Here is a 1,153,433-nt window from a genome sequence, read left to right on the forward strand (position 1 = left end):
TTCAATGCAATCCCTATCAAACTACCCCTGGCATTTTTCACAGAACTAGAACAAAAAATTTCACAATTTGTATGGAAACACAAAAGACCCCGAATAGCCAAAGCAATCTTGAGAACGAAAAATGGAGCTGGAGGAATCAGGCTCCCTGACTTCAGACTATACTACAAAGCTACAGTAATCAAGACAGTATGGTACTGGCACAAAAACAGAAAGATAGATCAATGGAACAGGATAGAAAGCCCAGAGATAAACCCACGGATATATGGTCACCTTATCTTTGATAAAGGAGCCAGGAATGTACAGTGGAGAAAGGACAGTCTCTTCAATAAGTGGTGCTGGGAAAACTGGATAGGGACATGTTAAAGTATGAGAATAGATCACTCCCTAACACCATACACAAAAATAAGCTCAAAATGGATTAAAGACCTAAATGTAAGGCCAGACACTATCAAACTCTTAGAGGAAAACATAGGCAGAACACTCTATGACATAAATCACAGCAAGATCCTTTTTGACCCACCTCCTAGAGAAATGGAAATAAAGACAAAAATAAACACATGGGACCTAATGAAACTTCAAAGCTTTTGCACAGCAAAGGAAACCATGAACAAGACCAAAAGACAACCCTCAGAATGGGAGAAAATATTTGCAAATGAAGCAACTGACAAAGGATTAATCTCCAAAATTTATAAGCAGCTCATGCAGCTCAATAACAAAAAAACAAACAACCCAATCCAAAAATGGGCAGAAGACCTAAATAGACATTTCTCCACAGAAGATATACAGACTGCCAACAAACACATGAAAGGATGCTCAACATCTTTACTCATTAGAGAAATGCAAATCAAAACTACAATGAGATATCATCTCACACCAGTCAGAATGGCCATCATCAAAAAATCTAGAAACAATAAATGCTGGAGAGGGTGTGGAAAAAAGGGAACACTCTTGCACTGCTGGTGGGAATGTGAATTGGTACAGCCACTATGGAGAACGGTATGGAGGTTCCTTAAAAAACTACAAATAGAGCTACCATATGACCCAGCAATCCCACTACTGGGCATATACCCTGAGAAAACCATAATTCAAAAAGAGACATGTACCAAAATGTTCATAGCAGCCCTATTTACAATAGCCTGGAGATGGAAACAACCTAAGTGTCCATCATCAGATGAATGGGTAAAGAAGATGTGGCACATATATACAATGGAATATTACTCAGCCATAAAAAGAAATGAAATTGAGCTATTTGTAATGAGGTGGATGGACCTAGAGTCTGTCATACAGAGTGAAGTAAGTCAGAAAGAGAAAGACAAATACTGTATGCTGACACATATATATGGAATTTAAGAAAAAAAATGTCATGAAGAACATAGGGGTAAGACAGGAATAAAGACACAGACCTACTAGAGAATGGACTTGAGGATATGGGGAGGGGGAAGGGTAAGCTGTGACAAAGTGAAAGAGCGGCATGGACATATATACACTACCAAACGTAAGGTAGATAGCTAGTGGGAAGCAGCCGCATAGCACAGGGAGATCAGCTTGGTGCTTTGTGACCGCCTGGAGGGGTGGGATAGAGAGGATGGGAGGGAGATGCAAAAGGGAGGGGATATGGGAACATATGTATATGTATAACTGATTAAATTTTTTATAAAGCAAAAAATAAAAATATTAAAAAAAAATGATGGAGTTGTTACATAGAAATTTAAAACTTCCATAAAAAAATATATGACAGCAGAAAAAAAGTTAAAAGATAAACTTTGAAATTGGCAAAAATATGTCCAAACTATAACAATAAAATACATTTAATATTTAAAGAACTTTTAAAATCAGTTTTTTAAAAAAGACTACCAATGCTATAGAAAAAGTTTTAAAGGACATACAGAAGAAATATGTTGAAGAAGAAACGTAAATTGCCAATTAACACATGAAAAAATAAATGATAAATAAAACAATAATGAGACTCATTTCATTGCCAAAATTGCAATATTTCCAAGGGTTGTAGCATAGTCAGTCTCATGCACTATTGGTGGAAGTATAAAATGAAACAGACTTTTCATCTATAGACCATATAGATGCAGGATTATTTAGTAATATAGTTATATTTCATAATATAGTTACTCATTATGGAATCTTGTAATTAATTAACCTTATTACCCTTTGGCTTGTTTGCTTAACCATTACATTATCCCTATATGCTACTTTGCAGATGGCGAAGTAAAAGTAAATTAAGTTTCTTCCAAAATGGTGATTGTAAGTTGTGCCTGTGAGTTATGTGCTTGCTCTTAGAGACTTTTATTGCCTTGTAAAAGGTATTTGAACTTTTTAGCCTATTTTAATCTGTAAAATAAAAAAAAGTCTTGCCATCTTTCTCCTCCAAAAGTTAAAGGTTGGTTAATTTGTCCAAATTAATAAAATCTGATTATCTTCTAGGCTTGGTGGTTGTTTACTAGTGGTGGATGGCCATGTATTGACCCAAAAGTGATGGGTAAAAATTAATACATCCTTCTAATAATGGCTATTATTTTTTTTTTTGAGAGTTATGTTTCAGACACAGCATCTGGTAATTAGCAGTTACTCAATAACTTTTGATTGATGGATTGTTTTATGGATTGATTACCTCATTTAATTCTCACTAGTTAAGCTTTATAAACCCAGCCTTTTATAGGAGAGAACTGAAACTCAGAAGCTAAACAACTTGCCTGAAGTTACTTACCTAGAAAATGGCAGGGTTCACAGGAAGCCTCCCCTTCTCCGTGGCTTGTGCTTGTAGCTGTGTTCAAACTGAATTCAAATGCTGACTTCATGCCTTGCTTCTGTGTACACCTTGTAACATAGATAGGCACTCAGAATGCTTTTCAAACAAAAATATAACTTTTTTAAAAAATTAATTAATTAATTAATTTTTGGCTGTGTTGGGTCTTCGTTTCTGTGCGAGGGCTTTCTCTAGTTGTGGCAAGCGGGGGCCACTCTTCATCGCGGTGCGCGGGCCTCTCACTGTCGCGGCCTCTCTTGTTGAGGAGCACAGGCCCCAGACGCGCAGGCTCAGTAGTTGTGGCTCACGGGCCTCGTTCCTCCGCGGCATGTGGGATCTTCCCAGACCAGGGCTCGAACCCGTGTCCCCTGCATTAGCAGGCAGATTCTCAACCACTGCACCACCAGGGAAGCCCAAAAATATAACTATTTTTAATAAAATTAAATGTAATACAACTTCTGTGCTATCCTTTAAATCTTCAGTGATTAAGTTGCACTAACTAAAAATTGTCACTTCCCATCTGCCTCTACAAGGATTAGGTCAGTGGCCACTGCAGTTGCTGACCTTCAACACATCCTGAAAGGAGTTCAGGGGTGGAGATCAAGAATGAGACACTCTGTGCTCTGGGAAAAACTGGCAGAACAGGCCTACAGATAGTTAGATATTTTCAGGCGAAGATTTTATGAGCCCCATTCTTGCATCTCCTCATATCTAGAGAAGCACTAAAATCCTTCATGGTGACATCTGCTCCTCGTGATTTGCAGAAACCTTCACGAGACTAGCAGAAACCTTCGGCAAAAAAATATGTGCTTGATTGCGTATATTCCACCTTCATCAGAATCTCATTTATACTGACCTTCCCCCCTACCTCTTTGGAGCAGTTTCTCAGAGCCATCTGAAATGCTGTCTCCCAGGCTATAGTCCTCATTTTGCCCCAAATAAAACTCAACTCACAACTATCACGTTGTGCATTTTTTTAGTCGACAGTTGAAATTTTGTACAAAGCTATTATGAATTTAGATAACTACAGAAGTCTTGGGGGTATTTTTCAAATTGTTAAATGAACGAAATTTGAGTATGAGAGTCAAGTAAACCTTTCCCTGGGCTTACCTGGAGCAACCTATTAAAATGAAAAAGCAGGAGTAAAATTATTTTCCCGCCGTTCATATATATTTAAATCATTACTTGAAATGGTATAAAACAACTTGATCCTTAAATGATATTACATCTGCTTCTGACACTTTATCAAATTAGAAAACATATTTCTTGCATCGCTGAGAGTAAGCCGGAAGTCATTATAATTTTTGTTGCTTCTTTGCTGGTTTTCCAGTACATCTGGGGTTGGTTCTCCCCTGGTCTGCTTCCTCTTTGTTGAAAGGGGTTCCAGCATGTTTTCCACCAAACTGGCGTCAGGAACTTTCAACAGTGAGAGAGATCTCCAGGTGCTAAACCTTTTCTGTGAGCAGAAATCATTCCAGGGCTCTCTCCTGTTAATATTTCAAGTAAATGAATAACACAGCTGCATGAGCCTTTTCTGTTCTTTTTTTCTTCCCTTCTTCCTTCCTTCCTTCCTCTCTTCCTCTCTTCCCTTCTTTTTCTTTCTTTTTTTACATGTGAGACGTCTCTGCTTACACTGGAGACAAATTTGGAAGAGACACTGAGGATTTTTAATTTTCAAATCCACTGAGTAGTATTAGGTTCATATAATGATTTTTGAAATACCGGATGACACTTTGCTTCTTTGTTCGAGTGGAAATGTGAATACTCTGAAGGTTCGGTTCTGCTAGAGTCACAAATCATATAGTTATTTATTTTCCAAAGCTCAGTGTAGTAGGATATCAAAGTAGTTTATAATCATCCAAACAAATATCCTTTTGGAGACTTTCTGGGTTAAGAGGGCTGAAATGTTTTCATTCGGAGGAAGGGGTTCATTCAACCGTAGGTCTGTTTCTAGGTAGTGAAAAATCTGAGCATTTGCGTAAATCACCGGCGAAGAAAAGTAAATGACAAAGGAGGATTTCATTAGCACAGACCTCTCAGACTACCTGAAGGGCTTGGAATGCCGGCGGATCTGGTTTCAAGTACCTTCTTACCTTTACAAGACAATTATCTTAGGCATTTCGGGAGAGAGAAAGAATCCTACAGTGTTTCTTGGCAACACTCCTCACATATTAAACTAGCTGGATCCTCAAAATAAAATGCAGTTGAACAGCTTCTCTTGACTATTTGTATATTAAATATCTATCTGCAAAATCCTCCTGTGTTTCATCGTGCATGTGGGAATTAGGTTGCGTTGAGAACATTTTCTGAACGACCCCTGGAAAACCAATGATTATAACAGGACAAGGCTAATCAGAAAGCTCTCTCTGTAGCAGGGTACATTTTGCAAATCACTAGCACACAGATTTCAATTTGCTCCCATCATGAAGAAGGAAACTCCTGTGGATTGAAAAGGGAGGATGTCGGATCCATGATGGCAGCTCTGACTGATGAAGAACATTAGCCCCGGAAGGTTGAAAACGAGAGGCATTCGCTTTCCGTGCTGTGTATACAGGCACTAGGTGTTTAGCAAACACAGAATTTGCGAAGGGTAAGATCATGTAGCTGATTAGCAGGCTAGGATTTCACCCCTGGGCTCTGCCACTAGGCTGGCTCAGGTTTCAAGGGTTAGGGGTCTGCTTCAGCTGACCTGCTTGAGGAGATTAGTTCATTTTAGAAAGGACCCTGGAAATTCTCAGCCCGACTGCATGAGTGTGTGTGAGTGCGTGCACACAGGAGGATTCGAGTGCTGCACGTATGTTACTGTATTTACCTTCTGAGTCAGCCTCTCTCTTCGATCAAATTTCCAAGAATCAGTCCCTCCCCATCACTTCCATGGCTCTGCCCAACGCCTGCAGTAGTTTCTAAGCTCAATCACGGATCCGATTGCCTTCTCACTCCATCCACATGCCTTTTCCCCCCTTCACTTCAATCTCAGCATCAGCACCCGGACATCTAGGAAAAAATAATAAGGCATTTCCATTCTGGTTGAAACAGAGAAAGCATACATGCATACTGTGCCCCCATTAGAAGAGAAGTTAAAAAATAAACTGAAATGCTCAAAAAGTCAGGTGTCATTAAGCCATAAAATTATTCTGGAATTCTCATTTAATCACACTGCTTCTGGAATCTCATAAACATTGGTCTTGTTTTTGTCACTGCGTGTGGTGACAAGGATTGGAAAGTTTTATCGTTTTAGATGGGACATGGTCCATTTATATGAGAAAATGTGTTAAGGTACACAAACCTGCATTTCACTTTCTCTTCTCTAAATCTCTCAAAGTGAAGTGGCATTTGACACAAATATTGAGAATTATGACATTATAGCAAGATTCAGTATTTATTTGACTCAGAATAATAACAACATGAATAGATGATATTTTAGGGGTCTAAATGCCAGATATTGTTCTAAGCTTTTTACATATATTATCTCATTAAATTATTCAATCCACTCTGTGATACCGATTTGATTATTGTCCATACTTTGCAGAAAAATATGAGTCCTACCTAAAAAGTTTGAACAATTTCCCCAAAGTCTCACAGTAAGTGGTGGAGTGGGTGAGCATCTATTTGATGCACATCCATCGTTTGAAGTTACCATATTACCTAACAGCTGTAAAAGTAAAACAGTAGCAGAAGCAAGGACTGTGTACTTAGCAAGTTGTCCAGGCACCTGTGCTTCTTAAAAATTGGTGTGGGATGATTTGGGAAGAGGTGGTTTGATATTGGGGGGCAGGGGTATAGGAATGGTTAGAGTAGATCGTATTATTAACAAACACTATTGACGAGCTACTTACCAGGTGACAAGATAAAGCCAGTGTGTTTCTTCTCTGATTCTCCCCCAAGTAACCCAAGGTCTAACTGGGGAGAGAACACTTACTGATGCACATACTGTGATGTTAATGCTATGACATTTGAACACACTGTGCCTGGCATTAGCTAAGTGACATCCTTGGACAAGGAGAAGGATGGGACAGACACTTCTCATCTCTTTCTTCAGCAGCCAGGCCACCATGTTTTTTTCTCCTGAGACACAGTGGCCTAAGTCAACCTGGGTAGGTCAGATTGTCAGATTTCTTGGGTGTATCTTTCATTAGTCATACTTTTTATCTGCACCCTATGTTGACCTGCATCTACCATCCTAACTTCTCTTTTAAGACACATAGTGCCAACTTAAAAGAAATGCACAACATGAGAGTTGCGAGTTAAGTTTTATTTGGGGCAAAATGAGGGCTATAGCCTGGGAGACAACATGTCAAATGGCTCTGAGAAATTGCTCCAAAGAGGCAGAGTGGGGGAGGTCAGTATATAAGTGATTTTGGTGAAGGGGGAGTACATGCAATCAAGCATATATTTTTCTGCTAGTCTCATGAAAGTTATTGCTAGTCACGAGGGGTAGACATCACCATGAAGGATTTTAGTGCTTTTCTAGATACGAGGAGATACAAGAATTGGGCCCATAAAAGCAGCTCCTGAAAATATCTAACTATCTGAAGGCCTTTTCTGCCAGTTTTTCCCAGAGCACAGAGGGCCTCATTTCTGATCTCCACCCTGAGCTCCTTTCAGGGGGTGTTGAAGGTTAGCAGCTGCAGCAGCACGTGATTTAATCCTTATGGAGGTGGATGGCAAGTGCCCATGGCAAGCGCCAACTGTAGTTGACTGTAGTCTGAGCAATCTGGTCTAGTGAAACAAGCAAGACTTAAGAGTTACACAGATGTGAGATGGAATCCTGGCCCAACCCCTTAATAGCTGTAGAGTTTCAAGCAAATTATCCTGATTTCTTTGAGTGTCCGATTCATCCACTAACAAGTGCGGTTGAGTTATTCTGAGGCCTCGTTAGATAATGTATGTAAATTATGAAGACTCAAATGATTTAATCCTTTTTGAATCTCTGTTTTCTCAACTAATACATGGGGTTAAGCTACTTTAAGGACTGGTTTAGATAATACATGTAAATTGTAAAAACTCAATTAGATAATATATGTAAATGGTCTTATCCAATGCCTGGCATATGTTTGATACTTGATAAATACTAGCCATTACCCCGCCCCCCCACCACCCCACCACCCCCACCCCCTGCTTCATATCATTATTGCTGTTGCTTATTTTGCTTTGTTAGGAAAAATTGTCAAAGAGTTGGAAATGGACAGAGGGGTTACTGGGTATCCTTTCAGTTGAGTTCCGGTCATTGTGCAGCACTGCTGGGTAGAACTTTCTATGCTCATGCAGATGTTCTGCATCTGCCCTGGGCAGTATGGTAGCCACTAGCCACCTGTGGCTATTGAGCACTTGAAATGTGGCTACTGCTTACATTTTTTGTCATTTTAATTAGTTTAATTTTACATAGCCACGGGTGTCTAGTGGCAATGGTACTGAACAGTGTAGGTCTAGCCAACTCTCTGGGGACTGATTTTATAGAAGTTTAACCTTTAATTGCCTTTCTGTTGACTAGGCTGTTTTATAACTCTTTAGGGGTAGAAGTTAAGTTATAGAAAACTGGTATGAATGCAAGTGATCCTTGTCTACAGCAAAGCAAATAAATTTGGTTCAGTCTATACAACTGACTTCTTCCTTACAGAAAAGATGATCCAAAACATTGCATTTAATTTCCCTGTTGGATATTTATCAGTGCTGCGTCAATTTGTAAATTCGTTTCAGCAGTCCTGATTGCCTACACCTATGTCTAATCTTTAAAATCTTTTTTGAACTGATTTTAATGTCTTACTCATTCCCTCTTTTATTAATGAGTTAAATAAAAATTTTACATGTGTTCATTTTATTTTTACATGAAAGTGATGACTTTACCTTGAAAAATCAAGTGTGCTCACCTATTTATTTCACAATAATCCTTTCATTTCAGAGCAGTTAAGTGGGGAAATGTGAAAGTTTTTCAGTGTAACCTGTATCTGTGGTAGCTTATATTATTGTATCTGTTTTTCACTTGGGGGTAGAGAGCATAGGAAATAATTTAATGTAGTTATTGCAGAGATAGTATTGGGAAATGAAAAAAAAAAGAAATCAATTCTAAACTTAGTGCATGAGTTAGCCACTTGTACACCCTCTAGAAACCTGCCTTCATGGATTGGAGATTGCAGGGCTTAACTACAGTGTCACTGCTCATTTTGTTGGCTTATATTTCATGGCCATAAGAATGGAACAGCTTGTGTCTTGAGTTTGTTCATAGTATCAGCTGAAACTTGAGAGTATTATTAGATAGTGTGGTGTGCCACTTGGAAACACAGGAAATATTGGTCCACTTTGAAAAGAGGAGATAGAAGGCTTATCACAAGGCTCAGTTTATTCTTCTTCAGCCTTCTGTTTCTAGGTAAGTTGTACAAATAAATATACAGTTGCACTTCACTAAGAAAATGACTTGAGAATTAGAAACAGAAGGATTCTGCAAATCAAGAAAAATCTTGAGTCAAATTATGTCAGGAGAGTTCTGCAAGTGGAGTGAAAGTTTGAGAAATGACAAAGGCTTTTAAAATAACTGACATAACACATACACAACCCAAGTTTTATATATCAGACGAGGTATAATGAACCATAACCCTTATCTGCCTCTGCCTGGAAATGTTTTGTGGATGAGAAATAGTAACCTGCAGGCTCTCAAATAGTGTTTAAGGTGGAGATAGTACTTGCTTTATGTTTGCTGGTACTGATGCTCCTTAAAAGTGCCCCCAAAAGCTTGTGAATAGAAATAGGTGAATTCAAGGTTGGTTAAAATCAGCTATAAAACACAGCCATGTGAACGTTACACTAGACTTTTCCACCACCTGCTGCTGTGACAAATGTAACGCCCAGCTGTAGTCAAGATGGTTAAAGCAGAGATTCTTGTGTATGCAGAAAAGAAGGAGGCAAGAAAAAAATAAGAGGCATGCTGACAGAATAGAATATCACCTAATTATGACATCGCTATAATAACCTTATGGGAAAGGGAAAGGCATTCACAAAAGAATGTTGAGTGAAAAAAGTAGAAGAAAATTATATTGAGATTTTACAGATCCAGTGACCACTAAAGATGCAAAATGGATATATTTCTATGGTTTAAGAATTGGAACCATAAAAGTCTTATTTCTTTTAAGTTAAATTTTTTTCTTTTATCATCCTTTAAACTTGATTTCACAATACATTATTTATGTTTGAAAACAAAGTGAAAAACGTGAAGAAAAGAAGAAGGGAGGAGGGAAAAGATGAAAAGGAGACACAAAGAATAAGGGAGACAAAAGTGAAAAGAAGAAAGCTTAAATTAGAAACAAAAGGCAGGGCATCCAGCAGGAAGGAGGCCCCGGAGTCACAGAGCTGCCACTGCTTTCTTTGAAGGCTGGGGCAGCCAAGTCCTGGTGTGTGTGACCAGGGAGGGTCCTGTCCTGTTTCCCTCCCCGTTCACTTAAAACGCCCGCCTCCCATACCTCGAGGGTCTGGCAGAGCTTCTGGGTTTTGTTTTGCCCCCTCCCAGCAGCAGTAACACAAAACCTTTTAGCCTCGTGCAGGCAAAGGGAATTAGCGTTCCTTAGGTAACCTTTGTCTTAGTAAATTAAATTGTCTGAGCAGACGCCTGGAGCACTACGCCCCTGCGGGCACACTGCCCTCAGGCCATGTCATCAAAGGCGATGCAGAAACAGGGAGGCCCTGCTGCAAGAGCTTAGATTCTTTTATACAGAAGACTTTTCTGTAAAACTGTGACTCTCTATCTGCAGTTGGGTAGCAAAGATCTCCCGTGTGAAGTTTCCAAACACACACACACACACACACACACACACACACACACAAAGTGTTAGACAAACTTAAGTCCAAAGAGAGATACTCATTGCATTTTTCATCTGAGAGGAGGCAGCCAGTAATGAACAGGTAGCTGCGGAGAGCTGGTGATGGACCTACGCAGGCAGATCCAAACATGCACAGGCGGTGATCTCCTGGCTCCCTCCAGAAGCACTTCAAATGATTTCTCTGATAGTTTATAATGTAATATTTTCTGTTCTTAAATACAACTCTCGTTTAACCAATTTGGATTACATCTTGGCAGAGCTAAATCTTCAGTTTTTTTATGCATCTTTAGGGCAGTGGTCAAAACGTGGATCTACATAACCCTTGTGATTTGCATGAAAGTGTTTATGCAGGTTGTAGATGCTCAGATGGGAAACCACGACATGGAATGGTGCCTTTGGGGTTAGAAAAGTGCAGCTCTAAGCTCTGCCCCTCACCAGTTTATGACCTTGGGTGAGCGACTTCCTCTCCCTAACAATCAGTTTCTTCACTTGTAAATGGGAGGGGATGGAGGGGGTGAGGGACACTCCGATGTCACTCTCTTCCCTTCCTCCAAGCTGCCTGTGCTCCCCATTGGCAGAACCCAACTGGAAACAAGGAATCCACTGAAATAATGCACACAAATCAGCTTCCAGATGGGACAAAGGGAAGGTCTCCAGGGACAGGCCATGGAAAGTCTCAAACAGGATGTCAAGGAGTTGGGATCTTAGCCTACAGGTGATTGGAAGGCATTTAAAGTTTTAGAGAGATTGCTCATCAGTACTGTGTGGGGATACAGTGGGCACTTCCAACTACTCTGCCCCCCCTTTATTTAAGCCAAAACAACAAAAACCAAAAAGAGTTCACCCATTTCTCCCACCCTCCAGCCCCCGCCTATGGCAACTGCCCCATTTCATGACCACACAACCAGCTCCCCTCACTGGATTCAGTGGACTGTGGTTTTGAGGAAGATGGAATTAAGTAGGGCAACGTTGGAGGCAGAGGTGCAGTGAGAAGGCTAATGCGGTGATTAACAGGATGAGAGCCTGAACAAGGGTAGTGTTGATGGGGATGTAAAGGAGAGGATGAATTTGACAAATATTTTGGAGGTAAGTATGGAGATTGAAGGGGAGAAGTCAAGGATGAGTCTAGGTTTATTGCTGGAGTAGACAGAGGTATCACAAATGAGATAGAGAAGGCAGGCTTAGAAGGTGAGGAAGACAGTCAATTTTATCAATTTAAATTTGTAAAATGTGATTATAAGAGTCATACAAATTTAAAGTCATCTTGATCTTAATCAACATCGACTCATAATTGTTCTACTTCAAGACCATTCATGATTTCGTCTTTATCTTCCCCACTAGGATGGCATCTAAAATTATAGCCTTTGAAAAATATTGCAGGTATCATAATTTTTTTTTTTTGTCTCATGCCTTTTTTCCCTAATCAACCCATATTCCATATTTTTATGGTTGGAGAGTAGTTCACATTTGATTGCAAAGGTTTGACTATAGATAATTTTAACTGAAGCACAAAATAATATATATTTAATTTATTATAAATATTATCCAGATAAAGTTAGAAAATTAATAGTCTAGCACGCCTGGATTTTTCTTTCTGGAGCTGTTATTATGAGTGGCCTTAGGCAAGCTACTTCTTACTCAGTTTCAATAATACATAGCTACTTGCAGTGTTTCACAAAACACTCCCCTACTGGCAAAATACTTTGCAAAATTGAGGTCATAGGTATCAATTATTTCATATCCTAAACAAGGATGCAACAGACATTTTGTTTCTAGGACAGGATGGTAGTTTGCTGCAATGCTTTGTTCTCCCGTGTAATTATAGATCACCTAAAAAGTATATTTAAAATATGACTTTATGTTTAAATCTTCTAAATAATATGTTCAAAAGATAATTTCATTATAGAAATGTGCTTTCTTTATTATCTTTATTATTCTCTTGTATAAATACCGGATTGTGAGTACCTTAAATTCTTATATAAATGTAACTATTCAACATTTATGCTTGCTTTGCTCTACTTGTTACTGGTGATTTTGTCATTTAATATACTAAGATTTTATTCACAAGGCATACCATCTAGAAGGTGTTTTTTTTTGATATTTATTTATTTATTTTGAGCACTATGTTGGTAATTGCAATAGCTTCCACATTAGTTGTATCTATTAAAATAACCCTTTACTTTCAGTTAAGCTAACTCACCAGTCATGGAGAGTTTACAATATTTATTGGCTGATTCATCTAATGTTACCTAAAATTTTAAAAAAAATCTTTACTAATTTGTACTATTTGTGCAGAATAAATTTCTTAACAGAGTGATGTTTTTACTGTATAAAGGTAAATGCTTAAAACAAAAAGTACCTCGATAGATGTAAGGACCTTCTTGCTCTACTTTCAACCTTTACGGTCAGGACTTCGGGACTGGTGCTTGTTTAGCTTTTGCAAGCACTGTCTGCCTTCTCCTGGGACCTCTTCTTCATACTGGCGCTGTGTTGGTTGTACATTGGGACTTGGAAAAATGCTCTGGAAGGCCCTCTTACTTCTGGAGAGAAATCCTTTAATTGGATGTTTACCCCATTACCCCAAATAGAACTTAACATTGTCTTGCTAGTTTTAGGGGTCTTAAGTCCCTCCTAGGGCCTGGCGAAATCCTTCTAAAAGCTCTTGCTTCCTGCCCTGTCTTATCTTGTCACTCAGTAACTCAGTGGGGAGCAACATGGAGTCACAACAGGATCCTCCAAAGCAGACTTTTCCCCTAATCAGCAAGCTTTGACATAGGTGCTCTGCTAATATGCCACCCTTCAATTTTTCTGCAGGTAGTTCGAGTTTTATTCAGGTAGTTGAAGAGTTAGACTTTTGCCAAAGAGCTTTAGAGAATGGCCGTCAGAAAGGAAACAGAAAGGAAAAGGCTATAGCATTTTTTTACCTGATTGCATTTTTTCCGTTGAAAATGCTTTTACAATGTTGTGTTAGTTTCGGGTGATTCAGTTATGTATATATTCTGTTATATATATACATGTTTATATATATATATATATATATATATATATATATATATATATATATATTCTTTTTCAGATTCTTATAAGTTATTACAAAATATTGAGCATAGTTCCCAGTGCTGGCTATAGCATTTTGAATTGTTCCTGTACTATCCAGATATTTTTCTGGCAAACAGTGTAGTACATAAAAGTAGTACAATGTTCTACATAAGAAAGTATAGAAGATAAAACTTTCTTTATCGCCATGATTTAGAGAGTACAGCCTAGTCATTGGAGGCATACATATGCCTGGCCAGTTTATTTGCCTGACAAAATACAGCTATTTTCTTCTTACAGGGCTGCAGTTTGTGATTATTGATGAGGTGGAACATAAGGAATTCTAGCTTCCAGACAATGTTATCTGTTGTGCGGGGGAATGATCTACAAAGATATAATTAAGTCTACTTTTAAGGAAATCTCAAAAAAAAAAAAAAAACCCAACAAACTCCTATTGAACGAGCCACAAGCTTGTCTTTAGGGTTTGGCAGGAAACAGAGTTAGGAGTCTCATTTACCAAAATAGCCCTCTTGAAGTCTTCTCTTCATGGACATGGATCCACTTAACCGTATTTTCACTAATAGTAATTTAAAAGGGGTCTCAGTAAATTGATTATGATTTTGGTTATGGACTGAATGTGTCCCCCCCCATTCATATGCTGAAGCCTTGATTCCCAGTGTGCTGGTATTTGGAGGGGGGGATTTGGGGAAATTAGGTTTAGATAAAGTCATGAGGGTGAAGCCTCAATTAGGGTGAAGCCTCAATTGAGGATGAAGCCTCAATTGTAAGGACACTCAATTAGTGTCCTTATAAGAAGAGGAAGAGACACCGGAGCTCTCTCTCTCCATCTCATGGGCACACAGAAAGAAGACAGCAATCTGCAGACAGGAAGTGGGCCCTCCCCAAGGACCATATCTGCCAGCACCTTGATTTTGGACTTCCAGGCTCCAGAACTATGAGAAATAAATGTCTGTTGTGTAAGTCCCCCCAGACTTACAGCAGCCTGAGTTGACTAAGACAAGTTCTCTGTCTTATCTACTTGAACAGAGATGTAAGAAATCCAGAACTGTGATTATGTTGAGTTGGATCTGTCCTCCATTTCCTTCTTCTGTTGTGATACAGTTTATTCCTACACTGAATCAGCGTCAAGCAACTGCAGTAACTGAAATCAAACACGCATCTTTTTATGAAAAGTTTGGACAGTCCGAGGAGCAATGAGACAATATTACCATCGCAGCTCAGTTGATGTCTTTGGCAATGACTTCATCATCATTTGCCTTTGAAGGAAGTGAGAAAGTGGAAAAGAAGGTGAAATCTGATATGCACATCTTCTGAATTACTCAGGTCAATTGATCTTTGCAGAAATTCCCTGCATCACCTTGTGTTTTGATTTTATTGTTACATAGCTAATCTCAGAAGGGAATGGAAGGTCAAAAGGAGCAAAGGGTCTTTGAATAAGGAGAACCATGATGGGCCATCCAGATACTGTGGGTATCTCTACTTTCCTTGCCCAAAGGAAAGTGACCTTGGGCTGATGCCTCTGGAATCCTTTCCTCCCCAGCCCTCAAACCAGGAGTCCCAGAAGGACAAAGCTAATTGGTCCAAGCTTCCACATCCTCCCGGCCCTCCCTTCCACCTCCCTCTGTGCTCTCTGTCCTCACCCCACCAGCTCCAAATAAGAACAAGCCAGTCTGTAGACCTTCCATTCAAGAGATGCCAAAATTCCTTATCAAAGCTTAGTCTGCACTTTTTTTCAAGCACTGCAATTTTAAGCCTGACTTTTTTGGCAACACTCTTAGAAGAATCAGAGAACTGTGGGAGAACAATTTGGATCTGAGAGAGCAGTCCTTGAACCTACCTCTAGTTTAAGGCATTCTGGGGACCAAGTTGCTCCTTTCGGTGGAGGAATGGGGGAAAAGGGGTGATTGCTCTCTTCTGTTTACAGGGTCGCCACTTTACTGACTTAAAGGCCAATCAAAAACCAGAGGAGGCTTCCAGTCATGCTGCTTTAATTTCAGGCTGTTTTTAATTTTAGGAGAATGAAAATTCCCTATTTGGTAATTTCCTTTCTTGCTCAAGGTTTGTACTTTTACAAGGTTTCCCTTTCTTATCAGCTTGGCCACTGTTGCAGCTATTGTAACTCAAATGTTGACAAAGGGTAAAAAAAAAAAAAAAAAAGAAAACAAACCTCCCTCCCCCAAACTCCTCCAAAATAAAACCACAAAAAACAAATTAAAAAAGATATTTTTTGGCCTGTTGCCTTCAAAGGGTGCAGTTCCGGGTAACAAAGAATACAACAAGTCTCAGGAGTATAAGTGGACGGAGCGACTTTAATCTTTTGGAAAATAAATAATTTGAAGTTATCTCAAAATATTTTCAAAGGGACGACTATGCCCTTAGGTCCTTAAATCCTGGAAGAGTGAGGTATTTACTCACCACTGTTTAAAACCTTTACTTCAAACATTTTTAGATGTATTTCTTAGCCATCTACTGATCTGTCACAAAGTGACTTTAGCGAGCATGGGCTTACAGCACATACAGCATAGATGACCATATCATGTGGTCTCTGTTACAGATCAAGGTGTATCATATAGAATCTGAAACAGATTTGAGAAAACAACTTAGATATACAGATAGTTTTTCCTGTGAAACACGATTCATTTTGCAGACGTATCACCTTTGCCTAATGTTAATATATTTTGCTATGTGTCAGGAACAAGGCTGGGCTGTGACAATACAGAAATGAATGGGACACAGCCTGTGCCCTTAGACTATAGAGGAGAGGCCGGTAAACGGGATGACCAGGTAGACACCTTCACTGAAAGACAGGGACACAAAGTGAGTGTTTTACGTGTACACAGAGGAATCACTCACTCAGCTGGTCCATGGGGAGGGTGTGGACTTGGTCTGTCTGTCTGTCTGTCTGTCAAATTGCTCAAAGACCAGGATATGAGACATCCTTAGGGAATGGGGGTTTTTCCCTGAAACAACCTCGGAGGCAGTGAGGAGTGGATGGCGTCCCCAAGCATCCCAGGCCTCGCCCACAGCAACACTTGGCAAGCTCCGAAGAATCTGAATTCTCATGTGTCAACCTGAAAATTCGTGGAAAATTTTATTCTCTTCTCTAACCTTAGATCGTATCAAACAAAAGTGTTGATAGGTCAAAAACAAGTTTTTAAACTTTTTATTTTATATTGGAGTACAGTTGATTAACAATGTTGTGTTAGTTTCAGGTGTACAACAAAGTGATTTGATTATGCATATACATGTATCTATTCTTTTTCAAATTCTTTTCCCAATTAGGTTGTTATAGAACACTGAGCAGAGTTCCCTGTGCTCTACAGTAGGTCCTTGTTGGTTATCCTTTTAAATACAGCCGTGTGTACGTGTCAGTCCCAAACTCCCTAACTATTCCTCCCCCTCCCCCTTCCCCCCGGTAACCATAAGTTCATTCTCTAAGTCTGTGAGTCTGTTTCTGTTTTGTAAATAGTGGTCATTCCCTAGAGTGCGAACATCTGAAAAGAATGCTGTGCGTGATTTGCCCTTTGTATCTTATCTTGCTGTTTCATGCCCCTGTGCCACTGCTGTCCTGGGGAACGGGTGTGTGTGTCAGCACCCAGGGGTCCACAAGATTGTTTGGAAAGGCTGGGGTGAGTGTCCACATAGGGGAGCTGGACCACCAGGTGGACAGGTAAGCATGCGGCAGAGTGCCGAGTGTGGAGTCTCCCCTGAGCTGTGCTCACGGTATATAGGTGAGAGGCAGCCCTGGAGGATGGGGCAGGGGTATGACCTAGTTATGCCTGAATTAGGGGAGAACTGAAGATGGATTTGAAAGCCAGAGCCAGGGATAAAAGGAGCAGTTAGGAGATGAAATTTGACACAAGGTGAGAGAGAGCGGAAAAAGGAGGACAGGTATTTAGAGTTTTGTAAGGGTTAAGAGCAACAGGGCTTGATAAGTAATTAGAAATGGGAGCTAAGGAAGAGAAAGAGTCCAAGACAAACCATAACAATTGCCTATCTTTATTGAGTGTTCACGACCTGCCAGGCCCTGCATGATGCATTCTACATGGGTTTTCACTGAATCCATATTAGAAGTCTCTGTAATGCCTGTTTCCCAGATGAGAAAATTGAGGCTCTCTAAGAGGTTATGTCACTTGCCCAGGGTCACCGAGCTGCTAAGTGGTTGGTCCAAGAGTTGAATTCAGGTTTATGCTTAAATCACTGGGCAAATCCTGGTGCTATTCATTGAAAGAGAAGAAGGAGGAGAAGAATCACAAGAGAATAGGACATCTGTTGAGTTTTTACTATGTGTCAGATAGTATTCTAGGTCCTTTCCAGAGATTAACTGACTTAATTTTTAAAAAACTCTCCGACAGCTATTATTTCCCCCATTTTACAGGTGAAGAAACTAAGGCACACAAAGAGGATGGGTACTTTGACCAAGGTCACACAGCTTGTAAAGCAGAAGAGCCAGGATTAGAACACAGGCAGTCTGGCTCTGGAGTCCATGCTTTTAATAACTTCATCATACAGTCGGCCCTCCATATCAGCGGGTTCCATATCCGTGAATTCAACCACCATGATTCAAAAATATTTATTAAAAAATCCCAGAAAATTCCCAAAAGCAAAACTTGAATTTGTCATGCTCCAGCAACTGTTTACATAGCATTTACACTGTATTAGGTATTATAAGTAATCTAGAGATGATTTAGAGTACACAGGAGGATGTGTGTAGGTTACATGCAAATACCACACCACTTTATATAAAGAACATGAGCATCCACAAATTTTGGTATCCGTGGAAGGAGAGGGTCCTGGAACCGCTCCCCTGCTGATACTGATGCACTACTATACTAGAAGTTTGGAAATGTGGTACAAGGTACCTGCCGATATCCAAAGAACAAGGTCCTTCAGTGAGTTAGGTTTATTGGTCAGAGCTCAGAATAGTGATCTGGTCTAGGGACATTGCCTTATAGGAGAAATTCAAAATCTTGGAAGTACATGAGACCACCCACAGGCCACTGTAAGCTGCACGTGTTACACTGATGGAATTATCCTATCCATGATTATGGGGCCTCTTAAACCTCCTCAGGCAGACAAAGCACCATTTAAATATCTAAATAAAGGTATTTATTAGGTGGTTGGCAGCATAAAGCACTGCCACCCACTCCACTGTCTCAGAGAAGTTGTCACTGTCACCACTGATGTATTAATCGCCTACACGTGGATATTTGTTTACATGCAAAAGTATAATATAACTGAGAGTCTTGGCAATGCATTTATTTCATCACAGTTTTTATTTTATCTACCTCCCCAGTTTTTGGTGGATGGAAAATGCCAGTATCTTACTTTCTGAGGCTGTGGTGTTTCACAGTGTTTCAGAGTGAAATGAAGAACAAAGCAAGTAATTACATAATTAAGAGAAAAATATCATTTGAGACACTGCAATAGTGGAGGGAAGACTAATTACTTTTAATATTGAATTATCTCTCGAGTTGTCTCAATTCTCTAGTCTGTGTCATGGTGCCTGTAGCAACAATACAATCATTTGGAACAAAACTTAACCACTTGCTAAAATATGTACTCTACGGTGGGAATGGAATCCATGTAAATTCTTTCCAAAAGTCAGTCTTTTTCTCAGAAGGGAGCATTCAAGAATACGTTGAAAATAACAAAAATACTGTCAGAGGATGTTTCTGAAGTTTAAAGGTAAAACATTTGCTGTACTTTGGGTTCTTTGTGATTGTGTCTAAACAATGTCAAAATAACTAGTTAGGAAGTTATGCATCCAGTGAAATAGTTATTTAGTTTGTGGGAAATTGAATGTGGTAAGTCGACTGAATCCCATTCTGTTTTGTTTCTCTTGTGGAATCATTTAAACCGTTTTTAGTGTGTAGAAACAGTGTAAATGAAAGTGAGACTCTCAAAATTTGATGTAAAGTTTCCATGATATTTTAAAAGAGCCCTCCCTGCCAAGTCTTTAATTTATTTGTTTAAACTCACAGAATGTTTAGAGCGACTGGGTGGGAGAGATGTTATTATTCTCACTATGAAGAAGAGACACCAGGCTTCTGAATGCTGACGTGACTTTTTCAAGGTCAAGTAGCCCTCAGGGGCACAAAACAGATATTAAGCAAAGTCTTCCATAAGAAATCCAACTTTGGGGCTTCCCTGGTGGCGCAGTGGTTGAGAGTCCGCCTGCCGATGCAGGGGACACGGGTTCGTGCCCCAGTCTGGGAGGATCCCACATGCCGCGGAGCGGCTGGGCCCGTGAGCCATGGCCGCTGAGCCTGTGAGTCCGGAGCCTGTGCTCCGCAACGGGAGAGGCTACAACAGTGAGAGGCCCGCGTACCGCAAAAAAAAAAAAAAAAAAAGAAGGAAAAGAAATCCAACTTTCTTTTCTATATCAGATGCTTCTAGGTAAACACTTTCTAAATCACAGCCCACATCTGATAATATGTTTTCTATTTTTAGTTGTTGGTGATTTAGTGGCATGAGCGGGAAATTGTTAACTTGATGGCATTTGTTAACTGCGAAGATAAATGCCTCGTGTTCATACCCAGGGAGCATACAGTACTTCTAAAAATAAGCACCACCCTAACTGATAAGGATTTGCCCTGTGCTCAGGCTGTGGTGGGAAGAAATAAAGGAAGCAAAACCTTTTTTGTTTTGGGGGGATTTTTTGGTCTATCATTTAAATCGGAGAGCTTCCCAACCCCCTTCTGAAGGAGGCTATTTAGAAAATAGTGATTCCTGAGATGGTGATTCCTGAGGACCAGCCTTCAGGACTTCTGAGAAGCTCCTTGGTGTTTCAGCCCCTATCCTAAGAGGACCTAGTCGTTTAAGTCTGTTTAGCTATCATCTGTGACAGGTGTCCACAAGGTTGAAACCTATGTTGATATTTCCTCTTGATTTTTCTTTTATTCCTCCCACTGAATGAGTATTAAAAAAAAAAAAAAAAACAGAAAAAGATGTATCCCAGGTAAGCAAACTCAGCCTTAAACCAACCTCAGTTTACGTTTAGAATTGGGCTCATGAAATGGTACTAGTGAGAACTGCACTATTGATAACATAGACAGAAACTTTTCTATCAATGAATTTGTTGTCACATGTGTAGAAATCAACTCAAGGCACATTATGAGGATGATATACCATTTCCTCCATGCTCTGACATGTTCTGAAAAATCACGGAAGGAAAAATATAAACATGTCCAAGTTATGGTTGAAGACTTTGTTCTGCTTGAGAAAAACAGATTGTCTACCAAATTCAATTAGTTAATTGAAAATTATTCTATTTTCCACTTAATGAAGTCTTCATTGCCTGAACTGTGGTCCCTTTTCCTTCTTATTTTTGAATTCCTTTTCTCCATCATGGGCTCATCTTTTTTTTTTTTTTTTTTTTAAAGTTTCATTTATTTATTTATTTATTTTTGGCTGCGTTGGGTCTTCATTGCTGCACGTGGGCTTTCTCTAGTTGCGGCGAGCCGGGGCTACTCTTCATTGTGGTGCGCAGGCTTCTCATTACAGTGGCTTCTCTTGTTTCGGAGCATGGGCTCTAGGTATGGGCTCAGTAGTTGTGGCATGCAAGCCCAGTAGTTGTGGCTCATAGGCTCTAGAGCACAGGCTCAGTAGTTGCGGTGCATGGGCTTAGTTGCTCCGCGGCATGTGGGATCTTCCCAGACGAGGGCTTGAACCCGAGTCCCCTGCATTGGTAGGTGGATTCTTAACCACTGCGCCACCAGGGAAGCCCCCATCATGGGCTTTTCTATCACAGATTTGTACACACGCTGTCACAACTGGACAGGACTGATGCTTGTTAATGTCTCTTCTTCGCTGTGAAAATGTATAAATGAATCAGCATTCAGGAAATTTTTTTTAAAGGCTGATTTTCCTGATTCTGTGACAGTGACATTTTTGCATTGCATTTGGAATAGACAGTGTCAATTTTATTGCAGTCAGGGTTGGGGGAATGAAGGAGAACGGAAGCCAAGCCTCCTTCAAGATTCTCATGCCCTGACTTGTCTGAAATGCCAGAAGCTCTAGATTCTCATAATATGAAACGTAATGTGAATGGTAAGAGACCCAAATGTTTATTTTCATTTTTAAAAAATTGGGGGATTGTTATCATATATAACATATATGTCTCACTAAACCTGGGTTACAGAATCCACATCTGCTTGAATGTGTGCAGGCAGGTCATTTCGTATTTTCGTTCTTCTGCTTCCTGCATAAGATGTATTATAAAATATGCCAGGAAAAAGAAATCTAATTATGTTGTTTTCCAAATCAAAACTATTTAGGCTTTGCTATATCTTGAGACTGTTGAGAATATTTTAAGATCATAGAAATAATCCCAAAGTTTCCAAGAATAAATACCGGGAACTACTCGGCAAACCCAGCTATTTTAGTTCTCCTCCATCCACACTTCTCTTTGTCTATTTCTGTTTCCAAACCATGATGTTTTTATTTCCTCCCTTATTAAAGATAGCTAGGATTATTCTTGAGTAGGTTCATGTCGAAAAAAGGCTATGCCTTTCATTTTAAGAAGTTTATGACTTTGTAAATGAAGAAACTAATGGGATGTGAGAACAGTGGTGTTGTTAGCATATCCTAATGTTGGCTACATTGAAATTTAAGCTAAAACCTTGGCTCAAATCCTGAAGACCACAGCAAGCACAGGCAAGGGTGGCTTATGAGTCCATGTATTCAATCCAATGCCAGTTGTCTGTTTACAAAACATACTTATTCCTTAAGATGACTTCCTGGAGCCTTTGCATTGGTGTTGGGTTTCTTAGCCAGCACACACAACACCCTGGAATTTAAAGAGTCCGGGATTATCCAGTCAGCCAAGCACAAGGGGACGAGTGAAAACAAAGCAGAAAGAAAAAGGATTTCTATGAGGATCCATTGGTTATCTGTGCCTCTACCATCCCTGAAGGACTGTAAGATGGACTCCATTATTTGGAGAGGCCAAAGGTCACATTTTTAGTTTTTAAGGCAATACAAGTAACAGTTGGTTACTGAAGACATACCCTTCCCTCTGGTTTCAAAATTGGCTTTTATTTTCAACCGGTTTGCAGTCGACGGGCTGCAGGGCCGGGCTTGGCTTGGATCTGACTTATGACAGCCTTCCCTCACCAGGTGGAAGTCGATTGATAATGTGTAAAAGTGATGATTCAAGGCAGCAATGTGGTCATATTATTTAGAGATATGAAGATAACTAGCAAAAACATTAAAGACACAAAGTGTATAAAAGTGGTCCATGGCTCTGGGGAGCAGGGCTGCTAGGGGCAGGACGGATCAAGGAACTATTGCTTTTCTTTGTAAGCTCTGAAGTATCTGCTTTTTGTTTGTTTGTTTTATTATTAAAGACATTGTAGGTGTTACTTCCATTAAAAACAAATCGAGTTTGGGGATTAGCAGATACACACTACTATATATAAAATACACAACAAGGTCTGGGGCTTCCCTGGTGGCGCAGTGGTTGAGAGTCCGCCTGCCGATGCAGGGGACACGGGTTCGTGTCCCGGTCCGGGAAGATCCCACATGCCACGGAGTGGCTGGGCCCGTGAGCCATGGCTGCTAAGCCTGCGCGTCCGGAGCCTGTGCTCCACAACGGGAGAGGCCACAACAGTGAGAGGCCCACATACAGCAAAAAAAAAAAACAAACAAAACAAAAAAAAAACACAACAAGGTCTTAGTGTATAGCACAAGGAACTGTATTCAATATCTTGTAATAACCTATAATGGAAGAGAATCTGAAAAAGGATATATATAACTGAATCACTTTGCTGTACATCAGAAACTAGCACAACATTGTAAATTAACTCTACTTCAATTTAAAAAATCCATTTTAAATAAAAAGTTTGTTTTCGTTTCTAAAATAATTTCCATGACATTCATTCCATTTTTTAAGTGTAATATAATTTTTACCATCATTTAAATGTCCAGATTAAGGTATTTTTTTCCCATTAATAAATATTTAGTATCTGGGCCCCAGGGGAGGAAGAAACGGTCAAAGCACTTTGTTATAATACACTTTGTAGCAAAACAATAGTCGAATGAAGGCGAAAAGGGAGTTTGTGTTAAGAAACAAAAAACTGAGCTTTTTGTTTATTTATTTATTTTTCTAATACTATAGAAAGATTTCAGAATACAGCTTAATAGTTATTGGGACATATTCCCCTCTCCCCCTTATTGTCTCTTTAAAGCCTTGCAACATTCTTCAACATTCTTAATATAATCCTAGGTTATATCATAAACCTGGTTAAGAGTATGCACTTTGCAGACAAACTTGGATTTAGGCTGCTTAACTTTTTTTTTAATATACATTTATTTATTTATTTTTGGCTGCGTTGGGTCTTTGTTGCTGCGTGTGGGCTTTCTCTAGTTGCAGCGAGCAGGGGCTGCTCTTTGTTGCGGTGCACAGGCTTCTGATTGCTGTGGCTTCTCTTGCTGTGGAGCACGGACTCTAGGCACACGGGCTTCAGTAGTTGTGGCTCATGGGCTCAGTAGTTGTGGCTCGCGGGTTCTAGGGCGCAGGCTCAGTAGTTGTGGGGCTCAGTAGTTGTGGTTCGTGGGCTGTAGAGTGCAGGCTCAGTAGTTGTGGTGCACGGGCTTAGTTGTTCCGTGGCACATGGGATCTTCCAGGACCAGGGCTCGAATCCGTGTCCCCTGCATTGGAAGGTGGATTCCTAACCACTGCGCCACCAGGGAAGCCCCCAAACTTGGGTTTAAACCCTGACTCTTCCACTCTGCTGTCTCAGTTCACTCCCCCCACCCCCGCTCCTCCCTCCCCACCAACCTTGCATGAAACGCATCTCATACTAGCACTTACCACACAGGGTTGGCATAAGAATTAAATTGATGATCTATTTAAGGGGGTTGGCACATAATAAGCCTGCAGTACACTTTTTATTATTGATGAGGAAATCAAATGATTCAGCAATGATGTTGCACAGCACAGAGCAAGTATACAAAAGTCATGTGGCAGCCTTGTTGTAATATGAGTCAGCTCCATTTTCGAGTATTGCCCCGTGTCCTGGAATCAAGCTTACATTTGATCCCTGCTGAATGGATGCTGTCTTCACAAATCTCACAAATCCCAGGCTCCTATCAATAGCTGAAACCAGTAAAGCAAAATGGTTTAGTAAAAGATGTCAGTTTCTATCCAAGAAACATCGTAAAAGAGTTCTCTCCTACCTTCTAGTTTTATAGGGCTGATTTTACTTTCTCACAAAATTGGGCATACTTGGTAGTTGTCCAAATAAATGCCCAATAAATTGTTGAGCAATTATGTCCCTAAGGACAAAAAAATTCCAAAAATTAGGACCCAAGGGAAGATCATTTTCTCTCTGACTTACTTTTCTTATTCTAGTTTCTTGGGAAAGAGCCCCAGGTTCCTTGTGGCCAGAGAGACAGCAGGCGAAGGAAAACGGTTTCCCTTGGATCGTCTACACCGTCTATTTGAACTGCTTCATGACTTGGCTGTCCTCTTTTCCACCTCAGGCAATGCCACATGATGTTTTCAAATGTGTTCTCTGCCCAGCTTCAGGGAATTGGGCCCAGTATGAGGCAGTGACTGTCTCTGTGCCTCTCTCTTTCACACACACACACACAGACACACGCACACATGCTTGTAACAATAAAATATACGCGTGTTGGTTCTCAACCCTGAAATGAGAAGTCTCATTTTGGCATTTTCTGATTTTGCCTTTAGCTTTTCCAGTAATAGACGTTTTATATGTTTATTTATTAGAGAAAAAAAAAACAAATAGAAAAATCAGGGGAAAGGACAGTGGGTTTGTGTCTGAGGAAGTGGAAACCATACATCCACACATTTCTTAGGTCTTCTTTAAGTATGTAAACAGTTATTCCCAATAAGTCGTTGGTGAAAAGTGGATAGCATCTTTACCTGTTTACCTACCGATGGTGCTTTAAGAATTTGAGCCCCTAATCAATAATAGAGATGACAACTTACACATCTGAAAACAGAACATACTACTATTATTTCCCAAAAGCTGATTTCAAATCCGGATGCGTTTGGGAAGCTTTCTTGTCTTCTGACCTCTTGTCTCCCAGCCTCCCTCTCTGCTGTGGTGCACTTCCCCCCATCACCTTGGGTTTGGGTCCCCCAGATCCCCAGGCTCTCCTTCGCCCATTCCACACCAGTCCTCAAGCCTAGATCACTCTTATGATCCACCTCCTCTTTTTTTGGAAGTAGAGAGTGAATATAAGAAGATTTAATTCCACTCTGAACGAGACCAGCTACGTTATTTGTGGGGTCTCAATGCAAAATGAAAATCTGGGGCCCCGGGGGAGGTGAAGAAGTCAATCTCCCCTTCCCTTAGGACTCTGAGGGTCCCAGAGAATGACTTAGGGCTCCTTGGTTGTCTTTATCCAAACTGCTCTTTACACGGTTCTCTGCAAGGTCCCTGTCCTCTACCCAAATGCTACTGAGAAATCTATGTAAGGGACTGTTTCCACTGCATTGGATTGGGTTCAAGGCCACCTCATAGCCTCCAGGTTTTCCACTGCAAAATGTTACCACATTTACACAGATACCAGTTAAACAGTCAACCTATACTCACCTAAATGGGAGATTGGCTGGTTGGGGCATATCCTGCACTCCTGAGGTTGTGCATCTCTGCTTCTCTGCCTTTACACATGCATTAGTTGAAAGGCTGAGAAGCACAGTTACAGTGTCCCCTCAGGGGTCCTAATCTTGGAACCAACGCTGATGAGTAAGGCATCCAGAGCCCTGGCACAGCCAAGATGGATGTTATCGCGAGATTTCTTCTGAATATGCAGATTTCAGGGGGCGGAAGTAGAACAGAGCCAAGAGGGAAAGGGAAGGGTGGGGGCCAGAGAAGATTGATCCACATGGAGCTGAAGGAGAAAGGCTGAGGAGAGGTGGTAAGCAGGCAGCAAGCATGGTAGGGAAGCTGAGAGAAGGGTCAACAAGCTAGGTCTTCAAATATATTTTCATGTGGCTAGACGCTCCTGTTGTATAAACCCTCTGCTTGGGGAGGGTTGGTTCCCTAGAGGAACTGGATGGGACAATACTCTATAACAATGCACATTCTTTGCAGGAGAACCAAGAAATTAAACCGTCCCAAGGGAGTTAGGATAGAAGCTCTTAATAACTGCGATTGGCCATCAATGGGAAAAGTCAGCTCAGTTGACTGAATCACAATTCATTAATATTCTTTCAATTTATCATATTTGTTTCATTAAAACTTTTTTCAAATGTATCATAAATGTTGAGACTGACTTATACGCTGAATTTAAAAGTTTCAAATCTGACATTTCAACTCCTTTTTCCTTTCAGTTTGTGAATACATATTCCATACCCATCACCCATTATCTATTAAGAAACGGATAAAGAACCATTTCCTGGTAATCATAGATCACCCCAACATTCATAGGCATAATCTCGGAAATTTTATCCTTGAAGAAAAAAATGTGAAAACCTACAAATATCTTAAAATTGAGAATTGAAACAGAAAGTGTTTTTGTATCCTTAAATACAGCATTTTTCTGCCATGCCTGCCTGGGTAGGGTTAGTCTCTACACACACTGTTATGGAAATATTTTTCTTCCTTCACATCTTATTCTTAGTTATGTTCTTTTTGTTCAAACATCTAAATCTGAGCTAGATTGGGGAAGGATAGAATTCTTATTTCTGACAAATGTTATTTGGGAAGAATGATTTCTTTTCCCCAAGTGTATGTAGGAAGTAAATTTATTTTTTAAAAAAGGAACAAAGGCACCCCTAGGCTTAGCAAATAGGAATATTTAAATATTTTTAACATCTATTTATAGTTTATTATTTAAATTTACTTCTCCTTTTAGTAGCCTAGAGGGATAAGGAATATTTATTTGCCCAGGAGGAAATATCCACAGGTGATATATATGGATTTTAAAATGTTTCTCACAGAGTGATCCTAGGTCCTTTTGCTACACTATCACCAGGATGCTTATTTAAAATGCAGATTCTTGGTCTTTGACACAGATTTACACAATCTGAACCCTCAGAATGGGGTCCCTGCTCAGCAGCAATTTATCAGTTGAGTATAATTTAAATTTTGTTTACCTACTTTTTTTGTAACAATTATTTTGACATAAATTATATCCATATCATTAATTGCACATCAGAAATCACAGAAATTTTATCAATTGCTAATTAATGGTGGGTAGAGTGATTGACTTCAATTATTGAAGGGAAAAAATAACATTTATGCAACAAGGCTTAGTAATATGAAAAAGCAAGAATAAGAAATGGATTCTAGTCTGATTCTTTTTTTTTTTTTTTTTTTTTTTTTTTTTTGCGGTACACGGGCCTCTCACTGCCGTGGCCTCTTGTTGCAGAGCACAGGCTCCAGACGCGCAGGCTCAGCGGCTATGGCTCACGGGCCCAGCCGCTCCGTGGCATGTGGGATCTTCCCGGACGGTGGCACGAACCCATGTCCCCTGCATCGGCAGGTAGACTCTCAACCACTGCGCCACCAGGGAAGCTCCCTAGTCTGATTCTTATACTTCGATGACACTGAGTACTACTATGGGGCACAACTGCAAAAAGGAAGAATAAGTAGTTAATGTTTAGTCGAGACGATAATCTCTCTGCAATGCAGATAGTATATGAGATTTTCCTGTCCATGTAAAACACAGGTGAAGTTGAATGAATGATAAATTATTTAAAAAGTAATTGGATCGCAGGAATCTTCTTCCACTTTGTTTTATCAAAATGGCAATAGCTGTGCCACATTTGCTCATGTTTGACTTTGGGGAAATGAAATTTGACACAGAAGGATCGGTAAGGGCAGGGTTGAGTTTGTTGGTGTAATATACAAATTGTACTGATTGAATTATTCCTGAGTCTTCTCCTCAAGCATACCTTGAAACCTCCTTTACCACTTTCTGACTTACAAGGCCATGAAGAACTCCACAGTGCCTTTTCATGAATTCATAGTTTGTTAATTGCGACGATACGAGAATAGGTTTGTACGTATGCGGGCAAGGCAGGTTAAATCAGTTGACGATGCGTGAGGGCTGGTGAGAAGGTACCCTGCCCTCTACAGCTCAGCCGTGTTCCCCAAACTCTAGACCTCGCTCCCCTCTTACTATCTGTGTGATCATTAACACAACAAAGCATTTAATTTCTTGTTTTTTACACTATAATTTTAAGCTACATCAGTGGTTTCCAAATCTGGCTTTTAGAAAGGAAGCTTTTAGAAAACATGGATTCTCTGTCTGACTCCCCTAAATTTGTGTTCAGTGTGTAGTGAAGAATGAACTGAAGAGTTCTAAATGAACTAAAGAGTACCTGAAGAGAACTCTGGCCTTTGCCCTTGGCTACCAGGAGGTGCTCTCCTAAGAGTATCTTTATTTGCCTGGGATTTTAGCCACTGGACAGTCTAACAATATGACTTATGATGGGGGATTTGGGGGAATACTCAAGTTAATTTCAATCTTTGGAGTAGCCAGAGAAAAAGGGAGGGGCTGGGGAATACAGGTCAGACATTCAGGCAGGTTTGGATGGAGCCCTTGCAGAATCCCTGGACACCAAAACTCTGGGTGAGCTTCCCTGGGTGGTGTTGCTCTGTGCCCATCGTCCACCTGGATGCGGGGATGGTGATGCTTCCTGATTCCACCTTAGGTGTCTCTTTCTTCTACTGGATCTCATTTGTATCTTTTGCTTGTAATAAGCATGACCGTGAGTGTAAGAGCCTTCAGTGACTTCTGTGAGTGGGTGTGGAGACCCTCCAATGTGTTGTCAGCTGGTCTGCAGTGCAGGTGGCCCCCGAACCTGCAGCTGATATCTGAAGTGAGGGTGACCTTGTGGGGTTGTTTCTAAAGACTTTTCAGTTCCTCTAACTCAAGCATTCAATATACAGGCATACCGTGTTTTATTGCGATGCATTTTATTGTGCTTGTGGATACTGAATTTTCGACAAGCTGAAGGTTTGAGGCAACCCTGCCCTGAGCAAGTCGACCGGAGCCATTTTTCCAATGGCGTTTGCTCACTTTGTGGCTCTGTATCACATTTTGGTAATTCTTGCAATATTTCCAACACTACACCAGCAAAAAAGATTACAACTTGCTGAAGTCCCAGATGATGGTTAGTATTTTTTAGCGATAAAGTATATTTTAATTAAGGTATTCACATTGTTATTTTAGACATCATGCCCACTTAATAGACTACAGGATAATGTAAACATCACTTTTATATGCACTGGGAAACCAAAAGCTTCATGTGACTAGCTTTATTGCAATATTTGCTTTATTGCAATATTTGCTTTATTGCAATGGTCTGGAACCGAACCTGCAATATCTCTGAGGTCTGCCTCTATTTGAAAGGAGCTGGAAACAGTTAAAAACAAGAACTGGAAGGGTACTGCCGGGCTATGTTACATCTAAAGGTCGTCTCCAGGTCTAACGCTATTTCTTTACATATTTTGTCAATTTGGCGTATGCATTTGTTTTTTTATTTAGACTTCAAGGGCAGAAAGTTGAGTGATTCATGTTCCTTAACTCATGGAACAGTATCAGTCTTGGTTTTGTTGTAATTCTCTATTTCATTGATTTATCCTCATACCTACACTATTTCTTTTCATCTTGTTTCTTTGAGTTTATTCTCTTGCTCTTTTTTTCAGCTTCTTAAATTGAATGCTTAGCTATTTATTCCCCAGCTTTCTTGTTTGCCAAATAATTCATCATAAGCTACATGCTGTTTGAGCTGTGTTGCACACACTTTGGCCTGTGGCATTTTATTGCCCAGTTTAAATATCCCAAAATTTCCCATGCAATTTACTCTTTAACTCAAAATTCATTTAGTAACCACCTATTTAGTTTCTGAATATCTGGAATTTTGGTTAATTCTTCTTTTGTTATTGATTTCTTATTTTAATAAATAAAGTCAGAGGTCTTGGGTCATTGTTGTCTACATTTATTATTTCATTAGAAATGGCAAAATAGTGATTTTATAATTCTTTTATTCCTTCACATGTATTAGCCAGAGTTCTTCCGTAAAGAAGAAATATCCCTCAGCAACGATTTTCTTACCCTGAAATAGAGTTGGTAAAAGACATTCAGGATGAATGTTTAATTTTCTTGCCTTTATCAATTTTCACAGTCATGGGCTGGTATCTTAGGAACCTCCAGTGGAGACCAATGTGTATATTTTAATATTAAGAACCCGTGAGCTTTCATGTGCTTGAAGTGTTTCCATTTATTGTGTGTCATTATTCTTTTTCATGCTAGCCCTGCAGCCGTTAGGCCAATGGGTGCGCCTTTAGTGTCCCTGTGTCCTTTTAATAGGATTCTGTTAGTCTTTGATAACTTCCTTACTTGCTGGCATAACAAGAAGTTTATGCCAGAAAGAGTTATTTATGAACTTTCTACCTCAGATCTGGCATCAGCTATATCTCTATGTGCTCAGGCTTTAATGGGAATTATTTTTAGAGACCCCAGGTTAGGTGCCATAAGTGTCTCTAAGCTCATTGCTTCTAGCCTGCAAAATACATATCGTTTTTAAAGCAAAACACATCATAAAATTGTCCTGATATTTCCAATTCAAATTTAATATTACAAGGTTTCTAACTTACCTACTTTATTTTATTTGCTCAGAAAATGTGCTTTTCTCCTTCTCCTATGGAGAAGAATTTATTATTTATCCTTATATTGTTTCTTTTGAAAAAAAAAATTCCCTTTCCCTTATTTACCCAAGATTTTAAGTAACCACTGTGTCTACTTTGCTTCTTTTTAAAAAACAATGTAGCCTAGAGATCATGATACAGAGTTTCTCTTTAGTCTCTTTAGTTAGCTGTGTGTACCCCAGCTTGTGGATGGTATCAAAGATTGTCAGCCAGTCTCCTGTTGATGGTCATTTGGGTTGTTCTTAATCTTTTGCTATTGGAAACAAATGGTGAAAATCTACCCTGAGTAAATTTCATTTTGTATTTTTGTCCGTGTATCTTTGAGATAGATTTAAAGAAGTAAGACTGCTGGGTCAGAGTTAATTCATATGGAACTTTTCGATATAGAGCCAGACTCCTCTCCCTGAGTGTTGAATAACTTTGCATTCCCACTACCAGTGGTGAAAGTATGTATTTCCCCATGGTCTCACCAATACGTTATGTTGTCAAATATTTGGATTTTTACTGGGCTTATAAATAATGCAAGTCTCCCAATGAAGTTTAATATACTGTCATTTCCCCATTACTAGCTAATTTTTAAAATTCTCTCACTCTTCTTGTGGTTTTGTCAGTTGGTCCCTTATATACTGTGAGGCAATATTGTTAGGTCAGTAAATGTTTATAAAAATAAAATTCTAATATCTACTGTTATTTTATTATATAATGTCAGTTACAGAATTTTCAGCTTGAATTTTTATTTTGTGTGATATTAAAATCACTAACTTGGCTTTCTTTGGCTTACATTTGTCTGGAGTATCGTTCTCAATCCCTTAATTTTCAAACTTCCTGGATCTTCTGGTTTAAATGGTGTCTCTTGTAGACAGCAATTCGCTCAACTGTTTCATCTGAAGATCACAAGTCTGACAAGGTCTTGATCATTCAGCATAATCCATTTCCATATTTCCATAGTCAGATGTATTGTGCCATTATTTTATGTGTTTTATGAACCACATATTTTAATTTTTCTCCTTTTCTGTTTTTTTAAAAAAATAGATTAATATTTCCTTCTTTTGATTTAAAAATCATACATTTTATTTTTATGTCTATGGTGAGTGTTCCAATTTTTAAAAATTTAAAAATTAAAAAAAAATAGGCCCCTAATTTTTTATATTTTCTTCATTAATTTTTAAGCTTCTTAGTATCTACATCTTCATCCCTAAACAAAACAAAAGAGAACCAAACACAATTAGAAACCAGACAGAGCAACCCAAGCCAGATTTTTTCTTCAGTTTCTCCCCAAGCAAGCTCACCCGTTCCCATGATGTCAGTTTCTGCTTTTTTCCAAAACAGCAAAAACAACAGTTATTTACTCATCTGTGAATATATATATAGATTTCAGAGAACCTACATTTATTTTTCTTATTTCTGAGCCGTTTCTATTATGAGAAGTCTACTGAAACTTCTGCAGATGTATTTGATTGAGAATATAACTAAGTGGGAAAATTCATGTTTCAAAGTGATTATCAACACTGGAAATAATGATCCCATTGTCTCCCAGCATCTTGTGTTGCTGATGAGAAGTCTGATGTCTACCTGATGCTTATTCTGTGGTAGGTGATCTGCTCTTTCCTTCCAGATGCTTTTAACTTGATGGGCAGCCATAATCTGCCCTGGATTATGACTAAAAAAGAAAATATTGCAAAGAAAACGCCCTCCCTCAAACTATCCTCATATGTACTCCTGGCAACTACTGGTCTGGGCCATCACTTTCCCACATTCCACAGGAAACACCACCTTTTCTCTCCCCAGGCTGTCAAATGGCTTTAACATCAGTTTCTTACATCCATTAACTTCTCATCTCTCTGGCTCTCCAGAGTGAAGTACTGGGGGGCCAGCTCCTCCCACTGGTTTGTCAGCCTGACAGGAACTGGAACAGTCCCCAATTTCATTTAAAACTTAAGCAAATAGTCCAGTTTGTGCATGTGGCTTTCAACCCAACTTATGTAACTTCCGAGTTATTTGTTGTTATTGACACTATTATTCGATTCTTTCAACATTCCCCCAAACCTGCTTCTGTTTCCTTGATACATGATAATTATATGATTGTAACATAGATGATCAGGTCTTTGTCATTATCAGAAATATTTTCCATCAGTTTGGCTGTTTTCTTTATCATTATGCTACATAATAAGCTCCATTCAGTAGGATGAATCTGATTTTGAAGAAATTATACCTCTGGTTATCTGATCTGTATATAGAGCCCTGATTTGTTATCACTAAGCAGAGGAAAGCCTTTCAGAGGTTTTGGTGAAAGGAGAATTTATTTCCTCTTTATCCACATCAGAATGGTTCTCCATGGAGCTATGCATACACTCCCAAATATTTTCTCCAGGCGACTCAAAGGCTGGAACATTACCCTCTATGATTTCTTTTTAAAGTGCTGACAGAGCTAGATGTTTCATAAGCTGGAATCCTAAAGGGAAAATCTGGTCTGAAATCCAGCCTGGGGTAGAAAGTGTTTGAAGTCACGGATCATCTATTCACTCCCTCTATATGTAGGGATCATAAATGTGGGAAGAAGGAAGGGAGACTGTTCTGATACAAAATTACTGGGGTCAGTTACTAGTTTTTGAAGTTGATTTAAATATCTCTTATTTTGAATCATCTTTCTTATACTTTCTGTCCATCTGTTCATCTCTAATTAGAAAGATAATTTTGGCAAAAGAGAACTTAAGGTGAGAGAGTGAAGCCCCCTGACAGAGGGAACCATGGTCCCCAAGGGAGAAAAGTGTAAATGTAGTGAGGAAAATACTGAAATCAAAACGTCTGTTTGAGACGAGGTGGATAATGCAGTTGTGAGAATAGGGGTGTATGTGAAGCAGGCGGGCTAAAATGATGAATTTAATCTAGGTCTCTGCAAAAGTAAAGCAAAATTCTTCAGTCTATGAAATCTTCACACCTTTTATTGTGCGTGTGTGTGTGAGCACATATTACCAAGACTTTAATAGTCTTGGCTTTTCTTACTAAATCAGATTGTTTTGATAACTATAATCACAAAAAGACTGGGGGCACCAGAAGCCAATCCAGAAGCATCCCTCATGGTCTACACAGAGTCTAGAGTCAGGCACCAGCCAGTTCTGATCCACAGCAGGAGCCATGGGCACATAGGTCACCAGGAGCTCATCACAGAATGTGTGCAGCTCCCATGATCAATGCAGTGTGTGCTCTTGGGTGGGGAATGGGGGGTGGAGTTCACTACTTTTTTTTTTTTTTTTTTTGCGGTACGCGGGCCTCTCACTGTTGTGGCCTCTCCTGTTGTGGAGCACAGGCTCCGGACGCACAGGCCCAGCGGCCATGGCTCACGGGCCCAGCCGCTCCACGGCATGTGGGATCCTCCCGGACTGGGGCACGAACCCGCGTCCCCTGCATTGGCAGGCAGACTCTCAACCACTGCGCCACCAGGGAAGCCCTCTATCCTGCTTTTATTGATTATATATCATTTTTTCCCACTCATTATTACTTTATAACATAATTTTCAGTGGCTGTATAATATTCCATTTTACAAATGTGTTATAATTTGCTTTTCCTAATGCCTTTTAATTTTGAGACATTATTGTTTGGGGAGTTTTAATAGGAATGAAGTTAGAAGGTCTAATTAATTTAACTGCTTTTTGATATATCATTTAAAATATTTTGGTTTTTCACTCCTTAAAAGGGAGTTAATAACATGTGTATGTCATCTATTAAGACACCAGAAGCTACTCAGGATAAATGGAGAAGATAATTATTACAACCAGTTGAAATGATTTTAATTATTTTATTCAACTTTGAACTAAATTATAGTTTAATCTGTTTTCTAAATTTTCAGTATTCTTAAGGCTTGTTGAGAGATGGCCCCAATCTTACATTTTGCTTTGCTCTGCTAGGCAGTGTGTTTGCATGTGTGTGCTCATGTGTGATTTTCATTTAAGGATGGAGGAAATAAGGCATTAGGAATACATGGTGCTGGGAGCCCTTTTTTGGGGGGTCCATACTAAATGTCCTAGGCTATTTCCAAAGCTTTGCTTTAACCCAAAGTATTGAAGCCTTAATTTTTAGGACCCAATGATTCATCATGTTTGGAATTTCATTTGAAATCCAGTTGAAAAACATTTGAAGAGCTCATCCATCTTGAGTGGTGATATCCTAAAATCAATGGTAGATTATGTCATCTACAGTGGTAGTAAAATTAAACATTGTTTTCCTTTATGCGTTATGGTTACAAAGTAAAATGATACTATTTAGAGTACATTCTTCTACCCATGAAAATCCAACAATCCTCACACATGTTTATTGAAAAATATAGTGTATTAGTATAGTGTATTAGTCAGGGTTCGATCAGAGAAGCAGAACCAACAGGAGAGGGAGAAAGAGAGAGAGGACAGACAGATGTTTCCATTATTGCAGAGAATTGGCCTATGTGTTGTGAGAGCTGTCCCCAAAGTCCATAAGAGTCAGAAAGGGAGGATGGTGAGCATACTGCTACCCATGAGCATGAGCTAAGAGTCACAGAGCCTTCAGGCTCAGTGAAGCCCTAAGCCCACTTTTAAGGGGTTCACTTGATAAGGTCAGGCCTATCTAGGATAATCTCCCTTTGATTAATGTAAAGTCAACTGATTAGATGGGAATTCCCTGACAGTCCAGTGGTTAGGACTCTACAATTTCACTGCCGAGGGTGTGACTTCAAGCCCTGGTCGAGGAACTAAGATCCTGCAGGCTGCGAGGCATGGCCAAAAAAAGTCAGCTGATTAGGGATTCTAAGCACACCCACAAACATCCCTAGATTCATGTTTGTTTGAATAACTGAGAACTGTGTTTTAGCCTAACCAAGTTGCCACAGCAAAAAGCCATCACCTATGGAAATCAAGTAAATTGGGTTTAAGTCCAGTTTTCAATGCTCATTGAAAAACATTTGACAACCTTCATTTATTACTTAAATTTTTTTGAGTTGAAGGAGTTAAAGATGAAAGCATGACTTCTGACAATTCATTATTAGTCCTCAGTTTGTTGGCTTTGCGTGGTATGACAGTTAGAAATACCCAAGCTTTTCATACTTTTACTTCACATATTATCAACTTCTACAGTTCTTCTTTAAAGCTCTTAGCCATCATTTGCATTCATATTAATATTTAATACAATTTTGGCTAATATTATCCTCTGAATGTTCTTATGTAATAATAGCTTTGCATTTGCACAATACCACTCTTCCAAGGGCTGTGAGTGCTTTGTCGACAGTGGGCCAGATTTCTTCCCCTGCGTAAGCTGTTTTCCATCCACCCCTTGACAAATGTTAGCACTTTAGAACAGGACCTCAATTTGTGCTTGGAGCAGAAATTAAGTAGTCAGTGGTCTTACAGCATAAGATCCTTTTCCAGTAGGTCCTAGGAGGATTATTCAGGGTTCTAAGTACTTCACAAAGTCTCATATGGAATAAGTTATTCACGACAAAGTTGTGAAAGTGAACATAGGATATTGGACATTAAGAAAGGCAGTGTTTTTGAATAATGGATAAGTTGTGGCTAGAATAAAACATTGTTCAGGTCAGTGGGATTTTCCAATGGTTTTAGGAAAGAAGCCTGTGAAGTTTGGTTAGGGTCGTAGGAAGAGGGATGTTCTCAGCTGTAAACATTGGGGTAACTGAAACGTCTTCTCTGTCTGGAAAAATAAGAACCATCTACTGTGTTCAGACTAAGATATTATCAGTGGTATGTACCAGGGAATGACATCATCTCATTAAAAAATAAACCAACCTGATGCCACTGGAGACAAAACGCTCAGCTGGGGGTCGTGAAATTTCTTGCTGGTTTTGGACACAAATAGCTTTGCAGTTTGAGCAAATCACTTAACTTCTCTATTTCTGATCTTCATTGATAGGGCTGGAGAATTGGTTTAAATGACATTTCTCAATACTTTTGTGTCTAAAAGTCTTTAAAAAATGGATTAAACATGTTGAGTGCAGAAAACTTTGCCTAGAGAAAGGGTATGGATATTCCTATTTGATATTAAAAGTGTTTCATATTTTTATCCTTAAATGCCAAATATTTTCAATACTTCAGGGTTGCCAAGACAGAGTGTAATATAGTACACATTGACAAGTTTCATATTTATTATAGAAAACATGGTGACTTTAGTTAGTTTTACATACTCTAATATTCTTTTAAAACTTGGTAAAATTATCTTTTCACTTTCAAGGTCCAATGACAAGCCTAAATTAACTACCTTAAAAATTTTAATACCATGGCTAATCTTTTGGATTCTCTAGGATGCTAAATTCTCTTAAACATTATAAACACTCTACATATCAAATATACAAATTGTTATTCCCAAACTCAACACAAAAGTCTTCATACAATGAATTTGATTTATGTCATCAATATACTTGATTCTAAACCTTTCTGGGTTATTTATAGTCCCCTATTTATCTTTTATGGAAACAACTTCCAATCCCAAGTTTAAGTTGAGTTACATCATTTACAGGCTGAGCTTATGTATCCAGAGATTTTGGCTGCAGTGGTAGACATTCAGGGCAATTTTTCTCAAAGTGACTAGAGACAGATAGAACTTTCTTTTACAGTCTCTTGGTCAAACTGGACTTCAAGTCCAAACCCTACAAGTGGGATGGATCACACTTTGATTTCAATATGCGACTCCTCTGATTCTCAGCTCTGACTTGAGCCTGCAAACTCTGCCTGGGCTCTGTGACTCCCAATTTGAAACCAACTAATGACTAATGCTAAACAGCATTTACTCTTTGGTATTATTCCAAATTTTCTTCATACTCATCTTAGAGCTATTTAAAAGTTACTGACTAGGACGCTACCCAACTCTTATGCATGTATCTGACTATGGCATAGCCTCAGCTTCTTAATGCATATTGATTACAGAGTTTCACTTTCAAATTTACTATCTCATATGAGCCTTTTGGTGGGGAGGACAAAGGTACTAAAGTTATTCCCATTTCTATCATGATTATCCCTAATCTATTTTGTTGAGTTTAAAGGATATCCCTGTAAACTAATATAGTAGCTCTGAGGTACATGGTGGGTCTTGTTAAACTTTTGTTAAATGAAGAACTATTAGCTCTGAATTTTTATTATACAATATCAACATTGTATAATATATAGCTTAATTTCTTTATTTCTATAACTCAAAAAAATCTGCTCCAGGATCCCTCTGAGCTGGTAGAAATGTGAATTCTAATCACAGTGAAGTGGAGTGTGGACCTCGAGGTGGTGAGTTCTGCTGCTCCGGTAACAGGCTGGACAGGCACCCCAAGCCCTGACTCTCATGGGTCACATCACCAGCCTCCATCCTGCAGGCTGGGCCTCTTCCTTTCAGGGTGAGACATAAAGTTATGAACGCTGCTTCCAGACAATCTTACACAAACTTGGGAGGAATTGTGTCATTCTACTGCCCTCCCAACCAACTTAAATCTCTCTTTCCTAAGTCTGGGCACCTGGTTCCAAGCCTTCTTCCTCCTACATCTGAGGAAGTCACATCTGAGTGTCCTTGCTCCTGACTCCAGATACCCCAGAGTCTTGGCTTTTCCAAATAGCCTGGGTTGGAAAAGCTTCTAATTCATGGAAACTTCTGTTTTGTCCCTAAAAATCACACACACGTGCACATGCACACGCACACATGCACACAAAGCAGAGAGACACAAAGTCCTTACTCACTTGCTTAGATGGGCAGAAAAATAGCAGTAGAATAAAGAATGAGCAGGAGTTAATAAGTCAATAAATAATCTTGAATTATTAATGATTATTATAAACTACTTTAAATTTAGTAATGTATATTTTACAAAATGTCTTCATATGTATACCCTGTTTAATCTTCGGAATACCTTGTCAAGAAAGAAATCACAACCCCTATTTTGCAAGTGGAAACCCTGAGACTCAAAGACTTAAATTAAGCGCTTGTCTTGAAGGCTCACAGATGTGTGCGTGCATGCGTGTGTGTGTGTGTTCTCAATGGTGGTGACACATTAGAATAATCAGGGAAGCCATTAAATAATGCCTGTGCCCAGGACTCACGTTAGATAAATGAAATCGAAATCTCTGGAGATGGCCTGGCACTGATATTTCTTTTTAGGTTTCCAGATGATTCTAATATGCCAGCAGGGAAGAGTACCAGAACCGAATTAAAAATACAAGTTTTCTGATTTCAAATGCCATGTTTTCAATGTTATATCAGAGTAATCGTTTGAATGTGGCGACTGAGGATGTAAATTCTTGCTTGCTCTGCGAGGTGGGGGCGACACGGTTTCCTTGGACATTTCTTGGAGCGCTCAGCCATCCAGGGAGAGGGTCTGCAGTAGGCAATAGCGCGGGTGATAGGTGTGGCGGGGGAGGGAGGGATAGTGTACCGCGCGCTCCAGGAAGGCTCACAGGTCCGCTTTCTTTCGATTGGTTGCACGGAGTTAGCCTTCCTAAATGGTGTGGTGGCATTAAGCCCAGGGCATTTAGAGTCCAAGGGGCATAAACATTGCTCACTAAATTCCAGTGTTTGGAATGGGACCTGGATAAGGAGTAGAAGACCTAAGAAGCTGCAGCTCTTTCTGTGTGTGTGTGTGTGTGTGTGTGTGTGTGTGTGTGTGTGTGTTACGCGGGCCTCTCACTGCTGTGGCCTCTCCCGCTGCGGAGCACAGGCTCCGGACGTGCAGGCTCAGCGGCCATGGCTCACGGACCCAGCCGCTCCGTGGCATGTGGGATCTTCCCGGACCGGGGCACGAACCCGTGTCCCCTGCATCGGCAGGCGGACTCTCAACCACTGCGCCACCAGGGAAGCCCGCTGCAGCTCTTTTGTGGAGGGAATTGGCAAGCGTGCTTCATGAGGGTGATGAATAGTGTCCTTCTGACGACAGTGCTCTCTGCTATTAGGCTACTTTGTCATCATCAGTCATTAGTTCCATCACCTTTGTCCCACTAGTATCTATTTTGTACGTGGGGAGGGACAAGAAGGAAGAAAAGACAAGCATTGATTTCTTGCTATGCTCTTGCTGCCTTATTTACGATGCAGATTCTTAGGGAAGACTGAGATCCATGATCCCGTGATGAGCAAGCAGCATTCTGGTAAAAACAGCCTTCCCATGTTAGGGCTCTGGGCTTTTCACTTGAGTCATACTAATTTCCCTCTATCACTTGGGAAAATATATTTAGAAATGCAGTTGAACTCATTTGAAATATATCTACTTTGTTGGGTGAAGGATGGGAATCTTATTTACCTAAAAGGTAGATCACGAGAAAACCATAATTCAAAAAGAGTCATGTATGAAAATGTTCATTGCAGCTCTATTTACAATAGCCAGGACGGACATGGAAGCAAGCTAAGTGTCCATCAACAGATGAATGGATAAAGAAGATGTGGCACATATATACAATGGAATATTACTCAGCCATAAAAATGAATGAAACTGAGTTATTTGTGGTGAGGTGGATGGACCTAGAGACTGTCATACAGAGTGAAGTAAGTCAGAAAGAGAAAAACAAATACTGTATGCTAACGGATATGTATGGAATTTAAAAAATGAAAAAAAAATGGTCAGAAGAACCTAGGGGTAAGACGGGTATAAAGACACAGACCTACTAGAGAATGGACTTGAGGATATGGGGAGGGGAAGGGTAAGCTGGGACAAAGTGAGACAGTGGCATGGACATATATACACTACCAAACGTAAAATAGATAGCTAGTGGGAAGCAGCCGCATAGCACAGGGAGATCAGCTTGGTGCTTTGTGACCACCTAGAGCGGTGGGATAGGAAGGGTGGGAGGGAGACGCAAGAGGGAAGAGATATGGGGACATATGTATATGTATAACTGATTCACTTTGTTGTAAAGCAGAAACTAACACACCATTGTAAAGCAATTATACTCCAATAAAGATATTAAAAAAAAAAAAGATAGGTCAGATGATTAGGAGAAAACCCCATGTAAAATATGTGCTTTCAGACCTTTTTTAGGTTTGGTTTTAAAAACTTAGGGTCTGTGTAAAATGATACAGTCTTTTTCATGGAGGATGTAAAAATTTAAAGATTCTAAGGAAGCTAATAAGAAAAGGCATTGTTTGTAGAATAAAGGTTTAATCAGAAAAGAATAAAACTTGGAGAGAGTGGTTTCAAAAAGAAAAAGATAGAAAAAAGCAGCCGTTAAAGAAAATCCCTGGAGGCAGTCAGGTGTGGAGGGTCTTCTAGACTCAGAGATAAAAAGCAGACTGGTTTCTTATTACCTTAATGCTTCCTGCCTGCCTGGGTCCTGAGTAAAGACTGGAGTCAAGAGATCAGAGGGAAGAGAAAACACTTTCTAGAATGATAAGGACAGGCACCCTGAGAGAACTATGTTTAATTAGCTCAAGTGGCCACGGTAGCCGAGTGGATCGAGGTGGGCCATGTAGGGGAAAAACCGTGGCAGATGGAAGAAGCAGGAGTGGCCTGAGGTGACAGTTTGGCCTCCCGTCCCACGGCTGAGGTTCCTGAAACGCACATGAGCCCTGTAAGGGGTACGACCCTAACATTCAACTTCACAACTGGTGAGGAAGACACATTCCAAGAAGGGAATGGGGAAAACGGCAGTGATTACATTAAGCTATGATTAAGTAAAGGCTGAACAAGTAACATTTTTCTTAAGCATTAAAAAGTATCGTAGTCTTTCAAGGTATTTTATGTAGTATTTTTTGACTTACAGCCTGTTTAACGATTATACTATGTATAAAAGATTAATGAGTAGAGCTCTGTGCTAGTTTATTTCTCTCACTCACTAGTTAAAAGCTTGGTAGTCAGGCCATTCCAATGAAGGACGCATGTGTGTGATCCTCTAGGGAAAGCCTGTCCTTTGATGAGGGGACATTAACTACTGACAGATAAAGTCACCATCTCAGCTATAACATGGCCATTACAAGTGTTTACAGCCCTTGTAAAAGGGCTGAAAAGCCACTCAGGAGATTCCTTCATTCGCTCAACCCATAACTGCATGTACTGTGTGCAGGGCACTTGCAGAGACTTGGAGGTCAAGAGATCCAGAACAGCCCGCCTTCGGAAGCTGCAGTCTAGAGGACAAATGCAGGCAAGCTCAGTTACATGTGCTGCAGAGAGGGTCAACTCCACACACTGTTTCAGAAAGAAGTGGTTTGTGGTCTGATCTGAGACACAGGATGGAAGTTATGGGAAGAGAAATGGCTGCTTTCCTCACCAAAGTCAATTTATTTACAGATTTTCAGATTTATAGTTTTACGGATTTTTAGGGGAAAAAATTCTCTTAAGCACACGTGGTATTAAGAAGGCGCGTTTTAGAGCCGCTCTGGGGTAAAGAGCCATAGGGGTTTGGCAGGTTGCTTACCTTTTCAGAGCTGCAGGGAGAATTCCAGCTGTCACAGGGAGACATTTGATGGTTACAGGGAGTCAATGAGAGAATTTTTCAGGTAAAGCAATTGGCATATGGGCAGCGATGGACAGTTTGTAGCTGTTCTTATGACCACGTCGGGAGAGGAACTCTGAAAGTCCTTCCCCTCCAGGTCTTCACCATCCCCACCTGGTGACAGAAACCTCTCCACCTTCAGTCTTGCCTCCGCCCAGTCTGCCCACCACACCACCACCAGGGCCATAGCTCTGAAACGCAGAGCTCCCTCCCTGCTTCCCACTGAAACCCTGGCTGACTCCACTGCCTGGAGACAGAGTCCCCTTTCCCTGCTTGACACACAAGGCCGCCCAGGACCGCCCAGGACCTCCTGTTCCCATCTTATCTCCTGCTCCACTCCTGCCACTCTGAAGCTTCTCCTCCGCCCGGACCAGACACCGACCAGGACGCTGATCCCCGTACGTCCTTCCCCGACCCTCCTCCTCTGCACCTGCCCTTTCTTCCCGTGCGATGCCCCTTCCCCTCATCTCTCTGTAAATGTCTTTTAAAATCCCAAGCATTCATGGGAAAGCTCTCCGGCCATAACCCTTCCACGGTGACATGTCCATGCTCTGGACTAAAGGCACACAAGTGCTCGTATATTATGCGATAACTCGACCTGTTCATGGTTCCCTCTCCCTGTCTGTATCACAGACTCCACAGGGTCTCATATTTGCCTTTGAATTCCCAGCCCAGTGCCTGGCATGTAGTTGGCCTTCAGTTATGTTTATTGAATTATATATGTAATTTGTTTTTTGCTGATTTGGTTTAATGTATATTTACAGATTCTTGTTTTCCTTAAGATAAAGTCCTGACAATTGCTACAGTTTGTTGTTAGCTTAGCCGATAATTATACAGCCTGTTTCGGGCAGTTTATCTTCATCATTGCATAACTTGGAATCGATTTGCTCGGCATCATAATTTGAGTCCCCTCTTCTCTGTGTCCTTGCATTGTCTGCAGTGACCTATGGGTGTCTCAGAAGCGGTGTTGTCATCCCTCTCTTTCCTGGACCTTCCCTGGTCCCACCACCCCACCCCGCCCCGTGCCTTCTGACACATTTGACCATTCGCTTTAATTGCACTCCATCTTTCTTATGATTTGCCCTATGTCGCTTTGAGGTCCCCTGTTTCCAGTGTCATCTGGTGTCCCCTGATGATATATCCTGGAACTAATTCAGTGTGTCTGGAATATGCATCTATTTGTCAGAATAACCTGTGCTCATCACCTCTGCTGTCAGGCTAATAGCACTGGGGGATATTTATGGGGCTTTGCAGCTACCGCAATGGCTCCTGCTGCCTCTGCTGATTGTTTCTCTGATGCTAATGTTTGGATGTTGGCTAATTTTCCTAAGCATACTGCCAGTAAAATAGTGCTATTATAGAAAAGTCCTCTCTACAGAGATACCTATTGGCAACTTCATCCTGCATGGTTTCACGAGTCTGTTTCTCCCCCCACCCCAGACTTTCTAATCTTTGAATCACCTTTGACTTTGAGTTTCTTTGTAGGACATATTTGAAACAAATCATTGTTTCCATGCTTATCTTTATGTCACTGTCTTAAGTTTAAATCACTGATTCCATTGGACGAAAATTCAAATGGAATAAACACCACAGGCAAACGTCATCACCTCTCACACCCCCAAACCAAAAGGTGGTTTGATACACTGATCATTACCTTTGACTTTCCCATTAGTTTTCTGCCATCATTTAAAGTAATAACGTACGTCCTGCTCTCAGTTTAACAGGCAGCCTCTATTCTTGGATACTCGTATTTTGATGTCACCCCTTTCCTTTTGCTTGGACAATCTGAGTCACTGATTTCTTTGATTGACTTTTTTTTCTCCATCTGAGCCTTTTCTATGTCTTTTTCCTCCATGATTGTTTTACCTAATCTTGTATTATTATAAAACCTCATGGGAGGGATAAATTAGGAGATTGGGATTAACATACACACACTACTATATATAAAATAGATAAGTAATAAGAACCTACTGTATAGCACAGGGAACTCTACTCAATACTCTGTAATAACCTACATGGGAAAAGAACCTGAAAAAAAATGGATATATGTATAACTGAATCACTTTGCTGTACACCTGAAACTAACACAACACTGTAATTCAACTATACTCTAATATAAAATAAAAGTTAAATGAAAAAACAAACCCAGCTCATTACTTAGCACTTCACAAATTTGGAAGCTGTGCTAATTCAAAGCATTGTATGTGGAAATATGTCTCTTTTTTTTTTTTTTTTTTTTTTTTTTGCGGTATGTGGGCCTCTCACTGTTGTGGCCTCTCCCATTGTGGAGCACAGGCTCCTTACGCGCAGGCTCAGCGGCCATGGCTCACGGGCCCAGCCGCTCCACGGCATGTGGGATCTTCCCGGACCGGGGCACAAACCTGTGTCCCCTGCATTGGCAGGCAGACTCTCAACCACTGCGCCACCACGGAAGCCCAACCATACAGTTTTGATGGATACTGAATCAATATACAAAAAATGATTAAAAAGGTGTTTGACATATTGTAAGCTTTATGCAAGTGTTTGTTATTATTATTAGTTTGTTTCCTAATTGGATCACAGATTTACTTACAGTTTTTTGCTTGTCCTGAAGTTTATAATTACATGCCTTTTCCTTAATGGCCTGAGCTGGACCATTTTCTTTCTAGATCTGCTCTACACCTGTTCTGCTCTCATCCGGGGACTTGACTTTACCTTTTCTTGGTTTGCATCCATTGTTTCCTGAAACTCACGATTTATCCTTTTGTGTTTTTTCCTATTTGCTTTTGCTGGCTTATATTTGTAAGAAGTTTCAGAAAAGGGTAGGTGGAAGGTACAATTTATGGATCACTGATTGTCTGGAAAGGTGGTTAGCATCTCACATTTGATTTATAATTTGAGTCCCAAATCATTTTCCACCAGGTTTTAAAGGCATTTTTCATTGTCTTCTTTCACCAGGGTTGCTGATAAGGTATCTGATAGCACTTTCATTCTTGTTCTTTGATAGGTTTTGACCCCCACCCCCCCACGGCCCATGGAAGCATTTAAGACTTTTAACTTTTTATTTTTAATATACATTTATTTATTTATTTTTGGCTGTGTTCGGTCTTTGTTGCTGCACACAAGCTTTCTCCAGTTGCACTGTGTGGGGGCTACTCTTCATTGCGGTGTACGGGCTTCTCATTGTGGTGGCTTCTCTTGTTGCGGAGCATGGGCTCTAGGCATGCAAGCTTCAGTAGTTGTGGCGCACAGGCTCAGTAGTTGTGGCGCACGGGCTTAGTTGCTCTGTGGCATGTGGGACCTTCCCGGAGCAGGGCTGGAACCCGTGTCCTCTGCATTAGCAGGTGGATTCTTAACCCCTGTGCCACCAGGGAAGTCCCAAGACTTTTAACTTTGCCCTTGTGAAAAGACACGAGGCTATTTCTGCATCCATTTTGCTTTATACTCGTCAGATTCTTTTGATTTGAAGATGGGTGACTTTTTCTAGGATTGGAATTCTTTTCCTATTATGTCTTCATAATTTCTTCCTTACTGTTTTTCTTTTCTCAGTTTGTGAGATGTATTATTTGAATATTACACCTCCTGGATTTGTTCCCGATGCTGCCTATGTTATTTTATATTTCCTATTTCTGTCATGTTGTTCCACATTCCGGGAGATTTCCTAGATTTTATTTTCTGTCCCTTTTATTTATGTATTTTTTAATTTCATCAGTCATATACAACTGCTCACCTGTTCTTGTAACTTTTTCGTAGAATTCTGTTACTACCTTAAAATAGAATATTTTTTCTCAAATCTTTCTCATCTTATTGAGAAGTTTTTTTTTTGTTGTTTTTTTTTCTTCCTTCTATAAGGTCTCTTGATTGTCTGAATTGTGTGTGTCTTTCTGGGTTCAGTTCTACTGTTAACTGTTTCTCCGTCTTACTTTTTCATACGATGTGTTTCCTCCTTGATAGTCGGCTCCTTTTTAAGACGGAAACATTGGGAACTGGGTGGGGTTCTCTGCTGCATTGCAAGTAAGTCCACCTCCACATACATATTCAGCCTTCTCCTTGTCATGGGGCGGACTAGCTGGGGCCCCTGGAATGTGGATCCAGCCTGTTTCCTGGCTTCTCTTTGGCGGGAACGGGCAGAGAGAGAGCCTGCTGTCAGCTGCAAGCTCCTCCTTCCACCTCAAAGGGAATGTCAGGACCAGCAGAGCTGTGCTCTGGAGGGCCAGTGCCCACATTTTTTTCCCTTTGGTTGTTGTCTTCCTGATGATAACACCCTGGTTACGTATGCATGTCGGATCTTCAGTGAAAGTAAATATTCATGCGGTTCTCTGTTGTCAGCCACACTGTTTTTGTTTTTGTTTTTTCTTATTCTCCCCTGTACCTGATGGTTTTCTCCTGTATCACATCCTCTTGGTGTGGATGCACAGAATCGGCCCACTTCCTGGGCCCCTTCACTGAGGAGTGTATTCTGGCTGCTCTCTCTTGTTTCGATTTCATGTGCCCAGAGGCTTGGCTTTCTGTTTTCCAATAACTCATTGATAATGTATATCTGATGATGACTTCCCCCGTTTTTTTTCGTTCTTTTTTAAAAATTGAAGTGTAGTTAATTTACAATCTTGTGTTAATTTCTGCTGTACAGCAAAGTGATTCAGTTATATATATACATGGTTTTTCATATTCTGTTCCATTATAGTTTATCACAGGACATTGAATATAGTTCCCTGTGCTATACGGTAGGACCTTGTTGTTTATCCATTCTGTGTGTAATAGTTTGCAGCTGCTAACCTCAATCCCCCCCTTTTTTTCTTTATAGCTACAGATTTATTGCTTTTTATACTTCTCATGGACTTTAAGACAAACGGGAAGTGATTCACACACTTATTTCTGCCAATTTGAACTTGCAGCTCTCATAACTAGTTTAAACATTCATGAATGAAGAATTCTTTTTGAGGAATTATTAATTATTAGGCACAAGGCTTGAGACTTTCCTATCATCTCATTAACTTCTCATAATCACCCTAAGTAGCCCCATTTACAAATGAGGAAACTGAGGTTCAGAGAAGTCTATTAATTGCCTGAAGTCGCACATCTCTTAAATGGTACAACCAGTATTCGAACTCAGGCCTTCTGATTCTGAGTCAGGTGTGCTTTTATTTACGGTATAGCTGAAAACAAACTAGTCATCTTGGACTTGGGGGAAGGTTGGAGATGATGAAGCAAAATGGATATTTGTACTTAATCACTTGTGTGAGATGGATCTTTCTTTTACAATAGGGAGCAAACATCAACTCTGAGCCTGTCCCTGGGAATTCACGTAAACAGGGAGAGTAACTTGATGGTCAGAAACAGGAGAATATTTTTGAGAACTAAAAACTTTTGAGGACAGAATTAGGTCCAAAATGGTCACAAAGGGGAGACAAGAAAAAACAAATATAACCAGAGTAAGTTTCACGGAGTAGGGTTATCAGATTTAGTAAACAAAAATATAGGACACCCAGTTAAATTTGAATTTCAGATAGACAATGCATAATTTTTAGTATATGTCCCAATAAGAAACGATTTGTTGTTTATCTGAAATTCAAATCTAACTAGGCTTCCTGTGTTTTATCTGGCAGCACTACATAGGGATAAATGCATTTTCATGAATTTTAGCCTTAAAACTTATACAGTTGTAGGGCAGAGAACTCTGATAGGGGTTTCTGTGAGAAGACTTAACTGTTTAGATTGACTGCAATATCAATATGACTCTGTAGTGTCCTTAAAAAAAAGAGTAAGATCTGAGGCCAGATTTTTAAAAAGTATACCCCCTAAGGAAATATTTCTCAATATATGGGCTGAGGAATACCTGCTCATCATATGCAGCTGTCTGGGCCCCTAGAAACCAGAATGTATAAGAAAAGGGCTTAGAAATGTCCATTTTTAACAAGTCCCCTAGGTAATGCTTGGACACATACAAGTTTCAGAATTACTGATAAAGAAAAAAGAGAGGTCTCATCAGGTGCTGGTCAGGCCACACCTAGCCAACTGTGTTCAGTTTCCAGAGCTGTGTGTTACAAACACAGATCCTGAGAAATGAAACTGGGGCGCTGAAAGGCTTTGCTAGTGTGCTCTATGCGAAACATCAGAATGGGCCAGCACTGTTTAACCCAGAGAATTTTCAAGAAACATGAGAGCTTTACTCAAATATCACTGCAGAAGAATATTTGCCTTTTTTTCCCCAATGTGTGCCCAGAAGTTAGAATTAAGATCAATAAATAGAAATTACAAGCAAGGGTGGGCTTAACATAAGGATGAATTGTTGCACCATTATTCTACCTAGAAATGGAATGGACCTCCTTTAAACAGACTGCTTCTCCATCACTGGGGTGTTTTGAAAATGAAGGATGAAGGCTTGCCAGAGATTCTGTTGAAGGGATTCCCTCAGAGGCTGGCCTTAGGGTGAATTCTCTGACTGAGCACCAGACACTGCCTGAGGCCCCTGAAATCTCAGACTCAATATTGAGAACCAGCCTGTCTTCACTGAGATGGATAAAAATCATTAAAGGGTCAAAATTTCTTAAAAAATTAAAATAACCAGCCCTCTGAATTTTGACCAGAGGAGAAATTGTTGATAGTGATATATTGATTTTCAAAATCACGCTGGACTCGGGTGAATGTGAACTTAAGGCTCTTATTGTGGAGATGAGAGAAGCAATGCCATTGTCCACAGAGGTTTTCTTTCAAAGGCTGAGTTTGTTCATGGGGTAGACTGTAGGAATCTCCTTTTCCAGAGTGATATCTTTCTTCCAAGACTGAGTCAAGTTCAGCTGAGGTGTGAAGTGGACAGTGGGATAGAGAGAAATGTCGAGATTCCATATTACTCTTGGAAATCATATCATCCTTATTTAGCTTTTAAAAATAGTTTTCCTTTCAAATTAAACGTGAATAACCGGGAAGGCAACACATATTTCTTTGAAAACTATGAAATTCTGTATTTATTCTTTTTTAATTTGAAATATTTGAAAGTACGGGGTGTATTTTACACCTTCCAGCAAACTCACGTTCCATATTTGAAGTGAAATGTGATAAATTATCTTGAGAGGAAAGGAAACACCTTTGAGTTAAACCCTCAAGTTCATGTCGATTTCAGCGGGAGATGCAGCTGCTTAGGAACTAAGGTTTTTTTTTTTTTTTTTTTTTTTTTTTTCCTTTTCGTCATACAATGGATTTTAAAAAGGGAGCCCACTCATCACTCAGATGAGGTCACGAGGTCTTAACTCATCCAGGTGAGTTGATTGACTGCAGTCCTGGGGTTTCCGTAACCCCTGTGCTGACTTTGGTTCAGACCCTGAGTAGCCTGTTCATCCTTCTTATTCTTGTACAGCAGTACAGCCTTTGTCTTTGTCCTGTACTTTCCTTTCCTAAGGAAAAGACAAAAAAAAAAAAAAAAAAGGTAAGCAAGAAGAACTGCCAGATGTTTGAATAGGGAGTAAACAGCTGGAGAGGGGTGCTGGGTCGGGTCACGGGAAAACTGAGGAAATATCGGTGCCCAGGAGGCTACTCTGATTATTAATTCAATTCCGTCGTGGTCTGAGGCTGGGAAGGGGAAAGAGAGTCGGGGTGGAGGTGACGGCGGGGGTGAGGAGAGGGCGAAGGAAGGGTGGGGCTTGTGTGGGAGAGGAACCCAGAAAACCTGGCCTTGGCCCCAGGGAAGGAGGCCAGCGCCCAGGCTGTCAAGGAAAGCATGCTATTGTTAATTTCAATGACGGGTAAAAGTTGTAGAAGACCCAGAAGACCAGACTGGAGTTGCAGCTTTGTCCGAGAATGGGGCTTCCCATGGAAGCTTTGCCCGCCACTTAGAAGGGGTTAGATGCCAGGTCTGCAGATGGAGCTGTGAAACCTACGACGTGGAGAAGGATGAAGGCGGAGGGAGGAGAGGAGGATGCCCGTGGGGCAGAGCGCGGGGACGCCCTCCTGCAGGGACCACGTGGAAACCCGGCCAGGAGCTCCCCGTGGGTGAAGCTGCCCGGCTGCCCGCAAGGCGTCTGCCCAGGTTTGTTAATGTTCATTGAAGGCGCTCTGGGTTCTCTTCTGAACATAGACCTGGACGTTGTGCTCAGCGGGATGGAATCTAAATTAAACAAAACGCTGAGACGAAGAAGTCAGTGACTCTTTTTGGCCTTAGAGACAACACGAAGTGAGGCGTGTGAAGGGCCTCCTTCGGGGGATGTCACGGAACCGCAGCGGATTTTTCCAGGAGCCTTCACGTCTTCCGACTGCATTCTAATATCTAATTTGATGCCAGAATGTTTGTTTCTTTGGTCAGAAACTACTCCATGTAGAATTGTATTTTTATTTTATGTCTCTTGGCGTGTAGAACTGGTAGGATTTACCTTTCGAATAAAGACTGTGTCTGCTGTTATATACTGCCCTCTGCTGGCCGCCTTGGTTGTGTTTGACCAGCTGCTGAAGTCAATGTTTAAGAATGAGGTTGGATTAATTTAAACAAATAAATAAATTTGACTTTTTTTCTCCTCCTTCTGGGCAAACCTAACAAAAACCAACCATCCCCCCCCAAAAAAAACTAGGTTGTTACCACATTTAAAATAATAAAGAGATTGAAGGATGTTATTTCTTAATCTTTCTACATCCTCCTAAAATCATAGTAAAAATTTTAAGGTGAAACCAGAGTTCGGCACTCTGATATTATCTTTCTGCTTTAATGTGTTTAAGAATGTTCTTAGGAGACTAGGAGGCTAGAAATTCCTGAGTTAATTTTTCTTTATTAAAGACCAAATCGTACAACTTTGCAAAACATTGGACCCTGTCAGCAATCCTTGGTATGTAAAGAAAACGTCTCAGTCCAAAATCAAAGAGTAAAATGAAGAATGCAGCAAAACATCTTTGAAACCCAAACCAGACTTTGTAAGACATACTTGAGGTATGGCTTCTAAATATTAGGGTATGCGAGACAGCTCTCCAGCGGCAGCCATCAGACATGTCATGGTTTGTAATAACTTAAAACAAAAGTTCAGAAACTGTGGATTCATGCTTAATTGTCAAAGGAACTGAGATGGAGTGAGAGTTAGTCGCCAAGCCTGGGTTAGAATTAATTGTCTCAAAATCCTCAGCCTATTGCTTTGTCTGCCGAACAAAGCTCTGTCTTTCACAGTAATTAGGAGAAAGAAGTTGGTGTGTCAAACACTTTCTTGCAAAACCAAGGTTGAGTGGTGAATTCTAACTAAAGTCATTTTATTATTCAAAGAAAGCCAAACACACTTTACAAACATCTTTAAAAAGGGAAGCCACAGCACGGAAATGGACTGATCATTGTTTATGGAAATGAAGTCTGTTTTAGAGTTAGCTGTGTTCTGTTGTGGATAATTATTTGGGGGTTTGGAGGAGTCTCGTGTGGCTTTTTCCTGGGTTCTTTAAATTAAATAGCACATCTCCATTCCGTTCTGGTTGAGTAAACTTCTTCAGGGTATTGCGGTGTCACATCACTTCCTGGATGAACAGTTGGTTGCTGAGCGCAGGTTTATTGAAAGCAAGGAACTCGTTTAAATAAGTCTTTGGTCACGCTGTCGAGGGGGTTAACTCCCTGTCAGCAGCGCTGCACATGCAGGGGAACGTTCCTAAAAGGACCTCTGCTTCTCTGACGATGTAGGTCTTAGCGAAGCCTTCTCTGTGCATCTAAGACTTTGTGTTTATTTTATTATACACAGTCTTAATTTGAGTCTGAAAAGGGCAGCTCCAGGACAGACATAAAATTAACTTCTCTTTCAGTGTCCTAACCTTTGGGTTTTAATTTATTCACTTGTCAATCTTATGAATGCCTCATGAAGTCCAGCCATTGATTTCCGTGGCCAATGCTATTTTTCCTGTTTATTATAATATATTGTCCCATTGTTGCCGGCCGTTTGCCCTCAGTTAAATTTCCCACACAGTGGACAGGAAACTGCTCCACAGCCTCAGACTTCCTTGGATTGATTTTCACAGAGGCCGGGAGGGACCTGCCCACTTCTGGGTCCTTTGTGCCGAGGCTGCCTTGGCTCCGTAAACCACTTTGGGGACACTTCCTTCCAGGCACCCAGCTCAGACGGCCTCCTGGGCTCAGTCCCACGCAGCCCCTGGGAAAAGCTCCCTTATCAGCACCGAATATTATGTCATTTCTTTTTAACGTACGATGTTTATTGTCTTTAGAGCCCGCTCTGTGGGAATGTTCTTTTCAAGGGCGACAATGGGGAACCACAGAACAAACCTGATGAAATCACTCAGCCCTGGCGCGTCAGGCCTTCCAGTCCTTCGTAATCAGAAAACAAAACCCTCAGCAACAATACCAACACTGTCTTCACACTCTCTGGCTGCTGAAATGTGTATTAATAAAATGCTTTATCGCCAGTGCATTATCCACCCCCCTAAATGCAGGTTATTAAAAACACTGAGAACCATTTGGGATGAACCGGGAGACCTAAAGGGCTCTTCTTTCTTTTTTTTTTTTTTTTAAATAAGTCAACGTTTATGTTACTATTTTGAGTTTCACTAAAAACTTTCTTAAGCTTTTCCAGGCAAAGTCAGCATCTAGTTGGGGTTTAAGAGACACCTGCCCTACATGTACTCAGATCTTAGTGTGAAATACTTTTAAACTCAACAAGTTGTCTTAGACAACACAGATGGTGTTTTGTATTTTTTAAAAAGTAGAGTCACCACAATTGTTGATTTGTTAACTTATGTGCATACCATCAAACTCAACACATTTTTTTTTTCTTTTTGTAAATTTGCCTTTTTAGGACAACTTGATTACAAAAGATAACACACAACGTAGTAGAGAACTTATTAAAAGTCAGGTGCCATCCTTTGAAAATGATTATTAATTTACACTCTGAAATTATGTTCCCCTAAGGAGCTCATTATCAATTAGAAAACCTCCTGCATTAGGTGGCTGACAGATGAAGCCATTTCCACAACCACAGCTACAATCCCATGGAGGCATCTATATGCAAAGGACACTTTGGGATTTGGGGGTTCTTTTTTTCTAGTGTAGAAGATTTCAGAGGTCATAGAGAAAGATGTAAATTTTGTGGAGGCTTTACCAAGGGAGCTCAGTCAGAGCTGTCAAACAGATGTATCTGTGGGGAGGAAACTCACTTTCTATTTCTGAGTTGTGATGGTACAGAGAGAGTCATTCCCCCTGTGAAAATCAATAGCCAATTTATAGATCTAAGGACGGAATTAATGATTTTGATCAGTTGAAAACTGAATCTTGTTCATTTGCATCAGCAATGGGCAGTATTCCTAGATTTTGACTGGGTTTCATTAAATCATTTCCAAAGCTTTGACTTGGTTGAATCGGCCAAATCACAAACTGGTTCTCAGACAGGATGTTAGAGGACAATTTTTTTTTTTTTTTTCCCATCTCACTTTGAGGTCCTCCTCTTCATACCCTTAAAATTGGTGTTTCCTGGGGTTTTTTCCTTGGCCCCCTAGTATCCTTTCTTCTATCTCCCTGGGTGATCTGTTTTACGCATTTCTGTTTTACTCTTTTGGAAACCGGAAGTCACAGGTATCAGGTCTGCATTTGAATCCTATTTATATCCCTGGAACCAGTCACCTGGATGGGAGACAAACTCTTCATTTTACCCTCCAAAATTTCGTTCAACTGTACTCATCTCCTTTTTGGGGGAGTAAGGGGGTCTTTTATAGTGAATACATATGAGGCATCAAAATGAGATGACCAGATAATTTAATTTGACATGTACGGATATTGGGAAATGTCCCAGATAGGTTCTTCTTCAGGTGACATATTGGTAAATGGAATACAGACTGGGAGAATTTTCTCCCCCTAGTAAAGTGATTGATATTGTAATTTACAGATTTGAACAGATTAATAACAGAGCCATGTAGGAAGCAAGCTACTATTTTAATTATGGATTTCAGCATTCATTCTCTAATGGATATTCCTGCTGTCATATTTCTCACTTGCTGTCTTCTTAGACCATAGTTTTAACATTTTATAAGTTTTGGCCAACATCAGCAGATTAGGTATATTGGATCCAAGGATTTTTGTTCATAAATTTCCTTACATAGTGATTGAAAATGATCCCAGATATAAGGGTACAGAAATGTTCTGTCAACTACCCTTGAGAAAATGCTCATTGTTCTCCTGGGGGTGTGAATAGGACTGTGGTCTCAGGGGTTCTCCTGGCCCTCTGACTTGAGGCTGATCTAAAGAAGACTGCGGAATTTAAATTTGTGAGGAAGGAAGGCCACTGGGGGGCTGGACAAAGGATTCTAGTGTAGTCAACTGAGTGTCTATTTGGGGAGATGATCTAGGAATATTCTAGAATGTCTGGCTTCAGTGATCGGCTCCTTGATAGTACCGATATCTACGACTGGGAAAATGTTAAGAAGCACCAGTCTTAGTTGGGAAGATGAGTAGCTCCAAATCTCAGTTGAGGACATGTTGCATGTGGGATGACAAGCCTGTGGTACATCCACAGGGATGGGGGCCGGGAAGGGTAGTGAATCTCCCATCCCTGATGTCATCAAAACCTTGAGGGCACAAGATCACCCAGGGAGATGATGGAAAGGAGACTAGTGGGCCAAGGAAAAAACCCCAGGAAACACCAATTTTAAGGGCATGAAGAGGAGGATCTCAAAGTGAGGTGGGGAAAAAATGATGTAGAAGAAGAATCATAAGAGGATAGCATCATAGAAATTGTGTCAGTGAATCCTTGTTACAACCTTTACTTGGAGCCATTTGTCATGGAACGATGTCTCTTTATCTGGAAACTTCATGAGGAGTTGATAAACTCTGGTGAGGGGAGCATGGGGTTATGTGACTTGATCCATTATATTCTCCATAGATAACTTATATAAATTGTACAGTAAGAAGGAGCTATAAACATAGGAATGGTCTTCACTCTGTACCTCTTGGTCTGGTCTTGAGAATTTTTTGCATGCTTGTTTCTTCATACTATTTTTGATAAAATATAGAAGAACTACCCCCTCCCCCTTTTAGGGTCTCATAGGACACAAAATAGATTGCAACACCATCACATCATTGTGAATCATCTCAAAAATGAAAGAGCAGGCAGGTTACCCCACGAGGGGAGAGCATTTTTTAGGCTATGTTCCTGGAGATTGACTTTGAATGAATTTCTTTTCTGAGGTAGTGTTTTCTCTGCCTATATTATGAAATAGTTCAAGGAAATGGACATCACCAGCAAAGGGCAGGGAAGATGGTAGGTGTTTAAATTTCCAGGAAGTAAATGAAATTTGTTAACAATCAAACAAACAAACAAAAACTGTAGCTTTGGAATCCATCCATCACTGCATTAATTAAAAAATAATAAGTACTAATGAATACATTTGCACTTTGGAAAGGAGAAGGGACTCCCCTTTGATATTTGGCCAAGGAAAGCTCTACAATACTGAGTGATCACAGCAATTCAGGAGATAAAGGCTGAACAGAGTCTAGGAGCTCTGATGATAAAGACATCTTTGCTACCCTTTGCCAGAGTCATTTCTGTGGAGTCCTAGAGGCAGAGAGCAGATGGTAGTCAGAAGAAAAATGCATGGGAGGTGAGGAAGGGAAGGAAAGGAAGGAAGATGTCACTCTCATCACTTTCAAGCAGCTTGGCTGAGAAGAGAAAGAAAGCTCAAAGGGTGGGAGCTAGAAAGCAATATAGAGTCAGAGAGATTTCTGTTTATTTATTTCAGTTTGGGAAGTAAATGGGGATGGTTAGAAGTTGAGAAGAGAGAGAGAGAGAGAATAGTAGAGTGTACAAATTGGAGAAAAGTTGAGCCTTCTCTCTTCCTAGTCGTAAGCGATCTTAATAATCACAGTCACCAGCCCTCCATGACTGTCCTGTTTCCTGCCCAGACCTCTCATCTGAGTTCCAAGTGACACAGCCACCAGGATGTCCCCACCTGAAGCTATGGCTCCTAGGACCTCATTGACTCTGAAAGGAGGATAATTGAGCTTGATGAATTTCAGGGGATTGCCCTGGACTCATGAGCCCTGGACTTCTCCATTGCAACCACCCTCCAATTTCTCACCCTCCTTTGATCCAAACTACGTGTGTTGCCAGAAGTTTTTCTAAAGCACATTTAATTCTTTTGGTTTAAAATTCTTTAACCATTCTCCATCAGCTACATTTGGATAAACTCCAAATTCCTTAGCTTGGAGGATAAGACCCATCCTACAAGCCTCTTTTCCAATCTGGTTGTACCCTTTCTCCAAATATATCTAATTTCCGGTCATGCCAACTTGTAGCTCATTAAACATATTGTATGGGCCCTGGAGAGTGTCAGCTTGTCTTTTCGAGATTCAGTCTAAACGTTAACTCTTCTATCAAACTTTCCAAAATGTTTTCAAGCAGTTAGCCTGGTCCATTCTTGTTTTCTGTGTTCTACTTTTCTTCCTTGTTTTCTCTTGTTTATCTTTCAGCACATACAGGGCTCCCCCCATGGCAGCCTTTGCATCAATAGCACTGCCCGATATCATGTCTGCCTCTTTCGGAGTATTTTAAACCTTCACAAGAACAAAGGTCAGGTAGTATTCACCATTGTACTTCCAGCACTTTATAGAAATGTTATCTTCTTATTAAATTTAATAAGATACAAATAATATCCTTCCATGGCTAATGTATCTGTGTTCCAGATATGCAGTATTATATAGACAAGTCAGATGTCAGACTAACCTAGGGAATCATCTTAATTTTGTGGGTCATCTGTAACAATGCCTAGAGCAGAATTTTAGACCCTTTGATGGAACCAACACAAAACAAATAGTGAATTCTAAAGACCAATAGCATACCTGATTAGAGAAAAAAAAAAAAAAAAGCAATCAGTGAGGCCCAAGACTGAGTCTTAACTTAACTTCCATAAAGTAAACGTGTCTCATCTTGAAAAGGGCACTGTGACTGGACTGTGTAGAACACTGAATAATTAAGATTATAACCAGACATTTCTAATTCTCAGTGTCTAACTGGGAGAGGTTGAGGTAACCAGATCCTCCTACGAAGTTTTGCTAACTTGTACTATAGTCATGTCACTAACCTGTTGCCTTTTAACAAGCTGGTCTGACTCTGTCATTTCCATCCAAACATTCAGACATTGCTGCCTCATTTTCCTCGCCTCAAAATATTAAGATTTTACCTTCACTCTTTGGTGTACAAGAGTGTACAAACGACACATTTTGAGCATGCGGGTAAAACACAGCTAGCTGGGTGAGCCCTTTGGGGTGGAGTGTGTCACACATGGTCAAGGTATTTGCAGCTCTGGGGCTGTTTTTCATACTAGACTTTGTGAGGTGACAAACAACCAGCATTGTGCTTTAAATTAGTGCATAGAAACCTGCTCTCACCCAGAGAATATTCTGGATTTTTTTCCTTTCTCAGGGATTTTGCTCTCTTATATTTTCTCACAGGTGATTTTACTGTAGAGCTAATACTTCACTCTGCCACCTGGGGTCTCAATGTAACCTGCTTTACCCTCAGATGTTTCACTCTCAGAAAGGGATTTCACCGCTGTATTTCCCCTCCATCCTTCCTTCTCTCTCCTCTTCCTACTTGTCCTTCTGCATCACTGGCAAGAGAAGAAAGGTTTTCTCCAAACATTTTTTTTTTTGCATTAAGGTATATATTATCAGATTTCTACATGGCTAACATGGTCCTTCCAAATGTCTGCTGCAATCTCCTTTTTTTCTTACAATCCTCAGATTTCCCGAAGGACTTAGGTAAAGTTCCCGTAGGATTGAATGAGAAGCTTTGGAGTATAACCAACATATGTTCTTGGAACACACAGAATCAGTCTCCAAGGAGGGGTTCTATCCATTTCCAGTATCTTTGAGCTCATAGTCTATGTGCGGGCAGTCCGTACATCCATTTGCCCACTCTTCTCTTGTCTCCTGTGGAGTTTTATGACAGCTTCATCCTACCCTCTTTTTTTAAAAATTTTTATTGGAGTAGAGTTGCTTTACAATGTTGTGTTAGTTTCTACTGTACAGCAAAGTCAATCAGCTATACATATACGTATGTCCCCTCTTTTTTGGATTTCCTTCCCATTTAGGTCAACACAGAACACTGAGTAGAGTTCCCTGTGCTCTACAGTAGGTTCTCATTAGTTATCTATTTTATACATAGCATCAATAGTGTATATATGTCAATCCCCATCTCCCAATTCATCTCACACCTCCCCCATGAGTCTAGAATTCTCAACTTCCATAATTCTGGGATATGTCACTTTCAAAGTGTGTCCGCTGTTTATCTCAGGAAGTCAGTGGAATCAGTTTGCAAATACGACTCTGGCAACTTTTTCATGGACAGCTTATCCCAGGAGGCTTTGCTATCCCAACACCTTTGCCTGCAACTGACCGTATGTCTACGTCATGGAGGATTGTAAGGTATACTCATGTCATTATGTTTGCCCGTATACTGTCCAGGGTTAAATTGTAGAAATATAGATTGATTTAGTTTCCCCTTATAGTTCTTTTTAATCTTTTGAGTTATTTGCGAATCTGATGAAAAAATTTTGTAGCAAATGTACCTGAATTGCAGATTTTACCTTCCATTTTCAGGGCTCCAGAGACCCTGAAGTCCTCTGGTCCACGTACCTTCTGCTTTAGAGATGTTATTTATGTGAACAGTTTACCTCCTGTTGTTGGAAAATGGAAATTTTTTTTCTTCTGTCTCTCTCTGGATTCATTCAGAATTGCTCACAATGAACTTTACCTTTGTGCCCAGAGGTAACAGGTTTGAGAAAACAAAGGACTTCAGAGGTGATGGCTACTCCAAATTTGTAACATATATTCATATGGTTACCAGTTCAAAATTGGCCGTTGTATTAAGAAAGGAGTCATGGAGGGACATCACATTAGAAAATGGGAAGGAACAAACCATAAGAAGGCAAACCCTGTATGGCTATGACTATAATTACAACTATGAAAATATCAAGGAAGAAGAATGGAATAGAAAAGGTCAATGGAGATAGTAGTGACTAATTTCCAGCAAAATAAGTAAGTTCAGTAAATGTTATATTTATGATGGGACTAATTTGTCTCATGAGACAGTACTTTGCTCAGTTTTAATTCAAAAGAGTACTTACTACCCAGCTTCAGTCTAGAAGCTTCTTTTCTCTCCCAAAGGTTTAGGCTTCTCCTTAGAAAAATAAGTTCCTTATGCTCTGTCCATAAAAGCATCTCTTATTTCGGTGAAGAGTGAGAGTTACAATATCATGCTGATCTGTTTCATGCTACACACCCAGGGTAGGTTGGAACAAGAAGTTCTATCAAGATGCTATTCTTCAATCCATCACAAGATCATTTCTCTTCCATCACACACAGTAAGACACAGCCGTGCACTTAACTATTTAACCAGCCAAGGCTGAAGCAATTAGGCTCATCTTTTTTTGATGTCCTGGAAGAGATGCCTGGATGGATCTCAGCTGCCCTGTGGTGATGGAAATACTGTTCCAGCTGACTGCAGATGTTTTTACAGTTGGTCTGCCCTTAGTTTAAAATTCTCCAAACAAATAAAGCTTGGCCTTACAGCTTTTTTCTTTTTAATTTATCCTCAGATTAGAAATCATGTTAGTTGGTTCTGTTTAATGCACTCTACTGATTAATCCATTTCCTTAACTCAATTTGAGCACTTTAAAACCACATTACAGGTGCAATACCTATTTCTAAAGATTTCTTTTTTTTAATTACTTTCCAAGTCTTTAAATTTGCTTTTAAATCTCTTCACTATCTAACTGATTAGTTTTCTTGAAGGAGACTCTCCTTTTTACCATAATTTCCTTTTCTTCCTGGAAGTGATTGAGGGAGTGAAGAGTCCTTGAGATGTTGTGAGGATATTAGCTACATAAGATGAGAAAATGGGAGCTGAGCTATGAATTTAGAAAAGAATTTGTGATACGTGGAGACATGCCAGAAAGAGACCATCAGAGGAAGTCAGGTAATTGCAATGCTAAGTTATGTCTTCCCCTTTGCTATTGGTTTAAGAGAACTTTCCCTCTCATGAAGGGAAATTGCTACCAGTAGCTATTTATTAGCTGAGTAGTGATTTCTTTCTTGGTTAAGGTCAAAGACTAAACCAAACGTTCACTCAGAAACATGAGTAAGGTGGGATGGGGAGAGAGAGAAAGAGACAGAGACAAAGAGAGAAGGAGAGAGAAAGGGAGAGAGAGGAAGAAGAGAGAATACATTGTGTTGATCTGATCATTAGCATTAAGGATCTGTTGAAATTGGCAAAAATTATTTCTTCATCACTTTATGGCATTTTTTTGCCAGGAGGACTGAGTGCTACTCTTGATGCAATAGAGAGAACTTTTTTCTTCAGTTGAACAATTCAGAGGTAAATGAAGATAAAGGTAATGTAACTATCAGTCCCAGACCATCCTTGAAAGAAGCCACAGAAAATATGCAAAGGGAACTAGGCTAGCTTTGGCTGGACAAATCAAGTGTTGCAGAAGTACCCACATATTCTTCGGAATGTGGCCCTGTGCCTATACACTGTTCCCCTGTACAGCAGTGGAGGCAAATCTATTGGCAGGCGTATTATCATTCTTGGCCACTCATTTTTTAAATGTTTTTACCCGTGGACCATTTGCTATTGGTTCCAAAATTATTATGGGGTCAGATGTCATGAGTTTTGATGATTTTATCTGATATTTGTGAATTTATCAAAAATGTTCTGAATCTCGGTAATTTACATATAGTTCCACTTTAAAGGAGTCAAGCTAAAATACGAGAAGACATCAAAGCTAGGAAAGCCAAGGCAGTTTATAGTCTCTTAATTTTTTAAATTAAAATTCCAGGATTTTGATGGCAATTTCTTGACATTTTCCCCAGTAGATAGATGTACTCATTCACCTTCATATCCTTAGCACTGCTTTCCAGAAAAACAAAGGGGGGACTAAGAACAATTTGTCTATCAACTCACCTTTTATGTGTTTTTAAAAGGTCTCCATGTTCAAAGTCTTTCAGAAACTCTTCTTCATAGTCAAGAAATCTTCAAAATGATTATATTGAATAAGAAAGTTCATTTTTCTCTAAAATCTCAAGTAAAAATTGGCAGAATGCCCTTTCTCATCAGTTACTAAAGATGCTATTTAAGTAATTGAGTTTGTCTCATTCTTCATCTAAGAGTTCTCTACATTCTCACAGGCAAAAACCTCTTTACAGAGTTTTAATTTCACCTTCACCTTTCCTGCTAATTGGCCATTACACACTCTTGAATCAAGGAAAGGTGAAATCTGCTCCTGAGTTAAAAACATAAAGCAGGTTAAGAACACTGGACTATTGATCTTTCCAAAGGTTGAACATCATCCTAATCCCATTGGTCAGCAGTTTCTTAAATAACTTCCTGTTTCCAAGAGACTCTTTAACCTCCCTCATGTGCTACTTTAAGACATCCCACCTTAATCAAGTGTCAATCTGGGTACAGGAAACTTTTCCAATTTTCTTTTGAAATATTTCCAGATTGTCCCCTTGGCTCTGTGAACACGTGAGCATTAGGGTCATCTTTAAGTCATCACCTTGATTCCAGGAAGTCCCTACCGTATAGAAATCACAAAACTAAAGCCTGAATGTTCCTCCTCTTTGTCAGAACTTGAGTTCTTCTGGGTCAGCCAACCCGATGTGGAGAAAGGAGGATCATTTAAGGTGAATAATTTGGAGGATCCCTCACTGCCTTGAAGGGTGAGGGAGGAAAGCTTTAGATATGACAGATTTCTGATAGGAGGTATTTATTGAAGTGGAAAGTAAGCTAGAGGGATGAAGTGAAAAATTGAGCATAAAAATAAAGGAATGTATGATCCAATTTTTATATTCTGAGAAGCTCTAAATATAGCTTAAAAAGCATTTTAAAGCCACATGGGCCATGCCAGTACATGACAGGGGATTGGAGCAAGGCCTGGCTAGATAGCATGGCTGAAACCTTCCCATGGCAATTTTCATGACCTGATAAGATAGCAAAAATATTTTATTTTTCACAGACATAACATAGAAAGTATGTGTGTTCTGAAAAGCCACCTCAAAAGTATTTCTCTACATGCTATGGAAAGTTAGCCTAGCAATAGTATATTTCTACAGCATCTACAGAGAATCAGGTAGGAAGAAAGTTTGCTTTTATCTTAACCTTCAAGCTAACTCAAAAACTAAAATAATGTTATGCCTTATTGATGCATAACCTACTTTAGCATATCGACCCTGCTTCATGTGTGTCCCAGCACTGTCAGGCTGGACACAACAGGATACAAATTTACAGACACTTTCCACCCTCTTCTCTACCTTTCATATTCATCTTTGGGATGCTTAATTTTATGTGTCTACTTGGCTGGCCACTGTGCCCAGCTGTATACTCAAATGTTATTCTGAATGTCTCTGTGAGGGTGTTTTTGGATGAGATTAGCATTTAAGTCAGTGGACTTTGAGTAAAGGAGATTACCCTCCATAAAGTGAGTGGGCCTCATCCAATCAGTTGAAGGCCTGAATAGAATAAAATACTGGCCTCTCCTGAGCCAGAGGGAAATTCTCCAGCCTGACAGCCTTTGGACTTGGATTACAACATTCAATATTCCTGGGTCTCCAGCCTGTGGGCAACCCTGCAGAATCTGGACATGCCAGCCCTCATTGTCCTGTGAGCCAGTTCCTTAAAATAAATCTCTCTCTGTGCAGACACATATCCTATTAATTCAGTTTCCCTGGAGAAATCTGACAAATACATTCCTTTTCCCCATTCCTTCTTTTCCCCAACTCACGTTGCACCCATAAAATGCTTTCCATTGACCTCAGGTTGTATTGATGCGAGAATCTGTCAGGTCAAATATTATTGCTCTCCATGAGGAAGGGTGAAAACCTAGAACTGAACACAAAAATGGCATGTGTCCCCAGTTGACACTAAAAGCAATTAAATTTTGTCAAGATATTTATGACACTTATATGCCAATTATTATCAATTCATTTCCGAAGGACATTTAAGTAGAATAAAAGCTGTGCTTTGTTTTATTTTGTCTTGTTTTAATAAAAGGTAGTTCTCTGAAAAGTATATCACTGAGGGGATAATAGAAGAAGAAAAAAATCAGGGTCAAGTTTCAGAGCTGTATGTCCTGAGGAAAGGGTGGGAAACCTTGCCAGTCATCTGGTATACCAGACATGGTGTCACCACCCGACGGCCCCCTTCTCTTACAGCACCAGTTCAGAGTGACCTTGTAATACTTCCTAATTAAAAATCCTTCATGGGCCCACTTTGGCCAGGTGGATAAACTCCAGGGCACGTAGTTCAGCCTGCAAAGTTTTTCGCCATCTGGATAGGAGGCCAGGTTCCATCGACCTCCTCCTTCCCAATCCCACTTTGTTTCAGTCCCCACCAGGTCACTGAACGTTTCCTAAATGTCATGTTGGTCCACACTTCTGCCTGTGTGTGGACCCTTCCATCTGCCTGGATGCCCTTTCCCCCTGGAGATGCCTACTTAGTGTCTCAGCACAGACATTTCATCTGACTATAGACTTTCTCTGAAAGCTGCATTCAGTTTTTCTCTAATCCCGTATTACATATTTTTTATAAAAATATTTTTGACAAGGTGCATTTGTTTACATGTATATTTATCTCTCCACCACTAGATTCTGCACCTTTTCAAGAAGGTGACCATTCCTTATATACCTTTGCACATAGCAATGCCTGACAATAAGTAAGTGCTCTATTAAAAGTAAAAAAGAACATGTACACAGCTTTGACAGCATTAGCTTGAGAATATTATTAACAAGTAGTCCTTTAGCACTTTCAAATATCTCCCACTCGCATGAGGATAATGGAAGTCTTTTCAACAGAAATACAAGAAAGGAAGGAAGGAAGGGATGGAGGAAGAAAAGTACATACAAATAACAGAGTTCCTTATTGTGTAGAAAGTGTGAAACCCTTTATACTCATTACCTTTTTAGAAGGAATTAGAAAGAGCGTTAGAAGAGAGATTAAGAAATGAGAACTGAAATTGTCACTAAGAATGGAGAAACATGGAGGGCTGATCTTATCCCATCTCCGATAGAAGGAAAGCAGGAAGAAATGAGAGAATGGGAGGCCCCCATGCAGGAACCACCCGGTCACGACCAACAGCAAGAAGGTGAAGAGAATTTCAGGGAGGCAGGTCCTCGACTCCAAAACTCTTTTTAAATCTCTCTTATGGGCAAGGTTTGGAATAAATACACTTCAAGTCCACTTCAGTGTTTGAATTCCAGGGTAGTTCTCTTTCAGTATCCAAACGTGTTCTCAGTACCTTATTTTGAGACTCAGTTAGTATCAGCTTTAAATTATTATACTGAATAAAATAATCAGGTTGTGTTTTAAGAGGTTTTTTTTTTTCAGTTGTTAACATAGAGTGCTTGATGTAGAATAAAGCTCGCAATTGGTTAAAGTGGAAAGCTGACTTCTTAGTATAACAGTAAACACTTTCACATTCTGAGGTGTGAACAAGAATTTGTGTTGGGTCCTCCCCCTTTACTCTGGGAGGGGTTGCTTTGTGGGCTTTGGAATCTAGCAGATATGAAACATGGGCCTACTGAGAGTCGCTGGGGAAACTTGCTTCACACCAATACTCTAAGTGTTCTCTTTCGTAAAATATAAATTGACTGGGATGATATGCCTCACCTTCTGTACTTAGAGGAATGGTAGTTTTTCTTACAAATGGAACTGAACTATACTGCTTTTGGAAAATGACTGTTTGTCCCAGGAAAGTGTGTGTGTGTGTGTGTGTGCGTGTGTGTGTGTACATGCCCTCATGCAGGTGCATGTGGACTTTCTGTCCAGGAGATAATCATGAGAGAACAGGAGAATCTCTGAGCAACAGCAGGAAAGGATAAGGAGGTCATCCTTTACCGCTGACCACAAAGAAGGTCAAGTACTGGAGGGTGCCCTTCCAACCTGCTGAAGACCTACATGGCCTTACCCTGCACCGTGTAACTCACACTCAGCCAATCTTCCTTGGACACCAGAATTGGATGAGCAGTCTGTCACATGTTCACTTGGGGGTCTGATCTTGAATGTAAAGACCTGATTGACTTCAAGCCCACTTCCTCTTTCTTCTCCCATATTACAGCCAAAGGCAAATTCATCCTCTAAGCTGCTTGGGTCAGGAAACCTTGGATTCATCTTTAATTTTTCTCTTTCACTCACAGTCTGCATTCAGTCCATCAGTAAAATTTGAATCTACCTTCAAAATACTACTCTTCCATTGCCAATGTCAAGGGCTAATTTACTATCATCTCTTCTGTGCATTATTTCAAAGACTTTCTAGTAGGTCTTCTGCTTCTGTTGTTAACCCTACAGTGTGTTTATAACACAGCAGCCTAAATCATATTCCTTTAGTCAGATCCTTCAGTGTCTTTCCATTTCACTCTGAGTAAAAGGCAAAGCCTTTACTGTGGTCTCAGTGACCCTGTAGGTCTACACCCACCCTCTAACAGCATTTTGATCAAGATTCTCCCTCTCCTTCACTCTATTTCCAGATACTTCTGCCTCACTGCTGTACCTCCCACCTCCAAGGAAGCCCTACCTCAGGGCCTTTGCACGTGCTGTGCTTTCTGTCTGGAACACTCAACTGCTAATTAGCCACATGTAAACTCTCCTACATCTCAGAGGTCTTTGCTCCATTCTGTGTTCTGATCCCTTCCCAGACAAACTCCAATGAAAACAGTAAACTCTCCTGAATACGTAGTCTCTGTACTTGCTTTAGTTTAGTGATTTACTTGATATTTTACTTGTGTATTTTTAATATACTATACTCCAAAAAATATATAAACCCTATAAGGGTACATATTTTTAATCATTTAAAATGTATTACTATAGCTCAGTGTCTAGATATTTTCCCGGCACTAATACTTATTGAGTAAATAATTCTGAGCCAAAATAATGTTTCATATTCCTGCCTTTCAGAGTTGTACTCAAGGTAGGGAAACTTTAAGCTGGAATGATAGAAGAAATGAAAAAATTTCCCTCCATTTTAGCATGCATAATACGAGAGATTTATAGGCATGTTCTGGATATTCTTGACAAAGAGCAGAATGTCATGAAGCTACTGAAATTCTGCAGATTGCAATACTGTATTCTAGACCAGGCCAGAGAATTTCTCTTGGGAAATGTGGGTGTTTAGGTGGCGTGGGGGATGAGGGAGTGGGGGTGGTTAAAGCTGGCTGGGCTGTGTAGACCAGTGGTTAGATGCCCTACATCCTCAGACTCAGGGGTAAGCAAACCTTGCTGATGGTGATAGTATAGAAACAGGGAAGTTGGGGTTCACTCTATAGACCCCAGAATAGAGAGCAAGCAAAACAAACCGCAGAAAAGTCATTTCGTAGTGTATAATGTATTTTAAAGTAAGCACTACAGCCTGATTCACCTTTATTAAAACATGATAATAACACCTGCACTCTTAAGAAATAGCTTGGAGATCAAGCAAAAGAGCCTCAAGGGGACCTCCTCCTATGCTGTTTCCGACCTCCTCATGTTTGTGAACTGGCATCTCCCGCTTCCTATGGGATGCAGCAGATTTACGACCCACTAGGAACCTAAATTCCAGGTTATTCTGGTGACACGTAGTCACATTAGAAAACCATGTTGTGCTTTCAAATGAGGCACAAGAAATCCAGCATGTCCCAAACAGAACTCACCGTCTTCTCCATTTACAAGTGCTAAATTTCCCATATTTTGGGAATGTCACCTCCTTGCAGACGTAAAATCTCAGGGTGATGTTTTTTTTTGTTTTTATTTTGTTTTTTTTACATCTTTATTGCAGTATAAAATTGCTTTACAATGGTGTGTTAGTTTCTGCTTTATAGCAAAGTGAATCAGTTATACATATACATATGTTCCCATATCTCTTCCCTCTTGCATCTCCCTCCCTCCCACCCTTCCTATCCCACCCCTCTAGGTGGTCACAAAGCCCCGAGCTGATCTCACTGTGCTATGCGGCTGCTTCCCACTAGCTATCTATGTTACATTTAGTAGTGTATATATGTCCATGCCACTCTCTCACTTTGTCACAGCTTACCCTTCCCCCTCCCCATATCCTCAAGTCCATTCTCTAGTAGGTCTGTGTCTTTATTCCCATCTTACCCCTAGGTTCTTCATGACATTTTTTTTGTTTTTCTCTCTTAGATTCCATATATATGTGTTAGCATACGGTATTTGTCTTTCTCTTTCTGACTTACTTCACTCTGTATGACAGACTCTAGGTCCATCCACCTCACTACAAATAACTCAATTTCGTTTCTTTTTATGGCTGAGTAATATTCCATTGTATATATGTGACACATCTTCTTTATCCATTCATCCAATGATGCACACTTAGGTTGCTTCCATCTCCTGGCTATTGTAAATAGAGCTGCAATGAACATTTTGGTACACGACTCTTTTTGAATTACGGTTTTCTCAGGGTATATGCCCAGTAGTGGGATTGCTGGGTCATATGGTAGTTCTATTTGTAGTTTTTTAAGGAACCTCCATACTTTTCTCCATAGTGGCTGTACCAATTCACATTCCCATCAGCAGTGCAAGAGTGTTCCCTTTTCTCCACACCCTCTCCAGCATTTATTGTTTCTAGATTTTTTGATGATGGCCATTGTGACTGGTGTGAGGTGATATCTCATTGCAGTTTTGATTTTCATTTCTCTAATGATTAGTGATGTTGAGCATCCTTTCTTGTGTTTGTTGGCAATCTGTATATCTTCTTTGGAGAAATGTCTATTTAGGTCTTCTGTCCGTTTTTGGATTGGGTTTTTTGTGTTTTTGATATTGAGCTGCATGAGCTGCTTGTAAATCTTGGAGATTAATCCTTTGTCAGTTGCTTCATTTGCAAATATTTTCTCCCATTCTGAGGGTTGTCTTTTGGTCTTGTTTATTTTACACCTCCCTGTACATTGATTTGTCGAATCATGCTGAACTTGCTGTTAAAATTGGTCTTCTTTTTTTTTTTTAGCTTTTTTATTTTATTTATTTATTTATTTATTTATTTATTTTTATTTATTTATTTATTTTTTGCTTTATAACAAATTAAATCAGTTATACATATACATATGTTCCCACATCCCCTCCCTTTTGCATCTCCCTCCCACCCTCCCTATCCCACCCCTCCAGGTGGTCACAGAGCACCGAGCTGCTCTCCCTGTGCTATGCGGCTGCTTCCCACTAGCTATCTACCTTACGTTTGGTAGTGTATATATGTCCATGCCGCTCTTTCACTTTGTCACAGCTTACCCTTCCCCCTCCCCATATCCTCAACTCCATTCTCTAGTCGGTCTGTGTCTTTATTCCTGTCTTACCCCTATGTTCTTCATGACATTTTTTTTCTTAAATTCCATATATATGTGTCAGCATACAGTATTTGTCTTTCTCTTTCTGACTTACTTCACTCTGTATGACAGACTCTAGGTCCATCCACCTCATTACAAATAGCTCAATTTCATTTCTTTTTATAGCTGAGTAATATTCCATTGTATATATGTGCCACATCTTCTTTACCCATTCATCCGATGATGGACACTTAGGTTGTTTCCATCTCCAGGCTATTGTAAATAGGGCTGCTATGAACATTTTGGTACATGTCTCTTTTTGAATTATGGTTTTCTCAGGGTATATGCCCAGTACTGGGATTGCTGGGATATATGGTAGTTCTATTTGTAGTTTTTTAAGGAACCTCCATACTGTTCTCCATAGTGGCTGTACCAATTCACATTCCCACCAGCAGTGCAAGAGTGTTCCCTTTTTTCCACACCCTCTCCAGCATTTATTGTTTCTAGATTTTTTGATGATGGCCATTCTGACTGGTGTGAGATGATATCTCATTGTAGTTTTGATTTGCATTTCTCTAATGAGTAAAGATGTTGAGCATCCTTTCATGTGTTTGTTGGCAGTCTGTATATCTCCTGTGGAGAAATGTCTATTTAGCTCTTCTGCCCATTTTTGGATTGGGTTGTTTGTTTTTTTGTTATTGAGCTGCATGAGCTGCTTATAAATTTTGGAGATTAATCCTTTGTCAGTTGCTTCATTTACAAATATTTTCTCCCATTCTGAGGGTTGTCTTTTGGTCTTCTTTATGGTTTCCTTTGCTGTGCAAAAGCTTTTAAGTTTCATTAGGTCCCATGTGTTTATTTTTGTCTTTATTTCCATTTCTCTAGGAGGTGGGTCAAAAAGGATCTTGCTGTGATTTATGTCATAGAGTGTTCTGCCTATGTTTTCCTCTAAGAGTTTGATAGTGTCTGGCCTTACATTTAGGTCTTTAATCCATTTTGAGCTTATTTTTGTGTATGGTGTTAGGGAGTGATCTAATCTCATACATTTACATGTCCCTATCCAGTTTTCCCAGCACCACTTATTGAAGAGACTGTCCTTTCTCCACTGTACATTCCTGGCTCCTTTATCAAAGATAAGGTGACCATATGTCCGTGGGTTTATCTCTGGGCTTTCTATCCTGTTCCATTGATCTATCTTTCTGTTTTTGTGCCAGTACCATACTGTCTTGATTACTGTAGCTTTGTAGTATAGTCTGAACTCAGGGAGCCTGATTCCTCCAGCTCCATTTTTCGTTCTCAAGATTGCTTTGGCTATTCGGGGTCTTTTGTGTTTCCATACAAATTGTGAAATTTTTTGCTCTAGTTCTGTGAAAAATGCCAGGGGTAGTTTGATAGGGATTGCATTGAATCTGTAGATTGCTTTGGGTAGTAGAGTCATTTTCACAATGTTGATTCTTCCAATCCAAGAGCATGGTACATCTCTCCATCTATTTGTATCATCTTTAATTTCTTTCATCAGTGTCTTATAATTTTCTGCATACAGGTCTTTTGTCTCCTTAGGTAGGTTTATTCCTAGATATTTTATTCTTTTTGTTGCAATGGTAAATGGGAGTGTTTCCTTGATTTCACTTTCAGATTTTTCATCATTAGAATATAGGAATGCCAGAGATTTCTGTGCATTAATTTTGTATCTGGCAACTTTACCAAATTCATTGATTAGCTCTAGTAGTTTTCTGGTAGCATCTTTAGGATTCTCTATGTATAGTATCATGTCATCTGCAAACAGTGACAGCTTTACTTCTTCTTTTCCGATTTGGATTCCTTTTATTTCCTTTTCTTCTCTGATTGCTGTGGCTAAAACTTCCAAAACTAGGTTGAATAAGAGTGGTGAGAGTGGGCAACCTTGTCTTGTTCCTGATCTTAGTGGAAATGGTTTCAGTTTTTCACCATTGAGGACGATGCTGGCTGTGGGTTTGTCATATATGGCCTTTATTATGTTGAGGAAAGTTCCCTCTATGCCTACTTTCTGCAGGGTTTTTATCATAAATGGGTGTTGAATTTTGTCGAAAGCTTTCTCTGCATCTATTGAGATGAACATATGGTTTTTCTCCTTCAATTTGTTAATATGGTGTATCACGTTGATTGATTTGCGTATATTGAAGAATCCTTGCATTCCTGGAATAAAGCCCCCTTGATCATGGTGTATGATCCTTTTAATGTGCTGTTGGATTCTGTTTGCTAGTATTTTGTTGAGGATTTTTGCATCTATGTTCATCAGTGATATTGGCCTGTAGTTTTCTTTCTTTGTGGCATCCTTGTCTGGTTTTGGTATCAAGGTGATGGTGGTCTCGTAGAATGAGTTTGGGAGTGTTCCCCCCTCTGCTATATTTTGGAAGAGTTTGAGAAGGATAGGTGTTAGCTCTTCTCTAAATGCTTGATAGAATTCGCCTGTGAAGCCATCTGGTCCTGGGCTTTTGTTTGTTGGAAGATTTTTTATCACAGTTTCAATTTCAGTGCTTGTGATTGGTCTGTTCATATTTTCTATTTCTTCCTGATTCAGTCTTGGCAGGTTGTGCATTTCTAAGAATTTGTCCATTTCTTCCAGGTTGTCCATTTTATTGGCATAGAGTTGCTTGTAGTAATCTCTCATGATCTTTTGTATTTCCGCGGTGTCAGTTGTTACTTCTCCTTTTTCATTTCTAATTCTATTGATTTGAGTCTTCTCCCTTCTTTTCTTGATGAGTCTGGCTAATGGTTTATCAATTTTGTTTATCCTCTCAAAGAACCAGCTTTTAGTTTTATTGATCTTTGCTATCGTTTCCTTCATTTCTTTTTCATTTATTTCTGATCTGATTTTTATGATTTCTTTCCTTCTGCTAACTTTGGGATGTTTTTGTTCTTCTTTCTCTAATTGCTTTAGGTGCAAGGTTAGGTTGTTTTTTCGAGATGTTTCCTGTTTCTTACGGTGGGATTGTATTGCTATAAACTTCCCTCTTAGAACTGCTTTTGCTGCATCCCATAGGTTTTGGGTCGTCATGTCTCCATTGTCATTTGTTTCTAGGTATTTTTTAATTTCCCCTTTGATTTCTTCAGTGATCACTTTGTTATTAAGTAGTGTATTGTTTAGCCTCCATGTGTTTGTATTTTTTACAGCTCTTTTCCTGTAATTGGTATCTAGTCTCATAGCATTGTGGTCGGAAAAGATACTTGATACAATTTCAATTTTCTTAAATTTACCAAGGCTTGATTTGTGACCCAAGATATGATCTATCCTGGAGAATGTTCCATGAGCACTTGAGAAAAATGTGTATTCTGTTGTTTTTGGATGGAATGTCCTATAAATATCAATTAAGTCCATCTTGTTTAATGTATCATTTAAAGCTTGTGTTTCCTTATTTATTTTCACTTTGGAAGATCTGTCCATTGGTGAAAGTGGGGTGTTAAAGTCCCCTACTATGATTGTGTTACTGTCAATTTCTCCTTTTATGGCTGTTAGTATTTGCCTTATGTATTGAGGTGCTTCTATGTTGGGTGCATAAATATTTACAATTGTTATATCTTCTTCTTGGATCGATCCCTTGATCATTAGGTAGTGTCCTTCTTTGTCTCTTTTAGTAGTCTTTATTTTAAAGTCTATTTTGTCTGATATGAGAATTGCTACTCCAGCTTTCTTTTGGTTTCCATTTGCATGGAATATCTTTTTCCATCCCCTTACTTTCAGTCTGTATGTGTCTCTAGGTCTGAAGTGGGCCTCTTGTAGACAGCATATATATGGGTCTTGTTTTTGTATCCATTCAGCCAATCTGTGTCTTTTGGTGGGAGCATTTAGTCCATTTACATTTAAGGTAATTATCGATATGTATGTTCCTATTCCCATTTTCTTAATTGTTTTGGGTTCGTTATTGTAGGTCTTTTACTTCTGTTGTGTTTCTTGCCTAGAGAAGTTCCTTTAGCATTTGTTGTAAAGCTGGTTTGGTGGTGCTGAACTCTCTCAGCTTTTGCTTGTCTGTAAACGTTTTAATTTCTCCATCAAATCTGAATGAAATCCTTGCTGGGTAGAGTAACCTTGGTTGCAGGTTTTTCTCCTTCATCACTTTAATTATGTCCTGCCACTCCCTTCTGGCTTGTAGAGTTTCTGTTGAGAGATCAGCTGTTATCCTGATGGGTATACCCTTGTGTGTTATTTGTTGGTTTTGCCTTGCTGCTTTTAATATGATTTCTTTGTGTTTAATTTTTGACAGTTTGATTAATATGTGTCTTGGCGTATTTCTCCTTGGATTTATTCTGTATGGGACTCTCTGTGCCTCCTGGACTTGATTAACTATTTCCTTTCCCATATTAGGGAAGTTTTCAACTATAATCTCTTCAAATATTTTCTCAGTCCCTTTCTTTTTCTCTTCTTCTTCTGGGACCCCTATAATTCGAATGTTGGTGCGTTTAATGTTGTCCCAGAGGTCTCTGAGACTGTCCTCTGTTCTTTTCATTCTTTTTTCTTTATTTTGCTCTGCAGCAGTTATTTCCACTATTTTATCTTCTACCTCACTTATCCGTTCTTCTGCCTCAGTTATTCTGCTATTGATCCCATCTAGAGTATTTTTTATTTCATGTATTGTGTTTTTAATCAATGCTTGATTCATCTTTAGTTCTTCTAGGTCCTTGTTAACTGTTTCTTGCATTTTGTCTATTCTATTTCCAAGATTTTGGATCTGGGAAATAGAATCTTGGATCATCTTTACCATCATTATTCTGAATTCTTTTTCACGTAGACTGCCTATTACCTCTTCATTTGTTAGGTCTGGTGGGTTTTTATCTTGCTCCTTCTCCTGCTGTGTGTTTTTCTGTCTTCTCATTTTGCTTATGTTACTGTGTTTGGGGTCTCCTTTTTGCAGGCTGCAGGTTCGTAGTTCCCGTTGTTTTTGGTGTCTGTCCCCAGTGGCTAAGGTTGGTTTAGTGGGTTGTGTAGGCTTCCTGGTGGAGGGGACTAGTGCCTGTGTTCTGGTGGATGAGGCTGGATCTTGTCTTTCTGGTGGGCAGGTCCATGTCTGGTGGCGTGTTTTGGGGTGTCTGCGGACTTTTTATGATTTTAGGCCACCTCTCTGCTAATGGGTGGCGTTGTGTTCCTGTCTTGCTAGTTGTTTGGCATAGGGTGTCCAGCACTGTAGCTTGCTGGTCGTTGAGTGAAGCTGGGTGCTGGTGTTGAGATGGAGATCTCTGGAAGATTTTCGCCGTTTGATATTATGTGGAGCTGGGAGGTCTCTTGTGGACCAGTGTCCTGAAGTTGGCTCTCCCACCTCAGAGGCACAGCACTGACTCCTGGCTCCTCAATTTGGGATGATTTGTTGTCTATTCATGTATTCCACAGATGCAGGGTACATCAAGTTGATTGTGGAGCTTTAATCCGCTGCTTCTGAGGCTGCTGGGAGAGGTTTCCCTTTCTCTTCTTTGTTCTCACAGCTCCTGGGTCTCAGCTTTGGATTTGGCCCCGCCTCTGCGTGTAGGTCGCCGGAGGGCGTCTGTTCTTCGCTCAGACAGGACAGGGTTAAAGGAGCAGCCTCTTCGGGGACTCTGGCTCACTCAGGCCGGGCGGGAGGGAGGGGCACGGAGTACGGGGCGAGCCTGCAGCGGCAGAGGTCAGCGTGACGTTGCACCAGCCCGAGGCGCGCCGCGCGCTCCCCCAGGGAAGCCGCCCCTGGATCCCGGGACCCCGGCAGTGGCGGGCTGCACAGGCTCCCGGAAGGGCGGTGTGGACAGTGACCCGCGCTCGCACACAGACCCCTTGGCGGCGGCGGCGGCGGCAGCAGCCCCAGCGTCCCACGCCCGTCACTGGGCTCCGCGCTTTCAGTCGTGACTCGCGCCCGTCTGAGGAGCCCCTTTAAGCAGCGCTCTTAATCCCCTCTCCTCGCGCACCAGGAAACCAAGAGGGAAGAAAAAGTCTCTTGCCTCTTTGGCAGCTCCAGAGTTTTCCCGGACTCCCTGCCGGCTAGCTGTGGCTCATTAGCCCCCTTCCGGCTGAGTTCTCGCCGCCAGCCCCAGTCCTCTCCCTGCGCTCTGACCGAAGCCCGAGCCTCAGCTTCCAGCGCCACCGGGGCGAGCAGACAAGCCTCTCGGGCTGGTGAGTGCCGCTCGGCACCGATCCTCTGTGCGGGAATCTCTCCGCTTTGCCCTACCCAGGTATGTGGGGAGTTTCTTGCCTTTTGGGAGGTCTGGGGTCTTCTGCCAGCGTTCAGTAGGTGTTCTGTAGGAGTTGTTCCACGTGTAGCTGTATTTCTGGTGTATCCGTGGGGAGGAAGGTGATCTCCGCGTCTTACTCTTCCGCCATCTTACCCGGAAGTCCCTGGTCTTCTTTTTAATCTTCAGTTTTGCGCTCCCCCCGGCCCCCGCTAGAACTTCGTAAATTCACTCAGTCTATTACAACTAATGTCTGTGCTTCTTGACTCTGTTTCTTTCCATCCTGGATTCTGCTATCAGAGTTATCTTTCTACGCCAAAAGTTCTCAGTCTTACATGTGCTGTGACTGTCATGTAAGCAACGCACTGACATGGACAAAGACAAATAGTCACCTTCCTTCCCCGCAATTGTATGCAGAAATAAAGCAAATATTGCTGCTTTTTTTGGTGTGATAGTCGTTAAAATATTTTAAAATATGAAAGTAATGAAATCAGCCATTTGAACATATAAAAAATGTCATTTAACTGGAAAAATAAATTGGCAATTTTGATTTTAAACATTTTTATTTTTATAGGAAATAAGTCAAACATACTGAAAAGCAATGAAAATAATATAACCGTTATCCATGTATCGACCACCCAGATCTACCAGATGTTGACATTTTGTTACACTGGCTTCAGAGTTCTCCTCTTTGTTTTAAAGAGGAAAAAAAGAGACAGCTAAAACTGGGCTTCCTTCCATTCCCTTCTCTTCCTCTCCAGAGGCTAAAGTTTTGTATATCATTACTGTGCATATGTTTGTACCCCTATTATGTTTATATTATAAGCAATTTATATGATTACCCTGCTTACATTTTTACTGAAATTGTATCACACTATTTTTACCCTTTTGCACCCTACTTTTTTTGTCATCAACATATATTGGTACATGTTGATGCAGTTCATTTAATCAACTGGCCTTATGGGATTCCAGTATCTGAATAAACCCATCTATTTGTGTATTCCCCTAGTAGGGGATAGTAACTTTGTTCCAATTCTCTCATTATTTCACTGCTACAAACCCGGCAGCAGCAAAAATCCTTGTGAATATCCTCATGCACATATGGTAGACCTTCTAATCTAGAGCAAGAAAGTTTACAATCCAGAGGAATGCCTCCATTTAGTGAATACACCTCTTCAGCTCTCCAGATAATATTGCTCTCCAGATGGTTGTATCAGATCGCCCAATACTGCTGTATCAGAGTTTCTTCTCTCTTCATTGTCACGTACAGAATAATTAATAGTTTTTCCAGTCTGATGAATTGAAATCGAATTTCATCATTGGTTTAATTGCATTTCCCTGATTCCTAATGATGTTGCAGGAGTATATTCATATGTTTACTAGCTATTCTGATTTTCTTTTCTCTGCAGGGCATAATGTTCACAACTTTTGCCCATTCTTTCATTGGGTTGTTTGTTTGTTTCATTAACTTGTAACGTATTCTATATTCTAATCTCTCATAGGTATATGTGTTATATAGATTACAAATATTCTCTTCCAGTATATACTTTGTTTTCACTTTATTTGTGTTGTTTGTTGATAGCAGTTTGTTTGAACTTCTAATTTTTTTTTTTTTTTTTTTTTTTTTTTTTATGTTACGTGGGCCTCTCACTGTTGTGGCCTCTCCCGTTGTGGAGCACAGGCTCCGGATGCGCAGGCTCAGCGGCCATGGCTCACAGGCCCAGCCGCTCCGCAGCATGTGGGATCTTCCTGTACCAGGGCACAAACCCGTGTCCCCTGCATCGGCAGGCGGACTCCCAACCACTGCGCCACCAGAGAGGCCCTGAACTTCTAATTTTAATTAGGCCAACTTCATCAGACCTTAGTGTTTCATTTTGTATGTGTATGAGCTTTACTTAAAAGCTGCTCAACAACAAGGGCATATAGCCTATATTTTCTTCTATTTTTAAAGTTTATTTAGTATTAAAAACTTAATCCAAATGAAAATGTGTGTATGTGTGTGTGCACATGTGGTTGAGAGAAAGATCTAGTTTCATCATTAGTATTTGCACAATGATCTTTGTAGGTATTTTGAGGGGATTATCATATTTCTATTGATTTGCAATGCCATACCTATCACATACCATGTTACCTTGTGAATGTGGGCCTGTCTTTTGATCAAACATATATTTTTAACAAAATAATTTTATGTAAAACGAATTCTAAAATATCCATTTATGCTTTAGTGCTTTTTTTGTATTTATATTATATTTTGCAATAAAAAAAGATTTAAAACATAGTTTTGAGCTTTTTTCAGATCTCAATAACATGTATTATACAAATTTTTAAAACTCAGGTATATACTATTAAACAATAACTATACAAATCCTTATTTAATTTAAAAGGTATATAATTTACACACTTTTACATGTGATCTCTAATATAAATACAATATTACCAATTTCACGTAAATAATGACTTTGTTTACCTTTGATTTTGTTAAAGTGAATGATATATTTATAGAGTTAATCTAACCCAGGTACAGTGCAGATGTGAATGCCCTTTGAATGGACCCCTTTGTCTTCCTAAATTATCTATAGTTTAAAATTAGAAGGTAAGATAATATAACAAATTAATCTTAGCATTAGTTCTGTAAGATAATAGTATTAGCCCTATTCCCATAATAGTGAATGTTTTAACTGTAGCTGTGTCATGGATAAGCTGACTGTAACCAAGCCCAGTTGTGTGAGAGCTCCCTGTAATTTCTGCTCTTTCTCTCTCATATAAAATTATTTGAATGCAAGTAATTGAGAGCGTAATTATTATAAGTTAGTAGTTTGGCAGAGATATTTACTGCTCCCTAAATATCCATGAGCTCCGCCAAATTTCCCAACCTTCTTGCAGTTATGTGGGACCATGTGACTAGTTCTAGAAAGTAAATAGGTTATGAGAATTGCAGATGGCACCATATTGAGAGGTAAAACCTGGACCCCTGAGCTTGGGGAGCTGCTGTTGGAGAGAGACCATTGAATGCCCTTTAATTCATTGGCAGTGGTCTCGGCGTGTAAAAGAAGTGCATTTTTATGTGTTAAGCACTGATATTCCAGGGTTGTTTGCTAACACGGCATCATGTATCCATCCCAACGAAGGCAAGTGTTATGCACATGATGTATTTCTAAGGGTGGATGTGAGAGTTCCATAAACCTACTAAAAGATTTTAAAATATTTTTTTCATGATATAAAATAATTTAAAATAAGCACATTCCAGATGGGTCATTTAGATCTTTTTTTTTCTTCTTCAAACTATGGTACAGCAACATTGACATCACCTGGGTGGGAACTTGCTAGGCTCTCAGACGCCACCCAGGCCTGTGAATCTGCATTTCAATAAGATACCTAGGGATTTGTTGCTACATTTTGAAGTTTAAGCAGCTCTGATTTAGGTGATTACCTACAAATATTACTGACTCCCAACTTCAGTGCCCAAATTGGCTTCTAGGTTTACCCTTTCATTGTTGCCAATTAGTGCTATTTGAATTTCAAATGCTAATCAGAAAAGGACAAAGACTGTATATATGAAAATTAAATAATTAGCCCAGTGAGTTTCTGTGAGGATTTTCAGCAGTTAGTTCAACCAGAGAAAAGTGGTGGGAGATTTAAGTCAGCACATAGTACCTGGTAGTTTAGACAGGTAAAACTTAGAACTTGGACCATGACTGTGAGAGCTGTATTCATACTGCACACGGTGGCTTAATTTTTGTAATCATCATTCGTGTTACATTCCTGCTGTTATTGAGTTCTATTGGTTATATTATTTTTATTTAATTTATAAATTAGTTGGGATTTTGCTGATGTATTATCGGCATAAAAATAAAGAATTTATAAATTGTTTGATGTTTGTACATCAATTGTATAATAAAAACAATTGGTAACTATATTAGTTTCCTAAGGCTGCTATAACAAATTTCCACAAACTTGGTGATTTAAAGCAAAAGAAATTTACTCTTCCATAGTTGTGGAGATCTGAAGTCCCAAATCACTATCCCTGGGCCCAAATCAAGGTATCACCCGGGCCACCCTCCGCTCAGAGACTCCAGGGGAAAATCTGGTCCTTACCTCTTCTAGCCGCTGGTGGTGGCCAGTATTCTTTGGCTTGTGGTCACATCTTCAAGTCCTTCTTTTTTCTGTCTTCACATCACCTTCTTCTGCTGGGTGTCAAATCAGTCTCTGCCTCTTTCTTGTAAGGATACTTGTGGTTGCATGTAAGGCCCACTAAGATAATCTAGGATGGTTACCCCCATGTAAAATCCTCAATTCAATCACATCTCCAAACCACCATCCCCCTTTTTTTGTCATATAAAGTAACATTTACAGGTTCCAGGAAATAGAAAGTGGCTATCTTTGGTGGTGGTGCTGGTAGGGGAGAGGTAGGTGTAACATTTTTCAACCTGCCATAGAAACTTTATAATGAAAATGATTGGTCAACACTGGAGAGTCATTAGAAGTTTGTTTGCTTTTTAAAAAACATTTCATATGCTACTCAAATTTGAGAAAGTCTATTTTTATGGGAATAATATTGATTATAGTTTAATTTGTATAGCAAATAAATAATTTGCAAAAATTTGATACATATGATGTTCTGCCACAGAAATGGAAGCTGGTGTCAGAATGTTAGCAATATATTGGATTTGAGCAATTGCTTTAAAAGGAAGATTCTAATCAAATTATTCTCATTTGGCATATAATGCCTTTTACAACTTGTCTCTTACCTAATTTTCTAGTTTCATTTTTTACTGCATTTCCTTATTTTCTCCTCCTTCCCCACCCAGGCAGACATGAAGGGGCCACATGCAGATAGAAATAGTGGAGGATAATAATCTGAAATTTAGTTCAAACCAGGGCTCAACAAACCTATCCAGTCACCAGGGGAGGAGTGGGGCAGAGAAGCTGACCCAAATAAGTGGAGGTGTTGGATGAGGGCAGGGGAGGAGACTCTTTTCATTAACATGGGTGTGATTGTCACCTTTGTCCACATAAGGCAATGTTGAAAGCACACCTGCATTAGGAGTGATTGATGTACAGTGATTGATACCTAACTATTAGTGGTTCCAGAGGAAGAGTTCATCCTGGTCTGAATATCTCAAAGTGATCTCAGGGGTGGGTCTATTGCTGGGGCAGAAGCTGACTTTTATTTAGTTTGGATTTACTGATATGTATTTATCAATATACATATCTGTAAAATTGGCAAACTTTGATAAAATAAGGGATGGTATTCATTTTGCTTTTGTATCTAGGACCATGAAGACTAAAATATTTTGTATACAGTAGGAGCTCATTAAATGCATTGATTGTGAATACCTTAGTTTGGGTCAGAGGCCATTTCACACATCAAATGCTTTTCACCAGAAGATTAAAATTTTGCTAGAAAGAAAAGCTACCAACAAAAAAGAAAATGTTAAATCTGAAAACTGACTAATTATAGGATCCAGAGGCCAAGATGTGATTTTTTTTTTTTTTTGGATAGGAAATCATGAGTTTTTTTGGCTAAGTTCAAAAACAGCTATTGTAATAGCTTTGGAGATGATTCTAGGTCAGTTGTGTGGGTGTCTCTATTGCACTGAAGTTATCCTTGGAATCTTCCTCTCATAAATGAAGTGTTATTTTATTCTTAATGACAAATTGGAATAGAATATGGTCCAATACCAGAAACTTATTATGGTGGGAAAATAATGCTGCCTAAGGATTATGTGGACACCATTTTGCAGTTAAAACAAATCCAATGCACTTTGTCTTGGGGGATCAACTCCAGATTTTTGTTAGGTGTTTAGTTTTGGAGGCTCTTTGTGAATTGACATTTTCTTGATGTAAAATATTCGTGGCTCAATTCCATTTCTTTACTGACGGTTGAGGGGAAATCTAATCAATAACTCACTATATATTCAGTTGGCTCTCAAAGAAAGCAATGTGATGAATATCATTCCTTTTGTAGTTGTTATATATTCATATATCACATGGTTCAATCCCAGACATAGGATGATTTGATCCTTGAGTTTAACTCTACTTTCTGAATTTGGGTCTGTGGGCTGATTACAAAAGACCACTTACTATGTCTTCTTTATCGGGTCAATGACAACTGCTCAGCATGTGGGTAGGGTGGGCAGCAAAGTGGGAAATGATAAAGGTATGGAGATAGGCCTTCCTGAGAGGGTAGGCTTAGGCATCAGTTTCCTAGGGTCACTGTAACACACACTGGGTATATTAAAACAATGGGAATTTATATTTTTACAGTTCTGGAAGCTAGCAGTTCAAATCAAGGTGTTGGCAGAGTTGGTTTCTTCTGAAGGCTCTGAGTAGAATCCTTCCTTGCCTCTTCCTAGCTTCTGGTGATGGCTGTCAATCTTTGTCCTTCCTTGACTTGCAGCCAGATCACTCCATTCTCTGCTCCGGCCTCACAGGGCATCCTCCCTGCCTATCTTTGTCTTCACATGGATGCTTCTCTCAGTGTCTTATAAGGACACCAGTCATATTGGATTAGGACCCCCCCCCACCCTACTGCAGTAGGACCTCATCTTAACCTGAGTAATTCCATCCGCAATGACCCAACTTCCAAATCAGGTCACATTCTGAGCTACTGGGGGACAGGACTTCAACATGCCTTTTTAGGGGGACACACTTCCACTCATAAGGACTTCTGATGGAACATTCCTTTCTAGAAACCACTCTTGATTTTTAAAGCAGCAATTTTTTGATATGTGCAAATTGCTTTTGTCACAAGCAATTTTTTGATATGTGAAAATACTGGAAAAGAAGGGAGATTAACTCACAGGTTACAGGAAACAAAACCACAGAACCTTAGAGCTGAAGGATACATCAGAGAACCTTAAGTCTCTTAACTGCATCTTTTATTTAAAATTATAAATATAGCACAAGTTTATGGTAAAAAAATATTCAACCATATTGGAGAATGAAATTCCTCATACACTATTCCTGGTCTTTGGAGGAAATAACTGTTAATTTTTATATTTGTTCTTTCTGAAATATTCTATGTGTATTTAAGAATATATATGTATATATACACATAATGTATATATACATGAGTGCATGTATATATATGTATAAATGGAGTTATACTAAATATACTCCTTTGCAATTTGCCTTTTTAAATTTTATTATAAAGCTTGTAGCCCACAGGTATAACACACTAGTTTTCAAAATGAGTTCTATACAGCCCTGGGCTACACACAGGTGTTTCTGGGGCTATAAAAATTAAATATTTATTTTTGCCAAACAATTAAAATGTATGCTGCCTGAGAGTCCTTTTTATTACTTTCATCTTTTTTTTATATATTTGGGGGTTTTGTAATAAGATTTCCTTTGAAAATTGGAGTTTATGGCAAAAAAGGAAGGTAGAGAAAGGTAGATAGAATAGATTAGCAAGGATTAATCTGTTTCAGTTATCTTATTTCAATGCTGAGGAAACAAAGGTCCAGAAAAGGGCGTTAAAGGGCAAATGGGAAGCAGTGTGTGCCCTGCTTTGCCCAGAGTTCTACACAGTAGCTAGTACACCTGTAATCAGTGAACATCTGATGCCATGTTGGTGGGGTCTTCCTTGTTCTTCTTTCTGTTACTCAACGCATGGATCACTTACCTGGCTCTCTGGTGAAAGGTAGTTCAGGTGGTCACACGTAGAGACTAACCAGGTGGAGAGGAGATGAAGCTGTAAAGATCAAAGTAACGAGAAGATGCGGGAACGGAGAACGTGGAGTCTTAGGAGAAGACAAAGTTGAGAAGACAGAGTGGGTACCAAGGGGTGGAAACTGACATCTGTCGGTCAGAGATTGAAACACAGAGTTGAGAATATGATGGAGAGAAGAAGTTCTGGGTGATGAGATGCAGCAAAGTCTGGTTGTGAGTGAAGGTGAATGAAACGGGAAAGGAGATGAAGGTCATGGTAAGTGAGCACGTGGAAACTCCACTTGGATACCAAAGAAGTTCATGATGCTGGTGGGAGTTGGGGTGTAGACATTGTCACCCTTATGACAAAGCCTTCAATGATGGGAGAGCCAACCAGGAGCTTTGGCAATGACAATGACATAGCAGGATTTCAGGACACTGTAGCAGGAAACATTACATAAGGAGTGAAGGAGGAGTATGGAGGCTAGGAGGGAAAACACCTCATTGCTCGATTCCTTGGTGCTGAGACTTTGGAACACAGCTGCTAAAGAGGGCTACGAGGGACATAGCTTCTGGATAGGACTATAGGAAGAGGAAGACGACATGGGAAGTACATTTCAGAGAAGGCGAGGAAAACTAGTAGAAGGGAGGTCATCTGTGAGAGGGTAACAGCAAAGGGAAAGCACAGGGAATCACAGAGGGACAGTTTAAGTGACTGTCCTCTGGAGAGAACTAATGAGCAGTGACACCACATTTTGGTTAGTGGGAAAGGATGAGAAGGACGTGGGACATGGAGTAGTTCTTTGGCCTTCAGTTTCCTGACGGAATCTGGGATGGAAGTTGACCCCTCCCAGCCAACTCCATCTGAAGTGTGCAGGACCAGAGAGTAAGGCGTCTCTGCTCAGAAAGTCCCCTCATCAGCATCCCTGGGTGCTGGCTGCATGCCTGTCTCTGTGACAACCTAGGGGCACCGTTCCAGGCTGTGAAGGAGCTGAGTCTATTGTAGGGTCATGGAGGTGAACACAAAGTGAAAACTGCCTCAGAACTGTGTAAGCACAACAACATAGGAGTATGTGTAGAAGGAATGTTGCCTCATCCCGGTCCTGTCCAGGAAGGCTGGTGATGGTATAAGAGCCAAGGCATCCAGGAGGTTGGAGGGCAGAGCAGATTTCAGGCTTCTGGGTGGACTGGGGTGGGGGTGGCTTGAATGTTACAGCTATACAACCTCAGGATCCTTGAATGCTGAGCTGCAGAGTTGGTTAAGTCTTCTGCTCATGAGCCTTTGAGGAGGAACTGAGTACCCCCCTGAAATAGCTGGGCAGGAGTCAAGCCCTAATGAAAGGAGGTCCTCGCTTCTCGCTTAGGAGAGGGTTCTGTTCTTTGCATGGTGAGACCTGCATGACTGCTCCATGGACAGTCACTGAGAAAGTCTTCAAGACTGGTCCTAACAGAGGAGAAGGGACCCACCTCGACAGAGCCTATAAAACGATGCTATAAACAAGGTCCAACTTACAAATGCCCAGCCATCCATATGGCTCATTTAGGTTGGTAGGTGCGTGTATATTTCAATTAGCATCACCAACATTATGTTCATGTTAACTTACTATTGTTAATGCATCCCCTTGTCATTCCCTGAGAATGTCAAAGGACAGAGTGTAATGAAAATAGACAGAAAAGATGAGATGAACTTCTACCCATCAGGCTATCAACCTTTGGATTTCTTTTTGGATTTCTTTTTTTTTTTTCTTCATAGTTCTTTTCATTGTCTTTAGCAATGTGGGAAACCTTCCATTAGGTATTATTGTAAAGTGCTGTGTAGAAGATGTGGGTTTTGATGAAAAGTACCCCCTTGGTAGATAAAAGAGGATGCCCATCATCCCTAAACCTAGAGAAACAGGTGTGAAGGATCACTCCAGGTCCTCTGTCAGACTCTTTTAACTGTGCTCTGTAACAGAGTGATGGGGCTGCAGATAAGGGGAAATAAAGAGAATCTGTGTGGACTTAGGGCTTTTGATCACGGATCACCCCCACCAACTGATTCTTCACTGACCTTAGAAGTAAACAATGCTGGGACCAGAATTGCTTGATAGTTTAATAAACAACCTCTTCAAATGAAGAATTGGAAAGGAATTATTAGCATGACCATTGACACTAAAATAAATATGCTTGCTTTAAGTGTTCTGGAAGAGAGGTCACTTTAAAATGACCCCAAGGATTATAAAGATTTTATCACAAAACAGAAAGATATTTAAAGAGAACATTTTATGACCATAGATTTATAATTCACCAATTGGTCTTATTACTTACATGTGAAGCATATTCATAACTCAGAATCTTTTTAATATTTTTCTGAATATTGCAATCTTCTTTCTGGAAATGGTCTTAAATAAACCAAACCAGTGTTAAGATAATGAAAGAACTTAATTTTTTCCATTTTTCTATGTGCTCTATATCATTTTTTTCTCAAACTACCTGTGGTGAGAAGCCACATTTTAAAATTTCCAACTCATAGCAAAACCATATATTTGTAAAATACAAAAGAAGTGAAGTGCTAGGAAAATGAAAAGAAAAGAAAATATGTACAAAATACAAGCCTTAATTTTTAAAAAATTTATTTTATTGAAGTATAGTTGATTTACAATGTTGTGTTAGTTTCTGCTGTACAGAAAAGTGATTCAATTATACACACACACACACACACACACACATACATATTCTTTTCCATTTTGGTGTATCACAGCATATTAAATATAGTTCCCTGTGCTGTAAACAAGCAGGACCTTGTTGTTTATCCATCCTATGTATAATAGTCTGCTTCTGCTAACCCCAAACTCCCAACCCAGCCCTCCCCCACCCCTCTATTCCCCTTGACAACCACAAGTTTGTTCTCTATGTCTGTGAGTCTGATTCTGTTTTGTAAATCAGTTCATTTGTGTCATATTTTAGATTCCACATGTAAGGTATCATATGATACTTGTTTTTCTCTCTCTGACTTACTTCACTTAGTATGATAATCTCTAGGTCCATCCATGTTGCTGCAAAAGACATTATTTCATTCTTTTTTATGCCTGAGTAATATTCCATTGTATACATGTACCACATCTTCTTTATCCATTCATCTGTTGATGGGCATTTAGGTTGCTTCCATGTCTTGGCTATTGTAAATAGTGCTGCTATGAACATTGGGGTGCATTTATCTTTTTTTTTTTTTTAAATAGTCTCCTCCTTAGAAGCAGTTGCATTTTATTTTATTTATTTATTTATTTATTTTTTGCGGTACGCGGCCCTCTCACTGTTGTGGCCTCTCCCGTTGCGGAGCACAGGCTCTGGACGTGCAGGCTCAGCTGCCATGGCTCACGGGCCCAGCCGCTCCACGGCATGTGGGATCTTCCTGGACCGGGGCACGAACCTGCGTCCCCTGCATCGGCAGGCGGACTCTCAACCACTGCGCCACCAGGGAAGCCCGCATTTATCTTTTTGAATTAGAGTTTTGTCTGGGTATGTGCCCAGGAGTGGGATTGCTGGATCATACAGCAACTCTATTTTTAGTGTTTTGCAGTACCTCCATACTGGTTTCTATAGTGGCTGTACCAATTTACATTCCTACCAACAGTATAAGAAAGCCTCAATTTTTTTTTTTTAATTGCTGGATTTAACAGGCATGAAATCAATCTGTCAAAATAGTTCCTCTCAATTTCAGTACCTGGGTAGCTCATGACAGGTAGCGGTTTGGGACCAGCATCTTCATACTGAGAAGCACAACTTATCTGTATAAACTCTCTGAGCAAGCAGGCCTTCAGCCCAACCAAGTCATGTCCAGCCAGTTCCTGCTAGAAAAACAACCTGATATCCTCAGCATGGCCTTCAAGATGAGTAAGTCCCACTTTCCATTCCTAAAGGACTCAGAGTTCGATGCTGAATTTCTGATGAATCAGATACTCTCTAATTCAATCCTACATAATTTTGTTGGAAGTCTCTTTTGTTGAATAATTATTTTTAAATGTAAAATAATGAATTCAATCATTTAAAAATGGCCTTTTCTCCCAAATCTATTTTTATAATGAATTTTTTGTTATTGAATAATTATCCACATGTATTTCAGTTCACATCCTAGATTTTTTTTTCTTTTTAATATATACTTGGAAATTCCCTCATGGTCCTTTCTTTACAGATTTCCTTTCTTGTCCAACAAGAAAAATATCCTTGTATCCTTCCCTATGCTGCTAAACTTCACTTTGTTTATTATCTCAATGTTATTTTGATTTCTAATACTATTACTAAAGGTGATAATTGTACCTCTTAGATTATCTTGGTTCATTTACCAAGAGTATAGTCTATTTTTTATGTGGTAAAGTTGAAAATATCAAATAGTCCTAGATCTCCAGGGACCACTTACAAAATCTCACCTTATTAAGCTATAAAATTGAAATGTAATTATTCATTGATTAATATTTCGGTGAAACACCACCATTATGTCTGTGCCCATGTTACTTTGTTTTGACCTCCAGTCCTAGTTCACATTTACTCAGATGATATGGGGATGTTACAAGGGACAATAAACTTTGTTAGTGAAGAAATATGATGCCATTTCTGCCCTCTAATTTACCAGGCTATCACTGGCATAGGAAGAAATTATAAAACTTTGACAGCATTTTGCTCCATGATGGTCTGTGAATTATTATCTAGCACTACGCGCTCTCCTCCGTCCTTGCAAATTGATTTTTGGATGATTTGTTCTGGTTTTTCCAGGTAAGGAAAATAAGCTGATGCCTGTAAGTTCCAGGGTCATTGTTCATCCCATTTTTAACTCTAGACACTGCATTTGCCCTTTTCAAGTCCTCTAGTGCTTCACCAGTGTCCTCCATGAGTCCTTAAAAATAATGGCCGGTCACCTGATGGCTGAATATTTTAGCCAGGTCCTCTGACATAATAAGCTGTTAGTCCTATGCATTTGAAAAAAAAGAAGGAGAGGGCCCAAGTCAACAAAATTAGACATGAAAAGTGAGAAGTTACAACTGACACCACAGAACTACAAAGACCATAAGAGACTACTACAAGCAACTCGATGCCAATAAAATGGAGAAACTAGAAGAAATGGACAAATTCTTCGAAAGGTACCGTCTCCCAAGACTGAACCAGGAAGAAATAGAAAATATGAACAGACCAATTGCAAGTACTGAAATCAAATCTGTGATTAAAAATCTCACAACAAACAAAAGTTCAGGACCAGATGGCGCCACAGGCAAGTTCTACCAAACATTAAGAGAAGAGATAATACTGACCCTTCTGAACAAATCTATTCTTTTAAAATGTTTTTAAAGTAGAAGGTAGCAGGAAGATGACATCACTAACAGGATAAAGATAGAAAACCATTTACTTACAGGAGCGTATTTGGTTCTGATAAGAGAACACCAACCAAGCTTTGATAAGAAAACTCCATTAAATGCAATTTCTATTTTTTCTTATATGAACACTATATTGTATTCAAATAGTGGCATGCTAATTGTGTGCCCCCTCCTACATGGGATACAAAAAATGTATAGCGCTTGTCTCTCTTACCAGGATTTTAACCAAAACTGCAAATCCATGTGGCCCGTAGAGAGGACCAGGCTCTTGGAAAAAATTGGCTCAGCCCATCAGGAGAGAACTGATATTCGGATGCTGGGAAAGCAAACGTGTGCTCTGTGAGGGCAGAGACCCGGTTTCTGTAAGAGCTCCATGGCGTTCTGTGTATGCTGAATGAATGACCTCTACACTGCCCTGGAGGTCGGCTCTGCTTGGGCTCAGCCTAGGTGGCCCTGTGGCCTGATCTGACCCCTGGGAGGTGTAGGTCCTTTTCCAACTCCTGTGAGGATGCTCTCAGATGCTCTCCACCCAAATCAATGCTGTGTTCTCACCCGCTGCGGGGAGGGGGTTTAGTGCAGAGCTCTTCTTCGATCTCCACTCACCTCTCTGGATCACCTAATGAAAGGCCTGGACCTCCAGGGAGGCCTGTGTCTTCTGGTGTCATTTCCAGGGCCTTTGCACCACCACCCCCAGTGACAAGAACCTGAAGTATGGGGACCTCACACCCATTTTTTGTATCTGTGTCTTCTGGTACCCAGTCCTGAAAACTAGATGTTGAACTAGTCATCTGGCAAGCTCGGTTAATGGGTTAATTTGCTTATAAAATATTTAAGAAAAGCATATCTGTGTTCTGAAGCAGATAGACATTTACATACGTAAGTCTGGCTAGTTGGAGCAGTACTGCTGCAAGATCCCTTCTAACTTTCCATTTCTGGGAGAAATAGAATGCTTGTTTCCTAGGCTTTCCAGACCATCTGGACTTGTGCAGGTGGGGAAGTGCATTTACTGAATGAAACTCTCAGTCTCTCTGCTGAAGCCAGCCTCTCCTCCACCCCTGTCCCAACATCCAAAGTAGTACATAGAGCAGAGGTGTCATGCCCATCTGCATCCTTAAATCCCAAACCCCACTTCTACAATGCCTGGGTGAGTACATCATTGATCATCTATTTCTCTTCAGATCTCAAAGAGGGGCATTTAGCCCATGGGGATGCATCAATCATACCCAAGTCCCTAATGATCAATGAAGAGACAGTCAGATATTTAGCATACTTGGACCACAGCTCTACCTGAGTGTGTGAGAAGGTTAGGATAACTGGTTAATATGCTTTTGCCTTCATGTGTTCACCGGCATCCAACTTCTTCCATCAGCAGGAACAAGGAAGTATATTTGGCCCACATGAAAAAAAAAAGTATTTGTTTTGTCTATATTGATGGCCATTCAGTGTTTAACTTTAGGTATTATTGTTAAAATACTATATAGGCATTTTTGGTAGAACCTATACGTTATGGAAAGCATGTCATTACAATTGGCAGAACTTGTAGTAAGAGTTTAGTTGTAGCTACTGGGACATCTACAGATAGCTAGTTTTGTGACATCAAGGGAATTTAAATCTTGAACTAGAGAAAAAGAGAAACAAAAGGGGAAAGGGAAAAGCAGAGAGAGAGAGAGAGAGAGAGAGAGAGAGAGAGAGAACTGTTTCATTTTCTACCTAATTGCAAGAAAAGAAATGGGCCCTTGGCATGCCTTGAACTGGAGGTGACCTGGCAGGGCCTGTCGCAAGCAGCATTTTGTTATATAATTTAATGACCCTCACATACTTCTATCAAGGTGTCTGAGGCATTTTCCCCCTTTCATACAAATCTCATAGTAACCTTTGCTCCCCAGTGGTTTAAATCACATTCTTAAGGGATTAAACTGTTATGACAAAAGAGGAATGTTTAGATACTGTGCTCTGCAGCTCAAAATTTGTCAGATTAGAAACTGTGTATTGTATAATCTTTAGATCAAAGAAGCTCTCTATCAAAGCTTTATGTCTACTACAATATTTTCCCAACCTTTGTTGAACCTGAATTGTTTTGGATTATCTCACATCGGGTTCACTGAGTATGCCTAGACTAATGTGAAGGGGAAAGCTTTCTTCCAAGTATTTTAAACATTTTCACGTACTAAGCTCCAGGTATTCACTGACGGAGCCGGACAGCCTTGACAGTCTTTGTAACTTCAGTCCCATAGGGGATGCTTTTCGAGATTATGACAGATAAAACCCTATAGGGCAACCGTTTACCTTGCATTAAGAACACTGCTCACTTTCTTTAACTGGCTGACCAGAGTGCTCCGTAAAGAGGCCTTTTTATAGAGTTTTTACATCTCAAAGGATTAGGTATCATTACCCTGTTGGAAAAAGAACAGTTCAATTTTCTCAGAAGAATGGTTTGTCAGAGCAGGGCAGTTTGTCCTTATCCATCTCTAAATCCAGCAATCATGTTTCCCAAACAGGCACAAAGCAATGATCATTCAAAGTTCAAACTGCCAATTAATTTAGAATCTGCTCCCTGAATTCCTTTATGATTGTACTTCCATGAATCCAGAAAGGCAAGCGTGAGGTCAACTTGATGGTATCTATTATAAATATCTTTGTACATTAAAGGAACGAAAAAAAACGATGCCATCTTTCTTTCAATGGAAAGTATTTTCAAAATCATACCTATTGATGGATAAAATGTTTTGAAGGGGAACCAAAATTAAGATTAAGTGCTTTAAAAATCACTTTTTTGATATAATGAAAAGGACAATGCAAGGCTGTAGCACGTGGTAAATATAAGTCAATTGCATTTATTTCTGCACATAAGGCGTCTTTTATTCATTTATCATAGAGTGTAACGTGCATTGTTGAAGAGAGGAATGACTATTATATTGCAGAAAAGCAGAAGTCTATAAATATGAATGCTGTTTTCTCTTTTAGACCATCATCTTTATTGTAACACGCTGGTATATTTCTCAAATGAGTTATGAGGACTGGTTTTGAAATTTATTGTTACTCAGAGAATTATGTTCATCCTATAAAATCCACAGGAGAAATGTCTTCTGATTTCTGGTATTAGGAAGAGATGTGGGTTTTTTCTAGCAACTGCTTTGCTTATAACTTAAGAGCACGGCATCTCCTGCATCTGGTCATTCCTTCCCAGTTTTCTGACTGCTGGAAATTTTCAATCTAGTTTTGTGATCTGGCTTCAGCAGGGTGTAGAGGAATTTGGGGACTGCCTTTGTAACCTAACTTCACTCTCGATTCCATTTTACTTTTCAACCTTTCACGTTACCTTTAGATTATTTTTATTACCGGTCTTAATCAACTTAATTTTGTTATATGGTACCCATCTTTGTAAGTTAACATGCTCTTGGGAGCAAGGAAAGGGTAAGGCAGAAAAAAAAATAGGGCTTATTTTTTTGTAAATAATCATGTGAAATAAAAGGCAAAAGTTGAGACTCTCCTGTTTTAGCAGGAGCTGCACATCAATATAAGCCTTCCCAGAGTCCCCCAGCAGTGTCAGGGACCTTGCCTTGTCCTCCAAACCAGCCAGCTGGGCAATGATAAAACTTCCCCTACGAAGGTCTGTACTACAAGAAGTTTCATGGTGTCAGAAAATATCCTCCTTGTTCTCCAGGATGCAGTGCTTTACTGAGGGAGACACTGAATATACAAAAGTAGAATTCTTTCAGTAGAACTAACGTTGATGTTGATCTAGACAAAACTAACTAGTTTTGCAGAGATATCTTTGTGTCTGCAGGTAAAGGAGCTTCTGGGATGGTTGAGGAGAAAGGAACCGGGGAACTCTGGGGAAACTGCTGGAGTCTTAACTCAGGGGTCAAGGAGAATGTAGGAAGCAGTCAATAGGGTACCAGCCATGCCTGGAGCCTGGATGACACATCGAGATTTAGGATATCTGAGTTTTCCCCAGGTTAGGGTCACTAGAAGGCTTAGCTGATTCAGTTTGGGAAAATGTTGTTATTCTTGTTGTTTTCTGAATAAAAAATGGAAGAGAGGTTCACAGTTACAGAATATAGGAAATAACCACTGACTAGTTTGAAAATTAATGTCCTTAACAAATATGAGTTATTAAATAGTATTTTGTTCTTGCTTTTCTTCTTGTAGCCCCTATTACACATAATCCTTATGGCCATCTTGAGATGTAGTCATCAGTATTCCCGATTTACAGATGAAACAAACACACAGAAACACTTCTGTACTGTCCCTCAGCAAATCACGACAAAAGCAAAGCTTGAACCCAGGTCTATCTGATTACAAAAACCATCATCTTAACCACTCTGTGATGTATTTCATGGGGTGTGTTATGTTGAGTCCCATGAATAAATGCTACTTTCATGCTGTTTTTTTAAGCTGTACTGAAATTGATAGACATTGCTTTCACTTTTTGGCTATTATAAATAACGCTGCTCTGAACCCGAGTACAAATTTTTATGTGGACATACATTTTCATTTCTCTTGGATAAATACCTAGAGTTAGAAATGCTTGATAACATGGAACTCTATGTTTAACATTTGGATGAGCTACCGAACTGTTTCTGGAATGGCTTCACCATTTTCTCCACATCCTTGCCGTCCTTGCCTTGGTTATAGTCATTCTAGTGTGTGTGAAGTGGTGTCTCATTGTTGCTTTGATTTGCATTTCCATAATGGCTAAGGATGTTGAGCATCTTTTCATCTGTTTATTGGCCATGCGTTCATCTTTGCAGCCTGCCCCTCCAAGGAAGTTACCATAGCCCTAGACTGGAAAGTCTGGGACAGGAGTCTGCATGTTTGCACCCATGTGGAGTGGCACTTCCACCACTGTCAGCAGAGGACTGGGGAGGGAGTGGGTGGAGACTCAAATGCCACAGGCTCCTGGTGCTCTTACTGAGATTTAGTAGATATTCTTGAATAAACATTTCTTTCTTTCTTTCTTTCTTTTTTTTCTGCTGTAAGTCCTTACTGGATCCTTGGATTTTGGATAGGAATTGGATTTCCTTCATGTCTAACTGATTTTACATTTACATTTCAATGACATGTACTTCTGATTTCCCTTTGCCATTCAGCCTCGAATTTACTTACATTGTTTAATAAAATCATATTTCCAATTGATATGGTGATTTTTCACTTTACATTTGTATTTTACAAAGTGTTAGGAATTCTGCCCAGTGTAGCACATAAGGAATCATAAGAAGTAATCCTTTCAGCAACCAACAGAATCTTGCAGTAGCTTCTAAATATATCTCAACATTTGATGATTGGGTTCTCTGTTCTTCCACATAGATCATTAATATGTAAGTCTAGTGGCATGTGTTCTACAGTCATTTTTATGGTACAATCCAAATTCACATTGTGCTCCTAGCTGACTATCTTTAGTATAGGACACTTCAGGAAAAAGCTTAACTACACTATCTCAGTACATAGAAACCATACCACACACTCTCATCAACCAGCAAACTCGATCATGATAGCGCTACAGAGGTCAGACTCCAAAGCCTTATCAATGTTGACTGTCCATGTCTATTGTTTTCCTTTTGCTGATGTGGCTGCCAAGCTATCAGTGAAAGAAAATGTACCATCTTGCCTCATTTGCTTTTTACAAAGCAATTTTGAGTGTTTGGTGGTAGCATGCCCCTGCAGTGCTTACAGACTAAGGATTTCTGTGCATATGTCCCTATATATGTGTGCTGAGGATGTGCTGGGGTGACCAGAGGGGAGAGAACTTCAGGGGGATTGTAGCCCCACTACCAACCTGTGTCTGTGGCTACGTTTTGTATCTGTGGCTCTTTTCATTGCTAGATGTGTCTAGAATGTGTAGGTATTCAATATGTTTGTGGAATCAGTTAATAGACTCATATCCAATTTTCAAAAATAGCTTCTTCATACTTGTATCTTTCCTGCTTATATTATTAAGTTTAGTTTTATCAATTTTATCATGTATCAGCATCATATTTTAAGCACTCGCTAAATTATATATATTGATCTTATAAGTTTTCATTTCAATTTTTCCTCTTTTGCCTTCTCTAACTTATAAGATTTTATTGCTGCCTGAGATATCATTTTATTGGGTTGGCCAAAAAGTTCGTTTGGGTTTTTCCATAAGATGTTACCGAAAATACAAGTTCCTTCCCTTTTCACACATGCACACATACACACACACTGTTCCCTACTCTCCCCTTTTACATCATGATAGGGTGGGTATGTGTATTGTCTACAAAGACCCTCAGCAAGGTAACATCAAGGGTCTTCCCTCTTCCCACTGCCAAAGGTGCTTCTTCAGCTTTGATCTTGAATGTCAGCCCAGAGTTACAAAACAATACCAATGAAAGTCACCTCACAAGTAAGTAAAGGATGAATAAGAACTCTGTAGACAGTCAAAAAACCTCTTAAAGGCATTGAAATTTGTGTTTGTGGCAAAATTATAAATGGTGGGCTGTCTTGTGTAGTTAGATCATTGGCTGGAAAGACGCCTTGGACCTCATTTGTAAAAAGACTTTGAATGCCATTGTTGGGGTTTTGTATTTAATTTGTAAGAGGGCAATTGGGAAAGCCATTTTTGTAGAAGTGGGTGATGTTATCTCAGCCTGTTTTACATGGATACCTAATACCAAGGAGAGACGGATAACAGACCAGAGGGAGAAAAAGCTGAGGACAGGAAGATAAATGAGGAGTTTGCTGCTGTAGTCTAGGACAGATAGTACGGGTCCCTGAACTTAAGCAGTGCCAGTGAAGATGGGGGTAAATCATTGGCCTGAAAGTTCCCCAGAGTCAGGGAGACTTAGAGGTACCTTACTGGGTTTCTGTGCAGCAGAGGAACTGAGGCTGGCTCTGCACTTTCTAGTTTGCGTGACCAGGTTTGTGGTGACACCACTAACTGACACATGGAAGGTATGAGCTCCTTTGATGTGGGGTTTGAGATAGCACAGCTATGAGGAAAAGTCTAATGGGAACTTTAAAGTACGATACTCAAAGACCAAGAGAGAATAAGTGGCTGAAGAAATAAATAGAGAATTAGCATAAAGTTGGAAATTGAAGACACAGGATGGAATCGGATTTACTTAGTCACCTGATCTTCAGCTTTCTCATGTGAAAAACGGGCTCTAGTTAAGATTTCATGTGTAACCTGTAAAGACGTCTAGCTCTTTCCAGATCAGTGGTAGTTGGCTAGTAACCAGGTGCCCAAATTGCCATTTTGTAAGCTCCTTATAGCAGGGAGTGAAGACTGGAGAAAGTTGGAGTTGGTTATTTATGGATGAATCAGGCATCAGTGATCTTTTCCCTGATACACCCCACCAGCCCCCAAATCCTGCTTCTTCCTCCCTCTCCCCCCTTGGTTGACAAGCTCACTCTCGCCATGTCACCACCCCACTGAGGCTCTTTCTAGATCTTCTCAGTGACTGTCGAATTAAGCAAACACCAAATCCTCTGAATGGCGTTTATTATCACCCACACCAAGACCCCAAACAACTTTCCCTAGTGTCTTTCTCCCCTTTTCCTCTACGTGTCCTATGTGACAGGTCAGTGCTCAAACCCTTCCTATCTTTGCTCAATCTCAGTTCTCCTCCCCCAAATTCCCACTCACTGCCTTCTTCATGCCCAGGCTTCACTCACTCTTCACTGCCAAATACTCTGTCCTCCTTACTTGAATTCCCTGGGCCCCGAGTACATCTCTTCTGGTGCTTATGGCCTGTATTCTGGGTATTGGTTTGTGATCCTTAATAGGCTGCATGGTCCGAGAGCGTTTTCCTCCTTCTTTCCAATCCTTGCCAAGCCTGGGACATTTGTCTGCCCAGAATGACTGCTTGAAAGCAGGTTTAGTGAATTACACAGGAGCAGAGTTCTCTGTCTTGTAAATTTGGTTCAGTAGGGGAATTGGAGTACTGGGGGTGCTCAGGCCCACTGTCTCCCATGCCTAGATTTCCTTTTCATCCCAGACATTGCTATTCCTCCTGTAAACTCATCTCTTCCTTGATACTCTGGCATATGAACTTTAAAAAGAGGGGAGCTTGGTCCCTTTGAACATTTTTCCTTCCCATTTCTTTGAAAGCTTACAGTGGGATGATTTACATCTTAATTACATAGGATTTCATGCCACATTTTATAACTGGAGATTCAATTTTTTGCTTGGTCTTTCATGTTCAAACTATTATCTCTTAAACAAAAATAAAATGGCTCACCATCCAAACATACTTAGCCATGTAAATAGAAGCACTTAATCATGTGGGCATTCTTAATCAAACTGTCTCGGTAGTCTATCAACACTGGTTACACAAACAGGGCTACAGGAAAACCTATAGAAGCCCTATATTATCAGAGAAATGGATTGTGTGCTTTTCAGTTTAATTTAGCAAGAAATAACAATTACACCGTCTGAACATTTCAACGGAGGGGCTTCTTAAACATGAATCAAATATTAGGATTACTACTGCAGTGATTCCATTTTTTATGACTCTTTCTCTAGTTTTATGGTAGTTTTATTTCTTCAGTGGTAGCATTTTTAGGTCTAATAAATTTTTGCAAATATTAGAGCATTTATTTAATAAAATAAAACAAGTTCCTTTGCTTTGATGTTACCTACAAAAGCATGTCTTGACTTGTTGGGCTATAAAAAATATGAATGAGTTTGTGATTTGTCGTGAAATCTTTGGGACCCAAAGAAATGCGTTTTAAGAAATAAATATGACTTGAACCTTCTAGAATACCTTCTCCTCCTTTGATTTAGAAAAGAGAGTAACATACTCCTAATCAAGGGACTTTAGAGGCCTCTCCTTGAGGTGAGCTGAAGTGATATTTCAAAACGGTGTTGGGCTCTTTATGCTTGTGTAGCACAAAGATAATTATTTGTCATAACTGTTGTTGCCTAAGGGAATGTTAGAATTAGGGAATTGTACTTTCAAATAGATATAGTTTATTACTTTCTGCATTATTTTAAGCTTACATCAGTAAGCTTCCCTTTAAATAAAGGGAAGTGTTTTGCTTTCTTTTTTTTTCTTTTCTTTTTTTTGTATTTTAGTGAAGATAACAGGTTTATACACAGTAGCCACTATTCTATTATTTATTTATTTATTTAAAAAATTATTTATTTATTTATTTATTTATTTGCAGTACATGGGCCTCTCACTGTTGTGGCCTCTCCCTTTGCAGAGCACAGGCTCCATACACGCAGACTCAGCGGCCATGGCTCATGGGCACAGCCGCTCCGCAGCATGTGGGATCTTCCCAGCCCGGGGCATGAACCCGTGTCCCCTGCATTGGCAGGCGGACTCTCAACCACTGAGCCACCAGGGAAGCGGTATTCTATTTTTCAAACTTTTCAAATTTTACAATAAGATTCACCAAAGCACCTCTTAATGCAAATACATCAGCACCTAGTAGCCCATTTTAGGCCTCTGTGATTGACTGTCATCTTTGGTCATTTATTCCACTAACCAAGATGTCATTGTTTATGCACATTCTTCAAGACACTGGGTCAGATAAGACTTGCAGAATTTTGGTTAGGACTCAGTCTTTTCTGGAGAAATTTACAGATTCTGGGAGAACTGACCATTTTTTTAATTCATGTATTTCCCCACTTGTCAAGGATGAATGTCATGCCCATCAGGCTTTAGTTCAAGAGTTTGTATTGAAAACTGGTTATTGACTCAAATTGAGATGGGTAATGTTTTGTCATCTCATGTTTTGGTAAAAGTTTTCATTGTGTGTGAATTACTCGTCCTTCAGTTATAATCCCTCTGAATGTTTGTCATCAGGATCATGTAAGGCCCCTTCTCCTCCATTTTTTGAGAGTTGCTGGGTTGACAGCCAGTGTGTTTACTGAGCAGCTCTATGTGACCATCGTATAGACGTAGGGTAAAAACTACCACATCATCTGGATGGTTATAATCTTGTTTAAATGTTGACAGATGTGATATCTATGTAATATATATATTTACACATGTGTATTATAAATAGTTATACACATCTGTATTTATTTGTCTTCATATGTATTATGCCTCTTTCTAAATATTTAATGAAACATTTAATCAGACCTCTTCAAATGAAGATATTATATTGGAAAGGGTGACAATTACATTGTACATAAACAGTACTTATTCTTACATTTAGAACCCAAGAGAGAAAACTCAAAAAGAAATAAATAACCAAGGTTAATTGCACAAAGTTAATTTATATTTGTTTCTTTATTCAAAAAGACAAATAAAACATATGATTATTTGATCAAAAACCTTAGACCATGCCAACATTTAGAGTAAATAAGAAGATATAAAAAATCGTGGATCTCAGCTAGGTGATAACTTTTTATCAGATGATATCATTCTAATTTAATATCATTAGGATACATGAAATATATATGTTAAGCCCATGGATATGTAATTCCCTATTAATGTAATTAAGATAATATGGTGTCTAACCAAACTCTCCCAAAATGAAAATGCTCCTAAGACTTTAGTTCACAGATCATTTGGAGCTTTAGAAGTTCTTTGTTACATTGTCTCTTTGTTTACATCTTGGATCCAAACTTCTCTGTGAAAAGCAAAAGCATTATATCCTGCATTTCACCCACCAGCTTCAAAATGTTAATTACCTGTTATTACTTAGAAACCATTATAAATAATTGATTAGATAAGTTGGCCCCGTTATCTGCAAAATTGACCTTACAATGGAGCTGATTTGATTAAATGGCTTTAGGTTGCAGTCAATAAATAATCTTGGTGCTGAAGAAATTATCTTAGGCCAGCCCTTGGCCGGAAGGCTGTACCAAATAACATGTCAAAACCTTACTCTCGGGCTTCCCTGGTGGCACAGTGGTTGAGAGTCCGCCTGCCGATGCAGGGGACACGGGTCTGTGCCCCTGTCCAGGAAGATCACACATGCTGCAGAGTGGCTGGGCCCGTGAGCCATGGTCGCTGAGCCTGCGCGTCCAGAGCCTGTGCTCCGCAACAGGAGAGGACACAGCAGCGAGAGGCCCACGTACCACAAAAAAAACCCCAAAAACCAAAAACCAAAAAACCTTGCTCTCTCTTTGCTCCTCCCTCACCCCATAGCCGCATCCTCATTGTCTAATTAAGAGAGGACACAAAGGCTCCATATCTGTAATAAAAAGTAAAAACAAAGCCAACAACATTCAAAAGGAGGTTCTTGAGTTTATAAGCATTTTCTGGTTGGTTTTAGATGTGAATGCAAGTAGAACGGTCCCCTAGTCAGTGGATCTCAAACTTGCAAGCGTTTCAGAATCTGTGTTGAAACACAGATTGCTGGGCCCCAGCCCCCTGAGTTTCTGACTCAATAGTCTGGGTGGGACCTGAGGTTTGCAATTCTAGCCACATGCAGGTGACACAGATGCTGCAGATCCCAGGCCCGTGTTTGAGAACCACTGCCCTGATTACTTGCTGCTTCTGGGTTCCGCTTGGAAACAGTCAGTTTTGCCTACTGTTTTAAAAACAGTAGTCGGAACTATACTCAATATTATGTTATAACCTATAAAGGAGAAAACTCTGAAAAAGAAGAATCTGAATTGCTGTCCTATACACCTGAAACTTGCACGATATTGTAAATCAACTATACTTCAATAAAAAAATTAAAAAGAAAAAAAATTAAAAAATAAAAACAGTTGTGCTATCTTAAAGGAAGATTTTTCCTTTCTTCATTACAAAAAGGAATCGCATAAATGCTGTTCATGCATTTTGTTTACTTTTGTGGTGCTAGTCTAGGTTGCTAGATAAAATACAGGACGCCCAGTTAAATCTGACTTGAAGATAAACAGTGAATAGCTTTTCAGTATAAGTATATCCCATGGATAAATTTGCTAAATTTGGAAATCCTACATTGAGTTATAAAAAGTTAGATCCTAGCCTATTGTTTTGTCCAGAAGTATAATCTTTCCAATTAAGCAAATTACCATCTGAATGAATGGAAAAAATATGTATAGTCTATGATGATATTAAAGTTTCCTTGATATTTGAAAGTAAAAATAAAATCTGAGGTCATTGTGTACTTTAAATAATAAAGCTGCAAATTTGAGATGATCACTTTTAGTTCATTTTATTCCTTTAATGCCTTTTAAAAATGGTTCTCCCCAAATGAAGGCAAGTGCTACAGTGGTAAATTAGCAACTGATTTCACTTAGAGAGGTTTAGAACACACTACAGCTTTGTAGAATGAGAAAAGCAATGGCAACTGTGGAAAGTCGGAGATGTGGCCCCGTTATAATCACAAGTCACTGTGGGACTTTGAGGAAGCCAGTGGTCTCCGTTTTCTAACTCGTAAAGAGGATTGCAAGGGATCAAGGCTGCACATTTGGTAAATATTAGACTTCAGAAACTCAATGTTGAATTGGGGCTCCTTGATCACCATCAAGCTGATGGATGACAATCCAAGTACAAAGGTGTTGCCCATGTGGTTTTCAAGTGATGATTGTGTAGACGACCCTGATTCAGATTGATGCATAACTTCTAATAACACTGGTTGGCATTTTAGGGGTTAACAAGCATCAGACCTATGAATTCTTAAATGTATCAAAACTCTCTGGCGAAACTCATGTTTTCATCTTCCCTTCCATGCAAAAGAACATTTCTAGTAGTCAGAAACTGATTGCAGTATGCTCTGGCAGGCACCCATGTGCTTCTTGTTCATTGAAAAGAGAATGAGTTATTATTAGAAAGCCAAGTGGTGGCCATGGATTTGAGAGATTTCATTAATATTTTTTGCCTCAGTATGATTCCTTTAATTGTCTGACATGACAAAGACATGTACTTCTATCTTTCCAGTATAGAGTCCACGGTATATTCTTTTTGGCACAAAAGCTAATAACTGAGCCCAGTATCCATGACTTTAAAATATATCTTCTGACTTTTTCCTCTATAGTGCTTAAGGTTGATATAGCTTTTATTTTTACAGAGTGAAAATTTGAGTTGCTCCCAGGTTGAGAAATATTTTCCAGGAAGGGCTATGGAAACTAAAAGAAAAATGATGTTGACTTTGGTATTTAGGTACTTATACAGAAGAAAAAGGTTTTAGGAGATTATTCCTTAAAAAAATGCCAGCTTTCCAGGATTTCTTAGTAATCATACTCTAGCCTACAATTAAAATAAAAAAAAAATTCATCTAGCTTTTTGGACTGAAAGCCAACTCAAGCGTTGTTTTGGAACATCCCTATTGAAGGAGCTTTGCCACCAGGATTGCTGTAAATGAGGCAGCATTTGCCAAGCTGCTCAAGTAACACCCCAGCTGCACAAGTGTTCCTGTGTCTTTCAAACATTTTCACAAGAAAACAACCCATTTATTTCTTTGGTTAAAAAAAAAGTTCTTATTGCCAATCCACTCAAAGAAAGCTTTGGAGAAAAACTCCTGGTACATAAGAAGCCAATTTCTTTCTTCTTTGTCTCTCTGAGTTCACTGCAATTTGGACTCTACAACCACCGTCCACCCCAAAGTCATCATTGGCCTCCATGTTGCAAATCCAGTGGCCTTTTGAGTCCTTGTGTTAGTTTTCTCTTAGTAGCATTTGATAGAGATGATACTCTGCTTTTTTTTTTTAATTTATTTGGCTGCTCTGGATCTTAGTTGCAGCACATGGCATCTTCATTGCGGCATGTGGGCTCTTAGTTGAGGCATGAGGGATCTAGTTCCCTGACAGGGGATTGAACCCAGGTCCTCTGCATTGGGAACACAGAGTCTTAGCCACTGGACCACCAGGGAAGTCCCGAGATGATACTCTGCTTGAAGACGTTTTCTTTTCTTGGTTTCTGGGTTGACTTCTCATCTGGGTTTCCTCCCATCTTCCCAGCTGCCCCTCCCCAAGCTCCTCTGTAGATCTCTCCATCTCCCTGACCTCTACAAGGCTCAGAACTTGTACTTTCCTCTTTCCTCTCCAAGCCCTGGGTGATCTTATGGCTTTAACTATCATCTAGATTTATTTTCCAGGTTTGTATCTCTAATCCAGACTTCTCTCTCTAGACCCAAGTGTCCAACTAACTTCTTGACATTCCCTCTTGGCTCCCATTCTGAAAATAGGTAATAAGCCCCTGATATTTCCTGATATTCGACCTGACTCTTAACGCAATCCCTTTCAGGTAAGGGACCCTATTCCTCCCGTTGCTCAGGCCATACGCCATGGCATCATCCTTGACTCCCCTCTTTTTATTTTTTCTCAATCCTTGAGCCATCCTATCGAAAGGGTCATCTCAACGCCTGTCCTGGTATTTTATATTCATTTTTATTCCTTAGCATTTAAGAGCATCTAATACATTACATATTTACTTTTCATCTTATTGCCGGTCTCCCTACAGTCAAATCATTCTATCGAAGCAGAGATTTTTGTTTTGTTCACTACTCTATCCCTAGACCAGGGACAGTACCTGAAGAAGAGTAGTTGCCAAATAAATGCTTTTCTGAAAAAAAAAGAGTGACTGAACAATAAATTACATTGAAGATAGGCTTTACTAAATTTAAGTATGATTAACACAGTTAATAAATATGATAAATAAATCTCAGTGAAGTAGCAAAATTATCTCTTTTAACCCCAGATACTGCAGTGGGAGAAAGAGATTGTTAAAGTTGGGAGGGATGCAGAAAACCATCATCACAAACATATCCCTAAACAAATACTTCATTTATGAAATTCTAGATAATATTCCACCCAGGAATAATTCTATCTTTGCACAAACCAGAGAATTCTATAAAATTTCTCTTACATATTTTATTTTGTTACCATCTTTTTACAACAGGTATTTTTTTCAGGGGGCATTAATATTAGAGAAGATTAGTTTTTCTGGCACTTCAAGGATATGTGGAACAGCAGTTAGGAGGAGAAAGTGCTGAAATGACAGAAATTCAGTAGAAGAAATCAATAAAATTTAAAGACAGCTTTAAAATGAAAGATGGATTGAGTACCATCTGCAATTAACATATCCACCCTTATTAAGAAATTTGGCCAAGTCACAAGACCACTGGGAAAACTAACAGGGGAACCAAAACAAGAAGAAAGACTTTCTTAAGACTGTGGATTTATTTAGTGGCTGGTCATTCCTTATGGCTTAATTCCCATGTATTTTTTTCTTTAGTATTCTCCGTAATATGCTTCATCATAGTGTTCCAGGAGTCTCAACTTTCTTGTCATATATGAGGCTCAGCTCAAAAGAGCATGTAAGGTATTGTTAAAGGGGGGATCCTGAACTGGGTATGCAGTTACTACCCTACACACATTGGGGAAAGAAAGGAAAAAGCACTTTATTACAGAATGGCAACCAAATAAGACCCATGGCAAAATGCTAATCTTGATTTATAGCTAGATAAGTATCAGAACTAGTGGCTGGGGTCACATATGTTCAATTTCATCTAATGCTTACCCTAGAACGTCATAGGCAATTGGCATGGTGAGAATATGAAGGTAAAGATGTTGGCAGTGAGTCTGAAGACTAATGATTAGCTGGGGCCATATATGTTCAATTTCATCTAATGCTTACCCTAGAACATCATAGGCAATTGGCATGGTGAGAATATGAAGGTAAAGATGTTGGGAGTGAGTCTGAAGACTAATGATTAGCTTTAGTTAGCACTAAGAATTTGTTTTTCAAAGCAAGCGAGATTCGGTTTGGAAAGGAAGGTGGGTTTACCATGGCAACAGGCACTGTCTACAACTCATGTTTTCCCGATGCCCTGGAGATTATTTGAGTCTTCCTTCTACTTATATTTCCACGGTTTCCTACATTGTAAAATTTCTTTCCAGGACCACCATTCTTGAATAAGAGCATGGCAAATTGTTCCTGGGTTCTGGCAGTAGAGAAAGAGAAGCTACCAAAACAAATCTTAAGGGAGAGGGCGTTGTACCTGTGAAGGCAGGAGATTAATTGCTGATCTGTGATTCTTTGTTATCATCCTCAACTCCACCAATGTAATCTAGATGAAACGATCTGGTCCAATGACGTGTATGCATTTGACCATTGTTTGCATGAGAAAGAATATCTTAGGATAACTCAGTTTTTGGAATAGTTCTTTAGAAGATCCATGACTTTTTTCTTATCAGCAAAATAATAAGAAACGCCTACTTCTTCCAATGTTTTCATAAATTTACCAACCATGAGGCATAACGGGCATAACTTCTTCCCATGTTTCTACCCTCTCTTTATCTTTATCTCAGCCTATCTGTTCGGATAGGCTTACTGGGGGATACTCCTCCCCCCTTCCCCCAGAAAAGCTTCACTTCATTCAACAGGTTCTTTGAAAGAATTTGGTTCATGGAGGTTATCAGCAGTAGAAAGTCTACTCCTTAAACCAGACTTCTTTTCCTTCCCTTTCTTTTTTCTCCTACCAGCATCCCAACCCTGCCATATTGCCTTGTGTAGTACTCTGCACACACAGAAGGCACTTAACATATGCATTTCATTGAGTACTTGGTAGCATCCATGAGGTATGTCGTTGCTATTATTGCTGCCAATAGAGGGGGAAAAATGAGAGGGTGTTTTACAGTAACGTGGTGGCATCACAAAGTTCACAGATAGATTTTCCTGTTGAAATGTTTTTAAATTAATGTGTGACACTTCACTGGGTATCATTCTGAACACAGCTATAACTTCTGAAGAAAATAAATCACCGAATCAGACAATGTTTATTAGCCAATGTGCTGTTATTTCCTAAAGCACTGCTTCCATTCGTGATAAAATTGGCAGCCAGGGGAGATAAAGAGAGTAGTTGGAAGCGTTTCATCCCTGGGTCCCAGATGAATTGCAAGAATACAGTGTGTATTACATGAGAAATGCTGTTCTTTAATTTCACTGTGATGTTTTAGAAAAGTACTGGTTTTAAAATATTAGTTCTTTTCTCCAACTGTTTAATTAAAACGTTTCATGATTAGGATAGTAAGAGGGAAAGGAGCATTCGTCCACTTATTCTCCTTCCTTTCAACAACTAGCTCCTGATGTCTGCAAAATATTAATTTGTTTCTCATCCTTTTTCTTTTCCATGTTCTATAATAATTATGCACCTGGTCACGCCGCCTTCTCCCCCATGATGGGCAGCATATCTAAGTTTTATGATAACTTTTCTGTGGCACTTGGGGAAAGATAAAAGAGCCTGTCCCATGGCAGGCGATCGAGGGCTAGTGCATCACAACGTAGCTATGAAGCAGGTTGGAAGGATGCTCTCCTGTCAGGATCTGCAGCTTCTCTATAAGGCAGGCTTCCTCACATTGCTTCCACTTTCCACCTGAACTTGCTCGAGACCCTGTGGGGTTTTGGCTTTGCTGTGCATGTTGGATTTGGGAGCTCAAACAGTATGTGTCTCAGAAGCAACAGAAGGGAGCAAGTAAGAGGTTTGTCTGGTGACCTGTGCCTTTTCAGTTCACTCCTTTCCTCCTACTAGAAGCCAACAGGTCACTTCATCACAGCCCTCGGCAGCCCCCCAGACCCATCCCTGAGAATCTTGCAAACATCCAATTTTCTGGTCCATTATTCCCCTTCTCCCTTTTTCCTCCCCACCTCATAAAACTGCCACGATCAGCAAAGACGAAGAACAAATGCTTAGTGATACAGGAGATGATCTGTGATTTGGGGCCGGAGCGCGAGAAGGGTATCTGGTGAGTCTGGGGTTATCACAGGGAAGGGTCCTACAGCAGACCGCTTTCTCTTCCAGTGACCATTCAGAGTGAGATCATTCAGTCCCCTTGAGAAGAGAAATGTAAATGCAGAACATAAGTATTTACAAATAAAATGCATTCATCTTCATCGAGAAAACAGACATTGCTGCAACATGTATCTCACATTTCTAAAAGGTGATGTGAACTTGGCGCTTTCTAAGAGAAAGGGTGATGACTTCCCTGGAAAACTTGACCTGTCACCTCCTTTCCCCTGCACCCTTAGCCCCCAGATAAGGTTTGCTCTTGAGACACTTTCAGTACTTTGTGGATTTCATTTCAAATTCAGAGCTCTCTTTTTCTTAAAACAATTTATCGTAAGTATTGTTTGATGCATCTTTTGTCAGAAACTCGCTACAGAGTAAGGTAATCTCCTCGTGTTGGGTCTTCCAGGTATACAGGGGGGTGAATTACCTGGCAGCCAGTCTGCATGGGCTGTGTGGGATGCTGGTGGCAGCCAGGTAGCACAGTGAAGGCCCTATAATCCCCCAGACTGAGGTTTCTTCCTTTATTCATTATTCAGAGCTTCCTGCAATAAGCACTTCCGCCGTCTTTTAACTTCATCCGAATGTAACCTCGCAGTCACGATTCCACATAACGTGGACAAAGTGTGCTGTGTCACAAGAAGTTGGCCTCTGGGGAAGTTGTTATTGTCGGGATTGAGCTGAAGCTAAGATGGCTTAGAAGGGAAATTGGTGAATAACAACATTTCCCTACTTTCATTTGCCTCACAGCTGGGAGGAATCAGCTTCTTTTGCAAGCCCAGGCTGCTGCTGGCCAGCTGGCAGGGAGCATCACAGAGCAAGAGAGCCAGACCCTTAACAGCTGTATTACTGCTTATCCATCTGTAGCACAAACCATATGCCAAACCCCAAAGTAAGTGGGGAGGGGATCCCTTTAGAAAGAGATTTTCAAAGCCGCAGACAAAAAGAATTTTCTCCAAAGCGTGCAGGCTTTGATCTCATATTCTCATGCTCCTTTATTCCTTCTTTACCCAAGCTGGACACCCTACATCCTTTACAGTTGATGCAGAATAGTAACGGGGCATTTTGCTTGGTCAACTTCGGGAAGTCATTTTTCAGGTAACTTGTAAAGAAACCTAACACCTGTTTGCATTTTTTTTCAAAGAATCATATAATCATTTAATTTGGAAAAACCTCTCATGATCTTTAAAACTCTTTATCATAATGTTTCATCATAACACCCCATTTAGAACTGTCTTTGAAAAGCACAGAATAAGTACCTTTAGGAAATATTCCAAGATTTTCTTCATCATAGTAACTTTAGAAGTTTATAATCGACAGTTAAGGAACACCAGATCCCAATAAGACCCTCTAGTCCCTTTCTTCCCTTCCAAGGTCATGGGGGATCGTGAGAATTGAACTTGTGAGACAGTCTGATCAGATATTTCATTTTATAAAAGATGCCCGTTTAAGTAAATGTGCATTCTAGAATGAAGACTGTTTAGAGTAAGTCAGCCACTTACAGAAATTATTTCCTATTGGAAATGAGAAGAAAATGTTTTGTGAACATCTCAAAATACAGATGGCAAGGGGCCAGTGACCAAGATAATACGGAAGTGCTCCCGGGGTCACTGAGAGATGACAGAGCCACCCTCTGACTCAGAACCCAGCTGCCTTTGGAGCTGGTGGAGGGTCTCCTGTGGACACCCTTGCCATCCTGAGCACTCATGGCAGTCCTTGTGGAGGCAATGGGAAGAGCTAAACCTTCATCGCATTTTTCCCCCTTTATCTGCTTTCCATTTTGAGTTCTGAGTTTTCCCCATTACTATTAAGAGCAATATTTCACATCTGCTTTCTGCTTTACTGTTTAAAAATTGTCTATTCATAAAATAGTTCATTTAAAGAGATGTCCAGTACAGAAAACTGTGATGTTCTTTGGAAAGCGATGCATGCTGGATGAAAATGACCAGGTCAGCACTATTCAGTGACACATTTTTATATTATCCTAAATATAAACCAAGGAGCCTCATGGAAGAGTCTTTGCATGGAGCAGCATTTGAAAAAGAGTCTGGCTATAAAGCCACAAATAAAAAAGAATTCTAATGTTCACATTCATTTTCCAAATAACATTGAAGGAAATCCATTTCTAATTTTCAGCAACACTTCTTAAGAACTCTCTTTCTCCAGTGTCCAATTGTTTACTCTTTCTCAATTCTCCAGATTCTGAATCACAAAGAATCTAGGTTGGCAGAATCTTTGGCCTACATCATAGGTGTTATGTGTGTGTATAGTGTATATAGCAGGTGTTTATACATATACATATATACAATACACATACAGATACAGTATTACTCATAGACATGTGTGTATACACATACAAATGTACATATCCACTACATACACACATATAATACTCATGAATATAGAATAATACATGCATACCCACACTTGCAAACATATGCACGTGTGCTTCACTTTAACCACATATATGCATATTAAAAAGACTAGAAGTAATCTTAGCAACACATACTTGCTATTTATCTTAGGACTGGTGGAATTGTAGATAATTTATTTAATTTCCATTTTCATTTGTTCTCCAAAAAGTCTGTAATGCATATGCTAAAACATGCCCCCAATAGCATGATTGCATATGGCAATAATCTTTGTCCTCGTCAGGAGTGGCCAAGGTTTAGAGTCTAGAGGAACAGCTCAACATGCTAAGTCTAGTCAACAGGGCCCCAGTGAAGGAGGGGCCCCACCAACATATCTGGAAGAGGTTTATGGGGTGTACAGAGGGGTGTGAAAAATGAAAAATGTGCAACAAGGCTGTCTTGCTAATCTGCTGGGGATGCCACCAAAAAGTACCATGGATGGGGAGCTTAAACCATCGAAATTGACTTCTTGCAGTCTGGGGACTGCAAGTACAAGATCAAGGCAGGATTCTGGTGAGGGCTCTTTTCCTGGCTTATGGATGGCTGCCTTCGTGCCATGTCCTCATGACAGTGGAAACAGAGAGAGAGCAAGGGAGACAGAGAGGGAGGGAGCTCTCTGGTGCCTCTTCTTATGAGGATGCAAATTCCATCCTGTGGGCTCTACCCTCTGACCTCACCTAAGCTTAATTACTTCCCTGAGACCACATCACATTGGGGGTTAGGGCTTCAACATATGAATTTGGTGGGACAGGGCAGGGGGTGGACAAATATTCAGTCCATAGCAGTGGCCATCCATCGCTCTATTTCAGTAAGTAGTCCAGGCTTCTGAAATAGCTCAGAGGGAGGTTTTCAGGGACACACGGCTTTGTTTCAGTCCCCTGACACTGAGGTGGCTGCATGGCAATGGCCACATGATCCATGAAGAGGTAACACAAATGCACTTTTGGAGCCCCCTGGGGTGAAAGGTAACATTATCCTAGAAAATGGCCAAGAAAACCCTTTCAACACAACAAGCTATTTTCAATTCAGTGCAGATGATAGGAAAAAGGCATGCACAGAAATTAAAAGAAAAACAAATTCAAAACAGATGTTAGGAAATACCTTGCTCCCCAGAGGAGGAAAAAAAATAGATGAGAAGAATGTTTACACCAGGTAGTATAGTGAGCTAAGAAACTGGGATCATCATTTAAAAATAGAGACTGGGTGCTGGGCTGCAGGAGAGGTAGGTAGATGCTAAACTTAGGGTGAGAAATGTGACCTTCCATAGATGAAGACAAACCTGGTACGAGCTGGTGGGTGGACTGTACCCTGCTGCCCCACGGCCTTTGTCTCTCCTTGGGTGTTTGAAAGGTGTGTTCAAGTTGTGTTTATGAGACAGGAAATACATGTCTTAGCAGGAAATAAATCTGTCCCTACACACACAGATGGTTGTGTATTTCATTAAGTTGGGAGCCAATGGTGCCCCTTTCACCTGTGTTTCTACTTTTGATTCCATCACATTGACAGAACTTTCCAGACCAAGGCCTCATAGCTGGTTTTCTGAATGACTCCAGGTCACATTTACGGACCAAAATTTCCTGAGTGATTATCGGTAGGTAAAGTCCTCACTCAGCTGCATGTTTAACACTCTCTCTCATTTCAAGGGTGAGCATCATAGGGGCTGAGAAGCTGAGGGGAAGTTTGGGGCCAAGAAAATTTCAGTTTATTTTAGAAATGTGAGTCCAAGGAAAAGCCAAACAATTTTAAGCTCCTTGGACACGTCATTGTGGGTTGCTATGCACCACTGAGTCACTCCTCAAACTGGCGCATGCAAGAGATTAGACCGCCATAAAAAAGAATGAAATAAGGCCATGTGCGGCAACATGGATGGACCTAGAGATGATCAGACTAAGTGAAGTAAGTCGGACAGAGAAAGACATATATGATAGCACTTATATGTGGAATCTAAAATATGACACCAATGAACTTATCTATGAAAGAGAAACAGACTCCCAGACATAGAGAACAGAATTGTGGTTGCCAAGGGGGAGGGGCATGAGGGAGGGATGGATTGGGAGTTTGGGATTAGAAGATGCAAACTGTTATATATTAAAAGGCGGATAAAAAACAAGGTCCTACTATATCGTATAGGGAGTTATATTCAGTATCCTATAATAAACCATAATGACAAAGAATATACACATGTATAACTGGATCACTTTGCTGTATACCAGAAACTAACACAACACTGTAAATCAACTGTACTTCAATAAAAAATAAATTTTAAAAAAAGGAAGAAATTAGGTTGCCGGGTAAAGATGTTTGAATAGAGGAAAATTTAGAAAGGCGAGATTTGGATAAATTTCGGTATGAAGCTAAAAGAGAAGACAAACCAGAAAATGTAGTCCCTGATGTCCAGACGTTCACAGTGTAGTGGAAAGTCGGTGAAGGCCTCAAAGGATAGAATGGTGAGTCCTCACAAAATGTCATGCAAAATGCTGTCTCCTTCACTGACCCCTTCCCAGTGCCTAGCAGGAAGCTCGCCATGTCATATGAGCTTGGTAACTCATGTTAAAGGAATAAGTAGTCCATGCTTTGTTCAGATCACTCCCACTTTTCCTCTGTTTTGCATGCAGCACACTATTGGATACATCTAGCATCAGTTTACACACCTTTTCTGGAAGCGTCCTGAGACAGATGCCTTTCTCCCATGTCCCCCACCCCACAAAATGTGTTTTTCCCTCCTCTGAGCTCTCATAAACCACTGGACATGCTGTTATTATAGCAATTATAATATTCTATTGTGATGAAGTGTCTACTTGTCTATTTCCCTCAGAAAAGGCTACCCCTCCTTGAGTCAGGAGAATGTGTGACTGCACTGCTTATCTTTAAACCCTGGCACATTTTCTAGCATAGAGTTCTTGCCCAATAAAAGTTTATTAAACTGAAGTGACCTGAGAAATTGTCTTACTTTGGGTTCACCCTCCCAAAAGAGCTTGACATGAGGTCTTGGGTGCACGTGGTCTATTTGGAAGATGATTCCAGGCGTACAGGCTTGGGGAGTGAGACAGGGAAGGAAAAAAGCCAAAGGAAAAAATAATGGACCAATAAAGAGTGTGTCCCCTGTGAGCAACTGGGGCTCAGGCCCTCTTGGGACCCCCTGGGAAATCGCATTGCATGCAGTGCAGAGCTCTGCTCCAAAGGGAGAGAGGCCGGCACACTTATCTACCCATACCCTCCAACCGCTAGTAATGGTTGCCCTGGAGACAGCAGCCCACCACTCCTTGGCTGCCCTGGCTGTCCAGATTGTGTGGCTCTCGCTGACAGTAGCCTCTCTTCAGAGGGCTATAGCTTAAGAAAATGCAGAACTATAAGGAGATTTACAACTGTGATGCATGCACGATAGAGATGGAAGGGAACCGGACGTCTTTCCTGCTGCCACAAAGAATACATGCTGGAATGTTTTTACATTTTCTCAGGCTTGTTTTAAAATTGAAGTATAGTTGTCGTACAGTATTATATAAGGTACACTTTAGTGATTCACAATTTTTAAAAGTCATACTCCATTTATAGTTATTATACAATATTGACTATATTCCCCATGTTGTACAATATGTCCTTGTAGCTTGTTTTATACCTAATAGTTTGTGCCTCTTAATCCCCACCCCACTATTGTCCCCCTCTTCCCTCTCCTCTCTGACAACCATTAGTTTGTTTTCTATATCTGTGTATCTGCTTCTTGTTATATTCACTAGTATGTTGTGTTTTTAGATTCCACATGTAAGTGATATCATACAGCATTTATCTTTCTTTGTCTATTTCACTTAATTGTAATACCCTCCAAGTCCATCCATGTTGCTACCAATGGCACAATTTTGTTCTTTTTTATGGCTCAGTAGTATTCCATTGTATATATGTACCACATCTTCTTTATCCATTCATCCGTTGATGGACACTTACGTTACTTCCATATCTTGGCAACTGTAAATAGTGCTATGATGAGCATTGGGGTGCAGGTATCTTTCCGAATTAGTGTTTTTTTTTTTCTTTCAGATATATGCCCAGGAGCAGAATTGCTGGTCATGTGGTAGTTCTAGTTTTAGTTTTTTGAGGAACCTCCACACTGTTCTCCAGAGTAGCTGCGTTACTTACATTTCTACCTGCAGTGCAGGGGGCCTCCTTTTCTCCACAGGCTTTTACTAGCCCTCACATTCAGAACCATGAACTTTTAGGGCATCATGTTCAGTTGTAGAAGCTATATAAAAATCTGTGTCTGAGATCTTTGAAAACCCTTAGATATTTATTTACTAATCCTAATCATGTCCTCTCTTGGGCCAGAGAGTTCATTTTACAGGTAGGAAACATCTGATACAGAAATGAAAGGATTCACAATTAGTGATGGTGAGAGAAATGAAATTTCCTGACTTTTAACTTCGATACACCTCCTCAATGCAGCAACATATTGAGTCAAGCAAGCATATCCTTTCATATAAGATACAGTGAGGGAACTTGATGGAAAGGACCAATGAAAAGTATCACAATAATGGAACCATCTAAAAAACTGATGGCACCCCTTTGCAGCAGACTTTCATCAGTTTAGTTTATTTGTAGAAAATTTTTTTCCCTCATTATTATGTTTGACTTTGGAGTGAGAGGAAACTTGATATTTTACTTGGTAGAGAATTAACCTGATTTAAAATTTAAAGGTTGAAATGACATAAAAGAGCGTGGGTGATAGTTACAAAAGAGAGGGTTTCAAAGATTTGGGAAGCTGTCTAATTGGAGATATAATGCTATATTTTAACAATAAAAGAGCTTTGTGTTTTCTGTAAGAAATATTACGACTAATGCATGTTGGCCATCTTCAGGTTGAAACTGAAACAAGTAAAAGGTTACATTTTGAGTAAGGACACCTCATATTCTGGGGAAGAAAACCCTATAATAGGGACTCAATGATGCTATGACATTAAGTCACTTTGGGATTACAAGTGAATCAAATCTAATATTTGAGAAATAAGTGAATAAGAAGACCCTATTTATGAATAGGTTGCCTCAAGAAATAAGGAATGCAAGTGCAAGGAGGTGATTCTGGAAATTTGTCTTTGAAGGTGTCTTCACAAGTCAGCTGAGTCAGCACAGCTTTATTGGTGGGAAACTTCAGTCCTGTCTAATCACACTCTCAGCGGTGACCTTCTCATGGATAAACCAAAGCTGTACAAATAATGATATAGTAGGTAACAAAGATTAAAGCTATTTAGGAAAGATAAATTCCATGGTATCAGGGCAGAATAGTCAATAATTTATTTGGTCTAAAACACATTCTGCATATCTGCAGAAGCCAAGTAAGGTAAACCAAGGCGGGGCGGGTGGGTTGACAGTTATCTTATTCTTAAGGGCATTAAGATCTTGGGAAGAAGTTTGTAAAGGAGTATTGTGTTATTCAGACACATATGGAATCTAAATACAAGACACAGGTCTGGTTTACCCTCCACTGTAGGCTGGGAACACCCATCCCCCCACCCTTCCAGTCCTGGTCTTAAATAGGCCAGATAGAAAAAATAAATTATCATTTTTAAGGAATCACAGCCTCTCAGGATTAGAAGTGGCATCAATATTCAAGTTTAATTGCTCATATGAAACTTAAGGCTTTTCTATACTATCCTTATCAATGGTCTTTAGGTATGTGCTTGAGTTTTAGCATCATTGAATCATCTCAAACCTCCTTGGTTTATTCTGTAGTGAGACATGTGATTTCCCTGTTAGCTTACAATTCCTTGAGTATTTCCCAGTACATACCTAGATGTTCTTACAATATAGTCTCAGGACATTCCAAAAATGATCTTAAAGTACAGAACATTAAATTCATCATTTAATAAAATATGCAACTCTCAATGCAGCTGAAGATCCAATTGGCTTTTGTTTGGCAGTTAGTCACACTACACTGTTGATTTATGAAAAGCTTAATCCACCTAGGACCTCACAAGGCTCTTTTATGCCTGCTACCACCAGGGCATAAATTCTCAGTTGTCATCTTGCAGAAGAAGATTTGAAAATTGAAGGCGGCCTAATAATTTTGAAGCCAGTGGGTAACTTCATCAGATTCTAAGTAGATTGCCTGTGCCTCTTTCTGACCTCACTGCCCTGGAATACCAAGATCGTATGGCAGGAACGTGATGTGGGCTGCATCCCTTCCCTGCTATGGCTGCCTTTAAAGTTCCCACACCTGCATGTATGTAGAGCAGTGGTTTTCAGGTGGGGGCAGTTTTGCACACCACTCCCCAGGACACATTGGGTAATGTCTGAAGACATTTTCAGTTTCCACAACTAGGAGAGTGAGCTGACATCAGGAAGATAGAGGCCAGGGATGCTGCTGTCATACAGCCCCAAATGTCAGGAGTGCCAAGTGGAGAACCCCTGATGCTGACCTTTATTATTACTAACAATATCAATTAAGTGCCCTCCTGTGTGCGTTGCTGTACGTGAGAGTTGGGTTGAGTTCTTGTCCTCGAGGTGTTAGACTCTAAACCAATCCCGATCAGTGGAGTGTAGAATGTATTGAGAAAAAACACAATAATAAATACAAACATGTTTATCACTGTATTTCCAGACACATTTAAAAAGAAGAGCTATGACAATTTCTTCTGGGAGGTTAGATGTCAGAAGTTCATTAGATTAGATTCACAGTTAAACCCACACAAGTAAGAAAATGTGAGCCCAAATGTGAATCTTGAGTGCTGGTTTCTATAATGTGGACTATATGTATTAGGACCTATGTCATTCAAGTTGATACAAGCTGTAATCCTTTTAGTTAGGTGACATTAATTGCAATTCCAAGGAGGTAAAGATTTGTGTAAGGCTCTACTGCATCTTTTTTAATATATAGTTTGCAATCTCAAATTTTAGATTGTGTGACTTCCTCCTTAGGTAGCCCCTATAGAAACGTATGCTTTCTGTGAAAATATTAGTTAATTATTCAATGCAGTAATAGATTGTCCTTGTCGATTAGTAAATAACTTGATGTACTCTACCTTTTCCAAGTGATACCTATTTGTATTGCAATGTTTCTTCCCTCAAATTTAAAATTTTGAGATAAATGCTCAGATTCATTCATTAGTCTCTGACCTGACCTCTTTTAAAAGCCCTACCACCCTGCAGGTCTCCATAACAATACATGTCACGATTTTCATCCTTAGCATTTCCTACATTATATTAAAGTGAGTGGGTCCAGGAGATTGTGCTGTTCATTCTGCATCCTCCACCTCTCATAGTCTACTTGAGTAAAAATTAGTTAAGTTAAAAATACTAACACTCCATATTTATAGGTTCTTGTGCAAATGGGGAATATTGAGCCAAGTTGAGTCCGAGGCCAGGAAGTTCCTTTAGTCAGAACAATTACTTGCCCATTCATTACATCACAATTGCTAACATTTATTAAGCATGTACTATGTGCTAGGTGCTATTCCAAGTTCATTCCAGGTGAGAGTTCACTCAATTCTCACAACAGCCAAGTAGGTGGGTATCATGATGATCCCCATTTTAGAGTCCAGGCACATAATATATAAGTTGCTCATCTGCTAGGTGGTAGGCACTGAACCCAGCACTAAGAATGTGCAGATTAGGGCTTCCCTGGTGGCGCAGTGGTTGAGAGCCCGCCTGCCGATGCAGGGGACACGGGTTCGTGCCCTGGTCCGGGAAGATCCCACATGCCGCGGAGTGGCTGGGCCCATGAGCCATGGCTGCTGAGCCTGTGCATCCGCAACTGGAGAGGCCACAACAGTGAGAGGCCCGCGTATCGAAAAAAAAAAAAAAAGAATGTGCAGATTAAACAGTACAATCTTCGTCCTGCCCTTAAGGCATTTATAGTCTACAAATAAGCAAATAGGGAACACAGTACACTGTAATAAACATCAGTAGAGGCTGTAAAGGACGCTATAGGGAGTCTTAACCAAATCAGACTTTGGAGTTCATTGACAGCTTGCTGCTAAACTGAGGCCCGAGGATAAGGAAGATCTCCTGAGAAGGGGCAATGCAGCACAGGGAGTAACTTGGAGAGTCTCAGGTACATAAAGAGGTCAGCTGGCTACACAGTGTCGGGGAAGGTGATGGGGAGGGAGGTTGGAGAGGTGGCAGGAGCCATGCATTATTGCCTTATTAGACATGTTTAGTTTGCACTTGACTCTAAGAGCAATGGAGGGCCATTGTAAGGTTTTGTTGTTGTCATTTCCCATTGTAAGGTTGTAATCAGAAGAATGACATGGTCATTCTTCAGTGCATTAAAGAAGGATTACATTGCAATATGGAGACTGTATTAGAAGCAAGCAATGCTAGGACCAGAGAGAGCAATTGGAATCCTGCAGGGTACTGGGTAAGAGGTAACAGTGAACAGTAGGGCAGTGACCATGGCCATGAGGAGAAGAGGCAAGCTCAAAAAAATATTTAGGTGGTATCACTGATGGGAATTTTGATGTGGGAAGCAAGGGAGGTGAGGGAAGCAAAAGGATTCTTGCTTGAGCATCTTGGTAGATGGTGATGCCTGCCACCAAAATTTGGGATCAAGAGAAAGTGGGTTTGATGGGAGTAGGATGAATTTATTTAGGGACATTGCATTTAGACCTTACTGGGAGATATTCAAGTGGTGATTTTCACTAGTTAGAGGGATATATTCATCTAAATCTCAGGATAAAGATCTGGGCAAAGAATATGAATTTATGAATCAGAATCCATCACTGGTAACTAAAGCTGGGGACGATGGAGCAGAAAGGTTATAAGGTTAAAAGAGCAGAGGAGCTGGTACAGGTAAAACAGAAAAGGGTCACGAAATAGACTGAGAAAGAGCAATCAGAGAGTCAGGAAGAAAATCAGGTTTCAGGTGTCCCTTAGAAAGCCCAAGTAACTGAGATGTCCGTTGATTGGGAATTTGGTAAAATGCTGATGTCAGGTGGCAGAGAACAAAGAGACAGTTAACGTAGGCACTGCTTCAGGGAATTTGGAATTGAAGTAGTTAGGAGAACCAGTGAGGGGAGAATGGTTTCAATGGTGGAAAAGACAATCGTGGTCCAATATTGACATGAAAGTGTCTGTAGTGAAGGAGATGCAGAACCTTTAATAAAATAAAAGAGAAGAAAGGAAGGGATGGCATCCGGATCACAGGTGGACACATAAAGGGTGAGCTTTGATTAAGAGGAAGGCTTCACTTCTATGGTAACAGGCATGAAAGATTAAACATGGGTTCCGATGCCAGCAAGTTTATAGGCTTGGTCCTTTCGCCATGCGTGGGATCTTAGTTCCCCACCCAGGGGTCAAACCCATGCCCCCTGCATTGGGAGTGCAGCCTTAACCACTGGGTGGCTGGAGAAGTCCCTAGGCTTGGTCTTTGGATGTTAAAGATGTTTTCCACCTCTTCCTTAATATTTTTTCATTTTCCTTCTCGGAGACGGTCAAGTTGTCTGCTGAGAGTCCAAACTAATTACAGTGAAAAATAGATTCGAGTAATGGGGGGAAATGGAAGACACAGCATTTGGCCTTGAAAAGCTTTCTGTTTCTATCCAAATGTAGGAAACAGCTAAAAGGGTATTTGATGAAGTCGAATAAGACTATGTTTTAAAGAATCAATCAACTTGATAATCATAACCTAGACTGGTTTGAGATGATGAGGATGCAGAGACGTGAGTGAATTCAAGAGACATTTTGGAGGTAGAATTCATTGTACTTGGTAACTGACTAGAAAAGGGTGTAGTGAAAATAGGGGAAGTTGGAGTTGATTCCTCTGGGTCTGAGTTGAGCAATTGCATAGCCGGAAGAGCCAGTCACTAGGTACTGAGGAGAGGATCAGGACTCAGATTTGGACATTTCCAGCATGAGAAACCTGGGTGACTTTAAAAAGTTCCAATTATATGGTTGGGTCTAGAACCCAGAGGAGAGGTCTGGGTGGAAAGTAGGTCAGGGAGTTTGTATGAGGAGTCATGGGATTAAACCAGAACATCCCTTTAAGATACACAAATCGAAGGAGTGAAGCCAGCATAGGAGACAGACAGATAGATGGAAATCCATGCAGGAGTGGGTGGGAACATGGAGACAAAAAGGACAGGGGCCATGTTGTACGTGACAGAGCAGCCATCAAGACTGAACTGCGGGTGTCCATGGAATAGCTTGCATGACTCTCTGCATCATGGTTACAGCAGGCTCTGAGCTAAGAATAGACTGAACTTGAGTCCCCCATAGAGAGACGGGGCTTCTGTGCAGGGTCGCATTGAAGCTGGGACCCAACCAGCCTGTCCTCGGCCACTGTGAGCTGTGTGGGTGGACGGCGGGATCTGAATGCCGACACTGAAGGGAAATGGACCCCGACCACGCCAGCTACATTTCCTTGACTAAGATCTGTCCCAGAGGTGTGCTAATCACTGTATACCTCATGAGATCAACCTTCTGGTTCTCTCTCTCACATGGGACCTGTTCAAGGCCCTGGATGGGCCTTAGCAATGTGATATTCGTCATTTTGTTTTCTTTTTGTTATGGAGTATAAAAGGTAGTTAATCTTCAATCTCTACAAAGCCTGGGTCAGCCCCTGATCTTTACCATTACTCATGTGAAAAGAGATTGATGGAGGGCAGGGAGGGATAAATTGGGAGTTTGGGATTAACATATACACACTACTATATACGTATAAAATAGATAAACAAGGACCTACTGTATAGCACAGGGAACTTTACTCAGTATTCTGTAATAACCTGTAAAGGGAAAGAATCTGAAAAAAATATATATATGTGTGTATAACTGAATCACTTTGCCGTACACCTGGAACTAACACAACATTGTAAATTAACCACACTTCAATAAAAAAAAGAGATTGATGGATATTTTTGTTTATATTTAAGGAAATTGCTAAGCATACCTTTGTTATGTATAATATAGTATAAATTTAATTCTATCCAATGAATTGTTTTCTAATCTTTTAAAAAATATCAAATGGAAAAACAGCATAGGTTTTACATTTTAAGAAGAAGTACCAGATAAATCCAACTGTGCTATACTGCCACTCTCATGGAGTCAAGATTGTGAATGTAAGGGAATAACATTCATTCAATTTATCACAAACAGAGGGATGTATCTGTTTCCCTCGGCCACTCTCCTTTAGCTTAACACAAGCAATATGTTTGGATTGTGACTAGTTTAAAATGTAAACTTCTAAAAGTAAAGCTGACCAGGTTGGCAGCAAAATATTGGTGGATAAAGACATGAGCTACTTTTTTTTTTTTAAGAATGCACTTGGAAGTTAATCCTTAGAGTTACACATTCACAGGTCAGAACACATGGTGAAAATGGAGATTGAATGGCAAGATTTGTTTGATAGAAACAAATTAATATGTATTCCAAGTAACAAAACACAGGATAAGAAGAATGTTCATTGTATGGTTTGTTTCAGGACACCACTGTAAAGATTGGTAAACTAACAACCTCTTGTTTGACATTTGCAGGAAGGATGTCGGATGGAATAGCTCTCCTTGGCCTTCTTGCCTTGGATCCAAGGCCTTATTTGGGCATATTGCTCTGTGCTATATGAGCAGATGCACCACAAGAGTAAATAAAACTCTCTCCTCCTGGTGTCTGGGTCCAGATACTCTGAGGTCAGGGTGCAGCCCTTTTAACCTTCACATACACAGCACAGCAAGCACTGAGCACAGTGGAGGGGACCTTCAGGTGAGATTATAAAAGCAATTTGGGGTGCAAAGGGCCAAAGAAAAGTATCTTAACTTGGGCTGCCATAACAAAATACCATAGACTGGGGGGCTTAAACAGAGATGTTTATTTCTCACAGTCTGGAAGCTGGAAGTCTGAGATCAGGGTGTCAGCAAGATCAGGTTCTGGGGAGGGTCCTCTTCCAGGCTTGCAGATGGCCAGCTTCTCACCTTGGCTTGCAGGATGAAGAGAGAGCACTGGTCTCTGGTCCTCTTCTTATAAAGGCACAACTTCCATCATAGGGGCCCCACCCTCATGACCTCACCTAAACCTCCTCACTTCCCAAAGATCCCATCTCCAGATATCATCACAATGGGTGGGTAAAGCTTCAACATATGGATCTTGGGGGGGGGGGTGACACAGATATCAGACCATAACAAGAAGCAAGTTCAAAGCAAGAAACAAACACTACTGAACTTGGGACTATCTGTCCACCTACAGGATCACTCCATTTTTATATGAAAACAATTCTATTGTTTTGATTTCTTTTTTTCCCTCTAGTATTTTTTCTTTCTAATTTTATTCCTTCTCTCCTCCCTCCCTTCCTCCCTCCCTCCTTCCTTCCTTCCTTCCTTCCTTCCTTCCTTCCTTCCTTCCTTCCTTCCTTCTCTTCTGTTGCTGGCATCAACAATTTGCAATTAATGGACTAAAAGTTATTCTGTTTTTGTTTTTCCTGAGGTCAAACCCATTAAAGGCAAATGGGCTTTAAGCAGCCCTTCATCCAACTGTAACTTAATTTGTAATTTTCTATTTCTAATGTAGAAAAAAGCCCTATATGCAGAAAATTGAATATGAATTAGACAATTATTTCCTATTAAAAGATGAAAGTTTAAAGAATAAAAGAATCCAGTGTGTCAAATTTAAAAAAAGGGTATATAATATTTTAAATAAGTGTTGTTTGAGCTGTTTAATAGAACCTACCTGAGGGTACATGAGACATAGGTGACAATAATAGTTACTAGAGTACTAATAATTAAACTCTCCAAAATGAAAGTTTTAATTGCATCCTTTAAAAATTTGACCATCAAATGTTGTAAAGATCTTTTCTAGAAAACACGCATGCACATTTTTCTTTATGTAAGTTTGACTCTGGCCAAATAATAGGTCAGTAATTAAATGCTTGGCTGTTTATAAAATTGAAAAAAAGGCATTTAAAATCATTTAGTGTGCATTAGCCCAGGAAGTATGATATAACATTTTGCTCCTTACATTCCTATGTATTTGGCTGATTATTTCACTTATTCTCAGTTATTCATATTGATGGGACACTCTTTATTGTAATATGACAGGTTATTAAATCTTAAGGCCACCCACCATAATTTATGTTGCCATAGTTTGTAATACTGGAATCAGAATCAGTACTTAAGATATTCTTGTGTGGGACAGAGAGGAATGAATAGCTTCTTTTTTCTCACCGAAAGGCCTCCTTCTTTCTTCTTCTGTTTAGGAGAGCTTTGGCTATACAGGAGCTTGACTGGACATTTTGTCTCTTTCAACATCTGACTAGACCCTTTGGAAACTCCTCTGATTGCTTTGCCTTTATTGCTTTTCCCTTAGCCTGGCTTGTCGAAATACTTTATCTTTACATAGACACCCACCTCTGCTTCCTGTTTCAATCACTTCTATGTCATACTAAAGAGAAAACAACCAAAATAAAATACAATAATTAATGCTGGCAGTGTTGGGTTCTTTCAAGAAGTAAAGCTCCTTAACTGTCAGCTCATGAAACAGTCTTATTTTGTAGGTTGGTGTGACTTTATACCAGTATAAAAAGCATAATTGTTAAGTATAATAAATATGGATAAATAAGGAATTACTGACTTGAACCACCTAGGCACTAAAATGGCCAAATTCCTGACCACTCACCCCCTGAGGCTTGCTCTTTCCAGTGTTCCAATTCCGATTATTGACAATGTCTTCTTTTCAGTTGCTTAGGGATCAAATCGAGTTATCTTTGGTGCCTTTCCTCTCACAGCAAATCCTGTTGACTTTACCTTCAAACTATCTACAACCCAAGTCTTTTCACCACCTCTGTTCATCCCACACTGGTCCTAGCCACCATGGCACTGGCTGGACATCCTGTAGCCTCCAGGCTCTTTCCTTCCGTTCCCCCTTTGCCCCCTTAGAATCCACACTCAATAGATGATCCTTTCCTTATCTGGGCTGACTGATCCCCTCTGCTCAATCCTGAGACTTCTCACACAAATTCAAGCAAATGCCAGAGCCTCAAAATGGTGGCCTGATGTTTCTGACCTCACCCCCTTCTGCTCCAGCTACCCTGGACCCCTCGCTGATCTTCCCAACTCAGGGCCTTGGCACTTGCTGTTCTTTCCACCTGGGAATGTTCTTCCCTCCTTTACCATTAGGGCTGCTACTTCACCTCTTGCTGGTTGGCTGGTACTCAAATATCCTGACTGCTTTGTTAAAAAACTTCAACCCTCCTATGACCTGCTATGTACACATATGACATATTGATACATTGTGTATTTATTGTACGTCTATTTCCCCATCTGCCAGTGACCACCATAGATTATGAATTCTATGACATCAGAGATATGACTTTGTTTTGTTGGATTTTTTTGTGGTACACGGGCCTCTCACTGCTGTGGCCTCTCCCGTTGTGGAGCACAGGCTCCGGACACGCAGGATCAGCGGCCATGGCCCACGGGCCCAGCTGCTCCGTGGCATGTGGGATCCTCCCAGACCAGGGCACGAACCCGTGTCCCCTGCATCGACAGGCAGACCCTCAACCACGGCGCCACCAGGGAAGCCCTATGACTCTGTTTTATCCAGTGATGTACTGTCAGTGGGAGAACAGGGACTGGCACATACATGGACACACACACCCCTCCCAAATACCAGCAAAATGAAGAGTTGATAACAAATATTTCTAAAATCTGTTCTTAAAAATGTCTGTAATCCTCTTTTCTCTTCTCTGTAGTAGGGCTCCCTTTATGTGACTTAAGCCCTCCTGTACCTAGAATGCCCGTCTTTGCCTGTCCCACGGGCCAGCCGCTCTCTGCATCTAACTCCCTGGATGACACCTGCTTGAAATTCTTTCCCCTCTTCCAGAGACTTACTGGTGCTGTGTCATGCCTTGTTTCTTGTGTATTTATGTGTCTTAACTTACATGTATGTTAAATTCCTTTAAAGAAAAGGACATATCTTACCCAGGCCTTGGTGCATCTTGTTATTACTATTTGCTCAAGAAATGCTTGTTGAATGACTAAACGAAGATGTGAATAAAGGGGAAAAAAATGAATGAACGAAAAATGCTGTGCTCTTTAGCAAATAGGAAGAGTGTACAAAACTTGAAAAGGATTTATTTAGAATTATTAGAAAAATCTCAAATACATATTGATGCATTATGCTGCCCATACTTTTTAATCATACTCATCTTGGGTGCTTTTTCATCTGATTGAACTTCTTTTGGATTATTTATTCAAAACTTATGTTATCAAAGCTGAGTCACATTTTAAAGATGAAACTTCTTTCTTCCCCCTACCCCAATAATGATTCTTTTTTTCCTATTGGAAGTTAACTTTTGTTTATTACTTTTTATTTTATTATCTTTAATTATCTCTGGTTTAAGTAAATTAAACTTGAAGAAGTTTTCTAAACAAAGCCAAACCATTGTCACATAGTTCTTAGAGGAAATATTTTTTTTACACACTAATTCAGGTGTTTGTTACACAGTTTATTTTTTATATAATTTAATGAAAGAAATTTATATAACTCATGATTGGACGACTCAGAAAAATGGAATAATATTTAAGCTTTAATAACAGGAGAGATTTTGTTCTTCAGTAAAGATTACAACAAAAATTCCAACTGGGAAAACTCTTTCTTATAGATTGTTTTTGAAGTTATGTGTATGTGAGTTTATTGTGTGTGTGTGTTTGTGTATCTGTTTGTGTTTACACATAAAATATCTGTTTAAATAATATATTTATATGGAATCAGCCCATGTAAAAAAAAAAAAAAAAGAAGCCTGATGTACTGGTAAGATTTTTCACCTAGAAATCAATAGACATTAGTTCTTAAGTAGTAACATTTCTGTAACTGCTACTATGTATTGAACATCTGTTTTGTACTCAGTGCTCTGTATCCATACCTCATTAATCCTTACAATAAATGTGTGAAACAAGTACTATTATCCTGTTTTGAAGATTAGGAAATGGAGGCACAAAGAAAATAAGTGATGACAATGATAATGACCAGGACCAAAGCCATTCAGCTGATAAAGGTCCATGTGACTGTAATGCTCATGTACTGAAGTTAGCCAACAAAATCTAGCTCTGTCATTAACCAGCTTTGGTATCTCAAGAAGGTCAATTGATGGGTACAGTGTAAATAGTGCCCTTTAGAATTACCCAGTAGAGCTGCCATGCTTCTATGAGCCTCAGTATCTCACTGTTGACTTACCGTAGAATTTTCACACCATTCAATAAATAACACCAGTGTAAATCGTAGTATTATGGCTCTATTTTGAAGTTTGTCAATAGGAGTTTCAGGGTTCTGAAGAGGTTCTGGGAGAGTGGAGCCCCTGCAGAGGACATGGCATCTCTGCACCTTCACCCCATGCCTTGCCCTGTGCATCTCTTCCATCTGGCTGTTCCTGAGTCATATCCTTCTATAATAAACCAGCAATCTAGTAAGAACAAAAAAAAAAGATATAAATATAGTAAGGTCAGTATCCTAATTTGAATTATTTCACATAATTTAGTCTTAGTAGCACAGATACAATTATCCTCAGATCAAACAACCCTGTTCTGGCTACTAATACCTCTCTTTCCATTATATTACTTATCCACATTAATTTTTCCCATCCTAGATTGTTTGCTTCTTTGAGGGAAGGAACTACATATTTCTCCCAATGCCAAGTCTTCCTGGGATGCTCGGTTCTAAGATTCATCTAAGTAATTTATTTCCAGACCTGGGATAGTTTGCTCTCAAACGTTTCCTTGGTTTATGTTTTAAGAATTCACTTAATTCCTTTGATTTTTCAGGTTGACCCCACTGCAACCTTGTTACTTCACACTCTTTCGGATTTCTTGGCTAAGTGCATACAGAGTCATAAACAAATCTTTTAATTATATACTTTTCCTGTTCATGTTTTTATAAAACATGATTAAGATTTATTTAAAAATACGGGATTTAACTATTTTTATTTCAACTGACAAGGATTGCCGATAAGATTTCATTTTTATAAAGTCAATATTTTTGAACTATTTTAAATACATTCACAATATATGGGCTTAAAAAATCTGGGAGGTGTGAGGGAAGTGGCATTACATACCACTGCTTGGAAGAATTCCTGGTGAAAAATGGATACTTTAGACCTACATGGGATGGTATTCGTTATGTAGCCACCTGGTGTAGAGGGAAGAGTTCAAATTCTGAAATTTGTTGCCAGCCTTCCCCTTACCTCACCCATGAGGAAGGGTAGGACTCAGCTCTGGGTGAATGGGAAGCCAGGTGCTTTCCCAACTGTGACCCAGCTGCATGTGTTCTCAGCCTGAACCAGTGGAGAAGTGTAAGCCATCTTGAATTAATCATGCTTTTACCTTGTTGGAGGAACCTCCACAGCTGCTCTGACACTTGACCTTGGACCGAGCCTTTCTTAATGACTCTCACGCATGGACAGAGTTGGGGTATGCTAACACAGAATTACAGTGATGTTGCTAATCCTCAGCTGCTACACAGGATGGGAGAGGATGGGCCTTGCTAAGGTCTGTGCAAAACCAGGGGTGGAAAGCAGAAACTAGACTCACATTTGTTTTTTCTCTGTTTCTCCATATTTAGTTTAGAACTGACAGTGGACTCTTAGACATGTCAATTCATGAGATTTAATAGTGTAGAGCCAATTACTGATTTTATTTTTTAAGAAACCACAACATCTTCGCTTTGGGTACCATCCTCCCCTGAGGACCATGCAGTACCTTCCTACCATGTGCCTCATGTGACAATCCTGGATCTTGTGCAGGCTAAAAGCAACCTAACACCTATTTTTAACCTCAGAGCCTCTGAGGGCTATGTTAGCTTAACTGGGGTGTAGTTAATAAGTTATCAGGAAGAATTTACCCATGTATATTTTAATGGTCTTTTATCATATCACCACAAACTATAAAGCAATAAAACACAATAAAGAGTCATTCTAATATTAGTTTAAATGTTTTTAGAAACGATAGAATTCACTGGCCAACTGTGTCTGAAAACTTTTGGTAAAAGCCAAAGTGTGATGCCCTTATCTTGACTTTTTTCAATTCATTCTTCTGAAGCCTAGTTGTTTTATGAATGTGTAATGAAATGTAGCTAAAGAATTCCATTGCAGTTAGAACACTTACTTCATTGGATGCCCATATAAGTAACCTGCAGTGAAGACATACTTTGCACTCTACATGGTATGCTAGGTACAGAAGTAATTCTATAGAAACACTAACTCCTGTGGCCAATATGAACTTATATCCTTTCCACAAAGGACGGAAAAGTAGATACTAGCAAGTCAAACAAACATAGACATCCCAGTTAGTCAGTTTAAGGGCAAAATGTAAAGTCTGTTCTATGAGTCTGATGCATTTGCTTTGACAAAATGTGTACTGTATCAGACTAAAAACCTAGGGAAATAGACTTCTCAACACAAGTTCTATCACCAGGTAGAATTCCATAATAAGCAACACATGAATCAGTTGTAGAAAAAGTTAAACCAAACGTAATAATTCAAAAGTATTTTTGCTTTAGATTTGGGGAAAAAGGAAATCAACCTGAATTATTTGTGTTTTAGAAAGTATATGCTTTCAGCAAACATGTAATGCACACATACACGTGCACATACACACAAGCATACACACATAAAGACACATATACACTGAGCATACATGTACATACCAACATAAATTACTGCTAAGTTCAGTCTTGGTCAGTAATAAAATACAAACGAATTTTTCTTTCTCTTGAATTGCTTGTATTTTTGTTCTATGGGCCCAAGCATATGCTCAGCTCACGTGAGGAACACTTAGTAGATAATTGTTAACTTTGACTTAACTGAATTGAACGAGTTCAGGACTGTGTAACAGAATCCCTGATTTAGGGAAAGCCATTTACATTGGTAGTAGTGGACTAAACGAAGTAAACATTTTTAGTGTCAAATGCTCTCTGTTTTCCATGGTACATTCAACACTTACATAGATGCAGGCACAGAGGACAGAATATTCTAAGGTTGTAGAAGCGTGTGGATGACTGGCTTCTAAAATAACACCTTTAAAAAACAAAAACAAGTGACTATTTTGATTCCCTTTGTCTTGTTCTATTTTCAGCTTCTCTGACACAGTATCAGTTTTTCTAATAAATCTCTAACACAGAAAGGAAACAATGCCTAGCCTTCTGGAAGTGGGACAAACTGTTAACTAAACAACTAAAGCAAATGCATCATTTTGCCAAAGCTGGGGAAAAGTTAACATGAAAAGAGGACCAGCTAAAACAATTCTTAGGATTTTGTTCTGTGAATTTCCAAATTTGGCCTTCATTTCCAGGTAAAGACCTTTGTAGAGTCTAAATTTCTCTTTCAAAGCATTCTTTTTTATTTTTTCTCATTGAGGAATAAACAAACTACAGAGAGGTCTTCTATTTTTTGCTGTTTAGGTTAAACCAGCAGAAGCAAAGAGTCTCTATTTTCCTGAAGTGTGACACCTCCTACATGGAAATGAGGACAGGACAAACTGGGGCATCTGAAGTGACCTCTTCCGGGCAGGATGTGGAAGTGTGATGGGCTTCCTTAAGCGAGACCTTCCAAAATGCTTAATCTAAAGTAAATAATATTTCAATATCCTCAGGTGGAGAACCAAAATTCCTGAAAGCTTTCTTGGACAAGGAAAAGGTCAGCAAAAATAGCCAAAATAAAATGGCAAACCAGATAAGATTATCACACAACAGACCTAAGAACTGCCTGGTGGTGACTGTCAGACGCTGCAGAAATGTTGGGTCAACAAGAGAGCCATAAAGGAACCAGGGGTGTATGTAGTTTATTAGTCTCATGGAAACAAAATATTGATCAGACAGGTAGTGCCACTTGATAACCTTCAAACGCTTGTCAGATAATTGGTTACTGATTTGAAGAATACAGCAGATAATTTTTAAATAATTTCTTTGGTGTGAAAAAACCCATCATTTCAGTATACTGAGCCCTGAACAATGCGAAGAATTGCAAATTGCTCATTCAAGTGATTTTATGGTGGAGTCATAATTCCCTTTTAAGATAGAAACATTTATCAGGAAGACGTTCAGTGTTGGGTCTTTGCCTTTTGAAACTACAAAAACAGATGAATAGCAGGGCAAATAAAAAGAGAGTTACATGTACACAAATGCCCCCCAAAACAGATATATTCACGTAGATTCATAGGATTTTTCCTGCAATTTTGCATTTATCATAAAAGAATGGGGAGTCTTGGGTTTTAACCATGGAGTAGATTCGACTATACTTAGATTCCAGGCACAAATATAAATTTTTCTGCAGATGTAACACTTTCTCAAGGGAAATCCTTTTGAAGTCTAGGAAGAAAAGCAGAGACCTGGGTGAATGGTTTTTCTCTGAGGACTGAGCTTACAGTCTGGCTCATTGAATAATATGGACCAGGTAAGGCATTTTCATAAAACCTGGGATCATGATGATTTTCAGCTTGCTTTTTAGAATAAAGAAAATCAAGAATGGTATTTTCTGACATACAAAGACCATCCCTTTTCCCACCATTAATTGTTTGTCTGATTCTAGTATCAATTCGGTATTTACCAGACATCAAAGTAACCTAAGAAGGTCTCCTCTACTCCGTGTGTCTCTAACCCACTGGCAGTTTACTTTGTGTTCAGAATTTGCATAGAGCTGCCAAATGCATGATAAAAAGAAAAAGTGAAAGGAGTTTGTTTTTGCTTCTTTGGTTTCAATTAACATCTGCCATCTTCCTGACCTGAATTCTGACAACACAATTGCTATGAAATATTGGTCTCAACTTAAAACCAGAAATCCTGAGTGTAGGTTTCTGCCAAATAGGAGCTAGTTAGAACCAGCTGCCTGAAGCGGAACTACTAAATGCTTGAAGGTTGCCTCTGATCTGAGCCAGCCTCTGACAGAGCCCTTTAGAAGGAGAAACTGCCAGTGCAAACACGACTCCAGGATGAAGATTTATCTATAGCCTGATCAATGGGTCATTTCTCTTCTTGTTTAATTTATCATTGGGTAGATCCCAAGCTTAAGCAGCAATAATGAACGTTAGCTATATTTAGAAACTTAAAGCAATTGTCTTGGGATTTAGATGGTGGTGGGAAAGTGTGTGCGTTTGAGGGTGTGAAAGGAAAGAAATGGGATATCAATAAATCCCAAGACTACAATCATGGAACACAAGTTTGGGAAAGAGGCCTTAATTGTGGGTGTATGATGGAAATTGCAAGTCAAAACAGTCTCAAATCACTCCAGATGTAATTGTGCCACAGGTGACCCTGCATCCTCAAAAACCATCAAAAGTTTAACTAATAGAAAAAATTCTCTGTGGGTAGAATTGGCCATGGTCATCTCATTAAGCACATAGTTCTGTTTTCGACGTAATTAGTCATCTAATTACTCATCCAAAATTAGTTAGTGCATTCATATGCCTAATTAATTATAATTTCATTCAAACTGCCCTGTTGGTAATGTTTTTGTTCTCTGTTCCAACAAATCAAATTGCAGAGGGACAGATTTGATTTGGAAATTGGTTTGGTTTGAGTAACTTGGTTTGGGTTGAGTTCATCATAAACATATTAAAATATTAATGAATAAAACTGTGAGAGTATTAATTTCCAAAATAAAGATAACTCACCCAAATGTTTAATATTTCCAAGGAACATCGGTTTCAAACATGAGAGCCATGAATCTCCTAGAGTCTCAGAGGGCTGAGGATGAAAGAGCAAAATCTGAGTTCACATATGCCTGTTACTAGGGGTGGAACCCTGTGCACGTGGGAATGAAAATCAGTGTGCAGCACAGAAAACCTGGGGGTGGAAGGTCGTTGGGTTTCTTATGAACAATACAGACTGTTCCCTGTTGTTGGTGCATTGTTCATGGCTAACCAGGAAAGATTATTCTAACAAGATAGTTTCTAAAAGTTGTTTGATAGTTAATCTACAACTTTAGAATTTTTCCTGGGAAAAATATTAAGCAGCTCTTTTTGGGGGGATGGACCGTGCACTAGTCACTACGCTAAGTGTTTTGAATCTTGACTCATTTAAACCTCAACTGGCCTTTGTAGAGGGTACTGTTGTTGGCCTCATTTCACAGAAGAGGAGACTGAGGCACAGAAAGATTAGATCATGTGCTTGAAGCCACCAAAGAGAAGCAATAAAAACTGTTCTCTTAGAAAATCAACCTTCGTGCAATCTTTTATGAGTTTTGTCCAGGAAACATTGTGGAAATAAAACACCTCTGACTATGAAGATTGATTATGAAGAATATTAATAAGGATTGGCTCTTTTTTCTCTTTCTTTTTTGGCCATACTTGTGATTTGCATCCACCTTCATGCTGGACCATGGAAAAGGTATCAGACAGATGCCCACTGCCAGCCTCAAAGTCTGTGTGTCCTAATGGGACAGTGTATGAGATCGGGATCTTATCTTTCAGAAAAATAAAGGATAATTATGGAGGCTCCCTGCTTTGAAGTAAATCTGAATTCTAATAGGGAATGAGAAGATGAAATGAAGAAGAGAATGCTGGTTGCATTCAGCCAATTGCTGTCAGAAAGACAGGAGTGATGGGACCACCTTTGAGAATGCTTACCCAGTATCTGTTACTAACTGCTGTCCTGACAAATTGTCCCAATTCCTGAAATACTGGGGTGCTTTAGTATGGTTTAAGGCTGGCCTTGACTTACCACCTCTACCTAAACCTTCTAACTTACAGCGTCTCTGGGATTTGTCAACACCCTCCAAAGTAGTTTGTATGCAAGAGTTCGCTGCTTCATGACTTAGTTAAAAAGAATGCAAACATGTATGAAATATCTGTATTTCCATGCTGGTTGGATCATTGTGAGGCTAAATAAAAGGCAGCATGATGTAGTGGCCCGAGCACTCTAGGAGGCCCGACTTCTAGTCTCAGATTTGTTCCTAATTAGCAATGTGACATTGCAAGGCACTTAATTTCCCTGCACCTCTATTTCTCTTTTGTAAGATGAAGGGATTGATCTTTTCAGGTCTAAAAAAATATGACATGAATGACCTGGCAAAAATGATTTCACTTCAATTGCTTTATGCACATAATAGTAATACAAATAGAAATAATAATGAACACATCATAATAATAATGAATAATAATAATGAGCAACAGGGATTGCTGGAGGGCAATAAGTGAAATGATGGTTTTGATAATATAAAATGACTTGATGAATGAAATGACTTTGATGTGTAAGCATATAGTCACCTTTTTCCTTCCTCTTTCAAAATTAGCAGTTAAATGCATTCCCTGGATGCTTTATGCACAAGAGAAGACTGTTGATTTCTAACTATACTGTAAACTGTGTTAAAAAAATCTACTTTTTAAAAAATGGGCCACTGACTCATCTTTGTATTATAGTTATAAAAGGAAAAATTTAAACTCCTCAAGGGAAAGAGACAAAGCAAGAGAACCCAATTACGTGGCTGAAACTGTACAAATATCAATTCGCACACCCAGCCTCAGAACAATAGGTATTGTAATGAATTACCTTTTTCCATGAAAGGCCTCAGTTTCTATCCCCTGGTTTGCTATTTTCTCCTAAGGTTGCCATCCTGTCTGAGCTATAAAGACATGATGCATTGGTTTCCTTTCCTTGTCTCCACCTTTTGAATTTGGTACAAAAATTAAACCATTCATCTTCTTTTTTCTCAAGAGCTTTCTTGCCTTAATGAATGTTTTTTTGAGAAGGAAGGAAAGAAAAGAGTGAAGATGAAATATACAAAGAGACTAGAGAAAAATCTTAAAGGGGACAAAAATGTGAGAGGATAAAGGTGAGAAGGAGAGAGAGTCAAAGCAGAGAATCAGAAAATTAGAAGAGAAGGGAAGGGGGTACGATGCAGGACTTCGTGCACATCCTTCTTCATTTGTTAGTTTTCCACATCCCTCTCTTCCCCACTTTAACCTTCTCTTCCTTCTCTGCTTTGGCTTGTGGGCTTCAGAACTCAACCGAACTAGAAAGGCTCCTTGTCATTCTTCCCAGATCCTCTTTGAATGAGGAAATAAAATCAAGTCTATGCATAATTGCTCTGTGCTGTGCGAAAAGCATTTTCCTGAAAGGAGCTTCACACTGTATTCATTTCAGCTACTAATGTGTGTATAATATGCCTTCATACCTAATTATTTTGTCATCATTTTGTTAAGTGTCCAGGATCTACATTTGAACTAAGACACTTTACTTATCAAATTAACACAGTTTCATAGTTGATATGTTCAATTTCTCACCACTGGACTTTTTAATTTTCTTTCTTTTTTTGTTAATTAACTGGCTCCTTTCTGGTCCTTTCCCCTAATCATACAAAGAGGTGAATAATACCCTTGTTTTACATTCATGAATACTTTCCACAAATCCCCAGGCATTAAGGGTTGCTAAAGAGTGCCCTTTTCTGCAGCAATGTTTTTGTTGTTCTCTTTCTTCCTTGATTTCTAACCCATCAATGACATTTATTTATTCACAGGTTAGGATCTTCAGTTCAGTTGGAAACAGAACAATTTTCATAGCTTTTTCAACAACTAATTGCTTGAACTCAGCAGTCTCAGGTACAAAAGGAAAGGAACCTTGCATTAATGAAAAGAAAAGGGACATCTAAAATTCTAGCTGACATTAAACTATGAAAAGAAGAAAGATAGGTTATTTTTTTTAAGTTGTCAAACAGAAATGATAGAAATGAAGGAGTAATGGTGGACTGAAAGAGAAAGTAATTACAAGACCCAGAATAATTAATTTCTTAAATTCGCTATAGAGTTTATTCATTGTGAAGTACTTTGCACAGTTTCTATCATGGATTAAGGGCCCTGAACACATTTGTTTCTACACAAGAGGATGGCAGTTTGCCTCCTGTGAGATTCAGTGCTGCCTCGGAGCAGATTCAGAGGCAAAGTAACCATATTAATTCTCAAGTTTAGAAATTCATCTTGATGACACCAAACTGGCTGAGTTGATCTTGATAAGCATCATTTCAAAAACAGCTTTATTGAGGTATAATTTACATACACTTTTAAGTGTATGACTCAATGAATTTTAGTAAATTGACAGAATTATGTGAACTTTACCATAATCCAGATTTAGAACATTTCCATCATCCCAAAAATACCCTCTGTATTCATTTCCAGTCAATATCCATTTCTGCCCCCTGGCCCAGGCATCACTAATCTTTCCTTATATATTTGCCTTTATACACTTCATGTAGACAGAAACATGCAATGTGTGGTCTTTTGTGTCTGATTTCCAGCACTTACCCTCAACTTTACTGTTACAGCAGTTTTTCCAACAGGTTTGTTCTAAATTATGGTCCCTCCTACAATCAGTTTTGCCAGTTCTGCTCTATGGGATGGTACCCTTCACTGGTTATAAAGATGAACAAGCACCACATCATGCTAAGGTGAAAAGGTAACTTTTTCTTTTATTCTATAAATTAGTTATTGATTGATTGATTTTTGGTAGCATTGGGTCTTCGTTGCTGCACGCGGGCTTTCTCTAGTTGTGGTGAGCGGGGGCTGCTCTTCGTTGCAGTGTGCAGGCTTCTCATTGCTGTGGCTTCTCTTGTTGCAGAGCATGGGCTCTAGGCATGTGGGCTTCAGTAGTTGTGGTATGTGGGCTCAGTAGTTGTGGTTCGCAGGCTCTAGAGCACAGGTTCAGTAGTTGTGGCACACGGCCTTAGCTGCTCCGCGTCATGCGGGATCTTCCTGGACCAGGGCTTGAACCGGGGTCCCCTGAATTGGCAGGCGGATTCTTAACCACTGTGCCACCAGGGAAGTCCAAGGTAACTTTTTTTTTTTTTGCGGTACGCGGGCCTCTCACTGCTGTGGCCTCTCCCGTTGTGGAGCACAGGTTCCGGACGCGCAGGCTCAGCGGCCATGGCCCACGGGCCCAGCCGCTCCGCGGCATGTGGGATCCTCCCGGACCGGGGCACGAAACCATGTCCCCTGCATCAGCAGGCGGACTCGCAACCACTGCGCCACCAGGGAAGCCCTAAATGTGTTAGTTTTATGACATTTTTTCAGACTATATTTTAGGGTCATTCTCTCTATATTTTTTTAATTTTAGGTTTTTAAAAAAACTTTGGTATCTTTTTTTTTTTTTTTTTTTTTTTTACCAGTTGGAAAGATTAATTGCAATTGATTTCTTTGAACACTCTTTAGTGGTTAGGTCATCACTGAGACTTTTCTCAGTATAAATCCCTTAGGCCTTTTAATCACAACATTTGTTATATTCTGCACACCCTAAGGGGAAATAATCTCCTTAACAGTGCCACCTCAATCCACCCAGCAGGCATTGTAAGTGAAGCGAAATGATGAAGGCATTCTAGGTTTCCCTTAATTAATTCCCTAATCTACTGCTGTTTGTGTTGAGAAAAATCAATCACAACATAGCTCTGGAAAACAAAATAAAAGCTCAGTGTGGAATTTTGGTGAATTTAAAAACTGAGGTAACTACTGCAAGGACCTAAGACCATCTTTATTTGAGAGTCGTAGATTTCTTTAGAGTCCTATCTGTTATCTGCACTGCTCAGCTATTTTGGTAGAGTGTTGAGGGCTATAGAAGCAAATCACTTTTACTTAGATTTTACAAGTAATTATTTACGTGCTACATGATACTGATGCTGAATCCGGTCTCTGGACACCGACACCAAATTAAATCTCAGGGACAGAGTTTTGGATGAAGTACGAAAGAATAGCTTTATTGCTTTCCCAGGCAAAGGGGGCCACAGTGGGCTAATGCCCTCAAAACTGTGTGTCCCAGCATGGAGGGGCTAGTGAGGAGTTTTATAGCAATGGTTCAAAGCGGGCGTGATCTGCTCGTGGACATTTTTCTGATTGGTTGGTGGGGAGGTAATTAGGAGTCGGCATCATCAACCTTCTGGTTCCAACCGGTCTGGGGTCTGTGTGCTTGTGGGCAGCATGCCCTTGACTTCCCACACCTGGTAGGGGTTTCAGTATCTGCAAAAACTCAAAGATATTGTCCTGTGTATCCCTTGACGGGAACCAGGACCCTGCCCCAAGGCTGCACTATTGTTTCCTGACTGCTCCTCTCTTGTCTCTGCATCCCCTCCCTTCCCTGATTAGCAACTGTTTGAATCTGCCTGTTGGAACTCCGAGATGGTCAAGGAGGCTGAATGAAGCCTGTTTCCTGCAAGCAGGGAACACAGAAAAACTGTTGTGCCCAGGAACCCCACAGGGTCCTGATGGTCTCAATACATGATAAGAAATTTCCAAATTATATTGTGCTTTTTATATAAGCAGGATGATGCTCTGAATTTTATTTATCAATATATATGTAAAAATAGACATAAATATATACAAATTTATATATCCATGGAGAGAGTCAGAGATGAACAGTGGAAACATTGAACTGTCTATTCAGAATTTTGCAGAGAAGCTAAGGAAAATAAATGCACTTTCAACTTTAAAACCTGCTAATTGATAAGTGAGAACATTCCTAGATTTTCTTCCCATGAAATAAAGCTTAGGTGAGAATGAGTGAGTGTTTCAGCCCCTGGCTAAGAATGCTTTATTAAGGCTTTAGAGAAGAGAAGATAATAGAGCTTGTTTTAAAGATGCGCAAAGTTTTTAGGAGTGGAGAAAAGGACATTTCTTTATGGTTTGGGGGGTCGAGGGAAGAAATTTGAGCCAAAGCAAATGAATAAAAAAGCCCGCTGTGAACCAGGATAGGAGAGTTACAAAGATCTGGGTTGGAGATGACACTAGAAAGGTGGTGTTGGTCCATAATAGAGGGCTAAGGAGTCTGTGCCCACTGCTAGAGCAGACAGGACACATCTGGAAATTCTGTGCAAGGATGTGGCTGAGAGGTACCAGTCTAGCAGGAGCGTGGAGGATGCACTGAAATGTGGAAATGTTTGTGCCAACTACTGCTGCACTTGAAGGCTTGACCTATGGTGATGGTAGTGGAGGGTAAAAGGGAAGTTGAGGTGACAGAGGCAGAGTGGAGGAAAACAGTAAAGAAGATGGAGTTTGAATGTCTGGCTTGTTGATCACTGTGTGTCTCCGTGCTAACACAAGGCCTGATACAGCGTAGAAAATCAGCAGGTGTGGACTGAGAAGCTAGGAAGGTGACACCAGGGTTTTGACCTTAGGCACCTGGAAAGAATAATTCTGTCATTAAGAGGAAAGGAAGCTAATGGACACAAAGCTGGTTTGGGGTAAATATAATCATTTAAAGAGATGGAATGGGATGTGAGGGTATTGTCCCCAAGGAAAAATAGGTAGCAAGCAAGGCAGCTCGGGAGAGAAGTTTGATGCTGTAGATAACAGGATTTGGTGTCTTTCATACGAAGATAGTAAGTGCAGTCCCGAGACTGGATGATGCAGTCAAGAAAGAGAAAACAGGAAGAACAAGTTCGGATTGAAATTTAATGCAACTACCATTTAAGTTCATCTGCACATCGGGATTTACACGATCTCATGTAATCAGCACTATAATCTAGTGAGATGGGCACTAAAACCTCACGCGAAGCGGAGGAGGAACCCGAGGGTGAGAAAGGTAATGTGGCAGTTGAGGGTCACAGCGTTTGTGACGACCACGTGGAGCTCTATGTCCCCCAGGGTACAGCAGCCTCAGAGCCCAGGCCCAACGGGGAGATATTGGAAACTGACATGGAATCTACAATCACCACTGAGAATTTCAACTGTAGTTCGGTTTGGCTGGATGTGATCTGAAAAGCTAGTAAAAACTAGACCACGCTTTGTCCCTATTCTCACTGCTTGCTCATTTCCTGCTAAATTTTCCAGTTCTGCTAGTAACTTTCTGTGTATTTTCAGTCACCAGTTTAGAGATCTCATATCACAGTTCAAGCAGGAGCCATTGAAACAACTAGGAAGGGAAACTGTAAATCTTTTCCCAGAAAGAGACCTATTTATAAGTTTCTTTCTTGAAAATATTTAAGGGCTTATTTATGCTCTTGGATTCCTTTCTTCTGATGTGCATTTTTATATCACTCTTAGCAAATGGTATCAGGTGCAAGACAATCTCTTTCTCCAGCTATCCCCAGGAGGAAAGCAAATAGGTACTGAATCACACTTAAAGTTATCCACACCCTGGCTTTCTTAAGTCTTTTACTCGTTACTATGATTTAACAATGAGGAAATGAGATAAATCCTAGTCCAAGCATATAGGAGTGTGTGCACTAAGATTAACAGAGTGGACTTATCAAGGTATCAAGTCCTCAAACGCACAGAGCATCACAGAGAAGAACCTCTAATTGTTCTTCCAAGGAGGTGAGGGTCTGAAACCAAGAAGGAATCAGTGTTTTGGAGGAATCCTTGACTAGTTCAGGGGTGGGAAGAATAAAGGTAAGCTCAAATCACAAATGTAGTGCAACTACTGGGACTAGAGATTTATTTTTCTATCAATTAGAATTTCGATCTGTTACATTTCTTATAATAGTTTATTGCACTGAGATATCAGTTTAACTCAGATCCAGAAATGTAGAGAGTAGCTTGATTTTTTTCAAAAGAATTACTTCATAATTTTTCTCACATCTTCTTTGTTCCCAGGTGATAAATGTATTTCTGACAGAAACCTTTATTTCGTCTTTGAATCTCCAATCACCTGGCACAGAACTAGACAGACAGTAAGTGTTACAAAAGGTTTGTTGAATGGATGCACGAATAAGGCAAATATCAAGGTAAAATTCCAAGAATGTGAAGCCAGATGACCTTAAAGCCTCATTTACTGTCTATATTTCCTAAAGGTTATCTTCCATCCTAAGATAAAGCTCACGTGGTCTGTGGTCCTGCTTTTCTCTCCATCACTAACCCCACCCCTACCACAACACACATAGAACAAAATGAAAAGAAGTTGAAAGATAAAGTTTATTAAGACACAGATAAAAAGAGTCTGAAATTTGACTGACTTGATCAGCTGGATTAAATAAAATAGGCAAAATGGTAAAAACCAATACAACAGTGAAACAGTAGCTTACTCTCTAGACTATAATTTTACTGCCTCCACCGTGTTGTAAAATGATGTTTCTTAAACTGTGACTGAGACCATCAGTGGCTAAAGACATCAGGGTAAGGGTTGCAGTGGGCTTTTTAAAAAATTCACGGAAGAGCAGTGAAGTGTGGTCAAGAGGTAAAAGGAGTTTGGGAGTTTGGGATTGACATGTACCCACTGCTGTATTTACAATAGATAACCGACAAGACCTACTGTACAGCACAAGGAACTCTGCTCAGTACTCTGGAATAACCTAAATGGGAAAAGAATTTGGAAAAGAATAGATACATGTATATGTAGAACTGAATCACTTTGCTGTACACCTGAAACTAACACAACACTGTTAATCAACTATGCGCCAATATAAATTAAACTTTTTAAAAAAGAGGTAAAAGGAGAAAATTCATGAAACTTGATCCATTTCTATATTTGTAAGTGACTAGGTCATGATCACATGATCCCTAGGTTTGAAAAACCCGGATATGGAGGAATGCTAAAATAAATGATGCTTTTAGTGTTAGGAAACTTACATTTTTCTAGATAAAAGACACAGGAGTTTACTGCCTGATCATCTTCGGCAGACAACAGCTAAGCTCTCTGACAACTTGCTAGCAGACCGATTCTGTGAAATCACTGACTTGGTGTGACTGTCGGCATAGCCTCACCATATAAAAGTCACTGCCGGGCTTCCCTGTTGGCGCAGTGGTTGAGAATCCGCCTGCCGATGCAGGGGACACGGGTTCGTGCCCCGGTCCGGGAAGATCCCACATGCCGCGGAGCGGGCTGGGCCCGTGAGCCATGGCCGCTGAGCCTGCGCGTCCGGAGCCCGTGCTCCGTGACGGGAGAGGCCACAACAGTGAGAGGCCCGCGTACCGCAAAAAAAGAAAAAGTCACTGCCTTGCGGGTGGCATTTTTTAAAAATACTGTAAAACATCGCTAGTTGCAGGAAGGTCAGGCTGATTCAATCCTTTCACAGAAAAGCCTGTTCTGTTAAAAGATCACATGAAAAGAAAAGCACCTTCATTCCATTCTCACCCCTTGGCTCTCGGGTGGCAGGGAGAGGCTTAGTGCATCTGTTAAGTGCTTCACAGATGAGTGTGGAAGTGACTGTCAGAGGCACACTGCTGGTTTGAATGCAGATTGTGGCTGGAATGGCTTAACAAGAATTCATTGACCTTTGCTGCCAAAAGTGTTCATTCATTACCCTTCATTTTCTTAGAAGACCCATTTTCACATAGCTTGCTATTAAATATGCTCTGTCTGCATTTCCTTTATGATTTTGTTATTTATGTTAATAGTATTTAGTTGGTATACATGTACTTGTTCGTTCATTCATTCATTCACCTTCATTGAATTTTGACAATGTTCCAAGTTCTGTGTTTAGATGCCAGGGAATAAGGAGGCATGGTTTCTGCCTGTTAGGAATTTCACAGTTCAGTGGGAAAGAAAGATGAGCGGATGAATCGTTACAGTAGAGTGTGATGAGTTTCTTGATAGGGTGCTACGACAATGCTGAGAAGGGATATTAAGATTAGACCAGGTGTCAGGGAAAGTTACACTGAACAGATGATACCTGAGTTGAGAACTGAAGGATGAAGAGTTGCTAGCCATGTGAAGAAGCAGATAATCGATGGGGTTCAAGGTGGTGGAGTGGCCAAAGGAAGACCAGAAGGGTCAGACCATTTAGAATATATCCCGCACAAGAAGTCACCCTCAGGCCACCTTCTCACAATGGCCTGCTAACTGGTTTCCTTGACTCCAGTTTCCCTACAGCTTATCCTGCACTCCAGGAGCAATTTAAGATCTCAAGGCTCTGTTTTCATCTAATTCTTTCCCTCAGGGATGGAAGATAAATGTTATTCTAACAGCTAAGATCTCCCCCAACCATCGGCCCATGTCTCTTTCTAACCTGTCTCCTCCTATTCTCACGTATGAATTATATTCATCACTGATGCTGGTTCCTTGACTGCCCTTATTTCTATTTTTTCCTCACATTCAATTAACCTAAACCTTGCATCAGAGAATGTAGAGATAATTAAATATGTCAATTCTTTACCCTCTTCCTAGCTAAAATTTTGGCTGTGTCTGTACCCAACCCCTAGTTCCATCCCTTTTGTTTCAGGGAAAAGACATATTTTCTCCTTCATCTTCCTGACCTTTTCTATCTGTGCTCCCTATGGATTTGTTGTTCTCTCTCTCTCTCTCCCTCTCTCTGTGTTTTACTAGGTGAGTTCATCCATATCTGTGGCTTCAATTACTACTCAATGACTGATGAATCCAGAAGCAACGTCTGGCTAAGACTTACCACCCAGGATCCGAATCTGCAGCTGCAACTGCCCACTAGACCCACAACCTTATTCTAGGAAACACTGAGACTGGAATTAGTCCTACTCTTCAGCTTGAAGGAAATCATTTTAATTACGTGGAAATCGATTCATCAACTTTTATTCATACAATAATAAATGGTTGGGCTTCCCTGGTGGCTCAGTGGTTAAGAATCTGCCTGCCAGCACAGGGGACAGGGGTTTGAGCCCTTGTCTGGGAAGATCCCACATGCCGCAGAGCAACTAAGCCCATGCGCCACAACTACTGAGCCTGCACTCTACAGCCCACGAGCCACAACTACTGAGCCCATGTGCCACAACTAATGAAGCCCACGTGCCTAGAGCCTGTGCTCCACACCGAGAGAAGCCAATGCAATGGGAAGCCCATGCACCGCAACGAAGAGTAGAGCCCACTCGCCGCAACTAGAGAAAGCCCGTGAGCAAAGACCCAGCACAGCCAAAAACAAATAAATGAAATTTATAAATTTATAAATAAATAAATAACTGGTTATCAATGCCAGTGGAGTCCTGAGATCCAAGAGTATGTGCTGTACATGCTTTTCAATCTCATGGAATCCTCATGACAGCTCTGTGGTGGTGTGATTGTTATCTTCACTTGACAGGTAAGTCATTAGTATTTGAGAGGTAAAGTTATAATTTCCTCCAGGCCAAATGGCTCCTACTTAACAAATCCAGTTACAAACAGAGGTCTAAGTATACTTCAAAATACTTGCTTTTAAATACCTCATATACAGCTTTCAAATAGAAATGCTTTTTTTTTTTTTAAAGCATTGTGCAGTAACCTGTGTTCATCTCATTCATCTCATCTCATTACAACGGGTAAATATGTTGTTTATTTGCCTGTGTTGCCAACTAGAACCTAGAAGGCAAGGAACATGAGAAGAAGCTCTCAAATTAAGTGTGTTCACACAGTGAATGGCAGATCCAGGAATTAAATTCAAACATAGTAGTGCACGTTATATCACATAGTGAAACGGACAGCACAGGCTACCAAAGTGAAATCGTAAAAATCAGACTCTTGCTTCTGAATATGTATTTCAAATTTTAGTAAAGTTTGAAGACTGTCTACAATATTGATATTAAACTATTATTTACTGTAGTTTTACTAAACTCATATAGAAGCAGGAACTAGTAATTCTCAAAGTCACTAATTAAGCTTGCCTTTCTCTTTTTAGTATTATTCTAAAATGAGCATCCTTAGGAATTATTCTCTTTTCATACATTATGAAGCTACCACTCATTCGTGATCTGTTATCTGTGATGACAAAATGAACTATTACTGCACAGTTTCTTTTTTCCCCTAGAATGAGAGCTTATTGCTGAGACAGTTCCCACGAACAGGCAGATAACACAGGCTTCAAATGACAGAAAGAGCAAAACCCAACATATAAAATGCCTTACAAACTTAAGCAAAGAAAGATAGTTTTTTTCCTGAATAATCAGAAGGTCATGAAAAGAAACAGTATTTTGTTGATTGCTTAAGGTCAGTCTAGAGACATGGGATTTTATCCTTGTGGACAGAGATCTCTACCCTGATCCTATGAACTCTCTCACCGGGTCGTAGTAAAAAAAAGTCTTATGCCATGTTGTTGACAAATCAAAAAAAACACACAAAAAATCTCTAAAGAAGTAATGCTAAGTGACAGAGTAAACAGGAAGAAGATAAAATGATTAAAGTTGAATAAACTCTTGAGGTGATGGATGTTTAAGTCATTTATGGAAAAGTTCCTAGTTCTTTTCAAAGACCAATACAAAGTGGTACGACTTCTCAATTTTTCCCCAGAAGTGATAGACTTAAGAAACATAGGTAGTAGCAAATATAAGCTTTCATCAGTATTTGTATCACTTTTGTTCCCAAAGAAAGCATTGTTAAAATTCCCTAATTGAGAGTCCCTGGGTGACCTTACTCTTGGTTGGTAATTCAGACTGCCACAGGCCAATAGCTCCTGACAGACAGCTTCTGCTGTTGAAGGAGTGACGCCTGCTACAGAGCTGGACATCTGACAGGTTCTCACAAACACATTTCAGTACAGCTTCATAGTTAACTCCCTGGCTTTGTCTAAATACATTGTGTAACCAAATCATCCTTAGATATGAGGTTCTGTGCTCCTGACTCTCCTTCTCATTTTAAAGTCATGTCTCCCTGTCTTGACTGTGGATCACGTGGTCTCACTCTGCTGTATGCAATACGGTGTTAGCAATTTGAAATGTGATTTAAGGAGAGGTGATAAAATCTTCCTTGAAAGCTGTTCTTGAGTCTCTTCTCAGAAATATTGACTTTAGATACTGACTGATAAATAAGAAAGTCCCAGTGTCCTGTCTGAAGTAGTTTGGGACCTAGAACTGAAAGAAAGTTTGTGACAAGTGTTGTAGTATGCACTTAGGTAACAATTGATTGAAATATATCTTTCTAAAACCCTTATCACACCAAATTAAATATGAAATGTAAGCATTCAATTTCACAAAAGCTCAAGTTTTTCCTTTTAAAAATTATCTCTAATAATTTATTATGACTGAATATCCAAAATGTCAGTCATGATGATATGCCCTTGGAATCTCTAATACTTACATTTAGAAAACAATTATCTGCTCAACAGTTATGGTCTTTAGAAAAAATGTGAGCCCTCGCATATAAAATAATTATCCCACAAAGCCTGTACACCTTAGGTTAGTGATTATTATGTTTTAAAGACGTTTGATTCATTTGGGAATCTGATTAATGGGATAAACCTATCCTTAGAAAGGTTCTCCTTTGAATTCCTACATTTTTTTAAAGTCAAGTTCCATGGGCTAATCAGCATTTAAACCATTATCTCCCCATCCTTTGGTCATTCAGTTGTGGTTCTGCTAAGCAGCTATTGCTCTTCCCAGCCATGGAGAGCCATCCTTTAAGAGGTCTCTCTTTACTGCCTCAGAATAAAGAAAGCTGACTCAAGTCTGGAGGTATCTCTCTGTAGCCTGCATGACAACATTACAACAAAAGGCCATCCTAAAATATAGAGTACACAGTCAATTTCTAGCCTAGAAAGATGAATTCTTTTGAGAAGTTCAAACTAGCCTTGCCATTAGCTACTAGTACAGTTAATAACAGGATTTATTCACATTTAGCTCATCAAAGCAAATGGTGACTACTATTTACTGAGAACCATTTATGTTATGAGTGCTTCATATATATCATCTGGGATTTCCAAGACATTCCATCAGAGTAGTTGGTATCATACCTATTTCATAGATGGGGAGCTAGGCTCTGAAAGGTCTAAGTAACTCACTCAAAATCACAGTTAGGGCTTCCCTGGTGGCACAGTGGTTGAGAGTCCGCCTGCCGATGCAGGGGACATGGGTTCGTGCCCCGGTCTGGGAAGATCCCACATGCCGCGGAGCGGCTGGGTCCGTGAGCCATGGCCGCTGAGCCTGTGCGTCCAGAGCCTGTGCTCCGCAATGGGAGAGGCCACAGCAGTGAGAGGCCCGCGTACCACACACACACAGAAAAAATCACAGTTAGTAACTGGTTGAGATAGGATTTACTCCCAGGACCATGATGTTACAAAGGCCAATCTCAAAAGCATCCTGATAACTTGACAGTATTTGAGAGGTGGCTAAATGGTTGTCTTAGGCAGGCTGGAATGGCTGGAAAATAAATGATCCTCTTATTCCTAACCAGATTTATTGTGCCACTTGGTTTACAGTCCCTTCTAGTGCAGTTATGGAGGCTGGCAAGTCCGAAATCTACAGAGCAGGCCAGCAGGATAGAAACTCAAGGAAAAGTTAATGTTTCAGTCTTAAATCCAAAGGCAGTCTGGAGACAGAATTCTTTCTTCCCTAGGGGACCTCAGCCTTTTCTCATAAGACCTTTAACTGGATGAAGCCTACCCAGATTTTGAAGAATAATCTGCTTTATTCAAAATCAACTGATTTAATGTTAATTTCATTCAAAAACTACCTTCACAGTAACATCTAGACTGCTGTTTAACAAAGAACTTGGTACCATGGTCTAGCCATGTTGACATGTAAAATTAACCACCAAAATGACCATTAGACAGGAATGTAATAAAGTGTCAAGTATCTGATCTGTGATTGACAGTTTCAGGGCCTTTCTGAGGTTCCATGAGTTTGTTATTCTATCCATGAGGCAACATGCAGGTGATGTGAATGATTACAACCAAGCTAGGAGACGTGTCCTCAAGGAGTTCACCATCAAATAAAAGAATCACCAGGAACATCGAAAAATCCCATTAAAGATGAAGTTCATGAAGTGGCTTTCTTGATTCTTATAAATAGATGGTGGAAACTTGCCAATGTGTTTTGGTCTTGACCTCTTTCCTGAGCCCACAGTGGCTGACCAGTTCTCAGGATAAGGAAGCAGAGATCAGAAAGTTCAATATCATTAGTCAACAGGACTGGGCCTGAACTGAGATTTATTATCTGACTCCCAGTCCTTTTCCTGCTGTCTTGGCTTCTGCTTCTGCTTTATCAGTCCAGTGCAGTTGGGTTAACTGAATGATTCTGGGCGTGAAATCAAAATTTGTGTATGTCTGCCCTAGACTTCTAGCTGAATCCAGAGCTATTTGAACATTCTTGACCAAATAGTGACCCTCTTGTTTTAGGCTGTGTGCTTTTATTGCATGTTCAGTTTCAGGAGAAGAGCATGGGGAGTGGATAGTGAGGAAGGAAGAACTTGCGAAGAGAAGGTCGACTGTACAGACTCTGGTGTGATGGATGCTGCCATCAGAGGACCTTCCTGTCCATGATCTAACCTTGACCTGTGGTGCTCCCATGGAAGAGGGTTTTGCTTGTTGCTTGGGACCCCTTGATGAAACCCAAACCTGGGAGTAACCCTGCATGCATTTCAAGTATCAAGTCAGTTTTCAGCAAATATGATTAATATGCTCCCCCATCCTGGCCTGATCCAAAATTATTCTTCCAAGAAATCTCAGCCCAATGGCTGGAAAATAAATGATCCTCTTTTATTCCCAACCAGAGTTATTGTGCCACTTGGTTTACAGTCCCTTCTTCTTGCTAAAGATCCCAAATCATGACCTGAAGAACAGCAACAAAATTGTATTAGTAAGACTTTTAATAAACATTTTAAATTGACTTTTAAAATAAGACATTAAAAATCAATCCAGTCTTCTGAAAAATAAATCAGCCCCCAGCACCTTAGTGTTTCCAATGTAAAGATAAGATTTCAAAAACCAACTTACTTAAAAATCCGAACAGAAACTTCACACCTGCAGATCATCTTAGAAATGTGCAAAATGCAGACACATTTTTAACAAATATAGAAATAACATCCACACACTAGAAATAGAAACTGAGAAACATGAAATCTTACAAACTTGCAATAAACTTTAGAGATGAAAAAATTATATGGCCCCTAGAAGAACAGATCGGTGACTTTTTATCATTCTAATGCTAAGATGAGAAGACATTTACTATCTTTTCTAGCACATTAATTTTTACATGAAGACATTTCAAAAATCCCTTGACTGAAAATATAAATTTAAAACATTAAAGATTTTTCTTAGGAAGGAGGTTTTGCTTTTGCAAAACTCGAATGGTGAGATTAATTGCATTAATTTCATGATATTATCCTATTTTATACTAACCTGCTCCTAGCCTCTAACCTCATAACCATCATGGCGATTATAAGAGAATTTTTGAGCACCAAAGTGTAGTTAGCAAGAAATAATTAGAAAGCAATATATGATCAAGTATTAAGTAGTGTGTTAAAGTCTCTGAATGCAGCATCCATTTAGTTGAAGAGAGGACAGTGGGAACAACCAGGGGGAAATCATGGTAACTTCAGAATCTTCACAAAGGAAATGAAGTGTGCATTGGATTCAACTGGCATATATAGATACAGCAACAAACTTCGTGTTTATTAGGCTTTCAGTAAATAACAAGTGGAAAAAATGTTTTTTTCAGTTTTTCAAAGTCATATATGTATTCTATGGTTTGGTAATGCTAACCTAAGGATTAATACTAAGATCACTCAAATAAAATTTAAGGGAAAGCAGTAAATAATTTTCAGTACTTCTTCATTAGCCGGAAACTTTAAAACACCAGCTAGTCAGCAAGTCCAATCTGTTTTTATTACCCAGATGTCCTTTATCTTGCTCCCATTTTTCATCCCCCTTGTCTTTGCCATAGTTCACCCTGAGGCTGGCCCACCATACAGCTCCAGTGGGCAGTATTCTCCCATGTTCCAGTGGGTGGTGCCCTTGGACTCCCTTGAGTGGAGCCCCCGGGGCAATCCTGGGGCACTGGTTCTCATCCTTATCATTCCTTTCTGGGGCTCTTGCTCCTTTTTTATCTGGTCACCTCCTTTCTGATGTTTTCCATTCAAATCCACCTCCTAAACTGACACAATAATTATTTTCTAAAATTCAAATCTGACTGTTCTAATTCCTTATGTCACTCGTTCCTTCCTTCATTTATTGATTCATCAAAAAAATACCAAATTCCCCAATACTCACAGTTTTTTATAAGAACTAATGTACCTCTCAAAATTTTAAACTGCACGTGATAGCTTTTTTACTTTATTTCAACAAATATTTGATTATTATGTATAGGAACCATAGCCGATCCAGGAACACTCAGAACCTTCTTGATGGGACCACCCCACCTCTCCAGACGCCCAGCTGTTCTTCACCTGGTAGGTGAAGAATTTTCACTTTTTAAGAATTTGCAGCTATTTCCTTTAAGCTGCTAGGCTGTTTTCTGACTCACGGCTTTAACATCTGCTATTACTTCTGCCTGAAGTTTCTTTTCTGTCTTTTCATCCTTCATGACCCACTAAAACGTCTATGAAGCCAAAGTGCAGGAGGGCAGGGGTTCTTTTCCTGAAAAAAAATTTTATTAAAAAATTTTTAATTTATTTTGTTTTTAGTTAGATTTTTAAATTTTTATTTATTATTTTTAATTTTTTAGTTGAAAAAAATTTTTAAGAAGTTCTTGTTCTTTGTTCCCTGAGATATTAAAAGCACCTAGAACAGTGCTTGGCATATAGTAGACACTCAATGAATCTTTGTTGAGAGAGAAACCTTCAAGATGGCAGAGGAGTAAGACATGGAGATCACCTTCCTCCCCACAAATACATCAGAAATACATCTATATGTGGAACAACTCCTACAGAACACCTACTGAACTCTGGCAGAAGACCTCAGACCTCCCAAAAGGAAAGAAACTCCCCACATACCTGGGTAGGGCAAAAGGAAAAAGGAAAACAGAGAAAAGAATAGGGCTGGGACCTGCACCAGTGGGAGGGAGCTGTGAAGGAGGAAAGGTTTCCACACACTAGGAAGGCTCTTCATGGATGGAGACTTGTGGGTGGCAGGGGGGGAGCTTCGGAGCCACGGAGGAGAGCACAGAAACGGGGTGTGGAGGGCAAAGCAGAGAGATTCCCACACAGAAGGTCAGTGCCGACCAGCACTCACCAGCCCAGGAGGCTTGTCTGCTCACCTGCTGGGGGTGTAGGGGCTGGGAGCTGAGGCTTGGGCTTTGGAGCTCAGACACCAGGGAAGAGGACTGGGGTTGGCTGCGTGAACACAGCCTGAAGGGGGTTAGTGCGCCACAGCTAGCTGGGAGGGAGTCCAGGAAAAAGTCTGGACCTGCCTAAGAGGCAAGAGAACATTGTTTTGGGGTGCACGAGGAGAGGGGATTCCGAGCACTGACTAAACGAGCTCCAGATATGGGTGCGAGCCACAGCTAACAGTACGGACACCAGAGACAGGCATGAAACGCTAAGGCTGCTGCTGCAGCCACCAAGAAGCCTGTGTGCAAGCACAGGTCACTATCCACACCTGCCCTCCTGGGAGCCTGTGCAGCCCGCCACTGCCAGGTCCCGCAATCCAGGGACAACTTCCCCAGAAGAACACACGGCGTGCCTCAGACTGATGCAACATCACACCAGCATCTACCACTGCAGGGTCACGTCGCATTCCATACCGCTCCCTCTCCCCGGCCTGAGTGAACCAGAGCCCCTTAATCAACTGCTCCTTTAACCCTGTCCTGTCTGAGTGAAGAAAAGATGCCCTCAGGCAACCTACATGCAGAGGAGGGGCCAAATCCAAAGCTGAACCCCAGGAGCTGTGCAAACAAAGAAGAGAAAGGAAAATTTCTCCCAGCAGCCTCAGGAGCAGTGGATTAAGTCTCCACAATCAACTTGATGTACCCTGCATCTGTGGAATACCTAAATAGACAACGAATCATCCCAAAATTGACATGGTGGACTCTGAGAGCAACTGTAGACTTGGGGTTTGCTTTCCGCATCTAATTTGTTTCTGGTTTTATGTTTATCTTAGTTTAGTATTTACAGTTTATTATCATTGGTAGATTTGTTTATTCATTTGATTGCTCTCTTCCTTTTTTTAAATATATAAATATATATATTTTTTCCTTTTTCTCTTTTTGTGAATGTGTATGTGTATGCTTCTTTGTGTGATTTTGTCATTATAGCTTTGCTTTTACCATTGGTCCTAGGGTTCTGTCTGATCATTTTGTTTTGTTTTGTTTTGTTTTGGTATAGTTTTTAGCACTTGTTATCATTGGTGGATTTGTATTATGCTTTGGTTGCTCTCTTCTTTCTTTTTATTACTTTTTAATTTTTTTATTTTTAATAATTTTTTTATTTTAATAGCTATTTTCTTTCTTTCTTTCTCTTTCTTTCTTTCTTTCTTTCTTTTTTTTCTTTCTTTCTTTCTCTCTTTCTACCTTCTCTACTGAGCCGTGTGGCTGACAGGGTCTTGGTGCTCTGGCCAGGACACTGCCTCTGAGGTGGGAGACTGAGTTCAGGACATTGGTCCACCAGAGACCTGTCAGCTCCACATAGTATCAAATGGCGAAAGCTCTCCCAGACATCTCCGTCACAAAGCTAAGACCCAGCTCCTCTCAATGACCAGCAAGCTACAGTGCTGGACACCCCATGCCAAACAACTAGCAAGACAGGAACACAACCCCACCCATTAGCAGATAGGCTGCCTAAAAGCATAATAAGGTCACAGACACCACAAAACACACCATCAGATGTGGTCCTGGCCATCAGAAAGACAAGATCCAGCCTCGCCCACAGAACACAGGCACCAGTCCTCTCCACCAGGAAGCGTAAAAACCCACTGAACCAACCTTAGCCACTGGGGGCAGACACCAAAAACAATGGGAAATACGAACCTGCAGCCTGCGAAAAGGAGGCCCCAACACAGTAAGTTAAGCAAAATGAAAAGACAGAGAAAAACACAGCAGATGAAGGAGCAAGGTAAAAAACCACCAGACTAAACAAATGAAGAGGAAATAGGCACTATACCTGAAAAAGAATTCAGAGTAATGAGAATAAAGATGATCCAAAATCCTGGAAATAGAATGGAGATAATACAAGAAACGTTTAAGAAGGAACTAGAAGAACTAAACAGCAAACAAACAATGATGAGCAACACAAAAATTAAAATTAAAAATTCCCTGGAAGGAATCAATAGCAGAATAACTGAGGCAGAAGAACAGATAAGTGACCTGGAAGTTAAAATAGTGCAAATAACTACTGCAGAGCAGAATAAAGAAAAAAGAATGAAAAGAATTGAGGACAGTCTCACAGGCTACTGGAACAATATTAAAGGCACCAACATTCAAATTATAGAGGTCCCAGAAGAAGAAGAGAAAAAGAAAGGGACTGAGAAAATATTTGAAGAGATTATAGTTGAAAACTTCCCTAATATGGGGAAGGAAATAGTCAGTCAAGCCTAGGAAGCACACAGAGTCCCATACAGGATAAATCCAAGGAGAAACATGCCAAGACACATATTAATCTAACTATCAAAAATTAAACACAAAGAAAAAATATTAAAAGCAGCAAGGGAAAAACAACAAATAACATACAAGGGAATCCCCATAAGGTTAACAACTCATATTTCAGCAGAAACTCTAAAAGCCGGAGGGAGTAGAAGGACATAATTAAAGTGATGAAAGGGAAAAACCTACAACCAAGATTACTCTACCCATCTAGTATCTCATTCAGATTCAACAGAGAAATTTAAACCTTTACAGACAAGCAAAAGCTAAGAGAATTCAGCACCACTAAACCAGCTTTACAACAAATGCTAAAGGAATTTCTCTAGGCAGGAAACACAAGAGAAGGAAAAGACCCTCAAACAATTAAGAAAATGGTAATAGGAACATACATATTGATAACTATCTTAAATGTAAATGGATGAAATGCTCCCACCAAAAGACACAGACTGGCTGAATGGATACAAAAACAAAACCTGTATATATGCTGTCTACAAGAGACCCACTTCAGACCTAGGGACACCTACAGACTGAAAATGAGGGGATGGAAAATGATATTCCAAGCAAATGGAAATCAAAAGAAAGCTGGAGTAGCAATTCTCACATCAGAAAAAATAGACTTTAAAATAAAGTCTATTACAAGTGACAAAGAAGTACACTATATAATGATCAAGGGATCAATCCAAGAAAAAGATATAACAATTATAAATATTTATGCACCCAACATAGGAGCACATCAATACATAAGGTAAATGCTAACAGCCATAAAAGGGGAAAATGACAGTAACACAATCATAGTAAGGGACTTTAACACCCCACATTCACCAATGGACTGATCATCCAAACTGAAAATAGGTAAGGAAACACAAGCTTTAAATGATGCATTAATCAAGATGGACTTAATTCATATTTATAGGACATTCCATCCAAAAACAACAGAATACACTTTCTTCTCAAGTGCTCATGGAACATTCTCCAGGACAGATCATATCTTGGGTCACAAATCAAGCCTTGGTAAATTTAAGAAAATTGAAATCATATCAAGTATATTTTCTGACCACAACACTATGAGACTAGATATCAATTACAGGGAAAAAATCTGTAAAAAATACAAACACATGGAGGCTAAACAATACACTACTAAATAACCAAGAGATCACTGAAGATATCAAAGAGGAAATCAAAAAATACCTAGAAACACGACAGTGAAAACACAATGACAAAAAAACTGATGTGATGCAGCAAAAGCAGTTCTAAGAGGGACATTTATAGCAATACAATCCTACCTCAAGAAACAAACATCTCAAATAAACAACCAAAACTTACACCAAAAGCAATTAGAGAAAGAAGAACAAAAACCCCCCAAAGTTAGCAGAAGGAAAGAAATCATAAAGATCTGATCAGAAATAAATGAAGGGCTTCCCTGGTGGCGCAGTGGTTGAGGGTCCACCTGCCGATGCAGGGGACACGGGTTCGTGCCCCAGTCCGGGAAGATCCCACATGCCGCAGAGCAGCTGGGCCCGTGAGCCATGGCCGCTGAGCCTGAGCGTCTGGAGCCTATGCTCCGCAACGGGAGAGGCCACAACAGTGAGAGGCCCGCGTACCGCAAAAAAAAAATAAATAAATAAAAAAAAAAGAAATAAATGAAAAAGAAATGAAGGAAACAATAGCAAAGATCAATAAAACTAAAAGCTGGTTCTTTGAGAAGATCAACAAAATTGATAAACCATTAGCCAGACTCATCACGAAAAAAAGGGGAAAGCCTCAAATCAATAGAATTAAAAATGAAAAAGAAGTAACAACTGACACTTCAGAAATACAAATGAGAGATTACTACAAGCAACTATATGCCAATAAAATGGACAACCTGGAAGAAATGTACAAATGTACAAATTCCGAGACTGAACCATGAAGAAATGGAAAATATAAAGAGACCAATCACAAGCACTGAAATTGAGACTGTGATTAAAAATCTTCCAACAAACAACAGCCCAGGACCAGATGGCTTCACAGGCGAATTCTATCAAACATTTAGAGAAGAGCTAACACCAATCCTTCTCAAACTCCTCCAAAATATAGCAGAGGGAGGAGCACTCCCAAGTCATTCTACGAGGCTACCATCACCCTGATACCAAAACCAGACAAAAATGTCACAAAGAAAGAAAACTACAGACCAATATCACTGACGAACATAGATGCAAAAATTCTCAACAAAATACTAGCAAACAGACTCCAACGGCACATTAAAAGGATCATCCACCATGATCAACTGGGGTTTCTCCCAGGAATGCAAGGATTCCTCAATATGCACAAATCAATCAATGTGATAAACCATATTAACAAATTGAAGGAGAAAAACCATATGATAATCTCAATAGATGCAGTAAAAGCTTTCTACAAAATTCAACACCCATTTATGATAAAAAAAAAAACACCTCCAGAAATTAGGCATTGAGAGAACTTACCTCAACATAATAAAGGCCATATATGACAAACCCACAGCCAACATTGTTCTCAATGGTAAAAAACTGAAACGATTTCCTCTAAGATCAGGAACAAGACAAGGTTTTCCATGCTCACCACTATTATTCAACATAGTTTTGGAATTTTCAGCCACAGCAATCAGAGAAGAAAAAGAAATAAAAGGAATCCAAATCAGAAAAGAAGTAAAGCTGTCACTCTTTTCAGATGACATGATACTATACATAGAGAATCTTAAAGATGCTACCAGAAAACTACTAGAGCTAATCAATGAATTTGCTAAAGTAGCAGGATACAAAATTAATGCACAGGAAGCTCTTGCACTCCTATACACTACTGATGAAAAATCTGAAAGAGAAATTAAGGAAACACTCCCATTTACCATAGCAACCAAAAGAATAACATACCTAGGAATAAGCCTACCTAAGGAGACAAAAGACCTGTATGCAGAAAATTATAAGACTCTGATGAAAGAAATTAAAGATGATACAAACAGATGGAGAAATATACCATGTGCTTGGATTGGAAGAATCAACATTGTGAAAATGACTATACTACCCAAAGCAATCTACAGATTCAATTCAATCCCTATCAAACTACCAATGGAATTTTTCACAGAACTAGAACAAAAATTTCACAATTTGTATGGAAGCACAAAAGACCTCGAATAGCCAAAGCAATCTTGAGAAAGAAAAATGGAGCTGGAGGAATCAGGCTCCTGGACTTCTGAATATACTACAAAGCTACAGTCATCAAGACAGTATGGTACTGGCACAAAAACAGAAATATAGATCAATGGAACAAGATAGAAAGCCCAGAGATAAACACATGCACATACGGTCACCTTATCTTTGATGAAGGAGGCAAGAATATACAATGGAGAAAAGACAACCTCTTCAATAAGTGGTGCTGGGAAAACTGTACAGCTACATGTAAAAGAATGAAATTAGAACACTTCCTAACACCATACACAAAAATAAACTCCAAATGGTTTAAATACCTAAATGTAAGGTCAGACACTATCAAACTCTTAGAGGAAAACAGTTGCAGAACACTCTATGATGTAAATCACAGCAAGATCCAATTGACCCACCTGCTAGAGAAATGGAAATAAAATCAAAAAGAAACAAATGGGACCGAGTGAAGCTTAAAAGCTTTTGCACAGCAAAGGAAACCATAAACAAGAGGAAAGACTATCCTCATAAGGGGAGAAAATATTTGCAAACGAAGTAACTGACAAAGAATCTCCAAAATTTATAAGCAGCTCATGCAGCTCAATATCAAAAAAACAAACAACCCAATCCAAAAATGGGCAGAAGACCTAGATAGACATTTCTCCATAGAAGATATACAGATTGCCAACAAACATATGAAAGGATGCTCAACATCACTAATCATTAGAGAAATGCAACTGAAAACTACAATGAGGTATCACCTCACACCAGTCAGTATGGCCATCATAAAAAGTCTATAAACAATAAATGCTGGAGAAGGTGTGGAGAAATGGGAACCCTCTGGCGCAGTTGGTGGGAATGTATATTGATACAGCCACTATGGAGAACAGTATGGAGGTTCCTTAAAAAACTAAAAATAGAAGCACCATACGACCCAGCAATCCCACTACTGGGCATATACCCTAAGAAAACCATAATTCTAAAAGAATCATGTACCACAAAGTTCATTGCAGCACTATGTGCAATAGCCAGGACATGGAGGCAAGCTAAGTGTCCATTCATCGACAGATGAATGGATAAAGAAGATTTGGCACATATATAGAGTGGAATATTACTGATGGAATATTACACCATGAAAAGAAATACTACAGCAATAAAAAGAAATGAAACTGAGTTATTTGCAATGAGGTGGATGGTCCTGGAGACTGCATTACAGAGTGAAGTAAGTCAGAAAGAGAAAAACAAATACTGTATGCTAATACATATGTATGGAATCTAAAAAAAAAAGAACAGTGGTTCTGAAGAACCTAGCAGCAGGACAGGAATAAAGATGCAGACATAGAGAATGGACTTGAGGAGATGGGGAGGGGGAAGGGTAAGCTGGGACGAAGTGAGAGAGTGGCATGGACATATATTCACTACCAAATGTAAAATAGATCACTAGGGAAGCAGCTGCGTAGCACAGAGAGATCAGTTCAGTGCTTTGTGTCCACCTAGAGGGGTGGGATAGGGAGGGTGGGAGGGAGATGCAAGAGGGAGGAGATGTGGGGGTTTATGTATAGGTATAGCTGATTCACTTTGTTATAAAGCAGAAACTAACACACCATTGTAAAGCAATTATATTCCAATAAAGATGTAAAAAAATAAATCTTTGTTAAATGTGTGAATGAATGAATATATGAAGGAAGGCCCAGCTCATATAGCTTCTCCTGGGCAGCACTGGGAGTTTTTTAAAGCAAACACTCCAACAGCTACTGACGTTGAGGAGGTGTTTCAGGGGACACTGGGGACTTCCTGTGACAGACTTTTCCAGTGATTCCTCCAGCATCACCTGAGGAATCACTCTGGAAAGAAGAAGGAAATGGCAAACATTTGGAAATGGAGTCTGGAAAGTTGTGCCTCTCCCATACGAATTTTCCCTTCTTATGTTCACTTGATTTTACTCATCTGTGACTCAACTTCTGATGAATCACTCAAAGCATGTTTATCCTCTGTAAGTGGGATGGACACGGGTGAAATTAAATAGACACACGAGGAAAGCATGAAATGAACCTGTAAGAACAATGTCAGGAAAGGCCTAAACCCATGACACATGAAGTTCATGAGAAATGCTAGAAAAAAATACAGTTTTTTTTTCTTTGTTTGTTTGTTTGAAGCAACAAGATCAAAGAAGGCATGGGCCTTTGGGAAATATGATGTCATGTTGACCAAAAGCTGAACTGTGTGATTCCCATATGGCTTTGGTGCCTTCAACTCTGAGGACGGTCCCAAAGTGCAAAGGGTAGGGCAGCTCTGATGAGGAAAAAACAAAACGCAAGTCAGCTGCAAAGAATATGTAAACAAATCCAGTCAGTTTCAACATATCCAAATCTGTCTGTACATGAGCATTACATCTGAATGGGCTCAATAAACATGTGTAATCTCAGAAAAACTTTATAATTAAAAAAATATGGATTCTATGAGGTTTTTTTTTTTGGCTGGAGAATGGCAAATAGTACAAATCTTCTGGAATTTCCAGAAACTATAGACTTTTGTGAATTGTGGCCAAAATGTACAATTAACTCTTTTCAGTGGATTGTCTGTGAGTATTTAGAAAAGAATCTGGTGATTGTGCGTTCACTAAAAACATGTCAAGCTAGACCCAAGTAATTCAACGTTTTTTGTGAGGGTTACTAGGCACGTGTTTCAAATGTGCCAGATGCAGTCGACAGTTACTCTCGGATCATCGCAACTTTGATACAGAAACGTTGAAGGAATGGGAGATTTGGGGACTAACCCAGATTTATAACATCAGGATGCCATCTGCTGTTTAATTGTCTGAGGCTACCATGGAGTTCAAAAGTTCAACATGCCCCTGTCTTGAGATCCATCTTTCTCAAGATGTTTATTAGTAACTAAAATGAAGGCATAAAAGACAGGCAAATCTATTGTAGGAAGACAAATATATTTGAAGAATATTTGATATACTGTACTGCATGCACTGTGATGCTTGTTATTCTTTCGGAGTATCCGGGGTGCAGAATAAAGGTGTGTTTTGGGGATTCCATCCAATTAACCATGCTAGGTGACATGTGACATCTAAGATTTCTGAAACTTTGAAATACTTCCATTATGATATAGCTCTTTAGGTATTAATAAGATTTTTCCTTATATTGTGACATTTCACGGACTAGATTATGATCTATAGATGAGAGACCATCTTTATGGCCATTACAACCATGACGAGCATTGCTAAACCTTTGCACACCTGTCTCTCGGTGGGCTCCACTAGATGCTGGGTAAACTTGGTTTGCCCAGTCCTGCTCTCTGGGTCTTTGTCATGTGTCACAGCCAAGCTTTGATAGGATTTTCATGAAGAGGAAGCTGACATGTACAGAAACAATATTCAAATATAGGACTCGGTAGAAATTTATTTTTAGGGTTTACGTCTATTAGTGAAAGACATGCTATAGAACTCAGTAAGGATGCACCATGGGGTTGTAGGTTTAGGAGAAATGAAACATCAAAACAGAAGGAAAAGGAATTGACCCGACTTCTCAGAAGGACAAGAATGTGATTTTGAAGTAAAATTTCAGCAGAATGAAAAGCATATATGCTGGAATTGAGACCCAATTCTGGAATCACCTCCTGTGAATTTGTAACCTCAGGCCTCAGCTTTCTCATCAGGTACACAGAGAACACTGTGTAACATCATGGGAAGAATAATAATGTAACTGGTATAGCATTTGTAGAGGTTTAGAAAGTGCCGCCACATGCATTACCAACTGGATACAATAACCACATGAAGGATTATTACAAATCCCTGTTTTGCAGATGAGGAAACAAATGCTTGGGGAATTTGAGGGCCTTGCGGGGAACTGTGACCAAGCTGCTCTCGTGTGTCGGCATCAGGACTGAGGCCCAGGAACACTGGGCAGCCTGGGCTTCACTCTCCAATCCCTGCTCAACCACCAGCAAATCAGGTTCTTGACAAGACAGGGTGATTCCCAAACCACCAAGCTCCTTCCTTCTGAAAAAAGGAGGTTGAGGAGGATAACATTCCTACAACCAAGTCATTCAGTCATTTCTTTTTTTAACATCTTTATTGGAGTAGAATTGCTTTGCAATGCTGTTTTAGTTTCTGCTGTATAACAAAGTGAATCAGCTATACATATACATATATCCCCATATCTCTTCCCTCTTGTGTCTCCCTCCCACCCTCCCTATCCCACCCCTCTAGATGGTCACAAAGCACTGAGCTGATCTCCCTGTGCTATGTGGCTGCTTCCCACTAGCTATCTATTTTACATTTGGTAGTGTATATATGTCCGTGCCATTCTCTCACTTCGTCCCAGCTTACCCTTCCCCCTCCCCGTATCCTCAAGTCCATTCTCTATGTTGGCGTCTTTATTCCTGTCCTGCCCCTAGGTTCATCAGAAGCTTTTTTTTTTTTTTTTTTAGATTCCATATATATGTGTTAGCATACGGTATTTGTTTTTCTCTTTCTGACTTACTTCACTCTGGGTGACAGACTCTAGGTCCATCCTCCTCACTACAAATAACTCAATTTTGTTTCCTTTTATAGCTGAATAATATTCCATTGTATATACGTGCCACATCTTCTTTATCCATTCATCTGTCGATGGACACTTAAGGTTGCTTCCATGTCCTGGCTATTGTAAATAGTGCTACAATGAACACTGTGGTACATGACTCTTTTTGAATTATGGTTTTCTCAGGGTATATGCCCAGTACTGGGATTGCTGGGTCGTATGGTAGTTCTATTTTTAGTTTTTTAAGGAACCTCCATACTGTTCTCCATAGTGGCTGTATCAATTTACATTCCCACCAACTGTGCAAGAGGGTTCCCATTTCTCTACACCCTCTCCAGCACTTATTGTTTGTAGATTTTTTTTTGATTTTTTAAAAAAATTGATTTGTTTTTGGCTACATTGGGTCTTTGTTGCTGTATGAGGGCTTCTCATTGCAGTGGCTTCCCCCATTGCAGAGCACAGGCTCCAGGCATGCGGGCCTCAGCTACCACGGCATGTGGGATCCTCCCAGACCAGGGCTCGAACCTGCATACCCTGCACCGGCAGATGGATTCTCAACAACTGCGCCACCAGGGAAGTCCCTGTTTGTAGATTTTTTGATGATGGCAATACTGACTGGTGTGAAGTGATACCTCATTGTAGTTTTTTTTTTTTTATTAGTTTCTGCTTTATAACAAAGTGAATCAGTCATACATATACATCTGTTCCCACATCCCTTCCCTCATGCATCTCCCTCCCTCCCACCCTCCCCATCCCACCCCTCCAGGCGGTCACAAAGCACCGAGCTGATCTCCCTGTGCTATGCGGCTGCTTCCCACTATCTATCTACCTTACGTTTGGTAGTGTATATACGTCCATGCCTCTCTTTCGCTTTGTCACAGCTTACCCTTCCGCCTCCCCATATCCTCAAGTCCATTCTCAAGTAGGTCTGTGTCTTTATTCCCGTTTTACCCCTAGGTTCTTCATGACATTTTTTTTTAATTCCATATATATGTGTTAGCATACAGTATTTGTCTTTCTCTTTCTGACTTACTTCACTCTGTATGACAGACTCTAGGTCTATCCACCTCATTACAAATAGCTCAGTTTCATTTCTTTTTATGGCTGAGTAATATTCCATTGTATATATGTGCCACATCTTCTTTATCCATTCATCCGATGATGGACACTTAGGTTGTTTCCAGCTCCGGGCTATTGTGAATAGAGCTGCAATGAACATTTTGGTACATGTCTCTTTTTGAATTACGGTTTTCTCAGGGTATATGCCTAGTAGTGGGATTGTTGGGTCATATGGTAGTTCTATTTTTAGTTTTTTAAGGAACCTCCATACTGTTCTCCATAGTGGCTGTACCAATTCACATTCCCACCAGCAGTGCAAGAGTGTTCCCTTTTCTCCACACCCTCTCCAGCATTTATTGTTTCTAGATTTCTTGATGATGGCCATTCTGACTGGTGTGAGATGATATCTCATTGTAGTTTTGATTTGCATTTCTCTAATGATTAGTGATGTTGAGCATCCTTTCATGTGCTTCTTGGCATCTGTTTGTCTTCTTTGGAGAAATGTCTATTTAGGTCTTCAGCCCATTTTTGTATTGGGTTGTTTGTTTTTTTTAATATTGAGCTGCATGAGCTGTTTATATATTTTGGAGATTAATCCTTTGTCCGTTGATTCATTTGCAAATATTTTCTCCCATCCTGAGGGTTGTCTTTTCATTTTGTTTATGGTATCCTTGCTGTGCAAAAGCTTTGAAGTTTCATTAGGTCCCATGTGTTTATTTTTGGTTTTATTTCCATGACTCTAGGAGGTGAATCAAAAAATATCTTGCTTTGATTTATGTCAAAGAGTGTTCTTCCTATGTTTTCCTCTAAGGGTTTTATAGTGTCAGGTCTTACATTTAGGTCTCAAATCCATTTTGAGTTTATTTTTGTCTATGGTGTTAGGGAGTGTTCTAATTTCATTCTTTTACATGTAGCTGTCCAGTTTTCCCAGCACCACTTATTGAAGAGACTGTCTTTTCTCCATTGTATATCCTTGCCTCCTTTGTCATAGATTAGTTGACCATAGGTGTGTGGGTTTATCTCTGGGCTTTCTATCTTGTTTCATTGATCTATATTTCTGTTTTTGTGCCAGTACCATATTGTCTTGATTACTGTAGCTTTGTACTATAGTCTGAATTCAGGGAGTCTGATTCCTCCAGCTCCATTTTTTTCCCCTCAAGACTGCTTTTGCTATTCGGGGTCTTTTGTGTCTCCATACAAATTTTAAGATTTTTTGTTCTAGTTCTGTAAAAAAAATGCCATTGGTAATTTGATAGGGATTGCATTGAATCTGTAGATTGCTTTGGGTAGTATAGTAATTTTCACAGTATTGCTTCTTCCAATCCAAGAACATGGTATATCTCTCCATCTTTGGGTATCATCTTTAATATCTTTCATCAGTGTCTTGTAGTTTTTGACATACAGGTCTTTCATCTCCCTAGGTAGGTTTATTCCTAGGTGTTTTATTCTTTTTGTTGCAATGGTAAATGGCAGTGTTTCCTTAATTTCTCTTTCAGATTTTTCATCATTAGTGTATAAGAATGCAAGAGATTTCTGTGCATTAATTTTGGATCCTGCAAATTTACCAAATTCATTGATTAGCTCTAGTAGTTTTCTGGTGACATCTTTAGGATTCTCTGTGTATAGTATCATGTCATCTGAAAGCAGTGACAGTTTTACTTCTTATTTTCCAGTTTGTATTCATTTTATTTCTTTTTCTTCTCTGATTACCATAGCTCAGACTTCTAAAACTATGTTGAATACTAGTGGTGAGAGTGAACATCCTTGTCTTGTTCCTGATCTTAGAGGAAATGCTTTCAGTTTTTTTTTTTTTTTTTTTTAAGATGTTGGGGGTAGGAGTTTATTAATTAATTTATTTATTTTTGCTGTGTTGGGTCTTCGTTTCTGTGCGAGGGCTTTCTCTAGTTGGGGCAAGCGGGGGCCACTCTTCATCGCGGTGCGCGGGCCTCTCACTATCGCGGCCTCTCCTATTGCGGAGCACAGGCTCCAGACGCGCAGGCTCAGCAGTTGTGGCTCACGGGCCTAGTCGCTCCGCGGCATGCGGGATCCTCCCAGAGCAGGGCTCGAACCTGTGTCCCCTGCATTAGCAGGCAGACTCCCAACCACTGCACCACCAGGGATGCCCGCTTTCAGTTTTTCACCACTGAGAATGAGGTTTGCTGTTGGTTTGTCATATATGGTCTTTATTATGTTGAAGTAGGTTTTTTTCTATGCCCACTTTCTGGAGAGTTTTTATCATAAATGGGTGTTGAATTTTGTCAAAAGCTTTTTCTGCATCTATTGAGATGATCATATGGTTTTTATTCTTCAAGTTATTAGTATGGTGTATCACACTTATTGATTTGCACATATTGAAGAATCCTTGCATCTCTGGGATAAATCTCACCCGATCATGGTGTATGATCCTTTTAATGTGTTGTTGGATTCTGTTTGCTAGTATTTTGTTGAGGATTTTTGCATCTATATCCATCAGTGATATTGGTCTGTAATTTACTTTTTTTGTGTTATCTTTGTCTGGTTTTGGTATCAGGGTGATGGTGACCTCATGGAATGAGTTGGCGAGTTTTCCTTCCTCTGCAATTTTTTTGCAACAGTTTGAGAAGGATGGGTGTTAGCTTTTCTCTAAATGTTTGATAGAATTCACCTGTGAAGCCATCTGGTCCTGGACCTTTGTTTGTTGGAAGATTTTTAATCACAGTTTCAATTTCATTACTTGTGATTGGTCTGTTCATATTTTCTATTTCTTCGTGGTTCAGCCTTGGAAGGTTATACCTTTCTAAGAATTTGTCTATTTCTTCCAGGTTGTCCATTTTATTGGCATTGAGTTGCTTGTAATTGTCTCTTAGGATGCTTTCTGTTTCTGCGGTGTCTGTTGTAACTTCCCCTTTTTCATTTCTAATTTTATTGATTTGAGTCCTCTTGCTCTTTTTCTTGATGAGTCTGCCTAAAGGGTTATCAATTTTCTTTATCTCCTCAATGAACCAGTTTTTAGTTTTATTGATCTTTGCTATTGTTTTCTTTGTTTCTATTTCATTTATTTCTGCTCTGATCTTTATGATTTCTTTCCTTCTGCTAACTTTGGGTTTTGTTTATTCTTCTTTCTCTAGTTGCTTCAGGTGTAAAGTTAGATTGCTTATTTGAGATTTTCCTTGTTTCTTGAGGTAGGCTTGTATAGCTATAAACTTCCCTCTTAGAACTGCTTTTGCTGCATCCCATATGTTTTGGATCATTGTATTTTCATTGTCATTTGTCTCTAGGTATTTTTTGATTTCCTCTTTGATTTCTTCAGTGATCGCTTGGTTATTTAGTAACGTATTGTTTAGCCTTCATGTGTTTGTGTTTTTTATGTTTTTTCCCATGTAATTGATTTCTAATCTCATACCGTTGTGGTCAGAAAACATGCTTGATATGATTTCAATTTTCTTAAATTTACTGAGGCTTGATTTGTGACCCAAGATGTGATCTATCCTGGAGAATATTCCAGGCACACCTGAGAAGACAATGTAATCTGCTGTTTTTGGATGGAATGTCCTATAAATATCAATTAAATCGATCTGGTGTATTGTGTCATTTAAAGCTTGTGTTTCCTCAGTAATTTTCTGTTTAGATGATCTGTCCATTGGTGTAAGTGAGGTGTTCAAGTCCCCTACAGTTACTGTGTTACTGTTGATTTCCTGTTTTATAGCTGTTAGCAGTTGCCTTATGTATTGAGGTGCTCCTATTTTGGGGCCATATATATTTATAATTGTTATATCTTCTTCTTGGATTGATCCCTTGATCATTATATAGTGTCCTTCCTTGTCTCTTGTAACATTCTTTATTTTATAGTCTATTTTATCTGATATGAGTATTCCTACTCCAGCTTTCTTTTGATTTTCATTTGCATGGAATATCTTTTTCCATCCCCTCACTTTCAGTCTCTATGTGTCCCTAGGTCTGAAATGGGTCTTTTGTAGACAGCTTTTATATGGGTCTTGTTTTTGTATCCATTCAGTGAGCCTGTGTCTTTTGGTTTGGAGCAATTAATCCATTCACATTTAAGGTAATTATCGATATGTATGTTCCTATGACAATTTTCTTAATTGTTTTGGGTTTGTTTTTGTAGGTCCTTTTCTTCTCTTGTGTTTCCCACTTAGAGAAGTTCCTTTAGCATTTGTTGTAGAGCTGGTTTGGTGGTGCAGCATTACCTTAGCTTTTGCTTGTCTGTAAAGCTTTTGTTTTCTCTGTCAAATCTGAATGAGATCCTTGCTGGGTAGAGTAATCTTGGTTGTAGGTTCTTCCCTTTCATCACTTTAAGTATGTTATGCCACTCCCTTCTGACCTGTAGAGTTTCTGCTGAGAAATCAGCTGTTAACCTTATGGGCATTCCCTTGTATGTTATTTGTCATTTTTCCCTTGCTGCTTTCAATAATTTTTCTTTGTCTTTAATTTTTGCCAATTTGATTACTATGTGTCTCAGCATGTTTCTCCTTGCGTTTATCTTGTATGGGACTTGCTGCACTTCCTGGACTTGGGTGGCCATTTCCTTTCCCATGTTAGGGAAGTTTTCGACTATAATCTCTTGAAATATTTTCTCTGGTCCTTTCTCTCTCTCTTCTCCTTCTGGGACCCCTATAATGTGAATTTTGTTGTGTATAATGTTGTCCCATAGGTCTCTTAGGCTGTCTTCATTTCTTTTCATTCTTTTTTCTTTATTCTGTTCCGCAGCAGTGAATTCCACCATTCTGTCTTCCAGGTCACTTATCCGTTCTTTGGCTTCATTTATTCTGCTATTGATTCCTTCTAGTGTATTTTTCATTTCAGTTATTGTATTGTTCATCTCTGTTTGTTCTTTAATTCTTCTAGATCTTTGTTAAACATTTCTTGCATTTTCTCAATCTTTGCCTCCATTCTTTTCCTGAGGTCCTGGATCATCTTCACTATAATTATTCTGAATTCTTTTTCTGGAAGCTTGCCTATCTCCACTTCATTTAGTTGTTTTTCTGGGGTTTTATCTTGTTCCTTCATCTGGTACATAGCCCTCTGCCTTTTAATCTTGTCTATTTTTCTGTTTTTGTTTTTGTTCCACAGGCTGCAGGATTGTAGTTCTTGCTTCTGCTGTCTGCCCTCTGGTGGATGAGGCTATCTAAGAGGCTTGTGGAAGTTTCCTGATGGGAGGGACTGGTGGTGGGTAGAGTTGGCTGTTGCTCTGATGGGCAGAGCTCAGTAAAACTTTAATCCACTTATCTGCTGATGGGTGGGGCTGGGTTCCCTCCCTGTTGGTTGTTTGGCCTGAGGCAACCCAACACTGGAGTCTACCCAGGGCTCTTTGGTGGGGCTAAAGGCAGAATCTGGTAAGGCTCATGCCAAGGAGTACTTCCCAGACCTTCTGCTGGCAGCGCTGTGTCCTCACAGTAAGGCACAGCCACACCCCGCCTCTGCATGAGATCCTCCAACACTAGCAGATAGGTCTGGTTCAGATCCTATGGGGTCACTGCTCCTTCCCCTGGCTCCCAATGCACACATTACTTTGTGTGTGCCCTCCAAGAGTGGAGTCTCTGTTTCCCCCAGTCCTGTTGAAATTCTGCAATCAATTCCCGCTAGCCTTCAAAGTCTGATTCTCTAGGAATTCCTCCTCCCATTGCTGGACCTCCAGGTTCAGAAGCCTGGCATGGGGCTCATAGCCTTCACTCCAGTGGGTGGACTTCTGTGGTATAAGTGTTCTCCAGTTTGTGAGTCACCCACTTAGCAGTTATGGAATTTGATTTTATTGTGATTGCGTTCCTCCTACCATCTCAGTGTGGCTTCTCCCTTGTCTTTGGGTGTGGGGTATCTTTTTTGGTGAGTTCCAGTGTCTTCCTGTCGATGATTGCTCAGCAGTTAGTTATGATTCTGGTGCTCTCGAAAGAGGGAGTGAGGGCATGCCCTTCTACTCTGCCATCTTAAACCAATCTCTCTTCCTTTTTCATTTCTAATTCTGTTGATTTATTTTCCCTTTTTTTCTGATGAGTCTGGATAATGGTTTATCAATTTTGTTTATGTTCTCGAAGAACCAGCTTTTAGTTTTATTGATCTTTGCTATTGTTTCCTTCATTTTTTTTCCATTTATTTCTGATGTGATCTTTATTATTTATTTCCTTCTGCTAACTTTGGGGGTTTTTTGTTCTTCTTTCTCTAATTGCCTTAGGTGTAAGTTTAGGTTGTTTATGTGAGATTTTTCTTGTGTCTTGAGGTAGGCTTCTATAGCTATAATCTTCCCTCTTAGAACTGCTTTTGCTGCATCCCATAGGTTTTGGGTCATCATGTTTTCATTGTTATTTGTTTCTAGGTATTTTTTGGTTTCTTCCTTGATTTCTTCAGTGATCTCTTGGTTTTTTTAGTAGTGTATAGTTTAGCCTCCATGTGTTTGTATTTTTTACAGATTTTTTCCCCTGTAATTGATATCTAGTCTCATAGTGTTGTGGTCAGAAAATATACTTGATACGATTTCAATTTTCTTAAATTTACCAAGGCTTGATTTGTGACCCAAGATATGATCCTGGAGAATGTTCCATGAGCACTTGAGCAGAAAGTGTATTCTGTTGTTTTTGCATGGAATGTCCTATAAATATGAATTAAGTCCATCTTGATTAATGTATCATTTAAAACTTGTGTTTCCTTATCTATTTTCATTTTTGATGATCTGTCCATTGGTGAAAGTGGAGTGTTAAAGTCCCCTACTATGATTGTGTTGCTGTCAATTTCTCCTTTTATGGTTGTTAGTATTTGCCTTATGTATTGATGTGCTCCTATGTTGGGTGCATAAATATTTATAATTGCTATATCTTCTTCTTGGATCGATCCCTTGATCATTATGTAGTGTGCTTCTTTGTCTCTTGTAATAGTCTTTATTTTAAAGTGTATTTTGTCTGATATGAGAATTGGTACACCAGCTTTCTTTTGATTTCAATTTGCTTGGAATATCTTTTTCCATCCCCTCACTTTCAGTCTGTATGTGTCCCTAGGTCTGAAGTGGGTCTCTTGTAGACAGCATATATACAGGTTTTGTTTTTGTATCCATTCAACCAGTCAATGTCTTTTGGTTGGAGCATTTAATCCATTCACATTTAAGGTAATTATCGATATGTATGTTCCTATTACCGTATTCTTAACTGTTTTGGTTTTGTTTTTGTAGGTCTTTTCCTTCTCTTGTGTTTCCTGCCTAGAGAAGTTCCTTTAGCATTTGTTGTAAAGCTGGTTTGGTGGTGCTAAATTTTCTTAACTTTTGCTTGTCTGTACAGGTTTTAATTTCTTCATTGAATGTGAATGAGATCCTTGCTGGGTAGGGTAATCTTGGTTGTAGTTTTTTCCCTTTCATCACTTTAAATATGTCCTGACACTCCTTTCTGGCTTTCAGAGTTTCTGCTGAAAGATCAGCTGTTAACCTTATGGGGATTCCCTTGTATGGTATTTGTTGTTTTTCCCTTGCTGCTTTTAATATTCTTTCTTTGCATTTAATTTTTGACAGTTTGATTAATATATGTCTTGGCATGTTTCTCCTTGGATTTATCCTGTATGGGACTCTCTGCACTTCCTGGGCTTGATTGACTATTTCCTTTCCCATATTAGGGAAGTTTTCAACTATAATCTCTTCAAATATTTTCTCAGTCTCTTTCTTTTTCTCTTCTTTTTCTGGGACCCCTATAATTCAAATGTTTGTGCTATTAATGTTGTCCCAGAGGTCTCTGAGACTGTCCTCAATTCTTTTCATTCTTTTTTCTTTATTCTGCTCTGTAGTAGTTATTTGCACTATTTTAGCTTCCAGGTCACTTATCCCTTCTTCTGCCTCAGTTATTCTGCTATTGATTCCTTCTAGAGAATTTTAAATTTCATTTATTGTGTTGTTCATCATTGTTTGTTTGTTCTTTACTTCTTCTAGGTCCTTGTTAAACGTTTCTTTTATTTTCTCCATTCTATTTCCACGATTTTGGATCATCTTTTCTATCGTTACTCTGAATTCTTTTTCAGGTAGACTGCCTATTTCTTTTTCATTTGTTTGGTCTGGTAGGTTTTTACATTTCTCCTTCATCTGCTGCGTAGTTCTCTATCTTCTCATTTTGCTTAACTTAACTGTGTTTGGGGTCTCCTTTCTTCAGGCTGCTGGTTTGTAGTTCCCATTGTTTTTGGTGTGTGCCCCCAGTGGATAAATTTGGTTCAGCAGGTTGTGTAGGCTTCCTGGTGGAGGAGCCTGGTGCCTGTGTTCTGGTGGATGAGGCTGGATCTTGTTTTTCTGGTGGATAGGGCTGCATCCAGTGGTGTGTTTTGGGGTGTCTGTGAACTTGCTATGATTTTAGGCAGTCTCTCTGTTAATGGGTGGTGTTGTGTTCCTGTCTTGTTAGTTTGGCATAGGGTGTCCAGCACTATAGCTTGCTGGTCATTGAGTGGAGCTGGGTCTTAACACTGAGATGGAGATCTCTGGGAGAACTCTAGCTGATTGATATTACATGGGGCTGAGAGGTCTTTGGTGGTCCAATTTCCTGAACTCGGCTCTCCCACCTCAGAGGCTCAGGCCTGACACTCAGACAGTCAAAGCACCAGGACCCTGTCAGCCACATGGCTATTTATTTTGTGAAAGTCAGCAAAACAAGACAACCCCAGGCCTCCCTCACTGGGACTCAGGCAAAGTTGTAGAAAGTACAGTTCCTGAGGACAGGCAGCTTAGCTACATTCCATTCAGTCATTTTTTATCAAAGATTATGTTTATCTTGGGACTTCCCTGGTGGCATAATGGTTAAGAATCTGCCTGCCAATGCAGGGGACACGGGTTCAAACCCTGGTTTGGAAAGATCCCACATGCCATGGAGCAACTAATCCCGTGCTCCTGAGCCCACTAGCCACAACTACTGAGCCCACATTCTGCAGCTACTGAAGCCTGCACACCTAGAGCCCATGCTCTGCAACAAGAGAAGCCACTGCAGTGAGAAGCCCGAGCACCACAACAAAGAGTAGCCCCTGCTCGCTGCATCTAGAGAAAGCCCATGTGCAGCAATGAAGACCCAACACAGCCAAAATTAATAAATTTAAAAAATTAATTAATTAATTTAAAATGTATTTTAAAAAGTACAATATTAAGTGTTAATCTCATCCTAAAAACACCACAGAAGCATCCAAAATAATGTTCCACCAAATATATTGGAACTGTGGTGCAGCCACATAAAATAAAATAAAATAAAATAAAATAAAATAAATTGTTTATCTAAATGGTTTCACTTATTCATGTTGGTATGAAATGTTAAAAATTCTGAAATATCATGGTCTCACATAGATGAAATATCAGTACTGGCTCACGTGTCTTCATTTTTTCTACCTGAACCCAATTTAAGAGCAATTTTCTAAGAACATTTTAAGAAGAATACCTGGCATCTGGTTGCTGTTCCTGTCCATTTCTATATGACCTTTCTCTTCAAAGTTTTGACCTGCATCTTAATTTCCATCTCAAAAAAAGCAGTTGCTTCGGTACCTGATGGATCCCTCATATTCTTTTTTCCACTTTAAAAATCTACTTCAGTTTCAGAAAAAAAGTGAGTGCAGGCTGTTCAGTTTTATCTAGAGCAGCAAAGGAAGCCTAGGAAGTTCAGATAGAGGCTAGCCTCTATAGAAACAACTTTTAAATAAACTTAGAAACTGAACTATTTAGACTTTCCATTCTTGGCATATAATACTTTTATTTTAGCAAAGAAAGGACAATGAAAACTTTTCATGGAGGTCAGAAGTTGTGTTCCCTACTCTAATTTGATTTGCCCCAACTGGAGGGCATTTTCAACACAGTGTGAACAGTTTTCAGCAAACACATTCTTAAAGATCTTTTCAACTCTCTGGTTTCAATGGATGGTGAGTGGACACATATGTTAATGAAGTATGTTTATTACCAAAGCTGATGCTGAAATAAAACTACTGGCTAGCCTGCCATGTCAATTTCTACCTATGGTATTGGTACAACCAACTGACTCCTCTTATAGATTTTTCTATGTTCTTTTTCATTCACCCTTTCTTCTTCTCTCCCAAGGAGATAATTGACACTGCCTTTGCATTTCTTTTTTTTTTAAATTTTATTTATTTATTTATGACTATGTTGGGTCTTCGTTTCTGTGTGAGGGCTTTCTCTAGTTATGGCAAGTGGGGGCCACTCCTCATCTCGGTGCGCGGGCCTCTCACTATCGTGGCCTCTCTTGTTGCGGAACACAGGCTCCAGACGTGCAGGCTCGGTAATTGTGGCTCACGGGGCCAGCTGCTCCGTGGCATGTGGGATCTTCCCAGACCAGGGCTCGAACCCATGTGTCCTGCATTGGCAGGCGGACTCTCAACCACTGCACCACGAGGGAAGCCCCTGCCTTTGCATTTCTTGCTTAGCCTGGCTCTGCCTCCTGGGATGTACCTCCTGCTCCAAATCATGGCTGATGTTGTAGAAATTTCCCCTTCCAGGACCCACCCCCTCAGTTCCTAATTTCCAAATTTCACATTTTGCCACAGTATTCTTTGCCTCTGGTCTCTGTCAAAGGCTACTTAAATAATGTTGCTAGGAAAATTGAAACAGTAGTATCATTTATTTTGTTTCTCCACTTATTCTAAAATGTTCTGCTTCTAAAAATAAAACTTTTAGTTTTATGTATTTTAGAGGAAGAAGAGGCACCCTCATCCCCTGCAATAGTTTGGTCTCCACCAGAAACATCGAGGTCAGTTCAGTAGGAGTTTTGAGTAGATCACATTGAGCTACATTTTGTGGGTATACTCCGGGAAAAGGCCTGTTGATGTAAAACAGAAAATTAAACTAGTTTCATTGCAAGTGTGCATATAGTGTCCTTAAAACACGGAAAAGCTCTTATTGTCCTTTCTTATATTTTATGGCCAATATGTCTGACCAAAAATCCATCTCCAGCCAGTATTTTTCTATAAGCTGGAAATGGAGTGAATGCCCCAGCAGGACGCTGGTGAGAGGAGTGTTCTGCAGTGTGATAGATGCACACCTGAACTTCAGCTTCATTGTTCAAGCAGGAAATCACCCAATTTCCCTGCATTCTATATTTTCTCTCTTTAAATTATATATTTAAAGTGTGCTTTTATAAACAGGTATTACATGATCTCACTGTCACAGATGACAAAGGCTTGGGGGAAGTTAATGCTTTGCTATTATTAACTTATCAAGCAACCACAGTCCCCAGGCATTCTTTCAGGCAATAAACCATATTCATTTTGTTGTTGGCTAACCCTTTATTTTTATGGCCCATTAACCAGTACTGAATTAAAATCAAATTTGTATAAATGATCTAATAGTTTTGCAATGAATACCCAACACATGGCAATGCCAGAATAAGGTTATGAATCAAATACAAGCATAGATTTTAAATCATTAATGATTAAAATATTGTTTTTTAAAAACTGATAGTCAAAAAGGGGAGAGAAAATGTTAAAAAAAAAGATAAATTTGGCACAAACTTTAGCAAACATTCCATTTGCATACAGAATGGGATTTGTGGCTGAATGAAACCCATGATGAAACCCATGATTTCGTGTTGGTGAAAGTGCAGGTTACAATTTCCTGTTCTTTCCTGTCACTTCATATCAGCTTTTGGAGAAGTGGAAGGTTTCTGGTCTAATTTTTCCACTTCTCAATATTAATACCATCAAAGTGTACTAAAGCTTTACTTTGTGAATCCTTTTACCATCCTGGAAAAAATAAAGATGAAACAGAATTTTTAAATGGGACATTTTTTGTGATCCTAATGAGAGGTTTGGAGTTCTCTGAACCACTAATTATAATGATATGATTCTAATTTTTCTTCCTCAAATAATAAGCACCTCTTATTTTGAGGAGAAGAATTTAACTAATTAACTTCCTCCTAAATAAAGGAGGTGAGTCTTTTGCCTCCTATGAGACTTTCCACAGAGATCCCCTCTGGTCTGGCCCAACTGTGGCCTTGTGACCATTCGATGAGGTGGGAAATGTCACTTGAGATGCATGTAGTCATGTGACTACGCCTTGAAAAGGGAGGAGTTTGTGTGGTAGAAAGATAGGGCATTTGAGTCAGAAGAACTTGGCTTTAGTCCTGACCACTAATCACCATTTAATGTACAGGCTCAATGAACTCTTCACTAAAATGAAGATGAAGCTACCTACCACTGGGTTTACTGTAGAGTGGGGATTAAATGAGATAATACATGGAATGTAGTTTGATGCCTGGACATCATAGAAACTCAAGGATAGAGATTACCATTAAAAAAATAAAAACAATCTTTTGCCCAGAGCAGAGCAAAAGATTAAACTAATCCAACTGAAGATTCAAATACCTAAGGCTCAACTCAGGCACACTACTGTAAAAAAACATTAGTCAGATCCTCTCCCCTATGTGTAGATGCTCCATGACTGTGGTAGATAGAAATGCAGACTGATTTAGATGTTTCCTTGTGGTGACGTAAATGCCATGGACAGCATCATGGGATTTTCTAAAATGATGAATAATTCCTGGGAAAGTTCAGGGGAAAGAAACCCTCCCTCAGTTGACATATAGTAGCATTCCTGGAAAAGACTGTTTATATTAAAATTGTACAAAAAGTGGTTTGCATTCATATTTAAACAGTTTGTTTTTAGGAACAAACATCATCGACAATTTTCTCTTCTTCACATGAAAGTCCTCTGGGACACAGGAAGGCATGAGGGAGCAGGGACCATTCTTCATTCTTCCTGGTGGAGAACCAGCCACCCTTTGCAGGAGGGAGCCTTCCAGGTTCCTATTTGCTAACTTGTAATAGGGGAGCTAGTCTCTTGGCAACCAAGAAACCAGGTCCACCAGTTTTCAAAATCTCCCCTTGGGTCGACTCTTCTCTCTAGAAGAGGACATTCCTTTACAACAACAAGCTCTGTGGGGAAAGCAGACCTGGTGAAACTATCAAGGAGTGGCCAGAAGGTGGTCCCAGACATGGGGGAGGGAAAAGCCTTGAGGGAAAGTGCCAACAAGAAAGAAGACATTGTCAAAGGAAGCCATCTGAGCGCTTGAGAACTAGCCCAGGAGCGAGGCTGTCCCAGAAGGAGGAACTGTAACTGGGAATAGTTGACTCAGTATGCAAAAGCCAATGACCAAGGGACCAAGAGGGGCTGAGTCTCAGAAACCAAAACTGAGTTGAATCTGACCAAAGAGATAGCCCCAACAAGGGAAGCACAGACCATTAGACTATAGCATCACTCTAGTCACCTCCTAAGAAGACTACAGCCCATGCTTCCCCTCTTCTGAAAGGTAAGGACGAAGCTCCCCAGGAATCCTCTACGTGAGCCCTCTGTCCTGGCCCAGCCCTGTTCTCCACAGGCAACAAGAAATATCTCAAAACCAACCACGAGAATCATTCTCTATCCACACAACATGGACACGGAAGTGGATAACCTTCCAAGTTAACCTACCTCCCAATGAGGCTACGTTGAAGACCCAGAAAAACAGCAAGATCGTTTTTGCCTTTCTTACCTGAATGTCTTTGATTTTGCCTCTTTTAGTATTATTCTATTAAGCCAAACTATTAATGGCTAAATTGGGAACCTGATAGGTTACATTTGTTAGTATAATATTTTATAAGTAGTATAGTTGTAGTAATGTTTATTGTTAAAAAAATAAACCAGAAAACCAGACTATAGAATACTGGTTTCTGCTGTTGAACATGCCTCCATAACATCAGCTATACTGAGTTTTATGTGAGACATTTCATAAGTGAAACATTTAAAACTCAGGTTTATTTCTATATAACTAGGGCTCAATATCTTCTTATTATAAGATATTATTTACCATTATAGTTAATAGAAAAGCCAAAAAGTTTATCCAGGTTATGTGTTCTATTTTGTTCAAAGCCCAGAACGTTGGTCATATTCATCAATAATGTGATTCTTAATCCATCTTCACTCACCAGAAGTACAGTCAGTGGAAATTCGGCCTTGACTGACCTCTGCTTTCTCACTCACACTTTATCTATCATATGTGGCCTATCTATTTTGCATTTCTGTGTGTCTGTATATCTTAACAGGAACTCTGGGAGGACATATGTCAGGCACATGTAATCTGCTACCATCCAGACCACATGTTTTCTCCTGTTTGTGGCCTCAGGATTGTAGGGAACTTACCTGCCTTGTTCATCCCTGTATCCACAGCATCTAGAATAGTTCCAGACATGGATTAAGCACCCATAAAACAGTTGTAAATAAATGAAGGACAGGAACAAGTGGGTGATAAGTTGCACATCCTTATGTTTTATATAAATGAACTAATATTTTTCAAAAGTCTTGGTGCACTAGATTCAGGCTGGCTAAGTGCAACCATAATAAGTCTCATTTAAACGATCTTCCTGTAGAACATGCACATATAGAACACATACCATACTAGCCTATGATTTATAAATCCTCATTAGTCATTTTTAATCAATAACTCTACAATATGTATCTCCTTCATCCCAAGCAAGGAGGATGATCACTGTGGAAAACACAGTGAAAAATGGAACCAATCTGCAATCAGTCTCTCTGAAGACACACACAAAAAAAGTTATATGAGGCAGGTCTGGAATTATGAGGTAACTAGAAACTTTATAATATTAGAAATAACTGAAGTCTTGGGGTATTAAGCCTAGAGACAGGTGAACACGTAAGACTTGTCTTAAACATTTAAGGCACTATCATTTTGTGGTGCTGCTATTGGATATTTAGGTATGTTTCACCATGGGTAAAGTTAGGGCTCTGAAAGTAAGTATAAGGTAACTGAGAAGTAGATTATTTGATGGTTAAATATTTACAAAGATGTAAGAGGTAGCAAGTTCCTTGTCGCTGGCATGCTCAAGTATGTGTATACACTTGGTGGAGACTGTGGAGAAGCTCATATATCACACCAGGGTGGTATTTGAACTACTTGGCCTTTGGTATGCCCCCAAAACCTGGGAAATTATGATTTTGTGAGACAAAATCCCAGGCATTATTAAGCCATGAAACTAATTGTGGTACTGGATCTAAGAAGCAAATTTCAAGGAAGCTGAGAAGCTTTAGGGTAGCTCTGAGCTGAATATTTGTGGAGGAATTGGGAGAATATTTAGGATTGGGAGAATGTTCTGAGGAAATCCACAGAGGAGGGAAAAATTATCACACACACTCAGAGGTCAATTTGACTGAAATGAAGGTTCGTGTAGAATTGTATTAAAATTGGGCTCAGTGAGGTACAGTGTGATATAATCTGTGGGAAGAGAGAGAATTTTGCCGATTGAGAAATACCACACAAGTGTTAAGTATTATTCAATTTTCACAGAGAGACTTGAACTGCCAGGTGGAGTGTCAGGTAGTTTGGCAGGAGGTGATGCCCACGTCCAAGGTTGGCCAAAAGTATGAGTCCCGGAAGAAGCCGAGAGTGGGAAAAATAAGATTCCAGGAAATAGGCAGCTGTGTAAGCAGTTGGCACAAAGGGAAAGGACTCTGGCATCTGAAGAGACTATTAAGAGAAAGGGAACACCCAAATCCCAAAGAAAAGATGTATCCTCAGCAAGTGACCAAGATAAACTCAGATATGGTGCCATGTACTAAGGATCCCAAAGAATAAGTCAAAAGCCCAGTGAATAGAACTAAGACGTAAGATCAGAGTGGTGCCAGTAAAGAGGACGACTTGTTTCTGGGCCTCTAAAATACTAGCCTGAGGTTCCCTAAACATTTATTCCTACTGGGAAAGTTGACCTCAGAACCTGGGATAAGCCTGAACTAGACATGGAAGTTAAGGGGTCTTAGCCACAAGGATTGGAAAGTAAGGGGAGAGAGAAACCACCAAGAACAGCAGATGTATTGAAACCTGATGCCCACTCTGATCAGTTGTCCAAGTAACTTCCTGGAACATGGTACTGAGAAGATTTCAGAAGATATGTTACTACCTAGTGTGAAAAAAAAAATGCCACAACCGAGTGATGGTGCCTTCTGTGGGCATGGGACAGAGGTCAACACAGGCATCATGTGTTCATCATTCTTGTACAGGAATATTCCAAACTAGCGATAAGGCTTTGGACTGAATTAGAGTCAGAGGGTGACAGACCTTGATTACCAGATTGAAGTACCATGATTTTATCTGAGAGCCAAGGGACTTCACTGAAAGATCACGGCCAACATCTCTGTGCACTTCTGGTGTTAGATCAGAACAGGTTTGCAGAGAAGCTATATTGATCAGGGAAGCAGAGACTCTTCACCATGTGTGTTTGTGGCTCTCAGTTTCCCCTCTAGTGTGAGAAATGAGATTGTGTGCCCTCATGTTAAATTTTCTGTGCAGTGAATTGTAAAAGCCATTGCCAATAAGAATTATTTCATGTACACGTAATCCCATGTGCAGTCTGCTGCAAATTTATTCATGATCTTCTCCAGCTAATATGAGGAAACTCAGCTGCAGAGCCAAAATGACAGGATGATTTATATATAGAACTGAAATCCACATTAAAATTCTTTGACTTGATCTCCTGCTCTGGAATTTGAAGGGGAATACAAGGCATATATATATATATATATATATATATATATATATATATATATATATATATATATATTTTTTTTTTTTTTTTTTTTTCTTTTTGCAGTACATGAGCCTCTCACTGTTGTGGCCTCTCTCGTTGTGGAGCACAGGCTCCAGACGTGCAGGCTCAGCAGCCATGGCTCACGAGCCCAGCCGCTCCGCGGCATGTGGGATCTTCCCAGACTGGGGCATGAACCCGTGTCCGCTGCATCGGCAGGTGCACTCTCAACCACTGCACCACCAGGGAAGCCCCATATATATATATATATATATATATATTTTAAATAACCTTTCTTTTGTTCTCAAATAATTTATAGTATTATTCCACTATTCTCTGATTCTTACCATGTTCTAAAAAAATAAAAATAAAAAATAACCCTTCCTAAGGCAAGATGTGCAGGTAGCAGATTAACATCATTGCCCATAAAGTAACATTTATGTGTTGCTTATGAATATATGGGATAGAGTTCCTGAAGAAAGGACACCAACACTAATGTGTAAACTAAGTAAAATTATAGAATTTTAATCTGAAAATTTAAAATATATATGTATATATATACCCTACTGCAAACACACTTTATAGATGGGGAAAATGAGACCCAGAGATGGTAGAGCCTTAGTGAAGTTTCCATAACAGAGGCAGAAACAGGACTTGAGTAGACCTGTCACATGCAGAACCTTTGTGATTTCCTCCCCATTGTGATGTATTTTGAGTTTTCTATTTAGAAATAGAACCGTCATTATTCTCCAGTTCTAGGATTAAAAATCTCAGTTTTCATACACTGCACTCCCTCCCATGCCCTCCTCCCCTACCCCTGCTGCCTTACTCTCAGGTGCCAGTCCTGCCCATCTTGCTGACCTACCTTTGCAGTTGCCGCTTCCTTTCTTCTTCATTCACTTTCAATTCTTCAAAGGGACCCCCCTAAGAGAGCTCTCATTTGCTTGGTGGCTTTTTAAATTATTTTTTAATTGTTATTTTTTCCTCTTTGTTATAGTCCATAAACCACCGTCAGATGTAGATTCATTAAATATGTTTTCTGTCATCCTTTCCAGGCACAAAAACCTTCAATGGCATCTGTTTCCTGCTGATTCAGGTCCAATGCCTTTAGAGTCTCACGTTCAATGCCACCTGCAATCCCTAACCCACTCTTTCTCCAAGAAAATCTCTCCTTTCACACCCCACCCACATCTGTAATTTTAATATTATATATAGTTATATAAATGTGTGTCACTTTAGAAACTTGTCCACGTTTATTAAATTTCATTTACTCTGCTGAATTCCCCAGAGGCTTTGCATGGAGACCAAGTTCAGCCTGATTCCCCTGTGCATGGCTTGCTGACCCTTTCATCACAGCTGCTCAGGCCTCTGGTGAGTAAGTGAAGCTCTCCTCGCAGTTTACACATCCGGTCAATTCCTGACACAAGAGTTTCCTTTCCAGCTGAGTCAGTCTAATCTCTACCCCAAGAATACCTACTGCACTGTTCCTTATCTACTCCCCCTTACCCTCCAGTCTCTTTCTCTTCCTCCCCTCCTGGCTGTCCAGACTAGATTCTTTCTTTTCTACTGTTTCAACTCCTGCTTATTCTATGCAAATGCTCTATTTTCCTCATGGAGTCTTTCTTGATTATTACAACTGGAAGGGATTTTTCTCACTCCAGATGTCCTATCACTTAAGAATTGCAGTACAAGACATTTAATGAAATGTGCCCTAAAAGACTTATATTGCAAATATTTGTTTGCATGTTTTATTTCCTTATGGATGAAGGTGGTCTTACCAATATTTATGTTTGCTAAAGTAGTTAGCACCAAATGAAAGAACAAATATGAAATGCTAGTTCAAATTGGGGCACTGACCACATTACTTACTATTAATAATAAAAGAAGCAAAACTGACAGTGAAAAGGAAGTGATTATTAGCAAATGAAAACTTGGAAGAATTTCTGAAAGGTAGATAAACAACTCACATATAAGTATTGACTGGTGAGCATTTCAGAACTCCTCAGAGAAAGAACTAGACTTTCTTTTAAAAAAATAGGAGCAAGGATTAAACAAACACTAGACTTCTCATGAGCAAAATCTAATGTTTAACAACAATGGAGTAACAGTGGTATGAGGGAAACCACATTAGCATTCAAGCATGTGGGCAAAATTAGGTGCTTTCCAACCAAAAAAGGCTCAGCTAGTTTATTTGGTCAGGAACCTTTAAAAAAAAAAAAAAACTATAAACAAATGAAAAGCATAAATTCAGGTTACAAATCCAAAAAGAAATCTGAGAAAGAAGAGGATATGAGGTTTAAGGTAGAACTAACATATCCCTGGAAAAAAAAAGATAAATCTCAGAAAGACTCCTTTACTGCTGGCATAGAAATAATCGTTCCAAATTAGAGCATGAAGTCTGAAGGCTACCTGAAAATGTCTTTAAGAAAGTAGATAGTGTCATACAAAATGAGTGATTATCTTTCCTGTCAAGAAAAAGGAAAGTCAATTACAAAGTGAGGTTAAAAGAAAAAACAAGATGAAAATAAATCATGCTCCCCAAATGAAATTTTGACATAATTTTTTAGGAGTTGTTGGAGTTTAAAGAACAGTGCCTTTTGAAATAAAGTCAAACAAACACTGTTCAGGTAGTTCATAGGAAAAGAGAAGGCTGGCAGATGTTCTCAATTCAGGTATAATCACTGTGGATTTATGATAGGCACAACCATAATTACTTTACCGGAATTTTCTTTTCTGAGAGTGATTTATCACTTTTTATATAATGACCCACTTTCCAAAGGTTTTGAAAAATGTTAAACTTTATCGGGATCTTTAAGAATTTATATATACTGTTGAGAAGAAACTTTTATTCCAAGTTTAGCAAGTTCTTCGGGTTTGTTTCTTTTTTTCCAATAAATTTTTTTAATGAAATATAATATTTAAAAATATTAACAGTGCTTTTCTCACGATTATTCTTTTCTCTACTTTTCCAAATTTTATAGCACAAGTATGTAACACTTTTAAAACAAAAATGTAACATATTGGGCTTCCCTGGTGGCACAGTGGTTGAGAGTTTGCCTGCCGATGCAGGGGACACGGGTTCATGCCGTGGTCCGGGAAAATCCCACATGCTGCGGAGCGGCTGAGCCCGTGAGCCATGGCCGCTGAGCCTGTGCGTCCGGAGCCTGTGCTCCACAACGGGAGAGGCCACAAGAGTGAGAGGCCCGCGTACCGCAAAAAAAAAAAAAAAGTAACATATCATTTTAAGCAAATTAGTGTATTAAAAGTACCAAAAATATTTTAATGCTTTTATTAATGATATTGTAACCCAATTCCAGAAAGACCTCAGAGCTAATGAGAGAGATGAAGTGGTTTTTCAGCCTATTGTGCTATTTATTTTTTTCACTTTTTTAAAATCAAAAATCAAATTGCCCTATTTACTTTGAATTTAGAATTGTATTTCTGCTGAGTAAATATAATTACTATTATTATTAATGTTTAATCCAAAATTATTTTTCCTCCTATTTTAAGGAAAATAAATCTCAAAACTTTTTAATGAAATTCATCAAGATTCACTAAGAAAATCTTGCTGCAAAGGTAAGGGAGAAGACAATCATTTATTAGGCTCTTTTTATTTTATTGATCAAACCTAAAGCATTTGAAGATCAACCTACAGTGAAATGTTCTTACAATCATGAAAAGGAAAATCCAAGCTGTAAAAACGTCAGAGGAGCCTGGATTGGTCAGTGGTGATAAGAAGGGAAGATGGCATGTAGATTTGGCCCCTGTTATAACTCAGCTGGTGATGAGATGGGATCCAGGAGCATCATCCAGTAGGAAGGAGGGGGCCAAGGGCAGTGGCTGGAGCTGAGTGCGGCCAGGGCTGCAGAACTGGCCCCTCTCAAGAGAAGTTGGATCCAAATTTGAGGAGAGAGAGCTGCCCGTTAGTGGCTAAAAGGGGAAAGGTAGACTTTGGAGTCAGACAAGCCTGGGATGAAATCTAGCACTGCAATTACACAAGCAAATGATTGGACCTCTTCAAGCTTTCTTTCTGTCTTCAATATGGTGATAATAATTCTTACCTTAATTCTCACATCATATTTGCCATGAGGATGGTCAAGTCTGGACAGGAGACATCATTATGATTCCAGGGGTTCCATTCTATACAGCAGAGGAATTGGAAGTCAGGAGGGGGTTTGGGGATGAGCTTTGGTCCTGATAGATAAGGCTGGAGTGCTGACAAGATGTTTGTGCAGAAAGCAATTTGTATGAAACAGATGTACACAGAAAGTGCTGGAGAAAGCCTGGACCTTATTGAGCCCCAGGGTCCCTGGTTCACTCCAGGCACATTGGCTCCTGGTTGCATGACCAAGCCAATCTGCTTCAGCCCTCAGCCGGCTTGCGGTGGCTCTGGGTCCCGTAATGCCCTCCAAGCTTCATCAGGCTCGGCTCAAATTTCAGCTGAACTGAATTTACAAACAATGCTTCTCAACTGTACATTTGAATGATAGATAACATTTAAAAATATATTTATAGCTGGGTCCTATTTCCTACCATTTTTATTTAGTTGGTCCAATGAGTATCTGGAATTGAGAACCACTGTTCAAAATTCTTTAGTGTCCACAAGTAAATGGAGTTGAAAAACTTGGGGTTACAAATTGATTCCTCAGTTATAGAAAGATGCTACCACCCACCTGCTCTTGTCTCTAGTTCCAGAAATGACTATTGTCAAGTTCTGACTTGATTTAGGTAATATGAATTCATTTCACACTTTAAAGCCTGTGAGATAGTGCTTTAAGGTAGGTAACTCCCTGTAATAAGCCTTCTTGAATAAATCGTAGGGTAACAGGGAACACATATAAAAGGCTGCTGAGGATGTGTCATGCCATGGGAACATGACATTAAGACCTCAGCTTTGCTGACCAAGCATTCAAGTGAACTTTATATATATTTAGACCAAAACATTCTCCCTCGGTGATTTGCTTGTCTGTATGAAGCTTCCCGAAACAGAGAGAGATGGTATTCAAGCCTTGTTCATGGATGTTTTCTTAGTTTTCAAACTGACCATTAAAGGCAGACTTTTTCTTACTGACCCTGTACTCCTGGGGCCATTGTTTGTCATGTTAGCAGATGTCTGTGTGTAGATTGATTATAGTTCCACCCTAACCTATACACATTTATGAGCTAATTGATAGACTTATTTTCAGGCTTATTTACTTATTTATTCCATTCACCTTTCCAGTAAAGATTTTTTAAGTTTAAATTTTATTTTGTTTTAATTTTATTGGAGTATAGTTGATTCACAATGTTGTGTTAGTTTCTGCTGATTCAGCAAAATGAATCAGTTATACATATACATGTATCCACTCTTTTTCAGATTCTATTTCCCTATAGGCCATTACAGAGTATTGAGTAGGTTTCCAGTGTGCTATCCAGTAGGTCCTTATTAGTTATCTATTTTATATGCAGTGGTGTGTATATGTCAATCCCTATCTCCCAATTTTCCATTAAAGATTTAAGATGAGATGGCTTCTAATGTGTAACCACGACCCCACTTCCCTCATGTTCTCTTGCAGAATGAAATCCTACAGCTCCATTCTGAACCAGAGGGGCTGGTGAGTGGTTGGTTTGCCTGTGAAACACCCTGAGTCTGGGATGCGGTCTGTTCATTTACTCATCATTCCATATGGCCAATTGACAGCCGATAGCAACTTTGTCCATCATTACAGTTGGGGGGGGTGACAGATGACAGATGTCAGTTGGAGATGGCTCTCTCACACATGGCCAGCCAATCACCAGGCACCCCCCAAAGGTGGGGACAAGATCCCATCCAACAGATGGCTTGGCCTGTCTTGAAGAGGCAGTAATTAAACATTTTGGCTAGAAATCTCCTTTTTTAGGTTTCCCTTAAGGAGTTGTCATTCAGCCCCATATGCACTGATTTTTCTCCTTCTCCAAACATTTTTTCACACTGTCATTCAGGCACTTGACAGAAGTTCCCACAAGTACATTTTCAGAGATTCTGGTCAAATCAGCTCCAGAAAACCAAAAGATGAAACCTGTCATGTTTAATACATTGAAAAGAAACAATTGAATTACAGATAGCAGCTTTATGAAAGTCAGAGGTGGCTTTGGTAGAAGACTCACTGTTTCCTTTAAAAAACCAAAAACAAACCAAAAAACAGGATGTTCTCAAAGGCAACTACTTTTCTTACAGCTTTCTTCATATTTTTGGTGATGCTTATGTTTCAAGAAGATTGTTCTTTTTCCCAACTGTTATTCACCATCTGATTGTTTGTGTGAAAAGTCCTATGTATTATGGCCAAAGGCATGCTATTTCAGATCGTGTCCTACAAGCTCACGGCAGAGCATGGGCCTGTGATAGGAAAGAAAAACTTCCTTCCTGAGAAAAGGATGCAGCTTTATCTGGGGTCTCTTCATCCAAACACTTCATTCAGATCCACTTCTGGGGATTCTCCGCTTTGTGATTCTTTCCATTTCACAGAATTCTTCTTGTGAGAGACTCCTCTGTTTCACAAACAGAAAAGTCCTTGAAAAATACCATATATGTATCTAATGGAGGAATACAATCCATAATTTAAAAGCCTATAAAATATTTTGATATAAACCTGTGAAAAGTGCTACTTGGGGCAAGAGTCCTGTTTATTTTTTTCCTGTTCGCTTAAGGGAACTAACTTTTCTCGAGACAAATGGTAATGTTTTTTAAAAAGTCATGTCGAGTAGAGGTTTTCCTAAGGGAAAGAAAAATATCTCTTCCAAAATCTGAATATCTTTGTCTCAGTGAGCGCTCTAGTGAAAAAAATATGTATACTCATATCCATGATTTATTGAAGGAAAAACCGGCTACATATTAAATTATGATGATCAAGATGCTTGATTTCATCAAATGCTGTGTCTTACAGAACTTTAATCCAAGTTAAGTATTTTTTTTTTCTTAAAGAAAAACACGCAGAACCATGATCCATAGACATACACCCCTGGAAATGAATTGTATATTTTCTGCTTTTTCATGTTATTGCCACCAGTGGCTACACTTCTTATATCTGCGGTGACCACAGTTCATTGATCACTGACACGATGGAACTTCGTGGCTTCCACATGTCATTACCAAATGTGACAAAGATGAGGACCTTTCCATCCATGAATCAGGGATGGGACAAGAAGAGACACACCTTCAAAAATCCACATCATACCAAGGCAGAGACGACTACTGGGGAGCTTTGATTGTGCATTATTGGTACAATTTCTTATCATATTCCCTTTAGAGTTGCTGTCATTCATCATTGAAGTTGACTCAAATTCTTACATTTAGGCTAGTATTAGAAGCTTTTGCAAGTTCATGCAACTTGTCTCAGTAATGGTCTATTAATCTCCATATCTGTAAACCACACACCTGAAAATCAAGTCATTAGAAATCATATTAAAAATAATACACAATAATTCTTGCTGTTAGTTTTCCCTTCCAATATTTTTATTTAATGCATTTCCCACTTGTAAGAGTCCATAGAATTAGTTTGCCAAAATGAAGCTGTATATAAATAATTCATTTCTAGATGCTTTTCTTTACAATTCTGTAGCTGTTGGCTATTGGGATATAAGGAAGAGAGCAAAGGCAGATCAAACCCAGCCTTGGTGTCCTTTTAGTCTTAATGCTGGTATGACCAGCTAAGTCTGGGTTCTCCCAAGAGCAGAGCCTGAGCCAAGGATGAGAGTGAGAGTAATTTATTAGGAAGTGCTCCATGGAGCCAGGAAAGCAGGACAGAGAAGGGGCGAAGCTGGGAAAAGGTGGGATTTGAGATGAGGACCCAGACTCTGCAGGGTTCTGTGGGAGCTCTGGAGGGTGTGTGCAGACTGGAGACTAAGTCCTGGGCGTTGGTCAGACCAGAGTTCTTCACCTTCCCCAATCAATAGAAATTGACTAGAGCCCAAACAAGAAATTCAGGCAAGACTTTATTGGGGCCCCTGCTGCAGCTGGGGGGAGTGAAAACAAGTAATCTTTTCCCTTTCTTGCTCACTCTCTGAAGGAGGGCGAGCTTGTTCCTTACATGGGGTGAGGGTAGGGGTGTGTCCAGGGGTCAGGCCGGAGGGGTGGCTTAGGTGATTTGCCCACCCCTTAGGTGGTGTTGAGTTCAGGGGACATGCGCAGTACCCTGCTTTTGCTCCTGCTTTTGCTCCGGGCTCTTCAAAAGTGGCAGTTGGGTTTTTTGGTCTCTTTGTATCTTTTGTCCAAAATTTGCCCCAACTGGGAATGCAAGCAGTTATTTTTAGTCCCATACAGTTTCTTGTATTTTGTAGCTCAAGGAGATGTTTGTCCAGGTGCAAGCATTGCAGCACTGCAGCAAAGGGTCCCGGGCCCCAACTTGCCTCACTTCCACACCAGTCATTGACCTTGAGCTGGTGGTTGTTTTTGAGGGAATTTCTGGCTGTTAGTTGGGCAGTGAACACGTTGGCCAAGACCAGTCTCTGAAGGTGGCCGATGTGAGCCATTAGCAGACAGTTCACAGAAACTGGGAGAAGGATGCTCAGGGCTGGTGAGAGGCACAGGTTCTACGTTAGCTGGGGAGGGGGTGGAAAGGAGCAAACTCTGCGACAGCGCTGACCTTGGGAAAATTACACTCTCAGGTGACCAGGTTCCTTGCCTGTAAGAAAAAAGATGGGAAGGAGGGTTACATAAGAAAACAATGTTATTGGGAGGATTAAATAACATAGTATCTGAAAGTGCCTGACACAGCTCCTCAGGTGCACTAATCAATTCACACGTGTTACTGTCTTTCTGTGCTTTTTAAAGTAAACTGCTTTTCCATATCATTTCCAGGTTAGGAATGTTCAGTGTTTCCGGTTTCCTACAGAGAGCTCCTAATGGTGGCATTTGAGGTTATTTATCAATGTGAATCCAACATTGCCACCAACCACCCCACAGATCAAAGCTGTTCAACCCAGGGACCAAGATCGTGGGGATCCATGAAGTCCATGAACCCTCTGAAATTGTATAGAAATGCAGAATGTTCCTTCTTCTAGAAAAAGAGCCTATTGCTTGGATAGGCAGGGTGGTGTTGAGCCCAGATTCCAGGTCACACATTTCTGGCTGCATGACCTTTGAACTGTTCACACTTCAGTTTTGTCATCTAGTAAAGGGGAGAGCTTGATCGTGAGACCTCATGGGGTTGTGAAGTTTAAATTAGTAAAAAGCACTTATGTGAAAAACATTGAAGGCACATTGAAATTATGTGTGTGTTATCATTAATATTACTGCTAACATTAATATAGCATTGTTATTGTTATTATTACCATCACCATATCATGGTAGGCTTAAAGGGGTCTGTGGCTAAAAAATGTTTGGGGACCACAGCCCTGATGCACTTGCTACTGTAACCTTGCTGTTTTCTAAAAGCCCCCATACACATTCCTGCGTCTGTGCCTTTGCTCGAGTGCTAACTTCCCCTAAAGGGTCCTCTCCTCCTAATACACTGGCACCCATTCAAGGGCCGACTCGTCTGTCCAGCAGCTGTGTCTCTGGCCCCAGCAGTCTGGCTCTCCCTCCTCTGAATCCCCATCTTACTGACAGTTTACTCAGCCGGTCAGCTGTAATCCAACACTTCTGAGGCTACCTTGAAAGTTCCCCCTTGTCTTATGTCTCATCCCAGTAAATCCTAAGCATGCAGAGTAGATGGTCAAATACTATGTGTTCAATGCATAATTTTATTTTATTTTAATTTTTATTGAAATATAGTTGATTTACAAAGTTGTGTAAGTTTCAGATGTAGAGCAAAGTGACTCAGTTATATATGTATATATATTGTTTTTCATTTTCTCTTCCTTATAGGTTGTTATAAAGTATTGAGTATAGTTCCCTGTGCTATACAGTAAGTCCTTGTTGGTTATATATTTTATATACAGTAGTATGTATATTTTAATCCCAAACTCCTAATTTATCCCTTCCCCCCTTTCCCCTTTGGTAACCATAAGTTTGTTTTCTATGTCTGTGAGTCTCTTTCTGTTTTGTAAATAAGTTCATTTGTAACTTTTTTTTCAGATTCTACATATAAGTGATATCATATGATATTTGTCTATCTCTGTCTGACTTACTTCACTTAGTATGATCATCTCTAGGCCCATCCACGTTGCTGCAAATGACATTATTTCATTCTTTTTATGGATGAGTAATATTCTGTTGTATGTATATACCACATCTTCTTTAGCCATTCATCTGTTGATGGACACTTAGGTTGCTTCCATGTCTTGGCTATTGTAAATAATGCTGCAATGAACATTGGGGTGCAAGTATCTTTTTGAATTATGGTTTTCTCCAGATGTATGCCCAGGAGTGGGATTGCTGGATCATGTGGATGTAAATTGATACAGACACTGTGGAGAACCGTATGGAGGTTCCTCAAAAAACTAAAAATTGAGTTATCCATGCATCATTTTAATGGAGTTCATGCCTGTTGCCAAAGTAAATATCAAAGAGTGAATTAGCCCTTTAGGAAGGGATATTAATGTTATGAGTGCCTCATGGAATGCCTGACACATAGTAGGTGCTCAATAAGTATTACTGAGAGGATAATACAATAATCAGTAGTCAGGTTTTACTTAAAAGACTATGCTTGGAGTAGATACCAACATTGATGAATTTTATGGCATCGTTAATTATTAACATTTATTAAATAAGGGAGGGAAAATATTATTTCCATCACAATCATGGAGAAGGCAAAGGATTACAACAGAACTGGAAGCAAGAGAGTAGACTTTTCCACACACTACCCTTTCTAAAGTGGAAAGTGTCACTAGCTATAGCAAGCTATTGCCTGACACTAAAATAATTGTTTCTGTGGGGCTGGTTGATGATACCTCGTTAGTGGTGGAAGATAATGAGATGATAAGGGCAAGATTCATTGACCTTTCAAAGGCTTTTGATTTACTAAATGACACCATTGGATAAGCTAATTAAATTTGGCTTTTCTCCTGCAGTGATGGCTGAGTTCTGATCTCATTTGATTAGTAAGAAAAATCAGGGGCTGTTTGAAGGCCATCAGCCTGATTTATTATGATTCCTATCTGATGGTGCCTTAGGGCTCAATAACTGATTGGCTTTATTTTATATATTTTAAAATTATCTTTCTGATGCTAGGGATAAGCCAGGAATTCACTTACAGAGCAATGATAATACCACTTCAAATACTGTTTCCCTTTGTGTCCCAGAACTTAATATGCTTTGCCTTCTGAGTCACTACATTTGCCAACAAGGAAGATTCTGAAAGATAAGCTTATGGATCGTGAAAACCTTGCTTGGTGACAAACTCCCCTGATACTGAGGAAGGCAAACAAATCCGAATGAATCTAAGAAAAGCAGAAAGGCAAACAGTTTGGTATAATTTAGTTATTCAACAAGTCTACCTAATTGTCAACTTCCAAGTAATTTGCTGCATGTTCATGCAACTCTGTTTTAATGGTAAAGCCTAGCATTTTTCTCAGTAAATACTGGTTTGGTTGGTTCAACCAAGTCCTACATTGAACTACAGACTACTCAGTAATAGGAAGAAATAACTAGACCTGTTTTTTAGACTGAGGCATATATTTAAAATGTTTGACACCTCCAAAACCTTGTAATTCTATTCTTTATTGAATTTGAATTCTATTCCTCACTGACTATATTTAAATGTAAGGAATGTAAAACAATCCTCTTTTTAACTATAATGAGGTTGTTTTTTAGAACTTGAGAGTTGAGATTTATTTCCATTAGGCTTTCAAAGACACACCTGTAAATAGTCATTCAAAAAGTTGAGCTAAACTCCAAGAATGAAATAAATCATAGTTCATAACTAGGATTTATAGGAGAATGATAAATTGGACTCCTGGTCTCTCTATTATATAATAGAGAACAGCACAGAGTTAAAAGCCTATTAGCAGCATACACCTACCATACGACCCCACAGCCATTCTACCCCCAGGCCTTTACCCAAGAGTAATGAAAGTGCATTTCCATACAAAGACTTATACACAAATATTCGCAGGAGTCTTTTTGTAAAAGCCAAAAACTGGAAACTGCTCCAACTTCCAGCAACATGTGAATGGATAAAAATATTGTGGCATATACAGCATATACTATGTTACATGACTCAGCAATAAAAAGGTGAATTATTGCTATGCCACAACACTGATGAATCTCAAAATAAGTGTGATGAATGAAAGAAGCTAGATGATAAAAGAGTACATACTGTAATTTTTCATTTGTATACATTTCTTTAAAATCCAAACTAATCTATAGTGACAAAAAGCAGATCAGTGTTTGCCTGGGACTAGGGTAAGGAGTGGGATGGGGCTGGTGAGGGATTGGGGACTGTATTATATTAGTCAGGGTTCTTCAGAGAAATGGACCAACAGGATGTGTACAGATAGAGCTAGAGATAGATTTATTTTAAGGAATTGGTTCCCAAAATCTGGAGGGGTTGGTTGATGTTGCAGCTCAAGTCCAAAAGCCATCTGCCAGCAGAATTCCTGTTCTCTTGGAGGATCTCATTCTTTTCTCTCAAGGCAGTCAACTGATTGGATGAGGTCCACCCCCACTAGATTGGACAATCTGCTTTACTCACATCTACCAATTGAAATATTCCTCATCCAAAAAGCACCTTCACAGAAATAACCAGAATAATGTTTGATCAAGTATCTGAGCACTGTGGCCCAGAGAAATTGATACATAAAATTAACCATCATAGGGAGGGCCAGTAGTGAGGATTATAAAAGGCCATGAGGACATTTGGGGGGTTCCGTATATATGCTGATTATCTTGATTTCAGTGATAGTCTTATGGGTGCATACATAAGTTAAAGTTTATCGATCTATATGCTTTACATACACACAGTTTATGGTATGTCCATTACAGTTCAAATAAAGTTTTTAAAAAGACAGGGTCAGACTTAAAAGATAACAGCTGGGTGGGCTGGTCGGAAATGTGGAGGGAGAGCCCTCACCTATGTGCTTTCTATGACTTCTGAAAAAATGCCCATTGTCAGAGAAATGAAATCTTAACATATGAAAATAATCTGTAGACAATAGTTGCCCATAGGTTCTACTTTTTAGAAATTACATGATGAAAAAAATAGATATGGGATAAACAGTACTTTTGACACTCCTCTGGGCATAATGGAAGACTCTATATTTCTGGTATTAACTATTTTCTTTAAATAAGGTGTTTTTTAAAAAGAGTCCATTCTTTGGTATGTGGTTTTCCGGCACTGTGCGATGGATGCAGCACCAGATGGAGACAGGCGTGTCATATCCTGGTGTACAAATTCATGTTGACAGGGCACTTTGTGACAGTGCAGGGTGACTTCTGGCAAGATAATTAACCCTAAACAGAAAGCACGTTCTTCTTTTCCTTCCTCCCCCACCGCATGCCCACCCCCAGCTAGTAATTGGTAGATAATTATTTTAGTAGCAAAACAAACCTTCAAATTATACACTCTCTCTTGTGAAAAAAATGAATTACATTCATTTCATGGTTGTAAATGCTAATGAAACTCTGAGAGGTGTGCTAATGAAAATCCAAATAGTAAATTCATATTATTTAGGCCTGATAGACTCAAGGCCTTCAGAAAGAATGATGAGTCATTCTCAGTAGTAAATGGAGGACTTCCCTGGTGGCACAGTGGTTAAGAGTCTGCCTGCTAATGCAGGGGACATGGGTTCAAGCCCTGGTCTGGGAGGATCCCACATGTTGCGGAGCGACTAGGCCCGTGAGCCACAACTACAGAGCCTGCGCGTCTGGAGCCTGTGCTCCGCAACAAGAGAGGCTGCGATAGTGAGAGGCCTGCACACTGCAATGAAGAGTGGCCCCCGCTTGCCACAACTAGAGAAAACCCTCGCACAGAAACGAAGACGCAACACAGCAAAAATAAATGAATTAATTAATAAACTCCTACCCCCAACATCTTAAAAAAAAAAAAAAGAATCCACCTGCCAATGCAAGGGTTCAAGCCCTGGTCTGGGAAGGTCCCACGTGCCATGGAGTAACAAAACCCACGTGCCACAACTACTGAGCCTGCGCTCTAGAGCCTGTGAGCCACAGCTACTGAGCCCACGTGCCACAACTACTGAAGCCCGCACGCTCTGTGGCCCATGTGTTGCAACTACTGAGCCCGGGTGCTGCAGCTACTGAAGCCCACGTTCCTGGAGCCCGTGCAGAAGCCACCACAATGAGAAGCCCGTGCACTGCAATGAAGAGTAGCCCCCGCTCGCCGCAACTAGAGAAAGCCCATGTGCAGCAATGAAGGCCCAACACAGCCAAAAATATATATGTATAGTAAATGGAGGCCTTAAAATAATAACCAAGATGAATTTTTTAAAACTTTGTCATCTTTCTAATCCTACACTTCCTCATTTAAAGTTGCCATGAGTCCCTACATGCGGGTTCAGTAAAATGCTTCTTCTTATGGCTGCTTCTCTCTTTGATCTTTCCCTCTTAAAATGGAGTCCCTGAGATGACCCAGGTGAAAATACCCCTCAGAATTTGCCTAGCCCAGCAGAATAAAGATGAGGATCCTTTGAGAGCTCACGCACACTCAGAGTCCTCAACACAGTGTTCCAGGAAGCACTGGCAATTAATTGTATTGTACAAGGGAACTGAAACAAATTGATTATCATCAGAGCAGATGACACAGTAAAAGCGGAAAGATCAACTCTGAAGACATATAGTAGAGTCATAGATATAAAGTGTAATCACACAAAATGCTGCTTTTTCCTACATCTTCCAATTACACCCCTGTCTTAGCCTACATGTACAGAAAGACTCTATTCCACCCAGGTCTAGAAAGCTGAGATTGGAGGAGGGAGGTCTGATTATGGGAGAACATTCTCCTTTTTCTGAGTGGAAAACAAGATGATTTAGCCTAGAATTCCGTTCAAGGTGTATATGCTTCCGGGAGCTGCCGCACTGGGCCTGATGCATCATTAGTACTCTCTGTGGGATGGTGGCCTCACTCTCATTGATAACCCCAAGGGGATATTCCATGGTGAATCTTGAACTCCTTTGCAGTTGTTGAATTTTTTCATAACACTCCGTAAAAGAATAAGGAATGATGAACATTATTACGCCCATTTTGCCTGCAAACGAGCAGAGCCAGAAGCAAGGACATGGCTCGGTGAGGTGCGTGTTAGTCTAAGCAGAGGGAGAGCTACACATTCCCTTCTATTGTTGCAAATTAGTTTATTTCTCCTGGGAAGTCTAATTCCCTTCTTCTCTCCCATCCACCTCCTAGCTTCTTATGACATAAGAAAAGCAATGCTTCTCCCATAAATAGTATTGGTCTTCTCACATCTAACGTTGTAACTAGGACTTAAAGAAATGGCGCACAGGCTCTCTCTCTCTCTCTCTCTCTTTTTTTTTTCCTGAGGCAACCCATTTATGGACTGCTATTTCTCCAGGAGCACTAATAACCACAGTCGGGCTGGACTATCTTTTAAATACAGGCATAGGTCTTCCGTGTTTTCCAACAACTGGGAGGGGAAAACATTTGCATAATATTCATTTATTTTGCATCACGGCAGGGCACAGGGGTACTTTCTAAAATGCTCATCTGATGTCCCCCAAATGACAACCTGTGTTTCTGAGCAAGCTTTCCCACTTTCACCCTGTATGTGTCTCCTGTGATCACTTCATATCCAAACGGGAGAAAACAACTTCAGTAATTGCCGACGTAATTGGCAAGCATGGATCTCCAGGCTGCACTTACTTGTCATGTCAGGCCGCTCCAGAATCACATTATTCCCAAGATGGTACTATGCATGCCTTTCATTTTCCAACCACTGTGTTAAAAATCCCACACTCCACTCCCGGCTGATTTCAACGACCCAGATGGTGAGATGGAGGAGAGGGACACACACCTGCAGCCACTTTGCCGTCACAGGGAGGTGTCTGTGTGGGTGTGTGCATGTTTGTTTGCAAACTCTTGGTGAAGTTCACCCTCTGCTAGTCCTCAGCTGCCGTAGACTGAGGCATCCTTGGGGGTCCTCACAGTACACAGACCCCACAGTGTTGTGTAGGGGGACACGGGCGTAGAATTTCTCAGCAGGCTGAGGCTGAAATCACTTATTGTAACTGGGAATAAAATAATGAAGTCACGAGATCACAGAAATCCAAGGATTTAAGAGTTGAAAGGGACCCTAAAGAATATCTAACTTAATTCCCTCTTCATGGATAAAACGCAGTCTGAGTCTCAGTGAGGTTAAAAGACTTTAAAGAGGATAATTTCGTGTTCCTCTCTGTTTTCTTCCTCGAGGGCTTTCAATATTTTTTTGTTTATTTTGTCTGTATGATGTCTTCTTTGAGAATCAACTCTTAATTACACTTGATATTGGGATGGGAAAAGCAGATAAAAAGAAGGTCATTATATCTTTACTTTTGGACTTTACATGTGAGTGCGTGATGTCCAGGCAATTCACAGTATTAAAGAATGAAGATATATCCCTAAGACCATCCTGATGTCAGAATGTAAACTTATTGGAAGGGGTCCAGATTTCTTATTTAAATATTTCCATATTTAAGTCAAATCTTCTATCTTCCTGTCCCCCTGTACCCTTTCCTTAAACTTTCTGAAATAATTATATATGGCTGCTCATTTAAAAATTAGATATTAATATATTATCACCAATGCAGGACACATCTACAAACTCAGGAGATGAAAATATGAATAGAAATTTCAAAAATCTTGAACCTTTCCTTGTTTCCGCTCCTGGTTCAGCACCTATTTCTAGAATATTCACTATTCTTTTGGAGTCATAGACCTTTTGATAATCTGGTGAAGATATGGTCCTTTAGCTAGAAAAATAATATATCCACACACACAGAATTCTGTTTACAACTTCTAGAGAACATAAGGTCTCAGGTCAAGAACCCCTATTATGGATTATCTATAAGAAACTTAGTCCATTTTTTAGAGTGATTTAATAGTGGAACTTGTGTGTGGAGTCAAGCTGAACTAATGGTAGGTCAACTGATTTTGAGAATAAGATTTTCATCCAGAACTGATGACTGAGTCTAGGGAAAAAGCCAGCCCAAGATACTTGTAATAACTGAGACCTCTTGCAGATTGGCATATGGAGAGTCATCAATGAAGGATTTTGAGAAATTTAAGGTAGATACACATAAAATTATGAATGGGATGAAAAGTTGTTAATGAAATGTTTTAATAAACTTTATTATTTCTGTAGGACCAAAAGTACGGGATGCAGATGTGGTTAAAATAAAAAGAGTTTTCTCAAACAGCACTCCCATCAAAGGTGAACTGAAGGTCAAAATAAGATTATCCATGTAGAATGTGGATATTTCAAGAAAGACAGAATTATGTGATGAAGTTGCAATGCACACAGAGTTAAAGAAAATAAATGTAGGGCACTGGACCTTGACATTTCCTAAGTTTATTCTTTGATGTAATTCCAGAAAGAGTTTAGAGTTAGGAAGTTGAAGAGGAGAATCTATCAGTCAGATGGATTTTAGGAATTCTAGAAATTCCATCTAGGAATTGTCAAAAACACAGAGAATGCACATTTCATTGAAAGACACACATACTCTGGTAATTTTACAGCACTAGGACAGGCTGTAAGTTATCCATTTAGAGTTATCATTTAATGCAATTATTTACTGAATAGTTACCTTTTTTTGGCATGAGGCTAGACAAGATAAGGAGGACAGTGACCCCAGTTAAATATAAATCATGATTAGTACCATCAAGAGGATTATTGAATAGAAATAATATGCATAAAACTGTTAAATAATTACACGAGGCAATGTCTGAGTATTGGCCTAAAGAGTGATTTTAAAAGTAGAGCAAGAATATATACACACTACTGTACATAAAATAGATAACTAATAAGGACCTACTGTATAGCACAGGGAACTCTACTCAGTACTCTGTAATGGCCTATATGGGAAAAGAATCTAAAAGAGTATATATATAAGTACATGTATAACTGATTCATTTTGTTGTAGAGCAGAAACTAACACAACATTGTAAATCAACTCTACTCCAAAAAATTAAAGAATAAAGAACAAGAAAAGTGAAGGAAGAAAGAGACGGGTGAAAACGTATTTGGAGGACATTGTTCTGGAGGAGCTGGGACTTAAGTTGGTTCCAGGGTGTGGAGAGGATTTGGATAAAGGGACGGAGTCGGATGAAGGGCGTGTTGTTTTCAGTTTTACTTCGTGCTGTATTAAAATAGTTTCCTGCGCATTCAGTTGAGGCTGAAGGGGATATTCTGGGCCATCACCAGTTCCTGAGCAGCCCTAGGGGAGAGATGACTTCACAGCCCAGCTTCCAACGTGATAACCCGAAAGGGGAAGCAGCCTGCCCACGCCCACCTCCCTCAAGGCTGCACGCGGCGCTGTGTTGCAAACTCAGGGTGCGCCTGACATTTTGTAACAGGTGTGACCAATCAACTCAGTGACTCTATGAGCCAACAGGGCTGTTTGGTGTCATGTAGACAAAACAACAGCACGAGTAGCCAAATCTGTCATTTTTATGGAGCTATTATGTTGAGAACATGTAATTACGGGTCTCATTTCTTGAGGAAGGCTTTGAGGATGTCTCTTAATGAGAGTAGGGGAGTCAGGTGTTCCAGGGGTTGGTGCGGGGGGAGATAACATTTTCCTCCAGGGGAAAGGATTGTCTTTTTCAGTGGAAGTTCTTACATAGTAATTTCCAAGGAAGGAGAAGTGAATCAGGAAAGGCTGATTATTTATTTCTGAGAGGGAGGGTATTTACAAAGTGAGCGGTTTATAGGACATACCTCAGAGTAAGTAAGCTCTGGATTTACCCAAACAACGTCAAACAGATAAATGCCACTGATTAGTGAGAAAAGTGGAGGACAGTCACTGTGGGATAGGATCCAGGATGTCAGTGACTTCAAGGGACGGGAAGGGGTCCTCCTGACCTGTGTGACCTCTGTAGGTCTGCATGAAAGATCGTGGTATAATCTCGGCTTTGCTCTGATGAGAATGCATCTGCACAGCTTGCATATCCTAGGGAAGCCTGTGCCATGATCACCCAGTCTGTCCTGAGATGGAAAATCCTTGAACAAAGTGTGTTTCCTGGAAAGTGTCTAAGAGGCACACATCGGAGTCAAACTATTGTCCCCTGTCACTCATTTCCACTTCTCCATACTCAAGTCATCCACTTCCCCTTCTGCCCAGTCACACCCTTCCTTGGTGTTCACTTTTGTGTGTGCTCAGTTACTTGGAACTTGGAGCCTCTTGGTGTGTACACCCTCAAGTTTCAAAATATGCTTACATCAATTATGACAATAGGTTTGTTTGTGAATGTGACTTTATTAGTTTCCCATGGTTGTTGAAATAAAGTGCCACAAACTGGGTGCCTCAAAATTTATTGCCTCACAATTCTGGAGGCTAAAAGTATGAAGTCAAGGTGTCAGCAGAGCTGTGGTCCCTTGAGACTCTGTGTAGACTCTTTCCTCTTCCTCGCTTCTGGAGATATGCTAGCAATCGTACTTCTTGGCTTGTAGAAGCATCACCCCAATCTCTGCTTTCATCTTCCATGGCATTCTCCTCATGTGCACGTCTGTTTCAATTTCCAAACTTTCCCCTTTTATAAGGATACCGGTCATGTTGGGATAGGGTCCACCCTAATGACCTCATTTTAACTTGACTGCCTCTGTTAAAACCCCTCTCCAAATAAGGTCACATTCTGAGCTACTGTGGGTTAGGACTCCAACCTATCTTTCTGGGGGGGACACAGTTCAATCCATAACACTGGTATTCAAGAACCATGGGTTGGCTCAAGTATTTTTGAGTTATACCTGATCTTGCACGAATGGGTTCTAAGAGTCTAGCAGAACCTCCACCCTGTAACCTTATGGGTGACATTCCAGACGGTAAACCCAGAACCATACTCTGTTCTGTCCCTAGTCAGAAGGTTCACTGTGCCTTGACTGCAGCAGTTGGTCTAGCACTTGGTCCTGTGAAGCCTGCTCCAACCTGATTCCACCTGACCACTTGAAGCCACCGAAACACTGTGCTGTTTGCACAATCAGTCTCTACTGCCAGATTTTTCATGTCACCAGAAGGAAAGAGCTGGGACTTCACCACTCAACTAACAGGTTGTTGTCCATTTTATTTGCCATCAAATGTCTGCAAGAGTGGCTGAGTTTTGCTCTCATCAATTACCCACATAAGGAGGGTGAGCGTGGAACCTGATTTACCTGCACAGTCTTGCTTGTCCAGGTGTAATGACTAATAGTCTACACCTCCAGTCCCCAAAGGGACTTGACTTGGTAGCAAGGTCAGGAGACATCTCTAACCCCATCTACCTCTAGACCACTGGCAGAACGTGATGTTTGTGCTTCCTCCAGTTGTCTTAGGTGAGGTCACATCAGGGTACCATGAGGATTCTGGTGGAGAGAATCCCCAAAGCTGACATATTTGAGCTGCAGTAGAACAATTCTTCATCCTTGTTAACTTTGGAGAGAGAGGAGTTGCCAGACTTGATGGAAAACTCATGCTTGAACAAAGAATAGCTCGATTTACAATGCTGCCTTGAAGGCTAGAGGTCCTTTCTCCAAGTTTCTGAGCTTAGCAACCCCCATCTCTACCTGTGGGCCCCGCATGCTGACAGATATTGGGCATATATGTCTCATGGCCTCAATCCAGATTCACTGTAATATAGAAAATTTTGATGGTTCTTGTTCCCATACTTGGTGGTGTTATTGTGTCCATTACAGTAGCCTTAAAAGGAAATACTTGTTTGAATCAGCCTAAGTAGATGATGCACAATAATATTGAATCAAAATGGACTCAGTTATATTTGGACTACTTTCAGGTTGCCTGACACAAATATCTGTTTAACCCAGTGTAGGCTCACTGACTTGGGAAAAAAAGAAGATGAAGATATTCTCAATCACTCTGCCCTTCAAGATATATTTTAACTAAGTTTTTACTAACTTAATTATAATAAATAGTTACATAACTTTTAATACGCCATGGGGCACACAATTATTCCATTTTTATTTCTGTTGTTGTTATGAAAACTTCAACATCATTTAGTTTACTTATTGGCATGTAGTAGATATCAAATATTTGCTAGGTTAAATTTAAGCCTCAGTATCTGTTGATTAACATTTAGGTTAAATGTTGGTATCCATTAGCCTATTAACTACCCAACACCTAGTATGACTTGAACACTGGGATAGTATAGGTTAGGCAGGTTAAAGATTACTTAATATATTTCTTACAAATTGTCTCTCAGTATTTATGTATAACCTTCATGTGGATAACCTCTGGGGCCTAAGACAATAGCTACCTACTGCTGCACAACAAATTACCACGCACTTAGCACTTAAACATCACACATTTATTTTCTCACAGTTTCCATGGGTCTGATGTGTGGACTAGGTTACTTCAGTTCCCAACTCAAGTTCTCACCAGGGTGAGAGTCAGGATATTGGCTAAGCCTGTGATCTCATCTGAGGCTCATGGTCCTCACTGGCTTCCACTGGTTGGGACTACGATCCCTGGCTCCTAGAGGCTGCCTGATGTTCTCTGCCATGTACCCTCTCCACACCAGGCACTTTCCTTCTTCAAGGCCGATAGACAGCGTCTGTTGCAGCCTTGAATCTCTCTTTATACTCTGATCTCTTTTGCAGTGCTTACCTGATTCCGTCAGATGTGTTCAGAATAATCTCCTTTTTGATTAGCTTAAAGCCAATAGATTAGGGACCTAAGGGCATCTGCAAATCTCTTCCCTTTTACCATATGCTGTAACCTAATAATAGGAGTGAGAGTGCATCATATTCACAGGTCCTGGTCATGCTCAGGGGAATCAGATTATCTAGTGTGTGTACATGAGGGGGCAGGAATCCTGGAGCCTTCTTAGAAGAGGGGTGACATCCCATGTTCCTTATAAGAGAGGCAAAACTATTGTACTCATCTGTAAAATGGGCACTATACTACTTAACTCATGTGAGGATTAAGTGACGTAAAGCATACATTTATCAAAGTACCCGGGAACATGGTCATGCTCATGTGACTTATTAAACAGAAAAACAGAAAAACACTGAACCTACCGGGGACTTAGTACTGCTTCACATCCCTGCTGCACCAACATTTAATACATTTCAAGGTTACAATGGTGCCCTCCCTTCCACCTTCCCTCCCAGGTAGATGGATGCCTGCATGGGGGGTAAAAAGATGCCCTGGCATTCCTGCAGCCCACAGAGAGCATCTGCTCTGTATTGTTGTGGGTAAAATTCAAGAATTTAAGTTTTGGGGATGGAATGAGGCACCCAGAAGTCATATTCCAAATATTTAACATCCAGTAAGGCACAAGAAATTTCTGATAAAAACAGAGGCCAGGCTGATATCTGGACCTCAAGACTCTTGGTGGACATTAACTCTTTAGTTACTGCAGAGTGATGAGCTTCCACAGCATAAGGGTAGGACTTAGGGCTTGTGATCGGTTGCTATTTACCAAAAGGAATGGAGATGTTTGGATGTTTAATCAGTTGGTATGCAGTATGTACAGACTAGCCCTAGACTGGTCCTGTTACTAGTTTAAGAATATTCACCTCCCAAGAAAATCCCCAGGAGAGGTAATCTGTTAAACCATTGTCAGTAAATGCTAGAGATTAAACTATCAGCTCTTGGGGGAAAGGCTGTTTTATGCAAATGTATTGATAAGATCCAGGTCTTTAAGATGGGAGAAGGGAGAGGAGATAGAGATATAAAGGGGTTGAGGCCAGTCAGCGTTCCTCCGGTGCCAGTTCTTTTTTCAGGACTACCACTAACATCTGTTCTGTGCATCAGTTACGTGGCCACAGAACCCTGGTACTGTGCTCGCACACAGGAAACCATGGGTAACTGGCTTTATTAATTAGAGTGCTTGCCCAGTGGAACTATTTGCGTCCATTCATAATTCCTTGACATCCTTGCCAAATAAATATTGGGGTATTCGCTCATCTCAAGCAATTATCTAAACAAAGCTACATCTATCACAGGGGTTCATAAACTAGGAGACTCAAGTATAAAACATTCTAATTAAAGGAAGCCTACTTTTAATAGCAAATGCCCCCATTCTCATTCATATGTGTTAGGTACTTACCAGCCTGGAAATGAGACGCCAGCTAACATGATACATTAGGGTACAGCAGCAGACCCTCTCCCTTGGAGTGTGGGTATGACAGTGGAACATTCAGAAAGCTTTCTTCACCCATTTGAAGTTCTGAGTGGCCACTCTGAGCATCTTCATCCTACTGTTTGCACCAGGATTGGGGTAGACCAAGCCCGGGGCTCTGGAACTAAGCCTTCTTGTCTGCATTAAAGGTGAGTTCAAGGAGGCTGTGACCTGTTCACACCACCTGGACACCCAGCAGATGCCAGGCTGCTTTCAACATGCAGTAAAAATCAGGCAAGTTTGAAATTCAGAACCCACACATGTTCCCTGACATCGGGGATCAGAAGGTCTTCATGGGACATTTCTGCCTCATTCCAGCTTTCAGTCTTGAAGGATCAGCATGCCACACCCTTCCATTTTTCTGTCTTAAAATGCAAAATATACACACTCCTATATATAAAATAGATAACCAACAAGGACCTACTGTAGAGCACAGGGAACTCTACTCAATATCTTATAATAACCTATAATGGAAAAGAATCTAAAAAAGTTCTGTATCTATATCTATATCTATAACTGAATCACTTTGCTGTACACCTGAAACGAACACTACATTGTAAATCGACTATATTTCAATAAAAATTTAAAAATAAATAAATGTCAAATCATCGCCCAGGCCTGTGTCAGTTCCTAAGGTAAGTAAATTATGCATGGAAGCCAGCGTTTCTTGCTGCACTTACCTTCTCCCGTGATTACAGGAGCCTTCTCCTGTGAGGTAGGTGCCTTTTCTGGTATTGTAACAAAGTCCTCCTGTTGACTTTTGACTTTGTCGTAGAGACTTTGACGCCGTTCAAATGAGTTCTTTATTCGGCCCATTCTCTTCCCCAGCTTTTATTCCTATGGAAAATGGTCTCCTTATCATTATCTTCAAAAATATTATGATACTACTACTGGGTTATGTACAAATATGGATGCCACTGTCAGTCCTGGAAACTTTTAAAAAATTATCTTCCCACAGAAATGCTGTCACCTCTAGTTCCACTATTCATTCATTCATTCATGGAGTGATACAACATATGTAATTAAGTCCTGATGTTCCAGAAGGCACATTGTGCCACCTACAGCCTTACCTTCTACCAAAAGTTAATGGTGGTGGGGAAAATAATGAAAGAACATTCCATTTTCTTAAACACAGAATAAAATATCAGTGCAGAATTTTATTTTTAAGGTTCCACAGAATGATATACAGCTGAAAGCAAGTTAACTTCTGTTTCCTAGTCTGAATCCAATGTCTTTTTGCGCTTTGGGGGGCCAAATATTTGAGAGGTATGAGATGATGACTGCTTTAGACGTTTCTGAAGATAAATATTGATAATGCTGATTTAGGGAGGTAGAACCATTCTAAGGAAATTGTGTAAAGGATTTTCAAAATAGAAGTTGACATGTAAGTACCAGGTGACTATCATTACTAGTATCATTAGCTCCATATCTGAAGGTCTCTTGCTTTTTGTTTCCCCATCTTGATCAGTAAAATAATATTGTCTGCCTGCCACCTGGTTATAATGATGAATGAAAGAAGGTTTGCTTGGTGTTTGGAATTTTTTGCATCAGATCCATTCTAAGTATTTATGTATTTTATTTGCTTAAAAGAATGTGGAATTGAAAACATCAGTTCTTGGGACTTTTTTCAACTGTTGCACCCTATAGTCTATTGTCAGTCAAATTAACACTAGTTAAGAAATGATTATTGAATCTTTTCTGATGCATTGCATTGTGTAGAACAGCACTGTTGCATGTCTAAATGACAAAACAGCAATCCTCTGCTATAAACATGAAGTATTATGCAATTACTCTTCATTCTGAGAGCAGCTATCAAATCTTCAGAAGGCTTTTTCTATAGAAAATAGCAAATCAAGCCCGGGTAAAGGTCTCAGTCAGTCTTCAGAATTTCAAACGGCATCTTCCAAAGAAAGAAATATAACATACGATGATTTTTTTCTTCAGAAATGTATATTTTCAGAAAATATGTCTTTTAGATTTCCAAAGATGGCTTATTGTTTTGTGAAGAGCCATTGCAAGGTGTCAGTTGTTTGAATAACACAATTCAAGGCAATATAAGCAACATAAAATAATTATCATGGTAACATCTTGAACTTATAAACTATTTACTCTGAAGAATATGTATAGAGTCACGTAATCTCACTTAGCTGTAAAACCTCTGAAAGTTAGCAGGATGTTGTGTTCTGAAAGGCAGTGTTACAAAGAAATCCTATGTAATTCAAAAGTTGGCAGTAAGTTGAAGGTAGACCCATGCTTCCTATCTCCTATAAAGTAATTTTTTATTCATATTGTTTATAAAATATTTGGGAAAAAGTGACAAACAAGTTCCTGTGAGGCTGTCTTGGCTTTTTCTCTCCCTTCTTCCTTTCATTCTTTCTCTGCTTTTCATTTCATTTCTGCAGTTGTTTATTCATTCAACAAGTATTTATTGAGAACCTACTACCTTGTTCTAGGTGCTGGATATACAGCAGTAAATCAAAGAAAAAAAAAATCCTACCATTATTCAGCTGGTATTATAGTGGGTGTAGAGAATGAACACGCTCTCTCTTTTTCTCTCTCTCTATAGATAGATAGATAGATAGATCAATAAACAACATATATGCATGAAAAAATAAGGTTATTTTCCAACACATAAGAAAGTGAGAAGCATGACGTGGTTTTACAAGTTGCAAATCTCTTTAACATCAGGCTTACAGAAGGCAGCTGGATTCTCATATCTGCTTTTGCATTCCATCTACGGGTGATCCATTGTTTTGGTTTAAGTATAAGGGGAAAAATCTGGCCTCACACACATATGAGGTTTATGAAGAGAGGAGTACTGCAATAGCCTTTTGAGATAAGTCTGGATGTTCTTCTTTGACACTTCAATAAAACTCAACAAATGATCATTAGGAAAGGTCAGGTGTAACATGGAACTTGAAATCATACCATTAAACTCTCCACATGCTGTTACTTTGAAAGCCTTTGGACTAGCTTGTGTTTTGGTTGGATTTTTACTGGTGCATAATTTGATAAATTATTCAGAACACACATTTCTACTGATGTTTAAAAAGTCATATTTGTTAGTATCATCACTGATCTAATCAGAAAACACTTTGAGTATTGGAAAACTATTAAGCTCACAAGGGCAAACACCAAATGTTCAAAGTTGTAATTTTTGTTCTCAACATTTGGCCACAAATACTGTCCATTGTTCTTCTTGTGATGACCTCATTTTATCCATTTTGTAGAAAATGTCTGCCGGATACCCACATCTGAATAACCATAGTTCGTTTGTCAGTTGTTTTTTCAAGTAGAAATATTATTCCATGAAAAGAAGCTACTAGTTCAGCTCACAACTCGATATTACTAGTACTTTTCCTTCAGACAACCATCTGACTTGGATTTGCAACAAAAGTGCTTCATGCTTTCTTCCCATTTCATTATACAAAATAATAAAAAAATACCTACTCAAGGGTAAAGTTTTAATAATTTTTTTAACTGCATAATCAACATATTTAAGTGAAATGAACATTTTGAACTGCATGCTTGTGCTGCTGAAAAATTTATTGACTACAAATACAGTTTGGTGTCACTGTATTGCCTTGATTGGCGCTAAAGAATCAGCTGAAGTCATTGATCCTTGCTTTTATACCAAGAGGGCAAATGTTGACACAGCATAAAATGTATATAACATCTTGGTATTATTATAAAAATAATTGGCCTTGCAGCCCTGAAAGATCTCAGGGTTCCCCAGGATCCTGCAACAATATTTTAAGAACTGCTGCTGTAGAACTGAGGTTCTCAAACTTTAGTGCACACCAAAATCACCTGGAGGGTTTACTAAAATGCAGATTGCTTAGTTCCACCTCAAGACTTTCTGACTCAGTAGGTCTGGGGTGAACTCAAGAATTTGTGTTTCTAGCAAGTTCCCAGGTGAGGTGGATGCAGCTGATCTGGGGACCACAATTTGAGAAGCACGGCTGTAGAAGAAGGTAAATTCAGTTCTTTACTACACCAGCCGTCTCGTGTGAAAGCTAAGATCCATATCTGTGCAGTTATAAGCATGCCTTACATCCTTAGACCATTTAGCATTGCATTTTGCACACAATTATTATGCCATCAATAATTTTGGTAATCAAAGTAACTTGAGTAGTGTTATTGCTATTGAAATATCTTTTCAGACTGGCCACTTAAAAGAAGATGGGATATTATAAACATAACATGGACGTGTCATGAAGATATTTTACGAGGTACCTGATGCACCACTTCTAAGCAAGTTTATCATGTTTAAGATCATGTGGATTATTTCAAGAATGATATAGCTTTTGCTTCCTGTTTCCTAAAATGTTTCTGGAACCAGCCATGAGGAGACTTCTTGGTTATAACTCTATGATCTATCCAAGTAGTGCCTTTGAGGACGGGCTCTTTTTTGCCTATCCCAGATCTTTCTCAATGTCCTCAGTTTCCCGTGAAAATGAATGAGCCCGTGACCTTATTTTACTTGCAACGAAATCTCACTGAAACAAACAAGGACTGCTTATGCGAGTTTTAGAACCAGTCTTCAAGGTGACTGGGTCTTAGTAACTTTAAAGTCACTTCAGGTTAAAAAAAGAAGTTTGACAGATGAGGAACGGTAAAGTAGACAAGCTCTCATTTCAAATATCAAAATAACTCAAAATGTCCACACTTTAATTACTTTTGTCAAACCACATGTTTTAGATTCATTGAGTTCAGAAAAAGGATGGTTAAACGTTATGAAAAATTGAAACTGTATTCTTATTTCTTCCGTGATGAAGTGACATTGCATTTCTCGGTATTCCGCTGTTAGCTGATTCTTCAGAATTTATTGGCATGATGTCCCAGTCGGCTCCAACATCAATCAAATTTATTAAATATTTATTTTCTGCTAAGGAAAAACAACATGAAAGTGAGATATACTAATAACCAAGTGCATGACTGAATATTGAAAGAAGTATTTCTTAAGTGTGTAGTCTCCAAAGTGTACCTTTTCATTTCACTTAGAAACAATATCTCTAGATCTTTGACACATTTTCGTTTCTCATAGATACAATTTCTATTAGAATAGTCCAAATACATTTTTATTTATTGTGGTTAGGTTTTAAGACATTCATTACACACTTTTGAATTACAGAAGGATTTAAGTATGAAATTTAATAGCATGCTGTCAAAGAAGGGGGGTGAAATCCTGGTGGGAGAATATGCTAAAACACACATCTTGGCTGTACTGGGTGAATAATTCTATGGATAGAAGAATGTCTAAGTTCTTAGGACCAATGAAGTCTTTATTTATCTAAGATTATCACCACCAGCATTGACTTTCAGAAAGTCACAGAGCCGGAATAGGTCATTCTAGCTATTTTCCCTGTTTTCAAACCAAACTATTACACTTTGAGTAACACTAACCCATTACACTGCCACGTCCAATGCAAAATTCACCAGTTGGTGACAATAACACAATTCATTTACCTTCAATAGATTTTTGATTTGTGTTGCCTTTCAAATACAGTTTTGTGCTAAATCATCAGCACTCGCTCACTTTTCCTCAGTAACATAACTGAGGCTTTGCAAGCAGAGAAAATTCTGGTTTTGCCTGAAATAGTCCTTTTATTTGGAGGGGATAATCCGAGTGTGTTGGGCCTCTCAGCATCATTTTGATGCAGCATCCCCATACAGACCTAACCTGCTGCATCTGGGATGCCTACACGGTACTTGTTCATCTGAAAGGCAGCTCATTTAGGGGCACGTGGGAGAGTTCTAAAGAAGGGGAAACAACATATTAAAATAGCCCCGAATAATTGCTCGATGGCAGCAACCATGAGCCAGGATGGATGGACCTAGGTGTGCCTCTTTACCAACCTCCCCTCCTTCTTCATCTTGCTGTTCTTCCTTTTGAGACTTGAAGACTTTGGGCAGGAGGCTGAATGCAAGGGCACCAAGTGATTACTTGGTGGTGCTGTTTTCTCTGCATTAGCTTTGTACTTTTCTATCTTTGAAAGATTGCTTTTAAGGCATAAGGCTGTGAAGAGGAAAACAACAAAGAATGTTTTCAGGAGGAAAATGCTTGAGAACTATTGGATTAAAGAGTGCTATGCGAAGAGAGGCTCTATGACGGTCGACGGCTGATACCCAACTTCTCAGAAATTTACACTCCACCCTTATCACTAGTTATTTCAGAATCACTCATATATACTAGGGTTTCTCAACCTTGGCTCTATCAACATTTGGGACCAGGTAATTCTTTGAAGTGGGGTTGGGGGGTTGGGGGGCTGTCCTGGACATTGTAGATGTTTTGTAGCATCCCTGGCCTCCACTCACTAGATGCAAGTGAGTAGACGTTCAAATTGTTCAAACCAAACATGTTTCTAGACATTTCCACATGTCCTTGGGGGGCAAAATCATCTCAGTAGGGAGCCACTGATGGAGCTACATCAGTAGCTAGAAGCCTCTGGGAATCATTAAGAAGTACATGTTGAGGGTTTTAAAGAAGGTTAATCTATCATCTGCTGCAGGATGGATCCTTTATTTAAGCTTTATAATGTACCTATTTGTATGATAGTTTTAGGGTGTTTTAAGTGGATGGTTTAAAACAGCGGCCCCCAACCTTTTTGGCACCAGGGACCAGTTTCGTGGAAGATAATTTTTCCACGGATGCTGGGCGGGGGGGCGGGGATGGTGGCAGGGGGAGGGAATGGTTCAGGCGGTGATGCGAGTGATGGGGAGGGACGGGGAGCGATGGGGAGGGACGGGGAGCGACGGGGAGCCATGGGCAGCCATGGGGAGCGACGACGGGGAGAGACAGGGAGCGACGGGGAGGGACGGGGAGCGACGGGGAGAGATGGGGGGCGATGGGGAGGGATGGGGAGCGACGGGAAGCCATGGGGAGTGACGGGGAGCGACGGGGAGAGACGGGGAGCGACGGGGAGGGACGGGGAGTGATGGGGAGCGATGGGGTGCGATGGGGAAGGATGGGGAGAGATGGGGAGCGACGGGGAGCGACGGGGAGCGACGGAGAGCGACGGGGAGGGAGGGGAGCGACGGGGAGGGAGGGAAGCGATGGGGAGCGATGGGGAGCAATGGGGAGCAATGGGGAGTGGCAGATGAAGCTTCACTCGCTGGCCTGCCGCTCACCTCCTGCTGTGCAGCCTGATTCCTAACAGGCCTCTGACTGGTCCTGGTAGGTGTCCCGGGAGTTGGGGACTCCTGGTTTAAAAGGAATTTAGACGAAGAAGCAATGTCCTTTAGGAAGCTATTTCATTCATTTTGTTGTTCATTCAGAAAACATTTATTGACCACCCAGAATGTGCCAGACATTGGGAATAGTAGTGTGATTGGAGGTGCGGATTCTGCACGTAGGGTGATTATAGTCTACAGGGCAGGCACTTGGGCCAGCAATGGCAGTGAAATAGTGATTCTTATGAGTTAGCAGGATCCCATTTATCTGGAGAGCTTGGTAAACCCCCATTGCTGGTACCTCTGGGGTGGAGCCAGAGAACGTGAATTCTAATGAGTCCCAGGTGACTTTGTTACCCAGGGAGCCAACTCTGAGGATGACGGCGAAGAAGTGAGCTGTGATAAGGCCAGTTGCTATGGGAATGTAACCATAAACCACCCTGAAGGATGTGTGAGTTTAGCGAGTTGAACTGGGGGGGTAGATCTTGGGGCCAAGGAAGGATGGCTCTAGACACAGTCCTAGAAGTGAGAACCAATAAGGCAGAGCAAACATTTTTGAACAGAAAGCTGTTTCTTGTGACAGTGCTTTTGTCACAGTATGGATTTTCAGCTCAGCAAATAGAAAGCTGGGTTTTGTGGGCATGGAAACACATACAGGAATATTAGGAGTTTATTTGTTTCACAGTGAGTTTATCTGCCTGCCTTTCCAACTGGACTGAGCATGGAAGTTGGGTGGGGTTTAGTATTTCATGCCAGCCCTCAGGCCAATGCCTGCCACAGGGAGGGGTTCTCTCCCCTGGACAGCACCAGAGGCATATTGACCACATTTTTCTTTACATTTTTGTTTTCTAGTCTCCATACCCAATGCTTTTTTTTCTTTTTTTCTTTTTTGCGGTACACGGGCCTCTCACTGCTGTGGCCTCTCCTGTTGTGGAGCACAGGCTCCGGACTCGCAGGCTCAGTGGCCATGGCTCACGGGCCCAGCTGCTCTGCGGCACGTGGGATCCCTCAGGACCAGGGCACGAACCCGTGTCCCCTGCATCGGCAGGCAGACTCTCAACCACTGCGCCACCAGGGAAGCCCCGTACCTAATGCTTTTTATATTCATGTTGCAACTTTGAAAATACTAACACAGTCACAATTTCCTGAAAATATATTAATCCCCCCCTCTTCCCATCATTTTCACTTTATGGGAGTCTTGTCCACAGGGTTTCATAAGTTGAAAAGGATGCCAAAATCATAGACACAGTGAGCTAAATCTTAGATATGTTGACTTTTAAACATGGACTCTTCAGAAGTGACTCCGTGATCTCTGATCATCTCATCCAATATCCTCCAAACAACGTCTGCTAAACTGTCTGAAGTTTCACTCATTTGACTCAGAGCACACAGCTAGGTATGAGAAGACCTAATCTGGTATGGGATATTAATCCAGGTCTTCTCAAGCCCAGTGAAGGAATCTCATCTCTCTTTGTCAACTTGCTCATATCGGGTGATAAAATTAACTGGGTATAATTTGTTAAAATATATTAATTACTACTGGCTACTAACTCTTAAAAAAAACTCTGCAGTTTCTAAAAAGGGCTGGATCTGTTGTAAAAGGACTTATCCTCTTTCTCCCTTTCTGTTAAGGCCCCTGGCATGTGCACTGAGATGTGTACATGTAGGTAAAGCAGAAGTCCCATCACTCCTGGAGAAGACAAATCACAGACAAATCCATTCTCTGGAACGTCTGCTCCCTGGAGAGTGTTATACAGATGGTGAGGTTTAATACTCTGTTTCTTCCTTGGACACATAATCTTCATCGACCTCCTCCTTGTTGGAATGTAGAGCTTCTGAAAACTCCCATTTATTGTTCCCCATTCCAACCACTTTAGAACTGCCTTGCAATTCTCCAAAAGGTTAATTTTGTGATATTTTGATTATGAAAGCATTCTTTTAAATAACTGCAGTTAAGAAGAACTTAAAGTGTCAAAATAATAACACTTTGTAATTATTAAGAGTTTTTCCTCCCCAGTGATCATGGTGTTTTCCAATGTGCTCTCAAGGACCCACCGAACCACCTAGCTGAACTTGAATTTCAGTTTACCTGTCTGAAAGGGAATCCCTTACCCATAATCAGACCATATATTGCTTCTTCACTCTTTTAACTTGAAAGTGAAACATTTCTGTTAAATCTATCCTGGCATTTTTTTTCATAGGAATATTCAAATCTGGTACTTTTGGAAATTGGGTATGTTGCTTTGTAACTTCCAATCACGTGCTCTGCTTTTGAAATTCAGTAATCGAAACATTTCCCTTTTCATCTGTGATTATCTTGTTCTCCCAAGCATTATGTGAATTTCTTAAAATACACTTCCTTCAGATGAATCTCATAAAAATGCTCTATCCCTGTGTTGTAAAACAATGTGGTTTCAGACAGTGGAAAAGGCACTGAGAGAACAAAGCTCTTCGCTTCATTAAACAGTCTGAAGGGCCAATCTAAAGGGCAAAGCCTTGAACGGTTAGGTTATCACAACGAAAACCTCAGTCCTGAGGAACCTACTTCAGCCAAGGGACCCCCTTGGTGCCTGTGTGTGGATGATAAAGGGCAAAAAAAGCTCCGGCCCATTCAAAGAGGAAGGCAGGCCTCTGTGTGAAAGCAGAGTTTAGCATGTGCTCAAAGCACAGCGGAATTGAGGAAATAATTTACTCCAGTGTTACTTCAAACTTAGGGAAAAAAAATCACTTCCAGACTGGTTTTGAGAGTAGACGCATCAGGTAATTAATCAATACGTATACCACAATCCTGAAGGGGATCTGCCCGACTTTGATTATAGATACAAATACAGATACGGATAACGGCATGGGTCTTTGAGAAAGCTCCATGTGTTTTACTCTTGCCTGTAAACGCCTTTGAATAAGCAGCATGTATTTTATTCTTGGTTATTTCCTTGTTGTTAATAAAATAAATTGTAAGGTGACCAAAGACAGAATAATACTCATTAATAATAAATCCTGCTCAGAAAATACATTTTGATAAGTATTATGAGCTTTTAGAATTCTACTGCTCCAAGCTTGCAGTAAAAGAGGTAAGAGGAAATCTTTATTGTTCACCCTCGCAGGTAGGCATTTGACTAGTTCTTTGTCAAGTTAGCATACATCATAAAACCTTTTGCTCTTCCCTCAGCACGATAGAAAGAAAATGAATTACAAATATTTATGCAGAGTCTAATATCCCAGGCAGAATGGTGGTAAAATGTGGAGACCTACCTAATAAATAGCAAAATAATAGGAACGTTTTGAATAAGAAGGCTTGCTACCCATCTCAGCATTGTCAGATTTCTATAGCAAAAAATATCCATGCTGGAAAAATGGTTTGATTATATAAATAATGATTCTCTTACTCATGGAGAAGTTATTCTGTTCTTGATAACTATCATCAGTTTAATTAATAAATAATTACAACATTTAAAATTATTTTGTAGAATGTTTCCCTTTGTTTGTACAATGATGAGAGGAAGACTGTGTGAGTTTCATTCTTAACAGATCCTTCTGATTATTCCGTGTTCGGGGCACGTGGCACAAGTCACAGACTAAGTCTTCTCCCAGTGGTGCTTTGCTGTCTGGATATAGAATACTGCATTTGAGGGGAAAATCAAGTTTTTCCTGAGTCTTGCTTCTACATATACATTTTCGAAAGAATAAAACATCTTTATTTTATTTTTTCTGGTGGGGAAAATTGTGGCACAAGTAGGTGATACACAGATTGAAATACAAGAAAATAAGCAAGTGTTATTTGTTTGTTTGATGTTAAAGGAAAAAACACGGACACTGCCAAACATTCTACTTAGTGCTAAAAACTTCAGGGTACCCACCTGAACACATCCAATTCTCTTTCATTCTTAAAGCTCTCCTTATCCCTTTATATTATCCCCACTTGAGATGCTCTGTACAGCTGAGAGCAAATTGAACTGAAACGGAATTCTTAGTAGGCATAATTTTCTCCACCTTTATAAAGAAGAATTCTAGGCCAGAATCTGATGAGCTGATCTTATTGCTTCTGGAACAGTTAGATAAGCTTAGAACTGATTCACCCACTGCTAGAATAGACACGGCTTGAAAAAAAGTCAAGCCTTAGCCTGTATCAAATGCACTTACCCCCTGTTTACATATATTTCTGTTTTCTTTAAGTCAAAATCCAATTTACAGAAAACATCATTTTCAGTCTTATCTGTGGTATTAGAGTCATTAGGAAGATTGAAGCTTGTTTAAAATCCTGTCATTGACCCACATATCTGTCATGGGTTTTTGGCTCCCTCCCCGGACCTTTATGTGATGTTTATTCACTCCGAAGATCTGTGTGATGCACGTGGGAGCAGGGACACAGCTTCTGGTGTCATCTCACTTTGGTAGTTTAGCCATTTGAGAACTGCTTCCCCAACACCCTGGCATCTAATGTCCTGTGAGCTCGGAAGCCTGGCGGGGCTAGGGCTCCTCCAGGCCACATATCTGTTTCTCCCAGGGTCTACCATATTGGTTACCTTGCTAATGTTGGTCATTCTGTATAGAATGAGCTGGGAAAAGGTAGAAACGACATTGAAATTCCTGAGCACAAGTGTAATGAGGTCACGATGAGGCAGTTTATCAGCAGGGTGTCAGGCACAGAGTTGGAGACAAATAGATGCTTGCTGAATGGAATTGGCTGACTACGTTGCCATTTTGAAGTTTCATTTAGCTTGTAACTTCATGCTTTTCATTGGGCAGGACTCCGTGATTTGACCCCTTTTTTTCTTTTTCTCTGAGTTGTCATGAAATCAATCGAAGTATCAGCTTTGGTTTACTTTACCCAATAACTTAAAAAAAATCAATCAAACAATCAATCAGTCAATCAACCAATCCTGGCTCAGAGAGAATTAATGATCTATGACTTATCTCGACATATATTCCTAAGAAAACTAAATTTGAAGTGAAAAAGGGTAGAGAAGATCCCTTAGATTACTTCAATAGACTTTTGCTTTTTTTCCCCTTGGGTTCCGCAGCTGATTACCATTCATTCCGCCTGTTTTCTTTGAGGCCAAAAGGGTGTGGAATTCTACTTATTTCACCGTTTCATTGCAATACATTTAATTTTTCTATTTCATTAACAAAATGGCAATACAATCGACACCAAATGTATGCAGCCAGGCCGAGACCGAGTCTGAGATGTTTGATAGTTTTGTGTCAGCTGAATGAAACACAATGTTTGACAAAATCCTCCTTATGATATATTACACTTAGATTTGCTGCTGTGTATTTCCTCATCAGTAAAACATGATTTATGTTGTATTCATCATCGAAATAAAACCCTGAGCAAATCCCCCTCACTGTAGATCTAGATCTTTCCCCTTATTAATGAACTTTTATGGCTGCGAACAGTGATTGCTAATAACCACTATATGCAGATTATAATACAGTAATAAATAATTATCTCCTAAGGTTATGTACATGGTGATTTCCTCCCCACTTGAAATTACATGAGGATAAATGTAAGGGTGCACAGAGACAGGATTTCCAGCACTTACATCTAGACAGTTGGGTGATTCTATCAAATGAAACATGCTATTTAAATACCAGAAGGATGCAAAGCCTTTTACTACCCACTCCAGACTGTCCTGGAGTCTCCTACAGCCCATCTTTCTTCCCCTCCTCCATGGGACCATCTCCAAGCTGCTATTTCTCACATTCCTTTACTCAACTGTATTACTTGCTATTTCCAGCATAGTTTTGCCTGTAATCCTAGCTGCCCCTGTGCCTTGCTTGAGCTTAATGAGCTTCTGGTCAACTCCAGTGAAACACTTCTTCTCAGAAGCCTTCCCTAGGTCCTGTAAACAAAATTGAGCATTCCTTCTTGTGAACTCCTGTAGTGTGATATATATATATTTACAAAAAATATATATATTTATATAAGATCTTAGCACATTCAATAATGTTTACTTACTTGCCTCATTCCTCAAAGGCAGACATTTGTCAAGTTAATCTTTGCACCTAGCAGTGTCAAGCATGGGGGCACTCAAGAGGTAGTTTGATGTATGAATGAATGAAATGTAATAATTGTGAAAATACTTGAAGTGAAGAAGGTAGGAATATTAGCATTCATTTCTAAGATTGTTGCTGGGTTTTAACACCCTTAAATGTGCCAGCTGTTTGATCGCTCCTGGCCACCTAATACGGCTAGAGCTGTGAATCAGGGAGAGTTCTCTTTTGTATTTCTTGTCTTCCACACAAGACTGGGGGTTCCTCAAGGGTGGAGCCTTTGACTTAGGCCTCCCTGTTTCCCCAGCCTACCCTGGCCATGGCACTGGGCAAGTGCCCAGTAAAAACGTGTTGAATGAATGAACAGACAGTCCTGATTTACTGCTGATTCGACGTGTACTTCCCAAACTCCTTCTATCCATTTAAGTTTTTCAAAGATTTCAGTAATAATGGCAGAATAGATACTTTCCTCATCAGACCTTCCAGATCAGAGTTTCAGGAAGCCTGTGGCCATCTAGGTGGTCTTTTTCTCACAGGGCACAACACAAGACCCAATATATACCCAATAGGTAAAAATATTGAGTCATCTCATATTTACATAAAATACAAACAAAATAATTTGTTAACAACTGCTAACATTCCCAACAGACTTTCAGGTACTTGAGGTACAAGAAAACTAAAGCCATAATTTTTGCTAGCCCCCTCACAGGAAATAGCCTTTATGGAATCTCTCAAAAATATGGATTGCTTTAGCCATTTATGGTATAAAAATCATAGAATTAGAAAGATCTGAGAAGTGCTTGGAAAATGGTATTATTCTGATGCTCAAACTAAAAATTTTAATTTATCAACCCTTTTGCCACCTATCAGGAAACAGCTTGAAGGATTTCACATGAAATCTCCACTTGACTATTTATTTGAGTATCATGTGGATGTGACTAAATTCTAATTTTAGGTTTACCAACTTCAGACAGATTTTAATCTTTCTTTTACATGAGGAAATAATACCGTGGATGTTTATTGAGTGGCATGAATACACTAAAAACAACAAAGTCATTGTTCTTGATTTGATAGATGATATAATGCACTTGGACTTCTTTTGAAACATTCATGGTAATTTAAGTTTGGACAGAGGGAAAATGTGAAACTTTCAGAAATAGAGCTGATTTTTGAAAATACACACCAAAATTAACTATTTTGGAGACAACATTTAAAGGCTACATCTCAGTCCGTCTTGGCTAACTTCCGCCCAGTGGCAGATGCTCCACAGCCTGGAGGTCCGGTCCTCGATGGGTGGGGTGCAGAGTTAGTCTATGCCCATGAGCACCCGGCCCAGAGCTTGGGCAGAGCCCCTGTGTGCTCCCTGTTCATCAGGCTATAACCTGGCTCCTCCACTGCACTGTGTTTGTTTAGTCTGGGGCCGAGTGTCTGTCATGGTTTCCCTGGCTTGTACCATTATTCTCTTCTGAAGATGGAATCCTGCCCTGGATTCCTGCTGACATGGGTTGAGCTGGCCAAGAACTTCTCAGGGACTCTGTGTTGTTGCCCATTTTCCCAGCTACTCACTGCTTCAAACCATGTGGTTGTGGCTGGAAGAAAGATCCTGAAGAAGAGTGATTGTGTCGAGTTCATCGTCGTCTTCCCCATGCCAAGCATTTCACCTACTACAGAGTAGATGACAATTATCTGGTCAGTGGATGAAACAGTACAGTAAGTCTCTCTCTCCCCTCCTCAAATAAAGACCCCCCCTCCCTTGTATACTTCTTCCCTTTACCGTCAACTTTCTCTGAGGTGTCATCCTCACCAACTCTCTCCACTTCCACGTTGCAAAAGTCCTAAGTCTCCTAGAAGTCTTATGCTTAAGATTCCTCCTAGGGTGCCTGTCTGCCAGATAGTCTTCTCATATAGGGAGAAATACAGATGGAAATCTCTCTTGTGTCATAACTTAGGAAATTGCCCTTTGGACTGTTAGTCACCCACATTCAGTCTCAGTCATGACCCCTAACGCGCTTAGTTTATTCATAAATCTCAAGAACCCCAGCCTTGCACTCCTGGGATGACAGACAGTTATTCTTGGATCTGGATCTGCCTTGAATGAGGATGGAGATGCAAACCAGAGTTTCCACAGTGGTTTTCAGGCTTTTTAGGGCTTTCTGGAGAAGGGAATATTTCTCCCAAGTAAGGAGAAACATTAATTATCACAGAAGGGCTCAACAATATTCTACCCACTCTGTGATAATTAATGAACCTTTGTAGGCTCGATCTTCTAATCAGAAATGTAGGTATTATAAAGTTCATCTGAAAAGTTTGGAATTGATATCTAATAAAGTATTAAGAAAAATCTCTGTAAATATTATTCAAATTAGGCAAATAATATCAAAAATCCACCAAGGTCTACATGGGAAGGAGTTTACAAAATTCATTAATTTCAGTACAGATTATATTAAATATAGGACCCAAAATATTCTGATAAAAATCTCTAAAGATTTAGCTTGTAGGATGAAATGATCTTAGTTCAATTGAAATAGTTTTAACCAATAATTTTCTGAGACTTTGAAAATTTCATTTAAGTCCTTGACACTTAGGAAAAAGAGTTCACAATATGTCTTATGCTCATATTGACTTAATAATGGGGTAGAATCCTTTTTCCTTATCTGTTAGAAATTTTGAAATAAAAATCCTTTTTCTTCATACAATAGTAAAGAAAATTATTGAACATTATAAAAAAATTTCCTGCTGTCTTCCCCTTTAGCATAAAGCCTCCTAGAATGAAACAATAAAATAAAATCAACATTGTATTGATTCATTACTAGTTAAGCTGACATATAAGTAAGCTCTGGTTCTTGCTGGTATATTCCCTCACGTGAGGAAATGGACCATCTCATGGCTACAACTTGACCCTTTAATTTGTCTGGTGGACAAAAAGTTTTGATTGATTTAGACAAGTACATAATAGAGTGTTTGACCACATATTTTTGAAAACTGAAGTCTACATTCCAAGAGGATTGGGAGGTGAGGGGAGAGGGTATCATGTGCCAGGCACCAAGCTGCTCTGTGTATAAATGTCTCATTTTTTTAAATGATTTTAATTCCTAATTTTATTAATTAATTTATTTATTTTTGCTATGTTGGGTCTTCGTTTCTGTGCGAGGGCTTTCTCTAGTTGTGGCAAGTAGGGGCCACTCTTCATCACAGTGTGCGGGCCTCTCACTATTGCAGCCTCTCTTGTTGCAGAACACAGGCTCCAGATGCGCAGGCTCAGTAGTTGTGGCTCACGGGCCTAGTTGCCCCGTGGCATGTGGGATCCTCCCAGACCAGGGCTTGAACCCGTGTCCCCTGCATTAGCAGGGAGATTCTCAACCACTGTGCCACCAGGGAAGCCCCTCATTTTGGTTTTTAAACCATCCTGAAGATGGATATTAATTTCCTCATTTTACAAACGACAAACGGAATCTCAAAGAGCTTAAACAACTATAAGAAGAAGACCTAAGTAGTTAGGACGTATCCAAGTGTGGAGCAGAACCCAGGCCTGTCTGTCGCTGCACTTCCCACCTATCCATTTCTTAACCCCACAATATAATCCTAAAATCCTAAAATTTCTGCTCATACTTTTTCACTGAAATAGCATCACCAAAGACATCAATGCCCCTTGAGCTCCCCAGCAATTGGTCCCGTCAGCTTTTGTTCCCGTGGTTGCCAAGCAGCAGGCATCCCAGTGACCAGATGCTACTTCTTCAACTCCTCTTTCTTTAGCTCCTCGGAAAATGTTTCCACCCTATTATCTTCTTGTTGGGTCACACCTACGGTGACCTCCACATTCTCCTATTTCCTAAAATGGGCCTATTTGAGGACTTAACACTGAAATCCATTCTCTTTCCTTCTAATTTCTCCTTTGAGAGTTCAGTCTCATAGAATCAGTCATCAAATTTGTATTGATAATTCCATAATATCAACTTGTAATTTATTCACTTCTAGACAGCTCCACCTGGATGCCCTCCTCTCATGTCTGCCCTATGTCTTGATTAGTTGATACAACATTTTTTTGTAATGTTTTGAACTTAAATCTCATTATGTGTAACATACACTCCTCTAAATAAATAAAGACCCCACCACTCTTTATTACCTGTGTTGAACTGATTCACATATTTGCTTTGTTACCTGGTAGAGAATATAAGCTTTTAATTTTGTGATTTCTCAAAAATCAACTTTTTGAATGTCAACTCATTTAGTTTAGAGGTCCACAGATTACTGTCCATGGGCCAAATCTGGCCAACTGCCTGTTTTTATAAATAAAGTTTTATTGGAACTTAGCCATGACCATTTGTTTACCTATTGTCTAGGGCTACTTTTGTGCTGTAACTGCAGGATTAATTAGTGCTGACAGAGACAATATGGCCACACACACACACACACACACACACACACACACACAAATAGTTACTATCTGGCTTTTTACAAGAAGAATTTGTCAACCCCAGATATTGCTCCTATTTCAAATTTCTTCATTCTGAGTGATGGCACTTTCTTGCTATAACTCAGTTAAAAATATATGTCATTATGATCCTTTCTTATTTCACCTCTTCCATTTCTAATCATAAGGATATTCTGGAAATTTGTTTCTTTTCAATGTCTGTCACATTCTATTCTTCTGTTTTCTCCTACTCATCACCCTGGTCCACATCATAAAGTTCCTTGGACTACTTTCCCTAGTTTCCTACTTTGCTCTTTTGCTCATCATGAGATACCCTCCTTATTAATATTCCTAACTTCACAGAATCACCTTTCCTTCAGAACTCTTGAGTCACTCATTAGAATATGCCATGGATTCACCTAATTACATAAAAAGCTTTCATCACAAAAAGGTTTACTGATCATCAGTCTACACATGCCTTAACACATAACAAATGCATTAAATGAGGTCAGTGGAGGATAAGTAACTTGTCTAAAATCATATAACCTGGCCGTAGCAGAGCTGGGGCTATAACCCTAGTCTCTTGGCTGTCAATACAAACCTCTTTTTACTATCTAGCCTCTCATGCGCACTATGTGACCTCAGTAACATCTTTAAAGGTTTGCTGTTATCATCTTAAATGAACCCTATATTTCCATAAAATATTTCCAACCCCCTCTCTCTACTTTGTATTCTTTCATGGGTCACCTCAAAACCTTATCCTCTGAATGTGCTGTGAGTCTCCTACTTTCTCTGTTCTCTACTTCCCCTCTTGTGAGATTTATCATTTGTAACAACACTATAAACCTGACTTTTATTATTACTTATATTTTGCCAACTATATTATAGTCTCCCTGACTGTATTAGAATCCTCCCCCTTCTGTGGGATAGAAGCTCCATTGATATGACTGTGGTGGGATGAGTTTGGGGAGATGCTGGAACATAGGAGCCCCATGCTGGAGGATGAGGAGGAAGACATCAGGCCTAAGAGACCCAGGATGGTGCAGGGCACTGCTCACAAACAGAGCAGCCCTTGCGAGGTTGACCAGAAGTCCACTCCTTTTCCTTCCAGCCAGTGTTCCTATGCACAGAGTTTCCATCTTGCTGAGAGACGCCCATCAGTCCCTGTGTTTGCAGGATGCCAGGGGCAGATGGGACCCAGGAGGGCATCCAGCACCTCACTTCAGGATGCAGTGTGGGATCAACACATAGAAGACGGAGTGGATAAGACACAGTTGTGACAGCAGGGCACTAACTCTGGGAGGTTGGAATCATGTGAAGACCTTAATCCCAACAAAGAAAAAGAGAGCAGAATGGAAAACAGAGCCAGAAGTCTAGTTACAAAGACTGGTCCAGTGTGCTGGGGTGAGGAGAGTCCTGTGATTTTGTGAGCACGTGGGTTTCATTCTGTGTGTGTGTGTGTGTGTGTGTGTGTGTGTGTGTGTGTGATTCAGTTATACATATACATGTATCTATTCTTTTTCAAATTCTTTTCCCATTTAGGTAGCTACATAATATTGAGCAGAGTTCCCTGTGCTATACAGTAGGTCCCTGTTGGTTATCCATTTTAAATATAGCAGTGTGTGAAGTTTCTAAATCTCACAAAACAGCAAGACCCGTGGACTGGTGGGTCTGAGGAGACTGACACATGGGTTGCCTTGGTCAGTTTTGGCTGATGAATTAGTGTGGCTAAACCTTTTTGTTGAAGCCAGAATGTCCATTGATAAGAGGGTCTGGGGAAAACAGGGACCAATGAGATGTCCTTCTGCAGTGCCTCTTTTGATGCCGAGAACTTATCACCGTGCTGGTCTCACATCCGCCTCTCAACACATGTGTTGTTGCTACTAAAGAGAACTGCACGTTGTCTTGTGTTTACTTAACGCACTTACAGTAGAAGAAGAGTGGCATGGAGGGCAGGGGGATGGAGACGGAGTGACAGAGACAGATGAGGGGTGAAGTGTCGGTGCTTTAAACTGCTTACAGGAGGGTAAGTGGTGTGTGGCAGAGATGCAGCTCTTCATTATTCTACATTAAAAGGCAGACATTATGCACTGTGAAAATGAAATCAAGGAAGAGAAGAGAGGGCAAGGGGAGAAGAGAGTGAAAGATTTCCAAGGCCTGGAAGTCAATCCTCTCCCATCCACAGTGGGAATATGGGAATATGGTAATTGATGACGCAAAGACAAAACAGCATTTTTGGGAGGGAAAGGGAGATTTGGGAGGAAGCGGTGGTATAGAAATTGACCACCTTTTGAGACAATGTGCTGGAGAAATGTTTGCTGGATGTTTAGCCTCATCAAATTCACATCCAGTTAAAGACCACGCAAGGTGCTCTGTGTGGGGTGTGACGACCTCTTCAATCGATGGCATCTAGTTCAGTAGGCAAATGGCATCACCAAGAGGCTCCATGTCCTGACTACGGCCACACACCAAGCCCTAGGCAGATCCAAGAACATGTTTCATCTTATTCTGACTCCTAGTCACCTGTGGCTTCACACCTTTCCCTATGAGAGAAACAAATGGAATTTGTGGTCAGATGAGAAAGTAGCATCCTTCAGAAAGAAACAGGCAGCTTCCATGGTGGCTTCTACTTATCTAAATAATGGATTATCATTTAAGGGGAGGGAGGAAAAGTCCTGCTTGGCTTAGAATCCTATTTTAAGGTAATTTTAAGGTCTGTTAATATTGAAATTCCTCTGACATCTGGAGAGCAAAATGGATCCCAATTCTGCCCGCATGGAATGTCCTGCTAACCCTCCCACTCTGAAACCCTATTCCAAATAAAACCCACACGAGTGTTTATTTCAATGATATTCTTTTATAACAAACTGGGATTGGTTCTCAGAGCTGCTGATTGAATGCTTTAATTTGCAAATGGGTTTCCCAAAGCTGAGTAAAGCCACCAGATGCAAAGAGAGTGGTCATACCACCGTGCTTGGCCTGCTTAATGCAGGCAATATTGTAAACAGCACTCTGGGGGAAGGTTTCAGAAGTGAATTTAATTGCATTTTCCACTTCCCGTAACAACAAGGGATTAAGCCGAGATGGAACGTAATGGAACCTGCCCCATCCTGTCACCTTAAAGCGGGGGGGCGGAGAAGAATCCAGGATGGTGAGCTGGCAGGAAGAAACCCCATCGTCTTTATTTGAATAAGTCCATGAATGATCAAGAGCGAATGCATTAGTTTATATTTTACGTTTTCTGGTGGTCAGTTTACAGTGACAACCATCCACTGGTAACTCCCACGTACATGAAAAATAACTTCCATCTCTCGTCATGGGCTTTTGATTTTAGAAATAAATTCTAATGTGTATTTTCCATGCAGCATCATTTAAATTATTTATGTCATATTGATCCATACAATATATAAAAAGGAATGCATGGCCTGGAGAAGCAGATGGGTCTTATGTGCTGAACTTTGGTTGTTTGGGCTACTGTAACGCCATGAGGCATAAGAAAAAACTCCTGCTAAATTAACAAAGGTGGGTTAGGGATTAATTTGCCACGTTCCCGCTGAGGTCAAATTTCCTCGATGCTACACTTCCTACGTCATTTCCATAGATCCTGTCTACAGAGCCCTTTCCAGTGCAGGTTGAATGGTGTTACTCTGTATTCTCATATTTAGTCTTACAACGGCTGAGCTACACTTTATATTCTCATATTTAGTCTTATAACGGCTGGACTACATCAATAGATTAGAGTTTAGGCAGTTTTTCTCAAATTGGGTTTTGCCTTTAACCTTGCCTGTGTCAGAATCACTTGGATGATTGATTGTTAGAAGTAAAAAATATTAGTCCTCAAATTTTGAGAATTAAAATTTCCCCCAGCTGATTATTCTACACACACAATTTGAGAGCTGGTGTTCTACAAAAATACTAAAGGTCCTATTCGGTCTATTCACACAGGCTTTTATTAGGCCAGTAAGAAATTTTTCCAACAGGACATGGCAAGTAGTCCCCAAATGGCATAAACTAACACTTACTGCTTAAACTGGAAGAACACCAGGACTTTCCTGTTTTTCTCCCATAATTTGTCACAAGTGTCAGTTCAATGCCAAGCAGAGGATTCCCCACAGCCATCTTCCAAACACAGTCTCTCTGTCTAAAACCAACTGACCTCCAGTGTGTTTAGGGTAAGCTGGCTGCTGTAACCATCTCCCACCCTCAGGGGCTCAGGGCAGAGCAGGATCTGTCCCTCCTGCTCTTGTTCAGAAACCCAGGCTTTTTGCATATGGCGGCTCTGCTGTGTTCTACTGCTCAGAGTCTGCAAGGGATGCTGTGCTTCCAGCTGGCAGATGGGGGGTGGGGGAGAACATGATGTAAGGGCACATCCCATTGACCAGAAATCAGTCCCAGAGCTCACTTCACTCAAGGCAGGCTGGGAAATACAGCCTGGCTGGGTGCCCACCAGAGAAAGTCCTGGGCTTGGTGAACCCAGAGACAACTTTGTCACACTGAGGACATGCTTAGCATCCTTCCACAAAGCCCGAGGCCTCTCCAGTCTGTTCCTGGCCATCCCCACCACTCCTCAGGCTCATCTGCATCTCCAGATGGGACTATGATAGATCCCTTAGAAATTCAATTTGATCATTAGGTGAGATGTGTATGCAAAGTGGCCAGGATGATGGGGGGCATACAGGGGTATTTAGTGTAAGGGAATTCCTCCTTGCCTCTCGTAACACTTAGTAAATCATAGTGTTTGAAGCTAATCATAGTGTAATTCTTTTCTTTGTTGATAGGTCCTCCTCTAACTTTTTCTACATGGCAGGAAATTTCTTTGATTTTTGCATCTCTAGTGCCCAAGCGAAGTTCTTAGTAAAAGCACAGATGTGAGGTCTCTGGGCTAAAAGTCTAACACCTGCCACTACTGGCTGTTTAATGTATCTGTCTCAGTCTTCAAACCTTTATACTGGGGATGATAATCCTCCTTACTTTATGGGGCTGTATGAGAAGTAACAAGCACGAATGCTTAGCAGAGTGTCTGGCAAATAATAGACAGTGAATGTTACTTATCACGAGTCTTAGCTCTAGGACACAGTGGGTGAAAGTTTGATGAAGGAATGTGTGAGACAGAAAAGGTCAGGAAAATCTAGCGTGATTCAACGCAGCCATTCAGTTCAGAAAAAGCCTCCATGAAACAACTTTGTAGAAATAACTTTGTAGATTTAGTAGTTCATGAAGCAACTAACTAGAAAGTTTAGAAGTGGTGTAAGAGAATACAAATCAATGGCATTTAAAATTTTATTGACAAGACTGTAAATGCTCCCAGGAAGACCATAAGTGCTCCCAATTTAACTTTTTTACATAAAAATATTTCACATTCATTTTTTAATATTGCAAAATGTAAGTCCCATTTAGAAATTAACATAGCTGAACTCTGATATGTTGAGATGGGGTTGGGAATAGTGGAGAGAAAAACATCTAATACGTTCTTTAGGAAACCATAGTTTTGATTCATCATTTGGAGCTAAAGTCTAAATGCTGCTTAATATTGCATTTAAAAGATCAGAAAAAATATGTAGCATAATTGTCAACAAATTCATGCCCTTTAGTATCAGTAATTATTAATACTTCAAAGTATATTTGAGTTTGCTTAAGACTGGTTAATAAGAAAACCCTCTTTCTTTCTGCTTTTTACAAAATTGAGTGTCAACCAGGCATTTCTCGTAAGAATACCTCGTTATGAGCCATAATATGGACTTTCATCCCAACATAGGAAATGTTTGTATGCCTGCACATGCACAGCCCCAGACATGCAAGAAGAATAAATTATTATGTGATTCAGTGATATGTTTTGGGGGTTAGGCTCAGTAACGTTGACCTGTTTGCTTCGCCACCTGTCCCAACTCCACCCCACATGTGACTTGCAATACTGAGGGGAAAAAAAAAAAAACTAAACCCATGTTAATAGTTAAGATAGGTGGTCTTTCAAAACGTCAGGTTGACCATCCTTCCCCCAGCAGAATGGATACTCCTAGGCTACTCCTGTGTCCTTGCTCTGAAAGAGATAAGAAGTCCCCAAGGATAAACAGTGCAATGGAAATGAGAAAAGACACTCCAAGGACCTCTTGTGATGCTTCCTAAGGATATGAAAATCAGTCAACTCTTAAATTGCCAGTCAGATCAAACGACCGGGCTCCGGTCTACTGGATACCCAAATTGTGCGGGGGTGGATTTAGCCGAGAAAGCTAGAGGTTTCCTCTAGTCTCAGGAGACTATAGCTGGGTAAGTGCTGTAATAAAGAGAAGGTCTGATCTAAAACAGGACCAGATAAGCAGTCATAGACTGAAAGGACAGAATTACCGCATCCCCTGAGCCTGGCCAGAACCACACGGCAGGAAGCTAACAGATTTCCACAGGGCTTCAGAGGAGCCCTAGATTTTTCTCTCAGAGCTCGCAATCTCTCTCTCTCTGATTCTGAATTTCAAGCCTGCCCCTTCTCCTGAAACTATTCTTTCCTCATGCCAAACGCTTCCACAATGGGGTTCTAGCTTGGTCTTATCTGCTTGCTCAGTGGCCTCCTATATGCAATTCCAACTAGACCTTGATGGAGGCGCAAATGCATGGCTGCCCTACAAGCCCCTCAGACCAGCAAGCTGGTTGCTTGTTCTGAAAGTCGATGAAGTGCTAGATGGCTGCCTTCCTGTTAAAATAAAAGACTGGGGCTTCTCTGGTGGTGCAGTGGTTGAAAGTCTGCCTGCCGATGCAGGGGACATGGGTTCGTGCCCCGGTCCGGGAAGATCCCACATGCCGTGGGGCAGCTGGGCCCATGAGCCATGGCCGCTGAGCCTGCGCGTCTGGAGCCTGTGCTCCGCAGTGGGAGAGGCCACAATAGTGAGAGGCCTGCGTACCACAAAAAAAAATAATAATAATAAATAAATAATAAATAAATAAATAAATAAAAAGAGGCCAAAAAAAAAGATTGGTGTGAGTATATTCACATTACATATTTTCAGATTAATTCCTACCTACTACCACTTAAATCATGAACCGATTGTGTGAGTGAATTGTATTTATCATAAACCAGTCTACATGAGATCAAGTATAATGTGGCCCAAAGCTGTCTGGTCAGTAGAATCAGACACGCCTTATTTTGAAACCCGGTGTTGTTACCTACAGAGCTTTATATGTTGACCTTGGGAAACTCTTTGACACTTGATTTTTTCATTTGTGACAGCTCATCCAGTCAGTGATGAGAAGGTACACCTAAGTGTGGGGGAAGAAATATATTTATCCCAAACTTTGTTTTTTTCACACTATAGAGATGATATAATAATTGTAGTTAGTAATTGTTTGCCACATTATATATTTCAAAGGGTTTCTAAGTACTTTACCAGCATTTCCCCACTTCTCCTCACAATAACTCTAGGAGCTCAGTATTATCATTATTGGTTGGGGTTCCTGATGTGAGGAGCTCATGTGTCAGGAGAAGGCAGCTGTGCACACTTCGGGGAAGACAGACAGTGCAGGAGCCCATCAGGACACTGGAAAGTGGGGGAGACATTGAATGGGGAGCAGCTCGGGGAGACTTCATTTGCTATTTTGCACCTTGACTCAGCTTCTGCTGATATGGATTCACCAGCAGTCGCCTGAGAAAGTGAAACAAAGACTGATGTATTCTTTGGAGAAAGAAGATGTGGTATATCTGCACAGTGGAATACTACTCAGCCATAAAAAAGAATGAAATCTTGCCTTTTGCAGCCACATGGATGGGCTTGGAGGGCATTAAGCTAAGTGAAATAAGTCAGACAGAGAAAGACAAATGCTGTATGAGATCACTCATAGGTGGAATCAAAAGAATACAACAAACTAGTGAATATATCAACAAAGAAGCAGACTCACAGAGAAAGCAGACTAGTGGTTGCCAGTGGGGAGAGGGGAGGGTGAGGGAAACACTGGGGTGGGGATTAAGAGGTACAAACTATTAGGTATAAAATAAGCTACAAGAATATACTGTCCAACACAGGGAATACAGCCAGTATTTTATAATAACTATAAATGGAGTACAACCTTTAAAAGTTGTGAATCACTATATTGTGCACCTGTAACTTATTAATATTACTGTACATCAATTATACTTCAATAATTTTTTTTTAAAAAAAGATTAATCTATTTTACACTTTCCTTTGTTATAACTTGTACCTATCTATGCAGTTCAGAAACCAGCAGGGTGTTCAGAATGATAGGCCAGTTAAGTTTGAAAGAGAAAGGAAAGGACATAGATTATCTCTTCAAACATTGACTCTAGGATGGCACCAGAGCAGGATGGGGGCAGGATGTAGGCAGTAGCATCCCCCCAGGGAGAGCCACTGATACACAGGAGATGCTCCACAAGCCAGTGTTGACGTTATAGCATCTGGATTTGCAAACTGACTTCAGGACTACCTGTGGACCTTCACTGACTATTTCAGTCTTTAATCACTAAGCGTCCGTTTGAAGCTTGTGGGAAATTCATTTCTCATAGAAACTGTTATCCCGTTTGCTGGGTCTAATGGTTATAAAGCTCTTGTTGCAGGCGACCTGCAATCTGCCTCATTGCAGTTTTCATCTACTATTCCCGGTTCTGCTCAATTTGACTGGAATTAGGGGGTGTTGGTGCCAAAGGGATCAGACTGCCCCCCACCCCATGCACTGTGCACTTGAGAATTTTGTAAGAATTTTCCTTCTACCTCAATATCTCCTCCTCCTGATACATTTTATGTTCAAATTACCTGCACTCCCTTTCCAAGACTGAGAAAGGCAGGGTTCAAATGCGCACAGGCTCACATTCACCCACTCAGCCACTCTGCCAGATCCACTGTTTCTGGTTTTTGTGTATAAATGAAACTGTAAAAAAAAGCATCTGGTTTACAAAAAAACCAAATGTGTTGCTTTGTTTAAGTTGATTCATTTAAGTGTCCTTGGTGAGAAATTCAGAAGGTACAAAAACACAGTAATTTAATTTGAAGTGATTTAAATTATAGGGATAATAAATCAAATATTTGAATTAAACCACAACACATAGAATTTAATCCATGAAGGATATTGGTAGCCACTCTTTGTCTCTCCTATGATATCTCATCCAATTGAAAGGTGAAGAGTAAAAACCAAGAAGAAAGCAGCTCCAGAGCATACAATAGTAATTTTACATGCAATTAGAACTAACAATTTCTTTTCATTTATAGAACACACTCCGATGACCTTTGAGGCTGGTGGCAAGATAGGACATTAGCTTATAATTATGCTTTGATTTGCAATGAAAAATTGAAATGACTTATTCCCCTCCAATCTAAGAAACAGCAGAAAGTTAGAATTAAACTATGAGGCGTTGCTGCCCTCCTCTGGTAAATTTTGGTATAACATCTCTAGAAAGGATTTTAACAAGAAACCACATTTTGAAAATCATTTTACACAATAGAAATGAATGTTTTCCTTTATGAATTTACACCTAATCTATTTTAAAAATCATTATTTCATGTGGTTTCTTTAAATTAACAATGGCAGATAAATCTTTTGAAATCCAGATATAAATTAATGAGCTAGAAAATGTCGGAAAAACAATGTTGGCTGTTAATATCATGCATTTATACGACATTTTCAGAGAGCACTTAATACATGTTTTCTCATTTAGTCTCACATTATGCCCAGGAGGAAGCGATTCATTATATATTTTATTTGTTCAACTTCTTAGGTCTGTGGGTAATTGATTTTTTTCAAATGCAAGTAGTAGACATTTAGTTTGCATGCTTTTGTGATTCAGTTATGTGTTTCAGCCCACAATACCAGCAAGTGACAGTGCCTAAATATCTGTAAACAAATGATGAAGTCTCTTGGAATAATACTGATCTGCATTCAGAGCCAAAGGGACAACTAGACTGTTTAGGGATTTCCACCATTTCATCTTGTCTTTAAAATGAAAATTTTAGATCAAAAGCTGAGATAAGGCACCGCTTACATTTAATTATGATTTATGATACACTTAGCATTAACACGTGCTCCAAATCAGAGTTTCCTTTTTATTTTCGTGTCCAGAAGAGAAAATTGCATTTATTCTTTGCTTAAGGACTTGAGGGATTCCAGAGTGATTGCTGAGCTCTGGTTTATATCCATGGCTGCACAAAGGGAAATCCATATGGAGGATGCTTGCTTTGGGTGTGCGCGAGAAATTTCCAGGGTTTTGTTTTTGCTTGTTTATTTCTCTCGTCTTTTAGAACCACATTTTTAGGGTCTGTGGAAGGATATTCCTGACTATATATTTGGGTTATTTCATTAATAAGATTCACCTGGGTAGTGCAGCAAGGAAATCGTTAAGCCTCATTGTACTCCTGCGGTTGGGGGGGAACCCAGTTGCCTTTTATATGTCTTATTTTATAAAGCCCAAGAGTGTTCTCATGTTAAAGTGTTTTACAGCATTTTGTTTTAGTGCTTAATAACTGAAGTCTAGGGAAAAAATCAAAGTGACTGTCTTTTACCTCATTGTAGCCTATAGCAACTCACATGCTGCTCCTAAAAGGGTGAGCTCCCTGAAGGAGGTTTTCATCCACTGATTCAGTGAACCCAGAAATATGTAGTGAAAGCCTTTTGTGAAGCAGTCTCTCTCTCTCGGCAGAGAGCATCCTGGGCTGAGTCAACTAGATGTGGCTTTGTCTTCAAAGATCCTGGTCATGGAAATAGTTATACAGCAGATAAAGAGACAAACACATTTACAATTGGGCTAAGCACCTGGAGAATGAAAGAAGAGAATGCTTATGGAGAGAGTTGCCGGGCAATCAGTGAAGGCCTCCATACGTGCGTGGTATCTATGTCATCACACCTCAGATGCACTGATTATAAGATATATTGACAGTCTACGTTCCAGCAAGAAAAAGATGTGGCTAACCTATAACCTAATGCTTTCTTTCAACTAGTCTCTATTTAAACGTATCAGAAGAGATTATTCTTGACATGTTTAGATATAGATTTTTTAAATCATATATCACCTCTGGGTGAACATAGAAAGGAAAATGTGAGCAAAATAAATTGGGGTAATTCGAAAACTTTCACACGTTCAGACTTCAGTTGGGAGTAAGTCGAACAAGAAGAAGCATAAAGACCTGGGCTAGAACTTAAGAGGAGCCGGCTGCTGGGAGAGCAGAGCGATGGGGCCACAGGTGTAGCTGGACACGCAGACAGGATGCGCTTTGGGAGGAAGAGCAGGGTTGTTGATGACAATGACTCAGCAGAGCATAGAAGGAGGCAAGAGGGGAAGGAGTAAAGAGCCTCATCCCAGACAAGGTCCTGGGGACGTGGCCCTGGACTGGCGTGTATATCGTTCTCTGAGAAGAGAAGGGACCTGCCCTTTGGAAGCACAGGAAGAAGAATGGGAGCTGACCCAGGTAGGGTTTTAGATTTTTTTTTAATAAATTTATGATTTTATTTATTTAGTTTTGGCTGTGTTGGGTCTTCGTTGCTGCACGTGGGCTTTCTCTAGTTGCGGCGAGCGGGGGCTACCCTTCGTTGCAGTGCATGGGCTCTAGGAGTGTGGGCTTCAGTAGTTGTGTCTCGTGGGCTCAGTAGTTGTGGCTCGTGGATTCTAGAGCTCAGGCTCAGTAGTTGCAGTGTACGGGCTTAGTTGTTCGGTGGCATGTGGGATCTTCCCGGACCAGGGCTCGAACACGTGTCCCCTGAGTTGGCAGGAAGACTCCTAACCACTGCGCCACCAGGGAAGCCCAGTGTTTTAGATTTGAGATGAGGAGATCACAGGGTTTCTGTCTGACGTTTTCCAATCAACTGAACATGAGGCAAAGTCATCTGCTGAAAAGGAGGATTTGTGGGGAAGAGTTACTGGAGGTTTGAGAATTGAGGAAAGCTATCAAATAATCTTTGCCAAAGAGCAAATGTCATTGGAGTAGAAAAGCTATAGTTTTGCTGGACAGATTGCAGGCCCACTGGAGCCCAGGGCTTATGTAATCTTGTGGGCTGGAAGGATTCAGCAACTGTTTCCCACACGAGGACAAGCCAGAGATGGATGATTTTTTTTCCCAAGTTAGAGTTTTTTCAGCAAAGATCTTTGGAGAAACATCAAGAGAGAGTGATTGCAAGGAAATAACCATAATAAACACTGGGCCACACTTTCTGAGCACTTGCTGCATGCCAAGCTTTGTCTTAACCACTTGGCATAAATTTACCTGCTCAGCCCTTTCAACAGTACTCTGAGGTGGGAAGTATAATATTATGTACTAATGTGCCCATTTTACAGGTGAGGAAACTTAAGACACAGGCAGGTTAAAGAACTTGTCTAAGGTCACAACAGGTAAGTGTGAGAGCCTGGGATCAAAACATCATGATCAGGATCCTGAGGCTCTGTTGGAAACCCCTGTGTGACTGTTCTAATTATCATGCTTAATCCCGTGATTTCTGCAAGACACAGTCAGAAATAAGAAGAGAGGATACTTGTGGGTAGAAAGAAAATTGTAGGGTGGACAAAGGAGAGGATTTGGAAAGGTCCTTATTATTATTATATGTCAAGGGTTTAGATGTTCACCTGTGAGGGACCCAGAAAGAGGTAGAATCAGTAGGACTTCAGGTTTGATCGAGAGAAGGAGGCGTCATCGAACAGCTTCACCTTTCCAGAGAGTTTCACCGGATGTAGGAATCATCCATCAAGATAGACGTTTGAAGACCGTAAGTGAGAATATGTTTTCAATTTTGGTGATTTTGAGTTTGAGAGCCAGAAGTATATCTAGATGGAGAGCTTTAGCTGAGATTCGGTCACATGACTGTGAAACACAACGGAAAAGTTGGGCTGGATTTCACGACCACTGATAGTTAACGGCTCGTTGCTTGTAGCTGAAGTCACGGAGGGGAAGAGCTCCCCGAGGGGCACAGCGATGGGAGGGGATTGGGGGGGGACCCGAGAGGGGCTGAGGAGATGAGGGAAGAGGAGAGGAGGTGGGGAGGACTGGGTGAGAGAAGAAGGAGAGCAATCGGAAGAGTTGGATGCCATGGAAACCATGAGAGGAAACAGTTCAAGGAGAGGGAGGGACCCAGGGCTGCAGAAAGGCCAAAGAAGATGAAGCTCAGCCTGTCCACTGAGCTTATGGACCAGAAAGTTATTGGTGACCTAGGTGAGAGATGTGACACTGAAGTCAAGGGGCAGGTGGTGGATTTCAGGGGTTGGGGAAGAGATGGGAGGGTGAGGAGGTAGAGATAGCAAGTACAAACAAGGCTTTGAAAACGCTTAAAGTGGAGGAAAGAGGCAGAACTGGGGTTATTGGGGTCAAATGTTGGCTTTAAGGTAGAGGATGAAGAATGTTTGAGTCAGTCGGGCTTAGAAGAATGCCCTAGAGAGGGAAAAGCTAAAGATACAAGAGAAACTAGAGAGAAAAGTCCCTGGAGATGCCAGGAGGGGGCGGTGTCCTGAGCACACATGGGGAGATGGGACAGGTACATCTTCCATGGCGACTGGGGAAGAATCGGCCTGTTTGACACACCTGGTCAGGTACAAGTGGGCTGGACGGTCATAGCAAGGGATGGAAAATGAAACACTTCCCCTGCAGTGGCTTGTCTTCTCTCTGAGGAGTGAAAGGAAGCTCATTTGCTGAAATTAGGTGTCCAATAAGAAAGTCAAGGGCGAGGCATTCTGTATTTGCAGTGGTACCAAGAAGCAGCATCATATCCTGCTTTTTTTTTTTTTTTTTTTTCCTTCTGGTGCTCTCAGCATCTTGGGTAAAATGTGGAGAAACCTCCATCAGGGATGGACTTTTGACCGGCAGGTATAATGGAGAGAATCTGAGTTACGGATGTGGACAGCATGAAGAGCACAGTGGTGGAAGTGATGTTCGTAGAATTTAAACTGGGGAAGGAAGGAAGGAAACACATTCAGATGGGCCTGGTGTGGAGGTGCCGGGCGTGGACGTCCTCTCTCTGAATGCAGGTCTTACTGGAGTCAAGGAACATGTGCGTAACTGGTACGATGAGAAAAAAGGTGCTTAACTTGAAAATTGTGATCGCAGTGGAACTTCCTGCTTCCCCACCCCTTTAAATTTTATGCAGTGCAATCTTCTCTTGCTCCTGGGTGAAAATTCTTGCCTGTCCCGTGCCTTTTTTTGTTTGTTCGTAGGAAAGGGAGAATCCTACAGTCACTTCATGTTCTAAACACAGTTGTTTTTTTTTTTTTGCGGTACGCGGGCCTCTCACTGTTGTGGCCTCTCCCGTTGCGGAGCACAGGCTCCAGACGTGCAGGCTCAGCGGCCATGGCTCACGGGCCCAGCCGCTCCGCGGCACGTGGCATCTTCCCAGACCGGGGCACGAACCCGTATCCCCTGCATCGGCAGGCGGACTCTCAACCACTGCGCCACCAGGGAAGCCCTAAACACGCTTTTGATTCAGTGTTTAGAGCACTCATTCTCATGCGCTAATCAAAATTCCAGATTTGAAGGGGATTACATCAGTTTCCCTCCTCCAGCTCCAGCCTGCTTCAGGACGCAAGACCAACGGAGGGGTGGGGGTATTCTTCTCCCTGCTCTGTCTGTCCTTCAACTTATCATTTACCCATCCCTGGTACTTCCTCCAGAATCCTCTTGTTTTATCTATTGATCTCAATTGTATATTATTTTGATATTTTTCTACTCTTCTACGTGTCTGCCTTTTTTCTATGTTAATGGCTCTGTAGTTTGGAATGTGCAGCAGAATAATTTATTTAAGTGGTAAAAAAAAAACTATTCTCTTATCATTTCCCTTCTCCTTTCTTTTCATGCTGATGGCCCAGGCTTTGCCATGCACTCCCTCAAGAAAAACAAAAGTAACTTGAATCCAATAGGTTTTCTGTCTTCTGTGGGAGAACTTAGCCCTTTGTAGGGATCAACCTATATTCTTGGAGGAGGAGGGCAAAGGAAGAGGGCTTCTGAACATGAAGATAGAGGGAAGGCGGAGCCTGGGAGGCTGGAAGGCGCCCAGAGTAAGGGGATCCAGAATCCAGATGTTTCCAGCCTGTCCTGTGTTGTGGTGACAAAGTACCACAAACTGGGTGGATCAGAACCAGTGTTTGGGATTGACATGTATACACTAATATGTATAAAATAGATAACTAATAAGAACCTGATGTATGAAAAAATAAATAAAATAAAATTCAAGAAAAAAAAAAAGAACCAGGGTTAAACAATCTGACCAAATGTGGATATTTTCCTTTTTTCTGCTGTATATCCATTATAAAAACGACAACAAAGGGAGGAAGATTTATAATATTGATATATAAGTTATCATGCCTATGTCAGAGGACAATCTTGCCTTACTTTCACCCAAGAAGATCTGGGTGTTTGAACAGACTTCATTCTGTGATTTGGTGTGATGGCAAAAATTCTCACTGCAGGGATTCATATTGGGTTTCAAGAGATTTTCAGTTAGATAAATCAGTTCACACTTTGGTACACTGCCCGCCTATTTAATGCCCATGTACAATACAGCCAATGAGGCACCTCCTCCTATGCGTTTAGAACAAAATACAGTGACAAACACCACACTCCTGCTTCCCATTTCCATAATCTCACATCCTTGTCTGTAGCGTCTCAGCACTTCCATGTGGCTTCGTCACTCAGGTTATCACTTCTACAATCAAGATACCCATTTCAATGGATGCATCTCCCACAGTTCTCCTTGGCTACAGATCCATTGCATGTCAGTTACCAACGAGCTTTCCAAGGATGTTGTCTCTCTCACCCACGCCTTTCTAATAGCTTAGTAAACTGAGTGTCTTCGAGACCCTGCCAGATGATGTAATAAAGAAGAAAGTAAAATATTTGTGTATAATAATCTACCCCAACATTGTTACCTCCAGGCTTTTAGATTTCCTTCTCTGCCTTATGGCAGTTCTAGAATTTCAGCCCCATTAACTTCAGTACATCGTTCAGTCCAGTCATCCAAGTGAACTGTTTCATCCACTTCCAGCTGCTTGAACTAACACATTAAATTTAAATTCCCAGGAAAGTGTACCCCAAACAATAAGCTTGGTCTGATCCAGCATTATATTGGTCTTATGGGTCTAGCAATCTCAGAATCCATTCCCACACATATTTGCTACTTTTCTGCCAGTATAAATTGGCCTGATTTAGCAATGATTTGTGTGTACAAGTTGTCTCTTCCAAGATCAAACTTTGCATTACCCCACACAGAGTATGCTGGAAGATGCTTGTATTTAGGAGTCTGGAGGAAGGAGCATTCATGGTAACCCCATCAACAGACTGCCTCTGCTGAGATCTCACAGGGGCTCTAAGCTCGGTGGCCAGTCTCCTCGGACAGGGGGAGGGGGGACCCGTCTGATGGCCAAGGGGACTCTGCAGGAACTGGCGTTCAAGCCTCATGTTTATCCGCATCCAAAATCTCACGGTCCCCCTCCTTATTCACCCTTCTCCTTGACTCACTTAAGAAATTCGGCAACTGTGCATTCAACTTGCTTTGTAAATGTACAGCCTGAATAATACCCTGTCTGGTTGGAGACTTTAGCGATGATCTACTGTGGCTGTAAGAAAGAAGACTTTTTCTTTTTTTCTTTTTTTGCCTGTAAACGTATATTCCTTTTTTTATTTTTAAAATTTTTATTTGAGTATAGTTGATTTACAATGTTGTGTTAGTTTCTGCTGTACAGCAAAGTGAACCAGTTATACATATACATAAATCCACTCTTTTTTTAGCTTCTTTTCCCATATAGGTCATTACAGAGTACTGAGTAGAGTTCCCTGTGCTATACAGCAGGTCCTTATTAGTTGCTTATTTTATGTATAGTACTGTGTATATGTCAATCCCAACCTCCCAATTTATCTTTCCCCCTCCCTTTCCCCGCTGGTAACCATAAGTTTGTTTTCTACATATGTGAGTCTACTTCTGTTTTGTAAATAAGTTCATTTGTACCATTCTTTTTTAGATTCCACATATAAGCGATATCATATGATATTTGTCTTTCTGTGTCTGACTTACTTCACTCAGTATTTTTAAGGCCACTAACTCTCTGACTTATATTTTTCTGACTATAAATTGAGTTGGGAGTTTGAAGCCCTGCCCTATCTTTTTCTTCCTTTAAGATCTCCACTGCAGTCAGACATAGAAATTCCAGCCCACAGTCCTCGTGGTCACCATACGTGAATAAATACTGTGGTATTCAGATGCACCACATTCTTTGTATCCTGATACCTTTCTTTTAACCAGCAGGTCATCCCGAGCAACCATAGGTGAAAATTTCTCTTGGTATATTCATACACCCAAAATTGTTTTGAATAAATACATTTGGAACCTTCCAACTTTAACTGTTAAACAGATGTCTTTACGGCAAGAGTTCTCTAAAGTTTCATATAACAAAGTGCAATGTGTATAAAAGATCATTCTCCCAGGCAATCTTATTGAAGGCAGGTTCCTGGCACCTACTTAGGAAATGGAACTCTGAGTCTTAGTGTTTTATTTAGCCCCCTTTGATGTACCTGGATTAAATCCTTGGAATGTCTTCCTGTATTATTTTTCCATTGTTGTGTAAGAACTTACCACCAACCTAACTGCTTAAAAATATCCACATCTATTTTCTCACAGTTTCTGTGGGTCAGGAGTCCAGGCTTGGTAAACTAGGTCCACTCTTAGACTCTCAAAAGTCATCAGTGAAGTGTTGATTGGGGATGCAGTATCGAGGCCCAGCTGGAGAGAGATCAACTTTTGTTTACAGAATTCTGTTCCTTGGGTTGTAGGACTGAGGGTTTTGGTTTCCTGCGATTGCTGGTCAAAGACCACCATCAGCATCCAGAGCCTGTCTCCAGCTGCTCACCGTTTGGGCTCCCCGACACAGGGTCCCCTCAACAGGCAGCCTGGTCCTTCAGAGCTGGCACGGGGTGGGGACCTCAGACGGCCAGGACATCTTATAGAGCATCATCCTGTCATCACATACACACAGCACATACATCTGTCACCTTTTCCCAATTCTGGGGTTAGAAGAAAGTTACAGAACCCTCCCCGTAGCCTCCACATACATACACTCAGAGGAGGGGATTACCCAAAACACTGAAACAGGAGACGGGGATCATATGTAGGTCTCTCAAGTATTTCCACCCCTCTTCCCTCTGTGGAACGGTCTTTTGTTTCAGCTGTTCACAGTCCACTAATTCCCTCACTTGGGGGCGATGGTTAGGTTTGTCCATATTAAACCTAGGCCAGGCTGTCAAGTTCCATTTTATGTTACTGGTCCCTTCGGAAAAGACTGCAGCTAGCTGCGAGTCCATCGTAGCTAACCCAACAGAGTTTTCTTATCTTTCTCTTTCTGCTGTTCCCATGACGGACTCTTTACCCCCAAGAACGTTCCTGCTTCAGGTCTAGATGCAAAAAGGTCCCAGGGAGGCATGAGAAGCAGGACATGAGTCAAGTCCTGGAACACGGAGGAGTCACGGGGAAAGTTAGAGCCAGGAAATTCTGCAGCACTCAGCAAAAGGAACTCTCCAAGCAAATCCAGAAGACTTCCCCTTGTCGCCAAGCTGACACCCTCTTCATGTGGCACATATTGCCAGCTGTCAATATTCCACTGTGTGAAAAACATTTCCAGGAATCATCCACTCTGGGCCAATAGGACAGCACATTTTAAAAGCCAATGTCTGGGGCTTCCCTGGTGGCGCAGTGGTTGAGAGTCCGCCTGCCGATGCAGGGGACACGGGTTCGTGCCCCGGTCCGGGAAGATCCCACATGTCATGGAGCAGCTGGGTCTGTGAGCCATGGCTGCTGACCCTGCACGTCCGGAGCCTGTGCTCTGCAATGGGAGAGGCCACAACAGTGAGAGGCCCGTGTACCACCAAAAAAAAAAAAAAAAAGAAATAAAGGATTTCTGTAGCTGCTAGCATACCACATAAAGTTGTAGTGAAACCTGCATTTTTCACATCATTCGTAGTCTCTCAGAATTGGGTGGTATTATTACTTTGGCTCTATGTTTTTATTTACTCAAAAATTGTACTTGAGTGAATTTAGAATAAGAATTTTAAAATAACATATGAGTTTATATAGTTGTCCCTATTTTTAATATATCACACATCATCAACAAAAATGGAAATATTGTTTCAGTGCAAACATTAAGGTACTTATTATGATATGGAAATTAAAGTCACATGGGGGAAAGGAAGAAAAGGTAAAGAGAAAAAGTAAAAGAACAGTCAAGTCGTCCCCACTGCCCCCACCCCTGCCTGCCACATGCTTGCTGGATTGGACCCGGGCCACGGCAGTGAAAGCTCCAAATCCTAACAACTAGACTGCCAGGGAACTCCCCAGTTCAGAGTTTTTCTAATGTCCATATAGAATTTTAACTTTCGCTTTGATTTTACCATCTTATCATGCCATCTATTTTGCAGTGAAATGGCCAATGGGAAATGGACATAAGTTGAAATTTGCTTTTCAAAGCCAGTGGCTTCCTCGTTAGCCAGCACTCAGACAACTGGAATCTTGCAGCAGCCAGTGTTGCAGTGAGCTGGGGGTTTAAGGAGAGACAGTCTCCGTTTCTATATCTGTAGGTCAACAGCCTATATCCACAGATCAAGGTCCAGAGTCTGACTTCCAACTAAAGTTTTAAGGGTGAAAGTGTTTGAAGCTGTTATAGTTGGAAATATGGAGTGGGTAAGACACATGCCAAGACACCCACATATCTATTAGGTGGGTGAGAGGTGGATGGGAGGGGAAGAGAGAGAAGAATTAGTGAAATAAGAAGGTTAATGAATAGACCTGCTTAATCCATTAATTTACTGAGAGTTAATTTACTTAGACTTAATCAATAACTTCTCAGGCTTCCTAGTTTTTTCACTGTGATTTCATTGTGTGGAAATTGTAGTACTAATTTAAGACAAAAGAGATATCAACTCAGCATAGACATATATTCATACAGAATAAATGTAAATTTACTGCAGTGTTTTTGCTTAAGGAACCAGAGGCACCCTCTTGTTCTCTCTCTATTTACCTATCTCACTATAAAAATATGCCAGAGATATATAACCCTTTCTCCCTATATACACACATGGATGCATATATAGTCAAATACCCATCTGCAGTTATAGTGAAAATAAGATGCAGTTTTCATTTCTTTGCAGATTGTATGCTTCCAGTTGCAATAACGCTGTAAATTTGGCTGTTACCAAGAAAGAATTAAAACAATGCCTGAGACTGATCAATATTTTAATGTTGTCCAGATACCAAATGTCATCTGCCAATTCAGGTATTTGGCATACGGGTCTGACACCCAACTACATCTTTCATTTATTATTTTTTTCCTGGTAAAAATGAGGCTCTTATTCATTCATTCAAAAATCCATTTTTGTTTTCCTTCCCTCCTCCCTCCCTCCTTTCCTTCCTTCCTTCCTGTCTGCTTTTTTCCTTGCTGTGCTCCTGCCTTCTTTTATTTTAATGACTATAGGTCCTAGTAATTAACAGTATCAATTCATTGGTGAAGAACTAAATTTTTTTTTTTTTTTATCATGGTGTCATTTAAAAGAACAACTTCTGCTTACTATTTGTGGGTGAGGGGAACAATACTATCTTTTTAATGAAGGAGAAGTCAATATAATGTACCACCAAACATCAATGCAATAAGGAGTAATATATAATTCCACTTATGTTAGCTGACATTTGGTTTTGCAGTATCAACATATTCTTCAAACTGGGATTTCTCTATTGCAGAAAAAAAAGACAATCATAAATATGGAGAATTCTGTTTCATACATTTGTGAAGAATATAGTTTTCTTGATTTTCAACTTGTTTCCAGAAATAATTGTTTTAATATCATAATTCATTAGCTAGTATGCAGTGGATATCCACCACGAGGAAAACAGAACAAGATGATGATTACAAAGGCGCAATGTCTGAATATTTTCTGTGCAGAACATCAAGCATGTTATCAAGTAGGAAAACTACTGCAAATGATCCATGGATGTAGTGAGATTTGGATCACCAACTGGTTGCATCACAAATCATCGATGGTTGTTTCTTGACTTTGTAAAGGAGTCATTGCCTATTTGGATTCTTTAGCCAATCGCAGGAATAGCTGCTTTAGTTCACTGTGTCAGTGGAAATGTCATAAGCAAATGGTTACCCATTTACAATCATAAATACTAGGCACGGAGGCCCTTCTCACATCAGAGTAAATGTGGCAAGAAAAAAATCTGACCAGAATTACAGTGGATTCCACCTCTGGCTGACCTGCCATTCCCCTTCCCACCCCACCACCTCTTCCTCACCTAAGCGAGAATTTCGTATTCACAATACTGCATGGGTTTTCCCAGCTCTTGAACTTGCCTTTTGGAGGGCTTACCCCCCATGTAAAGTAGTGGTGGTTTGGGTTTCCCTCTTTTGGCCGCCATTCTCCCCAAACTAAAGCTAAAACATGGGCAGGTGGAACCATCCAGTCCCCTTATTCTGGAAAAGAATCTTAATCAGTTGCAAAAAATATTAATAGAAAATGAAATCCCATTGTTTATTTTGGTTTTTTTTGAAACTCCATTGTTAAGGGATGCTATTTGTCGTCACTTTGCCCTGTGTCTAGAAATAGTAACTTCTTGTCATCCCAGTAAGAGCGGGTGGAACTTGCATCTTCTGTTGTGTTATTTTCCTGAAAGAATGGACTTGCTTCTGGCATGAACAGAAGCACAAGGAACACTGAAGAAACAGAGAGTGGGATGGGGTTTGTCGGGCAGAGGTAGACGAAGGTCACGACAAACTTTGTTGTGGTCGTATACCTTAAGGTCATTAAGAGGTCAGTGGAAAAAGAGCTCATCTGATACGTTCTTCCCCATGAGTCATCACTCACCCCTCCCCCTCCAGTCATTACTCCCTAACCCTTCTCATCCCACCCCCAACTCCACTGAAATCTAGAATCCTCCACTAATTAGGCTTTACCAAAACTCACTGCTATAAGTCTCGCAAAATTCAATGCAGTTAATATGTGCCAGAGCCACTGTCCACCCACTGTCCCCAGAAATAGTACCATTATTTTCATAAATTACAAATGCTGTGCCTGTGTGGGTGCACGTGTGAATGTGTGTTTGCATTTGAATAAAAAACAAATTTCAAAAAAGGAACAAAAACTGGAGAATTTTGCATTTTTGGTGGTTTTTTTTTTTTGTATTTGTGCAGACCATTTTAGGATTTTCAGTCTCAACAAAACACTATTAAAACAAAGAATCTAGTAAAATATTTGTGCATGTACTGCTAAACAATTCTAGCAATTTTATTAAGCAATACCTTTATTATTTTGAATATTCTTAACAGACTGGAACAAAACAGTTTTTTTTTTTTATTCAAAACAAAATATGCATACTGTAACGCGTGTCGCAGAGTTAGGTATGATGCAGAGATTAAAGTTTTGTTTCAACAAAAACAAATGCCTGGGGGAATTTCATAGCTAGAAAGTTAGGAACTAAATTTTGTTCGCTAAGAGGACCTTTTCCATGGTTTTCCTTCATCTGCCAGCTATACAGCAATCATCCCTGAAATGCAGTTCCCGAGTGTAGGTAGAGAATAGTAAAGAATGTGAAGTGGTTCTTTTAAAATTATTTGTTTTGTTTGTTTGTTTTAAAAACAGCCCTTATTAACTCTCCCTTCCACTGATTCTACTGTAAACTCATAAAAGCCTTTTTTTTTTTTTTTTTTTTTTTTTTTTAGAAAGCAAATTCATAGACACTCAGCAGGTAAAATGTTCCCACAAAAAGAAAAAATACAAACAGAGCAATCCGATTTCTCCTCTTGCCTTCAACTATCTAGAGCATGTGAGAGTGGTAACGTTTCTGTACTTGAATGAAAATGGCTAACCTAGTTTTTGAAAAGTTCTTTTTGATAATGCAGAATTGCATACACTTTATACCTGGAGTAATTAAAAACTGTATGTGGGGGAAATACTGGGGTGAAATGGTCTAGATTCTGTATGCTGCAGGTGTCTGAGCACATCTGCTAGCCCTCCACAATGGTAAAGGAGGAAAAATAAGTCCAGATTTGAGTCCTCAGAATCCTGTTCCTGTAACAATGGCCAAAAGGTGCTCGTGTAGTCCTGCAACAGAACTGAAATCCCAGGGAAAGCCCAGCCACCTGCGGCTTCAGGGGAGGACTCCCTACCTCCTTACACCCCCATTCTGGGCGGCTGCTTCCAGCCACCTGACCAGCGAGGAAGGCCTGGGCCCTTGGAAGGGGGAGCTGGACCAACCGAGTTCATGGGAGTTTTCTATGCTTTTGTTTTATTTTCAACGTAAAGATGTGCTAACTGTGGGACCCCACCTGTTATGGAGAGCACTTGTTTGTTCAGCTAGAAAGGGCCCCCCTGGTTCTGCTCCGTTGCGGGTTTGCGCAGCAGCGGCTCAGAGGCCCAGCGGAGCGTGCACTGCGCCCACTCACGGCAGCTGTGACAAAAACAGAAGCAAGCGGATGTCATCTGCTGTGGGTGGGGAAGGCCCGGGGCGGGCAGGCCGGGAGGGGCGTGGGTTCCAGAGGCAGGAGGGAGAGTCAGGGAGTTTTTTTATTTTTATTTTTTTGTTGTTTTCTTTTTTTTGTCTTTTTTATTTTTTTATGATTTTTTTTTTTGTGTGTTGTTGTTGTTTGCTATACCGTGAGGTCATAGCCATCATTCCGCTAATAGAAACTGACAGGACATGAGACAGAACTATCTGAGGAACACACACAATGACTAGAAATATATATAGAGAGAGAGACAGTGAAAAGACTTAGTTTACCTCTGAGAAACCATCCCCCCCAAATAAATCCTGTATTAACAAGTGCAAAAACAAAACAAACAGATAAACCCAAATCAAAAGGAAAGCAAAGAAAACCTCCAAACATTAAAACACAGTGTATAAAATGGTGTGAGAAATTGAAGTCACTTTCCAGCCTTTTAGTCCATAAAAAGCTGCGTGTGTGTGTCCTTGTTTGGATTCAGGTCCCTCTGTTCCAGTTTGGCCCTCCAGGCCCTGCACGAAGTGATGCGCGGGTCAGAGCACCCAGGCCATGATGCCAGTGGCCAGGGCGGCAGGCATGCTCCAGGGTCCAGCGTCCCTACTCCTTGCTGGCCGAGCGCTCGTCAAGTGCGTGGATGCCCCCGAAACCCAGGGCTGTGGCGTTCTGTGCCGCCGAGGCCGTGAGAACTGTGTGAAGGAGCATCAGCACAAGGACACACAGTCTGAGTCTGCTGGGGCCCAGCCTGGGTGCTGCTGAAGCAGGGAGCGATGTCCTGGGACAGGAGCCGCCTCTGTCCACCGTCCCCTTGTAGGGGGTGTTGGATTTTGCCTCTCTCCTGACGTCACAGCATTCTGGTTCATCATTGGTTAGAAAGGTTTCGTAGAGCCCTGGGGGGTGAAGAAAGGGCAAGGTTAACAGGCAAGAGGAAGATGGGTAGGAAGGCGCTCAGGGCAGACGGCAGCGTGTACTTTAACATCTGATCCACAACATCTTACAGCAATGGAACATTTTGTAAAGGAGAGTCAAGTCCATACAATCTGGGTCAATGGTCAACCGTGCTCTCAAACCAGTACTTTGAGGTTCCTCATGCTCTTATTGTACTCTTGGTGGTCATCCATGAAAGTTCTGTGTTGTGATGAATACAGGATAAAAGATTTCATTAGGTCAAAACCAGAACCTGAGGTTCTGGATCAACTTGGTGACCAGGAACATTCAACCACCATTTTCTCTTTAACAGGAATGTGATTAATTAATGCAATGCGTAAAGTGACACTCACTAGTTATGAGTTAGCATATTTAGCATATTTTATTTATGAAACCACCAACAAATCATAATACCAGAGCTACAGGAACCATGTTACTAATCACGTCCCCTCAGGAACCTCACCAAGGCTCACATCTCCCTTTCTTGATGAATGGGCTTAACATCTACACACCCAAAGCGTGACCATTTCCTTTTGTAAATACTTCTCTTATTCTTCCATTTGCTATTCTATTGATGACTGCCTATATTGAAGCCTGTATTGTCTTTTGCCTGGACCACTGGGGGAGGAGTCTCTGTCTCATCCTTCTCCCTTTCCCATCCTCCAACATTGCTTATTAGTGATTGTGGGTCTAGCTCACTCTCTCTTTCTCTCTTATTCTCTCTTCCTTTTTTCTCTTCCCTCACCACAGAATCTCTCCTCTTTCTGCCTTCTCTTTTCCCTTCTTCCTCTAAAAACACACATTGTTCTTATTTTTATTTTTATTTTTATTTTTTTTTTCTTTTTGCGGTATGTGGGCCTCTCACTGTTGTGGCCTCTCCCGTTGCGGAGCACAGGCTCCGGATGCGCAGGCTCAGCGGCCATGGCTCACGGGCCCAGCCGCTCCGCGGCATATGGGATCCTCCCAGACCGGGGCACAAACCCGTATCCCCTGCATCGGCAGGCGGACTCTCAACCACTGCGCCACCAGGGAGGCCCTGTTCTTATTTTTAAATTGATAAGTGGAGACTTTCAAAGTGATGAAAAAGAATAAAACAACTGGCTATCTAAATCTTCCAATCTCATTTCTTGATAGATTATAAAATTTTTACGTGGTCGCTTAAGCCATTTTGTATCCTTTTTTTTTTTTTTAACTTGACTGAAACATTTTTTCATGAGATTTAGCATGAAGTTTCTACACAAATTTTATTCTGTTACTCTCAAGCTTGAAAAGCTTAAAAATGACGATAGAGTAATTGTTAGGATTCAATACGATGTCACATGTAAAGTGCTTGGCTCAGTGCCTGGCACAGAGAAATAACTTGAAAAATTTGACTACTGTGAATTATAATCACTATTAATAGTGCCTCATTGACTCGACCTTACTCATGAAATCTGGTCTCCTTTCCTCTCTCTCCAGACTCACTGCTCAGTGCTCCAGACATCCTCAACTCTTGGCTGATCTCAGAACACGTGACACTTCCACCCACATATGTACCACGGCTCAAGCTTCCTTTCTGGAATTTTCTCCATCAATTCATAGAAGTAACTCTCATTTCTCCTTCAGGTTCAGCTCACATGGAATTCCCTTTGCGACGCCTATATTCATAGTCCTGGGCACCTAGTGCATTTTGTGTAACTCTTCAATAGAGCAATTATTATTTTTTCCTTTAATCACAATTGCTCATTTTCATGTCAATTTCCTTACTTATGTGTCACCATAAGAGCAAGAACTATATAGTATCAGCCTCATGTTCCCAATATGTTGCAGAATGCCTGAATAAAATAGGTACTTAATGAGATTTGTTACATGAATAAGCTCAATATATATTTATTCAATAAAGAATCTATTAAATAATATACACTGCAATCTTCAGTTTCTTTAAAAAAATGACCAAGATATCCTTATAATGATGCTTACAATATTCATTTCTTCTTAGGCATTCAAAGGTAAACTTCACCTTCGCCTAGGTAGAATATGGAAAAAAAACTGAATTAATGAGGTCTGCAGCTCTGACATTTTTATTGTATGTATTTTATTCTTTTTTCAAATAAGATACCTCACTGGTAGACTAATCATTTATTGAAGTATACGTCTTCCAAAATTATATTCTACAAAGAAGACAGTTTATAGTTAAGATTATAACAATAGAAATCTAAAGGTCATTTAGGTCAACATTTTAGAATGGTAACAGTCAGAATATCTTTAACAATGTCATCCAGATAAGAAGCTCTTCCAAAGTTGCTCAGAAGCCAGGTCAATGATTTAGACCTAAAGTCATTTCAGAAAAAATAAGGCAATTTGTTCAGGTCAATCAATGTACTCTTCTTTTGGACTAAAAAAAATTAATACTCTTTCTTTTTACATTGTCTATCTTTTTAATAAGAATTTTTATTCAGAGTTATCCATGCATATTAGTAATCAAATAATTCTACAATATATTTTATAAGAAAAAGTTCCTCCACCTCCTCCATCCCAAATTCTTCCTTCTCAGAGGCAAATATTGCACTTTTTTATTTGTTTCTGTATTGGCTCCATTTCTGGAAATAACCTGTTTTATACTTTTCGTGATTTTTCATTTTTTATCACTCTCACTTGTAGATTCCTCCCGCCCCAACCCCGCCACAGGACATGTGAGGATAAAACATTCATTCTGCACCTTCTCCAGCTCATAGGTGACCCCCTTCCTCTATGGTAGCATGTTTAATACTCGGTGTTCCTTTATTGGGATGCTGTAAAAACAATTGTCAACTCAGACGTGCAGTAAACTTTCATTTTCCATTCCATTTGATTCCACTTTGTTTTTCCTAGAACTAATACTTACTAATTCCTAGAGTTTTCTACAGTTACTAATTCAGCACCCATTACGTTGACAGCTCTTTCCTACCAGTTGTATTTTCCTGAAGAACTATCTCCTGTAGTCTTTTACCATCTGGACTGGTGGCTTTTATGCCTAATGCATAGATTTCAGCCTGAAAACTCCAGTGAACCTTCCTCTTGGGGATGCTGGCTGCCTCTTTCCCATGGATTTCCTATCTCCTGTTCCTTACACCTCTTTACTCATTTTGGTGGACTGGGTATCTAGTATTTTCATAAGGACAAACTCTTGGGAGTAAATTTCTGAGAAGCTGTATGCCTAAAAACGTTTACCTCATGTTTAATGGATTGTTTGGCTGAGTATGGAATTCTGGCTTAGAAATTCTTATAATTCAGCTTTATTTGAGTGATACTCCCATATTTAGTTGTTGAACCTCTGGGACCTGTCCTATAATATTCTTATCATCTCCCTCGTTCATCACTTCATCCCTTGCTCTGCTCTCTGGAGGATTTGGTGAGCTTTACCATAAAATAGTTTTACTGAGTTTTTCTTTTTTAAAAAAAAATCACATTTTAATTTCAAGAGCTCTTTTATATACTCTGAATTTCTTTTTTCAAGTGACTGTTCTCATTTCACAGTTGCAATACATTCTTTTATTACTCTGAGATTTTTACAGCACTTTTATTTGTCATGTTTTATTTCCTCCCTGCAGGCATTCTTTTTTCTCCAGATCGTTTTTTTCTTCTTTGTTTGTCTCGTACTTTTTACGTGGGAAGCCCTCCTCACGTCTGTCACCCAGTCCAACAACGCTCTCCAACCATCTCCAAACAATAGTTCCCCTCCCACCAAGAAATATGCCAGCACTTTCCTCTGGAGAGGGAGGCATGGGTTATGGAGATCTGACAGGCTCATATACAGACTTCCACCTGGTCTCCCGTATGTTGTCCCCTCCTCCGAAGCATTTCATGCTGTTAATTCCTGTGTCTGGAGAGAGTCTTGGATGAAAATCTGGTTGACTCTTTGCTTCCTCTCTGCTGCTTCAGCATTCACTTTTCTAGGTGTCAGCAAATCCTTTCACATGCACCAATTTTCTTTCTAGTTTCTAACAGGATTTGGTTGTTGTCTCCTTATCCATTCTTCTCTCCTTTTGGATTTATGCCTCATAACGATGTCTTTTCTCTTGGGTCTGCCTAGGAAACTTTACTGCACTTTTCTCTACATTGGTCTGCTTTGTCCTGATCTCTGACTCACTCCTTCAGCCAGGAATGCTGCCTGTGGCTGGATTCTGCCTCAGTGTCTCCCCAGAAACTGAAGACACAGGGCATCTGCGAAGGGCCAAGCCAGCCTTGGATTTTTTTCCCTCTGTGGAATCCTTGTTCCCTAACTCCCTCGCAGGTACAGTTCTGAGTTCTCTCTAGTAAACCGTCTGGATACAGATGCTTCCTGGGAAAGCCTACCTATAGCAGCCAACCCTTCCTCATCCTTCAAAGAAACTATAAGAACATATTACTTAATTAAAAATGTTCTCAAATAATCTCATTGCACAAACATATAAGAGATCAGGATTAGGAAAGGAAAAGAGCAATTTTTTCAGTTAATGAAATGTTCTTCTACAGTTTGCTACAAAATGTTCTATCTGCAATCTCTAATGAATCATTACCTATTTGACATTGAAAATAATAGTAGTAGCAATTATTCTATCTTATAGTACCAACCTCATGAATTATTTCTGAGTATTAAATAATGCACATAAACTGTCTAGAACAGTGCCTGGCAGGTAGTAAAATGTCACGTAATATTAATTATTCCTCTTATACGTTGGGATAAATAGTAGAGTCAGAAGTTATTATTAGGAAGGGCTTTAAAGAACATCTAATTCAAATTCTTTTTCTGTTTTCAATTAGTCTAAGCCACTCACAGAAAAGCCTTATTTTTTACAGCTCAAAACAATTATTCTAGTATAGTCAGTATAAATAACATCTAAGTGCAGGAAAGACATTCTAAGGAAATCCTTAAAATAAACACATATTATTTCAATATAACCCTTCATTATCTCAGTAATTTACATTTTGCCATCTTTAAATCCAGGAATATGAGACTAATTTTTCAAATATTTGAATTAGTAATATGCTTTATAATATCTTTCCAAATGCAAAAGTTTAGAAAACAGTGAAGCAAAAAGAAGGGGGAAAATTACCCCAAACCTAATTTCATTAAGATGAAAAAAGAAACAAGAAGAAACTGTTGGAATTTGTTTCCTCAACTTTTTACTAACATGGACACACATATACCGTCAGACCTCATTTTATTGCACTTCAGTTTATTGAGCTTCACAGATATTGTGTTTTTTACAAATTGAAAGTTTGTGGTGACTATCCAGCAAGTCTAAGGTGCCACTTTCTTCTATTTTTCATTTGCTCACTTTGTGTCTCTGTGCCACATACTGGTAATTCTTGCAGTATTTCAAACGTTTTCACTTTATTATATTTGTTATGATGATCTGTGATTGGTGATCTTTGATGTTACTACCAAAATTGTTTTGGGGGTGCCACAAACTGCATCCACATAAGATGGCAAACTTGATCAATAAATGTGGTGTGTTTGCTCCACCGACTGGCCATTCCCCATCTCCCCCCTCTCCCTCAGGCCTCCCTATTCCCTGAGACAAAACAATATTGAAATAAGGCCAATGAATAACCCTACAATGGCCTCTAAGTGTTCAAGTGAAAGGAAGGGTCACATGTCTCTCACTTTATATCAAAAGCTAGAAATGATTATGCTTAGTGAGGAGGGCATGTTGAAAACTGAGATAGGCTGAAACCTAGACCTTTTGTGCAAAACAGTCAGATTGTGAATGCAAAGGAAAACTTCTCGAAGGAAGTTAAATGTCTACTCCAGTGAACACAGGAATAATGAGAAAGTGAAACACCCTTAGTGCTGATATGGAGAAAGTTTGAGTGGTCTGGATAGAAGATCAAACCAGCCACAACATTAGGCAAAGCTTAATCCAGAGAAAGGCCCCATCTCTCTTCAATTCTGTGAAGGCTGAGAGAGGGGAGGAAGCTGTAGAAGAAAGCTTGGAAGCTACCAGAGGTTGGTTGATGCGGTTTAAGGAAAGAAGCCATCACCATAACATAGAAGTGCAAGGTGAAGCAGCAAGTACTGCTGTAGAAGCTGCAACAAGTTATCCAGAAGATCTAGCTAAGAGAATTAATGAAGGTAGTTACACTAAACAAGAGATTTTCAATGTAGATAAAACAGCCTTATACTGGAGGAAGATGCCATTTAGACTTTCATGGCTAGGCAGAAGTCAATGCCTTTAAGCGTCAAAGGACAGGCTGACTCTCTTATTAGGCACTAAAGTAGCTGGTGACTTTGAATTGAAGTCAGTGCTCATTTACCATTTCTAAAATCCTTAAGAATTATGCTAAGTCTACTTTGCTCATGCTATTAGTGGAACAACAAAGCCTGGGTGACGGTGCATCTGTTTACTGAATATTTTAAGCCCACTATTGCAACCTACTGCTCAGAAAAAGATTCCTTTCAAAATGTTACTGCTCATTGACAATGCACCTAGTCACCCAAGAGCTCTGATGGAAATGGACAATGAGATTAATGCTCTTTCCATGTCTGCTAACATGACATCCATTCTGTAGCCCATGGATCAAGGAGTAATTTTTACTTTCAAGTTATTACTTTTAAGTAATAACTTAAAAAATTCATTTTGTAAGGCTGTAGATGCCATAGGTAGTGATTCCTCTGAGGGATCTGGGCAAAGTCAATTGAAAACCTTCTGGAAAGGATTCATCACTAGAGACACTATTAAGAACATTCCTGATTCATGGGAAGAAGTCAAAGTATCAACATTAACAGGAGTTTGGAAGAAGTTGGTTCCAACTCTCATGGATGACTTTCAGGGGTTCAAGACTTCAGTGCAGGATGTAACTACAAAGGTGGTAGAAATAGCAAGAGAACTGGAATTAGAAGTGGAGCCTGAAGATATGACTGAATTGCAGCCATCTCATGATCAAACTTGAAAGATAAGGAGTTGCTTCCTATAGATGAGCAAAGAAAGTGATTTAACGTTATCTCCATTCATTTGAGCATCTTTGATATATCATGGTCCATTATTTTAATTTTTCTTGACCTTTTTATATTTTTCTTTGCACTGTGTCCTACATCTAAGAGTTTCACAATGATTGGAAAGGGGAGTTCCATCCAGTTACCCTTACCGTCAGATCTGTAGTGCTTGGTCTTGCCTTCATCCTCATATAATAACATTTTCAAACATTTAAAAATGTTTCTTTACCACTCCCTTTGTTGTCTACCATTTGCTGTGTGAACTTAAGTGCGTATCTTTTCATAATTTGTTAAATATGTGCAGTTATTCATTCTCCTAGAATTACGTTTTAAAAACATCACACACACTTGGGCAAGTTTGTCTAATGATCAGGATCATTGATGAGGAAGTTATCTAAATTTTACTTCCTCCAACTCCTAATCCCTCTTCATTTGGGGGGGCTCTATAGTCAGATGTTTGAAACTTATTTATTGTCAAATTACTAACATTTTAATATCTTCCCTTCCAGTAATGATTAATAACATTTGCATATTGTTTTATATGTACCTTATTCACAGATTATTTGGTTGCAATTAATAGAAACTCACGGGAGCTAATTTAGGCAACAAAACGAAACAAAACCTAGAGCAGCTAATGGGAGGAATACGTGAAAAATTCAAGCCTATTCTATGAGATACAAGACTGAGAGCTCACAAGGGAACATGAAGAACTAAATTAAGAAATAGCATGGTCATCAGAAGTAGGGGTGCCCCCTATAGCACCAGAATGATCTCTGTTTCCTGCGGCACATCTCCCTCATTTATCTATGGGCTTTTTCATGGAGATAGGACTTCATTGTTTTGTTCTCTTAATTCAATGTCATATGGGACTGACTGGAATTGCTGGGTTCCAGTGACATGCTCCTGGGGATGCAGATCGACTTATTTGACTGGTTTATGCTGGTCTCATCAGCCACACCAGAGAGAGATTCCCACAGAACAAACATAGCTGTGCATGTAGGTTCACTCTCTGAAAGAAAAACGTGAAGTCAGTGTTTTTCTTTCTGCTCAAATCTGATATTTTCCACCTTGGAGCTTGTAGGCTATTTCCTCCATTCTCAAAAATCAAGAATGTTTGGAATTTGATCTAATTTCCTTAATTTTGCCAGAATGGGAAGAACCACTTTAATCTGCCAGTAAGAGTGTCTCTAAGCTCAGGAAAGATATTTCCCAGTCTTCATTTGGTTGTTATTTCTTTTGTTTACTGTGTATTATGTGTTTTCAATTTATCACATTCCCTCTCATCATTTTTATAGTTTTGGTCTCCACCTTGGACTTTGCCTCTGTCTTCTTCAAGCTTATCCTCCACTTTGCTTACTTCAATCTCTATATGGTTGATACTATAAGTGTATAACATATTTGCAATTGTTTTCTGTTGCCCTGCAATATATATATATGTATATATATGTATTATATATATTAATCTAAATTAATTGTTATGTTTGCCTGATTCCCAGCCAAATTTCCTTTCCATGTTTCTCCCCTTGTTTTAAAGGGTCTATATGTCCTTGAATTTTATTGAGAGCAGATGCTGTCTAAAATTACCCTTGTAGTAACTTTTCTTAAATATATGCTATCATTCTGTCTCTCAAACTCTGTCTTCGTTCTTTTATGTGAAGTATATTTTATTAGGTTCCACATTTCATTTTCTCTGTGTTAAAAGTTGAATAGATTTGCCCTCCAAATGTATCTTAAATACCTAAATCCTAGTACCTCAAAAGGTGACCTTATTTGGAAATAAGGTTTTAAGAGACTTAATCAAGTTAAGATGAGGTCATCAGCAGGGTGTGGAGGGTAGGCGTGCATAATCCACTATGGCTTTTGCTGGTTTTTGTTTTGCTTTTTCTTTGTTTTTATGTTGGAAGTGAGTACCTTCATAATTCTATACAGTGTGTTCATATGTCTATTTCTTAATCCAGTGATTTTAGATAATATCTATTCTCAACTGACAAAGTTGAGTAGATTCATGTCTGTATAGTTCTCTCCTATCCCATTAATCTCATATTTGGCCAGCCATTGCTTTTGTTCTAAACTATGGTTACATCTTCTTACATGTTTTCATTCTGTATGTTAATTTTGAAAATTGAAAGTGAAATAAAAAAATTCTTAGAGTTCATGTCATGCCATTTCATTACAGTAACATCATTCAAATAATTTAAGATATCAGGCAAAATAGATGATTACTTTATATATTTTATCAATTCATAAAAATCATAAAAATTTTAGATAGCTTTATATTTGACTCACGGTTCCCTTGCACATTTTTTTTCTGAGATTCTAGTTGTCTTTCATTCTTCATATAATCAGGAAAAATATTATATCTTCATCCTTATATCACTAAATCCATTTCATAATCATAACAATTTCAGTGTTCTAATATGAACAGGTTATTTTCGATGCACAGATATTATCTTATGATTTATTTTACTCCACCACGAATATTGAGAGCCTACATTACCCTCTTTCTTGTAACACTCTTTTGTTTTACTAGAGTAAAACTACAAGTAATGTTTCAGATGGGATATGTAGAAGGTAAACTTTCAAGAATATACACATTTAATTGAAACAGACTTAATTCTCCTATTTGAAAGACATTTTGCCTGGGTATAGGATCCAAGACTCACAATCTCTTCTTCTGATAACTTTGGAGGCATTACTCATTGCATCCTAGGGTCCAGTGCTGTGGGAGAAAACTATGACTGTATTTGTTTCCTGTTGATTTTGTAGCAAATTACTACACGTTAGTAGCTTGAAACACCACTCGATTATTTACTCACACTTCTGTAGGTCACAATCTAGGAGGGTTGGCTGGTTTCTCTGCTCAGTGTTAGCAAGGCCAAGATCGAGATGCTGGCAGGGCTGAAGTCCTTTTCAGGGTCTCTAGGGGGGAATTCACTTCTAAGCTCATTCAGGTTGCTGGCAGAGTTTGGTTCTCCATGCTTCTAGGACTGAGGTCCTTGCTTGCTGTTGGATGGGGCTGTTCTCAGACTCGAGAGGCCATCCTCATCCCTGGGCTCATCCTCCTCCATCTTCAAAGCCAACAGTGACAGTGTGGAGTCTTTCTCATTCTTCTAACCTCTCTGACCTCTCCTTAAGCCCCATCTTACCTGAATCTTACGTTGTGTCTTTATGACTGACTCTGCCTTCGCTGCTTTTCAGAGCCAGTGTGATTAGATGGGACCCACCTAGATGATCCAGGATAATCTCCATATCTCACAACCACAACCGTAATCATAGCTGCAAAGTCCGTTTTGCCATGTAACACACTCACAGGCTCTGGGCATTAGTTCATGGGCATCTTTTTTGGGGGAAGCCATTATCCAGACTCACATCCATGCCACATGCAAAAACTCTTTACCCTACCCCAAGGTCCCAAGTCTCAACCCAATACAACTCCAAGTGCAGAAATCTCCCCTAAGTCTCATCAGTCCAAAACCCTCAAATTTCATTATCTGTATCACCTAAATTAGGTATTGATGTGACTCTAAGCATAATCCATCCCAGGATAAAATTCCTCTCCATCTGTGAAACCAGAAAGTAAGTTATCTGCTCCCAACACATGATGGTGAGACAGGCATAGACTAATAGTTGCAGACATTCTGCTTCAAAAAGGGAGAAGATGGAAAGAAAAGTGGTCATCAACCTAAATCAACTTTGAAATCTACTTGCACAAACTCCATCAAGTTTCCAGGCCTGTGCATGATCCTTTGCAATTCTCAGCTCCACCTTCTGGGCTCACATCTCCGTCCTCTAACTCATCTTTCCTTTCTTATAAAAAGTTGCATCTGTGTGCAGCTGAGTAGTTTCACTAGCAAGTTTCCGCCAGTAGAATTCTGAGGGTCCAACAGCCTTCCTTCACTTCATCCTGTCTCTGTCCCTTTCTGCCCAAGCTGGCAGTGTTTTTGCTAATATAAACTTCTCCATAACTTTGTGAGACTCCTGTCTATGTCACAAGGGTTTATCCCATTAGACAAGAAGCTCCCCCACAAATCCTCCCTAGATAATCCCTCCTCTACTTTAGGCTACTGCTCAAAGGGCTGAGGGGAATCCATGAGTCCCACCCTTAATCTCTTCAAAAGCCTTTTGTATAAATTAATACTCTGACCTTCCAAACTTTGTGAGGTCTTAGAATGGTTGTACAGCCATACCCTCAGAAGTTTTGTTTGGTTTTCTCTAGAGTATGCTTTCCTGACAACAATTTGTTTTACCTTTTGCCATCTTGGTAGACTGAGATTTTCCCAAATCATCAAATCCTGGATTCTATTGTTTAATAATTCTTTTCTCAGTGTACCTCTCTCCTTACGCATTTTATTATGAGTAGCAAGAAAAAGCCAGGTCACACCTTAAACATTTGCTTGGAAATTTCAGCCATAGAGCCAACTTCATGACTTAGCGTCTCTGATTTCCAGATAACTGCAGGATGCAATTCTGCTAAGCTTTCTGATACTATTGAAGATGTTTCCAATTTCCATGAACATGCTCTTCATTCCTTTCTGAGCCCTCACTGGCAGACTTTAACGACCATATTCCTACACCCTGTTCAAGGCAATCTGGGCTTTTTCTATCATGCTCTTCAAAAGTCTTCCAACTTAAGCCAGTGCCTGGTTCCAAAGCCACTTGCACATTTCTAGGTATTTGTTACAGCAACACTCCATTTCTATGTACCGAAATCTGCATTCACTTTCTATTTATAAAAAACTGTCAGACATCACAGTGGCTTAAAATGGCACCCATATATTATCTCACAGTTGTATAGGTTAGAGCCTGGGTTGGTTTTGACTAGTGTCAAAATGAAGTAGAGACATAAGTCAAAACCAACCCAGGCTCCAACCTATAAAACTGTGAGGTAATACATGGATGCCATTTTAAGCCATGATGATGTCTGTGACAATTTTTTATCAGGCTGAAATCAAGGTGTTGGCCTTGATTATCCAAACTGGGTCAGGAGGCTTGTAGAATTCAGTTTCATGTGGCTGTGACACTGAGCTCCCTGCCTTCTTGCTGGCTGCCAACTGGAGACTCTCAGCCTCCAGAGACCACCTGCATCCCTGGCTCACGGCCTTTTTCTCCATCTTGAAATCTAACAACAGTGGGTTGAGTCCCTCCTACACCTTCCATTTCTGTGATTTCTCCTTCTGCTTTATCTTTCTGGCTGATACTTCTGTATTCCGTGATTATATTGGGTGGACCTAGATAATCCAGGATAACCTCCCTATTTTAAGATCAGCTGATTAGCCATCTTAATTCCATGTGCAAAGTCCTTTGAGCCATGTAATGTACCATATTCACAGGCATATCAAGAAAGAAGATCATAGGGGCTAAAATCTTGGCTATGACACAGATGTTAATATCCTTCTCATTTCACTGAAGTCTTGGGTTTGTTATCCTCAGTGAAACCTCTTCAGATATTTCATATATTTGTTGTTTTCTAACATTTCAAGAAGATATGTCTACACGTGGTTTCTTCATAGCTTCTTCTGCTGGTCCCTTTCAATCTGACCATGGTTTTCTTCCACTCTGGAGAAATTCCTTCTAGCGTTGCTTTGATAATCAATTCCTTTCCCCACTTCCACCTTCATACCCTTTTTGTTTTGTTTTATCCAAAAAGTTCTTATGGGGTTGTCCTGGCCCTTCCACATAATGTTTTACTCTCTTGTCACCTTCAGTTGTCTCCAAGAGGCAGAAGTCTCCTCGGGGTGAGTGAATGGAGATGAAATGGATGAATCACAGCTCCCCTCCTAACACCCCCAAAAGTCATTACTAAGAAGGCTTCCTCACATCCACCCAGGGAGCTCATTCAGTGTCTAGAAAGTCGATCCCTGGATTTTGTGGGCAGACAGCACACTGCATAGATAGGAATGGGGATGATCTGTTGGCTCAGATGTCTGCTCAGAGCCTTTAATCCATCAGAGAATTTCTGGTCTTTTTGTTCTGCTTTCTCTGTGTCCCCAAAACAACCCATGATCATCAAAGGGTCCTATTGGAAGAACAGTTTCCACATCTGCTGTGGTCTTTTTTCAGAACCTGCTCTGAAGGCTCTCACAGTTCTGGTTGCATTCTAGAGTCCTGCATTTGCCTTTTCTCTTCTGTATGTTGTTTATTTAAAATTTTTTTTAAATTATTTTTGGCTGTGTTGGGTCTTTGTTACTGTGCGGGCTTTCTCTAGTTGTGGCGAGCAGGGGCTACTCTTCCTCGCGGGGCTTCTCACTGTGGTGGCTCCTCTTTTGTGAAGCATGGGCTCTAGGCGTGCGGGCTTCAGTAGTTGTGGCACGCAGACTTCAGTAGTTGTGGCACGAGGGCTCAGTAGTTGTGGCTCGCGGGCTCTAGAGCGCAGGCTCAGTAGTTGTGGCGCACGGGCTTAGCTGCTCCATGGCTTGTGGGGTCTTCCTGGACCAGGGCTCAAACCCATGTCCCCTGCATTGGCAGGCAGATTCTTAACTAGGGCACCACCAGGGAAGTCCTCTGTATATTTTTAAAAACAGTTTCCGTTTTCACTGTGTCCCATTTTCTAGGTTCTATAGCTTCTATGAATGTATCCTATTTTGTAGTTTGTACTTCAATTTCAATAAGAGTTAAGAGACAGGTGGGAAATAAAAGCCTGTTTCAGCTTGCCACCTTGAACCAGAAGTCACACTCGCACTTAAATGCAATGGTTTACTCATCACCAGGACCATTTTTTGCCATCATGTAAATCCTGAGAGTTGCAAAATATAGTTTTTGAAATTAGCATTTCACCTTTAATAGACCTTCATTTTATATTTGTGGCAATAGTGGTTTCACATGCATATAACCTAGGATTTATTTAGAAATAACTTATAAAAAATATAAAATTAGCACTAGTATCCAAATTGTATCCACTTTTTTAAAGGTAAAAATAACATAAGTGACCTGTAGAGATTTTGCTAATTTTCTAGGATTATTTTACCATTGGGCTGGTAAAACAATATAAAATGAGAAGTCAGTCTCAGATATCTAGAAACTAATTTCAAAATCATATGACCATCTGCAGAAAGAATGACTTAGGAGCATCTATATATTTATAATTTTTATAGTATCTTTTTTAAGCAAGGGGAAATTTTAAGTAATTAAGGTATACATTTGAAATAGATAATTTTTTTTTTTTTTGAAAGGAGTGGTGGCAAATGTATCAGGTCCATATGATGAATTTTCAGTCTAACATCACACTGAAATCTAACTACTCCATCCTTTCTCTAAACACCTAGCATTCTGCTTATCTCCCAGAGAACAAAAAGTATTTGTTTAATGAGGGGAAGGAACCAAGGGATCATGAAGTAATACTCTGAGTTGTAAAAGACTGTCTTAATGCGTTGAATATATTAGCACATGGATATAACCCAATAGTAAAATATAAGTACACATATCAGGAAGAAAAGTGATACGGACTCTCAAGAACGGGTCACACAAATACCTGCCTATGTAAGGGTCATTCAAAATAGAAAGCTAAGTGCACATTCGATAGAATAGAGATTGTTTTAAAAATGGAAAATCATATGTAATGAAATTAAAATCAAAGGCCCACATTAAAATGGCAAAGAAGTTCTACAAAGAATTCACTCATTTCTTAAGACCATAAGCTAAATTGAGGGATAAATTAGGCATTCAAAATGTCTAGAAGCTAAGCAGATAATTTCCTCAACGATGGGTCCTAAATTTTTCTAGGATTGTACTAAAAGAACAGAGACTGTCTTCTGCAGTCAGAGAGAATACAGTCTCAACAGAACTAATAAATGATGTTAAATATCACATTTTCATTGTTATCTCTTCTAAAATGGTTACAGTGATATTTTTAGTTATGAAAAATTTATTCTAAGAAAATAGGAAAGAAAAAAAGTTCATGGGTGAAGTAAATATTTTCTCACCAAATATACCATTTAATTTTCCACCTCATTCCTGATGATGCCTTTTAGGGTGTCCTTGATGTAGACTTTATAGGATGACGTGGAGGAAAACCATATCAGTTCCCAGAGGAGTGTAGCTGTTAGCATCCGTACAAACCATCAGAACATTGTAGGACTCAAGGCAGGGGGTGCTGGTGGGACAGAAAGACTCATGTTCCTCTTCCTATTCTGGTAAGTTCCCAAGTATCAGGGACTTGTACCAAGTGCAACTAGTAAAAGTCACCTGAGGAAGGAATAAGAATCTTGACTCCTCTTCCATTCCTGTGATCCAGCCATGGTTGCTAAGTGCTTTCATTTTTCCACTTGGGTTCCTCTCATAGATGGGAAAAGTGTTTATGGGATTTCATGAGATGAATTTCAAGGATTCACAGAAATGCGTTTAAGTGTGTCATATGAATCTACATTACAGGAGGATGTGAAAAACTGGATCTCTCATGGATGTTTCCGTGACTTCATGCTGAGTGCTAGCTAGTTCAGCATTGTTACCCAAGAGGAAAATTTCATGGTTCTTGTTAAGAACATTACCTATTATGTTCTATTTCTATTTATTTGTGTTATTTTTCTCTGTGAAGTGACACGGTGAGGATCACATACTGTAAATCAGTGTCATGTTTTAGTAGATAACTCAGTCTTTTTTTAATTTGGCAATCTTTAGTAACTATGACTCTGCAAAGGAAATATCCTTAAAAACAGGAAACTACGAAAATAAGTCTGTGGCTGCAGAATCTCAAACCATGACTTGTAATTGAAGAGACAGTTTTGCTAACGCTTTGATCCATCCATGAATGTATTTAGAGTACAAACAACATTTCCTGCTTTTCTTTCTAAAAAGAAAAACAGACTTTCTGTGTAATCACAGAATACATACAAAGCTATCTCAGTGTCTGTGCCCTGCCTACACAGACACATGTTAATGGCTTCAAGGCATGAAAACACCTCATAAATAGACCCAGACTCCAAAAATATGCTTTTTTAAAATGAGTTAGGGGAAAATTATTTTCCTAATTTGATCACCAGTTTTGAAACATTAAATGTGAACAAAAGTAGCTGTGATTTTCATCAAAATATTTTTACTCAAAGATAATGCCAAAACTTAAGTTGGTAGTACATGGACTCTAAGGAAAAGCCAATATTCTAGAATAATTTATAGACAAGAAAACTGTCTCAGTATGTTAGAGTTGACATTAAACTTAACAAAAAGAATATTAACTAGAATGATTAACTGTCTTTATTTGTCAGATGTGAATTGGCAAATAAGTTTAAAGTAAAAGAGATATAATTATTCTCTTTTGGAGTGGGGGAAATAATAGGTTTTAACACTCACTTATGACTCTTATTTGAGAGACATAGAACATCTGTTTTTTTATAATAACAAAAGCATATATTCGTTCAATAGTTTTGATATCTACTGGTTTTCTGCTGATTACATTCTTTAAATATCTAGAGAAGGACACATACATATATAGTAAAATGAGAAAATATTAAGATGAGAAAAGATTAGACAGAGAAACTGAGAAAATATGAAGAATAACAAAAATGAGGTTTTGAAGTATGTATCTCTCAGAGGCAAGACAGCACAAATGAACATTCTAAGAAGCCAGGCTCCTTGGGCCCCTTGTTTCCTATAAGAAAACAAAGATGCAAGAAAAGGAAAATGTGCACAGGTGATGACAAAAAGAAAGAAAGAAAGAAAGAAAGAAAGAAAGAAAGAAAGAAAGAAAGAAAGAAAGAAAGAAAGAAAAAGAAAGAAAGAAAAAGAAAGAAAGGAAAGAAGGAAGGAAGGAAGAAAGGGAGAGAGAAATAAAGAAAGAAAAAAAAGATTATATATTAAATTAAGAATTAGACATTAGGAGGTGATATAAAAGAGAAAAAAGACCAATGTAAAAAAGTTCAAATACTAGTATTTAGTGACTTGAAACAATAAGGATGTGTAATATTTTGCTTATAACATTGAGAAATACTCATTATAATATGTATGTCCACAAAGGAATGAGAAATGAGAAGTATAATACACCTCTGGCAAGAATCTATGTCGTTAAAACTTTCTGAGTTTTTGGCAATAAATATCAAAAGGCTAAAGTTTTGCATGCGCTTTTACCTGCCAAGTCCAATTCAATGAGTTTAGGGAAATGAATCAGAAGTGTATGGAAATACTGCAGCACAATGGATGGACCCAGAGGTTACCATACTAAGTGAAATAAGTCAGAAAGAGAAAGACAAATACCATATGATAGCATTTATATGTGAAATCTAAAATATGACACAAATGAACCTATCTATGAAACAAAACCAGACTCACAGAGATCAGACTTGTGGTTGCCAAGTGGGAGAGGGGGAGGGAGGGATGGAGTGGGAGTTTAGGATTAGCAGATGCAAACAATTATATATAGGATGGATAAACAACAAGGTCCTACATATCATACAGGGAACTGTATCCAATATCCTGTGATAAACCATAATGGAAAAGAAAATGAAAAAAAAAAATGTATAACTGAGTCACTTTGCTGTACAGCAGAAATTAAACATAACATTATAAATAACTCTACTTCAATAAAATTGTTTTCAAATGTATGGAAATAAGTATGCATATATGTTCTTAGTAGTATTTTTTTTTTTTTACATAGCAAAAAACTGAACGTGAAAAAATTCCGGTAGTTAGTTAAACACTCAAGTAATTTACATCATAATCATATACTGTATTATCATGCAAACATGAAATTATGCTATAGAAGCGTATTTAATCATTCAAACCACTATTCACGGTATAAAATGTTGTTTTCCTATTGGCGGTAGATGATGGATTTTCTTATTATCTTCTTTTTGCTGATGGACACTTACTAAATTTTTTTTTTTTTCTTTTTGGGTCTTAGTTGAGGCATGCGGGATCTTTCATTGTGGCACAGGCTCTTTACTGTGGCGTGTGGGCTTCTCTCTAGTTGTGGCGCGCAGGTTCCAGGGCGCGTGGGCTCAGTAGTTGTGGTGCGTGGCCTTAGTTTCCCCAAGGCATGTGGGATCTTAGTTCCCTGACCAGGGATCCAACCCACATCCCCTGTACTGGCAGGCGGATTCTTTACCACTGGACCACCAGGGAAGTCCTGACACTTACTGAATGTTTTTAAATAATTAAGCATGAACTTTCTAGTATAAATATAATAACAGATATTACTTTGCAGAAATGTTGTTGTGAGTTTTTAAGATATTTGATGAAAATGCTTAGACTTTCAAAGAGACGCCATCTTTTCTCTAATCTATTGGTGCTACAGGAAGAGTAAACCCAGCGTTTCTGATGAGGCTCTACCGGCTCTCCTTGGGCTCTTACCAGTGGAGGCTGGCTGGGAAAGGCACACAGGCTTCCTTGGTCTCTTTGGTGAGGGGGCACCTATGCGGTGGGCAGCTGTTGTTTAGTTCAGGGAACATCCGTGACCCCTCTGGGAACAGCACCCAGATTTTATTTTGGGGAAAAGGCTTCCTGCACTCCAGGGATGTGGTGCAGGCGAGGCTGGGCCAGCCCCTCCCACATGCAGGAGGCCTGGGACTTGCCTTATTGACCTGGATGTTCCATCTCCCTGGCTGCAGGGATTACTCAAGTGTGGACACGTGACTTAAGCCACACTAGTGGACTCCAAGGTGGGACTTCTGCAAAACTTATGGCAATGAGGTGATCTCTTCCTGCTGCGGTTCCCGAACTGAGAGGTTATAAATCTGTAGCTGCTGGTGAAATCAACTAACAAAGAGAAAAACAGAGCTCAGAGGTGGGGTCGGGGAGCCAAAGCTTGACTTGGAGCTTTGATAGAGCTCGAGAGAGTTATTCTCTGCATGGAATCTCTCCTGCATCTCTATGCTTCAGTATATCTCTTTATGTCAGCATATTTCTACCACTTATCTATCTATCTATCTATCTATCTATCTATCTATCTAATGAACAATATATTCCCTGTTGTTTATTTCTGGACCATGAATTCCGTCTTTGCTTCAGTCAGTTCCAGTAGGATTTCTGCACTTACAGGACACCTTACCAACACACATACTCTCCTTATGGAGACACTGTGAAGCTTTAATGAGATGGTGGATCTTAGGTGCTTGGCTGAATGTCTTGTGCCGACTAAGTGCTCAAAATTAGTAGACAGTAATAATGCTGGGAGTGGTTATAACAGTGGCAGTGACATACATACACGGTAAGGTAGCCTGGAAGCTAGGGATGAAATCTTCATCATGGATCTTACCCTTGTTTGGGAAATCATCTGCTGAAACCTAGGAAAACATAGTTTCTCTGTATTCCCTTGCACATCTGTAAATCTGTGATAATTACACTCTCTATACTTACACCTCAGAGAAGTTATGGAGATAAGTGAATGGTTCCTTTCCTCTTCAATATTTTGTTAATACATTACAAGCAACATGTCCAGCCTAGTATTTATTCAATTTGTTTACTTCCACAGATAAACTTGTGTTTCTCGGGTTATGAACCACATCTATTAATCCTCTTTCTATCACCGGCATCTAGCCCAATAGCTGGTACATGATAGATGCAGGAGGGCAAAATGATGCCCCCCCAGAAGATGTTACATCCTAATCCCCAGAACCTATGAATATCTTGTAACGTGGCTAAAAGGAATTGAGGATGCAGATGGAATTAAGGCTGCTAATCAGCTGACAAAATAGGAAGTTTACCAAGTGAGACTAATCTAATCACACGAGATCTTAAAAGGGGAGAGAGGTTGAGTCCAGCGGGTAAGAGAGATGTGACATGTGAATAACTTGCTTCTCCACTGCTGACTTTGAACTTGGAGCAGTAGAACCACAAGCCAAGGAATGTGGGTGGCTTCAAGAAGCTGGGCACTCTCCTTGGTGGGCAGCCAGCAAGGGAACAGGGACTTTGGTCCTACAATAGCAAGGAGCTGAATTCTGCCAACAGTCTGAATGATCAGGGACCAGGTCTTCTCCTAGAGGTTCCAGGAGAAACTTTGATTTCAGCCCGGTGAGATCCAACTTCTGACATACAGAACTGTGAGATAACATATTTGTGCTGTTTTGAGCCACTAAGTTTGTGGCAATTTGTTAAGGCAGCAATAGAAAACTGAGGCAATGAGTCTTGCGCAAATTTATGTTGAATGAGTGAAAATGCAAGAGAAAATACTCAGGGCGGAACAGAACACACTTCTTAGGAAGTAAAATGTGGAGGAGAAGGCTTCCCTGGTGGATCAGTGGTTGAGAGTCTGCCTGCTGATGCAGGGGACATGGGCTCGTGCCCCGGTCCAGGAAGATCCTGCATGCCGCGGAGCGGCTGGGCCCGTGAGCCGTGGCCACTGAGCTTGCGTGTCCGGAGCCTGTGCTCCACAACGGGAGAGGCCACAACAGTGAGAGGCCCGCGTACTGCAACCAAAAAAAAAAAAAAATGTGGAGGAGAGAATATAATTTCATATACATCTACCACATTTCTCCTCAGACATTTCTCTCTAGCACAGCAAGCATTTTACAGTAAAAGTAGGAAGAGCTAATGACCCTCTGGAGTCAAGCTTGTGATGAGAAGGTCACGACTGAGAGAAGCTTGGCTACTCCAGTTACAAAATAAATTCTGGTGTAAAGGGAGAAAACAGAAGAGCAGTGAACTGTGCCAAGTCAGGGAGCCAGATGCCTTGGCTTCTACTGATGGCTTCAGTGTGAACTCGGGGAAGAGACTTGGTTTCTCTATTCTTCAGTTTTCTTTTCTGCTGGATTTAACCACTGAGCTATCACGTGGGATGAATATGACTGAGGAAAGCCCGTGCCTGCTTCCTCACTTGTGCAGACTTTTCTAGGTGATCACTGAATCCACTAACGGTCCCGACCTCAATCCTCTTTACAGTCCAGACCCAACCGTGCACGGAGCCAATGGGAAACCCACCCTCAAGAGCTGGACAACAGCTCACGTCCTATCAGCTCTAAACCTCGTGACTTTACACATGGAGTTTCCCTAATTATATGTTCATGTTTGCTTCTTTTGTGCTAATTGATGGAGCTCATGATTTCTAATACACTCCATGCTTTTCCTGATGCTCCATGCATTTAAATTTTATCTCTTTGTGGAAAGAATAATAGAAGCGAACAGGTATATAAACCTTTCTTCTTGTAAGGATTGAGATTTGGAATTTGAAAGCTGTCCACAAATCTCATAAAACTGTTATATAAAATTATGAGTCTGCATTTCCTTCTGACACTACAAGAGTAGGCTGGAAATGATGAGAACAAACACATCTCCAAATGGAAGACCATTATATCTAGAGATAGAAAGTTCATTTAGCTAGGTTCTCCCCCCCGCTTTTCATTAGGATTTATTTTTTAGAGCAGTTTTAGGTTTACAGCAATGTTGAGCACAAAGCACAGAGAGATTAGATTTTCCAAAAGAAAACTTCACTAACTGCAATTCCGTGACATGAAAAGTTTGCAGATTCAGGTTTAAAATCTTCTAATCATGAAGCCATGAAAGGGTGGATACAGTACACACAAGAGCTTTGCAAAGTGAATGTGGTTCTAAATTCCTTCAAAAGGAGATTCGTGAAATTCATGAAAATCATTTTATTTTACAGTTAAAACCGATCCGTACTGGTTAATACTCTTTTTCATCATTACTCTCTCTCTGCATAATTATTATCCTCTAACTCCTCTTGGCTGAGTTCTCTCTTTGCCTTTATAATTCCTTTTTATTGCTTCCTCTCCTCTAATCCTCTAGAACTTTTGAAGTACGCAAAATCTGTCTTCATAGAAGGGTTAGACATTATTCTCTTCTTGAACAAACAATACTGAATGTATCTGTTCTATTCCAAAATTGCCAGGCAGAGCTCAGAGCCGCCCTAACAAAGTTCCACAGTCTGGGCAGCTTAAAAACAGTACTTTATGGTCTCACAGTTTTGGAGGACGACAGTCTGAAGTCAGAGTGTTGGCAGGGTTGTAGGTGATGGTATTCCCCCTGTGTTTCAACCCATTGTGTTCCCTGTGGGTGTGTCTGTGGGTACGAATGTCCCCTTGTTATAAGTACACTTCTGTGAGATGAATTGAGATGTTAGAGCCCTAACCTCCTGCACCTCAATGTGACTGTATTTGGAGACGGGACCTTTAAAGAGATGACTGAGTTAAAATGAGGTCTTTAGAGTGAGCCCTAATTCAATGAGATTCCTTATGAAAAGAGTAAATTTGGACACCCAGGATGACCCCTGGGTGCACAGACAAAGGGAAGACCTTGTGAAGACACAGTAAGAAGGTGGCCCAAGGAGAGAGGCCTTTGGAGAAACGAAACCTGCCAACACCTTGACCTTGGACTTCTGGCTTCCAGGACTGCGGGATAATACATTTCTGTTGTTTAAACCACCCTGTCTGTGGCACCTTGTTACATGGCAGCCCTAGCAGATGAACATACCCACTGGGCAGGCAGCACTGGATTAGGGCCCATCCTGATGTCCTCGCTTTAGCCTGATTACCTCCATAAAAGACCCTATTTTCATATAAGGTCACATTCTGAGATATTGCAGGTTAGGACTTGAATTGGGGGGCAGGGGGCAAGTTAACCTTGACGCTCACTTAAAATGTAAATTCCATAAGTGAGGTGTCACTTCGTTCATCAGGCTTAAAGTCCTAGCATCCCAGGTGAGTAAGCAATGTGCATGATGAGGTCCGGACAGCATTCAACCTGAGTCTTTATCTTGCCTGTGACAGAAGGATGGAACGTGAGGGACAAAATGGCTTTCAAAGGAAACACTGATATTCTCTCTGACTCCAACAGGGGGACGTGTTGTTAAAGTGCATCTACCTGTCAGCCCCCTCTCTGGAATCGTCAGACTATCGCCGGCAGACAGAGGCAGGCAGGAGGCAGCTGGTGGCCCTGCAGGGTACAACCTTCACCTTCTGGCTTCCTTGGGCTTCTCCCCACCTTGGATGGTCCCTTCATCTTCATAACAGGGCCCATCACAGATTGCTCCCCATTAGTTAATTCATTCGAAATTTGTTTATTGAGCACAGACTGTGTCAAACACCTTTCTGGGCACCGGGCATACAGCCATAAACAACATACATGTTCAGATAAATCTCCCAAAGCAGGAAGAGAATGCTTCAGGATATGAAAATTATTTCCAGAGAAAATTTAAGAAATTATTTTGAACAATGACTGCATCACGGATATAAAAACGGACCTCCTACATCTTACTCATTTGAAGAAAACTTTACATTGAACCCAAAGAGTAAACATTATAATGATCTGATACATTAGAAATTATGACTAACGATAACCATCTCATCTGGTAAAGTCAAGCCGAACCACCAAAAAGACAAGATTTCAAAATGGAGACAAATTGGTTCACTTTCCATTTTTAAAATGTATCGAATGCATTATTTCCTTATGGGACTCAAACCTACTGAACACAAAGCAGAAGGTAGATTCACAATTATTTAGGCAAACATTTTAGAGACCTTGGTTCCTTGTCTTTACCCTTCATAGTAATATATCTGTAGGTTTGCATGTGTGCAGTCTAAAAAACTTGCTCACTAATCTGACTGAAAAAGCCAGCCATCTAAACACAAAATCTTCCAAAGAACAGCGCCAGACAGTTCTCCTTTCTTTAAGCAGAAAGAATGGCCCAGGTAGAAAATATATGTGATGTTTATTTTTAATATAATATGTGATGTTGTAAAATCAGGATGTGTGTGTTGAACTACTGGAAACGGCATTGCACACACCACAAGCTGTGTCCCCACCTTCTCTTTTCTTACAGAGGGACCTTCTCCAGCTGGACAGCAGAAACGAGACATTTGCTTACAGGTTAATTTCAGGACTGACCGAATGGCCACTTTCCGTTCCACCAGCGATACAGACACTGGACTAATAGCCAGGAAAGGTGGGTCTATCCTGGTTTCTGCAATAATAGGTTTCAGGGGGTCAGCTGTCTTTAATCCTGTATAAAAGCAACATCAGACTAGATGACGTCTATAATTCAGGCTTGTTCTCAAATTGACTGAATCTATAATCACGTGAGATCACTGCAATGTCCAAAGCAGTTCAGTACCCAGAACAGCTACAGGGTGGGGATACACACTTCACAGAGAGGCTTGATTGCAGAGATGTTTAACTGCAGATGAAGTTAGTAAACGCCTTCACTGAATAAGGTTTCGCCTGTTCTAGGAGATTCCTCTTTGTGCAGAGTTACCACTCCTAAACCGAATTCCAGAGCTGAAATTCTTCCTCTATCTTACTACTTTGCTGCCATGTCAGTCATAAACAGCTCTGAGTCTTGTCAGTCACGAAGCTTTCTGGGGATGCTGTGAATCTCTGTAGAACGATGTGTATTTCACCCTCCTCCTTGCTCTAGGGAAGCTCTCTAAACGTTTTCTTTCAACCTCCATCTGAGTACAGACCAACCAACTCATTGCCCAGGATGCCCTGCCCTGGTCCTGTCGGAGCAGCATTCGATAGTTCTGGCTTCAGTAAAGGATAGTCGTCCATCCTAGGGAGTTCAGAGGTCAAGACATACCAGCCAGGCCAGCAAGTTATGCTGCTGCTACGGATTACCAGGCAATTGTGAGATGATGTCACTAGGATCCTCTCCAGGTGGCACCAAGGAGGACCGCTTTCTGCTCAATGCACCTGCGGTGCTCACGTGCCTGGGGACAGGCCAGGAAGTGGCTGCAGGCTCCGCCCTTCCTGGCTCCAGAAGCAGCAAGCTTGGGGCTCCCTGCCATAGAGACTGGACACACCTTGGGGCTGATTCAACTCCAAGCCATGCAAAAGCTCCAGGCACGGTTTCCTCAACTCTCCCTGGTCTAATCCCTTTCATTTCTCCTCTTAGATCAGGTAAGGTAGAGAGAGAAAATGCAGAAGTACAACGTGGACTATGTTAGAACTTCTCCAAGGTTTGTCTAGGTGTGCGGGCTTGGGAGGGTATGGTCAGTTTTATCAGCACACCTGGAGGTAGATGAGTTTATCACCAGTCCTTCCTGGCTCGCCAGCGAGGGTCATCCAGGGGGACCTGGAGCGAGATGCCAGCCTCCACTAACACAGACAAGGATGGACTCTGCATTATCTGGAGCTGGGGTGCTTTGCCCTCATTTTGGACCAAGGGGTGCCCATCTGACTCAGATTCTGCCTGGACCAAGGGGCGTCCACCTGACTCAGACTCTGCCCTCAACATCCAGGAGGGCTGCGTGTGCTGGAGACCCAGACCCATCAGCCACTTGTAGAGATGAGGAAATGGAAACCCAGTGGGTACGACGTTCCAAAATTCATAGCTATGGGCAGAATCCACCAACCTAATTTCTACTCTGGGGCTCTTTCCCTGCATTAGTCCCCTCGCTCAAGGCAAACTTGAACTGTTGGGGAAGCACATGGAGGTGGACGTCAGGGAAGATGACTTTAAGTATGAGGACCTGAACTCAGGTCTAACTCTATGAATTTAATAAGCCTCCAAAAGTGCAGTGTTTTAATGGAAAACGATGTCCCAAACACATGAAGTTACTACATGCTACTTAATTTTTTAAAAATAACTTCTTCTCATATTTATTATTTATTCTGATCATACTGTCTTCCTTCACATTTCTCTTTTGGTCTAAATTTATATATATACATATATATTTATATAAATATTTTGGATCTACATATTTTGTAGATTTATATATATATTATATATATATATATATATATATATATATATATATATATATATATATATATATATATAAAGACTTTGTATGACATCACATGGTGCTATAACTAGCTGGTATTTCATTGTTCCTTTTTCAGAAAAAAAAGACCCTTGAGTTTTAGAAAATAATCAAACATATTCACACACTGGAGAAGGTACGGGGATTAAAGATATCATAGACGTCCAAATTAAAATTTATAGAGAGCAGGTTTTCCTACTGAAATACTAATTTGGTGAGAAAATCTTTTACATAATCTTTCTAAAAATCTTCATCAACTCCCCAGATGTGTGAGATACAATTTAGGGAATGTTTTTTCACAGTTGTCAACTCTCTCCTGTGAATGACATGCAACATTAAAAAATGCCTTTCGGACTCGATCAATATGCATATCCAAGTATTTTCCCCCATCTTTTTCTCTCAAAGGATTATTATAATGACTTCCTTGCCTGCGGGAAATAAACCGCTTTAGGTCCCCTGCAGAGGCAGAGCCTAGCCACCAGGGGGCGCCCGTCCTCCATCACTTCATAATCAGACCTGTCACTCTAACGAGCAACAACAGCCCGCCGTGTTTTCCCAGGAGGCGGAAATATAACCTCATGCTTGTCACAGCTAAAAAATGAAATGCAGAATTTACACAGAATTCTCAAAATGTTTTATCTCCATTGTCAGTAACCCCCAGCAGATCTACTTTTACTTTATTTTTTCTTTCAATAATTCACCTATGAAAAATACAGCAGCAAATCAGGTAGGGTCTGTCTTATCCATCAATCAAGTGGCAATTTTCCTAATGCATGTTACCATAGCACCCGCAGCCTGAGATGCTCTGCTACTTCTGTGTTGTTAGTGTTGGCTCACCATTCCAGGTAAGCAATCCAGGATTTCTCTAGTGGATTCTAGAAGAATGCGAGGGAGTGTGCAGGGGGGGAAACCCGCGTAATTATCACCATGATGGGTTGACAGAACAGAACCCACAAAGGACTCCACCCCCTCACTCTGAAGACGAAGAAACAGTTCCTAAAATAGCAGAGTATTGTGTGAACCCAGCTTGAGAACAGAAGCCACCTTGAAAAGTTTTAACTCAATAAAGCCTGACATCCAATGATGGGCTTCACCCTGACAGCACCTTGGAATTTCTCCCTAATTAATTTCTCAAATGCCCCTTCAGCAACGCCTCAGTTTTATCCTCTAACAGAAAAAACCAAGAGAGATCTCAGGCAAAGTGTCTTTCCTTCATCACCTAAAACAGAAGCAGAACTTAACAATAGGAGGAGGCTCTTCTCTCTAGTTTTGTGGTTAGAACATCTGTCCTTCACCTTCAACAACAGCCTCAGTCAAAGACATTGTACAGCCACGGACATGCATTCTCAGATATTTCATTTTTTAAAAATAAGCTACCGGCTTGCTAAGGATCATAGCAGCAGATGACCAAAATATAGACATGTAAAACACTCCCATGTAGGACATGGGTAAGTAATATAAGCCTCATAAAGAAATGATGCAATAAGGTTGCATCTAATAACTTACCAAAATTTTAAGTAACTCCTGATTATTTAAAGGAATTTTGTCTGTTCTGAACCCTCTAACTGGTTCCCTGATCCCAAGGACTGAGATGTACTTTTTTGGATGGATAACAGGAATTCTAAGCATCAATATACATCTAATAAAAGCCTAGATGACAGGAAGAACTGGAGTCCTGTAATCCCAGTCTCTAAAAGATTGGATGATGCAGAGGACGCTAGGAAAAAAAGCCATAATCACACCACTGGTTTGTCACCATGGAGAAGCACCTTGAACAAAATTGACCCTCACTTGGACAGCATCTGTCAGCGAGCCTTTTGCAGTCATGTGCTCACTGAGTACTTTTCTGAGATTGATTTTTAGAGGAAATCTCTTTCCTTCTGGAAGCTTCTGAATTGGATATATTTCCATTGGTAGGGAGACCATTATTAAAGGAATTTGAAGGAAACTCCATCTATTCCTTCAACTCTTGATGATAAGTGATTATATTTTTCAGCATATAGAATGGCAATAAGAACATTTATTAATTTTTTTAAAAAGAGGAATTACTGGAGGCAAGATAAAGACCAACCTACTTAGTGAATTCCTTTTAGTGAAATTGGGTTTAGTGATTGTCATTTACTCATTTCACTGAGGGGGGCGTCCAGCAGATGTGCTGTTCTGTGTGAGCTGAAACGTGACAGTGAGCCCGCTTCCCAGTGGGCCTCAGGTCATGTGCAGCCAACTGAGGAACTAGGAAAAATACTCCCATTTCTCGACTAGACTTAGTCTCATTCTGAGTACAGAAGACGCTTCATTCAAAATGCGTAAAAGGTGCGTGAGATGACTCAATATTTACTCCAAGTATACCTGAAAGGTGAGTTCTTTGGATCTTCATGTCTATCTGTAAGAGGTGAACCTTCAAAGATTGTGTGACAATGTTTGTGAACAAATGTTTTATATGTAAAAGTCTTACTAGTTTCCCTACAAATGTGAGGCCACTGGGCTCCTGGGCAGGGTTTCACCAGTGGCCCCGGGAGCTCACTTCTTCCTAGAAGGAGATGTTCTGGGGGCCCTGGTGACTGGGGCCCTCATCAGTCGTGACATGGCAGCAAGCGATTCCCACCTGCAGCAATCTCTCCTGTTCAAGTCCAGCAGCCAAACTCAAGGGACCTCTGTGACCTGCGGTGGATAAAGGATGGCTGCTAATGATCAAGACATAGAATTCTTCCAGGAAGCCTGGGTCACAGCTTAGAAAAGAGGATCCATCTGAAAATTAGTACCATTTTTTTGTCAAAAATTTTCACAGCACTCAGGGACCAAATGCCTTCATAATTTATTCTGCACATTTTTGAGAAGTAAGAAAAAGAACATAGGCCCAGCTGACAGTGGGGAAAGAAGAGTCAGATTCCCAAATATTCAGTGATGAGATTCTCCCAGAAAGCTTCTAATTTTGGTGGCATTTTCCCCTAGATACGACAAATGACAAATCTCTCTTTTCCTGTTTGTTTTCCTTAATGATGTAGATGAAAAAATCTGACTTTGAAAGACTCAAAGACAATTAAAAATATAAGATAGACTTTCTGCACATGTGCAAAAAGAGATTAATTTCCATGTTTAGCTTTCTGATGGCCTTGAAAGTGTATAGGGAAGGCGATGAACATTCAAACCTGTATTTCAGATTCAAACATACAGATAAGGGACCAGGAAGCAGGAGGAGATAAAGACAGATGCCTCTCCCTTCATCTGAGGTTCTTTTCTGCTCTGAGAATCTAGTGAAGCTGTTGACCTTCTCTAGGAAAAAAGCTACATGCATGAGAATGAACAAGAATACAACCTTTACATAAAATTCCAGAAGTTTCTCAGAAGTCCTAAAATCACGGACGCCTCATTGGCCCTTAAGTCAAGAGATGAAGACCTTATCTTGATGACCATTTATTGAAGTTTTGTGTGGAAGACAAATAAATGAATAGCCTGTGACTGGTGAATTTTGGCTCAGATTCAAAGGAAGAAGGTGTTAATATCTTCCTTCCTTCCTTCCTTCCTTTTTTCTCTCTCTTCTCTCTCTCTCTCTCTCTCTCTCTGCCTTCCCAGTAGAGAGGAACCATATGAAAAATGATCTCAGCATCAAATCAGTGGAATCACAAAAATAATTGGTAAATCACTTTACATTCCACAAATCGCTTCCTTATGTACAATGGCTATCGCCTATGGGTGACGTATCTCGTGCAGCTTGTCTATCTGTATTCCTCACTGCAGACATGCCTGAGGGGGAATGCTATCACTAATGTACTAATGAGAAGGTGGTGGCTCGGAGAGAATGCATTAATAGAAATAGGAGGAAAGCCCCTGTCTCTTAACCTTCATCCTGATATTCTTCGCAGAAGTTTGGGCAGCATACAAGTCATCCAGTGTGTAGGCAGGCTTTCAGGGGAGAGCTTTGCTTCACAGGCTCTTGATAACACATCACTTAGAACAGTATAGGTTATGGATAGGCATGGAAATACGTGTTCTAGAAAGAATTTGATAAATTCTCATGTTGAGCATCTCAACACGTCACTCTGCTTAGAAGGGTCTCACAAAGTTTATTATAAGGAGAGGGGTTTTCATGTTTCCTCGTACATATGATGGTGTCTTATCCTGAAAACTTGAAAACAAAACATGCTACAACTCAAGCCATCCAGTTACAAGGACACGTAGCACATTTTTACTGAGAGAGTGTGGAGCAACAACTCTGATGATCACATTTCTGCAGCAAAGTGGATTGTTCTCACTTGTCTACTCAGCATGTATTTTTAAAAAGCAATCTACTCTTATCCTTTGCATCTTATTCTATGTCTAAATTGTGTAACACTTATAAATACCCAGAAATTGAATGCTGCTATTGGTGTTTTGCCCAGTCTGAGTCATTTGGTGAAAGAGGTAAACAATTTAACCGGACTCTAATACACATACACACACACGGGTAACTTAAATGGGCATTTCTTTATACTCTCGATACTTATTTAAGATAAAGTAACATAACACTTCTCAGAAAATAGATTTGGGACCTAAACTTGTTACCAATCTGAAGAAGAAACATAATTTTACCGCCTTATCACGTCATCTGTTCTTAGGTTAATACAAAGATAAGGCAGGTAGAACCCAACCGACTCTAAGGCAAATTTAAGCAAATCCAAAGATTGCTGACATTCTTCCATTTTATCCTTTTACAAACTTAATGATGGTGGTCATAGGTAGACGACACATCACGTGGCATCTCCAAATCAGTTTCGGGGTCCTTTCAGGGTTTCTGTGAAGGAAATCATGCAATAATCCCAGCCAAATCTTGAGGGTTACACAGGTGGAAGGAAACCCCCAGCCAAACAAACACCACATAAGAAGCAGATCCACCACGAGAGGCTGGGTGCCAACGCCTGCCCTGCACTGTACCTGTACAGATGAAACTGGAGAGTCCCCCGTAGACGACTTCATCATTGTCGGGCAATATGAACGGACACCTCGTCTGAACCTCCAAACAGTATTGCTTGCAAGGAATTGTCTTTCTGCAGTTCAGCTGTGCGACTTCAAAATACTGGGAACACAGCCAGGCTTTGTAGACAATCTGAAAAAAGAGAAGAATCAAAAATAGGGCGGGATGACAACAGTTCTGACTAATAAAGGACATGCTGTACTGTGAGAAGCATGCTAGGGTTTCAAGCGGATCATAAGAAAACTCACACTTGGAGAAAGTGTATTCACGCAAGGCCAGCAGCAAGTGATGTCTTGGCAACAGAGCAAAACATTTTTGGATTGAGCCCTTAAGAGAATGCAAAAGGTAATGTGGCATTTGAGGGGATGTAACTCATGTGCAAAACAGTGGAGTTAAGCAGGGCCTGAAGTTTTTAAAACCCAATGATATACAAGAAAGGAGATAACTGGATCCACCGTGGTTATTTATTACAGGGTGCGAGGTGAGCCCTGCAGACACCGGCTATTCCCCTCAAGGGCACTAGATGGCGCTGAGTCCCCTACAAAGATGCCCCTGCGGGCTGTGCAGAGGCGGCTGGTTAGAGCTTGAACTCCAGGGCACAGAACAAGCAGGGGCGGGCATTTAAATTGATGACTCACATCAAATGCATTAAATATCTCATCGTCCGAAAGCCGGGAAACACCCAACCTAAATCAGACACTTTATGTCGTGGTGTGGTGAGGAGAACGAGGAAGGAAACCACATCAGAACCGCAACTTGGACCTTTAGATACTGTGATCCGCATCAATATTCGATAAGTATTTGCTTAATTTAATAAAATGTGAAAGGACTATGACTTCACCTAGCTCTTTGTTTTTGGTAGGTATTTAGGAAAGTAGATATTGAAAAAATGCCTTTTTCTAATATAAGGGAACAAGTTGAAACTAGGCCCAAATAAAACAATGGCAAAGTATCCTCCATACAGATGGCTGTGACTCAGGTATTTCCCAGACCCTTGGCTCTGATGTCTTCTGTTTACCTGTTTCTAAGGTTAATACTAGCCTGGTAAGATTCTGTCGCCTATGTTCTCCCTGGAAAAGTGGACGGTGTACCGTTAAAGGTACACTAAGAGATCATAAATACCTGACAATAATAGCAAGAGTAATAGCGAGTATTTATCAATTTCACACTCTGTTCTAAGCAAGTTACATACATTTTTCCCCATGTAATTCTTAGCACACGCATAGAAGGTAACTATTGGTCACACTTTGCACACGGATAATAATTAGCAATGGAAGTAAGTGGACAATCTAGAATCCAAGCAGAATCTAGATAACTCTTGACAATATACTGTGAGGAGGATGCTTGTTTCAGGAAAGGGAGAGAAATAAACAGCTCTGAGATACTTTCCAATGGTGCCCTTTTATTTTTGAGGGAGGGGGTTTGAGAAAGTTAGATGTTCTGTGGTGGCACAAAACCAAAGAAACAAGATGATTAACTTTTAAAAGCCCTAAAGGATTTTCAGAGAAAAGCACATGATGACAAATGAATACACTTGTCTTCTTTCATAAGAGCTCCGTAGTATAAGGAAGACCAGAAATCTTTTTTATAATGGCTTAGCCTTGTCCTATGGAGAGACATACTAAGTCATCACTTTTCTAGGTGTCACTGAATAATATAAACGATTATCTGATGCTAAACAATAATTTTGGGAAGGAACAAAAATAGGTTTAAGGTCTCTGATGCCAAATGATGGGTTCAACTACGTTTACCCCCATCTCTCCTGGGGGGCTTGTACTTTCCTCTCTCTGTGGAAGTTACGTCTGCCGGGTACCTACGCTCGTGACGGACGTCTCACCCCAGCCCTTCTCTGCTCCTGCCCCTTGGAAATCACTGCTGACGGTACAACACATTGCTTGACAGCTGCCCATCCTACAGTCAATAGAAAATACTCTCAAGCTACCGTCTAGAAAAGGAACAGACTAGACTATTAAAATGGCCTAAAAAAGAATGACATTTTTACTTAATAGCTGGGTAACAATTTTCTCTTTTTCTCCCAGAGCTTTTTCTCATTTCTTATGTTTCCCCCTGAAACCCTTGAGATGGGTTTGGGAAATATTTTACAAATAAAGAACCTGAGTTAGAGAGAGATTATAATAGCAAATGGACAGAATTCAGGCCGGCACTTCCTTCACTGGGCCCTGGGGTAGCTGGACCTCTTCTGAGAGGAAGTGGAAAGTGATGACAACCTGACAAAAGGTGGGTCTCTGGAGTCCTCGAGGGGAGGGGTGGCAGTTCAGAGTGGAAAGGTCCTAGGGATCCTCTAGCTAAGCCTCACATTTTAAAGTGAGAACTGGGGCCTAGGAAGATCACAGCTGATGGCAACCTCAAACCCCTGCCTTCTTGGATGTTGTTTTAATAACACAGCACACTCTTGGGAAGGCATCAACAGATTCATTCTAACGTACCTTTTTTTCTTTTTTACAAGTCACTTCACCCCAGATCTGCACTTTCCAAACCTCCCCTTGAAATTCTGCGCAGTGGCTGTAATAATCACACCCCATCCCCGGGCTGATTTCTGGGTCTTCTCTGCACCAACATCACTTTACAAATCCCCTCTGTTTTGCGGGCCTAACTGAAGGTGTGAGGACAGGAGGGGAGATCCCAGGGAGCTGTGGTCTACTGAACTCATTTCCAGATTCCCGATGAAGACTAGTTTTTTTTATTTTTAAAGATAATTCTCAGTTTTCAGGAAAGTTCTGGTTGTAATGGCACAAGCATGGTTGAGAGAAAAATCCCAGGAGACAGACTGAGCGAGGGGTCTCTATTCCCTGATGACGGGAAGTGATGTTAAGCTACGGGACTCTAGGATGGGGATGCTTTATGTGGCTAGAAATATTGTTCATTACGGGTTATACCCAGTGCCCTGAATAATCATGTTTTTCAGGCTCCTCCTTACAAGTGACGTCATCATGCACCAGTGTGACGTCAGCACGCACCGGGTCTCATGACCATGGCTCACCTCCCATAGAGCCTTTCACAAAATGCCCCAGGTTCGTATTTTTCCCATAGGGGCTTGGATTCTCATTTCTTTTAAGTATACTTGCCGCCCTCCCCCAAAATCTATATTCACGTTTTAGAGCAAGGGAACCAATTTATATTGCAAATATATGTTAGCTGGCTGAAAAAATATGTCGGTTATAATTTTTTATTATTAAGAAAAATGTCAGGTATGGACCATGGTCGTCATCTTCAAATTAGAAGCTCGTTTTCCCTTTTCCCCCAAGAATTACTAAGGGCTTACTCTTCTTACATGTATACCACGTGTTGATGCGTTTTCTGAGGCCCTTCCCTGGCAGCTCTAACGCGTGAGTGGCGTGTGTCTGGAGCGTGCGGGGCTGAAATCACTGGTTACGTAAGCAGCAGTCTGCGGTGGCGACCGCCTCGGGCTAGTGCACTTTGATGCACAAGGCATGTTGTTACAGTTGTGAGTGGGGCAGGAGGTTGAAAGAAATGTTCATATGCGTATATCTGAGCGTCTTTCCTTAGCTCTGTGTCAGTGTCTGGTTAAAGCACACGTGGCACCCAGAAAATGGAAATACTGCCATATTTTAAGAGGGAAGCAAGAAAACAATCCCTGCTTGAGGATGCGCCAGGTCATCTGAGGAAGAATATTCAGAGATGGACAGTGTAAGGAGACAGGCTCCTTGATCCGCCAAAGACTTACAATGTCAGCACACCTTGTCCTGTGGGGCTGCATCTTGGCTCCATTTCCTGTGTCGAATGCAAATGCCTTCCTGTTTTCTCTTGGTGACCCACTTCGTGGGTCCTGTTAGAACACTTGGTCTAATCCCCCGAACTTCAGAACGGCCCTTGCTTCCTGGCACCGCCCTATGTTTTTAGGTCCACCCAATCCATTCTCACCACCACCCTAGGCTCAGTCCCTTCAGGAGAGGTAATCCGTCTGAAAAAGGCAGGGCCAGCCCGGCTCCACCTGCTTGTCACGTGCGATACCTGGAGGCCCACAGACATGTGATGGCAATGATGACAAAAAGCAAATCAACTCTTGAAGGTTTCCTGAATAGAGGATGCTACCTTCCAATGATGATCTCAGAAACGAAGGAAACCAGGGAAGAATTTGTCAGTGTGTCTCCTGCACTGTCCGGGGCACACAGGAAGCCAGCTTCTTCTTTCCCCTCTTCCTCATTAACACAGTAAGTCCCCACATACAAATGAGTTGCATCCCGAGAGCGCGTTCGTTAAGTCCAATTTGTTCATAAGTCCAATGAAGTTAGCTTAGGTACCCAACTAACACAATCGGCCATATAGTACTGTGTTGTAATAGGTTTATAATAATTTTCACACAAGTAATACATAAAAAACAAACAAAAAATAAAGAAAACGTTTTAAATCTTACAGTACAGTACCTCAAAAAGTACAGTAGTACCAGCTACATCACCACTGCTTTTAGGCTTGCTTCCGGACATCCTGGGCTTGAAATAAAGATACTGTACTACTGTATTCTATACTGTACTGTGCTAAAGTACACAAAAGCACAACCACTTGTAGAGGATGCAGACACGTGAACTAACTTATGTGATTGGACATGTGAATACACGTTCCCATCAAGTCTGCAACTTGAAGGCTTGTGTGTAGGGGACTTACTGTATACCTCCTGCATTGTCTGAGTTAATGACATCCTTGTTTCATCTTCTTTCTCCTCCTCATCTCACTATGGTTTTGTGTCAGCCTGAACTACTGCACAGAAACTTGTTCTCTCTAAGCAACCTGGTCTCTGTGGTGATAAACCCAGCTGCTAAAATCAGCTATTTTCTTATTTGACTTCTTGGCAGCAATGAGCGCTGCTGATGAAACTCTTTCTTGAAACGCTGGCCCCCGTGATTACGAGAATCCATTTATCCTGGGCTTCCTCCTATTCTGCCAGCCACTACTTCATTGGTTGTTTTGTTGTGATTGTTGTTTGTTTCCTCTGCCACTCCCCAAAATGTTGGTGTCACTCAGGCTTCTGTTCTAAACTTTCTTCTGCACAGTCTTTCGTGGCAATCATCCACTCTGATGATTCAACTTGATCTTTAAAACAGTGATGCCTAAATCGTTATTTCCAGGGCACCCCTCTTTCTCTCTCTCTCTCACCTGATCTGTCTATAAACTGTGTCCTACATGCTTCTGTTTCCACACTCTTTAGCATCTCAGCCTCTGCAAGTCCAGAGTGGCATTCAGCATCTTCTCTTCGGGAGAAGCAAGATGAGAGAAATCTGGGAGTCACCCCCAATGTCCCCTTCTGCTCTCTCCCCAGCCACTTTATCCCCAGGTCCTACGAGCCTACGTCCTAAATATCAAGGCTCCAAATATCTTGATTTCTGTTGACACTATTATCCCAGCCATTCCCATCCCTCACCTAGACGACGCGTCCACAGATGGGTCTCTGTGCCTTCAGTCCTGATCTCCTCCTCCATGCTGGTCTGTACCGGGCAGTTAGGGTAACCTTTGTGGGACTGATTTGATTCTGTCACCACTTCACTTTACATCATCCAGGGCCTCTCCACAGCACTCAGGGAAAAGTTCAAACTCCTTAAAGGACACTGAGCTTTGTGACCTCACCCTGCTGAGCGCTCCAGCCTCTGACCCTCCACCCCCATCCTCAGTCTGTGTGCTGTGGCTGTGGAAGGTGACATGCAGCATTCCTAAACGGGCCTCGTCCTCAGCAGCCCTGCACCCCTGCTTCCGCTTCGTCTCGCTCACACAGCCCTCAGCCTCAGGGGTTCCTACCCGTCCTGTGTGACCTCATCTGTAAACCACCTGCCCCTGATCTGTAAACCCACCCCCGAAAGCCTCTGGAATGTTCACTTCCTATGGACTCACACTGAAGGCGACACTCTTTGCTTGTCTGCTTCCCTTTCTAGGCTCCTGTAAAGGGGCCTTGTGCACTTTTGTATTCCTGGTGCTCTGGGTGTACCTGGGAGAAATGGACTGTCCATAGAACTGTCCTTGGAAATTCACACCATGGGCTTCAGGTGCACAGCTATGTCGGGTGATTTGGTTCATGTGAACGAGTCCACCTGGCTCTGAGATCCTGCACAGAGCAGACTCCAACCATGAACCCTGACGTGCTTCCAAGACATTAAATCCTATGGACTCCTTTTGAGGTATCCCCCTTATCGGAGGACAAATAAATCCTATAGAAAGAAACTTTTAAAAGCGCACTTCATGATTGAACCTCTCTTTCCAAGCAGACATTGTGCTTTAGGTGCTGAGACACAACATGGACTAGGGTTCCAAGCAGAGAAGGATTCCCACACAAAGAGAAGGTTCAATGGGTGGGACTCAGAGGAGGCCCACAGAGCTGCCAAGGGTGGAATTTGCTCTGGCCTTGTCGTCAGAAATGGACAAGCTGCTTTGGCTGGGATCATGGCAAAAAGTTTCTGGAGGACAGATTACACTACCGCATCCCTTTCCAAAACAGTTCTATTGTACTTCCAAAAATGAATATTCCTAGTGATAGAAATAGGTGAATTAAAAGCTCATGTTAGGAAACAAGCTGTCAGGAAGTGTGTGCGTGGGGCTCGGGGAAGAAGGAGGGTCGGCAAGGGCCCGATGGGGAGTGGTGGAGGCCAGCAGCAGAGGCAGCGCGAGGCCAGGAATTATTTTGCAAAACATCTGATCATGGAGTTGCTGAATATCTCACCAGTGCCCTCCTCTTTTTCCAACTGGAAAAACCAAGAGAGTATTTAATATCTATATTGGAACGGCTGAGAATTGCCAAAATATGAGGCATGACTTTCCCTTCCGTTATGGATAACTGTAACGCTCAGCTGTGTTTGAGGTGATGGGCTTCTTGAATGAGAGCACCATATCATTTACACAGTACAAAGAAGCCCTCAAAACCCTGGGTCTGTGCACCGCAGATAAAGCTTTAAAGATGATGGGCATGGAATAACTTTGGAAAAATTCAGGTGTGAAGTGAACAAGAGGTCTCAGGAAATATGGTCAGCATTTTAATAACACTGTAAGTCCAAGATAATAAATGATTCTATTAAAAAAAAAGAAAGGAAGGAAGTTCTTTCATGGAAACCACTTCTGTGTGTCGACGATGGGTGGACATAATGTTGTTTTCTCAACAGCCTTTTCTAGAATTGGGAAAGACAGGGATAAATGACAGTTTCCTTGTAGACTATCAGCCAAACAATACCTTGGAAACACAGCAGTATTATATATCACACGGTCCTCTAGATACACTATGTATTTAACGTGGTCTGTGTTAACTATCATCAAAGTGCCCATGATCCTATTAGAGTTGATAGTTTTAAAAAGGCAGTGAGGAAGCACTTCGATATAAGTTCAGTTTGGGGCTCCATACGTTCAGCAAGTTGAGAAGGTTGAAAGGGGTTTAAAAAGTAGGAAATCAACCTTCTGAAGGAAGAAATGGAAGTGAGTCTGTAGATAAACCTGAGACTAGTCTTAAGCATGTATTCATCAAGGAAACGGGAGAGTCAATATGGTAGAGTCCCCTGATTTGGGAGGACTCACATGGGAATTCATGGAGCAGTTGATTAATAAATGAATGAGTGTTATAATCCACACTCTAGAGTATGTTTAGAAAATACCAATGTATTCAGCAGAACAACAATAAGTAATCAGTACATTCACTAAAAAGTGCAGCTGTATTCACTTTTTTCATACAAGTCAATAGAATGGGACTTGCCTATAACTGCCTCTCACTTAATAGAAATATCCAATAAAAGTCTAAAGAAAGTTAAGGAATAACTTTCTCATAGAACCCAAAGTAAAATATGGAAAACTTGCAGTAATAAAGGAAAATTAGTTATCTAACAATCTGATAATTTTACACAGTCTTATAATTTATAGAACTAGAGTATAACATGCTCTGGGTATATATCTAAATTTTCTACCTCTTTGCAATACAGTCAAGACATTTCTGTATGAACCATACATGATGACACCCCACTTTACAATATCAGAGGCATAAGAGTTGTCAATTAAAACAATAATAATATCTTCGCTCAAAGCAGGTGTTGCCGCCCCCTGGTTGAGTGGACTCTTTGCGTTCTTTAATTTTCTCCCAGATGTGAAGGAGCGCTTCTGATTCTGTCATCACCAAGTCCAAGCTCAACAGCTATCCTTATGGTTTCTGCTTTATCCTGACGCATCCTGTTCTTGGGGAGCAGGGACAGGAGAGATGACAGCTCCTTATGGAGACTATGTGCAAACCAGCGCCTTGGGGATGCAGCAGTGTGGTGTGTCATGTGGCCATTGAAACGTGCTATTTATTTACACCTGGTCCTTAGATAAACGGGATCACAGCCAGAAAAGTGCCAGTGAGCCTCTTAGAGTTTATAGCTTTAAAATGTGACAGAGTGAACACTTCAAAATTCTCATTAGAACAGAGCTGCAGCCAGTTATCATATTGCAGGAAGAGCTAACTGATTTCTACCAACCTTGGCTTCAAAGGTATCGTTCAATCCATCCAAAGCTATTTACTGAGAGCCGACTATTGGCCTGACAGTGGAGGGCAGGTTAAAAATGTCATTATGAGACATTTTCCCTGGCCCCCAAAATAGTCCTGTCAAATTAAAGGAGACAAGGCAAGACGTGGTAGGCAGTGTGTTACCATCAGGGTGCTTTGGTTTGGAGAAAGCAGAGGTCAGTGATGACTGAGGGTGGCTGGCGGTTCTGGAGAAGAGAAGGGGACGGTCAAGACAGGGAGTGACGTGGCATGTCAGAGAGGGGACTGGAGTGGGGGTCAGTGTGCCTGTGATACAGGACAGGGAAGAAGGAAGGGAAAAGGACAGCAGGAAGACAGCAAGGAGGGGGGCAGATAAGAACTATTTACTACATAGGCAGACCTAGGAGATACTGTGGGTTCGGTTCCAGACCACCCCCATATGCGAGTATTGTAATAAAATGAGCCACGTGAAATGTTTGGTTTCCCAGTGCATATGAAGTTATGTTTATATTATACTGTAGTCTACTAAGTGTGCAGTACCATTATGTCTAAAAAAATAATGTACATACCCTAATTTAAAAATATTTTATTACTAAAAAGTGTTAACCCTTATCTGATCCTTCAGCCTTTTCTGCTGCAGGGTCTTGCCTCCGTGCTGGTGGCTGCTGGCTGATCAGGGCAGCGTTGCTGAAGGCTGGGATGGCTGTGGTAGTTTCTTAAAAGAAGACAACGTTGAGGTCTACCTATCCTTTGATTCTTCCTTTCACGAGCGGTTTCTCTGTAGGATGCAATGCTGTTTGATAGCCTTTCACCCACAGTAGAATTGCTTTCGAAACCGGAGTCAATCCTCTCAAACCCTGCCACCACTCTCAACTAAGTTGATGCACTATTTTAAATCTTCCGTTGTCATTTCAACAGTCTTCAGAGCGTCTTTACCAGGAGTTGTTTCTAGATCATGAAACTACTTTCTTTGCTCATCCATAGGAAGCAACTCCTCATTCTCTCAAGTTTGATCATGAGATGGCTGCAGTGCAGTCCCATCTTCAGGCTCCACTTCTAATCCTAGTTCTCTTGCTATCTCCACCACATGTGCACTTACTTCCTCCACGGAAGTCTTGAACCCCTCAAAGTCATCCATGATGGTTGGAATCAACTTCTTCCAAATTCCTTTTGATGTTGATATTTTGACCTCTTCCTGTGAATCACGACATGTTCTTAATGGCATCTCTGGTGGTGAATATTTTCCAGAAGGTTTTCAATTGACTTTGCCCAGATCGATCAGAGGAATCACTATCTATGGAAGCTACAGCCTTACAAAATGAATTTCTTAAAAAATAAGACTTGAAAGTTGAAGTTGCTCCTTGATCCATGGGCAGCAGAACAGATGTTGTGTTAGCAGGCGTGAAAGCAACGTGAATCCCATTGTCCATCTCCATCAGAGCTCTTGGGTGACCAGGTGCCTTATAAATGAGTAGTACTATTTTGAAAGGAATATTTATTTTCTGAGCATTAGGTCTCAAGAGTGGGTTTAAAGTAGTCAGTAAACCATGTTGTCAACAGATGCACTGTCATCCAGGCTTTTTGTTCCATTAATAGAGCCCAGGCAGAGTAGTTTAGCATAATTCTTAAGGACCCTGGGATTTTTAAAATGATAAATGAGCATTGGCTTCAGTTCAAAGTCATCAGCTGCATAAACCCCTAACAAGAGAGTCAGCTTGTCCTTTGAACCTTTGAAGCCAGGCATTGACTTCTCCTCTCTAGTTATGAAAGTCTTGGTCACATCTTCTTCCAGTATAAGGCTGTTTTGTTTACACTGAAAATCTGTCATTTAGTGTAACCACCTTTATTAATTCTCTTAGCAAGATCTTCTGCAAATACTTACTGCAGCTTCTACATCAGCATTTGCTGCTTCACCTTGAACTTTTATGTTATGGTGATGGCTTCTTTCCTTAAACATCATGAACCAACAACCTCTGCTAGCTTCCAAGTTTTCTTCCACAGCTTCCTCCCCTCTCTCAGCCTTCACATAACTGAAAAGAGATGAGGCCTTGCTCTGGATCAGGCTTTGGCTTGAGGGAATGTTGTGGCTGGTTGGATCTTCTATCCAGGCCACTCAGACTTTCTCCATATCAGCACTAAGGCTGTTTCACATTCTTATCATTTGTGTGTTTGCTGGAGTAGACTGTTAATTTCCTACAAGAGCTTCTCCTTTACATTCACAAGTTGGCTGTTTTGCACAAAAGGACTAGGTTTCAGCCCATCTCAGCTTTCAACATGCCTTCCTCACTAAGCTTAATCATTTCCAGCTTTTGATTTAAAGTGAGAGATGCGTGACTCTTCCTTTCACTTGAACACTTAGAGGCCATTCTAGGGTTATTAATTAGCTTAATTTCCATAGTGTTTTGTCTCGGGGAATAGGGAGGCCTGAGGAGAGGGAGAGAGATGGGAAATGGCCAGTGGAGAAGTCGGAACACACACATTTTTCAGTTAATTTGGCCATCTTATATGGACACGGTTTGTGGGTCCCCGAAAAAATTATGATAAAAACAGCAAAGATCACTGATCCCAGATCACCATAACAAATATAATAGTAATGACAAATTATTAGAATTACCAAAATGTGACATAGAGACATGAAGTGAGCAAGTGCTTTTGGAAAAGTGGTGCCAATAGCCTTGATGGACGCAGGGCTGCCACAAAGGTTCAATTTGTAAAAAAACACATTAAAATGAAGTGCAGTAAAACTGGGGTATGCCTGTACTCAGCTCTTCACCTAGGTATCAGTGCACTGTCTACATGAGGTGAGTGTGAGTATTCCAGTTTTACTAAGGTGAAAATTAAGATTCAGAGAATTCCAGCAATTTGGCCAAAGTCCCACAGCAGAATACAGTAAAGCCAGGCTGAGATTTCAGGTCATTTTACCCAGCACTTCTACCCTGAGCAAAATGTGTTTCATTGTACCCCACAGACTTCAGGTGTAAACAAATACTAACTTCTGATAGTTTATGTGGATGGTTCCTGGGTCTTCTGGGGATAAGCTTTGGAGATCTGAACATTTTCAACACTGTGTACTTCGCTTCATCTCAAGAAGAGAGTTCAGCAACTGCTGTTTTAGTCTAGAGTGAAAGATTTTAAATACAGCAAAGGATCACAGTGTTTGTGATCTTATTAACACATGCTCAAAACTCCAAGCACTGGTGACATGAGTAATACTACCGTTAATGAGAAAAGAGCCAGAATTATGTATGAAAACTATTGCCTGTCACTTGAACTAACAGCTACCACCAATCAGAAAGCTACTTCTCCTAGTCCTGGTCCTAAAGCCTCGCTGCTCTCTCTTTCTCTTTTATCATGTGAACATTTATTCAACTATTAAATTATACAGAACTGACACCAAATTGTTTATCTTTGAAACTGTACTTGCTATGCATTTTTCACTCTGTCCTTTTACAATTTTAGCATATTTCCCTTCCATAAATATTTATTTATAAAGGGTTCTGACACACACACGGTCATACACATGCACATAGACACACACATTCACACACGCACATAGACACATTCACACACACAGACACACAAAGACATACCTATAGAGACACACAGACACACAGAGAGACATACATACAGAGACAGAGACATACACACAGACACCCACAGACACACACAGACACACACAGAGACATACACACAGAGACACACACAGACACACATACACAGACATACACACAAACACACAGAGAGACATACACAAAGACACACGCATACATACAGGGACACACAGACACACACACAGACATACTGAGATATACACAGACACACACACATTTTCTCTACAGTTGGCCAGATCCCATTATCATATCAAGGAAAAATTACCTTCTGCCCTTCCTCTTACAGTGGACTTGGAACAGAGCTATTTCTTTTAAGTTCAAAATAAAAACACCTGACTACTTCCCACAGCCATGAACACTCCTTACGTTTCTCTCTGCGTAGAATTACAACTCCAAGGGCCTTTACAGCATTCAGTTCCCTTCATAAAAGTTGTTTTCTTGAGGGTCAGTGAGTGGGGAGGGATGATTTATCACAGGGAGAGCCCAAGTTTAAACACAAAGCAAGGCCAGAATAACAGACTAGAGAGGACACACTGGGTAAGAGAGATCAGAAAGCAGTGCTATTTGTATGACATCAAGTCAAGAAATCAGAAAATGCTGACAAAATTATAGCTTGATTTTATTCCTTAGAATTTAAGATGTTTTTCCATTGTTTAAAATCAGTTTCAGCCAGAAAATATCTGTCTTCTGTTACAAGATCAAAACAAGGTTAATTGCATATTTATTGGAATTTGTAAACATTTAGATGGAAATTGCTTCCTTCCAGTGAAAATTTCGCCAATAACCTGTTTCTTTCACATAGTACACATGTGAGAAGTCATTCATTCACTGTGGAATAAAGTCAGAGGTAACAAAACATAAGAGCCTGATACTTGAATTTCAAAGACCTACAGTCTGAAAAATGTTAACATCAGTTTCCTGACTTCTCATCATTGCTATCAATCTGAAGGAATAGAATGATGATTATAACAAATAGGTGATTTCAGGTCTTACAAATGCAACATCTTAAGAAAAGCAAAGATGATAATGACTGATACTTACACAGCACTTACTATGTGCCAGAAACTGTTGATAAAAGTATTACATGTAGTAGCTCCTTTCATTTTCGCAAGAAACCTCTGAAGTAAATAGTAATATTTCTCCTTTTTTTTACAGATGTGAAAAAAATGAGGCTGAGAAACTTTAAATCCTTGACTGAAGTGAACAAGCTAAGCCAAGGGGCCAGAATTTAAATACACGCTGGATATTTTCTGGCTAGTTTCAGATCCCACGCACCCAGCCATTCAGCTATGGGATCTGCATGATGACTGCTAGATATTTTACATTCACCAAAGCACATGGCTCATGTGTCACTGTACATGTTGTATGTAGACATTCTTGTATTACATCATTTCAGGAGATTTCTTTTTGGCAAAATAAATTAAAAGTATAGACTGAGCAACTCAACATGCCAACAGAGCAGCACATAAAATTCTCTGAGGTTATGTATCATTCATTGCCAACAATTCTCTTCCTGTTTGAGTCAAAGCTCCAATCCCTCTCTCTATATCTTCCATTTCACTAAACACAGGTGTTGTGTACTTCTATATAGACTTGTACTTGTGTACAAACTTTTCTCCAATATTTTTTGTAGAAAAAGTATGACCATCTCACCCTCCAGCAAGCAATGCAATTGCCTTCAAATCCTGCAGTTCTGACTGGCTGTGAATCAGGCCACACCTGCTTTTTGGTTGCCTCAGTTTCTCCTTTGAAATTGGTAGTGTTGAGGCAGTTTGTCACAGACGAGACTCTTCATTAGGACTGCGCTTTATTTGAAGCTTGTAGAGAGCCCTCTGTGTCTAGCACTGTGCCTTGATCTATGAAGAGCTATTGAATGGGTTAGATTATTGTAAGCTAAAGATGTTCAAGACACAGGTGTGTAAAACTCCTTCCAAGAAAGATGTTTGGTAAATACCATGCCAGCCAAAAGCTTTTAAACATCATTATGAATGAATTCGGACCTTCTGATCAAATATTCTTGATGATCACTTTAAGTTAAAATTCGAGCACATTGCTTTTCTGAAACATCTTCTCCATTACATCATTCAAGTTTGCACAGTACTGGTAATTTTCACGTCTTGATAGACAAAAACATAGGTATGATTGAAACTGTCACCATCCCCCTCCCCACTGCCAATACATGCAAGTTTTACATGATGAGATTGACAATGAAATGGAAAAGAATATATAATGGAGAGATAAGAGCCCTTCAAGTGACAAGGATCCAAGGGAAGCCATGAGCAATGTCACTTATTACATGTGATGGGTTGAAGATGTGCATTTATTTGCACTTAGCTTATTTATTTGAGCTTCAGTTAGTAATACCAACCTCCTAAGGTCTTAGGAAGGACAAAATAACAAAATATATGTAAGGAAAAATAAAATACAATCAAATCTAATAAGACTTTGCTAATGGTATGTGTTGGCAAAGCCCCTGTTTCACAATGCAAGCTCTTTACATATAACATAACATACTGGTACAAGTAATGAATTGCCTTTTTTATTAACTTGGTCGTTCCACCAACATCTACTAAGTATTGTGTGAAGGGCCTAGGCCAGATACACTGGTAAAAAGAGTGGTACCATTATTGATTAGCCTGTATTTTTTGGTTAATTTAGCTAAACAGTGATATCAATGAAGCTTAATCTCAAAGAAGGTTAATGGCAGCTACAATCTATTATAGGCTGTTTGGAAAATATATAATACAAGGTGAGGAGGCAGCATGGGATTGTGAACATAGTTCCTCTCCTTCTGCTGAAATAGTCTCCTTATTGCCAAGATGACAGTAATTCAGTGCAATCAGCCCATCCAACGTCTCTCTTATGATCTTAGAAGATCCTGCATCTCCTAGAGGTAGAACGGTGAGGAGAACTCAGTGTGAGGAGAGGGAGCAAATGAGGGAAAGCAGACAAGGAAAAGCAACCCCATCATCACAGGGAAAAAAAGACCTGTAAGTTAAATGTATACCTCTGCCTGGGGGGCGAAGCTATGACATAAACCTTTCATTGTGCTCTATTGCCATGTTTAGCTCAAACATACACCAAAAAGAATTCAGTCCTTTTGAGTTGTTTATTTTGTTCTTTGAAACAACATCAAACACAGAGGGTAAGATACAAGTGGAGGGGTTCTGGAGACTCGGTAGATGATGCTTCTGTTTGTCTGCCTGAAAATCCTCCATTTCAATTAGTAAGGTTCTCTTCTGCCAGTTGGTTATCTTGTATGGTTCAAGCCTACCAGCTTCATAGAAGCTCTGTCATGTGACTGTTTTATAGTATTTTCTAATATTGTTTTGCCTTTAGCTCCCAGCATAATACTATTTGAACCAGAGATACCTCAGATAAAACAGAAACCATACTTTAGACACATATACTCAAATATTGAGAAATAATAGTAAACCTAGGTGAGCATATTCATTTTGGATTTCATTTAAAAATTTGCAACGAGGAACTATATCATGAGAAATACATGCTCATCTAAAATCAATATGAATCATGATGGTGGGGCCCACGTGCTGCTGGAGAAGCCCTTCTCTCCCTGGGGACAGGGAATTTTCATCACATTGGCCCTGTGATAAAGAGAGTGTCAGATCATTTCTCACGCTGGGGGACGCACAACACCTGTAGCATAATCAGGCACTCAAAATCTGTTTGTATTTTAAAAGTGCTTTATATAACTGTTATTATGCACCCAGGGATGCCTTTAGCTCAACTGCTAACCTTTCCATTGCACAGTACAAGAGGGTGGGGCAAGGGGCCCACAGGCGCTTCACAGTGCGTGAGAAATCTGGAGGAAAGCTTGTTTACCAAGAGAGAGCAAAGCTTCCACAGAAAAAGCAGCAGACTGAACCCATGCACACTATATTTTTATTCCTGGTGTTAAATCAATTCCCCTCTCTGCACCCGGACTCAGGGAGCAGAGATCATTAAGAATAAATTTAAGTGCTTAATTAGGTTTTGAAGGAGGTTTCTCCATTAACATTAATTAAAGTCTCCCTGGGCTCCAGAAAGCTCATTTGCCAGGTAGGGGTTTCCCAGGTTCACTCATCTTCTTGTTGCTGCCTCAGCAAAACTATCTTTCTTGCCTTGGATTCCAAACTAAGCTTCAAGTATGTGCAAGAAAAACGGAAAAGCAAAGAAGCACCGTTCCATTCCGTGATGGAAGATTTGGCGTGTTATAGAGAAGTCTTTCCTCATATGATTTTACCCTTGACAGGGAAGATAATGATGGTTACCCTGAAATAATGTGCTAGTTGCTGCTAACTGCCTGTGGTTTACTTGTTCTGGAGATGCAGCCTTCTATCTTTGTGGATAGAAACAGTTTTTCATGAGTATGTTAATTTTATTAGGTTGATCCATAAATAATTCCTGATATTCAACTATTCTGATCTATAAAAATGGCAATTTCATACGGCTCAATCTAATGAACTAGAAAGTCTAGATTTTATACAAGAAAAACTACACTCTACCACCAAATCTTTCTTTTTTTCCTCCTTCATCTCTATATGCCCTTGAATTTCAAAAGCATTTCTATATCTATGCATGTGGACTAGAAGCACAGAATGCCAGCAATTTTATCTTTGGTTGCCTGTTAGGGTGAAAAAGGCTTTCAATCTTTTTTGTGTGAATATATTGACATTATTGTATTGACTTCCGTATGTCCGTGTGTCTTCTCTTTTGGGTGTTATTTATTGTTTTTGCCCTTCAATGTATTTATTGCTTGTCTAGTAGATATTGTGAAGAATACAAAGAAGGCATGCGGAAGAAAAATGAAAGGGAACCAGAGAAAGAGATAAGATGGGATAAAAGAGAAAGATGCCCTGGCCAAGCTAGGGAGTTGTGAAAAAGAACCAATGAGGGCGCCTTAGACGCTGAAACCCCGTGATAGCTGTGGGTGGTTCTAGATTCAAGGGTTTGCAATTTACCAAGTGAAAGTTAAGTAGTGTGTATTTTGAAACGGAACATTGGCAAATATAGTTTTTTAAAAAATATTTGACCAGGGCAGGGTAAAGAGGGGATTAGAAGAATGAATTTGTGGTCTAAGACAGTCCATCTGACACAAAAATCTTTAAATAAAAGAATCCCACAGTCCATCAGTTATTTGCATATTTTGGCTGTGTTAGGTCAACCGTCTTCTACCACATGAATGATTTTAAACATTCCATAGGTATAATTTGTCGGAAAAAAGTCGTCTAGATTACAGCTCTCTTAATGGTTCATACAATCAGTGTTTTTGCGCCACTGTGCTTGAATAATCGTGCATATTTGAAGATGCATTAATTTTAGACTAGACAAAATTGCCTTTACATGGGAGAGTTCCACATAAAAAATCTATGCCCTATGTTTTTCACTTCCTTCTTCTCAGCATTGCTACAACCGACTACATTTTGGTCTTACCGGTAGCTCCTTGAGGGCTTCTGAGTATAATATACAAAAAAGCAGTTTTTGATCTGTGCCAAAATGTTTCCCTCAAGAGAGAGTTGTTATTTTTTTCTGTGATTTTGAGTACCAAAACTGATCTGTGCATTTAAAAGAGCAACCCAGAACCATATGCTATGACATCAAGGTGAAGGGGAAGGAGAATGGAAAATACTAGGTGCTCTTCAAAAGTCTTTTACATTTTCTGCTTAACTGATGACCAGACAGCCTCTCCGGCAGCAGGGGACTTTCAGTGTTTCATCACATGTGTAAGTAGTCTAACATTTTAAAACAATTTTTATTTATGTATTTGTTTGTTTGTTTGTTTGCAGTACACAGGCCTCTCACTGTTGTGGCCTCTCCCGTTGCGGAGCACAGGCTCCGGACACACAGGCTCAGCGGCCATGGCTCATGGGCCCAGCCGCTCTGCGGCATGTGGGATCTTCCTGGACCAGGGCATGAACCCGTGTCCCCTGCATCGGCAGGTGGACCCTCAACCACTGCGCCACCAGGGAAGCCCAATTTATTTATTTTTATTTTCTAATAATAGAGTTCAAAATGGATGGGTGTTCATAGTGTGTCAGGACAACTATGAAGGTTAGGGCACTTACCATAAGCAAGTTTGATGAAACAATCTGATCTAAATTTAAGCATCTGCAAATAAGGTGTGGGAAGAATGGAGAGGTCTGAATGTCAGTCCTGCAGATCATGGCCGTTTCTTCCTTTGTCGTCACTGTTCACATAAGCACTTGGAAATAAAGCCAAGGTAATTGGATGGCTGAGGGCAGACCCTGTCGTCCCTACTGTGGAGTCTGGAGTTGACATTAGAGGGTGGGCAGATGGGGAATTCAAAAGAAGGGGGACCATGGAGCTCATCAGGAAGGCTAGCTGATAATGGGAAGGCTGCTCTGAGTGTGGTCCTCTCCACGTCCAGACAGCTCCTCTATGTTACAGAGAGTTCTAGAGATCACAGACACGGGAGAACAGGGAAACAGTGATGCAGTTTTCCAGGTTCCTTCTGCCTCTAAGATTCTACACTATTTCACCTAGCACAGCCCACAGACCCAAAAGTCAACTGAATGCATCATCTTAATCACAAATGGTCTTACCCAATCTTTCAAAATGGCTACAAAAGGGGCTCTTCTTCAGAATACCTACTGATTTGATAAGCTCAGATTGCTAGATGTGGACTTAAAATTTAGGAAATTTCATTATCTTAATAATGTTTCTCACTCATCAGTGATCTAGGCTGAAAGGCTGAAAGCACTTGCTTCGGCTGGATGCAGAGTACTCAGAGAGCTAAAGACCCAGGCCAAAAGACTTTGTGCATAGTTCCTGGAAAACTAGTGAAATAGATGATACAAAGGACCTGTATTTTTTGAGCACTTACTATTTTTTTTCAATTATTGTCCTAGAAACTTTATATACTGTGACTGAGAGCATCCTCAATATAATTGCATTAAGTAGGCACTCCGTATCCCTATCTTCAGAGATGAAGGCACTGAGACTCAGAGAAGTTAAGTAACTTGCCTGAGATCAACAGGTAGTTGGTGTTGGTTCAAGACTTTGAACCCAAACAGACCAGCTTCAGAACCCATGTTCTTCTCTGCCTTGATATGCTGCTTCTCTTTCAGAGAACATGGTAAGTTCAAAGGGAAGCCTTTTAGTTCTATGCCATTAAGAACAAACACATAACAACTAAAATAGTTAAGTTGAGAAAAGATCTGCTTTGATTCTGAATTTTGAACAAGTATAAACAGAAAGAGAGGGATTCATCTCTAGGTCATATTTTGAAATCTCATATCAGGAAGATCTGTGCTGACAAGGAAGAAACATGGAAATATGGGCACAGGGGAAGGTGAGACACAGTGACAAAGGCAAGACACAGCTGAGAAACCAAGGCAAGAGGGTTTCACAGTCATCTATAGCTAGTGTTATTGTCTTTTTCTAGTGAGAAAATATGACAAGTTAAAACAAGAAGTATTTGTAGTTTGCTATATCTGAAAACAACAAAACATTTAGGAGAAGGTAGAAAGGTTACAGTATCCACATTCCATTGTGTGGGTCCACGAATTCTTAATCCAGTTCAATCTTCATCAAATCTTGAGTTAAAGGACCTTTTTGGATATTCAAAGAGATAACTGAGTGGAAGACATCCCCAACAGACAATGGAAGCCAAAATTTGGGGGCAGAAAGAAAGGACAAAAATACCCATAAGTGGTTTGCTTAGAGTTCTGAAGGCATATTTCTGTCTGGCTCTGCTACATGTTACATAAGCAGATCTACACACGAAGATCAGAGCAACAACCAAGACAAGCTAAATTGAATTCAGTGCCTGCACAACTGCATCTACCACACAATGGCAGAGACGGACTGAGGGAGAGAGAGGGAAGGCCTCCAATAACACACATACAAAGTGGTGTTTTACTCCCAATACAAACGATCAAACAATAATCTTATCTTCTTATATTTAAACAACATTTTGTTATGGAAATGGAATTGTAGAATAATAGTCTTCACTTTAGAAACTACTTTTGCATCCAACCTTCTATTCAATGAAAGAATAATTTCTTCTGCATCTTTTTTTCTTAAAACTCTTTGTCTAAAAATTATTTTTCATCCAAAAATGCATACTTTTTTTACAGTCAAAGGAAGATTGGCCGCATAGGTATTTCCAAATGTGACAATGAGTCGAATAATCTTAATTGGAAAGAGTATAATTCATCAAATATGCATTAGACAACAAATACATCACTTTATTTTTTTGAGTAAGGTATTTTTATTGTAATAAGATTCTTTATAACACATATGATATATATCACATAAATATATACATATAGACACACATTAAGAGCATAAAATATATATTTCTGAATACAAATATGGACACAGATTTTTTTAAACAATTTTGCTGTTCAAACTTTTTCAAATAGTTCATCCAAAGCAAAAGTGGAAATATACCAGAAAACAATAGGCTAGAAAGGTACCTGTCTCATACCATTCCCATTGTAAGTTACATTGTGATTATTTTTATTAAGTATGTGAATAGAATAGATTGATCAGTGTATACTAAACATAAATCATGGAAATAGGTACTTCTTTAAAATATTTATATGAATCCTTTGAGTAATATTTTTAAACTTTATTTTACTGAGACGTCTGCATTTAGATCAACTCAGTGTAATGAACTGTAAATTTAATTTTTTATTTTTTAATTCTTTTCACGTTTGAAAGAGATTTTATTTTTAATTTTTTTAAACATCTTTATTGCTTTACAATGGTGGGTTAGTTTCTGCTTTTTAACAAAGTGAATCAGTTATACATATACGTATGTTCCCATATCCCTTCCCTCTTGCATCTCCCTCCCTCCCACCCTCCCTATCCCACCCCTCTAGGTGGTCGCAAAGCAGCGAGCTGATCTCCCTGTGCTATGCGGCTGCTTCCCACTGGCTATCTATTTTACGTTTGGTAGTGTATATATGTCCATGCCACTCTCTCACTTTGTCCCAGCTTACCCTTCCCCCTCCCCATGTCCTCAAGTCCATTCTCTAGTAGGTCTGTGTCTTTATTCCCGTCTTGCCCCTAGGTTCTTCATGACCATATTTTTTTAGATTCCATATATATGTGTTAGCATACAGTGTTTGATTTTCTCTTTCTGACTGACTTCACTTTGTATGACAGACTTTATGTCCATCCACCTCACTATAAATAACTCAATTTCATTTTTTTTATGGCTGAGTAATATTCCATTGTATATATGTGCCACATCTTCTTTATCCATTCATCTGTTGATGGACACTTAGGTTGCTTCCATGTCCTGGCTATTGTAAATAGAGCTACAATGAACATTTTGGTACATGACTCTTTTTGAATTATGGTTTTCTCAGGGTATATGCCCAGTAGTGGGATTGCTGGGTTGTATGGTAGTTCTATTTTTAGTTTTTCGAGGAACCTCCATACTGTTCTCCATAGTGACTGTATCAATTTACATTCCCACCAACAGTGCAAGAGTGTTCCCTTTTCTCCATACCCTCTCCAGCATTTATTGCTTGTAGATTTTTTTAATGATGGCCATTCTGACTGGTGTGAGATGATATCTCATGTAGTTTTGATATGCATTTCTCTAATGATTAAAGATGTTGAGCATTCCTTCATGTGTTTGTTGGTAATCTGTATATCTTCTGTGGAGAAATGTCTATTTAGGTCTTCTGCCCATTTTTGGTTTGGGTTGTTTGTTTTTCTGATATTGAGCTGCATGAGCTGCTTGTAAATTTTGGAGATTAATCCTTTGTCAGCTGCTTCATTTGCAAACATATTCTCCCATTCTGAGGGTTGTCTTTTCATCTTGTTTATGGTTTCCTTTGCTGTGCAAAAGCATTTAAGTTTCATTAGGTCTCATTTGTTTATTTTTGTTTTTATTTCTATTTCTCTAGGAGGTGTGGGTCAAAAAGGATCTTGCTGTGATTTATGTCATAGAAAATACATCACTTTTAAAAGTTGTTATTCATTCTCAAATTAAATGAAGAAAGATACCATGATTAAGAATATCTATAGTCTATTTTTAAAATGTCAAAGAATAAGAGTTATAGATAATATAATACTATTATCTTATTGTACCACATGAGCTTTCTCTATTATCGCATTCCCTTTATTACACTGTTACTTGAATTATTATACTAATTTTATGAGAAATAGAACAGCGATAGATATAAAGAAGCATGTTGCTGAATTTTCTAGTGCTGTGGACTAAAGTACGGTGTCCAGTATTCTGAGTCTCAAATGAGAAATTAGACATTAAGGCCATTATTATATTTTAAATGGAGCAAGCACAATTAAATGGAACTTTTTGTTTGTTCCATTTTTAAATAGGCATAAATCGACATGCTCTTCCAAACACACACTATCTTTCCTTCTTATCTTTTTAAATAAAGTGAATTTGCATCTGGTTGAAATCAAATGGAAAAGGAGACTTTCCCCAGAGCTTGGGCTAGCTCCTTCTTTCGTTAGGGAAACCTGGTGACTTTCCTGCATCTTTAGACGCAAGACAACACCACCTGTGCAACGTAGTCTGAGCCAACCATGACCTGATTGTCCTTTTGCAAGGGATAATGTGTGCTTGAGGTGGCAGGATTTTGTGTTCTCTGCTTTAATGAGGATGCCATTTTTATAAACATCAAAGACAGGCTGGACAGCCAGCCCTGCAGGCCTGAGAGGTTCAGGCCGCTGGCCCTGTGCTCAGCAACCGTCGGGTCATGTGGAAAAGCAGCAGAACCGGCTCCTCCAAGATCATCTGTTTTTCTTCACCAAGGGCTATGTGGCCTTGCTAAGAGCAATCCCAAGTGACTTTCTCCAAGTTCCTACCACTGTGTCCAGACAGCAGCTCAGACAAAAAAAAAAAAAAGAAGATATTAAGTTCTCCATTCGTCTGCTTTAAAATTGTAAATGCTTTCCAACATGGTTATTCTTTTTTTTTAAACATCTTTATTGGAGTATAATTGCTTTACAGTGGTGTGTTAGTTTCTGCTGTATAACAAAGTGAATCAGCTACACATATACATATGTTCCCATATCTCTTCCCTCTTGCATCTCCCTCCCTCCCATCCTCCCTCTCCCACCCCTCTAGGTGGTCACAAAGCACCGAGCTTATCTTCCTGTGCTATGCAGCTGGTTCGAACTGGTCTATGTCATCTGTGTTTTGGGTAATTACAGTTTGACTGATTGACACCCCGAAACCCTTCCTTAGACTTCAGACAGAGCTGATGACTTGATAATCTTAATGCCTGGATGCCACCCGCTCCACATACTTCCTTCATCCCGGTGATGCTCTTATCAACGGAATCCCCACTCAGCCTTCCTCCAGATGTGGAAGCCTGAAAATCTCCATGATTAATAGTACCATAGTGCATTAATCACTTAAAGACAGAATTATACAGAAAAAGAATGTGAAAAAAAAAAGCAAGTGTTAAAAATGGAACACACAAAAATCTCCACTGAATTGTGCTTGCTCCATTTAAAATATACTGGACACCATACTTTAGTCCATACCACAGGGAAATAAGATTTTTCAGCAACATACTTCTTTATTTCTATCACTGTTATATTCTCATATAATTTGTACAGTAAGCTTAGCAGAAATCAGTAAGCAATATTCATTGTCAAAGTGCACTGCCTTCCTATTATTGAAATAATTCCTGAAAGTAGTTAATCAGTATATATTTACTAATAATTCCACCTTATTAAAAAGTGTAACATAAAAAATCCAAGTTTGTGAACACATACTTTTAAAAAAATCCACTGCATCCAGTGCAAAGTAATTTGTTGTGATGATTCAAAGAAACACCATTTTCAAGGACACTTTTAATCAAATGTTTTTCAAAGAATTATGACAGAATTATATGAAATCATAAATGGTAGAGGTTGATAGTATTCTCTTCAGTTCAATGAATACTTAATGTGGGTTTTTACTACATGAAAGGCCTTGGTTAACACTATTACCTTCCATGTTTTGAAGACATGGGAAAGAGTTTTCCTCACTTGTAAATACCATCGTGGAGAATGATGCCATTTTCCAAGGAGAGAACATTCCCAAAGAAAAGCACACGCCTCAGATGACTTCAGCTTCTTGCTGTCTCCTGGCAGTGCTGGCCAGCAGGTCCCCTTGTCTGCGGCCTCCTCCTCCTCTGACCTCTGCCCGGGTCCTATCTGCCCAAGATGGCCAGAAAAGTGGCAAAGACGGAAGACTCCACAGCCTGCTACTGTTGAGTGCCCTCTGCTTCGGGCTGGAGGTTGTACCAGGTCCCAGCATTCCATCTGCGCACAGACAGGCCATCTGCTGAAGGACACAGAGAAGGGTACAGGAGGGCCATAAAGGTCCAGTGAAAGATCGGAACGTCTCAGGCTTCCAGAGCAAGGAGCTCCCATATTCCCGACAGAGGAGTCAGTTTCAAATGTTCCAGGGCGGCTGCATTTGGCCACAAGTCAGTGTCTTCTGAGAACATGCAGGCTCTGGTCAGGATAAAGGATAAAGGAAGCCTGGTCCCTTTCCTTGGCACAGCCCAGAGGAAAGCAAACCTGCAAACTCCCAGATTAGGAGAGCTCAGAACTCATAATATCTTCATTTTGAAAACAGAAACACAGACACAAAGTGGTGTCTTTCTCAAAGCTACACAACAAATTAGAGAAACGTAAACTGTAAATCTCATCGCTACGTTCAGTAGTTTAATGATATTTGACCAATATAATTATAGTCCTGGGACATATCGTGTATTATATATTACAAATTCCTGGGACACATTATGTATTATATAAAATATTATATATTCCTGGGACATATCATGTATTATATATTATAAATTCCTGGGACATATTATGTATTATATAATATATTATGAATTCCTGGTACATATTATGTATTATATATTATATATTTCTGGGACATATTATGTATTATAGAACGTATTTTATATTTCTGGGACATGTTATATATTATATACATAATATATTTTTCCTCTCTGTTATTTTTCTGTCCTTGATTATTTTATGAGACATTAAGATAAGCACACCCAGAATGTAGAACTTATCCATCACAAATAATTTAGACCAGCAACTTAATTAATCTGAAATTACAGAAATAGAAAATTTTATTTAATAAGAAAAGCTGGAGATAGGTATGGAGAAAGTAAAATTCTATGGATAGTGAATTCTAGAACACATATTTAGATTATAAGTATGTGAAACATCAAATTAAATTCTAAGTATGAAGAAAAATATAAAAATATTTAGAGATACTGTGTCCTAACTTTGTTGTAATAATCTCAATTATATCCTCAAAAGCATATATATAATCTATACTGACCTATCTCTTTATATATGTTATACTGGGTGAAAATAGTGAGTTGGACCTACTGATCTAGTGCTCAGAAGAGAGACTGGAGCTCAAGACATAAATCTAGGAGACACCAGCACACACACACACAGGAACACTCACGTGTATACATACACACACAGGTGTCTCTCCCATAGGACACAGAAACATGATGAACAAATCCATTATCTCTAAAAGACAAATATCATATGCTATCACTTATATGTGGAATCAAAAAAAAATGATACAAATGGACTTATTTACAAAGCAGAAACAGACTCACAGACTTCATAAACAAACTTATGGTTACCAAAGGGAAAAGATAGGGGGAGGGATAAATTAGGAAGTTGGGATTAACATGTATACACTACTATGCACAAAATAGATAATCAGCAAGGACCTACTGTATAGCACAGGGAACTCTACTCAATATTGTATAATAACCTATATGGGAAAAGAATCTGAAAAAGAATCTGATATATGTATATATATAACTGATTCACTTTGCTGTACACCTGAAAGTAACACAACATTGTAAATAAACTATACTCTAATATAAAATAAAAATTAAATTTAAAAAGTTATTATCTCTAATTTGAAGGATAATAAAAAGTATAGGTAATAACAGTGTAAGTCAGTCTTCTTTTTTAGGATGGAGCTGAACTCTGTATGAGAGGGGCCCTACCCATTTAGTAGATGTAATTTTTTGCAGGAATCAAAATCACACACAGTAGAACCAGAGCAACACATCTAGGGTTTAAAATCTAAAACTGTGTGGCTTTAGACAAGTCCTTTAACTCTTAAAACCTCCTCTTCTTCTCAGAGTTGGATGACGGGAGCTCTGAATTGTGTCCATTCCGTGAACTCTGTTTGAAAGACAAGAAGGACATGGTGCCCTTGTGTTCTCTAAAATGGGCAGTGTATCTGCAGGTAAGGAGCCGGTTCAGGTACACACGGCTGCAGGGAGCACCACCAGCCCCGCAGGCGCTCTGCGAGCTGAGGATGGCTACTGCCATCAAGGAGTGCTCCATTCACTGGGGAGTGCCACCAGGGCAACTATTTCAACAGAAGGAGCTGTGAGAACACACGTGGCCAGGTGTGGCCAAATGCAAGGTGCCTTGGTAGAGGAGATGGCTGACAAGTAGGTGTGACCGCAGAGAATCAAGAAGGAAAAGACTTTCCAGACAGATGGTACAAGAGCGACAATAAAGAACTGTGGAACAACGTGCTTCTGTGTTGGCAGGATACCAAGCAATTTGTTGTTCTCATAAATTGCAGGACAGGCAGTGGGTTCGATGAAACCAAACCATCAGACCTGGAAACAGGGCCTTGTAAATCATTCCGAGAAATGTAGACTTTATTGTGTGTTTGAAGATAAGCCACAGAATAATATAGGACTTTAAGAAATGGGGAACCTTATGCAGAAATGCTTTATTAGGTTACCTTAACAGCTGTGTGGAAGGTGGATTTACATGGGGCAAAATTAGAAAGAGAGAAAGAAAGAAAGAAAGAAAGAAAGAAAGAAAGAAAGAAAGAAAGAAAGAAAGAGAAAGAGAGAGAGAAAGAGAGAGAAGGAAGGAAGGAAGAAAGGAAGGAAGAAAGAAGGAAAGAAAGAAGTAACATGCAATATTCAAAAAGAAAAATAATGAAGGCCTGAGCTAGGGTAGTGGCATTGGAATGGAAAGCAGGAGATGGGCTTGAGAATTTGCAGGAGGCTAAATAAACACAGCACACAGTGCTTGACTGAATGTGGAAGACAAAAGAAGACCAAAAAAAAAAAAGAGATTTTAGGTTGAGTATTGTACCAGTTTCCTAGGGCTTCTGTCATAAAGCACCACGGACTGGGTGGCTTGAAACAAAAGGAATCCATTCTCTCACGCTTCTGGAGACTTTGAAGTCCAACCTCGAGGTGTCAGCAGAGTCATACTCTCTCAAAGTTTCTAGGGGAGACTGTTGCATGTCTCTCCCCAGGCTTCTGGTATCTCTGGCAGCTGCATCACTCCAGTCTCTGCCTCTGCCATCACCTGGCCTTCTCTCTGTATGCCTGTGTCCTCATGTGGCAGTTTCCTGTTCTTATAAGGACACTGGTCATATTGGATTAGAGCCCACCCTAATGACTTCCTGCCTTTAGAGCACATATTTGGTGCTTATCTATTACCATCTGTGTTACAAAGGAGGAGGCTGACACATAGAAAGATATGGGCACTTTATTCAGACCACACAGACTGCATCACATGTGCTTTAGAAAACATACAAAGAGAACCAACCTCATCTGAGGTAGGAATCTGTAGTACGTTTCTGTGTCACGGAACATTTTTAAGAATTCTCTGAGAATATAAATTGGATTTTTTTGGTTAGTATGTTAGAATGTGGTTTCAAAATTTAAAAATGCTTACATTAAAAGAGGAAATTCCATCTAACTAAAGATATCCTTTGCTTCACTTATTTTTTTACTCTGAATTCCAGTGGAAAAGGAGTGTGTTGGAAGTAAAGGAATCATAACATAGGAAGAATGTCTCAGAATGGCTAAGAAAAGCTCTATCTTTCTCAAATCTTCCTCTGCTGATGAAGCCACCACGAGACTATTCCCACATGAATCACTCTTCCCGGCTCTGTGGTCACTGCATGTTGAGTTCTCACCCACCCCATCTTGCTTTAGTTCATCATCTTCATACCTACCTGAGTTTTATTCAACACAGAAATTCTTTATAGATGGTCCTTTATTTTATCAGCTATAAAACTATCAACCTAAATTTATACAAGTAGTGTGAACACACAATCTATTGCTATTTAAGGGTGGAGCTACAGGCTTTAATCCTCTCAGTAAGGGATAAAATCTGCTATATAAATAACCTGGATATTTATTTATGAATTAACAGCTTATGAATTTTGTAGAGAAGACACAAACCACAAATATGTTTATTTGTCATGGCAGAAAAAAGAAGAGCTGATATGCCTTTTATCTTGAAGCTTAAAAATAAATATAGGGCTTCCCTGGTGGTGCAGTGGTTGAAAGTACACCTGCTGATTCAGGGGACACGGGTTCGTGTCCCGGTCTGGGAAGATCCCTCATGGCCGCTGAGCCTGCGCGTCCGGAGCCTGTGCTCCACAACGGGAGAGGCCACAACAGTGAGAGGCTCACGTACCGCAAAAAAATAAATAAATATATATATATATATATATATATATATATATATATATATATATATATATATATATATATATATATATATATAGTGGCTAAATAAAATTTCAGGGCATCTTTATGGGGCCAACCTGATTTCCTCAGAATTTAATTAGACTATAATGGTACTTCAATACCATTCCTCCTCTATACCAACATGGTATTTTGCTGAATGATCCTGATTTCATTTTTGGTTTTGTCCTGTGATTAGCACAGGTTACAGAAGTCTGGAGCTGGAAGAGGCTCTAGGGAAAGCAGAGTAATAAGTCAGAACCCTTGGGTTTCCACCTCAATGCCCTCGTCAGTTGGTGCTTACTCTCCATTTTAGACTAAACACATTTTAATTCTTTGGGACTTAAATTGCCGGCACCAAAGAAGTTAACATTTCTCCTGCTGCCTTGAGATTCTTCCAACTCTGATATTCTACGGTTGATTGAAGTACGTGGTCAGCAGAGCCCAAAGCATAGTTTTCATAAACTATGGTAATTATCAATGTTTTTGACATCAGGTGTGAAGACTGGCTGAGCTTCAAAGTGCCCCTGGAGTCCTGGCTGATCACCATCCAGCTATAGCACCTCCATCAGGTTTGTATGAGATAACAGAGGCAACTGGAATACTTGATATTGGCTTGGAATAATTACCTGCAGTTTTAATAAAACACAGTGGAGCCTTCTCAGTGAGAACAGGAATCCCCCTCAGCTCCTGCCTCGGCCACTCGGTATCTCTGTGACGTGGGCACGTGTGTTACTTAGTGTCTCCGTGCCTCGGTTTCTTCCCACGTACAAAATGGGTTATTAATGGCGTGCTGCTCGTTGGTTGTGAGGATTTTATGATGAATACAAGAAAAGTCCTTAAAACTGTGTCTGACATCCAATAGACATCTGCTGTATTGTTCTTTGGAAAGCTGACACAAATCTGGGCTCTGTTACTGAATGTAGGATCCTCTAAAAGTCATTTAATTATTCTGACACTTGATTTCTTTTTTTTTTTTTTTTTTTTTTTTTTTTTTGCGGTACGCGGGCGTCTCACTGTTGTGGCCTCTCCTGTTGCGGAGCACAGGCTCCGGACGTGCAGGCTCAGCGGCCATGGCTCACGGGCCCAGCCGCTCTGCGGCATGTGGGATCTTCCCGGGCCGGGGGATGAACCCGTGTCCCCTGCCTTGGCAGGCGGACTCCCAACCACTGCACCACCAGGGAAGACCCTGACACTCGATTTCTTTGCCTTCAAGATGGGAATGTCTATCTCACAGGTTTCACTGCAATCGGTAATGTGAAAACCTTGAAGCTGAAGAGCTGCCGCACAGCAATGAGCAGAGAATTGGAGAAGGACCCTCCCTTTTCCCAGAAAACTCACTACTTGTGACTCTCCCCAAGGGAGGCCCTGCCAGAAGCAGTCAAGCGTATCCAAAAAAGTACCCTGGCTGGGACGTGTGGGAGGGCCTGCCGGATCTTGAAGCTCTTGAGAAATCTTATTTTCCAATTAGCACTGTTCTTGCTATTGAAAAACCTCCAAATTCTTAAACCCTTGGATGAACAGAACATTTAGTCGCTCACCCCTACTTTTTAAATTGCTTCAAATTGGCCTTTCAAGTCCATTTCCTGGCTTACATTCCCAGCTCAGAAAAGTATAGAAACATAGCTTCAAACAGGGTCCGGCTCGACCAGTGAATGATCCTTGATGAAAGATTTTCTGGCTCTAAGCAGAAAATGGAACTGACCACACTCCCCTCGCCACCCCTGGTGCATACATTCTTGCAGAAACCTGGTGTCCTCACCGTGGAGGCCATGCAGGACCCTTGCTGGGAAGGTCTGTCGGTCTCCCTCTTCCAGGCCCTGTTCCAGGTGAGCGCCCGGCAGGAGCTGTCAGGCTCTGACAGCAAGGAGGAAAGAAAGGGAAATACGGAGGAACAGCCAGACACCTTCAATAAGTTTTCTTTGACTTATCTTACAGAAAAAGTTGCATTTTGTTTTCCGTCAGCAGTAGATTTCTTTCATAATATTTGAACATGTTACGAGTGACATGTTTTGAACAAATTTACATTTATTTTAATTAACTGATCAACATTAATTAACAAAGAATTCATAAATAATTCAAAGTTAGAGCCGTGTGCACTTTATTGGTGTCTCTGTTTTTCTAAAGATCCTTCTTGCAGTGTGGTCTCACAGGAAAAAGGTTTGGTTTATGGATTCTGTTAGTCTTTAGATGTGAGACTTGAGTGGGTTCTAGAATTCCCTGGGTCAACTCCTAAAAAAAACTGAATGCGTCAGACAGATAATCTATCAATTATCTTCCAACTTTTGCTCTATTAGCAAAAAGACTAGTGTTTCTCCCTGTCATCAATCATACCTCCAAAGAATAAGAATACCTAAAATATCTCCAAGTTGTTCCTTCCCTCCATCACCACTACCAGCTTTAGGCCACGCCACTCCCTCTCAGCCACTCACACACACTCTGGTCTTAATGCAAGACACCTTCACAGTATGGGCAGGGAGTGGGATCCACATTTCACCGCTCTCTGCTTTCGAGCCTTTGCTGTCCTCTCATTGCACTGGAACTTATAGACCAAGTCCCGCCTCTGAGACCGTGGCATCATCTGACCACTGCCTTGCTCTCCGCCATTTTTTTCCTTCGGTCTCTCTCCCCTGACTGCCACTTTGTGCTTTATTTCTCCCAACAGGCTGAGCTCTTCCTGAATATTATTCACTTTGTTGCTGGATGCAACCTGCTCTATCCCCCACCTCTTCCTTCTCCTTCTTCAGATTTCAGTGTAAATGGCATCTCCTGGGAGAGGGCTCCCAGACCTCTGGGGTGATTTCAGCTTGGCCCCGACCCTCACTGCCCTTGCTTCCTGTCACAGCCCAGCTGGTTTCCTTGACTGCACTTATCATAATGTGTGCAGGTTATGCCTTCATGTACTTGATTACCGTCTATCCTCATCCAGATCCCAAGCCTCTACAACCCAGATGTCAGCCTGGGACTGAACCTGTCTTCACTGGTTGCCCAGCATCCAAGTTGGAGGATGGTAGGCACTCACTAAGCATTTTTTAAAGAAATGAATAGACAAATAAACATGCTGGACATCTGTAGGTACAGAAAGAGCTAGATTTTAAATTTAAAGCTGAAACATATTAGCTTGAACCATATGAAATGATTATTTTTGCAGGAATAAATGGTCATATATTGAAAATTCCACATGGCTGAACCTCATAGCTCTGCGATGGATACAGGTAGATAAAAATAATATCTTCCTGTGGACCAGACCTTTGAGGAAACACAAAGAGATAAATGGTCGAAGGGTGGGAGTATCAAGGATTCACTTTTCAGCCTCTGTTATTTTTCTTGTTCTTGTCATATGATTTGGGAAATCCATTTTAATATTAAAACACTGAAGACATGATTGCTATACAGATAAAGACATCTCATGAAATCAGTTAAAGGATACAAATTTGTTAAAAAAAAAGAAAGAGCTAGAGAAGGGCCTTCTGATATTTAATGCCACCTTCCCTTCCAGTCTCCTTATTTGTTTTAAAGCTTTAGTCTTGTTTCTTTTACCTACGGTATTAGATGAACAGCCAGCACTGTATATGTAAGCGGGGCTGACAGTCAGGGATTGGGAAACTGAAGGATACCCTGTCATGCCTCCAGGAAGCAGCTGAAAGGGAGGTGAAGAGATGTGACATCCCTGCTTGATTTCCATGCTGTGGGTCCTGTGAGGCACTCGGTTCTGTCGAAGACACACACTGTGTGGCTGCAGCAATGTCCCATTTGTCCCCCGCCCCGTCCCCTCTTCCCTAATCCAATCACGGAGGAAAACTACTGCATAAAGCAGTGCCAACAGCTTCAGAAGTCACAGAAATCAGGTGATCCTGGTGGACTACAGGAAAGTTGCCTTTTGTAGTGAGCTCATCAATTAAAAGGCATATCAAGGACTTTGCAACAATCTGTGCCATTCTTTTGTGTCAAAATTTGCTCTATAATTTTCCCTCAACAGGAAGTCATTTCAAATCCTGCAGTAAATGATTCCACTGTTCATGCTGAGTCTTGCAATGACACTGCAAAAACCTGAGTCAGAACAAGGCTGTGATGTTGATAAAATAAATATTAATTGCTATGGTGATTTTGCTGGAGAAAAGAGGCTTCTTGTAATTTCTGATGGTCAAAGAAGGACACCATCAATACAGTATAGCACATATTGTCACTCTTAAGAGTTGTGTATTCATGCCACTATTTATTTATTATGTAAATACTATGTGAGCTTTATCATGGTGACCTAGCATCTTATGAGAATAGATCCATTTTTTTCCCTCTGAAAGACAAGAGAAGATGAGTAGGAATTGTAGTCTTACGAATACCTATTTGTTTGTCTTCATGGGTAGATGTGTTTGTTCCGCTGACACAGACTCTTCATGTCAAAGGGCAAACACAGCCAGTGTTTTGGGAACATCCGTGATCTGGTTTTACACGTCTCTTGAAGTTTAACTCTCATTTCTCCATTCCTTTGGTCTCAGCAGTCTTATTTCCATAGTTGACTCGAACAAAGTCCTCATGGAAGGAAAGAATATCTCCCTGCCTACCTCACATTGCTGTGATGAGAATACTGAAACACAGAATATGGGCAGTATATGGGAGGCCAATTAATAAATTATAAATCCATTTTCAATTGCATGCTATAAAGACAAAGGAAAGACATACTTGTCTTTGCCTACCAATTTTGTTTAGCTTCAGTAGCTGCTAAGAATTACCATCTGATCCTAACTGCTAACAGACAATAAGTATGCTTTTCCTATTTTTCATTTAACAAAGACCCAGGGCCTCACCGAGGTGAAAAGATGCTTCTTGTAATTTTTGATGGTCAAAGAAGTACACCATCAGCACTTTTTAATGTGTCAGCTGAGCAAGACCATGATCACTTTGCAATTTAACACTAACTTTAATTTATAAAGCAGCTATTAAAATAGCTGGAGATCGTTATTTAATTTTGAGTTACCAGAATCAAAGAGACCCGTGGAAGATGTCAGCATGGGATAATTTTGCTATTCATTATGACTTTGTGACACTAAAAGTCTGTTTCTAAAATTGGAAATGAATTAAGCAGTGTCCGTTAAATGAGGGATATCTCTTGTTTTCACCTGACCTGCTTTATGCTAAAGAAAAAGGCAGTTTTCATGTTGATCAGTAAAGTCATGAAGGTGTTGATATTTTAAAATTTACTTTTCATTATATTTCTAGTATAGAGTGAAATCCAGTCTAAAGTTTTATGTTATTTGCTTTTTAAAAAGTTAGGCACAGGGGCTTCCCTGGTGGCGCAGTGGTTGAGAGTCCGCCTGCCAATGCAGGGAACACGGGTTCGTGCCCAGGTCCGGGAAGATCCCACGTGCCGCGGAGCAGCTGGGCCTGTGAGCCATGGCCGCTGAGCCTGTGCGTCCGGAGCCTGTGCTCCGCAACGGGAGAGGCCACAACAGTGAGAGGCTCGCGTACCGCAAAATAAATAAATAAATAAATAAAAAGTTAGACACAAAAAATGCTTGTGCCCTAGATCATAATTGTCGCCTGCATTTAGGCCTCCTGTAATTGACATGACATGCTCAGACTTACATCTCACCAGGTATAACTCTGGTTTCCAAGTCAACACCTATGAATAATACTTTTGTCTAATAATATAAATTTACAGTGAAATAAATCCTAAGAAAACCATTTAAATCATTTTATGCATTGATATACTCATTTTGCTGATTTTCTCCTTTGTATGTTTGCCTAGAAATGTTTGCAGTATGAAGCTGAAATCACATCAAAGAGAAAAAACAATATACTGTTTGCCTATCAACCCATGCAGGAAGAAGTCATATTTTCAATATATTTTCCCTCTCTAAAAACTTAAAATAAGGGCATTCTTCCTTGCATATTTAGCCCCAATTAAGCCCCTCCTCCAATTCAGAGATTTTCGCTTCAGTGTGGATGGTTCCCTAATCCCTGCATCTACGCCCGACACCACCTTCCTCTGGAGGTCCAGCCCGCATGCTGAATGGCATTGCCTCCTGGAAGAGAAATTATCCCGTCAAACTCCAGCTCAGCACGTGGAAGACAGGATTCACCACTTTCCCCCCAAGTCAGCATCTCTCCCCTCAGCTCTACTGACTTCGCTGGTACCTGGAGGGTTCTCTCATTCCATCTGCATGTCTTTATCTCATTCTGCACAAACAGCAATATTCCACTTCACCAAAAGCCAGAGCACTTTGTACTCTCTTCTTCAGTGCATTGAAAAAAATTCATTTGAAGACATGCTTCAAGCAGTATGAAACAGCCTTTCTTGTAGATTTTCAGGTTGTAAGTATTCTTGCAACAAGAAAGACAAAAATCATTTTCTTCCCCCTTCAAGTCTCAGCTGTTTCCCAGATTATGTTCAACCCATACCACAGAACTAGTTTTTTTTTTTTTTACCATACGTTAAGTTGTGCTTTTATTATATTTAGCAATTTTTTTTGTTGTTAACGAGGACAAAGCAGGCAGAGTTAGAATCTACTTGAATATCAAAAATTAAAGCTTGAAATCCTGTTAGAGAATGTAGGATATTTTTTATTCTTTCATCTTCTTTGTTGTCTCTTTCAAAGATCAAGCTGTTTTTTTTTAAATCCTTGTTTTGTTTTTCAGAGCACAGTGAAATATCACATAGAATTCTCATGGGGTGAAAGGTATGGCTTTCAAAAAGGTCGTGCAACCGTATTTATTTATTCTGATTCCTCATGAGTATCTCTGAAGATTATAATGTCGGATCAAAGAACATTTCTCCATTCAGAATGGTTTTGCCAGAATCTTTTGTCACTGAAAACCTACCAAGAGAATTTAAATATAAGAAAATTACGGTTTATGTTTTCTCTGGAAGAAAATGCTACTTTGGAGATTATCCTTTATGATAAATTATGAAACACCATGCTTATGTTTGATTGGAGGAAAGAGGAGAGGAGAAAGTTTCATCTTTCAATGATATTTTCCAAAATTATAATAAACGACTAAATGGTAACTTTCTGGATTAAGAAGTACATTTCTGTGACAGTCCTTGCACACATTTATGACATTTTCCACTGAGGTATTTTAAGAATTCTAGTGTTTCCATTATGAGACCTATTTGTATGGATTTATTTCTCATCTCTAAAAATTTACTCAGAGTGGCAACTAAACATTTCCTAGCCAGGGGATAAGTTCTTCTCACCCAATTTAATTTTTAATTAGTTTGGTCTTTTAATCTCCTTGGATTAACATGAAGGAGAAAAAGAAAACAGCTGGAAATGCTACAGTGAATCTAGATTAAGGGTACCAATAATCTATTGGTTGAGACACATAAGGGCAAAATATTATGTAAGTCACTTCAAAATGTGTGATTCCTTTTTCGTCTTCAGTATTGACAGAGGCAAACATTAAGACTCAAGAATGAACAGTCCACTTATCTTCAAAGTTTTTCTAGTGTCAGCCATTTAAATATAATTTCTGGAAAGATGGTGACAGATAAATCTGTTTACTTGCATGATCCTGACAGACATGGATAATCAATGTTCTTCATGAGATACCCCAAAATGAATTTGATTTGCATAAGTGATCAATGCGAGTGAGAAAAAGATAGTTCAATTTGCCTATTTTCACAAATACAGATACAAAAACAACTTTACAAGAGCCCTTGGTGAAAAGACGTTTAATGGGAAAATGAAATGAAAGAGCTGACTCATAGAGTAGGAAAGAAAAGAATATTATACAATAAGATCACAAGTTAAATGTACAGTTGAATCACATGTGCTTGAAAGAGCTCTTTACTTCTCCAGGGAAACATGAGGTTATCTGTTATTTTGACTGAAGGGGAACTGAATTTAATAAGTTCAATGTAGGAAACAAAATGTAATGATGATGGAATGAGATTAGAATAGAAGGGAAAGTGCGGATCTTAAGAAATGACTGTGGGATTTTGAATTCACAGAGACGGAAACAAACAAACAAAAAAAAACCCTCCATTGGCTCAATCTGTCTGACTTTTGGAACAGAGCCACGCTGAATATAAATCAGTGTGTCATTATGTAGTGTCTGAAGAGGCCACACCTGGGCATTTTGCTCAAGTCCAGCAACAAGACAGTAGCTTAGTGAAGAGGTGAAAAGGAGTAGAAAAGATCACTAACAATTATCAGGCATCTTGGAGGATAGTCACATCGACAGGAGAGCTTTAAGCACCTCAGGTAACAAGGTACCTGATCACGTATCTTAACATTATTATTAATATTACCACCACTTTGCTGTAGCAAAAATGAATGGGTGGGGGAATTATTTAGAAAGGTAAAGACAGAAAGAACATGAAGACAGAAGAATGTGGACTCTTCACAAGAGAATGGGGGACAGGACTGTCCAACACCAAAGGGCATGGATTACAGGGGAAAAGACCCAAGTATCCAGCGAAATCTGGAAGGAAATTTTACACAAAAGCTTTTACTGTACAATACACAGGTGCTATCTGGAGCAAGAATACCATGCTTAGAATTCAGGCTACAACCTATCATTTCCTGCTGAGGTCTTTCTAGTTTAGTTACCCAACTGACTGTGTCTTACTCTTAGGTACTGTAGACACCATTGAAAGTAATTTATTCACCAGCTTAAATTCTTGCAAAAATTTTGCAAGTCAAAACCTTCAAAATTCCCAGTAGCCTAAGGAAAAGCTAGTGGTAAAACTTAAGTTAGTAAAATCTAACTTTTCTATTTTTTTTTTCCCCTGGAGCTGCACTGTCCAATATGGTAGCCACTGGCCACATGTGGCTTTAAAATTGAAATTAATAAACCATTTAAAAAAATTAAAAATCCAGCCTTTTAGTTGCACTAGCCACAGTTCAAGTCCTTGATAGCCATGTGTGTTCATATAGGACAGCAGAGATAGAGCACATGTCCATACTTGAAGAAGGTTCTACCGGACAAGTAATGTTCTAGAGTTGAATGGAACAGTTTGATAATATGAGAACTTTGAGTGTACAGATTAATGTACAGTCTTTTATCCTCACAATACAGAGTGCAGAAAGAGGCAGTTTCTAAGTGAATGCCATTTACTTTGATGAATATGGGGGACTTATTTGGAAAGGTAAAGACAGAAAGAACATGAAGACAGAAGAGTGTGGGCTTTTCACAAGAGAATGGGGAGCAGGACTGTCCAACACCAAAGGGCATGGATTACAGGGAAAAAGACCCAAGTATTCAGTGAAATCTGGAAAGAAATTTTACGCAAAAGCTTTTACTGTACAATACTCAGGTGCTCTCTGGAGCAAGATATTTATTCGTGTATATATATTTGTCATCTTTCATCAGACTTCTGAAATGATTTTAATATTCTTTCTATTTGTTGCATTTTTAAAACAATAATGGCATGGTGCGAGTTGAAACATGTCAGAAGACATCTCAGAACATTTCCTGATTTGAGAATTTGCATCTTCCCCATAGTCTTCAACTCATTCAGAGTAAGATTTCTACCATATTTAATATCACATGTAAAAAAAATGTCAGAGAGCCACTTGGATTACTATCAAAGCAAAATTTATCTTCTGGGATTTTAATGACAAAGACATGATAAGGAGATAATTTTATTTTCAGTCATAGGTTTACAGTCAGATATCGCCATGATGACTCATGGCAAGGAAGTCTCAATTAAATGGAGTTCATTGAGAATTTTATGTTCTCATTGAGGCATAGATCTAGAGGAATATGAAAAAATTACATCCCAAGTGGTCTCTAAAATTCAGAAAAATTAAATTGCCCAGGAGAATGCTAGGGAATTGAGCTGATTTCAATTCATGCTCTTATTCCAATAAAAATGCCAATCTGGGGGAGCCAAAAGGTATTTGGTGAGGGGCTGTAGGTTGGACAGCTCTGTATAAAATGAGCTCAGGTACTCAAGACACATCCTGAAGGGTAGCCAGCCTCCCTTTCAAGTAGCTCTTCATGTACAATTGCTTTGCTTTTCCATTTAGATTCAGAAGAGGCAAACTATATCAGTTTTGAATATAGACGTAGGGACATGGTTAAAACTTTACTTTTTATTATGCCATAGATAAAGGATACTTTTATTTTGTACTCTGATCATCTTCCTTCTTTCTCTCCTTCCTTCCTCTCTTCCTTCCTTCTTTCCTTCTCTCTTGCCTTCCTCCCTCTCCCTCCTCACCACTACTGGAACCCTAAATTACAATTACATGCAATGCTGATTACACATCAGAAAGAAAATCATCTACTTATGTAAGAGACATTATCACCAAGAGGAAAATACCATAGGAAAATATTTACATAATTGAAATCAGCTAAAGACTACTTTGTTATTAATCAAACAAAAAAGGTATTTATTGTATCTATTGTATTCATATCAGAAAAAAAGAATTCAGAATATGACCCTCAGCAATAGTTACAAGAATTTTAAAATACCTTTTTTTTAAAAAAAAACAAGGGAGAATGTTCCCTTGTTTAAAAAATGCATTTTGGCATTCTAGAAGAGAATGCCAAAAGAATGAGAATGACCGTATCTTACCTCATATGGGATCTTATATAGCAGTTATGATAATAGTGACATTAGACATTAACATTCATCGGACAGAAATATTATCCATTTTTATTTTCACTAACACCTTGTGCTATAGTTTTCAGAGAAGATAGGAAGGTGGGAAGTACCATTGTTCATTAATTTAGGCACATTGTGCAGCTGAATTAGTTCTCCAGTGAATGCCTCCACTTCAACTTCATTAGGATGGAGTAAGTTCAGGAAGCAGCAAACCCCAAAAATCCAAGAAAGTCCTATTTCTGACTGATCAGAAAAGAATTCACAGAATTAGAAGAATGATACAAGACACTGTTCTCCATTTTGTCTCAGTTTCAAAAGACATATGTTTGGTAAAAGTGGAACAGAAGATTTTGCTTCTGCTGACAGCCGAGGCAGACCAATAGCCGTCCCCAATTATGACTAAGTGCCCTCATTACAGACACACCTGCCGGCAGCTACAGCCAATGGAAGCGGCCTCACCTAGAGAGGTGGGATAGGGAGGGTGGGGGGGAGGGAGATGCAAGAGGGAGGAGATATGGGGATATATGTATATGTATAGCTGATTCACTTTGTTATAAAGCAGAAACTAACACACCACTGTAAAGCAATTATACTCCAAAAAAGATGTTAAAAAAAAAAGACCCAATCTGGAATAAGAGGTTGCAAACTGTGATGTGGCTTCAAAGAACACTGCAAACTGCAGATAGGAGATCACTGGCATTTAATTATGGAAAAGCCGAAGAACGTGGGGTAATGGATGCAATGTAAGTTAAAATATGTTGGGAAGACATATTGGTTTATTTGTATTCTGATGCCAAGAAGGACTTTGTCTAGTCACAACTATTTGGGAGTTACACAGCTGGATTTTGAGAGGAAAGCAAGATTGTTTAGAATGTGTAGGTTGTGATTTCCTGGAAATAACTTAATTCTATTGTATTATTGTATGACTTTTCAAAATCAGTACATAGAAATTTTAAAAGAATATTTGAATCAATTCATATTTGTTAAGACATTTGAAATAATGAGTCTTTTGTTCTCCTTTTGTACCAATCCCTTCTCCTCTTGTTTGGTATTTCTTTCTCAGATACTTTCAGAATCATTTACTTCCATTTATCAAGTGATTACTTTGTTTTTGGAGCACCGAAGCCCATCTCTTTAGCGACAAGTTATACACCCAGCAGGTTGTTTCTAAACCCATTTACCCATAAATCAAAAGAGACACTAAGTGACTGATGCCTAGTGCGTCTCCAGATGACAGGCACGGTTGGGACTGTTTTGCAGACGCCCACATTTTCTCCCCGGGATATCGCCCATACCAGCAGAAACCCACTTTGCTGCCTTCAGTAAGTTCCTAAGTTTCCCCATGAAGTAGGGGAAGTCGCCTCATCCTACCCCTTTTTAACTCGGAGTCTGTGTTCTCAGCATCTCTAATGCTGGTTTACATGATATAATCAGAGCAGATCACTCTAAAATACTAATTCTATAGCTTATATGCTGACTTATGAAACACTAAGTAGTCCTTAGCATGACTGCTGCCCATTTCTGTGACCTAACCTCCTGTCACTATCTTGACTCTTTCTCTCCAGCCACATAGTTCTCTTTGCATCCCTCTGGATATACCCAGTGCATTCCTGACTCACCACCTTGGGCCATGTGACTCCCTTCACACCATCATTTCCCCTCCAAGGTCTTTGTTTGTCACCTAATTTTCTGCTCAAATGACATCTCTTCAAGGAGCCTTCCCTCTCAACACCCCTCATGGTATCTTTATTCCTGCTGCTTGTATCACCTGCCATCATATTATGTATTCATGTGTTTACCTGATTATTGTGTATCTCCACTAGGATATAAGCTTGATGATAGTGAGGGCTCTGTCTTGTTCACCACTGTGTTCCCAGTGTGCCCCCAATAGTATCTGCGTATGACAGGTGTTTCATCAATAAGGATGAAATGTGTTTATCTAAACAGTAAGCACACAGGAGCCTGGTAAGAATATGAGGCCATGTGTCTGCAGGCAAGACCTGGGACACTTCCTGTGTTCTGGCCACTTAATCCTCTGGCAGTCTTCCGCAGGAGATTCTGTTATCCTCATTTTACAGAACAGAGACAGGGAACACAGCTAGAGGTGAACAGAGTCAGAATCTGAACTCAGGTTGTGGAAAGCTCACACTCTCAGCTTACACCATACTGAAAGACATCACATGAGAAGTAAGACATGTTGGGTGTTGAAGACTAAGCAGAAGTTGACAGACCAAGGGGCTGAAGCCATGTTACAAGGTGGGGATGGTGGAAGAAGGAGGACAGGTGAGCAGTAGGAAAGGCTTCGTGAAATTGTCTTCTAACACCAAGGACTACAAATTATCATCATCAGAGTCAGGGGAATTGTGGTTTCTGCTGCCACTACTTCCATTGATAAAAGACTTCTAAAGTGAGGAAACCACCTAAGAAAGTGATATGACATAACCTGCAGAATGAGACTTTTCCTTTCAGATTCTAGTCATCACTGACAAAGCTTCTGCATCAAGAATGTGGGGGGAATTATATTTCAGTCTTGTATCAGTCAATCAAGCAAATACTATAATTCTAGTTATCATCATTAGCGTATTGGCTTATAACCATAAAATGTTCAGTTTAATGATATTAACCTAAGGAAAACACAATAGTAGTTAATAAATATCATTGGACCTATGAAAGTCCATATTTACTTAACCTTCCCTTTTTCAAAGTTGGTTTAGTTCTCAAAAAATAGATGACTAAACTCAGGACATACTCAGTTTATATGAGTTTTCTCATTCACAGATTTTGCAAACACTGTTTCCAATCCTCTACCCCACAGGGAAGAGGATTATAAGCAGTACTTGGGAAATAGCTGGCTATTTCATTCACAGACCTGCAATTACTATTTTAAACCAGGAGAAATAGACAAATCTTTCAAAGATTGCAAATTTGCTCCCTGAATGGGGGCATACTGGCAGAAAACAATTTATTCTCTCCTCTCTTCCTCTGTCTTTGCTCTTTGATTGGCAAGAAGTTTTTGTCTTTCTTCATTCTCACCAAGAAAGATTTTTCATGTGTACTTCTCCGTTCAGCCCTTTATGTTTTATATTTCCAAGTACTGAAGTAAATTTTAAGTAAGAGTGCTCGTTAGTCTCCAGCTTCTCTGAAGCCACATGGGGGTGCTACACAAAAAAGACTCAGATCCATGGGGGCGCCTCACTCTCTGAGTAACAATAATTTTCACAGTCTTATCAAGTCATTGGCTGACATCCTTACAAGGTTTGGGAAAGACCGGAAGGATCAACTCTACTTTGAATTTCTGTATAGATACAGAAATTCAATTGGTGCATACACATAATTGGGAGGACTAATACAAAATTTACAATAATTAACATTTTTCAAGTTCTTAATATCTGCCGAGCACATGTATTATATACAGTGTCTAATTTAATGTTCACAACACATAATATGTTCTTATGTTATTACTATTATCATCATTTTATTATGATATTACTATTATTACTTTTATCATCATTTATTACTATTATTATTACTTAATTACTATTATTAGTAATTTATTACTACTTAATTTATTACTACTTAATTTATTACTATTTATTACTATTTATTATTAGTAATTACTATTACTAATATTAGTACTACTATTAGTAATTACTAGTAATTACTATTACTAGTAATAATAACAGTAATAGTAATTACTTATTATTATTACCATTATTATATTCTCATCATTACTGTTATTGATGTTATTGCTATTATCACTATTATTATCATTTTATAATGGAAGCAACTTGGGTCATTTCTTTGGTTCTGCATACCTAGTAAAGACACGGACCCAAGATTTAAACATAGTTTGTCTGTCTCTGAAACTATCCTTTTAATCACTTTTCTCTATTGCTTTTCTTCAAATAAAGTAGAGCCTTATCGCTTGATCCATGCACTTCGTGGCCACCTAATATAGGAAGGTATTATCAATATGTTAAGAAATTTGAGAAATCAGATATTGGCACAGGCAATGATAACCAACATTACCGGACCATGTACTCTCAGTGCTGAAATAGGCATATCAGACAAGGGATATTCAGTGGTGGGTGGCTCCAATTTGCCTTGGCTGGGAAAGTCCATTGTTAAATTTAAATTTTTGTTTGCAAACCTGTTGTCTAAGCAGACATAATTAAAAATTAAATTATATAAATTTACAATTAAACAAATTATATTAGAAACAAAGGTAACATATGTCCAAGATGCATTACTTCTTAATTATTTTACTAAATTTTACTATTATCTGTTTTCTTGAAGTTGTTTATATTGAGTACATTTGGATGGTGGAAATACCACGTCCTGGGGCACTGCATACAGTGATGCGTTTGGTGGTGTCACACTGGTAGCTCCACTTCTGCCATGATGGATGTGTTTACACGATAGAAAAAGGTAAACAATGTAAGCCACAGCTTGATTTATGCTTTGTTGATTATCTAGTCCTAAGAGAGTGATGGAGAAAATGTTAGCAAACCAAATTAAATGTAAAAGTGCTTCATGTACATAACTGTCACACTGTGAATAGCACAAAAATTGAGGGAATATTCTTCCAACGTTCAACAACTATCATCCAATCCAGAAGAGAAGCTGCTCTCACGTTACTGCATTGACAAATGAGTGAGGTTTTAATATATGTCTTCACTGTATCACTGTCTTCTTACTAGTTAATGTAACTAAAAATATCAACCAACATTCATGTTCGGTTACACTTGTTTGTCAGCTTGTCAGTCGCAACCATAGTTTGGCTACCCATACAAGAGTTTGCAAAAATTAACAAAAGTATTCTGCGAGAATTGGTTAGCTAAATGGAATTTACAACAAAGAGTATTTTATGTTTCTATTTTTGTAAACTGTGTGCTACCCATCCTCTATGTCAGTAAAATATATAATATCTTAGGGACTTTCACCCATGAATACCCCTTGGATCTGTTGTTGACCGTCTACCCAAACACCCCAGGGTACGGCAGTAAATAAGGCTGTCATGATCTCTCCTCTCATGGAGAACAGAATCGTTCAACTAATGATAGGAAATGTAAAATACTTGATCTAACTTACGTTTAATGTTCAGAGAAAACATCAGTGTGTAAAAACAGCTATGAACACTCATGAGACTCAAATCTTTCTTTCTACTTTATTTTTTCTTGATTTAGATTTAATCTCCTATACGCTCCAGTAGAAACCACTAGGATAAAGAGCCTCAGAGCATCACTCTGATGGGTTTTTCTCTTTGATCTTAAGAAATTGCAGCAGGGAACTCTCCCATCTGTGAAGAGGCCAGTGACCTATTTCCCACAGCCTGATGCCCTGAGGTGGCCAGAGGCCTGGGCAGTCATCTCTGCAGATGGAAACTCTGCAGCTGAGTCACGTGACTGTGCAGAAACGTCAGCTTTGGGGGTCGCAGGGATGGCGAGGGTGGGGGAGGGATAATGAATGCAATACCACAAAGAGCTTCAGCGCCCTACCCACGGCTTCTGGATCTCTTTCTCCTTCCAGAGCTGGAATAGGAGGAAGAAATCGAAGTTTCCATGCTTTGCTGGAAACATTTAGCAAGTTACAGAGCTCTTTTTAAAGGGAAAGTATACCTCTGTAGCAGTCAATAAACAGGGAAGGAGCACAGCTTATATATACAGTAAATATATAAATGAGTCCAACCTACTTCATATTGAACTGGAGTAGTTTCTGAGTGAGATGACTTGCTTCCCGTAAGAATATACTTCTGTGAAACAACCTGGCACATCATTTGGTAATAGCAACAGCATGCAAAGAAAATTGGGTTCTTATCTTAGGTAAAATCTACAGAAATTAAATAATTTAATAGCTTCTAATGATTTAAATGTGAGCATTATTTTTTAATTTTAGTTTTTTTTAAAAAAATTTAGGTTACTAAATCAGTACTTCAAGCAAGAGGGTCATTGTCTCTGTTTGTTTCTTTTGTTTTTTGGTTCTACAATACAGAATCTCACTCCCACTGCCTTGCCAAACATTTGAAATCCAAGGTAAAGCAAAACGTTTCACCCTGCCCTGTCTTACTTCTCTGGCTAAGTAGAAGGTTTATAGCTTCTGACTCAAAAGGTCATAATTAGCTTGAAAGATTGGTCAGATCTACAGTGGTAAAACTTAATTAGGATAAATACAAAGTCCTCTCGTGACTCTAAAACCTAACTGTGTAGTTACTTGAGGTGTGCTTTATCCATAGCTAATTAACCTAAGCTTGATATTATCCATCGGGATGATATGAACACCAATATGCCAGCCTGATCTCGGAGTTCTTGGAAGGAGGGCATTACCAGGATGGGAGAATAGTATAGGTTTATTTTGCACTAGTTGATGACACACAAAGAGTACTGTGTTCAATTCTTATCCTACATATTGACAAAACTTGAAAAGCCTCCAAAAGTAAGTGGACCAGAATGGTGAATCATCCATAAAAGGAAATATGTTTATGGATAGCTTATGCAATCAAGAATATTTAGATGGCACGGACACAGAAAGAACTTTAAGCTACTTTTCAATATTTGAAGGATATTCTCTGTGAAACAGGATGCGTGGCTCCATGATACAAAGTTAAAATAAAAGGCTGCTCTATGTGGCTCTGATGTCTCCATCTTTAAAGGATTTAGGCAGAAACTAGATGATCACTTCATGTAGAAACTTAGAGCCTTGAGATTTGGAGTAGAAAGCATTTAGTTCCTCTCCAAAGATTGTCTGTAATCCTGTAAAATCTTAGCCACATGTGGAGACCCAGAGATAATCATAGCAAAAGAATTGGGTTCTAATCCATGTTATGGGCAAAGTTGGAATCAGGAAGCCAGGAAAGGAAGTTTTTGAGACAAACAAAAAAACACACAACAGAAACAAGAGAGTGGGTAAAAAGGACAAAGTAATGATGAAACAAATGTGGTCAGATGTCATAAGTCAGTGTTAAGAACCTGACTTAGAGGATACAAGGGAATTAGAAGAGGGAATCTAGAATTAAGAGAAAATGAGATGTCCCTGGGCCAACAGGTATGGAGGTCACAGTCCAGAAAGTGACAGAGAAAACAGAGAATGTGAGCAGGAACCCCAGGTTACCTTGACCCCAGAGACTGAACTACCGTCAGTTACTTGAGTAAATAAATTCCTTATTATTTAACAAGATGTTAATACATATACCAGAGGAAAACCTGTCTCAACTATTGCAGTTTCAAAATGTAGATTTCAAGGCCGAGTTTAACCAGCATAAGACTTTTCCTTTTTTTCTCTCCATTTCAACAAAGTATCCAGGCCTGAAAATCTATCTAGGCCACATGTATCTTTCAAAAGCATTTCTAGGATCATTTGTTGGGCTGCTAGGTCATTAACTTCTGAAACCTAGATTAATGCTCCCCAGAGTTCAACATTATATCCCACTTAACTCATTTTATACTCACTGTGTCAGATCTGGCTTTGCATTTTATAAACGAATTTTAAAGTAAAGCAAAAAGTAATATTTGTTTATTTCAGTGCACTAATAATGTGACCTAACAGCAGATCACATTTGTTATTTATTTCTTTATTTGCTTACATGCTTAGGACTCACATTAAGGAATAAATAAATATAATTGATCAAGGCTTCTACATGTTATTATCTTAAATAAAGCAAGCTGTCACAAGGGACATATGAAAGTTGCAGGATTTCTTTCAGACAATGCTAACACTGTACATCAAACCAAAACAGCAGTCCTTTCCATGGGATCTATTTCCCCCAAAGAATGCATTCACTTCCAACAGGTACCGCATGTAGGCACAGAAAGCAACTGTTTCCCCCATCAAACCAGAATTTTTCACATGCTGAAATTTTACATTATGATAGGAATAAGTACTGTTTATAAAACTGTCTCACTTAGGCTAACTGGGTGGACACTCCTGACTCACAAGTATTTCCAATATCATCAGGGCAAACAATATGCCATGGATAATACCTCCAATCCCATCACTCTTACTGCTGGGCAAGATCACTTCATTGTACATAGGTGACCTCAATATACCACAGTAAGCAAAGTGACAAGTCACTTTACCATATCTGCCATAACTGGGCTGTCTGCATGCAGTGCCCAATGTATGAGTATTTGGGCAAAATAAAGAGAATTATAGACTTGATGCTCATACGGGGAGAATGCAAGCCTCTTCCGTCAGATGTTTAGTAGTAGGAACAATCTTATACGAGTAGCAAAGGTGAGGAAAAACCAAAATCCTGCTTTGCCAGGGACTTTAGGAAAGTCCCACATCCCAGAAAATCATTCCTAACAGAGCAGCATGGCCAGTCACCCTCAGAGGACACTCCTTAATCCAGCAGCTAAGTTCCATATTCTGTGTGTAGATATATATCCTCCCAACACCCCACAAAATAATAATAATAGCAGAAACACACACATATATACTTATATACTTGTATACCTAAATATATGTGTGTACATATACATACTTATATGCACACACTCAACAATGGACTCACGGCAAATGTGTATGTTACTCTTATTACAAAATCATCTTGATTCCTATTTTTATGGCTGCTATACTCCATTTATTTGTCAATCATCCATAGAATCCATCCTATTATATCTCTCTACTGTGAAAATTATTCTAGGCCTTTCCTTAGATTAGAACCATGTGAGCAGGGCTTAAGACTTCCTTTTATGTCTAACAGGTATTCACAGTCACCTCACGGCAGTAGCTGATGCAAATCCTTTGGTTGAGTTAGGAACATAGTTGATCATTCCTTATGAAATTGTGGTCAGATTTTATTTGAGTAAGGCACAAAGTACATTTGGTGGATTCAAATACAAAGTAGGTTTAAGAGGAAACATGTGTCTAAATTTTTTCTCCTTTCATTATATTAAAACCCCTGAATGTGAGAAACATGCCATTGTTTTTAATGTTGTAATCTTTATTTTCTGTAATCACTTAGTAGAATTTTCTTGACTGTGGTGAATTAATTCTTTTTCATCAACTATGTTGCCAATTTTTAAGTAATTCTTGAGGTCATTTTAAATTAAAAATCAATTCAAAATACTGGTTTATAATCATTAGTTTATGCACACAAATGATTTGGTTCTCATCACATTTTAAAGATTGAATTCATTTAACCATTTAACCCATTTAATGGGTTTCTATTGGAAACCCATTGGGAAAAGCATCGTGTTTTTGACTAAATTGAAATAATTATTTTTGACTAAATTGAAATAATTATCTCAATTTTGTTTATAAACTAGTTAGCCAAGTTAGGTAAAACTAAGGGCCAATCTTGCCCAAGGGAGGCAACTTACCAGGTGGAGAGATGGGGAAATACTTTGTTGTTTCATTTTGCTCTTGACCATTGCTAGTGCTACTGCAAACTTTATACATTCTATCAATCATCAAGTGGACCAGTGTAGCTTTCTTTTATTTGTTAATTGCATAATTGGTACATGAGACCACCCTCATTTAAAATATTTTTTATAAATATGGAAATATATTGATTTAAAAAAATAACAAAAATGCCCTTTGTGACAGCCTCTTCCTGGATCCAATGTCCATTCCCACTTCCTGCTCTAAAGGGAACAGCTGTGAGGAGTTTGACGTTTATCTTTCTTGTTTTTTTTTTTTAATGCATTTATATTTATATGCATCTGTGTGACTACTGAAATATTTTGCATTTATAGTTTTTTAATATATAAATAGAATCACATTGTATTACTATTCTAATATTTGATTTAATTTTTGATTAACGCCTTCTTAGAGATTGATATGATCATATAATGCTCATTGTAATGGTTGTATAGATGCCTTGTAATTTAACTAACCATTTCCTGATTGCTTGGAATTTAGGTAGTTTCTAATTTTTCTCTCTTTCAAACATTGTTGTACTAAATAGTTGTGCATATAAATTTTTGTGCACTTCAGGAAGTATTTCTACAGGAGAGAGTCCTTAAAGATTATCTACCAGATGAGAAGGCGTTATTTTACCTTCTGAGAAATGTTGTCAAGCACACCTTTATGAAAGCTAGATATCACCCACCTTTTTTATTTGTTAATTGCTTGTTTTGAAAAATGTGATTTGATTCTGGCTATAATATATATTTCTCTGATTATAGAGATTAAATACCTTATTTTTTTACCAATTATTTTTCTTCCATGAACTGTTTGTACTTTTTCTAATTTTCTTTTGGGTTGCTTGTCTTTTCCTCATTGGTTTGGTTAATTTCTTTTTTATTGTTCTCCATCTAGCCACATTACTGAATTTCATTATTACTAACATTCATATATTACTTGATTCTCTTTAGTTCACTGTATTCTTTAAAACATTAATTCAACTACTAAATGTCAAAATTCACTTTAAACATTAACTTTAAGGCATGCCATAGACCTTACACTTTCTAAAATGAACCATATTTAGGGAAATTATCACAATTACTCTGGTCTATGAATATGAGATTATTTTTCCCATGTAATTAATATCTTAGAAATCTTGTCATTTTTTTACAGAGAAATTATATAAGCACAGACTAAGTAATTAAGTATTTCCAAAGTATATATTAAGAAAGAAATCAGCGGTGCAGCTTCAGTATAGGGAATTATAAAAATATAGAATGGATAATATTTGGGTTTTCTGTAAGGTGCTGAGAGATCATTATTTCAGATTCTCTCTCATTTATGCTCTCAAGCTTCCTGGAAGCAGTATCAAGGGTTATAATCTCTGTTCCTAAAATCAGCAAGTGAGACAAAGAAACACTCTTGAAAAGCAATCCAGCAAAATTGAAGATCCAGTGACCTAGGCAAGGTAACGTACCCACTCTGTAAGCAAGCTGGAAATATGGTCTACACTTTCCTTCTTCCCATTCAACGTCTCTTTTCTATCAAACTGAAAGACTTTTAGCCCCCTGGTTAGTGCCTGGGTGACTCTGCCATGTGTGTAAAATACTCATATGTGTTTTGTGTTTTTTGCTTAAGTGAAAAATTAACACTTTTGCTGTACAATGTTGCACGTTATAAATGAACCCAGCACTTTGCCTGCACCAATCCTGGCAAATAGATGGCTACTTCTATTAACAATGAACAAGATTCACACTGCTGTATGAACATCTGTTTTCTTTGTTGGCATTGATTTCTTCTTCTCATGTTGCTCCAAGTTTCCCAGCCTCTTGTTTTTGCTCTTCATCTGTGGAAGAGGAAGAATCCAATACCTATGACTTATATATCTATTTTTAAACTATAAATACAGGAATATAGTGTCATGGGGAAAGCACATCACAGAAGTTAACCAAAGTCACAACATATCACAATGCAATTTCTAACTGTCCCTCTCCCCTGCAAAAAAAGCTAGAACATGAAAGATGATTATGCACAAGGTCAGCTATGTGAACGATCGACAAAACTCCTTTCTATTGCTCAATGATAGGACTTTTATTTTCAGGTTAGATTCTAGACTCTGAACATTGTTTCCCAGAGAGGTGATGACAAGAGCATCAGGCTCCTGTTTCTGATGTGGTGTGTGCAGTATATCCAGCTGATGGTGACCTGAGAGCCCAACTGATTCCACTTCCTGCACAATGTTGACTGAACAGAGTGCTGCTTCAAGCCCCGTTCCTCCTCCTTTTACACAAGGGTTAACTAAGGTCCACAAATATTTCACTATGGGGCCAGTCCTAGAATCTAGGTTTCCCCAAAATCACTCATCTCCTGGCCAAGGCTCCCTCCACTATGCTTTATTTCATTTTTCTTTAGAATACATCAGTTGATCAATAAATTCTATTGATCACCTACTTTGTGCCAAGCCATGTGATAGAATCTGGAAATACAGAGGTCAACACAGAGCTTACAGTCTAGCTGGGAATGTAGATATTAAATAAAAGTTGACAATTAAGATGCAGTCATGGAAAGTGATGCCAGAAATACAAACTGATAAATGAGGGACTAAAAAGGGGAACTGCATGAGTGGTCGCCAGGGCTTACAGAGAGAGGAGGAGAAGCAGGTGCCATGAGGATGGTTTTCCAGGAAAAAGAAGCAGTGTGTTCAAAGGTCCTGAGGCAGGAAAGTTCGATTGCTTGAAGACATTACAAAAGGACTGGTCTGGTTAAAGCAGCGAGAGTGAGAAGGGGTCTCATCATGAATCTCAAGAGTAAACAAGGAGCTAGATTTTGCGGGACATTTTTGTCATAATATGTTTTGTTTTGTTTTTGTTTTTCACTTTCCAAGGGTAAACTGTTTTAAGGAGAAGAGTGATATGTTCAGATGAGTGTTTTTCTATTATCTCTCTGGCTGTGGAGTAGAATTGGATTAGAAATCAGGGAAATGGTGAGTGGGGTGGAGAGTACTTTAAAATCTATCACAATAGCTATGAAAGACCACAAGTACCAAACAAATTGATAATAACATAGCTGGAGAAAATGGATGGACTCAGGAGGTATTTAGTAACTAAAAGGAATGGACTTGGTAACTGATTGGATAAATTTGTCTTGCTGAATGGACAGTAATGTTATTTACTAAAGTCAGAAACTATGTAAAACTGATTCACTTTGCTGTTCACCTGAAACTTGTACAACATTGTAAATCGACTATACTCCAAAAGAAATTATATAAAAAAGAACCCCGCCCCCCCCGGAAAAAAAAAAGAAACACCTGAAGAAAGGCTGGGGTCAAGCGTTCAGATAGCAAGATCAATTTTGGAAAGGCTTCGAAGGTAATGATGTTTATAGTATTTTACAACAGGCCTCTGTGTAAAAGTTTGAATTCATTTTTATTTCTGAAGGTGAATTTCTGTGTAGCTAATCATTCCACAGTTCTTAGAGTTGTGTTCAGACACATAATAACTAAGAGTATCCCTTTCTCTTTTTCACTATATGGTGCACTGCAGAGAGGCAATATCACATCTCAAAGGTGTAAGAGCAGGTGCAATATTGGTTTATATCAGGCAACAGGTACAAGAGAGAAGAGACACCTGCAGAATGAGAGAAGGTGGACTGCACTTGTGATGTAAAAGGCAATTTTACTTTTTTATATGAGGAAGAAATATGTTTTTTTAAAATATCACTTCTAATTGTGAACGATGCATTTGAAATACAACGTCACAAAAATTTGAAAGAGCCTACTATGTGAATAATCAAGCTTCTTTCAGAATATTAAAAATTCAATTTCTTTCTATCTCAAATTTTTGGTCATTCCTTCAACTGCATTATTAATGTTTTCCAAGAATGACTTTCCAAAGGTCAATCTAATTGCAATTTTATTTCTTGAGGCATTACATGCAATACATACCAGGCTAATTTCTTAAGTGAGGCTCAAAACATTTTTAATACTTATAGGAAAATGCTGCATAGATTTTTATAAATGTTCACCCAAAGCTATCACTTCCATTATTATGAACTTCTAAATAATGAGACAAGATATTACTAATCACTCTGCATGCAACTACATATCCTTTATGATTTACAAACTAGCCACAAAAAAATGAGTCATGATTTCTTATCATGATCAGAAGAGAAGCCCACTGATGCAGTCCCCGTCTATCACTTCTATTTCTTGCCACTTTCACCTTCGCTGAACACTTTTCAGGGACTCTGACCTTCTTTCAGTTCCTTAACTTGTAAAGTCCTTCCTATACCTGATCCCTGCTCCTTCCCGAGGCAGAGCCAATTCCTCTTGATCTTTTAGGCCTAAATTATGACATTCCTGATCTAAATCAGATCTGAATCAGGTCTAATAAGTCAGCATACCAGTTGATTTTCTTTATTGCAATTACCAGAAGTTCTATCTACCTATCTAGTTAACATTTATCTATCTATCTATCTATCTATCTATCATCTATCTATCCATCTATCATCTGTCTATCTATCATCTATCTATTATCTATTAATCTATCACCTATCTATTATCTATCTACCTATCCAACTATCTATCTATCATCTATCTATCTATCTGTCTATCTATTGTCTATCATCTATCTATTACCTATCTATCATCTATCTATTATCTATTTATCATCTATCAAAAATCTATCTATCATCTATTTAACTATCTGTTGGTTTGTTTATTTTCTTCTACCTATAACAGCAGAGGGACCATCTTGTTTATCATCATTGTATCCTCTGGATTTAGTACCGATATGCAGAAATTGATCAATAAATAATTAATTGAACAGATCAATGAGAGAAGGAATAGTTTAGAGTCTTGATTTTTCAAGAACTGTTAGTATGATTTTAAGTTTAAATATGGAAGTTTATATTTAAGTCTAAGTTTGAAGGTAACATTAAATTATTTTGATGCAATGGATTTCTTTGATGTTTTAGTCAAGGAGAGAGACAAGGAAAACTGGAGATTTTGTTGACAGCTATGTTTTTATAAACGTGGCCACATGGCGAGAAATGTGAGAGGCCTCAAGGAACTGAGGGTAGCTCTTGGCTGACAGCCTAGGAGGAAAGAGTCACAAGGCACTGAATTTGTTCAACAACCTGCGTGAGTTTAGAAGAGGACTCACACTGTGGACGAGAATACAGCCTGGCCGACACCTAAGACCTTGGGAGACTGAACAGAGCACCCATCCTGCTGTGCCAGGGGCCCAACCTACTCGAGTTGTAGGTCAGTGAGTGGTGCTGTTTTCAATGGCTACGTTTGTGTTATTTGTTTGTCAGCGATTGAAAATGAAGATACTGTTTTAAAGATGATCTGACAAGGAACTACATTCAATGTCCTGTAGTAAAACATAATGGTAAAGAGTATGAAACAGTATATATATATATATGTGTGTATAATGGAATCAACTTGCTTGGTACCAGAAACTAACACAACACTGTAAGCCAACTATACCTCAATAAAAAAGACAAGACAAGAAAAGAAAGATGATCCAGATGAGGAAGGTACCAGCCCAGTGCTTGCCTGAGCGACTGCTTAATAAATGCAGCTCCTGGGCTTCCTTGGTGGTGCAGTGGTTGAGAGTCCGCCTGCCGATGCAGGGGACATGGGTTCATGCCCCGGTCCGGGAAGATCCCACATGTCGCAGAGTGGCTGGGCCCGTGAGCCATGGCCGCTGAGCCTGCGCGTCCGGAGCCTGTGCTCCGCAACGGGAGAGGCCACAACAGTGAGAGGCCCACGTACAACAAAAAATAATAATAATAATAATAAAGTAAAATAACTAAATGCAGTTCCTGCCCCTCTCCTGCCGCTGGACCATTATTTTGCAATTTCATAAACCTCACAGACCTCACACTCTAATGTCAAACCTATGCTTCATGGCAAGTTATGCTTTGTCAATGAACTTTAGGAAATGAGGACTTATACGAGCACATAGGAGGACAGATGTAATTGTCTATACTTTATAAAAAGAATAGTAATGAGACTTCCAGACTCACATTTGGGCACATCTCCTATCTTCTAATCCAGTGATTGGGTTTCAGAGAGCAACTTCCCTACATTTGCTCACGCTTTGTAATGAAATAACTACGAAAGTACATGCAGCAAGCACAAATCTCTCAATATAATAATGTAATATTTATACATACATAGAGCATACATATGCACACAAATGTATACACATATATAGGTATACATACATATATGACAAGTATTCTGACAAAAATAAGCAGACCCACTAATTTCCATGAAAAGAATTGTCAGTATCTTTTAGGGTATCTGTTCAGTAACATTTGATGATTCTCTATTCAATTCTGTACTTTTTTTTTTTTTTTAACAACTGTAGTGATGTTAGTTTGCTTAATGATTCCTGCCTTGGATAATATACTTTGTCCAATGATGTTGAAAACTCAGGAAACTATAAATCAGTGTTAAAGTATATTTTCAGTCCTCCAAGAGTTCTATCCATTTCATAGACTATCAAAACCAACAAAAGCCCTTGAGAAAAGTTTCAGGCAAAGAAACAAATGCTATAAATCACTGGTGGCTTTGAAATGTGCACACATCTGTCAAACTGTTAGAACTGAGGAAGCTGAGGGCCACTGGCTGCCTTAACTAAGAAAATCCTCTCATAGCTGACAGAGAAAGACTGTCACCCATTCAGAGACAAACATTTACTTTGCTACATAAGGTGTCTAAGTAACACGCTTTAAACTGTGTTAGCTACAATACAGAAATAAGAATAGGGAAGGCATATATAGGATTCTATCAATGAGGAAGTATATGACACTAACATGCCTTCACAATCTTGCAAAGTTATGAGTTCATGGCTTCATGTAACATTTTCTCAAGCAGCTTTGGGTTGTTTACCTATACCATGATCCATGTTGTAGCTTTTTTATTAATATTATTCTTAAATTTAACTTCCTCTTTTAAAACTTCTTATTTTACATTGGCATATAGTTGATTAACAATGTTGTGAAAGTTTCAGGTGTAGAGCAAAGTGATTCAGTTATACATATACATGTATCTATTCTTTTTCAAACTCTATTCCCAAATGATGGCCAAGGATTATCAGCAATGGTGTCAAGAATCAGCAGATCCATTACAAGAGCTACCCCAGAGGAGAGTCTCAGAACATGTACTTATTGTTGTTCTTGATAATTGAATAAGCATTTGTTAACAGATAGAATGATCTGTAGCATATATAACAAAGAGGTAGATGGGGGAGAGAAACAGAACAGAAAAGGAGCTGTCTTTAGATCATGAGAAGGAATACTGTGCAGAAAATGTGAGTTGAAGACATGAGGACAATGAGAGACAGAAAAATACTGCATTTCTGCAGATTCTTCAGCTACATATCATTTTAAAGAACAAATTGGCAGGCAGTAATCAGAAATGGTATACTGATGTTGAGAAGGGCACTGAGCACCCCCTGAGGCAAACATGGAGAAATGAAAGTAGCAGCAATGTCTACCAACAGTACTGATATCCAGTAGCCAGAAAACAGAAGTAGGCTCTTACAACACAACACAACACAAAGTTATTCTGAGCCATAACAATTCCTTTAGATGGCAGTGTGTCTTGGAGAACTAACTTTGCAAACATCCTACGGTCACTCACAATAACCACCCACGTGTGGTCTTGTGTGCTACCCAAGAATAACTGAGCCACAAAGTCTTGATTCAGTAAGGTTGTGACTTTTTTAGAGAGGTCCTTCATTCCTTCTTTTTATATATTGAGTTTCTGGATAACAAAATGGAACTTTCTGCCTATTGGGCTTTTAAATTACAGTCAGCTTTTAGTTCTTCTAAACAAATTATATCCAAAGTTTCGACCAAATTTCCAATATATTGTACAAAGGAGCAGAAAGTGCTTGCTTGTTTGGCTGGTGCTAATTTAGCTTTGTGATAGATGATTAGGTATCAGGAAGTTTTCTTAATTGACTGCTGTGTTAATAAAATGTTTTTCAGCATTATGATTAAAAGCTTAGCTTAGGATTTCATAGCATTAGTGTGTAAATTTTCTAAGAGCTTGTTTTTCTCATGAATGGGAAATATACCCTGATTTTACATTAATTTTGTATTAAATTTAATTATGAACAACTCAGCAATGAGTTCAAATATTGTTTGCTTGGTCACTTGACAGCCAGAGCTACTTTGTTCTTGGGTGAGTTCCTGGTGTGTTATGTCCCTTTGATTTTGCTCAACCATTTATTGGCTATGTTGTGTTTGTAACCTTTTTCTTCTACAAAATATTTATGAATTTGTCAGACACACACATACACACACACACACACACCAGGAGCATCTCTTTCAGTAGTTCATTGCTTCAGCTGCATTCCTTTTCTTAGTCGTAGAATATTTTTTAAAAAATCTATAATGAATTGATCTTAAGATAAAGATGTTAAATAAACAATCATTATGCTCATACATATAATATGTCCATGACATCATAAAATTTTAACTGGGACATTCTTTTCCAGCTAAAAGGTCACATTCTCTGTCATTCCTTGCAGCCAGACATATCATGGGTCTAAGTTTTACCCAATGAGAAATAGGCAGAAAAATCACAATGTCCTTATAGGAATAGGATATGACTTCTTTGCCTTTTCCTTTTTCTGTCTGCTTTGCAGGTGGATATGACAGCTGGAACTGCTGGCACCATCTTGGAACATGAGCATCTTGGAAACCACATATGTGGCAACTGTTATACAGGGCAAGCTGGGTCTCTGATACCATAAAGTTGCCCTCCCAGTTCTAATTGCCTATGACTACTTTATTTAACTGAGAGAGTAAGAAATTTCTATTTTGCTTACGGTCCTGTGGTTTAGGTCTCTGTCACTTGTTGCCAAATATAATTCTAATTAATCGAACATCAGGACCTGATGACTTGAAATAAAAAACTAATTAATAAGTGGAAATAACTTTGTGAATAAATATAATATTCTTATTTCAATAGGTTTAAAGTGTCTTTATTTATGTAGATTTTTATTAATGCAGGTTATTATATTTACTGAAAACTTCTACCATTGGACAAATAAATCAGTCTTACAGCACCATGCAAAAATAAAATTTAGATGGGACAGTATTATCCTTTGTATATTTTTCGTCACTAAACAAGAAAAAATAAGTCACTGACACATTTATCTGCCCATCTAAAAAGGATTTACAATGGAACAGGATAGAGGGGCTTCCCTGGTGGTGCAGTGGTTGAGAGTCCGCCTGCCGATGCAGGGGACACGGGTTCGTGCCCCGGTCTGGGAAGATCCCACATGCCGCGGAGCAGCTGGGCCCGTGAGCCATGGCTGCTGAGCCTGCGCGTCTGGAGCCTGTGCTCCGCAACGGGAGAGGCCACAACAGTGAGAGGCCCGCATACTGCAAACAAACAAACAAACAAACAAACAAACAATGGAACAGGATAGAAAGCCCAGAGATAAACCCACGAACATATGGTCACCTTACCTTTGATAAAGGAGGCAAGAATATACAATGGAGAAAAGACAGCCTCTTCAATAAGTGGTGCTGGGAAAACTGGATAGGGACATGTAAAAGAATGAAATTGAACACTCCCTAACACCATACACAAAAACAAACTCAAAATGGATTAAAGACCTAAATGTAAGGCCAGACACTATCAAACTCTTAGAGGAAAACATAGGCAGAACACTCTATGACATAAATCACAGCAAGATCTTTTTTGACCCACCTCGTAGAGAAATGGAAATAAAAACAAAAATAAACAAATGGGACCTAATGAAACTTCAAAGCTTTTGCACAGCAAAGGAAACCATAAACAAGACCAAAAGACAACCCTCAGAATGGGAGAATATATTTGCAAATGAAGCAACTGACAAAGGATTAATCTCCAAAAACACAAGCAGCTCATGCAGCTCAATATCAGAAAAACAAACAACCCAATCCAAAAATGGACAGAAGTCCTAAATAGACATTTCTCCAAAGAAGATATACAGATTGCCAACAGACACATGAAAGGATGCTCAACATCACAAATCATTAGAGAAATGAAAATCAAAACTACAATGAGGTATCACCTCATTGATACCAGTCAGAATGGCCATCATCAAAAATCTACAAACAGTAAATGCTGGAGAGGGTGTGGAGAAAAGGGAACCCTCTTGCACTGTTAGTGGGAATATAAGTTGATACAGCCACTATGGAGAACAGTATGGAGGTTCCTCAAAAAACTAAAAATAGACCTACCATATGATCCAGCAATCCCACTACTGGGCATATACCCTGAGAAAACCATAATTCAAAAAGAGTTATGTACCACAATGTTCATTGCAGCACTATTTACAATAGCCAGGATATGGAAACAACCTAAGTGTCCATCAACAGATGAATGGATAAAGAAGATGTGGCACATATATACAATGGAATATTTCTCAGCCATAAAATGAAACGAAATTGAGTTATTTGTAGTGAGGGGGATGAATGTAGAGTCTGTCATACAGAGTGAAGTAAGTCAGAAAGAGAAAAATAAATACTGTATGCTGACACATATATATGGAGTCTAAAAAAAAAGGTTCTGAAGAAACTAGGGGCAGGACAGGAATAAAGACACAGACGTAGAGAATGGACTTGAGGACACGGGGAGGGGGAAGGGTAAGCTGGGACGAAGTGAGAGAGTGGCATGGACATATACACACTACCAAATGTAAAATAGCTAGTGGGAAGCAGCCACATAGTACATGGAGATCAGCTCAGTGCTTTGTGTCCACCTAGGGGGGTGGGATAGGGAAGACGGGAGGGACATGCAAGAGGGAGGAGATATGGGGATGTATGTATATGTATATCTGATTCACTCTGTTATACAGCAGAAACTAACACACCATTTTAAAGCAATTATACTCCAGTAAAGATGTTAAAAAAATTTGAAAAATAAAAAGGATTTATTTCCATATCTTACTAAGGTTTTGTTTTCCATTTGAAAAGTTAACATAATTAAGATATGTCATTAAGATAATATATTATGATAGACAGTCATTTGGTTACAAAGTAAAATTGCAAATATTGAAATGGGACACTTAACATGTTTACTGTTTTCTGGGATGCAAAGTGACAGAGCCTAAGAGAAAGAAAAATGATATCATAAAAGAAACAAGAATTCTGAAAGAAAAGAATTATAAGCAGATTTCCTAGGGAAATAACCTCCTTTTAGCTGGAATCCATGGTATAGAACAGAGCTGGCCTCTCTGTGAGAGAACAGGACATTTCCCAAAGCAAAGATGCTGAGCAGACATCCTGTAACCTCCCAGGATCACAGAGGTGGAGTGAAATGTTCTAAGAATACCATCAACTGTTTGTAAGTTTCTGTGGGTGTGGGAGTTCCTCTGCGTTTTGCTGGGGAGAGGAATCTTTATGTTCATTAGCTTCTCAACGGAGTCTGTGATCGCACAAAAGTTCAACACTACAACCCTAGAGAGGTCTCAGAAGAAAAGGACCTGAATCTCCAGAGGTCTGGCGACATTTCTTTTTCTAAATTTTAACCAATATTGCACTTTCATACAAAATTTTGTACTGGTGAAGCTGTGTTTTTTAAATAGATGCCCACAAAGCCCGGATCCGCCCTTGCTACTGCACATCGTGAATATCCCCGTGGGAGGTGAAGCACTACGTTTCTCACACTAAGTAACAGCAGAGCCGTTTCCTCTGGAACACCTACACCTAGCGTATCGTGAATGACTTGGTCATGCTAATGCAACGGAACCAGACAGTATAGAAGAACAAAATGAAACAAAGGTTAGAGTCATATTTTTAGGAGACGTTACTTCCGATCCAAATCTTTTCTGCCCATTCTCTGGGTTATAGAACATGAGTAGAACTTGTAGGATGTGGACCAGGTATGATGATTGTAAGATTTTGGAAAGGTGGACTCTGGCATTGTAGGGGAACACTGGACATGTAAGAGGACACTGGCAATGTGATCAGTTAGAAGACCATGGTGGTGGAACAGGTAGAACTGACAGAGGCCTTGTGGGGTTGGAAGGGAAAAAATGAGAAGAGAAGGAAGGAAAGCGTTTGAGAAATGTTGCAAAAAATGGCATGATAGTATTGAGTGATTGGTTAGATGTGGCTGAGGGAAAAGAGAAAATTCAAATCAGAGGCTCCCCTGATGCACCTGTGTAACTGATGGATAAAGTGCCTTATACATAGTATGGTTATGGGTATACAACATGCATATAGTTTCAAAAGTTGTATAAAATACAGTTTTTTGGGGTTTTATTTAGTATTTTTGTATATAGTTTTTATTTTACCAACAAACCCTCTCTAGGCATCATTCTATTAACTTTTGTTGACCATGATATTTTAAAGAGGTAAATTATTTAAAAAATTAAAATTTCAAAATTATTTATACATTTTTTCCAACATCTCTCTAAGGGGGCTAGAAAGGTTGTCTCTCAAAAGTTGTGTTCCAGTCAATAGTGTTTAAGTGCAAATAATATATCTTTCCTGTCTCCAAAGCAATAAACCATGTTCTATTCTAGTGAGATAGGCAAAGTGAAAGCATTATTATTGGTTCTGCACCTCTGAGACCAATCAAAACATGTGTCAATCAATTTGCAGGCTTGTCTGGACCCTCATCCATATTAGGTAATGTATTAGTCGTCTATCATTGCAGACAAATTATCCCCAAACTTCACACCTTAAAATGAAAAACGTTTTTAACCTCACAGTTTCTATCAGTCAGAATCTGATCATGGCTTAGCTATGCCTCCAGCTCAAGGCATCTCATTTCTAGTGCTGCCAGATAAAATGCAGATTAAATTTGAATGTTGGATGAACAACAAATAAGTTCTTAGCATAAATGTGTCAAACATTGCATGGGACACAATTATACTAAAAAAATTATCACTGTTTATCTGAAATTCTGATTTACCAGAGCATCTTGTATTTTTATCTGCCAGATCTGAACACATTACCCATGAGATTACAGTGAAGTGTTGGCTGGGTCTACTGTGTCTCAAGACTCGACTGAGGCTGGAAGAGCCCCTTCTGAGCTCACCTACATGGTTGTTGGTGGGCTTCAGTGTCTTGTGAGCTGAGGTCCTCACTTCTTTGGGAGCTGTTGGACAGAGGGTCTTAGTTTCTGGCCACACCACATGGGCCCCTTCATAGGGCTGCTCACAACGTATGGTCTTGCTTTCCCCAGTGTGAGACCCAAGAGATGGTTCAAATGGGAGCCACTGTCTGTTCTATCCAAATCTCATAAGTGACAGCCCATTCTTTCTGTCATATTCTACTCATTAGAAAGAAGTCAGTAAATCTAGCTCACATCCAGGGGAGGGGGTTAAAGAAGGGTATGAATACTAAGAAGCAGGGATCAATGGAGACATCATGGGAGCAGCCTACCATGGGCGTGTTCCCAATAAATTAAAATTTCTAAGCTCAGAACAACATTGAAACACATAGCTCATATTTTTCCTTGGGTTATTCCTCTCTCCCCTCAAAAAATGTCCAAAATAAGAAATAATAGGCTACATGACCATAATGGATTTAGCACATAATCAGCTAAGTGCATTTTGTAGAATTAATCATAAAGAACAGCAAAAATAAATGACATTGAAACTCATACACATGAATTCTGGATCTAATAAAAGTTATTTTAAGGCTACCTTTCTATAGGCCTAGTTCAACATAGAGAGATTTTTACATGCCTCCCCTTTTGATGAGTGTTAAGAAAACCAACATACTCCATTCCATCTTCGTATAGGTTATGACAGAAAATTAAACTTTTTTTCCAAACTGCATCAAGAGATAAATACATCATTTATAAATTTAAAAGTCTAAAATTATGCATTTATATTTAAAATTAAAAGCAGTCTAGGGCTTCCCTGGTGGCGCAGTGGTTAAGAATCTGCCTGCCAATGCAGGGGACACGGGTTCCAGCCCTGGTCTGGGAAGATCCCACATGCCGCGGAGCAACTAAGCCCGTAAGCCACAACTACTGAGCCTGCGCGTCTGGAGCCTGTGCTCCACAACGGGAGAGGCCGTGACAGTGAGAGGCCCGCACACCGAGATGAAGAGTGGCCCCCACTTGCCGCAACTGGAGAAAGCCCTCGCACAGAAACAAAGACCCAACACAGCCAAAAATAAATAAATTAATTTAAAAAAATTAAAAGCATTCTATAATCTGAAAGCCATCTTTTAACTTAGCTAATCATATATAATAAGAATTTTAATTCCTAACAATTTTTTCTAAAAATGTTGATTCTGTATTGATGACCCTAACAAGTATATTTTAATCAAAAAACAATAAAGGAAGAGAAACTGTAAAAGAAAATTCTTCAAGAATCATTTCAAAATTAAATTATTTTTCTCCTAAATAAGTTATGCAAGATACAGAACATTGTATTCACATTGTAGTTTTTCACTGGGTTCTAGGAAATTCTGTGAACTTTCTGGTAATTAGATAATTGTTTTCTTCGGCTGTGATTTGGAAATAAGGGAGAGTGGGTATCAGCCAGAAAATTTCCAATTTATTTCTTTAAAATTACAGAGGTATTTTTTCCTTCATGTCTTAGAGGCATTTTGAGTGCTGTCGTTAAAAGATGCCTTAATTATTTGTGCCAGTCTCTTTCTTTACACAAATAATTATCCTCGTTATTAATACAGCTATAATTTCAGTTAGTAAATACCATACCGCTTTAAGAGTTAGATAATAGGTATTATTCTTAGCTTTGCCTCAGTTTCCTTCTCTCAGGAAAGGAAGAATGACAAGTTCATCTCTACTTTAGGCAGTTTCCTCTAAAAACTCAATTACCCAGAAGGGCAACATTCTGTTCCTTCCCTTGGTCAAGATTGAGCTGTTTCAAGTTCTCTACAGGCCAAGAAGAGCCATTATCAGTATCTAAATTTGGATCTTGACTGTCAGGTCATCATTAGCATGGCACTGGCAAATGGCTACTTGAAGTCACTCATCCCAGTAATGAAATTGGCTTTTAAAGCCAGTGCCTGAAAGATGTAACCATGTTTCCTGTTTCCAGCTCTCTCTTTCTCTGTGTCCCCAGCCTCTCTTTTGGTCCCCACCCACATACTATCCACTAATTCCTGGCATTTCTTCTACTCACCTGTTGCTTAACAAAGCATCAGTGAGAGAACTGATGGGAATAATTCAAAACTATAAGCATCAAATCAAAATGGCTTTAAAGGAACAGGCAAGCTGGGCCCTGAGTAAGGGTTGGACATAACTCTGCCCCACGCCATCCTCATGCAGCCCTCCCATCAGTCCCTTAAGGAAACGTTGTTGGTCCCATTCTCAGTGTGTAAAATTTTTACCGTATATTTGACTGTCTCTGTGCCTTTTGACTTTGCCGATTTAATAACTGAAGGGAAAAACTGGCCCAAAGCAGCCAAAGTGTTTCCATTGTATACCATGATTTACAGGTAAGAACAACAGTTTTTACAAAGTGTTTAAAAATGTGTCACAACATATTGGTCGCCCAGTTAATCACTGGTCACATTAATGATCAACTCGCCATTCAAGCACACTCACGATTTTGAGAGAATTCAGTAGAGGGAGAGTCGGTCACTAGCTGGATTGTTTTATATGTTTTTTAGCCCCATGCATACTCAGAATAAATCTGGACTCACCATTGATCTCTGCCTTTCCTAAACTCCTGGTCTAATGTTTTTCTGTTTATCATCTGCCAAAGCAGGACTTTTTAAAAATGAAAGTCACTCCTAATAAGTCCATGTTATTTGATATTTGTTTGTGCAGCCAATTAATAAAGAAGATAATATAAGACAGCACACAGTAAACTCCCTGGAATTGGGGATTATGTGGGTTTTCTCCTCCTTTTTCTCTATCACGCTCCTGTCATACGCTCTGACAATAACACCATCAATGTGATGAATAAATGAACAAATGAATAAGTGAGTTCACAATCTAAGAGCTTAGAGCAAAAAAACATATGCTATATATTCTGACCAGATTGGTTAATTTTGGATGCCCAATAAAGTAGTCTGTTTATGGAAAGTGAAACCAATTACCGGCTAATTGTAAGCCACCAGTTTGTTTGTTGGTTTGTTTGTTTTCAATCTGATAATGCTAGTACTTTTACCTGATCCTATTAAGCTACAAATGACTGGCTATGAAGCAGGAGACAATTAGCTTTTGAACATTTTGAATAATGTTTTCCACAGTACATTGGAATTTGATATCTGCTTTAAAGATTGTGCTAAACTCCTCATGTTATGCAAAGTTCTCCTTTCCACATTGCAGCAAGGCTGCTAGAGCAAGTCAGGAAATTATGCTGATTGGATTCAAGGTAACTGAATGTCATCTATCCTCAGCGGTTTACCTGTTTATTTGTTTTTGCAGGACATTTTTCTACAAGTCATCTTCACTCTCTCGCCTCCCGATTTCTATGTCAGCCTCTAACTCAGTTGAGATCAAGGCCATCTGATTTGAGCTGTCTCAATTTTCTTCCTTTTTTTTCTCAAAACGGTCATCTACTCTCTACTTCCCCAGACATGAGGAATAAATGGCTGCCCCATTCCTCCACCCTTTGTAACGTAAAATCCTCCAGAGATGCTCTTGAAATCTCCTCTTCCCAGACCTTACACCATTAATTATCCTGTTATCTCTCTGTCTTTAATCTGTCCATCTCTACCCACTCAACTCTACCTACAAAATGCTTCCTTGTTCTAAAAAGCCCAACCCTCAATCTTGAGTCGTTGCTGCATGCAGTCTTATCTCTTTCCCCTTTTTTATCATCAGTCTCCACAATCTCCACTTGCTACCTTCATTTCCTCTCCACCCGCTCAATAATGACTTGCAGTCGACTCCTACAATTTAATAGTAATAACTGCTTCCCAAGTCCAACAGTTACCTTTTAAATATCAATTAAGATTGCAGTTTCTCTATAAAAATAGAACTACCATACCACCCAAGAATCCCACTACTGGGCATATACCCAGAGAAAACCATAATTCAAAAAGAGTCATGTACCACAATGTTCATTGCAGCTCTATTTACAATAGCCAGGACATGGAAGCAACCTAAGTGTCCATCAACAGATGAATGGATAAAGAAGATGTGGCACATATGTACAATGGAATATTAGCCATAAAAAGAAACGAAATTGAGTTATTTGTAGTGAGGGGGATGGACCTAGAGTCTGTCATACAGAGTGAAGTAGGTCAGAAAGAGAAAAACAAATACCATATGCTAACACATATATATGGAATCTGAAAAAGAAAAAAGAAATTGGTTCTAAAGAACCTAGGGGCAGGACAGGAATAAAGACACAGATGTAGAGAATGGACTTGAGGACACGGGGAGGGGGAAGGGTAAGCTGGGACGAAGTGAGAGAGTGGCATGGACATATATACACTCCCAAATGTAAAATAGATAGCTAGTGGGAAGCAGCCGCATAGCACAGGGAGATCAGCTCGGTGCTTTGTGACCACCTAGAGGGGTGGGATAGGGAGGGTGGGCGGGAGGGAGACGCAAGAGGGAAGAGATATGAGAACATATGTATATGTATAACTGATTCACTTTGTTATAAAGCAGAAACTAACACACCACTGTAAAGCAATAATACTCCAATAAAGATGTTAAGAAAAGAAAAAGACTGCAGTTTCTCAGTTCTTATTTTGCTGTCTTCTATAGCACCTCAACTAGTTTAGCCCTCTATACATTTTCCATTCTTCATCAGACTGAATATTACATGATCAATATTACACTTTATGCCTCTGAACCTTGGAATTCTCCCACTGACAACTTCCAACTATTAAAATTCCCTCTTTACTACGTAAGGTCCAGCTCAAGTGCTTTTATTTCTATGAAAATGATTTCTTACTACTCTGAAATTTCAAGGCTCTTCTTTGTATGTGTCTTTAAAAACCTCAATTATGTTACTAGTTATTTGTGTAAATGCTGCACCTCACTTATATAGTAAACTGAATGAGGGCTGGTAAGCTTTATATCTTTTTTATCTTTGCACCAATAGTATGATAATTGGGGTTCCATCAATCACCCAGGTGTGCCCCATGTTGAACCATGAAGATGTTACTGACTTACTGACTGAATGAATGAGACATGCAAACATTCATTGACTGATTAACTTCCAGAATATAAACACAGAAGGTACAATCAGAATGTAACCTACAGTTTAAATGCCTTTATGTTTGATGGCAAACTATTTTTAACTTAAAATTTGTTCAAACTAGCTCCAGGGTGCCTTTGTTTTGATACAAACTGAAGAAACATAAGAGACTTTACACTCTGAATTGCCACCTTTACATAAATTGTGACTATCTAGATCAAACTAAAGGTCAAATACTAAAAAATAAATAAGTAAATAAAAGCAATCTGTATGCTTGTCTTTTGTACCATTAGTCTATGGAGACTACGAAAATACAAATTCGTACACCAAACCAAACTAGAAAGTCTCACAACTAAAACTATGTCCCCAGTTTTTCTAATTGGCTAAGGGAAGGCATTCGTCAGAAACAGTATTGTAGTTCTTTGTGTTTGACAGTTTGGCAGAGCTTTAAATTTGCTTAATTAATTTAATATTTTCTATGAAATGTTCTATGATGCATGTCCCTCTTTTTATATCCTTTTACATATGCAAATATAAAGATACATATCTATGTAGGGGCTGTACCCCTACAAATATTCATTGGTGACTAATTTATTCCTAAAATACCTATTGATTGCCTGCTGCATGCAAGGTACAGTTGGGTGCTTTGGGGATATAAAGATAAATTAGACAAAAATCCTGCTCCTCAGGGACTCTTAATATAATAGGGAACATAGAAATATACACAAATAACTCTGGTACAAGGTCAACAGTGATATGTCCCGTAAGAACATTACAGATGAAATGCCATGGGAGTCCTTGAAATAAGGGATGTTCTTTCCCCAGCAGGAAAGACACCACAGAAAATGTAGAACATAAGCTGATCCTTTAGCAAGTGGTATAAGTTGGACATAGGAGGAATACATTTCAATTAGAGGAGATAAAATGGGAAAAGAAGGATATTTCACTATCTATGGTCCTGCTATAAGCCTGATGACACAGAAAGAGACAGAACTCAGATGGACAGCAAGGATTGATGAAAGTGAAAGGAATTGAACACTCGAGTGGTGGTGAGACATCCCTCCCAGCCTGCCTGTATGAAGCAGTGGGTCCTCAGTCCCAACCTCTCCTAACCCACAGGCTCTCCCTCTGCACTGATGCATTGTCAGCTGGGGTGCAGCCCCTCAATGGACGGCCGGGGAGGAATCGGTAAAGTGCAGTCTCGGTTGTGATCTTATCTGGTGTATTACAGACCTGACACTGCCAGTTTGAGCAGCCCTGTCTGAACTCCAAGTTGTCATCATTAACACCAATATTCCATCCCAGACAAACCTTTTGAGGTCAGGCTGAAATCATATGGGAAAGAAAGGAGTGTCTAATTCTAGCTGTTACTGAGTGCTTGCTACCAAAGCCACCAGTGCTCAGTGCTTTAAATAAAATATATAATGCTGTCACCTATGTAAGGCTTGGCTTAGGCCTATAACAGAGAACGAATGGACTGGAAAAGGCAGAGCTGGTGAACTTGTGACTAGTCAGATACTTGATTTGGTAGCCAGCCTCCAAGGCCCCTAGTGATTCTGGCCTTTTGGTGTGGTCAGTGCTCTTGTATGAAAAGAAACCAAAGTGTTCTCTCTCTCTTTTTCTCTCCATTTGGGCACAAAGGAGAGGTCATGTGAACCCTTAGAAAGAGGACTACCTACAAGCCAAGAGAAGAGACTGGGGAATAAAACCTACTTTTTTCTCACCTTGATCTTTGACTTGTCAGGCTCCAGAATGGTGAGAAATAAAATTGTGTCCAGTCACACAGTCTATAGTATTTTTTATGGTAACCCAAGATAACTAAGATAGTAACCAACTAGAAATTCTGGAGCTCAAAAGTACAATAACTGAAATGAAAAATAAAAAATCGGTAAGAGCTGTTAGTGATTAAAAACAAATGGTAACTACAGTCTTCACTCCATCTCCACTACCATCCATCAACATACACTGTTCAGAAAACTTTTCTGGTACAAAAAGATTCTGACTTTATCAGTGGAACATTACAGAAAACACAACACCATCTAGAAATCAATCTGGGCCCCATTATTATGAGTGTGCTTGGTAAACACTTCTTAGTTCGGACTTTTCCCATTCTGCAGCGACCTACACAAATCATACACAGTGCAAGCCAGTATGTTACTATATTTCTCGATAGTCGTCTTCAAAGTCTGAGCTGTTTTTATTTTGTTAGGGTCACTCTGATACTCTGAATAGGTCAAATAAGTAGTAAGTAATTCAGGTTTCATCCAGAATTCACAGGGCTCTTTTTGAAGAAAGGTTTGTTACATTGCATGGAATTTTGATGACCTAATATGAGATTTGTACACTAACCTAAATGATCTCCTGACGTTTGCTTGAACTGTACAAGGTCATTATTAACGTAATTTAAGCTCCTGTGCGTTTTTGGTTCTGTATTTTCACTGTGATACACAGATATTTAAAAATACTTGATCCTTGCCTTCCAGGTCTTTCTCTATTAAAATCATATAACAAAATATCAAATATAAAACTTTAATAACTAACTCTGTGCTTTTATCATAAAATAATCCTGCCTAATCAAAATCCATGGCTGTCATTTCAACTGACCATACCTCACCTGACCAGTACATAGCATATTTAATAGCAGACTAGTCTTATGTCTTGGTAGGAAATATATATGCTCTGAAAACATTTTTTTAAACGTGTGAATAAAATAAAACAGTGGTGCAGCTGATAGTCTCCCTTATTTCTGGTACAAGTTCTCTGTTAGCTATATTTTAAAGTTAAAACAATGACAGGCCCATCAGATAAGGCAAGAGGTTAGGTCAAAAAAACTCAAAGGTATTAAAAGACTATGTGAAATACAGATATGCCCTCATTCTCCTTAATGGTGCCTCCTTAACTGTTAATAAATAAATTCTGTTGGTTTTATCTTCACCCCATTGCCATTGTCTCAAGACATTGCACTTTTTTCCCCTCTGTAATATAAATAATTTTCTTCATTCCCTCTGATTACTGAGGCCTTTGTCCAGTGTTCCTGCACACCTTAGCTGAAATAATACTTCAGTTCCCATCACTCTCTGAATAACATACCATGATTTTTCCTCAAAATACTTATCACTGGCACTATATTACATATTTATGTATTTACTGTTTATCTACCCACTAAAATACATGCTCCATGAAATACAAAAGTTTGTCCTGTTCACTGTTGAATCCTTATCACTTAGGATAGTACCTGGCACAAAATAGGTGCTCAACAATTACTTGCTAAAAGAGGTGATAAGTTATTTCTTTTAAATATTCTATTTTTTTGTTCTCTTTGTTTTGTAATGTAATACATTATCAAGGTGTACCATGGTATGCATTTATAACATATGCATGTTATGCTATACTATACTATATACGTATGTTCACACACACATACATACACACACACCTATTGGGGAGGTGTGTTCAAAACTGTTTACTGATGGTTTCGAGTTCCGTGAATTAGAGGATAATCGGATCCAAATCTGCTGATCCTTTCAGGGCGTGTGGACATCTGAGTGCACACATGCAAACCCATCAGGCTCCATCTGCACTCATCCAGCTGAGAGCCATTTGGAAAGAAAACGAGCTATTTCCTGGATGAATTCGTCACCAACTCTCTACCAGAATAGCCTGGAATATAGATGTTTCAATGACTAAAAGAACATTAAAAAATATGGTCATTCCTATGAGTCACAAAGTGTCAGTGAATAGATGAATTCAAAGAATAAATGAATTCAAAAGACAAGCCATGCCCTAGGACCAGCAGTAACAGGAATGAGCCTTTTCAAGTGTGGGAAACTGTTGACTATGATCCTGTTCAGGAACATCCAGGAGAACAAGGGTGGCAGCTAACAGGATACTGGCATCTCCGTGTTCTGATAGGATATTGGTAGAATTATCCTATATTCAGAGGATGCTTGGACTTCAGTAGACTTCACTGGTAAAAAAAATTTTTTTTTAATCTTTCTCCTTTTCCAATTTTTTTTTTTTTAGGTGTGGGGATAGGAGTTTATTAATTTATTTATTTTTTCTGTGTTGGGTCTTCATTTCTCTGCGAGGGCTTTCTCTAGTTGTGGCAAGCGGGGGCCACTCTTCATTGCGGTGTGTGGGCCTCTCACTATCGCGGCCTCTCTTGTTGCAGAGCACAGGCTCCAGACGCGCAGGCTCAGTAGTTGTGGCTCACGGGCCCAGTTGCTCCGCGGCATGTGGGATCCTCCAGACCAGGGCTCGAACCCGTGTCCCCTGCATTAGCAGGCAGATTCTCAACCACTGTGCCACCAGGGAAGCCCCCCCGGTAAAATTTATTAAGTTTTTGAATTTGCTAAGTATCTTCTGCCTCAGAAACCTCATCTTCTCACTCTCCCGAAGAGAAAGGAAACTGAAATACATTTTGCTACAATTTACGGTGAATGATTTCATATCAGGAAACTTATTTTAGTGATTTAAGGAACCAGTGTAATTCCCTCCTCCCTTAAAAAATAGGGATAAAAGGGGAAAAAGGGTACTTCTTGAATTAACATTACTTTTCAGAAAACTTTCTGCAATTTAGAAAAACAAATTGATATTGAGACATACCTTTATGTGCTACTTAAATATATCATCTATAGCTTTGTATAGGCTGGCATAGATTTCTGAGTTTAACTTCAAATTTGTATCTCATTGAATTAAAGAAACAATAGTGCCACTGAACTGACACATTCAGAAAACAAGTTATTAATTGAAGAAGTAGACGGTCCTGGAGTCCTCACTGGAGATCGTGAGGCAATTTCAGGAAAAATGGCTGCTGCTCACTCTTAGCTGATTAAGGCTGACTCTTAACTAACTATGCTGTATTCTACCATTTGTCTCTGCTTAGATGCACTACCCAGGAGGCCATGTTTTGTAGTTCCGTTATGCTTAATAAGTAGTTCAAATTACAATCAAATATGTGAAATCCTCTTCCCAAATGTGCATCTTTATTCTGGAAGCCAATTCCTTACCCATTTATAGGGATGTGAACAAAAAGGACAAATTATGCTCTGATTTAGTGTTTTCTAGGTGATAATTTTAGTCACTAAGTGATAATAAGAAGTAAAACTTCTTCCTTATGTGGTTTATATTGGTGACCGGAAGTGACCTCTAAAACGAAAGACTTAAAAAATTACTCAAACCTTGAGGGAGATATACAATATTTTTCATGAAAAGTAATGAAAATATTTTTCAAAGCAATGTTTTCTCTCAAAGTATTTCAGATATTTTCCTTTAACAATGAGTACCTATTCTAAATTGATTTAATTTCCAAGTAGAAAACAGTCGTGAAACATTTTAACTTCATACGTAATTCAGGAAGTAAAGATACTGAAATTTATAAATGAGACGTAGTATCTCACCATAGCTACCCTGCTCCTACCGGCATATGACTCTTTGAACAGTGTGCATCGGCTTTGTATTTTATGCTATTCCACCACAAACCAAAGGCTACAAAAATCTTTCCAGGCCTCATTCCCAGCTTCTCACTCACTAGGATTTGACTGGTCGCCATCGTAGCCATCAGCAAAGGCTGCGGGAAGAAAAAACTCAACTTTACACGTCCAGTAGTAATTAATATGGTAATTAATACTGAGTCATCCTTATTTAGGCCACATTTAGTGTTCCCTTGGATTCTTCTGAAAAATGTAAATTCCTGGGCCAGGCCCTCAGAATTTCTGGAGTGGAGCCAGGAATACGCATTTGTAAGATGCACCCAAGGTTGTTTAGAGAAATAGACTTCAGGGGAGACAAACTGAACAGAACCAGAAAATATAAAGCATCTTGTTGGAAATAAAGTCTTCATTTAAAGACTTGGAAAAATATATTATTATATAAATATATACAATATATAAGTATATTATTTTTTATAAAAATAAGCACTGATATTTTATGGCGTAAGAAGCAAGTTTAGCAAACATTTTAAAGAGGAAACAAGAAGATTTAAACTCCTCTTAGACCATTTTAGCTACACACCTCGACGCCAAGAGAACCTCTTTAGATTTGTTTTACTGAGAGGTAAACTCAGCAGATGTTTGGAACGCATTCTCATGGTGTCTGCAGATGGCTACTCAGTTGTACATGTTGCACGGCTAAATTGAGAAAATTCTACTGCGAATCTCACCACACCAGGGACCGTCTAGTCACAGAACATAAGGGAGGAGGGGGCAAGAAAAGTCTCCCTGGGGATGCTACAAATAGGAGAGCTAGTTGGATCCCTGTCACTGTTTCTTTCTTTTGGACATTCATTATTTTATTTAATCTGTATACTCTTTGAAGGGTAGTGCTGTTTTTTCCATTCTCTATGGACAAACTGAACTTTGTTGTAGGTAATTTGCCCATGGTCACACAGTTACCAAACAGCAGATCCAACATTCAAACTTAGACATTTATCACATAGTGTCTGTGAAACTTTGGAGAAGCTACTTAATGATAATAAGAATAACAAGAAAAATAATTGCAAAATTTATTGGAAAATCCATTCATTTCACAAATATTTATTTAGTGCCTAACATGTGCCAGGTAATCTTCTGAACACTTTCCATGTCCTAACTCGTAGGATCCTCAGTGATGCTATCAGGATGGTACTATTATCATCCCATTCTAAAGATGTAGAAACTGAGGCAATGCGAGATCAAGACCCGTGTGTGCTTGGCTTCAAAACAGAAGCATCAGATTACTTTGATTTTGAACTAAACTACTGGTTTTTGAAATTAAATTTTATTATTTTTAGAACCAAACCCTACGGACACAAAATTCACCTCATCTGTCAAGATCTGATTACTTAACAGTTTCTCTAAACTGTTCACAAAAAGTACTGGTTATCTCAGTTCCCTTGAAAGTTGGTGTTTTCAACTGTCAATGCAAACTCTGAAATGAACTTTGATTGAATTCCTCTGAAATGAAAGAGCTTAAAGAACTAAAGAAGAAAGTTTGCCAAAGTACATTCTGAAAGTTTTTAAGCAAGATACAGGGAACATTCAAAACATTTAAAAAAAAAAAACAACCATTGACAATTTGGCTGTATTTCCAATTATATGTATGTCTCCTTATCTAATTTAATAAGATGTGAATTAACAAAAAAACAAAAAAATGTGCACAATATCATCAAATTAATAGCAGTCCTGCAAACTGTATATTCTCTGCCAAAAAAAGCCCCCCAACTCTGCCAAACAAGTACTTGTCCTGCATCCAATTCATTTTCAGTTGTAATACTTTATAGTGTTTATTTTTATTTTCTTGAATGTATCAGAAGAGTAAGTGGAAGATACACTACCTGGTACTATTAAAAAATAGCTACAGTTAAATTTGTTCATTGCTGATTTTTGTGAGGCTACCTTTTAATAGAATATCTAGTGAATATCAGTGAAACCAAAAATCTATGACTGTTTAATCTGCTGCCTCAAGGTTGATCAGGAGGAAAGAAGAACAAAGATGAAGGGTAACTTGGGAACTGCTGTTGCCCCTGAAAAATCATTTCATTAAAGCTCTTACTTCAAGTTATTGGTTTCAGCTCCATGGAGGCAGTCTTTAAGAGAAAGTATTTCACTCTCAATTGACAGACAATGGATATTAGCTGATACCCAGGTTTCATTATTTTAACAAATATTTACTAAGGGATGACACTAGTCAGGCCATCTTCAGGTCATAACAGTTTACAAACATCAGGGGACAGGGAACATTGGCAGGTAAAAACTGAGTAAAACTATAATCTTAGGGAGTATCAAGAGCTGATCAAAAAGAGGCAACATGACGATGGGGGTCCTTAGAGCCAGGGCCCTGCTCCCACGCCCGGGAGGACCCACCTACACAAACGATGGGGAGGGCAGATGTCACTTTAAGTTAGCATTCAGGCAAAAGTTGTCTGGAAAAAGGTCAGAAAATTAATGTCGCATTATTAGTCACCACATGGACCCGCGTTGCCCAGAGTACTATTTTTTTTCATTGATTAATAGAGCTGTAATTAATAGAGAAAATACAAATGAAATTCATGTTAGATTTCCCTGACCTGCTCATTCTGCATAAAGGGCCTCTGCTGAAGGCTTTTATTGTGAATCTCCTTCTGGGCTCTATTATAACTGTTGCTTTTTTTCCCTTCTCACTACATGGGGGGGCTCTCTAGGGAAAAGAATCATGTCTTTTCATTGATTTTTCCTCCAATGTTGAGGGCCAAGTAAGAATGTTTGCTGAATCTATTAATGACCACCTCGATAATAAAAATGGTGCTTTTCTCATTTTACCAGTAAAATAATTGCAATCTTATGCAATTCATTTACCTGAGTCTCATTGCTTTCTCTCTAAAATGAAGTGTATCACTGAAATTACCTCTATATCTAAAACTTATAGAGATGGATAGCTGACCTCAGGAATGTTAAAAGGAGGGGGACAACTTTACCTTTACATTTTACTCAAAAAGGCAGCCAGTAATTTTCAAAAGGCTGGATTTCAGAAAATGTAACTTACAGGAAGAAAGGAAGAAAATCAAAGAATCTCAGACTTCTGGAAAAATGGATGACTGTCAGAATAACTGATGAAAAATTGAGAGCAGTTCAAGCCTGGCAGATATAATACTAACTTGAGTTAAACTCATTTACTGCATCATTTCTTACCTTAATAATGAGGATTACTTTTAATATTTTAATGAAAAATTTTAAAGTATTTAACAGATGGCAACATGGAGCTGATTTAATGAATTATGGTTGAATAGAATACAGAAACATGGATGTGAACTGTGCATACATTAGGAGCAAAATAAGAAACAGGGCACATTTACAAATATTTCCATGGATCCACACAGGTCAAATAATGTTATCCAATTCTATGAGGAATTTTTGAAGAAACAAAGGGAGCACTTATTACAGTAAAAGCCATCTACTATCCACCCAAATATGTCCCAAACAGTAGTCAAAATCTTTCTATATTTATGCACTGAAGCTTGGGCAAGTGTGATAGATCAGGTCTGAATTATAATGAGTCAAGAAACATAAATTATATACAGGTATACACACACACATATCCACACACAACACATAGACATATATATTTTCCTTTGAAAGACCTTTAGACTTATACAAATAATTACAAAAATAGTACAAGAGCTTCCCCATATGCTATTCACCCAGCTTTCCTTAATGATAGAGTCTTACATAACTATAGCACGATTCTCAGAACCAAGTAATTAACTTTGTATGATACTCTTAAATAAATATTAGAGTTCATTTGAATTTTATCAGTGTTTTTCCTGTCTTAGGATTCAATCCACGGTCCCACATTACTTGCTGTCTCTTCTTATTCTCCTTCAACATGTGATAGTTCCTGTTCTTTCTCATCTTTCATGATCCTGACACTTTTGATGAATACTGGTCAGTTATTTTGTAGAATGTCTCTCATTTTGGGTTTGCCTGATATCTTCTCATGCTTAGATTGATGTTGGAAAAGATGACCACAAAAGTGTTGCTATGCTCAATGTTTCAGGCTCTTTTGTATTTTCTCTGCCCCAAACTGAGACTCAGCCATTTCTCCAAAGAGCCCTGGTTCCTGTTCTTAGAGAAGGGTATTTAGAAAAAGACTACAATTAAGAATTGTAAAGATGAGAATTTACATTTAAAAGCAACATATTTACCAAACCCCTTTAAAACAAAATTTCTCTCAAATTAGATACCAACTGTGCTTTGAGTTAATATTAAATTAATTAAATTTATTTAATATAAGTAGATTATTAGTATTTGAGAATCAAGAGAGTTTTACATCTAGATAAATATATAATGGAAGTCTCAGACTGAGCCTAAAAGATTTATGCATATCAGGCAGATCAGACAAACTATTGAGCCTCACACTGAAATCAAGTTTCATTGGGACTGGAGAGATTTCAGGGGAAATGATTTATACACTACAGCAGTTTAGACAGAACAAAGTGTGTGTATGTGTGGGCGGGGTGGAGAAGCACAGGGAAGACTAAAGGCTCTTACTTGCTGAGAGTCTACAGGGAGCACAGTAGCCGCAGTGCCTTGAATTTGCTCTCTACTTTAAAAAACTTCGTGTTCAGAATGTTGGACACATGTTATCTCAGTTGGTGGGGACAACAACCCTGAGAATTAACAAAGAAAAAGGGAAAATGCCCATTTTATAGGTGAAGAAACTGCAGCTTAAGAGGTTTCATGGTATCTACAATAAATGTTTAAAATGTGGATCCAAGACTAGAGCTTATTTTCTCATTTCTAGTCCGCTGCTCCTTAAAAACCTTGAACAATAATTACGCTTAAGAGCAGGAGAAAATCCAATTAAAGAAGACAGAGTGCAGTGAGAAAGGAGACCCACAACATGCTGGCAAACCAAGGGAACCGGGTGTCAAGAGACAGCGGTGATAAGAATGTCAATTGCCAGAGAGGGGTCTGGGTTTCGTCAGCTTTGTAGCCCTATGCAAATGTTCTCTAGCACTTATCACTGTGGCTATTATTCCATGAATGCATTAAAGACCATTAGTTAATTATGAGCGCAGGCTAACTCCTGGAAAATAAATACAGAAGTCTTCCAAGGTCTCACTGGAACCCTTTTCTGAATACACAATAACAAGAACTCAGAAGAGGTCCTTCAGCATACACGATGTTAATAAGCTATTAAAAGAAATGCAATCAAAAGAAATGCAGTTGGTAGTTTTCAAACTAATAGTTGGTTGAACAAAACAACACTCTCATTCAATCCTATGCCCACTACTCCAAGTCAGAGCCTAATACTCAGCAATTAGCTGGTCATAAGTCAGCAAATCATACCACCTCTTATTGTCAAGTTACAAACACTTACTGTGCCTGTAATGTGTCCAGCACTTTGCTTTAGGGATCAAAAAGAAGCATAAATAATTTTTTTTTCTTTACTATCTTTAGGTTGATTATTTTAAGAAAAACAACATAACAAATCATAAAATCTCATATTTATCTGCTCTTTATTTAGAAAGAACTTCAGAGTGTCAATTGTTTGGGTATAAAAATGAAATTAAAATTCTGATTGCCAATAGATTTCTGAAACGAATGACATTATTATATCCACATCCTTCATTTATTTATTATCCAAATGCTAATTTTATTTTGGGGGGTTAAGTTTAAAACTTTCCAAGTCTTTTAAGCTTTGCCCTTCTTATGCTTTCGATGTTGTGGTGAGAGGACAAAGCATGTGTCCATGAAAAATGACAACTCTAAAAAAAAAAAAAAAAAGACAACTCTGACCTAGTGAGGTTGGCAGAGAGGAGCCTGGATCCTTGATGACGTCACTGAGCTACCAAACCAACCCACATGGTCTCCTCGAATACTACACAGGAATGAAAAGGAATGAAGTTCCGATCCATGGAGCAGCATGGATGAAACTTACAGACTTTACAATGAGCAAAAGAAGCGAGACACAAAAGAATACATACTGCATATTTCCTTAGATCTGCAATTCTAGAAAAAGCCAAAAATAATCAAAGGTGAATAACATAAGAAAAGCAGTTCCTTCTGAAGGATGGGGACTGGCTGGGAAGTAATAAGAGGGAACATTTTGTAAGAGAACATTTTCTACGCTGTGAAGAGGTATAGGCTACCCAGGCATATCCATTTGTCAAAATTGTACTGCTACGATGTACACATTTTGTCTGTAATTTTTACCTTAAAAATGGTAAAAGCAGCAATAACTCAAGCAGGTGCATGGGGAGTGGGTGGAGGTATAGATGAGATGAGAATAACAGAATGTTGATTACTGCAGAAGTTGGGTGATGTGTGCATGGGGATTCATTAGTTCTATTCCTATTCTATTCTATTCTATTCTTATTCTATTCTATTCTTATTGTATATGTTTAAAGTCTTCCAAAATTATAAATTAAAAACATTTAAAAGTATAAAATATTGTACAATTAAAAATCAAATATATTTTTTAAATTATAAATTATAAGTGATCTTAAAGTAATTACTTGTGTCCCAAAGTCCTTTTTTTATTTTTTTATTTTATTTTTATTTTTTTATTTTTTTTTGCGGTACGCGGGCCTCTCACTGCTGTGGCCTCTCCCTCCCGTTGCTGAGCGCATGCTCCGGATGCGCAGGCTCAGCGGCCATGGCCCACAGGCCCAGCTGTTCCGCGGCACGTGGGATCTTCCTGGACTGGGGCACGAACCCATGTCCCCTGCATCGGCAGGCGGCCTCTCAACCACTGCGCCACCAGGGAAGCAGGGAAGCCCCTCAAAGTCCTTTTATAAATTAACGTCTTTGAAAATCAAGAAAAGCTACCAGACAGACCAAAAATAAACAAAAAAAACCCATGGTGTGACCTCTCACACTGACATAAGATGGATATTGGACCTTGATTACAGAACTGAATCACAAAGCTGTTCTCCAACTCTTGTCTGTAGCAAACATACACACTTGGGCACTATATAGAAACAGTGGACTCAAAGTCAAGGCCCACTGCCATGGCCACGGTTATGTTTATGGTGACTTCTGGCAACGACTTTGTTATTTAGTATCAATGATGATTGGGTATCAGTGATGAAATCTGGTATTCCAATGATCTGCAAACACTCAATGGATGGATTATCATTTACAATTTGGGGGCTACAGGAAGAGGCTCTGATCATGATGTGTCAACAAAGCGACCACCACCACCACTGCCACAACAGCAATGAATGACATTTCATTTTCAGTCAAGGACTGATTAGAAAAACCTTCTCACCTGATAATATTACCATGAGAATTAAGAGCAACTCCTATTTAAAAAATACCAAGTCTTTGCAATGTTGACACCTGAAAGCCCTGATGACATTTTTCCTAAATAAAATAAGGTGTTTTTCGTATGTATGTCTATTTCCTTCCAAAGCATACATGCCCACTCCTCTGATCAAAGTCGTATTACATCTGGGGTCTTAGTGGCTTCAATGGACAGAGTGCACACCTGTGATGAGATGAGCTGCCTCAGACCAGTTGTTTTCAACATTTACTGCCGTTAGAATTACCAGGGAACTTAGAGATCCCAGTGCCCAGGCTGCACCCTGGGCACTGGGGTCTCTAAGTAGTTAAAGCTCCAGGATCATCTCGATACAAAATAAAGTCAGAGAACCAGTGGGGTGAGCTTCTGCTGTACCTTGTGCCTCTTTTCCCCTTGATAGTAAGGAACAATGTTTTGTTTTTTACTCTCTTTGCCATGACAACAAAACTATTACCTCCGTTAAGAAGATGCATATTTCTTGGGACAGAGATAAGAGGACAGGGAGGGGAAGTGGTTTAATCCATTCAGCCGGGCACTGACGTGAACTGGGTGGAACATAGTCACTTGAAGGGAGAATCATTTTTCCTGATTAGTGTGACTGATTCAGTCGAAACATATTTACATGGTACTTATTTTGTTTGTTTTAATACAAGAAGAAGTTGTTGGAGCTATAAAGGCAGACACTTAATTCGATGTCAGAAAATTAAGCCAGGGAGTGGAATCAGTCTTGGAGCTCCCACTCTTCTTTACTGTTCTCTGTATCGTTCTCTGTCTGTCAATGGTCTATATTCAGCCTTGAACAACTGAGGGAATTAGGTATCCTTAAACATAAATAGAATGGTTTTCTGTCTAACTGCCAAATAATGCTTATGAGATATTTAGAAAATAAAAATCTTCATCCACTTTATACTAATGCTTTGAATGGACCTAATAAACTTGCCGTGATTAATGATCATGGGCAGTTAATTCCTTAGAAGTGATATTTTAGACTAATCTATGATGCAATTTATAACTATCATTAATGATATTATGATTATCTTCTAAGGAGCAATTAATATTATGAAATATGTTACACCCTTAGTATAATACTAATGGATGTGTGGGGTGGATCAGTGGGTGGAGGACTTAGTATTTGTATTGCTTATAGCACTGTATTTCTACATTATTTCCTACCCAGGAAATCACAGGCAATCTCATTAGATTTCTGCATCACTTTTCCTCTGTTTTTTCCTCTTCGTTGTATCCATGCTTTTATTCTTTTAATGTCCATAGCAATCACAACCAAAATTTTTTTAAAAACTGACAAATATTTGTAACAGTATGAAATACTACCAATAATTTCCCATGAATTACAAACAAAGAGACTCTAAGTTTCCAAATGTTAGTGGGTACAGAACATGAAATGATAATTTGAAGCAAAGGAAATACAAACACCCAGTCATCTACTGACAGAAAATATTCACCCTCAATTGCTTTTAAAATAAATCCTCATGCTATCTTTACTCCTACAAAAATGCTACAAAAATAAACAAATATATCCTAACAAGGTATTGGTGAAACCAGCACTCTCAGACATTGTGGGTATGAGTGTGAACTGGCATACTCTTTCAAAAAGTAATTTGAAATATATATTAGGGAATTTTTAATGCTCATACCTTCCACTAATTCTACTTTTGGAAGTCTCTCCTAAAAAATCAATCTTAAATATGGAAAACATTTATTAACCAACATATTTATTGCAAAATGACTTATATATTAGCAAAGAAGTGATGTACTAGAACAGGGATGACCCATACGCTGTTTTACTCAAGCTAATATCCATTCATGGATGTTCATATCTCCCTTCTTTTCCCCTCCTTAGCCACCAGCCTCTTCAGACTTGAATTCCATCTTATCTGCCTATTTTTTAATCCTTATAAATTCTCTGAAGTACTGAACTTATTTGACTTTTAATTCAATTTAAGGCATTTAGGCTATAGACCAAGTGTGACTTGTCTGCCTATGTGTCTACCTTTTACAAGAGAATTTTTCCAATAAAAATCTATTTTCTTAATTCTCCTCTTTAACCAGGGAGTTATTAATGGTGAGGACATCAACCCATGTATTTTCCTATCTGCCTGAAATCTTGTAGTTTCATCAAAATGTTGATGAGTGAATAAGCAATACAATGATGAGCAAAAGAAACTCTTGTGTTTGGCAAATGCTTTCTCTGTACACAGAAAAGGTAAAAAGTAACAGACTTGAAAAAAGTGGTTTCCAGAATGATGTCACTCAACCTTTCTCTTTTCACCTCACTTTCATTGGCATCAGAGTTCCTGACTGTTTGAATTCTGCCCAGAAACATTCCTGTTTTTAAATGCCAAAGAACGTGATCACTACCAGTTTACGTTTCTCAAAATTCTGAGAGAAATCCTGAGGCAAATAAGAGACACTGACGAGAGAAGGGAGAGCTTATTTGCCTCAGGAAAGCTTGAGCTGACATTTAGCCAACTGGCATCACCATGATAGGAGGTCAACACACAAGTCCACAGCAAGAACAGGTGCGAAAAGGTGAATTTGGAGAACATAGTCAATTATGAGGCAACATTGCTTACAGTTAATGTAGAGACTGGTGCTTGGTAGAAAGGATTGGCTGAATTTGTGTAGTCATTCCCAGTTGTGAGTCTCATTTCAGGGCACTCACTTACCAGGGCACTGACTATAATATAATTGGAACAGCTAACATACTCCTCTTAAAAGCACATTGCTTGTTTAATGGATTGGGTCATCTTGTGGCTCAAATTTCAGCTTCATATTCATTGTGGTGCAGTGGTTCTGTTTTACAATTATATTCATTCTCTGAGTTTTACAGTAGAGAGGATTCATCTGAAGTAAACACTTATATCCATTTTATTTCTTCATTTTAAGAGCAGAGTACCTGACAGATTATCTCAAACATTCCAGATGTCAATTCCATATGGGTTTTGGAATTGACATGAGCTACCAGCAAGGGATGCAAATGCAAGGCTAGGGTTTTTGTGTGTGTGTGTGCACATGCACTATTTTTTGTTTTGTTTTGTTTTTTGCTTTTAATGTCTAGGTACTTCAGTATCGATCAAGATGTGATTTCTCCTAAAACACTGAAAAAGGAGACATTTTCTTTTCTTCTTACCAGTGATGTTTCTTTATATCAAAGGATCATGATGAATTTCATTTAATCAAATTTAAAGGACAATGGTAGCTCTCCTGACATGAAAATAATGCTGAAATAACAGCAACAGCAAAACCCCTGATTTTCTTTTTATATTGAATTCTGTAACTATATCAAGCACCTTATCCTAAAACACAGTGAAATCGTCTGTGATTATTAAAGACCATATATGAGTGAAAAGCCTGGTGAGAAATTAGAAAATGTGACCTGAGGTGAACAAAGGTATCAATCTGATAAGAAAACAACTCTCAGTGAGCCAGATATCCTGAATGACGTTCTAACTTTTTTTTTTTTCCTACGAAATGAGCTCGATCTTCAGCTGTTCCCATCTCTGCTATCAGTACTGTGTGTGTGTTATTTTTGCTTGAAAATACTTCCTCTACAGTGTAAGTGAAAAAAAAAAAGTGGTAGAAGAGGTATAGTACAGAAAAATAATTCCTGTTACCTCCCGGCATGCTTCTCTTAAAGATAAATATGTTTACCATCCAAGTTTAACTGTAATTGAAGTCGTATGTCAATTTTAAAAGAGCATACGTATAGCTGATTCACTTTGTTGTACTGCAGAAGCTAGCACAACATTGTAAAGCAATTATACTCCAATAAAGATGTTATCAAAAAATAAAATTGTGGGTTAAAAAGCAAAAAAAATAAAAAAAAAAAATAAAAGAGCCACCTGAAAAGTAAAATTGTTCATGCTGTTTCTCTAATCTAAAAACTGTCAGATCTTAAAGCATATATTTCAGAACTTATAGACTTTCTAATTATTAAAACATCTGTTTTTGTGGTATTCATTAGGTTTACTGGCTTAGAAGTGAACACTGTGGCATATTAGTCAAAAAAGAGTTTTCCTAAGACTGAACTGTATTTAATTGTTCATTAAATTATATAATAATTATGTGATAATCTCTGAGCAAATTCATCATAATTCAGTTCCCAAAAAGTGCTCAATAAAAACCTAAGAATAATTAACTGGCAGACTTCTGGTTTGAAGATGGCAAAATTCAGACATATCTAAAACTGCTTTCTGCACTTAGAAATCTTAAAATAACATCAAGGAGAATCAGAACAGAAATATAATCTTTTATGAAACCCCGAGACACCTAAATCCTGGAATCACAATCCATAAAAAAAGTGAAAGCCAATGGAGAAGTGGTCGCTGACCTAGTAAGAAATGGATTGCCCACGTTGGAGAATTAGCACAGAGAACTCTGGACCGACTCCAAAATTCCTGTCCAATAAGAAATTATCCAGTTAGCTTTGTAAGTGTCTTGCTCCTAATCTCTCTCTCTCTCTCACACACACACACACACACGTACACATGTACACATGCACACACACAAAGGAATCACAAGATATTTGAGAATGTTTCTTACTTAAGAAAAATGAAACCAAAACAAACCAAAAGAGAAATCTTGGAAATGCTGTCATGATACAAAGAGCAGAAGAAAATATCAGTACTACAAAAAATTGTATTCTCATAGAAATAAGAGGAAAAAAACCTGCATTCATGACATACAAACTAAGTACTCTGAATAGAAACTACAGAAAAAGAAAGACTTCTTTGAAATTTAAAATACAGTAGCTTGAATAAAACTATTAATAAAACAATAAAATTTAAAAATGTCCAGAAAATAACAGAGAAAAAAATAGAAGAAGAGAAATAAAGAAATGGCCAAGAGCAGCCTTAAGAACAGGTGTAAACAAGCATCCAATGAAAAGCCCCAAAATGCAGACCATAGATAATAAGGGACAGGAATTTTTTTCAACTATTCATGAGTAATACAAAAGTATTTTCAAGGTCTCATGAGTTTCCAGACTGAAAAGACTAATCATAAGCACAACCTAAATGAACTCTAAAACAAAAACAGAGCAATGAAAGAAGAAAGTGCAACTGCAAGTCACCAAGTCCTCATCACTTACCAAGTCTGACAGTTTTGTAAATAATTCTTAAACCTACTCACTTCCTCTTGAGCCCCACTGACTCTACCCCAATAAGGGCACCATCCTCCCTGTCCAAGAACACCAAGACTGCCTTCTAATTAGGCTTCGGCCTCCAGCTGGCCTCCTGGAATCCACTTTCCACCTGATGGTCTGAATAATCTTCTACAACTGCAAAGCCTTTCATCTCCTCTTTGCCACAGGATAATGTACAAATTCCTTAATGAGACTCTGCATGATGCGACCCCACTTAGCACTTTTTAGTTTTGATTTTTGGTTATTTTTTTGCACAACTCTCTACACTCCCTTTCTCTCCCCCTAGTTCTAGCCTCATCTTAATTCTCCAGAAGCACTGGTTTTTCCTTAGTCCCACATATTGAGCAGTTTCCCCCTTTGCCACTCCCATCCCTTCACCCGTGACCCTCCCTTTGCCCTGTCTTACCCAAGTTACCTCAGCATGAATACCTTTTTCTCTTGAAGACCTCCTCCCTGCCCAGTCTTGGTTGGTATACACTTTATTTGACATTGAACTCACCCCACTGGATTTTTATTGTCTTTTACTTGTTTATATTTCCTAATAGACTGTCCATCCTGGAAGGAGCCCTGTTTATTTCTCCATTAACATCTCCAGTGAATAGAACAATGCAAAACACTTAGTAAACACTCAAAAATATCAGTTGAATTAAGAAACAAACAAATGAAACAAAGCTCACGTAATTCAAATAATGGAATCAAAGCAATACAACTGCCAACTGATGGAGTAAGGTATCTAGTCTGAAAATACCTTCTCTGTACTCCTTCATTTTGTCACCAATGTCAACCCAAACGCTCTTGATGTGATGATTCATGGATTGCCACCCACTCTCTGACGGTTAAATGGACACTTCCAATGTTCACTTCCTCATCTTAAAATCAACTTGAGCAAAACTAAATGTATGACATTTTCTTTCAGATTGGCCCTTTTCTCAATACCCTTTTGTGTATCAAAAGAGGAGATGTGAAAGAATTCACATTGGTTTTTGTTTGTTTCCTTGAAAATGCCTCAGATTTATGCAGCTTCAGGACTACCCTTCTAAGCCAGGCTCTGTGCAGCCTTTCTGCCATCACAGCTTCACGTGCCCATGGTGAATGACGCTGACGAATTCACTTTGCCAAAACACTGATTTTCACTGAGCCTTTTTCATACTTAGGGGTTTACAAGGTTTTCACATTGCATGTGTATCTTCCTCTGTCTGACTTGAAAAGGCTTCCATACTCTTACCTTAACTGCTTTCTCTTGGTTACTTAGTTTGTCACATAATGTAAAATAAAACATTACAGGCCATTTCATACTGTTATAGAGCAAATGCAATTTCCAATGTACTTTTCAGATTTACTTTTGAATAAGTGTTTTCTTCTTTTTTTTAGTTATTTCTGAGACATACATTTTAAAGTAATAACTAGAATTATGATATAACATTATACCAGAACATATAAGATTTTTAGAAATTTGAATAAGTGTTTTCTAGTCTAGAAATTGAAATGTGATTCTCGTAGTTCTTTGAAACTTATCAAAAGTTGTCTGAAAAATTTGCAGCTCCTTCCTATGTTCAGGTTGAGTATCTCTGCTTAGTGTTTTTTTTTTTTTTTTTTTTTTTTTTTTTTTTTTTGTGGTACGCGGGCCTCTCACTGTTGTGGCCTCTCCCTTTGCAGAGCACAGGCTCCAGACACGCAGGACCAGTGGCCATGGCTCACGGGCCCAGCCGCTCCGCAGCACGTGGGATCCTCCCGGACTGGGGCACAAACCCGTGTCCCCTGCATCAGCAGGCAGAGTCTCAACCACTGCACCACCAGGGAAGACTGCTTAGTGGTTTTTTTTTTTTTTTTAATTTTTAAAGTCTACAGCATCTCTCCTTGCTTAAAATTATTTTTTTTTTCTTTTGGTTTCTCCTTTCCAAAGTAGTAGAAATAAGCATATTCACTTCCTAATAAAAATGATAAATAAAATTGAAGTAAAAAAATCTTAAAATCTTACAACTTAAGCTATAGTTCTCTGCTTTTCAAAAATGCACTTTATTGCATTTTGCTGATTTATCTGCAACTGACAGCCTCATTTTACATTCTCTGTTGCCAAAGAATAGCACCTAAATCTTTATTTAAGTCATCATTGCAACTATGACAACAAGCAATAAGTGGGAAATACTGTAACAATTACAAAAGTAAACATCTTCCTGTTAATTTTATTCTTAGAAATGTAAATGAAAGGTATTTTCTAGGAAGAAAGAAAATAGATTGTTTTGTAGATATGGAACTTACCTAACATTATAGTAGAAACATTAGTAACCAAGACTCTAAATCTGATTTTGCTATTAGAATAATACTCAGCTTTACATTTAATTTTTATTATTTATGACAAAACTTATCCAGCAAAATAAAAGATTATTTGGGAACAGAGTTTGATTATTTGGAGATAAGCTAATAATCAAGACAATAATATAACTATTTTCTAGATTTAGCCAGCCCATGCATACAATTCTTCAGCAAGACAAGAACACTTGCCTATTTAAGTATATCTTTTAATACATTTCTAATAAACATCATTACACTGTATATGTACTTGGATGACAATCATTGTTTTTTAACAAAATCATTCTAAGATCTCAGTAAAAGAGAGACTAAAATTTTATCTATTTTATCCATTTTCTTTATGATGTTGATAACAATTTTGCATATGTGAGGTTTAAACAAATTAGAGGTTTGAAAAGATTGTAGAATTTCTGGGAATCATCTTTAGGTTCAAAAATCAATCCAGCTCCTAAACTTTCTAATCACACACACAAAGTTTAAAGTTTAATCTTAGTTTAGACAAGGTAAGAAACATTATGTCCAGAACAGATTGGATGTCTAGTTTCATTAAAGTCTTATCAATATTGAGTATATATTAGATGATTATATGAAGTAATAGCATATAACATGCATATTGATAATATGTTCAAAATAACCTATTTAAAAAAAAGAAATAATGAATGTGTTTTTGGACTCTTAACCAATAATTATATTAGACTACAACCTCCATACCTTAATCTAGGAAAACTAATCAAGAGATAAAATTTAGATAAAGTAAAGCATTAAAATATTAACTTTACAATTTTTTAAAAATAAAAAGGTCATAGAAATTCTTTAAGGTAATAACAGAAAAGAAGCAGAGACTAACAAAAGAGTTGAATAGAGCATGAAAAAATTGAATTTCTGGAATGAAAAGTGTTTAGAAAGCATGCAAAACCCAATAGCATAAGTTAATAGAACTACTTCCCCACATGGACTAGTTAGTTATAGAGAATGAAGCCAAGGGACCAGAACAGAGTTAAATGGTTAATCATGCAGGATTTGGGATGGATAAAAAAAAAAAATCAGTACTACAAAACAAATCTTGAGACAATCAGGAATTATTTCTACAAGCCTTCCATTATTAATAAATAATCATTTAATGTTGCAAGAATCACACTTTCTTTGAGTAAAGAATGGTGGCTTAATGAGCAGTTACTAAGTTCTGTATCCTGGGCACCTGATCGGTGATGTGACTGGCTTACTTGGGCCCCCTTTATTGATTACATGTTTTCATCTTACAACACGAGGTTAGGTTGTACGATCTCTGACGTTCCTTCTGGGTGTGAATCTCTATGAATTTTTATTAATCAGATTGTTTTAGGAACTATTACATCTTTAAGAATATTCTTTCCTATCAATATTTATAAAAAATTTTATGTGAGTTTACAAGTTAAGGATGTTTAAAACTTGGAGAAATTTACAATATTATTGCACACTGAATTTTTTTTTTTTTTTTTTTTTTTTTTTTTTTGCGGTATGCGGGCCTCTCACTGTTGTGGCCTCTCCCGTTGTGGAGCACAGGCTCCGGACGTGCAGGCCCAGCGGCCATGGCACACGGGCCCAGCCGCTCCGCGGCATGTGGGATCTTCCCGGACCGGGGCACGAACCCGTGTCCCCTGCATTGGCAGGCAGACTCTCAACCACTGCGCCACCAGGGAAGCCCTGCACACTGAATTTTAAGGTAAACAAATCTAGAGGATATTTATTTGAAAGGATGGCAAATGTTTTTATTTTTGTTGGTAATGTATTCATTTTACTTTTTCTGTCAATATTAAACATTCTAATTATGGGCCTTTAAATTTGAAAAGTGGAGTTTCCAAGATAAATTAATGAGTTGAAGGGAACAGCCCAGCTAAAAGAACAGAACAAGAAATTTTATTTTTCTGAATATTGAGACAAAAATATGAGAACATTGCAAGTGACTGATAATGAGCATTAATCATTTTTCCTGTAGTTTGTGCAATTTTCACTGCAGAAGGACATCTCAAACTCCACTGGAAACATAAATTTGTTTTGTAAGTTGAAGAAAAAGCTGCATGTAGCAAGTGTGTTCCAAGTGTCTAAATGCTGATTTCAGGAATAATTAGTGAGATGACTTTCTGAGGATCAGGACATTTGCCAACTTTTTCTCTCTGGAACAGCAACCCATGACCTTTTCAGACAACTCTATGTGGTAGAAAGCTTGTTCTCATCTGGAACTGAACTCTGTTTCCAGTAATTTCTGTGGGTTGTTCCTGGTCCTGCATCTGGAAATACACAGAATTCATCCACGATTTCATTAAAATGCCATTTCAGGTGTTTCCACAGACTTTCTTCCTGTTAACACTTTTCTGATTCTATTCCTATCAATATTCCTGTTTAAAATGTGACTTCTAAAACTTAAAAATATATATATATTTCTGATATATTCAATCAGTTCAGGCAGGGTAAGATTTTTACGTCTTTTCCTTTATGAATGGAGCCTGTGTCTTATTACTGTTATTTTTCAGTAGCCATATCACCCACTGTATTGAGTGGGTGTACACTGAATTGTATACTGAATACAGAGCTTTTGTTAAAACAAGTCTCTTTTTCTTGTGTTTGTGAAGATTTTTTTTGAATGTTGATAGGAGCTCTATATTTACCTCCAGATAACCATTATTTCGTGGTCATGCTGATGTAATCTTCCTGTTTACGCCCAGTATGTAGTACCTTACTGCCTTCAGATTGGTATTTCCCCCTTAAACAATATTCTCTAGAATAAAACTTCAAACAGGTATAAACCTATCTATATGTAGTAAGAAAAAACCTGCATGTCTATATAGTATCTAAAAGGCTGTCATAAGACATTTTGTTAAATGCCTCATGGAAAACAATTAAGACTCCCTAGAAAATAAATAATCTATGCATCAGACTGGATAAATTAATTTTGGATTCTTGTGATGACTTCTTGTTTCTTACATAACCACAAACCAATCATTCAATGAAAGAAATCAACTATGGATCACTATTATGCTACCTGTTTTCCTTTTTTCCTCCTTTTCGAATTTTGGAAAAATATTTTATCTGTAATTTTCCAGTAGCTCCACCCTAACTTCTCGTTTCTAGAAAAACACCAAGGCTGAGTTTACCACCACTGACTTTACTTGCTCTTTTCAACTAACGTTAAAATAAGCTGTTTCTCTGTTTTCAGGGTTTTATCAATACATCAGATGAGTACTGACAAGCAAAGACCTGATAAGAGGTGACAGCTGAACTGTGGTTCCCTACTTTCCAAACTTCCAGCAGCACGATTAAGATCTATCTCCCAACAGAACTGCAAATGCCTCTGTGCTACACAACATCTGATTAGCTTTAAAACAGCTCTATTAAAGGATATTCTATCTATAAATCCCCAGGGTCCCTTGGACAGCTTTAAAAGCTCCAATTTGATTTTAGAACACTTAAACAATCTTACTTCATTTAGGGCTTTAATCTTCAGAACACCATTTAAAAGGTTTTGCGACTACTCATCTGCATTGCTTCTACCTTTTCAGATTTTCATTTCCCGATAAAGGAAATCCATATATCGGGGCCCACAAAATGGAGGCCCAGCGCAGCTCACAAATTTACACCAAGGTCAGCCTGCACTTACTGGAAGGGCCTCACTGTCAAAGCAACCAATCACGATCCTCCAAATAAGCTTTAGCTAACTTACCTGACCCTAGGAAACAGGACCTGATACCTTATAAGGAAATCCACGACTCCATAGTGCCATTTCCAAGTTGCCTCTTCTAACCCTCTGTAAAATCCCTCTTGCCCAAACTCGCTCTTGCACAGGAAGTTTCCACTGTACTCCCCAATCCAAGGGTTGCTTTCCGTTGAATAAAGGACATCAAACTCGTTACTAAATTGCATTATTTTTGTCATTTGACAAGTCTTACACCTCTGTTCCTCTTTTTCAGGTGGATCAGAGAAGGGTTACTTTATCAGCCTTTGAGTTATTTTCTGATTTTTGCCCCTTCCAATTTTTTCCCTACTTTATCGCTGGAGGGATCATTTTAAAATGTAAATGTAATCATTGCTTCCTCTACTTAAAATCTACCAGTGGCTCCTAATTACTCATTTTTCTTCCACATCAGATTTTAAGAGATGAAGATCTGCTCTTAATCAACAGCCCGAGCGCCTGCTACAGTGCTTGTACTGTGGCAAGCCTGCGATAAATACTTGTTGAATAAAATAAATGCCCAATCACTGAATTATGAAACACACCATTATGTTCTTCCTTGGTCTTTGGTTTATCCTTACTTTTTCCCCTAATTTTTTCTTTTAAATTTGAACTTAGCAGAGACACTGTTAATATGTATCTGCCTTTTTTTTTTTTTTTTTTTTGCGGTACGCGGGCCTCTCACTGTTGTGGCCTCTCCCGTTGCGGAGCACAGGTTCCGGACGCGCAGGCTCCGCGGCATGTGGGATTTTCCTGGACCGGGGCACAAACCCACATCCCCTGCATCGGCAGGCGGACTCTCAACCACTACGCCACCAGGGAAGCCCATCTGAGGTCTCTTTTAAAGTGCTTGACCTTGTAGTTAACTTTCTGATTAGCAGATTAAAATACTACATTTTAAAAAAATCCCCCTGTTTTAAACAGTCTTCAGGGCTCTCTGTGCATATTCAGAGACAAATTTCTTTAAGGAGATCCCTGAATTCCAAGAAAGTATCCTTATACTAGATGATAACATTGCATAGAACTATAATTGTTGGTTAATCAAAGCATTCCATTTCTTCACCATACATATACATTAACTCATGGTATATTGTGTATCAGTTTGAAGTGTGTGTGTTTGTGTGTGTGTTTAGTAGATGTACATGTAATCTCATGGAACAGTGGCTAGATTTTCCAGAAATATTTCCCATTTTTCAGTAGTTCATATCACTTCTAAAGAAATCATTTTTTATTGCAGAAGGTATGGATACAGGAAATTTATGTGAAAAAATCTACTGTCAAATAACTCAAGGTATATTATTCAACACCAAGTAGACTGTTTCTACTGTATGATATAAACAAAACCTGAACGAGTCGATTTGCTCACTTCAACCATCTTACATGATTTTGTCTGTTGCCACAAAGTGGATTTGCTGAAGCAATTAAATCAGTTGTAAAGATGACCACCATCCTGCCAGATAGTCTGTTCAATCAAACACTATCCTGAAATTTTCAGTGGCTTCTTTAAATATATGGAAGTGCTCTGTTAACACATGATTTATTTTTCATGCTCTAAATGTTTCACGGCACTTAACAAGTACTATATAATTTGAAACGCAAAGTGTGCATATTATAATACACAATAGCATAATATAATACCATATAGGTAAAAGTAAAATAATCCAAATACTGTAATGTAATATAATTCTAATAATAGAGTGCATAATAACAAGTTACGTTTTCCAAGTATATATGTTCCCCGTTCTTTCACGTCTATTTCCTAATTAATCTTCCAGAAAATTCTGTGAGACATATTTTATAGTCCTGATTTGACCAAGAAAAAGAAATTAATGGAAAATAATGACTTGTACAAAATCTGTCAGTTTCAGAGCTGAGAGCAAAAGACAGGTGGGAAATCAATTTCTTTCCTTTGACTTCTAACATTGTATTCTATAGTAACTGCTAGTTTTTAAGAAAATAATTCTATTTCTCATCAAATCATTTCACTAGCATCAAATCAGCAGAAAAAAGGAATACACAAAATTTCAGACAATTTTTTAAAAATCTGTAGTAGTAGAGATAATTTTGAAGGCTGAAAAGCTAGGAAGATGGAATCAGGAAGTTGGTATTTGAGGCTTATCTAAGTCATCTAACATCTAGGAAAATTAGCACAAGTCATTACGTAATAGTGCATCTGAAGCAAAGTTTAAGGTGGGTTAGCCCTGCTTATCCAACAAAAACACTTTCTTGCATTCTCCTTCAGACAAACCAGACCAAGCACGGCTGACCTGAACAGACATTCCTGGTCTATGAGAATATTGCCAACCACAGGCATCAGGACTCGAAGCTCTCTTGAACTATACTTATTTCAAGAGAAATCATTTTATGAAATAAATGCAATATGAATGAGATCGCCATGGCCCAACTATTCTGTAATGAGAAATATTTTAATAGGCTGCCATTCACATATTTAATACATTCTTTCCTGTTATCAAGCTTGTGGTATAATTACCACTTAATCAAATGTCACTGAGTGCCCTAGATATGGTAATATATCATTCCAGTTGATGAAACATGACGATAGCATTACTTTTAGAGCTTTCACTGACTTGAGCCACCAGATCGCAAATGCATCTCAATGTGGGTGACTTTTTCACTTCTTGTCCTCTTTACATATTTGGGGTTGCAATACCAGATTCAAATGGCTAATTGATTCTTCTTAAATACTTGATAATTAGCTTCAACAGCCATCAGATATTCAGGATGTGATGGTTAATTTTACGTGACTAGTGACTGTACAGGGCACTGTGTATACACCATTGTCCCTGTCAGTCCTTCTTCCTAGTGTGGTACCCATCCACCCAACTCCAGGTCATCCTTCAGATCTTAGCCTAAAGTGACTTTTCTCCCCATCCCTCCCGACACACACACACACACACACACATACACATTTTGGTTCAGCTCTCACTGGTATATTCTATATTATCTCCCAGCAACTTGGAATTTTCCTCCCTAGACTTGTCATTCTTCACTCCCACTACCTAGCATGCTTTAGGTGCTTAAAACAAACTTTTCTTGACATTCGTTCAAATTTTTTTTTATAATTATCTAATTCATCTCAACTTAAACTCAAGAGTCCAACCGGATATCAGAAGCCCTCACATAGCGCATTTTCCCTTTGTCAATCAGTTCTTACAGGGCTCTTTAAAGGAGTGGTTTGACACAACCTTTGGTTTCTCTGCTGCCTGTCTTGCTTCTACAGATGCACAGGTGTTTGGAGGAACAAAATGTATTTCTAACAGAACAGTATAATGCCTCATAAATCTTTTTACCCATGTTCTAGGGAAACAATTTTCTAATCTCATTTTTAGAAGGAAGAAATAGAGGGATAAACTTGTAATCCAAAGCCTAAGCCTCTACATCCACAGTAAGGAAATAAATGAAAAGTACTCATGTTTATGGTGCTCATACACACTGGTTGTCTAAATCATCAAAAATTTACCTCTTTTTCAGATCTCAAGCAAACAGAATGCCCATGCCCACCACGAAGCCTTTCAGTGACAAACAGGCCAATACAGTATGTCTACGGAAAATATTGTTAGCTAGGTTTTTAATTAGAAATGTAAATTAGAGATGCTTCATCAGTATAATATTGTAACAGGCTAGCTTTATAAATGAAGAGGGGGGTCTCAATAGAGCCAAATTATCAAGATCTTGAGCTATGAAATATTCAAGACCATAAATACAAACTGACTGTATTTCCTTAAAATATTGTTTGAAACATACAGCTTCTTAGGAACTGATAATATGTCTTGAGGAATTTAGAGAAGCACAATTTAAGCATGAAATCTTAGTAGACATTAAGGTTTGCTTTGATAAAAGAGTTTAAATTTTCAACTCAAGAGAGTCTGAAGCATTTTTCTGGAAATCCAAATGGAGTAGAAAAAAGCATTTCATCTTATTGAATGCAATCTGATGTCAAGTATCATGGAAACATCAGGTCCTGACCTAGGTAAGTGTTTTCCAACAAACCTAATTTTCAACTACCTGATAGCTACTCTCCTAAGAAAATCTGGCTTGAGTCTTTAAATTACTTTTGAGAGAAGTTGTCCCCACAAGTTTTATTGCCTAACTTCACCTTTTAAAATTGTGGACCATTTTTCACTGCCCCCCCCATTTATTTCAGGTTTATTATGAACTGAATGTTTGTGTCTCCCCAAAATTCATATGTTGAAACCCTAACCCTCCAGTGTGATGGTATTTGGATGTGGGGCCTTTGGGAGGTGATGAGGTTTAGATGAGGTCATGGAGGGTGGTCCTAATAAATGGGATTAGTGCCCTTTTCACAAGAGACACCAGAGAGCTTGCTTTCTCTCTTTTTCTTTCTCTCTCTCCCTCCCTTCCATGTAAGCATAAAGCAAGAAAGTGGCTGTCTGTAAACCAGCAAAAGGAGCCTCACCAGAACCTGACTGTGTCATCACCCTGATCTCCAACGTCCAGCCTCCAGAAGTGCGAGAAACAAATATCTATTGCTTAAGCCATCCAGTCTGTGGTATTTTGTTATAGCAGCCCAAGTCGACTAAGACAAGGTCCTAGGACTTGGAGAAGTGAATTTTGGGGAGCTTGATATATGCTTTTCACTTGAGAGGCATCCTTGGTTCTGGAGAACTCAAGGAGAAGCTCAGTGAGAAAGCGCCAGGCACTCCTGCCAACACAGGCTCTAGGCTCAGGCTTGTCAAGGAAGGAGTTGAGGAAGGGAGCTTGAAGTCGGCTGTGTTCATTAGCTACATTGACCAAGATCATAGGCAGGCATTTCAAGGCAGTGGCCCTTGTCAAAACTATAGTCTATCTAACTGAAATGCACTGGAATACACATCACAGTAAGTGAGTTTCAGCCCCAGAAGTAAGAGGAGCTGATCTGGTTATTTTGACACTAATGATGAAGAATCTGAGACTTCATCTACTTGATGTCAAAAGGGAAATGATGTTGACCAATATATGGATACATTATCTCTGGGATGCTTGATACTGAGTACCTATAAATATCAACATGATATTTCAGTTTTTATCTCTATTTTCCATATTATGATGAAACATATGAAATTGTAGGGAATCAAATTCATTACCAAAAAAGTTATCATTTGATTCTCAATTGGGGTGAAAAAGACATGAAGGTAACTATGAGAGGAGTAGTTTATATTTATAATCCCAAATGAGAAAGCCTAAAATCAAAGGTGCTGCATATGCTGGGGTTTCAGTTCATCCTGCTTCTACCCTCGTCTCTCAACTGGTCTCTCACGTCCAGAATTACAGTGTGAGGCTTTTCCTTAGACGCACATCCTGTGCCATCTTTCAAGCCACAGGGCTGTGTCACCATGGTTACACAGTGATACTGGAATAAATGTGCTTCAAGCAGTAATTGTTTCATACTTGTATACAAACAGCTGAACTGCACCTTTCAACTGCAAATGCAATCTGTCTAAATTCAAGCCTTGTCATGAAGAATGTCATAGACTGCTCCAGACAAGAATAAAAAGGAAGATTTACGCTAATAAAATTATTTAAAATATATGAAAACCTTTCTATCAACCTACCCCCTCATGTGTCATATCCTTTTCTACTTCTACGTCTATCCTCTCTGCTTATATAGTGAATCTTTTCAATGGCTGACTATAACCTGTATCATGAAACACAGAAGATGGCAAAGAACTTACATAAAATATGTAATAATTGCAATGATATAGAATAAGAGGAAAAGAGAACTATAGAAGAAAAGAAGATACTAACAGTTTTAAATATTCACTTTTTCTAAAGTGTCTGAAATCTGGTTTACAAAACAATAGTAATACAATAGTAATCTGGAGACTTTAGCTTTATGATACTGAACAAAAATGTCTTGTATATTGATTTTATTTTTGTTAGTATTTAGAGGAATTTCAAATCTAACCTTCTTCAGTAACATAATATTTTGAAGACTGTAGAACAATTGTTCAATTCTGAATTCTGAGAAATGATTTGTTGGTAGATAAAAATGATAAAAGATATAAGGGCAAAGTTCTTGTGGCATGATTAATGTTTACTGTGTGCATATGACCACATTTCCCCTCCCCTCAATGACATAAGTCATAGAGGAAACCCAGTCTCAACGCCTTATTTCACACTTGGGGAAACTGAGGTCCAGAAAAATCAAGCAATTTGTAGAAGTTTATACAGTTAACTAGTAGCAGAGTCAGTACTAAATCTTATTTTCCTGATGTTTGTTCCAGGCCCTTCCTCTAAGCTTTAGCATAATATTACAATAACTTTTAGATAATTATTCATGAGAACATGAAGCAATTTTTACATGATAGATACAATTTTCTTTCAACTAAAAATTAGGGGAAATTACTGTGCATATTTTAAAGATTCAGAAGGGGTCAGACACTTAAAAAGAATATCAAAATGTTTATAAACATTTTCATAAGACATTTCAATTTTATATATCCTAGAATATTAACTCTTAGGGATAAAGAACAATGCATGTTTCCAAGGACATCAAAATAGTCAATGAAAAAACAAGAGTGAAACTCATAAAATATCCCATTCCTATTGTCTGTTTCAGAAGAGAATTACTTGTAAAATATTTCTTTTCCAAAGAAAACTGCCAGTAAATTTAAATTTCAATAAAAGAACAATTCCTAAATATGGCTACTAATGGTTAGTTCCTAGAATTGGTCTTTTGCAAATAATCACATTCTGCACATAAAACAATCTGCTTTTGAATACATAGATTTTGTTAAAGTGGCAGTAAACAGCCTACTTTCAAAAATATTCACTTATTGGTTCCATAACAACTCTGGAATGATCCTTTCCACACTGTACAAATTGCCCGGTTTGCAGAAGGGACAAAAACACTTACATTTAACCATAATGCCACCTGGCATTCAGATAGAGAATTTAAACATGTAAGGGAATTAAATCAAAACTGTTTAAACAGTGAAAAAATTTTTTTACAGAGGTGCAGCAGTAGCAAAACACAACCAGAGGGTATATTTTAACCTGCTGTGACAGATGGACTTCCTCAGAGCTACACCGAGGAGTAAACCACTTTCATCGCCAGAGGCCAGATTCCCAGAATACAAATACTGAGTCTTCCGTTCAAGGTCAAACTGAAGAACAGCTAAGATGTGAGCATATTTCTATGGAAACCCACTGCTGAAACTGAATTCAGTTTCAAAAGTGATTTTAAAACAACAAAAGATTAACACAATTCTATACCCGATAAAAATTTAAATAAAGAGTGAAAAAATTAGATTCTCTACTCATGGCAGTTATGTTCTATTCAGACGTCACAAACACTGAAGTAGTGAATACTGACCATGGCTCTTGGGGGAGCACAGGATTGGGTTCCTGCGAGCTTCTGGCCACAATACTTTCATCAACCGATCAATATATAACCTTGTTTTATGTGTGTTTCTGTTTAAGGATGCCTTATTTAATCTATAACGTTGAAGCATTAACATTGAACTCAAGGCCAGCAGCACTGTAACTTGTGCCTGAACGAAGCTCCTCTAACAGACGTCCTTTCTCCATAAGGCACATCACAGCCTTCATGCACTGAGGAACACAAGACACCTCTTCAGCACTATGCTTAGGGGCCATTTTAAGTAGTGAAATCACCAACAAAAAGCATAAAAGATGTGAAAGACATGGCACTAAACAGACTAAGAAGAGAGAACTTGTTTACAGTATAAGAGATGAAACAAGAAGGCAGAGTATCACCTTCTGAGCTGGGAACATGCCCCATGGGTGACAAAATTTTCACTGCTCTGCATGTCCCTGAATGACCGTGGAAGCACCCAAGTATTGATTTGGGGGTTACAGATAAATTTTAGTAAGTAGGTGAATTTGCAAATACAGGATTAATGGACAATTGAGATGGCAGAATCTGTACATTACATCTCATGATTTATTTATTTTATAACTGGAAGTTTGTGTGCAGCATAGGGAATATAGTCAATATTATTGTAATAACTTCATATGGCGACAGATGGTAACCAGACTTATTGTGGTGACCATTTCAAAATGTATGTCAATACTGAATCACTATGATGTACACCTGAAACTAATATGATATTTTATGTCAATTATACTTCAATTAAAAAAAGATTGGCAGAAGCTGAAAAAATAAATGAAACATTCAAATACGTGAGATATTCCAAAAGATACCTATAAAATGCTTACTAATACGCGGTGTGCTAAAATGCTGAGCAAGTGAAAATAAAAATGGAAGCGATCACTGCTCCTGCCTTATTTTCCCAAGAGGGTAGTGAATGCTTCCAATCTGGAGAAGGGGTTGCTTCTGTTGGTTGATTTGGGTTGTATTTTTCCCTGCTATTCAAGAACTTATTGTGATTTGCAAGTCTCAGAATTTCCCACTGATGAATAATTCAGAGAAAAGAATGTATCTCTATTTCTGTATATTTATTTTCTTCCGAGTTTCCCTTAAATAAAGGGAATGTATTCTGTTCATTCATATCACTGTTTCATTCATGAAGTTATGTTTAGAAGAAACAGCAAATTTTAAAACCCACATTGAAAAGGAAACTGAATATTAATTAAATATTCTTGTTATATTTTAATTAATGCGATGGTGGATCAAATTCAAGGAAATCCATCTTCAACAATACTTTATTTCACATAGCAGTAATATCCTAAGATTTGCATAGAGGGATATCAGTATTATCTGGGGAGACCTTTCCAAAGTAGAAACCTCAGAATATGTGATTTTGGTGAATCTGGTCATCTGATTTGATCTTTCAGTTGAGAATACGTGGCCCACAGGACCAAGGACGAAGGTCAACACGTTAGCTCCACCCTTACCTCTCTGTTTGGAGCCTTGTCCAATGCCTGCTACACAAGCACGGTGTCCAATGAGTTCTGTTTCTCTAGAATGTTCCTTTAAAGTGTGCCCTTGATTTACACATTCTTCCAGAAGGCGCTGTCACCCCTTTAGTGAAAGACCTCAGGAGTTGACCAGAGGTAAGATTATGTTTTTAACCTTGACAAGTAAAAGCAGTGAAAACAAATTGTAGTTAAAATTTGCAATTCTTACTAGAGATGGAGCTTTTATTTACCTTTAAGGCTATGTGTATTTTACTTTTTGAGTGGCTCTTTACACAAACTGAAAGCGATTTGAGGGGAAAAAATAATGAAGCGACCTAAACGCATGACTTAGGAACAGAACACTAGGTTTGTTTACTAAGCTCTTGAGCCTATCAATTTTGTGTTGTTTTGTTTTGCTGGGTGAAATGAAAAGCAATATTCTAGGCTCAGGCAGAATTTGTGATGGAGGCTTATATTACTGCTCATTATTGGTGGTGATGTTTTTGTGGTTTTGGTTTGGAGATTTTGAGAGTTGCTGTTAAAGATGAGGAGATGGGAAAATCTAAAGGGCTCACTTTCCCGAGTCTATAAATCTCTGCAGTGGCAGAGTCAGGGTGAGGTCTGGAAGCAGGGATTTGGAGAGAATGCTTCTTTCCCCAAGTCTGCCCTAAAGCCAGCATCAATGCTCACCCAAAAGGTTAGAGAGACTGTTCTGCGAATGAGAGGGAGAGTAAGATGGGACCAAGATGATCTCATCTTAAATCTCCTGGAAATTAAAAACTGTGGCCTTGGCTACCTGAGAACATTCAATTCCTCAAGGTTTTGCATTAAATGATACCTGACTTCTATTGGGCACTGTCACTAAAACAGCAGCTCCTGAATCTCCTGTATTATACTAACTACAATAAATAAATAATACTGATCAATACAATAAATACAATACAATAAATAAAACTGATCAAGTGTTTTGAAGCCATCACCCATCTTCACAAGTCTTCAGAAAGTGCTGGAGGAAGTACATTTAAGATGCTCCTATTAAATCTCACAGAACAATGACCTTTTCCTATCTTTCATCTACAACTGAACATCTCCTTTTAATTTTCTAACACTTTAAAAGTGATTTTAAAATCCCAACCGTGAGGCATGTTTGTGACTTTTTCATAGCTATTTCAAAATCTGTAGCTACTTAGAAATATTCAGTATCATTGATTGCATTTCTTTTAACCTCAAGCAAGTTATACTCATCTTTTAATTTATTTTATTGAAGTATAGTTGATTTACAATGTTGTGTTAATTTCTACTGTACAGCAAAGTGATATATATATATCAGTGATATATATATATATATATATATATATACACACACACACATTCTTTTTCATATTCTTTTCCATTATGGTTTATCACAGGATGTTGAATATAGTTCCCTGTGCTCTACAGGAGGACCTTGTTGTTTATCCATTCTATATATAATAGTTTACATCTTCTAACCCCGAACTCCCAATCCATCCCTCTCCCACTCCCCTCCCCCTTGGCAACCACAAGTCTGTTCTCTATGTCTGTGAGTCTGTTTCTGTTTCATAGATAAGTCTGTGTCATATTTTAGATTCCACATGTTATGCTCATTTTTTTCCTTCCCACCAACTCTGATATACTTTTTACTTAATTAATAAAGATATACTTCCAAAGTTTAACTAGTTCCCTTTTTCAATTTTGTAAACTACATCTTTCCAAATTTTAACTTTTTTTTTTTTTTTTTTCAGTTTTAGGAACTGCATCTTGCATCTTTCAGTTAAACCAGTCAGCTACTGTGGCAGAGAAAGGTGATGGAAAGTTTGGGCAGTGGTGATGGATTTTTCTTGTAATCTTCCTCTTTCTTGTAAACTTAGTATCTTATTAGTATTTAAAATTTAATAAATTCATGAATGGGGACATTGTACTCCAGAACCTTCAGATCACAAATATTAAAATAATTGAATTCATATATATATATATATATATATATATATATATATATATATATATATATATATATATATATATATAATTTGCTGGTTTCTACTAGTACAACAGCCACTGAGGTTGTAAAGTCATTTGTTAACATCACATAGAGAAGAGCACAACTCTGCTTCCTAACGTACTGCCAGGAAGTCAAGTTGGGACAACTCATTACACGCTATCACCCTACCAGTCCCCATTTGCCTTTTCTGTATTAATGCCCTTGAATATGCATTTCACGTAGCACAAAACTGTGAGCAGAGCTCGTTATCAGTAGTAGCTTCTTTTTTCTTCTTATTATGAAACTACCCTAAAAATAATCTATTACTGAACAGGTTTACATTTTTTTCCCCACAGTCTAATTCAAGCAAGACTCTTCTGAATGGAAAACATAACTTTAGGTGTATAATTGAGCATGATTTGGAGTGTCTCCGAGTCATTTTCTTTCCCCTTACTCTGTTTGACAGTGACAACAGAATCAAGTTAGGAAAGTAAGACCACCTTTGGAGCAGCTGTTTCTAATCAATATTAAAACATTCATGCATAATGATCAATTAAAAGAAACCAGTGTTGTTCTTTTTCTATACCAAATATTAGGTCGTCCTGGAAATAAAGTATCTCCTTTTGTTAACTATGAAAAACGTGTTAGAAGAAAAAGCCAATGATGGGCATGACACCTCTCATAGTGTGGCCCACAACTTGGAAAATGTAAGTATCTGAATGGTCAGAAGTTTGTTCTGCTAGATCAGAAAGCCTAGGTCTGGTCCTTTAAAAAGCTGAGTATTGGTTGTCCCTGTCTCAGACTGCAGTGCAATATGGAAATTCACAATTCTATTATTTCTCTAAACTTAATGGTAGTGTGATTACTTTGCAGCAGAACAAAATGTGCTGTGTAAATGTTTGAAGACTAAAACCGTGTTATTTTCAAATGCAACTTCTTCATTTTTAATTTTTTGCATATCTGAATTCTTGAGAGAGTTGAGATGTATTGGGGACTCTTCAGTGAACTGCTGAAGTCTGTAGATCTGTAATGCATTTGCTGAGCAAGGTCAGTACTGATAAAGGAGCAGAAGGGGCACCTTGCCCTCGCATCATGATCAGGACTCCATCCCTCAATGTTCCTGTCCTTGCTCTCCCTTGATCTTGTGAAAGCTCTTTGAGGCTATTGTTACAGCTATTTCCTCTGTGAAAAAGTCAAGATCCCAGAACTGAAAGACTAGTGCAGAGAAAAGAGTTAAGAAAAGTATTCTGGGATTAGAGACGTTCGATGCATCACAGCACAGTACAAAGACTTTGGGATCAGAGGCACCAAATATTTATCCTGACTCCACCACTTAATGGTTTGATTTTGAATGATATCCAGACTCCACCGCTTAATGGTTTGATTTTGAATGAGTTGCTTAATTTCTCTAAGTCTCAGTTGTCTTGTCTGTGCAATGAATAATAATAAGGAATGATAATAATCCCTTAGCAGATGGCTGAGAAATTTAAAAATAAATGTACATACCTACCACCCTGTCACACACATCTTGATAACTTAAAAAAAAATGTTGCAGATGTGGTTATTCTGGGACAATCCAACATTCAACACTGATTCAAAATCTAATACGTATAGAGTGCCATATTTCATCCATTATAAAGGCACATATATTTTCATATTTTAGCATCTCTGAGGTGGGGATGTTTCTTAGCTATAACAGCTTAATTCTATGAAATACAGTATAATCTTTGTCTACTTAATATAATAATGAATAATCTTTGCTAAAGTTGAGCTCTTACTATGTGCTAAGCACTGAACTCTTTGCATGCATTATTTGGCCTAATTCTTCTAACAACCCCTATGGGGTAGAATCCCTTTATATAAATGTCTAAATCTATTTGATGTGGCTGGTACTTATGGAGGTGCTGGAATAGGGGACTGGGTACCAGTCTGGGGAGTGAGGTAGAACTGGGTTGCCTATTAGTGACTCTATGACCCTAAGAAAGCATTGAACCTATCTGCTTTCTCACCAGTAAAATAACATAAATATGTTTTAACCATACTTAGTGGTTAAGACATGATGTCTGGAGCTGGGCTGCCTACGTTTGGTTTCTGGCTTTGCTACTTATGACATGTGTGACCTTGGCCATTGACCTATCCTCTCTGAGTCTTGATTTTCCCATTGGTAAAATGGAGCTAAAAAATCAAACAACACATCATGGGTAGGTTGTCAGAATTAGGTAAGTTAACATTTGCAAAGCTCCTCAAAAAATGCCTGTCACCTACTAAGCACTAGTTAGGATCAGCTACTATTTTTATTATCTAATACGGTTGTGATGTTTAAGGGAGACTTTGTGTAGAAATATCTGCTGCTATGCAATTTGGGGCCTATTTACCCCTTGTCTTTCCTAAAGATGTATATGTAGAAGAGCCTAACAGATAGAAACTAACAATAAATCTACAAGGTATCAACTAACCACAATGAAATAACATTACGCTGATTTTTGATCTGATTATTTTTGCTTGTCTTTGGTGGCTTAGAGATGTACACATTGGGTTTATTTAAAATGTGGTAAACTCCCACTAGGTGCTCAGGGGGAAGGCAAAGATGCTGGGTTATTAAATTATCATATTTACCTCCTTTGACAGTGTTCTCAAATTTAATGAGCATGCAAGTCACCTGTAGGGTTTGTGAAAATACAGATTCCTGCCCCACCCCATTCTGATTTGGTAGGTCTGAATTGGGGTCTGGGAATCTGCTTCACCTCTAACTAGATTTGCACTCTGGTCAGAATATATTGTGCTTTTATCCTTTTACAAGTAATATAACCCACAGACATGCTGGTCTATGGATCCGGTTCGTTGTATTTATGTGTGTGTTTATGTGTGTGTGTGTGTCCACATGTGCATATATATCAATACAAGTATATGAATATACACACATTTTCTGTGTTCCACTATAATTTTTCTCATAATTAAGAAAAACGCTTTCCTTTTCCATTCTTTCATTAGATTTCCTATGCTTGAGGCTAAGCCAACATTAAAACACAACCCTCAACTGACCACGTGAACACTGCTGAGAAAGGCAGCACTGCCTCATCTCCTTCAGAGATGTCGGGACGTCCTCAGAGATCTTGTCTTCAGGGATGGGCTTTACCACTGCCCCCCACCCGGTCTGTTACTCCCTTCCACATCAGTCTTGTCACGTGCATTCCTTTAAATGCTTCCCATTTTCGTTTCTTTCCCTTTTCTTTATTAAGTTAGAAACCAAAGCATGGAAGGGAGAGAGCATTTGCTGGAGAGAGGAATCGTTTCACTGACAGCAGACTGCAAGACACTGAGCGGTAGATGACCTGCCCAAGGTCTCACGGCTGGTGAGTGGCACAGCTGGAATTCAAACGCTACAGAGATCGTGCTTCTGACTCCTCGGTTTGCTGCCTACACAAATGATAGATGGGAAAGTATTTTTCACCTATGGTTCAGAATTTAGTATCTTTTCACATCAAATTTTGTGTTCTTGTTAAGATCTGGTTGAAGGCCATCTTAAGATATTGTTACAGACAGATACTTGTAAGACCCGGTCTTCACAGCCCAAAATTTTTTGCAGAGAATGAACTATCCAGCAAAACAGTCCCCCTTAGAGCAGGCTGGGCTGACAAGGCATGATTCTGCACAGCAAGAGGATGTGCACGGGAATGAATTGCTCACTTTGCAAGAAGGCCTCTCTCAGCAAGAGCTATTGCTGTTTCAATTTCATGGGAGATATTACAGCCCAATTTCTATGAAGTGTTTCATTGAGATATGACATTTTATACTTTTAAAATTCTCTGTATGTTGTTTTCTATGAAGTCATATAATAACTGAGATTTTTCTCATGTGACTGTGGATAAATAGATACATCTCTTTATTAGTTACCACCTATATGAGGATTATATTTTACTGTGGTAAAAAAATATAACATATCCTCTTTTTATAAGGATACCAGCCATATTGTACTTAGGGCGCATACTCCTCCAGTATGACTTTATCTTAATTTGGGATGATATCTGCAAAGACCTTATTTCCAAATTTGGTTACATTCATGGGTGGAGGGGGTTAGGACTTCAACAGATCTTTTGGGGAGGCTCAGTTCAACCCATAATGAATGGTTGTGAAGACTCAATGGGGATTGATATTTGTAAAAGGCTTAGGCAGAGATGTCACCACAGAACATGTTTGCCAAATCAACTGAACTATAAATGGTGTACAGTAGGTATATATGTTGGGGCTTTACAATTGAAATGGAAATTGACAATGACATTCTTATTTTGCAATGATCTTTGAGTGCTTGGGAAAAAATAAACCAAACAGAAAGGAGATTGTTGAACATTTGCTATATTAGGGCATAGTTAAAATGTCTCATGTTGATGGTTTTTCTTTGAAATTGCTACTACTGAGGAACAATCTCTGATTTCACACAGATTTAGGGCTCTGACAAAATGTGAGAAACAACACAGCCAACTCTATCTAAGGTAATGTAATTAGGGACAACTGCCCATTTTCCTCCCTTTTGGGAATTTGGGGAGGGGATCATGATTTACCAGTGGGGTCTTACAAGCTATACTTACATTCAGGAGTTCAGGATTAGGTTAATTGTTTTCTTAAATCCTTTTCAACTAGGGGCACACACTTTTTTAAAAAAATCAGAAAAAAGTGAATTTAATTCATCCTGGATTACATTCATCATTATAGTAATGCAGTCATAAAGTATAATTTTTCATAATTTTTATGGAGTAAAAGGTCACAAGAGCCATAATGTGGACTTGGGGCTGAGCACATTTCTTTTGTTTTCCCAGACTCTTCTCCAAGGAGCCTCTACTGGTGGCTGGGCCATGGCTCTGCTCTCAGGCTTCAGGGCTGTAACTGCCCTGACTTGTGGGGACAGCCTGCTCCCCCTGGCTGTAGAGTCACCCCATCACTCTGTGCTGGACCTCAGGGGCTGGCTGCCTGTTCACCTAGGGGACCACCAACCATCTGATGACCTTTCCTTCGTGTACCACAATCAACCTGTTAAATCAAGCATCCTTTGGCAGATCACATTTCAAGTGGACACAAAGTTTAAACTCTATGCCCCCCCAGCAGAACAAATACACATTTTGAGTTATGAAACAAGGCACACAAAATAGTCTGTGTAATTATTACAAGCCTATGACAGGCTCTGCTTATCCAGCTACAACACAATCTACTTTAAAATTCCATCATCTCTCTTTCAGGGACAGACTATCTAGCCAAGTCAAATAACAATGAGCATGAAATGCCCAGCCCTGAATCGACAGGCCCGTCCTTATTTCTGGATCCTTGTAATAATACAGAGTGCAAATGGAAAAGCCTGTGTTTGAGTCAAATGAAATGAAACAGGCTTTCTAATTACTAACCATACCTCTATCTGTGGCTGCAAATATTGTCCTCCGCTAATAACAACGTCTAAACTTAAACTTCAGCAGTGTCCTCTGAGTGTGTTACCACGATGATAGTTAATTGCTGCTTGTCCATGAAACGTTCCAAGCTTTTCAGATGCACGGTTGTTATGACGCAAATGTGCTCTGCTGCCAGGCTGGATTTGGTCTTGTCTGTTACACCTCACAGCAGAAGGGAAACAAGCGTCACCACCCCTTCTGATTCTAGGAAGTGTTATACCACTGCCATTCATCCTACGACACCTATTTCAGAATATTCTGGTGATTCTATTGGTTACATTTAATTATCTGGAAACATTTCCCAATCGTTTGTACACTGGAACTAGCTTTGAATGTTGTTTATTTCGTTTCCATAGAAAACATAAAAGAGCTTCTCAATATTTGCTTGGTTGACCGCAGTGCCAGGGGCATTTTTAGAAGAAAGAGTAATATTACTTGTGTACTTTATGGATCAAATAATTTAATTTAATTCATACATGTCATGAAGGATCAGGTTTTTTAAAGAAACATTTCATTGGCATTAAAAGGGTAAGTTTACTCAGAAGCAAATTTAATACTTGAGCAGATTTCAATAAATGTTTCAAATCATTTGGGGAAATTTAAAATGCATATAATAAACATACTTTTCTTAATCATTAATGAAAAGTGTGCACTTATTTCATTTGGTGACAAGTCATATATTTTCAGAGGAAGCAGGCATTGAATATTTTAATGATTTGGGGGAGGGCTGTGTGTGGAATGCTATTTTTAGATCATTTGAAAATAGAAGGACAAAAATCAATGAAATTAGCTATAATACACTCTTCATATCTTGCTCATTTCCATTTCCTTCTTATTAAGCCTCTCTTTTGTTTCAGATGCTAACTCTTCCTTTGTAGAGAGCAGAGATGCCCGGATCAAGACCCCATCCATTCTTTAAGCATGTTTCCACTGTTCTTTGCTAAATGAGATGGCAGGTGGTGTAGTATAAATGGCCACTGGAGCACTGCCTGTGGAGCATGGTGGCGGACACTGGTCAAATACAGAGCTCCTGGCATTCAGGGATATCTATGAATCATAATCCTGAAGTAGGAGTTCCTGGGGACGTTCCCATTAGCCTGATTCTATCTTATATTTTCTAGTCTATGCATTTTCAGGTATTTCAAAAGAGAACAATTGCTTTCTTCTTCATCTCTCCCTTCCCCCGCTGGTTTCCTCGGCTGAGCTAATGGGAAATTTACAAAATGGGCTCTGATTGCTCCACTCACAGCTTCTGGCCCTGTGGCCTATCTCTGTGGCTCATAAATAGAAGTCATGAATGTCTCTTGTTGAATAAAACTGTCTTCGGTGCCCTGGCATGTCCCACAGGAGGGTAACCATTCTGTGCAAGATAAGCTAGTGAGAGGAGATAAGAAAATCGAGCTAGCTCATCTATTTCCTTCTTCTTGACAAATACCTGCAAGTAGACCCTCTGACCTCTGCGAGGTTCGAGGTTAGCGTGTGTCGCCTTGCTTACGTTCTCCATTCTGTGATAGCATCAAGAGCTGTAACATCAAGACAAATCCATTTACTAAAACCCAAGTGCATTTCCACACACCTAAGCATGCAAAGATATGCTATCTGTAAGCTACTGTAAAGAAAAAAAAAATAGAGCTTTGTATATGAAAACCACTGATCCTCTTGGGAAAGCCCATGACAGGCATATTTTAAGTGATTCACAGGAAAGGGATGCCATTTTTAAGTTAGGAGAATAGCCCTTCACACAACTAACCTGTGTGGTAAATCACCTTTTCATTCACAAAAGAGAGACAACAATGTCTTGTCTCTGAGGGGAGGTTAAATTCTAGTTTGAAATCCCACAGCTGGTAAACCGTGAAAGAACGGAAACTTGAGCACTTAGCTTTGACTTCTGATGCAACTCTACTACCTGAGAGAGAAAAGTGGATCTGGGTTTACCTGATGACGTTAATGAATATTTCAGATGGTTTAGATGACTTACCTTCTTTATTTTTGAAAAAAAAAAGTTATTTCGTGTGCAGCAAGCAGAATAATGCTCCCACAATATGTTCACGCCCTAGTAGAGGAACCTGTGAATTAAGTAAAGGAACTTAGCAGGTGCAAGTAAGGTGACACCTAACATAGGGAGATTTGTTTAGGTTATCTAATTAGTCCCAGTCTGATCGCATGTATCCTTAAAAGCAGAAAACTTTTCCCCACTGGGGGCAGAAAAGTGCAGCAGAAGGGAAAGTCAGAGGAACTCCAGGTGTGAGCAGAATTCCAGGTACCATTTCTGGCTCTGAGATGTAGGGACCGTGTGCAAGGACTGGAGAGAATCTTCTAGGAGCCAAGAGTATCCCCAGCTGACAGCCAGTGAGGAAATGGGGACCTCAGTCCTACAACCCCGAGAGCCTGTATTCTGCCACATCCTGAGTGCCCTTGACTGGGGATTTGTCCCAGAGCCTCCGAGAGAAACCAGTCCAAACCCAAACCTGTGCTTCAGCCTGTGGTGCTCCTGGCAGAGAGCACACCTGAGCCGACTGGGACTTCTGACCTCTAGCCTGGTGCGATGCTTTGTTACGCTTTGCTAGTGATGCACTGTTTGTGATGATTTGTTACGGCTGCAGTAGAGAACTAATCCAGGTGCTGGCACGCTCACACACACCAGTGACTTGTGTGGGTTAATGTGTAATTTGGGTTTGTCTGTTCATTCATCAGTGAACTTGACAGGTATGTGCAGCTACGCTTTACCTTGTATTTACAGGTGTTTGTAAGAGTGGGTTCCTGCCATCAAAGAGTCTGGGCTTCACATCTGCAGCAACGTCAAGCACAGCAACAACTCTGCTGGAAGATTCCAGAAAGCAGAGATAGGAGAACACCATCATCCACCCCAGCTAGGAGCTCCAACCCCACGATCTCACAGATAGCTAGTGAGACTAAGGGCTTCAGCAGGACACAGAATTGAGGACTCCAAGGCAATTTTCATGGCAGGGAGGCCCCAGCAGGCTTGTGGGTAATGTCAAACTTCGTTCCTAGTTTTCTGAGGCTGTGGATCACTAAGTTTGTGGATAACTAAGGTGCCATTGTCCATCTGGGGATGGTAGTTTACATTGAGGAGGCAGGTCTCACAGAAAATAGTCCCTGTATAACCAGGTTTGTAACGTCAAACCCATCGATATGTCATCTCAGGGGACAGAATAATCAGGCACAAAAAGAGAGTTTTTGAGGCAGAAGCAAAACAAAACAAAAAATTCCCAAAAAACAAGGTCAGGGGGATAAATTAAGTTACAAGATGTTCCAAGCAAGGCTATGTATGGGAATAAGCCTCTAACTTCAGTTTGAGAAACACTGGTCTTGGCAATCGGTTATTTTGGCAAAATGACGATAAGTTCTGGAATATATTTATTCTAGGTTTTTCCAAAGAAATTGCCTGTGCAGAAAGTGCTAACTGGAAATAGAGAAAAGTAAAAGATGAAAGATTTTAGTATCTTAGGACATCTGTTTCTTAAGCAAGGCACGTTAGTGCATTTCATCATTAAGATTCCTGGTCCTGAAAAATTCTGATGAAGATCTAGGATTGGTGGTTACATCCCCTCTCTCTAACTAAAGCCCTCTTTACTGTGGCAAGTATTGCCCTCCTGAAAGCCTGTGATATGGTGTCCCATGTGCCCTTCCTGTAACAAACACACAGTCTGATGTGATGCTCCTCAGGCAGGTACAGCTGCAGAGTCTAAAACCTCATGGAAACTTCATGGATCTTCAGTGAAGCTCTGTAGATGTGACTACTGATCTGAAAAAGCAGCTACATTTTAGTACTGGTTCATGTCCGCAGTTCAGTCCTCAAAGATAATCTACATTAGATATTTTAGGCATGGGTAGATTTAATGAAAGTATGGCACTCTATGACACCATAGTGATGCTCAGTTAATTAAGATTTCAAAATGTCAAGGGTCTACAACAAAACAGGAATTTAGGTCTCTAGTGAGCTTGGTGCCAAAGTGGTTTCCCAAAACTTAGAGTCTTTCAGATTGCTATATATCGACCAAGGAAACTTAAATTGCTTGGAAAGCAAAATTACAAGTGGGCAGTCTTTGTCACTTCAAAGTTAATGGTCTATTTGCCCTATTCTACCCATAGCATGAATTTGTTCTGAAGGCTGCCGACCTCTCTATTCATCTCTTATCCTTGCTCATTGCTTAGCCCTTGTGATCAGGAAAGGTGATGTAAACACGCAGATCGTGAAACTGACTCTACCAGGGCAAAGCCTTCGAACAATAACAACTGGCATCTGTGTTTTTAAAAGTTCATGATTAAACACTGAACAACAGTAAATAAAACTCATTAAAATAAAATTCTATTGTTAGAGAGAATTTAACTCTTGCTAAAATAAATTAAACTCATTAAATTCTCTTGTTAGTAATGCCGCAGAGGGACACGTTCTGTGGTCAAATAAACAAGGGCCAAACAAATTTCAAACAAATTGTCGAACTCACCAAGAGAATTTTTAGTTTGCCTTTGAACAACAGTTTGAAAAACAAATGCCAGCCATGCCAGATTCACTGATTCTACTTAACTCGAGCCTTTTCTTTGTTAGAATCCCACTGTTTCAATAACTATTTGGTGACTCCCACAGTGCCCTGGGTCACACAGATACACTGAGGGACAGAAAGATGAATCAAACATAAACTGGCCTGAAATCTAATAAACAAAGTAAGAGATATAAACAATACATTGTAGAAAGTAGATAGATCTAAAAAGATGTTATGGGGGGCTTCCCTGGTGGCGCAGTGGTTAAGAGTCCACCTGCCGATGCAGGGGACACCGGTTCGTGCCCCGGTCCGGGAAGATCCCACATGCCACGGAGCGGCTGGGCCCCTGAGGCATGGCCACTGAGCCTGAGTGTCCGGAGCCTGTGCTCCACAATGGGAGAGGCCATAACAGTGAGAGGTCCGCGTACCGCAAAAAAAAAAAAAAAAAAAAAAAAAAAAAAGATGTTATGGCAGGTCTTGAGAGAGAGAGAGAGAGAGAGAGAGAGAGAGAGAGAGAGAGAGAGAGAAATTATTTCCAGTTGAGGGACCAGGGAAAATGTCCCAGAGGAAGTAGCTTTGAAGTATCTGAACGGATGACTGGAGAGGAAAAGCATTACAAGTGGAGGACCCTTTTGTCTTCTCCACTGTACTCCACTCACTCCTATAAAAAAGAAATGCTACCACCAAAGTGCTGAGACATAATCTGGAGATAATAACAGCAAATGATGCCATAGTTTCTTGCAGAGAGCAGTGCAGTAACATATGGGCATAAACTATAGAACTTAGTTTAATGGATCGTTTCTGGAGGAGTTTTCAGATAACCCCTCAGCACAGCTCACTATAGTTTAGGGGTCACTGTGAGGTTCTCCCGTGGCCCATTAATTGCATGGACAATGCCAAGTTTAGTTCATGATTTCAGCAGGCCACTTAGGGTGTGCACTTACTGCATTTGCAATGAGGAAATAAATGAAGAAACAAACAAATGAATTATATACACAATGAATACATGTACACACATGAATATACGTATGTATTATCTATGCACAGGTGCATACATGTGTGTACACATAGGTACATATACATGTTTCTGTATATATATGTATATACATATACATAAGCATCTTTCTACCCATCTATTTTCTATACACATATACACGTCTTTCTACCCATCTATCCACTTTATATACTTAATATTATATATCATATAATGCAAACAATTTTTTTAATGATTTAATAAATGTATTAATAATTTAATAAAAGTATTATTAATTTACTACTAATAATATTGGTATAATTTGATTCCTGGCATCATCACTTATTTGCTGTGGTGCCATCAGAAAATTACCTAACTTCTCTGAGCCTTAGTTTCCCCAGCTGCCAAACGAAGTGAATAGTGGAAACTGCCACACAAAGCATTTGAGCTTCAGTGAGATAAAGGTGAGAAATGCTCAGCAGCGCATGGCACTTGGTAAATGCTGGGAAACAGACCTCCGCAGTATTTTTAACCCACGTGAATGCCCATGTAGGTCTGTCAACCACACTCCAAGAGATAAGGAAAGCTAATTCAACTGTTTGAAACACCAGGTCTCCTTATTTGAGGCCTGAAGAAGATACTCCCCAAAGCATGTCTCTTCAAACTATCCAAAGGAATACAGTGTTGCAAATTAAAAATACAACGTCTTCTGCCATCACCAGGAAAATAAACCATATGTGCATTCCCTGCACCATTGAACACAGTCTATTATGCAAGTGAATTTAGTCAACATCCCCAAAGAGGGATCCATGCTAATATACAAGCTTGAAAAGCATGACAATGTGTATAATTGAAATGTTGATTTTGATGGGTAACACATATTTTCTCAATTTACATACAGGCTTCTTTGGGACTGGATGCAAAGACAAGCAGCTGGAGAGGAAGCCCACCACTGCAACGACTTTTTATCAGCATGTCAACCACAAGAGCACGTTGTTCTTAAAGTGTCACTTAGTGTTAATTCCTGATTTTAAAAACTACTTAAAGTCCTGGACATTATTGGAGACGCTGAACAATTTTGGTGAATCCCCCTTTAATTGTACTTTCTTGGCTCTAGCCAGCTTGGTCCAGTAACTCCCCCAGACATGCTCTGAACACTCCTTTCCCTGGAATTGTGTTCACTGCCCTGTTATTCTCATAATTCCTTCTTCTCTCTTCTTCCAGATCAACTGGATCCCACTTTCTCTCAGTCCCTTTCTCTTGCCAGGGTTTCTCCCTGAACACCCAAACCCACGGTGAGCCTCTTCCAGTTGAACAGAATTATATTGTTCTGTTGCTCAGCTGTGCATTGCTAACTGATGTATTTTGTGATCGTCCTACCTCTTCCACTGGACTTCAAAGGTCTGAGGCAGTCTGGTCTTTGCCCTCCCATCCCATGTTTAGAAGGAATGTGTGATCCAGTTAGAATAAGTGCTGTGGTGTTACTTTATAAAAGACACAACCAATATGCCTTTACAAGTGGCCAATTCTATAAATATTATAGAAGCATTGAGTAGCATGTTGATACAAGTTTTTAAGTTCTATTCCCTAAAAATTTATCTTCTCCCTTCCTTCCTTTTTCCTTAATGTCAATATCTCTCCACTTTAGGAACCATATAAAAAATGTGGCCGCCTCTGGAGTGTGGCATTTTAATCACTTTTTAAGCGGGATCAAAATCAAAGTGCCCTGAAGGGCTCCAAAGATCCTGTCTTTGTCAGTCTCCCATCTGAATGGAATGTGTGTTCTAGGACAACAGAGGCAGAAGGAAACTAGGCAACCACCTTCTATTATAATTTGTTCATTTGCACTTTAATGAATAAATTAGTATGCCACATCAGTACTCCTCCACTGTCATGATAAAACTTGCATTTATATAACCTGTAATTATTTTCACTATGGGCACAAGGGAGAAATTGATTTTTAAAACTGACCACAAATGTGGTTATGCTATTGCATAGATGTGAGAATTTGCAGATGACTTGTAGCAACATGTGAAAGACAAGGTAAAATTAAATGTATGGCAATAGAAATAATTACTCTGATGATGGCTGCTAGGGCACTAATAAAAAGACAATAAAAGTAGGCACTTGTATGCGTTCACAAGTCAACAAATAGTTTTGGAAGTAAAATGAATCAGAGCCAAAGGAAGTTTGTGTAGAGTTCTAGTTATTTCTGACTCAATAGTGTATCAGAGACTAAACTTGATTCGAACTGTAAAACAACTTCCACTAAACTATGGTGTTCAGATCCCAGAAGAATTCAGGCCTCAGTGGTCTTTCATCTTCACTTCCAGATTAAAACCCCATTGGAATCATCAAATGAATTTGGAGCTGAGCTGCTAATGAAATATCTCACTCTTTTCACATCACAAAAATTGGAATTGGTGGAGGCTTAGTTGTTATTTGGCCAGTTCAGTCAATTTTTTTTTAATTATGAAAAATGTCAAATACAAAGAAAGAAAAGAGAATAATAAATGAAGCCTCACATCCCATCACCCAATTTTAACTCATACCAAATTATCATTGATCTATATCCAGCACCCACTTTTTCACACTCTGAATTATTTTGAAGTAAATATTGGACATTATATTGATATATTTTATTTTAAAAAACATTTAAAACATTTCTAAAAACATCAGCATCATCAATTATCATGACTAGAAAATATAATAATAGCTCACTGTAATCAAATTTCTCTTATTACTTCATAATTTTTAGTAGTATGTTCAAATCAGAATGCAACAATTTTAACAGGTTGATTTTTGAAAGTTTTTTTTCTAATCTACAACTACCTTTCTTTCTCTCTCTTTCTCTCTCTCTCTCTGTCTTCTCCTGCTCTCTTTTTTCTCTTACAATATTTTTGGTTAATAAGCCATGTCTTTTCCTGTAGGGTTTCCTATAGTCTCAGTTCACTGACTGCCTATCAGGGGTGTTATTGAATATGTTCTTTCTTCCACATTTCCTGGAAATTAGGAATTAAATCTATAGGCTTGATCAGTTTCAGATTCCTTTTTTTTCAGCCAAGTCTTACTTATATACATAGAAATATTTTACTTTGTATATCAACAACCAAGAACTTCCTTCCCTTACTCACCAATTCATGGTCCAGCCCTCTACTATCATGAGTATGTTCTTAGCTAGGTAAAGAAAAAGTACTAATTACTTAAATATCACAAATGAGTAAGCTGGAGGAATTCAGGGAATGCTTACAAAAGGATGTGACTTTTGATGGAAGCTTTGAAACCTTCTGGCTGAGGCTGCTGCAAAAAGTCCATGGAAGAGCCAAGAATGTTACTGGTTCAGGAAATAAGTATTAGATAGTTGGAAATCGGCTGTTCAGGGAGAGTTAAAGACCAGAGACATGGACCTAAAGATAGTAGATGCAGCAACGGATGAGGAGACCACCCCAGGAGAAAGCACCATCCCAGGAGAAAGCAAAGAAACCTTTCCAAGGTCTTCTTTGGGAACAAAGAAGACCTTGGAAAGACCCAGGATTTAAGAATTTGGTAGAGGAATATGAGTCAAGAAAAAAAGATAAGGGCTGAGAATGGGAATAGGTGAATCAGAAGAAGAAGAAGAAATAGGATTAGAGGAAAATGTTCAAATCAGAAGATGCTGAAGCAGAAGGTTTGTTTTATAAAGATGCAGGAATAAGGTAAAAAGGGAAGGAATTAATATTTGCAGGTAAGGTCACTTTCATAGGTTCTGGTGTGAGGATTTCAAAGTACCTTGTTTGGGGAACACAATTCAAACCAAAAGGGAGGTGGAGCTCCTACACCCCTGCAAAGCACCATGTGTTCTGATATGAATTCCCATGAGTGTTCACGTGAACGTCCACGTGGGCACACACACACGAAGCAACCATGTGGGGTGTGAGTGTGGTATATCTGCAGTAGGTGGAATGAAAGATATGGAGTACATATCTTTGTGCTCATGACACAGGCCGAAATTCTATCTTATATCCTCTTTCATAGAATCGTGACGTTCCAAAAATTCTAAGTCTTATATGTCAATTGGAATCATAAAGTGAAAAAATAAATCTTATTCGGAAAACAATAGATCACATGTATAACACTTGAACTTCTACTAGAATAAGTTAAATCCTTTAATACTGTGTATGTTTCAAAATCCTCAAATCAAGCATTTTTATTTAGTTTGTCCATTCCTATCTAAACTATCAGATAGTCAGATATTCCTCTAAAAATCTTAGTATTCCTACCAAGTACTAATCTTAGTACTTTACAAATGGTGAAAGAGGATTGCATACAGTCTTACTCAGAATGCTGTTTATCCTGGATGAGGTTGATAAGTATAGTTTATGTGATTTTTTTTCGGAATAATATCTGATTTTATTTTGGGCTTGCTTATGTTTAAGATTAACAATAAATGAGAGACATTTTGACTTGTTCTAAAATTGGCTTCAGGATTATAAATAAATTGGGTCTAAATACTTCTTGCATCCGAATTTCCTCAATAGCATTTATAAATAAAATTGTAAAACATTTCATTTTATTTCAAAGAGAAGGTGCAGTGAAATCTATTTTATGTTGCATTTCTCAGTCTTGGGGTGACAGTAGGTAACCTGGAAATCCAATGACAAGTGGCTTCTTGTAGTGACCAAGTGTCCTTGAATAATAATAGAAATAAGCATAAATGAAATAAAATAGGTATAAACAGGCATAAATTAAAACCTTCATCATTGTACTTTCTGAACATTCTAATGAGTAAGTAATAAGTTATGTTTTGAGTACCATTCATAACATCATATTTGGAATGTTTCTTTTTTTGCTGAGAAACCAAAGCTACTTAGTAATATGCTATGATCTCTTGGTTTATTAAACAATTGTTATAGCTCATAATGCTTAAAAAATTGTACCATGGGTCCCTTCAGCTACTTAAAGTAATTTGGACACAGAGAGGTCAAATTTTTCTTTGATACAAGCATTTGTTACTAATCTTGGATGGGAAGCGCCAACTACTCCATTTTACAGAATCTTCAAAAAGCAGAGGATGGTGAGCCACAGCGTGTGGATGTGAAATGCAGGGTATGCTGCTGTACATCACATCTAAACCTGTCTACAGGTGTAACACATATAAAGTGTGAAAACATTAGTAGTAACATATTTAGCAGTGCTGACACACCCAGTGGCAATCACGTGGACTCTCATCCACCCATCCTCACTTCGGTGTCCATGCATCCAGACCAGAGGATCGGGCTCGCCCTTTTACTCTCCTTAAGGATGGAAATGCCAGGTTGCTGTATTCTCAGTACCGAGCACAGTGCCCCGTTCAGATCCAAGATGCTGTTATGTTGTTGATCAAAGGAACAAGTGATCAGACAGTAAAATAAGGTTTAAGCAAAGGAGTCAATGTTCTCCTTCTACTTCATGTTAAAGGTAGTCAGGACCTTAAGATAAATGTGGAAACAGGGTCAGACACAAGCCTTGGTTACAAGTTCACAAACATCTGTTCCTAAAAGCCTGACAGCCTGACCCAGGATGATGTGCTTTTGACACTGAGATAAAAAGATGGTACTTTTCATTATTCAGGTCTATATCTGAACACGTGAAGGGTTTTAAATTTTTTCTTCATATCTTTCCCTCAAAAAAAAAAACAATAGTAGCATATTCACTTGAGAACGCTCAGTAACATATATTATGATGGATATAATTTTATTGGGAAGTGATCAGACCAAGTTTGAAAAGGTGCAGAAAAATCATAACTGCAAAAAACACTTCATTGCAAGCTGCAAGTAGTTTACCAGTGTGAGGGCAGATGCGAGGGAACATTTTGCTGCTTTCCTCTTGCCAAAGAACCGTAATTATTCTCCAGATTTTGAAATTATTCTCCAAAGTTCTCTTTGCTCTAAACTTTTCCTCTGGCGGTGGTACAAAGGAGCGTCACACACAAACACACATCTCTCAGTTCAGTCTTCCACTTTAGGACTGTCTCTCTAGAGTTTTTGACCTGAGGAAATGTGGCCAAAGTGGAGAAGCAGCAAAGAACAACAGATGCATGGATGCCATATGTGTGGTCTTTTGTTGTCTGCCGGCGCTTATTGACATCTGGGACTGCAGCCAGTTTGCTGGAGACACTAACCTCCTCCTGCAGAGGCATCCTGATGAAAAAAGAGGATGAAATACTCTCGTGGCCTCACTTGTGGACAGAATCAGACAGTAAATCGAGTGTTTAAATCCAAGCAGAGAGAAATAAGCTCCTCCTCTAAAATATCGCTAATTTTATAGCTCCCCAGAGCGACAATCTCATTGGCTTAAACAATAACCCCCCAAGCTATACATTTGTATATATTTTTTCCTACTCTTGTTCATTATTCAGCATTACTAGCCCCCCCAGATGTACGAGCACCGTACATGTCAGGGGCTTGCTGTTTCGTTCTAACGCAATAAATTTGGAAGTTCAATTACCAAGCAACAATGAGATTATGAAGCCTATTGTGGGTCTGTTCTACATTTCCCTGCCTGTTGAATGCAACAAAATAAGTCACACAACAAACAGAGAAATCATCCTAAAGCACGTGGAGACACATAGAGTGATAATCTATCAAGGTTTATTTTGATGGAAACGATAGTCACCCTTAGCATGTGCAGAGGATCAGTCCAGAAAGGGAGTTGGTGTAACAGCCTCATTCATGAAGAACTTCTTTGGGACAAATGATTTCTATGGAATCTAGATTCCTATCTACAGGAGAGTGAAGCAGAAAGTACTCACTGTGCTATGATTTTAATGACAAAAAAAATTAGGTTAGGGCTTCCCTGGTGGCGCAGTGGTTGAGAGTCCGCCTGCCGATGCAGGGGACGAGGGTTCATGCCCCGGTCCGGGAAGATCCCACATGCCACGGAGCGGCTGGGCCCGTGAGCCATGGCCGCTGAGCCTGTGCGTCCGGAGCCTGTGCTCCACAATGGGAGAGGCCACAGCAGTGAGAGGCCCACGTAACACACACACACACACACAAAATAGGTTATACACAGAGATTCATTGCTCCTTCTGAGAAACGGTTTCAATATCTAAACTTGAAGTGGGAATTATAATCATCTTGACTTTCTGCCTTTTAGTCTCTTTCTGCTATTAAGTTCTGTAATGCAATGTCTGCTCTAAACCTGCCATCAAGAAAGTCTATATATGTGGAATGAGTATGTTCATAATAAATATACCATACCAACAAAAGGTCTCAGGCCAACCTATTTTTGAGGCAAGAGCTTCTTACGTAGCCATTATTACCCCTTTATTGTATTCACTCAATGACACCTTGCTGGTGCACTAATCTGGACCACTGCTTCAACTCTGTCAACAGACTTTCGTTTTGGAAGAGACATTGAACTGTGGCATAAAAATTCCAGAATGACAGTGGCTTGAGCAATGTAAAAGTTTACATCTCTGTCACTTAATTGTAAGCAATCCAAGGGTGGTCAGAGACCCCACATTCTTGGGGACCCCAGCTCCATCTCCCTTGTTGATCTGTTACCCTCATTATACAGTTTCCATGTTGAAGCATCACGTCTATATTGGAGCCCACGACACGACAGAAACATGGACCTCCCTTTAAGACACTTCCTGGATATTCCATAAATCTCTCCTATTGACATCTCGCTGGCCAGAACTTTGTTACATGGGAAATGAAGTCTTTATTCTGATTGTCTCTGGGAACAAATAACCTCCAGGGGAAGAGAAGAAGGAATATTGGGGATAACTAGTCTCTTATTCAAGGATGAAAGCGAAAAGGCAAGAGGGAAAGTGAAAGTTAAGGCGAGAAATGAAACACTACAATTAAGCTGTATGTGCTTAAATTTGGAAATTAATTTTTTAAAAACAGAGGGATAATTCCTCTTACCACACATTCCATCACCAACGTAAAAATGTAGTTCAGGAATGAATTATAATGAGAAGAGACTGGGTGGGAAAGCCAAACTCTTAGAAAGAGCCACCAGTCACTCTGCTGTCACCCAGGTCTGCGCCTCATCAGTTGGCACTTGTTAAGTCTGCACAGGTAGCTCAGTCCTGAATTAGACTGACCTGAATAGCGGTGTGGAATTCACATTGTCCTGACGTGTTATTTCAGACCGAGAAGAAGGAAGATAGTCTCGACCTCATTTCCTGTTTGGATATATTGATTAAGAGTTTCCTACCTGAGCTTCCCTGGTGGTGCAGTGGTTGAGAGTCCGCCTGCCGATGCAGGGGACATGGGTTCGTGCCCCGGTCCGGGAAGATCCCACATGCCGTGGAGCAGCTGGGCCCGTGAGCCATGGCTGCTGAGCCTGCGTGTCCGGAGCCTGTGCTCCGCAACGGGAGAGGCCACAGCAGTGAGAGGCCCGCATACCGAAAAAAAAAAAAAAAAAAAGAGTTTCCTACCTGATTAGCATCTCTCCTGGCTGATGGAAGTAAACTCAACGTGGGAAGAAATTAACCACAAAGATAGCCTGAATTTAGCTCCACCTGGAGAAGAACACACACAAAGCCGCGGCTTCATTGGGAGCCTTGTGGCCTGCAGGATGAGCTACCTAGTATATGTCCATATACCATTTCAGCATCGTTGGCAGGAAAGTACCCACAGCTACACAGTCTCACATCCAGTTACACATCCCCTTGTGCCAAATCATGTAGTAGTTCATCTTTACATTTATAACTGTCCTAAGAGGCAAAGAGGGAAATAGCATTGTCCATTGACAAACTCCTAGGCAAACATTTGCACAGGCTAAGAAAATTGCCCAAATCAGGATTGGGCTTAAATAGTCAGAGAGACTACTTCACTGCACAAAAGAAGATGCATTTACATAAATAATCTTTATTTTAAAAAGGGTATCTTTCTGAAGATGCTATCTTAGATTTCAGTACAGCCATTATACTGAGCACTCCGATTCCCTATGAAAAGTGCTAAATCGTTGAGCACTTAATCCTATGTACATAAAATACAGGGTTCTGTGTACTTGAGGTACATTCATAAACAGACATAAAATGCCTTTTTACATCTCATCATAATTCTTAGAAAAACTCACAAGTCCTTGCAACTAGAGCACAAAGGATTATTTTCCTTTACTCAGAGTTGTAACACAAATATGGTGGCTTTACCCCCAGCTAAAATCCGTATAAAACTCTTCATTATATGGCACGCAATGCCCTTTATGTTAGTTTCCTGTGGCTTCTGTAACAAATTACCACAAACTTGGTGGCTTTAAACAACAGGAATGTGTTCTCTTGCAATTCTGGAGGTAAGAAGTCTAAAACTGAGGTGTTGGCTGGGCCATGCTCCCTCCAGCGGCTCTAAGAGAGATTCCGTTCTTTGACTCTTCTGGTCTGGTGGTTGAAGGAAATCCTCGGCCTTCATTGGCTTGTAGCCACTTTACCCTAATCTCTGTCTCCATCTTCATTTGACCTCTTCTGTGTCTTCTCTTCTATGTGTCTCCTAAGGATTGGATTTCGGGCTCATCCAGACAATCCAGAATGATTTCTTCATCTTAAGATCCTTAATTATATTGATAAAAATACTTCTCCAAATAAGGTAACACCAGTCCGGGGATTGGGTGTGGATATGTCTTTGGGAGGCCCACTACACCCATGCTGGTAAAGCTCACCATGTACATTTTAACATCATCTCCTGAAATGCCTTATATTCTGACCTGTTCGCCCTTATCACATACGTCAATTGTTCACACAGCTTTGTGCATTTGCACATTCTCTTTCCTCTGCAACAAATGTGGTTCTCTTTCTTGTCCAGCTTGTGATCTCCTACTCATTGTCTGCCCCAAATTCCCAGTTATGGCCTCCATGTCCCTTTCTTCCAAGGGAAGTTTAGAGCTCTTCCTCTGAACCACTTTAGCACCGAATGCAAAACTATAGTAGAGCCCTTATTACAACGCATTCTAATATTTTTTTCCAAATGCCCTCATCTGATTGTGGTTCCTCCACCACAGAATGCAAAAATTCCTCTTTGCGTTTGTTTTAATTCTTGGAATATGATAGTTTTTCCCAGGTGTTCCATAATTTTTTCTTAAACATCTTTATTGGAGTATAATTGCTTTACAATGGTGTGTTAGTTTCTCATAATGTTTTTAATAACTTTTTTGTACTACAGGTAAATTTAGATTATTTAAATAAGCATAAAAGGCAAAAAATAGAATTGCCTATAACCCTACCATTAAAAGTTAAAAACAGGAAACATTTAATTGATGAATATCTTCCAATATTTATGTATATTTCATTGTATGTACATAGTTGTGGGTATATAAAAAGTTACTAACCTCATTCTGTACAAATTTTGTCCTCCCAAAACTTAATGAATATTTGTTGAATAAATTAATGAATTGATGAATCAAAGAATTAAAAACTACCACCGAAAGAAAGCTAATATGGTCACAGAATAAAAGGTTTGAAGAAGTCATTACTTTGACCCAAACATAAGCTTGTTTGGGTTCTTAAAGATTTATTTTTAAGATCTTATCAAAAGATGTTTGATTACTATCTAAACTGTATACAGTTTCTAAGAATAGAAATAGAAGAAATTCTTCTAGATAGTGAAGATACTTTATTCTTCTAGATAGTTTATTCTTGAAGTTGTCTCTTCTTTATGATGTTCTAAAATATAGAAAAAGATATGTTTTCTCCACACTCTTGACCTTAGTGCCTTTCCAAAGATGGTCTTGGACAAACGTGAGAAGACGGTAATTGGTATCTTATGATAAACATCTGGTTCACTCATTTAATAAACCAAAGGAGGAACAGAAAGTAAACAAGCTGTCATGAGTTTTTATTCTTTATGAATTCAAATTACCATGAACTGCCCTGCAGGAGCAAAAGTGACCACGGAAAGCTTGTAAATAGAATGCCATCCTTCTGAAGCATACAAATTTACTTTCCAAAAGTTAAATGTCTATTAGCCTGAGGCACAGAAAGTACAAATCTGTGAACCTGACAAAGAATAAAAACCCCAGATTCTTCCTTGCAAATTGTGGTTTGGTGGAAGGTTACCTCTCCTGCAGGTCCTCATCCGGAGGGGATCACTGAGTAATCCCTGCTTGGTGCCCACCACGTTCAGTGAGATGAGTCAGTTCTGGCTGGGAGGCACACAGCCGCCTCCCAAAATAGTCTTCTTCTGACTCTGGAAGACACTCGAGTTTCCTGAGTTCCTACGGAGAATTCCAATGCACTCTTGCAAAGGCCTGCTTATTACCCTGTGTTCTCAAAATGAAGAATCTAGAGGACTTACAAAAGCCAAATCAGTAGGTGGCGGGCCACTGGAGAGATAAAATCTACCCCCGGCGATGACAATGAACTCAGCTTGGCATAGACTTCAGTCAGATGTAGTCTGTTCTGCATGTTGATCTAAAAGTAACTTCAAGGGAAGGAAAAAAGTGAAGGCTTTATCATTTAAAAATCCTCATCCATGAAATGGCTTACCTCCTTCTCACCCCTCCAGCTAGGGTTGGCTTTCAACGGAAACATGGCAGAGTATACTGAAAGCAAAACAGCAAATGAGGAATCAAGAGACCCAGATTTTAGCTATTCCTCTGGCCCTGAGTTTCCTCTGCTGCAAACATATCGGAAAGCACTGACACAAGAGTTTTGAGACACATTCACAGGAAAAACCCAAAATATAAAACAGCAAATGTGGTGCTTCATTAGAATAAGCATATTTCATGAGCTTGTCCTTGAATTTTTATTATGATGAAGTCCATCAGCCAGAACAAAGATGACATTTTGAAATTAGTAGCTATGACTGAGAGTTGTGGTTTTATATAGGTCTTCACAACCAATCTACTTTCTTGTGATTGTACTGACCCTGAGAAATCATGATTTAAAAAGAAAAATTAGTAATTAACCCCAATCTAGGATATTCTTTTTTTTTTTTTTGAGGTACGCGGACCTCTCACTGTCGTGGCCTCTCCCGTTGCGGAGCCTGTTGCGCAGGCTCAGCGGCCATGGCTCACGGGCCCAGCCGCTCTGTGGCATGTGGGATCTTCCCGGACCGGGGCACGAACCTGTGTCCCCTGCATTGGCAGGTGGACCCTCAACCACTGCGCCACCAGGGAAGCCCCTAGGATATTCTTTAATCAGGTAGAAAGAGCAGAAGTTAAAAACTGGCAGCAATAGTCAAAAAGAAGGAGGCATCTGATGTGTTAAAATTTTATTAAGTTTTAGGAATAGTTAAACTTACCTTGTGAAATAAAAATGTAATCAAATTTTCCCAGGCCTCCCTCATCCCAGGATTCTACAAAGTTTGAAAATAACCTGGCAAGATGGCCTCTGAGAGTCCTTCCAGCCCAAAAAGTCAGTGACTGTGTATTTGTTCTTCGAGCTGAATAAGATACTATTGACTGAACTCCTGCTGTGAGGCTCTGCAAAGCTCAGGGAAGTTTCAGCTGTATATGCAGCCTCAAAGACAGCAAGATGTTGGAAGGATAAACCACTACAGATGAACTAAGGTCCCAATTTCTTTCATCTTTCAGACTTATATAATCCTTTCTAATGCTAAGGTTTTAACAATGTGCATGTGATTTAAAGGGCCTTGAAATCTCCTTTCGATCAAATCCTTCTCTGACAGTGTCACAATGCATGCAATTTCTATTTTAGACAACCTTCTGGGTAGGATATACCAGGCCTCTGTTGAAACAATAATAACTCCTTAGAGACATATGACATGCCAGCCATGAACTTCCCAGGCAAATGTAAATATAAACAGTAATTTGCATAACCACATCATTTTATTCTCGTATTACACAATTATTTACTGAGTGCCTGTTCGTTGAAAGACACTATAGTTACCTCTAAACTAATTTCTGCCCTCTAGGAATTTGAAATTTAGCAGAGAAGAAATGTTTAATGAAATTACAACACTAAAATAAATCATATGATAGATATCATTAGAAACAACCATAGAAAGACACGTAAATGAGGATGAAATAATCAGGGAAGATCTTTGCTTAGATGAGATAAGGGGAAACAAGTTGTGGGCAGATGAGTACTATTAAAATGTGTACTACAGAGCAATGGTGTCTGGAAAGGTGCAACTATGCATGACTGTGGACATTTAGATCTCAAAGGCCATGAGAAACTCAGAAGAAAACCTGATTAATTTTGTTCAGTGCAGCATTTCTCAAAAATACGTGGCCTCTAATCTAACTCGTTCACTCTCAGCGACAGCTGTTACTATACTATCAGATACATCTGGATTGGATCCTATCTCCTCCACTGCTAGCCTCTGTGAGAAGTCATTTAACTTCTCTGAGCCTCAAATCCTTTATCTGTAAACTGGGGATAATAATGCACACTCTGATTCATTTTGGGATGAGTTCCTGTAGTTGTCTGAGTTACATAATCAATATACGGATAATAATGCCTTCCCATAAGGCATGAAGAGCACCTACCAGAGAACAAGTTTCCAGCTGGGAATTCAATAAATGTGGGTTCTCCTTCTCTCTTCCTTTTAGTCCTTATTAAAGAGGAATGAGACCTAAGGGGAAAGTAACTTTGTGAGAAACATAAGTGAAATGTGGACCTGAGACCAGCACCTGGCACTCCTGGTAGCTGGGTCAGGGTCCTCGATTTCACTTTGAGTAACCGGTGATGGTGACCTCGAACAGGGAAGACCTGAGGACAGACTGAAGATCCCAAATGGAATGGATATGAGTAAATGAATTAAAATCCCAATTTTTAACAGTCTTTTAACTTGAGAGACTGTTCAGTGATGTGATCAAGATGACAGTGACCCCTGGAATCCTGATCTTAACCCCTCAGCTAACTTTGTATTACACTGTAGTTCCTACAGCTGCTGGAAGATGGGACCTCAGCTGGATCCTAATGTACTGGTCCAGTGGCATTCCTAAACTGGACCAAATAAAAGGGGCCCTCCAGCTTTCCAGGGCTACCTCCTCTGTCTGTAAAAGATCCTCCTCATATCTGACCTCTCTAAGCATCAATCTGGTCTTTCAAACAGCCACAAGAGGGCAACACGATCATCTATTTTTTTTTTCTTTTTCTTCTTTTTCTTTTTGAACCTGAGATTTAGTCTGATCCGCCACACAAATCTGTTTCAAATGATAAAAGTCGAGGAAATCTGGCTTTGCATGGTAAAAGGTTAAGATTATCCATCAAAACAACCTACCTTATTTACAGTGATTTTCATTCTTCTAAAAAATATTTATGAAAAATACATTGTACATGATGATCAATATTTTTAACACCAGAAAACATTCCTTAAAAATGAAACACTGTTTTTCATCTTACCACCTAAAATTGCATTTGGAATGTTTCTGACCTTTCCAGTGTTTCTTTACTTAACATGTTTTCCATGTTATTTTATAATTATAAAGAATGTATATTACAAAATTTGTCAGTGTGCTCTGTTTCCTCCTGCTTTCCCATGCAAATCCTTCTCTGCTTTAGTCAATCTGGACCAGTTATCATCCCATAAATGCAACACAATTCCCCAACACACCTTTGCTTGAATCGACCCTCCAAGCCACCCATACATTCTGTGTGGAACAATACACTATCAAGAACGTGAAATTATTTTCAGAGGAAATTTTTTCTACTCTGATTCAGCACATGACTACATCAGAGCATCTGTATTGGGCTAGTTTTCAATTCAGTAAGAGATTAACAAGTAGATTGCCTTTACAGTTCTGGAATATACCTTATTAATGTTTCAGGTTTCATATTACTGGCTAAGCTGTATTTAAAAATGACAACTTAAATATCATTAAGCAGCTTTCACTTGAGAAAAGTATTTTGTAATCATCATGAAATTGCTCAAAGAAATACTGAGTGAGATGCTAAGAATTACCTCAGTCACAGAGGTAGGATAGACTCTGTCCCCAGTCTCAGAAGGTCAATAGCAAACCAAGAAAGAGAATACATTGTCTAAAGTTTTTGCTAATTTATTCTCTCCTTGATTGATGACACATTTTTATGAGATGAGAAACATCATATGATTATTTTTTATCTAGGCTTGGCACAGAGGTATACTTTTGTAACTTAAAATGGTACCATCCACCGGTTTTTTAAAATTCACCTTCACATACCTTCTAACTGTATAAATGGCTCAATTAGGTTTTCTCTAGTTGTACAGGAAAAAAAGTATGTGCATATACCCAACTGCATTCATTTTGGTAGGATAAATATAGCACATTTAGAATCTTAACAATTATGATTCAAGGAATATGAGTGAACCATATGAATGGAATGGGCTGTGATACCACATGTCTATGTATGTGTGTGTGTATTTAGCTGTCAGGTATGTGGTTTCAAAATACATTCTTCCTACTTAATCATATTCCATTTAACATGTGAAAGCTGCACTTGACATTTTCTATTCAACCAAGCCAACGAAGACAAATTGGAAATTCTTTTAATATTCTTCATGTTCTCAAAGAGTGACTCTCTGGGAAATGCTTGCTCATATTCCACAGAATACACCATTTATGAAAATGTATATTAAAGAAGAAAAAACATTCCAGAAAATATCTATCATGTAGATAAATGGGAAATATCTCATCTCTGTGCTTTGTCCAAGTTCAGTGATTAACTGCTTCATATTGCATATTTTCATTATCAGTTGAGAAAAAAAATATAGAACAGAAATACAGGCAAATTGATTTAAGCTTCAATTTTGAATTTTTAAAAGTTTAATACTTTAATGATTAAAAAAAATAATATAAGAACTCTATAAAGAAAAGAAAGAATAGAATGACAAAGTAGCTCCAAGTTTGAGGAAAGGATTAATACAGAACATTACTCCCTTATCCTGATAAACATTCACAGCAAAAAAAGAAAAGAATGTTCTAGAACATTCTTCTTCTAAAAGATTCAGAAAGCATATACCAAACTGGGGTAGAGAGTGGAATTGGGAAAGTGGGAAATGGGGGTGGTGGCCAGGCTCCAAGATGACCCCAATGATCCTCTCTCCTGAGTCCCCTTCCATGCACACATAGAGGACTTCCACTTTCTCTTCTTCACATTTTCTATTTTTTTAGACAGTTAGCATGCATTCATATAAGCATCACAGAAGCAGCAACTTTCCCTATCTTGTTTATCCCTCTGCCCCCATGCCTGGTAAAGTGCCTGGCACAGGTAAATAAATAATAAATGTTGGTTGAATAAATTCAGTGTCTTCAATTAAAAGCATACTGCTGGTCCGATATGAAAATGACCAGAAGATCCTGCAAATATAATCAATCAGCCACCTTCTCTCTTCAGGGAGTTTCTCAAGACTGTAATGTAACAGAGTCCACAAATTATGCCCAATATTTCAAAAACACCTTAGCTTCTAAGTGCAATAAGGTGGGCTATAAATACATCACATGTTTCAAAAACCTGAAAAAGAGAGTCCATTTCCAATGATAGCGCTGCTCCTTTCCATATCTGCCACAGTGGAAAGGATGATGAAAATGTTCCTACTTTATCACATATGGTCTAGACAAAAGTGGAGAGAATTGCACCACGAAGATTGATTGCTCTGGGAATTTGTGGTCACTGACCACAGCCAGGGCCTCCAAATGTGCAGGAATTGCTCTGTGTTTCTCTTGTCACCTTCCTCCTGCTCAGCACAGTGAAGCTGTAAAACCTTCTCTACTCTCACAGCCACTTAATACAAGCCAAGCTCTCTATTCCCGCCTCGCCCCCCATCTCTCCACCCCCAGTCAGTTAGTTAGGTTACTTTGGCTCCTGTTCAGCAGAAGAGACAAAAACCATAGAAGGTAACTCACCCTTCGTGCACTAAGACCATGCTCAGTCCCTCCCTGCCCTGATGGGGAAGTAGCCCTGCCCGGCACCACTGTCCACCTGCTCTCACCTCCTCAGGACCCAGGGCTGAGCAGAAACCAGGACTGGTTACTATCCCCTGACCTCCTAGGAAGTACCCTTCCTCCTAGGAAAGCTTAGATGAGCCCTGGAACCAGGGAGGGAGGGGAGGTCATGGATTCAAGGACCACAGGAGACAGCTCTGTGTCCTCAACCCTGTGCCTGCATCCCAAAAGGGGTGGTGGAGAATCTGAAGGGACGCATTTTGCTTCTTCCCTTGACAGAGTCTCATCAGTGGGTCACAGAAATCAAAGGAATTTCGGAGGTTCACAAAGACAGGATAGGAGGAGACAGAAATGGGCTGGGAGAATGCCAAGGTCGTTTCCCTGACTCAAGGCCCTGGACCCTGCCCTTATTCTCTTGTGTCTCACATTTACAAAATGACGAAGTGTTAACGTTCCTTTCCTAAAACAGTCTTTTCTTCTTTCCCCTTGTTCTCTGTCCTGTTCCAGCTTTTATCAAATATCATTTCTTTACTTAAAATCCGTCTCTTCACTCTTCTTGCCTTTCTTTTTTCTTTTTTTTGGTGGCCCCCTCAGAGTTTAAACAGAGTTGGAACTTAAAACAAAATACACAGTAAATCCTGAGCTGCTGTGCATAGGAGTCGCCTGAAAGGTCAAAGTTAAAACCGCTTTTGTTTTACATTCTCTGCAACGCTACAGAGAAAATAGAAACAACTTTCTCCCAGGAGTAAACCAAGCAGTTCTTACAATTTGAATAATGCAGAAGAATTCTGCGTGTATACTTGAGATATATATGAGCAGTGTATGGCAGTTATTACCATGTAACTGCTCCCCAGCAGGTTAGTAATTTAAACATATACTTATAATATGGCCAATTTTGATGGTTAGCTACATGTTCAGATTCAACACACGTGCACATACCTCACCAAGTGCTTTTCCATATTCTGAAAGAAAAATTCATTTATAAACTAACCCGGAGAATAAATTTTCTCTGAGGACTGTTTCACTTTTTCTATCCATAAATACTATGAGAAATTACTACAAATTCTGGTTCCAAGTGAAAAAACATGTAGCTGAGTATCTGAAAACCCGAAAATTTATTTGAATTATTGTCAGCATTCTTGTTGAAAATATAGGTAAGAAAGAACTTGAAAATACATAGCTAACCCTGCAAGAAATTTTAGGTAATACAACAGATTTTTTCCAAAATTTTTAATATTATTGTTGAAAAATAAAATATACAGGCATTTACTCTTTTATTTTTAATGCAGGTTTTTGGACAGGAAAACAAATGGTGTATTGATTATCTTGAAACACAGGAAAATCAGGACTAGATATTTTAAATGAAAATAAAACCAAGATCACATTAATTTAGGATGCTTTTATTCTTAGTAGCATTTTGACCAATGACCACCATTGTAGGTTGATAAGTCATTGCTAACACAACTCCTTATTGTATCATGAAAAAATAATTGCTTTCCTAGGTGACTTACAGGACCTCTTCCAAGAAGGAATTATTTCATCTTTATAGACCACCTTGCAAGTTAGAAATTATTTTAAATAGAATTGGAATGCTCCATCTCTTATGCAGCTCAAAAAATATCACTTCATGTTCTGTTCAGTGATAACCCAGAAATAACCAGAGTAGTGGGCTGTTAATTAATTATAGCTTCTCTTATCACCAAGGAAACGACAGAAAACAAATCGCAACGACTTTAGGTGTCCTAGTCCCAACCCAGGCCTGATTTTGTTATTGCTATAGTAACTCTCCATTAGTTTCTTAAAACGGTCTAACATTTTTGTTTCCACAAAGTTCAACTGATATGATGTTTCCCACTCCCAGTGCATTTCAGAGTTCGAGGATGCTCTAAGGATTTCAGGTCTGAGAATCCCGCTGGGGGAAAAGCAAAAGGACTACGAACGAGGGAAGGGGAGGTGCACGCCCACACCGGGATCATCACGGAAGCTTGCCCTTCTTAGGAAGAGGGCCCACCGCCAGCGCAGCCTTGCCATCTGTTAGTCAATTTCACTCCGGACTCGCTGTAACCCACCCGCAGAATTTCCTCCTTCCTCTTCACCACCTCTCATGCAAGAAACCTCATCTGATTAACTGCACCCCAGCCTGAGCACTTCATTCAACACCTGCTCAGAACTAATTAAGTTTCAGACAAATGACACGCCTTCAGACCACCTATAAGAGAATACGCTTCTATTTAGAGAGAAATGAGCAACTGAGTAGATCATCTGGGGTTTAGACTCAAGGCTGAGATGCAAAGTCTCTCTGTTAAATCAGTAGCACATGGAGACGCCCAAACTGCCAAGACGGATATGAATACGTGCTCTATTATAAAGACCCACACTCACTTGGGAATTTATTATAAACTCCTTTTAAGTTTCAAGAAAATAAAGTCATACACGTGCCAAGAATTTTTTAATGAGAGATATGGTCTGTTTTTCATCTAAGATACTGAGAAAGTAACAGATTCTTTCATAATTATATCCGTACATTCAGTAATAATTTGTTGTCATTATTTGTGGTCTTTCTGAGTCATTACTGAATATGCCTACTAAAATAACAATTTCTGAAAAGCATTAGTATTTTTAATGTTTCCAGTTCTGAAATTTAAATCAGCATAGCCTGAAAAATTCCAATTTCCCAGCCTTTACCAGATTTTTGCATACTTGAATGCTGTTTCCTTTATAGTACTATTTTTTTAAACACTCTCATCATTTTTGTATGTGATTGTAATTACAAAAACAAGAAAATGTAAAGTTATATAAACAAACTGCTTTATGGAAAGATCTTATATGAGGATGGAATAAGGAGGAGTTTGAATTGACAGCCTTAACCAATGAAATAAAATTTGGGTACAGATCTGTGTAGCAAGGAGATGTACAAGAACTCATTTAAGGCAGTTCTAAGACATCAAACAAAATGACTGGTCTGATCTCCTCCCCTGAAATTCCCCCCACGCCCCTTTCAGTACAAGAAAGGGTTATTATTTTCTTGAGGGATTATTTTCCAGAAACAGGAAAAGAAAACAGAAACTATTGCATCTCTGAGGAAAAGAGAAAGTATTTTGTCAAAAGATGGAGATTAAAAAGTGGACACGTGTTGGTAGTACTGCTTTGTTTCCATATCCTTTACATTATTTCTTAAAATGTTTTGTTATAGAGGGAAGTGGTGGTTGAAGAAGAGAATAATAAAGAAAGAAGAAAGGGAATCTGAGCTCTTTCTGCCTTTCCAGGACCACGTTCTGAGTGGAAGGGCTGGGAATGATAGACATGGGGACCTCTGAGTGGTTTATGGGGTATCAGAGTAGGGGCCTTTCATAGGCTGTTTCCCAGCCATGTTCCTCTGATGATACCTGATCCAGCAGAGGCACCAGGAGAATGGTCCTTCTTCTCTTCCCAGGGCTTAGTTCCTTTCGGTACCTCTGCTCAATACCGCATCCATCTCCCTAAGTTACCTCTGGAAGATGAGTACCCCACAGATCCCCATTCTTGAACTCTTCCTCAACCTCCAGTGCTACTTGCTATCTGAGTAAGTAAGCAGCTGGTTGTGGCTCCTCCTCTTGCATTTTCCTTCTCAGAAAACAGCACTGCCGTTCACTATATTGCACAGGCAAAAAAAAGTAGGAGCCATCCTTGACATCTGTCTTTTCAATTCTTCTCGCCTCATCCATTAGCAAATTATTTTGGCTTCTCACAGTGCTGCTTCTACAAACCATATCATCTCTTGCTGAGCTTCTGTCATAGCCTGTCCCCTCCACTACTCACTCAATTCCCTCCACTCTATTCCATCCAGAGTATTTGCTTCCTGAAGCAGCCTGGGTGACCTGTCCCAAACCTACACACTCAGATCATGTTACACCTCCTCCCAATACCTGCCAATGGCTTCCGTTCCATTCAGAATTAAGGCAACCTCTTTAACAAAAGTTATGAGGTCCTAATAATCTAGATCTCTCATGATTCTTCCTCATCATCTCCAGCTTATCTCTGCCTTGCCCATTCCTCTGGAGCCACATTGGTCTTCTTGCTGGCTCTCAAATAGTCCAGCCTATGCCTTCCTTTTTCAAAGTCATTGCCCTCTCCTTTCTCACCACCTGAGACTGTTTGTACATTTAGATCTTTATGCAAATGTCATTTCCTCAAAGAGGCCGTCTTTGACCACTACTTAATATGACCTGCCCTTCCTCACAACTAGCTTCTTAGCCTATTTCATTTCATAGTTCTTACCACTCTTTGAAATTTCACTGGGTATATATTCATTTACTTATTAATTGTCTGTCTCTCCTATAGGAATATAAGATCAAAAAGGGCAGGAACCGTATCTTTTTTCCACGTATATACTCAGCATCTAGAACAGTGCCTGGAACAAAGTAGGAGTGTCGCAAATAGCTTTTGGGCAGATGAATAAAAATAAAATAATCTTTGTGGCACCTCTAGGCATGAGCAGTGCTTCTGATCCTCCCCTGACTCTGAAAAAGAAACGTTTTCTATCTGGTCAGTCACTGTTCATAATGCAAAAATAAACTGGATGACTATACAAATAATTAATCTTAATTCAGAGTCGATCTGAATAATTAGAAATTTAAAAAAATGGAACCCTGTCAAATGAATTACACACAATTGGAATTTTATAATAATTAAAGATAATTTAATGAATAGAACCGCAACTTAACAATTGTATTCATAAAATAATTTAGCAACCTTGGGGGGCTAAAATATTAGTAACTTTGTGAGTTATGAAACAATAATGCCAATACTATTTCTTGCCACTAAAATAAATTCATGTAACAACATTAATAGCCACTTTTTATAATTTGTAATTAATGGTTTATAATCTTGTGTTCTTGAGAAGATTAGCTAGTTACATAAGAAATGAGGTAGTCATTAGGTATGTTAGCTGAACTCAGAATTGTTGGTCTATTTGGTTGACTAGTGTTCTAAAAGTTTTTTAACCTATATGTTCCCAGAAAAAGGAAGAGGATCTTGAATTGGCTTAAAAGGAAAAATCATGTTTGAATAATTGTAATAACAACCCAGTACCAAAGAGGGGTTTGGCCAAATATTCTTACTGTCTTAATCCGTTCAGGTTACTATAACAAAATATCATAGACTGGCTGGCTTATAAACAACAGACATTTGTTTCTTAAAGTTCTGGAGGCTGGAAGTCCAAGACCAAGGCACTGGTAGACTCTGTGTCTGGTGAGAGCCCACTTCCTGGTCCATAGACCACCATCTCTCACTGTGTCCTCACATGGCAGAAAGGGTAAGGGCTCTCTCTGGTGGGTCTCTTCTATAAGGGCACTAATCTCATCATGAGGGTTCCAACCTCATGACCTCATCACCTCACCAAGGCCCCACTTCCTAATATCATCACACTGGGGGTTAGGATTTTAACATGTGAATTTTGAGGAGACACAAACATTCAACCTATAGCACTTATTAATATTCTGTAATCATACGACCTTATCTCCTTTAATGTGTTTTACTTCTTATTTATTTTATAGTTTTTATTTTGAAATAATTTTAGACATACAGAAGAGTTGCAAAAATAGTACAAAGGATTCCTGTATAGCATTCACCCAGCTTCTCCTAATATCAACGTCTTACATAATAATGGTGTAAATTTCAGAACTAAAAAGTTAACATGGGTACAATGCTATACTATGATCCTTCCTCCCCATACCTTTGTTATGTCAGGAAGAAATTCAAGATCCCACATTGTTTTCACTGTCCCACTCCCTTAGTGTCCTCCAATCTGTGACCATTCCTCTGTCTTTCCTTGTCTCGATGACCTTGACACTTGTGGAGAGTACTGGCCAATTGTTTTGTAGAATGTCCCCCAGTTTGCCAGTGGACACTAAGAGGAGTGTCATCTGTTGTTGAGTTCTATCATTTTTTCCCTGAACTGTTCTGCCCTTACATGATCAGCTTTTGGATAAATGGCGAGTTGTAGCTCTGCTTTAGGGAATAAACACAGGTGTAAAACTGACAGCAGAGAGCTGGGCAGCTTGAAGAAGTGATTATAAGATACCCAGAGATGGCAGACCAGAAACTCCAGGCTGCAGCCGCCACTGAGCAGCAAGAGGCAACACCAGGACTTTATATGGCATATCTGAGCTCTTTGTGCATTTCCTGTGTTTAAATACCACAACTTAGTAGTTGGGTACATTTTGAACATTCTGTGACCTCATTAAATTGTAAGGATTCTTTTCAGTATGTGTCTGTAAGATGTCTGAAGCTTCAAAAAACATGGATCTACTTCAATAAGCAACTATTGTTGAGGGTATTACGTACTTCCTGCTATTTATTTAACAGACAACTTTAGGAATCAAATGGCAAAATAATTTTGTGACCCTTTTCTTCTGAAAATATAGTCATTGTTTTTATTAACATGTAATTGAGCTAGTAAAATTTAGCCTATTAATAATACCTATTATATGATTTCACCTCATTGGCAAACGAAAACTCCATCTGGTGGTGTTCTACTAACCTGGTTAGAATTTGACATGCTTATTCAAACTACATAAACATCAGTCTCTGTGTACATATTCACTTTGTGTTTAACGTGTAAGATTAATTGACTTTTGATTTTTTTTCTTTTAATTCTCCTAAAACTATCAAACTTTGAAGTTTCATACACTCAAAAGCTCTACATGTTAAAGAAAAGGTCTCTGTTTCTTTGTGGGTAATAATTGATGTTTATCCCATTGTTATGCTTAAAAAATATTTTGAGGGAATAAAAATCATATTTTTGGGATAATTCCCATTGCTTGAGGAAAACAATTCACCTGACAACATTTGCTCTTTTATCCTGAGACAATAGCAACAAATGTATGATATAAAAGTGAAGTCAGGGCTTCCCTGGTGGGGCAGTGGTTGAGAGTCCACCTGCAGATGCAGTGGACGTGGGTTCGTGCCCCAGTCTGGGAAGATCCCACATGCCGCGGAGTGGCTAGGCCCGTGAGCCATGGCTCCGGAGCTTGTGCTCCGCAACAGGAGAGGCCACAACAGTGAGAGGCCCGCGTACCGCAAAAAAAAAGTGAAGTCAAGTTTATAAAGAAGAAAAAAATAGACTGAAGAATAAGTAACTTGGAAAATTAAGAAGCAATTTTAAAAACTGCAAATAGATTATTTAGCTACCTGAAAGATAAATTGGTTGGTTCATTTTTAATGCACTTTCTTAGTGCAAGGAGGTGTTATTTCCCTTATAAATTTCAGATAGACACAATTAAAAATTAAATGCATTAAGTCAAGTGCATCTATAACTCTAACGTCTGTGTGCCTCCACAGAAGACAAGTTTGGCCTCTCATCTTGCTTTCCAAGAAGTCTAGGAATTTAGTACCAGAACTATTATATAATTACTTACTTTTGGAGAGGCAAGTTACTCTTCTGAAATTTTATTTTGAGTGGGAGCAATTGTTTTTCTATAATTTATATCCCTTTACAGTGACTAAAATGAAATAATATTTTTCTCCCAATGAAGAGTGAATCCATTAGAATTTAAATAAGTGAAACCAGGCAAGGCATATTTAAAAAAAAAATCAGACAGATAATAAAAGAACCTTTGTTTGTCAACATCCTATACTGACTTTTCAATTAACTTCTTCCTTTAAGCGTCAGCATATTAAAAACAAACCAGCTTACAGTGGTGAGAGAAAAGGTTAAGACCTGTCTTCATCTGCATGATACAAAAGGGGAAATCAAATAAGTTAGTAAATAGGTTCATATGGAAAATGTGTTAATTTTGCTTTCTAAGGTCTGACGGAACAGGTAGTTTCTCTCCTGATTATTAAGCCTTTAAGTCAGGCTGCCTAGGTTTGAATCTCAGATCTATACCCTGCTGTGGGTCTTCAGAAAAGCAAATTATTCCTGTAAACCTGTCTCTCCATCTGTAGAAAGCAAATGATAACATCCATACCTACCTTATATGGCCATAAAAGTTAAATTATATAATCAAAGTAAAGCGGTGAGCATAGTTCTGGCACATATTAAGGGGTAATTAAATGTTAGCCGTTTTTTCCATCATTATTATTTCAAAAATCTCTAAAGTTAACAAGAATACCATATTTCTTCATGTTCAGTTGAAATAAAAAGTATCTCCCCCCTCTTGTTTTCTTTTCTAAATAAGGAATCCCTTTATTTAACTCTATGAGGAGGAGAGGCAAGGTAAAGCCAACATTCTTAAGTTCTTAGAAATTAATTGCACTGAGTATCTTAAAATAACAGGTTTTCATGCTACTTGGAGGACAAGATATTGTTTTCTTCAATAGTTTGCAATCTGTATATGCCAATCCTTAGAAAATAGTGTCAAAGGAGCAAATTCCACATTTCCACACTCTTGTCCCATTTATAGAAAGTGATATTTCATAGTGTATTTTAAAATTTTGTTCTCACTCATTACTGATATTTAAGTTAAACAGAAAAGACTTTTCTTAGTTCAATCCAGATACAGAATCAGAAAGAAATAATACCTCTTGGAATGTGAGCAGTCCACTAGCCCACAACTGCAGAATTAAAACAGTGTGTTCCAACATGGGGCCCTGAGACGGGTGAGGATGCCTTAAATTCTATTAAAACCAGACACTTTCCAATTGTTAGCTTTGAAATAGAGAAGAGCTTTCATCTTAAATGACATAAAATCACACCTTTTTATTAAGCACTATTTAACATAAGATAGTTATGTCTTTATTCTGTCTTCTCAATGAGAACTTGGTTAGGAAGCTTGGCATTGAGGCTGACGAATAACTAATTCAAAGATAGATATCTTCACTCAAGGTATGTTTTCTTCAAAATTATGTTAATGCAATTTCTAGACACTTTATAAATTGAAGTATCTGAAGGCAGTATTTACACACAAAACCTCCTTGGTTGGCTCTCTGTAAGTCAAATCGATATCTTGATTAATGTTTAGCCACTTGTGGTCTAAGAGTGAAATGATTGTGGCCGTGATATTTCTTAAGTTTGTGAGCAATTTGCTCTCTCCTAACTGGGCTTTCATACTACTGTTCCACTGCTTGGAAAGTCTTTGCCTATTTCTTCTCTGTCTTAGTCCACTGTGGCTCCTAAAACAAAGTACTACAGACTGGGTAGTTTATAAACAACAGACATTTATTTCTCACAGTTCTGGAGGATGCAGGTGTGAGATCAGTGTACCAGGACGGTCACGTTCTCGTGAGAGCCCCCTTCCTGGTTGCAGAAGGTGACCTCACAAGGTTGTCCTCACATGGCGGAAGGGGTGAAGGATCCCTTTGAGGTCCCTTTTATAAGGGCACAAATCCCACTCATGAGGGCTCCACCCAAATAACCTCCCAAAGGCCCCACCTCCTAATAGTGATACATGGGGATTAGGGTTTCAATGTACACGGGGAACATAGACATTCAGTCCAGAACATCATCCTGATCATTGGCTATATGCCACTGAACTGTCACCTTCTCTGGGCGAATCTTCTTGAATCCCCAAGTCTAACCGGCTGTTGATTTTGAGATAAGTGCTCCAGTCCTCGCCCTACTTATTTCATAGTAGCTAACTGTGTGACCCATCTGAATTCTATGAAAAGGCAAATGGCTTGCTGACTTCAAAGCTTTAATATTGTGATGAAATTCCAATGACTCTGTCGGCAAATATGGCCACAAATTTTTACCTGGCCACTGAGATGTTATCAGAGACATTCCATCCAAGGGCTGGCACCTGTACCTCAGAAATCACTATGGTTTCTGTGCAGAGAGCTTAGAGATTAAAAGGAAGTAACTTAAGATGATGAATATTCCAGAGAAGGGATAAGAGCAAAGTTATCATCTTTCAAGTAAAAGTGACACATTAAAAAGAGCTGCAAACAGGCTCTTCATGTCATAGCTGGCATCACAGACCAAAGAATGACACATTTTCTGAATCTAGAAGGACTGTAGTTCATATATTAGACCTCTCCCCCCCAAAAAAAAACACCTTTGACCACAGCATCAGTGGCTGCTTAAAATAAAGAGGACATTGATAAATAGACACATCCTTGGGTAGAAAGAATAAAAAGCTTGATCAAGGGCATTTTGGCCATCTAAAGTGTCTTAGAAATTTGGACAAGTCTGACAGAAATTAAACTATCTTTTGGAAGTGATCCAAATGTGAACTTTCAAAACTCAGAGACATTTCAGAAATCTGTATTCCTCCTGTAGGAATTAATTTGTCTAGTTATGTGACCACAGGCAGGATGATATTTGACACAGAGTTTCTGTTCCAGGTTCACCCCCCATCAGGCAACGCTGAGCAGCAGATCCCTGCCTTACTTCATGGAGCTGAAGTCTCTGAACAAGACATGACTTATCTTCACACCTTTAATGGGCTACTGGCAACCCCGACTGATTGGGGTTCGCTGCTTGCCTGTCTACTGCTGTCTTGTTCAGTTGAAAGCACAGTATTATATTAAAAAGAAGTTTTCTGGGGTTGTACACTGGATCTGCTCAGTGTCAGGAAAACGAACCTGTCCCCTACCTGCATATGATCCAATTCCAAAGATTAGTTCCGATCTGAGATGAGATTTTCATGACTGTGGTGTCATAAGAGATCAATCCTTCCCCAAAACTGACAGCAGAATTATAGACTCAGAATGTGTGCAGGAGAAAAGGTGTCATGTTTGCAAGTCTGGGAAGTTAACAGTTGCAAGTCTGGTTAGGCAACTGCCCAAATTTTGAATAAAGTTGGTTGAAATTCATAGGTATTTGCACTTTTTCTTTTAAAGCTAAGTCATTCTTCAGCATGATTTTAACAGAGGTCTTGGTGCCCCTAATTCGTGGTGGAGGAAGCTTCATTGATCTTCTCACCAGAGCTTGTCTCTTTTGGTCCTTCTTTTTCTCTCCTCTTGTGCATTTAAAAGGCATCTGTGAGGCTTCCCTGGTGGCACAGTGGTTAAGAATCTGCCTGCCAACTCAAGGGACATGGGTTTGAGCCCTGATCCGGGAAGATCCCACATGCTGCGGAGCAACTAAGCCCGTGCGCCACAACTACTGAGCCTGTGCTCTAGAGCCTGCGAGCCACAACTACTGAGCCCGTGAGCCACAATTACTGAAGCTCACGCGCCTAGAGCCTGTGCACCGCAATGAGGAGCAGCCCCCGCTTGCCGCAACTACAGAAAGCCTGCGCTCAGCAACGAAGACTCATTGCAGCCAAAAAATAAAAAAAATAAAAATAAATAAATAAATAAATAAATAAATAAAAGGCATCTGTGGCACATCTGTAGAACAAGCTCTCACCATACTCTTTCTCTTGCCGGCCCTGCCCTTCTGTTAATGCCTGTACCGTGTCAGCAGCACCAGCCTCTGTTCCCAACTACCTACTCTTAGAAATAAACAGGTGACTAATCTTTGGTCTAGTAATTAAAGAATCAGAGCCATAATGTAATGTTCCTGGAATTTCTCTTACTGTGCTTAATCATTCATAACGTAGGCCATTTTAAGTCTAATCAGAATAGGTTTTCGTCTCAAGCAAGAGAAAAGCCCTCATGCATATTTAATTGCCCAGAATACTTTGTCTAGGGTACTGTACCAAGATACAAAAGTGTAGATGTCTCTATTTTTCAAAAACTCTATGCCAAAGCCTTTATTCTCAAATATTTTGAAAACTGTAAAACTAAGGGGACTAAGGCACAGTGCTCATGTGTAAATCTGTTATACTCTTGTCTGCATGTTTGTCTGAACACTACCTCTTTTCAAATACTTAAGACTTTGGAAAGAATGATCCTATAATCTGAGAAAGTCAGCATCTCACAAGAAACAAGACCCCAGTGCCATGCAAAACAAATTAGGTGTAGTCTGACACAAGATTTTACAACCTGGGGGAGAAACTCGTGCCCTGGAGAGAGAGACGGTAGGTTTTACAATGAACTCCTTTTAAATAAAATGCACTTCACTGAGTAAAATGTATTAAGAGGGAATGGAGCCTGCTTTTCCAGCCCTTCATCCTAGTGCACACAGCACACTGTGTGAAGGAAAGAAAGAAGCCCAGGCATCAGAGCCTATGAAACGCTACCACCCAGGAAAACACTGTGCAAGGGCAGCAAGATCATCCCAGTCCACAGGAGAAGGCGTCTCGGGAACTGCCATGTAGCAAAAAATGCAAGAATATACTATACATGTATGAAACAGTCATGTTAGCTCTTCTTAACTCTTTACAGCTGTAAATATCCTTCAAAGATCACAGCTCCCTTGATACAGGGACGTGTCAGCACAATGCACTGCTGCAGCTTCAGCGGATGAGAGCCAAGTCTTGGCCACACGTGCATACTCCCGCCCTCTTGTGCTTTCCCCATACTGGACATTCAGAGACAGGCTGCGGCAGTGAGGAGGTATGACAGTGCTTCTAATTTGCCATGTTACCAGGCTGCTTCCTCTGCAGACAGTCAAGTGGCTTACTTCCCCACAGCAGGCACTTATCCAAAGTACTTATCACCTTCTAACACACCTCCTAACACCCTCACCACATGGTAGGGGTTGACTTGTGTCACCCTGAAAAGACAAGGTGGAGTCCTAACTCCCAGTAAGTACCTCAGAATGGACCTTATTTGGAGATTGTCTTTACAGGGGCAATCAACTTAAAATGAGGCCATTAGGGTGGGCCCTAATCCAATATGGTAGGTGTCCTGATGAAAAAGGGGATATTTGAACACATGCAAAGAAGTGAAAAGCATATGAAGAGATACAGGGAGAAGACAGCCATCTGCAAACCAAGGAGAGAGGCCTGGAGCAGACTCTCCCTCACGGTCTCAGAGGGACCAAACGTTGCTGACACCTTGGTTTTGGACTTACAGCTTCCAGAATGTGAGATAATAAATTTTCGTTATTTAAGCCACCCAGACGGTGGTACTTCATTGTGGCTGCCCCACCAAACTTATACGTATACTATCTACCTTATTTAGCCATCCATTGCCTTGTGATTATTGAATGCCCACCCCCACACACAGGCTAGTGTGTTAAGTTGACGAAGGCCAAGTTTGGTCTGTTTTGTTCATTAATCTAAGTACCGTAACTGCTTAGAACAGCACCTGGCATTCAGAACCCTTCAATTAACACTTACTGAATAACTAAATCATTTCAAGGCACCAAATCTATCATATTCATATGTAATTTGATGTGACAACTGGGGCTAAAAGCTAAGGAAAAGAACTTGGATTTAATAGCCCAATAATTACTTAATATAGCCTCTAACAATGTGCCTTGCCAGTTGTTTAAGCATGAAAGTAGAACTTCCTAGGTTTGATTTTTTTCTAATCATACCTCTACTTATCTCACAATTTCTGGATAAAGTTAGTGGCTGGACCACTTTGGTAGTCAAAATATATCCCTTAGTAGAAGATTCAAAACAACTCTTTCCTTTTGACCAAAACAGAATTTGATCCTGGAGAGCTTACAAGCTTTAAATTCCTGAATAAATTAAGCACCTTGAAGCATAAGTAAGGTGCAAAAAACCCAATTAGAACAGTAATGAAAAGCAGTAATATTTAAAACCCAGTGCTTTAGAATTTACATGAGAAAAGGTTGATTCATGGATGTCACTGACTATCCAAGACCAACCTTGGGCAATGCTATCGCTTTACAGATGAGAGAGCAAAGGCACAGAGAGATGAAATAAATGGTCAGATTCCACAAGAAAATGGCGGCCAGATATTGAGTGAACTGCATGAAGCTAAAATAGCAATAGGGCACTTGCAATACCATCCCTTTTGTAAATCCCCAAATCCAGAAGCCAAGGTATATTTGGCCAGGTAGAGTGGGGCAGGAGAACCAAAAATAATAAAAGTAGTAGTAGTATTAATAACAGAGGCTCTTGTTTAGAGAATGGAGGGGAAGACAGAGATTGTTCACTGCATTCAACATTTATATTTTAAGAAATTATTCAGCATTTAATATGTGTAAGCACAACACAACACAACACAACACGACCGCTCTGGGTGCAGGATGTGGAAGAAGGAAGGTTGAAGCTGATATAACCACCACCCTGAACAGGAAGGATATTTGGGGGTATCATCGGAAAGCAACTCTTTTCCTTCTCTTCATGGTCCATTTCAATCTCCTCCAGGTGGGTAGTTTCCTCCCACCTCTGTGGATGAAATCAGGACGGAGTCCAGGAAGTGTCTCCTGGTCCTCAGATGATAACAGAGTACTTGAGACATATTGTCACTTCAAGTCATGGTCTCAGATCAGGAACTAAAGTACCCAGTTCAGGGTAATAATAAAAATTACCAAAACTTTGTCTGACATCCACTGCTCCCCTACCTCTCATCATTGGCTTCTTCTCCCTTTCCTGTCCTCCCTCCTTGTTAACTCTTGCCTCTGTGGAATCTTTGGAGACTCTCCCCCTTCCTTCCGACTCCTTGGGGTGACAACTCCCTGGAGATTCATTCCCAGACTCCCCCACATCCAGGCCAGTGTATTATTTGTCCAGCTGGTTGGCTGTCGGTCTCTCCTCCATCCCAGGCATCCAGCAGGACCTCTGCACCTCTCCCTTTGTCCCTTAGGCTGCTCTGTTTGATAGGCTCTAAAGCAATCCCTTGCTTGCTGTCTTCTGTACAAGCCCCATGCTAAACAATCATTCTTTTTCCCATCAAACTCTCATGATTGACAGGATGAATATCAGGTAGCGTCTGCCCCTCATGCAGAGAATTTTTTCTTTGGCTCTGTTTCTGGCAGTGGCTGGAGAGGCTCTCACTGTCCAGATTTTCCAGGGGGAGGAGACAGCAGTGTTTCTCTACGTGTCTCTATGTACCTGTGTTCTAGGTGTCAGTTTGGATGATGGCATCTATGGTCTTGGGTCTGGGCAGACTCTAGAGTGAAATGGTTCCATTTTAACATTCTCTCATAGCAAGGCTGTGAGAAGGACCTGGCCAGAGTGAGCAGATGAACGATCCACTGGGGAGTCACGGCCTCAGGGAGGGGGCCAGCAAAGTGCAGAGATGGTACAAGTTGGACATTCCACGGGGGACATCCAATGATGTCCTTCTTCATTAAGTTATACAACATATTTTCAAGCTGTGCTGGATGCTATGAAAGATACAAAAATATAAGGCATAGAATCCACTCCCCCTCCACCACTAAATAAATTCATAGGCTATTGAGGAGCTCTCTGAGAAATGAGAATGTTAATGCCTTCAAAGAAGACCAGCTTTGATACGACAAGAAAAACTAATCTAATTAGTCAAATTGGTTGCCTTGATGTTCATGGCAGCAGGCAGCTGAAAAGCCACTTTTTAAAGCTGAGAGCATCTACTGACCACACTAAATGAGCTCATTCCATTGGTTACACTTTTAGCTTCTGTGGTGGTGGATGAACTGCCTGATGACCATGGTCACTGGGTCAGCCCTGGGGTGATGCTGGGGAAGGTCAAGACCTTCCTAGCACTTAGGTCGATAACTGCCTCACTGAAGGTGGTAGACTGAAGGCCACAGTAAGCTTCCCAGGAACTACTACTTAATGAAAGAACTGGGATAGAATTCTCTGGTGTCATCCTGGTTCAATTAAGTTATGTACTATAACACAAGAAGGCAGGGCAGTTTTACACCACAATGGAGACGGGTTTCCAGCCGAGTCTATCCTGGTTCAACCATCACTCCAGGAGTGCTGTGGAGTCTGTGTGCGTGTGAAAAATGACTTCTGGGTGAAGAGCGTACAGTAGGAAATTATGAATACTAATGGGTGGATTGATATTAATCAGACTGCAGTTGTATGTGTGAGTCTGTGTTCATTTAAGTATAGGTAGAATAACTGAAGATAATGGCAGAGGCAAAAGGAAGCAAGGGGGCCATGGGGGCATATTTGGAGGATAGAACACTACCCTCTGTGGGAGGTTGACCACCTGGGACGACAGGTTAAGTTTCAGTTTGCATCTCCCTCTAGACCACAAACATCAGTTGACTGGCTCTAAGCACCAGGTCAGTCATCTCAGTAGGGAAACTACTTCAAGGATCGCCATGAATACCGTCCCTGAAGTTGGCTGCTCTGGAGTCCGTTCACAGGTGTCCACTTCTCTTGCTACTCCATGCAGGGCCTGTAGCTGATTGCCTTCTTCCTGTCCCTTATGTTTCCCTTCTCTCTCCACTCCTGAGAGATGATGAGAGGAGGAAACATTACTGAGAGATGCTCCAGCACTCTACATGTGATCTGTGTGTTCCTAACATCAAGGTGTCACTGTCAGGTGTGGGATGCCAAGGACCTCTGAGGAGGACTTTGCAAACACACTGTGCTCACCTGGTACTTCTAACTTAGACTGGCATGTGCATTAATTGCATGCACACATCAACTATCCCAAAGGATTCTCGGGCCCTCCTATCACTGGAGGTAACCCCCCAGGACTGCATTCTCTTTGTGTGTAAGCTGCTCTCCGGTCTGCCCAAGTTTCTGTCTGTAGTTAAGCATTACTTGGTATAAACATTTGGCTTCCTAAATTTGATTTTTAAAGCTTCCCAAAGACACGGCCTTAGGCTCACCCCTTTGCTCCATATTTGTCAAGTAGAATAACCTATGACAGTGTCCAATTTTAGACCCTAGGAAGCTAATCCCTGGCTCTAGTCCATTTAAAGTAGTGGTCGTGGAAAAGAGAGCAATCAAAAAGTTACTTTGATGTTTAATATTAATATGTCTTCCTATGTATAGAAAATTCCAACATCCTAAATATAGCATAGAAGGCTTATGATATAAATGATGGCCATCCTGAAAAGCAGTTACAATTGGAGTGGCTAATACTCTGTTACATAATTGATCCCTTTACAGATGAACTTGACTGATATTTATTCATTCTCCCTTCCATCAGCATGACAGTGTTCCAGAAGCAGGGAAATAATGGGTAATTCATATTTCACTCAGGTTGTCCTTTTCAAAAAAAGAATTTGATAGTTTTTCTCTAAACTCCATGGTTAAGGTTATAATTCCCACCTTTAAAAATCCATTTTCAAGTGTGGAATGCATCTCCTTGCAAAATGATTATCTTTGTACATATTTTCTTATTATTTTGGCTCTCCAAACAATACACACAAATGCTTAACGTTGGTAAAATTAAGATTTCTCCTGGTTATCCAATGGATTCAGAGGAGAGAGATTTTACCCTCAACCCAGAAACAGGGACATGGAATCTTAAATGTCTGCAGCATAAACAAACATTCAAAATAAATCCCAAACAATACAGAGAAATGGACAATGTGAACAGTAATGTTTAATAACTTATACGCTCTCTCATGGATACTTCTTGAAACTGAGTGCAAGTGTTTTAAAATGGTAGTTCTTACTGTTATTCTTCTTGTTTGGAATAAGTAAATATTGCAGCAGGTTGTACTAAGTTGGAAATTCATTTCTTTTTCTTTACTTATTGCTGTCCCCAATACAAATTATGTCCACCTGTTATTGATAAGCAAACTTGACCTGTTAACACAGAGTCAATGATTTGATGCCCATAAGGGTCTTGATCACTGACATATTCTTCAACACATAGTACAATATCCAGTATACAGTTGGTACTTAAATATGTGTTATATGAATAAAGGAATGAATGGATAGTTAGGAAAACATAAGCAATATATTCTTCCAACTTCAAGAGATGAGAGAAACAAAATCATTCTCTTCAAACTTTTTACCAATTACAGAATCAATGTCCTCACTGTTGGCCCTGAGCATTTCTCTGTGGGAAGAAGGCTGAAGGGTGGTAGAAAACTTCCACATTAGAACAGAATGTCACAGTGGTGCTGACCATCTTTGTGAGTGGCATGGTCACAGGTTATAGGAAGTATAGTTTCTTCACCCAAAATTCCCATAAAACCAGTACAGCTATAGATTGTATGCATCATACTTACTATAGAAGCTGCAGACTCAGTGATGTGGCTAGACACATAGGGCTTGCAATAAAAATTTCAGAAGCAGCTCTATGATTATTTGGTTAATGGGAAGAAATGGAAGTGGAGGGTTAAATACAACATTTATAGACCTAAGAGGGATATGAATTATGTTATACTCAAGGAAGAAGAAAAATTATGTTGAACCTTTTACATAAACATATATGTATATATAATTGTATATATTATCTATTTTAATATATAATATAACCATATTTGCTTATATATGATATAAGTGCTCATTTGTATGGAGATATACATATAAAATACATACATGAGTGTATGTGTGTTTGCAAGTGTGCATGCAAACATGCATAAGTGTGTGCACGTGTGTATTTGTGTGTGCAAAAAGAGGTGTGTGTGTGTGTGTGTCTTCATATAAATGAACACTTCCTTTGGCTTACACAACAGAATACCCACAATATAGTGAGATGTTCAACATTCATAATCACCTAACCTGCACTGTACTTCCCTAAAATAAATAACTCAAAATTAAAGCAAAGCAAAACACACACACACTGCCTAGAAGAGAAGAAATCAGTCCAGCTGATGAAAGAGAAAGGTCCCCTCTCCTGCCTGCTCAGTCCTAGTGTTCCTCACAACTCTGTGGCCCCAGCCATGTCACCATCATAACACATCCGCCCTGAGTCTTTGCCTGCAGAACCCGCTTAAGCAAATTCCCTGGCTTCCCACTTCCTGGAAGAGTTCAGATCCTCTTCACACCCACCAACACCCTCAGAGTATAAAGTAATAGGGAAATCCTGAGATGCATTACCAAGAGGAAAAGAAGTAGCAGAATGTCCTAACCCCAGCTTCAATTTCTATTAAAATGTCTACGTAATTGCTTTGATTTTCCTTTATAAACCTGTCACAAAAAGACCAAACAAAAACAAACATCAAAAGCAGAAAAGAACAAAAAGGTATGCAATAATAGTATCATTCTCTGTATCTTATTGTTGCAAAGGTGAATTATTTACATAAAATGATCTGTTGACTAAAGTCATTGCATAATGATGCTCCTTTTAAGACTATGTTTCATTTTAAACAATTTTACAAGACCATAACGTATACTAAAAATGACACTAGAATTAAAAATTTGCTAATTGTCTGCAATGACATTCACTTCATACCACATTTACTTTATACCTCTACCTCAGAATTACATACTATGTTTCATGCATGTAATTGCTTAATAAATGATTCACAAATCATCTAATTTTCTAGCTTTGAAAACATAATTAGGCATATTAACATATGTGAATTTGGCCTATTATCAATTAGTTATTCAAATTGAGGCATGGATTATTCAATTTATTCAATTTAGAGTAGCTAAGTTTTTTTATTAATAATAAATAATTGACTCAGTTTTTAATATATATGATTATGCTTACCTTAGGTAAACTTAAGATATCAACAGAGAGAAGATGGCCTTCAACTATGCTTTTTGGCGGTGGTTCTCAAACATAAGAAGCATCTGGAAGGCTTATAATAACATGATTGCTAGACTCGACTCAGAAGGAGGAGCCTGAGAAACTATTTTCCTAACGTTTCTGGTTGATACTGACACTGGTGGTCTGGGATCCACACTTTGAGAACTGCTTTAGGACCAGGTTAAGCTCAAGGTAATTGCTAATGCTGAAATTTCATGGTACAGAGCATCAGCAGTTAACATTGATAAATGTAGATAACCAGTGTCATCAGATGTTCCAAATTAAAAATCAGTTAATTCCAGTTACTTCAAATTTTTTCAGCCAAGTCATGCATCAAAGTAAAGCCTTCGGAAATTAATTTTGTTAATAGTGAAACATCTGCTATTCTTTTTCTTTTAAATTAGTACACCCATTTTCAATTCCAATTTTAAGGTACTTTATGGAAAGTTACCTAAAGACAAGATCTTAGAAATGTTTTAGCTTTTGAAGAACTACTTTGTAAATTATTCCAGGTATAGTACTAACTGTTATATAACTGTTTTGAAAATAAAGCCTGTAAATTTTTGCTATATTTGTTCAAAATAAAGTGGAAATTTTTAATCAAAATATTTGATAAATAAAGCACCCAAACACTTCAGCTTTTGTTTTTTAAGTGCTATTTAGTTATTTTAGCAATTGAAAACAGTGTGTAAAAAAATAGAACTATATCTTTATAAAAGCAAGGAAGGAACAGAATGAATTAACCTGAATACAATAATGTGATAAGAGTTCAACCCATGTTCAAGATTTAATTTAATTTTGATATTCTAGTGGTCACCCTTGAAGCATCCACTAATGGGAGTATCTCTCCACTCATGGGAGTATCTTTGGAAGGAACTCCTGTTTTAATTGGGTAAATTTATAAGCTGTGCCAGAATTGCATGACATTTGGAAAGGCTGTAGTTTTGAAGTATCTAAAAGTGGCAAAATATTTACAATAATAATAAATAAAAACAAATTGTTAAGTTATGTCACAAAAATACTTTTCAAACAAAGGGAGTATTATGACTTTAACCCAAAAAATGTGGTAATGTTTGCATTCAAATATTTATCCATTTAAATATAAACAAAGTTATATTGAGAATAAGCTCCAATTACTAAATTGCTCTGAATTTTCCAGATACCTTAGCAACTGTAAAGAAAATTTTTCCTCAATTAAAAATAGTATAGCATGGTCAGAGTTAACTGAACATGCTGATATATTGTGAACATAAAACAACGAAGTATAAAATGCATCTTTGATGAAGAATGCAGGCAACTATATTTTAAAAAATTAAAACAATATTTTAAAAAGCATTCTTCAGGAAAATACTAGAGGTACAGTATTTGGGGGAGAGGTGGCCAATATACCAATTAGAAGTATGTGAAATGTATCAAGAATAGTCATCCTGTTTGTGTTAGTACTTAATGTTCAAATAATTCATTTTTTTTGGCAGGGGGAGTTTAACATGCATAGATTTTGTTGTTTTTTATTTTTGAAAAGAATTTCATTAAAAACAATTTTTGTATACAACTTTTTATAAGTTCACCAATATAATGAAACATTTTGTTGATTAATGTGTACTTTTTAAAATTACATATTTCTAACACCCTCTTTCCATCTCAAAATTGTCTCCAATTGGGAGCAAATTATACGGTTGATCAAATTTCACTTTATATCTCTTTGATTTTTCTAATATGTGTTTTATCTCCTCCCTGTGTTTTATTGTCCTCTCTTAGAACTCTGGTAAAAAAAATAACACAAATTTAAATTTGCTTTCATTAACATGCATTAACATGATCAATTTCACTCTTTTGTCTTTAAGAATCTCTTACAGTCTTTTGTAATGACATAGTTTATAAAGCAGACCTTGATCTTTCACTGTGCTCAAAAGTAATTGAGTGGACCAGTTTAGATAAGACCCCATATAGACACTCCTTCCCTGATGAAGTTCTCTAGATACCTGATTCACTCAATCCTATTGAGGTAGGTGCAAAGAATAAATGAAGTCTTAATCATGTGTGTATTCTGACTTGGCCAACATGTAAATCCTTGTTGAACATAGGGAATCTGAAGTCAAACCTGTGATGGTAATAGGATTTTGTTTTCTAGTCAAGCAATCAGTCTACTAGTGACTATGCCATCTCTTTTAAAATCAAAGCTGAGATATCTTCATCCCCACAAACACTGGAGAAAAATTAAAGCAAATTATTATTTTGCCGACTGTTTTTCTGTATGACAGGCTTTCTTCTGGAGTTGCTCATTTCCATGTCAAAGGGAAAAAATATTGTGCATCTCTAAAATAAACAGACAATTTTTAAATTATCCTCACCCAAGTGAAAGAATTGTCACTTTAAAAAACAATGTTGAGCTTCTTTTCCTGCTGTAATAATTGCCAGTCTGCTCTAATGGCACGTGACTGGAGATAAATGACTGCATAAAGCATTTAGGATAGGGTAGAGTCAGAAGCAAACCCACACTGGACAGCCTGAAATTAACAAGGACTTTTTACACAAGCAATTTGACTTTTTAATTGTTTCTGAATTATTTAATTTGTTTATTTTAGTGTTCAGCTGAATACTGAGATTACAGCCTTATCACTTCCTATAAAAGGCATTTAGACCTCCATACCTGTGGAGAGCAGACTCTCAGATGGCCCCCAGTCATCCCCGCCTCCTGGTATTCATGCCCATGCATAATCCCCTCTTCCTGCATGTGGGCTGACCTAGCAAAGCTGATGGGATGTCCTTTCCACGCCAAGGGTTCACAAGGCAGTAATTTCACCCTTACAAACAGACTCTTCTTTTTTGACCTTGATGAAGCAAGAAGCCATGCACTAGAGAGGCCCATGTAGTCAGAAACTGATAAGGCCCTGCAGCCAACAGACAGCAGGAAGCTGCAGTCTTTAGTCTGACTCTAACTCTCAGAAGTTGTGAACAACATGCCAACAACCACACGAGCTTGGAGATGGATCCTTCCATAGTCAAGTCTTCAGATGAGACCTCACCCCCACCCAACACTTTGAACTCAGTCCTGGAGAGACCCACCCAGAGCAGAGGAGTTAGCAAAGCTGTGCCTGGACTCCTGATCCACAGACACTGTGAGACCATAAATGAGTGTTGGCTTAAGCCTTTAAATATGTAGTAGTTCATTATATAACAATAGATAACTAATACAATACTTGATACTATACCCTGGTTTTATTTGGGTTACATAAATCATTAATGTTTTTTACTAATACATATGTCAACCCGAGGTATCATGCTACAATCACATATTTCATTGAGAGACACAGAGAATACAGGCTTTGAAGTCACATGGAGTTGCATGTGTAATCCATGTGTTTATGCAAAGTATTTAAACTCTCTCGGCCTCAGTTTTCTCACCTCTAAGAGGCATTATATTATTCTCACTTCAGAGGGTTGTGGGAAGTATAAGAAGTGTGTTTACTTAACAGGTCATCTGGAAATACTACTATTAAAATTCTAAAGAAAACTTTATAGTCCATGACTTTTAGGATTTTTTCCCTTATTTCTGGCCACTCTGCCATTCTGCTTTGATGACTCATCCCCTTTTCAGCACAATCTATTGCCCCAACTGTCAGGCCTCAGCAAAAATTTTGTAAGAGGTGTCCTACTGGAGGTCAGAGTTTTCTCACCATCAAGACGTCCAGGCTTGGGTGCCTGCAGGCCTGATGATTTAGTCTTGGGAGTTGATTGATTGCAGCCTCTTGGCACACACGGGGCTGGTGCTCCATGTCTGACCTCAAAGTTAGCTTCCCACCTTTGCTTTTTCATCCTGCTTTGGCTTTGCACCCTGTTCCCATACTCTCTTATAGTTTGGAAGTAGAGAAAGGTGATCATGGAAACGAGTAAAGTTTCTAATTCTTGTGCTTAAAATTTTCTTACACCATATTTTTATTACCTGTGTAATGAATGTGCTTGCTGTAACAGAGCACAGACGCAACTGGTGGGAAGCCTGCCAATTAAGAAGCTACTCTGCAGACAAGTCTGAGCTCGGAAAATGTAGCATGTCTGAAGCGATTAGATGTTCAGGGTACTCCATTACTCTGTTTATTTGGTCTTTAAAATGCGTAATTCAACCTTTTAAATGTACTCTGAAGATGAAAAAGAATGCATTTTTCATAGCTTATATGACCTGCCCAATGTAATACTTAAGCAAGTTGCTAAATCAATCTGCAAAGCAGGGGGAAAAAAATGGTCAATAGTTTTTTAAAATGCTAAGCACTGAAGGTGAGTTCTGCCATAAGGAAATCCAATATCTTCTTTCCCCAAAAAGATCAAAGAAAAACAATGACTCACCTCTTTTAGGAATATTATATTTATGATTGAAATTATATACCTTTTGAGTCTTATTTCCTTTTTTAATCTGAACTAACAGAACCTTCTTTTTACTTCATATGACCATAGTCTTATGCTATTGAAAAGTGGTTATAAGATTGTTTTGGTCCTTGGAAAGGATTAAAGGGGAAGAGTTACTATTATGCCTAACCTTTTGAGTTGGATAACATCAAATACAGCTAAAGATTTGTCAGTGTTCTTATTTGGATTTTCATACATCAGTGTGAAATCAATAAAAACTTTAAAAAGATAAAAGGTTATTCACAGATCTTTCTGTAAGACACAGATCTGAAAGTATCTCATTGCCATAATAAAGATAACCTTAAATCCACCCTAAATTCCACCTTTTTGAAAGAGATATGAAATCAGAATAGTCCACCCTCCCCTTACCTCACCCCACAATGGAACATTTTTCTCCTAAGATTTAATTCTTAAAAGTTATTTGACTGAGATTCTGTCATTGCACAAGTTGTAAGTTGGAGGTAAAAGTAACTTCTGGAACCTGCATTAACTGTTCCAGAGTAAGGGTAATTTTCAAGTAAATAGGCATTCCAGTGCTCTGAGAAGCACCTTGATAACTTCTCTGAATTAATGATGGTTTCAGAGAATTTAGTTTATTTTTTAAAAAGAAAAATAAATATTTTACCAATTCTTGTAATGGTCAAGTAAAGCACTGACACATTTTACAATTAAATTGACCCATAGAAAGCAAATTCTGAAAACTAAACAGTTCCGTTCCTAAGAGGGTAATTATTAAAAGAGCATGCAATAAACTTTCATCGTGAGCAGTTTAAGAAAGAATTTCAGGAATGTCAGAGATTATGTTATAAAGTCAACAGATATTCTATTACTGTCTACCGGGTATACCTCAGTAGGAATTATAAGTTTACTACAGAATGTGTCTTGTGGGTGCTATAAAGAATAGCAAAATAGTATCGAAGAGGGTCATCAGGAGTTAAAAAAGATGAATCAATAAACAAAACCCAACACGAATAGGCTGTCTGCTTTATATGCAAAAGAGTTTTTACAAACAGGAGGGGTGGCTATGGCTGGACCCCAAGTGGTAGATGTCAGTCAGATCTCAGCTCAATTTAATAGATTTTTAAAAAGGAACTACCACCCAACTGCTGCTACAGTAAAATAACGATCATATTCATTCAACAAATATCCATGGAATGTCAGGCTCTGGACTAGATGTTGGAGACACAGTGATACACAGAACAGGAATGAACTCTCTTTGAGCTTGTGGCCTTGGGAATAAACTAACCAAATCACCACATAAATAATGTAAAATTGCCAACTATGAGAAGGAAAGGAAAAGTAGAGGGAAATACGGGAACGAGTGAGTGAAGGATCTGAGGGCAGTCAGGGAAGATTTTCCTTAAGAACCACTACTTGGGCTCTGCTGTGAGAGATGAAGGGATGTAGGTCCATGGTGAGCACTGCGGACTAAAGGGAGAACATGTGCCAAGGTCTCAGAGTGAGAGATGACTCGGGGACATTCAAGGGACTAAAAGGACATCAATGGTGGTAAACTGAATTACGGAAGAGAGACCCACTCTATGAACTTTGCATGTTGTCTCATTTAACAGTCACAACAACCAGTGAAATTAGCTTTAATATGGTTCTCATTATATACATGTGGAAACCAAGGCTTATAGGAACCTTAAGCAATTTACCCACAGTTACCCGGAAAGTAAATGTCAGATCTTGATCTGAGAACATCAATTAGTGTGCATTCCATAAAGACACATACAGCTAGACTGGGGGTTTCCCTCCCACAGGCTCCTCCCCGTCAAAGTGCCCTAGCCCCACACATGCTTTCTTCAGAGCAGGCCCAACCACTGCCAATCAGCCACCTTTTCCTATCTATTGATTATTCTGGAGTGTAATAGCTTCTTATTGCATCCTCAGATGTTGGGAATGAGACACACCATAATAACAAATGAGGAGAAAGGATTTAATAGAAGTATATGTGATAATGAAGGTATACACATTAATTTCTATACATTCCAAAATACTGGAATGGGAAAGTTCCAGTATTTTCCAGTATATACTGGAAAGCTCATGGTATCATGAGCTTTATCATGATAGTTCCAGTATTTTCCAATATATACTGGAAACCTCATGGTACCATGAGCTTTCAAGAATGCAGTTTTATGACAAATATGTGAAACTACTCTGTGGCTACATATGTTAAGTAATAATGTTTGTTGCTTCCCAAGAAGTGGTAAATATTTAAACTATAAATGGATTCTTTTAAGTCGGGGTAATGGACCCATGAAGATCCATTCAACGCGTTAAATTCCCTGTGGCAGGCGATTCCTATCCATTAAGCACCTTTTTCACTTGGCTTCCAGGATGTCATCTTCTGCTGGTTTTGTCATTTCCTCAGTCACCCTGTGGGTCTCGCCAGCTTTCTGTTGGCGGGTCCAACATTTCTGAACATCTTGGACCTTTCCCCATTCCTGTCCTCACTGGCTCACATGTGCTCTCATGCAGGGCAATGGCTTTGGCTGATGAGCCCTCAAAATATTAGCTCTAGTCTCATCCTCTCTCCTGGACTCTACTGTGGTGTATTACACAACTGGGTGGGAAAATGTACTGAGCTGTGTTTCAGTCACTTCACAAAATAAGACAAAAAGAAGAACTGGAGGGGAATTGGCAATATATAAAGTATGTTGTGCTTTTTAAGGGGTTATGTCACGAAATTATGATTCCAGATATAAACCCACAACATGCACACACATCTTTATTCTGGGTCACAATGTAAAACGGATTTACTGCAGTGGTTAATGGTCAAAACATTTGAAAGATGCTGCCATACAATCTAATATCCATAGAGTGACCAAAGGAATCCCTTTATAATGCAAGTGTGAGCATGCCCCTGTCCTGTTCAACTCTCCATGGCTTCCCCCAATGCAATTTGGAATCCCGGTCCTGATGCACAGGCAGCAGACCAGGGCCTGGCCCTCTCCCCAGGTCACTGCTACCCTCATTGTGTATGTATATCAGCTCTCGGCACAGTGACTGCTCTGTTGTCCTTGGAATATACTAGGCTCTATCCTGTCTTCAGGGTTTCACACTCGCTCTTTCCTCTTCTCTCCGTAGCCCCCATGATTACTCCTCTGTTATCAGAGAGGCCTTTCCCGTCCACATTATTTAAAGCAGCAGTGCCTCCCAACCTTTTCTTTCTCTCTTTATCCGTTTGGCCTTGTCTTTTCCTCATATCCACATCAAGACCTAATATCATAGTATTGAGTTGTTTGATTGTTTATATGATGTCTCTACCTGTTAGAATGTCAACCCTTTGCAAACAGGAATTTTGTATATTTTAGTTACTGTTGTGCCCCGGTGTCTAGAGCAGAACATGTGCTCAATAAATATTTATGGATTGAACAGATACATTTCAATTCAACCCTGATTGCAAAACCTGAACTCTTAAATTATATGGTTTTTCCAAGAATCAAGACGATTAGACTCAAATTGAAATGGTAAAAAAAAAAAATGTTGAGAAGCAATTTATAATTAAATGTAAAAAGTTTAATTAAAAGTTGAGAGAAGAAAGAGATATAGGAAGCTGAAATATTTGGTGTAGTTATCATAGAGAGAAAGGAACTGAGGTAAACCCGAAATGATGGGCAGACCAGGAAAGGCAGAGATTATAGAACCCAGGGAGAGGGGAAGGATACAAATTTAATGACCACCATGTCTAATGAGCAACCTATACAATATTCAAAGCGTCTCCTTTTTTTTTTTTTTTTTTTTTTTTTTGCGGTAGGCGGGCCTCTCACTGCTGTGGCCTCTCCCCTTGCAGAGCACAGGCTCCGGACGCGCAGGCTCAGCAGCCATGGCTCACGGGCCCAGCCGCTCCGCGGCATGTGGGATCCTCCCAGACCGGGGCACGAACCCGTGTCCCCTGCATCGGCAGGCGGACTCTCAACCACTGCGCCACCAGGGAAGCCCTGGCGTCTCCTTTTTAATGACATACTTTCAGTATTAGCATTGCTAAACATGCAGATTTTCCTGTTGTTATTTTCTGATTTCCAGTACTATCGGTCCCTCTCCAAAGTTTAATAGTGAAGAAATGGAAAAGCAATCTGAATAAAATCTACTAAAAGAATCCCCTGACAAATATGACCCAAATTGAGACTGAAATGTGGACAGAGATCTGTCAAGATAACTGCATCCGCTCCATTTGGGAGAAATAGGCAACGTCGCACTGCCCTGGAGGGCCATTTATGAGGACCTGGCCCTTATTAATTGAAATAGTTACTTTGGAAATGATCAAGGAATCAAACACACACACACACACACACACACACACACACACCAATTAAAGCTGCTAAAACACTTGAAATTTTTTCTGGGTACAGAGTAGGGAGAAAGACTGTAAATGTCTTAGAAGAGACAGTAAACCAGACTTTGTATGACACTTAGGTGCAGACAACCGGGATTTTGTGTCATTCAGTTTCAGAATATATACTTCAGCTGTGTCCAATATTTCTTACTCAAAATTATAAAGGGGTGAGTGTAAAAGACACAGGACAAATCACAGCAATTCTGCAATTATTCTGAAAAATATTTATGTAGAGCTACAACTTCCGCCCGATTTAAGGCATTTGTCTTGGAAGAGACTTTAAAATACCCAGTCCAAAGGAGTTCCAAAGTGATCAGATTTTCAACTATAAGATGTGGAGGTGGGAGGTGGTACAGAAAATTGAGAGTCAGAAAAGTCCCAACAGAAATGCTTGGAACTGAGCATCCAATTTGTTTAGGCTGCACTTTTAGAAGGTGGGAGAAATAGATTTCTTCTAACAGTAAAGTTACATCTCAGCTTTTAAGGCCCTAGGGACGATTTGAGCTAAGTCTCATGAACAAGGGATTGCTGGAAAGGTTGTGAAATTCAAGGAAACATAAAGACAGTTAAGGAAGGTTGTGGATTTTCCTTTGCTGCAGGGCTCATGACACACTTCTTCTGGGAATGCTTGGTTGCTATCCTGCTCACAGGCTGAAGTAAAATAAAAAATGTGAAGTTGACTTAAACTCATGGATTTATCCCTCATTCAGACACTCAGGTATTCAGCTCTGACTGTAGGCCACTGCTGTGCAAGGCCCTGCACACGGACCAATGGAAGTGACCATGAGGATAATGAGAGTCACCAAGAAGGGCAGGACATTAGGGGACCAGAAGAAAGGACGACTAGCTACATCCACTGATCCCTTAAGATGAGCTATGGGCTCCCAACCCTGCCACCAATGTTGAAGCACCTGCATTAGGTGGCTTTGAATAGCCCTCTCTTTAAAGTCTGCTGTCTTTCCTGTCCTCCCTGCAAATAGCTCAGGATTCCTGCTTCAGACCATCTGACCCTGGGTCTTTGTCTCTCAGGAATGTCGATGTCCACCTTCCTGGAGTCAGGGGACTTGCTGCAGGTAAGACCGCCCTGGCACTGGGCTCCCTACATGACTGCCTTAAGCTCAACAATATCCTGCATTGAAATGGGGTGGACATCAGGGGTAGCTTTCCAGAAGCCACTTTGAAAGGATAAAACAGCCAGCCAGGTAAATGGGACTGGAAGGGACAGCCTGGGAGAAGGTCTGGGCAGAAAACAGCAGAATGTGGGCAAGAAGCTCCTCGGGACACCTTCGTAGACTCAGCGGTGTGAGGGGAATAGTGGTGTGGAGAAGGGAACGGCTGGAGTTGAAGCCAGAGAGGTTGGCAAAGGTCCACCTCTTTTCTATTTTATCCTAAGAATACTGGGAAGCCACTGACACGATCTGACTTGGACTTTCAAAAACCTGACAATCCACACATTATTAGAATCTGTCCAACTCACAATTTCACAGCTAAATGAGCTGTGACACCAAGTGATGGAGACAGAAACACCATATGGTCCAGATTTCCAGACACTTAAATGATAGTTTCCTAGATGAACCTCAGTTTTCTCGGAAGCAGCAGCAACAAAAGTAATAGCTAATGCTGAATGACGATTTATGTATACTAAGCCCCATGCTAAACACGTCACAAAACTCGTCTCATTTAATCTGGCGTAGTGCTGTGGATGAGGTTCTATTATTATTTTCATTTGATGGATAAAAACTTGAATATTAATGATATTAAAAAAAACTTGTCCAAATTGAAAAAAATTAGTAACTTATCAAGCTGTTTTTGTAAGTACTACATCAGCTGCCTCTAGGACGGCCATTCATATTATAATATCAACTTGTCGTAGCTGCCATTGCAGTATTAGTATTGAACTCACAGATTGCTTAAATATACCATCTTCACTAGGGCCATATATTTTCACAAAGGATAGCAGGAGGCTATTGCTTGCTCTGTTAGTGTCCCCTGCAGCAAGTCACGATTGCTGAGTTCATATTGTGTTTCATGTGCTTTGCACGTCACTGTCACATAATATCATGGCTGCAACAAAGCATAAGATGATTGTTCAGTCAGATGTCGTCTGGAGAATATTTACAAGACTGTGATATCAAAAAAAATGCAGATTCACCCATTAACTCATTAACTAATGAAGCACAGTTAGGACTGAAGTTCCAGCTTTACCACAAGACAGCATCGGGCATAATAATGTCTTCACAAAAGGGAAGTAACGGATTTTATGCTATTTGAACTCGCAGAATCTTCATGTTTAATAGTGAAAGAGATCTGCTTTTGTCGGGGTAGAGTATCACTTTGTTTCCTAGTGAAAACACCAATTTTTCTTATTGGGAAAATATTACAAGAATTTTCCATCATGTGTGACCTATGAAAGCCACGTGAGATTTTTAAAAATTTAACCTGGATTTGTTGAATATATTAATAGTTGTCTTCTTGCCAAAAGGAGGAACATCTTTTCTAAAACCAGTCAGAAGGGAACACAGATTATGAAAAGAACAATACCCGTTTCTATCTGTCAAATTGGAAATAAGCCTTTTGCTTGTATGGGAAATACTTAACATTTATTAAAGTACATTTTATGTTTATGTATTAATATCATATTTTAGCAAATGGGTCTGAATAAATAAACTTGAGGAGAATAATTAATTACCACATAATTCTAAGTGCATGTTATTTGCAATGATAAAAAGGTTAATTGCAAATAGTCTTCAGTTATACTTTCAGTACAAGAAACAAAATTTCTACATTTAAGTCTCATCCATTAGCAAGGCCTATTTGCATATTACAGCCAAAAGATAAGTAAAGAGGAAAATGGCAAAAGCAAACTCATCAATCTTCTTAAATCATCTCTGTACAATTTTTAGATTATATATGTTTAAAAAATAGGAATGATGTAATTGAATTGTAGATACTAATTAAATTAAAATTACCTGATAATTACAAATGTTACTATCTCATTTATTTATTGACCATTTATTTTTCTCCCTTTGTGAATCAATTCTGTGTATTTTACTAATTTTTCTACTCTGAGTTTTTTTTCACATTGATCATATATTAAGAATATATATTAAAAATATAAAAACTGTGTCATATATATTGCAAAAACCTTTTCCTCATGCCTCCATTCACCTTTCATTCATTCAAATGGGAATATTGTTTTTAATATTTGAATATTTTAAATATATTTTTAAATTTTTATATAGTCAAAATTATATATTAAAATAATTTCATGTAATAATCATATGCTTTAAAAAGTCTTCCCTTACTCAAAATTGTTTTTTAAAACTCAATATGTATATTTATTGTATTTTTATGATATTGCTTTTAATATTTAAATATGATTATTAATTTGGTACAAAGTATGAGGTATAATCCAATTTTCTTCCTTCCGTTCTTCCTTTTCTTTTTTCTTCCCTTTTTCTTTCTTCCTTTAAACTTTTATTTAAATGGCTACCCCATCATCCTAAGTGCATTTATTAAACAATCAGTATTTCTTTATTTACTTGAAACTCCACTTTATGGTTGTTTTTACGAGCTCTCCATTGCATTGAGGGACCTTCCTGCTGGTCCCTGTGCCAGTACCACTGTCACTCTACACGACTTGCTACAGACACCACCACCAGAAGCCGACTCACTGAACAGTGCATTTGCCAAAGGACAGAGTCACTTAATTGACAATTTACTAAAACTGGATTTGTTTCTTGGAGAGGGGTCCTCGGTAGGCTCTGTTGACCCAGGGCCCAAGGTACCAGGGCTACAGGAGGGCCTCACCTTTCTTCCTCAGGTTCCTCCCCTCTCTGCTCAAGCTCCCCACTGTCTGGTTAATACCTATTTGGTAATAAAAGTGTTTTATTTTTCTACTACCTTGGTGGAGAGGTTTCCTGGGTTGGGAGAAGTTTTTGTTTTTAATTATGTTTCCCCAAAATAACTGCCAGTGAATCAAGTTTCTCCTCAGACCTTTCACTCTGTTTTTCAGAGATTTTTCTAATCATTTTCTCATGCTTATTTCCCACAATACAATTCAGAATCATTTTCTGAGTTGAAAACAAAAAGGCTTTGTAGAATTTAGACTGAACTTAAATTTAGTGTATATATATATTAGATTTAAGATTAATTAATGTTTTTGTAGATTGAGCTTCACATCAAGAAGGTAGTGTTTCTGCACTTATTCTTTTTCTTTTGCTCACCCCAATAGTTAAATAGCTTTCCTTTTATAGATTCTGGATATTCGTTGTTAAATTTATACCTATGTGTTTTATGAGTAATTACTATTGTTTTTAAATTAAATTTGTAAGCCATTTTTCTTCCATTACATATATTCATATATAGAATTTATTGTATATATTAATTATGCAGTCAGTCCCCTCACGGACCATTTAATTTTTTTCAAAAAGATTTTTATTAAATTACCTTGAGTTTTCCAAGGATAAAAATAATATCATTCCTAAATAATGACATTTTTTCTTCTTTCCGATTAAAAAGAATGGCGACAAATATTATCAAATGCATTACTTGCTCCCAGTGAACTGTTTTTATTTCTTTTTTTAATATACAGATTATTAATTTAAATCTTACTTCTCATCTTGACCATAAATTCTCTGTAAAATCGTGGTTGTATATATGTTCTTTTTCGAGCAATTCTTAAGAAGTGAAAATCACAAATAATCAGGCTACTAAATGTTCATTTTGATTAAGAGTTGTAGATGTTTTTACCCTTGCCCAGTATTCTAGAAGCAAGTGTTTCATAACTTCAGCATACATAAGATAAAATCAAAATTGTCACTGCCAGATAAAAATCCAAGTGATGAATTATAATATCTAACCAAAGATAAAACCAAAATAAGAAAAATAATAGCCTAGTAAAAGTATCATTTTCAAAATGAACTTTTATAGGACATTTCACTAAGTCTAACTTGACATACTTCTTTAAACTTAAATTTGCAAGTTTATTTTGAAAACATATAGATTAGTGAACAAGACACAAAGTTAACTGATTTTACTACATATCTGTATACAGGAAATGTATCTATGAAATTCTCTCTGCCTAGTACATATCCTACCTTCATAAAACACAACCATCTTGCCTTTTTTATTATGAGGGTGAGGGACCAGTAAATTAAAAGAATAAAAAGATTAAACAAAGCATATATTAACTCTGAGAGAGTAAAATTTTATTGGACTTTATATCCACTGCCAAATGCCCATCAGCCTAAGGAAAAAAAAAAAAAAAAAAAAACAAGGACCAAATGAGAAATTTTTTCAGTGCAAAACAAGAGCTCCCCTGGTTGGAAATAACAGTACACAATGCGCTACCTAGATTGAAACAGACCTAGGATTAGTGGTGGGTGAAAACTGGCGAGTTTTCCTTCACATGGATCTTGCTGACGACATTTCAGGTTTCATTGTCCTGAAAAAAAAAAGCCCCAAACTTTCCAAAGCAATAGAAAAGTAATATATTTATGACTCTTCACCCGAATTAATTATTGTTACCATGACAAGCACTTCACTCTGAATCTGTAGAAATTTAAATTGTACAATAGCATCATGTGGTGTCATAGTTTACTTTTCCTCTAACTGTGGAGGAAATTAGGTCATCCAACTTTTCATTTTACTTTCTACTCAGAATCATCTGTAACATTTTCCCAAGAAAAGACATATCCAAATTATGTGTTCCAATATGATCTGGCACCTTAGGTTTTCTAGTTCCTCTCTATAACATTGAAAACTCCTACTGGACACATAAACTCCAGAGTGTAAGAGAGATTTATTATCTGACATCTAAGACCCACCTCAAGTTAAAGCCTGACTTTCCAGTGTTTTCTGCAGCCACTTTGCATTTGAACTCATCTATTCACCAGCCCAAATACATGTTCTTCATGCCACTGTTTGCATATTTACTATTTGTCATGCTTGCACTGTCTTGTCTCGACTTTATTCAACACACCCTTGAAGGAAGCAATCACTCCTCCCTGCCTCTGAGGACCTGTTAGTGAACTGACCCCACCTCCCCAGGACCCTTGGGTCCCCATCACACTGGTGTTCATGGATGCAGCTTCCTCCAACTTTCACCAGCCAGTGTGGGGAAACTTTCCTCCCATCCCTGACACCTTCCATTATAATTACTTTATCACTCAATTTCTTCCACTGGATGTGCGATGCGATGCTTTGCTTTACTCAATTCCTTTGAAAGCACTTGTCTCTCAGTCATCCTCCCTAGCCAGGTAGAATGTATTTACTGGGACTGTGGCTGGAAGACATTCTGAGGAAGCTGTCCATATTATACTCAAAATATCCTGGTGTTGGATCTCTAATCATTGTCTGTGCTTTGGAACACTGATTCTAATTTCCCAGAGTGAGTTATTTTCCTGTTTATCAGGTTATTGATCTTGTTCAAGCCCCAGATATAAATCACATCTTCCCAAGAGGTATATCAGAGCTTCATCAAAGTAAATATCTATCATCTTCATCCAACAACCCCAAACTTACCTGGACAAGATCAGGTGCACCTTACCATTTCATTATATCAGGATTCCTATACTATGTAACATCTGTGCCATTCAATTTTAATATTTAACTTAATGCTTTTGTATACTTATTTAACCCTTTGTGTTCGTGTTGTCCTGACTTGACTGTGAGATCCAGTCAAGGAGGGAGCGTGTTGTGCTTACTTCTCTCAACGGCGGTGGTGGGTACATGGACTTAACAACCCCACCCCCACCCCCGTCTTACTGTGTCTTCTCCCTCCTACTTCCTCCCTAGTAATGTCACCAAGATGTCAAAAAGGCAGAAGAATTTTAAAGAATCCAAATATGGCTCTCTTGATCCACCACTTCCCTATTATTTTTAAGAATACACGGACTTAAATAAAGGGAAAATAAATTTCCATTCATAGCGGTACTAAATGTTCTCTACTTGCTTGGCCCAGTAAAGCTAAGTTATAGTCTTCAGTCACCTGGCCTTTCTGTGTTCTTCAGAGAAGATCCCCGTGGTAGGAAGCCTTGAAGACGGTCCTGGATGATTCCTTCCTCCTGGTATCTATGCCCTGTGCACCCTCCTGCTCTGGGATGTGGGCAGAGCTGACTGATTACTTTCTAATGAGGACAATATGGCAGAAGTGATGAGATGCCATTTCCAAGATTAGGTTAGAAAAAGATAGAGGCTTGTGGCTTGGATCTCTCTCTGTCTCTCTGTTTCTCTGTCTTTCTCTTAGATCACTTAATTCTTGGGAAAGTCAGGAGGGGGCCATATGGAAAGAGCCCTGTGAGATTAGAAGCACGCATCTTCCTGGTGGAGCCTTGATAGGACTGCAAACCCAGCAGCACCAGAAATCCACAAGTGCCACCGCCAGGGAAACCCCGAGGCACAACCACCCAGCTAAGCTACTGTTGAATTGCAGAGCCACATAAACTGTTGAGATAATATACATTTGTTTTCTCAGTTGTTAAGTTTGGGGATAATTTGTGTGCAGAGATAACTAGTAGGTAGGTATGTAATACCATTGACATACAGATTGTTTATATCTACTATAGAAATGAAAAATCAGTGACCTAGTACCAGAATTCTTAATTTTGTTCCAAAGAACTGTTTGACAGACGCTAAATTTTATCTTCCATTGCCCACGATGGAGAAGCAAAGTAGATAGCAAGAGAGGCACCGAGAATCAAAACCAGCACTGCTTAAACCCAATAACTAAATAGCATGACAGCATCAGTAGAATTTATTGTCTTTTAAGGTTAATTGGCCCCGTATGCAAAGTGGATATTCATTAAACTGCATATGTTCTGAGTAGAATTGTTTTCTTCACAGGCTTTTATGGTTGTTTCTAATTTTGGTTAGTAGATTCCTATATGATTTGTTAAAAGTTGATTATCCAATTAAACATTAATCAAATAAAAACAAAGTTACATTATTTCTAAAAAAGTCTAGAAATTTGAAGCTTCATTTGACAGTGAAAATACTCTGAGATAATATCAATTATTGGGTACATCACACATCCTTATATCTAAAATCAGGCAGTTTTCTGCATATGAGTAATTAGCTGTAAAGCTGGTCCTCAGGGATACAGAAAAAGAGATCAAAGTCTTGTACAGGAAAGAAAGGAGTTGAACACAAATAGAATTGGCTCTTGTAGGAAGTAAGTTTCACATCCTTGAAGAGCTTCAAGCATAGACTGGAAAACTACTACGTGAGGATACTGAGGCAGAGGGAGAGCCCAAATTGGGGGGTTGAATTTTGAGATCCCTTCCAACTTTAAAGCTACATTCTAATGAAATAATTACGTAGCACAATACTTTTAATTTCTTTATTTCTCCTTCTAAATCCATTCTTTTCAAACTTAAGAAACACTATGTATGACATATTTCCTTAAGAAGAAAAGAGTCAGAAGTATGAAATACTGTGGAGGAATCAATCACATTGGCAAATAAAATAAGGTAATAATTGAAGTATTTCTATTTTTAGTGTCAGTGACAATTTATAGCTTTTGTTGTTATCTGCAAGTAAAATTGCTCTTTAGTTAACTCTAAAAATATTTGAAAAAAATCAGAAGTCAGTTTGCTATGGAGTGTTGGGATACTAATTTACTGACGTGTTGCATGTCTGGTGCAAAAATTGAAAACACAAGTAAAGCAGTGGAAGTGTGTTTGAGTTTATACTCTAGAAAGGCATTTTCTGTATCCATTTTCAATTGCTCTTAGGACACTATAGTTATAGAATTCAATTTCAGTGTTCCCCAAAGAGAATTAAAAGATGAATAACATTTCAAAATTACACTGCTTTGAATTACTTGCACCTTTTTATCATCAGAAAAAGTAAAAAAATATTTTTTTTCAATTCAGAAAAAATCCAAAAATGCAACCACTGAACTGTTTTAAAGTCACACTTATTTTATTTAGAGGGTTTCCCTATTAAAAATTTTCATATGCTGATCACTTGACATTATAATAAATGTATTCCTTCTTTTCCTGAGAACAATTAATTAATAAAATAATAACTATGCATAAGGGGAAAATTATATGTTTTAATGTTTTAAATTAAGTCAGATATCATCCATCTTTAGCTGATAGAATGCTTTTGAGGCTCATGTGTCTGAGGCAATTCCTAGAGAAGTTAGTGCTGAGAAACGAGAGCTTAGTGGCAATCGCCTGAAAGAGATGACAGCTACATATATGGCTTTCATTTCAGAAATCATACTGTCGCCTGAGGGTTTCTAACGGAATCCACTCAATATATTAATCTAGAGAGAGTCAGCCACACATACAGGCATACCAGGTACATTTGCATTTTTATGGGCCTTATTTATCATTGGCTAGGAAACACTGTATAACCTCCCCTTTTTTGTGTGTTTTTGTGCACTTCTCCAGGCATGCCATCCAATATCTCCCTGTTGTTTCCTTATTTTTATCATGGGGGCTGCCTTACTGACTTTTACTAAGCAACACAAATAAGAGGTCATAAAGGGGAGATATGATAGGTTTTTATCTCATCAACATACAACATTAAAGTGGCTTTAAATGTGGGAGGAAACGCCATTCTTATCTCAAAACACCCACCTTTCAGCTATGCATACTCTCTACTCTAAGCATGGAAAAGAGACATTTAATGTCACATAACTTCATAATTGGAGTTGAGGTCTTAAACAGTAGTCTTTCTGAGCTCTGATGATTTATAAGTGCAGGTTTGTTCGGCATTTTCTTTGGTGCCTCCTCTTCATTTATATCCCAGTTCTCACACAAAAGGAGAATTTTAACTGCTCCAGTACGTGTTACTTGCCAGATAGTCCAAGCTTTCTATTTGGTTACTGGTGGTATACTGTGCTATTTAGGGATGTAAAGTAGCTCTTTAGTAAAATAGGGTATTGTAACTCTGATATGGAAAAGAGTAAATTCTAAATGAGAGATAAAACAAATTGTGCCAGGTGTATCTTATTTCATTTCCTAAACTTAAAAAGCCAGAAAGATAGACACGAGGCGAGTTTCATATAGTGATGCGCCCTTGAGCTGTGTCACCCTGATGGATGTCACAGGTGCAGCAGGGGGAACACAACGCCCCCTCCTCAGTAGACTAGGAAGGCGGCTGAAGCGGTGTCAGGAGGCCCTTCTGGTGGCAAGCTGGCCCTGTTCATTCTGCAGCATCCTCCCTTCTCTGTAAACATTGAAAGAATGGTGCTGGGTGGTAGAAAAGGTCAGTGTGTTGCTGGTTTTCAGTCCAGGCTTAACCAAAGCCCTGACTTACACACAACTGTGGAGAAGGCAAACTGCCAATTCTGGAGAGTTAGGAGCAGAGCGACAGGCATCGTGTTTTCTGAAGGTGATGGTCCATGAGGCATGGGTTTACCCTCCTTTGGTATCCTATTCCCTGGGAGGTGGTGGTTCTCTCCTTGTCACTATGAGATTCCTACCCATGAAATGTACTGTGTGTATTTTATAGATCAGTTCTTATGGGAAGGACCACTATTCCACTCATCATCACGGTGACAATCACTCTTAGGAAACACATTTATCCAGTTTCTCTCTATACATGACTGTACCACACATCATACCAAAAATTAAACTCATATTTTCCTCCCCATTAGGAGTTTACTATTCAATACCCATACTATTGATGTGAAAATGTATTCTGTGGTTTCTAAGCCTTAGGATCTCAAATGTTGCCACGCTTTTTACCTTAGCACGTGAATATGATGAAGAAAGGCTTAAATCAACAAGCCATCCATTGACCATACTTTTATTGTATTGTATTGTATTGTATTGTATTGGCATATAGTTGAATTACAATGTTGTGTTAGTTTCTGCTGTGCAGCAAAGTGAATCAGTTATCCATATACATATATCCACTCTTTTTTAGATTCTTTTCCCATATAGGTCATTACAGAGTAGACCATACTTTATTTTAAACTAGCTGGAGAGCTATTCTATGACACCTTAGCACCTCATGAAATAAAGCTTAAAAACTACTGCACGAATAATCATCACACTCAGCACATCAATGGGCCCTAGTCGGGTAGATGGCTCTCCATAGTTTCAAAATCTGCTTTCAGGTTTTCCTCACTGCATAATGATGGCAAGTTGAGGGTAATAAGCAGAGTACTGGCCTCCAAATGCCCACTTCCTAATCCTCTGAACCTGTGAATACATTATTCTACATGGCAGAAGGGACTTTGCAGATATGGCTAAGTTAGAGCCCTGGAGATGGAGATCATTCTGGACTCTCTGCATGGACCCAAGGGAATAACAAGGGTCCTTATAAGGGAAAGAGAGAGGTCAGAGTGTGAGAGGAGCTGTGACTAGGAAAGCTGAGATCAGAGTGATGGAACTGCTTCCTGGGACAGGAACCAGGGGACCGGCCGGCCGCTAGGAACTGGAAAGGGAATGAGGTGAATGTTTCCCTAGAGCCTCCAGGAGGAATGTAATCCTGTTGGCATCTTGATTGTAGCTTAGTGAAGCCTATTTTGGTCTTCTGACCTCCAGAACTGTAAGATAAAATGGTGTGGTTTTAAGCCGCTAAATTAGCCGTGATTTGCTACAGCAGTGAGAAGAAACTCATAAACAGTATGTTGTGTTGACTCTGAAACACATCAGGTTTGCTCACATCCAGGATATGTGTATGTCAGCTCCTGCCTTGGGAAGCGGCAATATCTGATGCACTTCTTTTCGTTATTGGTTTCAGAAGGGAAACCCAGTTTGGAACTAGTAACATAGTTATTCAAGAGTGGACTCTGACCAGCAGAGTTCAGTAAGGATAGGAAAGACGAGAAAGAGCAGATCGTTCAGAGCAAACGTCCCTACTTCTCAGAAGTCCAAGACGCGGCTAGTGGAACAAAGACCCAGAAGCAGGGAGGGAGCTCTGAATGGAGGTGCTCATTGCTCATTTTCTTGCAATCCTGGCTGCTGCCACTGGTCATTTTTGTAGAATGTTCCATCTCCACTGGTTGGAAAACCAATGCTCCAAAAGAGAAGACTCTTTCACAAACAGCAAATATTATTTCCAAAAGAGGAAAAAAAACAACTTGAAGAAAATACATTTTTCTTTATTTTCTTCTCACAGGGTGGAAGGGGAAAAAACACAAGAGAGAGAAAATGTGCCAATAAATCCTGCATTAAGTGTTCCTGGTATACCTCGCTGCAGTTGCTTTTGACTGAAAATTCGGTAATATTCTCGTATTAAGTATTTCCAGCTCGTGTGAAAGATAAGATAAATCTTGGAGCCCTAATAGCATTTCTAGCTTTGGGACTGCTCTGGAAAGGCAATGCATTATTATTATGAATCTAATTAAGACATACGGATAATCCTGTAGATCCACCAAAAGCTTTAGAATAATTCCATGTGCTGAACATAAATCTTCAAGTTATTTACTTCCAAGATGTTTTTAGTGCAAAGCAAGACTGCATTACACGATCGAGATGATGTGTTTACATAGTCCCTAGAACAATTACTTTTACTTTTAGAATGTCCCTCAATTTGGGTTCGTCTAATGTTTCATCAAGATTAAAATCAGGAGATGCCTTCTTTGGACAACAGTGCCACAGAAATGGTGCCCTGCTTTCTGCATCACATCAGGGGATGCATGATGGTGAGACGTCTCATTACTGGTGTTCATTTTGATTACTTGGTTAATGTGATATCTGCCAGGTTTCTCCACTGTAAAGTTATTATTTTATCCTTTGCAGTTAATAAATATCTTATGGAAAGACACTCTGCGGCTATGCAACTATCTCCTTTCTCATTATGCTGTAGATTTAACATTCATTGATGCTAATTGTCTGAAATGATTATTACTGGGGTGTTGCTAAATGGTGATTTTCTATTTCAATCATCTCTTCTGTATGCATTAACTGTAATTCTACTGTAATGCAGAAGACACAGCTATTAATACTCCTTTAAAAGCCTGATGTCATGGGGCAGGGCTAGGGATACTGTCATTTCTACTTCCAAACATAGCAGCCGGATGTACCTCCCTCTGCTGTTACAAATCATGACAACAGTGTACATAAGAACAAAAGATGATAGAAGATGATACAGGAGGAGGACAAGAAAGGGAAGGTGAAGAAAAAGAGAAAGAAGGAGAGCAGTAGCACCACATGGAAAATAGACACATCTCGATTTCCTAGTTGAGAAACTGGCTAACTTCAAACCCGCTCTGGAGAGATACTGGGATTTATCATTTTGACTCAGATCCATGCAACATCATTTGTCCTATTTATCTACCTTCTCCCACACAATCTACCCACACCCTTTCTTTCTTCCTCCTCTGATCCTCTCTTAATACTTCAGACACAAAATATTGGCACAGATTAAACTTTCTTCATCTCTCGCTACAGATAAACAAAAGAAAAATCCTCTGGAAAGGGAAAAACAAATTTGGAAGCACTGTTCTTTCCATGGACCCACACACCCCCTACAGGCTTACGTTGCTGGGTGAATAGTTTTCACCCTGCTCACCCACACTCAATAAGCAGTAAGCCTGGCTGCCTTTTCTCTCTTGTCTGACAGATGCTTTTTCTTGCGGATAATAATCGCTAGCATGTATGGGTGCCCACTACATACCATGGGTCCTCTTGTGGCTGTACTACCCAGTATTTCACTTAAACCTCCGACACAGTATGAGGTAGGCATATCCCACTATTCAGATGAGTATGATGAGAGAACACAATTTTTAGGAACCTACATAAGGTCTTACAGGTCGTTAACAGTCAAAGCAAACTGACTTCAGAACCCACCTCCTTACCACTGTCCATACGGCTCCCCGATAAGAAAGCCAACCAGTGGGGAAGGCAATCTCTGCAACCTTTCAAGTATCGTCATCAAATTTTTAGGAACTATTTTTCACTCAGCAGAATGTTAAAAAATATCACAAAAGGGCTAAAAAGAGCATTCTCATATCTTCCTTTATGATCATAAAAACAGTACCTGTTTATTGCACGGTTTTCAATAATAAACTCGGTTCGAGCATTGTATACTCACATCCAGCCAGTGAAGAGTGTATTGTCTCTACTTTGCAAATAGGCTGTGGCTTAAAGTTCTAAGATAATTTCCACAAAATAATAGGTATATTTAAGGGGTCAAGCCAGGACTTGATTGATCCCAGAATTACTTATTCCAAAATTCTGTTTATAATCATTTAACTATACTGACTAATAAGCATTTTCTTTGGAAGTTTATCAGAATTAATAAAAACAGAGCATTAATAAACTAGAGAAAGAAACACTTGATCTTCATTGACTCCAAAACCAGAACTGGGCTATCTCAATAACCAGGAAGCAAACACAAACACACAAATACACTGATGCCTCCAGAAGCTCACTGCAAACTTCTTTTGTTTGCCAATTTCCTGAGGCTACCAATCTAAGATGAGTGAGTGTATATGCCATGTGATTTAGCAAGTTATTTTTAAAGGACGGCAAATTATTAATTGAACGGAATCAGTTCTACCTGCCAGCATTCATCTAGAGCTTAAGAAATAGTGTTTCTAATTCTAATATAATTCTTTCACTGCTTCAAATTTCAAGTTTTTCAAATGTATTACCAGATCTCAACAAGTACTAGCCACACGTCAAGTGAACGGGTATAGCTATCTCTTGGATAACTTTTCAAAGTGATCTGAGATTCTTTGCTCCATCTGGAAATAAGCTGCCTTCTCATGTGCATATAGGAAGTTCTGATGTACCATGCGCTTGTAGATTGCTTTTACATGTGATAACAGAATAGTATTTTAATTCAAGTGACTGCTGATGACCCTATAAAAGCTAATTTATCTATCTCACTTAAAAACTTTTTTTTGTATAATTTATGTCACTGATGGGGAGAGACCTTCTAACACCTCAGATTTTCCTTAGAGATGTACCACTGATAATGTCATCTTTCTGTTCAACTCCTGTAGATCTCAACTTTTGTGACTTCTTTAAAAGGTCACTTGATTTTCAGAACTTCAGGGAATTTGAAGATTTCCCACATAAAAAGTTACCAGCAGGTCACTAAAAAGTTCTTTTACAAGTGCTTTAGTGTTCTACATGAAGAAATGAGACTTTGCCAGATATACATCTCTCTGTTCTTTATGATTTCCCTATAAGTGGGACACATGAAATATATACCAGTGACAAAGTTCTTCATTTCACCTGTCGGGTAAGAGAGAAGTATCTGGTCTCCGAACCTTGCTCTGTTAGAGCAAAACTTTGTTAGAACCAAACCTTTTCTAGCAAATGAAAGTTGCAGTTTGCTACTAGTTTCCTCTACTGGCAGCTTTAAGAAAGAAAGTCGATGGGAACAAAGCCCAAACTGACAGTTAGGATTTAACTTTGAGAAACGAATGCTTTTTACCAAAGGCAGAGAACTTCGGAGCTGTACTGGTTGAAGCAATATGTACAACCACAAATCAAATGTGGGTGAAAATGTGGATACATGCTTGATCCATAATTCACCATAAACTAGGTGAAATTCTAAAGAGAAAAACCTCATCAGAAAATCTGACCTAAAATATTTATATAAGTTCCAAAATAGCACAGAGAGAGCATATATTCGATATAAAAATGTAGAAGGAGAAGAAAGAGAATGGCCAAGTTCAGAATAAGTTGTTAGGAAAAGTTTGACTTCCTACTAACACAGATTTTATTGATTTATTATTCTTTAAAAGAACATATTATGTAGCTTGGTACCAGAAACTCTGTTAGACATTTTCTCATTCAATCTCTTGCTCAGTCTTGTCAACCATACAACCTCCTCCTCTTCCTGGAAAAGGCACATTCTCCCTGACTCCAAGAAATGGGTGGCCTTTGTTTCTTCTGTATGAAATGCTCCCAGTGGGTTTTTTCCACCCCACACCCCAACTTTGCTCTTACTATTGCCCCCATTTTAAGATCACGCCCTCAGGGACGACGTCCTTGGCTTTTCAAGCCAGGCAAGGGTCTTTATCACCTGTGGTTGTAGAACAGAATTTCTCTCCTTTTTTTTTTTTTTCTCTTCTTTCTTCTCCACTTCTATCTTTTTAAATTTAATTTTAGTTTTATTTTTTATTTTATATTGGAGTAGAGTTGATTAACAATGTTGTGTTGGTTTCAGGTGTAAAACAAAGTGATTCAGTTATACACTTATGTGTATCAATTCTTGTACCTCCCATGGTGTCAGTGATTGATTGGTATTTGTCCCCTGTGTTCCACGGTAAGCTCCAAGAGATCAGGAATCCTTGAATAAGTGAATAAATGTGGTGCAACATTTTAGAAAATTGAAGAATCGTACAGACAGAACAGATATTTGAACCTTCACCTGAGTGACACTAGGGTCCATGGGATTTTCATTGCATATGAATGTTCAGCCTCCTTCACCATCTTTGAGATCCAGAAGCGTGTTTGGGAATTTTTCCCCTCATATTTTCACAACGAATCATTGAATATACAAAAAAAAGGGGGGGGACTTGTAAATGGTCCAATCCAATATAATTTGAGAGATACGGGCGTGCTGCCTCCATAACTGCCTCTGTATAATCGGGTTCTGTCCTGGAAGTGGTAATGCAGCTTCAGAATTTCTAATTTCTTCCAACCAAATAAGTGCTATCTTCAAACACACACACCAGAGGGTTTCAGCAGATTGCTTCCAGAAACACTGTTTTTCATTCTTTACCCCACAGCTGCTTGCTTCTTGAAAAAACTTTCTCAATGATATCCTGCTACCTTGAGTCATAAAATAATTCAGATTTTAGGCTCTTGATAAAACAAAATGAAATATAATAGTTTCTAAAACTGATCATAATAAAGACTATAAAACTAAGATAATACCTCTCATATTATATAACACAAGTACCTAGCACATTATATATTATATATAATGTCAGCCAATTATCCTAATTATTATTATATATTCTAATTTACATATAGAGAAAATTAATATGCAAAACTAAAATTGTGCAAGGAGTCAGGATGGTGTGTTAATGGATAATTTTATTATAATTCAAAAAATGAGGATATTGCTATTTCAAATAGATAAATACACACAAATGAGGGAGCTGAAATTTCTTTATTCACTAAATAAATATTTTATTCCATTTCATCTACATAATTATACTATTTTCCATTGTTTTTAGAACACAACCTACATACTTGTGTTTTTCTGTTCACTTTTTATACTCTTACTGCATTTTCGCCAAAATATTTTTTAGCCCTGGAGCGTAAGCGCAGAACATTTTGTTTTAAATTTTAAAAAGCAATCAACAGTATTTGGGAAAAATTTATCATAGTCATTTTGACTGGGGTATTTTATTTTATTTTTCCAAGAAACATACTACTGGAAGTATAAAAATATACATTTCTTTGAATTTCACTTCCTGAAAGATAAACTTCTTAAGAAACAGAAGGAATATTCAGAGAACTGGAGCAGAGTTGTCAGCTTTAGATAAGTTCTTAAATAATGTTTCAAAACAGTTAACTTCAGATGATAAGAAAGAAAAAAAAGAGATTAAATAGAGAAATTTGAAAAATGTTTTATGACATCTTTGTTCTTTTTAATTAAAAACAAAAACAAAAAACCCTGCCTTGTGCTTTCTCTGGGGCCAACTAAAGACTGGGGCTGTTAGACAAAGGAACGGATTTCCTTCTCAAATCCAATTAGGAACTTCCTCTGTGGAGTGGCCTAACAGGAGCTGTTCATAAGCTGGCTGAGAGCTCTGTTCCAGGAATACAAATTCTCCATCTAAATACTATTAAGGATGGAAAAAAAAAGATACAGCGATCTTGAAAATTCAGTATTCTAAAGGAAAATGTACTTCAATTCAACAAGCGTGTATTTAATCTGAAATACTCTATAGCGCTTATAGGGCAAACAGCCTTACCTGGGGAGAAAGGCGTGCAGTTCTCTAAAGCAGTAACTGCCAAAATAGAATTACTGGGGAGGAAGTAGCGAAACTGGTTGGAAAGATTCTTAGAAGAGGGGTTGTGTGAGCTGACCCTTGAAGGAGTGTGGCAGAATAATATTAATAAATAGAGTTGACTCCAGCTAATACATAGTGCTTCCCATGAGCTGGGCCATCTTCTAAGCCTTTCACATCTACTAACTCAGGCTACTTGTAGCAGCCTGATGGGGTCCGGGATATTATTATCCCATTCTAGAGATGAGGAAACTGAAGTTCAGAAGTGATAAGTAACTTCGTAGTGCTCACACTTTCTGTAAATGACTTACCTAGGACGGGAACTCTGGTACAATTTGCACTTAAGATTCCGGGATCTTTACCACTATCTGCTGCCTACCGATTTGGAAATCAGGAAATGGGGACTGCTGAGAGCTTCATGTCAAAAGTCATTTTCTGGATCTCATTTTTTTCCTAAAATTTGAGAGTTATTTGAGGTTGGATTAGTTTTTGAGGGTCCTTTCCTGCTCTGAAATTCTGAGGACCAAACCTCCCAGAATCAGGAAATAACCCAACAAAAGGTGCTGAGCAGCAAAATAACAAGAACTGTTAGAATGGAGAGTGCCAAGTGGTATATTGCTAAATTCTGGATTCTGAAATATCTAAGCAAATATATTTTTCAAAAACATCTTTAGCTACTCAAACTCCAGTGCTTTGGAGGATGTTTTAAGTTAAATATTTCATTGTTAACTAATTGTTTATGGTGGCTTCTTGGTATCTTATGTTAACAAACTATGTACATTTTGCTGCAACTTAACATGAGTTCTACTAATAACAATCCTCCAACATTTACACCATGAAAGAACCCTTCTAACAAGGGTTTAAGTAAATCATTACACATTTAAAGGTAAATTCTCCAGCATGGTTATTGAGTGCTTAATACGGACCAGGCGTTCTACTGGGTCCTAATCAGGTATCTATGTCTTTAAATGCTTGCCATCTGAATTGTTCAGATCTTTTAAAGAAAAGGATTATAAAGTAATCAAAATGTTTTCCATGTGTTAATTATGCTTACCTGCCAAATATAAATTAATATCATGTCTAGGTAGAGCACCGATTGCTAAAATAACTGAGGGAGAAAGCAGAGGGCACCTAATGCCGCCCTAACATTCTGTTTGGATAAAGCAATAAAATCAGTGTGGTGTTATAACACCATTGGGTTGATTTGTTACCAGCCAGAGAACCATACTCATTAGTGTTCATCAACTAAATAACATCAAAGAGAAAAGAGTCAGTAGTGGAGGCACCGTGTTCTTCTTCCCTTCTTATGCAATATTGTTATCAATCATGCAAGATTATTTTTCAGTGCTTCCAAGCTGGTAAGAAACAGTAAGATGATAAAAATAGAATCAAAATGTAAAGCAAACAAATGGAGGGGAAACACAGAACTGGAATGCTTGAGATAAATTTATCAGGGATAAATGTAAAAATCCTAAAATCAACCTATCAAATACACTATTCAGTTTTGCAGGCATTATTAAAGCAGTTTGATGTACAAATACTTTTTTTTTTATATGCCCCAGTTTTTTTTTTAGTAAATTTATTTTATTTATTATTTTTTTTTGGCTGCATTGGGTCTTCATTGCTGCGCGTGGGCTTTCTCTAGTTGTGGTAAGTGGGGGCTACTCTTCACTGCAGTGCGTGGGCTTCTCACTGAAAGGCTTCTCTTTGTTGCAGAGCATGGGTCCTAGGCGCATGGACTTTAGCAGTTGTGGCACACAGCCTCAGTAGTTGTGGCTCATGGGCTCTAGAGCACAGGCTCAGTAGTTGTGGCGCACGGGCTTAGTTGCTCTGCGGCATGTGGGATCTTCCCGGACCAGGGCTCGAACCCGTGTCCCCTGCATTGGCAGGCGGTTCTTACCCACTGTGCCACCAGGCAAGCCCTTATATACCCCAGCTTAATAAGAACAACATCTGATAAAGCTGTTAAATATGTAAAATATTAGACTGTTTAACCTTGCTATAATCAGAAAGGAGAGATCATATTTGGCTTTAGGTGTTTGGTTCTGAGCTTTAAAGTATTAAGAGAGATGTCAGTTTCTACAGAATACATTCACAGCAGGGAATCTCAAGTGAAGAGAGATGTTTGAATATGTATTATTTACTCACTTGTCCACATTCAAGTATACTTATTGAAAAGCTATTCCATAAAAAGAAGTTGGAATATAACAGTAATCAAGACAGATAATTCAAGAAGCCAACACTGGACATAGCAAAGCTATAGAGCTAACAGATACCGGAGTTCCTAATCAAACAAACTTCACTCTGACGCCAGAGCACATGTTTTAGCCACTCTACTACTTTGCTCTTAATCAAACAACCCTCTTCCAGTTGGGCAAGTGAACCCCCCTCCCAATAACCGTCTGCCTTTTGGTGTGTTGAAGAGGCCCTGGTCAACGGCCCATGTTGCAGCTTAACCATCAACAGTGCTTCCTAAACACACATCTGCACAGGCTGTCCCGGTTTGTACAATGTGAACAGTTTGGTCACTTTGATGAGCTCTATGATGCCATTAGGCTAACTGCATAACATAGCTTAAACCAACTGGGTGTTTGCTGCTCACAGGGGCAAATGTGAATTAGGTTTCTGGGGTTAGAGGCTTGACTCACCTTGCAGGAGTGCCGTGAATACTTGGCTACGTCCTTAGTGAGCACAGGAGAGACTATCACAAGGCCATGTAATGTACCCCCAAATATTTATGCCTCTGTAACATCCCCACCTTCTGTCTACCAGATATCCAAGTAAGGTTCTGAGAGGATTATGCCTTCCTGCCCTAAGACTGTCGTATGCCTTTAGGAATAACAGTAGTTATAGGAATCCCAGGAGGCCCTAAAAACTGTAGTTAGTAAAATAATTTCGGATGTTCTGTGGTACAAATGAGGCACCTCATTTAAGAAAGCGGACCATTCCAGATCCCTTGCTTGCATGAGATTTTCAGCATCATATACTCCGTTGTCACAAAGCTCAATGCTTCCCTATCTTGGCTTCATGCTGGAAGTATCTGAGGAGCTTTAAAATTATAATGATGTGCCGGCTCCACCCAAAAAATTCAGACTCTCTGGGGTGCGGTCCAGGCATTAGTAAATGTGAAAAGCTCCCCGAGGATATTCCAACATGCAGTCAAGGTTGAGATTTACTTCTGTGAATAAACAAACGTGTGAGGAAGCAAGTTGTCCGCTGCACCCTGACCTTACACCCCTAGATAGGGTGGGAATGCACCCAAGATTCCCTGCCCATGTAAATTCAAAACCCTCAACAAGGGACTTCAACTCCTGTGGGGCCTGATGTTCTTGTAGGGACCTCTGTCCCCAGGCTCGGTCATCTGCTTTTGCTGTTTTCCGTTTTTCTTTGGGATTCAATAATTTTCCCATTCAAATAATTTCAGATTATGATTGCTTTTACATATTACTTTGAGCAATAGAGGAGGGATTTACATTTATGGAAGCAAATATATGTGATTCGAATTAGACATCCATCCCCTAAAATATCCTTAAAGCATTCCACCACAAAGACAGTGCACTTACCCCATGGAGCCCTCAACCTTACACCCTCTTACCCACTTTTCCCCCTCGTTCACCTCTTGATCTTTTCTTTCATTCCCATCTCAAGATACACTTTTATGTTTGGTCTTACAGAAACCTATTATCTTATTGTTTGGGCCACAAGTAGACATCCATTCTCCAGTGTTCTACCTTCACTTTTAAGCAAGTTATGGAGGTATTCTCTCAAAAACAGCCTGACCCTAAGTAGAACTCTGGGATGATAAAAATGCTCATTTTGTTATACCTACTAAATAAATGAAAAAATGGAATAAATTTACTTAATTATTGTCCATTATAATAACTTTAGGCTGGAAAAGAGACCACTTGCTACATAATGATGACTGAAACTATTCTAAAGTTAGATTAACTATTTCTTCTAAAAATGTAAATATCTTAAATTGTCTGAGTCACCTCTTCATTGGTCAGAGACTTGGCTTTGAGGGTAATTTGCCCATCCTATCCCAAATTACCCTGCCACTAGAGTTACAGATTATGGAGAGGAGATTAAAGAGATAAGTAGTTCTCTTTTATTCCTAGAAGAACACTTCCCATTTCTTCAGTTAAAAATGGTTCATTTTGTGTCATGATGGAAGCACTGTGATCACTGATTATATACGATCAAAAATTCTGGGAGAAGTGAAAGGAGAAGATTTCCCTGGAGATCATTTTTCATTTAGTGTATAAGGTTAACTAGACTCCCAGATGCTCTGCTGAAATAGAGAGATGCACCTCAAGAAACATGCAAGCAGCCAATTTGCCAGCTGATGTGAAAGCAAGCACCCGGAAGCTGGCAGCTCTCTGCATGAGGAAGGCATATGATCTAGCGGTTAACAAGCCTTGTCCACTTAAGACTATATGCCACTAGGAAATGTGAGCAAGTTCATTGTCCACTGAATGAGGAGGGTGTGCTAGAACATCAAGAACCTGTTGAGTGAGAATCAGGAGCCTGATATGCCTGCCCTACTAAAATACTAAAAACAAAGTAAGCTGACCAACTGACCACATCCAATTTTAGAATTTTAGAACCATGTCACTTTCTGAATAAGAGGTCTGGTTTCAGTGTCATATAATCCCATCTTAAACTGAGTTGAAGATTATTTTGTTCACGTGCGAAGACATCTAGAGCAGTCAATGAGCTCCTCTATTCTGATTTCTATATTTATGAAATTAGAAACTTTATACCAATTTACTGTGTGCTGATTTTCACTGACACAAAATGAATGCTCACTTTTACTCCTTTCTCAGTAGGTAAAGAGAAATTGGATCTTCTCTTCATCTAGTCATAAAGATCCATCATCATAAAGATGATGAACTTCACACTAACCAGAGTTGTAATAGAAGACCATGCAATTCACATGAGGCTCTTTAATTAGATTTTTCTCTCCATTCATTTTGCCAGCTCAGCTCTCCAGAACTGTTCTGCCAGTTGACTCTGGAAACCCAAAATGATTTATGCCTTTCCAAAACTAAACAATAATAAAAGCTCACAGATACAGTACAGCTTGAGTCATTGGACCCAACTTATGAGAGTAGAACTACTCAGGAGGGCAGCATTCAGTGTCTGAGAGCACGGGGTTGGGAGTGAGATGAATCTTACTCTATATTCTAGCTCCGCTGCTTACTAGCATGACCTCCAGGACGGGGATATCCTCTCCAAGATACAGTTTCCCTATTTTGCAAATGCAGAGAGTAGTATGTCTTAAAGCATTCTTGCAGGATTTCAATATGGTGGTGAATATAAAGAGCTTAGCAGAGGACCTAAACTGTGGACAGTGCCCAGCAAAGGTAGTCACCATCATCAGTCTTCGTAGGGGAGTGGGGTGCACAGACACACGAAGAGAGGTGGAGACCCTGCCTGCTGTACCCTTTCTTCTGTGACAGCAAACATCTCCAAGTTGGCTTCAAAATGGTGATAGGTGCCAAATAACTGGAGGTTTCTGGAGACATCGGGTGTGTTTAAAAGAGGTTTTCCTCCCTAGGGTCCTTGCTTCCCTGATGGGGTTAGTAAGATTTGCGGAGGTAACTTTGGCAACTTATTACCATGTACAATTTGGCCTCTGTGAGAAATGTGTGGACAAAAAGCCCAAGATGACAAGGAGAATTCCAGTCATGAGAGAACAACAAAACAGACATGTTCCTCTAGTTTTGGCCCTGAAACACATCATCAAGATGCTCCAAGGGTTTCTGGAAATCTCTCCTAGCTGTGGAGTTGAGATGATATTAAAAGTAATAGCACCTTAGAGGCTGATTAAAAAAAATCAAAAATCAAGTTAGCTCAAAATGTTGTTAGCAGACCCGTTTTAGGTGTTTTTCTTCATTAAATTAATAAATGCGTGCAGCAGTTTTACCTGCTTTTCTGACTGATGAATCTGTTAGTGTCTTAAATGTCTTCTGCCTGATTATATAGGGATAGGAAGGCTTATTTTCCACTCATGATGTGACTACATTTTGTGTTCACTTGCTGACAGATCTAGCGGTTTTAACATAGTTATTAACCTAGTCATTTGCTACCTGAAGAAAACTGCAGAAGTACTTGGGCTTTTACCGTAGCCAAACAGGCTGATGGGACAGTGTTCTTACCTATGAAAAGAAGTGATGGGAAATGCGTAACAGTCTGATGTCTGAGATTTAGGAGCCTTTGATAAATATTCACATCTTCCTTTTCTTAAAAATTTTTGTTTGGCTTAAACAACAGAAATGTATTGTCTCACAGTTCTGGAGGCTAGAAGTCTGAAACCAAAGTGTAGGCAGGGTAGGTTCCTTCTGAGGGTGTGAGGGAATGATCTGTTCCAGGCCTCTTTCCTTGGCTTGTAGGTAGCCATCTTCATGTTCACATGTTTTCTTCCAGGTAACCCTGTCTGTCTCCAAATTTTCCCTTTTTATAAGGACACCAATCATATTGGATTAGGGCCCACTCTTATGACCTAGTTTAACTAATAGTCACATCTTCACAATATGACTGAAGAAAGAGTGAAAAAGAATGAGACTGAGAGTGAAGGAGGGGTGCAGAGAGGGGGAGAAAGGGGAGAAAGAGAGAGAGAGAGAGAGAGACTGTGTAAACAGAGCAAGCATCCGATGAGAAAATGGCCACTTCTTTTCCAAGAGCTCTGAGTAAGAAGCACTGGACCCCATTTCTAAAATCAAAACTAGAGCAAAACTTTATCTTAGAGAACAAGAAACACCAATGATAATAGTAAATAAACTAATCTGGTCAGTGAACTTTGTTCATTTTTTAATAAATCTGTTCTGTGATTTATAGTGTCCTCCTAATATATTTTTGAATAACTGCTTAAACCTATTCTCAGAAATAACTCTTGCAGTAAAATTATCTTAGGTAATTAGAATTAGCTCAGAACATTATCTAAATAGAAAATTTACTTTGTTGGAAAAAAAGTAAGCAAACAATTAAAAAACATCTCCTTGAATCTAGAAATTTAAATAAAAGGCAGAATCTAGCAGTAAATAAGACAGATAATACATTCCGACCAAGTGGGGATTATCCCACACAACATGACTGCCTCAGTATTTGAAAATAAATCCACATCATTCACTGTATTAGCATAATAACAGGGGAAAAATAAAAGCCTGTGATCATTTTAATGAATGCAGAAAAAGCATTTGATAAAATTCAATGCCCCTTCATGATAAAAACGGTCAACAAAAACTAAAAGGGAAAAGGTTTTCCCCCTAAGATGGAGAACAAGGCATGGGTATATACTCTTATCACTTTTATTTAACACTGTAGTAGAGGTCCTAACTGGTACAATAAAGCAAGAAAATACAAGAGCATGAAATTCAGAAAGGAAGAAGAAAAACCGTCTTCCCTAGCAGGTAACCAGACTGTTTATGTAGAAAATCCTAAGGAATTTATAAAACAACTACTGGAATTAATACAGGATACAAGGTCAGTAAGCAAAAATCAATTTTGCTTTTATGCACTAACAACAAACTTTTGCTCATCGAAGACTCCATTAAGAATAGAAATAGCCAAGACATGTCTTGGAAAAAAATATTTACAAAACATATATCTGACAAAGAGCTGATCTCAAAAGTATATAAAAAACTTCCACAATTCAAGTCAAAGAAGACAAGCAATCCAAGAATGTTTTAAAAAGGCAAAAGATTCAGATATTTCATAAAAGAGGAGATACAAATGTCAAGGGAACACGTAAAAAATTTTCCAGCATCATTAGTTATCCAAGAATTGCCAGTTAGCTGGGACAAAGTGAGAGAGTGGCATGGACATACATACACTACCAAACGTAAAACAGATAGCTAGTGGGAAGCAGCCGCATAGCACAGGGAGATCAGCTGGGTGCTCTGTGACCACCTAGAGGGGTGGGATAGCGAGGGTGGGAGGGAGATGCAAGAGGGAATAGATACGGGGATACATGTATATGTATAGCTGATTCACTTTGTTATAAAGCAGAAACTAACACACCATTGTAAAGCAATTATACTCCAATAAAGATGTTAAAAAAATAAATAAATCACACATATAAAAATAAAAAAATAAAAGAACAATGAAATACCATCACACACTCAGCAGAAAGACTATTATTTTAAAAGCCAAAAAGCTGATAATGCCCAACTTCGCTCCACGTGCAGGGGCTGGCTGACTCTCTTGTACTGCTGCTGGGTGTATCACCCTGGGCACTTAGCTATCACGCCCATGTGGCTGATAGGGGAATTATAGTTACTGAAGGGAAGTATGTATATATCAGTTTCTTGGAAGGAAGACATTGAGAACACTCAAGGCTGTTAGGACTAACACTAACAAACCTTCCTTTGTCTCCTCTTCACAGCTGGTTTTCACCAGGACCCAGTTCACGGCCTTGTGCTCATTCTCTTGTGGCTGTGTCTTCACAGTAGAGAATGACAGTGTTTCCTGGCTATCTAAAGGAACTCCCACATGCCCTTGTGTTGTGATTTTAGAAGAAAAGACAACTACATGCCTGGATAAGCTCTCTCCTCCCACTGCAACGTGGCCCCGGTCCTTTTCCACGTCCCCCACCCCCGCCCCGTATTATCTGTATCATCTTCCTCTAATTACCTCGTTCTCCACGTGCATTAATCCCCATAACTCTCAAACGTGTTGGGGGACTTTGTTTTCAGCTGGATGGAGTTAAACCAGAGTTCCTTCACTTCCAGAATATACTTCATGGTTTCAGTATTTCTTTGTCCCCTGGATCTAAGCTCAGTAAGCTACGTTCATGGCGAGGCCCAGATCTTTGTTGCCAAAGTAAATGAGTTTCCCTGGAAATGGTCTCGGATGATCCTGGGCAGGGGAGAGGAGAAGGAGAAGGGGAGAGAGAAAGAAAGACCTCTTACCCTTGACTGTGTTATCCTTCAACTGTGACTGAAATTGCAAAGCAAATTACAGATCACTGACAATTTAAGAGGACAAATTATATGTGCTTTAATTATATGTATGTCTTAATATTTGAACTTTCAAAAAGAAATGCTTCCATTTAACATTTCTGAATATCTGACTTTATCCATTATCCCTGTAGTTAAGCAGAATCAGAGAGTCATGGAAAAAAGAGATACAAGAGGTTTTCTAATTTAATAACCTTGATTACAGATGAGGATTTAGAAATATATTTTGAAACTCTAAGAAGCATTGAGCTAATTTCTATCTCTCTATGTTTTTGCATTAAAACCCTACCTTTGGCTGACTATGGTGGATTACCGTAGCTACCTGAGTGGAGGAGAGGGTCTTGTGGAATATGTCAATATGGGTGGGTGGGTGGGTGGGGGGAATGGGAGCAACGTGAGGAGTTGATACATCAACATAAATGTCAGGTCAGTGTGGTTGTTTAGTTGGGGTGTGTTACAGTCAGGGGAGTTGAGCCTGAAGACGTCAAAGGCTGTATCACCTGTCTTCATTTACTCAACAAATGTTTATTTAACCTGTACCATGCATACTGTTCCAAGTGCTGGAGAAATAGCAGAAAACATCTTTTTTAAAGTCAGTGCTAGTATTTGGACTGAGTGCTGAGAGGCAGAGAGCAGGGTGGTGTGTTCCAGGAAGTACCAGTAGGTCTGCTGCTGAAGCACAACATGTAAGGAGGAGCAAACACCCAAAATGGAGCATTTGTGAGTCTGTACATTTATAGCAATTGACTCTTATTTGTGAGGAAGGTATCAGGGAGTCTTGCTTGGAATTGGATTTTAGTGCACTAACCAAATTCTATTAAATTTAAAATCTAGGTGTTTAAGCCAATTTCTGTCATCAGATTGCACTTGTTTCCTAATTCTTGTGCTGTTCAAGGAGCTCCTTCATGCGACATTATGTAAATCCCAGACAACCTTTCAGTTATAGTTTCCTTTTGGCTGCTTTTGCTTAAAATAAACAAAAGACTGCCCCTCTCTTCAACCAATGCAACGAGGTCACCAGACGGTAACGGGTCATCTGACCTCAGGTAGATGGTACCTGAAAGGTCCCTCCCCAACCCCTAAAGTGAAGTTCTTAAAAATTGTGTTGTGGAGTCTGTTAGGATTCACTTCAAGTATCTGGGTCTGTATAACTTGACATTTTGACCAGATCCCAGGAAATTCAGTCTATTAAAAAATATGAGAGTCCTTGCACCTCTTGCTCTGGCAATCATTTCTGTCAGAGACAGAAAAATGTGACAATATTTGGTATCTGACAATATTGATGCATTTCATCATTGGTTCAACAACAACGAAAAATGATTTGCCTGAAGTAAATAAGTCAGTTATCATGACATTGTTCTTCTTTACAATTAGGTTAGATCTGGGGAGAAATTTAACTGGAGGTAAATTAAGGAGGAGATAGAAAAGGTTTTCTGGATTAACATCCTCCAGTTACACAGAGGCTTTAGAAATAGATTTTGAAGCACTAAGAAATGTTGACTAATTTCTATCTTTATATAATTTTTGCATTAAAACTCTACTATCCGTAGCTGACACCAGTGGATACCCTAGCTATTTCAGATTTAGCTTGAAGGAAATTGAGTGAATCTACATTGTAAGTTTCATTCTAACAATTGTTTAGATTAAGCAAGAAGGTCACGTCTTTTCCAGGCTATGCCTTTGATCCTTTCTACAAGTTATTCACTTTTCTTCAAAATGTGCCTATCTTTTCTTCTTAAGAGGATTCTTTGGGGGTGGTTTGAAAATATGGATTTATTTTGTTTAATCAAAATATAGCTAACATTTAAAAATGATAAAGGACTTGAAATTTTCAAATATAAATGTTTATTTCCCTTAGAACACATGACTAAAAAAATCACTTTTTTTGAAAATATGTAACATAATTGACATTAATCAGTTTTCTCTCTTGATGCATGAGTTTAAATTGTCTTTAAATGTCATAGAAAGGAAACCCAACACTGGAATGAGCAGAAACACTACCAATTTATTAGAGTCTGTAATTTAATTCTGAAAGCTAAACAAAAATAACTATGGCAGAGCTCCACTCTTTGCCAATGCTTAGGTTCCAAATGCTGAAAAATCTTTCTCCTCACAGCACCATACTGTGTTTCTCACTTAAAAAGACAGTCCTGTTTTATTCAGGCAGGGTTTGCAAATTCCAGCAGTGATAGGGCCCAGGTGTCTTCATAAGGGAGCAAAGCAGCCAGGTGTACAATGGTGGAGAAATGGGCCATCTGAAGGCACACATCCATCTAAAGATGATCTTGCCATGTGGGTATTCAGACCAGGTATTGCCACAGTTTCTACTTTTTCAAAAGAAGCTGAGAATCTGAAATTTTACATAATTTTTTTTCATTGAAAAAGATATTGTCCACTAATTCAACTGTTTAAACACCACAATGATCAAACATTACAATCCCATGGATCAGATTCAGCATTTAGAATGCTATTTTGTAATCTCTACAATAAAGTCTTACCTTATAGTATCAATAAATGCACAGAATGGGTTAGGCATACCGGGTCTAGAAGCAGACTTTCTTGGTTTAAATCCCTCTTCTACCAAGCTGTGTGACTTTGGGCAACTCATTCAATCTCCCTGTGTCTCTGTTTTCTCACCTATAAAGTAAGGTTTTCCATGGGGCCTACTTTATAGAGGTGTTGAAGACATTAAATAGATTCAAATTGCTTGGAATATTGCCTACACCTAACAAAAGAGTCACTAAGTGTTAACTATCAAATCAGTACTATTGCTTTTATTATTATTATCATTATATACAGGACAAACACTATGGTTGGAACTGGGCTGCAACTGGAGTTTGCAGTTTGGGGTCAGGAGGGTAAGCAGCCTCATGGGAAGGAATAAACATTTTAAAAACCTCTATTGGGCTTCCCTGGTGGTGCAGTGGTTGAGAGTCCGCCTGCCGATGCAGGGGACACGGGTTCGTGCCCCAGTCCGGGAGGATCTCACGTGCCGCGGAGCGGCTGGGCCCGTGAGCCATGGCCACTGAGCCTGCGTGTCCGGAGCCTGTGCTCTGCAACAGGAGAGTCCACGACAGTGAGAGGTCTGCGTACCGCAAAAATTAAAAAATAAAAATAAAAACCTCTATTATTTTTAAGACAGTTTATACAATTTATTCAATTCTCACATCACTTGATGAGGTAAACATTATTCTCATTTGATCAATGAGGAAAATGAGATTCCAAGACTTTAAGTAACTTGTCCACACTCACATTGTACATTTTATAATCAGGCTGTGTGAACACTGAACCCTTTCTCTACACAGTGTGCATTATTGCCTTTCTCAAAAAAATGGGAATCTAAGTAGATAGAAGAGATTGGTGAGCTGGCAGATGAGCCAGAGATCACATCCTGAAGATCAAAATCACAGGCTGGTTTAAATTAGGGCAGCGAGTTGAGGCCCTGAGAATTTAACCTAGGCTAGGAGACTTAGAACCCAGGTGTTGCATCTGGACAAGGTGTGAGGACACAGGGAATATTGATGCCCAAAGGCCACCAGGTACGAGCCAGCAGTCTGATGAAATTGGGATTACTGACTTGATGCAAAGACAGAGGGCCCTCAGGAAGAACCGTGGGACAGCACTCCATGTGAGCCTGGCAGGAAGTCTCTTCTGTAAGGTTCAGGTGAAGGTGAAGGTGAAGGACTCAGAGGAGGGTCTCAAGGAAGCAGGATCAGTTCTGGATTGGCTTCCATTTCTGAGCCAGAAGGGGGAAAAGTAGGATTGACTAGGGACTGAGCCCCATAAAGGAGCCAGGGGAGGTCAACAGCTGTGTATGCCAGTAGCAGATGAGAAGAGCAGAGTGGACGTGGGATTTCATTGGCAAGAAGAAGATACGTGGCAACCTTCAGCCACTTGCAGGGCCTTGGGAGATGGGGCATTTCCTGTTCAGAGGTTTCGAGGGATTACATTAAGAAAGATTGATAATTTAAGCCAAAATGCTGACTTAACATTTTACCATTACAAATAAAACTATCAATAACCAATGTGACCTCTTCAGGCACAACTACATGGTCAGGTTTATCACAGTTACAAGGTTGCACTCAGAACACAGAACAAGTAAAGTTGTTTACAAGGGTGAGAATATTTAGGGCATCAGGTGGGAGTGTCTGGTGTGCCCCTCTTGCTCAGGTAGAGCACAGACTGTGGATCAGATTTCCTGTCTTGAAATTCTGGCTCCAATTCTATTCCTGTGTGACCTGGAATAACTCATTTAACTTCTCTGTGCCTCAGTTTCCTCACCTGTGAAGTGGGGATAATAATCTACCTCATGGGGTGATCAGGAAGATTAAATGAGTTAATGTATGAAAGTACTTAGAACAAAATCTGGCACATAGTAATAATAATATATCAGCTGTTCTTGTTATTCTTTTTACAGTGTTATGATTATAGATTCATAATCCTGGTCAGCTTCTGTCCTGACCATGTTCTGATGGATACTGCCAATGTTTATGTTTGTTTATTTGTTTGTTTTTTCTGTGATTCTCGTTGTACTGTTTTCTGGCTAACCAATCCTTCTAATTAACACTTTCATTTTGTAAATATGCACTATTTCAATCTAGTAAAAGTAAAATCTTATTGGTCTAGAGACTTTTTTTTTTTTTTTTTTTTTTTTGCGGTACGCGGGCCTCTCACTGCTGTGGCCTCTCCTGTTGCGGAACACAGGCTCCGGACGTGCAGGCTCAGCGGCCATGGCTCACGACCCCAGCCACTCCGCGGCATGTGTGATCTTCCCGGACCGGGGCACAAACCCATGTCCCCTGCATCGGCAGGAGGACTCTCAACCACTGAGCCACCAGGGAAGCCCTAGAGACATTTTTTTAAAGGCAATTTTGAAACTCTTGGCTCTGACTAATTATGTACTGATGATATCTGTATTTTAACGATTAATGAGAGCTGTGTCTTCAGGTACCCAGAGAGGAGTGCTGGCTGGAGCATCTGGGGCAGTTCTAGGTCCAGGCCTGGTTTTAGGAAACCCCACTTCCTACCTCTCTGACTTTTTTTTTCTGTTAGCAATTACTGTTCCTTACACAGTTTCATTTACACCTAAAAATCATCAGCTCTACTTTTTATCTGTTTTAATTATTGGGCGTCAGTTTAATATTTATTTGAAGGAAGAAACCCACCACTAAAGGACATATGCAAACCACTGATCAAAATAGGTTTCCACGATATGTGCCCACGTACGGAGATGTTATAGTATGTGTGGTCCTGCCTCAAATGGGTCAGCGCTCTGTTTTCTGGGTTTGTTCTACGTTTCTCTGGTTAGAGAGGGCTACCTATGCACCGGGCAATCCTGGAAGATAGAGGACACAAAACACTGGTCAGCAAACACACTGGTAACATAGCCTCATCTCCTGTGCAAATTGCTTGCCGCCAACAATGTCAGGCAAGAAGAAGAACGGGGCACCTTGACTAAGAAAACCATCCTCGGGTTGGGATTCAGCCCTTAGGACTGACACCAACCTTCCTGAGTCACTGGGTCACACCTGCACAGTGTGCTGCTTGTACAAAAACCATGAGACAGCCGCCAGAACATGCGGCACACTTGGGTTGAAAAGCAGGAAGCAGAAATGAAGACAGCAGAAGCACAGTGTGTTAAGTAGTTTTTCCATTCCTATCGGCACTAAAGAGTCCTCATGCACAATTTCCAATTCTATTTCCCGTCTGCTGGCGAACTAGGACTCTGTCATCAGATCCTGTTGCTGTTGCCGCCCTAGGGACCTGCACACACACACACACCCCCGGCGCCTCCTGTCTTCCTCTCCTGCCTCAGCCACTTCTTACTGACCCTGTCTCTTCACCGAAAGAGCCTTAAGGCCGTCCAGTAAGTTTCCCTCAACGTTTTATTTCAAAATTAAGGCATCAAGATACGTTCGCCTAAGCAGTACCCTCTCCCAAATCCACCTTAGCTCGTTGATACTGAACTGTGGACCAGCGTGGAATCATCTGTATCAGTGCAGTTCACTCACTCTGTGATGGCTTAAAACTCAGTTTTCTCACCTGTAAGGGAGGGATTACACCCAATGCTCAGGTTGTCATGAAGACTGGATGATATATGTGTCTACCATACACACATGTTAATAAATATCCAAAAAACTTTACTTATTATTGTTATCTACATTCTAGGAAAACGGCAAAACAAACCCCCCAAACAAAAAACAATCGTTTTGGTGAATAAGATGCCAAACAACATATTTTATTTCATATTATGTGAAAAATTTTAATGGCTATCAACTGAGAGGTTGTTTTATAGAAAAAAAGGTAAATTCATAGTCTGTCATCCTTCTGACTGGGGATTACATGAAGTACCAAGAACATCACCTCACAAGAAGCTAAAATGTAATGTAAGTAAGTAAGTTTTCTAAATATGTATCATTGAAAATAGTATAGCCTTGGCCCCAATATACCATATCAAGCAAAAACATTCAGAAAGTACAACTGGGCATGAAGGATTATGATCCAGGGAGAGGCCTTGGTCTCTGGTATAAAGATAGAGGGGAAGAGGATAGTCCATGAGCACATAACCAACCCAAACTATTTTAACTAAGGAAAGAACCCTCAGTCATGGCAATAATCCTGAATTGAAGCATCCATTCAGGATGCTTTTTATTTTTTAATTTTTATTTGTTTGTACTTTATTATGTACACGCAAAGATAGAACTGATAAAATTAGTTTTCTGAAATAGATCTTATATGCAAATCAGCAACATTCTTAAGCTTTTATTTCTTTCAGCTGGAAAGATACTGCATAAATTTTTTTTGAGATCTTTAAAATTTTAAGAGTGCTATTCCTAATTAGTAACAAGTTTTTGCAATCTTAAATTGCTTCACGAATTGGACTGATGTTCTTTAAATGTTTTTTTTTTTTTCTTTTTCTTACATTTCTAATAGTTCTGTACAGCTCTTATCAATAATGAATGCTTACTATTCCTTTTGGTACTTTCAGTGCTGGATAAACATAGGTAATATAATGATTTGAGAATGTAAACAAATGTATTACAGGAAGGCTTATTGTCTCATTATGGAAAAGTATAATTATGAAAGAATATAACGATGTTTGCTGTAAGTTTATTTTCTAGTTGAAATGATTTTTTAAAGTTGTCCCTCAATACTTAAAATGCTATTGAAAAAGACTGAGAAATTCCACGTAGTTTGTGTGCTACACTACTAGGAACAAAACAAATTTAGAGGGATATTCATAATAACTTTAAAGACTTCATTTGGAATAAAAGAAAACACATATTCTCTACTGCTCTCTTGTTGGTGAATGGACATTAACCAGTTCTCTCAGTTAATATTTACTGAATGCATAACATTTACTGAGCACAAGGGTGAAAACAAGAAGAGGACATGGCTCCTACTCACACAAATACCTTACATCCCAGTGCAGAGTCCAAGATGGGTACGGGGGACCCTGGAGCTTACAGTGGAAATCCATTACCGCAATAAGAGAGGGTCTAAGCTTTCCAGCTGATTGCCCTCCCAGTGTTGGGTAGGATGGTTAAAAGGAAGCAGAAATCCACAGGCAGACCATTTTCATCATACAGGCAATAAGGGTCTATCCCAGGCTTTTGGACAATACCAGGGAGAGAGAGTCCCACATGAGAAATATTGAAGAAGCAGGAAAAATGAGCCATGAAAGAAAACCAGAGCAAGGGGAAGAGGTCAAAGACTCAGCCCTCATGTGAGTGATTGGGGACATAGTATTGCCACATACAAAAGTGGAAAGACTAGGCATTCCAGCAAGGGGACGAGAAGGAACAGTTATGACTTCACTTTTACTGAATGTGAGATACCAACAGTGCATTCAGGAAGGAAGGGTCGACAGGCAGTGAGACCTTGGAACTGGAGAAGTGTAGAGGGTGACAGGAGAGAGGTTATTCCAGCCAGTGCCCCCAGGAGGTAGGCGTACATGCACAGAGAACAGAGGCGACTTAGTAAGCTACCCACTGCACTAGTGGTGGCTGTCTGAGATGGCTCCAGCTGCTTGACATACAATCAGTAGGTTTGATAATATAGATTAACGTATGAGGGAAAATATGGTAATAAAGGAAAACATGTAGAAGAAAGCTGAGGAGAGGAGCAAAGTATAAACATAATGGGAAAAATAGCAGTTAAAGTAAGAGCTCAAAGTTAAATTATTAAAAACCAAGAGATCATTTAGGAAAGCTGAAATAGGACACATTCTCCCAAAAGTGCTATTTTTGGGAATATTTCTGGAAGGTGGGATTTGAAATGGAGCCTTTAAGTGAGTGCTGAGTATTGCAGAGAGAAAGGAAGGCAGGAATAGAGTGGTGCCTGAACAAATGTCTGAGAGAGAGAGAGAGAGAGGGAGGGAGAGAGAGAGAGAGAGAGAGAGGGAGAGAGGTGGAGAGAGAGAAAATATGAGTCTTGTTCTCTTGGGGCCAAGAGCACCCAGCAGGATTTGAGTTTGAGCAGAAACCAGAATGTAGACAGGAATCAGGAATTCTATCCATTTGGTTCACTACTATAGAGCTAGCACCTAAATACATAGTTGTTCTGTAAATTTTTCTGAATAAATGTGCTAAAAAAAGCAGAGCAAGAGAAAGACCAGCCTCACCAATGTGCTGGGTTCTCTAACTGTATGTGTACCCCCAGTGTGACTAGTCTGACTACTTGTGACTATCTATAAATTTTTCAGTGATCAAATGGGCTGTTGCTACTGCACAGGTAACAAGCCAACCCCCCCCCCCCAGGCTTGAGCGTGCTCTCTTGCTTCCTCGCACAGGGTCAGGAGCCCAGCCCGACCCTCACTCAGCCTCCCACTCTTCCCTGAGGCCCTCAGTGGCCATGCATCTTGGTCCCACGTTGCACATAACCAGCTCCATCTTGGCACAAGGCCATTGGTCCACCAGTGCCCATTCACTGTGTGACACCGATTAGAGCTAATTTGACCAAAAAAGCAAAAAATCATGCAGATATAGTAAAGAAATAATTTGAATTTTTAACTGAAGTCTTCTGTTTCTAGTACTTTAAGAAGAAATCCCAGTAATACGAATTTCCCTCACATGGCATGCAAGTGGAGGAGATCATTTTTGACTGCTGGCACATTGGATCCTTTCACCCTATGTTACCATGGAGTCAGCCTTGTCCCTGGGAATGGAGAAATAGAATATTTGTATAATATTTATATGGAAGAATGGGAGGGATAGTGTCCAAGATGGATCAGGTCCCAGATGGGTGGTCACACGCATGCATAGCATCTGCATTTTCTTTATGTGTTGTTGTAAGCATTACGGATTCATTCGGTCGTTGGAGAAACATGCAGTGAGCACCTACTATGTGCCAGGGGCTGTTTTAGGTGACACGGTTTTAGGACTCAATAATGGACCCATACTTGTGTAAGTAAGCAGCCCTGGAATTGCCTTTGAAAGTTAAGTGTCTGAAAGAGTCCCAAGGAAATAATGATATCATCATGCCCTAGTTATGGTCCACGTTGGGTGCTGCCTTTCTCAAGCTGATATGATGGGGCCACAGGCTCTTCCTGACTGTCCTCTGAATGCTGCTGTCAGAACACCACTCGGGCTGCCGAGGGCAGGACCCGGAGGATGGGTTGGGTGGTGTGTAAAACTGGAACAAGAGCTTCCTCATTGATCAAACCGGGGAAGAAAGACTGACCTAGATTATTGACAATGCAACATAAAGAACGAAATGGATGAAAACGGAAGAGGTAACACTGCAGAGAGTGTAGAGGAGGGCAAAAGAGACGAGGGAATTACAGTGACTGCGGACTCTGAAGCAAGCGGACTGGTAAAATAGAGTGATGATTTTTTTTTAAGTCTAGGAAGCTATTGTCAAACGGGTTTGTAGAAGAAGTAGGTGAAGAGAAACTTGATTTTGAACCTGTTGCCAGGAGCTTGGGGAACACGGAGGTCAAGACATCAATCTGGTCCCGCAGCTTGGAAGAGAGCTGGGTGCTAGAAATGTAGGTTACCAAACAGAGCTGTGTTTAACGACAATAGCCAACGTCTACACAGCCCTTCGATGCTATTTTCAGTTCTTTAAGTACAGTAACTAATCTTACCATCACAACAACCTAGGGGTCCCATTAATATTCCAAAATTTAGAGATAAAGAAAGAGAAGCACATAGAAGTTGTATACCTTGCCTAGAATTCCTAGGCAGCTAGAAATGTCAGCAAAGCAGATCATCTCCCATGACCACATCCTCATTCACTAAGGTGCAGCGGCCACTTTTGGCACCAGCAGTTTTCTTCAAAGTGTTTGTCCAGGAGGCGGTGGGGCTGAGAGAAGGTGATGGAAGGGTGACATAAACAAGGCAAAAAGAGCTTACAGGATGACATAAGTAATGACCTGCCTTCTACCATTTGGTTTTGTATGTGTTTGTATGTTGTTTTTTTTTTTTGCGGCATGTGGGTCTCTCACTGTTGTGGCCTCTCCCGTTGTGGAGCACAGGCTCCGGACGCGCAGGCTCAGCAGCCATGGATCACGGGCCCAGCCGCTCCGTGGCATGTGGGATCTTCCCGGACCGGGGCACGAACCCGTGTCCCCTGCATCGGCAGGCGGACTCTCAACCACTGTGCCACCAGGGAAGCCCCATGTATCTATTCTTTTTCAAATTCTTTTCCTAATTAGGTCGTTACAGAATATTGAGCAGAGCTCCCTGTGCTCTACAGTAGGTCTTTGTTGTTTATCTGTTTTAAATACAACAGTGTGTACATGTCAATCCGTCACTACTTAATAAGTCTTCTACCATTTGTTCCCCTGGGAACCCATTCTGCGTTCTAGTTAGTGCCCCCAATAGGAGCTATAGAGTGCAGCCAAAAGATAAACCTTGAAGAACACCTACAACTGAAGGACTGGGGGAAGCAAAAGTACCCAATGAGAAAGACAGAGGAGGGATAATCAGAAAGGATGTGGGGAAACAAGAAAGAGCCGTCACAGAGCCTGGAGATGGAGAGGGCCCAGGAGGAGAAGGTGGCTTCTGGCCAGTGTGGGAGAGAGAAGCAAGAGCATGTGGGGAGGACCAAGGTGAGAAGAGAACACATGCACTTCAAAGAGTTGTTGAGCTTGAAGACGGAGATTATAATACAGCCCTTTTACTGCAGTGATTCAGGAAACCCAACTGCAAGGGGATGGAACATGACAGTGAGATGAGAAAACGGAAGCACTGAGTTTAGACTGCTTCCCAGAGTAATTTGGGCTGTGGGAATGGTTAGGAGACAGAAGCATTTTTAACGCAGGGAGAGGGGGACACAATGTGGAAAGACTGCCAGGTCTAAGGTGTCTCGGGGACGCGCTGGGTGAATTCCTCAGGCTCTGTGGCCCGAACTGGTTTAAACCCGAGAAGTGAGATGGAGCTGGTAGTGGAGAGGAGGCCTATGTATCGCCAACCTCATTAGGCATCAATAATAGTTATAAACAGATAATTTGCAAGAAGATGAAAGAATCCAAATTCATGTTGCCAATACTAAATATTTAACTAATGGAAAATATAGGCTTTGAATTGTCTGTGAAAGCCTCCAACGACGAGCTACGTTTTAAATACTTTGTGCCCTGGAGATGATGTTTCAGTCCCTGGCTGTGCCAGATGGGGTGTGAGTCACACACGGCACAGGAAGTAACACTGGATTTCATATTATGTTGCTTCCACAAAGGATGTGGACCTTCCGAAAGCTGTCTCCCAGTAGATAGAGGAAAACGCAAAGAGAGGCAACTAGCATGACTGTGCTCCGCCGAGCAGACCATGAGCACCGGACGTGTGCTGGGTCAGAGCTCCGTGGCAGGATACCGAGGATGGCAGGGTCCTGCCAGCACGCTGGCGAGTGGAGATGTCTGCTTCTCTGACACCAGGGTGCAGATGCCAGATACGAAGACCCATCCCAGAGAGAGAGGCACAGGTAACTGCATAGACTCGTCAGGGAGGGGACCTGGTGCGGCTGAGTTAATCAGCTCTCCTGATCTCCCCTCCTATTTATTGCACTGTGGGTGTCTGAAGAGAGCATCTTTTGAAGCACACATTCTAGACTGGATGAATTTAAAGCTTTACAATAACCTACTGTGTCCTGATTACTTAGGGGTTACAATCCTCAGAACAAACAGCGCCTACTAAGCCACGAGTGTGTGAAATAACACGAGCTTACGAAATGACAGGGCGTAATGTCATTTTAAAAATAGATACATCAAGGAGCGTATGTGAACAAATCCTTGAGGTTTTTTAGCTCCTTTTCTCTTTTCCTCCAGCATTTTTATTCACTGTCCTCCTCACTGTTTTTCACACTTCTGCTTTACACTTGAACTGATCTCCTTTACCCAGAAAGATGATTTCTCTCCTGACTTCACTTCGTCTCCCTGGTTTCTGATCCATTTCTTTCCTCTAACTCTCAGACTTCTTAAATAAATAAATTGTGCACAACTCCTTCCAATTTTCCACCAGCTTTGTTTTTTCTCCCCTTAGATGGCATCTGCGACCCCGATGCTCAGCTAATTTCATAGTGTCAAAGGCCAGACGCAACCTCACAGGCTAATAAGCCCAGTGGACTGTCTTCAGCCTTCTGTGTTGGGATGTGAATTCCAGAGACAGAGTATGGATTCCACCCCATCCTGCTTGCTTTCTTGTCTTCCACTTTGTCGTTTTCCCTGATTTCACACTTCCTCCTTTACTGTCTCTCCTGCCTGTCCGTGTCTATCTTTCTGTCTGTCATGCACTGATGTATTTGCTTTCCTTGACCTCCTTGCTGCCTCCCCCCTTTTTTTTTTATTTTTTGCGGTACACGGGCCTCTCACTCTTGTGGCCTCTCCCGCTGCGGAGCACAGGCTCCAGACGCGCAGGCTCAGTGGCCATGGCTTACGGGCCCAGCCGCTCCGCGGCATGTGGGATCCTCCCGGACCGGGGCACGAACCCGTGTCCCCTGCATCAGCAGGCAGACTCTCAACCACTGTGCCGCCAGGAAAGCCCTCTCCGCCCTCTTTCTTTTCCCACTCCTCCTGGGTCAGTTCTTTTGCTCTTAGCCCAGGACACCTCAGGCCTGTCTCTTTCTCAAACCCATTTATCTTGCTCTAGAAGGTAAAACACTGCTGATCCACAGGCCACACTGCTCTTGCACCTATGCTTGTCTTCATCTGTTATGTTTTACTTAACACTGGGGCATGATTTCTACACTGGGAGATTTGAGCACTCTGGTTTCTATTGAAAACCTGAGAAATCTGGAAATACGTCTACCTGACACCCAGCTGAACAATATTCTTCTAGATGGACCACAGGTCAATGGCACACCCCAGAGGCTACGCCTGGAGGCTTCCCACCATTCAGACTGTTTTCCTCGGCCTCATAAAAGCTTTTTCACGACTACCATTGTTGTTTGCTAGAAGTTCAATCTTTTTTGCCTTTAGCCAGATGAAAGAGGCTTATTATGTACTAACTACCAACATTAGGTCTGTCCAGTAAAATTTTCGTATTCAATTAGTGTAAAGAGAGTGTCTTTAACGACCCATTTTTTTTGGTTTACTCAGCAACAGAACATATTGCATTCTAGTTAAATTACTTACATGTTAATGCATATGAAGAATCACAAGTAACATAAAATAACCTCAAAATTCTATAATTGAATGTAACTATTGACTTGTAAGAAGGAGACTTATTTTTAGAGGAATTTGGGGTTCACGACAAAATTCAGTGAGAAGTATGGGGATTTCACACTCACACACACGCACGGTCTCCCCTACTGTGACACGCCCCCATCAGAGTGGGACAGCAGGTACAACCTGTGATCAGACGCTGACACGTCACCGTCACCCAAAGCCTGTGCTCTACGTCAGGGTTCACTCTTGATGTTGTACATTCCACTGGGTTTTGTCAAATGTATAATGGCATGTGTCCACCATCACAGTGTCATACAGAATAATTTCACTGCCCTAAAAATCTCCTGTGCTGTGTCTATTCATCCCTTTATCCCTCCTAGCCCCCGGCAACCACTGATCATCTCCATAGTTTTGCCTTTTCCAGAATGGCACAAAGCTGTAATCACACAGAAAGTGCCCTATGCAAGACTGACTTCTTTCATCTAGTAATAGGCATGTAAGATCCCTCCACGTCTTTTCATGGCTTCACAGCTGATTTCTTTTTAACACTAAATAATATTCCATTGTCTTGATGTTTATTTATCCACTCACACCCTGAAGGACACCTTGGTTGCTTCCAAGTTTTGACAATTATGAATAAAGTTTCTATACATATCTGTGTGCAGGTTTCTGTGTGGACGTAAGCTTTCAGTTCATTTGGGAAAATACCCAGGAGCACAACTGAAGATTGTTTCACCTTATTTTTTTCAATGCTCTCTTGTTGACTGCAGGAATGTCAAAGGCACCATAGTGGAGTAGGGGAGGCATGGGGATCTTCTTCATCGACACAGATAGTAAAAAAAAAAAAAACATGTCAGAGTCTCTCTCCCCTGACACCCAGTCCCTGTTTAATTCGGAACTGGAACACAAGATATTTTTCCAGTAAAGTACAACCACATAAAAGTGAAAGCAAAGGTGAACATTCAGAACACCCTGCTACCCAGATTTATATTGTCCATGACATTTATCATTAATTTTTCAGAATTTTTTTCTTATTTGAATAATCTCCTGTCTAAAGACTCAAGGAACCCTTAACTTGGGACCAGTAAGAATCACCCAAATAAATCATACTCTCTACTTGGCCCATTGTGTTTAATAGAATATGTAGGAATTCTTCCAGGAATATTTCCTGGCTCTGCATCAAAATTATACTACTTAGTGTACAAATGGAGATACTCTATCTACCATTTGTGGTTTTCACAGCACGAGTTTTACTCTTAGTGATGATATATAATGTCTTTTGAGCTTTGATCTCCTTCTGCAGTTTTCAGATTTCATGCTGGTTTTATTTGAGAAAGATGAAGCAGAACTTTTCCGTGTTCAGTACTCGTTTAACTCTAGGAAAAGTCTAAATGGGTGGCATGGAAAAAGTCTACTCTCATGTGGATTTTTTGAAAAAATAATATTTAAAATCACAATAAACTTCAGAAAAGGATATCATCTCATTAAAGAGATGAGGTGATAGAGGTGAACCTTCCTCCACAGATGCCATTAAAAGGGGGATTAGGGCTTCCCTGGTGGCGCCGTGGTTGAGAGTCGGCCTGCCGATGCAGGGGACACGGGTTTGTGCCCCAGTCCGGGAAGATCCCACATGCCGCGGAGTGGCTGGGCCCGTGAGCCATGGCCGCTGAGCCTGCGCATCCGGAGCCTGTGCTCCGCCACGGGAGAGGCCACAGCAGTGAGAGGCCCGCGTACCGCAAAAAAAAAAAAAAAAAAAAAAAGGTGGGGGGGGTGGATTAGATTTGTTCCCTGCCCCTACTGGGAGCTGTATAAAGTACTATTTTTATTTAGTTCCGATGTTTCAAATGACAGCATTTATATGGTATCCGTTGATGTGAGAGCCTAAGGCCACTATCGGAAGGAAGGTGACACATAGAGAAACTCAATCATCAAGTCAATGGAAGGAGTGTTTCCTTATTTAATTTTTCCATTAAAGTTGCCTAAGTCCTGCTTTAATGCTAAAGAAGCTTACATCCCAACAGTTTATGATGCGATTTAAAGTAAAACCCCTCTAAGAGGTACTGACACATTAAAGATATCCCTGGAAGATTAGTATTGGGAGCGACATTCAAGGCGTTTGATTTAAATCCCTTGTTTTACTGGTGAGGAAGCTAAACCATGCAATGGTCACCTCATTAACCACTGATGGGCCACTGGACCAGTGAGAAGCCCTGCCTAGGAGATCAGGAGACTGAAAGAGCCTTGAGACTCTCAGACACTCAGAACTCATATTGGCATTGATGTAACTCATAAGATACTGTTTTAATCCTTTTTTTTTTTTGGAATTTGCATCTACAAACTCTGTGCTGAGACCCAAGAACCCGTGGCAGGTAGGAAACAGGAAGCGACCCTCTTCCTTAACTTGGAACAAAACCTTACTGTTTAGACTCTTAGAGGATGCTTAATATTTCATCTGCTAAACTGGTAACAGCATCTTTATAGGCTAAGATAAAATAAAAGCATATACACGTCTCTGAGCATCTATGATTTATTTATTGCTCAAAGCTAAATGGCCAACTGAAGAGGCTTAGAAGAGCTGCCAACAGGAACCTAAGATAGTCTTTTAAACAAATGTTCTAACATTGTTTGGGTTAAGAAAGTCCAACAAATAAACACTTTCCAAGCATGCTTCTATGGCTTTAGTTAGTTTTGGCAGAACGTTTGTGCATAAATGTAAAAATAGAAAACAGTTTTTAACCAGAGGCCACAATAATATTGTATATTTCTATGGTACGTTGCACTTATTTTCACCGACAGAGGTCAAGAAATACCCATGTTCTAAGACTACACTCTATGAATGCCGTCTGGGCCCTGCAAGCTGAGTTTTTTTTTCTGCTGAAGCCAAAGTAAGTGAAAGTCTCTTGTGTGTAAGAATATCCTTTCTAAGCTTAACTTTTTTTTTTTTTTTTTTTTTTTTTTTACCATTTTTCTGGCATCTTTTCTGTGCATGTGAACTGAAAACTGAAGCCTTGTATTTTGGAACCCAACCAAATGTTTAAGTAAAAAGTGAAATGAATATCCCTTTATATCTCACTTCTTTCATCTCAAACCCAAAGAGGCGAGAGTGGGAGGTGACAAGATGATAAATTAAAAAGCCAGAAGCCTGGACGTCTCTAGGGATTCACAACCTCCACATTTATCCTCAAGCCTCACCGCTGTGCATCCCTCAAATGAGACTGTGCCCCCAGAGTGGCTGGAGATGAGGGATTGGCAGCCAGGGTTATGACTCTTTACATAACATCCAATTAGTTTTCTAATTTAACACACATCTCCACAATTTTGAGACTTGACAACGACCTCTACTATTATGAACACCTGACATTCAGGGTATTATTCTAGGCTAGGAGTAGGTGTGCTCTGTTCCAATAGGCTGACTTTCTTTCTAGACCTTTCGTTCTATAGAAGATGTTCCTGGGCATCAAATTCAACTTCTGCAAAAGGTACACAGAATTCTGTGGGTAAGCAAAGCATTGATATGTTTTGCACCTAGCAAATCTCACGACAGATTTTCATGTGCTGCTACCTTTTGCAAGGTGGTATATACCGTAGGTTGAAAATTTTACAGATATTATAGTTGTATATGGTATTATGTATACCAAACTATGTATATTGATGAAAAAAAAGTTACCAGTTTTTAGATTTGATTTTGCTTTTCTCCCAACTCATAGTTCTCAAGGTAAAATCTTTCTAAAAATTATTTTTCTTCTAAAGATGCTTTACGGAGTGTATCAACGTTAGCCTTTAAATGCAAGAAATGTAAGAACACTTTGATGAGAACTCCACGTCACTGTACAGTAGAAATTAACATAACATTGTAAAACAACTATATCCCATTTAAAAAAAAAATGTAAGAACCCTTTGACTAATGGCAGCATAATCTAATCATGGGTATTAGAAGGAAATACAGTATATTGAGGTTGTCTTCAGTATAATCCTATTTTTCTTAAAAAGAATCAGTTGGCACATGAGGACACATCTTTTAATATTTAATGTGGGACTTTAAGACAATATAGTGTAAAATCTGAATATACTGCCTTGATTTTAACTGACCACCTGAAAGACGAAAATTCAGAGAAATAGTTTGTTAAAAGGACCGTAACACAAAAACTTGAATGCTCAATAAAGACCAAACCTATAGAGTAGGCCCCTAGGTCTCTGATTTATCATTAAATTTTTTTCTTGGCTGCACCGCATGGCATGTGGGATCTTAGTTTCCTGACCATGGATCAAACCTGGGCCCCCTGCATTGGAAGCATGGAGTCTTAACCACTGGACCACCAGGGAAGTCCCCACTAACATTTTTTAAGTAGAAGTAATTCATGTTTCTTTTACAAAAATTAGATCTAATCATTATTTTTCAGAAACTTAGAGTCTTCTGTTAGGATAGAAAAAAATTAAATATAAATTGTAAATGCCCTTTTATTAAAACTATTATGAACATGAAGTAATTGAAACTGGGTGAAATCATGCTATAATTTGCATAAACATTCATGTAGAGAATGTTAGACTCATTGTCCAGTTGGATAAAATGAGATTTTAAAAATGCTTTTAGAAACATTCTTTTATTTCTATATTGAACTTCCAAAACCCTGTATTCTACATAAAAACACTCTAAACAACCTCCTCTATGAGGTAGAAAGAATAAGAAATGTATCCTTTTCTTGCATGTGTATTTTGTCCCCAACTAGGTCAGAGACATTTGTGAGAAACTGTGTCTGCATTTTTTCTTTTTATTTACCCATAGCAGTCACTAAGGTCACTAAGTATGGTCTACAAGGTTTCAAAACTTTCAAGCTCTTTGAAAGCTGCCTTTATGGTCCAGTGAAATACTCAGTTGAGCCAAGTCAAGAAGCGTGGACCAGCTCTGCTTCCTCTCAGCCCTGTCCCAGCTCCCAGCCCTCTCCCACCAACCCAGGACTGAGTTCCCAAAGGCGGTAGGTTAGTCTTTTCCTGCCTTTAGGCCGTCACATATTTAACATCTAGATGTTTTCCTTGGCTTTGCCAACGCTGGTTCTCCCTTATCTTTCTAGTATTTCTGTTGAAGGTGGACCCTTCCAAGGAAAGTTTTCTCTGTTTACCCGTAAATGTGTGCCTTTTGCCATTTTGTGTACTCCAAGTTAGTAAAGATCAACGTTGACTTTGTTTTTTACCATCACTGCAAATCAACCAACCATCTTTGAAAGGCTCTCGGATAATCCAAAGAAAAACAAATACAAAACTTGAAGCTTGAACAAATATAATGTTCATACTTTGGCTGGTTCCCTAAAACAACAGGAAAAACAAACGAAACTTAACTATGAATTATTATTATCAATTATGAACCTATAAATATATTTTGGATATTGCATATAGGTCATGTTAGGAGATTCAGAAATGCATTTATGTATTTATACAACCACTCGACAAAGATTGCTTGAGTACAAAAGTACTAAGTAGTGGGAATATAGAAAAACAGGCACGTGGAATTATTGTAGTAAAACACGGTGTGCAGTGAAGGTTTTAATTCAGGAGGTCCGAGTCCTGCGCTTTCTAGAAAAAGGTCTGTTTCAGGAGGAGGGCCTTGACAGGCTCCTGGGGCATAACTTCTAAGCCTTTGGAAGGTCCTGCTGGGTAACAGTTGTCTGGGTATCCCTGAGGACCCAGGGCCACCCTGTATCAGTGGTTTGACCTCTAGGAGGCTGGAGGCTGTGTAGCTAAGGTCAGTCACTTCTGTCGTACGTGCCTATGTGACTAGCCCAAAATAAAACGCTGACCCCAAGGCTGCGTAGCTTCCCTCGGTGGCACCATTTCATAGGTGCTGTGTCATCGGTGCTGAGGGAATAAAGTCTGATGCATCTGCAGGACTTCACTGGAGAGGAGGCCAGGAAGCTAGCGCCTGGTCTCTCCTGGGCCTTCCCCATGCACCTTTTCCCTTAGCTGATTTTAATCTGTATCCTTTCACTGTAAGAAACCATGACCATGACGACATCAGCTTCTCTGAGTCCTGCTATGAATCATCAGACCTGAAGTGATCCTGGGGACGCCTGGCATGAATATGCATTGGGTGGACAAATGCACAAAGGGAGAGAGAATTTTCCTTAGAGATTCAGGGATGACATCAGATAGAAGGAGACGCGTGATCTGAATCCTGAAGAGGAAAGGAAGGGAACTCTCAATTCTGATTACTCACTCATCCCAGAAACGATGCTTCATGATTGTACATAAATTACTTCATTCAATCTTCCTAGTGTCCCTTGATGTAGGAATTATCAGGCTCACTTTACTAATGAGGAGAATACACAGGAGGGGTGGATGTGAGATTCCAAGATAGGTCTGTGAGACTCCAAAGTTCATGTTTTTTTACGATCCTAAGGGCCATGGAAGCACATCCTACAATACCTGTTGAGGAAGTTGTAAACATCTGGAGGAGGGTACAGAACAGAGTGAGAGGTAAGGATGGTGCTGAACAAAAAAAATGTATGCTAAATTCTGGACTTTACTCTGTAGGGGATACAGATACACTGAACAAGGTAAAAGAGAAAGATTTTATTTTTGCATTCAAAAAGTTTATCAACTGAGAGGCATAAACCAGATGTGCAGATATCTCTGTGCTATGTAGCTGGAAGTGAGGTTCTATCACACATGACAAAGCAGTGGTACAGAGGATGCAAATGGAGACAAGGTGGTCATGGAGAGCAGAGAGCTTTCACAGGGTAAGGGGCATTCAGAAGAGAAAGGAAGAAGCATGTATCGTTCACACAGTCGAGAGGGGAAAGAAAAGGAAAACGAATTCCAAAAAGGAGGAAAAGTAGTTAATGAGCCCTTACACTAAACCAGAAATGGTGCTTGTTCTTGGGATAATGATCAAGAGGGCTCAGTTTCTTGCCCTTAGGATGCTCATCATCTAGTTGTGGGAAACTGATGTGTAAACAAATCCATTTCAATCATATGTCATTGTAAGAAAAGAGCTATGAACAAAGAGCTATAAACTTTGGAAACAGGAAGTACTAGTTAGGCTTAGACAAGTAAGCTAGTTTTCCGATGTTCCGTTCCACCTGTTGGACACCAAAACCCATGTTCCTATCCAGACAGGTGGCTTAGACTCCCAACTGTACAACTTACTAAGCTATGGAAACCTCGGACAGGTTACCAATGTCCTGCACAGGTCTATCTTGCCCATCTGCAAAATATGATTTTATTTACCAACTCACATAAAAAAGCTGACATACTAAAGTGGCTGATACACAACAATCACTAAGTGACAGCTGGCTATTACTATCATTACACATGAAAATGAATGAAATTTAAATGAGAACTATTTGGCAATAGAATAGATGATAGATATATACATTGTTAGTAGGAGGAAGTGACACATAGTAGTAGGAGGAAGTGACACATTGAAGTGACAAAACTAGGGGGCCGGAAGAATGGACACACTGTGAGCTTTGAATTCTTAAGGACTTGGTTTGAATTTTTACATCTGGAGAAACTATGCCACGGTTTGAATAAGCAATATGAAATTTTAAATGAGTAAAATAATTCAAGAATTATCTGATCTTCTCTCTTTTCTAGCCATTATAAGGTGGACTTTTGTCTTATTTTTCACAAAGGATTGAGCCTACAGTCACACTTTGTCCCTTTTATTAAAAAAATGTACATTTTGGTACATTACCTTTACTTTTAACTTTTTATTTATAGCATAATATCAGCAAGTCTGATTTATATAAATTTTTTAATTTATAGCTTCTATCATTAAAACTGTCTGGAACTTTGGTTAAGGTCATAGAAGTTTTTAATTTAGATACCTTTTTAATATAAAAGGAAATTACATGTAATATTTTGGTTTATTAAATTTTTCTTGGCTTTCTTGGTTTGTTAAATATTTCTATGTTGTTAGAAAATACTGTTAACCAAATAGTATAGTTATTTAGATATCTTTCTGTTTACCTTTTTGCTTAGCATCCTTTGTAAACCTTACGGTTTTCTCATTTTTTCCTTTGACTCTTTCTGTTTCTACCCTCCAGCCCCGAAGTTCAGGCTCTTGTTACACATATCTTAGCACCTGCCTGGTCCTCTGTGCTCTGTGGGAACCTCCAGCACAGAAGATGGTGATGAACAAAGCAATTTGGAGGAGATCTGCCTGTTCTCTGCTTGCACTGGCACATCTACTGAGCACATGTGTTCCTGAGGAAATGAGCTTCAGTGGATTTTCACCAGTCAGAACCTGGAATGGGATCCTACTCCACCATAAAATAGTGCCATGGCTTTTGGCTCAATGGAGGATTAGGGAGCAAGTTCAGGAATGTAACAGACAAGATAATAAGGGCAAAAATGGTCATGGTAGAAGGAGATGGAGACTCAAGACAGACAGACGTGGGAGGATGGTTGCCAAGAATCTCAGAACCAGGGTCTAGCGCAAATGGACCAAGGAACTTCTTGCTTCCAGGAACCTAACAGTTGCCTCCCCCTTGTGGCCCAGAGCATATGGACAGCTTATAAATATCCAGAATTTGAGTTTTCTGGTCCAATCAACTCCAGGCAGAACTGGGGACTGAGAGAGTTTATTTGATGGTTCAAAGGTGTATTCCTTGAGATGAGATAGGGAAAATAAAACCGATTGGGTTCACCTGGAAAAGAGGCTCTGAGTTGGAGAAAACCTCTTTTTATCATGGTTTTTTAGAACTTCTTGTAAAGTTTCTTTTTCCACTTCATGGTGTTTTTCTCATGGTGTTTTTCTCCTATTTTGGGGCCATTGAGCAATGTGCAGATAGGGTGAGGGTGTGGAATATGCTTCTTTCTTCTCTCAAATTGCTCTATCAACTTTGTTTATTCCAAGATTCCCATTTCCTTATGTTCATGTTGTATTGCACTTAACTGATGATTCTTCTTAGTAATGACTGACAGACTTGATTCTCTCTCCCACCAAAATTTCACATGAAATTGTGTGACCACTTTATTAGGAATTCTGATTATTCTTTTTGTCTATTATTTCGGTGTGCCCTTTGAACATATGTGTAAATCCTGTATGTATACTGTATGTTGTTGACCATTTGAATTTACAGGGCAGGTCACAGTGTTGCATGCTGACATGGAAGGAGGTGAACCTTGGAGATATTTCTATTACAAATAGAAATGATAGATATTGAGTTAAAATCTGTATAATTTTGGCACCTGACATAGATGTATACTTTCACTTCTGAAAGACTAAGGTTTGAAATATACCTCCAGTTCCTTCTAATGTTCTGTGCTCTCTTGCTTCTGTATAAGATATAATAAAATTTTCCACAAACCACCTGTGAAGGAACAGCAGTGCCTTCAGTCCTATTTAAATATTTCATTCTTTAGTGTTGCTGTAAAATCAAGCTACTGAAATCCACAATAAAAATTCCACTATCTTCTTCTCATTCTTATGGCATAATTTTTTATGATTAATGAAAATAAAGTACCAATTAAGAAGCTTACATTATTAATATTGCATTTAGCAGGAGAAACAGCTATACGAGAAGCAAATATGATCATTGAAAAGTCAAATACTTTAAACCATCAGTACAATTTTTATATGATTTAGCAATCAAATTCTGGAACTATTAAAATCAGTAACTGTCAGGCTTAGAAAAGTCATATGACTGTTCCTTACCTCTGTCTTGTACCAAGGAAAGGTACTTGATTAATGCAAATAAGAAACAAACTGCTGATATTTTACAATTCAAAGAAGAAAAGTGCTAAACACTCTGGTGAGCCATAGTGATTTTTGTTTCAATTTAATCCAACCCTAACATTAAAATTTACTGATAATTACCTGAGGGGAGATGGAGGCCACTATGCCAAAAAGTTTGACTCCATTCAACAAATATTTACAGATTCCAAGAAGAAGGGCTGTCCATGTCTCTGCCCTCCCAAACTTTAACATTTGGAGAAGAAAGAGCAATGTTTAACTCTAGAACATGGCAGAATGAAACAAGGGCCGAGAATGTGCTGCTGTAAATATTTAGAACCATGATCCATGGTCTGCCACACTGGTCAGAGTGGTTAATCTGCTTAGATTTTGTGCCTAAGTTTCCTCATTTTAACACTAGCCACTATAAGAAAAATATGAGAATAAAATGAAATAACGTGTGAACAGGTGTTTATTTTCAGCAATAGAGCTGACCAGATGTATTTTTATAAATCCAGATACAGAACACCTAGTACTTCTGGACAAAATAAACATATAAAAAACACCTTTTAACAAAGGATCATAAGAAATAACTATGAACAATCATACGCCAATAAAATGGACAACCTAGAAGAAATGGACAAATTCCTAGAAATGGACAATCTCCCAAGACTGAACCAGGACGAAATAGAAAATATGAACAGACCAACTACTGTAATGAACTTGAATCAGTAAAAAAAACAGCTCCCCCAAACAAACATCTAAGACCAGATGGCTTCACAGGAGAATGCTACCAAACATTTAGAGAAGATTTAACACCTGTCCTTTTGAAATGTATAGAAATACCAAATCACTGTGTCGCATAGCAGAAACTAACACAGTGTTGTAGGTCAATTATACTTCAAAAACTAACAAAGAAACATATAAACAAACTCAAAGAAAAAGAGATCAGATTTGGGCTTACCAGAGGTGGTGGTAGAGGAGGGGGAATTGGGGGAAGGCAGTCAAGAGGTACCACACCATTCCAATTATAAGATAAATAAGTACTAGGGTTGTTATGTACAACATGATAAATATAATGAAAGCTGTTCTGTGTTGCATATAAAATTTGTTAAGAGAGTAAATCCTAAGAGTTCTCATCACAAAAAATTTTCTCTAATTTTGTTTCTATATGAGATGATGGATGTTCATTAAACTTATTATCATAATCATTTCACGATGTATGTATGTCAAATCATTATGCTGTACACCCGAAACTTATACAGTGCCTAATGTCAACTATATCTGAATAAAACTGGAAGGAAAAAACACCTCTTAATAAGTAACTGAGCTTATGAAATAGTAAGGGAGGAATCAAATATGTAAACACATAATTATGATAGGTAAGTTTAAGAATGAAGATACGAACAAAGCATCTTAGAAACAGAGAAGAGGGAAAATACTAATAGTAAGAAGAAATATTGCTCTTACAAGTATATTTGTATGGTATTGAATCAAAACACACACACTAACATGTACAATTATTGAGATGAATTTATTTGATGATTCATTAATAAATACACAAAAGTGTGGTTAGAATTAAAAGTATATAAAATATAGCATGTCTGCTGAATTTTGAGCTTGGTTCCTCAACAGAATTTTACCATAAGATGTGAACCTTGGTTTCTCCCAAAGTCTTTGAGGTCTTACTTTCACAGATATACCCATTTTTTAACATATGATTTTAATATCTACTCTCTATTTAAAAATCACAGTGATTAAAAAGTCTTATAAGTTCCTCCTTTTCAACAAAATTGTCTACTTCAGAATACATTTATTATTTTCCAACCTGAGCTACATAAAGTCTTTGAACATATGCTTTCAGTGGGAGATAAAAGATGATGTTGTTTATAGATGATGCTTCTTATAGATGATGCTTCTTATAGATGATGTTTCTTATAGGTGATGCTTCTTATAGATGATATTTCTTATAGGTGTTGCTTCTTATAGATGATGCTTCTTATAGGTGATGCTTCTTATGGACAGTGTTTCTTATAGATGATGCTTCAAGTCTTACTTTTTTAGCTTATAAACTAAGTCACATGATTTCTATAAGTCTAATCACAGTAGCAGAAAAAGTTGGAAGTTTCTACTATGTAGACGTAAAGGATATCTTTTTAATCAAGACCCATTCACGGCATATTTCTTAGAGGGTATAAATCAATACTTGTGGCTGGTTTGATTCTCACAATAATTATTAATAATAAAACACATTATTTTAAAACAGCTAGAATCATTGAGTCTTAGCTGGAAGAATCTAATAGTCCCTAACTCGATTTGTTTTACATGTAGTTATTCCCAAGCTATTTATTTCTTATTTCTTTATTGATTTGACAGATATTGATAGCAAAGGAAAGCTTCAAGCTTTCAATGCTTTAAATCAACTATTTTCACCTATTCATGTATGAAAGGAAAAAGAAGCTCTATCATCTCTTAGGCAGAATGTAAGTCTCATTTTGTGCACTGCAGACAGCAGAGCAAAAGGCTTTTCTGGGCTGGAGATGGTCATAAATATTTGTTAAGAGTAATATGCTGTAAACCTCAGGAATGCCAGGATATTTTCTTGCATTGCTCAGTTATGATCCCTTACCTATAAAAACAGAACTTGATCTGACTAAAAATTTTATTTCCAGGACGCTATCCTTCAGAAATATTCATATACATGCACATGGATATATGTATGTTATTGTGCTCTCACCCAATTCACATATTGAAGCCCGTTAACTCTCTAATATGAAGGTATTTGGAGGTAATTAGGTTTAGATGAGGTCATGAGGGTGGGACCCTCATATGAGACTAGTGATTTTATAAGAAGAGACCAGAGTGTGCTCATTCTCTCTTTTTCTCTCTCTGTCATTCTCTGTTTCTTTCTTTCTCTCTCTCTCCCACCACGTGAAGACAGAGCAAGAAGGTGGCTGTCTGCAAGCAAGGAAGAGGGCCCTCACCAGGAACTGAATCTGCTGTCACCTTGATCTCCCAGTCTCCAGAACTGGAGAAATAAATACCTATTGGTTAAGCCACCCAGTCTATGGTATTTTGTTATAGCAGCCCGAGCTGACAAAAACAATACACACATATATTTACTGAAGCATTAATTATAAAACTGAGGAAGGTGGAAAAACCGAAACGCCCCTTAATGGTCAATAGCTAAATGGATTGTTTTACATACACACACGGAATCTGACGCAAACATGAACAATAGTAAGATGATTCTATATGAATCACAGAGGGATGCCCATGAAATATCTTTGATGCAAAAACATTTAATATAATTATGTTATTTATAAGGCTTATAAATACACAACCATGTTTATACACACAAAAGGGTAATATCAAATTATTAATAATAGCCTGGATAATTTGAAGGGCAACTTTCATTTTATACATTTCTGTATCAATCAAGGTATTGCAGAGTATAAATTGCTTTTGCAATATATGACCAAGGAGGAAAATTAATTCACAGAGCTGAAAAACTGTTCTATGATGCAAGGTGGACTATGACGTTTTGACAATAAGCCACTCTTATCTAAATCCCACTGTTAAAGCTATCCGTCCTACTTGGAGATGCTGAGAGATAAACCCATGGATCCCTAGGCACAGTATTTTTAGTTGCTACCATCCAGAAAAATGGAACTAAAGGTTCTCATTAGAGAGGAAGGAGAGGCACCGGATTTTGAGAGAGGAAACTAGAAGGGCTGAAACATGAGAGGCCCACAAAACAATGGGTTGTGATCCTTTGAACCTTACATTCAAATCCAGCTCTCATTCACTGCATACACGTGGAAGACACTATGCTCCTTGGTTCCTTACATAGCATTTTGTTTGCATACGTAAGATGCTAATTACCATAAAGTGATAGAATGCCTCATGTTCTTGACAAAGGGTTTACTGTAGATTCTTAGGACGATAAACATTCAGTCCTCAAAATCAATATTTTAAAGATGCCCTTGAGGAGATAATAAACTTATGAAAATAAGTATAATTATAACCTAATTTTATTTTAGAAATTGTTAAAGAAATTCTCAGGGAAATTATTGTTTCTTTCAGCTCAATGAAATGGACAGTTAAATCAAAAAGTAATAGAGCTTGAGGGAGAAATTATTGCCTCACAGAAGCTCTTTACTGAGAGTTGTTCAACCAGCACTATGTAGGAACTCACAGAGAGAGCAACACATACCCACAGCCTTCACCCAGTGCAAAAATACACGTTTCTCTGTATTCTCCTTAATAGACAAAGGAGTAGAAATACTAGGAGAAATGAGAAAGAAAGCAGTCCAATACTCTATAAATCTCTGGCACAGGATGCTTTTGAGGATAGACTCATTGAGAAGAGGAGATTCCAGGTCTGTAGACAAGCACATTCTTTTGGGAGATGAATTAGTACTCAGTCTACACACTAAATCTCGGAAATAAACAAATATTTCAAGAATAAAAGCTTTCAGATTAATACAATTATGTTTCGGAGTGGCATCCTTGAGTTACAAAGAAAGCTCTGTCCTTGCAGGAGGCAGACATCTTCATGTTGGATTTGGACATTTTTTTAAAAAAATAATTAATTAATTTTTTGGCTGCGTTGGGTCTTCGTTGCTGTGCGCAGTGGTTACTATTCGTTGTGGTACCCAGGCTTCTCATTGCTGTGGCTTCTCTTTGTTGCAGAACATGGGCTCCAGGTGCACAGGCTTCAGCAGCCATGGCTGGCGGGCTCTAGAGTGCAGGCTCCGTAGTTGCAGCGCACGGGCTTAGTTGCTCCACAGCATGTGGGATCTTCCCGGACCAGGGCTCGAACTCGTGTTCCCTGCATTGGCAGGCAGATTCCTAACCACTGCACCACCAGGGAAGTCCTGGATTTGACATTTTAAGGACACAAATTACTTGTATTGAGCCCTGAACGTTGAACTGTGAACCACTCATCGAAGAAAGTGATTGTAAAATAAGATATTTTGAACTGGCAGGCAATGTGGTATAAAGAGTTGTAATACACAGGTTTAGAATTTTTCATCAACTATCTGACCATATCCTTAACCATTTGAGTGTATGTTTTCTCATGCATGAAATGTATGAGAAAACTCAGTTCGATTAAATTAAAATTTGGCTACAAAAATATATAATCCTGCTTTTAAAAAAGCAGTGAAGATATTGAATTAATCCAATTATTTTGAATAGATTATAAGCAAATTGATGATCATTCTAAGAGTAAGAACTCTAAAGTATTTCTCTGATATTTGGACAGTATCAAACCATCCAAAATATTTAACCTTTCATATAGCAGTGAATGAAGTATAGATAACTTTTGGTCATTTTATTAATTTTGTTTATAAGTACACATCAATTTAAGCACTTAGAGTTGGGATGTTTGCATTCTATCTCATTGGGCTATGATCATAGATTTATGTTGGAATCCCTAAATGAACTCACCTGGTAGAAATTCTCTGGCAGCAGAGACAACCACAGAGACCCTCTGCTGGGTCAATTAATACAAGTGTTCCCCTAATGAGCCAAGAGGTATTTAGGAACTTGGGGATCAATTAATTTATAAGTCAACAAACAATTCAGGAGAGTAGCTAGAGCGTTTAAGTGGACAGCTATTCTTTTAAAACTATAAATCATATTAACGTAAACTTAAAAGCATTTTCATGTGATGTTTAAAGCTCTTACTAACGGCATTTGCAGTCAGGGAAACTGAGTCAAGAAACGAATCCAATGAAATAAATGAAAATCATTTTTGGGTCCTATTTCAATTTCTGAAAAAAGAATGCACAGTTGAATGTTCAAGTAACTGCTGAGAACTGAGACCAGAGTTATTCCATAGTTTAATTACCAGGACCACGGTTCAGACCTTCTACATCAACACGACTTTATCATTCATTCCAGCAAATTCTTGCTCAAGGGAGATAAGGCTGTAAGCCAGTAAATAACTTCATTGTTTGCTTCAGGAACTTCCTCCAAACCAACAGACTGCTCAAACAGCCCCCTTCTCTAATGAAACAACTGTTTATTTATAAATACTTGCTTCAAGACACAGGCCTTTCAAGTCCAGACCTCAAAGCCCAGAAATATCCACCGGTGAGTCCCCTTTCTTAGGCCACAGAAGGACTTTGCCATGTACTCTCCCATGGGGAGGTAACGAACTGAGCTCTGTTTGGTCAACAGGCTGGTCTGGTGGTTGGCCAAGATGGCCTTAATGTTCCCTTCATGTAACAAAACTTCCGGATTCTAGGCCCCTGACCTCCCTTTTCTTGGAGCATTCACTTTAGAAGACTTGTAATTGAAACCCTTTCTCTGCTCCTTTGAGATGTAAACCTTTGCCAAAGCTTCTTGCGACCTCTACAACCCAGGACTGTCTTCCTCACGGACATGGAAGCCGTCCCTCCCAAGTGTAATCGTCAGGGGAGACAGCACCCCCATATCCCAGTCTCCACGGGAGGGGAGGGTGCTGACTCCAGCAGAGGCCTACCCACAAGTTGTAACAATCCCTGCTTTCATGGAAAGTTTGCTTTTCCTCTGAGGAAGGACCATCAGCACAGTTAGCCTAAAATCCCATCCCTGTCCCCTAGCTCATAAAAACTCTTGATCCTTTTGTTTCAGCAGAGAGGAGTTCATGCTGCATTCTGGCCTCTCTACCCTATTGCAGTAGCCATTCTGAATAAAGTCACCCTGGTCTGTTTAACACCATCAGGTGCAATTTCTGCTTTGGCATAGTCTTTCAGGTATTTGGTGTTCAACATTCATTTTCTCACATGAAAAATGTACATTTTTTAATGCACAACTCAAACATGATCATTGAAATGAATGTGAAGATTCCCAAATGTGATTTTCATTTCTATTTGGAGCTTATTTTTATTTCCTCAGAGAATTCAACAAAATCTAATTAATTATTCAATTTAGCTAATGAATATCTGGAAACACTCAAAACACAAACGCTTCAAAGTGTTTACAAACGCAATATAATGTATCAAGCAAGGTGAAGGAGACCTATATGAGACTATAGGTAATCATACTTTCCAATAGTTATTAAATATTTAATGAGTGGCAGGCATTGTTCTTTGTGTTAATTTATTTAATATTCACAAAACACTATGAGGTTGCTTAAATTATTATTTCCATAATGCAGATTTTAAAAAGAGAGAGAGATAACAGAGTGGTCATGGAACTTGCCCAAGTAATAGAGAAAAGCCCAAAAAAGAAAGTCTGGTTTTGAGTCTGTGTTTAAACCACCATGCTATACTTACTTTCTTCCATATGGTTAAATGTTTACATTGATTTTTATTATTTTTTATTACATTTTCTTTTTGCGTAACTGGAGAAATTAAAGAAACTCACCCGTTTTTTTAGTTTTCACTAAAACCTTAGATTTGTGCCAATTCATCACAAAATACTCACTGTTATATAAATATATTTTACAGTTGTATTAAGTATTAAGAATACATATTTGAGAAACATACAAAATTTTTAGAAACAAATATACTCATTCTGGATTCTAAAATAAAATAATTTCTGACTTCTCATGAAAGCTATAGTTCCACAGTTTCTCTAGAGTTGCATCATATGGAGTAAACCAGGAGGATTAAAAATTCTTCGCTTCAAAGCCACTTTTTTATTCAAATGAGTTCTGAGTGTCAAAGGAATCACTGATGCTGGCAGTTCCAGCCTTCTGTAGAAGATGGCCTTCAAATTGGTCCACTGAACCAGGTGTGGACCAGCCACCCCACTTCCTAGACTATTTCATCCCTCCTTGCCAAGGCTCTCTAGTAAGCATCTCAGATATCTGATTATATGAACTGACAATGCCAAAATCCTCCAACTACCTTTTATATAATCATGATCTGCCTTTTGAGAATTTCAAAATTCCTGGTAGTGTAACTATTAGCCTCTTATGAAACTGTTGCTTCATATTATCTCTGTCTTGTATTAGTTTTATGCTCAAGTTAAAGAAATACCAATATTATAAGCCTTTCTTATATTGTGAAATATTTTTGTTATTTTAGCATATCTGTCAAAGGAGACCCATTCTGTCTAGTTATGCCCTCCTTCACCCTGGCTTTTTTTATAGATAATTTGTCACTGGCATATTTTATAGGTGTATCCACTTTCATAACTAAGACATTGCTCTTTGGTAATTAGAATTGTTAAACAGTTGATTTCTAAACTGAAGTAAAGTGCTAGATGGGTTTTTAAATGAGATCTGCTCCAGAAAAAAAGAAAAAAAAAAAAAAAACTTGGAAAGAGTAGTAGCTAATGCTTTTCTAATTATGTACATCACTAATTAATATCCTGGCTTTCAAGGAGGATATTATTATATTATATTATATTACATTATATTATATTCCTGCAGTTTAAGCCTATTGTAAAGTAATATTTTAGACGAGAAATGTAAGTCATGTACTGATATTTGAAACTTACTGGTAACTCCTTTTTAAGTCAAAGTGGATTATTTTTAAGAACTCAGGAGGAAATTAATATTGTGGAAATAATGAATCATTTTTCGAAAGTCGTGCACAATTATCTCCATTCAATTTTTCTCTCTCTCTCCCCATTTCTTTCTCTAAGTTTTACCTTCATGAAAAGTGTTTGCAACACCAAGTAGAAGTTGAAACTTGGGAAGATGAACAATTTAAAGAATTTCTGGCATTATATAGTGTAGGGGAAAAATATGTATATATATATATATATATATATATATATATATATATATATATATATATATTTCGGAGTCCAATGTTCATAAAAAATTAAGCCTACTAATCAGTGGAGGCGAATTACTTTACTCAAAACATGGAGACAAAATGTCAAAGCCGAATCGAATTATTGAAAGCTAAGTTCTTTTAGCAGTAAGCATTCCTGCTGGCATTGTCCCTAAGCTTGGAGGACAGTGGAGCTCAGTGAGGAGAAGTAGATGGCCCTGTGGCTGGTGGTTGGCAGAGCCGGACTGAAACCAAGCCCGCTGACTGCAGAGACCCTCTTTTAATAACACCACTAATCTTTCCTCTCTGGAGGTTAAGTTTACTCATTAGCTAAATCACTCATTAGCTAAATCACTCATTTGCTAAGTCATTCATTTGCTAAATCATCCTCACACATCTGTCTTCCAGTATTTTGACTCAAATTTGTTCTTCAGTAAAATTCCAAATTGCTACACGTCATGAATCTTTGGGGTCTCTATAGAACAGTCAAATCCGTTTATACAAAAGGCCTATTGTACTTTTTATTCTGGTCTAAATGAAGTATTTTAGAACCTGAATAGAGATTATATGAGATAAGGTAAACTTTAGATGAGATAAGGTAAACTTTATAGAGCTCTAAGTATTCACTAACAATAGGATTGCCATTAAATCTCTAATTTTAAACAGAATATACTGAGGAAGGCATTCTCATATCCTTTGATTTATTATACCTACTATTTCTACTATCTTCTTTTAAAAAAATGAGGGGAAAAAGCTTTGATCATTTGATATTGGAATAACTTCTTGATGTTACTGAAGGTCAAAATCTGAATCCCAGTCCTTTCGACCATCCAAAGAGGTTCTGAGGTAGCATCTGGTTCTTTAAAAATGAAGATCTTCTCTTTTATTAATTACATTTAAACCGATTTGAAACATATAGCAACTGGATTGACTGCTAAAAGTTTGATTCGTGCAATTAGAAAGCAATTGCATTATGTCATTGATATCAAGAGAAAGCCATTGGAGAAGTGTTCATTTCATACATAGTTGAATGGATTTCCTACCATGAAACTTCTATGACTGAAAATTTCCCATACCTAAAAATCCTAATAAATGAAATACTATCTTGAAACGGTTTGCTGCAAATAAATCTTTGTCACAATGGTCTATCTGAAATGATTTAATAGCCTAAAAGTATTTTCTGCTGTCCTTTCAAACTCTAAAGTGAAAAAGAAAACCTAGTGATATCTTCTTTTCTATTAAAAATAGGTTATTTTCATATAAAAGCAATCATACAGAAATAACCATTATTTATGTTACTTCTCTCCAAAGCATGTAAACAGATACACTGAATTTGACTTTTTAGGTGATTTTGTAATTCAAATGATCTATTAAACACCTATTAGGTGCAAGATTCTACTGGAGAATAAAGGATGAAAAAGACACACTGCCCTCAGTCTAAGCATCTCCAGTGAAGCAATAAGAGTGAAAATCCGAGGGAAAGAATGTGTGAAGTGCTCTGAGGGCTGACAGGAAGGACTGAGTGGGTCTAAGTAACAGTACAAGCAGCATTTCTTGGCAGAGGAGATAGCTGACGTGGGTCTCAGAGGATCAGGAGTTTTGAGAGGAGTCCTCCACTCCATGACAGTGTGATTTTCACAAGGTTCTACCTGATCAAGACATAGAAATACCATGAGACTTGCTGAAAGTAGAGGCTGTGGACTTAGGCCATGTGGAAAGTGTTCAGTTATCCTTATTTCTGCCATCTGCATGAAATTGATGATCTCAGCATGGCAGCTAATTTTATGTGCCTGCTTGGTCATGCTATAGTGCCCAGATATTTGGCCAAATGCCAGTCTATATGTCACTGTGAAGGTGTTGTTACATGACATTAGCCTCTGACACAGTGGACTTTGGACACAGCAGATGATGCTCCATAATGTGGGTGGGTCTCCTCCAATTAGTTGAAGATCTTAGGAGAAAAAGACTGAGGTTCCCTAAAGAAGAGGGACTGCCTTTGGATTCAAGATTGCAACATCAACTCTTTCCTGGCTTCTTGCCTGCCAGCCTGTCCAGCAGATTTGGGACTTGCCAGCCTTCACAACTGTGTGAGCCAATTCCTTAAAATATATCGCCTTCTCCCTCTCTCTCTCTCTGTCTCTCTCTCCTCTCTCTCTCTCTCTCTCTCTCTCTCACACACACACACACACACATCCTAATGGTTCTCTTTCTCCAGAGAATCCTAAATTTCACAGGGACCCTGAGGAGGATGCTGCTTTTCAACAAAAGAAGCTTTGTAATATCCTTCTATTTTTAGAGTGTAGCAGACAATTCAAATACAGGACAGAGAACATCCAAGTAAGAAAAAAGAGAATGGAGAAAGAAAGAGAAACTGCGTCATTTCATTTTAAGTGGGCAGCCACATTTTACAGAACAGATGAGAAATAAATAAGCCTTTCAAGCAGAATAATTAATTTTAAAAAGTATATATTAAATGAATTTTCAGCAAGATCTTAGGAAGTGCCCTGGGAAGAGATACATTTTGGTCCAGATCAACATAGGAAATGGAGAGTGGTCCTACTTGAAAGAAAGATCTGGGGATTTAGGGAGGCAAGAAGAAAAAGAATATGAGCAAAACCAGTCCCAGGGCAGTTTCCTATTCATGGTGGCCAAGTTCATCATGAACAGTAATTTAAAATGTGAACCACAATCTTCTTCTCCTTCCCAATTAACATTTTGTCATCCTCCTGGCCTCAGCTCCTTGTAATTTCCCAGGGAGGTCTTCCCCTATTCCATGCTGAGGCACCCCTACTAAATGGTTCTGGAGTGTCGGGCTTTACATTTATTGGTTGGATTATGGAATTGTGTCAACCAGCCAAACGGTGCATGGGCTCCCGTATACAAATGTACGGCACTGATTGTGTCTGTCCTCATTCATCAGGCATCATGCCTGCACACTGCAAGTTAACGCAGTATCTCTCAGTTAATGAAAGGGTGAATGAACATTGTATAATCAACTTGATGAGTGCTTTAAGCTAACTTCGGTAAAATGCATATAAGTCTCTAATTTCTTTGATTCTAAGACAACGTTACCCATTGCCTCTTAACATTTCTGAAGTCTAATTGTTTAATAAAGTCCATAGCTTGTCATATTCTGTCTGGGATTTTTTCTTAGTCCTATAATTGATGGTATACTTGATTTGATGAAATGCAATGTATCCTTGGCTTTAATCTAATCAGATTTCCACCTGAAACAGAGAAATCTGATTTATTAAAACAAGTAAAACAACAGTTATAAAGGGTATTTCTTCCCCTTAAACTACAGGTACAAATATAGGCCTTTAAAGGAGGGAGCCACAAGATAAAATAAACTTTGGATTATTTTAGGACTAGAATAATTTTTTAAACTATGTTATTTTTTGTTTGAAGAGCTTAGAACCAATGATTATTATTATATTAGATGAGAATAAGATTTACATAGGAAGGAACTGTAGCTTCACCATGGAACCTAATTTTTAAACTCTTGTGCTTGTGACATTACAACACTGCAGCATCGAAAAGGACAGCACTTTTATAAATATAAATATGTTACATAAACATAATAGGTAAAAAAATCTTTAGAGTTAAAAAAGTTTTAAAAAATATATTTAAGTCTCAGAAAATTCTAAGAAATGGGCACTACTGGTATTACTATTATTATTATTAATATTCCCTCTTTTCACAATTTTGGAGGTTAAATGCATTACCCATAGTCCCAGAAAAAGTAAAGGGGAAAAACCGACATTAAATGCAAACTTCCTAGCTCTAAAATTTCATTCTTTTTCCCTCAAGCCACTATAACACAATGTAGAAGGCCAAAAAGGAATGAGAAATTTATCATTCATTATAGCTCTCTGACAGTGGAAAGGTAATTGAAGTAAAGAAATATGTCTCTAATATCCCTATATATTACAGTACTTCTAGAAAAAAATGAACTATCTATTTCTTCATGCATATTCTATATTCAATATCAAATTGAACTAGTTTAGTGTCCATTTGTGACTCTCTTGCTTTATAAACACTTTCCAGAAAATTACTTTAGGGAATGGTCAGATTTTCAATCACAAGAACACATTAGATATCTGAAACTTAAATTATTCTTCAGTGTTTTGAAATCCCCATAAGACCCTGGCCAGGAGAACAGTTTTGGCAGGCGAGGAGCCTGTGCTCTGGATGAGAGGGACTTTCTTCTTTCTCCTTGTTTCTTCTACCTCATTGGGGTTAAAAGAAGAACAAGAAAGGCTCTAACAGGGTTTCTTAGTCCCACCTTGGATTCCCGTATGCCAGCCAATAAATATTTGTCGAATGAATGCCCCTGGGAATAAATGTTTCCAGACCATTGGCAGCTCTCATTAACATCCTGTATGACATACAGCACACTTAGCAGGAGGCAGGAAAAGATGAGGACAGAAGAAATGCCTAAGACATTCTGATGTTTGTCCTACCGTTTGTAAACGGTAGATGAAGGATGCCATGAAGCCCTGAGAACAGCTGTCTTCTCTTCTGAGCATTAGAAGGCAATAGTTATTTTTCAAATCAGAACTCCCCAGGCATGTAAGAAGAGAAAGTCTGTAGAAAAACTGGAGTTCACAGCCATAATCATCCATTTTTAGTGTGAAAGCCTTTCAGAGGCATCATGGTTGTGGAGTATTTGTCTTTAGGGCATTTCCACTGAACAAAGTACCTGGCCAGTGGTACATGATGGGATATCAAATTCTGCTTCTGCTGATACCCTCACAGGACCTGCTAGCCTCATAAACGCTAGTTAGCTCACATAGGGCTTGGAAAAGACTGTATTTTTCAGCAAATCTCCTAAATGTGCATCTATGATAGAAGTGGTAATAAAGGAGGGTTTCATGAGTAATTGCTACCCTCCCGATCATGAAGCCTCTGCCAGTTATATTGTGTGTGTCTGTGCTCCTTCTGGAGATGAAGGCACTGCCTTTCATTGCTGCCTCTCTCACTGATTGCCAATTAGTAAAAATTAATGAGACACTTGACCGGCACTTCTGCTAGAGCTGCAGGAAACTCTGTATTGGGATCTCATCAGTTCCTTTCACGTTTCCCAGCATCTAAGGCCCTAGATGTCTGCAGTGACATCGGTCCCTCTCTCTGCCACCAGGCAAAGCAGTTCATCACAAGACCAACATGTGAATGGGTCTCATCACATTTTAAACAAAAACTCTACCTTCCTCCACCTTAACTGTAGGGCACTTCCCACACCTCATTTACTGTCAGATATTCAATGATGAAGTTGTAAATACTTTAGCGATGAAACTGCTTGTGAGCAGGCAGTGGTTGGGCCTCAGTCACTTCTACATCCCTAGTACCCAGTAGAGAGAGGAGTCTGCAGAGAATTTTCAGTTACTATACACTGAATTCATGAATGGACAGTTGCTCTAATAGAAATATAAATGTACCTGGATACTACTGCTGAAAACCATTTTGTGATGTTTACCTAAAATTGAACTGAAGTCCAAAACCTTTTACATATATTCAGGGTCTTTGGTTGTGAAGCCTCTTCTCGATCCCAGAGCTCTGCACGGTCGAATGATCTGCCCCCTTGTCACTTCCTCAAGGTTAACTCCAAGATAATGACATCCTTGAAGAAACACACACTAATCCCTAGACCATGACAGCTTTCCCTATTATACACCTTCATAGAACTTAAAACAGTAATGATTTTCCATAAACCTGTGAAATTGCTTGTCTGTCCTACGTATAACTCCTCCTCTACCCCCATCCCCCCTGCCAAATCCTATGACAGATCCCATGCTTTTACTTCCTAGTTTATCTCTAGAACCTAGCTCAGTGTCAGGCATAAAGTCGAGTGTCCAAAATATTAATTAATTGTTAAGAAGGCTCGGTTCCCTTTGGGCTAAAATTGCACACATATGCAGGATGACCTCTGCCACCATGGACTGTAAGGGAGCTAGTCTGATTGGACAAATGGGCCTTTTCTTTAGGCCTTGGTGTGACATGTAGCAGTTAGCTAGACCCATCTAATAATTAGAAACTGATAAAGGGAAAAAATGTTTAGTTTTTTAGTTGTTAAACTACAGAGTAAAGGTAATCAAAGTAGATAGAGAGGAATTATTAGGGGAAAGGTTACAGGAAGAGCTATCAGTAAGAGAACAGGGATGCAAGGATCTAGGAAGATAGAGCTTTTAGATTAAGCCATGATCAGAATCTCCCAGTTCCCGGGATCCCTGTGTCTCTGAGTCAAGAGTAGGCTGGGCTCCTGAGAGAGATAAGCTGGCTCCTTCCTGTGCTTGGGATGTTTCCAGCCTGGTGTGGCTACACATCGCCCCTCTCACTAGTGACCTGGGAAGAACGACCCCACGGTTGGCAGGGGAAGCCCAGGCACAGAAGGTGCACACGAGGGAGTTTCTTTTCAACGTTCTCGTGTCCTGTTCCCAATGTGAATTTTCCTGATGGGGAAACAAGACAACGAATGCAGTATTTTCCTCCTCCCCTTTATTTACTGCCCTTCATGAAATATTTCAACTCAGTGTCTTTGGATACCCAAAGCGGTCATTTTTTTTTCATCCTGTGTTCATAGAAGTAATTAAACTTTTAGAGAAATATTACCTCTAAAAGTAAAAGAAAAAAATATATTTTCTCAATATATTCTGTGTGAAGAATCAACTTGACCCTAAAGGCCTAAAAGAGTATCTATCCATAAGGGTACTAAATCCTAATTTCAAAAAAGTCTGTACCAACTTATAAGAGAGACCTGGTTCTATTAAAGTAGAAAATAGTGTAGAGGCATAACATAAATTCCTCAAGTGCAGTAGCCTCGTCTGTACGCTTCCAAGAGTATTCTCAGCATCACTCCCCTGTGGGTGAAGAGTATCATCCACTATCTGCTCTCACACACGCAGCCCAACGGATTTTTGACAACTCAAAAAGTGACTATTTTTAAACGCATAGACTTTCCTTTCCAGATGGACAATACTAATAATGGAAAATTATCTGGGGTAACTAGGAGTGGACCACCCATTGGTAATTTTCACGCACACTCACATACATTTAGGACTTGGGAAGCAAGTTTCCAGGTATCTGTGTTTGTCTTGTTCTTGAACAGTTAATATGTTGTTGGTAAAGTACTTACAAATAAACAGGAGGCCTTTGTGGAAAAAAATGGGGGAATTATGACCAACATGATGAAAACTTTGCATCCATAAGGAACAACTTCATTTGTTCAGCACCCATGGATGGATGTGCAGTGGATCCACGGTGTTGATAATCTATATCCATTTGATGATAAGCTCTGTGTAACATTTTATCATTCCCCCACAAGCTGTCACATTTAACAAGGGGGCCATTATCTACAGAAGCATCACCCTCTTGGGGTTTTCTATTCAAGTTTATTATGTAGAAACACATTACAGCATAACAACATGGTAAATGACAATATAATGTACTTGAGAGACTAATAAAAATGTTCAACCAGTTAAGCTCTGTGAAGAAACCTTACTGTGATGACTAGACACTGAAGTTTCCAGGACCAAGGACACCTGGGTCCTTATCCCAAGTTACTGTTTTACCTCAGCAAAATGAAGCCATGCATCTTCCATACTCATCTCAAGAAGGCAATACACCCTTCTACCTCAAAGTCCTATATAATGAAGACCTTGAGTCTAAAAAGCCAGTGGATTCGAGTCAGAGATATTTGTCTTAAGAAAAAGTGAAAATGAAATTGTGGCACAGAAAATGTCCTGAGTCGATTCACAGCATGGTGAACCCCTCGTCAGGACGGAAGTAACCTAAAGGACATTTTATAGTGTGGAGGCAGCAAACCAGGCGTTGTGACTCAGAACATTTAGAAAGGCTTGAAGAGTTTCTCTGTTTTCCCCTCGAGGGTCACATACAAATGATTTTGTCAGTGATAAAGAGTGACAGACAGTGTGAGAAATCCCTCTCGGTGACTGACTCTAGGTGTGAGAATGAGAACTAAAAAATGAACATCCGAAGCGAAGGCACAGTTTGCAGAGGAGTAGAGGGCGCCGCGTGGATGGCAGAATGTAGTCTGGAGGGTCCAGGGTGCCCTGCTGAGAGAGCAGGATGCAGTCCACCACCCAGGCCTCAGCCCACTAGGAGGGGTTCTGGATGAAGCTCCCAGAGGTGCCATGTGAGTTAGGGTGGTCCTATGCTCCACTCCCGCAAAGATTAAGTTAAAGAGGTACCAAGAGAAGGCAGAAATAATAACTGGATTTGAAATTCATCAAAATAGCCATACCAGAAACTACTGCAAATACCTATTGTCTGTCCCTAGCGTACCTCATATTCAACAGTCCCACTCAGCACCACTGCCAGGACACACAGACTCTCTTTCTTCAGAAGAGTCCATAAGTGTTTAGTAATTTAACTCATTCTTACAAAGATGACTGTAGGAAAGAAAAAAAACAAAAACCTGAAGACAGCAGGTAAGAATGAGCCAAAGTGAAGGAATGATGGGATCAATTATTTTAAATGATAATAATAATTATAGTAATATTCATTGCCATCATTATCATCCTGATAAATGACATCTGGGCACATATGCCCTTTACAGCACTCAGGTAGGCTGCAAATGTATTTTTACCTCATTTTTACTGGCCCGTCTTAAACTTCTCCTGATGTAGAGGATTGACAGCACCAGAAAGAATACCTAAAAATGCAATTATCTCCTCTCAGCCCCACAGGTTTTCTTGTGCTTTCCTCTGCACCACTGCCTCTTTGAATTTCTCATTTTATAAAACCTCACTTCATGGGTCACCTCCTCAAAGAAGCCTTCACTACCTTCCTCAATGTCTTGTTGTAACATCCCACCCATAACTCTAGGACTGCAATTCCACAGTATTTCTATAATTGGTTGTTCATTTCTCTTTCTCCTCTTTTCTAGCAGTTCTTTGCTGTCTGCAGTAGGATGTTTTCTTAGATACCAAAAAAATAAAGTATGTTGAAAAAGATTAACTTATAAGATTCTGCTAATGGATGTATTTCACTAATGGGCAACAATAGACATTTCTGTAGTTATTTAGATTCAAAACCGGTTCCATCAAAACTCCAGAAGAGAGAAGTACACAATTTCATTTTCTCTGAGGGTATAACATCTGCAACCAAAAAGAGACAGCTGTTGAAATGACTTCACAGTGATATTAATATGTAGAATAATTACGAAAAATGAAGCAATTTGTTATTAAGAACAAGTATGGCTGAATCAGAATTTATCACTGGAATTTTATGTAACAGGATCATCCACCATTTTATAACCTTCAGAATTGTTCAAAGTGCTTTCATAACCGTTATTTTATTTATGGTTTTATCCTGTCATGATAGCCCTGGTATGCAGAAAAAGACATTATCATTTCTACTTTATGTATGAGGAAAATAAAGTAAAAATGAAAAATGCTGGATGGGTTGGACAAGTCATTATCTGGGAAAATGTGCACCCCGGAAATAACACTGGAAAGAAATGGTACAAAGTAAAATTTATTTTGAGCCTTTTACTTACCATGTAGAGCCTTAGAAACAGGTAAGTCAGGATCTCTTAGGTATCTGATTAGGAGTATGAATGGGTGAAAGGCCACCACCTTGTCTTGACATAAGGAACCAGTACATTTATTTCATCAGCACAAATACTGACTGCAGCAAAATGCACAGTTAGGGACATTTAGAAATAAAGAAGTGTAAGTGCTCTGAAGGGTTGGGGTTCAACGGGCAGGTGGACGGAAGTCTTATAATGCCATCATTCACCTTGGCACCTCCAAACAGAAATGGCTCGATGCAAAGAGGAGTCCGTTGACTTTCTTGATAAAGAGGAAAAGACCCAGAATGGAAGGAAACACCCCAAATTCCATCTGTCACAGAGGCCTTACTCTGCCTCACCGCCAGCCTCTGTTTGCACCATGCCCACTTTCTCAATCACCATTGCCACCCACTGAAACAGTGCACTGCTTCTCACCTCAGGGCCTTTGAACACACTGTTCTTCTTGCATAAACGGAATCCTTAGGCCTAAGCAACTCCTCAGCTTTCTTCAGATAACTGCTCAGTGGCCTTCTTCCCCAATAAGCCTTCTTTGATCCCTCTGACCAGGTCAACTGCCCTTTATCATACCCTCAAAACCATACCCTTCTCCCTGGAAACACTTATTACAGTTGGATTTTTAAATGTTCTGTGTGTAGTTCTTTGAATAATATTTGCTTTCCTATAGTTGACTGTAACCTTTATGAGGACAAGAACCAAATCTTAATTTTGGATGTTGTGCTAGTTATCCTGACTAGTACAAGAGCTGGAATTGGCTCTAATCTTTTGGCTAAGTAGATTTTGAACAACTTCATCCCAATTCCTAAGGCCAGGTGCTCCTCTGCTGGAGATCCCATAGTCCTTTCTTTTATGCTAAATTTTCCTTCGAAAAAAGTAAACAAAAAAAAACAAAACCAGGAGGCATTAAGGTCTCTTAGAAGGGAAGGTACCATAGGCAGTATTTTGCAATGGGGAGGTTTGTCTATAATACTGCCAGCTTCCCTTTCTAGAGTTAGAGATGATTTGCTCAGTCCATCCCATAAACCAGTCCACTCCTGCAATCTCATGCTTCACTCTCTGGTAAACTCATTCATAATAAGGGTAAACAATTGGTAATCTTCATATTTCATATCTTTTGTAATATTTGCACTTTAACAGAGAGCAAAGATTTAAAAGAAAAAGAAGTTTATTTGTGAGATTTCGAACTGTTAGTGTACCTTCTTACCCCGAAGCAATCAAGATGCACAAATTGTTAGGCTGACCAAGGCAAGCATTATGGTCTGCCCAGGGAGTTCCATGTCCCAGGAAATGTCTCCCGGGATGCAAAGCTCCAGAAGTTGCCTTTGGCAATGAGTGCTGAAACCTGGGGGAAAGTACAAAACTCCAAAGTCATCCCACAAAATAGGGGTTGAAAGCAGCACTGTTTTCAGTTCCAGGTGGGTATGGCAGAGATGATTAACCTAACACGTCCCTGTTGCTGTCTTTCCCCCACCACTGATGTTGACGGTCATGACTTTCCGTTCACGGTGTTGGATCATCTGTAGCTGCATCATTCCGAGTGATGCAGCTTCAGTGCATTGTAATAATGAGTCTTAACCAGTGTCCGTTTGCCTATGGCTTAACTATTGTGCTTTGTATCAAGGTAGCACTAGTTTAGTTTTTAACATGATGAATATTGTGACCATGTTTCCTAAGAGTTCATATAGTGAAAACAATCATGATTACACCAAGACAACATGACCTAGACATCACCAAAAAAGAAGGATGAACAACAGTGGTATTTTAAATGACAGATAGGAGGACATATTCAACCTGGTTAGGAAGGTAAATAACCAAAAGAGAGCATACTTCTCAATAGACTTTGAGTCTGGTCATGGTGGAGAAGGGGATGTAATAGCCCATGTGGACACAGAATCTCCCAAGTCAGCATAAGACAGACAGGTGTTCCTAAATCAATCAAAAGATTTTGTCTCCTCCAAAGACACCATACTCAGAATGTAACAGCTACTGAATTTTGAGCACACTGCACAAATGAACACACATTATCACACTGCACATACAATATCTTATCATTCACACAAACTCAGTTAGCGTTCCATTCTCTTGATGGCTCAATGAAACCAAGTAAAGTTACATTTCCTGAATCAGAGGTTGCAGCTAAAATGTGCCATGGGTGAACAAAAGGGAGAATGTTGATCTTCTCAGATGGTACTAACAATCATGCTTTCTGTAACATATTAAAAATGATGTGTCCAATCACAGACACAAAATCAAAAATGGTATTCCTAGCTCTTAGGTATTCTGAAAATTGGAGTTTTAAATCATCATCTTGATTTCTATGAAGATTTTAATGAAAGCACAGGAAACATAAAACAAAAAAATTGTTGATTGTTGATACCTTGTCCAACTGCAAATTAGACTTTGCTCATCCACCATCATATGTAGTAGAAGGAACAAATACAAATTTTGGCAAATTCCATCTAGACTATAGACTCACCCCACTCCCTAAAAATTACCTTCCAAATGCCTGTATATCCTGCATGTGACACTGAAAAACGGCATGTGATGTGCTTCCCTGTGACACTGAAGTTTTCATAATGAAAGTCTGGTCACTCCTTCACCTGCCTCAAAGCATGCAGAAGCACTGACTGGGATGTGAATTCACAGCTACGGAAGGAGACAGCACCCAAAGACAAGACGCTTAACATTGCTGTCAGCCACAGAAAAGATGTTAAAATACTGACCTGCAGTAAGATTATACTTTGCAAGTGTGGGAAAAGAAGGATGTCCACCAACGTGGAGTGCACTGGACGAGAACGGAGAGCAAGATTACAGGGAAACAGTATCTACGCGCTGATCCTCCAGAACTGTGATGACCTTTGAGAAGGCCAGAGGAGCCTAGAAAAGGATGAACTGACTACACCTCAGTTGTCCAGTGTCATGTGCGGGCTGTGACGAAAACTCAGCAGCAAAAATGAATTGGTTTTTTGAAGCAAGACTGCTTAAGAACTAAAAAAAACCCAAAATGTTACCAGAAAAGGGCAAATGAATCACACGGTTCTTTCTCAATTTCTTTATTAAATTGTAACGTATTTGGAAACCAACTTGGACTTTGCAAGTTCCAATTACCTTTGTGCTTTGAAAGCATGTTCCCTGGGAAAGCGCTGTTTAATTGGTGATGACATCCAGTGAGCTGCAGTGTGTGTAAAAATGTCAGACCTTTTGGGTACAGAGAGCCAGTATGATGAACTTAAAGGACCTAATGGACTAACAGCCGGTCTACCAAAGCCAGCCTGTGGGTACAAAGTGGATGGGCAGTTTTGGAGTGCTGGAAATTGATTCCTACACGTCTAAAACCTGCTGTTGCCTGCAAGTCAAGTCCTAAGAATCCCACGCTCTGACCCCACTGTGGAGAGAATATTTTGCTTGGTGCACTCACCGGCCTGACACCAGGAATCAGTGCCCTGAGGATCTGACAAGAGCACAGCTGCAAGTCAGAGGGAGGTTTATGTTTGTATCTGATGTTAACACCATGCCAAGAACGGAGGCTGTGTCCCGAGGGTGCAGGCAGCCCAGCAAAGTGGGACGGAAGGCAACGTGCCAGTAGTATATTTTATTAAATATAGGTAATACTGATTAGATTTGTTATGTAGTTTCCTTTCTAAAATTCTTACATCTATGAATACTGAGGGTATACAATAATATAGCCTAAGGATTTTAAATATCCAGTACAGAGTTTAACAAAAAGTTCAAATAAATTGCTGTATCCAAGAACAGAAAGAAATGTTATAAGAATATTGTTATATATTTTTATTTTTTATGCAATTTTTAAAAGTTACTTTCCTTTTATAGTTATTACAAAATATTGGCTATATTCCCCATGTTGTACAATACATCCTTGAGCCTATCTCAGTACTGTTATATTTTTATCATACATATTTGATTAATCATTCTTACTGTTTAATTACTATTCATTGGCACTGTTAATTAGTCCTACTGTTTTATTTAAATAATAGCATTTCTGTAATGGAAAAGTAAATAATACAGAATAATATATCATTCAGATAAACACCAATGTTTCATAATTTTGTTAATGTATAATTATTTGTTATATATAATGCTGTCATGGTTTTGTTTTATCTGGTATAGTTATTTGCCGGGTTGTCTTCCCACAAAGTTGGTCATTCTGATCACCAGGGCCATGTCAGGACAAGTCACTTCCTGCCCTGATGTATACTTCTCTTCAATCACAGTTTTCTAGATTATTTCAGATCCATATCCAATGCTACTTCATCAGTAAAGCCTTTGGCAATCAAAGCGATCAGAATTAGTAGTTCTCAATGTCCTCACAGCACTTTGGATATAGCTTTTCTGTAATCTGATTGGTACCATAGATATTTGGGTGCATGCGGATCTTCTTCATCAAATATAAGCAGCTGAGGGTCAGGAGCCCAGCCTCCTGTATCTTCATAGGCTTTTAGCACCTCTCATAGTTGGAGGCCTTTAATTAATGATGATTAAATGTGTCTTTGCTGCATCTGACAATTAAATAGAACAAAACAACTGAATCAGGAATCAACAGATCCACCATATGCATGCAGATAAAGTAATTTTACACTTTATCTGTTTCCCGATCATCAGAATCTTTGCCCTTGTAAAAATAGAAAACTATTTTATGAAATGTAAACATCTTGACTGCCTTCCAAGTTCTGATTGCTATCCAAAAGAAATAAGATGAAGCCAATCAGATCTGATATTTTATTTTATTAATTTGATGTTAGAATAGATGGGCTACTGATTACCTAATTAAAGAGATATCACATAAAACAAACCCTGTACACAGGATCTATGAGTAAACAACAAAGAAGAATAAAAAAAAGTTGTATCTGGTGATGGACTTATTCTTATATTAAAAAATAAGAAGCGGGAACATATTAATCACGTGTCAGAAGGAGTCAGGCGGATAAAATATGTCAGAGAGTATTAAGCTCAAAGAAAGTTTCCTATTGTTGGATCCACTGCAGAATAACTACAGGAAAAGAATTTGAGGGGCTTGGGAGAGCACTGTGGGGAAACAGGAACAATTTATGTTGGGGAAAAAAAGAAAGCCCTGGAGACATCTGCTTCCTGATCATTGTTAAAAATGGCTATGTGTTTAAAGTCAATTGAATTTGGGCAGTGATTTTGGAGGGTAAGTAAGTTTTGTGCAGAAGGAGATATGGGAGGATGATGACTAAAGATCAAAGAGTAAGATTCATTGCTGCAATTTTAAGAAGAGAAAATGGTGGGAAGAAGACATCTGAAGAACGATGCAGAACTGAAAAGTGATTTCAGACCTAGGAGATGCTTTGCAAATGATAGTGTCTCCATTATGAAGGGAAGAAAAATGAATGGATACACACAGATTATGAAAAAATTAACAAGGGGCTTGATTTTTGTTCTTGTTGCTATTATTATCTTAACAATGTGTTCAAGATTCTTCAACAAGAGAAATAAAAACAGCAATCCTGACAATTGTCGTTACAGTAAGAGGACAGAAGGAATTCTTTCAGGTTAATCCAAAAAACATCTTTGCAAAAACAGAAGCAGTTTCTATTCAGAACAAATGAATGAAAATGGATATATGTAGAAAGCACAGTAGTAATGGGTTTTTTTTTAATGTTATTAAGTATTCATCAAATATGTGTGTATATATGTACAGATCTATCACACAAGGACACACACATACACATGCACAACTGTGATGCAGCCCTAACCTAATGACAACTATACTTCAGCAAAGGCAAAAGGTCAATGTACTTGCAGTTAAAACTGAAATGATGCCTGGTCTTCTATTATCTTAATTATTTAGTCAATAAACGAATGCCAGAAGGAAATAAAACTGGTATATGGTCACTTAATAAACTTTATTAATACAGACAACTTAAAAACAAATTCTTCAAACACTAAAAGTATTTTTTCTCAAACACTGAGAGTTATAGAGCCACAGAATTCACAGACTATTAGAATTAAATCCTGTCTTACATTTAAAGGTTATATACAATAATATATTTTTTAAGTCACTTGGTCTCAGAACCAGCGAAAATTCTACTCTTCTGTTGGAAATTCTAGGTTAGGTGCCACATGCAAGCTCTTGATCAAGTCATTATTTCACACCATTTTAATAACATTTAATTTTTTACAGGACCATCCTGAAAATCGAGGACACTGTAATGAACACTGAGATTTAGAGACCAAAGGAAAAACTAATCGAACAATGATTTCTTTATGCCTTGGTTTGCCTTTCCTGCTATTCTTAATCTGACATATTCTTCTCTAATTATCCCAACTTTATTTTATGTGTGTATATTTTCTCTTTTCCTTGAGATGTAAGTGACTGTGGGACTTTACCTGATATGTATATCATCTAGGGCAATGTTTGTGTGCTGTTTTCAAATAACACGCTGAGGAAACTCATTATCTTTAAAACTTATCCTAACGTTCCATTTAAATGGTCAGGTAGCATCAAAATTATCTATACCATCAAAACAGGTCACATATAGTTTATAGATCAACTATATCCATTATCATGTATAAGGTTAGAAGTTTACAATCAAGCTTGTCAGCAAGAATACAGGAAGGCTTGACAGTCTCATATATTAATTCTAAAGTGGACAGGGATACAAAACAAAACAAAACAAAAAAAACTACATCATTTTGTTTGTGTGATGGTAAAGAATTATGTCTTAGGGCTTCCCTGGTGGTGCAGTGGTTGAGAGTCCGCCTGCTGATGCAGGGGACACAGGTTCGTGACCAGGTCCGGGAGGATCCCACATGCCGCGGAGCGGCTGGGCCTGTGAGCCACGGCTGCTGAGCCTGCGCGACCGGAGCCTGTGCTCCGCAGCGTGAGAGGCCACAACAGTGAGAGACCCGCGTACCGCAAAAGAAAAAAAAAAAAAAAGAATTATGTCTTAAAATATCATTTTATGCCTAACATCACTTTGTTTCGACTCTCATTTTTTTCCATTTTGTTAAATATTTTTTGTAATTTCCATTGTGTCATTTCCTATCTCTTCATGAAGAGGTCCGCTAAGAACTAAGATGCTGAAACAGCAAATATTTTGTATAGCGACTCAATAAACTGAAGTATTTAAAGAGAAGCCCTGTTTTCAGAATGTCAAACTTATCAGGTAGACGTGACTTTACACATTTACCAAGTCAGTTTCCTCATACAATTTTAAGCCTCGGCGTGTGGATTATTTAAGCTAGCCACTGATGGGAACAGAGTTCTACTTTCTGTTGAATGTGGTGATTTAAAAAGGATAAATGAAATAACGATTTACTAGAAAATAAGAGAGAAGGATTTTCTTTTGCATTTTTCCACCTTGTGAAATACATGATTTCAGGCATTCCTTTTAATATGGATAAATGTTTTTGATGTATAAGAGCATCAATGAACAATTTTCCTATCCAACTGAAAGGATGGAACTTCTGCAGGGCATTTTATTACTTTTCACATGAACAGATGCAAAAGAATTACGGTTTGGGGCTCTCTTTTGGAGGCGGCAGTAAGAATCCCCCCAAATTTAAAAGGACTGACTACAGCTTTCATCATTTGCAGACTATATTTGACTTAGGACAGGACAGATTATTTCTATGCTCAAACTGCTACCAGATAAATCTATTTCTACGACTGAGGACCTGCTTCACACGGTCAAGAGTGCAAGGAATGTTTAATCTCAAGTGATAAATAAGGCTTCCCTCTTTTAAAAAAATATTTTGGAGATTCTTATGAAAAATATAAATATGACAGAAATACTTTGAGAATGCTTCCTATCGATAGCATGAAAATTAGAAAAATACAGTTAACATCAAGTTCTGTTTTTCAAAGAAGGCTTTAAAGATATGTTTGAGCTTTGCAGGCTCCCCTTCATCTCTCCAGCACCCCAACCTTTAGGAAACACAGGATAAATCTCCCTTACATTTCCCTGAGTTAAATACCTTGGGAGATATTTATTTAAAGAGATGCCTTATTGCACAGATAAGTTGTTATTAATTTAGAAGAGTAAGTTGTCTAAATGGTATTCATCTAAAATTATAAAATGAGAACTGCAATGGCCTTAATGAGAATCCAACTTCATGGGAATCCACCTATTCCCTTCTGGTTCCATTACTGCAGGTCACCTCCCAAAGAACCCAGAGCCCTTTAGGACTCTGGCTACACCTTCCTTTTTAAAATCTCTGTAAAATATTATACTTCTTATAACCACTTAAACAATAAATTCTAGAATTTCAAAAACTTGTTCGGACAATGAGAAAAAAGTGAAAGCAGATACATAGTTAAATCTAAATCCCCCCCCCCATATATAACCTTTTTGTGTAATCTGATTGCCTAAAAGCTTTCGGAAAATACAGATGAATTGGTACCAATACTGTTATTTAATGCACTTTTTTTTCTTTTCAAAAGAATCTATAAAAATGGAGATGCAGCTTGTTTATGCCTGTATTTGTGAAAATAACCATTTAGCAGTTGACAGATAAAGTTCCACTGAACACAGCCCATGTCCTGAGATTCATGCAGCCTGTGGGTGGCCCTTGTGTTAGCTGATTGGAGCCTGGAGAACAGGCTGCAGGCACAGAGGCCTCAGGCTGAATCCTGCCAGCATGCTGGTGTTGTCTGACCCCAAATTCAAGCAAATAAAATAGAATGTAATGTCTGTAGGTGAGGCAAGCTCTCGCTCAGCCTCTTTCCCAGGAAAACCTCCAGCCAGCCCAGTTCATCCAGTTAGCTTTTCTGTGTGCTCCAACCTTAGAGGCACTTGAAATTGTGGCCTTTAACAATGGCCTTTAACAGAAGACAGATGTGATAAGACAAAACAGACAGTATTTATAATAGACTCTCCAGTGGCTCTGACTGCATATTGTACGTTTTTTAAAAGACAACTAATTTATTATTAAAAAGGCCTAATTACATCACTCTTCAGTTTCACATTCCTTAATAGGTTTACTTATTGTTTGTAACCTAAAGTCCAAAGTTCTAGATACTAGTATTGAAGTCCTCTCCAAAATCTGGCCCTAACTTAGTTTTTCAATTTTATACAATACACTAACCTCATCCCCAAACTCATGTTTCTGCTGAGTACAACATATCTTTTACTCAGGCTTTTCTCCATAGTTTGCCTTAACTACCATCACAGCGTGTGTCACCACTGTAACTGTCCCCCTCCCGCCATTCTTGGTGCCTAGGGGAAAAGGGCATCCCAGGTAAAGCTGCTGTGAGCAGCAAGGTCTAGTTACCCTCTCTCTATACCTCTGTTTATTCAACAACTACTTAGCAAATGTCTACATATGCCAGAGAGCCAGGGTTGAACGAAACAGACAAAGGTCCCTGCGTGCAGAGAGTCTATGCTTTAGCAGGGGAAACAGAACATACATAAATAACCCAAATTTGATGTAACTGCAAGAAGCTGTAAGGCCTATGGAGAAGATTACATGGGCAAGAAGAGAGAGAATGACTAGAATTCAGAAAGAGCTCTGAGCCCGTGACAGCAAGGAAGCAGAGCCATGCCCGGGGTGAGGGCAGCACCATGCAAACGGTAGAAGAATGTCCCAGGCAGACAGTACAGCAAGTTTTAAAGCGGTGCGGAGAGAACAGAGGATTTGTGATAAATGTCCAAGGCACGGGGGAGGCTAAAGTGCAGCAAGGAGTGGGAAGCAGGCTCAGGGCATGACAAAGAAGAGTGGCTTTCATTCTAAACATGCAGGGAAGCTGATGATGGTCGATACGGAAATGACATGATCTGATTTGTTGTTGAAAAGGTTCCTATCAGTTATCACTGCAGGAGGCTCACAGGAGAAGTGGGGAGCTCAGAGATGACTCGTGCAAGTGGTCCAGGTGAGACATGACAGCTGGGAAGAAGGTAAGAGCTGGTCAGAGTCCGATTTCTGTGAAGGTAGGATGGCAGATTTGCTGATGGACTGGATTGGATGTGGGAGTGAAAGAGAAAGTCACAAATGACTCCATGAGTGACATCTGAGGACTAGGAACTCGGAATCACTGAGTTCTTCCAAGAACACTGAGAGAAGAGTGAGTTTGGTGGGCAGGAGATTAAGAGTTCCATTGGGTACACAAGAAATTTAAGTGTCTCCTGTATATCCAACTGTAGTTTTTTAGTACATCACTGGATGTGTGAGTCTGAGTTTCCAGAGCTGGGCATATAAATTTGAAAGTTATCAACTTTGACATATCCATATTGTTGTGAGATTGCTTTCAGCCTTAAGATCTCAGTTAGGTATGGACAAATTTGTTTTCCCACCACATCAAAAACTCATTGGACTACTCAATATTCTGTAATAACCTCTATGGGAAAAGAATTTGAAAAAGAATAGATACATGTACATGTATAAGTGAATCACTTTGCTGTACACCTGAAACTCACACAGTGTTGTAAATCAACTATATTCCAATATTAAATGAAAATTAAATTAAAAAATAAAAGCCAAAAAAAAGAAAGAAAACTCATTGGAGAGAGAACACCATCTTCTGAGTGTTTCCCATAGTGACATATAAATGCAATTGGATATAAAGTTAAGGTTCAATAGATATTGGTTGAACTTATGGAAATAACATTTTCTTTATAGGTGGTTTGATGGATAAAAATTTTGTTCTTAAAACCAATTCTGAAGTCTTTTAAGCCTGTTCAGTGTTGTTGTACTGACACTATTTATTAACAATTATGATGTAAAACATTTTACTATGCTACTTCTCAAACTTGGAGAAACTTTTTTTTGTTATTATTAATTTATGACATCAGAACATGTGAGAAATTAAAGATTCACCTTAGGCCAGAAATGCCTTTAAGTATCACTCATTTAGTTAAAATGTAGTCATTTTAACTATGTTTCCCTGAAGTCAACCCAATCCATATCTATTCCTACTTTTCCCCTTCAATAACATGTTTTTTAAAAATACACTATATTTTATCTCATTATAATAAAGTCCACATATGACAACTTAGCTATGACAATAGCTAACATACTCAACAGTGAAAAACGGAAAACTTTTTCTCTAAGATAAGGGATGAGGCAAAGATGTTCACTCTCATCACTTCTATTCAACATAGAACTGGAAATCTTAGTGAGAGCAATCAGGCAAGAAAAAATAAATAAAAGCCATCCAAAAATGAAGAAGTAAAATTGTCTCTGCAGATAACATGATCTTTTATACAGAAAACACTAATGACTCCACCAAAAATCTGCTCGAACTAATAAACAAATTCTGTAAAGTTGTAGGGTACAGAATCAATATACAAAAGCCAGCTACATTTCTACACACTAACAGCAAACTATCTGAAAAAGAAATCAAGAATACAATCCAATTTACATAGCATCAAGATAAATTAAATGCTAGAAATAAATTTAACCACAGAGATGAAAGATGTGTACACAGAAAAATACAAAACATCGATGAAAGAAATTTGAAGACACAAATAAATGGAAAGATATCTTATGTTCAAGGACTGGAAGAATTAATATTGTTAAAATGTCCACACGACCTTAAGTGATGTATAGATTCAGTTCAATCCCTAAAAAAATATCAATGGCATTTTTCACAGAAATAGAGAAACCTATGCTAAAATTCATATGGAATCACAATAGACTCTGAATAGTCAAAGCAAACTTGAGCAAGAAGAACAAAGCTGGGAGTATAACACTTCCTGATTTCAAACTATGTTACAAATTTATAGTAATCAAAACAATATAGTACCACCATAAAAACAGATACATACACCAATGAAACAGAATACAGAGCCCTGAAAAAAATGTGCACATATACAATCATCTAATCTTCAAAAAGGTGCCAAGAATACAAAATAGAAAAAGAATATAGTCTCCTTAATAAATGGTGTTGGGAAAACTGTATGGTCACATGCAAAAGAATGAAATTGGACCCAATTTGGAAAAGCTTCTTGACACTGATTTTGGCAATGATTTTTTGGAGATGACACCAAACAGCACAGACAACAAAAGCAAACACAAGTAAGATTACATGAAACTAAAATACTTCTGTACAACAAAGAAAAAATTCAATAAAATGATAAGGCAACCTATGGAAGGGGAGAAAATATTTGCAAACCATATATCTGATAAAGGGTTAATATCCAAAACATATGAGGAACTCCTACAAATTGATAGGAAAAAACAAAAACAAATAACCTGATTAAATATTGAACAAAGGACCTGAAGAGACATTTTTCAAAAGGAGACACACAAATGGTTAACAGGTATATGAAAAGGTACTCAACATCACTAATCATCAGAGAAATGCAAGTCAAAACCACAATGAGATATCACCTCACACTTGCTGGAATGGCTCTTATTAAAAAACAAAACAAGCGCTGGAAAGTGTGTAGAGGAAAGGGAACCCTTGTGCACTGTTGGTGGGAATGTAAGCTAGTACAGTCACTATGGAAAACAGTATGGAAGAAATGAAAAATAGAATTACAGTGTGATCCAGCAGTCCCACTGCTGAGTATCTATCTAAAGGAATTGAAATCAAAATCTCGATGAGACACCTACACTCTTATGTTCACTGCAGCATTATTCACAATAGCCAAGATACAGAAATAAGCTAAATGTCCATCAATAAGTGAATGGATAAATAAAATGTGGTATATACATATAATGGGATATAATTCAGCCTTAAAAAAGAAGGAACCCTGAAATTTGTGACAACATAAATGCACCTGGAGGCCATGATGATAAGTCAAATAAGCCAGACACAGAGAGACAAATATTAAATGATCTCATTTATACGTGTAATCTAAAAAAAATCAAATTTAGAGAAGTAGAGAGTAGACACAGTTGCCACAGCCTGGGGGAAGGAGGAAATGAAGAAATGATGATCAAAGGGTACAAAGTTTCTGTTATGTAAGATAAGTAAGTTCTGGAGATCTACTAATCAGCACTGTGTCTATAATTAAAGATATTGCACTGTATAATTAAAATTTGCTAAGTAGCTAAATCTTATATTAGGTGTTCTTAACACACACATACACACACACACAATGATAATAAAAAAGGGGGCGAGAGGGAACTTTGAGAGGTGATGGATATCTCTATGACTTTGATGGTTGTGATGCTCTCATAGGTGTATCCTTATCCCCAAACTAATTGAGTTCTATATATTAAATACAATAGAGTGTCTTACAAATATACTAAATTTAAAAACAAAAGAGTATGTTTAAAAAAAAATTAAACAGGGCTTCCCTGGTGGCGCAGTAGTTGAGAGTCCGCCTGCCGATGCAGGGGACACGGGTTCGTGCCCCAGTCTGGGAAGATCCTACATGCCGTGGAGCAGCTGGGCCCGTGAGCCATGGCCACTGAGCCTGCACGTCCAGAGCCTGTGCTCCACAACGGGAGAGGCCACAACAGTGAGAGGCCCGCGTACCGCAAAAAAAAAAATTAAACAGCTTTATTGAGATATAATTCATATTCAACACAGCTCACTAATTTAGAGTGCATAATTCAGTGATTTTTAGTACATTCACAGAGTTGTGCAACTATCACTCCAACTAATTTTAGAACATTCTTGTCACCCCTCCGCACAAAAATACCTGTACCAACTAGCAGTCATCTATCAATACATCAACGCAAGCCAACCACTATTCTATAATATTTCTTTCTCTATATATTTCCTATCTTGGAAATCTCATGTAAGTGGAATAACAAAATACGTTATCTCTTGTTGGTCTCTTCCAATAAGTATAGTATTTCCAAGAATCATCCATGTTGTAACAGGTAACAAAACTTCAATATCTTATTTTGCTGAATAAAATTTCATTCTAGGTATGCCCGCCCTTTATCCATTCATCACTTGATGGACAGTTGGGTTGTTTCCACCTTTTGGCTCTTGTGAATAAAGCTGCTATGAACATTCATGTACAATTTTTTGAGTGGAAATATTTTTCATTTCTCTTAAATATATAATAAGGAATATAATTGTTGGCTAATAGTATTTCTAAATCTATTTTTAAACTTAAGCATAATTAAGAAATTATCTTTAATTTATCAGGAAAATCACCTTTTATTGGTTAAATACAGAAGAGAAGGAATACTGAATTTCTGGGATATTGGTAATTTCTAACTGAGTGGACAGTTCTTTCATGGAGCACAAACAAAATACATGTACTCTTCATTCAACATTGAACAGATGCATATGAAAATTCTAAGTTATTTTCCAGGGAGGAAATCATTATTCAGATTGTAATAGAGTTTCACAAATAGAATTTTATGTTAAGCTGACCTACTTCAAGCATTTTATTAGGGAGTTCCTAGTCAGAACGTGATAGCAAAATGTAGGAGAAAGACGGGTTTTCTTCAAATCTCCTTTCCTTCATTAACTTAGAATACAGGGCATTTGTTTATAACTGGCCCCAGAGGAGATTCATGTATTTTATGTGCTAGAATTTTTTTTTTAATGGATAAGGGAAGTTACATAAGAAGCACCTGAGGCAACCAAGGGCTAATGAACCTGCTCAGGTATGTTTAAAAATCTAAGTTGCCTCTTTAAAAAATGTTTAAAGGTGTTTCAATATGTTCTAGTTTTCCATCCTCCTTACAGAAAGCAAGGACAGAAATACTTGATACAGTGAAGTTCATAGTAGCTGTCAAGTAGCCACTTTTTCTAGTGTGGTGAAGATGGTTTGAAATCAGGACTTTGGGTTCTAGGTATCTTACACTGTCCTGCCCTCTTGATATTGGGATTCCTTCAACTCATCCCTGTTATACTTATGAAATAGTAGAGAATAATTAGCACTCATTGCCTAATGGATAATTGAAGAGCCAAATGAAAAGTCTAAGTTACAAGCATAAAAATGGCTAGTTGTGCTAACTAGGAGACCAAAAATTGCTCAACTAGCTGGATGTTCCCAGAATGGAATGGCTGGCCTGCCATGTCTGAGCCTCCTCCCATACCACATTCTTGCTGGCCTTTTCTCCTCTGAATCACCACCTTCGTCATAAAAACAGATTAGGCTCATTGATTGGAAAAAAATAGTAATAAATTATACTGCTCCATCCTATTTTAAAAAAGTATCTATCATGACTTCTGACAATTTGAAATAGTCATAGAAATGTCTGGGTCTCATAAGCATGGGGACTTCCCTGGTGGCACAGTGGTTAAGAATCTGCCTGTCAATGCAGGGGACACGGGTTCAAGCCCTGGTCCGGGAAGATCCCACATGCCGCGGAGCAACTAAGCCCGTGCGCCACAACTACTGAGCCTGCGAATCACAACTACTGAAGCCCGCGTGCCTAGAGCCCGTGCTCTGTAACAAAAAGCCACTGCAATGAGAAGCCCGCGCACCGCAACGAGGAGTAGCCCCCGCTCACCACAACTAGAGAAAGCCCACGCACAGCAATGAAGACCCAACGCAGCCCAAAATAAAATAAATTAAATAATTTAAAAAATATATAAACATGAACATAATTATTCATTATTGTTGCTTTATAATGATCAAGGTGGTAAGTAAGCATTAGTGGAGATTCTGCTTCATATATGAAATTTTGAAACGATTGATTCAGCTCTTTATTTCACCTTGTATAATACAAATATTTGGATTTCTGAGATCAGTTGTAAATGCTTTCATCATATAAGTAACTAAGGACAATACTAATGTATATTATACTAATATATATAATTACATGGATATATTAGTTATATTAATAGAATTTATTAATATATTTATATAGGTCTATTGATTTTATTAGTATATTGCTATATTATATAACTAATAACATATAACTGTATGTTTTATATTTTAGACTGGTATAGTCATTGCAACTATTGATGAATAATACTAATGAAGATAAGGAATTTTGATATAAAATGAAATCTGAACTGCTTGCCTGGTAGAGGATGTATAACTAACCAGGTGTGAATCTTGAGCAAGTCATTCAATCTTTCTTAAACTTTTCATTTCCATATGTAACATAGAGGGGAATAAATTAACTTTCAAACCTTGAAAATAAAATGCAGTTCTAGGTATTCCAACTCCATCATCATCTTTCGAACTCACTCTGGTTTTTCCTTGAGCAGGCTGCTGATAAGCAACACCAGAAATAAACATCTGGAAGGAAAGTCCAGCTGTGCATTATCACGGGTTTCAACCACACAGAGACAACCCCCATCTCACAACTAATGCAAAATCAGGAAGGAGGAGCCAATCAGACCAGCCTCATAAATGGAGAGCAGAACTAAACACACCTTTTACTTGTTAAAAAGCAAACAAACAAGCAAGCAAGAAAACAAGACACTTTCCATGCTAAATAAGTTTAATATTTGGGTTTGGGAAACTTTTATTTCTCTCTTTTTAGAGTATATTATAATTACTTGTCATGAAAATAAGTCTAACATAAAAATAAATTATTTGCAAATTATATTTTCAAGTTCCAGTATTTAATGAATGGAATTAAAAATTTGATATACATAATATTTATTTTTAATCAGATTCTGTTTCAAACAGAAATTGGTTGCAAATACACAAGGTGTACAAATTCAGCCTACTGTTTATGCAGAACTGACTTATCCGTCTTTACCACTGGTGTACATATTTATATGTAGTAGTATTGTATCTACATATTACATACTACTTTATAATACTGTACACAAACACAAACATATGCTCACACAAACATACCAGACACTCTTGGAGATCTTATTCCATATTTATCGATTGAATTGACTACTCTACTTTCTACTATTTTAAGGCTTTAACTCCAGGAAATCTAAATAACATTAAAAAGCAAACTAATAATTACGGGATTGTTGACAAAGTTTACTGTAATCAAACCCTTACAACAAAGATTTCAGTAGAAAAGGATTTACGAGAAACAGATTTAAAATTGATATATGGGGATTAGAATAATGTGATATTCCCTAATTTTTGAAACTTTCATGCTTCAAAGACAGTGCTTGTTGGGCTGTCATGGAGGCCTGTGCACTTTCTGGTATGTCACTTTTACAGCATTACTTCCATTTTGTCTTCAAACATCAATATTTCTACTAGATGTAGATTCATCTCATCATTTTAGCCACTATAAGAATTTGTAAGAAAGTAATACATTGAGAAGTAAATTGCCAAAAAGTAACCACTAACAACTTCGAAAGGTGTTCTTATAGCCATCAGACAAAAATGGCTTTAAACTGACTCTCTTTTGAAATTCTCAAAAGAACAATTGGTTTAACTAAATTTTAAGCTTGCTTATTAATAAAATCTGTATCCTTAATCAAAGCTCAAATATGTTTTTGATGATGATAATATTATTTAAGTGACACATTCAGTTTCACTGATGTTTTCACACCTCATTCCCAGGTCTTGCTCTCATCATCTCTTGGGGAGAATCAGCAATTAAACCTGGTTCATGCCATGATTCTCTAGGGCAGCTGCCCAGTAGAAGCTGTGAGCAGAAAAGAAGAGGAATGCTCTTCCATTTGAGCCTACAGCAGAGGGTTTTATTTCAAATTAATTTAGTTCTTACTATATTCTGCAACCTTAATATTATTATACACAATTTATAGATGATGAAATAGTCAAGAAAGAGAAAAGCCGCCTCCAACATGCTGGGGTTTGCCCATTACCCAGCCAACCCTTGGTATTCTGCTGTTGAACCCAATTCCACAGACCATCAACATTGGACAAGGCCACTCTGTGACTGTGACAGACAAGAGTGCCCTGTAACCGTGTCTGAATGCAGACAAAGCAAGGACATTGGGCAAACCACAGATGGCCACACTTTCCCTCTCTATGCTGGCTAATAAGACTGGCTAATACTGTCTTACAAGTTATAGCTTAGTTCACTCCTGTCTTCCCTGTTTCTTGATAAGATTTATTAAGATTTCCAATCATAGAATCTCTCACCCTTGTCTTATGTCCTGCTTCTTGTCAGCAAAGCCCTACTTCTTAAGCCCTTTCCAAGTCACCTAAGACACACACCTAAGGCACATCACCTTCACATCCCAAATGTCTGAGAGGCGATGGTTTTGAGTCTCCTTAATGATTTTGCTGAAAAGTCAAGTGCTAAACCACAAACATACCTGTATAAAGTTAGTACTCATTTCTGTTTCCCTCCAGAGTTAATACATCTGAACCATATATGCATTACTTTCTAAAGTGATCTTTAGAAAAAGCTTGTTTACTGCAATATCTACAGCTCACTAATAAAGAATCAATCCCCAGAGGGATAAATATTAGACCTGTATTAAATGTCTTTGGTTTTTAAATATATTTAGGTGATCTATTATAACAGGCATCAAAATAGCATTGCTTGACTTTATTTCAGAACAATATGTCTTCCCATAACAATACTTTCAAAGTAAGCATTTAAAAAACTCATTGTAGTATGAAGGATTTCATAAGGACTTAATATAAGACAACATCACTTTTTTGAGGGATAACTTTTGGAAAAAATAAAGCCCTCTTTGATATTTGGGCATAACAGGTAGTTACTGATAACTGCGCACTTACCATAACTCTCTCCTAGGTGCTTTGTGCGAAAATAATTTATCAAAGTATTAATTTGCTTAAGAAAAAAACTATTAAGTTATTTGTTCAACTTTTCTTATTTTTTTAACTTTAAAAATATTTTTTTCTTTTATTTTTTGCTTTATAACAAATTTAATCAGTTATACATATACATATGTTTCCATATCCCCTCCCTTTTGCGTCTCCCTCCCACCCTCCCTATCCCACCCCTCCAGGCGGTCACAAAGCACCGAGCTGATCTCCCTGTGCTATGCGGCTGCTTCCCACTAGCTATCTACCTTATGTTTGGTAGTGTATATATGTCCATGCCACTCTTTCACTTTGTCACAGCTTACCCTTCCCCCTCCCCACATCCTCAAGTCCATTCTCTAGTAGGTCTGTGTCTTTATTCCTGTCTTACCCCTATGTTCTTCATGAAATTTTTTTTCTTAAATTCCATATATATGTGTTAGCATACAGTATTTGTCTTTCTCTTTCTGACTTACTTCACTCTGTATGACAGACTCTAGGTCTATCCACCTCATTACAAATAGCTCAATTTCATTTCTTTTTATGGCTGAGTAATATTCCATTGTATATATGTGCCACATCTTCTTTATCCATTCATCCAATGATGGACACTTAGGTTGTTTCCATCTCCGGGCTATTGTAAATAGGGCTGCTATGAACATTTTGGTACATGTCTCTTTTTGAAATATGGTTTTCTCAGGGTATATGCCTAGTAGTGGGATTGCTGGGTCATATGGTAGTTCTATTTGTAGTTTTTTAAGGAACCTCCATACCGTTCTCCATAGCGGCTGTACCAATTCACATTCCCACCAGCAGTGCAAGAGTGTTCCCTTTTTTCCACACCCTCTCCAGCATTTATTGTTTGTAGAATTTTTGATGATGGCCATTCTGACTGGTGTGAGATGATATCTCATTGTAGTTTTGATTTGCATTTCTCTAATGAGTAAAGATGTTGAGCATCCTTTCATGTGTTTGTTGGCAGTCTGTATATCTTCTGTGGAGAAATGTCTATTTATGTCTTTTGCCCATTTTTGGATTGGGTTGTTTGTTTTTTTGTTATTGAGCTGCATGAGCTGCTTATAAAGTTTGGAGATTAATCCTTTGTCAGTTGCTTCATTTGCAAATATTTTCTCCCATTCTGAGGGTTGTCTTTTGGTCTTGTTTATGGTTTCCTTTGCTGTGCAAAAGCTTTTAAGTCTCATTAGGTCCCATGTGTTTATTTTTGTCTTTATTTCCATTTCTCTAGGAGGTGGGTCCAAAAGGATCTTGCTGTGATTTATGTCATAGAGTGTTCTGCCTATGTTTTCCTCTAAGAGTTTGATAGTGTCTGGCCTTACATTTAGGTCTTTAATCCATTTTGAGCTTATTTTTGTGTATGGTGTTAGGGAGTGATCTAGTCTCATACTTTTACATGTCCCTATCCAGTTTTCCCAGCACCACTTATTGAAGAGACTGTCCTTTCTCCACTGTACATTCCTGCCTCCTTTATCAAAGATAAGGTGACCATATGTCCGTGTGTTTAACTCTGGGCTTTCTATCCTGTTCCATTGATCTATCTTTCTGTTTTTGTGCCAGTACCATACTGTCTTGATTACTGTAGCTTTGTAGTATAGTCTGAAGTCTGGCAGCCTGATTCCTCCAGCTCCATTTTTCGTTCTCAAGATTGCTTTGGCTATTCGGGGTCTTTTGTGTTTCCATACAAATTGTGAAATTTTTTGTTCTAGTTCTGTGAAAAATGCCAGTGGTAGTTTGATAGGGATTGCATTGAATGTGTAGATTGCTTTGGGTAGTAGAGTCATTTTCACAATGTTGATTCTTCCAATCCAAGAACATGGTACATCTCTCCATCTATTTGTATCATCTTTAATTTCTTTCATCAGTGTCTTATAATTTTCTGCATACAGGTCTTTTGTCTCCTTAGGTAGGTTTATTCCTAGATATTTTATTCTTTTTGTTGCAATGGTAAATGGGAGTGTTTCCTTGATTTCACTTTCAGATTTTTCATCATTAGTATATAGGAATGCCAGAGATTTCTGTGCATTAATTTTGTATCCTGCAACTTTACCAAATTCATTGATTAACTCTAGTAGTTTTCTGGTAGCATCTTTAGGATTCTCTATGTATAGTATCATGTCATCTGCAAACAGTGACAGCTTTACTTCTTCTTTTCCAATTTGGATTCCTTTTATTTCCTTTTCTTCTCTGATTGCTGTGGCTAAAACTTCCAAAACTAGGTTGAATAAGAGTGGTGAGAGTGGGCAACCTTGTCTTGTTCCTGATCTTAGTGTAAATGGTTTCAGTTTTTCAGCATTGAGGACGATGCTGGCTGTGGGTTTGTCATATATGGCCTTTATTATGTTGAGGAAAGTTCCCTCTATGTCTACTTTCTGCAGGGTTTTTATCATAAATGGGTGTTGAATTTTGTCGAAAGCTTTCTCTGCATCTATTGAGATGATCATATGGTTTTTCTCCTTCAAGTTGTTAATATGGTGTATCACGTTGATTGATTTGTGTATATTGAAGAATCCTTGCATTCCTGGAATAAACCCCACTTGATCATGGTGTATGATCCTTTTAATGTCCTGTTGGATTGTGTTTGCTAGTATTTTGTTGAGGATTTTTGCATCTATGTTCATCAGTGATATTGGCCTGTAGTTTTCTTTCTTTGTGACATCCTTGTCTGGTTTTGGTATCAAGGTGATGGTGGCCTCGTAGAATGAGTTTGGGAGTGTTCCTCCCTCTGCTATATTTTGGAAGAGTTTCAGAAGGATAGGTGTTAGCTCTTCTCTAAATGCTTGATAGAATTCGCCTGTGAAGCCATCTGGTCCTGGGCTTTTGTTTGTTGGAAGATTTTTTATCACAGTTTCAATTTCAGTGCTTGTGATTGGTCTGTTCATATTTTCTATTTCTTCCTGGTTCAGTCTCGGCAGGTTGTGCATTTCTAAGAATTTGCCCATTTCTTCCAGGTTGTCCATTTTATTGGCATAGAGTTGCTTATAGTAATCTCTCATGATCTTTTGTATTTCTGCAGTGTCAGTTGTTACTTCTCCTTTTTCATTTCTAATTCTATTGATTTGAGTCTTCTCCCTTTTTTTCTTGATGAGTCTGGCTAATGGTTTATCAATTTTGTTTATCTTCTCAAAGAACCAGCTTTTAGTTTTAGTGATCTTTGCTATCGTTTCCTTCATTTCTTTTTCATTTATTTCTGATCTGATTTTTATGATTTCTTTCCTTCTGCTAACTTTGGGATGTTTTTGTTCTTCTTTCTCTAATTGCTTTAGGTGCAAGGTTAGGTTGTTTATTCGAGATGTTTCCTGTTTCTTAAGGTGGGATTGTATTGCTATAAACTTCCCTCTTAGAACTGCTTTTGCTGCATCCCATAGGTTTTGGGTCGTCGTGTCTCCATTGTCATTTGTTTCTAGGTATTTTTTAATTTCCTCTTTGATTTCTTCAGTGATCACTTCGTTATTAAGTAGTGTATTGTTTAGCCTCCATGTGTTTGTATTTTTTACAGCTCTTTTCCTGTAATTGATATCTAGTCTCATAGCATTGTGGTCGGAAAAGATACTTGATACAATTTCAATTTTCTTAAATTTACCAAGGCTTGATTTGGGACCCAACATATGATCTATCCTGGAGAATGTTCCATGAGCACTTGAGAAAAATGTGTATTCTGTTGTTTTTGGATGGAATGTCCTATAAATATCAATTAAGTCCATCTTGTTTAATGTATCATTTAAAGCTTGTGTTTCCTTATTTATTTTCATTTTGGATGATCTGTCCATTGGTGAAAGTGGGGTGTTAAAGTCCCCTACTATGATGGTGTTACTGTCGATTTCTCCTTTTATGGCTGTTAGTATTTGCCTTATGTATTGAGGTGCTCCTATGTTGGGTGCATATTTACAATTGTTATATCTTCTTCTTGGATCAATCCCTTGATCATTAGGTAGTGTCCTTCTTTGTCTCTTCTAGTAGTCTTTATTTTAAAGTCTATTTTGTCTGATATGAGAATTGCTACTCCAGCTTTCTTTTGATTTCCATTTGCATGGAATATCTTTTTCCATCCCCTTACTTTCAGTCTGTATGTGTCTCTAGGTCTGAAGTGGGTCTCTTGTAGACAGCATATATATGGGTCTTGTTTTTGTATCCATTCAGCCAATCTGTATCTTTTGGTGGGAGCATTTAGTCCATTTACATTTAAGGTAATTATCGATATGTATGTTCCTGTTCCCATTTTCTTAATTGTTTTGGGTTCGTTATTGTAGGTCTTTTCCTTCTGTTGTGTTTCTTGCCTAGAGAAGTTCCTTTAGCATTTGTTGTAAAGCTGGTTTGGTGGTGCTGAAGTCTCTCAGCTTTTGCTTGTCTGTAAACGTGTTAATTTCTCCATCAAATCTGAATGAGATCCTTGCTCGGTAGAGTAATCTTGGTTGCAGGTTTTTCTCCTTCATCACTTTAATTATGTCCTGCCACTCCCTTCTGGCTTGTAGAGTTTCTGCTGAGAGATCAGCTGTTATCCTGATGGGGATTCCCTTGTGTGTTATTTGTTGTTTTTGCCTTGCTGCTTTTAATATGATTTCTTTGTGTTTAATTTTTGACAGTTTGATTAATATGTGTCTTGGCGTATTTCTCCTTGGATTTATTCTGTATGGGACTCTCTGTGCCTCCTGGACTTGATTAACTATTTCCTTTCCCATATTAGGGAAGTTTTCAACTATAATCTCTTCAAATATTTTCTCAGTCCCTTTCTTTTTCTCTTCTTCTTCTGGAACCCCTACAATTCGAATGTTGGTGTGTTTAATGTTGTCCCAGAGGTCTCTGAGACTGTCCTCTGTTCTTTTCATTCTTTTTTCTTTATTTTGCTCTGCAGCAGTTATTTCCACTATTTTATCTTCCACCTCACTTATCCGTTCTTCTGCCTCAGTTATTCTGCTATTGATCCCATCTAGAGTATTTTTTATTTCATGTATTGTGTTTTTAATCGATGCTTGATTCATCTTTAGTTCTTCTAGGTCCTTGTTAACTGTTTCTTGCATTTTGTCTATTCTATTTCCAAGATTTTGGATCTGGGAAATAGAATCTTGGATCATCTTTACCATCATTATTCTGAATTCTTTTTCAGGTAGACTGCCTATTACCTCTTCATTTGTTAGGTCTGGTGGGTTTTTATCTTGCTCCTTCTCCTGCTGTGCGTTTTTCTGTCTTCTCATTTTGCTTATGTTACTGTGTCTGGGGTCTCCTTTTTGCAGGCGGCCAGTTCGTAGTTCCCATTGTTTTTGGTGTCTGTCCCCAGTGGCTAAGGTTGGTTTAGTGGGTTGTGTAGGCTTCCTGGTGGAGGGGACTAGTGACTGTGTTCTGGTGGATGAGGCTGGATCTTGTCTTTCTGGTGGGCAGGTCCACGTCTGGTGGTGTGTTTTGGGGTGTCTGCGGACTTTTTATGATTTTAGGCCACCTCTCTGCTAATGGGTGGCGTTGTGTTCCTGTCTTGCTAGTTGTTTGGCATAGGGTGTCCAGCACTGTAGCTTGCTGGTCGTTGAGTGAAGCTGGGTGCTGGTGTTGAGATGGAGATCTCTGGAAGATTTTTGCCGTTTGATATTATGTGGAGCTGGGAGGTCTCTTGTGGAACAGTGTCCTGAAGTTGGCTCTCCCACGTCAGAGGCACAGCACTGACTCCGGGCTCCTCAATTTGGGATGATGTGTTGTCTATTCATGTATTCCACAGATGCAGGGTACGTCAAGTTGATTGTGGAGCTTTAATCTGCTGCTTCTGAGGCTGCTGGGAGAGGTTTCCCTTTCTCTTCTTTGTTCTCACAGCTCCTGGGTCTCAGCTTTGGATTTGGCCCCGCCTCTGCGTGTAGGTCGCCGGAGGGCGTCTGTTCTTCGCTCAGACAGGACAGGGTTAAAGGAGCAGCCGCTTCGGGGACTCTTGCTCACTCAGGCCGGGCGGGAGGGAGGGGCACGGAGTGCGGGGCGAGCCTGCAGCGGCAGAGGTCGGCGTGACGTTGCACCAGCCCGAGGCGCGCCGTGCGTTCTCCCAGGGAAGCCGCCCCTGGATCCCGGGACCCCGGCAGTGGCGGGCTGCACAGGCTCCCCGGAAGGGCGGTGTGGGCAGTGACCTGCGCTCGCACACAGGCTTCTTGGCAGCAGCAGCAGCAGCAGCATCCCCAGCGTCCCACGCCCGTCACTGGGCTCCGCGCTTTCAGTCGCGACTTGCGCCCGTCTGTGGAGCCCCTTTAAGCAGCGCTCTTAATCCCCTCTCCTCGCGCACCAGGAAACCAAGAGGGAAGAAAAAGTCTCTTGCCTCTTCGGCAGCTCCAGAGTTTTCCCGGACTCCCTGCCGGCTAGCTGTGGCACATTAGCCCCCTTCAGGCTGAGTTCTCGCCGCCAACCCCAGTCCTCTCCCTGCGCTCTGACCGAAGCCCGAGCCTCAGCTTCCAGCGCTGCGCGCCCCGGCGGGCGAGCAGACAAGCCTCTCGGGCCGGCGAGCGCCGCTCGGCACCGATCCTCTGTGTGGGGATCTCTCCGCTTTGCCCTACCCAGGTATGTGGGGAGTTTCTTGCCTTTTGGGAGGTCTGGGGTCTTCTGCCAGCGTTCAGTAGATGTTCTGTAGGAGTTGTTCCACGTGTAGCTGTATTTCTGGTGTATCCGTGGGGAGGAAGGTGATCTCCGCGTCTTACTCTTCCGCCATCTTACCCGGAAGTCCAACTTTTCTTATTTTGAAACCATTAAAACCTACAGAAAAGTTGCCTGCATGATATTTTTTGTGTTGTTCTTATGTCACAAATTGTTCTTCTCTTCCGTTCCAAGCCCTTCGTGAGACTTCTGTCTTGCAGGACGTTTGCATCATAGGAAGAGGAGCAGTAGTTGTTTAAGACTAAAGCATCCTAGCCTTTCTTTTCTTTTTCCCTGAAGTCTGAGCTAATTAAGAGTCTATCGCTATTGTAACAGAGGTGAGAAGGGCCTTGAAGGATGATGGTAGAAGTAATAATAGAAAGCAAAACTATTGTCTCAAGCCTGGTAAATGATGGAGGTGCCTGAGCAGAGGAGACCCCACGTTCTCCTCCTCATAGTGGCCCCCTGTCCCTCTGGAGGTGGCGGGTCATTTGGGGGAATGGCTGAAGGTCCATCAAGGGATGCTCAACCAGGAAGAGAATTGGGACCAAGGCAGTGGAACCACCCTGGACATCAGACTTTATGGGACGCGCTTCAGTGGACAATGGGTGTTTTGGTGGCTACTGGGCCATTGGTGACTATTCGTTCAGCATAAGAAATCTGAGACCTCTGAGTGACCCCAGGTTTAGGGGGACCACTGGGCCAGCTATAAAGTTGAAGATGAAACTTATGCCTCTGATTTGATTTAAATAAACGTAAGGTAACTTTTCTTGCACACACGAATTATTTGAGAAAGATTTATAACTTCCGTGTAACAGTGTGAAAAAAGGTAAAACACATTGTTTATATTTACTAAATCCTATCTTTGTTTTCTCAGAGAGTTTAGGTAATTTGCTCAAGGTCATACAGCAAACAAATGGTTGAACCTATATTCAAACCTTGGTCTGTCTATCTGATCTAAAGCCCAGAATCTCTGCACTTAGCAGTTCACTTCAGTTTGTTTAAATCATTGGATAGACAACAGGATATAAAGATAAAGAAGTAGGCAGGCTAAGGAATTAGAGTTTGTTGGGAGGCAGTGGACAGTGTGGTCAGATCTGATCTTTGTTTATGTAACAGGTATTTATTATGTTTCCTATGATAAATAAGAACAGACCCTGTCCTCATAAGAGGTCCAGGAGGATCTGTGATCTGCCAGCTACGTGTCCATAAGTTACTTAACTTCTCTGAGCAACAGTTTACCCATTTACAGAATATGAGAAGTAAATGTACCCCCTCTAAATGGAAACTTTGAAGATCAAATGCACTGCTTTTGTAAAAGTGCCTGTAATCATCAAAACGACTCCAAAATGAGAAAGTATGATTCCTACAAACAACTGAGTGGTAACTGGGGCTGGAACCTTTGTGTTGACAGTAAGAATGGAAAGGTTAGGGGTGGGAAATGGTTTGGGAGAAAGAGAGAAAAGTAAAAGATTACCAGACATTTTTTCTTTGAAAATTCAGACTTACAGTATATTGAGCATTAAACATCATTATAGGGAGCGCTTACCACATGCCTGACACCACCCAAAGCCCTTGCTGTCCATCAACCCATTTCATCCTTATAACAACCTCGCATGGTCGGCATTGCCATCATCACACAGAACAGGAAATAAGTAACAGACTTATTAGTAAATCAGAGTGACTTGCCCCAAATCAAACAGCTTCAACAACAAACGCTGGGGGTTTGAAAACAACTCTGCCCAGCCACAAAGCCCTAGTTCTGATCCATTCCTGTTATTACAAACAATAACCAGTAATGTTCCGTGGCTGTACTGTGACACCACCGTTCACACGGTGAACCTGAGATACTCATCCCACATTCTCCTCATCACCTTCCCCACCACCTGAACTGTGTGCTTCCAGCATCTCAGGAGCTGGGATAGCTCCTCTGGCAGGCTTATTTCTGGGGTTGGACTGAAGTGGAAATGACCCTATTTTACTCACTGTATGAGGACAGAGTTGAGGAAGAAGGAATAATTTCAGGCCTCGGAGGATGGGAGAATAGGTAGCTCCACTGATTTAGCAGGAAACTTGTTCTCAGACACTGAGTAGGTGGTGAAAGGAACTGAAAAGCCTCACAAAGAGGAGATCGAATCGACTCTTCAGGGGAAGCAGAATGTGGGCAAGGAGTGACGCCTTTCCAGGACGGCTTCACTCAGTGGTTCTGAAAACAAAATGAGAACATGCATTCTGCCAGTTGAAGCTACTGAGCGTGACCTGCAGGGCTGTAAGGAGAAAAAGGCTGACGTTTGGTCCACAAGCAATAAAGAGTCTCCACCCGGCTTTCTAAAATGACAGAAGTCAAAGATGACAAACAGCAGATCCTGGGTCTGAGGACTCAGGAGTGGAGAGAGGAAACGCAGACTCCAGAATGAGGGTAATGCGCGCTAACCCAGCAATGTGGCCGGAAGTAGAGGGTGAAAGAAAAGAGCAAATGGCGCTTGCTCACTGTTCCAAGCCTATTAAACACCCCACATTAGAAAGCAACCACCATCACCATTCAGTACAGAGAGACTGTCCTTAAACAGCAGCACTTGCCATGATATAAGCAAAAAGATTTTATTTAATTTGACATCTCAGTTTAATTTAGTTTTTCTCAGCTTTATTAACGTATGTGGCTTTCTCAACTTATTGTCAGCCTGCAGATGCGTACATAATAAAGCAATCACAGCAGTCTTGTAGTGGTTGGCAATTACATTTAGGGGAAGAAAACCTTTTCTATAGTAATGGCTACTCTTTTACAGTCTCCATTACAAACAGACAGATTGAATTTAGCACATACGAAAAATGAGTACACCCCTATTCCCACTTTTTGTTTGTTTGTCTGTTTGGTTTTGTTTTCGTTTTTGTGGTACACAGGCCTCTCACTGTTGTGGCCTCTCCCATTGCAGAGCACAGGCTCCAGACACACAGGCTCAGCGGCCATGGTTCACGGGCCCAGCCGCTCCGTGGCATGTGGGATCTTCCCGGACCGGGGCACGAACCCGTGTCCCCTGCATCGGCAGGCAGACTCTCAACCACTGCGCCACCAGGGAAGCCCAATTCCCACTTTTTAATTGCGCACCACAGGGAACTTTTCTGAAGCACCATCCACTATGATTTCCGACCAGCTAATGAGGATTTTAGTAAATATTGGGATATTCACTGATATTTTCCAGAGTAAATATTTACATCTGTGTTTTGTCAATATGCAAAAATGGACCTGGGTTCTTTAATAAACACCAGATTTCAAAGTTTCTAAATTTCACTATTTTGGATAATCTTAGATTAGATAAACAGAAGTGTTACGGTGCTGACATCCTTGGATAAAGATGCAGGATGGAGCCTGGCTGTGCACTCTTTCCACTGTATGAAACAGATACTCCTCACTATTTCTCTATTCCTTCCATACTATTTGTTATCTTAGTTTAAAGTAAAGTTTGTGTGGTGTGTGTGGTGTGTGTGTATACGTGTGTGATGTGTGTGTGTATGTGTGTATATATGTGTGTGGTGTGTGTGTCTACATGTGTGTGCCTACGTGTGTAGTGTGTGCTGTGTGTGTCTATGTTTGTGTGTCTACATGTGTAGTGTGTGTGGTGTGTGTATATGTGTGTATACGCGTGTGGTGTGTGTATATGCGTGTGTGTAATGTGTGTATGTGTGTGCATATATGTGTGTGTGGGTATATATGTGTGCATGTGTGTGTGGTGTATGTGTCTACATGTGTGTGTATGTGTGTATACGTGTGTGGTGTGTGTATACGTGTGATGTGCATATATGTGTGTGTGTATACGTGTGTGTGTGTGTGTGGTATGTGTGTGTGTGTACTTGTGTGGTGTGTGTGTGGTGTGTGTGTGTACATGTGTATCTTGGCTCTTACTCCTACTGGTCTTTGATGATGTCTAGGAAAAGATTCTGTCCTATTTATTTATTTGAAAAGATCATTTTTTTTATAAAATAGAGAAAATATAATTGAAAAACCAAAGGAAAAGAAAAGAAGCAAACTATTGGCAATATTGGCTACACTACCCAGGCTTAACATCTTCCCGCATGTTAATGGGGATTTTTTTTTAATAGAAAAAAAGGAAATTGAAGCTTAACATAAGCTCAAAAAAGTAGTTTGGAGTAAGGCAGAACATAATGCTGACAGGAGCAACCCACAAACCCTTCACACAGAATGTAGAACGAGAGACGAACAGAAGCTGAGAAGATCTGATGCTTTGAAATACGGGTCTTAATGCTAGGAAGAATTGAGAAAGAATTTTGTCAAATACAAGAAAAACAGTTGCTTTATTTTCTCTCTGCTGTACAAATATGTTATTTTTTTGGTTTATTTTCAGATTAAAGAATTTAATGTTGGCATTGAAAGAAGAGGAACAGAACAGATAAGATCAAATATTCCCCCACATAATTAAATATAAAGTAGGTCATTTTTATGGTGCTGCACATGGCTTTGGTTTCATTAATTGTTTACATATTCTCTACGAAGCATACACAAATGTTGGAATTTGGGAATATCTAGGAACTGAAGGGGTGAGAGCAGTTTTGGGGAAATTAGTGAAATGAAATTTGAGGTGTTCATATATGTCCTTGGAAAGAAAGGAGCTCTTGAAATTACTGGGAAATGGCGTAAGGATTGCAGCTCTACAGTCTGACAATCACAGGGAATGACCACAGCCCCATGAAGGCCCAAGTGAAGTGAATGGGGAATTTAAAGTATGCATCACCTGTTTCAGCAATTCACATGTATTACTTTGGTGTGACAATACTATAAAAAGTGAATAGTAATTCTGTTTTCCCAATTAGAGAAAATGTTAGGCTATGCACATAATTTTCTTAATTTTACATTTTTCTCTCATACATAAATGTATATTTTTTCAGTCTAGCATTCTTCTATTCATTGGACAAATATTTATTGGCTGCACTCTGTGTCAGTCACTTTTCTAGACACTTAGGATACTTTGAGTTACCCATTCTCCTGGAGCTTACATTCTAGTAGGGAAAAGCAGAAGAAGATGTAAACATGGCACACAAGTAACTATATAGTATACGAGAGGTGATAACTGCTCCAGGAGAAAAAATTAAAAGTAGCTGTGGTGAGGACCTGGTGAGTCTTGAGGCTGGGATGGCCGAGGGCAGGTTTCTCTAAGCGGATCAGAGACGTGATTGGCTCCTGCTCTCACGTTATGCTAATGTGAATGAAAGCAGACAGCTGAGTTATCCTGAAATCGTACATTTACTTCTTTCGGGTGTTCTTCAACAAGCACGATGAGTTTGGGATGGAGCATCCTAAACGAACCTGAGAACCCTTCAACATCACGGCGATTTATTTGGGAAAGTGGATTTGAAGTGGAACCATACAAGACAACAAGGCCAGAGTGATTCATGGGAGAAATGAAGGTAAGACTGGAATGCCAAGTGACAAGTCAGGCCACAGTGACCCTCATGGGAAAGTAAAATAACAAAGCAAACACACAGGTGGACCAGCACTCAGATGCTGGTAGAGACTGTAATGTGCGGAATTTACAATGTGCCTTCCAGAGAACTTTGGTTAATATCTGGTAAAGGTGATTAGGTAATAGTTTGTGATCTGTGTTTATAACCAACCACAAGTTACAGATAATATTAATAATTGTTCACATTGGTCTCCAATTAACATTTTAGATTTGAGGTACTCAAAAAGAGATGAAAACTTCTTTGGGCACTCAATTCCAATTTCTTGGAAGCTAAGGATGAAGCTGTATTATGATACAGATGAAGAAGATTCTTACGTGATAGCAAATCAGAAGATGTGGGGAAGAAAAGAGAGCATGTCAAAGAACGTTCATTAAAGTGTGTAACAACTGAAGCTGCGCTACATGTAAGTTATGACTCACAAAGGACCTTGTGTTATAAGAATGGTGTCCCCCCAGGGTGTTGGCTCCCCAGGGACCCTTTTAGAAGGATCACACCATCCAGTGTATGGTTTGCCAAGGGGTGGCCATTTCTCCAGTAATAAGAAGGCAATCCAAGTTGTTAAATAATTGCTGCTTTTTGCTGGGTCAGAAAAAGGGTCCCGTTTTAATTCCTTCTTAGCCACAGAAACTAAAGTCTCAAAATAGAAATATTTAACTGCAAAATATTAAATAAAACTAGATCCTCATGACCTAATAAAAGGAACAATACTTTCCAGCCAAAGTAATGTTTTTCTTCCACTGCAGCTGTATCATAATATTACCAAGAGACATAGGTAGAGAGAGAAGTAGCTTACAGAACAATATCCAGGTATTATTCAGTTAAAATTAACTATCAGTTCATTCTAGAAATAGTAAATATATGTAACTCTAGTTAGAGAACGTTCATTTCAAAAAGTGGAGTACTCTGGTTAAAGTTGACAATAATATGCATAATTTACATACAAAAATTATATATAAATCATATGTAAAAATTAGAATTCAAGAAGTAAAATAGGTTTTAATTTTCAATGACTGGGAAAGTTATTCAGTATCTTACAGTAATTAAGGTCAGCATCATGAATATCAATTGTAGGTTACACAGGAGGAAATTATGAGAAATTAAGCCATGCCTACGAAATTGCATTTTAGGGGTCAAATAATATAACTGCTTTCATACATGTATAAGGGGGCATGTACATGAAAACAAAAACATGTTTTTGTTTTGAAAACAAAAACAACTAGTTGGTAAGCTGTCAGTTTCATTGGTTTTCACTTAGATGAGGGCTTCCTATTCAAAAATCATGACTAAAAGAGTGTAAATGAGTTTCAGGACTCCCCACGTAATTTACAGTTCTTCATTCAATAGATTTTCACATTGGATGTCCAGAAATAAAATGTGAAAGGAGAAAGATTATTACAATAGAAGGAGGGACAGATCTGAAATAGACCTGGAGAAAATGAGCTCAGAGATTCTTAAATGTCTTTTGACCTAAATCTGAAAGCAGGGAAACATTTCATAATGTAGTAATCCGAGTAACCACAGTGGCTAACATTTATTAAAGAGTTACACGGTGCTTGGCACCCAGATAAGCATTTTACATTCAGTTCCCCATGAATGAACTTTATTCGCTCAATCATCAATTAATTTATCAAACCTTTACTATGTGCAAGGCTCTGTACACAGTGATTCTCAACAGGGCTGAATTTGTCATTTGGTGGAACAATTCTTCACTGTGTGTGACTGCCCTGTGCATTGCAAAGTGACTGGCATCACTACCCACAAGTAATGGTGAGGTTCCCCTGTCCTGCTGACAAACAAAGAAGCCTCTTCTCACCTTTCTAAACTCATGGGAGAGGCAGTACCAACCCTGCCCGATGGAGCTGGAAGGACACGATCTCTGCCATCCAGGAGCTGGTGCTGGTACCATTTTGCCCATGTACTTAAAGATACATGGGGAGCTGAATTAACTGCAGCAGGCAATTAGGCCATCATCATCCTCATAGCTAACACTTATATGTTGTCTGAAGCAAAGATGCAAGAACCTTAGGTATACTACCTTTTTACAAACCTCCAGGAGAGACCCTACTATTTATCTCCATTTATAGGTAAGGAAACTGAGGCACAAAAACATAAATAACTGCCAAGAATTCCATGACTAGAAAGTAGTCAAGCTGGGGTTCAAACAGGCAGTCAGGCTGCAGAGTCAACTTGTAATATCCAGGGAGCAGATGTTCTAAACACCCCTCCCAGGACAGTATTTTCAAGCATGCTATATTTATAAAATGCTTAAATTTAAAAAAAAAAACAACCTTAAAACTAAATGCATGGCTGAGCTGGGGGCATACATTTGAAACGAGGCCCTAAATCCATATAGATACAAAAGCTCTGAAACTAAAACTTTAGTTTCTATCAGGCCACAGCATAAGTATTGGGATTCAAACCTGCCAAACTAAGCAGTGTGGAAGGTGACATCTGGAGATACCCCAAAAAGCCATGAACGAATGAACTGGAAATAAACCTGCCCAGCAGAGGGTGAGATAGGGTATCTCTGACTGTCTTTTCCTTCAGATATCTCAATGAGTGAGTAAATCCTTTGCTATATCAGATCTTTGCTCAAAAATCATCACTTTCTCAGTGAGCTCTACCCTGACAACCCAATGTCAATTGTGACTTGCTGCCCTCCTGAATTTACATTACCCTGATATATGTTATAGCACTTATTGTATTTTCACATATTTAATTCATAAATAAATAATAAATTATTATTATTTTTAAAATCATTATTAGGCACTAATTAATTATGCTTCACAAGGACAGGGATTTTGTCTGCTTTGTTCACAGATGGATTCCCGGAACCTAAAACCAGCAGCCTAATGTTTCCGGTTTGACCTAAGTGCAGAGGCCAAAAGGAAGGAAGTCTTCTGTGAGTGTGTGATTGTTCACCCCAAACTTGCTTTCATCAGCCGGTTGGCAGACTCTACTACCTCAGTGGCTCCAAAGTTTAAATTTACAGTAACTGACGGTACAAATGGAGAATCATACCAGGAATACAACAAAGAATTTTGCAAGATACATAGGCATAGATTGCTTCTAATTCTGCACCTTCCTGAAACTGATCTGTCCCAGAACTTGCTAGAAGTATAGACTGGTTCTCCTTTCTACCTCTCTTTTCACAATCTCCCTCTTTCCAATTCATACTTCCAGAAAAAAGGGTATATCCCTCACACCCCCTGAATCTTACTATGTCCCTTTCTCAAGGGATACAATCTTCCAGGCTACAAAAGAAAGAGACAATTGGAAATACTGGCACAGGTGAGAAGAAAGCAAATCCTCTACTGATTGCGTCAGAAATCCTCCTACAATTCAAGGAGAAAATAATAGATGTATCTGTTGACAAAATGAAAACCTAACTTCAGATGGCAGCATCTTATTTCCCTTCTTAAGCTTATTGGATCTCTTTCTTGAACTCCATCCCCTCCCCTACACACTGAAAACAATAATAATCATTTTCCCTCTCACTCCATGAACTCTAGACCTTTCTTACAGACTCTTCATCCTACGCTGCCTCTTTAAGTTAGTGATTTCTTCCTTCTAGCCCAGTTCTCTTCTCTCTCTATGTCCAACCTTTAAAAAAGTCACCCATTCCTAAGGCTTCTGTGATAAATATTTGTCTTTTATCTTTTACGGTATTTATTTGTTTACAGCATTTATTTGGGGTCCCCCTCTACAAAGCACTTTAGTTTTTGACAAACTTTCTCTTTCAGTTCGTATCTTCCTGTTAAGAGAATCCTAATGTTCACCAAATTCTTTCAAAAGAAGTTCTAGGAAGATGACCAGTTGGAGAAATTTAGGAATATGACGTCATAAGACCAGCATGTCAAAAACTGAATGCATCTTCTGATTCCCCATCTCAGGCTATGGCTTGGTAACACTGATCAGAGAAGAGTGGATAACTTGAGTGGAGGCTGGAAGAGAGCTTGATATCAGAAAGACAAAAAGGAACATCAATGAGGTTATTCTCAAAATTACCCAGGGAAAAGTACAGAGTAGGAATGATGAGGAAAGGATAGAATTCAGAGCTGCGGTCCTCAACGTTTGTTGTTGCCCCGGATCATTCACCGATGGCAAAACGCTGCTGTCAGTTACAGACTTCAATGCACAGAATGATTCCCAAGGTGGCACATTCTCAATGATTCTCAAGGTGAGAGTTTCATGGATATTTCAGAATCTCAGTTAAAAATCGCTGCTGTAAGCCATTCCACAATGGAGACTTCTATATACAGATCCATCCCAGTCCCTCTTGAGAATCACCGTGGCAGAGTTCCAGGCAGCAAGGCTGGTCAGCAGCGTGAAAGCTGGAGGGGGACAGGTGCAATCTCCTGGTCCCTGCTCTCAGTTCTCAAGTCTGGATGTCGAGGGGATTGGTGGCTCCTATATGTGGTATTAAGGCAAAATCAGAATGATGGGTATGTTTAAGATGAAAGTAATAATTACCTTTTGTTTAAATTTTGTCCCCTAAATGAGGAGAGATTTTTTTCTGATTATAAAAATAATACCTGATGAAGTCAAGGAAAATCAATATTAAAAAGGAGCACTCATATTTTCATTTAATAATATAATTTGGGTGTATTTCATATCTATAAATGTAAACATGCAAAGGATATACAGAAGTGTATAATATGGAATTACCTTTAATTTATTTAGACAATTCCTTAATGATGAATATTGAAGTTTTTTCACTTTTTTTGCTCTAAAATGATGATGTCTTACTTATCATCTCTGTACACATGTTTTTTATTCCAGAAAGTGGTACTAGTCGAGTCAAAGGGCATAAGCCATAGAAACTTTGGGTACCTCTTGACAACCTGTACTTCAAAATGTTTTCCAGTATAAATTTCCACCAAAAGTGCAAGAGAATTTCCAGTCTGACTCTCAGCAGTAATGGGATTTTTCAAATACAGAGAGTTTAAGATGTTGTTGAAAAAGTCCAGTAGAGAAGACCCAACTGATTAAAGTAGAGGCCAGAGCAGAAATGGTTGGTTTGGAAGCTATTTCCATGGTTAGAAGAAGCCATGACAATGTCATTTTTCAAAGAAAAAAGTGTATGAGGGAAGAGAATTGATAGATCCGGTTTCTATCTTAGCAAAATGTCAACATTTGGAGGGTGGGAGAAAGGAGAAGATCCATAGAAAAAGTTAGAATGAAATGATCAGTAAACTAGGAGGAAATTAAGATGAAAGAAATGTAATGGAAGGCAAGGTAGAGGAGATTTTTTTTTTCTTTTTAGAATACCACATAATAATAACTAGCACTTGAATCATTCTGTATCCCAAAGCCTCAAAGCACATGGCAGCCTAATCATTTGAATTTTAGAATACCCTTGGTAGAGAGAGAGTAATTCAATAGGAAAACTTGGATAAAAAGAAGTAAGATGGAGGGCTTAAAAGTTTACTCAACCGTGGCAATTCCACGAACTCAAAACCTCGGGTTAAGGAAGGAAATGTTGACTCTCCTCTAAATTACTGTATATATAATATTTACCATTCTCAGTTTCAGATGATTTCCAGAGCCATAGTTCAGCAGCTGCAGTTTAAAAGCTGTGAATTTAAACATCTCAGTATAACAGCTGAGGAACTTGTTCTCAGAAAACAAAAATCTCAGGAGACACAAAGAGCTTTCAGGCTTCCCAAGTCCACCCCACCATTTCTGACTTTGTTTTCCACGTGGGGCTCTGGAGAGATTAACCTACAGTTGAGTCAGTGAATCCTGCACATTTCAAGGGACTATGTCAACCCCCTCTATAAAAGAGTTTACATTTAAATTAACAGAGTTAAGTTGATTTTTTACGTGTGTGGATCCATGAATTTTGACACATGTGATCATGTAACCACCACCACAATCAGAATATAGAACAGTCCCATCACCCCTCAAAACCTCCTTCATACTATTCCTTTCAAGTCACACCACCCCTCACTCCTACCCCTAGCAAGCACTCATCTGTTCTCCATCGCTATAGCTTTGTCTTTTCCAGAACGTAATATAAAAGGAATCGTACAGCACGTAATCTTCAAGGTTGATTTTTTCCATTTATCATAATGCCTGTGAAATTCATCTGTGTTGTTGCATGCATCAGCGTTTTGTTGCTTTTAACTGCTGATTGTATTCCATGGTACAGAAGTACTACAGTTGGTTTATTAATTCACCACTGGGAGACACTTGAGTTGATTCCGGTTTGGGGCCATTATGAATAGAGTCTCTATAAACATTTATGTACAAACTTGTGTGAACATATGTTTATATTTTTTGCCTGGATAAACACCTAGCATTCTTTCAAAAGAAAGCAGTAGGTTTTCCAGGTCATATAATAAGCATAGAGTTAATTTTATAAGAAACTGACAAACTTTTCCAGAGTGTCTCTACTGTTCCATACTTCTTCACACTGTTTTGTTTCAGCAATGTACAGTTGCTCTGTATAATCACTAGTACTAAATATTGTCTGGTTATATACATATATATTTACTGTTAGTTATTCTAACGGGATGTGGTACCTTATAGTGGTTTAACTTGCATTTCTGTAAGGGCTAATTATGTGGAACATCTTTCTGTGTGCTTACTTACTATCCATATATCCTCTTTGGTAAAGTGTCCATACATGTTTTCGTCCCATTTTTAATTGGGTTGTTTGCTTTTTTCTATTGGTTTTGAGTGTTCTTTGCACACTCCCCATACAAGTCCTTTGTCAGATATTTGCAAAGCAAATTATCACCTTTTCACCCAGTCACAGTTTGTTTTTTCATTCAAACTGTCATTCACAGAGCAAACGTTGTTTCTTTTTTTTTATTCTGCCATTTGTCATTTAGTTTCCTCCTAGAACTACTTATTCTTTACCTCCATTTTTTTCTTGAGCATCATGTGTTCAGATGAACTGGAGTGTTATTAAGCTAACCTGACCTTTCAGCTATACTTAAAACAGGGAAGCCCATCTCTTTTGTAAAGGTTTCATCTACTGAAAGCTTTTCCTGGCAGCAACCAGTGCTCTGCCTTCTGATGCCTTTATCTCTTAACTCTGTTTCCATTGATTGCTTTATGTTATCTGTGTATCCCCCAGCAGAGAAACAGGGAGTCCTTGTACAGGGTGGTTATTTGTGTGAATAATTTAATATTTATTATTCATCTCATGCATTATTTTCCAAGGCAATAGTAAGCCTGACAATTTTTGAGGACCGAGTTGCATTCTAACTACAAATAAGGTTACTGTAGTAAGATAAACAGTGGAAAATTATTGTTTAGCAAGGGGATCCTAGAAAAGTGATAGGAATTGTTGTGTTATCAATGTAATTGATATGATTTAAAGGTCAAAACAAAAGAGGATAATCTGAAATTTCAGACCTTGGGTTAAACCCGTGAAGAGATGCAGCTCATGCCTCTGTGTAGAGAGCATTAAACTTTAGACATTCAAAATCAATGGAAATCTATCTGACTTGAAAGATCTTTTACAATTAAGAAACAACATCTGATGCTCAGAAAAAAACGAGTCAAGAAAACAGCTTCAAGCATGAGACAGCTTGGAAAGTGTCTGTCTATTAAGTGACAAGATGAAATTAAACTGAAAACGAGTATCGTCTAACCTAGTTATGACCCAATTGATATGCTGGAGAGCCACCGAGACTCTTGAATAGCATCACTAAAAATTAGACAGGCATGATTCCTATAAGCCACAATACTTGCAGTGGGTCTCCTGGAACTTTCTAATTAACCCCAGTGAAATTTCAAACACGATTTTTCTATTGCCTTAAGTGTTACGAAAAAAAAAAAAAAACTGTCAGAAAGGACTATGATCTTTACTTGGGGAATTGCATCGACTGACCCACTGTCATTGGGGGACCACTTTGATGTGTAGAAGGATGAACGGCTTTGTGTTGATACACCTCCGTGCTTAACTTGGCTTCTCTGTGACAAACTTAACATTTGCAAAAGGTTCAGAGGACATCTGTGGGAACATAAACAGAGGAACTCTGATGGTCCAGGAAAAACAGAATGTTCTGAGAGCTGGCATAGACACATTCCATTTTGGAAGTATACATTTTCAAACACTCAGTATTACTTTTAATCACACACATGCACGGGTACATGTGCACACACACACACACACACACAATATTACAGTTGATAATTAACTACTGAATTTTTGCCTCAATTTGAAAAAGTCTGGGCAGTTTAAGCCTGCCTGGATTTTTCTTCTTTAAAAAATCAGATTTTTTATATTTCAAATGTGTTTAGTTTGCTACAGAGGAACATACATAGAACAGATACTTTAAAATGAATGAGGTCATTACTAATATAATTGAGAGAACATCCACTAATTAAAAAAACGCAAGGGTACATAAGCATAAGTACTCTTAAATTACCAGCAAATTATGTGATGCAAGATAGCTCAAAAATATTCTCTGCAATTAATCTAGACAATAATACAATAATTTGCATCTTGATAACAGCAATTTAAAAAATCAACATGTTTTACTGATTAGAAAAGAACAATTTTTCACAATGGGGCCGATTTGCTCATCTGCATAATAAAGTAAATAGAAACTTTATGTTTATGTCATACTAAAAATAAGTTAAAACCATACACTCTGGTTAAGAAAATTTATACAAATATATTAAGCAGCATGACATATCAGTTACTTACAGTCTTTAATAGTGTCATATTTTTTGTTTGTTTGTTTGTTTGTTTTTGCGGTACGCGGGCCTCTCACTGCTGTGGCCTCTCCCGTTGCGGAGCACAGCCTCCGGACACGCAGCCTCAGCGGCCATGGCTCACGGGCCCAGCCGCTCCGCGGCATGTGGGATCTTCCTGGACCGGGGCACGAACCCCTGTCCCCTGCATCGGCAGGCGGACTCTCAACCACTGCGCCACCAGGGAAGCCCGTGTCATATTTTTTTTAAACTTAAAAAAATGTCCAATTCAACATGGATTCATTACCCAAGTCCCTGGAACTTCTGTTTCTTTGTTATCTTTTGAAGTTATTATAATCATCTGAGTGTCCAAAATACAAGCCTCCAGGATGAGTGCCCAGTTTCAAAGGTGTCCGCATTCTGGAGGCATCTGAGGGCAGGGTCCTGTTCCCCAGATATGTGAGCCAGAGCTGAGGATGAGTGTGGTTCAAAATGGAGAACACACTCGGCCCTGAGGAATTATCCCTCCGACAAAGACAACAGGTGACGTGCCTTCCTAACAAAAGCTGATGTCAGCAGTCACTGACTTATTCGGGAAGGTCATTTATAATACTCTTATAATGAAGATGTGATTCATGAGCGTGTACGGCAAAGGACCAAGTGTCCATCACCTGTCAACTAACTGCCTTGGCTGCGTAGTTCAAAATTTGAGGGTACAACTTAATAACTGAAGAAACCAAAGCTCAGCTGAATATTTTAATGAATAAAAGTGGCACAATGGGCCTCCCTGGTGGCGCAGTGGTTGAGAGTCCGCCTGCCGATGCAGGGGATACGGGTTTGTGCCCCGGTCTGGGAGGATCCCATATGCCGCGGAGCGGCTGGGCCCGTGAGCCATGGCCGCTGGGCCTGCGCATCCGGAGCCTGTGCTCCGCAACGGGAGAGGCCACAACAGTGAGAGGCCCGCATACCGCAAAAAGAAAAAAAAAAAAGTGGCACAATGCCTTGAATCACGATCTTCTGCATACAGGTTTTGTGTAGTCCTTGCCCGTCAAACCTTTCCCACTTGAATTATTTTTCAGTTAAACTGCAGATTCTACAATCCCTTCCTACGGGGTTGCTCAGCCCCACCTTTGTCCTCTTGCAGCAGCGTTCACTTACATCCCACTTTATTGGCTCAACAAGGTCTCCCCACCAGACAGTGGACAGCCCAACATCAGGGTTTTGTCTTAATCACATTTGTTTTCTCAGTTCTTAGCACATGGTTGGCACACCCTCTGCATTTCAAGGAACAAGTGAATACTTACTAAACAGCAGAAGAATGACAACATAGTTCTGGTATTAACAAGCTATGTGGCTTTGAGAAGTCACTTAACCCCTCTTAGCCTTCAAATTAAAAAAAAAAAAAAAGGTGACGTAGGCGGTCAGGAAAAGAGAACATTCCAGATAGGAAAAGAAAACTTGAAAACAGGGAGACAGAAGGGAGCACGGTATACTCATAAAATAGCAAATGATTCATCAAGTTTAGACAGCCTGCAAACTTTGTGCTTTTGACTTTTTTCATACAACCCCAGATTTTCACACCACAGACACTGAAAGCCCTAAAGTATAGTTCATTGGTCTAATTTCAACTTTCAGCTAAAAGGTGAGCAATGCTGGCTTCCCACTCTTCCAGGTGCCCCAGGAGGCACCAGCCAAACCTTTGCCAGCCTTGCTCGTGGTGCAGCCACTGGAAGATTCCCTTTATTCAGATGTGGAGTCAAGTGCTGGAAGCCCTGTGAGAGAGGAACAGGCGTCCCCTGAAGGAGAGTCACTGTCTCAGCAGATCCTGACGGTGTTGTGTTGAGAACTTGTCCACGGTGGGGGAGAGCTGGTGGCCTCTTGGTTTAGTTCCCTTCATCCAGTGCCCATGGGGTTCAAGGTAGTTTTCATGAGGAAGCAACGCCAACCCCCAGTTTGCCTAACCCTGTCGCCTCATCTATTGAGGAGAAGAGAACGGTCAACAGCCAAGGGTAACAGGCCAGGTTCTACTGTGACCCCAAACCACGTCCCCACAGCTCACACTCATTCAGCTACCCCAGCCCCGTGGGGCCCTCCACCTCCCAAACTCCCAGCCCAGGGCCTTGGTCCTGCTTCCTCCTCACCCTGGACCAGTCTTCCTGCACTGGCTACATGGCTGGCTTAGCCTCACTCTTCGAAACTCAGTCACCTACTCAAAGACTCTGACAACTCTATCCAGAGCCAAACCCTCCACACCAAAGCCACTCTCCCTTTGTCCACTGCATAGCATATATCCCAGTCGGCAATAATGTCTATATTTGTTTTCCTATTTCCTGCCTGTAATGCCCACTAGCATGTAAACCATGAAGAACCTGGTGCATACCAAGTGCTCAGTTAAAAAATAATAATAATGAAAGAAATACATCCACATAGAAAGAAGACAAGTCCAATAAATTCCTTTTATTTAAACTTGTAAATTGAAAGAAATGGCTTAAGGTTAAATGTATTTGGTGTGGTTATTTTAATATGCCCATAGCATGTGCATGAGAGCATAAAACACTCATTCCATACAAAAATGCCAGGGCGTAAACACTGCCTGTTGGGGCAACTAAGCAACTCTGACAGGAAAAATAGGAAGCAAAACAATACTGCAAATCACCAAAGTTATGGGGAAAACATAATATCAATTAGATTATAATTATGTAAACTGGAATCCATCCTGAACACGGAGGCTAATCATCTATGAAGAGCAGCTGACACTATACAAAGAAAACAAGCATTTCTAAGTAATATAGGGACTCTGATCTGGTTTCTCCATTCCGGCAGTAAAATTTCAGCAATACTGCGGAAAACAGCATAAATGACAGAAATGTATCTGACCATGTGCAAATAATACTCCCTATTTTTATTACAAACTTTAGTGAAGAAATTTTAGGTGCGTTAAAAACTTTTAAAGAGCTAGAACTCTGTCCTCTGCACTCTAAATAACCCTTTCCTGAACATTCTCATACACAAATATTTGTCTGCAACTGAGCTGTTATCTTAAGGTACATTCCTATAAGAGGAATTACTGAATCGAAGAGTATGCATTTATATATATAAAATTGTGGCCCTCTAGAAAGACAAGGCTCTTGACCACTGACCTTCATCATCAATTTTCCCCATTTATTCCAATTCAATATTTAAACAATGGTACTTTTAGCTAAATTCACATTGAACATTTCTTTTTTATGATTTGTCTGTTCATATGTATTTTTTCCATTATTCTATCAGCATGCTGGTCTTGTTCTGAATTTGACAGACATACTGTTGCTAATGATTTTTCCAGATTTTCACTTGCATTTTAATTTCATGGTGCTTTTGGACATGCCAAAGTTTTGTGTTTCATAAAGATTGATCAACTGATATTCTCCTTTGAGCTTTTTCATTACTTTTATGCTTATGAAGTTCTGTGAAATTTTGCAATCAGATATTCAAGTATCTGTTTTCTAGGTGATTAAGACATCATTTTTCACAATTAAATCTTTAATATGGCTAATTTCTTATACTGATCTAACTTAATTTTTTTCTCTCAAATAGTTAGCTAGTTATCTAAGAAGTGTTTATTGAAAAATGCTTTATTCCCTAACTGATTAATAAGCCACTTTATCATACACTAAAACTTTTTAAGTGCTCTGGTCTGAATAAAGTTTCTTGTAATCGACTAAAAACTAAAGAGAAATAGGAGAAATTAAACAGAATTAGAATATGAAAAACTACAAGTTTTCAAGAACAAATTTTTAAAGTAAAACTGCATCAGATCTTTTGAAATACTGTGAATTCCCCCTATATGAGATGTTTTATTCAAGGATAAATCTTGAGGAATTCATTAAGGATTTTCAATTATTGTTATTTCTTTTGGATGAGCTGCGATCATGGATTATTTTACTACTTACTTTTTTTGGCAATAAAAATCATTGCTAATATTTTCTGTTACAATGTTTTTCCAGGAAGTGTTCATTCTAGTGGCATATGTATCCTCATCAATAAACATGAAATTTATCTTATTAAATATTGAGAGTTCAGGTTATGTTAAGTCTTAGGCTTTTGTTGTGATCTAGTCCAAATCCACACTTCATAAGCTACTAGCAAATTAATCAAAATGCATTATGTGAAGTTTTTATATACCCATATCTTTTGACATCAGTTATCTAAAATATTTGATTATTTCTCATAGATATCGTTCCAGCTTTGATTTTTTCTGTCTCATATGCCTTGCTCACTTATATAAGTAGCCTTGGATATTATTGAAGTTATCAAGAATTTCAATTTAGAGAAAATATGAATCCCTGAAAAGACAGCAATTTAGAAATTAATTTAGAAATATAATCACATTTCTGTGCTAGTTTCTAAGATAAAATCGCAATTATATTGACCAAAGACAAGAGGCTGATCCCTAGATAGGTCCCAAAAATTATACTAACGATAGTAGCAGAACTATTAGAAAAACTCCATGACAATGATAGCTATCAACATAAATCACATGAAAACAAATTGAGTATAAATACTAAGCTGAAACAAAATACAATTTTAAAAACTGGACTGCTTCGACTAGATTCGGTTGTTGCCTGTCCTTCTGAATTAAAACTTTAATCATTTTATCCAAACATAAATATTCCCTAAAATATACAGTTATAACTTTTTTTTAAATTTATTTTTGGCTGCGCTGGGTCTTCGTTGCTGCGTGTGGGCTTTCTCTAGTTGCAGCGAGCGGGGGCTACTCTTCGTTGTGGTGCACGGGCTGCTCATTGCAGTGGCTTCTCTTGTTGCGGAGCACGGGCTCTAGGTGCACGGACTCAGTACTTGTGTCTCGCGGGCTTAGTTGCTCCGCGGCATGTGGGATCTTCCTGGACCAGGGCTCGAACATGTGTCCCCTGCACTGGCTGGCAGATTCTTAACCACTGCGCCACTGGGGAAGTCCAAAAATAACTTTTAAAGAGGCTTGGCTTTCCCAATCTCTTCTTCTTTCTGTATATTTTGATTGTTTGTGACTTAGAAATCTCTATAGAAGTTTATACATTTGAAATGCCTAACAGTATTTATGATAGTAACACAATTTCTTTAATGTGTTCAGATATCTTTCAATAAGAACTTGAGAGAGTATTAGAAAGACCTTCTTTTGGAAAACAAAACAAAACAAACTCACCAAATAAAACAAACCCCCGAATCCCTCCTCTGCTGCATGGTACTCTATGGTGCCAGGAAGTGTACAACTGGAGATTATGGCTTTGGTTAAGGACTTATTAAAAATTTAGTACCTCTAAAAGGGTGTCTTCACATGTCCTTGGATGACATGTGGTAAAATCCGTTCTTCGGATTGTTTGATGACATAAGTTGATTTTATATGACAATGGAAAGGAGAAGGAATGAAGAGATCTGTTGTTGCCTGAGAGGAACCCAGCAACTAAATACCCTGGGAGACAAAGTGTTGCAGAAGGAAATTCTTTGCACAACAGAGAAAGAGAATGAAGGTGGGCATCAGGGGTGGAAGGTGAGTGGGAAATCTAGAGTGTTGGCTTTAAAAAGTGTGTTCCATGGACCAGCAATGTCAGCAACACTTGGAAATTTGTGAGAAATACAAGTTCTTGGGTCACACCCAGTCACTGAATCAGAAACTGCAGCAGGGCCCAGACATCTGTTTTTAACACGCCTTCCAGGTGATTCTTTTATTATTATTATTATTATTATTATTATTATTTGTGGTATGCGGGCCTCTCACTGTTGTGGCCTCTCCCGTTGCGGATCACAGGCTCTGGACACACAGCCTCAGCGGCCACAGCTCACGGGCCCAGCCGCTCCGCGGCATGTGGGATCTTCCCGGACCGGGGCACGAACCCGTGTCCCCTGCATCGGCAGGCGGACTCTCAACCACTGCGCCACCAGGGAAGCCCCTTCCAGGTGATTCTGATGTACACTCAACTTGAGAACCACAAATGTGTTTTTACTTCAGAATGTTTGCCTCATCTTCTGATCAGGAACAATGAAGTGAAATATTCTTTCTAAAATACATTTTTTTCTTTATGTACATATTAACATTCTTCCCTATAAAAACGTAACATACTACAGTTGGCCTTCCATATCCACAAGTTCTCCATCTGTGGATTCAAGCAATCCGAAGTTCCAATTCAATCCAAGGATAGGGAGGGCCAACGGTAACTCACCATTGTATACAAGGGACTTGAGCATCCTCAGATTTTGGTCCAAGGGAGTCCTGAAACCAACCCCCCATGAACACTGACAGACAACTATACTGATAATTTAGTTGGAAAGAAGGAAGGAAGGGAGGGTGGGGAGGAGAGGAAGGAAGAAAAGTTAACATGGAATGCTAAGTTTCTTATATAAGTTCAGCTAGTATTTCTCATACTCTAATATGCCTAAAATTTCACCAGTGAATTTGTTAAAAACACAGATTTCAGGTCTCGCCCTCTAGGATCTGGTCTAGGTAACTAGAGCACAAATGCAAGACTCTATTCCAAACCAACACCAAAAGTGATCCTGACAAGTCTGATGGGCCCCATTTGCAATCGCTGACCTGAACATCAATAGGAAGATAATTATCCTGTTGATTGTGTGTCAAAGGACAGGTGAACACATCAGCACACTAAAATTCCTGCAGGTTGTTGGTATATAATCATTTACCTTAGGGCCTTTGGGCATCCGAGCCTTGTTATAGGAGCGCTTTGTATGTACTTAGATAACCCAATTTGGAAACTAACTTCAGCATGCAATTTCCCTTACACCTGTGGTCATTTTATAACTGAGATGTGGCATTTGATTATTTTTTAGCTTCATTATTATCAGTTGTTTACTTAGTGACTGGGATACCTCTTTCATCATTCCACTTGAGGATTGTGATGGAAATAGGATTCACTTAACACTTGACTTCTATCCTTGCCATCTCAACAGTATCTTACAGACTCATGTTAAAGATGACAGGATTGGCGTCCTACCAGGGGATGACCAGCTCAAAAGCCCCAAGGGACCAGCCAGGCAATGTGAAAGAGTGAAGCAAGCCTGTGTTATGAATGAGAATGGGCGAACTGTGGTGAAGCGGGCCCCCAGCCCCAGAAGCACTGAGCATTGCATATACAACACACAAGTGGGGACAGATTTTCCAACCTTTCTAAAGTAGCTCAAAATATGAACTTATTTGTGGAATTTTCTGATGTTTTAAAAACTTTCAAACCCAATAAAGGATGTCTCAGGACTGCAAATGACTCACAGTCTATCCATTTTGAACATCTGACTGACTTTATGTTCCAGTTAAGCCATTTAATAATTGCATCCCTTACTTTTTCTGAGTATAGTCTACTTCCGTTATTTGAGAAACTTCTTTTCGCCCTCCATAAAATGATCATAGAAGAGGCAGTAATCCTTGAGCAGTTTTCCTTTGAACCCCATACCCGGAACCCCTTAAGTGCATTTTAGGAAACATTTTCATATGCAAAGCACTTAACCTGCATCACCCTGGGAGACACAAAACATTATTTTCCTCAGGGCAGAGACCCTGGAGCTGAGTTAAATCACCTTCTAAGGACCCAAGTCAGCAAGGTATCTATCTGGGGTTCTAACCACAGGACCACAGACACAGCTCCTGTATTCACTGGCCACAGTCAGGCCTTAGCTGGAGTCCTGACTTCACCCAAGGACATGAAGAAACTAGCTCGAACTCTGTAAGCTACAGTCGACCCATCCGTAAGAAGGGGATGATATCTCTTGCACAAGACTGTTGTAAGAATTATGACAGATCCTATTTCTGAAAGGTTTAGCACAGCACTTGGAATATTGTTAATGGTCAGCCTGGGTTAGCTCTTACGATAATAATACAAAAATCACTAACTAGTACCTATTATTCTAGTCACTCATTTATTTTGCACTCAGGCATGAAGTGTGTATCTCACTCAAGGCGTTTTGCTAAACCCTAGGTCAGGATGCACTGGTAAACAAAGCAGACACGGACATACTATTTTTACTTCATCACTGGAGTTTGCCTACTCGACCTTTCCCTTACTTTGCTGTACACTTCCTAAGGGAGTTCCCTGTGCCTTATCTCTGCATTTCCTAAGCACCTAAGTACTATGTAAAGAGGGCTGACACTCAATAAATGTTTGCTCAATTCAACTTAATTTTCTTAAACCTGTTTCTTCATCTATAAAACAGAGAGAAATGACATGTTTACCTAATGACATCACAAAAAGTATATTTGTATGCTAGAATAGGATAAAATACACAAAAGATTTTATATAGAGGTAATGTAATAACTGTGATGACATTATTTGAAATATTTATTTATTTATAATGGTTCCTTGAAATATTCTGTCACATGACATCTATGCTTATAACTGTACCAGTTTTGAGTTTGTGTCTACCCCAAAGCAGCTCTTTTTTTTTTTTTAACATCTTTATTGGAGAATAATTGCTCTACAATGGTGTCAGTTTCTGCTGTATAACAAAGTGAATCAGCTATACATAAACATATATCCCCATATCTTTTCCCTCTTGCGTCTCCCTCCCACCCTCCCTAACCCACCCCTCTAGGTAGTCACAAAGCAGTGAGCTGATCTCCCTGTGCTATGTGGCTGCTTCCCACTTAGCTGTCTATTTTACATTAGGGAGTGTATATATGTCCATGCCACTCTCTCACTTCGTCCCAACTTACCCTTCCCCCTCTCCGTGTCCTCAAGTCCATTCTCTACGTCTGCACCTTTATTCCTGTTCTGCCCCTAGGTTCTTCAGAACCATTTTATTTTTAGATTCCATATATATGTGTTAGCATATGGTATTTGTTTTTCTCTTTCTGACTTACTTCACTCTGTATGACAGACTCTAGGTCCATTCACCTCACTACAAATAACTCAATTTCATTTCTTTTTATGGCTGGGTAATGTTCCGTTGTATATATGTGTGAATCTTCTTTACCCATTCATCTGTCAATGGCCACTTAGGTTGCTTCCATGTCCTGGCTATTGTAAATAGCAAGGCAGCTCTTCTTAACTAGCATGATATATTGGTTTTGCTCTGCACTACTGAGATGTATAAACTTACAAAGTCTGTTTTTTTTAAGTTCCTAAAGATAGCATAATTAAAAGGATTGTTCTAGTTAATTAATAGTCTCTTAAAATACCATTAAAATCCAGCAAGGGGCCTCCCTGGTGGCGCGGTGGTTGAGGGTCCGCCTGCCGATGCGGGGGATACGGGTTCGTGCTTCGGTCTGGGAGGATCCCATGTGCCGCGGAGCGGCTGGGCCCGTGAGCCATGGCCACTGGGCCTGCGCGTCCGGAGCCTGTGCTCCGCGACGGGAGAGGCCACAGCAGTGAGAGGCCCGCATACCGAAAAAAAAAAAAATCCAGCAAAACACAAAGAAAATAAAATCAGATAGCCACCAGATTTTGCTAGCCCAATGAGAATTTAAAGCGTTCTTAGGTTATATAATAATAATCGTAGGCAAATGCTAAAAGAATTATGGTTCGTAGACTCTTCCCATCAGAATAATATTGCTAAGTCATTCTTTGTCTTCGTCCAGGGGTGCTCTTTAGGTAGACACAAAGGGCATTCTCCTTAAGCATTGCAGGAGATTTTACATGCACTCCTGTTCCTCACAAGAAAGCTCTAGCCCACTGAAAGGGAATAAATTCCAAACCTCAGCCTCTGCTAAAGCTAGAAATACCAAACATAAAAATTATTGTTAAATTTGACAAACCTGAAGAAACTGCCTCTGAGTTTTGATTTAAGCACTTTTCAGTGTACTTCTACATAGATAACATTTGATATTCTAATTTCCCTATCATGATCAAAAGACAGCATCATGTATTCTAAAGCTGTATTCTTGATTCCCTAAAAATGAATGTTTTATACCTGTGTATACATGCTAACCAGGAGGCAGAAAATACAGACCATTCTAGAGAAGTGAATGATTGTTTTTGTCATGCACGACTGATTGAAAGCTCTGCTGTCAACTTCCTCAGTGACTGCTGGTCACTGAACTTTAAGATGCTGAAAACATTAGGGGTAAAAATATCTGCTACACTGAGAACATTTTATACAAATTAAAGTCATCTAATTTCCAAACTCCTGACAGCCAAGCAGCCACTAATGCCTGGGGAACGTGCCTACTCGGTGACATATACCAAAAATGCTTTGAGATAGGCTCAAACAATAAAACTCTAAAAATATACAAGTTTGAATACATTATCTAATTTAGATGATAGGAGATTCTGATTAAGAATCCATGAAAGCTTGTGGCATTCTTTTTATAGAGACAATTCCAATAATACTCCATTAGGATTTTCCGCTGTTAAATTAACTTTACAGACTTCTAATGGAGTTCTTAATTAGACTTGTTATTAATAAGAATATTAAATAAATTAAAAGCCCTGACAGCCACTTGTAATAAACAAAAAATGAAAAGCAAGATTTATGCTCCCTCCTTACTTTTCTCCACCCAATCTAAAGCTTTTAATAATCTTACAAATTTATTGCAATTAATTATTCAACTATCAAAGAATAAAAAGCTAGGATCATTATGTGCCTGTTTGAAGAAGACCTTGTTATTCCAGAGACAGGCTGGCTCCCGGAGCTGGTGTTCTGACCTTGCTCATGAAGAGGCTGCTCCAGCTAGGATGGCCCTTTGTCCTGTAACTGTTATGGCTTCAGGATATTAATTTAGTATGTCTGCCTCTGCAGAAGTACCCTTCCTTCTCCTTCATTTTCTAGAGCAAAAGAAGTATTTAAGCAGAAGAAAGGAATAGCTTTAATTCCAAACTCAAGATATCCAATGGGGACTTCCCTAGTGGTCCAGTGGTTAAAAATCCACCTTCCAATACAGGGGATGCGGGTTCCATCCCTGGTCGGGAAACTAAGATCCCACATGCCTCGGGGCAACTAGGCCTACACACTCTAGAGCCCGCGCACCACAGCGAAAGATCCCACGTGCTGCAACTAAGACCCAATACAGCCAAATAAATAAATAAATATTAAAAAAAAACAAAAAAAAGACATCCAATGACCAATCTCTTGTCAGAGAGAAAGAGGGAGAGAGAGAGAGAGAGAGAGAGAGAGCAGGAGATAGAGCAAGTTTTATCCTCTCTGGGGACCACACCAAAGCCCTGCATCTTCATTATATATAGCCTTAAAACTGCACTGTGCTCTGTGCATTTTTATTTCAGGGATATTTATGTGTAATTTGAAGCAATAGGTGTGAATGTTACAGGTACAGACTAGGTGATTTCATTAAAATGAATGGCCTGATGGTGAAGAGTTCTTTAGATGGTGTCTCCAGCCAACAGCCTTTAACAGTAGTAACATGACAGCCTCCCAATCCAAACACGGAACAACAGATAAAGAAAGGGAAAGGTGTTAAATGCTTTACATTTAACAGGGTGAAGAAAAGCAGTAGTCTCTGCTATACTCGTTCACAGACACTCTGTCCCTGGATGGCCGCCCTGCCTCAGTGAGACTGTGAGGTAGTGTAGCTCAAAGAGCCGAGTGTGTGCCCAGCCCCCGCATTCCTTCTACTCCAGCAAGAAACCAGAAGGAGCCCTTGACAACTAAGAAGAAGGACACTCCAGAAAGTGGCTATAAAATACATGTCTATATATCAAGTGCTTTTTATCCTTGGCACATATTCATGTTTGAATGAAGAAGGAACAAAACAAATTCAAATTAATGTGAGGGCAGAGTTTGGGGATGGGCTTGTGCCACCAAACCGATGCCATTTATCAGACCTTTGGGACCAGGTAGCATAAGTCAGCATGAACACAGTTTCTCCTCGCAAGTCTTACCTGTCACCTTTATGGCTGCAATGTATGAAATTTTGCCACCGCCATGGAGATGAATTAGGAACCCTACTGCGTTAGCAGCTAGCGTATTGTTCAAAACCCAAAGATTCTGATATTTTTGGGAAATACTTCATATCGGTTCATTAATTCTGCATAGCTAAATTGCAAATATTTACTTGAATGCACTTACAGATATTAGTGGATACACAGCTATGCCATGACTAAGATATACCAAGTCCCGGCAAGGCTATTTATTCATTCTATGGACACACACTGTGGGGCGTACTGTGGGCACAGAGCTTACTCCTGCTGGTAGAGTGTCCGCTCCCAGGGAGTGTATTGTGAGAATCAGACAAACCAAGAGTTCAAATACATGAGGAATGTATGCATTTTACAGCGAGGAATGGTATGGGTTAAAGAAGCATACCAGTTTTCCTCCATACTCACCAGGGCATGTGATCTGGTTTTGGAGGGTCAGCCTCCAGGGATTATGTCTGATCTGTGTTTTGAAAGATGAACAAAGGCAAGCTAAGCAAAGAAAGTGAGGGGTAGAGGGAATTCTGCAGTCTGGGAGAGAAGGCATAACTACCAGCACCTGTTCTGTGACAGGGGTCAGGGATACCATGGCGGGCAGAGCCCTGACGTCTACCCTCCCAAGTCTCCAACACCAAGGGTTATATTAAGTTGATTACTTACAAGAATTAAATATGGCCAAAAGGAGAAAGATACATCAGTGTAGATGAAGTCTGAGCTCTGGAATCAGATATCGGGGCTTGAATCCTGGATCACCCACGTGATAGATGTGAGTTCTTGGGCAAGTTCCTCAGTCATATTAGGGTTGAAAAAGGAAGTGCGGGCAGAGCAGCTGGAGACACATCTGACCTAGACTGGTGAGTGAGAGTCAGCTGCTTCCGTCCTTTAAAGATAGGCACACCTATCCCTGGGACCATGTGACAGGGCTACCCACCCCAGTCTGGAGGAATCGGGGCAAGTTTCCCTGTGGTGGTGATATATGAATTGAGACCTGAGGATGTGAACAGAAGGGTACACATGGAGGCTGTGAGAGAAAGGAGAGCTCAGGAAGTGGGAGCAAAATGAGGGGCAGTTTGCTTTGCTTTTTTTGATGGAAAAGTGTTGCTATTAGGATTTGAAGTTATGGGCAAGAGTTAAAATTACCAAAGTTAAAAATAAGTTGAACGAATAACAATGAATAATTGTGCAAAGAATATGAATAGATACTTCCCCAAGAAATGTATACAAATGAACAGTCGATAAGCTGATAAAAAGATGCTTGCCATTATATTATCAGGGAACTGCGAATCAAACCCACAATGAGGCACCACCTCATGCTCCCTGGATGGCTGGAAGTATTAAACAAACACTAGACTTCTCATGAGCACAATCTAATGTTTAACAACAATGGAGTAACAATGGTATGAGGGAAACCACATTAGCATTCAAGCATGTGGGCAAAATTAGGTGCTTTCCAACCAAAAAAGGCTCAGCATGCTTATTTGGTCAGGCACCTTTAAAAAAAATCTGTAAACAATTAAAAAGCATAAATTCAGGATACAAATCCAAAAAGAAATCTGAGAAAGAAGAGGATATGAGTTTTAAGGTGGAACTAACATATCCCTGAATGTTACATGGCAGCCTGGATGGGAGGGGAGTTTGGGGGAGAATGGATACATGTATATGTATGGCTGAGTCCCTTTGCTGTGCACCTGAAACTATCACAACATAGTTAATTGGCTATACTCCAGTATAAAATAAAAAGTTAAGAAAACCTATTTAACAGACTTCATGAATATTAAAAGTCAAATTACTTTCTTTTGTTAAAGTGAATTGCACACTAGAAATATATTTAATTATTGCATAGCAACAGCATTCACATTTAACAGGACTATCACTAAACTTGTATACTTTGAAACATGTAACAAGCATTGTTATTTCTCAGGGCAAATTCTGCTGTTAAATTCAGAATAAATAGTTCCTATATCAGATACCAAATTGAATAAATGAAACTCAAGTTGCATTTAGCATTAAACCTGAAACTAATGCTACAGTATATACTATGATTCCATTCCAGCTCACTTTATTTAAAATAGCAATAACCACAAAATAAAAACAACATATTGTGGATTCAAGTGTAATTACTAAGATCCTGTGAAGGCCTACTCATGGGAAAAATGGCCCTGGTATGTATGCCCTGAACATTTTATGCAATATATGAAAAGGCAGGTATAATTCTGTCAACTGTTGGAGACCTTTGCTTACTAGATATCTTCGTAAAGAAAAAAAATATATATATATATATATATAACAAATACATATATGTTATAGAGTTTTAGAGTTCTCAACATGAATAGCATTTCAGAGTTAGAAGTGAAATGGTAGAAATATAGTGGCACTCTAAAGTGTTAAATATCTATAGATGATAAAATATTTTTAATGTCAGTACATATGGCTAAAAGTGTTTTGTTTTGTTTTTAAATCTAACAGTGGATGGTGTTTCCAGTCAGGGAATAATCTAAAAGTCAAAATAAAAACAAAATATCTTGATAGGCAAATATATCAGAATGTACCCTTCTGCTAGAATTAGACAATCAAAATGTGTAGACATGATAATAGCAACCTATACGTAGAGCAAATAAAATTATGAAAAATCATTCTAAACAAAGCATCTAATAAGTCACTAACATAAAGGAGGTGAGCTGACACATGCTTTTAGATAAGTGCCCTCAAATCTTCAAATACAGTTTCTGAGACACCCAAAGGATTTGATTTTACCAAATCCTTAGTTAGAAAGGCTTGGCATTCGTGATGTTATTTTAATATGCTCTATAGTCCCAGTTCAGAGACTCCTTTACTTCAAATGAGTCTAGCTATAAATGAGAATAGATGTCTTAACTATCCAAAATGAAGAAAAACAGCAATTTTCCTCAACATTTTTCCACTATAATAAACAAAAATGTCTCAAAGGCAAAACAGAAGCATGAGCAGTTTCCAAAATCAGAATTCCAGTTTCTTCTAAGCCATTTTGCCGCTAATCTGAGACAAATCTAGCATCTAACAATAGGTATTTTGGTCAAACTGGCCAGAATGCCAAAATGGGCTTCAACTGCAGTGACCTCTGTATGAAATCTGCTCCTATAATGTCCTCTGTGTGAAGCTTTGTTTTCAGGTCCAGGGAGGAGCCTGTGTTTGACGCCTGCCTTGGGGGAGGAGATGGGGAGCATTTTGCACATGAGGTGAAGAGTAGAAAAGAGATTCATTCATAAAACTTCTTGAGTATTAACTGCATGCCAGTCACTTCATGTGGGGCCGGATGGAGCTAGAGGTGAACCAATGGAGGTCACAGTCCACTCTAGGGGACAGACCTGGAACAATTAGCAATCACAGAATAAGCGTACAATGGCAGACTGTGCTGGATACTCTCAAGGAAAAATATAGGTTGCTCTGTGTTAGGGGTCAAACTGTGTCCCCCCCCAAAAGACATGTTGAAGTTCTACCCCTCCAGTACCTATAAGTGTGCCCTTATTTGCAAATAGGATCTTTGCAGATGGAGTCAAGTTAAGATGAGGTCATTCGGGTGAACCCTCATCCCATGAGACTGGTCTCCTTGTAAGAAGAGAAGAGATGCAGAGGCAGATTTGCATGGAGGGAGGGAAGAAGACGTGACAGGACACAGGGACAATGGTCTGTGAGGAGAGATGAACAGATGGGAACTATGCATCTGTCAGCCAAGGGATGCCAAGACTTGCCAGCAACACCAGAAGCCAGGAGAGAGGCAGGCACAGGTTCTCCCCTGGAGCCTTCGGAGAGAACGCGGCCCTGGCAACACTGTGGTTTCAAACTCCTAGCCTCCAGAATTGAAAGAATACACTTCTGCTGCTTTAGGCCACATAGTTGGTGGTACTTGGTTACAGCAGCCCCAGGAGACTAATAGGCTCTGGGAGAACACAGCAAGGACCCCCGAGCGTATCTCAGAAAGAGGGTGGGAGAAGGTCAGGAAAGACTTCCCTGAAGAAGCAAAGCTGGAGCTTGAGATCTGAAGGAAGCGTCGGGTCAGAGCAGGTAACGGAGCAGGGGTGAGTAAAGTGTGTTTCCAGGAGTGGGCCAGCGTGGTGCGAAGGCTGTGGAAGCGAGGTGTCAGATGCATTCCAACTGGAAGGAGGTGGGATGAGCATGACGCCCAGAGACAGTAGAGTCATCCTGGGTAATGAGGTAGGCAGGCAGGGCAAGATCGTACAGGCCTGATGGGCTGAGGAAAAGCCCCTTCCATCATGCTCCTGTCTGAGCAGGAGACAGATACCACGGACAGGTCTCTCTTCCTGTAAGTTCTAACACACTGGAATACATCTAGCATTGGGACCTGCAAATACCCCTAATAACTACTGTGCCTCTATAGTATGGCTTCTTTCCAACAGCAAATACCATTCTGGAAGGAATGACATTGCATTTTTGTAGGCTTCTGTTCAGCAAATAAACAGGCGCGTCCTTGACACTGAGGCGTTCACAGTCTCCAGGTCAAGCATCTGAGAACAATTTTTAGCTTTTCCCGGAGTTGCCCACAGGTAGCTGGAAGCTGCTGGGCCTTCCTTCTCCCTGGGGAATGATAGCCAACAACACAGTAACACTTGTAAACTGCCACTTGGCCTCGGGTCATGGGGCCACTGTGCCCTTGAAGGCCATTGTGATTTAAGGCCCTTGTGATTTATCCATCCTGCTGCTCTGCAGGCTGGTCTTACAGAAAGGGGGAAAGTTTCCACTTGAACTTAGGGCTCTTAACAGACACCCACCGCGTTTGTCCGCAAGCAAGAGTAGTTAATAGAAAGTACAAATCTACCTTGCTATGGTTTTTCAGCCTTCCCTAACACAGGTTTGCCGGGAAACATCTCTCACACATTTCTTCTTAACTGACCTCAAGGGTGTTAAGCGTCCAGAATATCATGGCCTGAATTAATTTCATTTTAAACTAGGATCAGCTCTCCTGAACACTCCATTCATTTGTGCATTCACATTCTATACTGACCTTTTTATTTGCACTTCCAGGGGGCAAAAAAGCTCTAGCTGCAACCTTGAACACTGCAAATACAAATCAATAATGCTTCGCTATGAGGCAAGTTTAATTATTTTGTTATTGGTTCTCTCTTTCTCTTTCTCTTGGCTAGCTGTTTTCAACCTAGCCATCTAGCCTTGCTCTGCCTAAAAAAACTCTGAAGATCAATATTGAACCAAAACAACTACATAAACAAAATCCCAGTGACATAGTATATAAATAAAGTTACCTAATAGTAAAAAATAGAATTTTTTTCAAATATATCAATACTAGTGTAAGAAAAAACTAGAAATGTTGTGATATATATAATATACAAAATGTATGTACAAAAATTGACATATATACCTCTCTCTCTTCCAAGTAGCACTTCCCTCAGTATAATTGGTTACCTAAGATAATACTTGTCACTTTATTGTATAGGGAGGAAAGATGGTAGAAGGATTTGCAGAAAAAATATTGGCAGGTCTTATTTTCTAAATCCAACTCAAATATTAGCTGTCTGACCATCACTAAATCACTTCATCTTTCTTATTATCTTAGGCTCCTTGCTTGCAACTGGGGATAATACTACCTACCGAATTTTTGTTAAGAAAATTAAATGATAAAATGTACCTTTTTTTTCCAGTTTTATTGAGATATACTTTGACATATAACATTGCATAAACTTAAGGTGTGCAGCATAATGATTTAATATATGTATATACCGTGAAATGATTACCACAATATTTATTTTTTAATTGGGGTAGAGTTGCTTACAATGTTGTGTTAGTTTCTACTCTGTACAGCAAAGTGGAGTTCTCTGTGCTATACAGCAGGTTCTCATTAGTTATCTATTTTATATATATTAGTGTATATATGTCAATCCCAGTCTCCCAATTCATCCCACCCCCCCTTTCCCCCTTGGTGCCCATAGGATTGTTCTCTACGTCTGTGTCTCTATTTCTGCCTTGCAAACAGGTTCATCTATACCATTTTGCTAGATTCCACATACATGTGTTAACATACGATATTCATTTTTCTCTTTCTGACTTACTTCACAGTAAGTCAGGCCGTCTCTAGGTCCATCCATGTCTGCAAATGACCCAACTTTGCTCCTTTTTATGGCCACGTAATATTCCATTGTATATATGTACCATATCTTCTTTACCCATTCATCTGTTCATGGGCATCTAGGTCACTTCTGTGACCTGGTTATTGTAAATAGTGCTGCAGTGAACATTGGGGTGCATGTGTCTTTCTTTTTTTTTTTTTTTTTCACGGTATGTGGGCCTCTCACTGCTGTGGCCTCTCTCGTTGTGGAGCACAGGCTCCGGACGCACAGGCTCAGCGGCCATGGCTCACGGGCCCAGACGCTCCGCGGCATGTGGGATCTTCCCAGACCGGGGCACAAACCCGTGTCTCCTGCATTGGCAGGTGGACTCCCAACCACTGTGCCACCAGGGAAGCCCCCATGTGTTTTTCTGAATTATGGTTTTCTCTGAGCATATGTCCAGGAGTGGGAAATGAGATATCACCTCACACCTGTCAGAATGGCCATCATCAAAAAATCTAGAAACAATAAATGCTGAAGAGGGTGTAGAGAAAATGGAACCCTCTTGCACTGTTGGTGGGAATGTAAACTGATACAGCCACTATGGAGAACAGGATGGAGGTTCCTCAAAAAACTAAACATAGAATTACCAAATGACCCAGCAAAATGTACTTTTTTAATCTCTTTGCTCTTTGTTCTTTGCTCGGTACCTGACACTTGGAGAGTGTCCAATAAATGGAGGTCAGTAATAATAATCATAAATTTATAAACAGAAGGTACATTGTAAATTGTATTTTTATGACATCAGAAGACTAACTCATATATATATAATAGTCTGGTTTACCACATTTATGTTACTTAAAAGGGTAGAGGTGGTGAAGGGGTTGGTCTACTGTTTTCCTTAAAGAGAAACGTTCTATTGAAACTGAAATCCAGGAAAGGAGAATTCTTTTTTTATTTTTATTTATTTATTTATATTTTTTATTAATTTTTATTGGAGCACAGTTGCTTTACAATGTTATGTTAGTTTCTACTGTACAGCAAAGTGAATCAGCTATACATATACATATGTCCCCTCTTTTTTGGATTTCCTTCCCATTTGGGTCACCACAGGGCACTGAGTAGAGTTCCCTGTGCTATACAGTAGGTTCTCATTAGTTATATCTATTTTATACATAGTATCAATAGCATATGTGTAGCAATCGCAGTCTCCCAGTTCATCCCACACCCACCCCTTTTCCCCTTGGTATCCATACATTTGTTCTCTTCATCTGTGTCTCTATTTCTGCTTTGTAAATAAGATCATCTCTTAACACATATATGTGGGATCAGGAAAGGGGAATTCTATTATGGAATCCCACACCTTTCCATTTTATGATACTTACTAGAATAACATAAGTCTCAATAATTTTGTAATTTAAGAGAATCTATAATAGACACCATCTGTGGGTTACCAAATTAATTTTTTAACTTGTTGAATAATAATATAACTATGACTATTTTGTGTTTACCATTGGTCAGGCAATATGCAAAGTATTTTACATAGATTTGCTTAATTAATCCTCACTGCAGCTCTAAGAGGTGGCAGCCATCATTATACCCATTTCACAGATGAGGTGACTGAGGTGTGATTTGCCAATGTGCCACAGGTTGCAAATGACAGACCCAGACTTAAAGTGCAGGCTGGTGGCTCCATAGCCCGTATTCCTGATCCACACATAGTGCCCCTCTCACATAAGCATTCAATACTGGAGACCACATTAGAGCAATTCCACCTAGGGTTGATGCAGGTTTAAACAGAGTGGTAAAGACATTCTTGTATTAAATGGAAATTACTGATCAAGTGTAAAATCCAATGAGCCCATTAGTGAAGCAAAATAATATTTAGAAAATCTAGACAGAAGAGCAGAAAAGCTATGTCTGCAAGACCACTTGCAGCAGGACAAGTGATCACAGAATAGAAAAAGTTCTTTTCGTTAAGAAGAAATAGTGGATGGGCCATCCTTGGTGTTTTAGCACTGTCTAGAAATCCCTTCCCCATCTCGAAGGCCGACCTAAGGCTTCCTTCTCCTCCACCATCCATCAGGTACCCCACTCCCTTAGAAGTGTCTCCTAACACCCCTCCTGACTGTTTTGCATCCTTTTTCTGTTCCCCTTTTTGTTCCATAACACACTACAAGTAGCACTAAGTGTGCTGTGTTGAAACTACTGATGCTTTTCTTGACCATCTGCCTGCAGCCTGTGAACTTTCAGAGATTTATCTATGTTAACTCCATGTATACATTTATATATTTATATATTTATATAACTATACATTACATAAATATATATTGTATATTATTATTTATATATTATAAATAATATATATATAATATGTGTGTGCTATACATATGTTATGATATGCAATATATAATAGATATATTTTATGCTCGTTTTTAAGACTCAAAATATGCCTATATAGTTATTTAACTAAATTAATACACTTGCATTAGCAAATTAAATTGTATCAGGAAAACATACAGATCATTTAATAGAATGTCCTCCTTTACAGAAGAGAATTTGGTGATTTTAAATGCTTCTCCAAAAGATACGGGAACCATGAGGCAGGCTACAGACATATAAACTGGGCTCATTTGTGGGAACTGCCTTCTTATACACAGAAGATGCTGGGAACACCTCTTAAAGGTACCACAAAAATACTTCCCACTTCAGTCTTTCTAAGCTTCAGTCCTGCTGCACTATACAAATTTCAGGGAACTATGACATGTATATTCATAATGAATTTAGTTTTCCTACAAAAGGAAACAACATATGAAATAGATGCTTAATTATGTTGTAGTCTGCATTAAGCAGTTCAAGTTTTCAGATTGTACGTTAATCTTAGGGTATTTAGAATATGCTTATAGTGTTACATCACATTTTCAGGAATTAAAAACAATCATGTTTTACCAATGATTTCCTTCTATTCATATAATATCAAATGTGGGGCACACTAATATTAAATAGAGCTTAAAAGGTATAACGCATTAAATCAATCTCCACTCAAATACTTTGAATTGTTCTCTCGTAAATCAATGAATTAAAACTAAATATTCAGTGACTCTCATTTAATTGTATAAGGTTTAAGAAGCTCAGTTTTCATAAATATAAATAGATGAATCTTCAACAACATTGATATTTAGTAAATGAAAAGTCACACAGACAAGCTATAAGAACATAAATGGTTCTGAGAGAAAATAGTACCTAATGTTTAAAGATATGTTCCCTGGCCTAAAAAGCTAGGAACTCATTACTAAATCTTTTCATAAAACTGCTTTATAGCATGTAAAAATTCCCACTGTAAGTAATGCACTTCTGTTTTCAAAATAAATAGGATTTTTGTTATCGTGCCTTGGGCAGTCATCAATAATCATATCACATGACTATAGCTCATAGCCTCCCTACCTGTTACCACTACTCTTTTTTTTTTTTTGCGGTACGCGGGCCTCTCACTGTTGTGGCCTCTCCCGTTGCAGAGCACAGGCTCCGGACGTGCAGGCTCAGCGGCCGTGGCTCATGGGCCCAGCCGCTCCACAGCATGTGGGATCCTCCTGGACCGGGGCACGAACCCGTGTCCCCTGCATCGGCAGGCGGACTCTCAACCACTGCACCACCAGGGAAGCCCCACCACTACTCTTGATAGTAGATACATTGAGACCTGCACTGTACTAAAAATATAGCTACATTTTTAAGCTAATATTTAGAGTATTTATTATGTTCCAGGAATTATAAGAGACCCTTTACATGCATAATCTAATCGTTGAAAAAACCTCACACTTGCTTCTGAAGTTAACATTATGGTTCACTACAGATTACTCTTATTTGAAATGTACCTGCAAATTATGACAGTGTTATATTCTTAAGGTTCTAGTTGAATTGTCGCTTCAGTAAAACCTCACCTATCAAAATGTTTATTGATTTATTTGACATTTAATTAATATGAATGAGCTAATTAGGCTTCATTAATTTATACATACTTTACTGATATGCTTGGAGCAATAATGAGTAAGTCACCAAAGCTATGCTTCACTTATAAGAAAGAAGGCATAGCCTGTGGATCTCACAGCCTTAGAGAGTCAACATTCTTCCTGCCTCCTACTCTGTTACTCACATTCTGGTTAGTCCTAACACTAGACCCGATTCTGCCACAGTTAAGCAAGTGCTCGGGGGAGTCCATGCCAACTTAAAGGGCACATTCATGACCTGACAGAGGCAGGAAGTCACCAGCTCTGGTCTCAGCGTCCCCACTTAACTCCATGATTGTCTGTTACATGCCTCGGTTTCCTCATCTGCAACTGGAGATGGTCTTGTGACCTCATACAGTTGTGTGGGTGGGTGGGAGATGTTATGGACAGATGGCACCTGGAACCACGTAAGGTTTCCTGACATATGGCAGGGGTTCTGAGCTGAGCCCAAAGCAGAATTTAGTGCCAGTTCCAGGCTGTATCAGAAGGAAGCTGTGTTTCCAGCTTGCTGTAGATTTCTTGAGTGGACAGGACTGTGTCTGTTCTTCTGTCCAGTTCCATGATCTAGGCCAGAGGTCCTGAGAAAAGGCTGCAAGGGAAAACTAAAAAGAGCCTTTGGGGGATGGATTTTGGGAGTCTTGAGTCAGAGGCTTTGCTGCTTCAGAGAGTGGGTGGGGAAGGTCACAGCAGAGTTGATCAGTCCCCCTGCATTGAACAGCCAGTGCCTGCAGCCGAGGGATGGCTGAGGGAAGGCAGGGCAATGAGTCACAAGAGCCTTTGCAGCCTGGGGACCCTGGAGGCCTCCCCTTTGGCAGGGATGGCATGTCCCCATACAGCACCCGGGTGACAGAGGAGATGAGGCCCAGAGACGCTGAGAGAGAACATAAGCTGGAGCTGGTGGGGAGCTATCAAAGTGGCCATGGCCCCCGTCAAATTGGGTATATTATTTACACACGTTTTGACTCCAGAGTTTGAAAGGCACTCTTCCTTTCTAACAGCCTCCAGTACTGGCTCACCATCCACATTCGCTGCCCACTGCTTTATACTGTGTCTGTGTGATTCTCTCTCCCTCTCCAGCTGCTACCAAGGCATAATGATAAATACTGCCATTCCTTCGGTGGAGAGAAGGTCTTCCCCGGCAGAATGCGCAATCAGGCTGGCTCGCAGGGCTGGGATGCCATGTGCGAAGGAGAGCGTGGAGAATACTTAAGTAGGGAGGACGGAAGGCATGAAGGCAGAGGATGCTAAGCAAGCCCCAGCTCTGCAGTGAGCCCTGCAAGGGCTGGGTCCCAAGGGTGGCACAGAAAGGGCTGTGAGCCCACAGTACCCAGGATGGCTGCCACGGAGAGAGGTCTTCTCTCTCCTAAATATTACAGGTAAAAAAGACAAAGTTGAGCTGCAAAACAATCACTTTAATTTGAGTGATTATCGCAACTTTCTCATTCTTCAGGTTGGCAGCGACCAACATAATCCAATCGATCATTTAGCCAGCTGTTTAATTATATTGTGATTCACAACCCCTAACCATTAGAATAGGGCTCTGGAACAGGGTAATATAGATTTCTTCATGCAAATTATCCCTCAAAGTTTATTTTGTGAGAGGAGAAAAATGTTTGATTGTACTAAAACAAATTTGCGAAGCTCTGTAGAAACCCAAATTCACTTTGGATAACAATCCTTAACTTTTCTCTGCTTATTCAAATTGCTTATTGTTAATTAGTGCATCATTCATCACATATCCTCCCTAAGAATAATGGAAAATAATTGTGAATGATTGGGGGAAACCTACTAAATTAGAAAAAAATTAGGCTTTATAAAATAAATTTAGAAGAAATTCAGTTTTACTACCTGCAAAAGTATAAGGTTATACAAAGATTAGTAGCTAGCAAAACATATTGTCAATTATAATCAATGTAGGTCTCTTTCTGTTTGTTTGTTTCATTGTGGCAAATAACACATAGCATGAGATCTTACACCTTAACAAATTTTTAAGTGTACAGTACAGCATTGTTAACTATAGACACAATGCTGTACAATGGATCTCTAGAACTTTTTCATCTTGTATAACCGAAACTTTAAACCAAGTGAATAGCAACTCCCCACCTGACCCTCCCCCTGACCCTGGCAACCATTCTACTTTCTGCTTTGATGAGTCTGACTACTTTAGATACAGCATATAAGTGGTAGATTCATGCAGTATTTGTCCTCTTGTGACTGGCTTATCTCCCTTTACTTATGTCCTCAAAGTTCATCCATGTCATAGTGTATACCAGGATCTCCTATTTTTTAAGGCTGAATAATGTTCCACCATATGTATGTACCAATTTTCCTTCTATCAAGGGACACTTGGGTTGTTCCCACATCTTGGCTATTATGAATAATGCTGCAATGAACATGGGCGTGCAGACATCCCTTTTGGATCCTGATTTCAATTCCTTTGAATGTGCACTGAGAAGTGGGATTGCTGGATCATGTGGTAGTTCTAGTTTTAATTTTCTGAGAAATTTCTGTATTGTTTTCCATAGTATCTGTATCAGTTTACATTCCCACCAGCAGTGATGCAGATCTCTTTTAATAACTGGGTAAGAATCATACGTGTTTAAAATATTGTTCAAATTAAAACAAGTGTCCCAAGCTTACTTGTAATAGTTCAGGAATATTTATTTTTTGCAGTACGCGGGCCTCTCACTGTTGTGGCCTCTCCCATTGCGGACCACAGGCTCTGGACGTGCAGGCTCAGTGGCCATGGCTCATGGGCCCAGCCGCTCCACGGCATGTGGAATCTTCCCGGACCGGGACACGAACCCGTGTCCCCTGCATCGGCAGGCGGACTCCCAACCACTGCGCTACCAGGGAAGCCCGAGTTCAGGAATATTTTTAAATGACTTCTTTACACAAATTACTATTGAATCTTCTCAAACTCTAAATCAATAAAGTTTAGTCTAAGAGTATATTATATCTTCAAAAAAAGTAGAATACATCGGTGTCTTGAAGGTTATTCTGGTTTTATATTTAAGCTAAAGTTGTTTTAGCTGAAGAGAATGCAGTATATATATATATATATATATATATATATATATATATATGGTGTGTTGGAGACATACCAACTGATTAATAAAAGAGAGACAGTGAGAGATAGAAAGGGGAAGAAAAGATTATATTGGCCACAGACATGAGACTGGTAATAGTTCTTTTTGCTTATCTTCAAAAGTGCGCCACATTATTTTTTGCATATATTTGAAGAAGCCTTGGGGAATAATAATTGGATTAGAACTGTTTTTGACTTTTTCCTTTAACATTAAAACTCAAGAGGCCTTATAGATAATGCTGAATTCATATCTGTTTATTGTTCAACAGTTCCTCTGGATTAGGTTTGCTTGTCCGTCAGTTTTGATAGAAGAAGAAAGAGGATGGGGAGAGACTGGAGGGGGAGGAGGGGGAGGATGCAGGAGAGAAGGGGACGGAGGAGGGAAAGGAACAAGGGAGAGGGGGAAGGAACACTCTGCTAACACTTGGAAGAGAAGCAAGTGCATTCAATGCACCATTTGCCTAATGCAAATTTCCAGCCTCTGACATACCACACACACTGGCTTTTAGTCTAGTGTACAGCTGTCTACCTTTCCCAAAGAGTGAAATGTTGAAAAAGTAATATCTGTTCTTCAATAATTTTATGGCCAGAGGCTTGCTTCTTAACGTGAATATTGTTTTGTTAGTATTTTTTAAAGAACATTCCTTCAGTCATTTATTCATTCACCCAAATGGAGTGCTGACTATAGCTTGGAACATGTCTCAGCACAGGGGCTACTGCTGCAAACACGTGAACGAGCACAGTGTGTACAGAGTTCTCAAATCAAGTTCAAAAAAGATGGAAACTTTGGGGAGGGTGTGTAGCGGGAGGGGTGCTGAAGGTTTCTATGCAGCTGGTGGAGAGGACAGTCTGCTCTTTACAGGTTATTGCTCATCCCAACTGTCCCACTCTGGGCTGTGCAATAAACACCTCCCCACTTCAAGCTCAATTGGGGATATTTTATTTTTCTTTGCCTCTGCCTGAGAACTTTTAATAATTCTTTAATTCAGACAAAGGACCTTGATAGGTTGTCAGTGTTTATTTGACACATTTCTTGGATTGCCTTTCATTGCACATCATTATTTATTAATTTTACTACTCTATTAAAAGTAAACGATTTTTTGTTCTTTTCAATATCAAAGAGAACTGACTGAAATCAAGCTAGATGCCCAGCTACTCTTTGTACCAATGCCCTTCCTCCCAGTGGGTAAATCCACAAAGATCACGCTGGTGGTTGTGACTGAGCTCCTGTCCCTGTTCACCATGGTCCCTTTGAGCTAAACATCAATGGACTGGTAGCTTCACAGCTAAATTAATTATAACTGGAAAACTGGGAAAACTGAAGGATTTGCCAAGGGGCATACATACCACTAAGTTGAGGCTAATTCCAGGAGACACAGAGGTTAACTCTACATTCCATAGTTACTTAAATTCTGTCTTTCCTTATGAACGTGAAGGAGACTTACCTAGAGTTGGGGCTATTGCCAGGAGCATCCGTAGGACTTGGGACACTTCAAACAGACTCAGTCATATATGGCTTTGACCCTAACGGTGATTATCCTCACTCTAAACCACGTCACCATCATCATCAACCACTAAACTGCAGGCCATGTCTTTCCATCTGGCTCATTTTCACTAGATTTGAATCCCTATATCTTCCATGAATTATAGAAATAATGCATAAAAGGCTTATTACTTCAGCTCCTAATATATAAGTTCTCAATAAAGCTATTTTTATTAGCAGTAGTAATGTTATTATCTATAGACTCTGAGGTTTGCTGCAGCTTCAAATATTAAACGTTCAATCATCCTTGGTCTAATTTTCTTCTAAATCTTCTTGTTGATCATAGCAATTGACTGCATTAGGAAGAGTTCTAACTTTCACAAACAACAGAAATGGGTTTTGGCTGATTATAGCAGAAAAGAACTGTTTTGAAATTGCCTAAAATCTTGGAGAACCAGACTTGGGAAATGGGATGCAGTATGGCCCAAATCACTGTCAAACATGCCCAACTCACGCTGCAGGACTAACTGAGGACACTGCCGCCACCACATGAGACTCTAAACACTTTGTTTGCACTGCTGACACCAGATGACGGCCCCTCCTGGCTCCACTTTCCCTGCTGCCCTGCAAAATGGATGGTGGTTATCCCTCCTTTAATTATTTTGGTTTCTCAGGAGCCTGGTCTTTTTGAGATGGATGAAAACACATTTTGTAGAACAGAACGCTCAGGCACAGGAAATTTAAGTCTCCTTCCTAAAGCACAAAATCTGTGGTTCTTAAATCCCATCTCAATGTGCTTTCTACCACACACACTGTGTAACACAATACAAACAAAAAACAAACAACGGAAATGCGTATGTTTGATGAATAGAAAAGAGGCTCCACAGTGACTCTGATTTTCTTTACTTAAAAAAAAACATTCAAAATTTTATCAAAAGTGCCCTCTGCCAATGTTGTGTCTATGCACCATTGTTGTGGGTTGGCATTTTTGGGGGCTGTGTCATTGTCACAGTGGCCATTCATATTGGAAAGGCACTGGCATTTAGAAAGACTGAATAGATGAAACAGAACCCAAACGCAAACCGTATCCCTGTGGATACACTCAGGTCACTGGTCCAATGACTCTAAGAGCTTCCCCTATGACTCTTCCAAGAAAAAAAAGTTTTTTCAAATGTTGATAAAGATGAGTTCAGGAGGAAGAAGTGAATTGCTCCCAAATAGTGCAGAAAATGAATGATAAATCTGTGACTAAAACTTGGGTCTCTTCTTCCCTAGTATAGCATCCTGATCAGGCTACATTTATCTCTAAATACAGTAGTGTACATTCCTTGAAAGAAAGTACTAATACGATCACACAAATAAACTACGAAGAACAACTGTGCTTGCTTGTGATTATTTTCACAGTAAGAGTGCAACTAAGTCATTCGCTACTCTTGCTATTGGTTTAAGGTATGGCTTGAACTGGAACTTGGTTTGGAGAGAGGTGGGCATGGTGGAAGATACCCCATGTGGAGGGGACCTCTCATGGGGAGGAAACTGCAGAAGCAAATGCAGAGAAGCAGAGAGGGCAGGTAGACTGTTCAAGCAACAGCCTGTGTTGTTGAAGAAAGGGTGGTAGAGAAGACTTTGCTGAGTGACCCCCAAATCTTGCATAGCATGAATGGGACTGGACAGAGAGAGTGGTCCAGGTAAGAAGTAATTCTTTAATGGCTTACAGACTGCCTCATAAAAACAAAATGAGCTAAGGCAGTGAACAAAGATACAAGGAGTAAGATAAAAGGTAAGAATAATTGGAGAAGCATTGAAGAAAATATGTACAATTTTAGAGAAATAAAATGAAATCAAGGAAATAAATATCTAATAATTTACTAATTGTTTTGATCTGAGCTTCCTATATCCAAAGTAAAGAAGGAAATATCATCAGACTTGGGTGTCATGGTGACCACTGGGGTGACATACACTGTCCCTGTGCATTGTTAAGTTGTTTGGGGGAGCAACAGCTACTCATCGGTCATATGAAGGTCATGCAATGAACCATAAGCTCAGCATTAGAGCTATGCAAAAAAGAATAACAAAATCTATAGGGTTGCTATTTTTATTTTTCTTCAATGTTCACTAATGCTAAAATTTAAAATTAAAACTAAAATTGACATAAACCTTTTATACAAGGGGAAAGGATAATAATGATTTGAGATAGATCAATATGGTGAGAGAAAAGGAAAGGAAAAGGAGAAACACTGTGGCCATGGAATCAGTGGAGATGAATGTGGAATTGGCTGAGAAGGCGAGAAGGCAGATCATTCCAAGGCTTTCCTCTCTAACAATGACTCATGAGATCCCACTAAGCAAGGTAAGCAGCCCAGGGGAAATGGCCATCTCACGTGGGATTCACAGCAAGTGGAGGATGGAGAAAACAAGTTGGCTTGGACATGCTGAGGTTGAGAAGCCAGTAGAATTTTCCAGCAGAGTGGATCAAATCTGCAGGCTTCTAGGAACAGCATTTGGAGTTGGCAAAGGAATGTGCTGGATACAATAAGGTCAAAAGTGAACTCCATTATTCAGCCATAAAAAAGAATGAAATCTTGCCATTTGTGACAACATGGATGGACCTGGAAGGCATTATGCTAAGTGAAATAAGTCAGACAGAGAAAGACAAAGATCTTCCTTGTATGTGAAATCTAAAAAAGAAAAAGCTCACTGTAGATACAGAGAACAGACTGGTGCTTGCCAGGGAGGTGGGCAAAATGGGTGAAGGGGGTCAAAAAGAAAAAGAAAAAAAAAGTGGACTGCAGACAGGAAGGGAGAGGAGAAGGGGTCCACTGTCGACTGCAGGGTAGACACGGGGGAGGGGCTGGGGGGATCAGGTATGGGATTGAGAGGGAAGAAAAAGAAATTTCTGAAGAGAGCTAATACTCAAGGATTTGTCTAATGATTTTCTTTCAAGGACACTGCAAATAAAAAAGCAAATAGATACTGGCATTACATCCTATATTACTTAGAAAGGTCTGTTTCACTCCAAGATTAAATATATTTTATGTTTTTTTCAGTACTTTTTTTACTCTTTAAATTTAATCTTTTAAAGGGTCTGAAGTATATTTTTAAAATATGGTATGAAGTAGGGTTAGACTTTATATTATTTTTAAATGGATAGCAATACCCCGAAACTACTGCTTATTTGCATGTTCTTTCTGCTGATGTATTCATGATACAGGAAATTCACACTCACACAGTCACTAGCACACACACTCAGGCACACACGTGCACAGAGGTGTATGAGCTCTGTGCTCCCTCAGTGAGCGGTTGGTGCCCTGCCAGACAAGTCTTTCTAAAACATTCATATCTTTATATTAACTAAGGCAGGGAGACAACCTTCTTAAAAACAGAACTTGAAAGGCTTCATCGTGAGCATGATGTCAACAAGATAAATTTCCCACATGGTTGAGAAGTTAATCACTTGTTCTCAGCACACTTTTTCCAGCCTTATTTCCTAATACAACCCACCACTAGCCCCTGTATTTTTTTTTTTTTTTTGCGGTATGTGGGCCTCACGCTGTTGTGGCCTCTCCCGTTGCGGAGCACAGGCTCTGGACACGCAGGCTCAACGGCCATGGCTCACGGGCCCAGCCGCTCCGCGGCATGTGGGATCTTCCCAGACCGGGGCATGAACCCGTGTCCCCTGCATCGGCAGGCGGGCTCTCAACCACTGCACCACCAGGGAAGCCCTAGCCCCTGTATTTTTTTTCAAACAGCCTTTATATATATATTTTTAAAGTATGTCAGTTCATTATTTTGTGTCATTACATGTGGGTTCTAAGTGTTGAATGACCTTGCCAGTTTTTTTTTTTCTGAACCATTTGAGAAAAGGTTTTATATACATATGTGTATGTGTATAAAAAAATAATATCTAAATCCCTTAATCCTTAATACTCATCCAAGTCTTATAACTAAAGAACAAAGATACTGTCTTGCCACAGTGCACAGAGCAGCTATCAAAGTTAGTAACCGTAACATCAATACCATAGTTTCATGTAATACATATTTTCCATATTGCAATTTTGACAAAGCCAATGGCTTTCATTGACGCCCTTTGTAACATTCCCCAGTTCTGACACGGAATTCTGTCCAAGAGTACAAAGTACTTAGTTGTCATGTCTCTTGAGTCTCCTTTGAATCTGAAACAATTCCTCAACTTTACTGTCTCTTGTGACATTGACATTGTGAAGACCAAAGGCAAGTTATTTTATAGAATGTACCTCACTTGGTTTGTCTGATGCATCCCACCAGAATAACACGAATCGGTGATTCTCAGGGTACTATCTTTAAAGGCACCCTGTGTCTCTCTACTCCCATTGGTGATGATAATTTTGAATTCTGGGTCAAGGTATTGTTTAGTATTTCCACTGCAGTTACTATTTTCCCCTTTAACTCATAAGCAATCTGTAGGGAGAAACCTTGAGAACATGCAAATACTCTGCCTCTTGTCAGATTTTTAGTTTGTAAATCCCTACCCATTAATACTTAAGACTATTTTTAAGCTTTTAAGATTACCCATCATTTTTTATCTTTTTGGTATGAAATGTTCACCAGTCCCAGAGCACAGCTAATTATTTTCCCCCTGCTACAGGGCGCATTCTAAGTAAGTGTTGATGTAACTGTCTCTTCCCTCTACTGACTCTAAAAAGGCAGGGACAACGTTTTGCCAGCATTAACATTTCTCACTCTTGTGAATTAGTTACATTATTATTTAGGGACTTACATTATACTGAAAGAAATTCTCCAAGGTTTGCCATTTTAGATTAACAAAATGAGACGCAAAATGGAGCCAATTTGTAATCCCTTGAATTTATGCATATTTAATAAAATCATAGTTGTAGAATCTAACAATGACTGCCTAATAGTCTATGAGAAAATAAAGAAGAGATTTTGCTATTTTGACTTTGCCTTGAGATCTTGGAAACAAAAAATGTCTTTTGCTCCAGGGTCCACTGCACTGTATGGATTGAAGACATGTCTACACTTTCTGGGAATGGTGTACAACCTATGAAATTAATATATTTGGGCATGGATTTAACCTTCATTGCCATTCTGCAGCACATGCTATTATGAATGAATCTTATGCTAGCATCTGTGCAGTTTTATTTCTAAGAGAAATGACAGAGGCGTATTTGCAATTTGTGTATTCTATCCTTATCTGCCCCTCGATTTCTGGCCACATGACTGTTCTAGACGCTAGGAGACTGTAAACCTCGCAGGCCCTGTACTTGCACAGACTCACCCCTGCTGTGCCTCTTCTGCTTTGTATGCAACTTACAGCAGCTGCAGCACCGGGCTTTGTGAGGATATCTGATATAAATACAAAAGTTTCCATTTTATTTCGTTCTGAAAAAAATCAGTTGATAAGTGCTATAGATATAGTGGATCTTGAAAACCATAATCTCCTTTGTAGCATCTCCAGACACCGCCTACAAACATGAACCTCAGAATCTTGATGTCATTTGTTTCCAAGACCATGTGAACTCATCCCTGGGACATTTTTGGACCATCCAGTGTGCTCCAGGCTGAAGGAGGCTACAAGGAGAAGTTAAATTGGTTCCTGGCCTAAAGGAGGCCTGTGAAAATTGGATGGAATAGGAGTGGATGCATTGAGTTCTCTTTCATTTTGAAGAAAATTCGACCTTCCAGCCAACTAGAGCTTTCATAGTTTCCTTTCTGTTCCACCTCAGAACTGCCAACACCCACTTCTGAGATTTTGGAGTCGACCCTACAGAGAACTCAGGTGGATTTCTTCAAACAAATGTGAGTGAGTAAGTTTAATGAGTTTTAACAACTGTTTATTCAAATCTGAATTAAAAAAAGAAAAACACTTACTGAGCACAAAGCCAGTGTAAGGCACATTACTTGGTATATGAGGAGTGCAAACAGTAACTGTGACAAAGTCCTTGCCTCAAGGTGACACTGGGATACTAAGGAGGATGACAACTTTATGTGAACTGCATGCAACTGCTGATTAAAATCACAGCCCCCTCCTCAGAAACCAGAACCTCCTACAGAAGCTCCTAGATCTGTAGACTTAGGAACAGGCCCAACTGCACGGATCAGTTCTGACAAACCCAGTCAGTGGTGTAGACTCCTGTTCCTGGGAGCACAGTTCAGGGACCATCCATCAATGCCATCGAGAGCCGGTGAGAAAAACAGAGTCTCAGGCCCAACCCAGGCCCCGGAATCAGAATCTGCATTTTAACGTGTTTCGTACGTCCTTTGGCTGCACATTAATATCTGAGAAGCATGGTTTAGAAGTGTTGCTCTTTTTATTCCAGTTAAAGCAGTGACATAACTTTGCAAAGTTGAATCCAGACGAGAAGATTGCACTTCATACTACAACGTATTTATAAATAAATAATGTAATGTTCATTTATCCCTATCCAGCCCTAATGTCCCTTATTTAGCTCTGCGCCGTTTTGCCGAAAGTCTTTGAAGACCGTGCATTGCAGCTAAATAGCCCTGTGCAGTTGCAGGGGAATCAAAAGAAAACATCGCCATTGTGGTCACCGGAGGCAGCACCAGCTGTTATGTAATATTGTTATAAAGCTATTTCCTGCCACTGGAGGATCTGAAGTAACATTTACTTGTATAATTCTATTTATTTGATCCATCCGGGACCAAATAAAAAGCATCAATTAATCCACTATGAATATGTCAGGCAGATAACCTTTTTAGAATATGAGAGAATTAAATGATATTTACAAATTCTTTATAACCTTATCAAAATATCTTTTCAAAGATCTCTAAACATCTATTGTATGTCTCACCCTTGACCCATTATTGTTCAGCAAAACTGTATCTTCCAAACTTTCACAGTTCTTAGCATGCCTTGGAACATACGCAGTAGACTGGGAAAGACAGCCCAGGGAGAAACTTCTGAGAGAATGGAGGTAATGTCCCATCCTCATGGAGGCTGGGGAAATGATACTTCCTCTATTTCTACAGTCCCAGGTTCATCTCTCAAATATAAATATGCAGCTAATCAATTGTAAGGCCTTATTGGTCTAAGATCTAATGAGTCTAAATTCATTATTTTATTTCAAAGGTTTTACAAATGCATATTGTAACATAAAGCAGCTGTGAATATATGAATATGTGTGTGTGAGAGAGAGAAAGAAAGAATCATCAAAACAGTCAACTTCCTCAAATCGGGAATCTTCATAAAAGAGGAGCAGTTGCCAGCTGCCGGTCACCTTTTAAGTTCCCTCTCTGCCTTCTGACCTCCTCCCAGCGTAAATATTAAACCACATCCTTCCAACATGAGGCTGTTCTACGTAGTGGGCTTTCCTGAGTTCCCCTTGGCTGCTCTTCCTCATCCCAGGGGAACACAGACTAACCTTATTCCTGGAGGCTGGACCCCGCTCCTATTCAGAGCAGCTCAGGTGGACGCCCACATCTGAAACCACCTGAACACTGCAAATTGCTACTCCATCTAGAGGGAACCGCTGGGTCTGGTTCAGCCTCAAGCTGATTCTGCTCCATGACCGGAGGGGTCTCAAGGGCAAGGAGACTGGGCTTCTCTTTTTTTTTAGTTTTTTATTTTATTTTTTTGCGGTACATGGGCCTCTCACTGCTGTGGCCTCTCCCGTTGTGAAGCACAGGCTCCGGACACGCAGGCTTAGCAGCCACGGCGCACGGGCCCAGCTGCTCCGCGGCATGTGGGATCTTCCCGGACCAGGGCACGAACCCGCGTCCCCTGCATCGGCAGGCGGACTCTGAACCACTGTGCCACCAGGGAAGCCCTGAGCTTCTCTTTTGATCAGTCTTCATAATCCACAGTCCAGCTAGAGACAGCAGGTCCTCTTCATCCTTTGCATCTAAGACGGAGCCATTAGAATCCCGAGCCTAAGTCCCTCATACAGGTAAGGCTGCTGCAAGGCTTGGAAGTCAGAGAATTGATGTTGCTCCTATTGGGACCATGCCTGACAACTCCCCACAAGAACTGCCACCTGTTTCCAAGTCTAAAGGAACATTACAGATATATTTTGGGAGCGCATTTATATATGAAAGCACAAAGATGATTTTCACTTTTCCATTGACCAGTGCAGTGAAACAGGAATGCAAATGCCTACAAAAAGGACATTTTCCTTGGTTTTTATTTTACGTGGAGTCATGTCTAAATCAGGAAAGAACAGGAAGATGAAACTGGTTATATTGAGAGACAAAAAATACAGGGAAATGTGTTTTTTGATGAAGTAGGAGAACAAATGGAAGAGGAAGAGGCAGAAATAGAACAAATGAAAGAGAGTCAAGGGGAAAATACAGACAAATCATGGCAACTTGAAATAGGGGTGGAGGGAGGCAAGAGCGAGAACAGAGGGTGGTGTACAATTATAGGAACACAGGGAAACGAGGGGTCATCACTGGAGGAAGTAGCATCCCTAAGAGGGAAAGGAAAAGAGCAAAATCAAAGACAAGCAACCATATAAAATGAAAACAAACAGTGTCACATAAGAAGAAATAGAAACACAGAGATTACCAGAGACGACAGAAAAGTGGCCCAGAATAAGAGATCATTGAAATGGAGAGGCATAATACAATAGGAGCTCTAAGAATGTGGTGAAGAAAATACGCCCACAAGGAAGAGGTGAGCAAGTGAAAACAAAGCAAGACGGCGTCCCTAGTTAAGATGGAGTAGAGAAGAGGCACACAGATATTTGTGAAGAAAACATTCCTGGGGCTGGGAAACTTCCTTTCCATGCCTAACAGTGGGCTTCAGTTTTCTCATCTGTAAAACAAGACAGCTATCAGGATGCTAGATAATGTCCATGTGTCCATGTATCAGTATCAGGATGTGGCCTGTTTTTCTTTTTCCTGTAACATTACTTCTCAAGGCTTCTATTTCTTCCAATATGAGAATAGCTGGACATTTCTCCTTAATCTGATTGTTCTTGAAATTGATAAGCCCATCATACTTTGCCCAGGCAAAAATTTGAATTTCCCTGTGAAACCTTACAATTGATTTCACTAGTGACCTCTAGCAGCCTCTCAAAGGAATAGATTTCAAACATCTAAATTTTTAAAACGGAAAGAAATTTTTCTCGGTCTCAAAAATAACCTAACATAGGACTAGAGCCTAGCTCTTCAGGTAAAAGCTAATTCTATTTTTCCAGATAGAGTAAAAGATATACTTATATCCTAACATACATGAATTATAATTTACTTGGATGGAAACCAAAATAGTCTTTCCTATTGAGAGGCAATTGTTACAGGGAGAACTTCTAAGTGATAGGGAAATTCTCAGTGAAATTAAGCTGAGAAGGTATGTCAAGAATTGCTATAAAAACATTCACCCTATTCATGGAAATGGGGAGGATTTTATGAGAGGACAATTTCACAAAAGATACCCACAATTTTACAGGCAAGGAGGGATTTTACGGAAGGCTTGAGCAGAGCCCATTCTATGGGAAACGAGGCACGCTTTCAGCATTTCCCACACTCTGCAGGTTTGTGCAATAACAAATATGAACATAAATAGTCTCCATCCTGAAATAGAGGTGAGGAAGTCTCTGTAGTCACAGCCAAATCTCTCTGAACTTTAATGACTATACTGGGAGCAACCGCAGAGGTGCAAGGCCTCTGGAGTTGGAGCAGACACAGCCAGAGGCACCCAGCACTGTCTGGGTCTAAACACAGGAGTCCTTCAGATGCCCTGCAGCCCTGACGTGAAAGGAGTTGGAGATGTACAGAAACGCACTGCACAGCCCACCCTCACATCTCAGTGCCGTGCCCAAAGGGGGTCGGGCACCCACGCCAGCCCACGAGATGGGTCTGTCCAGGAAGCCTCCAGAGTTTGCTTTCCACATAAGCTGTTTCTTTCATTTGTATACATTTGTATAATTTAAGATAATTTGGTTTCTGTTAACTTCATTAGCGTTGTTGGTCCTATCAGAATATTATGTCATATTTTTTACAATTTCCATCTTAACAGGTCACCCTTAGGTGATCTAAAAGAAAGCTAGTTGTGTGAACAGAAGGAATTTGACATTTGCAGGAAAGACTTCCAAGGCAGTGCCCCTGAGCAGCTGCTGGCTGGGTTGGCTGACCTTGGCATATGGGTGTATGAGCACATTTTGAAGCTTTTAAAAAGGGGAGCAGAATCAACAGAACAAAGCTCTTTAACGTGCTGCGCTATAACTTGTTTCTGATTCAAGCCTTTCGAGTTTCCTACTTAGCACTTAATTATTATATACAATAATTGGTCTATTATCATATACCATTTTTCTTCTATCATTTATCATCTAAGGATAAAGACCTGATTAGGGTCTTCATCATTTATTGTCTGTTTTCTGTCTGTTTCTTCCCTCCTCACCCCAACTAGAATATAAGCTCCATGAGAACAGTCTCTTTTTTTGACAAAAGACCAAAAATGCAAGCAGTCAATAAATATTTGTTGAATACGAATACATGAGTAAATGAATCAGTGATTGAATTTTTACAATTGATCTTGTGCTACATAGTTCTGCATTAGAATCACTTGCTGAAGATCAAACTTTGCTTTTTCATCTTAAGTGAAGCTCATAGATATAACTTAGTGACTTGTTAGTAGTAGATCAAAGTCTCACAATGTAAAAGGATCTATGGCCGTATTATTCTTCAGGTCTTTGGTTGATTCCACAGCTTGAAACTCTTAAAGGACACCCTGATTCTTCAATCTGCATATCAGTGAGCAGCCTTTCTTTAGCAAAGATGTTATCTTTGAATTAAAAATGGAAACTTGAACTCCAAGTAGATCAGGGGGCTGGAAATGAAAGTCAGTACCATCTAGGGCAGGCACAGAGAAGTCCTGGACAACTCAGGAACAGTAAAGTGATCAATAGTTATTCTTATTCTGGAAGCATCTTGCACTTCTATTTTATGAATACTTCCTCAGCTAATAAATTCCTGGATGCGTGTCATAAAGTCTTTCTTGAGAGTTAGAAGAGGGGTCTAACCATTTTTGCCGTATTAAGAGTATGGGAAAATTTGAGACCTAAAGTGCACAAGGCCCACTGTGCAATTCTATTTTCCACTAACAACAGAAAATTACTTGGATATAGAATATAAAATTATTTGAAGTAGAATGAAGCCATAGAACTTTGGTGAATTTTTCATACTAACAAAATTAGTAGAGTCCAGGGGAAAAATAAACCAAAATCTTATACTCAAAGGGACTTCCAAGACATCTGGTGGAGTGCATTCACCTCGCATTTGAGAAGACTGAGGTGCAAAGAGATGGAGTGAGTAGCCCAAGGGCTATGAGGTCAGGCAGGAACCAGGACCAGCACCCAGTTCAGGATGGTCTTGTCTCCCCATAACACCATCCCACAAGCTCCAACCTACAGTGTACATTCAGCGTGGATTCCCTGACTCTTCTGCACATGCATTCCCCTTTGCATCCTCAGCATTCCTTCTCTCTCTTTCCTTTGGTTAAAGATGGACACCACCTGACTGTCACTTTCTGCCATCTGACTGTGATTGGGGAGGATTTTTGAAAATATCAGATTTTGTAGTATCACCAAAATTCTAGCATTTAGGTGATTATTATTATTTTTTCCATCTGTAAGACAAGCTTTGGACTTTGATTTCCAGTTTGAGATTGAACATAGTCTGGGTATAAAACAAAGTTCATGAAGGTATGTTTGGGAAGGGTGTGTGTGTGTGTGTGTGTGTGTGCGTGTGCGCACGCGCGCGCGTGCGCAGGCAGATTTGATACATTTAGTGTCTGGCTTCTGATCAAGAGCAAGGGCATAAATAAAACAGTGCCAAGATCAGACCTGATTAACTTCTCTGTCTTACTTGAATCAGGAAATGAGAGCACAATCTACAATGCTCTTCAACTTTTTAGTTAATGATGAAAGGGAATCTCTCCAACAGGTCTTATCATGGTAGATAATGATTTAGCTCTTGTTAGACCAGATTTAAATGCACTAAAAAGTTCCATTTCAGAGTATAACCACTGAATTAGTAATCTGTACATATTCACTGACATCTTTCCTTTCTGGGTCTAAAATTCCTAACAGTGAAACAATAATTACCCCCAAAGGAAAGAACATTTTTCTTTCTCTCTTCTCCTGAGAATTCTTTGCTCAGACTAAGTTTAAAGCCTTCTGTGTGTCAGAAATGCTAAAGGATGAGGGTTGGAAAACAAAGATGAATAAATCATGCTACCTACTCAACAAGGAGTTCATAGCCTAGTAGAGGAGCCTAATATAAAAGGATAATGAGCACACAGTGTGATATGCTCTAGTAAGACCAAGCACACGGTCTTGCATACCGGTCACTTACATATAGGTCAGAGAAGGGAATGATTAATTTAGGGAAGGTTCTTTGATTTGGATCTTACAGAACTGGTGGAGTAAGCCAGGCGAAATGAAAAAGACCATTCTACAAAGAGAGGACAGTCTACACCATGGCAGGGAGGTATGGAATGGTATGTTGTGTATTAAAAATGACAAGCAGGGCTTCCCTGGTGGCACAGTGGTTGAGAATCTGCCTGCCAATGCAGGGGACACGGGTTCGAGCCCTGGTCTGGGAAGATCCCACATGCCGTGGAGCAACTAGGCCCGTGAGCCACAGTAACTGAGCCTGCACATCTGGAGCCTGTGCTCCGCAACGAGAGAGGCCCGCGCACCGTGATGAAGAGTGGCCCACACTTGCCGCAACTAGAGAAAGCCCTCACACGGAAACGAAGACCCAACACTGCCATAAATAAATAAATAAATAAATAAATAAAATTTTAAAAAAAATGACAAGCAGTTTGAAAGGACAGAATTGTAGAAAATAATTATTTCCTAGTCTCAATTGGGGATTGACTTCATAATTGTTCATACGTGCTGCAATCTTCCATAGATGAGTGTTCTCATGAGAGTGACGATACAGTAGCTAGCCCTTACATGGCCAGGAGTTACATAAATTAGAAGGTAGGCAAAGCTTTCATAACAAAAAAGTGCCTACTATTCTATGGTCTAGATAATATAAACGTTTGTTTCTCTCTCATGGGAGAATCTGGGAATGGGCAAACCAGGCTGGCAAACCACATGGCCACACCTAGCTATAAGGAGAGAGGGATGTATATTCTAACTGGGCAGCTACAGACCCAGGAAGAAAGGGGAAATGAATTTTGGGGAGAAACTAGCCACTTTCAATACCCCAAATTGTTAAAGTCACAATGCTTCCAAACTAGGTAATCTGTGATCTGGGAAATACGTATTCATAATTATTCTTTTGCAAAGTCAAGGGATGTACCATATTGTTTCTCACTCAGTGTATTAGCTGTGATTTTTTACTTAAATCTTCTTGTCTCTATTGTGAAAATCTCCTTATTAGTTGAATAGGTGGATTTGCTTTTTTGTCAAATTTTGTCTCCCTCAAATGTTCTGTGGTCTCTGATGTTGTAAAAACTACTATGTTCTTAAAAATCTCCCACCCCAATCCCATGAGCTCCTTGAAAGTTGGATTAGCCACGTCTCTTCACGTTGAGCTCCCACCTCTCTACATTCTGTGTGGTTCCTCCTCTCCTTCCAAGCTTGACTTTGGCTTTTGCTCCTGACCATCTTATTAGAAGACATGTGTCTTTTCTTCAGTACCATCCCCTTTTTATAGTCAACTATCACTTCTGATACTTTGTCTTGAGATGCACGATCCCAGCCTAAAACTCTTTGAATCGCCATTCATTTAAAAATATCTCCTGCAGATTTCACCAAGACCTAAAACTCCAGGGGTGCAACACGGAATCGATGTTAGCCCCCCTCCCCAATTCTTGTCTCCTTCCTTTTCCTCACTGGGTGTCCATTCTGTCCACTGGAACTTAAAATCTGAGTCTCAGACTCCCTTCCACTTATTTGCTCTCATTACCCAACTTTTTTACAAGTTCCACCATCTTTTCTTTTCAAATAAGTCCTAAACCAATCAACTCGTATCTCTTCTGGTTGTTTCTACCCTTGCCCAGTGCCCTGTTCCTTGTCATGTGCCAGTCTCCTAACTGGTTTCTTTGACATCAGTCAGGCCTTCTTTAGTTAAACTTACTGATTTCAGGCTAGTGTCTTTAATTCCCATCACTCCTCAGTCCATTCCATTTAACATTCTAATAGAGTAATTTTTCACCCTTCTTTGTAATTTTTTGCCTGGGGGATGGAGCCGTATGTGGAGATATTCATATATATACAATCTATTAATAGCCTTATTTTTGTCTTAGCTGATTTTTATTTAATTTTTAATTAGGCTGCTTTGTTTGTACACATTAAGACCTCATGTCACAAACTGGCCCCATTGTGGATCTCTCCCTTTCTCCCATCTTTCACATCTAATCCATCAGCAATTCCTGCTATTTTAACTGCACTCCTTCTCAACTACTATCACTTTGATCCAAGCCATCTTTATATTTTGTCTAAAAGACTACAACAATCTACTAACTGGCTCACCATGCTGAGACCCCTACCATCTATATCTTGTCCCATTTCTAGCTCAATATTCGTTTTCCTAATAAATATCCATCTGGCGTTTACTTTCCTTTTGGAACACCACGCGCCAATGTGCTTCCTTTGCTCCCTAACACTTCTGCTTGCTTCCCACCCAGAGCTGGTGCACCTGTTTCTCTCCTTGCTGGGAGCGCTCTCCTCCATCCTGTGTGCACTGGCACTTTCCTGTCACTCCTGTCTCAGCTGCAATGGCACCTCTCCAAGAGGTCTGCTCCACAACCCTTCAGCAGTAGCGCCTCCCCCCTCCTAGGCACTCTTCATGACATGACCTCTTTCCTTTTCTTCACAGTACTGTTCACTCTCTCAAATTGTATCATTATTTATATGTTCAGTTTTTATGAGCCTTTCCTTAAGAATATGTTCATGACAGAAGGGACTTAGTCTTGCTCCTCGTCGCTCTGTGTCTTGGGCCTGGAACTATGTCTGTCACGTAGAAGGCAACCAGTCGATATGTGCCTAATAAATAAAACTATAAGCACATACTCTTTCTGAGTTTGGAGGAAGAAGCTGAAAACTCTGGGGGATCCTGTTTCATGCCCAGATTTTCTCCCCTGTCTAAATTATAACTAAACATTTTAACAGCAGGGGGAAAGGGGTGCCAGATTTGACCAGAGAGGACTAGTGGCTTGTTGATGATTGAGAAAGCAAAGAAAAAGCAGCTGAGGAACAAAAGGAAAGACAGAGTCACTGTAACGATAGAAGAAAAACTGCCTTCACTGTGCCCATCTGAACAGGAGCCAAGAGAGGCATTAAATGAGCTGGAGACCAGAGAAAAATGGTCAAAACACGGTAAACCCAGATAAGAGCTAAGTAAAAGGCTCTGGCAGTGAAAACCAAGACTTGGAAATGACATTTTTCAAGAAAAATAGAGTTACTTCTCCTGTTTTGTTTGCATTGTTTGTTCCTTGGAGGCATTTAGATTAGGCTACTGCACTGATTCAGGACAGCATTGGTCAAAGGCTGGGTAACTGCTGTGTTATTGCTTCTTCTTGGTATTACTTGGATGCAAACATGGCATTTTTTCATATTAAAAAAAGTGACCCCATTAAGGGCCAAAAAAGGGGAGCAGAATCAACAGAGAAAAGGTCTTTAACTTGCTGTACTATAACTTGTTTCTGATTCAAGCCTTTTGAGTTTCCTACTTAGCCCTTATCTTAATTATTACATATGCCTCCAAAATTCAATATAGTGCCTGTTTTGGCTAAAGCAAAGCAATCACAGGATATCAATGAGCCTTCAAAACCAGTGGTCTTGCTAATTTCACTAAAAACACATAACACTTTGCATAGTACAAGAAAATTGTGTAATGAGAGAGGTAAGTGAACTATGAACAAAGTAAACAGATCATTCTAGTTCTCCTTGGAGCAAGGTTTTCATAAGACAAAAATGAAAACATATTGCAATAAATGTCTAGATAATAGAGGGAACCTTGCAAGTAAGTGCTTGAGTCTTGTTGACTCTTCCTTCCTAAGCAAATAGTATCTTTCTAATCCCACACCCATTCTGACCCTCATCAGTGCACATTAGTTTCCTATTTTCTGTGACTCGGTTCTCACCCATCATCCCATATAAATCCATAATAATGGTAACTGTTCTTATTCCTAATAATTCCACCCCATGATGATTATCCCCTCATCAGATCCCTTTGGGCACTTACTTCTCATATGACTAATTTGCTGTAGGTTTTAAGCTTTCTTCCAGCAATTTTTGTATTTCATTCTACATTGTTACTGAAGTCTCCTATGCTATGTTACTTAGCACAAAATCCAGGACATAGCATAAAAAAATCAGTAAACACCTGATGGGAAAGATAATTTGGTTGACTGGATGTTGTCTAGAAATTAATATAATGACATGAGCACCTAACAAATAGATTCTTTTTTTAATTTTTTTTTAAAGTTTTTAATTTTTTGGCCATACCACACGGCATGTGGGATCCTTGTTCCCCAACCAAGGATCGAACCCACACCCCCCGGCACTGGAAGCGTGGAGCCCTAACCACTGGACCGCCAGGGAAGTCCCCCAGGTTCTTTTTTTTAAGCATTCAGAACCTACTGTGAATAAGCACTAACAAAGAAACCAGGGATACAAGACTGGATGAGACATGGATTCTTCTCTGCGGATATGTTAAGACTAATGTGGAAGCACCTACATCCTGCATAGACTAAAAACCATGATGATGGTGGTGGAAATACAAGTGCTACAGGAGAGCTGATAAAGAAGTCCCCCTGCATTTTCAGAGAAGCAGGAAGGGTTTCACGGACAGCTAAGAATCGAACCTGGTCTCAAAGACTGAAAACATTACAGGCCAAAAAGAGAAGCCTGGCTAAGCCATTCTGGACCAAGAAAAAAATAAGTGAAGTCAAAGGTTCAGCATGAAGTTTAAGCTGAATTTGGAGCAGGAAGCATAACTGGTTATTGGGTCAGAATTTATAGAAGATTCTTCCAACTTTAACCTACAGTTATAAATTGTTTCTTTTCTTAAATTTTCATCTAGGGGAAGACTTAAATTTGAAGTTACGTATATATAATATTTCTATTACACATAAGCAAATGTATGTACCCCAAACACGAAAAAGTTCATATTTAAGAGCAAAGAATTCTAAGAACAATACTTTAATGATGATTTTCTTCCCTAAAAAGGAAAAAAATAAGTTTCTGTACAATCTACACAGATTCAAATTTTTCATCTGGAATCAGCCAGCCTGAGATGTGTCCACACCTGTGCATGCATGCATTGTTTTCTCACTTTGGTTTTGCTCTTGAGAAGTCCAAAGCCTTTCTGATTCCTGATTCTTTGTAGGCCATTCTTTCCCCCTGTCTGGAAGATTTTAGAATTTTCCTTTCATCATTAATGGTTTGAAATTTCCCAGTAAAACACGAGGCTTGGGGTTCTCTTCATCATTTCTAGGAACCTTTCTTGAAATATTTCACTGTGATTTCCTTCCTCTTTTCTCTGCCTCTTTTTCTGAGTCATCCAGTCTTTTCATACAGAAGGAAATAAAGATTTTGAATTTGACAGATAACACATTTATACATACATTAATATAGTATTTACAAAATAGAATATAAATGTACACAGTATGTAATTTATAAAATGTAATATTTATAATGTACATATATTTTTGCAAGAATCACTTTTGTGATATACTCCTTAATCTTTAGGATTTATACATGTATTTTATCAGGTGAATGTATTGTCAAATAATATTATTAGTATTTTTTAGATTATCAAATAAATAAAACTTTTTCCCTATGATATTTTACTTCAGATCAATTATAAATTACGAAGTATAATTTTGTAAAACTTACATGATCTCAGTTTCCATATAATAAACATTTTCTGTCTATTGGTTGTGGCCAGTGATAAACTACAGCAACAGTGATCCATTAAAATGATCATTTTAAAATGACCACTGTGATTTTAAGTCTAGTTTTAAAACATGCCCCTTTGGGAACAAATTGTTTCAGTCTTCAGTTAAAAATGCACAAGTTAGTATGTGTGACTCTTGACATTCTCTTACCTAAAGAGACTCAGGGTTTTTAATCTGACATTAATGCTGAATATTTTAGGAAGTACTCAAACTTCTAGAAATTGTACATGGAATTTTGTGTGTATATACATTTAATAGGGCTGCAAATACCTGGCTTTCATCATATTTCAAAGCAGTGTGCCCCAAAGAGTTACTGTCAACGGAAATACCCTGGACCTTTCCCTCCACCTGCTTGCTAATGAGGCCTTTTCCTTGCCTCTGGGTGTTTCTTTCTTCCCCTCATTATCTCCTCCTCTGACTCCCAGTGAAGAAGAGAGGTTTCCTCTACCCCAATCCTAACAACAAAAAGTTCCTTTAATTTTCCATTACCTGTCATTAGAATGCATAGCAATGAGGCTTAAAGACCATACAAGACATAGGTTCCATTCTGAAAGGTCCTGGTACCTGAACATATAGACCTATGGTCTTAATTCACCAAAAAAAAAAAAAAAAAAAAAATTAAAGATGTGCAATAACCTATGGGCTCGGGACTTCTGGTGGCACAATGGTTAAGAATCCGCCTGCCAATGCAGGGGGACATGAGTTCGAGCCTTGGTCCGGGAAGGTCCCACATGCCGCGGAGCAACGAAGCCCGTGCGCCACAACTACTGAGCCTGTGCTATAGAGCCCGTGAGCCACAACTACTGAGCCCACATGCCACAACTACTGAAGCCCTCACATCTACAGCCCGTGCTCCACAACAAGAGAAGCCACCGCAATGAGAAGCCCACGCACCACAACGAAGAGTAGACCCCACTCGCCGCAACTAGAGAAAGCCTGTGCACAGCAACGAACCCAACACAGCCAAAAAAAAAAAAAAAAAACAATAAAACCTATGGGCTCTCCAATGAACCGCTCTTCCTCTCTTGCTTCTAAAAGGAATACATGTATTTTCTTAAATGAATGACACATAGGGGTAAGGCCGTCAGTCAAATAAACACAAGATTAGTATGAATCACATACATAAGAAAATTAGACATATACCAGAGTTATTTCAGAGATTTAATAGCAACTGTGATTTGGAATGTCAGATAGTCTAAAAGCTACCACTTGTAAGTAAGATGCTTACAAAGTTGAATCACTGAGAGTATTTTAATGTATGAGTGTTTAAGGAAATGAGCTATTTTATTCCAAATCGTGAATTTGAAGAACTCATTTTTTATGCAATCACTTATCAGTTCATACCTGCAGTTTAACATCCTAAATTAAACCTCAAAGAAGCAGTGATCAACATGTCAAATAAGAACAGCAGTTAGAAGAGGCTTTTAAATTATTGCTTCTTGAGGGAATGTCAAGTATCAAAATGGTTCTCATTCTTTATCACTGTGGTAAATAACATCAAACCAAACAGAAATATTAACAGAACTGCCACGTGTTTTTAGTTTGTTTGCACTTTTCACTTTTGATAAATGGAGAGGTTCATTTCTGGTAGCACGTAGGTCTCACCGTGGAATGTCTCTGCATCCTGCATGGCTCCATTTGACACCCACAGGTTGGGTGCTTCCCACATTCCTCCTGATTTGCTGCCTTTTTCTTTTACTACATTGTATTATTTATATTATTATCATCACTATTATTACATCTCTCACTGCTACTTAATATCAGGCTACTTTTTCTTAAATGCATATTAGCTACTGTACAGTGGTGGCTTCCTTAAATAATTAAAAATAATTTATTCTCACAGTAGCTTTAGGAGTGATTTTATTTTGCAGATGATTAACAGAGGTCCCGAAAGGTAAAGTTATTGACTATGGACACACAGATAGAATGTGATAAAATTGCAATTTGGACTTATTCTGATTTCAGAGACTTGACTTTTCTATTATATTAGTCACCAGTCCCCTTTCAAAATAGACTCTTAATAATCAGTTACTTAAACAAATCAAATAAAGAATCTCTTCCATTCCTTCACCTGAAATTAGATACAAATAAATTTGTGACAAACCAATCCTGGCTGGCATGGTGGGCAAGCAGGAAGTATTCGGTAAACCCAAGTGCTTACAGAGGGGAAGAAAAATCCTGACTAATCTTGCAAGAAATATGAGGTTTCACCTCTTAGATAAGGCTGATAATTCTCTTTCAGGAGCAAACAAATTATTGTGAGTTTTCTGAAGATTTCATAAAGACAAAGAACAAGACTTCTGCATTTTCTTTTCTTAAAGAAAAAATGAAGTACCGGACAAGATTCCATAGATGATGTTTTAGCCCAGCATCTATTCTTTCCGGCAGAGCCTTCCGTAGAGTTGCCCCACTAAGGGAAATTACCAATCATTTATCATTGCCTACTTCCTGCTTGCCGGGGCCTCACAACCCAGCTGACAGCCTCCGCCATCTGTTCTCAGATCATAGTCGGGGACAATAATTACCTCGGAACAACAAAGCAACGCTCTTTGTGTTTATTATTATTATTTTTTGCCGTTACCATATACCAACCTCATAAACACACTGTGTGGTATTTCATTAATTTAATCACTCATATCACAAAATCCTTTCTGTTGGGGAAAAATATCAATTTTCTGAAATCTCACACAACATACGTATTTAATTACTTTTGACCATATGTTTAGCCCTGGAACGTTTGCATATGATAAAGACTGGATTCAAAGTTAGTACCCTGAGACAGCTAATGTGGAAACTTGAGCTCTGGAAGAATGCCTGTCACCTCAGCAGGTGACAAAATGTAGTCAAACAATGACATTCATTTTACACTTACTGAGTAGAGAGGGCTGTGTGTGAAGAAAGGAAGAAGGGACACGGAAGGAAATTCCAGACACCCGATGACATTGTCCTGCCCTGGAGCAAGCACTGCAGGGAAGAGCTGGCTTGAACGTGCAGCTACGTGGAATCTTAACTGCACTTTCCTCGTTTATAAAGTGGGGCTGACAGCCATCCTACCAACTTCCCAGGGCGGCTATTAAGACAGTAAAGCATAAGAGGTGTAGTCTAACTCTCCTTTACCAACCAGCATCCCAGTGGCCCATGTGGTGAGAGACACAAGCATATGAAGTCTGAATGTCACAGTGGCCTTTGAGTTCCTGTGGCTCCAAACACACACTGAATGCAATCACTCCAACATGTTCCTAGAATACCAGTATGTTATGGGTACATTTCCAAACATTTTGTTAGTTGTTTAAATAAATAATTGAATTTATCTAGTTATGAGAGGTAGGTAATTTAACTGGTATTTTAAGAATATACTTTCAGAGAGGAATCACTGAGAGATCATGGCTTTATCCAGGGTTCTCCTAAATAGAGTTTTGCCAGAATTGAGTTTATAAAATGCATTAGTGCAAATAGCATAAAATGCCATTGTTACATTTTACTACCCTCAACATTCTGCCTTGCATATTACCTTTGGGTTCTCAGATTGATGTACAGAAAAGGGAAATGGATGAAGAATAAACAGAAAGAACCACCTTATAATATATATACATATATAAACAGAAGGAGAACTACCTCTCTTTCTACCTTGTCATGGTAGAAGGAGAACCATAAGGCTTCTTATATCTGCCGTGATTCATCTATTATCCTAAGATACTTCTATAAAGCCATGAATTAGTGGTAGAATGGATAAATCTCATGAAACTGTTCACTTGAAAAAAGTCTAAGACATGTGACTTCTTTTGGAACCTGTGCTCATGAGTATCCTTTTCTTGCTCTGGATCTGAATAATAGCACTACCAGGGTGTGATGCAGTATCCTGATAATTAGAGCCATGGAGAGTTACCATGCTTCCCCCATGATCCCGAGAGGAAGGAGAAGTGGGAGGGAGGCACAGACATTCCACAGGGCTGGCAAAAGCTTCTATGAACGACAAGGATCGAGGTGCTTTTCTCAGCCATGTGTGGATGCTTCAGAAGCAAAGGTCTCAAAAACCATGCAGTGCAAAAATCCACAGTCAGTGTCTTAGGGAGATCAGTTTACCAATTTACAACTTGTACGTACTTCTGAGCTATACCTTTCAGGGTAATTCTTCCCCATTTCAATTGTTTTGTTTTTTAATCGCTGTTTCTCTGTAGGGAAAATAAGATTTCAAATATAAATGTCACTTTTGAGATGATAATTATTGCCAAAGGCTCAATTCAATCTGTTGCACCTGGGCAGAGGGGGAGATGAGAAGAGAGGAGAGAGTAAGAATGGATAAAAAAGCAGGCAGTTTTATAAGTGGATCTGAAAAAGGGATGCGTTTGCATCTGATATGAGGGGAACGGGGATGCCAAGGTGATAAAAAGTGAATAAAATGGCAGTCTGAGGTTCAGAATTCTGCACAACTGTGCCTGGGGGTGAGGAGAGGTGTGTGTAGGGCTCCTATTCAACACTCAAGTGGTAACTTTTATTGTTATTGATTGTTGTCCTATTTTTACTTTGAATTGGGTTGGGGGTGAGTGGAATAGACACCATGCATAGATTTCTGTCACCTGAGTGCATCCCTGCTACATTGCAAACCACACGAGGATATGTAAGGTCTATAGTCCTCTCTTCTGTATCTTCAGGGCCTACACATTAAGATGTGTTGAATGAATGATTGAATGGCTTATAAAGATTTTTCTTGCTTGTTTATTCCCAGAGACTGGCTGACTGAAGCCACCATAGTCCACCCGTCATAGGCTGTTCCCACAGTGCCCACGTACAGTGGGTGTGCATTAACACCCTCCTTTCTTCTCACATAGTGATACCATCCAAGAGCTTCCAAAAGCAGAGTGTAAGCGGTAGGCCGCTATCAACACACACACATTTTAGCTGAGAAATAAGGTCAAAGAGCCTTAACAGAAATTAGTTTATCAAGTAAATTAGTGGCCCATATCACTGTAGGCAATTTTGAGTCTCTGACTAGATGCAATATGACAGGATAACATGGAAATGGTGCAGGCTCTGAAAAGAGTGAGTTGGGAAACACGGCCATGACAGCCTTAGATGTCTGGGGCCATAAGGAAAGCCCTACATAACTGAACCAACTGAGCACACCTGGAAAAAAGAAGAGGCCGCAAATAATTGGGCATGAAAAAGGGTCCCGAGATAGGATGCCTTGGGCAAAAGTGGAAGAGAGAATGCAGTCATCAAAGAACAAATGTGCCCATTACATTATTTTGATGAAGGCTGTTTTGGTATTTATAAATCTGTTATTTATGAGTGGAAAAGGGAAAACAACACAAGTAAATTTTCCCTGAACAATTTCTGCCAAGCAGTCTTAGGATTTTTAGTTTCTACATCTGCATAATTTTGGCTGCTGCATAAAAAGAAATGTCCTTTTAATTTTTTTTTTTTTCTGAATGGGGCATACTTGGCACCATGTGCATGGCATCTTGCATGGGCATAAAACGAAATCAATCATATTTTCCAGGAGTAATGAAATAAGAGAAAGAGAGCCAAATCTGTAAATGCATCGAGAGCATGTGGGCCTCCATAAATGGCAATATCATAACTTGATGTCATTTTAAGATATAGATTAAGCATTTAAAAATGCTGAAATGATCAACTTAATCAAAGGCTAAGGCACGTTTCCGCCCCAAATAATTTAATTACAATCCATTTTAATTGAAAATTTGCCTAAAATACTTGAGACAGAAAATAGCAAACAGGTTACTGCCAAGATATTTTGGACCATGATTTTTGTTCATGGTTTTTCTCATTGTTTTGTGGTAGTGTATATAGTGAATTCTCAAAAAGTCAAGAATCAAATGTCAATTTGTGAATTATTCAAATGTTGTTCATCTCAAGTCTTTCCTTTTTCTGCCTGTTAACATTTTTATGACTATTGGCCCACTAGGAGTGGTTAGAAACATCAATATGAAGATGAATTTACGTGCACTATTTTCATCACCATTAAAATTTTGGTTAAGTTTCAAGGTTACAAGAGAAGCCAAAAACAAATTCCAGCTGTCTGAATTTTGGTAGCTTTTTACTAAACAGCAACTAAAATACTTTCTACTATAATAAATTCATTAAGGGAAATAATTCCTGAAACATGTTGTGATTTTACAAGTGCACTGAATCAATGGCATATTTAATTAAGATTTTGGAAGCTTTACATTTTATTTTATGAGTTTGCTTTCATATTCAAATAATTATGAATGGCTTTTGAGGGTAAATGGTCTCTCCAAGATTTTTTTTCTGTAAGGTAGAAAATAACTGGCATTTCCCCCTAAACATTAAATTAATGTTATTAGAGTACATTTACCATTGCTTAGTCCATAACATTTAATATAAATTTCTCTGAATTCTGTGTAATTAGGCTGTAATTGTGAAATGAAATGTTAAAGTATAATATTTCCAAAACACAACGATTCATGTATAATTAGATACTGATTAAGGGAGTAGATTATCTGGTAAACCAGTTTTTTCTTTGATTGCCTGATTTTTGGAAATTCCCGAGGCAGTTATTATATGCTGTGATTGGGCTTTCAATATTTACTAAAACTTGTAACATCAGGCAGGATGACCAAACAGATTACATATTTAGACTAGCTGGGTCATTTACATCTCAGCTGAAAGAAGATAACAGGAGGCTCTTAAGTACTTCTACTACTTCTCTTAGTTAACAGGCTAATATTCCTTAGTTTTCACTTGAATGGAATTAAATTTCCTTTCTAGTCCTGTTCTCTGTTGGCAAAAAAGACACTACACTAGAGATACATCAAGATTATACTTACAATAGTTGCAAGCACTGTTTTGACAAATATTCTTACCCTGAAAAATACCAACCATCGTACAGTTAGAAAATGTTTCATCTTTTTGTCATGAAAACACAAATGAGATGATTCAAAAATTTTAAACGAATTAGTAACAATGCCACAAAATTTATACCAGTCAACATCTAGCTTTTAAGGTGAGAATTTTATTTGTATGATTTCTTGTAAGAATCAGAAATGGTTACACTAACCTTTTAATTTCCAAAATATTTCAGAGTTGTTCAGGAAAAAAATAACAGTGTCATGTATGATATTCAGGATAATTATTGTATTATGTGGCATTTTATTGCCTTAAATATCATGTAGTGTATAAGTCTGTTCATTGGTTGAAAGAAGATAAAGTTGCTTGAATTACAGACTATTAATTATATAATGAATAAGCCATCTTCACTTCTATTAATCATAAGAACGAAAAATGCCTTTCTGGTTTACAACTGAATATTGTGTATATTTGGTGACATCAAGAACGATTTTGAACAAAGAGAAAAATAGTATTTAAAACAGGTGGAGTCCTTCTCAGAGGTTAGGAACAAGCCTCAACCCCTTTCTTTATCCATTTACACACCTATCACTTGTGGATTTCTCTAAACTGTCTTTCGGTAGCAGTGAATGGGTATCACCTTTTATTGGCATATGAGTAAGAACCTAGGCTGTGTTTGACTTGTCCCAGTGAGTACTTAAATGAGCCAAGTACCTCTTTCATGTGCAGTTTTGATGAGTCCCCTGCTCCATCACAGTCTCCACCTTCCGTTGCCTCCATCTATAATGTGCCCTTACCTTACAGACACCTGGAAACCCCTGTACATTAGCTGTAGTTGGCAGATAAACTAGGATATCACAGGGTTTGGGTGACTATTTTCTAAGTACAGTATTATAAAACTATTATAAACTCAGTTATACAGTTTATAAAGACTATTATAAAACTTACCGACAGAAAGAACATGTAAATGTGAAGTTGAGAAGCAGTAAAGAGGAAAGAGACAACCCAGTGGGTCAAATGTCTAATGGGATGAATAAGAATGAGAATAACAACAGAATTCCCATCAGGATAATTCAATATTTCAGTGGTTCCCAAGTATTTTTTATATAACCTAAATGTGTTTACAAAGACTTCTTGATAAAGTTATGCTTAGCACTGAACAGGAAAAGGAAACTGTCAAGTGAGTATGAGAAGGAAGTAATAAGGTGGACTATGGGTACAAATACCCCAGAGACCTCTCCCACAGCTGCGTAAATGCAGTAACAGGAGTAAGAGTCCTCACTTGAGTGGCCAAGCTTACCATGTACTCTGCAACATAACAGGCTTAGAGCAATTAGCACTGTTTCTGGCTTCTTCAGACTAATGGAACTATCTGAAAATCATCAGAATCTACCTTCTAGACGAGTGACAGTATGCAAATGTAAATTTTGATTGAAGCATTTTTACTTAGTATACCACACATTCAATTAAATGCCAGATAATGTAAGAAGTTATTCATATTCATTTTTTTTTTTTTTTTTTTTTCGGTACGCGGGCCTCTCACTGTTGTGGCCTCTCCCGCTGCGGAGCACAGGCTCCGGGCACGCAGGCTCAGCGGCCATGGCTCACGGGCCCAGCCGCTCCGCGGCATGTGGGATCTTCCCAAACCGGGGCACGAACCCGTGTTCCCTGCATCGGCAGGCGGACTCTCAACCACTGCGCCACCAGGGAAGCCCCATATTCATTTTTAATTTTAACTTTTATTATAAAGGTGACTTTACTTCCAAATGAGTGAAGTGTAACCTTCATTTAGGTTTATTTGATTTTATCTCTCTTCCCACTAGTTTAATGAAAAGAAGAAAGCTATTTTTTCTTTCCTTCAACATTTTGGAACTGCAGATGCCACTTGCTTCATTCTGAGAGAAACCAAGTATGAGGAAACCTTCTTGAATGACTCTCGGTATCTTTCTTTTCAAATATGCAGGTGAACAAATTAAAACATTTGACAGGATAGTTTCCAAAAATTAAACTTAGTCTGAACATTTTTCCCCAAGAGTAAATCCATGTGAAGAATTACTGTTATTTCTGTTACTTCTAAAGATGGATGGAGATTCTATAGCCCTTGGGACACCCAAGTATAGATAATTTACAACATTTGCCCAACAATTTCAAGTATTTACCTAGTCAAATGCAAATACTTCACTTCCTAGATTTGACTTTCATTCAACGTTTTTTTGCAAATCTGCTATACTATGATCCCATTTCTTGTGAAAAAGGAAAATTTTCTGTGTGTGTGTGTGTGTGTGTGTGTGTGTGTGTGTGTCCAAGCAACTAAAACGTTCTTTTTGGAAAAAGCCAAAACAAAGTATCTTAACTATTTCCAAGCTTTCACACTCCCTCTCTCTTTCTCTCTCAAATATTTTCCCATTATTTTTATGATTACTTTTTAAACTCAGTTTATTATAGTGCTTGAGATGTAGCATGTACTGAAAAATGTTTATTGAATACAGTTTAAGATAGAATCAGGTCATTATCCTGTAGTCACTGCAACATCCCATAGAAATAAAACAGTTTTTTATAAACTCAATTAGTAGAAGATAACCCTAAATGAGAAGTTGTAAACACATAGAATTTCAGAACTGTGAGAGACCTAAGACCACCTCTCATCACTTTGGTCTTTATACCATTCAGCAAATGCCAACATTGAAATCCAGTGATGCTAAGTGATATGTCTGGGGAACATACATCATTAGCTTGAGATCACACACACCATGAAACCTTGAATAACAGTAAAATGACTATTCAATGTCATCACTACAGATCAAGAAAAAAATTCAGTTATGATCAAAGACCAAATTCAGCTTGCCTCTGGTATGTTTCTACCAGGAAAAAACAGAATTTGGAAATTGCATTTGTTTAGAGAACATCATGGTCAGGTTCTATATAAGGTCTTTTTAAACATATTTAATTTTTATGACAGTATTTGAAGAGTACATGGCAGGCAATAGAAGTTCAAGAATACTGAGCTTTGGGCCCTCAGATAATAGGACAAATTTATGTTTAAACAAAACTTTCACATTTCAAAAAATAACTGCTATGCTCTGAATGTTTGTGTGTTCCCAAAATTCGTAAGTTGACATCCTAATCTCTAAAGGTGATGGTAATTAGGAGGTAGAAAGTTTGGGAGGTGATTGGGTCATAAGGGTGGAGCCCTCATGAATGGGATTAGTGCCCTTATAAAAGGGACCCCAGAGAGCTTTCTTGCCTCTTCTGCCATGTGAGGATGCAACAAGCAGTCTGCAACCTGGAAGAGACCACTTATCTAACCATGCTGGCACGTTGATCTTGGGCTTCCAGCCTCCAGAACTGTGAGAAGTACATTTTTGTGGTCTACAAGGTGCCCAGTCTGTGGTATTTTGCTATAGCAGCCTGAACAGACTAAGGCACTGACTTTACCTCGACCTTTTAGATAGTGATCCATTCATCCATCTTGGTCTTCCTCTCCAAATTTCTCAAAACTGTCAGCCTGAGTCCCCCCCCCTTTCCTCTCTGATTCATTGAAATTGGGCTGAAAGTGGTCTTTTGGGCCTACTACCCTGAAACAGATACAACAGTTTAGATTTTAAGTAACCTGCCTTCTACATTTGATGTTGTCAATCATCTTGAAACTCGTTACTTACTTGGCTTTCATGATGACACATCAGCCTTCAACTCATGGTATTCTGCTTTTATTTCCCTCCATGGTTGATGCTTCACCTATGTCCCCCCACAAATGCAAGTTCCCTTTTCTCATCCTTTCCCCATGGAAACATACCGGAGGCAATACCAGTCTGTCCTCTGCTCAGCCTTGATTTGTCCCCCTGTATTCATAGCACTGACTCTTCCACTGCACACTCCCTAAATGCTGGTTTTCTGTAGGGTTCCATTCTTGCACTACTCTGCTTATCCTACATTTACCCTGAAGATCCCATGTACTCTTTTGATTTCAACTCTCACTTGCAAATTGATATCCCCATGCCACTATCTTCAGACCAGCCCTCTGAGATTCTGATGTCACATCTAGCTACCAAGTGCACACCTCATGCACAATATGGCAATCAAATGCTCAACATCTGTTCTTCTGGAACTTTCTCTCCTTAGCAGCATTACAAAGTCAACTATTCTAGAAATATGAGTCAATCTTGACTCCTTTCCTACCCTCCTTCAATATCCAATTAATTGGATGCTTATTCCTATATTCCTATTCCTATTTGTTTCTACAAACCGTCCCTACCTCATCATCCCAATTCCCATAAACCTTCTTCATCTCTACTGCATCTGAGCAGTCTCCAGAATCCAGTTCTTACCATCTTCCATATGGCTGTCGGCACAACAGAGCAAAAGTGCCAAGTCTTACTATGTCAGTCCTCCTCTGAACACCCTATCCCTTACTTTATTGCTTGGGAAATTAGACATTTGATAAACATTTGATGAGTTAATTCATGAATAATAGATTGTTTGCATGAATTTGAGTGGTGAAATATATAGTCAGTCACTTTGTGGCATTAATAATGCAAATGGCATTATTTCATTCTTTTTATGGCTGAGTAATATTTCATTGTGTGTATATGTGTGTGTGTATATATGTGTGTGTGTGTGTGTGTGTGTGTGTGTATATATATATATATATATATATATATATATATATATATATATGACATCTTCTTTACCCATTCATCTGTCAATGGACATTTAGGTTGCTTCCATGTCTTGGCCATTGTAAATAGTGAGCAGCTGAACTTTTTGAAGTCAGCTCACGTCACTTAAAATCACAACGGTAATTTGCTTTTCTAGGTAGGTGCCTCTGTTTGTCCTGCTTCAATTTGGCATTTACTTGACATATTTTAATCTATATTAAAATTGAGATAAACCTTAAATGATATTTTGCATCTATTGAGGGGCTATTTTTCATATTTGCTCTCTGAGAATATCAGAAGTGCTCTTATAGATTATGTGAACAGATTCTTCAAGTAAGTCCTTGAAAAAGTCTACTTATTGTCAAAGATACTAGCATAAAGCAGCATGTTAGTGCCTTAATGCCTGGAGACTTGCATAACTAATGTACACACAAGCACACATACTCACACATTCATACATACTCATGGCACTCCTGCACATGTAGACAAGGTGAATTAAGGCAAAGATGGTTTAAATTATGCTTTTGGTACAAGATTTGGAAACATGTACAGTATATTCTCCTATCCAGCATCTCATCTACCGCATCATTCATTCCAAACCTCTCCTTACATAAGTGAAAATGCATGAGTTTTAGTGTGTACATTAAGTTCCAGCTGAGGCTATCAATCTTACACTCATGAAAATTCTTTCTTTCCAGGGCTTTTGTTCTTATAAATAATAGAGGTAACATAAAAGGTATTGGACTGTGGAAATGGCTTGCTTCTAGGGAAAAAACTACAAAAGCTTACAAAAGAAAAATAGTCAACGTTAGGTAATTCAATACAGTGAGAAATAAGAGTAGAAATGTATCCCGAGACTGAGTCTATGAGAAGTCTGCCTGATTTTTTTGTAAATGAAAGGAGCTTTTGTACTAATTGTAAAAATAATGTACAATCATTTTTAAAAATCAGTCAATATGGTTCTGAATTAAAAAATCAGGTAAAATGTATCCAAAACTCTATGTTCTATCACCTACATGGTGATAACTATTGTTAACATTTTGTTATCTTTCCAAATTGCTTTATGAGGACACACACACACACACACACACACACAATCCCAATTTTTCATAGGTGTATGATTTCCATTTTGTCTAAATTTATATTATGGGCACCAATCACTCTTGGTCTTCTGCCTTCATCACTGCAACAATTTCATACTCTCTTTTACCTGAATTCTCTTATCTTCCAGTGTCTAAATATTTAGGTAACCCAAGGCTTAGCCCTTAAATGTCTATACTGACCTTATCAATAATAACAGTCAGTCTCATAGTTTTAAATCAATTTATAGACCAAAGTTTCCCAAATATATACCTCTATTTCTGAACTTTGCCCTTGAACATCACCTTCATATATTCAGTTGCCAAGACAACATTATTTATTGGGTGGCTGATGTGCATATCAAATTTAACCTGTCATTCCCTCCCCAGAACACACAGGCTCCCTTCCAAGCTCGCCCCCGCCCCCATTCCTCAAGACTGACAAGATCCATGAGGAGGTTAATTCACTATTCCAGGCTGGAGATCATGGTGAGCTGAGCTGGGAAGGTGCCAACCAGGATGGGTAGAGGGAAGATGGATTCTAATGAATGAATTCCCTCTATGATACAGAAATAAAAACTTGGAAACATAAAGTAATCTTATAAATTACTTTACCCATTTTTTTTTTCATTTTCGGTTGAGGAAGTGATGTCTAGAGAGATGAAATGACTTTGTAAATGTATACATCCAAACTCCTTTCCAACACTGTCTCTGTCCCTTTCTGGAAAGAATCATTTTAGTTAGCCTCCAGAGCGATTTCCTAGATTAACTCAAACTCAGCTAGCACTCACATTTTAACTAAAAAACTATAATGGTCAATAATGCAGGTGTTTATATCATGATGGCATGGCTTACTAACACTTTCCTATTTTCCTTAAATGTTATACAACGTACTTCCAACTGTACTCTAGTTTACCTTTAAATATTTGAGCAATATTTAAAGATTTCACTTAATATTTAGTGTGATTCTAGAAAAGGTTTAATTCATTAAATTATTCCTTGGTATCTAGCTTTGCAATTCAGGCTCTTACAGCTCCAAGTTTTCTCAGGTAGCCATCCATCTCACTGATGCTCCTGATAGCCTAGCAGTACCAGAACGCGTAAACACACGAGAACGCGTGATTCTCTGTGCTCATATTTATTAGAAGTTTAACAACATATACATATACATGTTTCATAACTCATCTCCTTTACTAATTAGGTAGCAAATCTCATTCCCCACAAATAACTGGGCAAAGAGACCTAGTAAGAGCATGAAGGGACAGGATAGTTTTAGCAGCTCTCCTGACACAGAGTCTTGCTTATAGTCCCGTCTGTGAAGAGAAATTTTGGTAAGTTCAAAATAATTCCTTAATGAGATTTCTTAAAAAGAAAAAAAAAAGCCTCCTTAATTGTTTTATAAAGCAATGATAAAATTAATCCAAATGATCGCTTTCCTTTTTTTCTAGCATATACTTGCAACTTAATAATCAGTTGTGAAATTTGAATGCTACTGAAATGGTATTGCCAAAGAATTTCTAATTAAAGTGCACTTTCTATTCACATTTTCTAGGTGACTTATGGGCCAATGACTCCATTCTCAGTTAGTCAAAAATCTATAGAGGCGTCAGTTCGTTTTTCAAGAAGAAAGATTACCATGCTCTGTTCGAAACTGTTCAAATGTAAGCACTTACTTTCAGGTTGATCAGAAAAGTTGGCCAACTATGAGGGGTTCTTTTTATAACTTTGAAGCAGTAATGAGTTACTATTGCTGATCTAAAAGACTAAAGTCATAACCATGCAAATATCACAGTCTGAAATCAGTGATACAGGGTTATTTTTAAAAATGCCAACATGTATCAAAAATTTAAAAATGGATTAAACTATATCATGTAAAAAGTATATTCCTCTCCTTTTAATAACAGATCAGTAATGGACACACTAACAAAGAGTCAATTTAAAATCTGACCATGAAAACTAAATAGAAGACGAAAGTAAGGAGTAAGATAGAGATCCTTTGACTATGGTGGGGCTGACCAGTAACCACAGTATGCATGTATGCGGCTCCATTTTCTATGTTTCCATCTGTTACTCCAAATGCCAACAGGATTCTGGGGAATAGTTATCTATTTTGAAAATGCCATGCTTTTTGCACGTTTTGACACTCTGATGACTTGCATTTTGTCAACTGAGCACTGGAAGATTGTTCCATTATACTGCCCTGGAGTGGAAGGAGGGTAGCTAAAGGTGACACACAGGGGCCACATGCAGGAGGCTGTGTTTTAACTCAAAAGATTTTAGTTTTAACTGAGGAATAAGTCATTCTCAATTCCAAATCTTCCAGAAAAAATTTGTCCTCTAACCATATTTGAAGACAAAAGTGAATCATGTAGCTAAAATGTCTAAGCCATCATAAAAGCATCCAAACAAGCAAAAGTTAAAATACTCATAGAACTCCTCCCCCAAACATCCTAAAACAGTGACCTTTAGAGCAGAAATGCTTGTGCTCCAGATAATTGCATTCTTGCCAACCTCCCTCCTCCCCTTCCGCCTCCCTCCCTACCACCCACCCCCCTTCATCCAAATGCAAGCACATCAAAACTGCTTTTTGCTGTTTAGGGGAACTGAGAGACTACATTTTAAATTGGTGTTCCCTAAGCCAAATAATTATTTGCTCATCTTTTCTATCCACATTTAGATTTCAGTAGTTTGTTTTTTCTTTCTAAGGAATTAAGAAAAAAATTTTCTCATTTGTATGATTAGACATTTTAGAAGACGCAGAATCAAAATGAAAATACTCAAAGCAATGCAATTCCAACCTGAATTAGTGGGTTTTTCATTTCTTGGGAAACATATCTGAACGAAACACTGCTGATTTCAGAAAAAGTCTAGGGTGCATGCTAGTTTACATGTTTGATATTCTTTCGGAAGACTTCATTGAAAAGACAGATAGGAAAATTATTCTCTCTGATTAAGACTGGGAGTAAAGCATGGGATGAGAAAAGAGGCAGAATATGGCAAATTGCCTCATTAATATTCCACAATATTTTGATTTAAAAAAAAATTAAGTCTCAGCATGAAATTTACCTAAGAAAAATATCTGTGCTGCTTCCCAGTTACCTGGTGACAGTAAACTATGGTATGATTATTTTGAAACTCTGCTGTGTCCTTAATATCATGGCTGAGTTCTGGTATGGAGCTGACACCAGCATTTCCCTCTTCAGTGGTCCCATTAGCCATGAGATAATGATAATTCTACACATAATAATGATGGTGGCCTTCCGTTTCTGAATGCTTATTATGTGCCAGATCTTATGCTAAACACTTTACATGCATATTATCATTTTTTTAAACAGTATACTCTGAAGCAGATTTAAAGGAAGTGTTGGTCAAAGCATGACTTCCATTTAGATAAGGACTTGGGTTCATATAATCACTTCTAAGAACATTCTGCGTTTTCTTTAAATCAAAATTCTAAGACCTTGATGCGCTTCTCTTCCAGCAAAATTGTTTAAGCTCTTATTGCTCCCAGCATTAAGGATGTAACACATCCTTCTGCTCCCTTTCCAGCCTAACTGGGTGTCACGGCCAACTGTCTCTAACGAAGTAAAGACATCTCCCACCTCCCTGTTAACTGATGCAGGACTTGGCTGTGCAGAATTATAACAGGCTCTACAATAATTAATTAGGCCTATTTACTTAATTGTATATCATAATACTTTTGTTTTTAATATTTCTTTCTATTAGCTTTTGCTATGGTTATTATTTATGGGTTTCATAAAAAATGATTTGTTAAAGAAAATAAGACTCTATTCCTAAGAAGGGAAGAATCCTAACTTGGCCTTTCTTAGAAATTTCCATCTATGTGCATATGACACTACTGTTCTACCGGTTGAAAATATGGCTTCTTTTCCCATATGGTGTGTTTCTAGAGAGCTAGACAGGGGTGTTTCGGATTAAGCAGAGCAGGATGGAGTCATTGCTGCTGGGAAACATCCCGTCCACACAGTGAAACATACTAGCTGAAGAAAACATTTGTTGAAACATTATCTATCAGACAACCTGTTCCCGTGCTGAGAAGCTAATGTTGCCTCTCCTGCACCAGTTAATTCCTTCCAAAAACACATGTAGTTCCAGCCGGGCTGTATCATTCAAATCATAATCCATCGTGGGACACAAACCTGGAGATGTTTGACTTTTAATATTCAATAGTCAGATCTCTGATAGATTTCCTGACTTACCCTAAAGAACATAATTCTTCATTCAGATCTATGCTGCAGGCAAAAGGCACAATTTGAGAAACAATGTGTTTTCTACTACCTAAACTCACATGTACAACAAAAAGCACCAAGATTAGTATTCTGTAAACCTTGCTACCACTATAACTATGACAAATGGCACTGTTTGCAATGACCAAATTAAGCAGTAGACGTGGATCTACTATTCCCCAAGAAAATATTCCCTCTATTCTTATCCATTTTATATTTCTTAACATCTTTTGAGAAGAAACATTTAAAGTGTATTTAGTGATAAATAAAAACAAAATGCAAGTTAAAACTGTTCATTTCTTAACACAAATTTCATGCCCAAGCTGAATAGTCTGTTGGTTGGTTAGTTCATATTTTCTCCGTTAGGACGTTTCTCTGCGGCACTAGTGATTTGGATTTTTTTAAAAGAAAGTTTGTTTATCCTGAAAGTGAAATAACTTAATAGGCTTGGTATATTTTTATTTCATAACAATCTAACTTCGCTGAATTAACAAGGGCACTTTGCTCTTCCCTAGTCCATATGTAACTGGAGGTAATTTCCTCTGTTACTCTGGAGGCTAACTCTTATTATAATTAGCCTACTGGGGCTTCCCTGGTGGCGCAGCAGTTGAGAGTCCGCCTGCCGATGCAGGGGACACGGGTTCGTGCCCCGGTCCGGGAAGATCCCACATGCCGAGGAGCGGCTAGGCCCGTGAGCCATGGCCGCTGAGCCTGTGCGTCCAGAGCCTGTGCTCTGCAATAGGAGAGGCCACAACAGTGAGAGGCCTGCATACTGCAAAAATAATAATAATAATAATAATAATAATAATAATAATAATGATTAGCCTACTGTACCTAGGGAGTTTCTCTAGGGCCTATAATGTGGAGGTTTTTGAGGTGTATCAACAAAAAAGAGAGCCAAGAGAAAACCAGAACGTACTTACGAACTATTTAGATGTGAACAACGTCAAGAATACTACATATTAAACATTAGCAATTCAACCACACTGGTCTTAGAAATTTGTTAGCTTGAATGGATTTGTGGAATATAAGAAAGGTTATAAACAAATAAGGTAAGCATGTGATTCCAAAGGCTGGAAAATAATCATACAGGTAACCCAAAGGAAAAAGAAAGAAATGAATAATGCAAAGACTGTAGATGTAATGAATTAGATAGCAAAAGTAGAACACATTTGCAACAAAACCAGAACTAGTAGCAAAAAGGAAAAACTTCATGCTACTTTAATTTGTATTTTTTAAGAGAAAAAAGTCCAAAATAAATAAATAAACAGAGGAGGTTCATTTCATTCCACTGGCTCACTAAGGACAATCACATGGCCCTCCTGCCCCATCTCTAACCCAGTCTGTCACTACTGCAGAGGCAAAATAATGATGTGATTTAAAACCTAGAATCTGGAGTCAAATCTTACAGGTTTGAGTCCTGGTTCTCTCACTTACTAGCTGTGTAACCCTGGACAATTTACTTAACCACCCTTGCCTTACTTTCCATATCTTTAAAATGGGAATAATCACAGAACCTAACTCAAGGTTTTATGAAGATCTGTTGAACAAAAGTTGTAAAGCACTTAGAACCATACCTGTAAACAGAGAAAAAACTATTTAGTCAATAATAATAAAATCCCCTATTTTTCTCTACAGAAGGATGGGAGTTTTTTCATGGACCTCATTGTCTACACTGAAACATCAGACTACTGCTTTCTGTGCAACTTTGTACTCTCCTTAATGGCCATTTCATATTGTTTAAAAATGAGTCTACATAGTCTTTGACAGTTCCCCCCATCCAAAAGGGTAAGTGTAATTTCTCTCCCTCTAAGTAGGGACTGACCTTAGTATCTTCTTTTGTTGAATAGCATGTGTTGGAAGTGAGGCTGCACAGGTTCTAAGATCAGGCATTAAAAGGTGGCACTTCCAGGGGCTGTTAAAAGCTTCCAGGGGCTGCTCTCTCTTGAGATTCTTGCCCTTGGAGTCCATCTACCATATTGCAAAGAAGCCCAGGCCATATGGAGAGGCCACAGTCTCTCACAGAGTGTTCTGGCCAACAACTTCAGCTAAGGTCCTTACCAACAGCCAGTATCAATCACCAGATATGTACAGAGACCTGTTGTACAAAAATGTCCCTATAGTTTACAACACTGTAATGTATAGTTAAGAGTTGTTAAAAGGGAGAGATAGTTAACTTTAAGTGTCAGCTTGACTGGACCATGGATGCACAGAGATTTGGTCAAACAGCATTCTGGGTGTGTCTGTGAGGGTGTTTGGTTGAGAATAACATTTGAACCAATAGAACGAATAAAGCAGATTACCCTCCCTGATATGGGTGGGCTTCATCCAGTCTCCTGAAAACCTGAGGGGAACAAAAGGGCTGAGTTAGAGGGAGCTCCACCTGTCTCCTGAGCTGGGAAACTTGTCTTTTCTGGCCTTCGGACTCAGGCTGAAATATAGGTTCTCCTTGGGTCTCTAGCCTGCCACCTTTCAGACTGGAACTTATACCATCACCTCTCCTGGTTCTCAGGTCTTCGGACTCAGACTGGAACTACACCATCCATCGACTCTCCTGGGTCCCCACCTTGTTAAATGCAGACCTTGGGACTTGTCAGTCTCCACTACTGTGTGAGCCAATTCCTTATAATCAATCAATCCCTCTCTCTCATTCCATGTATACGTATGTATGTGTATATATATTTGGTTCTGCTTCTCTGGAGCAGGGGTCCCTAACCCCAGGCCACGGACCGGTACCAGTCTGTGGCTTGTTAGGAACCAGGTTGCACAGCAGGAGGTGAGCGGCCGGCAGGTGCGCAAAGCTCCATCTGTATTTACAGCCGCTCCCCATCACTCACATTACCGCCTGGGCTCTGCCTCCTGTCAGATCAGCGGCGGCATGAGATTCTCATAGGAGCGCGAACCCTACCGTGAACTGTGCATGTGAGGGGTCTAGGTTGTGCGCTCCACATGAGAATCTGATGCCTGATGACCTGATGGGGAGCTGAGGCGGTGAGGCTAGCACTGGGGAGTGGCTGCAAATCCAGATTATCCTTAGCAGAGAGGTTTGACTGCATAGCGACCATCATAAATCAACTGCTTGCAGGCTCATATCAAAACCCTATCAGTGCGTGGCAAGTGACGATTAAGCTGCATCCGGTGGCAGGCTTTTTAGTGGCAGGTGAGTTCGTGTACTTCAGTTGTACAGCTGCACCTGGTGGCAGGCCTTAAGTCAGAATCTGACACTTATTTTGGTCTGCGTGTGGTCTGCCCATTATTTTATTTATCACTTCCGTCCAAGCCTCTTTCCCTGCACTGTGCACTTGTCTCAGTCACAGTTTTGGTGAGCCCACAAGCTAACCCTAGCTGAAGGGAGTAAAATACAAACATCACTGGAGAGCTTCTTTGAAAAGGGGGAAAGACCCAATGATGAGACAGCAAAAGGCTCTAAGCTGCTAAGAAAAAGAAAGTTGCATTTAAAAGAAAGTACCAAGAGTCCTACTTAAATGACGGGTTCATTGCAACAGACGATTCACGTTCTCCAAGCCCACTTTGTATAATATGTGGCGACCAGCTATCTAGCGAAGCCATGAAACCTTCAAAACTGCTTCGCCACATGGAGACCAAGCACCCTACATTGAAAGACAAGCCTTTGGAGTTTTTCAAAAGAAAAAAACGGGAACACGAAGAACAGAAGCAATTATTGAAGGCCACCACTTCATCACATGTGTCTGCACTGAAAGCATCCTTCTTAGTAGCTAACCACATTGCTAAAGCTAAGAAGCCCTTTACTATTGGTGAAGAGTTGATCCTGCCTGCTGCAAAGACATTTGTCATGAACTTTAGGAGAGGCTGAAGTTCAAAAGGTGGCACATGTTCCACTTTTGGGTAGCACCATAACTAGATAAATTGATGAAGTAGCAGAGGGTATTAAGGCACAATTGTTAGAGAGGATTAATGAGTCACCATGGTACGCAATCCAGGCTGACGAGTCTACCAATGTTGACAACAAGGCAACAATGCTTGTTTTTGTGTGATATACTTTTCAGGACGACGTGCATGAGGATATGCTATGTGCACTTTTGTTGCCAACCAACACCACAGCTGCAGAACTATTCAAGTCTTTGAATGATTACATATCAGGAAAACTGAATTGGTCACTTTGCGTTGGTATATGCACAGACAGAGCAGCTGCCATGACTGGACGGCTTTGTGGCTTCACTAATTGGGTGAAAGGGTTAGCTTCTGAATGTGAGGCTACGCACTGTGTCGTCCACAGAGAAATGCTGCCAAGCTGAAAAATGTCACCTGAACTTAACAACGTTTTGCAGGATGTGATTAAAATCATCAACCACGTTAAAGTCCATGCCCTTAACTCACGTCTGTTTGAGCAGCTCTGTGAGGAGATGGACCCAGAGCACACACGTCTTCTCTTACACACAGAAGTGAGATGGCTTTCCAAAGGGAGATCACCGGCCAGAGGTTTTGAGTTACAAGAGCCGCTCCACAGATTTCTTTTAGAAAAACGGTCACCACTGGCAGCACATTTCAGTGACACAGAAGGGGTCGCAAAACGTGCTTCCTTGTGTGACACATTCCACCTGCTCAACGAACTCCATCTGTCACTTCAGGAGAGAACGACAACTGTGTTCAAGTCGGCAGATCAAGTGGCTGCATCCAAAGCCAAGCTGGAATGATGGGGACGACGAGCGAACATTGGGATTTTTGACATGTTTCAAACATTAGCAGAGATTTTGAAAGAGACTGAGCCAGGGCCTTCTTTCTCCCAGCTGGTGCATGATCACCTATCTCAGCTTTCAAAAGAGTTTGAGCATTACTTCACAACCGCAGAAGACCCCCAAACTGGGAAGGAATGGATCCGCGACCCATTTGTGAAGAGGATCAACTGCTTGAGATCGCAAATGACGGCAGCCTTAAAAGTATGTTTGAGACAACTTCACATCTCCATACCTTCTGGATTAAAGTCAAGGCGGACTATCCTGAGACTGCCACAAAAGCACTGAAAAGTGTGCTTCCAGTTCCAGCATCCTATCTTTGTGAAGCAGGGTTTTCTGCAGTGACAGTAACCAAAACGAGATTACGGAGTAGATGGACATAAGCAACACACCTCGGGTGTCACTGTCTCCCATCACCCCCAGATGGACCATCTAGTTGCAGGAAAACAAGCTCAGGGCTCCCACTGATTCTGCATTATGGTGAGCTGTATAATTATTTCATTATATATTATAATGTAATAATAATAGAAATAAAGTGCACAATAAATGTAATGTGCTTGTATCATCCAGAAACCATCCCCCCGCCCCACAGATCTGTGGAAAAATTGTCTTCCACGAAACCAGTAACTGGTGCCAAAAAGGTTGGGGACCACTGCTCTAGAAAACCTGAGTAACATAGAGGGTAAATTTATGCCATATATATATATGTGTGTATATATATATATATATATATATATATATATATATATATATACACACACACACACACACACAATTTAAAATACTCCCCTGGAGGAAGTTATAAGGATTTGATGACTCAATATTGATAAAGCACTTAAAACCATGCCTGGAAAATAGAAAACTACTATTTAAATGTCCATTAAATAAACAAACTTACCCTCTATTCTCTGGAGAAAGATGGGAGTTTGTCTACAGATCACATATAATTTCTTTCTCTACACTGACATACTGGAGTGGAGGCTCTTCTTTTCAAAACTTTTATTATTTTCAATCCCATGTCCCTTTTTGTCTTTAACCACTAATACCTAAATGTGAAGCCACGATTTCAAAAATCAGTCTGCATAAATTTGACCTCCTCATCTTCTTACCTCAATTCAACTACCACCCTGTACACTTATTCATTTTCCTAACAGGGGATAAAAATCATATCTCTGGATGTATCTATTCTCCCTGTAAAGCACAGTGCTTTACCTGCAGGAAGTAGTCTGCAGCTACCCTGCCTTTGCTATTCTCTGTACTGTGGGCACGTCATCTGCAGGTTCACCAACTTATTCCTCCTGCCTGTTTATTCTCCTCACGACTGTCCTCTTGTCTGAATCCCATTGTTATTTCATAAACCCCACCTGGATCATAAAAACACCTGTTCCTTCCAGCCCTCCCTCCTTCAATTCCTATGGCAGCTAGAGTCTATCATATAAAATTGTCAGCCATCAGTCAGCAGATAGGTCCAAAGGGTGCCAGTGCATTGATCCATCCACCTTCAGGGCAGTGGGGAGTAGCCTGGAAGGACTGGAGCCCATGGGCCAGTCACTTCCCTCTGGACCAGCCTCATTGATTCTCTGTGTGCCCCAATATGAAAAAGTTGGGGAGCTCTGGTCTATACTAGCCGTCTACGTTTAGAAATTAGTATCTTGAACTGTTTTTCTTTTAATACAGATATTCATTCTGTTCAGTTAGATTACAAGCCTGTCCCAAGGGAACATTATCACTTACATCTTCTTTGACAGCAGAGAGCCATGCAAATAGTAGCCGCTTAGTGGAGTGTACTTCGTAGATCAGATCTCCCATAGCCTTGGTTTAAAATCCGCACCTTGGCATTTTAAAGCCCCGTGGTCCCTTGGGATTTCATAATTCTCAGTCTGTTAAATCCTAATCTGTAAAGTGGGGAGACTGAAGTGAGGATTAAATGAGCAAATGCATCTAAAGTGCTCATCACACAGAAGACGTTCCATAAATGACAGCTGCTTTCTTATGTGATTTCCATGTTGCTGATGAAGATAAAGGAGGAGATGTGAAAGTTAATGCCTGTATCAACAAGATATAAACTTCCTGGAAAATAAAAATCTACCTGAAAAATAAAAGTTTACAAGAATAGAAAATGAAAATCTGAATGTTAAGATTAAAATTCCAGAAACACACACACAGCGGTTAGGTTTAAAGCGGGCACCTGATCTCTAGTAACTGATTTCTGTCCCTCTGCCTGATGATTTGCATGTTCTTTGGAAGAAGTCTCCCAGTCACATCGCTGTCGTCACACTTAGTTATAATCCAGGAGCATTTGCCAGTTTTAGTTCAACAAGTGCTAAGCATTTTGTTGCCATATGTGCTGTAACCAGATTTTCTTAACGTAGCTTTCAAAACTACAGATCTCCTTCTCTTTCTTGATGGAAAAATGTTAAAAAACCTAAAGCAAAATACAAATTTGGTTTTGAAACAGAATTCAGGGAAACCTTCTGAAAACCCACCTGCCATCCAGAAAACAAGATGCGTACTCTCCCCTCCTTTAGTCGAGAGCAAATGTCAGTAGCTGCTATTTCATCCACCCTTTACAGAACAAATGCCAGACAGGATGACATATGAGAAGACATTCAGTGCTCTGCGGTCATCAGGAATAGTTACAGAAGTAAAAGGACAAGCCAGTAACCATGCCGCCAGGGACTCTCCCACTGCAGCAGATGGAGGGTGACCAGTGGATGGAGGTGAGCGCACATCTTCCTGGACTGCAAAACACGCTGGATTTGCAGTCAGATGCCACCCAAGAATAGAAATACAGAAATGAAACATCGAGGTGTGGAAGAGCCAAAACCTCTTACAGAGCAATTCTTGTTTCTTCCATGGAGAGCATGAAGCTTAGTTATTCTGAAAAATTATTTTTAACATAAAAAATGCCCGGGTATATACAAAATCGGATTTCCCCAGTACATATAAGTAAGTGCACATTTAGCAGGCTAAATTCATGAGAGACATATTCCATTTGTCATGGGACTCAACAACCCAAATAAAAGAAATTAGGTGTTTTGCATTTTAAATGTTGCTTCCTTAAATTTGAACTATTCATATCCTTCTAAATTTAACCATGAAACTTTGACAAAACATGTCCTCCATTTGAGGAAACGATCCAGGTATACTCTATGATATGGAGCCCCTTTTTTTTATGCCTGATAAAAGGAATCACTTAATTTACAATCCACCAACTACCTTCAACTGTCTTGCCAGAGAACCATTAGTTATAATCATTCTGTGAAAGAATTCGATAGTTTTCCTTTTCACAGCAATAAGAAAGAACATAATGCTTCCTAGAACAAGTTGTTTGAAGAGCAACTTTTCAGAAACTGAGTGAACATTTTGGCTCTAGGTACCTGATTAAAAAAAAATCAATTCTCAAGAATTAACAATAGTCTGACCATCACCACAGTGGATGGTGAACAAACCAGTAAAAAACAGCTCCAGCAAAGATGAGCCACAAAGAAGGAGTGTGCGGACAACCCTGGGTTAGAGATGGCAAAAACAAAGCAAGAAAAGTGCCACAAAATGAATGAAAAAAATTAACTGAGGCAGGAAGATAAAGCAGCACAAGTATGACAAATGGAAAGAAGAAGGAAACTAGAGAAGCCGAGGAGTGGAGGGCGAGCTTGTTGCACGTGTCCAGATGCTATTTCCACCTTCCTTTTCCTTCTTCTCCTTAGCATGCCTGCAGCAGCCTGGCAGCCAGTGTTTCTACGCTGCCCACCCCCATCCCCCATTGTCCATAATCTGCCACTTGGAAGAACCTAAATGCTCCAGCGTTTTTGTGATCACCTTTTCTTACTGAAATGTTGCTGTGTCTCATTCTTCAAAGTGCTTGGTGCAAGTAACAAAACTGAGAGTGCATTGTGTTCATCTAATTATTCACTCATTCAACACATACTCATTGGAATATTCCACAACGAATAATATGAGCAGATCTCTGCTGTCATCAAGCAAATAATAAAAAAGAAACACAAATACCTTAAAGCTACTTACAGGTTGTAATAAGTGCTATGGAGCATAGAAACAGGGTGCTGAGATAGGAGGACCTAAAGTAAGAAGCTCAGGAAAAGTCTCTTCGAAGAAAGGAGATTTCACCTGAGATGGGATGAAGCCAGAAGAGACCAGCCATTCACAGTGTGGGCAGAACATTCCCGGAGAAGGAGAAGGAAGGTAAGGGTGGAGTGCTGTGAGCCATAGGGTCATGTTATGTCACAGCGAAAAGGAAAGACTCTTGAGTTTTACATGGAAGTGTGACATGTTCTAACTTATACTTTTCAAAAGATCATTTCACGGTTGTGTGGGAAATGAATTAGCATTGGGATGGGGTGGAAAACAAGAGACCGCTTTGAACACCTCTCCAAGTGAGAGCAAGGAGTGGCCGAGATGCAGTTTGCAGGACTGGCTGGTAGACTTCACTTGTGTCGGGTTTGTGAGACAGAAGTTTGAGGATTAGAATGTAGGGGGTGAAAAGGAAACGAGATGGACGGTTTGGACATGAGCTAAGATGTGGCAACAGTGGCAAAGTCTGGCTGATTTATTTCAAAATATTTCTTGCACCCACCTCTTCCTCTTCGTTCTGACCACTGCTACCCTAGAAGGTCCTCCTCACCTGATATCTGAACTGACAAGAGGTGCATTACTCCATCAGAGAGTACCTTATTGCTCCCTCCTGAACCCTGATCATAAACAAGGATTTTGGAAGGAATACAGTTCTCTGATGGAATATTCAGACAGGGTTGCCTCAGAATATAAAACTAATCTTTTACATATTGCACTTTTATTAGATCAGAGCCAAATATACAACCTTTTACTAAAGTCAAATTTGTAAAGCTAAGAAAATATATCAAGCATCTAATCAATTCCAGTTTTAGAGAAAACCACAGACTATTCGACCTGGAACTTTCTCAGGCATCATGCAGTCCTGCCACCTGCCTTATATGAATGAGCAAACTACTTCCAGGTACACGAGGAGCTGCCCACAGAACCGGAAGGACAGGAACGCAGGCCTCTTAATTCTTAGTGTGCATCATTTACACTTCTAATGTAACCACATTATATGATAGGATTTAACCAAAACAACAGCCGTCAAAGCTATTTTTTTCCAGAGGAGGCCAATATGGAAATTTCAGAGGCTCTAATGCCTGGACATTCTGTTTTCTTGTCAAATTTCCCAAATCATAAATAGATTAGGGGGTTGGAAAGAAACAGGTGTCCATCTTTTTGTGTGTTCATTATTAAGTAATCTGGCATGCATCAATGGAACATTTTTTTTCCTGGCATTTTCCAATTGGCTTTTATAGGGCCTTTAAAATGGAATAATCCCTAATTGTGATGTTTGAAACTTGTTCAAAAAAAAAAAAAAAACCCTCCTCTAGGACAGGAAAAAAAAAAAAGAAAAGCTGCCAATCCTTAGCCAGGAAGCTTATCATTGAAATCCAATCCAAAGTACACACTGGAACCACAATTTGATGGTGAGCCAGAGAAGGGATTTCAAAAGAATGGTGATGACGATGATTTGGTCAAGTGGGAGACACCCTTGATATTTAAAGCTATCAATACCTGTGCCACAAAGAGCCATATACACTAAGAGAGATAATCTATGTGGGGAATAATGTATTATTGTTTGAATAAAACAGGATAATCTCTAATTGTATGTGGCATTCCAGAAATTCTAAGAGGAACAGAAAAATCTCTGCAATTCTATCATCGAATGTTCACAAATCTTTAACAGGATTCTTTACCAGCTGGTCTCTTTATCTGCATCATTTTTCTCACCTTTATCAATCACATGATGTCTTCCCATCCATGGGTTCCCTGGTGGATGAGCAGTGGTTTCTGATACTTTTGCACTAAGTGACTTTCTCACAGCAAGTGAGAACCCTGCTTTTTTGTCCACCATCCACTCTTTAGAATTTAGGGTATAAAATGGCAATCAATGTATATATTTAGTGCACAACAACACCCAGCCAACAAATTATGTCAGATGCAGCCTCCTAAATATTGAGTGTATTTCCAACTCAATCATATTCTTCCTTTGATATTCCAGTCCCATAGGACCATGTAGTAGAGAAATCTGGAACTGTCTGGGTGGGGAGGGCATGGTAGAAATTTGTCCATCACACTAACTCAGAGCTTCCCCTGATCTCAATTAATCACCATCCCTGCATATTTCTAAGTTTTCTAAAATGTCTTTGGTTTATTTGAAGAGAAATGTTAGTCCCCAGCACTAGAAGTAATCCTTTCTGGCTCCTTCAGGCTCTTTGCTCTCTATTTCTCCCTCCGCCTCCTTCTCTTGCTTTCTCTGTTTCAAGTTCAGTAGGAAGGACGCATGCCATTCACCTCATCATAGCTTTCACGGAACCAAGCTCACTGAGAGCTCACATACAGTGCACGCTTGACTAATAGTCCCAGGGAGCATCGTTCTGTCAAGCAGAACACGTGCTTAATATCAGACCAACTCCTGACGCTGAAAGTTTTGCTTCTGACTCATCCCATCAAGGAAGGGATGCAGGGCTGGGGTTGATCTCCGAGTGAGTAATTACATCTGGGTGTCTCAGCGCTCCCTGCAATTCCATCAAAGTCTTCCTGTCCCAAATTACAGTGTTAACACAACAGTCTACTGTTAGGTAGTCTGCATATTTTCAGGTCAATAATAATATTTTCTTATTATACTTTTGATGTGATAAATACTTTCCAGTATCATTAAGCTTCCTTAAGGTTAAAAGAACTGTAGAAACATGAAGGAACATATCTTTAATAGTGGCAACGTTAACCATTCTAAACTCTATCAAGAAGCTGTGAACTGTGAGAAACAAGACAGTAAAATAGTCCTGTTTGGTGAATTTTTTTTTTTTTTTTTTTTTTTTTTTTTTTTGCGGTACGCAGGCCTCTCACTGTTGTGGCCTCTCCTGTTGCAGAGCACAGGCTCCGGACGCGCAGGCTCAGCGGCCATGGCTCACGGGCTCAGCCGCTCCACGGCATGTGGGATCTTCCCGGACCGGGACACAAACCCGTGTCCCCTGCATCGACAGGCGGACTTTCAACCACTGTGCCACCAAGGAAGCCCCTGTTTGGTGAATTTTTAAATTAAATTAGACTGATGTGAAATTACAGAGAGAGGGTTGTTGAGTCATCAGAAGCACAGTCCTAGCAAAACTCGTGTTTTGTGTGCCTGCTGTTCCCATTCCCATAATGTGCTACTGTAACCGGCTCTCACTTTAAAGTGGTTGTACTAAACAAACACCGTACGCTAACACATATATATGGAATCAAAAAAAAAAAAAAAAGGTTCTGAAGAACCTAGGGGCAGGACAGGAGTAAAGACGCAGACGTAGAGAATGGACTTGAGGACACGGGGAGGGGGAAGGGTAAGCTGGGACGAAGTGAGAGAGTGGCATGGACATATGTACACTACCAAACGTAAAATAGATAGCTAGTGGGAAGCAGCCGCATAGCACAGGGAGATCAGCTCGGTGCTTTGTGACCACCTAGAGGGGTGGGATAGGGAGGGTGGGAGGGAGACGCAAGAGGGAGGAGATATGGGGATGTATGTATATGTATAGCTGATTCATTCTGTTATACAGCAGAAACGAACACACCATTGTAAAGCAATTATACTCCAATAAAGATATTTTAAAAAATAAAAATAAAAAAATAAAGTGGTTGTACTGCTTTTTCCTCTGTTGTAGTTGTTAGGATACTACTTTCTGCTTCTAGGTATTCTTGTTCCTCAGGGACCATATACATTTCACCCAGGCCTGCCTGAATGTAATGCTTGGCTATCTGACCTGTCACCCCTACTCTAAGGCTGAACACTCAAAACCCATGAGAAAAATTGAGATGTGCTGCTCCCCTGAGGCTATAATGAAGGCCCAGACAAGGCTCTGACTTCCTGAGCAGAAATCAAGTTGCAAGCCAATCACTTGGGTTCTGATCCGAGTCTGATCATGAATGATCAAGTCAACCGAGTCTCCCTCTCCTTTTTGGCTCTGAGAGTCGGCTCTGGCATGTGTAACTGGGAACGAGGGTGGCCCCTCCAGGGGAGATGTTGCTGGGACTCACAGAATGACATCTGAAGTATGTCCGTGAGAGAGATTTTCCAATAATGATTATTCTATTCCACCGATCTTCTGTCTCTGATGAATTCTCCTGCTTACCTCAGAGGTAAGCTACTGAAAAAGAAAAATATTCTATACAAAACCCTGGGGTTGCTTTCACCCCAGGGATTTACAAATCCATCTGGCCAGGTGGAATGTCAGTGATTATTCATTGAACAAATCATTATTCACCAGCAAAAACTATTCCACTTCGGATATAGCTCAGGTATTTTTATTGCTTATTTTTGGGGTTTTGTACCCTTTAGGCAGTGCACCCTATAGGGAATGGTTTTCAGAAGCTATTACAGAACCAAGGCCTAGCAATGGAATTGGGAATGATTGAGACATTATACAGTAGTTTTCCGCCAAAGTGAAAAACAATACATGATATGAGACCATGAATATCTGGGAAACAGATTCACTGCACCATGAAAAATTGTAGAGGTCATCAAATGAACCTGATTTGGCGAGCAAAATCTACAGAAGGCCAGTATATAAAAAACAAATGCTGTATAATGTCACTTTTATGTGGAATCCAAAAAAGCTGAACTCAAGAGAAATAGAGAGTAGAATGGTGGTTGCCAGGGTAGCAGAAAAGGGGAGAGGTTGATCCAAAGGTACAAACTCCCAGTTACACGAGGAATAAGTTCTGAGGATTAAATGTACAGCACAGTGATTATAGTTATCAATACTGTATTACATACTTGGAAGTTGCTGGTGAATAGATCTTAAATGACCTCACCACAAAAAAGAAATGGCAATTATGTGACACGATGAAGGTGTTAGCTAAGACTATGGCGGTAATCATTTCCCAGTATTTAAGTGTATCAAATCGACAACTTGTATGCCTTAAACTTATACAATGCTACATCTCAATTATAACTCAATAAATCTGGGAAAAATTAAAATATAAATTACTGTTTTTAAATGAAAAAAGAAAAAGAACTTTTGTAATAGGTTCCACTGTTGCCAAAGACTTGCTCTTAGGAATGAAGTGGGTTCAGCTCCAAGCTGGATCACGAGGGCTTGAGTCACCTGTGCTTATGGCTCCCACAAGAAAGCATGGAGAGCATACATTATAAAACACACATACACAGTCAACTCTATTATCTATAATTAGCCTTTCAAGTTTGATTAATATAATTAAGTTAGAGGGTTTATAAATCTACTGTTTTAATATCTCCTATCATGACTTTTCTTTTATTGAATCTGTATTCAAAGAAACAAACATACAGCAATTTTTCTTTATATGCTTTTTTTTTTTCAGGAAAACATTGTTTTTCATGCACGGTCACATTGTTTAGATTGAAGGTCTACATCATGGAGAAAGGAACTATTTCTGAGCTTTGGAACAGGGTAAATAAACTAGAAAATAAGTTAACTCCTCTTGAGCAGTATCTCTAAAGCCACTCTTGGAAGTGTTTTGAATGCTTAAGAATTTTAGATGCAAAAATATCCCAAAGTCATAAGTGAAATAAAGGTAAATATACTATCTATCTGCACCACTGTTTCTTTCTGTTGTATGAATGGTTCGAGTCAACTGCACAAAACCTCTGTAGAAATGCAAAGATAAGGCACATTTGCTGGGAAGTAAGGAGAGTGGAGTGCCACAGTGTCTCTGTGCTCCCCCAACATTCCTGAGCGTTCTAAAACATAGCACATGCTCATAAATATCTATTAATTAATTAAGCAAATAAAATGGCCACATACAGAAAACAGTATGAATTAGAAACAAATTTTGGACTAAATACTATTTAATTAAAGAACAGAAGGAAAGAAATTATTTTGGTCCAAAAGATAAGGAAGTATTTTTTAGACGGAGTGAGAATGACAGGCACAAGCATTTTAAACTATGACAATGGATGAAAATGTATAGAGGGATGTGTATATTGTATCAACATATAAACTTGATTGATTGAAGCATAACTACCATCCAGCTGTGTAACAAAATAGCCATATTTTCAATTTTCATTCACATAGGACTTTAAAAATTTGTAAAAGGTTTCTGAATATTATAGCATTAAGTCATGGAGAATAACTCAGTGATGGAGGAATAATCATCCTCACTTTACAAACAAAGAAATGAAGGCTCAGAAATGTTAGTGAATTATCTAAAGGTACTTATAAGAGGTAGATGTATAAATTTCTTCTGATTTACTGTGTAATGTACCTCTACTAAGCCAATGTGTGGTTTATACAAATGTAAGTACAATTTTGTGTGGCCAATGGGGAGGAAGGATGGGGAAAAAAAAACACAGGAGACAATTATTGGAGCTCTTAAACTTCAAGTTATTTATCATAACTCTTGCCTTCTACCATATATTGAATTTTCTTGGTAAAAATTCTTAAAAAATCAGAGACTTTTCAATTTGTAGTTCTGGGAAAAACCACAGGATGTCATCTTATATAATTCTTTTTTCTGGCAAGCTGTTATTTTTAGACAAGTAATATAAATTTTAAAGCTGGTATAAAGCTTATTTTTTAAGTGAATTTTATTATTTTGAATGGTAATTCATCCCTATGGCTTAGAAATCAAAATGATTTAATAAATTATATATTTAAAAGTCTTGCTCTGACTCTAATTTCTGTTGTTCTCAATTCTCACACTCACCGACCCATTCTCACCTCATTGTGTATATCCCACTGTTTTATACACTCAGATACACACACACACAAACACACAGAACACACACACAGACATACACTCACGCACATTCATATTTCCCTCTTTATTACAAAAAAGGTAGCATAATGGACACATCACTCTACGCTATTTTAAAATTTAACCCATCCTGAGATATTTTATAATCAACACAATCTAATCAATTTTTAAAATTAATTTTTATTGGAGTATAGTTACTTTACAATGTTGTGTTAGTTTCTGCTGTACAGCAAAGTGAACCAGCTATAAGTATACATATATCCCTCTTTTTTAGATTTTCTTCCCATTTATGTCACTACAGAGCACTGAGTAGGGTTCCCTGTGCTATACAGTAGGTTCTTATTAGTTATCTATTTTATACATAGTATCAATAGTGTATATGTGTCAATCCCCATCTCCCAATTCATCCCACAACCCCGGTTCCCCTCTTGGTGTCCATACATTTGTTCTTTACCTCTGTGTCTCTATTTCTGCTTTGCAAATAAGTTCATCTGTATTATTTTTCTGGATTCCACATACAAGTGATAGTATCTGTGGATGTTTATGGACAAGTGCTTGGGTTCTTCCTAATTTTTGCTGTAAAACCTTTGAATAGTGAATTGTAGAACAGACAGAGCTAAAGTGTAAAGTTAGGTATGCCCATATCTGTGGCCTTTGACCTTTAGCTCCCTGCTCCCTCAGTTCCTCTTTTGAGGATGACGTTCTTTGACGGCTTGCTCACCATCACCACTGATGCTCCCCTTATCTCCTCAATAAGGGAGGAGAGGAGTGGAAGACAGGACGGCGGAAAGACGTTCTGCTTCCAAATTTTCTGGGTAAATGCTAGGTTACACTTTCAGGCCAAAGTTAAAAGCAACACATTTAGATGCTAAACCATAGACATTTATGAGCTTTCAATGCATAGATTTCTTCTGCATAACCCCTGGCTTTTTCCAACATGCATTAATCTAGCCATAGGCACATCATTCCTTTTGCCCTTCAGGGCCTCAGTCATTAATGCTGAGGAATTATCAACAATCAGAGTGCAGGCAAGGAACTCCCGTGTAGAATATCACTTTTTTTTTTTTTTGCCTTTAAAGATTAAATTTCCACTAGAACCTGATAATTTGATCCTAACCTATCTCTACTTGCAGCTCTATGTAGATTTAGCATTAGATTCATCTCCACCCAGGGGCAATGTAACCTGAAAAAAAGCCTTGGTTCAATGTTTTTGAAAATAAAGGTCTAAATGGGGAGTATCCTAATGATTCAGAAAAGAGGTCAACTTTCTGGCATTGAGAAGAAAACAGCACACAGATATGAACCACCCACTCCAAATTATTAGCTACATCTTAAGTGATGAAAAAAATTTTAATGCAAACATAGTTATTTAAGGTGTTGCATATCAGAACATACTTAAAAGTACCTTAGGGATATTGTGAAATACCACAATTTCCCATCTTTCATTTCTACATATCTTACTGCTGCATTTTATGTTTGGCACTGGTTGTCTATACAAACTGTTTCTGGAAAATCAAAGTTTATTAATGACATGCTGAAAAATATAACCCAGTCTCTTTCTCTCCACTTAATCACAGTGTTCATTTCCTCTTCATCATTCTCTCATATGGCCTTTCATTGGTGTTCCAAGCCAGGTGAATGGTACAGATTTCCAGGAAGGGTAATATTTCTGGAATAAGTGTTCTTTCTAGTCTGAGCTACACAACAGCAACAAACCCTGTTCAAAAGAGAAAATTATTTCCTACCTGACACCAAATAACTGTTTTGAGTAATTATCTTCTCTGAACTGACAGGTTGTTCTGCAATGTAGACACAGCTTAGTCAATTTAGTGCATGAATGGTACATGAGGGGTTCCATATTCAAAGCAGAAAAAATGTACACCTGTCCACTCAACATCCAGAGTATTTATTTAGTTCAATAACACCTATTTTAAAAGATTGACTATGGGGCATTCCCTGGTGGCACAGTGGTTAAGAATCCGCCTGCCAATGCAGGGGACACGGGTTCGAGCCCTGGTCTGGGAAGATCCCACATGCCGCGGAGCAACGAGGCCCGTGAGCCACAACTACTGAGCCTGCGCGTCTGGAGCCTGTGCTCCGCAACGAGAGAGGCCGCGATAGTGAGAGGCCCGTTCACCGTGATGAAGAGTGGCTCCCGCTCGCCGCAACTAGAGAAAGCCCTCGCACAGAAACGAAGAGCCAACACAGCCGAAAATAAATAAATAAATAAATAAATAAATTTAGTAAGATTGACTATGTAGATTATAAAAAGTTTTCTTTTGAACTTGTTCATCTTATCCACTACACAAAATTGGAAAATAATGACATTGGATGTTTAATAGTTTTGTTAATAACTGATGAGGTGATAGATACGTCAAAATCGAAAAACATACCACGCACTCCCACTTTTATAAATCCATCACAATCACAGACACTGTAAAAAGTTATAGGCAGATTTGCTCGTTGAATTATTATTTATAACTAGAAGCTGGAAACAATCAAGATCTACAATAAGAAAGTGGTTAAATAAACAAAGGCACAGTTTATGCTTCACTCTTCTCTGCCACATAGTGCAAGAATGAGCTCCAAGTGGTGAGTCCATTTCAGAGTGCATACTGTTCCTTATTCTTCTCTCCAACATTCTACAAGGAGCGATTCCAGAAGTTGCACTCAGTTTCAAGATGGCACACACACTAAAAATGGAATCAAAACATAAAAAGGTGATTTTTGTCCCCTGTAGAAATAGTTCTAATCCAACTGATTTAGTCCTGGGTCTATATGTACAACTGAACTTAGGAAACTTCTAATCACCTAGAAAATACATTATGACTTCCCCTGGGATATGGGAATTAGAGAGTGATTTTCAAAAACTTATGAAAAGAAATGAGTACCTTGTGAGATTAAGTACTGCACCAGCTTGATTCCATAATACTATTTACCAGACCCTGTATTATTAAAGTGAACAGATTTCTTGAGGCTTTTTCATCCTTATGATTATTATTAGAAAAGCCCATAATGGAGTTCATAATTTCACAGAAAGTCATATTCTTTTCAGTGTTATTTACCATGGGTGAGGGGGAGATTGTCTTTTCATATGTGCCAGTGAAACCTTAATGAAGGAGTTCCTTTTGGACCTATGTTTTCTCTACATGAAAGCGGCCTGAATGTCTGCAGTAGGGGCACATTCTCCCCTGTATGCCTAGGAGTGCAATTTCCTATAAAACTTATATTTTAAAGCCTACACATAAGGCTTAAAGAAAAATGCCACTCAGAAAGCAACTTGGAACAAGGGATCAAATGAAATACCACTATGGAGAAAGCACAGTAACTATGGACTCTATATTTTCTTCCCCCCTTCTATTATTATTAATTCTCAGCTTAGTTCTAAAAGCATCCTGCTTTCCAGAGAGAAAGTACAAATTTGCATGCACTCCGTATGAATGCCTTCCATAGGTTTACTTATTTTATCTTAAACTTGAGGGTAGTTATCACCCTGGAGTTGTTCTGAAATCCAGCTCATTTAAACAAAAGGAATGCAATGTTAAAGGTTTTTTTTCTGCCTTGAAAGTAGAAAAATAAACAAACAAACAAAAAAACAAGGACAGTAATTCTATTTTCATTTCTAAGTAATGTCTATATAGAATCCATAAATGTTATGAAGATGAAATTATTCTCTCATAAATCTGAAAATACACAAGCTATCACACAAATCAGACACTTCTCTTCAGTGGCATGGACACCCCTCCCTTACCCATAAGATTGATCTTTTATGTTTGTTTGTTTGTTTGTTAATAAACCATCATGAAAGCCTGCTACCCTTGTAACAGACACTTGATATTTTTCCAAAGCAAGAAGTTTCATTTAAACAGACAGCCAAGATTCATGCTCTGGTCATTTGGTATATAAATCAACAGACAGCGCTGCTGCTTCGCTTTGCATTTGTATAGTGCACTTTAGCTGATTTAAGGCAAAGTCAAGCCCTTTCCATGTAATGGACATTACACCTCCCCAATCCCCACCTTGCTTCCACTGGGATACCCCTTCCTGTCATTGTTTTTTCAAGCAGAATGTCAAGTGAGAACACAAATTGATCTCTTGCCATTTATTTTGTGAGCCTCAATTAGACTCTGAGGCCATTAGCAAGACTGTTAGAGTGAACACACGTTTCATTCAAGGCAGCCCACCCTTTACTTCAGCTCCTTTTGTGTGGCAGAAACTTCTGAGGAACGGTTTACCATTTCTACATTTCATAAAATGTTTCACATTAAAAGGTATATTGATTCAACATGCTCACAACTATACAGCAAATGGAAAAGATAATTAGGTGAAATAAGTTCGCTAAAGTATTTTGCATATCAAAAGGTAACACGGGTTTTTTAGTTGCTTGCTGTAATTCTCAATGCTCTTTTAAAATGAGAGACTACACGAGTATTAAGTAATATCTTGAACATTCTTTCAGTCACATATTTCTTTTTTTTCTTATTCAGGAAAAAAGCCATTGTCTAAACTGATCTAGTCAATTTGCAAATCTTACTTTAAAAAACTAAACAAACAAATGAACCCTGATTAGCTTTCACATGGAATGCCAATGGGATTTCTAAAAAATTATTATTGATGTTTTCATTTCAAAATCATTTATAAAAAATGTGGGCAGTTTTTAATAATCGGGGTACTGAGGCATTAGGTTAAAAAGTGATGTTAATATGCTCTTTCTCTGTGAACCCTTACCTACAGGCTCCCCAATTAAAGTTTTTACCGCTTAGGACATTCTTTTAACTTTCCCCTGTTATTATAGGTAACAGGGTATTTATAGTCTGTTCTCTGCTTCATAAAAATTTACTTGAGAGGACTTGTATTTTCCAATTTCTTATCCATCTCTCATCCACTCAGCATGGAGATGAATTAAATCGCTTGAGACTAATGTGCCCTACTTTTTGCAAGGTGGCTTCTGAGTGACCATCAATTGGCCAATTATAAGCCATGAGATAAAACAAATAATATGGTGTATGCTGTCAGGAACACTCACTGTTCATCCTGGCACTGACTGAACAAATTACTTTGGGCCTCTATGTCTCTGTTCTAAAGAGAATTGGATGAGTTATGGTATAAAAATTCCTTTAAATCCAAATTTTAAATGATTCTACTATGTAATCCAAATCCAAAGTACCTCCATAAGCACCACTAATGTGAAACTAAGTAATCACCCAATTCAAGAACAACATGATACACATGACACCCACCTAGTGACACATATGACACCCAGGGACAAAGGGAACCGCCATTATTAAGAACTCTAGGAAGGGCTATCACATGTGTCCAATTCTAGTCTACATGTTTAAAATTCACTTGTCATCTGGGCACTGAGATATCCCTCTATGAAGAGTGCTAGTCTACTAACATTTCATCAAATTCCACAACGAAAATGCTTTTAAAATGTTAAAAAAAGAGACTAATATGCAATAAAGAAAAATTTCTAGACAGATAGTCAAATGCCAAGTCAATTTTATGAAATGCTCATTACTATTTCAATGATCGTAATCAGTTTTTATTTTTTATTTTTTTACTGTTTTTGAAAACAATACTAATAGATTTATTTTACTATTAAAATATCCCACTCTTACCCATTATACATATATTTATTCAGGTCAACATAAACAAACAAAATCTTTGAAATATGTTTTTACAATTATCTGTAAGGAATTTATATTATTGTTGTCTAAGGCGTGAAGTTGTATCACTGAAAACTGCGATTGAAAATTTTGGCAATTATATAATTTCAACCAAAATACTCTTTTGATTCATATGTACACAGCAGGCTACAACTCTGTTCTTTCTCTTGAGCTTCAGATCCATATACTTTGTCTGCTAGAAATCACCTATTTTAAAGGACTTGCTTTGTCAAAATCAGTCCAAAACTCAAAATTTCCCCTCATCCTCCCAGTTGTTCTGTCTCCCCATCTTGATTAGTGATGGGCTCGTTCCTCTCCTCACTCAACTACAAACTTTGGAGGCTTTCTCAACAACTCTTTTTCCCTTACTGCATACATTTTCAATTGATCATCAACTCCAATGAATTCTACTTCAGAGATAGTTACACAGAAAGGTACATAGATGCCAGATAGATAGATAGATAGATAGAGATAGATAGAGATAGATAGATAGATAGGTAGATAAATAGATAGATGATAGATATAGATAGATAGCTACATAGGTAAATAGATAATCTTAGAAAAGATATCTTGACTGGTTGGAGTGAGAAATCTTGGAAGCAAAGATACTACAGGCATACCTTGTTTTATTGTACTTTGCTTTATGCTTGGCAGATATTACATTTTTTACAAATTAATGATCTGGGGCAACCCTGGATGGAGGAATCTATCAGCATCATTCTTCCAACAGCATTTCCTCACTTCATGTCTCTGTGTCACATTTTGATAATTCTCACAATATTTCAAATATTTTCATTGTTATTGTATTTGTTACAGTGATCTTTGATGTTACTATTGCAATTGTTTGGGGTGCCACAAACTGTACCCATGTAAGACAGCAAACAATTGATAAATGTTGTGTGTGCTCTGACTGTCCCACTGACCAGCAGGTCCCTGTCTCTCTCCCTTTCCTCGGGCGTCCCTATTTCTTGAGATACAACAATACTAAAATTAGGACAATTAATAACCCTACAATGGCCTCTGAGTGTTCAAGTGAAAGGAAAAGTCACATGTCTCTCACTTTAAATCAAAAGCTGGAAATGAGGGCTTCCCTGGTGGTGCAGTGGTTGAGAGTCCGCCTGCCAATGCAGGGGACACGGGTTCATGCCCCAGTCTGGGAGGATCCCACACGCCGTGGAGCGGCTGGGCCCGTGAGCCATGGCCACCGAGCCTGCGTGTCCGGAGCCTGTGCTCCGCAATGGGAGAGGCCACAGCGGTGAGAGGCCCGCGAACTGCCCCCCCCCCAAAAAAAGGAGGAGTTTGCTCATGCATCCATCCATTGAAAGCTTTTAAACAAACACATAATTGTTTAGAATTGTATGGTGCCAATTCTAGAACTTGCAAGATGAACCAAAACATTTCTTCATTGCATGTTATTTAAAAGATTGATTTGTGGTTGCTTAAGATGGAGACAGATCAAGAAGACCTATATTTAACAATTTATGTTCAGGAAAACATGCTAAATGAGAAGGCTTTTACTTCTGACTCTGACAGAATGAAATGCCTTCATTATTTAGTGATATCTTTTTATCATGAATCATTTTATTTTGCTTTTTGATTACTTTTAAAGTAATGGTGGCTTCTTTTTCATTCTTCTTCTTCTTTTTTTTTTTTTGGCGGTACACAACCTCTCACTGTTGTGGCCTCTCCCGTTGCGGAGCACAGGCTCCGGATGCGCAGGCTTGGCGGCCATGGCTCACGGGCCCAGCCCCTCCGTGGCATGTGGGATCTTCCTGGACCAGAGCACGAACCCGTGTCCCCTGTGTCGGCAGGCAGACTCTCAACCACTGTGCCACCAGGGAAGCCCTCATTATTATTCTTACACAATTTTATGTAGTAAGAAGAAATATGTTTTACAGTATTAAATTATAGTAGTCTTCAAATCAGCCTTAATTTTATAGTTAACTTAATTAGTAGCCTCTATGTGTCTTTTGTTCATTATACCAAAGTTATTTTTTATTTTTAAAATATTTCCCAGTATTCATGAATCTCACTTTCTCTCCTACTCATAAATACATAATGTATGGGGTAAGCCTGATCCACCGATTTGCTTTTGTTGTATTCTAATGAGAATTTTCTCTCTCTCATTCATTCATCAAGTATTTATTGAAGGCTTGCTATGTTGAAGTTGCTGTTCACAGTGCTGGGTGGTAGCAGTGAATGAGGCAGAAAAGGCCCTGCTTTAATGAGCCTTACAACCTGCGACAGGACACAGGAAGAAGAGGATGCTAGATAAAGACAAAGTGGAGCCACCACTGAGTAAGACGATTTCAGAAAGTGACACAAACTTTTACAGAAGAGAAAGGAAAAGAGAGCAATGGAATAGGGGTAGCTGAGGGAGCTTGTACGGCATAGTCTGGGGAGACCTCTCTGAACAGCTAGAACCTGAGTGAGTCAGAAGCAGCCATCTGAAGATTTTGGAGAGAGCTCTCTGGGCAGAGAGATTGGGCAAGGGCCCTGGGGCAGGATAGAGACCAACTTGATAGCAGCACTACAGAAGGCTGGGGAGACTGCAGAAGAGTGAGCTACAGGCAAAGGATGGGCGATGAAATCACAGGTACACGAGGGGCCAGGCCCACAAGGATGGAAGAATGAAGGACACTCACATGGCTGGCATCTGGCTGCCATATACACATATAACTTAAAATGCCTCTCATGAACAGGAGCCCAATAAACAGTTGCTGATTGATTACTGTTGGAACAGCTGATTGATTATAGTGCATTCCCAGTAAAAGCAAATTGTTCTCCTGGGAGAAGTAATGAAAAAGATAACTGTCCCCATGGAAGAGATAATTTACCTAATATAAGCTATTTATTTTGCTGGTGGCCAAATAGATTACTTCTCACCCATCCCACAGCCAGGCTGCCTTGCAAGGCAAAGTCTAATGCCATCTCCCTCTGCTCTTCTAACCACCTTGAATTGGAACCCAAGACCTTGTGTGATCTGACCCTTGACCACCTGTCAAACATACCTCTCAACAAGGGCACCTTCCTTTCTCTCCCAGTGGTGCAGACAAATGTTTTACAACTCTGCAGACACACCATGTCCTCTCTGCATTCGCTCCTACTATTTACTCTGAGTGTCCTTATCCTCCACCTCCAACTCATGATGTTAAATCATCAGCTTAGGGCTTCCCCGGTGGTGCAGTGGTTAAGATCCGCCTGCAGATGCAAGGGACACGGGTTCGTGCCCCGGTCCAGGAAGATCCCACATGCCGCAGAGCAGCTGGGCCCGTGAGCCATGGCCACCGAGCCTGCACGTCCGGAGCCTGTGCTCCGCAACAAGAGAGGCCACAACAGTGAGAGGCCTGCGTACCACAAAAAACAAAATGAAACAAAACAAAAAAACCTCAGCTTAGGTGCTATTTTATCTAAGAAACTTCCCTAACTACTCAGCCTGTACTACTGATCGACCCTCCCTACCCCTCTCCGCCATGTCCTCATTGTAGCCTGTGCACATTTTTACATCATTGTTTGTTTAGAACGTAGGTTCTCCTCATCAGATCACAGGCTTCCTCAGTATGCAGATTTTAAGCATATATATCTTTGCATCCCTAGGACCTAGGAACAAATCTCAACATAGAGGAGGTATTCAATAAACAGTTAATGTAAATAAACATTCTTGACTTGGATCAAAGGTATCTACTCTTTGACACCATGCTTCATATCCCAAGTGGAAATGAACCTGCTCAGCTACAGGTCTTCATTGTGCTTTTATTTTTATATCTATAGCAACCTATAAAGATTATTATGAGTGGACTCTGCTCTATTTATGTTGATATTCCCAGTACCTGAGAAAAGTAGTTGGTACATAATAAATGTTGAATATATAAATATTTGAGAAGTATCATTCAATTTATATTATATTATGGTGGTCTTGAACCAGTCTTTATAATCAAACATCATCCAAGCAAATGCATGATAAGATAATGGAAAATCTCATATTCAAAAGGATTATAATCATTTAATGCTTTAAATATTTATAATTTACCTTGCCTTCTTGTTATTATGGTATGGCTCTGGTGAGTGAAAAGGAAATCATTTAAAATTGTAATTAGAAGATGCCTCTGCCAAAGAAGAAAACAAGTTTACACAGTGTTGAAGGTTATAAACAAATTCTACATCTCTGCCACTAAGACCCATGGCATTAGTCAGAGGAACAAAATAAAAATTGTAACCTGCCCTAGATGACATAGCCTACAGCTAAACTGGTGAGAATGTGGCTTGTTTATGCAGCAGTGCAAGTATTTTTTAGTATTTAAAAAGTCAAGGCAGGGAATTTTAAAATATAATTTAAAATGAAACATTCCCAGCTGTATCATCTTACTTAGTTTTATTTCATTTTAATATAATATTCTTATGATAAAGTAAGAAAGCTTTCAAAGTAGTTTAGTCATTTTTCCTGGCAACACTCACATAACCTTTAGTTAATTTCACAACTGTTTTACATTATAAGATTTGGGACTAATAAATATGAAACTGAAATAATCTATAGGTCAAGTGTTGTTCAGAGTTAGGTTTGATTGTTCATGGAAATATTTATCAGCAAGAAAACAGTATATGTGAAAATATTCCTTTAAGATTTTTTCCCCTGAAGACTTCATTTGCATGAATATTTTTCTAAGAATAATGCTTTAGTGAAAGAAATACATTTGACATGTGTGTCAGCTGTTCTGTGAGGCCTAAGAGCAATAACGATGAGTGAACCCTAAAAATGCAAAGGAATTAACAACGTAGATTGTGCTACTTCTAGACCTTGAGACCAGTATGAGACGCTGTGATAATATGTGAAATATTAAAAGTTATAAAACCTGTCTTTAAAGAGTCAGCATTCTGGTTGAAGAAAACAAATACAGACTTGGAGATAAAAATAACAGTGAAAGCAATAATAGTAATAATAGCTAAAAACTATTGATTACTTCCCACCATAGGCAAAAGACTATTCCAAGACCTTGACTTGAAATCATTTAATCCTGTCAATACACATCGGAGGTGGACACTTATTATTCCCATTCCACAGACACAGAAATGAAGCCCAGGCTCACACAACAGAAAGTGGCAGAGCTATAATTTGAATGTGGACAACTAGGCTATAAATCCTGAGTTCCTGTCCATTATACCAGCACTTAGAAAATGATGAACAAAGAAACTGTATTGGAAGCTCCTCGAAGGTAGGGGCCATGAAAATATAGCCTTTTTGCCTCTGCAAATTATATATCAATGTACGAAGAACATAGTAAGTGTATAGTTGTTTAAAGATTCGTTCATGGAACCAAGCCTCATGGAGCACAGTTTAAATTTTCCAGGTATCTCCAGCTATTGGGTCTATGCAATTCCCCTCCTAGTGTAAGAAGGAAGAGGACCAAATGTGTTGAAATACGGGTTTTATAAACTCCTCCCTTGCTCTTCGTGTAACTTTTACCTACATTTGTATGTTCTTTGGTGAGGCTCCAACAAAAGCTGAGAGTCATCCACTACAGTTGCAGGATAAGAATGGCCAGGTATCATCAGGAAAGATGCGGGTGCCCCTCTTCCTAGCATCCTTCCTTCAACATTCACTTCCCTATTTTTTCAGCCAAGATGCTATTTTGGCAGTCTATTTCTATAAAGAATGTGTGAATATATGTATTCAATTATAATTTAATAATCAGTGGGACTTTCAAACCCTGTTCCTTGGTTATTATCTTAGCCAAGAATCATTTAATAGCAGGTAGATAACCCCCAAAAGGGAGTTTCTTTCAAAGATGCAGAAACAGTCCATGGAGGCTAAAGGCAGTAAATGTAGCTGGATCTCAAAAAGAGAGGAATGAAAACCCAGGGTCTTGAGATCTCCACAATTCTTGTTTGTTTGGTTTCATTCTTCAGTCTCTCTGTAGAAAGATGCTTCTATATCTCAAGTGTCAGAAAATAGCCAGCCACCCAGATATACCTCACTGTCCATTCTGCATTAGGCAGTAACCACAGTCCTAGCTTTAAAATTTCGTGGATGACAGGACTTTATCGGTGGATCATATCCCGGACTTTGCCTGGGGCCGACTCACCAGGGCTAAGGGGGATGATCACCCTAGGAGACAATTATCTCCTCATGCCACACCAATCCAATCCCAATATCTCAGGAGTAGGATTCAGAATCACCTTTTCTAGCTTCTTGAGTGAGTCCAACGTGCAGCCAGGTGTGACAAACACAGGCCGAGGCCAAGTGAGATACTCAGAATAGGGGAAGCAACATTGCCTGGTAGCTTCTTAGAAATGCAGAATGCCCCAGAACTACTGGATAAGAATCTTAACAAAATCCCCAGGTGATTTTTATGCACAGGGAAAGCTGAGAAGCACTGCAGTAAACACATATCAGAGCTGGTGGGAAGTGACCGTCATAACTCACAGAGTTATATTTTCACTAAAAGTAAAGGTTGGGTTTCACTTATTTATTTCTCTATGATGCAGTTAACCAAACTAAAACATTGGCTATGTCAATACAATTAAAAAAAAAAGTCTGCATTGAAGTCAGCATTTATGCATCTATCCCACACAGATTTATTAAGTCAATACCATGTGTTGGACGCTGTACCAGACGTCGAAATTTTCAGTTTCGAATAAATAAAAAAAAGACTTTATATGCTCAGGATATGACATAGTAATCATTAGGCACATTGCATATTGCTGAACTGAAATTCATCTATCTTGTTCCTTCATAACAATCAATTCCTAATATTTACCTGTGAATATCGAAATACATCTCCTGAAAATATGAATGTGATTTGTCCTAGGTGAATTCCTATGTCCTTAAGTATTTCTGAAATGTGTAGAGTTTCTGTGAAAGGACAAACCAGAACATCAAGGAGGGATGTGTGGTTAAACATCATAAAGACCAAAGTCAGAAGATGTCTCTGCAAAGGGGAAACGAGGATCCCTGAGTCAGCACCTAACATTTAACGCAGCCACGCTAACCCTGGCGTTTATCACAAAAGGGGGCCCCAGCTCACCATTCTCATTAGGTTTTACTTTAGCTCAGAAGCCCCTTCACCTTGACTCAGGCATAGCAGTTGTGTCCTGCTCTTGAATTACAGGTGTTTCAGAAAAAGGAGCTGATGTAGAGACCTCGTGTTGGGGTTTCTGCCTCATCTTAAGGATGCATGTATGAGAGTCACAGTGGCGGAAGCGGACTGTGCATCTCAGAGTATAAGAGCAGATGGCGGTATCGCAGCACACTGCTGGCTCAGGAACACGGTTATGGCTGGGGCAGCTAACTGAACGGTATTAGAGAGGAAGACTTTCTAGACAAAGTATCAGCATAACTAAAAAAGAAAGAGGGTTAGCAAGCCAGCCGGTTGCGGTTTAATAAACTATTCCCATCAAAAACGCCCTATGATACAGCTCTCATGCTTATGCTTTGAAAGAATTTGTAAGTTATAGGGAAGACTTCCAACCGAATGAGATAAGGAAAAGTCAGGATATAGAAATTCTCATATATGATTTCTGTGGGGCTGGAGAAAATGGAAGGAGGTGAGGACAATTTAAAATATGGTGATTACAGTTAATAATAATGCATACTTGAAATGTGTTAAAGAAAGTAGATCTTAAGTGTTCTCACCATACACACGAAAAAGGTAACTCTGTGAGGTGATGTATATGTTAATGTGCTTGATTGTGGTAATCATTTCACAATGTATACATGTATCAAACCATCATGTCGTATACCTTAAATGTATATACAATCGTTATGTGTCACTTATATCTCAGTAAAGCTGTGTGTTACCTACACATTTAGAATTGTTACATTTCCCTGTGAAATAACTATTCTATCAGTATAAAATGTTTTTCTTTATCTATACCATCTATATTGATATATGTTAGTCAAATTTAACCAGTTTTGTTGAGTTTTATTATATATATTTTTTCCATATCTTTACTTTCAATCTTTCTGTATTTTTATCTTTAAGTTGTTTTTGTTTGAACGTTATACAGTTGCATATTTTATCCAATTTGGTATTACCTGTCAAGTGTAATATTTGACTACTTATATATGTGTTACTGGATTTAATGGGTTTTATTGATACGTTTGGGTTTATGTCTACCATAAAACTATGTATAGCCTATTTGTCTTATCCATTTAATACTTATTCTTCTCTGTTCCATTGTCTTCTTTTGACAACAGGGAGTCTAGGTTGTTTTCTACAATTTCTCCTTTGCAAGCTCTGAACTCTAATTTCTCAGTCCGTAGCACTGTGAAAAAGGTAGAGGGGAAAATAAAACTGTTTTACTTTTCAGCTGTTTTATGCTTGGCTTCTTAGCCTTTTGCCCTGCAGAGCTTCTTTAGCAAATAACTCGAGAAATTGATACTGAATATTGGGCTCGTTTCTCTGAACGTCTCTTCTGGGTTTCTGTTTCCTGGGTCTCACAGCAAAACTCAGCTCCAAGTTGGGTCTCCCAAGCTTCAAGAGGTTACAGAAAACACTAGTGCTTTCTCTGCCTCTCAGCAGCTGCTCTCAACCTATTCTCTGTCTCCAGCCCTGCATCAGCTCCCGTAGAGTGAAATGCAGCAAACTTGGCTCACGGTGTTGTCTTCCCTTCTCTCTTGGCAATGGCCCTTCAGGTTTTGGCTGCTTCAGCAGCTGTCTGATCCTCTCAAACATATTTTACAAATTTTATCTGACTTTTCTAGTTGTTCTCAGTAGAAGCATTGGTCAACTACAAGCTATTCCATCACAACTGGAAGAGTGGTTTTATTTTAAATGAAAAGCATTAACATTCCCTAGCTCCTTCACACATACTCCCTGGGTAACTGCCAGCTACATAGGAGAAAGAAAAGTAACAAATAAAAGTGTAGCTAGGTAAGAACATTTTCAATTTCTAAAATAATAGCAGAAATATTTTCCTAATGATGTAGTTAAAATAAAATAGCATGAGACCGAATTGTGTCTCTCCCCCATCGAAAAGCTATTCCCTTAAAATAAATTATTTGAAGAGATCTTTACCTCTTCTATTGATTTTCATCTTGTACTATATTCTCCACAGTTAAAGTGACCAAAGATTTGTTGATCAGATGACCTAGATTATTTCCTTATACTTAATTACTGAGTAAAATATTTTTCCTTTTTATGTGGATTCTTTGTCTATTAATGTAATGTGCATTTGATTTCCAATATAAATTAATTCTCCCCACCCTTCTCTCTCTCCATACATTATATATATAGTTATAACTTGAGTTTCCTACATTTAGCTTTATTTAACCATCACATAGTATAATATAAATCTTTTCACACTGACATTAAAGCTACCTTTAAGCTCTTGTCAGTAAAATTCATGATGTCCATTCATGAATGCATTAGCTTGAATCTGAATGGCCTTAGTGGCTGAAAAATGTATAGAGAATTTTTATTCTTCTAAGGCCAATGATATACATAATCTCTTTAATGATTTGGCAACATCCATCAAAAATATAAATGCACTCAAATGTTGACCAAACAATTTCACTTATAGGAATTTGCTGTGCAGATATATTTGCTCATGTGGACAAAGACATATATACTAGAAAATAGTTATTGCAACTTATTAATAAATCAAAAGTTTGTAAATATTTTAAAGACCCATCACTAGGGACTGGTTAAATTACATTAAATGTATTCAGTGAATCACTGTGAATATTGAGGTAATTTGCTATGTGATAATAAGAACAATCACTAAAACATATTGGTAAATGAAAATAAACAAAAAGAAAGCAATGAAAGGATTGTGATGCTCCCTGAAAAGTATACAAGGAACTGTGAACAAACCCCTGCCTCCCACCCAACTTGAGAGATTTACTTTTGTAATTATTTGTTCTTCAATACTATTTTTTCCCTTTTTAAACTATATGTTACCTTTTTACTAAAAGCATTCTACTTAATTAAAATAGAACACTTGTATCTCTAGTTCATTCCTTCAAATTGCTGCAGAGCGCTCTATGGTATTTTTTTAAGCTTATTAAACAACCCCCCCCCCACTAAGGGACATAGAGGTTGTTTCTACAAAAGCAGAACTGCAAATTTAACAAACCACCATGAAAGCCTTAATAACTTAATAACACAAGTGAGATACTGTTTAAAATAAACTACCCTTTATTATAGCAGAAATATAGGCTTCAGGGTCAGAAAGCTCCACCAGTGATGACTTATCTGTCCTGAGCAACTTACTGCTAGCTCTGAGTTAAATTTGCCAAAAGTGAGAAAAAAACACAGAAAGGGATTACTTTAAATATAACCAAGGGATATTTATATTACGGGTGTGTAGCAGTTATTACATAATGTAAACAATGGCATTAAATAGTCTCTAAATTTTAAGTCATGCAGCTTTACTGAATGTTTAAAAATGTTGTTTAAAAACTCAGCTATTTAGAAATTAATTTTTAAAACAGCTTAGCAAAGTAAAAGAGCTACTGTAAATTTACTTGATGCTTATGGAATATAATAATTTTTCTAAATTTTGTGTATTGTACCAAAATATTAACGATAAAAATGACTAGCATTGTTTGTTTTAATTAATAGACTACTTTTTAGAGTTTTAAGTTTACTGAAAAGCTGAGGAGAATCTACAGAGAGTCCCATTTGACACCCCCCTACCCCCTACCAAAGTGTCCCCTTTTATTAACATATTGCTTTAGGATATTTGTTGCAACTGATGAACCAACATGGTATATTATAATTATCTAAAGTCTGAGGTTTACATTAGGTTTCACTCTCTGTACTTTTTATGGGCTTTTACAATGGCATGTATCCACTATTCTCCCCTGCAACCATAAAAACAAAACAAAACAAAACAAAAAACAACCCTCAGCAACCACTGATCTTTTTACTGTCTCCATTGTTTTGCCTTTTCCAGGATGTCATATAGTTGGAATCATACAGTATGTAGTATTTTCAGACTGGCTTCTTTCACTTAGCAATATTTATTTAATGTTCATCTATGTCTTTTTTGTGGTTTGATAGCTCATGTCTTTTTAGCACTAAATAATATTCCATTGTATGGATGTACCCAAGTTTGTTTACCCACTTACCTATTTTTGGACATCTTGGTTGCTTCCAAGTTTGGGCAATTATGAATAAGTCTGCTATAAACATTCATGTGCAGGTTTTTGTGTGGATATGTTTTCAACTCATTTGGGTAAATACCAGGGAGAGTGATTGCTGGATCATATGGTAAATGTATGTTAATTTTGTAAGACTGCCAAACTGTCTTCCAAAGTAGCTGTACCATTTTGCATTTCCACTTGCAATGAATGAAAGTTCTTGTTTCCCACATCCTCGTCAGCATTTGGTATTGTCAGTGCTTTGGATTATAGCCATTCTAGTAGGTATTTATCAGTATTTTGTTTTAATTTTCAATTCCCTAGTGACGTATGATATTGAGAATATTTTTGTGTGCTTATTTGCCCTCTGAATATCTTCTTTGTTGAGAAGTCTGTTCAGATTTTTTGTCCATGTTTTAAATTGGGCTATTTGTTTTCTTAGAGTTCTTTATATATTTTGGATACCAGTTCCTTATCCCTTATGTGTTTTGTTAATATTTCTCCATGTCTGTGCCTTTTTTTTCCCATTGTCTTAATAGCACTCTTTTTAAATGTTAAAAAATGATGATATCAGCTATACTATGAATTAACTTTGTTACTTTCCTTTTTATCCTACTATATGTGGGAACTTTCAATTTTCATTGTTTACGAAGATATACAGATTCTCATAATGAGACTATAATATCTTGAATCATGATATTAAATTATCAAGAGATATGAATATATAGAATTGTGTTCTGTTGTTTACACCAAAAACATGCTTAAAGATTACTCTTTAGTTTTATATGTTATACAGTAAAATTTACAAAAATAGGTTTTTTAATGTATTGATGATGCAGTTATTATTGTGTTTTTTCCTGTTATATTTTTGTTAAAAATGATTAAATCAGATGTTTCCTTTGCCAAGCATTTTACATTTAAGTCCTGGATTATAGAGTTAATTGTTTATATGAATTACATTTCCCACGAGGCATACTGACTGAACAATGTATATATTTACCTTTATCCAACCCTGTTTAAGTTCAAATAAAACTTTTAACATAAGAAGTTGATTAGTCACAGAAAAAAATATCCTGGAGAATTATTTTTTAAATTCATGCTTTTTAAATAGTTAAAAGGAAAGCTATGATGTAACTGCAATAGCATAGGAGATTCAACTATTTATAAAACAGACTATCTTTTAGGAAACTTTGTATTTTGTGACGTGCTGGGCCTGGATTCCACACTATAAAGATGATCCCAAGCACAGGATACAGGCACAGGTCAGGCGCAAGCTCTTAAAAGTCAGCTTGTCATTTAAAAATATAATTCTGTGTAGGCTATTGCTGATATTTGTGAGTTACTTTGGCCTATAAATTATAGAGCTGAAAGGAAAAGAACTAATAATTGAAAGGCATCCTTGATATCGTACTCTAAATTTTAAAGGTTAAATTTGCTCTGCTGATCGCTCCATTCTTAAAATAAGTATTTGAATGCCGCCTGTTAGGTCTAGAATTGTACGAGCTTGGGCCACTTGGGGGCATATCCTGCACAGTTATTAATAATATACTCTTGATTTATCTGATAAGATGAAGCAGACACAGATGGCTCCCAAGTTAATAATAGCAAATGCAAAGGAAGGTCACTTTAATTTCAAAGAAGTCAGCAAAGTCTCCCATCCTAAAGGGCCAACTATGTGGCAGGGAGAACTGGCCCCGGGGGCAGTGCAATGAGGCTGCGCCACCTAGTGGTCGTAATTTAGCTTCCAACAAATCAGCTAATTCCTTTGGCAGACACTGCATTCGAATAGTAATGTCTGCTTATGGAAATAATTATAAATCCATTACCTTATTTGACTCTAAAAACTTATGAGAGAAGAGGAAAATGAGTTGTTGTCCCTGTTTTATATATGGGGGAAGTGTCAGGGACTTGCCCAGGGTCCCACAAGACACTGCCTATGGCTTCAGACATTCGGTCCAGGGCTCCCCCCATTCTCATTCCTTATTTGCACAAAGCAATAATTGGGAAGCAGGGACAATAGGTCACATCAGGAATGCTTTAAAGCATTTCACCATTCCAACTGTTCAATGCCAAAGGGTTGAGTCATCCAGTTTTGTCTTAGCTCATTTGAATGAATCTGAGATTTTCGTCAGCATTTTGATGTCTTACGGATTTGATCTGTTTCTGTGTGGGGGGCGAGGGAAACCCCTGAAACAAATAAAGCCTGCATATGAAAGCGTTGAGATTATACCTGCAGTAACAACTGAAAGTTTGATGGATACAAGTATTAAACAGATTTCAAGCTAGCTTGCTTAGTGGAACAGCGCATTAATTACCTTTGAAATGGAGCAGGCATTTCGGCTTGCTGACCTCTTTTCAAAGAGGAAGCCCAGCCCCCAGCCACACCTTCATCCCCCAGCACTTCCAACCGTCTGTGAGCACAGCTGAAGCCTCGGCTTATTACAGGAGGCTCCTAAAGCACTTCCGCATGCTGAGTTCTCAGTAACATACACTTGAAGATTACTAAATCTCAAGCGCTAAGATCTAGTCTAATCAAAATAAGATTCAGGGTAGAATGAAGGCTGGAAGGGAGGAAGGATGCATCTTTCCACCCAGATGTTCAGCCAGGACTATGGAGATCTGCCCTCTGTGAATATATCAAAGCTAATTTTAAACTTAGAAGTTTTCCATTTTAATGAATGTGAGATCATAAACAAGACGAAGATATATGTGATTTTAAAAAAATCTTTATAGATATAGGTATGATCACCTCTATAAATAACTTTCTTTCTCTTTGTTGAAAAATACTTTGAGTTATGATGCAGAACGCTGTATTACTTTTTATTTACTTCATCTTCAGTCTGGGAAATCTACTAGTGAAAACAGGTTCTTACTTGGGTTCAAATTATTTCACAACCTAATGTCATCCTGCAGATAAGAGGGAAAATTATAAAACCAAATAAGAAGCAAAGTATCAAATAGGAACAAATATAGCCATTATCTTCCTATCATTAAATTAATGCATTTGGGATTTTTAAGCTCTCCCCAGAAAGCATATGTGTGGGCAGGGAACATACCATTTACAAAGACATTTTTTTCCTTTTTATCATTTTTTAAGTGTTGGAACTTTGAGACTATTTCCCATGAAATATTACAGGAGTATTACCCTACTTCAATTTTTCTTCCTGTCCTTAGCTTGATAAATTTATCATCCTTACATTGTCAATAAAGGACTTTATCCTTGGGATCACTGTATTGATGATTTCCTCTTCACAACATGGAAAAGACCAACGATTAGAAGCAGTGTTAGGTGCCTCAGATCACTGCATCCTGAATTTATCCACAGGTCGCTCTATGTCCACTGTGTTCACTTTTTGCTCCTTCAAGACTTCTGCCAAATATGTTTCAAGGGACATACATGAGGGTTGAAGGAAACTTTATTCTCTAAGGATTCTAGATTGGAAATAACTATGATATCCCATCTACCTTTCAGGAAATAAAATTCCAATACAAAAGCATTTCTTGGTGATGAAAACCTTGCTGAAATAATGGCGAAAAAAAAATGGTAAACTTTTCTTGGATTGTTTCTAGTAGCATTTCTAGTCTTGAGAATAAAGTTCACCTGTACTGTGGGCCTCCAGATTATTCAACAGAATCACTGTATTGCATACCTTTTTGTCACTGTAGAAACTCAAAAAATAAGCAATTGTAATGGGTATGCTTAAGCCATGCTTAAGAATTCTATGTTCCCATCTGAGTCTTAGATATCATTCCTACTGTTGAAAGAATTAATGAAAGAAAAAAATTTCAACTAAGACTATCTTGTAGTGGGAAATGGAACATTAAATATAGCAGTCAAGCTTGGTAACCCTCTAACTTTATTCTAGAAAACCCAGTAAAAGTTACACAGTGATTTTTTTTAAAAAACCTTAAGTCCTGCCAGGAAATTCTTAAAACTCAGTTTCTTATGATGGTATAAATCCCTCCATAACATTTTTTTATTCCTACTTAGATTCTTGTACTATAATTTTTCTATATTGTTAAAGATTATTCTGTGTAATTTCTAGAAGCAAATACACTGGATGAAATTCAATCTCTTTAAAACAAAGGTCTTTCCTTGAAAAAGAAGAGAATCAGAAAATCTCATTCATTCTTTTTTTTTTTTTTTTTTTTTTTTTTGTGATACGCGGGCGTCTCACTGTTGTGGCCTCTCCCGTTGCGGAGCACAGGCTCCGGACGCGCAGGCTCAGCAGCCATGGCTCACGGGCCCAGCCGCTCTGCAGCATGTGGGATCTTCCCAGACTGGGGCACGAACCCGTGTCCCCTGCATCGGCAGGCGGACTCTCAACCACTGCACCACCAGGGAAGCCCTCATTCATTCTTAATATTAATAAAATGCTCTCTGTTATTTGAGAGAAATTAGATTGATATAAAGCAATCTGGATCTGCTTGAGCTGTAAATGTAGGCTTCACTGGCTTTGATTTCACCCTTCCCATGTCATCACCTAACACTCTCAGCCAATCTGATAATTTGCGGCACCAACCAATCCCATGAATTATAAGAAGTGTGAAACAAACAGAATAATTTACCATTATTTTAAAAAATGTTTTGTGAGTTTCATTTTGTGATTTGTTTTCCCCAGAAGCTAATATAAGACATTATAAAATGTGTCTAAGCTCCTGGCTGTGCTGGATAAGAAAAATAAAGAAAAAAAATCGGTACTTCTCTGAGTTCAATACTAACACCAAATAATTCTGGTAAACATTGCCTTCCTAATTTTTAGCTGCTGTCTCTCTGAAAATCAGACTACTGGATGAAATAAGTACTTTTTTAATGTACGGAAAACTGAATACATTTTAAAGCTCTCTTGACATAGGCCAGGTGTTCATCCATTCTGCTCTTAGTGTGTATACGAGTGTGGGAGTCTGATGTATGGTAGAAATCAGAGTAGCAAGAAAAAGGTACAGATACTGAAAAAGAAATGCAGTATTCATCTCTGTAAATATCTCAACATGAAGATGCAATGGTTAAATTACTAAAAGACAATCTCAAACCTCAAACGTTTTCAAAAGATATGCTGACAAAGGGAATAAGGTAAATGTAACAAAATGGAAATAACAAAGAAGATTGGTGAAAATCAAATAGACAACTTTTAGTATAATTAAAATATCATTGTTTGGTGAAGGCTAATTTTGTTAATGTTAAAATGAAAAATAAGGTAGATGTTTGACTATGATTCAAACATCATTTTCAGAAGTTATAGCACTAAATTAAATATATAAGTACTTAATAATGTCAAGGTGAAAAAGTCCTAAAACATTAAATACAATATGTTCCTATTTCCCTTATTTTCTTAAATTCTTCTAGCAGAATGTCTTAATGTCAATCATTAATTTTTTTTGAAATATAGTAATTAGAAAAATACAGATAATTTTGCATGAGTCTTTTAAATAAATGAAGCTTGCTTAGATATACTGTGCAATTTGAATATCTACTCAGAGGACTGATGCTCCAAAATAGCATTTCATTTGCACAGTATCTCATAGATTACACCAGTTAAATTTATTTAAATTGCAAAAGTATTGCATATATATATATATGTGTATATAGCAACCCTATAGCTTTCTATTTTCATTTCTCTTTTTACCACAATATGAGAAGGATGCTAGTGGCAATATAATATTTGGAGACACATAGACCTTGGAGTTAATAAACACATGTTAAAAGGAATAAGTATTGCTATATATAAACTATAATATTGATGAATTTATTATTATAGTTTGTTCTATATAATATGTACTCTGCTATAAAAGAAATATTAAAATTTAAATAGTTTTCAGAAAATACAGAAATTGAACACCCCAAATCTCTTCATTTTTGGATTTTCTAATGTATTATTGTTTGTATTATTGAACTTAAAAGTTTTTCATGTGCAGTTAAGGATGGAGACACACACGTGTACCCTCAGCATAGAGAAGAATCTACACTCAACAATGCTAGGCTTTCTTCTATGATAACATAGATGAGTTTTCATATTGTTGCTTATTTAATGGTTTACTTTGCCATAGACTAGCCATTGGTGAGGGAAGACTATATCCATTTTTTTCACTGCTGTATCCCCAGTTCCTAGAACATCAATGGCAGACAGTCAGTCCTCAAAATGTATTTGTTGGAAGGATGCATGAATGGATAACATAAATCAGATATATGCAGGGAACAAATAAATTAGGGATTTTGCAGTATAGAAAATGAATCTGGATTTGCAAAAAAAAAAAATCATCATGGGTTTAAGGAGCAAATGTCCTTTCTGAGATTAAAATAGAGTACTAGAAATGAAAACAGACATTTTAAAGCATTTGTAAGAACACAGAATTTCAAGAAAAATAATGTTTTATTTCACCACATTTCAATTAAATGTATAAATTTTGTATATTGAGTTAGATATTTTAATGTTAGCCCACTAACTAACTAACACACCCTCTCTTTCCATACATTTTTTGTAGGGAGAGAAGGTAATTGAGAATTACCCAATTGGGAAGTCATTTCACTGAAAGTTTCCTCAAATGTTGAAAGAGAAAATTAAGTCAACTAGATGGTGGGAGGAATTATCTACTAATTGTCTACCTATTTTTAGATTGGGTCATCATTTATTTTAGTCCCTAGTCATCTAACACTGATAAACATAATCAAGCCATTGTGTTCTTAGCATAAAGCAATTTTTTTAAAACTAGAAATTAAGGTCTAGAACTGTTGGAATCTATCAACTAAGTCAGTAACTCCATTTTTTATTTCCAATGCATTTTGAGCTTTTCATATAGATAGACTGACTCCAAGTAGAATACATTCTCTCTACTTCTATCAACAGTACAGACAGGGACAAGAATGCTTGAGAGATGGCCTGCACAATCTAGATTCCTAGAGACCACCACAACTGCCCAGCTGAAAACAGTCCTGGAGGTATTTACAAGGTCAAACTCACCAGCCTCTTATTACCTACCCCTCACACACATGCATACATAAGCATGCACACACTGAAGAAGAGAAATTGTAAATAAAACTTAAAGCAAGTAAAAATATGAGTGCCCATTTTAAACATGATGAGCCCATTGCCTCCTGTCTTTGCTCTGAAGGTGAGAGAGTATCTTTCCCCCTCCAGGTACTGTACCTGGTACTGACTGGCCTGCAGACAGCAGCTGCCTAGTTTAGTAGGCTTGTCTGTGGCAGGAGAGGAGGGCGGTCCCAGGGACAGAGACAGGACAGCAGAGAAAATGAGGTAATTTTAAGGTAAGGTAATAAGGCAGTCCCGGGGGTTCTGCAGGTCATCCTGTGCCTTGACCTAGACTCTGGGCATGTGTATTTCAGTGTTTGCAAAGGGAATGAAAATCGTGGCGGACAGCTACGAGGGACAACACAGTGAGCAATTAGTAGGTCCTTTGGACAGGGAGGAGATACTTTGGGATCCCAAATGAAGGAGAAAAATTCTTATGTAACAAAGGTGAAGAAGGAAAAATATGTTAACAAGGACTTCAGAGATCTCTTCCTTCATTTGCAAAACAAATGAAGCATTATTATCCCTCCGAGCTCGGAGTTAAAAATGAAACTAAACATATAACATTAGTCTGAAAACTAAATAGCATCTTTTTCTCCCTCTGTAGATGTTTGGTAGAACTTGCACAGAACAAGCATGCTACTTGGCGGTTATGCAGGCCTCTTCTTAGAACAGGCTCACACTGCAGACAGCCAGACACAGGGCTTATTTATTTCTCTGCGTTTGGCAAACCCCAGTGAGATGAGGATCTCTCCCTGGATGTCATTAAATGGCTGTATCTACATGCTGGCTACATATACAGATGGAAGGGTGAACAGCCTCTCGGATTGTATGTTTACATGGCACTAACGTTCACATTTGGTGTAATCTTTTTGAGCTCTACATACTATAAACACAGCTAATATTTATTAAATCTTTTAATGAATTTTCTGTAACTGAAGCTTTCTCTCCCCAAAATGGCAGATCTTTCGGTGGTTCCTTTCATTGATTGGTCACAATGTATCACGTTGACAAAGCACAGCAACCAAACCATTTCAATATACTTTTCCCCACTAAATTCCCAGTTTTGTAGAAATGGCATGGTTTATTTATAGAAGTAGTATAAATTGAATAAGTGCTTTTTCTATTTATGTGAATTGTGAGCCATTCAGAAGGAAGTAGCATGTCTTGGTCATCACTGGGTCCATCACAGCTTCTAGTAGAGTGCCTAGCATGTGGCTGTGATAGGACAACTACTTAGCAATTCATACACTGTTTATAAATTAGATAGGTGGGATCCTGAACTTTGGAGAGGGACACCAGACAGACAAAGGGAGCAAAAATAATTAACAAAATAGCAGATTCTACAGACAAAGGGAGCAAAAATAATTAATGTAATAGCAGATGACTGAAAATCAAGTGGCATTCTGCTTTGACTTCTATACCGTATTTCCAAAGACAAAAAAAAAAAAAAAAAAGAAAAAGAACAATGAGCAGCAGTAAGAGAAGAAAGCAAACAGAAGAAAGGCTATGCTGAACTCAATTACCGTCACCACCCCTGTTTTGTGTCTTGGTAAATGCCAAAACACATGCTTATTTTTTATTTTTAAACTTCAACATGTCCTTTGGTTTAATATTACAAGTAAACTTAGAATAATACCAAATAAATAGTTGCCAGCAAACTCATCCATTCCTTTCCCTTAATAAAAAACACATAGTATTGATTATTAGTAAGCTAATTTTACATGCGGATTGGTTGATGTACTATATTAATTTTTTGTGTTTACTTACAATTAATTACATAAAATGTCTTCATAAATTTACATCTTCAGTTTCAAACTTGCCCTGGGCTCCAGAACATGTATCCAATTATTCTATGCGAATACACATAGTGAATTCTACAAGTACTATTAAATATGGTCCCAAATTAAAGCAATCACTGCTTTCCCTTACTGTGTATCACCACCACCACCAACCACCACAAAGCAGTTCTTTAGAAGGTAATTGGGTTGACTTTGTTTTATCCTGGTATTGTGTGTTTAAGTGCGTATTGTGTGGATGAGTCTGGTCTGTGTGTGTACACACATGTGTATATTGGAGAGGCAAAGGGACTGATCAGTGATCCTGGTGAGGAGAGAAAGTCTGCCAAGAGAGTTGTGGAGAGAAAATACAGTTCATTGGCTATGATTTTATGGCTGTGGGACACAGTTTTTACAAGTCTTTGTGACTGTGCATCCTTCCATTGCTACCCAGTGATGGTGACTGATACTCTGAGGTGTGTGCTTTATACGAGAACCTATTATCTACTCTGGCTCCAACTGAGGACGCCTATTCATTTTGTTTTTCTCAAGTATACACTTAAACCTCATTATACACCAATACCTGAAGTATCAATGCCAGGCATAACTCTGTGCTGAATTCTCACCTGTTGACCAATGCCCAACTCCCCCTGCCACCTGACACGTCACACGGGCATGAACACCTGTTTTAGCATTTTGTTCCTTTAGAGAGGGCTGTGGCGTAAATTCCATTTTCCTCTGAAGGAAAATATTGTTACTGTGCCCTCCTTCTTGAGAGAGATTTTGACAGGGTTTACAAGTTTAAGATGTTACTTATTTTTCCTGAGCACTTTGTCTCCTGGTGTCCACTGATGCTTTAGGATGAGAATTGTTAGTCAGACATTATAAGTTACTTTTAAGATTTTTCTCTTCGTTTCATAGTTTTATTATGATGTCTCCAGGTGTGAATATCTTTTTATTTGCCTCTGTTGGGATTTGGTGAGCCTCCTGAATACGAGGATTGGTGGAGTTTATTGGTTCTGCACAATTCTCATCTATCTTGGAATTTTACCTCCTGCCAATTATCTCCTCTCTCTTGAGCAACTTCCATTAGCTTATGTGAGGGTGTTATCTGTCTACCATCCATGCCTCTTGATCACTTTTTCATATTCTTCCTCTCTTTGTCTGCTTTTCAATCCCTATGGCCCTCTATCACCTTCCCTAAAAGTATCTACAATTTTCAAATCATTTAATGTCATTTATCGAAACTCTGTTCTTCAAACTGTACTTCATGTTGAATACTGAATTTGCACATTAACCTCTAAAAAATGAATTGGCCCTTTTACCTCAATCACTATGACTTTGCAAACTCTGCTTCTTGTCATCACTTGAAATTGCTCTATTTCTGAAAAATCAGACTGCAAATTCTCACCCTTCCCACAGCCTTGTGTTATTCTAGACTTGAATCCCCTTAATCCAACTGTACCAGCCCTTCAATCTCATGGAAGCTTTCTTACCCTTGGCCCACATTTATCATTTCTTACTAGTATTATTAAAACACACCCCCCAAGAACCTCAAGTCTGGTTCCTCTCCCTTAGTACCATTATAATGATATTTCTGTAACAAAAATGTGATTGTCATTCCCTCTTCAAACTGCTTATTCCATAGGTTTTTATTACTCCATCAGAGATGCAAGGAGGCCCTAACGTAAAACTGGAATATAGCTCCAGCCCATCTTGCCCACCGGCTTCACAACACTCCGTGTCTGTGTAAACTGCACTCTCTGTGGTTACTCATATGCACCATTATTATTCCATTTCTATGTATCCTTTCATGTGGGACACCCTCGTCAACTAGCCACAACTCACCATGCACATGCATATGTGCACACACATGCACACACGTACACACACACATGCACGCACACACAGTTTTCCTCCTAATTAACTCCTACTCATCACTTAAGTATCTGCTGAAATGTCACTTCCCCCTGGGAAGCCAACCACACCTCCCAGGGTGAATCAAGTGTCATTTCTCTGTGCTGCATACCATCCCATTTAGACTTCTAGCCTATAATTTACACATAATCTATTGTATTTATCTTTTTCCTCACTGGATCACAGGGTGCCTTATCAATAGACAGCATCTTTTATCTTCATATCTTTGGTACCCAGTGGAGTGTCTTCCATGTTGTTGGCATTAAAAGAAAAAAGTCAAATAGATGAATATCTAAAAAGACCATTGTCACCCCTCAAACTATCAACATTTACCATAGTCCAAGAAACCCTCTCTGCCACTTCTCTCTGTAGCATTTAGTTGGCACCTTATTGGAGACATTGGGAAGTAGCTCTAATTATTTTTTCAGGAGGGGGTTGGAGCAGCTCTCCAACAAAACTGGTTCAGTACAGAGAGCTTCTAAATTCTATGAACTTTAAAGAAAAGTTTGCATTCATCATCAGAAGACATTCATTGAGCATCTTTGTGTGGATTTGATTTCTAGGATATCTCATCTGCCTCCAGTCCCACCCTATACCCTCTTCCCTCCAGATCTTACCACCATGTAGTGAAATCCCCTTTATTATTAGCAATGAGTACTGGCAAGTGTATCCAATCAGGCTCCATCAGATACTTTCAGTTTAACCTGTGATACATTTTTTTGTTGGCTTGGGAAATCAGTTTTATGATGTTTTTTTGCCTTTGTGTCTGCTACTCAAGACAGATTTCAGGAAGTAGAGCGAACCATATGATGCCCCAAAACCAACTGCAATCTCACCTCTCGCAAGTGACCAAGGGGTCCAGGACGACAGATATAACTAAATATGAAATGTATGATGGAGAAGCTTCCTAACAAACAAAAGCACTAGGCATATAATACCTTAAACAAGACATGCCACAGAACCCAAGGATTAATTCAATTAGCATTACATGAATGTTCTGTGAAAACTGAATTACCTCCCATCTCACAGTTTGAGATAATATCCTGTCATCCATCAACACTGGGAAAATCATGGGTTCCCCAGCCCAATTCACACTGAGGTAATTATGCCTATCCAATAAGAAATGTCAAGAATAAACATATTGTACAACACTAATTTGATACATATTTTAAGCCTGATACTTAAACCTGTTACAACCTTAACCAGAAGGAAAAAAAAAAAGACAATGAAGAAAACATAAACAGGAAATTTACTTAGATTCCTTAAATTTTAGATCAGTGCTTCAACCTAATCTATAATTTTATGATTTTGTGGATTATTTCTATAGCTACAATCTTTTGAAAATTGTATGAAGAAATTATTAACATTTATTTCTTTCCAAGAAGAGCTAGATTCAATAATCTGAATTAGGTAAAAAAGGGATGATGTGGGGTTACAGAATAAAAGCGTCTATCATTCCATTAAAACAAAACCCTTTCTCTTGATATTTTTGGGCATGCAGTCTTCTGACTTCTTTCCTCTTCTCCCCACTTTGGCAACCACTCTCTTCACTTGCTGTGTGTCCTGTGGCCTGGTTGTTACAGCCCGGCCAGGGCTGGTGATGAATGAGCGGGAGGTAACCATGGTCACAGGTGATACCAGGAAACATCCACATGGTATCCTGGGCACTGGATTCAACCAGCTGACAGGGAAACTTATTTCCAGGATATGTGTCTGTGACAGAATAGAAAAACAAATGAAGTCTATCACCTACTAAACCCCCATATTTTATTTATTTATTTATTTATTTATTTATTTTGTGTGTGTGGTATGTGGGCCTCCCACTGTTGTGGCCTCTCCCATTGCGGAGCACAGGCTCCGGACACGCAGGCTCAGCGGCCATGGCTCACGGGCCCAGCCGCTCCGCGGCATGTGGGATCCTCCCAGACCAGAGCTCGAACTCGTGTCCCCTGCACCGGCAGGCAGACTCTCAACCACTGCGCCACCAGGGAAGCCCTAAACCCCCATATTTTAGTTAGTAGACTTTTAACATCATTGAGAGCGTGAATAGTTTTTCTTAAAATAGGGAAAATTAAGCCTGATAGCAATCATGTGAAAAAAAATAGCATAGGAAATACATGGCAATAATCTTTCTTCAAAACTGGGCTTGTTTTTAGCCACTGTAATATGATTTCCTACAAATGTTTCATGTAGTTCTCAAGTACCACAACCATTAAAAATAATTTGAAAATAAAACTAATGTCACTTAACTCCCCTTTTCATTACGTTCTATGATTTTAAAGATTCTAAAATTTTAAATTAGACAATTAAAAATAGTTATGTAAGATATTATTATGTAAAATTTTGTATTTAAGAAATAAAAGAAAGGGGAATCTGTATTTCTGAACATATTCTAATTAAATGATAATAAATACTATTACTAGGTGTAAAAAGATACTTTCATTTTCCAGGGGTTCAATGACCAAGTATAAAATTGAAAAAAGATTTAGTTCAACTAAATAAAGACTATGGTTTTTTAAAATAAGTATATTCTAAAGATTTTTAAAGTTAACATGACCTTAAGCTAGTCATTTAAAATTAATTCAAAATTCTAATTTAATTGTTTTTTTTTGATATTTATATATTATTCACTTCAATATGTCTAACTATGTAAACTTAAATAAATTAATTCATCGAAATTAACAAAATATATATTCCCCTCCCACTTACTCTGAAACTAAATATTCAACTTGAATGAGTCCTTTTCACTGAAAAACAAATTATGCTGGTGTTATATAGGTATCATCTCAGAGTCTCATAGTAATAAGCCTTTACACTAAAATGTACTGTGTTATTTCATACTAGAAAAAGAATATTCAACCGTGTTTGGAGGTGATAAATTCTAGCGATCCTTTTCATTACTTAGCACATAAAATTCCTTCATCAGTTCCTTAGGGAACACATTTTCCTTTGTATGTCCAAAGGTAATAGCCCTGAATGGAAAACTGATGAAATAAAAATGTTTTATCCTATAGCCAAAAAGACCTTCAGAAAGTATATGGTGAATACCACTACTGCAGGAAAAACACGGAAGTCAGCTAATTTCAGCAGCTGAGAACCTAGTTTTTTGTTTTTAATTGAAGTATAGTTGACTTGTAATATTATGTTAGTTTCAGGTGCACAACATAGTGATTCAACATTTAAATACATTATGAAATGATCACCATAATAAGTCTAGTGACCATCTGGCACCTCTTAAACCTATTACAGTACTACTGACTATATTCCTTATGCAGTATATTACCTCCCTGTGAATTATTTATTTTATAACTGGAAGTTAGTACCTCTGAACCCCCTTCACCTCTCTTGATCAGTGCCCCCATCTCCTTCCCCTCTGGCAACCACCAGTTTGGAGAACTTGGTTAATTTCCGATGAACTTCAAAGCAGAAAACTCCAAAGAAACCTATCAACAAAATAGTCTTTTTTTTTTAATGTAGAACTTAATACCTCATACCACAGCTTAACTACAGTTATACATGTTAAATTCTTGGTAACACTAGCTCGAGAATTGCATTATAATTTTGTCCAGACATTTAAAAGACAATACAATATTTTATTATAGAAAATCTAAGAGCTTTCTTAAAAATACAACATTCTGTAAGACACTCCAGTGAGCCTGTTGCCCTCCTCATCTTTCTATAAAAACTACTCTTGACAATGTCATCAAATAACTCCTCATTATCAAATTTAATAATAACTTCTCAGTTATCTCACTGGAACTCAACTGATCCCACCTTCCCTTGAACACGTTCACGTTTTCCTCCTGGAAACATGCCATCCAGCTCTCCTGTTCCCTCTCCACTGCACTTTCCCCTCAACTCCCGACTTCTCAGGGGTGCAGTGGCCCAGGGCTCTGCCCTCGGACCCCTTCTTTCTCCACACTCACTCCTTCGTGATCCCAATGCCATGGCTTTCAGTGTCCTCTGTATGCTGATGGCCCCCACCTCCGAAATCTCTGTTGAAGCCCAAGTCCACGTGTGCAGCTGCCTACTTCTTGCCTCACAGATGTCTGAGAAAAGCACATCTATGGCTGAGTCCTGACCCCACAAAGTCTTCCCTGTAGACACCAGGGACTCTGCTAGTCCGCCGTCTCCTCCTTACTCTCACACACATCCCATCTGCCCGTGTATCTGCTCTGATGTTTCTACCTTCCAATTATGCTCAGGACCCAGCTGGTCCTCACCCCTTCTCCATCTTGCCTGGACCCTCCCATGTCTCACTGGGGTCAGCACATCAGGCTCCCCAGCTGATCCCCACTTGTACTCTCCTCCACACAGTAGCCAGTTCAAATCAGATCACATCCCACTTCTGAACAAAACCCTCTGCCATTTCCCACTTGATTCAGAGGGAAAGCCAACACCCTCTTGAGGACCCGCAAGGCTTTATCTGATCTGCCTTCCCACCACTCCCAACCTCAAGTCTACAAACTTCTTTCCTTTCACTCTTCCCTGAACCCTACGCCATTCATCTCTAACTCATGGTTGCTTTTGTATATTTTTGCCACAAATGTAAACACAAGAATACGGTTCCCCTGAAAGTATTAGCTGAAGTTGTTATTTTCTGCACTGTGTTCTTTTGATCCAGTGTTATATTCATTATTCATCCTTATTGAACTTGGCCCTGGCATGGGTGTTTTTTTCTGTAAGCACTGTCAGAGTCTCCCAAGGATGCCTTGAATCTGAGGTCTACTTGCCCAGGTGATCTTGTCCCCCTTCTTCACACCCAACACTGGCACTTTGGTTTCAACAGGTGACCACACGGACAGCTCAGGACAAAGTGGAACAACAGTGGATGAGTGAAACAGAAGATGAAAAGAGATGTGAAGACTTCCAAGGGGCAATATGTGCTTAGAACCTGACATGGTCGCTGAAATGAGATAATAAACTTAGCTCAGAATTCCCTGATATTTGTAAAGGAGATATTTGACTAGTTCTACAAATCTAATTATTTATGCAGAAGACACATCTGTACCCCGGGCTTCCCCCCTCCATACTTAGCACTAATTTTCTGCACAAAATATAAAAAGGTAATTATCAAAAAAAGCAACCAGCGACAGTTATCATTGGGTTTACTCCAAGACTGTGGAGGATATTTCTAAAGAAGACATACACTGTTAGTATCATGACAGTTTTTTTTTCTTGAGCAAGAGTTTTCTTTCTAGACATGGGCACTGCAAATATTGTAACTGACAGGTTTCAAAATCAGCTTTATCTAACATAAAACTTACAGACAAGCTTGTGGATCATCTCTAACAAGTATAAAGCCATTCTTGGCATGCTAATTCTTCAGAAAACATGTTTTCCCTTCCCTGCCCTGGTTCTAAGTTCTAAACATAACCTAGTGTTAAATATCTTACTGTTATTGGTGGCAATATTTTGCTCTCCTCCATTATTTTTCAAATTTCTTTGAATTTTATTGCATCTTGTCATGTTGCTTGTGTTCTAAACATTGCCTTAAATGCTTCTGAAAATATTGAGAATACATAAAGAAAAAGATGTAAAGAGCCAGAGAATAAGAGAAACTATTAAACTATTTTAAATAGATAAGCAAACATACTTAGGATTTTTTTTTTCAGATTTCTAAGGTAACATCTTAATTCTTCCTCCACCTATATTAATTGCTCAATAAATGCAATTTCAGCTAATAGACAGGTACCTAACAATTTAATTGCATTTAATTTTACATTTAGTTACCATAAAATATATTTTTGAGTCATATATATATATATATATATATGAACCCTACACACACACACACACACACACACACACAAATTAATCATTGATAAGCCCTGAAAATATCAGTATCCTTTAATTCACAAACTCATGCTATAGGATCCTATCACACCCATTTCCCCAAAAAAACTTTACTTCAGATTATTGAAAGACTTTTTTCCCTCCAATTTTAAATGTGAATCAAGAGAAAAGAAATCCCAAGATTGTCTATTTAAAATGAGAGAAAAAAAGATTTGTTTTTTGTTTCATTATTTATGTCACCTAATAACTTGGGCTTCAGTTTCCTCATTAATTATGCAAGGACTTAAACTTGAAGATGCCTAAGATTCTTAAAGCCTATGTAAAGGTAGAGAAGTGGCACAAAGGAAAGTGAAAGATTAATATGCTGGGTTCAACATATAAGTTTTCAAGCAAAATTTAATGTTCAAAGTCAATTTTTAAAAAGTGAATTCTTGTAATTTTTCTTTTAGAGAAAGGCCAAATGTCTATCCATCAGAAACAAATTTAATTTCTGTAACTTCTATGGGTAACAAAAGATCTTAAAGAAAATGTAGAGTACTACAATTATTTGATGACAAAAGAGTCATCTAATCAAACACTGTAAAATCCTAAAAGAGAAAATGAATTTTCAAAATCTCTCTATGTAATGAAAAATATTTTCTTATTTTTTGTGAGGGCAGGATGAACCTACTTTTTTTTACTTGTGAATGTCTCTTTATATCATATATAAAATTTAATTAGCATCTTTAAAATTATAAAAATATATGGCCATATGGAAATTTGGGTCAATGATTATTTTTTAAGTAGAAATGGTGAATCATTTAACTGAAAATTTATACTTGTAGTTCAAATAATTTCCAATTTATTTTGAAATCACCCTTTCAGAAGTTACCAGAGGGTGATACAGCATGTATTGCTGAACCATCTAACACATAAAGACAGAGATTTCATTTTCTCTACTCAAAGAACAAGCATGCAAGGTTTAAGGAAAAGAAAATAGTGTGTCAACCTCTGTTTAGTTTTGTTCCCATCCCAACTACTAAGTATTCTCTAAGGTTTGGGAAGTCCCTGAATCTTTCCTCTCTTTTTTTTTAATTTAAATTTTTTTAACATCTTTATTAGAGTATAATTGCTTTACAATTGTGTTAGTTTCTGCTTTTTAACAAAGTGAATCAGCTATACATATACATATATCCCCATATCCCCTCCCTCTTGCTACTCCCTCCTAGCCCTCTAGGTGGGCGCAAAGCCCCAAGCTGATCTCCCTGTGTTATGCGGCTGCTTCCCACTAGCTATGTATTTCACATTTGACAGTATCTTAAGTCCATGCCACTCTCTCACTTAGTCCCAGTTTACCCTTCCCCCTCCCCGTGTCCTCAAGTCCATTCTCTACCTCTGCATCTTTATTCCTGTCCTGCCCCTAGGTTCTTCAGAATCACTCTTTTTTTTTTTTTTTTTTAGATTCCATATATATGTTAGCATACGATATTTGTTTTTCTCTTTTTGACTTCACTCTGTATTACAGACTCTAGGTCCATCCACCTCACTACAAATAACTCAATTTCATTCTTTCTATGGCTGAGTAATATCCCATTGTATATATGTGCCTCATCTTCTTTCTCCATTCATCTGTCAATGGACACTTAGGTTGCTTCATGTCCTGGCTATTGTAAATAGAGCTGCAATGAACATTGTGGTACATGACTCCTTTTGAATTATGGTTTTCTCAGGGTATATGCCCAGTAGTGGGATTGCTGGGTCATATGGTATTTCTATTTTTAGTTCTTTAAGGAACCTCCATATTGTTCTCCATAGTGGCTGTATCAATTTACATTCCCACCAACAGTGCAAGAGGGTTCCCTTTTCTCCACACCCTCTACAGCATTTACTGTTTGCAGATTTCTTGATGATGGCCATTCTGACTGGTGTGAGGTGATACCTCATTGTAGTTCTGATTTGCATTTCTCTAATGATTAGTGATGCGGAGCAACCTTTCATGTGTTTGTTGGCAATCTGTATATCTTCTTTGGAGAAATGTCTATTTAGGTCTTCTGTCCGTTTTTGGATTGGGTTTTTTGTGTTTTTGATATTGAGCTGCATGAGCTGCTTGTAAATTTTGGAGATTAATCCTTTGTCAGTTGCTTCATTTGAAAATATTTTCTCCCATTCTGAGGGTTGTCTTTTCGTCTTCTTTATGGTTTCCTTTGCTGTGCAAAAGCTCTGAAGTTTCATTAGGTCCCATTTGTTTATTTTTGGTTTTATTTCCATTTCTCTAGGAGGTGGGTCAAAAAGGATCTTGCTGTGATTTATGTTATAGAGTGTTCTGCTATGTTTTCCTCTAAGAGTTTTACAGTGTCTGGCCTTATTTTAGGTCTTTCATCCAGGTTGGGTTTATTTTTGTGTATGCTGTTAGGGAGTGTTCTAATTTCATTGTGTTACATGTAGCTGTCCAGTTTTCCCAGCACCACTTATTGAAGAGGCTGTCTTTTCTCCATTGTATACTCTTGCCTCCTTTATCAAAAATAAGGTGACCATATGTGCGTGGGTTAATCTCTGGGCTTTCTATCCTGCTCCATTGATCTATATTTCTGTTTTTGTGCCAGTACCATACTGACTTGATTACTATAGATTTGTAGTATAGTCTGAAGCCTGTAGTATAGATCCCTCCAGCTCTGTTTTTCTTTCTCAAGATTGTTTTGGCTATTTGGGGTCTGGTGTGTTTCCATACAAATTGTGAAATTTTTTGCTCTTGATCTGTGAAAAATGCCATTGGTAGTTTCATAGGGATTGCATTGAATCTTAGATTGATTTGGGTAGTACAGTCATTTTCACAATGTTGATTCTTCCAATCCAGAAGCATGGTATATCTCTCCATCTGTTTGTATCATCTTTAATTTCTTTCATCGGTGTCTTATAGTTTTCTGCATATAGGTCTTTTGTTTCCTTAGGTAGGTTTATTCCTAGGTATTTTATTATTTTTGCTGCAGTGGTAAATGGGAGTGTTTCCTTAATTTCTCTTTGAGATTTTTCATCATTAGTGTATAGGAATGCAAGAGATTTCTTTGCATTAATTTTGGATCCTGCTACTTTACCAGATTCATTGATTAGCTCTAGTAGTTTTCTGGTAGCATCTTTAGGATTCTCTATGTATAGTATCATGTCATCTGCAAACAGTGACAGCTTTACTTCTTCTTTTCCAATTTGGATTCTTTTTATTTCTTTTCCTTCTGTGATTTCTGTGCCTAAAACTTCCAAAAGTATGTTGAATAATAGTGGTGAGAGTGAACAACCTTGTCTTGTTCCTGATCTTAGAGGAAATGGTTTCAGTTTTTCACCATTGAGAATGATGTTGGCTGTGGGTTTGTCATATATGGCCTTTATTATGTTGAGGAAAGTTCCCTCTATGCCTACTTTCTGCAGGATTTTTATCAAAAATCGGTGTTGAATTTTGTCAAAAGCTTTCTCTGTACCTACTGAGATGATCATATGATTTTTCTTCTTCAGTTTGTTAATATAGTGTATAACGTTGATTGATTTGCATATATTGAAGAATACTTGCATTCCTGGAATAAACCCCACTTGATCATGGTGTATGATCCTTTTAATGTGCTGTTGGATTCTGTTTGCTAGTATTTTGTTGAGGATTTTTGCATCTATGTTCATCAGTGATATTGGCCTGTAGTTTTCTTTCTTTGTGACATCTTTGTTTTTGGTATCAGGGTGATGGTGGCCTCGTAGAATGAGTTTGGGAGTGTTCCTCCCTCTGCTATATTTTGGAAGAATTTGAGAAGGATAAGTGCAAACTCTTCTCTAAATGTTTCATAGAATTCACCCGTGAAGCTATCTGGCCCTGGGCTTTTGTTTGTTGGAAGATTTTTAATCACAGTCTCAATTTCAGTGCTTGTGATTGGTCTGTTTATATTTTCTATTTCTTCCTGGTTCAGTCTTGGCAGGTTGTGCTTTTCCAAGAATTTGTCCATTTCTTCCAGGTTGTCCATTTTATTGGCATAGAGTTGCTTGTAGTAATCTCTCATGATCCTTTGTATTTCTGCAGTGTCAGTTGTTACTTCTCCTTTTTCATTTCTGATTCTATTGATTTGAGTCTTCTCCCTTTTTTTCTTGATGATTCTGGCTAATGATTTATCAATTTTGTTTATCTTCTCAAAGAACCAGCTTTTAGTTTTATTGATGTTTTGCTATTATTTCCTTCATTTCCTTTTCATTTATTTCTGATGTAATCTTTATGATTTCCTTCCTTCTGCTAACTTTGGGGTTTTTTTTGTTCTTCTTTCTCTAACTGCTTTAGGTGTAAGTTTAGGTTGTTTATGTGAGATGTTTCTTGTTTCTTGAGGTAGGATTGTATTGCTATAAACTTCCCTCTTAGAACTGCTTTTGAAATAACTACTACAGAGCAGAATAGAGAAAAAAGAATGAAAAGAATTGAGGACAGTCTTGGAGACCTCTGGGACAACATTAAATGTACCAATATTCGAATTACAGGGGTCTCAGAAGAAGAAGAGAAAAAGAAAGGGACTGAGAAACTATTTGAAGAGATTATAGTTGTAAACTTCCTTAATATGGGAAAGGAAATAGCCAAGTCCAGGAAGCACAGGGAGTCCCATAGAGGATAAATCCAAGGAGAAACACGCCAAGATGCATATTAATTAAACTACCAAAAATTAAATACAAAGAAAAAATATTAAAAGCAGCAAGGGAAAAACAACAAATAGCATACAAGGGAATCTCCATAAGGCTAACAGCTGATCTATCAGCACAATCTCTGCAAGCCAGAAGGGAGTGGCAGGACATATTTAAAGTGATGAAAGGGAAAAACCTACAACCAAGATTACTCTTTCCTCCCTTTCACACCTTAGTGAGGCCCAGCTCCCAGGCAGTCTCGCTGCTGCTCTCAGCTGGGTGGGGTGCAGAGCTTAGGCTGCTGTGAGGTGGGGCGCCAACTTCCCTAGGGACCCCCTTGGCTCTCAGGAAGTTCTGTGCATCTTACACCTAGATAACTGAATCTACCTTTGTTGGTTTGTTTCCATTTGCAATATGTAGTTGCAACATTCTTGAGGAGTGATTCCATTTGCTAGGGGTTCCCAGGTTAAGGATGGCAATTATTCCTCTCTTCCCCACTCTAGGACCCACACAACGGAGGATCCAGAATCAGGAGAAACTCTGCCCTGTGATATACGAGATGTGCTCATGGAGAGTCCAGGCCTCTCTGCCCTTTGAGACTCTGTGTATGAAATACTCTGTTATCAATCTAACAGCTTTTCATTAATAATTTAGCCATAGCTCATCACCTACCTCAGAGGGATAGCATGAAATCTAATGAGATTGAGTCTAGAGGATACTATGAGCTTCCTGGAAGACAGACAGACCATAAATAATGCACTAAATACTGCAATGATCTGCCGAGTTTTTCACTTTCAGATAACAAATTTTTTTTTAAAAAGCTCTAATAGCTTCAAAATCAGAAATCACTAAATGCTTGCTTTTATACTTTCCTTTTCGTATTTATGCACTAAAATACGTTTTTGGAAAACTTAATGATGTGGCATTGATGTTAAGTTTGTATTTTTCTTATGTTCATAATTACATATGAATCTATAGTCAATAAACACTTTGTGAGACCCTATTATATGTTAGTACCTTCCCAGGCCTGAGCTCCAGAAGAAAGAAAGGGGGAAGATCTGACTCTAGTTTAAGGAGATGCTCAGTATAAACAGGAAAGGCGGGCTTCCCTGGTGGCGCAATGGTTGAGAGTCTGCCTGCCGATGCAGGGGACACGGGTTCGTGCCCTGGTCTGGGAAGATCCCACACGCCATGGAGCGGCTGGGCCCGTGAGCCACAGCTGCTGAGCCTGCGCGTCCGGAGACTGTGCTTCGCAACGGGAGAGGTCACAACAGTGAGAGGCTCGTGTACCACAAAAAATAATTAAAATAAAATAAAAATAAATAAACGGGAAAGGCTAGTGATACCTTTTCTTATGCATAATTCTTTTAGTTTTATCTGCATTTATTACTTTTTTGAGAAATAACCAGTAATAATACTCACTGTTTAAAAGATTGTACAGAAAATGTTCTATCACGGAAAATGCTTGAAAATTACAAAATGTCCAACTTTGGATGTCCTTTAAAACCGCTTTATACATATTTACCTAAGTTCCAACTTTAATCCAGAAGAATACAAACAGGCACGTGATGCAAGCAGAGGGCATTCGGGGAGCAAACCAAGCCAGCCTCACGTGACTGAGTCTGAGTCGTCACTGGGGCTGCTGAAAGTATGGGACGCTCTGAAGGAGCACAGAGCCGCGGCTGAACAATCGAACACCAGCTATTTCTAAGCGGTTTACACCCGAGCTGGCGTGAGCTCTCGCAAAGGTTGAGTCACACACAGCGTTTCGTCTCCCTCATTTCAACAGTGTTTTCTGTTAATGTTCACAAACTCAATGCAGGAACTAAGACAGCTATTGTTGGTTCTTTTCTGGAGAAAAGCTCGCAAAGAAAAGCGGGGGTGCTTCGGGATATAATGCAAGTCAGAACAAATACAGGTACAACTCAGGAGCCCCATTTCAGCATCCATCCTCCCACTGGCTGGCGCTGCACAGGTGATTATTCTCTCTAGGTTGTGAAATCGTGTGGATAATGATGCTGCGAATCAGTGATGAAAGCTGGACTCCACTTAAATGATGTTTGGAATTATTTGCTCTCACCCTTTGATTTTTAATGATTCACAGGAAATACAGAAGGGTTACTTTTTAATCCTCTTTTAGGAAATGAATGCCCTGAACTTCACCAGATGTTCATGCCCAGTGATAAGTTTATGCTTCCAGTTTGAAGTCACTTATTAAAATTGCTCATAAATCTAAGACCATCTGAAGATAATTAGCTGGTTTGCACAAAGGTAAATCCATTATATGGAGGATGGGCTGAGACAGGAAACAACAAGGTGAATTTACATAAAATTCTTAAGGGCACCTAAAGACAGCATGGTCTAAGTGACTAGTAAAATAGCCATATCCCTAAATATCGTCTCACACACGCATGTGCAAACACATGTGCGTACATGCACGCACCTGTATACACATAGGCGCACACATGCTCACAAGAACATAGGAAGGGTCAGAGTCTCTCATTTATCCCCTCATTTCCAAGACACTGAAAGTGAACATGAGGAATGGACTTAGGTCTCTAAGAAAGAGGCTCAACCTCTGAACTTCTGTTTTCTCATGTAAATTGGAACAGTGATACTTTTCTGGTGGGGCTGTTGTATATATGAAATAAGCTAATGTATATCAAGTGTCTGACATTGCTCCTGCTACACAGAAGGTGATACTAGTGACTAGTTACAACCTTGTTGCTCTGTTGTTGTTTGGGGGATATGACTATTTTACTAGCCACTGAGACTATGCTCTCTTCACGTGCATATCAGAATTTTAGTTAAATTTACCTCATTGATGACTCTCTCAGATCATTCTTCTATATAATGGACTCACCTTTATGTAAACCAGCTAATTATATTCAGATGGTCTTAGATTTACTAAGAAAACTCCACAAAAATTAACTAATGACCAATAATTACATGAAAAGGGTGACAAATTCTTCAATAATCAAAGAATAGTGGTTAGTATCATGCCATATTTCCTGTCCAGGAGATAGTCATATGCTTGGAATGTGAATAGAGTTCATTACTGTGATGGAAAATGTTTTGTGCGTTGTTTAAAATGATTCTCTGAGCTTTAATTTTTCAAAAATGTAGATGATTTTTTAATATTAAAAAGCACCCGACTTCTGTTTTTAGGGTAAAACTGCCTTGAAAATATTGACCCCCTGTGTTTTGTAATATTTAAAATCAAACCAAGCCCGTGAAGCCCAGCAGAGGATGCATTCGGACAAGGACAGTGTCAGCTGCCTTCCCTCCACATCTTCAGGGCCCCGGTCTCCACAGGCCAGGCAACATTCATCAGTGAACGCCTGGGTCTGCTAACCAGCTGTGAATCATCATTAAATACACCCTCCAGTCCTTCCTCCAGTACGTCCATAAGGGTGTCATGAGACTTTCCCAAATAACTTGCTGAAATAGAGGATGGTTTATTATACAGTTATTATACTTTCAGCCTAAGCTTACTTTTGACATGTGTGTCCAGCCCCTTTACCTTTTAGGAAATAATGTGACATGCATTCTCCTAGAAGGTAGCCTCAGGGCTTACCCACAGCGTCCAGCATAGGGTATGGCGAGGACCAGGTGCTCAGGACGGACACAGAGAGTGAAAGCATGGTGTCTGCGGTTCTCGGGATTCGCGGTCCAGGAACAGAAGGCAACACGCATCAGTCACTGTGTTTTCACTCCTAGTTCCAGCCTAGAGCTGAGCACCTCATGTGGTTTCCTGGCATTGCCTGCTCCTTGGTCCTGGTGTGACCAATGGGAAGATTGAAAAACAAAGAACAAAAACCACATACCTGAAGAGAGCCCTTGCCTCTGTTCTCTGCTGCTCCCCTGCCCTGGACTGTCATCTGAAAGCCACCTACAAACAGAAGAGGGCGTGTACTTTCCTTTCCCCAAATCTGCATTATAGTCAGTGCCCTCCCCAGACACAAACACGCTGTCAACCATCTTCACAGATGCAAACCTCCCAGCCTCATTTTCCATTTCGCCCTTGAGCACTTCCTATTGATGTTGTTGTGTTTTCATAGCCAGAAGCTTCGGTTCATGCTGTCCCCTCTTTCCAATTTATTTCTATTGAAATAGTCAGAACGTACTCCGGCCTCCTTGTTTTGTGCTTTTTGGTTTTTTTCAGGTACCATTTACTTGGTCCACACTTCTCATCTCGCAATGTGGTGGGCCCTGTGCCTGCCCTCAAGGGGCTAAGACACGAGACTGGGGAGAGACCGGTAAGTTACGTTTCTGTGCTATGTGCCACCTGCATGCATTAGCAAATAGGCCTGAGGGGATAAGGAAGAACTTAGCTTTAAATATACACAAAATCATAAAATAAGATGTTCAAGACCATAGGAAAGTGAAGGCTTTGGGGATATAGGGGCCAGGGAAACATTCAGGCCAGCAGGAGTGAGAGCCAATGGTGGGAGAGGGTGTCATCCACGTAGTAGGTAGGCTTCCCACCCTCCCTCCCAGCTACTCAGCAATAAAAACCCTCCTGGAAGCTCAGGGCTCAATTCTGAGGACTGTTTTCTACCAGATGGAGAGGGAGGTGGGCAAGAGGCATCCAGGAGGTGTGATGCGGTTTGTTACAAAGCACAGAGGCCGTTCCCAGGGGAGGTAGGTCCTCCTCAGTGTGGGCGGGAGACAGAGGACCAGACCAGCAGTGGCCAAGGGGCTTGGATTTGGGACCAGAGAGATTTCTACACACTTTTAAAAGGCTCAGTTCAAATATCACTGTCCATGCTAAACTTTCCCTTCCAGAAGAAAACTGGCGTTCTGTGTACTATCTGCCGGGGAATGTGCTTCTCCTTCTGCCCTCAAGTTCATGTGGCTGTTTCTGCACATCACAAGAGACTGGAGTTAGCTGTTCCCACCGGGGTACAGGCTGCCACGTCCCCGCTGCCCTCAGGGCACCTGCTCGTAGACGGCATCATTAGCCAACATGCGCTTGTTGAGCAAACGTGATTAGAGCTGTTCTAATAACTTTTCAGTGAGGGAAAATCTATCTTTATGTATCTGTTAAAAATGTTAAATGTATCTTTATCGTATTGCGTTATAACTTCTTCCTCCTATTTCTTTCTCAGGAATCCCTAGAACTGTAAACGTGCATCGTTAATCATATTGAAGTCCTAAAACAAATGTGGACCACAGCATTTTGCCCGAGCCAACATGGACTTTCAAAGTTACGAGAATACTAAGGGAAAATGTATCAAACTGAAAGAAAGGTTCCTACAATTTTAGCTATCACGTTCTATACGTATATGCAGAACCCTTCCCTTCCTTGTCCCTCAAAATCTAACCTTATGTGACTAGTGATTTAACCCAGAAAATCTGTCCAGAATGTAATATGTTTAAGAATAAAGGTCTCTGGACAAACGGTCCAGGTACAGACTGGAGACAGTTCCATGGACACCGAGCTATTGGTGCACAAATGCAGCAGCATCAGCAAGAAAGTGCCACATCATCATCAGTCATGCAACCCAGAGACTACAGAAAAGACAAACTCTGGACAACAAGGCCCATGACCTGGCAAGTGACCCTAAGAATTGCCCTCAGGGCTCCCTTTCTGGAGGCAACATGCAGAGCTTAGGTGGGCAAAGCACACCTCTCTGAGTCAGGCCTCTTATCTGTATGTGTATTTTTAAAACCCCCAAATCCTCTTTTCAAAAGGATTTCAGTTGGCTATTTGTCCAGTATCAGAATTCTTATTAGTGGAAATGTAACTATTCGCAACACAATACAGGAAGGGGTTATCTTTATCAAACTATGGTCTTAGGTGTAAATCCTTCTAGGTAAAAAGACAAATTGTTCAACTTCACATACCAAAATTGTTTTTAAAAGTGAGCCCATGTACATAAGGAAATGCCCTTGATGACTTTAGAACAATAAGTTGATTTTTTGAAAAAAATAAAACACATCAACCACTATTATTGGATATTACATTTTCAACTGAACTCTTGCCTAGCATCATCTGAAGAATACAAACATTTCTTGATTAGCATTTTATCCATTAAATGGTTTACTGGGTATCACGTGGGCATTAGATGTGCTGAGTCTACAATGTCAACAAAGAAATAAGTTTTTATGGCACTCTGTCTGGCTTCTCAATCTCCCTGGCTGTTGCTACTTGGTTTCTAGCACCAGCCTTTTAAATACTGGGATTTCCAAGGATTCCAGTTTCTGTCTCCATTTTGTGTCATTCTCTCAACACTGCTAGATGATCACGCCTAATTCTATGGTTTCATACTAAGCTGTACGTTGTACACACTCCTAATTACCGACCTCCAGGCCTAGCCTCTCTGAGCCCCTCTCATCTCTCACCTTATTTCCATCAACATCTCACTCTGCTTGCCCTCCATGTGGTGGAGGGGAAGGATCTGCACTTTCTCCTCACTGAATAGCAACTGTGGATTAAATAAAATAATACCATACATTTTTAAGCCCTTGTTTTCATGGTAAAGGCAACTGTGCTTTCAATTAATCTTCACAATCCAAAGAAGAAGTTTCTATTCCCTTCGAATGAGTGAAGAAAATGAGACCACCTCGCAGAATCACATGGACGCTCCCACAGGAAAAGCCCTTCCTGGTCCCACCAGGAAAGTCAGGGCCCCTTCTGTGGACTTACATTCCAAATTGGGGTGTAAGTTGCTGTCTACCACCCCTCACGGACCCAATCACACACAAGTAGAACCAACACAGGGCTACTATGGAGCCCGTGCCAGGTGAGGCCAGGAATGCCACTCACACACTGGGATTTAAGACTGACTCACTTCCCCCACCCTCTACTTGCCACTAAGTGCAGGTGGCCCGGTATAGGAGAAAGTCAAGTCTTCCCTTCCCAGAATGAGCAACCATCTGCTATCAGATTTCCAGAAGGCCTAATTAGAAACTTCCAGTCACAGGTAGAACTTCATAGCCTATGAAGCTAGAAGTGCAGCACCCCCATCCTGTGACCCCCTCCCTCCCCAGAGCTGCCAAGGTCGTCATGGAACTTCACCCACTAACACAAGGGCCCGGGGAAGAACACAGGCCTGCTCAGAGGGGCCAGGGTTATTTGTTCCTTCCTGCCCTTTTGAAAGTGTGTAATCAAATTAAACAAATCCACCTAAGATCAAATGACCATTCCAGACCTTATAACCTTTCCAGTACATGTGCCTTAAAAATGCTACTTATTCAACCAGCAGAGCCAGAGAGACTGAGTGGGATCCAGCGTCTGAAGACAGAGACTGGCAGTCAGCCTTCTGGGAATGTTTGCTTGAAGATTCAACCTTTGTATAATCTTAGATATCCAAGTGAGGAACGGTGGAAGGAAAAAGTCCAGGCCATGCTTTCTTTGGGCAGAGTGAACCACAGATCAGGAAAAATACATGGTATATGTGGAAGATGTAAAATGATCTGTTGAGGCTGGCTGGCTGGCCTCGGGCTGGCTGAGAAGGGCTGCCACTCCAGGTGAAAGACCCTGCCCTTTGTCCTGTAGACAAGATGTCCTGTGACAGCCTTTTTAAATGAGGGGAGTTATATGATTATCCACATTTTATAAATGCAATTATAACCACAGTTCAGGAAAGGATTAAAGGGAAAAAGATTTATATATGTGTATATATAAATATATATAAATAAAAAGTATATACCATTCTAATATATAACAAACGTATATATTCCAAATGTAAATATATATATACTATTCTAACATATATTAAATATATATACATATACATGTATATGTATCTCACATCCAAATGCATAGACATATACCCATAGATTTTTAAAAACTGGTGTAAATAGTGCTTATGTTTCTTTTTGGTTATAAGACTATAAAATTACTTGACTTTTAAAAGCATATAAATTACCTTAATAAAGCAAAAAGAGTGAGGGGAGAGGAATAATAAAATAGCAAAATGATTTTTTAAATTCCTATGAGATGCAAAATATCTACCTGTTAAAACATCCTACAGATGTACAATATTGCCTCAATTTGGGGGTCAGAATCACATAGAGTAAATTGGACTTCTGAGGCCAGGGATGTGTAAGTTTGTATAAATATAATAGAGGAAAATACAGTGATATTTATCAAGAGCTTTAAAAAGTTTAAACACTATTTTCTAACTTCCCTACTAAAATTGTGTCATAGAAAACAATCAGACTTGGATACAAAGATGCATAATTAATTATGTTAAAAATAGCATTATTTTTATATATAACTACTGTTATAAATTATATAACATATTATATTAAAAAGTATATAACATATTATATAATATAAATTATAAATTTAATGTTCAATACCAGAGAGAGGAATAGTGAAATACTTTATGGCAAATTCACAGAATGGAATATTACATAGACATTAAAATCATTTCTTACAAGAACATGTAAAGATATAATATTAAACTGTCAGGTGAAAAATGCATAAAGCAATATAAAATATGATCAAAATATTGCTTAAAAGGCTTTTTAGTCATGTTATTTAGCTACTGGTTTTAATCATGTTGTTCAGTCAACACACTCACAGTCTATGATTGATTATATGGTAAATAATTAAAATGTGAAATGTGAGATAACAAAAGCAAAACAAGCAAACCAGACCAAACAGTAGATGCTTTTGATTCCGAAGCCTTATGGAAGTTGGAATTGAACTTTCTGGAACACTTTATATGGGTGGATTCATAGTGACAGCTTCTCTTCTTATGTTGGAACACTTTATGTGACTTTCTCCCACTGTGAAAAATGTCTATACCCAGCAGTCGCTTGACTATTCTTTTCAGTGGAATCCGGAATTTTTGGATTTCTTAATAACCAGACCACAAGCAATTACAGAACCATGAAGTCCATATTTTGTGTATGTGTCAAAATGAAAAATAATCCTGGCCTGACTATTTTTGAAACCGGCGACACCCTCTGAAGCACCCACAGAGCCACAGGCTTACAATTCAGCCTGCACTGAATCTCCCTTTCCTTCCAAGGACTCTGATCACTAGACGCCATTCTTAATGTGAGGGATGAACTGTGCACTTAGCATTCAGCTGCTGGGAAGTGGGAAGGTGTGGTGAGTAAAGGGGAAAGTAAGTGTTGTGGGCAGGAATTCTCAAGGCTTCAACTGCACAGAAAATTCTAGAATGATCCATTCACTTTATATAAATGTGTCCACACCTCCTGAAAAGTGCACAGGGAGTTTCACTAAACTAGGGCCCTGTCCTACCATCCTGGGGCAAAGCCAGATCTCCGTGATTTCAAGCAAGTCACTAACTTCTTTGGGCATCTGTTTCATCTGTTGTACCTCATAAGGCAATTAACAAAGTATTTGGCAAAAAATTGGTGTTTGAGACATATATATATACATTATATATATATATATATATATATATATATCTCCTTTCCCTTAAGCTTAAAGCAGCTTAAATGAAGATTGTGAACTGCAGTTTTCACTCACACTCCATTTATCTGACTTTTATCTCTGGGCCTGTATACTTTATATATTCTGGGATAGTCTCAGTTTCAAGAAATGTTCGAAAATGTTAATTTATTAGATCAAGAAATTAATATTTGATTTTTCAGAGGTTTGCTGGTCTTTTCACATACATAAATTTACAGCAGAAAAATATGCCTTTTCCAGACTGTGTTCTTAAGTTTTATTAGGAAAAAGCAGCCATCTTTAACTACAAATAATCCTAAGATAGGGTCTTAGGTGTTTTTCTCTTTATTAATTCCCTCTTAGGTACACCTAGGGCCTAGCATATAACAGCTGCTCGAAAACTATTTGTTGAAGGAATGAATGGAGAGTGGAACCTCGGACTGCGGGGGCCGTTACAGAGCCGGAGCTCACGGTGCAGGGAACTTTCACCCTTCCCTGAAGCTCATGTGCAGGTGAACGCTGGTTAGACTTCTGGTAAACAACGTAGAATGCAACTCTTGGAGAAGACAAGCCCTCTGAGTGGAGGGAGACAGAGTGCCATAAAGGGGCCCCTGTGCCCAGATAGGACGCTTGCACCCACCTCTCAGGATCTCTTCAGAGCCCCCTTCCCGAGGTGGTCCACGGCCCCCAGTGCCCACATGGTTCTGTTTTCTGGGGTGTCTTGGCCCTACCTGCCTTCTGGGAGCCTTTGCAGCCCTGAGGAACCTCCAAGTGGAAGAAACAAGCGCACACTCTCCATTACTCTGACTCTGTTCCCTTCATTTGGAGGAGGAGGTGTAATTCCCCTTCTCGGGTAGACACAGTGCAGCTGAATGCGTCTCCCCAGCGGCCAGTAGGATAGAAGGGAGGTCCCTCCAGGGACTGGTGCTCCCAGGGCCCCTGCAGCCTCCCAGGTACCAGCCTGCCCCTCCCGCTTGGGGCTCAGCAGCGCAGCCAAGAGGAGCCACTCCTGCCTGGCCAACCTCTCCCTACGCTTTGTTGTCTTACTTGAACAGAGAGGAAATGTTCCCTGTACAGATGCCTATGATGACGGATGACAAGCAGCTGAGGAGATGGTATGAGGAAGCGTGTGTGTGTGTGTATGTGTGTGTGTGTGTGTGTGTGTACATGCCTGCATATGTATATAGCGCTGGTCAATTTTTCAGTTTGTCATATGTTTTTAGGAAGTACACATTTTAAATTGAGTAAATGTGTAAAGAATTTGAGTTTTTAAGCAGTCACTATCAATAGCATTATTAGCTTTTAAAGGTCTTTCCCTTAATATTTGTGCTTGATTCCATGTTACTTAACAAAATAATTGGAAGTATGCACACAGCAGGCAATAGATCGATCACTCTGACACTGGAAGTGTGTCTTTTAAGCCCAGGGAGGTGGACATCACTCCGTCTGGTGCTCCTTCCATCCCAAGTCTAAGTCATAGGTTTAGAAGACAGAAAACTGTCAACATCTCAGCATCTCAGACTGGTATAATGCTTCTACTTGGCAAGGCAAGAAAGAAACATGTCATTTCTGTTTAGTTACCTCTAGTGCATTATTTAGCTACCAATGATAAGAGTTTCAGGATATATAATACTTATCAATGAGCACAGCTGTGAACAGATATCTTCAGTTTGGTGCTAAGTTTCTAAATGAAATAACCCCTAGCTAGTCCACCTCTGGCTGAGTAGCTGGCGTGGGTGGCTGTTAATCCTGCGGGTCCCCGAAGGCCACGGTCTCCTCTGCCACCTCACTGTGTTCTTTTCTTCCCGCTGCCAATGAGGCTCCTGGGAATTGGGGAACATGCCCTCTACTGTGTGCACATCTCATCTTCCCTTCTGGCCAAAAATACTCCTTAAAGACACAAACTCTCTTACTTTAGAGTTTTTGTTTCCCCAATATTACTAAAGGTAGAGAAGGGCATGACGAATCTTGTTGAATATTAAAGTATTTTTAAAAATTGATTGAAATTGATTACATAGAAAAACAAGTGTTAGAATTCAAGCACAGAATGACAAGCAGCTTGAAATAAAGAATGGAATAATATATTTTTTAAAAAGAACGCCTTTGTACATTCACTTGGATTCTTGATGGATATGTTTAGATGCAAAGTTTAGGGGAAGAAAGAGGGATAAGACAGGACACTATATTATTTTCCAAAGACATTCATATTTTAAGTGGGGATTAATTAAAAAAATGCATAAATTACTTTAACCATGTTTCTATTCTTTTGACACGGAACTTTTTTTTTTTTCGGTACGTGGGTCTCTCACTGTTGTGGCCTCTCCCGTTGCGGAGCACAGGCTCCGGATGCGCAGGCTCAGCGGCCATGGCTCACGGGCCCAGCCGCTCTGCGGCATGTGGGATCCTCCCGGACCGGGGCACAAACCCGCGTCCCCTACATCGGCAGGCAGACTCTCAACCACTGTGCCACCAGGGAAGCCCAGAACATGTTATTTTTAAAGGGAAAAGTTTCATCTTCACTGTAGCCAAATTTTGTTTCAACAATGTCTCTCTAAGTCTTTAATGGGTCAGTGGATTTCTCTAGGAATCCAGATTCAAGCCAAATAAAGCACAACAGCACTGAGGGGAAAGGGACGATAATGAAAGCAAAGTGCAGAAATGCAAAGAATGAAATCATCCTCTTGATTCCTTTAACCAGTAATACTGGAGCACCTAGTCTCTGCCAGCTCTGTTCTGAGCTATTGATATTCGATAGTGAATAAATTAGATTGGGTTCCTTCCTCTCTCTAAGACTTACATTCTAGTTAGGATGGGGGTAGCAGGTAACAAACCAACCACAAATATCATTAATGCTGGTGCTGGGCGTGATAAAGTGGGTGTGGCAGGGGCTCTTTGAAGGGGTGATGTTTGATCTGAGAACTTTAAAAAAGGCCATGGGAATGTCTGTGTGTAGAACATTCCAGAGAAGTCTGTCCTAAGGTTGCATGGTAAAGGCAGTGTTGGTATGTGGGAGAGACAGCCAGAGGGCCAGCGGGACCGGGGAGGAGTGGGGAGAGCGAAGAGTGGTAGCAGATGGGGTGGGGCCTTGGCGGGGGGAGAGGGCCCTCCATGGAGGTCAGGTGGAGACTGTATGTTAACCACAGCGGGGCCACAAGGGCAGGGTCTGAGCAGGGGTGTGTTTACAAGGTTTGCTCTACCTCGTGTAGAACGCACTCTAAGATCCGAATGATGAAAGCAGGGCAAACACAGTGGCCTGGCAGGAACCCAGGTGGGAAACAGCAAAGGCTGGGACAGGTGTGGAGGCAGCAAGAAGATGAGCTCCGAAAGGCTGGCTGCTGGACTGGGAACGAGGGACAAAGAAACGAGAGGTGTAAAGGATACATACTAGGATCACAAGTATTTACGCCATCGCCATCGTCATAAATATACCTTACATCTGTGTGAGGTCTGAACCCTTACAAAAGACAGTTGCTCCCTTAGCCCTCAAGATCAGCCCATGAGGCAGGTTTCATCACTCCTATTCCTCTGTCATCCCCTGCAGTTTGTTCCACGATCAGACAAACTTTGCTTGTCTTAACAATAGTCTTAATAATCTTGCAAGAAAAAGCATTTGACCATTTTTGTAGTCTTATAAAATGTATTTGACTTCAAATAATTATGCATTTGATAATGATAATTATGACTGAATGAATTTCCTTTAAAGACTGAGAAATTACAAAAGATATTCTACAGAGAAGAGTGTGTAAAAATACACAATCTCCTCCCCCCTTTACAATTATGTCAAGTCACTACTGCTGTCTCTGTTGAGAGCAAATGTTTCTTCATATTTTAAATTCCTTATGCTTGGGACTTACATATGTGGATAACTAAGGAATTAAAATCACTTTATTTAAATATGTAACCCTTGCTTATTCTGTCTCTATGCCATAGCCCAGCTTTTCCTATGTTGTGTTCCACGTTACCTACATGTTATTTAAGACCCATATATTATTCTACTTGACTCAAAAAAAGCATGTAATTTCCTGAAGTTAACCAGTATTTCATTTATTTGTCTTCTCTTTTACAATAAATTAAAGATGAAGTTCAATTTAACATTACTTAAAGTCTTTGAAACTTCCCATGATATCACCAAGAAACTACGTATTTTGATTTTAGATACTAGGTCACAAATGAAGTGGAAAATTAATTACAGTGCTATGTTTTATATGTTCTTGTTGAATGCATATGGTAATTTTAGCTACTTAAAAAAAGGAGTTGCCTAGAGACAGATTGTTCAATGCTGTAAACACGAGTGACATGTAGCTCTTTTATATTTGCAAATAAAATACTTAGTATAAGCATAACCCATGCAACATTTGGGACATACTTATACTAAAAATGTATCTTTTGTTTGGCTGAAGTTAAAATTGAACTAGATGTCCTTTATTTTTATTTGCTAAATCTGGGCACCCTAGGCTCTTAAAATTAAAACCATTTAAAATTAAATATAATTAGAAATTCAGATTGTCAGTTGCGCTAGCTTTGTGGCAAGTGCCCAGAAGCCAGACACTACTAGACACCACTACTGACAACAACAATAATAACAATGGCTGACAATTTTGGATTGCTTTCTACGTGGCAGACGCCGTGCTAAACATCTTAACCACATTCCCACATCATTTTGATTAAAATCTGATGATACGGGCACTGTTACAATAACAGTGCATCTACGGCTGTGAAAACCGAGGCTCGCAGAAGTTCACTCACTGCCCCAAGTTTTCTGGATGCAATGCCACGGCACCAAAAGCATCACAGACAAGGTGCCTGACTCCAGACTCCTGCCCCATCCACACCTGCCACCAATACTGCCGAGACGGTGAAGAACTTTCACACTGGCACATCGTAGGATTTTACCCCAAGTACTGACCAGCTGAACGTTAGTAAATTTAAAGTATATGCCATTTCCGTTAACTTAGATGAACGGTAGATCATTACAGAAATATGAATCAATAGGAAATACGTAAATATGTTTTGAACAGTATAAAATGCCTTTGACATGCACGGCAAAGCTCTAGTCAATTGTTCTTAGAGTTTAAATGGGAAAACATGATGAAGGATGACAAGTCTAAGGTGGCTCTTCAAAGAAAATGAAAGGAGGCTTCTTTCTTCTGCATAAGAAAGATTTTCCAGGGAAAAACCCAGAGGCAGCGTCAAAGGCAGCATTTCTCTGTCATTCTACAGCTCCTGTCCAAGTGATCCTAGCTCTGATGTCTGAGACCTGCTGCCTGAGAAGCTGTGTTAGAAATATCAACCCAAAGGGAGAATCCGCCCAGAGAATTCAGAGGTCAGAGACAGAGGCTGGCAGAATGCAGCTCCCGGGTCTGGTGACATACATGCATTACCTAATGAAAATGCCACCAAAGTGAGGCAGACAAGAATCTCAAAACGGAGGCGGTGAGTGAGGATGATGGTAATGAGAAGAAGCAGGAAGGCGAGCTTGAACTGGAGTAGAAGGACCAAATGGCACAGAACAAAAAGACGCCGCCTGAAAAGCCTAGAGTTTTGTTCTGTCACTAGAATGGCCAGGAAGCTTGATCAGACAGCTTGCTTCCCTGGAGATACTTTCTCTGCAGTCCTCTTGAAAACGTCTAGAGAGAAGTCACCCTGCCAAGATCACAGCAGAGCTGGACATGTTTACGTGCTCCCCTGGAGTCTGATTTTCAGTACCCCCACCCATCCCCCAGCCAGCGCGGTCTCACCTTTTCTTCTGTCTCTGTTCTTGGCTTGCCCTCCCTTTCCGGCGGCTATCTTCCCTTCTCCTCTTTCTCCTTTCTCTTCCCTCCTCTGTCTTACTTGACCCTACTGTTGACTTTTTATGATGACAATTTTTTATAACTGATATAATCGACAATTTTTGACCATTCTTTGTTTTCGGGTCCAAGTAAATGAAGAATCACACTGGAGTTGAATTTTTGCTGCAGCTTTCTCACATGTGAAATTAAAACTACCTTGATGATAAGTTGACAATTAAAAGGAATATAACTTAGTCCTATGGACTTTTGCCAAAACAGAAATTCAAAGGATGGTCATTTGAGCTTATACTGGAACTCTTAAAGTAATAATATTGAAAGATTTCATTTTAAAATATGACATCAAAAAGTCATCACAGATATTTACAAAACTGGATTTATTTTTGTGATTTTTGAATTCTCCATGTAAATCTGGGAATGCAATTGCGGTGGAAAGAAAAATACATTTTCTTCTAGAAAAAGTCTTCAGATTCTTGATATGTGTAAGTGACCTAAGTTCTGGCAACTCTGAAAACATTCTAGGCCTGCCTCTTAACTTGGTTTTATTTGTTTGCCTCCATTCCTTTCTGCAAATTGAAGACACCATCAACGGTCACATCTCATAAAGAACTGTACATATTTTATCATTCTGGTAATCAAAGAATATAGCTCCCTATAGACATAACTAAATCTTGACTTGTACCTTTTTGGAGGCAATTATTATTTAATTTAGCATTTGAGTAGGTAAAAGTAAGTAAAAAATAGGCAAAGGAAAGTTTAAGAAAGGAACTAAACGTAGCACTAATTGCCTTTCACTGACGTGTTAGCTGATCTAGTGTAGCAAGTCTTAAAAGTAAGTCTCACTATCCTGAGTTTACAGATAAAGAGCGCGAGTGCCAGAGAGTTTAGGAATTGTTTCAGAGGTAAGAACAAGGGAAAAACTAACCTGACGTTCAAATTCAGTTCTGTAGTCGTCTCAAGTCTGTGCTTGGCCCATTCATTCTATTATGCTTTAAGGGTTAATGCAATCAAAGTTTCAATGAGAATGCTCACAATGCAAGAAAAAGAGATACAGTGCTTCACCTAGAGGGAAAGGGTGTCAATTAGGGAACATCATATTCTTATTATGCAGTTCACAGTTCAACAGTATCTAAAAGTTTCCAGTACTTAACTTCCCGAGGGAGAATTCAATGTAGGACATTCGGAGTGATAGCTTTTAAGTGTGTTTGTTCTGAGATGCTAAAGTGGTTTTCAAATTGTCTCCTGGGGAATTAGTGAGTGATTTGAACTAAAGAAAGCATTCAAAATTAAAGATAGTTTGATTAAATGGAGGTCAACTGTTTACACTGAGAGTGCTCATCTTAAAATTTAGGAAATAAAAACTACATAGTGAGTAATGGTACAGCCTCTGAGTAGGGCGGAATAGTTGTGAAAAAAAAAATCTGATCAGAACAAACACTTTGAAGGAACATGGGAGGACTGGTGACTGATGCCATTCAGAATGGTGTCTTAACCAAAGGATCAAATGCTGCAGTGGGGAGGATGAAGAAACAAGGAGAGGTAGAAATTTAATTATTCATGCTATAAACACGTGGAAAATTTCTAAGAGTCACGAAGAAGGTACACAAGCAAGATGATGGTAAGAATATAAGTCACTCATGCATTCTTGCAGAGACTTGGAAAATCAATTTAGTTTTATGTAAATCTGAGCCAAGAATTCATTATCTGTTGTGGGTTGAATAGTGTTCCCCAAAATTCATGTGTTGACGTCCTTATCCCAATACCCCAGAATGCCCCTTATGTGGAACTGGGATCACTGAAAATGCAATTAGTCAAGTTAAAATGAGATCATCAGGGTGGGTTCCTAATCCAATATGACTGTGTACTTATCAAAAGGGGAAAATTGGACACAGAAACATATACACACGTACACACACACACACACACACACACACATGGAAAACACCATGGGAAGATGAAGGCAGAGACTGGGGTGATACAGAGACCAAGGAATGCCAAACACTGCCAGCAACCAGCAGAACTAGGGAGATTCTCCCTCACAGACTCAGAACCAACCTTGATCTTGGACTTCTAGGCTCCAGGCTGTGAGACAGTTTCTGTTGTTTAAGCCGCCCATTTATGGTACTTTGTTATGGCTGACCTAGCAGACCAATAAAGTATCCAAGGATGTATTTCTCATCTGGTTTTCTATACAAACTGTATCTTATTATAAAAGTGTCACCCACATACACTTTGCTTTTGAGATCAGAATCAAAGTAAAATGAAGAGCTCATCTTCTATCTCACATGAATCAGGTCCCTTTTTCTTAATAACACTATTTTTTCAAAGTCAAAAAATGCAGGGGCTTCCCTGGTGGTGCAGTGGTTAAGAATTTGCCTGCTGATGCAGGGGACACGGGTTCGAGCCCTGGTCCAGGAAGATCCCACATGTCACGGAGCAACTAAGCCCATGCGCCACAACTACTGAGCCTGCGCCCTAGAGCCTGCAAGCCCCAACTATTGAAGCTCACGCGCCTAGAGCCCATGCTCCACAGCATGAGAAGCCACTGCAATGAGAAGCCCACACACCGCAACAAAGAGCAGCCCCAGCTCACTGCAACTAGAGAAAAGCTGTGTGCAGAAACGAAGATCCAATGCAGCCAAAATAAATAAATTTTTAAAAATGCAGCAACAAATTAACAATGGAATATTAGAAAAGGCAAGTATCTGAAATCCACTTATACTGTACAAATCTCAAATATTTCATATGAATGTATGCCCTGTTAGATGATTTGTGATGCATTTCATAAATTCAAAAGTAACAAAAATGGTATATGAATAAAGCAAACATAGGCAAAGAAAGTCTGAACAAGATTTGGTAAAAATGTATGTTTCTTAAAAATATTTATTCCATAATACTCTAAGCCCTCCTTTATTTTGTGGATAAATCGAGGAGAGACCTATGTCATATCTTTTTTATCTTCACCTCCAGGCATAGTTTTCAGCACATTGTACATGGACAGTAAATGTTTCTCAAGTCTGTAAATAAACAAAGCAAAATAAAATCTTATGGACAACTGAGTGTATCTGCATAAAAAAGAGATGAAAGGAGATGTATTGAGATTTATAGATAATTCACATTATTTAAAATCATCTACCTGATGATTTTGAACTATGAAAAGTTTAAAAACAGATAAAAGGCTTAAATCATTCCTCTTCAAACTAGACTCTAGTGAGACAGGGTTGCAGTCAATGCCAATTTTCTGCTATCTCCCTTTGGTACCTGAATTTATTACATATAAAATTTAATAATTTTATGAATATTGCTTTTGTGTAAAAAATGAATTTGGTAAATTGACATATTGGATATTTGATACAAATATACAGTGCAACCAAACACAAACTTTATTTTTCATTTAAAATTTCAATTTTCTTGAGAAATCAATCTTACTTGGTTTTATATTATGCAAATCTGGCCCAGTTTGAAGTAATCAAGAAATTACTTTAATTCAGCTATTTATGGATTAAAGCATTATATTTACTGCTAAAGAAACCCAGACTATGTGATTCTTAGTAGTTTCTTCTTGAGTCGCAAACAAAATCACATAAAAATGTGCTAAGTCTAAAGCCAAACTATCCATTATAACTAAAAATTTTCTCACAAACCTGGACAAAGAACTGTGCATCTAATATATCTGGAAAAATAACCTTCTCAATTTAACATATATTTATGGCTATGTCAAACTAACAATGTATACCTAATCTAGAAGGATGTCTAGAAATCCACCCTTTTACTATGTGCCTAAATAACTAAAAAAACAGTAAGAATTCTTAAATGAATTTTAATAAAATTTCTGAGTTTACATAGAAAAGAGCAGTACAAATTTAGAATAAATACAATGGGAGAAACATTTTTCAGTGAGAGTTGCATGGAAATCACCATTATAAGTTAGGCAAAGTTCTTTTAAAAAGTCAGTTTTCGGGATTCCCTGGTGGCGCAGTGGTTGAGAGTCCGCCTGCCGATGCAGGGGACACGGGTTCGTGCCCCGGTCCGGGAAGATCCCGCGTGCCATGGAGCAGCTGGGCTTGTGAGCCATGGCCGCTGAGCCTGTGCGTCCGGAGCCTGTGCTCCGCAATGGGAGAGGCCACAACAGTGAGAGGCCCGCGTACCGCAAAAAAAAAAAAAAAAAAGTCAGTTTTCTTCTTTTTCTTTATAATGGGAGTAAAAGAATTAGTTATACCTAGATCATCAGCTAAGTAATTATTGCTTATTGATTACTTTCTGCTATATTACCACTCTAATTGCCACCAAATTTGACCCGAGGAAGGTAATATATTATGTTTCCCAGAAAAAAAATGATACCGTAAACACACACATCAAATGTAAGACACAATTCAGTTTGGGAAATGCTAAAATGTGACTCTCAGATTCAAGAGCCATGGTGTTTTCTAAGTACTGTGCTAGTTGTTTTGCACACTTACCTCACGGATACTTGCAAGATCTCATTAGGTGAAAATTACCACCTTCCTTAACATACAGATGAAGAAACTGAAGAGGAGAATGATTAAACTACACATGAGAGGTCACAAAAGCAGTGGTGATGTTACAGACCACCTCTTCACGCCACTCTACATGATAACCTGCAGCAGGAACCAGTACTTGTTAAAAGTCCTAATCCTAGAAAGGGTTAGGAGACTGCAGATACCATCTGAAATCCTAGGAGCTCAGGAATTGAATCTCTCAGCCTCAATCCTCCTTTTAAAATCGACTGTCAAGTCATCTTTCGCTTTTTACTTTTTCCACATGCTCCTTACTCTCCTCTCCATTTCACTTTTAATTTGATGATTTGATAGGAAAAGGTAGACTGCATTTGCTTCCAGTCTGTCTGTCTTTCTTCCTATCTATCTATCTCATTAAAAAGTCAAAATCAATTGTGAAAGCAATGATTGGTTTGCATGGGAATGAATTCCGGAGAATTCTGATACATTTCATTTTCTTTTGTTGGGGCCAGGGACATCTATATGCAACAGGGACTGGGTCCCACCAACAAAGCACTCCCGTGCCACCAAATTACTAATGATTTACTCATGTTTGTGACGTAGTCATTTTGTTAGTTTCTGCAATTTTCTTGCTCGAATCTCAGACTCTATTTCAATGGCATCAATATATTCCTGATTTCTTCAGCAAAAATAAATTAATTAAATGCTATATAATCAAACCTTATTTATAAAAACAGTTATTTTCCGTGCTATACAAATTCTCTGCTTCTATAACATTATTTTGGAATCGGTTGTGGTTAGTTCCCCAGCTTACTTGAACTTAAGAAGCTCTTTACCCTCCAAGTCTCAGTTTTCTCACATGGGATACAGGACCAATAACAACTACCCTTACAAGGAAGGGGAATAAAAATACAAAAGTGCCTACTATGTCTTCCAGTCAGAGAAAAACAAATATATATAAATAGTTGGCAAGAGAGCTACCATGAATCTTGATGTGTAAGTAAGGTTAGGGCACTTTTTATAACATAACTTTAACTTTGTAGAAACCATAGCCATTAAAATAAACAAACCTAGCAGGTGAGGATCACCTCGGCACGAGGGAACATTCAGTGATTCTCCTCTCACATATTTTCTCAACAAGTTAAAATATCACTTTAGTGGCAGATTTATGGTTTCTGTACCTAAATAGTTTTGTTTGTTCCTTCCTACTAACATTTCTGTTTAATTTAATTTGTTTGTGCTTTACTTAAAGCCCAGAATAAGCTCTTAATCAAAATACAGAGATTTTAGTCCACCTCATTTTATAGATGAAAGGACTGGATTCTTGGAGACTATAGATAAAACGGGTAGTCAGTGAATGAGCACATAATATAGTTCTCCTAATTTCTGGTTGAGTTCTCTTTCTATTACACTGTATTCTCTTGGTTTATTATTCAGTGCCCTACTGATATACTGTTTTATTTAAAAAGCCTGTACAATTAAGCACACCTTTATCAAAAGCATAAATAAGAGGCAATTTTCTACACAATGCCTGGTTCAATAAATTTTGGTTGAATGAATTAGTGCAATTTATGGTGGAAAATATGAGCTACATTTGCTCATCTATAACTCTTAGTAAGAGCCTTTATTAGTCATCTTTGAGTCTGTGAGACTTAAAACAGTGGGAAGCCCAAGAGTGGCTCTAGTAGAAGCTATGCTATGTATAATTTACATTTCAAAACTTCCAATACCTTGCAAATGTTAATCATGGTGGACACCCATTTGATAATAGATGATTCAAAATCTGATTTCCATTTCACAACTGAGAACCTCACTGAAAAGGAAAGCAGAATGAACACAGACAAAAAAAGGGTAGGATAAAGGACCTGGGAGTCAGACACTCAACTTAAATACCAGCTCTACTACCTACTTATTAGTAAGAGTATGTGGGCAAAGTACTTCACATCTCCAGGTCTTCAAGCATGTGTGTATGCGTGTATTTGTATGTATTGTGTGTGTTTGCATGTGTGTGTATACATACAATTAGTGTGTATATTTCTGGTATATATACAGACATATACATATATACACACATATATACAACTGAAATATCAGAATTAATAATATTTCACAGAAATGTTGGGGAATTTAGATCAGATGATGTATACATAAAATAACTCAGAATGTTTGTTATACAAAAACTCTCAACAGCTCATAGCTTTCATTTGGTTTTTGTAAATTACACGGTGCTTACATTTGGAATCATTTTGCATTTGGAGGGTTTTTATTTTTCTCACTGGCCTGGTTTTTATATTTTGCACGTTGTGCCCCTGCCTGTATCCCACTTCACTTGCTTACTCCGTTGTCATATACACATTCTCTCTTCCTTAGCCTTCCCCTCCCCTGCAACTTGCTTCCTTCCCCCACTTTTTATCTGTTATTTTATTTATCTGTACGGTCAAGAAGCTAGGATGAAGCTAGTATGATCATTATTGTTTAATGATCAATAATAAGGGAGAAAGAAAGGATAAACAATTTGGTATATCGAGACAATCTTGGTTAGTTTTAGAGAATGCCTAAGTAACGATTACACAGAATGTTAAGTTACTTGTCTAAGGCCACACACCATGGCTATAAAAACTAAAATTGTAAATATAAAGAACCAATATGCCTAATTTTTAAGTACATAACATTTCAATAGAATTACTAGCCCCAAGATAAGATTTATAAGACTTCTGGTATGTTTTATTTGAGACTACCAAATAATTCTTTTGTAGCAATGGATTTGTGAAGAATACCTTAGGTGAAGATACTAATATATCAAAGATCTCATTTAAATGAAAAAAAAATTCCAAGAGCTAACTTGTAACGAACTATAACCAGAAATATTAATTTTTAATCTTGCATTCATAGATTAAGATGGATAATTTCATTTTGAACTTTATGCCTTACTGTAGTAAAAGTTTATTTGTATTTTCTGGTATTTGGCCATGTATTTCACCTATAATTACATTCCTACCTTGAGCATATTCATTTTTCAGGCTTTAAATATTTTCAATTAAAAATTGGCTGCTTCTGTTGGCTGCTACTGAACATTCTATTGGTTTTAAATGCCTTTATTTATCAAGAAAGCTCCCATCAAAATGTCTACTGAGGAGGAAGTAAGGAATTTCAGTTTTTTCACAATATCTATACACAAATATAAAAGTAAATAGAATCATTAGCTACAAATTGTTATAAACTGAAATAGTGTTTGACTTGAAGCCCTATTTTCCTTTGGCTGCATTTTATTCTTGACTCTTACACTCTGTGACTTACACTATTTCAATCCTCTCTTAGCAAACAACTTCACCCTGCCCTACGCCATCTCCTGCATAGCAGCAAATTCAAAATCTCAAAATGTGAAATATCTAGGGAAAAGTCCTTTGCATTCTTATCCCATCCATTCATGTTTCCAGTAATATAATATGCAAGCTAATTACACTGATAAAATCTCTATCCTTTTTATACAAATAGTATCAACAGCACATACACTGTTACACATTTTGGCTTTTGGTTTTGTCTGTTTAGTTTTTTAACATTTTTTTTTTTGGAAATCTCTACAAGTCAGCTCATAAAGGCTATCCTCATTATTTTTTAATAGCAATTATTTACCATTCCATTAAATAAATGTGTCATAATTTATTTAACCAGTCTCCCAATGATAGAAATTTAGGTTATTTCCTATCTGTCCTTATTACAAAAAAAATGTAATGCATATCCTTGGACATATATAATTTCTCAAGTGTTCCGGTATATGCAAATCATTGGTCAAGGGATATATGATATATAAATTCAGGAGATAACTGCCAAATTACCCTCCGAAGGGGCTTTGTCAATGTACATATCCAACAGCAATTATAATCCACTTTTCCTGAGTCTACCACCTATCTCGTGGTCCCTGGTTCAGCCAGAAAAAGCTCTGTAACCACTCACCATAGTACTACCTAAGGTCACTTTTCTGTTTTCAGAGGCTGTTTTTTCAAAGGCTGAACCTTGATTAGCAGAAGAGAATTCCATAATATAAAACTCAATTATCCTGAATCACCTTGGGTATTAGTCTGTTCACAGACCCCGCTTTCTAAAGCAGGCATCTGGAACAAATACATAAGAAAATCACAGCAGGTTGTGAACTGTAATAAGCACACACACTGACCAATTTAACTGGTTCCATGTATCTTTGTTTGAAAGGAAATCACACCGCATAATTTACTGAGGCAGGGAAAGAGTGAGTATGTATACACACACACACACACAATTGTTGATGACACTGTGTTAATGTTGAGAGTATGAAATTTTGGAGTCGCCAGATTTGATGTAAATTTGGTTCTTTCACTTACTATACAAATGACATTAGCTAACTTACTAAATTTTCTTGACTTTTTTTTTTTTGCGGTACGCGGGCCTCTCACTGTTGTGGCCTCTCCCGTTGCGGAGCACAGGCTCCGGACGCGCAGGCTCAGTGGCCATGGCTCACGGGCCCAGCTGCTACACGGCATGTGGGATCTTCCCAGACCGGGGCACGAACCCGCCTCCCCTGCATCTGCAGGCAGACTCTCAACCACTGCGCCACAAGGGAAGCCCAAGAATTAATTTTTAAGAGCTCTTTTTTTTAGAAATATAACTTTAAATATGAAAAGAAACAACTAAAATGGGTGATAGTGGTTGCTTCTGAGAAGCAAGACTGGTGAGTCAGAAGTGGGTGTAGAGAGGACATTTGTCATAATAAGCTTTGTAATAGAAAGTGATAGTTTAAACTTTCTGTTGTCTGTGTTAATTATAGTACTTGCAGCTCACATCATTACTTCTGCAGAACGAAATTAAAAGTCAAGAAATTTGGGCTTCCCTGGTGGCGCAGTAGTTGAGAGTCTGCCTGTCGAGGCAGGGGACACGAGTTTGTGCCCCGGTCCGGGAGGATCCCACATGCCATGGAGCAGCTGGGCCCGTGAGCCATGGCCGCTGAGCCTGTGCATCTGGAGCCTGTGCTCCGCAATGGGAGAGGCCACCACAATGAGAGGCCCGCGTACCGCAAAAAAAATAAAAAAATAAAAAAAATTAATTCCCAAATTATACATTTCAGAAATTTTCTACTCATTTTTCATTATGGTGGATGAATATTCTGCCCTCTCAAGCAATATCTTAAATTAAAAATTAGCTTGTACAATTTATAAATATCGTTCCCTGCTGGACCCCAACATTGTAATATGTATTCATCCAATGTACAAATTTTGTTTTTCTTAGAATTAACAATTGGCTTGAATCTCTTCATTTGCTTAATTTTTTTTACATATCCATTGTGAAAATTTCCCAAAGACACCCGTAAAGGCCCTATCATCTAATCCACTTATTTTCAAATGCATCAGATAAACTATAAACTCTATCTTCTTTTTGTTTGTTTGTTTTGTTTTGTTTGTTTGGAGTCCTTCACCCTGGAACTTTTTTAATCCTGCCCCACAAGGAACCTCTTTTTTTTTTCTCTATTAAACTCCTGTTTCCTATACCTCCTGCTTTTTCTTTCATGATTTAATTCATTGTTTTGGTGGAGTATAGCTTCTGAAGTTTCATGAGAAATACTGAAAGAGAGGCAAAAATTTCTTTGAGAACTTTACATGTCCAAAAATATCTTTATTTTTCTCTCACTCATTGATAGTTCAGCTGGCTATATAATTCCACTAAAAAATATTTTTCCTTCAGAAATTGAAAGGCATTTGTTCTGTCTCCTAGCTTCTAGTGTTGCTCTTAAGACATTTAATTAAATCTGGTACATTTGCATGCACCTTTTTTCTTTTTTAGATGTTGTTGGTTCACACTATTATGCTTGACAGTGTGAAAATGTGTGGTCTTTTTTTTTAATGACTTAATTAATTAATTAATTAATTAATTTTATTCAGATGTGTGGTCTTTTTAATCTGAAGATTTGTGTCTTCCAATTATGGGATAGAGTATTGAATTATTTCTTTCTTTGATAATATTTCATTTATTTTCCTTTGGTTTCCCTTTCTGAAATTCCAAATAATTAGATCTAAGACTTCCTGGATTGTTTTATCTCATTTACTAATCTTTTCTTTACTATTGTCTATCTCTTTCTTTTTCATGGTATTTTTGTGAAATTCCCTGAATTTTTCTGTTAAATTTTTTCAGTGATTATATTCCCGGTTTCCAAGAGTTCTTTTTCAGTTGTTTGACAAATTATTTTATATCCTATCCTATCCTTATCTTTTAATGCAGCAACATGTACCTTGAGGCAATTGTGTTTGTTGTGGGCTCCCAGGTTTTAGTGTCACTGGGTCTTTTGTTTGGGGTTATTGGGTTTATCCAAAGAAGAATTTTACAATCTCTAGCTTTGGGGAATATTTGCATGGCCACAGGCATTCTCAGGTAAAGTGATAAGAAGACAGGGAACCCCACATTTCAGTGTGTAGAATGTGATACAATCATTGTGTTTTTATTTCTAAACTTTATCCTCAAATTTGAGATACCTCTAGTCTCAATTTCTCTGGATCACTTACCCCAGAGAATAAACTGGGGGAGGGAAGAAATGGAAGGAAGAATGCTCCCTGGATGTTTCGGTCCCTACCTTTGGGTCTAACTAATGTGCAGTTTTCCTATTATCAGTCCCACACTTAGACTGCATAATTCACAGAAATTTGTTCTTCCATAATTTTTTTAAAAATCTTTATTGGAGTATAATTGCTTTACAATGGTGTGTTAGTTTCTGCTTTATAACAAAGTGAATCAGCTATACGTATACATATATCCCCATATCCACTCCCTCTTGCGACTCCCTCCCACCCTCCCTATCCCACCCCTCTAGGTGGTCACAAAGTACCGAGCTGACCTCCCTGTGCTATGTGGCTGCTTTCCACTAGCTATCTATTTTACATTTGGGGGTGTATATATGTCCATGCCACTCTCTCACTTCGTCCCAGCTTACCCTTCCCCCTTCCCATATCCTCAAGTCTGTTTTCTACATCTGCGTCTTTATTCCTGTCCTGCCCCTAGGTCCCTAGGTTCTTAAGAAAAAAAAAATTTTTTAAGATTTCATATATATGTGTTAGCATATGGTATTTGTTTTTCTCTTTCTGACTTACTTCACTCTGGATGACAGACTCTAGGTCCAACTACCTCACTAGAAATAACTCAATTTCGTTTCTTTTTATGGCTGAGTAATATTCCATTGTATACATGTGCCACATCTTCTTTATCCATTCATCTGTAGATGGACATGTAGGTTGCTTCCATGTCCTGGCTATTGTAAATAGAGCTGCAATGAACATTGTGGTACATGACTCTTTTTGAATTATGGTTTTCTCAGGGTATATGCCCAGTAGGGGGATTGTTTGGTCATATGGTAGCTCTATTTTTAGTTTTTTAAGAAACCTCCATGCTGTTCTCCATAGTGGCTGTATCAATTTACATTCCCACCAACAGTGCAAGAGGGTTCCCTTTTCTCCACACCCTCTACAGCATTTATTGTTTGTAGATTTTTTGATGATGGCCATTGTGACCAGTGTGAGATGATACCTCATTGTAGTTTTGATTTGCATTTCTCTAATGATTAGTGATGTTGAGCATCCTTTCATGTGTTTGTTGGCAATCTATATATCTTCTTTGGAGAAATGTCTACTTAGGTCTTCTGCCCATTTTTGAATTGGGTTGTTTGTTTTTTTGATATTGAGCTGCATGAGCTACTTGTAAATTTTGGAGATTAATCCTTTGTCAGTTGTTTTGTTTGCAAATATTTTCTCCCATGTTCTTCCATATTTTGACCTCTTTATGTTATGTGCTAGGCTTTAAAGATATTCTCTCATTTAAACTTTATATCAGGCATATGAAAGACATATACATATTATTCCCTTTTACAGACAATGAAAGAGAGGTATTCTTATGGTCAAGACAATGTAAACGTCTTGGAAAGTACTTGTGAGGTGGGCATGCACCATACGAGAAGGCACTTGCTTTTGCAATATTAGCAGAGTATGAAGCCTAAGGCAGTGCACTGCACAAAGTTCATAGGCCAAGTCTACGAGATCGATAGCAGTGTGTGTGTTTATATGTGTGTTTGTGTATATACATATTTACAGTTGCAATCCAAAATGGACCACGTTTACACAGTCAGGCTCAAGTATAGAACAACAAAGAATTTGGTGTTGATCAAAATATGAGCGAGCGTTTTCAAACAGAAACAAAACACTGGCTTAGAAAGAAAAAAAGTGAGAAAGTGATATATCTGTCCCCACCATTTACTCCAAAGCCAAGGCTCTAAATGAGGACAAATGGAAACAATGATGCCTTTCAGCGTAAGAAAACCTCAACAGATGCTTTATTGAAAACACTAGTGCAAATCTTGCAAGGCCTTACTTTTATTTTTTCCATTGAGAGCTTATGTTTGGTGACAGATTTGCAGCGGTGATAAAGCAGTTGGATAGTTACTGTTCAAGCTGATAGGTGCTGAGGATGTGTGAGGGAGGGAGGCAAAGGGGCGGTGAAGGAAGGGGGCGCTGAGCGCTGCAGAGGCAGAACCACTGAGGAGCGCTCAGACGCTTAGCTCCACCGGGAGTCTGAGCTTTACCTCCAGCGACACAAGTGACTATCACATAGACGTCTGGATAAATGACAAGTTATTCCCTTTAAGGACACATTCTCAATATCCTGCTAAACTGCAGAGAAAGAGAAAGCTGGATGTCTGTGGTATTCTAGAACAACAGGATTCAATCTTTAGTGGCAAGAAAATGCCTGAAAAATGCTCTCTCTGACTGTCTATGTGGGAGGGAAAGTTAAATTATTAGTCAGGAATGTAACCAGAACTCTGCTCCCTTCCAGACATTATAAATTTCTTCTTTCACCCTATATTTCTTTTGCTAGGAATCCATGATGTGTTCAGTATAAGGACAAGCAGCTCTGCAAGACAGATTATACTGGCAGTTACTTCATTAAGCCTAGTAAGGGTTCATATTATACTTAGATTTCTCACTTGAATTTCTTTGAAGTAGATGAGTTCTATCCTGCAAAGATTTCCCTGTCACATTTATTTCTTTATGCCTACTGCTGTCCCACAACCCCCCACAAGAGCTCTTCTCAATGCAAATTTAAATGTAGCATTTGATGCAGTCTTTTTCATTTGATAACTGGAAAACAGGATTAGTCCTGAGCAAAACAGTGTCATTCAGAAAAACAAAAGAATGGACTTTTTAAATGAGAAAATATAACTCCAGCCCCTACTCAGACAGAACAGGCTATATTAGAACGAGTGCGTGTCCTCAGGATGCTTCAAGGATTGGCTACACTGATGGTCTTCCATTCTTGGCTCTTCCTATCTTCTAACCTAAAACATCAACCAGAAAATGTTCTTCTCTTAATAGTTTTAACCTCATTCGTATTTGAATGCAACTGCTTAATTGTTTAACATACATGGGGAGAGAATTTTGTCCTGTGGTTTTTAGATTAAGTACATCCATCAGAATATTCTGCCACTTGGCCATTCATGTAGGCTAAAGTAAACCTAATGATCTGGCAAAATTTAATTTCCTTACTTTCATGAGTCACACAAATGATGCATCCGATGTCAGTGATAAAGAGACTGAGCTAGGTTTTATGCATAGTAGGGCTTTTTCATTATTTGTGGTTGTTTCATTTTGAAATCACCTCGCTCTTGAAGCAGAGCCCAACTCTCACCACCAAGCTGAAAATTCTAGATACTCTCTCTCCACCCATGCCCCACAGATAGGGCACTAGGGCACAGCTGAAGGACTTTGGCTTTGCCAACCACAAGCACCCACTTCCTACTGTGGACAGGAAGAGAATGAGGTAAAATGGGAGGGAAGGCATGAACCAGTTCTGGTGAGTGTTTACAGCCACAGCAGTGCTCACTGTCCCAGAGATGGTGATGGTGACATCTTCGTATGGTTAGATATTTTGAGATAGCTTGCATTGTTCACAGCTGCATAGCTTTCAAACTGGGTTAGCTGGCTATCTTAGAGTTTCTGTTAGCTTACATTAGCCACACAGTTGGCTAATATATGTTGCTTGCAAATAAGAACTCTGACTGGTATTCTGCATTTCTGTTTGCTCTTATATTTCAGTTTTGGGACTTCTAGACCAAGAAAACACACAAGAATCCCTGATTTTGGAAATGCATGTTATTCTAACACAAATAATTATAAGCTCCCCCAATTGTTTGCATGGATAGGTGTGTTTTCTGGACGGCTGCAAAGAAAGGATGAATAGAGTCAATTTTACGCCGTCTAGAAAATGCTCATATAAATTTTTTACACAAAGATAATGATGGGGACCTTTGAAAGTCATGATAGAATTTGCTTCTAGGGAATAGTCTACCCTTAGGTAAAAATACATTGCTTCCATTTTTCTCCATTACATCTGGAATCAGGGTATTCTTGCTGGGGAAGAAGAGCAATTCTTACTGGAGACCACAGTAACCCCTGAAAGTCACTGTGCTTGTTTTTGGCTGAAGCTCTATTTTATGCATACTTATATCTAATCTCCTGAGGAGATTATCCTCTGAGAAGATGTCTCCTGGAGGAAAATTCTTTAGAAAATTCTCATTCTCTTGTGAAACTGGTTTCCATTAGTTAGTAGCTAGAATGGGATCAACAGTCTTAACTTGGATGTGGCTTTCAGAAACTCTTTTAAGCCATTTCATCTTTGAAGAAGCTCAGACTAAACATTCAACAACCCTTTTTCTACACCATTTAAAATTCTTACAGCATATTACCATCCCAACCAGATATTGGCAGTATACCATTCAAGGTCTATTCCATAAGGACTTAGTCCCAACATAGAACATTTCTAACAGACGTTTACACCAGACCTCAGATATGACTGAAAAGAACTCCATGTAAGTAAAAGCACCTGTATGCACATCACGGACATACCAAACTTTTAGGTATACATTTCCTGTTTGAAGAGTTGACAACAACTGCTCATTAGATAACAAACAACAATTCAACACCCCAGATCAGCTTACCCGTGGTAAATATTCTTATTTGATATTCATAACCCTCGGCCCCGTCATCATTATCTTTTGGTCATTAATGCCTCCATCACCACCACCACCAGCGTCATTATAGTCATTATAGCTTAGCGTTTACATTTAACCAAAGGCAGGGATTTTCAAAGCACACACCCCCGGAAAAAGAACTCCAGGAGACCAACAGTTCTAGATTAGGGCTCTCTTTAAGTTAATCACTCAAAAATATTTCTTTAGTCTCCTAAGCAATAAAAAAAATTATTGCTCTACCTTCAAAGGAACTTAAGTGTAGTGCTGTCCAATAGAAGTTTCTGTAACAGTGGAAATGTTCTATATCTGCAGTGTCCAATAAGGAAACCACGACCCACATGTGGCTTTTTAGTGCTTGAACTATGGTTAGTATAACTGAAAAAATGAATTTTTATTTTATTCTATGCTACTTAATTTAAATTTTAAAAAGCAAGCATGGCTACTGGCTGCTCTATCAGATGATGTAAATTTAGTGAACTATTGCTAAGAAGGTAATTTTAGAGAGGGTCACAAAATATTTGTCATTATATTATTTCCCACTCTTTTAACATGTGTTGTTTAGGATGAAAATAATATGGTTATTCTATAAATTTCCGTTTCATGATGAAACAATTGAAATGTTACCATTAATAGATGAAAAGATTATGAGTTTTATCCCCATTAATTAATTCTTTTTGGTTTCATATGTAAAAATATAGAAGGGACATTTATATATTTATAAATTTATATATATATTTACATCATTTATAAAAAATATGCTGTAAATGCATATTATTATTTATTTGTTGCTTATTCCTGTGATGACAGCTTCATTGGGATTTAATAATTTGGTCAAATTTAGTAGTCACTGGCATCCAATGAGACGGAGATGGGTAGGGTATCAGTTATCCCAAGATGCTGTGTAGACAACCCACCTTCGATTTTTTGATAAAAGTTAAGCTTTACAGCATCAATGCAGTTCTATAAAAATCAGCATGGATACTTCCCTCTGGCTTCTAGCTCATGTGGAATAGTAGTATGTAAAAAAGCTTTCCCTAGTTGTCATGTCTCTGTGGGTTTTATTTGCTTGGGAATGATTGAATCTAGGTATCAGAAATTATTTTACGAAAGACCACCTCAAATGACAACGACTTATTTGACACTTTCTTTCTCCCTTCAAATAATATGATTCCTCCTTCTGAAGTGCTCAGTAACTCACCAATCACAAAAATACGTTATAGTAGTTATATGTTTATCATATTTCTCAAGTACACTATAAGCAACTTGAGAGAAGAGGCTGTGTCTTGCACATCATTATGTTATCCACGTGGACTGAGAGTGCCCTTCTAGCAGCAGCTATGCCAGAAGTATGGACACAGTTGAATTACATGTGGTATTGTGATACTGTACCAAACTCATAATCCTTCTTTTAGAGAATTCCCTTTAACCTAGTGTGAAGTCTATGCATTCATGAAGGAAAGAGTAGTCAGTTGTTTATTACCCAGGAAAACGCCCATGAACATATCAAGTGCTTTCCTCATCATCTTGGACGTATCTATGTTCCAGGAGGGTTTGTATGGAGGATTTTGTAAAAATAAGAAGAAATATCTTACTAATCTGTGCCAAACCCCAGGTGTTCAACAGGAGTTTCAAACAGCATTCTCAAGAATTAGTTACTTCTAAATACTACTTCCTATGGAAACAGGCAGGGAGACCATCTAAATAGAGCATGCTTTTGCTATAACTGTTAATCATTTTTTCTTTTTTAAAATATATTTATTTATTTATTTGGCTGCGTTAGGTCTTCGTCGCTGTGCACAGGCTTTCTCTAGTTGCGGCAAGCGGGGGCTACTCTTTGTTGCAGTGCACGGGTTTCTCATTGCGGTGGCTTCTCTTGTTGCGGAGCACGGGCTCTAGGAGTGTGGGCTTCAGTAGTTGTGGCTCGAGGGCTCTACAGCGCAGGCTCAGTAGTTGTGGCGCATGGGCCTAGTTGCTCCACGGCATGTGAGATTTTCCCAGACCAGGGCTCGAACCCATGTCCCCTGCATTGGCAGGCAGATTCTTAACCACTGCACCACAAGGGAAATCCCTATTGATCGTTCTTTAATCCACAGTTAGTGAATAAGAAACGTGTGCTTGTTAACAAGAGAATATTTTTACTGGGAACAATATCTTATATGGGAATTTTTAGATGGATTTAAAAGCAAGAGAAACAGGTTTTTATATGGACTAATCACACAAAAAGTCCCCAGCCAGAATAAACAAATAAGACCTTAATTTTGTCAATCTCTTCCATACCAAAAAAGTAAAAGCTCTTTGAATTTTACCTCAATTAAATTACCTTAATCCGTACATACCTTAATTAAGTCATATTTTAATCCTATGATAAACTCACATGCTATAAATTGTACCTTGATTTGGTAAGAAGGATCTTAAAAAAAAATTGTCAACATGGACTGGTGACTGCATTAAACTCAGCCATTTACATTTGGATTTGGAGAATTTTTGATGCCTGTATTCTCCCTTTTTCTGCTCTCCCCTGGAAGAGATATTAATAAGCAGTGACACTCCCAAAAAGGATTAAAGAACCAAAAGGAATGAACCCTAAAAATCAAACAGATGGTAATAACAGCAATAACACAGAGGCTGGGGCAATACACAGCCTAAAAAATATGTTAGATGTAAGCCATAAACACAAACTAAGTTCCGAGATCCTAAATTAAGCTGAGATCCTAAATTAAACTGAGACCAGCATGAATTACTGAGGCCTTGAGAGCCTTAGAAATTAATTTTGAAAGTTATTTTTCAAGATTTGATTAACAAGTAGGAGAGACAACACAGAGTGGTACAGATGGCGGGAAGCAGAAACGTAAAATACAAAGCATCTTCCACGGCCCCAGCTTTGTTTCGGGGAGGATGAGTCTTGCCAGATGGAGGACTGCTATACTTGTAATTTTACTGTGGCATGTGCTAGAAAGATTAAAAAAAAAAATGAAAGCACTGAAAATGTCACACAGTGCAAAAGGCTTGTATGAAAAGGTACAGAGCTTTCTTTCAGCAAAAAGTCTACAAAAGCTTTTCAAATTGTTGCCTCATAACAGCTGCAGTGGTTTGATTCCTTAAATTCAAAAGATTTTCTCTTGTCTGCGATCAAAGACAGGGGCTGACTTGCTAACCCACAAACCAAACAGACACGGAGGCGTGAGGTCCACGCAGGCCTCACCTCCATCTGGAGACGGATCACGGCCAGCATGTTGACCTGGAGCTGAGGCGGAGGCCCTTGCCCTCTGCTTCCAAGAGGGGCAATGAGAGCCGCAGTGTCCCTGTGGCTGCAGGAGTGCCTTCCTGACCCAGATCTGCTGGGCAGACCACGGCCACGTAAGGGACAGCCACTGCAAGGCAGCATCCAATGTTGCCTAGAAATGGCACTCTTAAATGTATTTTTTAATTTACTTATATTTTTCCAATTTCCTCGTTCCTTCAGAAAGCAGAGCATTTCAAATATTGATTATCCTTTGAGGGAAATGAACACAAACAAATGGTTTTCACTCTCTCAGAGCACAACAATATAATTGGACCTTGTTCCTTTCTTAATTCATTACACGATTTTTTTCCTTCTCTACTGTCGTTTAAGGACTCATATTTTTCTATTGTATGTAATGATATAAACTTATAATGATAAGAGTGATGTTTATTGTTTGTGTACTGCTAGGCACTGTGGCAGTGCCTTAATAAATGGCCCCATATAATCCTCATAATGGGATTGTATGGTAGACACTGTTATTACCTACATTCTATAGATGTGGCAACTGAGGGGCACAGAGATTAAATACATCATCTGAGGTCACGCACTGGATTTAAGAACGGCTTGTATAAGCCAGTGTTCATATCATCATGCTTTCATAATCTTATTTCAATTTGTCATCTTAGTCCCTGATAACTTAGTAAACAGCATAGTATGGAGGTAAGAGCATGATAAAATGGAGAGTCTAAATTAACCAGCATATACAATACGTGTGTCATATATTTACCAGTAATCTTTCTGTATCTACATTTTTAATGAAAGGGTCAAATGACTGCAAGACCCAATACCCTAAACCTTCCTGCATGGGAAGAAACAAGATACTTGAAATTAAAAAAAAAAATAGCACAATGGGTAATATGCTGTATAAACTAAAGGAAAGAAGTGTTTTTAAATAACTAAGTGAAAAGAATAAAAATCAAGGTGGAGAGAGAGATAGAACAGGATTTAGGAAAAGATCTCATATGTGGGTCAGAAGCCCTAGACAAGAGACCTGTTTTTAGCTTTTACAACAAGTGGGACCTGAAACAAGTTACTTCAACTCTGTGGATTTCAGTTGACTTCATATAAGAAATAGATAATCACTAAAGCTCTTAATTTGCAGCTTTTAATTCTGCATGCAATTATAAATTTTAATGTAAGGAATCCACTTCATGGCCAACACTCCACTTACCATTGATCATGAGATATGATGATGAGTGAATCTTTGTAAAGCTTAGAGTCAACAAGGCCCAGAGCTGTCCTTCAGGACTCCCCTAGCTCTTTCTCCCAGCTTCTTCCCATCATGAGAGTGGACCCCCTGAAGCTGCCCTAAATTATTCCTTCCTCACAAATTTGGGCAGCTCCCTAATCTGAACAGAATGTTTACCTCTCTTGTGTATCTGTGTTCTGCTTTGATATTCCCAGTTTATCTCCTATGAGTCTGACATAAAACTGTCTGTATCAGTATTATTTCCTACTTCAAATTCCAAGAGTCCAGGGATTGGATGGGGTCCATGGCAACATTCTTTGCCTATGTTGTTTGTACCTGAAAGAGTTTCATTTTATAAAATGTCTCAAAAATTAACCAGGTTCTTTGATAAAGAGGAATTTCCCTCCAGTCATGGTCATTTACAATTAATTACAGTCCATAGAAAGGTAAGTACAGAAAGTGAGTGTTTTGGAACTTTTTGTAACAATTTGATAATGCACGGCATTTCTGTGTCTGATCAAGGGAGTCACTTGTTGAACAAGAGTCATCACTCCGTTGGAATGTTTTAGAACTCCGTGATGAGCTGTGTGTGGCAGGCGTGAGCTTTGTACAGTCATGTGCGGGGGACCCCCAGGGGTTGTGATGTACTGGGAAAAAGTGAGGCCATCAGCACAGACGGTTTGCAAAGCACTGCCCTGTAGCGCACATTCCTGCCATAGGGACCTCCAGCCACTTTGGCTCCCGTCTGTGGTTGGCCACACTGGCTGGATTAAAAGCTTCCTCTGAAGTTTTTAAATGAAAACAGTAGCTCCAAAGATCGCCATGCAGGGCTTCATGCAAGGGGACAGAATGTTTTCCTGCAATTACAAGTACTGCTCCAAAGCAAAGGAAGTAAACTGATCAGTGTAAAAGATATGGCATGCTCGCAGTTCTTTCTGATGTTGTTTTGTCAAAGTTTGCTAAGTTCAATGCCTGGAACACAGTTAACTTTGGGAAGACTGATGTTATCTGTAGAAATTAGGATGTCCATCTCAGGCGGTAATTGAAACCCATTTATGGCACCCTTCAAGGCAACATTAATTTCCCGCTTCGCCCTATCAATGCTTCCATCAAGACCATTCAGAGGTTCTCAAATGCATCAGACTCATTTGCACTTCTCAGCTGGAGTTATTACCAAGGATAAGACAGTGCTGAAAGGTTCAAAATTCACTGGAGTCTTTGCATTTGGAAAAGAGGACTCTCAATCACTCCGGAACAGTGCTCCCTGATTTCAGCCAGGTGTAAAATTCACCCTGGAGGAAAGCATTATAGCATATTTGATTTCACTGCACCATATTTTCCTCCTTTCCCTCCCCACCTCCTCCTCAGTACATCAAGGGCCATGGCTTGATATGAGGGACAAACTCTGCACTTAAGGTACAGACCAGGTGATATGCTTTGAAAATACCTCCTTCTCAAAAGTGGATATGCCGTGGCCTACTTGGCTGAAGACAGGAGTTGTGACTACATTTATACACAGATTCGTTTCCAGATGAAATCTCTTTAATGGCTGATAGGACCTTATGTGGGCCACAGGCCTCATCGGAGAGTGTGGTGAATGCTGAGTCTGGAAGGAAGAGAGTCCAGCTACCACCTCTGTGACTGACGGTGGTGATGGAGGGGTGGAGTTTTAAAAAGAAATACATTTTTACACCTTTATCTTGTTTTAATGGTGGGGGAGGGAGTGGTTCTGGAAAAGTAAGAGGGTCCAGGACATGCTGAATAAAAATGTTGAACTTGGGAGAATCAAAATCACTGGAATCTCAGAGTTGAGAGGAAGCTTAAAGATCATCTACTCAACTTCACGTGCACACTGGAAACTGCTACAGCATCCTCAGCAGTGTCCTTGAAGCTCACCCACGTTCTCCTCTTGAATTCAGTTCTTCCTTAAGTGCCAGATTTCCCTGTACCTTCTGCTCATTAATTCTGGTTGTATCCACTGGAACCAAACATCAACAAAATCCCTTTTCCAACTGACAACTACATGGCTATTAGAAGCAGTCTGCCACGCTCTCCTGAGTCCAATATATTCTTTTTTTTTTAACAGATCTTTATTGGAGTATAATTGCTGCACAATACCGTGTTAGTTCCTGTTGCACAACAAAGTGAATCAGCCATACGCATACACATGTCCCCATATCCCCTCCATCTTGAGCCTCCCCCCATCCCCCTTATCCCACCCCTCTAGGTCATCACAAAGCACCAAGCTGATCTCCCTGTGCTATGCTGATGCTTCCCACCAGCCAACTATTTTACATTCCGTAGTGTATATATGTCGATGCTACTCTTACTTCGCCCCAGCTTCGCCCTCCCACCCCACATCCTCAAGTCCATTTTCTATGTCTAACTCTTTATTCCTGCCCTGCAACTAGGTTCATCAGTACCATTTTTTGTTTTTTTAGATTCCATATATATGTGTTAGCATACGGTATTTGTTTTTCTCTTTCTGACTTACTTCACTCTGTATGACAGACTCTAGGTCCATCCACCTCACTACAAATAACTCAATTTCATTTCTTTTTATGGCTGAGTAATATTTCATTGTATGTATGTGCCACATCTTCTTTATTCATTCATCTGTCAATGGACATTTAGATTGGTTCCATGTCCTGGCTATTGTAAATAGTGCTGCAATGAACACTGTGGTACATGTCTCTTTTTGAATTATGGTTTTCTCAGGGTATATGCCCAGTAGTGGGATTGCTGTGTCGTATGATAGTTATATTTTTAGTTTTTTAAGGAACCTCCATACTGTTCTCCGTAGTGGCTGTATCAATTTACATTCCCACCAACAGTGCAAGAGGGTTCCCACACCCTTTTTCACCACACCCTTTCCAGCATTTACTGTTTCTAGATTTTTTGATAATGGCCATTCTGACTGGTGTGAGATGATACCTCTTTGTAGTTTTGATTTGCATTTCTCTAATAACTAGTGATGTTGAGCATCTTTTCATAACAGAGTTGGAGGAATCAGGCTCTCTGACTTCAAACTACACCACAAAGCTACAGTAATCAAGACAGTATGGTACTGGCACAAAAACAGAAATATAGATCAATGGTACAAGATAGAATGCCCAGAGAGATAAACCCACACACAACATATTCTTAATCTACAAAATTCCCCAAGTGAAGTGCCCTGACCAGCAGTATAAGCATCACCTTCTAACTTACTAGAAAGGCAAAGCCTCAGGTCTCACTATAAACCTACTGAATCGGAAATGCTGGAGCCAGAGTTCAGCCTGCACTGGTTTCACAAACTCTCCAGTGATTCCAATGCACACTAGGGCTTGAGAACTGAGCTAGAAAATCCTGAAAAGGAAGGAGAGGGGAAGCCAGGAAAGAGGAATGTGTTCATCAAGGTAGCTGGAGGATGTTGAGTAGGAAGCTCTATCTAGCGCCGAGGGCACTGAAGTTATAACCAAGAAGTGATAGGATGGGAGGAGGGGCTACATCCAGACAGAAAAGGACCGAGTCTCAAATAGGAAAAAAGGAATCTTCTGCCTTTATCATCTTTCAAATTGCTGAACACAGGCGATGGGAGGCTGAAGTAATGCCCACATGCCTTCATCTTCTTCTCTCAATCCCAAATCTCCAGTTATAACTGTTTTCGTCCGAATTAAATGAGATAAATTACATGCAGTGCCCGGCCCCCAGTAGGTAATCAGTAAATGTCATTATCACAATCACTTTTCAGGCTACTGATTTTCTGTTTCTTTTCATCAAAAACATTTTGAAGGAGCTACCTATTTCTATTTCCTCACACCTACTCTCTTTACTACTTGAACTCTGGCGACTATCTACAGACCTTACCAATAATTCATTAGTTTTCAAATTAGCAGGGTCCCTTGACGTTTCTAACATTAATCCATTGAGCACTTCCATCTCGGTGTATATTCTCTTAGCTGTTATAACGCCGCCTTGTTCTGTTTGCCCACTGCTCCCATGATTGCCCCTAGACACTATGTCTGCAGTCTCCTTTTCTTTCGTTTCCCATGAATGTAAACATTCACCATTCCTCCCTCTGTAACCACCTCTTCTTTGGTGATATGATCATGCTTACCACTTTGGCCATCACTTTTTAAAGAAATTTCTATTTACCCTATCCTGATCTTTTTCCAAATCCACACTGCTATACCTGCCTGCTAGACATTTGCACGGGATGACCCAGCAAAAGCAAACTAAAGTTAATTAAAATCCAGCTCCTCATATTTTCCTCTCACCTCTGACTAAATTCCTCCCTTCTGAATACTCCCTTGCTGGTAATGGAATGCTTTCTGGGGTTCCAGGCTTGAAAGACCATAGTCATACTCTGCTCTTTTTTAATCTTTTCCCAGCATTTACTCATGTGTTGCTGCCCCACTCAGCCCTTCATCACCTCTGACCTGTACTCCAGCAACGGCTCTCTCAGACTCAAACCCCCTCCCGAGACTCACTGCAAGTATGGCTGCACGGCTGATCTTCCTGAACACAGTGGCGCCATGTTGCTCTCCTTCCCCAGGGACTGATAACTACCTCCATCCCTTTGCTCATGTCTCTCTCTGCGTTTGAAATGCCCTCCCCATCCCCCCCCCACTCTGTCCCCACCCCAAACTCGTCCCACGTTTGTGTCTTCTCTCCTTTGCCACCACCTCCATGGAGCGTCTCCTATTCACCTCCAACAAGACAGAATCTCGAACCTACAGCAGTCGGGTGGCCTCCACCCTACAAACTTGCTACTCGTTAGGCCTGAACATGACCTTACGACATCTCCTTGAAGACCATCATGTCCTCTGTGCAATTTCATAACGGCCACAGCTCCAAGCATAATACCTATGAGTGTTGAGTCCAGTAATGCCTGTTGAATTGGATTTGTAAGTTCTGCATTTGACCACCTTAAAGACTGCAGCAGCAAATTAGCCAAATCAAATGATGGAAGGAACTCAGCTGGGGAAGCAGAGAGAGTTTGTTATTTTCCCAGGCATTACCCATCTGCCTACACTGCAGTTCTAATCCATGCCCTTTTAATGACTGATCACTTTAGAGCAAAATCATGCTGCGCTGAGGGTAGTGATTCCTCCCACCTTCTGGGTAAACACAGGTTGAAACACATCTGTTTACACAAAAGGTTGCATATTTGTTTTTTTTTTTTTCCATTCTGGGAGAATAATCCAGCACAATTCTATTTGTCTACAGTCAAATCCGAACTGAACACGGAAGTTACAGGAGGCATCATTTCCTAAATCCATTTGTATCCACATGAACTTGTAGACTTGTGGGTATCTCATTGTGTGTACAACGTAAATTTACCTTGGAGCCTGACAGCTGCATTATTTACTCTGAAACATTAACTTAAAACTGGTTTGTCACTGGAGCTCAACATACATAAAAGAATCTGTAATAAAATAATCATAACGTTCATTTCTGTAATAGACATCAAGGGCAGGATTGTGAATGCTCTGGATATCACGCACCTAACTGTATGAAATAAAGTTAACACGTGAAAATGATGTAGCTTCCTGGGGGATACTGTGTACAACGAAAGTGGCTTTGCTGACATTTCTACCTCTGCCTGCCTTCTGCCTGCCTCCTCGACAAGTGAGCTGTCCTCATCAGCTTCCAACAGCACCCAGGACTAAAAGGAAACACAGTCCTTCTCAGCCCAGGCCAGCCCAGAGGCCCTGTGTCACATTTAGAGAAGTGAGGAGGGCAGGCAAGCTGAGTCCATACTACAGACTTCCGAATTTTCAATGCTAGACTGCATTTCAAATAGAGAAGGTTTAATATTTCAAGTTCTATGTGTCCCTGAAAAGACACACAGAACTCAGCTCTCTGCAACGTGGCGTACATCCGATTTTCTCTCTCTCCACGGTACAGGAGAACCCACAGCCAGGCTCCTGCATGGCCCCAAGCTGCAGGAAAGTGCAGGGAGGCTCATCCAGCCCCTGGGGAGGGATTTCCTGGTTCTGGGCTCTGCCCGCAATGTCCGCTGGCTGTTTCTCCGGCAGAATCCAAACATCTAACTTCCGGGAGAGACTGACATCGGGGATAGCCTCAATCTGCATTTTTCCTTCTCATTATGTTAATCTTACTGCCTAGTGTTGGCAAGCAGAATACGGAAAATCCTCCCTCCTGCTCTCTCCTGTGAGAGAGGGAACCGCAGCTGCAGAAGGGCTACTGACTGCCGATCTGTCAGATACCTTCCTACCGCTGTTTCCTTTTCTCTCTTTTTTTTTAAATATATATTTTTAACATCTGTACTGGAGTACAATTGCTTTACAATGGTGTGTTAGTTTCTGCTGTATAACAAAGTGAATCAGCTATACATATACATATACCCCCATATCCCCTCCCTCTTATGTCTCCCTCCCACCTTCCCTATCCCACCCCTCTAGGTGGTCACAAAGCACAGAACTGATCTCTCTGTGCTATGCGCTGCTTCCCACTAACTATCTATTTTACTGTTGGTAGTGTATATATGTCCATGCCACTCTCTCGCTTCATCCCAGCTTACCCTTCCCCCTCCCCTTGTCCTCAAGTCCATTCTCTATGTCTGCATCTGTCTTTATTCCTGTCCTGCCCCTAGGTTCATGAGAACCTTTTTTGTTTTTTTTAGATTCCATATATATGTGTTAGCATTTGGTATTTGTTTTTCTCTTGCTGACTTACTTCACTCTGTATGACAGACTCTAGGTCCATCCACCTCACTACAAATAACTCAATTTCATTTCTTTTAATGGCTGAGTAATATTCCATTGTATATATGTGCCTCATCTCCTTTATTCATTCATCTGTTGATGGACACCTAGTTTGCTTCCATGTGCTGGCTATTGTAAATACTGCTGCAGTGAACATGATGGTACCTGACTCTTTTTGACATTTCTCCAAAGAAGATATACAGATTGCCAACAAACACATAAAAGGATGCTCAACATCACTAATCATTAGAGAAATGCAAATCAAAACTACAATGAGGTATCAGCTCACACCAGTCAGAATGGCCATCATCAGAAAATCTACAAACAAGAAATGCTGGAGAGGGTGTGGAGAAAAGGGAACCCTCTTGCATTGTTGATGGGAATGTAAATTGATACAGCCACTACATAGAACAGTATGAAGGTTCCTTAAAAAACTGAAAATAGGGCTTCCCTGGTGGCGCAGTGGTTGAGAGTCCGCCTCCCAATGCAGGGGATACGGGTTCGCGCCCCAGTCCAGGAAGATCCCACATGCCACGGAGCGGCTGGGGCCGTGAGCCATGGCCGCTGAGCCTGCGCATCTGGAGCCTGTGCTCCGCAACGGGAGAAGCCACAACAGTGAGAGGCCCGCGTACCACAAAAAATAAAAAATAAAAAAAAATACAACTGGGCTTCCCTGGTGGCGCAGTGGTTGGGAGTCCGCCTGCCGATGCAGGGGACACGGGTTCGTGCCCCGGTCCGGGAGCATCCCGCATGCCGCGGAGCCGCTGGGCCCGTGAGCCATGGCCGCTGGGCCTGCACGTCCGGAGCCTGTGCTCCGCAACGGGAGAGGCCACAACAGTGAGAGGCCCACGTACCGCAAAAAAAAAAAAAAAAAAAAATACAACTAAACTAAAAATAGAACTACCATACGACCCAGCAATCCCACTACTGGGCATATACCGTACCTCTGTTTCTTGACTATTTTAAAACATTCTCAAATGGCATATGCATTCACAAGGCTTTTGGCGTGCTTTGTTTACCCACACACCCTGGCTAACGACAAATGAAAGAAGTCATCATCAAGGACGTTTTTTCAACCTTTGAGATTTAAGGCCATTATAAAGTCAAACTGAAACATTCAGCAGGTTAAGAAATAAAGACATTCTGGTGGAATCATAGGTACACCATGACCTAAACAGAGAGAGAGAGAGAGAGAGAGAGAGAGAGAGATAGAGGGAGAGAGACCAAGACAGAGACAAAAGAGCCAGGGAAGGAGAAGAAGGGAGAAGGAGGGAGGGAGGGGAAGAGGAAGAGAGAGAAAACATTAAAGAACTCATTACGTGGTCTTAGCATAAAGTGCAGTGTGGCGCCCATATTCTTTCTGTAGTCAGAGGGCCCAGACTGAAGGAAACGAGGAGAAACAGCCTCTGAAACTGGATGATTTGGTGGTTCATGTCATGGGAGTTTAGGAGGAAAGCCAGCACATCCTCTCCTGCTCTGGCTGCCCGACCTCCGTGTTCCAGCACCAGGGGCCAGAAGCAGGGCCCTCTGGCCCAGGAGTGACGCTGTGAGGCTGCTCCTCAACAAAGCCTTTCCCGTGGAGCCTTCCTGCAGGCCCCTCACAACACGCATATCTCCCTTCTTCAAATGTCTGCCGACGGCCCTAATAGCAGAGTGTGGGAAAAGGCTTTGCATCCAGACAGACCTGAGATCAAACCTGGGTTTGTTTAGCCACATTCACATGGGCAAGTCACAAAACCTCCCTAATCCTTATTTTCATCCGTAAAATGGAAGTAATAAAATGCCACTCCAGGGTTGCTGTAACAGTCTCAAACATTGCATTTAAAGCATTCAGTCTAGTCAGGTCAGATGGTTACAACCCGGGATGGATTCCAGCCTGATTTTCCCCCTTGGAAAACTGAGTTACTATACATGGTTGCTCTGAGTACATGCCTTACCCAAAAGGGTGGTTGTTAAAATGATCATGCAATTTAGGATTTTCTATGCATGTATTTATCAGATTTTCAATATTAAAAAAATCTTATAAGCCACCTAGTTAGAATTCACATCCAAAGCTGGAATTCCTTGTGCAATAACCCTGATTAATTATTGCATTCATTCATAATATTGAGCCAGTTTGCTGGGGACCTAAGAAGATGCTAAATGTGAAATGAGGCATGTGATTCCTGGGCTACTCGTTTATGCAAGTCCTGGAACCAGAGTGCCTGGCTGCTTCTGCAGGCCCTGACTCTTCAACATATCTTTTGTGCTGCAATTTCCACTGCTAGCTGTGCAGATCTCCTCCAGACCCTGAAAACTCAGAGTCCAGTGAACTAGCTCAAAACGCCCATTTTTCATAATACCTTAAAATATATTAAATTCCCTAGACATGACTTCAAAGCTGGGAAGGATGTAGCTGAGAAATGCTCAAAGATGGAAACACAAAATTTAAGAGATCCTGCATATCTGTTACGTGCCAGGCATTTGGCTTGCAGCTGTCGGGGAGCACAGGCAACCAGAACATCCTCCCTGCTCTATGAAACTAATACCCAGTGACCTGTGCTGACAGCCTTCTGAACGGGGATCACGTGTAAATCAAAACAAATAATATCTTGGCAGCAGGATAAAAGTTAAGATAACCCTACAAAAAACAAGATTTCAAACTATGAAGGGAGTACTGTTTCTTCTTGGTGCTTTATATAGCACAGCAGCTTCATACACCTCATACGATCTCTTTAAAACTAAAGCTCTTACCTTTTCCAAAGAAAATGAAAGCCCTAACTTGATAAGATACATGCGCCCCAATGTTCATTGTAGCTCTGTTTACAATAGCCAAGACATGGAAGCAACCTAGGTGTCCAGAGATGGATTAATGGATAAAGAAGATGTGGTACATATATATACCACATGTATATGGTATATATATATATATATATATATATATATATATATATATATATATATATATGTGTGTGTGTGTGTGTGTGTGTGTGTGTGTGTGTGTGTGTGTGTGTGTGTTATACCGCATTTCTGGTATATATGTATACACCACACAAGATGTACATATATATATATATGTGTGTGTGTGTGTGTATGTACACAATGGAATATTATTCAGCCTTTAAAAATTAAGCCTTGCCTTTTGTGACAACATAGATGGACATAAAGGGTGTCATGCCAACTGAAGCAAGTCAGACAGAGAAAGACAAACACCATATGATCTCACTTATGTGTGGAAACTAAACACAAAACAAATGAACAAACATAACACAGAAACAGTCTGATAAACACAGAGAACACACCGATGGTTGCCAGAGGGATAGGAGTGGAGGATGTGTGAAATAGGTGAATGGGATTAAGAGGCACTAACCTCCTGTTACAAAATACATAAGCCACAGGGATATAATGTACAGCAAAGTGAATATAGTCCATAGTATTGTCATAACTTTGTAGGGTGACAGATGGTAATTTTACTTATGGTGAACATTTCATAAAGTATAAAAATATTGAATCACTATGTTGTGCACCTGAAGCTAATATGACATTGTAAGTCAACTACACTTCAATTAAAAAATAAATAAAGTTCCTACCAACTATTCCAGTATCACATCCTTTATTACCCTTAGTCACATTCAACCACTTCTTACTCATCCCATACAATGCCTTTGACAGTGGTGTTCTCTCTTAATAAATTTGTGTCTCACTTTCTTTTTCGTCCCTTTAAGCCCCCAAGTTCAGTACGGTAATCTCTTACACTTGGTTTGAAATACTCTTTAAATATCTTGTGCTTTCATTCATTCAGCAAATAGTTTAATTATTAGATGCCTAATATGTAACAGGTAGAAGAGAGACAATCTTTGTCATCATTGAACCGTGTACACACACACATACATATGCACATGCACACCCATCAACACATACATATATTTTGTGATAAGAATAAAGGCTGACACAAGAAAATTTTAAGAACCTTAAACTGGATTGGTCAACCTTTGAGCTTGCCAGGTATTACTTGCATGATAAAAGATAGGTCAAATATGCAAATATATGAGGAAGGAAATGCATTTTTTTGAGTTACTGAATAACAATCAAAACAAAAAGCACAATTTCAATGTTTTCCAAATGGAAAACTCTAGAATTTTCTCTAGGGATTATATATGACAGTCAGCATTACAGATTGAATTGTGAGTTGAAAGTGAAATAGCCCTAATGAAAGCATAGAAGGAAATCACATTGGAAAGCTAAAGATTCATATTGATATTCCTTCAGTAGACTGCCTGCTTCCATTCTGAATCCTACAAAACATTTCAACTCTTCTTACTTAAAAAAAAGAAACTTTCAGGTATCAAGCTTAAGGTCTCACCTGTGAAGGGCATTTCTGAATTCAAGTAACACCTTTAATAATTTAATTGGTTCCTGTCATGAAATACCACCCCAAGTGTCTCTTACCTACAGCTCATGCACATATCAGAAATAGTCAATTAATTAATTACTTAATTAAAATTAGTAAGTATCATTTGTGTTGGAATTAAATTTGGCCACGTATTTAGGACAATCTTTCTTATCCCACCTTTCCTTACCAAAGTGCTCTCTCCCCAAATTCTTGTAGTGGATATTTCTAATTTGTAGAGAACCACTAGCTACTCTAAACACTGGAGAATTACAGAATTACTTCCTATCTGTAAGGTAGAGCTAGGGTTAGTCAGGTATACAAACCATAGGTTTATCAAGTATGATTTCAAACAGAGAGTGAAATTGCAGTGGTATATATCACCTAAGGCAATAATAAAGCAATAATGAAATAATATTCATTACTCTTCTGATATCTAATTTTAGGGCTTTAAAATGAGGACTTATCATTATTAGCTCTAGACCACTGACTCATCAAATACAAAACTAAAAAAGTTCTCAGTTACTCAGTGTTCTAATTGAATGATAAAATCCATTAAATACAGAAGGTACAGGAAATGATGCTGAAGTTACATTGTCTCTCTTCCCACCATATTTACCCTGACATCCCCAAAATTCATTTTAAATTGTGTAATGTCAATATACTTTTGACATAATGTGTTTTTTGGTCATTAGGGAAAGGAGTAATTAATTAAGAATTTTAAACATACAGTTGACCCTCCTTACCCTAGGATGCAGAACCCACAGATACACAGGGCCCAATGCAAGGGACTTGACCATCTGTGGATTTTGGTATCCCTGGAGGGTTCTGGAACAAATTACCAGAGAATACTAAGCAATGACTATATACATATATTAAAATTTGATGTTAGGAATTCAAAGCAGAGCAAAATACCTCTTATAATATTGGCTAGACCATTATGCACACAGTCAAGTGTAGTTTACTTATACTTAACGTTGGTTCAGTTTCCATAGTTATATGCTAAATGCATCCTGTGTGAATTTTTTCTGTTTGGTAGTGGGGGCTTGGTATTATTTTACTTTTGTTAAATAAGCCCTAATTTGGTGTGATGAAATTATAGAAAACAGAATGGCATACATAAAGTTCTATATATTTAAAAAACTAAAACCATGACCAAAATTGCATCTAATTTGCATTTGTATCAAATTAAATTCTCCTCCATAAAATCAAATTATATTAAAACGTTTCTTTGTTGTTTGGAAAATATGAAGTTATCAATTAAATGGAGTGTTACTTTTTTCTACAGAAAAAACTGAAATACATTGCCTTTGATGTCCCCTATCTCTGACTGTGCTGTCAACAGCCACGTCTATCTATGACCTGTTGGAGAAGTGGGCAAGTCCATCTGTCCAGAACTGCCAGTCTTACTAGTATCTGTTTAATTTGTATGGATGTCAAGAGTTCTCCATTGTAATAGAAATAACCAAGTGTTAAAACATTTCAGCCAACTCTTGGAAAATAAAACCCAGCTGGTGGTCAAAAAAGAGATCTGGATGAGATAGTGAGCAAGCAAGAACAGAATGTCACCAAAGATACACAATGTCTACTTTATAGGATATTCTTCAGCAAATCTAGGGAAGATTGGCAAATTGAGTTTTGCACATACCAACTGCAAAGGCTGTGGAGACACACTGGACCACTGAAGTTGAGTGCATCATTTTTAAAACTTTAATTTAAATAATTAGTACCTAGTAAGTTATTACTAATTTAAATTGCTATAGTTAAATATGTATTATATATAGTATTTGTATAAAATAATATATAATATGTTATATTGTGATATATGATACATATGATATATACTATATATGATACATGACTTTAGTTTACATACATTAAGTATTATACTATATGACTACACATTATGCTATAAATATATACTATATAATAAATGTTAATATAATATATTAATATTTACCATATAAAATATATATAACATAATAATGTTTCTTGATAATTTCTTATGGGTTGTCCAAAAATTGAGGCTTTTCACTATCTATCAGAAATACGTGCTTTAATTATACATTACCCACAAATGCAAGGGAGGTAAATACAAACTTCTAAATCAATAAGATCTAACGAAATTATTTTCTAAATGGCCCCTTGTAGCTCACATGCAAACAGAAGAAACTTGTGGAGCAGGAAGAAAAAAACTGGTCCAACATAAGCATAAAAAGTTTGGTTAAATAAGCAGAGTGAAACTGAAAAGAATGCCAATCTTGTAATTCAAGACAAAAATTCCACCTGAAGCAATTAAGCATTAAAGTAGAATCAGTTTAATATCTTGGTTTATTAAATTACCTATAAAACATTTCCAAATATCCAACTGGGCTTCACAGAAACTTCTTTAAAATAAAGCAGACCCTCATCTGGGTTGTGATTTTTCTTTTGTGTCCTTGAGCCCAGTCCAATTTTATTGGGCTTCAGAGAGGCATAGATATTTGTTATCCAGATCAGAAATTCATGTGTGTTTTCTCTTTTTTTAATTTTATCTTTGATACATGTTCCCTATTCACAAATTTTCACTGTCTCATCTAACTTTCATAGGAAAACCTGTATAGTCAAAATGCCCTTACATATTGTTGTATTTATCAGTATTCCTTACATGTCCATTTGAACTTTATATTGATAAAGATATATTTAAAGTTAAATTTTAAGCTGAATAGATTAAGTTGAAAAATAAGGGATTCTTTTCCATAGAACAGATGGTTGAAAATTAATCTGCAGACATATTACTGCTTACAAAGAAAATACAGAAAATCAGAGATGAAAATGTGAGATTGTGTCATGCGTTTTATTAAAGGAGAAACTCAAGACTATTTTCTACTCCCAATTTCCAAAGAATTGTGCCTCAATTGATTTGCTTTCCTAAGAGCTGTTATTATCAAGGTTTGGCATTTTATGATTTTAGCAATTATTCATTTTTATTTTTCCAAGTTTGGAATCCACACCTACTTCATGGTATAAACTATATGTTCCTAAAATTTCAGCATGGCAGAGCAGAAAATTGGGAAAAATAAATAAATAAATAGATACTTAAATGACACAAGAGACTGCCCATGATAGCAAAGGAAATGGCATGCTTTGAGGCACAGACTTGATTGAGATCAGTATGTCTTTTGCTAAAAGAAAAGATGGACACACAACTTGCCATGCAAACTAAATTAATTAATTAATTAATAAGATAATATACATAAAAGATAAAACTAAAATAATCCTGTAGAAAATTTCATCTGAAAAGATTCAAATGGGTAGGTGCATTATATCCCTATCTCTTTTTGACTTTCTATGAGTTGTTCCAAAAACTATTCATGAAGAATATTCTGGGTCTTGTGGCACTTCTCATGAGAGTTCCAGGCTAAGGGCTTTCAGAACTTGGGAACTGCTATCCATCCCTTTAGCACCTGCATCATACCCAGTACTCTGTGGGTTTAGGAGTATCCCTGAGGACAACAGGGAAAGACAAAAAGCTTCCATGAGTCCAGTAGTAGGCATCTATTACAGTCCTTGCTTCTGGCACCAGTTCCTGCAATTTCTTCAGCTCTGAACCTGAAGAGGAAGAAGAATCTAGCTGTGAGGAAACGACAGAAGAGTGTTTCCTCATTGAACTACACAGACTGGTTTGAAAGTGGGAAATTGGTCTCCTCTTCAGAAGTAGGCATAGCTGAGAAATCAGGTCTAAGGGCAAGGAAAGGGTTATAGCCAACAGGCCAAAAGAACATCAATTGAACAGGCTACAATAAGAAGACACAAGGGCACGTGCTGGTTGAAAGATATTCTGACTAGTTTCTGGAGGTTAATAAATGGTCTGTATATGATATATTTGCTCATCATGGCAGAGAATGCCAATTTAATTGACTCCTCTTAGTGGATGCACAAAGTAGCCTTTGAAAAAGGAAGGCACTTCCTCTTTGAGCCACCAAGTACATACTGATTTGCTTGAGCTGGCAAACTAGAGTCTCATATCCAAATGCATCTGTTTTGTGCTGCAATAATCTAAGAATATTTTTACATTTTTAAGTGTTTGTTTAAAAAAATAACGCAAAAAAGAACATGTCAAAGGGACTATACATTGACTGCAAAGCCTAAAACCAGACATTTACTGTCTTGCTCTTTACAGAAAAGTTTGCAAAACTTTGACCTAAACATCCTACTTGGCCAACCATAAATCTCCTTTTTGCCCCATCCTTATGGGATGCTATTTGTGATACATTACATTGCTACTGAGAAAAAATAAATGTGGGAATGTAATGTATAATGATGTTATTAAATTGTAAGGTATGAATGTATTTTCAATTTTACAATTTAATTTAAAATGAATCAAACTAGTGAACTGTGCAGCTCCTTCGGCCACGTACAGTTATACATGGGATAGACTGTGGGGACATATGCCTAGAAGAACCGACTCAATCTCCCACAAGTATTGAGTGTCTACTCTGTGCAATGTAGTCAAAATATATTGTTTCCTTGATCCATGAAACTCTTGGTCAGCATAATAAAAGCCATTCCTGTTAATTATCAATGGCATAATCTCTACAGCATCTATTTTCTAAGTCTGCTACTAAAGTTGCTCCAGGAAAAATCAAACACCTGTCTGTTCCAGGAAAAATGAGAGAGCACATTCATAAAGTAGGATTCAACATACAGACATACTGTCAAGAAGCTTCTTCTCATTATTATTTTGCTTTAAGTAAAGTGATTTGTTTTCACAGAAGTCAGCACAATGAGTTACTGAAAATATTGTTGATACACGAATGCTTTTCACACATTTTGCATATCACAGTGAGATTCGGGCTCAATCAACACTCTCCAATATAATGACTGAGACAAGTTCATCATAATATGAAAATTAAACAGGACTCTGGCTCCTGAGCTTATTTTCATTTTTGTTGTTGCTGACATTAGCTGCTGAGGTTTTTATTTTTGTTTTGTTTTGTTTTTTACCTCTAGTCATGACATGAATTCAACTTGGGACTTTAATCTGATTTAGTGTTTTCACGGTATTTCTGTGTTTTGATTTAAATTCGCTGGCTGGAGTAGAAAATGAGTCTCTAACAATTCCTAGTGTTCCAATCTAATACTTGCACTTTCCTTAAAAGACATTCAGTATTACTTTGTATGAATGTATGATATCACAAAAACAATTTTTCATAAAGAAATCATTTTCAATGTATTTTTAATAAAAATGTCATATTTCTTCAACGTTTCAGGGTAGTTGATATTATTACATAAAATCAGGTAACCATCTCAGGAAGACCTGACACAGCTTACCTTTTATTGTAAGTTAGTAAATGAGTAATATCGTCTAAAGCAGATGCTAGTGATTCTGTAGGAACCAAGCATTATCCTCTCTGAAGGCTAACACGCACTGAAATGCTTGGTTTCAGACTGCACAATTAGAGACCCTGCAGCTTATAAACACTGTAAATTACCTCAGGGTTTTCAGCCTCAGACCAGTGATGAAGTGTTTCACATCACCACCACCTGTGTGCTAATGGAATGCCCATCTGAGAGAGGGGCATGCATGCTGAAAATGCTGGGAGAGCGTGAGAGCTATTCCTACAGTATAAAATATAGGAATGGGTATAATTAGGGAAGTATGTGATATTGTTTTTGCCGTAATATTTCTTAGGAAATCAGTATGCTGACTATCTTTTCAGAAAACAAACTGTGGAAGGAATCTTTGCCCAAAGGCATAGAGACATCCTGCATCTTTCCAAGGAGATGAGTCAAATATTTCTCTGTTTACTGTAAGGAAACTTTACCTCTAAATTAATACAACAACAATATCACTCAACAGAGTCTTTATATTATATGTGAATCCTCAGTAAATGTTACAACTTGGGGGGTAATTGTTAGGAAAAGTGAACTTGAAGGTTCACATATTAATTTACGCTATAGTTAAGTTTAAAATTCCTAAAAACCCTCTCTCCTGCTTCCTTTGCCCTACAGAATTCTCCAGAGGGCTATCTAGATTGTAGGAACCTATATGATAAGGAAAACAAACAAGGGGAAATAGGAATTGGGAATTTACTGCTGCTGTAAACTGACTTACTGCTCCTAGTTTGACTCTTCCCATGTTATCCCCACATTTCTAGCAATTCTTGACTCTTTCTTAGCTCACTGGGAGCAGCTTCACTCATCTCTCTTCACAGAGCTTTTCTGGATTCTTTTCCGTTGATTTTGAGCACTGTACTATGCATACTATGTTTTACATACTATAAACACGAATATATGTATAATAGCATACACATAGAATATATGAATAATGTTATTTATCTCATATACATACACATAGATGGTTTGTACTGATTTCAATTCCATTTGATTTTATGTCTGCATGGTGTATAAGTACACACGGTGAGTTTTTCAACCATGGGCAGTGAGCACTTTGACCACTGTGGACACTTGAAAAGATGTATTAGCTGCCTACAAGCCCAGCCTCACAGGAAGCCACGTGTGGGTGCGCCTGCCTGCCTGTCTTCCCGGCCAGAGCTAGGGCGGGGCTCTTACTGCTACTGAATACGTCTACCCTCTCCTCATGCCCTCAGAAGATGGCCACACGAGCACTCACCCACATATCTAGGGCATGGCCTCCGGAAAAGTGCAAGCAGTTTCTCTTAAGCCTTACACGGGAGTACAAAAAAGAAGAGAAGTAGAATGGGTGCCTCCTGGGATTTGTCTATTTTAATCTACTTTTCTCAGTCGTGAGATTTGAGGCTTCCCCTCACCTTTTGCCTACTTCCGTTGCCATGATAAATAGGGCTGCAGAGTGATATACATCTATTACAGAAACCATGTAAACACCTGGAGTAACATAAGCAACAGGTGCTACCCTGCATCTTTGCTTCATCTTTCCGTCTCCCTCCATCTGTTGGGTGTATGCAAGTTTGTATATAGCTCACCCATTTAGTAGAAATTTGCTTTACCCCAAGGTTTTTAGAGTTCATAGAAAGGTAAGGGTTGGGGAGTGAGGACAATATTGCTTTGAAAAAAAAAAAAAAACAACATTGTGCTAATTGAATGGGTTAATATGGAAATACAGAAAGCAAGACAGCTCCCTGGAGAAGAGAAGGGACTCCTGGACCAAAGCACCTTCACTCAAATCCTCTAGAAATACTGGCCTTTTCTTTGGGTTCGTAAGTTCTTCTATTAGGATAAAACAATGCCTGGGATGTTAATCCGTTAGTCATTGTGCCAATTTCTTAAATTAGACAAAGGTCTAGTCTTTCAGCCTAAGTTAGCCAGGGTGCACTGCAGAAGCTACGGCAGCATGCTCACCGCGCCTTCCCATCACCCACATCCCAGAGCACACCTGCTGTTTACCGCAGACACTGCTGCAGGAGGGTAAACTCCTTCTGTAACAACTTTGAAGTCTTCTTTTTTTTTTTTCCAGAATGACTTAAATCTCAGTTATTTTGTCTCCTTGTTGAATTTCTAAAGTGCTGCCAGACTTGTGGTCACATGTAAGATGCCAGCAGCTTATGATTTTACATTTTAGTTCACATGGATGTGTCTTTAAAAAGCAAAATACCATGAACAGTCAACGACAGTGATGTATCTTAGATCTATTACTTTTGTAAAAAGAAAAGGCATACATTAGTATTAGCCCTAAAGAGGGGTATATTTCTATTAGGTTAAGACTGAGAAAAGAATTTTTACTAATTCCTAAGCTACATAATAACAATAAATCGATGACATAAAAAAACCTAGTAGAAATATCATGACATTAAAAGCCACCAAGGTCATGAGAGAAGATCAATTTATCAAGAGTTACCTTTATAGTTTGTGTGACACCAAAAGTTGTTCCTGATACAGTTTGTATTTACCTCCCAGAAGAGGGAAGCAAAAGAACAGAAACTAAATAAAGAGGAGCTTGGTCTTGCCATCACATCACTCAATTATGCTAGAACATACAGTAGTATCAGCCACTGATGAGTCCTACAATTTAATTTCGGGAAAGGTCATCACTAGGGAGCATCTGTAACGTTGCGCTGTGAGACAGGAGAAAACCCATGGATCTTTTCCATGCCTTGAAAAGCATAATAATTGAATTAAGGAGGATCCAAGAGTTAGATACAGGATGCTCAAAACATATTTACTTTCCTCTGCAGTACTAGCGGTCTCGTCAAATCCTTCTAAGAGCTGTTGCTGTTGTTTTGTGTCTGTGGGTATGCGTGTGTGTTTACACTGTAGTACACAGTAAATCTGTGGCATAATGGAAACAAGCTTTGGATGCAGAAAGATGTAGTTTTAGCTCTTCCTGCCCGCAGGTGGGGGACCTGGATAAGATGCTGATCTCTTTGAGCCTCAGTTGTCTCATACGTGAGATGTGGATACCAATGCTTATCTCATAAGAATATCATTAGGATACAATAAAAGAAGATGTGTCATGTGCTCACATTACTAATGATGCTGATAACTACCACTGACAGTATTCACTGTATGTTAGTGATCTGTATAAATAATATTACGTTAGATCCTCCAAATGATAGCTGACTTCTGCTATCCCTCCCCAACTACACTCCAGGTACCATTACAGCCCAAAGTTTAGACACGGCTATAGATACACTCTACATGGGGGAAGTAAGACAGTAGCTGACAGGTGAACTAAACCCCATCTGGATACCTATGGAGTCAAAAGCTATCAGTCCTGGGAACAAAGGTATAGGTGCAGATGGGAGGCCCTGCTGCCCATCCTGAAAACAATTTTCCACCAGGAAACCTGGTAGACTGGGGGCTCAGAAACACTGACACAGACTTGATCTAGTTGCACGGACCCTGGTGGAAAATAGGAACCCAGACCACATATTCTCATGAGTCCCAGAGAATGAAGATTATAATAATACATTTTGGTTTAATAAGTTTTATCTCCACATTTGACAACTAGACATACTTAGTAAAGGCATACTGATGCCAGGGTGCCTTTGTGGCAGACTAAATTGTGGGCATTTCTAGATTCCAAGTGATCAGGAATATAACATGGTTGGATGAATAAAATAATTAATTTGGAGAGAATGGCCAAATGTTTTCAGCCAATATTTGCGCATGGCAGCTTGCCTTTTTCTCCTGGCTTTAGAATGCTGACTAGCCTGCTTCATCCAGGAAGATACTGTGAAATCAGAAAAACTCCCCTCTCCAAATTCCTATCTAAATACACATATGTTTTATGATTAACTTTTCTTTACTCACAGATTAAATTGAGCAAGGGGTAACTGGCAAAGAAGGAAATAAAAATGGATTACTTGTCCTGTCTCGAACAGACCTTTTTAAAAGCCATGCTCATAAAATCTTTCTTTTCTTACTAAAATATCTAATCATGTTAGTAAAAACGGTAGATTATTGTACAAATAGCTGTAGCCTTCTAGATCTGAATTCACATCATTAACAGATTATGGTCAAAAGGAGACAGGCTTCTCTTCCAGCACCCCCTCACTCACAAACTGTTTCTGGTACAAGGATAATGTAGAAACAAGCCCTGGAATCTAAAATTATATCATCACAGCTAATAGATGGGTATTTAACATAGTCTTGCCTAAGAAGGACAACTGTGTGTTATTGAACTACTAACTCTTTCAGTGATTCTTCTCTACTCTGACTTGTATGCCCTTCTCATGGCATTTATCTCATTTTATCTTGTGTCAAAGTTATTTTTTATATTAATCTTATGTTCCCTACTGGACGATAAAGACCCTTAGGGCACACACACACACACATACACCCTGAATAAGCTATATTTAAGCAGTTGTACTCTGTAATCAATTTGGACACTTTCATTAGAGTGCAGCAAAAGTGACGGCAGCAGCAAATTTCTTACACTGTGTAATGTTTCCTTGTTGGAGCTTTGCTTGTTGACTTGTTCACACAGGTTGATTACACCCCTGGCTACTGCTGTTGTCAGTAGGTTTCCCTGAAAATAAGATGCTGCAGTTCACAGGTGGGAACAAATCTATACAAATAAGCAGCAAACCTACCCATTCCTTTGTGCTTAGTTATAAGTCTCTTTAAAATGTTTCTTCTGTTAGTTCTCTAAATAACCACCGAGTACTGAGCACAGCCCACATTACATTTTACACCCCACCTCATTCAATTTGGGTGTTAGATCACCTTCAAATGGTAGGGGTCTGAAATGGTCTCTCTCTTTTTTCTTTAGCTCAGTTCTGCTGTCTATAAACTCTTGTCTGTTAAGACACTGCTTTCAGTTAACAAGCTATGAAAAAAGCCAGAGTGAATGAAAGACTCGTAGCTAATTTCGGGTGTGATGAGGCACTGACAGACAAGCAAAATATAGGCTAAGCAGGGAGTGCCAGGGTAGAGATCGGAAACTTCCTTTTCCAAAATTTAAAACAAAACAAAATGAAAGCCACGCCACCAGATTAAGATAATTTTTCCTAGAAGCAGCTGGCAGTGGATCCCCGGGCAGTGGAGAATCCTAATGACCTGCTGACCATTTGAGCAGGTCTGCATTTCTAATTACACATGTTTCCATGCCTTGTAATAACTACCTGTTTTGTCTGTTCCACTAGTCTGGAAGCCAGCTGAGAACCACATCAACTTCTCCATGAACTTCTTTTAGCTGAACATTAAAACATTATGGTTAAATGTTTGTAAACAACACTGTTAAAGCTGCATAAAGAAGCACCAGTAACCTTTTTACTAGCCATTATGTAATTTCCAGTTTCTGAGATTATTATTAATGATTTCATAAAACCGTTTCTCAGGAGTTTGTTGTAGTTGGTTTCTACTGAATAGCTAACCATAAATGAAATTCCTGAGTTAAAAGTGATGAATATTTATAAGCTTAGTGAGACAAATTAGTTTTGAAATAGGTTTTATCAACATTCCACTGTGATGCAGAATTCCCATTCATTGAATCCTTAACAGCATCAGATATTTTCATTCTAAAACCAATTGATTTTTTAAAACTATTGATGGGGGAAATCAGAAGAATGCTAATATTGAAATTTATGTAACTTTGATAACAATAGGTGATCATTTTCCATGTTTATTAACCATTTGCAGTTTCTATATTGTAATCACTATTTTTCTAAACCCTAAAAACCTGACTTGTTTCTGGAAAAAAGATTCAAAGTAGAAAGCTAAATTTTATTTAGTTTCACAGTATACTCTTGCATAAATAACTTCCAGAGATGATGAAGGAACTAGAGTAGAAATAAATTTCCTAATTATTTGTAGATTTCTTTTTGCATCTTGTCTGAGATGTCAGTTACCTATAAAAGTATGGCAAATAATCCATCATCCTGTAGAATACACTGCTGTCTGGGAGTCTGTAGGCCTAATGGAAACAATTTCCTTCTTCTTCTTCTAATGTAGAGGTCATAACATTCTTTCTGAAGAATACAAAATGCATCCATGTATGATTCAGATGGAGGGATACTAAAACATGCTAAGTCATTTGGAAAATATAAAATTTCTGCACAGTCATAAATACATGCCTACAAGAAGCAGTAAAAATAGTTCTAGCTCAGTCAGTATGATATTAAGGCACAAGATTAAAACTTTAAAAAATATAGGTCTCTGCATTCCACACTATTTTACTGTGGAAAGGCAAAAGAATGAAGATGTAACTCACCCCCACCTGCTTGTCATCTCATCTTTCAAGTGTTGGTTTCCAGGAGTAACTTGATGATATTTTTCAGAATTCTCATTAAAATTTTTAACAACATATACATTTTATTTATGTCCAGACACAAAAAAAGGCTAGTGTAACACTTTCTAGAATGTTCCCAATTGATATTTATTTCTACTTCTGAGAAGTTTGCTCTGGATAGGAGGTCACCATTTTTTTAAACTGAAGTATAGTTGATTATCTATGATATGAGTTACAGGTGTACAATACAGTGATTCACAGTTTTCAGAGGTTATACTCCATTTACAGCTACCATAAACTATTGGCTGTGTTCTCTATATTGTACAATATATCCTTGCAGCTTATTTTATACATAACAGCTTGTACCTCTTAATCCCTTACCCTTATATTGCTCCTCCCCCCTCCCCTCTCCCCACTGGCAACCACTAGTTTGTTCTCTACATCTGTGAGTCTGCTTCTTTTTTGTTATATTCACTAGTTTGTAGTGTTTTTTAGGTTCCACATATAAGTTCCACATATAGGTTCCACGGTAGTTCTTGTCCTGTCTGACTTATTTTACTTAGCATAATGCTCTCCAAGTCCATCCATGTTACTGCAAATGGCAAAATTTCATTATTTTTTATGGCTGAGTAGTATTCCAATGTATATATTTACCACATCTTCTTTACCTTTCTGTTGATGGACACTTAGGTTGTTTCCATATCTTGGCACTTGTCAATAATGCTGCTATGAGCATTGGGATGCATATATATTTTTTGAATTAGTGTTTTTCTTTTTTTCAGATATATTATATACCCAGGAGTGAAATTGCTGGGTCATATGGTAGTTCTATTTTTAGTTTTTTGAGAAACCTCCATGCTATTTTCCACAGTGGCTACACCAGTTACATTCCCACCAATAGTGCACAAGGGTTCCCTTTTCTCCACATCCACACCAACACTTGTTACTCGTGGTTTTTCTGATGGCTGCCATCCTGACAGGTGTGTGGTTTTGACCTCGCTGTGCTGTTGGTGTGCGTTTCCCTGAGGCTTAGTGATGCTGAGCGTCTCTTCATGTGCCGGTTGGACATCTGCATTCCCTCTTTGGAAAAATGTCTATTCAGTTCTTCTGACCATTTTTTTGTTTTTTTGACATTGAGTTTTATATTTTGAATATTAACCCCTTATCTGTCATACCATTTGCAAATATTTTCTCCCATTCAGTAGGTTGTCTTTTCATTTTGTCAGTGGTTTCCTTTGCTCTGCAAAAGCTTTTAAGTTTACTTAGGTCCCATTTGTTTATCTTTGCTTATATTTCCTTTGCTTTAGGAGACAGATCCAAAAAAATATTGCTACGATTTATGTCAAAGAGTGTTTTGCCTATATTTTCCTCTAAGAGTTTTAAGGTTTCTGATCTTACATTTAGGTCTTGAATCCATTCTGAGTTTATTTTTGTATATGGTGTTAGAGAATTTTCTAATTTCATTCTTTTACATGTGCCTGTCCAGTTTTCCCAGCACCACTTATTGAAGAGACTGTCTTTTCTCCACTGTATACTCTTGCCTCCTCTGTCGTAGATTAATTGACCATAGGTGTGTGGGTTTATTTCTGGGCTCTCTATTCTGTTCCCTGGATCTATGTGTCTGTTTTTGAAGAGGTCACCACTTTTTGCTCTCGTTGGCTTTTATAAGTTATGCAGGCTCATGACCTTGATGGTTGGCCTCCATCTGACCAACTGCACAGTAACTGCATAAAGTCTTACATGATTCTAATCACAGACCTGCACTTTGTCCAATTTCCCCACTTCTCCCCATTCCCTTGCCCCCAAACCCATTTTCATCCTCCTAAATGGTCAACTTGAGTCAAATAATTAGTAACTTGAGAGAACACAAGGAAACAACAATGACACCACTTAGCTCAATAACAACAATAAATTATTAAGAGCTTTTCCCCTATAATTTCCAAATGGGTAAATAAAGAGGCAGTTAGAAATGAAGTAGACACATTTTTCAAAAGAGCTGTGTATAATTTACAAAGAGAAAACTGCAGTTACATTTTATAATCAAAGCACATGTTTGCTCAAAAATCTTACTGCAGGGGTTTTCTAGTCATACATGGGACAAGCTCTCACATGCTGATACTGACCTCATTGACTCATCAGGAACATATGGTGACAAATACATATCTAATGTATTATTAGAACAATGCCATACTGATGATACAAGGTAAATTGTGTTATTAGGACCTAGGGGAACTGAACTCTACCTTGTATTCAAATCAATATGACCTGATATATACTTTGCACAATTTATATCCCTGAAATAATATTTTGTATAAATCTAGGTAAAAAATAATATCTATGAATACAGAAAATGATGCATTTCCTCACTGGAAATGATACATGCAGAATAAGAATATCTCATTAAGAGCAGAAACAAAACCATAGAATAGAATCAGGATATACACAATCTACGTGGTATCTGTTGATAATATTATACCCTTTCTCTTTCTCTTTGGAGAATAAAGGATGGAGATTTCAAATGATTATTTTTTGTTTGGGGAACTTAGTGTAGAAATACTTAAAAACCAGTTAAATGTAATTTACACTGAATTTCTTGAACTAACATAGCATCTGTCATTAGATTATTAATCACTATTGATCTTTCAGATTCATGTGCAAACTATAATAAAATTAATACATGTAATTATAAAGTTTAAAATGTTTACATATTAGTTTCACCTATTTTTCATAAATCAAATTACAGTAACCTAGGTAACTCCCAGGTATTGGTGAATATCTAATATCATCATTATATAAATCATTTTATAAATAGCCAACATTTTGCATGCATCACCTATCCAAGAATGGTTTGCCAACTGTGTGAAATGCTCTGCCAATTCCTGCCAGTTTTCCTGAGGATCAGAAAAACAAAATCACACCGGACCCTCCACAGTCAGGGATAAAGCATGTTCTCTGTAACGCAAACAGAAGGTAAACTACTCTGTGGGTTACAGAGTGGGAGTGGGAGGGATGGACATAAAGGTAGCAGAGAACAGCTTCAGATATCATTAAATTCAAGAGCTAGAGTGGCAGAGATCATGATGCTCATTCACTCATACAATATAATGTATTGCATTCATTCAATACACATTAATGTGTTCCTACTATAATCCATGCATAACATTGATCCTTCTGTCTGAGTAGCATTTTGTTAGTTAAAATACAACAAAATCAAATTAATATTAAGGTAATTCACTCATGACAATGCATGGACGCATCAATGGCATACTGACATACAATTCCAAAATCTATTATTTACATTAGATTACGGTGCTAAGTGGATGATGGAATTCCACTAACTACTGTGACTTTCTCTGACTGTTGATTTCCCAAATAGCAAATATGTCAAGGAGTACTTTTTACCCATTTCACAGGGAAACCTTGCTAAATAATAATTATATATTGGGAAATGTTTTAACCTCTTCTAGGAGAAATATTTGCCAAAGCATAAATTTGTCAAGGAAATGATGATTTTATTATTAAGATTGTTTTGTAGATAAAGTGAAGGTATGAAAAAAGACAAATGCTTTCATTATTAACAAGAAACAACTTTTGAGCACCTATCAACTGCCTTTTTTTTTTTTTTTGCGGTACGCGGGCCTCTCACTGTTGTGGCCTCTCCCGTTGCGGAGCACAGGCTCCGGACGCACAGGCTCAGCGGCCATGGCTCAGGGGCCCAGCCGCTCTGCGGCATGTGGGATCTTCCCGGACCGGGGCACGAACCCGTGTCCCCTGCATCAGCAGGTGGACTCTCAACCACTGCGCCACCAGGGAAGCCCTCAACTGCTTTTATACAGTCTTTCTGAGAGGCAATCTTATCGGTTTCACATAACTAAAACATAATATAATAACTGAAAAATGCCTTAAGTAAATAACCCAGGATAAGTTTTGTTTTGTTTTTTAATATAAGAAGATAGTAATATTAAATCATGCCCACTGGCACATTTCTCAATACTGAAGCCATACTACCTGGCATTTTTTTTTAATGTTCTCCTTGTAGTTTTTGCTTCTTTAACTTAGCTGAGAGCAAACAAAATTTTGCTCACAGGTGCCCCTTAAGCAGTGTTGTACAGAGGTTATCCCTCTGTTAATTTCCTTCCTTGTTTACTGACCTGTCCTCACTGTGTGTAAACTCTACGTGAGCAGCACTGATATGCACCCTCCACATACAGGGGTGTATCCACACCCCCTCGCACTAGGCCTGGCATCAAACAGACACTATATAGATAGTTTTAAATGAACGAGCAGATGAATGAATGTCACCGTGCTAAGCCTTACGGACACTACAGAGAACATAGAGATAAATCCACAAGGTTTTGCCCTGGAGGCACACTGCAGACACTTGTCCTACCCACACAGTGCACCTGTCTCCCTGAGTGCCTTCTCTGCCTGCTTCACTGGCTCAGTCTTTCCTGGCCAGGCTGGGAGAGCTGAGTGTACTTCACCTGGGTGTGGTCCTCAAACTTTACAGATGGGAATTTAGTATATGCATACCTCAGCTTTTCCCTCCTTAGTGTGGACACACTAGAGTATCTTACAGATCCTCAGAGGACCGTACTGCAGCTTCCCAGGGCCTTACCCTGCTCTTTAGCACATCCTTCCCTTCCCTGCCTCAATCCTCACCTTCTCCTATAAGTGATTCCCAAGATCAACTCAAAAATAAATGACTTGCGCTCAAATCCTTGTCTCAGTCTTCACTTTGGGGACAAGCAACTTACATTCTGGTAGGAAATAGCAACCTTAAATCACAGTAGTATAATATTAAAAGTAACAGAGGCCATATGGAAGTGCAGATGGAGTGCTATGGAAGCTCATGGGAGGGGCTGTACCTGGAAGAATCGATAAAGATGCATTGAAAGAAGAAAGAACCAAGGATTATATACCAACTTGGTCAAACCTCATCTGGGTTGAGTCGAGAGTGATGGCTAGGGTATAGACATGAAGAAATTGAGACCATTCCTAACAGAGTAAAAGGAATAAGAAATATATGGAGGCCATACAGCAGAGTTGTATGGAGAACATGGTGTTTCTGTTTGTCTGGACCATAGACTGTGTGAAGGGAGTTATTGGGAGGATGGGTTGGAAAGGGACTCTAACTTGTATGTTTGGCCAAGAATTGCAATTGTATAGGTGACGGAGAGCCTTAAATTTTGTTTAGAAAGTAAGTGACATGATCAGACTGTGCCTTAGGAAAACTGATCTTTTAATTGTGTAAAATAGATTAGAATAAGGAAAGGGAGTTGTGAAATCCTTGTAGAAAGCTAGTCCAGTAGTACAGGTAGCAAATAATGGTGCCCAGAGTGAAGGTTACAACAGAGGGAAAGAAAAAGAAAACAGAAGTGTATGTTAGCTGCAGCCTGACCGGCTGTAAGGCAAGGACGTGACCATAAAAATGAAACACAGAAAGTAGAGCAGGCAGAGAAGGCTTTGAGTCAGACAGACTTGGGTTTAATCCAGTGTGAGATCTTGCAGGCTCTTTCAGCCCTGTGAGACGTGAACATTTTCATTTACAAGAAAGAGAAGAAGACATACCCCATTGGCTACTGAGGCATAAAACAGATAATGCATTTGAAGTCCAGCAGAGTGCCTGGAGAATATTAAGCATCTGATTAATCGATGGCAGTTATCATCACTGTTGTTAAAACATGAATAAGTCAGCAAAGTCTTTCAAAAAATGATATCCCCAAAGCTAAAATTTAGCCAAAGAGATTAACATAACAAAATAAAGAATTTACCATAGAATGGATAAATAACAAGGTCCTACTGTATAGCACAGGGAACTATACTCAATATCCTGTGATAAACATTAATGGAAAAGAATATGAAAAAGTATATGTATATGTATAACTGAATCACTTTGCTATACAGCATGAATTAACACAACATTGTAAATCAACTATACTTCAATAAAATAAATTTTAAAAAATAAAGAATTGGGGCTTCCCTGGTGGCACAGTGGTTAAGAATCTGCCTGCCAATGCAAGGGACATGGATTCGAGCCCTGGCCTGGGAAGATCCCACATGCTGCAGAGCAACTAAGCCTGTGCACCACAACTACAGAGCCTGAGCTCTAGAGCCTGCGAGCCACAACTACTGAGCCCACGTGCCACAACTACTGAAGCCCGCGCGCCTAGAGCCTGTGCTCCTCAACAAGAGAAGCCACGACAATGAGAAGCCCATGCACCACAACGAAGAGTAGCCCCCACTCACCACAACTAGAGAAAGCCCGCGTGCAGCAACGAAGACCCAACTAAGCCAGAAATTAAACATAAATAAATAAAATAAATTAATTTAAAAAAATAAAAATAAAGAATTTACCAATCAGAAGAGGTGTGGGGTTTATCAGCCTAGAATTAATCATTAAAGAAAGGAAGGCAAAATACATAACAGGCAAGTACCTAGAGCAGAATCCAGCGCATTAGTCTATGTGAGTCACACAACTTACACTTCTTCCTCTGCTTCCATGATCTCAAAACAACCTGGAGATTGTGATTTGGTTTCACCTGAAGGTCTGACTACAATAACAGAAAATGTTGGCCATGCCAACTTGAGAAATCTGTTTTCTGTGAGAGTGGTATTTTTATTGAAGTTCAATAAATACTCACTTGAAATTTATATATAGTTTCTTATGACATGGTTTAACATGATCATACCCTCCATTAAAGACAAATTCAAGTTTCTAAGCATATCAACCTTAAGATTACACTCCAGGCCAGGAAGAATTTAGCAAAAATATCTGTTTGTTGATTTATTGCACTTCTCTCACAGGGCCTGGTGCATGATGGCCCACCACACTCCTGAGGGAATGATTCAGCTGTACAGCTTGGTTGATTCTACTTTGTTTACGTTCATAATCAGCTGCAGTAAGTAAGTTGGAACCATGACCAACTTCAGCAAAGTCTCTTAATAAACATGACACTATTGATCTTCCAATCCAAGATGGGGAAGTTCTGTAGCATGAATTACCACCATGGTCAAAGGGATACCAACACTGGCTTTCACTGCACCTAAAACTCAGATAAAATAGAAATATAATAATCCATGATTTTATCATTTTTATATAACTTTGAAGCAAGGTTTTCTTCCCACCTACAGAGAAATTTACACAGAACAAGACTAAAGGAAGGAAGTAGTCTGATATAGAACGAAGAGTACTTGATAGAGAGTGAAAAAACCAGGAGAGAAATCTTCTCTCACCTCTGTCACATACTAGCTGTGTGATATTAGTCAGACTGCAGACACTTGCTAGGACTCAGTTTCAATAAATGTTCGTGAGACTCTTGGGTTAGATGATTATGAAAGTCTCCTAAAGTTCTAAGATCCCCCCTGAAACCACTATTTCTCCTTAGCCAAAACGGATTTGATCTTATTTCTCACTCCCTTTTTATTTCATAATGGGGTTTGCCGAGATAAACAATAAGAAGTAATAAAATATTTATCGTGACCTATGTCTATTTTTCTGATTTTAAAAAACCCTCAAATCAGGGAATTCCTGTGCTTGAACACAGCACCAATATTTATTATTTATTATTGCCAGCAAGGCAGAGCAGTAATTCAGATCCTGGCCAGCTCACCCCAAGGTGCTTAATAAATATTGATGACCCAATCTGTGTCTAAAGGAAACAGATATTCTCTTGGGGGGAAAGAAGCAGGTTTCCTTTTTCAAGACATTACGGGAAACATTGTTAACAGAATTTGATTTTTTATTGCTTAGCACTTTGTTTTAGCATAGACTTTTTGAGATCTACTGTTTTTTAATTCATCCATGGCTGCATATTAACAGAGTTATTCTCTATTTACCTAGGAATTTTACTATCAAAAAGCCTGGATTCTTCAGGAGTTATTTTCTACATCTTTGCTGCAGATGCACTAAAATTCTGAAGCTTCTTCTCAATGTTAATTGGAAAGTAACACTTGGTGTAATAACTCTATAAACAGGGCCTTTCAAGCAAGTATTCATATGTTTACCAAAAATCAGACTGAATGAAGATTAAATGTTCTGTTCTTTATGCAGGCATTTGGCCATCTTTCTCAGAACAAGTTTCTATTGTAATAAATGTAGCTAAAGACCACTGTGGCTTCTACATTCTATCAACATGTTTGTGAACATATATACCAGGATCCAAACCCAAAGGCACAATATTTGGCCTTCACAGTAGATAAGCAGTGAAATTAAAATTGCCTAAGAATATACAACGCGGAGTTGTGTTCAATAACATACAAACTGTAGAAGCTCCATTGCTGGTCCTCTGTTCCAATGTCCATAAGGAGGTCTACAACCACAGAGTAAAGTCAGGGCTCACAACCTATGACTTGCCAGAGATGGTAAGAAGGGGGGCTATTGAGATGCCTATGCCAGTATCCACCAAAGCACCACCACCTAGGATTGGTAAAGACATTTCAAGAGTCACCAAGAACAGATTCGGGGCCAACAGTATGGCTGAGGCAGTGTCCTAGAGTCATTGCTGTTACCCAACACACTCAACTCAAAACAGAGTGGATTTTATTTATTTTTCATCCTCACTTTCCCAGTCCCTCCCTCCTCCCAGTTACCGGGCTCCTTTTTGCCCTGTATCTTACATACTCCCTTTTTCCTTATCCCTATTCTGGATCTCTATCCAGACAGCCTGGGAAAATCTTGCCTTGTTCTGAAAAGACTATTTCCTTCCCCACTGCTCCTGTACTATAAAAAAACTATTATTTCAATAGTAGCTATTGTTAGATCATTTTACTATGCTCCAGATACTTTTCCAAGTACTTTCCACACATTAACTTATTGAAGACTCAAAATAAATCTATAAATCAGTACTATTATTACCTCTATTAGCAGCTGAGGAAACAGAAAAAGAATAAAAATCCTCCTAGAGTCTTAGTATGTGAAGAACCTGAGATTTGAAATCATACAGTGGGGACCCAATAATACTCTTCGCTAAACCCTATTGCTTTACTGTATCACTGTGTGATATGAATTATTTAAAATTTATTAAAATTTGTTGAGACTTGCTTTATGTCTGACTTAGATGATTTTTAAGTGAAAATATATAATTTAAAAGTGTGTATATTTTATAAGTTATACACATACTAGTTTTATGTACAGGTTTTAACAAATCAGCCTTGTTCATTGTGTTGTTCAAATTTTATCTTTGCTTACTTTTTATTTTCTTCACCTATCAATAATTGACAGATATATGTGAAATCTTCCATTATGAGAGCAGGGTTCTATAGTTCTATCAATTTTGTTTGGTTACTGTGTTGGGCTTTTTTGTCAATTGCACACAATTCTAGAATTATTATAGCTTTCTGGTGAATTTCAGTGAACTCAGATGGGAAGAAAAACATTGATTAAACTGATTCATCCTCAAGTGTAAAGAAATCCCACTTAAACTTTCCAAAATTACTCAATTTTGAATCAAAAGTAATCTTTTATTCAATAATTGGAATAAATATTTTACTTGTGAATATTTTTAAAATTTGTGGATGGAAATATTTTGTGCAGAGTTGTTTCCTGAACTGCTTGAATCTCATCAGGACTTTGATCTCAAAGAAAGCTGGCTTCAGGCTCACAGAAGTTGCCTTCATCCAAACCAATACTTCTCCAAATTCTATCCACTCTAAACCATTCTACTGAAAGATTAACATTCCTACAATTCATTCATGAATTTTATTTTTTCATTGTCCATTGAACACAGTAGGAGTAATGATAGTCAGTGCCTTTACAATTTGACTTCAATTTCCATCTTAAGTTCTTTTGCTTACACTTATCTCATGCCATAATCAAAGCATTATTTGCTGCACTCTGATGGTGATTTTCATTTTCTCCCTTATGTCCACATGGTTCTTTCTGTTTGCAAGGCTCTTTTTTTCTCCATCTCTTGTCTGTAAAAATTTGCTATCCTGTGCAGCTAATTTCAAATGCTGCTTATTTTGTGAAGCTCAAACCTTACACCAGATGGGATCTTACTTCTACTCTACTGAAACTAGGTTGTCTTTCAGCTGTTAGTAAATGAACACCTATCCTTTGGTTTGGTTAACTGTTATGTTTGTTTTACCTCCCTCTGCCCCACTAAACTCTAGGAATTCTGAGTGCAAAGAGTATCTTACTTATTTCTCTATTGCCTCAAACACCTAGCTCAATAAATATTTTTTCAAAAGGCTCATATTTTTCCAAGATGGCCAAACTCTAGTGTAAATCTAATCTTTGAAAAACACACTTAGGAGCCAGTGGAGAGTCTTGTATGCCCATATTCTATAATCTACACTCATTATATCTTTCAATTTTGTTAGACACAGATGTCTACAATTCTGTCATGTAATAATCCCCTCTTCTGGAAAATAACTATTTAGGACAAAGTTGTGTTTCTTTAAGAAGAGTTCTGGACTTTTCTTTTTTTTAAATAAAATGACTCACTGTTAAAATGTATATATGACTCTACCAAGGTTGTAAAAAATAAATTTTTTAAAGCCTTAAGATTAAAATATTTAATTCTAAATTTAATTATTTCTTATTTGCTTCCTGCATACAATGAGTAGTATATTTCATAGAATTATTTTATGTCTCACCAAATATTTTCCCTGTTCTAATTAGAAGCATCTAATGAGAAACATCTTAAGTGAATCAGTTATTGAAAGAGCTTATGTTATTTCTGTAAGTAATGGTTTCAATTCTAACAAAATGACAAAATTTAATTTCAGCTACAATAATTTAACTGCTCTTCCCTGCCTCGGTGAAAAACACCCCCAGTTTGCCTGCTTCTTTTAGGGGATCAAATTGAATTTTTTATGTTAAATTTCCACTCAGAAAGAGGAAAAAGCAGGAGAAAATGAAACCGGGTAATTCTATCAAGTAATGGTCCTTCTGCTTTCTTAGTAGGTAATTTTATATCCTTTGTTAATCTGAAGTGTATAAAAATATTTCAGTTGCAGCTTGTGGTTTATAAGACACAAAATTCACTTTTCTTTTACATTTATTATGTACAAATGTATACTTGGCAGTTTCATATAACTTTTTTCACAAGTTCCACATCTTGTTTAACATAAAGAGCAAAAAGGAAATCTCAAAGTAATAAATGAACCAGCCTTCATACTACACATGCACTGGCTATTTTTGTTAAATATATGGCATTTATTTGCTGATAGCTATTCTCCATGAAGTCGTATCATTAAATTCCATGTGTGTCTATTACCACTGAATCTCCAGTGTCTACAGCACAGTCCCTTGCAGAACATAAACTCCTAATAAACATTTGTTAACTGACCTGATGATTAATTAATACTCATTAGTCAGAATCGTTTTTGATCAGTAGCATTGAATGCCCTCTGGTATGTAACTTAATGTCATGAATGTTTAATTGAAGCTAATGATAAGAATTAGAAATGTTTAGCATGAAATATTAAACACGAAAATATGTGTGCTAAAACTGGGGTACAAATTGCACACACATTATTTGATTTACTTACGTTATTTGTAACTAGCTGTAAAAGGTCACTTAGTCCCTGGGGAAAGTGCCAAATAACGTTAAATATATGTGTACTATGCACCTGGGACTCAATGTGAGGAGCTGCCATTTGTCACATTAGGATAAAAGACGACCAAAATAGTGAGTGGCACAACCATTATTACACTTCCAAACATCTGATCACCTGATCCATAGAATGCTGTTCTTGAGAGATGCTCCTTGCAAATCAATTTAGGAAATGTCTCAGTGTATAATGTTTATATATACATATGGCACATGGCATATTAAAACCCTAAGAAAGCTTTTTAACATTGTCATAACATATTTTGGGAAATTTGTGTTTTAAGGTGATTTTCTCTTAATAAATTAAAAAGGAAAGAATCTGTAATGATGGAGAAAATGTTGAGTTGTGTAGGAATTCACTGCCAAGTTCATCTCTGCATAGAGAACTATCACTATCTCATGTGAACCACCAGAGCTGCACTGTATAACAGAAATACAAGGCGAGCCACTTAGCAATTTTAACTATTCTGGTAACCACGTTAAAAAAGTATAAAAAGAAACAGGTGAAATTAATTTTAATAGTACATTTTATTTAACATAATATATCTACAATAAAATCCTATCATCTCAGCATGTAATAAAAATAAGAATTATTCCTGAGATATTCTGCTTCCTCTTTTCATATAATATCTTTTAAATCTTGTATTTTACATTACATCTTAATCATATGCTAAAATTTCAAAGGTAAAATACAGTCCTAGCAAAACAATGAAAATATGTTTACTGTAAGATTATTTTACATCAGTTTTTAAATTTAAATTGATTAAAATTAAATGAAACTGGAAAAGAGCATTCCCTCTACCTCACTCACCCCATTTCAAGTGCTCAGTAGTCACACATGGCCAACGGCTGCCCTACTGGAGAGTGTAGGTGTGCAGACTCAACACATCATCTGCATGAAAATAGAGCCAGTTTACCATAATGACATTATCCAGTGAGACTAGAAAATATGGTAAGAACTTTAAGCTGTCCAACAGGAGGGTCTATCTAGGTCCTGTATAGAGTAACCATGGGAATCAAATTTCTCAAGGAAGAGACGCAAGAAATTATTTAGCCAATATTTAACTCATACTAAATTGAGCTACATCACATTTTTAAAAGTCTCATCATAAATTTCATCCATTTAACTTTTTATATTTGGATGTGTTTTAGAATGAAACTGGATAATATAATTCCTACCTTTGTGGAAAAGGAAAGGAAAGAAAAAGAGGGGAAAAGGAAATAAAAGTTATTATTTGGGGCAAACCCTAGCCATTACAATATTATTTTGGATTCTTTAACATGAAAAATAAAAGAGAACAAAGAAAAGCAACAAACAAAATAAACTCACAAATAATGATGTTATAATAACAGGTAACAATACTTTTAAGTAGATATAGCTTTCCACTAAAATAATAATTATACTGTACTCACTTAGCTGACAATTCTAGGAGATAATCATAGATCTTAAATGATATTTTCTCAAATATTAACATGGAAGTCCTTTCCACTAAAAGATCACAAAATAAAAGATTAGAAATTAGAAAGTAAGCTTTCTTAAGGATTTTCTTTCATTCAAAAAGCTAAGAGGTGTTAAATATGAAATAACTAATTTTTAAAATCTGCTTTATAAGGCAGGGAACCAAAAAAAAAAAAAAAAATTCCAAGATAGAACGCCTCCTGTAAAGACTACATCCTAGAGTGCACAGGTGAAGGTCCAATGGGTGCCAAACTTAATTTGGAAGCCTCTTGACTGATGATAAAACAGAGCAGGAATTGATTAATCTCTGTGAGCGACAACGCTGGTGCTATTAAGCATTCTAAAGTGGCAACTTCATTTCCTCCAGGGCAAAACATACTTAGAAAGGAAAAGCTGCTTTCCCATAAAATAATCTATTTTGTAGGCTTAGGAGGTTTCAGCTGGATGACATGCCTTAACCTTTCTGGAGTGGGTAAATTGTCGTAAGGCTCATGGCAAAACATCAGAGTATGCTCCAATAATATTTCACATTGCTTTGCCCAGGGTAGAGGTAAGAGAGAAGCTGAATTTGTATGCTTATGGAAGCCTTCTTTCAGGTTAAAATTAATGGGAAACTGACCTTGAAGAATATCTGTTTCGTAAAGAATTGGAGAACATTATTTAGATTAAAAAACAATAGCTGGGCTTCCCTGGTGGCGCAGTGGTTGAGAGTCCGCCTGCCGATGCAGGAGACATGGGTTCGTGCCCCGGTCCGGGAAGATCCCACATGCCGCGGAGCAGCTGGGCCCGTGAGCCATGGCCGCTGAGCCTGTGCGTCTGGAGCCTGTGCTCCGCAACGGGAGAGGCCACAACAGTGAGAGGCCCGCGTATTGCCCCAAAAAAATAGCTATATGGTGCCAAACAACTGGTCTTTGGATTAAGTACACACATAAATTAACTGGCTTGACTATTTTAGGTTAAAAATATCTATTCATATATCAATTACAAAGTTAGATCAACTCATACATGCACAGTTTACTGAACTAAAATAAATAATTACTTTTTAAAACAGACCTAATTAATTTCAACAGACTTTTCTATGGTATATATCACCTGGTGAATGGTACTGAACATGTACAATTTCTAGTCCTATTAAGATACTACCCTGTAAAATATTTATGTCTCAAATGCTAAATCATGATGAGGAATATAATGCAGAAATTCATAGATATATACCCTATAAGTGACTGCCTATCCCAAAATAGACTTGAAAGAAATCCAAACTTACTCAAAGTTTTATTACTGAATATAAGGATATTACACATAGTTATATATAATATAAATATATATATATACATTTACAATTTATAATAATATAGAATGAAGTTCATCCAAAGTGCTTAGAATTTTTACATGACAACAAAAATATAGATTTTAAGTTTTACAAAGTATATTCACATTTAATATTGCATCAAATGTCAAATTTTTTCAAAACGCCAATAAATGTAAGAAAGATTCAATCATTGTTGTCTAATACACAATGAAAAATATTAAATGAATCAAATTTAGTAATTAACAGCATGTCAGATGTTTTGACTACCTGTCCAATGCTATATCTATTATACACATTACACAACACTATCTTTCTCCTTTTTTCTACAATAGATTGCCAGTCTATTGATTTTCTAATTGTCTTTCACCATTATATTAGCCAACATTTAGACTCTGGCTGTAACATAATTATTATGTGTTTAAAGATGAAAACAGATTTTTATGAGACTTATGGCTGCTTTTTAAGTCACTTGGTTATGCTCCAAACCCTTCCAAGTAGAATACAGACTCAACAATTTGTTCATGGTCAACTCATCACCTTTTAAATAAAGAGTCAGCAAAAGAACAAAACTGCTTTCTTCTGTAAAGCAAAGCTCAGTGTAACCATGGGTCTCTCTTTGGCCATCCACCCTTTGAGTTAGATCTTTTTTCCTCCCTTCCAAAGGCTATTTTTAGTATCTTGACACATTTCTAACTTTTTTTCTAAGCCAAATTTGTTTCTGCATTTCTTGGCAGCAAAATAATAAATCTTTTTTTCTTGTTACTGTCTTAATTTAAATAATGCATTTAATCATGACAAAAACAATGCAGCCATTTCTTGAAGATGTGGAACAGATGAAGAAATACAGAGCAGCATTTGCCAAAACTTCAAAAATTCACATATTTATGGAGATTGAGCTTCAACAAAGGTGCCAAGAACACACAATGAGAAAAGGACAGTTTCTTTGGTAAGTGGTATAAAACTGGTTTTCCACATGCAGAAGAATGAAATTGGACCCTTATTTCACTCCATATATGAAAATCAACTCAAAATGGGTTGAAGACTTAAATATAAGACCTGAAACCATTAAACTATTGAAAACAAAATATAGGGGAAAAGTGCCTTGACATTGGTCTAGGCAATGATTTTTTGGATATAACCCCCCAAACACAAGCAACAAAACAAAAATAGAAAAATGGTATTTCATTAAACTAAAATGCTTCTGCACAGCAAAGGATAAAAATCAACAGAGTGAAGAGACAACCTATAGAATGGGAGAAAATATTTGCAAACCATACATCTGATGAGTTAACATTCAAAATATATGAGGAACTCAAACAACTACATAGCAAGAAAACAAATAACCCAACTAAAAACTGAGCAAAGGACCTGAACACATGTTTTCCCAAAGAAGACATACAGCCAGCCAACAGGTATATGAAAAGGCACTCAACATCATCAGGGAAATGCAAATCAAAACCACAATGAGATATCTTCAAATACCTGTTAAAAGTAGCTACTATCAAAAAGACAAGAGATAGCAGTTACTGGTGAGGATGTGCGAACACGGGAACCCTGGTGAACTGTGGTGGAATGAATACGCATTGGTACAGCCATTATGGAAATCAGTATGGGGATTCCTCAAAAAATTAAAAATAGAACTACCATACAATCCAGCAATCTCATTTCTGGGTATATACCCAAAGGAAATGAAATCAGTATCTCAAAGAGATGTCTTTACCCCCTGTTCATTGCAGCATTATTTACAATAACCAAGATATGGAAATCACCTAAGTGTCCATCAACAGATGAATGGACAAAGAAGATGTGATGTCTCTATCTCTATCTCTATCTATCTATCTATCTATTTATCTATCTATCCATCTACCTTCATCATGAGAAAGAAGTAAATACTGCCATTTGCAACAACATGGATGAATGTGGAGGATATTATGCTAAGTGAAATAAGTCAGACAGAGAAACACAAATACTGTCTGATCTCACTTATATGTGGAATTTTAAAAAAACTCCAAACTCACAGGTACAGAGAGTAGTACATTGGTCACCAGGGGCTGGGCTGAGGGAGGAGAATGAAGAGATGTTGGTGAAAGGGTACGAGTTTGCAGTTATGTAGGATGAGCAAGGCTAAAGTATGGACATGATGACTATATTTAATAATACTGCACTGAACACTGGAAATATGATAAGAGAATGGATTTCAGGAACACTCTTCACACACACAAATGGTAACTATGTGAGGAGATAACATGTTAATTAGCTTGACTGTAGTAATCATTTCACTATGTATATCAAATCAGTATGTTGTATACCTTAAATATATACAATTTTTATTTGAAATACTCATTACAAAAAATGTTGAGCAGATGATTAAGGTATAGCAAGCTGTGTCTGCCAAAACTTCAACCTAGCAGATTTTTTTAAAATACATAAGACTGATCCATTTTTTATTTATGTCAAAAGGAAATATGACATACTAATGATACACAGAATACATCCTGAAAAAATTTTTATATAATTTTTCTGCTCAATTTTTTTGACAGCCTGAAAACACTGGCAATAAACTTTACAATGGGTGAAGGAGTTTAAGAAGTTCAAACTTCCAGCTTTAAAATAAATAAGTCAAGGGGAGGTAGCATACAGCACTGTGACTATAGTTAATAATACCTCAATGTATATTTGAAAGTTACTAAGAGAGTAGTTCTTAAAAGACTTTATCACATACAAAATATTTTGTAACTATGTATGGTGCTGGATGTTAACTAGACTTATTGTGCTGATCATTTTACAATATATACAAACATTTTTATGTACAACATAATGAAATTAATATGTTATATGTCAAATATAGCTAAATAAAAAATTTTAAATGAAACGACAGATATACATCACCATTATTTTGAAAGTTCTCAACAGAATGCAGTACTGATATAGTTGAAAAGGATATAGTTAAGAAGGATAATATAAAGTGTTGCCTTTAGGTTCAAAAAGTTAACTGCACAGATAAAGACGTGGCGTGGCAGAGCTGAGAGTTTCTTCTGAGTGCAAGATGAGCAAATAGAATGATAATGCTGACAAAAATACCTAATGTGCTATTTGGCTGCACTTTCCCAGGACGTATGTCCAAACAAGAGAAGACTACGCTTTAGAGCACTGTGTTCAATTCTGATATAACATTTTACAAAGAGATATTGACACAATAGAGGTCACAGAGAAGGCTGCTTTCAAAATTTTGGTCTGCTGACCATGAAGAGATTTTTCTGTAAACCACGGAAAAAAGTGAAAAAAATAAGGACTAGATTGTGTAGAGTTTTTCTACATATGATAAAATTAAGTTGTTGTCAGATAAGGGCTGTTTTATTCTGAGATTATTTTCGTCCTACTTTCGAAGTGAAATTTATATTTTTATTTATGTAATAACGGTGAAATTAGATACATGATAGTGATTTTTAATGCAATTATTTGAAAAGTCTTTGACCTAATTTGCATTTACTGGTCCTTTCCTGGGAACTCATCCAAAGAAAGGATATCAGAGAACTTAGAAATTTTATACAAACAAAAACACACACACAAATATTTTATACCATGTATGGAACATTTGAAGAATATAAGCTTAGAAAAATACCAAAGTTCTAAGCAGAAGTTAAAAATGTGTTCCTAATTTCCTAGTTTAGGATCAGGGATGGACAAACAAGTGGACCACTGAATGGTTCTCCTCTGATTTCCAATCAATTCAAGATAAAAGGCCTTTCCAGATGATGTTTTGAAAATTTCAGCGAAGAAAATTGTCAATAAATGAATTTAAACAAAACCTGGATGGAAACCAGAAAAGAGAAGATTTCTGTCCTTCATATGAAAGTTGAAGAAGATGGTTCTTAATGATGTTTTCTTTCTAAGACCACACGATTTTGTAGTTAACTATTTTATGAAGTGTCTTTTCACATTTGTCTTCTAAATTGACTTGAATATTTTCAGCCTACCAATATTTATAAAAATAATGCCTTTATATATCTAAGCTATTAGAAAGGTGAGAAGATGCAAGTACTATGGAGTGGTGGCAAGTAGAGCTCTCTTCCTTCAATATTTGGTATTTTCAATTTTTTTTTCATTTTTTTTCTGGGATTTTTTTTCATGAAGGGGTTAAGGTCTTTTGGTCAACTGATATGTAGTATCAATCCTGTGTGTCTCCTATTAGGGTCGTTGTTGAATATAATTTCAAACCTAAGCTCTAAAATTGTTGACAAATTGAAATGAAATATAAGGGCAGTTATATGAAATGAGTTATACATTTCGGCTTTATAACAAAAACAAGGAATCTAGTTACTTGTGAGAACTCTTGAGGCTACAGAAATTTTCCAGTAGCTTTTATCACATATGGGAGCTAAGGCTTAAGAGGTAGAACTTGTCAAGTATTTCCTGAGTAAATCAACTCCCCAAACCAAAAGGAAAGAACAAAATCTTTAAAGATAACAAAAACATTTTGTGTGTGCACTGCCAGGTCCCTCTGCCAAGGACTCTGTTTAGACCCCATGATCCCATGACTTTCCACACACAGTCTTACCTTTCACTTTCACTTTCTAAATAAAATGCAGAGTTTTTAGTTTAGCCTCTGACACTTACAGAAGCTAGCTTCAAATTGTCTTCTCTCCACCATTTTCCTCAGTGGAACTATTTCCTCTCCAGTCCTCATCATTTTTGGTTTTCTTGTCTTTGTTCACACTGTTGCTTCCAATTAAAATGTTGTTTTTTTCTACCTGTTGGAGTGTCATGTATCTTTCAAGGATCAATTAAATACCAGTTTATCAAAAAAAAAATGTCTTTTTGATTACTCTACCCGAAGTAATCAGGGGCTCTTCTGTTACATTTCATATGGGGATGATTTCTGTTCAATTTATCTTGCACACTACATTACAAATGCCCAGAAGGCAAGAATTGTTCTCTATTTATCCCTCTAACTGCCACGGCTCCTATAATGAACTTAGGTTGATAGACAAAATTATTAGAGCTGCTCAAAATTGATTCTCAGTATGCTTGAGTGCTCATGTGTTTGCACATATATGTATACTTGCAGGGAAAAGTTAGTCTGCCACAGACTGAGAACCGACCCAAAGTTTCAGCTGGTAGAATTTATCTCAGAACATAAAATCTTTAGCAGTGCCACTGGGAGCCCTTTGACTTAAGGAGCAATGGAAATCAGATCCAGCAAATTCACTTGGCCAAAATTTTTATTTATATACAATTCTACTACAGTCCTGTAGATTTCTAGGACTACAAATGTGACAACTAAGGACAAAAGGGTCACTAATGAGAAAGAACCTACTTTCATCGATATTGAGGCCTGTTACACATAGAGTATCTAATGAAATCTTGCCTTTTGGGTTACTAAAGACGTTATGTTTAATGTTTCTTTGTAATATTCCATCTGTGTGACTCCAGAGTAAAATCTCCATACACCAGGTAGAAGTTAGAAGACTTTGTTATGAAAAATATTAAATTACTTTTTCTAGGTGCTCTAACTTCCCCAAAACAATGGCAATTTTCAAAACCAAATACTAATTCACATCTCTACAAAGAGTACATTTCACAGAGATGTAGAACAGCCCTCAAACTTCAATATGCATAGAAAACATTAGGCTGGGGGTTCTCATTAAAACTCAGTATTTTTGATGAAGTAGTTCAGGGCAGCACCTGAATTCTGCATTTTTAACAGCTTCCCCTGGGTGATGCCAATGTTGCTGGTCCACGGACTGCACTCTGAGGAGCACAGATGTAGAGCATTAGAATCAATCATAACTAAATATTAAATGAGTTTGATGTCAGTGCATATAAAGCACTAATACAGATACATATAAACCGTAAATACATAAAATCATGATGGAGACTCCACATTTAACAGAAAATAAAATAAATGTTAGCCTAGGCAGGCCTGACACAGCTTCTGTATCCTCACAATTGTCATTTAAAAATGTTTAGCCCTTATTCAACATTCATGCTTAACTATATTGAACACGTCCAGGGATCAGTTACCGTTAAAATCATTCCCTGTGGCCCATAAACCATGAATATCAATTTTCACAAGTATGTCATGGATCAGAGGCAATCCCGAAGGGGTGCAAGGAAAGAGGGTGTGTGAGCTGTGAAGACAACAATTAACCTCAAAGAGAAGATCTGCACTTTCTCTTTCACATAATAAACAAGGACAGGAGACTCAGTGCTTTGTGAAATTAATTGTTTGGTCACATACGAAGGTTTAAGGATCTGATTTTGTTGTAATGACATTAGATTCACTTGTCACACAAATCTTCACAATTAGTCTCATGAATTCTTTGATGCACTACTGTCATAAGTTTCATTTAATAAGTTCATATTAAAAGCTACAAATTGACGTGTGCCTTAACTTCTAGTTGTCGCACATTATAAATATCCATTCAATGGTACTTTGTAAAAGAAAAAAAAATTATAACAGATGTGATTCCAGACTAAAGACTCATATTAACACAAAGGCCTTGCCTTATTCAAGGTTTGAGGAGAGTGGAGACACGGTCCACACCTTTACACAAGGAGCAAGGTCAGGAGGCAGTACATGCCGGTGCAGAGCCATGAGAGATAAAACAGGAAGGTATGAAGCCTGCACGATCCAGCTGATCAGGTGAGATCAGCACTGTAGCAGCCCGAAGGAAGGAAGGCCTTTCACGCATGTTCCTACAGCGGGGGGAAGGGTGGGAGATTTGTGGCGAGGATGAACATGACATTAATGGAGGCTTTATTTGGGGAGATGAAGAGGAACATCACGCACAGCTTCACACTCCAGTTAACAACTGTGGCCTTGGTTTTTGTTCACTCAACAGGTACTATTGAAAGTCCATTTGAACAGTACGAAGCTAGAGATCTGTAAAAATGCAGCCCCTAACTATAAAAACCTTTGAATTTTGTCTCATAGATAGTAAAGAATCATTATAGATATAAAGAGTTGAATGTATCATTACTCCCAAAGTATCTCTTTCATTTTGAAAAACTTAGGTGAATATATGTTTATGTGTACACACACACACACACACACACATTTCCCCTTATGTAATTGATTAAATTATTGATTTTGTCACTGAAGAACAGACCTGTTCTAAGACTTTAAGATGACTTCTTAGTGTTATTGGCTGATCAGTAAAATAAAGCATCTGTCAAGTCAATCACTTGACTGTTTTGAAGGTTTTTTTGTTTTTTTTCAAACTGGATGCTTAAAGGATTTAAACAGTTTGAAAAATTCTGTAAAATCATCTTGAGTTTTGTGATATGTCACCCTTAATGATAATAGCTCATGCATAATCTCTTTTTTGAACATTATGAATGGTATTAAATCATTTTCCACTACCAATTGTACAGGGACTGATCAGAGAGATAAATCAATTATCTCTGTATTTGGCTATTTCGTTCATATATCCAACTGACAGTAGCATCCCCCCATCACCACCCTGCAAAAATGACAAGAGGAAGTAACACCAAAATGCAGTTACTCTCTTATGTTATTTAGGCAATATAAGCAAAATATCCAATGAGAAATGGGTTAAAAAGATCAAAAGACTTCTGATTGAATTTTGATTTCAACCATACCTGCTTATCTATGTTATTCCTCCCTACTTCACTATTAATAAATATGTATGGATTTTATGCGGACAAAACTGATAATTTCCAAAACAATTTTTTTCCATTGCTGTATTGACATCATCCTATTCATCAATCTGAAATTATCAAAGCTATCGAATCATTCCGTTTTAAGTTCTATATAAAAGCACATTCATTATTTTATTATATAACTCATTTGCTGAGTCAATAAAAAGCATGTTATACTTGCCATACTTTTGGCTTTCCCCACAATGCATGTTTAAAATAATGTCTTATGCATAATGGAAAAAAAAGGTTAAGTATGGAATCATTTTATTCAGTGTCTCAATACAGATTTCAAAAGAACAACAAAACTCAAAACCCTACCTCCAGATTGCAAGACTCTAGGAAGCCACATTAGATTATCTAGTCTGAAAGAGGATGAGGATGACGATGTCAGTTTCCTAGTGGGGAACCGTGGAAGTCTCAGAGCTGGGATATGAAAGGTGCTTGTGGGTTTTTTAAGAGACTGTCCTCTTGCGTTGAGGAGCCAATTGCTTAAAAAGAGATGGCAAACTGCTCGGTTGGGAAAGTTACCTGCAGCTATCTCTGAAGAATACCCCTTTACCTTGGTAAAAATTGTTAGAGGGAATGGGTCCATGCCTGTCTCTCATTCTTGCACGTGAAGCTGGTTCTCATGAGTCCAGATCCATTTTCCAGATAGTCCCAGGGGACTAGCTGGTTTAGTTGGTGCCTGCCAGACAAGGAGCTAATCCCAGCACTTCAACTCTCATAGAATCCATTAGCCAACACTCTACCTGTGTTTTCTCTGCCCTACCTGCTCAGCACCTCTTTCATCCTCTCTATGTGGAGCCTCAATTAGCTATCTTCAAATGGTATTTACTTTGCCTGTCTCTTGGGGACTTAATTGCTTGGAACTGTTGATGTCTTCCCAGAGGATCTGTCATTCTGCCCAGGATGCTGTTCTCAATCCTATTGGTTCTTTCCTCCAGGTAAGTTCTGCTGGGAATGAGAAGTCCATCCAGACACCACTATGTTGTTTCGTTTATGTGAAACCAGAGCAAGTTACAATAATAACTTCTTTGTCACGTTTTCTAGAGTGTGAAGTATCTATCTAGTAATAATCTATAATTCCACTAACAGGCCAAATTATTTCCCATTCCCATAAACAACTGTGCATGACTAAAACAAATATAAAATGAATACAATCAGTTTAACATTATCAATAAAATGGTAGTAAAGTTTTGTAAATTTAAAGAGGGAAATAATTTGTGTATCTTTTAAACAAAGCAAGTGGAGAAAATAATTTAACAAAATATTCATTCTGTAGTAACTCTGCTTATAATTCCTGTCTATAAAATTTAACCCCATCACCATCTTTCATTCAATGAAAAGGGAAGGTCACTATGAGGTTATATCTTCAGTAGACCCAATTAAGTCTTATATTTTCTTTCTTTACTAAAACACAAATTAACAAAAAAGAGATTTATGCAGACTGTGCAACAATGGAAAATCCTCCTACAGGATGATTGCATTTGGCTCTACTACTTATTATAGGTTGAATTGTGCTCTCTTCCCCCAAAATACGTTGAATTTCTAACCCCTAGTACTTCAGAGCGTTACCTTATTTGGAAATAGGATCATTGTAAGTGTAATGTCAAGAGAAGGATGGGTCCCTAATCCAATAGGACCACAGCAGATGGGCATATAAAGATGCAGACCCTCAGGGAAAACGCCATGTGAAGACGTGTGAGGTAGAGTATTGGAGTGATGCATCTGTAGGTCAAGGGGCATGTGGGGCTACCAGAAGCTAGGAGAGAGGTTGAACAGATTCTCCCTCCAAGCCTTCAGAAACAGTCAACCCTGCAAACAGCTTGGTTTTGGACTTCAAGCCTTCAGGACTGTGAGACAATACACTTCTGTTTTTTTAAGCCACCCAGTTTGTGGTACTTTATTATGAGCACTAGGAAACTGACATATGATTTAATACAGCTGATAAAAGGAGGTTCAGAAGAGCACAGGATAATTCAGTCGCAGAAGGAAACCATATCAAGTCTACCGGCCTTTCATTCTTTGTCAAATATACATATCTGACATATGTATATGTGTGTATATATACACACACACACACTCACACATACATGTATATATAGTCACTGTGTCAAGGTAAATTTCTCATTTTTTCTATTAGATACATTTGATTTCCACACATATACATATGCATAATAAATGCAACTATGGAAGCCCTGAGGAGGAGAAATAACTCCTTCTCTGGGGATCAAGGATGAGGAATATTTTATTTTATTTTATTTATTTTTTTTTTGCGGTATGCGGGGCTCTCACTGCTGTGGCCTCTCCCGTTGCAGAGCACAGGCTCCGGACGTGCAAGCTCAGCGGCCATGGCTCACGGGCCCAGCCGCTCCGTGGCATGTGGGATCTTCCCAGACCGGGGCACGAACCCGCGTCCCCTGCATCGGCAGGCGGGCTCTCCACCACTGCGCCACCAGGGAAGCCCATGAGGAATATTTTAAATCAATGTGATGCTTGCTTGTGGGGCAAGAGAAAAGAAAAGATGTACAAGATAAGGAAGAATATGAGTAGAAGTAAGGGCAACATACCTCCTGGCGGGCCCTGGGCCGTCCTAGTTTATGTCTGTTGTACTAACTTAATTGCTAAGGTTCTCCTTCCACTTTCAAAAAGCCCTGTTGTGATGATGAATTATATTTTTACAGAACAAGCATTCTATAAGTACAATTTCTAGTTCCTCTTTGTACCCTAACTATTCTTATCTTCAGCAAATCACTTTGTACAATGGGAACTGTGATAGTCTATCCTTTCTCTCAAAGTCAACTATGAAATAAAAATGATACGAAAAATGTTAACAAGCTTTCAAAGTTATAAGCATTATCTAAATGCCAGACATTTCTGCCACAATCTCAGGAAACTACTAGCACTCAGTTACAGGATGCCGTTTTCTTCTTAAATTTGCACTATTCTTCTACTGCTTGTACCAATTATATTTCATTTTCTTGGCAGCCACTGCAATATGCTCTTGACCTAATTCTATTGCACTAGTAGTTGCCTCTGACTTGTTCTAATTAAGGGGGAAGAAAGAGAAGACAGGAGGTAACATTTATTGAAAGCCTCCATCATTAGAAGCACTGAGCAAGGCACTTGACATTTATTATGACAGTAGTTGCTGTCATTTATTGAATTTTCACTACATACCAGGCATTGTACTAAGCAACTTTCATAGATTAGAGCATTTAATGCTCATCATCCATATTTGAAATGGTTACAATAATCGTTATTATATAAGGAAGTGGGGCCCCAACACTTCAAGCAATATTTCTAAACATGACTTCAGATTCAAAATGTCTGATTCTAGGAACAGTTCTGTTCTTTTGAACTGTGTGGCCTTGGACAAATCACTTAATATCCCCATTCTCTTTCCTCATCTGACAATGGGCATAATCATAATATCTACTGCATAGAGTTATTATGAAGATTAAATGAGTTAATATAAGTAAGGGCTAAAAAATGCCTAGTATATAATAAGTGCTCTGAAATGTCAGGGATAGCATCTTGCTACTACTGTCACTATTGTTGTAATCATTATTATTGTCAGCATAATTATCTTTATGTATTCAAGGGCATACAACCAGTAGGTGACAAAATAAAATTCAAATTTAGGCGTTTTGAGCACTGACCCATTCATTCAATCAACAAGTATTTATTTAGTGTGTGCTATGGTGCTGGGGATAAAATGATGGGAAGGAATGGATGTTCTTATTTGTGTAGCACGTTTTTAGTTTCGAAGACTCATATTCTGTTAGAAAAAAATTTAAAGCTATTTTTGCGACAGGTGGAAATATAAGGTGCACATAAGAACACATAGTTAGGTGTACATCTCCCACCCTAGGAGAGCCATGTGAGTCTATATGTGAAAGTTGAGTCAGAAGTTAACAATACTAGAGGTGGGGGAAGAGTGTCCTAACCAATGCAAAGAACATAGACCAAAGTCCCGAAATGAGAGTTTGAATGGGTAATGGAAAGACAGTGTGTGCCCGGAGAGCAGGTTTTGAGACGGGTTAGAGAAAAATCAGAGAGCGCAGGCAGGAGCTGGATGAAGAAAGTCTTACAGAAGAGTGGTGGTCAGAGGTTGGAGAGGAGGGGGAAATGAGGAGTCGTTGTCTAATGCGTACAGAGTTTCAGTTTTGCAAGGAACATTTGAAAACGTTCTGGAGATCTGTTGCACAGCAATGTAAATATACTTGATGCTATAGAACTGTACACTTACAAATGACTAAGAAGGTACATTTTATGTTATAGGTTTTTTAAACACAATTTTAAAATCATTAAAAAAAGAAAGTCATAAATTTTCTTAAGGAGTTTCGATTGTATCTGAGGGGTACTGAGAAGCTATTATGAGGTTTTCAGAGAGGGAACTGAAACAAGAAAAATAATTACAGATTTCCCAGCCTCTGGATATCAGCCTTTGTAGATGCTGAAAAGGATAACAATGAACACATCTGTTTTGATACTTTTTTCTTTTTCTAATAGGTCTCAAATTTTAGCTTGAAGAGAGAAAAATGAATTCATCATTTATTCTGGCATCCAACAAATCATTTGAAACCATATATTTCATATATTTCGTAAAATCTTCTAAACATACTACAACAGAAACGAGAAAATGAGAAAATCAATATCCACACATAAGAGGTATCCATTTAAAGTGCTCTTAAACGCCCTCCTCTTCCCCCAAGAATTAGTCACCAATGGGATTTCAATGGGTGAAAATAGTGACTCTGGTAAATTAAGTATCACTAGATGCCATCCTCCATATAATGTCCACTTACAGTCTTAAAATAGCTACTTAGTTGTCCTGTTATTATTTTCTTCAGACTAAATCACTGGTTCTCAGATTATGTACTTTTAGAACATCTGGGATCTATACTTAAGTTTTCCATACTGAAATTAAAAATAAAAATGGCACGCCTTTCCAGTTCACTGGGGAGAAAAATAGTAGATAGGGTTTCCATTTCAAGTTTTCTTCAAAAATATTTCTTGCTAAGCTCTGAGGCCTGTTTCTACCTGCCCTAAACAAGCATTAATGAAAAAGCAGCAAATTGATATTATTGCAAAGTTTAGAAATAGCTAATTATTTCTGTGACTGACTTTGGGGTTATAGTGATATATGCAGAAATATAATATATACATTCTACTAGTCAAATATTTACTATTTCATGTCACTGCATTAATAAAGCAATATTATAAAAAGTTATATAAAGACAGGGCTACCAGGTGTCCAGCCAGTTGGGTGAGTTTTCCCACCACAGGCCAGGAGGTCTACTTTACTTGATCAAAAGCTGCCCCACCCCACTGGCACCCTGTCCTAATGTTTTCTTCCTAATGCTTTGCACTGTACATTTAAATAAACATCATAGTCCCAGTAATTCAATCTTCTTAGTTTGGTCTTCAAATCTTTCTGTCCCCTGAGCTCTGGGAGAGGCTGCCAAGCAACATACTTTGAGTTACCATAACATCAAGGAAATTTCCCCACTGTGGTGACCACTTTGTTTTCTTTCTCACTTCTTTCAGCTGAGGTAGAAATATTATGAAACCTGGGCATGATAGGAAAGGAAACAGACTGCAATATACTACAACACCAAGGCAAAGCTTTATTATATACATAAAATCTATAAATATGTCTATATCTGTATATCTCTATATTGATGTCTATATCTATATCTATATCTGTATCTGTATCTCTATCCGTATCCATATCCGTAACTATATCCATATCTATCTATCTATCTATCATAGAGAGAGAGACTGAGATACCTTGATATCAATATCTGGTAAAATATCCTAATGAAGAGACTTTGTCTCATCTAGGTGACCGTAATGTAAAAAAAGAAAAATCAAGAAACAGAAAACCAAGTACATTTGACTTAAAAATAGTACCTAAAAATTCCTGTGATTATGTCAAAATGGCCATTCTGTGTTGTCAAACATGTAAAGCATAATAGCTAGAAGTCTCTTCTATCACAGAAATATTCATCAGATGACCAAGATCAGTAAAGTTAGTGGAAACAGTGCAAAATACCCAGTGATGTATTGGGACCTACTTTAACGGAGTTTACAATTTCTCCCGCAAAATATTCTCTGTGTGGAGGTCAACTATGTGATCTCAAGAGTCAAGCCCTTTAGAGAACTACATTTGATTAGTAATTTTCCAGCCATTGGACTGAAAGAACCAAGACAGATGATAAAGTGGTTTATCTTACAACTTGGGAGTAGCTGATGCCCAGAGGATACCAGTCCCTGCTTTTCAAGTCAGTGCAAATCACTGCAACCTTAACAAAGTGTTAAACAAGAGCTGCCCCTCCCCCACTGAAAGAGATTATCTAGTAGGTATATTTGCCACTTCTCTGAATGAGAGCTATCACTGAATGGAAAGAAAATACGTTGCTAGGATTAGAATACTGCAGAAATCCCCACCACCACATGCACAAGCAGCTTAGCAGAGAAGATACTGAAATCTCACAACTTTCTCATTTTTCAACTTTGTTGTGTTAATTGCAATTTACATATTTTCATTACACCACAAATGTTCAACAAACCATAAATACCCATTTCCAAAGAGCTGGTATCATCAGAATGTGTCCTGAATGAATCCAGTCCAGTGGGGTTTCTAAATTTCTCCCTAAAATATTTATCTAACGACAAAATTCCAAGGCTCAGTATCAGGTTAATGTGGATGGGATAGTATAGTTTGGTTATATAAGTGACAGCATATGAAAGTGTCATCTTATCTTGATTAGCTATTAGAGCTGAGCACATAAACTTGCATGTCCACTTACCTAATATTTATCTATTTAGTTCCAACTATGTGTATGTATATAATAAATGTATATAGTGTTAACATACAGTTACACTATTTAAGAATAGATTTTAAAATAAGGATAGGTGTAAAAAATGAGGACAGATTTTTAAAAGAAATTAACTGGTCTCTCATAATACCATTTAGTAAATAGAATTTCTGCCCATTCATGTTTTATATTCACAATAAATGAAAAGAGATAGTTTGCTTGCCTCATTTATAAAACCTATTCTCACTGATTGCCCCTGAAACATCCTCTTAGTTTATTTAAGCCTACTAAATTAAAAAATATTTAAGTTAATAAATATTACCTAGATTTGGGTGGTTTTAAAAGGAATGAAATATTTGGAGAGTAGTTATTATTAACCTTTATAAATATTTGAGGAACATATTATGTCTATGACAAATCACATTCCTTTAGGGTCTAATGAACTTAGCTGTTTTAAATTCCTCTTTATGTAGGTCACATTACTCTCTTTTATAAAAATAAATATATTTTAGTTTAGTTTTTTCTTTGCTCATTGTAAAAATTTAAAAAAAAATAAAGAAGAGAAAGATCATCCATCTTTACACTCTGTGATTATTCTTCATGTTGAGTTGGGAGGTGGGTGTAATTACAGATACAGGTGCAGCTGCAATAAGCCTTTTTTTCAGTGCCATTCCTTTTCTAGCACAAGAGCACTGTGGCTAATGGCTACCTGAGAACCTTAGTAAGTCTCACCAAGGGTGGTGTTAGTAAGATGAATCTGTATCATCCCTAGAGATTAAGTAAATAAAATAGACATCTTTCATATTAGACAGCAGGCTAAGGCAAACAGCAGCTTAGCAGATGTGCTAGAAATTCTGCTTTGCAAAGGAGTAAGTTGTAGATAATGATGTGCTCACCAAAACATTTCCTTTTTAAATCAGGTGAAAATCAGACAAAGAAAATGTATGACTAGGTCACTAAAATTTAATTTTCTTTCAAGTGAAATTATACTACACAACAGATCAAAATGCAGGCTTATTAGCATTAATAATAATAGGAGAAATACATATTGAAATCTGTAGTGAATCTGTTGTCCCAAATACTGTCTGGGTTAATGACATATATACTCAATACAGATTTAAGCTGATGAGTAAAGTGTCAAACAGGGTATTTTAGAATTGTTGCCAACCTATGACAGAACTTGTATCTGTATGTGTAATATATGAGAAAAATTTCCTCTCATATGTTGTGAGCATATTGGTACCTTTGTATTAAGGCAACAATCAAAGAGTGCCAACTCAATTTAAAATAGAAGACAAATTTCACTAAAATAAATTGAATGCAACAAAACTTCTAAATTGCAAATTATCATATATTTATTTCATGTATTGGATTCAAAACAGTTCATGGAAAGACAGAGAATGTGGACTCAGTCCCCACTCTTTGTTTGAACGGAGTCTGATCCATAAAAAGAACCATCTAAAAGCTACAGAAGTAAAAACAAATTCATTTTTATTTTCATATTACAGAAGGAGCCCAAAAGCAGCTCAGACTTTTTTTATAATTTTATTTTATGTTATCAATAAAAGGAGCAGGTAACTGACAACAGAAAGGATTAGAACTGGTAAGGGGGTTGAGAGACAAAAGAGTAAGAGGGAAAATGCAACAGAGAGGAGGAAATATAGATAGAGATTCACATGCAGAAAGTGACAGAGGAATACCCACAATGTGCTATTCTCACATACAAAGAAGATAAATGACACGTGTAAGCAGAAGCAGAGGAAAAAATTAACAAGCTAGAAATCCATACCACGTGACCTCTTATGGTAGATTTCTAAGGTCACATTGTGCTTTGTGACTGGATGCACAAATGGCTTGTTACTTCCTGTTACCCTCAGGGCCAGATGAAATGAAGTCAAGGGCCCAGGATTCCCTCTCCCTGCTGTACATCCAAGGACAGTAGCAATGACTGGTTATTACATGCTAGTCCATTGTCCTAAAATGCTCTATAAAGGCTTTGCAAGATTTAGTTTCCTGGTCCACATCAGAGTATTCTAGGATGTCCCATATCTGTATATCAGTTAGGGGACAGCTGTGTTCCTTCTGAAAAGTATCCTAGAATTGCATTACTACCATAGAGTTAGAGAGAATGTTAACTGTATCATGTACTTTCATGTAATAGTGTAAGAGTTATATGGGTGCTGCTAAAGGTCATTTCATATAAATCATATTATATACATTACATGTGTATGTGTGGTTGCTTATATAACCCTGTAATGCCGTTCATGATAGAATTTTTCTGTTTACATATGATATCATACCCTGCTTTAGTACATACACTGAGGCAGTGCTAGATCTTCACAAAGTGTTTTTCTCATTTTTATGTTTTTATGTAAGAAGAATTAAGTTTAAAGAGTGAGGAGACATGCATAAAGGAGAGAGACACTGAGAAAGCAAAACTCCCAGGAACCATCACTGGGCTGTCATTCCTTCAAACACTCCTGGGGACTAGAGCGGGGGTGGGGGGCAGATGAACCTGAATGCATATCTCAGCTGTCAGTGAAGAGTCCTGTGGCCTTTAACAAATTATTTCACTTATTTGAGCCTCAGTTTTTACAACTGAGAGGAGGATCAATGATACATACCCTATAAGATTCTTTACAGAATAAAATTAGGCATTACATCTACAGCATTTTGAACAGTATATGGGCTGTAGTAAGTACTCAATAAATGAATAAAAGGTTATTTCTAAAACTATGGCTCAGAAAGGTGAAGTACTGCACACCTGTGGCAAGTTATTTTACTACTGTGTTTCCTGACTTTTCTTCGACAAAGTAAAAGTAAACATACCTACCTATACCTGGGACTCCTTCTCAGGACTAGAGATAATCTATGGAAATATCCTAACACTAAGGGGCACAACAAATTTTCAATACATGGTAGTCTCAAAAACATTTGGATGTAAACAAAATTATTGAGAATTATTTTTTTTCTACTAATTGAGATCTCCAGAAACATTTATTAAGAACAAGGATGGACAGTTTGAACCATTCTCTGAATAAATTTCCCTCCATCTTTAACACCTGATACACAAGTAGAAGAAAATGAAATCAAATCTTTTTTGGAAGTAGAAGTGTAAGTTTTAAAAATTAATGCTACCAGTAAAATTGATAAACAATAGTAACTCATTAGCAGATATAGAAACTTCTTCAGAATTTAGAAATAAATACAGTGCTTAACCTTAAAAACTGTTCATTAACCTTAATTAAACCAGCCAGTCCCCCATTAGATCAATGGCTGTGTATGGACACAGATGAAGTGCTGCCCCTGAGACTAACTGCAGCAGGCTATGGGCACTACTTGGAAAACTGCATCAGTGTAGACTCTCCTAATATCTCAAACTTCCAAATCTACTTTAGCTTTTCTATGATTTTGATAATCTCCAATAATAGCCAGAGTTCCCCAAAACGTCCCTGTCATTATTTCTGTTGTTGGGAGCTGCCTACAACTCAGGGGCAGTTGTGTTATGTCTCATAATCCACTTTGTCTTGCATTGTAAGTACTGATGAGGGGTCAAGGTCAACGTTCTATCTGACATAGACTTTTGAGGCCTCAAGTTTTCAATGTGAAAGCATTATTCAATATCATTTATGCACAGTAAATCTCAACAGATATATAAAATAGTAACTCTAGTTTGTTTTTCAAGAAAAGCTCTACTTTTTCTTTTGAACATCTTCATTGGAGCATAATTGCTTTACAATGGTGGGTTACTTTCTGCTATCTAACAAAGTGAATCAGCTATACATATACATATATCCCCATATCTCCTCCCTCTTGCGGCTCCCTCCCACCCTCCCTATCCCACCCCTCTAGGTGGTCACAAAGCACTGAACTGATCTCCCTGTGTTATGCGGCGGCTTCCCACTAGCTATCTATTTTACATTTGGGAGTGGATATATGTCCATGCCACTTTCTCACTTCATCCCAGCTCACCCTTCCCCCTCCCCGTGTCCTCAAGTCCATTCTCTATGTCTGCGTCTGTCTTTATTCCTGTCCTGCCCCTAGGTTCATGGGAAACTTTTTTTTTTTTTAGATTCCATATATATATATGTGTTAGCATACGATATTTGTTTTTCTCTTTCTGACTTACTTCACTCTGTATGAGAGACTCTAGGTCCATCCACCTCACTACAAATAACTCAATTTTATTTGTTTTAATGGCTGAGTGATATTCCATTATATATATGTGCCTCATCTTCTTTATCCATTCATCTGTTGACAGACACTTAGGTTGCTTCCATGTCCTGGCTATTGTAAACAAAGCTGCAATGAACATTGTGGTACATGACTCTTTTTGAATTATGGTTTTCTCAGGATATATGCCCAGTAGTGGGATTGCTGGGTCATATGGTATTTCTATTTTTAGTTTTTTAAGGAACCTCCATACTGTTCTCCATAGTGGCTGTATCAATTTACGTTCTCACCAACAGTGCAAGAGGGTCCCCTTTTCTCCACACCCTCTCCAGCATTTACTGTTTGTAGATTTTTTGATCATGGCCATTCTGACTGGTGTCAGGTGATACCTCATTGAAGTTTTGATTTGCATTTCTCTAATGATTAGTGATGTTGAGCATCCTTTCATGTGTTTGTTGGCGATCTGTATATCTTCTTTGGAGAAGTGTCTATTTAGGTCTTCTGCCCATTTTTGGATTGGGTTGTTTGTTTTTTTCATATTGAGCTGCATGAGCTGCTTGTAAATTTTGGAGATTAATCCTTTGTCAGTTGCTCATTTGCAAATCTTTTCTCCTATTCTGAGGGTTGTCTTTTCATCTTGTTTATGGTTTCCTTTGCTGTGAAAAAGCTTTTAAGTTCCATTAGGTCCCATTTGCTTATTTTTGTTTTTCTTTCCATTTCTCTAGGAGGTGGGTCAAAAAGCATCTTGCTGTGATTTATGTCATAAACTGTTCTGCCTATGTTTTCCTCTATGAGTTTTATAGTATCAGGCCTTAGATTTAGGTCTTTAACCCATTTTTAGTTCATTTTTGTGTATGGTGTTAGGGAAAGTTCTAATTTCAGTGTATTGTTTAGCTTCCATGTGTTTGTATTTTTTTACAGATTTTTTCCTGTAATCGGTATCTAGTCTCATAGCATTGTGGTCGGAAAAGATATCTGATATGATTTTCAATTTTCTTAAATTTACCAAGGCTTGATTTGTGACCCAAGATATGATCTATCCCGGAGAATGTTCCATGAGCACTTGAGAAGAAAGTGTATTCTGTTGTTTTTGGATGGAAAGTCCTATGAATATCAATTAAGTCCATCTTGTTTAATGTATCATTTAAAGCTTGTGTTTCCTGATTTATTTTCATGTTGGATGATCTGTCCATTGGTGAGACTGGGATGTTAAAGTCCCCTACTATGATTGTGTTACTGTCAGTTTCTCCTTTTATGGCTGTTAGCATTTGCCTTATGTATTGAGGTACTCCTATGTTGGGTGCATAAATATTTACAATTGTTGTATCTTCTTCTTGGATTGATCCCGTGATCATTATGTTGTGTCCTTCTTTGTCTCTTGTACTCATCTTCATTTTAAAGTCTATTTTGTCTGATATGAGAATTGCTACTCCAGCTTTCTTCTGATTTCCATTTGCATGGAATATCTTTTTCTATCCCCTCACTTGCAGTCTGTATGTGTCCCTAGGTCTGAAGTGGGTCTCTTGTAGATAGCATATATACAGGTCTTGTTTTGGTATCCATTCTGCCAGTCTGTGCTTTTGGTTGGAGCATTTATCCATGTACATTTAAGGTAGTTATCGATATGTATGTTCCTATTACCATTTTCTTAGTTGTTTGGGGTTTGTTATTGTAGGTCTTTTCCTTCTCTTGTGTTTCCTGCCTAGAGAAGTTCCTTTAGCATTCTTTGTAAATCTGGTTTGGTAGTGCTAAATTCTCTTAGCTTTTGCTTGTCTGTAAAGGTTTTAGTTTCTCTGTCGAATCTGAATGAGATCCTTGCTGGGTAGAGTAATCTTCATTGTAGGTTTTCCCTTTCGTCACTTTAAATATGTCCTGCCACTCCCTTCTGGCTTGCAGAGTTTCTGCTGAGAGATCAGCTGTTAACCTTATGGGGATTCCCTTGTATGCTATTTGTTGGTTTTGCCTTGCTGCTTTTAATATTTTTCTTTGTATTTAATTTTTGATAGTTTGATTAATATGTGTCTTGGCATGTTTCTCCTTGGATTTACCCTATATAGGACTCGCTGTGCTTCATGGACTTGACTATTTCCTTTCCCATATTAGGGAAGTTTTCAACTATAGTCTCTTCAAATATTTTCTTGGTCCCTTTTTTTTTCTCTTCTTCTTCTAGGACCCCTATAATTTGAATGTTGGTGTGTTTAGTGTTGTCCCAGAGGTCTCTGAGACTGTCCTCAATTCTTTTCATTCTTTTTTCTTTATTCTGCTCTGTGGTAGTTATTTCCACTATTTTATCTTCCAGGTCACTTATCCATTCTTCTGCCTCAGTTGTTCTGCTATTGATTCCTTCTAGAGAATTTTTAATTTCATTTATTGTGTTGTTCATCATTGTTTCTTTGCCCTTTAGTTTGTCTTGGTCCTTCTTAAAGGTTTCTTGTATTTTCTCCATTCTATTTCCAAGATTTTGGATCATCTTTACTATCATTACTCTGAATTCTTTTTCAGGTAGACTGCCTATTTCCTCTTCATTTGTTTGGTCTGGTGGGTTTTTACCTTGCTCCTTCATCTGATGTGTATTTCTCTGTCTTCTCATTTTGCTTAACTTACTGTGTTTGGGGTCTCCTTTTTGCAGGCTGCAGGTTCATAGTTCCTGTTGGTTTGGTGTCTGCCCCCAGTGGGTAAGGTTGGTTCAGTGGGTTGTGTAGGCTTCCTGGTGCAGGGGACTGGTGCCTGTGTTCTGGTGGATAAGGCTGGATCTTGCCTTTCTGGTAGGCAGGACCACATCTGGTAGTGTTTTTTGGGGTGTTTGTGACCTTATTATGATTTTAAGCAGCCTCTCTGCTAATGGGTGGGGTTGTGTTCCTGTCTTTCTAGTTGTTTGGTATAGGGGGTCCAGCACTGTTGCTTGCTGGTCGTTGAGTGGAGCTGGGTCTTAGCGTTGAGATGGAGATCTCTGGGAGAGCTTTCGCTGTTTGATATTATGTGGAGCCGGGAGGTCTCTGGTGGACCAATGTCCTGAATTTGGCTCTCCCACCTCAGAGGCTCAGGCCTGACCCCTGGCCGGAGCACCAAGGCCCTGTCAGCCACACAGCTCAGAAGAAAAGGGGGAAAAAAAGAAAGAAAGAAAGAGAAAGAGAGGAAGGAAGGAAGGAAGGAAGATAGAAAGAAAGAAAGAAAGGGAGAAAGAGAGAAAGAAAGAAAAATAAAATAAAGTTATTAAAATTAAAACTTAAAAATTATTAAAAATTAAAAAGTAGTAAAAAAGAAAGAAGAGAGCACCAAACCAAAAAACAAATCCTCCAATGATAACAAGTCCTAAAAACTATACTGAAATAAATAAATTAATTTAAAAAAACGGACAGACAGAACCCTAGGACAAATGGTAAAAGCACAGCTATAGAGACAAAACCACACAAAGAAGCATATACATACACACTCACAAAAAGAGAACAAGGAAAAAATATATATATATATATAAATAAAGGAAGGGAGCAACCAAATCAATAAACAAATCTACCAATGATAATACAATACTAAACTAAGATAAACATAAAACTAGAAACAAATTAGATGCAGAAAGCAAACCCCAGGTCTACAGTTGATCCCAAAGTCCACTGCCTCAAGTTTGGGATGATTCGTTATCTACTCATGTATTCCAGAGATGCAGGGTAGGTACATCAAGTTGACTGTGGAGATTTAATCCGCTGCTCCTGAGAGAGATTTCCCTTTCTCTTCTTTGTTCGCACAGCTCCTGGGGTTCAGCTTTGGATTTGGCCCCGCCTCTGCATGTAGGTCGCCTGAGGGCGTCTGTTCTTCACTCAGACAAGACGGGGTTAAAGGAGCAGCTGATTCGGGGGCTCTGGCTCACTCAGGCTGTGGGGAGGGAGGGGTACAGAATGCGGGGTGAGCCTGTGGAGGCAGAGGCCGGCATGACTTTGCACCAGCCTGAGGCGCACTCCACATTTTCCTGGAGAAGTTGTCCCTGGATCACGGGACCCTGGCAGTGGCAGGCTGCACAGGCTCCTGGGAGAGGCGGTGTGGATAGTGACCTGTGCTTTCACACAGGCTTCTGGGTGGCTGCAGCAGCAGCCTTCGCATTTCATGCCCGCCTCTGGGGTCCGCGCTGATCACCGCAGCTCGCGCCGGTCTCTGGAGCTCATTTAGGCAACACTCTGAATTCCCTCTCCTTGCGCACCCCGAAACAATGGTCTCTTGCCTCTTTGGCAGCTCCAGACTTTTTCCCAGACTCTCTCCTGGCTAGCTGTGGCACACTAGCCCCCTTCAGGCTGTGTCCACACAGCCAACCCCAGTCGTCTCCCTGGGATCTGACGTCCAAAGCCTGAGTCTCAGCTCCCAGCCCCCGCCCACCCTGTTGGGGGAGCAGACAAGCCTCTCGGGCTGGTGAGTGCTGGTCGGCACCAATCCTCTGTGCGAGAATCTCTCTGCTTTGCCCTCTGCACCCCTGTGGCTGCACTCTCCTCCATGGCTCTGAAGCTTCCCTCCCACCCACCCCTCCATCTCTGCCAATGAAGGGGCTCCTAGTGTGTGGAAACATTTCCTCCTTCACATCTCCCTCCCTCTTGCCTTTTGGGAAGTCTGAGGTCTTCTGCCAGCATTCAGTAAGTGTTCTGTAGGAGTTGTTCTACATGTAGATGTATTTCTCATGTATTTGTGGGGAGGAAGGTGATCTCCACATCTTACTCTTCCGCCATCTTGAAGGTCTCTCAAGAAGAGCTCTACTTCTTAAAGAAATATATTTTCCATAAGTATCTACAACTGGGCTTTAACTTCTGAAACTAATTTCAAAGTTCTATGGTTTCACAAGTAAATAATAAAGACTGTCTTATCCAATGATCCTTCTAATTGCTTCCAAGCCATTATCCAATTATGTTTCTCAAACGTGCAGGGTTTACCAACAGCCTGTCTGAGAGTTGCCTAGGAAGATATGTTAATGGCCAGGGTGGAATCTCCATGGGGCCACTGTAGAAGTTCATTTGATCACTTTGTTCTCGCTGACTTTGACTAGTCAATTAAATCTTTAATGACCTAAACTTTCATTTTTCTCTTCCCTTTTTTTTTTTTTTTTTTTGCAGCACACGGGCCTCTCACTGTTGTGGCCTCTCCCATTGCGGGGCACAGGCTCCGGACGCGCAGGCCCAGTGGCCATGGCTCATGGGCTCAGCCTCTCCGCAGCATGTGGGATCCTCCCGGACCAGGGCAACAAACCCACATCTCCTGCATCGGCAGGTGGACTCTCAACCACTGCGCCACCAGGGAAGCCCCTCTCTTCCCTTTTTAAAGAACTTGCTGACTTCCTTTTTCACTATGTCTTCTTTGTTTCTGGCAATTCTTTTCTTGCATTCTTGGTTCTGGCCTAAATTTTCCTTGACCTTTAGGAGTCCTTGCAGTTATTTGCCTTCTTCCTTCTGAGGAATTAGGATATTTGGGTCTAGCGCCTTAAATAAAATCACTTGACACATTGTTTTTTTCAAAGGGGCATAAAACAGTTTCATTTGAAAATGTACTTATGGTACATGTACTTACAGTATTATGCATACCATTTTATCTTGCAGTTTAGATTGTCTTGCAGGTTAGTGATTAAAGTTTAAAAAATCTACAAAAATATAAAATTAACAAAACTTTTATTTTTACTTTCTGGATGTTTCCAAATCTCAAATCTCTAGGTTGATTTGAGATTGAATTTTATATGAAGCTTTTAGTAGTATATGATAAGTACTTGGATTTTGATTTTTTTTTTTTTTACAGTATGTGGGCCTCTCACTGTTGTGGCCTCTCCCATTATGGAGCACAGGCTCTGGACGCGCAGGCTCAACGGCCATGGCTCACGGGCCCAGCCGCGCCATGGCACGCGGGATCCCCCCGGACCAGGGCACGAACCCGTGTCCCCTGCATCGTCAGGCAGACTCCCAACCACTGCGCCACCAGGGAAGTCCTTGGATTTTGATTTTTAAAATGTTTTTCAATTGAACATATAGATTTTAGAAAGTTAATTATGAACATAATATATAACATTTAATGGTTATCAAGTAAGTTGAATTCGATTATACATAAAAATAAAAATTAAAAAATATATGTATAAATATATGTACACACACATACACTTATATATTCTGGAGAGCTTACAAATGATGTGGGGAAAAAAAAATCCTGTCCTGGCACAAGTAATACCGTCAATATGTTTCCATTTTCTGAGATAAATTCAACCTGAAACATAAGTTCAGTGAGGCCTTTAAGGAGCTGTATGAAATATTATGTGAAAAAAAATCTCTTATTAAAAAAAGTAGAAAATATATCAGCAAAAAATAAACTAACCTGAAATTTGCAGCATCATTTACATCGAACTTTCCTAAAATATATTCAATGAAAAAAAATTCTGTGGTAAAATAATCATGGGAAACACAGTAATTATATTTCTTCTTGAGCCATGACCTTCCATATCAGCCTATTATAATAAAACCTTTGAGAGCTTGGGTTCTTACGTGATAAAAACACGTTAAACTCTGAAAGCAGTGTTCTATGGAATGCACCTTTTAAAATTTGATATTTTTTAATCATATAGGAAAATCTCTTCCAATTGATTTGTGATTGTTCTCAGTTAAAAATTAATGTTTAAATTTATGGAATAGAACATTTCAGTATAGACCTTTACTACCTATTACATTTCAAAAAAGGTTTCTTAAATCTTATATTTGTGTTACCTAATGAGCATTAAGTATCTAGAATGTACCTTGCTAAGCAAGCACAAGTAATTTAGGATGAATAATTCACAGTTCTTACTTTTAAAGAGCTCATTTTTATCAAAGGTTAAAACGAAAGTACTGGTTCTTAATTAAGGTAAACAGTATATTGGCCATGTGTCTGTAGAAGCCATTTGACTTGTGATCTATATTTTAGTCACATTTTGACATATTCCAGCTTGGTCATATTCCACCTTGATGAATTATTTGCAATTTTCTTATCAGAAACATGAGCTGAAACAAAGATAGCACTAGAAAATGTGAAACTATCTATCTTGATATATATGATAAATCATAGTTCAGGGTTATAAATCATACTCACAGAATAAGCCAGGTTGAAAATAATGCTGAATACAGACTAATGTCTTTGTTTAAAGCTACTCTAGGGCTATACCTTGAAGTTATTAGTAGATTAGTCTTGTGATTACTTTGCCATGGGGTGAGCAAACTATGAATTTTATAAAATAATCTCAGGGGATTAAGTTTTTGTTCTTATTCTAATTATACCCCTCCATTTCTCAATAAATTTTCTAAAACCAAACCAAAAAAAAAATTATCCTACAAGAGATTTCTCTTACATTTAATTTACAGTGCTTGTTTTTTGTTTCGATTTCCTTATCATTTAAATAAAATAACTGTAAGTATCACTATTTTGTATAAGTTTAAGATTAACTAGGTTGTAAAGGTTATTTTACATTTACAGTCCTGCTAAAGACAGTTCTTTTTCCCCTTAAAAGATCAATTTCAAGCGTTTTAAAGAGTTCATTATTTTTTTTTTTTTTTTTTTTTTTTTTTTGTGGTACGCGGGCCTCTCACTGTTGTGGCCTCTCCCGTTGCAGAGCACAGGCTCCGGACGCGCAGGCTCAGCGGCCATGGCTCACGGGCCCAGCCGCTCTGCGGCATGTGGGATCTTCCCAGACCGGGGCACGAACCCGTGTCCCCTGCATCGGCAGGCGGACTCTCAACCACTGCACCACCAGGGAAGCCCTAAAGAGTTCATTATTAAATGAATTACCTAACTATGCTGTTATGCTTCCAGCATACCTGCTACGCTTCTATTTGTCAACTATTAATTGAGGGTCTACTATGCTACACATACTGAGCTAGAATATTTACCCCTTAATGAATGCAAGAAGAGCGGTCACTTCATTCATTTCTCTTGACATTTCCCACATATTTAAGGTGGCTCATTATGGTAGCAGTAATTCTGAGTCAATTTTAGTGTGTGTATTTATGTTTGTGTGCATACATGTGTTATAGAGCTCTGATCCTGGATGTGATGTCATGCATTTTTCTGAACGGTTTGCAAATCTTAGTGGCAGTTCTTTATTAGGGAGCTCTCCATGGTTCCAACAAGCTTTTAAATCAGCTAGAAAAATGCAGTCCTTAATATAATCACCGCTGGATTCCAAAAGCAATCTCAACACTTGATTTCATTCATTTCTTTACAAATTAGGATGACAAAACTCCTAAGAAAATACAATCAGATTTTACAGTCAGAAATTCTATGTTCCTTTCTCTTTTCCTGACTGGATGAACTATTTTGGACAAATCACAACATCTCTGGGTCTAAATGTTTCACCAGTGGAATGGAATTAAAAATACTTCTGACTTAACACACAGTATGTCACTGTGGTTATTACATTCTCTGTTGCTTACTAGTTCATCCAATGGATATTTGTTAAAACTGTATGTAAGGTATGCTGCTACACAGTGGGGCTGGAGTGTTGGGAAAACAATCCTTCTCTTTGCTCTCTTGGAGTCCATGGGAGCAAATCGCTATTAAATTAGCCATGCTCCGAAGACGCTGAAAATTTCCTTCAAGGATCAGCCAGAAATCCCATTTTTATGGACCTTCCTCCCTTTTTCCAGAACCAGGAGGGACCTTTCCTCCCTAATATCTCTATATTCTACATATGTCCAGTACAATATATCTCAGAGACCATCACACTATAGTTATTGATGTAAATTCCTATGTCTCCCACTGGATTATCAACTTCATTTGGGTGAGAAACACAAAGTTTACACTGAGGTACACGATATTTTAGGTGTGCTCACATGTGATTTCACTTACTCGTTACAACAATATGGAAAAGTATCACATCCACCTTTTCAAAGATAAGGGAACTACTGAGTTTGAGGAAGTCTGAACAGTGTCTCTGAGGTTAGCTAGCTGGGAAATCACGCAGCTTGGCTGTCATAGCAGGTTGGCTGTTACACGCCTAGCCTGTAACAGCTCAGCAGTGATATCTCAGTAACACTCACACAGAAGAGCTGCCCTAAAGTGACAGCCGACCCATGTTTTTCTCACATGTGAACTGTAAGACTTGCTGGCCTCGGCAGCCAGAGGGAAGAAGAAAGTGCCATGGCCCATCAGCTGTGGCTTCTGAAAGCAGTCAGGAAAGCACAAAACAAATGTATAAACTGACCTAAATCTGGGGGAAAGTCTTGTGTTTTAAATCATTATTATCATTAGAAAGATTGAACTTGGGCAATTCAGCAGGTGAGAGGCAACATTGGGCAGTGATGGGTGATCTTGGCTCTGGAGCCAGACAGGCTGGTCTCTAATCCCTTCTCCATCCCTCACCAGCTGAGTGACTTTGGTCAGTCTCATCTCCTCTGTTCCTCAGCTTCCTCACCTGTAAAAAGAGGCAAATGACTAAACCTACTTCACAGGGTTGTGGTGAGGATTCAATGAGAAAGTGCACATAAACAGCCCTGGCACGTTGTGAGCTTTCAGTGATAACAGCAATACAGTGGTTAACACATAAAGAACAGGTCTTGGGATTATACCAGCATTACATTGTGATGAGCACCACCACTCAACGACAGTCTAGTGGGGCTCGAGAGTTCTTAGACTGCATCATAATTTCACCGATTAATCCATTTATTACGTTAATTTCACAATCACACTACTGTGTGCCAGGAACCACCTTATGGATACAAAGTTGAGTAAGAAACAGTTCCCTTAATGACATGACAGATTTTAGGACAGACAAAAATGTAAACACATACTTGAAATATGCTCAAAATATGCTTTAATGTAAGTGCTGAAATAGAGAAAAATCCAGATTCAGTGATGGCCCAATAAAAATTGCTAATATTTACAGATATCTTTTCTGAATCTGGCAATTTGTCCAACACTTCACATAAGGTATCGCGTATGACTGTCAAAGCATCCTGATGAGGATGATATTGTTACTGTTACCCATTTTACAGGTAATGCAACTAAGGTTAAGAGAAAATTTAAAATTCACCCTAGACACGTAGGTAGTAATTGGTCAGCCACATTCTGCCTCTTAAGCTCTATCACCCAATGGAGAAGGGAGGCAAAGAAAAGGAAGTGCACGCACCAATGCCTTTCAAAAACAGAGCTTTAATTATATGCAAATTATAGGAAAGGAAGCAAAAAAGAGAGATTAAAGAAATCGGAGAAAATAAACTTCAACAAGCCCTTAACATATTATGTAGTTTATGTAATGTATGTTTAAAAATTGTGATAAACATATTTTTATAACATATTCCTAGAAATGTGCTTCCTATGACTGTGACATGACACTGTGCTTACTTTTTATCTTGTTCAAATTATCTGACGATTTATCTGCTGATGAATTAAAAATAAAATTTAATAAGATAGACTTAATTTGCATGTGTTAAGTTTTAAAACATTGATCCAAATCCCAAGGAGACCTGGATAAATTTTTTTAAACTTGTTAAAAATACCCAGGGCCTTTAGGGTGACTGCATATTTAACAGGAGTGAAGAGAAAGACTCGGATGCCAAAACTTCCCTGTGAACTTGGGCTGCGCGAATAGAAACGCGGGATTCAGAACAAAGGAAACACACGTGCCTCCCTCTATTCCTTAATGCATGGAATATATTTGGAGCATCGTGTTTAGATCTGGGCACCACAGTTTAGGAAGGAACTTAATGAGAGTGTGCCCAGAGGAGGAAAATCAGGAGAGTGGAAAGGTAAAGGCACACCACATGAGGGCTGGTTAAAGGGACGACAGGGAATGTTGGAGCTGTTGGACTGGACGTTTAGGAGGCCCATGACTGCTGAGCTCACAGGTCAAAGGTCTGGGACTGAAGACAGACCAGAAGCAACGGCTGGGCCTTCGAGGAAGGCAGGTTGCAGGCCAGAGCTGAGACGGGAGTGGGATACTGTGGTGGAGGAGCGGGCTCCCTGTTTCTCAAAGGTCAAAGCACGAGTATCCTCTACAGACAGAACGTGGAGGCTGTAAGCTCTGAAATTCCCTCCCGGATCTCCTGCCGACTCCTCTGCCTTCTCTTACCTCTCATTCTCCGGGATCAGCAAGCACTCCGGCCAGCATCCCGCTTCTCAGGGATTCTTTCTACACAGCCAATGGCTCTCAACAGCTTCAGCTCTCACTAGCCAACTATCACCTCCTAAATTTACATTTTTAGCCACAAACTCTCACATTTTTCCAGTTCCAATTATTTTCACTAAAAAAGTATTACTGTTTGATTGTTCCTAATCTTACATTCTCTGCAATCAATATGCCATCAAGTTCTGCTTTTTCTTTCTTTTTTAGGTCCATAAAGTTCATACAAATCTCATTTCATATTCAGAATATTTTGGCTGAGTTACTGCAGACAGATGTAATATTTTCATTGCTCTATGCTTTTTCATACACAAAGCTCACTGACCTTCCTTCATTTTTCTGCTGTATATTCCATCATCTTATCATATTGACCTAAATGAGGATGAACACCTGCATCATTATAGAATTAACTCAAACACCTGAGCTCATGATGTCCTCTTAGGCTACGTCAACCTTCCAGCGTTTGCTCAGAACCAGAAAGTCCATCGCTAATACCACCTTCAGAGCTACATATTGAATAGTATCATATCTTTAAGTAATTTTTCTTTCCATACTTCACTGAGGGAATATACAATTACAAATCAGATACTTCATAATCTCTGATTCACACGTATGATGGTACTGTTTCCAAAAACCAGATCTAGTGGCTTTTAAACACTGATATTTTTCCATGTGCTCTTCTGCTTATAACAAGCAGGGTGAGGGAGGCCCCTCTGCCCCCTTCCCTGGAAACACCCTTCCCTCCTCACATCCGCTCTCAGCCAAACCACTCACAGTTGGAGAAGGAACGCTGATTGCCAGCACACCGAAGGCGAGCTCTTTACTCTTCTGCCTTTTAGACCAAGTTTTACATGACACTTTCATACCATTACCTGAGATGTCTCCACACTTGGATGACTTAATCAACCCTCTCAAGCTGCCTTTTGAAATTCCTTCACTTACTCTCTTTCTACTTTCTCCTAAAACCTCAGGTCACTTCCTTTTCTTATGAAGCAGATACTACCATTTCAATACTTCTTTTCCTTTTCATGCTGAGACCTTCAAGTTGGACGCCCTCTGTTATAAAATTTAAAGCATGACTCGTGGTCTTAAGCCCTTTGGAAAACAAGTTGTACTCATAAAAGTTAAAAGAGAATTATTTTTTTATTTTTACATAAAAAGTGCTATTATTACTTTGATCTCTATATACAAAACACACATTTTCCCCTGTTGCTGTTTTGTTCTTCTTGTTGTTGGAACAACTTAATAGCAAAAAAATAAATAAAAAATGAAAGACAAGACAAGACATACAAATGACCAAAACGTACATGAAAAAGTGTTCAATACCATCAGGGAAATTCAAATCAAAGCTGCAATGAGATATCACCTCATACCTGTTAGAATAGCTATTGTTAAAAAGACAAGAGATTGTAAGTGCTGGTGAGAATGTGGAGAAATAGGAACTCTGGTGCACTGTTGGTGGGACAGTCATTTGGTACAGTCACTGTGGAAAACAGTATGAACACTCCTGAAAAAGTTAAAAACAGAACTATCATGGAATCCAGCAAACCCACTTCTGAGTATTTATCCAAAGGAAATGAAACCACTACCTTGTAAAGATATTGCACCCCAATGTTAACTGCAGCATTATTCACAATAGCCAAGACATGGAAACAACTTAATTGTCCATCAACAGATGAATGGGTAAACAAATTGCAATGTGTGTATGTATGTATATATATAATGCGGTAATATTCACATATAAAAAAGAAGGAAATCTACAAAAATGTGCCATTTGAGAAAACATGGATGAACCTTGAGAGCATTATACTAATGTGATAGGCCAGGCAAAGAAAGATAATACTTTATGACTCCACTTATATGTGGAATCTAAGAAGAAACAAAACAAAAATGAACTTAGACACAGAGAGCAGACTGGTGGTTGCCAGGGGCTGGGGGGGTGGGGGGAATAAGGAGATGTTGATCAAAGAGTAAAAACTTCCAGGTACAAGAAGAACAAATTCTGGAGACCTAATGTGCAGCATGGTGACTGTAGTTAAAAACACTGTATTGTATACTTGAAAATTACTATGAGAGTAGATCTTAAATGTTCTCACCATAGCAACAACACCACCAATACCAACAAAATGATAATTATGTGAGGTAAAGAATGTCAACTAGCCTTACTGTGGTAATCATTTCACAATATATATTTGTGTATCAGATCACCATATTGTACACCTTAAACTTATACAGTGGTATATGTCAATTATACCTCAATAAATCTGGGGGGAAAAATCCCTTTTGCAATGCCTTCAATGATAGGATGTGAGCTTTGGAGGATGGAAACCAGGTTTTTATTCATCTTTATATTCCTAGCATTAGTATATTACCTGTCATATATTAGAATGCTCAAATACTGAATTAGTTAATCAATACCTGCTAAGAACTTTATCAGTTGCATAAACTAGAACATAGCAGAAATGTCAAATATTTACCAAATTTATGGTGGATTTGTAGCTTGCTTTTTACTTCTGATAATACTGCAAATTTCTTCTTGTGCAAGAAGAAACATAACCAATATTGTCTATGGTAATATTATTATGCAAAGGTTCTAATTTCATTTGTATATTTTTGGAAGCAGAGGTGTCTCTTCAAAAAAGAAAGTTTATTTTTAATTCAATGAATCTTTTCCACATTAATCATTCTAAGGCAAAGCAAGGCTCTATAGGAGAGTATATGTCCCTGGATCAGAGGCTGTATTACCTAAGCCTTAAGAGATTTAAAAATCAACATTCAGGTGAAGAAACAGCGTGAGTAATTTGTTGGTGCTTTTTAAATCTGGTCAACATCTTGGATCTGTACAGAACTTTAATTCAGCTTGCCCCCAACCACCACACGTAAATTCTCTTCCTTTTCTAACTCCAGGGGCTACTTGAGTCTGTCCACATCTGTTCCACCATCACTAGTAATATTACATGTTTGAATTGTATTTTATGAGTGTAATGTTTGGTATGATCACTTAAAATCTATCGGTAACTCCCACTAATTGACAAAGGCACAAAATTTCCAGTTGACCAGACCATGTCAGAAGCACTTCTTCTTTACAGCCCTTCACCTAGGACTCTAATTTTGAGCTAGATGCCTCTGCTACATGCCTCTAAAAGCTCTGCTCTTTGATTTTAATTACTTACTTAACTGAATGTCGTATGCACTTACCGTAATCATAATGTGGAGAATAAGTACATATGCTTCAATCATAATAATATCCTCATTGCCTAGCTCAGTAAAATTTGTTGAACAAATAAATGAACCAAACAACCAACTAATGTATGGTCATGTTTATGATTAGTTTTCTGTACAAAACTGACTTACTATGTACCAAACACTGTTTTTTTGTTTGTTTGGTGTTTGACTCCCTAGGAGATAATAAAAATTGTAAATGCCAGGTTACATTTCTGTGGACCAATTTTTTAAAGAAATCTTATGAAAACATCTTAAATCTTAGAGGTGAACTCACCCCTTCTCTACACAGCACCCTGACAGAGCTGAGCCCCTGGGAGACCAGCAGATCTAGCCTGGGTTATGGAGAACCAAGTCCACACCACAGCTCCCTTCAATTAGGGGGAGCGACTCAAGAACTAACTCTCCTTCCCAAGAGTCACAAGTAGGTGACAGCTGCAGATGGTGTATGAGATGACGAGCTACATGGGATATCAGGAAAACCTGTACATGTTAGAGTCTACACATATTTTAGAAAAGAAGATGCCCATGAAGGCATGACCTAAATAACCCCTCCCTTGTTTAATCCAAGTGATGCATCTCAAATAGAAATTGTGATTTTAAGCAGTAAAACAGGAAGTGAAGACATGGAAACTGCATGTTGCTAGTAATCACTGAAATAGCAACTGTCCTGTGTGGTTACACAAAAGCATGCACACACACCAGAATAGCTGTTCCTACCTGTCAGTTCAGGAAGACTTTTCCCAGTAAATCACTAACTGTTTTTTTTTTCTTTATATAGAAAAGAAAACTTCTCAGACTGTCTAAAATGAACCAGTTTGAACCAGTTTATGGCCTGCTTTAATAAATATTTAAAATGAAACTGGTGAAAGGTGTCACTCCATTGAGATGCAAAGAAGTGTCTACGATAACTGTTCTTCTGAACAGACTCTCTAATGGTTTTATGTTGATGACAGCGGTTCTCAAAACCTATGGAAACAACGAATAATTTTCCTTGATGAAATTCTAGAGACTACTGTATCAATCAGCATCTGACAGGATATAGATGGCACTCAAATTGGGATAATGTGGGGAGGCTTTATGTACAAAGAGACAACTGTGGGCAAGATGTAAGGATACCATAAAGGGTAGCGTAAAAGCACGGGGCTAGCTTTTCCCACAGCCAACACCCAAAAAGACAAAGGGAAGGAAAGGATGGAGAAGGAAAGAAAATTCCAGAGAGGGTCTCCTTGGAAGATCCAGGACAGGGCAACATCATAGGAAGGGAACCAAGGAATGAATACCCTAACCACCGGTTCCTCCCTCCCTCTCATCTCTCCTGAGGCAACGGCTTGCCTAACTCAAATGGCTAAGGAACTCACTGAGATAAAGCTTAGAGTAGCTATTACAGGTCCACCTCCCTCAGCAGAGTGGACAGTGGTGGAAAGTGAATCTGGTGGGACAAACACGTATTCGCCATTTTCATTTTAGAGATCAGAACACTGGACTCCAGACCTAGGTTAACAAACCTACTTAGTAGAGAGATACTCTGGAACCTTAACATAATCATTGCACACGATTATTCTGTCTCCCAGTCTGTGCTTACTACTAACCAACACTGAAAATATACCAAGCTTTAGACTATCATGTACATCTAATGGTATTTCTTTATTGTTATACTTAACTGTCATCACTATTCATTACTGAGGATTTTAACAATTCTTTTTACCAGTTCTGTTGTATAGACATGGGAGAAAATATTCTTACACTGATGTAAGAATATTTTACATCTTACACTGATGAGAAATCTGTACATATGCATGTACACCGATTATTTTGACCAATCGGAAATTCTAGCCTTAAATGTTTCCAATAATAGCTGCAGATGGCAGAAAATATTATCACAATTATATGAATGTGAATGTCTATATAAGTGGACTTTTCAAAAATACAGACTTCATTAGAGGCTCAAAGGCATTGCAAATTCACATGAGTTGAGTTTTGATCATGCCCTTTGTTCTCTTTATGATTCACAGTTTATATGTCTTTAATTTTACAACCAGTGTTACCAGATCTATGTTATGTGGCTCCTAGTAAAGCAATTAAAAACTACTGCCAATGTTTGTATGTCTTCTTGGGAGTTTTAGGGACCGAATTCAGAGCTACCTAACTCTGGCTACTATAACTAGTATATCATTTATTCTAATAAGTTGGTAAGTAAAATAAAGTATTTACAAAGTTATTTTCTTTGTAGAAGAAAATTACTACCAGTCTGAACTCTCTCACAACCTAATATATATAGCTTATGGGTTAAGCAATAACAAAGCCACTCTTTTCAGAAAGCTACATTGTATGTGCTTAAGTTACTAATAAGCGTGTCTCCTAATCAAATCTTCCTAGGTGATATAATTCCTTTTTTTTTTAGACCTGGTGGCTTCATCCATTACTGTGATTCACGAAACCTTAACTCATATTTACATCCTTATCTTCCAGTTAGGATGGGATTTTGCTTCTGCAAAATGTTATCCTGAAAATTTTACTTAAACTATTTTCATAATTTTCCCAAGCTACATTTATTGACACCAAGCAGAGAGCAAGTAATACGTGATTCTGCTTCTGCTAGGAAGCAGATTTGTGTCAAAATTTTAGTATTTGTGTTTTAATCTCAGCTTCAAAGTTTTTGCCATTAACTAGTCATAAGTCTGAATCAGACTTAGTTATTCTGAATCAATTTCTACTGAAATTTTAGGTCATAAAGTCGGTCCCACCTACCTAGCCTATTATAAATTCTGGTATCCAGACACAAATAAACCCACCTCAGCTTAACTGCTTTCTTTAGTCTCTAAATTGACAATGAATCACTACAGTCTTTTTAAAAATTTCAGTCTTTAAAAGCCGCTTGAAATTATCTGAAAAAAAGATGAGCTTGAATATGAACTTCATTAACTGATCTTATTCACTCTTAGTTTTAAGCATGGTAACTAATACCATTCCAAACAGGTGTGAGAATCTGCACTGTTTTAAAATATATCTGGGAAAAAGAGTTTAGGTAATTTACCTACCTACAGCCAACTTACACTTAACTTAAATCCATTGCGCAGTAGCATACCCCTTATTTCTTGTTCTATGCCCTCGGAAATGAAGAACAGTTGCCTGTTACCCTTTCACTGGATCTGAAAGCTCTTGGTCATGTCAGTCTTTTGGCTTCTTTGTCCCCCCAGTCGAAGCCATGGTTGTTTTCCTGTGAGCTTTTGACCTCTCCCCTCTTGAATAACTGCTGTGTCCTTCTTTTCCCACTTTTAACTGCTGGACTCCTAAACTGGATAGAGCTGCACAGGATCTGAAAATGCTGATTATAATGGGAAAAGTCTTTTATTCTCTATTCAGACTAGCACGTGGGTTTTTTTGTTTCTTTGTTTGCTTTTCATTGCCAATGTTAAATGCTTGACACAAAATATGTCAATATATTGAAAGACTGTTTTTTCAAAACTTCCCTCTTTCACCCAAAAAAGAAAAAATTTCTATTAAAATCTGACTTCTGTTGCCAGTTTCTACAAGTATTCTTGGAAACTACATAATTAGGTTAAAAAATTCTCACTAGCACTACTTTCTATCTATGGAATATCAGAAATAATGGGGACTCCATTACAGGATCATTTAAGGATTTAAGCTACTGTTAAGGCAAACGTCTGTCACAAAGGAAGCACTGAATAATTATTTTTACTTATGTTCTTTAAGTTATATTTTGAATGTTTGTACAATATATTCATGCCTAAATAACGGGTTTACCTTCTTAAGCAATAGGAAAATTATCTGTCCAAACACATTCTTTTAATGTTGAAGAGACAGGAAAATATTTGGATTCATTTATTCCCAGTCACCTTATTTATTGGGAGCGTAACAATGAGAACAAAAAGAAAAAACAAAATAAAACAAAAGAGGTGAAGTGAACATGCACATTAATTTTACAAAGTGTTTATTTGCATATACAAATAATTGCAAAAAAAAAAAAAGAGTGCACATTGAGCAAAGCAGGCAAAATTAGCTAAGGTAATGTGAGAGTCCTGCATTTGTAATTTTTATTCAGAGCACCAGGGTAATTATAAACCATGCCAGTGTTTCTAGATAAAATAAACTACAGTCAACTAATATTTAGGTCAATCTAATTTTTTCATTCTCAAGCAAAAAAAAAAAAAAAAAAGTCAGTACCCATCTTGTGAAAGAGGAGGAAAAAGCCTCTGATCTTGGGAAGAATAGAAAAGCGTTAATAAGGCTCATTGTTCACAGGCAATGTATCCCGTTAGGCATCCTTTCGTAGAAGCCATAGGTCAGCAAAGGGATGGAAGGCTCTCACTAAACAGAGCAGTCCATCCCTCCTAGTCCAAGGTTTTCCTCTAGTGGCACTTATCTCTAGCCTTTGACCGAGTTGAGGTTTAAAATGCTGGAAGAAAAGACCTTTACCTTTTTCTGTATGAAGCCTTTCTCCTCAAATAAACTCCATGTTTAGAAGGTAGAAGACTGTTCTTTTGTGATTTCAAAACTCTCTCTTTATCTTAGCACAGTGCTATACACATAATAATTATTTGATTATGTTTAATAATGTTATAGTTCATAAATCACTTTGTACTTTGTACTTTATAAGCCCAAATTATCCTAAACTAACAATGGATGAGGACTTAATATACATTTCCAGTATTCCATTGACTGTAACATCCTCGAATATAAAACACACTTCTCTTCTGTACTTTTTATCTCAGTTGTCTTGTGCTATGTCAGTACAAGTGAGAAAAAATATTCTCCAAACAGGATTCTCCTAAACTGTAGAACTTTCTTTTTCTTTCTTCTCCCTACCCTTCCTCTCCCTTCGCTTTCCTCCTCTTTCCTCTTCCTCTTCCTCTGTAGTCTTAAAAACTGTTTTTTTAGCTGTTAAATTTCATACCAGTTTGATGACCACCAGACTCAAAAGTACATCAATGTTCATATTGGTGAGTGTCTTACTGTATTCCTATGTCACTATTTTTTAAAAACATCAACTGTAAATAATTTTTTACATCAAAACATGCTTTAAGACTAATGTAAGGTAATCTTTGTATGTGGTAATTAATGGAGACTAATAATTCTCCTCAAATATATTTCCCTCTTAAAATTTGAAGTCATGATGATTGGATTTCCTTTTATTTGTCTTATGTACCTTGTTTCTTTCAAATTTTTGAGTACTATAATAAATTCAGTGTAGTTTTTATCAAATTGGATGCTATTTATCAAATATCATCCAATGCGTCATTCCCTGGTCTGGGATTGCACAGTTATATTTCTTACATTGAATTTTTTCTAGCCTAATATAATATTTTTTTAGTATTTGCTTGTATTTAATATAAGGATTCTCTTTGACATTATTATTTTCCAAATCTTCTCTTATTTTGACATGAATAAATGCCTGAGGAGTGTTTAACCCTAATTTTCACTGGTGCTGCTACTCCAAATCCACTTAAATTTTCTGTGAAACCCGTATTTCTCTGGGAATAATCTCCAAACAGGATTATTAACAATCTCTGGCAGTTTTAAGCTCTGCATTTTCCACTGATTTCTGTTGTCCTTTGGCTTCTCTAAGCGCCTGGGTCGCTCTTCTATGCTCTTCTATGCTCTTAGCGCAGTCCCTTCCCCACCAGTCATAGAGTATCTATCCTCCCTGTGTCTTCCCAATGTTTCAATCCCGACGTATCCTCCAAGATGCTATCAAAGTTATCATTCTAAAATACCATCCTGATTTATTGTTTAGGCTTACTTGAATACAATCTTTCAATATCACATCTCTAATTATAGAATGAAGAGAAACTCCTTAACAGGAAATGCAAACCTCTGACACCTGGTACTCTTCCAGCAAGACCGTTCACCAGACTCCCTATGTTGTCTTCCTATGGTGCACATGAAAGAATTTAACAGAGCAAATGAAATACATTTTAACAGAAATGGCCCAAAATGGCTATTCTTTTCTATATTTAAAAAGTTTGAAAGCAATTTGCAACTATTTAAATTGCATCCCGGTTTTTCCTCAGTCTGGATTACAGCAGATTCTGTGTGAGTCCTTCAAAAGCAAGGCATGCCACTATGCTTTGAAGAACAATGTTCTTGGCTTCAGAGACATGTGGATGTGTAAGGAAGGGTACACAGTTCTCCCCACCTCTGATGCTTCCTGCTTTTGCCCTTTGAATATGGGACACTTTGGCATCTGTCTTTTCACTAACAATTAGTACAGATCATTAATCGCTGATGACAGTCGCCTTTAGCTTTGTGTATCTTTTCGTCCTTTGCTTGCAGAATTATTTTTCAGAGAGCAAAATTTATAAAACAAAATGCACATTAAATATATGTTGCCAGGTAAGTAGGCTGACTGTTGTCTCTAGAGATTAAGAGATTTTTTATTCAAAATTAGGTCCTAGTAGTCCTAACAATAGGACTTTCTTTTGTCCTGTCTTTTCTTTTGAATTTTGAAATCTACTCACAAGCAGATGAGCCAACTGACAGTTCAGTTTAATTTATTAGAAACAGTGCATTCAGAGGGGAAATTTGTTCCATTTGGAATGGTTTTATAGTTTCATTTTCAGAATTTCTAAATAAAGTTTGCTAATGTAGGATAAAACAATATTTCTTTTCTGAACTGTACCTTTCTGGCTTGTCAGACTTCGAATGCAGCCCACTGTCTATAAAGTCCTGGAAATAAAGATGAACGATCTGCCCCAAAATACTATAGAACAAAATGCAACATTTGCCAAATTAGTAATAATAGTAAATATATAAATTATGGCCTTTTAAACATTTATATATGCCAGGAACTGTGTTTTCTCTTTTAAGTTCATAACTCTCTCATAATTAGCCTTTTCTTAAATAGAAGAAGCCAGCCTCAGAGAGCCTAATGTATTTAATAAAGTCCCACAACCAAAAAAGGGCAGACTTTAGTCCCTCTGGTCTTGTTTATTCCTAAAGCTTGTTCCTAACTGCGGTGTTCACACCTACTTAGTGCAGAATCCCTGCACGCCCATCGGGGGAAGCCTTGCAAAAAGGACTGTGGCCTTAGACATCCACTGCAGCGACTGAAACGCCTTCTGCTGGGATATGAACACATGCACTGCAAAATCAGGAGCAAATCCTTTTGGTGCCGCCACCAGCCTCCTCTCGTTATGCCCTACTTTCAGCCTCTTTCCTGGGGCTAGCTCCACCGAGGAGCCTCGCTGGTGCTCATGGGAATGGGGCCTGCCTCTGAATGAGGTAATATGTGTGCAATGTCCAGCACGGGGCCAGGGGCCTGCTGGGCACTCCACAGATACTCGTCTGCCTGCACTTCCTTTGATCTCCCTCTCCCCTGCATATGAGAACACGAGAGTGATGAAAGCAATGGAAGGGGCTCCATGTTCATCAGCTTCTCTATAGTCCCAACCACCATCATGGCTAAAGGCTAGAAGCGTGGACTCATTATTTACTTCTACAAGTAAGCCTTACAATTAATGGGGCTTGTTTTGCTTACAATCATAAATCTTAGGGTAGAAGGATCTATGGACTGATTCTTAGCTACTTTTTTAAAGTAGAATTGGGCTTCCCTGGTGGCGCAGTGGTTGAGAGTCTGCCTGCCGATGCAGGGGACATGGGTTCGTGCCCCGGTCTGGGAAGATCCCACATGCCGCGGAGCAGCTGGGCCCGTGAGCCATGGCCACTGAGCCTGCGTGTCCGGAGCCTGTGCTCTGCAACGGGAGAGGCCACAACAGTGAGAGGCCCGCGTACCACAAAAAAAAAAAAAAAAGTAGAATTAACACACATTAAAAAATTTATACAAAAGAGCATCAAAAGAATACTGAAAATTTGAAAACTGTATTACAATTAGTAGGTGAAAGCAAAATAGCAAGGCTGAGGATCCAAATGTTGTTCAGATTTCTTGTACTTTACAAAGAAAGGAAAAACAACAACAGGTTAAGACTCTCTGGAATTTGAGTTACATCTTTTTTGACTAACTATTGGAAACAGGAGAAAGCCATGAAAATTGAAGAATGTCAGAAAAAGTAAAATAAAGTGAGAAAGGAAATAAAAGAGGGTGAAAAGAAAGGAAAAAAGAGAGAGATTTAAAAGAAAATAAAGGAAGGAGGGAAGGAAGGAAGGAAGGAAGGAAGGGAGGGAGAATCAAACTATGCCTAATACGTCTGTCACAACCCTCACACTTCAAGAGCATCTGGTTAACATTTGTTGGTTGGCTGAAGTACAGAACTAAGAAAGAAGGAGCAAGAGGAAAAGAAAAAGAAAAAGGTAGTACAGTCTAAAGATTTCTCTTAGGAGTCATTCAGAGTTATTCATTGCCTAACTTTTGTGGGCAAGAAAATGAATACTCAAGTGAAGTAGAAAGTTCAAGACAGGGACTTCCCTAGTGGCGCAGTGGTTAAGAACCTGCTTGCTAATGCAGGGGACACAGGTTGAAGCCCCGGTCCAGGAAGATTCCACTTGTCCTGGAGCAACTAAGCCTGTGCACCACCACTACTGAGCCTGCGCTCTAGAGCCCACGAGCCACAACTACTGAAGCCCACGTGCCTAGAGCCTGTGCTCTGCAAAATGCGAAGCCACCACAATGAGAAGCCCATGCACAGCAATGAAGACCCAACACAGCCAAAAATAAATAAATAAATAAATAAATAATTATTTTTTTTTAAAGTTCAAGATACTTGACTTTCATATTTGATATTTTGTAGAAAATCCTCTTGAATTAGTTTATTGTGTTATTATTACTCTATATATTATTTTTCCAGAAGCTCTCTCTTAGCTTGCATTCACACAGTTAACTAAAATGAATTAAAAAATAGTCAAAGTAGGGCTTCCCTGGTGGCGCAGTGGTTGACAGTCCGCCTGCCGATGCAGGGGACAAGGGTTCATGTCCCGGTCCGGGAAGATCCCACATGCCGTGGAGCGGCTGGGCCCGTGAGCCATGTCCGCTGAGCCTGCGCGTCTGGAGCCTGTGCTCCACAACGGGAGAGACCACAACAGTGAGAGGCCTGCGTACCGCCAAAAAAAAAAAAAAAGTCAAAGTAATTTGTAAATTACAAATGAAGAAACATTAACTCTTCCTCTTAGCACCATTTAGATTGAGTTAAAGTAGTATATTTCTTTTCTAAAATAATAAACTACAGATATTCAGAACAAAGCTTTGTGGTTGCTCTAGAATTATCTTTTATCCAACAGAAGAAAATCAGCGACGTCAACAAACTGTCTGGCACTAACTCCACTTCCTTAGTCACACTTCAAGGAAATTGGTTTTCATAATTATCTTGCTACAGGTTCTATACAATTTGTCAGTTAAACTATTTAAATTCCTTAAATAATACTTGCTTTCGTTTGCTTTGACTAGTCCTGCGTCTTTTCTACACATTAAAATAAAAATTAAAAGGTACACTACATAGTATAATATTAAGATATTTGTTCGAAAAGCATTTAGAACTGTAATCGTGTCACTGCTCTCATAGAAATCTAGGATTCTAGATGACTGAATATAATTCTTTCATTAAAATATTCTCCACTGCCTCCATAGCTAATTTTCTTTCCTAGCTACCCAATGCATACAAAGCATAGCAGTAAGACATCTCCCAGATGTCACACAAGAGTAGATTAACTGGTGTACTAGGGTGATGTCAATTTGTTTTAAAATATTTGCAAGAAAGGTTTTGAATAGATGAGCAATCACTGAGGAGGGGTGTGGTGCAATTATAACACAGTCACAGGTGATGCTCAGGTACTGTTCTTCTCTTTTTGTACAAGGAATTCCAAGGACATCCAGTGAAAGGTAATCATAGCAAGACAGATGGATTTGGCAGAACCTTGGCAGCCGTCAGTACAAAATATAGATCAGCATATTCCATTGCTTACAAGGTTTTTCTAGAAACTGACGGCAGAAATTAAAATCCTGTCAGGGGCCAACTAAAGATGTGCCCTGTATTGCTGACATAATATTCAGTTGGATGTGAACAGATTTTAATTTCATATCCTAATTAATGCTGATCGAGAGCAATTTCAAAAATGTCTCTCAAGGATGAACCAGGTCTACTCAGTCAGCTCTCGAAAATTCGCCGTGAGGCCCTGCACAAACTTCGCCCTCCTGGCTCCCAGCATGTTTTCTTTCCTCTCCCTGTGCTGGCTGAGTGAAAGGACTGTGAGTTACCTCTGCCTTTTGCACACTTCATTGGCTCAAGTCTCTAACTATTTGTGTGTAAGTAGTTTGAGAACCCATCTCATTTGCCCATGTTGTTAGATGGGAATATGTTTTAGAAATTTTTTAAAAATAGAAATTTGCATGAAATCTGTCTTATGTAAAGATCTCAACATGAAAAACTTCTCACTAGAAATATCTTTAGCTCTATTATCAAGAAGTTGGTTGCCAGATGTCTCCTCTCACAGATAAAGAAAAGATATGTGTATCAAAGTTCCATATAGGTCACTCATCTTTTATAATTTTTTTGTTTCAATTTGTAACCTCTCCCTTTTTTTTTCACTTGGGTAAACTTTTTATTCACTTAGCATATTATAAATGAGTATGCTGTGTAGATATACCTAGAAAAATATTTTAGTACCACAAATAGAAATGATAAAATTAGTCTTTGGTATATTTTCATTTTTCCTTTTACAGCCTACAGCTAATTTATCTGTATGTGTGTGTAGATATATGTATATATAAAATATCTGTAAATATATTTGTATATACTACAGATTGTTAAAATAAAAACAACTTTTACAAACAATATCAAAATCATACTATTTGTAAAATAGATCCTTATAAATATATTTTGCATGTCAATTTTCTAATCACAATTTGCAAATAATTCTATAAATCTTAAAAACAGTAAAATATATAATGTTTTGTATTTTTTTCTCCAACCCCTTTCTTATTTTCTTTTTTCTACAGTCATCTAAAATTTACTCAAGTGTATAACATACATATATACACATTTCCCAGAAAAAACAGATGTATAAAACATGGGCTCCTTGAGGAAAGGGACCATGATTTTGGTATATCAATTGTGGTACCTAACACAATGCTTAGCAGAGAGTATATAGTTCATAAATTGTTAGGGTGTAGATGGATAAGTGAATAAAAGGAAGGTTGCAGAATGTGCTAGACAGAATAAAAAGGGAGAAGCCATTTTTATACCATCCCCATTGCTAGAAATTTTATTAGTTCAAATGCTTGACTTTAAGATTGAAGATGATCATTTGCCTGACAGAGCAAAAGGAAAAATCTTAGTAGAAAGTTGGGTTCAAATGAATTCAATGACCAATAAACTCAATTGTACTAGATATTGAAACCTTCATCACATCCTTCACGTAGAAATGGAAAGACCTCTTCATGGAGCAAGAGGAAAAGCTGCCTAGAAAATCTCCAATTTGGTGTCATTCTATCATGCATACTGCTATTCAAAAATACTTACTAAGCCCCTTTTAAGTGTCAGCATTGTTGAAGACATGAAAGGAGTGAGCCTTGCCCTCTCAGACTGCAAATAGATACATGGGCTGTCCCTATTATTTGAAATATCAAATGAACAGCTCAGAAAACCAGAGGAGACTGGATTCAATTTGTAAATTATGTTGGTAAGAATTCAAAGAAAAATGACAATTAAATGACACCAAATTTCTAAATTTAACATTGCTAAGATTAACACAACTTGGTCAATATTTCCCTCAGAATCCAAGTTGGTTTCCAGGAAATAATAATGAGGATTAACTGGCAACTTGCTCAAAAGTATGTAACAGAAGTCAAATTATTATTTTATGCTCTAATCTGGATTAAGACCTTTAAAAATAGCTTTGTATTATTCAGGATAAAAATCATTAAGAAATATTTGCATTATCTGAATATTCATTTTCAAAATACTACATGTGAACTTTACTGTCTTTTTCTGCACATAGTTTTATAATGATGTACAGTACAGAGTGATGCATTCTCCCAGACAAGTGTTAAACTCTCTGAACTAAAATCTCCCTTAGAAAAGTTATCTCAAAAATATGGGGGTTTTATCTGTTTATGATTTTAATTTGTTAAACTAACTAGAAATAAAATGGCTTCCAAACAACAAATTTAGCAAGCCTTTAACGAAGGCCAGTATATACTGGCACTTTCATCTGCATTAATTAATTTAACTCCCACAATAAATATGGCAGACTCAAGGGGGAGGCTCCTTGCCCAAGTATATGCAGGTGAAAACAGCAGAGCCCGATCCAAACACTGGCCCTCATGTTAGGGCTCTTTTCATGCACCATGGGCTGATTCCATAATTCAGCTCAACCAATGGTTTCTGGGACATACAACTGAACTTCCTAAATCTCCAGCACAGAGTGTTCAATGCAGAATCAGTGCACTCTGACTACTCCACATGGACACTGTCATCGTGGAGACCTTTCTAAAAGTTTACGGTTTGGGTCCTAACAGCTGAGGTTTTCCAGTGGCTGGTTGAGGAAGGGTGTCTCGATGTTTCTTGTATATTCTCTAAAGCAACAGTAGTGTTGGGAATAATTTATGCATGAAATTGATCATTTTCCATTTCTGTGGTATGTGATGCAATAGGATTTGAAGTAAGGTGAGGCAATACAGAGGAAGAGGATTTGATGGAAATGGCCAGGGAGGAGTGAAAGACCTTGACATTTCAAGCCTTGTTGCCTTGGAAAGCAACGGTGAAGGATGGTACTCAGCTCTGTTTCAAGTGAATGTAAGAATTCACCAGAGCAAAATATTTCAAATACATCATAACTGTACCTCAAACTGAAAATGAATCTCAGGGTGTTGTGTCTTTGGACAGAGCAGAGAGGGAGACAGAGCCAGAGTGCTAGATAGAGCTACCTGGAATGTCATGGTCTGTGTGGACATGACTAATGTTTGATTCATTTCTTTCCTCACCAAACCTAAATGTTTCTTTCCCTCTGTCATTCCTTCTGAGTCCTGCAGGGGAACATCTTTGCTTCTCTCCTTGTGCACACCATCACTCCACAGCTCAGGAATGCACTGTCGTAAGGTTCAGCTAGACAGATCTAGGAACTTTGTTTCTGTTTTCTAAGTGACAGTGGAGACACAGAACAATGTAGGTGGAAGCATGTGGGCAGGAAATTAATTGCTTCCGTTTAAGGAAGGGTTCACCTGCCCATTTATTTTTTGGACATCTTGTACCAGAGCTTATTGATATTGAATAATGGGAGCTTTGGGAGCTCTCTTTAGAGGTTGTTAAGCTTTTCTAGACCCAGAATGGCACTAAACTTTCCTAAAATGACTGGGTTTTGTTACTCAGGCCATATTCCTTTGATCTCCTTTACCCTTAACTATAGAGAAGTTACTGTAGGTGCACGTCTAGGACTGCAGATCCCAATGAAAACCTAAAATTAAGACTTCAGGAGCCACTGACCCTAGCAAAGTGAGACAGACAAGTTGCCTATACTAAGAAATGGGATCTGCTTTAGATTTTCCAGACTTGGCTTTTCTGCAAAACAAACTTAGCATACCCACCATGGTGAACATTTTACTCCTGAATCACTGATTCAGACATAGGGTAATATCCAATATTTTCCTCTCCTTCCATTATTTTAAAGTGAGCTGGTCCATTTTCCCTGGTTCCAATCTCAGTGAATTGCCAGTCAGACAAGTGGTAGTTTCACTGACTTTTCCCTCATCACAATGAATCTCCAAGTCCTGTCCATTCTTCCAACACAATATGTCACCATTGTGTCCTCTCCTCTACTTTCCCTGAATTTTCTTTCCTAAACAAAAATGCAATCACACAAATCCCATGCTATAAGCCCCTGCTGTGATGCTAAACTCAGCACAGACTAAAATACAGCCCTGAGTTCTTGTCCCCCATCTCACAGCTCTTCCCTCGCCTTCCCACCTTGGGGCCAGCAAGTGCCCCTCCAGAAATGCTCTGAGCACTCTCTGCCTTCAAGACCTCACACACGTCCATCTTCTGTCTTGAATGCTCCTTAGTCAACCATTTTAAAATGCCTTCAGCATCAGTTAAGCCCAAGACACCTCTCTACTGCTGGGAGGCAGGAGAACAATGGTTCACAGGTTCTATTTCTCAATCTTTTCCACTTCTCTTTCCTTCAGGTGGAGCTTAAAGGCCATTTCCTTTCTCTGAGAAGCCTTCTCCAGTCCCTTCCCCAGTAGAAACCTGTTTAATATCCTCCCTGTGCATAGCCTTCCTCATCTGTGGTGGAATGTCCCCCACTTGTAGATGAGCTCCCCAAAGAAAGGGACCATGTGCCTCAGCCCTTCACAAAGCCCGCCATGCAGGGGGCACTCAGTACATTCGTGTTGGACTGAACAGATTCTTCCCCCACCACATAAGAACACTGCTACACTGTGGTGATATTCTCAGTGTGAGGTCTCTTTGAATGTGTATACATGTTGGTCATTTTTTTTTTTTTTTTTTTTTTGCGGTACGCGGGCCTCTCACTGTTGTGGCCTCTCCCGCTGCAGAGCACAGGCTCCGGATGCACAGGCTCAGTGGCCATGGCTCACGGGCCCAGCCGCTCCGCGGCATGCGGGATCTTCCCGGACCGGGGCATGAACCTGTGTCCCCTGCATCGGCAGGCGGACTCTCAACCACTGCGCCACCAGGGAAGCCCCATGTTGGTTATTTTTAAAAATAATAATATATGTTTACTAAAATTTCAAGCATTAAATTTACAAAGAAAAATTAAGGCATAATGAACTGTGTCACAGTATCTCAAATGTGTTCAGTTAGTTGTCGCAAAAGTATGTGCATGTGGGATTTATTGCCTTGAACGACAAATAAATAGAAATCAAAATATTTACTTGTCAATATATACAAAGAAATATGGTGTTGGGCCTTATATATTTAATCTTTTGCTTCAAATTACGTTTTAAGGGACCTAAGGAATTAAGTACAGTAACATGGAAGAGTAAAATTTATATCATAATTTATGTACCATACAAAATAAATGGAAATGTATTTAAATTTAAATAATTTAAATCATTGAATATATCATTGACTTGCTGGGAGATCCTGGACAACTGACATCAAATAATTATCCTTGAGTCAGGCAGCTGAAAACAGTAATTGAAATACATTTAGAGAAGTGTAATTATCCTTGGTGTGTGTTTTTATGGGTCCAATTGTGTAACATCTGAGATGGCATTAACTACATCAGACTGTCCGTAAATTCTATAGGTCATGCACCATTTTGTAGTGCCTTCTAAGAGCTTATTTATATATTACCTGCAGTCTTTTTAAATGTACAGATATCACCATCGATTATCCCCTCAAGCGAGTCGAATCCTATCAGAGTCATCAGCCCTGGCAGGTTCAACCATGTTTCTCTTTGCAGCGTTTCACTTGCATGCTCTATGCCATAGGCATAGGTAATATTTTAGGATGTCCGAGATATGTTTATGCCTTTATAATTATGAAATAAACAGGTTCATTCTCCACCGTCAGAGAGGCTCTTTTATTCTTACAGAGGGAAAGGAGGGCAGTGGGAGAAAGCTCTAATAGACTGCAGAGTCTATCCACCTTCTTCCAACCCTTTATTTCCATGCAGGGAAAAAAATTCATGGTTTCAAAACTTCTAAATTACAATCCACGAGTAAATACACATTTAGTTGAGAAATGGAACATTATTTAATCCTATGTGCAATGAACCCTCAAGATTAGTGATCACGAGAGTAAATTTATGTACAAATAAAGCATTTATTATAGTCTTAGAAGTCTTGGATAAGCATTTTGGAAATATCTTCTTAATGAATTGGTAACAATTCTAACTCCTGTCAGTGTGGACTTTCAGTTTAACTATCATCTGTGGCTTCTTCTGGCCCAGATCCCTGACATGGATAGGGCTTCTGGTCATACACAAAATTAAAAGGGCCAATCCCAACACTTGTAGGTTTAAAATAATAAGGTGAAAACAGATCTAATGTCTTAAAATACATTTTTACTGTTATTTAATGTTAAAAATAGATTTTGTAGAATTATATAGAAAGAATCATGGAGAAACCTTCAGAAAGCTCATCCATTTTGTAACGATTTCAGATTGCAAGTACTGGGTTGGCCAAAAAGTTCGCTCGGGTTTTTCCATAACATCTTATGGAAAATCCCAAACTAACTTTTTGGCCAACCCAATATTTTTGAACTAAGCATATAAACCTCAAAGTGACCTAGAGAGAAAAGGAAGGTACATGCATTTGTGCAGGGATGACCTAGTTTCTAATACTAAATATTCTTCTGTGCTCTGGGTTCTGTTACTGACAGCTTTAAAATTCTCTATGCCTTTAGGTGTTTCCTTAATGCAGTCACTGATAGATGTGGGTTCATACTGACCTTTTTATTTAAGGGACATAAAATAGAATATATTGTGTTTTTCTATGTGTAAAAAATGTTAAAACATTCTAGATAAAATTAAAGAAATTATCTCAGAAGAGAACTATAAAAGAAGAATGAATCTTGAGGCACACCAATTTTTTTAAAAAGTCAATCATGTATTGATTGTGCCCATGTCTTAATATAATTTCATAAAATTTCTACATAAAAATATATAATTTTATGAGTTTTATAAAGCAATGGATTGTTCATTTAGCATTTAATATGGTGCCAAAATATGACATCTTAGAAAAGCAAAAATGTCTCTATGTGGGGTTGTTCAGTATACCAAGTAGATGAAAAAAATTGAAATTCGCTTTGAGAACACTTCTTATTTATAAAAGTCATTTCTTAATCTCTGACCTGCAGTTATGATACTTTCCAGTGACACTGAAAGCTCTGCATTTTATTTTCTGTGTATGTGTCCAACCAACTACAAGTAACTGAAAACAAAGACTTTTTTAACCCCAAGAGTTTAAATGTAAGAAATCAATAACATGCGCTTTAAAACCCCTGACTCATAGGTACTATGCTCTGTTTCCTTTCTTTCAAAATCATCCTTATAAATTACATTAATTTGCTAGTAGATATTCTATGATCCTTTCTCAAAGTTAAAACAATTTCGGGCAAGTCCTCTTATTTTCTGTTTTGCTGAATTCTAACATGTGTTTCAAACCCTAAATATCAAGGTAAGTCTGTAGACACTTATTAAAATACTTAATACTGACATCTACTTGCAAAAGAACAGAACAGTGTTATTTAGTTTCTTTTAGTATTAATCCTTTCATGACTTCTTTGTAAATTCATCTGTAAAATATTCAGTATGTATGATTTCATTGGTATGAGAGTCTGCTTATTCAGCTTCATAAAACACTTTGAATTATTGCAAAATATTATTTCAACATGTAATGTACACTGTGCATCTAGAACACAAACTATCACCATGCATAAATATATATTATGATAAATTATTGAATAGTATTACTGCACCTGACTGATTCTGCAAAGCCTGACAAAATCAAATAAGTAAAAACAAAAGGTTTATTTAGCACATCAAATAAACGAGCCACGAATATCAAAAATGTTTCACAAAAATATGCAACTTTTTAAAATGAGTGTTTTCACCAAAAAGAAAACTTGCTAAGAGCCAACCGATGGTTCCCACTAAAGCAGCACTTGCAGATTTTATATTATTCTTTCCACACTGTGTTACCTACATATTGTGATAAAACAGTAAATGCATAAATGGTAAATGAACTCACCAGATTTCAAAGTGGTTCCTTCTACAAACAATAATTTATATAGGGAGCATATCTAGTGAGTTGTAGGCCTCCTTCATTAACAGGCTGTCTGATTTAGAAAATTACCTTTTTTCTCTTTAGTTTATTTATCAAAGGGAACCATATGACTGCTTAATTTGCAAGGGTACTGTGAGACACAAGGGCTTTTACAGCCTAGATGTATACCCCACAGAGAATACCTTATGAGGACTACCATATAAATGATGGTACCAACCAGTGCTTACAATGAAATGTTTATAATATTTATTTAGATTTTTCTACATTAAAGGAATCTATCCCATCCATGTTTCTTATTTTAATCCTGGAAAATATAAATTTCCGTTAGTTTTTTAGAAATTTCTTCCAAGATTGTTCCTACTTTTGGCTTGTTTTAGTCTGTCTTTCTCTTTCTCCTGACCTCCTGTCCAACATCATTATTTTAGCTTCAACAGATCCCTGTACTATGAACAGCAACCATGGACAGAGGCTCTCAGAGAAACACAGGTAGGTGACTCAGGAGGAAGGAAAGCTTGGCTGATAGAGGGAGTGGTTTTCCCTATTTCCATTTTCACTTCTAGTTGTGACAGAATTCCCATTATGCAATAAAAAAAAAATACTCCTTGGACAGATTATGAGAACAATGTGGAAAATTATGTAGTAAAAGAAAAGGCATTTGGAAGATAGTTATCTTCCCGAAATCTCTCCACATTTATCTCCTTGCTTCTGCTCACAGTATTAGACATAACAGGGGATGTGGTCAAGAAACCTCATAAGGCACGTTCAAATCAAAGTACTTTGTGACCAGATTGTCCAATCCAGGACCAACTCCCAGAGCTGGAAACAGGTCTGTGAACGTGTAAGCCAGTTTTTATGGATTAACGTCAAATACAAGGTTAAGAAACCTTGTTTTCTGAAATCACAGAACATGCAGAATTTGCAGTGAAAATCATACTGGTGAAAAAGAAACAATCTACTCTGGGAATCTGCTCCCTGACAATGGGAAGCAGCCTTGTTGCCAAAACAAGATGCAGAGCCTCAGACTGGGAGCTTTTGGATTCAACATTCCACAGTTCTCTTAATCATATAGTTTACAAAGAAACAGAACCCCAACCCCAAGTCTACTTCTCAACACTACCGTTGATCAAATCATGCATCTCCTAACCGAACGTAAAATGATGTCCTTACCTAGATATGGGCAGGGCCATGTAGATAATTTTTCTTCCCAAGCCACACACATCCCATCTTCTTGTGCAATCACTGCTTTCTTTCCAAAGATATCCCTCTCGGTCCCCTCAACCTTCTGCAGACTTACTGAGATCAGCAACTGACTCTGCCTCATGACAAATGCCACTTAAAGTCACCCCCTGGTTCACTCGCAACATTCTTACAGTCATTCAGCAAAACTTCAAACCCTGAAAAAGCCCTCTCCATTGCCTTTGACTGAAATGCCCACAGTTCCCCTTTCTGCAGCAAATGAAAAGAGGTAGTTTTGTCTTTGGTTGTCTTTGGGGGGTGAGCTTTATCATCTTAGAGGAACATGGGATGGACCTTCAATTTCTGGAAGACCTGCTTTTGCTGTGCTCACCCCTCTGGTACTGGACCTGAAATATTAAGCCAACTGATATACTCATGGTACATTTCCCAAGCAGGATCTTCACTCCCCAAATGTGAAAACGCCATGTTCCTTCCTACAACTGGCTCTCAGCTTGTATTCACTTGCACACCTCTTAGAGAAAACAGAGGTCATATTCATGTAAACGTTCCCATATATCTCACTTACACCCCCAATTTTTCTTTTATCCTCAGTCATCATCTTCATTTTCTCTCAAGGAAGCAATCATTCTCATCCTTTTCAAGGAAAATTGCTCCATCATACTTTTGATCTTTTCCTGCCCATTTCCTCTCATATCTTACTGTTCCCTCCCCTTGTCAGGCATATTTATGTTTCCTCTGTCCACCAGGTGTACTCTTATTCCAGCTAACGCTCTTCACTGACAAAGTTTTCTAGAAAATAATTTACATTCATTACATTTACTACCTCAATTTCCTCTTTCCTAAATACGATCAAACTGGTTTCTTCTCCATTTCTCCATTTCTGCAGAAATTTTCTCCAAGATCAACAACCATTTCCCGATGGCATATTCAGAGTCTACACACCAGTCAATAGCTCCACAGCATTTGATACTTTCGACCAATCATAGAATTATGTCCTTCCTTGTCCTTTTATGATGATTCAGTACTGCTTTTCTTTCTATGTCAGTGACAGTTCATCTCAGTTTCTTTATTCCTCACTCTCTACTCAGCCATATTAAAGATGATCTCTCCCAGATTTCCAAAATCATTTCTCTTCTCTGCATGCTTTATTTATATATGCACTCCCATAGCCTTTGTGCAGATAATCCCCAAGTCTATATCTTGGCCCTGATCTCTTCACTGAATTCTATATACATTTTTCCAATAACACCTTGCACATTTATGCCTGGATATGCTGATAACATTGCAAACTGCATAGAGATTGAACAAATTTATCGTTTTTCAAAAACAACAACTTCTTCCATCTTATCTTGGTCATTGCCATGATCACTCTTTTAATAATCTGAGCCAAGCCTTTATGCTTGTCTAAGACTGCTTTCTCTCCTACAGTCATTGCATTCTGTCAGCCACCAAATCCTGCCAATTCTTACTTCAAAATCTCTCCCATCCTCTCTTTCCTTTTGCATCGGAATGTCGTTCTGTAATCTGTGTCTTCAGTGTCTCTCTCTAGGGATGTTGCTTTGGCATCGTGACCAACCTTCCTTCAAACTTCTGCCTCTCCATTCTATTCATTCTATAACCACATTAACATTTGTACAATTCTCCATACATGTTATTTATGTTAATCATATAATTATACATATATCATATATGTGTAATCTAACATATGAATCAATGAGCAAATATATCCTCTGATGTATGGTGACCCATTATACCTTTATTCAGAAATATTTACCTACAGAGTGGGATCCAAAATCCTCCGTATGAAATTCAGGCCTTCTGTTAGATTAGCTTTTCAGACTGCTTGTTCTCCTAAATCAATACCCACCCCCCTAGAGAACACTATCTAAGCTCCAGGCCCACTGGAAAATTAATTGCTACTGAAACGTGGCATGCAATTTCATACTTGCTTTTACTCATGCTATTTCCTCAGGAGGAATGCTATTTCCCCTCTGTCCACTGAAGAAATTCTACTGACCCATCAAACCCCAACTGAAATGCGAACACCTGCAACACCTGTCCGTGACTCCTGAATCAGAAATAATTGTTCCTTTCACTCTGACTATACACCTTTTAGTCTCTACGTTACACTTTCTATATTTTATGTTGATTGACATCATATACATAAAGCATATAGATCTCCTCTATTAAATTATGAGTTTGCAGAGGACAGGAAATATATCTTATTAATCTTTCCAGCCTCCTAACGTCTAAAATATGCTTTTTGATTAGGCTAAACTTTAATCCCTTAGCATTTTTCCATATTTACACTTTAAATTGTTTTCACTGACATTTAGGGAAATTAATCATGGCAACTGAAAATTTTTTCTATTCAATATTTTCAGAAGGCCTGAGAAATAGAATTTAATAGAAAATATTTTAATGTTGAATATTACATAGTGTTCAATATGTAAACATAATTATTAATAGTGAAATTTTAAAATTTCACTATTTTAAAATAGTGAATTTTAAAATTGTGGATAAACTTCACTCATTTCCGCTAGATATATGCTAAATTAATGAAAAGTCTGTATGTAGAATAGATGCTATAATACCCAGTATAAATGCAGTTTTATTAGGATTAAGTAAATATAACCAAATTTTGCCAACCTAAACATCATTGACATGCTTCAATGAATTAAATGTTTCTACCATAATATTTGTTGACCACTCAAATGAACACTGCTGAGATATATGAAGATAGTTTGTTCACTTAGTGAAAAAGACCACCTGAAATGGGTTCATCTGATGAAGATGCAGAGAATATGGAACACTGCATACCTCATACTAGGTCTGCTGAGAAATGTGATTTTTTTTTTTTAGCCATGTCAGTGAAAGAGCGTTTCTGATAATGGCTACAAGTCTTGAGTTATAATATTAACATTCAAACTTCTCCTTACCGATTTATAATTTTCAACCATGGATCCATCTAGAGCTTTATACAACTTATCTAATATTTGTCATGTAAAACTCCTCATGACTGTAAGTAGTATTTATTTTTATTTTTCCCTAGCCAAAGCTTCTGCTTTCAAGGAGTATAATTTTATGGAAATTTTGAAATAATGTTGCATTATTTCTAGCCGCAATATTATAAAATTGTAGAAAGCTTAGCCTGCCTTGGCCTTACTGGGATAAGATTAGCAACTGTCTTAATAAGTAATCATTGTGACACAGGCTTGGTCAAATTTTGATAAATTGTGAATTGTGAGCATTGAACAAATACGCTTATTTGTATGTGTCATTTGCCCACAGCAAATTATCACAATGAACAAAGAAACCAAAGCTATAATTAAGTTGATAAAAAATGACTATTATATTCTACAATAGAATTATAGGTCTTAAAGGGGGCTAATTTAGAAGCATAAGCTTACTATATAAATAAACAACACATGAAACATACAAACCTACCTGGAGAAACAAAAGTATTTAATTCCTCCTATAACAATCTCAATTTTGAAAACCCATAAAATAAATTTTGGGAAACTCAAACTTGTTTTAATGTTTACTTATGTAATTTTACATTTTCTTATAAGGTTGGCTATATATTAGATGCTGCTTATTGCATATTATTATTACATATAATACATAATATATATTTTTTAATATTTATACTTACTGTGTGTAAACATCTCAAGTGTCCATCAGCTGGTGAATGGATAAGAAATATGTAGCATACCCTTACCATGGAATATTACTCGGCAATAAAAATAAATATAGTACTGATACAAACTAAGATACGATGGACCTTGAAAACATACGCTAAAGAATCCAGTGAAACATATGTGAAAGAATCCAGTTACAAAAGACCACATATTGTATGATTTCATTTATATAGAAGACTCAAAATAGGCAAGTCTACAGAGACAGAGTAGATTAGTAGTTGCCTGGGGCTGGGGGTATTGAGGGGAAAGAGGGGTGCCTGCAAATAGAGATGGGGCTTCCTTGGGAAGTAAGGACTATGTGCTCAAAGTAATTGTGGTGAGCGTTGCACAACTTTGTGAACATAGTATTCACCACTAGAATGTACGCCTTAAAAGGGTAAATTGGATGGTACGTGAATCACACAGCAATAAAGCTGTTATAAAAAAGATTTTATTGACAATAAAGCATATGTGATTGTCTATATGACAAGAATTGTTGATTTATTTTATGTTAAATAAAACAAAAAATAAGTTTAAAATCAAATTGCAATAAAATTGTTGAATTTTATTTTTATGTAGGATGTATCCACCTAATTCATACAATTAACTTCTATCTAGCATACAGAAGGAGTCAGGGCCACTTAAAAGCAAAAAATGGCAGTCAGCTAATCAAGTAAATACAATTATGAGTGACATTTCCAAGCTCATTCTATTATTTCACCTTTTCCTTATTCTGTTATAATACACATGGACTTCTCTTCAGGGAATTTAATACAAATGTTTTTGTAATTTTTAAATTTCTTTAGGACTTTATTCTTGGTTGGAGGAAGAAAGAGATAGCATTATACGAAATATGAATACCAATGTCAATAAATGAAGAGGTAAATATGTGAGTAAAATGTAAGTAAATAGGTTAATAAAAAATAAATATTAAGATCTTCATGTAAGAATCATCTAAAATATATCTCACAAATAAAAATGGAAAATGTTATCGTTTAATAGATTGTCAAGGAATGAAATGCATTTGAAATTGTGATTTGTGCAAAATGACACATTATAGGTATGGAAACAACAATATATAACAGCTATGTTATCTTTGTAAATGTTATTTAGAATGATGTTTCTTAAATTATAGGTAGAGTTAAACCAAGATCTGTGATAAAAGAAGTACAAACAGGTTAATGACACACACTAGAGTTAATACAAAGAAACATATTATGATATCTTAAGAAATGTTATCTTTAAAACATTCACCATGGAGAGTATAGAAATAGTTACTCTATAATCTCTCCTATCTTCTCTCACAATTCTCTCCTTTTAAAGAAATCTTTCTTCCTTTTGTAGGTAATTCATCCATCTGTTCCACTTCTCCTCATTTAAGATTTGTTTTCAACATCTCACCAAGCACAGAAGACATCCCATCAGTCTGCAGTCATTCTCCAGCCTCCTAAATGGCTTCGCACACTCCTATAACTTCACAGTGCTTCTGCTGTACATGGTCCCCCTCCACATCATTGACAAACCTCCTGAAGGGGCACTGCCCTTGTGAGTCCTACACTTCCTCAACACAGCATCCATGTAATCTAGCTTCCATTTGCTTTTTTGTACTGTAGTAGCACAAAGGCTTTTGCTTTCTACATCCATCCACCCATCCATCTATCATTAGACAAATATTTGTTGATTGTCAGGTAGTCTAAGTGGAGTGAATATAAAGATATGTAAAGCAAGCTCCTTGCTCTCAAGTTGCTGTTTGGTGGTAGAGACAGACATGCAATAAAAGATCAATTCCTATCGTTCTTGAATTCTCCCTGTAAGTCGTATGGTGATCAATGCTGTCTTTCTTATAAAGATCTCTTCTCTGGTAGATGAGGGACTCTAAGGCCCATCAACAAGCATTCCCTGGCCAGAGTCAGGGGTGCATTAATCTCCTGGGGGCACTTTGGGAAGAGTTAAGCTCGCTCTTGTTCAGCTGGACAAGGGGCAGCAATCACAAGCAGGACTCAGTCCACTGGCTGCTCTTTTTAAGGGGTGGGGGGCATGGCACAAAGCACTCTGAGCCTGTGTGTCAAATAACCTTAGCTCGAGGCCACCCTTCACAGGGGTTGCTGGGAACAGCAAGTGCTCAGTGCATCTTGGCTGTGTGAATGAGGGCCCTGGCGACATTGGAAGGAGTAGGGTCCAGGCATAAGTCCCAGTCCCAGAGAGCCCCTCATCAGGCAACACAGATCACCTGGTGCAGAGCTGTAGACTGCAGTTAAAGTTGCCTATGTCTTTCACTTTATGTCAGAATTTGTCCTAAAAATCCAACTGAGCATGTTTGAGAACTCCAGTGTTAACTGTGGAAACATCCAGCTATGTTCTTGCAGGAAGAGAATGCTGAGAAATCATGGAGAATGACAGCTTGCTCCTGAAAGGCACACAGTTATTGTGCTGCTGTTTCCCTTGGAATAGGTCCACATATTGATGCATACTCACTTTTGCAGCACTGATCATGATCTCATGGTTCACTGCTCTATCTCCTGAGCTTAGTGTCTTGCAGAGTTAGGTTCCCAATAAATATCTGCTGAGTAAATGAATGAATGATTTGTAATCACATAATTGAATAAGTCTTTTTTTTTTCCCATTTGAGTATGAGTAATGTGAGGTCAGGGATCATATTTACCTTGTTCACTCTGAACTTCCAATGTTAACACAATGACTATCACATAAAGAATAGGCACTCAATAAATACCTTTAAACATGAATCATTCTATAAAAAACGATAATTTGTCAGAGTCTACCACAACAGTGTTTCTTGTACGTGTAGCCTCTTTTTTCCAAACTTAGGACGTCATCACCTTTTGCACATACTAAGAAAGTATAAGCAGTGCCCTACCCACCTAAAATCTATATTATAAACTGCTAAATCTTCCTAAAGTACAAGTCTGTTTATGTCATTTTAGTACTTGTAAATATTAATCACTTACCATTGACCACTGAGTAAGGTCTGGACTTAAATTACTGTAGGAGTGTTACTTGTTCTCTGACACTACATGCCCACGACATGAAGCCAGTCTCCATCTGGAAATTCTGATTCTCTTCCCCTTCCTCTACCTTCCCTCCTTCTCTTCCTTCTCTCAAACACATTCCATAATCTATACCTCCTTGTGTATAATCTATACCTCCGTGTGTATAGATTAATCTATACCTCCTTGTGTATAATCTATACCTCCTTGTGTACAGATTAATCTATACCTCCTTGTGTACAGATTAATCTTTACCTCCTTGTGTACAGATTAATCTATACCTCCTTGTGTACAGATTAATCTTTACCTCCTTGTGTATAGATTAATCTATACCTCCTTGTGTACAGATTAATCTTTACCTCCTTGTGTACAGATTAATCTATACCTACTTGTGTACAGATTAATCTTTACCTCTTGTGTACAGATTAATCTTTACCTCCTTGTGTATAGATTAATCTATACCTCCTTGTGTACAGATTAATCTTTACCTCCTTGTGTACAGATTAATCTATACCTACTTGTGTACAGATTAATCTTTACCTCCTTGTGTATAGATTAACCTATACCTGCTTGTGTATAGATTAACCTATACCTCCTTGTGTCCAGATTAATCTCTACCTCCTTGTGTACAGATTAACCTTTACCTCCTTGTGTACAGATTAATCTATACCTCTTGTGTACAGATTAATCTTTACCTCCTCGTGTACAGATTAATCTATACCTCTTGTGTACAGATTAATCTTTACCTCCTCGTGTACAGATTAATCTATACCTCCTCGTGTACAGATTAATCTTTACCTCCTCGTGTACAGATTAATCTTTACCTCCTCGTGTACAGATCAATCTATACCTCCTCGTGTACAGATCAATCTTTACCTCCTCGTGTACAGATCAATCTATACCTCCTCGTGTATAGATCAATCTATACCTCCTGTGTATAGATTAATCTATACCTCCTTGTGTATAGATTAACCTATACCTGCTTGTGTATAGATTAACCTATACCTCCTTGTGTATAGATTAACCTTTACCTCCTTGTGTATACATTAATCTTTACCTCCTTGTGTATAATCTTTACCTCCTCGTGTACAGATTAATCTATACTTCCTGTGTATAGATTAATCTATACCTCCTTGTGTATAGATTAACCTATACCTGCTTGTGTATAGACTAACCTATACCTCCTTGTGTATAGATTAACCTTTACATCCTTGTGTACAGATTAATCTATACCTCCTTGTGTACAGATTAATCTTTACCTCCTTGTGTACAGATTAATCTATACCTCCTTGTGTATAGATTAATCTATACCTCCTTGTGTACAGATTAACCTATACCTGCTTGTGTATAGATTAATCTTTACCTCCTTGTGTATAATCTTTACCTCCTCGTGTACAGATTAATCTATACTTCCTCGTGTACAGATTAATCTTGACCTCCTCGTGTACAGATTAATCTACACCTCCTCGTGTATAGATTAATCTACACCTCCTCGTGTACAGATTAATCTACACCTCCTCGTGTATAGACTAATCTACACCTCCTCGTGTATAGATTAATCTACACCTCCTCGTGTATAGATTAATCTACACCTCCTCGTGTATAGATTAATCTACACCTCCTCGTGTATAGATTAATCTACACCTCCTCGTGTATAGATTAATCTATACCTCCTCGTGTATAGATTAATCTATACCTTGTCACTTTCTATTTTGTAGGGTTTCTGATTTGCAGCCATTTATTTATATAGTTGTCTAAACCGGTTCTAGCTTATTATCAGTTTCCTCTCCGATAATAGATGCATTCAGAGAGAATTTAGAGGCTAAATTCTTGAAATGTGGATTGCAGACTTCCTGCTCAGATCTCAGAGCCAAAGCTTTCTATTCCAAAACGTAGCCCTGTTTCATGCAAAACAGCCTGTCAGAACTCTATGTCCCCTTCTCAGTCTCAAAAAGACAAGACGTTCAGACAGCTATGCTCTTACTTACACGCTTCTTAGGAGCAGATCCTTTATGCCATGTATCTTTTGCATCATCTCTAGCGCCTCACACAGTGTTTTGCACAAGGTAAGAGCTCAATAAATACATGTTTCATGAATGACGTGTGATGTTTTGTGAATGCGAGAATTTCCTATTCTTCCAAAGATATTTTAGAGTCAACTGGACTCACTGCCAATCATATATTTCCTTGAGTACGACTGATTCTAGTGGCCTGAATCACACTCATATTTTTAAAACTGAATGTGCATAGAGGTCTGACATTTACTTTGAATGGATTATTCCAGACTCTTCATGGTGCATCACACAAGCTGGCTAAAATTGCCCTCAGCCTTGTTACCTTGTCAAGGTGCTGACACACAGACTTATTTTTTCACAACCTGCCAGGCAGAAGCTTATGGTATTCAGTGAGTCCAAAAATCTAAATGATAATTTCAAAATGAATATTGGGAAACTTAATCTATTTCCCCTTATCTACCATGTAAATCTTTCTCTTCATGCTCAAGGGCTTCACATTTTAATAGGAAATATCTGTTTCCCTGTTCTCACTACATTGGTATTTCTGTCACAGTGACTGCTGCTGACAGAGATTTTCCAGTTCTAGTCTGTAGCTTAATAACCACAGGAGACACTGATTTCGCAAAAAATGATATTATTCCATCATGTAGTTTATTATCAACGTTCGAAACCTGGGAGCTAAATGCCCCTGCCAGATATTTACTTCAGGTATTAGCAAAAATTGTGTCTTGGGTTACTTGCACTCTCATGTACGGGGATAAAATGCACAGCTATTTATTTTTGCATATTCCCTCCCCTTAGCATTTCATTAAAAATAGAAATATAAGCATAAACTACAGTCACTATATGCACAAGAGCATCACTGCCTATGTTCTTCAATGTAAAATATGTCTCTAGAGGTGAAAATAAATGTTTCTTTAGTGACAAAAAATATTTCTGTGCTTAAATATGACTCTTTTACTTATTTGAAGTTTGCTTATTTGAAGTTAACGAAATTCATAAATTTTGGTTTATTATAGCAACATTTATAAGAGAATTTTCTACCTGATTTGCTGATAGCTTACACAGATATCCTTCAGCTACTGAAATACCAATCTGCTCCAGTGATTACTATTATGCAATTATTAGCACTTAGATTAAGTAATTATGCCTGCCTGTTACATAAACACAGGCATAGATCTGTGATGTCCTGTTGATATCATGCATCCTCTGATATGATATTATGAGAGCACTTCTTCGCTGTGGTACTCTTTCCAAAACCCATAACCCCAGTCTTATCTTGAGAAAAATTAAGACATATCTAGCTTGGGGACATTCTACTGGATGCATGGTCAGTATTCTTCAAACTCTCATAGTCAGAAAAAGTAAAGAAATATGGAGAAACTGTCACTGACAAGAGGAGACTGGGGAGACAAGACAACTAAATCAATGTAGTGGCTTGGATTGGATTTGGTCCTGGAACAGAAAGAGGACATTAATGGGGTAGCTGGTGAAATCCAAATAAATCCATATCATTAACCGTGTTAACAAAAAAGGAGATAAGAATTTAAACTAGTTGTTTACTTGTGAAAATACTGTTGTTTATTTTCCATACCCTTTCCTAAACCTTTAAACAACTTATCTTTATCATATCATGATTCATCTTTACATTGGAGCATATTTTCAAAGGACTATAATGAATCAATGGCTATGACACAATATAATCTTCAAAATAACTCTAGCACCACAGTTGGTGTGGACAATGGCGATGCATGAAAACATTTTCTTTTGTTATATCATTTACCCCCTCTTCTGTACATAAAAATTAATTGCAAACATGCCTCTCTTTTAGAAAGTGTCCATTTGCTCCACAGTGAAGAGTAGTCCCTGATCGCCGCAACTAGAGAAAACCTGTAAGCAGCAACAAAGACGCAACGCAGCCAAAAGTAAACAAATAAATAAATAAACTTATTAAAAAAAAAAAAAAACTACTGGATCATAAACCCTCCAGGCTAAGTGCAGCAATCTGTGTTCTTACTACAGGTGATTCCACAACACACCCAAATGTGAGACCCAGCACTTCACCATTAAAGCACCTCAATGTGAACACAGTTACGCCATCAACATAGTCAGCAATGCAGTTTTATCAGTGCAGCTGACAAATCACAAATATTGTTAAAGTCCTGAGCTCCTTCTGTTTATAGCCTTTCATATTTTTTCCCTTATATTTTAGTACTAAGGTGACTGAAAATCTTCCAAGTTTTGGCACTATAGTTAAAGGGATAGATGGCAATAACATTCTGGAAAGATATTAAGACTTAGGGATATTGTTAAATATCAAAAGAACAATGAAAAATTATGGCTTCAAAAGATTAACCCAGGGCTTCCCTGGTGGCGCAGTGGTTGAGAGCCCGCCTGCCGATGCAGGGGACACGGGTTCGTGCCCCGGTCCGGGAGGATCCCACATGCCGCAGAGCAGCTGGGCCCGTGAGCCATGGCCGCTGAGCCTGCGCGTCCGGAGCCTGTGCTCCGCAACAGGAGAGGCTACAACAGTGAGAGGCCCGTGTACCGCAAAAAAAAAAAAAAGATTAACGCAAAGATTGAAACGGTCAGTTAAACTGCTATAGCTAAGCCAAAAACTTATGATGTGTGAATATTAGTTCATCTTTCTGAGGAAGTCTACTGTCTATTCAAATTGGATTTAATAAAGCATTTGCCGCTGGCCATAACAAATAAGCCAGCACTATTGCAGTTTGCTGAGAAAGAGAATCTGTGTAAAAGTGCTGGATGCAGCTGACCAAGAGAAACGCTGCTGCCAGGAGTATTTGTTTGGTTTTACTGTGACAGTTCAATGCCCCGAATTCCTTCCATCAGTACCTCTCTCTCTCCTCTACTTAGAATGGCCAGTCACCCTCCCTGTCTGTCCGGCCAAGTCCTGGCGTCTGGGCCCAGTGCGCCTGTTACTGCTCCTTTGGGTCTTTCTCTCACAGAGACTTGGGTAATTTAAACACTCCTTAGGCAGTTAGCGAACTGTGGACTTCACTGCCGTCCCTCCTGTCTGCACTGCTATCGGTAAGGGAGATACTCTTCTAATTCACCTTCCACGAGAGTCTCTGCCCTGTCCCACTTGCTCTCCAGACATAATCATGCACGCCCACTGGTTTCCCACTGTTCTGAGGTTAAAAACAAATTTCCTCATGAAGGCCAAGAAGCCTGCACCTCCCGCCTCACCTCCCCGTGTTCTAGTCCCACTGGCTTTGCTTGCCACGTCCTAGAGCCTGTGCACCCTCTCCAGAGGGCCTCTGCACACCTGCCTGGGATGCTCTTTCTCCCTCTCCACCAACTTAGGTCCTGCGTGTCCTTCAAAGCTTCAGTCTTCAGAGAAGCCTTCTATGACCTTCCAGAGACCTTCTGTGCTCTTCCTTCCATGCAGCTTTACGTACGTTTATATAATAAGTTTATAGATTTTGGAGCTGGGAAACCTGGATTTGAATCTTAGTTATGCTATTTACCTGCTGTGCGATGCTGGACAAGTTACTTAACCTCCTTGCTCTCAATTCTCCCATCTATAAAAAAAAAAGGAATAATAGTAATGCTTATTTCATAAGGCTGTTGGGAGGAATCAATGAATTAATACATGAGAAGTGTTTCTTGCAGTGCCAGCATCTAGAAAATGCTCAGCATTATTACTGTGATTATTCTTACCCCCATCAGGATATACACTCCTTAAAGACAAGGATGGTTTCTGTGTTCTCACCTTTGTAACATATTAATGGAACATGACTGGCTTTCACAAAATGTTTGTTGAATAAACGCATGGCTACAGCTATTATTATATTTAGCACATATTAAAACACTTATTCTAAGTACACAATTCTGTTTTTTCATTATATTGCCTGACTGTTAAGAGTAGGGACTATGTCAAAGTCATCTGTTTTGACTCCAGACTGAACAGTGAAAGCCATACAGTAAATATTTATTGAATGAGTGAACAAATTAGGAAATCAATGAAAATAAAGCGTGAATAGATTACATGTCTTAAATTTTTTTTCTCCCATCATTTCCTTAACTGCTTGCCGTTTCAATCCAGTGATGCTTCAGTGGATTGAAAATGCTGTAACAGAATGCATTTACCATTCATACAAAGCCTGGGGAAACATCCCTGAGATTTGAGAACACAAGGAAGATAAAGGGCAAAACAGAAGTCATGGGGCTGATATTCTAAGCAGGAAATTCTGGCCTAAACTAATCCAGACTAAAGGATTAAAATAACTGACTCAAACTGAAAACTGCTCGCCTCTCAACTCCATTCTTCATGTGTGGATTCCTCCATTTTTCATATATAAGTATAGGAAACCACAGAGTTCGGGGAAAAGAAGACAGGAGCCTAGCTGCAATTCATGTCTGATGAGAACCTGGTAAGCGTGTGAGCGCACACGTTTCCCAGCCTGTGTATCGGGCCTGTCCATCACCCTGTAGCCGTGAATCATGCTCCCTTTGCACCACTGCCCTTATGAATTTCTGTTTGCCACTTCAGTGGCCCATGTCAGAAATATTAAAGTAGAGATAAATAACTTGCTTTCCACCTCTCCTGAACGCTAGGACACACTCCAAAGCCATGAATCTAGTGGTTACGCTGCTGTTACTTATTTTCTTGTCTGTTTGGATTCCAATAGTGCTCTGGATGTTTAGAAAGGAAAGGCAGTACCTGAGGATAGCAAACGCATGACTCTCCAAAGCAAAATGCAACTGTTGCTTCCGAGGGTAAAACAGGCACACTCCTGGGTCGCGGGGACTTAGACCGCCTGTCCTTGTTTCCAATTAGCTTTGCTGTTTCGTGATAAGGGACCTAAAATCTGCCTTCCAGACACCCCCTCAACTGTAAAATGAGAATACTGGTCTACTCTGAATGATCCCCAAGGATCAAAAGGCTTTGTAAGTATAATTGTTTGCTTTTCTCACTATATATATATATATATATATATATATAATTTCTTGTCTCTAACCTAACCTAAAAGAATCATGTTATATAATTTGTGAAATACCATTTCTCAATATCAAATGTCTTATGACATCAAAAAAATACTGATGCTCGGGCTTCCCTGGTGGCGCAGTGGTTGCGAGTCCGCCTGCTGATGCAGGGGACACGGGTTCGTGCCCCGGTCCAGGAGGATCCCACGTGCCGCGGAGCGGCTGGGCCCATGAGCCATGGCCGCTGAGCCTGCGCGTCCGGAGCCTGTGCTCCACAACGGGAGAGGCCACAGCAGTGAGAGGCCCGCGTACCGCAAAAAAATAAATAAATAAATAAATAAATAATACTGAGGCTACTTAACTTTTTAAAAAATCTATAATCTTTCCTTAGAATCTTCTTTCCTTTACCTGAACTCTTGCCTCAATCCATAGTTAGGCCTCAAGGCCTATGCTCTAAGTTAAAAATACAATTCACAGTGAGCATTAACTCCTGAAAATATTATTTAATGATCAAAGCTACACAGATAATTCAAAATAAACTCACATGCTTGTAGAAAATAAATGACTTCCATTATCACTCATATAAACAGTTCTTCACCCATGCAAAACTATAAAAAGAAGAGAAACTTCATAAACTTTTTAAATGAGCACTTACCATTCCGAAAAGGTCCAGTAAGGTAGCTGTATTTTGACTACAACTAGTATAACTCATTAAAGAACAAAATCATACAGCTGGTAGTCTTTTAAATGTAGCCACTTTGCTGGAGAAGAGAGTAGAATTTTAGACTGAGAAAATGAGAGGGAGGGAGAAAGAGAGAGAAGAAAAGGCTCATCTGAGGTCCTAGCAAAGTGGTCTTTCCGAGCTATCCCGTTCCTGTATGTGCACCATCCTACGTGCGTGCGTGTGCGTGTGTGTAGCCCCTACTACAGTGCAAAGCCACTCAGCCAACAGCACAAGCTGGGGGACTGTGCCTCAGAGAATACCAGCAACTGCAAAGCTGTCAAACGCAGCAGGGGGACCATGAGCAACAGAGACAGCAGGAGCAATACTGCAGGCTACACAGAAGAGCATGCCGAGAAAGAGCAGAAAAGAAGCACCATCTATAATGGCTCAGTGTGAACAGAAAGATGCCAGGCAGCTCCAGGCTGACAGTATGAAACAGAAAAACAAATTCATAAAAAGAGAAGGCAGTTTATAAACAATTTTCAGCAAGGGTAGGGAAGTCTTTCTAGCATTATAACTGTTAATGTCAGAGCAATTTCCTGCATAAAACATAAAGGACACTAGGGGAGAAGACCACGGTCACCTCACAGACAAAAGGACATTTCCCTCTGGACAGGAGGTGGCCTTTGGATGCAGAAACATTTAAATTAAAATTCTGTTCCACCTTATTATTTACGTGACCTTGAGAAAACACACAACTCTCCTAGCCTCCGTTTTCTCATTGGAATAACTGGCCTCAAATGTCTCAAAGGGTTGTTGAAAAAAATATGTAGTGGGCTTTGTGCCTTGCCTGACACATAGTAGGTGTTCGATCTTCATAAATTTATGAGAAAAACAAGACCTTACACACATGGAAATAAAATTATAAGAGAAAGCAAGGTAGCATATCAAATTATGTCAGAATGCCTCAGGCTACTAATGCATGTAAACCTATTTATTTACCAGATTCAGCATCCACCATGTTCTGGAATAAACCTCCTGCTGAGCATAACCTCTGACACTGCCTTAGGATTTATGATGTGCTCTTAAAACTACAAATATTGCAATACACCTGTTTTAACCAATCAAATCTAATATTATTTGACTCATATTACAGAAATAGAAATAAATATTTTTCGAGTATCTATTCTAGAATTAAAGTATTTTCCTAATAAATAAAGGGCCACATGTAGTAGTCTTCTTAACTGCATTAGACTGCCTTTTTTTCCTCTGTTCACCTACTTACTTTTCAGCTAGCTGAGAGTTTGTCTGAGCTAAAGGAGCATAAGGGTTCCTTATTAAATGAGTTATGTCTTTCTGTTAGAAGGATTCCACCCAGGAATAATATTTGTCAGAGTCAAAGAGTTTGCTGCAAAATCACCGAGAACAGACCTATTCCTAGGAACTAAACCCAGTGTCTTCCCGCAAGGATCCCGGGTCATAAGGAAGCATTAGAACTCAACTGCCAAAACTCACTTCCCCAGGCTGGTAAGTGCTATGCACCTCTAGGCCAATTCATTCCATTTACATTTTTGTGTGTGTGTGTGTGGCACGTGGGCCTCTCACTGTTGCGGCCTCTCCCGTTGCGGAGCACAGGCTCCGGACGCGCAGGCCCAGCAGCCATGGCTCACGGGCCCAGCCGCTCCACGGCATGTGGGATTCCCCCAGACTGGGGCACGAACCCGAGCCCCCCGCATCGGCAGGCGGACCCCCAACCACTGCGCCACCAGGGAAGCCCCATTCCATTTACTTTTAATTAACTACTATCCACATTTTTATTTGTTTTTATAGTTATTTGCCTGTATAACCTTTGCCCTGTATCACCATCATTAATGCCGTTATAACAAACTACCACAGACTGAGTGGCTGACAAACAACAAAAATTTATTTCCCACAGTTCTAGAGCCTGGGAAGTCCACGATTAAGGTGCCAGCAGAGCTGGTGTCTGGCAGGGGCCCGCCTCCTGATTCACCTGCCCACCTCTCCCTGTGTGCTCCCGTGGCTGAAGGGGCGAGAGTTCTCTGAGGTCTCCTGCATACGGGGTCTAATCACAGTCCTGAGGGCTCTGCCCTCACGATTCAATCAGCTCCCCAAAGCAGCCCCTCCAAAAAGCAGCCCTCACCTTGGGGGTTAGGTTTCAACATACGAATTTTGAAGAAACACAAACCTTCAGTCTATGGTACCCTGCAAATCAACAGTCTAATTTTTTTTCCACAAACATGCTTTTTAAAAAATTCTATTTATAACCACTCTGTTTTATTTTCCACAGACATATATAAAGGAGATAAACAATTCTTTCTTTCTTTATCAGTAGTGAATTGAAAAAAAAAAAAAAACACCATGTAATAAATCCTGGTTATAGTTTTAAGAAAACTGCACTTTGGTAAATATTGGAAAGAGCAGTTAAACTATTCCAGCACAGAAAAGATAAACTCTTCTGGGCATATCCATGCTCACATATTTATTTGAAGGAGGCTGAAGCAGATGAGGAAGCGTTTTGTCCCTCAGTCAGGACCTCCTTGCTGCCGCTTGGGCTGCCGTGCCAATGTGCATGCCTCTCACTGGGCACTCAGCAGAGAGGGATCTTACACTGCCCCAGCAAACCGAAGGGATCTGTCGGTTAGATTTCACATTATTTCTCATTGGGGCAATTTTCAGCTTAGTCTTAAAATGCTGATAGCACTTTTATTAAACTACACAATCCTATCTTTCTTTTTGAAAAGGTTTTTATGAGTGATTAGAATTAAGGCTCCCTTTAGTATCCTTTGCACTCCAAATTTTGACATTATCTGGCCCATATTCGTGTCTTTGTGTGTGGTTCTCTTCTACAGTCACAGTGGGGAGCACAGGCAGCAGAAGGCCTCAGGTTAGGCTCCACGCAGCAACTGCACCTGCATACATCACTGTGTGCTAAATACTTGTCTGTAACCCATCTTATCTAAGTTGATTACATCAAATCACTCGGAAAATAAAGTAGAATAAAGAAGAATAATATAAAGAAGTAAAATAAGAATACCATGAGGAAATTCAGAGTATGCAGTGATTCACATTAAATTTAATCAGAACACACACACACACACACACACACACACACACACAGTCTCCCCTAACAACAAACACAATTTCCATGTCTGGTTCATTCCAATCCAATATCTCTTTTCAGAGGTTTATTTCTTCTTGGAGAAGCAGATAAAAGAATGAAGGCTTAACAACTGGTCACCTGTTCAAAAACCATGTAAAACAGGTATGAATTTATATTTTCACTTGATAACTAGCAACTCAGTCTACATGAACAAGGACGTGGCTTCGGATCTGCTTGGAGGGATGGTACCGATTTCACCATTTTGGTTATAGGTGTATCATCACCTAGACAAAGACATTTCTCTAAGCAGTTAGATTATGTGCACTGTTTTTTCCTGGCCCAAGGTTCAGTACACCGGTATCCATGGTCGCCACTTAGAAGAGTTTCAGAGGTGGCTGGAGCATGACAATGCCCATTCTTTCTCTGCAGGTGAGTCTGCAGCTGGCCAAACGAGCAAAAATGGAGAGGCAAATCTGAGGATGTAAGGCATATACACCAGAGACACTTTCCATCATTGCTTATGCAAAGCACAGACAAGAAAGGTCTTTGGGAGATGTCAGGATGACATGGAGGTGAAATAAAAATACCTCCCCCTACATCCAGCTCCACCTTTGCTCCACACTCTAGCAAGGAAACACAATATTAAGCAGTGACTGATCTGCTTCTAATAGTGTTGGTTAATCAAAGCCTAGCCTGTGGCTCTGACAAAGCATATCACATCACGTGCATATTTCAGAAATTTGCTAGACCAAAAATACAGCAGTGAACCTGACATTTCAATATTTCAATGTTGAAATAATACACACCCACAATAGCAAGGAAATAACTTTTAGAACTCAAGTAATTTTTCTTAGCAGTGTTTTCATACAACCAGGTCTTCAAACACTTTCAGACAAAAGCACTGACATTTATCAGGTCATGTTATGAACAGAATCTCCTTTTTGCATCTTGATATTATGATAATTAATTAAAATAAAATCTAAGATAACCATATTAATTTTGAACTCAAGGTATTATCATTGTGTCAGAATAAATTATGATAAAAAGATCATGAGCTGACTCATTTCTGAACATTTGCTGGCAAGAAACATACTAATAGATTTACATGTTTTTCTCCATCAGTGAAGTTTACGTGTATATACTTTTCAAAATCACTGATTCACTATATTTTATAAGGTTTGTGTTGCAACAGGAGGGTATATGGCAATAAACATAAATTGTTTCTCTTTATGCAACTGTCTTCTGTAACAGAGATGGCATATAATTTCAACCCATAGTGTCACTGTGTTCAGAAGGACATGAAGTCACAGTGAGGCTTTGCAGGAGGGAACATGATAGCTTGACAACCTAGTCCAACCCTATCCCACACAAGACTCCATTTACATGATCCAAGAATGCTATCACTAACCTGGGGAACCCTCGTCAAAGAAGCAGAACTACACTGACACCACTTTGACTCACCTGCCCATGGCCCACTCCCCTTTCTACTTCCTCCTTTCGGGTGTTCAAAGAAGTCTGACTCACTGTATGGTCAGCAAATTGGTATGATGGATAGTTCGCACTGTGCAGACAAAAATATCTGTCTTCCCAAACCGACACTCTCTACCCATTAAACAAAAAGTCCCAGTTTCCCCCTCCTTCCAGCCCCTGGCAACAACCATTATATTTCCTGTCTCTATGAATTTGAAATTTTTGGCCTTAGGAAGATAGACATGTTTTTGAGTACAAATATGAATGTTACTGGTATAATTTTCTATCAGGTTCAAAATAAGCAGTCTGCTGAACACCGTGTATTATTAGCTGGATGAAGAGTCACCTTTTCCTTTTTTTCCCCACTTACAGAATTTATGTGTCTGCATGTATGTGAAACTATTCTTGCTAGTTCTCTTATTACACTGGTTGCTTCTATCATTACAACTAATCTTCTACATTCCAATCTCCCAATCATGATGAACTCTCAAATTTATTTAGCTTCTTTGTGTGCCATATTTAACTTTATTTTTCCTCATATTCAATGGTCACTGCTCCCCTCATAATTCTCTCAAATGGAAAGATGTTAAAAATAAGATATTTTACATAGCAAAGCAATGGAGGATCGCAAGATTAAATAATGAGCCCGAAATTTTTCAACCAATTAGCGAAAGTATCAAAGTGAAAGCCATGATTTCTGTAACTAACTGTCCATTGATGGGCGAATGGATAAAGAAAATGTGGCATATAACATTAAAGAAAATCTTGTATATACACAATGGAATATTATTCAGCCTTAAAAGAAGAAGGAAATCCTGCCATACGGGACAATATGGATGAACCTGAAGGACATTATGCTAAGTGAAATAAGCCAGACATAGAAGGACAAATACTTTCCCTTAATAAGGTATATAAAATAGTCAGGCTCATACGAACAGAGTAGAACAGTGGTTACCAGGGGCTGGGTAAGGAGAAAATGGGGAGTTGCTAGTCAAGGGATATAAAGTTTCCATTACACAAGATGAGTAATTTCTGGGGATCGTCAGTACAGCACACTGCTTATATTTAACAACACTAGTGGGTGCTTAAAATTTCAAGAGGGTAAATCTCATACTAAGTGTTCTAACCACAATAAAAAAAATAAGAAAAATGAAAACGAAGATTTCTGACCCCCTTGTTATCTGCCATCATAATGCTTCCCATGAAAAGGTATTATTCCATGAAACCATTTTACTTTCTTCTCATAATATTTAAAATTTCAGTTTTTTGTATAGTTAAGATAGGTGTCTTTTATTTTTAATAATGCCATTCACTAACATATGTATTAACTCTGGCAACTGTGACAAATTTCAAACCTAATACTAAATTAGACCATTTTTGTTTCATACTTGAGTCAGAGAACATGAGACTAAATGTGTTAGCTATTTTTTTTAGTAACAGTAAAGCTCTCACCATTATGTCAAGAGAGTAGAGGGAAATGCAATGAATCATCCCCTACTTATCAGCCGAGCTGTGAGACGGTAGTCATCAGGGTACTGGCCCAACAAGGGTGGCAATTAATGATGCACTAACTGGGTAAACAATTAACGAGTGTAATTAAAAGGATTCTGATTCTCATGTCTAATTGTTACCCCAGACAGCTGGATTACTTGCCTGGAGAAAAGCTCTGCTCTCCAGTTTTTGATAAGAAAAATGGAATCATTTCTCATTCTCATATTCCCTATGTGGATGATAAAGATAACTCTCTCAGGAACATATACATTGAGATAATTCAACTCTGCTAAGGTATGGTATGCAATTTAATTTTGAAAATCCTGTCAAAACATTATTCATCTCTAAGATTACTTTCCTCACTGTGGGATGATAATTTCCTGTATAACGAATCACTCAGAAAGGTTCCTAAGGAAACAAGACAAGAACACCAAACTAATTCCAGGTTTAATATGACAGTAAGTGGCACCGAGGAAGAAAGGGAAGGAACTTTACGGGAGATGGGCTATAAATGATCGGCTTTCAGGATTGATTTTGGAACACACAGCAGTCATACATAGGTTAGCATCTTCCTTTTTCTTCTGTTTCTTTTGTCATGGAAATATATGATCATACGTCATCCCCGATGTCTGATACAGGGTTAATTACTACTTAGTTACCTATTTTTCCCTTTGATGTAGCACAGTACTTATTTACAAGACAGCTGTCAAGATATAGTGTCAGGTTAAAAATGGAGGACACAGAAGCACATGAGAGCACAAGTTTACATGTAAAATGGCTCCTGGGAACATCCTTCTCTTCTTAGATACACAGAAAATAAAAACACTTACAAATCTCTTTACACATGTCATCAATATCTCCTCTCCACCGAATGATAGAAAGATAGATTAACCTCTCTTTTCCCCCCCTAACTTTCTGCACTGTGAAAGCTCTTACAAATGAGCATGATTTGCATTAATTTAAAAATTAATTTAAAAAATTAATTTAAATTAAAATTTAAATTTTTTTAATTTTTTAAATTTAATTTAAATTTTAAAAAAATAAATTTAAAATTACTCCACCCACTCGTCCTCCCCAAAAGTGTTAGAGTAAATCGGACTTTGGGCCTGTCCCTTCCCTCAGCCAATTCTGCCCTGAGAGTGAGGGATCCAGGGACATGTGTCTTTCGTGACACCGATTTTGAGACAGTGGGAAGCATAAACACTGTAGTTAGCCCATTCGAGTAAACTTAAGAGCAGGTACAAGATCAACAGGCAGACCAGTGGCTGAGGATTTAGCTCATTATTAACAACATTTTAAAGTATATAAGTAATGCATGACATAAAATATGAGAAATGACAATATGAATTAAGAGCTAGCATTCAGTGATGCTTGCTCTCCACTAGGCTGTGTGCTGTACATTCTCATTTTAATCACAACAACTGGAATCCAGGCAGTGTCACAGAGAGCCAGCCCGACTTTAAGCACAACACAGAAGCAATTTTATGTTTTAGGGAACAGAAATTTTAGGAAATTTTAGGAATTTCCTAAACATTTTAGGAAACATTTTGCTTGCAAAACTATCAAATTCTTTGTGTTTGATACCATAAAAGCACTTAGAAAAGTATAATATACCTTGAAATCAAGGTAGTTAACATTTAATAGTGTTATTTTCTTGTTAAATATGCCAACAAAGGCATCATCAAGAATGAGAAATTTCTCCCAAAACGAATTAGCACATTTGCTCATGGAGTGGGGTTTTAAATTTTTTAATTATAGTTTTAATTAGGACAATAGTAGAAATAGATCGTAACATTAAAACAGAAGAAAAACAGGATTCCATAACATTCTGGGTTAAATGCTACTCTACATTTGAAGGGTAATTAACAGTATTTTTCTAGCAGTGAAAATTCTGACCTGGCTTCAGAATTGCTTTAAAATCCTCACTGGCCAAGTGACCTCAGGCAAGTTGTCCTACGTTCATTGTTGAGACAATTTATATGAAAAGCTTTGTAAATGGTAAAGCACACGATGAATGTTGCTAACACTAGGAGATGTTATTCACAACCCTTTTTATAAACTCATCAATCTCAAAGAGCATCTACCACGTGGAAACTGGTGCCCAGAGAGGATAAGACAGAGCAGCAGACAACACTCTCAAAGCTTCAAGTTGATTTACTGAACGAAGAAATATGTGGACACGATGATAACTCTTTGTAGCAATAAAGAGCCTTTTCCTCCCAACATCAAACGCACCTCCACCAGTTTCCTCAGGCATCTACCTTCTAGAAGGATTTGGGATGAGCTCTGTAAGCCCAGAGGATGTTGCAGAGAATGGGTCCTGAAAATAGAGGGGAGACGCTGAGAACGCTGAGAGATATCAAAGCTTGAGCAATACAAATGACCTGAAACAATCTGGGGAGGGCTTTGGGACCCTGAATGCCCCACCAGCTGCACCGACTCTCCCAGGAGTCAGCATGACATCTGCTATCACTTTCTTGATATAGCACTTCACAGCACCATCCGGGTTTCAGAAAAGACATTTGATGAGGATGATGAACGGAAATGATACTTTACCAGTTCTTTCTGCAAAAAAAGATACCCTGAAAACCTCGAAGATCATTTCACAGAGGCTTCTCTGAGAGAAAGCAGTCATAACTGATTTACAAGAGAGCATCCATCATTAGATTAGGCAGCTTTCTTTTAAACATAGGTCCAAAAACGCATGTTAGACCCAAGATGCTTCAGAAATGAGCTCTGGTTTGGTATGTAGATTAGGTGCTCAGAATGTGAGTAGAAAGGTCTGTAACTTCTGTTTAGACAACTTCCAAATGCTGGAAGCCCAGTAAAAACAAGTACAAGAACCATTCATGAAAGAGTAGGGTTCTGAAGAGCTTGGCTTTGACTCTTTCTCACGTTTACTAACAAATTACGCCTTTATGCCATAGATGCTTGCTACTCTGAGCGCAACTAAAGAGCCGGCATCATCAGCATCCCCCCCGGGGCGGGGCTTGATATAAATGCACTCTCAGATCCTATCCCATTTACGGAATCAGAATCTGCATGTTAACAGATCCCCAGGTGATTTGATACATAACACAAGAAGCACCACCATGGATTACTCTTTCCTTAAGCAATAAAATAAAATCACATTGAATGTTTTTATTTTTCCCTTTCAGCACCAGTATTTTTTTCCTGTAACTGCTTACACTCTACAGAGCATCCTACACTTGGAAATTATTTTGTTTCTCCTATTCAAAGGGAGCTTGGGGACACATTTCTTAAAGTCATTGGAGGTAACAGCTAATTGGTGGGAAGCATGCTTGTGTGAGTATGCATCCAGGCTATATCACTGATTAAAGAGGTCTTAGCAGGGACAGTGAAGACAGCAAGAGTGTAAGAAGTGCTTTAGAGATGTTTTATTCAAGCTATCATTTAAATTCATGCAAACACACCTCCACTCTTGTCCTCCCCCCTTGTGATCTCACTTGGCTTCAAAAGATACAGGCTGTTAGAGGATCCAGTTATTCCTGAGCAGGTGGGAGGGTGATGAGGAGCTCTTCAATCACTCATCTGCGAGGAGTTTGGGGATGTTTTGAGTATGAAAGTCATTATACGAAAACAAATCCTCTTCTATCACATTTTACTGGTGAGTAATTATTATGTTCTAGCAAGTGAGGAATTAACAGCACTGCCTTGCAGAAAGAGAGCACATAGATGCTTCCCCCACAGGAATCTGCAGGTGCCTTATTTTTGACTGCAAAATTCCGATTCCGATTCTGTGTTCGATTCTGGGTCTTACTTACCCTCTCAGAGAGCGAGGATTCATGATGACCTCCACCACCCCAAAGTAAGTTAATAATTGCCATCCTGCTGGGAGAAAAATACCTGATTTGTAATAAGATGTTGGGTAAAGGAGTGATATTTAGTTGGCCTAGCTAGTTTAGTGCTTGGACCAATTCTCATGTCATGAAGATGAAAGCAGTCTTAGTGCTCTTATTCTAGTCTCCTTGTGTAAGCTCAGCTGTCATTTAAATGACGATCTGACATCTCTGCTTTACCCTTGTTTTAATACATCTTCCAGACTCCAATCTCTTTAACCTACCTAGAGTCCCAGTTTCCTCATTAATATGCTTCCACTGCCAATTTAAATTGTTTGCTATTTTACATGTGGATAAAGTCTAAACTCTATAGCTTATTGTGAAAAGATTACCACTAGAATAATTGCTGATCATTTGATAGTGTTTATTGGTGCCAAGTACCATAAAACACTTTCCATATATTAACTCAGTTCACCCTCTGAGGTAAATTCTATTATTCTTCATTTTACCCATAAGGAAACTAAAGGAAAGAAAGTTTAAGAAACTTGCCCAAGGTCACGCAGCTAGGAAGCAACAGAGTTGGATTCCCAGCTCTGGGTCCACACTGTAAAAATGCGTGCATGTTTAAGACAAAAATATCTCTTAAACATTACTTACATTTTAGATAAGGATCTTCATTACCCATTAAAAAAATTGTAAGATAAGGAGTAAATTTTGAAGACAAGGAATAAATGGAGAAAATAAAGACGGCTAAAGGCCATTATTTTTAATGCCTTATGTATAATTTTAAGAATATTCAGTGCTTAATTTAAAGTGGTAAAGGGTATAGCATATTATATTCAGTTCACATTTAAACTTGTATCTCCCTCCCTTTAATAGACAAATATACAAATGCAAATACTCTAAAACACATATATACTGTGGACTTCCTATGTTCTTTGTGTAGATAAAACGAGATCTACAAATTGATCTTATGAATATCCTAAGATCTAAGTATGAATAACCTAAAAGAAATGAGCACAGTTGGTAAAGCTCTTTAGCAATGCCACTGCCATATATATTTTCTCAGACATGTAACAGTAAAATCCCAAATAATAGTGGTTTCAAGCAGGTAGGTTTTTTTTTCTTGCTTTAAAATGGAAAAATTTTGGCACCAGGTGGTCCACTTGGGTATAGTAACTCAAAATACTCATCAGATCCCATGGCTAAACCGCACCATCCTTAGGATCTAACAGACCTTCCTCATTAAGGTTCGGGATGCCTTCTGGAGCTGAAGAAGATCACACTTGCCTTCCAGGTAGAAAAGTGGAGAGATAAAAGATAAAGAAAGGCCCTTTCCCTCTAAGATAACCCCATTGAAAGACTACACTGAATTCCTAAACACATTTTATTGGCTACTACTTGGTCACATGGCCCCATATAACTACAACTGAGTTCAGGATATTGGGTTTCTACTAGAAAACAGTAAAGAAAAAAATGACTATTTCTGTGTAATTTATGACCCTACTTGTCCTTATGGTTTAATTTTAAAACTACTTCCTCAATAAAATCTTTCCTAATCCTTTCTTGTTGAACTTGACCTTTCCCTAGTGATTCACAGCATCCTGATTTGGAATACAAATAGTTTTAAGCAATTCTGTTTCTCCCATTAAATGATATGCTAGTGGGAGGCAGGGGTCATCAGTGCATGTAATTTATTCATGCATGTAGCAAACATGAATGGAGGTACTATTACGGGCACCTCCCCCTATATGTTTTGCATATAGAAGATGTTCAATAAATATTTGGTAAATTATGCAATTACACTGAAGTGGATTTCAAACACAATTTCAACAGCACTTAAGGTTTCACAACCCAATGAGGAGTCAAGGCAATCTGGGAATGTTTGTGCCTCCTCCATCTGTGACTGCCAAAACTACTGCCCAAGGAGCTTGCCCTGGAATGAGAGCCCCGACTATGTGTGCCCTCAAGGGACCATCACAAAGGGGAAAGAGCTACTCAGAGGCAACACCCCATTTAGCACATTTGATGCCATTAGGATGCACCATTCATGAGTATTTTCATTTAACAGAAAAAAATAATAATAATATTAAAATGCTTGGGGGGAAAATGGTAACATCCCAGCACTGAAATAATCTCTATAAGTATTGCGGTTCATAGATATTCTCTCCTTTATTAGTCCTTAGTTCTTCTCTGAGAATGACTCGGGGCATACAAAACAGAAATGCAAAAGAAAAGCTGGAATCTCTGTCAAATTCTTTTAAAACCCCAAACTAGAAAAAAATATAAATGTTCTCAATTTCTTGTTTAACTTTGTTTTGCTTTGTTTTGTTTTCCTACAACACATTTCACAAAGACTGCTTTTACATTGCCATGGGGGAAGCATATTATTTGAATAAGTTCTGGGAAAGAAATTGATTATACGCCTGTTTTACTTTTTACATTATTTTTTGCATGCCTGAAGTGTCACTGAAATCTCAAATACTCTTGCAAAAGAATGCTTTTCACAAACCATATATAGAAATGTGCATCTATATTTAAATTTCTATCATTTTAGAAGTACACAAAAATAATGAAGTTATCTATTAAAACAAAAATATATTTTTTCTGCTTATATTTATGAAATCCTTCTTACATATAACTTGGTGAAATATCATATTCTTTTCACATACACATAACAATTAAAAAATGTTTTTATCTCATTTTGAAACATTTTAGCCAATTTGGCTTCTAAGTATAATACGGTAAGACAAGTGACAGAAATACCCAATATATCATTAAAGCAAATGTGATCCAAGATTCATGTACTCATAGATATCAGAATTAAAACATAAAAAGATCCATTTCATCACTTACTTGTACGCAAATGAAAATCAAAGCCAAGAGAGATCAAATTACTTGTGCAAGGTCACGAAGAAACAATGTGTCTACTACAGATGTTTGGTATATTGGCATTTTAAAATTTATTAAGTGTTGTCAATCATTATGATGCAAAAATTTGAATTGTTTTCAAAATCAAATATGTAGATTGAAAGTATATTACATATAAAGAGTAAAGGTAGAAATCTGTACATTTACCAAGCTTGGAGACTCACAAAGCACACTGATACGTGAAAGACTATGAGTAGGCCTGCCGTAAAGAAATATAATTAACTTTATGTTTAAAGCTACCAATTCTCAGACACACTTGAGGACAACATTCCTTATCTTTCAACATCTTTTAACCTCCTGTGTAATCAGTGATTCCCCAGCACACTCTTTGGGAAAACTTGACAGCGATCTAATTCAATCTTGGCAAATCTCTGGGAAGACGACATCTGCCAGTGTGATATTTATGCCCAGCTGTTTATTTAGATATCACCAGGACCCTCCCCCTACACCCTAATCAGCTTTTACGTGTCCTCTTCAATAAAAGCATCACCCAGATATTCTTGGACAAGCCAGGGAAGCGCTCAGGCTCCATGGGTCATGTGCATGTTATTCAGGCCACTGATACTTCCCTAGGTAGTAGAAATACATGTAACATTTAACTAACCACATTTAGCAGAACATCACTGGTGACTAACGGCTGGCTGCATGTTTTACATGCCAAGCGTATTTTATTTATCTAGCAAATACTCTTCTATGGCACTGATAGTGTGCCAGACACTATTCTAAGCGCTTTAGTAATCTGGATTTATTTCATCTTTATAACAACCCCAGGAGTTAGGTGCTGTGATTAACCTCTTATCACAAATGAAGAAACTGAGAGTCAGAAAAGTTAAGTAAATGGCTCTAAGCCACACCAGCGGTAAACTGCAGAGACAAAGTTTGAATGTAGATTTGACTACGGAGCTCAAGCAACACTTGAGAGAATTATCCCTATGATCTGCAGCTCCACCAAAGGAGATAGTGTTATATGACAGGAGCCCCTCAAAGCTCACCTTACCAACAGTCACATCTTTCTATTCGTGGCATGTAGCACAATCACATAATAGTAGATCCTATAATATTGATCCTAAAAATATTGGAGCAAACTCATTTGACTTTATCAAAGAACTGACAATCACTGAGAGTTTTTTATTGAAGGTTATATATTCTGACTTTCATGCGGATAAAATGACTTTTTAGTAAGGGCTGGCACAATGAATTTTAATTACACCTCACCTTATTAATCATTAACTGAGTACAGGGTCTATACAAGTTACCCTGATACTGCCTTGGAGATACAAAAAGCCATTCAGATACTTATGAGATAACTACTATTTTCTAGAATTGTGCTGTTCACTATGGCAGCCACTAGCCACATATGGACATTTAAATTAAATTTTAAACTAATTAAGTTTAAATAAAACTGAAGATTCAGTCCCTCTGTGATACTTGTCACAGTTCAAATACTCAACAGCCACATGTGGCTACTGGCTACTGTGTTGACAGTGAAGGTATCAAACACTTCTATTATCATGGAAGGTTTTTTTTTTTTTTTGAAGTATAACTGATTTTGTGGAAGGTTATTTTGAACAGCACTAGAGCTGCTCTTGAAAAACCTCAGCTAAGATACAGTTAAGCACCTGTAACTTCCTCTGCAAAATAACGGACAGGGTAACCTCACTGTAAATAAACAAGTCTTGGTCTCTTTATATAGCTTTTGAGGGATTATACATTCAAGATAAAAATACAATAATATTTTAAGATTATAAAAGTGGGTTTTTTGTGAAATTATTTAAATTCTGAAACTTCTTTTAAAAATTCAAGCTTTGATATTTTTTCAACTTCTACTTGGTGCTTTTTTTTAATGCCTGAATAGTTGCCCATATGCATGTCATCTTCTAATTTTGTAACCGTTATTCTGGACCTCATTTGACTGATATCACTCTCCTCTTCTCCCATAATAGCTCGGAACTGTATCAGTAATCTCCTCAGTACATGAAACCACAGTACTCTACTAGCAGGAGGCTGTGGTCAAGCCTGCTCATGAAGAGACCCAAAGCAGATGGAAACGGAAACAGAAATCTCTGGCCAAAGAACAGGGCAGGTAAAGAGAGGTGGCTCTGGCACTCACCCAAGTTGCACTTTAAGGTCTAGAATATTCTGCTTATATGCAAGTAAAAATGATTTATGTGCTGATGTGGCTAGAGGTAGAAAAGGCAGCAAACACACAGGTGAGTGGATGTGTCTCCATATACCTTTCTGGTATATACACGGGGCTTACAAGAAATCAACTGTCTTGACAACCCCCTGTGCTTCTTCCTTATGTATACCTTCACGCTGCTTGTTTTCTGATACCAAAGAGTAAAAGCTACCTTGATCCAAGTCCAGGTGAAAAGTTCTCACCAGACACCATGGGCTGGCCCAGTACCATAGCAGACCAATGATCCATCATCAGTGGTCAGATTTCTACATTGGAAAGTAAACACATTATATTCAACGAGCCTAAAATACTCCATCATAGGAAGTGGCCAAATTCAGGAAGACTGTGTCTGTCTTGTGCTTTTACATGATGATTTATATTCCTGAGACCCCAGTCTATTTTATTTGACATCTGAAATTAAATGGGGAGCATCCATCAGGAAGAGCCACAGCTTAATCTGCATCACTGGAAATGGATCCTGACGTGAAGTACAGCGTGTTGCATATGAGTGAGGGTCTTTAAGAAACACACCTTTCTTAGAGTAGACTGGCATAAGCAACGTTCTTATGGCTGGCAAAATAATTTAAGGTTTTTCAGGCAGAGATTGTTCCCTGAATGACCTAGTACGGAGAATTTAGTAAAGCACCTGAAGCCAGAGAGGACCAACTCCCATAATCAGAAGCCGCATCTCAAGGTGGTAGAGCTCCCAGCAAACAATGGACTTTGTACCTAGCATTTCCAGACATTTTTATCAGTTTATTAAAAGCAATGAAAACAATGTGTACTTTGTGATAAACTGACTTAAAAACACAAGAATAACCTCTTTCACCCCCTGGCCTTCAAGGTGCCAGCTCTTTGATGTTTGCTCAGCTGTCTCCTCCAATGAAATAAATTTATTGTAGTCTGTTTAAAGTACCTTTTTGTCTCTCACCTACAGTCAGTGTTTCCTTGACTGAGTTATCTGGGTATCTTGTTAATGTGCACATGCATCACCTGGAGAGCTTATTAAAATGCAGATTCTAATCAGGGATGCAGCAGGTCCAAAGCAGGGCCAAGACTCCATTTCTACAAGCTCCCCAGTCAGGGCTACGCTGCTGATCTATGGAACACGCTCTGGGCAGCAGGGAACCCAGAGCGTCTCTCTGTCCTTTTACACACATACCCTTGCTGGCTTCAGGTTTCGGTTTAGACACTGGTTCCTCTAAGTAGGCTTTCCAAAGCCTCACATAGTTCCTGGACATCCCTCAGGGTATCAATAATCACACTATATTCCAATTATCCATTTGCTTGTCTGAGAGTCTTGTTTGCCTTTGTCACCAAGCACCTAAGAGAATGCCTAGCATGCAGTAGGATATCAATACATATATGTTTAATTGATAAATGACTTATTATCATAACTGCAATTCAAAATTGTATCTCAGTAATATTATAAATTAAACCTACAAGTAATGGACTTTCAAACTCTGAATGTTAAATTATACATGCCAAGGGGCTGCTAAAACAAAGGCAGGTGGGACGTGAGCAAGTCTCACTGGTACGACTCCCTCAAACCCCACAAAACTGCAACACAAAACATGGTCCATTCCATGTCCCTGAATCCTGGTAATGACCTGGAAATGTGTTGGAAATTCAGAAGTTCAGGCTCAGACCTACTAATTAGACTTGGTATTTTAATAAGATTCCCCAAGAGGTTCACCTTGAAATGAAATCTAGAAGTGAACAAACCTAATCACTATAATTCCTTATTTCAGCTTTGTTTTCCATCAGATACATCCTGCAACTTCTAATGTGCACATGGAAGACCTCTGTGCTGTCTTCCTGGGACAGAGGCCACATTAACCAAAAACTCATTAAGAAGAGCCAGTAGAAACAGAAGCCATCTGTGAATGGAGTCAAGCAGAAAATAAATTGAAGATAAACTTAAAAGCACTTTAAAGACATCTGGAGAGAAACTACATATCAACTGATGATCAAAAATGTTATTTTACAAAACAGACATTGCCTCTAACATTAAATGCTTCTAAAGAGACAAAGCGTTGTAAAAGTATGTTTCTTATTTTCCACTCAAGTACTGAAGCAGCCAAACTTGCTTGGTCTTTACTTTATGCATAGTCAAATCTGATGTAAATTAGTAAATAATGAACATTAATATTCACTCTCATCAAATTTCTAAAGGAAACTCCTTTTTGAAGCGTTCTAAAAATAGTTAATTAGAATATAACTGAACATGCCTTCCTCCATTATTTGTGACTAGAAATAAGTACAATCTGTCGAGTAGCAAGTTGTAAGTAGCCACTAATAAAATACATATTTAAAGAAAATTTATAAAATCAGTAATTATACAAGAGAATCTTATGAAATGACCAGAAGAAAACTTAAAATGAATTTGAGCATCAATTTAAAGTTAAAAAGCCAAAGTAATTATGCCAGAGTTCCTTCTCTGTCTCTCTCTTTTTTTTTTGCAGGATGTTAATAAGAATTTGAAAATTCATTACTATGTAGGTCATTCTTAAAATATATTTCAATGGGTTTTTTTTTAAGGAACAAAATGTCTTGCCTCTGGATTCAATCTTATTTAAAGAATATTCAACAATAACTATAACTGAATTCAACATTCAGCACTTCTCACTGCAGACTAGTTCTTCATACTCCATCTTCTTTTCATTCATCACAAACCATTAAAATACCTTCAGTCCCTTAATAAAGCTAATCATAATACAGTAATTATATGAATCATGCTTTGATTTGAAGAAATCCAGCAACCACTGATAGTTTGACAATAGAATGAATATACTTTGAAATGAAGACATGGGTTTGCTTAACTTCTTTTTTCCTAATTCAAACAAGATTTTGACACTCTGATCCAACATGACTTCACCTAAAAACCATGCAGAAAAAGACTGTAGTTAAATTCTGCCTGATTTTAAGAGTGTAGCATAAGGATACGTGTTTCTGGGAGTCACAGCAGATTTGGCTACCCCACTTTTTTATGATTATGCAATTAAAATTAGATTTTCTCCAAATGGATAATATCCATTCAACAAATATTTAGTGAATAATTATGTACCAACTGTCCTGAAAGGATAAATAATAAAGACCTGGACCTAATTTTACATAGCACATTAATTCTAAGTCAATAATTATGCACATGAAAAATGAACAACTTGTATGTATGTAGTTTAAAAGTTCAGAATGTCCAAGAAGATGATTCCATTTATGGCAAAAGGAAAATCCAGAAATACTTTTTTAAATTCTTAATTTTGCACTAGTTTCTTTTACCACTTTGGCATGACCCAAGTCCAGAGGAAGGACTGTTAACTCCTTTCTCTCCTTTAAATACAAAGATGATGCTATCGGGTGGCATATGTTTGGACTCATTTTTCAAATAGTGACCCACTTCAGCTTCTTTAAACAACCAAAAGGTCTGGTCTGTGCAGTGACACAGGGATACCTGATGACAAAGAATGGGTGCAAGCTGAGGCAGGCAGAACGGTGGTAACATTAACCCCACCCTGTTTGCCCAAGTGCCAATCTAATTGCTCCTCCACACAAAACCATACCAGTTCCTCAATGAGGATAAATCCAGAAATTAGAGCACTATCTCCAAACTGTGTTCTCCATTTTCAATACTAAGCATTCTTCAATACTAAGCATATCTATTTAGATAATTTAACTTCATAAAACCACAGTGATATAAATGGGGAAATGTAATTGAGAATACCCTTTTAAATCTTGGGATTCTTTTAACTCCTGTGCTTTGGGGGAGAGGACTCCAAAACACTGCTCTACACATATCCCCACTCTACTTCTCCCACTCTGCAGAAAGTTAGAATTTGCTTTCAAACTACTTACATTTTAAAATTACATATGGAAAAGTCTCATCTATCCGTTATGTCAACTTTATCTCCACTATCATACCATCCAAAAGGATGCCACTAATATGGTAATCTTTGGAACACTTTCCTGAAAAAAACTTGGAAGATAATGGCAGAGTTGGATTTAATATACAATTTTTTAAAAAATACATTAAAAAGTACCAACCATAAGCAAAGTCCTGAAATATAAAAATATATCTTCTTTGAGCCCAGATTCTCTGCATTTTATCCTTACTATCTCTGGTAGACTGTATCACCACTTGACAAACACCCTAGTTTCCCCTCTACTCTGTTGAACACAGGAGTGGTAGTGTGACTTGCTTCAGTCAGTGAAACGTAGCTGTAAGTGGTATGTTTCACTTTTGAGCTGGACTTTTATGAACCAGATTATGGTACCCTGTCTCCTTTCCTTCTGCCACAAGACTGACAATGTTCTAAACAGTGACTGTTCTGTCAGACTGAACTCTGGATTGAAAATGTATAACAGAGGCACTGCCAATCCACAACGACATATATTATTAGCAAGAAAGAAATCTTTCGTAGATGTTATTGTTGTAAGTCACTGACATTTGGGGATGTTTATTAATTCACCATAACCTGACCTATCCTGACTGATACAGCCTTCTCACCTTCCAAGTCTGACTCAGTACTCCCAATCCTACCCCAGGTATATTTTTCCTCTCCCTAAAAAAAGACCATACAGTAAGCAAGAAATGGAAAACCATTTTACTCAAGTAAATGTATGGCAGTGTTAGGTATGAAGAATTTGAACTTTAATGAGGATGCAGGACTAAAGACAAAAAAAAAGCAGCTCCTAGAAGAGTATCTGCCATTCCAGAATGGTAAAAAGAAATAAGTATTCTAGTTGGATCAGAATAGTTGAAGAGAGATAGTTTCCAGACCTCTATTCATAAAGGCAGCTGCCCTAAAGTGCCTTCAAGTTTATTTCAGATCCCACTGCTGAAAACTTTAATCTGAATTCAGCATTATGGGCAGCATTCCAGACAAATGAGATTTATACAGATGACTAAATAGGCATATGCAATTACTCTATTGGTCTAAACAAGTCAATCTTATTATGGAATTATAGGTCACCATTTAGAAACTACAGGTTCTAAAATTCATTAATTTACCCTAAAAATACATTTTAGGAAACGGACTGTATTCATCTAAAGCAATTATGTGACATTTATCATTCTATAATTATAGCAAATCTCTTAAATTAAAAAAAAATATTATAAAGAAAATTTAAATTAGATTTTTTTTAAAATTTTTATTGGAGTATAGTTGCTTTACAATGTTGACTTTACACAAAAACAATTTTGGAAGAAATAAGAAGGCTTGAAAATGACCACTTTCAATTTCTTTAATTAAAATTCCATTTTCTCTATGCAGAATCAAGCCTAATAAAATTTTACTTACATATGTCCCTGCAATAAAACACATTTGTACTTAATAATGCTGATGAAATCCTACATTAATAGTTAAATATTTATCAAATATTGACTTAGTGACAAAACAAAAATGAAGATGTATCTTGCCTGAGGTGATTTAAAAATACATGAAATTGTCTCTGCTTATCTAAAGAATAATATCTTTGAAGGACCTTTAACAGTAATGGATGTGCAAACAGTCTCTAATGTGCCCACAATTCATTGTCCTGGTCTTCATGTCCTCGGGTAGCCTCCTCCCCTTGAGTGTGGTTGGGACTTGCTTCCAAAGAATAAAACAGGGCAAGGGTGATGGTTGTCATTTTCATGACAACATTACAAAAGACTGTAACATTCGTCTTGCTGAGAAACCTTCCCCTTTGCTGTCTTTCAAGAAGCAAGATGTCAGGTTGTGAGCTACCCTAGGGAGGGCCACTTGGCAAAGAACCAAGGGCAGCCAGCAGCCAGCCAATGGGCAGTAAGTATCCCAGATCCTCAGTTCCACAGTCTGCAAAGGCATGAATTCCACCAACAATCCTGTGGGTTTGGAATCTGATCTTTCCCTAGTAAAGACTCAGTCGAGACCCCAGCCCTGGCCCACACATTGATTGTAGCCTTGCTGAGGACATATCAAAGCCATGCCAGACTCTGACCCACAGATATTGTGAGATAATAAACGTACATTGCTTTAAATCTCTACATTTGTGGTAATTTGTTACAGAGCAATAGATAACTAATACAATGGAATTCTCTGCTTTGGGGGTTGTTTTTTTTTCATTTGTTTGCAAAGTAAAAAAAAAGAAAAAAAACTCAAGCTGCTTCACTTCGATCTAAACTTTAAAAAGAAGTCAAATATAATATCTCATTTTTGAAATTACCCATGAAAACTGGCAACCACTCTGTTGAATAAAATGTTTAGCAGATTACTCAAAAAACTGATGGGTTCTTTCCTTCATGATGATTGTTTGCCTCTCCCTATTCTACCCAACGTTTAGATAATGCCACTTGCTCCTGATTATACCTTGCCTGGCTTTCTTTCTTGATTTCTGGCCTTTAATTCTACAGTGACTGCTTTGGTCATCTGATTTGAAGAAAGTTTGTTATTAATCAGTCAACAACCCAAGTATAGGGAAAATAATTGATGAAAATCTACTTCTCTGTCTTTGTAAATATAAATTTTACTTTTTAATTTTAATTTGATTCGTGGGTAGGCAGCAAAGCTATGCCCAAAGTTGGAGGACAATTTTCCTCTCTGTTAAGATCATAATAGTTCACAGTTAGCACCTAGTGTTAGTGATAGACCAAGTTATTTAATTCTCTGAAGTAGGTCTGATAATTATCCCCATTTTGCAGAAACATAAACAAAGGGCACAAGACTTTTAATTAAAGCTCTTAACAATTATCTTATATTTGCTTTCTATTACATTGCTATGGTATAGACGCAGTCCTGATTTTCAAAGATTACAGATTATTGGAAAGAAAGAAAGTCGGAAATCACTGAAAACATTAGCTTGAAGACAATTTCTAGCAACATGTGGATGATTTACATGATAAGTCCATAATATTGATTTTGTACATATGTACTAGTCCATTTGTTTCTCCTGTTAGATTCTGAGACTACTCTTAAAAAGCTAGGAGTGGGCTTCCCTGGTGGCGCAGTGGTTGAGAGTCCGCCTGCCGATGCAGGGGACACGGGTTCGTGCCCCGGTCCGGGAGGATCCCACATGCGGTGGAGCAGCTGGGCCTGTGAGCCATGGCCGCTGAGCCTGCGCGTCCGGAGCCTGTGCTCCACAACGGGAGAGGCCAGAGCAGTGAGAGGCCTGCGTACCACAAAAAAAAAAAAAAAAAAAAAGCTAGGAGTTATGTCTTATTCATATTTTTTGTCTAATCACTTGTAAAGAAGAAAAGAAAGAAGAAAATGAGCTTGTGTTGGTTAAAAAACATTGTCATGATTCTTTGATGCTTCTACAACTGAGAGGTGTGAGCATGTCCTCTCTCTGAATCTGGTTATGCTTGTGACTGCTTTATTAAAAAGATCAGGGCAGAAGTGATGCTCTGTGACTTCCAAGGCAGGTGATAAAAGGTTATGCAGTTTATTTCTTGTTTGCTGGGACATGCATTCTTGAAGCTTTGAGCTGTTCTTTAAGGCAGTCAGTGAAGCCAAGACCACCATACAGTAAGGAAGCCCAAGCCACATAGAAAGGCCATGAGTAGGCTTTCTCGTAGACAGTCTCGACTGAGTCCAGCCTTTGAACTGTCCCAGGCCAGGTGCCATACATGTGAGTAAAGTCTCCAGATGAGCCCAATGCCCAGCCATTTAAGGCACCTGGAGCCCTTCAAATGTTCTCAAAGCACCAGATACTTTGGAGGACAGAAAAGCTTTCCCCATTATGCCATGTCTGATTTCCTGATCCACAGAATGCTAGACTGTAATAAAACAGTTGTTGTTTTATACTACATTTTAGTGGTTTGTTATGCAACAGATAATAGGACAGTGTTCAATAACAGCTTGCTGAATGATTGATTCTCCATTAGGTTAGAGGTTCCACTGAGTAAAACTAATGAAAATTGAAATAAAAGAAACCTATGTGGCCTCACGTACCTTACTGAATTCTTTCCCTCTCTGGTTAGCAATGCTGGTAAGCAGTTTCTTGAAGTTGTTCTTATGACATTTTCTCCTGCCAGTTCATTTAATTCATTTAGTAGCCAATATTCATGCATGGACTCTTGCACCCAATTCATCATCTGAGAAGTTTTGACATGCATGATGTTAAGCAGATTAACAATGCCTATGAGCAAGCTGTGTACAATACAACTGAAAAGATTCAGTTTGAGGCTGCATATGAACAGTGTCATGGAAAGATATACAGCAGAGTCCTCTCCAAAGAGCTTCTTACTTCTTTCATTGGGTTATACTAATGTGTTTCACTGTGTGTCCATATGTGGCAAGTTAAATGGAAATTAGTATAACTGTCCAAATAGATAAAGTACCAAATATATTTGCTGAAATTTTTGAGGGAAGAGCAATTTTAAGGCCGTGTTATCTGGAATATTCAGTTGAAATCCTCATGCTTTGATTTTTTTTAAATTAAGGAATTATAGTGAACTAGTCCACTTGAAATTGAATAATTTACTCTGCATTTATAACTTTAATTGTTTTCAAGTGGGTGATTATTATGATATTCTCTCTCAGCCACAGAGTTTTTAACTGTTCTTTAGGAAAAAACAGTTACATTTTCACTCACATGTTAAAATCACCACCTCTTGTATCATCCACCTACTAGCCATATCTTTGGAATATTCTAAACATCATTTGAACAAATTTTCACATTCAATTTATCTGGAATATTTTGGGAAGAATTAAAGGCCAGAAATCAAGAAAGAAGCCCAGGCATGGTATAATCAGGAGCAAGTGGCATTATCTAAACGTCGGGTAGAACAGGGAGAGGCAAACAAGCATCATGAAGGAAAGAACCCATCAGTTTTCTCAGTAATTTACTAAACATTTTATTCAACAGAGTGGTTGTCAGTTTTCATAAGTAATTTCAAAAATGAGACGATATTATATTCGACTTCTTTTTAAAGTTTTAGTTGAAGTGAAGCAGCTTGAGTGTTTTTTTTTTTGCTTTGCAAACAAACGAACAAAAAAACAAAAAACAACCCCCAAAGTAGTGAACATTTTCCTCCCTGTAGGCCATTGATTTGCTTTTAAAAAACTTTTTAATTATGAAAAAATTTAAACATATAGAAAAGTTGAAAGACTAATAACTAACACTCATATAACCATAACCTAGATTTGGCAAATGTTTCCATAATTACACTTATATTTTCTGCCTAAACCATATCAAAGTAAGCTGCAGATGTCACAACACTCTCCTTAAGTGGAAAGTGATATTTTAAAACATTTGTCTGTGGATTATTTGAATTTTTGGAACTATCTGACCTGTCCAGGTGATTTCTCAGATGAAATCAACATTGTAAAGTTATAATATCTTTCCAGTCTCTTAAACATCATGAACTTATCAGCAGAACCAAACAGTGATATATTTTTCTAAAGCCTTCTAAATTTGGAAAAAGACATTGAATTTTTTTAAAAATTGCTTTTCTGGAAAGGTTCAGAGATGAATAGCTACTTCTTTCTTTAAGTGGTCAGATTAAGGAAACACACATCCCCACTGCAAGCTATGGAATAATTACACTGCTATTTATTACTTTTCAAACCCATAATTACCCATAAAGAAGCATGTAGAAATAAAATACTGAGTTTATATTTAACATATAAAAAGCTCTGTTGTTCAGCAACAAAGATATCAAGCACCGTATTTTATAAAATTGGTATTTTGTAATTATTTGACTTAGGGCCAACTGTTTTTTTAAGAGGGAAACAATGAACTTCTCATAAGCAAGTTAGAAGGAACAATTTCAGGTTGAAATTGCAACACTGCCCTGATTTCAAATCTCTGCATGAAATCTAATTTTCATTTATAGGCTGAAAGTGAGACCATGTGAAAAGAAAAATTTGTTACCAAGTTGTTGTTTTTTTTTTTTTTTCAGTAGCAGATTATGAACACAAGAGTTTTTGGATTAAGAGATTTACATGCCTTTTAATCTCGTTCTCATAAACATGTACCTAGAAAAAGAAAATCAAATATTCTTTTTGATTTTTGCTCACATTCTTTCCTTCGCTTGCTTTAGTAAACATGCTGTTTATATATAAATTTCTTACACTTTTTTTCACATCCATATGTGAGTCACACATGATGAAGCACCTGATTATTTATTCCTTTTTAAACTAGGTGCACTGTGGGATATCTTTTATCTCAGTGCCTAAATTACTATTGCCATATAATAATAGTGCTCAAATTATCTAAGAACAGCTTCCACTAAAGATCTATTTTTAAAAGGAAATATTCATTTGTCCTTATACTGTTTTTTTCCTATAGAGCACACAAAAATTGTATGACATAGTGCATTCCCAGAGACAATGATCACAAATTAAGTTATTAAAATGTTCTTTATGAAGCATCCTTTAATACATCTGGATGGCAATTATCATATCCTTTGCAAATAATCACTGTGATCCATTCTGAGAAAATGCATGTGTTCTCTTCAGTGCTGACACTTCTTTGGTCCTTATGATTCACCTGCTCATTCCACAACAAGCATCGACCAGCAGCCCTGAGAATGTCCCTTCACCATTAATTGGAGAAGTCAGAGGAACTGAGTTGAACAGCCCCTTGGGAAATTCTCTTTAATAACTTACCACATTAAATTCATCATATATTGTTACGGTAGGAAAAAAAAAAAAAAAACAGTAGAATAGGAATAGGCTCAAGGCCGTACAAAATAGCCCAGAATGGAGACAGCATTACACAGACAAAAGTAAATTCATGACAATCGATCACAGGTAGGAAATGGTGACTCTCATTAATCATTGTGTGCTTCCCTCGGTCTATCTGCAGCACCTTCATCTGGTCCCATGTATGTCAAATGTCCGGCCATTAAGATAAATTAATATATTTGGATGAAGATAGAATGTTTCTCCCTAAACAATATCTATCATGAGTTAACTTTTCTACAGTTCACCTACAACAAAATCTAGTCTTGATTTGAAAAAAAAAAAAAAAAGTAAATTGTTGGGTTCCTTTAGCTATATAGTTTTCAGTTTATTAATGTAATCAAGTTGTTAAAGAAATGCAAATTTGCACTGCTTAGCTTTTGCATTTATCTGTTTAAAGCGTATACTGTGAGAAACTTAAACATCCATCCAATTAGAGTGTAATACTGGAGAAGCTGTAACAGTGAACCAAGTGATCAGTGAACTCAGTCATGCACTTTTGAGGTGCTGCCTGTCTGGACAGTGCGACTGGGGCAAAGCCTGACCTCTTCATCCATGTTAAGAATTACTCCTGTATGTAGGGCCTTTTAAAATCTCTACCTTTATGAAATAATTGAGGACCATCAAAAATCAACCCCACTATCTTTGGGGAACCATTTTAGATTTTTGTTATGAAAAGATCAAGCACTTAATATAATGTATGAAATGTAAAATTACAAATTTAATACATAAATATTCATATGGATTTTTGTTAATTTTCCCTAGATTTTGAAGTTATTTGGAAATGAGAAATTTATTTCTCAAAGACTAAATAAACAAATAAGAGTCGGGGTACTGGGTACTCTTTTAAAAGGTTTGCTTTTGCCAAAAAAAATAGATAAATAGCTGCTTTGACTCCTTGTAGGTGAAAGAGCACATACAAAGTGCTATTTTATTGGCCTGTTTTATCCATTAAGTCATAAGAACAAAATATATCAAGTACCTAAAGACTGAATCAATTATTTTAATAATCTTAAAGAGCCAGTCAATCGAATAGAGAAATCAAGTCCATGGCTGAGCAGTTATAACTATGACAGCTGAAAATAATCTATATTCGTCAGTGAAGCAAACTATGTTGACAAGGATTTTGTTTACTCAGACTTGAATTCCATCCTACTGGAATTTTCAGATACATTGAATAAAAATGAACATTTAGTTTAAAAAGTCTAAACTGAAATGATAGGAAAGGGTTCATTTTTTCATAAGAGACTCTTAAAATTTCAATATGTATTTAGAAATCCTTAGGACAAATAGAACATACCTGAAATCTGCCATTTCTTTGCCAACCCTCTACAAAGCTGTCAGGTATAAAAACCCACAGCTCCACTGACAGCAAGATCATTTGCATTTGCAGGTAGTCTTTTTTCCCATTATTTCACCTAGACTTTGCATTGAAGCCACTGCCTCGAAAAGCACGGGGGTGGGGGTGGGCCACACCTCCTTACCCAATGGCCCATAGTGACCAGTCCAGTCTTCACTATGCCGAAGGAGAGATTCTGTTTTTAAATGGCTTAGGATTCAGATTTACCTTTTTAAAAACACTTGCTTCTCTTCAGACAGTCTCTCACTGCTTATCTAGAGTCATAGTGACTCCCAAGATAAAATATGTCACCAGTGCCTTTTTAAATGCCTCTATGGAAACTAAATCCAAGATCTCTACACTAGGACAGCTCTGAACAGAAACCAACAACTGGATTAGAAGGACAAACTTGTCAATGTTTTCTACCAGCTCAGTGTCTAACAGTAAAGAGAGCAGAGTATGCCTTGCAGTGTGACGCCCCCCTCTCTTCTCAGAGTAGCTTGGACTGAAAAGACGACAACTCTACCTACCAGCTTCATTTTTTTTTTTATTACACACTTGCTCTGTTTCTTCTCTCAGTGACTCCTCAACCTGGATATATAAGTATCCCCATCTTACAGGACTGATGGAACAGCCATTTGAATCTAGGCGTTCCTGACTTTTAGACCCATGCTCTTTTCCTACACCAAGCTGCTGCAACAGAAAAACTGGATGAAGTGAGTTACATTTTCTTTCATGTGCCAAAGAACTTTATATTCTATCCACTCCTGCTGTCACCCACCCACATTCTCCCCCTAAAATTTTTTTTAAAGAACTAGACATGAGCAGTGATTTGTGACAGAGTGAACAGGATATTATAACAGTAAAGTCAGGGCCATGAGATTAAGAGCCAGATATTACTGGTTTGAGTTCGGTCTACGCCACACTTGCCTGTGAGAACTTCGGCACATTTCTTACCTTCTCTAAGCCTTAGTTAACCCATTTGTTGAAGAAAGCTAATTTTGCCCATAATGGTGGATTGTTGTGGGGATTAAATAAGATAAGGATGCTAAAGTTATCGTGTAGAACTTGTTTATTTTAAAAACATAATGTGTACAATTCCACAAGAATGGGAATTTTATACAGTGGTTTTAATTACTAGTGATAATGTCCCCACAGAAACTGTATGTGGGGTGAATCCACGTGTGACAAGAAGTGCTGCAAGACCAATGGAGGAAGGCCACACCCACTTCCCTTCAGATCTGACCATGTCGTTGAGTCTTGCTTTGCTCAAAAGGTCATTTGAGAGTTTATAAAAGTGATTGATGTGTTTGTGATTAGGAGAGAAGAATGAGTATTTATTCTTGTTATCAGCAATAACAAAAAATTTACTTAGAGATTAGTCCAGCTCAATTCCTATATTTCTTCAGGATACGCCCATGTATTTGATTCATTCTTTTTAAAAATTATCCAGGTTGACAACAATATGAATGGGAACCAGAGAAATAATTTAAAGTTGAAGTCGTCAAGACTTCCTTTTTTGAAAGCAAAGAACTATTACTATGAGCGAGGTGTGAGGCAAAGAATATAGTGCATCTCACTGTGCAAAGTTACCACTTCTGGGTGCCTCATCTTATGCCAAAGGGTGTTAGACAGAATATTTAAAATCTTATGGCCAACCTGCAACACATAGGTAAGATGCCCTCTAGGGTCATGGCAGATAGCTCCCATCCTATTTGTACACCTTCTGTAGCAATGTGCACCTGATTTCTCCAGACAGATTGTTCCATTTTATCCTTTAACAGAACATTCTCTCTTATGTAGAGGAGAGATATTTCTAAAACACCTGCTTATAGAGCCTCATCCTTACCCCTAGACCAAAACTAAGTACTAGATAATAAGACTCCCCTTCCACATGACAAGTTTTATCAAATTAAAGAGCCTCGCTATGTCTCCCTGCGTCTTCTCTTTCTCAGGGCAATCATGTTCCCATTCGTGGGGCACAGCTTACAGTCTTTTATTCTAGCCCATACAGTCTTGCGTATCTTGGCACCTGCCACGTTTGCCTTGTCTGCTAGCTCTAGCTCAAATGCCGAGGCAATCTTTTACTCTACTTCCTCTCCCTCCCCAATCAATAAACTTACTAAGTATGGCCGAGTGCATAACTTCCGGGGGAAGAGCGGAAAATAACATGGACAACCAAAACAAAACACAAAGCCAGGGAGCTAGTGGGTAGAGCAGAGGGCTCCAACATTTAAAATGAAACTTGGAGGCACATGAGACTTTGCAATGCCTGACAGACTACAAAACAAAGAATTTCCCCCAAGACTATTTTCACCCAGAGGTTTCCAGGAGATGGAGAGTCATTACAATGGTTTCTCCACTTGTCCTCCCCAAAAGGTTTGTACACAAAGGGGCTCAAGTTTCTTTGCAGCAGTCTAAGAGGATCCACTCGGTCTACAACCCAGCGCATGTTAATTTTTAATCTGAAATAACAGGGGGAAAAAAGTCAAGCTTTAGGAATGAAACATTTTCACCCTAGCTGAATTTTTGTTTTCTGTTTCACTCTAAAGAATCACCATTAGTCACCTTTCTAGAGAAGCAGAAGGAATGTAGATGTAATAAAACTGAGAATTTTACCGTGCAGAATGCAAAGTCTGCTTATAAAACTCTCGTAAATGAGTGGTGCTTACCAGAAAACTTATATGAGATCTCAAGTGAAGCAATTTTACTGATTTTCCCATGGCTTCTGTTTTAATGAATTGCTACCATTTATTGGGCATCATCAAGCCCTAGGTTAGGTACTTTAATCTGCATGGGAGTCTCTTGATTTCTCCCCATAACTGTCTTATGAAAGAGATGCTAGAATCCCTACTTTAAGTTGGATGATGTCATATAACTAATAAGTGATGAAACTTGGAGTTGAACCCAGTTTTCCTCAATACTTCTTTTAACCATTTTACTATACTTCTCTGTTAGGTTTAAAATTAATTTCTATTTTTATTTTTTAAGTTAATTTCTATTTTTAGAACTTTCTATCAAACATATCAATATTTTTTAAGAAAACATATAACAAGATAGCCATATTTAATTCCATGGACTCCCTAAATATGTCATTGAACCCCAGGGCAGCACATTCCTAAAGAAAATAGTTTGCAGTAACACACATGATATAATTATTTATGATCTCATATTTACAGCCAGTAACTATTTTATACTATTTGAAAATGAATATTCTACTTTAGTTAAGCATATTCAGGATAATAATTGTGCTTATTGTCTGAAATCCTGAAATTAAAGCATTGTTCCTGTTTAAAATATAAACAACAAAACAAAGGATCTTAGATGCACAGCACAATGTACAAGATAAAACCTCCCTCCTCCCCAAGAGTAAGCAACAGGTCAGAGCCCAGCATCTCTTCTTTGGGATCTGGTGCCTTCACTCATTTTTTCTGAAAGTGGTACTTTCAATATCGTACTCCCATCTGGGTCCTAGATCAAAAGCTACAAATATTCTCATGTTTATTTCATCATAAAAGATTTATTTCTTTAAACTCTCATCTTCCCACCTATGTCATTTTATTTTCCTTTTCACGGCTGAACTTAATGAAGAACAGTTTGGACTAGTTCTTATTTCCTCCACTCCAACTCATTCCTTAATCCATCACAATTTGACATCTCTTCCATCATTCTACGAAACTACTCTTACAAGGTCAATAAGACTTAACTGCCGAATGCAGTGACCTATTTCTAGGCTTCATCCTATATGTTCTTTCTGCAACATGACACTCCTGACTGACTCTGTATCTTTCTTAAAATGCTTCCCTGTATTGTTCAGGTCATCACGTGCTAATGATTTTCTCTCTCCTTTCCTTCTACCTCTGCCTCTCCCCCGCCACCCTCCTCCATTCTCTCTTCTGTTCTCATTCCCCCATTTTCACTCTCATTTCTTGTTTCTTCTCAGTCTCTATTCTTGGTCCCTTTTCTGCCCAAACCCTTTAATATTGCTCTTGCTCAGAATTCATCTTTGACATTCTCTCCAAGTAATCTGTTTTGTTCAATCATCTCATCTCTGCCCACAGCTTCCTGGATCAAACTACACAACGCGCAGAGAGTAAACTTCACAGCCAGAGGCCCTACTTACATGGTATACTATCTACTGGACATCTCCTGATGTCATTCTCTCCAAAAATGGACTCCTGTTTCTTTCACTAGTCTCAATCCCAACGTGTTCTTCCTCCTGTATTTCCTATCTCATTAGATGTATCCACATCCAGAGTCTCACCTTTTATAAAGCTTCTTTTTTTCCCTTGCATGTTTTTTTTAACATCTTTATTGGAGTATAATTGCTTTGCAATGCTGTTTTATTTTCTGCTGTATAACAAAGTGAATCAGCTATATGTACACCTACATCCCCACATCTCCTCCCTCTTGCGTCTCCCTCCCACCCTCCCTATCCCACCCCTCTAGGTGGACACAAAGCAGCGAGCTGATCTCCCTGTGCTATGCGGCTGCTTCCCACTAGCTGTCTATTTTACATTTGGGAGTGTATATATGTCCATGCCACTCTCTCACTTCGTCCCAGCTCACCCTTCCCCCTCCCCATGTCCTCAAATCCATTCTCTACATCTGCGTCTTTATTCTTGTCCTGCCCCTAGTTTCTTCAGAACCTTTATTTTCTTCTTCTTTTTTTTAGATTCCATATGTGTGTGTTAGCATACGGTATTTGTTTTTCTCTTTCTGACTTACTTCACTCTGTATGACAGTCTCTAGGTCCATCCACCTCATTACAAATAACTCAATTTCGTTTCTTTTTATGGCTAAGTAATATTCAAATCCTTCCTCTACACAGTAACTGGTAAATTTGAACTCAGAAAAGTCTCTTGAATCTTGTTTTCTTCTCCACTTCCATAGCCATCATAGTCATTTAGAATTTTCTGTCCATCATGGTAGCCACTAGCCACATAGGGCTATTTAAATTAAAACTAATTGAAATTAAGTATAATTTAAAATTTAGTTCCTGGCATCACTTCACCCTCCTCCAACCTATCACCACATTGCTGTCAGGGCTAAGTTTTGAGAAAAACAAACCATCCCAAGTAAATCACTTGATTAAAACTCCTCTCTGATATTTTATCACACAGAGAATGAAGTTCAAAAAGACTTGGCACGGGATACATGGTTCTTCACAACTGAGCACTACCATCTTTCCAAGGTATTTCCTACAGCCCTTGCCACATACCTTACTCAACGTATGAGTGGAACTATGTCCCCCAAAATTCATACGTTGAAGCCCTGACCCCCCAATGTGACTATATTTGGAGATAAGGCTTATAAGAAGCTAATAAAGGTTAGATAAATGTTAAGATTCCTAAGTGTTATAGATGTCAGGCAACGTGTACACAATTCTCAACTAATAAACTCAACATCTTTTAAAACAATATGGCAAAAATTGGACTGTTGTTTAAAAATTATAAACAGAAAGTGATTGTATCTTATCTAACATGAATTCAGTGCAGGAACTATCACAGATTTCCGAAGTTCACTTCCTTCCCTGCAAAGCTGTACATTTATCCTTTCTCTGCTCCACTCGAAAAACAAGAGCAGAAGTCTAAGCGCTCTGCTGATCGTCACACCATTTATTCATATTCATATCTCCCTCTAAGACTTCGCAGTGATGAACCAGGAATTCCTGGCCATTCATTCCAGCTGTCTAGGGCTCCAAAATTTCTGTCATCTTAGCTCTCTGTATCATCTATAAAATGTTTTTAATGATAAAATAAAAAGAAGTATATATGGTGACGTTTTTAATAGGTGTTAAATCTATTTGTGGGTTATTCTTATCTCTTCACTCTTTGGTATGATTGTAATGATCATAACGAAGGGGAAAAAGAAAATAATGATCAAGTGAGGAAGTGAACTTGATCTTTAACACTACCAGCTATTTGACCTTGGAACAGTTAACTTTATGTCCTCGCTTTACTCATCTGTAAAATATGTGATAGTACTTACCTCATAAAGATGACGTGACTATTAAATGAATTAGACTAGTTTCTGACTTCTAATAAACTCTAAAGCTTGTTAGCTACTACTGAAGCTCGTTCCAGCACTTAAATTTCTGAGTGATTCAACTCACTTTCTGAGAAAACTAATAACACATTGTCACGATCATCCATTTAAATCTTAGTTCAGTTTTCTTTTCAAAGAAACTAAGTCAGTGATAGTTCAGTAGGAAAGAGACTGATCATTTTTGATGTCAGTAGAGATGCAGAGAAGTAAGACTTCTGAACTTCGGGTTTCCTATGGGACACAGGCCCTGCAAGTGAAGCTTCCAGACACCAGGAGAGGATTCAGCCAGATGAGAGCAAGAAGGCACGCTGACAGGAAGAAGAGGAGACCAAGGGGTGAAGATTCAGAGTTTTGAGCAGAGCCCAATTTCCTTCTCAAGCAGGGCAGAACAGCTGACATATAAAATCCCAAAGTATTTCCAAAGAAGTAATTATTGCATTCACCCGTCACGCACACATGTAGATACACTACTGCTGCTGCTAAGATCGATAACACTATTTAAACACGTAGTAAACTTGTATTTTTTGCAGGATATTTTTCTTTTCACCACCTGTGGTAACATCTACAACTTTTCTTTTTAAATAAATGACTGTGTGTAGAAACAGACTACCAAGGGAGAGGAAAAATCAACTATTACCCTTTAACACTTTAAACACCCAAGAAGTAAAATATTTTCATGCATTCTACTACAATACATAGTATAAGTCATTAACTATTTATTACCAAAGAAAGGCAGATGTTAACTCGTTTCCAGTTTTAAAGAATCAGAGTAAATTAAAACATTTTATTACTATAATTTCATGATTTGGATTGTAAGGTTTAATTGCTTATTAATTTAAGGTAAAACTTAAATTTAGTGTTTCACAGCATCTTGTAATGTAAACTTTAAAAAAATATGACTATGTTACAATCACTTCAAAAGAGAACAATGATAAGATCTCTCTAAAATGAATTCCTAAATTAGGTGTGGTAGTATTCTGTGCCTACTTAGCAACTTGTATCTTCAAAACACTATATGAATATCAACTAGTTATTCCAGTATGACAGAAATAAGTAAAAAAGGAAACATGGCTCATCATTACAATGTTAAAAGAAAAGTAAAAAAGGATTAGTCATTTCCTAGGTTTAATAAAGTGAACAGGTGAAGAAAGAATAAACCCGAACTATGTGAAATACTATGAAAAGCCAAAATGTTTTCTCTTAAAACCAACCCATACTTCTGAAAAATTCTAAATTTTAGCCATTTATATAATCTAAAATTAGAGACAAAAATAAGGAGGCTGAGGCGCCTCTAATCAAATAGTTGATCAGTCTCACAGAGACAATCATCCAATTTCTGCATTCATGTGCTCAGCGTATTAGTGAACACTAGTATAGTGACAGTTCTGGCTAAAAGACAGAAAATCCAAAGCCAAGAGGCCCATCCTTGACTCTGGTCCTCTCTGCATCCTTCTGCTTCTCTCCATGTTCTCTCCTGGTACATTCCTTAAACTTTGCACCCAGTTGGTTCACTTCTCATCTACTTCCTCAGTCCAGTCACTACCTATTTGCTCCCCTGTCCTCAGGCTATGTCCTACCTACTGCCTTTACCACTTTAAAAAAATTAAGTTGCTTTTTCATCAGTTGAACAAATGAGGTTATTATGTATTAATTACTGAGGCACAGGAGCTAAAAGGTCTTTCCACTTTGGTTGGCACTCAACTAGAACAGTGGTTCTCAACCTGGGCTGCACATCACCAGGGAAACTGGAAAATCCCAAGCTCATGACACAAGCCAGACCAATGAAATTAGAATCTCCTGGGGCTGGGGGTGTCTTCAAAGATTCCCAGGATATTCTAATGTGACCCCAAGGACCATTGATCTAGAGTAAATGTTTACTGATATTGAAGACACATCTCTTCAGTGTAAATCAATAGAAAGCATACAACAACATGATTGGAGCCTAGTCAATGTGAGGTCAACTTAGAAGATTAAGATTAAAAAGGAAATTGGGAATGGAAATGAAAGCAATAGGTCAGATAATTCAAACCAAAATAGTACTGTGTTTCAAATAGTTATCTGTATATTTGTTCTTTTATATTCAATCTAGTATGAAAATATATCTTAATGGATTATAATTTATTTGGGGGGGGGCATGAGACTGAGAAAATTATTTGATTTCCTTTCCTTCACATTTTAATTCACCTTGCATATGCAGACACCAATCTCATCTAATTAAAGTGATTAAAACCAAGGTATAACAGCAATTATTAAAACTTTGTGGTTATGCCCTATATAGCTACTAATTTGACCCAGTTACAAGTCCAAAGTTAAAAAAGAATAGTCATTCTCTGGTCTATAAAGCAACAGCATATAATATTGAGATAAAATTTGATAAAAATAGAATAAAATTAAGATAAAAATAAAACATATCATAAATCAGTAGTTATATACGGAGCAAAAACATGAAAATGAAAATCTGGGTTATAAGAACAGTTATGAAAGTGGCTTTGATACTATAAATGGCCTTATTAATGGTTAATGTGATCATCTGAAGGTTAGACTGTTTGATTTTACAGAGAAGCAATTCATCTATAAAAATATGATTTAAAAATAACACAGTGGTATAATATAAAAGAGATCTATTTGCAGACGTATTCCACACTCTGGACAGTGTCATAATATGTACAATAGCACTTAACCAAGTAAGAGCAAAATAATATTTTAGATTCAATATTTAAGTGGGAAGAATTGTTAGATATTTTATTTCCTTATAAAAACTATTTTTAAGAATCTATAGTATATGACATCAAAATAAATAAGGACTTAAAAATGCCTTTTTTTTAACTTGCACATTATGTAACCCAAATTCTATGTCCTCAAACTGGTTAATGTTTCTGAGTCATTTCTGCAAACAATACAGAAAGCCCTGAGTATCACGATTGTTATATATGCAGAACACTGGCAGAGTATTCTTTTGGTCATTGTCTGTTAAATAAAAATAGGCAATATAATTTGCTTTAATACAAAATTATAATATAAAAATGTAAGAATGCATAAATTCTTGATAGTATAAAGATTAGAATCTATTCTGAGAGAACTAAAATACAGATGATGCAGTGATTTATGTTAGAATTTAATCTCACACCCACTTTCCCTGACCATCTGTCTTAAGGAATAGTAAGTCAATAAAACTATCATTAACAAAAGTTTACCTGTAACATAGAAGTTTATATTCCCTAAATATCCCAGTTTTGTAATATGTAATTTCAAGAATGCTTAGGAGGTAAAGAATGGCATATTTAAGAAAACATCTTTATTTAAGTAAAAATTCAGGCATGTTAATAATATACATATGTAATTCTGTAGTTTAGAATAGTGTATTTTTTAATATTTCCAGCCAATTTGAAGATTTTCAGATTCTTATTGTATGTCAAAAACATTATTTTGAATAACACTACAAAATCCAGAGAAGAATTACTGTCAAATTTTTGCTACTTGATTTATGTAATATAGCAGCTTGAATGCTATAGTCTAAATGATACATGCAGAAGTTCTTGTTCTTTATTTTACTATAAGTTACTTCCTCGATAAAAGTGTATATTTACTTTAAAAATTAAACCAGCTATTTCTATGAATATTAAAAAATATTCTTGGGTGCAAATGATTCCTATTATATGTTGCAAACAAAGGTTCGCTAAAGAAAATCCAAGCTATATTTGATCTGCAACTACTATGGGCCCAAGACAATATGATTGGATTAGATCAATATTAAGGTGTTTTTTGTTTTGTTTTGTTTTCAGTATAATGGGCCAAAAGCCCTATAAATCAAGTACAATAAAAATTAAATTTAATCCATTTTAATTTTATATGTATATGGACTGTGGCATTTTTTTTAACAGGGGAGATTATAAAACTAGAGGGTAATAACATGACCTAACTTTTGAAAGTCAGAAATCACCGTATTAATCATTTAATTATATATGGGTATACCAGAGTTAATATATTGCTCCTAAAATATGGATTCTACTAATTTGTATAGCTAATATTACTGCATATATTCTCCTGTCTATAAATTTATAAATTAATAAACTATAAATTGGATTTTTTCATGAATATATTACCAATTCCAGAAATATAATGCATTTACTTTTAATGTAGCCTAAGACTTTGCTGTAAACCTTAAAATGTGGAAAATTTTGCACAGACTGTATCTTGAACATTGCTCCTGAAGATAGTCATTTCATAATTATAAGTATGCTTGAAATAAGTAAAAATGTTCAGAAAGAAACTCAGACACATTCTTCAAAGACTACAAGTAGCACTCTAAGCCATGTAATATACTTGGTATGTGGATGTGTTTGTGGTTTTGCAGAATCATAAAGAAGCTGTATATTAAGCTCAGGAGCTAATCAACAGATTTGTGAGTTATCAGCCAAGAACACCAAACACTGCCCCCCTCCAACCCCCAGCACCTAAAATCTGAAGCTGTGTGAGAACAGTTATCGTGGAATAAATGTTTCAAGTGTTTCCAGCTGACAAACAAACAACCAAGAAATAGCTATAAGGCATCACAAGTAATAAATCCTGTGTTGTGGAGATGAAAAACTCAAATGTCTGTGTTTACTTTTCAGTGTGAAGAAATGTTTCTAAAAAGGAGTTCAGATTTTTCTAATGTGCTTCTGTGTATACAGCTCACAACTACTACTTTATATGAGAACACAATCCAGAAGTAGTTCATAGCATTACACATTAATTTGACCTACACTGTACTTTATAGCTATGATGATATAAGTATAAAGTTGGTGATGATTTCAGGTCAAGAGGAAAATATACATTTATACATATTTAAAACTTGAATATTTAAACAAAAACGTATTTGCCAGACTTATTTGAAAATATGCTCTAGTATATTGACAATGTAGACTATCATTTAAATACTGAAACTATACAAATTGGAATTACTAGAAATTTCTATGAGAGTTTACAGTCAAGGAAGCAAGCAAATTCAAATTATTACAAGGGATCACTTTTAAACATAAATATACTGAAACCTTTGCAAGCTTTTTATTAGTAGTAGAATTAGCAGGCACATCAGTTTCCTTGCAATTCTGATGCAACGTATCTTGTCAAAATAAATAACTGCAATAAATAAACTATCATTCATTATTAACTTCTACCATTAAGATTAAGTTTAATTCCCAGGCATGACTTACAGGGGTATGGTTAAGAAAAATATGTAAAAAACCTTAAAAATCCATTTATCTAATGAAGTAGCATTCTAAATTAATGTTGTAAATGCAACATTATTATTTGCAAAGAAGGTATGTTTCTGGTCTTAAAGAATGTTGGCAAAACAAGTTTAGTTTTAGTTTAGCTTAGTTGTCAAAAGCACAACTAATCAATCCAAACTAAAATACAGCCCTTGAACTGTGTTCATTTTAAGTAGGTATCCCTTAGGCCAGTTCTCTTGTGAAAGCATCATAGAATCGTTTGATCCATACTGCCCCTGATTACGCTTTCTGAGTACAAAGCAAGTGAGGTCAAAAAGGGACATTTGCTGTGTTCCTTTGGAGAGGCTGGGGAAGTAATGAAGAGAAAGGTAGAGAGAGAGAATGTGGTGTGTTATTTATTTTGAAAAGCAATACTATTTTATTGCACTCTTTAAGAAATTACCTTTGGAACAAAACATTAAGGCTTACTGAGATTCTGTCATCATTTCTTCCCTACTAAAAGGTCACTGCAGTATCTCATCTTCAACAGAGCTCTGAGCAAATCTCATTTCAGCACCACGGACAGCAACACTTCTACTAGGACAACCGCCCATGGTTGCATTAGCCATTTCTTAAGAAAATTGCATACACTTCTTTGTGAATCAGCAAGGATTATAGCCATTATTATATTAATAGGAAGGGGTTAAAGGTAATATACGTTATTAATCAGTTCAGTATTTTTCATTCATAGATCAAGCATTTGCCAATTAGTACTGCTGGAGAGCATCCTGAAAATTCAAGCTAATTACATAAGGTGGCTGATAAAAAATCTAACATCGATCAGTTATCACCAGATACTTAATTAAAACTTTATACTCATAATGAGTCTCTGATCAACAACTATACAAGTTTCTAAGAGAAAACAGGAAACGTATGTGAGTAAATACGCTTAGGTAGGCCCACAGACTTTCCAAACAGCCAGAACTACCCCTGTAAAACAAGTAAAACACTTTTTTAGCTCTTCCTACATGAACAGCCACGAACACTTTCTCTTGTCCCCAACCAGCTGAATGATGTCACAGTCAGAGAGCTCACGTGTAAAGCCCATAAGCCAGACCATACATGCCTGTCTCAGACTATTCTGATTTTAGCTGCTGTCATCAGTATGCAATCCCATCACTGTCTTCCTAACAAGCTTCACTCAAATTCCATTAAAAAAAAAAAAAAAGGGCAACACAGTTTGAACCAACTCAGTTTGAACCAACTCCATAGCACTGGCTTTATTATCTTAGAAGACCAGGGTCTCCCTGACCTTCCCAGGATCCCAGAAGAAGGCACCAGTCCACCAGCAATCCACGGGATAGTCCCAAATCAAGCAGCAAGTCAAGCTCTTATAACCACAAAAACAACTGTGAAGTAACAAAAAAACCAGAGTCCAGAAAACATTTTAACACTCTAGAAGATGCCTCAGCCAAACACACACGGATATAAAAGCGCAAGGATGGGGAAAATCCAGTGTTCCTACCTTACAGTCCTCAGGACACGATTTCACCGAGTACTCCTCCGACTGTAAGTATTTATGGAGCACGCTTTCAAACTCTTCGTATTTCTCCTGAGCGTGGTGGTCGTAGTCTTGGTAAGCCTCGACGCACTGCCTGCAAGTGGTCATCTCGCCGCCCTCCTTGAGCACCACATCCAGACTGCAGTTCAAAGTGTTGGGACTGGACAACCCCGAGAACAACTCCCAAAGTGTGTAGGAATTACAAAATGAAAGGTAAAAATCCGACAAGTTCCAGAGCGGGGCTGGATGCGTGCCCCTCACCTGCTGCTCCTCCTCCCCGGCCGCCACCCCCCGACTCCAGTTCCTGGCGCACACGGCGTCCGCGCTCTCCACCGTGAAGCACTGGCCCGAGGAGGCGCCCTGGGGGTAACAGGTCTCCAGGCGCCACACGGGCTTGGCAGAGTTGCCCAGAATAAGAGCCTTGCCCCGGTTGTTTCTGCCTCGGCTGCCCCTGCCGCCACCGCCGTCTCCCGGGGAGGGGGGCAGGGTGGGGGACGAGGAGGCGGCGAGGAGTCTGTGTGCCTGGGCGGCGGGCGAGGACTCCCCCATGCTCGCCAGGAGCGCGGGCCAGGAGGGCTCCTGCTGCCGCTGCCGCTGCTGCTGCTGCTGCCGCTGCCGCTGCTGCTGCTGCTGCCGCTGCTGCTGCTGCTGCTCCTTGTCCCGGGTCCGGGTCAGCTTGGCCTCGGCGCAGAACCACAAGTGATCAGAGAGCAGGACTGTGAAAAACAAGAGAGATGCCAGAGACAGTCGCCATTTCTGAGCCCTCTCTGAATCGATGAACGGTTTCTCGTTCTCCCGGGGTGCCGCCAACCAGATTTTTAACCCGTCGTCATACTGCCGACACATCCAAGCACCCCTGGTCATATTTTGGGAACGCACAGCCCTGGCCGACTCCACCGTGAGGGCTCCTGTGCCGGTGTCACCACGATATGCATTGACTTAAAGGGTTTAATTTCCTTATCCCCTCCTCCCGTTTCTTCTCTCTCCCTCTCCCTCTCCCTCTCTCCCTCTCTCTCTCCCTCTTCTCTCTCTCTCTCTCGTTTTGCCTACATAAATATTACCAGGCTTTGGAGGAAGATATGACTTGCTTCCGACCTAATCATCAGCCGACCCCATCCTCTGTAGAGTGGGAAACAATAATGCAGAGAGAGAGGCGGAGAGGGAGGTGGGGGGGGGGAGAGAGAGACAGTCGGAGGCTGGGGCTGGCGGCCGGCGGTGAGCGGAGTGCAGGAGGTGATGGTGGAGGCGGCGGAGTGGCTGGCGCTGCCCCTCTCACCCAGGCACTGTCAGGGCGCGCGTCCCCATGGCCCCGCCGAGGACAGCCCTCTCTCGCCCGCCGGGGGCATGCCGCGTCTCCGCTGCCCGCTGGCGGCGACCAGAGCGCCTCCCCAGCTCCCTCCTCTCCTCCTCCTCCTGCTCCTACTTCTCGCTCTCTCTCCGCGAGTCCGGAGCTTGGGCCGCCGCCGCCGGCAGGGCTCTCCCTCCCCCCCACCCCCCACCCCGCGCTCCAACTGCCGCCGCCGCCGCCGCCGCCGCCGCCGCCGCAGGTCTGCCCGCGGGCGCAGCCGCCGCCGGGCTCCGACTGCTGACGCCGCCTCCCCCGGACCTCGGGGCCGAATCGCCGGGGCTGGGCCTCCGGAGAGCCACAGTCATCTTCAGTCCCCGGCTAAGTTGCCGCCATCTTCGTCCTGGAGAAACACTTTTTTGGGGGGGTAGCGCTGGGTTTTGCGTCATCTCCTCCCGCGCCGAGATGTCTCCATCCTGGCGCATTGGCACGGGGCTCGGCCGGGGCGGAGGAGGAGGGCGCGGACGCCGGGGTCCGGCGCGGGTGGGGGGTCTGCACTGCTGCGCTCCGACGCTCGCTCTTTCCCTTCCGCACACCCGTCCCCGCGTTTTGGGTTTCTTCTTACTGTTAGCACTGGGAAAAGTCAGAATGCGGACCGCAAGGTTGAGGACGCCTGCTAATTTCTTCAGCATCTCCCGCTCCCTCTCTGACTCCGGAAAAAGTCCGAGTTGCCGGCGGGTGGTTAGAGGCTTCTAGCGGGGCGAGGGTCTGGGTGTCACCTCCTTAACTAAAGAATAGTCGACTTCAAATGAAAGGTTGGGGGCATGACAGTGAACATGAATTGGCTGGCGGAGGTGGAGGAGGTGACATCTGATCCCTCTGCATGTGCCTCAGGATCCCTAGACAACTAGAGATCAACAGCTTTCCGTGCATCAAATCATCTTAAATGATTTTAGTATACGGAAGGGATATGTGTGCGCATCGACAACTTTAGCTGTATATAGGACAGCGACATTTTTCATAAAGTAGAAGGAGATTAGAAGTGGCCTCACAGAGTCTTAGGAAAAGCTAGTAAGACCTCGGCTACCAAGGCTCACTGCCCAGCGCAGAGTTTCGAGTTCGACACCCTGACCTCGGAGGATTTCCTCTCCAGCCTGCAGCACCCCAAGCTCCCGGGACTCCCGCTCCGAAGGCCTGCGCCCCAGCCCCCACCGAGCGGGGCTTTGCTGTCGCCCAGGACTTCCGCAGCAGCGGGCCACCAGGCTGCCCGGGTGGCAGCCGCGGCAACCCGAGCCTCTGGTGCCCCTTAGCGTTGGCTCTCGGCGTTCCGAGAAGGAAAAGCGTCAGTCGCGATGGGAAAACCAGGGGTTCTCTCAACCCCGCCTCACGTGGATCAGTGCTGGGGGCAAAGAGCAGTCTCGTTTTATCTGAAGACCCTGCCCACTTCGCCCCTCACTCCCACCAGCGCTGCGAGGGCAGGAGACCGTGCGCCTCCCCGTGCGCGCGCACCCGCAGCGCAGCACTGTCCTGAGCTCTCTCTGGCTGTCGCAGAGGACAGCGGTTTGTTCCACCGGGCACTCACTGTGTCAACCTCCCTTCCCTGCTTTCTAATGACTCTACTATTCTGTAAGGTGCACATTCACATGGGCAGTGTTAGGGTGCCATCATTCTAAGCAGCTATGTTGAGAAACCAAAAGGATGGATCATCCGTATTCACATTCCTTAAGTGTTGGCAAGAGGGAGAAGTAGATATTTTTTAAAAGGCGAGTTGCAAAAGATAATGGGCCGGATTCAACCAACCAGTCCTTTCTGCGGAATACTAAATTTTACCCATGTAAACTGTAAGTTTCTAAAAACGATATGCAGTGACCGTCAAAGCTTGGTGCAATTTGACAGTCTGTTGATCTGTGTCATGTAATGTTTTACAAGACAACCTGTGTAAGTATACCATTCTGGTACTTTGGCTTTTAATGTGTTGAATTTTAGCTACATAAAAGATCTAGAAACTAAAAGATATACTTTCTATGGCAGGTTTGTCCTTACCTTATAGCACCTTTCAGTAAGCAAATTTCCATGTTGAAAATTAAACATGAAATGAAAACATTTTATCTGAGCTTTGTATAGGAAGCCAGCATAAGCTGAGGAAATAGTCTTTTCAATTCTTCTCTTTTGATAGTTTAAATTATTTTGACATTGAATACAATATTCTCTCAACCAGTGATATGGATAAAGATATCCTTTGGAAAAATCCCTGTAAATTTTAGAAAGCATTTTGTTTGGTCCTCTACTTGTTTCTTAATTTAAAACTTCAACCCTCTTAAACCAAATCAGATTTAAGTACACATAAAGTCTGCTTGTAGACATAAGTGAATATATCGGTGTGGCATTTTCTATTGTATAAATAAATACAATACATGTGGAAGATAATATCAGAAGTCTTGATTTCTACTTCTCGATAAAAGACCTTGCAGAACATGAAATTGAACATATCATATTCTAAATCCTGAAATGATTCTCCCTCTCTTTTGTTTTGAACTTGTTGGCCCTTTGTGATAAAATATAGATGAAGTATAATAATCAAGGCCTTTCTTTCTATAAACACAGGGTGAGAGGATTTTTTTAATTAAAAAATTTAAGGAATTTTTTTGCTTATCCATCTATTTTTATCTCTATCTAGAGGCAGTTGTTTAATAGCTGGGCTACAGGATCTAATTTCATACTTCTTTCTCTTACCTACCTCTTCATTTTTCTTCACCCTGTTTCTTCCTAATTTAAAGATGCTGCCTGGACAGGTTTATATTTTTCTTGATCTCTACTATGCAAGATAGAAAGCTCAGAAAATCCTTGGCTAAGGAAGTCCACATGGTGTCCTTGAGTGGGGAAGCTCACACAGAAAGTTCATAGGCAGACTGGACTGAGTTTCAGAGCAAAAGATGATCTGAGGGTGACTGGCTTTTTAATGTAAGAAAGCAAAATCTGCCAGAGCCCTTCTGCTACCCCGAAGGGAGAGAGGTGGGCAAAGTGACTTTTAGGGTTCCAAGGCTGAAGTGCCTGACTGGACCCCCACTCCTCAGCTGTGCACCACCCAACCCTGCTTCCTCCTGCCCCGTGACCTGAAGTTACGCTTCCAAGGAAAAAGTGGCAGATGTTCTACTGAAATGAATTACCATACTTGCTCTTTTATTTTCCCCTCAAAATACATATTTCTTGTCCCAAGTCCAGCACATCGCAATTCTTACTAACTCTCTTCCCCAACTGCACCACTCCATGCACATTTTCAGCTTCAAATTTCACGTCCGGTAGCCTGGAGTTGTGCTCTCTGTTGATCACTCTTGCTCCTGACAGACAGACTCATTACCTAGGGGATGGACTTTAAAGCCAAGGATCAACAGAGCTATTGCAATCAAAGCACTCACGACCACTCCAGACAGTGTTCCCCGGCATCGCCTCTACTGACACATGGGGTCAGACGCTTCTCGGGTGTGGGGAGGAGCTATACTTCGCACCAGGTTCAGCCGCCTCTCCGGCCTCTACTCACAGCACACCAGCAGCACACGCACCTCTCCCCAGTTTTGGCAACTACAAATGTCTCCAAGCACTGCCAAATGTCTCCTGGGAGCAAAATCACCCTCGTTGAGAACCACTGCTCTAGAAACATCTCAAAGTGGTGGTTTCTTAATACATATCTGCATGGGAGAAGTTCTGGCATCACAGATGAACCTATAAGTTCTGCTTTATATACAGGGAACTTACAATCGTCACCCAGAATCACCACCTCCTCATACATCTCTTGTTATAGAATACTTTTAAAAGACTAATATTGAAAATATTGAAACTCCCTTAACCTCTCACTCTCTTCTCTATGGAAAGTTAAGGGGATAAGTGACAGTTACGTATATCTGATTAATGTCAGAATTTTTCTCCATAATTCCGTTAAAAATATTATTTATTAACCAGACTGTTTATTAATCAGGTAACTGTCTGTTTGTACTTTATACATAGTATATAATAAACTGAACTAAATATATGTGTATATGTGCATAAATGTAATTAGTTATTACATGCACATTAAATACAATATGCACGTTGTAGAAAATTACAAAATGCAAACAATTTAAAAAGTCTTAAGTGATTCCAACACCCAGATATAGTCGCTATTTCCATTTTGCAGTATCTCTCTAACATTTATTTTATATTATAAAACCCGTTTTGTGACATTTACTAAATCAGATTTCTTTTAAGCACTGAAGTAGGAAGTCTGATAGCATACGTACTCACATGTACTAGATAATAAATTTTCCCCTCAGTACGGCATTGTTAATTTTAACTGGAGACACATGAATTCTAATGGTGTCTCAAAATATTAGCATCTCTCTTTTTCTCTGAGCGTGTGATTAAATCAGAAAGAGAACTAGGAATGGGGAAAAAAAGAAATGAACAATATATAAAATTAAAGGTTCATTACTCTCAAACAAGGGGAAGAAGCAAAGTCAGGCTCTGTTATTTTAATCTTATTATTAGTCATATCTAGCCAAACTATGCCTCACAAGATATTTCAATGATGCTTAGTAAAAGTCTAATACACTGCAATAGCGTTTTACTAATTTTTTAAATAATTAGAATAATAATACTTTCTAAAATAGCCTATAGTCAATTCTTTGTTTTTAGGTTATCTGGACCTTGCCCTCCTCTTATAGTTCCCATGAATTAGGATGTTTTAAAATAAGACGACTTTAAGGGTACATGCCCTCTGAAAGTAAACTGTCAACAACCAATCCCACTTCTGCTTGCTATGTGTTGGTCCCAGAATGAACCATGAGGAGGCTGAGATGAGAGACCATGTCCAGCCTCTTGAAGCTTAGTCAAGGGGGAGAGGAAGGGACTGGGCACGCAACCACAACAGGGCCGGGAATGCTAAAGGATTAGCGATTGGGAGCCTTCAGAGGAGGAGGGATGAACTCCAATCCGATTTTGAGAGGGACCAGGTTAGGAAGATATTGGGGGCATTGAGTGACATTAAGGAGGATTCTTGAAGAAGACCCCCAATGTTGAAGGACCCCAGGGCACTGGAGGACCGACAGGTGAGTGGGCTGGCCTGGAGTGTGAGGGCGCATGGCAAAGTTGAAGAAAGAGACCAGAGAACAGGGCTGGACTCTCTCGTGAATGATAATGTATCATGAGCAAAGGATCTGGCTCTTCTCCTGAAGGTGGCTGGGATTCACTGAGGAAATTTAGATTGTGATTTAAAAGCTGTTTTTCACTAACGTCACTGTTCACTAAAATCAAAATGAGAAATATGTGCAGGGAAGGTGTTAGTTAACCAGGTTAGTAAATACATTGCTTCTTGTTAGCTTATCAGCTCAAATGTAGCACAGTGGAAAAGAAGAGCAAATAGCTTGGCTGGTATGTAGGTTTCATTTATCAGAAAAAGTAGGCTGTGGAGTCTAGAAACTCCTACGCAGGTTTTACCTAACAGTGTGACTAACAGCACAGAGTAGCTTAATAGCACAGGCACATTTCAGAAGGCAGCTGAATAGTACCCAGTTGCAAATATATTGAGGGTTCTGGTGATTAAACGTGCTTCTTACAAGACAACGTTGCAGAAATAATCTACATATATATCACAGCTCTGTGTTTACTATTCTGGGTGTCATTTATGCTTATATCTTTCGAAGAATTCAAAGTGCTGAAGTTATTTGATTATACTTATTTTCATGAGACTGCTTTTATTCCTATTTAAATGGCTAAATTGTTATGAATTGGAAAGGAGATATTTCTTTTACTTTGGTTCCATTTTATAAAAATAATTAAAATAACATGTTTTGTCCTCTTCTCAAAAATTTACCTTTATTCCTTAGAGTTAATTATCTACCAAATAATTTTACCATAGAAAAGTCAAACCGAGAAGAAATATTTTATTTTCTAGTGAAAACCATTACGTGAATATGCCAACTCCATAAATCAAATATCTAACAATCCTGAGCTATTTTCTTTTTTCATTTTGCATGTCTTCTGGATGCACAAAAATAGGCACCTCCTCTTAGTTGTTATGACACTGCTTATGTGCCACATGTAAGTGAAAACAGATCATGTTCTTATATACCTATTGTTCTAGAAGGGCATTTTGTGCTTTCAGAATTCACAGATAACGTGCAAATTCTTGACCAACATATCTATATTTTTAAAAACACATTATGGATAAAGACCTAATGAAGAGTACGCTAAGCTTATTTATAAATAAAATAAGATTAAACCTTTAGATTTAGGCCCACTATAGTTTGCTAATAAAAACTCTCTTTAAAGAAAAGGGCAGGTCCTAGCACCATCAGGTACCTGAGGGCTCCGGTTAATTACCAACAATGGTAAATGTGCCAGAGTCGCTCTGAACCTCAACAGACCTTGGCTTGACTGGTTGGTTGGGCATAACTAGAACCTGCTCTCTCCCTTCCAGTGTGCTCTAGCTCATGGTTTTCAGACACTGGCGGGCAAAAAAACCAAACGAAGGCTTAGAAATTTGTGCCACTCTCCAGAGACCTGCTTCAGTAGGACTAGGATGAGGTCCAGATAAATTGCTTTTTTTTTTTTTTTTTTTTTTTTGTCGTACGGGGGCCTCTCACTGTTGTGGCCTCCCCCATTGCGGAACAACAGGCTCCAGACACGCAGGCTCGGCGGCCATGGCTCACGGGCCCAGCCGCTCCGCGGCATGTGGGATCTTCCCGGACCGGGGCACGAACCCATGTCCCCTGCATCAGCAGGCGGACTCTCAACCACTGCGCCACCAGGGAAGCCCCAGAAATTGCATTTTTAACAAGTCTCTCTTGGTAACTTTGTATGACCAGTGAATCCGGCTATCCACGGTGACGGCCCTGCTGGATAGAGCAGCCCGTGTCAATCAAATTAGAGTACACACTCTAAATTCTAAACCAATATCAAGATCCATCTGTTAGAGGATGTAATGTTAGATAATAGTATTTGTGATTAAGAGTTAGCACATGGAGGGTTAGTTCATGAACACTTTCCAAAGAATGCAAATATAGTACACCAACACATACCATTAAAAAATCTACAACTTCCTCGTCATAGAAATTACTTATTATTTGCCAAATATTGTCCTGAGTATATGTGTAAACACACACACCAAATTTTGTCAGTAAAAAAGTCACAAAGGGAAAAAACTTCCTTCAAGATGCACAGGGCAAGGTCCAAATGGAGAAATGAACAAAAGTCACTGAGAAATATAAGAGAAAGAAGATTTGAACAGCAGGAAAAATCAGCCTGTGTCTAAATAGGAAGATGATTATTATAAAGATGGAAATTCTCCCCAAATTAATGTACATATGCCTAAAAATAAGGTGAGATTATTCTTCCTGAAAGTATCCCCATATAAGAGGGAGCCATCTAATATTTGAATGCTTACAAAATGTTTCATGCTGTGGGGCCTCTCTCTACTTTACCCCAAACTTCTTCTGGGGAAGACACATCCCCTACAGTAAGACCCACCAATGTTACTTTTACATGTTTGTAGAGGATACCCAAGGGAGTTGTTAATCTAATGAAGGAAAACTTTTTTAAAGGAGGTAAATTTAGTAATTATTTCTGGGGTAATGATTCCACAATATTAAATATCAGATGTCATTTTAAGTAAGGATGTCAAAGATCACAGTAGAAAACAATATAATGTTCATGTGGCAGTGGTTAAGAATACATTTTCAGGGTTTTTTTTTTAAAGAGAAAAGAACATTATCACCATTATGCAAATGGATTCTCTGGTTTGGCACAAAATTTCCCATGGGCACCCTCACAGAACCATCTGAGTGCTGCCCATCAGGCAGAAACAGAGTAAAGTTAGTGACAGTTATTGTCTCTAGTGGTGACACAAGTTCAGATACTCACAAAAATGCAAGTGGAGAGTTTGAGTAATATTTTTTGTTGGCTTGTGAGAGTATAAAAAGGTGTTTCAAAATTAATGTATTACTTTATGTACTAACTCAAATAAGTGTGTATCTAAATCTATACATAAAATGCTATGAGTAGACATTTGCTATTTAATTTCATTTTCATCCTTAAATTTGATAAGTACAAGCTTATAGAAGCCTTTTTTGGGTAAGTTTCTGATTCATCAAAAGGGATAGGCTTTAGACACATTCTATTTCGGTTTCCCTTATATTCAGGGATAAATATGGTTTGTTTAATACAATTTCAATTAAAGCAGGAATTTTCTGTAGAAACTGATAACAAGATATAAAGGTAATCTGGAATCATAAGTAGATATTAGAATGGATCCTCCCTGAATGTGCTCAGGCACAGGAACGTCTGCCTCCACCTTCAGCTGCCCTTGAGACAGGACGTCTCCATGGCTCTCCCTTCGTGACTGGCCTCTCCATCACAAGACCCAATAGGCTATTATGGAAAGCAGACTAGGAGGGGGATATAAATGGTGACTTACTCATTCCATGAACAACTGATGCAGGATCCAGCCTCTGCCCCTCCATATCTCTCCAGTGTTCAGAGACTCTCCAGCCAGAGCTTCGGTGAGTGAGGCCAGTTGGACAGATCTCTGAGTACCATATCCGGATGGTGATTCCCAGATACTGTAGTGCTGTTCTCACACCACCATACAGAGAATGGATTTGTGACACCAGCTACAGATTTAATCACAAACTGAAATCAGGTACATCCACCTCAGAGTAGACAGTGATGTATTTCTCTCTCTGGCTCTCAGACTTTAAAATCAACACAGATGGTAGTGACAAGAGGTCAGGAGAAAATCAACTGTAAACAGAGAGGAGGGAGAACACACCTAGAGATCTACATCCAAAGGGAGTGGCCACCCAGTTGGGAGCTTTCGAATGCAGGTGAATTTTAAAGTGAATAAATAAATAAAAGTAAAGAGGGTGATAACCTTACCATGTGCTAAAACATATTTTAATTATCTAATAATTAAAGCAACGTGTAAGTGGCCTCAAAGTAGGCAAAGAATGGGGAAAAATAGAAACCACAGAAACAAGACCTATAAAGAGTTAGCATATGATAAAGGATTAGGGAAAGTATAACACAATAAATAGTTCTGGGACAATGGATTAGATATTGATATATGAGTTCATTTATATATTTACTTCTTTAGCATAGTCTCTAGACATGTTATATAACTAAATATGAAAACTTAAACAGTGGAGAAAATACAGGGGAAGGCTTAAACCAATGAAAAAATTCATGTGATAAATTATAAGATTTAACTTCGTGAAATCATTAATCTTTTGTTTGTAAAAAATTATAGCTATGACTGAAAGGAAAATGAACTCTTACTTATTCAGGGGTGTTGCATTCATGTAGCTGATTCATTCCCTGATACTGAAACACATTTCCTCCACAAGCTTATAAACATACAGGGTCAGAGTTTCTGAAATACTGTGCAGTGTATTCATTCATCCATTCAGTTATAAAGCACTCTAGCTGCACAGTCACTAAGTGTTAGGTAAGTTTCTTAGTCTCCTTAACTAAAAAGATCAACATGTAGACATGTTTCTTTAACTTCACGGTGCTTACAGTCTAGAAATATAGGTAGATATTTTTATACTGTGCTTTTAAGGGCTTTACATTTTTGTAAACTAATCTGCTCAAAAGAGCAAGTGTGTCCCCAATCCAGTCTACTTTGTGAATTCCTACTACTATTAAGACCTGGCTCAGACATAACTTTTTCCCTGCTGCCTTCCTTGACCATTCCAGACAGAGCTAAATTTATTCATTAACCTATTTAGCCAATATATACTGCATATCTATTATTTGTCTTTATAGGAATATAAATGAACAAATATGTCCTCAACGTGTTCTGAATATAGTTGCAATTTTACTACTCGCTACTTCCCTCTTTAGTTTTTCCACAATATTCTATACAGCAGTGACTCCTAACCATTTTTGGAGTGAAGTATCTCTGATACTCTGATGAAAACTCTGCACACTCTCCCCAAAAGAAGTTTATTGCTCATACACTCAAGATTTTGCCTACAGTTTTGCAACATTCAGAGACTTCCTGAAACTCCATCATAGGCCATTCACATCAGGTCAAAAAATACCTGTTGTAAACCTTTCCATCCTGGCATGTGCCCGTAAGTATTGCCTGAGTTTGCTTATACATCTTCCCTTTTAAAAATAGCAACAAACAAACAAACAAAGACCTTGTTGTAAGCTCCTCTCAGGCAGAATGTCTTTTTGCATTTACTGCAGCTAACAGACTAATAGCACATATCAATATCTATTGAGTGAAAGTGAATATGTGTGAAGAAATAATTCAACAGGATCTCACATAACTTTTCCTCAAATACGTGCTCCATGAAAGATGCTTATGCCCATACAGTGCAACTACACCAAAGAAAACTGACTGCATACAGCATCAGTTAGGATTCCTTCTGTTCAAAGTGACAGGAAAAAAATTCTGAACAGGTTTAAATAAAGATCACTTTATTGGCTCACGGAACTGAAAAGTCCAGGCGTAAGCCTTTGTTCAAGCATAGATGGATTCTTAGGGTTGAACATTGTCTTCTTGACTAATTTTACTGTCCAACTTTCTGCTCTGACTTCTAATTTGTTGGCTATGCTCACATGCAGGTGCTTCACTTATGTGGAAGGACTGTGTCAGCAGCCGCTACCTCATAGGCTTCAAAGCTCAAGATCATCAGAAATGACTGATCCTCTTCCAGTAGCTCCCACCGAAGTCCTGAGATTAACTGCGGTTGGAGACTATTAAGTCACGTGCTCACGTCTGATGCGATGGCTATGGTTTAGGTTACCTCACATGATCCACACCTGGAACTGGGGTTGATCCCCCACCCCAGCCATACACACTGAACTTAAGAGTGGCTCACCTGTAAATGAAAATCTGAGGCTGTTGTGTGGTCTAGGGTAAGTGGATGCAAAACACTCCAGGAATGGCAAGGAGTCTGTACTGTAGTTCCCGAACATCCACATATCCGCGCTCCCATCCATATCCTTCAAAATACACAGGTTTACATAAGCTGCTCTCTCCCGTCTCCAGAAAAGAGACAGGCTTCATCAGTGAGATCTTTTATTTGCAAGTCACAGAAATCTACTTAAAACTATTTTGAGAAAAGAAAAAGGAATATACTGGTTTTTATTACCAAAATGTCCAGGGACAGACCTTTACATTCATCCATACTCAGTCAACCAAGGTGAGTAAGGGTTGGCCTCTCTGTTTTCTGGGCTCTTCCTTCCACTGTGCTGGCTGCATTCTTAGGATTTACATTGTGGTCTCTTGGAGCTCCAAGGTTAAATTAATGTCCCCTTAAATCTCAATTTTGAAATTTCTTGCTCCTGCTCTGCCCATCTTGGTCCTGGAGCCCATCCTTGAACCAGTCACTATGGCCAAGAGGATAGAATGTGCTGAAGGACTTAGCCTGGACATGTGTGGTACTCAGGAGCCCAGGACTGAAGTTTGTTTTGCAGAAACAAGGAGAGATTTCCCAAATAAAGTCAGGGTATTGTGACCACAAGAAGAAAGTAGATACTGAGCATAAAATACAATAATTATTCAAATACTATAGCCTACTTTCCCATCTGACTGACATGTCATAATCTCAGGCACAGATGTGGCTTCTCAAGGCCTGGCAATTGTGGATATGAAATGAATGTGCCTGACCACTCAGACACAAACAACATGCCTGCCCTCTCCCCAAAACGCATCATGGGAAGTGAGCTACTGTGTCTTTTAATAAACGAGGAGAGACTTCCACTTCCATTTTTAAAAACAAGTTTGTTTCAGCTAGGAAAGCTGAATAAAATACAAAATACATCTGTGTGAAGGCGATGGTGAACTACAGAAAGTCCAACATTCTATGTTGTTCTTCAGGAATTTGTCAATCCAAAAGTAACAGTGAAGGGGCTTCCCTGGTGGTGCAGTGGTGAAGAATCCGCCTGCCAATGCAGGGGACATGAGTTCCGCCCTGGTCCGGGAAGATCCCACATGCCGTGTAGCAACCAAGCCCGTGCGCCACAACTACTGAGCCTGCGCTCTAGAGCCCACAAGCCACAACTACTGAGCCCACGAGCCACAACTACTGAGCCCGAGCGCCTAGAGCCGGTGCCCTGCAACAAGAGAAGCCACTTCAGTGAGAAGCCCACGCACTGCAACTAGAGAAAGCCCACACGCAGCAATGAAGACTCAACGCAGCCAAAAATAAATAAATAAATAAAGTTACTTTAAAATAAGCAACAGTGAAGAGGCTTTAAAACTAAACTGACACGAGCAACTAAGAAGTTGAGAGACTGAAAAGGATTTCACCTCTCTTTTGGCTGGGGGTGAGGATAGGACAGATCATTCAGCATCTACTAAAGAGGACAGACCCTGGTAGATATCTCCAGCTTTCAAATGGGAGCCCAAATGTTTACACACTATATGTAAGAAAGAGAACTAGAAAAAAGAAAGCCCTCATGGAATCTGATGCCCAAATTTGAAGCACCTCAAGCCCTGATTAGACTGAGGCATCCTGTGCCTACCCTAACTGGCTACCTGATGCAAAAGTAAACCTATCCTGAGAAATCAAACATCAACCAGAGTCTCAAATTATGTCTACAATGGTTCATATCAATATCTGAAATGTAATAAAAAATGACCAAGAATATCTGAAAACTTCATGACAGAATTTCAGGAGAAAAATTTTAAAATATGAATAGATCTGTTAGAGATCCAGAAATTGGAGTATTGGGCATAAAATTTAAAGTAATTTTTAATTAATATGTTAAAGAGATTAGATAACACAATGAAGAATTTTGTCAGAAAACTAGAAACTCTAAAATTAAATAAAACAGAGTCTATAACTAAAATTATAAAGGTAGGGTAGATATAGGCTGTAATATCTAGAGTAACTACTAAATAATAGTAAATTAATTAATACATTAAAAACAAACTGGTGGTTTTTTGGTCATTATGGAAATCATGGGATACTGACCATGTGATATTGACCAAAGCCAGAAATCTTGCTCAATTATAATCTGTGAATTTAGAATCTGGTCTGTGAATATCCTTTTCTTTACTCATAAGCATCGACACTCAGGCCTTTGAATTACAGGTCTCTAATTTAGCCTATGCCTCTAGGCCGTCTGAATCAATGGCTTGTGGGTAAAAAAGTCCTCCTCTGGTTCCTGAGCTGCATTCTGGCACCATCCTGACACTAAGGGTATGGCTCCTTGTCTGGCAGAAATGAGTAACAGGAGGTGCCAAGGATAGGCCTGGAGAACCAGGATTCTCTCAGGTTCCAGGATACATCTAAACGTCTACCCTCCATGCCTGTGTCTAGCTTAGGCTGAATAGCTTAGGACTGGAAATTTGGCTTTTCTAACCATACAAGGTCCCAACTATTAGATGTCTAAGTCTTTTCAATCACAGGCTAAAAGTAGATATCACTGTTGTCAGACAGGCCAGTGCCAACCTCAGTCTGGCACTCCCTCCTTCCTGTGGACAGTAATATCCTGTATTTTTCCTACTAAGGTTTCAATGCTTGCCTTCCCAGTGTTATGTCCTAAGTCTCAATATTCACCAGGTGTGTTTAACTAACTGTTTTACCTATTTTATCTATACTTCTCATCCACTGGAATTCTGAGGTTTTTTGTTTTTGTTTTTGTTTTGCCTTTTGCCCATGCTTTATCATGAACTAGCAGTCAGAAACATAACAGCTGATCAAGACACAAAGTTTAGAACAAATGACACTGTATATCTGATACAGTATTACTATTCTAATTCAAATAACACCTTCAGGCTGCATCTAAATACAACACTATTTGGCACTGTATATCTCTGATCAATTGAATTCGATACTAGAGGTAATACATGAAGTGAAGTCTTCTTAGTAAATTCATTGTGAGAATGGCAATCAATGCAGTTGTTTTGCAAAGTAATTTAACAGTATTGATTAAAATTTAAAATTCTCATATTCTTTAGTAATCTCTAAACATCTATATTTTAAAAATAGATTTTTTTTTGTAGAAAAAGGGCATGTACATGATTGAATAAAGTAAGGACTTGAATATGGTAATGTATGAGTCAGCTTGGGCTGCCATAACAAAACACCATAGACTGGGTGGCTTAAAGAACAGGAATTTATTCCTCACAGTTCTGGAGGCTGGAAAGTCCAAGATCAAGGTGTCCATTCAGTTCTCTGGTGAGGGCTCTCCTCCTGGCTTGCAGGCCTCCTCACTCCGTCCACATGTGGGGAAGAGAGAGAGGAAGCAAGCTCTCTGGTGTCTCTTGTTATAAGGACACTAATCTCATCGCGGGGGCCCCTCCATCATGACCTCATCTAACCCTGATCACTTCCCCAAAGCCCCACCTTCCAATACTATCAAACTGGTGGCTGGGGCTTCAACATGGGAATTCTGAGGTGACACAGTTTAGTCCATAGAAATGCGGCTATATCTGTTTAAACTTACGAACCATATGAAAAATCCAATAAAAGCTTAATAATGTTTATCTCTGGGGGAGTGGGATTGAAAGATAAAATGGGAACTTCTACTTTATATCATTTAGTTAAAATTCATGAATAGTTAAAGCGATATGATCATTTTGGCAGCATAATGTTTGAATATCCAAAATATTCTTCCTGAAAAAAAACAAAGAAATAAATTTGGGTAGTGAAAGGAAAAATGATGATGGCATATTCCACAGAAGTAGATAACAAAGAACTCCCAAGAAATATTTGGGTGAGGCCAAACCAGTAAGAATCAATATCTGTGAGATGGGAATGTCAGGCCATGAAAGGGGCCAATCCACAACCTATAAACCCTGTGGAATACAATGTAATGTCCACCCCTTCTCCCCGCCAAAGAGAGGATTGAGACTTGAGTTTAGAAGCCTGGGAGGGCTAAGAGCCACAGGTATAGCTGGAAACCATCAGAGCCGCCAAGTTCCTGGCAAGCACAAGAAGCCAGGATACGACAGGACTTCAAACACTGCCATGGTAGAATGAAACACAGTAGCCTAAGAAATACCTGCAGAGACTATCCTCCAGAAGATGACAGGCTCCTCCTGAAAGATCCAAATTGAGCACCGAAGGAACACCAGGAATGAGAGAAGGTTCAGACGGCCGGAAGGGGAGACACCCAGGAGCAGGTCTAAGAAGTCCTGGGAAGCAAGAGAATGCCAAAGGTGAGAGCCTGTGGCATGGGGCAAAAGGAAAACAATCATCCCGAGAAGACCTCATTTAGAGGAATTGAGGAATGGCTACCTGAGTGAGGTGGGGCCACATTTTGAATCCCTCAGGAAAGGTGGGGAGCCCACAAGCCAGCCAGGAAACAGAGAAAGCCTCCCTAGGCCATCCCCATCCCATCATCTTTTGCAATGGGAGGAAAAAAAGGGAATATATGCTAATCCATAAAAAGGTTACTAGAAGAATTACAAGGAGAAAGATAAAAAATAATCCTATTAACATTTTAAGAAATAATGAGGGGCTTTCCTGGTGGCGTAGTGGTTGAGAGTCCGCCTGCTGATGCAGGGGACACGGGTTCATGCCCCGGTCCGGGAAGATCCCACATACCGCGGAGCAGCTAGGCCCGTGAGCCATGGCCGCTGAGCCTGCGCGTCCGGAGGCTGTGCTCCGCAACGGGAGAGGCCACAGCAGTGAGAGGCCCGCGTACCGCAAAAAAAAAAAAAAAAAAGAATGAAAACACATCAGAAATATGTGGCCACAAAGCAGATGGAACTGTAGTCTAACACTTCATATTAATCTAGAAGAATTAATAATCAATCAAAGCTTTGAAATAACCAATCAAAACCAGCAAAATTCAGAAATGATGTAGCTAAATCAAACCTATAATGTCTTATTGAATTATTTTATAAATGAGTTCTTGAAAAATTAGTCCTAATTTGCACATAATTGGTTGGAAATCTTTATCCAAGTACTCAATGAAGAGAAACTTCAGCTTTTGAATAACTGGCTGAACTGCAATTATTGAAAAGAGACCTTGAAAACTAGAAGACATTGAAAATTATCCTGACAAAAGCAAAAGAGGAAGTTAACAAATCAAAGAGTTAGAGCTCAGATGGTGTACAGAATTTAATTTTTAACTTCTACAAGTGTGATGTGGAATATCTTGGATTGTGAGAAGAATTTTTGATGAAGTTCCTACTTTAATTGGATAAATTTATACTCTGACTGGGACAGAATGAAACAAGAAGGGCTGTGACTTTCCAGCGTATAAATCTGGTAAAACATTCAAAAGAACCATAAATAGAATCAACGGATTTTTTTTTTTTTAAGCTAATTGGGCCTCTCACTGTTGTGGCCTCTCCCGTTGCGGAGCACAGGCTCCGGACGCGCAGGCTCAGCGGCCATGGCTCACGGGCCCAGCCTCTCTGCGGCATGTGGGATCTTCCCGGACCGGGGCACGAACCCGTGTCCCCTGCATCGGCAGGCGGACTCTCAACCACTGCGCCACCAGGGAAGCCCTAGAATCAACTGATTTAAAGAAATTTTTTTCTTGTAAAAATTTTTTTTTAATATTGGTGATCTGAATAGAGGCTTTTTGGTAAAATTTGGTAAAAGAATTACACACTTAATATTTTTAAATATTAAAAATACATACCCAAAAGGAATAGTTTCTCAAAAATGTTTGGGTATACAGAGAAAAGTCAATAAAGGTCTCAAGAAATATAAAATTATTAACCATCATTAAAATTTTGAAGATCTCAGTAAATTTTATAACCAATTGTAAGTGATAATATCATATTGAAAAAAGTAACATTTCTTTAAAATACAGTGACAGGCTATTATAAACAGATGTAGATAAGAAATGATTTTGTGAATATTACCAAGATTAATTATTCTGTTTGTGTTATCTTTTAAAGCTGATAGTCAATAAAAGATTTTAAAGATTTGCTTTAATATGTGTAATGTTGCTACAGACTTAAGGTTTGCATCCTCACAGAATTCATATGTTGAAATGCGCCTTTGGGAGGTGCTTAAATCTTGAGGGGGGAGCCCACATGATAGGATTAATGCTCTTATAAAAGAGCCCCCAGAGAACACTCTCACATATTCCACCCTGCGAGATAACAGTAAGAAGCACCATCTATGAACCAGAAGCGCACCCTCGCCAGACTCTAATCACTCCGCTAGCACCCAATCTTGGACTTCCCAGACTCCAGAACCAAGAAAAATAAATTTTTGTTGTTTATAAACTGCCCAGTGTATGGCATTTTAAAATAGCAGCTAGAACAAAGACTATGTGTACATTGTATAAATGTTATTTTATTTTTCAGAAATAACTTTATTTTTAAAAATCATTTTGAATAGACATTTCCATAGGCTCACCAATATAATAAAATTGAGTTACACATGAATAAATATTTTTAAAACTCACATAATTTAATTTTGGTAACTTCTTTCACTTTCACATTGTCCCAGTTTGGAAAGTAAATTATATGGTCACCTTAATCTTTAAGTTGTAGTAACTAATATGGTGCAGTACTAGATGATAGATATTCAAAAAGACCAATGGACAGAATGGAAGGTGCAAAAGCAGAAAGAGATCCTTCTTATATGGATGCCTGGTTTATGAGAGACGTAGCATGTAAGACAGTGGAAAATATTTCAATAAACATTTTGATAATTGATATCAATAAATGATTATGGGATAACTATATTAACATATGGTAAGAGTGAAGGTTAGCTCTAACCTTACAAAAAATAAACTCCAAATTGATTAAAATCAAGTGTAAAAAGGAAAATTATAAAACTAAGAATACAGGAAAATAGCTTCCCTATTTAAAGATAGGAAGTAATGGTGTAAGCAAGACACAGGAAACACTCACTACCCATAACGTACATTATTTAGGCATTGAGGAATTAGTATCATAATACTTGAAGACTACCTAAATCTGTAAAGAGAGCATGTAGATGATAAAGACGTAAAACCCAACAAAAATGTGCAAAAGAGTAAAGAGGTACTTCAGAGGAAAGGAAAGTCACATGATTAATACACATGTGATAGATGCTTAACTTCACTAATCAGAGAAACACCAAGAAAAATCACCATTTGATACAATTATATGTCAACAGATTGACAATTTTTTTTGTTAATCTGACAATACTGCGTGGAATGAAGATGTAATGCAACAGGAATTGTCATACATTTCTGGTAGGAATGTACAATACAAATACTTTGGATAATAGTCTGGCCTTATCTTCTAAATGTAAAAACACGTATATCCTATGACCCAGACACTCAGTTCCAGGTATATGTCTGAGAGAAATGTATGTTCTTCATATGGATTTAGATATGTGGTCACCGCACTGTTGTTTTTTTTTTTTGGTAGTTGCCTCAGATTGGAAAGTACAAAAAATGTCCCACCCACATCATAACGGATAGATAAAGTTTAGTCTGTTCATAAATTGGAATATAATACATAAATGACAAGGAATAAACCATAACAATGATCAGTACTGTGCATGAATCTCACAAGTATAATATTGAGCCGAAGAAGCCAGTTAAAATATTGTCTGATGTTTGATTATACTTATATAAAACTCAAAATCAAAGATGGATACAGATGGTAAAACTATAAAGAAATGTAACAACTAAAGAGTGGTTATCTCCAAAGGGAAGAGGAAGACGGGGGCCACTCACCCCTCATTCTCAGTTCAACATCAACTCTCATAGCATCCAGAAGTGAGCTTGGAACCCAAGCCTTCTCAATCAATATCGCATCTGATTCTAGGGAGTGACTGTTTAATAGACAGGTCTGAGCCAAAAGAGCCCGTGAGGTTCAATCTTAGGATTTTTACAACTTCTGGGAAGAGAGAAGAGTACTTAAGCATGGATCTGCTGGTAGCCATACTGCCATAGCAAGAAGAAGAAGAAAATCTGTGTCACAGGAGGCCCAAGGAGAGTAAAGCAGAGCTAAGAAATGGAAATATGGGACTCTGTGTTCAGGAGGTCATAGCAATTTTTGAACCTGTATTGGACAAAATAAAAACAATTTTTAGAACTGACTGTTATTTGAGCCAGTGAGTTGATTCTTTGCTTAGAACTGTTTGGATGAACTTTACTGTCCCTTGCAGTTAAGAGATCTGACGTTCCATAAGTCATCCAAATGTCACACCCCACAATTTCACCTTGCAGTATATGTACCTGACTGCCTCTCATACTTGTATGTTACACAATTAATTAAAATCCAAATACATTTGGCCCTTGAACAACATGGGTTTGATCTGTGCAGGTCCCTTTACACATGGATCTTTTTCAATAGTAAATAGTACACTACTACCTGAGTTCTTTTTTCTTTCTAGAATTTATCCCACTGTTACTAGAAGTCTTTTAAGAGTCAGAGGGTAATTTCAAATGGGTTGAAGCCTGCCTTTTTGTGACCAGCTCTGCACATCAGAAACAAATCTCTGGTCTCTAGCCAGAGTCTGAGCAGGGCAAACAGCAGCAGAGAGCCTTCCATGACCTCCAGGATTTCCACCGGGGCTGAGTCACCTGTATCAGCTCCAGCTTCCGGATCCCAAGCTGGTGCCTCTGGTGCCAAAAACACTGTTGGATCTTGTTTTCTACCATTCAGTGCTGCCTTCCACCATTGTTTCTATGGAATTAGTTTCAATAATCACAAGAATTTAGGGATTCTTTAATGTCTCATGGAAGTCTCTTTTGTTTTTTTGGGTTTTTAAAATACTTTATTCAATATATAGAGTTTGGGGGGTGGGATGGTGGTGTGCTGAACTGGGCGATTGGGATTGACATGTATACACTGATGTGTATAAAACTGATGACTAATAAAAACCTGCTGTATAAAAAAGTAAATAAAATAAAATTCAAAAATTCAAAAAAAAATATAGAGTTTGCTTCCACAACAGTTTTACCTAACCAGGGCTGATTTTCTAAATTCTGCATTACAGCAGAAGTATTTTCCGCAGTGCTTGCTATGGAAGAAAACCGATGCCAAAATTCTGGGAACCTATACTTTACACTAGGTTCAAGTGCACTGTGCATCAGTTTAGAAATGGGGGAGTTTGAGAGTGTGTGACAGATATAATTCTTAATGCCAGGCCCTGCAAACTTTCCATTTATAGATGTCACTTCTCCAGTGTAAGGCCTGTCATTTCTCTAAAATTTCAGTGACATACTGTAACGCCAACTCAAAATTCCCCACTCCTGTATTCTGGCACTGTATATTCTACTAATGTTTCTAGATTCTGGTAACATCAGGAGTTCAGAACCACACTTGAGAGCCAATCCCACAGCAGCTAACCAGCCTTGCGGGCCTTCTGAGTCAAGAAAAGGGCTTTCATCACACTACATGTATCTTCCATAGACATTTTTTTCATGGTTAGACATCTAAATCCAATTTCTTGATAAAAGTGTTCATTTTCAAAACTGCTTATGCTCCAATGTTCACATTTTTCCTATCACCACATGGTTTCTCAGCCTTTCTCTGTCTAGCAAACTCGCACAGAGCTCCAGAACCTGGCTCTCCACCTGAAACACCAAGTCTTAAAAGGTACAACTCACAAAAGTTTCAATTAAGATCTTTCAGAGAAGCTTTCATAATGTCACTGACTCTGAGGTGGTGTATAAGGATCATTACAGGTCCTGCCTGATCTGTCTCAACTTCTGATCACCTCACATCCAAGGATTTAACAGGCACAGTGAGTCCATTCTCAATTCAGTTCTAAGGGATTGTTTAATCTAAAACATACTGGGTACTTCATTTTAGTACAAAAATCCTGTGTGAAACAGTACATGTCACTGAAGACTTGCAGGTGCTTCAAGATTGGACAGATTTAGCTCTAAGCACCTCTTCCAGAGCTTTGAAAACTCCAAGCTGTCTCTAGTTTCTCTAAACCCCTTAATCTTTTTTTTATTTTATTAAGAAAATTTAACCTTATTTTTGTATCTGCTCTGCTTCTATTCATGTGCCCCGGCTGCATTTTTTTCTTTCTGTTTAAAGTAATTAACTAATTAATTTTGGCCATGCTGTGTGTCTTGCAGTGTCTTAGTTCCCCAATCTGGGATAGAACCCAGGCCCCGGCAGTGAAAGCACCGAGTCCTAACCACTGGACTACCAGGCATTTCTCTGGTTGCATTTCTGCTCAGCCTACCCAGGTCTCAATCAATGTGTCCCTTCACAATCATACTTTGGATACTGTATGTTCCTGAACAAGTGAAAGTTTACAGGGAGGGGATCAGTGAAGCAGTGAACAACCTTCCACCATCTCCCTGGCTCTTTCCTCCTGCTGCACCTCCATTCCTAAGGCAGTGGGTGTGTTTGTCTGCCTTGCTGTCTTTCAGGTGTCTGCCTCACAATGTTGGTCATCCTTAGAGAATTTTCTTGAAGAATTTTTTTTAACATGTTTATTGGAGTATAATTGCTTTACAGTGGTGTGTTAGTTTCTGCTGTATAACAAAGTGAATCAGCTCTATGTATATATATATCCCCATATCTCTTCCCTCTTGCATCTCCCTCCCTCTCACCCTCCCTATCCCACCCCTCTAGGTGGTCACAAAGCACTGAGCTGATCTCCCTGTGCTATGTGGCTGCTTCCCACTAGCTATCTATTTTACATTTGGGAGTGTATATATGTCCATGCCACTCTCTCACTTCGTCCCAGCTTACTCCTCCCCCTCCCCATGTCCTCAAGTCCACTCTCTATGTCTGCAGAAGAAGATAGTCTTTATTTATACTTGTTGAGCACTGAATGTGCAATATGTTTTGATTCGTGGACATTACGTAGGATTCACTTAGGAATGTTCATTCTAGTAAAAAAAAGTGTGCTTAATTCTTCATCTTCCCCTAATTTTCCCAGTCCAGTTGTTACATTATTGACTGTACTGTTGACTATCTTAGATGTTCTAATGTTATTTCAATGGTACTTTCTCTGGTATCCTAGATGCCTAAATACCTGTACTCAGCCCTCTCAGTGAGCTTAGAACACAGTGACCAACTCAAGACCCTACACCCTTATCCTGCCTCCAATTCATTTTTTCCTTTAGTGTTTGCAGTTTACAGAGGAAGAAGCAGGATGATGTTCTATACAGATTTATGCTTTCTAAATTTAAATTTGCCTTTTCTACCATTTTTTAATCATTTTATTCATCCTGATTCACTTCCAATCACAATTCTCAAAGCAGTTGTTCTATATTTTAATTTTGCTATTTAATCTCCTTATTCTTCCAACTCAAATTTCTTAGTAGAGGGACCACACTCTATAAAGAACCCCGAAGTAAACAGTAATAATCCCAGCCACATACCAACCCCTCTTCTTGAGTTTTTGCTGCACTCACACCATCTTTGAATATTACCTGCTCTTGCCAAATTGTTCTTAACAGTGAGTAAAATGGTTTCTCTCAAAAGTTATGGGTGGTTGTATAAATTTAAAGAACCTTTCTGAAGACCAGTTTGGCAATATATGTCAATGTAAAATGAGTACAACATGTTATTCGAAAATGGTCTTTTCCATGAAACAGTCTGAAGGAAATATTGCTAGAAAAGAAAAAAGTTATGCATACAGATGTTACTTGGAAGTTTTAGAAAATAGTAAATAAAACCGTAAAGATAAAGAGCATGATCTGACCATCTATCAAAAAAGAGACTAGCTATGTAAATTATGATGTGTACATATGCAGCAGAATCAACTTTGATCAGTTTACTGATCTGCTTTCAAGGCTTATAGTTCTTGTGATCCTGTGTAATAAATATTTTTCATATTTTGGGCAACCAGTATCTAGTCTCCTGGATACTTTTGGGAGATAATGGCTGCCTTCCTCTATAGAAATCAAAGAGGCTTGATTCTCATTTTCCCAGTGGCATAATCAAGAGGCACACGTAAGACAGTCCTGGCCAGCTGAGGGCTGTCACACAGGAGTTTGGAATTGGAGCTAATAATAATGGATGGTTGGTGAGCACATGCATTACGGTTTAGTGTAGAACATGACACTGTCCTGCACCTCCCTCTAGTTACTGCTGCCTGATAGTCACAGCGTCCTTGCTCCCCATGCCTGGATATCTAACGCCCATTAAATGCATATTTTTCATGAATGCACAGAATAGAGGATCAATGTATCTATTAAATAGAAAGACAACCAACACATCTCTGTCCTACTGCCCATTCATTCCTGAAAACTGTTTCTGAAGGAGTCTAGTTAAATGTATACTTCCTAACTCTTTGGTTTTATTTTAAACTGCTATCTGTCAGCTGCCGTGCCCCATTACATTTTGCTCTATAAAATAGTTGCCACACATTTTTTCCTGTTGCAGGCACAAATGAAGATATTCTCATGCATGACACATTTCCATGATATACCCAGATTTTCTATACTCAACTTGGCTAATTTTGTTGGGAAATCAATCTACATTTTTTTTGCCACAAATCCTGAAGAACAGCAATATTCATCCAAAGTAACTAACTACATATTTCAATTATTTTTGTTATGTACATATTTCTGTATGCTGTGTAAACCACTTCTTTCTCTCCAGTTCAAAAAGACAACTTCAAATGCAAGTTAGTGAGAATATTGTTATTTGATGGAAAAATTGCATCTGTTTTAATGTATGTATTTATAGAAAAGCAAATACTTTACAATATTCAGTAGTGATTTTCTTACCCACGTATATGATAGTGAGAATGTTTTGATTTTATTTTCTCCCTCCCTCTATTTTAACCTATTCCTTTGTGTCCATTCATATGAGTGATTCCTCACTCATTAACTGAGGACAGGAGTATGGCAGGACAGGAGACAGGCATAATAAGCCTTTAGGGTAGAAATTTGCAGCAACATGTGTAGACCAATGAATAAGACATATAAGAAACATATTCTACCTGCTCTCCACACTCCACCTGGCCCCATTTCTTTGCAATGTTTATAACTATATGGCTATGTCCCAAAGTGAGAGGGGACATTTTTAAGGGCACTGTGTCTGAGCAGAATAAAAGTTTTGAATTAAACATTAAGTTGAACAATAGAAAAAGTTATATGTCTTTTGCACAGCTGAAATTATATGCTGAGAGTTTTAGTTTCTCCATACATTCAATAATTGATCAAGACACAGGTGTGTCCTGACTCACTGCTAGGAAAAGCTGTTCTAGTAGGAAATGCGAGCAGTCAACACTTGAGGCTCCTTTAGTGAAACATCTGCTTCACCTGCTATGTTTTGCCATTCTTAGTTGAGTTTTCCAATCAAACTGTCCCATGGTTAGCTTTCAATGACAAAAATATAAATGAATTTGGGTCGTGTCTATACTTATACATACTGGTTTAAGAGGGTTTTCTTTTTTAATTAGATTTAATGACTGTAACATATTTTACCGTCAGGACTCTGGGTAAGTGCTTTGATCAAACTCAATTTTTAAAGGGCTCTTAGGTCATATCTATATTATGAGTAAGATCAATTACTGAGTCCAAAAGAACAAGTGATACACTGGAAAGAGATGAATCATTTGTAAATGATAAATAGTGTTTTTACAGACATTGAGGGTAGTCCAGATGACTGGTTAGGTAGGCCTTAAAGCAGAATTATAATGGTGAAGTTCATTAAAAAGCATGTAGATGAACACAACTACTGAAATAGAAGGCAGAATAGATTGGGATCTATTTCAACAAACTGATTGTTTATATAATAGGATATGTGGGTATATATTATTTATTAGAGAAATAAATATGGAATATATCACTCTGTGTCAATTTTATTCAGTTAGTCAATATTTGAACATCCACTTTAGGCAAGCAACTGTAATTTTCCTGGAGATGAAAAGGTTAATATGATTTTGTATTTAATGTCAAGAAGTTCCTACCCAGCTAAGAAATACAGACACAGAAATAACGTCTAATATGTATGTTTATATATCCATAATGTTCAAGGAGTTCTTCAAAATCAACAGGGACTAGAAAAGGATGCAATGGAAGAGTATATGGGCAAATATAAATGGCCTTCAAAGATGAAGTTTAACTATTAGTTACTAGTAAAGATGAAATTCACTAACAAACAAGAAAATTAAATACTAAAAGAAATGAGTGTGGGAAGAAATTTGCCCCTGTGAAATTGGCAGAAAGTTAAAAGAATGAAATACACAGTGGTGACAAGGAGGGGGGTTGAGAATTAATAAAATTTTGAAGAACTTATTGATAATACTTATTTGTAAACATAATCTGTTGATATTTACAAGTTAAAATTAATGTTCCTTTTGAGTCAACAATTCCAATCCCAGTAATATACCAAAGGGAAAAAAATCACATGAAGGTCTGAGACAAATATGTATCTCATATATACAAGGTTGTTCATCCCGTGATTATTTGAAGTATCAATAGTCATGGCCATCAACAGGAGATAAATTTAGATATATTTTGGTCTTGTCGTAATATGATATATCATTCAGCCGCTGGAAATAATGAAGCAGGGCTACGTGCACTCATCTAGAGAGCTGTCCACTATAGGAAGATAGGGGAAATGTATACTGTTAAAGATAAAGGAAAAAGCAAACTGCAAAATAAAAATAGTCACTGAGTTCAAGTCAAAGTCCCTTGCTCCCATTGAAAGAAGAAAACACTGGATAAAACAAAAGCATGCTTGTCTTTAATGCCATCAAAGAGCAATGCATGCAAACAAATCTAAATTAAATACATTCTGCAAAGGATAAGCCCTTCATCAGTGAGCAAAGAGAGACAGTTGCTGTTGTATATGGACCAGTTGCCTAACCTAGGTAAGTAGAAGGATATGACTGCTGAAACTGGAGAGACCTTTCTAGGAAAAGGAGAAAGTAGCCCAATTTTTACTAACGTTGTTGCTTGGAAAATCTGGTCAGTAACTAGAAGGGTCTCCAACAACAAAAACAAACAAACTAACAAAAATGAGTATCTTGACTTGACAGCTACCCTCCACTGGACTGTTGCTAAGTTAACTGAGACAGAGCACAGCTGGAAACAGAGCACAGCTGGAACTGAAGTCAGCTAAGGTGAATATAACTAAAGCTACAAACAGACTCAGTCCCAAGGAATATATGAAAGATCAAAGAGTACAGTCCCTCGGTCAATTCAAGACGTTGATGGTTGGGGAAAAAGGCGAAGACATTTCCTGTTGTCTCATTTAAAACCAGAGATAAAACTAGTTAAATTTGCAGTTGTCCACCCACAGTTCAGATCCACTCACGGTGTTAGCCACTTCATTAGGCTCCTAACAAAGGAAAGTATGTTTCCAGTGGAGCCTAACAAAACAAAACAAAATTATCTATTTGAGTCTCTGCTGAATTTTTATATAAAATGCCTAGCATACTACATTGACTAGACATACAAATATACAGGGAAATGTCACCTATAATCAAGAAAAAAACACCAGTCAACAGGGTCAGAACAAAGGATGTGCTAGATGTTGGAATTAGGAAGCAAGAATTAAAGGCTAAGATAAAATCATTAACAATTAAATAACTAAATAAAAGGACTGATGGAGAAAATTATTAATTGATAGGACAAGATGGTTAGAATGTGTGAATAGATGGGGAATTTCAGCAGAGAAACAAATGCTCTAAACTAAAACTAAACAGAAATTGCAGACCTAAAATATAAAAAATATCAAATAAATTATTTATTGAATGACATTAACAGCACACTTGACATAGCAGAAAAAATGATTAAGTGAACTTAAATAAAGGTAAGTAGGAACCATTCAAATCATAAAACATTAAAATAAAGAAAAGAAAAAGAAATCAAATACAGTATCAGAGACCTGTAGGAAATCAAATAAACCTACATACATGAAATTGGATTTACAGAAGGAATTCCTCTGGAAAAATACCTAGGAATGAAATTTCTGGATAATATATGATAAGTGTATCTTTAACTTTAAAGAAAGTGCAATAAAATTCACCAAATTACCATTTATCTCTACTATTAGCAAAATATGAGAGTTCTATTGTTTCATATTCTAGCCAATACTTTTTAATTGTATTCACTCTAATGGTTGTGAACTAGTACGTCAATCGTGGTTTTAATTTGCATTTCCTGAATCACTAATGCATTTGAGCACCTGCTCTTGTGCTTATTGGCCATTCCTATGTCTTTTTTGTACAGTGTCTAAACAGAACAGGACTTATATCCAGAATACACAACCAATTCTTAAAATTCACTAGTAAGAAGATAAAACCTCCATAAAAACAATGGGCAAAGAGACCTGTTTAGTCTCCCAAATATTGTTACAGCTATAGAAGTCTAAAAAAGAACCATGCTATCTCACAGACTGTAAAAAAGAAAGGCACAGAATGGGTTACCTGAAATGGTGAGGGAATTTCACTCTCCACCTAGAATTCTGTATTTATTTCATCAGGTGTTGTAATCAATAATACACCTTTTTGTGTGTTGTATTACCATGTGCCAATACTAAAATTAAATGTTTGTCCGGGGCCTAACAGTTTAATAAGCCTTTTAGGACACATTACATTACTTACTATTAAAATAATTCTGTAAGGACAAAAATTATTAGTTTTCCTCTTTTTTTTCTTTTTCTTTTTTCTTTTTTGTAAATGAAGAAAATGAGCTCCTACAAATTTATAAATTTCCCTGGTAATAATTTCTGGAGGACTGACCAAAACCTAGTCCTCCATCCCCATAAAAATTATTTTCTCACTACAACCAAATTTTAAACCCATTCTTGAAATAAAGTACAGTTTAAAACTTTAGCTGTATTCAAAACTGAATTTGCAAAGAGGAGAAAATGGGCATCCCTTACCCCCCAGTCTTCAGGCACAATTACATGCTTCTCTGTATGTCTGAGAGGAGGTGATGACTCTCACATTTAACCTTTCCTGCTTTAAAAGATGATGGCTGTTAGTTTATTTCATATATATTAGCATTCGTTTTCTAGATTTTCCTCTCTGACTAGAAATACCACTTCAACTCCACTCACCATGGCAACAAAACAGCTGAAGATTCTTACAGCTTGCTTAGTGAAGAAAAATACTTGAAAATATCCTTTGATGCTAAAATTGGTTTTGTTTTCACAGTACCACATGAAGCAACCGAGGATGAGGGATATCACCATATATTTCAGATGGATTCACCCAGCAGGAGCATTGAGGGTATACCAGAAAAGGAGGGAGGGAGGGAGGGAGGGAGGAAGGGCAATACCATGTTTATATACTTGAAGTCATATTTGTACACACACGTACTCCCACAAACCATGCTTCATTTACATCATTGCACTCATTTTGTTGTTGGGTATTTCCTGTTTATCTGGCTTTCTCATCTAACTAGATTATAATTGCCTTGAGGGCAGAGACCACTCCTTATTCATCCCTGAGCCTCCATCTTTTTTTTTAAAGCATGTGTTAAATAAAAGAATAAATTAAGATTTTTATAAAAGAATGAAAACATAGGAAAATAAAGAAGAGTTAACTTCAAACAACTTTAGAATCTTGGCATGAAAAGAATTGCAAGAACACTATTTTTCTTGCATGCATTATTTGTAGCAAAACATGTTAATCAGGCTATTTTCCTCTTTCTCCCAGGATAAGCTGCAAAGACCTTCTGTAAAAGGGTATTTGCCCAAATGGTTAATACCTAATTGAGTTAAACTAAACACATTTGGAAAGGTAAATGCGTTGCCAAATACAGGATTACAAAGCTACATTGAAATGATTATATTTTTTTCCTCCTGGTTAATTTTTATTTATGCATATAACTGAGACTAGATTACATATCCTGAAGACTAGCTCAGCTACAGTTCCATAATGAAAAAGTTTGCTTTGTTTCCTGTGCAGCAGCATTTGCTAGGAGCTTAGTTTTCAGAAACTGACAGCCATGTTGAGAGTTCTCAGCTCTTGTGTCCTAGTCATCAACAAACAATGGTCTCCATTTGGGGAGAGTTATATCAGTCGTGTGCTGTCAAATGTTTAATGATAGCAATCCAATCCAAGAGAAAAAATAATGCCCATGTTTCTAGTGTTTGCTAATTTTTTTTAATTAAAAATTTTTTAAATTAATTTTTATTGCAGTATAGTTGCTTTATAATGTTGTGTTAGTTTCTGCTGTATAGCAAAGTTCATCAGCTATATGCATACATTATATCCCCTCTTTTTTGGATTTCCTTCCCATTTCAGTCATCACAGAGCACTGAGTTGAGTTCCCTGTGCTATACAGTAGGTTCTCATTAGTTATCTATTTTATACATAGTAGTGTATATATGTCAATCCTAATCTCCCAGTTCATCCCACCATTTCCTCCAGTATCCATATGTCTATTCTCTACATCTGTGTCTCTATTTCTGCTTTGCAAATAAGTTCATCTAGATCATTTTTCTAGATTCCACATATAAGCAATATTATACAATAGTTTTCTTTTTCTGACTTACTTCACTCTGTATGACAGTCTCTAGGTCTATCCATGTCTGCAAATTGCACAATTTCATTCCTTTTTATGGCTGAGTAATACTCCATGCATATGTGCACCACATCTTCTTTATCCATTCTTCTGTTGATGAACATTTAGGTTCCTTCCATGTCCTGGCTATTGTAAATAGTGCTGCAGTGAACACTGTGGTACATGACCCTTTTGAATGATGCTTTTCTCAGGGTATATGCCCAGTAGTGGGATTGCTGGGTCGTATGGTAGTTCTATTTTTAGTTTTCTAAGGAACCTCCATAGTGTTTTCCATAGTGCCCGTATCCATTGACATTCCCACCAACAGTGCAAGAGGGTTCCCTTTTCTCCACACCCTCTCCAGCATTTGTTGTTTGTAGATTTTTTTGATGATGGCCATTCTGACTGGTGTGAGGTGATACCTCATTGTAGTTTTGATTTGCGTTTCTCTAATGATGAGTGATGTTGAGCATCCTTTCATGTGTTTGTTGGCCAGCTGTATGTCTTCTTTGGAGAAATGTGTTTGCCAAGTCCTATGGTGTAAATACACCTACCACGTCCAGTTTGGAGCTGACAACACAGTATCGCTGAATGCAGCGTTGGGAAGAAATGTGCAGTAGTACATAGTGATGAAGTAGATCCACAGTAAAAATATACTAGATGTAAGTAATCTCAAAGCAGAGAGAGTAGTAAAATAGTTAATCAATGATGACTGTTGAGCATGTATTATGTACTTTTGATTTAATAAAATTTAATTATAAGCTCATATAATTTAATTTGTAATAAAGGCTGTGTTAAAACATTCACAATCCTCTGTCACGCATTGCCAGGAGCCCACTCCAGCACATCACTGGACACTGGCTCTGTATTTTTGCCTGAGATTACAATGAGCCAGGGGTATGCTGTCCGATTCCCTAAAATGGCAGCTCTCGGCCTGAGTAAGGAGGTGTGCAATCTTCCTTTCATTGTACAACTGTGGCACAGACACACAGCAATGAGAATGCTGTGTACTTTATCTGTACAACTAGGATTACTGAGTATGGTGCAGTGTTCCCATATTCTCTTGCTATCCACAGAGGCAGCTTGTGTTGGGCAGAGCTGACCACATCAAGGAAGTGCACCAAAAAGACTTAATCCTCAGTATCAGTCTGTGTATTACAGAGAAAGGAGAGCAGAGTACATGCAGTGTCTTGTATAACAATCAAGCTGCCTGCTGAGGAAATAACCTTGTTTGAAAATAAGAGTTTCTGGAGCTGTTCTTCCGTTGAATCTTGTGCATGCTGAGTCCGATTCTGGCAGACTCCTGAAAGGGAGGAGGAAATGAGTCTCTAGAGCATTTCGGATGTGCTTTTCCTCACCCCACACCAACTTAGGAGATTCCCCCAAATAAAGTAGACTTGGCTATACAATGTAATTATTTCTTCTGTCAGGCGAGACTTTAACTTCTCCAAGTCATCCAATTTTCCTGAATGGTGTAGACAAATCCCAGAAGTTCTCAAGTCTCCTTATGAGCTAGGTAGTAAGGTTAAGGTCTGCTTCCAGGGTCTGAACCGTTGAAGGGAAGGATGATTTCACAGTCAAATCTGTGCCATTGATAGCCTGGCCAGAAGATGGAAAGTGGAAGCAGAGGTAACAGAGAGGGTTTGCCAGACCAGAAGTACCCAGGTGCGTTAAGTCAGCTTTGGAAGGTGATGAGGGCTTCATCAAGCTAAAAGGAAATGGGCTACACATTTTACCAGGTACCATCTTTAGCAGAAACGTCAGCAGGATGTTCAGGGAGTGACTTTAACCAACTACTCTACGGAGACGATCAGTGAAAAACCATAGAACCCAACCGTGAATGGAAAATCTCCACTCTTCTGCTGCCATGTGATAGAACAAGCTCCTCATACACCTGGGTGTCGTCGTAAGAGGAGGAATGAGGATGGGGTAATATTAGAGACTAAGCATGTTTCCCTAAGAGCATTGAGCGATTTCTCAAAGGACTGTCTGAATTATCCCATGGGACTGAGTTTAATACATTGGGGTTAAATTATATTTCCCCACTTCCCAGTGGGAAGGGAGCTCTAAGGGAAAGGAATCTGTTTAAAGTATAAAAGAAGGAAAGATGTTAATTTACTTTGCACATTTGAGTATGATATTGGTAAGTCCAAGATTCTTCTCTTTTCCATAAAATATTCTTAGCAATCCAAGGCAAGATTCCCATATGGGGGTGGTACCAATCACAGTCCACCCACTTTGGTGTGCAACACTTTAAATTTTCTCTATTCTTTTAATATTTCAATTTATCACTATTTAAGCATCCTTCGAACACTTGTGGGAAACCTATTAATATATCAAAGATCCCCTTCTCAAAAAAAAAAAACCAGATACCTTCCATTTATACAAACCAAAACATAAATAAATCAATTCACAAAAATGTACATGACTTGCTCAAGGTCAAATGGTCATTGGTTAATAGAACGAGTATATAGCCCAAGTCTCCCGATGCCTGCTGTGATGCTACTTCCATTTAAATGTGCCAACCCCATTTATTAAAAACATTTACTGGGCTTCTACTCCGTTATTCCAAGCCCAGGAATCCTATTCTTTTAGAGAAGTCACAGGAGACTTCCTGACTCTTACCAGCAACTCATTTATTTAATTGGTACTTTTTATAAGCCTTTGAATGTAAGATTTAGAATGACCAGAATCAGTTGTTGGGGCGTGAGGGGAGGTTTTGTCATCAAAGTCCCTTTCATTTCTACACAAGAAAATACTAGTAAATCATCCAGACATTTTACCTGCACTGATTTCACAGCTCTCTGCTGGTGAAAGCACCTGGGACTAAAACATCTTTCGGGTTTTTGCTGCTTGGTAACTTTCCCTAATTTGTCTAAGGTCTGTTTAGAATTTCTATATCTTCATTGATTAGTTTTGGTTATTCCTAGTTTTCTAGAAAATAACGCATCTCACCCATGTTTTCAAAATTATTTGCTTAGTGTTGAACAAAAAAGTCTCATGAGTCTAAATTTCCTGTGTCTGTGATTAGTTCTCCTTATCATGTCTGCTTTTGAATAGTTGGGCTTTGCTTCTCTTTTTTTTTCTCTTGGAAAGAGTTAGCTAATGATTTATGTACTTTATTGTGCCTTTTTTCCATCAAAGGTCAAACTGTAATATTTTATTACAATTATTTTGAAGATATTCTGAAATAATTTTTTTCTCTCTGCCACCATCCCTCCCCACTCCAGAGTCTTTGCCAAGTCTTTGAGGAGAATGTTCAAATTCTAGAAGATAAGATATTTTATTTTCCCATTTTTCTTCATTCACTGTTATTGCATTTTGATAAGATAATAATGTCTCTTATTTCTTCTTTTTGGAATGGTTTGAGGTCTTCTTTGTCTATTTTTGTGACTATTTAAAGATGAATGGCCACTTTGTTGACAAGAGTCAATAGTAGGTAAGGTACAGGTAAATCAACTAGTGTTGAACTACCTAAAGGATACAGGTCTATCAGCACACTACTGGCAGGTAGCCAGGATATCAGCAATATTTTTACAAACAGGGTGAAAATGTGACCCTAAAATCCTTCACTGGAGAATATAAAGCTGCAAACAACTGATGACATGTGAATGAATGAAGGTTACTCTAGAAAGAACTTCTTGAAACTTAAGAATTTCTCCTAGGTCCAACCTAGTATATTAGGCTATAGAAATCCTACTACTAGTCAAATATGAATCCATGCCAGAGAACATCTCACCTGGGCCAGGTGTGCTTCATCAATCTCTGAGCTATCCTGTGCAGTGCATCACTGCAGGGCAACAGTGCACTCAGACCTGAAGTCCTCATCCATCACTCACAGACTCAGGCTCTACAATCTGGCCTGAGTCAATTCATGAATTTAGTGTCTGAGAACCAGGACAAAGGACAAGTTTCCAGATAGCTACCAGATCATGTTTAAAATGCCTTCCACGACCTGTAGTTTCTTTGGGCTTGTGGATGGGCATATGGTCACTTGACAAAAAGGCATATTCTCTGTTTTGAAGGTACTGAATTCATTATATCAAGTAGATCTTTTATTCATCAAATTACCTAGGTCACCTTTATCATCATTTTGTCTACATACTGTGCCACAAGAAAGGTATGCATCAAATTGCCTACTACATTGTTCCTATTTCTGCTTGAATTGCCTCTTGGTTTTATTTTATGAATGTTTATGATATTTTATCACATGCAAAATAACTTAGATTTTTGTTGTGGATTTCACACTTAATCAATATAAATTGGGCTTCTGTGTCCTATAATGCTTAATAACTTTAAATTTAACACTGACTGATATCATGGCTCCTGTTTTCAATTTGTGCCTGGCATGCTTTAAACATCTGATTATTCTCGGTGTCTTTTGAGTCACTTTGTTTTAGTGACTTACATTCCATATACATTTGTATTTTATTCAATAATTCAATTTGGGAGTTACAGAATTTTAATAGATGAGTTAAAACAATTAAAGTTTCTTAATATAATCAATGTTGTTCTTGGGTTCAAATTAATACTTTATGTAATATTTTCTGTTTCTATTGTTTTTTATTCTTTTAACATATTGCCTATGTTGTTTGAGTGTATTAGTGTGTGTGTTTTTCTTCTGATTGTTTCGAATTTTTGTAATTTTGTTCTGTTGGTCAACTTTAAAACGTTATCTTATGTACATCCTCTAGTTTACTTTTCTCTTACTTTTATCAATTAATTATGTAAGTGCAAAATGGATACAGAACTTCTTGTAAATAAATGTAGACTTAATAAATGATAATTAAGAGTAATTCTGTAGAAATATTAAGTTATTTTAGTTATAAATATTTCTTCCTGCAAAGTATTATCTCTGTTTTACAAATATCTCAGCACAACTGTGTATTTTTCTGTCATCAGTTCTGAACCTTGATAAACTGGATAGGATTAAGGGGGGCGGGGCTGAAACTCATGAATAAGGCTTCACTGAATTTTCATGCCATTAAACACAAAGGTCTGAATAAAAATAACTTACAACTGTGATTATCGTGATTTGGCTTTGCTTGTTTTGCTGACTGCTCTTCTCTCTATACCCATCTTTCCTTCCATTCATCACTCCTCACTTTCCCTCACATTGTTTATCTAGATGAATCTACGGTTTATATAGCCTATTTTCCCTTTTCTCATTGTCTCCTTTTCCCTGACACTTTCCATTAATTAATGAGTCATAGTGTCCATCACACTTACAAATTACATTTTATAAAGATAACATAATAAAAGTCGTAGTAATTGAAGAGAGACCAGAGAATCATAAATACTCAGTCTGTACTCAGAATCAAACTTTGGTTCTCAATCAATTAATACTGCTAAAGCCTTCAATCCTAATGAACCACCAGAGGACCATCAGGTTTTTCTAAAATTCTGTGCATATAAATGCAAGGAGAAAGTTAAGCACAAGCACGATCAATATTTTTTAAAATATCTAAGCAAAGAGCAACAGATGACTACTCAGAATTTTAAATTATTACTTTTGAATACTTAGTATAGTGTTGCTTAATTAGAATACCCAATAATGTATTTATCTCTGAGAAATAATTTTTTACAATAATAAAATTTTTATTCATTAATTCATTTATCCATCCAAGGATTCACTGAATATAAATTGAATGCTAACAATATCCTAGAGAATGTGAGTCCCATAAATCTGAACATGACATAACCTTCAAATACCTACATATTTTTTAATTTAAAAAGTATTCCATGTACTTATAGAAAACATAGAAAAATGACACAGAAGAATGCAGAAATACAGGAAATAGATACATACATACACTCACAGAATTAAAATTGTATTATATAACCTTACATTTTTGACTCATGTGAAAATAAAAATACACATTAAACTTCTATATTTATATATGCTTTCTTAAGTATTCTTTCACTGCTATGAAATACAATTCTTTTCCATGTAATTTAGTGGTGAATTTAGTGGCTTTCTAGTCATCTATTAAATAGACACATCAAATTTCTTTAAATGGATGGCCCACTATTATTGGACCTTTAGACTGAATGCTACTCTTCTACATTATTATTGGTCTACAACTTTTCAGATTGTATAGTCTTTCCAATAAAATTTTGAGCATGAACCCAATACATAAATATCTACTTATAAATTATATATCACTATATATATATCTCTTTTTAATTTATGAAGGTAATTTTACTTATTTTTTTCCAAAACTGTATAAAAACTAAAAGGAAAAAAATTTTAAACCCATTTACTGTGAAAACTTTCTGCAGAAAAAAATCCCGAGTTCCCTCTGCATTCTACTTTCATACTTTGCTGGTATAGGTATGGAGTAGACTTCACCCCAGAGAAAGATGTGCTCTTCTACAAGGCGTTACTGTTCTGGGGTTTTTGCTAAACACCTCAGCAAATCATCGAGAATTCTCTGATCAGTCTGGTCATAGTTGGAATGTGTTTTTACCTTGTGTTAGCTCTGAGAAGTGTTCAGCTTACCCCTTGGTCATTTTTTACTTAGGCTTTTTTAAGGTCCCCCCTTTGTACGCATGGCCTAGTACTCAGCAATGCCTCAACAATGTTCCTGTATTGATCTCTAGTGCTCTTTCACCACAGGGCTCCTTCCTCTGCAGCTCTGTCCCACAACTTCCAGCCCCCTCCACCTCTCTAACGTCCCACCTCCTCCCCAGTCCAAGGAGAATGCTGGCCTCTACCTCCCTGCCCCTACTTCATGCTCCTGGTCCAAAAATTGCCTCCAGGCAAAAAGCTGGATAACAATCCTAGGACTCACCACATTTTATTTGCTTTCTCTCAAAGATCACATTCAGAGGCTACTTGATATCCACCACCTGAAAACAGTTGTTTCATGTACTTTTCCACTTTTCTAATTAATTATGACAGTAGGTTAAGTCAAGTCCTTGTCATTTCAACACAGCTAGGAACAAATTTCTATCCATTTAAATTTAGCTAAGAACATAAAATTCATTGGACACATTTTTTTCTTGCACATGTTGTCTGTTTTTATCTTTCAATCTTGCTTTGATGCCATGTCTTTTTGTTTAGAGAATTTACTTGGTCAGTTCCTTGAGAATGATACCCTGGATGGTACACCCACTAAGCACCTGCTATACCAGATTTTATCTTTCTTTTGCCCTCACATATGACTGCTATCTTGGGTGTGTAAATATTCTCAGACGGCAGTTCGGTACCTGAATAATCTGTAAATATTGTTCCACTGCCTTCTAGCTTCCAGGATTGCAAATAAGAATTCTCATGTGATTCATGATCAATTAGTTGAAGCACAGACAATATTAATAGCTCAACACTATTGCAGGATAGGTACCTGGCATGAATAGAGCTCTCAGGCAAACTGGTCTAGATCCTGACACTTCCGTTTAGTAGATGAGTGATCTTGGGTAACTTACTCATTCCATGCAGGAGGTGGTGTGTGTGTGTGTGTGTGTGTGTGTATTCCTCATTTTCCTCACTGATAAAATAAGGACACATAGTAGTACCTGCCAGAGGTTTAATGTGAAGATCAAATAAATGTTTAAATATAAAGAGCTTAGAATATTGCCTGGCACACATTAACCACTCAACTAATGTTAAGTAATAATATTATGTGAAACATCGCTGCAAAGTCTCTTTGCAATAACCCATACTAGTTCATTCTTCATGAATAGATTTTCTTTACCCATTAACTCCTCTGAAAAAAGGAGCAACCACACACTCTGCTTCCCTTTGCAAACCAATGCCCACAAAAGGGAGTTCAATCTTTTGTGTTTTCTGTTATTTAAAAAAGTGCTTTTGGTAGCTTAGTGCATCCATTTAAAAGTTTGTTTATTTGTTTTTAGAACAAATATGATTATATGAGATATTGTTTATAATAGTTAAACTTTAGAAGCAATCATAATGTCAAAGTACCAAGAAATAGCTGATAAAGTCTCTCAACAGAATATCACAAAGCCACGATAAAATATTTTTTCTAAAACAGACACTAATATATGGTTTTGCTGGTGATACAATGTCAAATTATAAAGGTATAATTATATATATATAATTTATATGCTATTATCTTATGAATCTATAATGTATTCAAAGAAAATAGACACATCACAATATTGCACAGTGACTATCTTTGAGTAATAGCTTGCTTTTTTAGTTAATTTTTCTTTAATTAAAAAAATATATATTACTTTTAAATTCAGATAAAAAGTTGTTTGGGCCAAGTAATTCTAGGAAGTTGTTATTTATTATCCTTCCATGCCTTTGGTACTACTGGTCCTATTGATCCTCTGTCTTAAGTATGGACTCAAACAACGTTTCTGCAGTCTTCCTGCACAGCCATGTACGTCCACACACATGCATACACATGCCTGTGTGTGTGGATGGACACGGTTGTGCAGGAAGACTGCAGAAACATTGTTTGCTATATACATATATTGCTGTTTGACATATATAAGAGAATATACTTTGTCTTATGAATCTATATCTATAAATTTACATTATTTTCCATTCTTTTACATAATTCTACCATGTGGTTTCAAGGTTACTTTGCTCTTTTTACTGGTTTCTTCTCTCTCCTTTTGTAAGCCTTTGGGACCATCTCAAGGAAGAAGTGGAGGAGATAATTTTTTACTGTGAAAATACTGACAAATAAACTAAGACAACTTAAAAACAGTCTTCTCTCTTTCAACAGTTTAAACTTGGTACATTTCATAACCAAAGACCAATCTTATTTGCAAAGAAAGGACAGAATTCCCCCTGGTAATGACTCCTTGAATTCTGATTATCCATTTGATGCATGGCCAAAATGTCTTCAGAATGTTTCTGGTCAGAATCACCAAATTTCCCCCAGGATTCTGAAAGTTCATTTTGAGCATCAACACAGATCAGCAAACCCAATATACAGAACTTTTTGGCCTCAAATTTTCCACGAGGAAGAACTGACAAGGTAAAATGCATGGGATATTAAGGTTTTTAATTTGTCATTTATGAAATTATCATGGCTTCTCTATTCTACCAATAATTTTCAGTGAAAAACAAGTTCCAAGATGATTTGCCACAATTTGACGATTGCTATTAATTTTAAAGAATCATTTCCTGTTGGGGGTACAATCATGGATGCAGGCTATTTAAGTGTTCTGTCCTTCCCCTGTTTATCCTCACCACTAACACTCTATGGTACATCTTTTTTATTCCCAGGATAGTTTGAAAAACAGAACCCTAGATGGCTGATTGATACGGACAGAGAGAACTAGTAATTATTGGGAATATATGCTCATATTTTACAACGTTTGTCTTACTGTTTGCTTATATGAACTTCTGTGAAGTAGATATTCTCTTTCCCTTTATAGACATTAAAAAATTAAGAATGAGACCAGCTAAGAAATTTGGCCAGAGTCATATAATTTACAAGCCAGGGAGCCACCATGTAGTTCCATCCTCATTCTGATGCTCATTTACATTTCCTCACAGTTCAGTCAACCTCTCACCTCTAACCACTTAAATTCACCCCAAACCTTGATCCTGGATTAATGTTTCTAAAGCCTAGGGCTAATGATACTATCCCCTGGCTCAAAGTCATGATGCATCCCATATTGCTTTCAAAGCTTTCTAAAACATGGTCCCCAAACTACCTTTGCAAACACTTCTTTTAGAATATATGCCATATTTTCCAATCGAGTCAAACTATGATCCCTGGACATATTTTAGTGTGACCTGCCTTCACATTTTTCTAATGCATTGGCTATGGTAAAGCTCTCTTACTCTCCAAAATTCTAAGGTCATACTGGTAAGCATGTTTGTAAATCACTTTGTGACAGGGTCAGGATGGGTACTTTCAGGCTCGGCTGCACTCTTCCTGTACTTCCTTCTTTTTCTCCATGAACATAATCCAGAGCATCTCACAATTCCAGAGACATGCATCAGTGTTCTCTCACCAAACCTTTGCACCCATCTTGCTATGGATCCATCTCATGCCACTTCATTCCCTCCTGCAGCAACCTCACAGACTAGAGTTTCAACCCTATGTCCACTCTTGCCCTGGAATGAGGAAGAGGAAAGGGACATCAGTCACTTGCCAAGGATGCCTGAGTTAGTGGGCTGCATCCAGAAGGGACCAGCCAATTGGCCAGAGCTGCTATACACCTTGCCCAAGGTCAACTCCTTTCCTCTGAGGCCCATATCCAAAGACTGGTTGACGCCAGGCCTGGCCTTCTTGACCCAACTCAAAACAATTATGAAAGGCTATTCTGTTTCCAGAGCCTAATTTCCTGTGTGTTGCAGTTTGGGATCTTGAGAAGCATAATCCGTGAGAGTTTAGCATGAAAAATGTTTATAAAGTATGCCCTTGAGACCAAAACCTGTGGAAGGAAAGGTGAGAACAGAATGAAAAGACGCTCAATACCTTGAGTGTTTGTCCCTGGATACAGATGCTATGTGTGCATGTGCCTGGAGATTAAAAAGTTTCTGCTCAAAGTTGAACAGTAAAAAAGGTTTAAAAAAAGAGGCTTGATTATGTCAAATTGATAATATTTCCATTTTTACATAACATTCTGAAGTTGCCGAATGGTGGGCTTATCTCGTGGTCTTCAGGATATGTTTAGGGGATAGAGGTCACGTCCTAAGGGCATTATTCATATACAGATGGTCCTGACTTACAGTGGTTCAACTTTCAATTTTTTGACTTTAGTGTTGCGAAAGTGATAGCATTCAGTAGAAACTGTACTTCGAATTTTGAACTTTGATCTTTCTAGGGCAACATGCAGTACTATGCTCTTGTGGGGCTGGGCAGCGGTAGCAAGCCACAGCTCCCAGTCAGCCACAGGATCACGGGAGAGTCAACAACCCATGCATTAACTGCCATTCTGCACCCACGCAACCATTCTGTTTTTCACTTTCAGTAGAGTATTCATTAAATTCCATGAGCTATTCAACACTTTATTATAAAATAGGCTGTGTTAGATGATTTTGCCCAAAGTGTAGACGAATATTAAGGGTTCTGAGCACATTTATAAGATAGGCTAGGCTAAACTACGATGTTTGGCACGTTAGGTATATTAAATGCATTTTCACCTTAGCTATTTTCACCTTACGATGGTTTTATTGGAGGTAACCCCACCGTAAGTCAAGAAAGATCTGTGACTATGACTGAGGATGTCTGTACACTCGCTTGCTATGTGCCTCTGCCCCTAATATGTTAGCTCTGCAAGGCCAGGGACACTTTATGATGGTCCAGCAACTAAAACAGTTTGTGTCACAAAAAATTAACAATTATTAACAATTGTTGAATGAATTACCAAATTGGTTTTTATATGATGGTGTGAATAAGGGCTACACATGTATACCCAATCTATTGTCTGGTGTTCATTTTTCAGGGCGGTCTGCTCACAGTTTAAACAAAATTAGGCAGCACACTGTCCTGAGACATTTTTGTTACATGATTATTTCCAGACTGGTGAATACTTGAAATTTAGGGTCATGTGTGCAGGAAAAGCTGCTAAATCGAATGCCAAGAATGTCAAAACCCAGTCTCTTAGCATCAGAGCACTGGCAAAAGAACAGATCAAAGTTTGGGTTATGCTGACCATGTACCATAAATGGCCTGGTGTCATGTTCTACTAACTACATGGCCCTTTCACAGTGGTACATCCCCCCCTCTTTCTTTCCACTACTATAAATTAACATCCATATTATCAGTATAGTTCATTTTGAACACTGGCCTTAACAAGAGAAAGAATATTAAATTCAGCAGAAGTCATGGCAGGCTTTTTCCAACAGCTTTGCAGGAAAGCAGAAAGAATGATTATAGACTAGTTTACATTCTTCTTATATTAAAAATTATTTTCCAATAACAAATGTAGTAATTTCTCATTGTGGAAAAATGCATAAAAGTATGAAGAAAATAACTGCTTCCCTCACCGCCACTAAGAGAGAAGCACTTTTTGAACATTTTGGTATTCTTGGTATTTTTCTGTTATGGTCTTTTAACGTGTGTGTGTCTGTGTGTGTGTACACATGCACATTAAGTCTGGATTTCGCCATAGCTTCTAAAGAGTAAGAAGTGCCACTTTTTTTTTTTTTTTTTTTTTGCTGTACGCGGGCCTCTCACTGCTGTGGCCTCTCCCGTTGCGGAGCACAGGCTCCGGACACACAGGCTCCGCGGCCATGGCTCGCGGGCCCAGCCGCTCCGCGGCACGTGGGATCCTCCGGGATAGGGGCACGAACCCGTGTCCCCTGCATCGGCAGGCGGACTCTAAACCACTGCGCCACCAGGGAAGCCCCAACCACTTTTTAATTTATGTAACCAAAGCAACTCTGGCTTGAGAGCCTTCACCTCAATGATGGAGAGAAGTGTAGTTTTCGGGTCTCCCCATCAAATCCTTTTATCAGAGGTACCTCAGTGTTTTTATCAGTCCAGAAAGCCTGGAAGCCCTCTGGTCATTGCACTGGTCTCCTTATCACTGGGCCTCTGACCTAAAGGTGTGAAATCTGTTTCAGGGTGGACAGCTTCTCTAGAAATGCAACATCCTCAGAGCGAAACTGAGTTACTCGGGAACTTCAGGTCAGCTCTAGGAGGTCTTCAATTGGTTCCTGTACTCACTCTTCATTACATTATATATTTGCACCTCGTGTTCAAGCAAATTCACCACTCCTAAAAGAACAAATGCTGAGCTATTTATCCGAGTTTTCGGGACAATATTATCTTTCTCTTCTTCAAAGATATGCTTTCATGAACCTCTTGTTGGAGTTATTAATTATCCTTAGAACTTAAAAATCTTCCTCTACCAAATGCAAGCCGGTGGCTGCCTAGCCACCTGATTTCTGGCCCAATCCTCTTAGGTGTCCCTCTGGACGGCACAATGCGCAGACTTCCCGCATGACCTCCCTGTGTCTGGCGGGTCTCACCCAGCGCGTGCTGCCACGGGCGATGGGATCGTCTCCTGCCTCAGCTGCGCCTAATACGCCGCATGAATGGCACACAGACACCTTCTCACTCCCGACACAAGACAGACGAGTCACCGAAGAGGAGAGCACCGGGGCGTCACCCACCCAACTCCCCCTCCGCATCCATCAGTCCCCGAGACGGGGACGGCTAAGTCACTCATCTCAAGGTCGTCAAGCACCGGGCTTGGTGTTTCCCAGACGGAGGCGGAAGCCCTGGGGCCCGCCACACCCACGCCAAGACCTGCGGAGAGGTGACGGAGCTGCCAACCAACACAAGGCGCCGCCCAAACTACTGGGTGGGGAATCTTCTGGAAGGAGGAAGGCGGGGACAGGACGCGCCCAGGGTAGAGGAACGGCGGGTGTTCCGAGCGCTTCTCTCTCAGCTGCATTAAACAGGGACGAAGGAACTGCACACACGGCGGCGCCGACTCCCTATCCTGCATCTCCCGAGCCGCGAGGCAAGATGGCGGCGGCCGGGAGGCTCACCCCCGGCGACCCCCAGCGCGGGGCGGAGCTGCGGTCTCAGCGAGGCGCGCGCAGCAGCCCGCGGCCCAGCGCTGACGAGGGAGCCCAAGCTCAGGGGCCCAGCCGCACCCAGGGAGGGCGCCCGGCCCGCGGGCCTCCCCCGGCGCGTCCCCACCCCCGAGCTCTCACCTGCGTCGGCCCTGCGCGGCCTTCCCACCGAGGCCTCCCTCGCTGCTCGCCAGAACGCCGGCTGTCCGGGAGGGTGGAGGCTGACCCCGGGCCCCAGGTCTCCAGAGGCCACCGTGGGGACCCGGAAGGCACTGGAGGCTATCGCTCCTCCTCCGGGCTCCTTCCCTCGGGAGGCAGTGGGCGCACCTTGCCTTCGCTGAGGTGAACCCGGGCCTCAGGGCAAAAGCCTCCTCCAGCGTTTCACGTCACTTCCTGTGGCCGCGGCGCCTCGGTACCTGGCTTCTGGGTTGTTGCTGCTTTACCTGGATCACAATCGCACAGGGTTGCAACAGAGGTTTCCAGGGTGGGACGGGTGTTGTGTTTTCAAAATGTTTCTCGGAAAGCAGGTCCAGAGGGGGCTTGAGATGGGACGTTTAAGAGCTGGGATTGACCTCAAGACCTGCTCTGGGAATACGTGATGTTGATGCCCAAGGATTAGGATAAATTCTGATGGACCCCGCATGGGGAGGTCTTTTAGATGCACCCCATGCTTCAGACCACAGCTTTCCCAAAATCTGACCCCAGAAACCTGATGTCAACCCAAAGGCAGACCCTGGAGTCCTGTCACTTTCTCACCAGTTGTGTGAATAACAGGAGGGCAGGTGTCGCCCTAGAGGGTGTTTTCTAACTTCCGACTTGGTTCCAAGAAAGGCCTGTTGTGGCCCGTGTCCTTCTTCCACGATCCTTCCAGTTCTTCCTAAGAGGGACCCCAAGGTGGTGGAAGGAAGTGTTACACATGTAAAATCCAAGGTTCAGAAAGTTTAACTTTCTCCTAGCAGGTGAAAGCATTTTTGTTGTTTTCCATTAATTGTTTGTAGGATATACACACACTACTTTAAGTAGAGTTGTGAGTTTTTCACCAACGTATGGTTATACCACCGTGGAAATGGAGAACACTCCACCATGGGAAAACAGTGGTCTTATACTGCCCTTTTTTTTTTTTTTTTTTTTTTGCGGTACGCGGGCCTCTCCCGTTGCAGAGCACAGGCTTCGGACGCGCAGGCTCAGCGGCCATGGCTCAGGGACCCAGCCACTCCACAGCATGTGGGATCTTCCTGGAACAGGGCACGAACCCACGTCCCCTGCATCGGCAGGCGGACTCTCAACCACTGCGCCACCAGGGAAGCCCTATACTGCCCATTTTTATTGAACCTCTCCACCCTTAATCTTTGATCTACTTTAGGTCCCTATTCCTTGGCATTTTCTAGAATATCATATAAATGGAGCACTGTGTTGCTGTATGACTCCTGTTTGTAAACTTTGATGCCACATTTGTAAAAGTGCATAATTATACAAACCTTTCAGTGTTCTTCTAAGTTCAAAATCTTTGACTTAGAGGGAAATGCATTATGCCTTCAAAACTGAGAGATTCCACTGTTATGAGCCACCTTGTTTCGGGTGAGACCCTGTGCTTAGTTTTCTTAATTTGCATGTTGGGACGAATGATGGGGGCATGGGATCAGATGAGAAACTAATAACTGTAAAAATCACATAATCTCTATACCACTAAGAAAACATAAATTGGCACTGAAAATGGGAGGAAAAATAAAGAGAACAGCTATATAAAAGAAAGATGAACAGAATCACTTATACCAGGCAAAGTAAAATTAATGGAACACATAACTGAAGAGTTTAATTTAGTCACATTAAGTATGCTCAAGGAGATAGGGAAATGTAATGAATTATAAGGAGAACCAAGAGTCAGATTTGTATTAATTTATTTTTATTATTAATTAATTAATATTGAGGAATAAATAACAGATTGGGAGGAGTAGAATAAATCTAAAGATAAATTAATGAACTTGAAGTTCAGATCTTGATACTTTACTAGAAGGTGTCAGAAAGAGATAACGAAGTGGATACTGCAAAAGAAAAGTCTAGGAATATTGAGGACAGAAAAAATGCATTAACATCAACATGAAAGGAGTACTCAAGGACAGAACAAAAATTTTTTTAAAGGAGTGTTATCCTAGAATTTACAAGGATAAGAGAAAAATCATTGCTAACTGATTGAAAAGCTTCAGAGTGCTCCAGGCATCACACCTAGAAATATTTTTGTGAAATTTAAGTAAATGAAAGACAAAGAAGTGTGTTTCAAAACCTCCAGAGATGAAAGAACTCATCCCTAGACAGAAAACAAATTCCATCAGATCTACTTCAAATTTCAATGGCAATTTTGATGGAGGAAGAAAATGAGTAGTATTTTCAAATGTTTAAGTAAGTAACTTTAAAACTGTATTTTTTTATTCAATTCAATTATCACTGGATTAATAGTTAAAGATAATTTCATCTTTCAAGGCATCAGATGGTATACCATGCCAAGATCTAATTATAAATACCCTTGGGGGAAGTACTCAAGAAAGCAGTATCATGGAGGATGATAGGCGCCAATGGAAGTAATGGTTTCACGTAACTTAGTAAAATGAAATGTTTTCTCACAAAGTAAGGAACAGAATAAAACAAAAAAGCAGGCAACAGATGTCTATTCTTAACAATTTAGATCTAAAATTCTAGATGTTTTTATCGTACATTGGCAGAGGAGGGGTGGAGCAGTCAAGAATGGAGAAAGAGACCATGAGTATGAGTACCGGCAAGTGTGCTCATTTTGTTGGGGGATGATATGGACAATGGTAACCTGAAATTAGCAGGGGATATAATTTTACTATCTAGTAAGGAGGGAAGAAAAAAAGAGTCCTGAGGCCATAAGTTTTAAGAATTTCTACTTTTGAGCAATGAAAATGATAGAAATAGGGCTATCTAAATCATCTTGGGTGACTCTAAAAACAATGCTGAAAGATAAAAAACATGGTCAGAGATGAATTAACACAGTATCAGTCCTTTTTTATAAATATGAAAAGAAGCAAAATTAAAACATGTACATATTATTCAAGGCTATCTATTATTGTGATAATTCTACAAAGAAACAGGAGGAAATGATTATCACCAAATTAAGAAGAGTGATACTATCTTCAGGAATCAACAAGGACAAGGTTGGGGAATCACCCACAGGACAATCTAAAGGACTAACATATTTAGCAAAGCTTTGATTCATGGGGTTCATTTTTTTATTATTCTTTAACTTTATCTATTTGCCGTAGACACGTTTTTATGCACGATATATTTCCTAACATTTTTAAAACAAAATATTTATTACAGTTGCTGAATTTTCTCTTCTTAATGGACACCAACATACAGATTTTCATTAATAACAAACTACAGTTGATCCTTAAACAGCACAGGTTTGAACTGCGCTGGTCTACTTATATGTGGATTTTTTTGAGTAAATACAGTACTACATGATCTGTGGTTGGTTGAACCTGCAATGAAGAACTGCAGACACAGGGAGCTGACTATGGGGACTTGAGCATCCTGGGATTTTGGTATTCATGTTGGCTCCTGGAACCAGCCGCCCTCGGACACTGAGGCAAGACTGTACACAGATTTTCAACTGCTCAGGGCGTTGGCGCTCCTAACCTCTGCATTGTTCAAGGGTCAAAACTGTACTTGCTAGAGAAAAATTTTCATCATTGCTAATAATCAAAAAACTACCTGAGGGCTTCCCTGGTGGCGCAGTGGTTGAGAGTCCGCCTGCCGATGCAGGGGACACGGGTTCGTGCCCCGGTCTGGGAGGATCCCACATGCCGCGGAGCAGCTGGGACCGTGAGCCATGGCCGCTGAGCCTGTGCGTCCGGAGCCTGTGCTCCGCAACGGGAGAGGCCACAGCAGTGAGAGGCCCGTGTACCGCAAAAAAAACACAAACAACAAAAAAAAAAACTACCTGAGTGGAGGTGCATCGTTATGTCGTTCTGAGACATTGTGCAGTTCTTTCTGGTGGGTTTGAAGAGTTTGTGCCATGCTTTTGCTGTCTTAAATACACTAACAAAAATTATGTAGAGTTGCCAAAGTGGTGATAATGTGATAATGCTAGTAAGCTGAGGCACTACAATTATTTTAGAAACCAAAGTATGCACAATAAAAATACTGTGAGTGGTAAAAAAAAAGACAAACATCACTTGTTTGGTTTCTCTTTGAATTTCTAAATAGCCCTGTGCAAACTAATGTGTTCTTAGCTAAAAAGATTGTTTCATATACTAATAAAGTTGTTCTTTTATTTTAGAATAATTTTCATATTTAATTAATGTTATTCAGACTCTTCATTTCTTTATCAAATATGTATCAAATCCCTCACAATGGCCCATACATGAAATTCACACAATAAATTCCCGGTTCACTCTAGGTTGTTTTAAATAGTTGTTGGATAAATGATTTGTGGATAAAAATGAATGAATAAGTTATAAATTTACCAAAATTCCTCCAATGAATAAACATCAAAACTGGGAGTTGAGCCCACTGTTCTGTATCTGAAGCCTTTATATCTGTGCTGTCTTCATTCAGCAGGTATGTGAATTGTACCCTAATCTCCAGTTCTGGCTATCTTCAGAACACACCACTACTATTTGTTTGTTTGTTTCTCCTGTTTGCATTCAGACTGCCCTGTGCCTTAGAAGATTAGTTTAAGTGAATCAACATATTTATTGATCTGCTGTAAGATTCCAAGTAACATCATTCCTCGTGGTTAGAAACAGATATTTGAGTCCAGTAAAAGTTTGTATCAACAAACACATGGAATTGTTGGAGGTGGTGGATGAGGTGTCTGAGGAGGGAGAGCGTGACTAAATCACATCACAGCATTTAAAAAATTACACTTGAGATGTAGATTTAACCAAGAGCCTAAACTTTTAACTGACATGTGAAGATTGCCTCAATAATAGTCTTGCTTCTTCTACAGACCACATTAGTGAATCACTGGAAAGATATTTTCATGTCAAGAAATGTACTGAGGGAATATGAGGGCAAACTGCCTACCTTCATTTATGCCAAAGATACCAAATGTTAAAAATGCAAATAGACACACTCTTCTCCTTGCATGCCTAACACTATGCAAATATAAACTTAGGAAAAGGCCCAATATAATTTGCAGCAGAAAAGTAAATAAGCAAGCACACTCTCTTGACATATTTTGTGGTTCAGTAATACAAGTCTTTTTGTTTACAAAGGAATTTTAAAGTGTTGGTCTTCATGTATATACTCTGCTGCAAGATTCTGAGTAGGAGGCTTTTTTTTTGATCTGGTATGTTTTTACACAAAACTCACATGAGATTACTGTTCTAAAATAAATGTAAATATTTGTGAGATCCTTCATGTATGGGTAATCTTTCATTATGTAAAGAGCAGCACTGCTGGCTAATGTTTAATACACACTAAAAGAGATAAAAATAATCAAGAAATTAAATTTAATAAGTGATGTCATTAGAGCATGTTGAATTGTAATGAATATTCACTGTTTTTCTGGTTGATTTTACTATTTTCTAAATCATATTATTTCAGAAGGCTATTGCTTTGACTATTCAAAATATCTTCCTTAGAACATACAATGCTTACATAAAAAGTGTGTATACCAAAATAGTACAGATTTCATTATATATGCATAAACACATGGAAGTGTACAGGAAATAAAAATGTTCTAGAGACAGACATAGTCAATTCAGAAGCAAAGCATTAGCATTTTTCTAAAATGCAGCATCTCAAAAGAACAAAGCCAGTCTTATATAATGTTATATATGTAATATATATTATATATATTATTTATGTCTCATAGTTGAATCGTATTTGAATAGCTGGCCAGCATTTTTTGTGGCATTTCCCAAGGTCTCTAAAGCATATGAAAAATATTAGGAAAAATGCATCCAGGTAAGAAAGAAAGTCTGTATTTGGGGCACATATTTGGCAGGGGCCAGAGTGCCTCCGTCTCACTCCTCTCCAACAAGTCTTCCACACAGTTCTCAGAGTTCTTTTTCTAACATGAAAATGCAATTTGTCATTGTCCTTTCTGTATTTTTCCAATGTATCTTTCTTTTCTACAGAATAAGACAGACTTCCTTCTTTATAATATCGAGGTCTAGTTCTGCCCACCCATCATATTCATTTCCTGTTTCCTCAGGAGTTGGTGTTTGTTTGGTTTCTTTTATTATGGCTCTGTCTTTTCCATTTCTGCTCATAACCTATTTTGGAGGTTATATCCCTGTATGAGTTTGCAATAATTTGGTTCATTTTATGCACTAGAAGGATGTCAGCACTGCCTCTGCCCTACCCCAGAGATAGGCATGTGAGATCGAACTCAGTAAGTCACAGTACCCTCTATTTTTGTCAAGTGTAATTAGTTCAGAAAAGAGAAAATGACCCCAAATGAGCCAATCCACGTCTTACCTGGAACTTTTACTGTAGTGTTAGGAGAACTGCAATGACAATAACAATAGCAACAAAAATTCTCATCCTCTAGCTAAACTGATGGATAGGAATATTCAGCTTTAGCTACTGTCTTTGTCAATTCACTGAGAATGAAGCCAACACAGAAGAAAGAAGAGGCAAGGTATGGAAACAGGAGTCTAGATGCTGTGATTTAAATCCTTAGATATGGCTAGGTCAGGAAGTACATTCTCAGTTCCCCCAAAATTCAGTTAAGGCAAGTTTCCTTAATAATACATCATTAGTCATTACTAATAGTTCTCCCATCTACATCTCAAACATTAATATTCTACAGTATTGAACCTCTTATACTTTACCAAACAACTTATGTAATTTCATACTTCCCTGGTTTGGCACAAGTCCCTTCATCTAGAACCCTCTCCCATTGCCTCTCAGCTTAGTTAACCACTTCTCATCATTTCAATCCCAACTGAAATGTTTTCTCCACTGTCAAGATTTCTCTGACCCCATCTTCAGTTTAGTTCATCTTTCTCCTATTCTCCTCCTGCACACATGATATAATGTGTCTAGTTAAAATATTCTTGTGCCTGGATGTTTTCATAGTCATTCCTACACAAGTTAAGCAAAAGCTGTGAATGTTGAAACAAACCCTGACACTGTCTAATACTTTGTAAATTTTATGTATATACTGGATAAAGAAATGTATTGTCTAAGTTTTGGAGGCCAGAAATCTGAAATCAAGATGTCAGCAGAGCTATGCTTCTTCTGAAACCCGTAGGGAGAATTCTTTCTTCTTCCTAACTTCTGGTGGTTTTCAAGCAATCTTGGGTGACCCTTGGCTTGTAACTGCAGCACTTCAGTCTCTGCCTCACTTGTCACTTGGTCTTTTCCCTGTGTGTCTGTGTCTTCCTATGGCCGTCTTCCTCTCTTATAAGGACACCAGTCATATTAGGTAAGGGCCCACCCTACCTAATGACCTGATCTTCAGTTAACTGTGTAAAAACCGTATTTCCAAATAAAATCACATTACAGGTATCTTCAGGAGGAGACACATTTCATCTAATGATAATGGCTTTCTTAAAAGCATACAAGAATAATATAAATCTATGTTAACAGGCATACAACATATGAAGGTGTAATATATGATAACAACATAAAGGGGGAGGGATATACACCTGTACAGGGGCAGAAATGTTGCAAATTATAGAAGCTAAGTTGGTATTTTTTCAAACTAGTTTGTCATAAATTTGATATTAATTGTAAACCCCAGCACAACCATTAAGAAAAATAACTAAAGGGCTTCCCTGGTGGCGCAGTGGTTGAGGGTCCGCCTGCCGATGCAGGGGACACGGGTACGTGCCCCGGTCCGGGAGGATCCCACATGCCACGGAGTGGCTGGGCCCGTGAGCCATGGCCGCTGAGCCTGTGCATCCGGAGCCTGTGCTCCGCAACGGGAGAGGCCACAACAGTGAGAGGCCCGCGTACCGCAAAAAAAAAAAAAAAAAAGAATAGAACAACTAGACAAAAGAATAACAAGGAACTAGAGGACTTGGCCACACTGTAAATCAACTAGACCTAACGAATATAAGAACACTTCCTAACAACAGCAAAATACAGATTTTCCTCAAGTTCACATGGAACATTTTCTAAGATACGTCATGTCTTAGGATGTGAAACAAATCTTAATAAATGTAAAAATATTGAAATCACACAAAGTGTAGTCCTCAGCCACAATTAAATGAAGTTAGAAATCAGTAACATAAGGAAATATGGAAATTTCACAAGTATGTGGAAATTAATCAATCAGTAGGGGACTCAGAAATGTGTGGAAGAAAAAATATGAGAAGACTGTTTGATTTTCCACAGAGATTATGAGTACTGTAACCAGGATGTGGAAGGACAGCAAAGCAAGTAGAATGGCAGCCTACATTCTGGGATCTGGAGGGATGTAGAGATTTAAGGATCTGAATCATCCAAGGGTTCTTTTGTTTGTATCTTTGTTTAATTTTTATAGACACAGATGTTTGATTTTGCAATTGGAAAGTGTCCTGATGGAATTTTTTTTTGGATGAAGATAGTTCTAGAAAAATTTGTGGTTAGTTTAGTTGATTTCTCATTTCCCATCCAACCCTCAGATTTGCTAGCAGGAGCCATGGAAAAAAGAGAGGTAGAATAAAACCCAAAACATGAAAGAGTTTGACATTCTGTACCTCATGTAAAATTTGTTTATAAAACCTTTGAAAGAAGTTGAGTTTCTAGTTCTTCTTTCAGAATTAGGGCAACATAACTAAAAAGCAATCATGATGTGTGTTATGATTGATAGTCACAGTGTGGCTATATTTTGCCATCCATGCTACCACATTGATCAATCATATGTCAAAGTGAACAGTGCCACAAATATTGTTCTGTCTGTACTTAGTTTCCTTTAAAGAGTGCTCACCAATTAAGCAAAGCCTTAGGTGAAAAATATATCATCTGGAGAAGAGAGTACAGCAAGTCCCCTACATACAAACAAGTTCCCTTCTGAGAGCGCATTCGTTAAGTCCAATTTGTTCATAAGTCCAACAAAGTTAGCCTAGGTACCCAACTAACACAATCGGCTATATAGAACTGTACTGTAATAGGTTTATAATACTTTTCAAACAAATACATAAAAAAGAAACAAACAAAAAATAAAGAAAACATTTTTCATCTTACAGTACAGTACCCTGAAAAGTACTGTAGTACAGTCCAACAGCTGGCATACAGGGGCTGGCATCGAGTGAACAGGCAAGAAGAGTTACTGACTGGAGGAGGGAGAGGCGGTGGGAGATGGTAGAGCTGAAGGGTCGTCAGCAATAGGAGACGGAGGGCAAGCTGCAGTTTCACTCATGCCTGACATTGATGGAACACACGTTCGCATCTTTGAAAGTTCACAATCTGAAGGTTCGTATGTAAGCGACTTACTGTAGTTTGAAAACTTAGAAAGAAAAGTGTCTATTTGTTACAAGGCAAGACACCAATGAGATACAATACAAATGAACAACAATAACTTCCATTTCTACTGCTTAGGTAAATTTTAGAGTACTGCCAGATCTCTTTGGATAGTGTACTAGCAGATTAAACATGAGAGTAAATGTGGCCAGTTATAGTCTTCTCTTCAGCACACGCTTATCTATGAATTAAATATACACATATGCACCTTGAGATGAAGGATCTCTTCCCCTATATCCAGACCTTCAGCTCTTTGAAAAATGAGAAAAATCAAACAGAGGTTTTTAAAACAATGTCTTACCATGAATGAAGATTATTCTCTTACTAGCTGCTTTAAATCTGTTAACTCTATTATGTAACATTCAGCTAAAAATGGCAGAGATGATTTCATGAAAAACTAGCTAATATTGTAGCTTTGTAATATTTAGAGGGCTAACACCAACCAAAATCCTAAGTCTATTTTAGAATATATGAAACTAGATTTTGCACCTAGTCATGAGTTCCACAGTACCCCCACTGACTGGAAGAAAAAGATGTACCATTACTTAAATGTTTCAGGTAAAATTCAGAAATATTAATTATTAAAAGCATTCTTCATTGCTTATGGCCATAAATATAAAATATGCAATACTAGCAAGTCCTGATAATGCTACTTATGTAAAAGAAGCAAAAAAATCTGGTTCTTAGCTAGTATTAAAGCAGTTGACATTAGAATAAATCTAAAGGCCAATTTAAATTAGGAGTATGAGGTTTGATTAACAAATTAAGGTAAACCCATCTTTAATGCACACATGTGGATGGCTAGGTTATATCTTATAAGATACTCCTCTTGTAAGAGAGAGTTCTCTCTTTTTCTAAAGGTTGGCTATTTACTGGCAGGTGAACTCAGAGGGCCAGATGGCCACAGCCATACCAGATCATTGGACAGTTCCTGTTAAGATTTTGGACAACAATTAACAGAAGCCCAGCAGGAGTTCCCCACTGTTGACCCCTAAAGGGTGGCTAATCAGCAGCATATGTGTTTATTTATACCAGCAGGCCCTTTTAATTAACAACTTTGAGGTGTGTACTTTTTGGAATTTAGTACAGTGTATTAGGAAAAAGTTCTGACAAGGCCCAGTTAAAAAGTATAATTCATACTAAAATCAAAGGGAGGGCTTCCATGGTGGTGCAGTGGTTAAGAATCCGCCTGCCAATGCAGGGGACACGGGTTCGAGCCCTGGTCAGGGAAGATCCCACATGCTGCAGAGCAACTAAGCCCACGTGCCACAACTACTGAAGCCCACCTGCCTAGAGCCCGTGCTCCACAACAACAGAAGGCATGGCAATGAGAAGCCTGCACACCGCAAGGAAGAGTAGCCCTCGCTCGCCGCAACTAGAGAAAGCCCAAGCGCAGCAACGAAGACCCACTGCAGCCAAAAATAAAATAAATAAATATATATTTTTTTTAAAAAAAAGAGTAATCACATATAAATAAATAAATAAAATCAAGGAGAAGACAACAAAATGTCAAGAGGTCTAGTCACAGTACAGATGGGCCAAATATTTATAGGATCCCAACAAAAAAGTCTTTTAGCTGGTTCCAAGGGTTGCTCCTGTTTTCATTCTGTCATCCCAGTCTTGACAAGTTTACATCGCCTAAGATCATAGTACTGCCCTGACACTTGGAGGGTCACTGCAGGTGATGAATCCATATCCCCCTCCATGCTCCTTTCAGTTAGATTCCTTAACATCGATCCAGGTATCATCATAGGTGACAAGTGGACCTCAAAATATATGCACAGCATACTCAAGGCAGTGGAATGCTGAGGATATGACAGGGATATTACTTCTTTATCCAAAAGATGGACTTAGTGTAATTAATGCATTTTTCATGATTGGGAAAAGTATACATATTCAACATTGAAAGATTATGTAATTTTTCTTTCATGGTCGTAACCTAATGTTTGATCTTTAAGCATGTGAGATATGGTTGAAAACTGATACATGAAGAAGTAAAAACACCATCTTCAACAGCACATTTACTCCTGTGTGAGTCATTGACTTGTGATTGTCATAAACAAGGTGGCCCCATGCCAAGAACTCCATCAATCTTGACCACATGAGTTTCTGAAAAGCATTGGACTTATTTTCAAGGTCTCCGGAGGTAAAAATAACCAGTAATATTAATGATACAAACACAGTAATATAAGCCAATGTTCTAATTATTCACTTTAATTTATTTTGGAATGTTTGCTTAGTTTTATCCTCAATAAAGTAATTTTTATTCTGAAAGTACCTCTTTAAATCATACTGGTATCTGATCTTTACTCCATATATCAAACTTTGAGCTTTGAACATGCATCTCATTTCCATATTTTTCAAATTTATTTGCTATCTGATATTTCATTTCATTTTGGCAGTACCTGTGGGAAATGGTCAAAGCAGATATTATTGTCCTTATACGTGAGAAAGAAAGAGTGAGTCCTACAAGCCTCACAGCATATTAAGGGATTTCAACCCAGGATCCTGATTCTGTGAGGAATGTTTTCCTCACAGGAGAAGGTATTGTCTCCTGAGCCTCCATAGGAAACTGCAGAGCATCCCAGACCTCCAGGATACTTACAGATTTACTTGAAGTACTAATCATTTCCACATTCCTAGATCATGAAGAAGTTATGTACAATGACTTTTTAAATGTTATAATAATATTGTTAAGATCCCGGAGACGTTCTACAGCTCTTCATTGTTACTATGTGAGATAAGTTTTGCAAGATCCAGCTGGAATATTAGGTGGATAACATTCCAGTATTGTAATTCAAATGTGCATTTTCAAACTGAATAAGAACCTTACGTGGCTAGCTTTGCTTTGAGATTAAATAACAGTTAATGAATTCAAGGAATAAAACAATAGATGACTTTCACATTTGATAACTGAGACCCCAACATTTTTACCACAATAATAGTAAATTTAACTTGATATTATATTTGGGGGAAGATGATAATTTAATGAACCATTAATATAAAATAAAGTAGTATTGAAAAATTTGAATGCTAAAAGGTATAATTTTTGATGATTTTATTTCATACTGAATTTCTGTAAAAATAAAACAATTTTAAATCTTCCCCTTTCTAGTGACCTCACCAAATCACTAAGTAAGCTGTAATTACATGAATCATTTATAAAATGCTTCAGTTGAGAAAGAGTGTAAGGGATGGGAAGAGAGCAGGTATGCACCATAATGGTGTGTGATACCTAAAGGAAAAGACATGGTTACTTGGGGTGTTACTGTAACTGATTTTATATTTAGATTTTCAATTGCATTTGAGCAAGTCACTATTTTTACATAAAATGGAATGAATACTAAGACAATGCCAAGATGTTCTGAACAGAAACACCCTGTTAACACCTGCTATATATACCTTACATTCTGCAGAGACTGAACTGTATGTATTATTATATTTTAAAGGAATAGACATGAAGAATGACACCATAATATATCTATGGCAATTATGTCACACATCACAGTAGACAACTTGAAAATCTTATGAGATTCATTAAAACTATACTTGTATCAAAGAATGATGATAAGACTTCATCTTTTAATCTGTGATTACATTTTAAATCCATCGCCTTTCATTTTTGTAGATTGATTAATAATGTTTGCTTGGATAATGAAGCATTAAATCATAGCCAAACACTAAACTAATAAAGTGAGAATACTATTTTATGTATTATAGTACACCAATTTATACCATAGAATCAGAGGTTTTAAATAATATTAGAAATTTTAGCAGTAATCTAGTCAAAGTTGTTTAACATCTCTGGGACTTCCCGTTCTTCATTTTAATTTGGTAACTTAACCAAAAACCTACAACTAATTTTGGTAGAGCAAAAGTTGGAATCCAGGTCAAATGACTTGTTCAGTATATTTTCAACCACTATAGAGTATGCCCTAAATATTGGGTGACCCATTAATTTGCTCGGGGCCTAGGAATTAGGTAAGTCAAATAGTGCCATTTTACATTATAAACTTAATGGTAATATAATCCCTTTGCTAGTGATGGGATACTTGAGATGATCTTATATAGAAAGCATCTAGTCAAAAACTCTCAATATATAAAGACAATATATATTTTTGAAAGACAAAATTTTGATAAAATATAATTTTAAGTGGAAATAAAACTTTGCCAAATAGATTCTGAACTTACTCTTCTTAATAATACTCAATTATGGATTTGTAATTAAATTTATTTATTCAGAAATGGACATGTTCTTTTCAGAATGTAACTTTTCCAGTGTTTTTTATTTCTTACTACCACGTATGTTAGAACTTTTAAACACAAATACTGTGGTGGGCAAAGTTAAGTGGAAACATGGAAATTAGGAAAATACTTTTATTTTAAGACTTCTTGCAATTTAAGATTTCTTGCAATTCACCTTCCATAGTCAAAAAGAATTTGCTATACCAAAGTCAGTAATGATGGTGAGATGATGTAACTTCTTTAAATAGTACAATCAGGTATCAATTTTAAAGACCAGAGATGCACTGAACTTCAGTTGATCAGGTCTATTTTAAGGCCACATGAAGAATAAATAGAAGATAGGAAACTAACTTAATAGCGACACAGACAAGCCTCAGTTAAACCGAATTTCTCTGGATGCAGTGCATGTATGACCATGATGGGGAAAAGATGTGTTTCGCCTCAGCAGAAGTTGTCTTCTGCTTCCAACAATAGTGCTCCGCCATAATATTGAGCCATGATATTATTCTGTTTGTTTTTGTTAGCTCTAGTCTTCTGGTCACCATCAAGTGTTTCCATTTCCTCCAAAGTAAAACACTTTTGGGGATGAGCCCTTGATTGGATCAGTCAGTCTCTATCAAGTACTGAATACCTTAGTGAATGCAGATTTTCTGGGGTAGCTTGTAGAGCGATGATTGGCTTGTAGCTGGTGTATTTGGGTAGTTGATTATCTTTCATCCAACCCTCTGTGGCCAGATTCGTACGAAACAAAGCATAGTAACAGGAAGAGGATTTGCTTGTATTCAGTAGCATTTGAAATAGAAGTGATGAAACTTTCAGGTACTGGTCTTAAATCACTAACACTGGAACCCACCAAGTGTTAGCTCCATCATTGTCACCATAACTAAAATTTGATAATGATCATTACTACAGGTCATTTCGATTCAGAGCCTGAAGCACTCTAATCCATAATAACATACTACTAATAAAAACACCCTTTAAGCAAACTTTATCCCCTGGATTAAAGTACTGTTTATGAAATGGATGGTAATTCCTTTTGATTCATGCTTAAATCTGGGGCTCAGTTTACACTTTCCATTTTGTTTCCTTACTAATGAATGTGTTAGCCCAAAGGATGTACCTAGGTCTAAGGATGTATCACAGTCACACTTGCTTCCATTGTTAGAGTTGGCTTCTCTAGTCTTAAATTACACCTCACACTTTTTTCCTACATGAAGCTAGCAGAATTGCACAGGTGCTATGCACTGTGGGACAGTTTGTCATATTTTTCATTTTTGTCTTGGTCAGAGAATGAATGGCACATTATCATCAGCCCTTCCATTGATTTTTAGCTGAGTATCTAGGCTTCATTGATTGCCAGCATGGCTATTGATTACAGAAGCACTCAAGTCGATATGGTTTAGGTATTTTGCTGATGACTCCTTTTTGAGTTTTAGCATTTCTTATGCTTAAAAGTCCTGCAGAAAAGATGCTCACCATCACTAATCAGTAGAGAAATGCAAATCAAAGCCACAATGAGGTATCACCTCGCACCGGTCAGAATGGCCATCATCGAAAAATCTACAAACAATAAGTGCTGGAGAGGGTGTGGAGAAAAAGGAACCCTCTTGCACTGTTGGTGGGAATGTAAATTGATACAGCCACTGTGGAGAACAGTATGGAGTTTCCTTAAAAAACTAAAAATAGAACTACCATACGACCCAGAAATCTCACTACTGGGCATATACCCTGAGAAAACCATAATTCAAAAAGAGTCATGTAACACAGTGTTCAATGAAGCTCTATTTACAATAGCCAGGACATGGAAGCAACCTAAATGTCCATCGACAGATGAATGGATATAAAAGATGTGGTACATATATACAATGGAATATTACTGAGCCTTAAAAAGGAATGAAATTGAGCTGTTTGTAGTGAGGTGGATGGACCTAGAGTCTGTCTTACAGAGTGAAGTAAGTCAGAAAGAGAAAAACAAATACCGTATGCTAACGCACATATATGGAATCTAAAAAAATGGTACTGATGAACCTAGTGGCAGGGCAGGAATAAAGATGCAGACATAGAGAATGGACTTGAGGACATGGGGAGGGGGAAGGGTAAGCTGGGACAAAGTGAGAGAGTGGCATGGACACATATACACTCCCAAATGTAAAATAGATAACTAGTGGGAAGCAGCCGCATAGCACAAGGAGATCAGCTCAGTGCTTTGTGACCACCTAGAGGGGTGGGATAGGGAGGGTGGGAGGGAGGTGCAAGAGGGAGGAGATATGGGGATATATGTATATGTATAGCTGATTCACTTTGTTATACAGCAGAAATTAACACACCATTGTAAAGCAATTATACTCCGATAAAGATACTAAAAAAAAAAAAAAAAAAGTCCTGCAAAAATAAAGTAACATAAAACACACCGTTTTCTACTAGAATTTTGTTGGAAAAAAAATGTGCTATAAATATAGGCAAAATATAAAGTAGAAAACTGAAGTAATTATTAAGATAATATAGGCAAAGAAATGCTGTATCCAAATGATTGAAATACGACTTATGAGTAGATTTTAAGCTATTCAAAACATTCATTTTTATTTTATTAACAGCTTATGGAATATTTCATTGTTTTCTTCATTACATGATGGTTAAATGTTACCCAAACTAAATCTGCTAGTGACATCAGTAAAGCTGGTTTTATTTTATAAGGGACTTTACTCAGAAAGAATTGAAAACAATATGTAATCATTGAAATGTACACTAAATTATTCTAATGTGTAAATGTACATATTACATTTGTTACCTTAGAAAAGTCCAGCCATGTTTTAAAATCAGGAAAAAATAAAATGAAAATTTCTATAATTGACTCATATGGTCAAGTTAGAGGTTTTAATCAATATTAAAAATCTTCAATTTGGAATTTAAGGATTATCATTGCTGCAAGTAGGAAGTATTTTAGAAATATTATGTCTACACATAATATTAATATAAATATAATCACTGAAGAATAAGTCAGTAGGGGTTAAATTGTGTCCTCACCAAAATAAGTTGAAGTCTTAACCTCCGCTACTTCAGAATGTGTCCTTATTTGGAAATAGGGTCTTGCAGATGTAATTAATTGCAGTAAGATGAGGTCACACTGGAGTAGAGGGAGTCCCTCATCCAGTACGACCGTGTTCTTATAAGAAGCTGGCCATGTGAAGATGAAGGATTGGAGAGATGCATCTACAAGCCAGGGAATAGGAAAGATTGCCCGCACACCACCAGAAGGTAGGAAGAGATAAGAAAGACTTATCCTCTATAAGTTTCAGAGGAAACCTGGCCCTGCTGACACCTTGATTTTGAACCTCTAGCCACTGGAATTGTTAGACAATACGTTTCTGTTGTGCTGAGCCATCTAGTTTGTGGTACTTGTTACAGGAAACCAATGCAAATTCCTTCAGCAATGATTAGTAACTCGTATCAAATCGAAGACATTGTGTGGTATTTGGAGGAGGTGCATCGAGAGTGGTATCGATGGGTCTAAGTATTTCCTTCCGTCTCAGCTGCATATTGCTGATGATTTAACACTTCTTGTTAACGTCCTGTAACATGTAAGATAAAGTCATATTGACAGCAATATAAAAAAGCCTTTGGGGTTCATGTTGAGAGACCCAATTACAGGCCCCTCCCTAATAGTCTTTTGAAAAGAATGTCTTCTTGAACCTTGTTTAGGTCCGTCAGTGAGGCTCACCACTTAGAAGAGAAGCCAGTCTTGAAAATAAGCACATTATTATTGACAGTGAAAAGAAAAAAAACAAAACAGAGGTAAGAGAGCAGTGACCTGTGCTGGAAAAGACAGGACAACTTACTGAAAAAGATGACTTCTTAGCTAGGCTTTAAGAATGAATACTATTATTCCATGAACAAGGGCCCTCCAGGGGAAAAAAAAGCATTGGGAGAAAAATACGGAGGCCTCAGTATTCATCCAGTTGACAAGGCTTCAGCCACCCTCTGCACCACTCAAGATTTCAGTCCAGGTTCCAGCTTTATTTCCAGCTTTCGCACTTTATAACATCAAACAAGTTGTAAGTGAATATAAACTAGCGTCATTTATTAAATCAGTGGTTCTCAAATACAAGTGTCTGCAAAAATGAAAAGGAATTGCAAACATGAGGGCCCTTAGGCTGGTCGGTATCAGTATAACAGATCCTTCTTTAAGATCAGCCAAATGCATAACACGCCCCTTTCCTAAACCTCCCTTCCCTGTGTCCCCAGCCTCACCATCTCAGCATCTTCCCTGTAGTGAGACAGCGCTAATCAATCACAAGTCACTTTCCTGCTGACAAGGGTGCAGCTAACAGTACTCATCTCAGCACTGAGGCAGCCTCTGTCAGTTAATCAGGGTTGATGTGTGTGTGTGTGTGTGTGTGTGTTTGTGTGTTAGTATAAAGGGGACGCAGAGGTCTCACAACTGTAGATTCCTTCAGAAGGGGTGAAAGATGGATGGGTAAGGATTTCAATGATGAGAAAAGATAGAAAAAGAGAGAAAGAGAGAATTCCCCGGTTGCCCAGTGGTTAGGACTCTACGCTTTCACTGCCGAGGACCTGCATTCAGTCCCTGGTCAGAGAATTAAGAACGCTGAAAGCTTTGCAGCGCAGCCAAAAAAAAAAAAAAAAGAGAGAGAGAAAGAGCATTTATATGAAGCTGAAAGAAAATACATTTTTAGTTCCTAGAAAATATATGCTGTCCAGAAAATGTTTTACGCATTTACAAGAAGCTTTTGATAGACTTCATGTAATCCTACAGCAGCTAAACCATCGTGAGCAGATGACACCAGCTTGCTCTCACAAGTGTGTTTAATACAGCATATTTATGGTTTTCAGTTCCAAAGTAAGTAACATTTATCCATCTGGCACCTCTTCCTCCTTTGTCTCCTCTATCACAGTGTCACCTGTGAGTGGAGTAGCCTCCGGGCGTGAGCCCTCTGGACAGCTCTTCTCTCAGTCAGCAAAGATGCTCGTGGTGTGTCAGGCCCGTTAGAGCTCGCTGGCAAAACAGAGGTAGTACTGGGTGGATACCAGTCTGACCTTCTCTAAAGCTTTTAATAAGAAACTGTTTACTCTAGGGGAATATCTGCAGAGAATTAAGTAAATTGAACAAAATGATTATTCTGAGTTGGAAGGTTCCATGAATTCTTCCAGTTGTTTGAGTACAGTCACGGAAAGGCACACATTCTTATCCCTGTTTATCTAACTCTAAGCATACAAAGAGAAAACATTTCAACATATGAGGGCAATTAAAGTACAACTAATATGGTAAAGTGCCACCTTTTCTCAGATATTGTTTTCTGCACACAGTATTGGCAACCTGATTTCCTGGGCCCAGTGCAAAGTAAAAGGGGTGGGGGGGGGCTCGCTAAAAATTATTAAGAACATCAAGATGGCAACAGCAGAGCATTAAGGCAAGTGTAGGCCCTTCTGAGGTGGGCTTGTGTGACTGCATAGGTCTTGTACCCGTGAAGCCAGCTCTGTCTTCATGGTTTGACTCGCCATATCCTATGTTTATTTTATCACTACTGGACCTAGTATTTTGGTTTACCAATGATCCTTTCTCTTTTTTACTATATGATGGATGAGCTCGTTTTCCCTTTATTCATAGTCTTACTTGAAAGTGAGAAAACAAATGTCAAATACACTTTTTAATTTATTCACTATTGACAAATTATCAGTTTCTTCCTAGGCAGAAAGGATATCTAAAATAAGTTTAGAATTCCATGGATTAAAAAAAAAAGAGGACATAAAAGGCTTGAAAATTAATTATAAACATTTCAGACATATTTAATATGTAATAATAATATATTAAACAGTAATTCAGAAATGACTTTAACTGACATATTTTTTCATGTTATTTTTCACTTATATACCATTCTGATATCGTCAGCATTGCTGAACAGAGAAACACTATCCCCAGTTTAAAAAGTATTAAAAACAAAGGATGTAAAATTTCACAAACCAAATGTATTCCAATATATCAGTTTTGTGCTGACTGATAATGCAGATATGGACTCTCCTTTACTATTTCATCCTAAAAATCCAATTGCATGCAAACCGATAGATTTCGATTTCTTTATTAAGAGAGAACAATTAATACCCAAATTACTTAAGCTGGTATGCATATGTTATTTTTCTTGCCAACTTTTTTGAGATATATTTTCTTAATATGTATCATAAAATTCACCCACTTGAGGTATACAATTCACTGATTTTAGTAACTTTAGTACGTGGTGCAACCATCATCAAAAATCAGTTTTGGAATGCTTTCATCCTTCTAATAACATCACTCATACCCCTTTACAGTAAATCCCCATTCCCACCCTGAGCCCCAGGCAACCACTAATCTAATATTTTCTGTCTACAAATTTACCTTTTCTGCGTGTTTCATGTAAATGAAATCGTACAATATATATTCTCTTTTATATGGTTTCTTTTACTTCGCATAATGTTTCTGAGGTTCATCCATGCAGTAGCATATGTCAGTAGTTTGTTTTTTTATTGGTGAATATTATTCTAGTGTATAAGTGTATCACATTTCATCTGTCCATTCCCAGCTGATGAGCATTTCTTTTTAATTTGACCTATTAAAAATAATACTGCTATGAGCATTCACATGTAAGTCTTTTTTTTTTTTTTTTTTTTGCGGTACGTGGGCCTCTCACCGCTGTGGCCTCTCCCGTTGCAGAGCACAGGCTCTGGACATGCAGGCTCAGCGGCCATGGCTCATGGGCCTAGCCGCTCTGCAGCATGTGGGATCTTCCCGGACTGGGGCACGAACCCGTGTCCCCTGTATCGGCAGGCGGACTCTTAACCACTGCGCCACCAGTGAAGCCCATAAGTCTTTATTTTTTTAATTTTTTAAATTGAATTATAGTTGACTTACAATGTTGTGTTAGTTTCTGGCGTACAACAAAGTGATTCAGTTTTATATGTATACATATATATACATTCTCTCATATTCTTTTCCATTATAGGTTATTACAAAATATTGAATATATTAGCCTGTGCTCTACAGTAGGACCTTGTTGTTTACCTATTTTATATATAGTAGTTTGTATCTGTTAATCCCAAACTCCTAGTTTATTCCTCCCCACCCCCATTCCCCTTTGGTAGCCATAGTTTGTTTTCTATGTCTGTGAGTCTATTTCTGTTTTGTAAATAAGTTCATTTGTATCATATTTTAGATTCCACATATAAGTGACGTCATATATTTGTCCTCTGTCTGACTTACTTCATTTAGTTTGGTAACCTCTGGGTCCACCCATGTTGCTGCAAATGACATTATTTCATTCTTTTTATGGCTGAGTAGTATTCCATTGTATTTATATATACCACATCCTCTTTATCCATTCATCTGTCAATGGACATTTACATTGCTTCCATGTCTTGGCTGTTGTAAATAGTGCTACTATAAATACTGGGGTGCATGTATCTTTTCTAATTAGAGTTTTCTCTGGATATATGCCTGGGAGTAAGATTGTTGGAACATATGGTAACTCTATTTTTAGTTTTTTAAGGAACATCTATACTGTTTTCCATAGTGGCTGCACCAATTTACATTCCCACCAGCAGTGTAGGAGGGTTCCCTCCACACCCTCTCTAGCATTTGTTATTTGTAGACATTTTAATGATGGCCATTCTGGCTGATGTGAGATGATACTTCATTGTATTGTTCTGATGTGCATTTCTCTGATAATTAATGATGTTGAGCATCTTTTCATGTACCTATTGGCCATCTGTATTCTTATTTGGAGATTGTCTATTTACGTCTTCTGCCCATTTTTTGATTGGGTTGTTTGGGAGGTTTTTTGTTGTTGTTATTGAGTTGTATGAGCTGTTTGTATATTTTGGCAATTAAGTCCTTGTCAATCTTATATTAGTGAATATATTCTCCCAATCCATAGGTTGTCTTTTCATTTTGCTTATGGTTTCCTTTGCTATGCAAAATCTTATAAGTTTGATTAGGTCCCAGTTGTTTATTTTTGCTTTTATTTCTATTGCCATGGGAGACTGACCTAAGAAAATATTGCTACGATTTATGTCAAAGAATGTTTTGCCTATGTTCTCTTCTAGGAGTCTTATGGTGTCCTGTCTTATATTTTGCTTAAGCCATTTTGAGTTTATGTTTGTGTATGGTGTGAAGGAGTGCTCTAACTTCATTGATTTATATGCAGCTGTCCAGCTTTCCCAACACCACTTGCTGAAGAGACTGTCTTTTTTCCATTATATATTCTTACCTCCTTTGTTGAAGATTAATTGGCCATAGGTGTGTGGGCTTATTTTTGGGCTCTCTATTCTGTTCCATTATCTTTATGTCTGTGTTTGTGCCAATACCATGCTGTTTTAATTACTGTAGCTTTGTAGTATGTAAGTCTTATGTGGAAATAAATTTTTATTTTTATTGGGTAAATACCTAACAGTGGAATTGTTGGGTCATATGGTAGTTTTACATTTATCTTCTTGAAAAATTGCTAAAGACATTTTCCAGAGTAACTTCACTATTTTACACTCCCACAGGAAATGCATGAGGGTGTTCATTCCTCCACATCTCCATGAACATTTGTTTTTCTGCTGTCTTATTTAATAAAATCATTCTTGCAATTTTGAAATTGTACAATATCACATTATAGTTTCAATTTGCATTTTGCTAATGATTAATGATGTTGAACATCTTTTCATGTGTTTACTAGCTGTTTGTATACCTTCTTCAGCATGTCTATTTATATCTTTTTTCCATTTTTTGATTAGATTGTTTATCTTTTTATTGAGTTGTAAGTGATCTTTGTAAATTCTGGCTGTAAGTCCTTTATCAGATAAATATTTTGCAAATATTCTCTCCCAATCTATTGCTTGTCTTCTCATTTTCTTAATGGTGATTTTCTTTAATGAATTTATTTTTCAGAGCAGTTTTAGGTTCACAGCAAAATTGAGAAGAAGGTACAAAGATTTCCCATCTACCCTCTGCCCCCACATGCCTAGCCTCCTCCATTTTCAACATTTCCCACCAGAGTAGTACATATGTTACAATTGATAGACCTATATTGACACATTATAATCACCAAAAGCCCATAGTTTACATCAGAATTCACTCTTGGTGTTGTTCATTATATGGGTTTGAGCAAATATATATTTGGTATAATGACATGTATCCACCATTATAGCATCATGCAGAGTATTTTCAGTGTCCTAAAAATCCTCTGTGGTCTGCCTATTTATCCCTCCCTTCCCTGTAACCCCCCTGACAACCACTGATTTTTTTACGGCCTTCATAGTTTTGCCTTTTCCAAAATGGCATATAGTTGGAATCATACAGTATGTGGCCTTTGCACACTGGCTTCTTTCACTTAGTAATATGCATTTAAGATTCCTTCATGTCTTTTCATGGGTTGATAACTCTTTTTTTTTTTTTTTTTTTTTTGCTGAATAATATTCCATTGTCTGGATGTACCAGAGTTTATTTAACCTTTCAACCACTGAAGCACATCTTGGTTGCTACCAAATTTTGAAAATTATGAATAAAGCTAATATAAACATTCCTGTGCAAGTTTTTATGTGGGCATAAGTTTTCAGATCCTTTGGGCAAATCAAGCAGCATGATTGTGGGATCATATGATAAAAATGTGTTTAGTTTTGTAAGAACCCACCAAACTGTCTTCCATAGTGTCTGCACCATTTTGCATTCCCACCAGCAACGAATGAGAATTAAGTTGCTCCACATCCTCTTCAGCATTTGGTACTGTCAGTGTTCTGGATTTTGGCTGTTCTAATAGGTATATATTAATGGTGATTTTTGAAATGAAAATTTTAAATTTCAAACTTTGGTGAGTTCCAGCTGGTTATATTTTATTGTATGGACTGTGTTTTTAGTGTCGTATCTAAGAAATATTTGCCTAACTCAAGGACTCAATGATTTTCCTCTATGTTTTCTACTGCAAGTTTCATCATTTTAGTTATTTCATTTAGATCCATGATCCATTTTGAGTTAATTTTGTGGGTATTGTGAGGTATAGGTCTAAGTTCACCTTTTTTGCATATGGATATACCGCTGTCCCAGCACCATTTGTTGAACAGACAGTCCCTTCCCCAATGAATATTCTTGGCACCTTTGTCAAAAATAAATTGACTATAAATATAATTATTTCTTTCTGGATTCTCAACTCTTTAACATGCATCCCTATGTCTACATTTACTAACTAGATAACTGGAGTCTTACACTAAGTTCTGAAATTGGTAAATGAAAGTCCTCCAACTTTATCTTTTTCCAAATTATTTTGGCCATTTTGTATGTTTCGTATCTTCATATAAATTACTGAGTTTGATTGCTAACTTCTGCAAAAGTAAAATAAAAATAAAAAATTTTAACAGTGATTAAATTGAAACTACAGATCAATTTGAGGAGAATGCCCTCTGAACAGCATTGTCTTTCAATCTGTGAGCATGGACTGTATCTCCACTTATTTTTAAAAAGTATTCTTTTTTATGCTATTGTGAATGGAACTTTATTTTTAATTTCATTTTTGGATCGCTCATTGCTTATAAGCACATATTACTCTTGTTACAAGCCTGACAAAGGGGAACAAAAGGTCCTGGCTCCATTTAGGAGGAAAGGAGGAAAAAACTCAGAAAAATCACAAGTTAATACCCAAATGAATTCATGTGCCATACATGTATGGTTTTAAAATAAAATGCCTATATTTCTTTTTTCTTACTTTCTTGAACAATAAATACTCATTGTAGAAAATGTGGTTATAACACGAGAGTCACTGGAAGCTGCAGCATCAGGGAGTTGAGTCACATCTGCGTCACCCTTGGTTCTCTGCTTCCATCTGTCTGCATCTGCCTACAAACATCAGCCAAGACGTTGCCATTCACTGATTTCCAGATTCCTTTCTTGCCATCCTTTCTACAAAGTATTTTCTTAACAAGTCAGAAAGCTTACTGTGAAGCACATGGGTTCTAGATTGAATCCAAGTTCACCATCCACCAGGGGTGAGGAGCTTGCTTACCCTCTCTGCCCTCCCTCCCTCCTTCCCTTACTTTCTTCCTTCCTTCCTACTGGATTCCATCTCTTTAGTAAGCCCATATCAGACTCTCTGTATGAAATAACTGCCCTTGAACAGTGTATCTTTTCAGAACCTGTGATGCCAATCTTAGATAGTTTCCACACTCTACCTCTGATTTGGAGATAGCATCCAGGTACAGTTTGAGGCAGGCTGCCCTGGAGTGTTAGCTAAATGCACAATTTCCCAGCCTTTGTGACTTCAGCATCCTTCTCCCATGCTTCCTCTGGGTTCTTGGTCTTCATTTCCACTTTTGCATCTGTGTGCAATGTTTTGTTTATTGCATCTTTATCCTGATTGATATATAGATCTGGATTCCTCTAGTATTTCCATGCTAAAAGTCCAATCACACTCATGTTTTCATGAATTTAATAACTTCATGAAGACACAGGGAGACACACGGAAAGCTTGCCTCATGGATCACAGGTCATCTGCAGTTTTGCTGCCTCATCTCTAATTGTCCTATCTAGGGAGCACCTACAGTATTGCCACATGGCAGTAATGCAGAGAAGGACCTCTGTTCCCCCCATCCCCAAACAACATTCTTGTGGGGACAAGGTCTGTCTTCTCTAGCCCATACAAAATTCTACAAAAATGACAGCAGGTACTTTAATAAGACAAAATAAATCAAGAAGGAAAGCACCTGTATCTCTGTTACCCAGAATTCAACATCATTATTAGAATATTGTAAGAACTTTCCTTTTCATGTGGTTTTTGAATTTTCAGATATAAAGTAGTATGTGTGATGATTGAGGCAAAGCACTTACTTTACTTTGGGGCTTTCTTTGTTTTCATTAATCTCTAAGGTTCAGCCATTTCAGTAATCTACAGATACAAGAAATGTGTGTGCTTGTACTTATTACATTCAAACATAAGATGAAAATGTTGTCTCCATTTTGAAATCTGTATATTCATTTCTATTATTTAGTCCAAATTAAATTCTGTAAACATGGGTAAAGATAATTTTATCATAGTATTTTGTGACCCTTTTATATTAAATAAAAAATTTAGGCAATGTAACTTTAAAAGTTAACTCAAAAACTAAACTGTTGTAAAAATTTTGAATATCATAAATAATTTCCACTGAAGATTAAAGAAGACCTATGAGGTACTTTAGAACATTGGTCCTTGTTTTTGAATTTGGAAAGAGTATTTAATGGGTTTACACCACGATTTCTCTTTTTCAATAGAAGAGTAATTGCTAGTTAATTCTCACAGGAAGTTTCATATGTTTAGTTATTTTAAATGATTTTAGAACCCAAATGACAATAATTCATCAAGGACAAAATGTCCTAACACCACTTAAAGTAAAAATGAGGGCCTAGTTCATTCAGAAGGCATAGAATTGTTAAATGTGAGGGTTTAAAGTAAATGTTCTTTAGTGACATGTCTTGACTTTCAGTCCTCAGAGACTGAAAGTGGACATTTATGCCATGGTTCTGCATAATAAACGGGAAGAAGAACTTAGTTAACAAAAAACTTGCTTACTGATAATAAGCCACCATATTCTTTGCAAAATGTCTATCAGGACCAGCCATTTTTGCTGAAACAAACAACCTAATTTTGCCATTTTTGGAGTGGCTTCGATTCTGTAGTTCATGAGTTAAGAAAGGTTATTAAGCTTGCTTATAAAACCCTTACACCTGCCTTTTTACATTTACTGGCTTTAATTGTTGACGTGCCTGACAGTAATTCAGAGGACAAAGTAGGTACTGTTACACTACTTAGTTCTCAAGAACAGCTATGTAGTCATTTTAAAAGAGATTGCTAGTACTGAAACTGAGGTCTATATGGTATGAAAATAGCTAAGGCACTGATGGTATTAACAGCACAAGTGGAGAAGAGAATATAAACATCTTCTAAGTTATTGCAGCAATAAGAACATACTGGCAATTGGACAATCTTCCCCATGTACAAGCAGTTCAATCAGCAATGTGTTGCAACTGAGGATATACCTGGCAAAACCAAAATTAGACCTGGCAGGGTAAAGCTTAGAAACTTGAGTCTAGAACCTTAGACTTCTGTCAACCATATCCCACCCACACCCCGCACCCCAGCCTAATGTAACACAGCAACGCTTTGTGAAAGCATGACCTAAGATAACTTCCTTATTTCAACTTTCTGTGAAATCAAGATACAGTTTCCAGTTCCTTCTGGTGCTACATCCTGTGGTTTTATGACGGGGGTGTGTAGGGTTACCAGTGCTGGCTTCATGGGCTTGTACCCTGGTAAATGGCACAGGCCCTGCACTCAGAAGAGCCCCAGGCTTGGTGTAATGCTCTGCTGTTGTCATCTTCAAATTTCTAATAATTTTAGAACAAGGGCCCCAACATTTTTATTTTACACTGGGTCTTACAAATTTTGTAGCCAATCCTGAGTATGACTTTTTTTTTTTTTTAATTTTTGGCTGAGTTGGGTCTTCGTTGCTGTGCACAGGCTTTCTCTAGTTGGCGGCGAGTGGGGGCTACTCTTCAATGCAGTCCACGAGCTTCTCATTGCGGTGGCTTCTCTTGTTGCAGAGCACTGGGTCTAGGCACTTGGGCTTCAGTAACTGTGGCGCGTGGGCTCAGTAGTTGTGGCTCACGGGCTCTAGAGCGCAGGCTCAGTAGTTGTGGTGCACGGGCTTAGTTGCTCCACGGCATGTGGGATCTTCCCGGACCAGGGATCGAACCTGTGTCCCCTGCATTGGCAGGCGGATTCTTAATCACTGCACCACCAAGGAAGTCCCTGGGTATGCTATTTTTATTGAAAGTTTTAGATCAAATTCTATGACTAACTATGTGATCTGGAAAAATAACATTAACTTTTCTTAACCATAATATAGATGAGTGTGAACCTAATGCAACCAAAGGATTTTAATGAAGCATGGCTTAAGAGAGGTAGACAGCACTATTCTGGATTATATGAGAATGAAAGCTGCTAATCTATTTGAAGAAAAAATAAAAATATGAAAAATGTTGGTCCAGAAAGATATTTTCAGACCAATTTCTTTATAAGTAGTAAACAAAAGTCCCAAACGTTAGCCCATAGAATTCAGCAACATCTTAAAAGAATAATAGAATTTGACTAAATTGGGGTAAGTCTAAGAATGCAAGATTTTTTAGAATTAAGAAATGTGTTAATATAATTCACCATTTCATAGATCTAAAGTGAAAAATGGAAGATCTACATTAATACTGGAATAGCATTTTAAGATTCGAAATCTGTTCTTGGTAAAAATATGTAATGATAAAACATAAGTAGTATTGTTTTAATACAATAAAAATAAAAGCAACAGTATCATATTTAATTGGGAACACTAAACACATGAGGAAAGGACTAAATGTATGATGTTTAACATTGTACACAGTATATTTAACATTGTTTGCTTACTACCTATGCAATCTGATGCTTTGTATTAAAGTAAAATGTTGAAGTTTTATTCTATTTATTTTATTAAAATTGGGCTGTTTATATTTTCTATCATTTCTGCAGTAATTGTTGAAAGTTATAGCTTTCCAAAAAGTATTTATTTCACCCAGATTAAAACATATACTAGTAACAGATTAAGAAAGTTATTTTATTATTATTCTTTTAAATTATTTTGTTTTTTTCTTTTCCTTACCTTTTTATTTCCTTCATTCTTTTTCAAATTTTGAGCTTTAAATATTTTCTTATCTGAATTAGACAGAAACATATATATTTTGTATATTAATTTTTCAAAAACCTGGCTTTGGGGTTTATTTATTTATTTATTACTCTCCTTAATCTCTATTTTCTAACTCGTTAGATTTGTGTTTATGCATTCTTGTATTCTGATACCGTTTGCTTTATTTTATGGCTCTTTCTCTAATCATAGCAAATCAACATAGATCCGTTAACCCTGCCTTTGATGTGGAAAATGCTCTTTTTTTTTTCCTGCTACTTTGCAAAGACCTACTGAAGCAACCATAATTTAGTCTGTAAAACAATTTTAATACAGAATGTGTCACTGCTTTGCTTCATTGATGTTGTGCTGATTGAGTCTGTGGGGGCAAGGAGCAGTGAAAATTACAGTGTCTTCATAGCAAACATGAATGCCAGAGTATATGGGGTAAACCCCATGAAAATTCAGAAGCCCAGCAGCCCATGGAAATTTGAGCGTCCAGGGATCTGGAGTGTGTTTACCTACCTCTCCAAAGCAGAAGATAAGATGCGGCACATTGCACCTCCAATTACTAAAATGTGGCACATCATATATGTGGGTCCTTTTTGTATTTGTAGTCATAGCATATTTAGTCTAGTCTATTTGCTATGTATCCCATTAAGCTGCTATTTTGGGTGAGGCATAGAGCAAGAGAAGGCTTTGCATCAGGCCCAGGCTGGTGAAGCTTCTCTAATATTTGGGCCTTAGAATGTCCAATGATAATTGAAGTGTTTATGACAAGTGAACTTGACTTTGGCAAGCTCAAACAGGATCGTGCCAGCACAGATATGTAAATGCTGGAGAAAAGTTATGTCCTATTGCACACATATCTTATACTCCTTTAAAGGAACTGTATCTGGCTTTCTTCTGAGATCTACTAGATCTGCTAGACAGTGAATGCATGTCTCAGACTTTACATAACCATTGCCCATCAGGAACTGATAGAAATCTGACCCCTACACCATAAGGTTGGGTGCTCTCAACAGCAATCCATAACCGTGTAGAAATGATATTTAAGAGATCAGGCTTGAGCAGATCTGAAAGGTCCAAATAAGTCCACATGAGCTGGAGCTTGAATGCTGACCAGTGGCCTCACAGAAGTTTCATAAGAACAATTGACTGAGGAATAAAAACATGGAGCTCTGCAAAATCATGAGCACCTAGTGAGAAGTGAACTGTTGCATGGTTACAGCCTTCTCAGAACTCACTGTCTGCCTGGTGAAAGCAGACCTTCCCAGTGGGCAGAATTTCTAGCTGTCATATTCAGTTGTTCACTGTGTGTGCATTGAGAGATGCAAGGGTTATGGCCACATCATGAAATATCTGATTTGAGGTATTAGAGAAGAGAAAAAGAAAAAAGTTATAGAAATTATAAACAAGATCCATCTTACTGTAAACGAACCATAATTTAATATCTTGTGAATCACACACTTTTAAGTGTTTGTCCCATTTATATGCTAATCTGTGAAGAAATGCTATCTAAATTCTGTAAATGAACAGAATCTAATTTTTAAAGTTTTACTTTGGCAAAGGCTGTGCATCTAACTAATTTTGTTTCAAACATTTAAAGAACAGACTGCTGTAGATATGTGGTGGCGATATTAAAGAGTGTAATCTAGACTTACGAAGACTTCTACGGTCTTAATTTAGGGGCCAGTGTAAGACAAATTGCTCAAAAGACCAAATTTTCATCTAAATGAAACGCTTTCACAATAACAAAAACAAAACTTAAGTTACTGCAAAGGGGTCAGTAGTTGATCAGGAAACCTTTGGGAGAACTATTTTGGAAGTAGAGCCAGTGTTTGACATGCAGAGCTCACCCCAGATTCAGCTGTCCAGTACTGCACCAGGCAGGAAGTGAGCCCTGCAGGACTCTTCATCAGTGGGCTGCCAAGCCTGACTTCTTTCGTGTTAATATCACGACAACGACCCCCACCCCTTCATTAAGCCATGACAACCACTAATCTTTTCTCAATTTCTATAATTCTGTCATTTCAAGAATGTTATATAAATGGAGTGATGCAGTTTGTGGATTTTCTAGAATGTAGTCCACTGTGATGCCAAAAGAAATTCCTTTGAACTCTTTCTTTTCTAATCGTAAGAGCTGAACAATTGTGATTGTCAATAATAAATAGTCTGCCTTTAGTGTCCCCCACCCACCCAGGATTAAAAACCATTATTGGATGAAATAATAGGAAGTCTGGGGTTTGCTTCAAAATTATCTGGAAGAGGGAGAAGAGGTGGAGTGGGGATAAAAGCAGAGAGGCCATGAGATAATTGTTGATGAGCACATGGGGTTTCCTCATGCTCATCTTTCTTCTTTTTGAAATAAATTAGACATTTTCCATAACAATTGGTAATAAATAAAATAATACTTTTGAAATCCTACCAGTCCATGCTTTGAAATATGTGAAATTGAATTCCTTTTGAATTTAGTATAAAATGAATCACCTTGGGCTTCCCTGGTGGCGCAGTGGTTGAGAGTCTGCCTGCCGATGCAGGGGACATGGGTTCGTGCCCTGGTCTGGGAAGATTCCAAATGCCACGGAGTGGCTGGGCCCGTGAGCCATGGCCGCTGAGCCTGCGCGTCCGGAGCCTGTGCTCCGCAACAGGAGAGGCCACAACAGTGAGAGACCCTCATACCGCAAAAAAAAAAAAAATCACCTTTAGGCAAATGGCAGACTACTTAGTAAATGTCTATTGATAAAGATAAAGAACATTCTGAACAGCTGAAAACAACTGAACAAAAATGAACTTTCATGTACAAATTAGAAAAGTCCTTGAATATAAAACAGATAAGAAAAGAAAATGAGTTATAATTATGTAACTGAGCAGGACCCTCTGGGGTCTTCCCGGGACAGACCCCTCCCCTGTATTGTCGGCTGTAGCTCCTCTGTGAAGTACCCAGATAATAGTATCTGATGCACGCTTCCTGAGTTGTTTCACAGATGCAAAAAGCACACCAAATGGAAGAAATTATCTACTTGATGATCCTGAGCATGTAACCCCCAAACCTACTGGTGCTTAAGAATTGATGTTAACCCCTGTGATACTGCCCCGTTACCTCACCATCAACTACTCAGAGAATTATGCGTGAGCTGATCAGACACCCTGAGACACCCCCCCCCCCACCTTACCTGGCCTTGAAGAATGCTTTGCTGAAACCCTTTGCAGAGTTTGGGGGTTTTGAGCATGAGCCACCCGTCCTCCTTGTATGGCGCCCTACAATAAACGCTGCCCTTTCCTTTGCCACAACCCAGTGTCAGTATATTGGCCTCACTGCCTGACCGCAAGTTGGTTCACTAACAATTACCCAATATTAATCTCTGAAAAATAGAGCTAGACTGTGCTTCTTGTTCAGTCTTTCAGTTTCATACTCAAAGAATTACAATGATGTCATTACTAATTAGATATAGGTTTTTAATGGAAATATCAGAATCATCTTTTCTCCTAGGGCAACAAGTATTTTTAAACTTAGTAGAAGAGGAGAAGGAGAAGCAGATTTTCAAGCCATATTCTGATTGCTGTGCAGAGGATGTTCTGTTCTAAGTAGGCAAGTGAAGAGTCTTTCTGGACGTGGGTTGAGCTGCTGAGGGATGGAATGAAGTGTATCTTAATAAAGTCCAGGCATTGGTTCCATACTGCATTATTTCCTGGGTATATTTTGACTAGTAGCAGTATTCTATAGAAACTATCACACTGTATTTACTATAATTATATTTTCTTTCATATCTTGTTATTAACTCCTAAGTGGGTTTTTTGTTACTGTTGTTTAAACTTGCAGAAAAGGGCATTTTGTCATAAAATTTGTTTTTTTTTTGGTTTTACTGCCCCTGTGTTTCCTTCAGCACAGTTCAAATATCCGTATAATAATGATTATTTCATTAAATCATTCATTCCTTTATCTATTTGTTGAAGTCAAAAGTTAACTCTCATTACAAAATGCGTAGGCAGAATGATTAATTTAAATTTTTATTTAAGTAATCTGGCCTGCCTTCTGAGCAAGCAAAACACTAATTAAAGGTCACATCTGGTTTAAAGCATATTCTAAGCTGACATATAGGCAGTTATCAGTCTCTGTTGAACGAGCACCCTTAGTCCTACAAGTGTCTCCCCTAAGACGTGTCTGGTTGCAAAATCTGACTTGTGGCCTTGGGTTTTATGACAGTTTCCTCACTACCAGGGAGCTCTGGTTCTCTTTTTATGCTTTCGTTGTGCTCTGGTCACTGGGCAAAGCTCTCACCTCCAACCACTCTGTCTCCGGCTAAGGCTCGCTCAGGGGTCACTGGTGACTAATGTCTACAGTCGGTGCTCCGCTCAGCTTGGAGGAGGGTCTAGGTGCACCTCACCCCACATGGTGCTGTGCATTTCCCTGAGTTCCCAGCCCAAGCAGCACAGGCTCCATCCATCCCTGTGGTCACCTTACTCCCTCTGGCAAGTGTCCCCTCATTCGCCTGCAAGGCCTGACTCCAGTATATATCACATGGACCCAGGGCCAGTGTGGAAAGGCATACCCCAAGTCGCCTGTTGCTTGCCCACATCACAGAGCCTCATGTTCCTTGCAGACGGGTGTTCCCATGTCGGTATATGGTGGCCTGAGAGGAGGTTGCTATCCAGAATCCTGAACGGGAGATCTCGACGTTGTCCTCAGTTGTTGAGCCTATCCCCACCCCTCCCCTGTGTGCCAGGATGTTGTGTTGCCTCCACTTCCTCCCTCTCTTATTCCTTCCAAGGCCCCCGGGCTTTTCTTTTATCCCATCCATGTCATACCCCTTTCCTCTGTACTGTTGTGGCAGAAGAACTATCCTTCCTACACATGGGAGAATTCCAAGGGTAGGTAGCACTAGTCTTGGTTGTTGACTCAAAGCTGATGAAAAGGGAAAGGAAACAGCAGTCTTTAGCCACACAATGAATGGGCTTGCACAGGGAATTGTTTTGCTGCAAAATTCTATTTTTCATAGCAGAAACTATGTATTTGTATTTCTTCTCTAACATTACTAATCTCTGCAGGCAAATTAACTGCCCAGGGCAACGAAGCCTCAAGTCATGCATTAGTAAAGACATTTCACAAAGATGTGTTAATACTTCTCAACTTTTTTCTGTGTTGAATAACTTGTATTGAAAATTCACTGTGGTCAGTATCAGGTTAGGAAAGATCATAGTCAAGGTGAAGGGAAAATAACACTGGAATAAAAATAAATAAATCCAGAGTGGGTGTAACACTAAAACACGAGAGAAATGTCTGTACAACTAGAGTGCTGAGATGCCTGCAGGCCAAAAATGGAAGCAAAACTTCTCAAATAGGGTTCATCAAAAAGCAGTCTTGGGCTTCCCTGGTGGCGCAGTGGTTGAGAGTCCGCCTGTCGATGCAGGGGACGCGGGTTTGTGCCCCGGTTCGGGAAGATCCCACATGCCGCGGAGCCGCTGGGCCCGTGAGCCATGGCCGCTGAGCCTGCGCATCCGGAGCCTGTGCACCGCAACGGGAGAGGCCACAACAGTGAGGGGCCCGCGTACTGCAAAAAAAAAACAAAAAAAAACAAAAAAAAAACAGTCTTTATTACCTCAGAATCATGAGGTGAGCATTTTTTTTTTAAAGTCAGTTGATGGGCACTCATATCTCAGTTGGAAATTCTGAATCCATGAAATTGGATTGATGTTAAGATTCTGCATTTTAAAAAAAAGGAAAGTACTGTAGATTGTAATGAATTTCTTAAAGGAAGAATTTCAGACTCTACAAGAAGCATACACAGTGATACTCTCATACTCACACACACAAACACATACATATTTCTCCATTCTAAATGGAGAATGACCTACTTCTAAAATGACCATTTGTGTGAGAGAAGAACAGCTTTTGCAGGCACCAAGGAAAAATGTCCTTATGGATCCTTATAAAAGAAACCATTTTACGACTTGATGACTGTGGTTAACACTGCTGTATGGTGTATGTGAAAGTTAAGAGAGTGAATCCCAAGACTCCCCACCTCAAGGAAAAAAACATTTTTTTCTTTCCTTTTCTTATAACTATATGAGGTGATGGATGCTTCTTGTGGTAATTATTTCACAATGCATGTAAGTCCAATCATTATGCTGCATGCCTTAAACTTATACGGTGCTGCATGTCAGTTGTATCTCACTAAAACTTGTTGGCGGGGGGAACCATTTGTGAAACATCGGACAGCATTTTTATTCTGGAAATGCTATCTATTACATGTTGCATGTGCCAATGGACAGATTAAAAAATATATTAGACAGTTCTGAATTCCTCTATATCATGAGCAAAATTTTTACTACTGCAACATTTTTTGATCAGTTCCCTCTTTTTTTTCCAGCTGTCTAGTTCAACCCTGGCCACTCCAGCAGCTATGGGTGCTCCATAGGAGGTGGCCAGGCAGATTGAGAATGGCTGAGAGTGTAAAATATACCCGGGTTTTCAAAGGCTTAATATGAGAAAGTAATGAAAAGTATTTCAATAACTTTTACATTAACTACTTGCTGACATGATAGTGTTTTGGATATTTGGAGTTAAAAAGAATAAAATATTAACATTGATTTCACCTGTTTCCTCTCACTTTTTTTAATGTGGTAATCAGAAAATTTTAAATTACACATTGGCTCTCATTTACAATGTGCCTTATATTTCTATTGGATGGTATTGCTATAGTATCTTAACCTTCTAATTAGAAGGTTATAATAATAAAGGCATAATAATTCAATTATGCCTTTCCTATATTGTGTTAGATACATCTGTATGTAAACAAGAAAAAGCATAACTGACATCTAAATAAAACAATTAAGCAGTATGCAGTGAGAAAAATCTTATTTGGTGTTTTGGAAAAGAAACATGCATTAAAATTCAGTGTAGATTATAAAATTTTTCTCTGGATTTAGAAAGCATGAATTTTCTTTTAAATTATTTTAATGTCTTTACACAGATATAGGTGTATACAATTGTATGTGATTACATTAATAATCAAATCCTATATCATTTTAAGTGTTTCTATGCTTAACTCTCCCTTTTCCCATATTGGATTCTCCATCCTCGTCTCCACAGCGTGTTGACAACATGAGCAGAGTCTACTTTGTAGTCTTCATATATTTCCAAGCTCAGATAATCATTTATGTACAGTCATGTACTGGCATGTATGTGTGAGCATGTGCATAAATGTATTCGTCATTTTTGCTTTGGAAAAATATAAGTTCATATAATGCACATTGTTTTAAATCTTTCCCTTTTAACTTATAGCTCTTTGTGGGCATCACTCCAAGTCAACGGGTAGTGTTTGAGCTTATTATTTTCAGTGTCTGAAGAGTATTCCAAGATGTGACTACAATGTAATATATTCAGCTGCTTTCCTATTGATGGGCAGTTATTTGTTTTTAGGTTTTATTTCTGTTTATTTGCTTGTTTTTGTTCATTACAAGCAAGACTTTCATAAACACCGCCATACACATTTCATTTAGACTTGGACTTTTATTTCTGTGGGAGAGATTACCAGGAATGATACTGCTGTCAAGAGAGTTATACAAAACACACACATGCACACACACACACACATATTATAAAATGCTATTAAATAAATATTGTTGTTTTGCTTTTAAAAGTGGTATGCCACATTATAGGTCTATGGCGATAGTAAGAATAAGTGAATCCCAGGCAAGGAGGCTACTCTTGCTCTTTTCTTGTTTTGTCAGTGTGGTGAGTGTAAAATAATACTCTGCTACTGTAATCACTGTTGCCATATACTAGTGATTTGGGCCATTTTTTTTGTTGTTGCCAGTTGACCATTTGTATTTGCTCTTCTATCAGCTGAGAATTTGAAGCAGCAGGTTTCCATAGAATTTTCCATCATAGAAGTATTCTCTTGAAATGTAGCAATGTGACTGAAAGACTGAATTTTAACTTTTGTTTAATTAATTGAAATATAAATGACCACACTTGTCCACTGGTATTCACAGTGGACCATGAAGGGATGCTTATCGAATTTTCTATCTATTGATATTTTCTTTTTATCGTGTAATTATCAAACAGCACTTTCCATATTATAGAAATTAATACTTTGTTTATCATGTATATTATATCTCTTTACATTTAGCTTTTGGTTATATATCATATTTTATCTTTTAAAAGGAGTTGGAGTGATATCGCCAAATTTTATACATAGATATGTCTTCTAAAATTTTCTCAATAAACTTTGGTATGTATTCATGGTTTTATAATAAGTTTACTAAGGAGGGTGAGAAAAAGAGAAAGTATCTTGAAGAGTGCTTTAGTATATTTTCTTAACCATATAAAGTATATTTTAAAACTTTGCTTTTTTATATTTTAATATTTACTACTGAACAAATGCCATAGTTTTCAGACGGCTTCTTACTTTCTCTTTTTATTACTAAAAAGGGACCTTATTTGCTCACTTTGATAGTTTGCACCTGTGTCCTTTTACCAATGCTATTAATAACCTGTTAAGGTTTTAGATGAAGCAGTATAACTGTGATATAGATATTCAATGTTTACTAATGCTTTATAATGCCTTCTTGACAATTACTCATGTATTAGAATATATTGGATAACAAAAAACAACCTATGGTTTTATTGTTCTAAAAATTAAACTACCATATAAGCTAGAATCTCATATGTACCAGATTGCCAAATACTAAATTGAGGTTACATGGTGTTAAAAAAGCAAAAAAGACAATCTCAGACTTACACAATTGATTAGAAATCTTTCGTGTGGGAGCATGACAAGTGGATGAAAGTATATAAGATGAAAGCAGAATGGATTCAGATTTAATCTCTTTTCTAACATATAGTAAATTTATGTGTGTCAGTTAAGGAAACGTTATATTTTTATTGCATACAAGAAGCAATAAAAATAGGGCAGTTGTAGTTTTTTTCACACCAAGAAAATTGTGAATGTTTTCACATATGTCACCAAGATTTTACTTGTGCAGAAGACACAATATTGCAAATTTCCTTGAGGGTGAAATGCACTGTTGATTCAACAGACCTTCCACTTATACCATTTCACCAGAATAATGTTTCTTCATTTATTTTGAGTTAATGCATAGACATTTATCTCACATTTCACTGTTGTTTAAATGTTAATTTTTAAAAAATTTTTATAAAACAAAAATATTGCTTATTCAAGAAAATTTAGAAAATCCAAAAAATAATAAAGTAAGAACTGAAAACTAAGGACAAAATATGCAGAAGAGGCATGGAAAATTCAATAAAACTAAACTACAACTTCAAATTACAGAGATAATTTTTTTAAGTGATCATTAGAGTGTACAAAGAATGATAATTTTATTTTTATACAATGATTTGGAATACTGTGCATTTTAAATTTATTTATTTTGGGCTGTGTTGGGTCTTCGTTTCTGTGCGAGGACTTTCTCTAGTTGTGGCAGGCAGGGGCCACTCTTCATCGTGGTGCGTGGGCCTCTCTTGTTGCGGAGCACAGGCTCCAGATGCGCAGGCTCAGTAGTCATGGCTCACGGCCCTAGTTGCTCCACGACATGTGGGATCCTCCCAGACCAGGGCTTGAACCCGTGTCCCCTGCATTAGCAGGCAGATTCTCAACCAGTGCGCCACCAGGGAAGCCCCGAGATAATTTTTTATTTATTGAAATTATACCATGTAACCCATCTTGCAAATATCAGTAAATTATATAACATATCATTAGCAACATTGGTTTGTTTTCTACATGGTATTTCATCCTGTGCCAAACCAGAAATGTCAGATCATCATTCTATTGGTGGCACCAGCCATAGGTGACAAATTGGAGGTGCTGCTCAGGTCAGCAGGGCAGCAATTACCTGAGCTCATTAAAGCTGAGTGTTAGGTATACTGGAGCAACATGGATTGCAGACAAAAGTAGGTAAAAAGTGCCATTTACTGGAGAAGATGGTTGCTTCTAGGACCTTTACTACTAAATTCACTATTGAAATTTTTTAGAGGTTCCTTTTAGAATGAAACATAACCTCAAATACTTTATGTGTGTCTGAGTCAGAAATTAATGTATTTAAACTTCAGGATCCCACTTAGACAAGTTCCTTCCAAGTCCCTGTACCTGTGTTTTTGTTTCTAACTTTGTGGTGGTTTTTTTTCCATTAAAGTTGTCTGTCCAAATTATATAAGCTTCAGGGCCCATAAAACTTGGATCCATCTCTAGTATCAATTAAATATGTTTTTATCCAAGTTTTATCCTTAGAAAACAATGTTATCAATCAAAAGTATCTTGTAGGGCTTCCCTGGTGGTGCAGTGGTTGAGAGTCCGCCTGCCGATGCAGGGGACATGGGTTTGTGCCCCGGTCCGGGAAGATCCCACATGCTGTGGAGTGGCTAGGCCTGTGAGCCATGGACGCTGAGCCTGCGTGTCCGGAGCCTGTTGCTCTGCAACGGGAGAAGCCACAACAGTGAGAGGCCCGCGTATAACAAATAAATAAATAAGTAAATAAAATGTGTGCTGTTGTGTCAAAAAGACAACCTGACATTGCAATTTTCTGTTACTGTTAGCTTCACGGCATTTGTACTTTCCCAGAGAATTATTTGCAGGGAGTATTTTGTGATGCAGAATCTTGAGTTATTTAGAAATATTTAGTATGTCCAAAATTGGCTGATGTTAAGTAAAGAAAGAAAAGAAAAGAGAAGAAAGCATAAATAAACCTTAAAAATAGTGACTGGAGATCTGGAGGTTCTGCTATATATTAGAGAACTTAAAAAAAGAACTTAGCAAGATGTCTACTTCAGGTCAAGTGAAAGTAATAGTTTTCTACACATTGGACAACAGACAAAAAAAGAATATTAACCTGTGAGACAGGAAAGAAAACAGAAAGAGTCCTATGATTCCCCACGATCACTGTTTTGAGGGAGTTTCCAGCCTAGGTCTGGGGTTCAGAGAAAAGAATACCAAAGAGGAAAGAGCTAAACAGTGAGAGAGAATTCCAGAGACCCACAGAAGGTTCATCTCCAATATCCTGTTAATCAGCATATGGTTGTGAGAAAATACATGTGGATGGTAATAGTGTCCTGTTCTCGCCCAAGGCCATGAATAGCGCCTGTTCACACCAGCCAGAATGGAAATCCTCGTGATTCATAGGGCCCCAGGGAGAGTGTACTGAGGGTCTTATTCATTAGTGGCAACAACTGGTCCTAGATTCATCACTGCTCTGGTTCTGCCTAACAGACATTACAACCAATATCTGAAAGGATGCAACTGTTTTCAAGTAACTCAACTATGTCTCAGAATACAGATCAGTAATACTTTTAGAGATATAAAATTATCCAGCAATGAATAAGGTAAAATTCATAATGTCTGGAATCCAGTAAAAAATTATCAGGGATGCAAAGAAGCAGTAAAATGTGGCCCAAAATGGGGAGAAAATCTTTCAACTGATAGATGTAAAAATTAACAGACCTTAAAACAATTATTATAACTCTATTTCCTGTGTTACGAAAGTTAGAGACAGAAAAGGTACGAAAAGAACGAAATCAAAATTTCTACAAACTACAGTGTCTGAGATTTAAAACACACCACATTAACATCAGGTTAGACATTTTAAACACAGAGATTAGAGAACTTAACTAGCAATTGAAACTATCCAAAATGAAACACAAAGAGAATTTTTTTTACTATTTTAACCATTGTTGAGAGTACAGTTCAGTGACGTTAAGAGCATTCGCCATTGTTTACATTGTGCAGCCATCGTCACCATCCATCTCTGTTACCTTTTCATCATCCCAAACTGAGATCCTGTGCTCATTAAGTAATAACTCTCCATTTCCCCCTCCTCCCAGCTCCTGGCACTCACCATTGTATTTTCTGTCTCTCTGAAGTTGACTATTCTAAGTACCTCTTATAAATGTAATCATACAATAGTTACCCTTTTGTGTCTACTTGATTTCACTTAGCAAAATGTCTTTAAGGTTCATCCATACTATAGCGTGTATCAGTATTTCATTCATGTTTAAAGCTGAATAATTCTCCAATGTATGTACATACCACATTGTGTTTATCCACTCATCTGTTGATGGATGCTTGTTTCCACCTTCATGGGTATACAAATATCTGTTCTAGTACCTTCTTTCAGTTCTTTTAGGTGTATACTAGAAGTGGTGATGCTGAATCATATGGTAATTTTATGTTTAATTTTTTTGAGAGCTACCATATTGTTTTCCACAATGGCTGCACCTTTTTCCATTCTCACTAACAAGGCACACATTTTAGAATTTCTCCACATCTTAACCAGCACTTTTTTTTTGTCCATCTATTTAATGCCTTTTCAATAAATGATATTGGCTATTTGAACCACCCAATATCCATATCAAACAATCTTAATTATTCCTAACATCTCTCTTTTCTTAAGGTAAAATTTTAAAAAAAATCTTTGTGACTTTTCCAAGATTTGCTGGAAAATTATCAAAGATAATTTTATGTGTGAAAGATACATAGAAAGAAGTTTCCTAAATTTATGCTATGATATGATAGAGGAAAGACAGTTCACTTGGCTAAGGTAAGACTATGCATGCCTGAGAAACAATACTTGATTGTCTATTTCATCAATCTGACAATAACATATTTTAAAGCAAACATAGAAGGTAACATGATTGTGAGGTGCCTTAGCTCATTCAAAATTATATGATAATTTTTTCTTTTTAATGGTCAGAGTTACAGTAAAGCCAACACTAAGATAAATTATTCAAGTGAGATATGGAATCTCTGCTACTTAGGAGATTACATAGACAGTGACTAATAATCTTTTTCACCCATTGTTAAGAGCTCTAAGCCCAGCTTATAGTCTTAAGAGAGAAAAAGATAAACCCTGGTTTTGCATTACTAAATATTTGTAAAGTTTCACAAACATTTCATTTCTTATGAATAATAGACAATTTTGGCAAAATTTTAACACTTTTTTTCTTCTATCCAGAATCATTATTTACTGTTATTATAAATGAAAAAAATTTTAAGTTTCCTTTTTGCATCTCTTCTACAACTTTATCCATCAGTTTTTATCTGTCACTATCCTCTTTTATTCAGGGAAAACAACACTTTATGACCAAAGTACTCTTTTTCTCTGTTGAAAAACAAAACCTCATTTTAATAGCTTGTATACACAGGTTTTGGCATTTTCTCCCCAGTGGGGTCACATCCAAACTTTATTTAGTTTATAACCTCCATTGCACATTAATCTTACAGAAATTAGAAAAACTTGTAAATTGATCTGAAAGAAAGAACATAATAATTAAAACAGAAATAAAACAATCGTAAAGAAAACAACAATAACAATACTTAATTTTGGTGATGTAATTTTCCCTAATATAATTAATTTATGTTTATGATCATGAACTGATCTATATTTTTCTGCTACACTTTTGTACCGTGCATGTAACACATGAAAAACTTCCTAGCTATGGTTATGTGCACACAGGAATTTTCTGTAAACGTTTCTGTTATAAGATCAAGTTTATAAGTCATCCAAGGATCTTTATTATGTTCAAGCTGACATACTACGAAACAAAATTACTATTGATGTTTAAAAATTGCTAAAGTAATGACTCAATATAGTTGAATAAAAAATACATATTTTTGTAATCTTAAATATTATATAGGGATAATATTAGCTTATTTAATCAGTAAACAAGAAAAGTGTAGGAATTTCAGTTCATTAGTTTTTTTAATGAGAAAACAAACCGAGAACTTATTTTTAAAGTCAAATGTACATCTGCATTCTACTTGACACTGATAAATCAAAGAAAAGATATTTCTTTTTCTTAAACAAAAATTATTATGCTGGTCTTATTCACTAAATGATTCACCCAATTATTTATTTCAGATCCTTAAAATATTTCTAAGCCAGCAGGTTTTTTTTTTCTTAAAAGGCTAGCACATGTAAAGAATCAGAAGTTTCTTATTTTCAGCAAATTTTAGAACTATTAGATTTATAAAAGCACTTTAAAAATCATGTAATCAATCGAAGAGAGTACCTTTAATTCAAGAGATGTTGCATCATATTTATTCTGGAGTTAGGAAAATACCTCCCACTCTTCTGAGAGCTATTTCTAAAATACGGACATGTAGATTCACAGACATATAGAGACTGTGTAACTTCAGTTCAACAGCTTCAGCAGGGGTGAAAAGAAAGATACAGAAAGACAATTTCACCAGATCAAAAAAAGCCATTCCCCTTCCAGTGGACACAAGAATCTTAATTGACTTAAGCAAGTTCACAATTAGACAAAACCCAAAAGACTGACGAACTGACTTCTCTGCCTTCTCTCACCCATCAGAGAGTAGCTATTCAAAATTCATCCAGTATAGATCACCAAACGATCATTAGATCATTAGACCATTAGAACAAATTCCCCATCATAGCTACCACCAAAGCAGAATAATTTATTGCCCATGCATAATTTATTGTCCAGAAACAAAACTCTAGGAGAGAGAAAAGGAGTTTAAAGTCCACTACTGCTTGAATTCCACTCAGGAATGAGAGAAAAAGTGTACTTGGGCCTCACAGCCAAGAGGTGCACTTGCTAAACAAACAGTTTGCTTTGTTGCATCTGGTGAGTCCAGTTGGACTTCTTGGTCAAACTTCCACAACTTTTAGTGTGTAATTTTCAAATATGCTTTTAAAATGAACTGTCTAAAAATAAGATGAATACATGTCAACTATTTATTTAACTCATCAATTAAGGGAACTAATAAGATATTATGACCAGTTCAAAAAGCCCTTGAGAGGTAGGTATAGATAGGCAATGACAGGATAAGATTGTTGGGTTGGATATAAAATGGGTTAATGTTAAAACAGTGAAATATAGAACCTTCAAGTGTATCTCGAGAGAGAAATCATTAGTCTCTCTACCACACAAAAATCTACAAGTTAACATGTAACTTTGCTTAGTCTAGGACTTTTAATCAGTAATAAGCAGTGAATTGAACCATGCATGTTCCCCTGGCTCTCAACCCCATATGACATTAAAAGAATGTACCACCCACGTTTTTGCTGTATTTCCACATTTTGGATAACTCTTCTGCATATTCCTGCCATTGCAGCTTCAGCAACTGTCCCAAGTTAACTTACCTTGGAATCCTAAAAGAATTCCAAATTATTGAAATAGTACAATCAGATCTGACTTCCTGCTCCCTGCCTGACTGGAACTGGGGATACGCTTCGCAGGCAGATCCTCCGCTCTTCTATTTTATTTTCCTTCCCTCAGATTGGAAGCAGAAAGTAGAGTAAGGGAAAAAGTTCTCTTTCAGGGCTCTCTTCGTCCTGTTTCCCTTGGGAAGGGGGTAACAGGTCTGTTTCTTGATGTGCCTCAGGGCTTGCCCAGACCAGGGATCCAACCCGGGCCCTAGGCAGTGAGAGCACAGAACCCCAACCACTGGACCGCCAGCGAGTTCCCCACAGAGCAGAAGCAAGAAGAACTACAGTCCTGCAGCCTGTGGAACAAAAACCACATTTATAGAAAGATAGACAAGATGAAAAGGCAGAGGGCTATGTACCAGATGAAGGAACAAGATAAAACCCCAGAAAAACAACTAAATGAAGTGGAGGTAGGCAACCTTCCAGAAAAAGAATTCAGAATAATGATAGTGAAGATGATCCAGGACCTCAGAAAAAGAATGGAGGCAAAGATCGAGAAGATACAAGAAATGTTTAACAAAGACCTAGAAGAATTAAAGAACAAACAAACAGAGATGAACAATACAATAAGTGAAATGAAAACTACACTAGAAGGAATCAATAGCAGAATAACTGAGGCATATACCCAGAGAAAACCATAATTCAAAGAGAGACATGCACCCCAGTGTTCATTGCAGCACTATTTACAATAGCTAGGTCACAGAAGCAATCTAAATGCCCGTTGACAGACGAATGGATAAAGAAGATGTGGTACATATATACAATGGAATATTACTCAGCCATAAAAAGGAATGAAATTGAGTCATTTTAGTCCTAAAATAACTTAAATTCTTTGGGCTTTTTTTGTTTTGACATTCTCATTTTGCAGCTGCTGAGTATTGAATTGTCTTAGCCAGCTGAGGGTATATAAACTGAATGTTATAACAGCATTGCTTAACTAGACTTTGTTAACTGTTCTGCTAAAATATTAAATTTGCATGAGGTAATAATTAACACTAATGCAAAAGACAAACCACGTATAAGTGTGACAGAAAAAATCTTGGTTTTCAGGAGTAGCCCTTGTTTCAAATACTTTGTTTTTCTACCAAGAACATATGAACGTCAGGTCAGGTATTTTAAATCTTGATTCTTGGTTTAAAAAATATATAGGCCACTAACTTATCCATAGGCGTTGTATGTTTTTATGTTAATTTACCCTAGTAAGTCATAAAATTTTAAATTCATTTTATTCCAGTCATTTACTTATAAAAATAAAATATGAAAACTCAAATTTACCAAAGTCCAAACATTCCAGGGAAACATACTTAGGCATCTTTTCATAAATCTAAGAGCATGGATAAAAACAAAAAAATTCAGTTTCCTGCCCATTTGAGAAATTGTGACATGATGTAGTCACAGCCTAAACTGTGTTTCTTTAAAGTGGTGCCACATCCATTTCTCTATTCACCGTCGAGCTACTGGAAGCCCAGCAGGTGTCAGAGAAGGTACCTTATTAAGTGCCGGGGGTACAAAGTATTAAGTACTGAAGACATAAGAGTATTGGTTCTTACTCTCACAGAATTCACTTTATTATTATTATTATTATTATTAATCCCCGGATTTGATTAGATGATTCCTGCTACTGGGAAATGACCTACAGAGCCTGTTTGCGAACTTTCACTGGTGAAGCTTTGCTAGTTTGCATCAGTGCGACAGCAATCTAGAGAACATCACATCATTATATACTCTAGCCTAGTAGCTAACAATGCAGGCAGGAACTCGAATAATCACAAATATTTGTTAAAATGTTGGTCTGGGATTCTCTTTGAAACTTGTGATAATCCATCAAAATCACAAAAGTCATGGTTGTTTCATTTTCTCAGATAATTCAATCACAAAACATTTTAAGATTTTCAAGATTTCAGTTTTATCATTCTAAATAAAACTTGCTTTTATCTCCCAAGAATTTTACCCTCTTATCTTCTGCCAAGTAATAGACATGTCTGCCTATCAAGTGTTTCCAGCTTTTGAGGGAGCAATCAGTGACCGGTTTTGTCTGAAATGAAATGAGGAAAGAAACCAAAAGAACTAGTAGCTGAAATAATAAGGGTTTAAAAAACAGCAATCAAATGTGACCTTTCTGCAGAGTAATGTAATAAACAATTTTGCAAGTATACAATGTAGGAGAAAAGTAACTGATTACTGATAAAAATGTGAGCTTTGCTTTTTTATTTACAAACATCACCATATGAACTGTGCATATTCATTATATTCATTGAATGCTAGGTAACGTTAATGATTTAATTTTCTTGGAGAATTAGAAATTATTACATAGAACTTTATACTGAATAACTAAAATATACACATCTTTTATTTTTCAGTTAATTCTATGATGAACCAGAAACCTTCATATTCTCCCCAGTGTTGTTATATTTACTCACACCCAAATAATAATTATAAAATGATTGGCAAAGAAGAAAGCTGGAACTTTTACAGTTACATAAGAAGGCTGACATCCCTAAGTCACTGGTAAGCACCAAGGAAATGAAAAAATATTTCTGTATCATTCTAAATTCCTGACAACTGTACAAAAGTAGGGTCAAATGGTTTTCCTCTACATTAGGAACACATGTCTATTGCTCATGGAAGAAAAAACAAGCATCTTTCTCATGGTAAATTTGGAAGGATAACAAAAAGAATAAATTAACATCACATTAATTTCACTATCCAGATAGAACCACTTGTAACATTTTTGGTGTCTCCCTGTTACGTGTGAGCGGTGGGGTGTGGGTGGAAGAATATGTATTTATCTTTGTGATTTATTTTTACAAAACTGGAAACAGAGGTTATATACAGTTGAAAATATTAATTTTTATTAACATGTTCTGAATTATTTCCCAAGTTCTTAAACATTCTTCAAAAATAGGATAACAATGTCTTCATGATATTCCATCACATAACTATATCATTGTTTACTTAATCTTATTTTGGACATATAGGTTACTCATGAGGTTTCATCACTATAAACAATAGTGTCCTAAATACCTGTTATTAAAAATCCTACAAATGAGCTTACTAGCTAAATAATGGGAACTTAAAATTACCATTTTCCCTGATTAAGATTAATTATATTTTTCCTGTATAATACATGATAAATGCACAGAAAGCAAATTAAAATAATCAAAATAATTCACAATCCTATCCTCTTCTCAGTTTTTAAATTTATATATACTATTCATTTTTTAAAACATGGGATCCAACCTTACCTAAGATAGGAACAGTCTTATTTTTGTTCCAGGTTCACACTGCCAAATTGCTTTCTAAAATGATTGAACTTCTGTACACTGTTCACAACTGTTATTATATTCTTAGCTAAAAATAAATCTGTTATTATTACAAAACCAGAACATGTTCATTTTAGAAACATTTAAAAATGCACATAAGCAAACTATAGAAAATTTAAAATAACCATCATCCCATTACAATGAAATGGTCATTGTCATATCTACTTCCAGGCAGAGGAGAAATAGTTGCTAAAAGGGAAAACTCTGGAGTTGGGGTGCAATTTCTGGCTCCATTTGTGAAAACAGTGGGGCCTTCTGAGTTGTGCTTTCATTTCCTTGTTGAAATGGGGATAATAAGTGTCTAACTCATAGAACGGTTTTGAGGGTAGAGTGGTTATTATATGTGATGTGCTCAGAACAGTTCAAGGCCCAGAATAAGTGTCAGTCAGTGCTAAATGTCATTACATCACAATGTCTTCAGAGGAGAGGAGGTGAGCCTTTGTTGTGAGCATGACATCCTGGGTCAAGAGCAGCCCTTACTTGGGAATGTGGAATAAATACCCCCATGGTCAGCAAGCTTTCTTCACTCTGGCTCTTCAGGGCTAAGGGAATTGTCCAGCAAGGGCTGAACCACAGTAATCCCTCTCTCCCAACCTCATGGAGTTTCAGCAACACAGGGACAGCTGAATATTCAGTCCAGGACTTAAAAGGCGCCTGTGTAGGTTTCAGCACCCTTTCCCCATGTAGCCCTCCTCTCTGGTTCTCTGTCTCTCACGACCTCCAGCTGTTCATCTCCCCAAATCATCCTTGGCCTCCCCAGCCCAAAGAGCCCACCGTGCTCAGCTTAGGTTTTGTTCTTGCATTGGTTTGGCAATGTGCCTCTAGACACAAAGTGGGGCACCTGTGGGGTTCCCCTCATCTGTCTCCTTTCTGCCTGCTTTCCAACGTCTAAAAAAAATGTTTCTTTCACATTTGTCCAGTTTTCCCATTGTTTACAGTGAGAAAGCAAATCTTCTACCACTGTGGAATAAAATGGAAATCTCACATAAGGTTTTAAGTATTAAAAAAAATCACAAGAATATATTACAGATAACAACACCAATAAGTATTCATCTGTATTATCGTTTTCATGCCTAACTAATAGTCAAGTTCATGGGGATTTAGGGTTTCATCTCTCTTAAAACATGTATCAATTTGGTTCCTTATAATAATATTCAGTGTATCTATCACAGGGACAGTGTTAATTATTCCTCAAATTCAGTCATGGTCCCACCTGAATATTCTTCACTTAAAGACTAAATTATAAAGTTACCTACCACCTACAACGCTTATATAAATTAATAAGGGGAAAGAAGATAGGAAAGTACTAGTATAGAGATGATAGATAGATTGATAGAAGATTAATAGATGATAGATTGATAGATAGCTAAGTAGATAGCTGATAGGCACCCCTATACACATAAAGAATTAGCAAGCAAGAACATGGTACATATGCAAACATGTATGTATCCAACAAGCAAGAAAGCAGTGATTCTCAGTAGCTGCCACAGTCCTAGTTTCTGTAACTGAGGACTAACTTCCTTCTTTAATGTCCCCTTTGCCCCCTCCTGGAATCTTAGCTAGCTGGTTTCTTTAACTGTTGGAATAACTAGAACTTTTACCCTTGAAGGTTCATTTCATTCTTTCCTAAAACTTTCACAGCCCTGACTTGTTTTGATTGCTATAGTTTTCCATTAACTTTTCCTTTACAATGTAGAAGTTTATGAGATGTCCCAGGGAAACCCTGGATCCTAGACCAGTTCCTCCCCACCCACACTGTGGAGCAGCCACCAATACCTCATGACTTCTTTTAACATAACTGCTCAAAGGACACAGCTTTCATAGAATCCCCTTTGGTTTTATGTCTCCCACTTGCTTTTGGAGAGACGGCAAGAGGTCTTCATTTGTGTAAAGGATGCTTTCATCTTATTAGGCCAAATAATCCGACTGCTGTTGCTGTGTGGAATTGCAAATGTGTGTGGACAGTTGTGCATGAACCCTGAGTATCCAGCATCGTGGCTTGTGCTGGTGCTATGTTATTGTGCTTCCCCTCGAATCTTCCCTCTGTTCTGGAACTGCTGGAGAGAAAGTGCAGACCGCACTTCTTTGCTGGCTAGCTTGCTGTTAGTTTATGCCGGCAGGGCTGCTAGAGAAAAGAGAGAGACAGGAGGAGGAAGGGGGGTTTCTGCTCCCTAGGTGCTGTGTGTCTGCCAGTTTCCCCCCGTAACGACCCTTCCCTTTGGCAGCAGCTCTGGGTTCCAATAGCAGCTGGTTCTATTTCCAGATGTTTTCCTCACTGTCAGACCAGCTACATCACACTCTTTAGAAACACTAGCCCCAGCTTACAGGCATCTCGTTCTCCCCAGACATCTGGACCCCAGTTCTGTGAGCCTTTGTCTGAGATCCTGGGGTTTCAAAAACTGTCTGTCCATCAGCACTATTCCTTAGAGGTCTGGGTCCCAGACAGGCAAAGACTTCCCTGAGCTCATGAAGCGTCAGCACCAGCTGGACAGCCTCCCGGCTCAGACGTCCGGCCCCGGTTCACAGACCTCCTCAACCTCAACCTCCTTATCAGGAGTTCCGGGTCCTGATAATCCCAACCTCTTCTACTTTCATCACCCACTCGTGGAGTGTTTGTCACTGTGGCACCTCACCTGTTCCTTTTTGTCTTCCAGTTCTCCAATTCCTGTTTAGCCGATATCCTGTGTTAAATTATCTCTGGTTAGGGGCTTTACCTGGTGGCGCAGTGGTTGAGAGTCCGCCTGCCCATGCAGGGCACACGGGTTCGTGCCCCGGTCCGGGAAGATCCCACATGCCGCGGAGCCTGCGTGTCCGGAACCTGTGCTCCACAACGGGAGAGATCACGACAGTGAGAGGTCTGCGCACCGCAAAAAACAAAAAAAACAAAAAACACAACTACAGATAGTTTCTAATTAGTGTCCTGGTATATGCCGCGTACTTTTTTTTTTTTTTTCGCTACGCGGGCCTCTCAGTGCCGTGGCCTCTCCCGTTGCGCAACACAGGCTCCCGACGCGCAGGCTCAGCGGCCACGGCTCACGGGCCCAGCCGCTCCGCAGCACGTGGGATCTTCCCGGACCGGGGCACGAACCCACGTCCCCTGCATCGGCAGGCGGATTCTCAACCACTGCACCACCAGGGAAGCCCATGCCATGTACTTTTTAGGATGGGTTACATCAATAAGGTCAGGAGAAAAGCTAAGCAAGTTGAAGAAAAAGATATTTACCAGATTTGAAACTGTTTTCAAGTTTCCAGACTAATTTATTTTCCTTGTTCCAGAGGCAGTCTTTTAGAATTCCACTTTTACCGTGACAGTATTGTGAATCCCTGCACAAGCATGGGGTTATCTTAAGTTAGTTTATTGCTTAAATAGGTAACTTGAAACGGAAATGGCACTGTGGGCAGCTTGTTTATTTCACACCTTCCCTGCACTCTACCTGGGTCCCCGCTCCCTCTGTTTGTTACCTGGCAGGTGTCTCCCTTTGCAAGCAGGTCACCCGTGATTGCCCACCTAAGAGCAGCTGGTGGGCAGCTGGATGGCTCCCAGTGTCCTCTGTTTTCTGGAATCACTACTATTTAAAGTTGTTTTCTTTCTTTCCTCTTAAGCCCTTTTCACCAGCTGTAGGCAGACTTCATTCCATGCTGTATCACCCCTGACATTTGACAGAAAAGATAGAATTTCAATGTTATGAAACCACAGCACGCTGCTACCACTTTTTCCTGCAGGGTGTTCCTGCCCAGTGATTTAACAGACCTGTTTGGACAGGGTGTGAACGTAACAAGGCAAAACTATTGCTCTCTGAAAAGCTGTTGATTTTCTCCCAGATGGAGCTCAGAAGTGTTATGCAAATTGAAGACAAATGCCTTCTTTCTTAGAACCCAATGGATTTATTGTGATACTCTCTCTTTACATGCAAACACAAAAGTCTCTTTATTACTTTACATAACATCTAAGCCCAGTGATTGAGGAGCATGTCACTGAGGAGTGTGTCACTAAAAGGCACCTGCCAGTGCGCTGGGGTAAAGGACGATGAAGCTCAGTCTCCAGGTGTATCCATTTTGAACTAAATTTCAATAATGTAACCAAAATACAAAAAGGGCTCCTTAATATCAGTCAGTTTGTAAACTAATAGTTTAAATTTCAATATAATCTGAGCTAAATATTCCCATTCTAAATGCCACATAATACAGCAAATTTTGATCATGGTTCTATAACCGCCTTGCATTATGCTAGAGGAATTATTAGTGCCATTCTATGCATATTACTAAATCAATCACAACAGTACCTACAGCGAGAGACAAAAGCCAGCACCTTAATGTGCAAAATTAAATGAATATTTTAATATTCATAAAATACTAGGGCCTTTGTCAGGCAATATTTCTGAATATTTTCTGTTAAGACAATGCCTACCTATATCTTAGTAAATGCCACATCATAATTTTAAATATTTAATTGTACAGCAGGTAAGTGAAATATTTCTTCATGATATATAGAAATAGCACATACAATGAAAGTGCTAGATCTGCTTTCATTTCAGGAAATCTAAAATAGTGATTTTTCTGAAATGGTCAAGCCAACTTCAAAGTCATTGTTCGTAGGTCAGTACCAATAATAATCATTATTATTATCCTGCCAAAAGGATATATTATATTGTCTGTATAGAAAGTGCCCCAATGAAATTTTTCCTGATATATTTTTTTATTTGAGTGGACATCCAACTAAAAAAACAATGTAATGGCCTTAATATGCCATTTTCTAAATTTGAAAGACATGTCTTCAACAATATAAATAATGCTGAGGAAAATAGTATTAGTGTTCCTAATAACAATCACTTGCTTGTCAAATATCCTTGAAGCTGAGTCGGTGCAGCTTTTTGCCCATCTCCTCCAAACGCATACATCAAATCACACACATCAATCAAGAGGAAACTGGAAGCGTTTCAGTGTTGTATTCAGTTTCTCTACCAAAGTCTGTCGAGGTGGGAGGAGTATACGTAAATCGTCCCCCTTATCTCAGTCCCGCCCCCAGCTTCCCAGGGACAGCAGTTGCTCCTGCACTCTTGCTTCCACACTCACCTCTCAGACCTCCAAAACTCTGACTCTACAATCACTTCCTAACTCCCCGTTAGCTTTCCACCTTTGTGTATCCTACCTGCAGCCTCTCACTGTGTTCCTCCAAGTCTACATAGCATTCCCAGTCAAAAAGTCTTCTTCCTCCTATTAGCTTGAGATGAGGGAGGGATGTGAGAATGCTTCATGTCTTGTTTGTATGTTTCCTATAATATGAACACATTAGCAATTGGACCACAGGTCATAGGAATGTATCTTGCTTCCTTGTAGTACTTCCTTTACCTCCCAAACAGCTCAGCCACTCCTCAGACCACCAGGATGGTGCACACACACACATAACATCCACTCATTGAATTAGGAAGTGACACTGCCAAACTCAATTGATTTTGATACATTTTACAACAGTAATTCTCACCTGGGAATGGTATTGACCCCAAAGGGCATGTGGAAATCTTCGTGTCTGTTTTTTTTTTAATGGTATCAGTTGCTCAGGAGCACGATTGACATCTAGTGGCTCCACAGATGCAAAGAATCATGGCACCCAAATGCCAGTCACACCCCTTTGAGAAGCACTGAGTCAGAACACTGAATGTTTCATTCTTTGGAACATTCTACCATAGGGCTGGAAGGGATTGGAGAGAGTATTTTGTTCTTCACGTTGCACTTGATCAGGAATAAACATAACCTTACAGAATTGGGGAGTCCAGAAGAGAAAACATTGAGACGATTGGAATTTCAGAGCAGGAGGAGGACCTGAGAGGACAGAGAAGAAGGACACCAGCTAGCTACTATGTAACGTGGGGAAGCTTCTGAGGAAGGTAAGTAAAAGGACTTAACACTTCACCGCCAACCTGGTTCAACTAATATTGCTTCTCCTGGAGTGGAGGCTCTCCCGGCAGCTACATCCCGATCTTGTACAGTTGCTAAAAAGAGTAAAAGTAGGATCTTGAATAGATATCTGCACTATTCATAGCAGCGTGTTTCACAAAAGCCAAACCATAGAAACGACCTCAGTGTCCACTGACTAAAGAAGATGTGGCATATGTATGTACAATGGAATATTATTCAGCCACAGGAAATCCTGCTATTTGCAACAATGTAGATAAACCTAGAGGACATGATGCTAAGTGAACTTAGCCAGAAAGAGAAAGACAAATACTGTATGATCTCACTTATATATGGAATCTTAAAAAAAAAGTCAAACTCAGAGACACAGTAGAATGGTAGGTACCAGTGATGGAGTCAGCGGTGGAAGTTTGGGATGGGAGATATTGGTTAAAGAGTATAAGCCTCCAGTTATAAGAGGAATAAGCTCGGGGCATCTAGTAGAAGGCATAGTGACTATAGTTAATAATGCTGTATTTTGTACTGGAAATTTGCCGAGAGAGTAAACATTAAGTGATTCATTACACGGGAAAAGTAACTGTGAGGTGATGGATGTGTTAACTACCCTGATTACCTAATTGTGGTAATCATTTCACAACGTATACATACATCAAATCATCGCATGTACACTTTAAATACATACAATTTTGTCAATTAGATCTCAATAAAACTGGAAAAAAAGAATAAAAATACATCAAACTCTGTTCTGATCCTCTGATAATACTGGATTAGGGTCCACCCTAATTATTTGATTTGATTACCTCTGTAAAGACCATACTTCCAAATAAGATCACATTCTTATGTGATACTAAGGGTTAGTACACCAACATATCTTTTGGGGGATATAATCAACCTGTAATAACAAGTTTCTGCATCTTTTTACTTAAGAGTATTTTTTAAATGGAAAACTCCATATATTTTAAAATTATATTTAAATTATTTTACCTATTACTAGAGGGTCAGTAAGTTTTAAGTAATCTCAGGAGCCAAAAGTTCTGAAATAGTATTTTGTTCTATTCTAACTTTATTGTGTACACAGATGGAGGGTATCCTTGTAAAATAAAAACCAAAAATAACTAAAACAAAACAAGTAAAATCATATTCCAAGTATTCCAACAAAAATTCCAATATTTTAGTTGGGGTGGAGGTGGAGATGAGGAGATATTCCTAGAAGTATAAGAAACAGTTCATTTTAAAAAATGATTAAATTGACAAAAATAAAAGGTTATTCTTTTTTTTTTTTTTTTGCGGTACACGGGCCTCTCACTGTTGGGGCCTCTCCCGTTGTGTAGCACAGGCTCCGGACGCGCAGGCTCGGCGGCCATGGCTCACGGGCCCAGCCGCTCCGCGGCATGTGGGATCTTCCCGGACTGGGGCACGAACCCGTGTCCCCTGCATCGGCAGGCGGACTCTCAACCACTGTGCCACCAGGGAAGCCCAAGGTTATTCTTAATAAAGTGTTGGGTTTTATTTGCATGTATGAAATAAAATTATTCGAAAATAAATGGGAATTAAAACAAAGCAAATTAAAAAGAGAGAGTTAATGCAGTAGAGAATGGATCTGAACAAATTGTCCAGAATACAGGACAGATGGACAAAGAGATAGAAAATATAAAGAGAGGTTTACCTAAAACGCTCATTTACAATAGAAGGCTGAATAAATATTGTGATCTCTAAGAAAAAAAGGTTAGGAGACATGGAGGGAGGAGTGAGAACATCAGAAAAAATATCAACATATCAAAGAATCCCAGAAGAAGTTAAAAAAAAAAAAGGCAAATGGATCAGTGGAAATATCTGAAGAGATAAAGAATTGAGAATTTTTCAGACCTGTGAAAGAAGCAAACCCACAGATGAAGAAGCCCAATGAAGCACAGGAGGGATATTAAAAACACACACATACAAAGACAAAGAATAATTTCTTGCTGTATAGCTAATTGATTTTCTTGTTAGATATACTATATTTTGTTTGCTAATGGAAGGTCTCCATCATGTTTGTACCTCTACTAAAGTGACTTTTATTTACACATTCCTAACAAATTTTTAAGTCAAAATTTATATGCCATCAAATGGAATATTTCTCTTTCATAGAAAATAGTTTATCTGATTCCCCTTCCATTTCCTAAACCTACACCTGAAATGGCATTAGTTGGTTTTACCTAGGGGTGTAAACTATATCGCTTTGATAACAACATAAATGATTTTTTTAAAGATTGCTATTCTTGAGCATTCAATTTTTCCATAATATTTACAAATAAAACTGACTTTTATGATTTCCAGGTCATATGATTTCTTTATCTGTTTCTTACCATTATATTCGTAATTTTGACTCATTTCTCAGTGGCTCAGACTTCAAATAATATTTTCAAGGACTGCACATACGAGCTGAGTTTAATGAGTTAAGTATATGTGATTGGCATGGATGTATTGATTCAAAATTTGTTTTCACTCAGCATTTGTAGGTATCACATCATAATTTTTCTGGTTTGTTAAATAGCTATGAAAAAGCATGCTGTCACTTTACTTGCACTATTTTGTAAATAACTTTTATTTTTAAAAATACAAATCTAGTAAAGTGGACAACTGTTATGACCAGGTGTGAATCTTTTCTTTAGTCTTCAACCTTGGTGAGTCTTCTACAAAATCAGATGATAATGCTACTGCATAGCACAAGGTACTCAATATCTTGCAATAAGCTAATGGAAGAGAATGTAGGAAAAGAATATATATATTCATATATTTAAAAAATCAGATGATCATGTTTCTCTCAGCATGCAATCATTTTTTTCCTCTCTATATTTATTACATTTTTCCCTCAGTTCTATTTTTTCTTATAAATTGTATAGGATATGTCATATATCCAATATCTTATATCCTATCTTATAACTTTCATCTACTTATTTTCTTTCTCTCCTTTCTGTGACTGGTCCAGAAATGTGTTTTTTAATCCAGTAATTCAATTTCTGTTACATAAAACCTGTTCTTTAAAATATCACATTTATATTTTTGCCTTGTTTTAAATCTTTGCTAACACTTTCCATTCCAGCTATTCTCAATTTTTATTTTACTGTCTCTATAATGACCTGTACTTTTATTATAGGTAATTCTTCTTATTGAGAACATGGAGAAACTATGCTGTCATTTTGGTTTTGTAAAAAAAAATCTATTTCAGGAATCTGGTGTCTCCTATGTTCTTGGCATATGCTTTAATTTCCTTTTGTGGCAATATTTTTCCATACATCCCAGCTGGATTTTTCTCCGCTTACTCAACAATACAAAAAGAAGTCTATTTTGATGGTTGACTCTCCTGCCCTGCTCCCTAGAGCGTCTTTCCAGGCAAGAGCAGCCTGCAACAGAGAGAACAGCAGAGAAAACTGATGTACAAATACCTAGTTTTTTTCACTGATCTCTCTGCTGAGGAGAGCAACAGGAATGACCACCATGAGCAGTGCCCAAGATGATCTTGAGAAATCTCCCAGTTCAATATAATCCCATTTATCTGCCATACAAACCATTTCATCGTTATTTCAGAGATTTTTCTCTGTATGAATCTTCCCAAACTGCACCTCAATTTTTATTCTCTTGTGGTTGCAAAAGCATAAAAGCTGCACAGTTCTTTCCTTTTTATTATTACTGTCTCATTCTTATGTCTAAAAGTATCTTTTTATAAACTTCTAATGAAATGGCACATTCTATTTTTACAAACAAAGTATAATATTTATTTATATTTCCAAACATGCATGTGTGTAATTGAAATAAGGAGGAGTACAAGAAAATAAGAGGCTGGAATGTTACAGGGATAATCTACATGGACATTGAAAACAACAAAATGAATACAGGAAAGAATAACGAGTGAAGTGCTAAAATCTTTATGGGACGAGAAGAAAACCAGAAGCCTGTGGGTAACTATTACTAACCCATTTTCCACAAGAAGGAATTGAAGCACAAAGACATTAGTAGCTGCCCTAAGAGAAGCAGAGCCTGGATTGGAACCCCATATTCCAGCTTCAGCGCCCGTACCCTTAACCCTTACCTCTCTAGGTTGGAGAAGACAACATCTGGGACAACACTGGCCAACACCTTCTTTCAAGGGTAGGTCTTATCAAACCAGGAAAAGCACCATCATGACTGATAACTCTATAATACAGTTTCTGCGTGTGTGTGTGTGTGTGTTTTAACATCATTATTGGAGTATAATTTCTTTACAGTGGTGTGTTACTTTCTGCTATATAACAAAGTGAATCAGCTATATGCATACATATATCCCCATACCTCCTCCCTCTTGTGTCTCCCTCCCACCCACCCTATCCCACCCCTCTAGGTGGTCACAGCACCGAGCTGATCTCCCTGTGCTATGCGGCTGCTTCCCACTAGCTATCTATTTTACATTTGGGAATGTATATATGTCCATGCCACTCTCTTACTTCGTCCCAGCTTACCCTTCCCTCTCCCCGTGTCTTCAAGTTCACTTTCTACATCTGTGTCTTTATTCCTATCCTGTCCCTGGGTTCTTCAGAACCACTTTTTTCTTTTAGATTCCATATATATATGGAAACTATTTATATATATATGTGTGTTAGCATACGATATTTGTTTTTCTCTTTCTGACTTCCTTCACTCTGTAGGACAGCCTCTAGGTCCATCTACCTCACTACAAATAACTCAATTTCATTTCTTTTTATGGCTGAGTAATAATCCATTGTATATATGTGCCACATCTTCTTTATCTATTTATCTGTCGATGGACACTCAGGTTGCTTCCATTTCCTGGCTATTGTAAATAGAGCTGCAAAGAACATTGTGGTACATGACTCTTTTTGAATTTGGTTTTCTCAGGGTATATGCCCAGTAGTGGGGTTGCTGGGTCGTATGGTAGTTCTATTTTTAGTTTTTTAAGGAACCTCCATACTGTTCTCCATAATGGCTGTATCAATTTACATTCCCACCAACAGTGCAAGAGGGTTCCCTTTTCTCCACACCCTCTCAAGCATTTATTATTTGTAGATTTCTTAATGATGGCCATTCTGACTGGTGTGAGGTGACACCTCATTGTAGTTTTGATTTGCATTTCTCTAATGATTAGTGATGTTGAGCATTCTTTCATGTGTTTGTTGACAATCTGTATATTTTCTTTGGAGAAATGTCTATTTAGGTCTTCTGTCCATTTTTGGATTGGGTTGTTTGTTTTTTAGGAATTGAGCTGCATGAGCTGCTTGTAAATTTTGGAGATTAATCCTTTGTCAGTTGCTTTGTTTGCAAATATTTTCTCCCATTCTGAGGGTTGTCTTTTGGTCTTGTTTATGGTTTCCTTTGCTGTGCAAAAGCGTTGAAGTTTCATTAGGTCCCATTTGTTTATTTTTGTTCTTATTTCCATTTCTCTAGGAGGTGGGTCAAAAAGGGTCTTGCTGTGATTTACGTCATCGAGTGTTCTGCCTGTATTTTTCTCTAAGAGTTTTATAGTGTCTGGCCTTACATTTAGGTCTTTCATCCATTTTGTGTTTATTTTTGTGTATGGTGTTAGGGAGTGTTCTAATTTCATTCTGTTACATGTAGCTGTCCAGTTTTCCCAGCACCACTTACTGAAGAGGCTGTCTTTTCTCCATTGTATATTCTTGCCATGTTTACCAAAAATAAGGTGACCATAGGTGCATGGGTTTATCCCTGGGCTTTCTATCCTGTTCCATTGATCTATATTTCTGTTTTTGTGCTAGTACCATACTGTCTTGATTACTGTAGCTTTGTAGTGAAGTCTGGGAGCCTGACTCCTCCAGCTCAGTTTTTCCTTCTCAAGATTTCTTTGGCTATTCGGTGTCTTTTGTGTTTCCATACAAATTGTGAAGTTTTTTGTTCTAGTTCTGTGAAAAATGCCACTGGTAGTTTGATAGGGATTGCATTGAATTTGTAGATTGCTTTGGGTAGTATAGTCATTTTCACAGTGTTGATTTTTCCAGTCCAAGAACGTGGTATATCTCTCCATCTGTTTTGTATCATCTTTAATTTCTTTCATCAGTGTCTTATAGTTTTGTGCAGACAGGTCTTTGTCTCCTTAGGTAGGTTTATTCCTAGGTATTTTATTCTTTTTGTTGCAGTGGTAAATGGGAGTGTTTCCTTAATTTCTGTTTCAGATTTTTCATCATTAGTGTATAGGAATTCAAGAGATTTTTGTGCATTAATTTTGTATCCTACTACTGTACCAAATTCATTGATTAGCTCTAGTAGTTTTCTGGTAGTATCATTAGGACTTTTTGTGTATAATATCATGTCATCTGCAAACAGTGATAGATTTACTTCTTTTCTGATTTGGATTCCTTTTATTTCATTTTCTTCTCTGATTGCTGTGGCTAAAACTTCCAAGGCTATGTGTAATAATAGTGGTGAGAGTGGACAACCTTGTCTTGTTCCTGATCTTAGAGGAAATGGTTTCAGTTTTTCACCATTGAGAAGGATGTTGGCTGTGGGTTTATCATATATGGCCTTTATTCTGTTGAGGTAAGTTCCCTCCATGCCTCCTTTCTGGAGGGTTTTTATCATAAATGGGTGTTGAATTTTGTCAAAAGGTTTTTCTGCATCTATTGAGATGATCATATGGTTTCTATCCTTCAATTTGTTAATATGGTGTATGACATTGATTGATTTGTGTGTAGTGAAGAATCCTTGCGTTCCTGGGTTAAACCCCACTTGATCATGGTGTATCCTTTTAATGTGCTGTTGGATTCTGTTTGTTAATATTTTGTTAAGGATTTTTGCTTCTATGTTCATCAGTGATATTGGCCTGTAGTTTTCTTTCTTTGTGACATCTTTGTCTGGTTTTGGTATCAGGATGATGGTGGCCTTGTAGAATGAGTTTGGGAGTGTTCCTCCCTCTGCTATATTTTGGAAGAGTTTGAGAAGGATAGACGTTAGCTCTTCTCTAAATGTTTGATTGAATTCGCCTGTGAAACCATCTGGTCCTGGGCTTTTGTTTGTTGGAAGATTTTTAATCACAGTCTCAATTTCAGTGCTTGTGATTGGTCTGTTTATATTTTCTATTTCTTCCCGGTTCAGTCTCAGAAGACTGTGCTTTTCTAAGAATTTGTCCATATCTTCCAGGTTGTTCATTTTATTGGCATAGAGTTGCTTCTAGTAATCTCTCATGATCCTTTGTATTTCTGCAGTGTCAGTTGTTACTTCTCCTTTTTTATTTCTAATTCTGTTGATTGGAGTCTTCTCCCTTTTTTTCTTGATGAGTCTGGCTAATGGTTTATCAATTTTGTTTATCTTCTCAAAGAACCAGTTTTTAGTTTTATTGAACTTTGCTATTGTTTCCTTCATTTCTTTTTCATTTATTTCTGATCTGACCCTTATGATTTCTTTCCTTCTGCTAACTTCGGGGGATTTTTGTTCTTCTTTCTCTAATCGCTTTAGGTGTAAGGTTAGGTTGTTTATTTGACATGCTTCTTGTTTCTTGAAGTAGGATTGTATTGCTCTAGACTTCCCTCTTAGAACTGCTTTTGCTGCATCCCATAGGTTTTGGGTTGTTGTGTCTCCATTGTCATTTGTTTCTAGGTATTTTTTGATTTCTTCTTTGATTTTTTCAGTGATCTCTTGTTTATTTAGTAGTGTATTATTTAGTCTCCATGTGTTTGTATTTTTTACAGATTTTTTTCCTGTAATTGATATCTAGTCTCATAGCGTTGTGGTCAGAAAAGATACTTGATATGATTTCAATTTTCTTAAATTTACCAAGGCTTGATATGTATGTAACCCAAGGTATGATCTCTCCTGGAGAATGTTCCATGAGCACTTGAGAAGAAAGTGTATTCTGTTATTTTTGGATGGAAAGTCCTATAAATATCAATTAAGTCCATCTTGTTTAATGTATCATTTAAAGCTTGTGTTTCTTTATTTATTTTTGTTTTGGATGATCTGTCCATTGGTGAAAGTGGTGTGTTAAAGTTCCCTACTATGATTGTGTTACTGTCAATTTCCCCTTTTATGGCTGTTAGCATTTGCCTTATGTATTGAGGTGCTCCTATGTTGGGTGCATAAATATTTACAATTGTTATATCTTCTTCTTGGATTGATCCCTTGATCATTATGTAGTGTCCTTCTTTGTCTCTTGTACTAGTCTTCATTTTAAAGTCTATTTTTTCTGATAAGAGCATTGCTACTCCAGCTTTCTTTTGATTTCCATTTGCATGGAATATCTTTTTCCATCACCTCACTTTCAGTCTGTATGTGTCCCTAGGTCTGATATACTACAGTTTTTGTATGATCCCATGCAGACTGAATATCTTTCAATTCATTTTTTCTGATGCTGACACCATCTTTACATTCTAAAATATTAAATGGCATGCAGACACTATTAGTTAACACACTGTCTTCCATTGTAAATAAAATGTACTCACACACAGCCATCTACATTGATTATATCATAGAGGGTTTGGTATAAATGATTGCTCACCCATTTATATATAAATATCTGGCTTTACATTATAAGTTTGTTTATCTACCCCAAAACATGTGTATCCATACATACACAGTGGAAAGGTTGGGCTTGCTTCTGTGACCTCTGCCAGGACCAACCAGAGGGCAGGGGGCACTAGCTGGGGGTCTTAGCATATTCCTGATCACCTGCACCACAGGTAACAAGTCCCAGATTGGATTCCATCTGTTATGGGTTTCTATTTTCTTATCTTAAGCCAGCCTCTTCTTACCTGTGTTTGCTTCCTAATGCTGGATACACTCACAAACACAAAAATATAAACACAATAGAGTAAAGCTTGACTGCAATTATCATTTATTTTTATGGACCTGTGTGTAAATTTCTACGAGTATTTGTAATTAGGTTCAATCCAAATAACCATGAACCCTTCCCTTACAATAAATATAATAAAGTCCTGTCATATCTCTAATGCACATTTCTGAGAATAAGAAGTGTTTGTTTGATAATGCCGTAAGAAATAGGTCAAAGATAGACTAAATCACGGAAACCAGCTTACCTGGCAGTGTTATGGTTTACCCCAGGAAAACTGTATGAAAATACCAAGTCATTTGTCATAATGTTTTTCTAATAGTTGAAACCAGATTCCAAGACTTCATGTTTGCACCCAATTTTAGAGCATGTAGGTCAAGTAGACTTGATTTTACATGAGACTCCAAAAGCTTATGGTGTTTTTTTTTTAATATTTATCTTCCTTTCTTCTAACACGATGAAAAAGCCTTTTACTTTCTCCACAGTAATCAGAACATGAAATATTAGCTGGTGCTCCAAATGTAACCCATGGGATTTCTTAGCATGTGTCTGTAAGACTCTCAGGAATTCTGCACAAACATTGGAAAATCTCATGCTGGCAAAGTCATTAAAAAGGAAGAAGACAGATGGTTCTTCAGCTTGCAGGAAATTTTGTGTGTTCAGGACAAGTTCAACAGGATTTTAAGTAACAAATAACTGTCCAGCCACATTCTGTTTTAGAAAAAGTAAGTCTGTCTTTTATTCCACTTGCCCTTACCCACCTCCCCCTGGTGAGAATATTTGGCATTTTTCATTTTAAGATACCAAAACTTAGGGGCTTCCCTGGTGGCGCAGTGGTTGAGAGTCCGCCTGCCAATGCAGGGGACACGGGTTCGTTCCCCGGTCTGGGAAGATCCCACATGCCATGGAGCAGCTAGGCCTGTGAGCCATGGCCGCTGAGCCTGCACATCCAGAGCCTGTGCTCCGCAACGGGAGAGGCCACAACAGTGAGAAGCCCGCGTACCACAAAAAAAAAAACAAACAGAAAAAAACCAAAAGTTGAAAAAAGTTTACTTTGCTCTGTCATAATGTCTTAAATTCGAATCATTGTTGACATGAGAAGGCAGCATAGCATAGTGGTTAGGAGTTTGAGCTCTGGGGTAGACAGAGTTCAAGCCCTTGACAATTCACCATTCTGTGCCTGTTTCCCTGTTGTTTATCATGGGCGACAGTGACAATATTTACTTCATAAACCTTTTGTGAGGAGATGGTACTTGGAAAATATTGCCTGGTACCTAGAAAGCAATCAAGCATGTTTCCATGTCTCTATGAATTCTGTGTGTTTGTACATACAGGCACAAAGTCCTATTTTTGCTAGGTTTATTGTTCTTTAATAATGTGGTTTAGAGTAAATAGAAGACTACTTTAACCTCATCTATTTGAATTGTTCTCTTGAATGGTTCTTTGCTCTGAGACCCAGTGTCTTGTTTCTAACTTAAAGCAAAATGTGCCCAAGGAACAAGTGGGGTCATAATGGATTGAACTTTGCCCTTAGGAATGAGCCACTTAAGATTTCTTGGTACTTTTTACCACATTGGAGACTGGATACATCTTTTGCTTCACCATAGTGCCATTGTTTGGAGAGAGAAAAATTATAGAGTTAATAACTCAGCCATTGTGAATAAGGTGATGTTGCCATGCAAAATCATGTTTTGTCCTACCCTCACAGGGTATTAACAATGACAAGCTATGTGAGTGTGTGTTAGAAATGAGCTGCAATGACTTGTTGTATCAAAAACTACCAATAAAACAGGAGTAATAACAGAAATAAGCTGCTTTTTCCTATTTTTCAAACACCAAATAGAGAATCATCTTGAAAAACTAGATCCTACAGACAAGGTGACTGAACCTCCCATATTCGCAGGGGATAATTAGGAGGATAATGGAGGTGATCCTATTGTATTCAAAGAGGTAGCTCTTTATGGGTCTTTCCCGATTTGGGTTTGAAGGCAAGCTTTTTTTAGCAGTCCACTCACACACACACACACACACACACACAAAAAACAACAAAGAAAAACAAAAAATCCCTCACAGGTCAAAAGAGCCTTTTCTATTTTCTATTATCTGTAGTAATTACAGTGGAAGTTTTGTACTACATGTTTTCATGTTTCCATTTTCTAAAGAACCAGAAGGATTTGGAGCAGCTAAGACATGAAAAGCATATTGATTTCAGTAGTACCTCAAGTCCACTAAACAAGAAGCCCATTTTCAGGGCTTCATTTCATCCTTTGTACTTACTTTTTTGAAATGGAAACATACAACCACAAATTCTATCTTCAATATGACAAAATAAGAGTTATGATGGAAGATTTTGCTAAAAAGTTTAAGCCCCAAATACCTTACCATTATCATACCTGCCAAATTTCTAAGTAACATTGCCAAGCACTCTGCTGTGGACATGACTCACAGCTCCCTCACACTTTCCCTGTACACGAGGACCAGAAGGAATTTATATCGCTTGGAAACTGGGCAGGGGTTGCAGGGAGGGGAAGAGTCTGTATTTTACTTATGAGGTCATCCAAAGTTGAATCATATACATTTATAGTAATGTTTCTAAAACTCAAAGATGCTCCAAAGATAAGTTTTAAAATTCTAATAAAATAAGCCATAATAGCCAATTTTTACTTGCATGTAAAATATCATGGAATGCAGATAATAATCATTTCCTCGTGAGTCTCCCCATATTTGCAACGCTTCCCAGTTTTCGAAATGTTCTCAATCATGATGCAATAGAAAAGGACATTTCTTGGAATGGCTTATATCTGGGTATTAGAATAGACCATTAAATTAAAATATTTTATTAAAAATGGTGTAAAACTAACATATTAAGAGACATGGCTAGAAATGTAGTAACAAAAACCAACATAACGGTGCAATTATTGAAGCCAGTACTTGGATTTAACTGTAATTTTAAAATCTAGGTTGGTTAATCATTTGGTTTATTTTGAGCAATTAGGATACAACATTTGATGCAGCTGAAGTGCAGATCCCAACTCAGTTGGCTTATCCTGTGCTCCCCTCAAAAAAATTGTGATGTGTCAACAACACGGGCCTTCCCAAAAGTTCCCCTGTTATTCAAAATTCACTTTTTAAGGTTATTCTGAAGATGATCTTTAAGAAGTTTTCAGAAACATCTTACTTGAATTGTGTTCCTAGCTTAACATTTTCTTTCTTATCATTTGAAAACAATTCTGGTGATTTTCCTTTAAACTTTGCATACCTTTTAGTGGTTTACTAAGGCAAAGTTTTGCTGTGGTTTCTGCCACAATGGAAAAATGAGGTTAAGGCAAATTTACATTTTCATAAAAACAAAACAGACACATTCTACACAGACTGTTACTGCTTACTCCAAAATCAAGATTTTCTGGCATAAGTTGTAATTCTTTAGAAGATTCCTCAGTTGAAACAAAAGCTTCTATAAGCAACAGAAGATTACAAACTTCCTTTGGTGTCTTACATATTTACAATTATCTTAATCTTATACAACAAATTTCTTATTTTATAACTAATATATATTCTTAATTAAAATATAATTTAAAATTTTGACATTTCAGAGACTAAAGTGAAAATCTAAAGTTATACCCACTCAAAATAATAAAACCTTGGGATTTTGTGGCCATTTCTATCCATTTAAGTAGCCATATGATGTTGATTTGTGAAAAACAGAATCAAGGAATTCAAAGGAAAAGTTGTCATATGAAATGATTACATTTTTAATATCTTTATTTATTTATTTGGCCACACCACATGGCTTGTGGAATCTTAGTTCCCCAACCAGGGATTGAACCCGAACCCTTGGCAGTGAAAGCTCAGAGTCCTAACCACTGGACCACCAGGGAGTTCCCAATCACATTTGTTAGAAAAGAAATTAAATAAACCATGTTTTTAGGTCTCAAAATTTTTCAGAGATTGCAAAAGTTTCACATTTTGACCTTTTATTAGGTACATACTCATTAAACATCGTTATGGGGTTTTTTGAGAATAAACTCCTTTATCATTATATAATACCCTTCTTTATCCCTGACCATGTTCTTCGTCCTGAAGTATGGTCGTCTGCAATTAATATAGCTACTCCAGTCTTCTTTTGATTACTGTTATCATGATGTCTTTCTCCATTTCTTTACCTTTAACTAATTTTTGTCTTTAAATTTTAAGTGGGTTTCCTATAGACAATGTTGGATCATGTTTGTCTAACCACCACTGCCTTTTAATTGGTATATTTAGACGGTTCACATTTCAAATGAATATTGGTGTACATGGATTGATATCTACCCTGTATGTGACATGCTACATCTATCTGGTGGGATTTTTAGACATAAGACCCAGGAAAGTGTAGGGGAGCCCCAAGAGTGAGCCCCTGGATGGCTCTCTCATTCACGCTAGTCCACTCTTCACCTCCACCATGTGGTCACAGTTGCCATTTAAAGTGGTCTTGTTGGTTTATGGCTCCAACAGTCTTTGCTCCAGATCAGCTGATCTCAGCTCAGACCCTCTCTATTTGCCTCTCACTGTGAGCTCAGTTCTCTGAAGGACCCAACTGTATAATATTGATAAGTCATTAATGAATGTCTAAATGCCTAATGTCCACAGAACAGTAGTGACTCTGGCTGTCTCAAACTTTGCTAAAAAATATTATAAAAGCATACTAATAATTTAAAATGCTAAGACTATACACATTAAGAGACATAATTTTTGTGCTGTTTAGTAACTCCATATCCTGTAACCAATTCAAAAGAAGCATTATTAAATATCAATATTAAAAATGCACAAATGCATAAATATTTTATAACATTTTAACATAATAAAAATCAGGAAAAAATGATTGTTCAATAATATAAAATAGTAACGGAAATTATCTTTATTAAGTAGGATGTTATTTAAAATGATAGTTAAGAAGTTAAGATGGTTAAGAAGATATAATCATAATATAAGAATAGGCAAAATGTTTACATAAGACCAAATCAACAAAAATGAGCATATTTGTTCCTATAGTTAAATACATATTAACAATGTGTAATGGTGAGCAAATTATGAGTCTCTTTTTTCTATTTTGTCTCATATCAAAATTTTATTTAAATCATAATAGAAATTACGCTTAAAAGCAAAACAAAATTAGCTGTCATTAATACATTTATGAGTGAAAACTGATAATTTATATGTAAGAGTCTTATTATAGTTACCACAAATCACCATTATTTAATACTTTTCAGCAGTGGAACTAGAGAAAATGAAAAAGATAATCTAACTACCACATTTAGAGAGAGGAAAAAAAATCTTTTTTCTCTTCCTGTAAACTCGTGATAATGTTTCCATCTGAACTTATTTTTGTAAATGTGCTAAATAAATGCAGTGTTAAAATAAACCATATAAGTCTTTGCTTTAAAAGAAAAAGAATTTTTCATCATTGATCCCTCTAGTAGTACATGCATTCTATTAATGTCTATTCAGTGAACTCAATACAGCAGAAAAAGAGAGAGAGAAAAAAAGGAGGGACGGAAGGAAAGAATATCTATTTATTAGTTTATTACCATTTTTTTCTTTGGCAGTACTGCATGGCTTGTGGAATCTTAGTTCCCCGACCAGGGATTGAACCCGGGCCATGGCAGTGACAGTGCCGAGTCCTAACCACTAGACCGCCAGGGAAGTCCCTACATTTTTAAGTGTCTTCAATAGAGTGTCTCCATAATTCTCTAAAAAATATGTGACCATCAAGCCTGCAGATATATTTTAGTCTATGTTCATTCATAAATATTTATACGAATCAAGACTAGCAAATTTTTCATGATTTCCAAGCCACATTAAAGGTTTTATTATTTTTTAAAAAGAGGTTTATTATTTAAATAATACATAACCTTCAAGATGCAAAAAAGTTATTTAATGTTTTACTAAAATCTTAAATGTTAAAGAATATTATATAACGCATTCCTTTCCACTTAATTGACTTGTGGACAAAGAATGCCACCTAACATTTCAGTAAACAAAGGCTGTTGTGCGCATGAAGCCATCAGCCACTGCAGGCCTCCTCTGCCCCCTGGCCACCCACTCCCAGGGAAACTCAGGATAGAACAAAGCAGGATATGTCCCTAGATAGTTAAAATGCATATCAAAGGAATGATTTCAATAAACCCAGACTCTTCCATCTTCCCATACTTAGAGAAGTACTAAAATCTTTAACTTGAGATGTCTGTGTGTTTATCAGTAACCTTTTTTTTTTTTTAAGATGTTTGGGGTAGGAGTTTATTAGTTTATTTATTTATTTTTGCTGTGTTGGGTCTTCATTTCTGTGTGAGGGCTTTCTCTAGTTGTGGCAAGCGGGAGCCACTCTTCACTGCGGTGCACAGGCCTCTCACTATCGCAGCCTCTCTTGTTGTGGAGCACAGGCTCCAGACGCGCAGGCTCAGTAGTTGTGGCTCACAGGCCTAGTTGCTCTGCGGCATGTGGGATCCTCCCAGACCAAGGCTCGAACCCATGTCCCCTGCATTAGCAGGCAGATTCTCAACCACTGCGCCACCAGGGAAGCCCCAGCAGTAACCTTTTGATGGTCAACTCCATGGGTTTTTTTTTCAGCCTCTCTTACCTCTTCAGAACAGTCCTCCGAACTGAGAGGCTGCATCCCAGGCTTAAATCCTCAGTAAGTCCACTGAATGAAACATAACTGTCAGCTTTTAGCTTGTGCATTTCTTTTTCAGGTGACAGGCTCATAAACTTAACAAATGAGTAGATGATAAATATATCTACAGAGATATTACTTCTTTCTTGAATGAGTATTTAAAAGAATATCACAAATATTGTCTCTTGAGATAGTTCTTAAGTCTATTCCATGGTAGGCAAAGGGAAGGTTCTTCCAGAAAGAAGGATAGTAGTACATGAGATACGTAAAGAAAAAAAATTGATACAGAAGTTTGAGTAGGGAATTCAGTGTTGTGGTTAATGGAAAATCCCATTGGTGACAAAAAAGTGAGGTCAGGTCAATCAGAGGCAACAATGAGTCTCCTAATTCACTTCTTGTTTTCCAATAGGCAACGTGCCATTGCTTGTGTTTGGCTAATACACAGCAAGCAGCAATGTTATCTAACAATCACATTTGAATTTATCAGCAGATAATAAGAAATGTGAAAATATGAAGCATATTTCATGTGATGAAGTGCTATCATAATTGTAAACTACATTTCCAAAGAACAACACTGAGATATACAAAAATATACCCAATCTCTCCTTGTCATTCAACATGGAACAGAACATGTGCTCAACTCATTCTGAACAAATGTGTTTTTGGAGTTTTATGATATATGTATTTTAAGGTGTGTGTGTGTGTGTGTGTGTGTGTGTGTTTCTTTAGAATCCAAATCCTAAAGGCATTTTGCTTTCTTTTGCAAACTTTTACAGTGGCTTCTTAAAATAGTTGTGAGTATAAAATTTGGATGCAAAAAATTACATAAATTAAAAAAAAAAAAGAACAGCAGTTCCAGTTGTGCTCAGGGTTGTAGAGAGGAGCTGGAGGAAGATCACTTCCTTTGTTAAGAAGAACTCAGCAGGAACACATCCTCACCTGCAAATACATCCGCACCTGCAGGCTGACCTCAGTTATACCCCAGGGAAGCTCTGGAGTACGACTTGCTCCATGGGGTTATCCTGCAAGCTATCCAGTCTCCAGACCCCCTCAGTCTTTTAGTTGTTGACCACCTGGTTGCCTGAAAAAAAGGCTTTAGGGCATAACCCTCTGGGCAAGGTGACTCCTGTTTTAATGCATAGAACTGTGCCTGGCAGTTAATAAGTTCTGAATAAATATTTGTTAAATGTTACTAACTGTCTGCCTAGGTGTTCCCCAGTTTACTCACGTTCAATGCAGAGTCTGAAATGAACTCAGTGTTTCTTCTCAGATTCTGTTTCTATACTTCACTCCATCTTCATCTTACTGCTATCTTCCCAGACACTGGAGCAAGAGATTTCTAAGTCAAATTTATTTATTATTTGCCTTTATTCACTCACAAATAATTAATTAATTCTACAAATATTACTGCTAGGAGCTAAAATAAGTGCTGGTGACACAGAGTCAAATAAAACACAGCCTCTGCTTTCAAAGGTAATTGTTATCTAGTGAGAAAGACAAATAAATCAAGATTTAAAGGACAAAGTGCCAAGTGGAATGGCAGGACAAAGACAGCACATGGCTGAGATGGAGGGGAGTCCTAGGGAGGAGGGATGCTCACTCTTGAAAAAAAAGAAAAAATGTCACCCGCCATTTCAGTTCTACTAAGATCAGTGCATCTGCGAGGAATTTGTGGAGGAAAACAGAAAGCATTCTGTGCTTTGGTTAGCAGCCCCTAGATAGTTAATATACATATCTAAGTTAAAATTTCAGTGACTACAGATTCTTGCATCTTGTACATAGAAAAGCACTAAAATCACTAACGAGATGTCTGTTCTTTGGGATTAGTAGGAATCTTTTGATGTTCCTGTTTGTTTTCCAACCAAAAACATCATACATATCCAGGCTCCTCCCCTGCTTCTTTGGACAGTTCCTCCGAGCTCTTTGAGAGGCTGTCTCCTGGGCTATAGTCCTCAATACAACACTGAATAAACTCAACTCACAGCCTTATGTTGTGCATTTTCGTTCAGTCGACAGTCAGAATACAGAAGAATGATGGGAGGGAGCCTGGAGGAATGAAGAATGGGGACAGGGCAGAGAGGCAGCATATACACAAGCAGACAGGGATCAGTGTTGAGTGTGAGTAACACAGGGGCTGGCGTGGAGCCCAAAGGCCAGGAGTGGGATGCAGGCCAGAAGAGGCAGGATGGCCACAGTCAGACACCTTGTGGATGCAGGGAGCCCGAACCAAACAGCCATGTTTGCAGGAAGGTCCTTTTGTCTCTATCTTTGAACGCTCTGGAGAGTGGTTGAGGGATTTCATACAGGGTTTAACACTGTGTGCATGTGCGTGTGCGTGTGTGTGTGTGTACTGTTACAAGAAGTATGTTTCCCACTATGCCACAGTGGGAAAATCTTATCTAATTTTCGGTATGGTTTACATATATCAATATTATGTTTACAGCAATTCCTTTATGTTCTGAACTAGCTCCAAATGGAAATGCAGGGCTAGCTAAGGTGTTCTAAACACTGAGGATCCAGAAGCAAACAGGAACTGGTCCCTACCCTGGGGAACTCAGAATCCGTAAGTAATAAAAGCACATGCAATATCATGTGGTAAATACTAGCATAAAGATGTGAACCGGCTGCTCTGAGAGTGCCCAGGAGTAAAACACTGGCAGCCTGGAGCTTCACTCTCCACTGGCCCCGTTGCTCCTGGTCCAAACCCCTGCAAATGCCCCTTTGATAACACATTCAAGACCCTTTTCCAGGACTGAGGACAAGCTCCTTTGTCTGTGGAAAATGAATTCCCTCCTGACCCATTTTTATTAAAGCATTTCAAACTTAACAAAAATGTTTGCAGAAGTCAGTGATGCAAGTTGTATTTTAATGCATGTTAGTTGAAAAGGCATATAATGATAAAATTGTATTATTTGTACAATAATATTTTAAATAAGTATTTATTATTATAGTTACAACAGCAATTATATCTATTAGAAAAATGAGGTGTGTGTGTCCATCTGTGGGTTTGTGTTTGTGTGTGTCGTGGGTGTGAATGAAAGAGCTATTTGCAAGAATTACTTAAAACAAATGCTGATGAGGTAGTATGTGGCTGGGGGGACGGAAGAGTTGACAATGACTTCTAAACGTAACGGGAATAAAGACACAGACCTACTTGAGAATGGACTTGAGGATATGGGGAGGGGGGAGGGTAAGCCGTGACAAAGCGAAAGAGAGGCATGGACATATATACACTACCAAACGTAAGGTAGATAGATAGTGGGAAGCAGCCGCAGAGCACAGGGAGATCATCTCGGTGCTTTGTGACCGCCTGGAGGGGTGGGATGGGGAGGATGGGAGGGAGGGAGATGCATGAGGGAAGGGATGTGGGAACAGATATATATGTATGACTGATTCACTTTGTTATAAAGCAGAAACTAATAAAAAAAAAGAAAAAAAAAAAGAGGAATGCAATTCAACGAGAAAGTGAAAAAATGCACATTCAAATTTCCCTCAGCAATTTTGGATGACGCACACTCTTACAGCTACTGCTGAGCAAGTGCCAAGCGCTGGAAAAAGAGATTTTCTCATTCATTATCTCATTTAATAAGGTGAAAAGAGTAGAAAAATAATACAGGAAAAATAAACACTACTTTCGAATACATAAAAGGCCTATTGCATGGTAGAAAGTGTGAACTAGTAGTGGGGATTTAAAGGAGTCAGATTTTGGTAGCAAAAAAGAAAGAATTTTCTAACCATATGACAGACAAAAGTAATAAAGCCATACCAAAAATTAGATAAAATGTCTATAAATGTCTAACTACATAAAATGTCTAAAATACATAATTATTACTACTGTTTTCATTAAATGATTGTGTCTTAAACATCTGATTTTAAAAGCACACAAACATACATTTTATTGAGAAAAAAATCTTGATACAAAGATTTTGAGACTTAATATACAAAATATAATGAGAATATCATGTGAAGAGATTCAGAAAGTCTAGAGTAGGACCCACCACTGGTATTTTTATAAAACCCCGTAAGTCAGCCATGCAACAGTAATTGAGAATATTTGGCCTAGAAAATGCTAGATTCAAAAAAATAAGAGAGTGGCCAAGTAAGAATTTTAATAATAACCAAACATATGACTGATAACATGTTACTGATATCTAATAACATTGGGCAAAACATCAACTGCAATAAGCAGAAACGTGTTATGGACAGTGAAAGTATTAACAAATACCTAGGAACTCCCTATAAAATATACAATTTCTGAAATATTTATAGAAACAGCATTTTTCCTCTACAAGTTTCAGCATCTCTTCCAATTTAACATCTTCCCATGCAATTTTGATAGTAACATATTAAATAAACCTCATTTACAGCACCTCCCTTTTTATAAGAGGAATGAACAAATCTTTGTGATTACCCAGGGCCCCTCTGGGAAATCTCAAGCTACTTTTGGCTTAAAAGATAACCTGAAAACTATATAATAATTTTTCTATATTTAAGACTCAATTTGGGGATTCAAAAATCAAAACAGTTGTCACCAGAAATTTGGACATTGGATCAAGACAGGACCATGGGTGCCTGAGAGGCAACACCTGGTCAGCTATTTAATCAAAATGACAATAAAACGTTTAAAAATAAGCACAGCCATTTATTCAATAACAAAAATACCTCAGAGGTGTACAGAGCTGAGCATGGATGTCAGTCACATTCCACAAGAGGAAAAAAGCAGGACAAACTGAAGATTAATGATTTTCTTGAGCTCATCAGAGAACTGAGACCACAGGGCAGACAACACTCTGATTCTGAAAGACCCAGAAGTCTACAGAGAGAAATAGAGCCTGAGCATTTGCTTAGAGGCAGACATGTCTGGATACAATATAATCCAGGACGAAGTTTAACTAGAAAGATTTAACAAGCTGCTAAAAGCTGAACGTGGGCTAGTGTGAGAGTATAAAGCCTTGGGGGCACCGACACAGAGGGGTTTTCACACTTGTTCCTTCAGGCCTTTGCTCTAGGACATCCTCCAGGCTCTCAAGGAAAATTAGAAAGAATCTGCTCTTTCCCTTCTCACCCCACTGTGAAAATTTACCCAAACCCACGCGCTCTTTCTCCACTAGCGAAAAAACACAGTGAGTCTACAGGGGAGGCATCCACTGCAGTGTGGCAGGGAACACAGCCAGCACCGAGAGGGCACAGTCTCCTTCCTCCGATCTTCCCTAAGCAGGAAAGGCTCATGTGCAGAAGGCCAGGAACAAAAGCACAGCTTGAGGACACTGCAACTGGTGCAGGAGATAGGGGTGCAGGAGGGGCAGGATCTCTGGTGAAGCCCACACCCGCAAGATCCAGGTTCCCAGGACTTCCCTAAGTCTGAAACTTAATCGGAACACAGCAAGTCCCCTACATACGAGCCTTCAAGTTGAGAACTTTCAAAGATGCAAACGTGCATGCCATCAATGTCAGGCGTGAGTGAAACTGCAGCTTGCCCTCCGTCTCCTGTTGCTGACGATCCTTCAGCTCTACCACCTCCCACCTCTTTTCCCTCCTCCAGTCAGTAACTCTTCTTGCCTGTTCACTCGATGCCAGACCCTGGATGCCAGCTGTTGTACTGCACCACTGTACTTTTCAAGGTACTGTACTGTAAGATTAAAAGTGTTTCCTTTATTTTGTGTGTGTGTTTGTTTTTTATGTATTATTTGTGTGAAAAGTATTATAAACCTATTACAGTACAGTACTATATAGCCGACTGTGTTAGCTGGGTACCTAGGCTAACTGTGTTGGACTTATGAACAAATTGGACTTACGAATGTGCTCTCGGAAGGGAACTCATTCATATGTAGGGGACTTACTGTAGAATGATGATGGCTCTGCCCCCATCCCATAACCATGCTAACAAGTCTCAACTAAAAAATAAAGGGAAACAGCTGGCAAGCTGCAAAAGGGAAACTCTCTCAAGGGAGAAGCACAAACTGAAGGCACAACATCTACCTGGGAGATAAAAAGATTCACTAGAGAAATCGACAGTTTATGGTGCCCAGAAGAACAACACATTTCAACACAGATAACCAGAGCAACAACAAACTTCAAATCCAGCCCAAATCCTGACCAGATACCAAAGGCATGGCAGAAGGAACATAACAAAAAAAACACGCCAAAAGTAGACAAAAATACAACCTGAAGAGTCCAAGTGATCCTTACAACCAAAATCAGCTTTGAAACAGGTGCTGAAATGATCAGACAGGGAGTATGAAATAATTCCGATTAATATGTTCAAAGCTATAAATAGAAAAATTAGATAGAATGCAAGATCAGAAGGTAATTTCAGCAGAGAGATGGACACTATAAGAAGTAGTCAAATAAAAATAATAGAAATAAAGAACAGCTAAACTATACAGGTCTCAACAGTAGATACAACACAGCTGAGGAAATGATTGGTGAACTGCAAAATAGTTCAAATTAAGTTTCCCCAAAGGAAAAAAATGCTGTTGTAGGGGAGCAGATTTTGCCACTCTAAAATATGTTTCTTCGGCATGAGGATTGATTTAGGCTGATTATTTTTAATTATTACTTTTAAGAAGACTCAGGAAGTTTTCTCATTACCTTTCCCTTAACTGCCTAAAATAATTTAGACAGAGGGCTTGTTCCCAGAATAGAGCCAGCATGAGAGAGAGGTAGATAGAGACGTCTGCAAAGAATATGGGCTGAGTGTGGTGAGGAAGACTCTGTCAGGGCTTAGCGACCAGAGTCTACTCTGATCTCCCAGTGTCTCTGGTGAGCCAGCAAACACTTGTTTATCAAACTTTTATTTTTTCCATCTCCACTCGAATTGCCTTCCTCCTCTTTGGAGTCCCAAACCACTACCTGTGAAACCCAACTGATCTGACTGTTTTTCTTCCCAGCCTGTTCTCCTCTCCTTCCCTGGTGGTCTGATGTGCCTCATCATCTGAAGATTTCCCTGCTGTTTGCCTGTTCCTGACCCTCCCTCCTTTATTTACAACAAATATTTCCATCAGTAAACGTTTTGCCCACCTAATCCCATCATGGCATCTGTTTTTTGGAGAACTAAAAGTGACACACCTTCAAGGGTTAAACAATTGCCATTTATTAAAACTAATATTCACCAGTAAGTATTACCATCACCACTTGACAGTGATAAAATTACTTCTGGGTAACTTGAATTTGGTTCTAGTTGGTTGCAAATTTCATACTCTTTCTACTATACAACACAGCCTCTATTAACAAGCATGGTCCCTGTCAAATGCCTCAAATATTGCTTGGAGCCTTAACCACATTTGTAGGCAAATACATGGCATGTATATTTGTATATTTCCCAAACGAAGTTCTGTACCAAATCTAATTTGATCAATTACATAGGTATGATCTGTCTCAAGATCTGTGAATTCTATAATCACTTTAATGAAAGCTTTCAGAAGCATAGAAATATGAACAATTCCATAAAGTATTGGATTGGCCAAAAAGTTCATTCGGATTTTTCCATAAGATGTTACAGAAAAACCCAAAAGAACTTTTTGGCCAACCCAATATACGTATAATCTATATACACTTTTAAAATATATTTAAATCCCTCCTCTATCAGTTCCTAGAGATTTTCAATTTTATCTAATATAAGCAAAAACAAAAAAAACCAAAACAAAACAAAAAATGGAGAGACTTTTAATAATAACTCAAAGCCTGAAATTAAATTCTGGATCAAAAGGACCCTGTAACCCAAAAGATGAGATTTCAGATTTAGGGAGCAAAAGAGCTCTATAAATGTAAGTTATGATTAAGAAGTGACGTTTTTATACCTGGATTCACTGTGCAAGAGCAGAGCGAAATTTTCCATCCTATAAAATCTGGTAAATTTCTTAAAAGATGAGCAGCAGCACCCTTGCCTCCAGATATAACTGAATTAGTGGCAGGAAAACATACCATGCTGTCCACTATTAATTACTCTTGACAAATTAGCGGACTAAGCTGCCTCAAGTGTCAGATCTAGGGTGTGTGCTTAGCTGGTTCTTTTATAAATGAGATACTGCTCTCTATTTGTCATATAACAGTTTAAAAGCCATGATTAATGTGAATCCCATGTAAGAATGCTAGTGCCTTCTAGAAAAAAAAGCCTTGATGCAATGCCTTGTGCAAAGTGACCATTTATGTTTATAGACTTGAGTTTGGCAAAGACAAAAGGAAACATCAAAAAAACTACCATTTTGCAACTGTTCCCTCATTCCAAGATTTCTAATCATGGCAGAGTCTTAATAAAGCCCTGAAGGCCTCACATAGATTCACCATAAATATCACCCCAAATTAATGAGCTATAAATTCTGCTCAGTGATGGCCCTGGATAAAGACTAGGAATAGCGACCAGGAATAATTATTGGCAAAGAGCCTAGTGATTGAAAAATGATTTGTTGCAAAACTATGCTAGAATAAGCCAGAGGAAATTGCTGCCATGTAGCCAGCTCATCAGCCAAGCCTCATCAGTTGGCTTGGGTTAATTCAGTTTCCTGACACCTAGTTCTTTCAAGAGGTTATTTTTGACATTGGGTGGCTTTGTCCTACACTATATCATATCTCTAACAAGGCTGTGTCATCTGTTATTTAATGTTTCTAAAATGAGAAAACATTTAACCATTCCTGAAATGAAAAATAAGCTTATATATTCATTGTCTTACATTTTGATTATTATACTCATCTGTTTGAAGATATTCCTGCCTTTTCCCCTACCTTTTTTTTTCTGCATACTTATTATATTGCTTTATTTTAAAATACGTTTTCATTAGTTTGAAGCTGGGAAAAGTTGTTATTTTGTGCTTATATATCATTTCTACAATTCATTGTGCTTTTGTAAAATGATGTTAGGGTACTCCCTTAATTTTTCTTCTTGCTAATGTTATTAATGACATACTTATACACTCTTGTATAAAGGGAGCTCACAAGTATAAATGCCATGTGTATGCCATGTAGTCACAGTATGTATGGGTAACCACTTCTAGGAATGATCATAAGAGTGACCATATAGATTTCTCCATTTAATAGACTAATTAACTGGCATCATACAGTATTAGTCCATTTCCTTTTGTTAAGAAAATTCAAAACACTTGATGTACAGATTTAAATGTAAAATGTAGGACAGGATCAATGTTCACATCAGAGCCAGACAATAGGAGCAAAGCAGAAATCTATCATTAAAACCTAACAAACTACTTTGAGAAGAGAAAGGTGCACAAAATTTAGGAGGTGAAAGTGAATATCAAGGTTATGGAGCCATGTGTTCAGTTGTTCTTAATTTCTGTGTTAGGGCTCCTTTAGTTTCAAGTGACATAAACCCAAGACAGATGAGCTTACACAAAGGTAAAAGAAATGTATTGGTCTGCAGCCAGGCAGTCCTAGAGCTCTGCTGTACCCCGAGGTTGAAATAATCTCATGCTCTGGCAGGCTGCCTTCATGTGGTGGCCAAGATTGAAACAGGAAGTTCCTGCTTACACCAACCTCCTGGCTAACAAATGCAGGGAAGTCAAAATCACGTGACTCTTGACAGTTCCAGCAGATGACCTTGGAGGATTCTGATCAATCTGCTCGGGTCAAATGCTAATCCATTTGATAAGTATTGGACGCCAGGTGGATACAGGACTATTGTAAACAGGTCCCAGTTATACCTAGTCAACTCCAGCACAAGACTGGGAGAAGAGTCAGAGCTCTCTAAGCCCGGTGTGCTGAGCTCTGCACAGGGAGGAGTGGCTTATTCCCCGAAGGGGTGCAGGATTGGTGGAAGATAGTACCCGTGGTCTGCCTGAGCTGTAGCCATCACTGGACACTCCCACCTCGGCTCCAAGGAGCTGCTGGAAAACATAGCCTCCAACATAGATCCTGGAAGGACAGTGGCCGTCAGGGGTGGGTAGATACGTTGAGTGTTCAAGCCCTTTATTTTAGCTGCTGGAGCCTAATTTCCTCTGCTCCTCTCCTCAGTTTTCATCTGGTCTGTTTCTTTTTACCAATCTCTGTCATTCCAATGCCAACCTTACAATCTGATCTGAATTATCCCTGTTCTAGGGTCTTAGCAAGAAGGGCCAGAGATGCTTGAATGCATGTGTTTTGACAACGTCTTCCAAGGTTTGCTGTTCTTTTATATTCTCTGTTAACATTGCCATTTAAGTGTCTAAGAGACAAGTGTACTATCTTACATTATCTTGAATCCCCTGGACCTCCCAGGAGCATACTGAACCATTGTTCTGGTTTGTAAAGCAGACTGACAGCTTTCAACTGAAGTAGCAGGGCACTTCCTGTTTTATCTGGATGCTAACGCTGGTCCCAGGCTGGCACTCTGCCAAGAAGGTTTCAAGCCTGAGCTTCCACAGGCTGGCTATGGGTATCAGGTGACCTCAGAGGACACTCAAGAATCTCTCAATGGCATTTCCGCTTTTCTTGGAAGCACAAGATAACCAATGGTGACTAGTTTTAAGTTTTATAGCTTTTCTGACTCCCAGTGGTATCACAAAGCACTGTTAATAGTTCCCAGAGTTAGAGTGTAATGAGATCTTCTCAGTGAGATGGCATGTTGGAAATTTGTCTTTACTTCTGGGCCTAGTCCAGTTCAGAGTCAGTGCAGTACAAGGAGCAGAATGTCTAAACCCATCAGAATTTCTGGGTGATCATTCAGGGTGCTGGACTGGAGCTAGAGCATCTTTAGGATATTATGGATATAAATTCCATAAGGAACATACAGTGAACCAATGTATATTCTTTTCCAAATTACTAAAGGAAAGCTTTAAGTTCAGTAATGTGTATGATATAGCATGACTGAAGGAAGATCTCCACATAGGCACATAATTTTTTAAAAAAAAAATCTGGATCCTTTAAAGACTCCTAAAGGGCAACAAAGTAGAGGGAACATGTACAAAGGTGTCTTGAGAGGAGAACACACTCTAGGGGTTCACCCACTCAGTTACATCCTTAAAACATTGCCACACTGCACTTGAATCATCTCTCTGAACCTAACAAGTTCTGTCCATAAGACAATCCACATTTTTTATAGATACATCATGAGTGAATTAGTTAAGAGCATTTTGAGTTCTGTGTAAGAAGAATTATATAAATTATTTTGTTGGCACAAACAAGGAATAATTTTCTTGGCGCTAAACGAGTTAGGCTTTTTATGGATGAAGTAATAAATAGTCCAAAGAGAGACTCTGATGCTCTCTATACAGACCTGCAAATAAAGAAAAAGGCAGAGGCTTTACTACATCAGCAACTTTCACAAACATTCAATTCACTTAAAGTGGTTTTAAATCAGAACAGTGTCCTACGGACTATGACAATATCTTATGAATTTATATATTCTTCCATAATTGTTTCAACTCTAGAAAAGATGCACTACAGTTTAAGGTTGACTCCACTCTGCTGAGAAATGATGAAAGGGAAAACGTATCATTATATGACCCACGCATTCCTCTGGGACTGCATTCACCTCCAGGATGCATGCACCTTATGCTGGAAAGAGATCCCAAGAGCTATTAGAAAGAATTTGATTCCAGCATCTTTTCAAACTCCATATCAATCTTATTTTCTCATTTTGTTCTCCTCAGGAAACTGAACCTTTGAAGTTGTTTTTAACATAAATTCTCCGGCAAATGCAACGATGTCTTAATCTTTTTAAGAAAGCCCTGTGAAATTAACTTAGTCATCAGAAAGAAACTTTAAAGTAGTTGACTAAGTCAGGAGTCAAAATGGCAAATTTTCAATATTTGTTGGTTGGAGGTGAGGATTTAGCAACAAGAACTATTCTATATCTGGAAGTGTGTAATTGATAGGAGAGGATTTAATTTATGTGTTTAAATTTTATTTCATTCTTGTTATACACAAATAAAAATGACAAATATATTCCAGCGTTAACTGAAGTGAAGTCACACTGCATATTGGCAATCAGCAATCAGCTATTCTTTGGGTGATTATTAAGAGGCTAGACTGATTCACAGTATTTTTACAAATCAAATTTAATCCAAGTCGAATCGTTCCTCTCACATATAAAGTTGTGGGATTTATGTTTGAAGCTTGAATTTTCTCTTAAGCTTAAATATATTAGATTTTCATCCATTCTAACACTAGTTTTCTATCAGATTATTATCTCTGATAATGAAATGTGTCTTATCATTCATACGCATCATGTGTTAGTTGGCAGCACATTTTATTCCTAGTGGTATAAAACAGAATCGGGTAACTCTAGTTGATGGCATCTTATCTTCCCTGAAATAAGGAAAATCCTCCATTAACTCACAAAATTTAGAAGGAAACAGAAAAATATGGTGAATAGAATATCACAGGGGCAGACATCATAGATTCAATTCTTGTCATTAGCCCTTGATTACTTTATTACTTTTGTAGGTAAAACTTATCTAAACCTTAATGTCTAAAAATATAGATGGGTTAAGAGGAAAATTAAATGAGGCAAATCAAAGTATTTTGTCTTTAGTAGGTATTCAAACCATAGTGGTTCCCTTTTTTCCATGATTTGAGAAAAAATATACTTCTTAGACAATCCATTTTAATGCCAATAAAATGGTATAGTAAAATAAGAATAAAGATAGTTATTATTATAGGGCTTGATAATTTCCCTCTGCCTGGTTTCCAAGTGGAAATATTTCCCTGCATTCTCCAGGGAGGTTGAGTGAGTTGTCTGATTGAACAAGGACAGTCTTTGTTCCTTGTTTGAGTAGCACTGACTCTCTAAAAGACAACCTTAGCCCCACCTTATTCCCGGGCCCCCCTGTAGACCACTGGGGAAGGGATATATCAATGGGGGAACAGGGGTCATGGCACTGAGATAGTTCTGCCAAAACAGTTGCTTCTAGCAACTAAGGCTCATCTGTGTGGGTCTTAGTGTCGTCCTTCTCCTCAGCACCCTTGAACTAAACTCCATTTAGGAGAGTTTTTTCTCATAGCTCTTCTTAGTTCAGGTGTGATTCTCAGTATTATAAAGAAGAAACATGATATTTTGACTTCAGGTGAATCCTTCGTTTTGAGGAAATGTGTTTTTAATTAAGCTTTCTGAGATCAGATATTGGATAGTACTGTCCTGTTTCTCTCGTCTCTGTTCTTCTTCTTTTAATCTCCTTCCATGTGGCTTCTACCCAATCTTAGCTGCTTTTTAGCAGCTCTTCAACATGCTTTGGAATTTGTGGTCTTGATGGAAATGGAAGTCCATTTTGTTCTGTTTTCACTGTCCTTTTTGCTTTTGTATTGTTTTCAGAAAAGGACAAGGTCTGACCTATGCGGCCACATTTCTTCTTGAAGTCACTGTTTCCCACACATCCATTTAAAGTTCTGTGTTCATATGAATCTTCTATGGCCGTTCTCTAGGAGATTTTCTGATTATTTAAAATATCACTCTTGGGCTTCCCTGGTGGCACAGTGGTTGAGAATCTGCCTGCCAATGCAGGGGGACATTAATTAATTTAAAAAAAAAAGTTAAGCTCCAAGTCACCCTTAAAAAAAGAAAATCACTCTCAGTCTCTATTAGATGGGCTTCTCAGAGAAACAGAACCAGTAGGATATATAGAGGAGATTTTTTATGAGGACTGGCCCACGTGATTATGGAGGCTGAGAAGCCCCACGACTTCAAGTCCATGCCACAAGCTGGAAACCCAGGAAGACAGTGGTGTGATTTCATCTGAGCCTGAAGGCCTAAGAACCAGGGGTCCAGTGGTACAAATCCCAGTTGGATGGCCAGAGAAGATAAGAAGAGATGTCCTAACTCAAGCAGGCAGACAGGAGGCAAAAGGGTGAGTTCCTCCTTCCTGCGGCTTTTGTTCTGTTCGAGCCCCCAGATAGATTGGGTCATGCCCACCCACACTGGGGAGGGCCATCTACTTTCCTGAGTCCACACATGCAAATGCCCACCTCATCTGAAAACACCCTCACAGAACCCCAGAAGTAATGTTTACTCTAGGTACCCTGTGACCAGTAAAGTTGACACATAACCATCACACAGTCCTCAGAAAATTCTAGTCTCAATGAAGATGTATATGAAACAATCCCACTGCAGTTCTGTACTAGACTATGCAATAATGACTGTAGTGAAAAAGAATTCAGTGAAGGAAGAGCTGGTTTGGGTTTGAGAAGTCAGGGAGTGCTTTATGGAGGATACTGACATCGAAATTGTCTTGAAAAAAATTAAAATTAAAAAGGAATAGAGAGGAGTGGGTTAATAGGAAGATGACATTACTTTAAAAGTGCACCTTGAAATGAAACCTGGAAAGCACGTGACTTTTCTCTACTGTAATTATGGAAATAATAATTTATAGTATACAGTGCTTTAGAGATTTCAAATGACCTTCCCATATAATATTCAGTATTTGAGCAGCCTTATTGGATTCCCGCTGGGAATACAGATACAAAATTTGGAGGTTTATTTTTACGAGCAAAACGTTAGTAAATATTCCCGAAAACTCTTTAAGAGATTAAACAAGCAAAATCAGTGTGCCTAACACAATGTTTTGATTATGTGTTGAGGAAATTAACTGAAGTCAGTTTTTCCATGGGGTAGGAAAGGTTGGTTATATACGAAATTTTGATGCAATTTCTTCACAATCTGATATCTACTTTAGTGAGTAAGCATATTTTTCTTTAATAGAGTGCAGGCTCAGTAGTTGTGGCACACGGGTTTAGTTGCTCCGCGGCATGTGGGATCTTCTCAGACCAGGGCTCGAACCTGTGTCCCCTGCATTGGCAGGCAGATTCTTAACCACTGTACCACCAGGGAAGTCTGAGCATTTCTTGTATGACTACAAGGAAGCACGGAGATCGTCAGGTTGGACAAAAAGTGAGAACTGGATCAACATTGAGGTGAAAATACAAACCATTAAGGAAAAGTAAACTATCGTTCCTAAGACTTGAATTCTATTTTATGTGAATAGAATTTGCCTAGAATAAAGGGTAGATTTTGAAGGAAAATCCTAATCGGGAGTACCATTAAATAGACATTAATATAATGTCTTAAAATAGACATTATAAGGTTAAATTTTTATGTGGGAAATCTTATAAATCGTATTTTTTTTTTTTTTTGCGCAGTTCACGGGCCTCTCACTGTTGTGGCCTCTCCTGCTGTGGAGCACAGGCTCCGGACGTGCAGGCTCAGCGGCCATGGCTCACGGGCCCAGCCGCTGAACGTGGTATGTGGGATCTTCCCGGACCAGGGCACGAACCCGTGTCCCCTGAATTGGCAGGCGGACTCTCAACCACTGCGCCACCAGGGAAGCCCATAAATCGTATTTTTAAAACTTCTGGGGACTTCCCTGGTGGTCCAGTTGTTAAAACTCCGTGCTTCCACTGCAGGGGCCACGGGTTCAATCCCTGGTTGGGGAACAAAGTTCCCGCATGCCATGCAGCGCAACCAAAATTTTAAAATAAATAAAAAGCTTGTGTATGTGTTAATGCATATTGGGAAATATTTTATTTATTAGCATTTGCTGGGATGAATTATATGAATCAATATAACTAAACAAAATGACTTACTCTTTTAAGGAAAATGTATCCTGGTTAGTAAAATTTTTGGACATGTGGAATAAAACAAAAATGATAAAGGCAATGATTGTACAATTTTGACAACTTCTCACCCTCAAGGGAGAGGGAGGGCTGACTGAGGATCACGAAAAAGTGTGCTTTGGGCCAGTGTGCTTCCCTCTTGGATGGGGTGTCTGCCTGCTGTTGGGCTCCTGGAAGGCTTCCATGAAGAACAAACTAAGGCAGCATTGTCCCATGGAGGATTTCTCTGTCCTTTAGGTCATCATCCCTGCTGGCGGGGAGGGGGAATCTAAAGAATTCCAGACCTTTCAGGTATTTTGCTCCAACACTAATTTTTCAGGTAGGCTTCTGAAATTCATTTCATAATTTTACTAAACTTGAACTCAAAGAACAACAGCGACACACACACACACACACACACACACACACACACACTGCTGTCTATGCTATTTTCTGGGAGTCACACAGAGGCTGAGATGTTGGTGATGTTTGCTCTAAACAAGGCCTGACACAGAACCAGTGCTTTGGTGCTGTTCTTCTTGTGAATATTATCATTGACATTAGGGATAATGTGGAAAATGTGAGAGATTCACACTTGGAAATGAAACACAGTGACCCAGGTTTGTATTAAACAATGCATTTTGCTACGGTACATTGTGTCGTTAGGGAACAGCCTATTTTACGGAGGCTATATTTAGAAATCTAATGCATTTAAAGAGAAACAGTCTAATCCAAGGTTCCAAACATGTCAACAAAATGCGTGGGTTTTTTTTGTTTTTCTTTTTTTTTTTTGCGGTACGCGGGCCTCTCACTGTTGTGGCCCCTCCCATTGCGGAGCACAGGCTCCGGACGCGCAGGCTCAGCGGCCATGGCTCACGGGCCCAGGCGCTCCGCGGCATGTGGGATCTTCCCGGACCGGGGCACGAACCCGTGTCCCCTGCATCGGCAGGCGGACTCTCAACCACTGCGTCACCAGGGAAGCCCAAAATGCGTGTTTTTAATTACACTTTTATTCTGTGTATAATTATGTGTAATCTAGTTTTTTTATAAGAGAAAAATATACTTCAAGTTCAGTTTTCTCCCTGTCAAGATGAAGTAAGAACTGTTAGAATAAACATGACATTATCATGTAAATCAAATTTAACATCATGAGCAACAGTGCAATAGACCAGTTCAGAGCAGATTTCGTTTCAAACAGCTGAGTTCAAGCCTGTTTCCACCAGTTGGTAAATGATGAGTCTGAGCACGTTGCTTAACACCCTTAAGACTCAGTTTTGTTTTCTGTCAAACAGAGATGGTAACAATAATGATACTTACCTTGTAAGGTAGTCATGAGCAGAATAATGTTTTTAAACTGGTTGGTCGGTGCAAGGAGCTTTGTAAGTTTTAATAAATGATATTCATTGCACTGTGATTGCTTCCCTTTCTCTTCCCATTCTAGCAAGCTGGGGCCTGATTATTTTCTCCCTTGAGAAAATTGCTCATAAAATGAAATATCAATGAGCCTGAGGTCTGAAGCCTGAGTGTGGAGGGAGTCTTTTGGAGAGCTCCCAGTGGATTCCAGTATGGAGCCAGGGATAGAAAAGATTCTGGCATTGTCATCACAGACATTTTATAAATCACATAAGGTGTCTGCAATATTTAGGTAGTCATTTCCCTTTTTAATTCACTGTAAGTGTGTACACTGTTGCTAGGTGCCTTATAAAAATGACTTGAATATTAATAAGCTTAAAATATTATATAGCTCCATTTCTAAAATTCTAGCCTCAAGCATCATAAAAATTAAAATAAAAAATTAAAAAATATATAGCCTCATGCATCATTAAAAATATTGTTCCTTGGAATATCATTTTTAGACTTATCTCCAGTCAAAAAAGCAAAATGAGTAACATTTTAAATGGTTTAATAAAAAATTAGGACTCAAAAGGTTTTGTTCTGCTATTACTTGAGGCATGAAACACAAATATTTCTATAAACACAATGTTCAAGAAAATGTATGAGTACCATTGCTTCCTGTTTTGAATTAAAGAAGAAAGAAATTAGAGGTAATATATATTGAAAAGCCTATATTTGCTTGTACACTATTCCTCCATTTCCTTTATGCAAGAGTCCTGTTTAGTTTGTATATCCGGTGGTAACTCAGAAATCCAAATGTTTATGTGTGCAGCATTATTTTTTTAGTTGAAGTCATCCACATATACTCTCATATCTCTATACATCTATATCTGTGTCCATATATTTTGTAATCTGTTAAACTGAAAATAATATGATTGCCTAATTTATATACTCTTTTATCCACATATAGTTGCTAAGTGCCTGCTATGATCTGAGCACTGTGTTTGAATAAAGAAACCCTAACCTCACAGAAATCCGAGTCTAGAAAGTTTATTACTTGTTTTGAGAAACAAATGGAAAAAAATATGTGTGGCAAAAATGTAGTAATGGCAGTTGTGAGGGGAATGATGAAAGAGACCTGGAAGAAAGATACTGGAGAGATAATTCGTGAGTGATGAGAATCCTAGAAGGATGGAAAAAAAGACCAAAGAACGATTTATAAATATATATATAAAATCCCCAAATCTCAGGATAATTTCGTAATTCTGAAATTCAGAGAATAAAGAAAATATAATGCACACTTTGTGATGGAGGAAAGAAATAAAAATGAAATCCATTTTTTTTGTGGACAAACCTGGTAGAAAGATGGCAGTGGAGCAATACTGTAAACTGTGAAGGAGCTGAGACTGGGATGAAGAGTAACACAGCAAGCCAAGAGAGCATCCATCTGCTGGTGCAACGTAAAGATAGTCTTGGAATGGCAAAGTTGAGGAAGGACTCTGCTGGTCCTGGCTTGCTGCTCTAAGCCCATGCCCTGCCCTTCCCCAGAGTCTGTGTTCTCAAGCCGAGTCCCAGGTCCCCTCGCCAGCTGGCTTCTCAATAGCCTCCCATAATCGGAGGCCCTGACGGGAGACTGGCAACTAGGGGTGGGGGGGAAGACGGGATCGGTTCTCCTTCTCGTCTCTGCATCAGGCCGCGTCCTTGGCTGGCACTATCTCTCTCTACTATGGTTCCAGCTCCCACCACAGGGCTGGCAACACCCCCTGGCCCCCTCATTACTCCAGCCCTGATGGAAGTAGCTGTGTTTTCCTATTGCTAATCAATGGGCTACGTCCTCTCTTCCCACACTTTTGTCACTAGTCTCCTGTCACGTACTGAACTGTCTCACGCAGACCCTATTTCACTGGCAAGACCCTGCTGCAGCGTCCATGTACATCATCTCTCAATACCGTAAGTATTCCAAGAAATGACCATGAAATCAGAGCAGGTATCTCAGGGAACACTAAGGAAGAAAGAGTGGGGAAACAATGGATCTTGCATGGCTAAACCCTAATGGATGATGATAACGAAAATGAGAATTTGAAAAATTATTTTTATGTAAAGCTTCTTAAAGGAAAATAGATGTATAGTAAGAGTGAGTTTAATAATATTTTGGAAATAGATAATTTTAGACTCTCTCAGAGAAAAGAGGAGTTGAGGAAATTCACAAGTATTCTTAAGATTTCATCTTGGAGCAAGGAAGGCAATGCCAAGTAAATATTTGAGGTGAGGGCATGCAAAAATTATTTAACGTTGGTATGTTCCTATAAAATGGAAAGAAGGTTTGGAAAGCATACTGGAAACTCCAATTTCACAGGAAAAAGGAAAATGATCCATAAAGAAAGTAAAGATAAATGGCAAAAGAAGAGAAAACAGCACAAAATATTTAAGTCTAGGTACAACTTAAAGATTTAGAGTAGGTTCATCAAAATGTCAATGGGTTAAAATGTTGTATCACATACAATGAATGTCAGACTCTATTAGAACTAAAAATAGCTCTTTATCACTTATGAAATCACCACAAAACAAGGTGACAGAAAACGTTTACCGTTTACCCGTGAGTGAATGGCAAGGGGACACCAAGCAATGGCAATGAAAAGAAAGCTCCAGAGGCAACGTTTTCATCAAACAATACGGAGCTCGAGGCTGAAAGCATTAAATAGGGCAAAGAGAGATAGTAGTGATTTTTAAATATTTGAGTCTTGGAAGAGTAAACCTTTATGCACGCAAAGAGGAGACCATAAAGCAGAGACTGTACAGTATTTCTGTGGCAGGCCTAACTTTGCCAAGCTTTGTCTTCTGGAGGAGACAGAATGGCTCTTAGAATCAGCGGCTGATGGCAGAGATGCCTTTCTGAGCTGAGCGGGGAGTAATGAAGCACATTTCTCTCCATCTCTTGTCTCTGCAAAAGCTTACTAAGTGAACATCAGATCTGCACTGGAACTGCGAGCCCCCTGTAATCACTGCCTGGACGTGGGTACAAAGCTGAGTGCCATGCTCATATCTGGGAGCACATCTCCAAGGTGCGCATGTTTGCCTGCTTCGGTGGTATTAGTCAGCATCAATATAAAAAAGAGCTGACCTCCGCTTCCAGCAGGAAGTTCTAGTGGTTTCTAGAGATTTGTTACCAGTAACAGGTAATTCATAGCAAAGTAACCCCCAAACACATTTGATTTATTTATTTTTTATTGAACAATTTACAAGGTCGTGTTAATTTCAGGTGTACAGCACCGTGATTTAGTTATATGTGTATATGTAGATATATATTCTTTTTCAGATTCTTTTCCCTTATAGTTTATTACAAAATATTGAGTATAGTTCTTTGTGCTATACAGTGGGTCCTTGTTGGTTATCTATTTTATATATAGTAGTATATATCTGTTAATCCCATCCTCCTAATTTATCCCATACCCATTTATATATTTGGAACTTCAAAAATATTTTCTAGAAAATCAAATAAAATCTAGTTAAGTTTCCAGCCTAGGTCTTAAAATCATAGCCAAAATAAAACATTCAAAATATTCTCATGTACAAGTCATACCAACCCAAATCTTTCCCAGTGGTAGTTCCCATGTATGTCTCTCCACCTACTGGTCTCTTCTTAGAAAAACACTGTAAATTGACTTTCTGATTCGTTTTCTGTAACAGGGTGAAGGATGGCAAAGAAAGAATCAGAAATATCTGGTGACTGAGTGGTTATAAGAAGTGAAGGTGCAAGATGAGTTAAAATGATTTTTAAAGTTCTCAAACCTGAACAACTAAAAGAATGCTCTAGCACGGATAGAAACAAAGAAGCCAGGGCAGTTTATGCTTCAGGAAAATTAATATACTGCTATGCAGTGGCCTGCTGGAGATGTTCATTAGCCCCTAGACAAATGACACTCATGCTCAGAAGACAGTCCAAGGGTTAGGATCTGGAAGTGGGAATTATTTGCATAAAGGACTGGTTGGAATCACCGGGATGTGTCATTTCAAGGAAGAATAAAGCACGTATTTGAGGACAACTTGGGGAGAAGTCAAGAGAGGAAATCGACCAAGCCATCCGTTTCCTGTGAGTAGAGTTTAATGTGTACTAAAGAAGGTATTATAATCAGAAACCTGCATTTTACCCAAAGTCCATGTGCTTAAACATCAAGCACCCACATGCTTAGGAAGAATGGGGGAAATATTTTCATATGAAAAACTGAAAAGGTAAAATCTCATAAAATACAAAGTGAGTAGAATCAGTTGGTACATCATGCTCTAGATTAGAGTGAAAAATGTCGGGAAGGAAAAGAAAGTGGCAACCCCGCCTCCACGTCATCAGCATAAGCAGCCCACAGTAATTTTCAGCAGTGAAAGGTATTCCTTTGAAAATATTCATATAAAGCCACCCAGAAAAATATAATTTTCTTCAAATTTCTAAGACCTTTATAAAAGAAATATGCAATTTCTTTTAACCCGTTTCCCATTCCACATTCCCTCCTTCCATCACACACACACACACACACACACACACATATGAGCATAAAACTCTGCAACAACTAAGCCACATCCACTTCTGAATTGGTGTTTGCTTGTTTTGATAGAACTGATTTACTCTGAACTATAATTCCCCGAGGGCATGTGTTTCATCTGTTTCCTTCATCATGGGGCTATTTATGTCTAGAATGGTGCCTTGCACATTGAAGGGTACATATGTACACTTATATACAAACATACATGCACAGAAAACATAGATACATGTATATACAGCACATATACACATACGTACTACACCCATATACGTATATACATGTGTGTGTATATATATACATATAACAAATTTGGAACAAATGCATTTAATGGCTCAACAATACTATGTTACTTATGATTAAAAACATTAAATTACTAACCCAACAAATTTTAAAGAAATAAGCTGTAAAAAATAAAGTGACAGGGCACTTTAGTGTCAGTCATGCAGACATCAAGGTTCTGGATGACTAGGTATCATCTACTATGAATACACCAGAAAGATATCATTCACTGGGGAAGACAAACCTGGGAAGAGCCTTAACGTTGTCCTGACATCAGAGTGAGAGCTTGAAATGAGACCGACACTCCCACCTCCTAGAGCCAGGGACGTCATTTCGCTGGACTTTAATTTCTTTCTTTTTCTTTTTTCCAGTACGCGGGCCTCTCACTGTTGTGGCCTCTCCCGTTGTGGATCACAGGCTCTGAACGCGCAGGCTCAGCGGCCATGGCTCACAGGCCCAGGCGCTCCGCGGCATGTGGGATCTTCCCAGACCAGGGCACGAACCCGTGTCCCCTGCATCGGCAGGCGGACTCTCAACCACTGAGCCACCAGGGAAGCCCTCTTTTTTTTTTAAATAAAACTAAAACTGGAGATAATAAGAATCCAAAGATCCCTTCTAGATCAAAAGCTTTTTCTATTGCTAGAACACATGTGCAGTAATTAAATGAAGCTTTGCCCAGACTCATGATAAACACATTGTTGCCGTAATAGGTACGAGAAGGGGGAATGGAGTTCCATCCAGTGTTGGAATTTCAAAATAATCAACAGGAAATTTTAGAGCACATGCAAGGGGTTTTGCCTAAAATTCCCATACAAATAATTTCCTCAGTAATTTTTCCTAATCATTTACAAAAATCTGACATATGCCTCATCCTGAGACATTATATGGCACTAATGACAGACCGAAATCCATCTAACCTGGAATTCCTATTGGCAAAAGATCCAAAATATATATATAAAATTTTTGTTTTATTCTCTGTACTTCGTGTAGTAAAAGCAAAGCACTCAGCAATACTGAAGTATTTAAGTGGAATCATTTGAATCCTGAATTTATAGTGATTAATTGTCATTCACTAATGAATCTTTATCATCCTGGAATCAAACATCTTGTCTTAAATATATTTTGAGAATCAGAAACTTCCAAACATCCAGTCTAATTATTGTTGGGTAGAGTAAGGCCCACCTGGGGTTTGGGGCTGCCCGGCACCCCTTTTGTGGGAAACAGCTCCTCTGGCTCTGCATGTAGTCAGGAGGGGCTCTGATCTCAGGAGCCCGGGGGCACAGATACCACTTATACTAAGTAATCAGATTCTCTCACCTGTAATTGGAATCTTGTGTGAAGGTGTTCATAAGAGGAAAAGGCCACTGGAGACTTTTTATTCTTTTTTTGTGGATTTTATATTCTGTTCAATAGTTATTCTTACCTCACACTGTAATCACCTAGGAGCTCCCAAAACTAAGTAGAAAGAGAGAGGGAGAGGGAGAAATTGTTCTGGGGAGGAGCTGAGCCATTAGTTTTTATTTTATGTTATTTTAATTTTTATAATATTATCTAATTATCTTCTAGTACCTTGTAGTAGATAGATAGATGTTTAACGTAGTCTTGAAAAAAATGCGTATTTTTTTATTTGGTGTGCATGTGGATTAAAGTCTCTTAATGGTATTGTGCTAGGTATGTTATATTGTTTCTTTCTTCATAAGCACATGCTTTTAAGATCCATCCATGTTGCCATGTATATATTTAATTCATTGCCTCTAACTCCTTCTTCTAACTGCTTCATAATTCTCCTTGGTTTATGACTATCAACTTTAATTTTCTCTTCTCCCAGAGATGGACAGCCAACTTGAAACCAACTCTTTGTAACACAGATTACACTGAGATGAATATTTTTGAGCATGTTCCTGTAGAGACCTATGTGAGAATTTCTTTGGGGTATATAGCTAAGAATGGAATTACTGTGCTATGTGCGTAATTTGGCTAAATGACAGATTGCTCTTACAAATGGTATACCAGTCCACACTCCCAAAGCAAGGCATGAAGTTTTATATATATATATATATATATATATATATATATATATATATATATTCTCAAATCCGCACTAATCCTTTGGCAACATCCAGTTTGTTAATTTTTTCATTCCAAAATTTCCAAGGGTATATTTTTGTTGTAGTTTTCATTTCTATATTTATCAATGATTCTGAGTATCTCTTCATGAGTTTGTTAGCTTTAGGGTTTTTCTTTTTTTCTTATAGAGATCACCCTTTCATATCCTTTACCCATTTTTACATCAGGGTTACTTTTGATTTGTTGTTAATTTCCAAGCAGTCTTTGCATATTTAGATATTAGCTTCCAGATATAGACTTGAGACTGTTTTCCTTGTACCACTACCTGTCAATTAATTTCACCCATGGGGTCCTTAATTTGATGCCCCCAGTTTTTTTACTTTATTTTTTGCATAAGTGCTTTTTAAAAGTTCTGCAGGTGAGGAATTCCCTGGCGGTCCAGTGGTTAAGACTTGGCACTTTCACTGCCGTGGGCCCGGGTTTAATCCCTGGTAGGCAAACCAAGATCCCACAAGCCCCCAGGGACGGCCAAAAAAAGAAAAGAAAAAGTCCTGCAGGTGAGTCTACTGTGTAGCCAGGGTTCATTCACGGTTCGAAACCAGTGAACTAGACAGATGGTCAGACGATGTTCTGCGGCTCCTACCTGAGATGTTTCTGCTCTTGTCCTTGTCCTCCTCAACCTCCCTCTTTGTCCAACTCTTCAAGCTACTCATCATCCTTCCAATAAGAAAAGGCACCAGGCCCTTTCTTCCTTAAGTTAATCAGAGTTGTTTCTCTAGATTTCACTCAAAGAAGCTGCTATGGTATGGAGAGGAGGCACTGCAGGTTCAGATCCTTGAGGGGTCACAAAGAGCCATCCTACCCCAACCTTGGAGGAAGGAGAATTGGAAATGTTTAGTGAAACAGTATTAATGCACCTACAAAAGACGTTCCTCAGTGTATCCAACCGGTAGTCATAACTCCTCCCCTGATTTTCACACTGATTCAGAGGCCCTTGAATGAAAGTGAGGCAGTATATTCTTAGGAAAACCACACCATAATAGTACACAACTGGACTTTCTATTTATTGAGCTAACTGTGAAATAGGGAAAAGGAAATACCCAACATTTTCAAGGCCTCTTGGACCCAGGTCCTAGGGACTTGGGATTATACTGGTGCTACATGAATGAGAATAAAGCTTAGAGAGAACTGACAGTAAATGCAGTTTGGTATTTGTACCAAATGCCCTACGACACAACAAGCTTACCTGGTATCTTCCCAGTGACTGAGCCTATGAACAGCATAGATATTCTCAATAATTTGCAAAATTTCCACATTAATTTGTCACTTATCATAGCTGGAAAGACCAATGGATGATAATGAAGCTTTGCCCTCCTCATCAAAATAATAAACCTTGGTCTTTGATTAAGAAAAAGCCACAGTTTACTGTGTATGGCTAGCCTGAGCTCATATACATAATTTTTTAACTTATTCCCTTGCTTCTCTTTCTCTATAGCTGAGAGTAAAATCTCAACCTTATCAACTAAATTCAAAATGAATTGTGATGCTAATGGAAGCAGAACCCAGAATGGAAGAAGCCACTGTGATTTGTTTGATTCCTGCTTAAGACATCAGCCTTCTTTCTGGCTGGTGTTCAGGCTTAGAAAGACCCACGGAGAAATAAAAACAGACTGGACTTGGCCATAAAAGGTGTAGCTTCTAGGTGGGACTCTGCCATTAACCAAATGTGTACATTATATTCTTAGCACTTAGGAGTAAGTGCTCAGAAATATTTCTTGATTGAATGACTTCTCTTTCTAAATGATCTTGGAGGAGGGTTCTAACTACCTGAGTCCATGTTTTGCCTAAACAAGGGGACTAGAGTAAATGATACCTAAGCTCCCTTCCAGTTCTGTAATTCCAATATATTGAAAAATTTCTACCAAGTGTTTACCATTTATAGAGCATATCACAGTATATTCTCAGACTTTTACAATGTATTGTCTCCTTTTTGCAGGGAATAAAAAATCCCCGGTACTGTATTTTGATCACATAGTAACTTAAATCTGCACAACCTAGTGTAAATTCCTTACTCTTAATATTCCTATGTATCTATAGAACCAAAAGAAATTATAAAATAAATAAAAACAAAACTAACAATGTAAAATTATTTCAAATTACTATTTATTCAACTAGATTATTTTCTTGAAATTAAGTTACAAATGATGACTTCAATAATAAAGAATTTGAATTTAATAACAATGAAGATTTTGCCCTGAGTTTCTTTCTGTTTTAACAGTTTCTCCCATGTTGACTTAAATATATTAATATAGAAAATGTATGTTTGCACTGATGTGTTTTATAAAGTATTAATAATTTTAAGACTTGACTACTTAAGCTAATACAGCTTCTCACTTTAATGAAATGTTGCCATAAGAAGTTCTCTAATGCCAAGTTTAATTAGGGCTCACTTGCTAATTCTGTACTGTGGTCTGCATGAACGTAAAGTCTGCATAGCTGCATTCCCGAATCCTTCACTGCATGAGTATATATCGTAATCACTGCTGCTATCAGGAGCAGAAGAAATCTTGACAATGAACTGTTGGAAATTGACAAATAAGTCAGCTCACAACACAGAGATGGGAAATGTGTGATGGTAGAGGTAGTTCTGAACTTACCCAGCCTCTGCCAGGGAGACATGTGTCACGGCTCAGTTCCTCTATTACTTTTCTCCAGTGATTGCAAAACCCTCCTTCCTACAGTGTACTGCAAATGTTTACTTATGGTCTTTACCTGGAGTGAAGTTAAACACAAAAGTAATTATGGTAGCAGAAATAAAGAGCTGGGAGTCAGTTCCAGGCAGTAGTGCAGATGACCCAGAATATACTTATATTGAATGTTTCATTAAAGATAAACACTTGGGGGCTTCCCTGGTGGCGCAGTGGTTGAGAGTCCGCCTGCCGATGCAGGGGACAAGGGTTCATGTCCCGGTACGGGAAGATCCCACATGCCGCGGAGCGGCTGGGCCCGTGAGCCATGGCCGCTGAGCCTGTGCGTCCGGAGCCTGTGCTCTGCAACGGGAGAGGCCACAACAGTGAGAGGCCTGTGTACAGCAAAAAAAAAAAAAAAAAAAAAAGAGATAAACACTTAATGTGATAATATAGAAGACCTCAAAGCCTCTAAGAGTGTTTTCTGGGCTCCTATGGGATTTTTCCTGGGCTTGTAGGGAGTCACAGTTTGAGAAATACAATTCTGAGCATTATAGCTAATAAAAATGTTAAGGTTCTCTTATAAATACTCAGAATGCATTTATTAACTGATAAATTTAAAATCAAGAAACTAGTGGAAGAAGCTTAATACTTTATCAAGGTTCTAACTAATCCTATTATCTATTGTCATGCTTTTCCTACAGAAATTAGAGCCTGCAGCAGGTAAAAGTAAATTTTCAACTAGAGATTTCCAATATTGATGTAGATGAGAAATAGTAAAAATATATAGAGACATCAGATACTCTCTCAGATCCTTGTTTTACTTAGCTTATTTATCTACTCAACTGCTTTGAAGAAGGCATAACCTCTCTCAAGCCTGCCTCTCCTCAGCTTGCAATGGTGATGCTAATGAGTACAATGCTTTCAAAGAGAACAGAACAAGGAGACAGAGAAACCCCAGGGCACAGAAAATGAGCTAACTGGATAACCTGTTCCCCGGAAAAGAGTTCTGGCTGTACCTCTAAAATAATAGAACAGAATATTTTTTTAAATTATACATTTTTGGTATTTTGGAAAAGATCAATGTTTGTCAGCATGAGACTTGTATGATTTAAAAGGAAAATTGTAGGTGTACCATCCTTTCAATTAAAAACAGGTAAAAATGTCAATGGACAAATGATCAGGGTTCAACTGCAGGCCATTCCCATTAGAGCAGCCCTCTGTTCTCTATGTGACAACTACAAAGATCTATTTATATGTAGGAGCCTTGAGATCAGTTCACTGTAGTCTGTGGGGGGAAAAAAGTCAGTAACCCTTTAAGAACACTGAATTCCCAGTATTTTTCACTTAGAGTTTCTTAATGATTGTTTTTTAAGACACAAACTTCCATGAATGTACCTGGAATCAAACTGTTGATTATTAAAGTAGGAAGGATAGACATGGGCTAATCTGATCTCTTTCTTTCAGAGCTAAGTTTGACTCACAGAGTATAGCTTAGTAGTCAGTGACATGGGAATTTTTGTTAGAAAAAATTCGGGTTAGGGTGCTAGTTTCGTGATTAACTGTAGCATGGCCACAGGTAAAGATATTACCTTTCCTAAGTGTCATTGTCCTTATTCATAAAATAATATGAATGATAGTATCTATCATATGAGGTTGCCACAAAGATATTAGGCCAGATATGAGCATAAAGTTCTCTTCATAAGAAAAGTGCCTAATAAATGGCAGCTTAATTATTAGTGCTTGCAGTCGTGTGATTAATTGCTACTCTGTGATGGTATGTGCCATGGAAAACATGTTCTCCAGGATCCCCATATAACACTAACCGTTACAAACTATTGCAGAAAGAACACTGGATAACAAGATACCTGTGTTATTATCTTGACTTTGATATCAACTTGACCTGTGATTTGGGGCACATCTCTGTAACTTCTCTCAATCTTTGTTTCTCCTAATTAAAACACAGGGTAAGCCTACATATCCTTTAAGTGCCTTTCTAGAGGTAAAATTATATCATTACCTAATTTTGTCTGCACTCCCAGTCTCTGAATGAGATGTAGATGGCTTACATCTTTATTGTGAGGTAGGTGAAGAGGTTGCTCTTGGGTTGACACAGTGCTGTAGCCACTAATAGAAGATTCTTACCTTTGCTGTTTCCTACACATTTTCCGTTGACCTGTAACAGAACCAATCAAAAAAAATTACTGTATGACAATTGTGATGAGGTAAGAAGATGGGTCTTGGGAGAGATCCAAATTTGAGAAGGCAAACATACATATAAGAAGAAAACTACTTTCATTCAATCCTAAGCATTATTTATGTCAAATATCAAGTGCTAAATTCTTGCTTAGTATATAAATAAAAGAAAAGGAGACTGAACATTAAATGTTTCAAAAATGGCTAAGACTCCAAAAACAAGGAGAAAGTGTCAGTACTTCCTGTCTCTGTCCTGTACTGTATTTCATTTAGACATGTTACTCTTATTTTATAGCCTGTCATTGTGAGTGTTTATGCATCCATGCCTCATATAAATTTATGTATATAATACACAAAGTAAAATACAACAAGAAAGAAAGAATGAAAAACACAAGTAGGAGAAAGTCACTTTTTCCTACAACCTTTTAAAATCTTTAAACTTGTGTTTGAACTTTTAATCAGTTGATGAGTTTAGACATTTCTCTCTCAGAAATGCTAACCCTCTGAGTCTCTGATGCTACCCACGGGAAGAAGAAACTGAATAGTTCAAGATCAGGTTTTGGGGACTATTCGGGCTCACAACATACCAGCCTGACACAAACCTGTTAGAATCTCACATCACTTTTATAATTCCATATTTGACTCCTCTTCAACTGCTGCTAAGGAGGTATCGTGGTTCAAGGAGACCGTTCTGTTTGTTTCTTTCATTCATTTAATACGTTATTGAAAGTTTGCTGGTTTCTAGGCCCTGTGACAGCTCTTTGTGATTCAACAGTGAACAAGATACCGCCTACGCTTAGACCTTACTTACAGACAACACGCCTTTGTGTAGGCTCCAAGGAACACAGGAAGATAAACTGGGATCCTCTAGACTCTTACGAAGTGAAGAAAATGTTCAACCCAGTCTCTTCCACAACCCAAAAATAAGTTTGAAAATGCAATTTCAGCTGCTGTCCATCAAACTGCTACTTGTGGCAGAACTTGGAATGTGAATATGGACGTGGGAAATACCTAGGTAGATGCAAGGGATGATAAATGCCTAGAAGTTGTTAACCATATACGCTGCAATTTTCTACATATTAGAGTGTTGCCCGACAGCCTCTGCAATGGGCTTAAGTGCTTTCTGAAAACAGTTGTTTCAGTTCTCCTAGCCTATAAAAGTGAAATACTAAAATTCTCCCAAATTAACTATATCTTAGAAGTTTTTTTTTTTTTCAAGAACATGGATTTTAGCATTCCCTTGTTGAAGACACTTGTGTGGATCTTACCGTATGAGATTCACACTCTAACAGGAAAACTGAGATTCTTCGTCATCTTGCTCCTGTTTTCCTTCTAATCCCTCCCCTGTCCTACACCATCTTTCAGCCATAACAATGTCTTCCCTTTTCCCTGGACACACATGCCTTTTCACACAACAGGGCTTTTACATATGCTGCCCCATTTGTCAGAAATGCTCCGTCATTTTTTTTGTACTTGGCAAATTCCTACTCACTTTTCTAAACCTCTACAGATTATCCTGTTCTCTCCTCTGTGCCCTCACATACTTGCTAAGACCACTGACTAGAGTCCTGCCCAATTCATATAGTGAGGCATTGTCTGTTAACCTAACTGGACTTGAGTCTTCAGAGGCAGAGTGTTTTATTCGCTTTTGCATCCACAGCATATCTGGTCAAATCAAATGGATTGAAAGATTCAGGGTCTCTCTAAACTTCAAAAAGCAAATGTGATTCCAACAACAGGAGATTTTAAAAGGGAGAATGACTCGGGAAGGATGGGGTCTCTCATGACAAAACTGTGAAGATTTATTAACACATGACCTTACTAAGGAAAAATGATTTGTTTGAAGAGGCTTATGTAGTTGCCCAGGCTGTTCTCTAACGAGTTAAGATATCAATGACTATGTATATAAAAAGGAAAAATAGGGCTTCCCTGGTGGCGCGGTGGTTGAAAGTCCGCCTGCTGATGCAGGGGACACAGGTTCGTGCCCCGGTCCGGGAAGATCCCACATGCCGTGGAGCGGCTGGGCCCGTGAGCCATGGCTGCTGAGCCTGCGCATCCGGAGCCTGTGCTCCACAATGGGAGAGGCCATAACAGTGAGAGGCCCATGTGCCGCAAAAAAAAAAAAAAAAAGAAAAAGAAAATTATGCCAGTAAGGGTTCAGTTACAAGAAATGGAACCACTCCAATTATTTTAAGCATAAAAAAATAGAGTGTTGAGTACTGATAAAATATTTGAAAATGATGCAATAGTGGAATCTTGAGTGTTCATCCAGGAAAATATATATATATTTATATTATAAGTATAATATATATATAATTTATATTATATATTATTTTATATAATATATTATTTTTATATAGTAGTATATTATATTTATATAATATTATTTATATTATCTCTCTCTCTCTCCTGACTTGACTTTCCAAAACATCCAGAAGTATAGCTTCCACCTAACTTCCACCTACCAGTCCTCATTAAGTTTATCTAACTGAAGGAATTTAATTCACTTGCAGAACCCCTATCGATGAGAATGGCTGGGAAATGCAGCTTTTAGATTTCAAGTCTTTGCAAAGGAACTCACTAAAAGAAGGCCAGTCCTGTGGTCCTCCACATCTATACATGCTCTCCCATGGACATTTGTGCTTTCAAACAGCATCATCCTATTTACACTCCCTTAGAAGGGAAACCCATAGTCCTGTCAATCACTGGACACATCTCTGGATGACGTCCTTTCCTTTTCCAGATCAGTCATAATCCCATTTTACTAGCCTGTAACCTAAGGAATTAAAAGTTCTTTTTTTTTTTTTTTTTTTTTTTTGCGGTACGTGGGCCACATATAAGTGCACACTTACAGTTCAAAGTTCAACTGTAGTTTGCATACGAGCCCTACAGGTGCTAGTGCTTCTTTCACCCCTGGGTTCCCAGAACCCAATGATCCAGATATGGAGAGACGGAATTATTTCTTCATTGGTCTTTCAATGCATACATTATCCTATAGGGCAACATCTCACACTTACAAGATCTTTTTTCCAAATTGATGCTGTAACTGGATTGTCAGTGAGCCAGTTCATCTAATAATTGAGCACATAACATGAGTGAATGCCACAGTATGAGTCTATTGTCTCGTTTATTTTGTCACTAAAAAAAAAGGAGGCGGGGGGAATGATCGGGAATAATGTCGTTTGGGGTACTATGAAAGAGAATAAGGCATCAGTAAGTTTACACCGCTGGTCCTGGAAGAGACGTAGCAGGCATGGAAGTCAAATCCATATTCAAAGTGAGTCTGTGGCTCAACAGACAGGAACCACAGCCCCCCTGTAATGGAGACGGGCCCATGGAGTGAACCTGTCACCAGGCAGCTGGTGTCCCCCGAGGGGACAGAGCATGTCAGGGGCTCAGAGTCTGACTCTGCTTTGGCCGAGTGCGCCTCAGCAGTTGTAGTGGTCAGGTCAGCTTCGCTGAATGTTAACTCCATGTTATTAAGGGCTATGTTTCAGCTTATAAACCTGAGACCTTCTTTTGGTTATGTTATTTATTTCTAAAAAAATTGCATTGGGGTCAGAGAATGTATGGTACCAGTTACTTTATTTGGTATTTGTTCGTTAACACGTGCTTTCTGACTCTGCCACAATTTTTATAAATGCTTTATGTTGCACTTGGGAAGCGTTTGTTTTATGTATATATAATGTGTGTGTATACAAATATATATGTATATATACACACATATTTTTAAACCAGGTTATATATACACGGTGTTTTTAACTTTTAAAAAATTTAAAAAAATAGTAAATACATTACGAACATTTGCCTTTAAAAACTTCAAGGCATGTTACTAAAAAAGAAACCTTTTTAAACTTTAACCCAGAACTTGTCCACAAAAGTTTTCAGAAGTCCTGGAATCCTCTTTGAGACTTGTTGTTCTTGGGACTCATGGATATCAGACACTGAAAGAAGTCTACGTGTGGATGTGAATGTGTACAATGTGGTCACTGTCCCATACTGTTTGTGTTTGTTTTCTCTGCCTCTTTGTCCAGATAGTTTGGCAGAGAAATCTTTAGAGCATCCATGCAAACTGGGAAGATAGGGATCCGCTCTACACCAGGCATGGGGGAGGTTAAACAACAACAGAGAATAAAGATAAGGCGCTGGCTCTTGAAGGAGGGCAAAGGGGCTGAGCTCCCCTGAACCTAAAGAAAACGACGGGGAGACCATTGGCAGAATGAGACAGAGCCCAGGACTCACTCCTTTCAGGCTCTTTCTTGTCTCTGCCGGAGTCGCTAAGAGAAAGAAACACATTCCAGGGCTGCCGGGGAGTCGGCACAGGTTAACCATTGATTACACCCTTGCTAGGAACCAAGTCACGGAATCCTGCAACACTCTACCCAGATCGCATAAAAATGAGCCCTGCTGACCGGCTTGAGAAACGCCCCCTTTAAATTTCCTAGAAGTCCAATGTTTGATGTGATGTAGAGATCAGTGAGGCACCACCCCCTGCCACATGGCCTTAGAGGGCCCTTGGTCTGACGGAAGGTCGATCTTCCCAAGGCTTCACTAAACATTTCACGGTGATATTCTCGACGTCATCTCTACGCCAGCTTTCCTGACAGTGCTCTGGCTTAGCTACTTACTCAGAAGCCATTTTTAATTTTAGCATCTGGAGGGCTGGGAGCCTTCCAAACTAGCAAGTCACGCTGTAGTTTTGAGAGTCTTTGCTTATTCTTGTCCTCACGCGTGTTTTTAATAGGCAAAGGGAGCAATCAGGTAACACTTGACACACCCTGGTCGGAAACCTCCTGGGATAAATCACCTGGTGAATTAGGTATATTTTCTACCTTCCATATACCTACAGGTGATAGTGTCACCCTTTGTATCTCTAAAATAACAAGCCCACACCTTGTCATTTCAGATCATATCTCCGTTCATTGAATACAAGAGAGATTTTTGTCTCTAAAACCCCACATTAAGTTTCCAGGATTATCTCCTCAGTAGGTACCTCAGTCCTCAATTAACCCTGTCACTTTCAGCCAATGGCCATATAAGATGAGGAAATGGGGATGGGGAGGGAGGAGACGGGGGCGGCACACCAGGTAGGTGGATGATAAAGGGAGAAAAAAAAATCATGAAAAAACACGCTATGCCTGGCATAATGTTTACAAGGGCCAGTGGAGAATCTAGACTAAATGCATGATTTGCAGCATTCAGATCCTGCTTTATGTCTCAGCTCCATCCAGATCTGGCATTATGTCACCGTACGACTTGCAGCACATCTGTTGACCTGAGTCTCAAGTTTCTCTCCTGAGAAATGAGGATCGATCATGTCCCTTTGGTTCTAAAATTCTGAGTTTGTGCTGCCTTTGGAAAACGTGTGCAAAGAATAAATTCGGCATTCCTCATTACCCTCAAGATCCAGGAAAATCAATCACCTGTCAGAAAACCCGTCCTCAGGGACCCTTCCAGCCCGAGATGTGGACAGCATAAACTTGCTCTCTGTATCATATCAGGGAGACTTGACCGGCCAGCGCTGTCAGTTTTTGCCCTATTTGTTTAGCTTTTCCATCAGTACAGTTGCTGAAATTGACCCTCGTTGACTTATTTCCTTGTTACCAGAAACTCATCTGCTTCCTTATTGTCCCCCTCTAATTGGTAATTCACTTTGCCCTCCATATCCTTGGGTTCCACATCTGTAGGATTCAAACAACCACAGATTGAAACTATTCCAAACAATTTCCAGAAGTTTCCAAAATGCAAAACTTGACTTTGCTGCCCAGCAACTGTTTACATAGCATTTACATTATATTAGGTATTACATCATCTAGAGATGATTTAGCTTATACAGGAGAATGTGTGTAGGTTATATGCAAATACTACGCCATTGTATGTAAGGGACTTGAGCATCTTCCGATTTTGGTATCCATGGGGGTCCTGGAACCAATCCCCTGCAGATACTGAAGAACGACTACAGGCTGCTTGGTATTGATCTAGATTGTTTAGTACTGAACACGAGTCCAATACTAAGACAAAAGGGAGTTCAGTTCCACCCCATGTGTCACATTTCCTCAAGCCGAATATTTTCTAAAGAAGCAACATTTAAAAATGGGTGTATTTAAGGCCGTAATTTCATCTATGTGGAGAAAGAAACATTGAAAATGCTGTAAACCAGTGAAAACTGTCCTGGAAAACTATAACAAAAGAATGTCCTTGCAATGAATTGCAGTGTCTCAGAGATGGAAAGGAGAAAATACACATTAAAGTAAGTTACCTTCTATAGAAACCTCTTATTATTAAATATCCTTGCCAGGGATTGTCTCTGAACTTCTAAAAGCATTTCTTAAGTCTTGTTTGATTGGCATTTATAGCAAATTTATTTATTCTGTTAGCTTTATCCTGAAGTAGCATATTTATCCAAATATATTGTAAGTCTCTTAAGGACAGAAGTTTACTTTAGGTGCTCAATCCACACGTGTTCCTTCAATGACTATTAGTAGTTATAGTTCATGAATTATTATACGATGTGTAGGGAAGAAGTAAAAAAAAATAAATTTCCAGGTTTCTAATTTCAAGAATATTACAGACAATTGAGGGAGGAGGTCATGTTTATGTATGAAATGAGAAGTAATGTAATTTCCTCCATTGAACTTGGGTCCTGGGGAAGTGTTGGCCTCTTGGTCAGTGGTTCCATCATCTGTAAATATGAGCACACATCATCTGCCACGGCTATGAGGATGACATAAAAATAAAATACATCTTGTGAACCTAGAATGTGTTTAGCTGTCAAAAGTCATGGGGTTCCATCTTGTCTTCACTGAAAACGTGAGAATTTCTGTTTAACAAGCAGTTACATAGCATACAACATACTCTGTGCCAGTCAGTGTTATGAAAGCTTCCTAAATATCTGCTCACACAATCCTCACAACTACCCCACGAAGAAAGCATAATCACCAACCCATTTTACAGATGAGGACACGGAGGCCCAGCCACATTAAGAGCAAGTTGCAGAGTGGGCACTTGACACCAGTCAACCTGGCTTCAGATCCTGTGTTCTTTTTTTTTTTTTTTTTAACAATTATTATTATTATTATTATTATTTTAAGATGTTGGGGGTAGGAGTTTTTATTAATTAATTAATTTATTTTTGCTGTGTTGCGTCTTCATTTCTGTGTGAGGGCTTTCTCCAGCTGTGGCAAGCGGGGGCCACTCTTCATCGCGGTGCGCGGGCCCCTCACCATCGCGGCCTCTTGTTGCGAAGCACAGGCTCCAGACGCGCAGGCTCAGTAGTCGTGGCTCACAGGCCCAGTCGCTCCGCGGCATGTGGGATCCTCCCAGACCAGGGCTCGAACCCGCGTCCCCTGCATTAGCAGGCAGACTCTCAACCACTGCGCCACCAGGGAAGCCCAGATCCTGTGTTCTTAACCCCTCAGGTGTGCTACCTTGGTTTACAAAGCCGGGCATTTATGAGAGCACAGTCTCTCAGTGCAGACAGACTTCTAATTGTAGGTAAAAATTGAAAATTGATGCTTTCATTTTTAAGTTATGACACAATTGAACATTTTTGACATTTACTTTTCATGGCAGTTCTTTTGAAAATCTCTGAAGTTCCTTTTCCATTTAATCATCATTATAGATTTGTTGTACACATGTATTCTCCATTTATTAAAAGTAATACATTTTGGCAGTCATAATTTGCAAATGTGTATTTCCATTCAGTCATTCAACAAATACCTACCAAAAGCTAATTATGTGCAAAGAATTGTGTTGAGCATTCAAGACATAAAGAAGCAGGATCTTTTGCCCTCTGAAGGATTAAAGTCTACGTAAAGACCCTGATATTTAGACAAATACACAGGTTAAAGGGACTATCAATTTGATCCTTTGAATCTTCTTTTCTTCACTTACTAGCTGTGAGACATTGACAGAATACTTAACATCTATTTCCTTCAGTTTCCTTATTTATAAAATTAAGGGGACAATGCTATCTACCTCATGGGGTCATGTAGAGAACTCAGTGAGTAATCCATGGAAAGTGCCTAGCAAAAAGTAAATGGTGATAAATGTGACCTATGGATTTGGGAGGCAATGTTTACAGGTAAACATAAGACACAAGTAAACAATAAAGGGCTATAAATAGAGGTACAAGTAAGCATACAAGAATAAACAAATAGATTTATTATGATTACTCACGCCAGAGGAGGTATAATGAAGCATGTGCCATGAGGCTTGTAGGTTGAGTAAGCTTTTATCCACCAGAAATTCATGTGAGGAAAGGACTTCTAGGCTGAAAAAGAACAGGACGAGAAATCGTAACTCCAGTAAGTTATCTGAAACATGGGCCATTTAAAAGGGAAGGAAGACAGGGCAAAACATCAAATGAATTGTGATATTAGATTGAGAAATTGAAAATATATATACATTTCCTATTTATATTTATTCTTATATTTGCTTTTATTCTGCAAACTGAAATATTAACCTCTGAGAAATAAAGATTTTTCTGTTGGTGATTCTGTTCATATGAGTTCAAAACTGGCACATTCTTTAATGATCTTGTATACTGCTAATTGTTTATTTGAAGAGAATAAGAGTGATAGAAGTATAATTTCATGAAGATCAATACCTGAAGTCATTAGACAGACTATTAAAATGTGTCACTAGCTGTGAGAACAATCAGACAGACAGTAGCAATGTCACTGCATGGATATACCTCCCACCTGTCCTCAGGAAGGTGGCAGGTAATGAACTTGCAGACTCTTCAACAGCTACCTCTATGTCAAGGTGATAATTTCTCATGGAATTTGGTTGAGTTTGTGACTACTTTTGATAGTAAAAGTAACAATATCTTTTGAGCCCCTTACCATATTGAATATTAGCATTTTATTTTTAATTTCATTAAAGTAAGTGATTTATTCAAGGTCACACAGCTAGTAAGTGATAGGACTGGAACCCTCATTTTAATTTTTTTTCCACCACACAATGCTTGAGCATGTGTATGTGTGAACACACACACACACACACACACACACACACACCATGATTGTTTAAGAATGAATCAACCAATACAATAAACAAAGCTTTGAAAGTCAGTAACCTCAGAGGGTAACATACTAATAATACCATCAACTCTTATCCCAGAACATGAGGCAGGGACCATACTAATTCCCACTTCCTTGATCCTGTCTATGCCCCATCATCAATTGTTTAATCTAGAAACTGACTTGGTTTTAGCCCAATTGTAGCCCATAATATTGCCTGCAATAGAGTGAGAAACACTTGAATTTTCTAAATTTCTTCAGAACATAACTCTGAAACATAAGAAAATTGCAGTGATGACTTAGAAGAATCACAGGTTATAATGTGCTCAACTTGGTCAATCAATTTTATCAGCTTTATCGAAATATGGTTGACCTACAGTGAAAATGACCAATTATAAATGCACAATCTGATGAATTTTCCAAATGTGTAGTCATTTAACCACCATCACAATCATGATATTGAACATTTCTATCACCTCAAAAAGTTCCTTCATGCTCTCTTGCAACCAATCCCCACCCCTGGGAATTACTGTTTGGCTTTCCGTCACTAGAGTTTTTCTTCTTCTAGAAGGACATATAATTGAAATCACAGAGTAAGCCTTTTGTGTCTGATCAATCAGTAACATTTGAATATTTATTAAATTTAGGACCCAGGCAAATGCAAGTTCTTGGGGGCTTATTTAATAGAATGGATAACCTTACTAGCACCAAGAAGCAGTTCACCTAGAGATTATGTCTTTTTTGTGCATGCATTTTCAATCCTCTGTGAAATACAACCTTGCTTCAAACAGTAATTTTCTGCAGCTCTGGAAGTCCGTGAGATGAAGGGAAACTAACTGTGATTGGAACACACTGTTGGTATTGGCAAAATTTCATTTAAGCCTTAAAAGATCACACAAACATTTATTCTACATGTTAATGCAGAGGAAGCCAAAGGTGGTTTTGTGGACAAATAACAAAAGCAATTTGCTCTTGTTTGAGAAATTATGGGAGAATAATATTACATAAATATCTGTAGGGCTGTTCCAATCTTCTTACATACTGAGATGTCATCAATTATTGTTTAAAATTTGGTTCTTTGTTTTCCCCAGTATTTGGTTTCATTTGCTGTCTGTGTTTCATTTGTGATTCTTATTCTTTATTCATAATTGAACCAACGTCTATTTTATGACATACTGCCTCGGGCTGTGATCATAACCATTAGGACAGTCTTTCTGGCAAGGTGAGCAACACCGGAAGGAGTCATCTGAGGAAAGAGACAAAGAGGGAACACATTCAAATAAAGGGTGGATTTTAGCTGTGCCTAAATCCATCCCCTGCCTCAATTAAGGACAAACCAGAATCTCTCTATCCACTTCCCCCTCACCACAAGACCTGCATTGCTGAGCCCAAAGTTGGTTATCCTTCTCTCAGACCCTGGGAATTTAGGGGAAAGGAGCCTGATGGTGTTAAATCACAACCTCAGGATTTATCAATCCAATCAGCCGACAAATGAGAGTCACAAAATGAAGCTGATCCTCTGTAGCTCTGACTGAAGGCCCCTCTGGTGTTCAAGACCTTGACTTTCTCACGTTTATGTTTCTCACATATTTCTTAAGTTTATTTATGCACTGTACTAATACCTGGGAAGTCAAAACAACTACAGAATATCATCCTTACCCTGGTGGGCCTCACAGAAAGAAGAGAAACATTAATGAGTACCTCAGCTGTTAGATGACCAGGACTACAATAGAGACACTTGTGTGCGTATGAATAGGAAGGGCCGGCTACTTGTGGACTCTGGGCAGATCAAAGAATGATCCAGAAGAGATGAGACATTTCAATTGAGACCTAGAGAAAAGACATGGCAGGAAGGAGCGCAGAAACATGAAAGCTTAGGGAAACTAGTGAGTAATTCACTTCACCATTTTGATACTCCTAAAACATGAAGAAGCTAAGTGTTCATTATATTCCCAAGCTAAAAGATGTGAGGTGATTAAAAGTGATTACAGCTCGTGCATCTGAAAAAGGAAACAAATTCTTAACCTGTTTAGCGTTATTATTCTTTCCTTAACTATCTCCAGTTAAATGTGCTTTTCCATTCTATGCAACCGGAAGCTTATGAAATTAATCAGCACATGTGGTGAGGCAGCGGACATCAAGGCACTTTCTTCATTCTGTTAGCGCTGGTCCTGCTGCGGGGCGTCAAGTGTGTGCCCCTTTTCTCAACATTCCCTCCAGCTTCATTTTCATGAGCTTTCTCATCCTGCATCCCACAGTTGGCTACTGACATCATTTCCTCTTGCTTTTATTGTCTAATGAGGTCCAGGTCTGACTTTTGAATTCTTTGTTCCGTCTACCCAATGTTAACATGCCGCGGAAGGTAGGATTCTGATTATGGGCCATTCATGATTAGGATAAAAATTTCCTTGTTATTTTCCCCTATCTTTTAAACACATAACACCGTTAAGGTACACTGAACTGTGTCCCACTCCCTTACAGCTCAAACCAGAAGATGATTCACGTGTGTCCCCAGATATTCTTAATTTCAAGGACAAGTTCTTGTTGAAGATAATTCGGAAGAGGGCTAAAGTGAACAGGCAAACAATTATAGCATCTAAAGTGATAGATAAGGCAAAACAAGACTCTTGTTCACAAATCATCATCACCGTGCCCAGAGATTTATGGAGTATGACTAGCATCTCTGCATTATGGCAAAGATATGGATATACAACAAGACTCTTGAATTTGAAAAAGGTACAACCACAGTTAGAAATAAGACATTAAAATATAAGCCCTAATCATGAAGTATGTAAACAGTTGACTTTAATAGTATAGATACGATTAGTCACTTAATGAATTTTAAAAATAAAAATTATTGAGGTCCTCTGTAAAAAAGAAAAGAATTCCTTCAGGCTGACATGGAATGCACAAAATTGCTACTCCCTTCCCTAAAACCTAGATTATCAAACACACAGTTTGCTTGTGCCTTGGAGTCACTGTCATTTGAGGTTGCCCCTAGCAAGTGTTCTTTTCTCCAACCATGATTGGGTCGAGTATGAGGGGAAACTAACATTGGTTGAGACCATTCTTCAAGCCTGGCATTGTGTTAATAGTAACCCAGTCATCCCTGAAATTCAGGTTAAATCGACTTAAAACCCATTTCAAATTCCTAAGGAGTTTTACCTGCGATTCCACTGATATTTGGCGAGATTGGAGAGGTAGAAGAGGGGTGACTTACAGCTTCATAAGCCTTCTCAGTGCAAGCCCCTGTGATAGCCTTGGCAACTGGGCTCTCCTTTGGCCCAGTGTGAAGTTCAATCTGTTTGTTCTGGACAGTGTGCTCTCCCATAAGGATGAGTCTCCATTAGAAAAATCTATTTCTTTCTTAAGGTCCTATATTCTGGTGTCTATCCTTTGCATTATAAGCCTGGAACGGCAGTGTGATGTTCTGTATTCTGTAACAATGCTGGTGATTTGCCACAGTATCTAGCAGACTGTACCTGATGGAGAAATTAACTTGTAGTAGGTCTAGTGACCAATATTTGGAAGTGTTACCACAACAAAGCCCAGTTAAATTCAATGAATGCTCATAAGGTCATCCTCAGATTTCCATCCTCACCTGCAACCATTTTACCTTCCTTCTATCTTGAACAATTAGAGTTCTACATCCATGTGCATGTTATATCCATCTTGCTCATGTGACACTGTTCCCCGGAAGTCTTCCAAAGTTTCATTCTTTACACAAACTCTCTCATGATACAGATATGGCATCACTTGGTCAGTGATGACTTCCTGAACCTTAGAATGGATTGAGTGCCATTTCACATCACCTGAGCAAGTCACCAACTGAGAAAAAAAACTATACAATATTAAAATTATCTCTTTCAGCATCTTTCTCTTCTATCAGGTTATAAGCTCTTTATATTATTTCAGATTTTTGTAATATGTGATTATAATATCTCAAGGGGTAGTCTTTGGGCTACCATACATAGGGATACATTAAAAACCCCAATGAGTGTGACATTTTGTCTTTTGCTTCTAAATCTGTGTCCCCAATCACCTTGCATAGTTCCAATAGAAAATGGGTGCTTAATATATATTAGTAGACCTGACTTGAATAATGAGCTATGTTATAATAGGGTTGTATTATATCAATAATTAAAGTTTTACTCAAGTCCTGTGATAAAGAACAAGGCTTAATTCACCCTAGAAAGGGCACCAAGCCCTTGAAAATGACAAGATTAAAGGCTTATTAATATTGCAGAAAATGTGCAATCATTAACATTTATCTATGATGCCTCCTATTTTTAATGCTATGTCACTTTAGGACTTGACATATTAGCCCTATGAAATTCAATTTTCCACTTTTTTGATGCTTATTTGTCAGGTGACCATTGGAGAAAAATAAGAGCAAATATGGAGCTTTGGGAACATATCATTCCTTCTCTAAAACAGTATAATCCTGTAACAAAAGAACAAGGAATACTACAGAGCATCTATAAATCAAATAAAATGTATGCATATTTGAGGGAAGAAACCTGAGTTAAAGGATATGTAACATACATTTAACAGAAATAGTCAAGTAGGGAAATAATCTCTTAAAAAATAGCTAAAATCATGTTAATCATGGGTGAAATGATGAATGTGACCATAAAAATAGCAACTGTTAGAAATAGGTTTTATAGGGAATTCCCTGGCGGTCCGGTGGTTAAAACTCCCACGCTTCCACTACGGGGGGCGTGGGTTCGATCCCTGGTCGGGGATCCCACAAGCTGCACGGCCAAAAAAAAAAAGAAATGGGTTTTATATAATGGGAAAAAATCTAAAAAATTATATATATATATATATATATATATATATATATATATATGTAATGTATAACAGAATCACTTTGCTATACTCCTGAAACTAACACAACATTGTAAATAAACTATATTTCAATAAAAAGTTTAAGAAAAAGAAACAGGTTTGAAACCAAGTCACCAAGATGACAACACATGTTATTTCCCTGCTCTCTGTTGTTTCCACACAGCAGGATACTACCTGCTCTCTTGTGAGTGAAATGTAATTTATAGGACTCAAAATTCCTTTGCAGAGACTACACTATGAGGATATAGTTCTATCAAGAGTAGGTGATAAGTAGATGATTAATCAGGCACAGGATCGTTTTCACTACTGGTGTCTCTCACTCTGAAATTCCTGCTCAGTTTGCTCTTCAAGGAGACATATTTCCCAAAAGCTGCCGATAGACAGGCCCACACTCAGATGCACACTTTACATTTGGTCTCCCATAAGCTTGTTGAGGAAAATGCTTCCTGCTCAAAGGGAAAATATAGTATTGAGCATATACTTTTATTAAAATCCCTCATCTGTTTGATATCTCATCCACAAAGGCACTCATTACATTGCAAGGCAAAAAATACGTGGTGTTTGGGTAAGGATTTGTTCAGATCTTGGTCTTCAGAAATTATTTAACCTTTTACATGAAGCTTTCAGTGGAATCTTTCACTAATACAGAGCATTCTTGGACAGTGACCTGTGTAATTTCATTATACAATTAATATTTGTAATTTCTAGCTCAGGAAAGTAAACATTCTCAAATATCTACAATACTGCATCAAGGTGGGTTCAGTTTTTGACATCTGTACATATTACAGTGGGTTGGTTAGAAATATCACCATAATCAAGAGAAAGGAGCAGTGCCCAGCAGGCTGGCTGGCAGTTGGTAATTTAGTAAAAGCCATTACCATGATCTCTCAGACTTTTCTCTGTGTGGCTCTGAGCTACATGCTCTAGATCTGTCTTCCCAGACAAATTCCTTTATAAGACTTTAGTAATAGCCCCACAGACAGGCCCCCATACAGTAAAAGAGAAGCAGCATTAAAATAACCAAATTAACCAGGTAGATAGAACACTGTAGAAAATCTGTGGAATAAGCATATATGTGAATAAACATAAACTAATTGAAACACTAAATAAATATAAATAAACAATTCATACATGTGCAGTGATCTAAATCATAAAATTAAAATATAAGAGTAGTATTTAAATTACATAAATAATTTAGATGAATTCTTGCTAATTTAATATCACTCTAACATTTCAATAGAGCAAGTAACCTAAAAATAACTACCCGTTGATGCTTTTGTGACAAGTTTTCACATGACACGACTCCATTCTTCTTTTAGGTGCTCTATTATTGAAGTATTATGCTAATTCAAAGGGAACTTCCCTTGGTTTCCTAATAATTTATGAAGTTTTACTGTTCAAATAGAATGGTTGCTAGTGAGTGGGGTTATTAAGAGAACACAATTTAGAATCAGAAGACCTGGATGAGAGTACATCCTCTGCCACTGTGTGAGTCTTGGAATACATATTCATATTCTCTGAGCCTCCCTTTCCTCATCTGTTAAATGGACCCAATAATAAGATTTGTAGGGCTGTTGAAAAGATTAGATGATATTTCTGTGTAAAACTTCACAGGACAGAAATGACTGTTGTTACTATACACCATTTTTAAAATCCAACTGTTAAAATAAAAGGTAATTATATTGTTAGTTTTATACCCTGAAGTGGCTCTGAGGACTTTTGCCTAATTGCTATGAAAGAAAGAAAGAAAGAAAGAAAGAAAGAAAGAAAGAAAGAAAGAAAGAAAGAAAGAAAGAAAGAAAAAAGAAAGAAAGAAAGAAAAGGAAGGAAAGAAGGAAGGAAGGAAGGAAGAAAAAGAAAGAAAGAAAGAAAGAAAAAATGAAAGAAAGAAAGAAAGGAAAGAAGGGAGGGAGGGAGGAAAAGAATGATCACATTGCCCGTAATCAAACAAAACTGCTGGGCAGGGGCCGCTCTACCCCCCACCACAGTGCCCCCTGCTGTTCCTTTCCGGGGACGGCAGCTCTGCCTGCCCACCTCCACCGCGCACCCTGTCCAGTCCAGTCCAGCTCTACTGCACCCTCCTTCCTCACACACTCAGCTAGGGCTTCCCCTTTTTCCGAATCTATAATGAAATTCCTGACCCTACTAACTTAATACTTCTAGATATGATCCTGAAACAGGGAAAAGTGAATAAGCAGAGAGAAGGACTTCAGAAATTTCAACACAAAAGAAGCAATAAAACAAGACGCTAAAGGAGTATAAAGGAATCAAGAATTGCTTGATGAGCAGAAAATCATTGTGGGTTCTATACATACTTATTAAAGGTGTAGGTGTGTACTCACACCAAGAGTATACATACAACACATGTATACCATATGTATACACAATAGTTTCTGCTGGGTAAACGCCCTACTAAAATGAGAAGTGTACAAATCTTTTTGAATAAGAGAATGATTTATAAATTCCCTTTGACCTCAGAAATTTAATAATCTGTCCAAAGATATCAATAGTCCATTATATCAGAGGTTTTAAAGCTTCTTGAAGATGAAGTCAGAAAGAACTAAGCAGTATTCAAAATGTCATTCTGACAATTTTTGCAGAATAAAGTATATTATGGGAAAAGTACACCAGTTATTAAAAGGAAATTCTGAGCTAATGGCATTTTTTTTTGGAAGAAGTGATTGCTGCCCAAAAAAGAACCAAGGTTCTTTTGTTTTCTTTTAGAATAATCTTACCTCATATATATTTTCCTAAATGTCTTTTTATTCTGAAGACATTAATATAATTTTATCTGAGAAAGTTTCCTTTAATACCTGGAGTTAGTTAAGAAATTAAAAATAATTATCACAGATTCCATCTTGAAAAGTGTGGAGAAGTTGCTGGTCAGAATTGTACTTGATTTTTCCAATGGTATGGGAATAAATGAGTGCAAATAAGATAACTCAGTTATGAAAATAAGGCCTGGCCTATCTAGCCAAAACCTAAAATAAAATAAATTGGATTGGGCTCACATGAGTGAGTACAGTGAAAATCATGCTGCAGACCTAGAGGAGTTGTGGCCACAGGTGAAGGAGGGATACAGGAAGGAAGACCGTGAGATCTTAGAACAATTTTCCCCCCAAAAAAGGCTTCTTGGATCCTCACGTAAACATCATACCAAAACAGATCCCAGAAAAATTCCAGTAAGACTCCACTAATCAAAACACTAAGTTATTAAGTAATCCATAAAATACTTTGAGGAAAATATAAGTAAGTCTTTAATAAACCTATTGGAGGAGGATCCAATTAACTTCCAAGTAATTCAAAAAGAAATCCCCCCAAATCGATCTATTTGGTGAAACTGGTTGAATTTAAGCTTCGATGTTTCCAGTAGAACACACCAAGCCAACCACAAAGGTGGTTTACGGTGAGATTTGTTGGCTTCCCAGCACAGTTACCCATCCTTCTGGGACCACTGGGCCCATGTGGATGGGGCAGGACTGAGCCAAGCTCAGTTGTGGCAGTCAGGGGAGAGTCCAATCGCCTTACACCAGTCAATGACGCCCATTCCCTGGTCACAGCAGTTGGCTCAGGGAAAATCCAGAAGCCAAAGGAGAATAATGGGATGTGAGGAGATACTTGCTAAGGTCTTCTGGGAAGGGGACAGTTCCTCTTCTCTCCACAGAAGATATTAGGAGTGATCCTGTCTCCTCTTATGAACTATGTAATGTAAGGATTGAGGTCTGGAACTGTTGAGGCTCTTTTGCTGTTACATGAGGTGTGACTGGAGGGGAGAGTGGTGGGAGATGGTGCATCCCTTACAGGCTGAGGATGAAACCAGCACTGAGTGAGGCAGAGGGAAGAATCAGGATGAATCATGGCCCTGGGTATGTAGCTTGAGTTATTACATAAAGATTCTTTTCTTGATGCCAGATTTTTAGTTGCAAACCCAGTAAATTAACTTTGTCGTTTAAAACATTTTGAGTTAGGTTTTCTACAAAGTGCCGCACAAAATATTCCAAATGATGCATATTTAAGTAGACATTTTCTCAAGGCATTTTTTGGAGTTTCAAGGAGGGTTTTTGAGTCATCCACAGAGAGTCTTAAACATATGAAAACAACAGGAATACAACAGGAAATAATTTCTCACTTTATAAAAAATTCATGATGGGTCTCTAATGAATATAATCCACCCTAGTGCACTTAAGATAGAAACTGACTTATAAATATTTTATGTTCTTATTTTTTTTAGGTACAATATTATAATTTTTAATGTGCTTTAAAATTTTTTTAATAGATCTTTATTGGAGTATAATTGCTTCACAATACTGTGTTAGTTTCTGTTGCACAACAAAAAGAATCAGCCATATGCAGACACACGTCCCCATATCCCCTCCCTCTTGAGCCTCCCTCCCAAAGTAATAGCCTTCATCTCTTAGGATTTTACAGTTTCTAAAGCTGTTTGGTGTGTATTATCTCACTGAATCTAGGAAACCCAAAGAAGCTTATGTTGGCCAAGATCCCAGGAGTGTACTTTTAGGAAGAGTTGACGTCCATCTCAATCCTTCTGACACTGATACTGATCCACTTCTCGGTTCTCCATCATCATGCAAGTACCATCCATCCATAATTACCACACCCTATCATTCACTGGTCACCCATCTCTCACAAAACAGACACACAGCATATTCTGTTTGATGGTCACTGGTTCAGTAGCCCTATTGCCAAGTGGGAAGTTTCTGTGCTTATTGGGAGACACACTGCCCACGTGTACTAAGTATACAACTAAGCATACAACATTTGGAAAAATCATTTAAACACTTTGAGCCTCTGCTTTATCACATGAAAGTGGAAATAAGAAGTGTCCACATTACAAACTTTTGAGTACTAAACAAGATAATTCCTTTTATGTTCTTTTATTCTTCCTATGACCTGTCTTACCCTCTTCAATTCTCAGTTCATAAAAATTTGCATATTTCCCTGCTTTTAAAATTGATCATTTTATTACCAAGCTTAAAATCTTTCAATGATTACTTGTTTCTAAAAACTGAAGCCTAAACTCCACATCAGGACTTCCAAGATAACCCCTGACCTGGCCCTGGACCACCTTCTCACTTTCTGTCACTTGGTCACTCCAGGGTCTATGTGCTCCAGAGTCTAGATCCTGCCCTGGATGGCATGAATCCTGAATGTCCCCTTCTGTGTCACCAAACTTTAATCAGGCTTCTTCCTACTCTAGGCCCTGACCTCCCTTTTCTTAGAGCATTTACTTTAGAAAACTTGTAAATTTTTTCTCTGCCTCTTTGTGATGAATGAAAATCTTTTTTAGAGACTCTTGCAAGTTTTACAGCCCAGGACTGTTTTTGTCAAGGGCTTGGAGCCATCTCTTTGGAGTGTAAACATCCAGGGAGATAGCACCCCATTTTCCAGTTTCTGTTGGAGGGTTGGAGCTAATTAGTGGGATTTGTTCCAAGTTGGAAAACTACCTCCTGTCACAAGGGTACAAGGAGGTTTGCTTTTTCTTTGGGTGAAGCTGATGAATCCTGAATTTGAAAATCTCCCTGCCCTGTCTCAGTGGAATTAAGGTCAGACTGAGTTCCGGCCTCTCTCCCCTATTACAATAGCCTGGGATAAAGTCGTGCTTCCCTGTCTACATTTGTCTGGTGCACTTTTTGCTTTGCCCATCCCCAGATGGAGCATGTGGTATGTTCACGCCTACCTTAGCCCGTGTTCTCTCAACTTGGAACTGCTTTCTCTCTCCTACCCACAGCTCTTCTGGCATTCCTATGCCAAAGGATTTACCACACAGTTCACTGTGCTTGCTTCAGCACACTACCCACTTGGAATAGGAGCCTCTTGGGGACAGAAACTGTTTCACTCAAATTTTTGTTCTTACAGGTTAACCCAGTGTTAAATGCTCAGCAGACCCTCTGCAAATGCTTGGGGCCTATCAAGCAGAATAAACAACTTCTCATCCCAGCAAACTGACTTTCAGCCTCTTATTTTATTGAGCCTGAACAAGTAAATTCAAGTGAAAAAGGAAGTTGGAATTCAAAAGGAAATCCCACAGATAAACCAGGAACAAAATACTTGTATTGCTGGTCAGCAAAGATGTTGAGAAAACTAAAACTGTATGGTCTTTTTGTGCAGGAAATAAACTACCCTGGTCACGGGAAGTGGTGGTAAAAGCAAAGGCAGTTACTTCTCATGCTTCAAAAGTGTAGTTCCTTCCAAATAAAATGGAAATATCTCTTTAATATTTCCATATAGGTTAAGACTTCAGCACTTTTCCTAAGTATATTTTAGACATTAATAAAGCAGATGTTGAAACAAGATTTGGGGTTGTGTGTAGGCAAAATCCCATCTTAGTTTGGTGACCACACCTAGCCTGGGGAACATAGATGCTCAAAGAAAAACAGAAGTGGAGTATATACACATTAAGCCAGAGTTATCAGCACTTCATTTACCTGTGCCCTAAAATATCTCAAAACTGAATAAATATGGATGAACATTAATTTTCTAGACAAACCACCTGTAATTTTTAGCAAAAGTGTTTTCGGATCAGCCGAAACAGAATTTTTCTCCTCCAATTGAACATTAAGTACATAGAATATTAACAGCAAAGAAAGTCATATTTTCCCAAGGAGAGGGCAATTCTACTCATACAGACTTCATCTCAGTTTGAGAATGATGAGATCTTCAGAGGAAATAATTGTGTTCCTGTGGGGTGCTCTGACATCTCAGATTGCTCAGCACCTTGATATTAAATTACTCAGAGGTCCCACTGGTCACTGTTTGTTAATGCACATGGAACCAGCAAGGGAACTGGCAACTGAAAAGTATTTTCCAAGAAAAAGCAAAGATACTCAATTAGAGTTTTAATAAGAAATCCAGGAAAGCTCAACAAGAAAATAGTTAAATTAACTTCAATTTTATTATGTTTAATCTTTTTCCAAGGTAGACAGGAAAGAAGCTTAGATGTAAAATAAATTAATTTTTACTGTTTTAGAGACTTCATATAGATATTAGCCATGACCTTTAGAAGTCACATTGGTTTTATCTATTTTGGAATGACAGTAGCTAAAAGTTAAAGGCTAAAACTAATAGTGGGAAGGATAACTGAACTATATCCAATCACTTAAAATTTTTGACATGAGGCAGGGACTACTGAGTCTAAGATCACATAACTAGCCTCTTTCATGTTACCTAATTGAGTAGAGAGTAGTCAGTTTTACTTCTCAGTAAACTGTCCCCCACATGGAACACTTTGGGATAAATATTTTGAAATTTTTTCATGGCTATGTGTTCATATGTGTTTTGAAATAGTGCTAACTTTGGCAAGGACCATGTGCATCCCATTTATTGTGCTAAGCATTTGCTAAATTGAATGGTCGATGTTTTGATCTTATACTATTGGACTTTTCTAAGGAATTTGACACTTTAATGTTCTCCTAAAAAATGCTGTCTTCCAAATCCAAATATATATATATATATATATATATATATATATATATATATATATATATATATACACACACACACACACATTTAAATGTGTACTCAATGAACCCAAATGTCTGTTTCTCAATCAGCTCAACTTCCTCTACTACTCAATTTTCTTCCCTTGCTCTTTTTCCCTTGCCAGGTTGAGTTTGTGGTTCTACATTCCAAGTCTGGGTCATTGTCCAGCCTCCATCTCTTTTCTCTCCCATATCTAAGTTCTCTTGCAGATTTTAGGTTGTACATCTCACAGCTATTCTCATCCCTCCATCCCCATTGTCAAGTGCTGCCTTGGGTCAGGCTCTCATTATATGTTTTTCAAAAGTCCCTCCCTGACATTATTATTTATCATCCATCCATCTACAATACTACTACCTGATTAAGCCTAAAATGCTGTTCTGATTGTGTTGCTATTCCATGTAAAACTATTCAATAGCTTCCCATAACTTATACAGTAAAATCTAAGTTCCTTGCAAGATTTTTTTTCCATATTCTTTTTCATTATGGTTTATTACAGGATATTGAATATAGTTCCCTGTACTATACAGTAGGACCTTGTTGTGAGACATTTAAAGATAGAGTATTGCCCAATTTTTAATATGCATTTACTTTCTCTCTTCTCCACCTGCAATTTATGCAACAGTAATGCTGAGCTACTTATTTTGCAAATTCACTGTTACAGACTTAATATTAGTATACATTTAAAATCAATATGTTGAAGCCCTTATCCCCAACATGATGGTATTTGGGGTGGGGCCTTTGGAAGGTAATTAGGTTTATGTGAGGCCAGGAGGGTGGAGTCCCCATGATGGGATTAGTGCCCTTATAAGAAAAGGAAGAAGCACCAGAGCTTTCTCTCTCTCTGTGCACATGCACCGAGGAATCTCCATGTGAACACACAGGCAGGAGGCAGCTGATCAAGCCAGGAAGAAGGTCCTCACTCTGGTCTTGTCAGTTTTATGGACATTACCCACTCTTATAGGTATGTAGTGAGATCACATCGTTTTTCATCAAGTGTGATTTTAGCTGTGGATTTGGGGTGACTGTTCTTTGTCATATTGAGGAAGCCCCTTCCATTCCTAATTTGCTGAGAGTTTTTATCATGAATCAGTTTGGGTATTTTTCAAATATTTTTTCCTGCCTGTTCACAGAAAAATTGATAGGATCATAGGACTTTTCTTCCTTAGTCTGCTGATGTGGTGGATTATATTAATTAAGCTATAAATTACATTGATTAAACTGAATCTTTTCACTAATGACATTATCACATAGCTAAAAAAGTCCAAGATTCTAGTCTGAAACAACTAGAATTAATAAGAACTTGGGGAGGTGGCTATATACAATATAACAACAAAAAATCAATTGATTCTATATATTTCATTGATAAGAACCTAGAAAAGGACACAGCAGAAAAAATTGACAATATGGAAAGAATTATAAAAAGTCTTAGGAATAAATTTAATAAGAAAGTTATTAGACCTATATGATAAATATTCTAAACTATTTTTGAAAAGCAAAGAATATTATTTATTTTAGCTCTTCTGTATATCTTGCTTTTTCAAAGAACTTTAGAATCAGCTTGTCCATTTCTGCAAAAAAGGCAGCTGGAATTTTGATAAGGATTAGATTGAATCTGTTAAGAAGCAGAGAAAAGGAGAAACAAACAATAGAAACAGAACTACAGGTGAGCCAGACACTGGACTTATTAGGTAGAGTCCTTGCAATAACTTATTAAATAGAGTGCTTGTCAGGTTCAAGAAGAAAATGACAACATGGAGAATTTCACCAGAGAATTATAGATTTAATGTTGGATATTTAGTATAAATAATTGTAGAGCATCTGTGTGAACACTTAGCTTTTGACAAGCAGTTGGAATAGAGAAAGATCCTCCTAATCCAACCTGGAATTAAGTTTTGCAACATGTGCATCTGTGTCTCCCACCTGAATATGATTTTATTTTCTCTCCAGTTTATGGCTGCAAGAGTATACCTCCTGGTTTTGAGGCGGGTTTGGGGCTGCAGATTTTAGAGGTCATGGGTGATTTCTGGTTTGTAGTTTCCTGAGGATGCAGTCCTTCTGGTATTCCAGCATCCAAGCTAAGAGCATGGGATGTCTGATAGGGTGCCTTGTCCTTGCAGGCCTGAGACTCAGTCATGTCTCTAGCTCGTGAAACCTACGAACCTCTGCTTACTCCTCAGCCCCTGAGGAACTGGCTTCCCCAGCCCTAGCTGGTTTGGTAGCCTGAATTTCTCCTGGTGCCATGAGATAGCCAAGCTCTGCACAGTCGCTGCTCTCTGCTCAGATTTCTCCTTGGTTTCTCAGTTCCTGTCCAACTTAGTTTAAATATCAGCAAACACCTCAGGGGAAATGCAGCAAGGAATGTCAGGCTCGACTTTCTCTTCCCTCTCTGAGCTTGGACCCTCAATTTTGGCTGCCTTGGCTGCTTTCTGATGTCTCTGAACAGATTTTCTTTTGGGGGGTGGGTGTGGGGAGGTAGGTGAGAAGTATTGTTTTGGGTGTTGCTTTTCTAATTTTGGAGGATACAGAAGGCTTGCTTTGCTGGAATCTAGTCCCTCATTATCTGGAAACACAAGTATCTGCTAGAATATTTTAAAGCAATTCCCAGTTACAGTATCATTTTGTCTGTAAATGCTTCAATATGTATTATTAGCAGATACGATATGTTTAATGAGTTTAACACAAGTCTTTCATAAAAATAACATTAATTAATATAATCTAAATATCAAGTCTATGTTCAAATGTTCAAAAACAATTATATCCTGAATTTGGATGCAAATGAGGCCCAATCTTTGTATTTTGTTGATGTCTCTTTTAATCTATAAAAGTCCCTTATTTTATCTCATGTTCATTTATAATAAAAAAATAATCATTTTTTTCATATAAAATTTCCCATATTCTGAATTTTGCTGATTGCATTCCTGTCACTTAACTTATCCTCCAATCCCTGTATAACTTGTAAATTGAAAGTTAGATATAGAGGTTTGATTATGATCAGGTTTTTAACAAAAATACTTCAGAGTACTCAGATAAGGTTTTACGAACCTACTCTTAATGATATCTTCTATTGATCAGTAGGCCCAGGTGTTACCAGCACAAAACATTTTTAGGTGAAAAAAAGACATTGCCAAAGACATACAGTATATGCCAGTTTTGTAACTCCCCTGTAATCACGGTGGCTCTCTTTAGGTGGTATTATCAGTGGCTTCATTTTGCTTAGTGTGTTTTACTTTTAGTTATAATTGTACTTTTATTCAGTTTTAAGGGACATATAAATTCATCTCAGAATATTCAAACACTGTTAGAGAAACAGTACCTGCCCTAGAAGAACTCACATGAGTAGAAAGAAAAAAAATAAGACACTATTTAACAGGGTAGAGTAAAAGAAACATCCACCGGAAGTCTCACCCTGACCTAAGAAGTGTAAAGCAATGCCTCTCCAAGGGGTGGGGCTACCCTTGCTGAGCACTGTGGATGGAATGTCATGGACCCCCTAAGTGCATATGCTGAGATCCCAGCCCCTAGCGCCATGGTACTAAGAGGTGGTCTTTAGTTAATATCTGGATTCTCCTGAGTCCTGCTCAGCTTCTGAGAGCCTTCCTCCAAGAGGACGATCTACCCACTCAGCCTCCTCTTCTAGCCTGGACACAGGCTGTGCTACACATGGACAGATCCCTCAAACCGGGGGTACTTTGATTTCCCTTCCAGCCTGGGAGTGAAAGGGTGTACCTCCTACAGAGCATTCCTGAACATATTCATTTTGTCAACTGTGACTTAGACAACCTGGTTATTGTCTTTGTGGCCATATTTTATAGCTGTTTATTCTCTCTCCCAAATTAGAAAAAATAATCTCTGCTTGATTTCAGCTCCCTGTTGGCCCAGGGCTGCTAAGTAATCTGGGTAAGAGGTGCTTGGGTCCAGCCAAGATAACACAGGTGCCATACTAGCTGGACTTTGCACCACTCCACCCTCTACGACAAATCACTGATTACTACTGGAAGCAAAGTACAGTGTGAGGTATTAGCAGCTATGTTTGGGAGGACCTTGAAGGTAAACAAAACGTGGCTCCACCTCTGAAAGGAATTACCACCCCGTTGGAGAAATCACAGTGACACCAGAGTTGACAATGCCAGGAGAAGGCTTCTCATCCCATTGCTTTTGAAACACGAGCCACTATTTACCCCAGCCTCTCTGACAAGCCCCTGCCCCTATTTCTCCAACTTCTCCACTCTGCCTCTCCTTTGGTCAATATTGACATTAGTCCAATAACCATTATTGACAGGGGCCTGGGAGATGGCGCTCCTCCAGCTTTGGGGAAACAAGATAAACACACAGAAGTATAAAAGTGAGGGATGTATTCAGAGAATAGCCAGTACCCCACGGTGTGAGTAGGGTTTCAGGGAGAGAGACGTTAGTAGATAGGACAGTAATTAACTAAATAAAAACATTAAATCAAAGGTCATCTGTAAATCTCCTTACTCTTCCTAATGATCACACAAAGGAAAAATTATGGGTAAGTACAAACATTCTGTAAGCTCTGTCCTGTTCCCCCACCGAGGGGTTATGTGATCTGGCCACAGCACAGATGAAGGTGATGGAGACCTCATCCTGGAACTAGATGGACTGGGTGAAGCACAGGACACAGTCAAGACTGCCCCATCCAGATCCAGAGCCTTCTCCATGGCCCCGTCTGCCCCTGTGACATTTTCTGTGCCCACACGAATTTCTCTTCTCTCTCCTGCCCTGACGTGTTACCTCTCTTTGCCCTACATCAGCGTGCTCTGATACCTACCATTAACTGCAGGCCTCCTTGAAACCTCATTTTCTCTTCTAGTTTTATTCATTCATTTCTTTATTTCTTACTGAAACACTCCTTAATGACCTGGTAATTTCTCCACCTTTTAACAATTACCTTTAATACTCAGATCTCTTTTCTGAAAACTCATCGTATTTTTCCTAGTCCTTTGAATTCTCATCAGTTATTGCATTTCCCACAATTAGCAGCATGACAGTGGTTCAAAGACTGGCCATTAGAGCCAGATGGCCTGGTTTAAAATTCTACCGCCTCCACTTAGCAGCTGTGAAAACTTGGGCCAAGTCCCTGCCTCGGTCTTATGGCCTGTAAAATGGACACAGTAATAATACCAACAGAAAGGTTGGTGTGAGTAATACATAAATGACACGTATAAAGTGCTTAGAACGGTGGGAAGCGTAGATTTAGCTCTCGATATAGTTTAGCTATTTTTATTATGATTGTCTTTAGCATGGTATGTTATCTCCATGCTGAAAAGTTATTTTCATTGTTAGCATGTACACTCATGTTACTTTCACGTTAAAGGTCTCGGGGCGGGTTCAGTCACGGTAAAAGAAAGAACAGCATGCTGGTGCTTAGATTGTTTGAGGCGATTCGGCCCTTTTGCGATATTCTATGCTGCCACCTGCTGTAACTCTCGGGAATTGTTCCCCTCAAGAGGAGGTGAACCTTGCCATGCTGTTTGAAATAATTTCACATTTACACAAAATAAAGTAAAATATATTACTCGAAGCATTCAGTCATCTAATGTTCATCTGAGCAATTGGTCTCACTGGGTGGCTCTGTGAATAATTAAATGTGATCTTAAAACGCTCAGAAAGGCATGTAGTCTGTGAAAAGAAGACACCAATGTGATTATGAGCATCTTCATATTTATGATAACTATGGTAAATGCTCTCTTAGTTATAAGATCCACACTTCAGGGGACATTTTAATGAAAAGTGGAATGTGAGATAAATGTGACATTTAAAAGATCGTATTTTTTAAATTAAGTGAATTTAAATTGATATCAGAAAACTGTTTTCCTCTTGTTATTTAGAAATACTTTAGTATAAAATGAGGAAAATGATTAAACAAATAGGAGATACTGAGATAAAACATCAATAATCTCTATTCAGATTGTTAAGGAGAATATAAAATATATTAAAAAAAAATTTCCACTAGTTGCAGTAGTTATCAGATTTTTGTTTCACAGAGTCCAGGGTTCTGTAATATTTTTGTTATGTGCTATGGCTAAGCTTTGAGCCAAAATGAGAGACACATCCATATGCAAGCGCAGAAAATAATATTGGAGAATTTCATAAGTAAAGCTTAGAAAGTATAAGACCTCATGATTTTAAATTTCTTCACACCAAACAGAACCTTAGAACATGTGACATCTCTCATAAGCGCTTGAAGACAACGTAGTCCCTGTCCCTTGAAGCTCACAAATCCCAAGTAGTGGAGGGTTGGGACACATCTCTAAGGCTTAGTAATATTAGCAAATTAGCCTATATCCCTTAATAACCACTAAGTCATTAAATACTGGATTCTGTCTAGAAGGAGCACAGGTGAGGGCCAAGAACACCGGGTGAGACGACGTGGCAGCTCCTCTCCTAGCTTTCCTGCTGAAGAGGTGTGTGCATCTGGGCCCACCTCTGCCCCACCCAGTACCCTAACCTATCGCCTGTGGGGTTTGACCACATGGTGGTTCATATGCTGGGTGTCAAGAACACAAGTGAAAGTCAGATGAAAGCTATGAAACTCTTCCTGGAAAAATTCTCAGGTCCATCCCTCACATACACACACAAACACACCACACACACACACACACACACACACACACACCCTTGCCAGATCCCTGAATAGATCTCTTTCTTAGACTGCTTAAGAGTAAAGAATCCATGACCGTATCATACGTAAGGAACTTTCCAGGACTAAAGTCCAAATAGGAAGTGTAGGCATCATGATGGCTAACGTTATGTATCAACTTGACTGGACCACAGGACACCCAGACATTTGGTCACACGTGATTGGGGTGCGTCTGTGAGGGTGTCTCTGGACGAGATTAACATTTGAGTCCGTAGACTAGGAGAAGCAGATGGCCCCTCCCTGATGCGGGTGGTCCTCACTCAACCCATTGAAGGCCTAAATAGAACAAAGAGGCTGAGTGAGAGGGAACTTCACCCTGACTGTCTTCCAGCTGCCACATGGCTCTCCAACTGCTTTAGGGCTCGACTAGGACTGGAACGTACGCCATCAGCTCTCCTCCGTCCCCAGCTTCAGAACTGACTTCAGAACTTAGGACTTCTCAGTCTCCGCGGTGGTGTATACAATCTTTATAATAAGTCATATATATATATATGTGTGTGTGTGTGTGTGTGTGTTCTGGAGAATCCTGACTCACACAGGTATGTAAGAGGAGAACCCACACTCCTGGAACTGGGAAACTGGAAGACTGAGACAACTTAAATGTTGTGTGTGTTTCCCTCTTCCTTGCCCACCAGGTGCAGTTTTGCAACGGCAAGCACTCACACTGAAAGACCTTTCCTAATACCCACAGGAAGCCTCAGAACACCTACCTGGGGCATAGCAGGAGCACCTGCACCCAGACATAAACGGGGCAACACACACGTTTGTCGGGAAGTACGTCTGTCCCACTCACAATTCCAACTTTGTCTGAGTCATAAGTATTCGTTGGTGCTTCTTAGCCTTCACAGCCTCATTGTAAAATACGGGACCACCATTTATTCTCAACTTCCTGTTAGTTGTTTTTATTTGTTTGTTTGTTTATACAGCAGGTTCTTCTTACTCATCAATTTTATACACATCAGTGTATACATGTCAATCCCAATCGCCCAATTCAGCACACCACCATCCCCAACCCCCTGCGGTTTTCCCCCCTTGGTGTCCGTACATTTGTTCTCTACATCTGTGTCTCTATTTCTGCCTTGCAAACCAGTTCATCTGTACCATTTTTCTAGGTTCCACATATATGCATTAATATACAATATTTGTTTTTCTCTTTCTGACTTACTTCACTCTCTATGACAGTCTCTAGATCCATCCACGTCTCAACAAATGACCCAATTTTGTTCCTTTTTATGGCTGAGTAATATTCCATTGTATATATATGTACCACATCTTCGTTATCCATTCATCTGTCGATGGGCACTCAGGTTGCTTCCATGTCCTGGCTATTGTAAATAGTGCTGCAATGAACATTGTGGTACATGACTCTTTTTGAATTATGGTTTTCTCAGGGTATATGCCCAGTAGTGGGATTGCTGGGTCATATGGTAATTCTATTTTTAGTTTTTTAAGGAACCTCCATACTGTTCTCCACAGTGGCTGTATCGGTTTACATTCCCTCATTGTCTTTTTTTTAAAATAAATTTTTAAAAATTAATTAATTAATTAATTAATTTTTGGCTGTGTTGGGTCTTCATTTCTGTGTGAGGGCTTTCTCTAGTTGCGGCGAGTGGGGGCCACTCTTCATTGCAGTGCACGGGCCTCTATCGCGGCCTCTCTTGTTGCGGAGCACAGGCTCCAGATGCGCAGGCTCAGTAGTTGTAGCTCACGGGCCTAGTTGCTCCGTGGCATGTAGGATCTTCCCAGACCAGGGCTCGAACCCGTGTCCCCTGCATTGGCAGGCGGATTTTCAACCACTGCGCCACCAGGGAAGCCCTCCCTCATTGTCTTGATCACTGTTTAATCCTCAGCATCCCCACCATGCCTGGTACACAGTTGGTGCCTGATAAATATTTGTTAAAGGATATAAATTACTCACCTTTAATTAACTCTTGTGAAGAAAAATCTCTTCTTAAAAGATCCTTTCGGTGGTTCGCACTGAAACCACCTCTTTTGTGTGTTTTCTACAAACCATAATATGGCTTGATCAATAGATTAATACTTCAATTTTAACAATTTAATAAATCATATAGATTTCAGTTTTTTTTTCCTCCCTGAGTTTCTTTTCACACACATCACAGCCTTTCTGACACTAGGACCCCACATTTGAACCATTTCTTTGTACTTCTTTGTGAAAATTCTTCCCTGACCTCCCAGACAGGATTAGATGTCTCTCATGTGTTCCTTTGCACCCTTCTCTCTCCATATACCCATTTGATGTCAAGGCCTCATTTTACCTTTCTGTTGAACAAAACCATGGACTCTTTGAGACAAGGACAATGCCTTATTTTTGTAACAGTAATGCCTACCATATAATAGACCCATAATTTATATCTGATGAATTATTTAAAGACAAACATATAAATCAATGAGTGTCAAAACAGCAAGACCAACAGAATTCATTCTTGACCATTAGGTGGCAACTGTAGAAAAATGTCAAAAGGATGACCCCTGGGATGTGACCAGGAAGCCTTTGGTGTGGGGTCTGAGTTGGGCTACCAGTTTTGCCAGAGGAAGTCACCTTATATATTAAATTTATTGATATAAATTTAGTCACTCTTGTCTAGATGCCTTCCAAATTTGCTGCACCTTTTTCCAGCTCCAGACATCTGAACTGGTTTAATTATTCCATTTGTAATAATATTTTTGTAGGACCTCTTTTCCCAGTAGCCTAACTTGTAAATACTTATTTTCAAAGAACTGATAAAAGTGTTTATATATTTTTCTTATCTAATTAAGCTATAATTTGAATACATATATGATACATGTCCCGATTTGAAGGTATAATTTCTATTCCTGAATATTTGTGGAGTTGGAGAAATTCTGCCTTTAATAACAACCTGATATTGGAGGAAGATGAAGTTACCCAAAACAAGAAACCATTATTACTGAACACAGAAGCAGAAATGAATGTGAACAATTTTCCCTTTAGGTTTAACCACGGTCCAAACATTCTAGAAGAAGGGGCACTCTGCACTAAAATTAAGAAAGAATGTTCCTCTCACATTTATTTACATAAATGCCCATCCTTCTAATAAAACTATTTAGACTAGTGCTTCTTTTACAGTGCAAATAAGTCACTCGGAGATTTCGTTAAAATGATGCAGGGAAGGGTAAGCTGGGATGAAGAGAGTGGCATGGACATATATCCACTCCCAAATGTAAAATAGATAGCTAGTGGGAAGCAGCCGCATAGCACCCGGAGATCAGCTCAGTGCTCTGTGACCTCCTAGAGGGATGGGATAGGGAGGGTGGGAGGGAGGGAGACGCAAGAGGGAGGAGATATGGGGATATATGTATATGTACAGCTGATTCACTTTGTTATACAGCAGAAACTAACACACCATTGTAAAGCAATTATACACCAAGAAAGATGTTGAAAAAAAAATGGTAAAAGAATCTCCCCCATGTCCTGCAGATTTCTTTTTTTATTCTGCTTAGTGTATCTGAAAGATACTTCCCTACTGGTAAATACAGTAGGAAAGCATCTTTGTTTTTTTAAAAATAGTTTTATGTTATCATGGGCTGATATACCATCATGTATTTAACCAAACGTCTGTTACATTTAATTTAATCCCTCTCCTTCATTATAGTGTAATTTCGCAGTAACTATGCTATGCTTGTAAATGTATGGTTTTGTATGTGTGTAATAGCTTCTGAAAGGTAAATCCCTGAAAATTCATTAAGTTGGCTAGAGTATAAATACATTTAAAGTTTTGATACATGTTGCCATTTCCCCCTACAGAAAATCAGTATATACACGATATAAATATTTGCATCAAAAAAGCATGAGGGGGCTTCCCTGGTGGCGCAGTGGTTGAGAGTCCGCCTGCCGATTCAGGGGACACGGGTACGTGCCCCGGTCCGGGAAGATCCCACATGCCGCGGAGCCGCTGGGCCCGTGAGCCATGGCCGCTGAGCCTGCGCGTCTGGAGCCTGTGCTCCGCAACGGGAGAGGCCACACCAGCGAGAGGCCCGCGTACCGGGGGGGAAAAAAAAAAAAAAAAAAAAAAAAAAGCATGAGGATATCTTTTTTTTTTCTCGCATGCTTATGAGCACAACGTATTATCAAAGTTTTGGTTTGCAAATTTGATAGCAAAAAAAAAATACAACTTTAGATTGTCTTTGTTATGGCTGAGGAGGATACCTTTTTTTTTTTTTTTTTTTTTTTTTCTTTTTGCGGTATGCGGGCCTCTCACTGTCGTGGCCTCTCCCGCTGCGGAGCACAGGCTCCGGACGCGCAGGCCCAGTGGCCATGGCTCACGGGCCCAGCCGCTCCGCGGCATATGGGATCCTCCCAGACCGGGGCACGAACCCGTATCCCCTGCATCCGCAGGCGGACTCTCAACCACTGCGCCACCAGGGAGGCCCGAGGATACCTTTTTGTGAGTTCAAGAGCCGTGTGTTTTCTTTGACGTATCTTTGTATCTTTTTATATTTTTGAACAGTTTTACATGTAGTTGTATTTTTTGTCTATCATCTAGTTGATAGCCTTTCTTATGGGAGCTCTTCATATAAGAAAGAAAAAAGTCATTTTCCTGCTATTTTGGTACAAATGTTTTTCCTGTGTCACCACCTTTGATTTATGGCAATCACTGTAGAGTATTTTTATCAATCATATAAATTAAATTTAGCAATCTTTTCTTCTCTGGCTTCTATTTTCATTTTTGTTTTCAATACTTAAAATACCCTTCTCTTAAATTTGTATTATTTGTGTGGTTTTGTTTTCTTACTTTTAAATATCTGCTTTATCTGAGATGTATTTAAGCAATAAGAGAGGGTTTGTTTTCTAGATAATTACACAGTTGTCTCCAAACTACTTATTAAATAATCCATGTTTTCCCTCATTGACATGAAATGTCACCTTTATTAAACACTGACGTTCACATATGCGTCCATCAGAATTTGGCAAAGCCAAATCTCACAGCTCAGAATTATTTACCCCAGTATGTCACTACAGATACTTTATCCAGATTGAAGCTGAATTAAAGATAACATTGTTATTTAAATCTAGAGGTTAGATTCTACCTCCTAACAGGAAAATGGTCACATTAGGTAAAATCAAGAGCCGTACTGAAATTTAAAGATATTTATACTGTCAAAGGATAAAATTATATTTATGGGACATGAATTACACTTCATACCTAGAGAAAAAAACATACTGTATTATACTCAGTTTCTTGGTTTCTTTAGATTTTTGCTGTTCATTTTATTGTCTTCATTTTATCAGACCCAGTCTGAGTTACACCGTGACTCCCAGGTCAGAGAAAACCAGTTTATAAATATAAATAGTAGAATTTTCTATAAATTAATTGTTTCTTTATAATAATTAAAATTATATTATGGATTCTTGCTCCTCCCCTCCCCCCACCCCCACCCCCGCATACAGTGCTGTGAAATTGGGAGAAACTTACTCCTATTTAGCAGACATATCCCAAAGCAAAACCTATAGTTTTCTTAGTTTTAATGAGCCAAGTTATATACAGTCACATCCCAGCCACTGAAAACTGGCTTAGGTCCTGATGCCCATCTTTCTCATTATAAATGTTCCAGCTTATCAAAAATCACGCAGTGCCTCTTAGGCCTGTGAGGCTTGGCTGTGGTCATGAGCAAGGATCACAGTACGGTCTTCCAGAATGGTAATTAATAACACATAGCATTTACATACGATTTTACATCTCCAAAGGACTTTGCAAAAACTAATTAACCCACTTACTAACACTTTTAAAGGAATAAGTGGGAATTAGCTTTCGTTTTATGAATGAAAAACTGGCTCGCCATAAAGCTGTGATTATGCACGGTCTTTTGGAGTTGCTCATAAGTAATATAAGGTCTTCTTTCATTACATTTCAGGTGAATCTTTGTCAGCCTCACCGTTATTGACATTTTGGTCTGGATCCTTACTTGTGGGAGCTTTTCTGTTCGCAGTAGGATATTTAACAGCATACTTGGCCTCTGCCCACTAGATGCCAGTCACACCTCACCACCCGCCCCCAGTCTTGACAATCAAAGTCTCCAGATATTGCCAAACCCCAGAAGGGCAAAAATCTTCCCCAGCTGTGAACCACTTCGTAGGAGAAAGGGCCAGAAAAGTTTGGTAATGCCCATTACAGGGTTTTCCCTTACAAACATAGTTCTTTTCTCCAATTCACATTCTATTGTTACCATGTATCACAGAACCTCTGCACGTATTATTTTTCCTTCTCACATTACATACAAAAATAATAACTGGTAAGATAATGTTCTACACAGTCATAATACGTATGCACACGTGTGTGTGTGCACACACACACACAGGGTCCTTACAACCACTGGATAAACCAGTTACCACTATTACCCTATTTTATGCAAGAGGAAACTCAGGCACATTTTCCTAAATGGGAAAAGAATTTGAAAAAGAATAGATACATGCACGTGTTTAACTGAATCACTTTGCTGGACACCTGAAACTAACACAACATTGTTAACCCACAGTACTCCAACAGAAAGATGTTTGTTTGAGAAGTCAGGAATTCTATAAAATATCTTTAGATGAAATCATGTGATCTAAGATGACTTCAAAATAATTCAGAGGTCTATAAATATGAAAAAAAGATTAATCATTGATAATTGTTGAGAATGGGTGATGTGCATGCAGGTCCTCCTGGTTGCATTTAAATTTTTTTCTATGATTAAAAACATAAGTTATGGTTGGACACATTATGTTTGAGAGGCCCATGCAACTTCATGTGTAGATGTTATGTAAATGGTTAGATATGTGAACTAGAGTTAAGCAAAGAAATCGGGGCTAAAAAAAGTGGGTGTTATTAGCATATTTAAAGCCACTGGGCAGGATGAGAACACCTATGAATTGAAAGGAGAGAGAAGAGGTCTAGTACTAAGAAACTGAACTCTCCAAGAAAATCTAGAAAGGCATTCTTGCCAGAATTTTACAATGTGTCCCAAGTCACTGGAAAATACGTAACTATGAATCAGCAATTCCATTTCTACAAATGTAAACAATTGATTACAAAGCTCAGTAAAGAAGTGAGGGTGACTTAGTGACATAACCTAAAAGCCAGACAATAAGGGCCAGCTGGATACATTACAAACCAGTCAATGGAATATTGTGCAGCAATTAAAAATGATGTAGATATAGTTTAGTGACCTGTAAATATTCTCACAATTTATTAGGTGAGAAAAGCTAGTCATAGAAAGCATTATAGCTTATTTTATATTTGTTACACTGTAAATATGCATTTTGTGCTTTCCTTACCATCAGTAACTTAAAATAGATGTTATTATCTTTGGTGGTAAAATTATAAACTTTTCTTCTCACTACACATACCTGTATTTTGTAATTTTTCTCAATAGACATTATATAAAAATATACGTTTAAAAATTTTAATGAAGCTCATTCAGTAATATGTAATTCAAAGGACCTGAAATAGGAACTGACTTGAATCAGTCAAAAATTATATTAATACTGTAATGTCTATTTGACTGAAATAACTATTATGAATTGTTTGAAAATAAAGATAAGAAATTATTTTAATAGTGCATTAAATATTTTATTTAAATTAAGAAATAAAACAAAATAACATACATTTGTTCCATGGGTTCGATAAAATTTTTAACTACTTACAAATAATCTACACACAGTTTCTCAGGTACCAAATTCCAAGTATTTAATTGATGTCATAAAAACATATTTTTCAAAACATACAGGCTGCATTCCAAAATTTGGTATATTTTGGTATTTATATATTTCGTACATAAATCCAGACATAATATATATATATAAATACATACACATACTATACAAACTTTACATAACCTAAGAGTAAATAAAAGTCACTTTAAAAAGTCAAAGCAATGTACTTCTCTGTAAAGAAAGTTATAACACACATGCCATTCTGACACATTCAATGGGTTATACTTAAGAAAATCACTCTTTGTGAATACTATTTATACTGAAGTACAAATTCACATAAAAGTATTTTCTTTAAAACATGCTCTATTTTAGAAAAAAACATTAAGTGTGGGCCAAGTACTTTTAAAATTGCAAGAGATTTTAAAAATCAAACTGATCTAACTTTAAGTTTTTAGACCGTTAAATCTCATTCAACTTCCCCTGATTTAGCTAATGACATCATTAACAAGGTATGTACTCATGAGCTTGACTTAACCTTAAAAAATAAATTTGTTCACATTTCACATTTAAAAGAGGAATTTTAGCCTTCAACTTAAAAAGACATATATTTACAAGTCCAATTGTAACAATTCTGATTTTTTTCTTGCAATGCTTTTATTAGACAAAAACTATTATTAAAATTTTTATTTGACTTCAGTAAATCCCGTTAGGTCACTGTATTTAATGACTCTAAAAGCTTCTAAATCTATTTTATTAATATCTGAGTCAAAATTCTAGATTTCTATAAGGAGACTGTTAACGTTAAACACTTTATTTCATCTTGGTTATAAAAATAATCAAATTCTATACTGTTAAAAAGTTTTCCCTCTTGACATTGGGCCATTGGGTGTCTTTTCTATATCAAAAGTTACAATTATGTGTTTCTATATCTAATAAACTGTTTAAGCATAGATTTTAAGAGATTAAAATAAAATGTAGTTTAATGAGTCAGCCAGATCAGAGGCTTCCCTTACTAGGAAAGTTAGCTTCAAACCAAATATTGATTTTCCTCCTGTAATTCCCTCTTGTCTATTGATTCAGTTACCCAACGTTCTTGTAGGATTTTAAACTTCCTCTTAAGAGTTCTTCGAAAAGCTTTAAAGTCTGCGACCCGACTCTGATCCGCCCCAACGATGACGTGAGACACTCCCTCAGCTAAGCGTGAAACTACTTTTGCTCCATGAAATTGAAGCTCCAGGGCTGTGATAGCTAATCTTGCCCCCTCGATTTTAGTACTTACGTCATTAATAACAGTATACAAGTCCAAAAAAACGGTGTGGTGTCGAAACATGCTAAGGGGAGTGTTGTCCCAGGAATACCGGTGTTCCAAATCGGCAATCACAGGACCCATTTCCCTAGGAGTCTGTTCACCAGCATTTTTAATTCCCGAGAACACTTCCTTCAGTTGGTTCAAATCGGTATCGACAAAGTAACTGTCCCCGTAGCAGTCGTATTCCCGAGCGAAGTGCTGTTTTGTTGACGGGCACATGTGGATCATGTAGCGAGGCTGCCACGGCACACAGCTTTTGGTCTCCAAAGACTCTAACAGCCACTCCGGCTTGACAACATCGTGTTTATCAGAAGAGATGATGTTTTTCACTCGAATGTTCTCAGACCCTGCAATCACACAGTATGTGTCTGGGCCTGGATTTTGGACTATGTAACCACCAAATTCTGCGATTCTGTTCTCCAGATCAGACTTTGGATGGCTGTTTGTTCCACTCATGACACAAAACTCCACATCTTCAAATATATTAGAAACTTTGTTTATGTTAGAAAGGTTGGGTGCTTTTAGGTGCTCAATAATTCCAATAACTTTCTTCATCTTTGGGGCAGCTTTCCGCTTTTTTTCTTGTGGTTCATCATCATCACCCACATAAAGGTGTTTAGATGCAAGCTTTCCAGAGGCTTTCCCTCGAAGTTGTTCTAAGTCCTCCAGAGATGTACATTCATGCCATTCTTTGTTTTCTCTTATCTTCTCAATTCGTGGAAAACGCAACGTGCAGCCAGTTTTATACATACCACTGGGGACAATCTCTGTGGCCTTAACCTGAACAATGACCGAATTCCAAGGTTCGATGTAGACCTCTGGCTTCTCTGTTCCACATAAAATGCAACTTGGTGGAGCTTTCTTATGAAAAGGCTTCCAGTGTTGGGCCAACTTCAAACCCAGGTCATACAGTTCTTTCATGGTGTAACCTGAGCCAACGCGACAGAGAGTATGAAACAATGATGGTTTTTCACCAGAAGGGGGTTTCTCTGACACCGCACACAAAAAATGAGACATCATTCCACCCCGGGAACCTTTCCCCCAGTAGCCCCCCACGATTAAGATGTCCAGTTCATCCATCAGCCCATTTACATACTCTGGTTTAATTTTTAACCATCCTTCACCTCTTTTATCTGGCTTGTAAATGGACAGAGGATGTTTTATCATGATCCCCTCTTCTCTTTTATCTATTGCTTCATTCAAAGCATCAATTACTTCTTTCTTAGTATGAGCTTGTGTTTTTTGCACTATTTCTATTCTACCTGGTATTGGTGTAAAAACACTATTAAGAATTTCATACCTCTTTCTCAGTGTCTCCTGTCCTAGCTTTTTATCATTAACCATCAATACATCAAAGACACAGTAACAAGTGTGCAGATCAGAATCTTCTACCATTCTTTTAATATCAAACTTATTCCCCTTTTGCATAAAAGTTTGTGTATTAGGGTTGTAGGCCATCATCTCACCATCGAGGATGCAGTTTTGAACATCTGTTTTGAATGCATTATGGATGAACGGTGTAAGGGAACCTTCCTGTGGGGAAGAGCCAAACTGATCCTCATAGTTATATCCATTGCGGGAGAAGTACCGATACACGTCGCCGTCCTTGTGCATCTGCATACGCTCACCATCTAGCTTGGTTTCGATGTAGAAACTCTGGTGTTTCATGTCCTTCTCAATTTGCTCGATATCTGCTATAGAGGCCAGCATGGGTTTAAAGGCAGAGAATAAAGTGATAGAAATGTCACTGAGTCCAACTGAAGGATCATGCAGTTGCCTACAGACCTTTTCCAGATCTGTGGTGACATTATGCAACTCATCAGCATCATTATGAAAAACAGAAAATACAGTTTGCCGACTAAAACCAAGCTTCAAGTCCTTTACAATCATCCGTATCAGCCACTTTTGTTCAAGCGCTGAACTCTGAGTTATAAGCTGAAGAAGACTCTTCTTTACTAGGTCCTTCCTTTGGGCAGAATTATTGTTGGCAATGGAGTCTAAAATGTCATTTACTTGCTGTATGGTTAAACTTCCCTTCTGTAAACATCTGGGTTTCAACACAAAGTATGCAATCATCGCAAAGTCTCCAGCATCTCCACGAGTTCCGGTAGGTGTTCTGTAGTTTAAAAGTTTGAGGGCATCTTTTCCTTCTCGAGGTAAGTTAAGCAATTCAATATAAAGCTTAGCAAGCATAGTTTCTTTGATGCCATAGGCCATTCTCTCTCTTTCCAGCTGAGGAAGAATAAGTCTCATGGCTGGATAAAAAGAATCTGTGACATCTTTTTGGTTCTTATGAAGGGCATCATGAAACTTTCTCCAAGAATCTAAAAATTCTTTGAAGTGTCTGATTTTTTCTGCACGTCCTTTACTTTTCTGTATTCGTTCTAAAGTTGAACATAAATCTGCAAAAGGAACGTGAGATGCAACAGTCTGTGAAGTTTGTGAGGCAGCCATGGAAGCAAAGGTGAATCTTCTAGTTTATCTGATAAAGCAAAAAGAGAATAACTGTAAAGGATAAAATTCAACTAAATTCTAATGTAAAGACCTTACAGAAAGTGCCTGGTTCATAACAAATGTTTAATAATGTTTGTTAAATGAAAACAGACAAATGTTACAAATGATGTCTCTTTTCAACCTCTACACTGAATGATAATCAACTACTTTGTTTCAAACCCATTTCAATTCTGGGCTCCTGAGGTCTTTTCTTATATTCCTCCTCTTTTTCTTTCAGACCACCACCACACAGCACCAGAAACAAACTTTTTGTTTTTTTCAATTTACAAACAATTTTTCCCATTTTATTGTTTTATTTTTTATTGAAGTATAGTTGATTTACAATATTGTGTTAATTTCTGCTGCAAAGTGATTCAGTTATACATATGTATACATTCTTTTTTCTATTCTTTTCCATGATGGTTTATCACAGGATATTGAATATAGTTCCCTGTGCTATACAGTAGGACCTTGTTGTTTACCCATTATATGTAAAAAGAAAAACTTCCTAAAATCATGTTTTTAACAAATCGCTAGCTCACTGAATTGAAATTTGGCTGAACTGAACTTCTATATAGGTAGGGTCCTTTCCCCCGAGTACCCTCTTCTTCCAGACAAAGCCTATGACTATGTTTACTGTCACTTCTTCACTGCTATGACAAATCACTCTAGCATTCAAAACCCAAAGCAAAATATCCTCCCCATGAAATTCTCACTTCACCTTTTTTTTTTTTTTTGCGGTACACCGGCCTTTCACTGTTGTGGCCTCTCCGTTGCGGAGCACAGGCTCCGGACGTGCAGGCTCAGCAGCCATGGCTCATGGGCCCAGCTGCTCCGTGGCATGTGGGATCTCCCCAGACCGGGGCACGAACCCGTGTCCCCTGCATCGGCAGGCGGACTCTCAACCACTGCGCCACCAGGGAAGCCCCCACTTTACCTATCTCTTAACTCTATTATCATAGTTACTTACAGTTTTATAAATTTAAATTCATTAGTGCACTTTTTTGGCTGATAATCCCATGCCAGTAATCTCAAAACCACTTGCTGACTATATATGGGCCATGCATTGTGCTATGGGCAAATACAGTATGTTTCTGCCTCGGGAGTACATTTTGCGATGAAAAAGAGATGTAATGGGAACTATAAAATGATAAGTGCTTTAACAAAAATATAGCAAAAGTAAAATGTCATGAGACAGAGCTTTTCACGGAAATATCTCCTAAAAGTCAGAGAGGAAATAATGGGGGCCTTATTCTAGACCCTAGACCCTGGACTAGGGTCTAGAATATTTGCTAAAGTGGTCACCACAAGCATAAAATTTCTTTGAAGTTTTAAATAATCATGAAAGTTCTATTAGAATCTATAAGATATCAGAACTAATATGGTTTAAACTATGGAACACTAAAATATACTAACTTTTCCAAAAAAAGATTCAAGTAAAATGTGTACTCTAGGAATTTAAGCCATGTTTTATCTTGTGGTTTCAGATACCTCCTGGAATATCACCATGTAGCCCAGAGGGCAGGGAGTCAGAGCAGCTTCCAGGGAGTGGGGAGGTCTCTTGTGGTACAGAGTCCATGACATTCCCGGCCCCAGCAAACAAAAGAGAATCACACAGTATTATCAGCATGAGACTATACTAATCCATCTGGGGGCCTATGGGGAAAAAAATCCTCACTTCTCAGTCTAATTCCTGACAAAGGAAATCCAATTTCTACAGAGTCCATGAGGCCGAGATAAACCCAGGAGAGACCACAATCCTGAGTCTTTTATCTCTGAATACAGGAACTGCTTCCCCTTGCTGTGTCTCATTTGAATAACTGACTGCACCACCTGGTTAGGTCTGTTCACTGTCTCATCTCTCAAAACATGCTCCCTCAACCCGGCGCATTACAGTATACAATGCCGTTTACAATTCGTATATAATATGTACCAAACGAAGTATGTTAAGAAATACTTCTTCGAATGTTCAAGACTGGTATAGGGTTTCTGATTTATCTGTAGATTCTATTACAGTCTCAAAGTCCAAGTTTCCCTGAACAAGTCTCAGGCAAAGACTCAAATTACTTTATACTAATGTTGAAATCCATGTAATGATGTAAATATATATGCATCGTAAAACTGCTACATAGATAACAAGGATTCCAAAATTAGTATAAAATGAATAGACTTCAAATATTTTTACTTATTAAAATAGTATAAAAATGTCGAGTATTACCATTTCCACTGCTTTTTACATACTCTTTTATTTTCTGGATTCTGAGGATTTTAGCTGATGCTTTTGTTTTGTGAAAAAGCAATACAAAGAAGTTTGTGGTTAGGGCTCAGGCTCTGGAGTCCAATAAATCTGAATTTAAATGTGGAGTCTAACACTTCATAGCTGTGTGATATGGGGCAGCTATTTAATTTCTCTAAGTTTCAGTTTCCTTAAGTGTTAAGTGGGATTGATAACTATGTAGAAATTAGGATGATGCCTGACAATTCACATAAGATGCTTAACACAGTACCTGGCATTTAATAAGCCCTTGATCGATTTTAGTACTATAATGCTTGTTGACCCAAAAGACACTGAACACATGAATATTACAAAATACTAAGCCGATAAGAAGAGAGGGGAACGATTCATTTTGACAAGGATAAGCAAAGCTTTCAAGAGAATATATACAAATAATTAGTACAACAATGACTCATCATCCATTCAGCTGCTGCCTATATACAACAAGACACACTAGCAAGGTTTTATTCGGTGAATATGGGAGACGATTCAATGCTCTTCTACTGGAGAGAAAGGGATGGCACAGGTGAAGTTTCCTTCGTGCAACCCTCGACAAGACAGAAGGGTTGACAGGAGGCCACCTTCCACAGCACTTTGTGATATTCTGGGAGAAGCTCAGGAGAAAGAAATTAGTGGTGAGAAAAAGCCAGAAAGTTGTGGGAGGCAGGAAGTTAGGGAAAGACAAGGTGTAAGAAGAGAAACAAGCATACTCCCTCTCCGCAAAATCACTGGACGGTCCACACTACCCTCATCAGCGAATGCCGGGGGAACCCTGGCCTTGGGCAAACCGTTACCTCTGAGTCCAGGGGTCCCCAGCTGGCGGGGCGGAAGCCGGAGTCAGGCCATTCAAGCAGCCAACACGGCTCCTGAGCGTCAAAGGCGGGGGACACTACAGTCCCCTCGCCCCACGTCCTAGGAGGTGGGGTCCAGAGCAAGAGCCCCGAACCGGAGACCGGGCTTCTCACGCGGCGGGTCACCAGGGTGTCGGTGCCCCTCACCCGGGGACCCGAGGAGGATGAACCGAAGGACGAAGAAGAAACCTGAACTCTTAAGACTGTAGCATTTCCAGGACTAAGAAGACGCTACACGGCACCCTCCTGTTCGGCCACACCTACCCAGCCTCCGCCTGCCCAGACTCCACCTCTGGATCCTCCGTGGAATCCGAAGCCCCTCCCGGGCTGTCACACAAACCGCCAACCTGACCTGAAGCCGCCGCCGCCGCCGCCGCCGCCAAACCGGAAGCGGGAGCACCGAGGGCCGGTTCCGCCAGCTACTCCCTGCGCAGGCGCAATCGCTTCCTGCGGACGGAGCGGCCCTGACTTCACGCGGCTGACGTACGCGAGCGCCCTCGCCACCTGCGGTCCCAGAGGCTGTGACGTCAGGGAGATGATGTGCGCAGGCGCCGTACCTTTCCGGAGGCACCGGGAGGACCGCCCACCTTGCTGAGCTGCAGAGGCCCAGAGGGAACCGGGGTTACAGTGTGGTTACCAACACATCTCAGGTTGGCCTCAGCAGCAGGTGCTCTTTGCAAACGGTTGGCCCACGAGAGTGGATTTCGTCGCTGAGAGAGTCCCCCAAATACTTTGTCCACTGGCTCCTTACTGGGACTTTGAGCCTGAGCCTCTCTGCTTAGGCTACTCTTAGCAAGTGACAACCTCTCAGAGTTCTGCTCCCTATGTGTAAAGAGTGGTACCATCACTCATTTCCGTGGTTGTGAAAGCACCCAGGGGAGAGGAGGGCATCTTCCCTCCCAAATCGTCTGCTGTTTCATTAAGGTGGAAAAATATGCTTTTGCAAAATTGTCTAAGGCAGTTATTTCCTATTTGTTTTTCATGATGGTGCAACTGTGATGTGAGCTCTTGTCTCCTAACACAGAAATAATACATAATTCACAATAATACATAATATATAATTCATAATACAAACAGTTGCATACTCAGAAATCAACAATGGACTCCTAGTTTCAAGGATTCAAAATAAAACTGTTCCACAAATCTCCACTGAGCATCTACTATGATATTGTACATTGTGTCACATACAGATTGAGAAATGAAAACAACCTGGATCCTTGTGTGTGGCTTTCCAGGAGCTGTGGCTTTCTACCAGTATCTTGCTATGGTTTGTCCTCTTCCACCATGGAGAATTGAGAAATTATTCATAAACTGTAGGAGGAAACAACTTTTAGAATTACTTCATTTTAGCATAAAATATTATTGCTTTAAAATGAAAGTGAAATTTTGCTGCAACAGGCTCTGTGAATACATTTTGGAGCTTTTTAGCATAAAATATTATTGCTTTAAAATGAAAGTGAAATTTTGCTACAACAGGCTCTGAGAACATATTTTGGAACTTTTAAGTGCCCTTAGGAGTTGTCTAATGTACAAAAGCCTCTTTTTACAAACTGACACACATTTAATCCACACTACTAATTTGTAGTGTGGCTAGACTTAGGGCTCCTTCTAGCTCAACAACAATTATATGTCACATCAGCTATGTTATCTGACTACTTTTCTAAAATCACTTGAGTCGTAAAGTCACATGGTACCGTTTTGTGGGTAATTTTTCCACCTACTAGTCAACTTAATTATCAATTTACTTTGGAGGAGCACCCAATAGTGTTAAGTTAGAGGACCCTCCACATGCCCATCTTTTGCGAAGGCATTTGTGTACATTTTTGTACCCTGTTCAACATCTATTGAGCTTGTATAATGTCTGAGATTGCACTTTGTATTAGTGATATGAGAGGAACAAGGAAACCAGACAAACTCCAAGTTGTTACAAATCCCCATCTCCAAGTTACCATGTTATTTTAGCCTTCTGATGCTTGGTTCAAAGAGAATCAAGAGTTTTTCATTGAGTATCATCTAGAGTTGCTTTGATTATTAGTTTATTTTTGTAAGTGGTCGGTCTACCATGGTGGGTGGTGCTTATCAGATGATGCACCACCTGATAACAATTTCTGATAAAAATAAGGAATTATTATCAAGGGCCTCTCTGACCTGGAGCTCTCAATTTGGTAGCAGATTCCAAGCTTTAAAAAAACATTGTTACATATCCTCTGTATATATAACACAGGGTACAGAGAATAGGGAATGACGGGGGTGGGGTTAGACATCTATAAACAAACAACTGAGTACAACCTGGTGCGCAAGGCGGTTGTCAATGAAGGTAATGACGCTCCAGCTTCAGGGGCCCATTTGTATGGTCACTTCCAAGGCCCTGGGAGGGGCCCTAGCAATGTTTTCACGGTCTTGTGCTTCTGTAAAATTTGCAAAAGTAAGGTAATGTTCCATTCCTTTTCTTTACAAGGGCCGTCTAAATGGTACAAGTTTCGGGCCTCATAAAACATGCATCCGCCCGTGACGGTCCACTCTGACAAAGGTAGGAGCGGTCTGGGTTGGGAGAAGACAAAAAGAGAAACAAAGTTAAGGAAGCGGTTTAAGTGCCGGAACTCACTCCTATACCCTTAACAACCGACTGGGGCAGACACCGTTTCTTCGGGAAGACATGCGTCCTGCAGGCAGATCCGGCAGGCTCCGAGCTCTCATCCCGAAGGCCTCGGAGGCGGGGCGAGAGGCCTCCCGGTGATCGCAGGGAAGAGAAGCTACCGGACAACCCGCCGCTGGGTACCCAGCCCATCGCGAGAATGCGCGTGCCGGCGGCCCGTTCCCGCGGAATCTTGTCCGTCCGGGCCGCCGTCGTGGGTGGGGAAACTGCTCCGGCCACGGTCTCTGCGCATGCCCGGGAGGGCGGGCCGGCTTCCCACTCCCGGGAGGAAGGCGAGAGCAGGTGATCTGGGAGCCGGCGGGAGTATTTGCCGGCTACACAGAGCGTGGGCCGGAAGTGGAGGAACCGAGAGCGGCGCCGCAGGAGCTCCGGGCTACACCGTGGCGACGGCGGCGGCCCCTCGCCTGGAGGAGGACGATGAGGAGCGACGGAAGCGGCGCGGGGGGACGCTTCTGCGCGGCGCCGGGTTCCGAGTCCGCGGCCGACTGCGCAGCCTGCGAGCAGGTCTAAGTAAGTGCGGTGCGGGCCGCCGAGCCGCGGGGCCGCCGTGTCCCGGGGCCGCGGGGGGCGGCCGGCGGGGTCCTCCCGGGAGCGCGGGGCTGCGCGCCCAGGGCCGTGCGGGACCGGACGGAGTCCGCTCCACAGCCTCGCCGGCCGAGGGGGGAGAAGCCCAAACAGACGCCGCTGTGGGAACCGAGGCGCGCCGATTCCCGACCGCCCTCCGGTGCGGCACCGGGACGCTGTCCTAGAAGGTGACTTAGAATCTGCTGTCAGTGGTGTTTCCAGTAACGTGTACAAACAGGCGCGTGGACACCATCCATTCCCCAGCCCAACCCTCCCCCGCACACAGGAAAAGTGCAGCGAAAATCCCAGCTGCCAGGTGTGAGGCATGGAGTAGTCCTGATCCACTCACGTCAAGAACAGGTTTAGACCTGCGAATTCCATGGCAGGAACTTCGGGGTGTTTATGAAACGGGGCGGGAGCACCCCATAGAATTAAGTCAGTTTTGCTGTAGAGTCTTGTCAACATGTGTTTTCTGCAAAATGCATTACGAGAGTTATTGCCCAAGGTATCAGAACCCCAAACAAAGTCTTTTATTCGATAGCTCTTTGACTTAGGTTCACCATGTTACAGTTACTGCATAGAAAGGGACAAGAAGATGTGGGCTTTAAGTTTTGATGCTTGGTTTTTCATGGATCCTCTCCTGGTATCTTTCGGCACGCGTTAAGAACTTGTGTGCAAGCGTGGGTTGATCTCGTATCTTTTGCTGAGAGGTTAAGTTTTATTCCACGAGCTAAGAACTCGTGGTTGACCATCTAGTGGTATGTCGTAATTGTCCTGCTTACGTCCTAGACTGCTCAATTCAGTAGTTGTTAATAGAGACTTCTGTGTGCCAGGCATTGCTCTGTCGACTGAAATTACGGATTTGCATAAGATGATGTCACTGTCATCAAGGAACTCACAGTCTCTGTAAAGCAGATGAATTACACTACGGTAGTGAGTGCTACTACATGAATTTGTACAAACTGCAGGATGTGGAATGGTTGGCAGTAGGGAATAGAGGACCAGGGAAGGCTTTCTGAAGGAGATGCTACCTGAGCTGGGTTTTGACAGGAAAAAATAAGGCAGCGCCCTAATTCCTTCCTGTGTGCCCCTACTCAGGTAATCTCCAGTGAGTCCTACCATTATTTCACCCAGGTCTAGCAGACCTTCTAGTTGTACTTACTCTGCTCTAGTAGATAATAAAATGCTTTAACTTTTGTCTCGTACAAGTAGCTGCATGTATTAACACACTGTGTTACAGTTGATCGCAGCCGTGTTTCAATTATGTGTTTGACCCCCTTTTTACACACCAGGAGACATATATTTAGAAGGCTTAAGTGAGTTGGCAAAAGCCGCCCAGCTGTCAATGTACGGAGCCTGAAAACACCCTCCTTCCCACAGCACGACGCTGCTTGCCATTGATAGATAGGTCCTTTGGAATGATGAAAGTGAGCCAGCTTATGAGCATCTGTACATACGGACCTTGGCAAGCCTCCTGGCTTCTCAGCCACACCTCAGGCCTGAACTAGAGCATTTACTAACCAAGTTGTCCTGGGTCAACATTGTGACTTTAGAAGTGGGTACAGGAAACAATCCAACCTAACCTTTTTCTGTGATCTCTTCTCTCTGGTCGCTTACCTCAGGAAAATCTACCTCTGTTTCTCTGTTTTTCTTTAATTTAGAACTCGGTTGTTACTCAGAGATTCTAAAATCTTTCTAATTATTGGTTAGTCACCTCAGGAATGTTTGAGGCCCTTTAGAATAGACCTAAAAAAAAGGGGGGTTCTAGTTTTTCTAATTAAGATTTTTTCCCCCTCAAATGATAGACTGCATAATAAATTACTACATTTTATTTTGCTGTTTCATATAAGTCTCAACTCCTACAGCAGTATATTGTACTGGAATTGCAAAGCTGTAGTATATCCAGGGTGTGAATTGTGTGCATTTATGAGCTAGCCTGAGAATCTTACTTCTTCCGTAACACTGATTTTATAAGAAAATAAATTCTAAGTTTCACCCATTTAGTTAATAGTATTTAGAACACTATCCCGTCGTAAGTTGGAAACCTCCTGAATTTCATTATCAGTTTTTATTCTGACATCACTGTTTGCATTTTTAGCCTTGTGGATCTATTTTTTTAACCCTTTTCTTTCTTTGATATTTATAATCTCGGAATAAATTGTGACTGACTTCCACAGTGACAAGAATCTGTTATCTTTGTTCTCTCAGAGTGGACTACATTTGCGAAGTCTTCTGTGCTTCAAGCGAAAGGGAAAGCACAAAAATGCTACTAAGTTGATGCCTGGTATAATGTTCCAGATGTCTGCTCAAGCCAATTGAAATCCCAGTTTAAATCCAGCATCTCCATAGGCAGTTACTGTTGATTTGTCCCGTAGGACTATTAATACACACTTTTTCATTATTGATGACACGTGGGTAACCGTTAGGGAAATAGATAATTCATCCTGTGGTGTCTCCAGCACACTGATAGTGGCTGTTTGTGTTTTCATTTCAGCTGTGCAGCTGGCATGGTTTCTTAACTTTCCAGTGCTTAGCAGAAAAGGAGATCCATTGATGCAGGAGGGCTGAATCTGCTTTCTCTGTTACTTGAAATGTGATTGGAAGCTGTGACTTCCCCCAGAGGATACCATTCTCCCCCTGTGATGTAGACGTTAGGTGTGACACATGAATTTGCTTTCCACTTTTTAGTCTTCCCTTGAACCTACACATGGTTTTGTCAGTTGTCGGTATGTTTCTGTAATGTACGAGCAGTTTTTATTTTTAAACAAGATGTTCCTAAAATTATCGATAGAGATGGATATAAAGGCCTTTAAAATAATAGTACATTTATGACTTTTTAAAATTGTATTTATAATTGGTCACTCTTTAGTCAGATTGTTTTGGGGGAAGTCATATTTAATTCATGTATAGGTAAAACATCTTTTATAGTTTTCAAAGACCTTTTACTGTTGGCAGAATCAGTAAATGAATATATACTGTGCAATACAATATAAACTTCTGCATTTAAAAAATAATGAGAATAATTAGCATTTACTTTTTTTTTGCGAGACAGTTCTAGCCTTCATTAAAGTATAATTTTATCTGCGATTGAAAGAGTAACATATTTGTTCAGTTTACTCTGCTAGTATTATTGGGGCAGTCATAATTAAATGTATCCATTCCCATAGTTTGAGTTTTAGTTCTTCATATATCTAAGTTGTTAATCTTTATTTATTTTAAATTTTTGGATAAAATACTGCTAAATGAATAAAAATAAGTGGCATAGACAGCTGTTTGATGGAAAGTAAGTGAAATTATTAATGCTAGAGTTGTACTTTGTCCTGTTTTTAAAAAATTGGCAAAAATTTCCCCATGGTTTCTTTAAGTTTTCAAGCATAATGAAATCCAGGGATTACTAAAATTAGGTTGTGAAGGTCACATAGTTAAGGTTTTCTTTTTCTTTTGCTCTATGTAAGGACAGTGTGATCTTTCTCTAATTTTCCTTGGCCCCTCTATAATTAAATTTATGTTAGACATATACAGTTACATATGCCCATGATTCCTGAGTAGATCGAGGGCTACTGAGTAGATCATGAGCTACTTAAGAATAAGACTGCATATTTATAAATTTTAAATAGTCTACAGTGTCTGAGCACAATGATTCAGATAGCAAATCTCTGCAAGTATTGGTGGCATTGTCTTTAATCTTTAAATACTATGATAGGATGCATTGGAATCTGATGAGGCTGAGAAACCAACCCTGGGACCATTTTGTGGTCTGGGCTGGGTTTGAGAACTCCCTTGGGGGACATGTAGTTGTGTTCTGAGGACTCATATGATTGAAGGTGGGCATACGTTTGGTATTGATCTCTCTCTTTTTTTTAAGCCTCGGTTTATTGAACAGTTATTTAAATATTTTTCCTTAGAGATGGAACCATTTGCGATCCTCCAAGTACATATATGAGGGAGCACATAAGGTGATTAAGGAGGTCAGATGCACTTGTTCATCACTCACTCAGTTGACTGGTCACTCAGCTCATGCTGTAACCAGCATGGTGGTTCTGACAGCTTCACAGCTATAAATTGTTTATATTTTTAGCCTTAAATGGGTTAGTATATACTTATATGGGCTGATATTTAAAGATAGGAAGCATATGGAGCAATAAAGGTGAGCAAAACAAGTTAATGACTATAAAATTCTCAAGATAATCATCATCATATTTCTACTTTTCATTCATTTGATCAAAGTGCTTATAGAATATAAAAAGATATTACTAATATTTCAAAACCATTCTTTTAAAAAGAAAACAATCATAATTAGTTTTACTTTGTCTATATATTATAATAAAAATTAGTCATGTTTTTTGCACAGGCTCCGGACACGCAGGCTCAGTGGCCATGGCTCATGGGCCCAGCCGCTCCGTGGCATGTGGGATCTTCCCGGACCGGGGCACGAACCCGTGTCCCCTGCATCAGCAGGCGGACTCCCACTGCGCCACCAGGGAAGCCCCTAGTCATGTTTTTAATAGATTATTTCTTGAGAAGTGCTCACTAATATCAGATGGCACCTCTAACCACTTCATCTAAATAAAAAGCACAAAAATTGTTTTTAAGGTTGATTTTTTTCATTCAGATATAAGACCTGTGCATGTTATAATAATGTACCTATTACTGATATTGTAACATAGTTAAATTTACTTTGCATGTTATTTTATATGTAGCCCTAGAAGCAATTGTTTTTAAAATATATATTTGTTTACACATCATGCTTTTTTTGTTCATAATTAACATAAGGCATGTAAAACATTAGATGAGGAGGATTTGTTTAGTTTTGGATAAGTCTGTGTTGTTAACGAAGCATCAGGTACTCAAGGAACAGATAAATTGAGATTATAGATGGAGTAGACATGGAGAATGGGAATAATTCATAAACAACTATGATGGTTGGAGCCATGAGAAAGAATGAAATACCTGAGGGAAAGAAAGGTCAATATACAGGGCCTTGGAAAATGCCTACATTTAGGGGTGGGTCAGAGTGAGAAACACAGGGATTTGATTGTACTGGAAGCTGAGGAAGATTCCAGGTTTGGTGCTACTTAGGGGTACGGTGTTGCAGTGTGGATTGAGAAAAGTCCACTGGATTTATTAGTAAGTGAGGTTTGCTTTTTATGAGAGATCATCACAAGAGCTCACGCCTCAGATCCTCTACTAGCGAGTGGTTAACGGTTACTGGGGTGGTCGAAGCCATAGGTAGATGGGCTTTAGAGACATTTGATATGTGCGAGCTGGTGTGATAACTTGGCAGAGGCAGAATTGAGAAATGGGAATAAGTGAGGTACTTATTTAAGATGTAGGCATAAGATTAAAAACAGAGTAGTAGTGTAGAAGAAGAATGGCGGATGAAGGGCATTGGTTGACTGAGCGTCTGTGCTCTACAGATCTGATGTTCTTTCCCTCTAAGCAGCCTTCTTAATTAGTATAAACATTGATTTCACTTGGAGTATATTAAATTCACATTTCTCTTGATTGTTTATGATGCTAAGATGTTATCAGCAAGTGCATTGCAGCATGCAAAAGAACCTGGCAAATAACCCATCTCTTCTGGCAACACATTTCATAAATTTTCCTCATAGGATGTACTTTTTAAGGGGTAACTCATTGCCTTGCTTATTCTGCATGACCAGCAGCAATGGTCTTGGATTCAGCTGGACATTTTCATTCTCAAAAGACCATACCTGGCCCCAGCCTCCCTCTACTGTGTTGAAAGATGCGGATAGAAAACCTGGCCTGGCAGCATCAGGTATATTGTTCCAAGTAATAGCTCAGGTTAGTGGAAAGATGGCACTTGGGTGGGAGCAGGTGCCACCATGAGCTAGCTGCTTCATGCTCCACAGGAAACAGTATCTTTTGTTGCAGTGCAAGGGCATAGCGACCAGGACTCAGCAGAGGACACACCAGAGCGTCCCCTCTTTATATTCCCACTGGGCATGTGCAGAGCTGCTCACTGTCCTCTAGTCCAGATTTAGCTCACTAATAGGGGTCAAGTTCACCACACAAAGTACTGCTTAGAGACAAAGCTGATATCCCACCTTTATTAGGTTTCCAGGGTAACATTGCTAGAAGGTTAACCAGAGGTCACTTTTTTTTCATGGAGGAGAAAAGGTTTTTGTTTTTCTATTTTTTAAATTTTATTTATTTATTTTTGGCTGCGTTGGGTCTTCGTTGCTACGCACGGACTTTCTCTAGTTGCGGCGAGCCGGGGCTACTCTTCATTGCAGTGAGCGGGCTTCTCATTGCGGTGGCTTCCCTTGTTGCGGAGCACGGGCTCTAGGCGTGCGGGCTTCAGTAGTTGTGGCGCATGGGCTCAGTAGTTGTGGCTTGCGGACTCTAGACCTCAGGCTCAGTAGTTGCAGCGCATGGGCTTAGTTGCTCCGCGGCATGTGGGATCTTCCCAGACCAGAGATCGAACCCGTGTGCCCTGCATTGGCAAGCGGATTCTTAACCACTGCGCCACCAGGGAAGTCCGAGAAAAGGTTTTGTTAACCCTTTATTCAAACTAATTTTTTGGCAAAATAAGTGGAAAACTTACTGTTAGCTCGAGGATCTGTGCACTGGACTGTACCGGAGGCAGTGTTCATTTTTATTGATCATCATAGCATCTGGGTTTATGTGAAGTTGTTTTTACATCTCAGCAGATGGCTCTAGTAATTGTACTTTGTTGATAGTTTCAGCAAATTTATCAAAAAAAAATCCTTCCTATGTTGTTTGATAGATCCATTTCCATTAAGAGCATGGAGGTGTGATACAGAAGGAGGAGCAGAAATTATTGGCTAATTGGGTTATAGGAAAAAGAAGGTAGTTCGTGCGTGGAGGTCTCTTTCTAAACCACCAATATGCTGTAATGTATTACAGAGAAGAGACACACACTCTAGAACAGTTTTTATTAACCTGTCCTTAAAAATTGACATCCATTTGATATTCCTCAAAATGAATTGACTTTTATTGACTTCCACAGTTTAACAATCCATTGCAAGATTACCTTTGTTTATCACAAAGTCATTTAATTAAGGCAGCTTTTCAGGAATGCTTTGTGGAAAGCTGCAAGGTTAATCCCTATTGTTCCTAACCAATAATGGACTCAAATATGCCATTTTTCTGATGTCCAGTCTTAAATATATATGTCTGACGCTCAGAATGCAGTTGTGTTTTCTTAGAAATCTAATAATTCAGATACATTAATGGATTGTTCATTTAAAAAACATTTTAGTTTTGAATATATGTAAAGTGGTGTACTACCCATAGGGATACAGTAGTGAAAAAGAAAAACACAGTTCCTGGCCTTACAAATTTAAATTCAATAGTGTATGTTGAAAAGATTCTGAAGACGAAGCAGCTGTTACAGGAAATTACCAGTGATTTAAGAAGCATCTATACCATGAACATAATGAGATTCTAAGAGACTCAGAAATAGTTAGATGCTTTGAAATCAGAGATTAAGAGCTTTTGGTCAAAAAGGCTTGATTTCTCGTCTTGTCTCTAGCATTAATCAGCCTTGTAAATGTTAGCAAGTTGCTTCACCTCTCTACCTGTTTTTTTTTTTTCATCTGTAAAAGGGAAATAACATTACATGCTTCCTTAAGTTGTGAGGATTAAATGACTTAAATTGGAAAAATGAGTCAGCTGAAAATTAATGAAAATTTCTCAGACATTGTTACAGCCCTCAGAGATGTTACAGCCACCAGAGCATGAGGCATGCTGGGGACTGTGGTTCCTGACAGAGGAGCCCAGGAAGACGGCTGCTGTTATTCACTAACGGTGATCACAGGGAGACCACACATCTGTCCCAGCCTCACTTCACTTCGAAATATGTCATCTCAGCCAGTGAGCAGGTCTCTGGCTATTGAGAGCTAAGCGCATCAACAATTCCCTATTCTGGGGTTAAAATGCCCTTAAATATTTCTGTAGTTACAAATGGGAGAGCTGGTTGGATCAACAGTGAGATGCTTGAGCAGAACTTATTTCAGAAGCTCTCACTGATCATGGATCCTATCCTGTTCCCATCCTCTGGAAGAAAGAGAAGGGAGAGCCCAGTGCGAGAGACCAAAAGGCTGATCTCTGTACAGAGCTTGTGATTTCTGGGGAGGAGCTCAGAAACTTGTTTTCAGGAAATTTCTCAACAAAAGATTTGACTGTCATGTGATGCTGGCATTTCTCATTATATCAGGTTAGATTTACTGTATACATTATAGAAAGACCTTTAAAAAATAGATATTTTGCCATAATTTCCTATGAATGATTATAAATATATGCAAGTAACTGTGTGTTTAAAAAAGCAAATTTATCTTTAAACATCTAGTTGCAGTTCCCAAGAAGGACAGAATGAAATAAGATGATGTAAAAACAAAGATGATGGTAATGATGACAGTCATGGTAATGAAGATGATAGCTGTTTACTGAGCCTTTTCTGTGAGTAAAGTCTTGTTTTGGAGGCAGCAAAAAAAAAAAAAAAAAAAAGAAGAAGAAAAAAAAAGAAAAAAAGAAAAGAGGCTACTTTTTTAAAAAAGATATTTTTTCAAAGTTTGAAAATCGTAAACTTTATACAGTTTAATCTGTATAGGTGGTTTGAATTTCAAAATGTGCCCTGTCCATGTATTAGGTTTATGTTTTATTTAGTGTTGTATTAGTTTTTTTATAACTTTGATGTGAAAACTTGAGTCAATTCACTCCTGATTATCCAGGTTGTGGGAGTGCTTTGCCATGCCCTTATCAAATTCCTAAATTTTTTTTTCTTATAGGTGCTTGGTAAGTTCTCATTTTGATGTTAATTCAAGCAGAACATGGTTAGGAATGTAGTAGTACAGCCAGAAATACTAGTCACAAAAGCAAATTAAGTTAATATATCTGTAGCATTTGTAAATGCCTTTTTATTAATTTTATTTGATAATGCTGACCGGCTTTATAAATAGGCATTTTTAGAATTCTCATTCTACTGAAAAGGAAATTCAAACTGGAAATAACTGATAAACCCAACATTATTTAACAACTATATGGTAGAGCAGACTTTAAGGGTGATGGAATTTTAGTGTGTTTTTTTTTCTACTATATCACCAAATAAGTGATATTTGAGTTACTCATCTCTCTGATACTTCTGTCATAAACGATTGGCTTGACTATGAAAAAAAGCACATTTTTTCCCTAAAGAAGTATCTTAAATGGTATCTTATTTTCCAAATGATACAGTGCCTTAATTTTGGATGTTATATCCCAAACCTTGTTAATCCTAATCATTATACAACAATTATTTTATTTTGATGTATAAAGTAAATGCCAGTCTGTTTTCAGAATTTCCTAATACAGTTTCTGGGTATGAATGAAAATCGTTCGCTTAAAGAAATAAAATTAAGCATTAGATGAAAATTTAAGCGCTCAGATGTGTTGTTCAGACTTATCCAGTACAGTGAAGGATTATAGAGTAGCCCTGTATAATTTAAGCTGTTGATGAATAGTGGTCAGAGATTGTAAACAGCATTGATTATTGACCTGGAACAGTTATTCACTATTCAGTGTAATTGGCTTATTTGGCTGCTGTAGTGTACCCTCTTTCATTCTGGTTCTTATCCAGGTCTGACATCTAATGCTCAGATATTGCTTCTGTAGTTGTTAAGCTTGGATTTTTGTTTTACCTCACCTACCTGCTCTTCTCTGGCTTAACGTAGTGCTTATTGTAATAAAACTTGCTGCAACTGGGTGGCAGTGTTGATTTTAGAGAAACTTCAAAAAAATATGTTCAAAGGGAGTTATTTGAACACAATTTCAGATTTTAAAGTCCATGTTTAGCGGAATAGTAAAATATTTTTGGTGAGATTATAGTGAAAAATCGAATCTGTTAAATCGTCTAACTCATCTTTGTAGCCAGTATAATTTAACTTGGTTTTCAGTGTTTAAATCTAATTTGATGAACTAAAATGCCACATTTATTAGCTTATGGCATACAGTAAAATTTTAAAGATAAGTCATTAACAATTATTTATTAAATTTAAGAATAACTTCTTTATGGTAGTTTTGTTAGTAAAAGAGAATGTAATTTTTTAAAATGGTAAATATATAAGTAAATGAGTACTACATAGGAAAAATTGTAACGTCTCACCTCTTGTGCCTTTTTAAGACGACACACATAAACTTTATTTGATAACAAAAACAATGACTTCTGAAAGCTTTTCTTTTGTATTTTCTTTACATCAGTTATATTTTTTAGCAAACTTTAAAAAGATTTTTCTCCAGTAAGTCATTTTCTTCATTTATCTCTGGTTCTGAAATAGAATTTGTGTCTTTGTTTCACACTTATCCCCCAAGTGTTTATGGCCTTATCAGTATACTGTAGCAATCTTTGTTGACCCACTGGTATGAAACTGCAGTGAGGGCTCTATAAAAGATTGAGCATATTTCACAGTATTAACAATCTAAAGTTTCTTTTTAATCATATATGAAAGACAAATTATTAGACTTTTTTCTTAAAAATAATACAATATTAGAAACTAGTGTTCCATTTAAATTATTTTTTAAATTTAGCTGTGAGAACCTCCAAACAGAAGGGAAATATAAAATATTTTTTATTTTAGTTTAATTGTAATTTTTTTTTATAATGTGAAAAAAAAAATTGACAATTCTGTTGGATTGGTCTTGATAGGTTAGAATCTCTTAACTACCTCTTTAATAAAATTTGCCCTCAACCTACCTAGCTCAGTAAAGTTGTAGGATACAAAATCAATATATAAAAGTCTGTCATGTTTCTATATGCTAATAATGAACTGTCAGAGAAATTAAAATGATCCCATTTACAGTTCCATTAGGAAGACTAAAATAGCTAGGCAGAACACTCTTTGACATAAATTGCAACAATATTTTTTTGGGTCCATCTCCTAGAGAAATGGGAACAAAAGCAAAAATAGACAAATGGGACTTAATTAAACTTAAAAGCTTTTACACAACAAAGTAAATCATAAACAAAACGAAAAGACAGCCTATGGACTGGGAGAAAATATTTGCAAACCATGACACCAACAAGGGCTTAATTTCCAAAATATACAAACAGTTTATACAGCTCAATATCAAAACAAAAACAAAAACAAAAAAACCCACAACCCAATCCAAAACTTGGCAGAAGACCTAAATAGACATTTCTCCAAAGAAGACATACAGGTGGCCAGTGGCACATGAAAAGATGCTCAGCATCACTAATTATTAGAGAAATGCAAATCAAAACTACAATGAGATACCATCTCACACTGATCAATCAAAATGGCCATCATCAAAAAGTCTACAAATAATAAATACTGAAGAGGTTGTGGAGAAAAGGAAGCTCTCCTAAACTGTTGGTGAGAATGTAAATTGGTACAGCCGTTATGGAGAACAGGATGGAGGTTCCTTAAAAACTAAATATAGAATTACTCTATGATCGAGCAGTCTCATTCCTGGGCATATATCCAGAAAAGACAAAAACTGTAATTCAAAAAGATGGATGCACCCCAGTGTTCATAGCAGCACTATTTACAATATCCAAGATGTGGAAGCAACCTAAATATACATCAACAGATGAATGGATAAAGAAGATGTGGCATACGCGCACACACACACACACACACACACACACTCACACACAATGTCAAATCAAGGAGAATACATGAATGAAAGTACCTGCATTTTTTTAGAAAATAATACAGTTTGATGAATATTTGTGTTTCATATATACAGCGGTGGAGGGAGAAAGGAGACCTTGAGAACTGAAGGGATGAGGAAAATTAGAACAATCGATTTTGTGGATGGATTGATGTAGGTTTCCAAGGATTCACCTAGTACCATGATTTATTACGTCATTGATCTAACTTTTAAAATAATAGATATATGTTGAATTACTGATTCTCCCTATCTCTGTCTCTCTTTAGGACACTTACGGAGAGCCACAATGGAAAAGTCCTGGATGCTGTGGAACTTTGTTGAAAGATGGCTAATAGCTTTGGCTTCATGGTCTTGGGCTCTCTGCCGTATTTCTCTTTTACCTTTAATAGTGACTTTCCATCTGTATGGAGGCATTATCTTACTTTTGTTAATATTCATATCAATAGCAGGTATTCTCTATAAATTCCAGGATGTATTGCTTTATTTCCCAGAGCAGCCATCTTCTTCACGCCTTTATGTTCCCATGCCAACTGGTATTCCACATGAAAACATTTTCATCAGAACCAAAGATGGAGTGCGTCTAAATCTTATTTTGATAAGATACACTGGAGACAATTCACCCTATTCCCCAACTATAATTTATTTTCATGGGAATGCAGGCAACATAGGTCACAGGTTACCGAATGCATTGCTTATGTTGGTTAACCTCAAAGTTAATCTTTTGCTTGTTGATTATCGAGGATATGGAAAAAGTGAAGGAGAAGCAAGTGAAGAAGGACTCTACCTAGATTCTGAGGCTGTGCTAGACTACGTGATGACCAGACCTGACCTTGACAAAACAAAAATTTTTCTTTTTGGCCGTTCCTTGGGAGGGGCAGTAGCTATTCATTTGGCTTCTGAAAATTCACATAGGATTTCAGCCATTATGGTGGAGAACACATTTTTAAGCATACCGCATATGGCCAGCACTTTATTTTCATTCTTTCCAATGCGTTACCTTCCTTTATGGTGCTACAAAAATAAATTTTTGTCCTACAGAAAAATCTCTCAGTGCAGAATGCCTTCTCTTTTCATCTCTGGACTCTCTGACCAATTAATCCCACCAGTAATGATGAAGCAACTTTATGAACTTTCCCCATCTCGGACTAAGAGATTAGCCATTTTTCCTGATGGAACTCATAATGATACATGGCAATGCCAGGGTTACTTCACTGCCCTTGAACAGTTCATCAAAGAAGTAATAAAGAGTCATTCTCCTGAAGAAATGGCAAAAACTTCATCTAATGTAACAATTATATAATGTTTTTCTTTTTGATTAATGCACTGTATTTTAATTTCTGCAGAATGATAAAGAATGTTCCTTTCTAGAAGTGTGTTATATCTGTACTTGTCTGAAGAGTGACATTAAACTTTGAAAGGACTTCAGTGCTCCTTTAAAATGATCCAAATAGTTTTTTACATTTGAAGAACTATTAATTATTGGGATTTCATACATTTTCATTGAACCTTTCAATATGGTTATGTATCCATATCTTTAGTTTATTATGCTATCATAATAGCATATTCAAAAGTTTCTTGTTGCTGAAGTTGTATAATCTACGTGACACTTAGATTAATGACTAAGTGTGGAAGGAGACATGTAAACAAGAAACCTTTGGGTATTATTCCTTTAGTAAATATTGGGACAATCATGGTAAGCAAACTTAGTTCTGTAATAGCATTTTTCACCTTAAAAATGAAATGCATGATGGTATTTTATTCCTTGACTTATGCAATGCAATGTTTTTAATGTAAATACTGGTCATATACCAATGTATATGGTAACCTGGGTTATATCTATTTTTATGTAAACTCTATTTTGTTTTTAGCAAGAAATGAAATTGAGGCCTATGTGCAGGTTGCCATTGAATTTTGCTCTGGTGAATGCTGAGATCCAGCTTTTTCTTACAAATAAATGGGACCCCATTTTCCAATATAAACGTACCGTGTTTTGTTAGGTACAGTCTGGATCATGGCATGTAAAAATAGAAATTGAGAATTTTACTGCAGCTTTGATGTGCATATTTGAACTTTTTAACATTTGTAATTTTGGTGGCAAAGAGAATTTTAGCTTCTGTCGATTTTGTAAGTCTACAGCTGAACCACTAATAGCAGTCATAATGAAGATTAGAATCTGTTTAAGAATTAGGAAGTCTTATCATTACATTATTGTACATACTATTTTACAAGAATTCCCACATTTCATTTTTAAGTCCAAGTATCTAGGTATATCTGTCCCACTAAAGCCAGGATATCATTTATTGGACTTTCTGAAAATAAAAGTTACAAAAACAAAAGTAAATGAAAACTATATTCTTTGGTCTGATGTTTCAGTTATGAAATAGAAGAACTGCATCAAAAGACAGCTTTAGGAAGGCTTATTTATTTTCTACATGTGAGAATGTGCGGATAAAGGAACTCTAGAGGTTTTGATCACAGAACCTGTGACCACATTTAACAATTAAATGGCTGTAAGTGGGAAGTAGTATTTAGACATAGAAGGTAAGAAAAATCTTATTTTAAAAAAGAGCCCCTTAAAACTTACAGGATTTACCTTAAGATATATAAGCTAAGTTGTTTCAGGCAGTCCTCAAAAATTAGATGTAATTGAGCTCTGTATGTTATGTCAGCTTTAACATATGATATTCTGAGTATTTTAGCTATATTTATTGGCTTTGTGCAAGCAGCTAGAGCAGAGAAATAATGGGTCAATAATCTTGACCTTAATTGAAACTCTTTCCATGGAGATAGGGCTAGAAATACTTTTGCCAAATAACGTTCTTATCATTCACTTTATGTCCGTATTTAGAAAAAAATAAATTACAGCAAGTATGATTTCTAAAGGATAATGTTTTCTATAAATTGTAAAAAAGTCATGCGTTTTAAAAAAAAGTTGGAAACGCGTATCATGGAAGGTGTATTTTGTATTTATAAATTCACTACAATTAGAGGCTACTTTTCATCTTGTCAATCATTGCTATGTAGAATGACTATCCTAAATAGTAATGTATTAACAAGAACGTTAATACAACAAAATGTAGTGTATTTAGACATGAGTTTACATGGCACACCTTAGACTTGTACCATTCTTTAAAGTTTACAAAGTACCTTATGTTTTCATGTGATGATTTAGTCTAGTACACTATGGAGGAATTTATCAACTTTAGTTATAAATATTATGCTGATGAAGTATAAAAAGCTTTTTCTTCATCAGTGTTTTGTTTTATGCTGCTTTTTTTTTTTCTTTTTTTTTTTTAGTACTCCAGGTTTATTAACAATCCCCCCCCTCTTCTTTTTGACCCAGGACTTCAGAAGTTGTGGAGTACATGTGTCCCATCCCTACCTTCATTCTCCTCTTTGGGTTGAGGAGCCTTTCTTTCTGCAGCAAAAGGAAAAGGTGTCTAGGGTTGTAGCACATCTTTCCTTCCTAGCTTCCTTCTGTATTTGAGACTGGTTCCTTAGATGGGAAGGGGGTAGAAGACAAACTCCTATTATCAGGGGTCCATGAAGCCTGTGGCATAACTTTTTTTAAAACATGTCTAATTTTGTGGCCAAAGCAATTGGTCTTAATAAAACGTGAATTCTTCATGAGTCACACCTTCATCTTGGACTCATCTCTTAGTGGGAATAGGTGTGTGTCCATCTTATTAATTTCTGGCTCATTGATGTAAGAGTAGCTGTAGGAGTTTCTGAATGAGTTTTTAAGTTATTAAGCTACTGTAATTTGGAAACCCTAGAGTGATTTTAAATATGGCAAGATAAAATCCATTATTTTAAAAGGGATTATTGGGGGTAAAATGGCAAAAAAAGATCCTAAAAAAAGATATTGCAAAATACGGGAAGAAATAATTTGTAACAGATAAAAGAATACTAATAGGATAGAAACAACTGGAAAGGGAAATGTGACATCGTTCTTAAATGTAGATCTAGGAAATAATTAGCTGGTGAGGTTGGTGAAAAGGAAGCATAACATGTAAAACAGATCATTTGAACTCAAGGTGCTTCTAACAGAGAAGGCAACTGGAGTACCTGATACTGCACCTACCCTATGTTTTTGCAAACATTTGACTGTAAAATTGGTGTTTTCATTAAAATGGTGTTCTGAAATTTGTTATGGGGTAGCTTAAATTTATCTTTTCATGACTGTAGACAGTTGATAATAACCCAAATTCTACCTTTGGTAATGTGTCACCAGATTAATGATACCGTAATATTTATTGAGAATTCATACCACTGATGCTTTCATAGTCATTTCTTTTGTTTATAAGATTTGGTTTGAGGTGGGTATGGGCTTTTTTGGTGGAATTAAAGAATGAAGGCCATATTCAATTTTACATAAACTATCATGCAATCCCAGCCAAAGTGTAGTTTTTGACTGAGTCCTGTCCTTGAGGTTAGGAATAAATAAGGTAAACCTTAAAAGAGGGTGTTGCAGAAGTCACTTTTTAAATTAGACTATGATTGAGATATACTGAAAACCTCCACTGACCTCTCCCCTCTCTGTTTTTCTTATTATGTTTGACAGCAATTATGGAGAAAGAAACGTGAAAAGAATTAGTCATAATGCTTTTGGATTATCCTTAAATTTATGTATTTTCATATCACTCAGGTAAAGTTGGAAATGACAGAGCACAGACATATTTTTTAAATCAGAGTAGAAAATAAAAAACACTTCTGTTGACTTATATTGCTGTATGCGCACATCATCTCAGCTAATCAGAAATAGTATATTCATTTGTATGACAAAATAAATGCATTCATCCTAATAGTAGTCAACACATTTTGCCAGATGGTGCAAATATACCTCCATTTATATTTTGTATCTTAAAAATGTAGTTTAACAATAGGACTGTGTGTAAGAGACACTTTTTTTTTATGAAAAGTGTCATATATACATATGTAACAGGGATGAGTGTGTGTTGTTTAACATCATTTATAACAGAATTTCTGTCAGTACTCCATATACTGAAAATTCAAGTTGTTTTCAACTTCTTCAAATACGTTCAGGATAAAATAAGTTAATCCAATTTCATAATGTAAATCATATTTTTGTTATTTGCCATATTTTATTTGAAGCAGTGATAAAGTTTTATAACTCAAATCTGAATGTTATAGTACATTATGTGCTGATCATGGCAAAAGCAAACATTTACATTTGTGTTTTTACAATAAATTTCTTTTAAAATACACTTTCTATTTTTCTGTACTGACATATGCAATAAATTGATACATTAAAAGTTTGATTAATGTCTTAAGATAGTTTGTATTCATTCTTTTCTATTGACCAAGATTATATGGTAGGACATTAAAGCTTCCTTAATGATCAAATAAACTCCTGAATTTGTTCTGAAATTAATTTTTATTGTACTAATGGTGTGAATAAAAAGTAGAAGTTAGATTTATTTTCCCTTTCCTCATATTTTTCTCTCACATACATTTCATTTAGGCTAATATTAAATATTTTCTATATGTGAAGTGCTGGTGATTGAATAGACCCAAAGCATTTGATTAGTTACATTAATCTAGGAATGAATAGATTTTAACTGTTCATAGTCATGTTGTCTTGAGATTTCATAAAGTGCCTTTTCATGAAATTATGCTTTTTTTTCTCTTATTAGTACTGTGTTAACGATTTGGGATGATTACAAAAATGGCCTGATACTCATTCGACCTTTAGGGGGCTGTAGCTTGCTTTCCCTAACCAGAAATGTGCATGCTTAAATAGTGTCACAACCAGCTGGATGATAGGAAATGTATGACAAACCTTAAATGGCCCCCTGTAAGTGCAGATGAAGAATTCACCTAGTGGAGACCATTTTTCCATGGGTAGATCTGGTGGGAAGAAGCATCCCTCATGTGCTTCCCTGAGAGATCACCAACCTGAATCCTTTAGATAACTAGTTCTTATTTTCAAGTGATAATTTTTTCACATTCCTATTTCACTCTTCAACTCCTGCTTTACATCCTAAAGATGATGAGCAGTTGGATCTGGTTAGAGACTAACTCCTGTCTTATTAAGGGGAAGGGAGGGAAAAGATACCTTTTGAATACCTACAAGTGTAGAATGTGTTAATGTCGTTGAACCCTCACAGCAAACTGTCTAGTAATTTGCATATAAAAGCCCCATTTTATAATAAACGGGCTCAGAGTGGTTCAGTAATGTGCTCAAGATTACCCAGAATGGAGCTGGGATCTGAATGTGTCTCCAGTTCAAAATCTAGGACAACTGCACATTGCCTCATTTACTCAATGAAACAATTTGTTTTTATCCATGTTGGAGTTGATTTAAGACATTGAAATGAAATTAAAAGTGGCTATGTATAGAAAATTAGGAATATACAAGAAACTACGCTTTTTTCAAAGTAGTTAAATGTGTGTTCCTGCAGGAAAATGTAGAAGTTAATTAACCTCATAAGACTTCTCATCCTCTTTCCTCAGCCTTTTATAGAAAAATTTAGGAGTCATCTTCCTTGTGAAGTGAAACTGATATATCTGATCTTGCTGTTTCTTTTTCCAATAAGATTTAGTTTCCCGCCTTTCCTCTGTTACCATACCACCATACCAGTCCCTGGAATTATTTTATAATAGCTGACATTTTAATTGAATGCTTGTTATGTACCAAGTATTGTTCTGACTCCTTTTTGTCATTTATTTTATTTTTTTAAATTTTTTGGCTGCCCTATGTGGCTTGTGGGATTCTAGTTCCCCAACCAGGGATTGAACCCAGGTCCACGCCAGTGAGAGTGCGGAGTCCCAACCACTGGACCGCCAGGGAATTCCCTGTCATTTATTTATTTATTTATTTATTTATTTATTTATTTCATTTTTTTTTTTTTGCGGTACGCGGGCCTCTCACTGTTGTGGCCTCTCCCACTGCGGAGCACAGGCTCTGGACGCGCAGGCTCAGTGGCCATAGCTCACGGGCCCAGCCGCTCTGTGGCATGTGGTATCTTCCCGGACCGGGGCACGAACCCGCGTCCCCTGCATCGGCAGGTGGACTCCCAACCACTGCGCCACCAGGGAAGCCCTGTCATTTATTCTTGAGAACTGAATAGTCTATGATCTGGTGTCCAAATCCACTGACCCAACTCCTCCATGTTTGTCCTGTTCTAATTTGTTAGAAAAAATTTGCATGCCTTTCCCTAAGAGCATTTACTGACTTCATTTCTCCTTAAAGTCAAGACTTCTTGGTCTATAAGGTCCTTCACCAACTAAACAATCTCGTTGTGAAAGAAGTTTTCTCTTTCTGTTTCATAAGCCAAACTCATTCCTCCTCTATGCGTTTATCCATGTCCGGTGCTTTAACTGCTAGGTGGAATGTCCTCTCACCTTGCTAGGCTCCCAAGCTCATCACCTGAATTCAACATTGTACTGGAGGTTCCATGCAGGACAACTAGGCAGGAAATAAAAAGCATCTAGATCAGAAAGGGAGAAGTAATACTATATTTACAGATGATGTGATGTGAGCTTGTGTATAGGAAATCCTAAGGAATCCACTAAAAATATGAGAACTAATGAACTCAGAAAGGTTGCAGGATTCGAGATCCATATACAAAAATCAATTTCATTTGTATACGCCGTCAATAACCCCCAAGTGAGAGTTTTGTAGCTTGGATTATGTACCCACAAAAGATATGTTGAAGTCCTAATACTTGGTACCTATGAATGTGACGTTACTGGAAATAGGGTTTTTGAAAATGTCATTAAGATGTAATTCAAATGAGATCATTCGGGAGTAGGGTGTACCATTAATATAAAATGACTGGTGTCCTTATCATAAAAAGAGAAAAGACACAGAAACAGACATACATGGAGAGGAGAATAACATGTGAAGACACAGCCAGAGGAAAGATGGTCGTGTGGCAATGAAGACAGGTTGGATTTATGCAGCAGCGCCAAGGAATGGCAAGGATTTCTGTCAGCCGTTAGAAGCTAGGAGAGAGAGTGTGGTCCTGCTGACACTTTGATTTCGGATTTCTCTCATTCAGAACTGTGAGAATAATTTTTTTTGTTTAAGTCACTTAGTTTGTGGTTCTTTGTTAATGGCAGCCCTAATATATTTTTAAAAATTCCATTTACAATAGCACCAAAAATAAATACTTAGGAATGTACTTAGCAATAATGGCAAAATGTCTTCTCTGCAAACTACATAACATTTTTTAAAGAAATAGAAGACAAATAAATGGAAACGAATCACATATTTGTAGATTGAAAGATTTATTATTGTTAAGACGGCAATCAAGGAATCAACCCATGAAGAAGATAAAACAATTGTAAATATTTATGCACCCAACACAGGAGCAGCTCAATACATAAGGCAAATGCTAACAGCCATAAAAGAGGAAATCGACAGTAACACAATCATAGTAGGGCACTTTAACACCCCACTTTCACCAATGGACAGATCATACAGGATGAAAATGAGTAAGGAAGCACAAGCTTTAAATGATACATTAAACAAGATGGACTTAATTGATATTTATAGGACATTCCATCCAAAAACAACAGAATACACTTTCTTCTCAAGTGCTCATGGAACATGCCCCAGGATAGATTATATCTTGGGTCACAAATCAAGCCTTGGTAAATTTAAGAATACTGAAATCATATCAAGTATCTTTTCTGACCACAATGCTATGAGACTAGATATCAATTACAGGAAAAAAATCTGTAAAAAATACAAACACGAGGAGGCTAAACAATACACTACTCAATAACGAAGTGATCACTGAAGAAATCAAAGAGGAAATCAAAAAATACCTAGAACCAAATGACATTGAAAACGTGACGACCCAAAACCTATGGGATGCAGCAAAAGCAGTTCTAAGAGGGAAGTTTACAGCAATACAATCCTACCTCGAGAAACAAGAAACATCTCAAATAAACAAATTTACACCTAAAGCAATTAGAGAAAGAAGAACAAAACCCAAAGTTAGCAGAAGGAAAGAAATCATAAAGATCAGATCAGAAATAAATGAAAAAGAAATGAAGAAAACAATAGCAAAGATCAATAAAACTAAAAGCTGGTTCTTTGAGAAGATAAACAAAATTGATAAACCATTAGCCAGATTCATCAAGAAAAAAAGGGAGAAGACTCCAATCAACAGAGTTAGAAATGAAAAAGGAGAAGTAACAACTGACACTGCAGAAATACAAAGGATCATGAGAGATTACTACAAGCAACTCTATGCCAATAAAATGGACAACCTGGAAGAAATGGACAAGTTCTTAGAAAAGCACAACCTTCTGAGACTGAACCAGGAAGAAACAAAATATAAACAGACCAATCACCAATCACAGGCACTGAAATTGAGACTGTGATTAAAAATCTTCCAACAAACAAAAGCCCAGGACCAGATGGCTTCACAGGCGAATTCTATCAAACATTTAGAGAAGAGCTAACATCTATCCTTCTCAAACTCTTGCAAAATATAGCAGAGGGAGGAACACTCCCAAACTCATTCTACGAGGCCACCATCACCCTGATACCAAAACCAGACAAAGATGTCGCACAGAAAACTATAGGCCAGTATCACTGATGAACATAGATGCAAAAATCCTCAACAAAATACTAGCAAACAGAATCCAACAGCACATTAAAAGGATCATACACCATGATCAAGTGGGGTTTTTGCCAGGAATTCAAGGATTCTTTGGTACACGCAAATCGATCAATGTGATACACCATATTAACAAATTGAAGGAGAAAAACCATATCATCATCTCAATAGATGCAGGAAAATCTTTTGACAAAATTCAGCATCCATTTATGATAAAAACCCTACAGAAAGGAGTCATGGAGGGAACTTACCTCAACATAATAAAGGCCATATATGGCCAACAGCCAACATCATTCTTGGTGGTGAAAAACTGAAGCCATTTCCTCTAAGATCAGGAACAAGACAAGGTTGTCCACTCTCACCACTATTTTTCAACATAGTTTTGGAAGTTTTAGCCACAGCTATCAGAGAAGAAAAATAAATAAAAGAAATCCAAATGGGAAAAGAAGAAATAAAGCTGTCACTGTTGGCAGATGACATGATACTATACATAGAGAATCCTAAAGATGCTACCAGAAAACTACTAGAGCTAATCAATGTATTTGGTAAAGTAGCAGGATACAAAATTAATGCACAGAAATCTCTTACATTCCTATACACTAACAATGAAAAATCTGAAAGAGAAATTAAGGAAACACTCCCATTTACCATTGCAACAAAAAGAATAAAATACCTAGGAATAAACCTACCTAAGGAAACAAAAGACATATATGCAGAAAACTGTAAGACACTGATGAAAGAAATTAAATATGATACAAAACAGAGGGAGAGATATACCATGTTCTTGGATTGTGAAAATGACTATACTACCCAAAGCAATCTACAGATTCAATGCAATCCCTATCAAACTACCAATGGCATTTTTCACAGAACTAGAACAAATTTGTATGGAAACACAAAAGACCCCAAATAGCCAAAGAAATCTTGTGAAAGAAAAACAGCTGGAGGAATCAGGCTGCCAGACTTCAGACTATACTACAAAGCTACAGTAATCAAGACAATATGGTACTGGCACAAAAACAGAAATATAGATCAATGGAACAAGATAGAAAGCCCAGAGATAAACCCACGCACATATGGTCACCTTATTTTTCATAAAGGAGGCAAGAATATACAATGGAGAAGACAGCCTCTTTCATAAGTGGTGCTGGGAAAACTGGACAGCTTCATGTAAAAGAATGAAATTAGAACACTCCCTAACACCATACACAAAAATAAACTCAAAATGGATGGAAGACTTAAATGTAAGGACAGACACTATAAAACTCTTAGAAGAAAACATAGGCAGAACACTCTATGACATAAATCACAGCAAGATGCTTTTTGACCCACCTTCTAGAGAAATGGAAATAAAAACAAAAGTAAACAAATGGGACCTAATGAAACGTAAAAGCTTTTGAACAGCAAAGGAAAGCATAAACAACCCTCAGAATGGGAGAAAATATTTGCAAATGAGGCAACTGACAAAGGTTAATCTCCAAAATTTACAAGCAGCTCATGCAGCTCAATATCAAAAAAACAAACCACCCAATCCAAAAATGGGCAGAAGACAAATAGACACTTCTCTGAAGAAGATATACAGATTGCCAATAGACACATGAAAGGATGCTCAACATCACTAATCATCAGAGAAATGCAAATCAAAACTACAATGAGGTATCACCTCACACCGGTCAGAATGGCCATCATTAAAAAAATCTACAAACAATAACTGCTGGAGAAGGTGTGGAGAAAAGGGAACCCTCTTGCACTGATGGTGGGAATGTAAATTGATACAGCCATTATAGAGAACAGTATGGAGGTTCCTTAAAAAACTAAAAATAGAGCTACCATATGACCCAGCAATCCCACTTCTGGGCATATACCCTGAGAAAACCATAATTCAGAAAGAGTCATGTACCACAGTGTTCATTGCAGCTCTATTTATAATAGCCAGAATGTGGAAGCAACCTAAGTGTCCACTGACAGATGAATGGATAAAGCAGATGTGGCACATATATACAATGGAATATTACTCAGCCATAAAAAGAAACGAAATTGAGTTATTTCTAGTGAGGTGGATGGACCTAGAGTCTGTCATACAGAGTGAAGTAAGTCAGAAGGAGAAAAACAAATACCATATGCTAACACACACACATATATAGGTAGATTCCATATATATATGGAATCTAGAAAAAAAATGGTTCTGAAGAACCTAGGGGCAGGACAGGAATAAAGATGCAGACGTAGAGAATGGACTGAGGACACGGAGAGGGGGAAGCATAAGCTGTGATGAAGTGAGAGAGTGGCATGGACGTATATACACTCCCAAATGTAAAGTAGATAGCTCGTGGGAAGTTGCCGCATAGCACAGGGAGGTCAGCTCAGTGCTTTGTGTCCACCTAGAGAGATGGGATACGGAGGGTGGGAGGAGATGCAAGAGGGAGGAGATATGGGGGCATATGTATATGTATAGCTGGTTCACTTTGTTATACAGCAGAAACTAACACATCACTGTAAAGCAATTATACTCCAAGAAAGATGTTAAAAAAAAATGATGGCAATACTCCCCAGTTTGATCAATGGATCAAAACACTCCCTCTCAAATCTGTCTCTTTTTTCTTTTTGCAGAAGTTAACAAGCTGATCTTAAAATTCATGCATAAATGCAAGGGATCTAGTATAGCTAGAATGATCTTTAAAAGAAGAACAAGGTCAGAGGTCTCATATATCCTGATTTTAAAACTTGCTGGAAAGGTATAATGGTCAAGACATACAGGCATAAGGATAGATGTATAAATCAATGGCCTACAGTTGAAAGTCCATAAATAAATATATATTTACAGTTAACTGATTTTTGACAAAAGTGCCAAGATAATTCATTGTTGAAAGGACAGTCTTTTAGCAAATGGTGTTGTGTCAACTGGATATTCACATGCATATGAATGAATTTGGACTCCTACATCTTACCATATAAAAAAATTAGTTAAAAAGGGAGTAAAGACTCATGTGTAAGAGCTACAGCTGTAAAACTCTTTGTAGAAAACGTAGTCATATCTTTGCAACCTTAGATTAGACAGTGGTTTCTTGGTATGACACAAAAAGCACAAAGAACAAAAGAAAAAACAATAGATTAAAATTAAAAAAAATATTCCTCAAAGGACATTATACATTATCAAGAGAGTGAAAGACAACTTATAAAAAAGGGGGAAACATTTGCAAATCGTATATCTGATAAGGAACTTGTTTCCAGAATATGAAGAACGCTTACAACTCAACGATATAAAGACAAACAACCCAATTTATAAATGGGCAAAGGCTTTGAATATACATTCTCCAAGGAAGACATACAGGTGGCCAATAAGCACATAAAGAGATGTTCACTCTCATTAATAATAAGGGAAGTGCAAATCAAAACTACAATGAGGACTTCCCTGGTGGCGCAGTGGTTGGGAGTCCGCCTGCCGATGCAGGGGACGCGGGTTCATGCCCCGGTCCGGGAAGATCCCACATTCCGCAGAGCGGCTGGGCCCGTGAGCCATGGCCACTGAGCCTGCGCGTCTGGAGCCTGTGTTCCACAACGGGAGAGGCCACGACAGTGAGAGGCCCGCGTACCGCAAAACAAAACAAAACAAAACAAAACAAAACTACAATGAGACACTTCTTCATATCCAGTAAGACAGGTGTAATCAAAGAGACAGAAAACAATGTGTCAGCAAGTGTCAGTGAGGATGTGGAGAAATTTTGAACACTCACATTGCTGGTGGGCATGAAAAATGGAGTAGCCACTTCGGAAAACATCTAGCAGTTTTTAAAATGTTGAAAATGGAGTTAGCATATGACCAGGATCTGCACTACTAGGTATGTATCTAAGAGAACTGAAAATATATGTTCATACAAAAACCAGTACATGCATGTTCATAGCAGCATCCTTCATAACAACAAAAGAGTGGAAACAATCCAATAACTTATGATTGAATAAATAACATGTGATGAATCCTACAATGTAATGTTATTCAGCAATGAAAAGAAATGAAATTCTGATAGATGCTACACATAGACAAACCTTGAAAACATGCAAAGTGAAAGAAGCCAGTCACAAAGGACAATGCATTTGCAAAGTCCAAAATAGGCAACTCCATTGATATAGGAGGTAGATTAGTGGTGGTCTGAGTGTAGGGGTATTGGGTGAGGGAGAATGGGGAGTGACTGTTAATGGATATAGAGTTTCTTTTGGGGAAGATGATAATGTTCTACAATAGATTGTTGTGATCAATCTGTATCACAACTCTGAAAATACTGAAAATCATTGAATTGTGCCTTTAAATGCATGAATAGTGTTGCATGTAAATTATATTCAATAAAGCTGTTATAATGGGTGAGACTAGGAATATTCTAAGTAGAAACTCTTGGATTTAAATGATGGTAGTGGATCTCGAGAGAAATGGATGGATTCAAGATATACTTGGGGTGTAAGCAATTGTTGGAGGTCCAGAAGACTATAGAATGAATACATCTATATCTCTGCCTTTCATACCTGGTTGATTAAAAGAACCCAAGAATGTTTTGGGAGAAATATCAGCAGTTCAAGTTAAATTCGTAATGAGTTTGAAGTGTCTACTGAAGAAGGTATGAGCATTCTTCATCCTTTTCAGCTGCCTAGCACCTGCCCTTTGCTTTGGCAAATATTCCATCCGATGGGTCAGAGCTGGATGCTCCTCTTGCAGCTGTGATGACCCAGACTTTGTCAACCAGGTACACTTGGTGTCAACCAGGTAGAGGCTGGTGATGTGGAAAAGGAAGGCTGTTATAAAATCTATGCTAATGTGGCAGTAGCAGTGAGCACCAGCAGCAGCCAGATGCAGATTTCAGAGGCTCCAGCACTTATGCTTCTAGCAGTAGGTACCCAGAGCTATGACTGCAAGTGGTGGTCTGTGCCCAGTTGTAACAGCAGTGGTATTTTTATGGGCTCACTTCTGTATTGTGATTGTGAGAGGTATATATATTCAATCCTCCAAACATGATTAAGCATGATTCTCTAATTCTTTCCGTAGATTTCTGCAAGTTACTCTAAATCCTTTCAATAGAATCCTTTCTATCTTATTAGCTAGAGATGGTTTATGTTGCTTGCACCTAAGAGAAACCTGACTGGTATAACATCCAAAAGAAGATGCTGAAAAGGCCGTTAGGTTTGGGGAAAGAGATCGGAGCTAAAGATACGAGTTTGAATACCCATCAGTGATACTGTTGATACAAGAATTGGTGGTGCACAGCAGTGAGATTGTACCTAATACACTGAACTGTTTATCAAAAGATGGATGAAATGGTAAATTTTGTGTTATATATATTTGTCCACAATAAAAAAAAGAAAAAAAAAGAAGGAATGGATGATAATGTTTAGGGCAAGAGTCTAAAGGAAAGGAGAACGTAGGACCTAAGCTGAGGCATTTGAACCTTTAAAGGATAGGAGAAAGAGATATGTCCCTAAAGGAGAAAGAGAATGAGGTGTTTTATTCAGCTCTGTGGAGTAGCTGGCACTGGGTAGTCTGGAACAAGGTCTGTAGCCTTGTTCCAAATCTGAATGAGTGAATGAGTTTACTCCTCAACTGGGGAGCTCCTGAGCTTGTTGAGTGTTAATTGCATCTTTAATTACACATGGGTTATAAAATTTGGTATATAGCATCATGGTGAACAAGATTAGCAGTTGGGGTCATGGCATAGAACAGCTCCTTTTATTATAGTGCAGAGTCCACAGGAATCCAGAGTCCAGGATGGGTACTGGGAGACAGAGTACTGTTTACTCTGCATGTAATCAGAAGCAAGGCGCCATTGCCTGAAAACACTTTTATTCAGTCTTCACCTACAGTCATATTCCCGACATACACTCTAATTCGGTTTATTGTTTCTCTGACAAGTGAGATTTCTTCATGAATGTGGGCCACGTTCTGCAGCTATTATCAACAACCTTCACTACGATCGATTGCCACACCTTTCTTTACTTAGTAACGTCCACTCCGCTAAGGTGGCAATAAAAATAATGACAAAGTTAAGTCTTATATTTTCTTTTTGTCCTTAGCTGGATACTTAGAGGTGGCAGAAGTGAACATATATATGATTAGGAAAAAGAGCAAGAAAGAGAGATGATGGCATTTAGGTTTAGACTTTCTGTTACTGTGAAATTTTAAGATTTGGAATTATAACCACTCATTGGCCAAGAGCAGATGAACAAGGCAGTTTTTGATTGTATTGACTCTGCTGCCTTTGTAGCAGCTGAGAGACAGAGACATTGACACAGAGTTTCTGGCCTTTTTATTCCGTCCCATTGACTTCTCTACCTTTATTTTAGTACCACTCGCTTACTTAAAGCTTTCTAGAATGGTTTGAAATCATTTAGTGTAAATCCTCAACATTTATTCTTTTTCAAGATTTTTTCACTATTCTAAATCATTTTCATTTCCATACAAATATTGAAATGTTATTTTCTTTAAAAAAAACCTTCAAATTGATGAACTATTTGTTTGGGTCAAATAAATATCTTAAAAATATAAATCTTGAGGCTTTCTTTAAGTTCTCTCAGCATTCTTTTTAAATTTACAGTTTATCTTCAAATAATTTTAGACCTCTTCATGTGAAATTTGAGAACCTAAAAATGCTATGCTTATATTCTTCCCCTTATTGCCTTTGTGCTAGTTTGGTCATATATTTTGCTTCTGTATATGTTATAAATTTCACAACTGTAATTATTCTGTCATTAGTCAGTTATCTTTTTTTCTTGTGGTAAAACTCACAAACATAAAATTTACCATCTTAATCATTATAGAGTATATGGTCCGTTAGGGTTAACTATGTGCACTGTGCAATGGATCTCTAGATTTTTTTTCATTTTACAAAACTGAAACTCTCTACCCTTTGAACAACTTCCATTTTCCCCTTCCCCAAGCCCCTGGCAACTATAATTCTACTTTCTGTTTCTTTGAATTTGACTACTTTACATACTCCATGTAAATGGAATCATGCAACATTTGTCTCCTTGTGACTACTTCACTTAGCATAATGTCCTCAAGGTTCATCCACGTTGTGGCATAAAACAGGCTTTCCTTCTATTTTAAGGCTGTATAGTATTCCATTATATGTATACATCACATTTTCTTTATCCAGTCATCAGCCAGTAGACATTTAGGTTGCTTCCACCTCTTGGCTATTGTGAATAATGCTGCAATGAAAATAGATGTGCAAATACCTCTTTGAAATCTTGTTTTCAATCCTTTGGGGTATATACTAGGAAGTAAGATTTGCTGGATGACATAACCATTCTATTTTTAATTTTTGGAGGAACTTTCATACTGTTTTCCATACTACCTGCATCATTTTACATTCCCACCAACAGAGCACAAGGGTACCAATTTCTCCATATCCTTGCCAACACTTTACTTTCTTTTTTCTTAATAGTGACCATTGTAACGGATGTGAGGTGGTATCTCATTGTGGCTTTGATTTGCATTTCCCTGATGATTAGTGATGTTGAGCATTTTTTCATGTGCTTGTTGACCATTTACAAATTATCTTCTTTGGGGACAGGTCTATTCAAGTCCTCTGTTGATTATTAATGCAGGTTATGGGGGGATTTTTGTTGTTGTTGAGTTGTAGTTTTTTATGTATGCTGGATACTAATTCCTTATCAGATCTGTGGTTTGCAATATCTTCTTCCATTCTGTAGATTGCTTTTTCGTTTTGTTCATTGTTTCCTTTGCTATGCAGAAGTTTTTAAGTTTGACGTAGTTCCATTTGTCTGCTTTTGCTTTTTATGCCTGTTCTTTGGGTGCCGTATCTAAGAAATCATTGCCAAATCCAATATCGTGAAGTTTTTCCTGTATGATTTCTTCTAGGAGTTTATAGTTTCAGGTCTTACATTTAGGTATCTAATCAATTTTGAGTTGATTTTTGTATATGGTGTAATATAAGGGCTCCATTTTATTGTTTTGCTTGTGGATATTCAGTTTTCCTAACACCGTTTGTTGAAGAGACTATCTCTTCCCCATTGTGTAGCCCCAAAAACTTTGTCAAAGATCATTTGACCATAGAAGTGAGCGTTTATTTCTGTGCTGTCTCTTAAATGCTGTTCCATTGGTCCATGTGTCTGTTTTCATGCCAGTACCATACTGTAAATTTGTACTATGTTTTAAAATCAGCAATTGTAAAGACTCTATAGTTTTTTTGTTCATTTTCCTGTGAAGACTCTAGTTTTGTTTTTTGTCTTTCTTAAGATTGTTTTAGCTACTTGGAGTCCTTTGAGATTCCATATGAATTTTAAGATGATCATTTCTATTTCTGAGAAAAATGCCATTGATAGTTTGGCATGGACTGCATTGAATCTGTAGATCGCTTTGAGTATTACGAATATTTTAACAATATTAACTCCTTTAACCCATGAACGTGGAATGTTTTTCTACTTATTTGTGTCTTTTTAAATTACTTTCAGCAATGTTTTATAGTTTTCAGTGTACATGCCATTTACCTACTTGGTTAAGTTTATTCCTAATTATTTTATTCTTTTTAATGCTATTGTAGATGGGAGTGTATTTTTAATTTCCTTTACAGATGGTTCATTGTTAGTGTATAAAAACACAACTGATTTTTGTGTGTTGATTTTATATTCTGCAACTTTACTGAATTTATTTATTTTAACAATATTTTTGTGGAATCTTAGGGTTTTGTCCATATAAGATCATGTCATCTGTAAACAGACAACTTTTCTTCTTCCCTTCCAATTGGGAAGCCTTTTATTTCTTCTATTTGCCTAATTGCTCTAGTTAGGACTCCCAGTACTGTTTTGAATAGAAGCGTCAAAAATGGGAATTCTGGCCTTGTTACTAAGAGGGAAAGTTTTCAGTTTTTCACCATTGAGTATGATGTTAGCTGTGGGCTTTTTTTTTTTTTTTTTTTGAAGATTTATTTATTTATTTTTTGGCTGTGTTGGGTCTTCATTTCTGTGCAAGGGCTTTCTCTAGTTGCGGCGAGCGGGAGCCACTCTTCATTGCGGTGCGCGGGCCTCTCACTGTCGCGGCCTCTCGTTGCGGAGCACAGGCTCCAGACGTGCAGGCTCAGTAGCTGTGGCTCACGGGCCCAGTTGCTCCAAGGCATGTGGGATCTTCCCAGACCAGGGCTTGAACCCGTGTCCCCTGCACTGGCAGGCAGATTCTCAACCACTGCGCCACCAGGGAAGCCCGCTGCGGGCTTTTTAAAAAAAATTATTGAAGCATAGCTGATTTACAATGTTGTGTTAAGTTTTGCTGTATAGCAAAGTGATTCAGTTATATCAATACATATATGTATATTCTTTTTCATATTATTTTCCATTATGATTTATCACAGGGTATTGAATAGAGTTCCCTGTGCTGTACAGTAGGACCTTGTTGTTTATCAATCCTGTATATAATAGTTTGCACCTGCTAATCCCACACTCCCAATCCTTTCCTCCCCCACCCCCGTCCCCCTTGGCAACCACAAGTCTGTTCTCTGTCTATGGGTCTATTTCTGTTTTGTATATAAGTTCATTTGTATCATTTTTTTTAGATTCCACATATAAGTGATATATGATATTTGTCTTTCTCTAAGTGACTTACTTCACTTAGTATGACAATCTCTATGTCCTTATGTAACAACCTAAATGGGAATAGAATTTGAAAAAAGAATAGATACATGTATATGTATAACTGAATCACTTTGCTGTACACCTGAAACTGTCACAACACAGTTTATCAGCTATACTCCAGTATAAAATAAAAAGTTAAAAAAAACTCTAGGTCCATCCATGTTGCTGCAAATGGCATTATTTCATTCTTTTTTTATGGCAGAGTAATATTCCATTGTATATATATATATATATATATATATATATATATATATATATATATATATATATATATCTTTATCCATTCACCTGTTGATGGACATTTGTTTCCATGTCTTGCCTATTGTAAATAGTGCTGCTGTGAACCCATATTTGCTGTGTAGAGTTTTCTCTGGATATATGCCCAGGAGAGGGATTGCTGGATCATATGGCAACTCTATTTTTATTTTTTTGAGGAAAGTCCATACTCTTCTCCATAGTGGCTGCACCAGTTTACATTCCCACCAACACTGTAGGAGGGTTCCCTTTTCTCCACACCCTCACCAGCATTTATAGACATTTTTTTTTTGGCTGTGCCATGTGGCTTGTGGGATTTTAGTTCCCCAACCAGGGATCGAATCCGGGTCCTCAGCAGTGAGAGCACAGAGTCCTAACCATTGGACTGCCTGTTTGTAGACTTTTTAATGATGGCCATTCTGACTGGTGTGAGGTGGTACCTCATTATAGTTTTGATTTGCATTTCTCTAAAGATTAGCTGTGGGCTTTTCATATATGGCTTTCATTATGTTGTAATTTCCTTCTATTTCTAGTTTTTTGAATGCTTTTAATCATGAAAGAGTGTGGAATTTTGTAAAATGCCAACAGAAGCAGACCCTGCCATGACCATTTGATCAAAGAATCAATGAATGAAGCTTCTCTCTGGCTGTTCTAGAGTCACATGGTCTCATATCTCTGCTTTCTCTTAGCAGATCGACTTCTGCTCTGCTTGGACTTAGCCCATAATTGGTGTCACCAAAGATGCCTGCAACTCCCAGCCCAGTTATTGGGCTATGCATGGGGCAGATGGTCCAAGAAGGGGATGTGAAAAAGGGAGAAGGACCAATTAGCATCTTTAGTACTAGTTCATTTCTTTGGAATGTATGAGTTCTGGGAGGATTTGTTGGTTATTATATTTTAAAATCACAAGAATTTAATTTTTAGTGAAATTAGTATAGAATCAGGACTTTCTACTTAATTTGGTGTCAGTGTATAAACAATACACTGTTTCATTTTTCAAGTTTAACAGGAACAAAATTTAAATAATTGATAAAATCTCATGCTGGCAAGAGTACAAGGAAGTGTTGCTGGCAGGATTGTGAATTGCTACATTTTGGAGACCAGATTGCATACACCTATGAAACATTAAGTTTTGTTTCATCACTTTTTTTAACTTTTATTTATTTATTTATGGCTGCGTTGGGTCTTCGTTGCTGCGCGCGGGCTTTCTCTAGTTGCGGTGAGCGGGGGCTACTCTTTGTTGTGGTGTGCGGGCTTCTCATTGCGGTGGCTTCTCTTGTTGCAGAGCATGGGCTCTAGGTGCCCGGGCTTCAGGAGTTGTGGTTCACGGGCTCTGGAGCTCAGGCTTAGTAGTTGTGGTGCACGGGCTTAGTTGCTCCGCGGTATGTGGGATCTTCCCGGACCAGGGCTTGAATCCATGTCCCCTGCATTGGCAGGCGGATTCTTAACCACTGCGCCACTAGGGAAGCCCCTGTTTTATCACTTTTAATCCAGTTTTCACTTTGGGAAATCTATCCTAAAAGTATAATTAGATGAGAGCATGTGTAAAATTATATCTTAATGTAGCATTTATTTGGTAGTAGCCAAAACAAAGAAGCAAACAAACAAAAACCTGAAAAATAACTTGAAACTCCATCAGTGAGAAATAATAAAATAAGTTATAAAAGGAATTAAAATCTATATTTTTGATCTGGAAAAATACCCTTGGTATATTTTATTGAAGAAAATCTGTTGCAGTGTAATGTGAACAGTATTAGTCCATTAGAAAGCATATATATAGATATAATAATATGTATGTGTTTGTGTATATATGTATACATATAAAAGAGAGTGGTGTTGGTATAAAACTTGTATATGCTATCTGACTGTTTATATATTATACACAGTACATGCATTAAACTGTTGGTATTAATTACATATCAGGGAAAGATTGCTACAGAGGGGAGAAGGCAGGAAGAGATCATTAGTTGGTATAGAACTCAAAATTGTTTGACTTATACTTAGCATGCATTATATCGACAAAGTATAAGTGAAATAATTCTTAATAAAAAGGAACCTTTGGGGACTTCCCTGGTGGTGCAGTGGTTAAGAATCCGCCTGCCAATTCAGGGGACACGGGTTCAAGCCACAACTACTGAACCTGTGCTCTGGAGCCCACGAGCCCCAACTACTGATCCCAAGTGCCACAACTACTGAAGCCCGCACACCTAGAGCCTGTGCTCCACAACAAGAGAAGCCACCGCAATGAGAAGCCTGCGCAGTGCAACGAAGAGTAGCCTCCGCTCATTGCTACTAGAGAAAGCCTGCGCGCAGCAATGGAGACCCAACGCAGCACCCCCCCCAAAAAAAAAGCACCTTGGACAACAGTGTGGGTTGTCATGTACTTAACACTGAAAAGATAAAGGAGAGTTTGTATATGATAGCTTTAATAATTTCCCCCTCCCCTAGTTCATAGAAGAAATATTTTCTAGTGATATGTCTGGTTTTAAAGAGCACTGTGGGAATTCCCTGGTGGTCCAGTGGTTAGGACTCCACACTTTCACTGCTGAAGGTGCGGGTTCAATCCCTGGTCTGGGAACTAAAATCCTGCAAGTCATGGGGAGCGGCCAAAAAGAAAATAATAATAATAATAATAATAAAAATAAAATGGCTAATTAAAAAAAAGGAAGTCACATTGTTGTGGATCAGCTTGTAAATTTGCCTGAAATATAGAAACGTTATTTAAAATATTTCGGTTGTAAATTGCCAAACAACAGTCATTATATATACACTTATATATATATACATACATATATATCTATAAAATATTCCATATATCCCCCATCCATCTATATCTATCTATCTATCTATCTATCTATCTATCTATCTATCTATCTATCATCTCAGTCTATCCATCTATCTCCACTGACTTCATCCTAGGGGTGTAGTAGCATTAGGTACACAATTTTCTCCACCATTCATTTTCCACCTAATATGTTTAGGGGTATTTAAAAAATGTAAGAGAAGTATTTTCATATTGTTGAAATCTGAAGGATCTAAACTTAATTAGAAAACACAAAAGCTTATATTGATCTTCAAATTTCAAGTCCCTTTAACTGATATAGTTTATTTTCTAGATCGTCAGCTGTAGCAAATATGCTTATACTTGTGAATCTCTAGATTCTCTACATGTTAGAGGCATCTAGCACCCAGATAGATGTTACTACGAGAGCAGGTCTCAGACTGAATTCCTCTACGTGCACAGGCTCTAATTCACAACCAGCGTAACACATTGGATAGAGGGAAAAGGTTCTTTACTCTGTCCTCTGGTCCTTCTAACACCTTGTATCAGTGGGTCGCTCCAGCGTTATTTGATAATGCTTTTGAGACAGGAGCAGCATGCTTTGTGGACCAGCAGCTTAGCAGGATTTCTCTTGAAATAGAGAGATGCAAGTTTAGTAGGATCCATACTTTCAGGGCACCGTGGATGGCTGGGTGCACCAGCTTATCCGTGTATGTGCAAAGTCTGTGGGCCCTGCCATACCAGTACTAACACGTATCTTGTAGTCCACTGATTTTGCCAATTAAAGATAATCTCTGACAATCTTTATGTTTCTTACAAAACCTAAGATGTAATACAGACGAGCTAACTCTTTACAATAATTACTCAACCTCTATTAACTAATTCTAATTAATTCACATATAGCACATTTGCCATACTGAAGTGTAAACAAATTACCAGAAATCCAAATATATTATCAACTGAAGACATGCTGATGAGATTTTGATATGGAAGAATGTTGAAATAATGTGAAATAGGGCAAAATGGCTGAAATGTTTATATATATATATATATATATATATATATATTACATTAATAAACAACTGCACATTTAGATAAACGAGCCTAAATTATTGACTGATTTATAGCCTAAATTATAATTATTGATTATGTATAATTATACTATATATAGTATATAATGTACATAATATTATATATTAATATAATGGATATTATTTGTTTCATTAATTGTTTAAATGAATGGAGCATTTATAGTGTGTTCTGTCACTGCACTGTATTTTGGTTCCATAAAGGCAAGCAAAACAGACACAGCTTCTGCCTTCATGGAATTTGGGAGATGAACAATTAACAGGTAAATAAATAAATATATACACAGTACAAATATATATATACGCAGTACAAATAGTACGTGTTATAATTAGAAAGAATAGATTTCTCTGAAAGAGAATGACTCCCTTGTACATGGGAGCAGGAAAGATCATGTTTCCTTGTTTTTCTACATCAAATTAAATCTGACTCAGCCTTCACTGATCTTCCTGGCTGGATTGTTAATCTTGGTGATCAAGATGGTTCTGCTGTCAGGGTCCCCTAATCTCTTTCCTGAGACGGTTCTAGAGCCATTTGACTTATGGGATCTCAGACAGTTGGAGCAGTGCCTCAGGTTTTCAACATAATATGATAACTGCTGGGATGCGTGCTATTTAAATCTTGTTGGGTCCTTCTACTCCAGAGTTTGTTCTAAGGCAGCATCGTTCCTTCCACACCAGGCTCAACCATGAGTCTATTTTCCACAGCTTCTAGGGACACTGTGTGTCTCTGGCCCTCACACAGACCTCCCATCAGAGGCCCTACAGGTGGCAGATGCGGGTTTCCCTACTTGGCGGAAACCACCCCCTTGTCTTTCCAGTCTCTGTCCTGAGTGCCGTTCTGTTGGAAACTGACAAAGATGCTACATGATTTAAAAATCCAGAATCAATAGAGCATGTGATGGGCATAGATTCTGAAGAATAAGAGTACAAAGAAGCTGACCTGCCTTCTGGAAGAAAGAGCAGAAGCAAGAGAAAATATCATTAAAGCTCACACATCTTACTTTTTAGAAAAAGGATTGTTATGTACGTGGATGAAAGACGGAGGGGCCTCCTCCAATGTTTTCTTTTCACAGAACTTGTAAATAGAAAAAGGTGATTGACCTTTTGTTCCATTTGTGGGGTTACAAAGTTTTCATGTGTACGGAGCAATTGAGATAGTGGTAAAATGGATAACCATTCACTTGTCACTTAGATTCAGAATTTGCTCATTTTTTCTCCATATTTGCTTCACCTGTCAGTCTGTTATATCCATCATATATCTATTACTTTATGTTGAACTATTTCAAAGTAAGTTGCAGGTATGATGACACTTTACCCATAAATATTACAGAATGCATTACCTAAGAATAAGGGTGTTCTCCTATGGAAGCACAATACCACTATTACACCTAAGATACTTAACAACAAAGTAGCCAATGTGTATTCAGCTCTCCTCAATGTCTCCCCAAATTTCTTTGAGCTTTTTTATTTTATTTTTTTTGATCCAGGATCTTCATCTGGTTATACATTGCATTTGGATTTTATGTTTTATACTATAGAACAAACAATAATAGATTAAACATATGCAAAGTCTCCTTAAAAAGTAGAGTGTTTCATGGCACAAGACTAACAAATCCAAGAGGAAAACAGTGTCTCAATTAGAGAGGAGTGGTCAGGAATGGGGCATGAAAAATGGAAGTCACATTAGCAGTAAGTCTCCCACATGACAGAGGAGACCGTGACCTAGAGAGTGGGGTGTAAGGGCAGGTTTGTCCTTGTAGACGATGTAGGTTTATTTTGCTAACATGGGTTGATAATAGTAACTGAAATTAATCCAAGAAATCCCCTGCTCAATTCCAAAACCTGTGTTTCTAATGTTGCTTCACTAGTGTATTTACTCATGAATATCTGAGCATATTTGAGAATATTTGCTGATCAATAAACAAGAACTGTAGCTATAGTTTTTTTCACATTCTTAATAAGTTAGCTTCTAAACGATTTTTTAAAATGATTTAGAAAATATTTATATTGGTCTTTGATCGGTTCCTGATGCAGAGTTCCTAAATCCTTTGGAATATCCCAGGTGATACTAGTGTCTTTTGTTCTAATGAGGAGACTCTTGGTCACCAAATGAAGGGTGGTCACCAAAAAGACCAAGCCATGATTAGAAGTTTGGAATTTTCAACCCCACTTTTCATTCTCCAGAGATGGGGCTGGAGCTGTAGTTAATGGGCAATCATGCCTAGTGAAGATTGCAGGAAAGTTCCAGAAGTGTGGGGTTGGTGACTGCCTGGAGGTGCTGGGAGCATGGCATCCCAGATAGGGTGTGGAAGCACGGCGCCACTTCCCACATACCTCTTCTGTCTGGGTGTTCATATGTACCCTTTATCATATCCTTTGATAACAAATTGGTAAACACTAATTAAACCATTTTCTTGAGTTCTGTGGGCAAATTAATCAAACCCAAGGATCGGGTTGTGGGTTCCTCAGATTTATAGCCCGTCTATCAGAAGCACGGTGACAACCTGGACTTGTGGTTGCCATCTGAAGTGGGCTGGAGTTAGTCTTGTGGGACTGAACCCTCAGCCTGTGGAACCTGAGACAAACTCCAGATAGATGTGTCAGAATTGAATTAAGCTGTAGGGCAGCCAGCCGGCCTCACAGAGAAGCGCCCACACATTTGGTTTCAGAAGAGTTGAGAGATTGGTTGTGGTGTGACGGTAAAAAGATACATAGAAAGGTAAAACAAACAAACAGAAAATTAAATTAAAAAAAAGAAAAAAAAGATACACAGGAGGAAGATTGAGATTTTCTTTACAAGCCTATTTGAGAAGATGTGCCAGTCAATGCACAAGAACTGTCTATAGTTTTATTTCACATTGTAAATAAGTTAGCATTTGTGTTATTTTTTAAAGTAAACTTTAAAGACCTTTAAAAAATGTCCATTGTTCATCACTAATCAGGGAAATGGAAATCAAATCCACAGTGACATATCACTTCACTTCTGTTGGATGGCTACTATCAAAAAACAGACAATAAGAAGTACTGGCAGGGATGTGGAGAAACTGGAACCCTTGAGCACTTTGATGGACATGTATCAATAAAATGGGTGCAGCCGCTACAGAAAACAGTATGGAGGTTCCGCAAAAAATTAAAAATAGAATTAACATATGATTCAGCAACTCCACTTCTGTGTATTTGTCCAAAGATATTGAAAGCAGGATCTCAAAGAGATTTTGCACACTCATATTCATAGCAGCATTATTCACAGTAGCTAAGATGTGGAAGCAACCCAAACTGATCATTGAGAAACCCAAGTTGATTATCATCCATCATCGATGGATGAATGGATAAACAAAATGTGGTATTATATTAACCAGTGTTTTCCAGAACCAACAGGATGTGTACATGTATTCCAGTATGTATGTGTGTGTGTGTATACACGCACACACACACACATACATACATACATATTCCAGTATAGGTCTGAAGTCCTGAGAACCAGGGGATCTGATATTGTAGGTTCCACTATGAAAGTTAGCAGGCTCAAGACCCCAGAAGAGCCAGTGTTTCAGTTCAAGTCTTGAGGCAGGAAAAGACACATGTCCCCCTTAACAGGCAGGAGGAGTTCATTCTTACTCAACGGAAGGTCAGCCTCTTTGTTTTCTTCAGGCCTTTGATGGATTGGATGAAGGCTACCTACATTGCTATCACAGGTAAACATATGTACATTGGAATATTATTCAGCACTGAAAAGGAATGGAATTCTGACACATGCCATCCCATGGATGAACCTTGAGGACATAATGCTGAGTGAAATAAGCCAGTCACAGAAAGACAAATATTGTATGATTCCACCTATATGAGTATCTGAAGTAGTCAAAATTATTGAGATAGAAAGTGGAATGGTGGTGACCAGGGCCTGGGGGAGGGGAAAGGGAGTTTTTAGTTCAGTGGGTATGGACGTTCATTTTTGCAAGATGAAAAAGTTCTGGAGAAAGATGGTGGTGATGGTTGCACAACAGGGTAAATGCACTTAACACTACTGAATTGTACCCTAAAAGTGGTTAAGATGGTAAATTTTATGGGATGTGTTTTTAAACCACAATTTGAAAAAAAAAAATCTAGGGCCACAGGAGGCACGGTAGGTAAAGGGCAGTCCTGGGAATCAAAATGCCTTTCTCTGTACTGATTAGAGTGGAAGAGACCTGAAAGAGAAGTGAATATCCTTCCACAGAGGAATGAGATGAAACCCTAGGGTGAAGGGACCAAACCTAGACACACAACTGTAATCAGGACCCAGATTTTCTGAGTGTGGCCGGGGCTTTGTCCGCCATGCACTGCCACCTTCTGGAGCCTGAGATGATGTGTACAGTGCCTCCTGCAGTCCTCTTTGTGTTGCAGATCCATGACATACAGAGGTTTCCCCAAATGAGATACCTTTCCTTCTCTGGGATGGGGTGAGGATTATAAATGCAAAAGTTAACCATATTGGGACTTCCCTGGTGGAGCAGTGGTTAAGAAGTCGCCTGCCAATGCAGGGGACACGGGTTTGATCCCTGGTCTGGGAAGATCCCACATGCCGTGGAGCAACTAAGCCTGTGTGCCACAACTACTGAGCCTGCATGCCACAACTACTGAAGCCTGCGCGCCTAGAACCCGTGCTCTGCAAAGACAGAAGCCACCGCAATGAGAAGCCCGCACACTGCAACGAAGTGTAGCCCCCTCTCGCCGCAACTAGAGAAAAGCCCACGCGTAGCAACGAGGACCTAACAGAGCCAAAAATAAATAAAAAAATAAATAAATGTATTTTTTTAAAAAGTCAACCATATTAAAGAGAAGCTGAAAAGTGACTTCAAAAGGGTAACGTGGATACAAATGACTATAAGTAAAATAAACAACAAGGACCTACTGTATAGCACAGGGAGATATATTAAGTATCCTGTAATAAACCATAATGGAAAAGAATCTGAAAAAGAATATGTATATAGGTATAACTGAATCACTTTGCTGCACACCAGAAACTAACACAACATTGTAAATCAACTATGCTTCAATTTAAAAAAAGGTAAGGTGGTAAATTTTATGTAACATGTATTTTAACACAATTTTTTTAAAATCAAAAAGATGTGGTACATATACAGTAGAATACTACTCACCCATGAGAAAGGGGGAAATCTTGCCATTTGTAACAACATGGATAGACCTTGAGGGTATTATGCTAAGTGTGATAAGTCAGACCAATAAAGACAAATACTGTTTGATTTCACTTACATGTGGAATATAAAAAACAAACAGACAAAACAAAACAAAACTCAGATACAGAGAACAGATTGGTGGTTATCAGAGGGGAAGGGGCTTGCGGGGGGGGTGAAGTGGGTGAAGGGGATCAATTGTACAGTAACAGATGCTAACTAGACTTACTGTGTGATCACTTTGTAGCACACACAAAGATTGAATTGTTATACACCTGAAACTAACATCATGTCATGTGCCAATTTTACCTCAATTAAAAAAACTCAAAAAATGTCTACAGTTAATGATTTAAGATTAGTGTTCTAAAATACTGAAGGATTTTAATAGTCACCAGCAGAGCCCAGTTTATATTTTATTTGACTTGTTATCCTTGGTTAATTATTACTAGTACTGCTGGCTGATAAGTGATAGTGAAAATTTCACATGAATTTTGTACAGCATCGTGATCACTTCTCTTGAATGTGGAAATACGAAAATGGGTCTGGCTTGTGTTTAATTTTTTTTTTTTTTTTTTTTTTTTTTTTTGCGGTACACGGGCCTCTCACTGTTGTGACCTCTCCCATTGCGGAGCACAGGCTCCGGACACGCAGGCTCAGCGGCCATGGCTCATGGGCCCAGCCGCTCCGCGGCCTGTGGGATCTTCCCGGACCGGGGCACGAACCCGTGTCCCCTGCATCGGCAGGCATACTCTCAACCACTAGCGCCACCAGGGAAGCCCGTGTTTAATTTTTGAAACTAATAGAAACTCATTATTTAGTTTAAAATATGTAAACAGCTGTAGCTGTGAGATAACAGATTATGCTTTTGGTTAAAATTCTGGAAATCACCCTCTTTTTTTTATACCAGTGGTAGAACAAAGAGACATATTTAAAAGGAATAGACAAAAATCAGCAAATTCATTTTAAATGCAGTACATTCAGACATAATTAACAATAAATGCAATTTATGAACTCTGACATATTAGACATGTTTTATGACACTTCACAATTATCTAATACAGCTTTTACAAATTTTCCTATAAAATTATATTTCTGTTGAGCAGTCAGACTTGGTAATAAAACAATCTGAGATTAAGAGAGTCTTTATATTTTGAGTAGCAGGAAAACACAAGAAGAGAAGTTGCAGATTTCCAATAGAGGACTAAACATAATGGAATTTAATTTTACCTGAGACTTTATATGTATGCAATTTTCTACAGTTTTTTCCTCTCACGGATAGATTCTCACCAGTAAGATTGTTGAGCTGAAGTGTCTGTGTTTTCACTGTTACTAGGTATTGCCAGATTCGTTTCCAAAACAACTTTATTATTTTATATTTTTGAAAGAGTACCCTTTACTCACATTCTAACTAGCAATCATAATTAACAATTAATCATCAATGTTTATTATCTTTACTAGTTTTCATTTCCTGGATTATTTTGCCTTATTTTATTCCTTTTCTAATTTCTTCAGATAAGCATTTGATTCCTTTGAATATCATATGTTTTGATCATAGCTTTGTTTTCCATGCCATAATTTTATTAATGAGTATTGCCTTTGCTGTTTTAGTATATAAATTGCTTTCCTTCTCTTTGCTATCTGGGTAGTTTCTAACTTCAGTTTTCCATACCTTTTTGCTTCACGGTTTGTGAATGTATTTTTACATTTTCAAGTAAACAACTCTTTGACCTTTTGTAATGATTTCTACTTTTATTAACTACAACCAATGAATATGATATTTCAGTTATCTGTTGCTAAGTAACAAACCACCCTAACTTAGTGGCTTATAAAAGTGATCATTTGTTACTTTTGTGATTCTGTGGGCTTCAGGGGGGTCCTTCTGCTGGTCCGACCTCAGTTCCCTCTTGTGGCTGCAGGTCCCTGGCAGCCAGGCTGGGCTGGAATGTTTGAGCTGACCTCACTCACACATGTGGCAGCAGATGCCAAGAGGCTGGGAGAGTTTGGTGCCTCTTCATGTGTCTTCTCATCCTCCAGTAGAGGTGAGATTGACTTTTACATGGTGGTCTCAGGGAAGCAGTCCAAGAGAGTGGAAGCTGGAACTCGGTCATATCTGCCATATCCTACTGGTCAAAGCAACTCACAAGCTCAGCTCAGATTCAGGGGCAAGAAACTAGAGAACCTTTTGACAGGATACGAAGTCACTTTGCAAATGGGTTTCCTCTAGAGGGTTTGTTCTCACAGTCTTTGCAAACTATCCATCACAGCAACCTGTAAAAAGCTCTACTTTTTTTGAATCATTAGTTAAATTTTGTAAGTGTTCCTTGTACATTTGGGGAAAAAAAATCTCTTTTTAATAGACATAAGTAAGCATCACCCTCTTTTTTAAATATCCTTATACTAAATAATATAGTAAACAATATAATATCAGTAATTGTAAAGTTAAAACCGAAGGAGAAACAATGGGAAATACATAGAAAAACCACTAGTTGTAGGAGACTTTAGTTGATCTCCATTAGTCTGTGACAGACCATATTAAAAAAAAAAGATATTGTAGATTTAAATAATAAAATTAATAAGATTGTATCTTATTTTCAAGTGCCTGTGTTATATTCACACAAATGACAGCGTTATTAATCTACAAAGAAACTCTAACTAAATTTTGTAAGTAGAAATAGTAAAAGAAAATTCTAATGCAATGAGTAGAAATTAGTAAGACAATGGAAAAAATGCTTGAAAAATTAAAACAAATTAATAAATACCTATTAAAATGACTTTTTGAGTCAAAGTAGAAATCCCAAATTGTCAGATTTTTAAAAAATATTAATGATAAAAACTTTGCTTATCAAATAGGATTTAATTTCACTCAGCAATGCTCATAGGAAATTTAATAGACTATATATTGAGATCAAATAAGAAAGGAAATGAATGCTTAAGCATTCCACTGAAGAAGTTAGAACAAAGAACAAAATAAACTTAAGACAAGTAGAATGAGGCAAATCACAAAGATAGTAAAACTATCTGTTGATTACTTAAACAATAACAAAACAAACAAACTTTGACTCTCCTCCCATGAAATAAAGGGAGAAATCACAAGTAGACAATTTTTTAAAAAGAGAGAGAGCCACTGATTAAAAGTGAAATGGAAAACCAGAGAAAAAACTATTTTGCGTAAATCTATCAAATGAAATTTGAAATTGTTCAAAATGGATGATCTCATACAATAGAATTTAAGCTCCATGAAGCAGGATTTTTCCATTTTTCTTTCTTTCTAGCACCTAGAACATAAATGAAGAGCTAAATGTTGACTGTCTTTCATCTGGCAACCACCTTCCCTGCTTTATTTCATTTTCCTTGTACACAATAGAAATGTATGTAAACTCCCATTCCCCCTTATTATTACTGCAAAAATTTGTTCATTTGTTACTACCTTTTTAGCATCTGTAATAGCTCCAGAAATGTCCTCTTTTTCATTTGTTAGTGCAACTTTGTACTTTCTTTTTTTCTTCAATTTGTCTTCCACCAAATTATTCATTTTATTTGCCATTTCAAATAACCGATTTTCTTTATCCTCTCTATTGCGTGGTCACTTGCTATCTATTTTATTAACTTCTTCTCTTCTTTTTATATTTCTTTATCTTTAAGCTTAATTTGCTTTTACTTTAATTTTTTTAGGATCGTGTGAACTATATTCACTTTTTTTATTCTTTTCTACAATATGCAACTGAAGCTGTCATTTTCATCATAAAAATAGATTTAAATGCATCTCACAAATTTTGAATATCCCACACATTTTGCTACTCTCAGGAATTTCATCAGGTCTTGCTTGTGTCTATTTTTCTGCGTTTCCACTTGGTGAGAACTTTCAAACTGCAGTTTGAGGTCCTTCATAGATTGAGAAAGGTATTTCCTTTCTACAAGCTTTTAAATCATTGTCTTTTAATCTGTCGCCCACCCCCCTGCCCCTAACATCACCTGTGTTGTACATGTTAGGTCTCTACTCTGTGTTTTGAGGTTTTACTTCCACTTAAGCCAGCAGGCCAGTAATTCAGAGCTCAAAAGTGACCATCCTTTCCTTTTTAACTCATCTATTAAACTGTTTCATTGGAAAATGATGGGGATCTTTTTTAGTTTCTAAGAAACTTACTGCAATTGAATTTTCTATTAATTTTTAGAACTCAAATTGTCCATCACCTCTGTTTTGCATGTTGGCAAGAGGATTCCTGTTTCTCTTTCCTTCTGGGCCTGTTCACCTCTCCTAAGCATCCTATCAGTTTTCTTTACTTGCTCAACTGCTGGGAAACCAAGTCCTCTCCATCCGGATAAGCCGGCCTGGTGCCGGAAGAGAAGCTTACTGTCTACTGACGAGCCATGGGCGTTGGGCAGGCTTTCGTTTCCTCTCACCCCTTACATTGTCCCAGCTCCAGGGACGGGAGGGATACCTCCACACACCTGGTTCCTCCATGCCCTCTCCAGGTCAAGGACACCTGGCACACTCATAGGCACACTGCCTGTGCCCACAGACTTCTGCTCTGCCATTTATTCGAAGATCCGCTGAGACTCCAGTCCCAGATTCAATACTACCTAACCTTCCTCTGGGGGAAGAAGCCTCACATCATTTTTCTTTGTCTAAGACCTGTTAGAGCCCAACATCCAGCTGCCTCTGGGTTCCTCTGTAGTTTGGCTCAAGAAAGACGGATAACTCAGAGCCTGTAGGAAGGAGAAGAAAAATGGATTCAGGATGCATTTTTCTCAGAACACCCTGGGCTTCCTTTGGTTTTTCTTTAATTCGAGGTGATCCCCTCCTTATGTGGTGACCCACAATTTTGATTTCCTATTTCCCTTTCTGAAGAGGTGATTGAATTTATTCTGGGTCCACCTAGAAAAGACAGGTCCCTTCAATACATCTCCACAGAATAAACTTGTAAAGATGTTGTTTTCTTAAGTTTCCTAATTCTACTAAATAGTTGAAGTTATCAAAAAGTAACTTTATAGTAGAAATGGAAATAAGATTCTTCTTAGTGAATGAGCTAGTTTTCCCAGCAATAAATGCTAGATGAAATATAAAACAAAAATTTCTCTTTACATTGTAATTTTTAACATGAAGACACTTGGAAAAATTCTGGAAGAACATTCGAAACACGAAGTTTTTTGGTTGTAGGAATATAAATATCCTCAAGCTAGCAGAATTAGTTAGGATGTTTTGGGATCCATTAACATCTAATCTTGTCTCGAATTGGCTTAAAGAATAAGGCAAAAGTATTACTCAGTATAAAACATCCCCAAATAGGGAACATGAAGAGTTGATTAATTCAGCAGCACAGTAGTGCAGTTAGAGACCCAGGTTTTCTTCCTACCCTCCACCTGTCGGCCTGGACAGCACAGCAGTTGGTGGATGGCCAGCACAGTTCTGTGGTGTCATATGTGAACATGTGGCGGTGCAGGAAGGATGTCTTTTTCTTGGGTTTCTCTTTAAAGATGATTAACTCTTTCTCAGGAGCCCCCAAAGAGACCACCCCTCCCATCTGATTGTTAGAAACCTCTCTTATCCGTCCACTCTTAGCAATCAATGCTGATGCGGATGGAATCACCAGGACTGCATTGCAGTGATTAGAACTGAAGCTTGCAGTGGGTCAGCATCCCACCCACAAAAATGTCTATCTAAACAAAGTCAGTTTCTAGATTTGGGGCAGGAAAGAGTCTGTTAAGATGGTAAAACAAAATTGGGCATACAGATGCGTCTGACTTCAGAGGCCATACATCTCACCCCCATCATTTTACTTCTCACATTTAATAAGCAAAATTTCAAATAAATTATTAAAAATGTTTGCAAACTCTGATTTATTCGTTTTTAAAGACAGAGAATTTCATAAGTAATGTTCCCTGCATGGATAGAATTAATCCCTTCTCCCAACATTTTTGAGATGGTCAAATCTGACCAGGTATTATTTGAGTGCCCCTCTGTGTCAATGGGTATTGTCTGTGTCATGCATGTAGAATAGAAAAATTAGTTGATGTATATGAAATAGATGATCACATGGACTGACACATATTCATCTTAATACTAATGAAAATATTCTCGTAAGTATTATATAGGTAAAGAATAACAAACTAAATTGCACTTTAATTGAAAATAGTATTAAACAAATTTCTTAAAAACACACACTTAAATAAACACTCAAGAGAATTAAATCTGAAAGCAGTTACACTACAAATTGAGGACAATTCACAAATAAAACTGAATTCTTAGCAGATTTTTTTTCCAAAACTGACAAAAATTAAGCTCAAATAAATACATACACACTCCTCATTTGAATATAACTATTAAGAAATAGAAATCAACATCGCAGGGACTGACATTATTTTTTGTATAAGAAATGACCAGTGTTGTCTGTTTAAAATCACACCATTACTTCCTGGTTCAGTTTCACAGAGCGATTAGCACTTGGCCTTCCAACTCAAGTTTCACTATAATTATAATAGCAACTGACTGCACGTATATATTTCTACAAGAAAACAACATGATTTTTTTCTGAAATTAATAATTATTTGCATCAAGCCATTTTCCATATTCTGAGCACCTGAGGAAGCCAGTTTTACCTAGGTCTATTTTTAGGTACATATGCATTTCTAGAAGAGCTGTTGTCTCCATGCTTGTGTTGTCCAAATCCTTACGAAAGACACTTTTTTCCTCAAAGAAATGGGTAAAGGATAGATTTCTCAAACCAGCCAATTTTGTAAAAGATTGTTAAGCCAGAAGTTTAAAATTAAGCTTTCTGAATCTTTTTGAGGTTGTCACTATAAGAAGCAAGCAGTCAGAGTAGATGTTTGTTTTATGCTGTGTTTCATCCATCAGAAAAACTCGTGACTTCAGTTCTTTTCAAATATACTCTCCCATGTTCCTATCTACCCTCTCCTGAGTAGATGGGACAGGGAACATGGGACTCACTTTGTTTCAGCTCTGTTGCAGGAGAATGTTTTACACTCCAGTTGAGAAAAGGAAATGGGTGAAAAGGAGCTGAACCATGGAAGAGAACTGTGGCTCAGGTCCAGCCCTAAATAAACGTGAATGTGGTGAGCTAGTCAGTGACTATGGACGTGCTTGCTATCTGTTGAACAGAATTTCAGTTAAATTATTGTCACACCCTTTCCTTTGCAGGAAACAGATCCTTGATTAATGGAGTAATAACTTCCTTTTGTTCCTCTAATAAGAAATTCGAGAGCACATAAATGCCACTTGGTTTTCTACCTGTCTTCTGAGAAACTGTGTGATGGCTGTGGAGGACATCACCTGGCCATGTCCAGTCTGGGCCCGCTGCCCTGCTGCCTTTGGTCGAGGGAGCACTAGCCCTCCTCTGCTGGGGCTGCCTGCTGGTGGTCCAAGACCAGCTCCTGGCTCCAAACTGGCCGCAGGCAGACTGCTCAGTGGCTCTCCCAGGAGAGCAGCTGAAGGCAAAGGTAATTCCCTAAAGCAAGTTATTCCCTCTTTCTTCAGAACTTTTACAGCAGAACACGGAGTGGAGTGGCCTGCCAGAAGGGGAAGAATGTCCATTCACAGAAAGAAGCGGTGGCTGCAGGTGTCCAGGGTGGAAAAGAGTAATTGATTTCTAGCACTGCCTTGAATTCTTTTATTTCTCTATGTATTTAGGTACTATGAATGCACACACATAATCTGAGAGAGTTTCAATTACTTTCAGTCAGAAAGTAATCCCCAAACTAATCCTTTTGTAAAAAATTGAAATGTTATCTAGTATGTTTTACCATGATTGATCTGGAAACATGGACTGTCACAAAGGAGTTGTATTACAGTAAAGAGTCTGCACGCTCACTTAGAGAAGACAACTTCCACCTGAGAAAAGCTAACTGGGGGGACCACGGGAATCACTAAAACCTTTTTTTAAACAGAAAAAAAATTTAAAGTCATTTTGAAAGGTCTTGGAACTTGCAGATGCAAAGGAAAAAACAGCAATCCCAAGAGGTAAAAATGAATAAGGCGGATGACATCACGCTTACTGAGACAAGGATGAAACAGGCGGTCCTGGGAGGGAGCTCAGAGACACCTAGTCAAGGTGACTTTGTGCTTTTCTCCAGCAGGTGTGTGCAGCTATGACCAGGGGACAGGTACAAAGACGTCTATTGCAGCACTGTTTGTAAGAATGAAAAAGATTCCATGGACTAAATAAATGAAACATGCCGTTCATAACATGAATGAGTGAAATAGATTCCACATGATGAATGAATGGCATGAATGAAAAGTGGGAACATCTTCAAGGTAGCTTGTTCTACATTCCTGTAAGTCTCCTTACAGCTCTCGGGGACAGTTATCACCCCATCCAACAGATGAGGACACTGAATCACAGGTGGGATTGGTGCCCTTACAGCCACGCCAGGTCCAACAATAGAGATTTTTAAAAAAAATTTATTTATTTACTTTTGGCTGTGTTGTGTCTTAGTTGCAGTGTGCGGGCTTCTCACTGCAGTGGCTTCTCTTGTTGCAGAGCACGGGCTCTAGGCGCGCGGACTTTGTTAGTTGTAGCACACGGGCTTAGTTGCTCCGCGGCATGTGGCATCTTCCTGGACCAGGGCTCGAACCCGAGTCCCCTGCATTGGCAGGCGGATTCTCAACCACTGCGCCACCAGGGAAGCCTCCAACAATAGAGATTTGAAACTAAATTCTGTCTGAGTCGAGTCAGGTCGTCTTGTATACAGGTTAGATTGGAGCAGAGTCGGCCTAATGTGGACGAGCAGATAAGCTGCTTTAGGGAAAGAGCAGTTAATGACGGGACCCAGGCATCTGGAGCTGAGCTAAGACCGATTCTCCCCCAAATGGTGTCAGACGGAGCAGGGACTTTCAGCTCCAGAGGTGGGGACAGCAGAGGTGGGACAGCTCCTGGGGACTGGCCATCCTGTGGGTGGCTGCCTCTCTAGCAGTGTGTCCCACGAGGAAGAGGATTACTTAGGGTCCCTTTCAAAATGCATACACCTGCATATAGAGAATCCCCTGCGTACCTAATCTAAGTAGGTCCCCAAAATTGAGGCACATTCTTCTTATTACATTGCTAAGGTGATAGTGGGGAGAGTACTCCCCAGCGGACTTTTATGCCTCGTCTAAGAACATTTCATTTTATTTCCCACTTAGAGACTGTTAATAAATCACTCTCCAGTTGACTACAGTTCAATGCTAAAGTACTTAGCTTATCTGACCTTGGCATTCATTAATTTTATCACACCGGCAGGAACTTATTAATATTCTTTTCCTCCTTCCCTACAAAACCACGTGGCCCCAAGTGGACCCAGTTCTCTCCTAATGCCTGAGGGGGAGCTACTTAAACACCTTCCTGTCTTAAAAGTTGTCTGCAGTGTGCTGGTCCAAACCCCCAACTCCTTGCCGTCAGTAGATTTAAGGGGCCCGTTTGTGCATGAGTGTTCTGAGATGCCATTAAAATTCTTACAAAAACTGAAAGTGAAATGAGGAAGACTGATTGAGCAATCACATAGAAGGGCGAATGCCAGGAAGACCTATCATACAGTAGGGGCAGAGATGCAGCCGGGCAGAGAGAAGAAAATTCAGGAGAACTCTCCGGAGGGCGAGCGCCGGGCTGGGCCATGTAGTCAATGTAGGACATCAACAAACACAGATAACAGGAAATGATCCATTCTCTGTGGTCACTTATTCTAAGGGCCCGAACCTTCAAAGTTCAAGGAGGGAAATGGATGACTCCACAGGGGAACAGTCACGCCTTTCTCGCCTTAAGACCAGAGACGAAATGAAACTGAAGGGGACAGTCTTCATCCTCCCCCAGAAGGAAAGCCCCTCTGTCCGCTTCTCCAAAGATGGAAAGCTGCTGGCCGTGACCCTGCTGCTGGCCCTGCTGTCGTGCTGCCTCGCGGTGCTCTCCTTCTGCCGCGTGGCTTCCCTGCAAGCAGAGCTGGGAAGGCTCCGGGAGGAGCTGCGGGAGCTGCCCGGCGTCCCTCAGGCGGGAGCCGCAGCCCCCAGGGCCGCCCTGCGGGAGGCTGCAGCCGCCACCTCCGCCCTGAAAGTGAGTCTGCGGCAGCCCCAGCCCCATGCTCCCGCACCCAGACGCCCTGGCAATAACGGGGGGCTTTTCTCTTGGCAGGGGAGCTTTGCGCTACCAGCTCCAGGAGAAAGCAACTCCAGCCAAAGCAGCAGGAGTAAGCGTGGCCTGCAGGATGCAGAAGAAACAGGTATGTTTGGGGCACAGAAGCGGCTAGGAGTCAGGGATCCCAGTTCACAGGTGAGGAGGAGAGGGGAGCCAAACAGGACCTAGAAACTTGGAAACTTACCGTCCCAGCCAGGTGTGGCTCCAGGGCAAAGCCAAGCCCTGGCCGATGTAATAGGCCGACAGCATGTTTTGTCCTACAGTGAGCAGATTTTGTGGGGAGAGGTATTTATCTGTGCGGCACTTTAGAACAGGGGAAAGGGGCCCACATTTCCCCTCAAATTGATAGTTCACTCCTATGTCAGGAGCATCGTCTGGCAGTGCAGGAAAAAAGCACCACGTGCCAGTGTAGAATGAGCTTTTGTCAGAGAAGAGCAGCCAGACAGCATCTCCTGGGGGGCGTAGCCGCTGTAAAACCACGTGTAGATCACCCGGGAAGCAGGTGCATGTTTGTGCTTTATTTGCTGTCTTGCTTTTTAAAAAAAGCTTATTGTACACACACACTCACACACACACAGATTGTAATGCTTTTCTTTAATGTGTGCTTTTCCTGGAGCTCCACACGTTTATAGCCTCCTTGTAATAGTTCCTTAGCGATTGCTACCTTTCTTCCTGCTGCAGGTGTCCCACAGAATGGTGTGGGTTCCTGACCCCTCAGGTTTGGTGGGGCCTCCCAAGACGTGATTCAGCTCTAGTTCCTTCATTTCAAGGCTGAGAAAGAGCATTTGAATGGCACTTACTAATATTGCAATTTAACAAATCCTTGGTGCTGTTTCTCTTTTATATTGAAGGAAACTTTTCTTGAGCCCCTAGAATGTGCCAGGCAGGCTTGTACTAGGAGAGGTATCGCCCCACCTCCTGTTTCCTTTCACCTTCACGGTGAGTGTGAGGCAGACCCAACAGGTGTAATTATTTACATGTATTTGTACTTCTGAACAGAAGTGCACGAGAGACAGAATAGGTGTCCTATCACACCACACACACACACACACACACACACACACGCAGAATACTCCTTCTGTAAACTTATTTTTCACTCAGTGCCTTATTCGTGGAAAAAATTCTTCCTCGTTTTATACAACTGTAAATTTTTTATCTGGTTATCATATCTTTGTACCAGTTATCAGAAAGGATTGGGTTTAAACATTTTAAAACTGGAAAACACTCATATTTTTACTATACTTTAACACATCGATTATTTTCATATTTTGCATTTTATCTATATTTTTACATATTTGAAAAAATTCAGTATATATACTGTGGTATATTTTTGTATTCACTTATTATACAATAAATGTTTTCCTTGTTTCTAAGTAATTCTCACACATCCATATTTATTTGTTATCATACAATTATTTATCATTTCCCATTTTTTTGATAGAATGGAACATGCCAAAATTTTTGTGCAGATCTCTTTGTTTCTGAGGAATTTTATGCATATATTCAATATAAATTCCATACATGGAATGGCTGAGCCAAAGAGGATGAACATCTTTAGCACCCTTGCTACCTGTTGCCATACTGTTTTCAAAATGAATTACAAATGTATGCAATCAGAAATGCAGTGTACAAGTTCTCCACATTCTTACAGCATTTTATCTTTAAAAATATATTTAGTTTAGTAGTTGTAAAAGAGTGCCTCAAATTTAATTTTTTGCTTGCTTACAAATAAGAATTATCTTTCTGCATATTTTGATAACTTCTAATTTTATCTTCTGCTAATTTTTATTTATAACTTCCCTCATTTGTCCTATTTTTAAAATAATTTTGAATAAACTCTGTATTAGGCATATTGTTTATCAAAATTTTGATGTAAATATTTTCACAATATTTTGCAGTTTTTTAAACTTGTACAGAGATTTTGCATCTGTATATTTAATGTGATACACTTTTTAAATTTTCTGTAGTACATCAAAGCTAAAAATATATTTGTTCATAATCTCTTAAGTAGTTTATTCTTTTCTCTGCCATTTTGACTTTTTTTTGTAATTTAGTGTTGTAGTTGGGTATTTAATCCATTAGTCCTGGAGTTTATTTTGGTAGGTCATGTCATACTAACTTCCTTTCTTAGGAACTTCTTTCCTTCCTTCCTTAACTTCCTCTTTCTTCTTTTACTTTTTCCTTCCAAACTGTTGCTAAGTATCTCGGCCAAATTCATTAGATGATTCTTTTTAACTCATTTGCATTGGAATGCTTACTATATTATATTAAGTTCCTCATTTATAGTTGAATCTATTTTGAGACTTTTTTTTCATTGATTTATTTCCTATTTATCTGCATTAAATATTTTAAGTAATTTTATAATAAAATGAGCTTCAATGCCTAGTAAGGTGAGGATGCCTCAATCTTCTTCAACCTTGTCTGCTAGTATTCCCCTGCCTCTAAATATTAATATTAAAACTAAACCCTAACTTTTCCATTCCAAAGAGGATATAGACTCATTACAGCAGATTTAAGAAGGAAAGAATTGAGTAAGAAATCAATAACTCCCTGAGTCCCACTTGACCAAATATGTTCTATTAATATTTTAAAATTTCCTCCCATGTGAATATTTTTTCATATTTGTGTTACTAGGGCATCCAAAAATTGTATACTGACAAAAATTTTCCCCAAATAATTTGCAATTTTAGAAAGTTTGGAGAATAGCAGAAAGTTCTAACCAATGAATCAGAATGGACCCGGTTTCCATAGCCCAGATGTAGTCAGTTATTCCCGGTCAATGAAATTGGCTTGAATGTTGTTTTAGACACTATCCTTTTGTGCAGGGAAAATTTATTTTGTTTAGCCTTACTCCAAAATTAATGCATATATATATATAACAAGAAGGTTGTCTGAAACTCCATGATTTTTGTTTGTTTTCTGTTTGGTAGGGTCCTTTTTTTGGAATTGAGAAAATTATATGCAGTTTGAATCTAGCAACTTTCTTTGGTTTTGGTTTCCATTCTAGTTGTTGTGATTTATTTTAGGTAAAACTCAAAAGCCAGAGTTATCCCTTTTACTTTCAAAGTATTAGTTTCTATTTTATTTATTCATTTTCTATAAACGTTTTTGTTGGAATTTTAGAAAAACTGTAACTCTGAAGAAGAAAATGAATTTTCACAGTTTGAATTGATGTATTCAAGAATTTTTAATAGCTTTATTAAATACAGAATTTTAAATTTCACAATAAGACAGTTTTCCTTATATAGGTTTCACTATTCTTTCATAGTTAAATTAAAAAGGGTTTATTGCTATTAGGAGTCTTAGCATTTTCAAATAGCTTGTTAAACTGCTAAAAAACATAGAATTTTCAGTAAACGATTTAGTATTTGATCTCACGCTTATTTTTAAGCCACGTCAGTAGTACACTCAGTGGATTTATACTTAACAGAATTATAATATTATTCTAGATTTTTTCTAAAATACTCTGCTTTCTGTATATACTCCTCAACATCAAGTTGCCATTATTTTATAACTGTGTCAAAAAGGTTCACAGCTGAATATTGCTAAGTAACATACCAGAATGTTACTCATTCTTATTTTTCTATAAATCCAACCCAAATATCACCAGGCATCTCAATTTTATTGTGTGGATATTCAGTTCGTAAGTAAATTCCAGTATGTTGTGGGCTAGAAAGTCGAACCTCCCCAGCACACAGCAAGCCTAGTTATTGCATTGGTATTTGATACTCATCACATATTATCTAGGAAGGTTGTTTTCTTTTCACTTGTGTATACCCCATCTGTTCAACTAAAGAGTAGAGACCTCTGTGGTCTGGTCCTATTTCTCCTTTTGTATATTCATCATGACACTTGCACCCTGTAGGTATTCCATGAATATGTGTTAATCAATTTTGGGGCCAATATCAAATAAGATAGAATGATTTGACATCATTTTGGGGGGGAAGGGATTTTCCCATATTTCTTCATTTGTCAGGTTTTGATCAAAGGCCATCTTATGAAATTTTTTTAACTTGACCTTTAAAATAACTAATTAACCAAAGAATGAGCATGATCATAAGGCTAAAGTCGCAGGGGCAGTCTGGAAACCCCTTGCCTCAGACTCTCTTGGTGCACCAAGTACAGGCACTATTTGGGCTCATTGAAAAGTCATAGAGAAGCTCCCATATTCAGCAATTTCTTTAACTATAATTTCATGGGTTTTTAGCTTAATTTTTTAAAAATTTTAATTGACATATTATTTACATACAGAAAAGGGCATGTATCTTCAGGACACAGGTCAGTGAAATTCACAAGCTGAACAGCAGGAGATGAAGGGCAGACATCACCATCAGTCTCCACACCCATTGAGTATTTCTTGCAGACCACCCCCGGAGTAAACGTGCTGCTTTTACTTCATTCTAGAATTTGGCGCTGTGGCTCCAGTTTTGTTTTTCTTAATTATGTTGTGTTTCAAGTGAAAGTCTCAGTAAGTTTCATGTGTTTCATAAGATAATTTCTGGTTATAATATAACAAACAGAAATGTGGGGAAATCCAGGATTAAAATTGCCAAATGGCCTACAATAGCCAAAAATTCACTTTTAAGCCCATAAGTGTATTTGGAGATAGTCCCAATTAAAACAAAAACAAAAACACTAAAGTGACATGGCTTTGAAAATATTACACATGAAAATTTGTTCACAGATGAAATCATGATGACCCATGTTTTGAACCTGCACTTAACTATAATTCTATTCATTTCAAGAATCTAAAGATAAGCATCTTCAGAGTCCATCAAGAAAGTGAATTCTTCCAAATGGGTTCTTACTGAATTAAAACAGTTTATTAGGGCTTCCCTGGTGGTGCAGTGGTTGAGAGTCTGCCTGCTGATGCAGGGGACACGGGTTCGTGCCCCGGTCCGGGAAGATCCCACATGCCGCGGAGCGGATGGGCCCGTGAGCCATGGCTGCTGAGCCTGCGCGTCTGGAGCCTGTGCTCCACAACGGGAGAGGCCACAACAGTGAGAAGCCCACATACCGCAAAAAAAAAGAAAAAAAAGTTTATTAATAAAATTAGGTGACCTTTCATTTTTTCCCTTGTTATTCAGTAGGGAATTTAAGTTATCAGAAACCCATGTATTTTAGATTATAGAAAGACAAAAATTATTTTTATTAATAATGTTTATTATACTCATCTCAAATGTAATATTAAAAATAGTGGTGAAAGGGACTTCTCTGGTAGTCCAGGCTTAAGACTTTGTGCTCCCAATGAAGGGGGTGCGGGTTCTATCCCTGGTCGGGGAACTAAGATCCCCGTACTGCATGGCACAGGCAAAAAGTTAAGAAAAAAAAAAAAGTAATGAAGTGGTGAAAGCATGAGCATTTCAAAGAAATATAAAAACAAGAGCAGAAAAATTTGCCCATATTTTATCTTTCAAATATTTCTTGTAAAATTTTGACCAATCTACTTTATTTTTCTCCATTTTTAAATAAACTTTTTAGTTTGAAATTATTTTAGAATTACAGGAAAGTTGCAATAACAGTGCAGTGAGCTGCCATATATCCCTCATGCCGTTTCCCCTAATGTTAACATCTTATGTTACCATGGTACCTTTGTCACAACTTAGAGACCAACATTAGGATTTAACTGAACTCCCGACTTTACTTGAATTTCACCAGCTTTTCCGCTAAGGTCTTATCATGTTCCGGGAGCCATCCAGGAATGCATTTAATAGTTTTTAAAAATCAGAGTTTTGAATATAATGCACATAAGTTAACACCTAATAGTATAACTAAAGTATTTCTCTGAGGTAAACATTTTTGTTGTTAAACATAAAGATATCAATACTATTAATATTTTTGAAATATTAATATTTCTTTCTTGAAATCCATAGTCCATTTCCTTTGCAAGAAAAGATGGGGTATCTGAAGGGTCTGTAACATCCAGTCTTTGCTTCATTGGCATTTCGGGCTCAGCTGTAACTTACAAGGCTGTAAAGTGAGTGTTAAAAGCATGCAGTGTAATATTCCATTGTATATATGTGCCACATCTTCTTTATCCATTCATCCGATGATGGACACTTAGGTTGTTTCCAGCTCCGGGATTCACTTTGTTATAAAGCAGAAACTAATTAAAAAAATAAATAAATAAACTTAAAAAAAAATGGATAACCAGTGGACCTACTATATAGCACAGGGGACTCTGCTCAATGTTATGTGGCAGCCTGGATGGGAGGGGAGTTTGGGGGAGAATGGGTACATGCATATGTATAGCCGAGTCCCTTTGCTGTGCATCTGAAACTATCACAACATTGTTAATCGGCTATACTCCAATATAAAATAAAAAGTAAAAAAAAAAAAAAAAAAAAAAAAAAAAAGCATGCAGTGTATAACTCAGCCATCCAATTTGTCCCCAGATGAGGCTAACGGCAGCCTCTTACCCAGCAAGGGTGTGTTCCTTCCTAGAACAGAAACAGCTGGCTGCTGTCATGGTGATCTTTGACCAGAATCTTCCCTGAGTGTCATTTTTCTTTTCCCCTGCTGTAAATAACGAGAGCCTTCTTTTTCAGTGTTGCAAGAGCTGGAATCTGTTCAGTTTCCACAAAAGTATTTAAAATGAAAATAGTGACCTGGTAACCAAACCTTTGAACCCTGTTCTTATCAAGTTTAAAGTTTTGGGAAACAGAAGAGCCAGGAAGCGAATCAACCAGTTCAGCCAGAAGTGATATTGTATCTCTTCCAATCTTCCCTGACCTAGGAGGTCCAAGCACTGTTCTAGTTGTTGGGTATTGATTAGAAGACAAACAGATGAAAGTTTCCCATGCATTGGAGATTACATTGCAGTGAGGTGGAAAGCCATAGAAAATAATCAATAAACATAATTAATGAGGAAATTATAATACTAGAAAATGTCAAATACATTGCAAAAGTGAAAAATTTAGGGCAGGGTTAAGAGAACCAGCAGAGTTAAGGGTGAAGAAAGGTAAGAGGACATGTCTGTATTTTAAATAGGGAGGCCAGGGTAAGTCTTTCTATCTAATCCCTGAAAGCTCAACAATTCTTATACTTTCAACATTAAAAAAAACTGCAGACATGCCTAGGTATTTTAAAAATAAATTCATAATGTCGAGGGATGCATTCTCATTAATAGTTCATAGAAATGGGTGATATTAGTTTTAATGGTTAATTATGCTTTTTATAGGTCAAGTCCTACTTACAGGATCTGCATTGGGCAGCTGCTCTTTTGTTGTGGGATTTTCTTTGACCTAAATAGACATTTCTCCAAAGAAGATACACAGATTGCCAACAAACACATGAAAGGATGCTCAGCATCACTAATCATTAGAGAAATGCAAGTCAGAACTACAATGAGGTATCACCTCACACCAGTTAGAATGGCCATCGTCAAAAAATCTACAAACAATAAATGCTGGAGAGGGTGTGGAGAAAAGGGGACACTCTTGCACTGTTGGTGGGAATGTAAATTGATACAGCCACTGTGGAGAACAGCATGGAGGTTCCTTAAAAAACTAAAAAAAGAACTACCATACGACCCAGCAATCCCACTACTGGGCATATACCCTGAGAAAACCATAATTCAAAAAGAGTCATGTACCACAATATTCATTGCAGCACTATTTACAATAGCCAGGACATGGAAGCAACCTAAGTGTCCATCGACAGATGAATGGATATAGAAGATGTGGCACATTTATACAATGGAATATTACTCAGCCATAAAAAGAAACGAAACTGAGTTATTTATAGTGAGGTGAACAAAACTAGAGTCTGTCATACAGAGTGAAGTAAGTCAGAAAGAGATAAACAAATACCATATGCTAACACATATTTATGGAATCTAAAAAAAAAAAAAAGGTTCTGAAGAACCTAGGGGAAGGACAGGAGTAAAGACGCAGACATAGAGAATGGACTTGAGGACACGGGGAGGGGGAAGGGTAAGCTGGGACGAAGTGAGAGAGTGGCATGGACATATATACACTACCAAATGTAAAATAGATAGCTAGTGGGAAACAGCTGCATAGCACAGGGAGATCAGCTCGGTGCTCTGTGACCACCTAGAGGAGTGGGATAGGGAGGGTGGGAGGGAGACACAAGGGGGAGGAGGTATGGGGATATATGTATGCATATAGCTGATTCACTTTGTTATACAGCAGAAACTAACACACCATTTTAAAGCAATTATACTCCAATAAAGATGTTTAAAAAGTAAAAATTCCTCAAAGGACATATCAAGAAAAAAAGTATCCCCATTTCTGAGGAGTTAGAGAAGAAACAGACTTTTCTCAAAATAGAGGAGACACCTGCTGTGCAAAGCTCTGAGGTAGGCTCTCCAGAATATACAGAAAAGGGGAGAGAAATGGAATGAAATTAGCCGAGTATGGTCCATGTGAAAGCTCTGGGTTAGGCCCGGTGGACCTATGATTATCATTTGCCCTCTTCATAACCCTGCAGTGCTGGCATTATTGTCTGCATTTTAGGTGAGAGAATTGAAGCAGGCACAGCCAACCCCTCTTTTCAGAAACCCAGTACTGAGTTGGAGAAATTTTAAAAAGCTAATGTAATTTCAAGATAATAAATAATTTAAAAATAACAATGTTTTTGCCTTTGCAAAACACATGCAAATTACGACTTCAACTAATTCTCACAACACTATGAAATAGATATTGTTTTTTTTCAGTTTACAAATAAGAAAAAATATTTCAAAATTAAGTGTCAATCTCATGATTAAATAGCTAATTGGTTTAAGAACTAAGGTTGAATTTATTATCTTGACTATAAATTCTGAGTTTTTTTGATCACATGAGCTATATGTGCTTAATTTTCAAATAAAGCACCAGTTTTGAGAAAAGTTATTGGATCCTGGAGAAGCCTAAATTATTATCAGTATTATACCAGTGAGAAGGATGGCTAGTTATGGAATCACAGAATGTCAGTAGTCAAGATCACAGACTGAAAGACTATCTAGACCATGGCGGAGAAAAGCTGAGCTGGGTTTTAAAGGTTGAGTAAATGTGGGTAAGAGGAGAGTGTATCCAAGATATGGTAACAGTAGTAAAACAGGAAATAGAAAAAAATACAAGAAAAGACCTCATTATATAGTAAGCTGCCATCTCCTTGGGGAATTTTGCAAATGTTGATTGATTGAAGTTCAGGCTTTCCTCTTCTCTCCATCCCTCTCCTCTGACTATCCTGTGTCAGGTAGACAAAGAAATGGAAAATAACTGCTTCATGGTATCTACTGACACAAGTGGTGAAGCTACACTTCAGCTCATCTTTTTTCTCTTCTATCTACTACCCTGGAGCTTCTTCTGGCAACTAGAGAGTAAGAAATTCTAGAGAAATAGCATACAACCATTTACTTAAAAAAAAATATTATAGCGTGCTACAGTTCTATGGATGACATTTCAAAAACTTATTGAGATTATTCGTTATGAAGAATGTTTTCCATAAAACCATGGACCCAAAGATTTATTGTTACAGAGTTCAGACATCATGGACATAGGTGTTTTTTTTTAATGGAAGCTATTTTCCCTAAAACATTAATTTAATTTGATTTAACATGTATTATACATTTGGATGTAAGGATGGGGTTTTTAAGAATTATTTGGAGAGGTTAGATGTTGGTATGATGTCTACTTTCTTTTCTAAATTGCTCCACAGATTTTTTTAAATGTGCTGTAAACCAGACACTGTAAATTTGTAAATGATGGCCCTTAATATGAAGTGACTCACAGCCTAGGGATGGAAGCAGTTATAGAAACAATTAGTACATATAGTGAAATGTATTTCAATAGATGTACGTACAAAGTGTAATGGCATCAAATATTTAGCTAGAAGGATCAGGGAAAAATTTGGTATGTGACCTGAGCCCTGAAGCATGAATGAAGTTTCACCAGTTGGAAAGGTGAGGAATATTTGGCCGTAGGGAATGGCATATACAAGGGCCTGGAAACATGAAGCCGACCTCCTGTTCTGAGAAGGTGTGTTTAAGTGCAGCGGGGGTTGGAGAGGAGGGTCATGAGGCTGTGCAGGTAGACTTGGATTTTATGTACAAAGAAACCTTTTGAAGGAATTATAAATATGAAAAGGACAAGATAGGATTTGGGTTTAGGAAGATAACTCGAGGAAATGCAAGTGATGGACTAGGAATTGTAGAAAATGGAAGAGGCACAACTAGGTAGGCTAAGGTAATTGTGAAGAATGGTGAGGGTAAAGATCTGAATTTAGGCTACGATGCTCCCCATCTTACCATTTCTCTCTCTCTCTCTCTCTCTCTCTCTCTCTCTCTCTCTCTCTCTCTCTCTCCTTCAGCCAAACTTGCCACCGTTCAAAGAAGCCTTCCTCATTGGATCAGACATCTGGGCACTGTATCTCTCTTACAGTTGCAATTTTAATTCTGATTTGGTGTTACTGATTCATGCCTGTTCTTCCCACTAGATTGTAAGCTCCATGGGGGTAGGAATTATATCTCCTTTTTTTTTGGTATCCCTAAGTGCAACATGTGACACAAATTTAGTGCTCAGTAAAATTGTTGAATGGATGAATGAGAGATGAAATCTTAATTGAACAAAAGTTAAAAGTTCAAACCATTAGAACTTGGTTATTATTTGAATTTCAAGAGTGAGGAGGAAGAAATAAGGCATGTTTATAAAGTTTCTAGTTTGTGCAACTCAGAGGGCAGTTATATACCCACTAAGAGAGAAAACAGAGAAGGAGTGAGAGGTGAATGTGTGTGAAGAAGATCAAGAAATAGATTTGAGGCAGATGAAACTTGAGATCACTTTGGCGTTCAGGTGGGAATGTCCAAGCAGGAGTTGAATATGTAACAGCCAATTGTGCAATTTATTGCCACCTTTCTCCAGATATTCAGGTGTATTTGTATTTTTTGGTTTTACCTTCCTTGACTTCAGACCTGTTTGCACGTTTTGTTATGAAGCTAATGTCCTTCACTGGTAAGTTAGTGATAGCCAGTGCCTTCTGAGTATGTGTCATTAGTAAAGTGAAATATCCTAAAATAATGCAAAGAAGTCATGACCAAAGAAAAAACATATCCTGTGGAGATGATGACAACTATAAAATTGGTAATTTTAAGTTAAAATATTTGATCATTTGCAAAATTAAACAACATTAGATGAAGATGGTATTTTGGGGTTTTTTTCTGTCTTTGTTACTTTACTCTTATGAGGCTATCCAGAGGGCTGCCATCTTACATATCCTGCCTTACTTTAGTCATAGAACATGATTATATTATGAGTGGTACATGGCAACTTCCAGTTCATGTCAAGACTGTTTCTGTGCACATATACACAGAGAAAATCTTCAATTCAAATATATTTCTTTACTTCTATCCGCTATATTTATTTCTACTTTATCAGCTTCATTCCAAGACCTCCAAAAATTCAGCACCCCTTTCTCACTTCCCCAAGGCCATTATAGTGCTGCCATCTTTGTGAATTCCCCAAAATTGAAAACCTGCTTTTATTATTAGTTTTTAATTCTCCTTCAAGCACATATACTCATTAGTCAGAAACTTTTAAATTTTTTTCACAGTTTGTCTTGGGTGCTCCACTTATATAATTTCATTTTAAACCAAATCATCCGCATATTATATTTATTACCAGTCAAGAGCTAAACCTTGGCTTTCATTCTCCCTTTACAGCAGTTCATTCTACACATAGACACATATATTGTCTTTCTCAAGCACAACATGTATCAGGCAAGCCCCTCTCAAGATTAAAAATTCTTAATATTTTTTCTATTTTCTAGTAAGTCAAATACAGACTTCTCAACCTAGCTCTCTAGAAATTCTTTCAAAACTCTCTCAATTCATTGTTTTTGTAAGTTACCAATAAGTAACTTAATAAATTTTGCCAGTTACACAAACTGCTTATCCCTGATCATATAAAACTTTATAATCCAGTTTCCACCCCTAAAATTTTGTCTTCCCATTCCAGTAGAAATGTTTATCCTAAAACCGTGATTTCTTTGATTTCTTCATAAATCTATGTCCAGCATTAGGTCAATATTTAGATCTTTAAGGGATTTCTCTTAATTAAACTTTTCCAGCCACTGATGATTTATTCAAAAGTAGCTCAAGAAAATTCCAACTCCTACATTTGTCATGACTTCCATGTACTGAATGAAAGCTCTACAGAAATGAAGAGAGGCATCATCTTCAGAGTCCTCATTCTTGAAAAATGTACAATGTAATAAGTAAGACAACAGAAAAAAGAAGAAAGATAAAAGAAGATGAAGGAAGGGCATCTCATTCAGACTGAAGAGCTTAGAAGAAGCTTCTTGAATGAGATGAGTGAGAAATATGGGAGTTAGTGGGTGTAGGTCATATGGACAGGACACGAGTAATGGGAAAAGCTCATTGTGGGATGCTTTTCATGAGAACCACGCATAATCTGCAATAATTGCATTATTTATGGTAGTTTCTATTAGATTTAGCTTTGTTGAAATAATGTATAATAAACTGGATTCCAGTTTGAAAAGGTTTGGTTCCAACACAGAAAACAATACAACAGATATTAGCAATTCCGTAAACCTATAAATCTCTTTTCCTGATTAAAAGCCCCTTTAAAAGGTGGCTTTCAATCACAGTCAGTCCAACCACTATTCTAATTGTGAAGTTGGTTGGATTTTATTGTATCAAATATTGAGCAATAGCAAATGACTTTTGTCTAAAAGTTCTTATTTTAGGAATTCTCTTTTGTAAGCTAGTTTTGTCATCAATATAAGGTTTTGTATTTAGAAATATTTTTCACATGGTTTAATATTATGAGTAAATTTTCTTATGCTGTAAAAATGTACTTAAGATTAATTATCTGTGGTTCTCACATCATTATAATATGAGATATATATATATATATATACATATATATATATATATTTAGAAATATGTCTCCCCACTGACACAGAAATGTTTTAATGTATGCTACTGCCTTGCTTAGTTAAAAAGCTAAACCATTCTCAAACTCTTGTATAATTCCCCTCAACTGTAGCAGCAGGAAAGATGTGTGAAAGACATTTGAAAACCAAACACAGTCAATTAATACTACAATTGTTATCAATATTATGTTTCTTATATTAGACTAAGCATTCTCAAAACTCTTGTGGTTGGATATCTATGCTATTGGGAGATACAAAAACAGTACTTCTCTCTTTTGGCCAACTTTTTGTGAACAGTAATCTATAGCCTAAAATCAGATCTATGGTGAATTGGAAAGAGAGTCCTAAAAGACTGAACTGGAGATAAGTTGATAATAGATATCAAATTTCCTTAAAAGGAAGAGTTGAAAGCTGAAGAGGTAAGTAGCACTGATAGGGTTGATGGGACCTGAACAGCATCTAATGAGGGCAGGATGGAAAGTCCTGTTCTTATTTCCAAGAACTTATCTCCTTGAAAAGCCCAGTGACTTTCTCTGGAATAAGGAAAACTAATGAATAGCACTAGCTTTAGTGAATATAATTCAAACACTACCCTTGAACTGTCATTTTAATATCTCATTTTCTTTTCTGAAGAGTATTTCATGAAATAAAAATTTCTCTCCATAGTGTATTTTCTTCTAAAAGTTAGATTTCTGCTACTGTGTGATCGAATAGATCATAAATTTTCAATGTGTAGGTTGTGGCCAAGTTTTAGTTGGGCTTTGGAGATTAAAATTCAGATATTTTCATATCAGTTTGGTAGTCTCCAGGCAGCACTCATTAGGTAAACCCCTTTCTGTCTAAATAGAAAAGGTAAGTCTCCTACAGGAGTTTGTGGAAACAGTCAAGGAGAGGACTAATTGGAATAGTATTTCTAGGGACTTCCCTGGCGGTCCAGAGTTTAAGACTCTGTGTTTCCACTGTAGGGGTGCAGGGGGCAAGTGTTGGATACCTGGCTGGGGAACTAAGATCCCAGGTGCCTCGTGTGGTCAAAAAAAAAAAGAAAGAAATAGTATTTCCTTGAGCCCTTTATCAGCTTCATTTGGTCTTCTTGCTCTCCTAATGTCCTTCCCTTGTGTTCCCAGTTTATTTGGTTCGATGCTACTAAGAACAATACCACTAATGATAGCCAAGATTGACTTTGCAATTATTATGTCCCAAGTACAGTACTAAATGTTTCAGATTTATTATCTCATTTAATCTTTACAATATGCATGCACATGACAAAGGAAAGATGGAAAATTTGGAAATTTAACTTTGACTTTCATCAAGATCCTCTTCTTTTTCATTGTGGAGGAAAGATTAGAGCTTTTCATGCTCTGATTGGCCCTTGCATCCCTCACAAAACTTATCATGGTGTCTTGTATGTCGTAATTCCTCAAGAAGTGTTTGTCAGAAAAATAGGTTTAATATGGTGACTCTAGACTTGTGCTTTTCAGACTTTGGCTGCTTTGGATGTTCTTTTGTTCCTTTCTTTCAAGCTGTCCTGCCTGTTACGATGCTTTTCCATATTTTCTGTGGCAGAGGGTCTACCATAGTAACTGCAGTAATGAGTCACATTTCCCTGTGGCATAGACATCGCTGCCATTGTTTTCCAGGTCAATAAAAGAACCACAAAGTGGCCAAAATGTTCTGCTCCTATCCAAACCATCACATTAACGTAAAAATGTGTTAGAAAAGTCTCATGGTTATAAAGGAATTGCAGTTTTTATCATTATAGTTCTACCTTTAAATACCAAGGGAAATTTCTTAGCAGGTTTTCATATGTGATCACTGCCTATAACAGTATTCTTTTTAGGCCTATGCATTTGCACAACTTCAGAATATTACATAATTATTACATCTGTTATTCCATGTTTTCCATTAGTGACTTGCAGCAGGAACTCTCCACTGTGTTAATAAGCTCCTAAAATGTATACATTGTGAAGAATGTTTTTAAAGCATTACTTCAATGCAGAATAAAATACTTGCTATATAATAAACGATCTAAACTAATATTTTCTTAATTTAAAATAGGCACACTTAGGTTCATGTTTCATATTTTTCATAGATATTTACTGCTTTGTTTTCTTTTCCTACAGGCAGCGTACCTATTTTGCTTTTACCTGAAGGCATTGTCTTTATTTAATAGAGTAGTTATGTATTCTTTGGAATACTCTGTGTAATATTCTGTATGTGATGTGTGATGTGAATTGATGCATCCCAGAAGATTTACTGGTGATGCAGTGTCAGGGAAATCTTCCATTTTATCTTAAAAAGACGTTGTAGCTCTCTTTCTCTTTCTAGTCCAAAACATTTTACCAAAAGCCTGACTGGCTCCACAGTGAAACAGGCGTTATTAAATTCTGGCCCTGTCACTTTCTATCCCTGGGGAGTGGACAAGTTGTTTACACTTTCCATGACGTAGTTTTCAGTATGTAAATCTTGGGATTTTTGTGAAGTTGCCTGGATTTATATTAGCTCAATGTATTTTAGCAATTATTTTTATTTTCAGTAATGTTAATAGTGATATTTTCAGTACTAGTGAGTTATTAATGTTAGATTTTTTAAAACAAAAAATCATTTTAGAGTAATCTGATAATTTGGCTTGTGTATTTGAGAGAATTGAAAAACAAATGACAGTGGCTAAACTTGCTTTCTATACAGGCATAACATTTTAGAATAAGTTAAGCTAAACTGTTCAGATGATATACTTACTGTATTTCAACAGCATATAGAGTTTTTCTAAAGCTTGAATTTCAAGTACATATTGTATTTCAAGTAAAAGTTATATTAAGAACCTGTGGGCACATTTCCTAAAGTAATTTTAAGAACAGCATATAGGCAATATAGAAAGTATAACTGATTTGGTGTCACTGGAGGAGTGGGTTTACAGCTTTGTATTCTTGGTCATCTTTATTCCCTTACTATTTCTATTCAAGTGACTAAAATGATATATTTTTGCTTTTCAGTCACTCAAGACTGCTTGCAATTGATTGCAGACAGTGACACGCCTACCATACGAAAAGGTAATAAAATATTCCCAGGAACGTTTCCACTTAGAATTCAATTCAGTCCAATTACCTGTACATTTCAAGTCTAAAGATTGTATTCAAACTCCATCTCAAATCACCTATCTGCCTCAAAATTTCTTACAATCAGATTTAAAATAATAAATTTATTTAAAATGATTGGGGAGTAAATATTTAGGCTAATGTAATAACCTAACAAAGAGAATTACCTTAAGGATACTAATACGTACAAATTTTAAATAAGTAGCACATGATAAAATCAGTACTAAATCAAATTCAGTATTTTATTATTTAGAAATGATTTTGGCTTCTATGGTGCCTTAAGATCCTCTTCACAAATATTCATTCTCTGTTATATTAGGTTGTAGAATATTACAATAGGATGAAGTTAAACTGAACATACATTTTATATTAATTTATCAATAAGTATATGTACAAATAAATATAACATTTTGTGATAAATCTCCAGTATGAAATTATTGCTTTATATTTTACATATACTGGTTAAAAACATACAATGTTCCAGTTACTGTGTGGGTATTGGGGCTCAGCAGTGAAACATGTATGTAGGTCCTCATTTTTATGGAATTTACCTTCTCATGAAGGGAAAACAGAAAAGCAAACAAATGAACGAATAAAATGTAGAATGATAAAATTAAATGGTATGGAGAAAAATAAAGCAGGCGGGGGCAAGGGAATATTTGGGTTGTGAACCACAATGGGGAGTTCAGAAGTGTCAAGAGGTTAAGCTGGGGGCCAGGAGTGGAGACACAAGAAAGATAATGAATTTGGATTGGCCTTTGCAATGATTCCTGGGGAACACTACCTTTCATCTGTATTTTTCTATGTGACTTTAATTATCCTAAATGTAACCCAAATACTAAAATATTTGAAATTCTCTTATTATTTATTGTCCTGCATTTTCCAAAGTCATATGTTTGCAACTTTTATTAGGTAGCAAATTGTTCCCTAAGAATTAAAATAGAGCCAGAAGAAGACCCTAAGGACCAGTTTAAAAATATAACTTGGAAAAGGTTTATTTTACACATTTGGCCAAAACCAAAAATGCTATAAATCATGCAAAAACAATGCAGCTGCTACTCCATTGTGAGCTTGAATTTCACAGAGTGTTGTGATCTTCCTCGCATGGTGGCTGCTCTACATTGATCCTCCTTGGAAGATCTGGGTGCTTATCTGGGTGTTTGCCATTTGGGCTGATGCACTGTGATGCCAGTAAGCCTTGAATGTGTAAATGTTAGTGTGTGTGGACATTGCAGCAGTACTGCTTTACTGCATCCTATAAGTTTTGGTTTGTTGTGTTTTCATTTTTATTTGTCTTAAGATATTCTTTGATTTACCATTTGATTTCTTTTTGACTCCTTGGTTGTTCATGAGTGTATTGTTTAATTTCCACATATTTGTGAGTTTTTCAAATTTTCTGCTGTTACTGATTTCTGGTTTCATACCATTTTAGTTGGAAAAGATGCTTGATATGATTTCAGTCTTCTTTAATTTGTTAAGACTTACTTTGTGTCCTAACATTTCATCTATCTTAGAGAATTTTCCTTGTGCACTTAAGAATGTATATTTTGCTACAGTAGGCTAGAATGTTCTCTATATATTTGTTAAGTTCGTTTAGTCTGTAGGGTTGTTCAAGTATGCTATATCCTTACTGATTTTCTTTTGGGTGACCTATCCATTGTTGAAAATGGGGCACTGAATTATCCTATTGTTGTTGTATTGCTGTCTATTTCTTCTTTCAGATCTGTTAATATTTGTTTTACATATTTAGGAGCTCCACTGTTGAGTGCATATATATTTATATTTGTTTTATCCCCTTGATGAATTGATCCATTTATCATTACATAATGACCCTCTTTGTCTCATGTGACAGGTTTTGACTTAAAGTCTATTTTGTCTGATTTAAGAAAAGCCACTTCTTCTTTCTTGTTTACCATTTGAATGGAATATTGTTTTCCAACCCTTCACTTTCAGTCTGTGTGTGTCCTTAAAGCTACAGTGAGTCTACTGTAGGCAACATATGGTTGGATTTTGTTCTTTCCAATCCATTCAGCCACTCTATGCGTTTTGACTGGGGAATTTAATCCATTTACATTTAAAGTAATTACTGATAGTAAAGACTTATTATTTCCCTTTTGTTAAGTGTTTTCTGGCTGTTTCACAGTTCATTTGTTCCTTTCTTCCTCTCTTAATGTCTTTCTCTGTGTTCTTTGATTGTTTTTTGTAGTGGTATGCTTTGATTCTCTTTACATTTTGTGTATCTACTACAGGTTTTTATTTCTGCTGAACATGGGGTTTACATAAAACAACCGAGTGATAATAGTCTACTTTAAGCTAATAACAGCTTAACTTTGATCTTATCCCAGAACTGCACTTTTACTTATCCCTCCCCTACACTTTAGCTTGTTAATGTGACAACTTACATCTGCTTACCTTGTGTATGTATTAACACATTATTGTAGTCATAATTCTTTTTTTAAAAAATACTTTTGTCTTTTAACTTTTATATTTACTAGAGTTGAAAGTGATTTACAACTCATTATAGCCATTTCTCTCAGATTGTTTACTGGAGATTTTTTTTCTTCCTTTGTGTTGTGTTTTCTCGATTCCTCATATTCCTTGTAGATTTGCTCTGTTGTCTGTGCATTTGAAGAAGCAGCTACTTCTCCCCATCTTCTTGGACTGATTTTGACTGGTATACACTTTCCCTGTCGGCAGTGCTCACTGTTAGTCACTCTGAGGCTGGGAGCAAAGCTCCTTTGCATCCTTCCTTCCCTCCTGAGAAAAAGTATCAGTTCTCTGCTTTTCCACAATCACGACAAAAAAATTTCTGACTATAAGGGGATGCACTCCCCTTTTTTGTTTCTAACTGTCTCAAGGGATCAAGATCTTTTGGTTGCTCAGTGCTCAGTATGAGGCAAGATAGAAACCAGTTCCTCAGAAGGCACCCTGGGAGGCCATGAGGCCTTGTGCACAGTCCAACGTCACCATCCCTCCATGTGAGAATCATGGGCTGAGGCAGTCTTCTTGGGGTGGAGCTAAGTCTGTCTGGAGGAGGGACTGATGTGAGTAAATTGAAATTGCTTTTCTTACCTGTATAAATATGACTGCTTCTCAGTTTGTGCTCCTCTAGGCTGCTTCTACTTCTTAGCTGGATCCTGAATGTCTCTTCACGGTATTTTGATAACAATATTATTGTTAAATCAGCATTTCTGTGGAAGGATGAGGGGTAAGCCTCCCTACTCTACCATCTTACTGGCATAATTCCTCATTCAGAACCTTAAATATGTCATCCCACTGCCTTTTGATTACATAGTTTCAAGTAAGAAATCAGCTGTTGATCTTATGGAGCATCCCTTGTACTTGAGGAATTGCTCTTCCCTTGCTGCTTTCGAAATTCTGTGCTTGCCTTTGTCTTTCAGCTGCTAGTTATAATGCATCTTGGTATGGATCTCTTTAAATTTATTCTCCTTGAAATTCATTCAGCTTTGTGGATATGTAGATTCATTCTTTCTACAAAGTTGGGAAGAGTTTGGCCATTATTTTTTCAAATATTCTTTCTGCCTTTTTCTCTTCTCCTTCTAGGACTCCTATAATGCATATATTAGTCTGATGGGGAGTGTCCTATGGGTCCTTTATGCCCTTTTCACTTCCTTTTTTTCCTTTTTATTTCTTCTACTCAGACTGGATAATTTCAATCGTCCTATATTCAAGTTTGCTGATTCCATCTTCTGCCTGGTGAAGTCTGCTGTGTAACCTCTCCAGTAAAAATTTTATTTCAGCTATTTAATTTTTAGCTCCACAAGTTCTTTTTAAAGAAAGAGTTTGGTTCCTTTTACAATAATTTTTATCTCTTAACTTATAGTGTCTATTTGTTCATACACTTTTCTCCCAGTTTTCTTAAGTTCTCTGTCCGTGGTATCCTTTAGCTCTTTAAACATATTTAAAATATGTAATATCTTTGTCTAGTAAGTCCAATATCTGGGCTTCCTCAGGAATGGTTTACGCCATTTTTTTTCCCCTGTGAATGGTCCATAATTTTCTGTTTGCTTGTATGCTTTACATTTTTCTTTGTAAATTGGACAATTTGAATATTACAGTGTGGTAACTCTGGAAATCCCATCCCCAGGGTTTGCTGTTGTTGATTGTTGTGGGCTGCAGTTGTCCATTTGTTTACTGAATTTTCTAAAATATTTTTTCAAAAAATAAACTGTACTCCTTGTTCTGTATGATCACTGAAGTCTTTTTTTCTGTTATCTCTGCAGTAATCCTGTTGGAGATTCTTTTATCTCCAATCCTAATCCTGATAGAGATTTACTTTAATGCCAGGAACCAAAACCAAAACCACCACCACCAACAAAAACCAAACTCCCTTTTTCTGAGCAGATTATCTCTGGGCTGGGGCACTCCTTCAACATTTAGCTAGGCTACCAGCAACTGTGCCTTACAGTTCCCATCCTGCTTGAGCAAAGAGCAAAGATCAACTAGAGATGTTAGCTTAGGGTTCTTTCAGGTGTTTTCTGAACATGCATCCTGCTCTGGTCATGCACAATCCACTGCAGATTCCTTGGTGTATGTGGTAATACTTCAAAGCCCTTATTCCTTGAAGTATCTTCCTCCTTAGCCTCATCCTTCTCAGGCTTTTTGTCAGTCTGCTGCTTGCCCTATCGACTGTTCCTTGTTACAGGTGGCTACAGGTAGTGTATTTCTGTAAAGCTTTTGACTGACACCAGGCTGAGGAGCTGCTCCCATCTAAATGGAAACTCCAGGCAGGTCAAAATCCAGAGTCACAATGTTTTGAGAACAAAGTGAGTATTGCACTTCCTGGCATCAGCAAGACACCAACTGGATCTCAGGCCACCATCTCCATGGCTGCCACGAAGCTGGAGAATGAGGGGTGGTACATGAGTAAGCAAAAATACCACAATACTTTCTTACTGAAATTTACACCTTTTGTTTCATTAAACACTCCCTTGGTCTCTATAAGTTTTTTACTAGATTTCATATATCCAAAAACATGGATTCTATAAGTTCTTGCAAGCTTAATTGCTGCCTTAGCAAAAGGACTTTTCTTTTTCTTTTTTTGATTTTTGAATTTTATTTATTTTTTTATACAGCAGGTTCTTATTAGTTATCCATTTTATACATATTAGTTTATATATGTCAATCCCAATCTCCCAATTCATCACACCACTACCACCCCCCATGCCCCCCTTGGTGTCCATATGTTTGTTCTCTACATCTGTGTCTCAATTTCTGCCCTGCAAACCAGTTCATCTGTAACATTTTTCAAGGTTCCACATATATGCGTTAATATACAATATTTGTTTTTCTCTTTCTGAGTTACTTCCCTCTGTATGACACTCTTTAGGTCCATCCATGTCTCTACAAATTACCCAATTTCGTTCCTTTTTATGGCTGAGTAATATTCCATTGTATATATGTACCACATCTTCTTTATCCATTCGTCTGTTGATGGGCATTTAGGTTGCTTCCATGACCTGGCTATTGTAAATATTGCTGCAGTGAACATTGGGGTGCATGTGTCTTTTTGAATTATGGTTTTCTCTGGGTATATGCCCAGTAGTGGGATTGCTGGGTCACATGGTAATTCTATTTTTAGTTTTTTAAGAAACCTCCATAATGTTCTCCATAGTGGATGTAGCAATTTACATTCCCACCAACAGTGCAAGAGGGTTCCCTTTGCTCCACACCCTCTCCAGCATTTGTTGTTTGTAGATTTTCTGATGATTCCCATTCTAACTGGTGTGAGGTGATACCTCATTGTAGTTTTGATTTGCATTTCTCTGACAATTAGTGATGTTGAGCAGCTTTTCATGTGCTTCTTGGCCATCTGTATGTCTTCTTTGGAAAAATGTCTATTTAGGTCTTCTGCCCATTTTTGGATTGGGTGGTTTGGTTTTTTTTGATATGGAGCTGCATGAGCTGCTTGTAAATTTTGGAGATTAATCCTTTGTCAGTTGCCTCATTTGCAAATATTTTCTCTCATTCTGAGGGTTGTCTTTTTGTCTTGTTTGTAGTTTCCTTTGCTTTGCAAAAGCTTTAAAGTTTCATTAGGTCCCATTTGTTTATTTTTGTTTTTATTTCCATTACTCTAGGAGGTGGATCCAAAAAGATCTTGCTGTGATTTATGTCAAAGAGTGTTCTTCCTATGTTTTCCTTGAAGAGTTTTATAATGTCCAGTCTTACATTTAGGTCTCTAATCCATTTTGAGTTTAGTTTTGTGTATGGTGTTAGGGAGTGTTCTAATTTCATTCTTTTACATGTAGCTGTCCAGTTTTCCCAGCATCACTTATTGAAGAGACTGTCTTTTCTCCATTGTATACCCTTGCCTCCACAAAGGGACTTATTTTTGAGCTTTCTACTCTGTCATTTTTCATGATGTTACTCTGACATTATAATTATATCTTTAGATAATATACATTGATTGTCTACTCTGGTCTGTAATAAAATTAAATATGATTTTTCTTTATTTTCTCTATCATTCCTGTCCTCCACCATCCATTTTTTTGCATAGTGATATTACATTTCTTAACGTTTATCTACATACTGTTACAATGTTTATATTTCTATTACTTGATCTCTCAACTTTAATTTATATCCTTTGAGCCCCAGCTGTTACAAATGAGGCAATTGATGAATTTACTGTCAACATTTTTTTCTCCACTACTTCTCAGTATTTGCTAGTTATATAATCTCTACATTGTATGGCATAAAACTGTTCTATTCTTTATCATCAAACCATCCTCTTTATGTGTTTTTACAGTAAATATATTCAATACCCATTGCAAGTCCTTTTGCTATGGTTTCCTCATTCATATCTTAGCTTCCTGAATTTTGTTTTCTACTAGTTTATTCAAAATCGCCACAGGAGAACAATTAGTGTTCTCTTAGTCTTTGCATTAATAAAGCTGTTTCCTTGTAGTTTTTATACTTTAAGGACCGATGCCTGGGTGTGAAATCCTCAGTTTACCCTTTCTTTACCTGGGTAACTTGTAGGAATTTTTCCACTGTCTTTTGCCTTTGGCATTATGTGCACTTTGAAGAAAACTAAAGTAAGAGAAAATTTCTTCTCATAAGTGGTTTGACTATCTTGCCTAGTTACACAAAGAATTATATATTTACCTTAAAATTTCAGTACTTATTTTATTATATATCTGAAGGTAGACTATTGTGGTGGGTAGAAAAATATTTCCTCAGACATGTCCACACTGTAATCCCTGAAACCTGTGAGTTTATTTCCTCACCTGGCAAAAGGGACTTTGAAGATGTGATTAAGATAAGGAATTTGGGCATATTATCCTGGATTATCCGTGTGGTCCCAGTATAATCACAAAGGTCCTTGTATGAGAGAGTTAGCAGGGTCAGAGTCAGAGAAGGTGATGTGGCAATGAAAACAAACTTCAGAATGATGTGATTGCTGTCTGGGAAGAGGAAGGGCCACAAGCCCAGGAAAGCAGGCAGACTGTAGAAGCTGGAAAAGGCAAGGGATGGACGTTTCAGCATCCAGAAAGAACGCAACTTGCCAACACGTTGATTTTTGCCCAGTGAGACTTCTGATGTTTCAAATGGGAGATAATAATGTGTATTGTTTTAAGACACTAAGTTTGTGGTAATTTGTTACAGCTGCATTAAGAAACTAATAAAACTCTGAATCAACTTTCTCTGACACATAATGGGTCTTTTAATTCTGCAGTAGTTCTAAGTGGTTGTTCTGCTTGACTTTTTGTTGTTTTTGTTTTGTCTCTCTGGGTTCCAATTATGTATATACTGGTAATTCGTTACCTATCTTTTATATCCTATAGTTTTACAATTTTTCTCAAATTCTTAGCTCTTTTTTAAATTTCCATCTCATTTTGTTTTGTGTGAAACCTATTTTCCCTTCTGAAATTTTTACTTTCATTTAAGTGAGCACTTTCACCCCCTAATGTCCCAAATTCTTTTAGCTAACATTGACATTTCCTCTTTGTTTGTTTGTAGATTTCTGTGTGTGTGTGTTTGAGGGACTCGTCACCATTAGTGAGTTGATTTTGCTGACTCTATGTGAACTTTGCTGTTCCAGGCCATTGACTATTTCCTTTGCTTCTTCTCTTCATTTTTATGCTCAGCTTCAGTGTGATCTCAGTTGCTTTTGGCATCCCTTGCAGTTATTTTGGAGAACACACATCTATGTTTCTTTCATAGGATTTACAGGAGATAAAAAAGGAGAGATGTGATTTCCACAGTCATTGATAGTGGAAGTCTCTTGTTTATTCTGTTTTTCAACATAATTATTTCATAGAGGCAATGATGAGATTTAATCTCACTGTAGAATTTGACACGTGATGATTCCCTTCTTTTTGAAACACGTGCTTTTCTTGGTTTGTTTCTCCAACCATGTTCCTAGCTTTTTTGGCCACTGCTTTTTAAATTTCTTTGCAAATTATTCTTAAATTTCTTCAGTATTGATGTTTTTCAGACCTCTGCCACAGTCCCATTGTCTTCATTCTTATTTCTTTGGCATTCCTAAATCCTCCTATGTTGTCACTTAGCATGCCTGTGTGATGGCTTAAATGTAGATCTTTAGCCCAGATGACTTTTCCGAGATCCAAGCCTATATGTACCTCTGTCTACTTAACATCTTTTCCTGAGTATCTTGGTGGCATATCAGCGTGAACTCTTTAGAACTTTTCCCCAAGTCTGGTCTTTTTCCAGGTCTCCTATTTCAGTAAGTGCTGACCATGTCTTCAGCTGTTCAATCCAGAATTCTGGGTGTCATTCTTGACTGCTTCCTCGAAGTCAGTACGTTATTCTCAAAACTTTATCAGTGATTCCTCATATATATAATTTGAACTAATCTGTTTTTCTTCATTTTCATTTCACCATCCTAGTATAAACCACCATCGTCTCTCACCTTGGCTGGTTTCCTTGCCTCCAGTTTTGCACATTTCTTACCTGGTAACTACATAGAGGTGTTTCTAAAACACAGATATAGTCATTTTTCCCCCACTGCTCACAGCCCCTACAGGGCTTCTTGTTGCCCTTCTCGTAGCTCAGCCTGCATGGCTCTGCCTGTCCGGCTTCTGTTTCTTTTGATTTTCCTAGTCCTGCCTCATCTACAGAATCAGGCATATGATTACATGAATTTCACTGCTAAACTATATTTGTTCAATAAAAAAAAATCCCTATTTCTTTTTAAAAAATCCCGATTTCTTAACTTGGTTTACTTAATCTATCTTCAAAAAATATTATTAGTATCTTCTCCCTTAAAACTATTTCCAGGAGTTTTAAGATAATAAAATAGAAAATCAGGAGCAGTAACCAAATGTGATAGCTGTGATTGATAGCTGCTCTCTGGAGCATTTATATTCAATTACTGAGGGAAATAACACTGGAAGTATAAATATTTGGGAGGAAATTTCCTATTCATAAAATAGAATAGAAAACAAATATTAATGAAATGGATCTGATTTTCCTATAAAAATTTGTTGTCCTAAAATTTATCTACAAGTCTTTCCTATATATCAGTACAGGAAATATCTACTCTTTCAAAAGCAGGCATTTTCAGAAATACATGTAAATTATTTTTACATTTAAATACTGGCATTATTTTTATTTAATTTCACATATTAATGTACACAGTAATTTATTAAGTTTTCCAAAACATTTAAATACATCAAGTATTTAAAGCTGAGTGGAGCTGGGAAGTTCACACTTTATATACCAAGATATATCAGTATTTTAGCTGTTGACTAGCAAAACTAAGCATTAATACTCCTAGGATTTACCTCCACTGACTGAAATAAAAACGCACAATATAAGATCTATGAGTTGGAGTTCATTCAGTGTCTTATTGAGGACTGTAGCCTGGGAGGCAGCCTCCCAGATAGCTCTGAGAAACAGTTCTAAAAAGGCAAGGGAGGAACCTGGATATATCTAATTTTTTTTTTCTGGAAAATAATGTTTAGTCGAACATCAAAAGATTACTGCTAATCACAAAGAATAGACTCTCAGTTTAATGACTTTAGTGCTTTTCTATGTATGAGGAGAAGATGTAAGAATCTGTGGTCATTGAAATTTTTCCTTTCCAAATTCCTAAATACTATAAGGAGTGATTCATACTAGTTTAGATAAGCAGCCTACATAATAGTCATTTAATGCCTATTTTCTTGTTAGCATCTATCTGTGGTCTAACTAGCAGGCAAAAAAATCTAAGTGAATTTTAAGATGTAGAAACATATTATAACATTTATGCTTAAGTTTATAATTACTTTAGCTTTTAATTAATTGTTCAGTCTGTTTTCTTAAATTAAAAATTCATTGAGCAGCATATATTGATTGAGTGCATATTGTGTGCTAGGCTCCATTCTTGGCATCTGAGTTGCCAGCTGTGACTACAGCATAGTCAGTGCCTTGGCCTAATGGAGTATAATCTGTGTGTGTGTGTGTGTGTGTGTGCATGCGCACACACACACGTTCATATGTGAGGGTGGGGTTGGGAGGAGAAACATAGACAGTATATAAAGACAAGTAAATGTATACTCTCTCTCTCTTTAATAAGAATATTTCCAGCGAGGTATGATGAAATGACAAAAGCAAAAGAGTAAATAAGAATATAAACCTAATAACTACCTGTTTTTCTTTCTATTATGACAATACAGCAGTGGAATTTGGTATGAACTGGCTAATTTTATAGATATAGTATTGTATAAAGAAATAGAGGATCAATTTCAGGTATGGCCCAAAATTTTTTTTACTCAATATCTCTAGTCAGAATATAAACAAGCAGTTTTAGAAATATGTGTTTTACTTCAGGAGTTCATATTACCTCTATAATGGAGGGTGTTTCATTTCCAAGAGTTTCAGAAACCAGGTAATAAAATGCTTTTAAAAAACAATCGAATGCTAGTGACTAATTGCCTAGTACCCCACCATTTTGAATTATTGTATGTTTAAATTTCAATTAGTTAACTCAGTGAATATTTGCTGCATCTTCTGTGGGCCAAGTATCATTTTAGGCCCTGGGGAAAAAGTAGGGAACCAAACAGAAACAGTCCCCAAGCTCAGAGAAATGAGAGTCTATGATGTGTACAGTTTTGAAGGGGAAGGAAAACCCTTTGTGGTCAGAGTACCAAATAAGTATCACTTCCATGAAAACAATCAGGTCCAGTCATCAGCTTACATTTTACAATAATAACAACCATGATATTAATTTTTCCTCATGTTTTCAGAGCTCTACCTTAAAGAATGCTTTGGGCACGTGATCTTTATTTAAACAATTCAAAACTACATCATTATAATCTTTTCACAGAAATAATATTTTATAAAAACAGGTGATGATGAGATTACCTCTGTTATTGTAAATGAGGAGATCTTTATTCATGGACTGTCATTAACCAGTGTGTGGCACTGGAGAGTTTTCATTTAAGGAAATGGTTTCTCAGAGACCGTCTTTCTGGACAGCAGATTGGGGGGATCAGGCCTGCCTCATGTGTTGGGGGGAGCACTCACTCCTCCTGAGAGATGGAGCCATTCAGGGGAGGATAGGAGAGAAGTGGAGATCTGTGGGGTCCCCTCCTGCTGCTCCCTCTCTCCTCTCTTCACCCACCCCTCCCTCTCAGCTCCCTCCCTCTGTCTGTGGAATGTGATACTGGAGGGCTGCCTTAAGAAGTTGTTTCATTGTAACTTGAATTCACGGTATAGTGGCTTTGACCACTCAGGTTCTTAATGCCTCAGAAATATTCAGAAAATATGTGGTTCTTCTTTTGTATTCTTCCCTCGAGAATCCTATTTGGGAAAAGTTCCAGTAGGATGGTTTTGCCTTGGGGGCACCATTGAAGTGGGCATGTCCACTTAGAAATTGTATTTATGAACATGAAAGCATTGTCAACTATTGCATCCTAGGCCACCCCCTTAGGAAAATCCACAGGGGAAAATTTCCTTTATGCTCAATGTAGGACAAATTGTTCTTCTCTTGCACTTCTGTCATACCGTCTTGTAGACTTCTGAATTTTATTATTGATTTTGTTTCTCTTTTTGTTATGACCAAGGTGAAGCTTGGGGACACATGTGGTCCAACATTGCCAATTATATGGGAACATTTTTTATGTGATTTTAGACTACCACAGTTTCACTTTACTATTTTTTTCTGGTACTGCCATTTCCCTAATCTTCTTTTCCCTTACTTTATGCCATTTTATTTATACCCCAAATTTCCCAGCCCCTAGCCTCAGGGTCCACTGTTTACTCCAATATATGCATAACATGATGGTGGGAACTCCAGTGACCTCATTAGTGTGTGAATTCACCGGAAAGTAGTGTTTACTCTTTCAGTGGGCATTCCGGCTCAGCCATCTGCACCCCTTTTGCCGATGCATTTCTTTGGCCTCTGTCTTCTCTCTGCCCCTTTATCCAGCTCTTAAGAACCATGGCTCTCCTGCCACTCCCCAAGTGATGTTTGAGGGACAGTGGAGGACAATTGGTGTATTGAACAGAAACCACTTCAACTTGAACATTACGGATGGTTATCATAACATTCCCAGACCGTTTCCCAGGAGAGATTGCATCTCAGTAATTTCTCTCCCTCTCCTTAAGCTCTGTCTTATTGCCATGTTGGGGAGAGGGTGGCTTCCTCCCCATATTCTTTGCTAAACTCTCCACATACAAACTCCCTCCTCTCTGGGAACTGGAGGGGGGCAAAATTTGCTGCCCCAAAATGTGTCTCTTTGACATGAGGATTAATTTAGGCTGATTATTTTTAGCGATTATTTTTAAGAAGACTCAGGAAGTTTTTCTTGTTACCTCTCCCCTTAACTGCCTAAAAGAATTTGGATAGAGGACTTGTTCCTAGAACAGAGCCATCATGAGAGACGTCTTCAAAGAATATGGGCTGAGGGTAGTGGGGGAGACTCTGGTAGGGCTTAGCGACCAGAGTCCACTCTGTGTCCCACTGTCTCTGGTGGCCCAGCAGACATTTGTTTTTCCATCTCTTTGTGAATCGCCTTCATCCCCTTTGAAGTCCTGCACCCGTACCCCCAACATCCTCCTTTGTCTTTAGCTGAAGATGGTATTCAAAGTGAGGGCTTTGCCCACTTTAGGGGGTTACTCAGTCTTCCTGGGACTCTCCCATGTATGCATATGGTTAAACTTTTGTGTGATTTTCTCCTGTTGATCTGTTTCATGTCAGTTTAACTTTTAGACCAGACAGAAGAACCAAGAAGGGTAGAGGAAAATCTCTTCCTCCCCAACAGAATCAAAAGAAAACCAAAAATTTCTCTTGGTGTGTTATTCAGAGACAGTTTGTGCTTTTTTTTTTTTTTTGACCTCAAACTGTCCCATCCAGACCAGACTATATTTTGAAAATTGCTGAAATACAGAAGAAATCAAAACCCCAGACATTACATATGAAGTGTTTGCTTTCAAGTTCCTGTATGTGATAATTGCCTGGGTGAGTATGTACATGATGGCTGAAAAACCAGTGGAGGATTGTGATTTCTCTTCTTTTCCCCTTTTTTTAAAAGATGAAATTCTCCTCTAAGTTTCAGACTTAGATAGCAGCTAAGTGGAGGTGAAGAACTGCTTTTCTCAGTTTTTTTTTCTTATAAATCATTCTCTTCATTGTAGGAGCTTACACATTTGTTCCATGGCTTCTCAGCTTTAAAAGAGGAAGAGCGCTAGAAGAAAAAGAGAATAAAATATTGGTCAAAGAAACGGGTTACTTCTTTATATACGGTCAGGTAGGTTCAACCCTAATACCGCTGTCACTGTCCAGTGCCTCCCATTTTGTGCTGACTTCTGACAAAGTTCTTTGGTTTGTTTCTCAGGTTTTATACACCGATAACACCTTTGCCATGGGACACCTAATACAGAGGAAAAAAGTCCATGTCTTTGGGGACGAATTGAGTCTGGTGACTTTGTTCCGATGTATTCAAAATATGCCTGAAACACTACCCAATAATTCCTGTTATTCAGCTGGTAAATAATAGTTCTATATACATAGACAGAAAGATATTCCTCAATATACTGTGTGGTATTTATTATCTTGAATGATAAGCTAGTCTGTTTTTTGTTTTTGTTTTTTGTTTTGTTTTTTTTTTGTGTGTTTTTTGCGGTACGCAGGCTTCTCACTGCTGTGGCCTCTCCCGTTGCGGAGCACAGCCTCCGGACACGCAGGCTCAGCGGCCATGGCTCATGGGCCCAGCCGCTCCGTGGCATGTGGGATCTTCCCAGACCGGGGCACGAACCTGTGTCCCCTGCATCGGCAGGCGGACCCTCAACCACTGTGCCACCAGGGAAGCCCAGCTAGTCTGTTTTAATAGAGACAAAATCATTATTAATAGGTTTATCATTTTTATATACATTTCGAAAGGGCAGTAACTTCACAGCAATCCAAACTAGAACGGTCGTAAGGTGTGTTTTCTTCAACCTGTAATAACAATGCTGGAATAATAACAGAATGATAACCATGTGCCAGGCACTTTACCTGGGCCCCTGCCTTTAATCCTCCCTGTTGAAGGGAGGTCAGGTCTGAGGCACAGAGGGGAAGCACACATTGTCTTAGGCTGCACAGAACTTAGTTTAAACCAGCCAGTCTGACCCCAGTGGGACTCACAGAATCTCTTCTTTACCTCCTGCAGAAGAAGTGCCTTTGGCCGGTTTGAGGGTCAGGTCCAGTGGCCCAGTGGCTTTGCTGGTGTCAATGGACACCAGGTGGATGCGTTTGGGGTGTGAAAGTGTAGGAGTGAGGCTGCATTTCAACTCAGAAAAGGGAAAGGGCAGGCTCGCTTCATTGCAGGTCTGTTTGGGCTGTAATTGCCATCGTAGCCTTCATTTTGTCTTGGGGTAATTTCAAATTAATCGAGGCCAGTATTTGAAAAAAAAATTGCCTTCGACACATTTATTTCTCTCTGGTGATTTTGACAAATCCATTCAAGACCCCGAGGAATGTCTTCCCTTCCAGACAGTTAGCATGAATGGCAGTGTGGAACATGGGGTGCAGCTGGGCTGTGCGATTTGAAGCACTCTATTCCAAAGGCGTTTACTGGCAAAGGCACGATGAAACAAGTGAGGAAGCAAAGTAGTTCCCAGTAATGGAGACGATTGTCATTCTGGATCCACAGCCATAAATACCTTTGACAGGGTGATGAGGAAGTTTACTAAATTGGAATTCCCTAATTTTCATAGAGAAATGTTTCCCTGCAGCCAGTGGTAACCAGTGTTTTGGTGTTGCAAAATATTTATAAATGGTGAGGTCACTTCAGTCTGTTATATTTATTTACATTAATTAGTACTTAGAGCTTTACAACGCACTCTTTTTCAAATTTTCTAATCATCAGCCCCTCATGGTTACTTTCTCAGCCAGATTTCCTAGGTGTCTTACTTTTTAAGAGTAATTAACTTGACCTTAAAGATATTTCTCAGTGCTAGTAGCTTAGTATTATTTACGAAAAGTGTTTTCTAGGAAATTTCAGGTTTTCAATCTTTATCTGTTCTAGAACGAATTTGTTTAAAACCATTAAAAGCCACACATTGGTGTATACGTGTATAAAGTGCTTCCATAATAATCTGGAAAAAATTAAAATGGTCCATTTGAGGAGCCCAATGAAGCTGAATTTTATTATTTCATTAACAAATTGAATGTGTATATTGTAGAAAAAGTTAGAGCTGATTGCTATAATCTGGAAGAATTGAAATAGCCAATAACCCAGTGTTGAAATTTTAAATAGAACCTACTTTGAAACGTAGTTGGTTCACACAGACTTTATTTTGAGAGTTACTATTACTTAATGATCTGTGATCTATAGCCTTTGTCAAATTATTAGATTATCTTCAATGTCTATGATAATGACTAATCCATTCAACAGATAACTTCAATCTTTTTTTTTCTACTACTTAATGTAGTCATAAATGCCTTGCCAGTCCTAAAAGTGTACACTTTACCCTTAACAATACATAGAACTATGTTCTTTTGTTTGTTGTCTGTCTTGGTCTATTAACAAAAAACAAGATCCTTGTAGACAGACTCTTTGGTTATTCTGATCACCGCCCTATGAGGGCCTATGAAGGTGTCTGGTATATCTGAGATGCTCAGTAAATAAATACCCACTGGCTGTTGCTGAAGGACACCCAGGTGCTTTGGCTTGACAGTGGAATAGAGGTTAACGTAGATGTGTTCCTGTAAATACATTTTCATGGCATGTTAATGAAACTATGCAACTACTTTAAAAATTGTTAGTTGAAAGTATTGACAATTTAGATGCTATTTCCTTTGTTATTTTGTTGGTTTTATTCTCTGCCCCTCCTCCTCTTTCTTTTTCTTTATCTTTTTCTTTTAAAATGATGTCAAGAACGACCTGATATACTGAGTGTAGTTCCTGAGTTGTGTTTTGTATTCCTGAATCACAGGCTGCATTATTGCAAATTAGGTGCATGAATGCAGATTAGTTGATCAGTTTTGAGAAGGTAATTACCTTGTTGCTTTTGATTATAAAAACAAGTATGGAAACACAAATTATAGAGGGCTATAAAAATAATCCAAATGACTCCTCATCCCATAGTTTGTACTCTAGAGAAAGACTATGTTAGCAGATGTGCTTTATGAATAAGTAGTGTTTTGTTTTTCACTTTTAAATAATTTATGCATTTTATATGCACATTTGAAAGTATATTTAGGACTATGCACTATATATATGTGGGTGTGCTCATTGTTTTGTATTTTTATTTAACATTATTTTTTAAAGATTCCCATGTCAATAAAATGAAGCAAAACCACTTTTTTTTTTTTTTTTTGCGGTACGCGGGCCTCTCACTGTTGTGGCCTCTCCCATTGTGGAGCACAGGCTCCTGAAGTGCAGGCTCAGTGGCCATGGCTCATGGGCCCAGCCGCTCCACGGCATGTTGGATCTTCCCAGACCGGGGCACAAACCCGTGTCCCCTGCATCAGCAGGATGCCCAAGACCACTTTAAACTATATAACATTCCATCAAGGGACATGCTATGAATTCCTAAACGTTTTTCTTATAGTTAGATGTCTGGGTCCTGTTTAGATTCTTCATTTTACAAACAGTAGGTGATACATCCATTTATGTCTGTTATAACTCCTTCTGCTTATTTCTTTTACTTTTTTTTGGGTGGGGGTGGTGTTTAGGCAAATAATAAGTGGTTTAGAAGTCCACTGGTGTAATTTGAAGGGTGAATGCCTATGTTACTATTTTTTTCCAAAACACAGTAGTTGTCTTTAATGTTCTCCCCTCCCCCTCCTTTCCGTGTACAACTGCTTAAAGTTCTTGAAAATCATTTTCCAGGCATCGCAAAGCTGGAGGAAGGAGATGAACTCCAGCTGGCAATACCACGCGAAGATGCTAAAATATCCCGGGATGGAGATGGCACGTTTTTTGGTGCACTGAAACTTCTGTGACCTACTTACACACCTTGGTGTGGCTGTTTTCCTCCCTTTCTTTGTACCTCTAAAGAGAAAACACTTAACTGGAAATACCAAAAGGAAAAAAAAAGGTAGTTACCATAGCCTGGTTTGCTGAAACTAGACCAAAACAGGAAATTTAACAGACAACCACAGCCAAAGGGTGTCATGTGAATTACAAGAACTAAAGCCCGTTTAAGGAAAAATAGAACTAGAAAGACTTTTCACTATAATGCCATGTTGAACACCTTAGTCATAGTTTCTTACCTTGGAAGAAGCACAAGATACAAAGGGGCAGTAATCATTTCTTCAAAAATGGTATCCCACTCTTTGCTATGGAACAGCACCCATGCCTGTAGGACATTAAGACATTTGGGGGAAATCTCAGGATTTATCCTCTATTTTTATGTTAAATACTCTTTCTCCATTTTCAGTTAATATTGAGGAAACTAAAAAAAAGAAAAAAGTATAAAATCTTACATTCCATACAAGAAAAAGTAACTAAAAGTTTAAATTTAAATATCATATTAAACACTCGGACTCAAAATAGGATATTGTTACTATTTAAGTCTTTTAGGTTTATTTCAAGTTTGCAATTTTTAGCTCTAATATCATATATTACCTGCTGGAACACTCCTGGACATCTTTCACAGGAGGGAAATAATTCTCTCATGTGTTTACACTTAGGTATATTTTTTATAGCTAATTTCAGTTACTTCAGAAACTTTTAATGTAGGGTAATTCCAATTCATGCATATAAGCATTAATTGAAAGAAATAACTATACGTGTTTTTACCTAAAAATAAAATCTGCCATAGAAGTTAATAAGTACATTTGTAATAATGTAATATAATTTCCCTTAATTTCCTATCCTTCTGTTTTAAACTGCTGGTATTGTAGTTCACATATCCCAGCCTTTAAAAAATACTCATGTTATTAGCTTTACAGAAGTTGAGGTTTAATTAAAGTTCTTGGCATCCTGAGTATGTTATATGCCATGTGCTTGTTCCAAAGGTTATCACGTGCCAGAAGACATTGTCCTAATTTTCATTTTATAAAGACTCATTTTTGAGAATGCTGTAATACTTATCTTTTATAACATCATGTGTTTTGCTTATATTTTTAAATGTCATCAGTTTAAACAGTTTACTTCATTGTTTAAACAGATGGAAAAATAGACCCTGGTCTACACTAGTTTTCCCCAGTTTACATTAAAATATTTTTAAAGGTATTTTTTTCAAAACAAAATTATTTGTATTTTGTGCCTAAAATTAAACTTTGTTTAAAACTGATTTCTATAGTTTTGGCTTTTTGGTTAAAATAAAATACACTTTGCAGTTTATTCTGTTCTACAATATTGTAATAAAAAAAGAAGTGATAGGTGAGGTAGAAGTTTCGATACTAGAAGGAAGTCAGAGATTTTCTTAGTGTTGCTGCTAAGTGGATTGCCAAATAAAACAATGTTAGTGCCTTTTGCCTCATTTTTGGATTGTTTGTCTAACACTACTCATCTTTTGGTTTCTCTCCATAACACTGAATGTTGTCTTAAAAATTAGGTGCATGCAGGGAGCTATAGTCAATATCCTGTGATTAAACCATAATGGAAAAGAATATGGAAAAGAATGTATATATATGTATAACTGAATCACTTTGCTGTACAGAAATGAACTCAATATTGTAAATCAACTATACTTCAATTAAAAAAAGACTAAGTAAAATGATTAAAAAAATTAGGTGCATAAATTGTAGAACATTATAAAGTAGTGTGTGTTAGGGTATGATATAAAGTATTTGAAGTCATAAATATTTTACATGTTCCAAAAAGGATTTGGTCACCTCAATACTATATATGTAAAGTTATGGATTAAATATTTCTTAGAGCCTAGGTTAAAAAAAGATAAAACTACATTGTAATAGGCTTGCACCCTAATCTCTTGTAAATCTACAGCTTGCAACATTTTTCTTCCTAAATGGCTTAGCATATTTTGTCAGCAGATGTAGAATTCAGCCACATAAAATGGTCTTAAATCTTATTTTGCTTTCTGTTCAAACCAGCCTTAAAATGTGAATATCTTCCTCGTCAGTGAAATTGTGAGGAAAATCAGACTTTGTTTGAGTCAAAGTTTATGCAGTTATCAAGAAGTTGAATTACGTCAGAAAGAGAAAGACAAATACCATATGATATTACTTACATGTGTAATCTAAAATATGACACAAATGAACTTGTCTATGAAACAGAAGCAGAATCAGGGACATAGAAAATAGACTGGTGGTTGCCAAGGAGGAGGGGTGTGGTAGAGGGTTGGATTGGGAGTTTGGGAATAGCAGATGCAAACTGGTATATATATAAAATGGATAAACAACAAGGTCCTACTGTAGAGCAAAGGGAACTATATTCAATAACCTGGGATAAACCATAATGGAAAAGACTGTGAAAAAGAATGTAGATATATGTATAACTGAGTCACTTTGCTGTACAGCCGTAATTAACATGGTTTTGTAATTCAACTATACTTCAATACAAAATAAATTTTAAAAAAAGATTAGGTAAATATAGAGGTGTGGGGGAATGTGACTGCAACAGTGAGTGAGATTGCCCAAGTTCAGCCTTTGCTATCTTTCCTCCAATTTCTTTTAGCAGAAAGTGGATGTTATCCTGGGATTTCCTAGAAAAGAAAATTTCTAAGGTTTAAGTATATGGGCCCAGGCCAGATACTCTTTTGTCTTAAATCCGAAGTCAAGATTCGTGATGCTACCTAATCACCCAGTGAGGGCCCTCAACGCATTAGCAGAATATCCTGAGGAAGTAATGGGCTGGCCTCACTGGCGCCTGGGGAAACCCCTCCACTGTCTGGTCACCGTGCAGAGAAGCTCCTCCCATGCATTCTGTTATGGGTGCAATGACCTACTGATAGAAAGGCTTGATAAATCCTATTGTCATTTGAAGTCCGAACCAGAAAATATTACTATGAAGATGTCCCTGCCCTAGGAGACCCGTGCAGCCCCCTGACATGTTTGGTTTGGCTCCCATGTTGCTTCGCAATTTTTGAGTTGGTTTCTAGGATAAAAATCTAGATGCATTACATTGAACAGGACACTCATTTCTTTCAGAAATACAGACGTTTTATTTTACAACCTTGGAGGGTGATATATAATATACGTACAATAATACTCAGAATCTTCAGGGCACGGTTTGGTGATGCATTTTTACAAAGTGGACCCCTCCTGAGGCCACCTCTGCAATCTCAGCACAGGACATCTCCAGCACCCCAAAGCCTGTCACCTCCTCCCTGACTTTAAGTAATCGCCATTCTGACTTCTGTCTTAAAGGAAGAGTTTTAACATTTGAACTTTATACAAATGGCACCTTACGGGATGTCATCTTTTGAACATCTGCTCACCACTTTGTGAAATCTTTCCGCACTGTTTCCTGTAGGAAGTGTTCATTCTCTTTCTCTGCTGAATAGAATTTCATTTTGTGAATGTATCACAATATATTTGTCCATTTTACTATTGAAAGACCTTTGGGCTATTTTTAGCTTGGGGCTATTATGAGTTGTGTTTCTGTGAATATTCTCTGAAAATATTTTGGGGACCCTATGTACCTATTTCCACTAGATCTATACCTAGGAGTGGAACTGTTATGACATAGACTATGCATATGTCCAGCTTCAGTTAATACTGCTAAAAAGATTTCTGAATGATAATTTCCAGAAAATCACACAGAACCAGGCTATTCAAGCGCACAATTGACAGGGCTAATTTTTCTCTGCCCACTGCAGCCAGACAAGTGCTCTCTGGTTTGCTGCAGACCCCTGGGACTCTCTTTGCCCCCCTGTTATCTGTCTGGCCTGTGCTAGGATCCTGGGGATTATAAAGAGAGTTTACTCCGGATATCTGTGGGCTCATTCACTTTTCTAAATTAATTTTGTAAATGTGCATAAATCTAATTAACTTTAACAGATTCATCATCGTTAAAGGGGGTCCAAGATCTCTAGGTGTCCATCAAATCAGCTTCTCCTTTCTGGTTTCCTTTCTCCTGTGGAGGAGGGGAGGGCCCCAAGGGCTGGCATGGGGCCCTCAGCAACTCCAAACACTGGGGATGTCCCTGCTTAGCCATGCCCGGGCCATCAAGAAGTGAATGCAATTTTCTTTTAAGCTCCATTTGAGGCTGTCTTTGATTTCCTCCTCACCTTCCCCATCGCTAAGTTGACTAAGTCTTTTGTTACTTAAAAAAAAAAGGAAATAATATTTAAGATCATTGAAAAAATAAAGATAATAAAATAAAATTGTAGAAGGATGCTAATGACAGTTATGAGTATCAATTTGTTGTTTATTTAGATTTATTTTACAATCTTATGCTAGCATGATCCTCCCCAAAAGTTAAGATCATGTATTCAGAGTATGCGATACTTTTCCTGAATACTTAATTCTGTGCACGTGAAAAGATTTTAGGCATTTGCTTAGTTTTTGTCTTATCTTGTGTTTCTAGACCCCGCTGCGATCACACACGGTATTTAAAAGTAATCACAAAGGTGGGAACTAATGGGCTAAGATGGACTGGGTAGCTCTGTGTGAGGGACTGTTAGGTTTGGTGTTATGATATGGAACTGTCAATTTAGATCTCCCAATGGCTAGTTAATTTGTCACTTTAAAGGACTAAACAAACAAGACCAACAACACAAAACTATGATTTATCTGGTATTCCGGAGTACAATTGATTAATTTTTCTGGGTCTTATTTTTTCCATCTGTTTAGCAACGATTTTTTTCACAAGTGAATGGGAAAACTCACAAAATCCATTTTAGACCACTTAGAGGGAAACACTGGTTATATCGTTACCTTTAGGCATGTATTTATAGTGGTAGAATATATTCTATGAGAACTTTTTGGATGAAACATTTTATTGTGTGTATATATATATAAAACTTTGATAGTGACTCTAGACCTTGTGCTTTTCAGACTTTGGCTGCTTTGGATGTTCTGTTGTTCCTTTCTTTCAAGCTGTCCTTATTCACAGCTCTTCTGCCTGTTACGATGCTTTTCCATATTTTCTGTGGCAGAGGGTCTGCCATAGTAACTGCAGTAATGAGTCACATTTCCCTGTGGCATAGACATCGCTGCCATTGTTTTCCAGGTCAATAAAAGACCCACAAAGTGGCCAAAATTTTCTGCTCCTATCCAAACCATCACATTAACATAAAAAGTGTTAGAAAATTCTCGTGGTTATAAAGGAATTGCAGTTTTTAACATTATAGTTCCACCTTTAAATACCAAGGGAAATTTCTTAGCAGGTTTTCATATGTGATCACTGCCTGTAACAGTATTCTTTTTAGGCCTATGCATTTGCACAGCTTCAGAATATTACATAATTATTACATCTATTATTCCATGTTTTCCATTAATAGCAATTGGCGTATAGGTACTAAGTACTTTTGCTTAAAAGACACCCCCATCCTCAAACACACACATAAGAGCAGGGATTTGAACCAGAATTCAAAAGAAGGAAATAGACATGCACTATTCGGTTTTATTTTAGAAAAAATATGAAAGTTAAATTGGAAGGAAATTGAGAAATCTAGTTTTATTATTTTGTTTTAAGATCTCTTGAATAGACCAGAAAAAAAGAAACCGAACCAGAGAGAAAGCAGCCCCCTGGGACTGGGAGCACCTCTCCTGCCCTTCTTCAGCCCCATGGGAGCCTCCTCCTGCCCAGGAGTGCAAATGGAAAAGGAAACACACACCTCTGACCACATCCTGCCCGGAGGCTCCGTGTTTCCAGGATTTAAGAGGCAGGTGGGGCGAGAGCTTCAGTGTGGAAGCAGAAAGTCGCCCTAAATTTAACTTGATGGAAGGAGTGAAAGGAACCAGGATTCAGGAGATCTGGGGAGAGTGGCAAGAAAGCAGAATAAAGGGGAGTTTATGAGAAAGAAAACGTCCATGGGAAAGAGTCTTTCCGGGGCCGCGGGGCTGTCCGTATGGGAGCGGCCCACAGGTATGAGCTGGGGCAAGTAGGGAGACGAGGGCGTGGTCTGCTCACATCCCTCAGGACCGCCCCTACCTAGCCTCGCTCTAAGTGCTGAGAAAGGATTGATCCTCTGAAGGGATCTTGTCAGGGAAGAGCATAGTGTTGGGGTCCCTGGTCCCCCAATGGAATAGGAACCACACTCAATATGAACAGGACTGTGTGGGTAGAGAGTCACTTGGAAATGAAAACAGCCCACTTTCTCCTTTTGCATTTCAGAGAAGCCTATTGCATAATACATGACAATTCGACTCCCTTGGAAGTGAAGAAAAATTGATTATTTTTTTTTTTAAGTGTTAACATCAGAGTTGACAGGGCTGCCCTATTAGAGTCTAAAAATCACAGTAGAAGCGAACAAGACATTTCTAAACAGCTTCCTGCCTGCGGAGGACTCCCCTCTGCCACCTTGGAAGGTTGTCATCCAGCCTGGGAGGATACCCCTCCAGAGAAGACAGCCTGCTTAGTGCTGAAATCCGCATCTCCTTTGGGAAACTAGGATGCGGTCTGTGCTTTCAGAGATCCCTCACCCCACATCCCAGGAGAGGAAATTCAGCACTTAGCAGAAGTTCCTTTTAACCCCCATTATCTGAGTGGATACATCCAGCCATTTGGAAGAGTTTGGAAAGCTGTAAGAATTTTCATTTGTGAAAATTAAAACCAATTGGAGTTCTAGCTGTTGCTTGAGTCTTATCTCAGGGAATGGGTGGTGCACTTGGGTCTCATGTAGGAGGAAGCCTGCTTTTTGGCACATGAGGTGAAAGAGCCCCCGGATTTCCCACTGTCACCTGATAGTGAGAAATGTGGAAAAGGTCAAGGAAGGAAGGGTCAAGAAACTAGAAATTTCTGTACAAGAGAAAAAAATGAAAAAGAAAGCCCCTGCCCCCAAAAGAAGTCAAAAAAGAGAGGAAGAGCAAGGAAGGAAGGAAGGAAGGGAGGAAGGAAAGAAGGAAGAAAGGGAGAAAGGGAGGGAGGGAGGAGAAAAGGAGGGAGAGAGGAGGGAAGGAAGGAAGAAAGTTTTTCAATATTTAAAGAGGCATAACATGCTAGAGGGTAAAACGAGAATCAATGGATAGAAGTTACAGAAGTTTTTCTTCTTTTAATTCAATTTTTATTTTATATTAGAGTACAGTTGATTCACAATGTTGTGCTAGTTTCAGGTGTACAGCAAAGTGATTCAGATATATATATATACATTATCTTTCAGATTCTTTTCCCTTACAGATTATTACAAGATATTGAGAAGAGTTCCTTGTGCTATACAGTAGGTCCTTGTTCATTATCTATTTTATATATAATAGTGTGTATATTTTAATCCCAAACTCCTAATTTATCCCTCCCGGAATTTTTCTTTTTTAAACAACTTTTTTAAGGTACAAATGATATACTATAAAATTTACCTGTTTAAAATACATTTGAAGAGTTGTGCAAAAACTGATCAAATTTAATTAAAAACCTTAGGAACTTGAAATTATAGTCTCAGGAAGGAAAGGGAGAGGCTTAGAGAAAGATCTAAAAAGAAGAAGAAAAAGAATTTTCTGAGAAAAGATTTTGCGCATCCTCCTATATTAAAATGGATTTAGATTTACAAAAGGTTACAAAGATAGTACGTGTTCTGTACACTCCTCACCCAGCTTCCCACATAGTTAGTGTCACACATACATGACATTGCCACAACCAAGAAACAAACACTAGTATGTTACTATTAACTGAACTCCATACTTTATTAGGATTTTATTGGCTTTTCTACTGCTGTCCTCTTGCTTTCCTGGATCCAACCCAGGGTACTTCATTGCATTTAGTTGTCACACTCCCTTCGCCTCCTCTGATCTGTGACTGTTTCTCAGACTGTCCTTATTTTCATGGCCCTGGCAGCTTTGAGGGTGTTTTGTAGGATGATCCTCAGTTTGGGTTTGCCTGGTATTTTTCTCATGGTTAGGATGGAGTTATTATGCCTTTTGGGGAAGAACACCAAAGAAGTGCCCTTCTCATCACATCAAATCAGACAGAATCACCTGGCTAGGTAGTGTTTGCCAAATTCCCAAGAGATCACTTGGAAATTCATGTTTCTCATTGCTTTGGAAACAGCAGCGTCTTACCTTTGCCTTGTTGAGGTGTTGTACCCATGTACAACCACCAGAGGGAAACCTAGAACAACTGAAGTAAATTGTCTTTTTTTTTTTGAAGTCTTTATGGAATTTGTTACAATATTGCTTTTGTTTTTTGTTTTGGTTTTTTAGCCGCAAGGCATGTGGGATCTTAGTTCCCCAGCCAGGGATCCAACCCGAAGTCCCTGCATTGGAAAGCGAAGTCTTAACCACTGGACCGCCAGGGAAGTCCCAAATGGTCTTTTTTTTTTTTTTAACATCTTCATTGGAGTATAATTGCTTTACATTGTTGTGTTAGTTGCTGCTGTATAACAAAGTGAATCAGCTATATGTATACATATATCCCCATATCCCCTCCCTCTTGCGTCTCCCTCCCACTCTCCCTATCCCACCCCTCTAGGTGGTCACAAAGCAGCGAGCTGATCTCCCTGTGCTATGCGGCTGCTTCCCACTAGCCATCTATTTTACATTTGGTAGTGTATATATGTCCATGCCACTCTCTCGCTTTGTCCCAGCTTACCCTTTCCCCTCCCCATATCCTCAAGTCCATTCTCTACATCTGCATCTTTATGCCTGTCCTGCCCCTAGGTTCATCAGAACCATTTTTTTTCTTAGATTCCATACATATGTTAGCATACGGTATTTGTTTTTCTCTTTCTGACTTACTTCACTCTGTATGACAGACTCTAGGTTCATCCACCTCACTACAAATAACTCAGTCCAAATGGTTTATTTTTAAATGCAACTAAGTGGGTAGAGAAATACTAAAAATGATAAAACCAAGAACTGGACAAGGGTTAAAAGACCAACCAGACCCTTTTAGTGATTCCTCAATCACATCCAACTCCTAATGAAAGCTTTGCAATGCCACAGTTTCTGCTCTGTCCCGTGTGATGCAGGCTGATTCCTGTGGGGTTGTTCTAACTGGTTGGCAAACCTGGAAAATGCGGCCAATGTGTCAAGTCCACACGTTAGGGGCAGAAGGGTGGCAGGAAGAACCTGGGCACAGGAAGTTTGGAGGACAGCCTCCTCCCTAAGTTTTCACAGAAATCTCTTCCCATCTCTGACTTTTTAACCAGGAAATGGTGAACAGTATGTTTTAATACCTATATATAAAGCATACTGTCTACATCTGCTTAATTTAAAAAATCTTTTATATATATAACCACACTAAGCCAATTTGTACACACTATCTAATTTTTAATTTAAAAAATTAATAGACAATTTTTTAGAGCAGTTTTGTGTTGGCAGAAAAATTGAACAGAGAGAGCCTGTCCACTTAATCATCACCACCTCAACTCCCCATGTTATTAACATATCGTATTTATGTGGTAAATTTGCTATAATCGATGAACCCACATTGATACACAATTATTAACTAAAGTTCTACAGTTTACATGAGGGTTCTTGGGGTTGGACAGTCCATGGGTTTTGACAAATGCTTAAAGCCATGTATCCACCATCACAGGATCATATAGAGTACTTCCACTGCCCTAAAAGTCCCCTGTGCTCCCCCATTCACCCCTCCACTCCCTTCACGCCCCACCCTGAGGCTCTAGCAACCACTCAGCTCTTTTACTGTCTGCATAGTTTTGCCTTTTCCAGAATGTCATAGAGTTGGAATCACACAGTATATAGTCTTTTTTTAATGTTTATTTTTTTAATTGAAGTATAGTTGATTTGTAACATTGTGTTTGTTGTTTCAGGTGTACAGCACAGTGATTCAGTTTCAGATTCTTTTCCCTTATAGGTTATTACAAAACATTGAGTATAGTTCCCTGTGCTATATAGTAGGTCCTTGTTGGTTATCTATTTTATATATAGTAGTGTGTATATGTTAATCCCAAACTCCTAATTTATCCTCCCCCTATCCCGTTTGGTGTCCATAAGTTGTCTGGTTTCTTTCACTTGCAATATGACTTAAGATTCCTCTATGTCTTTTTGTAGCTTGACGCTTCTTTCTTTTTACTGCTGAATAATCCTCCATTGTATGGATGATTGGCAGTTGTTAATCTGTTCACCTATGAAAGGACATCTGAATTGTTCCCAATTTTTTTTTTTAAAGAAGATGTTGGGGGTAGGAGTTTATTAATTAATTAATTTATTTTTGCTGTGTTGGGTCTTCGTTTCTGTGCAAGGGCTTTCTCTAGTTGTGGCAAGCGGGGGCCACTCTTCATCGCGGTGCGCGGGCCTCTCACTATCGCAGCCTCTCTTTTTGTGGAGCACAGGCTCCAGACGCACAGGCTCAGTAGTTGTGGCTCACGGGCCTAGTTGCTCCGCGGCATGTGGGATCCTCCCGGACTAGGGCTCGAACCCTTGTCCCCTGCATTAGCAGGCAGATTCTCAACCACTGCGCCACCAGGGAAGCCCACTCCCAATTTTTGATAATTATGAGTGAAGCTGCTATAAACATTTGTGCACAGAACTTTGCGTGGACGTACATTTTCAAATCACTAGGGTAAAAGTCAAGGAGCACAACTGCAGGAACATATGGTAAGACTATGCTTAGCTTTGTAAGAAACTGTCAAAGTGTCTTCCCAAGGGGCGGGACCATTTTGCATTCTTACCAGCAGTGAATGAGAGTTCCTTTTGCTCCACGTCCTCGCCGGCATTTGGCTAGGGTCTCACTGTCAGTGTTCCAGATTTTAGCCGTGTAATAGGTGAGCAGAGTTGCCTCCTTGTTTTAACCTGTAGTTCCCTCCTGACATGCCATGTTGAGCACCTTTTCAGGTTTCTTTGCCATCTGCAGATCTTCTTTGCTGAGACGTCTGTTCAGACCTTTTGGCCACTTTTCAATTGGTGTGTGTTTTCTTACTGTTGAGTTGTAAGAGTTCTTTGTCTGTTTTTAGTAGAAGTCCTTTGTCAGATGTGTGTTCTGTGAAGGTCCCCTTCTAGTCTGTCATTTTTCTTTCTGTTCCCTTAAATCTAATTTAGTTTTCACCACAACGGTGGGATTGCAGGTGCTATTATTCCCTCTATTTTAGAGACGAGGAACTGGGGCCATATCTCATGCAAGGTCTCAGAAACCACAGTGTGTGCATCTGGACTGTGACCCCTGATGGGGACAGGGTCTGCAGAGCCAACTGCTTCTTCACTTTCGTATTCAGTGTTTATTAGCTTTACACCCCTTTGTGCTCCATTGAGGTCAGTAGTGATGCTGAGACCCTGATATTGGTCCACTTTCCATTTATGTTGCCCTAGATACTGGTGCCTACTTGGACATGCAGTGAGCTAGCAACAGTCAGTGTTTGAGAATAGACTTTGAAATACTGCAAAATCAAATCCAGCTTCCAAAAAGTTGCATTCAGACCAACAGCAGGGGTTTTTTCAATGTCAGAGAACAATACAATGGTTTCTTGAAAGAGCAGGGAAAAATCCGCTATAACTTAACCCAGGGGATTTTCGTTTGGTCCTTGGTAGAAGTGAAAATGAAGCTTCACAAGTCAGGCCATGGGGTCAACTATCTTTACTTTTAATCACTTTGGCCTGGAAATTTCCCAGCAGAGGGCTAGACTATCCACGTCATCCAAACAGATGCACAGGAGAAAAGGTGGATGAGTAACACTGTGGGTGTATTGTCACCTCTACCAATGTTTCTTAAAAAAGAAAGAGAGAGAGCGAGGGAGAGGGAGAGGGAGAGGACTGGGGAGATGGGATAGGGGAGGGCGGTGGAGGGCAGCACGAGTGGTACCTTCACGCTCTTGCAGCGCTTTCTTTAAGCAGCAGCAGCATCTTTGGGTCCTGCGCCTCTCCTGAGAGCGCAATCAACGAGGTTCAAAAGGAGGCCAGTTGGGGCTTCCCTGGTGGCACAGTGGTTGGGAGTCCGCCTGCCGATGCAGGGGACACGGGTTCATGCCCCGGTCCGGGAAGATCCCACATCCCGCGGAGTGGCTGGGCCCGTGAGCCATGGTCGTTTGAGCCTGCGCGTCCGGAGCCTGTGCTCCGCAACGGGAGAGGCCACAACAGTGAGAGGCTCGTGTACCGCAAAAAAAAAAAAAAAAAAAAAAAAGGAGGCCAGTTGTTTGCTTGTTTGTTGTTTTTCTTTCAACACAAGGAAATGTTTTCCGGGAAGTACATCAGCCTTTCCCACATTCACCAGGCTGCAGGGCTGGAACCATCTAATTTCTCAGCATTAGCGCAGGGCCTGGAGGAGATGAGGGGAGGGGTCCCCGGAGCGGGGGCGGAGAAGGGGCCACCCCCGGGGAGAACGCGAGGCTCGTGGGCCCGGTTAGAAGGCAGTGTGCGAGGAGGAGCGGAGGGGTCGTGGACGGGCCTTGGGAAAACCGAAGCGAAGCGTTTATTTCAAGGACTTTGATGGCGAAAGATGATAGTTTCTCAGCCCTCGGATGATGCAAGAGGAGTGAGGGAAGCAGCCGGAAGGGCATCCCCGGCCGGCATGCGGGCTCCAGCCCTGGGTCCAGGGAAGAGGTGGCTGGAGGGTAGACAAGAGGGAGGCCCTGCAAGATCCGGGGAGCGTGAGATCCGTGGGACCTGGCGGAAAAGCAGGGAGGTCGCTTTAGGTACCGCTTCACCGGAGGCAGAGGCCGGAAGTACCTCAGCGTAGAGGATGCAGAAGGCAGGTCCCGAGAAGGAAAAGGACACTAGGCCCGAGAGACCTTGTTTTCTTTGTGACTTAAGAGGTGAGTTTCCTGACTGCGCAGGCGGCGCCGGATTCAGGGCCAAGGGCTCTGAGTCTCTGTGGCCCGCTCCTCCCAGCATCTGCGCTCCCATCTCTGCTGGGCTGTCGGGGAGCCGCCCGCCCTGTGCAGCTGCGGGCCCTCCTCACTCCCCCCCCGCTCCCACCATCCGCACAGGTGAAGTCGAAGCTTTGGACTCCGTTGCTTTTTTCATTATATCCCCCCATCAGCTCTACGTGAACATCCAAAGTCCCGATGGGCTTCTTTGTTAAAGGACTTGGTGGTTCTATTTTCAAACCGTTTAATAAGGCAACAATGAGATCGTTTTAATGAGTGGTTTAACGAGCTGGTTTCGCACTGTCCACCGCGAGATGCACAGACGGTGGGGCGGCACGCGGTCCCACCCCGCCCCGCAGCCAAACTCCCCACCTCTTCCTCCTGTGAGATGCACACCTGCTCACAGCCTCCGCGCCTTCGCTTTAAATGGTGACAAAACATTTTCTTTAAACTGAATACTTCGCAAGTCCCATTGAAGCTCTTGAGGTGAAGTTCCGTTCACGCTTAAATGATCAGAACCTTCACATTGTTTCTGAACCCAACTGCTTCCATTCATGGTAGAGAGCGCAGCTGTATCCCTTTCTCTTCAGTTCTAATTAGATTCTGAGTTTAATAAAAAATTAAGTTTAATAGGCCCTGAGTCTAGAGGCAGCCTCACTGAATTTCACTTCCTTTTGTTTGAACTGGACCAGCCATGCATCACTAGGAGTAAACGGATTTATCTCTATTGGGTATCGTATTAATAACATACTATAAAGTATGAAAAATTTAATGATCATGTTACCCACACTTAGAAATATTATAGTTTTAATGACTGTGTTATTCATCTTTATCTTGGAGTTTCAGACCATCAATTTTCTTTTAAATTTATGCACCAGACCAAAACAATGTAAAAGTACAGGGCATATTTGATATTTCAAAGACCATACATATTTTACTCTTTAACTAAGAAAAGCCTTCTGTAAATCTTCACCTGCACACATTTCTCTGAACATATAAGTTTGAATTAATAATTGCGGAGCGGTGTACATACGTCTCTAAAATGGCAGTTGGGGTGGAATCACTTCCATTTTGCTTGATTAATTAAAAATTGAATACCAGTGTGTACTTGTCTAGGAATTTACTTTCTTTGCCATGAAGATTTTGCATTTCTCTCCATTTGGGAGTTCCTTAAGCCTTTTGCTGAAATGACACAGAACTTCATTTTTACCTATTTGGTGTATCTTATTAAATTACCCTGAAAAGCAGTATAGAGTTGTGACAGGATCATGGGGTCCTGGAGTCCAATGAACTGGTTTGAATTTGAATTGCAACTGTGTTAATTTTAGGTATGTGTTCTTGAGTAAGGCCTTAACTTTTGCAAGTCTCAGTTTTTTGATCTGTAAAACAGGGATAGGAATCTGTACAGAGTTGATGTGGGAACCAGAGATAAGTTTATAAAACTTATAAGCTCACTCAGTAGCTCAGTTCCTGCCCATGGCAGGTGTGGTAATGATCTCCGTCCCATGTGTGCCTTTATTACCAGGCTGATGCTGCTCAAGGCAAAGGATGTCTCTGTCCTACCCACTTTTCTATCCCCAATCACTTAGCCCAGTGTTTTGCTCATAAAAGATATCAGCTTATGTTTCTTAATTGATAAATAAATTATTAAAGGAACGTATTCACAATAGCCAAGACATGGAAATAACCTAAATGTACATTGACAAATGAATGGATAAAGAATATGTGGTACATATGCACAATGGAATACTACTCAGCCATAAAAAAGAATGAAATAATGCCATTTGCAGCAATATGGTTGGACTTGGAGATTATCAGACTAAGTGAAATAAGTCAGACAGAGAAAGACAAATACCATATGATATCACTTATATGTGGAATCTAAAATATGACACAAATGAACTTAAACGGAAACAGACTCACAGACACAGAGAACAGACTTGTGGTTGCCGAGGGGGAGGGAGAGTGGGGGAGGGATAGATTGGGAGATTGGGATTAGCAGATGCAAACTATTCTATATAGAATGGATAAACAACAAGGTCCTACTGTAGAGCACAGGGAACTCTATTCAGTATCCTGTGATAACCATAATGGAAAAGACTGTGAAAAAGAACGCATATATGTGTGGACTTAAGTCACTTTGCTGCACAGCAGAAATGAACACAATATCGTAAATCAACTCTACCTCAATAAAATAAATTTTTAAAAATTATTAAGGGCATGAAGCGCCTCATAACCTCTAACTTAAGAAAATCTGGAAATCGGTGCCATGTCTACTTTCTTGCACCTACATCAATTTCTTTCCATATATTATGCCACTTTGTCAAGAGATGGAGACCCTTTCATTGTGCATCGTCTATGGTCTTACTGAGAGAAGTAAAACATTTTTTTATCTCCAGTAGATAGAGAAAGTGGAAATGCCCACAGAGAATTTGCTGAGGATGCTGTATTGTTTCCTGTGTACACAACGCCCGCTGTGTCCACACAACAGTTCAGTAGCACTTGTGGTCAATAGCTAGTAATAAAAGTGACTCCAGCTAAGTCACAATTCAGATAGCAAAGATTTGATGTAAAGTTGATACTGTTTGGATTCCTTGGATTTAAACGCCATAGAAAAAGGCTAACTAGAAAAGTAATACAACTGTCTACATGTTTTAATGGAGAAACTGTGGGCATTTGCACCTGGCTTACTTTTCCCTCTTTAATCCAAGCATCGTCTTCTTTGGAGATTTCTGATCATGATGGGAATTAACTGTTAGGATGAGAGTCGGAGAGCTTCTGTTGGCAGGAGTCTATCTTTCTCCTAAAATGGACCCAGTCTCTACCAGACAAAGCCCTGGAAGAAAAAACTATAAAGACTGGACATGTACAAAAACTACCTGGAGGCCATGGGGATGGGGAGAAGCCAGCAGACTTGGCGGGGGGAGAGCACACATGCTTGGGCCGGGAGGTGGAACTGTACGCGGAGATTTCTCTGGGGGGCTTGGGGGCACATGTGGAAAAATCCAGAAGGATTTCTAGGAAATCAGAAATGAGCTGGTAAAACATGACTGTTGAGGAGTGTGGGGAATCCTGGAAGGAAGGAGTCTGAGAATGGATGTCCAAAGTCTACCTCCCCATCTCCCTCTCTCTCTCCTTTTTTTTTTTTTTTTTTTTTTTTTACCCCCACTGCTTGGCTTGCGGGATCTCAGTTCTCTCACCAGGGATTGAACCTGTGCCCCCTGCAGTGGGAGCACAGAGTCCTAACCACTGGACCGCCAGGGAAGTCCCTCCTCCTCATCTCTAATCAACAGATGCAAAGCACAAACGCTGAGGACAAAATATCTGAATTGAGACCCAAACTAACTGCTGAAGAAATCCAGTTTGTAGCCCAAACTCAGCTAACATGATTTTCTACAATTATTGACATTCACCTACCTATATACCTAAAATTATATATGCCGTTGTATATAAACACTATCTTAGTAAAAAAGAAACAATGACAGTAAACCAGGGTCAGAAAAGCCTGATTTGACTGTAATTGAGAATTTTGTCTCTTTTGTGGGCTATTTTCAGCTAATTTAATTTTTTTTAACAAGTAGCTTCAAGAGAAAAATGCCCTACCAATTTATCTTTTTAGATTTTCATTGCAGTCTTTTTTGGTGGATTCATAATTTATGAAACCAATTTTATTTCTTTCTATATGTATTTTTTCACTTATTTATTGTTAACATTGTTTTTTTCTGGAAAAAATTTAAACTGTACTTATGCTCTTAAATTTTGGCTTGATTACCTTCAGTGTCTTATACTGGCATATGCAATCATTTATCTCATTACTTAATGAATTAACCTTTTTCTGAGACACATATACATCTGTTGAAAATGGACATAGTCTGGTGATGCATAATTGCCATATCCTTTTGGGGGGGGTATGAGTGGTTTCTAATATTTAGAGGCAGGTACTTCTCTGCACCCCGGCAAGCTATCTACCAGGAGGTGTGCTCCAGAGAGAGAGAATTGTGTTTTGCCTATAGTCATATCGTCAGTTCTCTGTCCTTTTTGGTACTTCAGTAAGTACTTTAAAAATTTTTTTTAATTTCATTTTTTATTGAAGTGTAGTTGATTGACAATGTCGTGTTAGTGTCAGGTGTATAGCCCAGGACTTTGCAAGAAAAGTTGCCTCAGATGCAAATTCAGCAATGTTCTGAAGGTGGATGTACCACATTTTTTGAAGCTATTGGTCACATGATTGACTAGAACTTTAAACCTTTGGCACCGTTTTGCAAAGTTAAGCTACTTTACTCTCCAGGTCTTTCTATATGATCATGTAAAAGTTCAAATGCCCCAAACAACTTTTGCAGCCATACGGGGTGAACACTACTCATTCCTCCCATGAACTATAATTTATGACATCTCTTATGCAGATTCACAGTCTTGCAGTGTAGAATGGAGCTGGCATCACAGGAAGAGCTGCACAGTCCCCTGGAGGCTGGAATACCAACAAGGGTCTTCGAGTTGACCACCCGGAGTTTGTTTCCTGATTCCTCCTTGTTGACCCCCATCCCTCCCTTATGAACGAAAGGCAACTTGCACACACACATGTGCATCCTTCCGTCTATACTGAAGTATATAAAGGAAATGATAGATCACATAACAACACTATCCAGTGAAATTCCCTGAGAACAGCTGTTTTCAAGCACTTCAGATTTGCTAGAAGGCTGGCAGCTTGGTTCTGGAGCAAACTGAGGAAGAAGAGGCGAGGTGGCCACAGGCAACTCTGGAGGGGAAGGGGTCACATTGACAGCAGGCTCCCAGAGGTGATCGGCAAGCCCTGAAGATGCAGGCTGGCAGAGGCAGTGAGGCTGCTGCCAGAAAAGCAAATGTGGAAGATGTAGGGCAAATAAAAGTGGAAAGAAGAGGCATCATTCTACCTGTTAGAGATCAGGGAGGAGCTGCTTCCCCTCCCTTTGCTTAGAACATTTTCTTTAAAAAACTTGCAAGTTCTTTCTCTGTCTCTTCGAAGTATTTTTAAATCTTTCCAAAAGCTCAACTTAGGTTTCCCAGCCCGAGAAAGTCTTTCTCAAGGACCTGGGAGCGATCTCCTTGAGATATAACATCAAGGAAGGTAAGGGCTCCATCTTCTGCCCTAGAGAGATCGGTGTTTGTTTTTCCTTTGTATAAAGTCAATTAACCAACACGGATGGTCACCCCAAATACCAGGTAGATTTAGGATGAATTACATGGGACAAATGTTTCTGTCAAGTCCTGTTACTTGAGGACTAGTTACTGTTTATCCTGAGAACATGTATCTAAATGGGTTGCATCCCCTTGGTGACAAAAGAGGGCTTTCTCTCCTTGCAACCTCTTAGCAGACTACCTGCTATGTGCATCACATTCTGGTTTAATGCTTATTCAACAATAAAACTATTTTCTTTCTCTACTGACTTTATGGAGAGGATTTCCGGGTTGGAAGAGTATTCTGTTTTAAATTATATTTCTCCACTAAAGGCTAACACTTGGGAAAGTCTTCACGATTTCTTTGCTATTTTTATTGCAGCACGATGATGACAAGGTGTTCTCCTCAAACATTTTCTCTTTGTTTGTAGAAATAGTATTTATTTTCTAGCAGGTGAGCATATTGTAATGTAGTTGCCCCTTCATCTCTGATCAATCTAATTCTTTTCCCTGGCTGAGCCCTGAGGTCTTTTTGTCCATCCCTCTGTGCTCATAGGTTGATCAATATTGTTTAGCCAAGTGTCAGCTGGGCCCCAGGATAATTTAGTCAAATAATAATGTTAGAGGTAATGATTAACATACAATATTCCTTGAATGGTGATACTTTTGGTGCCTCACTGGAGTTTTGCCCCTCTTTCTGTCTTTCAATATTTCCATCGAATTTTTAGATCTTTACCAATAGCTTCAATTTCTTTTTTATAATTTTTCTAATTGATTTAGTTCCACTTGTAATGCATTGAAGTAGAAAAATAAAAGTGTTCCCCCTCCAAAGGACATATCACAACATTAAAGACCTAGCGATAATCACTAGAAAGACTTCACAATTCTCCATGTGTGGGTAGCTGGACTTTTCCATATTTCTGCTATTGCGAAGAGTGCACTGCAGTAATAGAAGAATATAAATTTTAAAAAAGCAAATTAGGAATGTGAACTAAAATATTGCCTGTCATGTCAGTAAACAAAGGATGTTGCAGCCATCACGCCATCACATTACAGGTGCCCGGATGGTGAGCCCTGAGGGAACTCAGGATGGAGACAAAAGGTCTGCCCACTGGCAAGTCCATCTAGCAGTCAGCTGCTGCAGCCACAGGATGAGAGAGCACAGGGTACGGGCCCCAGAGAGCTGAGGTGCAGATCAAAGGAATGATTTCACTGAGCCCAGACCCTTGCATCTTCCCGTACATAGCAAAGTGCTAAATTCCTTAACTTGAGATATCTGGTTTTCTTGTATTAACAGTAATCTTTTGATGTTCTGAATTCCTTGTCTTTTTATTTTTTATTCTTTTGGCCGTGCCACCAGGCATGTGGGATCTTATTCCCTCTTCCCTGCAGTGGTAGTGCAGAGTCCCAACCAATGCACCACTAGGAAAGTCCCTGACTTCCTTGTCTTTTGTTGCCAAAAACTCCTATATGTTCTGGTTCCCTCCCTTCCCCCCTTACCTCTTTGGAACAATTTCTCACAGTTATCTGAGATGCTGTGTCCCTGGCTTAAGTCCTCAGATTTGTCCACCGAATAAAACATAATTCTCAACTTTTAGGCTGTGGATTTTTTTCAGTTGACAGGAAGGAATAAAATGGAAATCTTTCTCTCCAAAATTCTTAGATATTTAAGAAATCATTTTGCGAAGCACCGTACTAAAAGACAAGCGCATCATTGGAAGAATGCTCATTTTCAGTTAGGCTTTTAAGCAGAACATCTTACTTTCGGTTCCATCACAGTAAGCCAAATTGCTTTGGCTAAATTGCTTTCAGCCTAGTCATACACGATTTCTTAACACAGGGCTTTGTATAGCTACTACCAATTAATTGGAGTGATCTTAAAGGGTTCTTTTTCATTAGTGAGATTGTCTTTAGGGATAAATGAATCATTTGCTTGGAGTTTGTAAGAAAAAAATCAGGACTGAGAAACAGTTTCCAAATTGCAAGACACTCCTAGTATTTTGATGCTTGCTTGAAAAGTGTAAGCCTTTAGCACCACCTAAACAAACAATAGGGTATTTACATAGACACTAATATTAGTAAAATGTTAATGCCAGAACGTTAAATTCCTGCATTATAAAATTATATTAAAGATACCTTCTTCTGAGAAGAGGGAAAAGACACAATTAAAGGGAAGTGATGATTTATTTAGGCTAATCTTGAACTATGATGATCTTTGATAATTACCTCTCATTTAATTTAAATCTTCAAAGAAATACATTTCTTCCTCACGTATCAGCCTTAAATTTCACTGGCTGATCATCTCACAGCTAAAAAAAATTAATACTTTTCCAGGTGGCTTAATTTATAAGAGGGAACAGTTGAAGGCTCGAGAAAATTTGGCTTCAATCCCATCCTGGTCCTTGATTTTGAATCCAAAAAGCTGCTCTTATATCTCAGCAGTGGTGACCACTAGATGGGGTGCAGCAACAATGCCTGCTTCTCCATTTCTTCAGTGGCTAATAATAGAAAGCGTTTCTTCTCAGCAACTGCAAAAACTGTACACTCAAATGCTCACATAACTGATAAACTGTCTTTTGAAAATGAGAGATCGATCATTTAATTGTCATTGAATCCAGCCTCCTGTTTTACCAGTTCTGTGTTTGGATAGCCCTTTGCCCAATCCCTGCTCTGTCCTCTAGGTGCTGCCTGAGAAACAGCAGGAAGTGACCACAGGGCGAGGTAACCAGTGATGGCAGGACGCGGGTGGCGTGGAAGTGCTGGTAATTTCGGAAATCAACACCAGGAGGGCCTATAGTAATAATATCCAAATATTTTACCTACAGGCCAAAGAAGGGAAGCAAAGCTCAATGTTGATGTCTTGTCCTTGTTGCCAAGGAGATAAGAGGGAAAATGGAAATGGAGGCGTGCAAGAAGGAACTGACATTTTTGGTTGACGCTGCAGAATCAGAATCGAACACTTTGCTTTGCTGCTAAGATGTCTAAGAACTGTCATAAAAGATACTGCGTGCCCTTGGGATAAACCAAAACTAACAGATCACACTTATGGGTTCTGGAATGCCCAAAAGATAAAATCTTGACTATTTTGTATAAACTGGACTTAACAAAAAATTTTATCCCTGATTTTTTTTAATAATTATCTTTTTTTTTTAAATCTTTCTCCTTTTCCAATTTTTTTTTTTTTTGGATGTTGGGGGTAGGAGTTTATTAATTATTTATTTTTTCTGTGTTGGGTCTTCGTTTCTGTGCGAGGGCTTTCTCTAGTTGTGGCAAGCGGGGGCCACTCTTCATCGCGGTGCACGGGCCTCTCACTATCGCGGCCTCTCTTGTTGCGGAGCACAGGCTCCAGACGCGCAGGTTCAGTAGTTGTGGCTCACGGACCCAGTTGCTCCACGGCATGTGGGATCCTCCCAGATCAGGGCTCGAACCTTGTCCCCTGCATTAGCAGGCAGATTCTCAACCACTGTGCCACCAAAGAAGCCCCCCCTGATTTTTTTTTAATGTGTTGGTGTTTGAACATAACTTTGTGAATATGATAACTGCTTGAGAATTGCTCTTTTTCCACCATGAGCAGACTAATATAAATGTACTAAGCTTGGTCATTTGCCACTGTTAAAAATATCTGTTGCATTTTATGTTTGGTGAGCCAGGCTTCTGAAGCCTGACTTTCCTAGAAGTCTTTGTGAAAAAACGCTTTCTCTGCTCTTTAAAGTGATTCTGCTTCTGACTCTTCCTTTGACAAGACATACAGTGTGTCCAAAGATGTTTGATAAAGAAGAAATCTTGCTTTTAGAAATAACTTTGAGATCTTGACTAATCCACAGAATAGATGGTATTTCCATTGACCTATGTAAGTCTTTTCACTACTTTTTCCAACCAAATAGTTGGAACCACAGCCTATAATTATGTAATATCTTCACTGTGGAGCATTTTGCCAGTTGACCTCAATATCCATCCTCTCCTTCCTTCATAGCAACAGAAGTTTTCACCAGGTTAATTTCTTCTCAGAATAAACATTTTGTTAATTAGCATCTCACACAAGAGATGGGTGGGGCCATTTAACTTAATTCTGGCCAAAAGAATGTAAGCAGAAGTACTTGGGAAAACTTTCTTAACAGATAACTTGCTTATGTTCTTTGCCACTTTCTCCTTTGTCCAGTACTACTTCCTGCTAGCTGGAATATAGTCCTTATGGCTGGTGCTGCAGCAATAGTTTTGGCTCATGAGGTGAATTTAGGGAAAACATCGATGCCAAGCTGAGAAAAAATAGCTTGTCAACCTGAGAATGTTTTTGGGCAGTAAACCAGCTATTTTCATAATATCCTTAGATTATACAAGAAATAATCAATTTCTGTCTTGTATAAGTCACTGTTATTTTGGCTCTTTTATGGGTTGAATTGTGTCTTCAAATTCATATGTTGAAGTTCTAACCCCTAGTACCTCAGGATGCAATCTTATTTGGAGATACAGTCTTTACTAAGTTAATTAAGTAAAAATGAGGTCAGTAGGGTTGGCCCTAATCTAGTAAGCTTGGTGTCCTTAAAAAAAGGGGAAATTTGGAAACAGATATATTCACAGGGAGGATGGAATGTGAAGAGACACAGGAAGAAGATGGCCATTTACAAACCAAAGAGAGAGGAATGAAAAAGAGCATCCCTTACAGCCCTGGGAAGGAACATACTCTGCGGACACCTCCATCCTGGGCTTCCAGGTTCCAGGCTATGAGACCGTAAAGGTCTGCTATTTAAGTCTACAGTCTGTGGGACTTTGTTCTGCCAGCCCCAGAAAACTAAGACAGGGTCTGAGAACCAAGGAGGATTTTGTCAGAGAAACAGAAATCACTCTGTGTTTCAAGTATAAAGGATTTAATATAGGGAATTGAGATTATGGAAACTGCTAGAATGCCTGGGAGAGTGAGCCTTGATCACTTGGCTCAGGTAGTGTTTATCAGATCTCTCCACTGCAAAATTATTGTTTTTTTAATCCCCTTGATACTGTATACATTGGAAGGAGATCACTGTTCAGCCAATACCTAAGGAATGGAAGTCACGCTTCACCTTTTGAGGGTAGAGTATCTACACAAATTATTTGAAATTCTTTTTCATGGAAGATTTGTTTCTTCTCTAATATTTATTAATTTATTCAATTTTTTATTTATAGCATATGGACTTATGGATGTTTGCACTATACTTTGGGTTATATTCCAATACTACTTTATTGCTCAAATTTTTTCAGCTTTGGCTACTGGAGGTTCTTTCAGTTGATTTCTTATAGGCCTTTGACATGTCCCCATCACTGTGGGATTTCTTTACTTTCTGTTCATTTTGGGTTTTTTAAAATAAAAAGTGTCTGGTTAAGGGGAAACTTATCTAGAATTGAACTTGGGATCTTTACTATTCTTACTGACCTTTGGCCCACTAGCTATCTCTTGCACCAAGAGTGTGTTTCAATCTACCCCGTGTCTTCCATAGTTTCTGTCTTATGAAGGAATTGTGGTATTTAGAGCCTAGTTATTCATACCTCCTATATCTTAGTATAAAATGTTTAAAATAACTAAATGGCATTTAATTCATTTCATTTGCCATTTTTAATTCAAATGCTATTGTCTGCTATCAGTATCAGCACCCTGATTTTCTATTGTTTCCACTGGCCTCGTGTATTTTGCTTATCCTCTAGTTTGGCTTTGCTGAATCACTTTGTTTTGAGTGTGTCTCTTGCTTTGTGAACCAAATTTAAAATATTGATGTGACTGATATGATTAGTTTCAGCTCTGTCATGTCATTTTTGTTGAATTTGTTGTGCTTTCCATTAATATTGTTTGGCTGCAGGCATAATATTTACTTGGTGCTATTGTTCTTCTTGGTGATCTAAAGAGTGTTTTGAAGGATGTGTAAAGTGGTTCACAGTTAAGTGGCTGCCAGTCCCTCGGTTACCTAGAAGTTCCCCACCAATATTTCCTTTTAACATTTAGTTTTCTTTTCTTACTCTAAAGAATGCTATAAAAAGGCAGAATAGCTTTGAGATGTCTGAAATGGCTACTTTGGTTTGTCATACCCTTTTTTTAAAATAATTAACAGGGCCTTTAATAAAGAAATTAAAATGTATCTGACATTTTCAAAAAGCCAGTCATAATAAAGAGAATTGTCTACAGCACAAGTCAATTCTCTAAATATTAATATGTAAATTTAATTAAATTTACAATTTAAATTCCAGTGGAATTTATCCAATTTGGAATTGGATAAAATGATCTTAAAATTCATAAGGAAGTGCAAATCTTTGGAGGTAGCCAAGAAAACTCTTTTTAAAACCTATTTGGGGGCTTCTCTGGTGGCGCAGTGGTTGAGAGTCCGCCTGCCGATGCAGGGGACACGGGCTCGTGCCCCGGTCCGGGAAGATCCCACATGCCTCGGAGAGGCTAGGCCCGTGAGCCATGGCCGCTGAGCCTGTGCGTCCGGAGCCTGTGCTCCGCAACGGGAGAGGCCACAACAGTGAGAGGCCTGCGTACCGCAAAAAAAAAAAAAAAAAAAAAAAAGATATAAATGGTGTTTTTGTCCAGTGAGAAAAGTGTGGCTTGTTTAACAGACAGTGCTGGTACAACTGCTCATCCACATAAGAGAATATTTGAGGGGGTGCGAGGTGAGTCCCACCAGAGACCCCACATGTCGTTGTCTGTGGCCAGAAGGGAACGGTGAGGGGCTAAGGCTGGTGAGTGAGAAGGGTTTTAGACCGTGCAGGTCTTTACACATCACCTAAGGAGGGAAATTCAACCTTGTAGGAAAAGTGGGGAATCAATTTTTCTATTAAGCAGAAGGAAGGCAGTTATGTACATGTACTAGGACAAAGTGGGCAAAAGTGTGAAGGATGTTGGAGGGGAGAAAATGAAAGTGTTGGAGGTGGCTAGGAAAAGAGGGCCTGGGAGCCAAGAAGTGGAAAGACAGAGGCTTGTAAAAAGCAGGGAAAGAAAGAGCTCTGATAACTGGGCTGGCAGACCCTGTCATACTTGGCCTCCTTTACCATTTGCTTCTTCATGGAATTCCCTTGCCATGTACATTTCAAATATATTCCTGGTCTCATGTTCTACCTCTCTGGCTCTATGGTTACAGTGATCCAGAGAGTGTATGATCTGTGTTTAGCCAATAGTTTCTCTAACACCATGGCCCTGCTTTGTCAGTTCCTGGAACCCCCTTTCACTACCCTGACCTCCCATCTCTTTGTTGACCTGGGTTACAGCCTTCAGGTCTCCAGTAAAGTGCTCACTCAAAGGAAAATGAAAATCTTGTGGTTCAAAACCCAACTGGAGTGTTCCCAAGCACAAGGGAAGGCGCACAATCAAAATTTTGCTCTATGTCAAGAAGCAGTGGCACCAGCTGGTGGGGCTGAGTTTCTATCTGCAACTTGTAGCAGCTGTCAATTGTCTGAAGAGACAGGTGGAGCCCAGCTGGGACACAGTGGACCTACAGCTGTTTGACTAGGGTGGCTGAGGTATAGATCTTTTAGAAAACAAAGCCTAGATTAGGTTTGAAGTCCCCTCGAACTGCATAATGCAAAAAGTCGTTGTGAAAACACAGGACATAAACAAAGATGAAAGCAAGAGTGAAAATAAATGTCTTCATGTTACATGAGGATTTCTGCTTTGTGTTTTACAATTTATACCATGACTATTGCATTGAAAGATTTCAGAAGCAGTGTTTTTTCTTTCTTCTTAGGCTTTTTGCCACTACAGTTTTCTGTTGTTGTTATTATTATTATTATATATTATTCTGACATTAGTTTATTCAGTAAATCCTTTGTGCGAGGTATTCGAATAAGATTATTTATTCTTCATTCTCAAGTTGTTTTATTCTCAGAACAATTTAATTTTATCAGCAAGATTAACTAATTTTTCCATAGTCACACAACCAGAAAGTGAAAAACTTGTCTTTTAATTCAAGTGTACACAAATACACTTGAATTAAATATGCTCTTTCTACATTATATTTCCTCTTGATTAGGCAAAAGCAACTAGTCCGAATAGAGAAAAGTCAGAATCATTTTGGTAACTCTTTTTACCTTTCATGCAAGTTGCTTTTGTGCCTGCAGTCTTAATGGAATAAATTAACCAGCCACTTTGATGTGAGCACTGAATCTGAAGAGGGTGACAATGTTTTTCAGCATTTTTCCTTGTAGCCTTACTGACTGGGTTTAGAATCTGATAGTTATTAGATGATTATTTAGGATAAGTTTCTTAAATTTGCTAAACCTTGGTTTACTCATCTATAAAATGGGTTGTTCCAGACATTGAATATGAATATATATAAACACGTCTAGAGAATAATACTCACTAAGTAAGTGACAATCTCCTTCCTCTCTCTCATGCATCTCCTCTCAGCTCTATAGTGTCCTTAGACCCCAAAAAGTTTATACTTCATATTGTAAATAATGCTCTTGTGGTTAGGATGGCATTTGACCAAAGAAATAAATATACAATAATTGAATTTTATTATTACAGTAAACAAGGAAAAATGATAAGTTGTAAGATCTTCTTGGAACGTTCTCAAATCTTAGCAAATTGGTGTCTGTTTCTTTAAAAAGTACTGTGAAAATATAAGTCTTGGCCAGTATCCATTGACAAAGTTAGGCATTGTAAAAAGGGAAGGGGCGTTTGAAAGGGAAAGAACAGGACATGCACACAGATGGGTTAAGACAAATATTTTCCATATCAAAGCATACAAAAATTAAAAATGGCAAAAGAATAGTGAAGAAATGAGAAATAAACCATTAAATGAACCATTTTGATAGAAAGCTTTGAATATTGCTAATGTTTAATATTGTCATTTTAGTCTCTTAAGGTCATAGTGTTAATGAAAAATTTTAAATCCGTTTGGTTTGATATAAATCCACTAGCCACCATGGATTATCTCAGCCAGAGAAGCAAAGGGTGGAGTGAGAATAAAGGATGACCTTCAATATGAAGGTGGGGGAGCTGGCTGCTTTCACTGTTCAAAGACAGCAGAACAAGAAGAGATCCAGAGAATGCAGTATTCAGGTTCTATTTTTCCTGAAAGTGACTCATGAGCATTGCAATTGTGTGCCGAGGGAAATTGTGCAATTCTTCCTCTAGAGATTCTGGAGTGGCTCTGCCAAAAAATAATGCATGACCCTACTGTCACAGTTGCTCCTCTGGCCCTTTGGGGATATAATTCTTTATTTCAAGAGCCCAAGCTGTGTTCTGCTATGTTTCAAAGACTCTGGAATTCTATGACTGCTATAGGAAAAAGAATGTCATTGTGTTTTGGCAATTTGTCAGATTGAAAATAGAATTCAAAGTCTTTGTCAAGTTCACCTTTTTCTTAGATAATCCTCTGAGAGCTGTTGTATGAAAAGTTGAAACAGAGAGCTGGATGCATTGAACTGCTCCATGCTAAGAGCTCTCTCAGGTTAGCAAGGTACTTATGTCCAAAGTGATATACACACGTATTGAAAACTACCTCATGTCAAAGAAGACAAACTGTTGGAAAGATCTGGCATATTTTGAACTTTGTTTGACATACAGGAAATAGGGGAGCAAAAATGTCCTGTCATTGAGTCTCGGTAATTGAAGAATCACTGAGTCGAAGCCTGAATAGAAAGAAAGACAGGAAAATGAATTCAGCATTTCTGTTCATCAGTATGATATTGACAGTATAGCTCTTGAATGAAAAATTGTAAGTAAGGCTAACAGACACACTGGTGAGGTCTGCTCTCTTGCTTCGTTCTGTTGGGTTTATCTTTGGGGGCACATCAGCTTTACTTAAAATATTCAATGGAAAGTTGAGATGCAATAGTTTATTCTAAAAGCTTCACATGTCTCATTCCATCAACAATCATTCCTGAGTACATGTGAGATAGCTGTCAGACTCACAGAGTTCAAGATGAAAAAGACATGGACCCTCTTTTCAAGGAAGACTCAGTCGTCCTTTGGGGATGTTGGGTTCTAACTCCCCAGAATGGAACTTCTGCACTTTTAAATTTTAATCTAGTGAGTGATCGGCAGCTAGGTTGCCATTCCTGTTGTGCTATTTGACTCTCACACATGTTTATATTAAATTCTGTTCTGCTACAGATGAAACCAGAGAAGGGGTCATGGAGAAGGCAATATTCATCCAAGGAGGGGGGGATGAGCCCTCGTGCGGGCAGTCATAATTAATATTCCTCTCACTTCATGAGCAACAGAGGAAGATGCTCACGGGAAGGTCACCAAACACTTTCTTCAGCCCTCTGAGGAGCAGTTAGAGCCTAAGGCTCTGGGCAGTGAGGACTATCATGTACCTCTTTCTTTTGTAAGGCTGCTATGTCAGTCATAGGGCTGTCGCCATGTGTGCATATGTTTGGTGTCCATCTCAGGGAAGGTGGTGTTTTGGCTTCTTTGACACTCCTCTTCTGTTTCTACTGTGGTGATAACAGATGAACAGATAACAAGAATCTACTCTCTTAACAAAATTTTAAGTGGAGGATATAGTGTTGTTAACTTCAAGCCCAATGTCCTATCTCTGGTCTCTAGTGCTTCTTTATCATCTTGTATAACGTAAACTCTATGTCCCTTGAACAGCAATTCCTCATCTCCCCCCCTCCCCAGGCCCTGAATGCCACCATTCAACTTTCTACTTATCAGAGTTATTGAAAATAGTCAAACTCATGGAAGCTCCAGATATTTTGGAAACATAACAGATCATGACTCAGACGTGAAAAGGGACATACAGTCTACGTGTCTTTAGGCTATTGAGTTAACTGATCACATGAGTGGATTCAAATATGAGTCAACCTGTTTCTTTGCTCATTTATTTAACTGAATGTACTTTCTTAATGGGCTGTTTTGGTGTTTCCTCTATAAAACCATAATCCCATGTCTTGCTATCTAGACCACAACCCTTGAAGAGTCATCCTTAAAGCCCTGTAGATGAATGTGAAACAAATTTTAATTGACAGCCTGTTCCATGTCAGTCCCTGTTTTAGTTTTGGGAGATGTTGGAAGGAACAAGACAAAAATCTCCGCTCAGGGAGCTTCCATTCCAGTGGAGGACCCAGGCAATAAGCAAGTTGAATATGTAAAGCAGACAGTATATGCACCAGTAATAAGTGCTTAAGAGAAACTATCAAAGAGGGAGGTGGGTCTATGGAGTGTTGGAGTCCAGGGAAGGAGTGGGTATTGACATTTTAGAGAGTGTAGATTCAGAAAGCCTCACGGAGAGAGTGACTTGTGAATTAAAACTGAATGAAGGAAGGAGCAGGTCACGTGGCTGACAGGAGGGGAGCAGAAAGGGAGGGGTCAGTGGAAAGTGCTGGGTGGAGGGTGCCCTGCGCATTGGGGAACTCGGCACCTGGGAAGCAGAGTAGCGGGAGATGATATCAGACAGGCAGTGGGGGCCTTGTACGGGGTGGAAAGGGTTCTGCTTTTACTCTGAGATGGGACTCTCCTGTAGAGTTGTGCCTGGGGAGTGACAATGTGTGACTTAGGCTTTAATAGGTTTGTACTGATACTTGTGTTGAGAGTATACAGTAAGAAGCTGTGGTACAATCAGGGAGAAGTTAGATCAATAGTTAAACACAGGGTTCATGATGTCCTTGACCAGGGAGTTGGTCCTGAGGGCAGTGAGAAAAGACAACATGATTTATTCCTGGAAGATATGTAGGATGTGAGAGGAGAAGCAGAGTCAAGGATGAAGGTTCGTAACATAGAGTCCCCACTGCTTGAGATGGGGAAGACTTCCTGGGATAAGATCACATTCGTGGGAATATAGAAACTTGTTTTTAGATATAACTATTCTTATTTTTGCTTTATTTACTTTTAATTGAAATACAGTTGATTTACAATTTTATATTAGTTTCAGGTGTACAGCATAGTGATTCAATATTTTTATAGATTATACTCCATGTCAGGTTGTTACAAAACAATGGCTGTATTTCCCTGTGCTGTACAATATATCCTTGTGGCTTATCTTTTTTTCCTTTTCATTTCCTTTTGTATTTTTTGTTTTATATTGGAGGCATATATTTGAGTAACAATGTTGTGTTAGTTTCAGGTGTACAGCAAAGTGATTCAGTTATACATATACATATATCTATTCTTTTTCAATTTATTTTACCATTTAGGTTGTTACGGAATATTGAGCAGACTTCCCTGTGCTATACAGTAGGTCTTTGTTGGTTATGTTTTACACATAATAGTTTTTATCTTTTAATCCCATACCCCTCTCTCCTCCCTCCCCCTGTTCACTTTCCTCAGTGGTAACCACTAGTTTGTTCTCTATTATCTGTGAGTCCGTTTGTTTCGTAGATGTAACTTTTTTTTTTTTAATTTTATTTATTTATTTATGGCTGTGTTGGGTCTTCGTCTCTGTGCGAGGGCTTTCTCCAGCTGCGGCAAGCGGGGGCCACTCCTCATCACGGTGCGCGGGCCTCTCATTATCGCGGCCTCTCCTGTTGCGGAGCACAGGCTCCAGACGCGCAGGCTCAGCAATTGTGGCTCACGGGGCCAGCCGCTCCGCGGCATGTGGGATCCTCCCAGACCAGGGCTCGAACCCATGTCCTCCGCACTGGCAGGCAGACTCCCAACCACTGCACCACCAGGGAAGCCCGTAGATGTAACTTTTTAATACTAGTAGGATTCTCAATGGAGAGACCAGTAGATGGGTGGACATATGATTTCTGGAATTTGGGGAAAAGTCTGAACTGGAGATATATATTTGGGACACATCAATAGACAGGTAGTATTTAAAGCTATGAAGCTGGATGATACCAACTATAGAATTAGTCAGATTGTTTCAAAAACCTCATCAGAACAGACAAAGAGGCAGAGACTGGAGCTGAGGCTGGCCCAACCTGGGATGTTCAGAGCAGGCCTGTGCTGGTGGCTGGAATGTCAGAGGAATTCCAGGCCCTGCCTTGGGAGCAGCTTCTAGTTAGGCTTCACAGTGCATCACTGACTTGGTTAAAGATTGACCTTGGCTTTGACTATTACATAACTGTGAAATCCGAGTCTTCATTGCATGTACAGGAGAAGGGTTGAAGTAGCAGAACGGTTCAGTCAGTAATTCTGCAGATGCAAATATTCCCTCACAAATATAAATAAACATATTCATGTATTAAAATATTTTCCCCACAATTGAGCATTTTATTTTGTTCTTAATTGTTTTATTCATTTACAATGAGATTACCAACTAGACAGTAAAGTGTTTTGTTTTTGTTTTGTTTTCTTACAGAGAAAGGATCCATTTTGCATAATTCATAATAATGTTAGACACCTAGTAAGCCCTCAATGAATACTTTCTTGTTTAGAGATAAAAAATTTTAAAACCATATTTTTCTTTTAGAACCATGATAATGGTCCTAATTTTAAACTATTGTTATAGGACTCAAGCAGAGATGAGACTCCTGAATTAATATGAGACTCCATATTCATGATTTCAATTTTCAAAAGTGTATCTTAGTGATTACTGATTGACCCTCCCGTCAAGGTACACTTGTCAACTGTGTTAGGGTCTATTATTTGCAGAGAGCATAAATTTTAGAAAAAGGAAAGAAACCCAATTCTCTTCTGAGAATTCCCATAATAATATTATCTTTTAACTATATTTTGACTCCTGCCTCCTGTATTTGGAGAGTGTGATGCTAAAAATACCATCTGGGACAGCTGGGTGGTAGATTATAGAAACTACAGCTGTTCTGGGGTAAACTTTTAATGGATGTCATCCAAGCACCAGTTGTTAATTACTACCATAGCAAAGGTTTTCTTTTTCCTTAAAAAAAAAAAAAAAAAAAAAAAAAAAAAAACTGAAATGAAAGCCAAGCCACAGAATTCAACCTCTCAAGCAGCATGGAATACTTTTAAAAAACCCTCACAGTATGATACTATAATATAATGAAGTATATGAAAGACGTGTCTGAATGGAGTGTTGCTAGAAGAATCGACAGCAGAAAGCCAAATATATGTAGCACAGTTGCACAGGCTACTAGTGAGGGATACAAACTCACCAAGACAAGGCAAAAATGTGAAGTAGATCTATAAATTGCATTTTTTACAAGGAGCAAAATACATGCAGCAAACACGAATACTGATCATCCCAACTCAGCCCTACTGAACTGAGCTGGGTCCTCCTTGAGTGCTTTCAAATAATACTATTTGCTGAGCACCTATTGTGGTCCAAGTGACATCCACGATCTCATTTAACCCTTGCAACAATCTTTGGAATGTGTATTATTTCCCACATTTTACAGGTGTGGGGATATATTCTCACACAGGGCAAAGTACTTGCCCGAATTATCCTTTAGTTCTTGTAGATTCACAATATAAAATTGAGTTATAATTTAAAAGTTTAATTATAAGGAGTGCAAACTAAGGACAAAAGAAGTGAAGGAAATTTACATGGATTGATCCGCAAATCCTCCCACATCATAAAGGTGCCCCCAAGGGCACATCCTCCCAATGATAGGTCAGAGATGTCACCTACCTACCAGAGGGACAGAGCATGAAAATGAAAAGTCTGTGATTTTAGAATCACAAAAAGACTGAAACTACTACGATTTTTGCCTCTAAATGGAGTTGACAATGATACCCTATGTAGCACATGATTAAGCAACTGTTTTTATAACTGTAAAAGTATATACTTAGGGCTTCCTTGGTGGCGCAGTGGCTGAGAGTCCACCTGCCGATGCAGGGGACATGGGTTCGTGCCCTGGTCCAGGAAGGTCCCACATGCCACGGAACGGCTGGGCCTGTGAGCCATGGCCACTGAGCCTGCGCGTCTGGAGCCTGTGCTCTGCAACGGGAGAGGCCACAACAGTGAGAGGCCTGCGTACCACACACACACACACAAAAGTATATACTTAGAAGGCATTTCAACCACAGCAAAACATTAGGAATAATAATGCTCTTTGTAGTGTGTCCATATATTTGCTCTGAATTAATTCTTGCTAGTGCTATTTTGCTGAAATGTTAATGAATTCAGTTAAGGCAGAGGTGTGATGCAGAATAACACAACAACAAGTTTTTTCACCGAGCATTCCTTCCTTTACTTCCTTTGCATCATCCCTAACTTTAATGGAATCAGTGTTCATGATGACAAATGTGAAGAAAAATAAACACAGGAATCACAAAAATCGGTTTTCAAGTAAAAAACAAAGCTCATTCTTGATCTGTAATAGACAGTTGACCTATAATTAAGGCTGGGCAGACACCTCCCTTATTGTCATCCCTCACATGTGGGAACAAGTGTGACTTTGTGGAACAAGGTGACCTTGAGTCCTAAGACTTGACCTCTAGTCTCTGCTTTGTGCTGATCGGCTACATAACCCAAAGTCTCTATGGCCAAGTTTCCCACTAAAAAGAAGGTAACACGGTTTATCTTGACTGCTTGTCAAGGGTATTTGGAAAATCCAATGAGGGAGTAAGCATGAAGGGAAGAACTCTGTCTCTGAGAGGGGTGAGTTAAGCAGGGGTTCCAGTCACCTGGGGTGGGGTTTTTAACATTCCTGAAGCTCCAGCCACTCTGCAGACCAATTCAATCAGAAACTTTGGGAGTGGGACCCAGGCATTCATGCACTGGTACTTTTTGAAAGCAGCCCAGGGGAGGGAGTCCCCTGTGTAGTCTTGAGAAGCCCAGGGCTGGGGGGAGTTGAGAGCACCCCTAATGCACTGGAGCTTCTTCCTCATCTTGTGATGCCTCCACAGTCATGGATGATGGACCGTTGACCCCAGATGATCACAACTGGGATGTATCATTACTACACCCAATACTGTATCTCTCCCACTAGCAGATTGGCACAGATTTCAAGGAAAAAATGGACTAACTAAAAACTTGAGACCTAAAGAGATGACCTTCAAAGGACTTACAGCATGACATTTTGTAGATGAACACATTGCACAGTTTTTTCCCCAAGAGCCAGTACAAAATACAAATTATCCAAATAATGAAATGTTTCCAATCCACAGTAGAAATAGCCATTTATTCAATTTGTATGTGCACCTCAAGTTTCAGTTTTTATTTTATTTAGACATTTTTTATTGAACTATACTTGACATAAATCATTGTATTAATTTCAGAGGTAGAACGTAATGATTCTACATTTGTATGTATCGTGAAGTGATGATCATAGTAAAGTCTAGTTAACATCACCACACACGAAGGGTGTTTTTATTTTTATTTTTATTTTTTTTTTAATTTTTGGCTGTGTTGGGTCTTCGTTTCTGCACAAGGGCTTTCTCTAGTTGCAGCAAGCGGGGGCCACTCTTCATCACGGTGTGCAGGCCTCTCTTGTTGCGGAGCACAAGCTCCAGACGCGCAGGCTCAGTAGTTGTGGCTCATGGGCCCAGTCGCTCTGCGGCATGTGGGATCTTCCCAGACCAGGACTCGAACCCATGTCCCCTGCATTGGCAGGCAGATTCCCAACCACTGCGCCACCAGGGAAGCCCCACGAAAGGTGTTTTTAAAAGATAATCATAAATTTAGGAAGTGGAGATAGTTATGACTTAAGTGTAGAATTTGAATCATGTGGACATACTTATTACCATTGCGCTCTTACTAAGATAAGTAAATTATTCTTTGGATGACTATGGCAGGCTGTCTTTATGGCATTAGATGTTAGGAAATTTTATATCCTGTGGGGAAGATTGTTTATTCACTCAATCCTTGAGTGTCCACACGATCTAAGAAGGTTTAAAAAATGTACTTGAAAGAGACCAATTTATTTTTGCAGAGTCAGCCAGCAGCTACCTATTCATCAATGGAACAATTAACATTTAGCAGCCCCATTTTACAAGACAGAAGTTTTAACAAGATGATTTCACAGTCAATTTGAACCACTAGACAAAGCAATTTCAAAGTGGACTTTGATTTGCCCCCTCTCAGCATTCATCATTTATAGCAACACTATTCCTAGGAAGCATATATGCAGCATAAATATGAGCAAAGAGAGTGGTCAGTTTCAGATATAGATTTGGTTGGAGAGGGTCTATCATTAATCTTTGAATTTTATTTTTGGGAAGGGTGAACAACTCAGTAATCATAGTACAAATGCTGAGTGCCTGAGACATGGTTTACACCTGTCCCAAAAGAAGGGCAATGCAGGCTTATGAGCTGTAATAAACCCATTTTATATCGTGCACTTACTTGTCATTCACACACCTGAAAATCCTCTTTGCCCTGAATTAATGAGACAAGTATAGACTCTAAACTTATTGAGAAAATCCAGATTCCCATAATTGAGGAAGTCTCTCTGAGTCCTGAGTTTTGTTTATTAGTTATCCCGGTCACTTTGAGTAAACGGGTCCTAGCTTTCACCCCATGGATCTGGTAACTGTTGGGGAAGCATGGGAAAACAAAGGCACTGGAAACCCTAGCTTTTATTCATCGCTCGAGAGCACAGAAGGGGTAGAGAGTATTGTGATTTTCTATTAGGAGGAAGACTATTGAGTATTCTACATTTCTATTCCTAGGTTATACACAGAGCTAACGAAAGTTTTATTCAATAACAAAATGATCAGGCAGAAAACGAGGCTGAGGGATTCTGAAAGACACTAGTGGATTCCAAGTGGGAGTGAAGCCAGTGACGGTGCGGAGTTGGCAGGTGGGAGGACCAGCTGAGGACACCCATGAGTGGGTGGGTGTTGGATGGCAGGTCAGGGGGCTGGCTGATCTTGCACCTGGCACACTCAGCCCGGGGCAACCACACCAGTTGCTCAGCATCTTGGGTGGAGAAGAGCTGGCGGTGAGAGAGGGCACATGAACAAACACCAGCCAGCTGACGTGTGGATTGCCACGTGCCAAGCACAGCAAGGGGTCAGAAAGATTTTATTCTTACTTATTTTACCTCTGTTTTCACTATACAAAAATATTTACAGAGAATGGATGGGCATGTATACATCGAAGAATATTTTAGGCTATGTGTTGATACAATACTACAGTTCCACAAGGGGATTCAGCAAATGTCTGAGTGGCTAAGTATCCCTGCATTCAAATTTGGGTTCAAGTCCCTGCACGGCCACTTTCCCAGATGTGACAATCTCATAACCTTTCTGTACTGAGTTCAATAACGTGGACAATGAGGACTATGATTATAAATACTTCAAAGGGTTGTTTTGAATTTAAATACATTTATTCTGAAGAAAAACACCAAACCAAAAAATAATAGCAGCTATTGTTTTCTCAAAAGCCTTTTAACCAAGTGGACTAAAATATATCATCAAGAAAGCATTGAATCATTAAGGTTTTCCATCCCAGCCTCTTCACTGGGTGAACTGGCTCAGGGGCAGAGGTGTGGCTCTCAGAGTAAACTTCCATTATTGGGTTGAATTTATCTCATTACCAGGAATGCAGCGAAAACTTGAAAAGCTTTTCTTGTTTTAAAATATGATTCTAAGTACGTCAAACAAGTTATACGTATGTATAGGAAAGCAAATAGTGCAGAAGCACCTAAAATAAAAAGAAATTATCTCCTGATCCCATGTTCCTCAGTCCCAGGCTTTCTTCCAAAGTAATAAATTTAAAATTTTGAATAATAGCATATATGTATAGAAAAGGGAACAAATTATCAAAGCGCAAGATGAATTTTTACAGTGAGCACACCATGTACCTACCACCTAGATCAGCCGTACATAAGAGAACTGATAATTGGTTCAATTATTGGGCAATATTCAACTATATTTGGAACAGCTTGAGTATATGAATTTACTTTTCTGTCTGTAAAATTTACAAACTCTAAGTATCAATCAAGAATTTCTGTTGAAAAATTAGTGTCTGAATTGAGAGCCATAAATGACTGATTGCAAAGACATGGTACAAAATTTTAAAATATCCCAGTAATTTTTATACTGATTTCCTGTTGGATTAAATAAAATTCACAAAAATAGTTTTATCTGTTTCCTTTTACTTTTTAAAAATGTGACTACTAAGTATTTTAAATCACATGTAGCTCACTTCGTGTATTTACTCTGGTCAGCGCTGATCTAGAACATTACCAGGACCCCTGAATCTGCCTTGCGTCCACGTCTAGCTAGTAGTAGTAGTTAGTTATCTTTTTTTTTTTTTTTTGGTACGCAGTCCTCTCACTGTTGTGGTCTCTCCCGTTGCAGAGCACAGGCTTCAGACGCACAGGCTCAGCGGCCACGGCTCACGGGCCCAGCTGCTCCGCAGCATGTGGGATCTTCCCGGACCAGGGCACGAACCTGTGTTCCCTGCATCGGCAGGCGGACTCTTAACCATTGCGCCACCAGGGAAGCCCTAGTTATCTTTACTGATCTTTAACAGTCCATTGTTTGACAACACAACAATGTATTTATTTATCCATTCTACTGTGAATGGTCCATGCGGGGGGGGGGGGTGCCTTTTTTTTTGTCTTCCTGCTGTCTGGTTCTAGAAGCTAGGCTTCTGTAACTCTTCAAGGATCCAGTTTTTATGGGATTTCCCTATTCCTACAATTTCTGCACATGTATTGTTCTCCAACTCTCTCTTGAGCTCACTTCTGTCTTATAATATACGGCTAATGCAGTCCATTGCAACCAACATACACTTTTACATTCTGTTCTCCAGCCTTTTGTATCACAGCTTGTACTTTTACCAAATGTTTTTCTATTGCATAGCATGTATTTCCTGTGATCCACCCTGCACAGTTGTTTCTTCACCACGACTCTTTTACTGCAATGCCAGTGCTACATACTTTAGATGTTTATTATAGCAGCATCAGCTTAAGTCAAGGTATCAGTTTCTATTTCAGTCAGAGGGTATGAACTGCTGGAAAAAAGCCCCGCAAATCTCAGTTTACCATAATAACTTCGTATTTCTTGCACCCTCATAGCACTGGTTCAATAGTGGACAGCTGGGGGGATGCATGCCTCGGTGGCATGTCCCAGGAGAAAAGGAGTCATATGAGCAGTGCAAAGCTCTGGTAAACTCCCTGTGGGGTCTTCCTGTTGAATTCATCTGCCCTTCAACTTTGGAGATGATCACATGTCACTCTTTGATAATTTATTTTCCCCTCTTTTGAAAAATTGCTATAAATTGTAAGTTGTACCTCCGGTAATGATAGTCTAGGTCACTTACCTTTTCCTCTCATTTTTTTTCTTTTTCCTCTTTCATTTCTTGACTTTGTATGCACCTCCTAATTAAAGTTTTCTTTCTTGTTGTTTCTGTTCCTTGAATTATCTTCCTGTGCCATTTGGGTTTTTTCTTGGATTTTCCCCCTCATATTATAAGGGTTCTTAAAATAAATGGTTCCTCATATTAAAGGAGAAGGTGGTAGAGAAGCTGAATAGAAACTCTGTGTTTATTGGTGGGCTTATATACGGACAGACTTCACTCTGTGATGGTTGGAAAAGAGCCAGGACCCTCAGATATGAAAAATAGGTTGTCCTCATGCTGGGACTAAAACCGTCTCGCGTTTGCTTGCTCTTCCCCCAAGCTGTCTTCAGATAATAGGTCCAACAGTTACCTACTGTGTCTGTTTTTTTTTTTTTTTTAAAGAAGATGTTGGGGGTGGGCGTTTATTGATTGATTTCTGCTGTGTTGGGTCTTCGTTTCTGGGCGAGGGCTTTCTCTAGTTGCGGCGAGCGGGGGCCACTCTTCATTGCGGTGTGCGGGCCTCTCACTATCGCGGCCTCTCTTGTTGCGGAGCACAGGCTCCAGAAGCGCAGGCTCAGTAGTTGTGGCTCACGGGCCTCGTTGCTCCGTGGCATGTGGGATCCTCCCAGACCAGGGCTTGAACCCGTGTCCCCTGCATTAGCAGGCAGATTCTCAACCACTGCGCCACCAGGGAAGCCCCTCTACTGCGTCTTGCTTATGCTTTTGGTGTTACCCAAACGCATGTGCTCTGTGTGCTGTTTCTAGAGAGCCTGTTGGGTACCTTCCCCCCCTCTGCCTCTTCCCACACTGAGGACCTCTCAGGGGCTCTGTCCAGCAGGCCGGCTGCTGCCAATGCCATATTGTCTTGATTATAGTAGCTTTACAGTGAGAGTTAAAATTGAGTCATGGGAGTCTTCCAATTTTATTCAACAACCCATCCAAACTTCTTTAAAGAAATAAAATGTGGTATGTGTGTTCTTCAAGTTTAGTTTCAATTTTTTAACTTATGCTTTTAGGTGGATTATGATGAGTTGTCAGTGAGTTAAGTCCCACCCTGTTTCAATTTTAGTGCTTCCCCTACATAGTCACAATATGTGCATTAAGGAGAAAAGTATCAATTTGAGAACCAAAGTTTGTAAATACACCACAGTTGCACACTCTAAAGTTTTCTGGGGACAGTTTGACCTCGATTTTCAGTTAAATAGGTTCATGCAGTGAAGGCTATATTATAGGATCCCCAGCCCCATGTGTCTCTGATAACCTTCAACTTCTAGAACAACCACATGGATTGTACAGTTTTCGTACTCTTCAAGCTTGGCTATGCTGCCCTATTGGCTTGGGAAAAAGAGGTCAGCACAGGAATCATTTATAAAACACATGGATTTCCTTTGAAACCCATTGAGGGTCTGGGGCATGAACCCTCTTGGGTGGAGTTGCTAAGGCTGAAAACACAAGTGTCCTTTTATAGTCTCCACTGAATTGTTTCCACAGTGATTACTTTAATGGGAGGACAGTTTCACTTGTGAACTACAGTGGCTGGATAATATGAGTCAGAAAATTGGATGGAGAATGCATACAGTTTTATTTCCCGAACTATCACACCCTCCTTGAAAAAAAAAAAAATATATATATATATATATATATATTTGTGTGTGTGTGTGTGGTATGCGGGCCTCTCACTGTTGTGGCCTCTCCTGTTGCGGAGCACAGGCTCCGGACACGCAGGCTCAGCAGCCATGGCTCACGGGCCCAGCCGCTCCGCAGCATGTGGGATCTTCCTGGACCGGGGCATGAACCCGTGTCCCCTGCATCCGCAGGCGGACTCTCAACCACTGCGCCACCAGGGAAGCCCAGAACTAGTTTATATTTTAAGCAATTGAAAGATTTCACACCATTTCATTCAGATTTGTAATCCAGTTAGATGGGGTTTTCTCAACCATGACAGTATTGACATTTCGGGCTGGATAATTCTTTGTAGTGGGGGCAGTCCTGTGCATTGTGGGATGTCTAGCAGCATTGGTGGCCTCCACCCACTGGATGCCAGTGGCTCTCCCCCTGCCTTCCTTATTCGTCCTAGCCATCAGAAATGTCCCCAGACATTGTTAACTGTCCTTGAGGGGTGGGAGCAAAACTGTCCCCAGCTGAGACTGAGTTATATAATAGCAGATGAGTAGTAACCTATGGTTGCAAAGAGTTAGTGACTTTGATTGGAAGCGAAGTTTGTTAAAGATAAAAAATCATGTTTCAGAAAAATTGTGTGGAAATAAACACAATGAAGGTGAGCTATAAAATGCATTGACATTTATAATAAATGACGTACTGAACTATCCCAATGCTATATAATTACTTGAACGCTCCAGTCTCTCCTTATAAGCATGGATGACATAAAAATCACATGTTGCCCATAAATGTCAAATTTATTTACATCTGCAGGCTTCTCTGGTGGCGCAGTGGTTGGGAGTCCACCTGCTGATGCAGGGGAAGCGGGTTCGTGGCCCAGTCTGGGAAGATCCCACATGCCACGGAGTGGCTGGGCCCGTGAGCCATGGCCACTCAGCCTGTGCGTCCGGAGCCTGTGCTCCGCAACGGGAGAGGCCACAGCAGTGAGAGTCCCGTGTACCGCAAAAAAAAAAAAAAAAAAAAAAAAAAAAAAAAAAATTTATTTACATCTGCGATTTATTTTTGCCTTAAAATATTTACTCTTCTACAAAGACAAGTTTATCTTTCTGGATGCTGGCTATTTCTGTTTTATGCTGAACTCAACAGACTGTTATAGAACAGCTATTTGTGGAATCATATCAAAAATATTTGAGTCATTTTATTTTAGAATCACACATCATCTTCATATTCAGTGATGAAAGTTATGCAACTCACTTATGGAATTAATCTATTCTTCCAGTTATTTTGAAGTCATTTACATCCTTCTAAGTACCTCAGCAGGAAGTCTTTTATAACTGTTGTTTACTCTTTTTCTGTTTTACTTTGTTCATCTTCCTATAAGATTCTAGTCACTAGTCATGTAATTTTATCTCTTTCCCTCTCTCTTGTGTGATTGGGTGAAGTTAGACTGATTTTCGTTAGATTTAATAGGGAGATTAGAATTATTTGCTTGAGATAGTAACAGAAAATCTTTCATTCATGTTACAGCTATTTAAGATTCAAGGGTATGATAAAAATGCAGTAGCATTATTAACAAAGAAAACATTTTAAACAATACCATAAAATTATATACTTTAACATTTTCACTACTAGATAAACCTCAGGTAATTTAGTAATACTAATAAGAAAAGTCTTCTTAACTTCAGAGAAATACAATTAAAGTGAAATTTAATTATACTAAAAATATAATATTTTAATCAATTCTTTTAACGATTGTTTATTAAAATGGTATGGGAGAATTGGTAACAAAATAAACCATTATTACACTGAAACTCCACCTAAAAATGGTCACTTCTTCCTTTGGAATCATGGTTAACAGAATTGTAAATACTGTGCTGACAGTCCACACTAGCTCTTTTTTTTTTTTTTTTGGCCACGCAGCACAGCTCGTGGGATCTTAGTTCCCCGACCAGGGATTGAACCCAGCCTCTGGCTGTGAAAGCGTGGAGCCCTAACCACTGGACTGCCAGGGAATTCCCTCCACACTAGCTCTTGTCACTAGAATCAGAATTCATCTTCCCCCAGTTTTGGTGAAGGTGACTTCAGCACCGTATTTAGACACAGTGACTTGCCCATTTCACAGCTCCAGATTTCAAAACAAAACAAAAACAAAAGCACACGCCCAAGTAAAGAATGCCGTTTAGATCTCTCTTTAGCTTAAAAAAGTAGCACTAACTCTTTCCTTCTTTTTGGTTACAAAGCTCACCAAAGGAGCCTGTTGGTGGCCGGGAATGATGACACCTTCTGAAGGGGCTGCTGAACTTTGAAGCCAGTGGACCAGGGAAGACACAAAACCACAGGTAGGTTATGAGGGGCGTGTTTTGGGGGAAGCACTATGGGTGGGTGGAAACCACTAATTCCAGGAAGTATGAGGAACAGGGATTTTGAAGGTTTTTGTATATTTTAGGCCTACTTTCAAATGTTACAGTTTTAGGTGGACTATCCAAAGGGATTAGCAGACTTGAACAAAACTAAACTAGTCCCCAGAGATGACAACAGACACACTTACATTTACACGTCCTGACAGACCTGTAAAAACATCTACAAATAGACGGTCTAGCACTCGCCGGCCACTTAGGTAGAGGTTTTACTTCCCTCACATTGCCCTCTCCTAGGTGTCCAGGGCAAAATCCAGAAATGTCCCAGGAAATAGGTGATCTTTCTTAACAGTCTGCATGGCACTCCCCTCCCCCTTAGTTCACAGCCAGTTGTACTGACTCTTACCCAGCATCCCATGATTTTCTAACTGAAATACGCAGGCTGGTAATCAGTGTAAGCAAACAGACTTTGCATTTTGCTTATGTTTGGCAGCCCGCCTGTCACTGAGGTATGGGATACCATTGGGATGTTGAAAAGCCACCAGCCCCGCCTCTTGTCAAGGGTCAGTGAATTCCTTCATCCCTCCTCCACCCCCAGCTCATGCAGACATTACCAATCAATCACTGCACTAGCCTCAGTGAGGGCTGGGGTCCCAGTCCTTCATCAAACAGTCCCCAGGACAGTCAATCTATTGCAAATATAGTAAGTTGGGGCTAGAGTTGAAACCTCTGCATCATCCTTATTCTAATTCTCTTATCTGGTGCCAACATTTGGTTTGACCTTGAGCCAACCTCGCCCCTTGGCCTTGACTTTTTCATCTATAAAACACAAGGGGGCTCATTTTTCAATTCTATCATCATTAGCCTGATGGGAGGAAGGAAGGTGGAATATATAAAATTGAGGTTTCTTCGGATTCACAGTTTTATCATGAAAAACATATAATATTAAATTGCCTGTGAGAATTTGAATATTCCACTTGCCTACCATGACCTACATGTGAGATGACTACATTCAGCCAGGGTATCAGAGCTCTTGAGAAACATTATAACAATTCTGTTTATAAAGCAAAGCTAGATTATCACCCAGAAAGTCTTTCTTGGTGCTAATCAGGAATTCAGTAAGTTAAGGCCAACTAACAAGAAAACAATGTCCTTTTTTAAAAGGACACATTTTTTTTCCAGCATTCCTTTCTGAAAATGTTCAAGTCTTAGTAATTAACTCTAGCTTCCAATTACACTGTTTTTAGCACTCCGTGTTCACAGGAGAGCAATCAGACCAAAATTCACTTAACATATGGAGCTGCAGCTGTTATAGAAGAATGAGTCCCCCAGGCTCTGTGTTCACCTCCTAAGTCCCAGGTAGGGGAACTAAAATGCGAAATTCAGGGTTGCAATCACTTTCCAGTTATTCAGTATTGAAAGAACTATCTTTGCTAGTGATTTGACTATGTAATAAGCGCTCTGTTTAGTGATGCCTAGACTTTTGCAGGGAGGGACAGTGTTGTGCTTATGAAGCATGAGGTCATAGTGCTGAAACCTACAGCCTCTGGAGACATCCATCATGGTGCAGGCCCTTGTATGACTTTGTGTGACCTTGGGAAGCTGTGGAACCGTTTGTGCCTTGTTTTCACATGTGCAAAAAGGAGATGTCACCTATTACATGGTGTGCTTGTGTGGCTAATTTGGATAACATATGAACAGTTCTTAGGATGCTGTTAACTAGTAACAGTCCAACAAATTTTTACTATTATTACTAACAAAGAAAATTGTTCCAGGTTGTTAGGTGTCCCCCACTGTGGACTGAGGCTCCCTGGTCCACAGCCATAGTGCCATAGAAAATAATTCCATGATTCTGTGTTTCTCCAAAGCCACTTATTAAATTTTGGCACCTGCATCAGTGCTATCATGGCTGTGCACACATGTGGACACATTTTTTTTTAATTTTCTTTTGGCTTACGAAGCATCTGCAAGGTTCAGAGTTTATGTCCCTTGGATATTACGATGGCACAAACTGGTCACTGGCACACTCCAGATCAGTCTGGAAGGCTGTGCCACGGGAGATTTGCACACCCTGAGGCAGGTCAAGGATGGGGATGCTGCTGCTCTCTGTTCTCCTGTGGATCCTGAGCTCTCAGCCCTGGCAGATATCACGGTGCTGATGACCAGGAGCTGAAGGGATTCCCCCTCCATAGATGCACTCCGGCTGTTTGCTTTACTCTCTCAGGTGAGGCCTCCCTGCCCCACTCCCCGATCAGGAGATCTGCAAAATAGCCTTACCCCATCTTTCCACTATCCAACTGACACCCTTCTTCAAAAGAACCAAGCCACTACCACTAGGCACAACTCAGGAAGTTTCCAATAATGTCTGATCTCTGGGCCAAGTCCTTACCTGTCACACTTGTCTTCAGGCTCCAGGGCCTACCCTCGATTCTTCGTCACAATGAGAAGGACAGGGGTCCTAGTTTACAAGCAGGAAACTGAACCTCGGCTGCCCTGATACACAGGCTGCACACCTGACCAGGCCAACCAAAACCAGAATCTCTGGCCGTGAACCAATGCGTTGGGACTATTCCGACTTCCCCAGGTACATCCGATGAGCAGCTGATGCTGAAAAAAACTTGCTTAATGTTTAGAACCTTGTTACCCAAAGTGTGATCCCAGTAGCCCCCCGTTGACTGAATCAGAATCTGCATTTTAACATGATCCCTTGATGATCTGTATGCACATTAAGGTTTGAGAAACTCTGGTTCAGAATCTGCACTTTAATTTAGCAGTTCTCGGTGTGCCCGCATATTCAATCACCTGGACAGCATTAAAAGTCAATTGTTCTTTATGACTGTGTCTCTGGGAGCCACACAAAGAAGACATGTTTCTTAGGAAGGATTCTCACATTCCTAGTCCAAAAATCTATTATTATTTAATAACTTTTAGACACGGTATTCATGGGAATTCCCTGGCGGTCCAGTGGTTAGGACTCGGTGCTTTCACTGCTAAGGGTGTAGGATCAATCCCTGGTCAGGGAACTATCCCCCATGGGGTCCAGCCTAAAAAAAAAAAAAAAAAAAGAAGCCAGATTGCTGTGGAGCAAAGGGTAAATGATGAAGGGACTGGCCAAAGTGAAGGCAGACTCCTCTCTCCGGAAGCTTGGCTGAGAGAGAGAGCAATCATCTCAAATGCTCCTCTCAGGACACTGATGGCTTTTGTTTGCTACATTAATCATAATTATCAATCATTTTGCTTTTTCTACTGCATCTGATATTGACCTGCTCCCCGTCCATATACTCAACTTTAGTAAACCATTCACACATCTTCCAGGACAGGACTTGGAAGTCTTCTGCATCCCTGTCTTTCTGTGGTTCTAGAAACCAGTCAATCACCCAATCTTGTGACTTTTCATTATAAATGCCTCCCAAATCCATTTTCCTCTTTCTGCCTGCACTAGCATGACCTTGGGCTATGCCCTCATTTTCTCTCTCCTGGGTCACGGATTAACTTCCCCAGGGGTCCCTTGACACAGGCTGTGTCTCTCATCATCCTCTCCCCATCACCAACAGAGTGATGTTCCTAATCCAAAAACAGATTTACGAGGTGTGGCATTGGGGGAAACTGGGTGAAGGGCACATGGGGTCTCTGTGTTATTTCTTACAGTTGAATGTGAACCTTCAATGATCTGAACGTGAAGTCTAAGGAAAGAGTACCACTTCCTCTTCCCTTATAAGATTTTAAAATATTTTCCAGAGTTTGCAAATCCCTTTCTGAACTGGCTTCTCTCCTTCTTGTTCAGTATTACTTCCTGCTACATTCTGTCACTGTACTTCTCATTCAGCCAAGTAAACTACTTACAGATTCCAGAATCATCTACATTCATTCACATTTTTGTCTTGGCTTGGGGGTCCTTTGCAACTTGTCAGTTGCAAATCTTTGTTCAGATGCTGATTTCTCTATGGAACCTTTCTAGATGGCCTCAAGCGGACTTAAGGGAGTTTGAGATTGACATGTACACACTGCTACATTAAAAATGGATGACCAACAAGGATCTACTGTATAGCACAGGAAACTCTGCTCAATATTACGTAACAACATGAATGGGAAAAGAATTTGGAAAAGAATAGATACATGTATATGTATAACTGAATCAGTTTTCTGTACACTTGAAACTAACACAACATTGGTAATCAACTATACTTCAATAAAATAAAAAGTTAAAAAAGTTTCATATTTGGAACTGTACAGCAATTTGTATATACCTCTACTTAGGCAAATGTTGTACTACAAAATAAATGTTTTTTTCCACATCTCCCTACCTACTAGTCTGTAGGCTTCCTGTGAACAGGAACTGTATCCACTTATCTCTGTATTTCTAGTAGCTGAAACAAAACAGAGCTCAATAGATATTTGTTATACAAATGAATGAATCCTCTTTCTTGCCTTGATTGACAGATTCAATATAAGATATATTGATATCCCTAAATGTTACTAAAATATTTATTATAATATTTCTGATGCTTTTGTCTATTCTGAAAATTATGTGTAAGTTTATAAAAAATAATCTTTTATGCTTAAGATAAAAAAGTGCAGATAAAGAGACTGCACAAAATATTATATATTCACAACATATCTTGTATTCTAAATCCTTAAGTTACATAAATCAATACCTAGCTGATTAAACCATTTTTCATGAATATTTTATGTGAAAATGTGAAAACTGTATCTTCCTTAGCATTTCCATTTTTTTATTTAACTTGAAGATTTTCCTATAGAATGATGAGATATAAACCAACGTGTTTGTAAGCTGTATGTGTTGGTGATAAGAATATTGAGAATTAAGTACAAAAATAAATAATACCACAAATTACCTTAAACAGTATTTAATGTATTTAAAAGTATTAAGATATTTAAGTATTTAAGCTTTCACTGTGGATGAATGCAAATATTTGGTTAGTGGCATAGGTGTAACAGGAGAGTAGATAATGCAGTGCATTATCTCAGCATCCTGACCTAAACCATTAAGATCACAAACTAACTCCTCCTGCTGTAATTTGGTTTCCATGACATACCACCTATGGGGCAAGGCTGATAATTGGGGAAGCCAAGTATCCCATACACCTGGTAGGTGTGTTTTTATGTAAGTGTGAGTTTCAGTGATGTCTGTGTGCTAGGACATGTTAGCCTCTGGGTGCATTAACCATCAACTATTTAAACATGAACAAATGAGCACCAGACCCGGAACTGGGTGTTTATACTACGTTAGCTCCCCTCGAAAGACCCCTCCCTGGTGGGGTGACCAAAAAAGCTGTCACTAGTGAACCCTGATTTCTCCCACAAAACTTTTCTTTTAAGCAGAAATAACTCTGATGAGCAGACAACTACTGCCAAGTTTTTATTGAGCAATCAAAAGAATGAAAGTGAAATTGAGCAACCAAAATTAAATCAAAATTACCCCATCGCTTTAATTCATTACCATCTTGTCCACATTCCAGGAGAAGATATTAGATTGCAGTGGTTGTTTTCTTCTTCTGCTTACTATTTTAAACTTGGATATTAATAATGAATTATATCATGCATTAAATAGGAATTTTATAACTGAATACTTTGGCTTTTAGAAAAGGCAATTCAATTCAAATTAGCTTTTACAGAATAATGGCTTTATTTAAATTAATGAAATCCTTCTATATATTTTAGTATATTAAAGCCATACATCATAAAAGGAATGTGTCAGATTATTATAATCAGTCATTGAAAATGAATTTAAATGTAACACCTACTTTTAAAAAACATAATAAATAATTCTTTACAGCATGTTTCTGAGTGAAAAACAATTTGTTGTGTTTGATGTTTATGTAAGAGGAGTTTCATATAGAATACTAAAATTATTGTGAGGGTTATTTGCAGAAATAAATCAACTTCTGTTTAGGACAGTGGCATACACATTCCTTTGAAAGATGCCTGATTGAAAAGACTCCATGATATTCTGTTTAATGGAAGAACTTGTTTATTAAATGTACACACTGTATGTAACACACACACACACACACACACACACTTCATTGGGTGGTGTTACCACCAACCCAATGAAGGGTATTGAATAGATGGTGCTAAGTTTTATATAATCAGAATAGTCAGTGAATTGAAAAATTAGAATAGATCACTGTTAGCTGAGGTACATGTTTTCACTTGCATGCCAGTGAAACAAAAAACTAGTCAAAATGACCTCAAAATATCCTGGGGGTGGTTTGGGTAGATTGATATTCTAAAATGGATTAGACACATATTAAAATAATGCAAAGAGTAAAAATAGCTATCCAAAATTTCATGAATAAGGCATGACTCTTAGCTAAATGTAAAATAAGCCTAAGATATATCCCTTCATATCTCTATGACTTTTACCTTGTTCTTTAGCACCTCTGAGTCCATTTCTTCTTCTTTAAAGTGGGATACCCGACTTCAATGCCTGAGACAGACATCTCTCTCAGGGAAGCCCCCTTGACCACCAAAGATAGGGAAAACCCCTCCATCCTATCCTCTATGTCTTTCAGATTTCTATTATTGTACTTGAAATTATCAAAGGATCTGGTACCTTTTCTAGCTCTCATTCAACACACATATACAGAGCAAATAATATATATAAAGAAGTATTACAAAATATATAAGAGCAGAAACAATGGAAGAATAAACTTACAATGAAGATATAAAGGTTCTGAACCTTACTCCAGAGATTATATGCTCCTGTCTATACAGCTATAGGAAGGTAACATCAATGACTGAATGATAATCAATAGCTGATGGCAGCAATGTGGAGCCCACATGACCTGCTCCAAGGGGAAACTGGAAACTAGACCAGGATTGTTGCTGGGGAGGAATATGAGCTCTGGGAAACCTATGCAGAATTTTTCAATAAAACTGAATCTCCACATTTTTTATGGGAGCTGTCCCTATGTTTTCAGTATTGTGTGTGCCAAACAAAACATGTCTGTGGGCCATATGTAGCCCAGGAGAGTCAATATATAACATTATTCATGCACCAAATAAGGATGCATTAAATATTTATATCTGGAAATATTAGAAACACAAAGCCTTAATTACCATAAAAATAATATTTACCCCCAGACTTTGTCAGAACCAAGAGGCAAAACAAAAACAAGCCAACAAACCAAAAGCATATATATGTACACATATACACAAATGTAAAATTAGGCCATAGTCAATTAAGCTCATCTTGGATACACAAGTTTAATTTGACATTAGGGCATCATACATGGTATAAAATAAATCTTTTAACAGCAAAAAAACATGGAGCAAAATTCTATACCCATTCCTGATATTTTAAAAAAGAATATTAGTTAAGTGGACCTGATGTTTCTAAGGACACCATCATGAAAGTGAAAAGAAAATCCATGAAATGGAAGAAAATATCTGCAAATCATATACTTGATAAAGGAGTTGTACCTAAAACATATAAAGAATCTTACAACTCAACAATATAAAGGAAAACAACCTAATTAAAAGAAGGAGAAAAGGCTTTAAGTAGACATTCATCCAAAGAATATATATGAATGGCAAATAAGAACAGGAAAAGATACTCAATATCATTAGTCATCAGAGAAATTCAAATTCAAAACCACAATGAGATACCACTTCACACCTACTTGTGGATACAGTAAAAGTGACAGATAATAAAAGTGTTGGCAAGTCTGAGGAGAAATTTAATCCCTCATTCATTGTTGGTTGAAATGTAAAATGGTGCAACTACTTTTGAAAATAGTTTGGTGATTTCTCAGAAAGTTAAACATAGTATTACCATATGACCCAGCAATTCCACTCTCACATATATCCAAGAAAATTAAAAAAATATATTGATTAAAAAACATGTTCATAGCAGCATTATTCATGATAGTCAAAAAGCAGAAACAATATAAATGTCCATCAGTGGATGAATGGATAAACAAAACATAGTATATACATATAACAATATTATTCAGCAATAAAAGGAAATGAAGTACTGATACCTGCTACAACATGCATGAAAGTTGAAAAAAATTATGCTAAGTGAAAGAAGCCAAGGTCTATTCTAGTCCAATTGTTGGTCAATCAAAGCAGAAACAAAAGATACCATTTAACTAAAAGGACACAACTTCTGAAGACTCTGACTTCTACCTCACCATCATTCACTACTGTTAGTTCACAGAAAGACTGGAAAATTTCCAATTCAGTTGTATGTATGGATCAAGTTCAAGAAAAGGCCTTCAGATGTTTACCAAAAATAAAAATTAAAGCAGGAACAGAAAGATGTTTCCTAAATGAGGAGGACTAACAGCAGGGGTTCATCTCCTTTTCCTGCCAAGCTTCCACTAATACAATATTAAAGAAGGAAATGATATAAATAAAGTGTTACCCGGGTGGTCCACAAACTGTTTTGAGGGTACACACAATGTTTCAAATTAGGAAATCACCCTACTTCCAATCCCCCCTCCCTACCCCCATTGGAAAGACCTGAGACTCCGACAACAATGATCCCACATTCTTACTTGGATGCTGTTAGCTGGACAGAGTAGACCACATGGCAGCCACAGCCTTTAGGGGAAGCTTCTATAACTCCTTTCACTCCCTGTGCCTGTCACCCAGCCAATATATTCATTAATTTTATTTGCTTTGCCCCTTAGACATATATATTTGTGACCTCTGTCGTGAAAACACAATAATGAAAGGAGCAGAAAACATGTTTGTCAAGAGAAATCCATAATTTCTGGAAGCCTGAACACAGTTGGAGGAGACATAACCAATGAAGTGGAGATGAGGAAGCTTCAATCCAGAGTAGCAATTCTCAAATTGTCTTTGCTTAAAAAAAAAAAAACACCTATTAAAACACAGCTTGTGAGATGCCACCCCAGAGCTTCTGATTCGGTAGGTGCAGGGTAGGGTCTGAGAATCTGTGTTTCTCTCAAGCTCCTCAGTGATACTGACACCTGATTCCACAGATCACAAACTGACAGACAAGTTAGAAAAGGAAAGGAATAAGTTATAGACAAGGACAGAGACGTCGGCGTGACCCCAAGAGAGCAGTGGGTCTCAAAAAATACCAACTACAAAACATCACTGTAGTAAGGCTTAGGGTATAAAATACAGGATTGGTTATTGGAAAGTCTGGTTTTCAGTCAGTTTACAACATCCCCTATCTCTACCCAGCACCCAGGTGCCTGCCAACCAAGCAAAACACTGTGTAGGTCTTTACTACAGAAAGTTGCCTCAGAACAAAGATGCTCACATTAGAGCCCTTCAAGTTACTTTCTTGCTTCTTGAACAATTACCTAAGATGAGGATGTGAGTTGACAAGACTTGCCCATACAAACAGAGCTTCCAAGCAGCTTTTACTGTTTCCATCTCAAATATGTGAACCATTGGATCACTTAATGAAATCCTTGTGATAGGAAAGACACCAAGATTAACTAGGACAGCTGATCATGGAAGAAACTGATGCTCAAGGAAACAGATGAGACCCAAAGAGAGAGAGAAAAATAATGTCTAGAGAGAGATACGAGAAAAAAAAATTCATCCGTAAAATGAGAACAAGATACTAGTAAAAATTGAAAACAAAAGAACACTTGGAAATTAAAGCTATGATTTAAGTAATTTAAAATATCAAATAACAGTGGTGGGATTTTAAAAACCAAGGAAATACCCTCGGAAATGGAACAAAAATCAAAGGGGTGGAAAATATGAGTGAAAAGATAAGCAAACTGGAAGATTATTCCAAGAAATTGAAACACAACTTTTTTCAGCAAATGGAAAAACCGGGAAGAAAGGGCAAATAGAACAGGAATGAAAATAGAATGTTAAAACGGTTAAAACAACAACAACACAAAGTAGTTTCCCAGAGCCAAAGATCAGGTGTCTGCAAATAAAAGAAGACTAACAAATGTCCAACAAAATGAATGAGAAAAGAATACAATAATTATATCAGTGCAATAATAGAAAACAGAAAGTTTAAATACAAGTTCCTAAAATTTCCAGAATAAAAATCACCACAAAGGGATGGAGAATCAGAAAAGGATCAGATTTTTCCCATTAATAACAACAAAAACTTCCAGTTAAAGGATTAATACCTTCATAATTGTGCATAATAAAACATTTTAACTTAGAATTTTGTTGCAGAAAGACTTTCCGTAAAATAAAATTTAAAATAAAGGAATTTGGGGGGCTTCCCTGGTGGCGCAGTGGTTGAGAGTCCACCTGCCGATGCAGGGGACACGGGTTCGTGCCCCAGTATGGGAAGATCCCACATGCTGTGGAGTGGCTGGGCCCGTGAGCCATGGCCGCTGAGCCTACGCATCCGGAGCCTGTGCTCCACAACGTGAGAGTCCACAACAGTGAGAGGCCCGCATACCACTAAAAACAAAACAAAACAAAACAAAAAAAACCCGATTTTGCTTTAATCATCCCTGTGTGCCCAGAGCAAAGCCCAATCCCTGGGGCTTGAAAAATATGTGTGAAACAGAGGAAATTAGTCTTGATCTCTTGATATCTCCACTTTTGGAACTATCCTTTTTTTCTAGATATCCAGGGCCCTCATATGGCAATTAGCCACAAAACATCCCATATAATTCTGTCTTGGGTAATTTATTTGCCTCTTAGAGATATTACATTAATAGCATCAGCATCAGCATCATCATCATTATTCCCCTAATGATTACAATTACATTGGAGCATGCCAATGGAATGACATTTTGTGGTTGATAGAATCTCATGCTTACCTCAAGCCATTAATTCAAATCTACTAGGTTTGCCTTGCCCACAGGTAACATTTACTTAGGTGATGGGTAAGGTGAAGGAAAGAGAAAGGGATTTCTTGGAGCAGAGGCAAGGACTCGTTCATTGCTTCTATTGTTTATTTTTATTTCTTTATATTTCTGATGGAGGCATTGCTTTTGCATCCCTTCTGTTCACATCAGTACGTTCCAGGTTGAAGAGTGAATTTTCCTGACAGGGTAGACAACACTTCTGATAAATAAGGAGATGGTTCTGTAAAGGTGGTACTTTTTCCCCCTGTGGTTAGAGGGAATTACTGTACATGGGGTTTCTTTTTATCAATAACACATTGAACCTTATTGTACTTCCTATGACCACATCTATTTGGTTCTCAGGGTAAGCTGAGTAAGGATAGCATTTTGTAGTAACTATCCTGTTGTAGTCATTGCCTAATTCTTCCTTGTGCCCTGAGGGACTTGCAGGTTCTCATATATAATTTTCCCACTGTACTAGGCAGAAGAAATTGCCCAGTAAAGACAGAATATATATACTCCTTAAGCAGAAGTGTTGTAGCCTAATTAATATATGTTAGTAATTTGCTTTTACTGATTTTGATCACCTATGCATACTCTTAAACAACCAGGCAAGTAATACTTAAGTTGTTTCCATGTCTTGGCTATTGTAAATAATGCTGCAATGAACATAGAAGTGCAGATATAGCTTCGAGATAGTGATTTTTGTTTCCTTCAGTTATGTACCCAGAAGTGGGATTGCGGGATCATATGGTAGTCTTATTTTTAGTTTTTTGAGAAACCTCCATACTGTTTTCCACAGTAGCTGCACCAATTTATATTCCTACCAACAATGTAAGAGGATTGACATTTTTTTCTTTTAATTCAGAGAAAAGTATAAACACAACAAAAGAGTAAAACCATAAAAAAATGGGAAGAGTGTTCAAATATTGACTAAGAACATATTTGGTATTAATACCCAGATAAGTATAGTTGACTTGATAAAAGAGGGAAGTGGTATATTGTAGGATTTTTACTAATTTCAGAAGTTATGCCTGTGCCTTTTCTTTAAGAATTTAGCTAAAATTAGTTTCCTCTCTGTGCAGAATTTGAATACATTATAAACATAAAAGAATAATTGTCTTTGACACAATAAATCAAATTTACATTTCTTTTCACTTGTTATGTTTTTTTTAAATTTTAAGATGAGGAAATATATGCTAAATCCTGGATCTAGGTTTACAAAAATTCTAATAGCTATAGACAGTACAGATTACAATAAAATCCCCATTTTTCCCCCTGCAGTTCGTACAGCGTGCTGAACTACAGCGTTTCACATAAGACAGCAAGTACAGCCAATCTAGCAAAAGCTTTATCAATCTCTGTATAAAAAGGAGCTGATTATATGGCAGTAGCTGGACTTTGATGTGCAAATGTTTTCTATAAACTTTAAAATCTTTGTTCTAATTCAAGTGAACAGGAAACTAGGAGTATCTTATCTAGTTATAGGTACATGCTAATGTTTAAAGTGTTTCTTTTTTTGTCTTTTTATCTTTTAAAAAATTATTTTTTAGTTAATATTTCAAATTCCTGTCTTGTTAAAGGTTGTAAGATGGAAATTT

General features: G+C 38.7%; 4 protein-coding genes across 9 annotated transcripts; 2 read left to right on the forward strand and 2 right to left on the reverse strand.

Moving 5' to 3' along the window:
• Positions 1-238,402: 238,402 nt before the first annotated feature.
• On the reverse strand, positions 238,403-830,038 carry NALF1 (NALCN channel auxiliary factor 1). Of its 2 annotated transcripts, none has more exons than XM_081214841.1 (3): positions 828,535-830,038; positions 271,022-271,193; positions 238,403-240,495 (listed from the first exon to the last, which is right to left on the reverse strand). In XM_081214841.1, the coding sequence occupies exons 1-3, from the start codon at positions 829,432-829,434 to the stop codon at positions 240,206-240,208; spliced, it is 1,362 nt and encodes a 453-aa protein (XP_081070967.1). In that variant the 5' UTR covers positions 829,435-830,038; the 3' UTR covers positions 238,403-240,205. The 2 variants fall into 2 exon arrangements, with proteins under 2 accessions (XP_081070967.1, XP_081070968.1); XM_081214842.1 differs by lacking the exon at positions 238,403-240,495 and adding an exon at positions 242,491-242,537.
• A 175,077-nt stretch (positions 830,039-1,005,115) lies between these two features.
• Positions 1,005,116-1,014,922, reverse strand: LIG4 (DNA ligase 4). Of its 5 annotated transcripts, none has more exons than XM_081215046.1 (3): positions 1,014,734-1,014,922; positions 1,013,338-1,013,439; positions 1,005,116-1,008,991 (listed from the first exon to the last, which is right to left on the reverse strand). In XM_081215046.1, the coding sequence occupies exon 3, from the start codon at positions 1,008,961-1,008,963 to the stop codon at positions 1,006,228-1,006,230; it is 2,736 nt and encodes a 911-aa protein (XP_081071172.1). In that variant the 5' UTR covers positions 1,008,964-1,008,991; positions 1,013,338-1,013,439; positions 1,014,734-1,014,922; the 3' UTR covers positions 1,005,116-1,006,227. The 5 variants fall into 5 exon arrangements, with proteins under 5 accessions (XP_081071172.1, XP_081071173.1, XP_081071176.1 ...); XM_081215047.1 differs by having other exon boundaries at positions 1,013,317-1,013,439; XM_081215050.1 differs by lacking the exon at positions 1,014,734-1,014,922 and having other exon boundaries at positions 1,005,116-1,008,911; positions 1,013,338-1,013,401.
• Positions 1,014,923-1,014,941: 19 nt separating this feature from the next.
• On the forward strand, positions 1,014,942-1,029,997 carry ABHD13 (abhydrolase domain containing 13). Its single transcript, XM_081215051.1, has 2 exons — positions 1,014,942-1,015,294; positions 1,027,270-1,029,997. The coding sequence occupies exons 1-2, from the start codon at positions 1,015,015-1,015,017 to the stop codon at positions 1,028,301-1,028,303; spliced, it is 1,314 nt and encodes a 437-aa protein (XP_081071177.1). The 5' UTR covers positions 1,014,942-1,015,014; the 3' UTR covers positions 1,028,304-1,029,997.
• Positions 1,029,998-1,065,214: 35,217 nt separating this feature from the next.
• TNFSF13B (TNF superfamily member 13b) lies at positions 1,065,215-1,099,547 on the forward strand. Its single transcript, XM_081214598.1, has 6 exons — positions 1,065,215-1,065,568; positions 1,065,647-1,065,734; positions 1,081,534-1,081,590; positions 1,095,238-1,095,350; positions 1,095,438-1,095,588; positions 1,098,918-1,099,547. Exons 1-6 carry the CDS (start codon positions 1,065,239-1,065,241, stop codon positions 1,099,028-1,099,030), a joined length of 852 nt encoding a protein of 283 aa, XP_081070724.1. The 5' UTR covers positions 1,065,215-1,065,238; the 3' UTR covers positions 1,099,031-1,099,547.
• The last annotated feature ends 53,886 nt before the right edge of the window (positions 1,099,548-1,153,433 follow it).

This window comes from Mesoplodon bidens, assembly GCF_964165515.1.
Source record: "Mesoplodon bidens genome assembly, chromosome: 17".
Classification (NCBI taxonomy): domain Eukaryota; kingdom Metazoa; phylum Chordata; class Mammalia; order Artiodactyla; family Ziphiidae; genus Mesoplodon; species Mesoplodon bidens.

Excerpts from the sequence above, each read along its gene's own strand:
- NALF1 (XM_081214841.1), bottom strand. The coding sequence starts at position 829,434 with ATGACCAGGGGTGCTTGGATGTGTCGGCAGTATGACGACGGGTTAAAA. Across the intron at positions 271,194-828,534 it reads CGTGTCCTGAGGACTGTAAG|ATTGTCTACAAAGCCTGGCT; the intron begins GTAGGAACACTG and ends CTCTTTTTTCAG. Across the intron at positions 240,496-271,021 it reads CTCCAGTTTCATCTGTACAG|GGCTCTACGAAACCTTTCTA; the intron begins GTACAGTGCAGG and ends TTCACCCCCCAG.
- ABHD13 (XM_081215051.1), top strand. The coding sequence starts at position 1,015,015 with ATGCCCGGGAGGGCGGGCCGGCTTCCCACTCCCGGGAGGAAGGCGAGA. Across the intron at positions 1,015,295-1,027,269 it reads CAGCCTGCGAGCAGGTCTAA|GACACTTACGGAGAGCCACA; the intron begins GTAAGTGCGGTG and ends GTCTCTCTTTAG.
- TNFSF13B (XM_081214598.1), top strand. The coding sequence starts at position 1,065,239 with ATGGATGACTCCACAGGGGAACAGTCACGCCTTTCTCGCCTTAAGACC. Across the intron at positions 1,081,591-1,095,237 it reads CACGCCTACCATACGAAAAG|GAGCTTACACATTTGTTCCA; the intron begins GTAATAAAATAT and ends TCTTCATTGTAG. Across the intron at positions 1,095,351-1,095,437 it reads ACTTCTTTATATACGGTCAG|GTTTTATACACCGATAACAC; the intron begins GTAGGTTCAACC and ends TTTGTTTCTCAG.
- LIG4 (XM_081215046.1), bottom strand. The coding sequence starts at position 1,008,963 with ATGGCTGCCTCACAAACTTCACAGACTGTTGCATCTCACGTTCCTTTT.